The sequence below is a fragment of the Suncus etruscus genome, chromosome 2, assembly GCF_024139225.1.
Source record: "Suncus etruscus isolate mSunEtr1 chromosome 2, mSunEtr1.pri.cur, whole genome shotgun sequence".
Classification (NCBI taxonomy): domain Eukaryota; kingdom Metazoa; phylum Chordata; class Mammalia; order Eulipotyphla; family Soricidae; genus Suncus; species Suncus etruscus.
The window spans coordinates 140,170,970-141,324,402 of NC_064849.1; the positions used below are offsets into that span (position 1 = coordinate 140,170,970).

Below are 1,153,433 nucleotides of genomic sequence, written 5' to 3' on the forward strand. Positions count from 1 at the left end.
TGTAAACAACAGGATCTGAGAATTGTTTACAGAGGCAGACCTGGGAGGTACCTGGTTTGATTCCTGGCATTCCATATGATTCCCCAGCCTGGATTTCTGAGTGTAGAGCCAGGAGTAACCCTGAGCACTACCAAAGTGACCCAACAGCCAACCAATTGATAAAGTTTAAAGTTTCTGAATTATCTTCTCTCCCACTTTCAAAATAATCTTTTAAATTACTGTATCCTCTTTAATGTACAATAAGAACTTGACATTTCCCAGTTCATTTTTCAAAACTTATCACATACTAAATAAAACCTAATTCTTTTTTTATAATGAAATGTTTTGGGGGTAAAATAGCCTTTTGTTGTACATATTATGTACTCAAGAAGAATGAAAGGACAGGAGAAATAGAGTGGGAAGAGTATTTGCCATGCATGTAGCTGACCTGGGTTTGATACCTAGCATCCCATAGACTCCCCTTAGACTGCCAGGAGAGATTTCTGAGTGCAGAGCCAAGGAAAAACCCTGAATATAGCTGAGTGTGGCCACAAAATAAAACAAAAACAACAAAAGATTGAAAAAATTAATTTAGAAATCATGAGTGAATCCACTATAAATTTAACAGGTTTTTCTTTTCAACCAAATTGGTTTGGCTTCCTGATCAGTCTGACCAAAGGTTAAAGTCCACTAGAACAGAATTGCTATCTAATCTAGAACCCTCTTCTGTTTCAGGCCTCATAAAACTGTCTAGACTGCTCCTAAGGGTTTAACTTTTAAGAATTTATCACCATAGTGATAGGGTTCTCCATTATCTGTGGTCCAGTGGTATCACACTATAAATTATGATTTTCTTAAAATGACTTTCTAAATTAAACTATCTTCAGAATATTCAGTTTGATTATGCTGTTTCCTGCTTAGTTCTTGATTGACAAAGCCTTTTGTAAATGTATTTATCCCTAACTGGAAATTACAGAAATAATTCTGCTCAATAAGTCACAAGATGAGTATGCTACATTACTGTCTTGAAGTCACCAGGCTGATTCCTTTGCATTTTGTCCATAACATCTCTACTATTTTTTAAATTTGGGTGCCATACATGACAGTACTCTGGGTTTACTTTTGACTATGTGTTAAGTGATTATTCCTGCGAATGTTCAAGAACCAGTTGTGGTGTTGGGGGTCAATTGTGGGTCAGCTGCATACAAAGTGTAGTGTACCTATCTGAGACCTTGGATCTAGGTGTAGCTACCTGAGACCCACCCATTTCTAGGAGGGGTCTTGGGAACTGAATATTAGGTGTAACCTTACCTGCAAGACCCCGCCCATTCCTGGGAGGGGTCTTGGAATAGGTAGATAAACCCTGAAGCCAGGGAATTAAGGGCTGTGCCCTGCTGCACTCGGTTTCTTTGCCTCTTTTGGTCTTTGACCAGGATGGAGGCCAAAGGAAGATGGCTGAATTATAAGATGCAGGGCTAAGAATGGCCGAATGCTTGAAAGGTTATGAGATAGGCCACACACCTGTGGTGGTTAGGGCATGAATAAAGATGATGCTTCCTAATGCCTGCCTGTGAGTGAGTGATTTCGCCTTTCACCTGGGCCTGGGACCCGCTGGCTGGATGGGGTTGCAGAGCCACGTGGCCTGGGATGGCAGAGAGAAATCCATCGCCATCCAGCCCCATCGTTAATTATTTGATACTACACAAAGTACATGGCTACCTTGATATCCTGTATTATCTCTATAGTTCTTTACAACCATTAAACACCAAAGTGATTGTTGCAATGGCCAACCATTTTTCTCTTTCTGCTATGAATAATCAAAGCCACATTGCAGACTGAGTAATCTTGAAGTTATGTTCTCTGGCTTAAATTACTCTTCAGCAAGAGAACACAGTCAAGGCAACTTTATATGCTAGTTCTATAATCAAGATCAAAGAGTCAGAATCAAGTTATGCATGTGCATAATTCTCTCAAATTACACTCTACTATTTCTGAAGCATTGTAGGCAATTTATGTAGGCAATTCAAGGGAAGAAAAATTGCTATATAGTTTCTAGCTGTCATCCCATTTTTGTTTTTGAGTTTTATTTGGGGGGGGTTATACATCTGGTAGTGTCCAGTGCTTACACCTATCTTAGCTCAGGAGTCATTCCTGGTAGGCTTGAGGAAACATGGAATGAGGGAATTGATCCTTGGTTTGTCCCATAGAAGACAAGCTTCCTACCCACTGTACAATCACTCCAACCCATTTGTTAACACTTTTTGCTTTTCACTGAGGAGAATTTTTCCTTATCATTTTTAAAGTAATCGTGCCAGAGGACCTTTAAATTGTATATTTAAAACTACTTTCTGGGGCTGGAGCTATAGAACAGCAGTGGGGCATTTGCCTTGCAAGTGGCTTACCTAGGATGGACCTAGGTTTGATCTCTGGTGCCCCATATGGTCCCCAAAGTCAGGGGCCATTTCTGACCACATAGCCAGGAGTAACCCCTGAGTGTCACCGGGTGTAGCCCCCCCAAAAAACAGAAAAAAACTAATTTTTTCTTTGGTGTGCATTGGTAAATAACTAAATGAATTGCTTTGCATTACGCATATATATTATTGCCATCTCATATATATTATGCCATCTCAAGATATTGCATTTTTAAATCAAAGTTTATATTAAAATATTCTATAAATTTTCTTTAGGATCTTGACTTCATAGATTGGAAAGTAAGTTGTAGAACAAATTTTTCGTTTATGCTGAAAAGGAAACTAGTTTTAGCAAACTGGTGGCTGACATTGCTGAAGTTGGAGAAACCTCTAAAAGAGATTAGTGGAAAATTCCAGAAACTATGGAGATAATCTCATGAAGAAAACAGTTGCAAGTGTTTCACTGTTCTTCATAAATGTTCTTCCCTCTCCCCAGCATTATCTTTGTGTGGGGCATGGTGAGGGGTCTGAGGGCCTGAGAAACCACCAGCCTTACATTCCTTCACTGTGGAGAGATGCCAGAGGTCTGAGAATTGGCTTTTAATTTCTCACTAGAAATAAACCCAGTTAGGCAGCAGAGTGGGCAGGGGTAGCGGGGTGCACTAGTTATTAAGTATAGGACACTAGTGATGCTGCAGAAGGAACCACATAATTTAGTAACACTCCTTGTGCTAAGGGAGCCCAACTTGGTGAATAAAGAAGCCACCAAGGAGGAAGGAAGTCACTCAGTGGTGAAACAGTTGCAGCTCAGATTGTACATGTTCCAGGAACCATTCTCAAAATCTTTCTCCATGTAAGTTATGCCCTCAGTTAGTACAGTGTAATGAACACCGAAAAAGAGACGTGTTCAATGATCATTCCCTAGTGCCAAAGATGATGTCTACGTGGTCATTTTAGGCCCACAGCACAGAGGTAATGTCATGTCTAAACATCAGCAAAGTGGAAAAACAGTGAGTAGAAACCCCATTGGAAGCTGGTTAAGCAAGTAGTTTGCAGGGTTCTCCAGCACCACAAATGTTCTTCCTCATATCTCACTCCTCATTGACTCTGCTGTCTTCACAAACTTAAAAGTTGATCTATGTAGATCAGGTTCATTATAGATAGATGAGGAAAGAGCAAGCAAATAGCCCCAGAAGCTTGCTGAAGGTTATTATGGCCTAGTACTCTTCTGGCTCTCAGAGAAAAAACACCAGCTCTCCTGGTGCTTAGCACGCTGCTGCCTCCCTCAAGTCCACTTTCCACAATTTCCTGCCAGTTTATTTTGCCACAGCCCTTCATAAGCAACTACCCCGGCAAGAGAGCAAGATGGTTTGGGTGGATCCACCATCTTTTCACATTTTTAACACCTGAAAAGAACCTGTTTTTCTTCTCACCAAATCTTTCATGTATATTGGACTTTAAGGAGCAGTCACATATTTTGGGTTTGGTGATAGTTCTATCTCCTGAAGTCCTCAGATGGTTTTGTTCTGGGCTGATTACACTTTTCAGAACTCACAGATAGGCCATGTTATCATTAGAAATGGGTAGAGGGTAGAGATAATAGTCTCAATGTAAATCAGGTGAAAATATCATTATATGGGGGCCAGAGAGATGGTGCAGTGGTAGGACTTTTGCCTTGCACACGGCTGATGCAGGACAGAGCTTGGTTTGATTCCCGGGGTCACATATGACAACCAGGAGCAATTTCTGAATACAAAGCCAGGAGTAACCTCTGAGCATCATGAGATGTGGCCCAAAAATCAAAACAAAAAACCAATCTGACAATAGAAGACTACAAGGGGGGCTGTAAGAGAGACCCCTTTCTACCCATGTGCAATTGCGGGGAGCCAGGATGCTTTCAATTTGCTTACAGCTGTATTTCCAGAGAAAATAGATAAAAAGATAGGTAGGTATGTATGTAGGTAGAGTCCCAAGACAGCCTTGAGTTATTTGTATTTACTTTCTGAAAAAAGCAAAGTCAAATAAGTCTGAGATCCTTTGTTCTAAGATTATATAATTTTACTCAAAGGCTGGCTTGGACCAGAGTGGTATGTTAGGGGAATTATTTTGGAGTAGGATATTTTATAATTAGAATTTGGGGGAAAAGGAATCTGTTAAAATTTATGTGTGTATAGATGGGCCCTTGCAAGCAACTGACCCGGATTTGATTTCCTTCATCTGGTATGTTCCCTTGAGTCCCATAAGAGTGATTCATGGACATAGAGCCAAGAGTAAGCCCTGATCATAGCTGGATGTGGCCCTCCCAAATTATGTGCATATGCAAATTTACATATACATATGTCAAGTAACATGTATCCTTTGAGAATAGCTTTAATATTAAAATATAATATTTTAAAATCATATTAGGGAACATTTGAACGCATAGACTTTCTTATAATGAATATCTTAATTATTCAGTATGCAATAATAGTTGAATTTTAAACTTTGCATCTTAAAATTGATGCAAACTAATAGGTACTTTTATTTTGTGTAGAGTAAAAGAATAATTTAGAATTTAAACAAATATTGTAGGCAAAATAACAAACCCAGCAAAATAAGGAAAAAAGATTAGTCACATAACGTCAGAAGGATTAGGCTAATACAACAATATATTGGTTTTGTGAAAGAATTTATGGAAGGAAAACTTCTGGGATTTTAGAGGCTCTGCTAATCTGGGCTGACCAAAACATGTCATTAAAAAGTATACATTGGAATTTGGTAATGCTATCTTTATGAAAGGAGAAAAATAATTATAGCATTTATCAAATGGAGTTTAAAAATAAATATTAAAAAGAGCTGGGGCCAAAGTGATGATGCTCAGGGGTTACTCTGGGCTATGAGCTCAAAAATCGCACCTGGCTTGGGGGACCGTATGGAATGCAAGGGGATTGAACAGAGGTCCGTCCTTGGTCAGCCATGTGCAAGGTAAACGCCCTACTGCTGCACCATTGCTCCTGCCATTAGTGTATATATATTTAAAACTAGAAATATTTGAAGTTTACTAGTTTAGTAAGGGAAATGTTTTGAAGAAAAGAAAGCTTAAGAATATTGGATCGGGGCCGGGCGGTGGCGCTAAAGGTAAGGTGCCTGCCTTGCCTGCGCTAACCTTGGACGGACCGCGGTTCGATCCCCCGGTGTCCCATATGGTCCCCCAAGCCAGGAGCAAACTTCTGAGCACATAGCCAGGAGTAACCCCTGAGCGTTACCGGGTGTGGCCCAAAAACAAAAAAAAAAAAAAAAAAAAAAAAAGAATATTGGATTGAAAATGGGCCTAACCCTAGCCTGGGGAGTGCTGGAAGGCTTGGCAGGCCCCTAGCCGTCCTTGTCTTTTTCCCCTGACTCCAGGCCTTCCCTGGGTGCCAGCTCAGATGGCCAGAAGTTCAGATGGACTCTTGGGGGTCCTCAGGCTTCCCCCCTCCCTCCGTACTCCAGGGGGGAGGTGTATGGGGAGGAGGGTGGCCAGATATCTGACTTCTTGTTTCCTCTTTGATTCTGGATGCCAGCTCTTGCCATCTATGGGGTTTGGGGAGGCCCCATGCCAGAGGCCTTCTCCCTGGCTTGGGGAGTGCTGAGAGGCTTGGCAGTCCCCCAGCAATCCCCCTCTTTCTCCTCTGAACTTCAGGCCCTGCCTGGGTGCTGGCTCAGATGGCCAGAGGTGGGTTCAGGTGGATTCTTAGGGGTCCTCAGGCTTCCCTCCTCCTTCTGTACTCCATGGGGGAGGTGCAAGGGGAGGAGGTCTGGCAGATATTTGGCTTCCAGTTTCTCATTTGATTCTTGAGGCCAGCTCTTCCCAGGTATGGGGTTTGGGGAGTCCCCATGCCAAGGCCTTCTCTCTAGCCTGGGGACTGCTGGGATGCTTGGCAGGCCCTCATCCATCCCTCTCTTTTTCCCCTGGACTCCAGGCCTTCCCTGGGTGCCTGTCCAGGTGGGCTCTATAGGGGTCATCAGGCTTTCTCCCTACCTCTCCCTACAGTACTAGGAATGTGCTTTGGGAGGAGGGCGGGTCGTTCTAGCACTGGTTTATGTTGGGGCAGTCACTGGAAATTTTTTCTCCTTGGTCTCCTATTGATAGTATTATAGGCATATATTTTATATATGAATAATATCCATCTTGTATTGTGACCTTGATACTGCCCTACAAAGCTCGTTTCTAATCTTTTACTGCCTCAGTCCCAAATGTTATTACCCTCATCTTCCCATGTAGGTGCAGCTCAGGACATGAAGCTCACCACATAGAGTGATGAGTGCAGTTAGAGAAATAACTACACTGAAAACTATCATAACAGTGTGAATGAATGAGGGAAATAGAAAGCCTGTCTTGAGTACAGGTGTGGGTGGGGTGGGGAGGAGGGGATCTGGGAAATTGGTGATGGGAATCTTGCACTGGTGAAGGGGGGGTGTTCTTTACATGACTGTTATCATACAACTACAATCATATTTGTAATCACGGTATTTAAATAAAGATAATTAAAAAAAAAAAGGAAAATGGGCCTAAGAAGGCAGAATAAAATGAGAGCTTGGAAACAAAAACAGTGGTTCTGCCTACCCATAAAGGAAGAGATTCAAGGAAATGTTGAAATAATTGAAAACAAACAGGTCACTCTGCTCATATAGTCCAGCCCTCCAGCTCTCTAAGGTACCGTAATCCGGCCCCCACTTTAAAAAGTTTGAAGACCCCTGATGTAAATAATACCCAGAGACAATAGAGAGGAGGGGCTGGAAGAACCAACCCACATTATAAAGCTTACCACAAAAAGTGGTGAGTGCAATTAGAGAAATAACTATACTAACAACTAGCATGGCAATGGTAGTGAGTGAGAGAAATAGAATGCCTGTCTTAAATACAGGCAGATCTCGGGGAGGTGAGAGATGGGGGGAGGGGCATTGGTGGTGGGAAGGTTGCACCGATGAAGGAGGTGTTCTTTTTTTTATAACTGAAACCCAACTACAAATATATCTGTAATCAAGGTTCTTAAATAAATATATCATTTAAAAATATACTCAGTGAAAGAAGTCAAAATCAAAAAATAAAAGTGTGTTGATATACATGTAATTCTAAAAACAAACAAAACTAATCTGTGGTGATAGAAATCGATGAATGATTACTTTTGGAAATTAGAAAGGAATGGGGGTGTTTCCTGTGAAGGAGTACTCTAGAGCTTTTAGACTGAAATGTAAAAAAAAAAAAAGAAGAAATTAATATACTTAACTTCATCCATTAAAGTAAGTACTCTATGACTATCATCCTCAATGCACTGCAGTCTGTTTATTTTCATAAGAATATATGAACCTAAGGCATGGAGAGATAGTACAGCGGCGTTTGCCTTGCAAGCAGCCGATCCAGGACCAAAGGTGGTTCGTTCTAATTCCATATGGTCCCCCGTGCCTGCCAGGAGTATTTCTGAGCAGACAGCCAGGAGTAACCCCTGAGCACTGCCGGGTGTGACCCCCCCCCAAAAAAAAAAAAGAATATATGAACCTAGCTACCTCTCTGTTGTGCTCATTGCAGTATTCCTAACACCTTAAATAGTGCTTAATACGCAGCAGGAATTCAGCAAATATTTGTTCAATTTATGACCAAACCATCTATAAATATTCACATTGATTTTTATTACTACTATATCTATTTACCTTGGGGAAACAGAAGTACAAAGTAATTATTTTGGCAGCAAAAAGTGTAGTGTAGCCAGAAAATCTGGCTCAGGAGCTCTGGTTATTACTCCAGAAACTAATGAGAACCCTGTTAAAATTGAGGACTGAGTTAAAATCCTGTTAAAACTCATGGACTAAGGAATAGCATACTAAATAGCATATTTATTTAAACATTACAGAAGCCACCTATCTCCTTGCAAGAGGTACCACAAAGAACCTATTATGTTGTATGTATTGAGCAGTTTTTTTTTTACTAGCAGCATCAAAAGTGGAGGTCACAGACAAAAGAGTGGATGCACTCTGTCTCCTACCTCTCTCTGATACAGATATATGTTATCCACATTTGTCTGCTTCTAGGTTGGTTGTTGAACAATTTTTAAGATCAGGGTACTTAATGACAAGGGTATGTTGGAAGAAATATAATGGGCAATTTTGTTGTATGTATACACTATGTAAATTCATAGCAAGTAATTACACAGACCTAGATGGTGTAGTCCACTATACACCAAGGCTATTTGCTAGAGTCCATTGGAACCACCTCTGTATGTGACCTGTCACTGGCTAGAATGTAAGTGACATCTTACTTTAGAGGGTCTTTAGGTATATCATGCAAGTGGGTATTTAGAATAACATATGTACATTTTATCTAAGTCTTCAAAGTCTTTTCACTGTGACTCTTACTATTGTCTTTTTTGGGGGGGCTGTTAAGTTTTGGGGCTACATTTGGCTATATTCAGGACTTACTCCTGGCTCTATGCGCAGGGAACACTCTTAGATTCGAGAGGCTCTAAGGGTACTGTTGAACCAAATAAGATCTGTGGTGTGCAAAGCAAAGCAAATACTTTAATAACTATTATCTCTCTGATTCTCTCACCTATTTAACCAAGGCTTATAGTCACCATCAGAATGGAACACAGGAACAGCCATAACTCGGTCCTGATTAGAACTTGTTCAAAGAAATTATCAATTATTATAGTCATCACTGATAAGTTGCATGTCCTGAGAATGTTCACATATGTAAATATGTACATTTTCTAAGTGACATTAACATTTTTTATTTTATTAAGATTTATTGATTGATTGATTGATTGATTTCTGGGCCACACCCAGTGGTACTCAGGGGTTACTCCTGGCTCTGAGGTCAGAAATTGCCCCTGGCAGGCTATGAGGATGACCATATGGGATGCCAGGATCTGAACCAGATCCCTTCCAGTTCGGCTGCATCTTGCAAGGCAAATGCTCTACCACAGTGCTATCTCTCCGGCCCTAAAGAAAATATTTGATTTTTTGGTTTTGAAATAAAATGTAATAAAAATATATAAAAATTATATGCTTAAAAAAGAAAACAAGCCAGAGAGATAGCATGAAGGTAGGATGTTTGCCTTGCATGCAGAAGGACAGTAGTTTGAATCCCGACATCTCATATGATCCCCAGAGCCTGCCAGGAGTAATTTCTGAGCATAGAGCCTGGAGTAATCCCTGGTGTGACCCCCCAAAAAAAGAAAATTATATGCTTTAAATTTTCATAACTATTAGAATTAAACTAGACATGTAAAGATTTAACTTTATTCATTACTACACATTTATTTTACTCAATTGACAAATATATTTTTAAACATGACATTATGCAAGAAGTATTCTATTAATCCTTTGGATTCATTTCAGTCTTCACCACATTGTTAAGCACCATCTGGCATATTTTTACATTCTGTTTTGGCTTGAGGGTCACTCCTGGCAGTGCTACCAGAACTACTTAGTGCTCTGATGGTACTAAAAGCTTATACACTAACCTTTTGGGCTATCTCCCTGGAACTTTTTTCTGGTTTTTGTAAGTGCTTCTGAAATATCAACGTTTTTGCTACTTAATATAGATAAAGATCTTCTAATACCTCTACTGATATACTTAAAATACCTGTTATTTGCCTCCAGATTTAACACCTTTCATTTATGTACTAGGTATATAGTTTGAGTGTTCGAGCGCTTGTCTAAGTTTGATCCCAGCATTAAATGGAATGACCCTGATTCCCAACTATGTCTGGGTATATCTAACCTGGGTGGCCTTTAGCAATGAGCAATGGCAAGTCTGGATCTGGTACTCCTTAGTGGTTATAGCCCTCATTTTAAGAATGGAGTCCAGGAGCTATAACTATAAATAAAATTAAAAGAAGAAAAAATAAAGGGAAATCTCAAGAGCATTTAGTGGAAATAAAAAATGGTCAGATCTAAATACCCAAACTAAAGTCAATGACAATAGAATCAAGAGACCCAAACTACAACAAGCTATATACAAAAGGGACCAGTTACACTCTCAGTCCAGTGGGCTGAGGGTGGAGGTATGGGATGCATGCTGGGAACTGTGGTAGAGGGAGGTCATCACTTGTGGTGGGAATGGTCCTAATTCACTGTCACTTTGTACCTGAAATGCAACTGTGAAAGACTTGTAATTCACAATGGTCTCAATAAGAATGAAAAAAAAAAAATGGAGTCAAGATTCCATATCTGTTTTCTTATTGTTCCTTAAAAGCTGCCAGGAGTAACTCCCAGAGTCAGGGGTAGCTCCCTGAGTGTTGCCAGGTATGAACCAAAATAAATATATATAGGAAAAAAATTAGACATTTTATTTGTAATAGAAATTAATATGGGGGTAGGAAGGAAGGTTTATATTCAAGTCAGAAGTAGTTTGTCAAAATTTTGAGTTAATTACAAACCTCCTATTGAAAGTAATGCCTTAAATATTTTCCTATAATAATGTCTTTTGTCATCTTATAAACAGATACAATATACTGGCACAATGCCAAGCAATGGTATATTCAAACTCCAACTAAGCTAAAGGTCTATTACAGATCCTGGACATCACTGAGAAGATCCTGGAAAGCAGCTGTGTGTGTGGAAGCAGTGACTATCAGATTATAGAAATTCCTTCTTTTGTTTTGTGGTGGTCACTTGGCCATATGAAGGATTCACTCCTGGCAATGCTCAGGGGACCATATGTTTGATAGCAGATCTGTCTAAAGCCAGAAAGTTAGGTTCAGGCCCTAGCATCTGAATCTACTATCTGAAAGATTTCTTTTTCTTTTTCTTTTGGTTGTTGAGCCACACTAGGTAAGTATCAGGGGTTACTCCGGAAATCTCTCCTGGTTTGGGGGACCATATGGGACACTAGGGGATTGAACTGCAGTCCCTCCTAGGTCAGCCATGTGTAAGGTAAACCTCCTACCATCATGCCACTGCTCTGGCCCCTATTATCTGAAGCATTTCTAAGAACTCAGCTTCCTTTTTTTTTCCTTGGAACCCAGTCTTCTTATTTAATGTAGCTGATTACTAATGATATAAACTGGAGTTTATAATCTCACAAATAGACAATTTCAGAGCACCATGTCTAAAAAGTATTTTTCTCTGGGGAGAGCATGTTCATTTAGTTGAAAAGTAAAAAAAAGGGGGGGTTTATGCTTATTTTTATTGGTCAGGAAATAAAAGAAACAGACCTACTAACTTATATTAACCAAGTGAGGCAGAAACTAAAAGAATGTTCTTGATTTGAAGATACTGAGACAAAGGTTTATGCAGTGCTGTGTTTCGGGGTCAAAAAGATCTAACTTTGATGTTTTGTTAAGTGAATGAAATTGTAGGACAGTACTCTCCAACTGATTTCAACAAGGACTAATTGTTTTTTCTTTAGTCATTTGAGATAATGTTTTTTTTTTTTTTCTGTTCAGTGTGTTTTTATACCAGGGACTGATTAAATATGTTGCTTCATAATACTGCAGGGGGTAAAATGAGAGCAAAAACTTTTAGAATACTAAAGAATTTTAAGTTGGCTTTTTATTTTTAGCTTTCTCTGGAATTAAAAATTTAAAGAGGTGAAAGAAAATGACCATAAAAAGTAAATGAATGTAAAATGAAAAAAAATGTGTTTTCTGGATAAGAAAGGATAAAGGGACATAAGTTTTATTTTAAAGAAAGCAAAACCAAAATAATTTTGTAAAAGAACAAAACAGAATGAATACAGTAGATTGAAGGTGAAGGAGGTTTGTGGGAAAATAATTTTAAAAAAGAAATTTTATGTCTAGTCAATCCAAGATTGCAGTGAATTTCTATTGCTACTTTCTTTTTCTTTTTTGTTTGTTTTGTTTTGTTTAGGGGGTGACTACAGTTAGCATTGCTCAGGGTTTATATCTTGCTTTGTACTGAGGAAAACAAATGTGGTGCAGGTCAAAGCTAGGTTGGCTGTATGCAAGACAAGAGTAATACTTGCTTACTATCTGTTTACTATTTGTCTCTCAGACCCAAGATTATAAGGAATTTTGGATTGGAGATTTTTGTTTGTTTGTTTTTGTTTTTTTTTTGCCTCACTGAACAGTGCTCAGGGCCTACACTTGCTCTGTGCTCAGAGATCACTACTGGTGAAAGTTGGGGGACAATTTGTGATAACTAGCATTGAACACTGGTCAGCTTTGTGCAAGGCAAGTACCCTATCTGATACTATATCTCTATGACCCATAAAGAATTTCTTAACTTGACTAAAATAACATTTAAAAAATTAGACACTTAATAATAGGGTTTCATGTACAATACTCCAACACCACAACTTTGATCAGTGTCTCCTCTTCCTCTGCCTGGTCCTCTGTTTCCTACTCTAATTCTCCCTTTCCCATTGCAAGAACAGATATGTAGACAATAAAGTTCTCAGGTTCTGTTGTCTTTGGCCATTTGTTCATCCCTTACTATGTTTCTTTATTCCCACATATGAAAGATCATTGTGTTTCTTCCTTGCTCCTTCTGACCATCTTCACTCAGCATTATTCCCTTTAATTCCATCTATATAGCAGCAAGTTGAATGATTTTGTCTTTTCTTATAGCTGTGTAGTATTCCACTGAGTACATATACCATATATATCATAATATATATACTAATATATATGTTATATATATTCCATAGTTTCTTCATCCAATAATCAATTCTTAGACATGTGTTGTTTCCATATATTAGATATTGTGAATAGTGTAGCAATGAACAGAGAAGTGCATACATCTTTTCTTTTCTTTTCTTTTCTTTTCTTTTGTGGTTTCTGGGTCACACCCGGCTGTGCTCAGGGGTTATTCCTGGCTCTAGGCTCAGAAATTGCTCCTGGCAGGCACGGGGAACCATATGGGACACCGGGATTCGAACTGATGACCTCCTGCATGAAAGGCAAACGCCTTACCTTCATGCTATCTCTCTGGCCCCACATACATCTTTTCTAAATAGAAATTTGGGGACTTTAAGTAAATGTCAAGTAGAATTGCTGAATTATATGGCAGTTCAGTTTTTAGTTTGATTTATTTTTGAAAAGTGTTCATATTGTTTTCTAAAATGTTTAAATTAGTAGATAATCTTGTCAGTGATGGATAATGGTTCATTTTCCTCCATATTCATACTAATATTAGTTGCTTTTATTCTTTCTGATGTGTGTCAATTTCATTGAAGAAGGCTCTAGATTTAATGTCATGAAGGATTTTTCTCTTGTTTTATTCAATATAATTAATGAATTCTGCTCTAATAATAATAAAATATGATCTTTAATCCATTTTAAATTTATTTTTTGTGTCTGGTAAGAGATAGCACTTGAAGTTAATTTTTTAAACTTTTATCAAATGATAGACCAGTTTATCCAACAATACTTTTATTATAGAGGTTTCCTTCACTCTAATTTATATCATATCTTATAATTGTCCATATATTTGAGCCTTTGTCTGGACTTTTAATTCTATTCCACTTTGTCTTTATTCTATCACCACTGCTCTTATTACTATAGTTTTATAATAAAAGTTACAGTTGGGAAAATTGGAGGCAAGGATGGGGTGGAGTGTTACTCCATATTAATCTCAATAGCATTTTATCTATTTTATTTTTAGAGGGTCATTTTTGGATCTCACCCGACTGCTCAGTAAACATTCCTAGTGCTGCTTGGAGGACTATATGTGCTGTTGGGTATCTAACTAGGTTGTCCACATGCAAAGCAAATATTTTTTCCATTGTTCCCTTTGACCCTAGACTAGATCTTTAAAGACTTTCATGGGCATTTTTATAAGTACTCAACTGAATCTGTATAGTTCTTTATGAAGAACTGTTATTTTCACAATATTTATTTTTTCAATCCATGAACAGATGATTATTTTTATTTCCTTGTATCTTCTTCTATTTCTTTTAATAGTGATTTAAAGTTTTCTTTCATTTTTTTAACTGGGTCATCTTATTTTCAGCAGCTGAAGGTAATTTCTATTTAACTTCCTCTTTTTTCCTGTGAGATTTACATTTCATTGTTATAGCCAGGTATCATAGTGCTTAGACCTTAATCTATAGCTTGTTTCTTTCTTTCTTTTTTAAAAACATTACATTAAGGTATTTGCCTTTTTAAGTAATTACTTAAGCACTGTGGTTACAAAATTGTTCATGATTTAGTTTCAGTCATACAATGTACAACATCCTTTAGTGGTGCACTTTTCCTGCCACCCTTATCCCCAGTTTCCCTCACATCCTCTCTAACACCCCTCCACCTACCTTTGGGAAAACATTTTACTTTTCTCTCTCTCCCTTTCTCTCTCCTTTTTCTTTCTTTCTTTATCTCTTCAATTTTACCTTTTAGACACTGTGGCTTACGGTACTGTTAATGAAGGAATATATATCATGCATATTAGTTTATCCCTTCTTAGTACCCCATTTTTGTCCAGTTATCAGCTCCTACTATCATTGTCCTAGTGGCCTCTTCACTACCCTAACTGATCCTTCTGGACCTCATCTCTATTGTTTCTGGGTATTATTACCATACTATCTTTTATTCTTATATACCACAAATGAGTCAGATTATTCCATATTTTCCCCTCTCTCCCTCTTACACATTTCACTCAGCATACTCATCTCTATATCCATTCAAGTATAAACAAATTTCATAACTTCATTTTTCCAAACAGCTGCTTAATGTCCCATTATTCCGTTGTCTAGGTGTACCACAGTTTATTTAGTCACTCATTTGCTCCTGGGCACTTGGGTTGTTTCTGGCTAAGGAATTTGCTTTTTGATTTTTTTCTTTTATTTTTCTATCCTGAGTTTTAATTTATGGTTGTGTAATAATGGTGAGCTGAGTGTTCACTGTTAGGAATGATCACATAAGCAGCCACTTAAAAGTTAAGTTGCTTTCTAGAGCTAGAACCTGTATTGATCATAGAACTTTTCCAAAATGCCTTCAGATAACAGAACATTGTTCTAAAAGCTGTTGTCAGAACTAGAGTGCTAGAAATATGTGAACATGGGAATCTACTCTGAAATAAGGGATATTATAACATGGAGGATTTGGCTAACTTATATTCTCTGAACTGATTCAAATCTCACCAAATCACTTCCTCCAGGTTGATCTCTTTCCAGATTTGTCTCATAATTGAAAAGCCACCAATATATTTCATCCAAATCATCCTTTGCATTATATTTGCCTTATCTCCCAACTAATTATCTACCTATCCCCCACACCCCATGTACACACACAGTTTTGGCTATAGGATATGATAAATCTTTCTATTGCTAAAAACTGGTGTGGTATTATTGGTTTCTTGCCTGCTAAGCTATGAATATGCGCTCTGATTACAGGGAGAAGGGTAGGGGAAATTATATGACTCCAACACAGTGAGTTCTGCAGGAAACCCACCAAGGAACCAATGGGAATGCCTAGACACTCAGAAAAAACCAGAGACCATTTAAAAGCTTAAAATGTTGTGTGTCCTTAAGGTTTTATGATTTCTTCTATTAATTTTCCATAAAGAAAAGCCAAAGGTATTCTGGAGATGTACAACCCCTCTCTTAATTTGTTTCTTTTTTCAATAAAAGTTTGTTTTAAACATAGAAAAATATAAAATTATAGCTATGTTTATATGGGGACAAACACAAAATACATGCCCAGCTCACCAGAGAACTACTTCTTAAAGTTCTTCCAATCATCAAAAAATTGGAAACCATTGCCTTAGAACAGGACTTCAACAATTACAAATTACCTAAGGGTTTTACTTTAGGAGATCTGGAATGGATTCTGGGGTTCAACATACACTAGGAACACCCCAAAATACCAATATTGCTAGAAGCCAAAATTTACCTTGGATAGCAAGGTGTTGAAACACTGGTTTTCATACTTTAGTGGTCATCAAAATCTACCAGAGTGCTTGTAACATTAGATTATTTTGTCCTACCCTTCATTTCTGAATCAGTGGGTCTATTACAAGGGCTAATGATTTGTGTTTTTAATAACTTTGTAAGAGATGTAGCTATGGTTTTGATTATGTAGGGCAATTATTCACAATCCTGATCCCACCTCACCTAAAAAACTTATAAAGCACTCTTACTTTATGAAGCCCCTGCTTCTCAGCCACAGCTTTCACAGAATATGATCTAATGCCTCTTGTGAGTTGTTATTGTGAATACAGTCTTCAAAACTATTGATATAGATCTTATAGGTGACATGAAGATTTTAATTTTTTTAAAATATAATATGCTTGTCTTCCCTGTTTTACAAAATAGTTTAGGGGGCCAGAGAGCGAGTACAGAGAGGTAGGGTTTTGTTCATGGCCAACCCTGGTTCAATTCTCAGTATCCTATGTGGTCCCCTCAGTCCCACTAGGAGTGATTCTTGAGTGCAGAACCAAAAGTAATCCTAAGCACTGCCAGGTGTACCCCATAAATAAAAAAATGAAAGAAAGAATTCATGACAGAATTAAAGGGGTTTCAATGCATATCATTGATGAAATTCCAACAACTAAGCTGTATGTCTTTAGATACTGGGTGAAAGATTACTGTCTTTATTATATTTTATCACCAAAAGGAAGACTAATACAGATTAGCAAAATAAAATGTTAATTTCATTTGAAAAATTTAAATTTATAAGTATACAATTTGGTTAATTTTGAAATATACTCATGCCAAAAAACATTTTCAAACTTTCTATTACACTTGATCTGTTCTTTTAAGGATTATATATGGCAGAAGTTAATTAATAGAAGCCTGAAATTTGAAGTGACAGGTAATTGAGACTTAAATGTCTATGAATATTGGCTTAATGCATAATACATTATTAAATACTAATTATTTAAAACAAATGAAGCCGTTTAAAGTCAGTTCTAGCTGTTGGTGGTTAAAAATAAAACAGAAGCTATAGATAATTAACACAGGTCCCCAAAAGTTCATTGTAAATTGGCCTGCAAAAAATAATTTTTGTCACTTGCTATTAACTATGACATGTGAACATGTCGAATTTTATTTGGCACATTTACATTCACCTCATATGCTCAGTATGATAAGTAAAACAGAACTCTTAAGTCCAAGAAAAAATTATTGAGCCCACACTAATATAATTTTTAATCTTTATCGAATGAATACTCTGATATTGCCAATACAAATATCAAGTGAAAAATGTGAGGTTTAAAAGATTTTTAAATTGAGTTTTAGCTTCAACATATTTTTTATTTTATTTTTTTCCCCAACCATTTTGACCCTTCCCAGAAGTGCTCTGAATACTGGAAATTGTTACTCTTGGCCATCCTTCTTGGCTCAATAGTGCCCTGGCCTGACATTTTGGTGCTCAAGCCTTATGTTTCTTAGACCTAGAAGTACTCTGGGGTCCACTAGGGCAATATTTAGCAGAGCTAGGGAAAAGGGCCAAGTGGTATTGAGGATAGAACTTGGACCCTCAGGCAATAAACCCCATCCATCCTTTAAAGTTATCTTTCCAGCACTCGATTTTTTGAAATGGAAAAAAGCTCTTTAAGAATAAAAGTACATATCACCAGTAGTTTATATGTTAATATAATATTGAAGATATAATATATTACATATAACATGCATATACTATTGTAAATAATGTAAGTATCTAATATATTTTGTCCATCCATTTTCCCTGAAATTTGTGATTTTAATTTTAGATCCTGCAGAAATATTGTTTCTGGTTTTATTTTTATGTGGTTTTGGGGTGGTACTATACCTGTTGCTGCTCAGAGATACTCCTAGGTCAGTGCTCAGGCATGATCAGGAGACAAATGAGCACTGTTTATGATGTTGCATCTTTTACAGGAACTGAAAAAAAAATAAAGATATCCAAAAGTATAGTAATAGTAATAGCTTTTGCATTTCAGGAAAGACTACACAATTCTTTGTGACAGAAAGGATTTGCTTTAATTGGTGTGAAGTCACCCAAAGAGGTGATCTGTGGGATGAAATAGGGGCTGGAGGGATAGCACAGCAGTAGGGCGTATGCCTTGCACGCGGCTGACCCAGGACATACCTGAGTTTGATTCCCAGCTTCTCATATGGTCCCCCAAGTCAGGAGTGATTTCTGAGTGCATAGCCAGGAGTAACCCCTGAGCGTCACCCCTGTGGCCAAAACAAAAATAAAAAAAAGAAAGAAAATGGAAGAGAAAAGAAAAGAATAAAAAGAGATGATCTGAAGGATAAGGAATCAGTAAGGCAATGTAAATATATGAAGAAGGGCAAAAAATGTCCTATGTAAAAACCATAAAAGGGACAGCTTCACATGATTTTGTGTTATTCAATGAACAGTGCATAAAAATACCCTGAACAATATCTGCAATACATTACATGTTTTATTTATTTATTGGGCTGCACCCAGCAGTATTCAGGGCTTACCACTTCTGGCTCTGTGTGCATGAATCACTTTTAGCATTAAACCTAGTTGAGCTACAATTCAAGGCAAGCATTCTGCTTTCTGTACTATCTCTCCAGCATACTTTAATTTATTTAATATATTTTATATATGTATATATTTATTACTTTTTTAATTCCCTTCACCAGTATCCACTAACTACCCTTCACCAGTGTCCCCAGTTTCTCTCCCATCTCCCAGCCTGCCGATGGGGCAGCCACTTTTCCCCTCCCCCATTTTCCTAAGATTCCTTTCCTATCTTATCCCCACCCTAGTTTCAGTGCCATGTTTCCTAGTGAAGATCAGTTTTCTTGCTCTTTGTTTCTATTGCCATTGAGCATTTGATATTACCCTCTGAAGTTTCCTTATATGGATCATTCTAAGTCTGTTCCTCTTCCTCTGTCTGATTTCACTCATTATGATAATCTCCAAATCAATCTGTCTTTCAGAAAATTATATGACTTTATCTTCTATTCTGTTTGAGTAGTATTTCATTGTGAATATACATAGTATCTTTATACAGTCATTTTACACATGGGTATTTGGGTCGTTCCTATATTTTGGCTATTGTATATAGAGCATCAAAGAATATAGGAGTGCAGATGACTTTTCTGCATTGTGTTTTGGATTCTTGGAAGATAGAAGTGCAGATGTCTTTTCTGCATTGTGGTTTTGGATCCTTGGGGGATATTTCCAGGAATGGAATTGCTGAATCATATGGAATCTCAATTCTTAGGTTTTTTTTTGAAGAATGTCCATATTGTCTTCCAAATAGGTCAGACAAATCACCATTCCCACTAGTAGTGGATGAGAATTCCTCTGTGCCTACATTCCTGCCAACACTGGCTGTTGTTCTTTTGGTTGAATGCCAGTTTCTGTGAGATGATATTTCATTTTTGTTTGGACTTACATTTAATTTAATTTGATGATTAGTGATATAGAACATAGAAAATAGTTGTAGGAGCAAGAAAAAGATGGTGGGTCAAAGTATGTACTCTAGATATGGTGAAAAGCAACTGAACTCAGGAATCCTGTTCAAGTTTATGTTTTTTTTATTTTTGGGGAACAGATCTGGCAGCACCCAGATTACTCCTGGCTCTGTGCTTAAGGTACAATCCTGGTGAGCTCAGGGATCATATGAGGTGTAGAAGATCGAACTTGTATTGGACACGTACAAAATAAGCACTCTTTTTTGCACTATTGATCTGGGCCCTATTTCAGTTTATTTTAAAATATGTACTATAACTTTCAAATCAATGAAACAAAACAAAAAAGCCAGAGACAAGTTTTATGTATATGTAATGTTTTCTATATCAAGCTTGTTGTGCATTTTCCAGGCTTCTGCATTAATGACCTCTTTAAATGGCTTTCATCACTATTATTTATAAACAGCTATATATTTTGTTCTTAGGAACTACTTATTTTATGTTTGCCTTCCACACTTTATAATCTGAAGTTTAACATTTTGTTTGTTCCTTTCTTGCTTGCTTCTCTGTTACTTGCTAGAATGAATACATATTTATTGAATAGTGGGTGCTTTTCCATTGTCTAAAATGTTAGATTAGAATAATGGACAACATTTTCTTTCAGATTGTGACTATTTCCATATTTCAGAATTCAGATAGAAAGGCATCATTTTACATTGTTTCTTCTCTGTCTCATTTGTTTCTTCTCTTTCAATGGTTTTGCTTCCCATTTCTGTCCAATGTTACATATTGTTCAGTATTTGAATAATCATTTTACATATTTTACCTTTTTTTTTTAATTTCTTTGGTTGTTTAAGGTAAAAGGGTAAAATCTGTTCCCTGTTTCTTTATCTGACAGAAAAAAAGTTCCACAGGCAAGATTTTTATGAAACCAAATGATTTTACTTTGTATGGACTTCTACATAGATGATGTTGTCTCCTTTATTCAACAAGTTTTCATCTTCTTTATCCCTTTTGTACCCCAGATATTTAATATGTAAATATACTTTTTTCATGGATGTCATCTTTGTTAATGAAAAGTTTCATGAATATAAACTTAGAATAACATTTCCTGTCCTTTGCTAGCTTTCATCTCCATAATTCTAGTTCTAATTCATTGAATAACCATGGCAGATCCTAGAGAAGATACTTCTTGGGAAGGCCAAATCTGAAGTGTGACTTGACCCTGTATAGTATTTTGAATAATTCATTCTTCTTGAAACCCTCTCTTTCTTGTTTCTTTTTTTTTCTGGGTGGGGGGCACACCCATATGATGCTCAGGGGTTACTCCTGGCTAAGTGCTCAGAAATTGCCCCTGGCTTGGGAGGACCATTTGGGACGCCAGGGATTGAACCACGGGCCTTCCTTGGCTAGCGCTTGCAAGGCAGACACCTTACCTCTAGCGCCACCTCACCGAAACCCTCTCTTTCTGTTTTTTATTCTTTATATGATAATGTGAACTTTACACTAAAGACCCTTAATTAGCCACATCTTAAAGGTCACATGATAACTTTCTAAAGCTATGCCTTATATTTCTTTTTTTTTTTTTTTTTTTTTTTTTTTTTTTTGGTTTTTGGGCCACACCCTGTGACGCTCAGGGGTTACTCCTGGCTATGCGCTCAGAAGTTGCTCCTGGCTTCTTGGGGGACCATATGGGACGCCGGGGGATTGAACCGCGGTCCATCCTAGGCTAGCGCAGGCAAGGCAGGCACCTTACCTCCAGCGCCACCGCCCGGCCCGCCTTATATTTCTTAATTATTCTGTTAATGTTATGCCTTTAGGCTGTCACTAGCCCATCATAATTGCTCTTCTTTTTCCTTCCTTCCTCCCTGCCTCCCTCCCTCCTGCCCTCCCTCCCTCCCTTCCTTCCTTCCTTCCTTCCTTAATTCCTTCCTTCCTTCTTTCCATCCATCCTTCCTTCTTTTTGTTTTGTTTTTGTTTTTTTTTTTATTTTGTTTTTGTTTTTCGGTCACACCCGGCAGCGCTCATGGGTTACTCCTGGCTCCACGCTCAGAAATTGCTACTGGCAGGCTCGGGGGACCATATGGGATGCCAGGATTCAAACCACCGACCTTCTGCACACAAGGCAAACACCTTACCTCCATGCTGTCTCTCCGGCCCCTCCTTCCTTCTTTCTATTCATCCTCTCTCCCTCCCTCCCTCCCTCCCTCCCTCCCTCCCTCCCTCCCTCCCTCCCTCCCTCCCTCCCTCCCTCCCTCCCTCCCTCCCTCCTCCCTTCCTTCCTTCCTTCCTTCCTTCCTTCCTTCCTTCCTTCCTTCCTTCCTTCCTTCCTTCCTTCCTTCCTTTCTTTCTTTCTTTTTTCATCCATCCTTTCTTCCTCCACTAAATTTGAAGCAATCTTGCTTTAAATAAGAATGGTAGAAATGGTAATATTGAAGTTAATATCTGCAATAATTTATAAATATTGTTCTGAATCAATATAAAGTTTTTGTTGTAAGAAAAGTGCCCACATCAGATATACTTATATGCCAAATTTAAATAGATGTGACTATTCACTCAATGAAACTATACTTGGAAATTTTGAATATGGTTCTAAACAATAAATCTGTAGAAAATCATGCTTTTATTATATTGATTACTAGGCAGAATATTTCAACTAAATATCCTGGAATTGTCTTTCTACAAACTGAAATACACAATTAGATATGAATTAATCTACTAACACCACATTTTCTATTTTCATTTAGAACAAAACAATTTTCCATCATTTAAAAGACTGAAAATGGATGATTTTGTTATAGTTTAGAGACATCTTTGTTATTTAATCTTTTGTGCAATGAAAATGAAATACATAAAGAAACTTGAAAAGACATAGCTTTTGGTAATTGTTCTGATATATGGTGCCAATTTCTGCATTCAAATCTTGTCTGAATCTAAGACCTTATGCATGAATACGCAATGTATTCTTATTATACTTGCAGAAATAGGCATGAATGATATAATGATACACTAGAAGAATGTGAGGGTAAGAAATTTAGACTAAACAACCAGTTTCTATATAAAGGAAAAGCAACAACTAAGGAATATTTTAATAGAAATATTGAGTTTTAGATGTAAATAGAATATCAAAAGTTACTGCTTTACACTGCCTAATGGACCATTCTAACATTCAAAATATAACGAATTAAAAGTTTTATGGTGGTATTTTGATTAATGCATTACTTAGAAGAATTGACAAGCAGAAATATTACTTATCAGAAATCTCTAAGAGACCTTGCTATTCAGAAACATGAAAGAAAAAATAATTATGATTCCATTGAAGGAAAGGAAAAATAATTTTCTTAGTCAAGCTTATGCAAATCATTCCCAAAATTATAGATCTAAAGTGCCTCAAAATAGTTGCATGGAATGAATAAAATGTGAATATACACTCATTCATTTAGACATCTGTAAGTATGTGATATACAGGAGCTATAGTATAGTCATTCTGACAGATATTTTGGAAACATCAGTGAACCAGAGAAAAATTTTTCATAATTCTTCCCTTCATAGAACTTAGGGTCCTAGGGTGGTTAAGTACATGCAAATAGATATAATTGAATATATTAAAAAGTAGATACAGTGCTAAATTTTCAAGGAAAATAATAAAGAATGGAGTTTGTAGGAGGCAAACTGAATGTAGAGTCAATAATACCTGTAACCACACATGCCAGGAGTTTGCCCCTTGCGCTGGTATGTGGTGGGCACTGGGCTGGACAGCTAGCCAAAGAACCCCGCGGACTGCCAGTTAGTCCGGGGGGCCAGATTCCCCCACGCCAGAATGGTCTTCATGGCCACATCTGGTAACCTGGGCCTTGGGGGATAGGATAGGACAGCTAGCCAAAGCAGATTTATCTCAACCATACATAGCAGCCCCTCTGCAGGGGTGTCCTTTTTTTTTTTTTTTTTTAACCGATAACCATTTTCAAAAGCGTGCAGGCGCGCGACATATACCCTCTTTAACATTGTTCAAAAATATTCTAATTCTTGACTATTTATAGGAAAGGAAATGGAATATCCTATATATGTTCTATATATGGAGGATAGCACTCAAATTGATCTCTGAAGTCAGGGCCTAAGTGAACGTTACTTTCTATACAGTTGTCCTATCTGACTGCCGAGCCTTATCCTTAAATATTTCATCTATACAGTGTATATAGCCCCTCTTCTATATTGCCTTTCCACACCCAGAGACCTTTCTAATCCTCCCATATCCCAACCCAGACTTGTTATCTCCCCCTTATTTAACCCTCTTTACCCTCAGTTTTTAACTTTTTAGGCACCAAGACCGACCTCCTTCCCAACAGACCACCATCCAGCTCCTCAATGAGAGACAACCTCTTGATCCCTCATCTTGTGTCTCAGCAAGAAACCACAACCTCATAACTCAAGCTTGTGACTCCTCTCACCCCCATCAAATCGTGGATAGTTGCATGATACCAGATTCAGATATGGGACTCTGAAATGCCGCAAATCATAACTTAAACTCTAGACCAAAGTCTGTGATATGAAAAAGCACCTTGGCTTTCACTCCCCACAAGAATATCTCAGAAGACCTAATTGGGAGGCCTATATTGCCTACGTAAGCTTAATACCTTTATAATAATGTATCTTAAGATATGTATTCCTAAACATACAGATAGCCTTCCCCATTACTTTCTTTCTTCAAATACCTTTTTTCCTTCTTTTTCTCAATTTTCATTTTTTATATATATCAATTTCATCTATATATTCTATTTTAATATTTATACATATTTTCTCTACCCTCACCAGTTTTGGTGCTGCTTTGTACAAAATCTAAGAAAATGTCTTGCCTGGGACAAAAGCTCAGGCCATACCACAGATACTGTGTGTGTAGCCTGTCATCCTTACCCGGAATAACACCAACAATACAAAAGGACACCATATGTTTTTGTATAGGCACAGTAAATAAGGGGAAATCATGGACTCAGACACAAGATCTTATCTTCTAAGGATAAGAACTCACATTTTTTATACAAGGGTGCCTCCCATCCTGGACATATGTCATGTGGATACAACTCAGTCTCCACGAGATTGGACAGTGTTAGTTCATTCTCAAATCCCAGATCCCAGCAGTAGAACTGAAACAACCCCCTGCAACAACACCAGGAACTAAGCTCCGTTGGGAGATATACTTGTGCCAGTGTTAATATGACAATGAGGACAGCGAGGAAAAGACAACTTGACCTAAGACCAGGAGGTCCTATCACATCACCTAACACTAAGTGGAAATCAGAAGATGTATCGTCCTTTGAACTATGAAAAATAAGAGCGCTAACTACAGAAAACTGACTTTGACAACTGTGACTGGGCAGAACGTACCTTGAGACCATTAAGGAAAACCCTACCCTGGGCTATAGCCCAGGTCTCCTACAAAAATCAAGATTTCTTAGTGCAGAGGCCCAATTCTGACAACAGAGACTGAGCAGAACCTTTGGAACCATAATTTCCTAGACTTCGGCTTAGGGAACAAGCAAAAACATGGAGCACATGATACAAAAAATGGAACAGACCAATAATGTTGAAACAGTACCTCTAGAACCTTAGACTCTAGCCTAGGCCTTGTCCTAGGACCTGCGCAAATACCAAGATTGCTTGCTACAGTGGCCTTAGTTTTTCATCCAGAACCGAGAAGAAAGGTTCCTGACACCACAAAAAAACAAAACAAAACAAAATAAAAACAAAAACAAAAACAAACAAAAAAAACAACAACGAAACCCTGGGATATGGCAATGAGAAGGTATGGAGCCAGTGGTTGTTCCCATGACAATATGCTTCAAGAGTGGAGAAATCCTGAATCTCTTAGGCCGCAGGAATTTCTTTCCTTCCCCAATACTTACTGTGCCTATATAAAGAAACAAAACAAAACAAAACATGGTGGGGTAACACTAAGCCCTGCCACTGCACCACTTTTTCTGGTTTTGTTTTGCTTTATTTTTTTGTTTGTTTTTTGATATTATCTCACTTCTCTTTTTTCTTCCACTTTTTTCTTTCTTTTTCACTTTTGTGGATATTATTCGGTAATTTTTTTTTCTATTTTAGTAGTTGATACCAAGTTTTTTCTTCTCTTTTTCTTAACCTTTTTATCTCCAACAGAATAGCATAACTTGAATCATTCAGCCTCATAGATTGAGGGGGGAAAAGAATGATACCAGGACCAGTCATATGAACATGTAGTGCAAATAAAAAATGACCAGACTGGAACATCAAACAGAATAGATACCCAACCTATAACAAGCTGTAAGGTGGAGACCAGTTACACTAGGATTCTGGGGGGTAAAGGAGGGATATGTGGGAGACAAGCTGGGAACAGAAGTGGAGGGAGGACAACATTGGTGGTGGGAAAGCCCTTCATTCATTGTCACTATGTACTGTAAATAATTCTGTGTAATGAACTTCAGTCACAATAAAAAAATAAGATGGAAAAAATGATACCTGTAAAGATATACAAAAAGTAAAATTTGATTAAAATATCTTAAAGATTAATCACTTAGTTCATGTGATATCTACAAAAATAGTGCTTAAAGTTATTGAAGTTATCAATACAAAGGACCTAGTGTAATAGATTTCTTGAAATAACTAGGCAACAGCAAGAAACCAGTGTGCACAGAGTAGAGTGAGTAAAAGGTTGGGAGAAGTAAAGATTAGAGTTAACAAGAAGAAAATCTTTGGATTTTTTATACAGAGGGATATTAGCATCTATTGTGCATTCTAAGAACTTCTCCATTCTGAAAGGATTCAATCCTTGGAGACCCTTTCTTTTCTTCAAGTACATTGTTCATTCTGACTCCAATTGTGCTCTTTCTGATCTTAAGCACCCTCTGCTCTCTTCCCTCCCAAACCATCAGCATCATCAGGTAGTTAGAACAGGTAAGTCAGTAGCACTTCATAGCAATATTAATTTTATAGATTACTTTGATAAAATTCCTTTGTGTAATGAGTCTTGGTTGAGCAAACTTATTTCTTCCAAAGGGCAGGACATAAACGCTTGACTTCTTTGGTAATATGCTTCTTATTTGTTGCAAAACTCAGGCCTGCTTTAGTAATATGAAAGTTGTAAGAGATAACATGTCAGTAATATGCTAAGCTATATTCAAGTAAAATTTCTGTACAAAACCTATAATGGACTTAATTATTATGGAGTTTTGCTTGCTGACTCGATTAAAATGCAGAGAAGATAGATATGGAGGTGGAGACTCAGGATGGTGTAGGAGAAAGAATATTAAGCTCTTCAATTAAACAAATCTGCCCTTAAACTAAATTCTTTCATTTATTCCACGAATGTACAAGACATTATAGGTTCATTTTTGTGAGCCATTCATATTTGTGCTCATCTTAACATGCCCAAAGAGTCACACATCAATAATCGAACTTCCAACCTGTCGATATTCCAATATGTTGAGAGAGACTGTACCTCATTCCATGAAATAGCTACTTTCTACCTGGGACACCTTATTTTTTTTATTCTTGAATGTGGAAATAATTGCTTGTTGAGAAAATAATAAAATAAAGGCACTTACTTGTGATCTTTGTAGATCAAGAAGCACAAATTTAGATATCAGCCCAATTTGTGTTTCTCTGGAGTCTTTGTACAAGGGACATTTTTGAGGATAAATGAAGGAAAAAGAAAGATAAAATTATAGAAGCTGCCAACGGATAATTACAATCTCTTATATAGCTATATCTCTATCCAGATAAAGGTATTACCTAGAATTCATGACTTTTAATTAATTTGGCCTGAGCTATAGAATCTCTCCCTATATTGAGAGTGGAAAATAAAAACCAAATATTTTCCCAGTTCTGTAGAAAGCCATGTTTAGTTCAGGATTTGTTCTCACCAATAAATTAATAGAATTTTTAAAAGTTCAGTAGGATGGAATTTAAACAGAGGGGTAAATTTCTGTCTTGATTTCTCCTTTCTACGATTACCTCAGAGAGAAAAAAGGAAGGTAATGGTACACATCTCTTATTAATTTATTTTTATTTTATTTTTAAATATAATATCTTTATTTAAGCACCATGTTTATAAACATGTTTGTAGTTGGGATTTAGTCATAAGAAGTATAGCCCCTTCACTAGTACAAACTTCCCACCACCAATTTATATATATATATATATATATATATATATATATATATATATATATATATATATCAGAAGATATTTTTTTATTCTCAGAACTGGTTTCCATCACTCTTCAACTTAGATTTCCACTCCTTTACTCTATAGAAATTGCTCTGCCTATGGTCATCAAATAATTTCCATAAGGACACTTTCTTGAATAAAGACCTTATTCTATTTTATTTCTTAGTAGCATATGGTATATTTAATATCTTTTTGTCTTAAGCTTTCACACAATATAGTCCTAATATTCCTTCCCTTTTATAGTTATCTTTTTCATCTCCTTTCTGAACTTAACTCTCCTTTATCTAACCTTTTAGACAGAAATTTCTCAGATCCTTGGATAGAAGTTTTAGGGGCCCTTTTCTCTTTACTGTACAGCCTCTTCTTGGTGGATGCAGAAATATAATGACTGTCAAAATGTTCTGCAAACTTTCAAATGTATACTTCCAATCCAGACCTCACTTCAAAGCTTCACAGTTATATTCTATAATTAAAACTCAACTATGAACATACGTACATTTCTGTAACTACAGTGCTCAAATAAAGAAATTATAAAAAAATTTTGGTTAAAGTAAATAAATAGAAAATTACTCATGGTTTTGGCTGTGGAAATTCTTGAGGTTGTCTCCTAAGACTGAGATACTTTTAGATGTGGCTTACAGTGCATATAATTAGTGGGAGCTTAAGAGATTACTTTATTCCTTGATATCCTATTGTTTTCTATCAATGTTTTTATTCTAAGATGCATTTATAAGAATGAAGTCATGTGCTACCTTTTTATCATTCTACTTCAAATCATGGCAATCATTTTCTGGGTTTCCCACAACTTCAGAAGTCAATGTATTTGTCATTTAATATCACTGTAAATGTAGTGGTAAGAGTAATAGATCAGGAAGGCCAGAATGAAGACTAGACATTTGTTTTATGTTTCAGTTCTTCAGAAGGTAGACACACTCAATCATTTAGATTTCTCCATAGGTTCCTAAACTACATCACAGGCACATCTGTCCAACCAAATTGTTTTTGTGTTGTGGTTTCTCTAGATCTTAAGGCTCCTAGTAACCACCAGCCTGTAGATTGAGAGGAAATTCCCAGAGGCAGTTCACACTCAAGGACCCCTATGTGGGATTTTATGAACATTTCCATACAGAAAACTTTTTTTTTCTATCAGCTCTTCCAGGAAAAATCTAGGTCTTTCTTTTTAAGATACACCTCTATTTCTCATTTTAAACCACTATCAGGATTTTGTGTTCCATTCACTACATGACTGATCTCTTTGACTCTATTTTATTTTATTTATTTATTTTTTCATTTTGGGGACACACTTGGCAGTGTCCAGGGGTTACTCATGCTCTATGCTCAGAAATCGCTCCTGGCAAGCTAGGGGGACCATAAAAGATGACCAGGTTCCAATCCAGATCAACAATGTGCAAGGCAAACACCCTACATGCTGTGCTATCACATTTACTACTCTCTAATACTGTCCTGAATAATCTAAATTCCTAACTTAAAAATTTGGAGCACAAACCTTTAATTATTTGTTAACCTTTTCAACTTTCAGTTACATTGCATTCATTCCCTGAGGCAACACGTCTATATGGCTTGCTATAGGAAAAGAGAACAAGGAAAGTAGGCCATGTGGTAGAAAAGCCAAATTATTGTTAATTTATCACTCAAAATATCTAAAAATATGTAATATAATAGAAAAATGTATTCTATAGTTAGTATAACTGACTATAGTTAGTCTTATGGACTCAATCACCCAAAAAGTGGATTAAGAGCCCAAGTTTTTAGAGTTCTTATAAGTATTAAATTTAGTGAGATCATATATACCAAATGAAAAAGCCTTCATTTATCAAAATCATTTTACCCAGGTAATATTGTCACAGGTGATATTTGACATAATGCCTTAGTATTTCTCTAACAGATGAGAATTCATGTAGATGCCAACTTTTAGCCTCAAGATTCCTCCTAAAGGTGACCTTCTACTATGATGCAGTATGTTACTAGGGAAGACAGGTAGCTCCTTAATTTTTCTTCTTGTGCTAAGGAAAACATAGTCTTCAGATTAAGAGCAAGATTTTCAATTCTTCCCTCTTCTTATTGGTTTCAAGTTTTGATACACTTTGGCTTTTATGTTGTTCTAAATCCAAATAAATTCTCTACAAACCTACACATGCTTTCTAGTTTTATTTAGTTGTTGCTGAAACTGAAACCTGGCTTTTGTGGGGACTTGAGAGTGGAGTTTATAAAACTCAGAGTAGTGCATAGGTTGACATTGCTGTATTTTTCTTCCCTAAATAAAAGATTGTTGTTCAGATGGAGAGCCACTAGATGTCACAAATGGAGAAGTGTTCTGTTTTGCACCTGCTGCCTTTTCTTGAAAAAGAAAATTAAAGAAAAAATTTGAACCAGTTTTAGGTATTTCAAAAAAAGATGAGAAAAATGTAGTTTTCACTTTATGCTCTGCTCATACAAAATCTCACCCTTATTTATAGTCACGTACCAGAATAATGCTTTTGCATCCCTCTACCTCCCTCTCATATGTGAACATTCCAATCCCCAAAGCTGATGCTATTAGTAAGTAGGATGGTTGGGATGTAATTAATTTATAAATTTGAAGCCTACATAAATGGATTAATGTTTTTATAAAAGCAGTTCTACTGATCTTCTTTCTCTTTCCTTCAGTCCTACATAATAGAAGAAAAAGTCAGACATCAAAGAGATTTGCACACTGCCATGCTAGTGTTGGACTTTGGGCATTTGAAATTTGCAAATTAAATTCCTATTGCTTATCTGCTACATTATTTATTAAATTTTATTGTAGCTGTCTGAATTGACTAAAACAATCAGCAAAGAATATTTACTACCTTGTAAATCCTTTTTGCTCTGATTATTTATTTCTTTTCTTGTTCAATATTTCTACTGACACTTGCCATTTAACTGTTTCTATCATTTTCATTTTCTTCAAAGTCATATAATTGGATGCATGGAACATGTGGATTTTTCATATTGACTTATTTCATAGAAGTGACTTAGTAATATATTCTTCCTTCATAACTTTTTATGAGAGTTAATTTCATTTAGCACTGTCTAATGCCACCTGTTTGGGTATATTATAGTCTATTTATCTACTGAAGGCACTTTGAATGTCTCCAAGTTTGGGGAATTATGAATAAAACTGATATATATATTTATATATATAAATCAGCATATACTGGTAAGTTTTCTGTGAATAAGCTTTAAACCACTTTGGTTAACTATCCAGGAAATGATTGTGGGGTATTTGTTAAGTGTAGGTTTAGTTTTAGAAGAACAAAGAGCATTGCCTTACAAAGTGGTATGTTGTTGTTTTGTTTTACTTTGCTTTTTGGGCCATACCTGGTGATGCTCAGGGCTACTCCTGTTTATGCTCTCAGAAATCGCTCCTGGCTTCGGGGGACCGTATGGAATGCTGGGAGATAGAACTGCGGTCCATCTTAGGTTAGCGTGTACAAGGCAAACACCTGCTTGGGCCCCAACGAAGTGGTTTTGACTTGTCTTCTTCTTCTTCTTCTTCTTCTTCTTCTTCTTCTTCTTCTTCTTCTTCTTCTTCTTCTTCTTCTTCTTCTTCTTCTTCTCTTCTTCTTCCTTCTTCTTCTTTTCTTCTTCTTCTTCTTCTTCCTTCTTCTTCTTCTTCTTCTTTTCTTCTTCTTCTTCTTCTTCTTCTTCTTCTTCCTTCTTCTTCTTCTTCTTTTTCTTCTTCTTCTTCTTCTTCTTCTTCTTCTTCTTCTTCTTCTTCTTCTTCTTCTTCTTCTTCTTCTTCTTCTTCTTCTTCTTCTTCTTCTTTTTCTTCTTCTTCTTCTTCTTCTTCTTCTTCTTCTTCTTCTTCTTCTTCTTCTTCTTCTTCTCCTTCTCCTTCTCCTTCTCCTTCTCCTCCTTCTCCTTCTCCTTCTCCTCCTCCTCCTCCTCCTCCTCCTCCTCCTCCTTCTCCTTCTTCTTCTTCTTCTTCTTTTCTTCTTCTTCTTCTTCTTCTTCTTCTTCTTCTTCTTCTTCTTCTTCTTCTTCTTCTTCTTCTTCTTCTTCTTCTTCTTCTTCTTCTTCTTCTTCTTCTTCTTCTTCTTCTTCTTCTTCTTCTTCTTCTTCTTCTTCTTCTTCTTCTTCTTCTTCTTCTTCTTCTTCTTCTTCGTCTTCTTCTTCGTCTTCTTCTTTTTTGTTTTTTTTTGTTTGTTTGGTTTTTTTTTGCCACACCCGGTGACGATCAGAGTTTGCTCTTGGCTATGCGCTCAGAAATCGCTCCTGGCTTGAGGGACCATATAGAATGAACAAAAGTCTGCCCTAGATTAGAGCATGCCAGGCAAAAGCCCTATGGCCCCTTCATTTGTCATTTATTTACATTATAATTGTACAAGCATTTTTGTTGTGCCATATTTCGACAGAATTTTGCATTATCAAATTTTACTTTTCCAATTCTCGTAGACTGTTGGTCATTTTAATTTTCATTTCATTGGAGGCAATCAGTATTAATGTATTTTTATATACCTATTTTTCTTTTTTTATAATTTTTATTTTGACCAAAGTGGCTTACATATCTTTCACAGTAATATTTTAGGTACATATTAACATTAAATCAGGGGCATTCCCATCACCAAAGTTGTCCTCCCTCCACCCCCATTCCTATCTTGCATCCCATATCCCCCACCTTTACCCCCCGGGCTACTAGTATAGGTGGTCTCCTCTGTGTCTAGCTTACTATTTAGTGATCATACAACTATTTAGTCTTGGTACTCTCCATTATTTTCCCCTCTATTTGAGAGGCAGAACTGCATAGTTCAAGTTATGTGGTTTTGTTTAAAGAGAAGAAAAGCAATAAAATGGGGGTAAAAATCAAATAAGCTGAGTCCTTCTGGAGACTCTCAACCTCAGTTTGAGAGCAGAAAGGGAAAAAGAAAGTGAAACACCACAGCAATACAAAAGAAAATATCAAAAAAATCCAGTGGAGCACTACAGCAATAAAGACTAGCACCACTTAATAACCACATAATAGCTGAAATAAAAATATAACAAGGAGAAAAAAAATTGGAGACAAAAACTTCAATATCCAAACCAAAACAAAGAAATAAAAAATAGATAAATTAATAAAAAAGCTTATTTTGTGCTGTTTTTTTTTTCATTTCTGCATAGGCACAGTAAATATTGGGAACATTAGAAAGGGAATTTCTTTGGCCTAAGAGATACAGGGTTTCTCCACCCTTGAAGTATACTATCATGGGAATAACTATAGACTACTTGCATGTTCATTTACTCTCCCCTTGGTGCCTTTGTGGTATCTGGAAGACTTCTGCTCTGTCATGGGTGATAAAATCAGACCTCTATATTTAGAGATCTTGGTATCTGCACAAGTCAAGGAATGGAGCTTATGATGAAGTCTTTCTTTGTGACTCTAGAAGTTCTGTTCCTTCACTGTCGTTTTAATCCGTCTTCTGTAGTTGGTGGTCTTGGTCATTGCGCTAATCCTAGTATGGAGCCTGGGATAGAGTCTTTCATTGTTTCCAGAAGACCTATTCAGTTGCAATTGTCTCAGTCAGACCTCTGGAATTAGAGATCTTGGTTGTTGTACAGATCGTAGACCAAAACCTAGGCTAGGGCTTTTTTTTTTTTTTAATCATATTGGCTTACATATATTTCACAGTAGTATTTTGGGTACATATTAACATTGAATCAGGGGAATACCCATCACCAAATTTGTCCTCCTCCCATCCCTGTTCCCTTCCTGCAACCATATCCTTCCCCCATAACCCCCCCCCCCGGGCTGCTAGAGTAGGTGGTCCCCTCTTTGCCTAGCTTACTATTAGTGATCATATATCTGTTTGGTCCTGGTACCCTCCCTTGTTTCCCCCTCTTTTTGAGAGGTGGAGCTCGATAATTTGAGTTATGTGGTTTTGTTTGAAGGAAAGAAAAGCAATAGAATGGGGTAAAAAAATAAGAAAAAATAAAATAAATAAAATAAATAAAATAAGCTAAACATGGTGGAGTCCTTCTAATCTAGAGGCTTTCAACCTCAGTTTGAGCAAGGACATGAAAAAGGTAATTGAAACACCACATCAGTACAGAAAGAAATATCAAATTAAATATCCAGTGAGCACTATAGCAATAAAGACAAGCACCACTCAATAGTCTCGGTTCTGAAATCAAACCATGCCAGAGTATAAAAAGAGAGAGAAAGAAAAAAATAGGGCTTTTTTTTTTTTATTGGTCCCAGGATACATTCTGTCCAGTCATGGTTGTCACAGTCAGTCATCTGTAGATAGCGATCTTGACCTTTGCACAGATCAAAGGGTGACAAGTCTTCTGATTCTGTCTTATTGTTAGATGGTGAGCCTGTTCTTAGATCAAGTTGTTCCCATTTCCTCGTTGTCAGGATATCTTATTAGAACTGGCACATGTTGGTGCCAGAGCACTATTAAGGATGTCCTGGAGGGGATTTGGTTCCTGGAGCTGTTGTGGAGAACTGTGTCTTTTCTATGTCTGTGTTCCAGGGTTCAAGGCTGGATGGTCGGTGTCTAATCACTTGGGGTCCAAGTTGGTTCCACATGACATATGCTCAAGGTGGGAAGTAACCCTGTATATACCTATTTTTCATCTATATTTCTTTGGTCTTTGGCTCATTTTTCAATTTCATTATTATCTTTTATTATGAGTTCTTAATTCATGTTAAATGAAAATTTGTTTTCCGGCAAAAGCTGGCTCCCTGTGTGTGACACCAGGCGGGGAAAATCCGCAAAAGTACACCGGCCCAGTGGGGCTCAGCTGTGAAATACTGTGAGTGTGACCTGTCTATGTCTGTCTACTGTCCTCTTGCGTGAAACTCTTGCGAGTGGGGCAAAAAGAGGCTCAGAGGAGCACGGCCGCTCCGCTTCGCTACGCGGCCGTGCACTCTTTCTAAGGAAAGAACTCCATTGCAACAAGAAGGAAAAATCACACTAAGAACAGCGCTATATCACAGAAGCAAACATTTCTCTCTGGACTGTCTTCTCTGTTGCATGCTCGGGCCTAAGATTTGACCCAGTGTGAGGCTTCATCCACGGAGGACTCCCCTCCCTTAGAGGCAAGTCAGCCCATCCAGAAAGGGAGGAGCCAGAGGAGTGTGCTGCCTACATCATATAGACAATGAATACCACTACAACACGTAGAAAAACCCACAATACAAGTGTGACAATGGGGAAACAACGCAGGCCAGCATCAGACATAGAGAATGAAGATGACAATTCTGAGGACCAGATAATGACTGAACAACTAATCAACCTCTCAGATAAGGACTTTAGACTAGCAATATGGAAGGTGCTCAACAGACTCCAAGAAACCATGGATCGAGTTGAACAGAACACTAATAAGAACCAAGAAAATATGAAGGCAGAAATCACAAAACTCCAAACTGAAATAACATGTCAACTAACAGGACTGAAAAAGTCAGTAAACGAAGTGAATGACAAAATGGATAAGCTCTGGGACAGGGTATCAGAAGCTGAGAATAGACTTGGTGCTGTGGAAGATGAGATACATAACAATTCCATACAGCAGGAGAGATTGGACAAAAAAATTAAAGCAAATGAGCAGACAATGGAAAAATTAGTCAAAGAATGGGAACAGACGAAAATAGAAGTCTATGATAAGATCAACAGAAACAACTTAAGAATCATTGGAGTCCCAGAGACCCAGGAAGAAAATTTCCAGGAAGAATCAATGGTCAAGAACATCATTAAAGAGAAACTTCCAGAGCTAAAGAATATATGTGATCAAATCCTGCATGCCCGAAGAGTACCAACCAAAAGAGACCCCAGAAAAACCACCCCAAGACACATCCTAGTCACAATGACAAATCCCACAGATAGAGACAGAATTCTGAAAACAGCAAGATCAAAAGGGGAAATCATGTTCAAGCAAGCTTCCCTGAGATTTACAGCAGACCTGTCACCAGAAACGCTCAATGCCAGAAAGCAGTGGTGGGATATTGTGACAAGACTGAATGAAATGAATGCTTCACCCAGAATACTATACCCAGCAAAACTCACTTTCCGGTTTGATGGAAGAATACATGGTTTCACAGACAAAAAACAGCTCAGAAACTTCACAGACACAAAACCAGTCTTAAGAGAAAAACTGAAAGACCTAATCTAAGACAAGACTACCCAAAAGACACACCAAATTTTGAAATAAAGATGGCGTTAAATCCCAGGACAATTCTTTCTCTCAACGTCAATGGACTAAATGCACCAGTTAAGAGACACAGAGTGGCTAAATGGATCAAAAAACTCAATCCAACCTTCTGCTGCCTACAAGAAACGCACCTGAATAGTCAGAACAAACATAGACTCAAAATAAAAGGCTGGAGAAAAGTTATCCAAGCAAACAACACCCATAAAAAAGCTGGAGTGGCCATACTAATATCAGATAATGCAAACTTTATACTCAGGAAGGTTGTAAGGGACAAAGACGGACATTTTATATTAATCAAGGGGTACGTAGAGCAGGAAGAATTCACTCTCCTAAACATATATGCACCGAATGAGGGGCCAGCAAAATATTTAATACAACTGTTGACAAATCTGAAAAATAATATCAACAACAACACAATAATTGTGGGGGACCTTAACACAGCTTTGTCAACACTGGACAGGTCAACCAGACTGAAACCCAACAAGAATATACTAGACCTGAGGAAAGAAATGGAAGAAATAAGCCTAGTGGATATATATAGGACACTCCATCCCCAGAAACCTGGATACACATTCTTCTCCAATGTACATGGGACATTCTCCAGGATAGACTACATGCTGGCACATAAAACATACCTCCATAAGATCAAGAGGATAGAAATTTTGCAGACTACCTTCGCTGACCACAAGGCTCTGAAATTATTTGTGAACTCCAAAGGGACTCAGAAGAAACACTTTAACACCTGGAAGTTAAACAGCCTCATGCTCAATAACCAGTGGGTCCGAGATGAAATCAAGGAGGAAATCAAAAGGTTCCTGGAAACAAATGACAATAAAGACACAAACTCTCAGAACTTATGGGACACAGCAAAAGCAGTACTGAGAGGAAAATTTATAGCTTTGCAAGCACACATCAGGAAGGAAGAAGGAGCTTACCTGAGTAGCTTAATGACACAGCTCATAGAACTAGAAAATGCTCAACAAAAGGACCCAAGAATAGGAAGACAGAAGGAAATACCAAAGCTGAGAGCAGAAATCAACGAAGTGGAAACTCAAAAAACAATCCGAAAGATCAACGAAAGCAGAAGTTGGTTCTTTGAAAAAATAAACAAGCTTGATAGACCACTGGCAAACCTAACAAAGAAAGAGAGAGAGAGAAACTTGATAACTCGTATCAGGAATGAAAAAGGAGAGATCACTACTGATATGACAGAGATTCAAAGGGTAATCAGAAACTACTTTGAAAAACTCTACGCCACTAAAAATGAGAACCTGGAAGAAATGGATAAATTCTTGGACTCTTATAATCTTCCACGGTTGAAGGAAGAGGATGTAGCATATCTAAACACCCCCATCACCATTGATGAAATTAAAACAGTAATCAAATGTCTGCCGAAAAACAAAAGCCCAGGTCCAGATGGATTCACTAATGAATTCTATCAAACTTTCCAAGAGGAACTACTGCCAATCTTGGCAAGACTCTTTCATGAAATTGAACAAACAGAAACACTTCCAAATAGCTTTTATGAAGCCAACATCACCTTGATACCTAAACCAGACAGAGACGCTACCAAAAAAGAAAATTACAGACCAATATCACTGATGAATGCAGATGCAAAGATCCTCAACAAAATCCTGGCAAATAGGATTCAATGCCTCGTTAAGAAGATCATCCACTACGATCAAGTAGGTTTCATCCCAGGAATGCAAGGCTGGTTTAACATCCGTAAATCTATCAACATAATACACAACATCAATAACAAGAAAAATAAAAACCACATGATCATATCAATAGATGCAGAGAAAGCATTTGATAAGGTCCAACACCCATTCTTGATCAAAACTCTCAGCAAGATGGGAATGGAGGGAACCTTTCTCAATATAGTGAAGGCCATCTACCACAAGCCAGTGGCAAATATTATCCTCAATGGAGAAAAACTGAAAGCCTTCCCTCTAAATTCTGGCACAAGACAAGGCTGTCCTCTCTCACCACTCCTATTCAACATAGCACTGGAAGTACTTGCTATAGCGATTAGGCAAGAAAAGGATATCAAGGGAATCCAGATAGGAAAGGAAGAAGTCAAGCTCTCACTGTTTGCAGATGACATGATACTCTACTTAGAAAACCCTAAAGACTCTATCAAAAAGCTTCTAGAAACAATAGACTCATATAGCAAGGTGGCAGGCTACAAAATTAACACACAAAAATCAATGGCCTTTCTATATACCAATAGTAATAAGGATGAAATGGACATTAAGAAAACAACCCCATTCACAATAGTACCACACAAACTCAAATATCTTGGAATCAACTTGACTAAATATGTGAAGGACCTATACAAAGAAAACTATAAAACTCTGCTCCAAGAAATAAGAGAGGACACACGGAAATGGAAACACATACCCTGCTCATGGATTGGCAGGATTAACATCATCAAAATGTCAATACTCCCCAAGGCATTATACAGATTTAATGCCATCCCTCTAAAGATACCCATGACATTCTTCAAAGAAGTGGATCAGACACTTTTGAAATTCATTTAGAACAATAAACACCCTCGAATAGCTAAAGCAATCATTGGGAAAAAGAATATGGGAGGAATTACTTTTCCCAACTTTAAACTGTACTACAAAGCAACAATTATCAAAACAGCATGGTATTGGAATAAGGATAGGTCCTCAGATCAGTGGAATAGGCTTGAATACTCAGAAAATGTTCCCCAGAGATACAACCATCTAATTTTTGATAAAGGAGCAGGAAATCCTAAATGGAGCAGGGAAAGCCTCTTCAACAAGTGGTGTTGGCACAATTGGATAGCCACTTGCAAAAAATTAAACTTAGACCCCCAGCTAACATCATGTACGAAGGTAAAATCCAAATGGATAAAAGACCTCGATATCAGACCCAAAACCATAAGATATATAGAACAGCACATAGGCAAAACACTCCAGGACATTACAGGCATATTCAAGGAGGAAACTGCACTCTCCAAGCAAGTGAAAGCAGAGATTAACAGATGGGAATATATTAAGCTGAGAAGCTTCTGCACCTCAAAGGAAATAGTGCCCAGGATACAAGAGCCACCCACTGAGTGGGAGAAACTATTCACCCAATACCCATCAGATAAGGGGCTAATCTCCAAAATATACAAGGCACTGACAGAACTTTACAAGAAAAAAACATCTAACCCCATCAAAAAATGGGGAGAAGAAATGAACAGACACTTTGACAAAGAAGAAATACGCATGGCCAAAAGACACATGAAAAAATGTTCCACATCACTAATCATCAGGGAGATGCAAATCAAAACAACGATGAGATACCACCTCACACCCCAGAGAATGGCACACATCACAAAGAATGAGAATAAACAGTGTTGGCGGGGATGTGGAGAGAAAGGAACTCTTATCCACTGCTGGTGGGAATGCTGTCTAGTTCAACCTTTATGGAAAGCGATATGGAGATTCCTCCAAAAACTGGAAATCGAGCTCCCATACGATCCAGCTATACCACTCCTAGGAATATACCCTAGGAACACAAAAATACAATACAAAAATCCCTTCCTTACACCTATATTCATTGCAGCTCTATTTACCATAGCAAGACTCTGGAAACAACCAAGATGCCCTTCAACAGACGAATGGCTAAAGAAACTCTGGTACATATACACAATGGAATATTATGCAGCTGTCAGGAGAGATGAAGTCATGAAATTTTCCTATACATGGATGTACATGGAATCTATTATGCTGAGTGAAATAAGTCAGAGAGAGAGAGAAAAACGCAGAATGGTCTCACTCATCTATGGGTTTTAAGAAAAATGAAAGACACCCTTGTAATAATAATTTTCAGACACAAAAGAGAAAAGAGCTGGAAGTTCCAGCTCACCTCAGGAAGCTCACCACAAAGAGTGATGAGTTTAGTTAGAGAAATAACTACATTTTGAACTGTCCTAATATTGAGAATGTATGAGGGAAATGTAGAGCCTGTTTAGGGTACAGGCGGGGGTTGGGGGGGGAGGAGGGAGATTTGGGACTTGGGTGATGGGAATGTTGCACTGGTGATGGGTGGTGTTCCTTTTATGACTGAAACCCAAACACAATCATGTATGTATTCAAGGTGTTTAAATAAAAAAAAAATTTAAAAAAAAAAAAAAGAAAATTTGTTTTCCGATGTATCATTTGTAAATTTTATCTCCAATCACTGGCTTAATTTCTCATTCTCTTGAATTGTTTTTTACAGATAATTTTTAAATTAAAATGAAGTCCCGGGGCCGGAGAGATAGCATGGAGGTAGAGTGTTTGCCTTGTATGCAGAAGGAAGGTGGTTTGAATCCCGGCATCCCTTATGGTCCCCCGAGCCTGCCAGGAGCGATTTCTGAGCATAGAGCCAGGAGTAACCTCTGAGCACTGCCAGGTGTGACCCAAAAACAAAAACAAAAACAAAAAAAGTTCTTCTTAGTAACTATTTCATATTTTACATCTTCAATACACTCTTTGAAAGAATACCACTGCACAACAAGGACATCTAGAATTTCTCCTATGTTATTTACTAAGAGCCTTTTAGCTTTCCGTATATATCTAAATATGTTATGCATATTAATTTATGTAAATAGTAGAACATCTGTAGCTTGATTTTTATAATCCCTTACAAATGGTCGATTTTTCCAGAAAAATTATGTCACAAGATTATTTTGCTTCTTTGTCTTGCTCCTTTGTTAAATATCAGCTGATAACATATATATTTATATATACATAGTTGTCTATTTCTGATCTCTTTTCTCTTTTTTTCATTGATCTATCTAAATTTTCATAATACTAGTCTGTCTTGAGTACTGTAACTATTTAGTAAAACTTAAACTAACATTTTTTAATGCTGTTTTAACTATTCTGTGTTGTTATTTTATTTCTCTACATAAACTTCAGAATCAGTGTGTTGATTATATATAGTAATTGTGGGATTTTGGTTGGGATTATGGATCAAGTTGGGAAGAAGTGACACATTGACAAAATTAAGTGTTTGATGTAGAATTATAAACTATTTAGTTTTTGATTTAGCATTTTATAACTATTCTCATAAATCTTAATTTTTATTTATGCCTTAGTTTTTCTATTTTTATTGATAATGTAAATAGCATTGTGAGATTTTTTTTGTTCATTTTTTGTGTCATGCCCAGCTGTTCTCAGGTTGTACTCCTAACTTTGTGCTTGGAGAGCATTTTTGGTGGGGCTCAGGACACCATATTGAATACTAAGGACCCAACAAGGATAGGCTTCAAATTAGGCAAATGCCTACAAGTTGTGCTATCACTCCAATATCTAGTATTAAGTTTTATAGTCCCAATTCCACTTGTTAATTTTTGGTATATAAATGCTATATGTATGCATATAATTACAATAGTTAATTACTGGTATATTAACTGGTATCCTATGATAATATCATTTAATGAGTGATTCTTAAAATCACTCAATAGTTTTTACATGTTTGTTTTTATTTTTTATTCTTTTAGATATTGTTCTTAGATAATTATATTACCTCACAATGGCAGATTTACATCTTCTTTTAAAATCTGTCTGCCTTTCATTACTGACTTACTGCATTTGAATTTCTAGTATAATATTTTTTGCTTTGCTTTTTGAGCCACACCCAGTGATGCTCAGGGATTATTTCTGACTAAGCTTTCAGAAATCGTTCCTGGTTTGGGGGACCATATGGGATGCTGGGGAATTGAACTGCGATCTGTCCTAGGTTAGCACATGCAAGGCAAACACCCTACTGCTTGCGCCACTGCTCCAGTCACAATTTCCAGTATAATTTTGAAATGAAGAGACAAAAGGAAGTATCCTTATTTCATACATTATCTTAATAAAAAAACTTTTAATTTCTTACTATAAATATTACTTTTAGATTTTGATTTTTGTAGATAGTCTATCACTTTGAGAAAGTTCTCTATTCTCATTTTAGAGAAAGTTTTTATCATTAATACTTGTTCAAATGTCAAATGTAAAAATCTTGGTGCTTGACATCCCTAACTGTCTACATCCAGTCAGAGAATGGCTCCTAGTCAAGTTGATTATTCTTCTCATATCAGATTTCATCCTGCAGATGTAGTGGCTGCAGAAGAAAGTCGTAGGAATCACCCTTCAGAAACACTAGAGTTGAAAGAAACAGTCATAAGTTGGGTAATGAACAGTGTTGATATTCTCTCAAGGGAAACTTTTTAAAGTACCATTTGTTTGTTGCCAGATTATTGGTATATATTAAGTTGAGTTTTTGAGTATGTCTTACAAAATTATGTTTCTACTAATGTAGCATCCTATAGGGAACTTAACCTCTCAACAACCTTCTGGTAAATTTTCAAGTAAAATAAAAACAGAACTCTCCACATAAAATATCTGCCCCAGCAAATTAAACACAAGTTTCTACTTTTCTATCATATTTGATGCCAATTGTTTAGAAATATAAAAATAAGCCTTTTATAAAAATGTGCTTTCATTGTGTCCCTGAAAATAAAAACAAGATAAGAATATATATTAGATCTAAGAAATATAACAGTAGTTTATGTAAATTAAATAAAATTAAATGCGAACAAGTAGAAAGTTGGCAGTTCTTAGTGAGGTATTAAATGATGATGAATTTAAAGAATATTTTTGTATAAGAGAAAAGAGGTGACAGAATTTTGGAAAAGACAGTTTTTCAGGGTGAACACCAGGGGAACAGTAGTTTGTGATAATCACTTACTTGATAATTACAAAAAAGAAGTTAGTGAAAGAAGCATTTCCATTAGCTAAAAAAATCTGAAATATTCTATAGATACCAAGAACAGAAAATATTCAAAACATTGAAGTTTCCCCAAAACCTGCAGTTCCACATTATTGAATAGAAATGTACCACCATAATACCCTGCTTAAGCTACTAAAAAGATCAGAAGCTAGCTTTTAGTTTACAGGTAAGACTTATTTGAGGTGAAAATCAGACATTCTCTAATGGCCCACATCCATCAATAAGATGGTATAGAGAGATTTCATCATTTCAGCACAATCTGGGCAGAACTAAATAATTAAACCTGAGAAATCCCCATAGAATCCTATGAAGTTTTTCACTGGACTGTTATATTAGTTCCACTTCTTTCCCTAATAGTAGCCCTGTTTTCTTTGTGGGCACTCTTAATAAACTACATATAAACTTCTCCTTCCGAGAAAGCAGCTTGAAAAATCTCACCTGCACCAGCATAGAAATAACAGCAATGTTCTCTCCCTGTGTAGGAGCAAACATAGTATTTCCAAGAATAAAAAGACAGTGAATCAAAGAATTAATTTTATTATTATAATGAATATTCACAGTGGCACCTTTTCTTTGATTATGGCTGAGTGAATATTAGATGTATTATTATGATGTAAATGAGTTCAAAAACCCAGGAGGAACCTATTGTCTTATAACATTCTAATTCTAAATAGTTAAATAGGTGAATTTTTTTTTTCGGGCCACACCCGTTTGATGCTCAGGGGTTACTCCTGGCTAAGCACTCAGAAATTGCCCCTGGCTTGGGGAGACCATACGGGACGCCAGGGGATCTAACCGTGGTCGCGATCTTTCCTTGGCTAGCGCTTGCAAGGCAGACACCTTACCTCTAGCGCCACCTCGCCGGCCCCGAAATAGGTGAATTTTTAATACATTTTAAATTCAATTTAAATATAACTGGGTTTGTTCCTGCAGCTTCCTTGGAGGAAAAAGCATTGCATCTTATCTTTTATTTTCCTCACATAGCAAAAGGTATTTGTGTCATAGCAAGAGGTTGGAGCAGTGTGGGGAGGATCAGTCTACCCCAGAGACTGACAAAAAGGAGGTTCTCTGTCTGTAGAGAATATAAAAGCAATAATAAAGCTTATAAAAGGTCAACTTACATGATATTTTTTACTATTCATTGAGAATTAAAAATTGTGTCACTAACAAAATATCATTTATGAATAATGCTCTACCTCTAATACTTGCACATTCCCTTCCCATGTACTTCAATCATCTAACCTTATATTTAATCACATAACTTTATAAGGGAAAATGGTTCATAATGTTGATCGTAGACTTTGATTTCTGTATGTCTAATTTAGAGTGGCTGATTTTTGGTCCTTCCTTGACATTTATCTTTGGTGCTTATTATATTACCTTGTTCCAAGGTGTCACCAGAGTAATTTGCCTTATGTGAGTGGGGTTTCTAGGTTTAATCTCTGACACACAAAAATGAGGACATGAAAATATATCCATTAGGTTATTGCAGATAATAAAGTCATCTATTCGTAAAACTCAACCAACATCTTAAATCAATAACATTATGATTCCCTTAAAGTTTTATTTTATAAACATTTTAAATCCAATTTTCCAGACATTACCAACCTACTAGATTAAATAAAGTTTTATAGTTATAAACATACTATTAGTGCATGTTCTATTTACTTATCTAGCAATGACAATATTATTGATGAAATGAGTAAATATTATTGCCATGTGCTTAGCTACTGAGCTAGTATCCCTAAGTCCTATTCAGTTATGAACATCAAGTGGATGTGTTAGTTTCAAGTAACAACAAAGTGCAATGAAATCACACTTACCTTTCTCTTGCAATTATTGACCTCCTATAATAAAATAACTTCAGAATCTTTTTTCAAAATAATACCTGATTTTATATGAATCTTTAAAAAAATTCTTCCAAGGGAAGTAAGAGGACAGGAAAAAGAATTCTCTAAAGACCAATCAACCTTCATTTCATCAATCTAAACTTTTCCTCTGGTTAGATTATCTTCCAATATACTTATTATTTTAATAAGTATATTAATATTTGATCAACTATTAATTAAGTAATTAACAATCATTAATAAACAATTATTAAGTATTAATTATGTAATTAATACTTAAACTTAGTCCAATAGATATATTCAAAATACTTTAATCATCAAATCTCATTAATGGTGTCCTATTACTATAAAATAAATCCCAAATTATCAGTAATGTAGGACTAGTTGAAGGAAAAAGCATAAAACAAATGCTTTTTAATCTAATGACTAAGGTCAGGAAACTCTCAGAATTTTTCTTATTCCTGCCAACTAAAGAGTAGTCTGGCTTTCCCTGTCCTTAGATTTTTCTTTTGTGAAAAGTTCATCTCCTGAACTCTGTAACAACTATTTATTGAGCAGATAGTTTGGCTCATGCCCAAATACATCAGATAAGAGGTGAACTCAATCTTCAGCCTGTGTTCAGTTTACCAGATTATGCCTGGTGCCTGGAGAGATGTTCATACAGATACATATTTAACCTTTACACAGAGGTTTTGCAGATCCTGTTTTTTTTTGGGGGGGGGGGCACACCCAGCAGCACTCAGGGGTTACTCTTGTCTCTACACTCAGAAATTGCACCTGGCAGGCTAGGGGGACCATATGGCATGCAGGGAATCGAACGGGGTCTATCTTGGGTCGGCCACATGCAAGGCAAATGCCCTATAATTGTGCTATAGTTTCAGCTCTAGTCCTGCCTTTTTAATTGAGTTCTGGAATAGTGGTGAAATTCTGAGCAAGAGTAAAAAATGGATCAGAGAAAAGAGGGATAGGATTAAGTAAGGACCATTTCAGGTGCTTTCCATGGAAAGAGAACAAAGTAGTTTCAGGTTGGTTAAGAAATAGCTGGGGAAGATAAAGGAACATAAAGAGCATTGCTCAAATAGAAAATACAAATCATTTAAACATTTATGTTGGAGTGGTAATGAGATTGTACAGTACACAAGGTACTTATCTTGCATACAGGTTGCATACAGCTAACCTGAGTTCAATCCCCAGTACCTAATAGATACCCCAGTCTGCCAAGAGTGACCCCTGAGCAGAGTTAGGAGTAAGCCCCGGGCACAACCAGGTGTGCCCCCTCAAAGTTTTTCTGGTTGTTGTTTAACTTCCTTTGCTGTAGTATTAAAAAAAATAAGTTTTACATTCTAGGCTTCATGCTCAGGATAATTAACTTGATAGCTTGTTAATTAAGGTCTATTGCTACCTTCAGGATCAATGAATGCTGTGAGAAGACCTTTCACACTGCATTTCACCTCTGCATTAAGTGGTTGTTTGATCTTGAGAAAGCTAATGAATTTCTTATTCCTAAATTACATTTTGTTTCTTCTTCTAACAGGATAGTAACAAATAGCATTCTACCCCATGGAATATCTGTGGGGATTAAATCAGCCAGTGTATGTATCAAGCCCTCTGCTTAGTATTTAGCAAAGTGGAAATGCTAGATAAATACAAAACTTACTGTGATAGTTGACGTTGGATAGTGTGAATGCTGTGAAATCTGTTGGAGAAATTACGTGTTCTAGCCAGATTGAATCAAGGGGAAATCTTGGAGCTTGCTGAATTATAGTTACTAGATTCAAAGCATTACATTCTTTGCTATAGTCCTATATTCTGCAGACACAGCATATTTTTATTTCTAGATAGCAAGTTATATTTTTCACAGAGTATTATTTTGTAAACCTACACCTTCATATAGTTTTAACATTTTATCTGCATCTCATTTGTTAAAGCTTATATTTACTTTTTCTTTCATATTATATCTTGTTAGCTTATATTCCTACTAAATTTGACTACTTTTATAAAATGTAATGGTTTGGTGCTGGTGCGATAGGATAGCAGGAAAGGCATTTGTCTTGCACATGACTAACCTGGGTTTGATACCTGACATCCCATATGGTTCCTCTAGCACCATGCCAGGAGTATCCCCCTGAGTACTTCTGGGTATGGTTCACAAAAAATCAAAAATAAAAGTAATGGTTTTAAATTTCCTCCAAATATAAACTTAAATGATGAAAATAAGCATCATATTTTCTCTCTTCTAAGTTATCGACATCTTTTTTTCTGCTCCATAATTTAGACATTTCTCCCATGAAAAACTTGCTTCTCAGATCTCAGCTTTTTTCTTTAAAAGTGTAAAAGATAAAAAAAAAAATAAAAGAAAAAAGTGTAAAAGATAAAGTTTTTTAAGTAGTTATTTTTCTTTTGTTTTATGGAAAAACATGGTAATGAAACCTCACTGTTTCAATAGCTTGTTGTTATTATAAACCTGATACAACAAAATAAAAAAATAAAAAGCACAAAGGGAAATTTTTCTTTGAGTTGAAATGATTCAGAGAGACACTATTTGTTTTATAGTGATTTTTTTCCCACCAAAGTGTGCTCTTTGCTTGTATGATAAAGTTCTGTCTTCAACCATTCTGAAAGGCTCAGTGTTTTTAACATATGAGAATGCTAACACAAAAGCTCTTTGCTGGAGTTCATGAATTTCAAGGAGAAAAGTTGTTTGTTTGATATTTTAGATCATAGCCAAATAAATTAAATAATCTTAAGAAATATTTCTTCTTTTATATAATATCTTCATTTAAGCACCATGATTACAAGCATATTTGCAGTTGTGTTTCAGTTCTAATAAAAGAACACCCCCCTTCATCAGTGCAACCTTTTTAAAATTACCTTAAGCCAAGTGACTTATGTATGCATGCCATGTGTATGCATGTACTTATATTTATAAACAAAGGCAGCAGTAGTATTTTTTTTTAAAGATCATATATAAGAAAGCCATAAAAACCCTTACAAAATTAATTACTTGTTGTAGGACCTTAATGGTTCATCCATTTAGGATAAACCCATTTATCTCTGCTTTGTTCCTGGTATGCTCAATGTATTTAAATTTTATTTCTCAATTAATCTTTGACAAGTTTTTCAGGTCACAATAAAGAAGTACCACCCCCTTTTACTATTACTTGAGATAATTAAATCAAGTTAAGGCCTATCTAATATTTTACTTCAAATGGCATTTTTTTAATATTGTGGACTCTGAGTGGTACAAAAAGAAATTAAGCTTGAATGCTGTTATACAGGAAAATAACAGGAAGGCAGATTTCAAAAAACAATACAGCACAAAAACAACAATCCATCAGCACCAACAATAATTCTAGAAATGTAGAAACATACGTGAGAAGGCTAGATGGAATATAGAAATATATATGGGAAGGCTAGACAGAAATTTTAAATTCTCTTGGAGAGAATTTGAAGTAGGTAATATTCAAATATATTTTAAAATATATTTAGAAATTTTTATAAAGAGAAGAGGTAAGAATGAAAACTATTGACAGCATTAAGAACAGCAGGTAAAGTGGGGACACCTGAGTCCTGAGAGTAAGTGGTAAGTGTAGCAGAACCTGGTGACTAGTAGGTTACATTATGAGGCAGGGGTAGGATGAGGGTGAATAAGAGAGAGAGAGAGATAGATAGATAGAGAGAGAGAGAGAGGAGAGAGAGAGAAAGGGGGAGGAGAGGGAGGAAGGAGAGAGGACAGAAAGAGAGGAGAGTGAGAGGAGAGGAGAGAGAAGAGATAGGAGAGAGAGAGGACAGAGGGGGGAGAAAGGGGGAGAGAGGGGGAGAGAGAGGAGAGAGAGGGAAGAGAGAGGAGAGAGAGAGGAGAGACAGAGAGAGACAGAGACAGAGAGTGAGACAGAGACAGAGAGAGATACAGAGACAGAGATAGAGAGGAGAGTTTACATGTCTAGAGGCAGTAAATTTTCCTCAGGGAGAAGACTGCTGAACTCGCCATATTCTGGGGTGTCAAAGATGGGTTGGCTCACAGTCAAGATCATTTGATCATTTACATATCCAACACATGAACTCTAGAAATGCAGGAGGCCCAGGACTGAGGTGGAGCTGGGGAAGAGATCGCTGACACACAAAATAGTATAGAGATCTTTTTGAGAGGAAAGATGTTAAATATGTTCCAGAAGCTGGTTAACTCTAGGAATACTTGAAAGGCATCAGTGAATACATACCTTTATACTTGTCTCTGCTTATTTAAATTGCAGTCTTTCAGCTTCTTTTATTAAGAAGAATCCTAGGTTTCTGAAGAGCTTTACATAATTGTGTTCCAAGGGAAACCCCATTGTGTATAGCTAAAGGTCAAAAGCAAAAGGACAATTTTTGAGGTGACTAACAATATTCCTTTGTATTTTAAGAAATAGCATGTACAGGAACACTTTATTCTGAGCACATCTTGGCATATGCAGTTAGCATAGTATTTTCACTGATAAACACATTACTGATGACATAGTCTATAGACCAAACAATGCAAGACTAAACATTGTAAAATTGTTTGTGCCTTATGGCTTTCTGTGAAAAAACCAGACATTTGTATCTGTTGCCTAAGGCTGCTCAGAGACAGTTCAGTTGTCAAATAAAAGTTACTAAATGGACTTTTAATTTACCATAAATATCAGAACCTGAGGATAGTGTTCCAAGTATTTGTGAACCAGCTCAAGAGGAATAAACTAAAATGGCTGTTATCACCATAAAAAAAAGCCCACATTTGAATCATTGTTTTACTTTGTAGAACTTAAGTATTGAAAATAGGTACTGAGATAATATATTTGAATTGAATTTCTTGAGAAATTCAGAGAAGATTCTCTCTCTCTGAAAACAAGATTTTAAGTCAAGTGATTTCCTAAAATTAAGACAAGATTTTATACATTAGTGTTTCAGTTGCATTTAATTTTTTTCATAATATCTACTAGCTCCCCTTCCTGAAGCCTTTGGCTTTGTTTTTATCCGGTGTTACCCAGCATGATTTTGTCTAAGCACATTTTAAAAAGGTCTAAATAAAGAAATTCCAGTGACTTGTATGCAGGTAGAGAGTGTCATAATGTCTCCTTGCATAGAGTTGGGAATACAGGATTATAAGAAATGAAAGGAGGCTGGAAAAATACCACAGTGACTATAGCACTTTCCTTGCATACAGCAGACCTGGGTTCAATTCACAGCACCTCATATAGTCAGTCCTTTGAACTTGACAGGAGTGATCCTGAGTGCAGTGGTAGGAGTAATCCTTGAGCACAGTCAGGTATATCTCAACAACCAAAAATAAAAATAAAATAAAATAAAATAAAATAAGGGGAGGGGAGAGATTTTAGGAAATGTCATCTGGGGCTAGCTTTCTGTAGCAGTTATTGGAATTTTAACCAGTTTAGCTACAGTGATAAAAGCCCCTGCCTATATCCTCATAGGTATGCCCAGAGGCCACAGAAGTCTACAGGAATTAGCAGATAGTAAATGACCTTCCAGGCCTCTGGACATGCAAGAAAAAGCATACTTTTTTCCAGAAAAATTGAACATTGTTCATAATAACTGAAAAATATCTCTCCATAGGTGACATAATTTCTAAAACAAAAATATGATACACTCAGTGCAGGCCAATGTGGGCCATAATTTACATCAAATAACTATATCTATCATATTCCAAGTGTCCTTATGGTTTATTGGTTGAGATTGTTGTTCAAGTGTACAATAAGAATGAGCACCATGCATTCCATTCTGGATTCTAGTCTGTCTAGTTCCCTGAGCTCTGGGACAAGACTTTCTCCCCATCGAGGCAGGCACATTTCTTCTACCTTTTTTTTCTTTCTTTTTTTTTGGATGCATTGTGTAGAAGGATAGGCATAATCTTGAACTCTCAATTTACTTATCAATATGGATAGTTGCTGAATAGGCAGAGACCAGAATGATAGTAATTGGTGGCTTTAACTCAGGTCTTCCAGATTTTTTTTTTTAATTTGCATTGTGGGAGCTATGGAAGAGTTTTTTTTTTTTTTTTTTGGTTTATAGAAGAGTGTTTTTGGTTGCTCTACTCTTTTCTCTATAGTCCCTTTTATTTCTCTTACCTGCTTCATTTTTTTTTTTAATCCTGAAGTGCAATACACCCTATGAAAGCCACATGAATCTCTATTTCCCATTAGAATTTTCCCAAAGAGTTAGCTTCTTGAATACAATTTTGTTTTTTTATTTATATGGGGGAGGGGGTGTATTACTCAGCAATGCTATCTATGGGCTTACTCTTGGATCTGTACTAAGGGATCACCCTTGGTATGGGTCAGGAGACCATGGAATGTTAAGGGTCAAACTTCGGTAGGCTGTATGCAAGCCTAGTACATGACACCACTGTACTATATTGCTCTAGCCCCATATTTTTATTAATGTTCTTTCAAAATGTTTGGATTAGAGAGGGAACCTTTTAGGAAATAAAACATATCCAATATTTCAGAGAAAAAGATGCAAACTACAGATACTTCAAAATTATTATTACTATTATTATCAGATTATCTTTATTTTTATTTATTTATTTATTTATTTACTTATTTATTTATTTATTTATTTTTGGTTTTTCGGGCCACACCCATTTGATGCTCGGGGGTTACTCCTGGCTAAGCGCTCAGAAATTGCCCCTGGCTTGGGGGGACCATATGGGACACCAGGGGATGGAACCACGGTCGCGATCTTTCCTTGGCTAGCACTTGCAAGGCAGACACCTTACCTCTAGCGCCACCTGGCTGACCCCCTTTATTTTTATTTGGCTTTTGGGATACTCTGATGATCTGAGAACCATGTGGTATGGTAAGAATCTTGGGGCTAAAACACTTGTGCTCTAGTCCTTTGAACTATATCCTCAATCTCAAAATTATAAAATATTATTGCCCTACAACACAAACACCTGTTATTTGCTGTATGTGAGGTGGTAGAAAATAGTTTGAGAGCTGGTAAAATACATATCACCTCAACAGACTCATCTGAACATTCCCCAGCCAAACTAAAAAATATCCCAGAAATTTGATTGCTTTTGAAAATTTGTGAACTTCCATAAATTCTATTGGAATTAGTTTTATGCATTTCTAGTCATTTATTTGCAAACAGAGGAGCACCTGTGAACTTGAAAGTTTAACTTATGGATCTAATTTTTCCCATATTGACCAAGACTAGGTCATAATAAATCATCTAACAAAACCTGAATATGTATCAATAGCTTTTTTCTTTTACATAACTTGGTATTTATTGAAGATGACTTGAGGAGAAGAAGCCCAATTATCTTAAGATAAAAAGGTTGATTAGGTAAAACTCTTCATCTTTTCCAACCATCTGCTGTAGTCACAAACTCCCCAGGGATCCTGAACATATTTTCAACTGAAACATTGAACTTGAATGACTTTTAAATTGTGACAAACAATGTGGCAGTCCCGACTATAGAGTTACTCAGTAAGGACTAATAAATAGATCCACATTGAAATGTGCTCAGGGCTTGATTCTGGCTCTGCACTCAAGACCACCCTTGGTAAATAAAGCTCAGGGGAGCAAAGGAGGTGGTGAAGATCTAATCCAGGTTAGCTGCCTGCAAATCCAAGTATCCTGTTTAATAAACCCCACCTGGAAGTTTCTACTTGAAGTGACCTAGCTCATTTAGCAGTTTGAATGGAATTACAGATCAGTGGAATTACTAAATCAGCAGTTCTTAGGTAAAAAAAAAAAAAAACAAAAAACTACAGTAACAGAAATTCGAAGTGTTTTTAGATTTGTCTGCAGACTATAAAGCAAACAGACTTGTTTTTTATTGTGGAATTTATTCATTATCAAAATTACATATTTGAAATGTCTGGCATAAAGCACTGTGTAAACTTAATGTATAAAATGTCAGTGGGATACATTGATACATATTGTGATAAATTTGGCATTATCACATAGCATATAGATCACAGCACATAATTATTTTTTGTGTGTTGAGATTAATTGTGAGGGAGAGATAATTTTTTATTATATCAGATATATCTTTTTTAGTTATTTTTCACTGAATTAAGCTGTATCTTTATTGAGATTAAACTGAACAGTAGGAGTGTATGTACTTCTAAAACTCTAAAAGAAAAATGTGTCTGATAATATATTTTTATCTTGAGAAATTTTATGTCAAAGATGTCATGTAAAGTTGATCTTTAAAGTAGTACGTCTAACAAACTTCAATTTTCAATCTTTTAAACCATAAATAAATAAAATAATTGATCTCTCACCAATTCCCACCAACACAAATTGTTTTCAGTATTATTAATATGTGCTATCTTCACTGGTGTAATGATATCTCATTATTCTCTTGATTTGGGTTCCCCTAATGTTAAATGATAAGATTTTTTTTATGTGCCTGTTGGCCTTCCTAGGAAAAGTCTTTGTTCATTCTTCTCCTCATTTTTTGAAAGGGCTTTTAGATTTTGTGATGGAAATGCTGCCTGCTCCAACCCCTATGGAAAAACAGTATGCATAGTTGCCAGTAAATTAGAAGTTGATCTTCCATATGATTAGCAATACCATTTTTGGCTATCTATCCTTTGGATAGAAAATTACTGATCCAAAAAGTTATATGCACACCACTATTCATTACAGCACAAAGCCAAATAGCTAAGAGTTGGAATCAACCTTCATGTCCAATAACAGATGAGTGGATCTTGAAGATGTGGTACATACATACATATATATACACACTATATATACACACACAATGGAATACTACATAGTTGTAAGGAGTGATGCAATCATGCAATTTGTTACAATATGGATGGAACTGGAAAATATTATGTTAAATAAAGTAAGCCAGAAAAAGGATAAATACAGAATGGCATCACTTATATGTGGTAGTTAGAATAACTGTATGAAGAAATAAATACAGTGGTTTAAATGGGAGTTGTCTCAAACACTCTTGGTCTCAGAGTATAGTGAGGAGAAGGAAAGAAATTAATGAAGATAAAACACAAATATGAAATGATGTGGACTAGGGGCCAAGTGATCTCTGGTGCATTGGTGGTATTAAAAAAGGACAGAACTAAATATCCAAGCCAGACTCAACAACAATGAATCATGAGACCCAAATTTTAACAATCAAAACTTAAAATAGGCCTGTCATGCTGATAGACTGGGAGCAGGGTTGGCATGGGATACACTCTGAGAATATTGGTGGATAGAGATTGACACTGGTGGAGGGACTGACCTTACAACAATGCATAAGGGGCCGGAGTGATAGCGCAGTGGTAGAACGTTTGCCTTGCACTTGGCTGATGCAAGTGGAACCTGCGTTCAATCCCCAGCGTCTCATATGGTCCCCCAAGCCAGTTACGACTTCTGAGCGCACAGCCAGGAGTAACCCCTGAACATCACTGGGTGTGGCCCCAAAACAAAACAAAACAAATAAACAAAAAACATTGCATGTCTGAAATCCAACTATGAAGAACTTTGTAAATCTTTATTCTTTCATTTCTAATTTCATTAACAAATTTTTGCCCCTTAGTGAGTATTGCTAAAGATTTATTATTATTATTTTTAAAAAACTTGCTCTTACGGGCCAAAGAGGTGGTGCAAGTGATAAGGCGTCTGCCTTGCCTGCACTAGCCTAGGACAGACAGCAGTTCTATTCTTCAGCATCCCATGTGGTCCCCCAACCCAGGAACGATTTCTGAGTGCATAACCAGGAATAATTCCTGAGTGTCACCGGGTGTGGCCCAAAAACCCAAAACCCAAAACAAACAAAAAGAAACTTGCTCTTAGTTTCATGAACCTTTTGTAATTTTCAAGAAACTTCTAATTAATGTATTTCTGCTCTAATTACCTACTTCCATATGGTTTTTGTTTATTTCCTTGTGTTTTTTTTTTAGCAGTGCAAGTAATTTTATTCCAAGGCAATAATACATAATGAAAAAGGAATTTGACCATGTTGCTTCACAACACGATTGTCACACCAATCATGACATAATTAATAAAAGAACAAAAATACAAACTCTCTGTGTACCTCAAGTAGGTCAAGGAAAACATCAAGTAAACCCTCACCTCTAAGTTCTAAGTTTGGCAATGAAGAAAAATGAATTCAGACCAGCATTTGAGTTGTTTCCTGAATTTTCTTAATAGAACTAATTTTCCCATAAATCCTAATTTAAAAAACAAACAGGCTCAGATTGTTATTTTATTAATGCGTTCATTTGCTTACTTGTTTCATAAGCAACTTTGGATATCTGCTATGTCCTGATGGGACTAGAGGATATCATACTGAGTGAAGTTTGTCAGAAAGAAAGGTACAGAAATGGGACAATCTGTCTAATTTATGGGACTTAAATAAAATAGCACGATGAGTTAGCAACAAAAGTCCAAGGGCAGTTTAATGTAAGAATTGAGTTATACAATAGAGTTGGGTGGGGTGGGGAGGTTGAGTAGTAGTGGTACTGGAGATGTGGACTCTGGTGATTGGTGTGATGTTAGAATTATGTACATGAGAACCATTATTATTAGTTTTATAGCCACACACTCTCAATTTTAAAAATTAGTTAGAGACAATAGAATGAATTTAACAGTTTGAGTACTTTTATAAATCTTACATTTTTATGGAGAATATAGGGAATAAGCAACAAGTAGCATAAGGAAAGCTATTGCTGAATACCATAAAAAATTTAGAGCAAATATTTCAAGAATGAAAGAGGTTATTGTTTTTTTTTTTTTTTTTTTTTTTTGGCCACACTCTGTGATGCTCAGAGGTTACTCCAGGCTATGCGCACAGAAATCGCCACTGGCTTGGGGGACCATAAGGGATGCCAGGATCGAATCTAGGTCCGTTCTGGGTCAGCAGCAGGCAAGGCAAACACCCTACTGCTGTGCTATCGCTTTGGCCCCAAGATTTCTAACTCTTAACTTTGATCAGTAAATGCTCTTTTGGGAGTGAAGTGCTCAATGGATGTCAATTATCCCTACCTGTATTATTTACACATTTAAGGCAGCTATTTCCTTGTTTAGTTACTGTCTAGTTGATTAATCCATTAGTGAATAGAAGCTTCCCATTTCTATTGTGTTGCTATCAATGCCATTTTTTAGGTATGTTCATATTTGATTGAAATCTTTGAAACCATTTATAATGTATGTAGATGATAATAAATGTTAAATTTTCTTGATGGATTGGAATTAGATCATTATAAATTACTATTTCTTTTTTTGTGCAAATATATTTTATCTGATGAATGGCAATCACTGAACTTTTAGGTTTAAATTTACGTATTGGATTGTTTTCTAACATTTTCCTTTGAGTTTTTTTTTCATTTTTTTTTCTTCTTTATTTGAACATCTTGATTACATAAAGGATTGTGATTAGGTTTCAGTCATGTAAAGAAACCTCCCCCTTCACCAGTGCAACATTCCCACCATCAATGTCCCAAATCTCCATTCATCCCACCCCACCCCCACCTGTACTCCAGACAGGCTTTCCAGTTCCCTCATTCATTCACATGATTATGGTAGTTCTCTGCGTAGTTATTTCTATAGCTGTACTCACTACTCTTTGTGAGTGAGCTGGTGTTCCAGCCCTCCTCTCATTGTCTCTGAGGATTGTTACAAAAATGACTTTTATTTTTCTTAAAACACATGAGTGAGACTATTCTCTCTCTCTCTCTCTCTCTCTCTCTCTCTCTCTCTCTCTCTCTCTCCCTCTGACTTATTTCACTCAGCATGATGGATTCATGTACATCCATGTATAGGAAAATTTCATGACTTCATCTCTCCTGACGGCTGCATAATATTCCATTGTGTATATGTACCACAGTTTCTTTAGCCATTCGTCTGTTGAAGGGCATCTTGGTTGTTTCCAGAGCCTGGCTATTGTGAATAGTGCTGCAATAAATATAGGTATAAGGAAGGGGTTTCTGTGTTGTATTCTTGTGTTCTTAGGGTATATCCCTAGGAGTGGAATAGCTGGGTCGAATGGGAGCTCAATTTCCAGATTTTGGAGGAATCTCCATATCGCTTTCCATAAAGTTTGAACTAGACGGCATTCCCACCAGCAGTGGATAACAGTTCCTTTTTTCGCCACATCTCCGCCAGCACTGATTGTTCTCATTCTTTGTGATGTGTGCCAATCTCTGCGGTGTGAGGTGGTATCTCATCGTTGTTTTGATTTGAATCTCCCTGATGATTAGTGACGAGGAGCATTTTTTCATGTGCCTTTTGGCCATTTGTATTTCTTTTTTTTTTTTTTTATCAAAGTGTCTGTTTATTTCTTCTCCCCATTTTTGATGGGATTAGATGCTTTTTTCTTGTAAAGTTCTTTCAGTGCCCTGTATATTTTGGATATTAGTCCCTTATCTAAGGGTGTTGGGTGAATAGTTTCTCCCACTTGGTGGGTGACTCTTGTATCCTGGGCACTATTTCTTTTGAGGTGCAGAAGCTTCTCAGTTTAATGTATTCCCATTTGTTGATCTCTGCTTCCACTTGTTTGGAAAGTGCAGTTTCCTCCTTGAAGAAGCCTTTAGTCTCAATGTCATGGAGTGTTTTACTGACGTGTTGTTCTATATACCTTATGGTATCTGATCTGATATCAAGGTCTTTAATCCATTTGGATTTTACCTTCGTACATGATATTAACTGGGGGTCTATGTTTTTTTTCAAGTGGCTAATCAGTTCTGCCAGCACCACTTGTTGAAGAGAATTTCCCTGCTCCAATTAGGATTTCTTGCTCCTTTGTCAAAAATTAGGTAATTGTATGTCTGGGGAACGTTCTCTGAGAACTCAAGCCTATTCCACTGTTCTGAGGGTCTGTCTTTATTCCAATACCATGCTGTTTTGATAACTATTGCTTTGTAGTACAGTTTAAAGTTGGGGAAAGTAATGCCTCCCATTTTCCTTTTCCCTAGGAGTGCTTTAGCTATTCGAGGGTGTTTATTATTCCAGATGAACTTCATAAGTGTTTGATCCATTTCTTTGAAGAATGTCATGGGTATTTTTAAGGGGATCACATTAAATCTGTACAATGATTTGGGGATTATTTTCATTTTAAAGATGTTAATCCAGCCAATCCATGAGCAGGGTGTGTTTCCATTTCCGTGTGTCCTCTCTTATTTCTTGGAGCAAAGCTTTATAGTTTTCTTTGTATAGGTCCTTCACGTCTTTGGTCAAGTTGACTCCAAGGTATTTGAGTTTGTGTGGCACTAATGTGAATGCGATTGCCTTCTTAACGTCCATCTCTTCCCTATCATTATTGGTGTATAAAAAGGCCATTGATTTCTGTGTGTTAATTTTGTAGCCTGCCACCTTACTATATGCATCTATTGATTCTAGAAGCTTTTTGGTAGAGTCTTTAGGGTTTTCTAAGTAGAATATCATGTCATCTGCAAACAGTGAGAGCTTGACTTCTTCCTTTCCTATCTGGATTCCCTTGCTATCTTTTTCTTGCCTGATTGCTATAGCAAGAACTTCCAGTACTATGTTGAAGAGGAGTGGTGAGAGCGGACAGCCTTGTCTTGTACCAGAATTTAGAGGAAAGACATTTAGTTTTTCTTCATTGAGGATAATATTTGCCATTGGCTTATGGTAGATGGCTTCAACTAGATTGAGAAAGGTTCCTTCCATTCCCATCTTGCTGAGAGTTTTGATCAAGAATGCGTGTTGGACCTTATCAAATGCTTTCTCTGCATCTATTGATATGATCATGTGATTTTGTTGTTGTTGTTGATGTTGTGTATGATGTTGATAGATTTACGGATGTTAAACCATCCTTGCATTCCTGGGATGAAACCTACTTGGTCGCAGTGTATGATCTTCTTGATGATGCATTGGATCCTATTTGCCAGGATTTTGTTGAAGATCTTTGCATCAGCATTCATCAAGGATATTGGTCTGTAATTTTCTTTTTTGGCAGCATCTCTGTCTGGTTTTGGTATCAAGGTGATGTTGGCTTTATAAAAGTTCTTTGGGAGTGTTCCTAGTTTTTCAACTTCATGAAAGAGCTTGGCTAGGATTGGTAGTAGCTCCTCTTGATATATTTGAAAAAATTCATTAGGAAAACCATCTGGGCCTGGGCTTTTCTTTTTGGGCAGATGTTTGATTACAGTTTCAATTTTCTCAGTAGTGCTGGGAGTGTTTAGGTATGCTACATCCTCCTTACTTAAATGTGGAAGGTTATGTGTCCAAGAATTTTTCCATTTCTTCTAGGTTCTCATGTTTAGTAGCATAAAGTTTCTCAAAGTAGTCTCTGATTGCCCTTTGGATCTCTGCAATTTCTGTCGTCATCTCCCCTTTTCATTTCTAATACGGGTTATCAGATTTCCCTTTCTTTTTTTGTGAGTTTTGCCAATGGTCTATCAATCTTGTTTATTTTTTCAAAGAACCAGCTTCTGCTTTCGTTGATCTTTCAGATTGGTTTTTGGTTTTCCACTTCATTGAGTTCTGCTTTCAGCTTTGTTATTTCCTTCTGTCTCCCTATTTTTGGTTCCTTTTCTTTGTCATTTTCTAATTTTTTGAGCTGCGTCATTAAGTTATTCAGGTATACTCCTTCTTCTTTCCTGATATGTGCTTGTGAGCTATAAATTTTCCTCTCAGGACCGCTTTTGCTGTGTCCCATATATTCTGGCAGTTTGTGTCTTCATTATCATTTGTTTCCAGGAAAGTTTTGATTTCCTTTTTGATATCATATCGGACCCACTGGTTGTTCAGTAGCAGGGTGTTTAATTTCCAATTGTTAAAGTTTTTATTCTGTGTGGCTTTGTAGTTCACATCTAATTTCCGAGCCTTGTGGTTAGCAAAGGTAGCCTGCAAGATTTCTATCCTCTTGATTTTATGGAGGTATGTTTTATGTGTCAGCATGTAGTCTATTCTGGAGAATGACCCATGTGCATTGGAAAAGAATGTGTATCCAGGTTTTTTGGGATGGAGTGTTCTGTATATATCTACTAGTCCTCTTTCTTCCATAACTTTTTTCAGGGCTAGTATGTTTTTGTTGGGTTTCAATTTGGTTGACCTATCAAGTGTTGATAGGGTCGTGTTGAGGTCTCCCACAATTATTGTGTTATTATTGATTTCTTCTTTCAGATTTGTCAGTAATTGTATTAGATAATTTGCTGGTATCTCATTGGGTGCACATATGTTTAATAGTCTGATTTCTTCCTGTTGCACATATCCCTTGATTAGTACATAGAGTCCATCTTTGTCCCTTACCACTTTTCTGAGTATAAAGTTGGTGTCATCAGATATTAATATGGCCACCTCAGCTTTTTTGAGGGTGTTGTTTGCTTGGATGATTTTCCTCCAGCCTTTGATTTTGAGTCTATGTTTGTTCTGACTATTCAGATGCGTTTCTTGTAGGCAGCAGAAGGTTGGATTCATATTTTTGACCCATTTTGCCACTCTGTCTTTTAATTGGTGAATTTAGTCAATTGACATTGAGGGTGATGATTGTCATAGGATTTAATGTCATCTTTGTAGATTAGTTTGCTGTGTTTGTTGGTCTCTCTTGTCTTAGAGTAGACCTGTCAGTTTTTCCTTTAAGGCTGGTTTATCATCTGTGAAGTTTCTGAGCTGCTGTTTGTCCATGTAGCTGTGTATTCTTCCTTCAAACCTGAATGTGAGTCGGGCTGGGTGCAGTATTCTCAGTGAGGCATTTATTTCATTCAGTCTTGTCACAATATCCCACCACTGTCTTCTGGCCTTGAGAGTTTCTTGTGACATGTCTGCTGTAAATCTTAGGAATGCTCCTTTGAATGTAATTTCCCTTTTTGTTCTTGCTGCTTTCAGTATTCTATCTCTATCTATGGGATTTGTCATTGTAATGAGGATATGTCTTGGGGTGTTTTTCTTTGGGTCTCTTTTAGCTGGTACTCTTTGGGCATGCAGGATTTGATTGTATGTAGTCTTTAACTCTGGGAGTATCTCTTTGATGATGTCTTTAACAGTGATTCTTCCTGCAGATCTCCTTCCTGGGTTTCTGGGACTCCAATAATTCTTATGTTGTTTCTGTTGAGTTTATGAAAGACTTCTATTCTCATCTTTTCACATGCCTTGAGTACTTTTTCCATTGCCTGTTTGTTTGTCTTAAGGTTCTTTTCCAATTTCTTCTGTTGTGTTGAGTTTTTCTGCATCACATCTTCCAGTACTTCGATTCTCTCCTCAGCTTCTGATACCCTGTTGACGAGGCTATCCATTGAGGTTTTTAGTTGAGCAACTGTTTTTTTCAGATCTATTATTTCAGATTGGAGTTTTCTGATTTCTGTCATTGTATTCTCTTCAGATCGATCTATGCTTATTTTGAGTACTACAAACATATTCCATATTTCTATTCTAAACTCCTTATCTGAAAGGTTAATCAGGTGGTTGAAATTTATTAGGTCATCCAAACTTTCCCCTTCATTCTCTGTGGATGATGTTTGCCTGCGAGGTTTCCCCATTGTCACGCTTGTAGTGTGGTTTTTCTCAGCAGCTTCAAAATGCAGTTTTTTGGGGATGCGCTCCCTAGGCCTCTGAGGAAACCTTCGGGGATTCAGAAGCACAGGCAGACAGGCCTTGAGTTGTTTTTTTATTTATTATTTTTATTTTTTATTTATTGAGTCTGTTTTTTTACCTTTGGATTTCAAATGCATTTCCTGTGACTTTAGAGTTACAAATTTTTATTAAAAATTTATTACCTGAGAGTAGATAGGGTAGTGGGATTGTGCTTGCCTAGCATGTGACTGATCCCAGATCAATCCGTGGCACCAACTTTTTATCAACTTCTGAGCATTGCAGGGAAGTGATTGGTGCATAAGTAGGAGTAGAATGTGCCCCCTCCCATCACCTCACATATATAATGGAAAATACTATTTTATGAAATAAAAATTAGTCATATTGATTTTATTTCCTGAGATTTTTGTTTGTATTTTTGGGGTCACATTTGGCATTGCTCATGTCTGGCTCTTGGGTTCAGGACCACATTGTACTTGGTAGTGCACAGTGTACCATGTGCAGTATTAGGAGTCTAACTATTGTTGCAACCACAACAAGGCCAGGGCCTTAAATTCTTTTCTTTGTTAGTTTTTGGCCAAACCTTGATGCTCAGGGGTTACTCCTACCCCAGCTCTCAGAAATTGCTCCTGGAAGACTCAGGGAACCACATGGAATGCCAGGGATTGAACCCAGGTTAGTCCCTGGTGGGCCGGGTGCAATGCAAATTCCCTCCACTGTGCTATCGCTCTGGCTCCACAAGGGCCTTCAATTCTTTAAATTTAATTTGTTTTTGTATTTTTTACTTTGGGCCACCCACGGTGGTGTTCAGGGGTTACTCCTGGCTCTCACTCAGATATCGCTTCTGGTAGGCTCTGGGGACCATAATGGATGCCGGGAATCGAACCCAGGCTGGCTTCTTGCAAGGCAAATGCCCTACCTCTGTGCCATTGCTCGGGTCCTAATTCTACTATTTTCCAACCCTCTGAGTTATTTTTTTATTTTTTTACTGATTCATTTTTATTTTATTTATTTCATTTCCATATTAATAGAATTGTGTTGCCTTTTCTTCTTTTAGTCTGAGTCTCACATTTTTTTGTTTACTTGTTAGCTTTTTTTTTTTTTAACCACACAATGGAGACGTTCAAAAATCACTCCTGGCTTCCAAAGGGAGGGGTTGGGGTGGGGGCTCTGACCTTCCGGCCCTCTATCTCGGGAAGGATCTCCTTCCTTCCTGGGAGCCGGGAGGTTCTCCCAGCATGGTGTTTGGCAACCCTCCGCCATGCTAAACGCCTCTTTAACCAGGCCTAGGAAGTGGTGCGGGACATGGGTCACCCAGCACCCCTCTACCTCCTTCCTCCAGAACTCCAGGGTTTTTCCTGGCCACATGGCACTATGATATTATCCACAAAACATATATTTTATACTCAATTACACTATAAAAAAGTAATCAATTTTATTGCAATAATCTTCATTTGTGTAAAGACTTGAATTTATGAGAATAAATTTGATTATTATTGTCCTTGGAGGAGCTTTCTGTTTTAAGATACTTCAATTTTAATGTATATCAAGGAAATATAAATATAAATTTATGTAATGTAAATATATATTTATATTTATTTATATTTATAAATATATATTTATAAATATAAATTTATAAATTTATATTTATTTATATATCTCTGACAAAGTCAGAGAATCGTGACTTTTCTGTCACAATTTGAGTGACTAAAACTGTTAGAGGTGTGTTTTCATTCATTAAATCAGCAAGATTCTTGTACCCAATAGTTAATTTCTACCTACCAGGAATGTCAACAAACTATATAAAGATGAACAACTAAAAAAAGATGTCTCTTGTTATTCGAGAAATAGAAGAAATTTACTAAGATAAGAAAATTTTACTTTTAATTCAGTACTAACAATAGAAGTAAAAGGCATTTCAACCAAGTTGATCTTAATAATACCAGGCTTCTTGGATTGCTAACTTGGTGAGAAAAACTTTATGTTTGAATTATATAAAAACAAACAAAAAGGCAACAGATTTGAAGATAGTACTTTTTTTCTGATTTAGCAATTCCCTTAACCTTGAAAAAATACCAGGACATAGAAATTGTTATGTGTTTATAATTTGAATTTAATTGTATCTGTAGGGTGTCAGATGATTTTTCAACTGTTTCATAGTTTGGCAAAGAATAATCATTAAGATCCTATAACCCAGAAGAATCAAAAGATACTGTAGTAACACAAAATTGACTTTTAATATTTGTTTACCAGGTCATTGTATCTTACAGAAAATAACAGTTTTTGTAATACAGACTGGGTTTTCTCCTCATAATTGCATTTAGTCAGTATTAGATACCTTCAAATACCAATTTTTCTTTAATCAGGTGACCTTTATTTTTTATTTCCTTTGCTCTATACCATTGCTGCTCTGGCAGTAGTGAGCTATGATACAGTTATTCTTTAATAAAACTATCAGTTACTCATTCAGCATTCTCTATGCATTCTATGATGAAAATTATTTTTTAATGTTCCCCTCCTTATTGGTCAGCTACTCATTGAGACCATTGAAATCAAGGAATTCAGTATGGCTGCCAGCAACCAAATTGGAATTTCCTTTTGAGGCTACTTCTAATTGCCAAAATAATAAGCAACTATATTATTGCATAAAATAATTTTTATAGGTACCGGCCCCCTTCCTATGAGAGAAAGTTTAAATTTACAAATATCATAATTGACTAAAAATTACTGTGGAAAATATGGCAGCAATTATTGAAAGATGGCTTCCAGTGTTGATGTAACTTGTTTCCATACTTACACTGTCTTCTTATATGCAGTGTCTTTTTGTTCAGGATTTCAAAGTATTTCTGAACTTTGCAAGTATACTTTGTTTCTTATATGAAAAATATGAATTAATGATGAACAAAATAAAAGAATATTTTCTTATTCCGTTTCCTATCTCATCACTCAAATTGTCTTAGAACCCAAGTGTGAGGAGCAATTTTTGATTAGTTAGGGTTTTACTGGATTTATTAGGAATTGTGTTTGCATTAATTTCTTTTTAGACATATTTAGTTAGATATTTTAGGGAATACAGTAGGAAATATGTACTTTTTTGAAAACAAAAAAAGGTATAATGAGAATATTAAAATATCCTTATTCACGTAGAAGTCTATAGGGTTAGATGGCACCTCATCATTTTGAGAAAATAAGAAGATAAAAATATTTTTATTCCATTAAGGGTATTTTAATTAGCATGGAGATATGATGTGTAACCAGTAGATTTTAATAAGCTAACAGTCACTCCAGAGATTTTTGGGCAGCACCAAATCCTTTATTAGTTAAGTATTCAAAAGTTAAGCAATTCTACTATGCTTAACATTATAAAGGCAGAGTTCTGTGGCAATACCTGAAAATTATATATCTGCTTTAATAAAAATTTGTTTCCACTTTATTTCTAATAAAAATTTTAATGTAGGTAATAATCATTCAAGTTTGGGCTTCCTCCAATGAACCAACCCCATATTTGAGGTGTAAGAGTTGTTACTTTGGAGATTGGCCCCTTTAAATATTTTATTTTCTTATGTTAGATAAGACGAAATTTTTTTTAAGTTATCACTTTATCTTAACAGTAGAGTTTGATTTAACCCTCACAACATCTTTGGATTTATATTCTCATACAATTTGCACAGCCAACCTACTATAAAATGTGCATGCATACATTGTCATCTTTTTTAATGTTAAGGTATCTGAAAAATCTCAGCTATGCTTTTGATAAAAGAAATATCTACCTTTATTTATAATACTATCTAGATATAACATGTAAGTATAGTTATACTTTGACAAACTTCCAACTGTTCTATACCTTCCACACATATAACTCTACATTTAAAGAGTAAATTTATCAGAATTATTACAGAGCCTTAGATGCAAACAAAACCAATCAGGAAATAGATTTATTAACTCATGTTTATGAGAGGAAAATCTACATAAAAACATTCATGAAAGCATACTTGGATTATTATACTAAATCCCATTTATTAGGACTCACTGTGAAACAATTTGAAACATGAAATGTAATTTGAATACAAATATTGGTCCCTGTGGGGTCTCAACAGTCATAAAAATATAGGAAAACGGAGCTTTATTTATCATTGCAGCTGCTATTGTGGAAAGTTGTTTTTCTGAAGCTGGCCTTATCCTTTTATTTAAAACCCTAAAGATTTTAGTGTAAACTCATTGAAAACTGCTTCAGCATTTCATTTAGGCCTAAAGATGACCAGCAGGAAAGTGAATCATTGACCATATTTACTTATTGAGGAAGGTTTAAAACTATTTTGTTGATATATTACCCCAAGCAGAGGCACCAGTTGGGCTTTCTAGTATCTATGTAAATTGAAATAATAAAGATTTTGAAGGTTGGGTTCTATAACTTGATCAAGCACATATGTAGCATTCATTCCTTTTATGATTTAAACTTTTAATGTTATGTAAATAAGGAGGAAGTATTAAATAGTCTAAAGTTATTTTATAGGACAATAACATTTCATAGGCTAATATAAAATCAAGCTGCTAAATTTTTCTGTTCAGCAGTTTATCTAGATAACTGCCCTGAGTAAAGATGCTAAATGCTGCTTAGCAAATGGCCTGTGGAATTTAAATATAACTCAGTAAAGCTACTCAAAATATAAGACAATTCTTCTCAGGTGTGTGTAATTATAATTAGAAGAAGGTAGGAGTCTCTCATAGAGTAAATATTATTTGCTTATTTGGATTTAATACAAATGGGATTATTAGGAGTTTTTAATCTGTGCTTGTTACTCTGCACTTGAGTCTGTATGAATTTTCTTTTTTGGTTAAAAGGCAGGATTTTAAAAAGAGAACATTCTCTTGGAGGTTTGAATATTTAACTTCTAGAAAAATGTAGATTGTTGGCACGTGAAACAGTTTTGTGTAACCTCTCAGACTCGTGGCTTATGTAAAGAAGCCGCTATTTCAAATCTGTTACTCCAATCTGTCTGTTGTACTGCATTTCAAAATTGTACAAAGGTGTAAAATTTGTGCTTGTGGAGCTGCTTCTCTGAGTAGCTTTACTTTCCTTATTTTTATACTAGCATCCTCAAGCTATTGCATGCTCCATTCATGAAAGGATACTTGGCCAGGATGATATAGCCTAAACAGTTTGGCTCTAAAGCCTCCGTATGTAGCGCTTCCTTAAAAATTATATTAATTTATAATATATATTGAATGATAGCTTTACAAAAACAAATTAATGAATTGGTCTTTATGAAAATGACTTTACAGTAAGTAAAAAAAGGGTTATCACAGTTTTGGTAACTTGCATGAGTTCATATTGAAAAATAAAACAAAACAACACAAAAACCTTCACATGTTCTTAATGACTTTAAAACCGAGGTGCTCTTGTGTGCACGCTCAGTTGTATGATCTAAAGCAATAGACACCATATAGCTTATGCTTCTTGTCTGGGAAGCCCACGAAGCGCACTGCAGCCTCGGTGGGACTGCAGCGCCTTCTTGGCCTGGAGATGGGGTAACGGACGCTGCCATCGGCTAACCAGCCCGCATCACAGCGGTCATATCCCAGAAGTTTCCAGGCAACGAATATCTGGCCCACTTTCGCTATCTGAGCACCATCATTGAGACAGGCCTGCACCGCTTCATCATAGGTCAGCTTGGTTGGGTGGATCAGGTAGTAAAACCGGCCTGCAGAGAGAAGAGAGGGTCAATGGGCTTGTCTGGGAGGAAATGTCACATAGAAATGGCAGCAGGGGAAATGGAAGTGTATCTCCATTGAAAAGGGAAGATGGAGCAATGTCTGCAGAGTGTGGGGAACATAGAATCTTCTATTATTAAATATAGTGCCCCAGGTCATGCTCTGTTAAATTCGGTTTATTTCTTGCTCCTTAATATGGTTCTTTTGTAGTTTTTTTTTTTTTTTGAGGGGGAGCAAAGGGAAATGACAAATACAGTTTCTGTTCGCTAATTAGTGGCTCAAAGGGCTCTTCTGTGGCACAAGAGAAGACAGAATTTCATGTTAAAAGCAAGAGCTATTTAAATTCTAGTAGTAGCAAACTGAACCTCAGCACAAGTTTCTGGAGAGGCAAAATTTGAATGTGAAAGGATCAAAACATTACTGACATAAAAAAGTCCATTAAAAAAAAATCAAAGAACCGCAAGCTCTTTCATTACAGGTATCAATAAGACATTATTCTTATTCAAAGGCTACAGTAAGAAATGCAAAAACTACAGGAAGCCACTTGCCATAAATAATATGGATTTAGAATGTAATCTCAGCCTGTTTGCTCAGCAGCAAAGAGGTTGAAATAATTTATTTTTCCAACTTTCCTCTGTTGGAGCTCTAACCATCTTTTAATTAGAAGAAAGAGAAGGTTCATTTCCACAACTTATTGAAAAATGTTAATCATTGAAATTCCTTTACATGAATATTGGATATGTATCAAATAATAAAATATAACAGGCTGCCTACAACTTGAACATTTTCTCAGATTTTTATTACCAAATAGAATATAATCATTCTGATCTTATTACACATGGAAACTAGATGTGCCCTTATCCTCTACAAAATGTGGGTAATTGAAGTACAAACTAATGTTCGATGTGCTTTCGTTGTTGTTTTAAGACTAAGATGATGCAATTTAGAGAAAGGATGGAAAACTCTGAAACATTAATTAGAGAATTAGTTGTAGCATATCTTCCAATGGTTGGCAGGCTATAAATGCACATGTTGAATGAATTTTTATTAGATGACAGAAATTTAATATCACCTATGACTACTTTTGGGTTATAACAGACATACATACCTATATGGAGTAATTGCAGCAGAAATCATAAAACCCACAAATCCAAACAAAATTTGCTATTTGGCTTTTTATCCAGTTTGTTGATGCCTTCTTTCTTGCTAGTTCCCGCTGGCCACCCCCACTCTTCAAGTCACCAGGGTACTACAATAAACTGATAGCACCAAGGTTTGCTTAATAAGTGTGTATATCACATATAACCTTTTTTGGGGGTGGGTGGGGGGGTGGGGGCATATACCTGGCAGTGCTCAGGGCTTACTCCTATCTTTCTGCACATGTAGCATTCTGGCCGGTTACTGGTAATCAAATCCAGGTTGACCACTTTCAAGGCAAAAGCTTGCCTGCTATACTATCTCTCCACACCCCTTATATATACTTGGTCTCTGTTTCATCCTCTTATGATATTTGAGCAGAAATTCACATTTTAATTTGTACTAGCCCTACAAATTATGTAGCTGGTAGAGCAAAATTAAATTGGGAGTTGTGCTGAAAGCAATGAATCATCATCAACACTGAGTCAACTTTGATCTCTTTCCTTCTGCCTTCACTCCATAATTTCCTCTTATTTTTTTCTGGAAAACTCTTTACTCTTTTTTTGGGGGGCACAACCGGTGATTCTCAGGGGTTACTTCTGGTTATGCTCTCAGAAATTGCCCCTGGACTATATGGGATGCAAGGGATAGAACTGGGTCTGTCCTAGGCTAGTGCCAGCAAAGCAATCACCTTACCGCACCACCACTCAGGCCTCCAAACGCTCTTTATTTTTATGTACTTCATTATCAGAGAGAAAACTAGCTTGCTCTTTATCCTGTGCTTTGCTGATCATTTCTGAATAATCAGGCATGCAATTTAGTAGAGAGCATGGCATAGAGGCTTCCTTTTCTTTAACCCAGAGCTCAATAAAATAGCCCAGGGAGGACAAATAGTGACAGCAGCTCTGATAGTAAGACATAAACCTTACAATATCACAGGTTATAACAAAAACTGGATACACTAAGTTGTAAGACAGAGGAAAAGAGCACTTATGTTGGACTTTGGTAGATTAAAAGAATAAAGAACCTTTCACATGTTTTCCACTTAGAGCAGTTTCCAAAGCTTTTTAAAAAGTTTGTTTTCTAAATCAAAGCATTTTAATCTTTGCTTTTTTAAGTAGGCCAGATTAAAATTCAAGTGAAATAATAGTAGGAAAGATATCAAGCTGGTTCATATCTTACCATTGAAGTTGGATGTAAAGCAGAAAACATCGTATCTACTTTTATCTTTATCCCAAAATCCGTAGTTCCTCACTCCGGGCACAGTATTCTGGCCTCCACAGGGCTCTCTGGGCTTTGTGATGGGATATTGCACAGAACCATCGCTGAGCCAGCCAGCATTGCACCAGTCTAGTCCGCCCCGCCAGGCATCATACAACTGGTCAAAGGAAGCAATCACGGAATCCTGGTCCAAACAAGCCTGCTGGGCTTCATGAAAATTGAGATTGTAGCGACCCAGTCGTGGAAAATAAGGGAAAACCACACCTGTTCAAGAAGACAAAGGAACATCAGCCACACAAATAAAGCAGCGTCACCAGGTTTGGTGACAGAAACAATAGACTCTCCATTCCCATTTTGAGCAGCACATTTTGGTCAGTGTGCAATGGTTCAAAATGGAAAAAGCTGTCCCACTGACACAGTAATTTGTCAATAAATTGTGGAATGCATCACGTGCTTTCTATGAGGCTACAGGCCCTATCCAAGTGAAATGTACAATTGACCAATTCACTAAGAGTGTAACCAGTGCACAGAAAACGTTTTCTTTTAAGCTGTCCTGGAAGACTCTACAAGAAATTTCAATAACTTAAATCAAATCTTGTCCACTGAACACCGCTGCAGGACATGTTTGTCCCTCTAGGGCAGTCCAACTGGCACCATTCACTGGAGGCAGAGGTCCAGGAAGGCTTCCTGATCTCATCCTGCCTTCTCAGGTTCTTGGCTAAGGAATCAATAAACTGAGTGAAAGCCAAAAAGGAGGGAGGAAAAGACTTTCTTGGTTGCCTCTGTTCCCTGCAGTTCTGATGAAGAAGCCTGACAATGACAGTGTTTAAGAACAGCTATGCCCAGGCTTTTGCTAAGCACTGGGAAGTAGCAGAACCAGCTCTTGCTGGCCTCTTATGCTTTTATCTTCTTCCCTCGGCAATCCAAGAAATGCTAGTGAAAAGAAAATTATTTAATTTATCCTATAAAGATTTCCTTGACAGTTAGATTTTAAGTAAAAAACAAAACATAACCAATCAACCAACCCACCAAACAAACAAACAAAACCCTTAAACTATCTTGATTTGTGAGAGAAAAAAAAAAAACATTTGAAATGTGCCATTTCTTAAATGTGACAAGATGATAACAGTGGAGAATGTGTGATATTTTATTTTTTATTTATTATTATTGTTTATTTGTTTGTTTATTTCTTGGCCACACCAAGCAACACTCAGGGGTTACTCCTGGCTCTGTGCTCAGAAATCACTCTTGGCAGGCTCAGGGATGCTGAGGATTGAACCTGCATTTGTCCCAGGTCAGGTGCATGCAAGGCAAATGCTCTACCGCTGTAATAATTTTTCAAAACCCAGAAAAACTTTCAGGTTTAAATTCATGGAAATAAATTTGAAGGACTCTCAAGATCATTGTAGACATTTTCAAAATAATTCATTTTTTGTTGTTTGATGAATTTTACTGAAAGAGGATTAATTCTGTTCCAAGTTCAGTGTATTATGTTTTAATTTAAATTTAATTAAAATTTCACATAACTTCATGCAAATAATTTAAAGTTTAATCAAAACTGTATTATAATTTTTATATATTTTAGCTATAAGTGGTGAAAAATTGGTTGTTGTTAAATTAACTCAGAGAATTTAATGAACAATTTTTCTTTTTTATCCATTTTGGAGGCCATACCTATGTGCTTAGAGCTTATTCTTGGCTCTCTGCTCAGGGATCACTCCTGCTAATATTGAGAGAACCATAGGCAAAGGTAGGGACTGAACCCTAATCAACTACAGGCAATGTAAGTGTCTTTGCCATATTCTTTTTGGCCCTACTTACCAAATTTTAATGAATCTATCATGATATTGGAAAGAATAAATTTCAAGTACATATTAATCAGCAAATTGAAAGGTTTCACTGTGGTGTACAAATTATAACTATAAAATGTTTCTTAAAGGTAAGCAATGACATTTTGTATCTACAAGTGTGTTAATTTCTTTTTATCATATCACAGTTAGTTAATATTTTAAAATCTAATACTAAAATTGTATAAACTTCTTGGTTCTAAGGACAAAGATGTGATACCAGTAAGCTGTATTATTTAGCAAATGGCAGTTGGATTCAGCAAGCATTTCAAAGATAAAGTTAGACTTTCATGGGTGAGATAGGAAGTATATGGCTATTTTCAAGTATGATTATTTGTATTTATATGGCAAATATATAATTGTAAATTTTGGGGGGTTTGGGGCCACACCCAGTGGTGTTCAGGCGTTATTCTGGGCTCTGCTCCCAGTAATCACTCCTGGCAGGCTGGGGGGACCATATGGGATGCCGGGGATCTAACCCGAGTCTGTCCTGGGTCTGCAGCATGTAAGGCAAATGCCCTACCACTGTGTTATTACTCCAGCCCCAATTGTAAATTTTCTACTTATGTTGAGTGTTGGTGTGCATCATTACAAAGGAAATAATACATTGCATAAAAAAGAATATTGCAAAGGATGTGAGTTTATTGGTCAAAAGTTTTGAAAACTTTTTTTTTTAAGATTTGTAATTGCAAGAGTCTGATTTATCATAGTTGTTGACAAATATTCATTTGTTAACCACAAATGTTTTGATACTGTGATAGAGATAGGGCTTAAAAAATTAAGTAACTCCTCAAAGTAAAGAAAAAGGAAAGATAAGGCAACATATTTTTTGTTCCTTCATATTTTTTTATAATGCCAATTAGTGTTTTAAACACATCTGAATACTCTTTTATTTCTGAAGATGCTCAGGCTGTCTTTATATTTGGTCTCTTTATCTCTAAAGAAAAACTAAATCAATGGAACAATGTAAGCACAGTATCATTTTTCTCCATATAACTATTTATATTGCTAAAATGAATCTTTATGAGTTTCTGACATCCATCTCTTGCCCACATTCATATCAACTATATTTCTTGTTGGAAGCTATTTCTTGCAATAAGGTAATTACACTTACCAAAGATTTTACTTTATACAATCTCCTAAAGGAAAAAATTATGTTTCCAAAGATAATCCTAAATCACATGTAGGTCAGTTTTTTTCAAAAGATTTGCAAGTTTTGAATTAATATGAAAAAATAACAGTTCTAAGACATAACTAGAATAAGTTGTTATGTTTAATATACTAAGATAGAGGCTTCAAGTGTGATATTTTCCTGCAGAGTCCATGCATGTCTATATAATATCATAATATATGACAATATAGCATATATTATATACATATTCATTATATATTTTTCCTAATTGAAGAAATTCTTTGAAAAATATAGTACTTAATTTGTTATTCCTGGGTGAGTATAATCAAAGATATACTACAATTAAAGTTTGAATGGCAGTTTACATAAAATTAAAAAACATTTTGAACTATAAAATATTTGCTTTGTCTCCTTTACCTTATGTATGCAAGTTAAAAAAGATTAACAAGGGTTTTAAGTAAAGATTTCCTAGTAGATTGACCATCTCATAGAAAAGCTGAACTGTTAATTTAAAAAAATGTTAGCAATGAGAACAAAAGTAAATAAAATGATAACCATAGGAATCTCTTTTGACACATAAATTTGCTGTAGCATTAACAATCTTGTGAGAATATGATGTACCTTGAATGTTATTATAGACTAACTAGAAATTATAAAGTCACTCATAATCTTCATGCTCTGATTAGTACATTAATAGTCAAGGATCCTCAAGTTTTAATGATAGTATCGTGGTTAGCCACATATATATGTATATTTATAATTTCATTAAAAAATGAATGTTTAGCTGTAATTGAAGAATATGTGGATAAAGTGCAATCCTGTAAAGTTTTCTTAAAAACAGTGCAGTAGAGATAAGAGCAAATCAAGAAAAGATAAAATAAGATTGGCTGGGTATGAGAAATAATACAGAAATTAAAGTGCTGACTGTGCATCATATTCTATTCCACACTATGGCCAAGCTGGGTCTTAGATCATTCAACAATCTGGGTCATAGATGTCATCTATGATATCTTGTTTACATTTTAGGTCTTGAGAATTACTTCTATATACTCGTGTACATTCTTTCCTGCTTTGTCATGCCTTTTTCCCTTTGAGTGATTTACCTTTTACGGTTCAAAGAAAACAGCTGTTTCTTAAAATAAAAGTGATTTTTCCATGGCCCCTCTATTATATTCACACAATCTATTGAATTTGAAGGTTTAAAGCCATTATTTAAAACACTCACTCAGTTGTAGACTTCTTACTGAGCACTAACTTTGCTTTGGTCCTTGACTCAAGTAGATCATCTTTAGTAGGTAGAGACGGATATGTGAATAAGTGTTTATAAAAATATGACATGAAGCTGCAGAGGAAACCTGTATGTTATAATAATGTTGTAACTTGGAGATAAGAGGGAAGACTACGAATTAGAAGTGAATTTTTTTGGTTGTATATTTTTTTTGGGGGGATACATAGAAGATCTCAGGGATGCTGCCAGGTTGGTGCTTCAGATGCTTCTGGCAGTGATTGAAGGAGAATATAATTGTTTTTTGTTTTATTCTCAAAGAATTATATTTTCTTCAATTGATCAGAAATAGATTAATACCTTAAATACTAAAATGTCAGTTATTTCAAGGAGGACCCATAATCCCTGACTACTTCTATTCATTTTAAAGTACAAAAGAAATAGAAATTTATATGGTTATACTATTATACAATATATCTAAAGTCCTCTAAATTTTATACCCAGTACCTTTTGATCATTTGAAACACTTGTAAGGGACTGAGGAGAAAGCTTAAGTGGCGGAACACATGCCTGGCATTCTTGAACCCTCAGCTTCAATTCTTGGCACTACATGCATGTCCCCCTTCTACCTAGTACCATCAATTACTGTGATGACCCCCAACTTCAAGAAATATCATCTTTATATTATGTGGAAGACAGAAAATATCACTTGGATCAGGAAATACTGTATTTTGAAAATTTAGGAACTAACAGAAAATAATTGTAGAGTAAAAACTTTACACAGATATTAGAGTTCAACTTTGTAGTTCATAAAAGAGGAAGTAGAGGCACAAAAAAGATAAGTAACCTTTCTATTATTAAACTTATTTTGCAGATGTGGAACTAACCTAAACTTTGGGTACTATGAGCTTAAAGCTCTGTACCTTGTCTCTAGTCACCTTTAATGAAGAAAATTATTTCTCTACTAGGATTGACTGTCATAACTTTCATCTACAGCTATCATTCTACATAGAGCCAACATAACATAAAATTAACATGTCTCATTAGGAACTGAGAGATATTGTGGTGTTCTTGGAATGAGAAATATGACATAACTAAGAGTGACAAGTGAGGCACAAAAATGCACTTTGTAACAACATAAACTTTATAAAAGATATATAGTATAGCTCCATAGATGTGATGGGGAATATTGAGATATTCATGAAGCTCAGGTGTGGTAAGAGAATAAGGAAATTAAGTTTCTCTATTGACAAGGCATAGAAGGTAGAGGGATACACAAAGGTATTTATCATTGTTTTGTTTTGGAACCACTCTTGTCAATGCTCAAGGGCTTATTCCTGGTTCATAATCAGGAAGTATTCCTGGTGGTGCTTGGGGGATTATATGGGATGCTGGCAACTGAATCCACATTGGCTGTGTGCAAGGCAAACATCCTGCTTACTGTACTATCTCTCCATCCCCTGTTTTATTTATTTACTTATATATATATATATATATATATTTGTGTGTTTGTTCTTGGGCCAAACCTGATAGTCCTCAGAGAATACACCTGGCTCTGTGCTCTGAAATCACTCCTATCAGGCTTAGGGGACTATATGGGATGCCTGAGATCAAACCCCATTAGGCCACATTGCAAGGCAAATGCCTTACCTGCTGTGCTATTTAGATCCAGCTCCTTCTGTTTTATTTTATTTTATTTTATTTTTGTTTGTTATTGGGCCACACCTGGTGACACTTAGGGGTTATTCCTGGTGCGCTCCTGACTTGGGGAACCATATGGGACGCCTGGGATCAAACTGAGGTCCGTCTTAATCAGCCCCGTGCAAGGCAAGTGCCCTACCGCTGTGCTACTGCTCGGGCCCTCCTATTTTATTTTTTAATTAAACATTGAGATCTTGGAATCACACCTGGTAGTCCATATGGCTTCTGGCTCTATGTTTAGGATTAATCCTGGTCAGTTTGAGGAACCCTTGTCAGAAGCATGCAAGGCTAATCAGCTGTGCGATCTCTGTGATCCCAGCAAGTTTGCTTTTATGGTCTCTATTCTTTTCTTTCTTTCTCTCTTTCTCTCTTTCTTTCTTTCTCTCTTTCTCTTTCTTTCTTTCTTTCTTTCTTTCTTTCTTTCTTTCTTTCTTTCTTTCTTTCTTTCTTTCTTTCTTCTTTCTTTCTTTCTTTCTTTCTTTCTTTCTTTCTTTCTTTCTTTCTTTTTCTTTCTTTCTTTCTTTCTTTCTTTCTTCTTTCTCTCTCTCTCTCTTCTTTCTTTCTTTCTTCTCTCTCTTCTCTCTCTCTCGCTCTTTCTTTCCCTTTCTTCTTTCTTTTTCTTTCTTTCTTTCCTTTTTTCTTTCTTTCTTTCTTCTTTCTCTTCTTTCTTTCTTCTCTTTCTTCTTCTCTCCTTCTTTCTTCCTTCCTTCTTCCTTCCTTCCTTCCTTCCTTCCTTCCTTCCTTCCTTCCTTCCTTCCTTCCTTCCTTTCTTTCTTTCTTTCTTTCTTTCTCTTCTTTCTTTCTTTCTTTCTTTCTTTCTTTCTTTCTTTCTTTCTTTCTTTCTTTCTTTCTTTCTTTCTTTCTTTCTTTCTTTCTCTTCTTTTTCCTTCTTTCTTCTTTCTTTCGTCCTTCCTTCCTCCCTCCCTCCCTCCTCCTCTCCTTCCTTCCCTTCCCTTCCATCCCTCCCTCCCTTCCTTCCTTCCTTCCTTCCTTCCTTCCTTCCTCATTCCTTCCTTCCTTCCTTCCTTCCTTCCTTCCTTCCTTCCTTCCTCCCTCCTTCCTCCTTCCTTCCTTACCTTCCTTACCTTCACTTCCTTCCTTCCTTCCTTCCTTCCTTCCTTCCTTTCTTTCTTTCTTTTCTTTCTTTCCTTTCTTTCTTTCTTTCTTTCTTTCTTTCTTTCTTTCTTTCTTTCTTTCTTTCTTTCTTTCTTTCTTTCTTTCTTTCTTTCTTTCTTTCTTTCTTTCTCCCTTCCTTCCTTCCTCCCTTCCTCCCTCCCTCCTTCCCTCCCTCCTTCCCTCCCTCCTTCCCTCCCTCCCTCCTCCTTCCCTCCTTCCTTCCTTCCTTCCTTCCTTCCTTCCTTCCTTCCTTCCCTTCCTTCCTTCCTTCCTTCCTTCCTTCCTTCCTTCCTTCCTTCCTTTCCTTCCTTCCTTCCTTTCCTTCCTTACCTTCCTTCTTCTTTCTTTCTTTCTTTCTTTCTTTCTTTCTTTCTTTCTTTCTTTCTTTCTTTCTTTCTTTCTTTCTTTCTTTCTTTTTTTGTGGGGTGGAGGTCACACCAGCTGCGCTCAGAGGTTATTCTTGGCTCTGTCTCAGAAATCGCTCCTGGCATTATTTGTAATTGAATGCTTTACTTCTCATTTCATTGCACATAATATAAAAAAAATGTGTTCAGGTTGGCTGGGGTGCTAATCGCAGTCTTCATCACAATTCCAAAATAGACTTACTTTTCTTTTTTTTCTTTTCGGGCCACACCCGTTTGATGCTCAGGGGTTACTCCTGGCTAAGCGCTCAGAAATTGCCCCTGGCTTGGGGAGACCTTATGGGACGCTGGGGTATCAAACCGGGGTCCTTCCTTGACTAGCGCTTGCAAGGCAGACACCTTACCTCTAGCATCACCTCACCGGCCCAGACCTACTTTTCTTATTCCCAATTTGCAGTAAAGAGTATTGTAACTAAATATATATATGGGATGCCCAGGGATCAAGTCCCTGAGGTCAGCCACATGCAAGGCAAACGTCCTACTGCTGTGCTACCACTCTGGCCCCTTGGTTTAGAACTTTACCGTTGTATACTTTTTAGTTTTTTATATTACTAAATATATATTATATTTAGGAAATAAATTATTCAATATCACCCCCAAAGCTTTGATCATTGATCAAATGTCATTTGATCAATGACAGATTTTGGACTATGGAAAATTGCTTCTTGCCAATAATATTTAAATAAGTCTAGAGGGTACTTTTTTGCCTTTTGTTAAATTAAGTTTTCTCAGTTATCTTACAGAATGCAATCACATGTATTTTATTTAGTATATGCCCTTCACAACACTTGCTATTATTTTGAAACAGATAATTATAGAAGCATAATTAAAAAGCATTAAACCTGAATTTCTGATAAGCCAATGATGAGCTTTCAATTTGGAATAGCATAAGGCAGACCTTGAATATTGTTCATTCAATTCAACTGTTCATATCTTCTACTTGTGAATGGCTTCAGCTTTGAGTATAACTATTATATCTATGAAAGCTGAATCAAAGACAGATTGTAAAAGACTAAACCCAGATCGATTTTGGGTTTCTTATCCCACCATCATGGTAATTGTTAGATGTTATTTATGATAAGGAAAAAAAGAGCAATGATGATTATTTCTAAGTTTCACATGGTTTACAGGTACATACCTTGTAAGTCTAATGCTACCACGGCGGTGTCATCTTCTAATCCTTCAATCACTTCACACTTATATCTCCCATAGTCCTCCAGAGACAGGTTTGTGATCACCAAAGAAGCATCATTATCATTACTTCTCCTCAGAAACACTCTACCCTGGTAGGTGCCATAGGTTTTCTTGTGGTAGCCCATTGACACAAAAACATCCACTTCTTTGAGGTAATCTGAAGTTAACTTGGTCCACTTAATTCGGATTTTGTGGGTTCCTGAGCCAAATGCTGTAGGGTCTCGGTAAAATTTGCATGGCAGTGTAACATTGCCACCTCTATGTGAGAACACCTTGGCTTGTTCAGCTTCTACCAGTAGACGGGGACCATTTTCTGCTATAATGAAAAATAAATAGCTATTAATATGATTTTAGACATTTAAATAAAATTAAGTGTGTGACTTATACAAGGTACGTGACGAAGAGTACTATAGAGTGATATGCTTCTCTGTTTTGTTGAATCATTTCAAACCATACAAAAATTAGCTCTGAGACCTAGAGGACATATGAAAAGTAAATATGAATTTAAAGACACTAATAAAAGAAAGCATGTATATTATTATAAAAAGAACGACTTTAGATAAGACTTCATAGTTGCCTGACATTTGATAATTTTTATAATTAAATGTAATTATCTTCTTTTATACTTAACAAAAATGTAGAAAAGTCAGGGAGTTACATGATTCAAAATAAGCCCTTCCCCCAATTCTGAGACTGGTAAAACTAACTCTTCTACACTAACCTTCTAAATATAAGCTTAATATATATTAAAATTATTAAATGTATAAAGCAATGCTGACTTTGTACTGTGATGATCAAATAGCACAGACTGGTCTGTCATCTATGACTTCAAACATACACCTCTGATATGGATCAGTTTAAGCAACACATATGTATTTTATTTTCACACAAAATTAGTTTAAGAAAGATTTTTTTAAAAAAAATAAACACTTGAAAAACTGGTTTTGAAACATTGTCATCAAAATTTAAAAAGTGTAACCAGTTATATTTAAAAATATAATGTGTTGGATGCTCCAGAGCAAATATATATATCTATATATATAGATATATAAATACATATATAAAATGTGTTAAAGTTAAGTTAATGTGTATCTAGTTATATTTACATTTACTTTTGATTAGCCATCTAACTAGTTTCTATTTATTCTATTTCATTTCCTTCCACTTCTCTTTTTGCTTTCTTGTATAGATTGCAGTATATTTTTTCCCTAACCTTCCACCTTTTTTTTTCTTTTCCTTTTGTTTCTCTCCTTTCTTCTCCAAGGACTCTGCTGCCTGAGAGAGCATCACAATAAGCTAAGCCTGCTAAGTTAGCAGGAATGAGGCAGGTCCCTAGAGATCCATCTACTATTTTCAGATCTTGGCTTTCTCTGGGATTCCCCTGATTAGCTCTTTGTGCTTTTGACCTTGACAAAGAATCTTTAAGATTTTCAAAATTTAAATATGAAAGCAATGTAAGAAACTCCCAGGCACACACACCTCACTCACACAGTTTTCTGTGACAATGTAAGCTGTTTTCACTTTTATCTTTTTTTAAATTTTTTTTTATTATTTTTTTTATTTTTATTTTTTGGCCACCCCCGGCGGTGCTCAGGGGTTACTCCTGGCTGTCTGCTCAGAAATAGCCTCTGGCAGGCACTAGGGACCACATGGGACACCGGGATTCGAACCAGCCACCTTTGGTCTTGGATCGGCTGCTTACAAGGCAAACGCCACTGTGCTATATCTCTCCGGGCCCGACTATAAAACATTTTAGTTACATGATTTACCAGGAAAATTGTCAGTAATTTCCATGTAGATCCCAAAGCTTAATTTATTTAATGGCATACATAAGACTCTACTTAAAATAAAGTATCTAAATGTAGACATAGTAGTTCTGTTTATAGCATCTCAAATTAAAGCACAGATGCTTCACATACAGGTTAGCCCCTTTATCTCAGAAACCAAAAAATTTCATAAAGCCATCAATGATGTTTCCACTATGGTCATGATAAAATGAGATTATAATTTAATATTAAAATTTAAAATGAGCCACAAGTCCAGTTTATCAAGCATTTCCTTTAGGTCCTGGTCTTATTTAGGTCCTTGGATTATTAGATAAAATGCACATCTAAATATTCTTTATAATTTTTTTTTCTTAGGGCCAAAGAGATAGCACAGCGGTAAGGCATTTGCCTTGCATGCAGAAGGACGGTGGTTCAAATCCCAGTATCCCATATGGTCCCCCGAGCCTACCAGGAGCAATTTCTGAGCATAGAGCCAGGAGTAACCCCTGAGCACTGCTGGGTGTGACCCCCCCCCAAAAAAAAACCCACAAAAATATTTTTTTTTCTCAATGATCACCCAAGTTTTACTAAATATCTCTAGTTTCATTTTTTCTATAAGGAAAAGTGCCCAGGTTTACTCAGCAAGACCTGAGGAACCATAAGAAATATTTCCTATAAGAGAAGTGGGGGGAACCCTTGAAGGTGACCATCACATGCGGTGGCCTGAGTTTAGTCATAACAGGAAGCTACAATTCTGTGACTTTAAATTTCTTCACTCTGAAGTCAAAACTGCTGTCAAATAGTAAGATATAGGGTTATTAGAACAACAAAAGCAAGGTCCCTGATACAATAAGCACCTTAACCTCACCACTACAATATACTAGCTTGAAAGTTTGTGTAAATTATGAAATTTCTGCGATACAATTTTTCTTTCTGTGAATTAGGCAGAGTTATTTCCACCATCTACTGCTGACACAGATATAACAGGTGCATATGTATTCACAATAAGTAACGAATACATAGAGCATTTATGACACACAGAAAGTGAGTACTTACAGACATCTATTTTGTTGTACATGTTTTCCACAAGATTCTTCAAAAGTGAGATTATCATATTAAATATCATTTGGGAATATTTTAACCGTCTACTGTTTTACTTGTTAATCTTAGAATCATGGAATGTAAAATATTTAAAATACAACCTGTGGGGCCGGAGAGATAGCATGGAGGTAAGGCATTTGCCTTTCATGCAGAAGACCGGTGGTTCGAATCCTGGCATTCCATATGTCCCCTGTGCCTGCCAGGGACGATTTCTGAGCATAAAGCCAGGAGTAACCCCTGAGCTTCCAAAAAAAAAAAAAAAAAACCCAAAAAAAACTGTATTATGTAGACTTGAAAACTATGGAGTGGCTTAGTGTATAGTTTACAATAAAGGACTGGAGATATTATAAATTAATGAGTTAAAAATCAAAAATCTTGTATAGTGACTGAAACTTCTAATGTATTTAGAAAAATATACTTGTGAAAAATTTTTTTGTATTTATATTCCAATACTGTGAGCAAATATAGTATAATATTGAGAACTGAGTAGAAGCCAAAAATCCACTGGCATCAAACAAGAATTTTTTTTAAAGGAAAACTGCTAGAATGATAAAATTAGACCATTCTGTGCTGAGGCAATAAATGCCAGAAACCCATGTCTGACATTCTACGAGCCTTAAGAAAGAAGTGTAATATATAACACATTGAGTTACAGAGGGCTATTAATGCTCACCAGCCCAGATCACCAACATGGCCTTGAGAAAAGTGTTTTCATTAGTTTGCTTGTTTTAGAAAATTGATGCTGCAGATTATACAGAAATGAATATTGCTAACAAGAGTGGCTATTATAGAATGTATAGAAAAATGAGTACAAGTGTGAGAACGAGATGCTCTGGATTCTGTTGTGGGTTCTCCAATGGCCCATCTGATACAGCTTAGGATCTGCTTAGGATCACTTTGATAAGCTTTCACCATGGAAGTCAACTATTATTGCAAGAGCTATGAGAGGGAAGTGCCAAAAAGTAGAAAAAGGAATTAATCGTGTTGGTCATTAGCTTTGCACCATCTTGCCAAGAGTAAGTATTAAATTGATCATTGGATTAATAAACCTAGATCAGTTTAAATGAATGATAATATTGAACGAAAAGATAAAAATGAAACTTTATATTAAATGAGTAATGTTGGCTTTCTTCCTTGTTCATGCGTTTTGAAGGGACTGAGCATTTTTAAAGTTCAGCTAGTAAATGACCGAGTTTTCTGTTTCTATTAATGAGACTCAATGAGAGTGGCTGCAAAGACTTGATGCCCTTCAAGGACTATAGTTGTTTCCAACTGTGAAATAGCAGCACTTCATTATTAGTTTACAAACTCTGCTGTGAAATTCAGAAGACATCATTCCATTTTACCTAATTATGAAATCAATGTCATGACCAACTACTGTATCAAGTTGCAATAAAACGCATATGTTATCTCCAACCATAGGATGATGTTCCAAATCATTTGCAAATAAATAACAAAACAATTTTAAAATATGTAATTAGTATTACTTATCATTATTATATCTATTGAAAGTATAATTTCGGAGAGTTTACTTCCAAACAAATATGGTGACAAAAAAAAAACAAACAAACTAACACTTGACAAAAAACACAAAAAAGGAATTCTTCTGGGTACAAGATGGTTTTACACTATTTCACAGGACATTTCTGCCCTTATGTTTATTGCAGTATTACTCACAGTAGCCAAATATGGAACCAAATAAAATGTTCAAGAAGAAATTGTGGTACATACATACAATGTAAAACTACTGTGTTTTAAGAAAAGATTCCACCGTACAATTTGCTGCTACTTGGATTGATCTGGATAGTATGGTGCTGAGTGAAACTAGTCAGGAGAGGAACAGATGCAGCATGACATCTCCCTTATATACGACATGAGGAAATATATTAAAGAAACAATAACAATGGCCAAAGGCACCAGAATCTGAGAACTGGTATTATAGAATCAAGTTTACCAAAGGTGAAGGTGGGACAGATGCAATGAGATAATGGTGGAGGGAAGCAGTCATCACTTAGCAGATGGTATGGGAATATTATGTGCATGACACTTTATTATGAACAGTTTTGTAAATTACAGTGCCTCAAAAATAGTTGAAAAAGTCAATTGTGGTCAAGTGAGACATTGTAGGCAGTTAAGGCACTTGGCTTACACATAGGTGACCTGGGTTTGGTTCACAGCACCACCTTTGGTCAATCCCTGACTACTGAACTCTGTGTACAGACCAGAATTAAGCTACGAGTACTCAAAAAACAACAAAAGTAATGCAAAATAAACCATCTTAGTAGTTGCTACTTTCTTCTTAAAGGTATAGAGATGAAATACTTATAGAGTTTTGGATTCCCTAGGCAATAACTTGTAAACAAACTTAGGACTTTATAATGGGTAAATTTGCTAAACAAGGATCAATGTCCTCATTGGCCTAAAAGAAAAAAAACTACTATCATCATTGAAAAAATTTTACTTTGGTAAGATATTCTGTAATGTAAAATTTACTGTTTAAATACCTTTTGGGGGGGGGATGTTTGGGTTTGCACCTGGCTTTGTGTTCAAAGATCATTTCTAGGGGACCATATGTGGTGCCAGGAATCAAGCTCAGGTCTTCTGCATGTAAGACTAGCACCTTACCCATTGTACAATTTCTCTGATCCGTTTAAATGATTTTAAGTGCATAGTTCATGCTACTAATTATTTTCAAAGTGTTGTGAAACCACTGTCCCCATCTACATGTAAAGTTTTTTATCATTTCAAGCAGAAATCTCATTCTTTCTTGGCATTTCAGCTTTTAAATATAAACGTGGTTCATGATGATTCATTTGAGGAACATTGCACAACGTTTTAAAAATTCTACCTTATTTGTATGCGATTTGCTTGTCACCCTGATGGGTTTGGATGTGTAAGATTAACTAACACTTGGGATCTGTTATTTTTCTTAGAGAGTAGCCAAAATGCCTGAGGATGCGAATCAGGATGAGTTATATCCTTATAATTGTGTTTTCCTTAGTTTACTGAAAACACTCTTTCTCCCTGGGCCCATGTATTTTTTTCTCATTTTTCATGTCATTCTAAGGAGTGTCATTCTAAGGAGTACTCAGGGGACCTGAGAGCCATTCCTGGTGATATTTGGCCAACTAGACAAATAATTCATTATTGGGACTCTGCGGTTCTGGAAAACACTAAGGTATTCCTGAGAATTATTGGAAGGCCATTTGGACTATTTTCAAGACCCAATGGTCCTTTTCTTCTTTACAATATTCCTCCAGCTTCACATAGAACCTAGCCTGTGATGCAATCTGTGGCTGCAATATACTTGTTTTATCTCCAGTCTTTGCTTATTCCCTGGCTAGGCACAAACTCCTTAGCATTCTTTATAGCTCTAAAATGCTCTAAAATGAAAATACTACATAAAAAATTAAATACATGCTAAAGGAAATATTTAAGTAGACTACATAGTTTTGATATGTTTCTCAGTGAATTTTCCACATGATATTGTAATGGGATACAAAATTTAGGGGAAAAGTAAGGAAGATATATTAAGGATTCATTTCTTATTATCATTATTTTGTTCCCTTTTGATTGCAATGAAATTTTCTTTTCTTAAAGAAGCTCACCAGAAACCACTGAACATGTTAGCTGATTATAATTCTGACATTCGGTAGTTTCAGAAACTTTTATAAGAGCTTGGTTGAAGAGAGAGTTCAGGATGTGAAGGTGCTTGCCTTGCTTGCACACAGCTGTAGCTGTGACTTGTTCAAATTCATGACACTACAAATTATTTCCTATTTTCTATTCTTTAAAGATATTTTAATTGCCTATTAGCTATTGAACTAATTAATCTTAATTTACACACATTAGATATACTATATATTATGTTACATGAGAGAATTGCATTTGTCTAACTTTTATTATTGTGTATATCCAATTTTACTTTTTATTATGATTGCTAATATTTTTCTGTGCTTATGTGAGAAATTAAACTTCATCATAGTTTGACTAGATGGAAAAAAGCTGAGTTCAGTACTATTCATGTTTTGGTGAATCCCCTGGAGGGTTTTGGAATGAGTTTCTTTGCAGATAAGGATGAGCGACTCTGTTATCCTTTTAGAGGGCTGATTCCTCTTTTTTGCCTTGAAACAGACTTTAGCTTCTTCTTCAGCCATTTTCTGTGTAAAAAACTGAGTCATGCTCTATGACTCAGCACTCAGGAAAAGCCCACTTGGAGAGGTAAAGAGAGGAACAGTAATTCACTTTCCTTTCCTCTACCTTCATTTACCACTTTATTGGAGTTGGAAATATTCTTGTATTAAAGCTGAGCCCATCTTTGCTTTCACCCAAAGCTCACAAGCGAAATAGGAATATGTATTTTTTTAAAAAATATTTTTAAAATGGAAAATGCATGTATATTTACATTCACTGCAGGATATCTGAAAAGATTTCTAAAAAATAAGAAACAACCAGATTGTTTATGGGAAGATGAGGTGAGGTAGAGGGTAGAGGAATTAGGATAAAGGAATTTTGGGGAGCTTTTCACGGTATACCCTTCATATAAAGCAAAGAATTATGTGAATATATCATCCATAAACAGCTAAGCACAAAGTGGTACCGATATATGTAGAATAATTGATAAAATTTAACTTAACAATAAAAACAAAAACAAGAGTCTAGTCTAGTTCCTAGAAAGGTACATAAAAAGTCAGTACCTTGATTGCGATATATTGCCACTAATGGATGATTTTAAAGATCTATTTTTCTATAATAATATGTTATCTCTAAATGTTTCTCCAAAATGTAAAAGGTATGTCTTATTTTTTTGATATTTTAAGACTCTGGTTATAAAAGGACAGATTATTGTTTGGTTTTGAAATCTAAAGGAAAAAAATATAATGTTGAAATGGATTAAAATTATGCTTCTGTTAAGTTGATTGTTGATGTTTGTCACCACTTGCTACCCTGTCTTTAATCTCAGAGACACAAGAACATATTCTACTAGGCCCCATGAGTCACCCTGTCTGGGCTTTTTCTCTTAACTAACGAATAGTAGTATTAGTACCTTCCTATTTCCTATCAATTCTATTGCAAAATTAATTTATCTAGGTTCCATTTTTATATTTTTCTAAATGGCATGTATTCTTCCTTTGAAGACCTGCCTTATTTGATCTATCCTGTATTCTCTTAGTTACTGATAATATCCATCTTACTTCCTCTCCCAAAAGCTAAATTGATTCTTTTATTGTTTGTTTGTTTTAGTTTTAGGGCCACACCCAGCAGTGCTTAGGAGTTACTCCTGGTTCTGCTTTAAAAAAAATAACGCCTGGTAGTCTCGGGGACCATCTGCAAGCCCTATACTCTGTGCTATTGCTCAGACCTCTCATTGATTCTGTAATGGAAAAATGGCCATTACAACATAAAGTATTGTTGGGCCGTTAGTGTGTACTATGTTATTGTCAAAGTCAATTTTCATAGTGAAAAAAAAAAGTACTGTGTTAATATGCTAAAACATATTTTGCTTTCTAAATTATTTTTCTTCATCTCTTGCTGTCAGGAGTGTGCTAAGAATTCTATTATCAAAATACTTTGGTCTATTAAAATACTTATTTTTATTTTACCTGTTTTTTAAGAAGTTCTAAGAATTATTTTGCATGTTTTTCACAAAGTATTTGTTTATTTAATTAAAAAAATTTGGTGTTGCCAGAGAAAGAACTCAGGACCTCACATAAATAAAGCATGAAATCTGCACTGAGCTATGTCCTGGCCCCAATAGTGGTTTATTTGTTAAACATAAGAATTGAGACAAAAATCTGTCACTTTCTGTGCCACAGTTTTCTTAACATCAGAAAGACTTTAGTTATCTTTCCCTGAGTATTTGCGACAGTTACATGAAGTAACATGTTGCAACTTTAGGTCAAAGACTGACACACTGCATGCTCAGGAAATATTAGCTCTTATTTGCAAATACTCACTGAGTGTCCAACACATGACAAATAGCAAAACAACTTCTATCTTCTGCACTGTATTTTTTCTTGCACTTTTTTAGGAGGTGGTTCCTAGAAAGCATGGTACTTGAAGAATATACATCTAGTGAACATGTAATGATTCTGCTAAATCAAAGGTTTTCAATAGGGCAAGGCTTTTAATAGGACAAGGCTTTCAAAACAAAACAAAAATAAAATAAATTTATCTATGTAGAATTCAACTTCTTTATGACTCCCAATTTCACGGTAATCTTCATGTAGTGTGGGGATGAAATGTGTTTATTTGTATCTGCTACTACCTATTTATTCTAGATCCTAAAAGTCATCACAGTGGCCTGTTGGAATAATTTGCTCAAGGATCACTCCTGGTAGTGCTCAGGGACCATATGTAGTAACAGTGATTGGCTAAGATCAGCTACATGCAAAGCAAGCACCTTATCTTCTGTACTATCTCTCCAGTCCTCAAACCTTTAGCTCATATTAATTTTGTTTTTATCTGAAACATGGATCAAATGATTAGAATAAAATGGTGGCTATTGTATTCATCATTAATTTAGTCATAGATTTTCAAGAAAAACTTAGATGTAACTTTTGTTTTCTTTTTAAAGATTAAGAAAAACAGAAGCAGCATTCATGAGTTTGAATTTTAGTTGTACCATTTTATAACTATGATATAAACTGCTGATGTGTTATGTAAATTGAGGCAAACTGCTTTAACTTCTCTAACTTCAATTAGGATATTTGCTCTTACATAATATTGTCATGATGTTATGAGGCTTAAATTAGACCAGCTAGGTTATATGATTTCTATTGTGAGTGGTTTTTAAAGATAAAGCTATTTATTGATAGCATTGCCATTGGTAAATCCAATATTACATTTCAGAACTATAGACAATTGTAGTGTGCTTGCCAATCAAGAATTTTCTACTTTGGGGTCAGAGAGATAGTACAGTGGGTAAGATGTAAGATGATGCCCAATTATTAACTCAAAACAAAGGGGTTCTCCCAATTTCCTTTTTCCTTCTCACATAGCCCTTTGATATGTAAACATCCACCTGGATCACTCTACCCTGCCTGATCCTGGTGAATTTTGTTCTGGGAGAGTAAAGAAAGAGCAGTTCGGTTTGGGCATGCTCAGGCAGAGATACTACAAGGTAAAAAGCCACTAACTCCAAGCCACTGACTGGCTTGACTTATTTATTCTTTTCTGGCTTTTGGGTCACACCCAGCTGTGTTCAGGGGTTACTCCTGGCTCTATGCTCAGAAATCACTCCTGGCAGGCTCAGGGACCATATGGGATGCTGGGATTGGAACCACTGTCCTTTAACATGCAAGGCAAATGCTCTACCCCCATGTTATCTCTCTGGCCCCCGTTTATTTATTTTTGTGGCTACCCTACCTACACAAGACCTGTTTGCCTGAGGTCAGAAATACTCATGTGTGGTGATCTCACAACCTGTGGGATTTATTTTATAGGTAAGTCACTTGACTTGAATGTAGGCAACTTGGGTTCAATCTCCTGCATCCCATATGGTCCCCTGAGCACAGTCAGGAGTGATTCCTGAGAATAGAATTAAGAGCAACCCTAACAATTTTCAGAATTTAAAATTGAAATCTGTGGACAAAATTTTCTGGACACCAAGTGACTTTATCAACATTTAGAATAAAGTTTTGTTTACATAGAATCATCTAAGTGATGTACTAATAATACAATCAAATTTCAGTATTTAAGTTACTTAAGATGTTTTTTAATGACTGTTAAGTGATAATATGCAGATAGCTGATATTTTAAAAATGTATGCATAATCTGTGGCACATCAAGAGGAAAAACTGTAATCTAAGTTGCTTAATGAAACCACTGTTAATGTGCCTACTATTTTTACTAACCACTGGAGAGTCATTTAATGGGTTTGTTAATGGCTGTGGGGAGGGAGGAGTGGGAAGTTAATTAATGTGTTTTAATTTTGTTTAGCTTTGTTTGAACCTGGGATTGAACCCAGGAACTCACTTATATAAGCCTCATTCTTGGCCCTTTGACAGTCATTTTTGAGGTCATACATATCTAACACTATAATATTGTACCAATACAAAATATACAACATATATTTCAAAATTATTTTGAGAACAAATGTTGAGAACAAATTTCAATGTGCTCACTTGAAATAAAACTATTTCTATTATTTTTTTCTCCTTGAGTTCTATAACTTTTTTTTTTGAGTTCTATAACTTCTTAAATGAATATTTTAACAGCATTTCTAGAGATCTTTATGTCCTGGAATACTTTTTAAAAACCTTACTTTTACATGTAAAATAAAAGGCCAAAGCTAAAATTATTTTTTTCTTAGGTACAGAACTCTAAATATTTTTCTTGACATTTGGTAAAATTAGATAAACAGGAACTGTTGAGCCTACTTTAATATGAAGCGACTAATATAGATTAGTACTTTAGCTGAGTACACAGTTATTGCAATGTAACAACCAAAGGGTGATGCTCCTCTATTTATAGATATTTTTTCTGCATATTTGGAAAAAGTTCCAGATAATCACTGGTTTATGGCATAATTTTCCCTTTCACCATCCAAGATGGGACAGAGAAGGCATTAGAGGTTAGTGTAAATTTGTTGCTGCCTGACTAAATTTCTAGATTTTGGTTTTATACCAGAAAATTTGTTTTAATAAATATTTTATGGACTAACAAATAATTATATATTCTACATTATTAAATATGTTTATAAATTGTAAGATGTATCCTATAGGCTAAATTTAAGTGATACAGTTTAGTTGATATAGTTAGAGAGTTCTAAATAGTAAAATCCTTCTGCTGGTCACAACACTATTTTCCATACTTTCACCTCTATTTACATTTTATTTTTATACGTTGGGTCACAATGGTGCTCATAGCTTATATCTATATCTGTGCTCAGGAATCATTGTTGGTGTTATAGAAAAGACCATATGTGATGTTGGGGAAACAAGTGTAATTCACATGCAAGACAAATGCCTTACTTTCTGAGTTGCCTCTTTGGTTCTTTATGTAATTGTACATTTTCTTGTTATATTAATTGTCTTGGTAATAGTGTTCATAGGAGAAATGATCTGTTCTTTCACAGACAAATCTAAAATTTTTCATGAATGAGACCAAAATTCTTTAGAATCAATAGATTCTCAAATTAACATAAATATAAGAAAACTAAGACATGAACTAAAAGATGTAAAGTTGGTATGATGTATATATATTTCTGAATATGGATCAATAAATGTTTAAAAAGGATGTATCCACCTATAAAAATTAATTATTTGTTTAAGATTTATAACCATTGTGGGGCCGAAGCCATAGCACAGTGGTAGGGCATTTGCTTCGCACATGGCTGACCTAGGATGGAACTTGGTTCGATGTCCTGCGTCTCATATAGTCCCCCAAGCCAGGAGCAATATCTGAGTGCATAACAGGAGTAGCCGCTGAGCATCACTGGATGTGGCCCAAAAACAAGCAAACAGAAATTATAATCATTGTACATGTGCATACCTATACGTCTAAAATGTCCTTATGCATTTATCCAAGTATAGCAATCATATGTAAAATATATTGATTTCCATGTATGCATTTATGTATAATTTGAACTGTTTTTGAGTACTCCTACTAAACCCAAGTAGTTCTCCTCCCTTCATAACAAACTCAGTGAAGCCAAAAAAACCCATGTATTTTGATTCTCTATTCATTCCCCCAAATCTTTTTAAAGTAGGCTCTTGCTCTGGGTTGAAAAGGTGTTTGCTTCATACTTTCATATTTTTTATGTTAAAGCCTCAGCCCAAGTGTGTCACTATTTGGAGGGTGGGTATTTGAGACATGAGTTTATGACAAAGGGAGTCCTTTTGATTGGGATTACTACTTTGTGAGAGTGATTACAGGGCAGAAAAAAATAAAATAAGTCTCGAATGAGCTAGGAAGTTGTTCTCACTGATATGGGCTTTATTAGCGCCTTGATTTTGGATTGGATTGTGAAGAAATAAATATTTTTTTTATCACATGGTCACTTTTGATTCCATTTATGGGTTTTATTTTAACAGCCTGAGTATAGTGTTAATGTATTTATGTTTGTAGTATGTGAATATCTTATATATATATGATCTGTCTATATATGCAGTTTTCTTTCTTTTATAATAATTCATAATATCCACATGATTATATGCTTAATTTGATCTAATAATAACCTGCTATTTAATGTAGGGTTTTATTGTCATGTTTGTCTTTATGCCCTATAAAAAACCCATGAAAGACTTTAGAATTAATTATCTAATACTGATTATGTTGCTAATTTTATCATTTCATGAGGATTTCTTAATTTTTAGCTAATAGTTTTTAGATTTTAATTCTTAACAGATCAATTTGGAAAAATATGCTTCTTGATGTTTGTTGGTTTATGTATTGTGATAACAAATAGCATGCTCTGACTCAAACGGGAAAAAATAATTTAAGTTTGTATAACACACTTAGAGACCAAATAAATTTTAAGTAGAAGAGATTAAATTATGCTGAAGTATTTTTTTCTAGTCTCTCATTAAATTTTAGCTCTGTAGATGGTTTGTGAACATACATCATTAAATTCATTCCTTTCCCTTGCTCCTGTTTTGCACCATTAGATCTTGACTCTGCAGATATTGCATAAAAAAGGGATAGAGTTGCAGTCACGAAAAGTTAATTCAACTCTCTTCAAAGTGGCACACATCTATTAGATAGCTTGTTGCATCCTGCTTCTGGTGGTTACAGAGAGTATAAGATTGCTATGTGCAATGTTGTTATTCAGGCATAAAAATGTGATAAATTTGCCTTCTCCACTCCAAATCTTTTTTTGCATCCCACTCACCCCATAATCTGCATCCCATTCATCCCATAACCTGAAAATTAAAGTTTCCCTGAGATGTGAAAGACAAGTGAGGATTTGTTGAGGAGTGTATGGATTTTGGGCTTATCTTTGTTTAACAAACATGTATTGACCACCTACTGTGTGACAGGCACTAATTTCAGTAATTGAGACCTAGGTCCCTATTATGATCTTTGGGACATAATCAGACTAATGTTCCAACTCCTAGGGAGCTGACATATGTTCTTATGATAAAGATAGTTACACCTATTACATAAAGTAGACAAAGTAGAAAGTCAGTGTTACACAGAAAGGACAGAAAATGTAGTTCAGGGTAATTCACTTAGAAGGTCAGAAAGAAATGAGCCTCAAATTGAGGAAGGGAATGATTATCAAAAGAAATTGCCTCTGATCAGCCAGGTCACCTTGGACAAGCCACAAAAAAGCTCTGAGTTATTATTTTTTCATCTGTATTATGAGTTATTGGTAGAAATGAGATACTTATACTAAAGCAATTTGAATATTAAAATTTCTTAAACTATTATTTAGCTTATACTAAATTACAGAATAAAAACACTCATTTAGTTAATATTAAGTAAGCCCACACAATGTGTAGTGTGTTCCTAAATGTCATGGGTGCTTCAGGATTTAAGTTATGCTCATTATAAGAGTAGTAATTTGGAAGTATCTAATCATATACATTCCTTTACTCAACGAACATATAGTAAGTACCTACTATGTATCAGCTACTATCCAGAGCAGGTGCTGCAATGTTGATGGAGTCTGTCTGACGAAGAAGGAAGGCATGTTAGCAAATAAGTAGCTCATGCTAAATTGAGTTTAAGAAGTTGTTTGGGGGCCCGGAGAGATAGCACAGTAGTGTTTGCCTTGCAAGCAGCCGATCCAGGACCAAAGGTGGTTGGTTCGAATCCCGGTGTCCCATATGGTCCCCCGTGCCTGCCAGGAGCTATTTCTGAGCAGACAGCCAGGAGTAACCCCTGAGCACTGCCGGGTGTGGCCCAAAAACCAAAAAAAACAAAAAAAAAAAAAAAAGAAGTTGTTTGGGAGACACACAGGAAGGATGATACAACTGCATTGAGTAGGTTCACTTCGTCCAGGAGTTCTAAATATACCTTTGATTTGTCATGAATTTTGGGCAATGGTTTCTTTAAAGAATTATTTTATCTTGACAAAGGTGATAATATATTTCTCTTAGGCAATTGAAGGCAACAGCTTTTATTCCTAATAAGTTTTTACTTAGTAGGAAGAAACACAGAGTTGCCTATCTGTGTTCATTAAGTCAGAAGTCAACTAAAAGGGAAAGCAACCTTACTTGCTTAATTACAGTATATAAGGCACTTTTGTTGCTGTGGCTAAACTGGGTTTGGTTCCCAATACCTCATATACTCCTTTGAGTCTCTCAGAAGTGATTTCCGAGCACAGAGCTAGGAGTAAGGCATGAACACAGCCAGCTGTGGGCCCAAACTGGAAGTAAAAAACAATATTTTAACTTCATTAGAACTAAATAATCATAATAATATGGTTCTGTGAGTCAAGATAAAACCAAACAGTAAATTTCACTGGTATTTGTATTGCAAATCATATGGGAGTCTTCTATCTAAATACTTATCTAATTATATCTATATATGTATTTTTAGATAAATATTTGTGATTTCTTTTTTTTTCTTTGTCTTTTTCGTAATTGATGGATTTGCTTTTTCATTTATTTGATTGTTTTGTATTTTTGATTGTGTTTTCTCGGTTATGTTTTTTGTATTTTTCTTGTTATTGCTTTGCTTTTTGTTTGTTATTGTTTTTGTTTTGTTTTGTGATCTTTTTCTTTTTTCCCTGCCCTTTTCTAAATTGATACTTATAACACCTAGAAGGACTCCTCCTAGGTTTTTTATCTCTTTCTTCTTTTCCTATTTCTATATCTCCAACAGAACCATATAGCTTGAATCATCTTGTTCAGCCTCATAAATTGAGTGGGTGGGGGGAATGAATGGTACCAGGTCTAGACACTCACATGAACATTTAGTGAAAATAAAAAATGGTCAAACCTGAACATCAAATACAAAGTCAATGACAAGAGACTCTATACCTAATCCACAGCAAGCTGTACAAGTGGGGACCAGTTATACTAGTATTCTGGGGAGTAAAGGAGGAAGATATGGGATGCATGCTGGGAACAGGGGTGGAGGGAGGACATCAATGCCCCTGATTCATTGTCACTATGTACTATTACTGTGAAAGACATGTAATTCACTTCAGCCACAATAAAAATTTAAAAATATATTTGTGCTTTCTTTTGCATTTGAAAAACATGTTCATGACAGTAGACTCATACATACAATAACGACTAACATTGGATGTTTACTTTTGCCAAACTTACTTATATCTCTTTTCCATATATTGTCTCATTTAATTCTCACAAAAGTCCCTATATAAAACAATTATAGGACCCACATTGAACAACCTGTTGGGGTTTGCACACTTGTACTTACTTTTATGTGTGATGCTATAGTTTCTACCCTTTTTTCCACTGTTAACAGTGATTAGCACCAATATTGTGTTATGTTCTAATTAAGACTAAATAGATCAAGTAAACTATACAAAATCTAAGGCAAGTGAGAAGCATTAGGGAAGATCCTCTTGAACTTATCATGAGACCTGAATATGAATAATGGAAAGAAAACACTGAATATGAACACTGGAAAGAAAGAAGAACATACATTCTCTCTGACATGGCTAAAAGACTAAAAGATTGAGCTGTCATGCATTGACTATATTTTGCATTTTTCATTGGTGAGTGGGAAAATGATCATAAAAACATCTATTCTGTCTATGTAGATGTCTTCTTTGGTTGTTGTTTGCAAGCTACATTCAGTGGTATTCAAAGATTGGTATCCCATATAAGATTTTTCCCTAGGTGTCTCAAATTTCAAATGATTCAGAGGTAATTTGAGTAGATATATTAATAAATGAGGAATATAATCCATTAGTTGAAAGTGTTACAGAGAAGACAGTAACAGCTGTATCTCTTCTTGTAGAAGAATCTGAGAAAATCATTATCATCTATTGAGGATATAATATGAGATATATAAATTAATACTCTGCATGCTATTAGCAGTTTCCATGTACAAGTAAAATACATTTTCTTATGAAGTCAAATAAATTTAAGAAAATAATTCATGAGAAAAATTTAGTGCATGTGAAAACTTTACTTAAGACTGGTATATTGCATGGCAAGCTTGGTGTTTCCTATTGCAAAATTGGATCAATTTTTTTCACTAAAATTTATTTGCACAGTGATCACTTGGAAATTTATTTTTGTGACACCAATTGTTTTTTTAAAATCTAGATGAAATATTTAGGTATTGTATTGATCCCACAATTTCTCACAAATAATTAAGAAGGAGCATGTTCAAAAATTAGATAAAAAATTTTTAAAAATTAGATGTTTGAATTTTGGGAACATATTATCATGTGGTAAGCATCTTTATCAAAGCGAACAAAGATTTTGAGAGTGTTTGCACTATTCCTCTGGTATTACTTAGTCCAAGTAACTTAGAGTACAAAAAAATTAAAAATTTGTAAAGAAAATAAGAGATGACAATATTAATGATGAAAGAAGTATAATGCCTGTTTTGAAAACAGCCAGGGGGGTGGGAGAGTGGGAGAGGGGGGAGATAGAGAGCATTGGTGGTGGGAATGTTGCATTGAAGGGGGTGATCTTTTTATGACTAAAACCCAACTTCAAACATGTTTGTAATCATGGTGCTTAAATAAAGATATTATTAAAAAAAAAGAAAATAAGAAAGAGAAAAGCTATTTAAAATGCATGTTGAATACTTTTGTCTCATCAAAAAAAAAGGTCAAAATCATTGTGAGTCCCATTTGGGAATTTAAGATTCAGATGACTAATCATCTGACGTTATAATTTGAATTTTTGGTTTGGGGAACACTCTTTGCACTTGGAGCTTTCTCCCAACTCAGTGCCAGAATACCACATAATGTCAGAGATTAAACTCTGGATTCTGGCATGCAAAACATGATTCCAATTCTTTGAACTCTCTCCCGGCTCTCTGGCTATATTATTTATTTTCTTTTGGGGGAGGGCACACCTGGTGGCTCAGGACTTCCTCCTGCTGCTGTGCTCAGGATCACTTCAGGCATGACTCTGAGGACCATATGTGGTGCTGTAAATGTAACGCAAGTCATCTGCTTGCAAGGCAAATTCTGTACCCATCAGTCTCCAGGATCTCCAAAACATGAATAAAATTATATTCTCCTTTAGATTTCTTTTAGACTTTGATAAATAGATGTTTTAAAAGTAAAAATATTTAAAATAATAAATGTTAATAATAAAATAATATTTATTATAAGTAATAGTAAATTTATCTGCTTAAAGATTACCTACTCTAAACATGTTCTGAGTTTGTTTTATAAAACATAACTGTAGCTGTTATAGCCATTTGTGATTTTTCCAAAGAAAGATAAATAGTAAAGTTCAATCTAAGAGTTATAAAGAGAAAAATATTGTTTCTTTTTAAACTTTTTATGATTGCAATAAAATAATATTATAGTATTATAAAAGTTTAGAGTGCATCCTGAAAATCAACATGAGCATGTTGTATATAAAGTTTACCAGTGAAAGTACATTTCTAAACTTTACCATGCATTTGGTAAATGAAGAAATTTTTAAATAAATCCAAATTTATGGACACTAAATTGCTAGCTATGGATGGTATCATAATCTCAACCCAATTTTCATATTCCTATTAACTACCAGAAGCAAAAATCCAGGCTTATAGTTGTATTATTAGAAAGTCCTGAGCAACTTTCTAAGAATATAAATTTGTAATTAAAATGAAGTCTACTTTCAATGAATTAAAGAGTGGAGTGTATAATATTGTCCCTTGCATCAAAAATTGCTTAGCACAAAACTTCCAAGTGAGAAACAGAAGGCAGGAGCAGAACTTTCACTTGCTATGCATACTTGTGGCTGATATACAGGCTCTCCAGGGATGATTTTTTAAAATGTAAGTTGTTATATTATTCTCATATTTGGAAGTATAATTTGAATTTAATGTTTTGTACATCAGTAATAACACAGATATGAATACAATAACCTAAAATCATATCTAAATTTATTACATTGGATTACAAATAACTTAATAATGATTAGGTATTATATTTGGGTCATTTAACTTTAAATTTTTTAATTCAATTTAATTTTGTAGCTAAATATTGCAAGACGTTATTCTCCATCTAGAATCTCTGCATAATATCACTCTTTAGGAAACAATTCTGGTTTATGTATATACATTAAACAAAATAGCTGAGTCAGCAGCATGCATAGTAAAAGTTGTAATTATGCAATTCTTATTCCTGGTATAAGAGTGGAAAATAGAGCTGTTAAAAGCAAAGAAAACTGAATGAAATAAGTCTAAACATATTTAGACAGAAAATAAAAGAAATATTTAGACAGTACCAAATTCAGATTTTTTTTGATAAATATAAGAAATTGCTTTAGCCAGAATTATACTGTCATTTGACCTTCACAAGTCACACTTTTTCACAGTGGAATCAGTTTTCTGCAACTGCACTTTTGACCTTGAAAATATAACAGTGCTGTATGTCTTTTAGTAAACTTAAAATGCTTCTGAACCCTAGTCTGAGTTTATCTTAATTAATGTCACCCTATGATGAAACTGAAATTATGTAATTCTTATTTTAGTTATTCAGCAGACAAGGGGACAGAGAGAAACTACGCTCCCTTTATAATAATCTTTTTCTTATTGCATATATCTCATAGTTTTCCTCTTGCAGGATGTCCCTCATCTTAGTCTGGGACTGAAAAAATAGCTGCATTGTACTGCAGCCTCAAAGCTTGCTCCAACTCTCCGGCTATGAATCAGCTGAGTGAACAGAAAATACATGAGCAATTTATTGATCTTAGAAACTAAAGCCTTCCTATAGGAGATTATTATAAGGTAAGCCACCTATTTTTCTGGACCTTAACTTGTCTAACTTTTATTTTCAGATTCTTTCTAATGTTTAACAATGACAGTATATCCTAAGTTTACTTCCTATTTCTCCTCTCTTATACTTAGAGTTTTGCTTTCTATTCTGCTTAGAAGATAGCAGCTGTACTTATAAACATCTTTTATTTTTTAAATGAAAAGTGGCATCGACTTCCTGCAGATGAATGTTCATAAGTCATTCCCCTTTAAATGACCCCCGTCCTTACCTCTACTGTAATGCAATAGCATTCAAAAGCCAGGGAGCATGTTCACTAGTTTGCAGAAAAGAAAATACAAAGTCAGTGTAGCAGCACTAACAATAAAAACATAAAGCTACTTGGCTCTAAGTAACTTAAAATTAATTTGACTTCACACAAGAGTCTGTGTTTTCTTACCTTGAATGTGAATAACTCTGTCATGGTCTAGAGTATAGTTGTCTGAATGAAGATCAGCCCAGCATATAGAAATCAGCACCAGAAGAAGTAAACTCTTCATTTTTGTAGCCAAAGGATCTTCTTCACTGCGAGAGCATCACATAGAAAGAGGCTTGTGAGATTTGGAAGCTTTGGGGTGTTGCACTGCACAACTTATTACCGCCTTATCATCATAGAATGGCTCTGTAAAAATATTTAACCCAATCTGTACAGAAAGTGACAGTAGCTGTCTTTATGATCTGAAGACTGCAGCTTTGAATATTAAAATTTCAGTTTACCTAAGGTAGTCAGAGTTCAAAGTGTTTAACTCTATCTTTACAGCACTGCAAAAGTTTTAAAATTAAAACATTCTACTTTTGGCAGAAAGTTATATAGCAAATCACAAAGAATGGTGACCTGGATAGGAACAGGCTCAAAAATATTAAACCTCTGACATTGTTACATTATTTCATAAAACTACAACTTAATACATTTATATATAAAGATATTTACCACACAGTTTAATTAATAACTGAATTTTCAACTTGAGCAAACAGATAGTCTTTGCATGGAATTTGACATCATTATTCATTTTAATGTAGCTTCCTAAAGCAGATTACATGTGCTTGTTTGAAAATAGAGGAGAGGACAAAAAATTTACTGAGTAAGCATGGAGCAGTACATTTATTTGGAGATATACTTACCATCTTAAATATTGCTTGACTATATGATGAATAGTTGAAAATTATAGACAAACTAGGTTAGAGTTGTGTATGCTCCTGCTGCAGTCCCCTTGATTGATTTTTCATTCATTTCTACCTAAAATGCTGATGCACCACCTTCAGAGTGCCAGGTAGGGTCTCTGCAGGCAGCAGAACTAGGGCTGCAAGCAACCTTCCTGCCAGCCATCAGGAAAATTAGGCAAATGAACAGCAGAAATAGAAAGATAGAGCTCTGGTTCTAAGTGAAAGAGGCAAAGCAGTCCATTAACTAACCTTTACTGCAAGACTGTTTGCTAAAAGGGGACACTCCCCACACTTTGTCACTAAAATCCGAATAGTGATTCCCAGTGATACAGACCTTTGCGGTCTTGTCCAGGTAAGATTTTCAGGGAAGATCCTCTGTTTTATGTGGAACAGAGACAACAAATCACATGCACACAGCAGCTTTAACAATACTTGGCTATTTTTAAATCTGAAATTGCAGTTCTGGCTTCTCACACTAATTTTTTTTTTCCAGGAAAGCCTGAGTCTCTGCAATATTTCTTCAAGAGCTCAAATGTGTTCCTGGATGTTCTTGCAGGCTCTCTTCAAGAGTCGAACACACTTCACAAAGAGAAGTCCCTAGATGCTCCAGAGACAGACACCAAGCACATCTCTGCATTCTCACTTTTAAAACACCCATTGCTCTGAAGCTTATGATTCAGTCTTTCATATTTGCTTTAACTCCTTTATTTTTGTTCATTATGTCACAGGAAGATCATGAGAGAGCAAATTGAGAAATTTCTTTTTTTCTTTCTTTCTTTTTTTTTCTTTCTTTTTACACCGGGCACTATTTCTGAGCAAATAGGCAGGAGTAAACCCTGAGCATCAAATCTCATCCAAAACACTTGAACACTTTGCATGTGTGTCTCCATTGTGTGTGTGTGTGTGTGTGTGTGTTTTCTTTTTAAAGGTCTTTGTTAAGTTATCAGCTGACTCTGCACTCAGAAATCGCTTCTGGCAGGCTTGGGAATCATAGGGGAAGCTGGAGATAGAACTCAAATCCGTCCCAGGTTGGCGCGCTTGTAACGCAAATGCTTTACCACTGTACTATCACTCTGGTTCATCCATTACTATTCTTATATTCTTAAAGCATCATATTAATACTATTGTATTAGGAAATATTGATATAAGAACAAGTAAATATCTGTATGTTATTTCCCATGCCTTGGGAACCACTGCTTCACACATCATGTGCTGAAATAGTTTCATTTTTGCCACTGTGCCAAAGTCCCATGGAAGAATTATTTTTCAGATTATCCCAATTTAGGTAAGTCTGTAATTATAGATATTTTCTGGTTTTAAAAATGGGGACTAGAAAAGTGGAGTCCCATTGTAAAGGAAGAAACAAAGCCCAAGTTATGCATTTCTCATGACATTTATTGGTGCCTTTTGTTTTCAAAGTAAAGATCACCCTGTTTTCTTCATCTTGTGACTGAGTTCCAGAGAGTTCAAGAACTCTGAATATATTTTGCTCATTTTCTTGTGTCTGCTCTCAAATGCCTTCTTTACTTTTTTTTCTATACAGCCCATATTTTTTGTCATTTCTGTTTTATTAAAAATGTACTAGTTGAAAGGAATGAGCTATATTAGCCATATTCTTAGAATATTAGACAAATGGGGGTATTTTCTCTTATTTTGAAAGCTGTCTATACTGCTATGTTTATAAAAATTTTAAAGACAAATATTTAAAATGACATAATTAAATTCAGAAAGCTTATCCTCCTAAAATGGCTAGAAATGTAAAAAATATTTTTGATGTTAAGAAGGATTTTTTGCCAGACTCATTTTCTGTAAATTTGGGATGACTGTCATTTTACTGAATCAGTCATGGAAACTTTCAAGACTGTTTCTGGACCATTCACTGGGACTGCAATTCAATGAAAATATCAGTTTAGAACCCTCCACTTACTTTTTTCTGAAGCCAAGACAGTTTCTCTGCCAGGCTCCTTGCCAAAGAGAGTAAAGAGGAATAGAAATGAAGTGGAAAAAAATAGAGAGTTAGAGGAAAGCAAAGAAACACTATGAAGAGGGAAATAAAAGAGGAATAAAAAGCATGCTTAAAAAAGGTGAGGGATGGTAAGAAAGAGGTAAAAAAAGAAAAGCAAGAGGAAGGAGGAGGCAGCTTTTAAAATACAACAAAGGAACAACAAAAGGATTATTCTGCATGCTGTCTCTAAGATTGAAGAAATAAGACTCATAAAACGAATGCTCTTTTGGGACCAGAGAGGTAATACAATGGCTAAGGTGCTTGCCTAGAAGGTGACTGAGGCCAAGATACTTGTTTGATCCCTAGCATCTAATATGGTCCCCTGAGGAACACCAGGTGTGACCTCTAAGCACAGACTCAGGAGTGGTCTGTGAGCCCTGCAGGATGTGGACTACACTCCATCCCTTTTAAAAAACAAAAGAACAATGTTGTGTTATAATTTCAGATACAAGGATGTCTTTGATTATTTTTGTCATCTGGTAAGAACAATATTTGTTATATAGCTCAAATATAAGTTTTTCTTGCAATGTTAGCAAGTTATAGAAAATAAGGATAAGAGGTAAGAATAAAAATTAGCAAAAGCTTTTGGATTGCTTTCCCTTTTTAAGATATCTATATCTTATCAATTTATACCAATATATTTAATACTCCTTTAGTTGATAAATGCCTATTATTATGGTTAGAGGAAGATTTTAGTAAACATTAGCCACTTATCCAGAAACTACTTAGGCTTAAATCATTTTAAGAGTGACTTCAAAATAAAAGTGACCAATAAATATTATTTTATAGGTATATTTTTACCACTTATGATTTGCTTCAGTGAGTATTATTTTGTTGTGACTTTCTATTACTTATTTGTGATTTGTTTCTTAATGTAAAATCACATAAATCTCAACACTCAAGGATTTGAGATTGAGCCTAGGATCCTCATTGTTCTCAGGATAAATTGTATGAACATTTTGGCGAAACTGGAGAGATCATACAACAGGAAAGGTGCTTTCTTTGTATTCTGGAGTCTGAGTCCCAGTACCATAAAAGTTCCACTGAGCACCATCAGGAGTGATACCTGAACACAGACATAGGAGTAAGCTTTGAGTACCACCAGGTACAAAAGCAAACTGAAAATTAGGAATCTTTCCTTCTTCACTTCTTCTTTTACTATATGTGCAATCTAGCCTACTTTTTCCATTTCTTCTTTTAATTTTCGTGATTTTCTCAATTCTTATTTTCCTCTCATACTGTTATTCATCCATTCATTTACTTCAAGTTACTCATCATGTTTACCTCATGTTTCTCATCTCTTTTCACAGTACTCTACTTTTTTTTACTTGACATTTGATTTGATGGGATCACATGATCTTTAGGGCACATAATAGAAACATTTTGTGGAAACATACACTAATTAGAGCAAGCCTTGGAGACAGGGCAATAAAATAAGTAATGAGAGAGAATTTGACATTTTTCCTCAGTCTACCAATTTCTAGTAAAAGCATGTGAGTAGTCATGAAATTGTTTCTGGGCTGAGCCTATTAACAATTATTTGAATACTTGGTATCAAATGCCAATGCTTTATTTACACTCATTACTTGTCATCATTATTTTATTTACTGTGTATATTAACCACTCTGTTTTTTCACATTACATTTTATGTCTGTCCTTCTTGGCAGACATATTCATAGAGCTTGAAAGAGAATAATATTTATAAGTCTTGTTGAAATAGCTATTCAAGTCAACTTATTTGTTTGGGGCTGGTTTTTCTTTACCAGCTCTTAGAAAATATTGATTAAGTTCAGGATAAACACAATGTTCCTTTACTTAATAAGAGAGCATCATATTAGTCTTTATCCGATATAACATAAAACATGCTTTGAATAATTCTGGAAACAGGTGTTATCCATCAAAACAACTTTATCAAAGGAATCTACAATGATTTTGTTTGTTTTTTATTGGTTTTCTGAACATAAAATATGCATAGGTATATAGGCACTAACTACTTGGTATTGATATTTTTAATTCTATTTATTGGTATTGATATTGTTTAATTCTACAATTCTGAATTTAATAATTATATGTAGAGAAGAAAGTAATGCATTCCAAAATCATAGTACATAGTAAAAACAAAGATTTATTGAAATATTTCTTGTTTATGAATATCTAAAAGAAGTCATTATTGAACAAATAACTCAGTGAAACACAGATTGCAAGATTTTGACACTCTTAGGTCATACATTAAATGAAACTATAACCTTAATGTAATGCTTATAAATTCTTAGTACCTCACTCATTATTTGCATGAAATAAGTTCAATTAGAAATGTTCTGTCTAATAATGACTATGAGACCTGCAAATATAACATGGTAGTGCATGTTTATTTTACATCATATTTAATAATTTTTTTATTATGAAAAGAAGAGTCAGAGTAAACCATGATTCTCCAAACTTGTGGTGTGCCTTTCAATCAGGCATGTCTCCAAATGGGATAATAGCAGAGGAATGGGATTATTAAAATCCAAAACAAATGATTTGGAGGGGAAATAATTAAGTGGAAATTATTGTAAAAAACTGGACTTATGGGACAGGCGAGGTGGCGCTAGAGGTAAGGTGTCTGCCTTGCAAGCGCTAGTCAAGGAAGGACCGCAGTTCGATCACCCGGCGTCCCATATGGTCCCCCCAAGCCAGGGGCAATTTCTGAACACTTAGCCAGGAGTAATGCCTGAGCATCAAACAGGTGTGGCCCGAAAAACAAAAAAACAGAATAAAACAAAACAAAAAAAACTGGACTTAATATTATTGTGTGTTCTTAGTGTCTATTAGTAGTCAAATGCGTACACAGAAACATTATTTAATTCTGACATTGTGCTCCTTTTTGTTCATTTGTTTTTTTTTTGTTTGTTTGTTTTGTTTTGTTTTGGTGGTGCTCATGCATTATTCCTGTTTCTCCATTCAGAAATTACTCCTGGCAGGCTTGGAGTACCATATTGGACGATGGGGTTCAAACCCTGGTCAGCTGTGCATAAAGCAAGTGCCTAACAGCTGTGCTATCACTCAGGTCCCAAAGACTACATTCCTTTTTAAATGTCTTTTCCCTTTACATTTCAGTCAGCAATATTTTTTTAGGGGGGGCCAGAGAGATAGAACAGCAGGTTGGCCATTTGCCTTGCATGCAGACCACCCGGGGTTCAATCCTTAGCATTTCATATGGTCCTCCGCACCTGCCAGGAATAAATTCTAAGCACAGAGCCAGAAGTAACCCCTGAGTCCTGCTGGTTCTGCCCCAAAACCAAAAAAAAAAAAAAAAGTTTTTTTTCTTAGACCAAAGAGAAAATTCCAGACTTTCTCTCAATAGATTCAAATATTCTAGTTTTAATTCTAAGGGAAATAATATAGATCAAAGTTGGACAGAGATATATGATTTCAAAGACCTAGATATAATGAATACAAATACCATAGTATTGATGTCATAGCTTTGTCATATTTTTGTGAGATCAGTTTATATGTTCTCTGAAGGTATTCTTACTATCAGCTTGAAAAGTTTTCACTTAAGTGAGATTTCTAGAATTCCTGGACTGGAATAGAAAATAGGGAGGGAACGTGGCTTTCTGTTTTAATTGTTGTTTTTCAACCAGATAGTTTTTAGTAAAGAAAGTCAATAAATACATATTAAACAATGCATTTTGATTATAATAGACATATAAAAATCCTTTTATCTTATATTTGGGAACTAATTCTAACTTGCTACGTTAAAATGATAAGTTTACCAAAAAACTTAAAAAAATAGACTATAATATATATAAGCATTATATTTTTGTGCTATTTAACATGCATCCATTATAGAATGGAAAAAAAGACATTCTTTTTTTCTATCATCACATCAAGGAAATGATCCAAGATCAAATCAATTAATGAAAATAATTAAAAAGTTTTCTAACAGAATATAATAGTAATGCTATTATAATATGATATAATAATATAATATTTAACATCTAACATATATGATATATAACTATTATAATAGTAATGCCACATCTCTGACTAGCTGATGGCCTTTCTATAGTTTAATATATTGAATGTCAATGGGTGTATTGACATTTAAATATTAATTAAATTATAAGAATAAAATATGCTAGAGGTAAATTTTACTAAAAACTTTGGGCCCAGAGAGATAGCACAGCGGCGTTTGCCTTGCATGTAGCCGATCCAGGACCAAAGGTGGTTGGTTCGAATCCCCGTGTCCCATATGGTCCCCCGTGCCTGCCAGGAGCTATTTCTGAGCAGACAGCCAGGAGTAAGCCCTGAGCACCGCCGGGTGTGGCCCCAAAACAAAACAAAACAAAACAAAATTTCACTGAAATTTTATTTATTTCTGGTTTAAAATAATTTTCTCAAAAATAAATAAAAACATGTATCTGTCTTAATATTTTGGGGATAAAAGAAACTTTCTTCCCAAGGTTATGCTCTAAAAGATTTAATTTATGGATTCTTCCTTCCTTTATTCCAAGACCAAATATGACAGTAGCATTAGAAACAGAGCATATATAATTATATAGGAAATATATTTTTCTGTATGCATAATATCAAATGATGTAATGTCATTGCCAATTACATCAAATGATTTTTGAACACTTACAAAGAACTTGGAGCTAAGTTAAAAATGCTACAGATATAGACATTTCCCTAGTAAAATGAAATTTAGATAGAACTTAAACATAGGCATTTTAAAGATATTAGATGATCCCTTTAACCAAAGCCATATAGAAACAGAACTTTTTATCTTTGAAATGTTATAAAACAATGTTTGAGGAATTACTAGGAGCATAGATAACTATATCTCTTAGTTTACCTAGAAAATATGAAATCCAAAATAAGTAAAATAAACTTTTATCTTTATTATGCTTATATATTCTAAAACTATGAAAAATAGCTTTTCTCTTCATGTTGTAATTGTAAATATAAATAAATCAGCACATTTTAGTTCTGCTTTAAATAAAATTACATTAAAAACTATTTCATATGATACCAACTAAATTAAAACAAATATATCAATACAGTATTATAATTAGGAAGACACTACATAAATAAAATACTTAGTAGTAGAATTTATACAGAAAATTGATGATGATATCACATCTTAATAAATTACTCATAAAGAAAGGTATTTCTAATTGAGCTAGCAAAATATTTAAGACTTTTGTTAAAATTTTAGCATTTTTTATAAACAAAATTTCAACAGTTGTCAGCTAGACATTATATTAATACTGGATCTAAAAATATACTGCATATAATCTACATGATCATTTTTGGTGGCATAATAAGTGATAATAACAAGTTTTCTAGATAACATCAAACCCAAGACCAGGCTCACCAATGCATTTTTCATTTAATTCTAAATTAGTTGCTAAACAAGAAGAACGGAGCAACTCACATAAATGTAAATGGTCATCAGATTCAGAGTTGATGTAGAAAGATTGTAACTATATATCAGTTTAGATCTTTTATCAAATACTATGATGAGTTCATAACTGAACTCAAGCTGAAGTATCTGATTATTCTAAGTCATGATGAATACAAAAATAAATCTGTTAGGGATCTTTAGCAGCAGAAACTAATCCTTTCTCTTCTCTGTTTGATGCAAGTTCCCACCTCTTTTGGCTGTCACTTTTAAGATATTTTCCAAGACCCTGAAGCAGGTTTATTATTGGTCCACATCCTACGTCAAAACATGATCTCATCAGAATTCAGTTCATTAGCTTATGAGTAACAAAGCTTGTACCAGCCAAAAAGACTGTGTCTACAGAGCACAAAAAGGCAGAATAGAATATTCTTTAATTAACTTGGCAAATATTGATAGCTAAACTCATTAAGTTCTCAAATTGGTTTAGTGATTCATGATTCAACTTAATATGTCTCTGAGTTTAAAAAAATATGTCTCTGAGTTATAGAGATAAATGAAAGGTGTATTTCAGACTTTAAAAATGAAATAATTTGTGCTCACTTCGGCAGCACATATACTAAAATTGGAACGATACAGAGAAGACTAGCGTGGTCCCTGCGCAAGGATGACACACAAATTTGTGAAGTGTTCCATATTTAAAAATAAAGAAATAATTTTTATTTACATTATTTCTAGAACAATAGCATTAAAATTGTTATAGGTATTAGCCTTGAAATTGATTTAAATTATTATCTGTGAACATAATGCCCAAAATATGGATAATATTTTATCCATAAATAGGGATATTAGTAGAGTTTGGTAATCTCATAAATGCCATAGATCACATGTCTACTCTTCCCACAGACTTTCCTTATGTTATGGTTCCAAATTTCTACCACTAGAGTAACCAGTAGAATGTCATATAAGATTAGTTTTCATTTTCAAGTTGACTATCATTTTGTAAAATATGAAGAGTGTGAAGTTTATGTTAGTGAGAACACTATTGAGGCTACAGAGTTCCTGGATAGGTAGTGACCAAGTTAAAAAAAAAGTCACACCTTATATGTGATTACCTATGTAAATTTTATATGAGGCCAGAATTGTACACACAATTCTGTGTGTGTGTTTGTTGTTATCTATACCCAGGAGTATTTAGGTGTTATTCCTGGCTTTGCACTCAGGACTCATGGACTTCGGGGGGGTCTTAGGGGATACAGAGGATCTAACCTCTGCATGTATGGCAAATACCTACTGTATAAGGATTATAGCCCTGAGCTCAAAATTTTTGCAAATACAAGGCCAATGGCAATTGAAATTTTTTTGTGTGTACTATTGGCTTGTTAAGTATTTTCTTACATGGTATAATTTTTTCAAATGCAATAAAAGATAAATTTATGGGTGCTGAAATGTATTCCTGATTCTACAATATGTGAAAATCAAGGGAAATGCTAAATATTATATGACTTCAAAAATAAGAAGCTGCTTACATAAAATATTGAAAAATTTCATAACAACAGCTTTCAGTCACCACATCAGATGTGGATAATAACTGAATACCTGAAAACAAGTTTTAGTGCAAATAATACTGCAAATTCTGAGAATACAAATAAAAATATAAATGTCATGAGAACTATGTCAAAGGCTTATGTGGAAAATGTACTATTGTAAAACAATATTTTATGTATTTTTATGCTATGGATCAAATCTAGGTTCTCACACATGCAAAGTATGCACTATATCACAAAGCTATATTCATGATCTATAGTTTAAATTTGTAGTTTAAGGTTAAGTTTAAAATGCAAAATTCCTTAGTGTAGAGAAGCAAGCAGTATAGAGAACTAGCTACAGTACAGACCCCTCTAGCGGGAAAAGTATCTGAGTGTTAGATATTCCCAACACAGAAACTGTCTGTTGGGTAAGTCAACAATCTGAGCAGATTCAGGGAAACAAACCCAGTCTTTCATATTTAAATTTTGCCTTGTGCCTTGTAAAGCAACTCAAGTTTTGATCTATTGACCACCAGTTTCTACCATGCAAATGGGAAAAAACCCCTCAGCTTTAGATTCCTAAAGCAAGAGCAGACACTGTAAAGTAGTAGAGATAGAAGTGAGTGCTGTTTAAAGGCATATTCAAGATAGAAACAATTAGAGAAAAATGTGATCTTCTCTTTGCCAATGAAAAAAAAGTGGCATCTTCCAAGTTGTGTAGTAGTGCAATAGCCCTTTAGTCACCTAATCCAGACTAGGAGAAAATAGTAATAGTTTCACAATGTTGATTGTTCAGCTTAAACAGGAAGAAAAACAATAGAGAAAAGTTGTACAGATATTGCTGTTATTTGAAAAGCACAAACAGGTGATGAGCCTTAAAGGTCTTGGGCTGTTTCTATAACTCCATATGTATTTCCATGACTCTAAAAAGGTATTCAGAATAAAACAGCTGGTGATAAAGCAGGATGGTAGTCTGGGAGAGAGACCAGAAAGCCTTGAAGTTCACACAAATTTTTATTTTCCTAAAACTACTGAGTTTCCTAAGCAACGAGTTACTACCACTGTGAATGATTTACCCATCTTTATTGGAAATATTAGAGAATATTCAAAATTACACAGAATTATGCTATAGCACATTACATATATTTGCTTAATCATATCATCTATTACTAAGAAAAATGCACCAAACATACTTTAAAAAGATATCCAAAGTTGTGAAGGGATGGGTATTGGAACATCTTATGAATGAAACTTAGCCAACAACAATCTCAAGGTGATTCAATTAAAAAAAAAAAAGATAGGGGCCGGTGAGATGGCGCTAGAGGTAAGGTGTCTGCCTTGCAAGCACTAGCCAAGGAAGGACTGCGGTTCGATCCCCCAGCGTCCCATATGGTTCCCCCCAAGCGAGGGGCAATATCTGAGTGCATAGCCAGGAGTAATCCCTGGGTGTGGCCCCAAAAAACAAAACAAAACAAAACAAAAAGATGGACAAGTTGAACTCATACACACACACACACACACACACACACACACACACACACACACGTAAAATTTTCAATATTTAAAAAGTTAAAGTTAAAAAATTTACGTTTCAGGAAGGCCAGATGACTTAAATAATTAACATATATTTCTAGAAACTCAAAGATGAGTGTAATGTGATTATAGAAGGCATTCAAGACTTAATACATTTTTATATTGGACTTAGAGTATTTGAGAGTAGAATTCAACTCACATTGTGGATGCATAAGTACTTTAAGGCAAACTCCTAAAGGGTGGAGCTGTGCTCACTAGTATATGCTTTGGAACACTTTCGAGTTCATGGTGCTGTTTTTTCACTGTTCATTTTAGGGTGAATAGCAGCCATCTGGTTATATATCTTACAGTTTGCATAACCAAATGCCAAAGACCTGAGATGTTACACAAACTCCTCCACTCAAACTTAGTTATTAAACAAATCACATTTCAAACAAATAATTTTCAAAGGATGGATGAAGAACCTAAATCTATTTGAATTCTATGACAATATTATACTAGTTTAAACTCAAACAATAAAGATGTATTTTATGTCTTTTTTTTTTTTTTTTTTTTTTGGTTTTTGGGCCACACCCTGTGACGCTCAGGGGTTACTCCTGGCTATGCGCTCAGAAGTTGCTCCTGGCTTCTTGGGGGACCATATGGGACGCCGGGGGATCGAACCGCGGTCCGTCCTAGGCTAGCGCAGGCAAGGCAGGCACCTTACCTCCAGCGCCACCGCCCGGCCCCGTATTTTATGTCTTTATACTTCTTTTAGCATCTAGTGAATTCTCAGTGTTCAAAGATTGAATAAAGGAGAGCAACATTTATGTGGTCCTAAACACTGCTTGATATGAAGAAATAGTGTTGACCAGTTACTAAAGTAGCTCAATCATTCCTTTGTAAAGTGTGTTTGTGTTTGTGTGTGTTGCTCTGGCATTTATGGCCTACTTGAAACTCAACTTGCCATGGACAAATTTTGTAAGTTTGGCATTCATTTATAAAGTATAATATATGGAGCCTAGAGCTTAGTAAAACAGGTAGGACATTTGCATAGCATATGATTGACCCAATTTCAATTCTTGGCAAATCATACAGAGCAAAGTCAAGAGTGATCCCTGAGCATAAAATTTCTGAGAGTCATCTGTTAGAAACATAAAGCACAAAGTCTTTAAATGTTTCTACACAGGTTCTCACAGCTGTCTGCCCACTAGTCCCCAGTTCATCTAATTGGCTGGAAATCTTCACACTGTTGAACAATAAGCACAGTTCTAGTCATTGAAAGTTAGAATGAATATGGCTACTTCTCATCAACACTTTCTTTTCTTTTTCTTTACTCTAGTTCACTTGACGTTGTTTGAAATTGTACTGTCATCAATGTAGAGTCAAAATTACAAATCCAAAATTAAAGACTACAAAGATACCAGAATAGTGGAGTAAAAGATAATCTAGACTCAAGGTCAAATGATCTTTCTTATTTACACCCACCCCTACTTGCTAGTTTAACATTTGCTATGGATTGTGCCTTTGATTTACACCCTGTACAATTATCTAGGCTCTGTCTTTAACAGGGAGAAGTATGACAGGTAATCAAAAAAGCAGCTACTGCCAGTGGTAAAACGTTAGACAGTCTGTCAAATATTTTCACCTCTAGCAATGCTTTCTGAATTCTGCTCTTTCCTTACAGAAACTTCCCTATGCTTGGAGGAGGAACAAAGAATGTGAAATCCACAAATTGTAGTTATCAGAGTTGACAGTAAAGTTGCAGTGATGAAGAAAGAAGGGTCAATTTTATAAGACTTGTGATGAATGAATTTAGATTTGGCTATGTGTTTCCTTCAATATCCATGTACCTATGGAAAATAAAAGGCTGCAAGGTCAGTGCGGGCACACAGAGACATGAGCCCGACATGAAAAAGAGTGAAAAGTAGGTGGAGTAAAGTGACACCAAACAAAAGAAGGTGTTTCAATCTCAGGAAGTTCAAGGTCAGGATAAGGTTTAATATCTTCACATCTGGAGGGGTGTGTTGTTTTCTTATTTTCATTCCTGAATTTCAAGGGAAGAATTTGATTTTGTAAACATATTAATTTAATATGTAAACATATTAATTTAAAAAATGAATCAGACTGTTTTTAAGTTAAAGTGATAAGTACTTTAGGATGTAAAGTATAAAAGAAAATGTACTTCAAATAATAAAAATATGTACAACAAAACTTTTATTGAAAAGGGCTACTTACCATTTAAAAAACAAAACAAAGAATAAAAGATAATGAATCTAATCTGTAAATTAAATGATATACTGTATTTGAAACAATTTTTAAAAAACCCTGCAAATGCATATTCTACCATTAAAAAGTGAATGACCTCATCTAGCCCTTCCCATTCTTACAGTACAAAGAATACTGTTGCCATCATTTGTGAAGCTCTGACCAGTTTTCAATAATCATTTTATGATTTTTAAAAAATAACTATCTCTGAGACTTTATAAAATTTTTGTTAGTTATGTATAGGCAGAATAAAAAGCCAGTCACTGGGATTGTAGTAAAAGCACTTATTCAATAGTATTTTAAAGAATATTTATAAAACTCAATCAACATCCCCAAACAGCTGACACCATTTCATAATCCAAACTAGGAAAGATATTCTTAAAGGCCATTTGGTTCTATATGATATAACACTAAAATGCTTAGATACTCATCTTCCCCAACCAAAATATAACTATTTGAATTAAAGCGTGTTCACACTGTATTAGTATTTTTTTTTAAATCTCCAGCAGGAAGAAAATCCTCTTGACTATTTTGCATCTGTCAATTCCTATGTTCTTGCATATTCTACTTACAATATATATAAAGGCAAAAAAAACCAAAAAAACAAAAAACAAAAAGGAAAACAAATCTACAGGAAAATTGAATAGCATTTAACTGTGTTCTCTAGAGTTACCATATCTAAATTATAAAAATGTACTTTATAGAAAATCTCTAAGTTCGGGGCCGGAGAGATAGCACAGCGGTAAGGCATTTGGCTTGCAAACAGCCGATCCAGGATGGATGGTGGTTTGAATCCCTGCATCCCATATGGTTCCCCTTGCTGGCCAAGAGCAATTTCTTAGCACACAGCCAGGAGTAACCCCTGAGCACTACTGGGTGTGACCCAAAAACAAAAAACAAAACAAAACAAAATTTTTAGGTTTTCTCTCATGAAACAACAAAAATGGTTTCTTTCTTTGTTTTCTGAAGGTAAAATTAAAGCAAAAAAATAAGGAAAATTGGAAAATGTGAGTTTGCTCTCATATCTTTTCATTTTTGTTTTTTTCTTCTTTTTTTGAACACCCTGATTTCTGAGATACTATAGCTATTTGTGTGCCAATATTTTTAGGTTCCTCCTTAATCCTAAAGTCCTAATCAAGTGTGAATTCTTCCTGAAACTCTTTCCCTATGAAACCAACACTTCATTTAGTTTTTTATGCCTTTTGATCTGATCTCTCTTGTTTTTTATATATGCCCAATTTGAAGGAGTATAGTCCAGGGGCCAGAAAGATAGAATAATGATAAGATATTGACTTGCATGTGGCCAGCCTTGTCTCAAAACTCTCCAAGAATGGTCTCTAAACAAGCTGGGTGTGGCCCCAAACAAAACAAAAGACAAATCAACAATAAAATAAAAAAAAAACAAAGGTTCATGTGTATTGTGAATATTTTAGGCAATGGCAGAAATATTTTGTCCCAGATGTCATATCCAACAAGTTACATCATTCACCTTGGTCTGCTTTAATCTGATACACCAGGCCACACTTATGGCTTTATAGCAGAATAATTTCTGCCATTCTTATTCTGATTCCTTTCCTAAGTTAAACTTTTCAGGATTCATAAAGAATTTGGCCTGAGCCCACTGGCACAAGCCCTTCTTAGAGAAGCCCTCATTAAAAAAATGCTTCAAATTATTAACATAATTAGCAAATAATTTTTCCTGAAATGATTAGACTAAGTAAAAAGTTAATAGTTCTTGACTCCTTCTGTGAGTTTTTAAGATCTTGGATAATTTTTAGTGACAGTATTTGCCAATTTAGTTTTGAGTTTCCCCTTCCCTCACTTTGGATAATCGGTATTTGAGGAAAGTTTATTTAAATAGGAGACTTTACTATAAATTTTGGGAGAATATGACGTATTCAAGACTGTGGCATACATAGGTCATATTTTGTGCTTCTGCTTTTAAAGTAAAAATGGTTACTAAGAATTCTACTAATAAATGCATAATCCAAGAAAAGTTGGGTGAAAGCCCTGACAATGCTCACTTGCCAATCAATGACCTTCTGGAAAGTTGCTGATGCAGCTCAGTAGCACCAAAGGGAACTTAAAAGTGTTCTATCTTCAGGCTTATGTATAGCTCTGAGTACAGACATTGTATTTAAAAAGTCCAAAATTCTATTTAGAGTGAACTTGCCTGGAGGAATTTGCAGAGCCTTCAATAGATGCATAGTCTACTTATCTGTTCAGTCCACTGGTCAAGCAAGCCTATTCTTAAGCCCATGGAAGATTTTAGGAGATGTTTGTGACTTTTCCTTTTATTTCCTAACAGAATTATTTTGTCTATCTTTCATATTTGGTGGGTTGGTAGAAGCTGACGTCCCTGGATTTAAACAGGTCAAAATTGAACATTCCAAGCAGCTACATGGTGACTGTTTTCATAGTCACTGTGGTATAATCATGAAAATCACAGTTATGGCATTTGAGTAGTGAAGATAAGTGATACTGTCAGCTTTTCCTTTCTTTCCCTGGAGAGCAAGCTGTCCAAAGGAATGTTTTTCATGGTAAAAATGGCCTCATAAAGGAAATACTGTTTTATTTTTTCCACTAGCCATCCTATAAGAGAAAAGGAAGAATCTAGATGAAAATGGAGTCCCCTCAAAACCAGCTTCAATGATCCTTTTTTGTTCATTTTTTGTGTTGGTATCACCGTTTACAACTTCAACTGCTTTAATATGTTGCTGAGAGCAAGCTAAATTGTAATGGAGGACATTAATACAGCATATTAAGAGAACAAATTAGGGGCATTACAGACCTGAAAGTGGAATCAGATGGGCAGACTAGAACTAAGTAAACACTGATTTTTCTCAGAAAAGGAAATTCTCTGTTTACTAAATTCCCAAATATGTTAATTTTTTACTCATTTTAATATAGACTGTGGTAAATGTCTAGGAACTTATTTACATACAAAAATAAGAAAAACAAATTGGTTATACACACATATACCCATATACATACTTAATTATGCATGGGTACTCAAAGTTCAAATATGTACATATTTAAAAAATTCCTCCATGGAACTTATATAGATATTTTTTCTGTAAAATGTCAGATTCATAATTCTATATAAATAAACAAAACCCGCTGAATTGTTATTCATTCTTCTTAGCATCAAAGTTAAAGAAAGAACTAATGTTACTTTACATCTACAGTATTATTAGTTTACTGCTCTCTTTAAAGAGCTATTTTTTATAAGACCACCCAGAAGACTCAAATAATTGAGGAAGTAATCTTTAGCTTACTTAAAAGAAGACTGAATTGGACACATTTCTGGCACCAGTGAGCTTTCATATCTGTTTGTGCTAGATATAATGCAAAAGGCAACTTTCCATTTTGAAAGTAGCAGGACCTTTTCTGTGTGTCTCCAAACTCCCAAGAAAATAGCCAAGAACTCAACACCTTTTCCTAAGATAGTTTCATAACATGAGATTTAGAAATACAGAGAGAAAAATAAGCCACCCAAGGAGATCATAGAGTCAAAGACACACATGTTCTTGGTAGTGCAAGAAATTTCTGAGACGGGAAAATTATTAGATGTTATGCAAAATGGTGTATTTGTGTCATAGAATTCATATTAATCATTTAGTTATGAGTAAAAAATCTATAAATGGTGACTAAGAGGTTTAATAAACTATTTTAAAGGCTGGAGAGAATACAGTGGGTAAAACACTTGCCTTTTCTTCAGCACTGCATATGGTGTCCTGGGTACCATCAGAAGTGATCTTTGAGATAGGTGTTAGAGTAATGAATTAGGATATGAGTTAAGAGTAAGTCTTGGGTATCACTGGATATGACCATCTACCCTCAAATTTGAGAATTATGTTTGAACCTAGGAAAGATAAATGTTGGGGACACTGGAAAAATAACAGAGTGGCTAAATGTGATTGTCCAGCAAGAATATGGGCATGAGTTCTAAACTCTGGTGTTACCAAATGCACCAAGTGTGATTCTGGTAGCTCTGTTCTTTGAACCTGAGCAGCTCTGCTGTTTGTTTACCTATGCAACAATCCGTTTCTAGCAGCAGCAGCATAGCCAAAAAAAAAAAAAAAGTGGTGAAACTCTACCAGAAACAATCAGGGAGCATTATAACTTAAAGCAAACATATGTAAAAGCATCCCAGAAACCTGGGAAGCATCTATATGAGCACCTAAACAAACCTACTCTAATTAAAGGTTTTTCACTTACTACCCAAGAAATGCAACATGGTGAGCATGGCCAGAAAACCCTTGGACTCATTATGCAGTTGATTTTGTAATGATTTTTTTTGTCACTGAATATTCAGAAAACTTTTACTATTGCCATTTTTTCTTGATTCTCTTTTAATGCCATGACCATATATAGAGTTGTCTCCACTATTTTAAGAAACTATAAACAAAATTATCACAGTTTTCAGTGAACACTTCAGGCAAATATGGAAGAAATTTATGTTTATGAGCCCAGTGAACACCAGAACTTAATGTGAAACACTGTATGTGGGGACTGTATTGCCTCCCAGTCATCACAATAGCAGCAGCAACAACAAAGAGGAAGGTACTATGGGTAGAAATGAAAACAAAAAAAAAGAAAAATAGGTCTACTTATATTTAGACCTAACCGAGCAAATACTATTATCATTCTCAAAAAAACATATGTGCATTGTAACATTTTAGGATTCATTAATGTAAATTTTACTTATATGGTAAAATCACAAATATTTATGTTCAAAGGAAGTCATTCCATTTTTTTCCTTTCTAAATTATATTTTTGTACTTCTGATTTTCTCCTTATGGAAAAAATCTGGTATTATTGAATGTTATAATAAAGAAGCTGAGAATTATGTAGTTAAGTATCAGATATCTTGATATATTAATATGATAACCAAATGCAATCTTTAATGCTATATGACAACTTCAAGTAAGTGATACCTTTTTATTGAATCCTTATGCTACACTTTGAAGACTAACTTGAAATAGTAATACACAAGAAATAAAGTTACAATAAAAGGTACAGATGATCAATGTCTTCTATTTTTAAAATGAAGGCTTTCAGTTAGGCACTGACATTTATTTTCCATTTATCTGGTATAGTAGCTATATGTTTAATAAAAGACCTTTCTAGTGACAAGGACATCATCTCATTCATTTCTATAATGCTGTTAGCACTATCAATCAAAAGGTATGCTTTCAAGTCATGCTAATATAAATGTGGTTTTCCTTCTAGTTCTTCAAATTTCAAGAGTCAATGCCTAAACATGGATTAATGCCAAGAGTAATTATAATATAATTTGAACAGTAACAGAAATAAAACGGGGGCCTGAGGGATAGTGCAGTGGTAGTGCATTTACCTTGCATGCTGCCTACCCAGCTTAGATCCCTGGCACCACACTTGGTTCTCTGAGCATGCAAGTAGTAACTTCTGAGCATAAAACCAGAAATAAGACCCGAGCACCACTGGGTATGTCCAAAAACAAAACAAAACAAATGAATGAATGAACTGCAGTATTTGGAACATGTATCCTAACAAAATTTAACAGAACAAAACAGTGCTTTGCATTTAGACATAAAATATCCAACTATCTTATCAAAATTATTAAAGTTATTCAATGTAACTTCAATATTTCATAAGTGGAAGGATGGTGAGTTAGGTGAATTTAATCAGTCACTTTATTATTTATTTTATTTTATTTTATTTTATTTTGGTTTTTGGATCACACCTGGCAGTGCTCAGGGGTCATTCCTGGTTTCACGCTCAGAAATCACCCTGGCAGGCTTGGGGGGACCACCATATGGGATGGCGGGATTTGAACCACCATCCTTCTGCATGAAAGGCAAACACCTTACCTCTATCTCTCCGGCCCCATAATCAGTCACTTTAAATTTTGCCCATCAAACACATAATCAGTCAAAATAATGAATGGGATGGTTGGGGTGTGTGTGGAGTGTGAGATGGCAGCAGATAAAATGAGGTCCCCAGCCCTCACCTTTGTTGCTCTCCCTCTTATCCTCCCACCTCGCCCCCTGAAAACTCTCCACATATGCCCTGGTAAACTTCAGGGTCATGTAGGGCCCTTGTGGGCCCCCCAAAATAGCATATTCAGGCAGGGACATCTACTGAGCACAGAAGTCTCACCCATAATGAGCTTCACCATGACTCTTACCATGAGTCTCACAAGGAGTCTCACCATGGCCATGATTGAGACTAGGAAAGTGGGACACAGATGTTGGGGGACAGTTATGAGAGAGCCAGTGACTGGTGCAGAGCACAGGGATTTTGACCACATGCACATGCCAGTGGCCAGAGACTAAGGAAAGCTGGACAAGACATTAGATAATTCTTGGATTTCAATAGGGAAAGGCTCAGGGACATAATTTCAGACCAGGAAAGTATACACAGGATAGAAGTAAATGCACAGTTAGGACCTGACCATTGTACCTGGAGGTGAGCAGATAGATTGAAGAGACAGGGCTAAGAGGTTGTTCTGGGAACAGGGCCTCGCTGGTATAGATATTTTTGTTTTTTTTGTGGAGGCCACACCTGGCGGTGCTCAGGGGTTACTCCTGGCTTTGTGCTCAGAACTTGCTCCTGGGTAGGGGGACCATAGAGGATGTTGGGAATTGAACCCACATCCATCCTAGATCAGCTACGTGCAAGGCAAATGCTCTACCACTGTGCTAACACTCTGAATCCACATCGCTGGCACAGGACAAGTGATATCTAACCTGGGTAACAGAAAGGCCTGCACATTTGGGGAGGAACTCAGGTTCATCTACTTAAACTGTAATGTAAACTTTTTTAATTTTGTGAGTTTTTTATGAAAATTTTTTATGCAATTCTCAAGAACCCACCAGCAAAGGAAATTTCATTTTAGGGTTAATAGTTTCACAGAACAAAACCAGGAGATATGCTTGGAAGTAAAGGAAGCTGATCTTGCAATATCACGAAGATGTTTTGATCAGTCCTCTGTAAGGGAAATGGATTTATTTATGAAGAACACAATGCTTTCTGTCACTGCAGTTGCTGATGTACAACAACAAACATCTGTTAATTATGTAACAGAAGGGAATCTTACACTGGGTGAGACTTTGGAACTGATTTGGTCCTTTGAACTCTATGTTCCATATCTAATCTTACAGCTGAGAACTCTGAAAGGGCATCAAGTGAATAAAACAATTTAACAAGGAGGTTCTAAATTAGTAAAACAAAGACGTTCTAACCATTAATCAGTATAAGCAGCAGAAGAGTGTGCCAAGTGAAGTAATGGTGGGCACAAATACAGTATTAAAAGAGAATTAGGGAAGAGGTGACCTTTTCCCTTCCCTGGATGGAAAGTTGCCTGGGAGATGAAACATTGATGACCCCAGGCTGAACCCTATTTCAGGTGGGAAAGAAAAGTGATGGGCATTCCTGCTGGAGAGAAATGATGGGCAAAGAACTATAGGAATAGAAGTGCATGAATGGTTGAAAAGACAAGATAGATATTTCTGGAGATTTTCTTTATCAGAATTAGGTGATAAATTTTTGTTTACTTTGGTTACTGAATATCTATCTTTGAGTGACTTAGTTACTTGAAATAAAGCAAAGTATCCCATATAAATCATAAGCTTCTCAAAGAAGATATTTTGTTCCTTTTATAATTTAAAATAAGTTAAATGATAAAGTCGGATATGAACCCTCCCAAACTGTGCATAGTATCTTTTCTAGATAGCAATATACCTGTAGAGCATGTGAAAACAGATTGCAGGAACCAAATGACTATTGGAATTCATCTCAATTCAGCTCCTCCAGGGAAGAAGGTAAATTGATATGCTTTGGCCTCAAAGATTTTGCTTCGCCAGATAAAGTAGGCCAAGTAGATAAGACCTACACAGAATATAATTAAGCTAGCCTGCTGATAAACTTTTTTCTTTTGTGATTTTTGGCATTTTCTAAAGTGGAAAGATAAGCAATATTTTTTTTCCCAACTAGCTAATTTTGCTACTTGCTAGTCTATTTGGAGTTCTTTGTTTTTCAAAGTTTTTAATAGACTCTTTGTTTTTGTAGCAGCTTTTCAATGCCATAACTGGGTATAGATTTATTTTTTATTTTTTATTTCTTGGTACTTATCTCAATAGGACTTTGTAGTGCTTTTTGAATCTGTGATGTAGACAATCACAGGCTATTGTTATAAAAGATTGTTTCTGCCCCACTTGCTGCTTTTGCTGGAATACAATATCTATATTCCACATCATCACTGACAATCCCACAGACACTAACACTGTCATCATTTGTCTTTTAGGTTTCAAACTGGTTATTTTTTTCAGACCTATTTTCCTATTTGTGAATGATCTCCTTGACTTGTCTCAACCTCTTTAAAAATGTCTATTGAATTCTTAATCTTAGTTTTGAGATTTTTCTTCTAGAACTTAAATTTTTATTTAATTTTTTTTTATTTGAACACCTTGGTTACAAGGTTATTCACACTACTGTGTTTTTTTTTTCTTTCCACCAAGTTCCTCATGGTTGAGTTAAAGTCATTCAATGTACAGCAACCTTCACCAGTGTGCATTTCACCAATGTTCCCAGTTTTTCTCTCACCCTCCCTGATGCCCTCTCCCTGCCCGACTCCCCTGCTTCGGGTTTCAGGTATTTTGCTCTCTCTCTCTCTCTCTCTCTCTCTCTCTCTCTCTCTCTCTCTCTCTCTCTCTCTCTCTCTCTCCTTTTTGACTCTGTGCATTGTACTACTGTTAATGAAGGGGTGTCATGCATGCATGTCACTTTATCCCCTTTCAGCACCCAGTTCTTGTGCAAAATGATCAGTTCCAACTATCACTTTCATAGTAGACACTTCTCTACTCTAACTGCACTCTTCACTCTTTATGACAAGCTTCCTACCATGGACTGGTCCTCCTAATCCTCATCTCCATTGTCTCTGGGTATCATCCCCACAGCCTTTTTAAAAAAATACTTTCTGTCTTTGTTTAAATTCTCTGGCCTCTAATTTCTTAAACATGCAACCACATAAAATCTGTCTCCGAAAACTCTAAGATTTAGATCTTTTATTGGTGTGTTCTATCTTCAGTTTTATTACCTTAATTTCTTTCCATCATTTTAGATGGTATGTGAGGCAATTTGGATGAGGAGCAATGAGGCAAGAAGAGTGAGTAATATCAGGTCCTTAAGAACCATATTAAATAAACTGGACTTATTTTTCACAGTATAGAAAGACATTGAAAGGTTTTAAAGACAGAATTGTTTCAGCTTTACACTTTAGAATGATTACTCTAGCTTCAGTGTAGTAGAGTCTCTTAGATGCTGAGAATACTTCTTAAGATTGGCAGGAATTTAGGCAAAGGACATTGATGCTAATGAGTGATATTTAGTAAATAAGCACAAAAATAGTATATTTTTAAATATAAAAGGATGTATATGTATATAGTGAGGAGTGATTTATAGATAAATTTACATAAGCATGCCCATTTTTCTGTTTTGGAAAATGAGTGGAGTGCAATGGTATATTTGCAGAGTTAGGTAAAATTGAGGAGAGTTCAAATCTAGGATGAAAGAAAGAACTTCAGGGGACATGAGAAATAGTACAGTGGGAAGGGCATTTTAACTGCATGCAGACCTTCATAAGTTTGAGCTTCAGTATCCCATATGATACCCAGAGCTAACTGAGAGTGATTCCTGAGCATAGAGCTGCTAGCAGCTCCTGAGCGCCACTGAGTGTGTTTCAAAAATACATAGATAAAAGGGAAAAAAAAAACAACAAAATTAGAAAAGAATGCAAGAAGTTCATCTGTGGTCTGTAGAATTCAGAATGTCTGGAAGATTTCCAGTTGTAACATGTGATACGAATACTTCAAAAATACTATGACACATATATAGAAATAGAAATCACTGCCTATGATAGGTGAGAGCAATTCAGTATGGTAATAATGTAGTGATAGATCAAAGCATCTTGGACAGGGCTACAAAATGCAGGCTATTTCCTCAAAAATCTTAAATGGAAATTGAAGAGGAAGTAGAAAAGATCTCTGAGGAAAGCTCAGTGAGTATGCTATCACAGTAGAGATTGCTGTAAAGAGAACAACACAGTCACCTGCATTTTATGAGACTATGAAAACAATTTACTGGTGATCCTAGAGGAGATAAAGTGGAACATACATGAAGATTCAACCTAAATTCATCCACAAAAATAAAATGATTACTGTTCAAAATAGTTTACAATTATTACAGACAATATATTAGAATCCTAAAAAACATTAACATTTGATTTAGTGTGTGTGTGTGTGTGTGTGTGTGTGTGTGTGTGTGTGTGTTTGTATTGGAGCCATGCCCAGTGATGCTCAGAAATCACTCTTGGTTGGAATAGGGGACCATTTGTCATGCTATTGAATAGAAGGACCCCTGGTTAAGTACATGCAAGGTAAGTGTTAGGAAAGCAACCTATTTTTTGTACTATCTTTTAGACACCAGCAATACATTTTTTAAGGCCCTTTTAGTACTAAAATATGTGATTTTTTTTTCAGTTAAAAACAACAAAACATTGTGAGGGAGTAAATGGCTTAGTAGCCAAAAGCACAGGCTTTGCGTTAAATAGATCTGAGCTCTAACCTAGATTCACATGGCCTCCTGAGGACCGGAACTCTGAGGTGGCTCTGGTGGTGCCCAGCACCACTAGACCTGAGCAGCTTGAGATCCTCAGTCGGTAGCATTGAACTTTCTGGATCAGAAAGCTGATTATTGCTGGAATGACCCTTGGGTTCTCTGAATATTGCTTGGGAATCCCCCTAAAATATTAATCATGCAAGGAACAATTTTCACTGTGAAAAAATAATGGCTAATTTGGCAATTACATGCTACTGGCTGAGTTAAAATGGGTTATACCTCAAAACATCGCAAGGTGGCAGTACAGTTATGGTATGACATAAATGAGAGAAAACAGCCCTTTCAGGTGTTCTTAGAATGCCCCACAAAGGGACATTACATATTATGTGTAATATTTCTGACCTTATGGTCCTTAATTTTAAAATAATTTTATCATTATTATCACCAAATTTTAGAAGTCTAATTTTTTTGTTTTATTTTAAATTTTTAATGCATTCAAACAGTGATTGCTACATCATTTTATGGGATTATTAAGATATTAGGATAGCAATTAATTAATATATAATGTATATAACAGTATAAACAATAGTTAAAATATATTGTGCAATTCCATTTTCTGTCATTGTTTTGGGATCACACCAACTAGTACTTAGAGCTTACTCCTGCATCTGAGATCTTGTTCAGGAATCATTCCTGGTAGGGATCAAGAGATATATTTAGTGATGGGGATTCAAATTTTGTCAGCTCATGTAAGGCAAATACCTTAACCCTGTATTGTCTCTCTGACTTTATTTATCATTTTTGATTGATATATTTTAGCTAGATAACTTTTTAGGACCTTTTGAATATATTTCACTTTCAATAGTAAATTTAATAGCTTAATTTGATGATCTTTAGCAGGAGAGTGTTCAAAACCAAGTCTTATTTGCCATATTCTAGCTTAAAGTAACTTCAAGTAGGAGATTTTTATTCAGATTTAGCTTATAAAATCTAAGAAATACCCAGTTAAGTGTGTTCAGATAAACAATGCATAATCTCTTCTGTATAAGTATGTAGTATGCAACATTCAGGTCACACTTATGCTAAAATAGTATTCAATTACTCATTGTAATTTGGGGGGGGGGGTTGAGACACACCCAGTGACACTCAGGGGTTACTCCTGGCTATTGACTCAGAAATTGATCCTGGCTAGGGGGACTATATGGGACATGAGGGGATCGAACCCAGGTCCGTCCTGGGTCAACCACTTGCAAGGCAAACACCCTACTGCTGTGCTATCGCTCCAGCCCCAATTACTTATTGTAGCTTATTCAACAATTCTAACTGGTATATGTTAGGGAAGGAAAAGAATTCAGGAAGGGGGAAAAGTTGATGAGAAGACAAGAGAAATCCAGGATTATAGGTTCCCAATTTGAGCTAAGATTTAGATGTCTTTAGGATCAAGGAACTAGAAAAAAAATTATAAATGGACTTGAACTACACTGCATTCTGTGGTGAACTCATTTATATGGTAAGCTAAATAACATGGGCTAAGGTTAATCAAGTGCTCTGGTGAATTACAATCTACACTACACATTGATTACTAACAACAAAGTGCAGCAACATATATTTAAAGTTAGCTCACTATTGGCCAAAATTGAATAAATAGCTACAATTCAGACATTTCAGGGTCTTACCCAGCTTTAAGGTCTTCATTAAGAAAATCAGTCATTAGAGCACTAAGCCTCTAGAATGCCATTTTAATTTTATTTAATTCAGCACATGCTGGGCACTTTGTATATGCAGAGGAAAAACTAAGCCTGTCCTAGATAAGAAGTAATAAAACATTGTGTGTGTGTGTGTGTGTGTGTGTGTGTGTGTTTTAACTCATTGGCTATTTAAGGTTGAATGTAAAGAAAACGTAAAAGTCATGTACAAACAATAACAAAACTTAGTCTTATCAATTTCCCCATGAATTTAATTCATTGTGTTTGTTTGTTTTGTTTTCTGTTTTTGGGCCACACCCGGCAGTTGCCAGGGGTTACTCCTGGCTCTATGCTCAGAAATAGCTCCTAGCAGACACAGGGGACCATATGGGATGCCAGGATTTGAACCACCGTTGGTCCTGGTTCTACTACTTGCAAGGCAAACGCCCTACCGCTGTGCTATCTCTCTGGCCTCGAATTTAATTCTTGGTCATTGGTTTCAGCCTTTATTTTGCTCTGGGATGATTCCCTTCTCTCATCCATTATAAGTTGATTAAAACTATACAATTATTTAAATTAATAAGTGCTTATAACTACTTTTTCAATGGTGGGAATTTGGGGCCTATACACCATGATGGGTTTACTTATGTCTGTGTTCTCAGAGGGCCAGATTGCAGTGCTGGCAATTGAGCCAGGGTCAATCATGTGCAAGATAAGTGCCTTAGCCCTGAGCCATCTCTCAGTCCTGCTAAAGCTGTTAGAATTTAGTTTTGCTAATTTTTGTCATCTATTTTGCATTAACTATACTCATATTCATTTATAAGTGAAACCACCTGTTAATTGTTTTATATTTCTTTGTCTAAGATTTACTTCAGGTTATAGTCAAGTTCCTTCTCTTTGTTCTAATGACAGAATTTCATCTTTATTAATAATAAAGTAGCATTCCATTGAGTATATGTAATACAGCATTTTTATCCAGTCATCTGTTAATCCAAGAAACTTTAATTACAGTATTTTTCAGCGTATAAGACGACTTTTTAATCCATGAAAAACTTAAAAGTCAGGGGTCGTTCGGGGCTGGAGAGATAGCATGGAGGTAAGGTGTTTGCCTTCCATGCAGGAGGTCATCGGTTCAAATCCCAGCGTCTCATATGGTCTCCTGTGCCTGTCAGGAACAATTTCTGAGCCTGGAGCCAAAAATAACCCCTGAGTACTGATGGGTGTGACCCAACACACACACACACACACACACACACACACACACACACACACACACACACACACACACACACGTCAGGGGTCGTCATCTTATACGCCGGTATATGGCATGCTGAAACTTACTCCAGCTTTAGGGATGAGTGCTCTGTGCCCCCACTTACCACTGCATCCCATCTAGCTGCCAGGCGTCATTACTCAGACCTCTGATTGTCCTGATTTATCTTTCAGGGCACACAGAGGAGGTGAGCTACCTAGAGCCTCATCTCATTCAGCTGCCTGGTATGCAGCTTTCCTGTGTTCAGTCCTCTGTTTAGCTTTTGTGGGACGCAGAAGAGGTGCTCTGTCTTCCTCTAGGTGTTGTATTAATCACTGCACCCCAACTAGCTGCTCTTGGAGGAGCCCCCTCTCCCTGCTCTCAATGTAGATCACAATTTAAAAAATCACAGTCACTCACAACAAATGACAAATGTATAATTCTTGTTGGCACTCCAAAGTCTAGCTTTATTAAACACATACTGTTAAACTTTGAGGGTTCTACTCTTTTTCTCTTACGTTTTTTAATTTCCATATGGTGTGCATTGAAAGAGGTAGTCTTACATGGCAAATATAGGCCAAACCCTAGATTTTAACAGGAAAAATAGAGTGTTGTTTTGTTGTCTTATATGCTGAAAAAATTACAGTATTTATTTTTCCCAATTTTAGTAAACTGCATTATTCTTTATGTTATTAATTAACTTTGAAATTTATTTTTCCTTTGTTTTTGGTTTGGGACACATCTATTTTGGGGGGGATTGGGGTCACACCTAGAGGTGCTCAGGGGTTACTCCTGGCTTTGCACTCAGAAAGTTGCTCCTGGCAGGCTCGGGGGCAACCATATGGGATGTCTGGATTCAAACCGTGGTCTGTCCTGTGTTGACTGTGTGCAAGGCAAATGCCCTAATGCTGTACTATTGTTCCAGCCCTTGAAAGACATCTATTTGATTTTAAGGCTTATTCCAGAATCTGTGCTCAGGGTTCACTTCTGATAAGCTTAGGGGAGCTTATGGAGACCTGAGTTTGAACCAAGGTTGAGTTCATGCAAAGTAAGTGCATTATCTGCTATATCTCCAGCCCCTCTTTAAAACATCTTTACTGCTTTTCATTCATTTCTCTCCTCCATCCAGTGAAGGTACTCTATTAGATCTCTTGTCAATAATATTTCTCTGAACTAATTTTCAACTTTCAATCTCACTTGCTTGATTTCAGAGATTTAATAAATCGTTAATTACCTTCCGTGCTGTTAATTTTTACCAAGATTTATTATATTTACATATGAGAATATCAAAAAGATAGGAAAAGATTGAAATATAGAAAAAAGAAATGAGTCTAGGGCTGGTCTTGAGTAAGGAGTTGTTACTTGGGATAGAAAGTCAGGTAAAAGAATCACTGAAACATCATCTCATCCAGATAAGAGAAAAATGCTGGCCAGTAATCCACGTACTCTATGATACAGGGAAGAAGAGGATGGGACAACAACTTTCAAATCTGGCTCTGGCTCATCACTCTGGTACTTGATTTATTCAAATTTTAGACCATACCTGGAAGTGCTCAGAACTTACTTCTGACTGTATTCTCGGGTATCAGACTTGATGACTTGAGGAAAGTGGATGGGGACCATATGAAATGCCAGGGGTCAAACCTGTATCAGTTCTATACCAGGCAAAGGCATTAGAAGATCTACTATCACACTAGTATTACTCCAGTCCAGTCATTCAAAAAGTGCTAAGCACACACACACACACACACACACACACACACACACACACACACACACACACACACACACACTACACACAAAAACCGGATGAACATCTCACAGGAGCATAAAGGTCCAGTAGCGTAAAGACATGTAACCAAAGAAAAACATTTGCAAAACTGAACAACTAACAAAATATTGTCAGGATTAATCTGCATGCTAATTATCAAATGAAATGGAATTTAAACAAACAATCTAATTCATGTTACTGAAAGAGTCAAACTGAGGGTGGAGAAGTAACCAAAAATCAGAACTATGGTAGTCCTAGTGGTCCCTCATAATGGATAATAGTACTGGACCTTCTGGGCTCTCTGGTTAATTATCACCAGAAAAGGTCCTGAGGGGTCTACTGAAGATTGCTTCAGAGGTCAAACTGTACCCTCTCAACTGTCAAACCAATGTTTATTTATCTGTAAAGTTAGTAATTTTTAAGAATGTTAAATCAGCATGGCAATGAAATGTCTTAGAAACTAAATGTTAATATAAAAATATTATATTTTTTGTTGAGTCTACTCCATATTTTCTACACAATGCTATTTTCTATACTCCCCATATTCACATTATAATTCTTCTTCAATTCTCTGACTTAGAAATTTTTTTTTTTTTTTGGTTTTTGGGCCACACCCATTTTGACGCTCAGGGGTTACTCCTGGCTATGCGCTCAGAAATCGCCCCTGGCTTGGGGGGACCATTTGGGACACCGGGGGATCGAACTGAGGTCCATCCTACGCCAGCACTTGCAAGGCAGACACCTTACCTCTAGCGCCACCTTCCCGGCCCCTGACTTAGAAATTTTAAACTAAATAAATAGATCCTCACAGTTCCGTTCTTCTACAGCTGGATATTTGGAGTGGCATAAAGCTCAAATTCTAGAATATAAAAGTAATAGATGCTCTATTTATCCAAAGGTAGTGAACCAAGTATAAATGGGTGGTGAAAGATCTTCAGAATTATGACTCTGGCTGTAGGGATGGAGCAGATAGGAGTAGAGTTGGCAGGAAAAGTTGATCAGTCTCAGCTAAAATAATAATAGGACCCAAGTTCCTTCAAGATTTTGTGAAATGGTTTTGCAGGAACCCCTCTGGTCTTACATTTGGAGTGAGAATAACTGAGAGACTGAAGACCAAGGAAGACTCAAAGAACTTAATTTCACCCTTTGGTATAAGGATGAGAAGGCCCCCAGATGTTTGGAATTCTTTTCACAGAAAACAAAACATTTACTTTAAAGAGATAAAAGGCCCCAAATGTAAATGCATGGACAAAACTCATTCACACTTAAGTGTAATCAGTCAAGAAATCAATACACCAAAGAAGTATCAGATCCTCTGAGGTTAGAGGTTAAAAAGCTAGCATCTTAGACATTGGGACAAGGTGAGATAGAGGAGAGTAAAAATTTAAATAAATGAGAGGGAAGTAGACTCAGGAGATTAAGAAGGTAAACTTCACCTACTAGGCAAATTTTACTAGTGATTCATAATGTGGATCTACTAACTTGTGAACTCATTGAGCTAATTTTACTGCAATAATTAGTGCAGAGTCTAGTGCAGATGGCAAATACTACATCATTAGTCATTGTGCTTCATTTGAATGTTAGGTGTGAATTGTTAGGCAGCAACTGTGTGCAAATACATTTTTGTTTTTTCACTCCACCCAGGTAAACAAATAATTAGAACCTAGGGTTTGGGAGTATCTGAGTAATTCTCCTAGGCCATCTGTACACACATCGCCAAGACACAAAACCTTTCACTAAACTAGGAGACTACAATCAAGAGAAATAGATATAAAAGATGAACTTTCAAAATTCTCATAATGAGAAAGTTATGAATTCAACCATTTGCTTGTTTCTGTTACACCAAGAAAATGTTGGGATTTTGCAATATTTTGGATTGATTTCATCAATTTCAACTTTTTAATTTTTGAGTGAATTTTTATAGCATAAAGTGAGGTGAATACAGTACAAAAAGTTAAGCGACTAGCAAATATTTAACAAAAAATCTTTTGAAATAAATGCAAATATGGCAAAATAAAATAATTCACCCAAATCCAAAATTTAAAAATTCAAATGAGAAAAAATTCACATTTTATAGGTTAAGATGGAATTAAGATCTTAGTCATGAAATTCTGAAAAGTTTAGAAAAATTTAGATTCACCATAATAATTTGAATATTACTTAACTTAGTTATATTTATATATAATTGTAAACATATTTGGTATATAGGCACGAAAATTTAGCATTTAATCAAGTAGACTCTATAAGTTTGACCAATTTTCTGGCCCTTAAAGACTATGGGCAGATTGCTAACTTTAGAATGTTTTCTAAGTTACTTTTACTTTGAGTTCTTTGTTTTTATTATTCTTAATTTCGTAAAATAAATATCGGTAACTATCTCAGATAGTTACTCCCAGCTCAGTCCCAGCCCCAGTCAACACAAAACACAATCAATAGAAACTCATAGAAGGGGCTATAGCAATAGCACAGTCGGTAGGGCATTTGCCTTGCACCCTATTGGCCCAGGTTCAATCCATAGCATCTCATATGGTCCCCCGAGTCTTTCAGGAGTGATTTCTGAGCCAAAGCCAGGATTAAACACTGGAAGTGACCTCAAAACAAAACAAAACAACAAACTCAAAATCGTCCAGCAATATTTGACATTTTAAACAAATTCTGACTTTACCTGAACACAGCTAAAAACTCTAATAATAGCAAGCACCAGCATTTCTCAGTCACTAGGTGAGGCCATTATGTGAAAGAACTACAATATAACTAGGAAGGCAGCCCATTTGGAGCTTGGCTTGTAGCAGAATTCTTTCGTCGTATAATTAATTCATCTGAAATCATTAAGACTTCTTGTTGTTTTCGAATCCATAATCAATTCTACTTTCAGGGCTTCTAACTTTTAGGCAATTTCTTACCTACTTTCTCACTAGAATGATGTATGTGGTTCATTATAAACCACAGGGATGAGAAGATGAAATTGTGAACAAAATAGTTCGTTTCTGGCAGAGAATGACTTATCGGAATCAGAATTAAGATAACACACTTTATTCTGCCTAATTGTTCCTGTAGATTCCAGATATCACCTCTGACAGATTTAGGTTATAATTTTGTGGCATTAAAGAAAGATTGAACTAGCAGCTCTTTTGCTGTGTAGGTATAACTGCTATACACAAGACCAGTGTCCACTAAATCAGAAATTTCCACACCAGCAGACCTAATTCGATTTCTGGATTACACCTGGAGAGTCTAGCAGGTAGCAAATTAATCATTTTTTCCTAGGAAGGCATTTCCCCTTCCAATCTGATTTTCAGAACTTGCCTTGATTAATGCTGATGCGCTGAAAACTGTTGTCATTCAGTCGTTTATCTTGTAAAGAGTCAATTGAAGGCATAACATATATCTCCTAGAAAGGAGTTTTTTTTTTTAACTCTCAGTACATTATTTAGATGGATTTATTTTCTACGATTTTATGATGTTCTTACAACTGTTTTCTTTGTAATCGGTCTTGTCTAAATTTTTCTATTGTATTCATTTAATCATTAAAATGCAATGGAAGTGAGTTTTTTTTCTTCTTCTTGTGTTCTCTTTCTTTTGTTTCGGGAACACACTGGCTGGGTACTCAGGGGTTACTCCCCAAAATACTGGGTGCTCAGAGGCTACTCCCTAAAATAGGAAAATACTCGGTATTGGGGATCAAACTCAGGCCTCCAGCATGCAAAGCATGTGCCTACTGAGTTATCTCTCTAGGAACAGATGCAAGATTTATGAATAACAAGCATATCTGATATCATACTCTATGCTAGTTATTAGCTTGTTATTTTCAGCATTTATAAAATACAGCATACTAACCCCAAACAATTTTTCCTATCTCTTTTTATTTAGAGAAAATAAAGACTACAGATATGTGCCAGTCTTTATGCCAACCTTCTTTTTTTATTTTTGAGGAGGTGGCACATCTGTAGGTGCTTAGGGCTTACTTCTGGCTCTGCTCAGAGATTAACAACAGGTAGTGCATTGGGGGCCCTGCAAAGATCAAACTGAGGATGGCTTTAACTCCTGTACTATCTCTCTGGTTTCTACATTAGTTTATTTAATTAGTTACTATATGCTCATTGAAACCTCAGAACAACAACGTTTGTATAAGTTTATTTCCATTTGGGAAACAGTAATTCAACATTAAAAATCTCCCATGAATCCCTAAATGAAGTCATGACATCACTGTAAAAAAATTCTATATTACAAGTGAGTTATGGTTATTAAATGATATCTTATTGAGGGCAGAAAATTGATGTAGTTTAATTAATTTGTCAAAAATAAACTAATTTTAAATGCAACCACTGGGATTTTAATGCATTCAATGAGAAGTGGGGGTCTTCATTTTTTTTTTTTGGTTTTTCGGGCCACACCCGTTTGATGCTCAGGGGTTACTCCTGGCTAAACGCTCAGATATTGCCCCTGGCTTGAGGGGACCATATGGGATGCGGGGGGATGAAACACGGTCCTTCCTTGGCTAGCGCTTGCAAGGCAGACTCCTTACCTCTAGCGCCACCTCGCCGGCCCCAGGTCTTCATTTTTTTTTAATTACAGAAGTCACTCGCAGACTTACTCTAAGCACCGCCCACCCAAAGTCCGTTGTTTACTTATTGTTTAACATCGACTGAATGGAAATCTCAGAATTCTTTAGTCTGAAGCTGCTAAAAAGGCCTTCTTTCATGCAACCACTAGGTGGCATACAGGGACCATGCTTCACACATTGAACTTCCACAGACCCTCCCATTCATGGTGTAAATAAAGAGCTGCATTATTAATTTATACTATAGCGCCCACTCCACACCTAATATTTGTTTAATCAGCTGTTTCCTCTAATCCTCCTTAAATGCTGTTGATTAACATTCAAAGTATATTCAGGTTTCCATTCCTCTCCATCCCCTCCCTATAATTTGTTACTTTTAAATAACAGATGAAGTATGTTTAATTCCTATAGACTAAATACTAGGGTTACTAATAATGAATGCAGGATGTTGAAATATTAACTGGAGGTTATAAAAGACTATAAATGCAAGTTATTTTCAAGTTAACTTCGCAGTTCATTGGAATCTTAATTTGTGGAACACTAATATCTTAAAAATGTAATCTGGAAAATGAAACAAGCATTGGGCAAAAGGAAATGAAAACTAGTACTAATATTTACTGGAAAGGAGAGAGATATTTTCTGAATATAACTCTTGTTTATCTTTACAAAGAAAAATTCTACACTCCCTTAATAGTCAAAAGAAATTTTCAACTACTCAGAAAATACCAATATTAGACATTCAAGGTGCTCATCCCCACAAATGGATAGCAGAACATGTATTGAAAGTAATACATGGAGGCTGGAGAAATCGCATGGAGGTAGGGATTTTGCCTGGCATGCAGAAGGTCAGTGGTTCGAATCCCGGCATCCCATATGGTCCCCTGAGCCTGCCAGGAGCGATTTCTGAACATAGAGTCATGAGTAATCCCTAAGCACTGCCGGGTGTGACCCAAAAATCAAAAGCCAAAAAAAAAAAAAGTAATACTTGGGGCTGTAGCAGTGGCTCAATGGTAAGGTGTTTGCCTTGCATGTGTCTGACCTAGGATGGACCTTGGTTCTATTCCTCTGAGTCCACATGGCCCCCCAAAACAGGAGCGATTTCTGAGCGCATAGCCAGGAGTAACCACCCTGAGTGTCACAGGGTGTGGCCCCAAAACCAAAAAAAGAAAGAAAGAATGAAAGAAAAAAACGAAAGAAAGAAAGAAAGAAAGAAAGAAAGAAAGAAAGAAAGAAAGAAAGAAAGAAAGAAAGAAAGGGGTTAGAGTTATAGCACAGTGGGTAGGGCATTTGCCTTGCATGCTATTAACCAGGGTTCAATCCTTGGCATCTCATATGGTCTTCCGAACCTGTCAGAGATAACTTCTGAGTGCAGTCAGGAGTAACCCCTGAGCATTGCCAGGTATGTCCCCAAAACAAAAACAAACAAAAAAATTCTATATATTTTAGTTGCATTTGTATTTGTCTTGGATGTGCTACTTTTATCTCAAAGGAAGAAAAAGGAAGTAAGACTACTGGGGGATATAATGAATTGATTCTTCTTTGTGAAAGTCTCTTCAGCGCACCTAAATTACAGTGTCAGTCATTCTGCTGAGAGACAGGGCCTTGATGACTTTCAGTGGTTCACTTTATAAGAGTGTGATGTTCCCGTCTTTGTTTCTTATCAAAAGCCCAGACACTCATGCTTGGAATGCTGGCCTCTGGGAATACTTTCCGGGGATCAGTGATCCCTTCATGTTGGTTTGCTCTCACTCACTTAATTAAGTTTAAGCAAAATTGCTTCTCCCTTCCCTAGTTTCCCCATTTTAAGCTGTTTTTAATTTTGTCAACAAATTACAAAAAAAAAAATACTTAAAATCTTTCTCTTGGCTTAAACAATTAAATGAAACAGAACAGATAGCCCCAAAGTAAGTAAAGATTAAAGCTTACAGGCTCAATAGACCCCTAGCATAGATTCTATTTCACTGAATAAAAAACACTTTTTTTTATTTGTAAAGAGAATTTAAACTGAAATTAACAATTGGTTTAAGCATAAAGGCATAACAGACTGAAAGTTATTATTATGCAAGCACAGATATGATATATTTTTGATAGAACAATATTTCCTTTTATGATTCCATTAAAATCACTCAAGGCACTGAAGTGTGTATAAAATTACTTTAAATTTAGTGCACTGAAATAATCAAATAGAAATGGTTACCAGGAACCGCATTTGTAATGAATAAGAAGTACATTTCACTAAGAAATTAATTTGCAGGCTTTATTTCTTAATAACCGTTAGCTTCCAAGAAGTTAGCCAGTATGTTTGATTTTATGACATCACATTGGAACATGTACAGGAACACTTTCCATCCTAATAATTCCAAAATGTACTGGCCACTTTGTGTATTTTTCCAGTGATAAATGAAATTAAATAAGTTATTTTCAAAATAATAAACTCTCTTTTGAACTCAACAGTGTTATTCAGCGAAAGAAAACAACTTTAAATCCAAAGAAGAGTTCAGGTTTACTTAGGTTAGAGAATAGTCTAAATATACAATTTCCTTTAGAAACTTTAAAAAGCACTGTTGGTAAATAACTACCTTTATTTTCTTCAGTGCATTAAAATGATCTACCAACATAATTATATAAAACACATCATAGTCAATGATCTTAGTTTCACAATGAAATGAAGAAGTCCGGTTGCATTTCAAAGATGATTAATATGACAGATACTACCTATAACTAGAGCAATTTAATTTTCCCATAAAACTATATGTTTACTTAAACATTACTATAAATCTAGAATAGATATTCTCATTCCTCAGCTCTCGTTTCATTCTCATTTCCTATGTTTTTTTTTTATTTTATCTCAGGTGTGATAAAAATGCTCCTGAAATACAGATGGAAAAGTCACCATTTGGAAACCATGAACCTATCAGATTTATCGCAGCGCTGGCCAAAGTCAGGATACTGGAATTCATCCTTGCCCCGATTCTAGTCTGAGCTTTTTATTGCAGCCCTGTATTTTATCTGACAAGATAAATATTTTTTTGACAAGAAAAATTAAAAAAAAAAGATAAAATGTTGACAAGTCAGGTTAAACTGAAAAGAAAATTAAAAAAAAAGGAAAGTTTGTTTTATCTTATAGATATATGCCATGATATAATACATATATACATCACATATATGTATATATATGTATATATATCGCTCTCAGAATTCTTGAGAAATTATGAAAGTTTTACCTTCTCCTTAAATCCAGAAGTTGAGATGCTCTCAAGTCCTGCAGAAGTTGGAGAGCTGGAGGTTGGAGACCAAATGAAGCTAGGACTCTTTTCCTCTCACCTTAAGTTTGTCTCTAGGAGAGTCTATTTGTGTCTGTGTGTGAGTGTGCGCGCAGAATGTCTCTTTGTGGCGCTGGATGGCAGGGGTCCTGATCCTGGGAAGAGGGAGGCACTTCTCACCAAGAGCAGAAGAAAAGCAAAGCGTCACTAGGAAAGTTCTCCTCCCAAATCCCCTAATTACAGCCTAACGTGCACTTCATGCAAACTTCGGGGAGGAAGGGAGGGGCAGCTCTGTGCCCAGACCTAGTGGAACAGCGGCCTCTTAGATGACTTTCCCCTCTGCCTTCCCTAGGGTTCCGGAAAACCAGTAGCTACAGCCCCAAGTCCCCACCCACTCCGGCCCAAGGGTCTGTTCAGAAGGGATGGGGGAGAGGAAACAGTGGAATGAGATGTGGGGGCAGTAGTGTCAGGCCGAATCGCCAGGACAGTGCCTTTTCACTTTGCTCTAGCGCCTCTGCTGAAAGGGAGGGACAGGCTTAGGGGAGCTTGAGGCATTCCAGACAACTTTTCCTCTGTTCAAATTCTGGGGAACCAGGTATAACTGCAGTAAGTGCTCTTCAAACTCTCTAGGTGTTCTTCCATTTGCATGCCCAGAAGTGCACTCTCTGGTTTTCTGGACTCAGTATTAATATTGGGGTCGAAGGATAGGACCCCCCAAGAACCCGAATTTATTGAGTGAGGAATGCAAGGGGTCAGAAAAATGGGTGGGGTTGGCTTGTGGATACATAGCCAGGATTAGAAACAGATGGCATTCTCTCTCTCTCTCTCTCTCTCTCTCTCTCTCTCTCTCTCTCTCTCTCTCTCTCTCTCTCTCTCTCTCTGTTTCTATCTGTTTCTCTCTCTCTCTCTCTCTCTCTCTCTCTCTCTGTTTCTATCTGTTTCTCTCTCTCTCTCTCTCTCTCTCACACACACACACACACACACACACACACACACACACACACACACACACACACGCACACGCACACCTGAACTAGCCAATAACCAGGAGGGAAGATGCTGGGACACGCGGGAAAACGCCTCCTGAACAAATAGACATTTATTTATAACTCCGGGGAGAGTATATAGGTCTATTGATTCCCGCCTTGAGTAACCAAGGGTTTTGGAGAGGAAATGGCTTCATATTTCAATAACAGAGCCACCTTTGATGGAGCTAGGAGGGGGAAAAAAAATAGAAACACACCGCAGGAAGCAAAAGGGCTGCAGAGGCAGAGAGAGAAGAGAGCCTTTGGCCCCAGGATGAGGACAAGCAAACAAGCCCAGGGGCCCCCAGCCTGCGGGGAGGTGCTATGTGGTCGCCAGTAGGAGAAACCAGGCGCTGGACAGTGGGGGATCCGAGGGCTCCGGAACACCCTCCACTCTGGCCCCCAGGCCTAAAGGAAGGACCTGGCAGGGGCTCCTCCTGCTTCCAGATGCTCCGCAAAGGGGCTCTGATGTTTGGAGGGTGGCCGGGGACGGGGACTTTGGGCTGGAAACAGAACTTGGGCTTGAAGAAATCGGGGACCCGTGGACAGATAGATGAGTTAGTGGGTCCGGGAACATTTAGAGGGACAGTAGATCAGGGATTCCTAAAGTGGGAGATGTAGATCACCGGTGTGCTCAGGATCTGAGCCGGGACAGGTGGGAAGGACGCACGAGCTGAGCCCCTGGAGGCGGCGAGCGGCGCTATTGTCTTAGAGATCAAGTCGAAGCCGCCTTAGCCTCCGGTTCTCGGGACAGAGGCGGGAAAGAGAACTCAAACGAAAAGGGAAAAAAAAGCACAGGAAAAAACCAAATTCCAGGCTTTTTCCTCCCTGACGTTCGAGTCACAGTGCCTGGCTCTCAGGCTCGCCCTGAGATTCCGCGCTTTGGTAAATTAACTCGGGCTCTTGGAAAGGTTTTGTTCCAAAGAACCAAATACCCTTCAAATCCTCGTGAAATGAAGAGTTATTATTTGAAATGAAGGAATTAAAACGAGTCCTTCCCCAAAAGCAATTCAACACCTTTCTTGTAATTTCAGAACCTTCCTTTTTTCCTCGTTCCTTTCATTCTTTTATCCTTCTTTCCTTCCTTCTTTCCTTCCTTCTTTCCTTCCTTCTTTCCTTCCTTCTTTCCTTCCTTCTTTCCTTCCTTCCTTCCTTCCTTCCTTCCTTCCTTCCTTCCTTCCTTCCTTCCTTCCTTCCTTCCTTCCTTCCTTCCTTCCTTCCTTCCTTCCTTCCTTCCTTCCTTCCTTCCTTCCTTCCTTCCTTCCTTCCTTCCTTCCTTCCTTCCTTTCTCTTTCTTAAGATCTTTGCAATTTTGTATCTGTAATTTTGTAGCTATTGAGGTAGCTGTTTACTGCCAATAAAAATAATTTCCTTTCCAAATTGTAATTGCTTTTAAATTTTTTATCATTATATGCATTTATGTATTTTACTATTTATTTATTATTTATTTATTTATTTTGTTTTTTGGGCCACACCGGGTGATGCTCAGGGGTTATTCCTGGCTATGCGCTCAGAAATCGCTCCTGGCTTGGGGACCATATAACATAGGGGGATCGAACTGCCGTAGGTCCTGGGTCAGCCGCGTGCAAGGCTAATGCCCTACCACTGCACCATCACTCTGGTCCCGTGTATTTATGTATTTTAAAGAATATAAAAACACTAGATTAAACAAATAAACAACATTTTCTATGATCTAACTCAAAAATGGTGTGTAGAGGCTGGCTGTGTGTGGTAGGATATCACTTAAACTCAGTTTTAATATTGACCTCATTCTCTCTTGACTTGAAACCTTAACTTCTGGGATTTGCTTGGGTAAATTGTTTGCTATTGTGATTTGCTCCATACACTAATTAAGGTAAATAAAGAGACTTTTGTGTTTTCTCATAGAACATTAGTAGGTTCACAAAAATCATTTGTTTTGCTAGTCATACTAAAGTAAGTTGCACTAGAACACGCACATACATGAACACACACACACACACACAATTTCAAGTACTACCCCACCTAACTGTTATGGACTTTCAGAGTTACAGCTACTTAGAGTCACTGTGTTCCCCACAGGGTTTATTTTGTCAAGCCTTCCCACCCATATATTCCACCTTGTATTTCCAGTTGTTGCCTAGTTACTAGTCTTTGGTAAAACTTCTCTAGTATTTTTTTTAACCACAAATATTTAACATGTCAATAATATGTGTTTAAGTGTTATTTAGATTTGATTTAATTGACACTACATACTTTTCTATTCACTTTGGAGTTCATGTGGTTTACTAATTATTTCAAATTTACATTAGAATTAGCTGTAAGGGTCTTTTAAAAAGATTTTTTTTGTCTACTTAGTAAATTAGCATTCAGTTTATTCGTGTTTATAGAGCTATGCAGTTTTTTGGCCACTCATAATTAAGCATCAAAACAAAATACTTGCAGTAAGCTTTTGTAAAAAATAAAATTGAATAAATAAAAAATGAATAAAAATCTATATTCATAATTAAACATTTTATAAAAATGTAAGTTATAAAAATAGTTAAGACCTCAATTTCTTTTTAGAAAAAAACCATCAAAATAGGGGCCAGAGAGGTGGTGCAAGTTGTAATGCTTCTGCCTTGTGCACCCTAGCTTAGGGTGCACCTTGGTTTGATCCTCTAGGGTCCCAAGCCAGAAATGATTTCTGAGAGCATAACCAGGAGTAAACCCTGAGTGTCACCGGGTTTGGCCCAAAAGCCAAAAACAAAACAAAACAAAAAAAAAAACAAACAAAAAAACCCTAAAAGAAAAAATAATATTCACTATTTAAAGACTTCTAATTATAATTACTAATTCATTGGAAACTTCTGTCTGTTATGGCAGATTGAGTTTTCTATATTTTCTATATTTTGGTGAAAACTAAAATCAGACTTAATTTTATTTTTGCACTTAAGAAAATTCAAATATTTTCACTATTAACTTTGAATATGACCCATGTCTAAAAATCATGTCAGATTCTATCTTAAAATATCTTAAAATATATGTTAGAGATGCAAAGATTTTATAAACAAAATCAAAATTGATAATCAAGTCAGTTCTGGAAGAACAAAGACATTTTGATGTACTCATTTTTTTTTATTTAAACACCTTGATTACATACATGATTGTGTTTGGGTTTCAGTCATGTAAAGAACACCCTCCATCACCAGTGCAACATTCCTATCACCAATGTCCCAAGTTTCCCTCCTCCCCACCCGACCCCCGCCTGTACTCTAAACAGGCTCTCCATTTCCCTCATACATTCTCATTATTAGGACAGTTCAAAATGTAGTTATTTCTCTAACTAAACTCATCACTATTTGTGGTGAGCTTCCTGAGGTGAGCTGGAACTTCCAGCTCTTTTCTCTTTTGTGTCTGAAAATTATTATTGCAAGAATGTCTTTCATTTTTCTTAAAACCCATAGAAGAGTAAGACCATTCTGCGTTTTTCTCTCTCTCTCTGACTTATTTCACTCAGCATAATAGATTCCGTGTACATCCATGTATAGGAAAATTTCATGACTTCATCTCTCCTGACAGCTGCATAATATTCCATTGTGTTTATGTACCACAGTTTCTTTAGCCATTCCTCTGTTGAAGGGCATCTTGGTTGTTTCCATAGTCTTGCTATGGTAAATAGTGCTGCAATGAATATAGGTGTAAGGAAGGGGTTTTTGTATTGTATTTTTATGTTCCTAGGATATATTCCTAGGAGTGGTATAGCTGGATCGTATGGGAGCTCGATTTCCAGTTTTTGGAGGAATCTCCATATTGCTTTCCATAAAGGTTGAACTAGACGGCATTCCCACCAGCAGTGGATAAGAGTTCCTTTCTCTCCACATCCCCGCCAACACTGTTTATTCTCATTTTTTGTGATGTGTGCCATAAAGGAGCAGGAAATCCTAAATGGAGCAGGGAAAGCCTCTTCAACAAGTGGTGTTGGCACAACTGGATAGCCACTTGCAAAAAATTGAATTTAGACCCCCAGCTAACATCATGTATGAAGGTAAAATCCAAATGGATTAAAGACCTCGATATCAGACCCAAAACCATAAGATATATTGAACAACACATAGGCAAAACACTCCAGGACATTGAGACTACAGGCATCTTCAAGGAGGAAACTGCACTCTCCAAGCAAGTGAAAGCAGAGATTAACAGATGGGAATATATTAAACTGAGAAGCTTCTGCACCTCAAAGGAAATAGTGCCCAGGATACAAGAGCCACCCACTGAGTGGGAGAAACTATTCACCCAATACCCATCAGATAAGGGGCTAATCTCCAAAATATACAAGGCACTGACAGAACTTTACAAGAAAAAAACATCTAATCCCATCAAAAAATGGGGAGAAGAAATGAACAGACACTTTGACAAAGAAGAAATACACATGGCCAAAAGACACATGAAAAAATGCTCCACATCACTAATCATCAGGGAGATGCAAATCAAAACAACGATGAGATACCACCTCACACCCCGGTGATGTACTTATTTTTATAGAAACATTATATGTGTGTGTGTGTGTGTGTGTGTGTGTGTGTGTATTGAAATGGTGTTTCTTGACAAGAATTGTGAAGAATGAGAAAAGGATCAGAATGGAATGTGAAATTTATCTACATATTCTTTTTGATAGTTGTAAAGCAATTTGAATAATTGGTTTAAACCAGATCAAATAAAATAGCATGCATTTTACCTATCATCAAAAGGAAGTTTCAAGGATTTTTTTCCATTTTCTCCATTTTTCTGGACCTATGCAAACAACGGCAATTGCCACTATCACACCTTTACTATATTTTTTTACTCTTATCTTTTAAGGAAAAAAAAAAATACAATTTACTGAACTTTAAAACTAATAACTGTAGTAGAATGCCTGTCTCGAATACAGGCAGGGGATGGAAAGCAGTGAGGAGGTAATGTTACACTGGTGAAGGGGGATGTTCTGGTTATGACTGTAACCCAACTATGATCATGTTACTTAAATTAAAAATATATTTAAAAAAAAATAAAAATAAAACCGGGTTTGTCCTGGGTTGGCCACTTGCAAGGCAAAAAAAAAAAAAAAAAAAAAAAAAAAAAAAGAATCTAGGAAACCTATTGGACAAAAGATGAATTTTCCAAATTTAAAAAATAAAAAAAGGCAGTTTCATCAGGTTTAGACCAATACAAAGTCAAAGATGTGCATAAATAAACATAAAGCAACATTTTCAGCCTTTAAAAATATACATCTAAAATATCAGAAATTTACTTTAATATGTAGTAAGTGTACAGCAGGATGCTATTCCTTTTGGCATACTATACTTCTAATGAAATACCCATTTCTATTCAAATGGTATTATCTAAATTCATTTCCTCTTCAAATACTGAAAGAGACTGCTCTATTGTCAGTGGATTCCAGATAACAACTTTCCTGAGAATTTGTGTTTCCTGGAATTTTGCCTCAGGCTAATATACCTGATTGAACATCTGTTGGGATGAAAGTGAAATTCTGTGCACTCTTAGATGTCAGGGGGCAGGAAAGACATTTTGACCTTTCCCGTGGAAAAAAGGTCTTCCACAGAACTTCAGTCAAGTATCTTTTGGGATTTGTTGGCATCACCATGAGAAATACATCATTCAAAATTAAGTCTTTCTCACTGGCTATTTTGAGTTGAACTCTATGATTAAAATACAAATTCAATGTTCTAAATGGTCACAAAGTATTTGATAAAAGGTTATTTTCCTTCAGTGCAATGGGGGTAGGTCTTTCCTAGGGCCCACTTTTTGTACTCACACTTTCACAAAGTGTCTTGCAGAGAGATTCTTCAAAAGGGCAAATGGAATAATTAGGCAATAAATTGTTCAAATGTTAACAGCAGAGCTGTTCCAGACGCTTGTGAGGCCATATGAGTATCATACCTCATGATAAATAGCCTCAAATCCTGAAAAGTAAAACTGATGTGTTCTCTAGCTTCTCTTCTGGACGGGTGTTTCATAGCCATTCTATTGTTCTCTTGTTCTCTAGTCCCCTGTCCCCTCAAAAGCTCATATCTTTTATTTTTCCCAATACAGTGATATATATTTTATCAATCTAATTATTTTCATATTTCATTTCTTTTGCAGCAAAGTCCACGCTTAGTCTTATATTTTTTGCCTTTGATTGTCCTACTACATGGAAGCTTTTTCTTTTCTCACAATTTATTATCATTATTCATTAATCATGGGTCACTTTTATATGGTCTTATATATTTTTATGTATTTATGTTTCTCTTCAAGTGTACCATAAATTCTCTGAGGGATGATATGTTTTTGTCTGGTCAGTTTCTAGCACACAGTTTTGTGTTAGAAGCTGATCAAAAGGTGCTCATTGTTATATGATGGTGAGATTTTTTATATTTACAAGAGGAGAATAAAGCAAATGAGGAAACTAGTTATTGAACAAGGTAATTCAGAGTATTTTGCATCTAATCATCCATCACATAACTGATAAATCATCAAAGGCGAATTAATAATTTCTCTCATTGTTATTGGTTTCATTAAATCAGAAGAACTAAAACAAATATTCTTTCATGCATGGCTGCTGAGTACTTTTGTAAATTAAAATGAGAAAAGGTACAAAATTTTAATTTTTAGTAATCTAAGTTAAGGTTAGAAAAATATTATTGCCTTAAAATTATGGCATCAATGTCTTAGATATTGATCACTTGCTTGCATTTATAAAGCTATTTTATATTGAAACTAATTATAACTATCAGCAAATGTGAGCCTTATTGTATTTTCTTTTTATGTTCTTTAACCTTCAGAGAATAGGATGTCAAGTCTAATTAGGCTGGAATGATTTATATAGTCTTTCTTAGGGTAAAGCGGGTGAATTAGCTAATGCATCAAGGTTGGCATAGGGCAAGACTTTAGGAGAGCCTCAAGTGTAGTGCTTTGGTTATTTAGAAGTGAGGAAAAACAGACTATGATGAAGAATTTTAGAAGGGAGAATCTTAAACATAGGAATACTTTTAATGGAAGAGAATATTGACTCAACTACTAAAAACAATATGCCTCCTTGTAAGTTTTGATATAAGTGATGTGAAAACACCAACTGGGTTACTTATACATTTTATACATAAGTTAATGATAAAATTGATAGATAATAATCCATTATTCTAATATCACCAGAAATAGAGAATTTTCTTCTTACATTTAAGATTTTGGCAAGTACCAAACAGTTAAAATATAACTAAAGTACCTATATATTTAGCATGTTCATCATAGCATTTCTTGCTTCAGACTGATTTTATAAGACTTTTCACCAGCCAAAAAGCCTTATAACCATAACCACTTGCTAATGTCTCAGGTGATGGTTAGTATCTTTTAACATAAAGTATTTTAATTAAAGTATGTACATTGTAATTTTACTTCATGTCATTGTGCCTTATTAAATTTCTATATGGTTTTACATAACTTTATATGTGCTGTGAAACCAAAACATTTCTGTGACTTGATTGATTGTGATAGCATATGTTCTGTCGTGGTTTGGAACCAAATTCTGCATTTTTTTGAAGTGTATCTGTACATATGTCAGATATATGTATGCGTCTGTGTAGATGCATATATACATTATATATCTTGGTATAGTTTTCTCTATTCTTTTTTTCTGCACTGTGGACACTAGAAAGCTCATTTGTAGTTATTTTAAGCATTGAGGAAGTAAAAGGTTTTTGGAGGGAGCCTTTGAAAAGTGCATGTGGAAATAGCTTTATAAGCATTATCTTTAATACTTCCTTTCACAGTCTAGCCGTCAATTGATTCTACTCTAAATAGGAAATCTGGACTTCTTCCTTTGCCACAACTTATTACAACATGCAGTTAAGATATCAAAGGTTAAACTGGAAGGAAGAGTCTAAGAGTAAATAAAGAAAAAAAAGGAAGCATTTAAAAATGTTATTTAATTGTTTTAGCATTGTTGCTGAGTGCACAGTTCTTTAAAAATTCTGCACAAATATTACCTACAGATTGTTGTGTGCAAAAGTCTGATAAAAGTTCTCGTTAGAACTTAAAGATATTGGTTTAAAAATTTTAAAAATTGTACAAATTTATAAATTGATGTGACTGTCAGTATATACATGGGCAGAACTGTCAGTAATTTCATGATCTGATGACATCTAGAAATTCTCCCTATTATTATTTTCTATTCTAATTTCTCCTTAATCTACAACACTTAAATAGAACTATAAAGATCTAGAATAAGATACAGACTAAAATGATGTAACTCAATTTTTACTTTCTAAATCAGAAGTTGAATCTACTAATGTAGATTCCCAATGCTGATATAAGTAGCTGATTTTTTTTTCAGCCACCATTTTCTGCCTACTCTGTAGTATGTAGTAGTAATTAATGTATTTCTTCAAGCAACAGCTAGGAACTACTTATTATTTTATGTTCATTATCTTATATTTTTGTTATAGATTTTAGCACAATTCATTAGTGAGGCATATCTTTCCTTCTCATTATTCTATGGACAGTTTGCTTGTTCACAGCTAATTCATTCTTCAATCTAATGCTGCATCCCAGACAATCCTAAGTACCTTGTATTTAGAAATGTAAAGAAAATCTTGAATTGAATCTCTTCAAAGCCATACAGGAAGCAAATGAACAAGAATAAATTAAAAAGGGATTTTTAAAATATTTTTGGTTTTGTTGCCTATAAAAAGATAGGAATAACTTTTTATTTGAGACTCAAATTGATTTAAAAATTATTTTTGATCCTTTATTTTAGTTTTTATTTATTTATTTTTTTTGTGGGGAACAACACCCAGTGACACTCTGGGGTTACACTTGGCTAGGTGCTCGGAAATTGATCCCGGTTTGGGGGACCATATGGGACACAAACCCAGGTCCATCCTGGGTCAGCTGCATGCAAGGCAAATACCCTACCTCTGTGCTATCACTCCGACCTCATAGATTTTATTTTCTGTATCTTAAATGCTTGAGATTCCTTTTACTAATTGGTAGTAAATTTGTTGCTATTCTGTTGACTGTAGGCAGAAGTATGAATATTTCTCATATGTGTTGTCACTTTTTTATTTTGAATATCTTTTCTTATTTGGGCTTCAAATAAGAGATGCTTTGTAGTATTTATCTGAGGGTCTCCCTAATGATTAACTATCCTTCTCCAGGAGTTTTTTTTTTACACCCATAATATTATTTCTTTCTGTCAAAACTTTCTTTAGCATTTTTCCCTTATGACTATTCATGAATAGCTGAGCCCTAAATATCTGAGATATGCATTGGTTTTGAAACCTATACGTTAGAATCTACACTGCCTTACCATTCACTACCTGAAGGTAAAATTTAGTCTTTATGTTTATTGAAGGTAATAGAATCTAACTGAATAAAATTGAAGGAGGATAATTGTTCATCAGACTTTGGAAAATCCTAAAATGTCATTTTGGTTATTTAAATTAAGACTCATATTTTTAAACAAAACTCTGTTGAATATAAAAATTAATATTCCAATTTTATAAGCTGTCACTATATTTCATTTTTATATTTAACTCAAAATAATAGAAAAATAATTTGTAGAAAATATATTCACTTTATATAATGAGTTGCTTACATTATACATTTTCTATTTATGCATTGCATTATGCATTGTTATTGTATGGTGACCATACCTAGTGGTACCCAGGGATCAACTGGAGTTGTGACCATGCAAATTATTAAATGTATTAACATTTTAGTCATACCTCTGGTTCCAGTAAGTGATTTTTATTATCTATTATGCTTGATGTTATTTAAGTTTTATTAATAGTTTGGGTACTGCTATTAGAATAGTAGAAAGACAGTTCAAAATCCTGTACCTCAGCTGAAATATATGTCGAAACAAAACAAATAATTCTTTTTATTTTAGGTTTGCATCTAGAGAAGACAAAGATATTCTAAATATTCTCTTCCCCAGCACATGCATAGCCTCTCCCAATACCAACAGCTCTGCCAGAGTGAAACATAAGTTACTCTTGAGGAACCTACATTGGCACATCCTAAGCACCCAAGGTAGAGTTTTCATTAGGCTTCATTCTTGGTGCCCCACTCTGTATGGATTTTGACAAATGTATACAGGTATCTATTACTTTTCAAAGGTTTATATTATACTCACTACCTCAGTCCCCCCCCTGTTTTTTTTTTTTTAAAAAGATCCACCTTAGATCCAGTTTTAAGTAAGCAAAAGGAATCCACATGGGTTTTTACTTGAGGACAAGAGATGGAAAGTAAAAGTTGCAGTCAATGGCTGTTTTGTAGCTGTCATGCTAGTGGCAGATCTGAATCTTTCAGAGTCTTTCAGTAGTTACAATAGCACAGCATAGCTCCAATCTCAGAACTACATTTATACAAGTGGTGAGTGTTCCATCTCATTCCTTCTCTCCTGTATGTTAGTGTTATTTTAGGTGTTATGTGTCATTTGGTATGCAATAAGGTTATGGAGGTTATTTTTCTTTTGGTTCCAGTAATGCTAAAAATATTTTCCATACAAATTAGTGGCAATAGTGTCTTTGCTTTACGCCACTTTGACTTAAGTAATAGATTCATAAGAGTATACTGTTTTTGAATTTTGAGGAAACCCGTGTGGACATGGAGTCACCATTATGGCATCATACAGAATAATTTAACAGTTCTAAAATTCCTCTGTGCTCCAGCTATTCATTCCTCCTTTCACCTAACCCCTGGAAACCACCAACTGTTTCCATTTTTAATGCTTCTAGATAATTAAAGAAGCTAACAGTGAACTTCTGTGAGATACACATGGAATGAAAATTTATAGTCCTGAAAGCCACTAGAAAACACAAATAGCAAAACTTTAAGGAATGTTACTTGTTTCAAAATATGCACTAATATTTTCCAGAATTTTATGTAGAAATGGATGAATAAGTTTTAATGTAAGATAACTTGGCATATTAGAGTATTTTTCTTGTCATATAATAATAGTAGAACTTCTTTTTGGTATGTGGACTAATAAAAGTGTCTTACCAATACATTTCAGTACATGAACATTTCTGGTTCATTCAGTACAAGAGCTTTTCTGGATCTTCATTTTTGGTGATATTATTATCTATTTAGAATTTAGTTCTTAAAATCATAAAATTTTAAATAATCAGTCACATAATTTAAAATAAAATTTAGGTTCATAATGCTTTTATTTGAATTTTGTGACTAAATTTTTGAAAGTGAGTCTATAAGTGACATTTTCCTACTCTCATTAAATAATAAAACAAACTACCTCTATAGAGGCCAGAGAAATAGTGCAATGGCAAATTTGTCTGCTTTACATGCAGCTGACCTATGACCTTCAGTCCCCAGCACCTCATATGTTCTACCAAATACCACTAGGCGTGATCTTTGAATGCATTAAGTAGTTTTAAGCACTGCCAGGTGTAAAAAACAAAACATACCACAGAATAGACCATGTATGTAATTTATGTTTTCAGGTATTTAATCTTTAGATAGAGAGTAATTTAATGCAATATATGTTTGGTGATGAGCCCTACTCAGTGGGTCATCTACTTTGGTGTAGATTTCTATTGTTTTTCATTCCAAAAAAAGAACAGTTATTAATAGCAAACCATTGATTGGTTAGGGAAAATCAGTTGATTGACGTATATTTGTAAAACTTCAAACAAGTTCTCAACATTTTTAATGATCTAGCTTGTATTTCTGTATCAAATTATTAATCAACATTTATTGAGTCTATTTGTATTGTTTAATCATCATATAAATATCACATCATTGAGATAAAACTCAATCATGTGTGTCTATGCTTAAATTGGATAGAAAGAATTGAAAATGAGAACATTACAGTAACTCTGTGAAGTTTGGAGGCCACATAGTTAAATGAATTTATACTTTATATATTGGAAATTTCATCTAACTAGTGATCTTGGTGTCTTATGGTTCAAAAAAAATACTTTATTAAAGCAAGATTTATATTTGAGTTTTTCTTTCTTTTTCTTTTAAATTTTTCTTCTACTTTTTCTTTTTCTTTTCTTTTTCAATCAAAGTCTCCATTTATTACCCTATCTTTTATAATTTAGAAAAGTTATATGGTGGCAATTTTAGAATGCTAATTGCCTTGATAGGTACATTTTTGGTTTTAATTATTGTTTTTTGAGATTTCTTATCATTTTCTCCTCCTAAGAAGCATTAACCAGAACATTGGTAAAGGCTCTGTAACTCTTTCTGTTTTTAATTGTCTTAGAGATAATACTTGATTAATATTTTGTTTATTTTAGGGCCATAATACTATGCTGTGCTCAGAATTTATCCTTGACTCTGAGCTTAGGACTAGCTCCTGGTGGTGCTTGAGGATATCATATAGAGTGCTGGAATCCAATCTAGGATTGCAGTGTCCAAGAGTCTAATCATGTACTCTCTTTCTAGCCCCTATACCTATACAATTTTGGGGGGAAACCACCTACTTACGTGTCAAAATACTGAATACTTTCTCAGGCTGTTTATAAATTCAGTCTCTATAAAGTATTTTAAACTGAATCAAATAGCAGAAAAGAGTTTAATCTATAACTTTCAACCATTTTTAGATATTGGAGTTATATATGAACAAGAATCAGAAATTGATTTTCAATTTTTTTCACCATTAGTATATGATTTTATATAAGGAATTACGGAGTTGTAATCAATATAGAAGTTAATTATAACCAAATACTTCTTTTTAAAAATAACAGTTCTGTTTTCTCCTTCAATACTACCTTAACATTCTGCAATATTTTACATTATATTTTAATACTTATTTGATATTCTATTCCTTAGTAGTGTTTATTTAAACTCTACATTCGAAAAAAAATTTGTACCTTTACTTCAAATACTTTTATTTTTAGTTTCTTGTAGGTTATTAAACTATTTAATACATTTTTAAAAAGTAAAGTTTCCTTTTAAAAATAAAACTCATAAGTTAAAATAGTAAAACCTCATTTTATAAAATTAGATTTTATGGCCAGGTTTAACTTAATTGAATCTATAAAAAGTATTGGCACTTGAGATGAAAATATTTTTTATTCCCATTTACACATTGATTCTCACAATTCTTCTATTAATAAAATGGTATTGAATTCATTTGAGTTGGTATGATCATAAACATAGGGTAAGGGAGGCAATGTTAGTTGAATAAGTTGAGGGCTATGTAAATAGTTCTCACCTGGCTGCCAAAGTATTTGATATCCTCATCTCATAAATTTTTTTGGGGGGTGGCCACATCCAGAAATGCTCAGGAGTTACTCTATGCTCTGTACTCAGAAAACTCTTCAATCATGCTTAGGGGATCATATGGGATACCACAATTAGAACCAAGATTGATTGAATGCAAGGCAAGTGCCTTACCTGCTGTGCTATTTCTCCAGAATCTCCAATAGTTGTTTTGCTATTGGTTTTATTGTTGTTAAAGTGCTTCTTGGAGTCTCATTTTACATTTATTCATTCTGGCTGCTGTAAACACAAAATTACAAATTTTCTCTGTAGTAAATCTATTCAAAGGGGTTACAATGTGAAGGTAACCTTATTTATCAATGAAAGGACATGCTGTCAAACAATCAGATATTTTTTAATCTGAAAATTGAGAAAAATACTTCTAAAATGTCTATTAAATTTCTGATAATGTTAAGCAAATAGGTTCCTAATAGTGTAAGTGGTAATTTTTTTTTTTTACAAAGTATAAGAATATTTGCCAGAATTCAGGAACAAAAAGAAAAAATAAATACTTCTGAAGCTTGGAAGAACCTGTGGGGTATGGGGATACACTGTATTATTTATGCTTTTTCAACTACAGAATAGTTACTATTTAAGGCTAGATTTTAATGGACAGTTATTGGTGGGACAGACTAGTTGGTGAAGGAGAGATACTCATCAAATAAAAGGTCATCAAGATAATGAGATCTTGTCAGAATAGATGCTTTGGTTTAGGGACTATCCATCTATTCATTCAGGTAAACCAGGAAGCAAAGGCAAAGCTAGACAGATGGTGGTGCAGATTTCACTTATTCCTCCCTAAAGAGAATTTTCTTGATTTTTGTTTATTTTTTTGTATAATTTTCTTTTCTTTTTGTTTTTTGGTCACACCCTGTGATGCTCAGGGGTTACTCCTGGCTATGCGCTCAGAAATCGCTCCTGACTTGGGGTGGATCATATGGGACGCCTGGGAAGTGAACTCTATCAGTCCTAGGCCAGCGTGGGCAAGATAGACACCTTACCGCTTGTGTCACTACTCTGGCCCCATTTTTCTTGTTTTTCTCTTTTTTTTAATTTTTTTTATTTTTAATTATGAGAACAAGGATGCAAAGAAAGAGGACAAGGTAAAGTTACAGTGGAAGGACAATACATAACATAATTCTCAGAAGTCCCCTTGCTGATATCCCAACTTTGAAATTTCATCCAAAGAACATTAAGATTGTAACACACTATAATATTTCTTAACAGCACACAAGACAATCTAAAGCCATAAAACTTACATAACTCCTTAAACATTACAGGCATAGCATTTTTTTTTACATTTCCATATTCATGCATATTAGCTTAAGTTAACCTCAAATCTTAACTGGGTTCTTTTTAAGGATTAGAGTCAAAGGAGCACAGCAAAAATGGTGTTAGAGTGGCAATTGTTGTTTGCATAGGCCCACCAAAATATGAGGGACATGGAAAGAAATAACCTTGGCCTAAATACAAAAAGACCTGACCCCTGAAGGTTCCTGGCACAAGACCAACTCTAGGATCCAGGCAAGCTAGATCGTCCAATCCAAGACATTGTCTGTAGTGCCAACACACTTATATTTTTCACACAGTCTCTGTTGTTGGTATCAAGCTTCTGTATTAAAGATCCTGGAATCTGTATATCCAACATTGAAGTCAGGATGTGGAGCGTCCTCTGGTTTCACCTCACAATCAAAGGGCAATGCAGGGAGCCCTGTCCTGTAAGCAGGTCGTTGTTGTTGTTAAGTCTTCTCAGTGTTAATGAAAGTCTCTTTTGAGCAGGACAATGTCTGAGCAGTGTAGAGTCTTCCTTGGTAGAGGATTGCTTCCAGGTGATGCTATAGACCAGCCTGGATGTTTTGTGGATGGCTTCCCTGGTTCAGGGAAATGCCCTTTCTTCTGAGGTCTATGCCAGGTCGTTATGTCAATGTTCAGGGTGTAAGGTCCCTTTGCACTATAAGATTTGTCTGTACCAATCTCTATTAGATAGGATCTTATTTATATGTATAGTATTTTCCCATTTTAATGTGCCTATGCAAAAAAGGAGCAATGCCACGTGGTGTTCTTGGCGCATATGGGGGTGATAAGAACAATTATGGTTCAATCATAAGCATTAATCTGGGGGACTCTTTCTCTAAGATTCCTTGTTAAACAGCTCAAAAAGAGAAGATGAAAAGTGGTTAGAATCGTCACTATATAAGACAACATTTAGTAAGAATTATAGCTGTCAGAGAAAAAACACAAAATATTCTAAAGAAATACGTGTCCATTTTATGTATCTTGAAACAGTTTGGGGTTGTTACACACAATACACGGCTTTGGTCTGTGATAAGGTTTGTACACTACTGATTAAAAAGAGTAATGTAGATTAGAGATGTTTGGGGGGAATAGAGAGTAAAGAAATAAAAAAGAGCTTTGTAGGGATGTGGGAAAGGGCACAATACAAAATAAAGATTCTGGATACGTAAAACGTAACATAACAGTAAGGAATACTCTTATTAACCAGGCGTGGCCCTGAAAACCCACCAGGTTTGGGGGGATCTTGGTCCCCTGGACTAGGTGTTCAGCCCAGGGGGCCTGTGGCTAGCTGTCCTGCCCAGAGCCCCCAACATACCAGTCAAAGACCCAGAAATTCTGGCATGCGGAGTGTTCTGAGCCCAGCCGTGCCCCTGTAGTTTTTGGATGCATAGGGAGGGATTTCTCCCCCTTCCCCCCAGGGCCCGATTAACCAGGCGTGGCCCTGAAGACCCACCAGGTTTGGGGGGATCTTGGTCCCCTGGACTAGGTGTTCAGCCCAGGGGGCCTGTGGCTAGCTGTCCTGCCCAGAGCCCCCAACATACCAGTCAAAGACCCAGAAATCCTGGCATGCGGAGTGTTCTCTGTTTTTCTCTTTGATAAAGTGAAGACAATTAATTTCAAGAGAATAGAATAGATGAGCTATACCCATACTAAATATTTAATTGCTCAATTATTCAAAACTTGAGTCAAATGGCCTTATTTTTGTTTAGCCTAACTTTTTCTTAACTAAATAATGGCATGGTGTTCATGTGAAGGAGAAGCTAAATATGCAAACATAGTGACTATGAACATGTTTAAATCAGTATAACTGTATTCAATTCAAGCACTCATTCTGCCCTAATTGTTATGAAGGGTTATTTAGTTTTTATTCATCAAAACTTCATCTTCCCTAAAATGAAGGTGATAATGAATCTTATTTCCAGGTGATGTGAGGGTTAAATGGGCTAATGCATCAAGAGAGCATGACCCAAACTTTCTTCACAAACTGCTCAAGAAATGTCAGTGATTATTCTGCACTAGTCAGGCTTTCGTTTGATCAGACTGAAATTATTTGTGAGTTAAGATGACCTACACTTTCTCAAGAAATAATTTTAGACACAGCATCAAGTGGTATCTTCTCTGAGTCATTGGGGACCAATTTTGGGTAAAATAAAGCGTGGATCTCTTACAAAACTGATATTTTACTGAGACTTTCTTCTCTTTTGAATCATGAATTGTTGTTTCACATGAAGTTAATGCTAACAACGTTATTAAAGAAATGCTATGAATTGTAATCATGTGGAATTTTAAATACTAATCGCAAGAGATTATATAACAAACAAGCCATGCTGGGAAGACTAATTAAATACTTACCTTTTGAACTTCATTTTGTACATTTACATCTGACTTCTTGTTAAAGATCTAAATACATTTTTTAGTCTGTGAATACAGACAATTTCTTCCTGCCTGCCTCTTTTTACTCAAGCTTCTGGAGTTTGGCTTTAGTTTGGCATCTAACTCATCTGCTTTAGTATCTACATGAGGGATAATGTCACTGACAGTGTCATCTTGAAAATCATTGGATTCCATTCAGCCTTGTTTGCTACTTTTTTTTTCTTTTTGGGGCCACATCCTGTGACGCTCAAGGGTTACTCCAGGCTATGTGCTCTTAAATCGCTCCTGGCTTGGAGGACCATATGGGATGCTGAGGGATCGAACCAAGGTTCATCCGAGGTTAGCTGGGTGCAAGGCAAACGCCCTATTGCTGTGCTATGGCTCAGACCTCTGTTAGCTATGTTTGATACTGATATACACAATACATGTCCCTCAAGTTTTCCCTTGTTCTTCAAGATGATTTTTATTTCTTGTTTTGTTTTTTTTTTTTTTTCGGGTGACACCCGTTTGATGCTCAAGAGTTACTCCTGGCTAAGCGCTCAGAAGTTGCCCCTGGCTTGGGGGGACTATATGGGCCGTGATCCTTCCTTGGCTAGCGCTTGCAAGGCAGACACCTTACCTCTAGCGCCACCTCGCCGGCCCCTACTTCTTGTTTTTAGAAAGCTTTGACCACTACTTTTTTGTTTTAAATTGTTTCCTCTTATGCCATGCCATGTTTTCTCTGTTTCAGTTCTTAATCTGTGATCCTTTTTCCTTATTCTTTGTAGATATGCGTCAGTCACTCAAAACTCAAGCATCCAGAATTTAGTCTAATTTTTAACATGTCCAAAGTGAAGACTTCTACCTAAATTAGCTCCCCTACAAATATGCTCCTTCTTTTTTTCCTGTCTTAAGTTATAGAGTAACTATCCATCCATTCACCTAAAAGCAATCAAAGAATAATTTTCAACTACTTTTGCATCATTTCCCAATCAAGTAAAGTCCAGTTAGATTTAATTCCTAATATTTCTCATTTTAAATGTAAAAAATTGAATCCTTAGATACTGATAACAGTCACTCTCTCTTAAAAACAAAACTCAATAGCATTTCAAATGCTCTCCATTCCTATCCTTTAATGATGATAATAGCAAACCCTTAACAGTACTTATCAGTCTCTATTTTAAGATATTTAAAAACATTAACTCATTTCAATACCAAGACAAGTTGTTATTCTTACTTGCTTTTAAAATATGTGATAACTGTGATTAAGAGAGATTAAATATTTTGCCTAAGATCACAGAACTTATAATGAGTGGAGGCAAGGTATAAACCCAGACATTCAGACCTCAAAGTGCATTCTAGAGCCAGAAGAGTCTGTGTACAAGAAAATTTAAATATGTTGTTTATCTGCTGTACCCTATCCAGAGCACACAGAATAAAGCCTTATATTTTCATTATGACATAAAAGTTCTGGTTTCTATCTGCCTTTATCACGTCACTTCTCACTTCCCTTTTAATATTAATTTATAACTTTATTCAATTCAACCTATACTCTAGCAAACACACTAAAAATGATCAATTAGTTCTGCATATTTTCACAGTCACTATGAATTTTGCATTTATCTGCCTGTACTGTTTTCTATCCTTGAAAGCATGTGAAGTCGGCTCAGTTACCTTAATGGTTATCTCGTGTTTATACAGATTCTCTCAATTGTCTTTAATCACCATTGTTCACTCTTTATGCAGGGACTCTGTGTTTTTGGGGGGTACTCCTTGTTGTGACTGTTTACAATTCCTTTACAGACTTTACTTCTCCCTTGTTCAGAACCTCAAGGTTAGTCAGAAGTTGAAAAGACAAAATGTTTTTATCTTCCAGGCACGTGCCTACAGCCCAGCTGAAGCACATGGACTTCTAGTCTCCCAGGAATATGTTGGAGATTCTATTTGTTTGTATGTTTTTGGGACACACCAGGGGCCACATTCAGGGGCTACTCCTCCTGGCCCTGCACTCAGAAATTACTCATGTTAGTTATGCAGGGGACCAGACAACCTGGGTTGTTTTATGCAAGGCAAGCTCCTTACCCACTGTACTATCTTCCCAGTCCCTTTTTGGGAGATTTTTCAAGACCCTATGGACATCTTATTTCTCAGATATTCCTGTTAAGTATTTAGATCTGTCTTTTTTTTTTTTCCTTAACTGATATTGACATTTGCCAGTTCAGGCACTTCCAAAGTTACAATATCACTGATGGTTTCTTTTGAGTAGGAACCGCCTAATAAGGACCACCCCAGAAGTGCTGAAGGTGGACACTAGGATCACATCTGGTGGTGCTCAGGTGCTGTGCGGTGCTGGGGATAAAAAGCAGGACATCCGCATGCTAAGCTTGTGCCTCATTCTCTCGTCAACTGAGTGAGTAGATTCAACTTACGACAAATTCACTTAATGACATTTTGCAGTGATATGGCCGAGAGAACAATTCCCTAGGTATGGGGCTTTTTACAGCTTTCCAAACCTAAGTGGCGTCCTTGATTGCTACTAGCTGTTGCCTTTCCCAGTTGCCATAGTTGCACGATTGCTGACATTTTTGGCTCTACTCTAGAGCTTCCAGGAATGAGCTAAAGTGATAGGAACAGGACAAACTCACTGCCTTTATCAAAATTTAGCTATTTTCGTAAATGAGCACTCCTTTAGTTAATTTCTATTGCTCTGTGAAAGTTACTTGGACAATTTTTAACACTGTTTTCATTTCTTTTCTGGAGGATAGATTTTTTAAAATTCTGACTCGACCTTTATTGAAGCTGGACTCCAGAACAATACATATATATTATATATATATATGTATTATATGTAACAATAACATATAGTTTCTTTCTCCCAGACCTTAAGCAAGCATGTGTTTAACTTCTGTGAGCTTTACTTCACTTATTTTTAAAACGAAATATGTGTCCCTTGAATTGTGGTTGATATTAAATGTGAAATCACCTCCTGCTGTGACTGGAATGTAGGCTATTAAGATTAGAGGCTATTTTTTCCTCCCTCTTTGTGACTTTTGTGGATTTCACATTATTTACATTTTTCAAAAAATTAACTTTCAAATCTGATGGGAATATTCATATTCATACTTATTATAACCCACTATTCTAGTATTTTTCAGTGACTTCTTCCCTCTTCCCTCTCATCCCAATTTATCATCTCTATCTAATTCTCCTCTACACACTGGTACTAAAGCTGAGCCCCATGCTATTTCATGCACTTTCCTTTGGATTGCAAATCATGGAAAGATTTGTTTTTATATTTATGTTTTTCTTTTGATTTGCCTTTTTTGTTAAGTTTTTGGGTCACACCCGGTAGTACTGAGGGGTTACTCCTGACTTTGTACTAACAAATCGCTCCTGACAGGCTCCAAGGATTATATGGGATGCCAGGAATTGAACCCAAATCTTTCCCGGTCAGCCATGTGCAAGGCAAACACCAGATCCTTCCTGGTCAGCCATGTGCAAGGCAAACACCTGACCACTGTGCTATCTCTCTGACCCCGTTTTGCTTTGTTTTTATTTCTCCATTCTCTCACTGATACTCTGCAAATGGTTGCAGCAAACAGTTTTTCAGGACCTCCAGTTGTGCCTCTTTCTTAGCTCTTCAAACTAATTTTAAAATTCAGTCACTTTCTGCATAATGTTGAAATTAATTTATCGAATGACATCCTCTAATTGATTTGTTTAATTGCTTATGACCAAAGTTTTTCAAGACTTACTTTTTCTTACATTGTATTTTATTTTGTTTTATTGGAGTGGGGACAAACCTTGGATACTCGGTGTTTACTTCTGGTTCTACACTCAGAGATTACTCCAAACCCAGGCAGGTTTGGAGGGCTATATGTGGTACTGATTTATCAAAATAAGTTGGCTGTATGCAAGGCAATTTCTACTTTGCCACTTTACTTATAAGTCCAAATATATTTCTTACTTTAAGTGACAAATATAAAACACATGCATTTTAAAGGATCTGAGTATAAAAATAAGCAATATTTCAGAAAGGAATTAATGAAAGGACTTTAGTGTCTTTTTATGTACAACATTGCCTGATGTTTCCAAATAAAGTGAGTTATTTTTTAAAGCTATTCAGTAAACATACCTTATGATAATACAGATTAAAAACCTGCTGTAAAAGATTGGTAAATCAATGTTTATACTTTTTTCTATAGACAATTTTGTTCCATTTTTTCCAAGCTTAATGACTATTTTTACATAATTGTATATGTTTTTTAAACTGTTCTTTAAAAAGTAGAAAATATGTATATCTTTTTATATAAATATATTTTTAATACTTGTTGCAAAATAAGTGTTTATTATGAGTATACAATATAGTGTACCTTAATTTGCATGACCATGTCCTATTATAAGGAGGTATAGAGCATTTTCTACTTTATAGCTAAATAAAAACTGAGCTTTTGGAGAACTAAATTTTGTTCAGATATTATATTTTCCATTGCTTCTACCTAATTTATAAATAAAAATACTTGCTTAATGATTTAAGTCTGGGTTTGGAGAGAGAATTCAATTCCCAGCATCCTATATTGTTCCCAAGGCACTTCTAGGAGTGATTCCTGTGTACAGCCAGCAGTAACCTCTGAGCATTGCTGGCTGTGACCCTAAAGAGTAAATGAATAAATAAATAAAAATTGAAGTGTTATTGGTTACCATAATAAACAAGCACCAAGAATTTAAATTGATATATACTAAATTCTAACACCACTTATAATATTAAAATATAATGTCTTTACATTGGGGTTTTCAAAGTTAAATTTTAGATAATGTCTGAAAAAGACATGCAATCAATATTGAAGTATATTACTGATTTAATTGTTGAGGCAGTTTTATGTACCAGTTCTAACACAACTTAGTTTTTATGCTTTATTACCTCCTGACATAAATGACTACTTACAAAAACGGAAAACATTATGAAAATGTCAGGATAGCCCTGGTTTTTACACATTCCGGGATTTATAGACTAGCAGCTCTTGAGGTCTTCACATAGGCTATCACAAGGCATTCTTAGCATATCTTTTTTGAATAATACATGATAATTACTTTTTTGTTTGTTTGGTTTTGGATCACACCCAGTGACACCAGGGGTTACTCCTGGCTATGTGCTCAGAAATCACTCCTGGCTTGGGGAACCATATGGATGCCAGGGGATCAAACTTCAGTCAGTCCTAGGCTAGTGCATGCAAAGCAGATGCCTTACAGCTTGCGCCACCACTCCAGCCCCATGATAATGACTTTTAAAATTATTTTGCTTTTACTAAAAGATAAATCTTAGAACTCTAAATATTCTTTCACATTTTTCATAGTTAGGATGCTAATTATTGTTCCTAGAATTATAGTACAATTGCACCTTAGTAGGCTATAAAGGGGGGTTTGACTGTGGTTTTAAGAAAAAGTTATTCAAGGCTTCCTGTGTGTGCTGCAAATACAGATGTTAAATGATCAGTTGGCTAGTTAGTACCTTTTATAATATTTCTAAATAATATGCTGAAACAAGTGACTTCACAAAATGGGTTAAGGTTGGAAGAGCTTATTTTTCAGAAGCTACCTGAAAATGTGCTAGGTTAAAAGGAGAGGCAGTGTACATTAATAATTCAAAATGCTGCCGTTTATACTTGCCTAATTAAAAACAGCTCTTCACTGAATCTGTCGAGTGGAGTTGAGTGTCTGTGTGTTGCTAAAGTCTCCGCACCATTAGTTTTCCTCTCCTATTTAGAAGTGTTTAACAGAGAAGCAAATGCTATTGTAAATATGCCACAGCCTTGAAAGGGATAGACAGTTAAACAAACATTTATTAAGATCCTGCTATGTAGAGGCACTATACTGGTATTCGAGGTCCTGAAATCAATGCTTTGTGGTTTCTGTCTCTGATGAGTTTACAGTTTAAAGGGATAAACAGGCACACAACCAGGTCATCTCCAATATAATAGTTTTAAATTAATATGCAGACAGAAGCTTTCAAAGGTGTTTGGGAAAAGAAAGTACTGGTCCTGCCTAAAAAGAGAAGGTAATGCCTAAACTGAATCTTCAAAACTAAATAAATAAAGCACAGAGAGGGCAGCTGGGATGATGGAGAAATTTCCACATGGTCCTTTCTAATTCCAAACTGGTGGGTATGCAGAGTACAGTTGGGCAGGTTCTGCACTGAAGTATAACTCAAGTTTCTTTCACCTGTGCTCTTAAGTTGTTTATAATTTATCTATTTAAAAGTACATTGTTTGTAGTTTCTCTATTGAGAATGGTGTCTTTTCCTATTTATTTAGTAAGAAGTAATACTTAGCCTTGCTGAGGGCTTTTTCCTGACTCTCTGTTCAGTGATCACCAATGGCAGTGCTTTCAGGGACCATATGTGTGTCAAGGATTGAACCCTCATTGGCCACATACAAGGTAAGTGCTATCTTTGTTGACTATTTCTCTGCATATCACTGTTAACTCATATATATATTTTTTCTATGTTATTTTTGGTTGTTGTTGGTGGTGTCATTGTTTGAGGTGGGGCACACCTAGCAGCACTCAGGGATTATTACTGGCTCTGTACTCAGGAATCACTTCTAGCAGACTAAGGGGACTAAATGTGATGTTCACATTAAAGGCAAGTATCAAGTACTATCACTCCAGCACAACTCATAGATTTGTTGTTGTTTGTTTGTTTTGGAACCACACCTGGTGGCACTCAGGAGTTACTGCTGGCTCTGCACTTAGAAATTAGTCCTTACTGGCTCAGAGGAACATATGGGATGCTAGTAATGGAAACCCAGTCAGCCTCATGCAAGGCAAATGACCTACCAGCTATGCTATTATTCCAGCCCTTTTTTTAAAAGCAATTTTAAAATATATTCTGGAATTTTCTAAAGTACCATGAGCTTTCTTCTTGTTTCCTAAACAAGTAGATGATTGATAGAGGATAAGCTATTCTCTTGTTTATCTCTTTTTGGCTAAGAAGATATGAACTAAACATAGACAATGGCTGACTACTCAAGAAAGTCAGTATAAAAGGGCACAACCTCACATCCAAATAATCTGTGGAGAAGAGAGCTTACAGTGACTTGTACAGTGACTTGAACAGGCTTTGAAGGCTTCAGTACCTATCTTTCATACATGGCTCTTTGCATCTTGTCACCCCTTCCTCTTATCTGCTATTTTTTTAGACTCTACGCTCTACCCTAAGCCTCTAAATACACTGTTGCATGCTATTCAGGATATATATATATATATATATATATATATATATATATATATATATATATATATATATCCTGAATATATATATAGGTTCAACAGTGGTTAATTCACAGCTATCTTTATGTAATTATGAGGAAGTTTCTGAAGGAAACAACTGGAAGAGTTCCCTAAATTTAGAGTATCTTGTATGTAATTATAAACGGATTTAAATTAGAAATAATATGCATTGAATATACATATTGGAAATCACCTGGAAAAGAACAATTTGGAAATATGTAGGATAGCTGTCAGTGCATGTATTTATTTATTTGATTGAAAGAATTGTGAAAAGAAGTCTCAGAAATATATGTAGTCAAGGTAATGAGTAGAGTCTCAGTTAGCAGAGCTCTAGGGCATAGGAGATTTACTAAGCCAACCACTATCTTTGTTGTTAGGCACATATTAACTACATACATAATGAAGAATTTATGATGCATAGTTTTAATTCTTTTTCTATTCCTTATGGAGAGACATAAGAAGCCCCCAAGTATACATACAAAGGCCTTTCCACTTCTGGCAGGTGGTGAATTGGGTAGTGTTTTCTTTGCTCAGCCTTGCATACATGATCTGTGGGGAAGTCTTACATTTGCTTAGAAGTTGGATTCCAAAATATGGTCCTTAGCCAAGAAATTCAGTAGCAGTTGTTCAGTAGTAACCAACTAGCAAATAAAAGGTACATTTCAGAAAGAAAAAGCGTCAGGATAAAATTATTCGGACAAATTGTAGATTGAGTATGTTAATCAGGGTTCCTGCAAGAAGTGAATATTGAGATGTAAACATGACCCAGAGAAATTGAACAAATTAATGCTCTTTAAAGTAAACTAGATTCAAAGTAATTTTTGGCAAGGTAACCAAATGCCTGCAGATTCCACATTATATTCCACTTTATGACAGAAATCATTTCGTTTCTACTGGGGCCACTTCAAGAGAAATTACCTGGAAAATTTAAAATATCAGCTTTCTGATCCTACCAGTATTGATATCTCTGAAGGTGAGAATATTATTATTATTATAAATACTCTGAATAATTTCTAGATTCATTAGCATATATGAATCACTGATTTATAGACTACCATGAACTTAAGCATTACTAATATATGTGTAGAGGAAACTTTTCCAACAAAGTAGCTGTGGATGTATTATATAATGCAGGGTAAAATATGATTGTATCAATCAGGATGATCTGAATTAAAAAGAGAAGAAGAAAATATCTCATGTTCATAGTAATCTCTAAAGGCATAAATGTGATTATTTCATTCATTGATTATATTGGTAGTATGCTGGCATATGTTGAACTTCTTGTTCTTTGGGGGAATTCTTATTTGTAGAATTTGTGAATTTTTGTGGCCATATGAGTAGCAGATGATACAAACTTTAGACTTAGAAAAGTTATGTGACAAAGATGCACATTTTGTAATAATCAAGGGATATATATACATATATACAATTAGAAAAAATCACACTCCTAAATAAATATGCACTCAATGAAAGACCAGTAAAACATTTAATACAATTGTTGACAAATCTAAAGTGACATTAATAGCAACTTTATAATAGTGGAAGTCTAGTATATATACTATGCCACTTTCTTCCTTTTCTCCTTGCAGAGCTAGTAAATTCAGCTAGTATAGTTGGGGATAGAGGGGTAAAGGGAAACCTCATCATTGCTGGTAGGTATGTAGACTGGTACATCATTTGTGGAAAACAAATGGACATTCCTCAAAATAGTAGGAATTGAGCTTCCATAAAATCTAGCAATGTCACTCATGGGAATATATCTTATGGGACCCAAAACACAATACAGAAAAGGTGTCTGCATCCCAATATTCATTGCAGCATAATTCAAAATGGCCAGTATATGTAACACAAGCAATTGTCAGAGAAATGAATGGATAAAGATATTGTGGTACATCTTCACAATGGAATACTATGCAGATTTTAAAAAATGAAGCCATGAGATTTGCTATTCATGGATGTAGTATATCATGCTATGTGAAATGAATCAGACATAAAATAATCATATTTATTTATGGAATATAGAAAAGCATACTATGAGAATAATAAGTAGGCCAGGCAAACTAGTGCACAGGAGGAAGATTGCCACAAGTGAGTGTGTGAGGGGTGGGGAGTACTGTGAGGACAAAGAAGGGACCTCTAGGACAATAATTGGGAAATGACCACTCAGGACAAGAACTTGGGTCTGAGGAAGGTAAAGTGATAAACATGATATTTTTTCAGTGACAGTATTATAAACTACAATTTCTCAAAGAAAAAAAGTGTATGCCCTAAGGGCAGGGTGGGAGGAAAACTGGAGAAACTGGTGGCATAAATTTTGTACACTGGTAAAAGAATGGGTACTTGAATATTGTATGACTAAATCTCAATAGAGAACAACTCTATAGCCAATATGTCATGATGATCCAATTAAAATGCAAAATAAAATGCTAAATATCTAAATTATATATTATACATGAATTCAAATTTCCCCAATTTTAAAATTTAAGTTCTTTAATTTTTAGTATAAGGGCACAAAAAAATTTAGTCAACTGAAATATAAAGAGAAATATCTTAAAGACCAATGCTGGGCTAGGAATAACCCCTAAGCAATGAATAGAATAAACAGTACATATATGTTATAAAGTTATAAATTGTATAACATTTAAACTTATTAAATAAAAACAACCTAAGAAATTGTAAAAACTATTATAGCAACATATTATATCTATTAAATAATTCTTTTTTCTTTCATATTTTTTATCAAACTTTCAATTTATCTTTTCAAAATAATTTATTTGATCTACATAATGCACTAAGTTGGTACCTATTAAGTTGATATTGTGTTTTCCCTGTGTCACAAAATGAAAAATTAAGGTATACAAAACTATTTGTTTGATACAGTAGACCAAGTAAGTGGAAGGTGCCTTTGAATTAATCTTTCTAGTTCAAGAGTTCCAGCATGCTATAATCAAATCACTTGTGAAATGGGATTAGTTTGTACTTCTATAAAAGTATATTTACATTATTTATCATGTGCCTCCATGAAATCACCATTTGTTTATGTTATCCAAATGGGGGTAAGGTTAATTTTAAGAATATTATTAAGGGTTATATTAAGATATTACCTAGGCAAGTCTAAAATCCATTGCTTGGATCTCCTATTCAGTTTGACAATAGTAAACCCCAGTTATCAATAATGATTTATTGTTTATCTCAAGTACTCAGGAAAACAAGTTGCAGAAACACTGACTTTTTGTATGTTCTTTCTGATCAAAACTCCAGGCTAGCAATTATACTTGATGACATATACAGCTGAATCTACAAAGACATTATTATCTGAATTAGTCAATATTGTTTTTTAATATCTAGCATTATTAGATGATATGAGTCAATAATAAAAGCAAATTAGAATCTGTCTACATTGAATTTTCATCATGGTGAGAATATTCTAATGCACCTTGGAGAACAATTACATTTTAGTTAAAGGAAATATATTTTGTTATTGGGATAGAAATAATTTATAGCTGGACTATTTTTCAATTATTTTATTCTAAGTGGGAATGTTATCTATCCAAAATTAATTTAAGGTGGAATTAAAAATGGCAAACATGTATATAACCATCATAGTTTATGTGTCTATTACTACATGTGGAAACAATACAAATAAAAAGTAAACTCAGAAATAATGTAGCAAAGGAAACTTTAATTAAAGTCTTGAAGTACACATTAAATTAACTCTGAAAAATCTTACCACTTTACAAAGCCTTTTCTAGCTTTTCATTCTCCCCCTCCCCCTTTGGTTATTTCTCCATACTTAATCCTTTTTACCCTCAATTTTTAATTCCTCAGGAACCAGAATGTGCCCCCCCCCAAAAAAAAAAAAAAAAAAACCAGGTGCAACCAACTCCCAAGTGAAAAGATAGATTCCCAGTCTGACTTGCCTCAGCACCAGAAGAAGCTGCCAATGCTGCTGCTGCTCCTGCTGATTTGCTCTCTATGGCCCCTTTTCTCCCACCTCCCTTCACTGTGTACTATTGCTACTACCAGAGTCTGTTTTTGAGAAACTCAGCTTCAGGGTATTTACTGATAGTGACTGCTGGACACTGTTTTTCAGACTCCACAAGATCATGTCAAAGGCTGATGGTGTGCTCTGAATTTTATCCTCCAGGACTATTTAAAAAGACAAGGAGATATGTGTACCTTCTTTGTATATTCAGATGTATTTCTCTCATAGGCATATTTCTTATCATCTATTTTTTTTATGTAGAAGTGATTTTCCCCATTCCTTTTTTGAATCTGTTAAGTAGGAAATTCTAATAGATAAGTTTCTCTTGGATTCCGAGTTCATGTTAGAATCAGGTTATAGGGATTCTTTTGCTTCTTATTTTTTTTACCCCCATATATGCCTGTAGTATCATGTGATACTGTTCCTTTTTTCCTAGGCACATTAAAACGGAGAAATCTTACATGTGGAAACAAGTTCTTATCTAACAGGGATAGGATCACATACCTTTAATATTGTAGTGGGGCCTTACACTCTGAACATTTGTCACAGTGACTTGGTTTAAGCTTCAGAAGATCAGACATTGTCCATTTACCCCTGAACATTGGATCCCATCTATTGAACCAACACAGATTTCTGCACCAGCACCAAGAATCAAACTTTTACCAGGAAGGCCCTAATGCTTCCTGACATGGACTTGCTCCAGAGTGGGTTCATATAACTCCCTAACTACTTAATACGGTAACACTTTGCTATCAGGGAACTGTTCCCTACATTACCACCTATCTGTGAGATGAAACCAGAAGACGCTCAATGTCACCTGACTTTGACAATGGTGCTGTGCAAAAACCAGGATCTCTAACTAAAGAAACCTGATTATGATAACCGTGACTGAAATCTTTTACTGGGACCACAAAGAAAGACTTTGGAGTTAGACAACTTAGTATGCCTGGAGCCTTTGGATAGTCTTATGGTAGGTGCTTCATGGTTAGGGTCCTCTTGTTCTTAGGCCAAAAGTTTTTCCTTTATACTTTCCCCATCTTTTGCTGTGCTCATGCAAAAACAAACAAACAAACAAACAAAAACAACTGCTACACACACCTTTTTTCTATTCTTTTCTTTTTTTTATTATCTTTTAAATAGGGACTTCTACCTTTTTCATAGAATCTTGGGACATGGATTATTTTGTTTTACCACATATTTCTGCATTTTTCTATAAAACTAAGAATAAAGGAAAAAAGAAAGGCTGGGGAATCAAGGGTCAAGTGGTCTCAGATTTATTGGTGGGGAAAAATATAAGGACAGAAATAAATATTCAAGCCAAAGTCAATAACAATAGAATCAAGAGACCTAAATTTTTAACAATCTAAACTTAAATGGGCTTGATATACTAGCAGGCCAGGGGGCAAAGGGTGGTGGTTCACTCTGGGTTCATTGGTGGAGGGAGGTTAACACTGGTGGTGGGAATGGCCCTGACTCACTGTATATCTGAAATTCAAATATGAAGGATTTTGTAGATCACAATATTTCAATAAAATATAGTAAAAAAGAATAAAAGTACAAACCCCCCCCCAAAATTTTATAATTGAGATGGGTATCATTTGTAGCTGGACATGTATATAACCATCCTAGCTTTTGTGTATATTCCTACATGTGGAAACAATACAAATAAAAAGTAAACTCAGAAATAATGTGGTAAAGGAAACTTTAATGAAGGATTAAATGCTCTTGAAGTACACATTAAATAACACTGAAAAATCTTGATACCTCAAGAGAAAAAATATAATATCTTGTGAACTTATTGACATTATTTAATTTATCACCTTGTAGTATATTTTATTGTAGAAATTCTGCTATAGAATGGAATTAGCTTATTTCTAACAATAAATGTTTGATCTACAGCATTTCATCACTTTATTCTGGTGCCAATAGACCAAACCTTTTTCATTTTCCCCTAGAACTGGCTGATCGAATTATTCTAGTTTTTCTAATTCCTGAAAAAGAAATGATTAGCTACTGTCTACCTCTTTTTTAAGGACCCAAATCTAATACAAACACACACACACACACACACACACACACACACACACACACACACACACACACACACACACCTTCCTGATTAAAACAAAAGGTGATTTTGGTGATCATTAAGACACTTCCTAGATTTGCTATATTTGGTTTCTTCCTGCATTCTTCACTGATTCCTCAGCAACTTTGGACCCCTTGCCCTTTTGTTTAAACCTTGAATCTTTCTTTCCTTGGGTAGTCTCATTTTCATGTCTCTGAAAATATAAGATCCATAATATGTTTGAGGATTCTTCTATTACCTTTCTCTCTCTCTCTCTCGTTCTCTCTCTTTTCTTTTTCCTGTCTCCCTCTCTTTCTCTCCTTCCCTCTTTCCCTCCTTCTCTCCCTCCCTCCCTCCCCCCCCTCATAGGTTTTGGGTTACACCTAGCAAGGCTCAGGGGTTATTCCTTGTTCTGTGTTCAGAAATCACCTCCAGCAATCTCTAGGGATCATATGGAATGCTAGGAATTGAACCCTGGTTGGCCACTTGCAAAGTAAATGCTATAACCACTATGCTATCTCTTTATCTTTATTAAACAATATCTAGAAGCTTTCTTTGGTTCCAACAATTAGAATTCAATTTTCAGTGGCAAGTTAAAAAACACTCTTGAGGTCAGAGCGATAGCACAGTGGTAGGGCTTTTGCCTTGCACAAGGCCAACCCAGGACAGAACTGGGCTCGATTCCCGGCACATCATATGGTCCCCTGAGCCTGCCAGGAGCGGTTTTCAGAGCTGAGAGCCAGGAATGACTCCATAGCACAGCCGGGTGTGGCCCCCAAACAAAAACAAACAGGGCCTGAGCCTTGCAGACAGCCGATGTAGGATGGATTTTGGTTCGATCCCCAGCAGTTCCTTATGATCTCCCAAGCCAGGAGTGATTTCTGAGTGCATAGCCAAGAGTAATCTCTGAGCATCACAGGGTGTGGCCCAAAAAACAAACAAAAAACAAAACAAAATAAAACCAAAAACCAAACCAAAACAAACCAAACCAAAAGAAAACCCAAACTCTTATTTATTAATAGTATATTCTATAATTTTGGTTTATTTTTCTAAAATATATATATATATATATATATATATAATTTTGGTTTTCTGGGCCACACCCATTTGATGCTAGGGGTTACTCCTGGCTAAGCGCTCAGAAATTGCCCCTGGCTTGGGGGGACCATATGGGATGCCAGAGGATCAAACCGCAGTTGCCATCTTTCCTTGGCTAGCGCTTGCAAGGCAGACTCCTACCTCTAGCGCCACCTCGCCGGCCCCCTAAGTATATTTTTTATGGCCAACAATTTGAAATATTTTTAGGTGCTTTTGGAATGATTGTTAATATATATAACTATCCAATTGACACACATCTTCAAATATGTTGCATTGAAATTATAAACTAAGTATAATCAATATATTCTTAAATTTTTCTACTATCTAAATGGAAAGATATGGCTGATACAAAATTATTATTCTGTTTGTAATTATTCTCAATTTTATAACAATATTATAAACACAGTATTCTTAATCTTTAGGTATTTGACTTTATATTAGGATATTATAATTTTAATTGAACTATATCATAGAACAACTTATCCCCAAAAGAATGGCCTTCTGCCTCACTTCTAACAGATTGTTCTATGTTGCTGAGTATAAGGAGAAAAGTAAGGGGAAAAATAAGAGGAAGAATAAGGAAAAAAATCTCTCATAAAAAGGTATTTTCTCAATATGTTCTGCTCAATATATTTCTCTTTTCTGACTTCTGCCTCTTGTATAAATATATAGAATATGTTCAAACTTTCCATTGTTTTTCTATTGGAGGGTTCATCTGATATCAATGATGTTGTCAGTACTTCAACTGAATTTATCGATTAGGAGGCTATTGATTTGCTAACCTAAGAATAATTATTCAGTGAGGGCTTAATAACTCAATATTTTGCAGATTATCCACTAACAATTAGTAATATTCCTTCAGAGAAGAAGTTAAAAAATTAAGTGCAGAACTCATATATGTGTGGTTTTATAACAATAAAGTTAATTGCTAAAAATTCTATTTTGCTACCAAGAAGGCTATTGGCTTGCTAGTAAGCCTAGAATTTGACTTTTTATCTGTTTGGCCAGCAAGACTCTAGTGTTGGCAGTAGCCCGAAGTTGATCTCTTAACATCATGCACAGGAAGAGATGTTGTATTCTGTTCTCTTTATCTTTATGTTACCAAGTGTTATTTTTATAATGAAATTAAGTCATAGCCTAGAGTTCAATATTGTCAAATGTTGAAGCATTGATTAGTCAATATGAGAAAATAGTCTAAGAATCTGTCTTTGGTATCACTAAAATATTTATCGCTCTGTCCTCAGCTTCTTGAAGAGATTTCTTACATGAAAAAACCAACCAGAGGTCAAAGCAACAATATTTTGATGGAAGGATCAGTGACAGTTCTACATTCTTGCCTTCCCTCTATCTTATCCTTCTTGGACTGAGTAAACCAAGGTCTTTGGACTCTTGAATCTTAAAAGATTCTTAGTTTGGATTTACTTCTTTATTTTTCTTTCATAATTATAACATTTTACACAAAAACAATACAAAAAGGCCTTGTGCACACCTTTATTCATTGCATTGCTATTTATAATAGCTAGAATTTGGAAACAACCAAGATGCCCTTCAACCAATAAATGGCTAGAGTAACTAATGTATGTATGTATGTATGTATGTATGTATGTATGTATATATATATATAAGGAAATATTACGCTGCCATCAGGAGAGATGAAATCATGCAATTTTCATATACATGGGTGGACATGGAAACTATTATGCTGAGTGAAATAAGTCAGAGGGAGAGAGATAGATACAGAATAGTCTCACTCATCTATGGGGTTTAAGAAAAATAAAGACATTATTGTAATAATGCCCAGAGACAATAGAGATGAGGGCTGGAAGGACCGGGTCATGATGTGAAGCACACCACAAAAAGTGGTGAGTGCAGTTAGAGAGATGACTATACTACCAACTATCATGGCAATGTTAATGAGTGAGAGAAGTAGAATGCCTGTCTTGAATATAGACGTAGGGAGATGGGGGTCATTAGTGATAGGAATGTTGCACTGGTGAAAGGGGTGTTCTTTTTTTTTATCACTGAAACCCAAATACAATTATGTTTGTAATCATGGTGCTAAAATAAAGATATTATTTGATTTAAAAAAAACCCTATAGGAAAACAATCAGCCATTTTCATATATAATGACAAAATAATTCTTTTTACTAGTCTTATATTTCTAAAAGCATTCTTTCCAGATATACCACTTTGTATGTCTTCTGTTTGAATAACTATGATTTTATCAAAGCCCAGATGTCAGAATAAAACAAGAGCCAATCATATCTTTGATAAACTTTTAGCTAAATAAAATGATCTTACTATAAAAAAAGAATTATAACATTTTATTTTTGCCATAAGAAGCTCTATGAACTAATATCAAACAATTCTATATGCCTTCTTTAGTTTTAAATGCTCTCTATAGTTACTTATACTCCTCAGAGACCATTACTTTAACAACAAAACCATTGCTAATGCATTTTAGTGATTAACAAAACTTATTGTAAATTTTTGAAGTGTATGTGCATACTTTCTAAGTGTTTATTGTTTAATCTATTTAAAATGCTCTCAGAATATGCCTGCCTTGAGGATTAAAAGTTAAACTGAACCTGAGTATAAACATTGCTTACTAATGAATGAAAAAGCAATGTATTGAGGATGGAGGTATAATAGTCGGAAGGGTGCTTGTTTTGCATGAGACTGACCTTGGTTGAACATTTGACACCCCATATAGCCCTCCTATTCTCTTCAGAAGTAATTCCTAATCATATAACCAAGAATAAACCCTGAACACCATTGAGTATATCCCCTAAACTTAAAAAGCAATTATAATTGCTTTTATAATTAATATTCTAATATGGTATATTAATGTAATATAATGTCTGCAGAGACAATTATATTTGTCCAAAATCCTTTAAGTCAAATAGGTATATCTGAATCACCCTTGCACAAGGGGTAGACATGCCTAATAAATAATTAACTGCTCTTCTGTTTGCGTTAATTATAGATTCATAATCTTCAGCAGCAAAGCTTACTCTATAAATCAAAATTTTTATTCAAGGTATTACTTGTCATCTTAACCTAAACTCTTCCTTGGTTTTATTCAAACATTTATTTTACTTAAACATCGAGGTAATAACCAACCTTCTCATTTCCTGTATTGTATGATAACAGCCTCAGGCACTATACATTTGACATTTGCAGTCATTAAGCATTTCTTTTATTCTAATGGAAATGAATAATGTGGGAGGCAGTTCAGTCCTGAGAAGCAGAGTTTTCAGGGAAGTCAACATTGCAGATGATTGCTTAGACGCTGTGGCAGCAAGAGACCACATATGAGGAAAATAGAGATAATTACAAACAACAATCACAGCTGTTAACAGCACACTCAAAATACATCCTCAGCATGAAAAGATTGTACTAATGCATTAGGCATTCACCCACACTCAGTCTCTGCGATGGACCCAGAGTGGAGACAGTCTAAAGACAAAGCTAGCATTAAGAGCAAAAGAGGTCAGGATTAAAGACCTTAGTTTACTTGCATGCAATTTTTGTTATCATTTCAGAAATAAGACATCAAGACAATGCCTTTTGCATAAAATATATTACCAAATGCTACTTATCAAACAAGTATAAGAGATTTTTTGTTTGTTTGTTTTTTGGCCACACCCGGTGACGCTCAGGGGTTACTCCTGGCTATGTGCTCAGAAATTGCTCCTGGTTTGGGGGACCATATGAGACCCGGGGGTCGAACTCAGGTCCAGCTCTCAGCCTCGTGCGAGGCAAACGTACTAACGCTGTGCTATTGCTCTGGTCCCGATAAGAGATTTCTTTTTATTGTTTGTTTGTTTTGAGTCACAACCGGCAGCAATCAGGGGTTCTTTCTGGCTCTATGCTCAGAAATCACTCCTGGCAGGCTTAGGGGACCATATGGGATGCCGGGATTCGAACCACCGGCCTGCTGCATGCAAGATAAATGCCTTACCTTCATGCTATCTCTCCAGCCCCAAAAGGGAGAGGTTTTTTTTTTTTTTTTTTTTTTTTTTTTTTGTCTTTTTTGTTTGTTTGTTTAGGGGTCACAGCGGGCGGCGCTCAAGGGTTCCTCCTGGTTCTGCACTCAGAAGTCGCTCTTAGCAGATTCGGGGGAACCATAGGGGACGTCGGGATTAGAACCGCGGTCTGTTTGGGTCAACCACGTACAAGACAGTCGCCTTACCCTAGACCTTTCCACTCTATCTGATAAAAGATTTCTTTTTCTTTTTTTTTTTTTTTTTGGTTTTTGGGTCACACCTGATAGTGCTCAGGGGTTACTCCTGGCTCATGCGTAGAAATCACTTCTGGCAGGCTCGGGGACCATATGGGATGCCGAGATTTGAACCAATGACCTTTTGCATGAAAGGCAAACGCCTTACCTCCATGCTATCTCTCCGGCCCCTGATAAGAGATTTCTTATATTATTCAAACATATTCTGTGGAAGACACAACTTATAAACCTAAATCTTTTTTCTTCTTTGTTTCTCGTGCCACCTTATATGGTACATGGTAGACTATGCAGTGGTATGAATTGAACCTGCCCTCCTAAATGTGCTCTTTGAACCACACTCCTGGCTCCGATGCTTTTTCCTCACTTCAAGTGCATATATATCCACATTTTCATTCAGATATTGTATTCTTAGTTCAAAATTAATTTAGGAAACACTTTGTCCTGGTCAGGGACTAAAAGCTTTCAATGGCAAGGCTATGTTAATGTCTTTTCTAGTAAAAAAAAAAAAAGTCCTGGTTTTTTTAAAAATATGAATTATTGAAAATACTTGTTCATTTCATTTACTGTGACACAGATAATTTTGAGATTATTTATTAAATATGTGTATTCATATTTTTTCATAACAGTAATTTCTCAAGATTATAGGAATTGCTAAAAACCATGCTAAGTAACAACATTTAAAGTAATAATAGATCAAGTCAATTAGATTTGTCACATTAAAAACAATCACATAACATTTATAGAAACCTATATGTTTTACTTATAGCACCAGAATTTACAGTACTCTTACTGGTAGGGTTTCATGCATACAATGTTCCATTACCACATTCTTCACCAGATTGTCTGTTTCCCATCACCATCAAACATATTTTACCCTACTTGAAATTACAAATATAGTCAGACTATATTAAATTTATGAGATTTCTATCTTCTCTTTGTCCCATTTGTATATGATATAGATATTACATGTGTGTATTAATTGACATTACATTTATATGCATTAAAATATCCAAAATTGTTTGCAAAGTGATGGTATTTGTTTGTTTTGGTTTCTTTTTTGGGCAATACCCGGTGACACTCAGGGTTTATTCCTGGTTCTACATCCAGAAATTACTCCTGGCTCGGGGAGTCATATAGGACGCAGGGGATCAACCAAGATCCCTACTGGATCCGCCGCAGGCAAGGCAAATACCCTACTGCTGTGCTATCGCTCCGGCCCCAGGTATTTGATTTCTTACAGGACTCTGAATTGCAGAAAATATTGACAACGTTAGTTTTTGTTTGAAGTCAATTTGGGCTAGCTATTCTATAGTAATATTTAGCTACAGAGATTTATTTGAGAAACAAAATCATACAGATTAGCTGCCTTGGCCAGAAATGAATTCATGTGAGGCATGTGCAGAGTAACAGCTCTAACCTAAATGCAGAGGAAAACAAATAATGATGTGTATAGATTTAAATAACTTATAGAAGGAAAACGACAGTAAGGGAATTCTGGCACTCTTTTCTTCTGTTTTCAATAAGAGAAAGGTGAGGCTAGTTTCATAACTCATGGTGACAATTTTTTCTTAGAAGCCTAGAAAAACCCATTATTTAAAAAAATTCTTTAGGGGTTTGTTATTGTTGTTGTTGTTTTATATATTTTTTCAAAATCCATTTTCCTTTTGGTAATGAGGTTTTGTGTGGTAGGCTATTTAGTAGAAACACAACATACTAAATTTGACCTTTACTAGTAGAAATGAATAATGAGTAAATTAATGATTGTAGGAAAATTAATTTTATGCCTTCCTATTCTCTTACCGTCCATATGAGTCATTACTCAACCAATTAAACAAGTTTTGAGTATATTTAAATACCTTCTATATATAAAGTATATTAAAATTTCAAAGCATTGTTGCATATAATATTCTACTTGATCTGAGTAATAATCTTAAAAGTAGAAAGATACAGCTAATAAGGCACTAACAATATCTCATACTTATGAATATCTTACATGCAAAGTGTTAATGAATTTTTTTCACTCCAACTTCAAACAAAATATCAAAGTATTAGAACAATTTGCTAGAGAATAAACATGAGTAGTCATGAGTAGTTAGTATTTACAAAAGTTGTTCAAGGTTACTTATGCTTAAAGAAGAACAAATTAAAATTATGAGAAAACATTTTATTCACTGTCAAATAATTGAGGGAATGATATGCTCAATTTTATCAAGGGCTTCTCTTGGCTAATGTGTACTGATGTACCTTATTGTGAGGGTATAATTTGTTGCCCAATTTTTGACTCTGTTTTGACGCTATACATTTATTCTTGGAAAATAGGAGACTTGAGCAAATTTTACATGCTAATCGGTCATTACAGAATTATTTATAATGTAAAGATTAAAAGTATCATTCATTTGAGCAACTGTAATTTAAAATAGCCATCTCAGAACATGAAAAAATTTTGTAAATGAAGGCCCTATAAAGTAAAACTATAGTTAGAAGAAGAGTGGCTTCAAAGTTCTAATTCCCACAGCATATGTAGAGGGTTTCATATAAATAAAATAAAATGTTTCTGTAAGATACCATGCTTTGGGGACTCAGTTGTTACAACCCAATATAATTCAAATAGACATATGTATATTTGCTCATTTATATCTGATTGAATGCATTTTTTAACATCTAAAAGTGTATTTTTAAACACCTCTTTAGACACACAAAAACTGTGATATTATAGAAGTAATAGAAATAAGGTTACAAAGCACCCTGATGCAAAACCAATAGATATCAAAAACCTAAGGAAAATAAAAATGTTTGAAATGATTGTGATAAAACAGAGTTAGGTGATAGCTTTTATTCTGATTCCATTGAGATTTTCTTTAGCTTTATGGGTCTATGGTTGATTTAGCAGGCATATTTATTATTTGAAGAAAGTGAGAAAGATGGAATTTAAATGCTCCTCACAATGGAATTAAGTTTTTAAATATTATTGGACATATGGAGGAATGAGACACTGAATAAATCAAATTCAAGCCTGAAAATTTTTTCATGAATATTTAAAAGTACAATAGTGTATTTATTCAGTTAAGAATCTGTTGGTGTTTGTATCCTCAATGGACAAAAAACTGACCTCCCAAGTGGTTTTACAAATTTATTTACATTTTATTACATTCATTTACAAATTAATACAGAAAGAAACTTTTTATAGTATAGATTAATGAATGCTTATATTTAGTTAGATAAAATTTATTCTATAAGTGCATATTTTGTTGATCTAAGTTAAAGGAATTATTAACAGTTAATGAAATCTGCAACTTCATACTTGCAATTATTGGGCTTTAGAAAAAATCTCAAATTTCTTCTCTTTCTATTTATTATAATGAACATGGCAAATTTCTTAAATATTAAAGCAAGTTTACAGTAGTTTAATAAAACCATATGCTTGCTTTTGAAGATACAAATAAAATGGATAATTACTGCTAGACTCACAAAGAAAAATATGGTTCAAAAGAATCAGAAGTTATGGGGGCTGGAGAAATAGCGTGGAGGTAGGATGTTTGCCTTACATGCAGAAGGACAGTGGTTTGAATTCCGGCATCCCATATGGTCCTACAAGTTTGCCAGGAGCGATTTCTGAGTGTAGAGTCAGGATTAACTAGGTTGTCCAACCCCATAGTCATCCTTGGTGGTCAGCTCTTGACCATCGCAGTTGTTGCTGTCGGGTAGCTGCAATTATAGATCCTGGTTTCTGTATAGATGCTATGTCGAAATCCGGGTGCTGTGTAGTGTCTTCTGGCATTTTTTACTTTTATAATTAAATTAAATTATAAATTAAATAGTTACTTAGTAGTTCATGATTGATTTTCAGTCATACAATGTTTCAGCACCCATCTCTATACCAGTGCACTTTTACTGCAAATAGAAACTCCATTTTCCTTTTCCCCACCCCCTCCTGCCTCTATGGCAGCTTTTCTTCTCACTATTTCTATTTTTTTCTTTTTCTTTTAGACACTGTGGTTTGCAATATTGTTACTGAAGGCAATCAAAAAACGAAACATTTCTTAACTTCCTTCCATCCCCTCTCAAACACTTGCTGTTTCTTGTTCAAATGGAAACCCCATGGTAATATTTCAATGTTTTATAGTATTGTATATTTGTCCTTTTTTCCCCTTTCTTGCTTTTTATTTCCCTCATTATTTACTTTCTTAGTTTTTTATTTTCAGTAATTATTTTATAGATAAGGACAATGGAAAATAGTGGCTTTAGTTGGGAAACCAAATGTACCTTAAATATTTTCCATGAATGAAATTACTCTCCTAGACATAGGCATCAAAGAGCCTGCAGCAAAGTCTGCAACTTGAAGTTCATTGCATAGTGGAGTGCAGAGAAAGCCTTTGCGTCCCTAGGAAATGGACGTTCAAATGTCTTGCCTTCAGGAAATGCCCTCAGCTACAACCAGTGGTGCTCCAGGAAACATATTGTATCAGGGATTAAATCTATGCAGAGCATGTGCTCTACCTCTTTAAACCATCTTCTGGATTTCAGCCTGTGTTTCTCTCTCAGCTCATTGCTGTGCTCTTCTCTCTTTTACCTCATACTAATCACATTCCTTTCCTTATTTTTTTCTTCAGTTTGATGTTCTGAGGTTTTGATGTTCCTGAAGTTCAGTTTCCTTTCTTACACCTTCTGTACAAAACAGTGATTCAACTATTAACTTCATGAAGGCCGACACACATATTTCCTTTTGTTGTCTGGTTTCCTCAACGACAATCAGCGTATCAGCGTAAGTATTTGTTTTTACAGATAGAACTCATTCCCTCCCCCCCTACACAACTCTTCCCTTGATGCCCACAATTTTGTGAGTCTATCACCACTTTTCCAGACACTCAGCAAGTCTGGGATACTTTCCTCTAATCAGACATTCTTTGCCCATATCATATCTACTGCTTTTATCCTTTCCTTTTCCATTCCTACTGATACCCTGTTGGCTCCATCTGCTGGGAGATCAATTGCAGCGACTCTGAAAGGCCACACAAAGACTAGTTTATGTTCAAAGTATTTTAGTCTACTGCTCCCCATCTCCTCCCCCTCACTCCCCGTCAATTTACCTTCCACATATCAGTCTTTTTTAAAGTCACTATCTCTCACATTCAAGACTAATTCCTTTTATATCATACTACACTGATCACAATTTACCTTGTATATATCTTTCTAGATAAACTACTTATCTCATGCAAAGTCCCAATTTCATCCCAACTCAATTTATCACTGTTTCTTTAATATTGGCTTTCCCCCCATGTGTTTTCTTATATAATAGTATTCCCACCCACACGATCAATAACAGTGATCAAAACCCAACCCTTTTTTTAGTATGATAATTTTCATCTCTTCACATTAACCTTCTCACTCAATATGAAGTTATACATGCTGTTTATATATATATACATATATACATATATATATGTATATATATATATAAACATGGGCACATGTAGCAATAACTACATTTTATTTTCTCTCTGGCCTTAGGGGTAACTCATGTTGGTATTCCAAGACTAAATGATACCAAGAAATATGTATGTTGCTTTTTAAACTTAATACATTTTAGAACATTTAAAATGTATGTTTTATGATATTTTATTGCATATATATATGCCTGCTTTTCTATCACTTGTATCTCTAAATACTTAATATTCTATTATATTTAGTTAGATTAAAAGATACTTGAAGACAATTTTTTTTCACAGTTAAAAACTTTCAATATACCAGCTTACTGTTTTTCCTTTATTATAAAAACTCCTTGCCTCCTTCTTTTCCATGATTGATGAATGATATTGCAAGTTATTATAGAAAAGAACTACCAACTGAATTTCATAGTGATATATACACTTGCTTTTTTTCCCAAGTTGAAGTGCCAACATGAGTTTCAATCTATTACTAATTTTAGGGGATCATTAAAACATAGAGGCTCTATCTGCCTTTAGTAAATAGATATTGGGTTTGCTCAGAAAAATTAGAAAAACACATTTCATTTGTATAGGCACATGTAGAATTTTAAATTATTGGGAGACAGAATCTATTCCATAAGGTTTTTATGTGACAATTTATGAAATTTTGAATATATTTTTTAATGCTTAAAGGAGCATACATTCAATGTTTAGAAAAGCCAATAAAAACAATATTCTTCATAAAGAGAGATGTGTGTAGTCAACATGACTATACTTTCTGGGTAATTATCAATTCCTTCTTAAAGTGACACATGTTGACACTTAAGCTGATAGTGTATTTCTTTTCAATATTTGAATGCAAAAGTTGGAAGTACAATTAAAGTATTACCTAATAAAACATGCCAGATGAGACTTTCAGCATAAAAATACATTTAATTTCTGTATTTTAAAAATAAATTAACATAATTTTCTACTAATTCTATGTTTTACAAGTTTAAAAGTATAGGAAAACATGACCAGATAATGACTCAGTTACTGAGAGAGAAAATCCTTTGTTCTTGAATATGAAGGTATTTTTTTTTGTGTGTATTGATACTGCAGTGTGTTACAACATTGCAGTTTTGAAGATCTGTAGAATATTATCTTTAAATATATTTTATTTATATAAACCCAGAAAATATTAGAGCCCAAATTTTATAAGGTTTTCATTCATTAATATAGTCTCTATTTTTTCTTATGGCATTCTTTTTACAGTCTTTTCAAAACAAATCAATCTACTAGGCACTGACTTTGTACAATTTGGAATCTCTGTTCCCCAATCATTTTCTTTCCAAAATCTCAGGGGATTGCAGTGTATAAGCAACCAATCTTAACTCAGTTAAAACATAGCTAATCAAATTTTTATAGCAGACAAATATAGATTCAACTCCCCCCTCAAATTACATCACAGAAGCCTAGCACACATTCAATTTCAGGTACCTGATAAACACAGTCTAATAACCAGCAAAGAAAAGATTTGTAAAGTAGATGTATTTTTGTTAAAACAGTGTACAAAGCACACTTGTTTTAAAGGTGACCTTAGCAAAAATAGCACTGGCTCTATCTTAAGATATTTTCTGAAAGAGCAAGGACATATAGTTTTTAACATCTAGATTTCAATTTCAAGACTCCATATAGCATTTTTATAACCCTCCAAGTCTGAAATCATTTCTAGGGCTGTTTACTGCCTCTGTCTTGGACAGTTCAAGTAGAGGTTAAAGTTGACTACTTCAATGGAGCTCCGATTCTGAAGTGGGGCAATTTTCTTTTCCCTGCCTGTGTGTGACTTTTCAGCACTTCATTGTATTGCTTGAAATCTATATCTTGATTACTAAGGTTTTCAGACTTTTGTTTCTAAAGCAAGAACTTCTGAAATTTTTTCTAAAATTAACTCTAGCTGATTATATTTATTTTAGACTTTAAAATGGAAGGAACAGGGACCGGAGAGATAGCACGGCTGCCTTTGACTTGCAAGTAGCCGACCCAGGACCTAAGGTGGTTGGTTCGAGTCCCGAGTCCCGGCGTCCCATATAGTCTCCCTTGCCTGCCAGTAGCTATTTCTGAGCAGATAGCCAGGAGTAACCCCTGAGCACCACCTGGTGTGTTCCAAAAATAAACAAACAAAAAAAAAATCGGAAGGAACAACATCTGGTTAGATGATAGAAAGACTGCTGAACAAAGGGAGAAAAACAATTTTCAAGTAATTAGGCGCAATTTCTGAATTAATAAAAACTTTCTGAATTGAAAAATCTTAATAAGTCATAAGAAAATATTTACTGGTTCAATGTTAGGTATTTTAATGAAATTTTCATATTTATCTGATGACTAAAAATAAAGGATAAATAAGCAATACCATGAATACATGCTGGTTTTCCTTAGTGGGACACCTTTCACAAGGAGTAAAGTCACTAGTGCCTGGGATAGAGTTTGGGGTCTTCACATGCAAAGGATGTGTTTCAGCTTTGAGCGGTTTCTCCAACATCCCACTTGGTTATTTTTCTTAATTTTAATGTTTGTCTTTCTCAAACTAGCCTTCTACCTTTTTCTGGTGGTGTGAGAGCATTGGTAATTGTACTTTCACCTTTGAGTGGCATAAAGCAAATTAATCAACCCATACTCAAATACACTATTCACATTTATTATGAAAATAAAACTTAAAAGCCCAAATAAGAATAAAACAATGAAATAAGAAAAGTGATCAAGAATCAAATTTGGAGACTAATGTTGCTCTTTAAAAAAGAGTTCACCCATTTTTTCCCTGGACTTTTTCTAGTATTAAAGTAAAGCAAGGACCCATCTTTAGATACTGTGTAGGACGAACCTTTCTGTATATTAAACTAATCTAGATTAAACAAATGTGTATATTAAACAAATTAAATAATTGTGTTTACCATGCATTATTAATTCTAAACTTCCCCTTCCAGTTTTACATACAATGGGTTAATAATAGGTTACTCAATTTTCCCTCATATATACAGCTAGCAGTTGGGAGGATCAGAAACTAAATATTAGTTTCTGGTTATTCCAGACCAAAAGTTTTACAATGCCAAAAGTTTTACAATGCCACTGATAGTAATATGGGGGAAAGTTAGGACCAGTCAGTTAGCTAGATATCAATATTTTATTGAAATATAATTTGAAATAATTCAAACCATATTATTCCCTTCTGAGAGAATTTTTCTGAGAAACATTAATGGTGGTAGTTTTGAATGGTAGATGTAGCCTTATCATTTGCTTTTTGTTAAGACAATTCTTTAAAAATAATTTTATTAGTCACCCTGTACTTATAAAGTTATTCATTATTAGGTTTCCATTATACAAGATTCAATACCAATCGCTCACCATTGTTCACCTTTCCTCCATCAATCCTTTTCCACATTGTCTCCCTTCCACCAGAGTTAAAACAATCTTGAATACTTGCCTATTTTAACCTTGCATGTGAGAATGTTCTGCAGAATTGTTTTTACTTCTATCAATGTTCTCTTTAACTGGTATTAATCCTTATATTTACTGTTGTATAATTAATATAATATAGGAGCAATAGATAAAAATTTCTGAGGAAGTTCCTGAAATTTGATCACCTCTTGTCCAGAGACCTTACTGACACACAAGTTCACAGGCCATACATGAGCTGTTTATCTTCTCTACTGGTACCACACTATGTTTTGATGACCTTCCTAGATAAAGGTCTCTGTTTAGATTGCCTAGATAACTGTCTATTGAAATGCTGCCTGTGGCATATGAAGCATTTAGTGAGTCTTAGAATCTAGTATGCATTTTAGGGCCATGGTTAGGTATATATGTCTGGTTGAGATAAAATTAACTATGAAAACTTATTTTGAATGAGGAGTCAAATAGTTCCAAATTAATATTCTGGAAAAATAGTTATAGTTTAGATATAACTAACATAGTACTCAGTTTGAAGGGGTTTCATGGATGTTTAGGACTAATAGATGTTCAAAAAATTTTTTTTGAAATTATTCTTTAGTTTACTGAATGCATAAAGTAAGCCTTAAATATGCTGAATATAAAAGTTAAGGTTTAGGCTTGTTCTTTAAGTCTGTGTTTTTCCTTGAATATGACTTGGGTTGTTTGTTTCTATTTTTATTTTGGCTTGGTTATTTTTGTTCTGAAGATGCCTGTATTTTGTATTGAACACGTTTCCTCTCTTTCTATTCATTCACATATTTTCTAAGCAAGTTTTATTCAATAAAATCTATCTTGTTTCACATACAAAAATTTAGGGTATAATTTTCAATATTTATTAGAAGGTACACTTAAATTTTGTCCAAATACCAGAATAGAAGATGAATTAAGTATCTAATAAAATTGCTTCAAATTTTTTATTATTACCTCATATTTATTTAGAGTTAGTTTAAAAAGAGGTCAAAACTCTTATTTGAAAATCCTAGTGTTTTATTTTTACAATCAATAAGCAATCATGGAATGGAAAGAGAGATTTTAGTAATAAAATGTTGGAAGCCGAAGAACAGATGGAGAAGTGATAACTGACTTAGCAGATCCCAGAGAGAAGAGCCTTCATCACATGGAACAGAAAACAAAGATTTACACTGTGGGGCCTCCCCAAGGCTCCAGAATTGCTGATACTGGACAGTGCAGAAAATGAAGATGAAAGTGGGTTGAAACCAAGAGTTTTGGCGAAAGGTCTTTAAAGAAAATTAGATCTCCATTTACTCCTCTGTCAGTGTAGCTCCCTGCTGCTTCTTCTGATCTTGGTGGGTTTAGTCTCAGTTGAAAGACTCTTTCTTGTTTCATTCCAAGTCATTTTGTGAATAGTATGCATGTAAAAAGGAGACTGAAGTGAAAATTAATATATTCTATGTTTACTCTTTAAAGCTACTATATATTATCAACCAGGAATTGAAGAAACTATCTCTAGGAAATTACTGTTCACAATGTAAGTTAACTGACTATTCATCATGGTTTAATTTAGATGGGCACAACTAAACACTATCCACTTTTTTTTTTGATTTTTGGGTCACACCCGGCAGTTTTCAGGGGTCACTCCTGGCTCCTTGCTCAGAAATCATTCCTGGCAGGCACGGGGGACCATATGGGATGCCGGGATTCGAACCACCGTCCTTCTGCATGAAAGGCAAACACCTTACCTCCATGCTATCTCGCTGGCCCCCAACAACACTATTCACTTTTAATAGCCATTCTCTTCTATAGAATAACCAGGATTAATCAGTCACATATGTTAACTGTCAAAGATCACAGTACTTAAGAAAACATCTACTGTTAACATAAAATACAAGAACAACAAATACTTTAAAGTTAACTACAATCATGCATGTAATCATGGTGCTTAAATAAAGATCTTATAGAAAAAATAAAAGTAGCTTAGGGAAAATTATTATGAATTAAAGAGAAAGTTATAATTATTAAAAATCAACTGACATACAAAATAGAAATAAGACAGTATGTAATATTCATATAATAGAAACAGAATTCTATCATAGTAAAAATGAAAACTTTCATAAAACATAAAATAAAGTCTCCAAAATGGACAAAATATTAAAAAACAAAACAAAATACTTAGTTGAGAGCAAGAAAGCCTAAAAATTTCACCTAGAAAGTATAACTGAGAAAGATGCAAAAATACAGATCAATATCTAAGGAGTAATAAAGAGAAAGGGTAGAAAAACAATTCTTATCATTAAAGGCATGGGATTTTATTTTATTTTATTTTATATTTTTTGGTTTTTGGGTCACACCTGGCAGTGCTCAGGGGTTATGCCTGGCTCCACGCTCAGAAATCACTCCTGGCATGCTCAGGGGACCATATGAGATGCCGGGATTCGAACCGATGACCTTCTGCATGAAAGGCAAACACCTTACTTCCATGCTATCTTTCTTGCCAAAGGCATGGGATTTTAAAGAATATGTTTTTTATATAAAAAAATTTAAAATAAGGACACTATACTTAGAGATACTCTTCTGAAATTCCATTAACATTAGGGACAGGGCTAGTAAGTTAAAACCTCTTTGTAAAACATTTGATGGGAAAATGACTTTTAATATAGAAATCTGTATCCAATCAGACTATCAGGATTGAGAATAATTTAAGTGCATTTCAGAAATGTAGGGTTTCAAGGATTTAAACATTAGTGCTTTCTTTCTAGAGACATTAGTGAAATATGTACCTAAAGTAAGGGAATAAACAAGAGGTCCACAAAGAATGTAAGACAGAGGAAAAGGGCATCAGGATGAAGTACAAAAGAATTGAGTCTCGATGCATAAATACAAGATTTAGGTACTTGCTTTGTATGTAGTTGACCCTAAAGTAATCCCAGTTACCCCATATAGCTTCCCAATCACATATAGGCTTCATCCCTGAGCACAGAACTGAGCATTGCATTGTGTGGCCCAAGAAAAACCAACAAGAATAATGATTAGTTTTTATTTAATAATAGGGCCTAGGATAATATATTTCATATACATTATATTTAAATATCTTATATGTTTGAAAAATTTAGAGGTGGGTTAAGTAATACATAGGGAAATCTCTAAAAGCTATGTTACTATGCAATAAGTAGTAAATATAGGATATATTAACATAACATGGGAAATGTAAATTTTTGTAGAAAATAGAAAACATTCACAATCCTAATGAAAAATGAACATTAATATAATAAAATTATATTTTAATTAGCAATATAAATGGAGAATATGACTAGATGTGTTGAGAGCCTTGATTTCACAGCTGAAAATCAATAGTGTCTAAAATTCATAGGACAAAATTTAAGTAAATTAATCATAATGGTAGAATTTTTTTTTCTGGGCCAATCCAGTGGTGCTCAGGGATTTCTCTTAGCTCTGCATTCAGAAATTATTCCTGGCAGATTCAGGAGACCATATAGAATGCCAGATATTGAACCCAGGTTGGCTGCATGCCAGACAAATGCCCTACCCTACCCACTATGCTTGCTATTACTTTGGGCCCAATAATGGTAGAAATTAATTAAAAATTGTTAAATAATTTGAAATATTTATCTTTGGAAATCAGAAAGTAGTGAAAATGGGAGGTCAAAGGCATGTTGCTGTCTTAAGAGGGCTATCAACTCTAATTTGTGTTCATATATAACTTTCATAAGGATAAAAGCAGTTTCAAAGTAATATTCATTCTAAAAATTTTCAAAGGAGGGAGCAGAGAAATAATACAATATATTGGAACATGCGCTTTGTATGAAGGAAGTTTGGTCCTTACACTACATGGTACCTTCCAAGAGTTACTTCCCCTCAACACACACACACACACACACACACACACAGACACAGACACAGACACAGACACAAACAAACACACACACACAGATACACAAACAGTGAGCTGGGAGTAGTCCCTGAACACTTGTAGGTATGACCCCTCAAACAAAAAATATTTTCAATTAAAACATAAATACCTGTAGTATAATTTTCACACACCCTTTATAATTTTATGTCCTAATGTTTACATTAAGTATCACTAATTATAGCTCACACGTATAATATAAGATATACAATAAAAATTTATCATATAAGATATATAAACCTTTTTTTTTTTTTTTGCTTTTTGGGCTACACCCTGTGATGCTCAGGGGTTACTCCTGGCTATGCGCTCAGAAATCGCTCCTGGTTTGGGGCACTCTATGGGACACTGGGGGAATTGAACCGCGATTCGTCCTAGGTTAGCAAGTTCAAGGCAAATGCCTTACCACCTGTGCCACTGCTCGGGCCCCATCATGTTCATATTTTTATAAGTATATATAATTTTTAAATAAATATGTTTATATATTTTATACTAATAAGAATAGACTATAGGGAATATTCTTAATAATATAACATTTTATATGGTATATAAAATGTATAGTTAGATATGTGTGATTGTGGGTATGTATAAAAGTAGAAGGGTGAGGTGTACATATCTAAACAAGGATAAATTATATTTAGTAGTTCAGCATTAATCTATTCAGAAACTAAACTGAACTCAAAAGATGGAACCCCACTACAAGGTAAAAAGATAAATAAGAAGATATTTGTTAATTTTCCCTTTTATAATTTATATAATAAATTAATAAATTTTATAATTTATTTTTAACTTTAAACATTAAATTTACTTAAAAAACGTGGTTCACAATGGTTATTCATAATACAGTTTTTCCCATTACAAAGTAATTCTCAATTGAGTTTCAGTCATACAATGTATGACTCCCTTCAAAGGTACACACTTTCTAACACCAATATCCCCAGTTTCCCTGCTCCACACTCCCCCCCGCCCTCTCCTCTGCTTGCAGACATTTTTCTTTTCTCTTCCCCCTCTCTTTTTCTCTCTTTACTTTTCCTTTTAGGCACTGTGGTTTACAATATTGTGCTGAAGAGTGATCATGCATATCACTTTATCTCCTTTTAGCATGAAGCTAGGAATATTCAAGTTGCAAAAATTTCTCCTGAGGAATTGGACCAATTGCACCAATCCCATATCAAATATACTGGAATGGAGGCAAGAAACTATTTGGTATATATTATCAGATTCATTGGTAGTTGTCTTCTTGGTTACCTAATCTTTTCAGTAGTAACATAATGCATGCCACATAGGATCTCATACTCCATTATAACAGTCTAAGGGGAAATCCATAAAAAGAACTTCGCTACCATTAATAAACACATAAGTTGACTGGAGACTGAGAGATAATTATCAGTAGTGCCAGCTTTTGGCAAACAATAGAACTAGCACTTGGCAGTCTACATTTGGCTGCTAGCAAGCTATTCATACTATTAGACAAAAAGCCACAGACTTCTCAAAGTTCAGACAGTTATAAACGGAACTGATGTCTGCTGCATTTTTTTTCTTTCTGACCCATGAACTCTGTTTTCTTCTAGCCCATCATTTCATAATCCAGACTTACCGATTTAAGACTCTAGTCTCCTCTTAAACTCAGCGTGGTCTAGTTTCTCTAACTGTCTAGGGCTGCAGAACTGCAGTAGCATAGTGGATGCTGGGCACTGGGGGCTCAAAACTCTCTATGGTGCTCGACCAAGCTTAAACAAAGGTTGTCTCTGACCCCATAAAGACAGAGAAACTCTCCAAGACAAATGGATCAACAGGGAAATCTGAAAAGAACTTATCATTTAAAGCTATGCAAGATAACTAAAAATACAATCAACAACCCAAATAATGCTCACTACAATGAGGAAATTAAGGAATACTTCAAAAAAGAGAAAATATAAATTTAATCGTGTAAATTTCAAACAAAAATATTTGAACTAAAGAATATTATAACTGAACTAAACAATATAGCAGACATGCTCAACAATAGAATTGTAAGAAACAATTAATGGAGTTAGTGAATTCAAAGTTAAGTGGAAACCATGTTAAGAAATCAATATAACAGAAGAAAGCATTAAAGACAACAGCATAATTTAAGAATTTTATAGATATAATTAAAGACAGTTTACATTTTAGATATCCCAGAAAGAAATAGAGGCAGAATTCATATTCAAAAATGTAATAACTGAGAACTTTCCAAAGCTCAGGAAATAACTTAGATAACCAGATCCAGAAAAGTGAAAGAGTTGTAGACCCAAAGGTACTGCCAAGAACATTATAATGAAAGTTGTAAATGTAAATGATAAAGAGAATCCAAGAGTAAAAGCAAAAGTAAAGAAAAAACAAAAGAGAGATAAAATGTCAATTGTACGGGAACTCAGTTACTGGGCACATTTCTTTTCCTCAGAATTCTACAGTTCCAAAGAGAGTACCATAATCAATGCAGAATAGTGCATAGACAAGTTGATCAACTAAGACTATTCTATCTGTTGGGTTATCACTCAGATTTGAAAAAAATAATAAAGTTTTTTTTTTTAGACAAATGACAGTTAAAGAAATTCATAGTACTAAACTTATCCCCCAAGAAATACTTGAGACTTCTACAAACAGAAATAAAATTCGACTTGAAATAACAATAAACTTAGGATAACATAAAATGTGAAATAGAAGCAGAGTAAGAAATCAGAAACCCTTAATTTTTAAGCTTACTAACTTGTTCTTTTACCTCCACTCTGCTGTTTATAGAATTAAAATTTTATGATGTTAAATGTTTCAATTCTAAAATTTCTATTTGATTATTTTAAAACAAGTCAAATATCTCTGTTGAAATTTCATGAAAAATTCATATAATCATTTAATATATTTTTTCATTTCTTCAGTAAATGTAGTTAAAATAGAAGCTAGAAAAATTTTGTGTTAATATTTTTAGTATTCTGGCCAGCAATATTTAGTTATTTATTCCTGATTGTGCTAGGAGTTACTCCTGGTTGCATTTAAGGGTCTAAGCATCAGAACCAAGGTTGATAAAGTACAATTAAAATGCACTAATCAATATGTTCTCTCTCTGGTCCCAGAATTCTTTTCTATCCTCAAAACTTGGCTCAAGAAAGAGCTAGTCTATACTATTTTTCTTTATGAATGAATCATGCCTTAATATTTCTTTGTTGAATAATTTTGCATCTTGTTCTACATATTATGCATATTATATATTCAGTCTAGAAATTCTATTCTATCCAGAAAAAAAGATAAGGAAAGGAAAAGAAAAACATTTCAAACTTTTTTTAAGTTATGCACATAAAGTAGAAATTATCTCAAATGTCTGTCTTATTCACCATTTATGTATTTTTAAAATATATTTCAAAAAATCCAAGATCAGTGAAGAATCACTGTATTCATACTACTTAATCATAATTAAAATTTTATATTACTGGTTAATAAACAAAAACATTAAACAAACATTTCCAAGGTAGGTTGATTAATAATTTTGTTATATGTTCAAAAGAAATAAAATGTTGGAGCCCACTGAATGGCACAGAGGTAGGGCATTTGCCTTGCTGGCTACTGATTCAGGACAGATGTTGGTTTGAGTCCCAGCATCCCATATGATCTCTGAGCCTGCCAGGAGCAACTTCTGAGCACAGAGCCAGGAGTAACCCTTGAGTTACACCAGGTGAGACCCCCCCAAAAAAAAAGAAACAAAAAAAGAAACAAAATATTATTTACGATTTTTTTCTTTTTTTCAAATGCCATGATTACAAAGTTGTTCATGATTGAGTTTCTGTCTGACAATGTACTCCACCCTTCACCCATGATCTTTTTTCACCATCAATGTCCTGGGTTTCCTTCTAATCCTCCCCCAATTGCCTGCCTTTAGGGCAGGCATTTTAAACGCCCCCTCCTTTGTTTTAGACACTGTGTTTTGCACTATTGTTGATGAAGAGGTACTGTACATATTACTTTATCTTTGACCAATTCCCAATTATTGTCCAGAGTGATCAGTTCTAATTATCACATTTTTTTTTAATTATCACTTTCATGGTGGTCTTTCCTCTTCCCTAATTGTACTGTTTGGCTATTTGTGGCAGCTACCTATCATCGACTACTTCTCCTGGCCCTCCATTCTATTGTCTCTGGATACTATTGCCATATTGCCTTTTATTTTTATTATGTCTCACAAATGAGTGATAATATTCTGTCTTTTTGACTCTGATTCATTTCACTCAGCATAGCAATTTCCATATCCATTCATGTATAAATAAATTTCATGACTTCATTTTTCAGAGCACTGTATAGTAAACCATTGTGTAGATGTACCACTGTTCCTTTAACCATTCATTTGTTCTTGGGAACTAGGGTTGTTTTCAGATTCTGGGCATTGTAAACAGTGCTATGATAGTCATAAGAATTTTTTGTGGGGCCGGCGAGGTGGTGCTAGAGATAAGGTGTCTGCCTTGCAAGCACTAGCCAAGGAAGGCGTCCCATATGGTCCCCCCAAGCCAGGGGCGATTTCTGAGCATCAAAAGGGTTTGGTCTCCCCCCAAAAAGAATTTTTTGTTTTGTTTTGTCTTTGGGCCACACCTGATGATGCTCAGGGGTTACTCCTGGCTATGCGCTCAGAAATAGCTCCTGGCTTAAGGGATCCAATGGGATGTTGGGGGTTCTAACTGCGGTCCGTCCTAGGCTGGCGTATGCAAGGCAGACACCTTACCACTTGCGCCACTATTCCACAGCCCCTCATAAGAGTTTTATATATTGTGTTTTTATTTTCCTAGGGTACATCACAAGGAGTGGTATTGCTGCATGATATGAGAGTTCAATTTTAAGTTCAAAGACTATTATTTTCCTTCTGCTCACAAGTATATAAGTATGAGATTTTACATTTTAATAAGAACTGAATTATAGAAAAATCACAATAGAAGATTTGCCTTAAAGAAATGTAACAGTAACATCCTTTCAGGGCAGGGCTCTCCGCAATGCCCTCTAATGGTGAGGTGAAATTAGAGGACACTTCACATCATCCTGACTTCTATGTAGACTATGCACAGAAATCAGGATCTCTCACATGAGAAACCTGATACCAACAACAGAGATTGTGCGAAAATATTTTATTGTGACCACAGAGAATGATTCAGGGGTAGGACAAACTAGTATGCCTAGAGCCCAGAGTTGGTGTCATGCCAGAATATTTCAGGGGTAAGGTGACTTGTTTTTAGGCCAAGGCCTTTTCATTCTATTTCCCTCATATTTTGCTGGGCCTATGCAAACAACAACAATTGCCACTCTCACACCTTTTATACATTTTTTGCAATAATTTTCACAAATATACTTGCTACTGAACTTTTTCTTCTTTTCTTTCTCTTCCACTTTTTTAGTTTTTATTTCTATATTTAAATAACTTTACTTTTTGTTATCTTGAAACAAATGTATTATGATCAGTTAAGTCAACTATGTGATGCATTTTATTTAAATAAATTTATTAAAAACAAGCCAAAACTCCTCTGAAAAACTCATATACATATAAACTATGACTGCTTAGCTTCTTTCCAGGTATTAAGGCCCAACTCAAATGTCCTGTCTCTTTAAGCTTTCCTGGCTAATTCACCTTAAAGCTAAATGCTAAAGATACTCTTAGAGCTCTTCCTTATATTTTGGCATTTGTCACAAATGATTGTTTTTCTGTTTCTTGTCTCTAATCTTGTTACTCTAGCCCATTATATTTATAGTTCACAAACCCATTCTTTTGGAGAGATTGATTCCTTCTTTGTGTCCAAATCTGCAATCAGAGAGGTCAAGTACTCATCTCTCTGACTTGGGTGGGAGGGATTTTGTTCAGAGTGGCTTTTCTTAGAAGATCTTCCTGTATGAAGAAGAAAGATTATTTTTGCAAAAGGGTAAAGCATTAGAAAGATGCTTGTTCAGGTATTCCTAGACCATTGTTTATTATTAGTACCTCAGGAAAGATTATGAGTAATCATGGGTAAACTCAAATTAGGTCAAAACTCTTAGAAGAAAAAATATATCTAGAGAGGTATAAAATAGTCATAGACTTTGGGGCCGGAGCAGTGGTACGAGTGGTGGGACGTTTACCTTACATACGCTAGCCTAGGTTGGACCTCGGTTAGATCCCTGGTATCCCAAGCCAGGAGCGACTTCTGAGTGCATAACCAGGAGTAACCCCTGAGCATCTCTGGGTGTGGCATAAACTCCCAAAAGTTATAGACTTTACATTCATTGACAATCTCCTTTTAGGAGATTTGACAAGTATTGAATAATATCAGTTTTAACAATTGTTTTTCTTTGTTCACGTAAGTAAATAGAAATGTCAAAAATAATAATTTAATGAATCATTAACTCTTTTACTATTAAACTATCCATCTTAACTATTTAGATAAATAGCATGTTTCTCTTTCTTTCTTTCTTTCTTTCTTTCTTTCTTTCTTTCTTTCTTTCTTTCTTTCTTTCTTTCTTTCTTTCTTTCTTTCTTTCTTTCTTTCTTTCTTTCTTTCTTTCTTTCTTTCTTTCTTTCTTTCTTTCTTTCTTTCTTTCTTTCTTTCTTTCTTTCTTTCTTTCTCTTTCTTTCTTTCTTTCTTTCTTTCTTTCTTTCTTTCTTTCTTTCTTTCTTTCTTTCTTTCTTTCTTTCTTTCTTTCTTTCTTTCTTTCTTTCTTTCTTTCTTTCTTTCTTTCTTTCTTTCTTTCTTTCTTTCTTTCTTTCTTTCATTTATTTATTTTTGTTTTTTGAGCCACACCCAGTGACATTCAGAGGTTACTCCTGGCTATGTGCTCAGAAATTGCTCCTGGCTTGGGGGATTGTATGGGATGCCAGCGGATCAAACCGCTGTCCATCCTAGGCTAGCACATGCAAGGCAGATGCCCTACTGCTCACGCCACCACTCCAGCCCCACATGTTTCACGTTCTAAAGTTTCTGTACAAAGATAAGTAAAAGACTTGGAAGAATTTTTTTTGTTTGTTTTGGGTCACAGTCAGCAGCGTCCAGGGATTACTCCTGACTCTATGCTCAGAAATCGCCTCTGGTATGGTCAGGGGACCATATAGGGTACTGGGAATCGAACCGAAGTTCGTTGGGATTGGCTGTGTGCAAGGCAACCATCCTACTGGTGTGAGAGTGCTCCAGCCCCTGGGAAAAATTAATATAGAAAAATAATTGTGAACAAGAATCTGTTTAAAATTGAAAGGTTCTAATGACAGAATGCAACAAACTTTAAATGAAATGTAATGCTTTCTAGTTTAATGTAGCAATAAAATTGTCCAATACAATTCATTGATTTTGATAGTCATTGCGCAATCTGAAACTGAGCAATGAATTATTACAAGATATTTTTTAGAAAATCTATGAGGTTTAGAATAAAAATAGAAACATCAACTCATAAATAAATATCAGCTTATTTGAAGGGCACTCACCTTACGAAGGAATCGTTCATCTGAATAATTTTATTTATATTTGTTGGCCTTTCATGATTTAGACTAAAATACATTATTTTTTTTCAAAGCTTAGTTTACTTTATAAAGAACATGTATCACATGTTTGACACAGTTGATCATAATATATTTGTTTCCAGGTAAGTGGGAGTGAAATTATTCAAAATAAGAAATAAAGAAAAATAGAATAGTAACAAGAAGATTTTATAATAATTATCTTGCAATGAGATAATTAAGTCACTGTCAAAGTTTTAGTAAGTTCTTGTTGCTAGATGACCATTCTGTTATTTCCCTTGTTACTGAATATAAAGTGGTTTCAGATACACACTGGTGTCTACCTGGTTCGTTTGTTCATTCAGAAGGTGGGCCAAGTCCCTGACCTGATGAAGACACACCTGCTGTAACTAATACCCACAATCATTGTTTTGCCACTAGCTCAGTCTCACCACTCCTTTATAGCTCTCAGCAGAGACACCAAAATGAACAAACTCTAGGTATGCCAGTATTTGATCTGATATCGCCAGAACTTTCTTGGAGTGAGTATGGAAACCATTTTCTCGCCTTCTCAAGACTTCTGGAATTCATGGTAGCTGAAACCATGTCCACAAATGCAGTGCCATGTCTGCTCCTGGATTGTCCAATAGGCTCACTCTGATTTCAAAAGAGATGTAAATCAAGCCATGAAAAATTATAGGTAGGTACAGTGGCCGTAGAGATGAAGGTTGACAGTCTCTAAAGGATAGAGCAGATCAACTCTTCACCTAGCCAAAGTCACACATGCTTCACCCATCACCTACAATCATTGCTTCACCAGTAGCCCTGCTTCACCAGTCTTTCAACAGCAAATGGCTGTTTGCAAAGAAACCAATCTGACCAAAACTCCAGGTAGGATAGAATTTAGGTTGATATCAGCAAGAAATTTTTGAAGTGATGTAGGCACCTCTCTCTACTTTCTCATTCTTCAGAAAGTCCTCACAGTCAAACATATGCCCCACAAAAGCCTTAATATCTGTAATAGTGCTTGAAATTTCTGGATCACTCAGCCACAGTTTTAGCCACATGACACCTCCATTTGTGCGATACTTTATTCTCTCTTTGTTGAAGCATGTCTATTTAACTAGTTTAGAACAGAAAAAAATGCAAAATATACTATTACTTAAATATAATTTTCTTCAAATAAAATTTTGTTCTTTGAAAAAAGTTGCATTTTATACTTCTTCATAATTAGTCAATTAATCATTGGCTCATATTTTTATAAATGGCTATACTATTGCTTATGTATTCAGAGTACATATTCCAATTTAATATACAGAACCTAATCATCCTATTTTCCTTGATTTGGGAGACCAGCTAACTCTCCTACTAAACATTTATCATTGGCTTTTAAATTGCTGTAGGCAAGCAGAAAAGTATTTCCTTCTTTGTATTTTCTTAGTATATTTTCAGTTTTTTGTTTAATTAATTGAACAAAGATTGAGGTTGCAAGCCGTAGAGTCTTAGAATTTGTAACTTATTATGGATTGGTTTCACCAAAACAGTCATTATATGATGGTGACAAACACATCCCCAATTTCATTCTACTGAGATACAAAAAACAAAACAAAATAAAAATCTATAAAACAGTGGCTTTGTCCTACTTGACTGGTAGAGGTAAAAAGGTTAGAGAGTAAAGTTATGAAGAAAATGCTTTTGTTACTTCATACACTGTGAGAGAGAATGTGAGTTGGTATTATTTCCATAAAAACAACTTGCAATATTTAGCAAAAATAGAAGTGATTATACTTGGCTATTGTTCTATTTTATTCTTTTAAAAAATGTATTCATATGAACAAGGTTACTTACCATCACTTTTATAAATAGAATTAACCAGATGACACCGTAAATGTCAATAAAGAAACTGATATCTAAATTAATTACAGTAAATTAATAATAGGGAAAAGTCAGTACATATCCAAGGTGTATATTTTTTGCCTTTTTTCTTGCAATTCTTTTTTTTTTAATTTTTATTATGGTCAAAGTGAATTACAATTATTTCAAAAAATATTTAAGGCACATATTGACAATGGATGAGGGGCATTCCCACTAGTGTTATCTTCCTTCCACCCCAAGGGGTATTATTAAGTACAAAACATAGTATATTTTTTTCCTAATTTGAAAAATATAGTTTTAGGGTCACACCTGGCAGTTCTCAGGACTCATTTATGACTCCATGCTCAGGGATAATTCCTAGAAGGGTTCAGAAAACTATATAAGATGCTAGGGACCAAAGCCAGGTTGACTTCATACAAGGTAAAGCTTCAGAGAAAAGGTGAAACTTTGAAGAATTAATTTGGGGAAGCTTAAAGAGAAAAGTGGTAATGTTTCTATATATTTTTATTGTAAAAAAATGATCTTATCAAGTACATTTTTTTGCTTATTAAGTTTTCTGTTTTATTAAGTTAAAAATTAATAACCAAATGGCAACCACAGTTTCACAGTCTCCTGTTCTTACTAACAATGATAATTCTAGTCTGACACAAGTGTTCTTAAATGTCCTGCAGAAAGTCATGGGGCTAAAGGGGTAGTGAGAGTGAAAGGAAACAAATATTGTGAAATAAATAACTTTAAGCATTATAATATTGCCCACATTTTTGAGTAGTTACAATATTCTAGTTTCAAGGAATTATATACATTATCTCCCAAATATTCAACACTGCTTTAGAGAGAACATATTAAGAAAGTTTAATAATGTTATAGATGAAGTTTCCTGAGAGGTTTAAAAACCTTCTAAATCTCACATAATATGACTGACCACAATTTCAATGGCTTTAAGCACTGTACCTTGCAAAGCAGAGAGCTTTCTCTACTCACTCCCATGGCACTATTCTACCCTTTAATGACAATTCACTGTGTCCCCAGTTCAGTAAGAAAAAGGTATTTTCTTACTCTAAAAAAAAAAAGAGACTTGTTTTTACCATTTGGTTTTGCAAATATTTTCAGAAGCTGTCTGGGCACTATTAAACCTTTTTTTAGTTATTTGGAATTTAGAGGGCTAAATAAATAAAGGACTATGTGAAAGGTATCCCAGGCAAATGCCAAAAGAAGGATAGATAGTAAATTGTAAACACTCATATGAAAGAAACCACCATGCAAAAGTCAAAGTGTGGGAGGAAGATTTTCTTTAAATATTAAAAATATATGAAATCTCGACATGGACAATATCACTGTCATAAATGTTAAATCATTAAATATATAAATAAATATAAATAATATATAAAGATTTATACATTTATGTTTAAAACTTATATATTTATAAATATAATATATTGATATTAAAATATATTAATATATAAATGTATAACCAACTACTAAAATTAAAACAAAATAGGCAAAATAACTTAAAATAGAGTTTAAAAATATATTTAAAAGAATTTGACTGTAATAGTATTTATTTATTTTTGGGGGGGGGATTTCTTTTCTTTTTTTTAATTGAGACTATTGGGAACTACAAGTCTTTCTCAGTTGTATTTCAGGCATTTGGTGACAGTGAATTAGGGCCATTTCCACCACCAGTGTTGACCTCTCTCCAGCTAGTTTCCTGCATGCATCCCATACTTCCACACCAAGCACCCAGGACTACCAGTGTAACAGGTCCCTTTTGTGTTTAGCTTGTTGTAGTTGGTATCTCTTGATTCCATCCATTGTCAATGACTTTGAAATGGGTATTTAGATCTGATCTGTCCCCCCCCCCCACACACACACACTCAATGCTCCTGAGACTGCTTTACTCCCCGGCCCAATCCATTTTTTTTCCCCTCAATTTGTAAGAAGACATAGAAACATGAGACAGGTCTAAATGAACTCAAGTTCAGTGATTCTAGAAAAAGGCAGGAGCCCCTATCTAGAATATAAGTAAAATAAGAAAAAGAAAAAAAAAAGGGGGGGGGGAAGGGCAAATGTGTGTGTGTGTGTGTGTGTGTGTGTGTGTGTGTGTGTGTGTGTGTGTGTGTTTCATAGGCACAGTAAATGTTGGGGAAATTAGAAAGAGTAATAGTCTTAGGACTAGAGAGATAGCACAGCAGTAGAGCATTAATTTGCCTTGCAAGCTGCCAACCTGAGACAGACCCAAGTTTGGGTCCTGGCATTCCATACAGTCCTCCAGCCAGCCAGAAGAGATTTTTGAGTACAGAGCAGGTATAAGCCCTGAGTGCCATGGGGGTATGACTCTCCTCCTCCTCAAAAAAAAAACCATAAAAGAAAAACAAAGTATAATAGTGTTAATATGCTTATGGCATAACTATTTTCTGTCTTTCTGTAAGCACCAGAATGACCTAATGATCTAAGACTCTGATATCACTTCTAGTCTGTTTCTTCCATTTCCCAGACCTTACATGACTCCCTTTCATTCCCCTTCTTATCCCTACATTCCGTTCTGCATTAGGCTCTTATCAAAATTATGGCTTGAAAATATTTTCTCCAATTTAGGTGTCTTTAAATTTTAGACCTAATTTTGTTCACAGTAAAAACTCTTTATTTTGCTATAACTCCACTTATTTATTTTTACTATTGTTTTTTTGCCAATGGGAGTTGAATTATTGAAGACACCTCTGAGAATTTCCTGTTTTCCTCAATGTATTTGCCTAATATAAAGATTTCAAATCTATTTTAAATTAATTTTTGTGTATAGTATGAAATATGAGTTCAGCTTCTTTTCTATTTTATTTTTTTAATTTTTTAAAAATGGCTGTCAATTTCATCCAAAACTATTGAAGACAGTTTTCTTCTATTTAGTACTCTTAACTCCTTTGTTGTTGATTGGCTTCTCATTCATATATGCATATAATTTTGAGCTCTCAATTTTATTTACTGTCTGAATATCTGATTTTATTCAAATAATATACTGTTTTGAGTATTGTGACTTGAAAGTATAGGTTGAAACCATTATTATCAATAAGTCCTCATCTTATTTCCTAAATATCTTTCTATATTCTTTTATTTTTAATAATGACTTACAGTTTTTAATGTGCAAGTCTTCCATAACTTTTAATTTGATTATTAGGCATGTGATGTTTTAGACTTTTTTTTATTAATAACTTTTATTGTGATCAACGTGAATTACAAGTCTTTCACAGTAATATTTAAGGTACATAGTGACATTGAATCAGGGGTATTCCCATCACCAGTGTTGTCCTCCCTCCACCCCTGTTCCCAGCATCCCCCTTCTTTGCTCCCAGACTGCTGATACAACTGGTCCCCTCTGTGTACAGCTTGTTGAAGACTGGGTATCGATTCTGTTGTCGTTGACTTTGGGTTTGGTGTTAAATCTGATTATTTTTTTTTATTTCTACTCAATGTTCATACGACTGTTTGATTCTGGTATCATCCATTTCCCCCCCCTCAAATTATGAGGCAGATCCCAGGATAAGATCTGCTCAGTCATGGTTGTCAAAGTCAGCCTTCTGTAGTTAGAGATCTTGGTTTTTGCACAGATCAAAGGATGCTGTGTCTTCTGATTTCATCTTACCAGTAGGTGATTAGATAGGACAACCTGCTCTTAGATCAAGTTGTTGCCATTTCCTCATTGTCAGGATACGATATCAAAACTGGTGCAAGTTGGTGCCAGAGCAGTATTAGGAATTTCTCAGGGGGAGTTTGGTTCCTGGTGCTGTTGCAGGGAACTGTGTCGATTCTATGTCTGGGCTCTAGGGCTTGGTATTGAACGGTCGCTGTCTGATCACATGGAGTCTAAGTTGGGTTCACATGACACATGTTCAGTGGGGGAGGCACCCCTGTATTATAAAATGTATGAGTTCTTATCCCTAGTTGATAAGAGATTTTTTTCTATACATAAGATTTCCCCTTTTTTAAGTATGCTTTTGCAAAAAGGAATGGTGCTATGTTATATTGCTGGTGCAATTGAGGGTAAGAATGTCAGGCTACACAATCTCTGTCCTGATTTGACCTGGGCTTTTATTCCGGGCAAGACTATTTCTTGTAGACTTTCCTACTAAGCAAAACCAAAACAGAAATTAAATTAAAGAGAAAAAGAAAAATATATTAAATAGAAGAAATAAAGTAAAATTAAAAAATTAATTGGAGAAAATACAGTGATGCAAGAGGCTACTTTACATTTGGGAATAATCAGACTCAGAGGTATTATTATAGAGGTATTAAACATATAAAGAAAATAGAGGCTTCCCCACCCCATTGTCTTTTGAGATATTCTTATGGGAGGTGAAATCCAGGGCACATTTTCATCAGACACTCTGGTCTTATTGAGTTTGATAAATGATTTGCAGCAGTAAGGGATCAGGTAGAGTCCTTGTGCTGGGTTTTTTTTCTGGAGCTAAATTGAGTTTCATGCAACAGTCCACTTTTGGGGGTGTGTGTGAGAAAAAGGGCCACACAGTATACGTCAGCAGGAATGTTGGTTGCAGTTTCTTGCTGGGGCACGAGATGTGGGGCTGAGAGGATGTTCTTTCGCTTTGGCAGCTGGGTGATGACTTATTGGGGCAGGAGGTTGGTCTCGTATCTAATGAGTTAAGAACTTAGGGTTAAGAGAGTTAAATAAGGTGGGATATCGAATCATAATGGAGGGGTGAAAGGATAGAAGGATTTCTGAAGGGGGGAGGAGAGATAGTATATAGGAGAAGATATATACTCTTTAGGCATGAATTGTTTACAATTTAGGTTTGAAACTCAGAGGGGAGTCCACTGTCTATAAACTCATGCCCACATAAATACAGACATTAGGGGCCGGGCGGTGGCGCTAAAGGTAAGGTGCCTGCCTTGCCTGCGCTAGCCTCGGACGGACCACGGTTCGATTCCCCCGGCGTCCCATATGGTCCCCCAAGCCAGGAGCGACTTCTGAGCGCATAGCCAGGAGTAACCCCTGAGCATTACCGGGTGTGGCCCAAAAACCAAAAATAAATAAATAAATAAATAAATAAATAAATACAGACATTAGAGATCTATTCTTTTTTATATAATTTTTATTTTAATCATAGTGGCTTACATATCGTTCACAGTAATATTTTAGGTACATATTAACATTGAATCAGGGGAATTCAAACCACCGAATTGTCCTTCCTCCAGCTCCGCTTCCATCCTGCCTCCCATAGCCTCCACCCTCACCCCCCAGGGCTGCTAGAATGAGTGGTCCCCTCTGTGCCTAGCTTACTACTTAGTGATCTTTCAACTGTTTGGTCATGATATCTCCATTATATCCCCCTCTAATTGGGAAGTGGGACTAGATAGTTAAGGTTATGTGGTTTTGTTTGAAGAAGAAAAATGTAATAAAATGGGGTAAAAATCAAATATGCCGAAAATGGGCGGAGTCCTTCTAGAGGCTTTCATCCTCGGTTTGAGAGATGAAGGGGAAAAAGAAGGTGGAACACTACATCAGTATAAAATGAAGTACCGAATAAAATATCCAGTGAGCACTACCACAACTGAGAGGAAAGGTTCCTAACACTACAAACAAACAAACAAACAACTCTGGAATATGGCAATGAGAAGGTGTGGAGTCAGTGGTTGTTCCCTTGACAATATGCTTCAAGAGTGGAGAAACCCTGAATCTCTTAGGCCACAGGAATTTCCTTCCTTCCCCAATACTTACTGTGCCTATACAAAAAAAAAAAAAATGGTGGGGTAACACCAAGCCCTGCCACTGAACCACTTTTTCGGGTTTTGTTTTGATTTATTTTTTTTGTTTGTTTTTTGATATTATCTCACTTTTCTTTTTTCTTCCACTTTTTTCTTTCTTTTTCACTTTTGTGAATATTATTCGGTGATTTTTTTCTTTCTGTCATAGTAGTTGATACCAAGTTTTTTCTTCTCTTTTCCTTAACCTTTTATCTCCAACAGAATAGCATAACTTGAATCATTCAGCCTCATAAATTGAGGGGGGGAAAGAATGATACCAGGACCAGTCATATGAACACGTAGTGTAAATAAAAAATGACCAGACTGGAACACCAAACAGAATAGATACCCAACTTATAACAAGCCGTAAGGTGGAGACCATTTACACTAGGATTCTGGGGGGGGCGGGTAAAGGAGGGATATGTGGGAGACAAGCTGGGAACAGGAAGGGAGGGAGGACAACATTGGTGGTGGGAAAGCCCTTCATTCATTGTCACTATGTACTAAAAATAATTCTGTGTAATGAACTTCAGTCACAATAAAAAAAAAAAGAAAACAAAAAGATAGGCACCACATACTTGCTGTGGACATTGAGATAAAAAACATGACAGAGCACAAAATGGAAGAAGAGAAAAGAAGAAAGAAAAAAAATAAAAATGGAGACAACCAGTTCAATATCCACACCAAATCAAAGAATTCGACAAAAGCTAGATAGATAAAAAAGATAAAATAAAATAAAAGGATTATTTTATGTTTTTTATCTCTCTCCCCTCCCTCCTGCATAGGCGCAGTAAACATTGGAGTCATTTGAAAAAGAATTCCCTTGGCCTAAGAGATACAGGGTTTCTAATGATCTATTCTTAAGTTGAAGTTAAAAGCCTGATCCTCTTAGGGTGGGTCTGAGCTCTTAAGAAATAAATGAATTAAGTAAAGATAAGTAATTTGTTTAGATATAGATTAGGAGAGAGATAAAGGGAGAACAAAAGATAAGAGACAAGAAAAAAGAAAAATGAGTAAAAACAGTAGAAATAAGTCAAAATAAAAATAAATTTGGCCCTTGCTTCAAAGTTGGGAAGTTTTCCAATTTCTAGGCACTTCATCACTGAGGAGGGTGGGCCTTGCTAAATGAAGGTTTCAAGTGGCTGGAGCATTTTAGGATATGCATAGTTTTTGCATCTAGAGTACTAAGTAATGTGGTAGTGAGGACTATAAAAGGTGGCTACCCTATGTAGTATTGTGCATTGCATCTTAAGTTTCATGGTTCATTTCTTAAAGAGAAACTGACAACGTGGGTTTTATTTAACCTAGATTGAGTTGATGTAGAATAAGAAGAAGAAAGGGAAGAAGGAAAGAAGAAGTAGGGAAGAAAAAAGAGGAAATGGTAATTTGCAAAAACATATTCGATAAATAGTACTTGTAACATAAGCCTATGGTGCGCCATTGACTGTTTCAGTAGTTTGAATGATCATATACTTTAGATCCTACTAAAAAAATAAAAAAAGGAAAAGGGTAAATTATTTTATTGAGACATTCTCATAATGAACATTGTATATGGTATCTAGTATGACTGAGCACCGAGGTGTAAAATAAGTGTGTCTTTTCTTTGTTTCCAAGAACCACTGTGGACACAGAAGCTGAAGGGTTACTTTATACTTGGTAAAATTAGGGCATTAAAATATATTGTTAGTAATCACTACAGGTATAGTCTCTGACTTCTCATCTTATTCTTCACCTGGTTCCATGGATAAATACCTTAATACATTATTATAGACCTTTGCCGTTAGAGTATGATCACATACCTGTTCACTCTAAACTGCTGTTTCCATTGTTCTAGATTCTTTATGGTATAATGGATAGTCAAAGCTTTGTGTTGCTCTTCTTCCACTTGATTTGAACACTTTTCCTGACTAAATGCTGGCAACTATGGTGCTTGGAGTTTCTACAATTTTAGACAATTGTATTTGTTCATGGAGTATATATATGTATATATGGTATATATTCTAGATCCCTCAGATAAGTGCTCTCATTCTGTATTTATCCTTCTTCTGGCTAACTCCATTCAACATAATATGTTCTAGATCCATTCATATTGCTACAAAATCCATAATTATTATTTCTAACTGCTGTGTAGTATTTCATTGTGTATAAGTACCACATCTTCATGATCCACTCATCTTTTGTTGGGCATCAAGATTGGTGATGTTTTAGACCAGGGGTCTCAAACTCAATTTACCTGGGGCCGCAGGAGGCAAAGTTGGGGTGAGGCAGGGCCTCATAAGGGATTTTACAAAAAAAAGTCCTCAAAGGTCATTATTAACAGTTTTAATTATTTCTTCTGAACATGAATAGAACATTGAGTGAAGATCATGAACAGTTCTTCTGACATGGCATCTTTTGCCTATTCCTTGCTGCCAGAGACTTGTCAGTGCTTCTTCTCACAAATCTGAACCATATTTGGCTTTAGAGAGGAAGTAGTTGAGACCCTCAGTATGGCTTGAAGATGATCATCATTAAGTCTAGACCTGTACTTTGAGTTATTGAAGTTCGATGTGGAGAATAAATTTTCACACAAATATGTGCTCCCCAAAAGGCACATGGTGCGCTTGAACATTCGGGAAAGCTCAGGGAAGCTGGGGGGCAATTCTTTCAAAAATTGCCCATGCATGTCTGCTTTCCACTAATCTCCCTGAACTTGGCTTTGAGATCAGAGTTGCATTGCAGGTCAATGAACTTCATTTTGAAGCACAGGAGGGGCATCTTGCACATCAAAGGAAAAGGGGTCCACAAAAATTTGGAAAGTGGCTCTGTGCTTTTTGAAGTCTGCAAATTTGTGATCAAATTCCTTCTCTAGTTTAAAAATAGCATCAACATATTTCTCACCACTGAATGGTATGCCTGCATCCACAAGTTCCTTGCATGCTGGGAAATGGCAAAGATTTTTCTGAGAGAGCTGGGATTTCCATAACACAAGTTTTGTGGAGAATGCTCTCACATTGTAATAGGCAGCACTGATAAGCTGCCCCAGGCCTTAACATCTTGTTTAGTACATTCAGCTTATGTGTGATGTCAACAAGAAAAGTTAAGTCCATGAGCCATTTGTGATCACTCAACTCAAAAACAGCATTCCCATCCTTCTCCATGAAGGCTTTCACTTCTCTCAACTCCAAAAATCCTTTCAGGACATTTCCCCTGCTGAGCCAACATATCTCGATGAAATAGAGTACAGCTCCATATTCTGACTCCATTTCCTCTAAAAAAAGCATGGAACTGCCTGTGCTTTAAGTTTCTGGATCTGATTTGGTTGATGCATTTCACAACAGTCATCACATTGTCAGATGGCAGGCATTTACTGCAAAGGGCCTGCTGCTGGATAATGCAGTGAAGAGCAATGGCCTTCTCTACACCCTCCTCTTCAAGTTTTTTTTGAACAAGTGCCACCAGTCCATTTTTCCTCCCTTTCATCAATGGCGCTCCATCAGTTATTATTCCAACAAACCTCTTCCATGGCAAACCTGCATTCTCAATGGCAGATGCCGAAATATCTCATTAGTGGTGGTCTGGCCATGCATTGAAATTATTATTGGAATTATTGTGAACAGCTCTTCTGTCAATTCAAAATTGCAATCAACATCACGAGCATAAATTGTGAGCTGTGCAGTGCCTGTTATAACTGTGCCCTCGTCAAGAGCAACTGAGTATGCATCAAAACATTTGGCTTTCTCACACAGTTGATGATAAATGTCACTTGACATGTCAGAAATGTGCTCTGCCACAGTGTTGGGAGAAAGGCTGATTTTGCTAAACTGACCTTTATTTTCTGGACAGATAATGCTTCCAACCTGTAACATGCATTTTTTTTTTTTTTACAAACTCTCCTTCTGTGAATGGTTTCCCTGCTTTAGCAATCAACTCACTAACCATATTACTAGCCTCGACTGATGCAACATTCTCTTTGGTTGCTTTCTTGAAGAAATCTTTTTGCCTCATTAGACATGTTTTAAGACTGGCAACTCGCTTGGCTCTTTAATTTCCTTGATATTTTGCATATTCCTCAGCATGTTTAGTTGAATAATGGAGTTTCAAGTTGTATTCCTTGTGCACAGCAACTTTCTCTGAGCAAATAAGACATGTGGGGATGCCCCTGTGCTCAACAAAGAAATAATGCATCTTCCACTTTTCCTGAAATTGTCTGTGCTCGTCATCAATCTTTCTCTTCACTGCAGGCTTTTTGAAGTCATGATGAAGGTATGACAAAATCTAATTCTGTAATAAACTTCTCTCCCTTAGGCCTCTGATAATGCAAGGGACAGCGGGCAGGAGCAGCGGAAATGACGTCTGCTCTAGGCACAAAGTACTGTGATTATTCACTTACCAAATATTCGCAATAAAAAATAGCATTAGTAAGGAAAAAAATCACAAAAAAAATTGCATTAAACATTTGCATACCCCGAACAGAACTGCTTGGGGTATGTGAATGTTTAATGCGATTCTTTTTCTTACTAATGCGATTTTTATTGAGATTTTTCGGTAAGCTAATAATCGCGAATACTGCAATATTTGAAGGCTGGCTGCGGGCCACAAAATGTTGTAGGGAGGGCCGCAAATGGCCCGCGGGCTGTGAGTTTGAGACCTCTGTTTTAGACTTCTATTATTTTTTTGTAACTACATGCGATGGTACTTTGGGAGTACTCTTTCTCTGTGCTCAGCGGTTACTACTGCAATACTCAGGGATTTGTTGAAAACAAAGCATGCTTTGTGCATGCTTTTAAGCTATTTTCTGTCACTATTTTCAATGGATGACTTTCTTTCTTTTGTGTGTGTGTCTGTGTACCGAATAATATTTCATTAAAATTAAAATTTTCTGAGGCCAGAGTGTTTTCCTTATACTTGCTGACCTAGGTTCAATCCTTGATATCTCATATGGTACCTTGAACCTGCTAGAAATCCTGAGTTCCGAGCCAGGAGTAACCTATGAGTGCTGCATGGTATGGCCCTCCAAAACACAATTTTTTTTTTTTTATCAAACGCATTCATCATGTCTGCATTCGGCTAGTTCCATAAACTCACTCTGTTCTAAAAAAAAAAGTAAACTGAGCCATGAAAAATTATTGGTACATTAACGCCATAATTGAAAGCTGGTAATCTATAGAGGAGAGGAGAACGAAGTCTCTGCCTCGCCAAAATTATACTTGCGGCACCCATCACTTAGAATTGCTTCTTCGCTAATTAATGCTTCACAACTCACTCTTTGTAGAGACACCAATCTGACTAAAATTTCAGGTATGCCAATATTTGGGCTAATATCGCCGGGACTTTTTATTTTTAGAGTGAATGTGGGCACCCTTCCTGTTACCTTCTCATATTTCTGGAAGCCATGATAGTCAAAAACATGAGCCACAAAAACCATAGCATTCGCAATTAGTGCTTGGAATTTTGGACCAGAGACAACTCCTATCTTCAGTACTATCATCCTTGTATATACACACAAATGTTTCTATGTGCATTTGGAGCCAGTAGGGGATGCTGTGGCGCTCCTATATAGCAGTCACACTTCCTGAATGTGCTCAGTTCTTGCATCTTTTAATTTACTCACGAGGGCATCCATGTTCTTGTAGTTGTACTCAGGTGTGGGTGTAGTGTAACTGAAAGTTATTTGCAGCCCGGGGGAGTTCCAGGAAGCAGAACCATTGCACCACCTCTCTGGCCCAATATAGTCTTGTGTTTGTAAGATGTCTTGGGGCTGCAAGGCAAGATCATTAATGAGCTGCCTTGCTTTCAGCCTTTGTGATAAACATGCCCAAGTGTCAGGCTCTTTCCAATCATCATCTATTTCCTGGGCCCTTCCAAGTTGTGCTCTTGGATAATTTCTTTCGTTTTCTTTTAGTTATTTGATTGCATATATAAAAATGAAACAGATTTTTGTGTTGATATTTTTAGCCTGCTATTTTACAGCTTTTGTCAGTTATTTCTAACAAGATTTCTTGCGAAGTCTTTAGGGTCTTTTTTGTACATTATCATATCATCTGCGATTTGTGATAGTTCAAATTGTTTTCAAATTGGAATGCTTCGTAGTTATTTTACTTGTCTAATTTTTATGGGTATAACATGTAGAACAATGGTTGAAATTTTTGCACTTATCCCCATAATAAATAGATCAATAATAACATCAATAACAAAGCTACAAAAATAAAATAAAGTAAAACTTCAAACTTCAGATTATAGCTGTATCTCATAAAACAAGAATAAAATTTGTTACAAATTCTATCATTCTAGCCATTTTAATACTAATGTAACATGGTGGAATTCTTTGTCCTATGTAGTAGTTTCTTGAATATCAAGTAGGGTATTTCATAAATTAGAAAAAGTATATAAGTGTATATTTAGGAACTGTACTCAGATATAGTGACTGAAACAGGAGAAGAAAGACTGATGAAATAGAGCAATTGTTTATTCCTTATCCTATTCAATCTTAGAAGTATACCAATATGCTTGTCTTGTGCTGCTTTGTATTATAATGCTGAACCAGTTCTTTAAAACCCTCCTCTTTTCAGAATGGAGGGCCTGATAAAATCAATATGTTGAACCAAATGGCTAACTGTCAGGGCAAAAGGCCAGGTTAAAAAGCAGTGATATGATGATGGGATAAAGGGCTTTGGCATAAAAAGTCACAATTCTTATTTATTGAACATCAAGATTCCTTCATTAGCTATACTCATGACATACTTGAACTCTGACTGGTAGAATATTGTGACACAATGGCCCTGGAGATAAAAATCATACCACATGACCTTGAGATAAAATCAAATTTTAGCTTTCATAAGTTTTTTCATTTCTGACCTCTGCCAGCTGATATATGACTGATACATATGACCTCTGCCAACATGACATATTCTATGTAGTTTAACATTGATTTACTTTTGTTTTGTTCAAGGTTTCCTTGGATACATTTAGCAACTGACTTTTTAAAACTTGCATTAAGTGGAGATTTAATGTGACATCATTCATTAATTCCCCCCCAATAAACCCCAGATGATTGTCCTTATTATTGATGAACATTAAATGTCATCTCTTCGATGTACATTACCTTCTCCATTTATTCTTTTATTTTGGGAGAAAAATTCAATATTTAACTATTTTTTTTACTTAGAAACATTCTAAAGACAGAAAAGAATGACTGGGATGTTGGTGATTAATGAAGTCTTCTTCTTTCCATTAATTTATAGTAAAGTTCTAGACAAGTAGGGAAGCTTCTCTAAACTGAATTTTCTTTAGTTTTAATGCTGATATGGCAATGTATTAAAAGATATAGGGAAGGAATATCAGAGAAAATAATGAACTGCATGCTACAGAATGGATACAAGTGCCATGGATCAGTTTGTAGACTCAAGTTGTGAGCTATTAATATTAGGTGAGATTGATCTGTGTGCTTTCAAATGAGACATGCACCTGAAACAGCTCTTTCGAGTTCCAATATTTGTTGTCTTGTATTAACTTGAATATTGTATAAATGCTATTAAGATGATTATTTTCTATTTTATTGATATAGTTTATTGCTTTACACAGTGTACTTAGTATGCACCAAATAATATATACTAGCATATTGGAGTTATTATACTTAGACCCAGTTTTATATTTTATATATTTCTTTATTTCAGAGATATAAATATAAAGAACTTCATAGAGAAAAAATAATTTCTTCTATCCTGACTATGGGTCTTTGCAAAGAATAAGTAATCAATTCTTCTCATTTCTCTTTTGCTCATATCTTATATGTGTCTTTATCCTTTCCATTTTTATTTCTGTTTCTCTTCATTCTCATACTCATGCATGATGACACACAAACATTCATACAGATATATAAACACATTCTAGATTATTGCTTTCTCCCAAAGACACTCACTACATTTAAGGTTGGTTTTTACCTGTGTTGGCCTTTTGAAACTCAGAGTTGCAGTGCAATTGATATAGTTTAAATAACAAATAATTTTTTCATAATATCTTTGTTCAAGCACCATGATTACAACATGTTTGTAGTTGGGTTTTACTTATAGAAAAGAACACCCCCTTCACCAGTACAATATTCCTACCACCGATGTCCTCTATTTTCCTCCTCCCTCCTCCCCGCCCTATACTCCAGACAGGCAGTCTATTTCTCTCACTCACCTTTGTCATGATAGTCATCAGTGTAGTTATTTTTTTTTTTACTGCACTCACTACTCTTTGTGGTAAGCTTCATATCGTGGGCTGGTTTTGTATTTTTAGCTTTGGTCTTGAAAATTGGAATACATGAAATATAGAAGCTCAACCATAATGTCAACCTGTAGCAATTAAGAACACACAATGCATTTGTCTGAATTTATACATTTTTATATATATAGTCTAAAATATAGTGACAAAATCATCCACATTGAAATAAAAAAGAGGAGTGAGAAAAACTACATAACTGTGCATTTATATATATATGTATATAAAATTTCAAAAAATTTTAGTCAATATAAGATTTGGAAATGGCAGTTTGGAAATTTGGGGGGCTAAAATAGAGAAATCATTTTAGTCTCTATTTTACTTTGGTAAAGTTGTTCCTGATTGAGGAAAATCACTTAATTATGAACTGATCTCTTTCTTCCTTTCAAGGAAAATATCTACATATAATTCAAGTCACAGTTCTAATTTCATACCCTCTCTAAAGCATTAGACAACTACTGTCTGTATGTAAAAATCAATAATTTTTCTGTAGTCTAATGTGATCATGTTAGAAATGTTTACAAGCTCATTTTCTCACTGGATTGTGGAGGCCATTGGGGTAGAGATCAACATTTTTATAAACAAGTATAGAAGAAAAACCAGTAGAATGTGTAATACTTAATAAAATATCAAGGGGCTGGAGAGATAGCATGGAGGTAAGGATGGTGGTTTTAATCCCGGCATCCCATATGGTCCCCCAAGTCTGCCAGGAGCGATTTTTGAGCGTAGAGCCAGGAGTAACCCCTGAGCACTGCAGTGTGTGACCCAAAAACCAAAAATAAAATAAAAATCAATTTCAATTTATGTTAGTAAATGTAATTTTATATTGCATTTTTTGTATAATATCAAATACATTAAATAAGATTCATAAACTTTACTAGATTTAGAATAAAATCTAGTATACCCTGTACTTAAGTACATATTTCAGAATTCTTCACCTTAATCCTCATGTTTGTATTTAGACAGAACAGTTTTAATGTCATATCAAAACTTTAACTTTTCACACTTTGAATTTGCCATTGTTTTAGTTTTATAGGTCATTTTAAATTAGGGTGTCTGTATTCTATGAAGTGCATCTTATTGGAAGGCAGATATGTTTTTATAAAGGTATTATTTAGGGACAAATACCTTTTTATAAAGGTATTATTTAGAGATAAAATGGACATTCATAAACTGTAACTCTAACTGTAACTTTAGAACTATTAGAAAAGTTTTAATATATGTATATACCAATGGAAATTTCCCTATAATCAAGGTCCTAAACATACAAATATATATTTTATATTCATCTATCTTATTTATGCATTATAGATCATAAAGATAGATATCTTTTTATGTAAGATAGATTATATAGATAGACGAATAGAAATATAGATAGATGATATATAAGTAGATAGATAGGTAGAATCCCATTTTCTCCTTATTAGACCTTTGGAACCAGAGGACCTCTGATCTGCTTTCTGAGCAATTTTCTTACAACTGAAGTTTATATAAATAGAAACATAAAATTTATACTCTTTTGCTTGGCTTTTTTCAGTATGGTTATTTTGAGAAGAATATTTGGATTGTTCCCAGTTTGTGGTTACTGAAAATAAAGTGTCTTTAAACATTTATGAATTTGTATTTGATAGGCATATATTTTATTTATTTGCATAATATTCAGAGGCAGAGTAACTCAATAATATTGTAGATAATATTATATTTAACTTTTGAGGAATCCACTAAACTGTTTTCAAAGGGACTGACTAATAGGTGTTCCATTAGCAGTGTAAAATTGTTTCATTTGGCCATAAATTTTATTCTATGAGGTATCACCTCTTTCTTTTAACTGACATGATAACTAATGATATTCTGGATGTTTTTATATAATTACTTGCTATCTTTAATTTTCTTGAAGAAGTATGTGCAAATATTTTCACCAGTTTTACTGTGCTATTTGTTTCCTTATAATTGCATTTGAAAGTTTTATTTTTTCATACAAATGTTTTATCCAAAATATGCTTTGTAAATAAATAGATTTTTTTCCATTTCTAGACTTCTCAATTTATGCATTTGAGTGTATTTGAAGAATATTACATTATTTGAAGAATAGAAGCTTTTAATTCTGATAAATTCTACTTATAAATTTCTTTTCTTTTAGAAATATACTTCTGCTGTCTAAGAAATTATTGTTATTCCAAGGTCATCTTATTCTCAGGTATAAAAGTACTATAGTTTTAGGTTTTGTATTTAGTTCTATGAGAAGTCTTGAGCCAAATTATATCATGATGTTAGTAAGAGATAAAAGTTTATATTTCTGCATGTAAATAATTGTTTCTGCTTTGAAATTTACATGGAGAATTTATAGAGTGCTGTGCTAAATAAAATCATTATAAACTAAAAACTTCAAGTTGTTACTTATACATAAAATCTAAAAATATGCACTTAGAAACAGAAAGTAGGAGAATGGTTACTGGTGCTGGTGACCAAAGTTGATAGTATAGTATCCTATAATTAAAATCCACTAAGTTAGTTGAATTAAAATATTTTCTAGGGCAAGGGTGGCGAGCACGCGGCTCCCGAACCGCATGCGGCTCCCGGCCAAAATGAATGTGGCTCTTTGTCTCTTCTCATTATTTTGTATGCTGTGGCTCTTTGCCAAGTTTGGATTTTGTTCTGCTGCTTCTGAGGAGGGACCTCTGAGGAGAGATCTCTGAGCGCGGAGTCCCGTCCCAGGCTTCATCTTCCCGTCTCTCATCCCTCGGAAACAACTGCAAGGGCCAGCGAGCGGGGGACCCGTGTGTCACATGTTGGGTCACATCTTGCCATTAGTTCTTAGTGTGGAAGACGCAGCACACCCTCACCATCACTGCATGATTTTGACCCTCACTCAAAATGGCAAAATGCAATATGTGTCTAATAGATTATTGTTAAAATTATATGCTTTTGTGTGTTTGTCTGTTTTGGCAGGTCACTGCGTGGTGTGGCTCTCTGACTCACAGTTTAAAATTTCGGCTCTTTGTGTCGAACTTGTTCGCCACCCCTGTTCTAGGGGCTGGATGAATGGCTAAAGACACTGTAGTACTACATATACACAATAGAATATTATGCAGCCATCAGGAGAGTTGAAGTCATGAAATTTTCCTATACATGGATGTACATGGAATCTATTATGCTGAGTGAAATATGTCAGAGAAAGAGAGATAGACACAGAATAGTCTCATTCATCTATGGGTTTTAAGAAAAATTAAGGACAGTATTGTAATAATGCCCAGAGACAATAGAGATGAGAGCTGGAAGGACTGGCTCAAAATATGAAGCTCACCACAAAGAGTAGTGGTGCAGTTGGGGAAATACCTACATTAACAACTATCATGACAATCTTAATGAATGAGAGAAGTAGAATGCCTGTCTCAAATACAGGCAAGGGTTGGGAAGGAGGGAGAGTGGACATTGGTGGTAGGAATGTTACACTGGTGAAGGGGGCATGTTCTATTAATGACTGAAACCCAACTATAATCATGCTTGTAATGGTGCTTAAATAAAGATTTTATATAAAAAATAATTATTATTTAATAGTAAAGCTGAAAACATGTTATTTACACAAGTGTTTTGAATATTTGCTTTGATCTGTTGGCTTTTTTGCTAATAGTACATAGTATTGATTGACCAGTGTAGATTTATAATCTTAAAAGCAGTTAGCACTTTCAAAATTATTGTCCAACTCATACTTGACTTAGCTATAATATAAGGCCTTTGAAATAAGTCACTTTTACAAAATTTGTTGCTGATATATTGACTAGAATTGTACTGAGGTTATGGATAATTTGGATTTATTTAGGGAGAATTGCATCTTAAAATATTGGGTTCTATTTAAAATGATTAATAAATCATATATTTTATTTTTAGATCTGCTGTTTTCTTATCTTAGTTTGAGGTTTTTTATAAATTAGTTCTTTAAGGTTTTTTTTTGCTATTAAAAATAATATATTTGATTTTTTACTTACAATGTTTATTTTGTAATTTACATAAATAAAATTAAGTTAATATTAGAATATTTATATTGTTCAAAACCATACTACACTGAATGTTTCCAGTCTTGCTAGGAATGTGCTTTAGAAGCAGAATACTTGCCCTGCAAATGTGAGCCCTGATCACTTCCATTTAAAAAAAAGGACTAAAAATTAAGAAATATCCGTTACAAAGCCACTTGAATTTCTTTCTTCTTTCTTTCTTTCTTTCTTTCTTTCTTTCTTTCTTTCTTTCTTTCTTTCTTTCTTTCTTTCTTTCTTTCTTTCTTTCTTTCTTTCTTTCTTTCTTTCTTTCTTTCTTTCTTTCTTTCTTTCTTTCTTTCTTTCTTTCTTTCTTTCTTTCTTTCTTTCTTTCTTTCTTCTCTTCTCTTCTCTCTCTCTCTTTCTTTCTTTCTTTCTTTCTCTTCTTTCTTTCTCTTCTTTCTCTTGTTTCTTTCTTTCTTTCTTCTTTCTTTCTTTCTTTCTTTCTTTCTTTCTTTCTTTCTTTCTTTCTTTCTTTCTTTCTTTCTTTCTTTCTTTCTTTCTTTCTTTCTTTCTTTCTTTCTTTCTTTCTTTCTTTCTCTCTCTCTCTCTCTCTCTCTCTTTCTTTCTTTCTTTCTTTCTTTCTTTCTTTCTTTCTTTCTTTCTTTCTTTCTTTCTTTCTTTCTTTCTTTCTTTCTTTCTTTCTTTCTTTCTTTCTCTCTACTCTCTCTCTCTCTCTCTCTTTCTTTCTTTCTTTCTTTCTTTCTTTCTTCTTTCTTTCTTTCTTTCTTTCTTTCTTTCTTTCTTTCTTTCTTTCTTTCTTTCTTTCTTTCTTTCTTTCTTTCTTTCTTTCTTTCTTTCTTTCTTTCTTTCTTTCTTTCTTTCTTTCTTTCTTTCTTTCTTTCTTTCTTTCTTTCTTTCTTTCTTTCTTTCTTTCTTTCTTTCTTTCTTTCTTACCATAAATAGCACCAGGGATCAAGTGGGGTCCTCATACATGCAAGTCAAGTGCTCCACTGGTTCATCTCTGGTCCTTTGGCTAATCTCCTATTCATAGTTTCCCTTATATCTCTATTGTATTTTGAATTTAGAGGATCATTTAATTTATGCATATAATTACTTCTTTACTTTTCAGTGGCTAGAGCATCAAATACAATGTAGAATTAACATCAGGAAAATGATTTTCCTTGTCTTGTCTTCTACTTATAAGAGAAAAACTTTCACCAAGAACTAAATGCTGTTTGACCATTAACTATGAGGCTAGTTGTAATTGTTTCATAGATATATTTTATTAGATTGAAGAATTTCTAATTTTCTGAGTTTTATGTTTTAATCAGGAAAACATTTCATTTCATCAAAAAATTTTTTCTGAAAAATTTAAGAAATTGAATAGTTTTAACTCTTTATATACATATATATGCAATTATGTTGCATTACAATAATTATTTTTGACTTAAATGAACCTCACATTCTTAGAATAAACTTTACTTTTAATATGCATTTTATTTTTTACTTCTGGATCTGCTTATTTCATTTTGTTTAAAAGTTTGTATATACCTTCATGAGGAATATTCAGCTTTAATTTTATTTGCTTGGTTTTAGCTTTTGTGTATTTTTTTGAGTTCTATAATAGTTGTTAGTCTCACAGAATGATTTAGAGATTAATTTATTCTCTTCAGCCTTTTACAAAGAGTTTATGTAAAACTCTTTATGTAAAAAAAGTTTAAAAAGAGTTTATGTAAAACTTTCTTGCATGTGTACTGAAAATTGAAATAGAAAATAGTTATATCTGGGAATTCCTTTGTAGAAAGTTTTATGACTACAAATTCTATTTAAATTTTTTTTGAGTTGAATAGATGTAGTTTATAACACATGAATTTGCTTATTTAATTCATTAAATTTATTTGCATCAAATTGTTCATGATGGTGTATTCTTATTTTTATATATAATTTATTTTTGGACTATTCTCCACTATGATTTGTTCTTACTCTTGGCACCATGCTCAGGGATCGATTCTGATTAACTTGCGTGGATTCCATATGGTGCTGGGAATCAAACAGAGTAAAAGGAAGTGCCCTTCCCACTATACTATAGCTCTGGCTCCTGTCTTCTTGTTTTTTAAAAGATGAATAGGTGGGCCGGGCGGTGGCGCTGGAGGTAAGGTGCCTGCCTTGCCTGCGCTAGCCTAGGACGAACCGCGGCTCGATCCCCCGGCGTCCCATATGGTCCCCCAAGAAGCCAGGAGCAACTTCTGAGCGCATAGCCAGGAGTAACCCCTGAGCGTCACAGGGTGTGGCCCAAAAAAACCAAAAAAAAAAAAAAAGATGAATAGGTTTCTCAGCCATACTATTTCTTAAATTTGTGGTATTATATAGAAAAGTAGCTTCCTGTGTGCTGTGGTGTGTATGTGTGTGTGTCTGTGTTTGAATGTTTCGTATTTGACTAGAGACATCCATTTTAGTCATCCTCTCAAAAATTGTTTTATGAATTTCAAATTTAGCTAATAAGAAACAGCAGTGTTTCCCGTCTATTTATTGATTATTTATTTCAGAAACTATTTTCTCTTATGTTTGCTGATATTTTCTTTTTCCTGAACTTTACTAATTTTATAGCATGTATGTGATGATCTATCTTAGATGAAGATTCAGAGAGAAACTCCTGCTGATCTCCAATGTTCCCTTTCTGTGGAGGTATTCTTTTCTTTAGTTTTTTTTTTTTTAATTTTTTTTTTATTTTCTTTGTCTTAAGAATGACACAATCTAGATTTCTTTAGACTTTCAGTTCTAGCTCTGTCCTACTCAGAAAGTTCACTAAATTTTACCGCTTCATTTTTATAATTTCATTAAAAAGTCCAGGCAGGAAGCTTGGAAATCATAGGATCACTTCCATAGTTTCCCATTGCTGGGGATCATCACTATTTCACTCTGTCCTATGTCCAAAGTTTTAAAATAAATTATTTCAGCATTTTAAGGAATAAATCATGATTTATTACCATTTAATAAAACTTAGTAACCATTTTAAATAACAATTTTTTTTTAGTAAAATAGAATAAAATTAAAATGCTTCTTGCCTCAGGCATATGACAATCATGTATAAATGCAAAATAAGAAAGTAAGTCAGATCAGATAAACAAATCAGGTGTTCAATATCATTTTGTTTTTAATTTTGATCATAGTGGCTTACATATCTTTCTCATTAGTATTTTAGGTACATATTAACATTGAATCAGGGGAATACCCACCACCAAATTTGTCCTCCTCCCTTCTACCTTTCCTTTCTGCAAACCATATCTCCCACCATCCCCCACCCCGGGCTGCTAGAGTAGGTGATCCCCTCTTTGTCTAGCTTACTATCAGTGATCATACATCTGTTTGGTCCTGGTGCCCTCCCTTGTTTCTCCCTCTATTTGAGAGGCTAAGCTAGATAAGTCGATTTATGTGTTTTTGTTTGAGGGAAAGAAAAGCAATAGAATAGGGTAAAGAATAAGAAAAATATTAAAAATAAATTAAAATATGCTGAAAATGGGCAGAGTCCTTCTTGTGGCTATCAACCTCAGTTTGAGAGAGGACATGAAAAAGGTAATTGAAATACCATAACAATACAAAAATAAATGTCAAATTAAATATACAGTGAGCCCTACAGCAATAAAGACAAGCACCACACAATAGTCTCGGTTCTGAAATCAAATCATGCCGGAGTGCAAAAAGAAAGAGAAAGATAAGGTAAAATAATAAAAAATAAAATAGAGACATCAACTTCAATATCTACACCAAAATAAGGACATCAAAAAAAACAATCAATAAATAAATATATATGTGGAAAAATGATTATTTTGTGCTTCTTTTCCCCTTTTTTCTTTTTCCCCCTGCATAGGCACAGTAACTATTGGGGATATTACAGAGGGAATTCCCTTACCTTAGGAGATACAGGGTTTCTCCATCCCTGAAGTATACTGTCATGGGATTAACAATAGACTCCTTGCATGATCATTTACTCTCCCCTAGGTGCTTTTGTGGTGTATGGAAGACTTCTGCTTCGTCATGGATGGTAAAATCAGTCCTCTGTATCTAGAGATCTTGGTGACTGTGCAGCTCAAGGAATGAAGCTTATGATGAAGGCTTTCTATGTGGCTCTAGCAGTTCTGCTTCTTCAGTGTCGTTTTAATTCATCTTCTGTAGTTGGTGTTCTTGGTCATTATGTTGCTCTGAGGATGGAGCCTGGGATAAAGTCTTTTGTTATGTCTGGAAGACCCGTTCAGTTGTGATTGTCTCAGTCAGACCTCTGGAATTGGAGATCTTGTTTGTTGAACAGATTGTAAACCAAAAGCTAGGTTAGAACTTTTTGTTGTTGGTGGTGGTCCCAGGATGCTTACTGTCTAGTCCTGGTTGTAACAACCAGTCATCTGTATATAGCAATCTTGGTATCATTTTTGTTTTTACAATTGTTCAAAGTAGACTAAATCTGGTCCTGTTACTCCCTCTTGGAAATTCCTCATCTAGGAAAGCAGAAGTCACTGAAAATTAATTTTTTGTATGAATCCAAAAATCGCATTTAAATGAAGATAGAAAATGTTATATTTAAACCAAGGTTGCACTGATAGTAATTAAAGCCTCTCCAGGAAGAACTCAACCTAGAACTCACACCCCAGTCTTTATTCCGTTTCATAATCAATCACAAATAACACTAGCTTTACAAATACATAAATATATGATTAGTTGTAATATATGAGTAGTTATGCTTGTGTTAATACCTAATAATTCAAATAATTTAAACAGATACCTTTGAAAAATAGCGAGGCAGTAAGGATTTCTGTGAAGATCCATTTCTTTGTACATTCCTACTGTTACTTTAGTGTGCATTTACCATTATCTAATGCATTACAAATGCTAACTGATCTAATTTTACAGTTTTTCATCACTGATCACATAAAGCTCTCGGCTGTCAACTATAATGTTAATTGTTTATCAAGTATTCTGAAAGGTAAAAACTTCATCTCTCTAGATTTTTATGCAAAGATAATGCTTTAATTAACACATATGGAAATTTCATTTCATTTACATATTTTAACATTATGAGAAAGTATATCTGCCAGATTTATTGGTAAACCTATGTGGAGATTGATTATTCTAAAAGCAGAGTTGGCCCATGTTTTCTTGTATTGGCAAATATATACTATTAATTGCTTCCATCTGGGAAAACCTCTTATGGCTAAATGAATTGTATTATGGGATAATTTCTGGAAAGTAGTATATATGCTCAGTAAAGACTGAAAGAATACTTATAGAATTAATTAGCATCAGGCTACTTCTTTAAGCCTCATTACTATTTTGTTTTTAAATTCACATTTACTTAATGCTTGTTAGGTGGCAGGCACTACAGACTATACAAAGATGAATAGATTTCACAGTGACATTTTATTTCAGTTTTATAGTCTGTCCTACTCAAAATCAAGAAGCAGTTTTCTGTACTTGAGAGAAATTTGGGGGAAAGACAAGTATTTGAAATGAATTTAAAATGCATGTAATGTTGTGATGGGTTAAAATCGGCCTCAAAGAAATTCCAGGCTGAAGAATAACAAAGATAGGCATACTTGTGTAATCAAAATATTCCATTTATCTGGTGAAACTGCAGAAAGGATCGAGAGATAATGCTGGAGTGACAAGGGAGATAAAGTGGCAATATATTGTTAGCAGTCATGAAGATAAGCAAGATGAGTTTGTATTTAATATTATTAGACAGTACCATTTACCTTTTTAGTAAGAGTTTAGCATGTGATTGGTGCTCTATGTATAAATTTCAGTATAAACTGAAAATTGAAAGTAGGAATTGATAACAAGCTTGGAATTTCAGGGCTCAAGCAAAATAGCTCGGAATGAATATTGAGATACAGAAAGAGAAAGACTGTAAAAACATTTCAGAGGTAAGAATCTAAGCTATTTGGAACCTTGTAAAATATATGTTAGTAAAATTGAAAAGGAAGTGACTTTGCTACTGAGAAAATTTTTACAAATGAGCTCAATTTGTTTTTGCTAATGTCTCCAATCAAGAGACCACAGAATGCTAACATGAAGATGAAGTGTATTTGAGTACAGGGTAATGTGAATGTAATCTGTGTCCTTAAGTTCTGTACACCGAAACTGAGGGTTAAGTTAAATAATAAAAATGGGTATAAATAGAGTTTTAAAAATATTCTTCAGTATTTGTTGTTGTTAATTTTTGTTTTGTTTTGTTTTTTGGGTCACACCTGCCAGCGTTCAGGGGCTACTCCTGGCTCTATACTTGTAAATCGCTCCTGGCATGCTTAGGGGACCATATTGGATGCTGGAATTTGAACCACCAACCTTCTGCATGTAAGGCAAATGCACTACTTCCGTGCTATCTCTCTAGCTCCTTTTTGTTTGTTTTTAATACAAATGATTGAACATAAAGAGATAATACAGCAGGGAATGCACTTGCTTTGCATGCATCCAAACTGGGTTCGGAGCCAGCCTGGTACTCCATCTGCTCTCCTGAAAAAGCCATGTGCACAGCTAGATGTGCCCCCCCCCAAATAGTAACAATAATAATGATATTGATAATGATAGTAATAGTAATAAATACCAGTAACTTAGATTTTTTGAATTTACATGGCTGGTATAGATTTCATAGTACTAATGGAATCTGGGACCTAGGGAGAACAAAACAATTATTTTAATAATTATAACTTCTTTGTTCCTTTGACACTATCCCTCGACCAGGCAAATCAACCCACAAAACCAAACATTCAACTAACTCACTAAACAAACAAGCAATGTATTATTCGTTTTTCTTCTCCAGTAACAAAATTATATTCAAGTTGCCAGGCAAAAAACGGGAGAGGGAGTCGTAGATGTTAGTAATGTAATGAATTGTCTATTCATTGTTATCCAAATAAACCTATGTAAGCACCTAGACAGACCTTTGCTAAATTTGCGACTGAGGCTTATATGTCTTCAATGTCACTAATTATTTTGTCTTTTTCATCTTTGAAAATTGCACAAACATAATATCTTTTTCACATATATGTGGTCTTTCAAATCTTTAACTTTTTCAGATTTCAAATACTTCATTTCTTCTTTGTTTTCATATGTGTACATATGGTTTTAAATATTACTATTAATTTTAAAACTATCACAACATTCATATATTAGAAATTATTTATGTCATAAAGTATGACAATAACGAACAAATATAGAGTAGCAAGAACTATAGCGAACAACACTAAAATTACTTCACACAAGTGCTGAAGTTTTCTGTTATTTGTGTGCCAATACAGTGAGACAATATTTGCTCAAGATATAAAAATCATTAGATTGAGAAGCTCATGAGTACAGAGATTTTCTTTCTTTTTTTTTTCTTTTGATTACAGAGATTTTCATATTCTTTCTCTAGAGGCCTCAGAGCCTTTGACTGCTTTTGTGAGTCTTTCTTTTCCCACTGTTGAGCTGTGACAATGCAGACCTGTATAAAACTGCAAAAAAATTTTTTTTTCTCTGCTAAGAGAAGGGGCAGTGTCAGATGATGAATACTTGATTCATGTTTTGGAAACATCTGAATTTGCTTACATGAGAAAAATCACAAGAAAAATCCACAAAAAGATTTTTATTTGGAAGAGTCTCAGTGAGAAAATGCACACAGCTTATGGCAATCCAGCGTGTGGTGTCCCATTGAGGAACTCTTAATACTTGGAATTTTCATTAGGTGTGGGTCGTTACCATATGAAGTTGGAGGTAGGGTGAAGAGGATTTCCATTTTATTTCACCAAATTTGTCCTAGGGAGACATATCTGCTTTTACTATTTCTATACAAGAAAGAAGTGGGAATGTTAATATCACTCCTAATTTTTATTTTCTCTTTCTATTCTTTCTCCATCCTACTGCTTATACTGGACTTTGCTGTCAACATTGTTCTGGCTCCCAATAGATAAAGAAAACAAGAATTTATGTAGTAAAAGTCATCGATTAAAAACCTATAAATTTAATGAAAACAGCAGAAACAAATAGTGATGTTGGAAATCACACCAAAATATATTGGGTAATAGTATGCATTTCAAATAATATTTAATTAACAATCACCTCTGGACAAATTTACCTTTTAGAAAGTTATTTTCATATTTGAAGCAAATCAAGTTATTTTACAAGTCCAGTGTTATTGATTAATTAAATACTTCAATTAATTAAATTAATTTTCTTTCAAAGGAAATAAAAAATGTCTATTTTTAAAACTCAGATTGATGGGGCCAGAGTGGTGGCACAAGCAGCAAGGCGTCTGCCTCTTGTTAGCGTAGGACAGACCGTGGTTCGATCCCCCAGGGTCCCATATGGCCCCCAAGCCAGGAGCGATTTCTTTTTTTTTCTTTTTCTTTTTTTTTGGGGGGGGGTCACACCCTGGCAGTGACTGGGGTTACTCCTGGCTCTACGCTTAGAAATCACTCCTGGCAAGCTTGGGGGATCATATGGGATGCTGGATTTGAACAATAGTCCTTCTGCATGCAAGGCAAATGCCCTATCTCCATGCTATCTCTTGGATTCTGCAGGAGTGATTTCTGAGTGCAAAGCCAGGAGTAACCCCCGAGTGTTACCGGGTGTGGCCCAAAAATCAAAACATACAAACAAAACTGTTTAAAACTCAGATTGATTAGCACAAAATAAAGGAAGCATGCATAAAAATACAAGATTAATCTAGATAAATATGACTATTTCCTTGGATATATGTTACAATTTAAGAAAAAAATTACCTTTTGGCGATGACCGATACCTTAAAGCCAAAAAGTGAAATTGTGACACAGTTTGGTATTCATCCAGTTTTTAAAAAGTTAAAACACTCATGGTCTGATATTTTTTAGAATTCTCTTCAAGTTTTATAAAAGTGTTTCTTTTTGAAAGGGTTTATTTAGTTCCCAAGCCCAACTCCACTTTTCCCCGCCGGAAGCAGTATCTTTCAAATATTCTAATTAGAATTTTTCATTGCTTTTGACATTCTGTGGCTAGAGACATATGCATCTATAGGAGACTCTCACTTCTCCAACATACACAAACACACAAAACCACACATATCAATCATACACTCCAAATGCTAACACTATTGTCATAAAGCAATAGTAATTGTCATTATTACTATTTTATGACAATAGTGTCCTAAATTTATTATATTCATATGTGTTCTGTTTAATACAGATATTATTACATATTATATGTATATAAAATACATGTTATATTATTTTATGACTATTAATATTAAAAGATAAATTTTTTCTGTATAGTTTTTATGTATTTTAATATTCTTTAAGATTTGGGGGATGGGCTGCTCAGCAGCACTTGGGCTATTCCTCACAGAGCTCAGGGAACATGTGATCCTGGGGACTGAATCAGGGCTGTCTACATGAAAAGTAAGTGTCATAATCCCTATACTTTTGCTCTTCTATAGTATTCCTAATTCAGAATTTGGCAAGTTTTGTGTTATAATTTTGTTCTCTTATGGGTCCTATTTGATCTTTCTTTTGCATTAAAAATAGCTAAGATAATCTATTTCATGTAAAACCTGTGGCTTAAATAAAATATTCGTATATTTTATCTGCATTTAACATTTTAATGTAGTTTAAGCAGACTTATTATGACAGTTATCCACTATAAACTCTTGGTGAATTGACAACAGAGTCTTTCTGCAAATATAAGATAGAATATCACGTTAAAATTCTTTATTAAAAGGAAATCTCAAACATTTAAGTCAAGAGTTTCAAGGTCTAAAACATGATTTTCTTCCAACACCATTTCATTTGCTCTGGCTTTCAAAACTTTATGGAATAGGTGCTAATATTCTTAAAATTGGACTGAAAGTGAACTTTTTACCTAGCGGTTGCAGAATCAGTAAATGTACTGTTCCTCCTTTACAGACCCTTCGGTTTTACAAAGCGACCATTTTGGGTATTCATGTACCTGGTGGTGGGAGGGCAGCTGGGACCTATGAGTGAATGTGAATAATCTTTCTGTGGATTTACTTGTACCCAACAACAAAGTAAGTCCTGAGTCTTAGAAAGCAGTCTCTGTACTCTATTTTAAAGAGTTTTATTTATCTTTAGGTTGTATAACATTCTAGGATATGTAAGCAGTCATTGAGGTACATGGTGTAGTAGGTAGAACGAATGCACAAAAGTGAAACTTGTATTTGGCATGTTGTATGTCTGGTGCTCTCTGGCATTCCAAGATCACAAGCATGCTCAAAAATTAGATGCTCCAGCAATAAACTAACATGGGATGAACGTATATGTGTTATGCAGTTGGAAGTATGAATATAAATAAATGTAAACGTAAGTTTAATCAAACATAGCTGCTCTGTAAAAGGCCAATAGTATTATTCCCTTCCCCACTTTCTTGACCTTATGATCAAAATCCACTGTGTAGTGGCATTTGAAAAATGAATGCTACAAACATTTCTTTACTATTCTCCTGAGTTCCTATTCAACATAGAAAACTAGTTGTCAAGGGTAATCTTTTGATTCATGATACAGCATTTACATTGCCATAGTGTGCTCAATTTTTTCCTATTTAGAGCAAGGAGATTGAAATGTATAATCTCAGAAATATCAGTGCAAAACACACTCAATCAAGATAAACTTTTTCATTTTTATTTATGCAGAAATAAAGCACATATTATTATTTAAAATATGTGTAAAGTTGAAACTATACAGAGCTTTTAATCTATGATGCAGTATTTTCAAATGAATTTAAAACATTAAAAAATCTTTGATGAAACAAAGCCCACCTGTTTTATTTTTCTGAATAATAAAAAATAAGTAGATTAAGTTTCATATAAATTAGCTTTCTATTTAACCTCTGTATTAACAATAGTTTTAAAATCAAGCTCATTTTCTCTATAAAATGTGAGAAAGAATTATGGGGAGAAAATTACTAAGAAAGGAATGCAACTTATAATATTAGAAATTTGAATGTTCCTAAAGTCTAATGTCCATTTTTTATTTTCTATGCTTTTCACAGATCCGTGCCCTTTAATTTCTTCTCCTTTGGGTTTATAATTTATTTTCTAGTTTGATGAATTGAACACATACTCAAATAAACTCTTCTATATTTATTTCTCTCTAACTCCATCACAAGCATTTAAATGTTCAGTAAAAGGCCTTGTGGGAATAGAAAATGTGTGAATCCTAGTGCTTATTCCAAAAATTGATTGGCACATCTGTAAAAGTGGCCAGGAAGCAACTAGAGGGGTGTTAAATGATAGACATCCCTTAAAATCCTAAATTTACATTTACATTCTATTTCCTATTTGACTAATTAGGGCTTCATATTTACCTAAGTTCAATGTAGTTCTCAAACAAATCTCAGATTTTATTTGTTTGTGTGTTTGTTTGAAATAAATGGTAGTTAGGGTCAGTACTGATTTTCTGCCACCATTCTTACGAACTAATGACCAGATGGTTAGTTCTAATGGAAAACAAATCTGTGATGAAGTCCACCAAAGAGACACACATTTATTAGTAAGCTGTCACAAAACAGACACCATCTTTATAGCTAGGCAAATGTCTTGTACCCAATCCACTTAAATCCACTGGTCTGTATTTAGATTTCATCAGTGCAGAAGTTTTATAATACAAGTGTGTGATTGTATCCAACTCCCAGTGAAGTGAAAGGATGTGTTGTTGGGTTGACTGAATTCTGACCCTTCCATTACCACTATTAGTTTGAACTGTGAAGTCTTTCCAACTGAATATTTTATTGTGTTGCATTTTATTACTTTTACTTATTTTGGGGGACTCCCAAATGGTACTTAAGGGTTTGGAGAACCCACCAGCTAACTCAGATAATGGATTTTTCAGCTAACCCAGATAATGGTTCAATTAAAGAGTTGTTCAGTTAAAGTGTTCTGATCTTATGGCACTGCATGCTCTGAGAGCCTCTAACAGCACCCCTAGAGAGGCTTGGGGGACGCCATGGTGTTGATGAGCAAGCCCAGGTTGGTTGCTTGCTAGGTATTTACCATAAACACTGCACTATCTCCCTGTCCCAATCACATATTTGAAATAGCACTCAATTCACAAATAAAAATTTATTTCTTACATTTATTATGCCTCTTATCATACACTGTCACATATTTCATTAACAGTATGCATGAACCAGCTATTTAGTGGAATGTATTATAGTGTTGATACATAGCATACATCCAGGGACAAGCTATCAATAGAGAATGGTGCCTGAGCATTCTGCCTTTGACTTTACCTTTTTTCCATGAATAAAACCCTTTCACTTAATGATGTATAACTCAATTGCTTCTTCCCCCACCATAGTGAGGATTATTGCTTCTTATATTTGAGTTCTTTGCATACATCTTATCATGACACCTAGAAATAGTGATTTTTACCACAGAATGTGTTCTTTCTTGCCTTATAGATTTCCTTTCCAGAGATCAGATCTTAGGCATATCTGCATTTGCCATGTAAATCACTATAGCCTTTAGCAAAGAATACTAAATAAATATTTGATTCAGTGATAGATGAATGCATGGATGATGAATTGAAAGTAAAAATATTCATATATTATGTTGTCACTTTTTCAAAGAGTAATTTATCAAGAATTTATGACATTGTCTAGTTCTAAATAGGATATTGTGTGGATTTCCAGCTACATGTACTCTCTGGGTAAGGGACCAGAATGATTCTGTTGAATTGAAAAAATCAACCTCTAGGGAAAGAAAAAGATCTATGATGAGAAAATCTATAAAAATGGATTTCTCCTTTCCCCCCTCATATTTCCAAGGATTTTCATTGTTCCTTCATCACAAAAATAAGAGAGGAAATAAAATTGTTGTTGTTTCTCTTTTATACATTTTTATAAGGTCAATATTATATCTTTGGAGGATAATAAGAGGTTAATTGTGCCAGTACATAGGCTAGAATTGTTTGCAAGATTCATGAAATTTTAATTTTGAAAGATAGAGGTAACTGACTTAGAAAAAAAAAGCAATTTGAATATTCAATATCATCTACTTTGCCATGCATTTTGCTTTCTAAAATAATAGGCAAGATAAAAAGATTTTTTAAAAATATTTTTGTTGTTGTTATTGTTTTGTTTTATGGTGCCACACCTGGCATTACTCAGAAGTTACTTTTGGTTCAGCAGTTGCAGATTACTTCAGGGAGTGCTCTGAAGACCATATGGGCTACCTTGGACAAACTCATGTCAGCAACATCCAAGTGCTCTCCCTACCTAATGTACCAGTTCTCTAACCTAAAATAAAATTCTTAAATGCAGACATATCTTAGTAGAAAGAAATCAAATTTAAATTTTGTTTTATAATACATCAATAAAAATTCAAATTCTCAAGGTCTATTGGAAGTTTTAACTTAATTGATTCAAATGGTGTATTCAAATTTATTTTCTTGTTTATTATATGTATAGGATGTGTGTTTCTAAGTAACTGGAGAAATTTTTTACTTAAGGTTGCTACTGAGAAAATTAGTACACTTGTGAGGGTTGAAAATATAAAAAGAAAAAAAAAGAAAATATAAAAGAATAGTCTGATCCACAGGACATTGTTGGTATTTCTTTAATTTTTTTCGGAGCACTGAATCAAATTTAGGGCCTTATATATGAGAAACATGGAGTCTACCACTAAGTCAATTTTCCAGTGTATGCCTCTTCTTTAAACTAATAAACACACCATTAATGACAATATACTTCTCTTCCTTATCTTTCAGTCTTGTTAATTCTTCCTCTACCCAGGTCTCTTTTCTGCTATTTTCAACTATTTTACCCAGGAGCCAGAGTAATGCATTAAATTATAGATCAATTTATGTCACACCTTTGCTGAAACTTTCCTAGTGACTTTCCATCTTAGTCAGTCCTGAAGTCAATCACTATCAATATAGTAAAACAGAGTGCTATTACAATAGTCTATCACTAGCATGTGAGACATAGTGAGATAGTAACAAAAAAGTGACACAGTGATAGTCCAAAGCTATCACTATATTAAAGGCTATAGAAAATCTTCCCCCCACCACTGAAGCAAAAGACAATGTAGTCTAATTTTTTTTTAAACTCTATATACACACTTTATAAGGTGTAACATGCTTTATAATGTGTAAGCCCTTAGTACCACTGGGTGTGGCCCCCAAACGAACCAACCAGCCTACTGAACAAACGAACAGGAAACAAAGGTGAATCATACTGAGATATAGAGTTTGTAGATTGAGAGATATATATAGATTTATCAGTAGCTAAATACTTATTTATTTTATCTGTTTTCTGTGCCTATGTTAATACTTTAAACTCCATTAAATAGGGGTGTTTTTTTTTTTTTTTGCCCTACCTTTGTGAATCACTCAGATCTAAAAAAGAACCCAATAGTAAGTTCTTGCCATATGAACTTACATATGCTGCTTTCTCTACAGGAGGCAAAGAAAGCTGGCTTACAAACATTCTCAGAGCAATGAGAATTAGAAGCCAGGCTTCTAATTCAGTCAAAAGTATTTAGCAGGGCCTGGAGTGATAGCACAGTGGTAGGGTGTTTGCCTTGTATGTGGCTGACCCAAGACGGACCTGGGTTCAATCCCTGGAGTCCCATATGGTCACTAGAGCTAGGAGTGATTTCTGAACACATAGCCAGGAGTAACCTCATAACATCACCGGGTGTGGCCCCCAAAAACCAACCAAACAAAATAACCCAAGTATTTGCCAATTCTTTTTCATATGGCTTAGGAGGCTGTCAGATCCAGAATAGGTATTTAGAAATTAATTTTGAATAAATAAATTTGCTATACTATACCTGTCCATGATCTTCATTAAAATAGAGCCACAGAAGTAAAACTGTATTGCCTTATTAACCATTCAAATACTAATTTTACCAGAAACAACTTTACAGATATTCTGAAATGGTGTGTAATTGAATATTGACCAATGAGATTCAAATCATTTAACTTTTCTAAGCTGGGAGTAAATAAAACTAGATTTTTAATACAAAGCTGAGGTCACCATGGAGAGTATTAGCAGAAAGATCAGGTTAAATGTGGAGACAATTAGGCAAAAACAATAGAGGGTGACCATTGGCCCAGTCATGTTGACAACATATTTAACCACCCAAATCATTGCATAGTAAGTATATAACACTGCTCTAAATATAGTTCAAACCATAGTATTTGGGTTCATTTTTTGTGATATACAAAATGAAGTGATCAAAGGGACAGAGTGCTTGTCCTTAGCAGATCCTTGTTGGTTATAGGACTGATACCCAACAACAATCATGTTTGTAATCAAGGTGTTTGAATAAAATTTTATTAAAAAAAGGATTATGGTAAAATAATAATTCAATATATGGAACAAAAATACCTTTAACATGTAGTAAGGATGCTGTAAATATAATCGTGAGGTCTATGATCACCCATAGGGTTTACATAGTGATAGAAACAGAAACATTGCACTTTCATAGTAGCTTCAATTCACAGCTACCAATGCTTAGGGAATTGGGGATTTTCTAGGCAATGTATGACCCTATAGTATAGTACTATAGCCCACAAGATTTAGAGGCTGCTAAACTCACTACAGTGGTGAATTAGCTTTTATATGTAGAGTAAGATAGTTTTCAATTTTATTTATTTATTTATTTATTTGGTAACAAGCTATTTTCCTCATTATATTTTATTAAAAGGCATTTTTTTTAAATTTTATGTTCTTGTATTTAATAATAATATGGTGTGAGGTCTCTTCTCCACTTTTATTCCTGCATTACTATGGATATTGGGGAAGTTCTATTATTTCATATACATTTTAGTTGTGTTTCTTTTATGTCTTTAAAGAACACAATTGAATTTTGACAAGAACTGCTCTGATTCTGTATAACACTTTAGTTGTATAGTAATTTAATAACCAACAGGAATTCTTCTAATTCATTAGCATTGAATGTTTTTCTATTTCCTTAAGTCTCCTTCCAAATCCTTTTAATAGTGACCTCGTTTTTAAAGTGTAAGTTATTTAGGGGCCAGAATTATAGCACAGTGGGTAAGGCATTGCCTTGTATGTGGCCAACCTGGGTTTGATCCCTGACATCCCATGTATTTCCTCAAGCCTGCCAATAGTGATTTCTGAGCACAGAGCCAGGAGTTATCTCTGAGCTCATTAGGTGTGGCCCTAAAACAAACAAAAAAGTATATGACTTTATTATTCCATTTCACATTTATTCCTAAATACTCTTTTAGACAATTGCAAGTTATATTGATTTGTTTACTTTTCAGATAAAATGATTGATTGCATAAGAAATGCAACATATATTATTAATAAACTTTATAAATGATCACTTAACCATATAGTTTATCTTTTCTAAAAAATTTTGGTGGGTTTGTACAAACATTATCATTTAAACTATTTGTAATGACATTATAATTTCATTTACAATTTTAATTTTTAAATTCTTTTTTATTTGCCTAATTTATTTGGTTAGGATTTTTAATACTATGTTAAATAATAGTAGTAGGAATGAAAAGTTACTTTATTTTATATCTTAGAGGAAAATATTTATACTTTTGTTATATATGCTGAATATGATATCAGCTGTGTATTTCTTGTATATGTCCTATAATATATTATGTTTCTTCCAGAATTATTTTATTAGGAGTTTTCTTAATTATAAATTAATATTGAGAGGCCTGAGTGGTAGCACAGTGGTAGCATCCCATATGGTCCCCTGAGCCAGGAGCGATTTCAGAGTGCAGAGTCAGGAGTAACCCCCAAGCACTGCGGTGTGGCTCGAAAAACCAAAATAATTTATAAATTAATATTGAATCATGTCAGAAGCTCTGAATATATCTCTTGCCATAATAAAATGTTTTATATCTTTATATAAAGATATATGTATGACTAGATATTTGTCTGACTAGTTGATTTGCATATAATGAATCATTCTTGTGTCTCTGAAATAAATCCCACTAGGTTATAATGCATGATCCTTTTGATATGTAGTTAAATTCAGCTTGCTGAGATGTAGTTGAAGAAATTTGAGCATATGTTCATTGAGAATACTGCCTTGCAATTTTCTGTTTTTAGTTCTTATTCTGTCAAATCTTGTTAGTTTACTGTTGGTCTCAGAATCTAGAAGTTTCAATTTCTTTAATTTCCTGTATGAAACTGAGAATAATTAATGATAGTTAATGATGGTTTTGTGAATTCATTAGTAAACCAATGTGATATTCGAAGAGTTATTTCATTGCTGTTTCAATTTCTTTTCCAGTAACCAGATTTTGTATGACACTATTATTCTATTTTCGGAGATTATGTGATCCTGAAAATTTCATTTCTTCAAAAAGAAAAAAATTTAATTTCAATGTGCAAAAAATTTACAGCAGTTTCTTGAGGCCAGAGATATAGTACAGTGATAGGGCACTTGTACACAGTCGACTTTGATAACAAATATGGTGCTTTAAGCCTACCAGAAGTGATCCCTAAGAAAAGAATCGGAGTAAGTCCTGAACACCACTAGGTTGGCTTCAAAGCCAAATAAAAACTTAAAAATTTACCCTAACTTATAATGTTTTAAAATTTTTCTGTGGTATCTGTTGCAGCTTCAGTCTTTTTTCTGATCCTACTTTCTTTTTTTTTTTTTTTCTGCTCTCAGCTTTGTTATTTCCTTCTGTCTCCCTATTTTTGGGTCCTTTTGTTGAGCACTTTCTTTTTTTTTTTAATATTTTTTATTTAAACACTTTTGTTACAAACATGATTGTGGTTGGGTTTCAGTCATATCAGATGGCACCTCCCCCATCACCAGTGCAACATTCCCATCACCAATGACCCAAATATCCCTCCTCCCCTCCCTGCCCCTCCCTGTACTCTAGACAGGCTTTCCACTTCCCTCATACATTCTGATTGTTAGGATAGTTCACAATGTGGTTATTTCTCTAACTAAACTCATCACTCTTTGTGGTGAGATTCATGAGGTCGGCTGTAACGTCCAGCCCTCCTCTCTTTTGTCTTTGAAAATTGTTGAGAAATGTCTTTCATTTTTCTTAAAACCCATAGATGAGTGAGCCGTCAGGAGAGATGAAGTCATGAAATTTTCCTATACATGGATGTACATAGAATCTATTAATGTGAGTGAAATAAGTCAGAGAGAAAGAGAAAGACTGAGAATGGTCTCAGTCATCTATGGGTTTTAAGAAAAATGAAAGACATTTCTGATCCTACTTTATAACATTCTCTCTTTTACTTTGTGAATCTAGCTAAAATATTGTTAATCATTATTATTCTTTCTTTTTTTTTTTTTAATTGTTTTACTTAAGCACCGTGGTTACAAAACTGTTCATTGTTGGATTTCACTCATACAATGTACACTATATTTGACCAGTGTATCCTTCCCGTTCAGATATCTCCCATTTTTCTCCCACACACTTCTCTAACTTTGCCTTTCTCTAGGGTAGGCAATTTGCTTCTCTCTCTCTCTCTCTCTCTCTCTCTCTCTCTCTCTCTCTCTCTCTCTCTCTCTCTCTGTCTCTGTCTCTGTCTCTGTCTCTCTCAGTTTTGACATTGTAGTGTAGTTTTCACTATTGTTTCTTTGTTTTGTTTTTGGGGCCCACCCGCCCTGCACCGCCCTGCACTCAGAAATCGCTCCTGGCAGGCCCCAAGTACTACACTGGATCCCAGAGATTGATCCCGGCTTCGTCCTAGGTCAGCCTCGTGGAAGGCAAACACCCTATTGTTGTGTTCTGTCCCAGTTTTCACTATTGTTAATGTAGGGTGGGTGCCTTGCCTGTTACTTTCTCTACTTTCAAGGCCTATTTCTCATCAAGAGATATCAGTTTCATTTATCATTGTTCTAGTAGCTACACTCACTACTCTTTGTGGGGCACTTTCTGTATTGTCTTGGGGGGGGTGAGAGAGAGAAAGAGAGAAAGAAGAAGAAGAAGAAGAAGAAGAAGAAGAAGAAGAAGAAGAAGAAGAAGAAGAAGAAGAAGAAGAAGAAGAAGAAGAAGAAGAAGAAGAAGAAGAAGAAGAAAAGAATGATGTTATTACTGTATTGTCTTGGGGGGTGAGAGAGAGAAAGAGAGAAAAAAGAAGATGGTGAAGAAGAAGAAGAAGAAGAAGAAGAAGAAGAAGAAGAAGAAGAAGAAGAAGAAGAAGAAGAAGAAGAAGAAAAGAATGATGTTCTTAAGATGTGATTAATTTTTTTTATTTAAATCCTTTTCGGATTCCTAGAGCAAACACCTCTATTGCTATCAACTACAATACATTATAGATTGCTTGGCTCATTCTAGTTTATTTCTAGGAATTCTCTTTTTTTATTTAATGTATTTCTCAATATAATGATTATATCAGAATAAGATTTAGTCTCCAAATATTTCCACACTTTATTTTTGTTTATTTATTTTTTTATTTTGTTATAAAAATATGTAAGTGTGGGTACAAGAGGGCTCTCAGGCATTGCTCATGGGGCCCTGTGTCACATGGTTATCAGCTGAGCTGAGTGGTTCAATGTTAGAGTTCAAGAGTACAAAGATCCCTTGATCCTTTAGTAACGGTGATCACCAAAGCATCCTAGAGGTGCTCAGGGATCTCTTAGGCTATACTTGAGAGTGCTCAGGGGATCATAGGGGTCAGAGTTTGTACTTGAATCCTGGAAGATGCAATGAACATCTCTGACTGCTGTGTTTTTGGCCCACTTCTGTTTTCTTGTCTTTCTTTTTTGGTGGGGGGACTACACACCTGACTGTGGCTCAGGAATCACTCCTAATTATGCTTAAGGGTTCAGGGGATCAAAGCCAGATCAGCCATGTGCAAGGGAAGCATTTTATTTCAGAGTGCTATTTTTTCATAGCATATATTCTGAAAATGTATTAATATTACTTCAATCTTCATGACTTTACTGGTATGTGTTTGTGTCTCAGCATGTGGTCTATCTTGGAGAATGTTCCATGGATACCAGAGAAAAATGTGTATTTGCTTTTGGAGATAGTGTGAAGTAGACTGTGTCTGTTAAGGTTAGCTTTCCAACTTCTTTAAGGCTATTGTTTGCATTTTTATCTCTGTATGACTACTTGTCAAACGTTGAGATTGAATGTTAAAGTTTTCCCATACTATTGAGTTGTTATTGGTCTCTCTCTCTCTCTCTCTCTCTCTCTCTCTCTCTCTCTCTCTCTCTCTCTCTCTCTCTCCCTCCCTCCCTCCCTCTCTCTCTCTCTCTCTCTCTCTCTAGGTCTATTAGTAATTGCTTTCTAAACTTTAATGCCCGCCTTTATTTAATGCATTCATATTAGCAAGCGTCAAATTATCTTGATGTTGGTTCTTTTGATATTCACACAATAGCTCAGTGGCATTTTTTAAATCAAATTTGTGTGGTCCTGTAGGGAAATATAGAATACAAGATTGTATGTATGCAGTACTGCTGTGTATCATGTTCCAGGATCCTGGATACAGTGTATTAGAAAATTAATACTCTTTCAAATGTCTTAAGGCAATTCTATGACCTATACTGATAGCCTGGAGGTAATCACTGGATTTTACAATTAGTTGCCTGTTTGTCAATATTGAGAAGACCTGAAGGTTTAAGGTTACCAGGCTGTCTATGGTTGCGTAGGAGCTTGGTTTAAGAAGTGTTTGGATACTTAATCACTTAAGCAAGCCCTCTAAAGATTAAAAAGAAGCATGGCAGCTAAGGACCTCCTTGCCTCATTATACTTTGGGAGGATTGGTCTGCTTGTTGGTAATCAGCTATTAATTGCAAAAAACTGGGAGCTCCTGAGTGCGCAGCTATCAAATTGTACTAAGTGAAGTTCCTCTCAGAAAACTGCTTTCAAGATCTGCTTCTAAAAAAAATCAATCTCCTAAAAAGAGAATGAAAATGGTACCACCTGGGGCCAGAGAGCTAAACTAGATAATAGGGTCCTTGCCTTGCAAGATGGAAGGTTTGTTCCATCTCAGGTACCATCTCAAGTCCTACAACTTCAACCAGAGATAATCCCTGAATGGAGTCTGGAGTAAGCCTCTAAGCACTGTAAGGTAGACAACAAAATAAAAAAAAAAATAGTACTTCCCAATAAGGTTTAAGAAACTACTACATGGTGCATGCTGCTGTGGCTGACCTCTATATTTCTCCTCTCATAGTTGCTTACCTTTGTCCAGATGATATAAGAACTGAATTAGGATAGGTTGTGCTTGACATTTGGTGTAACTATATCCCCTAAACCTCCATTTCCCAGGACAGTGCTCTATATTTTAGGGCTCTCTTCCTGACTGCAGCTTATTTCACAGGGCACTGGTTTGCACTTTAAACATTCATTGCAGCTTTTTGCTCTGAGGTGAGGTTTCACACCCGGGAGAAACTCCAACTTCTCCTGACTCAGCTCCACATCTGAGTGTTCCCTTGTGTGTTGTTTGATGAGGCCTCAAGCAAGAGTCTGTGATTAATACAAATTTTGGTGCAGATTTAGTCATTATTACAGGATAGTGGTGACAAAGTTTTTGCCAGTTTTTTTTAAATCTTGGATCTATAATAAGATTATTTTCATTTAAATTTCTTTTAAATTCAAACAATTTTTAATATAAAATGTGTTTTATGTAGTTATTTATAATAGGATTTCAGGACTTTAGTGTTTCCATTTCCAATCTCTCAACTCCTTGGCCCCCTACCTCTCTTCAGACCCCCTTCCTTCCCCACCACCCCCTTCTCACTTTAAGCTTCTTTAAAATTGTTTTTTTTTAGAAGAGGTGCTAATTTATACTTGATTTCTACCCCAATAATGACAAATAATAAGTCAGAGTGAAATTCTATATAAAGAAATTAATGTGCTAAGCTTTGTAAAAAGCTTCTACATTTTCACGTACATACTGTATTTTTAATGAGCAATACATTTTCAAGTTTCTTCTAATAGAAAGTCTTGAAAATAATTTGTCCTATTGCTTTTTAGTTTGGAAAGAAGCAGTGTTTCACATGTGAAAATTACTCAGTGTTATTTTTCTTCCAAAATATAGCTTTGACTCATCAAAATCTTACAAGACTTCAATTCATTAGTAGCTTAACTGCCATTCTGACAACTTACTCTGTATTTCCTGAGGGCAACCCATCTCCTAGGTAGAAATGACTAGATTTCTAGAAATGGGGCCTCAGTGAGTCATCAGGGGAATGGAAATCTCATTTCCAGGGCTACACCGTCATGGATATGACACACCCACTATGAGAAATAACTTAGCAGAACTGAGCATTTATGTCTTAAATATTTTTTCCTGAAGTTCTTCCATAAAATAACAGACAATTAAACAAACTAAACAAATTTAGGAGTCCTTTAGTCAGTGCAGTCATGTCTGTTTTATAGATGGAATTAGATAATCACAACCAGGAGAGCTTTCATTTTTGGCTCACTAAAGGCTAAATTATACAAGTCAGGGAGTAAGAATTTTCTTTTCTTTTCTTTCTTTTCTTTACCTTCTTTTTTGGGCAGGGAGGGGAGTGCCTAAACTTGAAGGAACTTCGTTTTTCTAAGGCCACTCACTATGGATTAGAATGGAAAATTCTGAATTTAGGTGGCCTTGTTTATAGACAGAATTAGAGTTGTGAATGTGTGACCATAATTGAAAACCAGTAGCGCCAATTAAATCAAGACTCAAGAAGCAAATATGTATGGACCAGAGAAATAATACAAATGGTAATTTTCTTGCTTTGCATACAGTCGACCTAGTCCTAGATTCTATTCCCAGCACCACATATGCTCCCCTAAACCTCATCTAGATGATCCCTGAGCACAAAGCTAAGAGTTAACCTTTAGCACATCTTTTTTTTTTTTTTTTGTGGTTTTTGGGTCACACCCGGCAGTGTTCAGGGGTTATTCCTGGCTCCAGGCTCAGAAATTGCTCCTGGCAGGCACAGGGGACCATATGGGGCTCCGGGATTCGAACTGATGACCTCCTGCATGAAAGGCAAATGCCTTACCTCCATGCTATCTCTCCGGCCCCCCTTTAGCACATCTTAATGTGGAGCCCCCCCAAACCGACTGACCGACCAACCAACCAACCAATTAAATAACCCAATATAATATATTATGATGAAATCTGGTTAATATATATTTGCTAACCAAGTTTACTTAAAAAGGAAAAGGACCTCATATTTTCCTCATAAAATTCAAATCTACTGTGTATCTAAATTTAACAATCAAAAGAATTGACATATTTTCAATATTAATTCTTTGCATTCATAAATATATTTCCATTTATTCAACTCCTTTTTATATTTCAGTAGAGCAATATTCTTCCTAAAATTGCTGTCTTTTCGTAGTTTTATTCCTGACTACAGAATGATTTTTAATGTTTCTGCTGTTGCTATCTATAATGGGCATAAATTATTTTCTTTATCATATTTCATCATTGACTATTATTGTTATGTCAAAATATTAATTTTGATATTAACTTTGCATTCTGTAAACATTTGAAATCTTCAGTTATGGAATAGTCACATAATATAATAATGTTTCTTTCAGTAAAAATTATTTTACCTCCCAATAAATTTTCAATGGGAGTAGAATTCAATCCCAGTGACTTCTAACTAGAATGGCATTTCAATGCCTGGTGATATGATGTTGCTTGGGTTCAGCAGTACTGCAGGTCACCAAAGTCATGCAATGGTGCCGAGGGACTTTATATTTATATATGAAAGTGTTCCAGGAACCTTGTGGTAGGGACTGGATCAAACTCAAGACCTGGTACATGATAGGCATATATTCCAGCCCTTTAAACCACATCCCCAGCTCCATTACTGTTTCTTTATTTTCTATTCACTTAGCTAAGATTAGGGTTTAATAGCAGATTTTACATTTGTTTTATAATTGTATTTTCTTTTCTTTTCTTTTTTTGTTAGCAAGGTTGGCATTTTATTTATTTATTTATTTATTTTTATTTTGTTCATATTGGCCTATATATCTTTCACAGTAGTATTTTAGGTACATATTAACATTGAATCAGGGGAATACCCATCACCAAATTTGTCATCCCCCCATCCCTGTTCCTTTCCCGCAACCCATATCCCCCACCATCACTCCCAGGCTGCTAGAGTAGGTGGTCCCCTCTTTGTCTAGCTTACTATTAGTGATCATATAGCTGTTTGGTCCTGGTACCCTCCCTTGTTTCCCCCTCTATTTGAGAGGTGGAGCTCGATAATTTGAGTTATGTGGTTTTGTTTGAAGGAAAGAAAAGCATTAGAATAGAGTAAAAAATAAGAAAAAATAAAAAAAATAAAAAAATAAAAAAATAAGCTGAAAATGGGCGGAATCCTTCTAGAGTCTTTCAACCTCAGTTTGAGAGAAGACATGAAAAAGATAAGTGAAACACCACATTAATACAGAAAAAAATATCAAATTAAATATCCAGTGACCACTACAGCAATAAAGACAAGCACCACATAAAAGTCTCGGTTCTGAAATCAAACCATGCCGGAGTGCAAAAAGAAAGAGAAAGATAAAATAAAATAAAATACAATAAATAAAATAAAATAAAATACAATTGGAGACATCAACTTCAATATCTACACCAAAATAAAGACGTCAATAAAAATCGATCAATCAATAAATATATATGTGGAAAAATGATTATTTTGTGCTTTTTTTTCTTTTTCCCCCTGCATAGGCACAGTAACTATTGGGAATATTATAGAGGGAATTCCCTTGGCCTAGGAGATACAGGGTTTCTCCACCCCTGAAGTATACTATCATGGGATTAACTATAGACTCCTTGCATGATCATTTACTCTCCCCTAGGTGCTTTTGTGGTTTATGGAAGACTTCTGCTTCGTCATGGATGGTAAAATCGGACCTCTATATCTAGAGATCTTGGTGTCTGTACAGCTCAAGGAATGGAGCTTATGATGAAGTCTTTCTTTGTGGTTCTAGCAGTTCTGCTTCTTCAGTGTTGTTTTAATTTATCTTCTGTAGTTGGTGGTCTTGGTCATTATGTTGTTCCTAGGATGGAGCCTGGGATAGTCTTCCGGAAGACCCTTTTCAGTTGCGATTGTCTCAGTCAAACCCGTAGAATTGGAGATCTTGTTTGTTGACAGATCGTAGACCAAAAGCTAGGCTAGAGCTTTTTGTTGTTGTTGTTGTTGTTGTTGTTGTTGTTGGTCCCGGGATGCGTACTGTCCAGTCCTGGTTGTAACAACCAGTCATCTGTATATAGCGATCTTGCACAGATCAAAGGTTGACATGTCTTCTGATTTTGTCTTATCATTGGCTGGTGAGGAAGGACAACTTGCTCTTGGATCAAATTGTTCCCATTTCCTCATTGTCAGGTTATTAATTAATTGTATTTTCTTAAACAATAGGTGCTAGGTTTTATGAAATGATATATACTCTGCCCATTTGCTATAATCCCCTTGGATTTTCTATCATCTATTCATTAGTATAATTCATAAATTTTCTATTGTTAAACTAATATTCTCAGAAAACACAAAAATCAGGTGAGGGTATATTATTTTGTTTACAAATTTAATCATTTAAATAACATATTAAGATTTTGGCAACTAAGGGACTCATAGGGTAGCTCATAGTATATTTATTTAGGTGGCTCAGCTTTGATTCCAGAACTGCATGGTTCCCCAACTACCTCAAAGACAATTTCAAAGCATAAAGATGGGAGTAGTCCTTCAGTAGTGATAGATGTGGCTGCACAACAGACACAAATATTGTGGCATTTGCCTCTTTTAGTTTGGTCTCTAAATATTACTTGATTTTAAAAGGTGCAGGGTAGCTGTAGGTATATTTAAATCCCCAAAAATGTTTTGAATTCATTATATACTGATTAATTTAGTTATTTTTAAAACAAATTACTTTTGTTGTTGTTGTTGTTTAGTTTAGTTTTGTTTGTTTTGGTCACACCTGATGGTGCTTAGGGGTTACTTGGCTCTGCATTCAGAAATTGCTTCTGGCAGGCTCTGGGGATCATATGTGATGCTGGCGATCGAACTCAAGTTCATACCAGGTCGGCCTTACTGCTGTGATATCACTCCAGCCCAAACAAATCTGTTTTAATTTCATTGCTCATTGCTTAGTTTTTTAAATTGTATTTCACCAACTGTTCCTAACTATTACTTTACTGCAAAATTCTTCAAATTTATTTTGTTTACTTTTGCTTGTTGCTTGAGTTAAATGGGATTAACCTAAAAAAAAAAAACTCCTCATTTTTACACAGTTGCTATATTCGAAACAGGCCAGCTTCATAGACTCACTCTTTTCTTGAGCAAGATGTAAACCAAACCATTAATAGTTATGGTAATAATGACTCTTGCAACAGAAAGCTGGCCATCTTGGGAGGAGAGTGTGGACAAAGAACACTCCCTGTCAAAGTCATACTTGATGCCTTCATAACCTAGAATCACTGTTTCCGCATATTCTGTCTCATCATTGACCCTCTAAGATTCCCTGAGCGAATACCAATCTTACCAAACTCCAGATATGAAGTTTGGGGCCGATATCAGCAGGACTTTTTTGAGTGAGTGCTGGCACCTTACCTTCTTCCAAGAGGCCTGGCAGTTCAGTACATGCCCTAAAAATCATAGTATCAGTGATTGTAGTTTGACTTTCAGGACAACATTACTTGATACTGTTATCCCTAAACGAACACTGCAATTTAACATAACAGATAGCTAACAGTAAGAGCTTACTAAATCTACCATTGTATTAATGACCTCATTAGAAATACAATAATTTTCATAAGTGTGCATGCTTACTGTACTTATTCTGTTTTCTTTTTATCTTTATTTCTTTTCCTTCACTTTCATTATATTTTTATTTCTTTTTTCCCAGTAACTTTGCTTTCACATATCTGGAAACAAATGTATTATGTCAACTATGTCAAGTATATGATATATTTTCTAAAAAGATATCATCTTACACCAGTGATGATGGCACCTATCAAAAATATAGGGAACAATTTGTGTTGGCAGTAATGTGATGAGAAAGAAACTCTCATCCACTTCTGCTAGGAATGCTGCCTGGTCCAACCCTTATCGAAAACAATATGGGGGGTTCACAGTAAATTAAGAATCAATCTGCCATATGACCCAGCAATCCCATTTTAGGGTATCTATCCCCAGGAAAGAAAAACATTAATCCAAAAGGATATATGCACTCTGCTTTTTATTGCAGCACTCAAAACAAAACCTAAGATGAGAATCAACCTAGATGTCCAACAACAGATGAGTGGATTTTGAAGGTATAATATATATATAATTGAATACTATATAGCTATAAGGAATAATGCAATCATGCAAATGGTTGTGATATGGATGGAATTGGAATATATTTTGTTAAATGAAGTAAGCCAGAAGAAGGATTAAAACAGAATTATATCACTTATATGTGGTATTTAGAATAGCTGCATGAAGAAATGCAATAGTTTATTTATTTTTGTTTGTTTGTTTTGGGCCACACCTGGCAGTGCCCAGAGGTTACTCCTGGTTCTGAGCTCAAAACTCACCCCTGGCAGCCTTGTGAGAGCATATGGGATGCTGGGAATTGAACTGGGGTCTGTCTGAGGTTGGCTGCATGCAAGGCTTCACTATCACTTTGGGCCCAAGAAATGCTATAGTTGAAATAGGAGCTGTCTTGAGCACTCTTGGCACAAGAGTATTGTGAGGAGAAGAAAAAAAAAATTGAGTAGAGGAGGAGAAACACAAACATAAAAGGATGGGGGAAGAATCCAAATGTTCTCAGGTGCATTAACAAAAGACAGAACTAAGACAGTACTAAATATCCAAGCCAAAGACAACAACAATGAAATAATGAGCTTCATGAGCCCATTATGCTGGCAGGCTGGAGGAAAGGTTACATTGATTGTACTCTTTTTTTTTTTTTCTGGTTTTTGGTTTTTGGGTCACACCCGGCAGTGCTCAGGGGTTATTCCTGGCTCCAGGCTCAGAAATTGCTCCTGGCAGGCACAGGGGACCATATAGGGTGCCGGGATTCGAACCGATGACCTCCTGCATGAAAGGCAAACGCCTTACCTCCATGCTATCTCTCCGGCCCTGATTGTACTCTTATTATTTACTTATGATGGTTTCATTACAGCTCCCTTGATTTTATGAGCTACTTTAAAGATGGTGTGTGTATGTGTGCATACTTTCACATGCCTCTTTACTAGTCTCCATCTAATTTGCTTGCATTTGAATAAACAATAAGTCTTTATTTAAATTGAGGAATTCATTTGTTTATCATTTTAAGGTTTTTTTCATAGAGTCTTAAAGTCTAGATTTAGTATATAGTTCTATATTTTTATATATTTAGTATATAATTATAGTAATCTTACCTGTAGTGGTATCAGAGAGTTAGGGAAAATCTGGACAACAGTCTTAAAGATTTGTTGATTTAACATATAACCTGATTTTATGTGTCCATTGTTTTTGAGGTCTACTGCTCCCATAGAAACAGTTACCCTAGGACATATTTGGGAATAGTTTGAGTTTGTTGTCAAGTTTGTTTCTTGGGTAGGAAACACCCTTCCTGCCTTAAGTGTAAGCTGTGGTCCCTGACTCATCAGTAACAAATTTTGGTTCCCTTACTCATGAGAATTTCACTCCTGACCACTAATACCTGTTATTGATGCAAATGTCAGGCGACTGATGTCTTTGGAACACACCTAGTGTCTTTAGATTTTTGATTTTGTGTTTCTGTTTGTGAGTCAAGAAGCGCTTATTTTTCTTTTGCTTCTATCATGCCAATTTTATTTTCCTTTTCTATATTTTAATCAGGGGAAATGCATTAAATCAAAAGCTTCTTTATTCTATTTAATTGCTCTCATATTTCTAAAATCTTTTGCAATTATTTTTCTAGGGTGTGATGTTATTCAAATATAGTTTTAACCTATCACTTCAAAATTTAATGAGTATCTCATCAACTCAATAACAGTTGATAACTATAGCCATCCTTTGGGATGTTAAGTAACAAAAATTGGTGGGCTCTGGTTGAAAACTTATTTTAATCTCACAGAGCTTTGTTAGATTTAAAGTAATTTTGAAAATGGTACAGTATTTTTAGTTCGATATAACCCACAATACTTTACAGCCCTCTGATCTCTCTCTCTCTTTTTACAGTAACCAATGTGAATTACAAGTCTTTCACAGTTATATTTAAGGTATATAGTGACAGTGAATTAGGGCCATTCCTACCACCAGTGTTGTCCTCCCTCCACCCCTGTTCCCAGCATACATCCCATACCCCCCCTTTGCACCCTGGACCCGTTGTAGATTGGGTATCTTCATTCTGTCATTGATGACTTTTGGTTTGGTGTTTGGTTCTGATAATTTTTTTTATTTCCACTCAGTGTTCATGCGACTATTGCTCCTGGTACTATCCACTTTTCCCCCTTCAATTTATGAGGCAAAGCAAGATGATTCAAGCCCCGTGATTCTGTTGGGAAAAGGTGTGTGTGTGTGTGGGGGGGAAACAACCAGGTAACGACAAGAAACACGGCAGCAAAAAGAAACAGCAGCTAAAACAACTACAACAAGAGAAAGGGAGGAAAAAAGAGAGGAGGAAGGAGGGTTGCTGTGGCAAGGTTTTGTATTATTATTTTTTCTGCATTAGCACAGTAAGTATTGGGAAAATTAAAAAAAGAATTCCCTTGGCCTAAGAGATACCAGGTTTCTCCACTCTTGAAGCATATTGTCTTGGGAATGATTACAGGCTCCGGACATGCTCATTATTGAACCCCAAGATTCTTTCTGATGCTAGGAAACGTTCTATTCAGTTGTGGTTGACAAAATCAGTCCTTTTTAATTAGAAATCTTGGTAATAGTTAAAACTAGAAGACACTTAACACATCATATAAAAGGTTGATATCTAGGATATACAAAGCTCTCAGAAAGGTTAGCCCAAACAAACCTAATAAAGTCATAGAAAAATGAGGAGAAGAAATGAATAGACACTTCTCTAAGGAGGACCAACAGATGGCCAATAGACACTTGAAAACATGTTCACCACCACTCATCATTAGGGAAACCCAAATCAAGATAACGATGAGGCACCACCTTACACCAGTGAGGATGGCACACATCAAAAGTTAACAGACCAATCTTTGTTGGAGAGGATGTGGTAAGAAAGGAACTCTTCATCCACTGCTGGTGGGAATGATGCCTGGTCCAACCCCTATGGAAAACAGTATGGAGGGTTCTCAGTAAACTCAGAATAGAGCTGACATATGATCCAGAAATCCCTCTCTTGGGTATCTATCCCCAATATAGAAAGACATTTATCCAAAAATATGTATGCACACCACTATTCATTGCAACACTCAGCACAGTAGCCAAGACTTGGAATCAACCTAGATGTCTAACAAAGGATGAGTGGATCATTCATACAAAATGGAATTACTACATAACAGTTAGAAATGGAAAATCATGTGATTTGCAACAACATGAATGGAACTAGAAAACATTATGTTAAATGAAGTAAGCCAGGGGAATAAGGGTAAATCCATAATGATAGCACTTATTTGAGAAACTTAGAATATATACCATATTTACATATAATAGTCCATGAAGAAGCACAAAGATTTAAGGGGTAGAAACTATGAACACTGCTCTTATTTGTATAAATTTTCTGATGTTACAGACATTGGGTTGTACAATTTTTATATAAAATATAAATAATTTATGTTGTAATATTATGTGTATTTTCACATAATTTCATAAGAATACTTTTTAAAAATTTTTTAAAACAATTTTTGTATTTTGAGCCACACCCAGTGGCGCCCAGAGGTTATACTTGGCTGTGCATTCAGTCAGGAATTACTCCTGGTGGGCTCGGGGACAATATGGGTTGCTGGGGATCTAATCCACATTGGCCATGTGCAAGACAAATATCCTAACCCTGCACTATCATTATTTTATCCCCTTAAAATAGATTTTAAGATGGTGTTGAGCCACAGTCAGTGGTCCTCAGGATTTACACATCAAAGATACTCTTGGTGATATTCAGGGGACCATATGAGGTACCTAAGTGATTATGTACCTGAACTAAGATAAAAACAGCATTGGTCTAATAACCCAATATTATTTCTTCAGCTCCAGAAAATATTATTTCCTTAATTTTGGTTTCAAATAACACTACTTCTTATGCTTGGTAATTGGACTACCAGCAATAGAAATAGTTAATGGATAAACTAAGATTCTGCAGTAAATACTCAGAGCAATAACTGATATTTTAAAGATCACTGAAGCTTGCTTGACCTCAATTCCCTCATCAGTTAAAATGAGAGATATAACTTACCTGGCATTTGAAATTCATGTAGAAACATCGTTCCGTCTATATCTTGAATCTGAATAAATAAAATAATAACAATAAATGAAACTGTGTGAACCTTCCATATGGGGTGTACCTGAGTGTGATGCTATGACTAATCCTGTTAATTTAAATTCTTAAAAAGCTCTTAGTAAGTTGGAAGTCAGAGTAGTGTACATAATAATTACACAGGCATATGCTGCACTCTAAGATGTTGCTAGTAACACAGAGAGGAGAAATGACAGGAATGGCTTATTACATATGCATGAGTAAGCAAAAGTAAAGAATTGCTGACTGATGCAAGCAATTTTTATTATAAAAAGAATTTTTCTTAATGAGATATATTCTCCCATTGTTTAAATTTTTACCTCAATACTTTCATGAGATTGGAGTCCAATAATTTGGAGTATCAAAGCCACCTTGATCTTTCCCTGATGTCTCAAATGTTATACTACTCACAGTGCTGTTTAGGCAACTGAAAAAAATCTGCCTCAATTTAATATTTAATTTTAGTTACTAGGGTTCTTTGTATGATATTTTATTTTCTACCCGGAGGATTATATTAATTGCAGTGAAAAAAGAAAAGTGGTAACACTCTTAGCATTATTTATCTCAGTATTAGACACGTTAAGGACCTATTTAGACAATGAGAGCATTTGAAGCATAATTTTTAGTTTCTAAAGAAATCAAGCTTTATTCCCAATCTTTTGCATTACTTATCACATCTCTCTGTTACCTTAATGAGCTATTCAATTTCTCAAAGAACACTCAGTATTAATAACAAAATATCCTTATTGTCCAAGGGGACCAGCATTTTGTTGACTTCTGGTCTAAATTTTTTAGTTTTTCTGACAGTAGCATAATTTCTGTAACTTTTTTATTCTGTGATTTTTTTCCCTGCTACCTCGACTGAACATCAAAGAAGTTTCAGAACTTTGAATTGGAAACTTTTTTCTCATGTCCTGAAATGTTTATTTCAATACATACACTTATAATTGCTATAGTTCAAGCTTGGCTCATATATTGTAATACTATCAAAATTTGCCCTTAACATTATTTTCTCTTCTTAAGGTTTTGTTCTACTTTATTTGTTGACACAATTTAAGTTAAGCATTGGGACTCTGTTTAATCTTTCTTTTCTATAATTCCCAAAAGACAAGAAAATAGGCTCACTTCATTTAAAAATTTATATCTATCCTATTATACAAAAAATAAAAGATAAAAGCTTAAGCACATTTTTTAACTTTGCTTTTTGAGTCACACCCAGTGATGCTCAGGGATTACTCATGGCTATGCTCTCAGAAATCACTCCTGGCTTGCTGGGGGACCTAACTGAGGTCTGTCCTAAGTTAGCACATGCATGGCAAACGCTCTACTACTTATGACACCGCTCTGGCACCATAAAGCTTAAACACATTTAAAGGAACTTCATACACTCTAATCTACACATTCTTTTCTTCAAGGAAAGAAGAGGGAAGTTTCTTTGCTGTTATCTCTTTTGCTTATATTCTTGAGAGTCACTATCCAATATTCTTTGTTCCATTTTACACATCAAGACAATGATATTTTGCAAAATGTTTCTTCTCTTAACTTTAAAATTTTAGAACATAGGTGTATATACCTACCTGTATAGGTTGCATACATTTCCCAATGTTTTAATTTTAAGGTACAACAAAGACCAATAAAAAGCAAAAAAAAGGAACATCACTTATATATTTTTCTTATTATTAGTCACCTACTGTATTAAATATTCATAAATATATTTTATTTTCTACAGTATTTTTGTAGATGATGTTTTGCATGTGTAAAATATTCACAATGCTTTCAATCCATCAAGCTACTTGGCAAACAGTGACAATTGCTTTACCAGGACATGTCTAACTACTCTCAGCTTTAAATTATTTTTTCTATTTGCTTTGGGGCCATAGCTGGTATGCTTAGGTCTTACTCTTGGCTCTGTGCTTAGGTATCACTCTTTAAGAAGGTCAGTAGACCAAATGTGGTGCTGGGGATCAAAACTGTGCCAGAGTTGTGCAAGTACCACCTGTGCTTTATCTTTGGAACAAGTAAGATTCTTAGCCTCAGAGTCCACCAATTGCTAGGCCTATGAAGGGCTTTGACTTAAATACAGATTCAGAATGTGATGCTCTCTCCAAACACCCTGAGTTATACACCACCAACCAACATGCACAGTAGACCATGGTGCCTTCTCATCCTTGACTCCAGCACCAAGCACTATACAAGACAGTCTCATTAAAAGTTTTTTAAAACAGCAAAAATTGCCTACTACTTCATTATTTTTTGGCTGAAAACATTCAGCCAACATCAGTGTCATCAACTTGACTTCTGAGAACTTGAAATTGTAATAAAGAATTTTCCCTTAAGATCTTTTGCCTTTGTGTGGGCAGTTAACTATGTAGACAATGGAATGTCCCAGACATATTGAGCACAGGAAAACATCTGAAAAGAAAATAACCACCTACAAAATGAAAATGAATAGAATTTGCATTTCTTTCTTTAGCTTGAGACAGAGTTCAATGAACCAATATTAATAATCATAAGCTTAAGAAATTATGAAAATTGGCCAGATCCATAGAACAGTGGATAGGGCTTTTGCCTTGCACAAGGATGACCATGGTTCAATCTCCAGCATCTCAGATGGTCCACCAACTCTGTCGGGAGCAATTTCTGAGCTCAGAACCAGGAGTAAAACACAAGTGCTGCTGTGTGGCCTAAAAACAACAAAAAGAAAGAAATTCTGAAAATTATATAATATATTTAATAGTCTCTGGGGAAAATCATATTCACTTAGTTCATGATTCTTTTCTTTCCCAAGTATATCTAAGCTTCAATTTTGCAAACTTAAGCCCAACATATGTTTCACTGTATAAATATTTGAAATAGGAACAATGTTCTATGAATTTAATTTTTATTTTATTTTGCATAAAATCACATATCATGTGACTGCATATCTCTTATTTTGTAAGATGTCTTCTAGGATATACCTATGTGTACAGTACTGGGAGAGAACAGATCACCAAATCATAAATCATTGACTAGTCCTGGGTCATATTTTCAACATTTAAAATCTATTTGCCAGTTTTTAACATTTAGATTGTTAGAAGACACTTAAAATATAGATTTCTAGCTATTTTTTATAATTCAAGACATCAGACAATCTTGGACTATATTAAAATATGGCAATAATTGGCTTGGCTAAGTAGATCTACTCCATTATATATTATACATTATACATGCACTCTTCCCTGCCACTGTCACCTCAAATTCATGTTTTTCATACCTGGTTGCTTTTGCTTATTAACCTCTGTCTGCTTTCATGTTGTTGACTTCTTTCTTAGGTGTTACTTGGATCCTCCCTCACTATTTAAGTGTTTATAAATTGATCATCTAATCATACCATTCAAGCACTTACTTTTTCACTACTTAGACTATTTCTACATTTACAACAACCTCTTTCCTTGTCACTATTTTCTTTGTGTTACTGCTTAGAATATTTTTACATTCCTATTAATCCATTTTAATTTTTAAAATTTTATATAAATTTATCACCTTGCAGATTCTGTCAGCTTATATTACTTTTTCTTCCCCAAATATTCTTGTTCAGGACTGAAAGAGAGAATAAAGTGCTTATCTTGTTCATGGTTGATCCCAGGTCAGTCCTGCTCCCTCAAGTACTAACAGGAGTGATCCCGGAACACAGAGTCAGGAGTATGTCCTGAGGACCTCTGGAATGACTTAACCTTCCACTCGATAAAGTTCTTATATAATCTCATCTGTGGATAATACTTTTCATATTCCAAGTATCTCACAAATGGAACATTTCCCGAATATAGTCTATCCTTCCTTCAGTTTAGGATATCTTTCATGTTTGGCAATGAAATTTTGTATACAGTTTTACTTAAACATCCTTAAATCATCCCTAGAAGATATTTTCTCTTTGGTTTACCTATGGTTCCTAAATTTCTCTACTCTTATCTTCCAACTTATTTTATGGAAGTTCGTTCATTACCAAGCAAGCATAAGCATATTCACATTCAACAAAGATCTCACGACATAATAGGAACTGAAGAAACCCTTTTTGAAGAAATAAAGAAGTAAAGTTCCTATTTAGAGATACAAACTGTTATAATTTTCTTTTTTTCTTTATTTAAACATTTTGATTACAAATATGATTGTGATTAGGTTTCTGTCACATAAAGGACACTCCCCTTCACCAGTGCAACATTCCCACCACCAATGTCCCAAATCTCCCTTCATCCCACCCCACCCCCAACTGTACTCTAGACAGGCTTTACAGTTTCCTCATTTATTCACATGATTATGGTAGTTCTCAGTGTAGTTATTTCTATAACTGCACTCACCACTCTGTGGTGAGCTTCATGAAGGGAGCTGGAAGTTCCAGCTCTCATTGTATCTGAGGATTGTTGCAAAATGACTTTTATTTTTCTTAAAACACATAGATGAGTGAGACTATTCTGCATCTCTCTCTCCCTCTGATTTATTTCACTCAGCATGATAGATTCCATGTACATCCATGTATAGGAAAATTTCATGACTTCATTTCTCCTGATAGCTGCATAATATTCCATTGTGTATATGTACCACAGTTTCTTTAGCCATTCATTTGTGGAAGGGCATCTTGGTTGTTTCCAGAGCCTGGCTATTGTGAATAGTGCTGCAATAAATATAGGTGTGAGGAAGGGTTTTTTGTATTGTATTCTTGTGTTCCTAGGGTATAGTCCTAGGAGTGGAATAGCTGGGTCGAATGGGAGCTCAATTTCTAGTTCTTGGAGGAATTTCCATATCGCCTTCCATAGAGGTTGGACTAGACGGCATTCTGACCAGCAGTGGATAAGAGTTTCTTTCTCTCCACATCCCCGCCAGCACCGATTGTTCTCATTTTTTGTGATGTGTGCCAATCTCTGTGATGTGAGATGGTATCTCATCATTGTTTTGATTTGCATCTCCTTGATGGCAAGTGATGAGGAGTATTTTTTTCATGTGCCTTTTGGTCATTTGTATTTCTTTTTTATCAAAGTGTCTGTTCATTTCTTCTCCCCATTTTTTGATGGGATTAGAGGTTTTTTTCTTGTAAAGTTCTGTCAGTGCCCTGTATATTTTGGATATTAGCCCCTTATCTGATGGGTATTGGGTGAATAGTTTCTCCCACACAGTGGGTGGTGCTTGTATCCTGGGCACTATTTCTTTTGAGGTGCAGAAGCTTCTCAGCTTAATGTATTCCCATCTGTTTATCTCTGCTTCCACTTGTTTGGAAAGTGCAGTTTCCTCCTTGAAGATGCCTTTAGCATCAATGTCATAGAGTGTTTTACCTACATGTTGTTATATAAACCTTATGGTATCAGGTCTGATATCAAGGTCTTTAATCCAGTTGGATTTTACCTTCGTACATGATGTTAACTGGGGGTCTATGTTAGCTTTTTTGCAAGTGGCTAACCAGTTCTGCCAGCATCACTTGTTGAAGAGGTTTTTTTCCTGCTCCACTTAGAATTTCTTGCTCCTTTGTCAAAAATTAGGTGATTGTATGTCTGGGGAACATTGTCTGATAACTCAAGCCTAATCCACTGATCTGAGGGTCTGTCTTTATTCCAATACATGCTGTTTTGATAACTATTGCTTTGTAATACAGTTTAAAGTTGGGGAAAGTAATACCTCCCATTTTCCTTTTCTCTAGGAGTGCTTTAGCTATTCGAGGGTGTTTACTGTTCCAGATAAACTTCATAATTGTGTGAGCCACTTCTTTGAAGAATGTCATGGGTATCTTTAGAGGGATTGCCTTAAATCTGTATAATGCTTTGGGGAGTATGGCCATTTTAATGAAGTTATTCCTGCCAATCCATGAGCAGGGTATGTGTTTCCATTTCCGTGTGTCCTCTCTTATATCTTGGAGCACGGCTTTATAGTTTTGCTTCCTGAAATTGTACTCTATTTGAAAATATTCATTAAATGAACCATTGCTTGTATAAGACCTCCCCTCTTCTCTTCTGTCACCCATTTTATTTTTTCCACCTGAGGCTTCTTTTGAGTATACACACATGAATTACCACCACCAGCACTGCTGTTACAACCATAACAGAACACAATAAAAAACTTAAAAATAAATACCTATTAATTTGAAAGGTGCCAGTAGCATAAAATATAATTTTAGAATTGAAACACAAATTTCACACTAGTTATATTCAATGGCATCTTATATATCCTATTGACTGTATTCTAAAAATGTTCCAAGAATAAATAATATGAATTTTATATTGATATATAATTAAAGAAAAGAAGTATTAAAAATTCAAAGCACTACTATTTAATATGAATCATGTAGAAGTGACTATTTTCAGAGAAAAGGTTACTTTTGGATAATTTTTAAAAGAAGTGGATACAGAAAACTTCATGATTATAGTGTCATGCATATTTGCAAATGTAAGCCATGAATACTCTCATCTGTGTGCCTATTATGGAGTTGTTTGTCTTTATGAGACTTTGCACAGCTGACAGCATTTAATGCAGGCATTTAAATGCAAAATCTGACACCGGTATTTTTCCCTCAAATGACACTCCAAATCATAAATAACACAAATATGGGTACTACTATTCACTTATGAAATAATGCAGCTATCTTTTTAGTAAAGCAAGTCAGAATATCTTTCATTTTTATTTAGTCATTTCTAGTCTCATTACATGTGACTATAAGAAGAATAAAAATTGATTAAACAAGTCATGAAAAGTGGGCATTTTGCATCCCTCCTGGTAAAATGAATGCAAGTTGTACATTTTATTTCCCATTGTGGATTTGTTTTTGCTTAGGTGGTCTGTTTTTTCTCTCTTTTTTTTTTTTTTTTATAAAAATCATCTTTGTTCCATTGCATTTACTTCTGTAAAAACAAAAAACATACTCTATGTCTGGGAAGTGTCTTGTAATAACTGCAAAATAAATAAAGTAAATGTCACTGTGATGAGATAGGACATTCCTAGTTCTAAATCTTGTTAGATGGTGGATTTTGACATGTAGAAATACTTTAGTTTTTAATTACTCAATGTTGGGTCAATAATAAAAGCGGAAGTAAGTTATTTTTAAGCAGTAAAGATAATAATGATCTAATTCTTTTTTGTTTGTTTTCAGGCCACACCTGTTGGCACTCGCGGTTTACTCCTGGTGGCACTCATGGTTTACTCCTGGCTCTGCTCTTAGAAATTACTCCTGGCAGGCTCTGGCGACCATCTGGGATGCCAGAGTTGGAACCCAGGTGTGCCTTACCTGTTGTGCTATGGCTCCAGCTGCTCTAATTTTGTTTAGTATTTTTAAGACTGTTTCCTTTAAATATGTTATATTTTGTCACAACTTCAGAAAATGTGGGATTCTTGTCTTGTTTTACAAATGTAGACCCTGAGACTCATCTTAGTTTTGTGACTTGCCTGAGGTGGACACTAAGTGTTTTGCTCAGACTGCTCCAGTTCACGCCTCATCTCTCATTTTTGAACCAATGTGACAGTATTTCTTGCTCCTCTTTGTGAAAAGAGTGAATGTTCTCTTGTTTATTTATTTAAATGTGTTTTCTAGATTCAAGTATGTGAGGAACTTTTTTTTTTTATGTTTTATAAAACTTTTTAGACTTCTAACAGAAATACTTCTCTGTATAGAATATTCCTTTTGAATTTTGGGGAAATGATCTGCAGTAGATTTACCTGACTAGGAGGGGCTGGGAGAAAACACATTCATCTCTCTGGTGGCACTTGAGGAGTGTCCTCTTGGCAGGCCATCCATCTAATAAGATTTGGTGCAACCTCTGGTGTACCCATTTACACAAAGCCATGTAGATGTAATTTGAATTAGAGCTACATGAAGAATAGCTTTTAGAAGGACAAGGGAAATATTTCCAGCTCCTTTTTTGATCTGCAGTGTTAAGTAGCAGGATCTCTCATTCTGAGCAGAAGATTGCTCATTTCTCATGTGATCTTTATCAAGAAGTACAAACCCATGAGCAGCATACAGCTAGAGGAGCTTGTCTCAGGTAGGTTGTGAATCATACAACCAGATGGCCTCACTCCCCAAGGACTCTCTCAAAGTCAAATGTATTCTTCATTAATTAATTTCATATTTTGCCTAACAGTTTTGTAGGCATAAGGATTTTCTTTAAGGAAAAAGTCCATTTTAATAAAGAGACAAAGAGTAACTTTTGGACATTATTCATTTTTCAGGAAAATATACTATTGTGCTTATAAAAAAGAAGAGTATGTGCTAAGAAAATATCTGCACTAAAAATAAATTCACAGAGCATTTTTACACCTCATTTATCAGAAAGATTTGTCTTACCATTATTTCCCTCTTACTAAGGTCATATGCCTTATTAGTGAAAGACAAATTCCTATAGATGAATGATATTTCTAGTCTATTTTAAATAGCACATGAAACATGACACAAAACTGCTCTTCTTTTCCTCTTTGATCTGACATTTTATTTCTACTTGTATGGAATCTTGACCAGTTTTATGTAGCAAATATGTGGCTGGAATCTCAGGCTAAAAATTCAATAGATGAAAATAAAAGAAAGCATTTTAGTCATTCTAGTTAACACCAATAAAGGTCTCTGCTAACTATAGGCAAGAATTGGGTAAAATTAAAAAAAAATTCTTCCGAAGTTCCACTGCTAGCTTAATGCTTGTAACCAAAACAACTGTCATGAATATATTATAGAAGTAAAAAAGAGGGGGCTGGAGAGATAGCACAGTGGTAGGGCATTTGCCTTGCATGCAGCTGATTCAGGACAGGTAGTGGTTAGATCCCCAGCATCCCAGATGCTACCCTAGAGCCTGCCAGGAGTAATTTCTGTATGCAGAGCCAGGAATAACCCCTGAGTGTCACAGGGGGTGACCCCACCCCAAGTCACCAGTAAAAGTATAACACTGTACTTTAATATTATTACTTTTTGCATTGATCAATGAAATTATTTCTTGTATTAATGGTATTTTTTCAGACCACACCCGTTTGATACTCAGGGGTTACTCCTGGCTAAGTGCTCAGAAATTACCCCTGGCTTGGGGGGACCATATGGGACGCTGGGGGATCAAACCGTAGCCCTTCCTTGGCTAGCGCTTGCAATCAGATACCTTACCTCTAGCACCACCTCGCCGGCCTCTATTTCTTGTATTAATTAATTAATTGTATTTTATTATTAGATGTGAGTTTATCCCCACAACTAGTCTGTAGACTCACTGAAGATAGAAATATGTCTGGAGCCCTTGACTCAAAGCAGAAACTGAGCTTTCAGCTGCAATTCATGACCAAGGCCTGCTTTTCTGCTACTTTATTTTTATTACTTAATTGAGTGAGGTTCTATAATGTGCAAACGATGCCCTTGAAACCAAGCACCCCTGGGAACCATATTAACTTAGGACATATTGGCCCTGTTTATTTACTGTTTCAATATACTGAGTTAGCTCAACTATCAATCACACAATCTGTCATTTAAAAAAAAAAAACTGCAATGCTTCTTCTCTATCTCTCAGCTTTGCTCACACACCGATGACCTTTTTGAAGCAATGAAGTGAGGCCAGAGGAAGAAGAGTGCTCTGTCAACTTCTAAAACCAGCACAAAAACACTTCAAAATAAGAGCTACTTTTGTCATTAAATAAAAATTAACAAATAACAGGGCTGGAGCAATAGCACAGCATGGAGGACATTTGCCTAGCACATGGCTAAACGATTTAATCCCCGGCATCTCATATAGTCGCTTAAGCCTTCCAGGAGTAATTTCTGAGCAGAGTCAGAAGCTTTGGACCTAAAAAAACAAACAAAAAATTTAACAAAAAGGTAGCTTTTGTATAACCATAGAAAAAAACAAACCATTTGTCATTCCTAGAATTAAGTATTTAAAATGAGAGGATTTGCTTAGCCCTTATAGTTGCATTTGTCAAGGTGTACCTATAGTTTAATTTTCTGCTTTCTATGTTTATCTGGGGCTCTCTGATTCCTGAGATAGCAAAGACATAAGTTTGAGAAATGCTAACAGCTAGACCTCGATGCAGTAGTGGTGACAGCAGGTCTCTGTCTTGGTCTATGGTACCCAAGTTCTTCAATATTTTCAAGAATAAAAATATTGAATAATGAAAATATCAGACCCAGAGTTAGAAATAGAAAAGTTTATTGGGACACATAAATGAAAGGAAAAGTAATGCCCCAACTGGGGAAAAACTTAGTTAAATATAGTTCTGCATGTGTGCGTGCAGGCTTAAGTTCTAAAACTAGTCTTTGTGTTAAAATAAACTGAACATTTACAGAAAATTCAAGAATCATACATTGTGCTCTGGCTGGTATATTTGGATTTAATTGGTCATTGGCTTTAGGTAATATCCATTGTTTCTCAGTCAAGGTGAGCTTCAGGTCTGAGCCAGAAACTGTGATCCTGGGGAATTGTTAGCGTCCCATTATTTGGAAAGAGGCCAAAATATGCAGGAATGTTAACAATGTAGGAAAAGGACAGTCAAAAAATGGGACTGCTCAAAGCAGCTGTCAAGGGAGAACTGTGGCTTCCAACTTGCAGCCTTAGGAATACTGAGCTGAAGTATATTTCCAGTAACTTACAAATTTGCCCTGCCATCAGAAGTAGACTATATCTATGAAACTTGGAAAGATGTAATGACATACAACCAAAGAGGCAATTACTAGTACTTCCTGTGAAAAATTTGAGCCTAACCAAGAAATAACCCAGCAATAAACTCTAAATAATATCTATGACTTAAATTCATGGCAACATTTAATATAAGAATTCTAAATAAAGAGGTTCCAAGACAGGGGTCTCAAACTCAATTTACCTGGGAAGGAAGCAGTTGAGACCCTCAGTATGGCTTGAAGATGATCATCATTAAGTCTAGACTTGTACTTTGACTTATTGAAGTTCAATGTGGAGAATAACTTTTCACACAAATATGTGCTCCCAAAAAGGTACATGGTGCACTTGAACATTCGGCAATTCTCTCAGCAATTGCCCATGCATGTCTGCTTTTCCACTAATCTCCCTGAACTTGGCTTTGAGATTAGAGTTGCATTGCGGGTCAATGAGCTCCATTTGAAGCACAGGAGGGGCATCTTGCACATCAAAGGAAAAGGGGTCCACAAAAATTTGGAAAGTGGCTCTGTGCTTTTTGAAGTCTGCAAATCTGTGATCAAATTAATTCTCTAGCTTAAAAATAGCATCAACATATTTCTCACCACTGAATGGTATGCCTGCATCCACAAGTTCCTTGCATGCTGGGAAATGGCAAAGGTTTGTCTGAGAGAGCTGGGAATTCCATAACACAAGTTTTGTGGAGAATGCTTTCATGTTGTCATAGGCAGCACTGATAAGCTGCCCTGGGCCTTGTAAAATCTTGTTTAGTACATTCAGCTTAGATGTGATGTCAACAAGAAAAGCTAAGTCCATGAGCCATTTGTGATCACTCAACTCAGAAACAGCATTCCCATCCTTCTCCATGAAGGCTTTTACTTCTCTCAACTCAAAAAATCTTTTCAGGAAATTTCCCCTGCTGAGCCAATGTATCTCAGTGAAATAGAGCACAGCTCCATATTCTGACTCCATTTCCTCTAAAAAAGCACAGAACTGCCTATGCTTTAAGCCCCTGGATCTGATTTGGTTGATGCATTTCACAACGACAGACATCACATTGTCACATGGAAGGCATTTACTGTAAAGGGCCTGCTGATGGATAATGCAATGAAGAGCACTGGCCTTCTCTACACCCTCCTCTTCAAGTTTTTTTTTTTTGAACAAGTGCCACTAGTCCATTTATCCTCCCTGTCATTGATGGTGTTTCATCGGTTATTATTCCAACAAACCTCTTCCATAGCAAACCTGCATTCTCAAAGGCATCACACAGATGCCGAAATATCTCATTAGCGGTGGCCTGGCCATGCATTGGAATTATTGTGAGCAGCTCCTCTGTGAATTCAAAATTGCAATCAACACCACGGACATAAATTGTGAGCTGTGCAGTGCCTGTTATATCTGTGCCCTGTTAAGAGCAACTGAGTATGCATCAAAACATTTGGCTTTCTCATGTCACTTGACATGTCAGAAATGTGCTCTGCCACAGTGTTGGCAGAAAGGCTGATTTTGCTAAACTGACCTTTCTTTTCCAGACAGATAATACCTGCAGCCTGTAACATGCATTTTTTTTTTAACAAACTCTCCTTCTGTGAATGGTTTCCCTGCCTTAGCAATCATCTCACTAACCATGTAACTAGCTTCGACTGATGCAAAATTCTCTTTGGTTGCTTTCTTGAAGAAATCATTAGACATGCTTTAAGACTGGCAACCCGCTTGGCTCTCTCATTTCCTTGATACTTTGCACATTCCTCAGCATGTTTAGTTGAATAATGGCGTTTCAAGTTGTATTCCTTGTGCACTGCAACTTTCTCTGAGCAAATAAGACATGTGGGGATGCCCCTAAGGCATGTGGGGATGCCCCTGTGCTCAACAAAGAAATATTGTGTCTCCCACTTTTCCTGAAATTGTCTGTGCTTGTTATCAATCTTTCTCTTCACTGCAGGCTTTGATGAAGTCATGATGAAGGTATGACAAAAATCTAATTCTGTAATAAACTTCTCTCCCTTCTCTCCCTTAGGCCTCCAATAATGCAAGGGACAGTGGGCAGGAGCAGCGGAAATGATGTCTGCGCTAGGCGCAAAGTATTCACGATTATTCGTTTACTGAATATTCGCAATAAAAATTGCATTAGTAAGAAAAAAGTCGCAAAATATCGCATTAAACATTTGCATACCCTGAACAAAACTGCTCAGGGTATGCGAATGTTTAATGCGATTTTTTTTCTTACTAATGCGATTTTTATTGCGATTATTCAGTAAGCGAATAATTGTGAATACTGCGATATTTGAAGGCTGGTCATGGGCCACAAAGTGTTGTATGGAGGGCTGCAAACGGCCCGCAGGACATGAGTTTGAGACCCCTGTTCCAAGAGAAGAAACTTGCAGGGACAGGTTACTGCTAAGGTAATGCTGCTGCCTAAACAAAGGCTATTACAAAGACTGAATGCTAATTTTACCTTCTTCCTTTTGTCCTACAAGTAAAATTTCTGTTTGATTTAATTCATTTTGTGCAAACAAGTCTGAAAGTAGGTATTTCATAAAATCTAAGTGAAATATCTCAAACTTTCCAAAAGAGAGGGGAACCAATATTCTAAATTTGTACTTCTCAAGCCATATATTTTGAGAGCTCTAAATTAAGAGAGTGGGACTACTGATTCTAAATTCAGAGTAAAGCTGGGAGGACTAACCCATCCCTGGATAGAACCACTACCTGAAAAGACAACATTTGAAGTATTAAAATAATTTTAAGAGTTCTGGGTAAACCGAAAGCAAAGGCAAAAAAAATAATATAAAAATGTAAAAATGAAGTAAAAATAAAATGTCACATCTGTACTATGTAAAGAATATAGAAAGAAGCTGGGTCCAACCCAAGAATAAAGGAAATAAGAGATTGCTAAGAACTATAGGGAAATAGGAGAATTTTAACCTTTTGGTTGAAGTAGGGCACATCTCGGTATACAGAAATTTATGATAGCTGATGTTTTGGGTAAATAGTCTTTTGTCAAAGCAAAGATACGAGAAGAGATGTTAAATCTCAATTGAACATCAGTTAGTCTGAAAGCTAAATGTTGAAAGCTGGATACATTCTGTATTGGTGATGCATCTAGCAGGCCAACATTAGCATTCTTTTCTGGGGTAGGATTTTTCTTTAGCTATCAGGTTAGAAACTCCTTTGTGAGGTAAAGATGTCCTGTGCAGAGTATTCCTTTAGTCCCTTAAGGCAATGGGAATTATCTATAGAAATAGCTGAGATATTATGGGGCCAGCACCACAGAGCATCAGTAGGGCTTTGCCTTGCATGTTTGGTGCCCCTAGCCAGGAGTGATTTCTCAGTGCATAGCCAGGAGTAGCCCCTGAACGTCACCAGGTGTGGCCCAAAAACAAAAACAAAAACCAACAGCAATGACAAAAAACCCTGAGATATTAGCTCAGTACTTTGCTCCCCTTTGAAATGGCATTGCCTAAAACTAATGAACAGACCTTGGGTCTGCCTTGAGAAAACCTAAACCATGTGTCACTGAATTGACAATGCTGGGTCTTTTGACTACAAGACCCTAAGGCCCAAGCTGCCCTTTTACAGATGCATAGGTAAAGAAACTGTGGTACAAATACACAATGAAATATTATGCAGCCAACAGAAGAAATGAAGTCATGAAATTCTCCTATATGTGGATGTGCATGAAATTTATTATGCTGAGTGAAGTAAGCCAGAAGGAGAGAGATAGACACAGAATAGTTTCACTAATTTATGGGTTTTAAGAAAAATTAAGGACATTATTGTAATAATGCCTAGAGACAATAGAGATGAGGACCAGAAGGACCAGCGCACAATATGAAGCTCACCACAAAGAATGGTGAGTGCAGTTAGGGAAATTACACTAACAACTATCATGACAATCTAGATGAGTGAGAGAAGTATAATGCTTTTCTCAAATACAAGCAGAGGATAGAAAGGAGTGGGGCCACTGGTGGTGGGAATGTTTCACTGGTGAAGGGGGTGTTCTGTTTATGACTGAAACCCAATTACAATCATGCTTGTAATCATGATGCTTAAATAAAGATTTTATTAAAAAAATGAGAAAGTTAAAAAAAAAAACCTACAGCCCTCTCTGAGCAAAGGCTAACTTCAAACTAGCCTCAAAAAAATTGCATTTCTTTGGAGTCTATCTAGGATCGAAATAACCTTCCTTTCGAGGGCAGCCCGTGTGTGGCACAGCATTGCTTTATCCAGCACTTTCTCCCTCGCGTCTGACTTCAGAGGGAAGGTGGGGTTAAGATTGGAGACGAAGGGTGGAGATTTCTCAGAAATACCTGTCTCACAAAGCAACTATTTTTCTCAGTTCAACAGCTTTGAGCCTCTTGCTTTCATTTTCTTCAAATATCTATCAGTGCTTTGTGACTTATGAGCAAACAAACTAAAACAGAAAGCCATTTTTAAGTTAATTTTACATTTGGTACAGAATTAGAAACTGCTCTTTTCACACGCTGGGTATCGCCTGTGGCACAGAAACCGTGGCTGCTCTTCCAGCACATGGCAGTGCTATTCTGTTAAAAGGGGATTGAGAATTTATAAAATAAAAAAAAGAAAGAAAGGTCACTTTCTATTTGTAGGTAATTCTCAATGTCCCCTCTCAGAATCTCAATTACTTCTTTCCTATTTCTTTTTCCATGTATTTCATAGCTGTAAGACTTTTTGGAAAGATGAACATCTTACATGCTGAGCAGTAGTGGATCAAGCTGCCATTTAGTGAGGTTTTTATTGCAGTGTCCTAAGCTGCCCAGTCACCTCATGCTAAATTTAGGTTTAAATACACAGAGCATTTGAATTTCAGTGCCACTAGAAAGCAGTGGGAATAAGATTAAGTAGATTTATTGCTTTTATCGCTGTAATGTAAATGTAATAAGAGACTTTTTTTTTAATTTTAACTAAACTAATGTGTAGAGACATTGATCCTTTCTCTGAGTGATTTGAAATAAGTGTATATTCCAATCAAGTTTTTAATATAGAACTCCGAGTTCACCTTGTCATAGCCTCTTTAGAACATTTGATCTTTCCATTTCCCAATCAGTACTTCCGGTGTTATTTCCAGTGGTTCATGCGATGTCTCTTCCTTAACAGCTACTCAAGGGCAGGGATGAGCATTTTGCTTCTCTTAGTACTTGCCAGAGACCTGGGAACACATAGAGTGAGGCTGTCTTGAAATATTTGGCAAAGGGGTTTGCCCTTAATATGAAATTGACTTCTTAAAGTTAACTTTATATTGGGCTTTTGTTGCTGTGTTTATTGGTTTTTGTTGTGTCTTTTTTAGCTTGCGATTCCAGGGACTGAACCTAGACAGCCTCTATCAAGATCATTTGTAAAGTTCTTTTGAAGAAGACACAATAAAATATATCAAAGCTGCTATCAAAATGAATTAAAACTATCCTTAAATCTATGAGCTAGCCAAATGGTTTTCTTCTTGAAAGACCATTAGGGGTGCCTTATGCAACTTTCCAGAAGTACTGTGTTCATTAGATATGTACATACACACAGAAAAATATGTGTAGGTATCAAGTGGTAAAGTTTATTCAATGTCCTACTTTCATCTTTTTTTTTCTTCAGTAAACAATAGTCCCTAGAGGACTTTTTATTGAATATATGATATTTAATGCATGCTTTTTAAGAGCTGTATTGGATATATTCTGCAGACATATGTTTTCCATAAAACTTTGTACTATTATAAATTAAATAGCAAGAATATCTTTGAGGAAATGTCATTTTATAAATGGGTAAATATAGCTAAAGGATAAATACCTAGAAATAGAATTGCTCTGCAAAGGCATTGATAAATTGCTCTCCACCAACTTTCTCTCTAACCAGCTTACAATGCATGCAGTGACGATTTCCTTGCATGCTCTGTGATACACAAGTGGCTAATGTGACATTATTAATGGAAAACATTACAGAGCATTTACTCCGCACAGACACTCGTCTATGTGCTTTACATATATTATCACAAATAAGACTTACAACAATCTTATGAAGGAGACATTTTTCATCAACTTCAATTTACAGATGAGATGAGAAATTGTTCAGGTCACCCTACTAGTAAATAAGAAAAGACATCTGAAGCCAGGCTGTCTGTCCCCAAGAGTCAGTTCTCGTAATTATAACCCAAATACTGCTAATTGTGACTTGAAACTTTTACTTAACCATTTTTTTTTATGAACTAAAAAGTTATTTCTTAGATAATGAAGTGTTCAATTCTAGAATAAGGACATTTCATACACTCTAGCACTCTAAAACCTTCTCTGCTGATGTTTGCTATAGTAACCCACACTTCCCCTCATCTCCCTTCCCTCTTCTCCCCTGTCCTTTTCTCTCTTCTCCTCTCTTCTCCTCTCTATACCCTTCCCTCCTCTCTCCTCTCTTCTCCTCTCCTCTTTCCTCTCCTCTCTTCTCTTTTTCTCTCCTCTGTTCCCTCCCTCCCCTCAACTGTCCTCCCCTCTTTTCACCTTTCTTCTCTCCTCCCCTCCTCTCTCCTCTCCTCCCCTCGCCTCACCTCCTCTCTTCTCCAACTCTCTCCTCTCCTCTACTTTCCTCACCAACCTCTCATCTCCTTTCCTCAATTCTACTCTCCTCTCTTCACTTTCCCACCTCTTTTATCCCCTCTTCTGTCTTCTCCCTACCCCTCTCCTCTTCCTCTCCTCTCCTACCCACCCCTCTGCAACTCTCCTCTTCTTCAACTCTCCTCCCCTCTTCTCTTCCCTCCTCCCCTCTCATCTCATCTTATCTCCTCTCCTCTCCTCTCCTCCCCTCCCTTCTAGTCCCCTCTCCTCTCTTCTGCTCTCCTCTCCTCCCTTCTCCTCTCATCTCTTCTCCTCCCCTCCCTTGTCCTTTCCTCTCCTCCCCTGCCCTCTGTCCTCTCCTCTCCTCCCCTGCCCTCTGTCCTCTCCTCTCTTCTCCTTTCTTTCCCTCTCTTTCCCTCCCCTCTCCTATCCTCCCTCTCCTCCCCTCTACCCTCCTCCCCTCCCTTGTATTCTCCTCTCCTCCCCTTTACCCTTCTCCCCTCCCCTGTCTTCTCCTCTCCTCCCCTCACCCTTCCTCCCTTCCCTGTCCACCCTGTCCACCCTTTCCTCCCCTCTTCTCTACACCCTCCCATACCCTTCCCTCTCCACCCCTCCCCCTTTCCTCTCCTCATCCCTCTCATTTCCTCTCTTCTCCACTCCTCTCCCCCTCTCCTCTCCTACTATTCCCTCACCCTCTTCTGTTTTCCTCTCCTCTCTTCCCCTCTTCTCTCCTCCCCTCTCTTCTCCAATGCTCTCCTCACCAACATCTCCCTCCTCTTCTCTCCTCTCCTCTTCCTCTCCTCTTCTCTCCTCTCCTCTTCCTCTTCTCTTCCTCTTCTCTTCCTCTCCTCTCCTCTCCTCTCCTCTCCTCTCCTCTCCTCTTCTCTTCTCTTCTCTTCTCTTCTCTTCTCTTCTCTTCTCTTCTCTTCTCTTCTCTTCTCTTCTCTTCTCTTCTCTTCTCTTCTCTTCTCGTCTCTTCTCTTCTCTTCCCTTCTCTCTTCTCCTCTCCACTTCCCCTCCCCTTTCCTCCCTTCTCTTCTCCTCCCATCTGCTCCCCCATCCTCCCTTTTCTTTTTTTTTTTAATATAAATTTTTATTTTGATCATAGTGGCTTACATATTGTTGACAATAATATTTTAGGTACATATTTACATAAAATCAGGGGGGATTCCCATCGCCAAATTGTCATCCCTACGCCTCCGTTTCTATCCTACCTCCCTTTTCCTTTTCCCTCACCCCAGGGCGGCTAGAATATGTGGTCCCCTCTGTATCTAACCCACTACTTAGTAGTCTTGCACCTGTTTGGTCCTGATGCCTCCCTTATTTCCCCCTCTATCTGGAGTCAGGACTAGCTAGTTCAAGTTGCGTGGTTTTGTTTGAAGGAGAAAAAAGCAATAAACTGGGGTAAGAGTCTAATACCCCGAAAATGGGCGGAGTCCTTCTAAAGGCTCTCATCATCAATCTGGGAGATGGAGAAAAAGTAGGTGAAACACTCCACTAGTACCAAAAGAAGTGTCAAATATCCAGTGAGGGCTCCAGCTATATCGATAAGCACCACACAGAGCAGACAAAACAAACAAACAAACAAGTAGAAAAAAAATAAAACAAAAACAGACAAACAAAAATCACGCCATGGTCTTGAATTAAGAAACATGGCATAGCACATAACGAAAGAGAAGAAAGGAAGAGAAAAATAAATAAATAAATAAAAAAAAATAAGTATAATTGGGGACTACACTTTCAATAATCACACCCAAACAGAGAAATCGACCAAAATAGATTGGTAAATCAAAAATAATAATAACAATAATAAATGAAGGTAATATATATATTTATATCAAAAAAATAACCAAGGTTTTGTGCTTTTTGTATTTTTGTTTTTTTCCCTCCTGCACTGGCACAGTAAATATTGGGGTCATTCGAAAAATAATTCACTTGGCCTAAGAGATATGGGATTTCTCCGTCCTTGGAGCATACTGTCATGGGATCAACTCTAGACATTGCTCAGGATCCTTTACTTTCCCGGTGGTGTTTTTTTTTTTTTTCTTTCTTTTTCTTTTTTCCTTTGGTGTGTGGAAGACTTCTGCTCTGTGTTTAGAGGTCTCAGTATCTGTACAGATCCTGAGGTGGGACTTATGATGAAGTCAGTCTTTGTGGTTCTAGAGGTTCTGTTACCTCAGTGTCATTTTAACCCATCTTCTGTGGTTGATGATCTTGGTCTTTGCACTGAGCCTAGGGTGGCACCTAGGATAGCGTCTTTCTTTGTGCTCCCAAAAGCCCCATTCCGTTACAATTGTCTCTGCCGGATCTTTAAACTTGCACTTTGGCAGCGGTGGGATTCGAACCCACGCCCCTGAAGAGACTGGAGCCTTAATCCAGCGCCTTAGACCGCTCGGCCACGCTACCACATTCCCTTTTTATTTCCTCTCTTCTCCTCCCCTCTCCTCTCTTCTCCTCTCCTCCCCTCTCCTGTCCTTTCCTCTCTTCTTCCTTCCCCTCCCCTGTCCTCTTCTCTCTTCTCCTTCCTTCCCCTCCCCTCCCCTGTCCTCTCCTCTTCTCTCTTCCCCTCTTCTCTCCTCCCCTCTCCTGTTCTTGTCTTCCTTCCCCTCCCTTCCCCTCTCCTCTCCTCTCCTCTCCTCTCCTCTCCTCTCCTCTCCTCTCCCGTCCTCTCCTTTTCTCTCTTCTCCCCTCCCCTCTTCTCCCCTCGCTTCCCCTCCCATGGAAAAGCTTCTTTATTACCTTGCCCTCTTTCAACATATTCATAAAATGGCAGGTGACTATTAACATGTAAGTTAGATTAAGTCACATGTCAGTTTATAACCTTTAATGTATTATCATTTTACTTAGGAAAATGGCAAAGTATTTTTAATAGTCATAAAGACTCTGAGTCTTCTTAGTCTAATTTAGATTACACAATCTTTCACTTTAATTTATGTTAAGCTATGATGAATTTTCTGTTGTTTCTACAATATCCTCATACTTCTTCCTAAAGTATTTCTAATCTTTATGCCTTTATGAAAGATTCTCCCTTTAGATATATCTATAAATTTCTGTTTGTGTGTGTCTCTGCGTGTGTGTGTGTGTGTGTGTGTGTGTGTGTGTGTGTGTGTTTGGGTCACACATGGCAGCGCTCAGGGGTTACTCCTGGATCTATGCTCAGAAATCGCTCCTGGCAGGCTCAGGGGACCATATGGGATGCCGGGATTCTAACCACCAACCTTCTGCATGAAAGACAAATGCCTTACCACCATGCTCTCTCTCTGGCCTCATACCTATGACTTTCTGATCCACCTTAGTGATCTCAAGTAAAATATTGCAAGTCTGATCACTTTCTACAGCACTTTCTATAGTTTTACTTTTCATTGTATTACTTTTCATTGCTTTGCTGTTATATTTGGATTCATTAGCTAAAGTTTAATAAAATGTTAATGACTATTACTAAAATTAAGGTGCTCCACATTTTTAATCATCAGGAAGATGTATATCAAAGGACAATGAGGTGTCATCTCATACCACAAACATGGGCACACATCAGAAAGAACATGAGCAACTGGTCCTAGCATGGGTGTAGGGAGAAAAGGGACTCTCATTCACTGCTGGTTGAAATGTATACTAATACAGCCAGTTGGAAAAACAATATAAACATTCCTAAAAAAAAAAAAAAACTAGAAATTGACTTTTCATATGACCCAGCAATACCACTTGTTAGAATATAACTAAGGGTCCAAAAAATACAATGCAGAAGAGTCATCTGCACCCCTCTAATCATTGTAGCACTATTTATAATATCCCAAATCTGGAAACAACTCAAGGGCACAAGTGCCTAAGAACAGATGAATGGATACAGAAACTGTGGTACATCGACACAATGGATTATTACAGAGCTTTTAGGAAAAATGAAATGACCATTATGAAAGGACCATTAGAGTATGATATTGAGTAAAATAAACCAGAGAGTGAGGGATAGACATAAGGTCTTCCCATTTGTGGAATATATATTTTAAAAAGAGAGTGGGAATAATACTCATTGACCATAGAGACATGGGCCTGGAGGATTGTTCCAAGGTACAAACTTGCCACAAAGAGGATGCTATTAGGGCAAAGAATGGATCACTACTAGATAAGAACTAGGTTCATAAAGGATGTAAAATGATATGCATTATACTACTTCTGCAAAAATATTGCAAACATATACAGAGCCCAAAAGAAAAATAAATAAGAGAGACAGAGAAAAAAAAAACCTGAAACACAGAAGATAGAAACAGAGACAGAAGCAGAGTAATAAAGAGAGACAGACAGAGGAAAAAAAACTATTATTATCATAGTCAAGCTAAGTGGATGTCTTGAGGGAAAGTGGGATATTTGTGGTGGAAAATGTGCACTGGTGAAGATAGATGTTAGAATATTGTACGACTGAAACTCAACCATGAACAACTTTGTAATTGTGTATCATATGGTGATTCACTTAAAATTATTAAAAGAAAATGAAGTGCCAGAGAGATAGCATGGAGATAAGGCATTTGCCTTGCATGCAGAAGGTCATTGGTTCGAATCCCGGTATCCCATATGGTCCCCTGAGCCTGCCAGGAGCGATTTCTGAGCATAGAGCCAGGAGTGACCCCTGAGTGCTACTGGGTGTGACCCAAAATACCAAAAAAAAAAAAAAAAAAGAAAAGAAAAGAAAAGAAAAGAAAATGAAGCCTTAGATGTTATGCTGGGAAAAATAAAATAAAATATGGAATTAAATTAGTATTAGCTCATGTTCTTTCTCTTCTATTAGTAGAAAAATACAAAGAGTACTGTAGGCATGGCTTGCCTTTACACAGTAGATGTGAGATTAACTCCTATAAATACCTGGTATGGGATGAGGAATCACTCATTTCAGAATAGTAGGCTCCATTAAAACAAAAATGTGTACTTCTTATTTAATATTCTGAAGTTTCACTTACAATAACATAGGTTTGGAAGCCATAGAATACAGTGGTTGGTATATTTTCATATCTCAAAAATAGGATCAAATATTTATTATATTTATATAATAAAGGTAATATAGCTATTAAATGTAAAAATATAATTAATGATTTTATAAATCCAGGTGTCTCAATAAAGTGGTAAAAAAAGAAAATTAGGAGAAAATTTGTCAAAAAAGTATCATAATGAAATGAATCTGAAAATGTTAATAAAGTAAGTTAAGCTAACATACAAATAACAATAAATTAGAAAGTGACCCAAACAATGTATAAAGTATTATTACTGCCTGTCTGATTGGTATGACACAATAAGTATAAGTATTTCTTTTTTACTTACTTTAAAGAATAAAAGTATTTCTCTTTCTATATAAGAGAAATTTTTTTGGTGGGGTGTCCACATATGGTGACGCTCAGAGATTACTCCTGGCTATGTGCTCAGAAATCTCTCCTGGCTGAGAGCCCATATGGGACACTGGGGATCGAACCAAGGTCTGTCCTGGGTCAGAGGCATGCAAGGCAAGCACCCTACCACTGCACTGTCACGCCGGTCCCATATATAAAAGGCATTTTTATATATAAAATTTTATATGACAAATTTTTATCTATAAAATTTTATATATAAGAGGAATTTTTGGAAAAGTAGGCTATAGAGACTTATTTTTAATTTCTTTTAGCTTTTACTGATTTACTGGTTTAGGGGATGAGCCCTTCTGTATTCAGAGCCTATCCCTAGCCTATCCCTAGCACTTAGGAATCACTCCTGGAGATGCTTGGGAGACCAAATACGTTTTAGGGGTTAACTATGTGCAAAGTGATTAAACACGTTTTTAATAAAAAAAATTGACATTTTAAGTCACACTAAAATATTGAATTGAAAATCTAGCATATACAATAAATCACTCAAACTTCTTCCATAAACATTCCAGGTTTAAGATGCCCTAAGAAAGAAAAAAAAATAATGAGTTTCACAGAAATAATGAAGAGCACAAACATATATGTACATATTATATTATATATATATATGTGATTTCATGTAAAATAAAGGTAAAGATTCATGTAAAAATAAAGGTAAAGATTATATTGAGGGCATATAAATGGAGAATATAATCTACACAGGAGTCAAAAATCCCTTAATTTTGCTAGGCCAGATTTAAGAAGGTGACAAGGTCACAACATCTCAGAAATGTTGATTGACAGAGAATAAAGACTGATAGAAATAGGGACATGTTGAAATAAAAATAAATGTGAAGACTAACAGTAAACAGAACCTGAATGTTCTATAATAATAAAATTTAAGCAGAGAGAAAAGGATTACTTCAACCTATACTGGAAAAATTGAATGTTTTCAATGGCTGGTTAAATGGTTTAAAAGCAATATGATTTTCTGAAAATAAAAGCTTCAGTAAGAAAACCTCTATTGTCCTTTGAGCAAATGCCAGTATAATATAACTACATATTATATACTTATCACAATATGTATAGATATAATAAAATGGTCCAATCTCACCACCAGTGTCACCTTCCTCAACTATGTTCACAGAGTGTATCCCACTTACTACCCTTTGATCCCAGCCTGTCAGCATAACAGGCCCATTTAATGTTCAGATTGTTTGGGTCTATTGATTCAATTGTTCTTGACATTGGCCTTGTTATTAATTTATGTCCTTTATTTTCTCTACCAATGAAATTGAGACCACTTAGTCCCTGGCCCCATCCTTTCACGTTTGCGTTTTTCTTCCTCCACATTTTGTTTTCTTTCATTTCACTATACTCTGAGGCCAAAGGTAAGAGCAGATAGTTTTATAAAAGGCCTTGAATATAATTACTGATATAGACAGAAGTAACTATAAACTTGTTAAAACAAATTGAATCTAAACTCAAAACTCATAATAAGAACTCACTGTTCTAATGACAACTCAGGTATAAATTTAGGTGTAAAAGAAATATTTGAAAATGAGGCTGAAAGAATGAGGAATACAGATTTAAAATACGCTGCTAATTTGTTGCTTCTAGAGGAAGGTAAACGGTTTTATGAAACTCTTAGTACAACTTGAACTTGGCTAGATTCAACCATGGCTTCAAGGATTGGGAACTAATGTTTACCTTTTAGAAATGACTCAAACCTCTAAGTTGATGCTAAGAGAAATGAGGATAGGACTAACTAGGTTGCTTTGAACTTCTACACAGAGCAATAGATCTGAGCACACACTTTTGACCAGGAACACTTTTTAGTAAAAGTTATTTTTAAGTTGCAAATAATAGTTACAGTATGTAAAATATATTGTTTATTACTTAACATGACTCCTGGGCCAGAAAAAGTAGCAGAAATCTATATTGCCCAGGTCTCACTCACACTCATATGAAAACAGGTATCATATTCTTTATTTTTACTATTCTTCATTGTTAGGTCACACACTGCCTTTACCCAAAACAAAGGCATTCCCCCATTTTCCTCTTTCCTTTTCACTTATCTTTTTGATATGTAAAAGTCCACCTGGATCTAACTTGACCTGTTACTGCCTGGTTGAAATCTGTAGTGGAAGAATAAAGAAAGCTTATTTGGCTTGGCATACACAGTGGGAGAGACCATGAGGTAAGAATATACTAACCCCATGGTTCTCTTCTGACTTGCTTGATTTATTAATTATTCACAGTTACTTTGCTTCTTCAGACCTATCTACCTTGTGTTGGAAATATAGTGCATGGGGTAATCAACCTGGGGTGATTTTACAAATGGCACCTGAACAGCAACCGGAGAACCCAATGAATGTGAGTGACTTGACATTCTGGTAGATAATCACCCTCCTCATGCTGGACTGAATGTGCATTGCCCTTCACAGAAACATTGGTGGACATGTCCCCTGTTCTGAATGTGGCAGAGGCCCTTCAGGTGGGACAGAAACAGACAGTAAATGGGAGTTATCTGAAGACACTGAGCAGAGACCTTTTGAAGAGAAGAAAAGGGATGGAAGGAATGAAGGAAGAAAGGAAGGAAGGAATTCTTATTTAAGTGACCTCTTCGAAAGAGTAGTTTGGAAATTTATAAAAATCAATAAAACAGATTTCTGTGTAGAAGGATGGTGGTTTGAATCCTGGCATCCCATATAGTCTCCAGAGCCTGTCAGGAGTGATTTCTGAGCATAGAGCCAAGAGTAACCCCTGAGCACTGCCGGGTGTGACCCAAAAAACCAAAAATTTTTTTCGAAACGTATATAATTTTTAATTGGTTGCATAATTAAGAATTAGAAATTTTAGAACTAGAGAATCCATGTGATAGATATTAGGAAATGAAAAGAACATTAAGAAGTCATATAAAATAGGAATTATTTAACAAGCAAACAAAGATAAGCTCAAGTATATATATATTAATAATAAATACCTTTGGGAAATAAGACTATAAAACAAAATTTAAGTGATATGTGTAAAACAAGAAAATACAGAGGAATTATGCATTAGGGAAATTATCAAACATATAAATGTTTAAATGCTAGTTATAATAAAGCATTGCAGTAACATCAGTGAATTAAAAGAAATAAAGACAAAAATATTTTTATTCAAAAGAGAAAAAAAAAAAAGAGAAAGAAAATATTTTTATTCTAATTTGTACGACTGAATGTTTCATGTAGTACAAAATTTTGAGCTATATTATATAAGGGATCACTGTTGTAAATATAAGGATTCAATAAACAATTAAGATTTTAAATACTTCATAGTATTTTAAAAGACTGAAAATTAATTATGTATGAGTTTAAAATTAAAGATTATGATTTATTTAAATACATTCAAATATTCACCTTCTGAAGAAAAGCAAACCTTCCTTTTCAGTAACCATTAATTAATTAGAATATAAAAAATTCTCAGAATTATTTTTTAATTTTTGGGCTACTCTTAGTCTGCTCAGGGGTCACTCCTGACTTTGCTTAGGGAACCATAGATTGTACCAAATATCAGACTAGGATCTGTAGCACAAAAGGCAATCTTTGTATAATGTTTATGGCCAGAGCATATTAGTACATTTCAGAAAATAGACACTTTGTAGGCCATACTCATATTAAAAGTTGCTTTGATTAAAATAAAAAAATTTTAGAATGAGTAACAATAAGTATATAATCATTAAGAAGCATAAAAAATTTACTTAGAATTTCTTGGTTCACAGTAGAAGTTCTGCCATAATACATAATTTTTAAAAATAAAATTTTAATTTATTTATTCATTTATCATTATAAATGAATGCATAACAAAGTATTCAAAGGAAAATAGTTAAATTAATTCATAAGATTAAATAGAAAAAACAGTAATATCAAGCAATTTTAAGGACCATAAAATAAAACAAATAATACTAAATAGATTTGTATGCTCTTCAAGGAACTTAATTGAAAGATATGAATTCTATTGAAAATTTATTATTTCTTTATGAGTTCTCTTATATATTTTTAGCAATAAATTGCCCATATTATTGCCATAAATCATCACTTAATCCTACTAAAAGAATAAAAATATGTTTAGATGCTTGCAGTGGAGTTATTCTATTGTGAGTTGTTCTAGTCAACTCATGGAAGATTGTTTTGATTACAATGCACCTCCAAACAATTCACAATAATTCATTATAAAAACATTATAACATATTAACTAACCCTCATGCCTAGTTGACTTTGCCAAATTTCTTTGCTCTAGTATGATCAAATAAATGATTCCACATGGAATATCAATGTTGTTTGGTAATGTAAATACTAAATATAAACATGTTCTTTATCTTTTCTGTTAGTTTTTCCACCAGTTCTCAGGCATAAAGTACATTTGGACAAATGTAACTAGATGACACCCTGCTTTGACTATTCCTCAGCTTCTCTTTAAGTCTTCTTTCATGTGATGTGGGAAGTCCAGAGAAGACCACTTTGAAGTCATGCATTTGAACCTCAAAAACATAGCGTTATTTTTAAGCACAAAGAGTCTTGGTCAAAGAAAAAAATAGAGCTTGAACATAATTGCTTTTCTTCTAATCCTAGTTATTTGTCCTGAAGGCCAATTAAGTCTCATGTCCTTAAATTGACTTTTGTTCCTTCCAATTTTTTTAATTTCACTATTCCTCTTTTCTTAAAACACCTCCAAATCTATTTCTAGAGAAGTCTTTGTGTATAATCTGCTTTCTGAAGGACCTGTGGTCAAAAATAAGAAAAAAATGGCAAGGTCCTAAAAGATAAGATATTTTTAACCCAGGTCTAAATTTTTAGTGAATGCTATAAATTACTGAAGAGTAAAAATACATGGGTTCGCAATTATATCATATTGAATACTATATACTTTCAGTAAATAGAACACATAATAGGATAGAAATAATATTCTTAAATTATTTATCTGCTTTATTTTTCAATCATTTACTCTGAAGTAATGAGACTAATGTGAAAACTCTTTTGCAAGTACGTAAATAACTTTTTTGTGAGAAAACAGTTGTCACAATTTTTAAAGAAATCATCATGTCTATTAAGTCCAATGTACAACTAGTCTTTATAAATATATATGTTTTTAAAAACTTCACATATAGAATAAAAGATCTAAAAATAAATTTTAGATAAGTCAGGTATACAATGACAGAATCTTTACACAAAAGCCCTTGGCTTTAAAAAATACCAGTTAGCAAGAGCAAGTCTTTGTTAACACATCTTTGTTTTCATTGAATTTAAAGCTTCAGCAGATTTTAATAACCTTTTTTAGTGATAGCCTTGTTCAATTTCAATTTTCAGAGCAATTTACTAAATATATTTTCATAAAATTTATGGGTTAAAGTAATTGAACATTAAGAAAAGACAAAATTTAAAAATAAGGAAGGAAACATGATTTTTATGTATAGTTCATTGTTTTAATACTTTTCAGCTTAGTTTTATTTATGGCATACCATACATAAATATCTTAAATTCTGTAACATATGTGCTACTATGCCTTAGAGATGGTCAAAGAGGGGTTTTCTGTTGACTGTTAACTGTCCATCTTGTTGACAGTGAGGGTAATGAATCTGGATGCAGACCTAAAATAGGTTATTAAATCTAAGGAGAATAATCTGTTCAGAATTGAGGGTCTCTATTGCTCTGAGATTGGCCTAGATATCTACAATTATAAAGTTAATCCTGAGAGAGAGGTTTCAGACACTGAATGAGTCAGAATAAACCGATAGCTGGAGATAAAGTTAGTCAGAAACAGTGATGTACATTGATCTTAAATGTTATTTTAGTGAATCGCTTCATTCCATGTTTATTTAAGTGTCAAGAGATAATGACATGTTCTAGCAAAAAAATAAAATAAAAACAGGCCTATTGTTTAATCTACAGAAAAATATAAAAATTGATATTTTATCCCAGCTTTTAATGTCTCCAGTATGAATCAAGATATTTATAGGTGAACAACACTGTATGTGTAGGTATTAAAAGATCTATTTGATCTATCACTAATGCCAAATTGCATCTAATTTTAAGAAACCACTTTCTTCTAAATTTTCTTGACATTGGAAGTAAGTAAACCGGCATCACAAATTTACATTCTTAGTCCACAAGGGAAAGTAATGTTGAAGTATTTTTTTGCCAAAAAAATTTGTATATTTTTATACAAATATATGACCAGGTTTTTAGTTGGTCACATTCCTTTATATATTTTCTCCTAGAGCAAAAGATGGAGCTTAGAAAGTGTTAAATGTATGCAAAGACAGAGACAGTGCATAGCAGTCTATTACATGTTTTCAAGATTACAGAAAGTATTCTAAGGGACTGATCTGGGGTCACTTTTCAAATTATCTATAGTCTTTATGGTATGACTTTTCCTATTCTTATTGTTTCATTTTATAGATCCAAAATCTAAACAGCCTGGCAGGCTTTTAGTAATCACAATTATTTTGAGTAGCCACATCTAATAGTGCAATTCCCAGCCGGAATATGATTGGCATGAATAACCTATATTTGGTAGTTTGTAATTATCCAATTGATACAAATTTTGCCAAATCCCCAGTTGATGGCATTTTTACAAAATTTGAGGCACCACTTTAAGTATTAGTTCATGAAAACCAAACTGGCTCTTAAAGCTGCTGAGTTCATAGTCACATGTCACTCTTACAGCCCAAACCTAGTAAAAGAAGTAGATAAAGCATAGTGGAATTATTGGGGAGTTTGGGTTAAGAGGCATTTTGAAGAGGTCAAGGTCTTGCCTTCACTGTAATGAAGGAATATCTCAGGAATTAGAAAAAACTTACTATTTCTATTTTCACAGTAAAAAGGGAACATTTAAGTATTTAAAAAAAAATTACTGTTTCTATGTTCTTCTCTAGTGTCACTGGGAACTTGAATTGAACTAATTACTCAAGAATGTGTCATATACAGTTACCTGGAGCAAGATCATTGTAGGAATAATTGGTGGTTGATTCTAATATCTATCTCTTAGAAAGGCTTATTAGAGTTTAGAGAGTTCTGGGGGAGATAACATGACTGCCTGGGAGCCCTACTATCCCAGTGTATTCTACTGGTAAAGCAACCTATCAGAGTGACCATAAATCTAGGCTAAGTGGCAGATCTTAAGATGCCCTAGTCTGTGGCTATGGAGATATCTTAAGTGTTAAACTTGTCCAAGTCCCAATTCCAAGCATTGGGCCATGTCAATTCAACTGCTTTCTCAAATACTCCTGAAGCAATACACGACCTAGCGCAAAGAAAATTTTTATGTATATATGTGTGTATATATGTTTATATTTATACACAAATGTATACATATATATGTATATTTTGTCCTTCTATATCTTATCTATTTTTATATAAATTTTTCTTATAAGGTTAGTACCAAGGGTAGGACACAACCAGAAAATAGAGATGTGACAAAAAAGTTTTTGTCAAAATTGAATCCGAAAAACTAAATCATAAAGAAATGGTTTTCAAGCATTGGCATTTTTCTCATTTACAATTTTGTTTCAGAAAACCACCAGGTACACTCCAAATTTTAAAGACTGTATTTAACAATCAAAAACAAAAGTGTTTTCATAAATTAGTTTGATCTCATAACCAATTTTATAAATCTAATATTTTAACTAAATTATCATAAATAAAAGATGTGCATATGGAATAGAAGAAAAAACAAGACAAAAACTATGAAGCAATACATAAAATAATATAATTGCAGTTAAAATTTGTATTAGAGGTGAGAAAAGTTAATTCTAAAAATGGAACGTTTTCTTTTCTTTCCTTGTTGCTTTTGGGCAACACCCAGTGATGTTCAGGGATTACTCCTGGCTATGCGCTCAGAAATCACTCCTGGCTTGGAGGGATCATATGGGATGCCAGAGGATCAAAATGTGGTCCATCTTAGGCTAGCACGTGCAAGGCAAATGCTTTACTGCTTGTGCTACTGCTCTAGCCCCTGGAATTTTTTGTTTTCTTAAAGAAAACAATACTATACAGCTGCCGGAGATTTTTCTAGGTGTATTGTACAAATTAATTTAAAACTTTTTAGAATGCCTTTGTTTATGTAGAGGCAGAAATTATTTGCCAGCCTCATATAATTTTAAGTTCTATAATTCCTTTTTCTAGAATCTCTGGTATTGTATAGTCATAGCACTACAATTATTTAAGGCACACTATTATCTTACTAAATCTTTATTCACTCTTTAATATTGATAATGTACTTTATAGACCCATATTAAAAGGCTCAGTAGGAAGTAAGTTCAGAATGATACCAAGATTAAACAGTGTATGGCCACATTATAATGGTGTAAGGTTTTCAGATCCTAGATTTCATAGTAATTGATTTTCCCTCACATTCTTCCTTCATCCACTAATAAATTTTTAGTTTTTCATCATTAGAATAGTCATTTTTTGTGGGAGAGTGAATGTCAAAATATTGCTGGGATTTTTAGTTTTCTTACATTTGATTTTGAGCCACATCCAGTGATACACAAAGGTTACTCCTGGTTCTGCACTCAGGAGTTACTCCTGGCAATGCTTGTGGCTCTCTATGGGATTCCTAAGATGGAACTTAGGTTGGCTGAGTGCAAAGAAAAGCACCCCACCAACAGTACTAACTCTTGGTTTTGAGAGATTTTTAAATTTCCAGCCAGTCCAGAAAAAATTTTTGTTGTTGTTGTTGTTTCAGGAGAGGGTATTTAAAACGAAAAAAAAACAAAGGTGTCAGAAGACCAGCAGTAATTTTAAAATGTCCACTGTGACTGATTTTGGGAGTTTTAATCATCTAGTCAATAATAATCTTGTGGAAAACATTTGGAGAGATCACCCAAGTGGCTCCTTTTTTGACTAGAATACTTACTCTCTCTTATATCTGGTTATCAAGTAGTTTTTATCCTAGAGTCATATTTCTGGCTCCTTTTGCAATCAGTAAATCTTTCTTATGCATTCATCTTAATGATCTTAAATATGGAAATTTGTGATTTCCATAGCCCTCTGAAATGTGACTATTCAACATAATATCAATTACATGCAGTCATAGAAATTTAGCAGCTTCCTTTTCAGAAACCTTCCTAAACTTTATTTTCCACTATTGTGGTGCTGGTTAACAAGTACAGGTCTCATTGGGGCTCGAGCGACAGCACAACAGTAGGGCATTTGCCTTGCAGCGGCTGATCCAGGTTCAATCCCTGGTATGCCATATGGTCCCCCAAGTCAGGAGAGAATTTTGAGCTCATAGCAAGAACTCCTGAGTGTCACTAGAGTGGCCATTCTAATACTAGATGATGCAAAATTTATACTCAGAAAAATTGTAAGGGACAAAGATGGACATTTTGTATTAGTAAAAGGATATGTACAGCAGGAAGAAATCACTCTCCTAAACATATATGCATCGAATGAGGAGCCAGCAAAATATTTAATACAATTGTTAACAAATCTGAAAAAGAATATCAATAATTGTGGAAGACCTCAATACAATTTTGTCAATACTTGACAGGTCAATCAGACTGAAACCCAACAAACCCCCCCCCCCAAATATATATAGAACACTCCATCCCTAGAAACCTGGATACACATTCTTCTCCAATGTATATGGGTCATTTTCCAGGATAGACTACATGCTGGCACATAAAACATACCTCCATAATATCAAGAAGATGGAAATTTTGCAGGCTACTTTCTCTGACCACAAAGCTCTGAAATTATATGTGAACTAAAAAGGAACACAGAAGAAAAACTTTAACAGCTGGAAATTAAACAACCTAATACTGAATAACAAGTGAGTCCAAGATGAAATCAAAGAGGAAATCAAAACGTTCCTGGAAACAAATGACAATAAAGACACAAATTGTCAGAACCTATGGGACACAGCAAGGGTGATACTGAGAGGAAAATTTATAGCTTTGCAAGCACACATCAGGAAGAAAGAAGGGGCATACCGAATAGCTCAACGACGCAGCTCATAGAGTTAGAAAGTGCTCAACAAAAGGAACCAAAAATAGGGAGACAGTAGGAAATAACAAAGCTGAAAGCAGAAATCAGCTAAGTGAAAACCCATAAAACAATCCAAAAGATCAAAGGAAGCAGAAGTTGGTTCTTCGAAAAATAAACAAGATTGATAGATCATTGGCAAAACTAACAGAGAGAGAGAGAGAGAGAGAGAGAGGGAGGGAGAAGGAGAGAGAGGGAGAGAGAGAGAAACTTGATAACTTGTACTAGAAGTGAAAAGGGTAGATTACTACTGATACTGCAGAGATTCAAAGGGTAATCGGAAACTACTTTGAGAAACTCTATGACATTAAAAATGAGAACCTGGAAGAAATGGATAATGGACTCTTATAACCTTTCATGTTTGAATAAAGAGGATGTAGTATATCTAAACACCCCCATCACTATTGAGGAAATTAAAACGGTAATCAAATGTCCGCCCCAAAACAAAAGCCCAGGCTGAGATGGATTCACTAATGAATTATTTCAAACCTTTTAAGAGGAATTACTACCTATCCTGGCAAGACTCTTTCATAAAATCAACAAAACGGAAACACTTCCAAATAGCTTTTATGAAGCCAACATCACCTTTATACTAAACCAGACAGAGACGCTACCAAAAAAGAAAATTAGAGAACAATGTCCCTGATGAACACAAATGCAAAGATCCTCAACAAAATCCTGGCAAATAGGACGCAATGCCTCATTAAGAAGATCATCCACTACAAACAAGTAGGTTTCATCTCAGAAATGCAAGGATGGTTTAACATCCATAATTTTATCAACATAATACACAACATAAACAAGAAAAATAAAAATCACATTATCATATTAATAGACGCAGAGAAAGCATACATAAGGTCCAACACCCATTCTTAATAAAAACTCTCAGCAAGATGGGAATGAAAGGGACCTTTCTCAATATAGTTAAGGCCATCTACCTCAAGCCAATGGTAAGTATTATCCTCAATGGAGAAAAACTAAAAGCCTTTCCTCTAAATTCTGGCACAAGACAAAGCTGTCCTCTCTCACCCCTCCTATTCAACATAGCACTGGAAGTACTTGCTATAGCTATTAGGCAAGAAAAAGATATCAAGGGAATCTAGATAGGAAAGGAAGAAGTCAAGCTCTCACTGTTTGCAGATGACATGATACTATACTTAGAAAACCCTAAAGACTCTACCAAAAAGCTTCTAGAAACAATAGACTCATATAGCAATGTGGAGGCTACAAAATTAGCACACAAACATCAATGGCCTTTTTATACACCAATGATTATATGGTAGAAAAGGACATTAATAAAACAACCCCATTCACAGTAGTGCCACACAAACTCAAATATCTTGGAGTCAATTTGACTAAATATGTGAAGGACCTATACAAATAAAACTATAAAATCCTACTCCAAGAAATAAGAGGACATATGGAAAAGGAAACACATACCCTGCTCATGGATTGGCAGGATTAGTATCATTAAAATGGCAATACTCCCCAAAGCATTGTACAGATTTAATGCAATCCCTCTAAAGATACCCAAAGAAGTGGATCAAACACTGTTGAAATTCATTTGGAACAATAAACACACTCTAATAGCTAAAGCAACTATTGGGAAAATGAATATGGGAAGCATTACATTCCCCAACTTTAAACTGTATTACAAAGCAATAGTTATCAAAACAGCAAGGTATTGTAATAAAGACAGACCCTCAGATCAGTGGAATAGGCTTTAGTACTCAGAGAATATTTCCAACATACAATCACCTAATTTTTGATAAAGGAGCAAGAAATCCTAAATGGACCAAAGAAAGCCTCTTCAACAAGTGGTGTTGGCACAACTGGCTAACCACTTGCAAAATATTGAATTTAGACCCCCAGCTAACATAATGTATGAAGTTAAAATCCAAATAAATCAGACACAATATCATAAGGTATATAGAAGAACACTAGGTAAAACACTCCAAGACATTGAGACTAAAGGCATCTTCAAAGAGGAAACTGTACTCTCCAAACAAGTGAAAGCAGGGATTAACAGATGGGAATATATTAAGCTGAGAAGCTTCTGCACCTCAAAGGAAATAGTGCCCAGGATACAGGAGCCACCCACTGAGTTGGAGAAACAATTCACACAGTACCCATAAGATAAGGGGCTAATCTCCAAAATATACAAGTCACTGACAGAACATTACAAGAAAATAAAAAACATCTAATCCCATTAAAAATAGGGAGAAGAAATGGACAGAAAATTTGACAAAAAATAAATACAAATGGCCAAAAGTCACATAAAAATGCTCTACATCACTAATCATCAGGGAGATGCAAATCAAAATAACTATGAGGTACCACTTTACACCACAGAGATTGGCACACATCACAAAGAATGAGAACAATCAGTGTTGGTGGGGATGTGAAAAGAAAGAAACTCTTATCCACTGCTGGTGGGAATGCTGTCTAGTTCAACCTTCATGGAAAGCGATATGGAGATTCCTTCAAAAACTGGAAATTGAGCTCCCATACGATTCAGCTATACCACTCCTAGGCATATACCCTAGGAATACAAAAATACAATACAAAAATCCCTTCCTTACACATATATTCATTGCTGCAGTATTTACCATAGCAAGACTCTGGAAACAACCAAGATGCCCCTCAACAGATAAATGGCTAAAGAAACGTGGTACATATATATAATGGAATATTATGCAGTTGTCAGGAGAGACAAAATCATGAAATTTTTCTATTCATGGATGTACATGGAATCTATTATGCTGAGCGAAATAAGTCAGAGAGAGAGAGAATTCGCAGAATGGTGTCACTCATCTATGGGTTTTAAGAAAAATAAAAGGCACTCTTGCAATAATTTTCAGAGACAAAAGAGAGAAGGGCTGGAAGTTATAGCTTACCTCATGAAGCTCACCACAAAAGGTGATGAGTTTAAGTAGAGACATAACTACATTGGGAACTATCCTAACAATGAGACTATATGAGGGAAATAGAAAGCCTGTCTAGCGTACCAGCAGAGGTATGGTGGGGAGGAGGGATATTTGGGACATTGGTGATGGGAATGTTGCACTGGTGATGGGCAGTGTTCTTTACATGACTGAAACCCAACCAAAATCATGTCTGTAATCAAGGTGTTTAAATAAATTATTATTAAAAATATAAAAAAACCCTTTAGGTATGGTACCTATATATCATTGTGTTAGATTTAGTGTTCTCAATGTGAATCCCATCTAACCACAATGATACAAGCTTAGTTCTCTGGATATAGAGGCATTGACATAAAACACTGTGTCCTTTTAAGTTGATACTTAAAGCCAGTGTTTCAAAAAAGATGTGAAGTGAGTGAAGTATTCTTACTTCAGTGAATAGAGTGAAGCTTTCTTACTTTTATTCTTTTTCATTTTTTCACCATACACTATTCTCATGTTCTTGGTCATGCTTGAATTTTTTCTCAGATAAAAGAACTTAGTAAAATCTATTTACGATGTTAAATGGAATCTATTGTAACTTCTGTCAGGTTAGGTTGTATGTTATTTCACAATGATAATTAGAGAACATGATTCTGTAAATCCTTTTAAGAATTCCATACATCATTGAGAAGATTATGAGGCAATTATGAAGGAACCCAAAGTAAGATCAAGGAAAGTCCTCCGCGTTATAGAACACACCTTCTTGTATGGATATAGTGAATAAAATATAGTATGTATCACTTTTTCATCACTGTTTCGAAATATAGAAACAGTAATTTCTATGTCTCTCACATTCTATAATGCAAATAACTAAGAATCAAGAAAGAGAGATCAAAGAAGTTCAAGGTATCACAAATATTCAACAGCAAATCTGAAGATAAATATTCAATATTTATTATTTATATATTTTATATGCTTTTGGTTTGTATTTAATGTGTTGAAGGGAGTGTTTTTAGCTCAAGTACACATAAAAATATGCATGAAAACAAGCGAGAAAACGTAAGTATAAAATCCTCTCTGAAATCCCAGGAGAAAGTGGTACAAATTTTAATATATAAAGCCTTCATTCATTTTTTTCCTATTTCTAAAGAGACACTTCATTTATCATCTTTGTGTCATCTCTTGCTTTGGTTAACAGATGGTGTTACTCTTGATTACTGACTGATCTCTCATAACTTCTGTGCTGTGAGGCATGAAACATTCCACATCACAAAACATAGCATTCTTACTGTGAAGTAACTAAATATTTATTGCTCTGGAAATGTTCAGCAGACTCTGGGTGTTTTGTTTTCGCATTTCCAAATCCTTCGTATTGATTATAATTTTTTACTATCAACACTTTGTCAAAAGTGTCTTTTCAAATCATAACAGGTAAATTAATATAGTGTCCTTTCTTAAATGCTACTAAATATAGAACTGGAGTGTGCTGGTGTTGTAACTGATCAACTATAGGTACCAAGAACAGAAATCACAAGAGGTTGAATCTCCATGTAATGTATATTTTCTGCACCTACTCTTCCCATATATGTACAAGAATGAAAGCTCACAAACATAATTTCATACTTCAATTATTGTATTAATCAAAAAACATTTAAAAATAGTGTACCTGGAATGAAGGGATAGTGCAATGTTGGTGCTGCCTTGCATGTGACTAGCCTGAGTTCACTTCCTGGTTTACATATGGTTCCTCAAGCCCTACCCAGATTTATCCAGGAGAGCAAAACCAGTAATCAGCCCCCCAAAACCACTAATACTAATAAAAAAATACATAGTGGACTATTGCCATTAGCAAAGCAAACCATTAAGCTTGAAAATAATATTTTATTTATGTAACAAGTATCAGTGATTCTGAAAAGATTCCTAAAAAATAGGAAAAGGAGGGGGCAGAGTGATAGCAAAGGGGTAGGGCATTTGTCTTGGACACAGTGGCACAGTACAACCTGGGTTCCCTCTGGCATCCCCTATGTTCCCTCGAACCAGGAGCAATTTTTGAGCGCATAACCAGTAGTAACTCCTGAGTGTCACCGGGTCTGGCCCAAAAAACGAAAAACAAAACAAAACAAAAAGACAGGGAGAAAGAAAAGTAGAGAGGGAAAAAGGAAAAAGGAAATGAATTTAAAAAAGGAGAAAACAAAGGAAGAAAGGAAGTAGGATGGGAAGAAGAATGGAAGATTCAAAGAAACAATGTTTAATTAGAGCTTAAAATGAAGGAGCCAGGCATGGAATGAGAATTTGAATAAGTAAAGACAATTGCCAAAAAAAAATGAGACCTCTAAACTGAGATCTGAAAAATTATTAGTGGAATGAAGGAAAAACTTTATAGCAAGATCAGAGGACTGACATTTGGAAAGAGAATAGAGAATGTAGAATCTACAGGAAGGAATTTTGGCCAAAGTTCAAACAGTAGGGTGATGATTAATGAGACTAGGGAGATAAGCAAGGCCTGACCAGGTGGACAGTTAAGCAATGCTGAGGAAGTTATACTTGGATTAAGAGCAATGGGAAGAAGATACTAAAGAGTTTTATACATGGTCATAAGATGATTGATTGTCTTTGAATTGTGAAAAGATTTCTTTAACTTTGGGAGAGTCTAGGCTTGGTATAGGAAACTCAATTATCAATTTGTTCTCTAATGTCCAATTATGGTTAGGATTTGATGGGAGAGTAAAATGAGCATTGAACTCTATAAGACAATTAGGAAATTCATCTGCACAGTTTTTTTTCTTTCCATCTGTCTTTATTTTTATTTTAAGAAATTCATATCATAAAAGCTGATTTAAGTAGAAAAAAGTTTCTGAAGAGACATTTGCTATTATTCACTTCCATAAATGTATACAATTTTGTTTGATTTCCCATGCACATTTTAAAGAAAGAGTAAAAATAACACTAGTGAACAAATACAGATTTACAAGCCACAAGAAACTTTCGAATAAATATAATGCTGTACAGAAAAGACGTAATATACTTTCTCACTTATAAGTTAAAAATTTGTGTATTTGGGTAAAGTGATTTACAAATTATTTATAATACGATTCCATGCAGGCAATGTTCTCACCTCAGTCCCATTACCTCTTGTTCCCATCTTTTGTCCAGTGACCTCAGATTTCCCCCGACAGTCTAACCTTTCTTTTTGACAGATACGTTTATTTTTTTTATTAATTGCTTTATTTAAACACTGTAGTTTCAAAATAGTTTTTTGTTGGGTTTTAGTCATAGAATATACACCATCCCTCACCAACGCACACTTCTCACCACTGTTGTGTTGTCTCACATTTCCCTCCCATACCTACATGTGTCGTAGGGCATGCAATTTGCCTCTCTCTCTCTCTCTCTCTCTCTCTCTCTCTCTGTCTCTCTGTCTCTGTCTCTGTCTGTCTGTTTGTCTGTCTGTCTCTCTCTCTCTCTCTCTCTCTCTCTCTCTCTCTCTCTCTCTCCTTTCTGCCATGGAGGTTTGTACTCTTGTTAATGGTGGGGTACCTTCCATGCTACTTTCTCCCCCTTTCAGCACCGAGTTCTTGTCCATTGTGATCAGTTCCAACTATCATTGTCACAGTAGCCCAATCTCTACTCTAACTACACTCATGGTGCTTTGTGGTGAGCTTCCTATCCTCCTGATACGTATCTTTATTGTCTCTAGATACTGTTACCATACTATCTCTTGTTTTCCTTATGCCCCACAAACGAAAGGGCTTATTCTGGCTATCCCCTTCCCTCTGACTCATTTTATTCACCATAATAATCTCAATATCCTTCCAGTATAAGCAAATATCATTACTTCATCTTTCCTAATGGCTACATAGTATTCCGTTGTATTAACATACCATCGTTTCTTAAGTCACTCATTCATTGTCAGGCACCTGGATTATTTCCAAATTCTGGCTCTTAAAAATAGTGCTGTGATGAATTTAGGAATGCGTAGGATATTTTGGAATTGTGGTTTTTATTTGTTGTTGTTGTTCGTAAGGTACATCCTTAAGAGTGACATTGCTGGGTCATGTGGAAGCTCAGTTTTGAGGAATGTCCATATTGTTTTCCAAAAAGACTGGATCAGTCTGCATTCTCACCAGCAGTGGGTGAATGAGCATCCCTTTCTCTCCATATCCATGCCTGCAATGGCTGTTCTTTTTTTGGTGATGTGTGCCAGTATCTGTGGTGTGAATTGATATCTCATTGTTGTTTTGATTTGCATCTCATGATGACTAGTGATGTGGAGCATTTTTATGTGCCTTTTGGCCATCTGTATTTCTTCTTTGGGGAAATGTCTTTTTATTTCATTTTTCTATTTTTTGATGGGATTAGTTTTTTTTCTTGCAGTTCAATCAATTATATAACTTACCTACTAACCCCTTATCTGATGGGTATTGGGCGAATAATTTTAATCTTTGTTATTACAGCTTTGGTCCCATGGTTTCAGAAGTGCTAATTGTTTGGATTAGATTTATAAAGATATGCGACCCCCGGAGGGGGACCCCCGACCTGCGGGAGTGGTTGGTTAAGGGTTGCTAGTTATTCGCAGGTTTCCCGAGCAGATCCGATCTTATGCTGTAATAGAACTGTGAGAGGTTAATAGAAACAGGCTTAAGACAACTGATGCTGTTCAAAAGCGAAATTTATTGGGATACACACTGTTTATATAGAAAATGCATAAAGGGAGGCGTGCTTAGCCTCAGGCCTGAGGCAAAGGTAATATCCAAATAAGGCATAGGGCTAGCAATACCTGTTACAAATTTTTATTGCTTTATCTTAACTACATATTTTCTATGTATCATAATAGCATAAAATGGGGAGGGGGGAAAACTAGCAGTAACTAGGTCAAGCTTTTCACCACAAAATGTTCCAACCTGCATGTAAACTGAGGGCCCACCAAGGTGTTAAAGAGGGCATACCAAGGTGTTAAAATTCAACAGGACGTGTCTTTAAAGCTAATTGGTTCTGGCTATAGTTGCCAGGGTCTTAGATGTTATCTCACTTCTCCAAGCCATCTGGTTGAAAACTTCTAAGTTTTTTCAATTTTTTGTGGTGAGCTATTTCCTTTGAGCTCTGGCTTATGCTAAACCGCATAAAGACAGGAGAGAAAAATGTCTCAGAAACTTCAATTTTGCTCTAGATCCATGCAGCTTCCCACAGTTTCCCCCTTCTCTGTATAGGAAAAGCAAAAGAAAGTTAGTGGGTGGAATGCCTGTCTTAGGTTACTTGATGTGCTTTCAATTCTGGGCATGGCATAGACAGTATCTAATTATTCTGGCCAGAGAAGTTTTGCAGGTGAGTAGCTATGCTGCCTCCAGAGATTGGCATCAAGCTATCCCCGTCTTAAGCATTTCCACAGCCGGGAGCATAGAGAGTGTGGGCGCTTAGCCATTGCTTCAAACTCCAAAAAACTCAAAGGTTGGAGCTGTGGTTGCTCCTAATGATCTTCAGGGTCATACTGGGAAAGAAACTGATATTGGATACTTACAGAGCGTTTTGAAGCTTCCTCAACTGAGCTTTTAACAAAGTTAATTATGCGCCTAAATGCCCAGGGGCCAAAGGAAATCACCAAAATAAAGCCAATAAAAGGCCCTAAAAGTGAGGGCAATAAGGTAGATAGCCAAGGAGAAGTGGAGAACCAGTTTTGATACCAAGACTCATCTTTTTCTCTTTTCTTTTGTCTATCTTCTAAACTTTCTTCTACTCTTCTAATGCTATCTTCTACAAGTCCTAACTTGTCTTTAAAAAAGCAACATTCTTCCTTTAAGGCGGCACAAACCCCTCCCTCTCTTAAAAGAGCAAGATCTAAACCAAGGCGGTTTTGAAGAACAACTTCTGCTAGGGAACTGACTGTCTCTTTAAGATGTTTAAGTCCGGGGCCGGGCGGTGGCGCTCGAGGTAAGGTGCCTGCCTTACCTGCGCTAGCCTAGGAGACGTACGGCGGTTCGATCCCCCGGCGTCCCATATGGTCCCCCAAGCCAGGAGCGACTTCTGAGCGCATAGCCAGGAGTAACCCCTGAGCGTCACCGGGTGTGGCCAAAAAACCAAAAAAAAAAAAAAAAAAAAAAAGATGTTTAAGTCCTTGTTTGAGCTCCCGGATGTCAGCATCTACAGCACGAGACAGTTGGTTAAAATTATGCTGGGAGCTAACAAGAGAATATATGCCTGTTCCTGCACTTGCAGCACCTAGGCCAAGCAACACTGCAATAGTGACAGCTGTAATGGGTTCCCTTTTGTGCCTAAGAAGAGAACTGGTAGAAGAAAAGAGCAAATCTTCTTTGGGCCTTATGGAAAGGCGGGGCATAAGGAGGATCAAGACATAATAATCTTTGTGAGATAAAAACAGGTTAGTGGCAATAATGGGAGTTAAACCTGTAGCACAAGCAAAATATGTGGTATTTGGGGAAATAACATATTGGGTACGATTTGAAACAACATAGGTTTGATTACAAGTATCAAGTAGCTGAACTGGAGGGAGCATATTAGGGCTTAAAAGGCAGAGTCCAATGCCAACAATTTGGCCAAGGGTTATACTTTGGTTAGGGTCCAGATCCCAAAAGGCATAGCGTTCAGAGTTAGTGGGGATAGGGTTACCAAAAACTGCAACACCTTCATAAAAGGGAGGTTGGGGAGAATAGCAAATCCAGCATTGTTCATAAGCAGGATCAGATAAGGCAGCAGCAGTTGCATTTACCATATTGAAGATGAGCTGTGAAGAAGGGATGGGGCCAGATGGAATGGTCGGCTGAAACATGGGAGAGTCACGCTGGTTGGAGGGCTGATTAGAAGATTTTGAGGCTTGTTTTGACTTGTATGCTTTTGCTTTCTTTGGGCGGTTGGCTTTTGAAGCATCTGCAGCTGGAGCAGGGTTGTTGTGTGAAAGCAAAAGAGAATTAGGTCCTATAGCAAGAGGTACAAGGTGGGGAGGTTCCTTTAAAAGTTTGATGGAGAAAAAGAGTTCAGGGTAACCATACGTGTATAAGCGAAGTCCCCAAGTAACTGGGTTGGTCCAGGAGGATTGTCGTCCAGCAGAGGTAAAGGAAATGATGAGTGGGTTACACCAGCGATAGCAGTCGGGAGGTGATGGACGGGGACCACGCTTGATTGTAATGTAGTCCCAGGAGGAGGTTGGTTTCCAGTAGACATCTCCAGCAGTTTCACAGCCCCAAGAGGGACAGAAAAACTCTGACTTAGAATCACACCGGCGGCTGAGGACTCGATTTGGGTGCGAGCTTGGGCAAATGTAGATGGGATGGTCGCCTAACTCTGTGCGGCCAGAAGGGTTGTGGCAGCCTGCATAGCGGCCTCTATGTCGGCTCATGGTTCTGGTGTTAACTGGTTTTGGCTGTGGTGCAAAATGATTGGGTGTGCCCCAGCCTGGTATTCCCAAGGCAAGAACGCAGAAATCAACATGCAAATCAGGCCAGGGGATGGTGGGAGCAAGTTTGGAGGTGGCGTTGGCAATATCACCAGCTTGATTAATAATGAGCCATGTGTAATTAAAAATTTGATAAGGGGAGCCATGAAGAAATGCAGGCAGGGCACAAAAATTAAAAATCAAAAGGGGAAGGAAAAATGGTGTTCGCCAGGACATCATCGTCTTGCAAGGCAGAGGTTGTCAATTCAGGGTTGGGCAATGTGGATGGGTTAGCAGCTTCTGTGGAAAAAGCAGAAAGATCCTCAGGGGCGCTTTCCCTGGGTGGGTTATATAGCTTAACCAGTCTTTCTGGAAGCCAACGCGTTTCATTGTTGTCTGTATTGTGCACGCAGGCATGTCCTTTACCCCATATAAGAACAGGGTGAGGACCTAGCCATCGGCCAGTATAAATATTTTTCCAAAGAACTTGTTGAAAGTTTGTTTGTGTGGAGGGGTGCCATAACCGATCAGCTGCGGATCGGCCTGCAGCATCTAAGGAAAGAAAATTGAGCACAAAAAGTGCATGGTTTAAAAGGAGGTGATGTTTGCCTCTGCGAGCGTACAAGGTTTCACTTTTAGATGACAATTTAAAGAGCATATTTTTAAGGGTTAAATGAGCACGCTCAATTATACCTTGGCCCTGGGGATTTAGAGGAATCCCAGTGATGTGAGTGATGCCAAGTTTTGCACAAAAATCTTTAAATTTGGTACTGCTATAGCCTGGACCATTATCTGTTTTGATAGATGATGGTGTAGGCAGGATGGTGAGACAGTGTAAAATGTGAGCGATAACATCGCGGGTGGCTTTGCCAGTATGGAGGGAGGCACAAAGAAAGCCACTGTAAGTATCAATGGTGACATGAATGTATTTCAGATTGCCAAAAGGGGCAAAGTGAGTAACATCCATTTGCCAGAGCTCACCGGGCACTAGACCACGGGGGTTGACGCCTGTACAAGGCTCAGGCAAAAGTGAAAGGCAGGCTTTGCAAGACTTTACAATTTCTCTAGCCTGCTCTCTGGTGATGGAGAATTTTAGCCTGAGTGTTTGAGCATTAAAGTGATGGAGAGTGTGGGCTTGCTGGGCAAGTTGAAGTGCAGTGGGTTGATTGAACACAGGCAAAAGCCGTGTAGCTAGGTCTACTGCTGAATTGCCTTCAGATAGGGGCCCAGGAAGGTTGGAGTGGGCTCTAATGTGAGAAACAAAAAACGGCTGGGTGCGATGCAAAATAAGTTGTTGAATTTCTGAAAAAAGAGCAGCTGCAGGGGTGGAGGGTTTAATAAAGGGAACTGTTTCTAAAACAGGAAGAGAGGCAGCAATGTAACAACTATCAGTGTACAAGTTAAAAGCCTGTGAGATTTGCTGGAAAATATGAACAACAGCCGAAAGCTCTATGAGTTGGGCAGACTGATAGTCTGTAGGGAACTGATGCACAGTGCCATCGACAGTAAAGGCAGCCAAGCCAGTGGAGCTGCCGTCTGAAAATACGAGGGAGGCATTAGGGATGGGCTGAAGTTTGGTAATTTTTGGAAAAACTACTGGATGAATTTTTAAAAACTGTAACAATTTATCAGGTGGATAGTGGTTATCAAGCTCTCCTTGAAATGTGGAGGCAAAAATGGTCCATTCTTGCTGATGTTGTAGGAGCCACTGAAGTTCAGGTTTAGTATAAGGTATGATGGCTTTTGTTGGTTGGCAGCCAAAGAGTTTAACAGAAGTTTCACAGCCTTGCTGTAATAATTGTACCACTAAGTGGGGATAAGTGGCTAAAACTTTAGAGGGTGTGGAGGATAAATGGATCCAATACAAGGGGGCAGATTGCCATAAAACACCAGTGGGTGTTAGAATGGTGGAACAAATAATGAGAAGAAGAGGTTGTTGGGGATTATAAGTGGTTATAAGTTGGGCTTGAATAGCAGTATTGACTAAGGACAGTGAATTTAAGGCTTGTGGAGTGAGCTGTCTTGCACTGTTAGGATCAGAGTCACCTTTTAAAATATCAAAAAGAGGTTTAAGGTCTCCTGTGGAGAGTTTGAGATAAGGTCTTAGCCAATTGATGTCACCTAGCAGGCGTTGAAAGTCATTAAGAGTTTTAAGATGTTGGGTACGAATTTGGACTTTTTGTGTTTTAACTTGATTAGGAAGCAACTCAAATCCTAAGAACAAGTGTGGGGGATGAATTTGAATTTTTTCTTGGGAAATAGAAAACCCTTTTTGTTGCAAGGTAAAAATAATGTGCTGTGCAGCATTTTGGAGAGGCATTTTCTCGGGACTTGCCAATAAAATATCGTTCATATAATGAATAATATAAAGGGAAGGGTATAACTTTCTAAAGGGGTCAATAATAGAGGCAACATACTTTTGACACAAGGTTGGGCTATTAGCCATGCCTTGGGGCAAGACTTTCCAATGGTAGCGAGGGTTAGGACCTACGCAGTTTGTAAGAGGGACAGAAAAAGCAAAACGTTTGCAATCATCTGGGTGCAAAGGGATGGAAAAGAAGCAATCTTTGAGATCTAAAACAATTTTAAAGGTGTCCTTAGGAATAGCAGAAGGGCAAGGGAGGCCAGGTTGGGTGGCTCCCATAGGAACCATAGTTTTGTTAATTTCTCTTAAATCATGCAAAAGTCTCCATTTTCCAGATTTCTTTTTAATAACAAAAATTGGCGTGTTCCAGGGAGAAGTGGAAGTTTCTATATGTCCAGCAGTGAGCTGCTCCTGCACAAGCTGCTGTGCTGCAGTTAATTTTTCTGTAGTTAAAGGCCACTGGCTTACCCAGACTGGGGTGTCATTGAGCCAAGTAATTTTGTCTGCTGGGTGTGCAGGGGAGGCAGTGACCTCTACTGAAAAAAATTTTTTTTTTGTGGTTTTTGGGTCACACCTGGCAGTACTCAGGGGTTTTTCCTGGCTCTGTGCTCAGAAACTGCTCCTGGCAGGCACAGGGGACCATATGGGACGCCGGGATTCGAACCGATGACCTTCTGCATGAAAGGTAAAACGCCTTACCTCCATGCCATCTCTCCGGCCCCTCTACTGAAAATTTTGGAGGGCATTGTTAAACCCAAGGCCTGCTTTATCAAATTTGGGAACAGGTTGGATAGGTTGAGAGATGCCTTGCAGGTTCTTTCCAAGGCCTTTAGTTGGAGTATAACCTTGATTAAGCATTTGTTGAATGACAGCAGGATTTTTACATTTCATAACATATATGCCCATTTGTTCCATGATATCACGGCCCCACAAATTGATTGGGAGATCTGGAATAATATAGGGACGAACAAGACCTGTGTCTCCATCCTCATCTTGCCACAAAAGTTTATTGGCACTGATAAGGACTTTTTTAACTGATCCTGCAATGCCTGAAACATTGTCAAAAGAAGAAGTAGTAGGCCAATCAGGGGGCCAGTCAAGGGGAGAGAAGCAGGTGGTATCTGCCCCTGTATCCAACAATCCAACAAATGGTTTGCCTTGGATGGTTAGGGTTAAAGGGGGCCTGGCACGACACATGGCTTGAATCCAAAAAACTTCAGAGGAGCCAGGAGATGAAGCTCCACGGCTTTCTGCTAGTGCAGGAAATTGGGTGTCTAAAGGAAGGGGCAATGCTTGGGCAATTCTTTGACCGGGGACATTTTGCACAGGATAAAAAGGGGGCTACAGCAAGGAGAATAATTTCCCCAGTGTAGTCATTGTCCACAAGGGAGGGTTGTACAATTAGGCCTTTAATGGTGGCTGAGGCTCTGCCAATTATCATAAAGAATGTATTTGGAGGAGGAGGGCCAAAAACACCGGTGGGAATTGGCTGGACACCATCCTCTGGAGTTAATATCCTTGGGGAGGAGGCGCCGAGGTCCAGTCCTGCGCTGCCTGGGGTGGCCCTGACAAGGGAGGTTGCTGAGGGGGCAACATACTGCGAGGGACCAGAGGTTGAGTGCATGGCACCTGTTGGGGCAGGGTTTGAGAGAGGGCTGCAAACTGGTTTGGCTGAGATTGCTGGGCAACTGACTGGTTGTTGGGCCGGCTGTTCCCCGAGGCCGGCTGGAAGTTGGTATAAGCTGGGGTCCGGGGCTGACCCCGCTGCCCGTTTCCCTGAACCGGAGGCAGGGGGTTGCCATCAATGTCAGTGTTGGAACGGCAAACAGCTGCCCAATGTCTGCCTCGACGGCATCGAGGGCAGAGGGATGGGCGAGGGTTAGTAGTGCCTGTTTGCATGGCTGGAGCTTGCTTTTGAGGGCAGTGGGAGGCAAAATGACCAGGTTTCCCACATTGGAAGCAAGTTTTTCCTTTATTTTGGCCTTGAAAGGCTACTAGAGCTTTGGTGACTTTATGGACAAAAGGATCAGCATCTCGACATAATGAAATCATATCATGCAGGGACTTCCCCCTAAGGTTGCCACGAAGGATGCTTTTGCAAGCAGGGTTTGCATTTTCAAAGGCAAGTTGTTTTACTAGGGCATTATCAGTGTCTGTGGAAGATACTCCCAAAATTCTTTCTACTGCTTCTAGGAGCCGAGAAATAAAACTATGATAGGGCTCATCTGATTCTTGAGTAATTTTTGCCAGTGGAGCCGTGGAGGCACCTGCACGGGGCAGGGACTTCCATGCCTGAAGGGCAGCTAAGGCTGTGCTAGTTAAAGCAGAACGGGGAAGATCTCGTTGTTGAGCTAAAAGGTTATAGGGAGCAGAGCCAGATATTCTTGCATAAAAATCTTGATCACTACCTGCAATTTCTTTGCAGCGATTAGTAAATTCTACTTCCCAAAGGAGGTATAATTCTTGTTTAAGGGCAGTTTTAACTATTTCTTTCCATTCAAATGGCAGGACAAGACCTCCACCACCCATAGCCTCTAAGCAAGAAAGGGTATAGGGGGCAGACGTGCCGTAGGTGTTTACAGCTTTAAAGAGTTCATGCAAATCCTTTTTATTGAGGGCTTTATATTGTCTAAGCTGGTTTAAGAGATGAGTTTCATTTTCTTCAATTGAGGAACTGTTAGGGGCAGGTGCAGCTGCAGCTTCAGCAGCAGCAGGCTCTTCCTCAATAGCATCGGGGTCAGGGTTTTGTCTAGCTTGTTGCCTGGTTTGGGGGCGGGGGAGCTTACTAGGTTGAGGAGTGGGAGCTGGACGAGGGGGCTCCTCTTCTTCCCCTCTCCCATCCAGAACGGGAAATTGCAGAGCAAGGTTATTTTTAGTTAGAAGCTTAGAGAGGCGCTGTTCAAGGGTTACAATTTCTTTAAATCTTGCAGGGGGTTATCTTTATGGAAAAGTTTTGAGTTTGGAAAGGGTGGATGAAGAGATTGAGGGGGGTCTGGCATAGAGGAATTGTAGGGAGGTGGCTCAGAGAGAGGAGGGTAAGTAGCATGCTGATAAGTAGCAGCTGCATCTTCTAGATTTTGTGCGTCAGCGGGGTCTAGGGGCTCTTCAGGAGGGGCAGTAGCCACTGCACGAGAGGATGGGTAAATACTTGAAGTAAGGGACCGGACTTCTGACCGGATTTTGTTCATTTTATCAGACAAAGATGGGGTTGACTCGGAGGTTTTGTCAGGGTTGCTAACAGACAGATTGACAAAAGAACTGGACCTCGAGCAAGCCTGAGAACACTCGTGGGAGGCAATTTGCAGATGACTCTGTGCCTTTTGAAGGATGTCTCTGCTTTTGGAATCAACATCTGCCCTTACTATTATATTTTTTAAGAGATTCCAATATTGACTAATGGTTTTTTGGTCAGCTTTGCTTCCATGAGTAAGAAAGTGTTCATCTAATTCTTCACCAATTTGTTCCCAAGTGCTTAGGGCAATTTTAGGACAGGTAACTACAAACCATGGGCACACTTCATGAACAAAGAGCAAAATTTTTACAAGATCTCTTTTCTTAACTTTTATGTTTCTATTTAATAACTCCTCTTGAATATCTTTTATAAATCTAGCTTCTTTACTCACATTTGCTCCCATAATGGGACGGCGGTTGAGGTTATAACTATTGAACTAACTTGACCCTGCGCCACCCGAGGGGCTTACCTGGCGTCTTAGGGGACAAGCTTCGGACTCGTTTCCTCTGCCGTCCGACCGGTGGTCTGTAACTCGAGCCCCACGTCTGGGCGCCACTTGCGACCCCCGGAGGGGGACCCCCGACCTGCGGGAGTGGTTGGTTAAGGGTTGCTAGTTATTCGCAGGTTTCCCGAACAGATCCGGTCTTATGCTGTAATAGAACTGTGAGAGGTTAATAGAAACAGGCTTAAGACAACTGATGCTGTTCAAAAGCGAAATTTATTGGGATACACACTGTTTATATAGAAAATGCATAAAGGGAGGCGTGCTCAGCCTGTCAATCAGGCCTGAGGCAAAGGTAATATCCAAATAAGGCATAGGGCTAGCAATACCTGTTACAAATTTCTATTGCTTTATCTTAACTACATATTTTCTATGTATCATAATAGCATAAAATGGGGAGGGGGGAAAACTAGCAGTAACTAGGTCAAGCTTTTCACCACAAAATGTTCCAACCTGCATGTAAACTGAGGGCCCACCAAGGTGTTAAAGAGGGCATACCAAGGTGTTAAAATTCAACAGGACGTGTCTTTAAAGCTAATTGGTTCTGGCTATAGTTGCCAGGGTCTTAGATGTTATCTCACTTCTCCAAGCCATCTGGTTGAAAACTTCTAAGTTTTTTCAATTTTTTGTGGTGAGCTATTTCCTTTGAGCTCTGGCTTATGCTAAACCGCATAAAGACAGGAGAGAAAAATGTCTCAGAAACTTCAATTTTGCTCTAGATCCATGCAGCTTCCCACAAAGATACACACCTACTAACACAGAAGAGACCACGTCTGTTTCTTGCCCCCTCTGTTTCCAGATTTCCCCTTTATTTTACCTTCTCTATTTCATTTTCCTTTGGTTATTTCTTTTTATAATCCAGACACAATGTTTTTCTCATCTTCATTGTCTTCCACTCTCTAACCTTGTTATTCTATACACCAAATATTGGCAAGGGTGACTGGTACTTATCTTCTTGGCTTACCTCACTTACCATTTGATCCTCCAGTTTCATCCAGTATCATTCACTTGGAAGTTCTGTCTGTTCTTCTTTGTCAAGGATTCTTTATATTGCCTTCTATGGCAACAGGATGTATGTAGTCCTATTTACTTTTGTTTCTGTTGTCTTTGCCAATGAAGTAATATTGGGTCTTGGGGTACACCACATAACCTTAAGTTCAAAGTCCTGGCAAAATCTACCTATAATTTCTTCATTGTATTTCATGGAATCTACTCTAATCTTAAGGTCTTTGAATTTTGTGTAAGGTGTGAGAAACAGATCCAATTTTATATTTTTCAGACATATCTACCCAATTTAGCCAACTTCTTTTGGTGATGAGGTTATCTTTTCTTCAGTTTAAGGACTCAACTTCTTAGTCATAAATTAGTTTTTCATATATTTGAGGATTTATCATTGTGTTTTTAATTCTAACTTATTGGTTTGACAGTCTATCTTCATTCCATTACCATGCTGATATGATTACTATAGCTTTATAGTTGTATAGTTTTAAGTCAGGTAATACATTAATTCAAATTTATAATTTCTCAAAATCTCTAAATCAATTATCAGGATGCTTGATTTTTTTTGTTTGTTTGTTTTGTTCGGGCGGGGTAACACCATGTGATGCTCAGGGGTTACTCCTGGCTATGCACTCAGAAATTGCTCCTGGCAATTAGACAAGAAAAAAATATCAAGGAAAGGAAGAAGTCAAGCTCTCACTATTTGCAGATTACATGATACTATATTTAGAAAATCCTAAAGACTCTACCAAAAAAATTCTAGAAACAATATATTCGTATAGCAAAGTGTCAAGCTTCAAATTTAACACACAAAAATAGATGGCTTTCCTATACACCAGGGGTCTCAAACTCAATTTACCTGAGGGCAGAGCAGGCAAAGTCAAGGAGAGGTAGGGCCGCATAAGGAATTTCACTTACCGAATAATCGCAATAAAAATCGCATTAGTAAGAAAAAAACTCAAAAAATAGCATTAAACATTTGCATACCCTGAACAGAACTGCTTGGGGTATGCGACTGTTTAATGTGATTTTTTTCTTACTAATGTGATTTTTATTGCGATTATTTGGTAAGCGAATAATTGTGAATACTGCGATATTTAAAGGCTGGCTGCGGACCACAAAAATATTGTATGGAGGGCCGCAAATGGCCCGTGGGCCACGAGTTTGAGATCCCTGCTATACACCAATAATGATAGAGAAGAAATGGATATCAAAAAACAATCCCATTTACATTAATGCCACACAAACTCAAATATCTTGGTGTCAACTTAGCTAAAGATGTAAAGGACTTATACAAAGAAAACTACAAAACCCTGCTTCAAGTAATAAAAGAAAATGGAGGCATATACCATACTCATAGATTGGGAGGATTAACATCATTAAAATGGCAATATTCGGGACCAGAGTGGTGGTGCAAGTGGTAAGGCATCTGCCTAGGCATGATAAGCAGTAAGGCATCTAGCCTAGGATTAAACCATGGTTCAATCACCTAGCATCTCATATGGTTTCCCCAGCCAGGAGCGATTTCTGAGCACATAGCCAGGAGTAACCCATGAACATCACCAGGTGTGGGCCAAAAACCAAAAAAAAAAAAAAAAAAAGAAAAGAAAATGGCAATACTCCCAAGGCATTGTTCAGATTTAATGCAATTCCTCTAAGTATATCTATAATATTCTTCAAAGAAGTGGATCAAACATTCCTGAAATTCATATGAAACAATAAACATCCAAGAATACTATAGCAACCCTTAGGAAAAGGAATATGGGAGGCATCACTTTTCCCAACTTTAAATTGTATTACAAAGCAATAGTCATTAAACAGCATGGTATTGGAATAAAGACAGACCCTCAGATCAGTGGATTAGACAAGAGTATTCAGAGAATGGTCCCCAGATATACAATCAATTAATCTTTGATAAAGGGGCAAGAAATCAATAATGGAGAAGGAAAGCCTCTTCAACAAGTGGTGTTGAACAACTGGTCAGCCACTTGCGAAAAACTAACTCATAACTCCAGCTAACACCATGCACCAAGGTCAAATTGAAGACCTTGATATCAGACTTGACATCATAAGGTATATAGAACAACACATAGGTAAAACACTCCAGGACAATGAAACTAAAGGCATCTTCAAGGAAGAAACAGCATTCTCTAAACAAGTTTAAACAGAGATACACAAATGGGACAAGATGAAGCTGAAAAACTTCTGTACCTCAAAGGAAATACTGCCTAGGATACAAAAGCCACCCACAGAATGGGAGAAGCTATTCACCCAATACCCGTCAGATAGGAACTAATATCTAAGATATATAAGGTACTGACAGAAATTAACAAGAAAGAAAACATATAACCCTATCAATAAAAGTGGAGAATAAATGAACAGACACATTCTCAAGGGAAAAAATGGCCAAAAGGCACAGGAAAAAATGCTCCACATCACTAATCATCAGGTACATGCAAATCAAAGCAACAATGAGGTACCATCTCACACCAAAGAGACTGACACACATCACAAAGAACAAGAACAATCAGTGCTGGTGGGGATGTGGGGAGAAAGGAACTCTCATTCATTGCTGGTGGGAATGTCATTTAGTCCAGCCTTTATAGAAAACAATTTGGAGATTACTCAAAAAACTGGAAATTGAGCTCCCATTTGATATAGTTATACCACTCCTTGGATATACTCTAAGAACACAAAAATCCATACAAAAATTCCTTCTTCACACCTATAGAGATAGCAGCACTTTTTACAATAGCCAGACTCTGGAAACAACCAAGATGCCCTTTAACAGCTGAATGGCTAAAGAAACTGTGGTACATATACACAATGAAATATAATACAGCCATCAGGAGAGATGAAGTCATAAAATTTTCCTATACATGGATGTACATGGAATCTATTGTGTTGAGTGAAATTAGTCAGAGGAAGAGAGAGACACACACAGAATAGTCTCACTCATCTGAAAAATTAAAGATATTGAAATAATTCCCAGAGATGAGGGCTGGAAGGATTGGCTCAAGATATAAAGCTCACCTCAAAGAGTAATGAGTGCAGTTAGAGAAATAACTACACGGAGAACTATCATAAAAATGTCAGAGAGTGAAGGATTTAGAAAGCCTTTATTGAATACTGGTGGGAGTAGGGGAGGGAAAAGATGAGAGCATTGGTGATGGAAAGGTTGCACAGTGAAGGGGGAATTCTTGTTATGACTGAAGCTCAACTACAATTATGTTTGTAATAATCACGGTGTTTAAATAAAGAAATTATTGAATAAAAAAATCACTCCTGGCTTGGGGGACTGTATTGTATGCTGGGGATTGAATCATAGTCTGTACTATGCTAGCACATGCAAGGCAAATGCCCTACTGCTTGCACCACTGCTCTGGCCAGTGTCAAATTTTTCAAAGTTGGAATTTTGACAAAAATTGTACTGAATCTATATGACAATTGAGGTTGGTTGGTCATTTTGATGTTTATTTTTCTAGTACATGAACATGGAACATTTTTTGTTTGTTTTCTAGGACTTTTTATTTACTTTTTAATGACTTGTAATTTTCCAGCCAAATATTTTTTTTCATTAAGGGTGTTCCATATACTTGATGTTTGGGGGAACTATTTGAAATAGATATTTCTATTGATCTCTTTCTATTCTACTTTACTATTTCATACAGAGATGCAACATATTTTTCTGTATTGATTTTTATATCTGATGCTTTGCTAGACTAGTTATTTATTGCTTCAAATAGTTATTTTAGAGCAAACCACAGGTTCTTTATATATATTACCATGTCATTTGCAAAAAGTTACAATTTGTCATGTTTTTAAACAGAATTACTTGATATCTTTTTCTTAATTGATTCATCTTAATACTCTCCAGCATTATATCAAATAATAGTGAAGAAAGTGTATATCATTACCTTTCACCTGATTGCATAGAGAAGGCTGTTTATTTCTCATGGTTGACTATAATGCCTTAGGTTTGCTGTAAATGGCTGAGCAGACTTCTATCTCTGAGTGTTAAGAGATTTTTAGTCATGAATGTTTGATGGAATTTGTTCAAAGCTATCTCTGCATTGATTTTTATAATCATATGATTTTTATCTTTCTTGGAGTTACTGTGGCATACCAATAATTGACTCAATTAATTGATTTGTTCATGTTGAATATTCCTTGCTACCCTAGTATTAATCCTCCTTGATTGTTGTCTATGATCTTTTTTTATTTGTTTTGGATTTAATTTGCAGAGATTTTGTTGAGAGTTTTTGCATTAATGTTCATTCAATGAAATTGATCTGAAGATTTTTTAAAATCTATCTTCTTTGGGTATTATTGCTATATTGGTTTCATAAAAACTGTTAAAGATTTCTGTGTCTTCTATATTTTGGAAGATCTTAAGAAATATAGGTAATAAGTTTGAATATTTATAAAGAATTTATCAGTGAATACATCTGAACAAAGTATTTTGTTCTTGGGAGATTTTTAATTACTGCTTTAAGTTCTTTGTAATTGGTTTGCTATGGTTTTCTATTTCCTACTAGTTCAATTTTGGGAAGTGATATGTTTCTAGAAATTCACCATTTCTTCAGGATTCTCCAATGTGATTGCAGAGTTGTTTGTAATAACTACTCAAAGTCTTGTATTTCTGAGGAATTTATTGAAACTTCTTCCTTTTATTTTCTGACATAATTTATTTGTTATTTTTTTCTTATGTTTTCTTTGTGAATCTTATTAAGTATTTACCTATCTTGTTTCTTTTTTTTCAATGAATTAGCTCCTGGATTTAATATTTTTTATTATTTTGTATTGTTTTATATTTTCTATTTTAGTGATTTTTATCTAATTAAAATGTTCTTCCTTTTACTAGTTTTTGAATTTCTTTGATGTTTAGTTCCTGGTTTCTTAAGATATGCATATAAGGTGCATTTATGTTTTTTATTTGGGCTTTCCCACAAATGTAGGTCTGAACTGCCCCATTAGTAGTATTGTTATCATATAGGTGAATTTAATCCTAACTTTGTAGGTTCTTGAGAAATAAACAAAATGTTTGTATACAAAAGTCAAATGCTTAAGAAGTTTCTGTTTATTGTATAGTTTTAGTAGATATGTTCATGTCATTCCCCAATGTTTAGGACTTTCCTTTAATCTGTGTATGCCACTTGTCCTGTCCCTTGAGATCTAATTCATGTCCTAGTTCTGTTTCTCACCTTCTGTCTTCTTAAAGTACTGGTTGTTTAGGTAGTTTGGTCTTTACCCCATACTTTTTTTCTGTTTGGTGTTCAAATTCCAGGTAGAAAATCTGCAATTGCTAAATTGTAATTTCGGCCACCTTGTTGGGGCTTACTGCTCTGTAATCTGTTGCTAGGGCTTTATTACAACAGGTTCCTTGTCCACTTGATTTTCCTTCGTCTCTAGTCATAATCATATGCACACTGGTGAGAACCTTTGCTGTCTTGCTTTCAATCTAGGTCTTTTGAGGAGACAAAGTAGGGGTGTTGCTTGTAATGGGGTTCATTTTATTTCTTATAATCTCCCACTCTAACTATATCATTACTTGTTTTTTACTGTATATTATGAGACACACTTCTACTAGTACTGTAACAGTATTGCTTGTGATGTGTCTCATAGATTCTGATAGCTTATTTATTTATTCTCATTTATTTATAGAAACTATTTCATATCATATATAATTTTATCTATGATCCAGTTGTTATTTAGTAGGACTGTTTTCAGTTTTTCCTAAATTTCTTTATATGGTTAATTTCAATTTTCACAGAATTTATAATTTTATTCCAATAGATACTCTCTTGGACAAAAGGTACATGTTTAATGGAAACATGGAGTGTCACAGCATAAATATACCAAAACATACTGGGTGTGTGCTCATAACATTTCTCTTAGTACTAAGAAGCCTTACATTTGATTGATTTTTTTCAATAATTATATTTCATTGTTTTTGTATCAGTAATAGTTTTTAGAAATATAATAGAGAGCAGACGAAGTGAAGCTTTTACAAAAGTGGCCTGCCTCATTTTGGATAAAGAAACAATAAAATGTTAAAAATACATGGTATATAATACAGTAAAAACCATATGGTCAGGAGGTAGGATTTTAAAATTGTGATGGTGGAAAAAATATATAGTAACAGACAATGAAGACAGATACAAAAATCATCACACATATAAACATACTTACACATGACTACATATAGACATGCTATATGCCAGTTGTAGAATTGAATAATTAGTGATGGTGCTGGATTGAGGCGGATGGATGGAGGGATCTTTCTCTGCCATCACAGGCCACGTGGCTCTGCAATCCCCATTCAGATGGCGGGTTCCAGGTTTAGGTGAACGGTGGAATCAGACTCATCCAGAGACAGGCATTAGGAAGCATCAACTTTATTCATGCCCTATCCACCACATGTGTGGCCTATATCATAACCTTTTAAGCATTCAGCCATTCTTAGCTAGCCCTGCATCTTAACTCCTTTCAGCCATCTTCCCTTTGACCTCCACAAAATGCATATTAACATATACATGAATATTTACACAATAAACATATTTATACATATGTACGTATGTGTGTATATATACACATCTCTCTATATACACATACAGGGAGAGAGAAACCTAATTTGATAAGGTGACGCTTTATCAGGTCAAATATATACAAATTAAATCAAAATAAAGCAAAGCTTTCAGCTTTCAAATTTCTTTTACCATTGGGAAGACATCTTGCTTGTTGCATGTTGAAATGTCACTTTTTTTGTATTAAATATTAGAAAAGCACACGGTGCTATATCTCCTTCAATCTGTCACCACCTCTTCAACTTTTTTCTTTCTTGCTGTAACTGATCCACTCTGGCTCCGCCAGGAATGCCTGCTATTTGATGATTATGGATGCTGTGAATAGCATGGTTGGGAAAGGATTCACATCACTTGCAACACAATTTAATTATAATAGAACTTTTTAAACTAATGCATTTTTGCTAATTCTGTTCTCATACTTGTTCAGTCTCTTTTATTTAGCAGATGTGTTTTCATTACACAACCATTTGGCAATTTTGAGACAAATTCACAACAGAGCCCATTTTCTAAAACAAATCTGCACCAATATGCAAACTGTGAATTTGACATTCAGCTTTACAGCTGCAACAACCAAAAGATAAATAGTTTTCTAAAGAATTGCTATCATGAGATTAAAAATTAAAATTTATTTCCAGGGCAATCCTGTCAAACACAATTACCTGTATTGATATCCAGAAAGAAAATAATATCATATTTAATAACAGTAATTTTGATGTATTCAAGTATTTAGTTCTTTAAATAGCTTAAAATACTTCAAATCAAATATAAGCACATTAAAAAACAGTTTCTTGTAAATAGCTTACAGTTACAAGTCTAACAACGGTGATGCTATTTTGTGGTTTTCTTTTTAAATGTGTCATATTATTCCAACTCAGCTGTTTAAAAGTTATATCTACTCTATTAATAAATAATCTTATTGATAAAAGCAATGTGACTGATATGCTACTCCAAATTATTGTCTGCAATGTTCCAGAATACTAAATTGAAAAAACACAACAATCATGTGGCAAGACATTATCAATTTGGTATTCAAGTCTTCTGAGTACAACAAATTCAAGATACACTGAAATCATCATATGACTCCAGACTATACCATTCAGAAGTATATGTATGGGGTGAGCAAGATTAACATTATTAATATATGTGTACATAAACAAATAAATAGCAAATTCATGTAAATAACTAATTCTTCTGGCTTGCCTAGCTTTCAATACTCTGATAGGTTAAACTATAAATTAAGGGAAAAATTAAGTTAATGTTTCACAATGCCTGATATATTTATTTATCATATGCAAGTCAGTTATTTTATTTTGAAAGAATTTATGAAAAAGTTAAAAAAAATTTTTTTTGGTATTTGGGCCACACCAGCGGTGCTCAGGGGTTACTCTTGGCTATCTGCTCAGACATAGCTCCTGGCAGGCACGGGGGACCATATGGGACGCCGGGATTCAAACCAACCACCTTAGGTCCTGGGTCGGCTGCTTGCAAGGCAAACGCCGCTGTGCTATCTCTCTGGCCCCAAAAGTTTTAAATTTTATTTATGTTTTTAGACCAACAAATTATAGGGCAAATCAAGAATCTGAAATATTATTAATAGAGTTAAATCGTTTTTCTTCTGGGGGATTGCGAGTAACCTGATACAAAATTTTTGATTAAGTTAGTTGTTAAATATGATATGAAATCCATAATTAATACATTGTAATTTTTCAAAATATATGAAAGAAAAATTATAAAATATAAATTGCCCTTGTCTATGTCAGAGTGAAAAGTAATATCACATTGAAAATTTGTTGAATTTGTTGCTAAATTGTATTTAATTTTAAGTAAGGCTATGGGGTTAGAGAGTTAGTATAGTGGGTAAGGTTCTTGCCTTGCACATGCTGACCTGGGTTCAAATAGAGCCATCTATATGATCCTTTGAAAGATTTCTGAGTTTAGACTCAGGCATAACCCCTGAGCAACACTACATGTACCCAAAACACAAACCCTTTTTAAAAAGTTATGTAGTCACTTATCATTTGGAAGAACAATATCCCTCCTCATCCATAGATCCATCTAATAATATAACTTGTCCTTAAAGTGTCTGCTGAATAGATATTAATGATTAATCAGTAAATTTTTCAAATATTTTAAAGTTAAATATAAAAAATAAAAACTACATTAGCTCTTTGTTATTGTTTCCATAATAAGTTCTCTTAATATTTAATTATTCTTAAAGTAAGAAACATGATGTTTTTGGGAAAATGATAAAACAAAATTTTTATGAATAATGAAATGAAATATTATTACAAAAATATCAAGCAATAAAACTTTAAAACACTATAAGCTTTTGTTAATATGGTAATGTACATTTAAGTTATTTAGGTGGATAATAATACCACCCAATCAAATTCTGACCCGTCTGTATGCATTAAACCTTAACCAATAATCTCCTTAACCTTTTTGTCCTTTGGGAGTTCCAGTAATCAATTTATATGAATTATTACTCATGGCAGTACTAAAATCAAGAAGAATTTTCTTCTCTGTTACATCATATCAACAGAAGGCATTTAAATTCACAAGTTGTATTGGTAAAGGCAGTGTATATTTCAGAAATATCTTGGCTCATTTATGGTTATTTAGCCAATTAATGATAATTTAAACATTCATTATGGCAACTTAACTAGACAACCACTACTTTTACTGACTTAATATTTATTTCTCTCCTTTAATATAAACACTAGCAAAATCTTGGTTGTTAATGGAGAATTGGGTAACAAAATTATTTTGAAATTTCTCTAGAAAAGACTTCAGAAATAGAATGTTTCAGAATAACTAGAACTATGATTAAAATATAGCCCCTGTAATGCACATATAGCATATACTACAAAAAGAATTTTGAAATCACATAAACTAGTCTTTTTGTCTATTTGTTTCTTGTTTAGTATTCGGGTCATACTCAGATTTTCCCTAGGCATACTCTGCTCTGTGGTCAGGAATCACTGGTAGCTGTGTGTGACTAATCATATATAGTGTCAGGAACTGAATTTACCTAACTATCTTTTTAGTTTTTACTGTTATCAACCATGTTTCCTGAGACCAACTCTGATACAAACCATAAATGAACACAAATTATAATTAGTTTTACTGGGAATGGCTTTAATAGCTTATGTCTTGGATTCCATTTCCTTTGCATCATTTAATAGTGAGTTAGACTGTAGTATAGCAACCCATGATGTTGAATTTGTACTTTGCTATACAATTTCCTTGCAAGAAATTATTATGAGCAGCAGCACACAACTCTTCTGAACAGAAACTTAAAGTGAAAGAATATTGTTTACCAACATACAATTTTTTTCTCTCAGCCACCATAATTGAAAATAGTAATCACTTGAGTCCAGAATGAAAAATTATGGAGCAAAGATCAACTTAACTCATAAGATGTAGTGTGCGAGTAGGAAAAGAAAACCCAGAGTTTATGCACTAAGATATTGGGGATACCTACTACCATAGTATCATTTGGTCATTCTGACAGGAAAAGTTTTACAACATTTATCATTTACAACATATATCATTCAGAATTATGAGTACAAAATAACTACAGTGTGGTTCACAAGCATAGGGTGAAATTCAAAAGAGAGCTTAATTTACACCTAACAGTACCTTGGATGAACTTTGTGACTTACTTTCCATTCCTTTATTTCTCATATTCAATAATTATTGATAATAAAAGTTAAATGATAAAAGTTAACTTGATAAAATACTGTATTTTAAAGACTTAGAAACATAAATTATTTTATTAGTATAATAATACATAATGTCTTCTTAAATATCAGAATATGATTTCTTTCCTGGGTCAACAGTTTAGTCATAGTATTATTAACAGAATTAATTTTTTTCATGAGTATGGAACACACCCAGTAGTGCTTAAGTCTTGTTTCTGGCTCTGTACTTAGGATCATACTTGGCAGAATTCAAGGACTGTATGTGGTGCCAGGTTTAAAATTCTGGTAGGATGCAAGTAAGTCAAGTGCCTTACTGCTGTTTTATCCAGTTTCCATTTACTTTTGATGTGGAATATATTCATAGATTTTTTTTTTTATTTCTGGATGTGAAATTTAATCAGAAGGACCTCATGGAATTGACAAACTGAAGATATATGGAGTTATAAACTTTATTCTAAAGCTGTGGTTCTCAAAAGATTTGATATTTAAATCCCTTAGCAATTTAGAATATTGTTGAGGATCCCAAAGAACCTTTGTTTCTGTGGATAATGATCAGTTTTATCTTATTATAAAGTAAAGCGAGAGAAATATTATATAGTTCACTAAAAGTAATACATTGTAATTACATGCCTTAAAGTAAAAGCTGGCAAGATAAAGGATATTTTAAAATGTGAACAAGTTTCTTTAGCATTTTATAATCAGAAGGCAAAATAATTATATTGGTTCTTCATTCTTCTAGTTTTATGTTGCTTGAACTGAAGCTTATGAAAGAAATATAACTTCACTTAAAATTATAGTAGTACAGTATTTTAGCTAAAATTTGAAATATTCTCTTTGATAATCATATATTGTTTTCTTTATAACATAATGAATATCAACACAAAATTTCTTAAAGATAATGCCCAGTTTAGAATCAGCAATCATACGAATAGTTCTTTTAAACTTTTATTATTTTTTCTTTTCTTTTCTCTTTTTTCTTTCTTTTGTCCTTTGGTTTTTGAACCACACCCAACAGTGCTCAGGATTTACTCCTGGCTCTGTGCTCAGAAATCACTTCTGGCGATGTGAGGGACCATATGGGATGCTGGGAATTGAATCGGGGTCTGTCCAGGGGCAGCCACATGCAAGGCAAACGCCCTGCCTCTGTGCTATCTCTCTGGCCCCTAGTTCTTTTAAACTTTTATGTTACCACAAAGTTCAGTTAGATAAATAACTACACTGAAAACTATTATGATGATGGTAGTAAATGAAAAAAATAGAATTCCTGTCTTGAATACAGGCATGGGGTAGGAAAGGAGGGAAATGGGGGGGGGGCATTGGTGGTGGGAATGTTGCACTGGTGAAGGGGGGTGTCTTTTTATATAACTGAAACTCAACTACAAACTTGTTTGTAATCATGGTGCTTAAATAAATATATTACTTAAAATAAACTTTTTTAAAATCCATAGGTTTATTTTACAATTTGAGTATATATAGTTATGGTTGACTGTAACATTTTCCTTTCTTTACCTTGAAAATATCTGTTTCCTGAGGTATGTGACTTTACTAATGAATTCATATTTTACTTTGCAATGTCGAGTTATATCCCCTAATTTCTGTACAAATTACATTACAACTGGAATTTCATATTTTTCAAATATAATTTATACTGTAAATAATATGTTAGTTTCAAATAATATTAGACACTTTTCCTAAACCAGCAGACTTATGTTGGTCATGTTTGAAAATCACATATAAAATTAGGTTAATTAATTCAGGTACTAAACTATTGTTTATCTTTGATCCTTTTTTAATTTTAATTTTTGATTTTTGGACCACACCTGATGATGTTCAGGGGTTACTCCTGACTATGCACCCAGAAATCGCTCCTGGCTTGGGGACTATATAAGACGCCTAGGGATCAAACCGTGGTCCATCCTGGGTAAGCTACGTGCAAGGCAAACGCCCTTCTGCTATGCCATTGCTCTAGCCCCATGATCCTGTTTTTGTAAAGTTAAAATGGTATTACTTAAAAATGCTGAAAGATTCTTTTCTTGAACATCATCAATATCATGGTGTACACTATGTGAATGTTTTTTTTTGTATTTTCTATTCAGTTGAACAGAATTTTAACATACATGTGATATTAATACTAGAAACAGTGAACAAATAATTTTCTTCATCAAAAAGTTTTTCTGAATCCATTGGTAAAGGTAGTTTAATTTTTTTAACTTAGAGTTCATCTAAATGAAGATACAATCATCATAAAATCATTTTTTGTGTTGTCCTAAGATCTCTGTACATTTAATTATGATTGGTACTGGAATATGTAAAGGTATCAACACAATAAAAGCAACAAATTATATAGAGTTTTATTATAGAAATAATTTTTATCTGTCAGATAATCTGAAATGGTTTGGGGGACAGGATGTTAACTAAACCACACTCCAGAAATATTGCTCATATATTCAATATTATAATTCTTTTATTTATTTGCCTTGAGAGTAAGATATTCCCTTGAGAATTTTATATTTAAAACTATACTGACAGTGTTGAGTAGATGGTTCAAAGATTTTTGCACATAGAAACCCTTGTTCAATCCTTAATATTGAATAGGCTTTTATCCCACCCTCATTACAAGGAGTGACCCAGGGAAAGACCCCCAAACACATATAGTGTGACTGCCCCACAAAACAATAATAACAATAATAATACCATTTACTTAGAGCATCTAATGTATTAATTATGCTAATTAACTAAGCTTCTATAAATAAACTGAGTAACATTATTGAATTCATTTATTAATGAGAATGTATTAGCTATGAACAGTTAAGTATTTTATCAATGATTTTAACAGTAACGACTATGGTGTCCTTTTAAATGTCTAGATTGGATTTTAGGGGGGGACACTTTGGCTTATTTCCTTTGCTCAGGGATCATTATGGATTAGGTACATACTTTACCAAATATATTATCACTCTGATCCTTAAATAGTATTTTTTAAGCTGATGATATTTTAGTTGTTGCATTTAAAAATCTTGCTTACATGAAAATTTATAGTAATCTAGATTAATCAGGCATAGCATTCATTTCCAGATGTATGTTATTTCTTTCCGATGTTATACATACAGGAACAGGAACATATCTCATCTTTACATTGTGTCTCGTATAATATAATTAATGTGATTCTTAAGAAGCAAGATGTGTCCACAGTGGGAAAGTTCACAGCTAGAAATGGATAACCTAACAAATCCTATTCATTTTCTAGTTGATTTTATTCTTCCTTTTAGATAAAACATTATTTAATTCAGAAGCAATTCAGTTCCAAGTGTGATCATCAGGAGTCTAATGGATCATGAACATTTAGACTGAGGGAATTGGTTGATCACTAGCTCTAACATACATGAGTGTAGATTAGCTGTGTGAATGCTGCATTTTCTTCAGATGGTAAGGCATGCTGCCTGTCCTTGAATGGCAACCATTCACCTCACTTCTGGATCTGAGTTTGTAATAGAAGAGTATAAGAGCTACTAAAAATAGAGATAACTTGATACTCTCCATAAAAGTAGTCGTGCATTCATTTGACAGATACTTTTTGGCACTTATTGAAAGCAATAGTTAGAGAGGTAAATCAGGTAAATATGCAGCAGTAACTTGCTGTGTATGGGTGAATTCAAGTTATACAAATGATCATTATTTATAAAAGAAAATTTTTAGGAGTAGCATGCCTGATAGTGCTCAGGACTCACCCTTGTGGGTTTAGGGATGATATAGAATGTGAGGAATTGGATCTAGGTCATCAGTATGCAAAACAACCACCATACCAACTGTACTATCATTGTGACCCACTTTATGAAAAAGTTTTATTGGGGTTCTTCTTACCCTTGATTATTTATAATGAGACATGTTATCTCAATTTTTTGGGGGGGACACACCCTATGATGCTCAGGGCTTACTCCTGGCTATGCTCTCAGAAATTGCACCTGGCTTGGGGGACCATATAGGACACAGGGGATCGAACCACAGTCCCTCTTAGGATAGTACACACAAGGCCTTACCGCCAGCTCCACAGCTCTGGCCCCATTATCTCAAATTTTTGAACCTCTTCTCTGCTATGGACTATAAAACGGAAAAACACATAACCCGTAACACATCTCACATATATCATGTCCCCATTTGATTCCAAAAGGAATGTCTCCCAGTTCCAGTTAAACTTCTATCTTCTTTGCGGTTCCATCTTCAGTTTCTCAGAGTCCTCCATTTCTTCTGTTGTATTTCCTTGGAACTGAGGAATCCAGAGATATAATATAAGAGATATAATATAAATATAAGATTCTATTCCAAGCAATCAAAATAATGATTATGAGGATTTGACTAGCTCAAATACTCCTTGCTCTATTATATTCAACTAATTACTTAAACCCTCTAAAACTCAGTTCCTCAATTAAATCAAAGACTACTTTGGGCCTACACATTGTGAAATGACGCTGAAGTATTTGGCACACCGTAATGCACTGTTACTCACTTGTCATTCCAGTGTTTTCTTTCTTTTTGCTTTTCCTTGAATCTAGAAGTTTACATGTAGAACTTAACATTGCAGCCAGGATATTTTTATTTGGGCTTCTAAATAATGTGAATTCTTTATTATAAAGAGGTAGAACCTGACCTACTTTTACTCCAAGGAGCACTGTCAAATTTATAAGGGCTTAAAACAATGAATTCTAGTGCAGAATCAGTTTGTCGTCATCATTTATAGAAGAAATACCATCATTCAGTAGCCACATTGTAGGTTGATTCTTTCTTAATTTTTCACTAATCTTACATATAAATTATTATATACTAGGCAAATCTTTATTTTATTTTATTGTTATTTATCTTCATTTTAATTTTTAGAATATATCTTTCAGTCCTAAAATATCAATTTCTATTGCAAATATGTTACTAAAATCTTTTTTGCTTAGAATTTGCTTAATGCACATGTATACTGCATGCAACTTTTAAAAATATAAAAATATTTTGCTACAAAGAAGAATGAATAGAGGGATGTGTCTGATATAGGGGAAGTGAATTAGCTGAATTTTAGGAATGTCTTTAGACAGCAGTGACTCAAAATTATAAATGTTCTGGCCTTTAAATAGTTTATTGCTAAAGTGGTACAGAGACTAGAGCTAAGGGAAACTGTGTAGAAACCAGTTGATTTTCTATTATGTTTTGCTTATATAATGACTCAAAACACACTCAAGAAAACATCATTCTCTGAAGTATGAAGCACCCAATGTAACACAAATTACTAAATATATGATGAATGTCTGTGGGAAGGAAATTGCAAAACTTAAATGGCTAATATCAAAGGAAAACATTGAAGTTTGGATATAAATTAGTGAATTAAGGATGCGAATGTTCTGTCTTGGCTTGTATATCTCTTCTCTTGTGCTTTCTCTTTACTACTGTCCCTTTTGTGATGGATATGGCTTGTAACTGTAACTGGCTTGTAATTTTCTGAAATTCAAGCTCTCTAAGATCTGTCTGAGTGTGACATATGAAGACTGACTTTCTCATCAGGGCTCTGGTTAGCTTTGTAGATCAGAACTAGTTAAGCATGGTAAGAGAGATTAGGTATACAACTTGTATATGGCAGCTTTAGTCATCTAGGATAACGGCCAAGAATGTGTCTTCCTGATATAGTTGATGCTACTAGAAGTATAGGATGCTACCTTGATCACACTTTAAAAACAAAAAGTTAAATTGTGCATATTTAATTCACAATAGCTTTTTTAGTTTCTCCTATTATCTGTTTTTTTTTTTAACAACCAGAGCTATTGCTTTTAAGTTTTACATTGGAAATTATTGTGATTTGGACTGTAGGAAGCATTCAAAGAGAAGTAATAATAGAACCTACAAATGTCAATATCTATATATTTATGGAAAATAGCATTCACTATATATTCACCTCTATGTTTTAAAAATTTATGGTAAATGTAATTTTTATTTAGTTGGTGCTTCGAAAATCATAGAGCGAATTTCCCTTATACTCACTTGTGGATTATATGATTATCATTTCTAGTCATATAAAACAATACAAAATATTAGGGGCCAGAAAAAAAAACCACAGTGGGGAGGAAGTGTGCCATGCACATGGCCAACTTGGTTTGATCCTGGCATTCCATATGGTTCCCTGAGCTTGCCAGGAGTGATTCCTGAATGCAGAGCTAGGAATATTCCTGAGTACCATCTGGTGTGGTCCAACCCACTCAGATCAATAAAAAGATTGGTATAAAAATGATTCATTCAGTATTTCCTTCTATAAAGTTTTTTTTTAATTTATTTTTTTGTTTTTTTTTAGGGGGTCATATCCGGCAGAGCTCAGGGTTACTCCTGGCTCTGTGCTCAGAAATCGCTCCTGGCAGGCTCGGGGGACCATATGGGATGCCGGGATTTGAACCAATGACCTTTTGCATGAAAGGCAAACGCCCTACCTCCATGCTATCTCTCCGATCCCAAAGTTTAAAGGCTGTTCTGCTTTATTAAACTTTTGTTAAATTTGTAAATCACACATTGCCTAACAAGTTAGATGTGCAATACTATCCAATGCAACATGGAAGAGACTGAATAAATGAATGACAATTCTGGTTCTAATAGTGATTATTCAAGCTGCTTTCACATATACAAAATAATTAAGAGTAATGGCAACAACTTAGTTTAAAATTACACTTAAGAAAAGGTTAGCAGGGAATAAGTATATATCAAGCTCAATATTTGAGTCTCAGAATAAGTCACTGTATTCCTTCTGCTTTGGCTGAACATAAGAAAAAATTTCAACTACAAAAATTCAGAAAACCTTGGAACATATGAAACAATCAAATTGAAGTGTGATGATAGTATCTCTTAGCTATTTATAGATACTTTCTAGATAATGTTATTTCTTACAAACAGTTGTTACAAACAACAAAAAGAATATACCTTACAACCAAGTCAGAGGATAAATTTACTTTATAGACATTCTCAATAAGGGTGTGTATAGTTTCCATTATGACTGTAACTAAATTTGATCTTGTAATGTGAATATTTTTCCTTCTGAGAAGTATGATTGGAAAACAACTTATTTTAAATTTAAACATACAATTTATTAAATTATGTTCACCTAACTTTAATACATAAATGTCTTAGGAGATACTCTCTCTAATACCTCAGTAAGAAGGCCACTTGTAGGACATTCAAAGACAAGATAACACAGTTATGAAGTCTGGGAACGAGTTTTGAAATAACAGCCAAATAAAATAGTATCATGATAAATAGACATGTTATTTTGAAATAAATTTTCTCTTTTGCGAGGTATGTTTTTGGAACATATCCAATTTTAGGGTGACATTAAAAGAAATTAGAATTAAAATGAAGTCCTTCAACCTTGTTCTCTAATGATCTTGGAAACTAGGTCCACCAGATATGTCATTTTATGTCTGAAACAGAGAAGCAGCTAAAGAGAAAGAAAAGCAATTTGCTGAGATAAGATATGCCTATGTGTTCTCTTTTTCCACAGCTGCATCCTCAAAGAGGATAAATGAGGGCAAACTCACTCATTAGTCAGCCAAAAGGGATCACACACATAGAAAAGACTCCAATCAACATATTCAGATGTTTTGGTCCTTAAGCTCAATCACTAATTGCCTGGAAATGTGCCTGCAATTCGTAGAGTTGCCCTAGGTCTTCTAGTTATGAGTCCAGTTAGAATAGCAAGAGCCAGTTCCCTGAATCCTATCAATAACTATAGCCTCAGATCTTAACATTTCAGTTCTCTCTTACTGAATTATAAGGAAAGAAAAATGCAAGTAGATTTGAAGTGGCTAAAGAAATAGGTCTGAGGTGAAATGGTAGAATAGTTCATTTCCTTCAGAACAGACAAAGGGGTTTAGTTTGATTTATCTTTCTTCTTGTTATTATTGTTTTTATCCATTTTGTATATATTTATGTATATTATATCATATGTAACCTTTATTTATATAAGAGATATGCTAAAGACTCCACATTTAACAAATATCAATGAGATAGTGCAAATTGTCCTTTCTGAGCTTGAGAGTTATAAGTTATAAGGGGTGAGTTATAAGTTGAAATTGTGCTGAGGCACTGAGACAGCAATCCTTCACAGCAAGAGTTTATTACTTAAAGGCAAATCCAGAGATGCTTTGATTTGTTGTGCTGTGAGGAGCCGTAGATTCAATCTCTGATCTCACTCTTTGTTTTGTCTAAGAGGAATTTGGGACCAGAGAGGGGCAATAATTTGCAGTGGTTACTCAGTAATAGATCTAAAACCAGTTCTCAAGAGTTCTGGTTTATTTCTTTATTCTGAAGCAAATTTCCAGATTATTCATATTCAAATATCAGAACCAAAATATGATCTGAAGTCAAAGATAGATTTTTTTCACAGAACGTTTTACTTGCTTCATCTTTATCTGGCATAATCATTTTAAGTATTGACAATTATTATTTGGAATGAAAGAGAGAATTATTAAGTCAAATTAAAATTTATCCTAAAGATAAGTACAAACACTTCAGAAAGAATTTTAACAGAAATTTGAGATATACTCATTATGCTCTGAATTTTATGCTATGGTTTGACAAGGAGATTAGAGATTGAGACAGGATTTTATAATTAAAAATCTCATATCCATTGTATATATATATATATATGTCTCCCATCAATTTCTCAAAAATGACTAAGTTTATGTTCATATCTGATAATGACTATGTGCAACTGTGTGAGGCAGAGTTAAATCTCCATACTTTAGACAAACTGGACAACCTCTAATGAGACTCGTAGCTTTTGCTGTGCTATATAAAAGCCCATCCCAGAAGGAGGCAAGTTCCCAAAACTAAAAAGAAAGAACAATACTTTCTGGGTATTTTAGATGTTGCAGATATTTCTATAAATTTTATTATTTTTTCTACTTAGTTTTGTTATTATAAATCTTAGTTATCACTAAAAATCACCCTATCTGTCCAGTAGTTGTAAAAATACATTTTCAGAGTCATGTCTACATGTGAATTAGTGACACAGACCTCCCCAGAATTCACTGTGTCAGAAAACCATTGATCAGGAATCAGGAACTGTCTGTTGAGAACTTAAGAGTGCTGATAAAATTGTTAGTGGAGAGGCTGGAGAGATAGCATGGAGGTAGCGCATTTGCATTGCATGCAGAAGGACCGGTGAATCCCGGCATCCCATATGGTCCCCCAAGCCTGCCAGGAGCAAATCCTGAGCGTAGAGCCAGGAGTAACACCTGAGCGCTGCGTGGTGTGACACTCCAACCCCCTCCCCCAATTGTTAGTGAATTTGCTTTTTATTAATATCACTTGCCTACACTTAGAAACAATTTAAGTAGTAAAATATGTTTTCATTCCAAAAAGGCCTATTCCTATTGTTTTGTCCTTATATTGACTAAGTTAATTTGGCTTTAACAAATTGGAAAATTTGATTATTTTTAAATCTACAATAAATTCTGAACATTTAATTGTCACTAATGTTTTTTATATGTTTATGTTGTCTATAATGCAATCTTTTTAGAATAAATGCCACCTTTATTTAAAAATTTTCAAATTTTTGTTACTTTAGATTCCAAAATCAAAAAAAAATTTAATACTTGTATTTTAGTACAAGTCCTAGTCAAGATATAGTCAAACTATAATAACTCTTAGTACATTTAAGTTTGATTGCAGTGTTACTATTAATAATTTACCAGCTGCTAATTTCCCAAGAACTGTACCACAACTATAGAACAATGCAACACAAAAATATATAAGTAGGGGCTAGAGTGGTGGCACGGAGCAGTAAGGTTTTCTGGTGCTAACCTAGTGTGAACTGCGGTTCAGTCCTCCAGCATTCCATATGGTCCTCCAAGCCAGGAGTGATTTCTGAGCTCATAGCAGGGAGTAACTCCTGAGCGTCACTGGGTGTGCCTCCCTATATATATATATATATATATATATATATATATATATATACACACACACACACACACACACACACACACACACACACACACAGTGAGAGAGAATTTAGCTCAATTGATAAGCTGGTTATTTCATCCAAATATTGCAATTTAAATTACTTTAGTTTTTTTGTTTGTTTTGGGACCACACCCTGTGACTCTCAGGAGTTACTCCTGACTATGTACTCAGAAATCGCTCCTGACTTGGGCCACCATATGGGACTCTGGGGATTGAACCAAGGACCATCCTAGGTTGACTGCAAGGCAACTTCTGCGCTAGCACTCTGGCCCCTGTAATTTACATTACTTTAATTAGTAATGAAACTGTTTGGTGGTGATATCTATTTTATTTACACTCTTAGAGTCAAGTTCTTCATGTTCTAAAATAATTAACTGTCCTTTTTTTTTTTGTTTAGTGTGCTGGTTTGGTGTGTGTGGGGTTTTTTTTTGGGTGTGTGTGTCACACCCAGTGGCACTCATGAGTAACTCCTCCTGGCAGGCTCAAGGGCCATATGGGATGTCAGGGATTAAACCTGGATTGGGCTTGCAATGCAAATATCCTACCCACTGTCTTATCACTGTAGCCCTGTCTTTTTTTTCCTTTTCCCATCCAGGAGTTACTCCTGGCTATGCACTCCTGGCTTGGGGAACCATAGATGCTAGGTATAAACATTTATTAAAAAAAATGAAAGACTTTGCATACTAAGAACATTAATTTCCAGGTGTTTTATATATTGTAAATATTTGCATAGATTTTATTATATTTAATAATTATTACAAATAATAAAGTTTGGGTTAATCCAAACTTTTTATATTATACTATTATATTATCTCTTCAATCTTCAAAATTCATAAATGTCAGCATATTCCTAACATTTTCTTTTAGCATTTTCTTCACATTTTTGCTATGTACAATTATAAATATATTTTGATTATAAAACTGGATAAGGGGCCGGGAAGGTGGCGCTAGAGGTAAGGTGTCTGCCTTACAAGCGCTAGCGTAGGACGGACCGCGGTTCGATCCCCCGGCGTCCCATATGGTCTCCCCAAGCCAGGGGCGATTTCTGAGCTCATAGCCAGGAGTAACCCCTGAGCGTCAAACGGGTGTGGCCCAAAAACCAAAAAAAATAAAAATAAAAATAAAAATAAAACTGGATAAAATAGAAGCTTCTAATTGAATAATTATTCCACTCTTTGCTGTGATAAGAACTTACGATATATATCCTATTCTATATGTCTGTAGATTTGGGGGCTCTATTTTGTATCCTATAAAATATATTGTAACACTACTTATCTCTCTTATTATTTCTCTTTCACACTATTGCAACATTGCAAAATCTACAACAGCAACAAAAAGGGTTTTTTTCTGCGTTGGACAAACCTAGTGGTGCTCAGGAATTACCCTTGTCTCTACACTTAGGCATCACGACTATTGGAGTTCATAGTACAAAATGGAATCCTAGGAATCGAACCCAAATCAGCTGTATGAAACAAATACTCTTTCTGTTTTACTTTTGCTTCCCCCCAAATAAGAAGTTACAAAAAATTTTCTTCTGTAATATGATCTTGTTAATTTTCTTGAAACTTTTTCATCTTTATATTTGCAAGATACATTGGAAAATCTAACTAGCAAATTCTTTTAAAATACTTTTAGAGGGTCTGAAGTGATAGCTCAGCAGTAGGGCGTTTGCCTTGTGTGCGGCTGACCCAGGACTGACCTGGGTTCAATTCCCGATGATCCATATGGTCCCCCAAGCCAGGAGCTATTTTTCTTTCTTCCTTTCTTCCTTCCTTCCTTTCTTCTTTCCTTCCTTCCTTCCTTCCTTCCTTCCTTCCTTCCTTCCTTCCTTCCTTCCTTCCTTCCTTCCTTCCTTCCTTCCTTCCTATCTTCCTTCCTTCCTTCCTTCCTTCCTTCCTTCCTTCCTTCCTTCCTTCCTTCCTTCCTTCCTTCCTTCCTTCCTTCCTTCCTTCCTTCCTTCTTTCTTTCTTTCTTTCTTTCTTTCTTTCTTTCTTTCTTTCTTTCTTTCTTTCTTTCTTTCTTTCTTTCTTTCGTTCTTTCCTTCCTTCCTTCCTTCCTTCCTTCCTTCCTTCCTTCCTTCCTTCCTTCCTTCCTTCCTTCCTTCTTCCTTCCTTCTTCTTTCTTTCTTTCTTTCTTTCTTTCTTTCTTTCTTTCTTTCTTTCTTTCTTTCTTTCTTTCTTTCTTTCTTTCTTTCTTTCTTTCTTTCTTTCTTTCTTTCTTTCTTTCTTTCTTTCTTTCTTTCTTTCTTTCTTTCTTTCTTTCTTTCTTTCTTTCTTTCTTTCTTTCTTCTTTTTCCTTCCTTCCTTCCTTCCTTCCTTCCTTCCTTCCTTCCTTCCTTCCTTCCTTCCTTCCTTCCTTCCTTCCTTCCTTCCTTCCTTCCTTCCTTCCTTCCTTCCTTCCTTCCTTCCTTCCTTCCTTCCTTCCTTCCTTCCTTCCTTCTTTCTTTCTCTTCTCTCTCTCTCTCTCTCTCTCTCTCTCTCTCCCCTCCCCCTTGGGACCTTTTTTTTTTTTCCGCCAGGAGCGATTTCTGAGTGCATAACCAGGAGAAACCCCTGGCTGTCACCAGTGTGGTCCAAAAACATAAACAAACAAACAAACAAACAAATAAATAAATTTAGAGTTAGAGAGATACTATAAGGCTTACCTTGCTTACCTTACATGTGGCCTACCCCAATTTTATCCCAGATACCACAGCTGGTGCCCTGAGAAGCAACAAGCAACAGTAAAAGTGAATCTTGGCATAGAGTTAGTAGTAAGCTCTGAGCACAGTGGAGATAGTCTCACTCATCCATTCCACACACACAAAAAGAAGTTTTTCTATTTTTGATTTTATTTGTCCCTTTGTGAGCTGAAAATCTACATGAAGAATACATATTTTTCAAAAATTGCATGTCTGGAAAATGAAAAATGTTTTATTTATTTTCATATATAAGAATCAAGGACGACACATCAGAAAGCTGGCCATCTTGGAAAGCCACTCCCGCTTTCTCTATTACTCACAACCATCATTTCCTCAACGGCCCTGCTTCATCACTGACCCTCTACTATTCCCTTGGGACACCAATCCGACCATACTGCAAACTCCAGGAACACCTGTTTTGGGCTGAATATCACCAGGGATTTTTGGAGAAAATATGGCCATCCTCACCTGTATCTTCCTTCTCTCAGGATGTCTGGCAGCTGTAACTATGTTCACAAATACTGTCGCCATTTTGTACTGGGCCAGCTCCATAGATTCACTGTTTTCTCAAACAATATGTGAGATCATAGGCACTCCAGCAATCAGGTTTTCGATTTTTGTCTTCAATATCTGGAGGGCTATGTGTTTTTGCATGAAAAATATAATCATAAAAGAGAAAAAACACACTGCAATTATTTCAAACATTTTTTAATTGGTCACTAACCTCTCTTTGTTTAAATTTTCAAAGGGTGAATGTGGATGGACCTGAAGGTTTCCAGTTCATGCCGAGTGAAGAGTGAAGTCAGACAGAAGAAGAGGGACAGATACAAATTATCTCTCTTTTATTGTGATATAAAGTTGCACAATAAAAGAATAACAAGTGGTCAAAGACAATCGACCCTGAGAACTCATTTATATAACTAGATTTATCAAGGTAGTGTTGGGTGTGGGGGTTTTGGTTGGGAGGAGACTCAAGAATAAAGTCAACACTCCAGAAGAAGGTGAGTTATAGGAATACTACATGCACAAAACTCTATCATAAATAATATATATATTAAACATGGTATCAAGGTGCTTCACATTAAATAATAAAAATAAAGTGGTGAGTCAATTCAGAATGCAATTTATTAAAAAGTACAAATTTATGTTCATTGGGAGCCGTAGTGATAGCACAGTGGGTAGAGCACTTGCCTTGCATACTGCTGACCTGGATTCAATTCTAGGCATCCCATTTGGATGGGCATCTAGGCATCCCCAAATCCACCAGGAGTGATTCCCGAGTATAGAGCCAGGAAGTAACCCCCGAGTACCACCAGGTGTAGCTCAAAAGAAAAAAATATAAATTCATATCCATATTTGTGATTGTTTAATAAAATATATTAAATATTTAACTCAAATATAATTATTTTATACAAAAAGTTGAAAATTATCTATGCTCACAATAAAATATACTGTCAATACACGTGTTAATAACAGAGATTTCATTTGTTTTGAATAATTCTCTGAAGGTTGATTAGTTTGATTTGGTGGACTTAGTGCTTTGTCCTTCAAGGAAATCCCACTTTCTGATCTGTTTTCTTCTGGCTTCCCAATTGAGGATTAAAATATATATAATATTGACATTTTACTTGAAGTGGTCATCTCATCTACTTTGAACTGATATTGTTTATTTTTCCCTCCACTTCAATATCTATATATATATATAAAATTGTGAAGGATCACTTTACTAAATATTCCTACTTTCTAAACAAATACATTTTGCCTATCTTTGTTATTGGTTTAGAGCATTTCTTTCTGAATTTCATCTTAGATAAATCTGTCAAATCTAATATTTTAAGTGCTTTGTAAGGCACCCTTTCTAGTTTTCACATAGGTGTTTTTCTTTATTATTTTTTATTTATATAGTCATCAGTGAGATCAATGAGATGGTATCTATGTATATGTCATTATCTTAATTTAAAACTGCTTCATATTGGTTTAAATTCTCTAAGCATATTGCATAAATTTCTAAAAATGATTTTAACAAGCAGTGTATATCTGTATGCAATAGTTTATATATGTGTGGATTAATTTTAAAGACTCCAGCAGAGAGAAGATTGTGCATGACTAAACCTTTAATTATAGTATTCTGAATAGTTTTAATGAATCATTGCAGTTTTGTTATACTTGCTTTAAAAGGAATTTATATAAGACTTCGATATCGATACTGTTATGACAGATTCTTTCCTTAGAATTATTAAAGTTTGTACATGCTTACATTCATAAGAAAAGAGACCCAGCAAACCGCTTTGACAAATTCAGGAAATATATCTTTTATGGTCCCAAAGAGAACACCCACCATAGTTTGTAGAGGTAGTAGAATAGGTTAAGAATTATTGTTCTGAAGCTGAAGTGCAGAATCAGTTTAGGGAATTGTGGTATACCTAGGACTTTAAAACTCTTTATTTCTATCCTATATATTTCAGAGCTGATATTTTTCGAGTCAGATTTATCCGGTGCAATGTACCTTTGATAAAACCGATTCCACAGAATGTGACTGAATCCACAGTTTCTGAGGGAGTGCAAGCAAGGCCATAACATTGGCTGCAAAAATAGCAAGGAAGTAAAATTGAAGAGCATAAGAGAAGTGTAGAGAATTCAGTACAGATCTGCTAGCCTGAACTTAATAGGTAGCACCTTGTTGAGCTAGCACTATTTACCAAGATTAATAGTTGATCTAGTTGAAAATGAATATTTATGATATTTGTGAGCCAACCCCATAAGGAATTGAAGTTATTTCACAATGGCAAAAATATTAATGAGAATATTAGCCTGGGGGGCCCAAACAAATCACTTGTGTATAGGGAATTGGGAATATGACATATCAAATTTTTGCTCTTTCTAGGTTCTGTCTGCTTCAACTTCTGACTTGAATTTTTTTATTCCTACCTTATGCTACCATATGCTTTATCACTGAAGAGCTGTGAGTCATCCGGAGCAATCTACTTTTTCTAAACTGTTTCTTTGTATATGTTCATCACTCTGCTTGAAATACTTCCATGTTTGTTTGTCTGAACACAACTTCTTCATATACAAGAAGATTGGCACAGCTTTTGTTGTTGTTGTTGTTGTTTTGTTTTTTGGCCACACTCAGTGATACTCAGGGGTGAATCCTGGCTATGCACTCAGAAATTGCTCCTGGCTTGGGGGACCAATTGGGATGCTGGGAGATTGAACCACAGTTCATTCTAGACTAGCACGTCCAAGGCAGACGCCTTATGGCTTCCACCACTGCCCCCCCCCCAACACTGGCACAATTTTTCTATCTCTCTCTCTCCCCGCCTCTTTTTTTGTTTGTTTTTGGGTCATGTCCAGCGGCGCTCAGGGGCTACTCCTGGCTGTAAGCTCAGAAATCACTCCTGGTAGGCTCAGGTGACCATATGGGATGCCGAGAATTGAATCTGAGTCCATCAGGGGTTGGTCACGTGCAAGGCAAACGCCCTTTCACTTTTATGTCTCTTCTATTGTGAATTTTCTCACCAACTCTAAATTAATAGTGGAAGTTTTAATTCCTGAACACACCCCTTATCTTCACTGTGCCCAGCATTTATATCCCATTAGCACCTATCATTATATGCTGTTTTTTTCTCTTTATATTTTATTTTTGTTTTCAGATATCTCCAAACTAGCTTAAAAGATATTAGGAGTCTGAACCGTGTTTTTCCTTTCTATGCATTTTCAGTATATTAGCACCTATTCTTTATTTTTCTTTATTTTTAATTTTTATTTCGACCATATTGGCTTACATATCTTTTTACAGTAGTATTTTAGGTACATATGAACATTGAATCAGGGGAATACTCATCATCAAATTTGTCCTTCCCCCACCCCCGTTCCCTTCCTGCAACCCATAACCCCCACCATCACCCCCCGGGCTGCTAGAGTAAGTGGTTCCCTCTGTCTAGCTTACTATTAGTGATCATGTAATCTGTTTGGTCCTGGTATCCTCACTTGTTTTCCTCTCTATTTGAAAGGCGGAGCTAGATAGTTCCAGTTGTGTGGTTTTGTTTGAAGGAAAGAAATGTATCATACAAACCCTTGATGTTACTCAGAGGTTACTCCTGGTTCTGAGATTAGAAATCACGTTCGGAGGAAATTGGAGGAATATATATGATGCTGAGGGATTGATTCTTCAGGAACCACAATTGCAAAGCAAGTCTCATATATTTATTCATATCTCTATAACTTCAAATATATACTCTTAAATATAAATTCAAATATATTAAAAGAACACAATTATGGGGAAACTCATATAATATAAGTTGCATAAATAAGCCTGTATTAAAACATATATACAATTGCATTTTCTGGAACATTAGAGAAATAGAAATGCAGATATTGTTTAAGGATATCTAATATCTAAGTACTGAAGATGCCTTCTCCTTGGTTAATTGGAAAGTCCCTTTTCATGTTAAATTTGTAAAAATTCCCATGCAAAAACTATATATAATATAGGAGTAAGCTTTTCTGCAATGGTGTTTAGGGAAAATATTAAAAAGGGGACTGGTTTAAGACATATTTTGCTTTATTTCCCCAGCATCCACAAAAGCCTAAAAACAGCTAACCTGGAAGATCAGTAGGGGAGCCAGAAAAATCACACTAAATATATTACTCCTGCAGTGAATTCTATCATGGCACTTGTAAGTGTTTTATAAATTAAAAATTCATAGCAGGTGTGCATGTATGATTTTTCTGTGCCATCTGTGATTCACATGCAGTATGCAGATTATTTATATAGGCTCACTCTCATCAGCAATATTACTTGTTAAAGATTGCCTATTCAATGAAAAGTATCACGATAGAGTAATTCTTCAGTCTCTGTTAAAAATTAAGGGAAATGAACTTAATCTTCTAACATCTACATATAAATAAGCACCTAATTTTAGGGAATTCACATACACAAGTCTGTGTCTACTAATGATTGATATTCTGAGTAAAACACAAACTTAATTCTATCACCTAATTCATCCCATAATTACAAGAGCTCATTCTTTTCTATCCTTTTGCTATTTTTTAAACAAGACTTGTTTGTTTAATTATGCTGACTTCAATTTCCAAAATTGGTAGAACTTTAAATGGAATTATTTAGTCTCTGACTCTGCCTTGAAAAAGAGTAAATAATGGTTATAGAAAATTATATGAAAACTTCTCTGCCTTATTCATAAGGCACATTTGTGTGTCAAGAATATTGTAATATTATGTTGATATGCTGAATCTTTTAATTCCCAGACTTATAGAGAAATATCTCACTGTGTAACATCTGGCCACAGAAGCTATATACATTTACTTCGGTCTACTAACAATATGATTGGTGTTGAGTGGATTACACTGATATGAAAAATTTATGAGGTACTAAATTGTAGTATGTTGATATTAAAATTCTGTAAGATGTATTTGGCAGAGACATTGAGAAGATCATAGTCAATGACCAGGAGATGGAATGTGATAACATAACTACATAATTTTCATTCCCTCCTCTGTTTGGAACAATATTTTTTAGCTTTTCTATGCTTTAATTCTCCTCATTTATAAATGATTATAATACTATTCATAAACCATCAAAAAGTTTATATATATAGTCTATAACTCTTGAAATTCTGTTTCAGTGGGTGGGGAAGAACAGCAGGGGCACTCCTGAAGGTAGACTATTTCTAACTCTGAGTTCAGAACTCACCCTTGGTACTTGGGAGACCATCTGTGTTCCTGCAGATTCAAACTTGTAATCTGGTATATGTAAGGCCAGAGCCCCAGATCCTGTGCTATCTCTCTGGCACCTACTCTGGAATTTTTATCATCTCTGTTCATTGATATCATATAAGAAGATGTTACTAATTCTCAATGAGCTTTATTTGGATAAAACATTTTTATTATTGTCCTAGTTTTAAGGAACTCTAAACTAATTGGAAACATGGAAAGAGAGGGAGGAAGTATGGAAGCAGGAGAGAGAGGCAAAGAGAGACAGAGAGATTGACAGAGATCCAGAGCCAGAGAGAGACAGACAGAACGTCAGAGAGAGTTATTAATAGTTTACTGGCCAAATGATTCCACTCACCAAGAGTGAATTATTGGGAAAAACTTAGGGGAACAAATAGTGCAAAGGGAATTAATTTATTTCTATAAAGGTCATTAGATTTACCTATCAAGGCATCTGTTTTGGAAACATACAGAAATAGATTCTGGAGAGTCAGAAAGTCAGGAGATGGTTCAAATAACTGAAGTACATGTTTTACATGTGTAAATCTTAGGTTTGGTTCCCGTCACCCTATGGTCTCCAAAAACTGCTGGGAGCAAACTGAGTAGCTTTTAAGCACTTTCCAAATAATAATAGCAAAGACAAAAAGACAAAAAGAGGGCCTTCAATATACAATTAATTTCCCCTAAATATTCTTTTGTATAATCTTCCCTTTTTTTTTTTTTTTTTTTTAGGTCATGCACATTGGCACCAAGGACTGCTCCCAATTTAGTGCTTGGATTATCTCTTCGCAGTGCTCTTTGAAGGCCATGAGGTATCAGGGATTGAATTTGGAGTTCTTGCATACAAAGCCTTACTCATTTCCTTTAAGCTATATATTCAGTTCCTTTGCATTGATTTTGTTTGGTGTTTTTTGGCCACATCAATTGATGCTCAGGGGTTACTCCTGGCTATGTGCTCAGAAATCACTTCTGGCGAGGGGGACCTTATGGGACACTGGGATTGGTCCAGGATTGGCTTCGTGCAAGACAAATGCCCTAATTCTATGCTATCGCTCTAGCACCCACATTCAGATTTTTAAAAAGTGTTCTTTTTGATAAATTTACAAATTTCCCAATTTGATCTTAATAAGTGATTCAGTAGATTCAAACTACAATTTTTCATACCTAAAAACGGGCAAAAAAGCATGGTTGTAAGATTTTCCTTTCAACTGTAGGTGGAACAAATGTACTTCTTTTTTGGATTTGTAGTTAAAGTTGGCAAGGATTTAATATTTCAATTGCATCTTTATGAGTGGTACCCAAAAATTGCTGTATAAGTTGACATAGTTCAGAGATCTTTCTGCATAACCTATTATGTTTCAGGAATGCTAACAAACATTTTTTTCATTCATATTATCAACTCAATGCTTCAGTTCATTTCAATCCAACAGGCATCTGATAACTTCTCTCCCTGAAAATTAAATTTATCCTTTAACTAACATCGTGATCAAGTCATAAATTAATCATGCAGTTTATTCACTCACTGCTATAGTCATTCCCCAATAGCAACTTGGGTGCCTCTGAGAGTAAGTTGACTAGGGAAGTGCACAAAATGGCATCTTAATGACCTGAGTGAGCTAATACACTTCTCTAAGTGCCTAGCTAAATATCACAGAGTGACTTGGACACTGGGGAAAGCTTGGCTCATTATTCCACTCTGCTGAGCTAGATCATTTGGGTTCTCTTTATTTGCTGTTGGCCTTTCTCTTTTCCTTTCTCTGCTCATGCATAAAGGATATTGATTTAAATAAAAGATACTGTAAACATGCACTTTGTTAGGAAAATCTGACTATGCCAGTATAATTTCAAAGGTCAGAGTTCTAGCAATGCTTGATTTACATTAATTTGTGCTTGAGGAAAATGTCTGCTTGCTTAAATAAAAAAAAAATAAAGGAGAATTTGATTCACATATTTCTCTGTCCTCCTCTATCATGTTCTCCCAGAGCTGATCAAAGAAGGAAATCATATTTACCAGAAAATTTCATAGTTGGGATCACCCAATGTAGTACAATGAATTAAACCTCTGGGGAAATATATGTAGCTTGAGTTTAAGTCTGAAAAGATTTGAACTTAAATCCTTAAATGTCTTGCAAAATAAATATATGCTTTTTATTTTTAAAGAGTATTTTACAACTCTTATGACTTTTAACTGTGAATATTTTTGAATATTATTTTTTACTGACATGGAATAATTCATACATAAATAAACAGAAAATGATGATATATTCAAGTATTCTAAAAATGATAAATTAAATCTTTTGTATAATAGAGAAAATATTTAAATTTCTATTTTCTGCATAAACATACCATGCAGTCATTTATTGATGTTGAACATGTTTATAATAAAGTTAAGAGACATTTTCTTTTTTTTTTTTTTAGATTTATTTATTTATTTATTTTTGTTTGGTTTTTGAGCCACACCAGGTGACGCTCAGGGGCTACTCCTGGCTATGTGCTCAGAAGTCGCTCCTGGCTTGGGGGACAATATGAGATGCTACTCCTAGGCTAGTGCTGGCAAGGCAGACACCTTACCTCTAGCACCACCTTGTCGGCCCCAACATTTTATTAGAATTGTTTTTTTATATATATTTTAATTGTTTAATTATTCGAATCTTTCTTCATTCAAAAGTTTATTAATTATAAACTTATAAATTAAAACGTTGCAAGTTAATTATCAAATGAATTTGAATAAGTAAATATTTTCTTAATTATGTAACAACATAAATTCTTAAAAAAGGGAACAATATAAAGGGCAGTTTTTAAAATTTCACCAACATACTTAGTTCTAATTTATTGATTTACTTTTTCCTAGCTTAAATATAAAATGAAAAAAAGTGAAAACTTGTAAATTGTTGAAAAAATTACCAATAATAGTGAAACTTTAGTAAGCATTTTGTTTTGCTCATTCTCCCTGGAATTTGCTAAGTTACATATTGTTCATTAATCCTCATGACAAATCTTGAGATATGTAACAAGGCATACATTTATAAAGGGGAAGCTAAAATGAAGAGATGTTACTCAATACTCAAAAAACAACAACAACAACCTACTGCATTGTAACAAACCTACTACATTGTAGAAAATAAACTAAACTTTTGATTGGCTTTCAAATGAAAGAAACATTTGGCTATTCCTAATTATAGGCAAAGTTTTGCGATTTTGTTTTATTAACTCTACATCAAGTGTATTTTACTTAATCAGTCAATAAAGTTTTAAGAGATCCTGTTTAGGATCCTTTGCTTGCTGCACTCTACTGTAGCTTGAACCTCGTCTTTGACTTCAGGATGTCTACTAAACATTCTGCTCAATCCAGCTGTGACTGTCAGCCTATGTAATTGTTTCTGGTCCATTTCTCTGATCTTCCCAAGACCAGGAAAGATTTTTTATATAAGTTTCTCAGCCTATCACAAGTGGTGTTTAGTTTCTTTATGTAACTTATTTTAGGGTTATTTTACAGGGTTTTCCTGTACTTGGGGGATTCTCCATTACAGGCATCCTCAAAACAGGATATGCTTCCAGTTATCTATACCTGACTACCAGATCCCACACACCAGCAATGATCTTTCCATAGGTCAATGCCTACAAGAGAAAGATTAGCATCAGCTGATTCTACTTGGACAAGCTGTAGAACAGTTGTCTCACAGGTCTAAAATGCAGCCCTAAGAGTCAAGCAAAATGCTACCTCCTCTACGAGGTACCTCCAATAATGCAGTGAGTTTTTTTTAAAGAACTAGAATGTCTGGAATTTTATAGAAGCTTTATAATTGAAAATTAATTGTTATCATTGCCTAGGTATTCCACAAAATTTTGAACGACAGGATTTGAAATTAATGCTAGAATTACTGAATTTTTATGTTCCTGTGACTTGAAATTCTTACCCTCCTGCTACTAATTATGTAGTTGCATTGTCTTTGATGATAGGTATATTTCTGTGCTCAATTTCTGACTTCAAGCCCAATCTCTCTTCATTGTCAAATATTCCATAATTATATATATTTATAAAATATTTAGAGCTATTTATTTGTTGGGTGATAATAGAATGTACAGAATCAATTCTACTTCTGTTTTAAATATATGTAGTTCATTATTTTACTATTTATTCATGCCGAAGATTTTCTTAGGTCAGTCAGTACAGTTCTTGCAAAATTTCATTCAATTAAATCTAATTGAATAATTAATCCCTACTAGTTATTTCACTGACTTCACCCTCATTTTTCACATAAAACTTTTATAGAAAAGAAGGCACATAATAAAATGTTCATTTTACTGTTTATTATATTGCTATTTTTCTATAGCCACATGTTGCTGGTATCATCAATAACATTTCCTAGGAGATAATAATCTTCAATGTGAATATTTTACATAAAATATTTCTTAAGTATTTCATCAGGATTTAGCTATTGGTGGCGATTGTGGTTCATGAGGAACATAGCATTATATCAATTGTCTTTACAAAGGTCCACATATTGATTGCAGAAAAAGAATCATAATAAGAATTGAAAATTTGAGGATATATTTTGTGTTTTCAGAAAATAAAAATTAATTATTCCCTTAAGATAGTACTGGTAATCCTTGTAAAAGTGAAATGAATAGTTGTTACTAGATATGGTGCTTCTTAAATTAATACATTTTGATTTTTTTTGAATAAGGGACTAGAAGCAATGATAAAAAACATCTTAAACTTGGGAAATGACACTTCTGTCATGATGAACTATATAGAAAAGGGAAGTTCAGGGGACTAAATGATAGCATAGCAGGTAGGTTATTTGCCTTGCAAATGACCAGTGAGGGTTCAATTTCTGGCATCACATATTGTTCCCCAAGTCTGCGAGGAGTAATTTCTGAGCACAGAGCCAGGAGCAACCCTTGAGTAACATATATACAGGAGTGTCCTGTCCCCAAAAGTAAAAAAAAATAAAAGGGAAGCTCATAAAAATACACAAGCTTTAGAGAAATATAATGGATAATATGTTTGCATATCTATTTAACATTAAAAATTTTAAGTCAGAGAGAGAGAAAAACGCAGAATGGTCTCACTCATCTATGGGTTTTAAGAAAAATGAAAGACACCCTTGTAATAATAATTTTCAGACACAAAAGAGAAAAGAGCTGGAAGTTCCAGCTCACCTCAGGAAGCTCACCACAAATAGTGATGAGTTTAGTTAGGGAAATAACTACATTTTGAACTGTCCTAATAACGAGAATGTATGAGGAAAATGGAGAGCCTGTCTAGAGTACAGGCGGGGGTCGGATGGGGAGGAGGGAGACTTGGGACATTGGTGATGGGAATGTTGCACTGGTGATGGGTGGTGTTCTTTACATGACTGAAACCCAAACACAATCATGTATGTAATTAAGGTGTTTAAATAAATTTAAAAAAAAAGATTTAACAAGTTGACTTTTGTTTGATTTTAATACTTTATTCCAATAAAAGTATTTTCTCTCTATTTTTCACACTTTTATATAAAAAATTTTAAGCATGCATAAATATTTAATATGTGATTACAAAAACTAAAAAAAGTCAGCTGTATATTGATGCAATATATAAAAATATTTTGATGCAATATTATATCTTAAATTTAATTATTCTATCAAGTTGTTCTCTCTTATTTTAAGAACAAGAATCTAAAATATGAATCCATGTCTCCAAACACCACAGATATTTCATAATTATTTATATTGAGCATTTGGATGAGATATTATTATTATCTTCCTTTCTTAACTAGAACAATGTCTATATTGAACAGAACCACCAAGGTAAGGCTATAGTGAGTAATACAGATCATTGAGTTATTTTAAATGAAATTTATTTGCATATACATTATAACAAGTAAACACCAAAGTGTTAACCCATTTTTCTGCTTTTAAAAAATTTCTCAATTTTTGATGATATTTTAATGAGAAAGGAAAAAATGTTATTGCTTTGTTTGCAAGTTTCTCTTTAAAATATTTGATAACACCATAACTTCATTGGAATATATCTCTTGAGGGATAATGGTTGATAAGTACACCTTTACTAGTTTAGTAGTAATTAGTGTAAAATGAGAAAAGAACTTATTATGTATGATGAGTTTATATATATATCATTTATATATAATAAGTTTATAAATATAAACTAACTACCCTTTCTGCTAAACAAAACTGGAATCAGCAAGTGACTGCAGTGACATTACCATTTTGACACCACTTTCACTGCTTCTGTCATCTTAAATTTTTCTTAGAATGGGTTTTGTTCATTCTTTTTATTTTTTTTTTCATTTTTGATCCACACTCCAGTGTTACTCCTGACTATGCACTCAGAAATCACTCCTACAAGGTTCAGGAGACCATATGGATGCAGAGAATCAAACCTGGTCCAGCCAGGTTCAGCTGCATGCAAGGCAAATACACTCCTGCTGTGCTATAGCTTGAGCCCCGGTTTTGTTCATTGTTAATGAACATAATACATCTAGTTGAACAAATTTTATCAGTAATTACCAAAAACAAAAAGAGTAGACTGGAATTTGGGGGCAGTTCAGATATGTCTAATTCAACATTAGTCTTCCTATGAAATAATATAGGCGAACTTTTATATTCAAGCAGTAAGAACCGAAGAGGAGTAACTTCTCAAAACTCTTTTACTAGAGGCAATCTTTGGATACAATTAAAAATCAACACCATTCCAATATTTTTCTGTTTTCTTTCTATGATTAGTATTTGTTCTAACACACATAACTTTATGACATATTATTTAGTTTTCAATTCATTCTGCATTACCATTGAAATATAAATCCTCTGAAGATAAGATTTTGTCTATCGTATTTACTTTCGTATCTGTGGTAGTAAAATACTGGCACATTTTTATTAGATGAATAAATTATAGAAGTATTATGGGAAAATTAAAGAATTTTGAAGTAATATGTGATACTATTTAAATATATAATATAGCATAATTAGAATACATAGTATAATTAAAATTGCTTCAACATTTTATACATTTTGGATGGACAGATTTAGTGCAGTATAATATAGCATATATTCCATATAAATTACTTTATTTCTAAGTTCTAGAACTTAGTATTGGTGAGCATAAATGATAGAATTCCTGCTGACATTGTCTTATAAAGTCATAAAAATTTTAATCAATATAACTTTTTGATGATGGACTTTATAACTGAATTATTAGACATGCTCTCTTACCTACATAATATGATGCTGAGTTTGAAAAATACCCCGTGTATATTTAAGAATTGAATTATTGTTTGCATTAGCTACTGTGCATAAATAATTTGCAGCGGTGGTAACAAAAAATGAGCCCATTATATGAACCATTGTAAAAATTTGTGCCAAATCTAGCTGTATTCAGTGCTTACTTTTGATATTTTTTTGCTCAGGGATCACCTCTAATATTGATTTTGGGCCCATCTGTGGCATTGGGAATGAAACCTGGGTTAGTTATAATTTTGAGTTTGGGGGCCATAATCAGGGTGCTCAGATATTATTCTTGGTGATCTCAAAGGACCACATAGGGTACTGGGGATTGCACCCAGGTGAGCTGCGAGCAAGGCAGACACCCTACCATTTGGAATACTATTGCTCCAAAGCTGTTGGATCGGTTGTGTGAGAGACAAGTGCCTAATCTAATGTGATATTTCTCTAGTCTTAAGAAATCACTTTATGGGATTTGTTTCAAACACTCTTTTTTGGGGTGGGTGTCACATCTGGCAGCACTCAAGGTTACTCCTGGCTCTAAGCTCAGAAATTGCTCCTGGCAGGCTCAAGGTACCACATGGGATGCCAGGATTCAAACTACCATCCTTCTGTATGCAAGGCAAACACTCTACCTTCATGCTATCTCTTCGTTCCCTGTTTCAAACACTCTTGACCCCATAATATAGTGTGGAGAAGGAAAGAAACTGAGTGGAAGAGGAGAAACAGACATATAAAATAAAGGCTGGGACCAAGCAGTCTCAGAAGCTTTAGTAGTGTTAAAAAAGGACAGAACTAAATATCCAAGCCAAAGGCAACAACAATGGAATCAAGAGACCCAAACTTTAACAGTCTAAACTTCAAATGGGCTTGTTATACTGGCATGCTGAGGGAGAAGGGGTTGATAGGGAATGTGCTTAATGCACATTAGTCCTGTGAGTTGAACACTGGGGATGGTAAGGGCCTGATTCAATTTATGTATGAAAACCAATATGACTTTGTAAATCATAATGGTTCAAAAATAAAATTAAAATAACATTTCTAAAACTTGCATGAACCTACAATGTGCCAGATACACCTGTATTTATACTAAAAATACATAGAAATAGCACATAATATTTTTTCAAAATGGGTGCTAAAAGCTGAGAGAAGTCTAGATTGAATATGAACTTTTATCATGTCTCTTAATAGGAAAGATGAACACAATAAATTTGAATAACATGAGAAGCATGAACATATGATAGGCATGCATTATAGGCAAAGAGAAGTCATACAATAAAATATTTATAAAAATGTAATATTTATAATTTAGTATTTTCCAGGAAAGTTTATTTTTTTGAAGTAAAACAGGTTTTATTTGGAAATTTTGAGGAATGGGAGGAAAAGGATAATAAAGGAAAAATAAACAGCTTAAGAGAGAATTCAGGTTTCTGCAAAGGCAGAGAAAGCCTAGCTATACAGAATAAAAATAGGAAAGTGCACATCAATATGGGAGATGCAGACAACCATTTGCATGAGCCCAGAGAGCACATATGAGCATATCCTGCTAGAAATATTTGACAATTATGCTATTTTTTGATCACTTACCAAAATTTTTCCACCTCCTAGTAGCAAGACCTAAGTTTATTAAATACCAGGATTTTTTTTCATTATTTTTTGGCGGGCAACACCCTTTTGGCACTCAGGGGTTACTCCTGGCTATGTGGTCAGAAATCATCCTTGGCTTGGGGGGACCATATGGGATGACCGGGGATTGAAACGGAGTCTTTCCTAGGCTAGGGCTTGCAAGGCAGACACCTTACCACCTCTCTGGCCTCAATACCAGGATTTTTTTTTATTTATGTAAATTCTAGATGACTTCTTAGATTTCAACTAACCCAACATGAAATCATTTCTGGCCACATCGTGCTCATCTCATTTTAACTCATACCTATATAACTCAAATGAAAATGTTTTCAGGGATGCCCAAGAAGTATTCTCTATTTCTCAAACTTGAAAAGATTAGAAAATCAATTTGCTTAAAAATTTTTGTTATATCTAGGGAGAATCTATCTGTAATTACAACAAAGAGAGAAGACAGGGATCTTAGCAAGAAGAAGGGCTTCAGAAATTCAGGATCATTGTTGCAATCTCTGCATTAAGAAGTACATGAAATAGAAAATTGTTACCAAGAAAAATTTAAAATCTTGAGTCTTGAAGCTCCTTTTTATGCTTTGCTGCATTTTATTTATACATGGTTGGCCTGAAGTTTGGATTATTTTGAAAAGTCTAAGTGACTGTTCACCTACTACTGTTGAATTTCCAGTTCAGTTTTTACCCATTTGAATTTTGGGCATGTTTCTTTTACCCTAACATACACAGTGACAATTATCTTCTTGATAAAATTTAGATTTTATCTTTTTGTTGTTGTTGTTTTGGGGAACCACACGTGGCAGTGCTCAAAGCTTACTCCTGACTCAATACTCAGGCACTGCTTCTGGCAAGCTTGTGAGACTATATGAGATGCCAGAGATTAAACCTGGGTTGTCTGCATGCAAGGCAAATGCCTCATTCACTGTACTGCTTTAGCTCCATTATTTTAGTTTTAAAGATAAAATCACAATAAAAGTAGATTATTAAAATATATAAAATTTATATATAAATATATAAAATAATATTAATATTATAGATTATAAAAATACATTATATTGCAGTATCCTGTCTGGGGATTGCTGCTTAAAGTAGAAAACCAGTATCTCAAGTTTCCCCTGTATTTCTAGTATATCAGTAAAGTCCTTATTTTTTCTTCCTTATTATTTTTTTTAATGTTCTTCACTTTCTTCCTGGCTCCTTTTTGTTTTCACACCAATGAAGGACATTTCAAGTGTTTAAACAATATTGAAGACTAACTTCCATAATCAACATTTTTGGACTTTTTTTCCTGACTTCTTTTTTTATATTTATTTAAGCACCTTCATTACAAACATGATTGTAGTTGGGTTTCAGTCATAAAAAGAATACCCCCCTTTACCAGTGCAACATTCCCATCACCAATGTCTCCAATACCCCCTACCCCCACCTGTTTTCAAGACAAACATTCTACTTCTCTCACTCATTGACATTGTCATCATAGTTGTCAGTGTAGTTATTTCTCTAACTGCACTCACTACTCTTTGTGGTGAGCTTCATGTCATAAGCCAGTCCTTCCAGCTCTCATCTCTATTCTCTCTGGGTATTATTACAATAATGTCGTTTATATTTTTTAAGACCCATATTGAGTGAGACTATTCTATGTCTATCTCTCTCCCTATGACTTATTTCACTCAGCATAATAGGTTCCATGTATCCATGTATAGGAAAATTTCATAACTTCATCTCTCCTGACAGTTGCATATCCATTGTATATATGTATCACAGGCCAAAATCCATAAAATATATAGAAAAACATGTAGGTAAAATACTCGGTGATATTGAGACTAAAGGCATCATCAAGGAGCAAACAGCACTTTCCAAACAAGTGGAAGCAGAGATAAAAACAGATGGGACTATATTAAGCAGAGAAGCTTCTGTACCTCAAAAGAAATAGTATCTAAGATACAAAAGCCATCCATAGAATGAGAGAAACTATTTACCAGCTACTCATCAGATAAGGGACTAATATCGAATATATACAAGGTACTGACAGAATTTAACAAGAAAAAACATCTAACCCCATCAAAAATGGGGAATAAAAATGAATGGACACTTCCTCAAAAAAGAAACACAAATAGCCAAAGGCACATGAAAAAATGCTCCACATCACTAATCATCATGGAGATGCAAATCAAAATGACAATGAGGTACCATATCATGCCACAGGGACTGACACACATCACAAAGAACAAGAACTATCTGTGCTATCTGTGGAGGGAAAGGAACTCTCAATCACATGTGGTGAGAATGTTGTCTAGTCCAGCCCTTATGGAAAGCAATATGGATATTCCTCAAAAAACTGGAAATTGAGCTCTCATATGATCCAGCTATACCACTTATAGGGATATACCCTAGGAACATAAAAATACAATTCAAAAATGCTTTCCTCGCACTTATATTCATTGCAGTGCTATTTATGATATCCAGATTCTGGTAGCAAGCAAGATTCCCTTCAACAGATGAATGGCAAAGTAAATTCCTTAAGATATTTTCTTATCAGATCATTTGAACCCTAACTAGCCGTGTCCCTCAGTATCATTTTTATTTATTTTATTTATTTATTTATTTTGGTTTTTCAGGCCACACCCGTTTGATGCTCAGGGTTACTCCTGGCTAAGTGCTCAGAAATTGCCCCTGGCTTGGGGGGACCATATGGGATTCCGGGGGATTGAACTGTGGTCCTTCCTTGGCTAGTGCTTGCAAGGCAGACACCTTACCTCTAGCGCCACCTCACAGGCCCCTCAGTATCATTTTTAGGACAGATTGACACTATATTCATAAAAAAACTGTGTAGACTCCAGCACATGCTAAATACTCAGGTGTTATGGTGATTAACATTACAGTCTATGAACAAGTGTTTGGCACATGCTCAGCATTAAGTTATTGGTAACTGAATAGTTGGTTTAAAAATACATTTTTTTAATTTTGGATCAAAGAACTTTACTTATTGTCTGTTTTCAAGATTGTATTTATAAATATAGTACTGGTGATTTTTTTATATTTTAATCTGTATTGAGGCAAATGATTTTAGGCCCTTCCTTATTAAGTGATTCTCAGAAATTATACTTTTGGAGTTTTACTTACATGCTCTGGTCATGCTACTTAACAGACAACTTGTCTGTTAACAAAAGATGCCAAAAGTAGGACCAGAGTGATTTCACATTGGGTAGATAGAGCATTTGCCTTGCATGCTGTTGAACAGGTTTGAGCTCCAGCATTCCATGTAGTTCCCCAAGCCTCGGGTGTGATTTCTGAGTGCCCAGCTAATAGTAATCCTTGGGCAACGCGGGTGTGCCCTCTCCAAATGCTCAAAAGATCTATTCATTTTTCTTCCTAATATGTTCTTGTAATTCTCGAGAAATTTTTAAACCTAATGCATTTTAGGCTGTGATCAAATTTAAAGTCTGTAGAAATTTAGATATTTTAGAGTATTTTAAATTATAATCTTCAAAAAAGCTCATTTTGAACTCCAACATTTATATTTGCATATAAGTGTTGTATGTAATATATAAATTTTATTTTTGTAATCATTTTAACGAGTTGGAATTTTATGACTGTACACTATTTCTCATTACTTTGTGTTAGCATATGCCAGAAAACACAGTATTAAGTTAGAATGAATTACATGCAGAGTGAAATGGGATAACTCAGACAATGAGAATTTAATAAAATGTAGTCATTTGGAACCCTTCTTGTGGTCTTTTTACTGGGTGATTAATGATAACCTGTATAATAAGGTAACTCAAAACCAAAGTTTTTTAATTACTTTATCTTTTTCTGTATAAACTAATATTTTTCTACTTCCACACTTATATTCCTGCAAACTCCAATAAAAAATTGTAAAAATGTTGTTATTGTTCAAACAGAATAGCTTCTACTATTCTTATGGGTTTAATATCCCTTGGTTTTAAATAGAAGCCCACAACTGGTTTTGGATAAAATAATACTATTTTAGAACCTGGGCAAATCAACGCACATACAGTACTTGTAACAACGAGTGTCCTGTGTGAGTCATTTGTGTTAAATATCTATTAAATGGTTTTGTCAGTGCTACATAAGAATTAATTATTTATGGCAAAATTTCTTTGCATCAATATTGCCTAAGAGCTTAAATAATAGATTAATACAAACTTAATGTAATATAGTTTGTGAATTAATATGTTTCAGATGATAACACCCAGCCTAATTAGTTATATAGATTTATCCTCTGGTAATTTTTTTTTATCAGCATGTATAAAAATCTCTATAAAGGAAAGTATGTTTAAATATGTCTGTTTTTTACCAACAGCATCATGTATTTTCTTTCCTTTATTTCTAGGTCCTACTATAAAATGAAACAAGTTTATTAATCAGATTTTTATAAGTAGAAAAGAATATCCCATTCTAGCCAATCTAAACTCAAGCTTACATAGTTAGAAAGAACAGACATAGAGAGTTTTCAGTAATGCTTCCTAATTATGATTAGCTCTATTGCAAAATGATTAGGCAAAATTTTAAGAAAAATTTCAAAATTTAAAATCATGTGGAATTTATACATGATTAGCTGTCAACTCAGCACCATATAATCATGGTACTATTTGTACTGTAACATTGCTATTCCTCCCCACCTACAATACTCTGCTTAACTTCAGAATCTAAAGGGATAACATGTTCTTGACAAAATTTAAATAGTCTGGAATCTTATCTATAAAAGATTCTGGGAAATATAGTTTTTAATCTTTAATGTTTGGCTAAAGGAAGGCAGATGAGTAGGGATTGAGAATGATTGCTGAGTGTTCGAGCCACAGTCTCTACCATGAGAGATTAGAGATTCATATATTTTAAGAAACTATAGTATGACATATGACCGACTTAGAATAGACAATTAATTACATGTAATACTTGGGGAAGTTGAATACGAAGTATTTTTCAGAGGTTCTTAGGAGAAGCCAGGGGTCCTTAGAAGGAATTGGACAGGAAGAAAAGATTCAGAAGTCAGGCACTAAGATCTGATTGATTTATGTTGGTTGAATCTTTGACTTCTTCAATATCCTTTTACCTGTTTCTGCTCCACTTTCTTTATGGGTAGTCACCTACATTCACCATTTACTTGCCTTGCTCTTTATCTTGTTCATTCGACCTCTTAGCAGAGAACAGAAACTACTTATCTTCCTGGATAAGACATAATGCTTTTGTCTGTAAGTGAGGGATAAATAGTATTTTATATAACTAACATCAAATACACCACTAAAACACTGACATAAGAAGGGTGACTTTGTTCATTGCAAGCGGCGTATACTTTATACATTTAGTTTCCTTTGCAGAGTTTCATGTGGCTGCCAACAATGCCTATTTGGGGAATGCTCAAAGACTAGAGGGATTTGGCTTCAGTTCAAATACAGGGATGGGCATTTGAGATTTTAGCAAGCATCTTATGGCCTTGCATCAAATTCTCAATTCCCCAGCCCTGCTGAATTAGCGGCTTCTTTCCTCTCTTCAAGTGGCAGCATCTGGATAGAGTCTTCAAGATAAGGAGCATCTGTTCTCACCCTTGAATTTTCAGTTTCTTCTTAGAACTCAGGGCTTAAATTCAGTACATAGCCAAACCAATAAGCAAGCTCTGTGTGTTTGAATGGAAATGAGAATTTTGATACCTCTTTTCTGGGTGTTTTTAGTGTGTAGAAACTAAAATTGCTTCCCAAATATACACAGGAACTGTTATCCCTGCTCTCCCCCCCACTAATTCTCAGGTCAATTCTCCACAAGCCAGTATCTGGAAATGTCTGAGTTCTTTTAGAATTTACTTTTCCTGTTAATGTTCTTGGTTTTAACTTCTTTAAGTGGGGGCTACTAGATGGTATAAGCAAGATTAATAGAAACAGGCATTTTTCCCTCCCAGTACATGTAATTAGTAGGAGACAGATTTTAGGCTTTGCTAGATTTAGCCTGGCATATGTTTCAGCATTACTGTTGTAGAGAATTTACTGGATTTTTTGTTTCTCTTAAAAAGCAAACAGGAACCTACATTAATTGTTCTTTCAAATATTCTGAACATTTCTGTGGTTTTTAATATAATAAACTCCAAATTATAAAAAGTTTACAAATAGGCTGTTTTCTCTACTGCACAAATGCCCTTGAACTTTTAAACAATTCGGCAGAGGAGTCAGAGTGAGTCAGTCCTACGACTAATGTCTGCTATTTCGTGCAAAGTAAGTGGTCATTCGAGTGTCATAAGCACAATAATTTTCTTCTAATAGGAATTGGAAATATTAAATGTAGGATTTAATTTCTGAAAGTGTTGATTGTATATAAATTGGATAAATGTTATTGGCAAGCCAAAGAAAAAGTCAGAATCAGAAATATTTTCTTATACTGATGGTCTTCAAATTAATAAAATAATGTTCAATACATATATTCTACTTTAATATAAAGCTGCAATTGTCTACCCATTGATTACTAATTTTGTAATGGATATTCATTATTTAAAATATTTTAAAATAATATCTTTCCTATTAGTGTTAAATCAATTTTCTTGAAATAGCTTTTGGGAAGAGGGTTGATTTTTGTTTGTTTCCAATTGCTGCCACAGAAATAATAAAAAAAAAAAACATAAGATTTTGGTATTGTGAATCTTATTTACTTCTTACTTAAATAAAGTCAGGAAAACATTCTACATATATTATATCCTAAGAAATCTAAATGTAACTACTCTGAAAATCAAAATTTTATTGAGTAGAATCAATGGACTCATTAATTTACTCAATACAATTTGTTAGAAATCTACTCTATACCACTCAACCACCACTGTGTAGCAAGATCTCTTCCTGTCATTAAGTTAAAATTAGAGAATGTAACAGCTTTTTGGAAACATGAATGATGATAAGCAGCAATAGGAATTTACTATCGAAAAATGCAACAATGGAGTAATTTTCGATTTTTTTTAAACACCTCAACCTTTTATTTTGTTTGTAACTTTTATTTCCTTTTATGTAAACAACGTGATTAAAACATTGTTCATGATGGAGTTTTAGTCTTACAATGTACTTTCTATGTTCACTCCCTACTTTTTGACCACGTTTCTATTAGCCAATAAAATTTTGTTTTTGTTTTGGGCCTACAACAGGCAGTTCCCAAGAGTTACTCCTGGCTGTCTCAAGATTCCTTATGGGATGTTGGGTATCAAATCCTGGTTGGCCTCATGCAAGGCAAATACCTGACTGTGTTATTTGGCAGCCCATAATTTTCTAGTATCACTTTCTCTTATGGTGTTAGAGCTCTTTCTATCTTGTAAAAAGTGAGTTTTAAAGAACTGTTCTTTTAACTAATTAATACTTTTTTGGTTGTTCCATAGCTTTAAGGATAAAGTCATGTACAACTTTAGATTTCTATCAAATTTTGAAAAAACATCAAGTCTCATTGTATGACAATGAATTATACAATTTTGAGTATGTTCTGGTCCTGTTTATTTCAAAATTTCTTTCTACTACTGGTACTTTCCAAACATTTGGACTGACATTCATATCTAAATTTGTCCCTTTATCTAGAAGCTTCATATCATCTAACTAAATTCACTTCAATAAATCCATACCATGTAGTGCAGTCAGCAATAACTTAATGACACAAATTTCTTGAAACCCAAACTTAAAATATCTTCAACAAATAGCCAAATAACTGTATTCCTGTGGCCTCTTTTTCCTGAAGGGAAATGAAGCAGAAGCAAAATGGAAGAATAGAAAAACTCAATTTTATTGTTCCATATCTTATAATTTAAAATATTAAAGAACGCAAATGTTCATATAAAGATACTGCCTGTACTTTTCCAAAAACTGAGAGAAGGACTTAAAAATTAAGAACCTGTTTTGTGATTTTAAGATAAAGATGCCTTTGTGTGTAATGTAAACCATTTCTAAGGAGCAGGAGGGTGTTATCCTTGCACTAGTATTATAAAAATGATAACTTTACTTTTAAGTGTGAGCCAGCTAGTTTTATTTCCTTGATTAATTTTATTTCCCTGACTTGATTTCATATTCTTTATTTTAATCAGTTGCTAATCTTTACTGAACCATTGATTTTTAATTCGGTCATGCAGTTAATTAACAATGTCATCTATATATACTAAGCTTTGCTTCTGATAGACTATAGAAGGATTGTGGGCAGGAGTTTAGTAGAATGCAACTACAAAACTGATATTCTTATTATTTTGAATTCCAGACTTTATCTGAAATTCTGCAAAGTAACACAGAGGAGTCTTTTTCCTCACATGAATTGGTATTTTATTTTCTCTCAACGACAGTGACTCATTTGTAGTATTCTCCTTTTAAGCAGTTATGCCACTTCCTACTATCAGTCTGCAGATTAGAGGAGCTGTCTTTCTCTGTTCCATGTAACTTAATGAAAGGCTCATAGTCCTTTGGCAGAGGCTGATGAAGGACAACAAACTTTGAAAATCACCAATGCTTTTGAAATGTTATCTAAGTTACTAGATATATGGGACTGCCAAAACTCCTTATTTCCTTGAACCGTTTTTTTCTAGCATTTTCCCCATGACGACAATATTTCCATTAACATTAGTTTTAGGATAATGAAAATCATTCTGTGTCTTCTAGCATGTGAGTTTGTGAAACAGTGATGCTGAATGATAAGACAGCACATTTTTAGATAATTCCTTTCAGGCATTACTGGATTTCCTCTCAGAATTCAGAGGGAGAAATTATTTTACTTTTGTTAATTTAGTGATTTCTGTGTGTGGAATGGTATAATTATGTCGATGGCATGCATTTTTTTTCTTTTTTATTTGTGGACAAGGGTGGATGGTTGATCTACAACTGGTGTTGATTAGGGTTTTTATTTTGTCTATCTTCTCAGTAGTGACCCCTGGAACTGTTTAGTGAACTACATGTGGTACTAGACATTAAATTATATGAAGTCAACCAAAGCAGCCACAGGATATGTAAGTGCCTTGCCTCCTTTACTATCTCTGGCCCCACATCTTTTTTCTTATATAATAATATTACAGTTAAGAATCAGAGAGGACTGGGGACCAAAGAGATAGTATAATAGGTTAAAGAGCTTCCCTTATATGTAGCTAATCTGGAGTCAGTCTTCTGGACCCCATATGGTCTCTCAAACCCCACCAGGAAAGATCTCTGAGTATAGAGTCAGTAGTAAGCCCAGAACACAGCCAAATGTGTTCCCCCAAACCCAAAACCTACCAATAACCAAACAAGCAAAAGGAATAGCACAGGGTAAGTTGGAACTCTCGGTACTTCCCATGATATTCTATTTAGCAGTGCTGATGGAAACAAAACATAGGCCCATGGCATGTACAGGGCCCAGGTTCCATTTTCTTTTTTTTTTAAGTGCATTATTGAGTTTATTTTTTCCAAAACCTCAAATATGAGAAAATATTTAGCATTTGTGTTCAGTCCAGTCACTGCTAACTCACACAACCTCAACCTGCATGACTGTGTCACTTTTTATTTTTGTATATTCTTTGAGACTCCACTCTCCAAATTCTTGAAAATTTCTTAGAATCAGTGAGCAATTATGAATAGCTGTGGGGTGATAGATAAGATTTTTTTTATTTTTTTAATTTTTTATTTAAACAAATTTATTTCATACATGACTGTGTTTGGGTTTCAGTCATGTAAAGAACACCACCCATCACCAGTGCAACATTCCCATCACCAATGTCCCAAATCTTCCTCCTCCCCACTCAACCACTGCCTGTACTCTAGACAGGCTTTCTATTTCCCCCGTACATTCTCATTATTAGGACAGTTCAAAATGTAGTTATTTCTCTAACTAAACTCATCACTCTTTGTGGTGAGCTTCATGAGGTGACCTGTAACTTCCAGCTCTTTTCTCTTTTGTGTCTGAAAGTTATTATTGCAAGAATGTCTTTCATTTTTCTTAAAACCCATAGATGAGTGAGACTATTCTGCATCTTTCTCTCTCTCTGACATATTTCACTCAGCATAATAGATTCCATGTACAACCATGTATAGGAAAATTTCATGACTTCATCTCTCCTGACAGCTGCATAATATTCCATTGTGTATATGTTCCATAGTTTCTTTAGCCATTCGTTGAAGGGTATCTTGGCTGTTTCCAGAATCTTGCTATGGTAAATAGTGCTGCAATGAATATAGGTGTAAGGAAGGGATTTTTGTATTGTATTTTTGTGTTCCTAGGGTATATTCCTAGGAGTGGTATAGCTGGGTCATATGGGAGCTCAATTTCCAGGTTCCATTTTCTACATTGCACAGTGCCCTGGACTGTGAAGTGACTCTATCACCACTACATTGCCAATAAGAGCACAAAAAATATTGAAACTACATCTATAACACAGCAATCACTTTTAAGCACTAGTATAACTAGAAAGCTTTCCTATCACTACAATTATCCACTTATTTTTATATACATAAACATTACATGTGATTATGTACATATACTACTTATCTCAAGAACTAGCAGTATATTTGAAATAAGTCTCTCTGCCTAAAAGAAAAGGAGGTTTTGGCTGATCCAGAAGTCACTTAAAATTTGGAATTTATTAAAAATTGTAGACAGGCGATTAAATAATGATTACTGAAAAAAACTTGAAAAACTGTTTTGAGACATTGGATTTAAAATAGCTTGGTAGAGTGATGATACTTATGATATTGTATAACTTTTAAGAACTTGAAAAGAGGTATTCTCTGACAAAATGCACATGTATATAGTTGTTGGGATCTTACTGAAACTTGTAAATAACATATCCATAGGAGTTTTGGATTCTTGTTTTGAAGCAGCTTGATAGTACTTTTTCATTAAGAATTTACTGGCCACATGACTATTGGAATTCAAGTAACACTTGAGGATTTGCAATTGCCTAACTTAATATTTGGGTATTTCCTAAAGCTTTGGAGGTGGAAATTAATGAAGTCAATTTCTATATTTTTAATACCATTATATATCCATAGCTTAGTATAACTATGTAAATAGTCTCTGCTTTCGTCCTTTGGCTTATTAACTAACTTCCACCTCTTTCACCTGTTGAGCCACTTTTGTTCTATAAATTTCAAAGCAGAAGTCAGGAATCCCAGGAGACCCTTCCAGACAGCTCTAGTAACATTCTCACTGATTCATTGTCAATGAAACACAATTAATTTTGCTTTTATGATATAATATTTAAATCTTAGTTCTTAATAATTTAATTGGCAACTAGATAATTTTTAGTCTATAGAAATTTTTGTTATAGCCCAGCACCAGTGCCAGCAAATGTGTGAATAAGTTGAATCAACTGCAATATCTTTCTTTGTAAACTTTAAGAAATCTCTTATTTTTAATAATAATGATTTTACCTGCATGAAAATGTTTTAATTAGCTATATATCTGGAAAAATTAGTAATATGACCGAGATCTTTTTGTTATTTTGTTTGTTTGTTTAGGGGCTCTTAGTATCTGCTCAAGTATTGCTGGTAGTATGCAGGGGATCATATGAGTACTGGGGCTGATAACATGCAAGGCAGATGTCTTAGCCCCTGTATCATCTCTCAGGCACTGCAGTAATGTTTTAAAATGATGGAAAAGCTAATTTGATAAAAATTCATATTCAAAAGGAAGATTAAGTAAAAGTAATGGTAGAGCCAGTTCTAAAATAGGCCCCATTATGGGGAAAATATAAAACACAGGTAAGCATTTAACCAATAAGCTGATGAATACTGTAAATATCACCTTGAGGCTGACCCTAAACTTCTAATATCATTTTAAAGTGCAAGATGTTAAGAAATGAATGCTATGACTTATCTCAAAGAACAGCAAATTTGACCTACTAGAACTAGCATTTCAAAATACATTCTCAGGCAATTTATAATGTAATTGCTCTAATTAGTAGCTATCTACATAAAAATTAGTTCAGCATTATTGTTCTGATTTTAACCATTACATTTGTATTCAAAATAATTATTTATTCATCTTACATATTTATTTCAAGTGGTGTTTTCTCTTAAATGGTAGCAGTTATTGAGAAAAAACTTTTTACTCAACAAATGTCACTGTTATTGATATTTCTGGGTATTAAATATATTTTAGTTCTATAATTAAAGGGAAGATATATTTTATTTTGTAATTATTTGCCTCTTTACTTTGACCTTTTCAAGTTTCTGAGAGTATTTTTCTTTATGCACTGCTATCTAAGAAAACAATGCATCAGTTTATTAAAATTTCAATTATAAATAAAAAAAACAACTAGAGCAGAAGAAAAACACTGATGTATCTGTAAAATGCTGTTTCAGTTTTCTTGTTTTCTTCATCAGTATATATATTAAACATTTCATTCAAGGACTGTCTAATATGTCATTAAATGCAGAAGTAGAATTGATACTATTTATTTATTTTTAATATAATTTTTATTTTAATCATAGTGGCCTACATATCATTGACAATAATATTTTAGGTACATATTAACATAAATTCAGGGTAATTCCCATCACCGAATTGTCCTCCCTCCACCTCCGTTCCTGTCCTACCTCCCATATCCTCCTCCCTCACCCCGGGGGCTGCCAGAATAAGTGGTCCCCTCTGTGCCTAGCTAACTACTTAGTGGTCCTACACCTGTTTGGTTTTGGTACCTCCCTGTTGTGTATGTAAATATTTTATGGGATTATTATGTTACTGACCCTACCCTGATTGATGATTGTGCTCTACCCTAGGGTGTGACCTGGCATTCTGCCCCCACCCTAGGGTGGTACCTGATTCTGCTTCCACCATTGGGTGGTATCTGATCCCACCATTGGGTGGTACCTGATTCTGGGAGATAAAAACAAGGGTCTGTGGAAGGCGAGAGGCTTTTTGGTGGAACTAAAGCTGAGACTTTGGACTTCAGTCTTTTCCACCGAATAAAGCTAATATTTCCACAAGCCTGACCGTCTGCGAGCTGTATACCCGCCGTTTCGGGGACGAGGGTCGCGGCCACCTCAGCCGCCACAGTCGCCCCTTCGCGCAGCCTGAGTGAGAGTCTCAGCCTAAGTTCCACCAAAAAGCCTCTCGCCTTCCACGGACCCTTGTTTTTATCCCCCAGAATCAGGTACCACCCAATGGTGGGATCAGATACCACCCAATGGTGGAAGCAGAATCAGGTACCACCCTAGGGTGGGGGCAGAATGCCAGGTCACACCCTAGGGTAGGGCATAATCATCTATCAGGGTAGGGTCAGTAACATAATAATCCCATAAAATATTTACATACACAACACCTCCCTTATTTCCCGATTTAGTTGGGGGGGGACTTGATAGTTCAAGTTATGTGGTTTTGTTTGAAGAAGAGAAAAGTAACAAACTGGGGGAAAAAATCAAATATGCGGAAAATGGGCAGAGTCCTTCTGGAACCTCTCATCCTATTTTTGAGAGATGAAGGGGAAAAAGGAGGTGGAAAACCACAATAGTACAAAAAGAAGTGCCAAATAAAACATCCATTGAACACTCCAACAATAAAGATAAGCACCACATAAAGGCCATGGTCTTGAGATAATAAACATGGCAGAGCACATAAAGGAAGAAAAAAAAGAAGAAAAAAAATAAATATGAACGGAGACAACAACTTCAATAACCACACCAAAACAAATAAATCAGCAAAAACTAGATAAATAAATTTTAAAAAATGTGCTTTTGGCTTTTTTTTTTTCTTTTTTCTTCCCTCCTGCACAGGCACAGTAAATATTGGGGTCATTCAAAAAAGAATTCCCTTGGCCTAAGAGAAACAGGGTTTCTCCACCCTTGAAGTGTATTGTCATGGGATTAATTATAGACTCCTTTCAGGTTCATTTACTCTCCCCTTGGTGCTTTTGTGGTATATGGAAGACTTCTGCTCCATCTTGGGTGAGAAAATCAGACCTCTGTATTTAGAGATCTCGGTATCTGCACAGGTCAGGGGTAAGTAGGGTTTCTTTTGCCATGCAGAAGCTTTTTAGTTTGGTGTAATCCCATTTGTTTATGTTTGATGCTAAAGTTCTTGCCATTGGCATTCTATCATCAAAGACTTTTTTGATATATAGGTCTTCGAGTGTTCTGCCTATTTTTCATCAATAAACTTTATAGATTCGGGCCTGATTTCAAGGTCTTTAATCCATTTTGAGTTGACTTTTGTACCTGGGGTGAGGTATGGGCCAATTTTCAGTTTCTTACAAATGGCTTTCCAGTTGTATCAACACCATTTGTTGAAAAGACTTTCTTTGTCCCATTTCAAGTTCTTGGCTCTTCTATCAAATATTAGTTGACTGTATATCTGGGGGCTTATGTCTGAAAATTCTGTTCTAACCCACTTGTCTGAGGCTCTGTCCTTGTACCGGTACCATGATCTTTTGATCACTATGACTTTATAGTATAGCTTCAGGTTAGGTAAAGAGATGCCACGCAGCTTCCTGTTTTTTAGTATGTGTTTGGCTATCCTGGGTCTTGTGGTTCCAGATAAATTTTATGATTGATTGTTCTAAGTCTTTAAAAAATGATGTTTGAATTTGGATGGGGATTGCATTAAATCTATATAGGAGTTTGGGTAGGACATTCATTTTGACTATGTTGATTCTACCTACTCATGAGCATGGGATGTTCTTCCATTTCTCTAGATCCTCTTCAATTTCTTTCTGAAGTGTTTTGAAGTTTGCCTGGTATAAGTCCTTCACTTCCCTTGTAAGATTGATTCCTAGGTACTTGATGTTTTTTGATACTATTTTAAATGGAGTTGTATTCTTAATGTCTCTCTCCTCTTCTTTATTTTTATAGAGAAATGCTACTGTCTTTTGTGTATTGACTTTGTAACCAGCCACTTTGCTGTATTGGTTTATTGTTTCTAGGAGTTTTACTGTGGTCTCTTTAGGGTTTTCCATGTATATCATCATGTCACCTGCAAAAAGAGATAGTTTTAATTCCTCTTTTCCTATTTGAATTCTTTTGATTTCCTTCTCTTGTCTAATTGCTATTGCTAGGACTTCTAAGACTATGTTGAATAAGAGTGGAGAGAGTGGACATCCTTGCCTAGTCCCTGACCTTAGTGGGAATGCTTTCAGTTTTTCACCATTAAGGATAATGTTAGCTGTGGGCTTTTCATAGATAACTATCTTGAGAATGGTTCCTTACAGACCTATTTGCTTAGTGTTTTCAACATGAATGCATGTTGGATTTTGTCATATGCCATCTCTACATCGATTGATATGATCATGTGGTTTTTGTCTTTTTTTGTTATTGCTGTGGTGTATGATGTTGATTGATTTGCGTATGTTGAACCAGCGTGCATCCCTGGGATGAAACCCACTTGGTCATGGTGTATAATCTTTTTGATGTAGTGCTGGATTCGGTTCACTAAGATTTTGTTGAGAATTTTTGCATCTATGTTCATTAGTGAGATTGGTCTGTAGTTTTCTTTCTTGGTGGTATCTTTGCCCTCTTTGGGAATCAGAGTGATATTAGCCTCATAAATGGAATTGGGGAGGATTCCTGTATTTTCAATGGTTTGGAAGAGTGGAAGTAATTCTTCTTGGAATGTTTGATAGAATTTACCTGTAAAACCATATGGGCCTGGACTTTTGTTCTTGGGGAGTTTCTTAATTACTGTTTTAATTTCCTCTGACGTGATTGGCGTGTGTAGGCTTTCTAAATCCTCTTTGTCTAGTCTTGGAAGCTCGTATTTTTCCAAGAATATATCACTTTCTTCTGGGTTCTCTAGCCTAACTGAGTATAGTTGCTCATAATATGTCCTCATGATGTGTTGGATTTTTTGGGTTCTGTTGTAAGCTCTACCTTTCATTTGTAATCCTGCTTATTTGGGTGTTTTTCCTCTTTTTTTTTTTTTTTTTTTTTTTTTGAGTCTTGTCAGTGGTTTGTCTATCTTGTTTATTCTTTCAAAAAAACAATTTCTGGCCTCATTGATTTTCTGTATTGTTTTCTTAGTTTCTATGTTGCTTATTTCTGCTCTGGTTTTTATTATTTCGTGTCTTCTGGTTGTGTTTGGGTTTCTTTGTTGCTGTTGTTCCAGCTCCTTAAAATGGTCCGTTAAGCTGCTAATTTTGTTGTTTTCCTCTTTCCTTACATAGGATTGTATTGCTTTGAGTTTCCCCCTGATATCTGCTTTTGCTATGTCCCACAAGTATTGACAAGTTGTTTCTTCATTGTCGTTTGTCTCAAGGAATCTTTTTATTTCTTCCTTGAGTACCTCTTTGATCCAGCTGTTTTTGAGCAGCATGTTGTTTAATCTCCAGGTGTTGGATTTTCGCCATTGTTTCTTTTTACAGTCAATTTTGACTTCTGCTGCATGGTGTTCTGACAGGGTGTTTCTAATGATCCTTACCTTTGTGATCTTATGCAGGTTAGATTTGTACCCTAAGGTATGGTCTATTCTGGAGAAGGTTCCATGTGGACTTGAAAAGAATGTGTATTTTGCTTTCTGGGGTTGGAGGGCCCTATATAAGTCTATTAGCCCTCGTTCTTCTAATTTTTCATTTAGGGCTCTTATTTCTTTGTTAGTTTTTTGTCTGGTAGATCTGTCCAGTGGTGATAGTGGAGTATTAAGATCTCCTACCACTATCACATTTCCTTTCATGTATTTCTCCAGTTTTGCAAGCAGTTGCTGTACATATTTTGTTGGCTCTGCATCAGTTGCATAGATATTAGCAAGTGTTAGCGATTCTTGGTCTAGTGTTCCCCTGATCAGTAAGTAGTGACCCTCTTTGTCTCTGATCACTTTCTTGAGGTTGAATGCAATTTGGTCTGATATAAGAATGGCCGTCCCTGCTTTTTTTTTTATTTGCATTGGCCTGGATAATTGATTTTCATCCTTTTATTCTAAGTCTGTGCCTATCTTGTACTTGTAGGTGTGTTTCATGTAGGCAGCAAAAATCTGGTTTGTGTTTTCTTATCCAGTTCTATATTATGTATCTTTTAATGGGAGAGTTTAGACCATTAACATTTAAGGAGATAATTGACAGAGAGGGCTGTTGTGCAGTTGTGTTGTTTAGGGTGGTTGTTACAATTGGGGGTTTGGATAGTGTAATTCGTCTCTGAGTAGGTCATTTAGGGTCAGTTTTGTTTGCACAAATAGTGCAAGTTCATTTTTGTTTGAGAATTATTTTAGTCTTCCCTCCCATAAGAATGAGAGTTTTGCTGGATAGTGGACTCTAGGTTGATAGTTTCTTTCATTAAGTTGTTTAAATATGTCATTCCACTGTCTTCTTGCTTTAAGTATTTTATATGGGCGATCTGGTTTGATTCTAATGTTCCTTCCTTTGTATGTGAGTTTTTTTTCTCCCTTATTGCTTTAAGCAGGTCACCTTTCTCTTTGTTTCTTAACATTTGAATTACTATGTGTCTTGGAGTTGGTTTGTTAAGGTCTATTTTGTTGGGGACTCTTTTCACCTCCTGGATTTGCTCAGATGAGTCTTTTCAGAGGGTGGGAAAATTTTCCGCTTTATCTCCCTGACTAATTGTTCTTCCCCTTTCCCTGTTTCCTCCCCTTCTGGTATTCCTACAATTCTTAGATTGTTTCTTTTGTCTTTGTTCATTAAATACTGGACTTTTACTTCCAGTGCTTTTCCTTCTATTTCTTTGTTGGCTTCTTTGTTGTCTTTGTTTGCAGTTTATCTTTGAGTTGTTCTATGTGATTCTCAAGCTGTGCGATTCTGCTCTTCTGGATTTCTATGGTTTTATGAATTTCCTTTAATTCTGTTTGTATGGAGTCTTTAATATTTTGTAGAAATTTTTGTTTAAATTGGTTCATTTGTTCATCTATTAATTTATTGTAATCTCTGGCCAGTTTGTCTTTCATTTCTTTTAGCATGGCTTGGAATTCTATTCTCATGGCTGCTTTTAGGTCTTGCTCTCTTGGGTCTGTGCGTTTTGGTGGACGTGGAACTTGTTCTGATTTCTCTCCATCTCCCCTGTTGTTAATGTTTTCCTTGGTTTACCCATCTTTCTTTGCATTTATTGGCTTCGCTTGGAGTGCAGTGCCTTCAGGTTTCAGCCTGCTTTTGCCACCTGTGGTGTGGGGCTGGATCCCTTCTCGGGGTGTGGCTCTACATGAGTATGTTGGGTGATGTTGCTGAGTTTTAGACCTTCCCTGTCCTCCAGTCAAGCCTGGTCAATTGCCACCCCCTTCCTGCCAGACAGTGCAGGTTCACTCTCTGGCCTGTCCTGGGAGCTCAAGGTTCCCTTGAATGGCTGCCTTCTACCCGCTCTAGTCAGCGACCTCCTGCACTCACTCTGACCTGTCCCAGGAGCTCAAGGTTTCCTCGAATGGCCGCCTTCCACCAACTCCAGTCAGCGACCTCCTGCACTCACTCTGGCCTGTTCCAGGAGCTCAGAGTTCCCTTAAATGGCCGCCTCCCCCCTGCTCCAGTCGGACCTCCTGCACTCTCTCTGGCCTGTTCTGGGAGCTCAGGGTTTCCTTGAATGGCCACCTCCCCCCCCCAGCCCCCCCCCCCTCCAGTCAGCGACCTCCTGCACTCACTCTGGCCTATTCCAGGAGCTCAAAGTTCCCTTGAATGGCCGCCTTCCACCAGCTCCAGTGGGCGACCTCCTGCACTCACTCTGGCCTGTTCCAGGAGCTCAGAGCTCCCTTGAATGGCCGCCTTCCTCCCGCTCCAGTCCCGCTCCAGTCGGCAACCTCCGGGAGCTCAAGATTCCCTTGAATGGCCACTTTCCACCCACTCTAGTTGGTGACCTCCTGCACTCACTTTGGCTTGTTCTGGGAGCTCAAGGTTCCCTTGAATGACTGCTTTCCAACTGCTCCAGTCACAACCTCCTGCACTCACTCTGGCCTGTTCTGGGAGCCGAATTGATACTATTTATAATGTGAGTTGCATCTACCTAGTATTTTCATTTTTGAAATAAAGTTATCAAATAATGAATAAGATATAGTTTTAGGAGCAGGCATGTGCTTAACAAGTAGCGTGCATCTGTGCAAATATGAAATCCTGAATCCAAAACCCAGCATCACATGGTTCTGAAAGCATCTCTAGGAGATGTTTTTGAAAGCATCTCTAGGCCCTGAGGATTCAGGAATTGTCAAGTGTGGCTCTCATAATAATTAAAAATAAGAAATTCTAACCAGTAGGACAGAATATTTACCTTTGAATGATGAATAGAAATAACTTTCTTCCATAATAATGTTTATAGAAACTTCTACATAGATGAAAAATTAAGAGTATAGTAGATCAATAATAATAAAGAATTATGATACTTATTTTTGAGGCTATGATTATTTGTACTGGCAAAATTTGAATATGTTAATACTTCTTAAATTAATGTGGATCAAACACTTTTGAAAATCATTAGGAACAATAAATGTACATGAATAGCTAAAGAAGTTCTTAGGATAAAGAAGATGGGAGGCATCATTTTACTCAACTTTAAATTGTACTATAAAGTAGTACAAATTAAAAAAAAGCATGGTGTTATAATAAAGACAGACCTTCAGATCAATGGAATCAATTTTAGTATTCTGAGCCTGGCCCCAAGGTTAACCTTTAATAAAGAAGTAAGAAATACAAAGTGGAGCAAAGAAACACTCTTCAACAAGTGTTGTTAGGAAAACTGGACAACTACATGCAAACAAGTGAATTCAGACCTTTTTTTAAAAAAAGCATGCATAAATGTCAAATGAAAATGCATCAAATGGGGTGCTAAAATAGATAAATTGTTATACCGTGTACCCTTTCATTTGCACAATATTTCAAATTATTGTGTCAAAATGAAGGGAAAAGAGAGAGACAGAGATTTAGATATAGAGGTGATAATAAAGATAGAGAAAAAGAGAAAGAGAGGCAAAATGTCTGCTCAGAAGTAGACAGGGATAGGATAGGAGGGATATTGGGGGCATTGGTGATGGAAACATTCACTGGTGAAGGGAATTGTACAGTATATTGTTTTACTGAAATATAACAGTGAACAATTTTATAATCACAATGCTTAAAAGAATGAAAACAAAATTTTCTTAAATTATTAAATTTAAGTGGAGCTAATATTTTAAAAAATAAAGAGATCAAAGCATGTATTATATCTTTAAGAAGAGTAGTTATACTGCTGTTACTTGATTTATCACTTTAAGCAATCCTTATTGATCTCTTGCTAAATATTATGACTCACTTGGAGCACTAGATTCCTCTCATCATTTACTTTCATATAATCCACTGCATCTTATTAATGTATTTTATTTTTTCATCACAAAATTCAAATTTTTAGGTTTTGGTTTTCCCTTGAAAACCTGGTACAAATAAAGTGTTCTTGCATTTAATATGAGCCAAAACATAATATGCTTCAAAAATTCTTTTTCAATAGCAAATATGTGAAAACAAAGAATTTGTGGACAAAAGGTAGAATATTTTCTATAATAGCAGGCAGGCACAAGTCAATATTTTCAGATGACCGTACATTTGTATACATGTATAAAGCTCATCAACAGGGAACAGGTACTAGGGATCAAACCCAGGGCTTCATACATGCAAGGCAAGTGCTTTATTGCTGAGTAATAGCCTGGTCAGAGAAACATTTTTAGAAAAAAAAACATATAGAGAAAAGAAAATTATGATCTATTATGTACTCTGTCATCATATGAGAAGTCGGAATGTTGATGCCATATTAGAGACTGAAATAGAAATCATTGTATTCATATCTGATTTAACTATTAAAAATAGAAAAAGAAGACGTTCAGAATTGGAGAGAAAGTACAGTGAGAAGAGTTTGATTTCATGTCCACACAAATTCTGAATTATAGAACTTCTAAAATGCCCCAAAAGGATTTTCTTTTGTTTTGAGGCCACACTTGGAGGCCCTCAGGAGTTCTTCTGACTCTGTGCTCAGAAAGCACTCCCCACAGGCTTGCAGATGCCATGATTAAAACGTAGGTCCATCCTGGGTCAGCTGCATGCAAGGCAAATGCCTGATCTCTTAGCTATCACTCTGGCCTTTCCCCAAAGGATTTAAACAGAAAATTTGGCCATCTTGACCCACCAGCCCTTTGGCACTAGGAGACTCACACAGACTTGGAAAGCCTGTGGATAGTCAATGTTGGTGAGCAGCCCCTGCCCCTGAAAGGTGGAGCCTGCTTTGCACCAGCTGCATGCAAATCAAAGTTCATCTGAACTACTGGCTCTATGGCACTGGGACCCACCTTCCCCAAAGAGCTCATGGAATGCACATCATGGAGGTGAGTTGACTCAGCCCCTAAAGGGCAGAGCCAGAAGAATCTGGTTGCTCTGCTTATGGCCACACAATTCTTTCAGTGAATGAACCACAGCACAACACATAGTAAACACTATACTACACATGTGATGACAGTGGAGAAACAGTGTAGATCTCTCTCATGCATAGAGAATAAAGATGGTAGCTCTGATAACTTGAAGAGTGCCAACCACCTATTTAGCTTCTCAGATAAAGAATTTAGAGGAGAAAAATGGAGGATCCTTATAGAACTCAAAGAAAGCACAAAATGAACCACACATAAGAATCAAAAGGATATGAATGTAGAAATTAAAAAACTCCAAACTGAAATAACAGAATTGAAAATCTTGGTAGGCAAAATGAAAACCTCACTGAATGCCTCTCCAATGAGTAATAGTAGCTGAGGACAGAATCAGTGAGCTAGAAGATGAGTTGCATAACAATCTTTTTTTTTTTTTTAATTTTTATTGTGATCAAAGTGCATTACAAATCTTTCACTGCATCATTTATGGTACATAGTGACAATGAATGAGGGGCATTCCCACCACCAGTGCTGTTCGTCCTCCACCCCTATTCCCAGCATGCATCCCACATCTCCTTCCTCTACCCCCCAAGATGCCAGTGCAACTGGTCTCCACTTTACAGTGTGTTGTAGATTGAGCATCCATTCCACTGTCATTGGAGATAAAAAGGATAAGAAAAAGGGGAGAAAAAAATTTGGTGACAACTACCAAAAAAAGAAAGGAGAAAAGAAAGATAAAAAGAAAAATGAAAGAAAAAAGAAAAAATGGACCTGGCAAATAAAATTAAAGATAAATCTCTAAATAATAACCACAAGTGTCAAAAAGAAAGAGAAAAGTGGAAGAACAAAGAGAAGGAAAATAAAGTCAAAAACTAACAAATCAAAACAAAACAAGAAAAAGTATGGATGCTGGTGTGGTAGGGTTTGGCGTTCCCCCCACTTTTTTTTTTTTTTTTTGCATAGGCAGGTCAGCATTGGGGAAGAAAGGGAATTCCAGTGGCCTAAGAGATTTAGGGTTTCTCCATCCTTGGAGCATACCATCATGGGATCAACTCTTGGCTCCATATATACTCATTACCCCAACCCAAAGGCTTTTTTGTGATGCCAGGAAAGTTTCCTCTTGGTTTTGTGTGAGAAAATGAAGCCACTGTAGCTAGCGATCTTGGTATTTGTGCAGGTTATAGGTCAGGGTCTAGGATAGAGTCTCTAGGTTCTAGAGGTTCCTATCCATCGTTATTGTTGTGTTCAGTCTTCTGTAACACTTGCTCCCTGTTTTCGTTCAGTCCCTAAGCCGAAGCCTAGAATATTATGGATCCAAAGGTTCTGCTCAGTCTCTGTTGTCCAAGTTGGACCTCTGCAATAAGACATCTTGTTGTTGTTTATGTGTCCTGGACTACAGCATAGGGTGGGGTTTTCCTTCTTAGTCCCAAGGTAGGCTCTGTTCCGTCACAGTTGTCAAAGTCAGTTTTCAGTTGTTGGTGCTCTTATTTTTCACAGTTCAAAGGACGATAGCTCTTCTGATTTCCATTTAGTGTTAGGTGATGTGATAGAACAGCGTGGTCTTAGGTCAAGTTTTCCTTTCCTCGTTGTCATATCAAAACTGGCACAAGTTGGTGCCAGAGTAGTGTTATGAATCTCCCAATGGAGCTTAGTTCCTGGTGGTGTTGCTCGGAGCTGTATCATTTCTACATTGGGGATCTGGGGTTTTGGATTGGACTAACATTGTCCAATCTCCTGGGGACTGGATACATCCACATGACACATGTTCAGGATGGGAGGCATCCTTCTGCTATAAAAAGTGAATTCTTATCCCTAGAAGATAAGATCTTGTTTCTATGTCTATGGTTTCCCCTTTTTTTACTGTGCCCATACAAAAAAACATATGGTGTCATACTGGTGCTATTCTGGGTAAGGATGACAGGCTGTACACACAGTCTCTATTGTCTGGTTTGGTTCTGAGCTTTTATCCCAGTCAAGGCATTTTGTACCAAGCAGCACCTAAAATGGTAAGGATAGAGAAAAAAATGTATATATTAAAATATAAAAAATAAATAAAACTGAGTTTAAAAGAAAAGGTATTCGAATAAAACAAGTGGTGAAGGAGACTACTTGTATATTTAGGAATACACATCTTAACATGTATTGTTATACAGGTATAGAGCTTCCAATAGGCAATATAAGACTCTCAATTAAGTCTTTTGATATATTCTTGTGGGGAGTAAAAGCCAAGGTACTTTTTGATTCACAGACCTTGGAATTGAGTTTGAGAGATGCTTTGCTGCATTACGAGACCATATAGTGTCTTTGAGCTGGGAGTTTTGCTGAGGCTGATACCTGTATCATGCAACAGTTTACAATTTGGTGGGGGTGAGAGGGGTCATCAAGCATGAGTCAGCAGGCATGCTGGTTGTAGTTCTTTGCCGATGCATGAGAAAGGGGACCCAGAGGGTGTCTTTCACTGAGGAGCTGGAAGGTGGTCTGTTGGGGCAAGAGGTTAATCTTGGTGCCTACCGAGTTAGGAACTGAGGGTAAAAAGGATTAAATTAGGGGAAGATAAAGGATCAGAATTGAAAAATTAGGGTATAGAGGAGACACAGGTGAAGGGGAGAGGCAATACATGACAGGGGCTATATACAATACATATATATGAATTTGGCAACTGGGCTCTGGGGGGAAGGGGGAACAGGGAAACACCTCCCGTATTCATACTGGACCCCCCTGCAGTGGTGTCTTTTTTTTCTTTTACTAATACTCATTTTTATAACTGCGTGGGCAAATATACTTTTTGAGCATTATCTAAAAATATTCTTCATTCTAGACGGTTCCTAGGAAAGGAAACGGAATACCAAAGATTTGGATGATAACACTCAAATAGATCTTTAAAGTCAGTCTTTAAGGACATGACTTTCCGTATTGACTCCAAGCTGAATGCATAACAATTTTATACAACAGAAAAGATTGGGAAAGAGCCATAAAATATATAATCTGATGATGGGAAAAATCTTTAAAGAATGTGAGCAGAAAAAAAGTAAAAGTCTTTGATAAACTCAACAGAAACAACATAATAATCATTGGAGTTCTAGAGTCCCAGGAAGAATATTTCCATGAAGAATCAACAGTCAGGGACATAATTTCGGAGAAACTCCCAAAGTTAAAGAATGCATGCAGCCAAATCTTGCATGTCTGAAGAGTACCAGCTGTTGTATATGAATATATTTCCATAAGATTATTCTTTGCCTGTTGTCCCACCTTGACCTTCCAGGTGGGGACGCTGTTGAGAGACTAATAAATAGTTTGGGATGTTTTGGAGGTCTTTTGACAGAGTTGGTTGGCTGGCTCAAGGTTTGTTTTGGAACTAGCAGGAGGCTGACAAAGGACTCTCTTATCCCAACCGTTTAACCCTTAACCCTCCTGGCTGTGTGGATTATTTGCGTGGATAAATATTACCAAGATCTCCCCCCAAAAGGGGACAAGAGGATGGGAATCAATTTCTCATTCTGGGAGCTCTTTGCGGATACTCAAACAATCAACAAAGGTGTAAATGGGACCCAACAAGTAGGGCATCACCAGCTAAAAGAGATCTAAAGAAAAGCACTCTAAAAACACAATGATGAATTCCAAAGATAGGTATAGAATACTCAAAGAAGCAAGATCAAAGAGTTAAATTACAATCAAATGAGCACCCTGAAGAGTTACAGAAGATCTTTCACATGAAACCCTCAAAGCCTGAAGGCAGTGATGGGTCATAGTGACATAATTCAACAACAACAACAACAACAACAACAAAAATGCTTCACCAAGAATACTTACCTCAGTCTACTCCATTCAGGTTTGAAGGAAGGATGCATAGCTTCATGGATAAACAACATCTCAGAAAGGACTCAAAACAAAATTTAAAAGACAAAGTTAAAGGTCTACTTTAAGACATAACAGACTAACAGACAAATCCAAGTTCTAAAGAAAGATAACACTAAATTCAGAATGATTATCTCTCAACATCAATGTATTAAATGCACCAGTTAAGAGACACTGAGTGGCATAATGAGTGAAAAAACACCGAGTCCAACATTCTACTGCCTAAAAGAAACACATCTGAATAGTCAGAACTAACATAGATTCAAAATTAAAGGGTGGAGGACAGTCATCCATGCAAACAGCTCCATTATAAAAGCTGGAATGGCCATATTAATATCAGATGACACACTATGCAGCAAGGTATAATGCAAAAGGATATGTATTTGGAGGTTAATGAGATGAATAGCTCCAAAGTACTCTTTTGTAAGCAAGCTCCAGTAACTGGCTAAAGCTGGTTTTCTAAACTCTTTCAGAATGTTGCTAACCTAAAGATTGCCAGACTCAAAGGGTCTCAAAGCCCCATTACATTTCTGTAGACATTGGAGATGGTACCTAATATTTATGATAGCAGTTTTTCACACCCTGTCTCCTTCAAAGAGGTTTGAAGTATGAAACCAGCTTTGACTTTAGTGTTCAAAGGGTCGAATTAATAGTTCCATGGATGAAGATAAAAGTGATAGAAATAAAAACAACTTAATTTCCATTTCTGTCATTGTGATTGTCATGCTGATTAATGGTAAAGCCTGTAGTAAGTGTTTCCAGACTGAAGAGCAGGTAAAATTAGAATAATGCCTTTGATCAAAAATTGTATGTTAATGGTTGTAAATAGAATCAATTTTTTTGGACTGTCCCTGTCACAGTGGAAGAAGGTTCCCTCTTGATCATCCTGAGGCCTGTTTTGTTGAGCATCTGCTTCCATTGACTCTGACAGTAGCACTTTCCTAGGGGAGTTCCACTCTCCCCTTTTCCCTTCTAATTATCCAGAATGTTTCCCTCTTTCCCTAAGCTACCTGCTTCAGAGGAAAGCTGTGTTCAGTGATTTCTCCAGAGATAAAGCTCAGCTGGCAGCTCACCATAGACAACACAGATGTGACAAGAAGTCATCTAAGAATTGGAAACTATAAACAAGACAAAAATACATATACAAAGAATTTAAGTTAAGAGTTTATCCATGTAAATATCTTTCCTGGCACATTAGAAATATTCTAAGGAAGGGACTCTTATTTCCTGCATATAGTTGGTGCTTGAACTCTACTTGATGCTAATACTAATGTTGACTATTGCAGCTGTGCTCCTTTAAAAAAGAAATGCAATATAATAATGATAACTATCCAGCTGTTGAATTAGGTGACCCTGAAAAATTCTTGGTTAGTTGTTCAGTGTTCCTTAACATTATAGCTATAAATGGAGTAACCTGGGGTAGTTTAAAATATTGATGCCCAGATTCCATCATCAGTGATTCTAATTTACATAAGCTACTGTATAGCTGGGACCTTGTGATTTTAAAACCTCTTAGGTAATACATGCCTGCAGCAAAGGTTGAAAATCATTGTTTCAATTCTATTAGCTGACAAATAATGAGTACTTATTTTTGCTGGCCTGTGCTAAATGTATTTGATAAGGCACCTTGTTTGTGCAGCAAAACAATTTTTAAAATTGTTATTACTTTCATTCTGTAAATGAGAATACTAAACTCAGTTGGTCTAAGTTAGTTTCTGAACCACAAAGGTACTGCATAAAAGAGGCTGGGATTGAAACAAGTGTGTTGCCATCTTGGTGGCTGTCATTGGTGGGCATTTTGAGCAAAAGAGGAACAAATGGCTGATTACATTTTACATATGTTATAATATATAGTCTGTCTCTTTTCTTTTATTTTCTTTTTTTTTTTGTTTTTGGGGCCACACCCGTTTGATGTTCAGGGTTTACTCCTGGCTAAATGCTCAGAAATTGCCCCTGGCTTGGAGGACCATATGGGATGCTGGGGGATCAAACCACTGTCCTTCCTTGTCTAGTACTTATAAGGCAGACACTTTACCTCTAGCGCCACCTCACTGACCCCATCTGTCTCTTTTCTAATCTCATATATGACAACTTTCCCACCACTTGATAGTTTAAGTCCAAAAGTTTGTTGTCTTTATATACTGTCCATTCCCTTGGTTCGCTTCTGTATAAGCATATGAATGAAATCATGCAATATTTGTCTCTACTTCTAACAAATTTTATTGACATGACACAAAGATCATTTGTTATAGAAAAGATATTTTTCATTTTCATATAATTTGAGTTAATTCCATTGTATTCGTATTTCATATCTTCTTTGTCATTAGACATTTAGGTTGTTTCTATATTTTGGTTGTTAGTACATAGCCCTGTAATGAACATAACTATGTACATATCATTTTTGAAGTAAAGTTTGTGTGTTCTTAAGATAGATGCTAAGGAGTTTATTCACTAAGTCAGGTGGGAGCACAAGTTTTAATTCTTTGAGAATTCTCCATACTGTTTCTATAGAGGTTGTACTTGTTGACATTCCCATCAACTGTGAATGAAAACTCCTTTTACATTACATCACAACCAACACTGGGTGTTTCTCACCTTTTTTTGATATATGCTATTTTCATTGGTGTGAAGTGATTGATATCTCATTGCCTTTTCATTTATATTTCTCTAATTTTAAATGATGAGGAACAATTTTTCATGGATTTATGGGCCAACTGTATAATCTATTTGTTCTTTGAAGAATGGTCTTTATCTATTACCCACATTTTTTTTAAAAGAAGGGTTTGTGAAAAATATTATAGTGGAGCCAGAGAGTATAGTAGGTTACCATGCCTATGGTCAATCTAGGTTTCATCTCTGGCACCACATATATTTTTCCAGCACTTGACTCAGTGATCCATGATCACAGATCCATGAGTAAACCCTAACACTGCTAGGTGTAGCCCAACATCCTCCTGCCCCAAGTTTTGTGATTACTTATCTTGGATATTAGCTCTTTATTAGCTGCATACTGGGCAAAGATTTTCTACCATTCAATAGAGTATATGTGTATTTTACCTAGCTAACTGGATAAATTTGACTGGAGTATATATTTGGGTGGCCTATTGAGTCCACCCAAATTTCTAGTACTTATATATTGTAATGCATTTATTTATCTTTTTACTTACTTTGGGTTTTTTGGCAATACCCAAAAGTGATTGGAATTATTTCTTGCTCTGTGCTCAGTTGAACCAGGGTCATAACTTCTACAGTCACATGCAAGACAAGCATTTATTCTTCTACATCTTTTCCACTGAATGCATTTAGTTTAGTAACAATTTTGGAGTTTTTGACACCATTAAACATTGTAAAGATTCTAGAAAATTTCTACTAAAAAAATCCTACTAATTATAAAAGTCATGTTTCATGGAAATCAAAATGCACTGGGTAAATGCAATTTTTCAAAGAAAGTATTTCTTAATTACAAATCCCTTTTCTAAATTAATTTCTTTATTTTATTTTATTTTTGCTTTGGGGGCCACACCCAGTGAAGCTCAGGAGTTACTCCTGGCTATGCACTCAGAAATTGGTCCTGGCTTGGGGGACCAGATGGGATGCCAGAGGATTGATCCGCGGTCTATCCTAGGTTAGAGCGTGCAAGTCAAATACCCTACCACTGCACCATCGCTCTGGCTCCAACTGCACCAAATTAACTTCTTACTTCAATTAGAATGATCTTTCCTTTCTTGATTTATCACTACCTGATCTCCAAATCTATTTATTTGTCACATAAAACTGGAAGAAATGGATTTGCAAGATTGTTTTCCAGTCTTTCAAATTTGAGATAGGTCCTGTTTGTTTTGATTCTCTTGTTTTTATACTCATAAAACATAAAATTATTTTCTTTTAATAAAACTTCAGAAACATGTATGTATAATTTTATACTTATGTGATATAAATACAACTATAATGAATTCAATACCAAGAAAATATCCATCCTAAGTTTAGGTGAAACTTAAAGTACTCTAAGTACTTAATTAAAATATAAACCAGTCAGTGGAAAGAATGAGTATGAAATGATTTTATTTTAAGTTGTTTTTTTTTTCATTTATTTTCAAATGTGTTTTTCTCATTCATAAAATCTTGAAATCTGTAGTACCTTATGGCTTTAATAGCAATATTTTCAATACTCACTAGATAAGTACTTCTCAAAATCTATCCTTTCTGGTTTTGGAGAAACAGTACAACAAGAAGGACATTTTTCTTTCATGCAGTTGGCTCCTCTTTATCTCTTGGCATCCTATATGCTTACTAAGTTCTACCAGGAGTGATCTCTGACTACAGAGCTAGGAGTAAGCTCTTACTATTTCCATCCAGTTTGTTTCAGCCCCATCCCCCCAAAATTTATTCTTTCTATAATTATTTAATAACTGAGTCATAGTTGACTCTAAGGGTGAATGACTAGGGTCATACAGAAATTTAGGCTTAGGAGGACCTCAGAAATGGTTTTATTTTTTATTATTTTATTTTATCAAAATTTTCTTTTTATTCAATATTTGATGTTTTGCTGTGTCTTTAAATTCTTAATGTTGAGATTATGAGTTTTATTTTTATTATAAGTTATGACACTAGTTCTTCATTTGATTGGTGTCATGTTAGGATATTAGTTACATCTTTTCTTTTCTATATGATTCATCATTTAGCATCAGAATATTAATATTCAATTATTATATTATGACTGGATAGAAAATTTCCTTGCTTATATTTGTACTCACTCCCAAGGAAGATAAAGAATATATGGTAAAATATGATGCATACGAATACAGAATATTGTGCTAGTTCAGTTGTAATGGCTTGGATAGCTGATGGCTTATAATTAAATAGGTGATGATAACCATTGAAATGAAAACATTAGTTTTGCTTTAGCTTTTTTGTTTTTGTGTGGGGGCACACCTGGTTATGATTAGGGATTACTCTTGGCTTTATATTCAGGGGTCAAGATTGGTATTCTCTGATACCTATGGAATGCTGCAGATCGAACCCACATCGTCGCTTGCAAGCTATCTGTACTACAGATAGCTCCAGCTCCTACCTTTATTCTTTTCTTTCTTTTGGTGAGCACTTAGAAGTCCTCAGAGCTTACTTCTGGTTTAAGCTTATGGGATAGTGATAAAAGAACCCAAGTAAGCCATGTGCAAGGTAAGTACACTGCCCACTGTATTATATCTTGGACCTGAAATAGTACATTTTTGAGCAAACAACTATAATACACTATTTTCAAAAGCACCTAACAGCAAAGACAACCTTTTAGAAACCTAAATTAATTTTGTAAAATTTTTCAAAATATTGAAAACAACAATTTACATGGAAAAAAATCAGGGAAAGCCAATTCAGGTTTCTTGTCTTGTTTTTACTTTAACCTGAAGGCATTAAAAACACCAGTTGGCAAATAGTTTCTGAATAATCAATTAGCAAAAGCCTAAACCATTTCTTAATGTTTCATGAATATTAAAAAACAAGAGAAGGAAGAAAAAAAGGTTTTATGAGAAAATCAAGCCAAGCTTGCATTGCTCAGTGGGAAATCTTAATCAATTCATTATTGTGTTTATGCTATTTCACCCATTAGGTAAGAAAACAACATTGAAAAATTACACAGAGCATGAGAGTGCTTTCAGGTCTCTCCTTGAAAAGCTAACTAAAGCCCTGCCTTTCATTTAAAACCTAACAGGCTTATAAGATGGAAGCTTTGATGAAGAACTTCAGTATCTGTATATAGAAGTAATGAGCAGGTATGATGTAGAAAGAAAATGTTTACAGCAGTTTAAGGGATCACTAAAGATATGTGGTCTAAGCATTTTTATTTATTTGTATAATTGAGAACTGACTAATTAAATTGAAGGAAATATTTAAACATTTTAGTAGTATTGCACTAATTTATTGACTCATTAAAGGAACAATAATGATCTTTTATGTTTAAAAGAGTCTGAATAAGCTAAAAATTAATATAGCCTGATTTAATTTAGTTTTCTCTAGAATAATAAATTTGATGAAAATATCATTCATTGTTTTGAAGACTGAAGAAATTGGTATGTAATGGCAAATGTAGAAACATGACATAGCATTAGTAATGACAGCAATAATATAGCCATTTGCACATTCTAATTCAACAGGTAGTTTTCTATTCAAAATTCAGGTTACTGAATAGTGGAACAAATGATCCCTTTGCCATTATTATCTATTAAATTTCTGTGCTGAGAAATATTATAGGGGCAGTGTTCAACAGTAAACAAGATAATGATTTCTACCAATATAGGTACGAAAAAGAAACCACTTGGCAGTAAAACTTGTGAGATTGTCCAGACGCACACTGAATATACTATGACTTTTCCGGCGAATTAAAAGAGGCAGTACTCTGAATTTTCAAAAGCTGTAGTTATTTTTCTATCTACACTAACACCTATCATGACAGTGTTAATGAGTGAGAGAAGTAGAATTCCTGTCTCAAATACAGGCGAGGGTGGGGGAGGAGGGAGATGGGGCCATTGGTGGAAACGTTGCACTATTGAAGGGGGGCTGTTCTTTTTATGACTGAAACCCAATTACAAATATGTTTGCAATCACAGTGCTTAAATAAAGATATTATTTAAGAGAAAAAAACCACAAAAGCTAAGTAAAAATGTAAGTACAATTTTGATTGATACCAAGAGCTCATTAACTGCATAAAAATATCAACTTCAAAAATAAATTATTTTACAGATTCCCCCAATTATAAAATTTTGTGTTAAATAATTACCACTTACATATACTCACATTTATTGGAGAATGTGGTGACTCCTGATTGGCAATATCTTTGTGTGTGATGTATTATAAACTAAACTATTGAATAATTATTTTAGTGATGAAAACCATTACAACAATAAAATAAACACAAATCAACAAAGAAAGATATCAAAATCCTTAATGAGTGGACAGGATACAAGCTGAAAATTTAAATGGTAGGTTTTGAATCTTATAGATAAGTTATATATATAAAGTTATAAAGTACTGTCATTGAGACGTTTTTGGATTGTACTGGCAACTTGTGTATTTTGTGTTTTTTTTTGGTTTTTTTTTGTTTTTTTGTTTTTTTTTTTTTTAAGAACAGACTTTATTTGTAGGTACTGAGGAAGGCGAGGGAGAGGATAAGATATAGTAACTATTAGTGTGCTCAGAGAGTTTCACTTTCTGCAGGTTGTTCCAAATCTAGAGGGTGCCCTGGTACATCCAGCTTGAGAGCTTAGGAAAGCACACATCACAAGGGAGGAGATGCATGTGTTATGTTTTTCAGTATCACGTACCCAGGTAGCACTGGTAAACCAACAACTTTTTTTAGTATCTCAGACAAATTTCCTCTGCCAAGGACCTAAGGGAGTAGATAGAGTACTAAATCTAAATAATTATATTTTATGAGATTTTCATTTATACACAAAATTACAGACCAGACCTATGCTCTATGTCAGCATGCTTTTCCATTGCCATCTATCTGTGATTTACATGCTCTAAGTATATTTTTAGAAATCCTTCAATTACTTAATTTCAAATGGAACCAGAAATATCTAGATTTGATTTCTATAAATCAAAATAAAGATAGTCTTTAAGGTAGTAGTATGACTGCTGTATACTGGTAAGTAAACTGGTTCATCATTCTTAAAGAAAGTAAGCTTATGCCAATCAAAGTAGTGGGGGTGAGTTTTTTTCTGCACACTGCAACAATCTATTAACCTACAGAATAAGAAAGGACAAAACCTGAAGGCTGGATTTTTGGACACATTATATGAAATTTGAAAACAGATTTCTCATGAAATGTAACATTTTCTCATTAAACTAATGACTGGAGAACAGCTGTTGACTTTAGTTCAGTGAGCTTTGGGGATTTTTCTTATTGCATTTTTCATAATGTACAAGTGTTAGTGTAAGGATAAAGTCTTGGGCTTGAAGTTAGGTGACCTGAATTCAATTCCCTCTCTAGCACTAATAAGCTACGTGATCTCTATCAAGCCTTTCCTCTGTCATGCTTCATTGCCATTTATGAATAAAGGCAGTAATAAGGAGACTTTGGGAGATTTTGTAATTTTATGTTAGCTATTATATTGAGAGGGAAACAAGATTTTTTTCACTTTGATGAGATGATTTCTTGTCTTCATCTTCTAATTGATTCACTCTCTCCTGTGCACATATACACACACAAATTTTTGTGGCTGAATGAGAAATACTTGTGGCTAGCCCTCCAGGCAAAGGTAGCTCAGTATTTGAGAACATCTAAAATGTCTTTGTGTAAGACTTCATGTAAGATTTTTTTCAGTCACAGTGAGTTTATTTCATTTTTCAGTTCATATTCCCTCCCTACTCTGTATTTATAGGAATATACAGCATACACCCTTTGGTTAAATCTCAGTTTACAGATTATTTTTGCTCACATCAGAGGGTCCATTAGTTTGCTTTGGTTCATAGAAGTCCACATTTAGCTTGTAGGAAATATTTAAAGAATGTGACCTTTAGAATTAAATTTACTCTGAGCCAAAGGTAGTATGTCAATAGATCTTTTTCCTGAAGCTACACAATGATTTTCTTTTATGAAAAATTAGACTATTTACTGCAAAATATTTAATGATATTAAGCACTTGTACATATACTGCTGTTAATGATAAGAGCATATGAGAAAGAAATTAGATATTGTATAATATTTATAAAATAGCTTTTCAAAGTGGTACAGAATGTTAGAGAAATAACTAAGAATTCATATTTTCAAAGAAGGTAAATATGGAAGGTCTTTAAACAGCCTGTTATTGAATTGGTCGTCTCTTGAGTGTATTTTACTGTTTCCATCATGCCCAGTTATTCAAAAACTTTGGCTCTCTGCTATTTGAGTATGACAAACTTTAGACCATTTACTTTAAATTCATAAAGCTTCGTGTGCACACATCTTGGAATATTTTTTAAAAAGAATGGTGGGTTTTGTTTAATATCTGCAGCATTCATGTACAAAGTTATATAGTACAATAGGGGAAGGTTAACTTATGAAATCATACAAAAATGTTATTTTCATCTACTATATTTAAGGTGTTTTGGGAGTCAAATAAACTGCTGATGGTAGAACTAGATTGGTTTCGATGAACCTCTTCAGCCTAGGAAATAGAATGCCTTTATGTGAACAAGGAACAATTGTATTTTGAAAAGAAGGAATAAAGAAATATTGAGAGCTGAGATATTGATATGAGAGTTAAAATTAAAGTTCAGAGAAATTTGTTTTTCTTGTTGATGGCAAGTTCTTAAAAATGTAATAGCTATTAATGAAAAAAGTCAGAGAAATATTTTTTCTTGTTGGTGGCAAGTCTTATAAAATGGAGTAGCTATTCCCATTTTCTTTGTTTTTCGGCCACATCCGGTGACGGTCAGGGGTTACTCCTGGCTATGGCTCAGAAATCGCTCCTGGCTTGGGGACCACATGAGACACTGGGGGATCGAAAGCGGTCTGTCCTAGGCTAGCGTGGGTAAGGCAGATGCCTTACTGCTTGTGCCACCGCTTTGACCCTGGAATAGCTATTCTTAATAAAATAAATGGTATAATTAAAGAACTGGAGAAAAATGAGTTGAAACTAATCTTCCTTAACTTTCAATGGGTTGAAAGTATAGTCTTAGAATTGGCATAAATTGAAATTCAAGCTCTAGTATTACTCTGTTAGGGGGTTTGCAGGAAAGGTCATTAGGTCATGAAAGTGGTGCTCACATAGCTGACATTTGTGCCCTTATGAGAAATGACTAGCCAGAGCTTTCCTACCCACTATGCTATATGCCAAGTGAGAAATGACTACACAAGGGAAATGGGACATTTGTGGTGGAAAATGTACATTGGTGAAGGTTGGTGTACATTCTATGACTAGACTCAATCATAGCCATTTTAACCACTGTGCTTATATACAGTAATTATAAAAATAAAAAAGAAAATAAAATACAAAAATAAATAATTCTCTAAACTAAAAACAATCCTTGCCAGACAGAAAATCTGCTATCATCTTGAACTCAGACTTCACTGCCTCCAGGACTGTGAACAACAAATGTTTGCTCTATAAGGCATACCGTCTATAGTAAATTTGTTAAAGACTGAGCTAATGCAGTGACCTTTGCAGAAAACCTTTCAGAATGAGCAGGATGTTTCCAGATTTAAAAAAAAATGTGAGAAAAGATTTCAGAGTCATAAGAAGAACTGCACTAGAGGAGCAGAAAAATGAAAATATTTTGAGCCAAACTAGTCTAGTTTTTGCCCTAAAAATAGTGGCAATAAGTATCAGTTACACAGGAATATGAACTGTTAAGTTCTTTCTCTATGCAGAAGTTTTCTCTAAGTAACAGTCTTCATATATTCATAATGCCAATTTTTTATGAGAATAAGGGAGATATCTGAAGGCATTCATGGCATAATTACAGCTTTGTGTCCAGCGATTACTCCTAGTGTAGATTTAAGCAATTACATTGGGTTCCAGGGATCAAACCTGAGTTAGTTGCATGCAAACCAAGTGCCCTACCCATTATTATTATTTTTTTTTACCAATTCTCTAACATTAGGTCTTTGAATAACATCTTTACATCTTGTAAAGGCAAAATAATTTAGTTAATGGTGAATGGAAGCACACCGGTCATAAAAATATACACAAAGAGTTTGAAAAAGGTACATAAAAGTTAAAAATACTTTTAATAAAATTAAGTTCTAAATTTTTATTTTCATGCACATGGAGAGCAAGAAAAACTGACTTACAGCCAGATTTTTATTAGCAATGAAACATGAATGTACATGCTTAATTTAGATCTTGGGATTCATAAGACAGCTGGATGAAGGTTATGCTTTTCCCTCTGTGCTCTAAATACCATGAACAAGTGGTTTTATGACTTCATAATTCATGGAGCATTGTATCAGTCAGTACAAATAAATAAAAGCATTGATAATACTTTGGCTAGGAAGACTCTATGGAATATTATTTCTCAGGTGATGACAGTACATGATAGTCTACAACAAATTACCATATCTGTCCAACACAACCATAATAGAAGTCTAAGCCACAAGTACTGCTTTGGGCTCTGGAGGGCACTGTGATACTGGGCAGTGGGTCCAGGACACTAGAAAAACAGTGACCAGGAAAAGCATTAAAGTCATAACTTATTGCAAAGGAGAATTGTTTGGAGTGCTTACTCTCAGCAACAGTCTCTCTGATGTATGGAAGCAATATTGCGCTCAATAAGAAAAATATGTATTTGGACAAACAAAGCACCAACTTAACCTTCTATATATTTGAACCTCACCCAAAGTTTTCTCACTCACAGTTCTTCTACTGTGGAATGTCCTTCTACTTGGAATATTCTAAGAGTTGAGAAGTATAATACTGTCTTTTATTAGGTAAATGAAAGAAAGTTTTTGATTGATTATCTAATATAAGAATTGGTTTCCAGTGGCCGGGAAGGTGGCGCTAGAGGTTAGGTGTCTGCCTTGCAAGCGCTAGCGTAGGACGGACCGCGGTTTGATCCCCCGCGTCCTATATGGTCCCCCCAAGCCAGGGGCAATTTCTGAGTGCATAGCCAGGAGTAATCCCTGAGTGTCAAACGGTTGTGACCCAAAAACCAAAAAAAAAAAAAAAAAAAAAAAAGAATTGGTTTCCAGCTCAATCCACCAGATTGTAGAAGGTTTGGAACTTTCTGTTCTATCTGGCATGAGTTAGAGACTACAGATTGAGAATAATTGTCAAGGACCAGTAAATTAAACACTTAAGTCTTTGAAATGAAATAGCAAAAAAAGAAAAAAAAAGGGGTAGAGACTCGAGGAGGAAATAGAAGATATTCATAACTTACTATAGACATTCCCTTTTCTGCTCTCTATATCCTTTGTTTTCATTCTCTTCTCATTCACGTCACAAATCTATACTTTAGTAGTTTAACAATCCCTTATTAATTTTCTCCTAATATCAAGGTATTTTACTTACTTTTAAAAATATTATGTAACTGAATAACCATGGGATATACAGGTAGAAAAATTTTCATGATTCAATTTCAATCATGCAATATCCAACACCCATCTCTTCACCAATACATATTTCCCACTACCAATGTCCCCAGTTTCTCTCCTGCACTCCTCCCTGCTCTCTCCCCTGCCTGTATCAGGGGCATCCATTTTTCTTCACTCTCTATTTTCCCTTTTAGACACTGTGCTTTGCTATATTATTAATGAAGAGATATTATAAATATCACTTTATCTTCTTTCATCACCCAGTTCTTGTCCAGAGTGAATATTTCCAAGTACCATTGTCAAAGTGGTTCATTTTCTGCCTTGATTACATTGCTCCAGTATTTGTGGCAAGCTTCCTACCACTCTTTAAAGTGCTTATCAACTCAGTTGTAGAATTTCTTTTGTGAGATGGAGATTGCTCCTTAGATGAAGAGCATATTTCTCTTGCTAACTTTTGTCCAAAAAGATATTGAGGAGTTGATAGGTATAAACCTGGCCTGTGGATTTAAAATAAAAAAAAGAGGTTTGTGTAATTCTCCTTCCTCTCCTCCTTCCTCTGGGAATCAGATAAGACAGCGGTGAGATGAATCAGTAATTTCAGTATAACTGCTAAAGGCAGGAAGCTGGCCTTTTCAGTCTGGTTCTTTTTACTTAGTCCTGAGTCACTATTCTTGGGTGTTATTATGAAAGACACTCTAAGTCTTCATAGACTCTTTATTACTTAGATAAGATCATGTCCTTAAACAGGGACTTTTTAGAAAATTTTCAAATCTAACTTCAGTTTAACTGCATAGGGTATCCATTTGCCCATGAGTATATATATATATATTCCCCTGGTTCCCGTAGCTTTCATTTTTCACAAAACATTCCTTCATTTGGTGACTTTTACATATGCTATTTCCTCTTCTCTATATTTTAAAAAAAAAAAGAAACTTCCCACTCACCCTCTAATGCTACACCACCTCTGTGCTGCTTTTATAGACTTCTTGCAGCAATTTTCCTGGCAGAGTAAATTTATTTTTCAAGGCTTCCAGAGTACTGTATGTGTGCATGTGTGTGAACGCTTCAGAGAACTCTGTGTGAAGTGAAAGTGTGTGTGTGTGAGAGATTTTAATCTATTTTACATTATGACTACTGTAATTTGTGCTTATCTCCCTCTTTGAGAATTATCCCATTAGAGCTTATTAATAAGAAATAGAGCATCCTCATAATCTCCACCTTTAAGTTGTCACAGCTAAAAATGATTTAAAATAGCCGACAATGAAGATGGACTAAAAACTAAGGAATTTTTCTTAAAACTGAAACCCTGAATAAAATTGATTTTCTATTATAAGAAAGGAATGGAGTGGAGGTTTGAAGTGTGCTATGTTATTTTTAAATAAAACTCCTTTAATTATGATAAGAAAAATAGAAAATCAAACAGCATTGGAATACTGGGTTCAAGCTGGAAAAACAGTTCCTGACAGGGTACAGTCATTGTGTATTTCTAGACCTTTGAATGATAAGGAGGAAATCTGTAGATCAACCCCATGAGGGATAGGAAGGAATTGGCTAGCACAGACCCTGAGAACAGGCATGTCTTGTTTCACTGCTTGGGGAGATGTCCTCCTAGGTATCTGACATTAACAGCTTGCCCTTTGACACTGCTGACATATCTGACTACTGCAGGCCCACTGGGGGCTGAGTGTCAGAAGTCACAGCCAATGTGTTTAGTTTAATCTCTTTTCTCTGTGCTCAGCATTTTGTTTAAAGCAAAGAATGGTTTAAGTGTTTAAGTCTTCAGTATTAGTGAATAGAAAACCTAAAGGCCTCTGTATGTTACATTTTATTTCAAAATCATTCCTCTGCTTAGAAGTAAGCCCCAAATCTAAGCCCTGCTGAATTTTATGAATTCTAGTTACGTGAAAGCTAGAATTATTAAAAACATCATACAACTTCAACTGCAAACTGATTTTAAAAATAAACATTGAAATAAAAAAAGAAAAAGTGATATATTTCTACTGCATCACCACCAGCAGCAGCAATGTTTAAATAAATAGTAGACTTGGAAACAACATTTAGATACATGAATGGGAGATTGTCATATAGCTAGTGGTTGAGAATGTGAGTTATGATGTTGGCATATACAAACTGGTTCCAATCTCTAGCAGGAAGATACCCGCAATTGCTGGCCTTAATTTTCCTGCTATGAAACTTGGAGGTAAGATTATTATCATCTTATAGAGTGCCTATAAGAATTAAATGAGGGGGGGCTGGAGAGATAGCATGGAGGTCAGGCATTTGCCTTTCATGCAGAAGGTCATTGGTTTGAATCCCGGCATCCCATATGGTCCCCCGAGCCTCTCAGGAGCAATGTCTGAACGTGGAGCCAGGAGTAACCTCTGAGCGCTGCCAGGTGTGACCCAAAATAACAACAACAACAACAACAACAGCAGCAGCAAAAGAATTATATGAGGGGCCAGAGCAATAGCACAGTTTGTAGGTAGGGTGTTTGCCTTGCACATGGCCAACATGGGTTTGATCCCCTGTATCCCATATGGTCCCCTGAGTGATTTCTGAGTGCAGAATCTGGAGTAACTCCCGAGGGCCACTGTCTATGTCCCCCACTCCCCAAATATTTTAAATTAGAAAATACTATGTGTTCTTCCTATAGAGCTGACAGATAGCAGGGCAATAAATGTTAGAGCTATCCATTATTATTTTATAACATTCATTTGTCCATGAATCTCTTTTTCCTTAACCTCATCTAGAGTTGAGACAATGGATTGCATCAAAATTCAGATCTTATTGCTGAGATTGGTGACCTTATAAAAAGAGAACGCTAAGAATCCAATATCATTTTGTGTTTCCTGAGAATGTGCATTGGATGAATATGTTCTTATGTCTAAGTAATGATCCAGATTGGATTCAGTAAAAAGAAAAAAGTTCTATTATATTGCTTCTTGAGAAAGTGTAGATCAGACCGGTGCATGATGGAATTTTGTAGTTAGGGTTCTGTAGGTGCTGATGGATAAAATCATAAATGTGGTGGAGGAGAACAGCTCTTAAAATTAACCCACACAGCATTTTTGGCATGAGCCTGTAGGCTGGCCACCTCTGAGACAGTGCAAGGGTTTGAAGTGGATTTATGCCCAAATTCTTCATGGCAAAATTTGAAAGATTCTAAGCAAAATATTCTGCCATAATGAACACACACTCTGTGCTTTATGAATGGCCTGTTTATTGCTGTGGTCCTGCGCAACTAGAACAAACTGGTCTGAACTAGTCAAATTCATGCCTAGTCATGAAGTTGTGCTTAAAGTCTATCTCTCACTTCTCGATTCACTTTCAAGGGCACTAATGTGTAGATATTGTAATGAACTATATGGGGCTGTGCGTCATTTGAAAAGCGCCACGTGTGCCACCATTTAATGTGGGGCATGAAGAAATCTGATTCCCCAGCTTTAATGTGTTTTTCCTGCCTGTGTGGGTCTGACTGCAGGAAATGGCAGCTCAATCTTTGAAGCAAAGACTTTTCCTCTGCTGTGAAAGTAAATAGCCCAAGAGAGCTTCCTCACACCAAGGAAGTCTAGATAAGTGTGTGATAGGAAGGGAGAAGGCTGTCTGTAGTGTCTGTCAGAATGGCACCTGAGGGAAGGCAGCTGCTCCAGCTGAGTGATAAGGCTAAGGTTACTGAGGCAGAGATAAAAAGCTCACTGGGTCAAAATACATTACAAACAGAAAGATCCCCAACAGTCCTTTAAAGTATTGCACCCCAAACCTTCCTTTGAACAAAATAACAGTCTGTTCTGATTTTTTTTTGATGAGATATAAGAAGTATTATATTCTACTGAGTGAAAGAAATGTAGAAAACACACATGTGTTCACACACAAATACACACATTCTGGGACCAGTTTCCTAGCTGTGGGTGGCTGAATTTTTCCCCAGTGGAACACTTTAAAAGAAAAAAAATCACTACAAGATACCAATAGACAGAATAGATAATGTCATGCTTGAAGCAAAAACATGACTCTAGATTTACCCACTGTCAGAGGGGGATGTTGGTGACACTTCTTTTTTGTTGTTGTTTTGTTTCTTCCCACACCTGGTGGTACTCAGGCATTACTCCTGGCTCTGAGCTCAGAAATCTCTCCTGGCAGGCTCAGGGAACCATATGGTGTGATGGAAATTGAACCCAGGTTGGCAGTGTGAAAGGCAAATGTTGGCACCCATTGTGCCATTGTTCTGGCCCCTGTTGGTGACTTTCTAAGCCATTATACTCCCAGAATGAAAAACCTAGACTATAGATCCATGGTAAACCTTTCCAAATCACTACTACTTTAGGCATCTCTGAAACATTGAAAAAGTCTGTTTTGGATAAACAGGCTTCTCACATAAACCCATCCAGTTTTCATTTTTAGAACTTGTTTTTGCACCCCAATGACTCCTTTGCAGTGAAGTTCCTAAAGGATATTATATTCTATTGCTTTTATTTCCTCCCATATGTGTTATGTGACCAAATTGTTTTAATATTTTAAAACACTCCCTGGTACTCAATACCATGTTCTTTTTTTTTTTTTTTTTTTTTTTTTTTTTTGGTTTTTGGGCCACACCCGGCGATGCTCAGGGGTGACTCCTGGCTGTCTGCTCAGAAATAGCTCCTGGCAGGCACGGGGGACCATATGGGACACCGGGATTCGAACCAACCACCTTTGGTCCTGGATAGGCTGCTTGCAAGGCAAACGCCGCTGTGCTATCTCTCCGGGCCCACAATACCATGTTCTTACCATCCCGATGTTCCTCTTAATTCTAGTGTACTCTCCCAATCTTGAAGAAACTTTTGGAGTTTAGTGGAAAGGTCAAGTGGCTAAATGTTCCTGCCTTGCAAGTCTGAGCCTGTGAGTTCGATTTTCAGTGCTATCCTTTTATGCTGAGCCAGCTCCTGAAAGTTATACTTTCTGAGAACCTACTGCTGCAATATTGTACGTAACCTTCAATTGATTCCATGGCAGGAGTGGCTGAGCACTTACATATAACATTGCTGAGCATTGTATATGCCCAAACAAAACACTACAGAAACATGACTGTTTATGAATGCTGCCACCAATGCAGATACTTCTAGGCCTGTATGAATACCTGGTTACAGTAACTGCAAAAACAATAAAAGAGTCATTGAAGTTGGAGATGGAAGAAACTAAACTTCTTTTAAAAGGCACATTTCTTGAGGCCAGAAAATAGTACATTTGATAGGACCTTTGCCTTCTGTGCAATCAAGACATGTTCAAACCCTGGCATGACCATTAGATCCTTGCCAGGAGTGATTCTCTGAGCCCAGAGTCAGGAATAAGCCCTGAACATAACTGGGTGTGATCCCCAAGTCAAAATAAACAAATCACTGAATAGTAAATAAATACTAAATATTTGTACCAAGAAAATGTACTGAAATAACTAGTGGAGTGAATAGTTTATCTAATAGACATATTATAAAATAAGTGATATAATGGGTTCTAAAAAGAAAATAATTATTAATTTCTTCTATAGAACTGTCAATTAAACTGTTCTTTTTCTCTTGAGAATTTCTATGAGTTGCCATTTCAACTTTCATTCCCCAACATCCTTGATTTCTAGTAACTAGTAAGAATTTCAGAGCAAGATTTTGTGTGTGTGTGTGTATATGTGTATATATGTGTGTATATATACATATATATATTTTTTTTTATCACATCCAGCTGCACTCAGGGAGTATCTCTGGATCTATGCTCAGAAATCGCTCCTGGCTTTGCAAAAGCTGGCTCCCTGTGTGTGACACCAGGCGGGGAAAATCCGCGAAAGTACACCGGCCCAGTGGGGCTCAGCTGTGAAAGACTGTGAGTGTGACCTGTCTATGTCTGTCTACTGCCCTCTTGCGTGAAACTCTTGCGAGTGGGGCAAAAAGAGGCTCAGAGGAGCACGGCTGCTCCGCTTCGCTACGCGGCCGTGCACTCTTTCTAAGGAAAGAACTCCATTGCAACAAGAAGGAAAAATCACACTAAGAACGGCGCTATATCACAGAAGCAAACATTTCTCTCTGGACTGTCTTCTCTGTTACATGCTCGGGCCTAAGATTTGACCCAGTGTGAGGCTTCATCCACGGAGGACTCCCCTCCCTTAGAGGCAAGTCAGCCCATCCAGAAAGGGAGGAGCCAGAGGAGTGTGCTGCCTACATCATATAGACAATGAATACCACTACAACACGTAGAAAAACCCACAATACAAATGTGACAATGGGGAAACAGCGCAGGCCAGCATCAGACATAGAGAATGAAGATGACAATTCTGAGGACCAGATAATGACTGAACAACTAATCAACCTCTCAGATAAGGACTTTAGACTAGCAATATGGAAGGTGCTCAACAGACTCCAAGAAACCATGGATCGAGTTGAACAGAACACTAATAAGAACCAAGAAAATATGAAGGCAGAAATGACAAAACTCCAAACTGAAATAACATGTCAACTAACAGGCCTGAAAAACTCAGTAAACGAAGTGAATGACAAAATGGATAAGCTCTGGGACAGGGTATCAGAAGCTGAGAATAGACTTGGTGCTGTGGAAGATGAGATACATAACAATTCCATACAGCAGGAGAGATTGGACAAAAAACTTAAAGCAAATGAGCAGACAATGGAAAAATTAGTCAAAGAATGGGAACAGACGAAAATAGAAGTCTATGATAAGATCAACAGAAACAACTTAAGAATCATTGGAGTCCCAGAGACCCAGGAAGAAAATTTCCAGGAAGAATCAATGGTCAAGAACATCATTAAAGAGAAACTTCCAGAGCTAAAGAATATATGTGATCAAATCCTGCATGCCCGAAGAGTACCAACCAAAAGAGACCCCAGAAAAACCACCCCAAGACACATCCTAGTCACAATGACAAATCCCACAGATAGAGACAGAATTCTGAAAACAGCAAGATCAAAAGGGGAAATCATGTTCAAGCAAGCTTCCCTGAGATTTACAGCAGACCTGTCACCAGAAACGCTCAATGCCAGAAAACAGTGGTGGGATATTGTGACAAGACTGAATGAAATGAATGCTTCACCCAGAATACTATACCCAGCAAAACTCACTTTCCGGTTTGATGGAAGAATACATGGTTTCACAGACAAAAAACAGCTCAGAAACTTCACAGACACAAAACCAGTCTTAAGAGAAAAACTGAAAGACCTAATCTAAGACAAGACTACCCAAAAGACACACCAAATGTTGAAATAAAGATGGCGTTAAATCCCAGGACAATTCTTTCTCTCAACGTCAATGGACTAAATGCACCAGTTAAGAGACACAGAGTGGCTAAATGGATCAAAAAACTCAATCCAACCTTCTGCTGCCTACAAGAAACGCACCTGAATAGTCAGAACAAACATAGACTCAAAATAAAAGGCTGGAGAAAAGTTATCCAAGCAAACAACACCCATAAAAAAGCTGGAGTGGCCATACTAATATCAGATAATGCAAACTTTATACTCAGGAAGGTTGTAAGGGACAAAGACGGACATTTTATATTAATCAAGGGGTACGTAGAGCAGGAAGAATTCACTCTCCTAAACATATATGCACCGAATGAGGGGCCAGCAAAATATTTAATACAACTGCTGACAAATCTGAAAAATAATATCAACAACAACACAATAATTGTGGGGGACCTAAACACGGCTTTGTCAACACTGGACAGGTCAACCAGACTGAAACCCAACAAGAATATACTAGACCTGAGGAGAGAAATGGAAGAAAGAGGCCTAGTGGATATATATAGGACACTCCATCCCCAGAAACCTGGATACACATTCTTCTCCAATGTACATGGGACATTCTCCAGGATAGACTACATGCTGGCACATAAAACATACCTCCATAAGATCAAGAGGATAGAAATTTTGCAGACTACCTTCGCTGACCACAAGGCTCTGAAATTATTTGTGAACTCCAAAGGGACTCAGAAGAAACACTTTAACACCTGGAAGTTAAACAGCCTCATGCTCAATAACCAGTGGGTCCGAGATGAAATCAAGGAGGAAATCAAAAGGTTCCTGGAAACAAATGACAATAAAGACACAAACTCTCAGAACTTATGGGACACAGCAAAAGCAGTACTGAGAGGAAAATTTATAGCTTTGCAAGCACACATCAGGAAGGAAGAAGGAGCTTACCTGAGTAGCTTAATGACACAGCTAATAGAACTAGAAAATGCTCAACAAAAGGACCCAAGAACAGGAAGACAGAAGGAAATAACAAAGCTGAGAGCAGAAATCAACGAAGTGGAAACTCAAAAAACAATCCGAAAGATCAACGAAAGCAGAAGTTGGTTCTTTGAAAAAATAAACAAGATTGATAGACCACTGGCAAACCTAACAAAGAAAGAGAGAGAGAGAAACTTGATAACTCGTATCAGGAATGAAAAAGGAGAGATCACTACTGATATGACAGAGATTCAAAGGGTAATCAGAAACTACTTTGAAAAACTCTACGCCACTAAAAATGAGAACCTGGAAGAAATGGATAAATTCTTGGACTCTTATAATCTTCCACGGTTGAAGGAAGAGGATGTAGCATATCTAAACACCCCCATCACCATTGATGAAATTAAAACAGTAATCAAATGTCTGCCGAAAAACAAAAGCCCAGGTCCAGATGGATTCACTAATGAATTCTATCAAACTTTCCAAGAGGAACTACTGCCAATCTTGGCAAGACTCTTTCATGAAATTGAACAAACAGAAACACTTCCAAATAGCTTTTATGAAGCCAACATCACCTTGATACCTAAACCAGACAGAGACGCTACCAAAAAAGAAAATTACAGACCAATATCACTGATGAATGCAGATGCAAAGATCCTCAACAAAATCCTGGCAAATAGGATTCAATGCCTCATTAAGAAGATCATCCACTACGATCAAGTAGGTTTCATCCCAGGAATGCAAGGCTGGTTTAACATCCGTAAATCTATCAACATAATACACAACATCAATAACAAGAAAAATAAAAACCACATGATCATATCAATAGATGCAGAGAAAGCATTTGATAAGGTCCAACACCCATTCTTGATCAAAACTCTCAGCAAGATGGGAATGGAGGGAACCTTTCTCAATATAGTGAAGGCCATCTACCACAAGCCAGTGGCAAATATTATCCTCAATGGAGAAAAACTGAAAGCCTTCCCTCTAAATTCTGGCACAAGACAAGGCTGTCCTCTCTCACCACTCCTATTCAACATAGCACTGGAAGTACTTGCTATAGCGATTAGGCAAGAAAAGGATATCAAGGGAATCCAGATAGGAAAGGAAGAAGTCAAGCTCTCACTGTTTGCAGATGACATGATACTCTACTTAGAAAACCCTAAAGACTCTATCAAAAAGCTTCTAGAAACAATAGACTCATATAGCAAGGTGGCAGGCTACAAAATTAACACACAAAAATCAATGGCCTTTCTATACACCAACAGTAATAAAGAAGAAATGGACATTAAGAAAACAACCCCATTCACAATAGTACCACACAAACTCAAATATCTTGGAATCAACTTGACTAAATATGTGAAGGACCTATACAAAGAAAACTATAAAACTCTGCTCCAAGAAATAAGAGAGGACACACGGAAATGGAAACACATACCCTGCTCATGGATTGGCAGGATTAACATCATCAAAATGTCAATACTCCCCAAGGCATTATACAGATTTAATGCCATCCCTCTAAAGATACCCATGACATTCTTCAAAGAAGTGGATCAGACACTTTTGAAATTCATTTGGAACAATAAACACCCTCGAATAGCTAAAGCAATCATTGGGAAAAAGAATATGGGAGGAATTACTTTTCCCAACTTTAAACTGTACTACAAAGCAACAGTTATCAAAACAGCATGGTATTGGAATAAGGATAGGTCCTCAGATCAGTGGAATAGGCTTGAATACTCAGAAAATGTTCCCCAGAGATACAACCATCTAATTTTTGATAAAGGAGCAGGAAATCCTAAATGGAGCAGGGAAAGCCTCTTCAACAAGTGGTGTTGGCACAATTGGATAGCCACTTGCAAAAAATTAAACTTAGACCCCCAGCTAACATCATGTACAAAGGTAAAATCCAAATGGATTAAAGACCTCGATATCAGCCCCAAAACCATAAGATATATAGAACAGCACATAGGCAAAACACTACAGGACATTACAGGCATCTTCAAGGAGGAAACTGCACTCTCCAAGCAAGTGAAAGCAGAGATTAACAGATGGGAATATATTAAGCTGAGAAGCTTCTGCACCTCAAAGGAAATAGTGCCCAGGATACAAGAGCCACCCACTGAGTGGGAGAAACTATTCACCCAATACCCATCAGATAAGGGGCTAATCTCCAAAATATACAAGGCACTGACAGAACTTTACAAGAAAAAAACATCTAACCCCATCAAAAAATGGGGAGAAGAAATGAACAGACACTTTGACAAAGAAGAAATACGCATGGCCAAAAGACACATGAAAAAATGTTCCACATCACTAATCATCAGGGAGATGCAAATCAAAACAACGATGAGATACCACCTCACACCCCAGAGAATGGCACACATCACAAAGAATGAGAATAAACAGTGTTGGCGGGGATGTGGAGAGAAAGGAACTCTTATCCACTGCTGGTGGGAATGCTGTCTAGTTCAACCTTTATGGAAAGCGATATGGAGATTCCTCCAAAAACTGGAAATCGAGCTCCCATACGATCCAGCTATACCACTCCTAGGAATATACCCTAGGAACACAAAAATACAATACAAAAACCCCTTCCTTACACCTATATTCATCGCAGCTCTATTTACCATAGCAAGACTCTGGAAACAACCAAGATGCCCTTCAACAGATGAATGGCTAAAGAAACTGTGGTACATATACACAATGGAATATTATGCAGCTGTCAGGAGAGATGAAGTCATGAAATTTTCCTATACATGGATGTACATGGAATCTATTATGCTGAGTGAAATAAGTCAGAGAGAGAGAGAAAAACGCAGAATGGTCTCACTCATCTATGGGTTTTAAGAAAAATGAAAGACACCCTTGTAATAATAATTTTCAGACACAAAAGAGAAAAGAGCTGGAAGTTCCAGCTCACCTCAGGAAGCTCACCACAAAGAGTGATGAGTTTAGTTAGAGAAATAACTACATTTTGAACTGTCCTAATATTGAGAATGTATGAGGGAAATGTAGAGCCTGTTTAGGGTACAGGCGGGGGTTGGGTGGGGAGGAGGGTGATTTGGGACTTGGGTGATGGGAATGTTGCACTGGTGATGGGTGGTGTTCCTTTTATGACTGAAACCCAAACACAATCATGTATGTAATCAAGGTGTTTAAAAAAAAAAAAAAAAAAAAAAAAAAAGAAATCGCTCCTGGCAGAATGAGGGATAATATGGGTAGCCAGGTTTTGAACTTGGGCTTCTTCCATGTCGGTTGCGTGCAAGGCAAACTCCCTACCACTGTGCTCTCTCTCTAGCCCGATTTTGTATTTTATTTTATTACCAAGTTAAATATGTCTTAACAAGCAAGGCTATCAGGAGGAACTTGTTGAGAGATTTATATTAGGTCTACAAAGATGAGGCAAGTGATGCAATGGGAAGAAAATTTACAGAAAAAGCATCTTCATGAAAGGGCTATAAAGAAGACCTTGTCTTCAAGCTTGTTGGTAAAAAAAAAAAAAGTGGCTAGGTAGATGTAAGGAAAAGGTCAAAGTTTAAAAGATAATTAACAAAGGGAGAAATGCTATATTGTTGTATAGGGAGGTGAATTTTGAATATAACATTCTTGTTTCCTTCAGGCATAGTTTAAAGAAATCTAGACTGGATGGAACATAAGTGTAAGGTGTCCCAACACAAACACAAAACTATACCTCAGGAACACAGTCAACATTAACTGATCAACTGATGAAGTAAAGTGAGGGTGAAAGACTGACTAGATTGGATCTAGTATTTAGTGTGTAGGGGAAGAATATAGGAGAAGTTAATTGAAACTCAAATTTCAAAATAAATCGAAATATATTTCTAAAGTATCTTATGTCTTCCTTGTAAAATAAAGTTACAAATAAATCTATGAAACATCTTACATGCTTAATATAAAGTGAATGCCAATTTTAATTGCAATCCTCAAAGAAGGGCAAATTGCCATAATTTATTGTGCTCTTATTAAATACAATTTCTTGGATGTGGTGGCTTCACATATAGAAAATTGTTCAACCCCTTCAATTTACTGAGAGAAAACTGGAACATGAGAAGATCTGCATCATTTTGTTAATGCTTGAGGCTAAATGACACATGAAATAATAATAGATTTGTCCCCTTAATTCAAGATATTCTCCAAATTATTTAATTTCAAGTAACTGCAGAAAAGTCAGTGTCTAGATGTTGAAAAAAAATAGTTTGTGCTGAGTCCATGATAAATAAGTCATTTCTCCACACCTGTGGGTTGGAGAAGCTGTAAAGAGAATAATAGCTCTTCTGTATATGTGTGTGGTCTACTCTGAATGGTTGCCATCAACGGCAGTGAGACTTGTGACAGTTGGTCACTCTAGAATGCAGAGTATTGGCTGCTTCACAGAAGTATTTAAGCCACACAGTCTCAGGGGTTCAGAGTGGAGGTGGCTGAGTCCGGATACCTAGAAGGTCTGAAGATGACTTCATCAATTTCTCTTTATGGGAGATATTAGGAAAAGTTTAATTGGTTCTTTTTTTCTACAGGTAACTATGAAGAATAGTTGTCTGAATAGACTTTGATTCAGCCAAGCACAAAGTTATGGAGCCTGTATTCCTACGAATCAACCCACACATCAAAATTATTGCTTAATGTCAGCATAGGCAGAGGTCAGCAGCTTGGTGCATCAATAAAGGATCTTACACATAATGGAGCAGCAGGAAAAAAACTGATCATTTCCATGAGTAACAGCAGAGAGGATATCAAAAGAAGAGGTTGCTTATAATGTATAATAGATGCTAGATAATATGGAGACATGGGTGTTCACTGTACTTCGAATTCACATGATTTTTCTGAATTCCTAGCATCATTGGTTAATTCGAGGCAGAAAAAGGCCAGCAGGATAAAAATGAATTAATTTGAATAATAGGTAGTGAACCCATAAATCATGTCTTAGAAATCATTGAAATAACAGAATTTTCCTGGAAATCAGTAAATTACACTTTTCTCCTTTGGAGGAGGCCTTATGTAAAATACAAAATAGTTTTGTATGCCCAAATTTGTAGTTTGTGAAAAGTATGCTTACAACAAGGACAAAAACAAAGATAACAACAACAACAAAAAAATCACAGCATAAAAATCCAAATTTAGCTTTTCCTCTGGATAATTATTTGCCAGAGAGGATTTGAGGTTTGAATTCAGAGCTGAGTCTAGCCTAGATATGTACAGAGAAAGAGGACAATTTCAGATAACTGGTGACACTAACTTCAGTGAATTGGGTATACCAAACTGAAGAAGTTGTATTCATTTAATGAAGAACAATTTGGTGCACATAAACAGTAGCATAATCCTATATAATTATGGTGTAATTGAGGGAGAAATATGGTAGTTTTAGATTTCAAATAAAACTTACAATTTAAGACAAAACTCTAGAATTTGCTAATAATATTAACCTTTATTTCTTCTCTGAATAATATCAGAATATTTGAGTTTGTGAATAACTAACTTCTTTTTGAAATAAAATAGGAAGCAGCAGAATAAGAATAAAAATATTCTTATTTGGGTAAAATATGACTCAAAAAGATTAATACTTTATTAAAAGTTAATTCATAATAGTGAAAACATTCCAGTGGAATGAATGAATCTATTTTAATAAATGTCTTCTAATCTAAAGCAAATTTTAGCTGAGTCACAGTTACTGTTTCCAGGCCTAATATTGTGATGTGACAATTACATTTTTTTTGTTTGTTTTTGGGCCACACCTGGTAATGATCAGGGTACTACTGGCTAAGTGCTCAGAAATTGCTCCTGCTGTGGGACCATATGGGACGTCTGGGAATTGAACCGTGGTCCACCCTAAATTAGCACATGCAAAGCAAATGCCCTATTGCTTGCGCCACAGCTTCAGACCCAGGATTTAACAATTAAATTTTTGTGTTAGAGAGAATTTGTAAATTCTGAAAATACAAAAAGATATAATTTGTATAGGTAAACCACCAGGCATTATTTTTAACCAAGATTAGTACATTTACTCAAACCTGAAGACATATTTTTGCAAGTTTAAGTGTCTCTTAAAAGTATAAATACTTGACTTTGATGAACAATTAGAGTGTTATAATAAAAGTTTTCATGGAATCACATTAATTTATGTTCATAAAATTCTGACATTCAATCCGTGTTATTTTTCAGAAATATTTTATAACTATAGAAATGATGAGTTGTATTTATACTTGAGTAAATTGTATTGTATTGTATTGAATATTCTAATATACTTGCTTTAAAGGAAAAGCAGTTTAAACATTTTCTAGATAATATAGAAGAGTAAATTTTTGCAGACTTAGTATTTTACTAGTTATAAACATTTTCATGCAAGCCAGAAAAGGGGCTAATTAAAATAGTCAAAAAATGTGTTGTGTAGGACAATTAATCAGCTTTCTTCTGATTTTTCTGCTCCCTATTCCACGTCTACCATCTAGAAAACCTCTGAATAATACTTAGTTATGTGGGTTTCTAAATCTAAGTGACACTGAGTGCTCATGTAATACAAAATATTGATCAAATAAGTTGTATTATAGAATTTCTATTTCTGTTTTCCTATCTAGTATATAGCTTGTCAGATAGTCTTATTGTAAATATTGTAGCCATTTAAAGTCAGAAACAAGAGGTAGAAGCAGAGGATCCTCAAATTCTAAGGTGAAACTTGTTCTTACAGCATTGTCAATGGTTAGGAAAGGGGAGCAAAAGGCAGATATTTAGTCTTTAGGCTTATGGAAGGAAATTTTACAATAATTGCCTTATAAAACTTATAAAATACTGATAATCACCATTTTATAAAACTGGCTTAAATAAAAGAAGTATATTGCATTGGTACTAATGAAACCTCTGTCCCCAATATGTAAGGTGCTAATCACAATTAGCACAAGTGACCAAGTACTTCCTATAGATAGGTCTTAGATTTCGTTTCCCTCATGGATAAGATGTTGGATTTCAATTAATCTGTCTATTTTGTTATAACACAATCTGCCTCACCATTGATAGATGCCATGGATATATATTTTATACTTATTTTATACTATATTTTCATAGGTATTTTTTCCCTGGCTTTAAGTAAATTGCTTATACGAGGAAAAGCCTGCAGCACAGGTCCATACAGGTATTTTTAACAATTTTTTAAATCACATATTACAATGTGTTTGAGAGGAAAAACCATTGGCACAAACTAAGTTCTGGAATAAGTTAATATGCATAAGTACACTAGAAATCATTAGGTACTCACATTAGACTAAAAATTGGATATTCTTTAAGGGTATTGCTTCTCTTAGGAAATAAGCCTGTCAAAGAATAAAGAAAACAAGGCTTGCAAATAATCTTTCATTACATTCAATCTGCATTATCTAGTTGATAACTTGCATTGCTAATGCATTATTTAAATACATCAAGTATGTTAAAAGATACTAAAAATTATAGGATGAATGTATTTTTCTTTTGGAAATATTAATCACAGAATAATTGCTAAAAATCCATAACTATCAGTTTTTCAATTTTAGTGAAATATACATATAGTTTCACTAAGGATATATAATTCAAATATAAGGGGTCAAATTTATTGAATATTAGAATTGTTGCATATTTTCTAAGTTCCTTCATTAAAAATGGTAGTGTAGGAGGGACATTGTGAAACATGCTTAGGAGGTCTAGAGGTCCTATCAGACAGTATTTACTGTACAACTAGGGCTGATGGTTCAAAGTCAATGTCTGAGGACAATATTCTGTTTTTCCTTCCTGCACTGGAGGCATCCAGGGTCACACCATCAGTGTTAGGGTGGGAATGTCTCACAGCTGTACTACATGTGCTATAAAAATTATAAAATTTATAAAATCATGTGCTTTAAGAATTAAACTTGGGCTGGGCATATGATAGGCATGCACCTTAAATTCTGTATTATCCACTGGCTCCAGTTTTTTTTTCTTGAATATTTAGATATTGAATGCAACATAGGCAACTCAACAATTAAACAAATGCATCCTCAAGCTTGAGGTCCCTTAATTTTTCTTAGATTTGTTTATTTTTTCTTGTTCATCAATTAATAACTGAGAATTTACTAAATCAAGACAAGAAATTTAATTTATTGATTACATGAGGTTGCACAAAATTATTTGTCACTGTTTAGACTTCTTTTTATTAGACTTTTACTTGAAAAGTCACTGAAGAATAAAAAAGATAATGCAATTTATTTATTGTTCAGAAAAGGTTCTGAGGCCAGAGAGATAGCATGGAGGTAAGGCTTTGCCTTGCATGCAGAAGGACGGTGGTTTGAAGCCGGCATTCCATACGGTCCCCCAAGCCTGCCAGGAGCAATTTCTGAGCTCTTAGCAAGGAGTAACCCCTGAACACTGCTGGCTGTGACCCCAAAACCAAAAAAAAATATAGGTTCTTTAAATTTTTTCAGCCACCATACTTCACACTTTAATGTCTAAGATATTTTATAGCCTCACTTCGAATTGAGATGTTGACTTTAAAATATTAGGATCTAAAACTTAAGAATGGTCAACTACTGAAATTTTGGAGTTCCTCTAAAAAGTAAAAAGAAATAGTTGAGCACTAATTTCATATTTTCTTCTGCTTAAATATTTTTATTCATGTATTAACAATCTCATAATTTGTTAAATATTGTCACATCTATTGTATGTTGGATTTGTAGTTGTTTTAATACTTTACATTTATTCCTCACCTGTTTGCAAAAATGATAACTAGAAGTAATCCCAGGCCTGGAGAAATTATATAAGGTTTAAGGTGCTTGTGTTACACAGCCAATCTGGTTCAATCTCCATCACCAGAAATGATCATTGAAGCATCATAGGAATTACCCCAAGACAAAATAATTATAATGATGATGATGATGATGAATACCACCAGATAACTCATACTCTTCATCAGCACTTTATAATTTGTGGATGTTTTCATAAATTCATATAGTGATTAGTACAAGCTTCTCAATTGTTTAAAATATGTTATTAGGCCACACAATTGGTTTACATTAATGAATAATATGAGAAATCACAGAATAAACATGGTTGGAAGTGAAGCACTTCTGTGCTTAGTGTCCTAGGATGTATTGAAATACATATTCACCACCTTTGTTTTATAAGGAGAACATGAATACTGAAATGAGGAGAGCATTACAGATTTTGGTACAAATCAAAGCCCTGTCATCTTGGCAAGTCTGACCACTGCTAGCTCAAGTTTAAGACAAGTGAATCCTATTTTTTTCCTTTTTAAGAAGTATCATAAATAAGAAATTGATGTTTCAAATGAGCCAATAAATTAATAAAGGCTTGGTTTCTGTTCAGATTTTTTTTAACTAGGTATTTTCCTAAGCTACTTTCTATACTGTTAAAATATGCTTCTGTTCTGTGTTCTCTTTGCACTTGGGCTTATTTTTGTACTAGTGTCCTACGTAATTGTTTACTATCTTGCTTCACCCAACTCCTGCTTACGCTCTGTGAACTACCCAGTCAGTCTTTCCATCTTTGTATTTCCTGAACCTTGCATATTACTTAAATTTTGCTCTAGAGGAGGGTTAATCTCAATATGAGCAGAATAGGTTTTTATAGTGTGTATGAAAAAATAGCATTTCTATGCATTTCCAATACAGAAAAATAATACGATTTTAGAATTCTTGAATTGCAGCCTGATTTGGTAATTTAAAGGTATTAAAATTTTGAATTTAAATTTTTGTAATGTAAGGTAAAAGTATTTGTGATAGTAGACATGCAGGAAAGCTCTCAAGTGGGGAATTAGTAATGGGGTTTTAAGAGAAGGCTTTAAAGGTTAGAATGAGGGTGTGGGAGAAATCAGATTATGGATTGTTAAACCAGAATCCACTGTGAAAAATTTATTTAAAAACTAAACATGCATAAAGCACATTAAAATAAACAAGCAATGGAACATGCAACAGCAACAAACACAAGACTGGGGTCTGTATGTTGCTTCACCCAAAGGGCAGATATCCATAGGCAGACTCTACTCAAGTGCAAATTTCTGTTTAGGCCATACTCCATACTTCGTAGGAAAAAAACTTTTTTTTTGTAATGTTTTATAGGAAGAAGAGAAGTATAATTTATATGGTGGCACATATATATAAAAATCATGTGATTTGCTTTCATACTATGTCTTTGTTCTCTTAAAATCTAGCAGGCCTTTAGCCATTACTTCCCTGTCTCTTTGGTATCTTGAAAAATATCCTTTTTACAGAATCTGTCCAGTATTATATCTGAACTCCATTGATCACCAGCATCCATTTTATATATATATATATGTGTGTGTGTGTGTGTGTGTGTGTGTGTGTGTGTGTGTGTGTGTGTGTGTGTGTGATCTTTATTTAAACACCATGATTACAAACAAGTTTGTAGTTGGGTTTCAGTTATATAAATGAACACCTCTCTTCACCAAAGCAACCTTCCCACCACCAATGTACCCCATTTCCCTCCTCTTTCACCCATTGCCTATTCCAGACAGACTTTCTACTTCACTCATTCATTAACATTGTCATGATAGTTGTCAGTATAGTTATTTCTCTAACTGAACTCACCACTGCTTCATATGGTGGGTCAGTCCTTCCAGCCCTCATCTCTATTGTCTCCGGGTATTATTATCATACTGTCTTTTTTTTTTTTTAATCCAAATTGAACATCCTTTTAAATCAGAGAAACCACAAAGCAGAGAGCAGTTTATTCTCATTATCATGTTCATGCTATTTAATTAATTTAATGTTTATGATATTTGATTCTTTTCAAATTTTCTTAGTCCATGGACGTGTCTCAAAGTAAATGACCTAAAGCATCCCATTAATAAGAACACATATATGCGCAGGGTTTTAATTGAAATTAAAGTGTTTTTATTTAAGAATTTTTACAGAGGACTCATTTTCCCTCCTTTTTCTACTTTTCTTCTTCTCTTCTGGTGTACTGAATAAGAATACATAAGAATAGTGCTATTATGATAAAATAAATTTTCTCTAATTTTGAGAAATGTTTTACTATATTTTTACTTTTAATTTTTTTCCAATATTTATCGAAGCACCATTTTTACAATACTGTTAATGATAGTATTTCATGCATACAATGTCTGGCATTGCATCCTCCATCATTTTCCTTCCGCCACTGTCCCACAATGCCATTCCACACACCCCACTCCTATCAACCTTGACCATTTTGTAAGATCTGTTCTGGTGGCCAATTCCTAGGTTCTATAACCTTTGGATATTTATTATGCTTCTTTTTTTGTTTGTTTTGTTTTGTTTTAGTTTTGGTTTTTGGTCACACCCTGCGGTTGCTCAGGAGTTATTCCTGGCACTGCACTCAGAAATCACTCCCGGCAGGCTCAAGGACCATATGGGATGCTGAGAACTGAATTCAGGTCTGCTCTGTGTTGGCCACGTGCAAAGCAAATGGCCTACATATGTGCTATCTCCCCGGTTTTATTTTTATTTTTGGGCCACACCCGGGGACGCTCAGAGGTTACTACGGCTATGCTCTCAGAATTCACTCCTGGCTTTGGGAACCATTTGGGACCCCAGGGATCGAACCCAGGTTCGTCCTGGGTTAACCATGTGCCAGGCAAATGCCCTACAGCCGTTCTGTCGCTCTGACCCTAATTACTCCCTTTGTAAGTTTCTTTACATCCCACACATAAGTCTACTTCTGGCTGACTTAGATACCCTCCAAATTTTTGAGTTTCAATTTACATCATAAAAAACTTATATTTGACTCCTTCTTCATGGTAAAATTCTTCACAATGTGGAAATAGGGAATCTATGAATCTTATTTATATGAATACTGACTACCTTCATAAGGGTTCAACCCTAGTGAACTATTCACCTCCTTGAACCCTATCGTACTATAACATCAACTTTGGGAATTAAGATTTCAACATATGAATTTGGGAGATACTAATAGCAAGACTAGCAAGGCTATAAAAGAAAAATAACATTCCTCTGTGTTATTACCTAAGAAATATGAGAACTGAGAAGTTTATAAATATTTAAGGTTGGTTATTTAAGTGATTTTTTTGTTTATATACCATCTTTTGCCCTAGGTGGAAAAATTCATTGGCCTTTAGGAGAACTCCTCTACCATAAGCCCCTGTTCTGCTATGTTCTCATCCTAAATTATAAGGTCTTTTAATAATTTCTTTTTTAGTTTCTGCTCTAAAATCATTTAAAAGTAGTATATTTATAAATTTATATAATTTTTTGGTCTATTTTCCATTTACCCCAAAAGGTTTTTCGTCTTGTTCATATGCATGCAATCTACTCCAAGGTATGGTTTCCTTTCAATTTTCTATAGTGTTTTGCCTGATGTTAAAAAAAAATATCCCAAACTGTTTCCATGCGGGTCATAGGAAATCACTGTTTCAATGAAATATCAGTCACACAGTCCCTTCTTTTCCAGATAACAGCAGCTTGAATTTATGTCATAATTCATCATTATTATGAACACATTTCTGTATGGGCTTTTGGATGTTACCATGGGGATTTTACAAAAATGTGGATGCATTTGAAGACATTCAAAATTAAATTAGATCAGAGGCAGTGACCATATGCAATGCTTAATCACATAATATGGTGACCATTTACTGATGCTACTATACTATATTTTCACAGAATTATTGTTTTCAAATGAAACAATTTTCTCCTGCCAAGTTATGCAAAAACAACTAACAGAGAAGTCTTTTCCAAAAATGATTTTCTATTTTGATTACTAAATCCACCTAAGTGAAATAGCTATTTGATTAAGTGCCACTTGCTTATAGTGAAAAACACTTTATTTAGTAGCAATATTGAAATATCCAATATGAATTGTAAGCATTTACTGCAATAGAACCAAGGAATCCAATTTCCTGCATCAAAACCAATAGAAAAATTTCTACTTACATTACATATTCTTTCTTTGTAAAAATAAAAGTTAATGCATTCTTATTCAGGGTAGTTCAGTATTTCTTAAGTATCAAAGCAGTTTAATCTTCTATTTTTTTGCCTCATATAAAAGACATCTTGACATCTTAATAGCTATAGGAAATATTTTTCATAAAATAACACAGATTGTGTTAACATGCTCAATTATTGATATTGTTCTTAAACACGTCTTTTGAAAGATAGAACATTTCATATCTGGCAGCAAATTTTGATGTTTCATTAGTAAATTCTTTGACCCAGATGATGTATTCAAGGTTAAAGTGCTAGATGTTTAAAATTTGGGGGGTTCTAGATATTACAATATTTCATTGATTAAGTCACTCAATATATTTTTAATAAAACATTTCAGTATATTCAGACCATTTTGAAATTATAAGTGCTTCTATTGTTTTTACTAGATCCAGCAATTTTTAAATTCTTATAGTTAAATTTTTATTGAACTTTCTATCAAAATTGTTCTTATATGTCATGAATTAAAAAATCAATAAATATATGTATACTTTACTTACTAAAATATGTTATATCATATGTGTGAAAAATTAGGCAATCATGAACTTTATGATATTAGTCACATTTATATGCAGATAAGTAAAGATATGTATGTATGTATATAGAAGTATGTAAAAGAGAAACAATTATAATTTTTTCATTGAAGTTCTACTAAGGAAATAAAAGTTAATATTTCAGTCGTTTTCTTTATTTATACTAAAATTATACCTAAAAGTAGAAAGCATGTAAATTTAATATTTCATCAATGACTTTCAGAAAGACAAAAAATTTATCAAGTCAAATATCATGATATTCGGAGCTGGAGAGATAGCACAGCGGTGTTTGCCTTGCAAGCAGCCAATACAGGACCCAAGGTGGTTGGTTCGAATCCCTGCGTCCCTTATCGTCCCCGTGCCTGCCAGTAGCTAATTCTGAGCAGATAGCCAGGAGCAACCCCTGAGCACTGCTGGGTGTGGCTCCAAAACCAAAAAAAAAAACAAAACATGATATTCTTTAAGCAGCAGTTAACATTACATGGCTTACTGTTTTTAGTCTTTGCCTTGTTGGTAATTCCTGATAGAATTTGTTCATATTCTTGAGGATCATTAACTGAAAAATATTGTACCCCTTAATATATAGTCATTATCCCATTAAAAAAATCAATGTAACTTTTAGCTATGTAACTTTTAACATCTGAATACTTCTCAGCAGACTAATTCTAACACATAAGGCTTTAAATATACATACTGTGGGGCCAAAGAGATAGTTCAGTGTTTAGGATTCAATCTAGATATCACATATGTTCCTTTCAAGTACTATCAGAAGTGATTTCTGAAAAAGGAGCCAGTAGTAAGACATTAGAACCTCTAGGTATAATCTTAAATCTGAAAATCTATATTAATTTAATTAAAAATGTACATGATACAAAGAACAATTAAAGTAGCAATATTTCAGTAAAAATTCCATTGCTAAAATGAATTGAAGAAATATACAAACTTCAGTAATTTTGGAAAGAATTTTGAAAATCAGTTAGCACATTAGCTAATTTCTATTATTTTATTTTTATTTTTTATTATTTTTTATTATTTTTATTATTATTTTTTCCTACAAATTTATTAATTTAGGAGGGGTGACGAGGGCTTCCTCCTGGCTCTCCAATCAAGGATCACTCCTGATGGGTTTATGCGGTTCTGAGGATTGAACATGGGTTGTTATGGGCAAGGCAAAACACCTTATCCACTCTATTGCTCCAGCCTCCTATTAGTTAATTTTCCTATGTAACCGCTCTCTCAGTTAAGAGTAATGGGTATTCATATTCAGACAAATTGTGCATTCTTAAAAACGTGTTTAATTATAACAGCTTCAAAAGTATCCCAGATTGTGCAGTTTTTGAAAAGTTTTATTTTTAGTTTGAAGACTAGACAAGGTCATACTTCTTTTACAACATCCTACATGATTTAAGTATATATACAAAGAAAAAAAAACACTGGATAATTACACAGCTTGAAAGTTAGCAAAGGTTATTTGTGTCTTATTTCTGTACTTACTGACACAGTGACGCCAGCAGTGAGTATTATACTTCATAATTTGTTGACTAGCGAAGATACAATCATTAGTACCTGAAGTCTTCCAAATCACTCTGATCCTTCTGATGCCATTTAGAAAGAGAAAGTCAACCCTAAATTTAGAATCAGTGACTATGATTGAGGTATTTAATATGACATAGATAAAATTGAGATGCTTAAACTTATAATTTCACAAAATAAACATATATTTCTCAAGATGGTTAAGACTAGGTGTTCTTTGTATTCTGATATTAAAATTTATTTAAGTTGTAAATTTAAATGGAATACATTTGCTTTACCTTGATAACATTAATATAAATGACACAAAATCTACACACTACTTCACAATGACAATGAACATATCCACATATTGTAATCCCTTTGTTGATGCAAATTGATGCATCAGAAAAGAGATATTCCATTTGTCATGCTTTGTTGGTATAGACAGAGCATATAAAACAGAGAGAAAATACACAAGCATGTGAAAGCCATTTCAATGTGTTTCAAATGGTAACGAATGTAATTGTAACAAACTTTTGAAAAAAATTTTTAGAAAACTATCACTAGAAGAAAAAAAAGTTAAGTATCTTTATAAGCCATGAATGAGTTTGAGAAGCAAATAACTAAAGTAATGTAAATATTTTTAAATGTACTTATTAAGAAATAATTATAGGTAGTGTGTAAAGGAAAGTGGAATCCTGACTTTCAGTTTAGGCATAAATCTTTAAAGAATTATCAGTGGGGCAATAAGTTTGCATATCCTTTTAAAGTAATTATTTGAACATGACTCTACATCTTAACTAATTGAACAATTAAAAATTTAAAACATATTCAAAAGGCAATATTGATAACTGATAATTTTGAATACAAAGGATGATGAAAGATGAATCAACATTATTGATATTTCCAATCAACAATGCATTGATATATTCTAAAACATAAGCATGTGGATAAAACAATGACGTGACTAGCTAGCTCTAAATTTGCTCTTATTCGAAATGCCATTATGATTGACTTTTTCTTTCAATTCTTTAATATGCTTGAAGACCTCTTCATATATACATCATTAGGAAGTGCTGTTAACAACATGGACAGACAAGACAGTAAGAGTCTAGTGGTTTCTTTTTAATGCAGCACAAATAATAAAGGGGAAATAAAACTTAAACAGTGTTGCACAGAACATCAACATTTCATATACATACCACATTTTCTTTTCCAGGATTCTTAATTTCAAACTGCAAAATTCTGTGTCTAAGCCTTATAACATAAACACATAGAAGCTCATAAATCAGATGTTGAGGACTTTTATGGAGGCAGTTTGATCTTTAATTTGAGAGACATGTCAATGAAACCTCCATTACTAACAAATTTTATGATAATTGCTTATTTTTCTGGGACCTTTGAAGCAAAATAAATTGAAATCAATTTTCATCTGCAAAATGGTTTACTACTTTGTCACTAGTAAATACTTTTCTTCCTATAAATAATTACCCTATGTGCTTTCCTAGAAAACTACCACCAATTGGAAATCTCAATGATAAGAAATATAGAGAAGAACAAAGAAATGATGAGTAAATGGCCACACAATGTAGTAAATTGCTGTATTTGCTAAGTTTAAAACCTAGATAAAGAATAAACATTCCAATATTTAAGTAGAGATGGTTATGTCAATATCTATAAAATAAAGGTTTTAATTTTCATTAAAATTTTATTATAATTTAGCTGTTTATTTTTCAAAATGTTAATACTGTGCTGTTGCTTATTAAGGAAACATTTGAAAGTTGCATATTTATACTTCCTTCACAACTGGAATTGCATATGTAATATGCTTATATTAAATATGAATGATCAACTGATAAAAACGATAATTCTTTAGGAAAATTATAAGATGAAACTCAGAAAATTGAAGACTTATTCAGTCATTATACAATATAAACAATAAGGAATGGTAAATGAGGAAAATCATGTTTAGTTAGAAATAATGAAGATGAATGAAAATTATATCATAATCAGTACTATATGTTACAAATTCCTCAAAATTTTGTTATAAACACTGGAAGTGTTTAATAGGCACAGGAAAACATTAATTATAATGTAATGTCATCACAGAAGGAAAATACTTATTGCTAACATCTCAGGATTTCTTTAATTATTAGTTGATTAGAAACGGCATGTCAATTCTTTTACTTGATAACTGTTCTATTTTCTTGCCATTGCTGTAAAAAGTCTACCTTCTGTCCCTAATATATTTTGATCAGTGTGAATGATTCAGGAAACAAGGAGAAATGTAATTCACAATTAATGTGATGTTGTTTAGGACATTTAGACAATAATAATCAAATTAAACAATCAAATTGAAAAGGCAGGCTTAGACCTCCTCAAATACACAGTGGCCTACCAGAATTTTAGCATTTTTGTCATGAAACAGCTCGTTCAGTTTCCTACAAATTTTGCTTAGTTCATTCCATGGAGATACGAGTTAGGGAAAAAGAGAAGAGGGTTGTGTGCATGGATTTCCTCATTCCTCCTCTGTGCAGCCCAGCAGCTCTGACCGCAGAGTGATCCTCCCATACCAGGACCAAGGAAGAATTCTGATGTATCGTGCATAGATGGGTGGGTCAATGACGTTTTTCCTGTGGGTATCATTGTCAAAATTTCCCTGGAAAACCTAGTAAAGAAGAGCAATAGTTTCAATCAGATAGCCTTTGTTATCTTGAATATTATTTTTTATTATTTTCTTTATGTGCATATTCCCAAATGTGAGTTGGTATACTTATTCAGTTAATATTTTAAAAATATATTCCATCTTATTTTTAATTCATGATAATATATTTTTCAGTTAATATTTAATCTACATAGTTAAATAAAACAGAATTAGCTCTAAGGTCAAACACATCTAACATGTTTTTATCTGCTTGACATCTTTTTCAATTAAAAAATAGTTTCTGCTCATATCACAAGCTGAGGTTGTCCAGTTATCTTGTCAAAGGTTTTATCTTTTGGGGTTAGTAGGTAGGGCACGAGCTTTACATGCAGTCAACCCATGTTTGATGTCCTATATTCCATATGGCCTTTCAAGCACCATCAAGAGTGTAGAGCCCTGAGTAACTCAGATATGGCCCCAAACTAACACAAAACAAAAGAAAACATTTCAAAAACTAAGATCTCATCAGTATGCAAATTATAATCATCATATAAAATATAGTGTCCTTACATTTACAAGGGTCAACAGGAGAAAGTTATGAGATAGCACAGAAAGTTTTAAAGAAAATATTACTGAAGGTGATTACATCATTCCTTGATAAATATAATATTTACATGACACTGACTAAATAGCAAAGGAGATTATAAAATGCACAAGAACCCATGGATAATTATCTGTTTCTTAGCATGCTTTCTTTTGCTTGTTTCTCTTCTTTTCTTTTCTTTTTTTGGGTTTTGGGTCACTGGTGATGCTCAGGAAATACTCCTGGATATGCGCTCAGAAATCGTTCCTGGCTTGCAGCACCATATGGGACTTCAAGGGGATCTTACCGCTGTCTGTCCTAGTCTAGCACATGTAAGGTAGACACCTTACTTCTTGTGCCACTGCTCCTACCCCTCTTTTGCTTGCTTCTATAAAATATAATCTATACTCCGAAGAGACAACCCTCCAAAAATGTGTTGATCATACAGTATTTGAAGTTTAGCATGCTTAAGCATATTATGTTTATTTATTTTTATAGTTCATTAATTTATAACATGTGTTAATTTATAACATTTCGAACGTTAATTTACAACATTATGTGTAAATTTTTTATATGTATATATAACAAAGTTTGCCAGCAAAAGCTTAGTTTCCAGCCATACCTCTATTGACACTTTGTACCCTATACACCAACCCCTGTTCCCATTTGCACCAGTAACTACTTCTTAAGTACAAAGCTTCAACTTTATTATTTATTTATTTATTTATTCCTGATTTTAGTTAGCAACTACATATGAGAGATATAAGATTATTTTATTCTTGCCTTTGATTTATTTCATTGCTTATTGTTATATTTTAGTTTCTCTAATAATTCTTTTTTTTCTTTTTTTCCCTTCTCTAATATTTCTTATATCCTAAGATGAGTGTTAAAGTTTTATGAGTTGCAATGACCTGACGATTTTACATTGCATCACTCTATTCTCTTTCAAGCTTCTGTTTTAGTTCCTAAAGCTTTTTGTTCCAATTTCCATCGTAACATTTGCAATAACTGAGAAATCCCTGTAAATAAATTAAATCAAAATCCTGGGATCCCAGCAGAAATGACATTAAATTTCAAATTATTCTGGGAAAATTTAATATTTTCAAAATGTTCAGTCTTCACTTAAATGCCATTTTTGCATATAGATTTTAAATATTTAAAAATAATTAGAATATTGAAATATTTAATTTTTAAATTTTATTTATTAAAATATTTAACATATTCTAAATATTTAAAATAATTCTCAGCTATTATTTATATTTATTGTTTTGTTTTATCTCACTTAGAATAATTGAAATAGAGGAAAATCCATAAGGCTTTTTTTGCAGACCTGGGACTGACCGAGGTTTGATCCTCGGCATCCCAGATAGTTCCCCGAGCTGGCCAGGAGAGATTTCTGAGATTACTGCAGAGCCAGCAGTAACCCCTAAACGCCACCAGATGTGGCCCCAAAACCAAAATAAATATTAAAAAAAGGGGGGGGCAGAGCGGTTGCACAAGTGTCTGCCTTGCTTATGCTAGCCTTGGACAGACCGAGGTTCGATCCCCCGGCATTCCATATGGTCTCCCAAGCCAGGAGCGATTTATGAGCGCATAGCCAGGAGTAACCCATGAGCGTCACAGGTGTGGTCCAAAAAAGAAAAAAAAGTTAAAAAAGGCTTTCCCTTTTAACTATCTAGATGGATCTTGCAACTGGAAAAGAAGTTTCTTATTTGCTTTTGAAAAAAATTTGACCAACAGGAACTTTGAAAATAAAATTCCCCAAAAGAAGAAAATATGACACTGTAATTTTCGATTATATACTATATAACCCATATTTTTGAACATTCTGAAAGTAAGGAAAATGTATTAAAATAGCTCTCCAGAATACATTGTTTCAGTCACACATGATCACTAAAGATACCTTAGAAAGAGAAAAATAAAGATATTTTTCTTGAATGCATTAGGCAGCATGGCACTGATTAATAGATGCAATAGACAGGATGGGTAATCTTTCTGATGGTTCCATAGAAAGATTATTTGCTGGTGAGGGCAAATGCAAAGTGTCATTCCCATCTGATGAGGGGATAATTTTTCAACTTGACACAAAATATATCTCAAAGGCTACTTTGAATAAATATTTGCTGAAAAGGAGAATACTGAACTGTACCTAGTATGGAATTCATCATCTTGGCATATCTGAATCCACATTCATTTAATAAAAATTTTATCTCAAGCCCTGCTCTGCCATGCATTGACCAATGAGGAACTAATTCTGTATTGACATGTGTTACTACTAAAAATGAGCTTCTCTGCTAGAAAAAGCTCACATATCTAAGACATTTCACAAAAAGTTAGAGAGAGGTTTCCATTGCAACTGCAAAAATATATTCTATAGTTGTCTGACATTATCTATGACACAAAATGCTGGTTTCAAATAATTCACTGAAACTGTGGTGTTGAAACTAAATGTAGAATCTAAAATCCAATTTCCTAGCTCTGCTATAGACCTTAATGCACATCTTTGGAATAATAGAGTTTAAATTCATTAACTTAGAACACAAGATCTATGACACTCCAAAATATAATGCTATACCACTTCTTGGTTAAAAAATACAAGAAGAAACACTTTAAAAAGATTCTGGTCTTCAGCATAAGTTTCAATACATACTGTTAACCCACAAAGTATTAGTTATACTTACTTCTTTATAATGGAGAACACACAAAGAGAACATACATAAGTCCTAAAAGAAATAGTCTTATAATACTTCTGACTTATGTCATAGAGATTTAAATATTCATTAAGAAAATTGTGCATAATTTTACATAACTACACAATTAAAAATGCCTACATAAAAACAGCAACAATTTACATTGCAATTATAGTAACCAAGCTTGAAAAGTAGTAAAAATTTGCTTTTATTTTCAGAAGTAATAACAACATAGGAAAACTGATAGCATTGAGCACAAAGCACACATTCCCAAACTGAAGTATGACATTTGGGTTTTGCTTTTCATATTTTAATACAGGAGTTTGTTTTCTTATCTGTATCACTGGAAAGATACTTTAGCTCTGGAGGGCTATAGCAATAGCACAGTGGGTAGAGCGTTTGCATTGCACTTGGTGAACCCAGGTTCCATCCCCATCATCTTATATGGACCCAGGAGCCTGCCAGGAATAATTTCTTTCTTTCTTTTCTTTCTTTTTGTTTTTGGGCCACACCCAGTGACACTCAGGGGTTACTCTTGGGGAGCATATGGAACACTGGTGATTGAATCGTGGTCCATCCTAAGTTAGCGTGTGCAAGGCAAACGCCTTACGACTTCTGCCACTGCTCTGGCCCCAATTTCAGAAACAATTTCTTAGTGCACAGTCAGGAGATACTCTTGAGCACTGCTGGGTAAACTTACATTAAATTGTCTGGACTTGTTAGCTAAGAATTACCTTTATGGGCCATGAGTCTACCCTAGACACCCTTCACATAAATTGGAAAACATAAGAATATTATGCCTGCATTTATTGACAGAGGAATGCATCTTGGTATTTTATTTGTCTTTGATCAATTTGCAAAATATTCTAGAAATTACTTCCACATGCATGCCTCAGAGATATAAACACCTTAATTGAAATTTAAGTCTAAAAAGAATGATGGAGAACAATCAATCTCATAAAAGGGAAAATACGCTACATGAAGAAGATGATTTGATTTAGGATATCTATAGAAATAGTAAGCAGATATATCAGCTTTAGGGGGAGATTTATCTTCTTAGCATATGATGTTTGCTGATGAATTCAAACATGATAATGTTGATGGGTCTCTCAGGCTTTTGCCTTGGGTCTTGGGGGAGAAAAGGCAATCTGAGTACTTTAAAGGGACCAGCACATTTACAATTTAGGAATATACAGAAAATACAACTGCCTGATTGGGATGAAAATTCTGGAATTGTTTTCTAATGTCAGCTCCCTTCTGATACTGATTAAAATTCAAAGTAGATCTACAAAGAAAAAACATCACTTATAATAACTGTTGCATCTAAATAGTTTTACTTTATAGAAACAATCTTGCCATTCTTGTATAGAAATGACATATGCAGAACAGAATAGTATCATCAAAAGGTGGTTGCCAAGGATAACAAAGGAGTAAAAGTTTCTTCCTAGACGTAGAGTGCTGTGTCAGATCTGAGTTTCTTTAGTAGTCATTTACTATATGTATTTCATAATTATAGTATAATTTTGGAAGAATTTCTTGCACATAATAAAATGTAGAAAGTTACCTGGTTCAAGAAATGCCATTTTTTGTTTGTCTTAAACTTAAAATATTAAACTTGAAATAGATTCTCCATTGTTATAACCCCTTGCATTTTACTCATATTATACAAATAGTAAAGGATCTTAAACATAGTTATAAAGCTTGCTGAGCTAAGTTTACTAAGTAAAGTTCTTAGTGACCATCAATTTATCCTTATGTCCTTTTGGTATCTCTATCTGGATTTTGGTAAGTGAAAAATAGAATCAGACTCAGGATTTTGTATGCATATAATGACTTAATAAAACTCTCTTGTATTTTCTATTATTGTGTATGTCATCTTAGTGGTTTCAAATATACTCTAGCCTTTATTGACTGTATTGTATACATTGATCTGATGACATCAAAGAATGGAAAAGAAATAAAAATCAATTTCTTAGAGAATCCTATGTGGACTCTATATGGGTAGGGGCAAAACTAATAACTCTGTATCATATACAATTCATTTATTCAACATAACAGAGTGCATAAAGGGCTGTGCTGGAGATAGCAGATTGTATTAAAAGAATGTTCATTGGGGCCAGAGAGATTTCACAGTGGTAGGGTGTTTGCCTTGCAAGTGGCTGACCCAGAAACAAAGGTGGTTCAAATCCTGGCATCCCATATGATCCCCTGTACCTGCCAAGAGTGATTTCTGAGCAGAGAGCCAGGAGTAACCCTTGAGCACTGCTGGGTGTGGCCCAAAAACCAAAAACCAAAAAAAAAAAAAAAAGAGTCTACATTGAGAGGCTTCAGAAATAGTGCAATGAGTAGGTGCTCACAATGAGAAACAGTATTGAATATTTTATAGAATATATTTTGAAACTATTAACATTGTTCAGATTGAAATTGACCATAGCCATCTCAAAGGATATGCCCCCAATCATTCCTAATATCATGTCTGTGACAAATAGTTAGATCTCAATATTGGAACACAGCCATTGTGATCCAAAGTACCCTTTCCAAACTTTGTATCCCTTTCTTCTACTATTTGTACTTCATATTTTTACTTTCTGTAAACATATACATTCTCATGTACATACAATTAGTAAGTAAAATAATGTTTTACTTATTTCCTATATCAGTACCAACTCAACATTTTTATAGTATACATATTTTATCATTTGAGAAAAACTTGCATAATCTTTAGGGAATGTTATTTTAGATATCCACTGACGTCTAATTTGAAATTCTCTGAGAAACTCCAATTGATATTCTAAGAGCAATACAGAATAGTGACATATTTACATTATTTTGGTCTGCAGTTCATATTAAATAATAGTTTTACCTAATAATTGAAAATGGGTTTATTCCATAAAATCATTTTAAAATCTAGTCACTGGTTGCTTCAGAGATTTCTGTGCTTCCATGTCAGCCTCAGTGAAATCATTTGAGGCTTTCAAACTACCTATACAAAGAAATAACTTCAAAAGTCCAATTATAGAACATTTTATTTTGATAGAAGAAGTGAAAAGAAAGCATGAGTCATATGAAACCACTAAAATGAATATATGAAGTTTTTAAGAAAATGATTTCTATTCCCATTGCTGTTCTCAGGAGATTTCTCATGGCTCTGAAGTTTGCTTTCTTTCATAATTATGTAAAAAATAAAAGTAAGTTCTGGGCTTTGGGAAACGTATTTCACTGAACTAATCTGGCTTTGCTTCATGCTTCTAGTAACTATATATATTAATATATTTATATATATATATTCTCATACCACAAGAAATGTTTTACTAAGTCACAATTTGATGTTCACTTTGAATACCTTCAGACCTTTTTGCATTCTATTGTCTAGACATGTTTTTCATCCAAAATACATCAATGTATGATTCTAAATATAACTGATAAAATGCAACCATGTTGTCTTTTTTATTTCACTTTAACAAAAGTTTATTGCTCTTTTAAAGTGTTGTGCACTCTTCATTTTCCTCTAACACTGATGTAAAAACTAGTTGGTTGCTTTTTACTTCTTGATTTAGAGAAAAAGCTGTGATCTTCCTAAATTTCATTCTTTCCTGAGTTCCCTGTTAGTGAAGTATTGGGTAAGAGGAAGAAATGGCAAAGGACTGGGGATATTTTTGAGAACTTTTTTGGCTATGATAAAGGTCTAAAATTACATAAAGAGATATACAATTTTTTCTGCTAATGTTAACATCTTTATCTTGGCAAGATATTACAGAGGGTATATCTGTGATAACCTAGCCCATTGTGAGAGAAGCAAATTGAATTGAGAAACTAGTTCTTCCCATGAAGAGCTGGAGGAGGCTGGCTGAAAAATGCATCTGACTTTAGCTATTAGGTCCTGGATCTGGAAAAAGGTCCAGAGAAAAAAATTGAACTAAAGATTAGAGCTCTATTGATTATATCTTACTTCTCCCCAACATAATGACATTTAGAATGCTGAGTTTTGAAGTCAATAAAAGAACACATCACTATATTTAACATCTTTTAGGATAAAATCTCTTTAAGTAACAAGAATATTTTAGGAAATATTTATCAGAGTATGAATGCCCATACATATTTATGAAATATAAAATATGTCATTCTAAATTGTGGCTATATAGTAAAACTATCTGCTTTCTAGGACTCAGATTTTGCCTGCCCTAAGAAATATTCTGACAGGAAAAAAATAGTGTCCTGAAAAAGCATCTGCTTTTCAAATATGTCTCTAGGAGATAATTTCAGGTATAGTCACAGAAAACGACTATATAATTTTTTCAGCTTAAGATAAAAAAAGGAAAAATGCATTCTGGCTTTTCTGTAAAATTACAGAGCAACCTGCCTCTCCATTGTATCTCAATGTTCATCTTACAGATTTGTACAAATCGTACCAGTCATTTTGCATTTTCTTGGAATTTTGCATTTTCTTGGATCTGTAGGCTGTCACTGCTCCTTTAGAGTGAAACCAAATCAATCAAGATTTCCATCTGATTTTGGTGACAGATTCCCACAATTCAGTAGCATTCCCTTAATTCGAGACAATGTGAGTTTACCCTTTCTTGGTCAGGGATGTGGAAAAGCACAAACATGATTTGAACTTTCATTCATGTATTTCTAAATCAGAATTGTGCTGAAGCCAAAGAGTCTTACCAAGGAACTAAGAAAATCCTGAGATGATTCATGAAGTGTAATAGAACCTTGGATCCACAGTGGGTGTGTGTGAGAGCATATCTTTATACAGATATATATATATATATATATATATATATATATATATATATATATATGTATATATGTGTATTTGTAAGTGCTGGGTTTGCTGATTTGCCAAGAAAAATAGCATGCTCTTTTCTCTTTTCTCCATCATTTGTTCTCAGTAGGTTATCTGTTCCTCCAGACAGATCTGGGAGATCTTTGCAAGGAGTTTATAGTTAATCCCACAACAATATACTTCAAGAGTGGAGAAACCCTGTATCTATTAGGCCAAAGAAATTCCTTTTCTAATGTCCCCAATATTTACTGTGCCTATGCAGGAATAAAAAAGCACAAAATAATCTTTTTTACTTATTTATCTATTAATTTATATATTTTTTGTGACTTCTATGTTTTGGTGTGGATATTGAATTTATTGTCTCCAATATTTTTTTGTTCCTTTTTGCGCTCTGACATGTTTTTATTTCAAGACTGTGGCTATTATGTGATGCTTGTCTTTATTGTTGTAGTGCTCACTGGATATTTTATTTGATATTTCTGTTTGTATTGTTGTGGTATTTCAATTCCTTTTTCCCTTTCCTCTCTCAAACTGAGATTGAGAGCTTCTAGAAGGACTCTGCCCATTTTCAGTTTATCTTATTTTTACCCCATTTTATTGCTTTTCTTTTCTTCCAAAAAAAAAAAAAAACAACCCAAAAAACCCACATAACTTGATCTAGTTCCGCCTCTCAAATAGAGGGTTAAATAATGGAGGGTACCAAGACCAAACAGTTGTATGATCACTAAGTAGTAAGCTAGACACAGAAGGGCCTACTCATTCTAGCAACCAGGGGGATGAGGGTGGGGGATATGGGATGCAAGATGGGAATGGGGGTGGAGGGAGGAAAAATTTGGTGATAGAAATTCCCCTGATTCAATGTTAATATGTACCTAAAATATTACTGGGAAAGTTATGCAAGCCACTATGACCAAAATAAAAATTATATATTTAAATTAAAAAAAGAAGTGTTTTAAAATATAAGATTTGGAGTAGTTATAATTAAAAAATATCTACAATAACAATAACTATGTGAAGCTTATATTGAACAGGAGTTATATATTGTTATAAGTTTAGTTTTATTGTTTTGTGATTTTTTTGGTGGGGCTATATCTGGTAATGCTCATATTATACTTCTTGTTCTAAAGTCAGAGATCACTCTTCATGGGATCAGAGGGATCATATGCAATGCTCAGAGCTGAATCTGAATTGCTTGTGTACAAAGAAAACACCCTACCCATTGAACCATAATTATGGCCCATGTCCCATATTTTAATTTGCTAAATATAGCAACTTTTCCCGAAGATCACAGAGAATCCTGACCTTGAAGTGAGAAGGTGCAAACTTTGCTTTCATCTGAACTGACTCTTTGACTACACTGTAGTTATATTGAGTATTTAGATATATTTTATGCTAGGAGGAAAAATCAATTTTATTATAATTAATAGATACTTGTAAATTATCATAACAAGGTAAATTTTTGCTATGTTAAATAACAATTTCCAACCGCATACAAGGGATATTGTTCTTCAATTATTTTTAACTATTTAACATTTTAACACTTGTACAAATGTAATTTTGTTCTTAGCTTTCTAACAAAACAGGAAAATGATTGCTGTGCCCAAGCTTCTAGGCTTTTATCATCTGTTCATAGCAGCAGAAAACCTGGGAGGAATGTTCTTTCTTGTAGAAATAATTGCTGGATTCATGTTTAAGTTTTGAAAGTTATCTTTTAATCAGTTTTGTGTCTCAAAGAACACCAGAAGCTTTATAATGATGAAAAATGTGTTGCTACTTTAATAAGGGCCTCAGGGACTTTGTACAGATGTGTGCCTCCAGAGCACTTTACTCTTATTAATGGTTTAATTCTGTGAGATCCAATAAAAGGAAATCTATGATAACCACTGCCAAATGGGTCATTTCATAGGATGTGGCAGATACAAAAATGCTTTTAAAAATTATCTTAAGCACTCTGGTTTACAAAACTGTTAATGGTGAGGTTTTATGCATGAAACATTATATCACAGTCCCTACCAGAGTGTCTCTACACTACCCCCAATTCCATAATCCTCCTTTTGAAGACAGTTATCAGTAATACAGAAATACTTGTAATTGATTTCTACAAACAGGGCATTATATGTAACACTTGTCTTTTTTAACCAACAAATGATAAAAAATAGACAAAGAATGCAATGTTGTCATTTTAATAGTGATAAAATAGAGCCTTTTACTCATTATATTGTAATTTATACTAAGATGGTGAAGTGAAAAAGGCATGAGTAGCATGGAAACCCATAATGTATAAAATAATATTTCACCCTCAAAATAGCTGTGATTTACTGGCACAATGGTGGCACGTCTAACCTCAAAATGAATTATTTCATATCAAAATATTGATCACTTGGTAATTAAATAAAAAATAGAGACTCATATTTTTGCTCTATTTAACTAATGGTCAGTGCAAAGTTTCAACAATAAGATAACAGACAAATCAAGCACTCATCTTCAGAGAAGGTATGATTAACATTAGTAGAACTCTGTGAATTTTAAAATAAAAATATATTATAAATTTTCATGCTAATTTTTTCTTTTATTACTCTGTTTAGTCAAATAGTTAATGTGTGACTCCATTGATCATGAAACTGAGACCTCATTATCACTTATAATTTGTAAACTTAAAAATTAATAAACCAACATTTGATGATCAGCCTCTCACAACCTTCTATAATATTTTGTGTTAAAAATTTAAATCAATGTATAATGTATAAGGACTAAAAACATAATAAAATTCAAGAATACAAGAAAAAAAAGAAGAAAATGTCAGTGGTCAGGGCTACCATTTCTTTGATAGTTCCTGAAAATAGTAAGAAAGTTTTTATCTAAGTATAAAGTGAAATTTCGTAAACCAAAAAATTGGTTAATTTTTGTGGTCTTTTATTATGCATTTTTGTCTAATAATAAAAAAGTCACACCTAATAATAAGATCAGGATTTTAGTGAATAGATTTTTATTAATTTCTGATACCTATTAGAAATTTAGGAAGACTAAATTTGGAAAATGAATCTTTTGAGCATTTTGAGAACTGAAAATTTAAGAAAACAAGCCTTGCCCTGTAAAAATTGCTTTTTAGTTACAAACTCCTGTGTAATTTTTTACATTACTTTGAAATATCTATAAATAATCTTTCATTAATTATTATTATTATAATCAAGCAAGATAGTTTGTATTAAATGAAACTTAGTTAAAAGGTCTGGGGCAAAGAAAGAGAGAAAATACATGCAAAAGAAAACACGAGCTTCACCACAGTGGAAAAGCTAAGAGACATTAAGACAAAAAGTGACATACATGTTCAAGAAAAAGCACAGGCTTGAAAAGCAAGTTAAATTTTATTAATTTAAAATAATTCACCCCTCTAATATATGAAAATAGGCTTTATTGGATATAATCAGTCAGATATTGCACATTGTTAGCCTACTATAGTATGTGAAAATGCAAAAAATTCCTTTGCAACTTTAAAACCTATCCTTGTAGGGCCAGAGAGATAATATAGTATGTTAATCACTTACTTTGTATAGAGCCAAGCTAGGTTCAAAGCCTAGCACTGCATATGGCCCCTAGACATTGCCAACAGTGATCAGTGAGCACAGAGTAAGGAGTACGCTCTGAGCAGAGTCAAGTGTGGTTAAAATACACACACACACACACACACACACACACACACACACAAAAGCAGATACAATATCAATTCTTGTAGAAAGTTTACTAACTTATTTCAAACAAATTTAATAATTTAAGTTAATGAACTTTAATAGCATCTGATGTTTCAAAAACTAGTCTTCACTTTGTCTTTTACTTCATACATCCAGCTTGCTTCCCAATTCCATAATTATAATTATTTGTGTTTCTAACCCTTTTTCTGAAGTACCGACTTCTGCTCCTCTCTCTCTTTATCTTACACTTCTTATCCTAGGTTCATTAACAAGTGTCTTTGGATAGTTAGGACATTTGAAGTTTAAGTTAAATAAATTCCTTGTAGAAGATTTACCCATGTTTCCTCCTCAGCCCTGTATCTGACAAGTCCCCACTTAAAAGTAGTTCTAAGATGTTTCCAATCATGAATTCTGTATGCATTATCTAGTGCTATCATTCTAATCACTGGCAATAGTGTGGTGTTAATCTTGTTCAGTTATTTTTCCTTTTTCAATACAGAAAAATAGACAAAGATCTGCAAACAACTTTTACTTTGATGAGTCAGTTTTTTAATTCTGAAATATTTTCTGAGAAGTAGTTTCTCAGTTAGAGGCCTTAGCAAAATATATAGGGATTTAGTGCCCTCAAGCAAAAACATGAATTACAATAGCTAATGTTAGGTATTACAAAATTTATCTGATTTTTCAGAGATGAAAAATATCTGAAAATAAACTTTCATTTAAAAGTTGTGACTGAATAGCTGGCTATTGCTTATTATTAACCTAATAACTTTATTAATATTCTTTCAAAGTAGTTTTAAAAATGCTTTTATATTGTGAATGACTATTTACTTTTATCCATTCTTGGGTAGGGTCACTTATATTTTAAATTTTTAAAAGGGTGAGTTTATCCTTGAAGTTAGTACAGTCAAAACTAAAAATCTTTAATAAGAATATTAAATAAGGAAATCTAGTGCACATTTCATTGACCTGCTTTATTCTGTTCATGTGAGCAGTGTTATTTCTCATGTGCTATATAATAGTTGAAGGCTAATTAGCAGTATGATTCCACAGTGATACTGCCAGTCTCCTTCAGTCAGTTCTGTCAGATTGCCTGGGAGAATTACAAATCAGATTGTTACCAGCACCTGGTTGGTCATTTAGTGCTTCTTGTTAAAGAGTCTAGGGTTTAAAAGATTGTGTATTTGAAGAACATAGGTAATTCTCTGTCACTAGTTGAAACCATAGGATTGGGGGTTGGTAGCTTTGGATTGGACTTCCAGCTCCATATTGTACATGTTCTGAACCATTTCTCCCCCCTCCCCATGAAAAATGCTTGTCCATGCGTGTGTGTGTGATCCTCTGTCCCCAAATGAGCCTATTTTTATTTCTAATGGTTGACATTATACTATTATCTCATCAGAAGTACCAAATAAATATCATTATGACTGACCTTGTGTCTTTTATGCAGAAAAAAAATATAAGGAAATCTAACAACCTCACATTTATGTGAGCCTAGACAGTTTTCTATTTTTATATACTAGTTTATATACTAGTTTATATTCTAGGAAGGTCCAATAAATTTGAAATATTATAAGGAAGAAAGAAATAAAATTTGAATAAAAGCTTATGCCAAATAACATTTATTTAAATAAAGCTACTCAATTTTAGAGTACATAGAGACTCTACATTTGTTTCCTCATCTTAGTTTCAATTAAGTTACTCTCCAAATGATTAAGCAAAAAGACTATCATGATGATAAATTATTAAACGCAGGTATATAAATCATGTGCTATTTTAGAATTTCTGTATTTTTATTTTGTTGAAGTAAATTAGATTTTGGAAATTTATTTTAGTAAAGCAGCTTCTTGGAGCTTGAGTGATAACATAGCGGGTAGCGTGTTTGCCTTGCAAACCTGGTTAGCTCACTGGGATCCCATATAATCCCCTGAGCAGGCCAGAAGTGATTTCTCACTAGAGAGCCAGGATTAACCACTGAATACTACAAGATATGACCCCAAAACAAAACAAACAAACAAACAAACAAACAAACAAAAAAGCAGCTTCTTGACACTCTCTCCTCCTAGTAGAAAAGATAGTAAAAATGATTGCTTATGAAAGATAAAAGATAATTTTTTTTCTAATTCCACAGTTCAGAGTTGTGATTTTTCCACCGTGAAAGACTAATTCTCTTCATTTAGTATTTGTCACTGAAGATTCCATTTATTTACTTAAAGGATTCTTCAGTTCTGAGTTTCTTACCAATATCAAAGTCCTAAAGAATCATAATAACCACCATCCCTAACTCACTGATGCAGTCATGCATAAGCTATTCAGCCCCCATCATAGGGAAGTCAGCCCCAACAGAGGAATGACGACTTAAGCTCCACTTGTCTGCCCAAATACACCCTACTTATGAGCTCCTACATTATGCATTCGAGTGCCAGAGGCCATCTTCCTGGCCTGTGGAGTCAGCTGAAGTGACCAAAATTATAAAGAAGTAGACAAATTAACCTGCACTAATGGCTGGTGAAAAAAGCATTGAAAAATCCACAAGCACAGAGAACTCTATTAACCCTGAGATGAGGATTTCAAAGTAACATGATTGGTCTGAACAATAAACTGAAGAAGGTAATATAGGATAGTTTTAACAAGGATAGAGGAGGTTCAAGATTTATGAAACCATTTAAAGAGAACAAAATCAGAAAATTAAAAAAATAAATATAAAGAAAACACAAGAGGTTAATGGAAAAGACTGATGAGAAAAGAACATTCAAATAATAGAGGTTCTAAAGGAGAGCAAAGAAAGACTGGGGTTAAGAAGTTTCAGCAGAACTTATTGTAGCTTAAAGCTTCCCCAATCTGAAGACTAATTTAGTCTCTCAGATCCAAAAAACTCAGAGTCACATTTAAAATAAACACAAGGAGAAATACACCAAGAAATATTGTAATTAAAATGATAATATGTAGGGGTTTACCTGTATAGTGAAATAAGGGATACTATCCTGAGAACAGCCAGAAAATATCCAAAAATTATTTTTAAGAAGTCCCCATAAAGGGACCTTGTGGTGCTAGAGGTAAGGTGCCTGCCTTGCATGTGCTAGTGTAGGACAGACCGCGGTTCTATCCCCTGGCGTCCCATATGGTCCCTCAAGCCAGGAACGACTTCTGAGCGCATAGCCAGAAGTTACCCTTGAGTGTCACCCAGGTGTGGCCCAAAAACCAAAAAAAAGTCCCCATAAAATCAGACCTTTCAAATAATGCCCTACAAAACACAAAACAACTGTAAGATATATCCACACACTGAATGGAATAAACAAATTCAATGATGTAATATAAAATATCACTTAAGAATAATAGTTAAAGAAGTTATTCTCACTAATCTAGTTTTGAAAGGTGTATTAAGTTATCTCACAATAAAACCAAAGAAATATGACTTGGGAATTGATTGATAGTTCAGCAGGTAAGGCATTTGGCTTACATGTGCCATACTAGGTTCAATTCCTGGTTACCTATATTGTCACCTAAACATTGCCACAAGTAAATCCTGAGTGCAGAGCCAAGAATATCCTCTGAAGAACATCTAGGTATAATTTAAAAACAACAACAAAAGAAAAACAAAGGCTAAGAACATACAAAATCAAAGTATGGTATTAATTTTATTGAAGTACTATTAAATATTAATTACTAAACTCACCAATCAAAAGATATAGAGTGGCTGATGTATTAGAAAACTAAACATCTGCTGCTTATAATAAATTCAATTTAACTGTTAAGATGAATATAGTCTCAAAGTAGAAGACTAGAAAACAATCATACAGGCAGATAGTAAGCTAAATAAAAGGTGGCCATGGCCATACTTATGCCAGAAATAAATGGCTTCCTTGTCGAGAAATAAAAGATAGATGGACACATTTGATCAAAGGATATTCACATCAAGAAGACAGCACTCATTAACATAAATGTACCAAATGAAGGATCATAAAACTATATAATCATAGAACATAAAATTAGTATAAGGCAACTTGAAGGAAAAAAAACAAAGAGAAATACACCAAGAAACATTGTAATTAAAATGGTTAGAGTGAAATATAGGGATACTATCCTGAAAGCAGTCAGAAAAAAATCTAAAAATTATTTTTAAGAAGTTTCCATAAAATCAGACCTTTCAAATTATGCCCTACAAGATACAAAATAACAGTATAATATATCAACACACTAAATGGAATGAACATCCAAACAAGATTGCTATATCTAGTTAGGTTATTGTTCAAATTCAATGGTGTAATATAAAATATCACCCAAGAATAACAACTATTGAGATTTCAACAATAGATATAATATTTTAACAATACAATCTCATATTGGGTATATAATTAGACACCAGTAAGGAAATCAAAACTTACAGGACAAAGAGAAGAGTTGGACTTAACTAACATCTGTAGTACTCTCTATACACAAAAAGCTGAATACTCAATTTTCTGCAGTGACCATGGCTAATTCTCTTGGACAGGACATATGCAGGGAAACAAAACATGTCTTCTATTGTCAAGAAGAATAGAAACTGTATCAAGTATAATGTCATAACATAATCCTTTGATTTTTGGAAACAAACTAAAAAACAAACTAAAAAACAGAAAGCTGAGATACTATGATATTGAAAAAGTCATTACTGAACAACCCTGGGATCAAAAGAGGAAGTAGAAAAACAGAATCCTCATACAGATGAGAATGAAATACATGAGCTACTAGGTCAAAGAGGTATAAAAAATAATCTTCAAGCAGATGAGAATAAAAGACATGAGCTACGAGAACATATCACACACACAGAGAAGTACATAGCATCATCCTTGTTTATTAAGAAAAATCGTTTCAAAAGCTTAATTTTAGTTTTAGGATCAATTAAAGTCAATTTTCCCTTTCTTATTTTTCAAATTAATGAAGGCCTCTATAAATATATAAGTCTTCTGGCCGCCTTCAGAAATCTTTCTTTCCAGAAAAGTCCCTCATATCCTTATTATGACTAGACCATTTGACAACAAATTAATTAGAAAGCTCGTTGAATGTCATGGTTAATTCCTGATGTGTTTGTGCCATTCATTCCTAATACCAAAACATTTTTTTGAAACTAGGGATTTTAATTTTTTTTATGCAAAAAACAGTAAAGTTGTAAGGTTTTTTTGCCTTTTCTTTAAAAAAAAAACTGGAAAGCTTCAGAGAGAAAAATAAAACAAAGTATCAACAGTTATGTCTTTTCTTCAAAGAAAAAAGCCCACATAATGTGAATTCAACTTTATTTGAATACCATAACATTAAGTCTAATACATTAGATTAGAAAAATCAATTTTATTTCTAATTTTTTTATGTAAGCACTCTTCCTAAAATTTATAATTATTTTAATTAGGTTTATAGCCTTTAGAATTAAATATTGAAAAGTGTCTGTCAATTTCTGAAATTTTCCTTCTAACTGTAATAAAAAACACCTCCATGGGTATAAAATAAAAGCCCCTTTCATGTGTGCAAAGGAACATTTGACTTTTAAATAAAACAGGCATTTCTTTTAATGAATCTGTGCTGTTTAGAAACAGAATTGTTGTTTTAATGATAAAATAAGGTGGACAAACAAGGTGAAAATAAGAACACAGATATTATAATAATTTTTTTCATTACTTGATTTATTATGGTGAATGCTAAATTTTGTAAAAAAAATTATAAAGTAAGTGATTCTTATGAAAATTCAGGGACTGTAGTGAGAAACATCTTAAGAGGAAAGAACAGATTCCTCAGTAATGGGGGCCAGAAAGATAGCACAGCAGTAGGGCATTTGCCTTGCACGTGACTGACCCAGAACGAACCCGGGTTCGATTTATGGCATCCCATTTGGTTCTGTGAGCCTTCCAGGAGTGATTTCTGAATGCTGAGCCAGAAGTATCCCCTGAGCGTCATCAGATGTGGCCCCCAAACAAACAAACAAACAACAAACTACAAAAAAAAAACCAGGAAAGAATAGTTGTCTATTTTACTTTGACCTTTGGTGAACTGGGCATATATACATATATTTGTATGAATATGTATTCATACAGATATCTAAGCACTACTTTGATCATTTATAATTTTCCTTATGTTGTTTACCCAATATGTGGTCAGATATGAGTAAACAAGCTGCTTTATATGCTTTCATAATGTTATTTATACCACTAATAGCAAACCTAAGTAGTTATTATGCTAAGAATGATTTTTCTAAAGTAATCTTCTTTGGGGATTTACATCAAACTTACAGAATCAGACCTCCAAATCTATTAGATCAGTATCCAATAAAAATTGAAATGTACACACAAACAGAAACACAGAGAAAATAGAGTTTTTGGTAACTTTTCCTTTAACTTATGTGACTCATGTGAAATATTTCACATGTACATATTTTGCCCTTGATTCTAATTCATTAATTATGTTTATTTGGATGAAAGCTTGCAGTGAATTTCACTTATAAATACTAAATGTATTTCTTCCTTAATAGACTATTGTACAAATTATTAAGAATCAATATATGATTATTTATTGAGCTCAGAAAAAATCTAATTGGTAGGTTCCACAAAACTTTTCAAAGAATTGAAGTCCATCTATAAATGCTAGAAAAAAATTATCAATAGATTCTTAATTAACAGTGATAACATTTGATTGCTATATATGAACACATATACTTATAGGTATTTTATATCTTCATGAATACACATGACAGTATATATCTTGTTTCCAATTGGTAAAATGTATGTAATATATTTTTCTTTTATTTCTTAAAATTCCCTTCTGTTGATGTTTATGCCCCCCCAGTTCTTTTTTTTAACATAAAGCATGTCTTTATGGTAGTAATACTGTTACATTCTTCATATAGTTTGTTGGTTTGAATTACTACTTCCATCAATATAAAATGAACTTATTTAAGGAATTTTCTTCACGATATAAACTTTGTTGTAATATAACCTAACTGGATGAATTTAAAAACTAGCTAAGAGATAGTTCATAGTGAGACTGTATATTTTGCATGTGGAAATTAGAGATTCAATATTTGAAACTACATAATCCAATCAGTACTAGGAGAAGAGCCTTCCTCTTCCCACCCTGCAAATAACAACTATTGGTTATAATGGCTACATTAAGTCAGCTGTCCTGCTCATAACATTAAAATGATTTATTTCTACAAAAAATATTTTCTTTGGACTAATGCAATTGCAACTTATTTTCTCACCTGGGAATTTTGGCTTACATATTTTTTTCATTTCTGTGTCCACTTACTCTCATAATTTTAATTTGCATAGTGGGACTCTATTTCTTTGTAATAAATAGACTTACTTGAGAAATGTTAAAATCATGACTTATTAATAAGTATAACTTCAAAGAATGGATTCATAAGCATACTCTTTTTTGTATATACGGGGGCAAGTTTCTAGATTTCTACGTTAATATGACAGTAAAAATGGGAAGTTTAAAATGCATATATTGATTATTAAAAATAATTGCTAAAATCAGAGAAAATTGTTATAGAAAATAACAAGAGAAATAAAGTGTTATTTAAAAAATACATTAAACCAATGAGTGAAAACTTTAAAAATAACATGAAAGATGCAAATAATAGGTAAATGAAAAATAAGTATAAAGCCAGTATTTCTGGATTTTTTAAAAAATGAAAAGATATAAATGTTTCAATTAAAAAGCTCTTATATGAGCAGGAGAATTAGTACAGTTGGTAGGTCACTCACTTTGCTTGTAGCAGACCTGAGTTTATCTTTATCATTTGATATGGACCCCGAGTTCCTTTAGGAATGAGCCCTAAGCTAAAGTCAGGAGTAGACCCTGAGCACTGCTAGGTGTGGCTCAGAAAGCAAAAGAAAAGCAAGAAAGCAAGAAAGCAAGAAAGCAAGCAAGCAAGAAAGAAAGCAAGAAAGCAAGAAAGCAAGAAAGAAAGAAAGCAAGAAAGCAAGAAAGAAAGAAAGAAAGAAAGAAAGAAAGAAAGAAAGAAAGAAAGAAAGAAAGAAAGAAAGAAAGAAAGAAAGAAAGAAAGAAAGAAAGAAAGAAAGAAAGAAAGAAAGAAAGAGAGAGAGAGAAAGAAAGAAAAAAAGAAAGAAAGAAAGAAAGAAGAAAGAAAAAGAAAGAAGGAAGGAAGGAGAAAGAAATAAATAGAAAAGAGGAGAAAGAAAGAATTAGATTGATAAAAAGGAAACTCAACTGTATGATGCATGAATACATCTCAATTAGGCTAAAATGATAAAAAGAATACAAATATATACCAATGCTGAATCTATCATAGAAGGCTTAATTATCTCAAATAGTTTATCTCAAATTATCTCAAAAAGTTTATTTTAGAACAATAAACATACTTTAAAGGTTATTTTCTGATAATAAAGAAGTTACTTGGTAAAGACATTAGACTACTAATTGTTATGTATCTTTTAATAAAAAACAGGCTTATAACTATTTTTGTTATTGAAAATACATAAAACAGAAAATCAGTAAGGATATTGGATATTTGGAAGAACTCAATCAAATAATTTGACCACCTTCATGAAAATTTTATATGCATTTTAAACAAAAATATAAATAGCCTATACCCAAATATTTAGTTTATCAATTGAGAAAATATCACATATAATCAATAATTATATAATTAATGCAAAATAAAATATATTTCATTATTTCATAGATTTAATTATACTTCTCTCTACACCTATTTTTCTAAATAAATCTATATAAAATTTTACTACTCTGAGTCAGTTGTAGTAACAATGGATTGTTATGAACAATGGATTAAAAACTTTCTTAAAATTAATTTCAAGAGCTAAATAATTTATAAAGTTTAAAACATCACATTACAGTACATACATCAGAAAGCCTTGTAAAAAGTGAAGTAAGAAAAGTAAAAATATCTGAATACTATGGAAGGTATTTGTCTATAGTAAAAAATTCATTTAAAGAGTTATACAAAACACCTCATTTAAACTAAGATGTCACTGATTATAAAATATGACATTATTATATTTCTTTTATAAAATTTAAAGTTCTCTGATTTTACTATAAGTGTTTTAAGGTATTAAGTGGCACATGGGTATGTTTCTAACAATATAAACCTAAAATATATGCTTCCTAAATTAAATTTTGTGTGGTAGTAATTCTGTTCAGTTGACTCTGAAAAAGTCATCCTAGGACAAACATTTCTAAGAAAATAAGTAATTATTTTGCTTACACTACCAAAAAAAGAAGTGTTCCCAGTCAAAGAGCTTGTTCAATGAAAAAGGTGTTTGCCTTGCATGCAGCAGGCCCAGGTTCAGTCTTCCACACCCAAAATCTTCCCATGGAGCCTGATAGAGTGATCCCTGAATGCAGAGTATTAAACACTAAAGATGTGGTCCCATGTCCTCACTGATATTTTCAACTTGATTATTGCTCAATAATGGTGATGAGCAAATAAACTTAATAAAATGTAAAAAATATATAATTAATTTAGAAATGTTTAATGCAATAAAGTCTGTTATGATATTTTATAAATCATGAAGTTATTTTTTAAAACCTAGAGTTCAAACCAATGCAATAATTTTAACCTTTATTCCAACTATTGGCATTTTTTAACAACTGATCATTAACTCTCTAAGGTCCTACAAAAATCCTTTTCAATAGACACTATAGAAAAGTTCTAAAGAAATAGTTTTAGAAAAATATTACAAAATACAATGTAATTTTATAATATGATGTATTAGTTATATGTATCGCTGTGACATTAAAACACTTTATATATAAATAAAACAAACCAAGGAAACAAAACAGAGAAATATCTGACTATTAATTATAATGAGCTAGTAAAATAGTCAATATTTTGTTCATTTCTAAATTATCAAAAGAAACATGAAAATTAATAAACCTTAAATATCTCTCAGCTTACATTTGGAAATTTTTTTCAGAAGATTTTTTTATAACCAATGTAGTTTCATAATAAAACAATAGTAGCATGTTCAAACAGAAATTATTTACATGATGTGATTTATAATAGATTAATCCACTTCTATCTGATCTTAATTGGCCATATCTTATGTATAATGCAAACAAATTTGAGTTTAACTTAAGCATATATCGCTTCTCGGCCTTTTGGCTAAAATCAAGTGTAATAACTTAAGCATATACTTCTTAATGGTATAAACCACTATAATAACTCACCTTATCTTTTCTTTGTTTTTCATCCTGGTATACAGTCCAGTGTTCTCCATCATTACTATATGCTAATTTGTAGGAGCCTACAAACTGTACATGACCAAAATCTTTTGCTCCTTGTGTAATTATGCCAGTCACTTTGGTGGGAACCAGAAGATCCATCTGCAAAGAGAAATAAAATTCTTTCAAGTGTCATACTGAAATTTATTAGGGGCTAAGGAGATAACTCAAAAGGTAAGAAGTCCTGAATTTATTCTTGGCATTGTATAACTTTTTACTGTCACTCCTTCACCAATAGTCCCTCTATCACCAAGTATCATCAGTTGTAGCTTTGTAGCTTTGAGCACTATAGGGCCTGCAATGCATACATCATTGTGACCAATAGACCATACAGCACAGTTGAGTATTGCTTGGCATGGCTCACAGGTCCCAGAGGAGTAGGTGGTAGGCTCTCTTCACTCAAAAAAAAAAAATCCCTTATAAAATTGTAAGTTAATTGAAGTCAGGAAATTAAAAAATTTACTAACTTCCAAATCCATTGAGTATTTTTATTTTGAAACTGATGACAAATCTATTACTGACTATTTTAATATTGCAATGGGAAAAGCTTACTTTGAAGTTTGTAAAAATATTTCACCTAATTTTAAACAAAATTGTGGAAATTTCAGCCTGTCAATTAATTTTATATTTAACTGACTAATTTAGCTTTGTGTTTTCTGTAACTAAAAGGTAGAGAACTTGCAAAACTGATTTTCTTAAGGCTGATCATTATTTCCCAGAGTTTGTGGTTAAAATTCAATTTTCTGAATTGACTGGTCAATTCAATGAAGATGAAAATAATTTTGCAATTGTCCACTTATCGGGAACAACAATATTATCAGCTGTTTCATAATTGTTACACTAAAGAAAATCTTTTTCATGAATCTTAATAACTTTAATAATATATAAATAATTAACATATTCATTGAATAAAAATAATTCCTTTTTAGAAAAAGCCATCTCAAAAACTGAGGAAAATGAATATATTTTATAAAAATTAAGTTACATTTTATATTTTATAAAAATTAAATTTAAAGTCAAAATATGGATCAGTGGTAAAGTGCATGTATTGCATGTACTTGAGATCTGGAGTTGATCATTTCTGGCACAACAGAATAATTAAAATACTAAAATATGTATCTATGACTTGCAGCCTCTGTGGTCATATATACATTTCTGCAAAGTGTAATTTAAGGGGTAATCTGACTCATGATGGTTTACTAAAATTATATTCAAAGAAACATAATGAAATGCAAAGGATGAGACTAATTTTCAAAGAAGAATATTTAATATTTAATGGTGCAGTATTTTCCTTTGTTCTCTAGTACATCCTTTCTTACTCACTATTATGCTAATAAAACAAATAGGAAACTTTATTCTCTGTTCAACATGTAGATGAATCATGTAAGCTTTGCCTCTTGTTTTTATTAATGTTCCTTGATCTATAACTTCCCCTCTCCTACAGAAGCCACCTACTTCCTTCTACTTCCTGTGACTAAGTGCCTTGTTACATCCTTGATCTTATCATCTTTACTGTCATCATCCCTTGTCTGACCTTAGTGGTTTTCAACTATTATGTCTCTGCTTCTAATTTAGGTCCTCCATCCTGTGGGACATAATTGCCACAAATAGTTAGATACAGATCACATACAGGTCATAAATGAGAAGTATTCCAAGGAAGACTGTACTGAATGAATAATATTTATTAATTTAGATGCTCATCAATGCCCATCATTAAAGGTATGGTAAAAGCTTCTAAGGCTTCATGACCTAATGTAATGTCCTAAAAATTAATGTCTACTTATTAAAAATTACTTAAGATATTAAATAGATTAAGATAGAAACTGCATTAAACGTTTAATAAAAAGACTTTTAGAAAGTTGATTGGCACAATTAAAAAACTTAAAGTCATACTACATCATCCTGATATTCTGTGGGTTCATTACCAATTCAGTAAAGCAAAATATTTTTTGTTTATTTGTTTTTGGTCCACAACCATTGGTGATGTGAGCTTACTCCAGGCTTTACACTCTGGGATCACTCTGGCATGCTCAGGGGGATCATAATTCAGAGCCTGCCGTCCTTTGTAAGGCAAGTGCTCTACTTGCTGTTCTATTATTGCTTCTAGCCAGTCAGCTACACAACTTTCTGATTCAATATCTCCAATCCATTAACCATCAATATGGCTTCTAACTCAAAGATTTCTTCCCAAATTTTTGAGTATCTCTAAAATTTTTGTAGAAGCTTAATGTTTTCTCAAAATAATAAGCAAATGTAAAATAACTTTAAATCCTAAATATAAATAATCATGGTTTCATAATGTAAGGAAAACTCTGTTAAATTTCTACATTTTCACCTGTCTGGGCTTAAATTCGTGTATTGTTTTGACTTCCTAAATTCACTCTATACATAGCTAATATTCATCAAATTGCTCTCAATGCTATTGCTACTCAATTAAAACGATGTATTAAGAACTCCGAATCATCACTATAAGCAGTAATTACAAAGGATATCAATGAATTCTTATTAACAATCATATAACATCATTGGGAAAGGAAACATTAGTTGCTGCACCTCTGTCCCTTAGCTAAGATGACACAACATAAAGTCTTCTATTGGGGCCGGAGTGGTGGTGCAGCAGTAGGGCATTGTCTTGAATGCAGCCAACCCAGGAGGGACCTGGTTTGATTCCGGCATCCCATATGGTCCCCTGAGCCAGGAGCGATTTCTGAGCGCAGAGCCAGGAGAAACCCTCTAGCGTCACCGGATGTGGCCCAAAAACCAACCCCTGCCCCCCCCCAAAAAAAAAACAGTCTTCTATCAACTTTTTTTTTGAGATATTTCATAAATTCAGTTGGGTTTTCTGCTGGGTGGAGCTGTTTTCTCCTTAGGTTGTATGTCTTGGCTCTTTCTCACAGATAATGTTTTTCTTCCAATAGAACCGGTTCTCTTTTCCAGCTTAAAAAAAGTCCCAAAATTATTAAATTTTTTTGTTCCAATTAAATCAGCTTCTTGACTTAAATTAGTCAGCAATCTGTTTCTTTCTGGATTTTGTCCTAAAATTTTTTATTAAGCTTATAATGCCAGGCTTAAAGCAAACCTTTTTTTCAGTTATAAAAATCATTCTCCACCACACACATACTTAACACAAGGATGCTGCAACAGGCATGGACGAAGAGACAGGAAGCCTTTATGTTAATCATCTGAGAGAATTCCAGTGGGGACAGATGGTTCTAGGACTTGCTCTGCCCAAACTATAGATTCAGGGGCAAACATTTGATCATGATGTCTCAAATTTTTTATTCCCACCACTAATAATGTAATTTACATAGCTTAAGTAAATAAAAACACATTCATCTGGATCTATGTTCTCATTTGACCCAGGGAACTCTGTTCTCTTACAGATCTCCTTGGTTGAAATTGCATAACAAACATGCTAAAAGCAAACAAGCAAATCCTTCTGATATTTTAGACCCTCGTCTCCCAAGGTTTGGCTCAAAGAGAGCAAATATTTTTAGGGGACTGAAGGGGCCCGGGAGTTAACCATCCGACTCAGTTACTTCTCTTTATGTCTAAATTTTTAATCTTAAAATTTATTTTATTAGTTACCATGATTACAATACTGTTAATGGTAGGCTTTCTTGTGTACCCTTTCTCTTCTTTTCCCCTTCCCCTTAGAAAACTTCCTACTAAAAGACCATTTTTCACTATCAATTGCCTCTGGGCACTTTTATATCCTTACTATTTTTCTTTATATCCTGTGATTCAATGTGATCATTTTGTGTCTGTCTCTCCTCTTCTGACTAGCTTCACTTAGCATGATACACTTCAGATCCATCCACATAGCAGTAAATTGCATGATTTTATCTTTTTTTTTTTAACCAAATAGCATTTTATTGTTTATATGCACCAATTTCTTTATCCAGTCATCTGTTTTTGGGGGCACTTCTAGATGTTGGCTCTCATGAATAATGTAATTAAAGATGGTAATACAAAATGTATTTTTAATAGAGTTTTTGAAACTTATATATAGATACCCAGAAGTGGAATTCTGTATTATATGTGAACTCAATTCCTATTTTTTTGAGAAGCATTCATATAATTTTCCATAAAAGGCTGTAGTCACATATGCATTTGATTGATTGTGTTTCATACAAAAAAAATCTTTAACAAAGCTTATGCTGGACGGAACTGGGACTACTGCCTAAGTATGTTCTTTGACATACTTAGAAGTCAAGAAATAATCTACGATTAAAGATGCCACAATATGTAGTAATAGAAAATCCCAGACATTCTTGTTTTTGCCTGTGTGGAGTAGTGTTTCTTCTTGTTGTTCTTTTTGTTTGTTTGTTTGTTTTGTTTTCTTTTTTGGGCCGCACCTGGTGACGCTCAGGGGTTACTCCTGGATATGCGCTCAGAAATCGCTCCTGGACACTCCAGCCCCACTTATAGTAGTGTTACTTCTTAAGAAGGCAAGTGTCATAGTAAAATCCATCAATTCTTTATAGTGAAGGCAACTAGTAAAATTAGAAATGTGATGGTGACAAGTAACTTATTTGATTGGAGCCAGATGATTACTTGACTGGCTCTGGGGCAAGCATTTTGCCAGGATAACTTAATCTCCTCATCTAAACTGTAGCCTACTACCAATAATAGCCTTGTAATTCACATAACCTAAGTAAATAAAATAAAAGAATAAATGAATTTTATGAACAGGTGATGTTAATAGATGTAAAGATAATACAGTCTATTATATATATGGCTATTTATCATTTTAATAGCAATAACAATAAAAATTTAGGAAAAAAAGTATCCATTATCTCACTCAAAACACCATATGAAAAATCTTAATATACAGGAAGGATGAGAGCTATAGTATTGTGGGAGGGAGCTTGCCTTGTGTACAGTGTACGTGTATTTAATCTCCATTAAATTGTCCCTCTGGGCTCTGCCAGGAGAAATCCCTGAGTGCAGAACAGGACTAATCCCTGAGTACTGGTGGAAATGACCTTTGAACATGGTCGTGGATATACTAAAATGTGTATAATAATAATGCCAATTTCCTTGATTTTAATGCAAATGATCTTAAAATGGTGAGAAAATGTAGTTGACTGATCAGTCAAGACTGCTAAGTAGGTATGCAATAGAAGTGAATTAAATAAACTGATTTATCAGAAAAATATCGTGTAAATTTTTCTAAAATGTTCTTGTGTTTATTATTATTATATTAGCTTTTTTGAATTACATGTTATTCCTTAATGGAGTATTGTAAAAGCAACTTATTGTGAAGAAATATATTTGAATTTAATAAAATTGTTTAGTATTTAAAGTGGAATTATTAGCAAAGTTTAACTTTAGTTTTAATAAAGAAAAATTTATCTTATAGCATATACAATTTTCATATATAACATATATGTGAGATTGCTGTTTCAGTAGTTTAGAATGCTATAGAGTCTATTAATATGCTTTTATAAGAACTCATCATTGTATTCTTCCAAAGCGTTTTCATTTCCAAGATTATTTAAATATTTAAGGTGGCAATTTAAGTTTAATATCAAAATTTAAACTAGTAACATCAGAATAAAGTATATACCACAAAATACTTCCAAAGGATAGAGATTTTTTTTTGTTGAGGTCACCTGGTAAATTGTATACATTCCTACAAAATATATCATCTGCTCTTTCATATTTTTATTTAACTAACTTTTATTTTGGGGCCACATTAGACTGCTCAGGTTTACTCCTGGATTTGTGTTCAGGGACCACTCCTGAAACACAAAACTGTTTTGTTTTATTATTTTTTTCACTTTGGCAGAGAGATCAGACCTGGTGCTAACCATCAGAATTTCCGTTTTCATCTCACTGTTACCAGCGGCAAGAAATTTCTCTTTGTCCTTTAGATATCAACATTGCCTCCGGCTTCATTAATAATACTCCACAGACATTTCTGTACAAATGGTTTAGCTGGTTTGAAGGACAAAACTCTCCTCTACTTTCAGTCTTTTGTCTGATGATAAAAACCATGCAGACTCATTTTCTGCCAGCATGGTATGCCTTGGCCTGCAGTAAAGTGACACACTTCTCTCTAGTCACCTGGGCAGGTTTTGAGTCTTGGCCTCTTCTGATTGAGAAGTCAGAGTACCTACAATGTAGTTGGAGAGGTCTCCACACAGAGCCCAGAAAAATCAGTGGCTGTCATATATTTGTACACTGACTTGATAGATTTTGGGAAGGTAATATAAGGCTGCTGTAGCCATGATTAAGAAGAAGTATGAGTGATTGATTCTTATTATAAGCTCAATATAGGAACATTTAAAATCAGGTCTGCTTTATCAGATCCAGGAACATAGCAAATAATGTTCTTACAAAAACACTTTAAAACATATGTAAAAAAAAAACTACCGCTTAGACAAGTCTGTTTGAGAAAATATTCAAATTATAAAATTATTAATATTTTCAGAGATATTTAAGTGGAAACACCAAAGTTATATATTATATATTATTAATATTATCAATAAGAAATACAGTTAATAAAATATCAATAGAAATGAATACAATGCCCTAGTGTTTAATTTATTAAATCATAACATATGAAGGAAAAATACCTTGAATTTATCTTTAACTGAAATTATTTCTGAAATAACCTACATATACAGTTTCAGAATAACTGTAAGCAACTTGTATTAAAAGTAAGTAAAGTTGGGTCAGGAGAGATAGAGTGGAAGTAAGGCATTTGTCTTGCATGCAGAAGGACAGTGGTTCGAATCCCAGCATCCCATATGGTCTCCCGAGCCTGCCAGGAACGATTTCTGAGTGTAGAGCCAGGAGTAACCCCTGAGCACTGCTTGGCGTGACCCAAAAACCAAAAACCAAAATAAAATAAAATAAAAGTAAGTGAAGTTGCCATAAGGCAATTATGTTAACATAGTTTTATAGACTCTTTACAAAATTTCATAATTTCCAATAATCCAATATCGGATAAAATAAAAATGTTTAATTGTATGTAGGATATAATTTATAAGGAATTATATACAACTGTATCATTTGACTCAGTACATTTAACTTTTTCAGTTTTTATTTTCAGGTCACACTTGATAGTGCCAGTATTTACTCCTAGACCTTCTTCACTCAGGGATCACTCCTGGAAATACTCATGGGACCAAAAGTGATGCTGGGGATAGATTCAGGATCCAGATCTTCCATACTATTCCTCTAATACTTTAGAAAATTCTTAAATAAAATAACCATACTTTTCTTTTGTGTTACAACTTTCAAATGAGTTAACTAAAAATACTTGTGGAGAGTGTGGAGTTAATGTTTCTTCTTTCTTTACATTTTTATTCTGAGTTTGACTTAGCAAGGACCTTTTACATATTCTGTGAATGAAGATTCAGGTTTGACTTAAATTACAAATGATGCTATCATTATTAAACTGGCCAAGGGAGACTTAAGAGGAGCATAATTATATCTAGTAAACAGATTTGAATATTTATAGCAAATATTTTGCTATATAAAATATATAGCAAATATTTTGATATTTATATTAGAACCATAATAAAGTGGAAAACAAAACAAATAGTAAATCCTTTCCATATAATTTAGAAAACAATACCAGTTTGAAATTAAGTTTCTTATTTTGTATTTTTGATAGCACACAATTAGTAAAATCTAGTTCATATCTTTCATAAAGTCAAAGATTTAGTTAACATAACATCAACCTTCAACACACTTTAAGAGCCAGAATTTGTTTCTTATTTATGTGAAAATAAAGTTTGAATGGGCCAGGGCAATACTTAGAGCAGGTAAACATTTGCCTTCCATGTGGCCAACCCAGGTTCAAAGTTAGGCATCCCCTCTAGTCTTCTGAGCCTACCAGGAGTGATTTTTTTCCTGTTTTTGTTTTTTTGCTTGTTTGTTTGTTTGTTTTATTTTAGGTGGCACAGCCAGTGACTATCAAGGGTTACTCCTGGCTCTGCTCTCAGAAATCACTCCTGGCTTGGGGGACCATATGGGACGCCACGGGATCGAACTACAGCCCATCCTAGGTCAGCCAAGTGCAAGGCAAATGTGCCTTGAGTAATTTCTAAATGCAGAGCCAGGGGTCACCCCTAAGCACAGACAATTATAGTCCATAAAACGAAAAAAAAAGAAAACAGTTTCAGTATAAATTCTTGACAACTTTATCATATGCAATTTTATCAAACTTTGATATTTGTATAACTTGTATACATTTTAACTGCTGATATATGTAAATCCAAATTTTGTATATGAAAATATCTATCAATATGTAGATTTGTTTTATTGTCATATATATGATAAAATTGCCTTATACAAATTTAAAATAATCTTCATTTGCAAAATTGTTCTTATTCTGTGGCAATAATAAAAATCCTGAGAACTTTAAAACTAAAATATCTACCTCTCAAGCTACATGGTAAGTTACTATTGCCTGTCTTAAAAATTAAAAGTCCTTTGAGACACAGAATATTTTATAGAGCATGCCATATATTTTATGTGCTTTGTTTTCATTCTTATAATTAGTAATTTCATCCATAGTATGATGTACATCACATTGCCTTATTAAGATCATATGCACATTAATGTGTTAATTTTAGATTTTTTTGGTCTTAGTTGAATATGTACATTTTTAATGGTGATTGGTTTTTAACAAAGATTTAATGTTTTCAAATCCTTTATCATTACAGAAGTTGATTGTGACACAGTCTCTAGAATTAAGCATGAGGTAAACACTACAGATTGCTTTGGAAAATGTACTATCAATATCAACAGTTGAAAAACAGTTCAAGTCAGCTTGTTGCTCTGAGGTGATTGGAAGAAGGAGATAGATATAACTCAGCAGGCAAAGAAATGCCCGTAGATCTCTGGGTTTATAGCAATTGAAACAGAAAATGCGATGTTCTCAAGAATGATTTTTAACAATTAAATATATTGTTCATTTTATCAGAATATACATGTACTCTGTATTATGCAAACAAAGACAATTATTTTAATTAAAATGAAAGCAAGCTATATAACACTGTCAGCATTCTGTATGTATTGCAAGAACAAGTCTGACTTCTGTGGGGAGTTCTTCATCAATGTCTCAGTCACCACAAATTAAAATTATTGTCTTGATGGCCTCATTTGAAACCATGGTTATAGATTTCCTCATCGAGTACCCATAAGATCTGCATGTTTTATTTATTTACATTGATTTATTCATAGTATATATCTCATCCAAATTCTTTCATGATCATCGATCCTCATTTCTATAAATTTAATTCCCACATAGCAATAATGACCATATGTAAATTTAAGGTTCCAATGTCCTAGTCTCCTCCTATTTTTACAAATACATATTTCTTAACCATTTTTTCCCTAATATATATCTAAGACCTTGAGAAATATTATATGATGAATATAAAATGGCTCCTATGCTGGTGAAATTTATCATCTATAGAACATATTTTAATTAATTTTACAATACAATATGACCTGAATACATCAGTAATGAATTCTCCAAGAGGCAGAAATAAACCTATTATTTAGAATGTCATGCCTTAAATATAGAGTACATAGCTTTCAAAAAAATGTGTTTTTCCTATTCATATGTGAATAAGATTCTATTCCTTTCTTTAAAAAATACTATTTAAGAAAATTACATCTATACATATATATCAGCATCTCAGAATTTATACAAGGGCTCATTTGTGCAATCAGCTCAAACAATCTCATATTTTAAAAATCACATTCTTTAAAACTATTCATGCACTATATTTTCTATTACTATAAAATAGCTCATAAACCACAGTCTAAATTAGGTATAGAATTAATAAATCACTTGGAACAAACTCATTATATTAAACTTATTTAAGTTTTTGCATATGTAATCAATATTTTAAAAACTCTACAAGCTATACCTCACTTCACAGAAGACTCAGTTCTTCAAGTGAAGAGTCATGAAATAACTCCAGGGGTTGATGAACACTTGCAATAATTGTCCTTGATATTTCACATGTGACTTCAGGCACAATATTCCTGACATTTTCAATATAATTTTCAGTGTGATAATCATCAGAAGTGAACAAAACAGGAAATTGAAGTATAATTCTCTTTTATTTGAGATCAAGGTCACTTAAAGATCATGAAATTGAAAACTAGCTTAATGAAATTCAGACCCTGATTTAAGCCCCAGTCTGTGACTCATAGTACAGTAGTACTCGGGTTTACATGTCCCCAGAACTGAACATAAAACTTAAAAAAAATCTTAATTCAAAACAAAAGAAATGCAGACATTGATTTAAACAACAGCAGCAGCAGCAACAACAACAACAACAAAAAGAATCATAGGCTTCAATATACAATTTATTAGACAGAATAATGTCAAAAGTGTAACTTAAGAACTTATATAATTTTAAATGGAACCAAGAATGTATAAAAACACACCCAAACAAGGGCCAGACCGGTGCCACAAGCAGGTAGGGTGTTTGTCTTGTACCATTAACCTAGGACATCCCTCTGCGTCCCATACAGTCCCCCAAGCCAAGAGTGATTTCTGAGCACAGAGTAGGTTTATAAAAAACTCTGTCCATGAGGAAACAGCAACAATTTGATCTAAGGGCAGGTTGCCCTAACTCATCACCTAACAGTTAGATGATATCAGAAGACACTCTGTCCTTTGATCAGTGCAAAAAATAAGATCACTAAATATAGAATACAGGCAACAACAACCATGACTGAGCAGAACTTGTCGAACCATAAAGAACGACTCATTTCCAGACTTCATCCTACCATCTGTCCAAAAAGCAAGATCTCCAATTACGAGGACTGACTTTGACAATCATAACTGAGCGGAACATTTCCTGGATCACAAAGAAAGACTTTGGAGTTTGACAATGAACAGGTCTGGAACCCATAGCTAGGCTCATGCTTCAACATTGGAGACATCCTGTATCTCTTAGGCCAAAGGAATTTTCTTCCTAATATCTCAATACTTGAGAAAAAACAAAAACAAAACACACACACACACACACAACATACACACACACACCCCCAAACAAAAAGCCTCCCCAAAAAGCCCTCCTTTTTTTCTAAATTCATATTTATAGACAGGGGCTTCTGCCCACTTTTTAAAAAATTAGAATCATAGAAAATGAATCATCTTGTTCTGCTGCATCTTTCTATGTCTTCCTACAAATTGAGGGAAAAAAGTGGATAGTACCAGGGCAAAGCAGTTTCATGAGCATTGAGTGGAAATAAAAAATGATTAGTCATAAATACTCAATTCAAATCTAATGACAATAGAATCAAGAGATCCAAACCACAGCTATATAAAAAAGGGACCTGTTACACTAGCAGTTCAAGGGGCTAAGATTAGAGGTATGGCATGCATTCTGGGAACACTGGGGGAGAAAAGTTATCACTGGTGGTGGGAATTGCCCCAATTCATTGTCACTATGTACCTTATATATAACTGTAAAAGACTTGTAATTCACATTGATCTCAATAAAAATTAAAAAAAAGCAAAGAAATAGAACATATGCTGAAATAAAAGAAATAAAATGCTAGAAGCAGGTGATAAGATAGGAAAGAAAAAGATAATGAACAAACTTTACGATGAATAAAATAGTTTAGTATAGTTTCTAAATACAAAACATTATGCAAAAATCTGTAACATTTACATTTACAAGCTTGAGTCAATTAGGAAATGTAAATTTAAAAAGTTTTATTCTCAAAGGCAACTAATTGCAGTACTTTATTTTAGTAGTTATAACAAAACTACTTACATAAATAAAAACATAGGCGGCTGGAGAGATTAGTAGACCAAGTACTTTTCCTACCTCTCCTGCCATTCCCTCATCCTCCCTCCCTCTCTCATTTCTTTTTTATAGGATAACTTTTATTTACTTAGAGGTGAGAAGAGAGAAAGAAAGGAAGTATAGGTTCAATAAGAATACAGGTTTTTTTTTTTTCAAAGTGGGAAAACAAGTAAAGAAGCAGTCAAGCAAGCAAGATATTTGTTGTTTAAGTGAGAACACAGGTTTGAAGAGCAAGCCATTTCACTCAGACAACTGATGGTTTCCCAAGCCCAGCCGGAAGAGATCCCTATAGGCAGACATAGGAATAAGTTGAGTAACCTGGTTGTGTCTCAGCCCACACAAATAAATACAAAATAGTAAAAACATGGGTGTCAGAAATAGTACAGGAGTTAGGTACATGTCTTGGAGCAGCCAACTCTAGTTCAAAGACCTGTACTACATATGGTTCCCTGAGCATTGCCAATAGTGATCCCTAAGTATCACTGAGTGTGACCCAGTAACAAACAAACAAACAAACAAAAGGTCTAAACAATATTTTTGGTATCTAGTGAATACATAAAATAAAATTTAGACCTCATGCATTGTTCATGAAATACAAATTACTTTCCAGAACAATTTAATACTGAAAGTTTTAAAAAATGCACAACTCAACAATTGTATTGCTCTTTGTAATCTTAAACTAGCAAACATAAATAGAGGTGAGTACAATGATATTTGCTATACTGTTTTATTTTAATTTTATTTTTTCATAGTGCAGATGATACTAAGAGATTTTAATTTGGTAGGGCAGTGCCTGTTGGTAACAGTATAGAAAGGATTGGGCCCAGGGTTGCAGTTTTGTGGCCCAGCATACTCTGGTTGCAAAGGCTATTCAGACTTTCAAACCACCAAGTTCTGGAGAGTGAGCTCAGGATCTTGTGTATGCTTAGCATGTGCTCTGTCCCTTGAGCTATTGCTTCAGTTCCAACTTCCAGTCATAGCAAATAGTTATGCTATTGACTATATTGCATATATAGTAGCATATATAATTATATATAGCATCTATTTAGTATATATTTATAGCATATAGCATGAACATAAGAGTCCATGAATTAAAAAATTAAACAGGTTTAGGGGACAGAGCTATAGAACAGAATGCAGAGCATTTGTTTTGCACCCACAATCATCCATATCCCACATGGTCCCTTATGTTTGTGAAGACTGATTTTTGAAAACAAAACCAGGAGTAACTTCTCAGTGCACTTGGTATGGCCCCAAAACGAACTAACAAATGAAAATAATTAAATAGGTTTATATTCATTGAAAGGATAAAGTGATTACAATGAACTTAGAAAAAAATCAAATTACAGCATTTAGCAAATACAAACACATTTAATGTGAACCATATAACACGATGTATTTGAGTATGGATTTTCATAAATCTTTCCTTCATTAACAAAGGGAGGGTTAGGTTTTATTACTATCAACTTTCCTCCCAATATAACCAAAGGTCTCATCCTGCCTTGGAGTGAAGATTCAGGTGAGGGATAGAGGGATAGGTTAAGCCTATAGGGGATTTAGTAGTCTGGTTCTAAAATTGTCATGTTTTCAGTTTGTGGCAATTTTATTTCTGAGAAGAACAATAAAAGCTCATACATTACAGAAGCAGAAGCAAGTTAATGTCTCACCTGAACTTGGGCTTTTAAGAAATAAATTATGTGAACATATTAGCAGATATTTTTCTTTTTTTGGGGGGGGGCACACCTTGTGAAGCTCAGGGGTTACTCCTGGCTTTGCGCTCAGAAATTGCTCCTGGCTTGGGGAACAATATGATGTCAGAGAATGGTACTGTTCTCTGTCCTGGATTAGCCATGTGCAAGGCAAATGCCCTACCACTTGTGCCACTACTCCAGCCCCAAACAGATATTATTCTTATACTTCCCCACTGCTTTTTAATTGGAGGGTTTGTGTGAGGTTGGGAAGGAATTAGTGTTAGTAACATTTATTTCTTCTCCTGCAGACTTGGGGCTCAGGCCAGCTTTCTATGCCAGGAGGACGACACCAAACAGTGGGGACTTGGTAAACTGTGTGTGTTTGTGTGTGTGTGTGTGTGTGTGTGTGTGTGTGTGTGTGTGTGTAAGAGAGAGAGAGACAGAGAGAGAGAGAGTGAGAGAGTGCGAGAGTGTGAGAGAGTGAGAGAGAGTGAGAGAGTGAGAGAGTGAGAGAGAGAGAAAGAGAGAGAGAGAGAGAGAGAGACAGAGACAGAGACAGAGAGAGAGAGAGAGAGAAACGAGGCTGGCAACACAGATTTTTGAATTATCTCCCTAACCCACATTTATTTTACCCCAATGTTACTAAAATCGTAAGTCAAACAGAGTCACTATAGAGAGGTTATGTCCTAGAAGTTACTTACTTAATTTGTTGAGGTGCTGTTTTATGAGGAGTTTAGGGTTTGTAAAGAATTACTTATTGTTAGTAGTTGAAGTATAATGTAACAAGCATAATTAGGTAAGAGGAAAAAATAAAATTAAAATTAAACAGGATGGGAAAATCAATTGTATTATGATAATGGTCTGAAACAAAAATTTAAAAGTCTTATATAAAATTAAATTTGACCAGAATAAATGGAATATATATTCAGCAAAAATATAAAATATCAGTGAAAAACATAAAGGGTCACTGTATACATGAAATATAAAACATTCTCTAGTAATGGAACAAAGTTGATAATGTTAAAACAGAAATATTTCTAAATTTATTTTAGGTCTAACAAAATCCAAGTAGAATTTAAGTGACTTATTTGGGAAATTAACAAGTTGTTCCTTACTTTCAGACAGAAATTCAAGGGACCCAGAATAATAAAAATAACCTGGAATAGGAACAACATTGAAAAATCAGATTATTTTATCCCAAACTTGATAAAAGGCTACAATAAACAAGAGTATAGCACTGACATTATTATCAATATATGCACATACAAATATACATCAGTATATATGCATATATAGGAATATATATGTGTGTACTATGAAGAAATATAACACTCAACATTTGCTAATATGGGCATTATATTAGTGGTACATGGCTAAACTATTTTAGACTTATAAAACACAATGTTATTTAATTGGGAGGTTATTATGTCAACTTTATTTGTTTTTTATTTTTAATAAATAGTGAAAATAGTCAAGAAATAGAAAGACAATATTAATTTTGGCATTTTACATGGCTTATTTTAAACTAATGTAGTAATGTCACTTTGATGAGACTGGGCATGTTTAGGATGATATGGCCATAGACTGATATAACTTTGAGCCATATTTTTAAAGTTAGATTTTACTATCTATTAAATAAATTATTAAGTAAAATTTCTATTTATAATTATGACTGCTGACTTTAGCATAAAATAAATATTGCAGAATTAGCTAAACATAAAATAATAAAATTTGCATTATTTTACAAATATGTTATCAAATTAGAATTTTTAGATAACTCAATATTGAAGGTATATTTATCTCCCATAGCATTACCATTTATGAAGTGTTATTAAAAATAAAATATAACCACAATTCCTAAGGACATTTTTAAAAATAATTTATAATCATTCAATGAATAAACAATTGGAAAAGTAATGGAAAAATATGTGTTGTCTTTCTAATATGTTTACATGCTACTATGCCACTGGTTTTTCTTATGGAGTAATATCTATGGTAGAAATAAAATCTTGGTGCTGGAGCGGTGGCACAGTGGTAGGGTGTTTGCCTTGCACACAGGCATCCCATATAATCTCCCAAACTAGGATCAATTTCTGAGCTTAGAGCCAGGAGTAACCCCTGAGCGTCCCTGGGTGTGGCCCAAAAGCCAAAAAAAAGAAATAAATTCTCAATTACATTTTTCTATTTTTTCATTATCAATTGAGGACAAATATATGCCATTAATGCATCAAAATTAATACATCTATTTGCATATTTATTGAAACTTGAATGAAACTTGAATGAAAAGTGGGTGACACTATTTTTTTTTCCTACTATCATCATATGTACTATTTATTTTTAGTTTTGAGGCTTACTTGGCTGTGCTAAGCGTATACTTCCTGTTCTGTAATCAGAGATCATTCTCAAAAAAATTTGTGAGACCTTACATAGTATTTGGGATTGAACTCAGGTCAGCTGTGTGCAAGCTCTCTGGCCCTCATGTTTTCTCTCCTTCCTTTCATTATTTAGCATGTAACATTGTGTTTGTAGTAATTAGTTTTCAAATTTTCTTCCTCTGAGAATCTATGGGCTCCTTTCAGCAATTTTTTGTTTTGTTTTGTTTTTGGGCCACACCCAGTGACAGTCAGGGGTTACTCCTGGCTATGAGCTCAGAAATTGCTCCTGGCTTGGGAGACCATATGGGAAGCCAGGGATCAAACCGGCTTTTTTCCAGGATCAGCTGCGTGCAAGGCAAACGTTCTACCGCTGCACTATCGTGCAAGCTCTTTGAGCTATTTTTGAAAGTGCTCAAATCATTTTCCAGTAATCTTTGCATCTTTCAAATTATCACATAGTCTGCATACATTAGGGATGCAGGAACATGCTGATTCAGTAGACAGGCATATAAGATAGGAAGATATTCAATTCATTTTTTAAAGCTTTTTTAAATAAATCAAGGTAAACATTTCCTAATAGATAAGCAGCAAAAAATGATGTGTAAATATAAAAAACAATTGGATTTAAGAAAGTTAATTTTGCTGAGAGGATAGTTTTAAGATGAAGTATTAAAAATTTTGTTTGTACTCCAACACACTGTGCATTTGTCATCCCTATGCTGTATAAAGTTGGCAGGAAAAGATTAAAGTTAGTAAGAATGACTTTATTGCTGTCAGTAATGCAAAAACTGGTAAAGGTCCCTAGAATCAGAATGGTAATAAGAATAGAAAACTCAGGGACAATTTGACAGCTGAAAGGACAAGACTTTTCTCTATCTTTGAACTGCTTGCTCAATTTAATCAGAGCTTAAATCAAGATGAAGAGCCTTGAAGAAATCCCAATGACAGTCCTCTGGAATAAGAGTGCATTAGCAAGTCTTGGTCAAATATCCAGAGATAAGGAGCTAGACACAATTATCTAGAGCTAGTAGACTAAGTTCAATGTAACTTTTGCCAAGTGAGTTTCTGTATTGAGAGACTAAGAAAATGGGATGGTCTGGATTCCCTTACCAAGGCTGGAAATATAGGCTATAGGCCAAATCAGAAGAAAGTTAGTCTAGGAATAAAGAAAAGAGGCTGTCAGGAATCTTGGTTCATAGTTCTGAGAGTCAGAATATTAAATTTAGCTCATGAAATTTTAGAATCCTTAGTGTGACAAGAGACAGAAGAGCTACTGTAAAAAACGTACAGGTCTCAGAAGGGAAAAAAACCGTTGCATTCTTAATAAGTGCTGCATCGGACAAAGAGCAAATGGTAGGATACCAAAGGGGTAGAGATATTATGAAGAGGAAGAATATAAAAATTTTCAAGCACTTAGGCACACTAGTATAGAGCTGAGACTAATCCTAAATCAATCCTTGGTGGTTAAATTCTATTCTCAGAGGAAGTGAAAAGATGGAAGGAATATCTTTCAGGGAGTACACTGTAGACCCAGGTGGGTTGTGAGGCAGGGCTGTACATTGTGGCAGGAACAAAGAAAATTTTGGTGCCTGGCCTAGTGTTCTTATAATACAATTCTTTTTGTTTTGTTTCGTTTTGTTTTATTTTGGGGGGCCACACCTGATGATGCTCAGGGATTACTCCTGGCTATGAGCTCAGAAATTGCTCCTGGCTTGGAAGACAATATGGGATGCCAGGGGATCGAACCACTGTCTGTCCTAGGCTAGCGAGAGCCAGGCAGACTCTTTACCCCTTGCATCACTGCTCTCGCCCCAACACCTATGAATATTGACTGGAAATAAGATTAACTGAAGTCAAGTTTCAAACTGTAATTTGAAACTCTGTGTCATGGACTTGCATCTTTGAGATGTGCTTAATTTGTGGGCTGGAAATGCACATGAAGGAAGCCAGAAAAATTTATTTTGTAGATGATTTCTAGGAAGATCACTGAAACACTGAAAGTCTTAATGGGATGTACGAGATGTTATCCAATCTTGTTTGGACTTGTCTCTGGCAGAAAGTCCAATTCAGATTTCATATCTAAAGCACTTACATTAGGACAGGTAGAGTACGATGAACTAACAGATGAAGTCAAACTTACCTACACAGGTAATACATTACATCTCTAAACTAATAATATACATATTTAGACACACAGTCACTGAATTAGTGTATTAATGTTTTCTAATTTTTTAATTTCCAGGATTTTCTCAAGCATTCCTTGATTTTCCAACCCAAATTAAATGAAAAAATGCAGAGAAATAGCAAAATGCAAAAGGGTTTTCCTGTTTGGCATAGATTCTTTTGCATTTTTTTTAATTTTTGATGCTTCCTGCATGATGTAATGGGTCTTTGCAGGAAGAGAAAAGTAATTAGTGATAAATATAATTTAAATGACTGATCAATATTAGGCATTGTCCTAATTTTCTGTTCCAACATGATGATTTCAATACTTTAAAAGTTTTGGTAAAGCACTTATGTGAGGAAAAATGTAAGATACTTTTGGTTGAACAAAATATTATTTAAGTATTTCTATTTATTTTTCACACTGGTTGTGAAAATGAAGTGTAAGTTTTCTGGATTTAATTGAATTTAATTGTGGTGTCTGTACATTGGTTCAGTGCCCAGAAATCTTTAGGAAATGAATAATTTTTGCATACCAAAGTAGTAAATAGTGTTTGTTCTCTCTTTGCTATAAAATTTCTTCCTTTTTTGTTAATTAAATTAATTTATTGTTAAAAGAGAAAAAATAAACTTAATTTTAAAATAAGTAAAAATATAGCATTGATTTTGTTTGCCTGAGCTATCTTCCTGATTGCTTAATAAAATTTAACTGCATAATAATAAACTATTATTTCTAAATGCTACTTTAGAATTCATCAAATTAATAAATTTAATTTAAAATATGCTTTTCATGGTCTTATAAATATGCCGGCATTATTTTCACTACTAAGAAATTATTTGCTTTTAATAACCATGTACTTGGACTTAATGTAAAAAATTAAGATGAAATAAGATTTTTAGTAAAAAATGAAATCTTACATTAATAGAAAAAGGTTTGTATAAATATTAGAATAATCTTGGAAATAAGATGAATGCCTATTTCAATAAATGAGGGGGTTGCTAACTGTACTGATTTTAAAATGAGCATTATACCAACTAAAATATTAAAATATAGACTAGCACAAATGACCTTAATAATTACTCATCACTGTATTTTTATTAGAAGACATCATGAGTTGCAAAAATTTTAGACTAGAGCCATAATACAGTCGAGAAGATGTTTCAATGCAAGTGGCAGATGATTGGTTCCCTGTCCCTGTATGAAACTATTCCTTATCATTCCCTAAACATCACCAGGAGCAATTCCTGAATTTAGAATCAGGAATAAGATCTGAGCATTTGCTAGTGTGAGCCAAAAATAATAAAAAAATTGCAAAATTTTGTTTCTATATTCATAAAATTTTATATACTGAAACTCTAGATATCAATTTTTCTATCAAATTATTTGGAAAATAAAACAAAATTGATATAAAATTAAATCTGAATTCTGTTACACATTCGCTTGTAAACTTAAAATTCACCAATATTCCTAAAAGTCATTTGTACAGCTTTGGAGCCATAAGGATAGACACATCTTTTACATATCTTTTATATAGAGATCCTGGCATAGGCATGGGCACAAAACAGTTTCTGTAGGGTATAGTGAATTAGTAAAATGCAGCTACTAGTTCTATTAGTTCAGAGTTGGAATATGAATAAAGGAGGAAAGAAAATATTAGTAGAGAAAATGTATTTATGTTTGTTGGAGATAAATGATCATTTCTTGTGTCTAGAACATAGGTGAGAAGAGTCATATAAGGGAACTTGAATAAAATGTGTGGACTAACTTATGAAGAGCTTTTTTAGTAGCCACAGTAGTAACAGGAAACTTGTAATCTAAGGAATGGATTCACTGACATGAAATACAATTATTATTGCATACAAAATACAAGGAAATACAATTAAAGAAATATAAATGGCCAAACAATACATAACAGACTTCAGAAAACCTATTTTCTATGCAGGGGTAATGGGGCAGAACTATAAGGGTTGTTTGGGGTAGTACTCTGGTAAAGGGTTTTGATCTGAAATACTCTATGCATGAAAGCATATCCATCAGTATTTTAAACAAACTACAAAACACTGCTTTAAGAAATGAAAGAAGACACATGGAAATAGAAACAACCTGCTAATAGAAATGGGAGAATTAATATAATTAAAATGGTAATTCTTCCCAAAGCATTGTACCAATTTAAAGTACTCCAAGAAGAATGACCTATGACATTTTTAAAATATATTCAGCGCTCTGGAATTCGCATGGAACAATAAACCTCTGTGAATAGCATGAAAAAAAAAATCCCTAGGGAAAAGATACAAGAAGGTATTACTTTCCCCAACTTCACCCTGTACTATAAAGCAGTTGTCATTAAAAGCAGCATGGTACTGGAATAAAAACAGACCCTCAGATCAATGAAATAGACTTGAATATTGTAAAACTGATCCTTAGGTATAAAATCACTTAATCGTTGATAAAAGGGCAAGAAATGTGATGTAGAGCAAAGAAAGGATCCTCAACAAGTGGAGTTAGGAAAACTGGCCAACTACATGCAGGAAAGTGAACTCAGATCTCTCTTTAATGCCATGCCATGCACAAAAGTCAAATCAAAATCGATGAAAGACCTTGATATCAGTTCTAAAACCATAGGGTATATATAGGCAGAACCCTTCATGACACTGAAGAAGCTAAAGGCTACTCCAATGATAAGGCACAACTGATCAAACCAGTAGAAGCAAAGATAAACAAATGAGACCTTATGCAATGCCATAACTTGAACTTAGGTTGGTAGTGCATGGCAAGTGCCCTACCCACTGTACGTTGTTACAGCCTCAAATCTCTAGTTAATTTTATATAGGTCACTCCATTTGCAAATGGCATAAATTTGTCTTTAAATGATATGAGATGTTACTGCCAACACATAGTGTGAATAGTTTTTTTTTTTTTTTTTTTTTTTTTTGCTGTTGTTGTTGCTTTTTGGGTCACACCCAGCTGTACTCAGGGGTTACTCCTGGCTCTATGCTCAGAAATCGCTCCTGGCAGGCTCGGGGGGCGATATGGGATGACAGGATTTGATCCACCGTCCTGCATACAAGGCAAACACACTACCTCCATGCTATCTCTCCGGCCCCATGAATACAGTTTTTACTTCAGAAACATTCTATGCATTTAGGGGCCTGAGCAGTAACACGTTTGCCTTGCAGGTGGCTAACCTAGGACTGACCAAGGTTCGATTCCCAGGTGTCCCATATGGTCCCACAAGCCAGGAGCAATTTCTGAGTGCCTAGCCAGGAGTAACCCCTGAGCTTCACCAGTTATTGCCCCAAAACAAACAAACAAGCAACATTCTATGCCTTTAAAAATAAAATTTCTTGTTGTCTCAGGCTAAATCCTGGGTATAACACATGGTCACAAGTACTGTTCAGAGTAAACTGACAGGTGTGACCTAAAAATCAAACCAAAAAAAATATCAGCTTTTATTTCATTAGTAAATGCAAAATTCACTCTTTTAACTTAAAATCTGATTTAACACTCTATATTTAATTTCTAATAATATCACAATGCTGACATTTTATTGTTTGCTAGTTGTCAAAATGTGCAGACAATTTTTCACTTAGGAATTTTCTACAACACCTATTAGGTATTCTAGAAAAAAAGTCAACTGCAAAAAAAAAATCAATTTTCTATTTCTGAAAAGTGCAGATCTTTTGTGTATTAGTGACTTATATTTCAAAGTATTTGTTTCTTCCAGTTTAATCCTTTAAATTGTTTTTGCAACTTTACCTCATTATCCATATATATGTCTGGTTTGTGCAGACTCATCATTTGATTCCAAATCTCTGCACTTTTCTTATATTCTCTGAAGAGGAATAATTACATATTAAACAAAAGTCTGAAAAGGATAATATAAGACAATATTCTTTATTTCTTTGGGCTAGCAAACATTTTATATGAAAAACAATCTTGTGCAGATAATATTTAGGATTGCATACCTAGATATTACAATAGACATGCATATTTTAATAACTTGTTATGAAAAATTCAAATAAAATGTGTTATAATAGAAATAAATGTTTACCAGAAAGTGACAAGAGACCTACTTGGGTACCAAAATGGAACACAATGAACAGTTTTGAACTCTCTTGCCTATGATATAATCCAGGGGTCCTCAAACTTTTTAAACAGGGGGCCAGTTCACTGTACCTCAGACCATTGCAGGGTCTGACTATAGTAAGAACAAAACTTATGAACAAATTCTTATGCACACTGCATATATCTTATTTTGCAATGAAGAAACAAAACAGATACAAATACAATATGTGGCCCGCGGGCCATAGTTTGAGGACCACTGTAATGACTACCAAATATATCTGTTTTATTAAACTAAAATGACCCCTTTTTAGGTACTACTGTTCAAATCCAAACTAATATGCAATGAAATGCTAAGCTTTTTCTCATAATTTAGAAAAGAAATTAATTAGCATTATGGGAATGCAAATCAACACATTTTTCTGACATCTCAAGTGATTTATTGCTTATCAGACTATTCAGTAAAATATTGCATAACTAACTAATCTACTGACATATACAAACTCATCAGATGCAATTTTTCTAAAGGTGAGTAAACTTAACTCAACTTTTGTTTTTGTTAAATTTATATAAATTAATTTTATTCTATATATATAAATTTACATATTTCACTTGAAAATTTCAAAAGATTAATGAAAACTTTACTTCTATAAAAAGATGAAACCACTTTCTTTAATATTTCTCTCTATATTTGATGTCACTCCCATTTTGCATAGATCTCATGTGTTCCAGGCAAAAGTATATGGTAGAGCCTTCTTTGTGGAGTTGGCAGCTGACAGAGGCAAGACCTGTGTCAGTTTTTATCTGTGCATTAAATGTACTTTTTTTTTGAGACTGTCCCTTCTAATTCAAAGTGGTTTTTATAAAAACTTTACCTGACCTTATGTAATTGTCCTCAGGGTCAAGTGGATATTTCTGTATAAAATGCTATACAAACTACATGTAAAAGTAATTTCTCTTTATTAGTCAACTACTAATTGTTACTAACGAGTAAGATTTAAACACAATATCTTATAAGTAAAATGAAAACTTTAAAATCCAACACAAATATGAAATCAAGGAAATAATAGCACACTTTGATCACTAATAATTCTATAATTAATCATAATTTGACACAATAATTGCTACTCATAGAAAGGATTAATTTTTGGAGTTGAGACTACATTTGAGCCAGTGATTTTTAAATCAGTGAGCAATTATTCATGGAAAAAATACTAAATTATATCTCAGAAAATTGAGAATTACAAGTAAACTTTAGATTATTTACTTCACTTCCATATAATTCAGGATAACTGAATAAATTGCTAGCAGTGAAATATTATGTACTTGAGTAATGAAACTCTAGCATCCCAGCTTGTGGGAAAATAATTTTTTGCATATTAAAACAAAACAAACAACAAGAAAAAATATTCAGAGAGAAGCAAGAGAGCTTCCTCATCTGCTCTATTAGTTACAAGAAAAGATTAGCTCAATTAGATGAAGATGTGGATTTTCACTATTTTTCTTCCCTGATGCTTGTACCCCACATTCTGTCCATGTACTAGGGTAGCCTCTATTCCAAGATTCAAATGTGCTTTTACTAAGGAGCTCTACAAAATGAAGACAGATTTGTGACAGCTATGCTAATCAGAAAAATGTTCTGATATTTTTTGTGCTAAGGCTGTTTTGAAATGTCTACTGTTCCTTATTTGGAAGGGGAGATGGAATGTCTGTTTGTTCTTTTAGTAACTTAATAATATCCTAAGGTGCGTTCTGGGATCACTTCTTTGAGTGAAAAGGGAAAAGGACATATTAATATACAGGAGAGCTGAACAGATAAATTTTGTGTGATATTTGATGAAAGTACAGACTCCTGTAGAGCAAAGACTTTAGGACATTTCCTCTGATTTCAATTGCCCTGCTCACCATACTGTTGCGTATTGCCCTTCACCGAGTGAAGGCAGGATCTATGACTAACTTGTATCAGTCTATGACATTACAAATACTAATACAATATCCTATTACTGCAACTAGAATGTTTTCTAGATAGCCTGATAAATTTAAGAATGGTATTGGGAGTTTATGCTCTGAAAATCCATGGGTTTGCTTCTAGAAGTAGGGTACAACTTCCAGCAGTGAAGGCATCTTCACAGAAGTTTCCATATTACAGTGTGAAAAACTCATAGGTTCTCAAACAGCAATAGGAGAATAAATATGGCAATAACTAAAATGATTTTGGAACAAATTTAACAACAGTTAAGCTTCCAGATGTGAGGATAGTTTCAATGATACTGACTCCAACTTTTTGAAATTTCTTTCAAACCCCAGCCACACCATGCTACTGACACTTGGAAAATATTATATAATATATGTTATTTGTAGTTTACATAACCTATAATGAGTCAATAAAACAAATATGACAATTAGTAAGATCATATAAAATATGACTTGATAAAATGATTAGAAATCAAGAAATAGAAAAAAGTGAAGGAAAGGTCTAAATGAAGGGCACAAGAAAGCATGAGGAACAGAGAGCATATGACAGTATTCTGTATTCTAGATGGTAAATACCTTATGTGAATGATACATGAAGCACTGTTCTACAGTACGTGTTTAGAATGCAATGTAATGTAACTTGTTCTCTGTCTTTAGACTGTGAAGCTTTTCATTCTATTAAACACTTATGTTGCTTGCTTCTTAAGTGTTACTTCTGTGTTGAAAATTTTATTTTCACAGCTTTTCAAATCACTATAGCAACCAGCCTAGTCCAACTGCTTTCCTTACCTATACGAACTTTCAAGGAGCTACATTTTTTATAGCATGGATAGTGAATTCTGGCATTCTAAATGTTGTTCTTAAAAATTAAGTGTGAAAGTGCAATGAAGTAGTTTATTTGTTTTCATTAGAAAAGCTAGATGTATAATCCAGTAACCAATCAATCTATCAGACTGTATATGCCTCATCAATTACCATCTGCTTCCAAATTCCATCCAACATTTTCTCCTTTGATTACACCTCTTATTTTCTCACTTATTTAAATTTGCATGAACCTATGAAAATTAAAAGATTTATATTCTCAAAATACCACAAATAGGGCATTAAACTCTATGCCACTTACTGTCCATTTATTTGCTCATAATCTAAGCAGTCTAAGTCATACTGGATCTGGACAATTTGAGGTTGAAGGGAAGGAAGGGGCTGAAGAGGTGCTTATGTGTATCCATATTTGTGTTCAATAAATATGGGATTGTATATAATCATAACAAAACTTTCTAATTGTATTCTTTATGTTTTGGCAGCATGTTAATATATTTTAAATTGTCTCCCACCATTACTTCACAGGCATTGTATTAGTGTTCATTTTTGCTCTCTTTTCCCCTGTTATTATGGTAAAAGATATATATTGACTCCAAATTTCACTTTCTGGAGAGTGATCGTATTCCCTGTTTCAATGTACTTATTGTCATCTACATTTGATAAATTTGTGGATCATGGTAATGTTTTTAATGCTTAGTAGACTACTAAAATTATCATAAAGCTTAGTAGGTACATCACATAAACATTCAGTAATGGAAGAATGATGGTAGAAAATGAAAACTCACATATGCTTCAGAGATTTTACTTTTTGATATCTATTCAAAAAAACATTTTTCTCAACCTTTCATACACTACTCATGACATTGAATCAACTAAAATGTCCAATGACAGATGAATGGATAAAGTGTTCCATATATGTAATGCACATATACAAAATAAAATACTATGCATCTGTAAGAAATTATTGTTTGCTGCAATTTGGATGTACTTGAAGGGCATTGTGTTAAGGTATATAAATAAGAGTGACAAGGTTAATAACCAATGATCTAATTTGTTTGTAAAACATAAAGAAAAAAAACATAAAGAAAAAATATGAGGTAAAATACAGTATCAAACAATGAAGAACACTTGGCCTTAGATTAGAAAATTACTTAACCAGAGGGAAAAAGCAACAGGAATGGGCTCTTTGGTAAGTGGAGTAATTTTGTATATCAGTACCACAAATTTGAACACTATTGTAATTATATTTTCTGAACCAACAAAAAAATCAATGCAAGACAAAAGAAATGACACTAAGTGAAAACAAACTCTTGGATTCTGACTATACAACTAACTTACTCAGAGGACCAAATTGAAGGGATTTCAAAGGGGAAAACTTCAGTGGATTTCAGTGGAAGAAAGCTGGTATTTCAGTTGTTGGTGTAGTATCTGAGTTTACTTGAAGTGATGAGTATACTCATTATGCTGAGTATTGTTGAGATGCTAAGACTACTAAATATATACATGCATATGCATACATGTATATCTATACAATATTTTAACTAACACATCATAAAAATGAATATACAATAAATAAAATAAAATATTTCTGACATACTCTTTTAATGATTTTATTTCATCTATTATTTTCTGATTCAATATTTGGTCATGCCTAAAACTGTAACTACATTTATTTTCATTTAGGGGAATATGGTAGTTTAGGCTATATATACATATTGAATCACTGTACAGAATTATAGTTACTAAACTCAATTTATAAATACTTTCAAATAACTAATATTTTCTCCGACCCCCAGATAACTAATATTTTTAAGAAACTATTTACCTATCTACTTACTGACTTAGTAGACAGAGTTTATAAGTCTGATTATGTTATAAGACTATATATTATACACAACTTATTTAAATCTATTGGGGACAATTTCTCACACAGTTTTTCTTTTTCCATTTTTTTATTTTCATTGTAATTATTTTACAGTAGAGGCAATTTTAAAGGTTTTTATTAAATAAAGACAATATCTTATTTTAAAAGTATCATTTTCTTCTCTTTGTCAAGCAATAAAAGTCTACTCAAATACATTGATTAAATATAATTTTTCCTGTAATATCAGAAAAAATAAGAATAAAAGTTTTAAATTTAGAATTTTCTAACTTATATCTCCTAATTTGGCTGAACTTTTATAAGAATAAAACAGTTTAACAACACCATATTGCTCAGATCTTTCCAAATTACTTCTTTCCCAGAGACAAAAAGCCTGGATAAACTGGGTGCATTTCCATTTAAATTAAATACAGAAAAATAATTTTTGATGTTTCTCACAGAAACTTGTTTTCCATTGGATTATTTAAAAAATTAGCCAAATTATGAATATAATTAATTAAAAATACCTTGTTCAGTAATTCCTAAAATATATATCTGTTAATATATGTTAGTATATATTTGTTAATATATACATTTTGATGGTTGTTAAGTGAAAGATGAAAAGTTAATGTTTCTGTACAGTAAAAATTAGAATTTAATACACATAGTTTTGTTATCTTTTCACTTCATGGCAGCAGCTGTAAGTATATCTATTTATTGAGAAAAGACATAATGATAAAATAAGCTTTGAAGTATTTAATGAAAATTTAAATTTGTTTTAATTACTCATAGTATTTATGTATTTTTGGGGTCACACTCAATGGCATTTAGGGGTTACTCCTGGCTCTATGTTCAGAGATTGCTCCTGGCGGGGTCTCAAGGGACCATATGGGATGCTGAGACTTGAATCTGATGGGTCATATGGAAGGGAAATTCCCTACCTGCTGTGTTATCATTCCGCTCCCGTGTGTGTGTGTGTGTGTGTGTGTGTGTGTGTGTGTGTGTGTGTGTGTGTGTTAGTCTTGAGACAGCATTTAGCATTAGGAAGCTACATTAATTTTGCAAACTCTTGGGTCTGACTCTCTGCTGTCTGTGGCAAATACCCGAATTTATTTTTCAGAATTACAGTTGGAAATCACTGTATTTGTATAAGCAAATGTTTAAGGGAAGCATGAGGAGATATGAAAGGAATTTATATCATAAATGCCACTTTAAATAGTCTCCCTTCAATAGTATCTACCATACAAATGATGAACCCTTTATAAAATTATTTCTATACTGGTCTGAAGAGTAGAATTATCCTGCAATAATCATTAAAACTGCTGAGCTGTTACATGGTAAAAGTTAATGTCGAATCTAGGACATTGAGACTTTAATCCATTTCATATACTCTTAAAATTTTAATAAAATCCAAACTCTGTAAGACTTACCACATAATCACTTTAGGGATTAAAAATATCATAATCTTGCCTGGCGAGTCATTTTAATGGCCAATGAAATCTGTATGCTATCTATGATCTTACTTAGTGGATATGTCTCAATTTCAGCTTTATTACATTCCATTACCATGTTTTATTCATCTGCCTATTCCTCTCCTGCTCAAAATTTCCAACTGAGAATAGAAAAGGCTTTAATTTTCATGAAGGCTTATTCTCCTCCCCTATCCAGTAAGCAAGACTCTGAATCTGATTATGTTCTTGACAGACATATTTTTATCCATAACGAACTAAGACAATGTGTTTTCTAAATTTATTTTGGCTTCTGTAATTGATCAATTAGAAAGCATACCATAGAGACAATATGCTCATATTTCTCCTCACCTATTTATGAGTAATCTTAAGATTCTTCCATGTGAGAAGTCAAATGTAATGATCCCTAGTAGATCAAAATATATTTTGAGAAGTAAAATCTACGTGAAAAGAGAACATAGTGTTTTTGATTAACTTTAGTTGTTCATGTAAGCTTGTCAGCCAACATATTATATGAATAGCTCTGGACAAGTGCAATCCTCTTTCTAATAATATTGAACCTGAGTGATTACATAGTAAAATCTCACAGTACTATAATGAACAAGACTTTTCATGATGCCTACATTTCTGAATAATTACAGCTATGTGTTCCACTTTGGTATTCAAGCAGAAAGAATCACTCTAAGTAAAAGGAAATTCAAGGATCTCTTTCTGTGATCCCAGCATATGGAATAATACATAACAGCAGAAAGAACAAAGCATCACGTCATCAGAAAACACTGATGTTGCAAGAAAGTGCTTTCACCAAAATATGTGATATTTTATACTGAGAGCCAGGTTGTGATAATGAAAGAATATTTGTTCTGAATTAAAAATAGAGTGGCAATGAGAGCAAGGACTAATATTAGTAGGGATCACACTGCAGCTGATCCAGGATGTTTCGGATATATTGTGATATATGATGATAGCAATCCATTTGACTGAGCTCAAGGTGCATTGAACAGGCAATAATAAAAGAATATCTTGAGGACTGGGATGTGGAGAAATGTTTCCCATGGTATAATAAAAGCAGATTTCTCACTCTAAAAAGTCAGATAATTTTATCAAGATTGGATAATATCTGAAATGAGTCTTAAAATGGTCTCTGTCAGAGTATAGTCAACAGGCCTTTGCACTGCTCAGGTCAAGCAACTGGTCAAGCAGTAGTTATAAAATTGTAATAGTATCAACTAGAACTAGAATCAACTGTTACAACTTCCCAGGCATCAGCCTAAACCAGAAGACCCAATCTATTCTTTAATATAATCTATTATAATTTAATAATATAATTTAATCTATTATTTAATATAACTAATATGTTTACGGGCATATAAAAAACTATTCAGAAAGGCAAACTATAAGTGTGGTAGGGAAGATATACTTATATGCAGAGGGAAAATATAGGCAAAGAGAGCTTATCCTGTAGTCATCTAGTGGTTAATTTGGCAGAAGGCAGAGTAAAATGTGAGAGTTAAATTGGAAATAAAGCAGGTGAAAAGTGCATTTTTGACAATAATAGATGTTGAGTTGGATTTTAGACAAGAGGAATAAAAGAATTCTTTCATAAAGGAAGATCCCTTTAGTTACAATAAGAAGTAAATTTTTGGAGTAAGTGTTGAAGTGAGGGAACCATTCAGGAGCCTATTAAGGCAGTTAAACAGGAGTAGGAAAACTTTAATATGGAGTTAATAATGAGGATGTAAATATAAGCACATTGCAATAGGAAAATTCAGAAACATTTTGTTATTAATTGAATATATGGGATTAGAGTGGCAGATTGAGATGAATGATAAATCTCAGAGGTCACAGATTTCTGGGTTGGATATTTGGATAGTTTGGTGTGGGAAAAATCACTAATAATACTGAATGAATTTGGATAGAAAAAGTAAGTTTCCAGTTGAATTTGTTGAGTTTGAAATATAGATAGTACATCTAAGCGATAATAATTAGTAGTTGGATATATAATTCTAGAGCTATAAAATAGATTGTTTTTATTTTTAAAGAGTTACAATGTGTATAAAATTGTTCTGAGATAATAGTACAATAAAATAAATTAGGTTGTTTTTATTTTATTAATTAGTACCATAATAAAATTAATTTATCCTTGAGTTTTTGTATTACTATAAAATAATAAAATGAGTGCATTATTTTATTATTTTATTAATGAGTATCATAACATTTCATTATTGAGCTTGTTAATATCATACAAATATAATAACCACAAATTAATGAACATAATAATGCTTCTTTTACTGAACTTTTAGCTATATGGACAAGAACAGATTGGCCAAGGAGCTGATGAGAATGCCCAACAGTTTTTGAAAACTTGGAATATCTAGTAATGTAATATGAGATGGTGTTTTCTCTTTCCAGGACCTTTCTTTTGAATAACAATTTTTTTCAGCATATTTAAGTATGCTCATCTATAGAAATGCTCTGAGCATACTAAAATTAATTTGTAAATTACCAAAATTCTACTTAGATTAAAGCTTAGTTTAGTAAGACTAACATTTGAAATAAGAAGTGAGATTAAGGGGCTGGTGCAATAGCACAACAGTAGGGTTTTTGCCTTACAAGCAGCTGACCCAGATGGACCTGGCTTGGATCCCCAGCTTTCCATATAATCTCCCGAGCCAGAAGCAATTTCTGAATGCGTAGCCAGGGGTAACCACTAAGCATAACTGGGTGTGGCCCAAAAACAAAACAACAAAAAAGAAGAAATGAGATTAATGACATTTGAAAATATCAAAAATAAACACCATTATGATTAATCTACTTGACAAATATCCAAATGAGCCATTAGAAAAGTTCTTAGAAAAGTTTCTTCTTAGATGGCCTGAGATGTGAAGTCTCTTGGAATTACTAAGAATTGTGAGTGGAATGAGATATTTGATGTATTTCATGGAGTGGGCCAGGAGGAAGTATTGTCAATGGGAACTAACCATAGTACTTTCCTTTCTTTTGCCTCTACATGCATCTGGTTCTGATGGCAGATCCTTATTAATTCAGGCAATGAACCAGATAGGTTCATTGTGAAGTTATTTATTCCTTTAGAAATATTTTTTTAGGTAAGCTAATTTTCCATATCCTGTAACAATGGGAGTTGAGCTTACTTAAGCAAATTCTCCAAGTCCCACTGTAAGAAGGTTTAGCAGTGACTTAAAGCAGATGCTAATCTTTCTTTAATTTTAATTTCCTTATTTTTCATTGTGGTTTTCAAAGATGTTCATCAAACAGTTTTTCCGGCCTTCAGTGTTCCAACACCAATCCCACCACCAGAGTGACATTCCTTCCAAAATTGTTCATTTTCCACCTGTCCTATTGGCGGGCATAAAATAATTTACTATATATTGCTTGTTACAACTAAATGGTAATGGAATTATAAAAAAATTCTTTAGTAAAAGATTTGTTAAAATTGTTATGTCTCACAAAAGAATCATTAATAATAGTCTAAAAGTTTACTAAGCTGTTTGATGCTAATTGTATATTTTGTGTTGCTGTGTTGTTGAGATCAAGAGTCTTCTTTGCTGCTATTATATTTAAAATAAAAGGTGTGCTTGCACTGAGTTTTGCCCTGTGTGTGAGTCTCATCGGCTCAGTCCCACAGATGCTGGAATTTCTGGAGTGTAGCCAGATATGCACAAATGCCTCAATACTAACACCCAGTATGTACTGTCATTTCTAATAAATATTTCAGAGCTAATTCGAGTTTATTCAAGTACCATGTTTCATCTGCATTATAAATGTTAGAAAACTCAACTGCTTTTCTTTAAATAAAAAATGAAAACAAAAACCCTCAACAAAAAGGAAAAAAAAACAAAACAGGAGCCAATGCAATATTACAGAGGAGAAGTGCTTGCTTTGCGTAAAGCCAACATGGGTTCGGTCCCTAGCATCTCATTAAGTTCTGGAAATCAGTTTGGAGTAACACCTGAACAAAAACAGGTGTAGCATAACATATAAATAAACCAACAAAAAAGAAAAAGTAGCATCAGAAAGATTTTTAAAATGAATCAAAGGCCTTAATCTTCACCTCCCAAAGAAACTACACTATGATAAAAATATGGACAGATGCTAAATATTACAACTCATTATGGAAATAAAAAATGTATGTTATCATGACAAGACTGGAGAAACAATATTGGAAGTAAGGCATTTATGTGCCTTGTATGTGGTTGATCTTAATTCAGTACTTAACACCTAATATTGTCTCCTGGGCACTGCCAAACCCAGAGTAGTCAGAAAAAAAACCCTGGATTGCACCAGGCATAGCAACAAATACCTCTCTCCCCAATTAAATTTTAAAATAAATTAAAACAGGGCCCGGAGATATAGCTTAGCGGCGTTTGCCTTGCAAGCAGCCGATCCAGGACCAAAGGTGGTTGGTTCGAATCCCGGTGTCCCATATGGTCCCCGTGCCTGCCAGGAGCTATTTCTGAGCAGACAGCCAGGAGTAACCTCTGAGCAATGCCGGGTGTGGCCCAAAAACCAAAAATAAATAAATTAATTAATTAAAACAAAAAGTTATGATGGCAGCCTCAACAGTGAGAAAACATCATAGATCTGTGTTAATATAGGCTATCATTTTACTTTAGTCAGAAAAAAATCTTGTCTGGAAAATGGAGTCAAGTAGGACAAGAGAACACTTTTGAAAGCTGACACATTAAAGAAATATGGGAGGTAAGGGATGGGTCTCAAGACACAAAACTTCTCCAGATTAAGTAATTACCCAATTTGCCACTAGGTTCTAGTTTGAAGTTGTGCTAAATATGTTGTTTCACATTCAACTCCCCCATTCTTTCTCTTAAAAGTGCAGTGATTTCTTTTTCTGAGAAATGTGTCAGAAGTTAACCTTTTCCTACATTCACTTCCGAGTATAACTCTTAATCAAAAGTCTTCAGAGTTTATAACAATGAATGTTTCTACTCATATAATTACATATTTAAATAATATTTTGTTTGTCAGGTTTTACTTCACAATTTTTTTCGTATGCTATATTATATTCTACCTCACTTTCAAAATCATTGTGCAGTCTTCCAAATGACAATTTCAGTACAAATTCTGTTTCCTCCAAATCCAAAAGGCTTTGTTGTAGTTGATATTTCAAACATGTGTACCAATTTCTTTCATATGCTTGCCTTTTTGACAGATTCTCTGAATATTAAAAATGTGATAAAATCTTAAATAAAAAATTTTCAATTCACAAATTAGTGTATTTTCTCAACTAATTATTTGTGTGCATTTTCCAAGTTTTATGGAGGCACTGTGCTTTACAATGCTGTTAATCCAACTAATTTTATTTTTATTTATATACCTTTAATTGTAGTGGGAATTCTGTAATTATCTATATGAACTGACATTTAATAAATGAATATTTATTAGGTAGCTCACACATATTTTCAGGCAAATTCTTCTTTGCAGGTGATAGTATCAGAATTTCAGAGAAATAAGAGTGCATCTGAGAAAAAGACCTGAACTTTGACCAGCCCAAAGTCAACCCAGACCAGTAAGAAAAAACTAACAAGTGTTTAGACAGGATGGAAAGCAACGTATTTGATGGAAAAAACACAAGCCTTGGTAAAAATGCCATTGGGGGTCGGAGAGATAGCATAGAGGTAAGGCATTTGCTTCACATGCAGAAGGACTGTGGTTCGAATCCCGGCATCCCATATGGTCCCCAGACCCTGCCAGGAGCGATTTCTGAGCATAGAGCCAGGAGTAACTCCTGAGCGCTGCCGGGTGTGACCCTCCCCCCCAAAATGCCATTGGGTTCTATAAGTAATTAACCTCTTTACAATGATGCTGTACCTTGAATTATAAAGAGGAGCCATGATATCTAATTTTGATCTTTGTAAAAGATTTGATCTTTGTAAAAGATATCTAGATTTGATCTTTGTAAAAGATTTTTACAAAGTTGATGTATTTGGAAATTCTCGATTTCTGCTTACCACCTCAACAGGTTAGATCTTATGGGGACTCTTACCAGACATGGTGCAACTTTAGTGTAACAACACTAATTTTTTGTTGTATTCCAGGGATGAATATCTATCTGAGAAGACAAAAATCTATGTCAAATGTTCATACTCAAATGAAGAATGTAGTCCAAGGGCCAGTGAAATCTGTTCATGGACTAGAGCACATGCTTTGCATGCAGGCCCCCTGGGCTCAATTACTGGCATCACATGGTTCCCTATCACCACCAAGTATGACTTTGGAGTAACAAGTATTCCTGGTATAGTTCAAAAATAAAAGTAAAAATTGGGGCTGGAGAGATACATGGAGGTAGAGCATTTGCCTTGCATGCATAAGGACAGTGATTTGAATTCTGACATTCCATATGGTCCCCCGAGACTGTAGGAGCGATATCTGAGTGTAGAGCCAGGAATAACCCCTTAGCACTACCAGGTGTGACCCAAAAAATGAAAAAAAAAAGTAAAAAGTAAAAATTGCAATTACTGCTATTTGGAATAATGTTGTCTGAATATTGACTATACCAAAACTTGGTTAAATATTGCATTTTAAAAAAAAATTTCAACTAGTTTATTATAAAATTGAAGACAACCCAATTGTATTTGTAAATTATTTTACTATGAAATTGAAGACAACCTATTTGTATCTGTAAACACGGTTTCTCAATTTAATGATTTTATGGCTTAGGGTATACTTTTAATTATTATATCCTAAACTATTGAAAGGGATGATAAAAAAATCAAATAAATTCCAAAATTTTTTAGATATGAGTTAACCTTTTTTCCCTGCCTGAAGAAGCCAAACTTATTATCCTGAAAATACCTTTCATTTTACATATATAAAATCTATTAGGGACATATCCATTTATATGAAGACTATTGTGTTCAGATAAAACAAGCATTACAATGTTACTAGAATTTCCTCTTATTTAAAGAACATATGGCTAGAAAATTCAACCCATTTGAAATATTTTAAATTGTGTTATAAATATAGTTTTAAATAATAGGATAACAGTTTTTATGCTTCCAGAGAAGAATTTTTAACATTTATTCTTACTTACTATCTAGGAACAGAAGCTAAATAAAAGTGCATCTTACATTTTAAAATAATATTATATAAAAAATATAATACACATTAGGCAATTTTGGAATCAAATTTCTACACTTGAAAAACAATATCTTCATGACATCATACTCATCCTACTCATAATCCTAAACTAAAATAATAGTCATAGCTGTGATTTAAAGCCTTTATAATTTTGAGCTGAAATAGCAAGTAGTTCAAATGTTTTCTCTTATTTCATATATTTTCTTAAAATAATTTTTCATGAAGCTATGGGAATTTAGTAATTGTAATATTATATGCCATATACATATTTATTTTATTTTAGTGGTATTGTTAACAAAATAAAGGAAGAAATGTTGAGGAATATTAGATACATACTTTTGGGGTAACAGGTTTTCAACTTATTCAGGATATTTCTTTGCATGTGCTTGTTCCATGTGAGCAGGAATAACCTCTGGATTAGTCCCCTGCCCCTACTTGTTCTCCATCCATGGAGACAGTCCTAGTCTTTCCAGTAAAGACCTCGGACCAGAGAGACTTCTGGTTTTGGTCCACAGCTTGTCTGCCTGCCTACCTGCTGGCAGATAGCTTGTGGTGGAAGTTCCTGACCTGTTTTATCTCCCTAACCTGTGTGGGTTATTTTCTTTGTCAGTGTCATTTCCAGATTAGTATTCCTCAATCACCTCAAGGTTGGGGTATTAGGCTCTCTACAATATACGTCATTTATTTATTTATTTATTTTAAATTCTCATGTTCACTTAATACATATTACTTAATGCCAGCTATGTGGTTAGCATGCTTGTGAGGACAGATGCATGAGAGATGAAAAGGGGAAAGTGACATTTTTCTGTTCAAGCTGTGAAGCTGACTATTCAACATGTTTGATTTAATTAAATGATGATGATGCAAGATATTAAATATATCTCTTATAAAAATGCTTTGTATACACAACTTATTTTCCAGGAAATAATTTTTGAGTCAAATCAGCCAAATACTGACCAAAAAAATGTAGATCTAATCACAATACATCATGCCAAATGAAATCTAGATACATAGAAAACTTGATTTTTGGATTCTTTGTTTTGAATGAGACTTAGTGAAACAGAATCAGCCATATTTATGTTTTATTTTCAAAGTTTTTAAATATGAAACTAAAACAAATATATATATGCCTAATATATATTTAGGCATATATACCTAAAATTATATATTATATCACATATAATATAATTGATGCAATATTAATTATAAAATTAATATATAATATATAATAATATGATTATATTATATAAAATTATATATAATCTATACCTAAAAGTATATGCCCAATAAAATACTATAAAGTATATATTTAATTTTGTTCATAAAATACTAAGTCTATTATATTTCCATGGGCATTTTCAATGTACAATACTAATGACTTTTTAGATAGCATGTTGTCTAGAACTATTAAGCCATTTTCAAAAAAATCTTTAATTAAACGTAACTAAAGACTCGTATACTCTTCTGAAGTGGAATATGAAATAAAATGCCATTTTAACTGAGTCAAAGGAATGAAAATGAAAGAAGAGCTAAATAAAGGAACCTACTTTCTGTGCCTGTGGGTCAGTTGTCTATGGATTCTGTTGAATGAAATAACAGAAAAGAAACTTGGTAATCTGATATGACTTGCATTTTGGTTCTACTATGATTTGCATCTAAAAACAGGTTGAATAGAGTGACAGTGATCTCTGTACAGCAGTTTTACAGACTTGATTCTCCTGGTGATTACAAAACAAACTGCTCTTTTATATGTGAATAAACTAGGACATTTCAATGAGCTAAGCAGTGCTTTTATTCTGTGGTATACTTGGGATGTAAGAAGGAACAGTGACTATTTCATAAGCATGACTCTCTGAGAAGTAAAAAGCACTTTATGTGTGTGAAGCACTATGAACTCTGAGAGAGAATATCTTAGTTGAAGAAGGAAAAAGTGGTTAGATCAGAGAAAGATGTGTACATAGTAGGTGGTAGAATTCAGACCTTAAATTTTAGGCTCTAGTTTTAAGGCCAGTATTTTAGGCACAGATATGTGCTTTTATTAGATAATTATTCTTGTTAATATATAAATGTATTTTATATATATTGCTCTCCCATGTTTTTAATGCAAATAAGAAATTAGTAGCCATAAACAGAAAACACCTGTTCCAAAAAAGAGTATATAAAAATTAATTTTATGTAATCTATTTTCCTAAAAGTTTCTCAGTGTGTGTAAAAAAATAACACTTGTCTGGGATTAAGCAAATATAAACATATACTCTCCATTTTCAGTGAGAAATATCACACAGATATATGGATAGAAGCAGAATTATCTGCTATTGTAATAAAGTGAGAAAAATGTTTTGTGTCAGTAATACAACTCATGAAATTCTAATGAAAACATAAAACAGGATCTAAAGTCACTAAGTAAAAGATGTCACATGACTAGGAGAAGCTCTCTTGAGAATTAAATGTTAAAATCTTGTTAACAGCTCTGAGAATTACAGTTTTCCTAAAGAAGAATGTGTGTCTATACCTTTGCTATTGTGTACATCTATTTATTAGCCTGTGTGTTACACTTCATAGATCAATGGCTCTAAATGTTATGTGATGAAATTTCTAGCCAATGAAGACTGTTTAAGGCAAAGCTCTAAGTCTAGCTTATATTCATGCACACCAAAACACCATTGAATTCTAATAAAAACTCATCTTAGTCTCACTTCCTTCTCTTCTTACTCTACAGCCCTATTCAAAACTTAGTGTTATGAATGTGTGAAAATAAAATTTTAATTCATACTTTCAATTATATTTCTTATTTTATGGGTGCTATAATATATAAAATTTATTTAGCTCAACAATTTTAGTTGTATATAAACAATGCATAGCTGTATAATAGATCATGAGCTATTTAAAATTCTAGGATTATTAGTATCAATTTACTCAACTTTATTATTTAAACCATAAATAAAGAGACTCTGATGGACATTTTGTTCTTTTCAAGGATAAAACTAAACAAGTTTTTATATATTAGGTTTGAAATCTGCAAATCTCTAAAGTTTAGTATTTTGAAGGAACATAATAAATATATTTTAATTTATTAAAGAAAGGTATATGTACAAAAATAATATAAAATAGTCAAGACATCATAGAATGGCAGTGAAAATATATTGGAATTCACATTTTGGAAACAAACATTGGGACAAGTAAGACAAGCATTGTGTTTTTGTTTTTGTTTATTTTTAAAGTAAGGATATGGTATATTGGTCTTTGTTACCTAGACATAACCTTGTCTAGGAGGTATAATGTTTCTACATTCATATCACAGTCAACCCAATAGTTATAGAAACTAGATGCTGAATTCAAATGGTGGCCATATTGTAAGTAATAACAGGAGTTATGATAGAACATTAAATATTTCATGAAATTTTTTAAAAAACTAAATTTACTCCTGTCTTCTGTCAGTTTTCTTTAAAAACATAAACAGATAAGGAAATTAGATAAACTATCGAGAGCTAGGTAATTCAAAAATTCAGCCATCTAGATTTAGAATGTGTCATTCTATTTTGTATTTCTGTCATGCTCTTTATACAGCATATGTAGAATTTCATATTGTAACTCAAGACTACCTAAAGTAAATAAAAATATTTGATTACATAAAAACTGTTAAAAAATTTTCCACTTTGGTTGTCTTATTTGTAGCTTGTGGAAGGGCAAAAAAAATGAGGATTTTGGAAGATCAAGATTTAAGTTTTTCTTTGTTACTTAGTAGCTGTTAAACCCTGGACCTGACCTTAACAATCATGAGCTCATTAAATTTCCATTTGTATTCCCAGGTACAAAATGCTGAGGACAGGAGAGAGTAACATGCCAAAGATTTCTTTTCATAGAATTTCTAATTTGGATTAATGGAAAAAAAAAAGTGTTTAAAAATCTATTTATATTCTTCTAAATATATTCTCTCACACTCAGTCTGTTTCCAGATTTAGAATTATATTTAGAAAATATAAACTGCTGTTCAAATAAAAAATAATATTTGTATGCTGGCAAAGCACCAAGCTCCTGTGCAGAGCATTGCTACCAAAGGAGGTATCCTTCCATTTGCTATTCAATTATATATAGAAAGGCTCAATAGGTGTGATCAATTTTTATTGCTTTTGTTTGCTTTATAGTTTCATTTATTTATTTATTTATTTATTTATTTATTTATTTATTTATTTATTTATTTATTTATTTAGCTTTAAGGCCATACCTGGCAGAGCTTAGGCTTACTTCCTGCAGAGGATTGAGGACCATATGGGGTCTTTGGGATTGAGGCGAGTTAGCTTGTGCGAGGCAAACAGCCTACCTCCTGTACTATCACTAGGCCCAAGATAGTTTCACTTTAAATTTATAAACAACAGTCTGTGACTATTGGGATCACAGTATCCTGAGTGTCTTTCATGAACTTGGAGACATCATTCATAAGCAAAAATCTCTGATTATTCTTGCTAAACGATGAGAAAAAATGTAAATGATGGGTTATCTGAACTGTACAAGAAAAATGCATACAAAAGCATACATATGCAAATTTTAGTTTTTAAAAACTTACATTTAAAAAAGAGTGTGTGACAATATAAGAGAAGTGCATTCACTAGCAGGAAATATATAATGAAGCATGGCTTGGGAAAAATGACAGCATGTGCATTGAAAAATATGACACGAATTTAAATAGTACAAAGTGAATTCATTCCGATGTTTTCTTTTCAATTATTACTTATTCTGTCATTTGTTAGTGTTGATCATAAATGTTGTCACTTCCATAAAAGTTTCTGTATAAATCCAAAGGAACAAATAACACATTCCCAGAGAAGGCTTGCTTTATTCTACTCTGAGTCATTATGGATGCCAGTTTTCTCTGACCAGCATATGAAAAATTGTCAGTGGAGTAAAACAATCATTGACCTTCTCGGGCACATTTTTCCCTACTCTTTTAAATTCTCTCTTTACCTCTCTCATCTGGTTACCCATGCCCATTCTTCAGGAATGCATAGTGACTTGATTATTTTCGTTAGACAGTATGCAATCAGCATATACTAACTTGTGTCATTTTGCATCTTTTAAAGTAGAAATGTTGACTCTACACCTAGAAGAGAGATTCTTCATCGCATATTTCGTTTTAATATTTGTTTCAATGGAAAATAAATTGTTGACAGTATTGAAGTTATTTAAAAATTGTTTTATGGTTTTTGGATCGCAACTGGCTGTGTTCAGGGTTTATCTTGGTTCTGCCCTCAGGGATCATCCCTGGAAGACTCAGGGTATCATATGAAACCCAGGTGATATGCATGTAAGACAAGCACCCTTATCCTCTGTTAGGGTGAATTAACTTCCAGCCCCTATTGAAGCTATTTTTAAAATAGTATCACAAATTAAGCATGACACACACAAACACAGAAGTTTGTTTTTCCTTTAAACTGAACCAACTGCACTTAAAAAAAGCACTGATATAAATCTATCTCCACCTTAAAACCACTTGAAATTGACCATTGACACTTTTCTTGCTTGTAAGAAACCCAGAACTGGGTTCCTTTTAGATTTTTTATTTCTAACTTGAACTTGTGCTCCCTGGATTGTAATTCCCCTCTACTTTTTAAATAGATGTACTTTAGTTTAGCACTAACCTTGCTGTTTTCTTATTAAAAATTAACAACAGCATCTGCTTTATTAGGCAAACATACAAATCCTTAGGGAAACCTTGTAATAACAGAGATGTTTAGGTTTGTCTAATTTTTCTGGCTGTAACAGATTGATAGAGCAGAAGGTCATGAAGAAAATACTCAATAAATCTATCCACAGATGTCCTGACTCTCACATTTGCCCTCACACTCTGACTCTGCTTTAAAGACTCAAAGTACTATGACACCTGGCTAGTCACACTCATTGTGATATCCTCTTTCATCAGTTGGAATAAATCTAGAAGCTCAAATATGTACCTATTGAAAGAAATTGTGAGCATATCTGAAGCTTTTCTGTCTATATTGGTGCTAGAAAAATCATTAATTCTGAATTTGCCAAAATTCACCTGCCCCAAAGCAATATACACTGAAAATACGTTTGTTCTTTTGTGAAATAGTAAAAAGTAGTAACACAGAGGATCACCATAGTTTTCTTGGATTTTTAAAGTTATTCATTGAAGGGTTGCATAGGCAATATTTATTTTTATTATATTTCCAAAAACATAAATTTAAACAAGACAAAATAGTTTAATTATGCTGCTTCTAACTATATATTTAGTTTTGTTTTAGTGAATTATCTCCTCCGATTTAGTTCTTGCTTTCTTATATGATGGTTCTAATAGTTCCTGAGCATACTTCATTTGCCTTGCATAAATGCCATGACCAAAGAACTCCATGGCCACATACAGGTGATGGTCCTTCCTTAAGATTTATAATGTGTTAAAATAGATTCAGTTTTGGGGTTGGAACAATAGCACAGCAGGGAGGGCATGCATCTTGCAAGCAGCCAACCTGGTTTTGATTCCAGGAATCCCATAAGGTCCACCTGAGCCCACCAGGAGAGATTCCTGAATGCAGAGCCAGGAGTAACCCCTGAGCTTAGTGTAGCCCAAAAACAAAATAAAAATAAAGTTGATTTAATTTTGTGCAATGATTTCCTTTCTTTTAAGTCAAATGATTCCTCCAACATTAACCTTTTAAAAAGAAACTTTGTAAAATATTATTTTAATGCATACAAAATATCTTTGACTGTAATACTTCAGAAGAATATGTCATTAACATGAAATAGATTTTTCCCTCATCTGAGCCTTACAATGTTACTGTTTTAATAATTTGGGGTACTTGTACAGATTGGGAATGACTCAAATTTATATTTGCTCAAAGGAAATATAGATTAAGAAGATGTGGTAAGGAGCCGGTGAGGTGGCGCTAAAGGTAAGGTGTCTGTCTTGCAAGCGCTAGCCAAGGAAGGACTGCGGTTCAATCCCCCGGCATCCCACCAAGCCAGGGGCGATTTCTGAGCATTTAGCCAGGAGTAACCCCTGAGCATCAAATGGTTGTGGCCAAACAAAACAAAACAAAACAAAACAAAACAAAACAAAAAAAGAAGATGTGGTACATATACACAATGGAATATTATGCAGCCATCAGGAGAGATGAAATCATGGAATTTTCCTATACATGGATGTACATAGAATCTATTATGATGAGTGAAATAAGAGGGAGAGAGATAAACACAGAATAGTCTTCCTTATCTATGGGTTTTAAGAGAAAAAAAAGAAATTTTTACAATAATTCCCAGAAACAAAAGAGAGGGCTGGAAGGTCCAGCTCAGAACATGAAGCTCACCAAAAAGAGTGATGAGTACAGTTAGAAAAACGTTAAATAAGGGGCCGGGCGGTGGCGCTGGAGGTAAGGTGCCTGCCTTGCCTGCGCTAGCCTAGGACGGACCGCGGTTCGATCCCCCGGTGTCCCATATGGTCCCCCAAGAAGCCAGGAGCAACTTCTGAGGGCATAGCCAGGAGTAACCCCTGAGCGTCACAGGGTGTGGCCCAAAAACCAAAAAAAAAAAAAAAAACGTTAAATAAATGAGAACTATCATAACAATAGCAGTGTGAATGAATGTGAGGGAAGTAGAAAGCCTGCCCCGAGTGCAGGTGAGGGTGGGGTGAGGAGAAGGAAGATTTGGGACATTTGGTGATGGGAATGTAGCACTGGTGAAGGGGGGTGTTCTTTACATGACTGAAACCCAACTACAATCATATTTGTAATCAAGGCGTTTAAATAAAGATATTAAAAAAAAGAAGATTGCTTTCTTATGTATAATTTCTCCAGAGATATTTTCTTATATTCAGAAATATAATGTCAGTTCAAATTCATTTCTTATTAAAATCTTGCTGCTGAATTGGCAGCTGTTGAGATAATTCCAGAGGAGACACATTTACAAGAGAATAATTCTCCTAACCAGTAAATAATCAATTCTTGATTTCATGTATTTAATTTTAATGAAATGATTTTCTCTCTTCCAGATTAAAATAGTCATTTCCTTTCTTTTAAATTTAAGCTTAGTTTTAAAATTTACTTAAAATAACTTATTATTTTATTTAATATAACAGCTTAATATTTCAGAGAAATTTTAACCACTACAACAAACTGTAAAGTAGAGATCAGTTACACTAGTATTCTGGGGGGGGGGGGGTAAAGGATGGAGATATGGGAGACATGCTGGGACAGGAGTGGAGGGAGGACAACATTAGTGGGAATGCCCTTCATTCATTGTCACTATGTACCGTAAATAATTCTGTGTAATGCACTTCAGTCACAATAAAAATTAAAAAAAAAAGATAACCAATTTTGCAAAAGAATATAACAGGTTTGATGAAAGCACACACATATAATTAATATTGACATATGTTCTAGTGTATTTCTATCTATATATTTAGGTGTCATTGTCAGCAATAATAGTAACATTTTGGAACAGATTTTCAAAAATGCAATTGTATATTATGTTTATCACAACATATAAACATAAATTGCCCTCCTAAGTTACTGAAATATTATGGAATACTTTTCTAATATCTTTACTTAATTTCTTAAAATAAAAGATTGCAGAAGTACACCACTAAATATACATATGTATTTTAAAGTATGTATGAAGTTTAAAGGCCAACATTTTAATTTAATAAAAAATTATAAAACATTTTACTTTTATTTTTCAGAATATGTCAAGTATTTTAAAGGGAAAATCAAATAATTAAATGCATTAAGGATAAAATTAACTTAAAATTATTTTCAAAATGAACTAAAAAGAATTAAACATGCTTTTTGGTATTTTGTGATTTTGATACAGTATGCCATATTCAGAGTATAATATTATGAAACTTTAGAAAATAACTAATATTTATTATTTTAAGAACAAAGAAGTAGATGATAACAAACATTTAATTTAGAATATGAAAATATATAAAAATATTCAACCTTTCTTTTATAGTTTTTAATAGTAAAACTAAGTGATAGTATTAAAAAGTTTAAGTATAGAAAATTTGCTTGCATTTTTGCCATGTTACCGTCTCAATAATATGCTTAAATATTAAGGTGAAAAATAAAATTTGCTAACTTAAGACTATTTATAGTTGAGGGTGAAAAGTTGTATACTTTGGAAGAAATAGTTGGATGCAAAGCTTTGTATTAATCTGTCTGATTAGGCCTTTTTATTGTACACTATGGAACCAATTACTAACTTACTAAATCTACTGAAGGACAAAATGACAAATTATCCCATTACTGAGCAAAAAACTCCCTCACAAAACTGAAATGTATTTTAACATTTAAATTACCTGCAAGATTACAGTTCAAATGACATAATACTGCTCAATTTAAACTTACATTTCTCTGTAAGGCTGAAATGCAATTTAAATTTGAATAATTAATTTTAATGTTTTCATTTATATGTAGTACATTAAATTTTTACTTGCTCTGAGTCATTAATGATGGACTCTAACCCAATTTTCAGGATTTAGAGATTATTTCTATACATATTATTAGCCTTGGTGTTTATATCAGGCAAATTTTCTCAAGGTAATGCAAAATTGTTAACTATATATCATTTCTAATTGGCCTGACAAAGGCATGATATAACTAAGCAGACACTTTATGGTTTCTCATTCTCAATAATATTATCACTGTTTCACAGAAAATATCATTTTAATTATTTTTCAATAACTTTTTGAGTACAATTAAGTCTTTAAGACAACGCTCCTGAAAAGTTTACTTAAAGTCAAGTACTGTCATTGTCATGAATAATGATTTAATGAACTTCACTTGCAATCAACCATTTCATTCACCCTTTATTTTTATTTATAAATACTTCAGACTTTTTTGTTTGTTTGTTTTTTGGCCACACCCAGTGACGCTCAGGGGTTACTCCTGGCTATGCTCTCAGAAATCCCTCCTGGTTTGGGAGACCATGTGGGATTATGGGGGATCAAACCGCTGTCTGTCCTAGGCTAGTGCACAAGGCAGACAGATACCTTACTGCTTGCACCACTGCTTCAGCCATATACTTCAGACTTTTAAACATTTTTCATTAATTTAATGATTGTGTGCCCAAATTCTAATAATATAAAGCCCTGGAGCCAAGTTATTTCAGAACAAAAATATTTACATTCAGAACTTGTTCTCCAATAATTTATTCTATTGTAAGAGTGACATAATATAAGGGAGCATAAATAAATTTGAATGTTATAAAAATTGTGGATTTTAATCATCTATGTTCTACTTTCTGCATCACTCTCTAATGGCTTAAATATTTACTATATATACATGTATTATTTCATGTAATATGAATTCTAAAAATAGGATAATTTCAGTTAGTTGAGTATTTAGTATTTACCCGAATACACGTTCTTTTCATTCTTTTGCTAAAATTTCAGAACATTATATACCCATACTTACTTATTTCAATACTCAATATACCACAATTTTAGTATCATATGCTAGTGCAATATTTACTAGCAATTTTAGTATCATATGTTAGTGCAATATTTACTACTTAGTGGTGTCAGAAATCTGCATATGTCTAAAGGAGATATTTTGGAAGATGGAGGTGGGGGTGGGATGATAAGAGGAAACTGGTGGTAATAAATGAACATGGGTGAAGGGGTAGGTGTCAGAACATTATAACACAATCATCAACTTTATAACTCTATATTTCAGAGTGATTTATAAATAATTAAAAATAAATAATAAAAAATAAGTAATAAAATATAAACAATAAAGAAAAAAAGATATGACCTCTTCCTTCGTAATACACATGTATTATACACATGTATTTTGTTACTTATTCATGGTTTCTGACACATGGGCTTACTATAAATCCTTGATCAGATGACAATCTGCTATACAAATTTAATCATATTATCACTCAACTGATACCAATAAATCCTCTATCTTGCCTTTAAAAAGTACAGAAAATTAAAATGAAAAAGGCTATATGATTTAGAATTAGAAATATGTATTAAAAGGTTGATTCTACTATATATTAGGCTTGTGGTCTCAGAAGTTATTTATACATTAGTTAAATTTATAGCTCTTTTCTTATAAGACTTCTAAAAATTAAGCTAAAGTAATCATGTAATGTATATATTAATATTTCTTAAGAGACATTGAACACAAATTAATAATAAAATTAACAAAAACAAAAATATTCTTGGCATAATTAAATGGCTATTTACTTGATCTAATTGCTTAAATACTATTGAATTTCTAATACATTATAAATAAATTTAATGTTTGAATTAAAATTGTTAAGGAAAACACAATACAATTTAACTTTTAATTTAACTTTGGCAAGGGGAAGAGTATCTGAAAGGTTGTAAATGCTTTCAATTATTTCCATAAGACTTCTGATTATATTAACTTGTGGCAAATACTATTTAAAACCTTTATATATGAGAATATATACTACGTGGGCCCATTTATCTGCTGCCAGTCCCCAAGGTTATAGTTATTTTAAGTGGGAGTGGCTAACTAATAAAGAAATGACAACACAGCACAAAATAAAACAAACAAATTAGAAAACTAAAATGTCTCAGTGGCATATTTCTTTTATCCTTTTTAGAGAAAAACCTAAATAAAAAACTATTATTAAAACAAGTGCACTGTAAAGAAGTTACATGTAAATTAAATTTTAGTATATAACATGGATCATATATTTATAATTTATAAATGTTACATAAGCTTGTATCATAAAAACTTATGTACATATGAAATATATGTAATATATGAAAATATAAAGAAATAAATACATATTTCATTGGAAAATTTTATTATTTAAATTATTCAAAATAAGGTAATAAAGAACTATAATATACAAGTCTCAGGTATACATTATTGAAATTCAATTTTTTTTTTTTTTGGTTTTCACCCGTCAGTGCTCAGGAGTTACTCCTGGCTCCATGCTCAGAAGTCGCTCCTGGCGAGCATGGGGGACCATATGGGACGCCGGGATTCGAACCGATGACCTTTTGCATGAGAGGCAAACACCTTACCTCCATGCTATCTCTCCGGCCCCTGAAATTCAATATTTTTTATAAAACTACACTAAGTTCATAACAGAAAATTCAAATTCTCCCAAAAATTTACTTTGTGCCATAATGATTCCAGGTCTTTTTGTAATTTATTTTCTGGTAAATAGCAAGTCAACTATTATTGTTTTGTTTTAGGGTCCACCTAGCTGTTCTCAAATTTTACTTCTGGCTCTGTATTCAAGGTTATACTTCTAATGAGGCTCATGGGATCCTGTTGGGGTACCAAGGATGGATCCTGGGTCAATACAGAGTGAAGCAAGTGTACCTACCTGCTGTACTAACACTATGATCCATATTTTGTTTTATTTAGGGTTCCCCCTATATTCCCTCTAATAAACTAAGTATAACACTTTTTATTAAATTTCAAAATATTTTCAATGATTTACTCATGCATATATGTACAATGCATTAGTACACATGTCTATACATATTTGATATATAACTCACTGTTTAAATATTATATAGTATATCTAGATGTAATTTAAAATTGAATAAAGTACATTGATCAGGATTTAATTTTGAAACATTGATTAATAAATTTTTGAATCATTAAAATGATATTAATTAAAGAATAAAAAGGTAAAATCTTTAAAAGTTTAATCAAAAGAGAGTAGTCAACTTTCTTTTTTTTTGATACATTTTTTTTTATTTAAACAACTTTACTACATAAATGATTGTGTTTGGGTTTCAGTAATGTAAAGAACACCACCCATCACCAGTGCAACATTCCCATCACCAATGTCCCAAGTCTCCCTCCTCCCCACCCAACCCCCGCCTGTACTCTAGACAGGCTTTCTATTTCTCTCATACATTCTCATTTATAGGATAGTTAGAAACTTAGTTATTTCTCTATCTAAACTCATCCCTGTTTGTGGTGAGCTTCATGAGGTGAGCTGGAACTTCCAGCTCTTTTCTCTTTTGTGTCTGAAAGTTATTATTGCAAGAATGTCTTTTATTTTTCTTAAAACCCATAGATGAGTGAGAACATTCTGCGTCTTTCTCTCTCTCTCTGACTTATTTCACTCAGCATAATAGATTCTGTGTACATCCATGTATAGGAAAATTTCATGATTTCATCTCTCCTGACAGCTGCATAATATTCCATTGTGTATATGTACCACAGTTTCTTTAGCCATTCATCTGTTGAAGGGTATCTTGGCTGTTTCCAGAGTCTTGCTATGGTAAATAGTGCTACAATGAATATAGGTGTAAGGAAGGGATTTTTGTATTGTATTTTTGTGTTCCTAGGGTATATTCCTAGGAGTGGTATAGCTGGGTCGTATGCGAGCTCGAATTCCAGTTTTTGGAGGAATCTCCATATTGCTTTCCATAAAGGTTGAACTAGACAGCATTCCCACCAGCAGTGGATAAGAGTTCCTTTCTCTTCACATCCCCGCCAACACTGTTTATTCTCATTCTTTGTGATGTGTGCCAATCTCTGGAGTGTGAGGTGGTACCTCATAGTTGTTACATCTCCCTGATGATTAGTGATGTGGAGCATTTTTTCATGTGTCTTTTGGCCATTTGTATTTCTTCTTTGTCAAAGTGTCTGTTCATATCTTCTCCCCATTTTTTGATGGGATTAGATGTTTTTTTCTTGTAAAGTTCTGTCAGTGCCTTGTATATTTTGGAGATTAGCCCCTTATCTGATGGGTATTGGCTGAATAGTTTTTCCTACTCAGTGGGGGGCTCTTGTATCCTGGGCACTATTTCTTTTGAGGTGAAGCTTCTCAGTTTAATATATTCCCATCTGTTAATCTCTGCTTTCACTTGCTTGGAGAGTGCAGTTTCCTCCTTGAAGATGCCTTTAGACTCAATGTCCTGGAGTGTTTTACCTACGTGTTGTTCTATATATCTTATGGTTTCGGGTCTGATATCGAAGTCTTTAGTGGCCATAGTAATATCAGATGATGCAAACTTTATACTTAGGAAAGTTGTAAGGGACAAAGATGGACATTTTGTATTAATTAAGGGATACATACAGCAGGAAGAAATCACTCTCCTAATCATATATGCACCGAATGAGGGGCCAGCAAAATATTTAATAAAATTGTTGACAAATCTGAAAAATATTATCAATAACAACACAATAATTGTGGGAGTAGTCAACTTTCTAGATCTAAGGGGGCCTTTCTGCTAAGTATTTCTTTGAGTGTTGCATTGATTTCTGCAGCTACATGAAATGGGGGAGTGGCATCTTAACATTTTATGTGGGTGTAAACAAGTAACAAATAATACCATTATTTTAAATACCCTTTTCACAAGAAATGCAATCAGTGTGATAATACTGAATGCACAACAAGATACTTCCTTGCGCTCAGATGCAGTAATTATAGCTTTTGTCTACAAACTCCAAGTGAAGGATTTCCTTACAGGGTCTCTATACATCTCACTCTGTATTGATTAGACTATTTATGGAGCTTTGTATAGCAACGGATTTACAAGTGTCACCTTATCTGTTTATAATGTAAATATTTAGATATTAGTAAATGGATAGAATCTGAGGGGTATTTTTATTGTAGTTTTTAATAAAGGACAGTTTAATACTTGTAATAATTCACCAATGGATGAAGCTATTTTAAATGAATTATGTAGGGATAGGTTAACAATATTATTTCAGTAGGCACTATGTCTAAATGATTTGGAACCTCATCTTTAACTCATCAAATTTGAATTGGAGGGAACCTTCCTTTTTCTTAATGGACAGCCAATTTGGAAGTTCACTATGAGGGCAAAAGTGGGTGCTGCTGTTCGGGCTATGTGGTGTTGAGGATTATCTGGCCCACTTGGCATTGCTTGGAAGCCTCCAGAACTGTACACTGTAATGCTTGGTTAACAATGTAGTGCTAGAAAACAAACTGGTATTGGAAGCATGTGCTTATGCTCTGTACAGTCTCTCTGTTCCCACACCTTTTTTTAAATCCAGATTAATTTAACAGTCTTTTCCTAATTCTATAATGCAATGATTAAATTAGTAATTGTGAAAATCAAAGAACATGAGGACATTTGTTTTTTATTTTCTAAGTAATTAAACTCTTATATGTGACAGATATCAGTATATGCAATATATACTTATTTGTATGCTAATATTGTTGTGTATGTAAACATTTTATGGGATTATTATGTTACTGACCCTACCGTGATCGGTGATAGTGCCCTACCCTAGGATGTGACCTGGCATTCTGCCCCCACCCTAGGGTGGTACCTGATTCTGCTTCCACCATTGGGTGGTACCTGATTCTGGGGGATAAAAACAACGGTTTGTGGTAGGCGAAGGGCTTTTTGGCTGGAACTGAGGCTGAGACTTTGGACTTCAGTCTTGTCCATCGAATAAAGCTAATATTTCCACAAGCCTGACTGTCTGTGAGCTGTTTACCGGCCGTTTCACCTCAGAACCCACAGCTGGACAGGGTGGCAGACGCGTGCTCCGAGCTGGAGGGGAAAGACCTCATCCTCCATCCCTCCATCAGTCAACCTCTTCAGGGGCTGACTTGCAACAAATATTGATAATATACTTTAAAATTAGTGCCATTTTTCAGACAATCCAATCTATGTATTATTTAACTTCTAATATACTTCACAGGTTTTTAAATGAGGTTAAATAGATTTTCTTCAAGGAACTGATGCATCAGGAGTTCTAAAAATATCTACCAAGCAAAGCAATTTTCCAAGCAATAGTTAGAAAATGGTAAAAAAAAAAAAAAAAGAACATGTATATTGGATATTTGTTTACTTTTAGGTCTTATGCATATACGCATGATTCAGAAAGGCATAACGATCTCAAGTTAAAATTGGTAGCCCTGGAAGATAGTACAGCAGGTAGGATATTTGCCTTGCATGTGGCTGAAGTGGGTTTCATTGTGGCATTCCTTATGGTTCTCCCAAATTTATCAGGAGTAATTCTTGAACACAGAGTCAGGAATAAACCCTCAGCACTACTTATGTGGCCTAAAAAAATAAAAAATAAAAAAGTATATCTTAAAGCACCTAACATTATGTTGCCAGGTTAATGAATTTCACCTCCTAGGATTAGATTTTACTCTCAACTAGGTATATTTCCAGATTTGACACATAAATGAACAAAAGAGATTGATTCTTATTTTAAAAGCAGCAAAATCAGAAAGGACCAATGTCTGAGCAGCAGTCAGAATCTGTGAAGTAGATTCACTACACCATGACTTTCTCTGAGTAGCTCCCAAATTTCAGCGTTGGCTCAAATTCTCCCAGAATTCATTACCGCATCAAACTCCTATTACTGATGAATTAAGTTCAGTAATTGTATTAGCTTGCTAGGGCTACCCCAACAAATTATCACAGGGCCGGTGCCTTAAGCAATAGGATTTTTTTCTGTCACTGTCTGGAGGTCTGAGATCACAGTGTCAGTAGGGATGATAACTCTCAGGACAAACTCTGTGGCTTGTTGGCTCACTTCTCTCAGTGACATTACAGGATTTATTGTTAGTCACAAGATGTGTGGTGTGTCAGCTTTGAGTCTGTCTGTGTTTTAATTCCCATCTTTCTAAGGACACTGCTTTTGTGAGTCATGTAAGGCACGGGGTTTAACAATATGACTTCATTTCTCCTAAATCACCTCTTTAAAAGGTCAAGCCTATGGTTATATTTTAAATTGTTAGGAACATATTAGGAGCTACAATATCAAGAGAAATTTGTGGAAGAGTTCACATTCTATAATGCTAACTTTAGAAGTAATAATGCAATGTTATGTGTTTATATATAAAATAAATAATTCATTTGATTTTATTTCTTTCGATAATATGCTAAGTATTTAGAAATTTCCTTAAAAATATAATATGATAATATTTTTTATTTTAGCAGAATATGTTTTCAGGTAAAAACCTAGATAGTTTGGAACTATAATTTGGTTAGTATTTCTATCCATTCACCAGAAAAGCTTTAATTAAAGATGACACAAATGTCTCTTTAAGTACTGAAGAATTACCTAAGATTTTTAGTCATATTTCCTGATTTTCTGGAATTTTTAGCACAGCCTTGTTGAAGTTTGCTAGATACCCCATGAACAATAATGGAATAAAGCACTGAGTAGTATTTGAAAAGCATACTTGTTCTTTACATATGAGGGAACTGGTGACTTCTTTTTCTTACGATAATGCTGGCAAAAAAGAATTCATATGCAGTTCCTAAATGACTTTCCTTATTTAATTAAAATTTTATCTGAAATGGATTAAACACAATTACTGTTTAATTGAATCAAAAACCTTTAAGAGGGTCACTTCTAGAAGATCAATTAATGCTACTCCATATGGAACATAATTAGAAAGGCAGTTCTTAAAATCTACAGGCATAACATTTAAAAATATTTGCATTTATAGCATAGCTCTATAGTAGTTTCTCCTTAAGATTCCAAACTTAAACAGAAAAATCAACTACAAAGTTTAAGTTACTGTTCATTTTAGAATTAAAATTATTCATAAACTAGATTAGTTCATTTTATTTGCTACTTAGTAGTCCTGAGTAAGTTGAGAATAGGTTTTGTTGGACTTAAAATGAGACTCAAAACTTATATTTGAGAACAAAAAATATACAGAGATAGGAAAATATGGATCTATATATTCTTGGTTAAAAACTGAGCTTTCAGTCAGAAGTCTTTAATGTCTGCTTTAAATATTTAGTCACACACCTTATATAGACATCAACAATTTACCATTGTCAATAATTTGAAAAGAAAAGCTTGAATTTCAATTATAAAATATAAAAGAAACAGCAAAATTTTTGATTTTGAAGAAATTTGGAATTTGAAGAAGTTTGGAATTCTAAACTAGGCCCTACACTTTAAGAAATATAGATAATACTCTTGCTGCTGATTATGCAATAATTTTTCCCATTCAAAAATTATTTGAAATGCCCAAATTGATGAAACAATGCTCAGGTAAGTGATGTGACAAATTAAAAAGCCTGCCCTTTGGCTTTTCACTAAGAAAAGTCAGATAACTGAAAGGAGTGGTGCGTCAGAACCCCAAGTTCAAGATGCAAGTCAATCCAACCTCATATATTTTCAAGACTTGTAGGATCAATCTTAACAGATGCAGTCACCGTAAAGTTGCAGCTATTTGTCCTCAGGCTCTCTTTTTACACTCTTTGCTTCTCTATGCCACTATTTCAGTATAAAATGTGTATCTGGAAAGACTTTTACTATCTTTATTATGTTGAAATGCTTTGTCCCTTGCAATTATAGTGATTTATTTCAACTTATTTATTGTGCAAAATCTACTTTGAATATTAAAAATGAAGTTGATTAACAAGAATTAGTGAAATTTTTCATATATCTCAAACTTATTTTTGTGTATGTTTAAACTGATCTAAAACTAATTACAATATACATATGTAAATTTTAAATATTTAATTATGAACTAGTTTGTGTGTAAAATTTAAAGAAATAAGATTACGGGTAAAATGCATAGAATCTACTATGCCTAATGCTCTGATACAACTTTTTGTGACTCAGGAGAAGAGGACTTTCTGTAGAACACACTAATTTGGTGATCAGGACTCTGCTTTGTAGAAACAATATTTAACAGGATAGACAGACAAAAAGGTGTTCCCTTAACAGTTTTTAAATGCAAAACCCAACAGTGTCAGAGATAGAAAAGCAGGTAGATCTTGTGCAAATGTCCAACCTGGTCTGATCCTTGACATCTCATATGTACCCCTGCCTGCAAGGAGTATTCTTTGAATATAGATACAGGACTATAGCTTGAACATCACTGTATATGCTCGTCCTGCCCATCCTCCAAAAAAAAAAAAAAAAAACCTTCACCAAGAACACAGTCTTATTTCCAACAGGTTCTTGATATAATTTGTATGAAAAACTTTATAAGAAAAAAGGAAAAAAACTGGCTTATACTCACTCTTCATTATTAATTATTAATGATTATTTTTCTACTTTTATTATAATAAGCACAATGTGCAGTACTGTCAATGATACTGTTTTATGGGTAACAGTGTTCCTGCTCCACAATCTTCACAAGACTGTCCACTTACTCCATCTCTCACTGTCCTAGTGTTCTCTGTTTCTGTCCTTTTCCTTGGCACCCCACAACTATTTGTGTAGACTAGTTATCAGGTTCTGCTATCTCTGTATTTTTTTATTGTCTTCATATGTCTCTTTTATTTCAAGTTTTGATTAGCAACAAAAAAACATGCCTCAACACATCTAGAATGTTCCTTACTCCAATCTTGCCTGCTAAAACAACATGTAAACATTTTAAAGGAGAATCCATTCATTGCTTACGTGACAGGTAGTGTGGTGACATTTTCATGAATGCCTTCTCATTTTATTTTATAATAATCCTTAAGGTAAGACAGGCCTCTTATAGGTGGTGAATACACTTGCACCACAAAAATTATAGCAAGATGCAGAGTTAGAATTTTGAACATAGTAATAAGAATCTTTTCTGTTTTTTTCAGCTCTTCACAAGTCAGTGACTCCTCATAAGACAAGAGTTTTTAACTTCAACACATTCAGTCCTGTTTTGACCCTAATACAATGACTCCAGGGTAAGAGCCTTTTTAGAATATATGTCTTCTAAAGAGTATTTCTTCCTTAGCATTAAACCTAAAACTTATCACACATGTTTTTCTAGCAAAGGACCTATTCTAGTCAAGGACATATACTTCCTTGGTTAGTTGTGTGTGTGTGTGCGCGCTATGTACATACACGTTATTTGTCTTCACTCATAATTACTTGCCTGATTCTTGATTTATGTGGTTTATTTTATTTTATTTTATTTTATTTTAGGCCACACCTAGTGATGCTCAGGGGTTACTTCTGGCTATGAGTTTAGGATCGATCCTGCCACGGGGGAACATATGGGATGCCTGGGGATTGAACCGTAGTCCATGTTGGGTCAGCCTGGTACAAGGCAAATGCCCTACCACTGTGCCATTGCTCCAGACCCTTTATTTACATTTTGTGAAACATTATTTCATTCCTCTCCTCTGATTGAATTTAAACATTTTCTATAGTTGAGTCAAGGTTCTGCAACCTATACAGTCCCACATCCCTAAACTTAACTCTAATAATTTTTCACCTCTATCTCTGCTTTATGTTCTGAAATAAAACTAAACAACAAAAGTAAATTACAATTAGAGAGCTTTGCTTTCTATAAATCAGATTTCAGAACTGATAGTTTAAATATAGTTTAAATAATAGGAGAGTAGCTATTCCTGGATTTTATTTTTGAAAAAAAATTAAAATAAAGCCTATTTATTGATAACCTTGATCAAAATGTATTCACAAACCCATGTGTAACATCAAACAATAATTTTGAATTAAAAAATCAGAACAATTATGGTTGATGAGGAGTAAGAGTACAGACATACCATTTAGGGTTTTAGAATTAACTTTACAAAGTACCTGTACTGAATTTGAATTCACTCATTGCTATTGGTTGGCTCGCCACTGAAAGTCTTTGCACAGCTAGCTCATTTTGCACAATCATTATTGTTAATACCTTGATATGTTCTCTTTCATGCCCAATTTATATAAATTATGTTCTATTGATAAAGTCTCCTTTGAAGAGAGGTTCAGAAGTGCTTGCTATAATTATCATGATCATTATTCTACTCATTATTAATTATTTAATGAAAATTTATTTTGAACAACACATTGCACTAAGAGTTACACCTGCATTGTATTATTTAAATCTTAGATGATTCCTATATACTAGTGAGCAGTAGTATTCTTATTTTATATTCTTTTTCAAGATATGTGAAGTATTTAGTGGCTGATCTCTTTTTGGCTTCATGAGACTGCTGTAGATATCATTAGATCTACAGAACATGGGGCTGGAGCAATATTACAGCAGGTAGGGTGTTTGCAAGCTGTTGAGCTGGGTTTAATCTTTGGTGCTCCAAGCATGCCAGAAGTAATTTTTGTATGCAGAGTCAGGAATCACTGAGCACTACTATGTTTGGCTCCAGAAACCATAAAAAATATATTTTTTAGAATCTGCAGGATAATGACATGAAGTTCTCCTCAAGTTTTTTAATAGAAACCAGAACCTGCTTTGATTTCCATTTCCAAAATCTTCCACTCAGAAAATGGTAGCACTCCTTCCTCTTTCATTCATTGATAGCAAAGTTATATGGCTCAGTTAGCTAGTGTAAGATTTACTCTATTTCAGCAAGGAGACTTGCAGGGAGTTTAAGTGAAGAATATTTTAAATTATAATAAAATATTCCAAATTTTCTCCCTTTAATAAGTATCATGGTTCATGCATACTGTCTTGGTCTAGATTTCATAGTGATTATTGTAAAGTTTTGTAATGTAACATATTAAAAATGAATGAGAAAATAAACTCCCACATTAATACTATTTTTGTACATCTTTTTCTGTAATATAACATGTATGGAACTTCTGATTGAAATTTAAAGGTCATGATTAGAGATGTTTGTTAATAAACATTAACTCTCTAGTTTAATGTCAGTGCTCATTTTATCATTTTCATTGGAATTCTATGCTTATTTGAATATTGACAAAATTTTAAAAGCTTGATTTGTTTGGTTTTAGTAGAAAATAACTTGCTTCTCACTTATTTTGATGATATTTAAAAAGTGGTAAACATTGTAAAATCTTCAAGAAAATATGAACAACAAGATACTGCTATTATGATTTACAATTATTCAATCAGAAAAAATCAACCTTTATAACTTATTGCCTATGTAAAGTAGTATTAATATGAAAACTTGAAACATAAAGCTTCATAAAGCTTCTATGTTTTGATATTAAACCTGAGTAGTCATTTTTTTTGCTTATCCCCATGTTTATAGACAGAGTTTGTGGTGTTATATTTTTCAGTTGTTTATTTTACAAAACCAGGCAGATATCATTATCCCAGCATGATATTCGTACAGTTCTAAAGCAAACAGAAAAAAACAAAACCAACTCCCAATTTACTAGTGGACAGAATTTTAAAAATAAAAAATTTCATAACACACAAATCTGTACCCTTGCTCAATCTCTTATAGGTGAGTATTGTATGGCAACTGGATAAACATTGTCGAGTAATATGAAAAGTGAACTCAACAAACAACTATTCATATAAAGGTCCTGTTCTTTACTCATGCATCTGAGTTGCTTCTGTTTTTGGTAGGCCTGACTGTACTCAGTGTATCTCCCAGTTTATATCAGATTTTCATGACACCAAAGTGACTGGAATATGTGTGTATAAGGGTTGGAGGACTAGGGTTGTCTTCTCAGGTCTTCTCTAAAGAATCGTTTTGTCATAAATTACAAGGTGCTTGCTCACAGGCTCTTTAAAATAATTTTTCCTCTGTCTCCAACATTCCCCCGAAAATGCACATAAAATTCTTCTGTTTTTACAAGGAAGATCTGGACTATCTTAGAAGAGCTCTGTTGTGACGAGATAATGTGTGCCAATGTTGGCAGCTCCCACGAGAAATACTCAATTAGAAAGGAATAGCTCCCCCAAAGGAGAGTTTATCCAGAAAGAGGAAATCTGGGTTGATAAAGCAATAGTTTACATCTACATGGGTAGACAGGAAACAGGGTGATTTGCTAGCCTAGGCAACTTGTCCATATAGTGAAATAATTTGAAGCTAGGGAAACTTTATTTTTGCATATGAAATATAAAGCAATTGCATATGAAGTAGAAACTTTCTTCAGCACTATTCATTGCTAGAGAATATATTTTTAAACCTAAAAAATGGAGAGAAGATTCTTATAAGGGGGCACTTAGCCCATTTCAGGCACCCCACAGTGTGTCTAGCAAGGATGTCACATCCAATCTCCTGACTGAGAAAACTGATGCTCAGGAGGAAGATGCTATTTCTAATGTCCCACAGATACTAGGTAGGGAATAAAATTTGAATTCAGGTCCTAACGACTGTGTATATTGTTTTATATTATGAATTCATTGGGTCCCTTTGAGGACCTTAAATGCCACCTAGTGGCAGCTTCTATGTGCTATAGATACAATGCCTCAAATGCCATCAGCTATCAGTGACAGTCCCTAACAAGTTCAACTTGAGCTCCTATATAGAGACTTCCCAAGTTTATTGCCTAATTCCATTAGCGGAATAAAATGGATTATCTAATCTCAAGAAACCCATTAAGCACAGGAAATTCTGAATAGAGCAGTTAATTTTTCCTAGAATAAAAATAGGTATCATAATTTTGAAGTGGAGTTCAATTTAATCACACCTGCTTGAGATATAATAAACTATTGAATTTTCAATATTTATTCATCTGGAATACAGACACAGTGCAAAAAATTATAGATAAGCAATGTATTAAGACTACTAGATGCTGACAAAAATGATCACTTTATCAGTCTCATAAGTAACTTCAATTACAGATACAAGCTAAAAAAGGCAAATTAAGTTGAAAATATAGTGTTGAAATTAGCAAATAAAACATGAATGCACATTTAAATTTGAATTTAGGTAAATAGCATTTTATGTGTAAATATGTACCCTTTAGTATTTGTCACAGCCTAGCTCTAATTAAAATATCTAATTCATCATTTATCTAATACTTTAAAGTAGCATTATGTAATATTACTCACAACTCAGAATTCAAAAGCGATGCGACTAGTTTCAATGGTTATCAGAATATACTGATGAATACATTTTTAGTAGCTAAAAGTTTTGTAATTGTGTTAAAGTTATTTAATTACATTAATGTTATATTTAAGAATATTAGATAGATATTACCATTCCTATTATAAAATTAAGTGTTGAAACCTCAACAGGCAGAATTACTTGCCCAGTGTTACAAGACTAGTCTCAAACACAGACAGTTCTGTATATTCTGCCAAAATAGTGTTAAAAAATGACACTTTTTTCACATTCATAGTCAACTTTTGACTATGTCACTTTCAGACTTTCACATGGTATAAAAATCATAAAACAATAACTTGTTCAGAATAATTAGTAAAGTTAGCACTCCATCTTCACTAGACATTGTTTACTTCCTTCAAATGGTATTGCAGAAATAAGTATCTCATGGTCATGTAAGGGATGTGTGCTACATATATACATACAATGCAAAACTATTGACAGTTGACATTCAGTAATTTAGAATGGCAGTTATACCTTCTCTCTCTTTTCCAGTAAAATTTTCGTCCTCAGATGTCATATTTAATTCAATGAGTTTATCTCCTATAATCCATATATAACCTAGAGATAAATCAGATTTGTCAATTCACTCATTTAATGACAAATATCCTAAAAGTCAGAGGCATGAAAGTTTAAATTCTAGACCCTGGTATAATGTTATTTTTTAAATTTAGGTATCTTGATTTAGGTATTCTTAGATTCTGATTAGTAATATTCCAATATTATTTTGAAATCACCATGTCCACGAAAGTTTGAAATATATGACTATCAGTAAAACTATAAATTACAATTATTTTTTTCAGATTTCATTATCTTGAAAACTTTACATGTTCAGAATATAGTTTTGATATAAAGATTTAAGGTAATAAATAAAAACAGCTGGTAGAATAGCATTGCCCATGGAAGACTTTAAAAACTGTTTTATTTTTAGAATTCTCCCTATTTCCCATTACAAAACTATGAGGCAGCTGTAGAATCATACAGATATATATTTAATGCTTCCATCTAAAGAACTCTTAGATCCATTATGCTGTATATACAGCTCCTCCCATAGCTTCAGACATATGCCTAACAGAACACAGATGGGTCCTGTGATACTCATGAAAGGCCATCAAATCCCACAGCTTTAAGAATTAAAATTCTGCAGTGCTTCTCATGAAAGAAACAATGGCTGATATTAAATAAATTATAGAATATTGGGAGTGAAGAGAAAGGTGACTCAGTTTAAATAAGATAATTATTCTATTACCTTTGTTTTCATTTTAATCATATACTTTAAGCAATGTTATCTATAGTTAATTTTTATTATTTTGCATAGACAAAGGTAATAACCATCTAAAATTTCACATGATAATTCATATAATTTAAGTGCAGTCTATCAGATATTATTCTAATATTATTTATATTATAATTATTTAAAACTATAGAGCAAGATGAAAATAAATACTTAGAATAGTGGCTGGTGGTGAATTATGATTTTATCCTTCTTATAATGGATAATTTTGAATAAAATGCATTTTAGCTATTTTTATAAAGAGAACAAAGTACAAATGTTATCAAAATTCTATTTTATTATACAGATATGCACAAAGATGCTCTGCCCCCTTTAAAGTTTTCTTTGTCAAAAATCACTGACCGTGTAGAAAAAAGAATGTACAGAACAATAAGAAATAATCTTATTCAAGCAGAGCAGAATTTGATTTCTTAAATGGGAAAAACCTTAAAAGAATATATTGTGATAATAGTGTTTACAAAGTTTCAAGATCATATGGTTCAAGAGTTTTGATAGCTACATGTCTATTCTGTGCCAAGAATAGCCCTTAATATTCCAAAATAGCAAATAGAGTAATGTAATTTTCACAGTAACGTTTAATCATGTATATATACAGGAGTCTCTCAAAGGAAGGGTGAATTTGATACTGTGAATTTGGAGAAGGCAAAGTCAAACAATATGTGTCAAATTAAATGTGTCCCTGCCCAACACATTCCATAGTTTTTACTTTACTTTTTTTGTTTTCTGAGCCATACCTGGCAGTTCTAAAGGCTTATTGTTACCTGTTTCTGTACTCAAAGAGCGCTCTGGTGGGGCACCCTACTCAGCATCATGTTTTACAAGAGAAGTGCCCTGACTGCAGTATTATCTCTCTGGCCCCATGAGCTTTACTGTTAACAAATAGTTATAATGATTTGACACTTGAAAAAAGACAGAAATTGACTTATCAAAAGCAATTTTAGAAAGCATAAAAAATACAATTTGGAACTGGAATGATAGTTCAGTTGGTAGGATACTTGCCTACTTGCAGCTGACATACATTCCAATCCCAGCAATTCATATGGTCCCCCAGATCCCACCAAGGGTAATTCCCAAGCACAGAACCATATACAACTCCTGATCATGCTGGGTGTAAGTCCTCCTTTTTTAAAGCTATTGATAAATAGTTGTGTAGTGGCATAGACTTCCCTACTTAATCCCTTTGGTCTGATTCTTTGCACACAAAAATATCCACATCTTACTTTCCTTGAATTCAGTAGTCAGAATATAGATCAAAAAAAGGGGAAATGGAGCTGGAGAAATCGTACAAGCAGGGCTTGTATCTGAGAATAAGGGGAAACAATTGAATCCAGAGTACTAAATATGTTATTTTTTTTTTACTAAGGAGTTCTAATGTTATTGCCCTTTTTTCATTTATCATCAGACTGAGTAATACAAACCTTAAGAAGATCTGTGTTGAGTGTATTCTGGAAGTTCAGATATAGGAGAAGAAGAAAATGAAAATCTATAAGTTCCGGGATTTTTAAGATGGAAGTCATCCATGGTTTTATACTGGGCTCAGGTGCACTGAGAAGCAAAGACCTATGAACATCATATGACCCATTCTGATTCAGGACAGTACTGGACTTCCAGAAGCTAAGAGCTTTGTAACAATAAGAAAGCAGGATGACTCCATGTTGAAGAGTAGGTAGACAAAATGACAAGTACCCAAGAAAAATCAGTGAAAAAGCTCTTGAGGGCTCATGAGGAGATGAGTAGTCATACAAGAATACTTGCAGAAAAGGAAAATCAGAAAATGGAGGGAAATCGATAAATGTGGGCAGAAGTTAATCAATGATTTAAAAGTCAAAATCATGTGGCAGTGAATATTGAAACCACAATGCATCCTACTTATAGGATGTTACATTACTTTTTGCCCAATATAAGAGACAATATCAAAAGTGATTAATTGGAGCTTATTGCTATTGAAAGCTTGGGCACAGCAGAAAAATTTCCAATACATGGTTAACAGAGCATTAGCTTTGGTGGACCTTACTTTCAAACAGATATAATATGCCAGTAATCCACCTTAGAAGCATAAAACCAAATGTACCATACTTTCCCACACAGAATAGTGGTTTTACAATAGTGTCTTTTATAAACATAGTGTTTGCACATTTTCTAAAAAAATGTTCTTTATAAATAAGGTAGGTACATTATCCATTACTATTAATAGAAATTGATGACTTACTGATTACAGCATCACTAGTTTTGTAAGACTCTAAAATTAACCATGACTAGGAGGTTAAGTTTTAACCAGGGATTAAAGCAATAGTTCATTGAAATGTGTAGTGCACAGGAGATGTACCTGCAATATTTAAAAGGAAATTCTAGAAATCGCACCCTAGTTAGTTTTATATCAATTCTGGTGAAACTGGAATTTCAAAATAGGAAATTATTTTTGTTTTGTTTTGCTTTTTGGGTCACACATGGTGATGCTCAGGGGTTAATCCTGGCTATGTGCTCAGAAGTCTTTCCTGGCTTGTGGGACCATATGGAATGCCTGGGGATTGAACCAAGGTCCGTCCTAGATTGACTATGTGCAAGGCAAACATCCTACCTCTGAGCTATCACTCCAGCCCCTCAAAATAGGAATTTTAACTACTAATTGTTTGTGTTAATATATGTACATTACAATATTTATAAATATAAAAAGGTATGTAATTTTAACAATATTGTCCCACACATAATAAGGACATGATAGATCCATCTAAGTCCTAAGACATCTTTCAGATTAGTTAAGAGGCCAGATCTGTACTTGTAACACTTGGACACAGGATGAATTTACTAATCCTATAGACAGGTCCTGAAAAATGCATTTATCTGGACTCACTAGATTGTTTAAAAATATTAGACTAGATGGGGGTGAGGGAAGAGGAAATGGGAGGTAGGACAAAAACGGAGGTGTAGGGAGGACAATTTGGTGATGGGAATCCCCCCTGATTTTATGTAAATATGTACCTAAAATGTTATTGTCAACAATATGTAAGACACTATGATCAAAATAAAAATTATATTAAAAAATTAAAAAAAAATAACAAACCCTCAGCTTTCCACATGAATATATCAGGGAATGAAAGCAATTGCTAGATATTCCATAAATTAAACACTTTCAGTTGAAAATTTAAAAAAAAAATTGGACTAGAATGCTAACCTGTGCATTCTGGCATGTTTCACTTTGCTTCCATAGCTGAGTCGACAAGTATGCATCTTGTTTCTACGTATTCTTTTTGTAAAACTGAGTTAAATTACTCCCTGAGACCAATGCATTAGATAAAAAAAAAAAACCCAACAACAATAAAAAAAAAAAACCGCACCAAACCAGACTCAATCTTCAAATACTCAAAAACAAAAACAAAAACAACTTCAAAATATATAAAACAGCCCCACCAAAAAATGGAAGATGGTTAAAAATGTCCTCAAGAAAGAAAAATGAATGGTAGGTATAAGAAAAAATACTCTCTACATAATATTATCATCAGATAAATTTAAATATAAAAACAATATGATATATCTCCCACAGTGATATTGGCACATATTAATAATTTTTTTAAAAACTAAAGAACACAAAAAATCAGTGTTTGAAAGGATATTGGAGAAAAGTAAACCTCATCTATTGCTGGTGTGATTGCTGATTGGTTCAACAGATTTAGAAAACAATTGTGATCAACAACCATAGAATCTGCACACCTCTGTTCACTAAAAACTTTTCAAAATAACTAAAATCTGGAAACAACCCAAGATCCAATCCAAGATCATGGATAAAGAAAGTGATATAAAACACAACATGCACACTTATATAAGTATATATGTATACATATATATATATATATACATATATACACAGTAGAGTACTACTACATTGCTATATGAAAATAATGAAATCCTGAAATCTGCAACTATGTGAGTTTTTGGTGTTTTCTTTTATTTTTGGGTCACGCCTGTTGGTGGTACTCACGGTGACTTCTGGCTCTGGACTAAGGAATTACCCCTGAAACTTTGTGTTTTTCAATAGAAATGAACTGGAGCATTATTAAACAATATGAAGTTAGAAGGATAGGGACATATGCAGAATGACCTCTCTTATGAAAAATATAAAGCAAAATTGTAAGACATTACAATTGACCAAAGACAGAGAACTGATGTATAGGTCTCACCATGAGAACTGGTGTATAGAACTGAGCTTTCTATGTGGGAGTTAGGAGCTTGAAAGATTTCCTAAGACAATGGTAGAGTGAAATATACACTCCAGTAGTGTGTGCTAGTGTTGGAATGTTTTATGCATGGAACCCTGTCATTAACCTACATAACCCTGCCATGTAGTATTTATACTACATAAAAAGTATTTATGCTGTTTTATTTTAAAACTCATATATATGTTCATTTATTAGCAGCATTTTCAATAAAATTTTAAATATTTAAAATTTGAACCATATTTGAATAGGTTTGGATTACATTTTAAAACTGTTACTACTATGATAACTATATTTTATTACCAAGATAAATAAATATGAATTAAATTAATTTTCACATAAAGAAATCAGAAGTCATTTAATTTTTATTACTTTAAAATATAAATTGACTAGCTATGCTTATTCAATTCTTTTTAATTTCTGCTCTTAAGTTTCTCAATTTTTCAAGTACTGCCACATGGAAGCAACCAACTTCTCAAATTTATGTTTATTGCTTTGGAATGTTGATTCATATCAATTAGGATATCAGTAATCATACATGCTGGAAGACAATGCCAGATATCTCACTGATTTCCTTACCCCTGCCATTGTGCTTTCTTGTAACAGAGATCCCAATTTTTTTGTTGTTGTTGCTGTTATTTTTGGGTCACACATGGCAGCGCTCAGGGATTACTCCTGGCTCCACACTCAGAAATCGCTCATGGCAAACTCGGGGGACCATATAGGATTCCGGGATTCGAACCAATGACCTTCTGCATGAAAGGCAAATGCCCTACTTTCATGCTATCTCTCCGGCCCCTTGATATCCCATTTTTTTTATTTAAACTAAAACTCTGAAGCTACATAAAATACCTGCAAACCAGAAGAGTCCTATTCATATGTGGTTCCCTTTTCAAATTAAACCTACTAGCAAATTCTAATCTGCCTCTCTAACCACCTCTAGAATATATTGCTTTTTTTTTTTAGAATATATTGCTTTTTGTATTTTTCATGATTGCCTTATATATTAGTGTAGTAGAGCTAAAAGAATTCCTAAAATGTCTGACTGAATTTTGTAATTCTTTTGAAAGTTATTTTAGACATATATAAAGTATTAATAACACAAATAAATGACTCATCAGTAGGAGTTAGAGGGGCAAAAATTATAGTACTGTATATAGTGTGCATATTACATAATATTAACTTTAAAATTAGATAGTTATATCTAAATTCATAATTAAATTACATGATGTTTTTCTGTTAGCTTTACCAGAACTCATATGATAATTTTCTGATTGCTTTGTATTTGGTCAATCCTAACCTGGATAATAGGATATCAGTGACTTGAGAAGTTTTCTATGTGAAAGGTCATACATTTTGTAATTTATATTTTATAGTCTGAGAAAAAAGCCCGAGAGAAAATATGTTATCTTTTAGCCTTGAAAACATATTTTTGGACTTGAAATTACATATTTGTTATACTAAGTGATGCAGTTTTCACTTTCCTTTGCCCTGTAATATTTTACACACTAACTAATGTATTTAATTTTTCTTCATACAAGTTTATTTTTTAATTTTACAGTGTTTATTCCTTTGAAATGATTACATTGCATGAGGCCCAGAAGGTATCTCAATAGAGGTAAAACACATGTTTTGTAGAATGAGGCAACGTACCCTCCCCCCCCCCATACCACCACTGCACTATATAACTATACTATATACCTCTACTGGCCCAAAAGATTTAGGCTAAGTATCGCTAATCTGAATATTTCTGCAAGTGGCTCCGGACCCTAGACAGATCTCAAAGGACTTTGGAAGGAAAGTTAAAAAGAGAGGAAAAAGAAACTGAAAGAAAGGGGAGGGAGTAGAAGGATGAGAGAGAGAGAGTGACAGAGAGAGCCAGACAAACACAGAAAGACGGAGAGAGGACTCAAGTCCTCTTAAGGCGTTTGCCTTGCATGCGACCAACACAGGTTCGAGTCTCGACATTCCATATGGTCCCTGGAGCCTGCCAGGAGCGACTTGTGAATGCAGAGACAGGAGTAACCCCTGAGTGCCACCAGGTGTGAACCAAAAACAAACAAACAAACAAACAAACAAAAAACCAGAAAGACAGTGAGTCTGTATTATAGTAATAAAATAAAAGATTACTTTTAGTTTCATATAAAGCATGGTCACACATTGATGCATTTCAAACACGTGAAAATATTCTGATATTATGAAATAATAGAAGTTATTTCTCAATAATATAAGAGTTAACATAATTACTTGATTTTTAACTTCATTTTGGAGGCAGACACATCTAGCAGGCTCACTTTATAAACACATGTATACACATATATATGAAATATTGGAATAATTATTTGAAAATCAAAGTATTCTTTCATACTGCCAAATGTTCCTAAAGGACCAAGAGGTCGCTTGATCCTTGAAGTTCTTTCCTTTATCTCTTTATAAGAGGTCAAAAAAATTAATGACCTCAAAAATGTTACACAATTATGGGCAAAACTTTCCTTTTAAAAGTGTGAAATGAAATAAATGTAATAACAATTATTTAATTTGAAAGCTTAAATTCAATTGCTTTATTACATATTCTCACAAAATTAGTATTGAAATCAAGCTGTGTAGGATGGGAAGTAATTTTGATAAAGGTCAACATTAAAATGTGTAAGATAGTGACTCTATTAATTCTACTAATCTGGCTGAAATACAATGCACACTAATGTAAATTAGCAAATCTCCTAATGAAATAGACCAAAAGGTCATTTTCTATGTGACATTGCAACATTTTTCTATCTTTTAGTACTTATAAAATGCTACTTTCTACAAAATATAAAAAGAATCAGTTAATTCAAGTATGTATTTATAGATTATACCAATCATAATAAGCACATATATAGTAAATTCTTAGAAAGGAACATATTTTATCTTATTTTAAATAAACTTCTTAATTAATTTTTAGAGCTATATAATCGTATCTCATGCACCAAATATTTCTACACAGTTTATAAAATTATCATCAGTAATGCTCCTACTCCTGAAAAAATGTCATTAAAAATTCCATTGGAAAAAAATTTGTGGGCCGGGAGTCTCTGCCAGCATGGGTTTCGGCAGCCCTCCACCATGCCAAAGACCTTCTTAACCAGGCCTAGGGGGGCTGTGGGACTTGGGTGCCCCCAGCACCTCTCTACCACCTTGCTCTGGATCTCCAGGGCTTCCACAGGGCCACATGCCTGGGCAAGCCAGCAAGGTGTGTCCCTTGGAGGAGCTTGAAGGTTACCCTAGACTTAACTTGTGGGTGCTGAGATTAGCTTGGTTGCACTAAAGCAGTCACTGGTAATTTCTTACCAGTCTATATGTTCAAAACCACAGGGGACTAGCTCACCCGTGTGCACAAGATACATTTATTAATGTACTCTCTATCCTTAAATTATGTTTTTGTGTATGCAGAATCTCCATTTTGTACTTTGCCCTTTCGCATACCCCTACAAAAGCTCATTTTTCTCTCTAACTCTCTCACCCCCTACCATCATTACGCCACATTTACCCTTTTTAACTTCAGTACTGCAAAGTCCTAAGTCACAGACCAAAGTGGTGCACTGGAGTTAACACCCCCCCACAACTATTTCAAAAGGCATAAAATGGACACGTATGTCTTTTCAACATTTTATATGTGTTTTCTTTGACACCTATAGCTCTTGCTGAATATTTTTTTATACAGTGACGACTTTCCCTATTTTTTTTTATCTTTTCTCTTTGTGAACTGTTCAATAGGGAATTTGGTGAAAGAGTCCCTCAGTTTGATGCTTATGTTTGAACCAAATCATGGGTATTGTTGGATATGTTCTTACGTCCCCTTATGCACTGATAACGCCATGTGGCTTTATTTCTTGTTTGCATAGACACAATAAAATGGGAAAATACTATATATACAAATAAGTTCTTATCTAATAGAGATGGGAACACACAAATCTTGTTGTGCAATGGGACCTTACACCCTGAACATTGACATAATGACCTATCACAGGCCTCAGAAGAATGGGCATTCTCTATTCACCCCTTATCTAGGGAAGTCATCTACGAAATTTCCAAGGTTGTCTATAACATCACCTGGAAGCAATCATCTACCAGGGAAGACCCTACTGCTGCTCTGACATCGACCTACTCAAAAGAGACTTCCATTAACACTGAGAAGACTTAACAACAACAACGACCTGCTTACTGGACAGGGCTTTCTGCATTGCCCTTTAATTATGAAGTGAAACTAGAGGATGATCCACACCAGCCTAACTTTAATGTAGGATATGCAGATTCCAGAATCTTTAATACAGAAACCTGATGCCAACAATAAAGACTGCATGAAAAATAAAACTGTATTGGCAGTACAGACAATGACTTGGATTGAACAAACTAATTTGCCTAGAGCCTAGAAATGGTCTTATGCCAGGAAACTTTAGCGGTAGAGTCTCCTTGTATTTAGGCCAAGGCTTTTCCTTTTCATGTCCCCCATATTTTGGTGGGCCTATGCAAACAATATTTGCCACTCTAACACCATTTTTTACTGTGTTCCTTTGACTCTAAACCTTAAAAAAAAACACCACTTAAACTTTTGATATTAACTTAAACTAATATGCATGTGCATGAAAATGTAATAAAATACTATGCCTTCAATGTTTAAGAGTCTTATTGAAAAATTCAGAAGAAAAAGACTTCACATGTACACTATAACCTTGATTATAATTGGTAAATTTAGTTTGTGATTTCCTGATTTACAAAAGATACTGGAAAGAGAAAGAAACTGCCCAATATTGACTACCAGCTATGTGCTTTATGTTAAAAATCCAACTAAATATTTTTCTTATAAGGAAAATAAACATAAACATTGGCAGAAGATATAATATATTGGTAAGTCACTTGACTTGTATTCAGCCAACCTAACTTTGGCATTTTAGATGGATTCCTGAGGCTCTATAAGAGTAATTCCTAAACACAGTCATATATGGCCCACATGCAACCCAAAAGAAGAAACTAAGAACAGATATATTAGTCTAATCCTATAAGATATCACCAAGTTAAAAGTCACTTTATTTTTACAACAAACATGAAAATATGGTATAGCAAGGCTTCTATCTTAGTACTAGACTATAGGCATAAGAAGTTATGGGTTTGATCTTCAGCATTAAAACAAAAAAATTACAAGATATATATTATCTTAAGTATGTCTAGCTATCAATCCAGAAACAATTTGGTTTTATTTCATTTAACATAAATGAAATTTTTTCTGAAAGATAGAAAATGCAACTTTTTAGAGACTTATTTTCTATACACTTCAAATTCCTAGGTATTAATAAACAAGAACTTTTTCTAACAGTCTCTATAAAGCCAGTATTAGATCAATATCAAAAGTCAACATAGGGCCTGAGAAATAGCAAAGGATAAGATTTTTGCACAAAACTAACCTCAGCTAGATTGTTGGCACTGCTTATAGTTGTCAGAGCACTGATAGGAGTTATCCCTGAGCATAAGAATGATCTCTTAGCATAGTGCCTTTAGTAAAACTTTTTGTTCAAATTTTGGAAACCATCACACATTGAAATGATGAAATTTTTTTTGGAGGTACAAGAAAAGCTTGCTATTTATAGTATATAAAAATAATTGTCTCCTATTTATTCGAGATACCATATTTAATTGATATTTAACAGTAATTTAAAAAACATAATAAATAAGTTGTTATCATATTTAAAAAATAATGATTTAAGTGCCAGAGTGATGGTATAATGAATTGGGCCTTACATGTGGCCAACCTGGGTTTGATCCCCAGCAATCATACAGTTCCATAAGCACCACCAAGAGTTAATTTTGACTACATAACCCCTAAGAACTGTCTGGAATCCACCCCCACAACACAAAACAAAACAAAATTTACATTTATGTGAAAATATAAAAGTATTACCTTAGTGAGGAAAATAGACTAGTGACAAAAAATTGTAGTAATGAGTCGTGTTAAATTATATAAAATTCATTAAAATGTTAGACTAAAAAATTTTACATGTAATTTTGTATAACAATCATTGTATATAAAATTGTGCATACATAAAAATTTATTGAAATGATATTCAAGTTCTATAGATTTTCCCCCATGAAGAAAACCATGCTCACTTGAACATATTTATTTCCTTTTTTCTCACATCTATCTATCTATCTATCTATCTATCTATCTATCTATCTATCTATCTATCTATCTATCTATCTATCGATCTATCTATCTATCTATCTATCGATCTGTATGTATGTATATTTTGGGGGGGCCTTACCCAGTGGTGCTCAGGAATTACTCCTGGCTCTATCTCAGAAGTCAGGCTTGGGGAACAATATGGGCTCCTGGGAATCAAACCCAGGTTCGTCCTGATTCAGCCACATGCAAGCAAATGTGCTACTGCTGTGCTATCTCTCCTGCCCCTAAGTATATTTTTTAAATTAAATCATTTTATCACATATACATAAAATATTGCATGAATTCCTTAAAACACTAGTAAAATAAAATTTTAGAATTTCCCCTTGGAAATTATATTTAGGAAACCAGAGGATAGTACAGCAGGTTGAATTTTATGCAATAAAGCAGTTGTAAAGTTGACAGATAAAGCCACTTGTCTTCCATGCAGCCAACCTCAGTGTAATTCCTCTAACACCAAATGGTCCCCTGTGGCCTATTCTATCAGGATATTGATTACTGAGTACAGAGAAGGTGTAATGAGTACTACCAGGTGTAGCTAAAAATAAATAAATAAAAATATATTTCAAATATAATATGGATAGTGTTTGAATAATTTATTAAACTAAAAACAAATAATCAAATGAGAAAAACAAAACTAGGCCAAACAGATGACATAGTTGCAAGGGTGAAACTGTTTGTACTGCATATGGTACCCTAAGTGCTGACAATAAGAACAAGGTCCCTAGTACGAAGTTGGGAGTAACTTTTTTGCACTACTTAGAATGTCCCCAAAGTAGTGAAATAAAAGCAACCCATAAAGTTTAATTATTAGAGCACTATATTATAGTTAGTACATATCTGAAAGAATTAAGAAAATAACCAAGAAATTGAAAATGAAGAAAAGGAATTTGAATGACAGGTAACTTCTAAGAAGAGATTGCTCAGAATTGATAAATTTTAGTTAAAATCATAATAAAATACATAATTCAGAATCTCAATGAGGGATAAAGTATTCTTTTGTTTTTCTCTTTGGTTTTTTGGGCCACACCTGGTAATGCTCAAGGGTTACTCCTGGCTATGCTCTCAGAAATATCTCCTGGCTTGGGAGATGATATGAGATGCTGGGAATTGAACCAAGGTCCATCCTGGCTCGGCCACATGCAAGGAAAATGCCCTATTGCTATGCTATTGCTCTGGCCCCAGATAAAAGTATTCTATATATTCCAAAAATGTTAACCTTATTTTCAAAACAACCATTAAAATACATATTATTATACATATGAGTAGATTGAAGGAAAACACTAAAAGTAGTTCTAGATCAGTTTCTTGCATGATGTATAAGCAGTAGAAAATAATAATAAAAGTAAAGATGCCAGCTTACTTTTGACATGAGAAAAAATAGACATATTAGAAGAACTGGTTTTTGAATTGACAGAAAATATGTCACCAACAGAATGAATCAATTTCTACTTGCCAAGTAACTTAAAGAAGACAGATGGAGATCAATTGTAAAAGAAGTGATGGATAGAGGGATGCCCTGAAGATCAACCTGGACTCATGTAAAATATTTATTTCATTCTTATCTCAAAATTTCTGCCGCTGGCATTTTCTTCATAAAAATTTTATGTCTGTCAGTCTACATATTTAGTAAAATTTTAGTTTTACTCAACATGTCATCATTATTTACAAATAATATTAACTTTATCGAGTTAATGGAGATACAACATAAATTTTTCCAATTACAGAATATTAACAGCAACAAGAAAAAAAATTTAATTATTCCATTCAAGAATAACCATTCAAGATATTATGTATATTTAAATCAAATGTAATACAGAATATGGGTATTTCATAAAGGCATGCAGAATTAAATTCAATTCCCCTTACTTAAAGGGCCCCATCTTTAATATAGTTTATATTTCTTTATCATATACTATTAAAATTTGAAGAGAGTAGCAATCATTATCTTTAAGACAATTGAGGATCAAAATTAAATGCTAAATAAACTCACATCAATATCTTAAATTATACTTTGAATTATTCACTTCTGTTCTCACAATCCTAGTGGTTAGTAGTTTGAGAATGAGGTCTCAGCAAGTACTAATGTTGTCTAAGGCCTTTTTGTGGCTTGTACATGGTAGACTCTACCAGAATCATTCAAAGTACACTGTTTGCATAAAGTGGATAATGTGTTACCTCTGTGTGGGTCTATTTCAAAGGCTATTCTTGTAAGTATAATTCAGTCATATAAATTACAGGGATTGACCATATGATCTTATTTTTCCCAAATAATATTTTTTAGAAACACTATCTTCAAATATGGTCAAATTTTGAGGTACCAAGCAGAGAGTTCATCCATCATTCATAGGTGATTAGTTAAAATCCAGAGAAGTTGATCAATTCAACTTCTTAACAGATGTGGTACTGCCCTCCAGGAAACAGTTCACTATACCAAGTGATAATGCTAAGTGAGATCATTAGAGTTGACTTAGTAATATGAAGTAGAGCACTTAAACTAGACTTGGTGTGTGTTGCAGCTAAGTAAATTATTCCTAGGAGAAGTGTATCCAAACTTAGTTGAAAGATAATTCAAGAGAAAATTGGCAATATTGTGGGCAGTTGTGAACTGCTTTTCCTAATCTCCCCTCACATACACACTCCTGAATGAGGACATATATAAAAGGAACAGGACAAGATAAAAAGATGGTATTAGGGATGACAAACTGAGGCAAATTTAGAGGAGTATGCTATGAGATGAAACTGCACCAACACATGCCAAAAACTTCTGACTCTACTAAGAAGTTTGCAATACATTCCAAAACATATAGGGTGAAAAGCAAATGAAATGATTAAAAAAAAAATCAGCTCACTTTCCCACTTTCCTGGAAAAAAAAAAAGACATACTTGATACAATTGTAAATAGATTATTCTAAGGTAAAAGTAGAAATGAGAAAGTTTTTAGAAAACTTTTTAAAAATCTTTGGTGATGGCAAAAGAAATATTACAGATGGTAAGGTACTTCCCATGTTGCTGATGAGGGTTCTACCCCAGTATCACATATGGTACCTCAAGCTCCATCATGAGTGATCTAAAGCACACAGTAAAGAGTTCCTGAGCGGGGCTGGAGAGATGGCATGGAGGAAAGGCATTTGCCTTTCATGCAGAAGGTCAGTGGTTCAAATCCCAGCACCCCATACAGTCCCCTGAGCCTGCCAGGAGCGATTTCTGAGCATAGAGCCAGGAGTAACCCTGAGCGCTGCTGGGTGTGACCCAAAAAACAAACAAACAAACAAACAAAAGAGTTCCTGAGCACCACCATTTGTAGTCCCCAAAACAAAATGACAAAGTCATACAAAGGCTGAATAGTAAGTGAGAGCTAATAGTATACTAGATTATGTAGTGCCTGAGAAGTGTAATGAGTTTAGTAAAGTTGAATCTTTTTTTCTGTAGTTGATACCAATATGTACTAATTTAGATAATACATTTGTATGTATCATTGAAAATAAGGTTTACTGACAGATAATGAGCAGCAATGTAGCCTGGAAATATTACCTGGTATCTTGGGAAGTATTAGCTAAGATAATGGAGAATATGTTGTTATGCAATTATCAAAACTACTTCAGATCAAAGACACTTCATTTATCACTAATTGCCATATTAGACTTCTGAGATGGTGGTAGGACTCTCTGTTCATCATTTTTCTCATTAGCAGTAATAACAGAAAGAAAACAACTTCTCTTCTTCCATTATGGACAGTTAGAAAACAAGCAAACAAGCAAAACAGGGAACAATCTATGATAGTTTCTGAGCTCTATAGTTTAAAGACACATTTATTAACTACACAGTACAGTTTTTTTCCTGAAGGTATCTCTGAAGAAATCCAGGTTTCAAAGATTACTATTAATAAAACTCAAATATTTCATATAAAATGATTTCACCATGGAATTTATTTGTCTTACTTTTCTTTTGTTTTTAAATTTGTTTTTGTTTTTGGGCCACATCAGATGGAGCTCCGAGGTTACTTCTGGCTCTGCACTCAGAAATATTTCCTGGCAGGCTCAGAAAACCATATAGGATGCCGGGATCAAAGTGGTTCTTCCTCGGGGGGCTGCATCCAAAGCAATTACCCTGCCGCTGAGCTATCACTCTGGCCTCTGTCTTACTTTTTTTTTTTTACTATTAGAGTCATTACAAAATTTTAGCATACTTATCAGCATTCCACAAATTAGTTCATTTTGTGACGGTAGTTTAAAAAAAGATGCTGAACATTACCTGACTTCACATGCAAATGATAGATTCTTCAGTATCTATTCCTTCATTTTATAAGCAATATCTCTTTTGAGAATGTAATCAAATTTTCCCCATTGCTTAGCAACCACAGGTAGAGCTAATAAGCCATGAGTCACAAATCTGAGAACAGTGTGCAGGTCAGTGGCATGATTTCAAGGCAGTTTGCATTCCTGTTCTGAGGCTTTTGAACCAATATCGCCATCAAAGATTAGAACGGATGAGTTAAAACACAAATGTTCTCATAATCAATTGAATTGACTTAACCAGAGTTCGAACTGAAAGGATATTCTGTATCAATCTGACCTTACCACATATAAACCAACATCATAGGAAAACTAGCACATGGACATGAAAATGGTTTCAAAAGAAATGAGTTTTGCTCATTTAGTTAAGTCAAAGAATAAAGTGCATTTAAAGTAGCTTGAAGGTAGACAATGACTTCACTTAACCACAGGTGATTATCTAAGGAAGAGATGTATTAGAAAGATGGTGAAACAGTTTTAAAACTGTTACCTGTAACCATTGTGACTGGTCATTGTGGCCGGAAGTCCAGGCGTTCACTTTGCCCTGCTTGTCTAACCGAGCCTTCCTTGGTTCCCAAGTAAACATGTCCATATTGAGAGTTCTGAAGATGCTAGAAGCAGTGATTTGATAGTCTTGTATGTGCCCTGATTTCATCCCCAGAGGCTCAGAACAGCCTGAAAAAAAATATGAAGGGTTTCATAAGATAAACACAACAGTTTATTACCCTGGACATTTCCATTTTGGACCGGCAACATCAGATTGAGCATATTGCTTTTTAATACCTCAAAAAGAAAAGAGATCTAAATTAAAAAGAAAGAAAAAGAAAAAAGCTATCATCAAAAGTAAATTTGGAACAAAACAGAAAAATGAGATAGCCAATTCAAACTATTTTGTCTGAAAATATTTTGGAAAAGTCACAAACAAGGCAGGCAATTCCAAATACTTTTCTGTGATATATGATTCTGCAAAATGAAAGCAATGCTGAAATGCTCTCCCCTGTCTCATTACTGATAGTTTCATGGATATTCCCAGATTTGAGATAGTTTTATTGTAGAGTTTTATAAGTAGAGTATTTTCTGAGAAAGCAGTTGTTTTTTTAAATTTTGTTTTCATAATACTGAAAATGAAAATTCTCTCATTCTAAATTGGACAGCATTTTGTTTTCAAGAAACACCTGTGAATCTTTATCATTGTTCCTTATACATGATTTCTTATAAAAAAAATCCAACAAGATTTCTTATAAAATATAGGGAACACATACTAATTATATATGAATATATACATATATAATGTGTCACTAATTGCACAAGCATAGGATATAAACTAATAAATAAAGTGGAAAAAATAAAAATCCAGCAAAAACACTGGATAATTTTTCCTATAAATTTTATATTTCAATCATACCTAAGCCTTTTATATAAGATTTGGAGATGATTCTCCCATGTGCCACAAGATTTTTAGGTTTAATACTGTGAACATTTGGGGTCTACCCATCCTTGAAAAATTGGTGTCATTGTGTGTGTGTGTGTGTGTGTGTGTGTGTATAATCTTGAAATAAAATTTTGCCAAAATTATAGTAAAAATTTTTGTGATTAAGTGTGGTTGACTTTTCCTAAGTGAAATCATCACACTTTATTCAGGAACATACAAAGTACCAAATATAAACAGTTTCTCCAATCAGTGCCATCTTTCATACACTATTAATCCCCCACTTACTTATGTAGTTTTCTACCCATTATTTCACAGTTTTGGAGAGTTGGGCCACACCCGGCAGCCCTTAGGGGTTACTCCTGGCACTGTGCTCAGAAATTGCACCTGGCAGGTTCAGGGGAATCATATGGGATGCTGGGAATCGAGTCTGGGTCTGTCCAGAGTTGGCTGCATGCAAGGCAGAAACCTTTCAGCTGTGCTATCATTTCAGTTTCTGTTTAACCATTTTGTACATTATCACATCTTAAAATTGTGATAGTAAAATAAGTTACTACAAATGAAAAAAATTAGTCAATAAATGTAAAATACTGGGACTGGAGCAGTAGCACAGTGGTAGGGTGTTTGCCTTGCATGTGGCTGACCCAGGACAAACCTGGGTTCAATCTCTGGTTTCCCATATGGTCCCCCAAACCAAGAGTAATTTCTTTTTTTTTCTTTCTTTCTTTCTTTCTTTTTTTTTTTTTTTTTTTGTTTTTCGGGCCACACCCATTTGATGCTCAGGGCTTACTCTTGGCTAAGCGCTCAGAAATTGCCCCTGGCTTGGGGGGACCATATGGGACGCCAGGGGATCAAACCGTGGTCCTTCCTTAGCTAGCGCTTGCAAGGCAGACACCTTACCTCTAGCGCCACCTTCCCAGCCCCCTTTCTTTCTTTCTTTCTTTCTTTCTTTCTTTCTTTCTTTCTTTCTTTCTTTCTTTCTTTCTTTCTTTCTTTCTTTCTTTCTTTCTTTCTTTTCTTTCTTTCTTTCTTTCTCTCTCTCTCTCTCTCTCCTCTTCTTTCTTTCTTTCTTTCTTTCTTTCTTTCTTTCTTTCTTTCTTTCTTTCTTTCTTTCTTTCTTTCTTTCTTTCTTTCTTTCTTTCTTTCTTTCTTTCTTTCTTTTTTTTGTTTTTGGGTCTCACCTGGCAACGCTCAGGGGTTACTCCTGGAACAATTTCTGAGCCAGGAGTAAACCGTGAGTGTCACTGGGTATGGGGTAGAAACAAAACAAAACAAAACAAAAATAAATGTAAAGTACTTAGCAACAGCACTGGCATAAAGTAAATATTCAATAAAGGTTAAATATTTAGATATCTTCACATAAAGCTCATTAAGTTCCTGAATTAGTGTACTAGTGAGTACTTAAGATTGTATTATAAATAGTTATACTTTTTAAAAATGAGGCCACTTCAAATAACTTCTTCACTGATTTAAAAAAATATGCTTTTGGGTCAGGGCTCAGGGATTACTCTCACAGTGGAGGAGAATGGCAGCCATTTCCCATGATGCTCACAGGATCATACAGTGCCAAGGATCAAACTTTTGCTTCCTGTTTTCAATTTTTCTTTTTGAGCTATTTTCCTGTCCTAGAAAAATAATTTTTAATTAGAATTAATTTGGCGTGATAGATCAGTTCTTTCTTGAGTTCTTCATGTTAACTGTCATTTTCATTTTCTAGAAAATATTCATCTAAAGCAAATATAGAGAAAGCCAATTGTGTGCTAACACATGTCTTGTTCAGAGAATACGTACATATACTTCGACACCCATAGAAAAAAATATCTCTGAATTTTAAATATCAAATCTGATGAAAAATTTTGACAACATATCTCAAAGAATCTAGAAAGCTGGCAAGATTTTTATACTGTTTTATTTTCAATTATTTTAAAATAGCTTATTTTCATTTTAGCAATAGAATGAATATAAATTTATACTTAACATAATACTGTAACCACAGTCAGAAAAACTAGGTCTTTCCACTCTTGTTCCTTATCCTCATAATTTACAATTCTATTGACTATATATAAGGATTTGTTCCTATAAAGAACCATCTAATGCCTTGCTTTGTTTACTTATATTCTGCAAATAAGTGAGATCCTCATCTACAAATCAGTGGTGTTCATCATTTTCCTTCTAATTTCTTTCATTTCACATAACTCCTAATTTTATTCAAGTTGTAGAAAACTTCATTATTGCATCATTTTTCATGGCTGAGCAATACTCCACTATTTATACACCACAATTTCTTTAACCACTTATCGTTGTTGGGGATTTGGGTGTTTCTAGATTTAGGGTTTTTTTTTTTAAATAATGCTGTGATTCTTTTTTTTTTTTTCATTAAGAAACTATAATCTAAGGTAACATGTAGACTCAGTATTATTGATGTCTAGGTTATTCTTCTATTACTATCACCAACTTTCTACCTCCAATATTGTCCTCTTACAAAAGACTTTGCAAAATGCATGAATTACACAAGAGACACAGGGGAAAAGAAAAAAGTTGATTTTTTTCTTTCTTGATAAACCATTATATTTCAATTATTAGTAATAAAAGGGACAGTTTTGTTTTGATATTTCATACCCACATTAGTAGTCTACTCATAGCAAGAAAATATAACTTATTCAGGGATTGACTAAAAATATTTCTCTTCTAATTACAGTCAAGGTCCATTTTATTCTAGACATCTTAAACCATATTGCTTTTATAGAACTTAAGGAATTTTTTTTTATGTACCTGAGTAAAACTGCTTATCACCTACCAGGCTAAGAGATCTTATAACACATTGTTGATTTCAAAAAGACATCCTTGGCTTTATTGTGCTGCACTGGCTTGTGGGAATTGACTCTAATACATTTTATTACTGATTTTCTCCAAATGTATGTGTAACATCTTTGCCAAATTACCTCATTTCTCAAAAAATTTTTTTGTTTATATGGTCTCAGGTATATAAATAAATTGACATTTGTATCATCCTAGACAGCACATGAACAAAATTAAATATTAACAACAAAATAGGTTATGCTTATCATGAGGTGCTCTGGCTTTTAAAAGCATCTATTGAGAGATACTATACAGCATGCAGGTTCAAAAGCAATTCACAGGGTTCAAAAATGGGGTAAAACCTTTCTTGGGACAACATAAAATATGTAAAGTGTCAGGTGTGACCTGCTGTCAAGCTTGGATGTAAAATATATTCATACCTTAGGGGTGTAACTGTATCACATAAGAGAGACTAATCTTCATGAATCAAAAGACTAAAAAATTGGAGAAGGTCATGTAAAGCAACTAAAAACCACAGGGCTTGCAGCTAACCTCATTGTATTGTGGCTTCCTCTTGATTGCTTTATGATGAATGACTTAGGAATGACAGTGGCCTGAGGTGATATAGTGTGTATAATATAAACACTGTACACCAATAATTCTGCTAAGAAATACTGGTAACCGATAAGCTGGCTTGTATTACTAAAATCTGGAAAACATCCTTATAAGATAAAATTGCTACAGAAAAAAATCTATGCAGGCTGCTTCATAAAAGACATCTAATTTTAATATGAAAATGTGATTCTTAATATAGGTTCACATTTTTGGCAAAATTAATCGAGCTCTTTTAAACATTATGGCTTCATTTTAAAATTAGCTGCTAAAGTCATTACCTTTCTCAGCAGCACAAACTTATCTATGCAGGAAAAAATTTTAAAGAGCATGTTTTTAACTCAAAAACAAATACCTAGAATAAATAAAAGGTCTCAATCTTCTCATTGAAGGGATGTTTTTTCCTATTTTAAAGTTAATTGTAGTACTATAAATTTGATAAAATTCTTTGATATTTGGAGTTCATGTTACAAAGTGATGAACACATCAATTTTTACTTCTCTTTAAGTATTTTTAACAAAAATAACCCAAGGTCACAGTGGTAAAGATAGTTTTAAAATATGAGTACTAGACAGAAAAAAAATAAACAACCCTGCAAAAATTATGTAACACAGCAAGTACCATATCCTTTGGGGAAAAAACTGATTAGTTTGTCATTGAACTATATGAAAAAGGGCCAGTGTGGGATCCATAAAGAAAATAAAGCTTGTGAATGTTTTACTCATGCTCTTGGGAGATAGAAATAATTTGAAACTTTGATAGATTATCGATAAGCTCTATATCAATTATTGTATAAAAATGAATTACTAAATAAACATGATCTAACATGTGTATGGTATCAAGAATTATTGCAATCCTCTTGCTTAGAATAAAGATAAACTTAGTTGTTTATAATCACTCCAAAAGTATACAATCGGAAACAACCATTTTTTATGATTTACAAACAGATAAAAATTCATTTTTCTATTCCATTTAGTTTCATATAAATGCAGTTTATATGGTTAGGGAGATTCCAGATTTTACTGAACTTCTGTCTACTATACATTGTAATTTGAACAAAGTTCCTAGAGATAAACTATTGAATCTTTAATCATTTAAATAACTACATTGTTTTTTTCTACATTAAGTCTCTTTGTATTATGGTTTGAAATTAATTTACCTATAAATACACAGATGGGGCCAGAGTGACAGCACAGTACGAGTTTACCTTGCATGTGGCCAACTGCTGACCCGGGTTCCATCTCATAAGGTTTCCCGAACATGTCAAGAGTAATTTCTGAGTCCAGAGTCCAAAATAATCCCTGAGAGTCATAGGGTGTGGCCCAAAAGCAAACAAGCAAAGCAAAACAAAACAAACAGAAAACAGACATGCTTTCTAGATGATCTATTGCCTAGACTTTTTAAACAGAAATGGAATGCTATGAGTGTTGAAGCACTGTCATTCGTAGCAGATTGCATATTATTATGTGCTTTTATTTGTTTTGAAAGTATGGAAAAAGTAGTTCATGAGTCTCACCCGAGAGTTCACATCCAAGAAGTTCCATTCTCAAAGTGCAGTGTCTTCGACAAACTTGGGGATAGAGTCTTATATACTGAGCTTTTATTGGGGGTGTGAATGAATTAGCATAAGGTGTATTATTATCAACATTTCCATGAAACACCTGTGAGAGGAGATAAAGTACAAAATGATTAGCTTCAATAGTTTCTTATTTTCATGTAATTACACAGTATCCTATCCAATATAATCCTTCAATTATTGGACTAAATAATTTGATGCTTGGATCATTTACCAAGCACCTTGATATCAGCACTTATTGTAAAACCTACAGATAAAATACTAATTAAAGCAATAAGTCACTGTGGTTTATGGTATAATCTATCCTGTGATGGTCTGGTCTATTTTAATGCCAGTCCTTCAGATCTGGGAACACACACGCACGCACTCACACACAATCTCACTCTTTTACCCTTTCTCTTTGAGAAATGGATATTTAATATTTCAAATTAATGTTAGCCAATCTACCCATTATGTTTCTCAACAACTGAATTTTGTTTATTTTAGTTTTGTAAGAACTGAATTTTACTAATGCTTCATAATAATGCAGTCTTTTATAACTATGATCAGATTTGTGGTCTCATTTATCAAGATGTCTTCATTAAAATGGCATGTTTGTATATTTGTATATAGATCATTCGATATTTTGTGTTTCCTATATATACACATATTTTTGTTTTCACTGATAAAAATATGTTTTTATAAGTTTTTTAATGTGCTATGATGCATACTTGAGGATTCATTCTTACAGTTCATCAAAAAATTTTAATTCATTGAAGAAAATAATTTAAAAACCTTATATATAACGTATTGGTTTATTCTAGTGATAGTATTTGAGAAAACATGCTGCAGTACTGGTAGGTTTGTTTTAAACATTTTAGGAAAAATAAACAAAATACAAACATTTGGAAATGCAAAGATATTTTATATCTATTGCCTCCAGAATATTTTGTTTGTTCAATAACATTACCATATATTAGCAACATAGTTATATTTTTCTATTAATTATTGATTTTATTTACAAATTTAAATATGATCCATATTTACTATGTTGAAGAGAGTACATATCTGTCACAGCAATAAAATGAAGCAGAGTAATTGTTATACTGTCATATGCAGGACTCTGCTAGCCTTGTGATTAAGTGTTCCTAGGAAGACCTATAAAAAAGCTTATGGAAGTACTAGATAGTATACCTAAAAACTAAATTGGAAAAACTCTTTACACATTTACAAGTCTGATATATATATATATATATACACATATATATTTCTTTCTTTCCTTCTTTCTTTCTTTCTTTCTTTCTTTTCTTTCTTTCTTTCTTCTTTCTCTTTCTTTCTTTCTTTCTTTCTTTCTTTCTTTCTTTCTTTCTTTCTTTCTTTCTTTCTTTCTTTCTTTCTTTCTTTCTTTCTTTCTTTCTTTCTTTCTTTCTTTCTTTCTCTCTTTGTTTTTTGGTTTTTGGGCCACACCCAGTGATGCTCAAGGGTTACTACTGGTTATGTGCTCAGAAATTGCTCCTGGCTCGGGGGACCATATGGCGAGGATTGAACTCAGGTCCATCTTGGACAGTCGCGTGCAAGCAAATGCCCTACTGGAGTGCTATTGCTCCAGCTTCAATTCTGATATTTTTATCATCATTTTCTTTTCAACACTATAAAACTTCTGCTGAAGACTTAGTTAGTTAATCAAAGTTGCTGATGTTGCTGATGATATTATCTAATTTTGGGATCACACACCAAGCAGTTCTCAGGGATTACTCCTGGCTCTCTTCTTGTGGCTACTGCTAGCAGTGCTGCAGGAGCAATGTGGTTTAAGGAAGAAACCTCGACCTATGGTATACCTGCATGCAAAACATGCACTCAACTTGCTGATCTCTCTATCTCTAATCAAATATTATAAATGGTCTATAATTTAAAATATTTAAAGATTAAATCAATCTTACCATATCTTCATTGGTACTTTTCACTCTGTACATTGTCCAAAACTTTCCATCATTACTGTAGGCAATTTTGTAGGATTTTATATACTCAGGGCTTCCAATCCTTTTGGCTCCCTGAGTAATCACACCAGTGACTCTCATTTTTCTCTGTAAATTTATCTGAAGAGACAAAGCATAATCAATGATGATCTCATTGCATCAGAAAAACATCAGCAGTAATGATTTTAGGAATGAAACACTTTTTATTTATTAGCATAGATTAAAATAATGGCAAACAATCCAATGCTTTTACTTTTCAATTGAATATTAAAAACAGGCATATATCAAGTTTAGCTTCAAAAGTTCTTTATGTAATAGAATTCTGTTTTGGAAGTAAATAAATATCTGTGAACAAGCTTTGAAAATGGCAATGTGTTTCCAACCTTAAGAATAGAAAGACAGCATCTGTTTGGTTACAATATGAGGATATGACTCAGAAAATTGGAAAAATAGGAATATTGCCCAAAAAAACCTTAGTGAAATCCCAATGTCAATATAATTATTTAAAAATGTCTCAACTGCATTGGCCTTCAAGAAATGTTTACTAAAATATATAGCACAAACAAGGCCCTGAAAGAAAACATATTAGCAAATAATCAAAATTTGCAACAGCTACTAAATAATTTATTATGTATTTTTATTGTGGATTTTGTGGGTTTTGCACCAAAGATTTACTTTGTCCATTTCGTCACATGGAGACACTTTAGTTTGGAGGGAGGGGACATACCCAATAATACTCATGGTTTGGTCTGGTCTGACTCAGAAGTCACTCCTGGTGGGTTTGTGGAACCATATGGTTGTTAGAGAAGGAATCAGTTTCAGCTATGTGCAAGGCAAATACCCTACCCTGTAGACTATCACTCTAGCTCCAAAGAAGTCATTTTATTAGTGTTTTCCCAATTTTTAAAATCAGTTTTAAGTCATCTTATGTATTTTGCTTTAGGAGAAATTACCAATAATAAAATAATGCAATCTTCTAAATAAAACACTCTTTTATGCATTTTATACAAGACAGGAAATATTATTTTACATATATTAAAATTTGTTGCATTCTCTTTATTAAAGGTCTACAAATCTCTATGATGTTTATTAAATTCTACACTAAAAAAAATTTACTGTTTTAGGGGCCAGAGAGATGGCAGACCGGTAGGGCGTTTTTGCCTTGCACACAGCTGATTTGAATGGAAGGTATTTCGTATCCTGGCATCCCATATGATCCCCCATGCCTGCCAGGAGCGATTTCTGAGCTCAGAGCCAGGAGTAACCCCAAGAACTAATGCATGTGACCAAAAAACAAAAAGAAAGAAGAAAGAAGAAGAAGAAGAAAGAAAGAAAGAAAGAAAGAAAGAAAGAAAGAAAGAAAGAAAGAAAGAAAGAAAGAAAGAAAGAAAGAAAGAAAGAAAGAAAGAAAGAAAGAAAGAAAGAAAGAAAGAAAGAAAGAAGGAAGGAAGGAAGGAAGGAAGGAAGGAAGGAAAGAAGGAAGGAAGGAAGGAAGGAAGGAAGGAGGGAAGGAGGGAGGGAGGGAGGGAGGGAGGGAGGGAGGGAAGGAAGGAAGGAAGGAAGGAAGGAAGGAAGGAAGGAAGGAAGGAAGGAAGGAAGGAAGGAAGGAAGGAAGGAAGGAAGGAAGGAAGAAGGAAGGAAGGAAGGAAGGAAGGAAGGAAAGAAAGAAAGAAAGAAAGAAAGAAAGAAAGAAAGAAAGAAAGAAAGAAAGAAAGAAAGAAAGAAAGAAAGAAAGAAAGAAAGAAAGAAAGAAGAAAGAAAGAAAGAAAGAAAGAAAGAAAGAAAGAAAGAAAGAAAGAAAGAAAGAAAGAAAAAGAGAAAGAAAGAAAGAAAAAGAGAAAGAAAAAAAGAAAGAAAGAAAAAGAGAAAGAAAGAGAAAGAAAAGAAGAAAGAAAGAGAAAGAAAAGAAGAAAGAAGAGAAAAGAGGAAGAAAAGGAAAAAAAAGAGAATGAAAGAAATTACTATTTTAATGAACTTGATAATTTACTGTCCCATCACAGCAATTTTAAATTGGAAAATAGTAGATATCTTATAGTATATTTCTTAATTCACCTTTTTTTTTTAATTTTGGTTTTTGGACTACACCTGATGACGCTCAGGGGTTACTCCTCGCTATGTGCTCAGAAATCGCTCCTGGCTTGGGGGACCATATGGGACACTGGTTGTTGAACCCAAGTCCATCCTGGGTCAGCCGCATGCGAAGTAAGCACCCTACCACTACGCTATTGCTCCGGCCCCTCACCCAAGTTTTTATAGTGATTTACAATACTGTTAATGGTAGAGTTTTATGAATAAAACATTTCAGCATTGTGACCCTTACACAAGTGCTACTTTTCCCCACTACTGCTGCAGTGTCCCCCTCCATTTTAAACTTCCTACTAGAGATCAGTTCTCTGATCTTTCTACCTTTTGGCATTATTTCCTTATTACAATTTCTTTTATATCTCACATATAGGAGCTAATTCTCTCTCAGTCTGACTCACTTCACTCAGTATGATCCTCTTCAGATTCAACCACGCAGTACTAAAATACATGATTTCATCTTTTCTTATAGGTAAGTAATATTCAATTGTGTACACATTTCATAGTTTTTTATCTAGTCATCTGTTCTTGGACATTTGAATTGTTTTCAGATTTTAGCTAATATGAATAATGTTGCAATGGCCACAGGAATGCAAAGGTTTTATAAGCATAGTTTTGTGGTCCTCAGGGAAAATGCCAATATTTGGAATTGGAACTTCAATTAGCAGTTTTGAGATGTGTCCATATTGTATTCCAAAAAGGCTGGGGCAATTGCCATACTACCAGCAGTGAATAATTGTTCCTATTCTTTCACACATTAACATGGTTATTCATTTTGTGATGTGTGAAAATCTTACTGGTATGGTATATCTCATTGTTGTTTTGATTTGTATTTCCTTGAAGATAATTGATGCAGACTAATTTTTTCGTGTACCTGCTGACCCATCTTCCTCAAGGAAGACATACACTTCCTTGAGGAAGTTTCTGTTCACTTTTACCCATTTGTTATTTTTTCTCTTGTTAAGATAAAGCAGGTTTTTTTTTTGTTTTGTTTTGTTTTGTTTTTTTAATCTATTGGATACTTTATTTTGTCAGATGAGAGGTGGGTGAATGTTCTCTTTTAGTCTGTGTGGTATATTTTCAATTTGACTATTTCTTTTAAAATGCAAAGGCTTCTCAGTTTAATTTATCTTTTCTTCCACTTTCTTGGTCAGTGATTATTGAAGATACTTCTATATTTAATGTCATGGAATGTTCTATCTCAATATAATTATAGACTCAAGACTGATATTGAGTTCTTTAATCCATTTTGAATTGATTTTTGCATAGTTTGCTATAGTAAAATTCTTAATATTATGATTTTAATCATTCATAAGACAATTTTCTCAGAAAATAAAAAATAATCACATTCACTAGGTTTTTAAGACTTGTCATTTTGCAATAGATTCTAGCAGTAATATTGAGAGTGGGAAGATGTAAGTCGAAAAGCCACCCTGCATATGGCACACATTCAGGTGCCCAACATCCACATGTGTGCATATGTATGTATGTAAGTATGTATGTATGTATGTATTTTTGTTTGACTTTGGAATATATGCTAATAATACAACATCTCGTCTCTGTTCTCAATTTTCCAAAGCTTTCTCTTTAAATTTTTTTTTTCTTTTTTAAACCCCCCTCCCTGTCTTCCTGCCTAAAAAGAAGTTTGTATTTTGGTAAGTTAAAGAAATAAGACTAGGTAACTTTACTTCAGGGAGCTACCACAATGCTCTTTCACTTTTGCAAGAAATATTTTATAATCAACGTGCCAACAATGTTCAGTTGATTTCAATATCTATTTCTGCTTTTATATTGAAATACTTAACCAGAAAATTATGGATGTAAATAAAGTTGTATTGTACTCTTATTTGGAAGCTCAAGTTAGAGACTATCATCCATTTAGGTAAAATTACAATTAATATTAATAATTAAAAATATTCTCAATTAGTTCTTCAAGACTGAATTTAAAATTTAATATGGTGTTTGGCTTAGGTGACCATACTAAGATACTGTCTAACATTATTCTGTGTAAATTAGCACATAGCTTATGAATAAAGTAGTGTTTTCCAGCATGTTATTTATGGAATTCTTTTTTTTAATTTATTTAAACACCTTAATTACATACATGATTGTGTTTGGGTTTCAGTCATGTAAAGAACACCACCCATCACCAGTGCAACATTCCCATCACCAATGTCCCAAGTCTCCCTTCGCCCCACCCGACCCCCGCCTGTACTCTAGACAGGCTCTCCATTTTCCTCATACACTCTCATTATTAGGACAGTTCAAAATGTAGTTATTTCCCTAACTAAACTCATCACTCTTTGTGGTGAGCTTCCTGAGGTGAGCTGGAACTTCCAGCTCTTTTCTCTTTTGTGTCTGAAAATTATTATTACAAGGGTGTCTTTCATTTTTCTTAAAACCCATAGATGAGTGAGACCATTCTGCGTTTTTCTCTCTCCCTCTGACTTATTTCACTCAGCATAATAGATTCCGTGTACATCCATGTATAAGAAAATTTTATGACTTCATCTCTCCTGACAGCTGCATAATATTCCATTGTGTATATGTACCACAGTTTCTTTAGCCAATTGTCTGTTGAAGGGCATCTTGGTTGTTTTGAGTCTTGCTATGGTAAATAGTGCTGCAATGAATATAGGTGTAAGGAAGGGGTTTTTGTATTGTATTTTTGTGTTCCTAGGGTATATTCCTAGGAGTGGTATAGCTGGATCGTATGGGAGCTCGATTTCCAGTTTTTGGAGGAATCTCCATATCGCTTTCCATAAAGGTTGAACTAGACGGCATTCCCACCAGCAGCGGATAAGAGTTTCTTTCTCTCCACATCCCTGCCAACACTGTTGATTCTCATTCTTTGTGATGTGTGCCATTCTCTGTGGTGTGAGGTGGTATCTCATCGTTGTTTTGATTTGCATCTCCCTGATGATTAGTGATGTGGAACATTTTTTCATGTGTCTTTTGGCCATGTGTATTTCTTCTTTGTCAAAGTGTCTGTTCATTTCTTCTCCCCATTTTTTGATGGGGTTAGATGTTTTTTTCTTGTAAAGTTCTGTCAGTGCCTTGTATATTTTGGAGATTAGCCCCTTATCTGATGGGTATTGGGTGAATAGTTTCTCCCACTCAGTGGGTGGCTCTTGTATCCTGGGCACTATTTCCTTTGAGGTGCAGAAGCTTCTCAGCTTAATATATTCCCATCTGTTAATCTCTGCTTTCACTTGCTTGGAGAGTGCAGTTTCCTCCTTGAAGATGCCTGTAATGTCCTGGAGTGTTTTGCCTATGTGCTGTTCCACAAAACTTATGGTTTTGGGTCTGATATCGAGGTCTTTAATCCATTTGCATTTTACCTTCATACATGATGTTAGCTGGGGGTCTAAGTTCAATTTTTTGCAAGTGGCTATCCAATTGTGCCAACACCACTTGTTGAAGAGACTTTCCCTGCTCAATTTAGGATTTCCTGCTCCTTTATCAAAAATTAGGTGGTTGTATGTCTGGGGAACATTTTCTGAGTATTCAAGCCTATTCCACTGATCTGAGGACCTATCCTTATTCCAATACCATGCTGTTTTGATAACTGTTGCTTTGTAGTACAGTTTAAAGTTGGGGTAAGTAATTCCTCCCATATTCTTTTTCCCAATTATTGCTTTAGCTATTCAAGGGTGTTTATTGTTCCAAATGAATTTCAAAACTGTCTGATCCACTTCTTTGAAGAATGTCAAGGGTATCTTTAGAGAGATGGCATTAAATCTGTATAATGCCTTGGGGAGTATTGCCATTTTGATGATGTTAATCCTGCCAATCCATGAGCAGGGTATTTGTTTCCATTTCCGTGTGTCCTCTCTTATTTCTTGGAGCAGAGTTTTATAGTTTTCCTTGTATAGGTCCTTCACATATTTAGTCAAGTTGATTCCAAGATATTTGAGTTTGTGTGGCACTATTGTGAATGGGGTTGTTTTCTTAATGTCCATTTCATCCTTATTACTATTGGTGTATAGAAAGGCCATTGATTTTTGTGTGTTAATTTTGTAGCCTGCCACCTTGCTATATGAGTCTATTGTTTCTAGAAGCTTTTTGATAGAGTCTTTAGGGTTTTCTAAGTAGATTATCATGTCATCTGCAAACAGTGAGAGCTTGACTTCTTCCTTTCCTATCTGGATTCCCTTGATATCCTTTTCTTGCCTAATCGCTATAGCAAGTACTTCCAGTGCTATGTTGAATAGGAGTCGTGAGAGAGGACAGCCTTGTCTTGTGCCAGAATTTAGAGGGAAGGCTTTTAGTTTTTCTCCATTGAGGATAATATTTGCCGTTGGCTTGTGGTAGATGGCCTTCACTATATTGAGAAAGGTTCCCTCCATTCCCATCTTGCTGAGAGTTTTGATCAAGAATGGGTGTTGGACCTTATCAAATGCTTTCTCTGCATCTATTGATATGATCATGTGGTTTTTATTTTTCTTATTATTGATTTTGTGTATTATGTTGATAGATTTACGGATGTTAAACCAGCCTTGCATTCCTGGGATGAAACCTACTTGACCGTAGTGGATGATCTTCTTAACGAGGCATTGAATCCTATTTGCCAGGATTTTGTTGAGGATCTTTGCATCTGCATTCATCAGTGATATTGGTCTGTAATTTTCTTTTTTGGTAGCGTCTCTGTCTGGTTTAGGTATCAAGGTGATGTTGGCTTCATAAAAGCTATTTGGAAGTGTTTCTGTTTGTTCAATTTCATGAAAGAGTCTTGCCAAGATTGGCAGTAGTTCCTCTTGGAAAGTTTGATAGAATTCATTAGTGAATCCATCTGGACCTGGGCTTTTGTTTTTTGGCAGACATTTGATTACTGTTTTAATTTCATCAATGGTGATGGGGGTGTTTAGATAGGCTACATCCTCTTCCTTCAACCGTGGAAGATTATGAGTCCAAGAATTTATCCATTTCTTCCAGGTTCTCATTTTTAGTGGCGTAGAGTTTTTCAAAGTAGTTTCTGATTACCCTTTGAATCTCTGTCATATCAGTAGTGATCTCTCCTTTTTCATTCCTGATAAGATTTATCAAGTTTCTCTCTCTCTCTTTCTTTGTTAGGTTTGCCAGTGGTCTATCAATCTTGTTTATTTGTTCAAAGAACCAACTTCTGCTTTCGTTGATCTTTCCGATTGTTTTTTGAGTTTCCACTTCGTTGATTTCTGCTCTCAGCTGTGGGTGTACCTATTTAAGACCCTAGACCCTCCCAAAAATGGGTGGGTCTAGGGTCTTAAATGGCGCCAGATGTTGTGTGAAATAATTAACGATGGGGCTGGATGGTGAAGGATGCCATCCAGCCCACGTGGCTTTATCCCCATTCAGCTGACGGATTCCAGGCCCAGGTAATCGGCGTAATCAAGACTCACTCACATGCAGGCATTAGGAAGCATCATTTTTATTCATGCCCTGACCACCACATGTGTGTGGCCTATTTATAACCTTTCAAGCACAGCAAATATTTTGCGAGCCCTGCATTTTATCTCCTGTTAGCCATCTTCCCTTTGGGCTCCATGCTGGTCAAAGACCAGAACACAGAAACCCAGAAGCCAGAGCGCACAGCAGCGCAGAAAGGGCAAAGAGCCAAAAGGGCAAAAAGCCAAAAGGCCCAAATTCCCTTGGTCCAAGCCTTATATAACATTTCCCAGACCCCTCCCAGGAATGGGAGGGTCTAGCAGGTAAGGTTACACCTACTATCCGGTTCCCAAGACCCCTCCCAAAAATGGGTGGGTCTAGGGTCTTAAATAGGTACACCCACACTCAGCTTTGTTATTTCCTTCTGTCTTCCTATTCTTGGGTCCTTTTGTTGAGCATTTTCTAGTTCTATTAGCTGTGTCATTAAGCTACTCAGGTAAGCTCCTTCTTCCTTCCTGATGTGTGCTTGCAAAGCTATAAATTTTCCTCTCAGTACTGCTTTTGCTGTGTCCCATAAGTTCTGATAGTTTGTGTCTTTATTGTCATTTGTTTCCAGGAACCTTTTGATTTTCTCCTTGATTTCATCTCGGACCCACTGGTTATTGAGCATGAGGCTGTTTAACTTCTAGGTGTTAAAGTGTTTCTTCTGAGTCCCTTTGGAGTTCACAAATAATTTCAGAGCCTTGTGGTCAGCGAAGGTAGTCTGCAAAATTTCTATCCTCTTGATCTTATGGAGGTATGTTTTATGTGCCAGCATGTAGTCTATCCTGGAGAATGTCCCATGTACATTGGAGAAGAATGTGTATCCAGGTTTCTGGGGATGGAGTGTCCTATATATATCCACTAGGCCTCTTTCTTCCATTTCTCTCCTCAGGTCTAGTATATTCTTGTTGGGTTTCAGTCTGGTTGACCTATCCAGTGTTGACAAAGCCGTGTTAAGGTCCCCCACAATTATTGTGTTGTTGTTGATATTATTTTTCAGATTTGTCAACAGTTGTATTAAATATTTTGCTGGCCCCTCATTCGGTGCATATATGTTTTGGAGAGTGAATTCTTCCTGCTCTATGTACCCCTTGATTAATATAAAATGTCCATCTTTGTCCCTTACAACCTTCCTGAGTATAAAGTTTGCATTATCTGATATTAGTATGGCCACTCTAGCTTTTTTATGGGTGTTGTTTGCTTGGATAATTTTTCTACAGCCTTTTATTTTGAGTCTATGTTTGTTCTGACTATTCAGGTGCGTTTCTTGTAGGCAGCAGAAGGTTGGATTGAGTTTTTTGATCCATTTAGCCACTCTGTGTCTCTTAACTGGTGCATTTAGTCCATTGACGTTGAGAGAAAGAATTGTCCTGGGATTTAACGCCATCTTTATTTCAAAATTTGGTGTGTCTTTTGGGTAGTCTTGTCTTAGATTAGGTCTTTCAGTTTTTCTCTTAAGACTGGTTTTGTGTCTGTGAAGTTTCTGAGCTGTTTTTTGTCTGTGAAGCCATGTATTCTTCTGTCAAACCGGAAAGTGAGTTTTGCTGGGTATAGTATTCTGGGTGAAGCATTCATTTCATTCAGTCTTGTCACAATATCCCACCACTGCTTTCTGGCATTGAGTGTTTCTGGTGACAGGTCTGCTGTAAATCTCAGGGAAGCTTGCTTGAACGTGATTTCCCCTTTTGATCTTGCTGTTTTCAGAATTCTGTCTCTATCTGTGGGATTTGTCATTGTGACTAGGATGTGTCTTGGGGTGGTTTTTCTGGGGTCTCTTTTGGTTGGTAATCTTCGGGCATGCAGGATTTGATCACATATATTCTTTAGCTCTGGAAGTTTCTCTTTAATGATGTTCTTGACCGTTGTTTCTTCCTGGAAATTTTCTTCCTGGGTCTCTGGGACTCCAATGATTCTTAAGTTGTTTCTGTTGATCTTATCATAGTCTTCTATTTTCATCTGTTCCCATTCTTTGACTAATTTTTCCATTGTCTGCTCATTTGCTTTAAGTTTTTTGTCCAATCTCTCCTGCTGTATGGAATTGTTATGTGTCTCATCTTCCACAGCACGAAGTCTATTCTCAGCTTCTGATACCCTGTCCCAGAGCTTATCCATTTTGTCATTCACTTCATTTACTGACTTTTTCAGGCCTGTTAGTTGACATGTTATTTCAGTTTGGAGTTTTGTGATTTCTGTCTTCATATTTTCTTGGTTCTTATTATTGTTCTGTTCAACTCGATCCATGGTTTCTTGGAGTCCGTTGAGCATCTTCCATATTGCTAGTCTAAAGTCCTTATCTGAGAGTTTGATTAGTTGGTTGGTCATTATCTGGTCCTCAGAATTGTCATCTTCATTCTCTATGTCTGATGCTGGCCTGCGTTGTTTCCCCATTGTCACACTTGTATTGTGGGTTTTTCTACGTGTTTTGGTGGTATTCATTGTCTATATGATGCAGGCAGCACACTCCTCTGGCTCCTCCCTTTCTGGATGGGCTGACTTGCCTCTAAGGGAGGGGAGTCCTCCGTGGATGAAGCCTCACACTGGGTCAAATCTTAGGCCCGAGCATGCAACAGAGAAGACAGTCCGGAGAGAAATGTTTGCTTCTGTGATATAGCGCCGTTCTTAGTGTGATTTTTCCTTCTTGTTGCAATGGAGTTCTTTCCTTAGAAAGAGTGCACAGCCGCTCCGCTTCGCTATGCGGCCATGCTCCGCTGGAGCCTCTTTTTGCCCCACTCGCAAGAGTTTCACGCAAGAGGACAGTAGACAGACATAGATAGGTCACACTCACAGTTTTTCACAGTTGGGCCCCACTGGGCCGGTGTACTTTCGCGGATTTTCCCCGCCTGGTGTCACACACAGGGAGCCGGCTTTTGCAAAGCTTAGCCGGTTTTCATGCTCTGTAGTCCCTCCCTCTATGGAATTCTTTTTGTTATTTTATGATCTGTGACATGTCATACTCTACAATTTTTTTAATATAAAAATATAAACAGTGGAGATATTGAATCATGTTTTATCCTATTGTTGAAGCCAAATTTTATACCTGAATTGCTAAATATTACTTTTTCAATTATGTTTTATCTCATTACAGTTATCTTTTTATACCTCTTATAGATGGTCAAATCATCTCTGCCAATTCTCTAAGGATTAATACTTTATAGCTTAAATTATTAATGTATAATAATAATAAATAAAATCTAAATATACTTTTACCCCTAACTCATAGATATGGTGTCTTAAAATATGTCTGTTTGCTCTAGTATTTCAAACACTAAATATCTTTGGAACTGGATTTGAGAGAGTAAAGCAACATTCAACTTCATTTTATCTATTAATATAAATTTCAAGACAAAATATCAGGTTTATTTCTGTTAATAAATAAATAAAATATGAACTAGGTTTTTGACCATAATTTTAGAAACATTTCCAGCATAAAACTTGCTGTAGTAATCTCTATTTATCCCATTCAAACACTATTCTATGATCTCCTTGTAAGAAGTTACTGACCTTTGATTCTGTTTATTTTTTTATTTTGATTATCATCATTTAATTCTGTTTATTATTCCTACAACATAGCAGACATCTTGGTAAAGGTCTACTGTTAAAGGTTGCATAAAAAATTCCAAATTTACCACTTGGGGCATTATTAATATTTGTGCACAAATATTCATGTTTGATATGCAATAAAATATTTTCATTTACTTGCCTTGTTTCAGAGAAATTACTATTCTATTGAGTGACAAACTCACTTAAAATCTTAAAAGTGTGCTTTATGAGGCAATTTTTAAACTGCATGTCTGCTATATACTATGAATATTAAATAAAATACTGGATGTAGAAAATCCAGAAGCCTTGCAAAGGCCAAGTAGAAACTGAAAAACAAGACTGGATCCAGTTCTGCCTCTTTTTACATCCCACCATTATAATTTTATAATTTCTCTACAAAATTTAATTTCCTCAATTGAAAATGGGTCTCTTCCAGAATTATTCCACGTGAATATTATAATTCTATAACACAAGAAAATTCATAAAAGTATTACCTAGAAACCTTAAAATTTAGCTTTTTGAATTTATCTATAGTTTATTTGTTGTCTTTTTTAATGAAAAGAATCATTTCTGTTTTTTATCTTTAAATGGAATATTAAGAAATTTGGATTTAGAGAGTACATTGTATCTGTAAAACCATATAGCTATTGGAAACCAAGTAAGTCCAGTAAAAGACTTAAAAAACAACATCTAAAGCTATCTATTAATGTTAAGATAATTTGTATGTATATTTGTATTATAAATCAAGCTTGTAGTTTCAACATCAGGGAAAATGAAACAATAGTGGGTTCCAGATAAGGTAGCAAGTAGGAGAGGCTCTTTGTTCCCTCTTCTGAATCCTAGACTGTAGATGCTTCAGGTAAGAAGATTGCTGATAAGACTCTGAGGGCTATTGAATTCTTACACAGAAACCTCTGGGAAACCTTAACAAAAGATGAACATTTGATTTTCCATTGCACATCTGTTTGTCTAATATGTTTGATTTAGAGCTCCAAGGATTAATAACAGAAGACAGGCTTCGGAAGAGCATTCAAGATGTGCTTTTTCTCAATCTGTTTTTGCTTGCCTGAGTTTTTCCTAATGTACTGGTTACAACATATTGCCAGAAGAAACTTGTGATGAAATTTGGGTTCAACTGAAATGTGAATAGGATAGATGTTTCCCCCCTCTGCATTCTGTAACACTATTCTATGCAATAAGAATGTAAAATAAAGATTAGACATTTTTTTGGAAAAAAATAGGGGAAGATGAGATCTTTTCTAGAAGATTGAGTTTAGGTTGAATATCAACTATAATACTGTGATTCATTCTCAGTTCTCAGTGTTGCTGGTAATGGCTGAAAATTGGGATTCTGATTTTATATTTTGTTACATCTATATCAAGAGATAATATATTAATTGAAAATACTTTAGGAAATGCAACTTGCTGTTTAAAAAGAAATCATGATAAAAATTATAATAGGAAAACAACTAATGTAACAATAACAACAGATTAGGAAATTTAGACAGTAAGACAGAATCTATGATGCAAATAAGAACCAATTATAAATGTTGAGTGCTAGATATAATTAAGCTAAATAAAATTCATAATTATGCTAAGTAACTCAAGAAGAGACACATTGGAAAATAAACTAACAAGGAGCAAGAGAGAATTAGGAACCCTCATTCTCCAGAAAGCAATATGATGGTATACAGAAGTTGTGCTTTTTGCAATAAAATAACAATTTACTTTGAAAATTAAAGGAAAATAAAAATAAAAGAACTAATTTTAAAATTCTTTAAGTTTGTTTAATAGATTAACAACATATTCTTTACACTAACAATGACTTGATGCTAGCAAATGTCAATTGAAATATCATTTAAAATAGTATTATACTGCACATCTGAAAGCATAATATGGGCTGGTGAGATAGTATAAGATAGTATAAGGCACTTGCTTTGCAAGCAAAAGAACCAAGTAAGACTTGGTATTCCCTGTGGTCCCCTGAGCATGGTAAAAAGTGATCCATGAGTGTAGAGCAAAGAGTAAGACTTGAACACCTCCAGGTCAGGTCTCCAAGGCAAAATAACAAATTAAAAATATAAATGAACACCAAAACAGAATATAATATTAACCCCTCTATGGAAGAACACTTCACAAAATAGTGAAATAATTAATATTTAGACCACAAGAATAGATAGAAAACTCAGGGTTTCCAGCATAACTAGGGAATTAGCTTCCTTTCTCTGGGACTGGAAGCCTTGGCAGAATGAGGAATAGTAAAGCTCCAGGCCAAAGGCCCTTTTGCCAAGCTTAGAGGAGACTATGGGATTCGGCCTCCCCACCAACAGCCTTCCCTCTCCGTCCTCCTGGAAACTCTACGGCTTCCCTGGGCCCTGGATCAGGAATTCAGTGAGGTGAGTGCTGGGGAGCAGTTTAAAGGGGACCCAGGCTTTCTAAAGCCCCACCCTGCACAAGTAGGGCTGTCTTGAGGAAGTCGCTGGCAACTTTCTTCCCACCATTGTCCATTCCCAAAGCACCTTACAGGCTCATTTATAGTCCTTTACTCTCACTTGCACTACCTATTACCTCACATTTAACCATTTTTACTCTCAGTTCTTTCCTTATGAAACAGATCATTATCCTCACTCAAGCCAGCTTCCAGCCAGCTCCCAAAGTGAAAAAATAGACTCTCACTCTGAGAAGAAATCAATATTCGGTTCCTATTAATCTACTCCCAGCTGCCTCCTACCTTCCTTCACTGTGTACCTGCGTTTGCTACCATACTCAGTGTCTGAGAAGTCTCCACTCAAAGAAAATTCCTGATATGAGACTGCTCGGAGTCCTTTTCAGCCTCCAGGAGGCCAAAACACAGGACAACACCGGACTCAACACCCTCTTCCCCAACTATTTCTAGACATAAAAGGGACATGTATATCTTAGATGTATTCTCTTAATATCTATAACTCTTTTTGAATATCCTCTTATATAGCGATAATTTTGCCACCCACTGCTTATTTTGCCCCCCCCCCTTTGGGATCTATTCAATAAGGAATTCTGGTAGAAGAATCTCTGTATAGAATTCATGTTAGAACCAAGTTACAGGGAATGTTAGACTTGTTCCCTCGACCCCCAGATGTACCAATAATACCTGTGGCATTGTTCCTCTTTTGCATAGGCACATTAAAATGGGAAAATATTACATTCTGCAAACAAGTTCTTATCTAACAAAACACAACACAAGTTTTTTTTTGTTTTTTGTTTTTTTTTGGTTTTTGGGTCACACCTGGCAGTGCTCAGGGGTTATTCCTGGCTCCAGGCTCAGAAATTGCTCCTGGCAGGCACAGGGGACCATATGGGGCGCCGGGATTCGAACCGATGACCTTCTGCATGAAAGGCAAACGCCTTACCTCCATGCTATCTCTCCGGCCCAACAACACAAGTTTTGTAATGCAGTTAGGCCTTATACCCTGAACATTGGCATAATAACTTGGCTCAGAACTCAGAAGAACGGGCATTGCCTATACACCCCTGAACCATGGATATCATCTATGGAAACAACCCAATTTTCTATAACATTACCAGGAAGTAAACCTCTACCAGGGAATACCCTACCTGCTCTGGCATTGACTTACTCCAAAGAGTGCTCTCAATAACCAGACGACTTAGCAACAGCAACAATCTGCTTGCAGGGCAGGTCTCTCCTGGTGAAGTGAAACTAGAGGATGCTCCACATCAACCTGACTCAAAGAAGGAAATGCGCAGAAACCAGAATCTTAAACTACAGGAACCTGACATCAACAACAACTAATGTGCGAAAGTTTCACCGGGACCACGGACTCAGGGGTTGGGCAGCCTGGTATGACTGGAACCCAGAGTCGGTCTTATGCCAGAAAACTTCAGGGGTGAGGCCTCCTTGTAATTAGGCCAAGGCTTTTTTTCTGTTTTCTCCATATTTTGCTGGGCCTATGCAAACAATGGCGGTTGCCACTCTCACACTGTTACTACTGTATTTTTTTTTAACACTTATCGTTTAAGAAAGAAAGAAACAAAAACAACTTACTAAACTTAAAGAAAAAATAACTGTAGTAAAATGCCTGTCTTGAATACAGGCAGGGGGATGGGAAGGAAGGAGGGGGGCATTGGTGGTGGGAATGTTGCACTGGTGAAGGGGATGTTCTGTTTATTACTGAAACCCAAGTACAATCATATTTGTAATCATGGTGCTTAAATAAAGAATTTATATTAAAAAAAATTCAGAGTATGGGCAAGAGTGATAGTCCGGCAGACTGAGTGTGTGCCTTATAAGATGTTGACCCATATGCGGTCCAGGCCTCCTATATGGTCCTCCAGCCCCACTAGAAGTGAACCCTGAGTGCAAGTGTGATCCCAATACAAAGCAAACCAACAACCAAAAGCCAATAAAGAAAATTGGGACAATCTTGCATTTTGTTTAAACAAGTAAATATAGCTCTATAACTCTCATTTAATCCCAATACAAATTTTAGGTCAATTAAAACCTTATATTAAAAAATGAAATCTTAAAAATACTTGGAAAGCATATGAATAGATATAATTTCAGAGATAAACATGACTTTTGTTTTGTTCTTTTGGAAATATGAATTAATTCAAAATGCTACCTATATTAAACTACACTTCCATTTTTTTTTTTTTTTGATGACTGGGTCATACCCAGTGAAGTTCAGGGGTTACTCTTGGCTACACGCTCAGAAATCGCTCCTGTCTTGGGGAAAAATATGGCATTGAACCACAGTCCATTCTAGGCTAGTGCAGCCAAGAGCACATATCTTACCACTTGCGCCACTATTTTGGCCTAGACTTTTCATTATTAAATAAAGCTAAATAAAATAAAAGTTTGAATTATATGCTAGGATTAAGACTTTGAAAATAAAATATGTCAAAAGATTGTTTAAATATAAAAATTGGTAAATTGATATAGTAATTGGTGAAATACAAACATAGAAAACAAGTGGGCAAGGACTTTGTTATTAATAAAAAATCAGAAACAAATGCTATAATTCTTTAATGTAAGAACAGATATTCCAAAACTTATAATTATGGCATTAGCAAAGAAAAAAAGAATAAGAAAAATGGTTGTATATTCCTAGTCATAATATATATAAATGAAACAATTGTATAAAGGCTATTGAGTACATAAACTAAAATAACAAATGTCTCTGTTCTTGTACTCAAAACTTTTATTCTAGAAATTTGGTCACAGTATAATATTGACAAGACAAATTGATTTAAAAATAAATAATAATTTAATTATAAAATAATTTAAAAATGATTTAAAAATAAAATTGTTCTGCTAGAAACTGTAAAACAGAAAAAAAAACAATTTTGATGGATTGGGAAATAGGGTAGGGCCTTAGAAAACCCATAAAGTATAAAAGGTAACATATTACTTGGGGCCAGAGAGATAGCATGGTAGTAGGGTGTTTGCCTTGCATGCAGTAGGACGGTGGTTCTAATCCCAGCATCCCATATGGTCCCCAAACCTGCCAGAAACAACTTATGAGCATAGAAACAGGAGTAATCCTTGAGCGCTGATGGGTGTGACCCAAAACCAAAACCAAAAGAATAAGGTAAGATACCACTTAATTTTTTATAACTTTTATACTATAAATTAAGACATTTAATTTATAGGACATATAACTTATGTCTTATAAATTAAGACATAGTATAAAAGGTAAGATATCACTGATTATAACATTTTAGCATGTTATCAACTAAAAAATTATCTGAAATTAATTTTAATAAAATTAAGTTTTCAGCTGAAGAAAATTATATATTGAAAATTATTATTGATAATTTTGTAAATGGTAGCTGCATATATTTTCTTGCATATGATTATTATGTCTTAGAAGCATAATAGCTAGCAGTGATTTCTTCAACTGAAGACAGTGAGGGAAAAGGAATGTAAAAAATAATTGGACAGAATACTAATTTGTATCCTTTAAAGCTTGAAATATAAATACATTATATGTGAAAAATATAAATAAAAGTAAAATAAAATGTGTATTATTTTTAATAATAAAACAATTGCAGATATGTAGAAAATAACTTCAAAATAGCTAGAGCATTTATCATATGGTCCCCAGAACTTACTGGGACTGATTTCTGAGCAAAGAGCCAAGAGTAACCCTGAGTGGCACTGGGTATGACCCCCAAACACAAAAACAAAGCAAACAAACAAAATACTGAATACTACCAATACCCCCATCCTCCTAATATATATGTATATATATAATATCTATAATACATGTATACATATATATGGATATATATGAATATATTTAAAACAAGAGACCAATATGAGTTTTAGTGGGTGAGGTGATATAACAAGTAATTTTGTCTTTCAATAGTTTGTAAACCTGTCTTGTTATCAATACAGTTAAAGATAATACTGTGATTTGATAAATTTATTCTAAAGAACACTACTTCATTATCTTAAATTATTTTAAAAATTCATTAATAAATAAGGTATCTTGGAAAATTATGTAAAAAGTATATCATTATATTATATAGCATTATATTATAAACAACGTGGTAATAGAATTAAACATAACTATTCATGTGAAAACACGAACATTCAGAAACTCTTGATATGGTTTTACAATCTACAGGAGAAATCATGGGCTATTTTGTTAACAGTGTTCTAAAATAACTGATTCTCTATAGAGAAAAATTAACTTTCTCAGAATTTATAAAAGAGTGGGAAAATTAAGACTATTCATCTAACAGAAAAAAAAATAAAAGTATATATTTGTGCACCCAGGTAGAAGATGCTGTTCTAAGATGACAAAAACAGTAACTACAAGGAACAAAAAATGGAGGTTTAGTTAGAGAAATAACTACATTTTGAACTGTCCTAATAATGAGAATGTATGAGGGAAATGGAGAGCCTGTTTAGAGTACAGGCGGGGGTCGGGTGGGGAGGAGGGAGACTTGGGACATTGGTGATGGGTGGTGTTCTTTACATGACTGAAACCCAAACACAATCATGTATGTAATCAAGGTGTTTAAATAAAAAAAAGTATTAATAAGTACTAAATAATACTAAATAATAATATAATACTAAATAATAAATTAAAAAATGTTTTCTTGTGCTTTCAACAAAAACACTAATAGATACATTCAAATGCATATATGTACATAAAAAACTACATGTAGAAATAAATATCAGTTTTATTTTTAAATGATATTCATAACCAAAAAAAAAAGAAGTAATTTTATGTTTTTGAAAATCTTTAAATTCTAACTTAAAAAAAAGGTTATAGTATATACTTGCACATTCAGTATACTGAATTTTTTTATTTTGGGTAAATAGTGTTTGCAGGTAGGGATGGAGTGATAGCATAGTGGTAGAGCATTTGTATTGCACTCGGATGATCAGAAATGGACCCGGGTTCAATCTCTGGCATTCCATATGGTCTCCTGAAGTGTGCCAGGAGCAATTTCTGAGTGCAGAACCAGGACTAACCCCTTTGCACCACTGGGTGTGGCCACTCTCCCCCCCAAAATAGTGTTTGCAGGTAAATGTGAATATTTTAGATGTCAAAAAAAGTAAAACATGATATTTTCTTAAAATTTAATTGCAATCTAGGTGTTTACAAATTAACTTTTCACATTGGTTAGACTAAAACATGCTGACTTATTTTTCACCTGAATATAACTTTTATTCACACTTGCTTTTGTAAAATAATACATTGATCATTTGGGATATAATACCATGGATCCAGACAGTCTTTAAATGATGACATATATTTTATAATATAAGAAAAACATGCTAATAACACAAATTTTATCAGATGAGTTTTAAGCACATATGAATGGTTAAATGTTTTAAATGTTGAAATTTTCACATAGAATTTGAAATTTTATTCTTAGAAGCAAATATTAGCTACTATATGGCATTCTATTTTTTTTAATCTGCTACATATCCGGTATGAATAGTCAGTCACTCAAGGTCTTTTGAAGTAAACACACTGTTCAAAAAATGAGAAGAATAGTTGAGTTTGCATCTCACACAATCTTCCAAATTGTATTTCCTAAAATTAATCATAGTATTTGAAGACTCAACAGAAATACTTTAATTTTATGTGTAATTTGCATTTCATCACACAGAATATTAACGACATGACAAAGGGAGGTTGGCATTTAATAAAATTAATGATCATTACTACTTCATTAAAGACATTCTTAAATGAACTAGATTTTGTTTAACTCTCACGAGTTCCTGTTGAATATAAATACAATGGCTACCAGCATATTTTTGTCTTACAGCTTATGTTGTGCCAAGGCACCAGCAGTTACTCACCACTGCATTTTAATGTCATTGCAAATATTAAGACAAAAGAGGGGCAAATTAAATTCTTAGTATTATTAAAGAAACAGTTGTTGACCTGAAAGCCTTTTGAATAATTTTAGATGTTCCCTTCTCCATTAAGGATATAAGAATTTGATATTCATTTGCTAATTATTGCTTTAAGAAAAGAAAATCTTTACACACACACACACACACACACACACACACACACACACACACATGCACGCATACCAAAAGGAATAAATTCTGAGAAGATATATTTCAAAGAAAATAAAATACTAATATTTATATTTTTAAAACTAAGATGTAATTTATAGCCAACAATATAAGATAACATCAAGAATATTTAAAGTGTTTCTATGTTAATGGTAGGAGTATATATTGGATAAACCACCTCAACTCATTACTTGCTAATAAAATTAAACAATCTATTGCTGAATAAGTAAGTTGCTAAGGAACTTTCTCCAGAAATAATTAATAAATGCATATGAGTGAGTATGTATCGAAGAATTTTATGTTTTGAAAATTGGAATGATTAAGATGAATATTTTAGAAGAATAAAGATTCAAAATATAAAACGCATGTTTATACATGAGTATATATACCCATAGACACACTTTTTAAGAAGAGATAAATTTACATAGTTATCTATAATATAACATGTAGAAAATCATAAAATATTTGTAATGCTATTTATGTAAATTAAAGATATAAGCAGTGTAATATTATACACTTCCAACATATAACTTGTTTAAATAAACAGAGCAGGTAAAATGAAAGATTAGATGCACATTATCTTTACTAAGTTGTCTTTCTATAAAAAAAATAAAGAATGTGGGGTGGGAGCAGTGGCACAAGTGGCAAGGTATCTGCCTTGCCTGTGCTAGCCTAGGACAGACTGCGATTCAATTCCCTGGCATTCCATATAAAGCCCCAAGCCAGGAGTGATTTCTCAGCACGTAGCTAGGAGTAACCCCTGAGTTCACTGGGTGTGGTCCAAAAAACAAAACAAAACAGAAATAATGTGAAAAAATGTGGGGAACAGATATGGATGAAGGCCATCTTTAAATAATGCCTGTATGGGCCAGAGTGGTGGCACAAGTGGTAGAGCATTTGCCTTGCATGTGCTAACCTCAGAGAGACCGTGGTTCTATCCCCAGGTGCCCCATATGGTCCCCCAAGCTAGGAGCGACTTCTGAGTGCATAGCAATGAGTAACCCCTGAGTGTCACAAGGTGTGGCCCAAAAAGCAAATTAAAAAAAAAATGCCTAGAGTGAAAAGTAGAAAGATTAGTTTTTGTCCATCTACTTCACTATTCTCAATGTAAATAACATGCCTGGTCACTAACTGTAATAGTCCTGTGACATACAACAGAATTTTCTGAGACTTCTTTCCTAACATGAAATCCAGTGGATAAGCATTTCAAACATACTTTTCATATAATAAATATATATAATAACTTATGGCAGTCATTAAACACAATGGCAATATATTAAATAATATATTAAATAATCAACTGAATGAAGAGTAGATTCAGGAAAAGCTGATATTTTGACGTCGAGAAAATTTTAGAAGTTATGAGATACTTAAACAATGATTAAAATATGGTTCTGACTATAATTGATATCACCACATAAAACGTATTCAAATATAAAACACACAATATGAAAAAACCTACAAAATATCTACTATATCATGTTATTGCATTGCAATAAAGTTTTTTTTTTGAATGGTCTAAGTAATTGTAATTATTGTTGAGTCAAATAGACTCCATCTTGAGTCTGGGCTTCCATGTTGCCATGCTGGTGAAAGTAAAGAGCCTGATTCAATTCCTTAGTGGCTAGTTATTTTTTCTTATTAACTGTCAAAGAAGAACATGATCCTGCTCTCACTTTAACAAAGATCAGAAAAGAGTCAAAAAGGTTATCTGCTCTTTATAATAAAGAACCTCATACTACAGATTTGTTTGAATATTCTTGTCAACTCCTTTCTTTAATCCTTTAAAACCCCCATATACTTGAATCCTGATTTAAAAATAATTAAGACAAAAAGAATTTGCTTATTAAAGCTGAATGAATATTAAAAAATTTACGTTTGAGCAAAAATGGATTAATAGCTGGCAGCGCAAACTTGGACTGATTCGGAATGCTTCACATGACAAGTACAGGAGAAAACTTTTAGAGCGAAGAGACAAAAGCAAAATGAGAGAATTACTTGACTATATCTGAAGCAGCTGCATTATTTAGACAAGTTTAGCTGAGTCTGATTAGTAGTTCTTAGATTTTTATTTTTTAAGCTCCAAGAACTTAAAGATTAAGGTTACAGTTTGCTTAGTCAACTTTGAAGTCAACTCAATCTGATAGTTTATTCGTTTAATTAATTTGAAAAGATCAATTAGAAAAAAATCTAATTAATAATTTATTCATAGGAAATCATGTTAAAATAAAATAGCAAATAGCTAACGGTAATTTACTTCATGTTTATTGATCTATATACAAGAAGGAGTTTATAAATTGCTTTATAAATATTAAAGATTCGAAGATTAGATAGTATATTGTTATAGAGTACTATATAAGTACATAGTTACTTTGTTATAATAATAGCAATAATTACAACTACAGATGCTTTAATAGATTGCACACACAAGCTATTTAATTCAATCGATTTCTCGATGTTAAGAAATATTTACAAAGTGCTACATTTAATTATTATAATCATGCATTGTCATACAAATAACAGAAGCATCAGAGAAAAATTAAGTAGTAAAATATTCTGCTAGAAAATATGTGACTGACACATATGACATAATTAATAATAAAATAAATATATGTCAGACAAATATCCAATCACGCTAAGTTAAAAGTCTGATGCACATTTATCTGGGCTGGAATGACAGCACAGAGAGGACAAAGTTTGCCTTGCACATGGATGACTGGTTCATTTCCCAGCATCCCAGGAGCAACTTCTGACCAGTCAGGAATATCCCTTGGGTTCTGGCAAGTGTGGCTCAAAGCCAAAACCAAAACCAAAAAAAAGGAAAAAGCTGATGCACATATTTAAGGGGTAAAAAGTACAAAATAGAATATCTTTCAATTTTAGACTATGAATATTTTATTTTAATCTTAAAATTGTGTTATTGCATTATATATAATTATATATATTATATATAATTATATATATATACAGTAAGAAAGGGGGTTGGAAAGAGTAAAGTTGGTAAGGCACTATCTTTGTACACTGCAGATGCTAAGATCCAATTTTCAGTATTACAAAGGGAACCGATATAAGCAAGTAAGTATAGATATTTACTTGCGATTCCCTGATAGTTGTTTTGCACTTATAGCATTAAAACATGAACATTTGAAGCTTAGGTTCTTTCTTTGTATTTTTGATAGTTACAATAGTTGAGAGATATAGCTTAGACAATTAGAAAATTGTTGTAGGTAAATTTAAAGAGAAGCAGGCACTCTGGTGGTGAATGAGATGTTGAAATGATGTTTACATGGTAATATCATTAACAATATTTTAGATCATGGCATCTCAAAAAAATAAGGAAACTCAGGTTTGAGCCCTGTAATGAAGATGCTCCATAAATGTACTCTGAGCAGAACCAAGGGTAGTTACCTCTGACACTTTCCAGGGACTCAAATCATTATACATTTTTTATCAGTTTAAATATCTTTATATAAGCACCATGATTACAAACATGTTTGTAGTTGGCCATTATACTAGTTTTAATGTTTCATAAAAATCAGCATGTATAAAGTATACCAAGTTCATCACTAAAAGCCAAAAAGCTTTCTGAAATCTGGAAATCATATAAGCATCAAATGAATGGTAACCACCTGTTTTGTGTGACATGAGAAATACCAAGAACCTATATATAATTATTTTTATATTATAAATATATTATATATCATATTTTATTAATTATATATAATATATAATTCTAAATATTTAGATTTTAAAGTACCTTAGGGACTAAAAATTAAGGAAAGAAAAAACTTTCATGGAAAATTATTAGAAGTTAAACTTATATATTTTTATTTTAATATATTCTTATCAATACAACACTTAATTTTGATTTTAATAGGCAATCATAATTGATTTACTTAATTCTTTCCTCATTCATATTTGTGGTTGCAATACTTGGAGATTTCACACTTGCTTGTTCATACTCACACACTTCAGTTATACTGGATCACATGAAATTGCGTTGCACTTTTTGTGATAACAGAGTGTTCCAAAGCTGCAGCAGCATTGGCACTACATTTACCATGCAGGGTGATATGAGGGATTAAACTCAAGCCCTTATGCTTGCAAGCCAGGCACTCTACCACTGAGTTATCCAGTGGTTCTAGTATAAAATATTTCATCAAATTTACATAACACATTTTGTGACAATTTGGGTCTTGAAGAAGTCATAAATATACCACAGAAGGAAGGACTTTTAGGATGAAAAGACTATTCCAGTTCATTATTTCACCACTTAATGATATAATATAACTATAATATAATTAATTATAATTAATAATATATAATATAAAATATAACTGTCATAATAATATATTTTCTCTGCAATGTGTATATGTAAAATATTAGTAAAATGAGACTCTCGGTTGACTGAAATTTGAGCTCTTCCCTGACAGACCTACTTGTCTCTGTTCTTGTAGTAGACATGCTCACTTGCTAGGTCAGTTGTATGGGCCAGAGTGATAGCACAGCAGTAGGATGTTTGCTTTGCATGTGGTCAACCCAAGACAGACCTGGGTTCAATTTCTGGCATCCCATATTGTCTCCTAAGCCTGCTAGGAGAGATTTTTGAGTGCAGAGCCAGAAGAAACCCCTGAGTGCCATTTGGTGTGCCTCCCCCCAAAAAATAATATTTAATTATATTTGTTTTTCAGTCTGTTTTATTTTTAAAATTGTGCTTTCTAGTTTAATTATGCAACTTAAACATAACTAGTAAAATGTGACAGGGAAAAGTTCTTTTCTGCATTTTAAAATACTGAAAGATTTCAAAAGACACAAAAGTAAGTCTATGTTATTTTTTGGGAGTGATTTACTTTGGCATCTAAATAATATTCCCAATATGTTTAATAAATGGCATAAAACTGAAACACCATCAATGCCTTTGAGCAGGGTTTATTCAAGAAATATAAAGCAGCATTTCTGTAATAGTTTTCAATTTTAATCAGTTATTAAAACAAATTGAATATAGGATGGGGCTGTAAATCTCTTATTAAAATACTGGCAACTATTCTGAATAATGGTCAGTCTTTGGTATATGGTAAAGTGTCTTCTTTAAAAGAGAAGGAAAGTATGCCATACAGTACTAAACAGAACATTGTACTAAATTTGTAAGTCCTTATACTTAGTACAACTTCCAATTACCATGAAACACTCCATACACCAAAAAGCATGCCACTGAAGCAATAAGCCATCATAGTATAATTTGTTGGTTGTTTCAGGTGACCTGGCCTGGAATAGCAATTTTCCTCAAAATTTCCACCTGTTTCTGAAGGACTTTCACTATTTGATCTCATTCTCCTCTCAGTATTTACTGCAGTTGGAATATTTCATATATTCCTATATTTGCAGCTAAGATTTGGGAATGTGAACTACAAGCTGTGACTACTTTGTTTAATTCAATTTGTATATTAAGTTAGAATAATAAAAATAACATATATTAAGTATATAAAATATACATTAAGTTATATTAAGTTATAAAAATAAACATTTTTTAATTTTCCTATTTTCAAAAGTTAGATATGTTTGTCTTTTTTCAGGATAAGATTAAAGGAGTAATCATAGAAGTCTGGCAAACTACACAAGTTCGGTAAAGATGGGAAAGAATAAAGTAAGGAGGAAGAAGTGAGGGAAGGAGGGAGAAAAGAAAAAAAGAATGAAAGGGAACATAAGGACATAATAACTGAGCAACTTTGATTTTTTAAAAATAATTTGTTGGGGACCCAGAAAACAAAAAGAGAAATAAAGTCAATATGTGAGCAGAAAAAATATACCTCCCAGAAACTCACAGGCAAGGCATCCCCCTCCATAAACAAAAGTGCAAGCCACAGAGTCGAAAAAGGAAAGAGGTGAGGGGAGAGAAAGATGGTGAAGAGAAGCAATGTGCCTGCCCTAGAGAAAGGCAGGGGTTGGGGGTTATGAGATTTGTGTGAAACCAGAGACATAGGTGGTGTTGTGGGAAGAGTGCACTAATGAAGGATGGTGTACATTGTATGACTTAAACCAAACTTAAACTTAAATTTGTAACCATGGTGCTTAAATAAAGCAATTAAAAAAATACCTCCCAATAATTTTAAACAATAAAAATATGGTCACTTTTTATGTTTATTTTCCCATAGAGACTTGAAGTGCTACCCAATTTTTAAAATAATCTTCAAAATTGGATATACCCTGACTATATTTTATAGTCGTTTAAAAAAGCTCTCTGATAAGAAAGATTTATTGCAGTCTATAATGGAGTTTCTTTAGAAGCAGATAGTAATATCTCTTAATCCTTCTTAACTGCTTATACATTGCCATAGTAAGGATTAATTTGTATTCTGCTTCTTACATCTAAGGAGAGTGCAGGGTATATAGCTAAAAAAAATTATCATTGAATAAAATGTGGTAGGTGAGATACTCCAAACTGTTTTAACATTTTGAATACTTTTTTGAACAAACAGTTTGGAAATAGGACTGTGAGTTTTCCAGCCCACATCTGAGGCTTAATGCACTGAGCTTGAGATGTCTTAATGCTAGGAGTCAGAAGGAAAAATTCTGCTAAAAGAACACAGAGATAAATGATGGAAAGAAAAGCAAAAGCCCAAAATTGAGAGGCCAGAGCTATATGTTTTTAGGAGTGCAGACAGACCCAATTTCTGGGTGCGGATTACTGAGTGGGCCCATTTAAGCCCTGATTGCCTGCCTCCACCTTCCCAAGGATATTAGAGAAGGGAAGTAGCAAAAGGTTGTTTCCCCCAGCAGAAGTAAATCTCTACTCAGAAACAAGGTGTTAATTTGCTGAAAATAGAAGCCTTGACTGGACTCTAGCTCTGTACTTTATAACATAGCTATGTGTAAACCTTTGAGAATCAGACTTTCTTCACCCACACAATGATAATGAGCTGCTCTAACACTAAGGGTTGTGAATATTAAAGGTCAACTTGTCCCTTAGCTCGATAGCAGCTTTCAGCCTTATTTGATTGTTTGCTGTCATTACCCTTCTTTTCAGAGCAGACGAAAAATGAGTTTCTTATTTACAAAGAGAAGAGCCAAGTGATCCTGTAACTCAAACTGCTCAAATGCCTCAAATTCCTCCTTTAACTAACATTTAATTTTCAAATATTTTTAAACTGATGGCACAGTATTTCATTTACTCTTTATATTAACTCTGAGAAATAGTCCAATTTCTGAAACAAGTCTATGCTATACTGAATCAATTCAGGGAGGATGATAGAGAATGGTTTTTTATCATTACTGCTTCCTTAGAGGAAAAAGAACATGCAGATAGCAATGTTTGTAATGTTCTTTTACATTCAGCAAAAATAAAGAAAAAATTCCCCTCAGTATCAACCCCTTTAAAAATAGTAGGAAAGTAATATTTTTATAGGATCTCAAATAAACACTAGTTCATCACTATAAAAATAATCACCTATAGGAGAAATGCAATTATTAAAATTTATGAGGAAGGCAGAAATATATATCTAGTTGCTTTAAATATGCTTGATGAACAATCCACATTTAGAGAAATAATTATAAAAAACGTAAGTAAATGGTTGTATTATCTGTAATGATTCATTTCTTTTTTTCTCTACTTAAACAGTGAAATATAATTTTATTATCAAAACCTTGAGAAAGAAGTTATTTATTTTTATTTTTTGGACTTTGGGCCAAACTCAACAGTGCTTAGGGCTTACTCAAGCTCAATGCTCAGGTATATCCTCCTGGTGGGGTCCAGGACACCATATGGGATACCAGGTATCAAACCCACATGGGTCATATATAAGACAAGTGACCTACCAGCTCCACTACCTCTCTGACTCCTATTGTTTTTTTTAATGGTAGGATGGAATTCCTTTATTTTATAATTTCATTAAAGCATCATCATCTCAACTTAGAACAATCTCAAAAGCTACTGTGAACTTAACTTTGTAAAATGTATGAACATAAAAATTATACCACTAACAATAGTTTTTCAATTTTATGAAAATAAATGTAACTGTTTTATGCCCCACATGCTTCATTTTTAAATTATGGATTGCAATCCAGAATGAAGTAATTTTAATGAAATGCAATATGTTTGATAAGATACTATGGGGAGGGTCTTCCAACATGTGGGAAGACTGGGGACCCCACCAAATATTCTCAGCCAATTATATCAGAGATTCAATGTAAGGATGGTGAATGCAGTACTAGTGCAACTCTGATGTGCTGGGGATATTTGTGCCACTCCAACAGTGTTGAGGGATTCTAGGATTGCATCTAGCAATGCTATAGGGAACATGTTGTATCAGCAATCATAGTTCAGTCAGGTATACAGTAGTCAGGTAGTCTAGCTGATATGATATATATTGGCCCCATAACTTACTACAACAAATATGTTAAAATTAGGTATTCTTTATTACATTTTACTTTTATCACTGGGCTGCAAATTTTCATCATTCTTAGATTATGCCTCTTTCTAAATTTTCAATGGTTCCCACTCCACTAAAACAAAATTTGTGCATTGTTCACTCAGCCATGTACATGTTTTGGATAGATCAATACAACATTTTAATATTACTAATTAGAGCCAGAGAATTAACTCAGAAGCATTTATAATATTATTAATCATGCATATACTTCTCAACTAATAATTAAGCATATTTAATTATCCTATTACTTATTGTGTTTCTATAATTTTCTCACATGACAATAGAGTAGAAAATGTATAAACAGAAGAGATAATATCCTTCGCACATGTACTTCAGAGAGGAAAAATCACAGACACATTGAAGTGCAATAAAGCACAGAATGTTATAGATGATTAAAAATAAACTAATGCCTGGTGGTATTATTAAAAGAAAAAACAGTCAATACTAACATAAGACAGGATATCAAACTGTAAAAAGGGTAAGTATCTTGTCCAAGATTATACGCTAGGATTTCATAATAATCCATTCCCAAGGAGAGTTAGTTTAGCTATGAAATCTCATTTGGCTTGAGGATTATGATGTTTGATGAGGCTGAAAAGAAGAATTTCTTTTTTCTTTTTTGTAAATGTTTCTCTTCTTGAAATGCTCATTTTAATGATGGCACAAGCCTAAAAATCTTTCTATGTGGCAAATGTATTTATCGGCTTCCTCAGTGATGGTCATTGGATTCCAGGATTATAACCAGTGATGTTCAGGGAGCAATGAGAACTGGGTGTAGGAAGGGGGAACTGAATCATATGAAGCATATATTCCACACGTCTGAGCTATTTTTATGACCCCTAGTGTTATTTTAAACACTATCATTTGTTTTATTATTATATATATATTTATGTTATATATAAATAAATATAAATACTATATTTATTATTATATTACTAAAATTATTATAGTTGTCATCTTCATCATTATGTTTTGGGGGCCACAAACAGCAGTTGTTTTCTGGATTTATGTACAGGGATTACTTCTGACAGTTTTTGGGAAACAGCTCAGGATAGCGGATTAAATTGTTTCAGCCAACTGTAATGCAAAACTGAACTCTATCTTTTAACACTGAACAGTATAATTTTATTTGTCCCATTTCTATCATATCAGTGTATGTATTTCTGTTCTCATGATCCAAAATGACAACATCTAAGTTACTAGCAGCAGGATGGGAACAGGATAAAGGGAAAAGTTATGGTTTGTTAATCATTCCAATCCAGGAGCAGGATATATGTTTCCATTTCCCTGTTTCTTGAAGCAATGTTTTGTAGCTTTTTTTGTATAGGTCTTTTATCTTTAGTTAAAGTGACCTAAGGTGCTTAATTTTCTTTTTCTTTTCTTTTATTTTTTTTTTTTTGTATTTGGGCCACACCGGTGACACTCAGGAGTTACTCCTGGCTATGTGCTCAGAAATCCCTCCTGACTTGGGGGATCATATGGGATGCCTGGAATCAAATACACATCCATCCTGGGTCAGCCACATGCAAGGCAAACACCCTATTGCTACACCACTGATCCAGCCCTGTGAGGTGCTTAATTTTATGAGGCAGAATTGTTAATGGAATTTTTTTAAGTGTCTTTCTTCTCTTTCATTATTTTTATGTAGAAAAGTCATGGTTTTATGCATTTGAATTTTGTAGCCTGCCAATTTCCTATACAAATGTATTGTTACTAGAGCTTTTTGGTATAGTCTTTAGAACTTTCTAAATTATAGTATCATGGTTTCTGTAAACAGTGAGAGCTTGATTTTTTCCTCTCTTATCTGGATGCCCTTGATAGCTTTTTCTTGCTTAAGTGTGTTGTTAAGCAATTTCCGTCTATATTGAAGAAATAAAGAGTGTGGAAAACTTTTTTGTGCCAGATCTTAGAGAAAAGGCATTTTGTTTTCCCCCAATGAGTATGTTTACTCTGGATTTGTGATAAATGACTTTGACCAAATTGAGATAAGTCCATTCAATTCTCATTTGCTGAAAATTCTTTTCATGAACAGGCATTAGACCTTGTCAAATTCTTTCTCTGCATCTTCCCAAAGCATTGTAAATGAATTACTTTACATTCCTATAAAAAAATTCATGACATTTATCCAAGAAGTGAATCAAACACTCTTGAAATTTAATTGTAAAAATAAATTACCATAAATATCTAAAACAATCCTTTAGGAAAAAAGAAGGATGCATTATTTTGTCCAACTAAACTGTACTATAAAGCAATATTCACCAAAACATCATGGTGTTCAGATTAAAGACATGTACTCAGATGAATGGAGTAGTATTGAGTAATATAAGAAAGATCTGCATGGATGTACACAATCAATTCATCTTTGATAAAGGGAAAAGAAATACAAACATGAGCAAGGAAAAACTCTTCAACAAGTGCTGTTGAGAAAACTGGTTAGTTATGTGCAAAAAATGTGACCTCTCTCTCTTTAACACCATGCACAAACGACAAATGAAATGGATGGAAAACCTTGATATAAGGCCTAAAACCACAAGAAACATAGAGGAAAATGTAGATAACATAATATATAATATTAAAGCTAAAAGTATCTTCAAGGAAAAACACCGTTCTCTTAAGCTAGTGGAAGCAAAGATAAACAAGTATGACCACATTAAACTGAGAGGCTTCTGCACTTCAAGAAAATGGTGACTAGAATACAAAGACTACCCACAGAACAGGAGAAACTATTCACCCAGTAACTTTCAGATAAAAGGTAATATCTAAGATATATAAAGTATTTTGAACTTATCAAGAGAAAAACACTTAACTGCATTCAAATAAAATGGGGAGAAGAAATCAACAGACATTTCCTGAAAAGGAAATACAGATGGCCAAAAGACACATGAATAAGTTTTACATATTGTAATGATCAGAGAATAGCAAATCAAAACAACAATGACATATCATCTCACACTACAGAGACTGACACATATCACAAAGAACAAAAACAACCTATGCTGATGCAGATACAGGGAGAAAGGAATTTTGATTCACTGGTCCAGCCTTTTTGGAAAATAATATGGGTATTCCTAAAAACAAAACAAAACAAAAAAACAAGTAGAAATTGAGCTACCATATGATAGAGCATTCTTAGGGTATACTCTATGAACTCATAACCACCAAGAAAAAAAAGCCCTCTGCATTCTTATGTTTGCTGTAGCACTATTTATAATAACCAGAATCAGGAAATAACCCACATGTACCAAGGACTGATGAGCAGCTAAAGAAAATGTGATATACGGATGGATATAAAGATTATTATGCTAAGTGAAATGAGTTATAGGGAGAAATATATAATGATCTCACTCATTTGTAATATATAAGAAAAATAAAAGCTAGTATGGTAGTAATACCAAGCAACAATAGTGATTAGGATCAAGAGGGCCAGTCCATGATATGTAGCTCCCCACAAAGAGCAGTGAGTACATTTAGGGTAGAGAAGGGTCCACTATGACAATGATAGTTGAAACTGATTACTCTTGATAAGAAAAAGGGGACAAAATGAAATGCATGGCAACCCTTCATTAACAATATTGCAAATCACAGTGTCATAAGGAGAGAGAGAGAGAGAGAGAGAGAGAGAGAGAGAGAGAGAGAGGGAGAGAGAGAGAGAAAGGGAGAGGGAGAGGGAGAGCGAGAGAGGGAGAGGGAGAGGGAGAGGGAGAGGGAGAGGGAGAGGGAGAGGGAGAGAGAAATCACTAGAGAGAGGAGGGGGAAAGCAAAGGAAGGAGACAGGCAGGGTGGGTGGGTGGAAGGGAATTTGGGTACAGTGGTGGTGGAAAAAGTGTACTGGTGAAGACTGATGAAGATAGTATACATTCTCTGACTCAAGCATAAACTATTTTGTAACCATGTTGCTTAAATAAGTCATTATATTTTATTAAAGTTTACTAAACTAAAAAAATAAAGATAAAAATAAAAATAAAAAATACATAAAATCTACCAACCCAATTAAAAAAAAAGAATAGTCATAATATGTAGATGCTATGTTTGAAGAAAGGCTTCAAAAAACTACCTATGAAACTTTAAATTTTATCTTTGGTAACCTGCATCTGACTATACTTTGTGGAATAAAATAATGGGAACATGGACTAAAATATTGTATTTTATTGAAACTAAAATAGTACCAATATTATACAAAATACTATATACTGTGGTAAAGAACAATTAATAAGCCTCTTGCTAAGGAAACAGCTCTAAAAACAAGATGTAGAGACATTAAAATTTTGATTAGAACTCTTAATAAATATTATCAAATGACTGTAAAATTAATTATTTATTTTATGTCCAACATGTGATTCATACTCAGCATACATTTCTGAAAACAGACCTAAGAAATCACTCTATTTTTACTGCTACGTAAATTTGAAAGAATTTGCATCTTACATTGGTTGACTGTTTACGTCAAAGTGACTAGTGGCCACTTGAATCCTGTATCGCTGATCTTGGAGTATAACTACTTATGCAAATATGTTTTATAGACAGTAAATTAAAATACTCAAATAATAGATAAAAGCTTATTTAGCTTCAAATTATTAATTTTTTAAATAATGTTTGAGAAAATAAAAAATTGTGGCCCAAAGTATTATGATAGTAGATCTGCTTTTATTTGTTAAAAATTAATAGAGGCCGGAACTGTGGTGCAGAGCGGTAAGGCATCTGCCTCGCTGGTGCTAGTCTAGGAAGGACTGTGGTTCGATTTCCCAGCGTCCCACATGGTTCCCTAAGCCAGGAGCGACTTCTGAGTGCATAGCCAGGAGTAACCCCTGAGCGTCACTGGGTGTGACCCAAGAAAAAGAACCAAACAAAAGTGTAGTTAATAGGATTAACTAAGATATGAAGAGCAAAAGTGATGCAGTGCATGATTTGCAGACTCAGGGACTCGAGTGTGATTGATCTCTGAAACTGCATGAATTCCTTAAAATCTACTGAGTACTGCTAAGAGTAGCCTTGGTCAATGTAGCACAGCATTGCCTCCCCAGAGCACTGAACCTTTAGTTTCAAATAGAAGTATTATCAAAAGTATCTTTGGGTCTCCAAAACCTCTGGAAAAACTTTTAATGTTAAAAACAAACAAATAGGGCCCGGAGAGATAGCACAATGGTGTTTGCCTTGCAAGCAGCCGATCCAGGACCTAAGGTGGTTGGTTTGAATTCCGGTGTCCCATATGGTCTCCCAAGCCTGCCAGGAGCTATTTCTGAGCAGACAGCCAGGAGTAACCCCTGAGCACCGCCGGGTGTGACCCAAGAACCAAAAAAAAATAATAATAATAAATAATGAAATGAACAACCATTCATATTATCATCATGTAGCTTACCTCATAAACTAAAAAAATTTTTAACCCAGGAACACTGCTGGGTGTGGCCCACAAACCAAAAACAAATAAAAACCCCACACAAAATTAAAATTATATCTGTGTAATCTTAAATTATAAAATGTGTCAGGGACTAAATAAGAAAAGAAAAATAATTAATTTGAAAATTTATTTGAACTACATCAAGTCCTAGGATTAGGGGTAGATATGGAAGACTTCCTGGTGAGAATAATGGCATCAAAGGCAGCATTTGGCACATAGTAAATGCCCAATTAATTCATGAATGTATGGATGAGTTTCTTAATCCTAACAGGGTTGGTAATAATTTCAGAAGATTTTTTTCTAAGTTTTTTTCTAGCCTTTAATGAGTTTCTTTGTCTATAACTAGAGAGAAAATTCTCCTCACTTCCCACAGTGACAGATTGAAAACTAACTGCTCATTTAATCAAAGCAGTTATTTTTGTTCCTCAAGTATCCACAACATTAAGCAAATAATTCAAACATAGAAAAAGTAAAATTCTTTATCTATGTAAATACATCATGCATGGTCATCTTATCTAATATTCAAAATAACCCTTTGCAAAGAGTAACTTCTCAACTAATAATAGTTTACATATGGTAGGTTGAAAACAAAATAAAATATTATTTAGAGAGTAGGTAGGTAATGCATTCCTCTTTTCAACATTTATGTGTAATTTTCCAGATCTGGGATATTGTTTCTAGGTAAAGCAAAGCTAATATCCATTAGTGAGATTAAAATGTCTTTATTCTACATGATAATCACATTTCAGTTTAAATGCTTGTTGAAACTTGCTGTTATATAAAAATACCAGCTTAAGTTGGAATCCCACTAGGAAAATCAAGATAGCAAAATTCCTACCTATTTATGAAATTCAGAAAAATATCATAAATCTTAAAGATATTAATGAACTGAACACATAGGTCTATGTTATTATGAGAAATGAAAACATAATCTTTATATTTTATACTTGAAATGAAACTGTTTCAAAGCTATAGAAGCATTAAGTAGATAATATATATACAAGCCAGAAATGTGAAAGCCCATTTGTGGAAATAAAAGGAGACCTTCGTTATTTTTTTAACAAAGCAAATCACAACAAAACAACACGATCTATATTAAGTACACCAATGTTAGGCTGAAACAGCTACTATTTTAATTAAATATATCAATTCTGGGGGAAAGCAATAGGAGACACAGCAATAACACTAAAAACAAATAGTGGTAAAAATGTAACCAACTTTTGGTTAACAAAAAGGTCTTTAAAAGGTGATAATATAGGACTTTCTGTGACATTCAAAGAAGTTTCATTCATTTCATCTGCAGATTTTGCCCTCTGGTGCTCCTGAATAAGCAATTCTTTGATATGTAGCCATTGGATGGAAATGGAAATAGAAGATAAAGAAAAAATCACCACAATGAGAGGGCATTTTATTTTATAGTTTCCATCTGTCCCCTCAAATATCTGTTGCAATGATTATGTATTCACAATGGTCCTAACTGTCCATTCCTATTCCAATAGGGTTGGCCCTGTGACAAATAGCCAAATAGCTGATATGTAAATCTGGTATCGACATGGCAAAAGTTTCACCTTACTCCTCTTCTACTCTATAAAGATCCTTCATTATTGATACTATTATTAGGATATTCTATGAGTAAAACAAACCTGAAGATCCTAAAAAATCATTTCTGAAAATACCAATGCTTTCCCCCCTGTTGATTATATTTCTACTAATGGCACTAAATTAATGCTCAGGCTCAAAATACTAAAATTTAATTTTCTTATTTTTCTTCCTTTTCACCAAATTTAATCAGTTTTCAATATACACCCTAGTGTCTTCTGAAATCTGGAAGGACATTTAGCTATATAAACTTATATAGGTTTATATAAACATATATAAACATATAGGTTGCTTCTGCTTCTAGTCTCATTTCTGCTTTAAGTACAATATTTATTCAATGTAATTTTACTATATGCTTTGCACCTAAAAGAAATTGTACCAGATACTCAAAATTTCTGTCACAGATACACATCCTCCTAATGTCTTGTTGATTTATTTGGGGTGGGAGATTGGTAAGAGAAATGATGGGACACATCTAGTTTAGAGATTCTTGGAGCTTAATCCTGGATCTGTGCTTAGGGTTGACTTCTGGTGGTGGTAAGGGGGCAGATGTAGTGCCAGGGATTGAAACTAGGTCAACCACATGTGAATGCCTTACCTATTATACTGTTTGGTCCATAAAATTTAGTTTTAATAAAGTTTTAATACTCTGTTGAAAAGCCATGACTTTGATCAAGTCTCACTTTCTTTTAACTATGTTCTACTTTCATAATTTGGTATTGCCTTACTATCTAGAATTTTTTATTCTCCTATTTTTCCAAAGCTATCTCCACCTTTTCTACTATCTCTCATGTACCTAGAGTTCCTACCTCCTCCCTTGTACCTCATTCTATTTTCTCTATCTGGAATAATTTCAATGTCATATTCAAAAATGGCAAGGATGTTCACTTAAATAATTAAAATGCAAATGGATTTTTGATGTTTTTATTACATTCTATGTGCATAGAAAATAAGTATTTCTTCCTTAAAGACTCCTAAGACTGGGATGAGTATTTAACAATAAAACATTTAAACACTGATCTTATAGGAATTTTTATAGTCCTTTTACTATTTAATTATAACTTAATTATTGAAAGTTTTGTGTTACAGGCAGGAATGCTTTAAAAAATAATTAAGAATTACTGTTTTCAGTTTAGATAGAATGGTCATTCTACTTAAGAAAGACACAGATACGACAGGTTAATAATAAAACATTACCAAAGCAGATTAAGTGGTTAACTCTTGGATTTGTGATGTCTTGATGCCATCCATTACTTTGAAATGTTTCACTCTGCAGTCTCATTTTTAAAAGCAATATACTATTCTCCAACATCTTAATTTATTTAATTGAGTTGCTCTAAATAATTAAGGGGCACATCCAAGGTGAAATCTATCTAGTTAGACTGCAAGCACCATCAGAGTGCTGATTATTACTTTCACTCAAGGTTACAAAACCAAAATCCACCTAGATGTATACTCATTATGTGATCCCCTGAGTCCCAAATTTGCCCTATTATTTCAAAAACTTTGAGACCACATTTAAAAAGCTCTCCGGATGATTTTTAGGTAGATGAAATTGGAGAATCACTGCTTCAGGCTAGAGGTGAACTGTATGTTTATGAGCAAATATAAATTTTACAGTGTACAACAGTTGCTTGAAAACCATAGATTTTCCTATCCATTACCTGTACCACCCTATTACAAAGCCAAAGAAATCTTCATTAGTGCAAGGGTGAAATAGTATTTACTAGTTGTTTAAACTCACCTCCCATATAAACTGCCTGCATTTAAATTTCATTTGTATAATTCACTAATTCATTGAACTTGTACAAATTAATTTATTTTTGGATGCTTATATTCCCCATCTGAATTGTGGGGAAAATAATTACAAAATCAGTACATAAAGAACAATAAAAGAGTTTAGTAATAACTGCTAGATTATTTTAAAGCTGATAAAAATGTGAATAAAGAGACAAATTATAAACTTAGGATAGGTGAATGCAGTAACCTGTTTCCATACTAAGTCTAGACGTGTTGAGTTAAATGTAAACAACAACAACAAACCAACCCCTACAAATATAAATAGTCTTGAATTAATTAATGTCTCGAGAAAATAAAATGTGAAGAATCAGGCAAGGTGTGTTAGTTACTGTCACATTTCCCACACAAGGCGGTTTTCAGTGAGGCACTGAAGTAGAATAAACCTATTCAGTGCCTACAGTGGAAGTAAGAGATTCCTTCTGCCCTATGCAAATGGAAATACTACCAGCTCCCAGAAGATAAACATGAGGGGACAATGGATCCTTAGATCAGAATGTTACTCCCTGCATCCAGCCCCTGCTTTTCTGCTTTTCTCACTCTTCCAAATTCAGTACAAGTTGTCAGTATACTCTCTCTTATTCCACTGATGGCCATAGCTGCTACATCATAAATAACATTTCTCTTGGGCAAGTCTTATAAGCATGTTTAACACATTTCATTGAAGTTGGATTTCTACTCACAGAGGAATTTTAGAGTAAATTCAGCAATATTGCATAAAAGTTAAAATAAGAAATTGTGAAAGATGATAGGAGATGAAGAGTGTGAATTTTTCTCCATTCTAAGTTCCAGAAAGTGAGATTTCTGTATCTTGAATGTTGCCAGGATGATCATATGAAGAGAAACCAAGAGGGAACCAAAGTTTGCCATGAAAGTGACCAAGGTAGAATGTAAATCGAGATTCTAAACTGAGAATATTTTTATTTTTTTAAGAAACTGACTGATATTTAAATCAATGCAATTCAATATAAATAAATTTAATACTTTCATTCTACAAGTTTCATACATTTAAAATGGTCACTGGAAATATTTGAGAATGGAAACTAAAGGAGGCACATTTCTGGGACAGGAGAGATAGTGCAGTGGTTAAAGAAGGCACTTGTCTTCCATGTAGCTGATCCCGGTACTATTCCTAGTACCTCATATGGTCCCTTAGGCCTGACAAGTGTTCACCTTTAGAGCAGACAGGAATAAGCCCTGAAAATATACATAAAATAAAACAGACCACACTGGGCCAGAGTGATAGTTTCTTGGGTAAATCATTTGCCTTGCACACAGCTGACCGGGGTTCTATTCCCAGGATCCCATCTGGTCCCCCAAGTCTGTCAGGAGTAATTAATTAGTACAGAGCAAGGAGTAACCCCTGAGTACTGTTGGGAGTAACCACCTCCAAAAACAGAACCATACAACATTAAAGTCTTTTGTGTGTGTGTGGAGCGGGGGTGTCACACCTGGTGATGTTCAAGGCTTTTTCCTAGCTCTGCACTCAGAGAAAATTCCTGGCTCAGAAGATGCTTTGGGGTACCCTAGACTGAATCCTGGTTGACCAAATACAAAGCAAATATCCCATGTGCTGTACTATTGCTAGGTCTCTGCATTTAAATTAATATGTGTAAATATTGAAGTTGCAACTAATTTCCTCAAAGGCACAATGAATGACAAGTATAATTAATTTTTTGATACTTTGATTTTCTGAATGATCTTAGAAACTAAGAGTTGTGTTAGACTCATTCCCTACAACTACCTGCTCTCAATTTTTGTATGGTTAATAGAAATGAGGTATGTTTTTGAGATTTTGTAAAAGTAAAATAAAAAATTGTATAATCTAGAAAAATATTACAATCCGATAATTTTAATGATTCATTAATATTAGAGAACATTTTAAAAGTCTTAAGCTTTGTTGTGATTATTTATAGTAACAAATTTAGGAAAAATGTCCAAAAATTAAAATGAACATTTAATCTTCAACATTTAGGAGAAAAATGTAAATGGAAAAGGATAAAAGGAGAATTTGGTAATCCATATCCAATTTTCAGTTTTGCTGAAAAATAGCTTTAGGAATATTTTTAATGCCCACACAATGATCTAACAAGAAGTGAGTTGCAGTGATTAAGAACTTATAAGTGTGTTACTGGATATAAAGAACAATTTGCTTCTTTTGCAGTGCAGAAGGGTGAGACATTACATATATTTTGGAAAGAGATAGCATTTAGTACAACAATGGGATTGTGCTTAAATGAGAAAATTTAAGAAAATGTAGGCAAACAACAGCTGAACAGAGTACATTATGTTTTTTAGACAAATTCAGTTCTCTTCAGTGTGATATAATTGCCACATGAAAATGAAACACACTGTCCCCTACTAACTTCATTTAATACGATTGATCAGTTATTTGTATATATTCAATGCACCTTTAAAAAATCCAGGTACTACAAAATAGAAATAAAAATATCAAATTCATGATCTCAATTGGGAAAAAGAGAAAACAAGAAATGAAGGCATGTTGCAGGTATAATTAGAATATATAGTTATCTAGGTTAGAAAAAGCAATGCAGTCACTCAATATTTGAAAATAAAGAATGAATATTTCAGGAACCACTTCACAGAGCAAGTAAAAAGAAGTTGAATTTGAATGACCAATAGGTGAACTATGAAGTGTTCATGTCTAAGCAAAGTAAACTGCTCCATGTAATTTAGCAATATAAGATATCCAAGTCAGTAAAGAATTCATTGCTTAAAGTCAGAGAGGACACAGCTGATCAGAAAATTAAGAGGTTGTAAATGCACTTTATTTTATGTTAGTTAATAGTTATGTGTGTTTTATCACGTATGCTATAGCACAAAGAACCCGGATAAGATAAAAATGTAATATTGCGATAATTATGGTAATTTTTCAAGTAGAGCCATTATATAGTCTTTTCAGCTCAGATGCATCATCTCCTTTTCAGTTAATGCCAAAAGTGTTCTAAAAATTAAAATATTTTAAATACATGTTATATGTAATTATGTATGGAACTCACTTCTAATAACTTAAGTACATTGTGATTTTTCCATCGGGGTATTGTTTTAAATTATAAGTAGAAGAAAAATATTAATTTCTAGATGCAGTTATCCTGAGAGAGGTGTTCAATAGAATGGGAATATATCTGGTAATGTAGGTAATTTCCTGGTAATACTTAGGAAATATTTTAACTATTTTATATTCAAAGGAAGAAGTATTACAGATGAACAAAATTCCATTTATTTTAGATTAGAAAACTAGAAAAGATTCTAAAAGCACACATACTACAATACTATACACACTAAAAACGCTATATACTATAATATATATTCTATATAATGTATATAATAAAACGCACTTACTATAATACTATATACACTAAACACACATGCTCTAATAATATGTTTTTATTGTCCTCTGTCTTATAAAAGCCCCGTGTCTAAAAATGCCAAACTGTTCTCAAACACTATGTATGAATATATGCACATATAGTGAATTCAAAGTGATGATTACTCTATTTTTATATCATTTCCTGCCATACGCTTCATGTAGTTTTCAACAGCTCATGTGGAATTTTACACCAGAACTCTCAATGGGTAACATAATTTGCACTCACATAAAGTTATTTGGGTTCTGTGTATTCTGCACTATTTTTTTGTTTGTTTAAAAATTCAGAAGTGAGGTGGTCTTGCTTTTGGATATTTTCTATTTTTGAGCAAAGTACAATCTGAGAGCTATTTAAGAAAACAAACTTGAAAAATGTCCTCGAATATTTTATGTCTAGTAAATAATGATTATTTTCTGATTTGGTATTAAAGCTGGGGAATACTCTTATGAAGCTACATTATTTTGGTCTAATTTAGTTGTATGTAAAAGTGCTGCTCACAGATATTTTTTCATATTTCTAATTTCTTTACTCATTTCTTTTCATTTCTCCTACTGCTACACATAATGTCATCACTACTAGCAGATCATAAAACATGTTCAGGTAACAAAGAAATGTCTTTAAAATTATGCTTATTTGGAGGAGATTTTTAATGCTAGGTAGCAAGGATTCTGATAATGAGGAGCTTCTCAGAAGCTGAGATAACCAATATCACCCAGGGAGATCTCAGGAGTGCCCTGGGACTAGCAGGGTTCGAAACAGTGATATTGGGCTTAGGGTGCATGTGGTGTTACTCATTTATCTAGTTATTAGGTGAAATAGTACAATAATACTTTTAATGTAATTCAAACAACACAAATACAGACTTGATAATAGTACATGTTTTTAAGTGCAACAGGAGAAAATATCATACAGTCTATAGAGTAAGACAATTTCTAGTTTCATCTAGTGATACTGTGTGTTATTTGAAGTACTTCAAGTATCTTGAAGTACTTCAAGTATGGTGTTATACATCTGTTATACTGAAGTTTGTGAACTTCTATCACTCAAATGCTCTAGAACAGTGACTATGCTTATATTCAGACCAAATCCACAGTTTCTCACAGTGATGGATTGCTAAAGATAGAATAAGAAAAAATAAATAATAGAATAGATAAATAAATAAAGATAGAATAAGAAAAAATAGAAAAAATATTTTGTAGTGATACAATCAACTACAAGTAAATTCATTTTCAAAGAAATCTACTGATTTTAGGTTTTCTCATCAAATATCTTAACATTATATTTAAACTATAGTGTAATAAGAATATCATTTTCAATAAATAATTTTTAATCTAACTGCTTTACTAAAAATAGGCTGCTATTTGAGGAGAAAAGATCATGGCTCAGTTGATGGTTAGTAGACCATATAACATCTAGTCAAACATATTAAGTTGTTTGAACAAGAACTGTAAACAGAAAGCCCCATAGACCTTTTTATATCTTAACGTCAGAATATTCTGAAGATAGGTGCATTTTGTTCTCTAGCATCTACTAAGAGTTTACAGAATAGACATTCACACATTCCAGTTAAAATAAGAACACATATAACTACCTCAGAATCACTCGTTCTCTCTCTCTATCTGCTGTCTTTAGCTGTAATAAAACTATTGGAATAGAAATTATCTTTAAATGTAGATGTCACATAAGGATTCCAACTGACTTTACTTGATTAATACAAATCTTAGATGTTTAAAGTATACTGTAAACTTTTTCTATGTGATAACCCAATATGTATTTACATAATTACATAAAACATCATTTCTAACCCATTGGTAAGTAAATGAAATTAATATTAAATAATTTTAAAATATTAATGAATAAAATGATAAAGGAGTGATCATTTGCAAAATATCTAGGTGAAAACTGATATTCAGAAAAACTTGAAATGGAAAAGAATACTGTGTTTTCTTCACTAACCCGTTAGTCCTAACTCAATAATTAATATTGTGGTGTTATCAACAATTACATGCTGAGTGTGTAAATTAAAAATGACAGTTTTCAATTCTCATTTCAGCCTCACAAGGAAAAAATAAAAATGAATACTAATTAGTGTATGTCATACACCTGAAAGATTAAGGAACATTCTGTTCATTATAACTGAGTTTAAGCAAAGCACTAAAGTATTTTACTTGAAGGACTGAAAATAAATAAAAGAATTAAGTGATAATGGAAATTAATAATGATCAAACATAGACAAGATAGAACATTATTAGACTTTCTAGAACATTAAGACTTAATATTTTCCCTAGAGAAATGAATAAACTATTATTTTTAGAAAACAATTTAGAAAACAATGTTATTAAAATCTGTAATAACCTAATATAGATTCTGAAGGAAAATCAAAGTATTTATTGAACAACATGATGAGTTTTCAGGGATATTTTTTGTAAGCATCATAATTACAAGCATGATTGTAGTTGAGTTTCAGTCATAAACAGAACAACCCCCTTCACCAGTGCAACATTCCCTCCACCGTTTCCCCTGTTTCTCTCCTCCCCATCCCCTGCCTGTATTTGAGATAGGCATTCTGCTTCTCTCATTCATTAACATTGTCATGCTATTTGTTAGTGTAGTTATTACTCTAACAGCTTTGTTTTATTATACACATTTTTAGTATAATTCTAAACCATTTTAATTATTTTTACAATATTTTTGTATGAGTCATTACAAATACAAAACAATATAAATAATAATGCTTGTAGAGAGATTTTGGACATTGGTGATGGGAATGTTGCACTGGTGATGGGTGGTGTTCTTTACATGACTGAAACCCAAACACAATCATGTATGTAATAAAGTTGTTTAAATAAAAAATTAAAAAGAATAATAATGCTTGTAATGTAATGATAATAATCATAATGTTAAATCCTTCCTTATAGTCAAAAAATAGCTTTATTGAAAGATCATATTTAACTTAAATTCTTCTAAAATTTAGTTACTGTCTTGTTTTTGAGTCTACTATTATCTAAAATCACGGATATTTTTAGAGGGAAACTCTATATAGATAGAGAGTTGTATAGGTAAGAAAGAGCACGTAATAAATTGAAAACTTAGGATATTTATATTAATTACAAATGTCTTCAACAAAGTATTCCAAGAGGCATTAGTTATGTTTATTAAAGCATAGTAGTCACTGAACTAACACAATTTGACAAACAAATTTCCTGATATATACATGTGGAATTGTCTCTCAACTCAGAAAATTTCTATTATAAATTTTCATTTTTAAAGTTTTATCTTCACTACAATCCCATTGACACTATTTGCTAACCCCAAAAAAGTCTTTGGAATATATTTAAAATAGATGATTACTTTTTTCTGTGTATTTTTTAAATTTTTATTGTTTATATTTGTATTTTGCTGGTTGCACCTTGTAATGCTCAAAAGGCTATTTGAATTGGTGTTCAGGATTTCTGGTAGTTCTCAGAAGTCCATTTAGAATTGGGCTATCAAATACTGGTACCTGGCCTTCACTTGTTGAGCTGTCTTTTATGCTCATCTGCATCTTATTTAAATTTTGAATTCATATATTATTTTAGGTTACATTTTCAACTATATATAGTTTAAACATTTATATAAAGATATAAAGATAAATATATCTACATGTGACTATATATTATGTAAAGAACATACAAGAAGAAACTTCTTTAAATATAAAAATAAAATTCCTAAATTAATAATAAACAGAGAAAAACGTGAAGTAGATCAAATTAATAAGAATAAAAAGAAATAGGGGGTAGAGCTATAGTGCAGCTGTAGGGCATTTGCCTTTTATGCTAATCTCCAGTGTCCCATATGGTCTCCTAAGCCAGTTGTGTTTTCTGAGAGCATAGCCAGGAGTAATCCCTGAGCATCACCGGGTGTGATCCAAAGACCAAAATAAATAAATAAATAAATAAGAATAAAAAATGATTGGGGCCGGGCGGTGGCGCAAGAGGTAAGGTGCCTGCCTTGCCTGCGCTAGCCTTGGACGGACCACAGTTCGATCCCCCGGCGTCCCATATGGTCCCCCAAGCCAGGAGCAACTTCTGAGCGCATAGCCAGGAGTAACCCCTGAGCATTACCGGGTGTGGCCCAAAAACCAAAAAAAAAAAAAAAAAAAAGAATAAAAAATGATTGAAAATAATTTTGGCTAATGTCTAAGCTACATTGTCCTGCTATCTACTAGGTCATAAATCAGTTTCTTTTTGTATTGACTACCAGTAAAGCAATCCCTATACATTGCTTCTAATGATAGCAAAATGAATATTTCCATGATTAAAATCACCTCATATAAAAATCTTTAAAGAGAGAGGATAAAGAGACTACATAAATAAAATTCAATTCTGTAACAGTTGTCTTTTCCAATGGGTAGATGCAAAAAATACTGACTTCATAAGTAAATTTGCATGCGTTTCTCCAGCAGCCAATAAACAAGATATTGTTTTTTAACTAATGTTCTTTTTTTTTTTTTTTTTTTTTTTTTTTGGTTTTTGGGCCACACCCTGTGACGCTCAGGGGTTACTCCTGGCTTGCACTCAGAAGTTGCTCCTGGCTTCTTGGGGGACCATATGGGACGCCGGGGGATAGAACCGAGGTCCGTCCTAGGCTAGCGCAGGCAAGGCAGACACCTTACCTCCAGCGCCACCGCCCGGCCCCTTAACTAATGTTCTTTAGATTTTTTTCCTGATTCTTTGATTACACTGGTCACAAAGCAGCTGGTCAATTGAAAGCCATCTTTCTACGAGGTTTTGTAATAATCACTCTTCCCTTTGATGCTAATGTTTCTGTCTAGCATGCATCAGTGAATTAAATCACATTTTAAATGTTCTCGTCTATCAAGTCATATCTATCACATATAGTCACGGTTTGGTCACCTAATAGAAAATTTACTGTTTCACTTCAGCTAAATGCCCAAAAGGACTTTAAATAGTTAATATATAAAGAATTAATTGGCATTGCTAATATTCATTTATCAAAATATTATCTCTTTTGTTCCTGTTTAAAAATAAAAAATGGCCAAAGACAATCAATGATTATTTGGATTTAAACATTTTCACTATTAAAAGGAAATACTGGAGACACTTAAAGTATTATTGTATTCATGAATGTTTTATATCTTCTCAAGTGGAACCATTTTGAGATTGAGAGAGATATAAAGTTACTTTCCCAAATTGATAATATTAATAAGTGCTAATGAACTAATGCACATGTAAGATCCATCTTTACTTTTTGTTTTGTTTTATGGGACACAACTAGCGATACTCAGGGGTTACTCCTGATTCTGTGCTCAGAAATCACTCCTGAGAGGCTCAGAGGACTATGTGGGATGCCAGAAATTGAACACTGGTCAGCCACATGCAAGGCAAATGCCCTACCCATTGTGCATCTCTCAGGTCTCTAAGGTCCATCTTTTTGATACATAATTTATAATAATAATCATATTTATAATAAAGGAATTTGATATTTTAAATCCGTAATCACACTTTGAAGTGGTATGCAAACAGTTCCCAGTGTTTCACAAGTAATATTCAATTTAGACTTTCAAACCCCCTCCGTCTCTTTCCTTCCTTCCTTCCTCCCTCCCTCCCTCCTTTCCTCCCTTCTCCATTTCTCCCTTTTCCCTTCCTCCTTCCTTCCCTTCCTCCCCTCTCCCTCCCTCCCTTCCTTCTTTCCTCCCTCTTTCCTCCCCCCGTCCTTTCTACTTTCCCTCCTTTCCTCTTTTCCTACTTTCTTCCTTCCATCCCTCCTTCCCTCCTTTCTTCCCTCCCTCCTTTGTTTCTTCGTTCTTTCCCTTCCTCCCTCCCTCCCTCCCTGCTTCCTTCCTTCCTTCCTTCCCTTTCTCCCTCCCTCCTTCCTTCCTTCCTTCCCTTTCTCCCTCCTTCCTTCCTTCCTTCCTTCCCTTTCTCCCTCCCTCCTTCCTTCCTTCCTTCCCTCTCTCCCTCCCTCCCTCCCTCCTTCCTTCCTTCCTTCCTTCCTTCCTTCCCTCTCTCCCTCCCTCCCTCCCTCCTTCCTTCCTTCCTTCCTTCCTTCTTTCCTTCCTTCCCTCCTTCCTTCCTTCATTCCTTCCTTCCTTCCTTCCTACTTTCCTTCCTTCCTTCCTTCCTACTTTCCTTCCTTCCTTCCTTCCTACTTTCCTTCCTTCCTTCCTACTTTCCTTCCTTCCTTCCTTTCTACTTTCCTTCCTTCCTTCTTTCCTTCCTTCCTTCCTTCCTTCCTTCCTTCCTTCCTTCCTTCCTTCCTTCCTTCCTTCCTTCCTTCCTTCCTTCCTTCCTTCCTTCCTTCCTTCCTTCCTTCCTTCCTTCCTTCCTCCTTCCTTTCTTTCCTTTCTTCTTTCCTTGCTTCCTTCCTATGGGGCCTCATGTGATGATGCTCAGGGCCCAATTCTTTTTTGTTGTTTGTTTTGGGGAGCCACACCCTGCAGCGATCAGGGGATACTCCTGGCTTTGTCAGAAATTGCTCCTGGCAGGCTTTGGGACAATATGAGAAGCTGGGGATCAAACCTGAATTCATCTCAGGTCAGCCGCATGCAATGCAAAGGCTCTACAGCTATGCTATCTCTCTGGCCTCAGGGATCACTTCTGATGTGACTCAGGAAATTGAATGCAGTGCTAGGAAACCAATTTGGAACCACTGTGTATAAGGCAAGCCCATATTTGTTGTTATTATCTCTCTGATCCCTTCAGTTTAAATTTTTACCTATATAATCATTTACTCTTTGTGTGCTAGTATGAAGACACATCACAATTTAAAGTCTTGTATTTTTTCAAAATGACAATAGACATTGTTCTTGGCAGTAAACTTCTTCCATCAAAATTATTACCTGAATCCATGGCCACCTATCATTTTCTGCAGCTGTCCAGGCATTAATAAGACCCTTCTTATTTAGACGTGCGTAGTAAGGGTACCATTTCTGGAGTCCAAAAAGAGCTCGATGGGTAGATGAAGCTGTGATTTGTTGATTTGATATGATTCCACCTTCGATACCTAGTGGGCCTGAACATTCTGAAACAAATAAGAAAATAAAATTTATTAGAAATAATCAGTATTTAAAATGTGGCTGCTAGATTTGATGAAAGATTTAAAAAATAATTAGATTTGGATGTCATGTTGATCTACTTTATAGTTAAATTATTAACTAGTACATCAAGAAAATAATTCTTGCATGCTGTGATACTCATCTTTATACTGAATTTGGTGCCTCATCAGACATTTCTTTATATTATAATATTAGATCACAGTCTACTAATTTTAGACTTGATAAATCACAAAAATTTTTATGCTATTAAATGGCCTCTCAGATTTTTTTGCCCGTCTATATGCCATATAAATTATAAACCTTAATAAATATCCTAGTATTTTGTATACTACGATTAAAAGTAGTTTTCTAAAATAATGCTTAAAGTGTCAAATGATAATCAACATATAGTCAAATAATATTTAAAAATAGAAATAGTCGAAGCCTTCTTCAATTTTATCTATATATTTATATTATATTCATTATATAGTTCTAAACATCTTCCTATTTCAACAATTTTATCAGAAAATATTGGTTGTTTTAAAATTAGCTTAAAAATCCAGAATATCTTACAACAGATGAAAAGTAATACTTTTCCAAAAATAATATTTTTCTTTATTTCATTTATAGTTCATATACGGCACAACTTTCTGTTACATTAGATTTGTAAGATAGTTATGCTAATTCTATTAGAAGTAATGATGTACTTTTTATGAGTTACTGAAAATATTAAAATACTACATTTTCATTATTAAATGTCAATGTACATAAGTCAATATGAACAGTAAATGCCACCAAACATTTCAACAACTACTAAAATCTAATTTCTGTCAGTAATTATATATACTCAAATTATAGTTGAAGATATTAAAAGAATACTGAATTTGATTGTAATTTTAGGAGGCATATCCAGTTCTATTCAGGCTGATTCCTAGCTCTGTGTTTTAAGTTTATACTTGGCAGTCCTCCGCATGACAATGAACATGCTAAGGATCTAAGGTAAGTGTCAACTTTTATATACTTGGCCCCAAAGATAGTGTTTATAAGAAATAGGTATCTTATTTAATTTTGTTTGTTTGTTCTGTTTTGCTTTAGAGCCAGACATTATTCCTGGGTCTGTGCTCAGAAATTAATCCTGGTGGGCTTGGAGGACCATTCATTTAGATTTTATTTGTTTTGTTTGTTTGTTTGTTTGTTTTGGGGCCACATCCAGTGATGCTCAGGAACAACTCCTGGCTCAGAAATTGCTCCTGGCTTGGGGGACCATATGAGACACTGAGGGGAATTGCTCCTGGCTTGGGGGACCATATGGGACTCCAGGGGATCAAACCACAGTTCATCCTAGGTCAGCCACATGTAAGGCAAATGGCCTACCATTGTGCCACTGCTCTAGCCTCTCCATTTAAATACTTTAAGCAAAAGAGGATAAGCAACATGGATAAGAACCATCTTATTAGTTTGTGATTCTTATTAACCAATACAGAAAAATGCATACTTTGTGGTTGAAAATTAATATGCCCTTTCTATAAAAAGCTAAATTCAGATAAAATTTTTTGAAACATATATATTTGTTTTATTATTAGGAAGGTACACCGAATTACTTTGAAGTAATTATATTAACCATTTTAATTGCATTGAAGCCACAGATAAAATATGATTTTAAACCAGAAAAAACATTGAAAAATTTAGATAAAGAGATCCTTGAATTCTTATTGAGCTTTCTATTTGAAAGTTAAAGATTATACAGAATTTATAAAAGCAAAAAGTTTCATAATAACACTTTAACTTAAGCAAATTTCAAAAAATGGATGTTTTAGAAATTTTTGTTTTGTTTTGTTTTGTTTTGGGGCCACAGCCCGTGACTTTCAGGGGTTATTCCTGGATATGCACTCAGAAATCACTTCTGGCTTGGGGGACCATATGGGACACTGAAGGAAATCATTCCTAGCTTGTATTAACGATTATTTTTTTCACCTTTAGTTCTACAAAGACCTTTTCTTCACTGTCACTGATATTTCCTTTATATGCACGTTATTCATTTATTCCACAAATAATTATTAAAATATGTATTTTGGGGGGCCAGAGAGGTGGCGCAAGCCATAAGGCATCTGCCTTGCCCGTGCTAGCGGACAGACCACAGTTAGATCCTCCATTATCCCATATTGTCCCCCAAGCCAGGAACAATTTTTGAGCACATAGCCAGGAGTAACTCCTGAGTGTCATTGGATGTGGCCCCCCCAAATATATATATTTTTTCAAAGTAGTTGGTTTGAATTTAGCTATCTCAGAATTCATGAGAAATAAGTGATCCAAGATTAATTTGTTTATTTGTTTGTTTTTTTTCTTTCTTTCTTTTTTTTTTCAAACAGAACCACATAACTTGAATAATCTTGTTCTGCCTTATAAATTGAGGGGAAAAATGATGGTACCAAGACCAAACAGTCATATGAACATTGAGTAGAAATAAAAAACGATCAGACTTAAACACCAAATCCAAAGTAAATGACATTAGAATCAATACCCAATCTACAACAAGCTATATACAAAAGGGACCAGTTATACCAGCAGTCTGGGGGGTGGGGTGGGGCAAAGAAGGGGGAAATGGAATGCATGCTGGAAACAGGGGTGGAGGACAGCACTGGTGGTGGGAATGACCTTGATTCAATGTCACTATGTACCTTAAATATTACTGTGAAAGATTTGTAATTCACTTTGGTCACAATAAAAAATTATTAAAAAACAACAACAAGAAAACCTGCTCCTTGCTTTAGGGGACCAGATGGGATGCCGAGGGATCAAACCATGGTTCATCCTAGGTTAGTGTGTACAAGGCAAATGCCCTACCATTTGCACCACCACTCCTGCCCAGCCAGTTTTAAATATATCACCATTAAAAAAAAGTCCAGGGTCTGAATATTATTATTGCAAGAATGTCTTTCATTTTTCTTAAAACTCATAGATGAGTGAGACCATTCTGCGTTTTTTTTCTCTCTCTCTGACTTATTTCACTCAGCATAATAGATTCCGTGTACATCCATGTATAGGAAAATTTCATGACTTCATCTCTCCTGACAGCTGCATAATATTCCATTGTGTATATGTACCACAGTTTCTTTAGCCATTCGTCTGTTGAAGGGCATCTTGGTTGTTTCCAGAGTCTTGCTATGGTAAATAGTGCTGCAATGAATATAGGTGTAAGGAAGGGGTTTTTGTATTGTATTTTTGTGTTCGTAGGGTATATTCCTAGGAGTGGTATAGCTGGGTCGTATGGGAGCTCGATTTCCAGTTTTTGGAGGAATCTCCATATCGCTTTCCATAAAGGTTGAACTAGACGGCATTCCCACCAGCAGTGGATAAGAGTTCCTTTCTCTCCACATCCCCGCCAACACTGTTGATTCTCATTCTTTGTGATGTGTGCCATTCTCTGTGGTGTGAGGTGGTATCTCATCGTTGTTTTGATTTGCATCTCCCTGATGATTAGTGATGTGGAGCACTTTTTCATGTGTCTTTGGCCATCTGTACCTCAGGAAGCTCACCACAAAGAGTGATGAGTTTAGTTAGAGAAATAACTACATTTTGAACTGTCCTAATAATGAGAATGTATGAGGGAAATGGAGAGCCTGTTTAGAGTACAGGCGAGGGTCGGGTGGGGAGGAGGGAGACTTGGGACATTGGTGATGGGAATGTTGCACTGGTGATGGGTGGTGTTCTATACATGACTGAAACCCAAACACAATCATGTATGTAATCAAGGTGTTTAAATAAAAAAAATTAAAAAAAAAAAGTCCAGGGTACATATACTTGATTGTACAATGTTGGATTAAAAATGCAGTGAGCTGGGATGTTGTTTACTGTAGGGCAGTTGGGAGATTCCAGCACTAGAGAGCCAGTTTCAATTAATGAAATGCCATAGCAGCCTTAGGAAGATCACTATTCTGTTTTGTTATGTACTTCTAAGACCTTATGCTGAATTAAACAGCCTCACTGATTTTTAATCCATTTTACAAGAGAGGAGACCTCACACCATGCTCACAGTGACCTCTCAGCCTCCTCTGATTAGCTAATCTGTCAGAAAATACATAGGCCTTGAGCCACTGCATTACCATATAAGCCGAAACTTTATTGGTTTAGAATGCTTAGTGAATTCTAAAAAGGTACTTGCATACATTTTCTATTCTCTGTTCTAAGATTCACAATCTTTAGCTTGTCTTTATTAATCACTCACAGAAACAAAGCATAATGATATATATGCATATCTATGCATACATAAACACATATATTTATGTCTAATAATCAACAAGCCATATGCATTTAAGGACATTGAAGTTCCCAAATCAAATTATTATAAACTATCTTATTGCTCTAATGTCATATGTATGAGCATTTTTTTCTTAGTCTTTGACAGGAAATGTGGCTTTCTTACATAAACTTTTATAAAATTCACTGACATCCTCAGCAAAACGCACCAAAAGTTAACATGGCTATGCAAGGGTTCTGTAGAAAAAATTCTGTAGCTTTATTCTTACTGGTTAGTGAATTTCAATTCACCAACTGTCAGGCAATAAAAGGACGAAAGTGTATTTCCTATGTAACTATAAATTGTTAAATACTAAACTTGTTTTGCAAGGTCACTTAGAAGTACCCAATTGAGGAGTTTCTGGCCTTTTATTTATTTATTTTTTTGAGCAATGACTGCTTTGTTTTTCCCCCCTCTTAGGTATCCAGGGCACAAGACCTCAATAAATATGTGCTAAATGTTGATAGTAAAGACTTTTAACTTTTTTTCCTAAGTAGTAAATTAAGAAGCAAATCTATACCTTATAGTCCTTTTCTCTTTTGCTAAAAAATTGCCAGGACAGTGTTTTGTTTTTGTTTTTGTTTTTGTTATTTCTTTATTTTTTTACTAATTCTTTAAACCATAATCAACTGAGCGGCATCAGAAGAAAAGGTTTAATATCCAATTTTGTTATGCATGTCTTATCCATTTCCCAAATGTCATATTAATTCAAGAGCTATAAAATCTAATGAAGGAACTGCATCTGATAATACAAATTATTATACACCTAAGATTTACTGACCTTCAGCAATGAGCAAGAAAGTATTTAAGAAGAATATGGATTTGAGAAAAAAAAAAGAAGAATATGGAGATTAACTATTTCATCATTCTCAATAAGTGAGGGAAAATATGTGAAAGGCTTCTTAATGAAAACCAAAAGTAAATAAACATTCTGGAGCTTGGAAAGTGTAATCACTCATTTCTTCAGATAATCAAAGAATGCTTCAATGATAAAGGTAATTTTTATTTCATAAAATATGTAACTTTTAATGGTAGATAATTTAGCATTTAAGTTGTCTGACAGCAATTTGATACCCAGTATCACATGGACCTTCACAGATTGCTGGATGCAGCCTTGGAGGCTCCCAAATACCAGTGGATATGGCACTGGTGGCCCAAAATGTTGCCAGGTTGTTCCTTGTTGTGCCTGGTACCATAAACCTGAGCAATATCTCATTCTTGTTACCTATTATTGAACTGATAAAGTCAGATGACAAAAATTACTAGGAGTATCCCTAAGTCTGCTATGATTTTATCTACTGATTATCTAAATGAATGTATAATTTAGTCTAAAGTGAGTGATGGGAAAGACAGTTTAAAGGACTTTTAGAAAACAAAGCAGGTCAGAGGTAGTAACAGATGTAAGATAGATGACGACGGAATTGGAGAACATATGGCACAAAGTGCCATAAAATAAATAAGTAAATGAAATAAAAATAAACCAAATAAAATCTTTTATTTAAGATTGGTTGTGTCTCACAAGTAACACTAGTGCAACCAATTCTTTCCTTAAAATATTCATTCCTTAAAATAGTATCAATAACGATTCCAGTTGCTGAATTGAACTGGGGAACACCTACTTTGCTCCAACTGCTATTGAAATACAGTTGCCACTGGATTGGCTTCTATCAACTGGGTTGCTAGACGGGACAAAAAAGTGAACACTTGGTCTCCACTTGACATTCAACTTCTGTGTTCTACACCCATCTACTTGGACCTGTATACCTGTTGGCCCGCAAGTCATTTTGTTGAAAGGGATCCTAAGTCTCCTAATAGCTATTTGCAAACTTCAACCTTGCACACATGTAATGCTATCATAAGGGAAATTATTGTTTATCATGGATGAGAATAATCTATAAATAGTAAAGAATGCAGGTGATAAAACACCATTTTGTTTGCTGCATTTTTTAACTAAATTATGAACTTTACTCTCTCAATAGTAAGTAAATGTAGAGGCCTTCCTTAGAAATTTTTATATTGTAAATGAAGTGTGTTAACACTTATCTATAATAAGAAACATATACTGACAGATCAAAGGATCGAGGGTTCTACACAGCAATTAGGTATTTATGGAGCTTTCCACTTGTTACACTGTAGGTTAGATCAAGCTACATTGGTAGCGTTGTGGTAGCCTAGTCTGTGGAGATATATTAATACAAGAGCAGAATACAATAATCTCCATTATCTGATTGTTTTTCCTGTGTTTCTGAATGCATGGTAGTGTGCTTGCTTTTACAAGGCTTAATATTTGTTAACTCTAGAATGATTAAAGCAATCAAAAGGTATCATCAGAGACAGACATCACTGACAATAGAGAAACTAACAGTTTCCTTCAAATTTTCTATAGGGCCTAAAAATCTTTAATCTGAGGCCCGGCTATTTTGCTGCACAGACTAACTTTAGTGTAGTCACCTGGCAGGTTGAACAAGAGTAACTGGGACAGGTGAGGCCAAGACCCAGTTCTCTTCTCTGAAGCAGGCATTGACTTCCCTGTCTTTGCAAGTCCATGTAAATGTACTATCTTCAAAGTGAAGTTCTTCTCACTCTGTAAACTCATTCTCTGGAGTGTGGCAAAGAATGGTGTCTGCATTTTATTGATCTTGCAGCTGACAAGAAAGCAGTGTCTCAAGATGTCTCACATTTTGTTCCTGAGTGTGCTGATTAAGCCTTTCAAATAAGTAAGCTGCCTGGCTGCATCTGTAACAGGAATGTACTGCTTTCATTTGCTCTATCTCAATATCCAGACATCTTCAGAATAAGAGGATTTTAAATTAAAGCTATGTCAGAAACAAATCTACTTTAAGCATCTCATCTTCTCTTTCTTGGAACCTCTCATCTTGCAGGGGGGTGGAGATTCCTCTCCTGTGCTTAGCATAGCACCATAATTGTGCTGAATGCAATGTTGGCACATGGATTCCCGATGACCTCCACAACTTTAGTGAGTAATGCCTATTCAAGCAAAACTTTCCACTGTACACTTGGACTGAGGCCTTCCCTTTTTCCCTAGTCTTTGTTTTATTTTAGTTTTGTCTGGAGGCTCTGAGAGTGTGTGTGTGTGGGGGGGGAGAGAGAGAGAGAGAGAGAGAGTGAGACAGAGAGAGAGAGAGAGAGAGAGAGAGAGAGAGAGAGAGAGAAAGAGAGAGAGAGAGAGAGGAGACAGAGACAAGTCAAGATCATTATTCTTTTTATTTACAATCAGCCTTAGGTAAAAAGAGACCTTTTAGTGGGTGGAATCTTGTCATTTCAGCCCTCATGCATTTGCTGATTTCTCTCACTATCATTTCTGAGGTTGGGGATAGTGCAATAGAAAAGAAGTCAAAAGTATGACAGGAAGTATAAGAAAATCTAACCTAACCTCAGGTGTGGCTTAGCCATTTTGGCTGGAGGAGAGAAGGAAGCTATGTAGAAGCTTGCAGGAGGTAGAAGAGGGATGGCAGATACTGACACACAAAAGACCTTCATTCACAGGTCTCTAAGGAGCAACCCTGGAGGCTGCCACTGATCATAATCTTTAACAATTTAAAAGGCCTTAAAGTAAAAATCTAATTTGGTGTCTCTACTTCTCTCCACTTGTAAAATCTTTTCTGTATTATAGTCACACCACCACAGTAAACTTGCATAGGGAGCATAGTAATGAGAACCATCAAACAAGTTTTCAAATGTTAATTAACCTTCTTTGCATTGCACACAAAATACATGTGTACCTTAGAGAAAAGACTATTTTTTTCCTGCATCAAATGTGCTACACAGCCTAGATAAATACTAATAGTCTTCACAACTTGAGGACTGAATATTTTATGCGGTCACTAAAGACACTTCCCATTCCAAAAGGAACTGTGTAGTCTATTAGTTTTCATATTGGAAAGCTCAGAGGTGTTCATGTTAATGATGGGGACACCTATTTGTGCACTTTTTTTCCCTTCTCAGGTAACACACTTTTTTGTATGTTTTTGGGCCACACCCAAGAGCATTCAGGGATTAGTCCTGGATCTATGCTCAGAAGTCCTTCTTACTTGGTTCGGGGGACAATAGGGAATGCTGGGGATCAAACAGAGGTTCAGTCCCAGTCATTTTCATGCAAGGCAAACGCCCTTACCCGCTGTGCTATCAATCTAGCCCAGCTCAAGTAACACATTTCTTAAAGGTAGAAACTATCCCTTTTGCATTATTTATGTTTTCAAAGCACTTAGCATAGGACCTGAGAAATTGGCAGTTCTCAATATTATGATTCAAGTAAATTAAGACAAATCATTGCCTCTGGAATGCTTTCTCTTACTTTCTCCCCCTCCCCACTCCCCCGCCTACTTTCTTAAAAATGAATGAAGTAGAATGCCTGTCTTGAATACAGACGGGGTGGGGGAGGAGGGAGATAGGGAGGGAGCATTGGTGGTAGGAATGTTGCACTGTGAAAGGGGATATTCTTTTTATGACTGAAACTCAATTACAATCATGTTTATCATAGTGTTTAAACAAAGATATTAAAAATTAATAAGGGCCTCTGAATACAGATTTTGCCAATTTAAAGATTAACATATGGGGATCTACAATCAAATTATATTTGGGGTATGCTGCATGCTGCCAAAAAAAAGTCAGCTCTTGAAAAAATCATATTAGAAATGAAAACCAGCAATTATAAAGCTACAGATTCAATTATAATCACCCATTTATTTTGCCACCTAGACATTGGTATACACATTAGACTATCTCAAGTCAATTATGATACATCATCAATAAGCATTAATTGTTTTGACTTCTTTATAGAATTTAGCACAGAAATAAGCTATGTTATTACTGAAAATTACCCATTTCTCAAAGTTAATTTTTGAAAATACTGATGCAATAAAACTGGCAACAGGGGGCTGGAGAAATAGCATGAAGGTAAGGCGTTTACCTCTCATGCAGAAGGACATTGGTTTGAATCCCAGCATCCTATATGGTCCCCCATGTTTGCCAGGGGCTATTTCTGAGCATAGAGCCAGGAACTCCTAGGCACTGCTGGGTGTGACCCAAAAATCAAAACAAAAACAAAAACAAACAAAACCAACAACAGTATTTGAGAAGGAACACCTATGGACAGTAATGCAAAAGCTAAAATTTTGTTGAAATAACAAACAAAAGTCAATAATATATAAGATATTCATTTTATTTCAGTAATCAGCATCACAGGTAAAGAGTATTTTTCTTATTTATCAATTTGTAGTCATTTTTAGTTTACTGAAAAAAGACATCTTTAAAAAGTGAAAATATGAAATTTTTAATTTTTAAAGTATCTTTTCAGTCAGGAAAGTCATCAGTAGAATGTATGAGCTTTTATGGAAATAGAACAAATCATTCTCTATGAAGATAAAAAGGTGGTTTTATGAAATATATATGGCTATAAATTCAAGAGCCTACAATTCAAAACCTATAGATGTTCCTTTATTCAAAATAATCACAATCTATACAGGGAATAAATAAACAAGGAATGATGTTAAGGTAAATGCTGAAGATAAGATTGAGTTGCTTCTAACAACAAAAACAAAATCCAGAAACCATTATTTGAATACCAAATGATATTTAAACACAGTTGTGCTGTAGAACACACATTTCAAGCTTTTGAGTTATTTAAATCTTATGGAATTTTTTTTCTATTTTGGTAAGTATATATCAGTATACTTAGCATAACACACTGTTTTCTATGCTCTTTAACAAGCAATATTGGAAAGTCAAATGCTGATTTTGTATTATTCATATTTCGTTAAAATATAGGCCCAATAAATTATAAATTATACAGTCTTTATCTCTACCTTGAAAAGTATTTTTTCCCTAATCTGAAAACTATTTTAGGTGAAGTTACAAGTACCAGTGTTAGAGATAAAAAGAAAACCAAGAGAATACACAGAATAAAAAGGAGATTAATGCAGATGGGAAAGGATGGCATAAGAAACTCTAAGAATGTTAGAATACTTTGGAGTCAGTGGAACAAAGGATAGACAGGAAAACAGAACATGTGAGTACACTGTGATTGAACTATTTAATTGAGTTCTTAATTCTTCTACATTATGTATTCAACCCAAATATGTATAAAGAAAATGTCTAAAACACAACATGCAAGTAATGCTAAATAAGTAAAAAGTTATTAGAATTGAGAAAATAAAAAATTCATTAGTAACTTTAGAGTAATTCCTCTCTCTAAGTTAAAAACCTTCTTTCCAAAGAGAAAAAAAAAATGGTAGATATATAGCAGCAGCAGTGAGGAAGAACATAAGATGTCAAAAGTAGATTGTCTGTGACATCTGAATATGAAATTCCCAGAACTCTTGAGCATAGCAGTGGGGTACTGAGTAGAAGCAAAGGCTGGACACCAGATTGAAATTCAATCTCCGAGGAAATTGCTGGAGAAGAACATGGTGGTAGGTAATCTTAAGAAACTGAGGCAATGCTGGAAAGTGGCTACTTGTCAGTATTCCCAGAGACAAAAGTCTGGCAGTGAGTGGCAACCTGATTGGTCTCACAGTAAGGCTAGAAACTGTGGAAAGCTATGCAGGCCCATCTATCTGTATGACCAAGCTGGCAGGAGTCAGACATTAGCACCAAGGGAGTGAGAAGTGAGTAAGGAAGTCTTGCAATTTTTCTATATGGGCAGTAGCAATGTGACTATGTGACACCAGCTAGAAGATGGCCAGTAGTGACAGTGAGGTTGGGAAGCCACTCGGCTTCTACACATCCTTTTTCCCAGACCACAATATCACGCTTGACTCTCCTAGGCAGGGCCTCAAGCCTAGCCTGCTTTTCAAACTAAGGTTTCTTCGCCCAAAGTAAAGTTTGACCATGAGACTGGAAAGACCCGAGACAATAGCTGCAGAAATGATGTGTAGCTTTTGAAATGAAAAAGGCATATCTGAAATCAGGTCAATGCACCAAGAGAAGAGCATGTCCACTCAGCTTTGCTCTACACCCACATATGTATTCAAGGCACAATACCCCAGTGCAGCACATAATAAACACAACCACACTGCAAATGTCACAATAGAAAGGAAACAGAGAATCCTATCATACGTAGTGAATGAAGATGATCAACAACTGCTAATAGATTTGAAGAAATGCATCAATTACAACTTAATAATAATGGGAGAGTTTAACACTGCTCTGTCATTCAATCAAGCAAAAACTTTTCAAGAATATGCTGGATTTGAAAGAAGAAATAGAAGATAGGCTTAGTAAACATACATAGGGTTTTTCATCTTCAGAACATACATTCTTCTCCAACATATGGTACATTCTCCAAGCAGATCACATTCTGGGCTATAATTTCAAAAAATCAAGAGTAAATCATTGGATCAAGTATCTTCTCTGACCATGTTGCACTGAAAATAGAAGTTAATTACAAATAGAAATGGTGAAATAATCTTAACACCTGGGAATTAATTAGTCAGCTCACTACTGAAGAATTAGTGGGTCAGAGAAAAAATTAAGGAGGAAATCAAGTTTCCGAAACAATTGAAAATGAAGACACAAATTATGAGAATTTGTGGGACACAGCAAAAACAGTAGTAAGAGAAAAATGTATAGCTTTGTAGATGTTATGAGAAAGATAATAACTATATAAATATCATAATAGCACAGCTTATAAAGCTAGAGAATAATAAGTAAATGAGCCATAGGTAGACAACACAAGTTAGAGCAGAAAGTAATGAACTGGACACCTAGAAAATAATCCAAAATATCAATGAAATGAAGAGTTAGTTCTTTGAAAATATAAACAAGATTGATAAACCATTTGCAAGATTCACTAAAAACATGATATAAGCTTAATAATAAAATCATAAATGAAAAGGTGGCAGTCATAAGATACTACAGAAATGATATTACAGAAAAGTTAATCAGCGATTACTTTGAGATTTTTTATTAAACAAAACAAGAAAACTTGAAAGAAATAAATAAACATTTGGACTTCTATATCCTTCATTGTTGATGATGTGGAATACCTGAACATATCTATTATAATTAAAGAAATTGAAATGGTAATCAGTGAACTTCCAAAAAACAATATTCCAAGCTTAAAGGGATTTCCTAGTGGGTTTCCCATCCTCCCAAATTGCCAAAGTGGTTATATGAAGCTAACAACACCCTGAAACCAAAAGCAGAGACAACACTAAGTAGCAGCTGAATTACAGGCTAATATCCTTGATAAACACAAAAGAAAGACCCTAAAAATGCTAGAAAATAGAATACAACAACTTATCAAAAGGTTGTATACTGGATTGGTGAAATAGCACAGTGGGAAAGGCGTTTGCCTTGCACACAGATGACCTGAGTTCGATCCCTGGCATCTCATAAAATCCCCTGAGCCTAACAAGAATGATTCTTTTTCTTTTTTTTAATTTTTATTGTGACCAAAGTGCATTACAAATCTTTCACTGCATCATTTATGGTACATAGTGACAATGAATGCGGAGCATTCCCACCACCAGTGCTGTCCTCCCTCCACCCCTGTTTCCAGCATGTATCTCATCTCTCTCTTTTATCCCCTAGAATGCTAGTGCAACTGGTCTCCACTTTACAGCTTGTTGTAGATTGAGCATTTATTCCACTGTCCTTGGAGATAAAATGGATAAGAAAAAAAGGGAGAAAAAATTTGGCAACAACTACCAAAAAAAAAAAAAAAGAAAGAAAGAAAGAAGAGAGAAAAAAAGAAAGAAAAATGAAAGAAAAAAGAATGCACTTGGCAAATAAAAATAAAAATAAATCACCAAATAATAACCAAAAGAGTGAAAAAGAAAGAGAAAAGTGGAAGAATAAAGAGGAGGAAAATAAAGTCAGAAACATAACAAATCAAAACAAGAAAAAGTAGAGGTGATGGAGTGGCAGGGTTTGGCATTCCCCCCCACTTTTTTTTTTGCATAGACACAGTAAGCATTGGGGAAGAAAGGGAATTCCTGTGGCCTAAGAGATTCAGGGTTTCTTCATTCTTGAAGCATACCATCATGGGATCAACCCCTGGCTCCATATATACTAATTACCCCATCCCAAAGGTTTTTTTGTGGTGCCAGGAAACTTTCCTCTCAGTTGTGTGTGAAAAAATCAAGCCACTGTAGCTAGCGATCTTGGTATTTGTGCAGGTCATAGGTAAAGGTCTAGGATAGAGTCTTTATGGTTCTAGAGCAGGGGTCTTTGAGGCCCTCCATACAACAGTGTGTGGCCCGTGGCTGGCCTTCAAATATCGCAGTATTCGCGATTATTCCCTTACCGAATAATCGCAATAAAAATCACATTAGTAAGAAAAAAAAATCGCATTAAACATTCGCATACCCCGAGCAGTTCTGTTCAGGGTATGCAAATGTTTAATGCAATTTTTTGCGATTTTTTCCTTACTAATGTGATTTTTTATTGCGAATATTTGGTAAGCGAAATCCCTTATGCGGCCCTGCCTCACCCCAACTTTGCCTCCTGCAGCCCCCAGGTAAATTGAGTTTGAGACCCCTGTTCTAGAGGTTCCTATCCATCATTGTTGTTGTGTTCAGTCTTCTGTAACAATTGCTCCCTATTTTCGTTCAGTCCCTAAACTGAAGCCTAGGATATTCTGGATCCAAAGGTTCTGCTCAGTCTCTGTTGTCCAAGTTGGGCCTCTGCAATAAGATATCTTGTTGTTGTTGTTGTTGTTGTTGTTGTTTTATTTTTTTTTTAATAAGTCCTGGGCTACAGCCTAGGGTAGGGTTTTCCTTATTGGTCCCAAGGTAGGTTCTGTTCAGTCATGGTTGTCAAAGTTTTCTGTTGTTGGTGCTCTTATTTTTCATAGTTCAAAGGACAATACCTCTTCTGATTTCCATTTAGTGTTAGGTGATGTGATAGGACAACCTGGTCTTAGGTCAAGGTTTCCTTTCCTCGTTGTCATATCAAACTGGCACTGTAAAGGAAGCTTGAAACAGCCATCAGGCAAGGACAGGAAAGTGGGCTAGACGTGGCCCTCAAAAACACTGGGGTCGTACAGGCATCCATGACAATTCTGGGAGTTTCCTGACTGCCCTGATTACCCACCCCCTTCATTCACAATTGTGGGAAAATGCCAGATGTCATGTACTTCCTAAAGCAAATCAATCTACTGTACCTTTCTATTGTTTAAAATACTATATATAGCTTGTAAGCTCATGGTTCAGGGCTGGCAGATTCTGGCTTATGCTGGATTCTGACAGCCCCTGCATGCTTGTAAGAAAAATAAACCCTCTGCTATTGCATGAGAGATTGTGGTCTTGGTGTCTTTGAACGGCGCATCGTTCTCCTGAACTTAACATTTGGAGGCCCCAGCGAGATATTCACGCCTGTTCAGGGACATCAACGCTTCACCTCGGGGTTTTGAGAAAACCGGCGCCTAGGAGGTAAAATGTGCACTTGGTGTGGGCAGTGTGACTGCCGTACGAGCCCGTGAGGGTTCTCGGTGGCGGCTGACAGACGTGTCTAGGGGGCCGCAGGTCACAGATCTGAGGGACGCCTCAGTGAGGTTTGGGGATCCCGAGGACGCTCGGGAGCCCTTCTGTATGTATGACCCTTAGTGGGGTATACATTGGTAAACTGCCCAAGTATCGGGACCTAGGTCAGATTCTGTTTGTCTGTCTGTCTGTTACCGTTTTGTGTGAGTTGTTTCTCCTTGTCTTGTGTGACTTGGTTTTATTGAGGAGCCCTAGGGAGAAGTGGCCAGAGGGGCCCTTCTCATCAGGGAGGAGGTCGGGCGAGGCCTCCTCAGCAAGGAACAGAAATCTTGGCTCCAAACGTAGGAGACTCCACGGAGCTCCAAGGATCAGTGCAAGTCCCGGCCGGGCTTTCCAAAGTGGGTGTGAGCCCTTCGCAGATCCTTCAGGTTGGTTTGATTTCATTTTGATCTCATTTTTAGTTTTGGTTTATTTTTTGGCTTTCCACTTCTCTGGTTCATTTTCTCCTGTCTCTCTCTTCAAAACTGGAAGTTACTCAGTGAGGGAAAAATCCCTCCCAGTCCTGGAGAGGTGTGGAGTTCATTGGGCATGGCCCAGAGAGCAAAAGAAATTTGTAAATTTTAACGTGAGAGTGAAGACCGGTCAGTGTGAGTGGTGAAGTGCTTGGCAAAATGTGTGGGGAATTTGTGTGATAATTGATTTCTTGATTGTTATTATCTATTGCCTTTTCTCAGTCAACCATGAAGCAGGCTCAGACTGCTCAGTCCAAGGTCTCTTGCTGGAAAACTTCCCAGAGGTGCAAAAATTGGTGTTAAGTGGCAATTTCTATACTTCCTTGTTATTTTCTGTTTCGTTGTGTTTTTGTATTTCAAGGCAGGCTCTGTTAGGGACAGGGCAAGGTGGTGGTCGCAAACTCTGCCTCTTTGCTGGCCAGCAGGACTTAAATTTGTCCTGGAGGGGCTGGACTTTGTAACTAAACACCTCAGCCAAAAGGTAAAAATCAGAAAAATCTTGGAAGCTGCCGTCTTGTTGCTTCTGGCTGGGAAGCTAAGAAATTAGTCAGTTAAAAAAAAAATTCTTTACTGGAGCTTATCCAAGAAAGGAAAACTTACCAAACTCCCTTCCCCCCCCTGGTTTACATATCGAAGAAGAAATTGGGAGTGGCTGGGATGAAACTAAGTTCTAATACAGACTGGAAAATGCCACCTGCCATAAGAAATTTCACCAACTCTAAGAAATTATCAATCAGTTCAGAAACAGGTTCCAACAGCATTGTAATGTGGGAATAATACAAATTTTTGTATTTCTATGTCTGTTAAAAATAATATTAATTTTAAAAGGCCAAAACTGTGTGAAAAATGTTGTGGTTAGCATTTTGATAATATTGTTAATCTTGTGAACGCTTAATATTGTTGAAATGCCTAAATCTAGATAACAATATAAAATTTAATGTAGTTTTAAGGTCTTAATGTAAAAATGCCTAGATTGTCTTTACTAAGTGTAACAAAAAAAATTTGGTCCTGTCAGATAAAAGTAATTCTAGCAATTTGTTTTCTAATTGGGAAAAATAAAAGAAATAAAAGTTTTAGGTATTTGTATAAAGTGCAAACCTTTTAAAATTAAAGTAAAATTAGTCATATTTAATATCTCTAAGGTTTTTATAACTTAAGTTATACTGTAGTGCTTGGATGGTTACAATACCTACCTCTCATTTGCTAAAGTTGCATCTTGTAAAGCTTAAGTAACTTGGTAACTGGAATTTAAAATATAATATGTTCTGAACACTGTCATAAATTTGGCATTTTAATCAATAAACAGGGTATATTTGTAGTAAACTCATTTGAACCTATGATAAGTTATAAAGTAGTAAAAAATTGTAAAATAAATTTTTAGAAACTGCAAAATGCTATGTTTGAAATAGTTAAAAAAACAAAAAACCATTTTGAATAATGTACTAAGTTGTTCAGAAAAGTAAAGTAATTAAAATTGAGTAAAAAAAAAATCAAACTTTAAAAACTATAACTCCTCTAAATTGTAAATTTAAAATACTTTTAAGAAAATTTATGTTTTGCTTTGGTCTAAAGCATAGCTAATATATTTTTAAACACCTTTAAACTGAACTTCAATATTTTAAATTTTTGATTATTTTTTTAAAAAAGGTCTAAAGTCTGCCAGAAAATTTTGTAAAATATAAATTGCTAAATTGCTGGTGTCTAATATGTTTTCTGCTTTAAGCTAAGTCCAGAAGAATAAGCAAACTTCTACTCTCTGTATGTAAATTTATTTACTGCCAAGAATATTAATAAGTGTATCACAAGGAACTTTGTAAATCTTATTGTAAAAGCCTCCAGACAATAATCAGGTTTAAAATTTTCTGTGCAAAATTAAGTAACATTTGCTTTTTTCTCTCGTCCTAGCACCTTTTAATATCATTTTTATGTCATGGCATCAGTTTGCTTTGCATGAAATACAAACAGGTAAATTTCCTCTCTGCATGAGGAGTAATCCCCGTGCAAACAAGAAATCTTAAAATTAATAAGGGGACCCCAAAGCCCTCTTTTGGGGAAATAATCAGGCTTAAGGTGGTGTAACAAGCAGGCACCGTTAGGCATCTGGCTAACAAAACCAGGAAAACATCAAGATGAATGGCCTGAAAAAGGAAATGGCAGATTTCTGAACCTGCACTAACTGGCCACGACCACTCTCACCCTCACCCTCAGTCTCAAGAAAGAACTTGAGGTCAGAGTCTCTTCCAACCCTGAAGAGGAGTGGAACAGGCTACTTCTAGGAAAATCCTGCAGTGGGTGAGAAGACAACAGCCATCCGAGAACCAACTCGTTCTTACATCAGCCTAGCCTAAGTAACTGTAACGTGACAAATCTGCTGTGTCCCCACCCTATCCTCAAAAATTCTGTAAGTATTGGGAGTGCCCCAAATGGAGATTTCTCCAGTAATATTGTGTTTATGCAAAGAAAGAAGCCAAAATTTTTTCAAATATCTAGTAAGGTGCAAGGTTAAGGTGGAGAGAAAAATAATTTTTATAATTAAAGTAAAGTAACCTAGGTGTAAAAGCATTTTTTATTAATTGTACTCAAACAGATCATAAATTACAAATGTAAGCATTAGTCTAACTAAAAATAATTCAGAGCTGTTTGTTAATAATGCTATAATGCTTTAATTTCTGTTGTTTAACTTGTGTTATCATTAATTGTTACACACTAGGTGTAAAAAACCTTAGATACAGAACAAGTAAGAAACCCCCCGGAAAACCTCTTCATAAGTCTTTTTCAGATACTTCTCAGAAGCCCGCAGCTTGAATGGTCAGTGGCCTGAACAGACTACAAAGGACCCCCCCCTGCATATCCATCTGACTCAACTTCCTGGACCGGGGCAAAATGAAGATCACCTACTGTACCAGATGACAGCATGGAACTGTAAAACCACCGGTCAGGCATACTGGAAGCTCCCTTCCAGTTGGAACTGAATCGTAATAACCAGATTAGTAGTAAATCACACTTTTTAAAAAGCAGCTGGGGAAGGGGTCAGGCAAGAGAAATGCCTTGCATTGCCCTTGAAGTTTTTAATTTGACCTTCCATTATTGTGTGCTAATTAACTGCGCTCTTAAGGGGGGCCAATCAAATCAGTAATCACCCACCCCCCTTCAAGAAAGGCTAAAACAAAAATTCCGGGTTCAAAACAATTGGTTTCAGTCCTGGTTCAAGTAGTCCCCCTGGCTAACAACTCTAATGTCTGCCATTACAGGCCCGCTTGTGCTCCTGCTGCTATTACTGACTATAGAACCTAATGATTACTAGGCAGCAATATAAGGCACTTAATCAAACAACCCAGATCTCTAGGATTAGAGATCAAACAAAAGAAAAGGGGGGAATGTAAAGGAAGCTTGAAACAGCCATCAGGCAAGGACAGGAAAGTGGGCTAGACGTGGCCCTCAAAAACACTGGGGTCGTACAGGCATCCATGACAATTCTGGGAGTTTCCTGACTGCCCTGATTACCCACCCCCTTCATTCACAATTGTGGGAAAATGCCAGATGTCATGTACTTCCTAAAGCAAATCAATCTACTGTACCTTTCTATTGTTTAAAATACTATATATAGCTTGTAAGCTCATGGTTCAGGGCTGGCAGATTCTGGCTTATGCTGGATTCTGACAGCCCCTGCATGCTTGTAAGAAAAATAAACCCTCTGCTATTGCATGAGAGATTGTGGTCTTGGTGTCTTTGAACGGCGCATCGTTCTCCTGAACTTAACAGCACAAGTTGGTGCCAAAACAGTGTTATAAATCTCCCAATGAAACTTAGTTCCTGGTGTTGTTGCCCGGAGCTGTATCAGTTCTACGTCTGGGACCAGGGGTTTGGGATTAGACTAACACTGTCCAAGCTCCTGGGGACTGCGTTGTACCCACATGACACATGTTCAGGATGGGAGGCACCCTTCTGCTATAAAAAAAAATGTGAGTTCTTATCCCTAGAAGATAAGATCTTATTTCTGTGTCTATGGTTTCCCCTTTTTTTACTGTGCCCATACAAAAACGTATGGTGTCATACTGTGTTGCTGGTGCTATTCTGGGTAAGGATGACAGGCTGCACACACAGTCTTTGTGGTCTGGTTTTGATCTGATCTTTTATCCCAGTCAAGGCTTTTTGTACCAAGCAGCACCAAAAATGGTAAGGATAGAGAAAAAATGTATATATTAAAATAGAACAAATAAATAAAATTGACTTAAAAAGAAAAGGTATTCGAATAAAACAAGTGGTGGAGGAGGCTACCTATATATTTAGGAAAACACATCTTAAGCTGTATTATTATACAGGTATTGAGCTTCCATAAGCAATTAGGTCTTTTGATATATTCTTGTGGAGAGTAAAAACCAAGGTACTTTTCGTATCAGAGGTCTTGGAGTTGAGTTTGAGACATGCTTTGCGGGGGGAGTGATTTTTTTGAGCACAGAGCCAGGAGTAATCCATGAGAGCCATTAGGTATGGCTCAAAAGCAAAAACAAACCAAAAGGTGTATACCAGTTTTGGAGTAATAGCACAGTGGTAGGGTGTTTGCCTTGCACGTGTCCAACCTAGGACAGAACCATGTTTGATTCCTGGCATCCCATATGGTCCCCAGAGCCAGCCAGGAGTGATTTCTGAGTACAGAAAAACCCTCTGAAATACTTTGTAGTACTATTTACAATAGCCAGTATCTGGAAAAAAAAAAACAAGTGTCTTACAATAGATAAGTTTATAAAGATAATGTGGTACAACTATGCAAAAAAATAAAATGCAGCTATTAGGAAAAATTAAGTCATAAAATTTGCTTATAAATGGGTGATTATGGACAATATTATAATGAGTGATAGAGACAGATATTGAATAATCTTATTCATTTTGGAGATATAAGGATAATTAAAAGGGGCCAGAGTAATAGCACAGTGGTAAGGCATTTTCAGTGCATGAGGCCGACCTAGCATGATCTTGGGTTCGATTCCTGGCATCCCATATGGTCCCGTGAGCCTGCCAGGAGCAACTTCTGAATGCAGAGCCAGCAGTAACCCCTGAGTGGCACTGATATGGCCCCCCCAAACACCAAAACAAACAAGAAACGAGTATGTAAAGGATAGCAAGATTATAGTATCAAGAAACAATAAAGATAAGGGCCAGGAGAACCAGTGGATGATAGGAAGCTTTTGGCAAAGAGAGGATAGTGCATTTAGATTAGAGAAGTGACCACTATTACAATGATAGTTAGAACAGATAACTCTGGACAATAACTGTGTGTTAAATAGAGTTAAAGGACTATGTATGATACCCCTTCATTAACATTAGTGCAAACCACTGTGTCTAAAGGGGAAAAAATGGAAGAGAGATAAAAAGAGCAGCAGAGAGGAGTAAAATTCTCTCTCAAAGGGTGGAAGGGTAACTGGGTATATTGGCTGCAGAAAATGTTAATTGGTGAAGAGTTATATAAATGGTAGACTGAAACTCAATCATGTACAACTTTGTAATCACAGTGTTTAAATAAAAGGAAAAATAAAGCCTTAGTTCTACAGATTTTTCCCCTTTTCATATTTACATATACATATAAATCTCTATTTCTAGTATGTACCTGAAGCATTATGTAAAACTGGGGAAAGGTGGAGATACGATTACTACTTGAAGATTCCTAGAGAAGGCATTATAATAGGCTTTGTATTTAGGATTTGCAATGCCATTATTTGTCCTCAAAGAGAAAATTTAGGATATAGTTTAAAAGCAAATGTAAGGTCACTAAGATAAGTATGATTGACCAACTCGAGAGACATCTAGACATCTAGACATCACTAGACATCATCTAGTGAAAGTTTTATTACAAATGAGTAGGTGCTAACTACCTCTGAGGCTTGCTCTTCAGCCCATATTCTTCCATGAATAAATTTCTCACATGCTTCTCTCTATTTTATTGCTTATTCTCTCTCTTGAACACATTTACCCTTCTCTTGTCTAAAATTGTTAATAGAAAGCCTTGTTCGATAAAATCTATCATATCTCACTCAATATATCTCATATTAACTTTAATCACCCTAAATCTACATTATTGTATAATTTAAGATAATACTTTAAATAAAAAATATTGACTTTAGAAATTTTCAATTTTTATTATACAAAAGTTAAATATTTGAAGCTAAATATCAAATGGAATGTTAATGTTAAATTTTAATTAATATATATAGAAAAAACAAATGTAAATGCTATGTAACAATGCATATATACATTTCAGAGAAATTTAGTCTTAAGTGTGGATTTAAAGACATAATTACTAGAGTTAAATGGAGTATTAACATGTTAAGTATATTGTTCATAATGGGATAAATTGTTCTTTTCTCATATTTTCCAGCAGGAAACATTTTTGTTCTATAATTTAGCCTACTTATTAGGCAGTATGCTTCTTTTAACTTATAATTATATGACAAATAGAAATGTTTAAACTACAAAAATATGACTACTGCATCACCAATTAACAGAGGGAATGCACATACAAATGTTCAAAGATGCATACCAGAAAATTTCATTATGTTTTAAAACTTTATTTCTTCAATAAAATGTATTAAATTTATGTTCAAAATGTTCAAAACCTGAATTTATGTCTTCCTTAGTTTTAAATTCTTTAGGAACTACTTTTTACTTTTTTAAGAACTCACAATTCTTTCATTTTTAAAGTGCCATGGCATACTTAAACTTTTAGGGGAGCTCCACCCACTAGATGTATCCTTAGATTTTTCTGGAGAGGAGAACTGAAATAACCCCCACGGAGGCCCGCTGTGGACGGCTTTTTCCCCTACATGGATGGCTAAGGAATTTCTGAAGAGATGCTTGCATTACATTTTCGGTCATTATTTGGCTATCTCTCCTTTGTAAAATTTCAGGCAAAATTGTGGCCTCTATCAAATAATTTGGCTCAGAAATTCCAGCACCAAAGATTACTAAGAGAGCCCCTTTTTTCTGGATAATATTTAGAACCTATAAGACAATGTTTTTTCTCTTTTTCAAATATGTCCTTGTAGCTGCAGTTTCTGGTAATCAAGGGCGAAGCCAGAGAGCAGACCCCTGGGCTATTGACTCTCCTTAGAAAAAGTGAATCACACCTAACTACAATTTAGAGGATTTGACTCCTTCCTTTACTTGACCTCTAAAACAATAGAGTCCAGCCCAGTGAAGATCAAGTTCCTAGATAACTCCTACTTCCTTCTTATCCTGACTTTGCATTTGAAGTAAGCTTGCAAAGAGCTGCCATGAGTTGCAACCTTCTCCTTTGTAACTTGGAATTTTTATAGTCACACCCATAGTTTAGGTATAGTTACTGCTGTACTTTGCTTTGTGATTATACTTATTCTTCTCTACACCTATGGCTGGTTTTCCCCCTATAAAACTCCTTGCCTAAAGATTAAAATTGGTTACTCTCCTGCTAGAAGATGTGTTGACCCCCACATACTCTGTGTGTGGTTTCATTATTTATACTTCATATTTTGCAGTCCCTGCAACCCACTCTCTCTAAAATGGATTCACTGAAATCTCTCTGATGGCTGTAGGACAGAGCCACCTACAGCAATAAAGAACTTGATTATTCTCTCATTTTAAAATTAGTGTCAAGATGAGTTTTCAGGGGTTTTCATCTTGCCTTCTTTCTCATGATGGCTGACTATCCACTCTAGTATTAAATGTGTATTTGATTATACATATATATCCACAAATTATTTATAGATATATTAATATGAAAATAGATAGATGAAAAGTATAGGATTTAAAAGGAATCAGTTAAGACCCATTAAGCCACAAAATTGTCACTGACCCATAAAGGAGGTCAAAGAATGTCTATTGTGACTAGAGATCAAAAAAAAAAAATCTAAACAAAAGATAAGAGTCAAAACCTGTTTTTATTTTCTATTTTCTTTTTGGAGGGGAGGTAGTTGTTGAGGGTGACTTATTGAGGGGAAGGATAGGGCCACATCTAGTAGTAAGCAGGGTTTGCTCTCAGCTCAGTGCTCAAGGATCACTCCTGTCAGTACTCAAAGGATCATTTAGAATTGGTAAGAACTGAACTCAAATGCAGGAATTGCTTTATCTCCTGTTCTGTCTCTCTGTCCCAGGAACTTTATCCTCGTAGAAATATTTCACTAAGAGGGAGAATGAGAGAGAGAGAGAGAGAGAGAGAGAGAGAGAGAGAGAGAGAGAGAGAGAGAGAGAGACAGAGAGAGAGAGACAGAGAGAGAGAGACAGAGAGAGACAGAGACAGAGACAGAGACAGACAGAGAGAGACAGAGAGAAGGGGGAAGGAGGGAAGGAGGGAAAGACAGAGGGAAGAGAAAGAGAAAAGGAAATATTTACTCTAGAGGCAGGTTGATGGCAGTGCAAGAAAAACTGGGGAGGTAGTGGGAAATGTGTACTGGTAAAGGGCTGGGTGTTGGAATATTATATGACTGAAACTCAGTCATAAAAAAAAATGTAACTGTGCATCTCATGGTGATTCAATTAATATTTGTCCAAAAAGGAAATATTCCAACTTACACAAAGACTTCAAAAAATAAAAATAATAGTGTTCTAATTTCACCATTGTTAGAATATAGCAGGTTAAAGTTATTTTTATATAAAGTGATAATTTTCATAAAACAAGAAAATTAGGAAAATGTACAAATTTAACTGCTTCTAAGGGAATTTTAATATTTGAGAATCTTCTTCAGTTATACAAATCCTATTTAATTATAGAAACAAGGTATGGGTTTATAGAGTATAATTTGTATACATAGATTATGATATATTTTTGGTGCTGTGGCATTTTTAAATTACGAATCTAGGAACATTGTTTAAAAAGCTAGAAGTGCACCTGTCCATAAAAAATGGCTGAGTATAAGCCCAACACTTTAAGAGCCTTAAGCACTTCTGGGAATAATCCACAAGTAAAGAGTCTGGAGTAGTCTGAGAACACCTATAGTGTGGTCATAAAACCAAACCAAATCAAAGTTTTCTGCTGTGAAAAAAATATTACAAGAATAATTATTAATTTGAAATAGATTTAAAGAACCAAAATATGCTAACATATAAAATTCATAAATTTAGGTAAGTTATTTTTTTTACATATTTAAGTAAATCAAAGTTTATTTAGGTCAAGTAAAATATACAGGTAAAATTATACAATATGACATTATCTGCCGTATACTGTATTTGCCGGCGTAGAAGACGACCCTTCAACCCATGAAAAATTTCCTAAAAGCCGGGAGTCATATAATATGCTGGTATACGGCATGCTGAAAGTTGTTCCAGCTTCAGGGACGAGTGATCGACACCCCTCTTACTTTTAAGAAGTAACTTACTTTTAAGACTTTTAGGAAGTTTTTCATGGGTTGAAGAGTCGTCTTATACGCCGGCAAATACGGTAAGTTTATCAAGACTTCTTCATTATACTGTAGTTTTGAATAAAGCCACAATGGAAAATTTATTCTAGAAATTTTTATTTATTTTGGGGGGTGTCAACCCAAAGGGCTTGCTCATACTTTTAGTTGAGAGATCACTTTAGCAAGGCTTAGGGCACCATGTGTGGCGATAGGGACAGGATCTGCGTGAACTGTATCCGAATAAAATAGTCCTGCAGCTAATTATCACTGTGGTTCCTAGAAATTTATGCTTTTCTTTTTCCTTTAAATACTGAGTGATACCAATGGAGAACAAAGAATCGATATTTTGAAATTTCATAATAATCATATGTATATTATCATTATGTATACATATCATAATATGTGTGATTATAAAAGTATAGGCATGATAATCATATGTATAAAATCATATGTAAAATAGGGAGGATAATACATACCTTAATTTATTTTATAGGTTACAAATAATCAATGATAAATACAAATTAAGATATGTAAAGATCAGTGGTTATATGAATGATAGTTTTTATATAGTTAAAAATTTAAAATATAAACTCATAAATCAGAGCATAATTTCACTGCAACTAGATCAGGATATAGCAGATTTAATTCATTATTACACGTACTCAATTGGATAGTAAAATAAAAGCACAATATTTTCCATGTAAACTGTTCTTTCATAAAACTTCAAGTATATAAACAAGCACAATTTCTAAAAAAAGTTATTAAAAATGATCCTGAATGCCATGTCACTTGGTGTATCCTAAATATCTTATCACTAATCAAACATTTGTCACCAAAAGTGTCAAATAAATATTGGCCAGTGAGCGATATAATCTATAGTTCCTTGTAAATAATAAAAGCTAAATGATAAGCCCACAGAATATTGCCAGACTAACTGGAAATAAAAATAGTAATCAAATAATCTGTTCCTAAAATAGATTTGTGTCTAGCAAGCACTTTTATTCATTGTTTTTACAAATTATAAAAATTATAGATCAATTGTATAAAATATGGAAAAGGCTCATATTAATACTTCAATAAACCAATTACAACTATTCAAAGTTTCTTTATAATCAGGTTTCATCCTGAACTTAATATCTAAGCATTCCTATCTTTAGGATAAGTGGAAATGAAGTTTTAGCTAGAGGTAATTTTGTCATAGCAATCAGAAAAGTTTCATTTCTTCAAGTCCATAAGTGAGACTGAAGAAACAAGTCATTTCCCTCCAAATTGAATAATACTTGGTTTCCATACCTTCAGCATAATATTTTCTGTTTTATCAAGATTTATTTTTCCAATCAACATTGAAAGTAAGTTAATATTCATTATTCATATCTCCAGAACAATAAAGTGGTATATTGAAAGAAAACTCACGAAATGTCCTTCTACATTTAGTCTAATCTTTTTATGATCTGATTTTAAGAAATAAGAAAACCATGAACAAATATTTTTTCTATGATGTGTCAACACAAGAATATAAAATGAAGAGACAGTTTTAGAAGACAAATAATGTCTATTAATTCAGGAAATATAAGTCTGGGCACTAAGGTTGCCACAAATACATAATGAAAATTTCAGAGTGCAATAAAACAGTCTGGTATATTTTTATCCTATAATAAATTGCTACTACCAATTGTTATAGACAAATACACACTTAAAATCACTAAAAAGTCAAACAATTATCTAAACTTCCTTTTCATCTTCCTTTATCTGTTATTAACCACAATAGCAGCAAATAAATTGGTACACAAAAGAAGAGGGGAAGAGAGGAATCTTGATAAACCATTTATTTGCTTCTTTTAAGTATTTAATCATTGCAATAATTCTTACTATAACATGTGGAGTTCAGAGTTCTCTTTCATGTTTCTCTCAAATTACACAAATGTCACTGCTTGTGAATCATTTAAGAAAAGCTGTTTTTCTTTAACATTGTTAGTGACTTTTCCATCATATGTGATTCATTCTCAGTAGTATTATTTTCTTAACCTTTTTATAAGTGTTTTATGATTTTAAAAGTTTTTTATTGGAATTAAGATTACCCTGACATAAAGGAAATTCTCTACTAAAAAAGAGGTGGATTCAACTGTAAAAATGGCTAATTTAACCACATAAAATTATAGAAAATTTTCTTTTTTTTAATTTTTTTGTTTTGTTTTTTTTTTTGTTTATTTGTTTGTGTTTGGGCCACACTGGCTGATGCTCAGGGGTTACTCCTGGCTATGCACTCAGAAATTGATCCTGCCTCGGGGACACTGGAGGAACAAAGTGAGGTCTGTCCTGGGCAGCTGCAGGCAAGGTAAATGCCCTACCTCTGTGCTATTGCTCCAGCACCTAGAAACATTTCTTTAGAAGTGGTTTGTCATAAAGAACTGAAATACTGCCAAAGAGTTTATATAAGACCAATATTAGTTTGATAGCCAAACACTAACAAAACCATCATTAAATAAAATAAAAATTTAAACCAACATTATTAGTAAACATATGTGCCAAATTTCTAATAAAATCCTAATGAATTAAATGCAACAACATATTAAATACTTTGGTCAAACTGTATTTATCACAAAGATGAGAGGATGGTTCAATACATACATATAAATTATGTGGTAAGCTACATTAATAAGAGGAAGTACAAGAATTATATGATGGGGGCCGGAGAGATAGCATGAAGGTAAGGTGTTTGCCTTGCATGCAGAAGGTCAGTGGATCGAATCCCGGCATCCCATATGGTCCACCGAGCCTGCCAGGAGCGATTTTTGAGGGTAGAGCCAGGATTAACCCCTGAGTGCTGCCGGGTGTGACCCAAACACCAAAATCAAAAAATAAATAAATAAATAAAAATGGGGCCAGAGAGATAGCATGGAGGTAAGGCATTTGCCTTTCATGCAGATGATCAGTGGTTCGAACCTCGACATCCCAAATGTTCCCTTGAGCCTTCTAGGAGCGATTTCTAAGCATAGAGCCAGGAGTAACCCCTGGGCACTGCCAGGTGTGACCCAAAAACCAAAAAAAAAAAAAAAAAAGAAAAGAAAAGAAAAAGAAATATATAATGGTCTTCACAGATAGAGATGAAGTATTTGACAACAAAGAACACCCATCATGATAAAAAAAAAATGAGATCAAAGGAATTTATCTCAACATAATAAAGATAATAAAATGGAAAGTCCTTCTTCTCAGATCAGGGTCAGGAGAAGGATGTTTAATTTTTATATCTAGCATTCACCACAGAATATAAAGTCCCTCTCAAAACAACACAAGAAAGAAATTTAAAAAAAACTTTAATTGCAAAGATGAGATCAAACTATCATAATTTGCAAATGAGATGAAAAAATATTTTTAAAACCTTAAATAATGCTACTAATCATTTCCTAGAAACAATAATACTATAAAGTAGTCAGCTACAAAATCAATTCACAGAAATCAGTTGAAGTCCTACGAGTTATGAAACAGGAGGGAAAGAAAAATAATCTTATATTTTATTTGTTTTTGCTTTTTGAGCTACCCAGATGTGCAACTTCTGGCTCTGTGCTAAGAGGTTATTCCTTGATCTACATAGGGGACCATATGTGGTTCTAGGAATCAAATTTGAACCATGAGCATGCAAGGGTTGCATCTTACAAACTATATTTTCTCTATGTTCTAAGGTTTCCATTTAAGATTGGGCCAAATTAATTCAAATAACTAGAGAACAATTTTTTTTTTTTTTGGTTTTTTGGGCCACACCCGTTGACGCTCAGAGGTTACTCCTGGCTATGCGCTCAGAAGTCGCTCCTAGCTTGGGGGACCATATGGGACGCTGGGGGATCGAACTGCGGTCCGTCCAAGGCTAGCACAGGTAAGGCAGGCACCTTACCTCCAGCGCCACCGCCCGGCCCACTAGAGAACAATTTAATGGGGGTAAGTGAGGGTGAAAAACCTTTATAGTGAAAACTATAAATAATTTCTAAAAAAAAAAAAACAAACACATGAAATAGACCCATATTCTTTATTGATGATTTAGAAGAATTAACTTAATTAAAATAATGATTTACTTAAATTCATTTATAGATGCTTTTCAATTCTCATCAAAATCCTTTAATGATCTTTAAAAGCATGGAACAAATATTTCTTATATGCAATCATAAAATTCTTACAGTATACCACCCACAATAATCTCAAGAAAAAAGTAGATAGAAGTCTTTTGCATTCCAATATATTAGTTTTAGTATAAAGCCTAATAATTAAGGACAGACTCTGTATGAAAAAAGACAGAATCTAGATCAATGGAGTTAAAAATAACCCTCAGATTTTTGAGGAATCAATTTATGACCAAGGGGGTAGGTGCACAGGATGGAGCAAGGAGAGATTTTTCATGTAAGGTTCTGTACCACATGTAGAAAAGGGAAATTCAACCCCTGTATTATACCAATAAAAGCTTGATTGAAGGCCTCAATATTGATAAAAGTATATAGGCATATATCTCCACTTTATGTCCGGAAAATAAGTGTAATTCTCTAAAATGTTTTTATAAGAGAAGTTTTCAATGATATCACCCCCAATAACAAAGAAAGCAAAAGCAGAAATAATCAAATGAGACATGTTAAATTAAAATGCTGTGAAATAATTGAGACTCAGACAACCCTCTGAGAGAAAATATTCTCATATAACACATCAGACAAAGGTTAATATCTAAGATATATGCAGCACTCTTAAAGCTTAAAAACAACAAACTAACAACCCCACTGAAAATGGACAGAAGCTATGAATAAAGAATTCCTCAAAGATAATATAAAGATGGACATGAGATATTTAAAAACTAACTAATTATCAATGAAAAGCAAATGAAAACAGAATGATATATCACTTTATGCAACAAGAATAGTCTATATATAAAAATCCAGAAATTTTAAGTATTAGTGGGATATGGTAAAAAAAAATAATTCACTACTTGTAGAAAAATGGTGGATATTCACTCTCTGGAAAGTTTTTGTAGATATGTCAAAAACTTAGAACTAGAAATATATAACCCTGTGCTCCAACTTAGATATCTACCCAAACAATATAAAATCATTAATCTAGAAAAAAAATATTTGCAATCTATGCTAACTGTAGCATCATTTACAAAATAACAGTATCTGCCGGCGAGGTGGCGCTAGAGGTAAGGTGTCTGTCTTGCAAGCGCTAGCCAAGGAAGGACTGCGGTTCGATCCCCTGGCATACCATATGGTCCCCTCGAGCCAGGGACAATTTCTGAGTGCTTAGCCAGGAGTAACCCCTGAGCATCAAACGAGTGTGGCCCAAAAAAACAAAAACAAACAAACAAACAAATAACAGTATCTGGAGATAACTAAAGTATCCAGTAAAAATGAGCAGATTAATTTTGATATATGTATATAATGCTTATTAAATAGTTAATTTACTATTAAAACTCAACTATCAGTAAGGTTAAAATATTGCTGTTTTCTCCATCCAGAGAAAGGCATCCTACATAAAGTGAGCAGGAATAAAAAGAAAAACACCAGCTAACCTCTTTCATATTCAAAGCAAAGAATTAAGTGGTTTGCAAAGGAAACAATCCTGAGATATGGCTAAGGGAATTATGACCTGAAGATGTGGAAGTGTGGGAGAGGGCAGGATGTTGCAACCTTGTATTATAAAATAATACTGGTGATACTATTTAAAAAAGAGTAAATAGATTAAAAATAAAATAAATAAAGTAAGGGAATAGACAGAGAGAAACAAGCCTTGAGATTCTACCTAGAGAACTGAGCTTGCTTGTAGGTGAGAACAGAAGCAACATCTGGACTGAAATGGAAGAAGGATTATTGTCATCTGGTGATGAGTGTGGAGCAATAACATTGTATGTTTAAACATTAATATTAATATTATTGTAATACACCTCAATTAAAGTTGATTGATAAGAAAATAAGATAATAACATGTATCTATCTTAAGTTTTACTCTAAGAGTTGTTTAGGGCTAAACATTATAAACATTAAATTTAAAAATATGACACATATATGAAAAAATTAAAATTATAAAAAATAATTAAGTTCCTTTAATGTCTTGAGCCATAGTACACTTAGGGTGTATACCTGTCTTGCATACGACTAACTTGGGTACAATTCCTGCCAATCAATATACCCACTCCTCAAGAACCACTACAAGTAATTCCTAAATGCAGAGCTAGGAGTAAATCCTGAACACCATAGCTTTTATTTTTTTTCAAAATAATATGTATATGATTTTATAAATACCAATAAATAAACACAGGGCAGAGATAATGGGAAGGAAGCTTCTTGATCTATTGAGTAGAAAAAGTTGTTGGAGTGATTCAGGAGTATATTGTATTAGAATCTATGACATCTACAGTTTGATAGCAGCAATATTATTTTAATCAGAACAGTCTCTATGCATGCTGACTTGCTCTTGAGAATAAGCCTCTTACCCTTTCAACATTTCTTCATCACCAACAAAGTGAGAGCAATAAATAATAACTTAGTATTGTAATAAGTGTATCAGAACTTTATGTTTGGAAAGCACTAAAACAAAAGATAGCTTGAAATCAAGTTGCAAAATGGTATTCTTGGTATTATCAGTTGTCCAATCATGTGGTTAATTTGTTGCTTACATAATTCTCACATTTGTCTTGTTCTAAGTCAGTCAAACGGCCATTAACTCAATCCTGCTTAATTGACTCATCTTCATTCTGTCTATGCATTGAACTCAAAACACAGCTTTTGAAATGTCATCCTTCTAATTTGATTTTTATTCCTAATTAACCCCCATTTCTAAAAAATAAAAAAAGGCATCCATTTAGATGTTTGAAATTTGTCACAGTCTTAATTTCACTTAAATAGCAGTGCATGAAATACTTTTTTAATCCATGTCACTGTCCTTATTTTCCTTGTCTCACTTGTACATTAAGCTCAACTAACTGAGCCAATTCTAGGATATAAAAAGCCTCTAAGCATACTTGTGTCACAGATGACACTTTGTATGCAATTATAGTATTGTGCATTTAAAAATTTATAAATTCTTTTTTTTTAGCATCGTATAGAAAATTCCTTCAGAACAGGGATGATTCATTAGTGTCTTGTTAGGCAGACCATTACATTCCTTACACTTTCCATAGTGCCTGATATAGGCCTACAAAAACATATTTAACTAAGTCAACAGAGGCTCATTGTGAGAAATTCCTCTCTACAGTGGTGGAATTTTATTCACTATTGCTGAAAGCTTCCTGCACCTGCTTATTGCTTTCAATATTCTTCTTTTCAGCAATTCAAAGCAAAAATACTTAAGCATTGTAATTATCTCTAGAAAAATGCTCCATAGCTATCCCTTATTTCAGTTCCTTCTTTTGTGTCATAGACATTCCTGACACATAAAAATGAAGCCTTCACATATTAGAAAGAAAATTGTCAGGGATTATATCCCCAAATAACCCCATGAATGGTTTTTCCACTTGCACTTTTATTTTAATATCTTTAGGGAGCTGAGAGAGAAGAGAATTTCAAGGACTGTTCAGGGGATTCAGTACCAAGTGATATACTGTCAATGGAACCATCAGTTCAGTACTAGGACATGTGGATATGGTGTGGGCTGCTTTATACCGTGCAGAGTTCAAGACCAGTAGGTATTCTGAACTTTCTGGGTCAAATAACATTCAATTACATTCTGAAACACTAGGACATAATCAGTTCTTTGGACTGAATACATACTTTGCATAGTCCTAACACCTATACTACCTATTCAGATATCCATTATTTGTTTTAATTTGGACCACACCCAGAGGTGCTCAGTGGTTACTCCTGGTCCTCTGCTCAGAAATTACTCCTGTTAAGCTTGGGGAACCATATGGGATGCCAGGAATCAAACCAAGATTCGTCCTGGGTCCACCGTGTGCAAGGCAAATGCCTTACAGCTGTGCTATCTCTCTGGCCCAGATCTCATTTTCTAATTCTAATTGAGGCAATTTAGTTCAAAGAGGTTGAGCACTTCCCTTACAATCATAGGTACAGTAATTGTCTTCAAACAGATCTATAATCAAAAGATAAATGATAAATATTGTGATATAACATACTGAGATCATTATGGTTGCTGCATCTATGAGTGATCTTATAATGTAGGTAATATGGAAAAGCCATGATAAATGACACATTGAACACTTGGTCATCATGTTTACAATGATATACAATAATATCCAATTTCTCAATTTGTGCTTTTAATCATTGTTTCTGCCATGATTTGTGGGCTGAAAGATCAATATAGACTGTTACTCATGGATAATTTAATAGATACTTGTTGCAGTATTTTTCATGTTTGTGTGCAAGGCAAACTTTATATATTTATTTTTGGTTTTATGAGCACAATCCAACATCACTCAGGGTTACTCCTGATTCTGTGCTCAGGAATCACTCCTGGCAGCCTTGGGGAACCATATGAGATGCCAGGATAGAAGTGGGGATGGCCTTATGCAAGGCAAATGCCCTACTGGATGTCCTATCTCTCTGGCTTCATGCATTCTTTAAACCATTATGGCTAATGTAAAGTAGAAGAGTAAAGTAGAAAGTAACCTAGTCAAAACTAATTTAAAGTTAGCAATGTTTGATAACTAGGAACTCATAAGATATTGTGGTGGGTATGAATTGCCTCCTCGAGGATGTCTATTGCGTTATTATTTTTCTCTCCCATTGGCCATCCATTCTTTTATATATTGTAAGAACTGTTTTAATATTTTACTTAGAAGACAATATATGCTGAATATTCTTAGTCATTTCCTTTTATTTAAACACCATTATTACAAACTTGTTCATGATTGAGTTTCAGTCCTACATGTGCACAACTCTTCACCCATAAACATTTCCCACCAACTATGTTTCCAGTTTCCTTCCTTGCCTCTGGGACATGAATTTTCTTCCCTCCCTCCCTCCCTCCCTCCCTCCCTCCCTCCCTCCCTCCCTCCCTCCCTCCCTCCCTCCCTTCCTTCCTTCCTTCCTTCCTTCCTTCCTTCCTTCCTTCCTTCCTTCCTTCCTTCCTTCCTTCCTTCCTTCCTTCCTTCCTTCCTTCCTTCCTTCTTTCCTTCCTTCCTTCCTTCCTTCCTTCCCCTACTCTCTTCATCCAACACCTAGTTACTGTGCATAGTATTCTTATTTGTTTAATAGATTCTACAGGATAAATTGTGAAAACAACTATTTCAGTGTCAACATCTTGAAACATGAAATTAGTACTTTTTATCATATCAGTATAATTTGACACAAAATAAGATTTTATGTATCATTTCCAAAATTCCTAATAGCATTTCATTAAGAGATTTGTGTTTTACCACAGAAATTATTTGTGTAGATGTAAATCTTAACTTCCAATAGCTTTCTGTTTAAAATGCACAATGAACAAATAACCAAATGCCAATTAAACATTTATATGAATATAAACTTTGATTCTCAAAGTTTATTTCTCTTTTCTGTCATGCTCACTTTAATGCAGGCCCAATATTCATTATATGCACTAGCAGAGGAAAGAATAAACATGAGGAAAGTAAATCAGCTGATTATATTTATACCACACACCTTGTACTCATTTTAAAATTCAGGTTTAGCTCCCATTTCTTGTAAGCATGACTAATTAGTAACATAAAATACTAAATGAAACATGATTTTTTCAGGTTTCATCGTCTATCAATACTCTCTGATTAAGGTAGAATTTTAAAAATAGTGATTTAATTCAATAATAAAAGAAGTCTAGTTGACAATTTACTTGGCTATCCTTTCCTAGAATTTCAAAAATGTACTATTATATTCTTAGCAGAGGAATTGTGACAAGAATGTAAAGTAGTCTCACTTTTAGCATGTACTGAACATTGTTAAAGAGCATTAGACCAATCCCACAATTTTTCTGTGTTTTTTTTTATTTTCAAATTAATCTCTGGCATAGTTCATTCACTATGTTTAAATAAGAAATATTTTCTTTCACAATTTTATGTTAATCTAATTATATGAAGTCTCCCCACACACAGACATGAATTTAACTAAAATAAGATTTAGTTGCTCAACTGCATAGGGTTTGTATAGGTCCGTTTTATTTGTACAGGTATTATAGGTATTTATTTCTATAGGTTATTTAAAAACAAAGCAAAGAAATACACTATGGAAAAAATATTCTTGAAAAATTTAGGTCGGGGCCGGATTATGGTGCAAGCAGTAGGGCATCTGCCTTGCATTTGCTAACCTAGGACAGATCGCCTTTCAATTCCCAGGCATCGCATATGATCCCCAAACCAGGAGTGATTTTTAGGTCTGTAAAGGATTAGTTCATTTAGACTAACTTGTCCATTTAGACAAGATATAACGTAAAAAGAAAAATGCAAAAATAAACAATGGCCCTTAATATCATGCTACATAATATTGAGTTCAATTTTCAAGGTAAAAATTTAGTGAATTACATTTCTGTCTTCCAAATATATTTTAAGATACATATTACTTTTATAATTAGAAGAAAATAGACTTAAGTGTCTTTCAAAACAAGTGAAATGTCAAAGGCTTTACAAGTGGACTATCAGACACTATTACTTGCTGTTAAATGGCATAGAGATATTCTTGAACCTACTTGATGTATAATTGTAACTAGAAAAAATATAATTTAACTATTTTCTAATTAAGAATATGTATGTATGTGTGAATGTGTGTAAAACACTATATACTTGATGTATAATTGTAACTAGAAAAAATATAATTTAACTATTTTCTAATTAAGAATATGTATGTATGTGTGAATGTGTGTAAAACACTATATATCCTATTTAGTAATCAATTATTCAACACTTAAACAGAGATGTGAGTTGACTAATTTGTGGAGATATACATACACTACTACCATAGACAAGGCCTGACAGAAACAATAGCAAAGTAGTAATGCCTTGCACTTATTATCTGAACAATATGGAATTATGCAGTATTTATCTTGCATTAATCCACATATTTATTTATTTGCTTATTTTATTTTATTTTATTTTATTTTATTTTATTTTATTTTATTTTATTTTTACTTTGAGCACCAGAAGGTGCTCAGACTCTATACTCAAAAATTACTCAAGGAGGAGCTTGGGGGACCATATAAGATGCAGGGAGTCAAACTCCAGTGCCTGATTTGTTGTACTATTACTCCAGTTTTCTCCATATTTATTTAGAATTACAACTCCTACTAGAGTACCAGAGAGAGTACTGGTTGTTCAGGCACAAGCCTTGCATGCAGTCAACACTAGTTCAAACCCAGCATCACATATGGTCTTCTGAGTACTTCCTCAGAGAGGAGAAAATATTAAGTATGAGGAGTATGATATCCTAGAATCAGGATAATAGGTTCAATGGCCTAAAGTTGATTTCTAATACTGCATATTGGTGTGTGTAACTTTGGTAGTCCTTAAATGTTGTGGGGATCACATGGATGTTGCCCAGCACTGCAGGGTCAAGCATTATTAAACTGTATTATAAGGCCCATGCACTCAACACTCAGGTTAATACCTGGTTTGAGTATGGCTGGGTGTGTCACCAGGCTTTCTTGAGAATTCTAGGGAGTATCTCAATGATAATCAGTACTGGGATGGTTTAATTTAGATATATTTTTTCTGGTGTGGGTAACATTTTTTGAATGGCAAAGTATTTAAATCTTCCCTACTGTTTTTGAGCTATTTTTAATTTAGTAGACTATAGTGAGATAATAATACTCTTGTTTTGAGCCATCTACCTATTATTACTAACAAAGCAATGATTTGAAATGGATCATAATTTCAAAAATATTATTGAGCATAAATCAAAGGTTTTTTTGGTCACAAGTTTTAATTTTGTATTTCTTAGTAGAGCAGATAAGCTGAAAAACTGGTGAATCTCTAATAGGTACAGGTAAGCCATAACCAAAGAATTTAATTTTTTGGATCACAATCAGATGAAGAAAATAATTTTGTGTGTGTGTGTATGTGTGTTTATTGCTTAGCCATTTCTTTGGACACAATTTTATGGTGTACTTCATAATACTTTTTCCTAAAATTTATTACACTGAGCAAATTAAAAGAGTTTTAATTGTTAGCACTAGATAAAACAGCTAAGGTTACAATGAATCACTCTATAGTGACTGCAGAGTTCTGCATAATGAATGAACTCACTCTAAGTGCCTGTGAGAAAATCCACCAGACAACAAAAGAGGTTAAAATGTGTATAAAAGGCTGATATTTTGCAATGCTAAGAACAGTTTAAAGTAAATGAATTGTTTTCATCTTGGGTACAATTACAAGCTGACTGTCATTTTGCAAGTAACCTTTTCCTGTATAATTCATTGCACTACTTATTATTCATTAAAAGAAGTCACTTCAAGTAAATATATTGTTATAATTGAAGAATAGAAGCTATATTCGAATACACTAAAATGACCTTTCAAGCAAAGGAGTGAATAGAGTGAAAATTTAGGTAGAAATCAAACGTCTCTGGGAGAACATGGGAACTTCTGAGTTTTCAAAGCACGGAAACAAAGGGTATGAGAATAAAAAACAGAAGCCCCAAAAGGTCGATATGCCTTCTTTACATACTGGTTCAAACATATTTTTTAAATTGCCCCCCTAATTAAAGAAATTAATTTGGCCTGTTTTCCTTGTAATTAAAATGTCTCAAAATTTTTATCAGAGCCTTATTTCTTTTTATATATATATTTATTTAAACATCTTGATTACAAACATGATTGTGATTAGGTTTTAGTCATGTAAAGAACACCCCCTTCACCAGTGCAACATTCGCACCACCAATGTCCCAAATCTCCCTCCATTCCACCCCACCCCCACCTGTACTAGAGACAGGTTTTCCAGTTCCCTCATTCATTCACATGATTGTGTTAGTTCTCTGTGTAGTTATTTCTATAACTGCATTCAACACTCTTTGTGGTGAGCTTCATGAAATGAGCTGGAAGTTCCAGCTGTTCTCTCTTTGTCTCTGAGGATTGTTGCAATAATGTTTTTAATTTGTCTTAAAACCCATAGATGAGTGAGACTATTCTGTGTCTCTCTCTCCCTCTGACTTATTTCACTCAGCATGATAGATTCCATGTACATCCACGTAAAGGAAAATTTCATGACTTCATCTCTCCTGACGGCTGCATAAAATTCCATTGTGTATATGTACCACAGTTTCTTTAGCCATTTGTCTGTTGAAGGGCATCTTAGTTTTTTCCAGAGTTTAGAGCCGTATTTCTTATGTTTTATTATCAACAACCAGGTGTTGCGTATTTCGATAAGAACAGCCATTCCAATTCGTTTATTCTACACAAAGATCTGTGGAATCTCACTCTCCTTAGCAATATAATTGCATGGGTCTGGGAAACTGGTAAATGTCTTTTAGTTTGAATCCACACCCTGCAGTGATTTCAGGGTCTATTCCTGCTGGGACTCTGAATATCAATATAGATTGCTGGGATTGAATTCAATTAGGCCAAGTACAAGGCAAGCTTTTTTCCTTGCAATGCTATCTCTCTGACTCCTTTGAAAGCTTGCACTACTCCAGACACAAACCAAGTCTGATATTACAAACAAAATTCAAGGAGCCGGAGTGATAGCACAGTTGTAAGGCATTTGCCTTGCATGCAGCCAGCATTCCATATGGTCCTCCGAGCCTGCCAGGAGTGACTTCTGAGTGCAGAGCTAGGAGTAACCTATGAGTGCTTCAAGGTGTGACCCCAAAAAAACAAAAAAAGAACAAAAATTGAGTAGACTAAAATATGTGTTTATTGATCACATCTTAAATCTTTGAGATTGCTGTGAACAACTAAAAATGTAAATTAGCAGTTGTTTTCTTTAGGTAATTAAGAATCATTTCCTTTGTGTGAGTTCAAGATTCTCAACAAAAGGCATATTTTCATTTAAATAAATAATCAGTGGTTTTCATTTAATTTAATATTCCTACTAGAAGACTTGAGTATACTCACCTACAGACAGTGATTCTGGTAAGACAAAATGTTCATGAGTTTATTTTTTGTCAATGTGTGTGTGTGTGTGTGTGTGTGTGTGTGTGTGTGTGTGTGTGTGTGTGTGTGTGTGTGTTTAAACAGCATGGTACTCACAGAATAAAAAAAGCATAGTACTCACAGAATAAATTACCTTTTTTTCCCCGAGAATTTCAAGTTTCTCAATTTTGAACAGAAGGGAAAGAATAATAGATAGGGAACTTGCTGTACACAGGGCTGATAGAGGTTTGATTCCACTTCAAGTAGTGCTTGAAGCTATAGGAGGCTATTGAGTACAGAGCCAAGACTAAGCCTTAGGTGTGTACCACAAAACAAAAACAAAAACAAAAAACAAAAGAAATGCCTTGTTAATTCTGCTTTGTTTGGTAGCATGCAGGGATGTTTAGAAAAACTCAGACCTGTTTAGAAAAAATATTTCAAAAGCTTAAGTTATCAGCTTCTGGTATTTTATTTAACTTTATTTATTTGTTTGTTTATTTTGATTTTGGTCCCACATTAGGCTGCACTCAGGGTTAGTCTTGGCACTGTGCTCAGAAATCATTCCTGGCTGACCATAATGAGTAGCTGGAATAGAACCTGGGTCTCTTGCATGCAAGGCAAATGTTTTACCCACTGGGCAGGTTCTGGTATTTTAAATATACAAGGAACTAATGATAAATATACAAAGGCTGGGATCAGAATTCACTGAAAATATTTCGCTTTTCTCTTTTTATTTCCAAATCTTCATCCAGATTTTACAAGCAAAATGCCTTTAGAAACTGATTAATAGATTACTTCATGCTGTCTCCTATTATCATTGTGATAAAATCTAGAACTCTTTCTTATAACAATGCTTTTTAGTGAGTAAAATGAAATGACCAAAAACATGATAACTAGCAAATGTTTTAATAATGTGTAATGGTAATATATATTTATTAACATTAAATAGCAGAAGTGTCAGTAAATTTTATATGAGTGACAAGTTATGTATGATTAAGTATGTGTAAACTATATATCATGAAAAGAAAATATTTGATTTTAGTGATAGAGTCATTAGTATTGTTAATGACATAGATTCAATGTTGTTTACATCTATAATAGGTTATCACTGTATTTTAAATATTATTGTGATATGCATAAATTATGGTTCATCATCATAGAGAAAAGACATGTTAAATTTTATCCAATTATCCTTTTAGGGTTTTGTACCCTAGGTTATAAATTTTACATGAAGCACTTAAAGTTATCAATGCATCTGTTTTTATATTAATTTCTACTGGGAAGTGCTCAGGTTTTGTGAATGGAAAACTGATAATAAAATGTAGGAATAATTTTAAAATAAAATAAAATGGCATTATTAAGTTACGCCCAAATAGATAGGATAGACCATTATTTATATAACAATCACATTATGGATGTTTAAAAAATACTGTCTTCCCAAGAAGACCAGAAAAAATATAAAGCAATTTTCTTTTAGCAAACCTTCACAAACATCCTTGGATTTCTTAGAGCTAGAGTTGCAGTTTCAATTTCTGAGTGTTTTGTAGAGCTGGCTATTTATAGGAATCCTTATATAACTATAGTTTTAACATTTATTTTTTGTAGGAACAGTTTATTTATTTATTTATTTATTTATTTTTTTTGGTCCCAGCTCCTGTATTCCTTAAATTTTAGTACTGGATTTACAGTCTTTGCCCTGGTTCTACTTCTTTTTATAGAACTATATTCCTCAAGTTCAATTTATTTTTAAGTTGGATACTTTATGTGTTCATTCCTCTTGGAACACTAAAAAGAATGTGTATTATTGACCCGATGAAGCTATTAAGGTAACTATTATGAAATTTATTTTTAGGTCCTTGGCCACTTTAAAACCTCTTTGGGGTTTAAGATATACTCATTGTAGAGTGTACTATAACCTGGGAGGAGCAAACTGTAGCTATTATTTTTTACTCAATACTTGTTTAGTCAGAACATCCTGGTATTTTTCTTCTACTATTCTTTATAATTATTAAAGACAATTAAAAAAGCATTTCTTAAGTATCCATTTGTCAACAGTTACACTTTTGGAGTCATTCTTTGTTTCCCTTTCTTTATTCTTTATTATATTACTTTCTCTTTTATTTTTTAATTTGAAATAGACCTCTTTACCTGTATCAAATTCTATATTTAGTAATATTATGCTCTTTACAGATTTTTCTCGTTTAGCAACAGCATTTAATTGTACTACTTCACAATTTTCATCAGATCCCTGTATCCAAATTTTTATTTCTAATGTTTCCTTAAGACTACCATCTGCATTTTACAAATTAGCTATACTACCTTTCCAGGAGATACAAATTATACCTAAAATTTCAATCAATTTAAATTTCTGTAGGAAATGAGGCTGTTGTACTCCTATCCTTTTCTTTGGAAGCTTTGAGTTTATACATTTTATGTCTCATTGTTTTTATTGCTTCCAAATCAGCAGATTTGATTGAAAATTATAGTTTAGTCATGTAAGCTCTTGGTGTCACCCATTCAAATTAGTTCATGGTTGCCACTACACTGCTATTGAAATTATTTAAAAAATTGGGGTTTCAGGAAATTATGTCAATTGTAAAACTTTCTATCTGTAGTAAAAAGACTAGGAATAGTCTTTGTGTGTGTGTGTGAAAACATTTATTTAAGCACTTCAGTTGATATGATAGAAGCAGAAACCACTGTACTTTTCTGTAATTTCTCAACTACAAAATAAAATAGTCATTTTCCCTCACTTTCACAATCAAACCTAACATTTCATCTAAATACCCCCAAAATGATTTTGTACTTTTCTATATTGTGCATACTTTTTATGATTTATCCAACTTCTTCTTTGCAAAGAACTATGGATAGGGTGATAACTGATATTTTCAGTCTCAGAGAAATGCATTATTTTTCAATCATACACCACAGATCTAAATTTTATGAGGGCTAAATCCAATTATCGTGTTCCTAAACTCTCCCTGTAACTTTATATTTGAAATGGAGTGAGCTTTAGCCTGTAGAATAAATGTGAGACTAAATTTAAATCCCTGAACGTAAGCAGTTTAGCTCATAATAGAAATTTTGACATAATTTTAAAATCAAGTAAATCTTATTGGTTGCTTCAATAATTATTTTTGTAATCAAACACAAGCCATCAGATAATGGAAGTCTGATTCAATTTATTAAAAGTATTCAGAAAGTCCTAGAGTGTCTATAAGAATATTTTTCAGATTTTTTCCCTGCCTTTTCTTTCATATTATTACTTTAACATATAGCAGGTGAATTTTCAAAGTGTAATATGCCTGTATAAAACTGTTAGGCAACAGATGAAAAAATATACCCAGAGGCATCTGATTGAAGATAGAATTTCTGTATCAGACACAGAAAATCTAATTTTGTCTTTGTGTCTATTTTGTGTGTGTTTATTGTTGCAAAGACTTCCTGCTGTAATAGTGGAATTATTTTTTTTCTCAAGTACTATTAATATACTTGCCATAGTATTTTCTGGTTTTGTTTTTCTGAAATTATTGTCATATTTCTAAAATGTATGTGAGGAATCAAGTTAAAATGTTTTCTACTCAATTATATAAATACGGAAATTCTCACTTAGAATTACATATTTATGTGGAAATTATGGAGGCTACAGATCATCTATATGGCAGTAAATAATCTTAAATATAAAACTACCATCACACATAGTTGTGATGATACAACTTTACATCTTTACAAAAGATAAAAGATTTAGATAAATTATCTTCCTGCTGACTTACTGGAGTTTTGGAGAAATTCCTATATAATTATTATATTTTTTAATTGGGACCATATTTTAGTTGGAGAAAGCAGGTCCAAGATTATGATTCACATGCAGGGCTAGTGAATACCATAACTGTAGTAATGACAGTGCTTAATGGTCTTTTATGCAAGTTCAGAGATCAAATTCAGATATTCTAGATATGCATTTTATCATTTTAACCTACATGTCTGGTCACTTTCTATTTCATGTATTTTAAGGTATGAAAACTTTTGTTTGTTTTGTTTCATTCTGTTTTGTGCCACACCAGGCAGTGGGTGCTCCAGATTTGCTCTGTCTGTTTTTGGCCACACCAGGCAGTGGGTGCTCCAGATTTACTCGGTCTCTACACTCAGGAGTCATTCCAGGAAGGGTTCGGAGGGCATGGAGGGGACTATATGGAATACCAAGAATTGAACCCATGTCAGTATCATCAAAGAGAAGTCCCTTACCTGCTGTATGATCACACCAGCTCAGTTCAGTAATTTTAAATGTATATTAGGCAATCATTTCAAAAACATAACTCATTGCTAAAAAACTTCTATTTCAAATATCTAAAAGAAAAGTTTTTTAAATCAGAATAAAATTCAGATTAGAAATAATAACTTTCTGTGGGAAAGAGAGTGTTTGGGGCAGCATCCAGTGATGCTCGGGAATAATATCTGGCTCTATGCTCTGAGTGAATGCTCTGGTGATGCTTAGATCACACATGGAATTTGAATTATGAAAGCAGGACTGCCATACATACGACTCAAGTGCCTTACTTTTCAAATAAACACTTAGGTCTAAAGATTTAATGATTCTTCTTTTCATTGAATTATTTCTATATTTATAGTTTCATTCTATTTTTTGTCTTCCAACATTTTATTACAGTACACATAATTATAATTTATTAAAAGTCATTTAGTTATTTGGTTTTAGGAATCAACTGTTCATGGAGGTTACTAATTATCTTTCCTTGGGAATTACACATGGCAGTACTCAGGGAAATACATACTTCCAGAAACTATTCCTGGGCCTCCTGCATACAAAGTAAATAGTTCAAAGAAATGATATATCTCTCTGGAACTCACAATGCTTTTTAAATTTATAAATATTATTTGCTATTGATTTACCAAGATCTAAAGTGTAAGTAATCATCATGAATACCTCATCACATAACAATTATACAGCAATCATAAATCATCTTTTAATAATTAATTTTTTTTTTTTTGGTTTTTGGGCCACACCCAGTGACACTCAGGGGTTTCTCCTGAGCCTGTGCTCAGAAATCGCTCCTGGTTTGGGGAAACATATGGGATGCGGGGGATCCAACCGGGGTCCATCTTAGGTCAGTGAAGGCAAAGCAAATGCCGTACCAGTTACCTACCACACCGGCCCCAGTTAAGTATGAAGATTCTTAAGGACAAAAGGCCTATTTATGTTTAAATTTGTGACCCTTTTTAAGTTCTCATTTCCACCATCCTTTCTCACTTTACTTAGCACCTAGATGTATTGCGTTCTCTAAAGTTTCCTTCCTTAAGTTCCTCAGGAAAATAGGATCACCTAGCTTAGCCTGATCTTTTCATTCACAGCACTTACCATCAGTTATTATCTAATTCAATTTTTCCTCTACCACTATATTGCTTGCTCCATGAGGATGAAAATTTAATTGTTTTAATCATTACTGTTGCCTAAGCAGATTTAACTACTACCTGCTATAAATGATTGAGAAAATTAACTCATTCATTTATGTTCTAAAAATCTCACACATAGATTTGCTAATAAAAAATTTAATAAATAATTGTGGCGGGGTCGGAGAGATAGCATGGAGGTAGGGTGTTTGCCTTTCATGCAGAAGGTCATTGGTTCGAATCCAGACATCCCATATGGTTCCCTGAGCCTGCCAGGGGCGATTTCCGAGTGTGAAGCCAGGAGCAACCCCTGAGTGTTGCCAGTTATGAGCCAGAAACAAACAAACAAAAAATCCTGTGGCTAAGCTACCCAACTATATGATTCATCATATTAATGACATTTCAATAGTAGATTTATTTGAAGTTCAGCTTGCATTTGTTATGTATTCTCATTTTACTTCCTTGTAAGAATCTCTTATTTGAAAACTTTTATTGCAGAATGTATATTTAAATTGTTCTAATACCAATATCAGATCTAAACATAAGAGAGTAGGAATTAAGTGTTACCAGTTATAAATATAAACCATCTGAAAATATATATAGGATGACAAATCCTGAAAATGATTTCATTTTATTGTTAGTTTCTATTCATTACATTCTGAAATATTTTTCTATTCATTACATTCTGAAATATTTGACCAATTTATAGAAATTGTAAACATAAAAATCTAAAATTTTGCAGTTGTGCTTTGTTGTAGTTGCTGATTTTGGATTTTGTTTGTTTTGTTTTCTTATGATTTTCTTCTTTTTTTCTTTTCCTTTTTTTTTTTTTTTTTTGGTTTTTGGTTTTTGGGTCACACTCAGTGACACTGAGGGCTTATCCCAGGCTATGTACTCAGAAATTGCTCCTGGCTTGGGGGAACCATATGGGATGCTGGTGGATCAAACCATGGACCATCCTAGGTTAGCATTTGCACGGCAAATGTATTACCTCTAGCACCACCCTTACAGCCCTTTTTTCTCTTTTTGAATTGATATTTTAACCTCTAGACGAACTCCTCCCAGGTAGGTTTTCTTTCTTTCTTTCTTTCTTTCTTTCTTTCTTTCTTTCTTTCTTTCTTTCTTTCTTTCTTTCTTTCTTTCTTTCTTTCTTTCTTTCTTTCTTTCTTTCTTTCTTTCTTTCTTTCTTTCTTTCTTTCTTTCTTTCTTTCTTTCTTTCTTTCTTTCTTTCTTTCTTTCTTTCTTTTCTTTCTTTCTTTCTTTCTTTCTTTCTTTCTTTCTTTCTTTCTTTCTTTCTTTCTTTCTTTCTTTCTTTCTTTCTTTCTTTCTTTCTTTCTTTCTTTCTTTCTTTCTTTCTTTCTTTCTTTCTTTCTTTCTTTCTTTCTTTCTTTCTTTCTTTCTTTCTTTCTTTCTTTCTTTCTTCTTTCTTCCTTCCTTCCTTCCTTCCTTCCTTCCTTCCTTCCTTTCATTCTTTCTTTCTTTCTTTCTTTCTTTCTTTCTTTCTTTCTTTCTTTCTTTCTTTCTTTCTTTCTTTCCTCTCTCTCTCTTTCTTTCTTTCTTTCTTTCTTTCTTTCTTTCTTTCTTTCTTTGTTTCTTTCTTTATTTCTTTCTTTCTTTCTTTCTTTCTTTCTTTCTTTCTTTCTTTCTTTCTTTCTTTCTTTCTTTCTTCTTTCCTTCCTTCCTTCCTTCCTTCCTTCCTTCCTTCCTGCCTGCCTGCCTTCCTTCCTTCCTTCCTTCCTTCCTTCCTTCCTTCCTTCCTTCCTTCCTTCCTTCCTTCCTTCCTTCCTTCCTTCCTTCCTTCCTTCCCTTTCTTTTTTCTTTTCTTTTTTACAAACAGAACCAAATAACTTAAATCATCTTGTTCTGTCTCATAAATTGATAAATTGAGGGGGAAACATGAATGGTGCCAGGAACAATTGGTCTTATGAGCATTGAGTAGAAATAAAAAATCATCAGACTTAAACACCAAACACAAAGTCAATGGCAACAGAATTGATAGTCAATCTACAACAAGCTATACACAGAGAGGACCAGATACACTATCAGTCCAGGAAGCAAAGAAGACAGATGTAGGATGCATGCTGGAATGGGGTGGAGGGAGGACAACACTGGTGGTGGGAATGCCCCTGATTCATTGTCACTATGTACCTTAAATATTACTGTGAAAGATTCATAATTCACTTTGTTCACAATAAATATTTATATATATATATGTATATATATTAACAAGATGATCAGTTTGTGGATTAAAAGGTGTGAGATCATATTCTTCAAAAGGAAAAACATTCACTTAAGACCTCTAATGGTTAAATTCATATTTATTTATTAAAATTATATTAGTGCCATGGAATTTCTTTCTTTCTTTTTTTTTTATTAGTTTCTTTTCGAGGACAGGGTAAAGTTACAGTGGAAGCCCAATCACCCATAAGCAGAATTCTTGGTAGTCCCATCACTGATATCCCAGCCTTGAACTTTCAACCAAAGAAAATTAAGAAAAACAAAACTGAACCCATGTACAATACAATTAATTTGTCTCTCAAATCCCCTGTTGTATTACATACTATTTCTCAGCAGCACACAATATAATCCAAAGAGATTAGACTTATGTAACTCCTTAAACATTGAGGGCAAAGTACATTTATCTAGTTCCATGCACATGCTTACTAGTTTAAGTTAACCTCAAAAGTTTTAGTAGGTTGTTTTTCTTAAGGATCCTTAAGTGCCATGGAATTTCTAAGTTTATTTTCTCCTATAGTTGGAATGCAAGCTATAAGAGCAGTTTATGACATATGTTTTTTTTGTTTTGTTTTGTTTTGTTTTGTTTTGTTTTGTTTTTGGTTTTTGGGCCACACATAGTGATTCTTCTGGGTTACTCCGACTATGAGCTTAGAAATCACTCCTGGCTCAGGGGACCATATGGATACCAGGGGATCGAAAAAAAGCCTGTCCTAGGTCAGCCACATGCAAGGCAAATGGCCTACTGCTGTGCCACTGCTCCAGCCCAAAATATGTTGTTCATATATATATATATATATATATATATATATATATATATATATATATATATATATTGTTCTTATGAATATACAGTTACTAAAAATAGGTTTCTGGAATATAAAATAAAGTATTTAGTTGAAAAGATGAAATATACTGATGTTGACTTTTCAAATGAATCAATTTATTTAAACACTCTGTTGCATTTATTACATTTATTGACCTATGTATATTTTTCTAGGCATTTTACATATACTATTCACTGTACTTGAATATAAATAACCAATGCAATTAAAGTTATATTATGAGTTCCACATATAGGTGCAGAATCTGAGTTTTAGAAGAGAAAGCTAATTTTTTCAGATACGTAGCTAAAATTGAAAATTATCAATGTTAAGCCCCAGTTTCTTGGGCCAGAGAAATGGCCCTGAGTTCATTCCAGAAAATGGAGCTGCAGCAGCAATGGGAATGACCTTACACAAGTAGTTAGAAGTAGTCCTGAGTATCACCAGTGTTGTCCCAAGTCAGTCAATTAGTATTTGAAAGCAAACTCTGTTTCTGTTGCTTCTCCATAAGGGTAGACCTCAACTTCAAGTGTTTTGCACTACACAGTAAAATAAGCAATATTCCTTACACACTATTAGGCCAGGATCAAATATGCCTAGAAATGAGTGTTGGCTCTAAAACTGCAATGCCTAGGATGAAGACCAGGTTCTGTAGTTGACCTACCCTGGTAATCTGAACAAAGTACTGAATGACTAAGTCTATCAATTTTCTCAATAAAATAAAGTCAGTGTGTAGGATCAACTACTGAGAGAACAAAATCAATTGATATTTAAAATTCTCACGACAGAGCTATACACATAGTACATAAATCATTTGACAATAAGCTGCTGACAAGATAGTAAGATGTAATTGAGTAAATCGATATGTTTTAAACTATTTGCATATTCAAATTTAAAACACTATTATTGTTACCTAAAATATTATACACCATTAATATTTACTAGGAATTATTTTAGCAGATTTCCTGTAGAGGCCTATACAAATAGAGTTAAACTTATCAGTATACACTCATAGCAAAAGAAAATATAGAGAATAAATTTACATATATTAGCATATTTATAAATATAAACTCATTTGTAATAAAGTCTGTTTTAGCTCTTTGAGAAAAGCATCTAAGGAAATGATAATTTATATAATGTTGAAAATATTCTCACACATATTATCTTTTGTTCTTAAAACTTTATAAGAATTCGGGCCGGAGAGATAGCATGGAGGTAAGGCGTTTGCCTTTCATGCAGGAGGTCATCGGTTCGAATCTCCGGGCCCCATATGGTCTCCCGTGCCTGCCAGGAGCAATTTCTGAGCCTGGAGCCAGGAATAACCCCTGAGCACTGCCGGGTGTGGCCCAAAAACCAAAAAAAAAAAAAAAAAACAAACAAACTTTATAAGAATTCTCCAAAGGACTGTAAAATTATCTAGATTATTTTTTAACATTAAAAACCATGAAATTCATAAATGTTTGCAAAAATATCCATATCATCAATTGAGGATATTCATTTTCATCTTTAATAAAGCTATCTAAAATTAGCCCAGTCTTAATACTTTTTGGCATAATGGTTTAGTGATGTTGCATTGTAAGAGCTCCCTCGGTAGCAATCTTAATTTCCAGACATAGTGTCAGCAATAGAAATGAATTTGACTGCCATTTCTAAAATTTAATCATGACATACTTAAATACTCAGGAGAAAAAATGTATATGACTCTTGTGGGCTACATTGCCCAATAAATGAAGACAATCCTAGTTATTTTTAGATTAGTTAATGAAGTGCTATTAATTTCCATTGTACTTACTTTAGTTTAAACATCATGTTCTCTTAAATATACATGTAAAGTGTTTCTGCTTATATGAGAGTATGTTTCTCATTCTAATTCATCATTTTCTTCTCAAGTTTTTATGAAAAGGCTGTCTAAACATGTGATCATTTAAATAGAATAAAGGTACATAAATTAGAAATTTAATTAGAGTAAATGTTAAACAGTCCAATAAGTTCAATGAACTTATAAATTGTTTTCATATGTTAACCAAAAGTAACTTCCATTTACACAAAATATAATAAAATTTTATATTTGGTGCAGTACAAAATGAAAGTAAAATAAACAGACATAAAAAAGTAAATAAGGTCTATATTTGGAAATGTATACAGAAATTATCAGGAAAGAAATTGCAGGTAGAACTATTTAATCCCTTATTTAAATAGTTATGAATCATAGAATAACAGATAATTATCTCATAATCATATAATGATATTGTTCAATAGAAATAGCCTCTTTCTTTTTTTGGGGGGGGCACATCTGATGACGGTCAGGGGTTACTCCTGGCTCTGTGCTCAGAAATTGCTCCTGGCTTGGGGGACCATGTGGGGCATCAGGGGATTAAACCGCTCTAGTTCAGCTGCATGCAAGGCAAACACCCTACCACTGTGCCACCGCTCTGGCCCCCCAAATATATCTTTTTATAAAATACTTAGTAGATATGTTAAAATGGTATAAACACACAAGCTTTATAAATAATAAAATATTGTTTCACCACAAATAGTTTGCATATAACTATTTAAGTAAAATAAATATGCATATAACTTTTATAGTATTTATTGATAGCTAAAGTTTTCATTTGTATGTAATATTTTTATTTTAATTTAGGCAACACAGTTATAATATGCTAACATCTATGGTAGTGATATGCCATTACTGTACCTCACAACTTCCAAAGTTACTAAAATCCTCCATCACTATCCTTAAGTCACCTCGAGTCCATCTTTATATTGTTCCCATCACTCTCCATGTTGTTTGGTAATGTGTTTTCTAATCCAATGTCAAGATGTTTTCATTGTGCATTACTTTCTTTTGTTACTGTGTATTCAACAGATCAATGATATTATCAGTATTTTCCTTATTCCTACTATTTATTTTGTTTATATGATATCCTCCAGTTCCATTTATGTTGTGTTGGACTGAAAAAAATGTAACTTCTTTTATAGCGTATGTTTTTCAATTGTGTAGAGATAGCACAAATTACCTGTCCATTCATTGGGTTGTTATCTTGGCTATTGATCAAAGTGCTGCAGGGAAATAAATGTTCATATGTTTTTGAATTATGATAGAAATAATGATAAATTCTTATGAATTCTGACAAAATGTGGAAAAGGCTGAGTGGATTAAGGTCTAAGAAGAACATATATGTGTGTGTTCCTACACATACTTATAGTGCATATATATGATTCTACATATATAATGGAAGCAAATGAAGTACTTGAAGAATATTCCTGTAATATATAGTGCATATATATATGTACATATATAGTGCATATATATATGTAATATATAGTGCATATATATGATTCTACATATATAATGGAAGCAAATGCAGTACTTGAATAATATTCCTGTAAAATGCTTAGGGACCACATGTTGGTAGTGTTCAGGGGACATGTGGTGCAGAGACAATATCAGTGGCTCCTGCTTTCAAAGCATGTACTCCAGCAAACTAAAATATTTCTCTATTCTATAAAAGCAAAGGTTTTGATGGTTAATTGGCATCTTTCAAGGTCATTCTACATCATGATAAATGTTTCCTTCAGTATTTCCTTTTGTTAAACATCAAGGCTCATTAGTATTAACAGTAAACTATAGCACAGTATTTGTTTGTGTCTACTGATTATTTTAAATGAATGAGAAATAAGTGAACTGATTTAAGATATTCAAGAAATTTCTATGCAGAGATGAATGAAAATGAAAAACATAGTACTTGTTTATCTCTTACTTTAAATCTATCGGTGTACCTTTATTGAAATATAGAACTCTATAATATTTTATCAAATAAAAATAAAGCAATTTAATGTGCAATAGCATTAATGAGTGCCAAAGTTATATGCAAGGCAATTTTTATTGTACTGGATAAAGATAAAAAAAAGAATATCACTTAAAAATTAAAATTCAATTGAAAAATAGCATGAAAGTAATTGCATATACTGATAAAATAAGACATAATACCTAATGGTAAAAAAAGTAAAAGTTATCACTCATATTTCCACTGGATAAATAAACATAAAATAATGTATAAAAGCAAATATATTATGCATCAGTGATTCATGATAAAAATAGTCTAAGAAGACTATCAATTTGAGGATATCAAGTTTGGGTTTTGGGAGGTTATGAATACATTTTAGTAAGATAATTTTTATTCATTGAGCATATACAAGTACTATAATTATGTTATTATAGCAATCTGTTATAAAAAAATTAGGGCATAGTAAGAATGTGTAAAATGTAAACCAGGCTAGGGTAGGAAGAGAGACGGGCAGAGTAGCCAAAAATTAATCTAAAAGTTCAGAAAAGAGGTGAGGAAATGAGTCAGAAATATAACCAGGTCATATGTGCACAGGAAACCTGAGGGCCTTAATATTCATTGTATCTGATTTCAGAAGACTCTAAGCTTTTCTCTATGGACATCTACACCAGCAAATTCCATTTCTTAGGCTCATCCAGAGGTAGAGTTTGAGTGCCTGAGAGTGGTTCTTTTTGCCTTTGGCAGGTTTCTAATTGTATGTTCTCTCTACAATGCTCCTTTTTGTAAAATAGGAAGTTCTCATCCTATTTTCCACAGTCCAAGAATCCTGTGGGTCAAAGATGTCTTTATTCTACCTTGAATGGGATCTTATGAAGGTATTGTTTTATGTGCTTCTAAATTCAGTATTACCTGGAGATCACTTAATCTGTTATCATATTTTAGATTCAGTAAAAACAATCATTGGGATCATATTTTTTGTTCTTATTCATGGCAACCATATGTTTATTCACAAAATCTTAAGGATACTTTTTAGTACAAGTTCCAATGATTAGACAGCCTTTTGCAAGCCTCAAAAATTTAAGAAAGGGACACAAGAGCGGTGCTTGGTGTGCATATAGACACACTTAAATCTTCATTAAAGTTGAATTTACCAAATAGTTTCTGTTAGTTGATTGGTTGTCTATCAGTTTATCTGGTTGCATAATGAACCTATTTATTTACCCTGTCATTTTCATCCATTCAACAATATCTGCAGGTCCTTTCAACTTATGCTAAATGCCCTTGTACAGTTATTATGTTGGGTAGTTTTGGGGAGGAGTGCTTGAACCACATCTGTCACTGTTCAGGATTTACTACTGGCTTTGTATTTAGTGCTCAGTTTGCTGGGTAACGGGAACATATGTGGTGGGGGCATTTAAACCTGATTTTATCGCACACTAGGCAAGATTTAACATCTGTGCTATCTTTTCAGCATCAAGTATTATTTTTAACCTTAGATAAAATGTCCTCTTTATTTTAAGGTTTTTATTTTATATTCTCAATTTCAGTATTTTAATTAAAATTTTCTGGACTAGGAAAATTAGTCTTCAATAATCTTGTTTATTTACATAACTCAAATAAATTATTCAATAATTTTATCAGTTTTTTTGCTGTTGTTTTTGTTTTTTCGGTCACACTCAACAGTGCTCAGGGGCTACTCCTGGCTCTACACTCATAAATCGTTCCTTGCAGGCTCGACGGACCATATGGGATGCTGGGATTCAAACCACCTGCATGCAAGGCAAACACCCTAACTCCATGCTATCTCTCTGGCCTCCTTTACCAGTTTTATTTATAAATGTTGAAATATAATGAAGACAGGAGGCATGAAATGTTTACTGTAACTAAACAAAAAGGTGTGTGTATGAGATAAAGATTGTATGTATGGATAAAAGATAGGGGTATAAAGTATATTTGTTTATCTTTAGCAGAGATTACTTGATTTCGAATAGAAAACATTTCATTGAAAACGTTGCTTACTTTTGTTGTTGCTGCTTGGAAGAGGGAGAGGTGTTTTTGATTATTTGTGCTTCAGGCAAATTATTATCTTGAATTTTGATTATCTCCCTACTTTATTAATTTAAGATTACAGATAAAATTATTCGATTGTAAAATGTTTATTAGTGTATAGGGCATAATCCCTTCTTCTCTCAACATCTTTTTTTGTTTGTAATAGCAATTACCTGTTTAGAGTTTATGAGTTTATTGTGTAAACCAGAGTAGCTATTCTGGTGCTAGAAATGTAGATTTTATATATATTCAACATTAAAATGAATTCTCAAGAAAGTTGTGCCTGGCTTTCAAAGAAATTATTTTTTTCATTCCTTTTATGCCACTATAATTCATGCTTTGTATTCAGTGAGATCTATCCTGCAGAAGGAATGTACATTAATATCATAGCAATAATAAGTATGAAGTGTGCCATTTCAAGGAATGAGGAATTCTTGAAACAAATTACATTAAATTTAGATTTGCAATAAATACAAGTGATATAAATAAAATATTATATATAAATTTAACTATAATTTTTTACATATAAATACTTACTGTATTGACAGTTTCTTCCCATGAATTCACCTGGGCACTCACAAGAATAGTTAGCCACAAGGTCTGTACATATTCCACCATTTCTGCAAGGTTCAGCTTCACATTCATTAATATCTAAAGAAAAGACAAAAAAGAGCAAGAGAACTTGTTAAGAAAAAGGATCAGAGGCTGTAGTGAAAGTATAGAGAGTAGAATGTTTGTCTTGCACGCAACTGACACAACTGATGCAACTCACACAAGTAGCATCCCATATGGTCCCTTGAGTACCGCCAGGAGTATTCCTCTGTATAACACCAAAGACAATTCCTGAGGGGGCCCAGAGCAATAGTAGTGTATTTGCCTAGCACATAGACAACTTGGGTTTGATCATGCACATCCCTTCTGGTCTCCAGGCCTGCAAGGAATTATTTCTGAATGCAGAACTAGAAGTAACAACTGAATGCTTCTGGGTGTGTCCTACCAAAAATAATATAAACAAAAGTAATCACTAAATATCATTGAAATAAGTATAGCCCCCAAACTAAAAAAATAAAAAGCAAAATAAATATAAAAATAGATTGCTTAGAGATGTGTTTAGACATTGTAAATAAAACAAAAATCTAAGTGCTGTTATTACTATGTGTGAATGTATAAAATCAATAATACAAAATATTGCTTAAAAATCAGGGTTTTATTAACCAAATTAAGTCAATTCAGATGGAATTGAGAATCCAAATGAAAGACCAAAAGAACTCAAGTCTACAATTCTGAAAAATAAATAGGAATAGTTTGGGAAATATTTCGTGTATCTTTTAGAATTACATCAGACAAATTAACCTTGATAGAGAGATGAATTGGTATCAGTTACAAGGCTTAGAAACCTCCCCTGCAGCAACAATTGCCAATTAACGCTGTCTCATTTCATCTTAATTCATTAAAATTTTAACTGAAAGAGATGTTTTAGTTTCTAAATAGTTTGCCTTTGATGAATGCAATGAGAAGCAAATTAGGGCTAATAGCTAAAGCTCTTTACATGCAAAGTATAATAAATGTAAATGATGATCACTTCCTAATCTCATTCTAGAGTTTCTAAAGTTAGTATGACTAATGGGAGTTACCTTTGATACACCATTATTAAACCTAATGTAAAAATTATATGAAATATAAAACATTCAGGAAATTATGCTAATTTCCATGCTAATTTTGTGCAACGGAAACAGAGATTACTATTTTGATCCAAAAATAAAGAAATCATGACTAATTTAATCCAATATTGATCACTAGTATTTACACACCCTTCCCACCTAAGCACAGCACAATTCTGGCTTTGTAGGAGCTAATAAAGCTAGTTGGAAGACTCACAGCACTTCCCCTATTTTTTTCTTCCTATCACTCTATTTTCATCTTTTCTCCTATTCCCTTGATTCCATTTTTCCTTGAAATCTTCCACAGAACTAAACGTTACTAAGGGAAAGCCTGTTTCTATGTCTTTGACACCTTCAACTAGAGACTGATCCTCACAAATGCAGACCCACCCTGTATGTAATTTTCTTTGTGGTTCTGCAAATTTTACACTTTATTGAAAGATCATTCAATACTAATACCGATTTCCTGACAGAGTTGGCAAATAGAGTCAGTCAATCTTCCTTTCGAAATTTGCTATGAAATGTTTCCTTAGGCAAGTGATAAACTTCTCTGGAAACCAAGTACTATTTTAACTTTTGGAGGGCTTTCACAACTTGTGGATTGATATTTATACAAAATATAACTATGCTCAAAAAGAATCTAAATTAGGGGTCAGAGTGATAGCACAACCAGTAGGATATTGGCCTTGCACAAGACCATCCCAGGTTTACAATCCCTGGCATTTGGTCTCACTAACCTGCCAGGATTGGTTTCTGAGTGCACAGTCAGGAGTATTGTTTAGTGCCAACTAGGGTTGCCCCAAAACAACAACAAAAAAATAAAATCAAGTGGTTAGAGCATCGTATCACATCAAATAAAGGGTTAAAAACAAGACCTAATAATCTCTGAAAGAAATTGATTAAAATACAACAGAACATCCAAATACCTAGCACTATAGAATAAAAAGGGGAAAGGAGGAAAGTCAGAAAAATTGTTTTTCTTTTCTGATAAGTTATTGCTCTTTTTTGTCGTTGTGTGACTAATGTAAATTATTTTCATTAATTTTTTCAAATGGTACAAAAATCATCTTTAAATTATTTATTTATTAATTTATAAGGGCAAAATCCAGTGCTCATCCCAGTGGCTTGATGATTTTATTTGCAGTGCCAGCCCTGGGTAAATAGTACAGCCTGCCCTATGATCTCAGAAAGCATCAGTCACCGGAGCTATACTGGCAGCCTTGAGGTGTACATTGCTTACAGTGCAAGGTATTGAATGTAGGAGATTAAACATGTGATCCATCATTAGAATCTCTCACTTGACTTGTGCTCTTACTTTTGTTGTCAGGGCAATTTAAGACAATGTCAATGTTCAGCCACTTAGTAATGTGTCTATTATCTTTACTTGGCATCCTTCATAATAATATACAAACATTAATTCAAAAAAGATATATGTATACCTATGTTCACTGGAACATTTAACACAGAAACCAGGATATGGAAACAAACCAAACAAACAATGACAGATAAATATATATAAGCTGTGAAAAAAAAACACATGAAAATGCACACACATGGATACTAAATAGATATAAAAAAAGATGAAATCTTGCATCTTGCTGCAAATTGGATAGAAATGGAAGATATTATGTTAAGTGGAGTATGTCAGAGAAAGAACAGATATTAGGTGATCTCACTCTCTTGTAGTACACAGGAAAATAAAACAAGGGAATGCCCTGAATTTGCAGGGGAAAAAAAAAGCTTAATTTAATCCCCATCACTCCAGATGATAACCCCAATTCCTACAAAGAGCAATCCCTAAGTGAAGAGCCAAGAGTATGCCTTGGATACTTCCAGGTGTGGTCCCAAAACAAAAACAAACAAAATATCTACCTTTCAAATTAATTTGTAAAATGTTCGTAGTAGTAAACTAGTTATTTTTTGAATATAGTAGAAAATATCTAAAATATTTCTCCATATTTATGTATCTAGTAACATTAGAGCTCAGACATAAATCACATAGAAGCATTTAAATATTAGTATCATGTAGGAATGCTTTCAGTGGTGAAGGCTACTTACACTGTGATTAACACTGAAAGCAGTCTAAATGGAAACAGACCTCAATTTGTATAAATCATGTTTAATTAAAAGCTAGACATAAGTATTCACAGAATATAATGCCATAAAATGAAAATTAAACATCTTTGTAATAAATCATACATACTTCACTTTGTCATAGATCAAAGTACTCTCATTATGAGAAGAGCATGCATTTTTTTCAAATAGTTTGCAATAATAACATTTTTATAAATAAGAAAAACCTGAAGGAACAGTTTCAAAGTGTATGTACTGCTATATTTGTCATAATTATAATCTGTTCAGAATAACCTTATCTTGGGGCCAAAGCGGTGTGCAAGTGTTAAGGTATTTGCCTTGCCAGCACAAGCTTAGGACGGACCATGGTTCGATCCCTGGTGTACCATATGGTTCCCCAAGCCAGGCGTGATTTCTCAGCGCAAAGCAAAAAGTAACCCCTAAGTGTCACCAGGTGTGCACCAAAAACCAAAAAAAAAAAAGAAAACCCCCCCAAAAAACCCACCTTATCTCCCATTTATTGAAGTCGTTGCTTCTATAATTAACTTTGAGAATTGCTTTAAAAATCAGCCTTATTGGATACTGGATTTTTAAATTGAGAACAAATTCCTCATTCTCAGCAAATATAACTACTTGTTGACCACTATCTAGTCTGAGTGAGTGACAGAGTTTAAATATGAGTTTTTCCATGAAACTTTATAAAATCCCTTTTAAATTAAAAAAAGGGAGGATGAAATGAAGTAAAAGAGAGGAAGAATAGATAAGAGTATAATTGGTCACAATAGCATGAATTTCTTTAAATCAATAAGTATTCTTGAATTTCCAAGCACTTTATTTGTTGAAATATATTATAAAGATGCATCTATTTTATATGCATAAGTTAAGACTTTATTTTCACCATCATATTCTCTTTAGCACATATATGTAGTTTTTTTGTAAAATGTTGATCATCTATTCTCTTTATGCGTGGATTTTGCTAAGAGAAATATCAACCCATGCACACAGGAAATTCACTACAAAAATAATCTCCAATATTGTAATCTCCAATATTGGTAAACACATATATTCACTGAATATATAATGTATACATATTTGAATTCTGTAAAAATGTTCAGGTATCGTTAGTATTCTGTTAATCATTGTCAGATACATCATTTACAAATTATACCCTCAGAGTTGTGAAACTATTTTCTTTTCCATTGAAGCTGTATAAAACTTACTTAGATGTAAGCAGAAAAGAGAGAACCATCATATATTCATAAGAAAACATGAACTTCTCCACAGTGGCAAAAGCAGAGGTAAGTAAACAAGACACATGTTCAAGGGAGAACACAGACTTGATGAATAAGTAGTGCATACTTTAGGCTATGTGCTCAGGGATCACTCAAAGAGATGCTGAAGGGATCTATGAGATGATAGCTATCAAAACTAGATCATCTTAGAACAAAGCATGTGACCTATCCACTCTACAATCTCTTTGGCCCCTACAAAAACATCTACTTATAGAAACCACATTTTTCTTTTGGGACAATCATTTATAAATATTTGACAATCCTGTTCTTCATTATAGACTCTACCAGATGCCAGATATGAAGATTTCTGGAGTCTGAATTAGACTGGGGCTAATTTAAGTAATGATTTAAATGCTTAGAATACTTTCCAAATTTATCAAAGCAAAATTTACACGAAGAGTAATCTAAGCTCGAAGGATATAATCTACTATTTGGAGATATATGAATGACAAATCATCACTAAAATAGTATTAACTATAACCAGGTGACATACTTACAAATTCCAATTTTTATAAGAATATTTAAGATATACTCTCTTAGTGACATTCAATTATGTCACGTTGTATTACTAACTATAATTACTATACCTTCATTACATTTTCCTAATATTTTACCAGAACTTTAAAAACTTTAAAATTTAAAAAATATTTTTATATTAAAAATTTAAAAAAATTTAAAACCTTGGTAATAACCTCTATTCATACCAAGCTTTTGACCACTATTTGACTAGGATTTCTCAGTCGATTTTTTTCTGGATTCTAGTAAGTAAAATCATGAAATATTTGTTATTATTTGCTTACTTCACTCAGTTCAATAGCCTAAAGGTCACATCAGCTGTCACAGTGATTTTCTCTTTTGTTTATAAAATTTATTATGTATTCTCACACACGTGTAGACAGCCACATCTTACTAAATACTTAAGTGGTTTTTTTTCATCTTCATTGATGTGAACATTACTGTGAAAATTAATAATTCTTTGGAGAGTATGAGAGTTCAATCCACACTCAAAAATGAAGTTACTATATAATCTATAAATATTGCTTAGACATAAATAAAAAATATCTGAAATCATAGTCTCATCAAATAGATATGAAACACCACAAAGACTGGTGAGGGTAGCTAAGAGAAATAACTAATATTCTATTATTTTTAGAATATTATGAATGATGACTGGCATTTAAGCAAGTAAATCCAGTCTTTCTTGGACCAAAAAGGCATTCATGTACAGGGAGACAAGCTCAATTGGGAAAGTACAATTTTACTACATACAAGCCCTGAGTTGGACCCTTAAAGTATGGTCCAGCATAGTTATACCTTAATTATTTTAGAAAACCACTGGACAAAATACAGTTGGTCGTATAGGCTGTGTTGCTGAAGTATTTTTATTTAGATGTGACACCTAAGCAAAAAAATCCATGTAACTGTCCCTTCAGTGGAGACCAAGACAACCTAATTCAATCATAAGTCCAATACCCTTTAACCCCAAGTACATTCATGCCCCAGGATCCTCAAGAAGAAACCAATGATTGTGAGGGTGAGTACCATTTTTGATATGTTAATAGTGTACCTGATAAAGCCTTTTAATATTACTTTGCAAAGGCACTATTTCCCTACTTCCTTATTCCTTTCCCTTGGGCTGCCTTTCAACCATGCAATATTACTATTGACTGTTAATTAGCCAGCAGAGCTTATTTTCAAGAGCCTGCTATTTTTGATCCTTAATAACACATCATCCCTGGGCTCTCCATTAGCTATTAAATATTCTCAAGACCTCCTATGGGTGGTTGCCTTTTAAATTTTGACCTTCTATTTTTTTCTTACCTAAAGTTTGTTTTTATTTTCAGTTTAGCTTGTATGACTGAATACATTATGATGATTTTCCAGGAATTGTTTTCAGCAACATAGATACTGAATTTAGCTTCACCACAACAGTAATTTCCCATAAGTTCTTCCAGTCATTTTTGGGATGAATTTTTGTATATATTTTTATTCTTGTGTGCTTGGACACCCTTTCAATCTTATCTTCTTCCTATTACTTGAGATTCCTTTAAAAATAGCAAGACTGAATTCACAGTCTTGAGCCAGAAAGTTAATACAATGATTAAGTATTTTTCTTGCAAGCTTCTGAACACATCTAAATCCCTAGCACCAACATGTAGTCGATGAAGTACTATCAAGAAGTGATCTCTGAGCAGAGTAAACCATGAGAACAGCCAAGTGTGAATGCCAAAATAAACAAAAAGCAAAACTACACTTTAAAATTAATATAATATTGACAATTCTTTTATAATAGTTTAATAACCTTTACTTATCAATAATAACATGAAAAATCCATAAAGCATATATCACTACTTTTTTGTTTTGTTTTGTTTTGTTTTATTGGGTCACACCCAATGGTGCTCAGGAGTTAATCCTGGCTCTGTGCTCAGAAATTGCTCCTGGCAGGCTCTGTGGACCATATGGGATGCTGGGATTCCAACTACCATCTGTCCAGGGTCTGCTGCTTGCAAGGAAAATGCCATACCACTGTTCTATGTCTCCAGCCCCTATCACTACTTTATAACAAAGAGCAGACCCAGCTCTGACAATTCTTGTGTTCTAAGACACTAACCGGGTATCCTCAAAAATTGAGATATTTATTTTGATAAATAAGCTTTTGTTCTATCAGTATTCAGACAGAATCAAATTATATAGGACAGTGAAGACTAATCTTTTGGAGTTCGAGTGCCCAAACTGCTGCACAAAACCAAAAAATTTTCTCAAAGTGCCAAGCATGTCAATTAAACCTTAATAACAAGATTTTAGAACTAAAAACTCTTTATAAATTTTTTATAAATTTATTAATTGTGGACCTTCCCACATGGCAGCTGCAAGGCCTTCATTTGCCACTGCTGGCACTGCTGGCACTGATGGTTCACCATCGTGGATCTAGGATGTTTCCATATAAATTTATTTTATTAAGTTTCATTTTTAATCAGATATTTTTTCAGTAATATAAAAGGGTTCACTATATCACAAGGCTGAAATCAAGAAGATAGTTAAAGGGTTGTGAAAGTGCTATTCAAGGGGTTCTATGTCCTTTTTACTCATAAATTTGAGAACTAGAACATAATAAATAAGAACTATCGTAAAAACATCAGTAGAAGCCAAGGAGAATTGATTACTATGATTTCAAATGTCATTGCCTCAAAATGTAAAGAATAGTCCCTTGTCTTGTGTTAAATATGTGTTGATGGCTAATAAAGAATAGAGGATGGTTGAGACCTGTGTATCTGAACTCAATCTTTTTGTAACACTAAGTTTACAGAATGGATCAGGTATTGGAACTATGTTGTTGGGTTCTACTAAGGTAAATTGAGTTAGGACAATGATTTTGAAAAATAGCAAGTTGTTTGCATTTTGGTGGGGATCACACCTGGCTGTGCTGAGGGGACCATATTAAATGCCAAGGATCAAACCTTGATTGGTTGCATGCAAAGAAAGCAACCCTATCATTGTACCATTGCTTCAGTCCACAATTTATTAAATTTTAATATAGCAGTTCAAGGGTTTTACCATTAAGATCCTGGTTTAAGTAGTTTTAGATGTGATTAGAGCATAATAATGTTTATATTGGAGTTTTGGTGATTCTGTCAACTATTGAGAGTTGAATAACACAAAACAGAAAGTGTGCCTGAATTCATTCTTTATTTCCAACATATCTATTCATCAGTCCATCCAACCATCCATTCTTATTTCTGTGCTAGGCAATAGGATATAAAAAGAAAAATGCCATGGTACCTTAATTTACGCAAGGCTCTTAAAGTTGTACATAAACAAGTATAAAAGTCAGTTATAGTGTAAAGTAACAAAAACACCGATAGAAAAAATGCAAATCTCCAAATATTTATATTTGGAGTTTCTTTATCCTCAATATTTTACAAAATATTTTATTTTGGAGTTCTCCTATATTCCTCTATCCTGCATAGCTGTATATCTAGTAGACAGTGCAATGGGCAACTAAAGACCAAAAAGGAGCCACAATGAGGATTGGGCACAGGATGTTGGGAGGCCCAAAATTGTTATCTTTAATTTGTTAAATAACACCTATCATTAAGCATCTCATAATTATGCACCCAATTCAAATCATTCTAAAAGCAACTCATTATTGTCCCATAGTTCTTTAATCCAAGAATGCAAATCAAATATCTCCTGGTTTCCTATTTTACTATGTAATGCTATCATTTAGATGAACCACTCTTTTCACTCAGTTGTATTCAAGTATGTTTATTTGCAGTTAGTATCAATATTAAATTTATTGAAAATTTCTTACCAGAAATGACTAGATGACAAAATAAAATGACATTAATTTTGGAAGCATGGGGATGATTTATATTGTCTTCTCTCACTTATTTAATCTGTCATGTAATGATTCATCAAAACTTTAATTAACACCTTTTATGTAAGAAGATTGTATCTGATTAGATACTTTATTTGACTGGGATAGGTTCCTGTTCTAAGAGATAGATCACTTATAATTCCACTTAGATATGGTTATAATAACACACAGTAGGATATTTACCATTTATAATTGTATGAGCTGACTATTATTATAGTAGAGGAGCAGAAAGAGACCCCCAGCTAGTTTATTTAATGCAATTGGACATTTAGCCCATAAGAGAGAACTAGTGGTACTGATAAGAAACATGGATAAAGGCAAAGAAAACAAACACTTAAAAACAGATACAGAGTTTAAGTAACTTCTTTTATTTGACCTTATACTGGAGCCTCATCTTGACCCTGCAACTGTTCAGAAAAGGGCAAGAAAAGAAACAGTGCACTCCCACATACTCTTGACTGGAAAACTAGAGAAAACCTGATGGGCAAAGAACAACAATTCCAAGAAGAAAAGATAGACCACAGATAATCAGTGACAGATCAGTGGGTGACCAAGAGCTGTGGGCATCAGAGGATAGTGAACCTATGAGTATTTTGGGGAAGAAGACACTGGGATATCCAGGAGATAATGCAGTGGACAACGAAAGACCATCAAGGAATCACAGTGAGTCACGAGCACAGGACATTGGAAAGCCCAACATTGTCAGCATAAACTGTTAAATAACATGCATCTTTTTGTATGCTAGTTTTACATGAAATAGTCAAGGTTTAATGCAATAGGCATTAAACGTGTTTCTCCCTAACACTGATCACAGATACATCAGAGGCTTTGCCAAGAAGTGATCCTGAAGATCACTTAAAGAAGGTACTATTTGGTGGATATTTCAGGATTAGGATTGTTAGTTTTAAATTGGGAAATAAAACAGAGTCATAACACTTTTAGATAACTATGCATGCATGAAACTATACATGATGGGTTACAAGTGAGTTTTGTTACTAAATAATTATTGTAAATAGAACAATTAAACACTAGATTCAATGCCATTACAAATACAGTTAAAAATTAATTGGGGGACCTGGAGAGATAGCACAGTGGTGTTTGCCTTGCAAGCAGCCAATCCAGGACCTAAAGTGGTTGGTTCAAATCCCGATGTCCCATATGGTCCCCCGTGCCTGCAGGAGATATTTCTGAGCAGGCAACTAGGAGTAACCCCTGAGCACTGCCAGGTGTGGCCCCAAAACAAAACAAACAAAAATTAATTGGGAAATTAATAAATAAATTAAGAAATGAAATGGGGTATATGGAATAAATATATTTGCATTTTAGAAATTTCATTCATATAATTAGATTTTAATTTATTTTAATTTATATATTTTATTTTTAATTACTGAATATATTTTAGAAAAATATTCAAAAATCCTAAAGGAAATTTTTTTAGTCCACAAAAAATGGTGGTGATAGAAAAGTAGCCTTAAATATGTAGGTTGGCTTGAAAGGTGTATAGACATTCTAATATGTAGAGTTGTTAGATTGGAAAATAAAAAATACATGATACTAGGGAATAGAGAGATAGTACAGTGGGTGGAATGTTTGCTTTGCATGTAGATAACCCATACCACCTATAGTTGGCCCTTCAAGCACTACTAAGAATAATCCCAGAATACAGAGCCAGGAGTAAGTCTTGACTAAATCCTGAAAATAGGAAGAAAATTATAAAAATGAAATAAATGACAATGGTTCAATATTTGCTCACAATTTAAATAGTAATAGATCATCTAAAATTAAAATTTTCCAGTGCAACTTATGTTTTATCAGAACTCTTCAGAGAAATGACAGGTTCTGAAATTTATTTATATCTTGCTTGGTCATAAAAGCCATGGGCTTCAGAAATCTTGGTGTAGATTAACTGACAGTTCACTTTTGTATTGTGTATCCCGAGTTCAACATAAGATGTCACCAACCAGAGTCAATGAAATTTTTATTTTATTTTTAATGATTGTTGGCACATCATATGCAATATACCTAAATTAAATTATGGCACCAGATAAAATTATGAATAAAATTAAGTTTGTATGTAACACCCATTATTATGTGTAATCAATAAATTATTTAATATCCTCAAAAATAATTTTTATCAAGGTGCACAGGTAAATTTTACTTGAACTATCATTAAAAATGTGTAAATTCTGCATTTTTGTTCCTTATTTTTATAGCAATTTTTATTTTTATATGTGAAAATTAAAAATGAAAAGTTTAAAATTAAAACTTTAAAATTAAAAAAAAAGCTGAAAACTTTAATTTTCATCACCTGGCATCGTTTACATTTTGTAAGTACTGGAGTTTACTTAGAAAGCTACTCACTATGCAATATCTTTATTGATAAGTGACTCTCAGAATCTCAGAATCTTACTTAAACTATAATTTGTACTTGATTTCTTAAAAGTGGTGCATAATCATTAGTTTTCCTTTTTGGAACCTTTGTTCATGCAAGTATGAACAAAAAGCACTTCAAGATAACAATGTTCATACTTCGTTGTTCATATTTTTTGCTTCAAGGCAACAAAGATCACATTTACTAAGTTTTAGATTATTCACTAAGGCCATACATTGTGTCAATCATTATATACCCAATAATATTATACCACTTGAGCTTTTTATAATTATGAAAATTATTTCACATATCAAAAAATTGAGGATTGATGGGCCCGGAGAGATAGCACAGCGGCGTTTGCCTTGCAAGCAGCCGATCCAGGATCAAAGGTGGTTGGTTCGAATCCCGGTGTCCCATATGGTCCCCCCGTGCCTGCCAGGAGCTATTTCTGAGCAGACAGCCAGGAGCAACCCCTGAGCATCGCAGGGTGTGGCCCAAAAACCAAAAAAAAAAAAAAAATTGAGGATTGAAAATGTAAAAAACTTTCTCAGAGTTATACAGGAGGTAAATGGAGATAAAATACTTATAACATGGTTGAGTTAATTCTCTTATCCACCACACAGCACTGCTAGACCTGTTATTAATTTTTCACCTTGATATTATACTTTGCTTTATGTTTTTAACAGTATAACCAGAAGATAACTCTAGTCCCAGTATTCAAACTGCTAAAATATCCTAGTGATAGTATAATTGATGCATTAGTCAAAGATGCCAGTACTAAGATCATAGCTTGGAATATCCATCCCAATAATTTCTTCAATAATCTGAAAAAAATTCTCAAAATCTTACGTGCCTTGGATAGTTTAAGGGGCTCTGCTCTAATATTAAGATATCCATTAGTATCCTGAAATCAAGAACTATTTAAATATTTTTGTATGTGTGTATGCGTGCGTGCTTATGTCAACAGGAAGGGTTGAACTATACCCTGTGGTACTCCGGGGCTACTTTGGTTTCTGTGCTTGGAGGTCACTCTTGTTTCTCTTGGGAGATTATATGGTGCTGGGAATAGAACTAGGGCTGACTGCACACACTATCTAAAAAGTTCTTTTTTTTTTTTTTTTTTTTGCTTTTTTTATTCTTTGATACTTTTATTGACCTTACTGAGAGATGAAAGAAATGTCTTTGTTTATTATTCCCTTTCTTTTTTTGAGTTTTGTGTCACACCTGGTGATGCTCAGGGATTACTCCTGGCTATGTGCTCAGAAATTACTCCTGGCTTGGGGAACCATATGGGACACTGGGGGATTGAATGTTGGTCTGCCCTAGGTCAAATGCCATGCAAGGCAAACACCCTACCACTGCACCACCATTCCAGTTCCTTGTTTATTATTCATTACAAAAGAAAACATGAATATATTGTAAACTTCTACAAATGAGATATTTATTTTTCAAGCATTATTATAAGGTATTTATTGTAGAGAGAACATGCAAAAATTTATACAGAATAATTAAGTAAATAAGTAATATTATGAATAAAGTGAATATCAATATAAACTAACCTGAATAAGAACCACCCAGGTCAAGTAGAAGAGCACTGAAAGCACTAAGAAGCCTTTGCAGGCCCTTTGCACATAAAGATCTCCTCTCCACTCAAAAATGTAGCCAAATACCTTGTTGCCAGCCTCAACTCTTTGTATGAAACATCATTCAATGTCTTAAATATGCATTCCTAAAGAGCATTTTAATTTTAGTTTAAATTTGACTTTATTGTAAAAGAAAACTAAATCTCATTGATACTGCTTTTATTCTTTTGTGACTTTATCCATAATGTTGCTGCAGGTCATACAATGTGTTCATTTTATGGTTTTATAATTTTACATTACAAAATGGACCACAGTAAATTTTCTCTTCCCATTTTGGTTGACATGTATAGCTGCAAGGCACAAAACAAAAAATCAGTGACTAGGGGCTGGAGCGGTAGTGCAAGCAGTAGGGCATTTGCCTTGAATGCACTAACCTAGAATGGACCACGGTTTGATCCCCCAGTGTCCTATATGTCTCCCTAAGCCAGGAGCAATTTCTGAGTACATAGACAGAAGTAACCCTTGAACATCACCGGGTGTGGCCCAAAAAGCAAAAAAAGAAAAAAAAAGAAAAATTAATGAATATAATAACACATGTCTCATGAAAGATATGTATTATTTTTTATACATTAGGAGATAAATAACCAGTCAACCTAATCTGCATCACTTCTATATACTCTAGAAGAAAATGAAATCCTAGTTTATCAAATGGTTTCATGAATTTACTCCTATTGATATTTTAATTGTGTTTTTTTTTTTTCTTTTGTTTTTCTGTGTTAGGTGTCATAGCCTGCAGTACTCAGGTATAAATACTTGCTCTTTGTTGAAGGATCACTACTGACTGAGCTCACGGTAACATATGGGGTGCTGGAGATAGAACCCAGGTCAGCTGCATGAAAGCTACACAACTTTCTCTTAAATGACTTGTACTGATACATGGTTTCTTTTACACTTCACTTAACCACAGTATATTAATTTCTTAAATTACAAACCAATTTTCACATAGATTTAAACTCAGGAAGTGAAATTAAAATACATCCTGCTTCTACATATCTGTCTCTATGAAGCTTTCTAGTAAAAGTATAATAAAAATTATGTTCCAAAATAATGACTTCTTTTAAACTTCTATAATTATGAGACTGAATGAACTGATTTTTGGAGAAAAATATCATGCAAACTTTAAAACTATAATAACAATTATCCACATTGCTATACCATAGGTTAATCCATATTCATATTTTTCTGCAGACTGTTTCTGGTTATGCTACTTGATGAAAATGTAAATACATTTTAATACAGTGTATAGAATATACAGACATTTCTACTTTAGAAGTCTTTATGAATGTAAACAAATGAAGAGGATTTCCATTAATATTTTGCAGAGGAGCCACACAGCCTTGGAGAGGCATAAAAGATAGTACTTATTCTCATAATTGCAGATTTTGAAAAATTTCATATATTGAATAGGACAGTTCAGCATATTTTATGATATAATTTAAAATGGGTACATTTACTTTTATTTTTAAAACTAGAATATCATTTCTACATACAGTTTGACTAATAGATTTCTGAAATCTACAGCTGCCAAAATAAATTATGCCTGGTAAATACAGAGCACACTACTTTTTAAATTCTTAGGCATTTCATTTTCCATCAAGATCAGAGAGCTAGGTAGGTAGAATTGCTCAATTCCAGAATTATGTGAACAAAATTGTAGGAGATTTCTTAGATTCCTGGAAGAACTGAAAGCAACAAAACATCTGCTATGCATAAAAAAATGCAGAGAAAATTGCTTCAAGCCACCATTTTACAATACACTATCAAAAAAAAAGTGCTGCCTACAAACGAATCCAATTTATATAAATAGTTGCATATATGTATATACAAAATTTACAATATTTATTAAACATGCCAAAGCAGCAAGTTTTTTCTTCTTTAAAAGTGATTCAATAAGATTCAATAGCACTATGCCTTTTGGCAAAGATATAAGAGCCATATTCACTCTCTTACCAACAGAGCAAAACAGACAAAACCATAAGCCAACAGTTTTCAAGACACTTGATTCTGGATAAGACTGTGGAGTGATTTATTATTAGGTTGCACATTCACCCTAGTATGCTGAAAAAGGCATAGTAGGCCATGGAAAATGATAGAATTATAAAAAAAAAAAACTGTCTACTCTAAATTAAAAGAGGAAAAATTTAAAGATTTTATGATCATGGTGTTTACAAGACAAATTACAAGAAGTGAGAAAAGAGGTATACATAAAGACAGCCATCCCCAGCATTACAGATTGTCCTGGAACTCAGGGCCATGTGTAAACCCCAAATACCTCTGGGAATGGCCCATATCCTACAGTGTGAAAGCAAAAAAAAAAAAAAAGAAAAAAAAAAGAAAAGAAAAAAGAAAAGAGAAGAACTTTTCTTGGAGTGCTTTCTTGGGTTTTTAATCTGAAAATAGTTGGGCAATTGTAATAAGGACACTGCCAAGGTAAAACATATTTAAATGTGTTACAGAAGTAGTTGATGATGCTAAGGATCTGACAGTTCCTTCCAATTATTTTGGAAAGTAAGCTGATTAATGGAACATTGGGCAGGATTCAAAAAAGCCTTGCCTTGATAGTAAGGAGTCATTAGTTCTGGATTAAACACCATCTTGGTCCTGTTTGAAAACCTTATAAGACTAAAAAGTATCAAATTGATTCCAGGTGATTGTATAAAAGTTCCGAGCTCTATAAATATAACACTACAGAATATTTGTTTTTTAACAAGCTACATTTCTGAAATCCAATGCATGAATAATTATAAAATATTGTTGTTTAATAAATTAAAAACTGTAGTGAACAACTCAAGTAAACAATGATAGTAAACTGAACTGATAATTATAACTCCATTTAATAGTTTAAAAATATGAATATTTTCATAAAACATAAAATATAGGATATTATAACTGAGAATTATCTTTTGTAATAAAAACACTAGAGAAAATAAAGCACACTAAACTTCATAGAAGAAAGTATTATTGATTTCAATTAACATAATAAAATACAAAATAAATACAAAGGGAAAATATAGGCACTGGTGAGTGTGGGACAAAATATGTTCATAGAATAAAATAGATGTTCCAAAGTCTCTGAAGAGATATTAAATAGAGAATGGCAAAAACTTTGAAATATGATGAAAACTATACTCACAGGTTAGACTACTCAACAAATGCAAAGGATTGTAAACATAAGAAAAACCTAGAAAGGCATACCATGAATAAAACATAAGGATAAAGTGATTCAGTAAAGTTTATTTACTTTTTTCATTCCTTCCTTCCTTTATTCCTAATTACCTTCCTTCCTCCCTTTCTCCCTTTTCCTCTCTCCCTCTCTCCATACCCAGTAGTGCTCAAGGACCACCGATGGTTCTCTCTTTGGGGCCACATTAAGTTTGCTTCCAGAGGCTATGCCTGTTGCTCAGGATAATATATGCAGCATGAGAGATCAGACAATGGTAGAAACCAGCAGCCTCTTTAGCCTAGGGAAGTGTCTTTAACTTAGAACTATCTTCCAACATCAATTAGTCATCAATAATTCAGAAAGAAGAATGGAATACCTATATAAAAATAAACATAAAAGAACATAAGTTCATGTCTTATTACTACATGTGAAATAAATTCACCTGGGTTTGGAGAATGGTACAGTACTTCCTTGCATGTGGCCAATGTAGATTCAATCCCCAACACCCAGTATAATCCCCTGAACTCCATTGGGAAGATCTCTGAGCAAAGAGCCAGGATTAACTGCTGAGAACTGCTGGTTATGGCCCCCAAAATAAACAAACAAAAAAGCAGTATATAGGTTTTAAAGCAAATGGTCAATTATAATTAGCAAATAATTTTTTTTTTTTTGGTTTTTGGGCCACACCCTGTGACGCTCAGGGGTTACTCCTGGCTATGCGCTCAGAAGTTGCTCCTGGCTTCTTGGGGGACCATATGGGACGCCGGGGGATCGAACCTCGGTCCGTCCTAGGCTAGCGCAGGCAAGGCAGGCACCTTACCTCCAGCGCCACCACCCGGCCCCAGCAAATAATTTTTAATTATTTTAAATATTTTATTATTAATTTTTAATAAAAATTTTAGGACTAAGTTTTGTGAGATATTCCTTATATACATCAAAGGCATACAGCATCAAAACTACTGATTTACACTTTGTCAGAATTACTAATTTCTCCAAAATTAATTTTAAGAGACAAACATATAAGACATAGTTTAAAATAATGTATTCCAATTGAGTCAATTAAATTAAGTTTATTTAAAGTAAATCTATTAGTAAAAAGACAGATTCAGAATATATATAAAATCCTGAAAACACATATAACAAATCACCTAAAATTTCAGGCAGAATATTTCAACAGACAAAACACAAATGAATATGTATCTTTAAGAAAACCAAGTAAATATAGGAAAGGTAATTTTTTAATATTGTTTAATTAAATTTCCATGAGATACATATCCCCAACGAATTAGAAAAATGTTTTTGATTGAGTTTCACTCATACAATGTCCAACACCCTTTACCAGCGCACATTTCCTTCCACCAATGTCCCCATTTCTCTCCCATTCTCTCCTATGCCTGTCTCAATAGAAGACATTTTCTCTCTCCCATTCTCTCTCTCTCTATTTTTATCTCTCTCACATATTATTTCCAACACAGAATTCAGAATTGTAAATTAAAACCCAAAGGAGAAGCCTAGAGTAATTCAAAGGGCTGTAGCATCTGCTTTCCATACAATAGTTCCAGGCTTATTTCCAAGCATAGTATTGTCATAAGCACCTCTGAGAACACATCTAAGCACTGGGCCTGAAAAACACCTCAGTGTAGTTCCAGTAAATTAACCCTCCTCTCCTTGCAGAAAAGAAAACAAATGATACTACACATGTACATACTACATATCTCTAACAATATCTTTCTTTAAAAAAATAGGCTGATGTTGGTGAGGAATGAGAAAAAGGACTGAATTCTCAAATACTGTAAATTTCATAATGCAATTAGTTTTAAAAATGGTTTGTGTTCTTTAATATTTAAACATATGTTTGCCTTGTGACCTTGGTATTTTAACCCTCAGTATTTATATGAAAAGGCTGTGTATAAAAATTGCAAATATGAATAAAATATCAGTTTTCTTTGTAACAGACCCAGACTAGAAACAATCCAATATTCAATAATCAGGGAATGGAAAAATAAAAGATCTATCCACACAACTGGCTGAAGAGATACAACTGCAAGTAGGACAAAGTCTTTGCAAGTTACTGATCTAGACTCAGTCCTCAGGACCTCATATAGACCCCTAGCTCTGCCAGAGGTGAATTCAGAACACAGAGCCAAGAATAAGCTCTGATCACTGATCTATGTACTCCCACCCCCAAATCGCAAAAATAGAACTGTTGATAAAAACAAGATGAAGAAAACCAGATTACATATTTCCTGATATTCTATAAATTCTATAAATTTATGGGAAGAGACAGAAAGTGGATCAGTTATTCTCTGGAGTTAGAGAAAGACATGAAAGAATTATAGTGTAATATAATTTTCTCAGATGGAGAAATGAAAATGGTCAGTATCTTAATATAATGGTTATATGGGTACATATTACCTTATATCATATACTTTTATCAATATGTCAATTATACTTCAAAAATAAGTTTAAAGGAAGTTATTTTATATAAAATAATTTATCAATCATAAATTTACAACTATAGACACATGCATCCTTGTATACATATTGCATCAAAATATAAGGCCAGCAAAATTAATGTGGAACATCAGTCTTTTAAAATTCAGAGCAGAGAAGTTTTTTTTAATACTTTCACCTTAAATTGAGAACCATTCAGCCCAAATGAAATGAGGAAAGGCTTACTGGAAAGATAGAATAGTTTAATAAAACATCCTAATGGAAGAAGCTGTATTCATAAAAATGACAAAAATACTAATTTTTTTTTCACAGTAGTTCACCTCCTGCTTTGCAGGTGATTTGCATCACTCAGGGAAGGCTTTGCAGGAAGCCTTAAATAAAGACGAATGAGAGAAAAAAGTAACTGCAAGAGTTTCTGTGGATCATGTTTTTGGTTGCAGCTGAATTTGTTTCTGATATGGCTGACTCTGAGAATTATGATGATTATTAAGCTAGAGCTGAGGTTGCCCATATCTCATCTAATAATTCTCAGTTCCTGAAGATTTTTCTTAGGTAAGCTTATAAATTATACTATGTATACCTGTAATCTTAGGATCTATTCAAGAGGTTGTGTTTTCATATAGAAACCAGCAAATACCTTTAACTAGCTCTTTTTACTCCCGTGTGAGAAGATTGACTATTTGGATAATATATCAATAGTTATTTTTTTACAATAATAATTTTATTTTGCCTGAAATGGATTGCATATCTTTCACAGTAATATTTTAGGTACATACTGACATTGAATCAGGGAAATTCCCACTACCAAAGTTGTCCTCCCTCCACCCCTGTTCCCAGCGTGTATCCCATATACCCCCTCTTACTACCCCCCAGGGCTGCTAGTATAAGTGGTCCACTCTGTATCTAGCTTGCTGTAGATTGGATATCAATTCTGTTGTCATTGACTTTGGATTTGGTGTTTTTAATATAAACTAAAGTGGAAATTTCAGTTTTATTAATTACTCACCATGTCATTTCCGATTATAAAATTAGCTTTTAGGGCAACAATTTCCATCATCTCCAATGAACCTGATTAAAATAATTGGCTACTACAATAACAAGCACTTTAACAAATGGTCCTATTCTGTCATAGAGGAATAGGTCTTATTAGAAAGTACATTATGATGTTATGTGATTGCAAACAACTTATAAGTTGGGCTAAATAGCAGTAAATAGTGAGAATATATGTAACCTATTGCTTAATTTGGCCACTTAACTTGGTCCTGAATATAATGGCTTGAGTTTATGAAGCAAATTACTTTCCTATACTCATTAATTCTTCTGTGTTTTGAAGAATAGGGAAGCTTATATAGTTTCAATTTAATAGGTCTTGAAAAATAAAGAAATTTTTATATAGTCTCAATTTAATAGGTTATGGAAAACGATATTAAAATTTTCTCATAGGATAAAGTATAATTACCACATAAGTAGTACTTTATTTTGGTTATGTAAAACAGAGCAAGGGAATTATCAAGACCTATTGTTGAATCTATTTTATCAAACATACCAGTATATTTTTACATATGTAGAACTCTTTATACGAACACCACTGAGGGGCCGGTGAGGTGGCGCTAGAGGTAAGGTGTCTGCTTTGCAAGCGCTAGCCAAGGAAGGACCGCGGTTCGATCCCCCAGCATCCCATATGGTCCCCCCAGCAAGGAGCAATTTCTGAGCGCTTTGCCAGGACTTACCCCTGAGCATCAAATGGGTGTGGCCAAAAAGCAAAACAAAACAAAACAAAACAAAAAAAGAACACCACTGAATTATACTAAATGCACATTGCTTAGCATATATGTAGTTATGTTAATGTTCAATTATTCAATTAATGGCTTATATAGTTTTATTTATTATAAAAATACAACATATTCATTTTAGGATAAATGATTTACATAAATTAATATTTATTAACCTTTCCTTCCAAAATTTCATTTATTATATGATTATTTTAGTTCATATATTAGTTACAAGTTTAACCAGTATTTCACACCTTTTTATATATTACCCTTATCTATTAAGCTTATATATAACCTATATATTTCACCTATTTATAAAGTTCTACTATAGTTTCTATTATCAACATTTTACTAGAAATTTTACAACATTTATGTTCTACTGTGGTGTTAGATAATGAAAGCAACAGGTTGTTTGTGTAATAACATGAACCTTCTTGGCTCAGACACACACAAAAAACACATATTTAATTATTTCTCCAACATCTGAATATGATGGAAAAAAGAGAGCATCTTGAATGGACTCCATATAGAAACCAGGCTTAGGGCTTAGTTCCTTGCTAAAGTTTTTGTTTGTTTTGTTTTGATGACTACACCTAGTGGTAATTAGGGCTTACTTCTGGCTCTGTCCTCCTGGTGGGGCTTAGGGAAACATGTAGGGTGCACAAAATCTAAATCTCTGCAAGGAATATGTTTTATGAGCTATACTATCTATATCCCTGGGCTAGGTTTCATTTTTGTCTGCTCTCACTGAGCTCGTTTTGGAATTCCACCTGAGGATAGAAGTTATCTTTTGCTTTTGCACTTCTGCTACTGTGGCAAAAGAAATTCAAAAGAAAGAACAAAGGTACATGTAAAATATCTGAAACTTAGGCTCAGAAGTAGCTGGTTTTGATTTTATTTCATTTAACTGGCTAACCAAGTTTCTTAAAAACCAGGGACCATCGATGGAACTTAGTAAAATTGTCATATTTAAATCCCGACATTTACAGAGACTTTTTTTTTTTTTTTGGTTTTTGGGGCACACCAGCGATGCTCAGGAGTTATTCCTGGCTGTCTGCTCAGAAATAGCTCCTGGCAGGCACAGGGGACCATATGGGACACTGGGATTCGAATCAACCACCTTTGATCCTGGATTGGCTGCTTGCAAGGCAAACGCCGCTGTGCTATTTCTCCGGGCCCCTCCTATCTCATTTTTTATAAAGTATGATTTGCTTGTTAAAAGAAACAAATAACTTACTTACCAAAATAATTTTTCTCTAATTAAAAATAAAATAAAAACAAAGATAAAAAAGATTAAGATATATCAAACTAAAGTATCTTCTGTACTGTAAAATAATTGATGACGGAAGAGATAGGGAACAAATTTGCTCACTATTATTTACCAAAATGGTAAATAGTGCTTGTAAAATTAATAATATAATAATAATAAATCATGTTTAAGAAGGTAAGAATAATGAACAGAAACTTTCTCAAAGAAATACAGACGACCAATTTTCATATGAAAAATTGCTTTATGTTATGAATCATCAGAGAAATACAAATCAAAATGTCAATGAGATATCAACTCACCTTAGAGTGAATAAAACACATCACAAGAACACAACCAGTATGGATATGATGAAAATGAAACCTTCATCCAGTGCTTGTAGGAATGCCAAATGGTTTGATGTTTTTTGAAAATAGTATGTACATTTTTTGAAACACCTAGGGTTGCCTTTTCATATGACCCAGCAGCAATTCCAATTATTGGTGTTTAACTCAAGGATGCAAGAACTCTATTATGAAATAAAATTTAGCCTACTATGTTCACTGCAGCATTATTAACAATTCCCAAAATCTGGAAGCAACTTTAGTGTTCCATACAAATAACTGAATAAAGAAACTATAGCAGATATAGACCGGAAAACTACTTTTCTTCGTTATAAGAAAAGACAAAATCATACAATGTAATTTGTGGCTACTTAGATAGATCTGGAGAGTAACATGCTGGGTGAGATATATCAGTAGGACAGAGACAGATATAGTATCACTTCTTGTGCATGTGGGATATAATAAGGAAATAACATATGGTTAATGCGGTACATTCTGAGAATGCATATACAGAAGGGAGTTTATCATGTTGTGGACTAAATGGGGGTAGATTATGGAGTAGACACAATGGTAGAGTGTGTGGTGTTGAACAATGTAAGAAATCTTATTATTAATACTTCTATTAATCATGGTACCTAAATACTTTCAAAAAATAATAAGTGCATTCCCATGCTTCTGAGGGCATTTTTTGAACTTCTGGTTTATTTTCCTGAATATGATTTACTACTTTCAGAGTTTGCTGCAAGTATGTCCTAGGACTATTTTTTCATGCTCTCTGGGCTTATTCCTTTCTTTGTTGGAATTGAAGTTAACTTTTTCTTAATATTGGCTTTTCTAGTGCTATAGAAAAATTTTTATGTGATTTTTATAAAAAGATTAAAAAATGATTATTTTAGCCTTATACTAAAAGTTGTTTGTATACTTTAGAAAAAATGTGTATATGAGTTAAATGATACATATACCCAGAAAAATAAAAATGCAGTTATCTATTCATCAATTTATAAGTTGTTCCTTGAGGATTTTGAAGCTAAAGAACATCAATCTCCTTAAGCTTAAAAATTTACTTGTTACCTCTATTTTCTCTGTAAGTACAACATTCAAGAACTCACTCTAAAACCATTTGAACTAAAAAAAAATATGAACTAGACTGAATAAAATGCCTAGCTATTGGGAATTAAATTTTTTTCATGAGTTGATTTCACCAATTGTCTTCTCGTACATAGACAGACTCACTTCAAATTCTAATAAAGTAGGGTGGAGGCAGAAAGGGTACCTCAGTCTTACATATAGGTTATATTCAAATATACTATTTCTACATTAGATATCCATACTCCCTACAAAAAATACTTTAATTTTTTATGCAGTTGTATCAGTTTTAGGCTTAGAAATAATCCTTTGTCTAAAGGAGAAAAAGAAGATATAGACAACATGGAAGGTGATTACAAATCATTAACTAATTAACTGGGGTCATTGCTCCAAAGAGAATAAAGAGACCTCATTTTGCCCACCAATTTCTTTGTACTAGCTCATTACACTTGGCAACTATTTCACTGGGAGATGAACAGCCAACACTCCTTATAAGACTCATTCAGTCTAGGTATTTTGGGAAAGTTATTTGTCACCTTCTCCATTAACATTATATTCCTTCTTCCTAGTTATTTTACCAAGAATTGTCAAAAAAATTGGGTGCTAAATAAGATATTCTCAATATTGTACATTGCCAAAATATTAATTTTTCAAAAATACCAAAGATAGTAACCACTGAGCATCACCAGGTTTGGCTCAAAAAACCCAAAATAAATAAATAAATAAATAAATACCAAAGAAATGAAAGTGTGAAACCTAGCTTCTATATAAGTCATCAGCTATACTGGATAGAAATATGTCACATTCTTTTATTCAGAAGTACATACTTTTATCCAGCAATATATACAAATGCCAGTATTAGTTTTTCCAACATTGTTTTTTTTTTTTGTTTTGTTTTGTTTTACTTTGGGGTAGCTCTCAGGGATGCAGAGGGACTACTCCTGTCTCTGCACTCAGAAATTACTCATTGTGGCACTTGGGGAACTCTATGGGATGTCATTGATCCAACCTGAATCAGCCACATGCAAGCCAAACGCCTATCCACTCCTATCCTATTGCTCCAGGCCCTGGAGTTTTCTAATTTACCTCAGAACTCTGAAAGTAAGTTCTGCTCTGATTTTTTAAAATAAACTGTCTGTGCTGATATAAATTAAAGTAAATACTGAGAAAATTATTTATTCAATTCCCACTAGAAGAACACACAACAATTCAACTGAGTTCATATGTATCTAAATATGTCAGTTTTTTCTGAGAAATGCCAAGTATTATGCTAAAATATAGAATATCTTGGAGATAAAAGAGCATTCAGAACATAAACAGAGAAATATATCGATTACTAAAACATAATTTTAAAGTGCTTCCAGCACATATGAGTCACATTTATATTTTACAGTAATGCAATGTACAGGTCAAATTTATTATAAAGTAATCTTTATATCTATTCGTTATTTACCCTTCAATTGCGTGGCAAAATTACATAGTTATAGTAGAACAAAGAATGAATAAAGATAAAAAAATATATAGTTGATTCGATGTCCCAAAATCTCATATTCTAAAATGATATAGAACTTAGTGATAAGTTCTGCCTTTTGCATAAGCCTGCTTACATTTGGAATCTTTAGCTCAAGGAATTAAATCTGTCATTCTGTGACTTTGTATTTCAGTTTCATACTCAGCCTATAGGTTATTGATCTAATAAGCAGACTCTTCTCCCCCAAATATCTACAGTTGTTTTATGTCCCCCCAACTGATCTATTACAAAAACCTATAAAATTATCCCCTGTGGTGCCTATAACAAATGAACAAACAGAACAATAAAAAGAAACGATATACATGTTTATTATATTTTAATGATATTCTACTGCCTGTACATGCACACCCAAGTGGAAACATTTTAGCCATAGGCATTTCCAGATATACACTTTCTGCCACTCTGTAATACAAAGTAATGGGTAGAAACTTCCATTAACAAAATATGTTAAAAAGCCAACTAGCTATCCATTACAAATAAACAGAGCATTTATGAACTAAGTCATCCTAAATCACTGGATGAAAGTCAGGGTGCAGATATCATTACAAATATTCCTCCTAGGGCTGAATAAATCTCTCTGATTGAGGTTTTATATTATTTCAATAATCTTAAACGGACTACAATGCCTACATAGAAAATTATTTCTTTCTGCTTAGCTAGGAGTTGACAAATGGGGTTATAAATATAATACATGATTTATTTATTTGTTAATCTTTTTAGTTTATACAAACTCACAGATTATAATTGTATATTTTCCTTTCAAAACTGTACTCTTTAGAGCCAAAGCACAAAGGGTTTAATGTACATACTTTGCATGTGACTAATTCCAGCTTGATTCCTAGCACCACAAGAAACTCCTGAACACCAGTGGATGTTGTCTTAAGCAGTGCTTATGAGGAATCTCTGCATGCACACACAAACACACACATATAAAAACATACAAAAAACAACTACACACACAACCTTATAACCATGGTATTAAACCAACTGATCATAGATCTTCATCCTTAGATTGTGTTGCAATTCTAATAAATGCATAACCAAGTATTTGAAAATTATGTGTCAATATTACTAAATGAACATTTACACAATTATAAATGGTTCTAGAAATAGACACATTTTAAAGATAGAGTTTAATTTTCTAAAAAAATACCCTTAAAATAAATTTATAAGTGGGGCAGCTTTTTACATTTTATATTATTGTATTTTATTATTTCATAGAAATGTATTCATTCTGGATGAGTTAATCAATCATAATGGTGAATGCAAAAATGATTACATAATATTGATTCTCTGAAGTGTGTGTGTGAAATTTCCTATTAGATTAGTTTGCTAGTGCTCTAATTTCATACTATTTTGTGCTTATCTCAAAAAAGGAGTGAAATAGGGGCCAGAGAGATAGCATGGAGTTAGGGCATTTGCCTTACATCCAGAAGGATGGTGATTCGAATCCCGGCATTCCACATGGTCCCCCATTCCTGCCAAGGTTGATTTCTGAGCGCAGAGCCAGGAGTAACCCCTGAGCACTGCCCGGTGTGTCCCAAAAATAATAAAAAAAAGGAGTGAAATAATCATCTCTTCACTATGACTGGTATTTTCTCTAATCTGGCAGTTCTTTTTTTTTTTAATTTTTGATGCTTTATTTTATTATAGTTTCAGCCAGGTAACAGCATTAGCATACTTTGTTCTGTCTAAAACCACCACTGCATGATAAAAATTGTAGCCCCCAAAGTGATTCCAGATGTATCCTGTTTTGCAGCTTGTCTTCACACTTATTAGCACAAATCCACAATCCATGGAACTTAGTGACACAGACCTTAAAAAGAACAGCTCCAAAGACAAGCTGTCTTTGCATCAGATACTCAAAATTCAGGATGGTGACCAGATAGCCCGACTTCCACTCAGCAAATATTTCACCGGTTCTGGTGCTGCTATAAATGTCTCCTTTGAGGGGAAGGAATTAAAACCTGTTAAAGGGTGTTCTCAGGACAGATATTCGACCCAATGCCTGCCTGTCCACATAGCCACCATTTTGTCAGAGCTGGGCTATACCCAGCAGCGCACATGTGCAACTCATTGTTCTGAGGTACCAAATCAAAGTGGGGTCCATCAGTGTTAGGCAAACATCTAGGTCTCACCTATCTGGCTAATCTGGCAGTTCTTTAAAGATTTATTTTATGCCAGTTGCATTCTTGGTGAGGGTTAACTTAATTAAACATAGATAACAAAACTATGAGCTGTGCAATTTTTATTTTAGTCTTTATAACTGAGGTCTTTTTTTCTTATTATTTTGGTGCACTGTTCCTGGAGGTACTGTGATACCAGGTCGATGCATGGAATAGATGGAACAAGCTCCTATTCCATTTTCTAGTGCAAAAATCCATTTAATATGCTGTCATCAGATAGATGATGTATCAGATATTAAACTGATAAGAACAGATTCTACACTTAATCTTAGCCAAAAGGCCCAAGAAGTGATAACTGGGAGACTTGTGATAAACAAACCCAGAATGGTGCATTCCTTTTGGTCAATGAAGTGTACTTGAAATATGCAATGGCTAATAATAAGTAAGCATTAAAATACAGTTTGTAATTTTCTTTTTCATCTATCAAAGAATTGTCCCTAGCAATTTTTTACAGCAGATTTTTACTTAGACTACCACCCCCTTTTATTTACGTAGTTTTTTTGAGCCATCCCCAAACATGAACTCAACAATCACTCCTGTTGGGCTTCAGGGACCATAAAGAGTCCTAAGGGATCAAATCCATGTTGGCTGCATGCAAGGCAAGCACCTTGACATCTATTCTATATCTCCAAACCTCAACTACCCATTTTCTAGAAAAGTACTCAGTAGCCCCTGGAATCTTCTTTAAGAAAACAAAAAATCCCTCAATTTTGCTTATAGCTGCTAAGCCACTCTCCCCAGAAATTTCCTAGTGATGCCTGTTAGATTTGTCTCACCTAGATTTGAAAACACTGATCTAGGAAAAACACCCAATACATATGTACAGGATTAATATATATATAATGTATATTTATGTGTATTTTTACATACATTTCTTTTTTAAATAAAATCTTTATTTAAGCATCATAATTACAAGCATGAATGTAGTTGGGTTTTAGTCATAAAGAGAACACCCTCCTTCGACAGTGCAACCTTCCCACCACCCCTGCCTGTATTTGAGACAGGCATTTTACTTCTCTCACTCATTAACATTGTCATGCTAGTTGTTGGTGTAGTATTTCCCTAACAGCATTCACAACTCTTTGTGGTGAGCTTCATATTGTGAGCCAGTCTTTCCGGCCCTTAAACTCTAATGTCTCTGGCCTTATTACAATAATGTTATTTTTTTAAACCCACAGATAAAGTGAGACTATTCTGTGTCTATATTTCTCCATCTGACTTATTTCACTCAGTAAAATAGATTCCATGTACATCCATGTATAGAAAAATGTCATGACTTCATCTCTCCTGACAGCTTCATAATTTCCATTTTGTATATATACCACAGTTTCTTTAGCCATTCATATGATGAAGGGCATCTTGGTTGTTTCCAGAGTTTGGCTATTGAAAACAGTGCTGCAATGAATACAAAATTAACACACAAGTATACACCAATAGTGATAGAGAAGAAATGGACATTAAAAAACAATCCCATTGGGGCCGGGTAGGTGGCGCTGGAGGTAAGGTGTCTGCCTTGCAAGCGCTAACCAAGGAAGGACCGCGGTTCGATCCCCCGGCGTCCCATATGGTCCCCCCAAGCCAGGGGCGATTTCTGAGCACATAGCCAGGAGTAACCCCTGAGCGTCAAACGGGTGTGGCCCAAAAACCAAAAAAAAAAAAAAAAAAAAAACAAACAATCCCATTCACATAAATGACACATAAATATATCTTGGAGTCAATATATCTTGAAATATCCTGGAGTCAACTTAACTGAAAAGGTGAAGGATTTTATATGTATTTCTATATATATTATATAGACAGTAGATGCTAGAATGGCTAGGAATATGAATTTATAATCCAGGGTTTATTCTGTGATATAGTCTTGATAATTTTGGTGTTAGGGAACTAAATATTGTAATTATTTTGTGCTGGGAGTCCCCACACTACATTTGGTATAACTTGACAGCCAGGTGTTTCCTCATATCAAATTTGGAACTTCATGTATATTAGGCTTATCTTTCAGGCTTTGAGCTATATCTGTTGCCCTTGTCCTACTTAATTGTTATTTTTCTTTCTGAGAAGATTGGTCTTGGGCCTACAAGGAGTAGTTGATCCCAAGCTTCTCTGTGTTCAAATTTCTTTAGTTCTAATTTTTATGCATCAAAAGAAGAACTACTTGCTTTATAGCATAGAACCTTTCTTAACTATTTATTGATGCTAGTTAACATAATTATTTTTATTATTTTAATTATTAAGTATAATAAATTATTCCTAACTCAAGGAAGACAGTAATGGGTTAGTTACAACGTCCTTTTTGAAAGTGAGTAAATAAACTCTGTACTCATTCCTATATATTTGGACTGAGCTAAGATCACATTGTGATTGTAAGAATGATTTTCTTATACCAAATAGCTTCATTTGCCAAAGGGCTTCTTAGCATTTAATTTAAAAACAAACAAAACCTCACCTTCTTTAGCTAGTTCTAGAATTTTTTTCTACTTAGCTCAGAATTAAATCTTGAAGTAAAAGTACAAAGATATTCATAATTATGGTGCTTAAATAAAGATATTATTTTAAAAATAAATAAATAAATCTTAAAGTAGTTTCCATGGCTGTTCTAATTACTTTTAGATAATAAGAATGATTTCTCACTGTGACTGGAGAGATAGTCAAATGGGCGAGAGCAAAGATCTTGTATATGTGAGGAGATTCCTCCTGAGATTCTGCCTTTCCCACCCCCAGTACGATGTTACCCTAGTGGCCACACAGTACTCCTTAAATTAAAATAGTTAAGTCCACACAACTGTGTGTGTGGTCACCACACTCTGGAGTACTGCTGCAGAACCCTTCAAAAATGCCACTTATTTTTCTACTTGTACTGGTAAATCCATAGGAGTTTAATTTGTAACTTTCTCCCCAGGCTTAATTATCACATAGACTGTTTTTCAGACTGCATTAACCAAAGAGGAGACCATCTGATAACATTCTTATTGCTTCGGTCTAGGGAGGCTTCAATATTTGTCTAAATATTTAGAAATTATAACTTATTAAATATGGGAAAACTATTCTCTCTATTTATTATTATTATTATTTTAATATCTTTATTTAAGCACCGTGTTTACAAATGTGATTGTAGTTGGGTTTTAGTCATAAAAAGAAGACCCCCCTCATCAGTGCAACATTCCCACCACCAATGCTCCCATCTCCTCCTACCCCTGTGCCTGTATTCGAGACAGGCATTCTACTTCCCTCACATATTGACATTGTTATGACAGTCTTCAGTGCAGTTATTTCTCTATATTTCTAACAATATACATGACTAGATGTATTTAGAAAACTCAGTTACATCGGATCTCCATAATACAATATGAAAATCCTGAAAAGATTTAGAAACCCAGTTTTTCTCACATGATTCACATAACTAAGATCTTTCACAAATTCAATGACCACATCACGATAAGTCCCTAAACTGAGTGTGCACACTAAAACAGCAGTCTATTTCTGTCCCACCATGACAGAGTAGACAGATTCAAAATAAAAAGCCTATATTAGCCCTAAAGTTATGTTGGGGCTGTTTGAGCACAGTCGCAGTCAAAAAGGGAAAAATTTATAGCCAGGAAGTACTCTACCTTGTGTAATTAACACCTTTGACAGCAGTCAAGAGAAAGGTTGCCAACTAACTTAAAAGTGCAGGAGAGAGAATCGTTCTTGCATTGTCCAGAGAAAGAATAAGGAAGTCTTAAAAATTATAGTCTTCTCTATCATTTGAAGTCATTCTCTACTCTCTAGTTGTATTTTCACTTTCAGGTCATTTCTTTGATGAGGTAATTGTTTTCGTACATGGTCTTGTTTTAAAGTGTTAAGTCTGGAACTCAGGATCCGCCACTGAAAAGACCACCAAGAAGGCAGGCAGTAATGTAAATGCAAAGTAGTTTATTCTAGCATGCTGGGATCCAATATCTTCTAAGAAATGAGAACCCCAAGAATGGCTCACATGTCAAATTTAAAGGGTACACGGGGCTCAGTCTAGAAGATCCCTGCCTCAGGGTATTGATCTTTATATTTATTTGTCCTTAGTATAAGATTGGGCTTGCGGCAGAGAGAGCATGGAGGTAGGACGTTTGTCTTGCATGCAGAAGGACAGTGGTTTGAATCTCAGCATCCCATATGGTCCCCAGTACCTCCCAGGGGCGATTTCTAAGCACATAGCCAGTAGTAACTCCTGAGCGCTGCTGGGTGTGACCCAAAAATACCAAAAACAAACAAACAAACAAACAGATTGGGCTAGGATTGGTTGTAGTTCAAATATAGCATGAGACAGACAGCTGGGTGGGCTGCACCCCCAGACCCAAGATGCTGTGTCATCTGGTTATCTGTCCATTGCTGCAAACACAGGGCGTGGTTGTCAGCTGGCCATCTGTAAGATGCTGTTTACCCTTACATGGATGCATTTCCTTGTATTTACCCCTTGAGTCTGGTTCCAAGAACTGGCCTTTCTTCTGGGCCTGTCATGGCTGTAATTAGGCTCACAGCAGAGCCAGGTTTATAGCACTAAACTTCCTCAAGCAAGCAGAGTACAGAAGCCAAAGCAATGTTATCTCTAAAGGCACACCATATTCCAACCTCAACATTTAGGTTTAAGTTAATTCTAAATTTTAGATAATAACCAAAGTAGCATTAGTGAAGCCTGAGTGTGGCAGATATGTTGTTGTGTTCCTTCTTTCCTGGGGCTATATTGTATGCTCTTTGAAGACTTCTTAACACTGAAAATCCCTTACCTCTAGCAGATTATTTTATTGGTCTTCATGCTCTGCTCCTTTGTTCCTTCTGATTGATCAATACTCAGCTGGGTCAGGCATTGCTGAGTTTTCCCTTTAACTCAATTTCTGCTTAAAATAATATGCTGCTTAAATTTGAGAGGTATGTATGAAAATGAAGTAAGACCACAGGTATCCCACAGTCTTCTAAAAGCAGAGTCTATTTCTCAAGCTATTTATCTTTGTTTTACAACAGGTGTTGAAAATTCAGTCTTTACCTCTTATATTTTGTTATTATTGTTTCAATTTGTTTGTTTCAATCAGGTATGAAAACAGTAAGTAATTGCATGGAAAAAATCATTGCATAATAAAAGGAAGACATTGCATTTTATTACTTTATGGTCTCTCATGATCTCTTTTAATCAGTACCAACATACTCCAGATCGATTAAGTACTTTTAAAATAAAATATTTTAAAGAGAAAAAGAATAGTTTGATTTTAAAAGCCACCAAGTCTCTTGAGTTTTGTACTTGAGAACTATTTAAAAATAATGTTGGGCAAATAATTTGAACTTTGAAAGTTGACTAAATTCAAATCTTAAAAATCAAATCAGGCCCCAAATTCCCAAAAAGCAGAAAAATGCAGAAATATTTATTTAAAATTGTTATTTAAATATACTCTACATCATTCAAAAATATCAAAGCACACATTAAAGCAAAAAGACTAATAGTGAAAAATTAAAATATTTCTCTTTAATTCAACTTTTTTAAAGGTAAAAAAAATTCTATAATCCTGGATTAAAAAATATCATTTACATTCTTCTAAGTCTATACAGGGAGAGAGAAAGAAAATGTAAAACATCTTATGCTTTATGAGTCTAAATGATCATTTAAAATTAGATTCCAATAAGACATAATATAAAAGAAAATATGACATTTTCATGCTTTCTTAAATTTAACTTACAAAATTATTAGTCAAAACAGTAATAGATATACTTAAAAAGTTATAGTTTGGGGCCGGTGAGGTGGCGCTAGAGGTAAGGTGTCTGCCTTGCAAGCACTAGCCAAGGAAAGACCTCAGTTTGATCCCCCAGTGTCCCATATGGCCCCCCCAAGCCAGGGTCAATTTCTGAGCACTTAGCCAGGAGTAATCCCTGAGCATCATATGGGTGTGGCCCAAAAACCACCCCCCAAAAAAGGTTATAGTTTAAGAAATATCCTAAGCAGATTAGATGTAACTATATAATTTAGGTAATATTCACCCTAGAATATCTATTTATTAAATTTAAGGTAATACAAAAATAAAACAATAGCACGAAAACCTATATTATCTATGGAGAAAAATTGCACATGACATAGTTTAGGAAAAAACTAAAACAAAAACGTACAGATTTACAATGAACTTTATCCTAAATGAAGACACAAAATTGATGTGGAAAATACTGGCTATATTGTTACACAAATAATCCCTTATCATCTTCTAAGTGGATATCATTGTCTACTCAATTCAAATATAATGAAGTTCTGAAATCTGGTGTAATTTCCCTGTTTCTCAAAAGGCTAACTTTAACTCTTATTAATATATTACACAATGAACTTATAACAATATTCTCTTTATATCAACTGGTAAAAAATTAGAATATTTATCTATTTTCAATATATGCACTGCTATTTTCAAGTAGCAGTTGGGAAATCTTGTAGTAAAATATCTTCCTATTAAGAGGTAAAAATAAAATTTCAATTTAAACAAATTGGTAGAATGGAAATAACAGAAAACTAGCATGGACTAATACTGTATTTGAATATTAAGTATGTCTATATCTGATAAGCAAACTCATTCTGAATATTTTATAACATGACAAATCTCTGTACCTCAGAAAAGAAAAACATATGCTTCCCTGAACTTATATAGAATGTGAAATAATATACTGACACTAATTTAGTTGGATCCAGTCTAGTTAAAAATTAGCACCTTTCAAGACAAAATGAATAAATTGATATTACACACACACATACACACACACACACACACACACACACACACACACACACACACCCTGAAGAAGACAGTAAAGTTAGGGTACATATCTTGCAAGACATTCAATTCCTAGCAGCACATACACCAGGAGTGATTCCTGAGCTAAGAGCCAGAAGTAAGCTTTAGCATATTAGATGTAGCTCCAAAACAAACAAACAAACAAACAAACAAAGATTTCACCATAGTGTTTTCTAGGTTTCTGTTATGGTAATCAAACAGTAAGCAAGGATTTATTGAATCACTATTAGTTCATTGTTTATTCATTCACTAACTGAACATATTTTGATTTAAATATGTATAAATTGCAATTCTAGATTATGATCATGAATTGAACATAACTGAAGAACGTGGGAATTATAAGTACAAAAATAAATTGGGCATGATAGAAATTTGTGTGTGTGTGTGTGTGTGTGTGTGTGTGTGTATGTTAGTGATAGAGTGATAGTAATTTCTTGCTAGAATAAAAAGAAGAGGGAATCTTGAGAACCCATCTGCAAGATCTGACTGGTGACCAGCTTATAAACAAAGGTTTTTCCCCTAGCACAAAAAGTCACAATCAGCAAAGGCTGATTGGGGAATGAAAAATTGGGGAGAGGCAAGGAGATAAAGAGGGTGTCCCAGAGGCAGGCATAGAGGAAGACCAGAGGCAAGAGACAGACAGGGAAGAAAAAACTCTGCCCTAGAAGCAAGCAATGGGGAAGGCATGAGGGAAACTAACTTGCTAAATTGGAGACATTGGTTGCAGGAAGTGTGCACTGGTGAAGGGTGTATGCATATGACTGAAATTCAATCATTAACACCTTTGAAACTGTGTATCTCACGGTGATTCAATTAAAGAATTTATTTCAAAAATAATGAGCAGGAGAAATGATTTTTAACTTGGCATAGCATTTACTACTTGATAAAAAATCTGGAAATAATGCAAGAAAATTAGGTTGGGGCTAAACTGAGACATGAGGATATTTGGCTTAGTGTGGGTGCTCCTAACTAACATTCAACACACACGGCTCCACAGAAAACATGCAGCCTGAGCGTTGCCCTCAGGGCTTTTTAATCTAGAAAAAACATGTTAAGGCAAGTGGGACTCCTTTGCCTTTTATTGCTCTTGTGTGTGTATCTTTTACTAGGTGATGTATAGAGTTCCTAAAGCTTAGAATCACAGAACTGAAGCAGAGATTCAGAGCAACTAGTCTGCGAGAAAACCTTCTTCTAGGCCTTCTACTTTTACATTTCACACCAATCATGGATTCTCACCCTTTTCTCCCACAAGGATAAATTTTGGGTGGCATTTGTTTCTAGGTGCTATAGACTTCTGCTTTCCATTATTGCTATTGAAGATTTCTCTGCCAAAGCTACAAGAATTTTCTGTTCACTCGGAAAAGATGTAACATTAAAGCAGACACAACAGGGAAAGGAAGCAGACAAAGGATTATATTGGTAAGAGGGAACACAAAGAGAAGAGACTCTGAGAGAAACATCAGGCTGACTGTAGACCACAAATAATGTCACAGTCTAGGAGAAAAGCAGTAAATGGCTCTCTAGAATATTTTGATGCAAAGAATGGCTCATCACTTCATCTCTCAGACAAAGGAGTTACTCCAGGCAGGATGACATTAAAGTAATCACTATTTCTGGGGACAGATGTAAGTGCTGCATAAATGCTTATAAATAGGTATGTGGATGTGGATGGAATTTCCTTCCAGGTGTATTTGCATTAAGAAAGAAAAAAAAAAAAAGCAGAGGCAGAAGAGCCCAGCATAAACCTTCAACCTCACCCAGTCATTAAATTCTATGTATTTACCATTCTTTGACCAATTTACTCACTCCTCTCTAGGCCTTAACCTCACTTTGTTTTTAATCTATTCTCTTTTTTGCATCTAATGACTCACAGAGTTTCTGATGACAGTCTAATTTTTTTCAGGTGATTCTATTAAAATACACTAAACACCACTTAAAAAGTATCTGAATTTATCTACATAGTTTAAAAATAGTAGGGCATTCCACAAGATAAAAATATTGACACTTTCCAGAGAAGAGGAAAAAAGAAAAAAATAGCATTTCAAACTAATTTTGCAATGGAATTCTTTTAAAGTTTTGTTTTGCTTTGTATTTCACAAATGACTGAGTTCTAAAAATTTGAATTTTTTTGTTACAACTTCCACAAAGATAAACAATATGGATGACAAAAAATGGTAGATATATATTTTTGAGTGGATTAGTTAACAGACTAAATTTTTCAAGTTACCTAAAGAATGGAACACATTGTACTACAAATTATTTTAGAGCTAGAGTAGGGAACACAATAAAATCAAATAGAGTTATTTCTATTAAAAAGCTTAGGAGAGAAATAAAAGTCTTAGCAAGTAGTGCTGAAACAAAATAAAGGGGATTAAGTGGAACTGTGAATAAAGATATGGTTGAAGTCTTAGAAGAAGTTTATTTGCACTAATTACACATGGTGGTCCGGAGAACAAGTTATTATATAAAGAACTAAGAAAGAAACTGAAAAAAAAAAAGGAAGTGAAACTTATAGGTATCTAGGAGAGAGAGAGAGACTACATAAATGAACAAAAATCTAGATGAGGCCATTAGAATTTTTAAATCACGGAACATAAATGAGCACAGAAGGTGTTCTAAAAGTTTCATTGGGAAGTTGATAGCTGAAAAAGCAATCCAATAATGAGCTATTTTAACCTTCTTTTTCTCTCCCCAAATTTTTCCCTTTTCTCCCTCTAACACACCAATTGAGGAAAGTATTATTAGAAGTCTTTGCACTTTAAATATAGGTGCAAATAAATATAAGTTTCTATCCTCTCTCATACAAAACTAACTCAGATAAAATCAGTATTTCTTTTATTTACATGCATTTAGTTTTCTTTTTGGTTTATACTCAGTGGTGTTCAGTGTTTATCCCTGCCTCTGAACTCAGATGTCACTTCTGCTGTAGCTTAGGGGCCATTCAGGATAACAATGATATAATTTGGGATGGCTATGTGTAAGGAAATTAACTCTACTTTTAATACAATTGCTCCAATACCCATCAACATTTCTTTTAAAACTATTTTGTCCTAATATAATTAAAGAAATTATTTTGAAAATAAAATAAATAAAAGTATAGTTTATGAATGTGCACAAATTATAATTGCTTAGATACTTTTATATACATTAAAATACCTGGATATTACAAACCTAAAGCTAAAAAGTAAGCAAAGCCCATGGTAATTTCAGCTTTATACATAAAAAAATCAATATTTAGCAAATTGTTTGATATAACATTAGTTAGAATAGAAATAATTATAATTTGAGTCATACATTTACATTTTTGACTTTTAACAAACATACTTTCTTCCAAACGAATATTTAAGCACTCTAAGTTCACATACAAAAGCAGAAACAATTTTTTACTTGCCACTCAGTGGTTATTTTTAAATATAGTTGGAAGGAAAATTCTTATTTAAAATACTTTTAAGTTAAAAAATACCTTACAAAGTAATTAAAACCTTTTGAATATAATAATTTCTAAATAATTTACTGATTTAAGTTTTTCCATATATGTAGGCAAATAGATGATTGAAGAACAAGTTAGGAACACTAATAAATAAAATAAAAAATGAACTAACAGATGAATAAACACTAATAAATAAAATATCTGTTGATTATAAATTATAATTAGCAAGTATCCACTTGATGAAATTTTAATTTTCATATTTCTTATTAATTTGTAATATTTTTAATCAAAATCAATTTGGTATTTTAGTTAGCAATTATTAGGCTATTAATATAGCATTTAATTACTATGAAAATGTATTATGACTTATCAAATGTTACAAATAATAAAAGCACAATATAGTTAAACATAACTACTGAGTCCTTAAAATATCAATTAAATCAATATCTTAAATAAACTTTCAATACCATATCTGACATTCATTAATATACCTACATATGCATGCATAAACATAGAGCTTTAGAATTCTAGATTCTCTCCTAGATGAGTGTAACATGGTTAATATGATTTTAAAAAGTAGAAACAAATGTCAAGAGCTATGCATATTAGAAATTATAACAATACAGTACCCCAACTTATATTGATATTAAAAACTATAAAAATTCTAATCATTATGTTATTGAAATTCAGTAGCAAAATACAAACATTTATAACTCCAGAGTGCTATCCACTTCAAATTATTTTTTCCATCTATACATGCTCACCAAAGCTCAAGCCCACTTCAAGTAGTCAAGGCCACCACTGATCCCGTCCAAATTATCATTTACTAGAGGCTAGAATTGGTCACCAAACCAAAAGCAGTTCATGATAATATTGTGCTTTCCATCCTATTAATGCTACCTCTACAGTTACAACAAAAGGCCCTGTCTATGAGAATTTGGCTCCCTCTCAGGCTCCTGCTGTTCATTCACCACACTCCATTCACATCTCTTAATTCTCTAATATTTGCCACGCCCTTTTGTTTACTTGATTGGTCCCTTATTTTACTTGTACTTCTGCTCCAAGATTAGAGTGAAAAAAGTTCTTAGGCAATGCTCTAAATAGAAATCAAACAACTCTGCTTTAGAGTCCTTTTCCTTGGGACATGCACAATTACTTGATAACATGTACTGCTACCTTATGTCTTTTAATGGAATATTTATTAGTACTAGTAGCTTTTGGTGTTGGGCCACATCTGGTGGGACTCAGGCTCACACCTGGCTCTAAGTTCAGGGTTCACTCCAGGAAGGCTCTAAGTACCATACCAGGTGTTGATTATTTTTTAATTTTTTAAATTTAATTGCTTCACGATTTTGCTTGTCATCCTTGCGTAGGGGCCATGCTAATCTCTGTATCATTCCAGTTTTAATATATGTGCTGCCGATAATTTAACCTGAGTGGTCACCTGCAAGGCAAGCACTCTGGCTGCTAACTATCACTCCAGCCTCAATTTTGATTTTGATGGTGATTATTCACATAAATTTGTAAAAAATAAATGCACAGAGAGCCCATTACACTGTCTAGTATCCCTAAATACTTAGTATTTTGAAAACTTATAAAAGCACATCTAAAATATTAATATTATTACAACAAATAAGCCATATTGACTTCTCCCAGTTTAGTAGTGCTTTCTCATTTGTTGTGTGTTTTTCTATACAATTTTTATCAGTTATTATGTTTTTTTGTGAGAAACCAGCTCACTGTAATTGTGACATTTTAAAATTGTACAAGTGTTTCTGACTTCTGCCCCCCAAAACTTTAAACTAATCACAGGTTTAATGAGTTTAATGCTTACCGCTTCTATATCTATTGTAGTCTATTATCCTAGTCTAATATATTAAATAGTTGCAAAACATATAGATGCTTTCTACTGTCATTATATAATGAATTTGCATCTACTCTATCTAAAACACTAGAAATGTCACTCTACCTTTCATTTCAAAATACATTTACCATTTTAAGAATTCTATCGTAGAGGCTACTATCTTCTGGGATTATGTTTTGTTTTGTTTTGTTTTGTTTTGTTTTTTTTGGGCCATACCCGGTGACGCTCAGGGGTTACTCCTGGCTATGCGCTCAGAAGTTGCTCCTGGCTTGGGGTACCATATGGGATGTCGGGGGATGGAACCGCGGTCCGTCCAAGGCTAGCACAGGCAAGGCAGGCACCTTACCTCTAGCGCCACCGCCCGGCCCCTGGGATTTTTTTTTACCCTCCCAACCGACCCCTCATTCGTCTTCTGAGATTTTTTAACTTAATTTAATTTTATAGATATCCATATAAGTTGTATATAGCAGCAGATACTTCCTTTTCATTGTTAATTGTATTTCTTTTTAATCAATCACTTTAAAGTAATTCAGTTATTGAAACACAACAGGGCTGACTTTATTACCCAGTTAATCTATTACTACAAAAACACTATGGATACCCACACACAACATTTTATATTGGACTTAGGTTTTAATTAATTAAAACATTAATTAAGGCATTTAATTAAATGTGTACAAGAACAATTACTGGTGATTGCATATGTAACAGATTCCTATTCTTTTGTTATAAAGGAAATTATATAATACCAAAGTCTTGGCCACTTTGCTCAATGTTATGCTACAATGTCCAGAATAGGGGCTGGACATAGAAGATTGAATTAGTATATATGTATTGGATGAGAGACAAGGAGTCAGAATCTTATAAAGATGAATCACCATATAGTGAATATTATCTTTAATAATTTACAGAAATGGATTCTTCCATAAAAAAATAAGAGATATTTGACTAAAGCACCTACCAAATCCTGAATTAATGGCATATTCAGAATATAAAATTTACCAAAAAACTGGAAAAATTTATGGAGTCCTCATATATATTAAATATGCAAATTAATTGAAATAGAGCCACCACCACTCTAAGAATAAAATCCCACCAGATTTTTAGAAACACATATTTAGAGAACAAATTGGTAGATAGTTGGACATGGTAGGACATATGCATGATATGGAGGGGTAAAAGGAGACAAGATTCCATTTGAGAAATAGGTTAAATCCTGGGATATAATGTATGACATGCCTCGTTTAAAGTGATAGAACTCCACTGAACATTTGAGAGTTCTTATGAGATTACATCTTAAATTTTTCCTCTCAAGAAAAATATATTATGATCTGAAATGAATATAATGTTACCAGTCAATTCTATCTCAATTGCTGCCTTATGGCAGGCAGAGTAAGCATCTGTGTTTAGAAAGGGATCTAAGAAGTTCAAGGAAAATCCCCAAGACAGAAGGGCATTTAAAATGTCTGTATGTGCCTTCAATGCTCCTTCAGAGCACATGCAGTTTCAGCTATCAGGGTGGCAGCCAGGAAAAAGGAATAGCAGCCTTCAAAGAGGGACCAGCAAGAGAGCCAGAAAGCTGGAACTCATTTCTAAACACAGATAATGGCCTGGTAAATCCTAAATTATTAAAAAAAAATGATACTGTATAAATAAATATCTTCTCACTTGACTGAGGTAGGCAACAGAAGAGAATGAGCTCCTATGTGGTTAACTGATATGACACATGGTAGTTAAGAGCAACAAGAAATTGCTGTTAATATGACCACAAGCTGTGAGATAGGAAATTTGGATCCAATGTAAAATATGTTTAACTATATCTGAGATACTATTTGAATTTCCAGAGACAGCTTTATAAAAGAAATCATTTCTATACCCATCCTCTATTAGCATAAATTAACGTTTTTATGAGCCTAACTTGAGGTAAAATTTAACACATTTCCCCCAGAGTATATGCTTTTAAAAACAACCAATTTTCTCTTAATAATAATAATCAGAAAAAATCTTAATTTATTTAAACTAACAATTTTAAAATATCTTTCATTTATAGCATAAAGTATAACAATTCAACAAATCATAAACTTTGAGCAGTTTTCAATCACTATTTGAACAGTATATGAACAGTATTTATGTGTAAGTATTCTGTTATGTCTGCTTGGACAATGAAGCTCCAGAAAGAGGGATAACAAAAAAATAATAATGCCTTGGAAGTCTGCTACTGCATATAGATAAAGGGATAATGTATTTTTAAAAGAGTAAGCTAATATCTCCCTCCAGCTTGAATATTTCAATCAATTAGGTGTTCTTGCTAAAGATGATTTTCACCATTTTAAGCAAAGGTTGCATGACAAAATTCAATAAGGCTGAAGATGAAACATTTAGTTTGGGATTATATTTGTGTATTCTAAGCTTCATTTCTCTTTAAGTATTTCTTTGCATAGTTTCTTTGAGGCATTGTCATTCCTCACAGTATGGTTTTAGAACTCAAATTCCAAGCCTTGACTGAACATTAAAATCATCTAGGGAGGTTTAAAACTCTTAATGCCCAGACCATAACCACAACCAATTAAATCAGATTCTTCCATGTGGGAGACAGATATTGTCATTCTTATAAAGCCCCAGATAATTCTAATGTACAGTCAAGGGCAAGAGCCAGAGTTCTAGGGCCATTTGTATAGATTTCCCTAGAGTTCTTGTTAATAATCATACCTATATACAAATTATATCTATTAAATTAAAATTTCTATGGGTAAGCATCAGCAATCTGACTATTTATCTGCAATAAAAGAAGATCCATTAAGCACAGCAAATATGAGGACTCCATTGGCTTTAAGAGTAAATAATTGACTGATCTGAAAGTTCCTAGTAATTAGGAAAATTTGTATCCTAGTTGCAATCAGAAATCCCTTGGGGGAACCCATAGTTATATTATAGTGGGCAAGATCATTTATTTGTACGTGTCTATCATGGGTTAAAACGCTAGCACCCATAGTCCCCTGCGCTATAGCATAGCAGTACGGTGTTTCCATTGCATGCAGCTAACCCAAAACGACCTGGATTTGGTACTGGCTCCAATATCTAGTTCTGATTCTTGGCTCCCATATGGTCACCCGAGCCTGCCAGGAGCAATTTCTGAGTGCAGTACCAGGAGTAAGCTTTGAGCATTGCTTGGTGTGGACTCAAAACAAAACAAAATAAAACAAAAATAATAATGATTTTCATCAACTTGCATGTAAGTCTTCTCCATGTACAATTATTTTATTTGAGGAAATATTTTACATTAGCTGTTGTAGTCTAAATATTTGTGTTCCTTCAGTACCAGGGAATATTCCAGATAGAAAAGGGTAAAGTCACTTGCCTTGTTCACAGCAGACAATATTTTAATCTCTGGCACTATCCAAAGCCCCTACTACAGTCAGGACTTACCCCAGAGTAAAAAATTAGAACTAAATCTTTTTAAAGATATGAAGATGTTGTCATGAGAACTTGACTTAGACCTCAATTGATCAAACAAAGACCATTCAACTCTGAACTCCAGATCCCAAACTTAGAAATGACACAGTTCCATGCAGCAGCACCAGGAATCAAACTTCCCTCAAGGGAGACCTTAATACAGCTCTGGCAAATTTCTCCAGGGTCAATTCTTATGAAAACAATGAGAAAAAAGCAACAACCTGATCTAAGGGTAGGTTGCCCTACATTACCAGCTAATAGTGAAATGAAAAAATAAGACCCTCCATCATAGGATATGTGCAAAATTCAAGATCTGTAATTTTAAGAGCCTGAATACAACAACCACCACTGAGCAGAACTTTTCCTCAGACCATAAAAGACTTTCTCCTATGCTTTGTCCTAGGATCTGTGCAAAAACCAAGATCGCTTATTACAGAAAACTGACTTTGACAACCATGTCTGAGCAGAACTTTTCCTGGAACCATAAAGGAAGACCTTGGGAATTAACAAGTAATATTCCCAGAGCTTATAGTTGGTCTCATGACAGTGTGCTTCAAGGGTGGAGGGAGATTGACAACTAAAATAAACCTGGAGCCTATAGTCGGTCTCATGACAGTGTGCTTCAAGGGTAGAGACACACTTTCTCTTAGGCCAAGGAATTTTCTTTCTAATTTCTCCAACATTTATTACATCTTTACAGAAACAAAGCAAAAGAAACTTGCCACATCTGCCCCCCCACCTTATTTTCTTTTTTTAATTTTATTTATTCCTTTTAGATAGATTTTTCTGCCTTTTTACAAAATTATAGGACAGGAATCATCTTGTTCTGCCTCATATTTCTATGGAGAAAAGTCCAGAGAGTGCTCAAAGAACTCAAAATTGAGCTGCCATTTGACCCAGCAATTGCTCTCCTAGGTATCTACCCCCAAGTTGGAAGAACATTCATCCCAAAGTATGTGTGCACCCCACTATTTATAGCAGCACTCAGTATAATAGCCAGGTCTTGAAACAAACCTTGATATCCAACAACAGATGAATGGATCAGTAAGATGTGGTATCTATACACAATGGAATACTACATGGCAGTCAGAAATGATACAATCACAGACTTTGCAGCAACCTGGATGGACCTAGAACATCATTACGTTAAATGAAGTAAGTCAGAAGACGAGAGATAAACACAGAATGATAGCACTATTCTGAAGCACCTAGAACATACACCTTATATACAACTAATACTCAACGATCAAATAACAGGGTTTAGCAGAGTAGAAACTCCAAACACTGTAACAGTCAACATATAATGGGGAGCAGTGCCCAAAACACATGGAAGAGGAACAACACAAACTCTTGACTACACATTATATCACAAAGAAACCAGTAACAGCAGAAACAGCAGCATAGAGAGAACAGGTATGTAATCAGCCTACTACTACAAAGGCCCACAATAATCCCTTAGGGATCTTATACAGGATCACAGGTAAAGAACACCTTGGGAAATTACTGACTTCAATGGAAGCATTTCATAACAATGTGTTTTAATTCCTTAATCTTACTATATTTAAAATAACCTCTCAGTTTTTTCTGTCCACAGGCGTTCTTGGATACAAAGGGTGGACAAACTAAGATGGCATCTCGGGGCTCAGTCACACGAGGCACCATACCCAGCCTGCACTACAAGAATGCCCCGAGAAAACTCCTTTTTTTTTTTTTTTTTTTGGTTTTTGGGCCACACCCTGTGATGCTCAGGGGTTACTCCTGGCTATGCGCTCAGAAGTTGCTCCTGGCTTCTTGGGGGACCATATGGGACGCCAGGGGATCGAACCGCGGTCCGTCCTAGGCTAGCGCAGGCAAGGCAGGCACCTTACCTCCAGCGCCACCGCCCGGCCCCCCGAGAAAACTCTTTAACATACCCTTTATCTATAGGTTATTCATTCTTTTAGGACCTGAAACACATGACCAGCCAGACCACGGAAGCAGCAACTGTGACCTACACACTTATACTACAGGCCCTACTCATCGAACACATTCATGCAAACTAGCATTCCCTTGCTCTTTTCTCCTCTTTTCTCACTACTTCCTTTTTTTCTCTTCTTTTCTTTTTAATTTATTTTCTCTTCCTACAAATTTAGAAAAGAAAAATAAAATTGAATAAGACTCAGAAGTCAATCACTCTCAGGAGCAACTGAATGGAAATAAAATGTGGTCAGACCTAAATAACCAAACCAAAGTCAACGACAATAGAATCAAGATACCCAAGCTTTATAACAAGCTATACAGGAAACTGGATCTGTTACACTAGCAGTCCAGGGGGCTAAGGGTGGAGGTATGGGATGCATGCTGGAAACTATGGAGAAAGGAGGTCTACACTGGTGGTGGAATGGCCCTAATTCACTGTCACTATGTACCTTGAAATACAAATATGAAAGACTTGTGATTCACATTGGTCTCAATAAAATTTTAAAAAAAGATATGAAAATATAATGACAAGAATTCTGTTTTATATTTTTAATTTTAATTCAATATTATACAAATTACTTTGTATGTTAAGTTATTCAATTTATGATATGTATTCTGAAATTACTCATCCGATCCTATTTTAGAGAAAAAAGATAAAATATCTAATTCTTATATTGCAGGCATATTTCCAATATTAAACCCAATGTTCTTGGATTTTGTTGAATCGCATTAAATTGATACAATTTACTTGAATTAATCCATATAAGACTAAGATATAGAGCCATTATTGCTGACTCTTCAATAATTGAGATAGAATGGTATCAAAACACAGTCCAGCAATATTCACCTAACAGAATGATTCCTTCAATATACTGTGAGATTACAAACCATTCTTCAACCATGCTAAAAGTAAGGACCATATGCAAGCTATTCATTTCATTATAAAAATTAATTACAAGTTAGGCAACACAGTTACAACTGAGATCACATTTATTTTAGTTGTATAAAGTTGCTTCATCTTAATAAGAGACCAAGAATCACAACCATTGTCCTTATTTTATTTCTAGTCCATCATTTCTCTGCTTGTTCCTCCAGTGCCACCTAATCTCAGTTTTCTGATCCAAAAAAATTGTTTGTCTTGTATTATTTTATATACTGTATATGAGTGACATTGTTTGATTTTATCTTTCTTCTTCTGACATATTTTGTTTAATATCATATTGCCCTATTTCATAAGGTGCTGTGAAATACTTATTTCATCTTTTTCACAACTGTGTGTATTCTTTTGTGTAGTATTCCTTAGCATGTATATATCTCTTTACAAGTTAGTTAATCACTTATATGTTTTATATTTATATTGTCTCCCTGTCCTGGCAAGTGTAATTAGTTTGACATGGCCAAATGTGTTCATATACAATTTTGAATTAATATTTCCGTGGTTGGGAATTAGTATGCCAAGAAGCAGAATCAACAAATCATACGTAACTTAATTCTAGTTCTAATTATTGAAATATTTTCCAAACAGTTTTATAGTTGTTGAACTAAAAGACATTCCCACCAATATAGTGAGGTTCCTTTTCTACATATCTTCACCAACATGTTGTATTTTTAATTTTGTATATTTTCTCTAGCATGAGATATCTTATTGTGAATTTCATCTACATTTCCATGATAATAGGTTATTATAATACTTTTCATCTACCTATTAGCTTGATTACACAGCATATAAAAGTTAATGGGGTCAGATAATACAGCAGGTAAGTCATGGCTATGCATGCCATCCAATCAGGGTTCGATCCCAGTGTCACTAATATCTCCCTGAGCATAGCCAGGAGTGATACTTGAGCAAGAGCCAGGAGTAAGACTTAACAGTCCAGTGGGACCTGAAAATAACAACACACATGACCAAAGCAATGAAAGTTAAATCAAAGTAAATTAAAGACCTCAAAATGAAATGAGATTATATTATATTAAATTTATGGAGGTAAAGATAGGTAGAAAGATTGGATACCCCTTCATACTATAGAATTCAGAGGTGCCTTAAATGATTTGAATCTATTGATAAAGATAAATTCTATGCTGTAGTATGAGCTTAAAAATAAATAACAGAATTAAGATAAAACTGGTATGTAATGCACAAAGAGGAAAAATTTGCACCTTGTATTACATAGCTAACTTTCCTTTTAGAAAGGAAAATATAGAGCATATATTATCTTGGGCTAATCTGAGAACATGGAACTTTAATATCCTTTTACCTTTCAGGGTTTGGTGAACACTAAACTGATTCCTCTTCCCTTCCTCTAAGAATCAAAACTTAAAAGTGTTCTTAAAAGGAATCAAACTGTGATGCTTTGCAAAGGGAGGAGAGTGAGTTCCACGATATGATACAGATAGTCCTTCCCTAAAGCATAAGATTTGTTCCTAGGCAACAAATGAAATATGATTACTTCTAGACATCCCAAAATGCGCCTCCCAGCAGCTAACTTCCTACATCAAAATGTTTTTCAGAAGTATAATATCTACATCATTTGGGAGCTCAATTCTCCCTATATGCTCAACTCATTTGTGTGTATATGGTTTTAATATGTCAATTCATCTATATACATGCTTATACACATGTATATATGCCTATGTCATGGTTTCGTGGCACTTTAAGAACATTTAATTCTACAATTAAATCAACAGACTAATTCATTATTAGTTGTAAAAGTTGTAACATCATGTTACTTTATTATATTAAGAACATATAGTCACTAAACTAATAATGATAACAAATGCTGCTGAGGATATGGAATTATAAGAACTCTAATATTTTATGGTTAGTATGTGAGAGGATATATTATCTGTGGATGGAGATTTTAACACTTTTAAATACTCCCTCCCAAAGCAATCAGGCACTTACTTCTTTAGGAATGTACTCAAATGCACAAAAATTATATTTACACAAACTGTACATACATGTTTAAAATGCCTGTTTTTATCAATTCTAATCTCTTCTAATATTCTGATATTGATTAATTATTTGACAAAATTGATAATCCATCATATACATTGTATTACACTTACATTTGAATTAGTGATAATTTTAAAGTATACCATTTATGAAATTCTTATTTATTCTTATTTGTGTTCAGAGGAATTTTCAGGAATAAAAGAAAAGAAATATAATAAGGTGGCCCTTTAACTTGGAAGCAAGTTTTTGATTAATAAATAAATAGCCAGTAACATGTCTGTTCCCAAATTACCAGGAACCAAAGAACTAAAGTTTGACACTACAATTCCTTAAAGACCTGTATAGGTCATTTCTTGCTGGCACAAGGACCTTTGTTGTGTGACCAAAAGACTTCCTGCAACTGACCTGGAATAGACAGTTGTAAACCCCAATCTCAAGACCAGGCCAGAATAATGTTAAAGTATAATGAGGTATTTATATCCTGTCATTCTGAGGATCAAGATATTTCTTTGGAGCTTGCGTTTATATTACTATCATCCATTGGAGTATTTCATCTTAGTTGGTATGTGATACAATCTTCTGTTATGTGGCCATTTCCTTTTTTGTAATTATTAAGTATCATTAAGTATTTTGAATTTAAATAGCTTAATGATAGCAACTAAATCAAATGACTTCTACACATGGAAAATATTTTTTCATTGCAATCTGAAAATTAGCAACCAATTAGTCAAAGCATCTGTGGGGAATCTATCAGGTTACTGAATATGTCACCACCCTTTCACTATATTTCTGTCAGACTAATTATTCCATCATAATAGCCACAACATTTCTCTATTGTTCTCAAATTCACTATCAGATCAGTTGTCTGCCTCATGCTTCTTTACCTATAATCAATGCATAATCTAATTTATTTAGTCAGGAAAGGGTTACCCTAAAATGAAACTATGTTTGGAGCAAAGGGAAACCTCTGGAATTAAGAGGTTGATTAAACTGCCTTTTTTTTCTTCAAGAACTTCTATGAGACTCTTTGATTCAATATCTCAATGAAACATCCAGTAATCATTGAAGATTATCTGGATAACAACTGCTTTAAATATAGAGATGATACTTGTTTTCTAGTTAGGTTTGTGACTTCCCAACAGGACTCTTGTTTGGAGGTAACTGTTTCTTAGATATTTGTGCCAATTCTGTAGATCCAAGAGTCAACTTCCATTCTCCCAGTAGGACTGAGACTGAGGTCACTTCCATGAGCTAATAACTGGGAAAGAACAGGTCCAAGGCTAAAGACCAGAGACATTTTATTCCATTCTAGCAATGCTTATATATTACAAGAGGAAATGGGATATGTGCAGGGTTGTAGGAACCAGGACATCAAAGATGAGCAGCCAGGAATATGAGGCACCAAGAACAAGTTAAATATAAACACTGGGATTAGGAATGTTTCAGGAAAAAACAGTGAGCAATAAAATGACCTGTTTTCTCCCTTAGATTATCTCCCTCATAGTTCTCTGTGAGGGATAAGAGAGGACCTGAGACAAGCCAAAGAGTGAGTACTGATAATGGGGAGATGGTGTCCTCTTTGTGTTGTCATTCCCCATCTTTGGAGCAATGTATCCAAACCTTTGATTCTATTAGAATCCCCAGAGCAGTTGCCGTATGGGTCCTACTCTACACCAAAACCAAATCAAATTGGATTAGTAACTCATTATTAAAGCTTCATCCATAAATTGTATTAATGAGACTAATGATTTAAAACTTCATTATAATGACTCTATAGGTTTTGTCAAAACACAATAGCCTAGCATTGTAGTTGGGAGGGTGTGTCCACCTCTCTTAAGGAGATGCTACTCTGTATTTTTGAGCCTATAAAGCCTATGATTGGTTCACACAGCTGAACTTTTTATTTTGGGGGGGGGGAGGGTTTAGGCCACACCTGTCGACTCCCAGGGTTTACTCCTGGCTATGCACTCATAAATCGCTCCTGGCTTGGGGAATCATATGGAAGAATTAGGATCAGACCATGGTCCGTCCTAGATCAGCTGCGTGCAAGGCAAAGGGCCTACTGCTGCATTGTTGCCCGGGCCCCACAGCTGAACTTTTGCACTGGTAAGGACCCTGATCCTTGGTGATTCAGTCTTATCCAGCCAGTGTTCTTCATTTTCCTAGGGGGTAAACCAATGAGCCTTTGGGGGAGACAAAGTAACTTCTTTTTATAACATATTTGGTTTTATTATTTACTAAAAATACACTACCAATATTCTTATATATATATATACATATATATGCCTACATTACTGACACTGCAAGCTATTTATTTCATTTCTAACTATATAAATATTTGGTTGATTAAACATATTAGCTATATACTTGTTATTACCACATAATGAAATCTAAATTATTTCCACCCTTACTTTAAAATGATACTTAATTCATGTTAGTTATAAATACCTAAATTAATCATGTCTCCCAATTTATAACTCTCTGGAGACTTTCTTCAATTCTTTTGGCACAAATAAAATATTCACACTGTGTATGTTCATCTACCATTTCTAGTGATGGTCAACAGAATCTGCATTTTTCAGCATCTCTAGTATTTTGCCTAGAATGTTTGCAGAACTCACCATAGAAATCATGATGTCTAAATCACTGTAGGAAATGATTGCTTAGTAAATTCATTTTAATTTCATTGCTAGAACTTTAATATATGATGTGAATTTAAATTATCCTGAAATTCTGATTCTTACAAATGAGAATTGAGAAAAACCTAATAATATGCATTTTTAGATTTTTGAATATGCTGATGCATAGGCAAGTTTTGATTAGGAAGAATCTAGAATACAAGTAGATCATAAAAGTATTGCCACTGTAGAAAATAAACCCAAATACCTTAGTTCTTAGTTAGAGATTAAAGTGCTGGTTTTGTTTCTTCTATTTGAAAATGCTATATTTCAGGCTTTCAAAATTTTAAAATTTGCTTTTTTTAAATAATTATTCCTTTTCAGTTTCATCACTAAAGGGTAAAATTTGGTAACCTTTATAAAGTAAGAAAACTACCTATTTAGTCGTAATGCTCTTCTATCCTTTTAAGCCAAAGATCAACTATTTCTAGTTAAATTCTTCTATTTATATGTATCCAATCCCAAAAAGGTCGAACGATTGACTCAGGCTTACTTATTCAATATCTATAAAAGCCATGTATCAATTCCAAGTCTTCAGTTTCAGATCAAGTACTTTCTTATCCCTTCTCAGTTGCTTTTAATAATGATGCATTTCACAGAATCCAAGCCACACTGTGTGACCATCGTTTCCTAGTTCTGAGTTAAATCTCTCAACTTTCGGCTTCTTGCCTCATTTCCTAACATAGATTTCAGGGTGTGTGTGTGTGTGTGTGTGTGTGTGTGTGTGTGTGTGTGTGTGTGTGTGTGTGTGTGTGTGTGTGTTACAGTTAGGTACATTAAGAATTTGTTGTTTATTTTTCTCACTTCAAGGTAAATCTTTTTTTGGGGGGAGTCACACCTGGCTGTGCTCAGGGTTACTCCTGGATCTACGCTTAGAAATTACTCCTGGCAGGTTTGGGGAACCATATGGGATGCTGGATTCAAACCACCATCCTTCTATATGTAAGGCAAATGCCCTACCTCCATAGTATTTCTCCGGCCCTCAATATATATCTTTTTTAATTATTTTATCTTAATGTTCTTTTTCTATATACCTTTTTATAACATTTGTTTTCTTTTTTACTAATATCTTTATTTATACAATTTGATTACAAACATTATTGTAGTGGGGTTTCAATCATATAAAGAATACCCCCCCCTTCACCAGTGCAACATTTCCGTTATCAATGCCTCAAATCTCCCACCTTCCTATTCCCACCCCACTCCTCCACCTGCATTTGAGACAGGCTTTCTATTTCCCTCGTTCATTCACCTCAATGTAAATCTTTATTCAACACACTTTGGCAGATTAATGAGTTTATTTGAGTATCATATACGTGATAGAAAAGACTGGAATTTTACTAGTATTGAGAATGGAATCCAGGAAGAAGTATTTGTTCAAATTCTCAAAATCTGATCTTTATTTTCAAAGAAATCACTTCTAAAAATTATTGGATCTGAAGGCAGGAACACACTTTTACCGTATCACCTCTTCAGAGAAACATAATTAAACTGAGATTAAAAAATAATATTTTCATTTCTTTTAGGTACTTTTATACTATTCATGATGACTGAAATAAAACGTATTTCCACACCATAAAGAAAAAAAAAGGGCTGGGGTGAAATTATATGAGTGCCATTATATAGAGACTAGGGACATAAAGCTACTTTGTGCCCTTGTATATGTAAGTTGGGATTTAAAAGTTTCCAAATCTACAGGTGTTGGAACTTGTCTAATTTTACATTTACATCAGCATAAGTGTTTCTTGAACTTTTTCCACTGATGATACTATTTTTCTCAAAAAATATTTATGTGACCTGGGGCACATAGATATACAAAAGTCATAAAAGGCAAGGGTCATTGTAAGCAGCTCCCTTGCCTTGCATGTGGCCAACTAGGATTTGAATCCTGGCTCCCCAAATGATTTTTCAAGTACTAGCTGAAGTGATTTCTGAGTGCAGAGCCAGAGTAACTCCTGAGATTCACTGTGGGTGGCCCAAACCCCCCTTTTAAAAAAAAGGCATACAAATTGAACATTTACTTAAAAAATCATAACTACATTTATTGAACAAATTGTTAATGCATGTACATTCATTTATAAGATCTTATGTGAGGTCCTGAACTGCAGTCTAAGAGGTTAAAAAGGAAACATGTAAGTATCAACGATGTAATTAGAATTAGATTCTACACAGAATTTTCTAAGTATTGATCTTCTAAGAATTTCGAACAGAGAATTTGCTTTTGTGGATTCTTCTATCCTTCCATCCAAAACCCTCCAGCATAAAACATTGAATTAAAAAGTAGTATGTTCTTGGATGCAATTTTTGAGTCATAAAACTGCAATTCCTATCTCATTCTGTTCTGAATGAATATTTGTACATTTCCAGAAATGATTTTGCCCTATGTTTGTGTAGTGTATGTAAACAGCTTAAGCTTAAAAGTTCAGGTTGGGTGCCCAATTTGTCCCCCTCTGGACAATGCAGCTGACATCATGTCATGAAGTTTAATCTTTAAGCATGCATAAATAGTATATCTTCACAGAAATAAGCAAATTCCACAGCAGCTAAGGTTCTAAGTTCTCATTGTGTTTCCATTCAGAACCTCTTCTAAGGCTGAGCATTGATGCTACATTTATGGAGGCTCGACCTTAGGGATTTCTGGATTTAGGCTGTGAAAGTCAGTAGCATTATTTTTGCACTTACGCTAGAATAATGGAGAGTCAACTTTGGGATTTCTGGATTTAGTCTGAGAAAAGTCAGCAGCATCTGTGTTTTCACTCACAGAATCACAAGCAGTCTGACTGCCAATTGTATGGAACTCACGTGGTTGTTGATAAAAAAAAAAAAGGCTTCTACAGAAATGCCACAAGCTTCTCGTCATGAAAATTCTCCAGACAAGTAAAATTTCCTCAACTTGTCATTATACATTATATTTGCTGACAGAAGTCTGAGTCTCGCTGACATTTGTCTTAGTCATTTGTAGTAGCACCATTGTTCCAGTATTAAGCACTCACATATTCCTTTTCCACTTTTTCCTATTTATTCCATTCCTGTATTTCCTTCTCTCTTTCTCTCTCTCTTTTCTATGTCTGACTGTCTGTCTCTGTCTGTCTGTCTCTCTCTGTCTCTGTCTCTCTGTCTCTGTCTCCCCCCGACCACTCTCTCTCTTTTCCATATCCTAACCTGTTTCAAGACTCAGTTTAGGTATGGAAACTCCCACTAGAGCTTTCACTGACCACTTTAAAGGCCTCCTGTGATTTAAGCACCTCCTAGAGCAATTTAGAATGCATGCCTCCCATTTGGCACTTAGATTCCATCTGGCTTCCTAGAAGTTACCACATGCAGATCTTTTGTTTCATTTTTCCAGGAAACATCTAACTGAAGATAAAAGCCAAGAAAACACAGTAGTTGAAATTTCAAGATTCTGGTACTGAAAAAGTGCCAATTAGAAGAAAAAACAAGAGTAGAGAAGATTTATTTTTTACTGTTGGTTAACATCTTTTAATTTAATCCTAAGAAAATCTGAGAAGCACAATGAACATAACCAGAACAGTATGAAAAGAAAAGGTCATAGTTTAGTATAAAAATAAATAAATTTCAAGTATGCCTGAGCAATTATGAAATAAAAATCTTAAACTAAAGAGAATATTAAAGACTACTTAGACCCTCATGCTGCTGTGGGCCACCAGCCCAAGCTTGGTATAATCTTGATAGAAGGAAAGTAACATTAAATAACTTTGAGGACTCTGTTGCTTAAAGATTCTGCCATTCTACTGCAATTGAGAATGATAGTACTTATATACTCTGCAATAATAAAAATAAAAGCAGAATGACACTAGAAAAAAATCTTACTGTGTTGACAGTGAATTCCATTGAATCCTCGTGGACATTTACAAACATAACCAATGAACGTGTCCCCTCGGAACGCTTCACTTATTTCACAGGTTCCTCCATGATGGCATGGATTAGGGATACAGGGACCTGAAAAGAGTAAGAACATGTATTATTGCATGGCACCCATTCTTAAAAGTAAACATTGGATCAACATTTAATAACTAACCATTTTACAGAAAAGGCATTCTTTTGCTTTATTAGGGTGCATTATTTTCCTAATTCCGTATACCAAGAAGACTTTCCTTGACATTTCATTAGACATTATTGGCTACTTTGTGTTCAGTTAATTGGTGTCCACTACATCATAAATAAATCAAAACATGTAGATTTAAGTCTTAGTGATAAAAATGCATGGAAAGGATTAGATAATCCACTCTGTAACATAAACTTGAGCAAAAGATATTACTAGGGCATTGACTCTTATAGTAAGAATAATAAATGCAAAAATAAACAAATGGAGCTATATCAAACATATATTTTCTATCTGATAAACTCAGGTCAACACAAAAAGAAATTTGAACCGAGTGGACAAATACATTTACACATCGTAAATCTACCAAGAAATTAATCTGCAAAATACAAAAAGAAATACTAAAATGTGAAAAGTAAACAGTAAGATTAAAAAATAGAAGATCTGAATGGATATTTATTTAAAAAATGCACATAAATGAGCACATTGTCTCTTATTAGGGGAAGGTAAACAAAACAACAATGATAATCACATCACATGTGTAAGTGTTGCTGTTACCCAAAAGGAAAGAAATGTGTTGACAGCACTAGGACAGAAGGGGATAAATTGACACAGCTATTTTAGAATTAATCAGACTCCTTGGAAATCATGTAATCCAATTTTACTTTTGCAGATAAGGAAACAAAGCCTAATAAAAATGAGCTGACTTATTCTCATATCTAAAATGGGAGCAACTGAGTTCAAAGGATATCTAAGAGAGAAAATGTAGTTATCTAATCAAAACCAATTCAACCACATCTGCTCCCTCCAAAAAAGGAAGTATGAGATATAGGAGAGAATTTTTTTTTATATTCTTCTGTATCTTTAATGAGGTGGATGAAAGAGGAAATAAAAACAAGAAGGCTGAATCAGTAATCGCTATAGGTGTTGGTAGCTGTAAAAGCTGAAGAAAGTAGTAGAGAAAAATGACACAGAAATGCACTAGAGCTTCGAGAAGAGTATCATATACTGAGGGTGCTTGGCAAAGTGAAAGTAGGCTAGAAGTTGAGACTTCTCTAGAGGAGAGGAAAACCAAGAAGAAGAGACATCACAAACAGAGCAAGACTTCAGGAAGTCCTCTGACATTAGGAAGAGGAAGAAAGGCTGTGTAGGTGGGTTTGGGACTTGGAAAACAAGCTTTATGCTGTGTTACTGCAAAATAAAAAGAAAAAGCTAATAAGAAATTACAATGTCTAAAGTACAAGATTATAGCTTGCTCAGCAGCAATGTAAATAGCCTCCTGTAGCAGTATCCCACATATATAAAAGGATTGCAAGACTCTCAGGCTTGTGCTCATGGTTTGGGAGAAAGGGCTCTGCTATTTATCTGCCTCAATGAGGCAGAAGGGAGAAATTGTTGCAGTGAGAGATGCTCAGGGAATTAAAAATGAACCCAGTGGATACAGGAAGACAAGAGCAGCCTGCCTAGAGTTCAGGGTACTCTGGCATTTCCTGAAGGCATTCGTTGAAACCTGTCCAGCATTCTCTGTGAAGCCTCTGAAAATCCCAAAAGATGTGATGTAGTAAATTAAAGTTCATTTGACTTACAGCCTCAAGGACACTATGACCTCAGCTGACATCTGGGTTTCAGAAAAAGATTACCTGTTATCTAGGTTGTAGCTGCTATTATTTTTCCTACCACTAGAAATTTAATGATTTTTATTTAAAGGGTAAGGCTGAATTAAAATAAAAAAGGCTAAAGATTTAACCTTTCTACCGTACCTTACAGACTAAGCGACAGGAAGTAAACATAACATTCTTTATGCTATGTTGTTTTTCAGGGCAAGAATATAGACTCAATTAGAGAGGTAAAGAAATACGTTATCTGAAAAAAAAAAAACACTTAGCCTGATGACAAACCTACACCTTTTCCATTAAAATCTTCTTTCTACACTGCTGAAGATAAGTAAATCAATCAGTCAATCTTGACAGATAAAACAAAATCAACGTAGTTCACTAAAAATGTTCTTAGACATAATGAAGAATTTGAAAGTCTTCCCAAATGAAAATACTTTAGTGTATTATATGTAGACAAGTCAAGGCATTCTAGAGGCTAGGAATAAAGAGAGGCTCTGTGATGCCAATAAAACTCCAGGTAAGATATATCTGAAATCAATAAGCAGTATTTCCTCTATATTATACTGTAATGATATGACTTCTACTGCATATAATAGATAAATAAAAACACCACCATCCACATCAAGGTTTTTCTTCTCTCTAATTTCACATTAAGGAGCATTTATTCATTAGGCACTATTATGAACCAAGTACATTGTCATCAGTTTTTTCCTAAGGGTTTTGAATGGAATTAAAAATGTTATCAGGAGGCTGGAGAGACATTACACTTGCCTTGCACACAGTGACCCAGTTCAAAACTCTGCATTAAAAATGGTCCCCTGAGCTCTACCAAGATTGATTCCTGGTTACAGACTCAGGAGTAAAATAAACCCTGAGCAAATCTGGGTGTGACTCCAAAATAAAGACTCTCTCTTCTCTCTCTTTCTCTCTCTCTCTCTTTCTCTCTCTCTCTCTCTCTCTCTCTCTCTCTCTCTCTCTCTCTCTCTCTCTCACACACACACACACACTAAAATAGCAACTGGAGGAGAAACTGACAACACAAAAAAATTTGAATATTTAATTTATGCTCAGTCTGGGGATCATACTCAGTGTTCAAGTGGCCTAGAAGTAATAGCTGGGTTGCATGGTTCAATGCCGAGGCCTAGAGATGTAGTGCTATACAGGCTTTATGATGCTAGGTGTTACCAGATTGATGCCCAGAAGTACAGTAAAGAGACACTGGGGTGGGAAATTGATCACTCACAGGCAAAACATGTGCCAGACCACTGAGCAATATACTGGGCTCTGCAATTCAATACTTTTGTTGGATATAGGATAGGCCATATTCATCTGTGCATGGACTTATTTATGGTTCTGTGCTCAGGAAAAAACTTTTGGTGGTGCTGTGAGGATCATATAAAGTGTCAGATATCAACTAGGGTTAGCTGCATATGAGAAAAGAACCTTATCCCCTATACTATCTCTATCTCCCAGAAACATAAATTTAAAGCTAACACTTTTTATATCTTAGTGTATATAATATATTGTTAGTTTTCTTGCTTTAAAATGTTTCTATAAATTTATTCCTGTGTTTGTTTACATATTAACACATAACAAATGATTATAATGGGGAATATTGTTTTTTTATTTTCATTTTTGTTTTTGTTTTTTTTTTGGCCACACCAGTTTGATGCTCAGGGCTAATCCTGGCTAATCGCTCAGAAATTACCCCTGGCTTGGGGGGACTATATGGGACGGCAGGGGATCGAACCCTGGTCCTTCCTTGGCTAGCGCTTGCAAGGCAGACACTTTACCTCTAGCGCCACCTCTCTGGCCTTAGAACATATTCTTAAACTCTACAGTCAGACTTTTTTTTTTCTGGCTCACTCTAATGGCTTTCTTTATTTGTTTATTTGTTTGTTTGTTTTGGGGTCACACCCAGCAGTGCTCAGGGGTTGCTCCTGGCTCTACACTCAGAAATTGCTCCTAGTAGGCTCAGGGGACAATATGAGATGCAGGGATTCGAACCACCATCCTTCTGCATATAAGGCAAATGCCCTCCTTCTATGCTATCTCTCCGGCCCCAACAGCAGTCAAACTTTCTATTGTAAGTTATCTGATAACATGTTACACACATATAAAGATGCATAGTTTTGAAGATCATTTGAGTAGGTTTGAAAGGAATGAAAAATACTCAAACATTGGGAGCTTATAGAAACAAAAAAGACTGATAAAATTAAAATGACTCTCTACTCCAAAAAATCTCTTAAAATGTTTTCTCTTTATATGTCTATGACAGAAACACACAGATTGGTGATTAAAGTAGTTATTTCTAGTAGTATTTATAAAAATCCAAATTATCTAATCAGACAACAAACTGGTTAATATCTCTTTTAATAATAAAATTATAAGTGGGTTTTTAAGATACAATAGACTTCAGGGAACTTTAAAATCAATAATGCTCTAATACTTTGTGGGCAATCTGTAAGAAGTTCCTTAACACAATGGGGACAGCATATGATCAATATTAATGAACAAATGAATTCAATAGCATGTTTTCCAGGCATTTTTATGCAAACTCATATGAAAATGTCAACAAGATTAATTGCTTACAAAAGCAATAGATCTGTATGGTTCACATTGTTTCTGCATTTACCTTCTCATAATTCTAATCCTAGAGTTAAAGTTATTTCCATATATGTAACATGATTATTTTTATACATTTAAAGACTGTACCAATATGAACTACTTATATATTGTAAGAATATTATTGTAAATTTAAAAAATAACTTTACAATTACAGTGAAAATGTACAGGAGAAAAGAAACTCACATTGCATGGAACTAAGGTTCTGACTAACTTCTAGGTATTACCTTATTCCCCCTTTACTTCCAGCTTCCTCCAATAAAAAATTAAGTCTCATGAGAATGTGATTTGAGAATGTCATCAGTCCACAAAACACTGGGCATAAGATATCAATGAATGTATATACAATATTATATAATAAAGAAATGTCAATAAGACAATTCTAAGAAAAGTGTTGAGCTAAAATATAATAATATAATGACATGAGCTAATATAACAATAAATTATAATATAGGAATAGTTATAAATAAAAATGATCCTAAATTATACTTTTATAAACATTAAATTTTCACTTTTATAGTTCTACTTTTATATTTAATATGGTTTGAACATTTTAGCAGTTGCTATCTTGAGACACTGGCACTCTACTTAAAAAGAAACTGAAAAGGAAGAAATTATTCTGGGAACATTCACATGATTGATGCTTTCAAACCATTGTTACACAAGTTCACTATAATTTTCCCCTTACTCTACCTCCTTTTTAATCTTTTTAAATATATATTTTAAACTTATTAATTTGAGATCAAAATTCATGGATGGGCATTTTCTTATGATAAGAGAAAATTAAACTGAATAAATCTAAAACATTTTATATTAGGGGAACATCAGAAAATATAAGAAAAAGTTCTTAAAACATGAAAGTATGTGAATATAAAAACTGATATTAGGGACAAAATAGAAATACTCCAATTCTTTCAGATGATCTTTCTCTTTAAAAATTGATACAGGGGTTACCAAGGTGACTAGGTAGATAGAAAGATGTTTCATAGTACTGTGTTGCTGTAGTCAATTACTCAGAATCTTGTGATTTCAAGCAATGTAGACTTATTTTTTTTTTTGTATTTCTTTATACTGGAAGTTTGAAATCAGTGTCAGCAAAACCCTGGCCCCTCTGAAGGCTCTAGAGAAATTTTTGTTTCATCTGACTAGAATTGGACATCTCTTAGCTTGTAGCTGAGAAAATCCATTCCTTTTCCTCTGTCATCAAGGCATCATTTGTTATTTTTTTCTCTTTATATATATCATCATATAAATATGATTGTATATATGTATTGAACAATTGTTGAACTTAGAGGAATTGTATTCATCTCAACTTCAGGAGTTTAAGCCCAAACCTCAGTATTTTAGAATAAAACCATATTTAAAGGTACAATCTAAGATTATTGAAAATGTACAGGGACTTGCATATGACTATCCCTGGCATGATCCCTTAAACTGCATATGGTTTACTGTATATTTCCAGTAGTGATCTCAAGCCATGAAAAAGCCTGAGCACCAAGCATTTCTGGGACTGGGTTGGTCCAAATATAAGAAAAAAAAATAGAGAGCCTTTTAAAAGTAATTAAGGTAAAAATTCAATAATAAAAAAGACCATAAATTTCTCTAATAGGAATAAAATCTCTTTCTTTCTTCCTTCCTTCCTTCCTTCCTTCCTTTCTTCCTTCCTTCCTTCCTTCCTTCCTTCCTTCCTTCCTTCCTTCCTTCCTTCCTTCCTTCCTTCCTTTCTTTCTTTCTTTCTTTCTTTCTTTCTTTCTTTCTTTCTTTCTTTCTTTCTTTCTTTCTTTCTTTCTTTCTTTCTTTCTTTCTTTCTTCTTCCTTCCTTCCTTCCTTCCTTCCTTCCTTCCTTCCTTCCTTCCTTCCTTCCTTCCTTCCTTCCTTCCTTCCTTCCTTCCTTCCTTCCTTCCTTCCTTCCTTCCTTCCTTCCTTCCTTCCTTCCTTCCTTCCTTCCTTCCTTCCTTCCTTCCTTCCTTCCTTCCTTCCTTCCTTTCTTTCTTTCTTTTCTTTCTTTCTTTCTTTCTGTGGTTTTTGGGTCACACCCAGCAGTGCTCAGGGGTTTTTCTTGGCTCTGTGCTCAGAACTTGTTCCTGGCAGGCACAGGGGACCATATGGGATGCCGGGATTCGAACCGATGACCTTCTGCATGAAAGGTAAATGCCATACCTCCATGCTATCTCTCCGGCCCAATATACTCAATTTTTCTTATAAAAATAAATTCCCCTTGATAAATCATGTAAAACTTCAGCATCTGTAAGTGCAAACCAATCTAACTGATAAGTCTGGCATTAAGCATTTTGTCTTGTCAGTACAAGGAAGTAGACTCTGGACCTCATACAAGCAAGACATGTATTCTATTGCTTAATTATATTCTCTGCTCCTTGATGTTTAGTTATTAAGTACATGTTATTATATCAAAAGACATTTCTGTTTTAATAATTATAAAAACATTTTCACACTTTGCTGAAATTATAATTATTTCCCTTCAACTCTTTAAGAGGTTAACTACAGAACTATTTCCAAGCAAAACTCTGAAAAATAACTTGTTTGAAAGATACATTTGTCAGAACTCATCTGCTATGCATTGCAAAATACAATTCAATTTTGAAATACATAGTGACAAGTGGTGGAAACTCTTAAGATAGCATTCATATTTTGCATAAGCTATCAGGGTTTGTTTCCTCTTCTATATGTCAATAGGATGGGGCATAGATTAAAGACAGAGCAGATATCAGTTATTTCTAGGTGTATAGTTAGAATCAAATACATGAAACCATTTAAGAATAATCAAATAATTTCATTCTTTCCAACAGTGTCTATGAGCAACTACAAAATTTCTGTTCTTCATCAATCTTTCCGTGACAACTCTTCACCTTTTTCAGGCTCATACTGAACTTGTTGCCTATACTGTATGATTAAGCATCTGACTGCACACAAGTTCCTTCTTTAATTATTTCATGAGATTCTTCTGACTCTTTGACAATATTATGGATTGCTAGTGTAAAAGAGCACCTACTCAATCATTTTTGTATACCCTTAGACACTGATAAATTACTAATTTTTTTATTTTAAATATTTATTATTAGTATTATAATTCTGCAGGACTTAGGACTTACTACTAGCTCTACAATTTTGTCAGTACTTTTGTCAGTACTCAGGGTATGATCTGGAGTGTAGGGGATCTAATCCAGGGTTTATTCTGTGCAATGCAAGTGCCCTATCCACTTTTCTATCTCTCCAGCAGTAGCTATTTATATTTAATCCATGATAATTGGCTGAAAATAGTTAAGAAATAATAGGCACACAATTCAAATTGCTCATTGCAATTGCTAACAGAACCTAAAGTTTAAATATTGGCTGTATCTTTATCTATAGATAATTTTCTTAGATTTTAACAATGCAATTTAAAGCCAAGGGACAGGTTCAAATTGTTTTGATGATTGCTGTGTTAACCTTTAGAATATAATGTCATGGTAATGTTAACACTATAAATAAGTGTTAAAAAATGTCGGTGTACTCTTTCCATAAAACTAAAGCTTTCTTTCTTGAAAACTAACATAGTAGCAGTGATTTGAAATCAGTAGCAGGATATGGGGGAAATATTTCTACTTTTACTCTTGAAATTTGGTCTCTGTGACTGCCATTTAAATCATCAGACAGTTTGATCCCTGTAGGAAATATTCCAGCTGCTCTCAAATAGGAAGGGCGCCTGCCCAGACATCACAGATGTGAACAAAGGCAGCACAGCTGGACAGGCAAGTTTCTGTTTGGATTTCCTGTGCAGGTCTCACATGTGGCTTTTTTGTGGCAGACTTGAGAAGGCATAAAACAAAGTAGGTATGGATTCTGGCCAGCTGGCCATCTGTTCTTTCACCCACTGTGATAATTTGGCCTTGTAGAATTTTGTTAAGTGAGCATTAAGTAATGACCATGTCAAACAGAGAACATAATGAATGCTTCTTAATCTTTGGATGAAAGCTTAGGGGATGCTTGCCCAAACACAGGAAAGGTCACTGAGACAAAATAAAAATCAGAAGAAAATAAAAACAGGAATATCAATGAAATCTATGCAAACAACAATAATTATATTATATTACTTTCTTTGCTCATATTTCATCTATATCAATATGAAGAACACGAAGTGGTCATAAGAAATCTAGAAGTGCAAACATGTTTTCTGACAAGAACAATGCATTGATGCATGTGGGCAAATAAAACAATAAGGTAAAGACTAATGTGTATATATATGCATATATATGCAAGGGAATTTCTTCTCTCTGATCTATATTGTAATAATTTGCTTAGAACTATTAACATCAAGATTTTATTTTTTCAAATATTTCCCCTGATTTATACCAAGAAGAAACTAATTACTTGACATACTTTCTGTTTTATTATTTTAAGATCAACTTAATATCCTTACTTGGAGAAAACTTTTCATTATAAACAATTAGCAACTTAAAATCATGAACTTTGAAGTCTCCCAATAGACTTTTAATGATGCATTTAATAAATTAGTTTTAGAATTTTATTTTGTTTTGGAAACTTCTGTTAGCTCCTCCTGACTAGAATACTAAACCCTATACATTTGAATTTATCTTTTATAGTCAGTGCTACATCCATTAATCACAAATATATAAAAAATAATTTTCTGGGACTGTTAGCATTCTAGAATCATAAGAAATTCAAGATGATTTACTTTCCTAGAATCTACACCAGTTTAGTAAGCATTTATTCTCTATATTAATTGTTTATTCTAAATTTCCATTTTTTAATGACTGTCAATTTTTATTATTTTCAGTAACTTATTACTATCATTCATTCTTTTCTCATTCCACATAGGTTTTTTTTTAATATTACCTTTTGTTTAATTCAGTTTCCATTCCTTTATCTACTGATTTTATAATTATTTCATTCATATTTAATCATTCCTATTTGTTCAAAACACAATGCTAAATGATAGGAATATAATGAAAGAAAAATTGGTATACTGTTTTCATATTAAGTTCATTCAAGTGAACAAATATACAAAAAATCTATTGTATATCATTTTGACATGAGCAAGTAATTGTTGATAGGATATTTTTTAGGATATAATATATAACTTTAGAGATAACAATAAAGTAAAAACTGAGGTAAAAGAAAGATGAGTACTGTACAAATCAAAGGAAGGGAAACATGACAAGAATAACAGTTTTCAATGTCAGTTTATCTGGAATAGACAGAAAAAAGTATGAGTGATAGAGACCAGATCTAGTAGTCTGGAAGTCACACAAAAACAACAAACTGTTTTATAGATATATATGATATGTGCAAGCAATAGTATAATAGGACTTGAATTACTATTCTAAAGATAATTTTGATTATGATATGAAATAAAGTTTCTGAAGTAAAAGCATAAATGAAGGACCCAATTAAGTGTCATCTCTAGGTGGTCTTTTAGTTACATCTTCCCCATTTACAATAGTTCCTTAAATTAGCCTTAATAGACAATGGACTTGTATTATGTTAATTAATAATTTACTAGTAAAATTAATATCCAAGAGAAATAATAAGTATTTTTATTTCTGTTTAGGGTAAATGAAGCTGATGATAGTAGTACAAGAATTTATAGAATACATATAATATGTAGATGGTTGTCTAATGATTGTGCTGACACATTATGTCTAACCCATAGCTAAACATTATATCATGCTTGATCTACCCAAGTTCCTGCTATTGATAATTTTCTGATTAAATATGAAAGGATTATATGGACCAACTCAGTTCCAACTTCTCTTGAATGTGTCTGGTCTCTAAGTACCCACCCATCGCTGATTCCTAGACTCCCATCCTCCTACTTGGTTACACTAATGCCCTTCTCAGTGCTGCCTGACTCGTCTGGCCTGTGGCATAGATATTTTAACAAAACTCATTCTAAATACAAATATTTAAAATATATTAGTTTATTTTTAAGATCAGCATATCAAGTATAAAACAATTTTTAGACTATCCAAAATTTACTGAAAGTGACAGAGGCCTGGTTGCTATTTGCTCAATATGACAACTTTTAATGTGCATTTGTTGCAAAAAATATAGTCTTTAAAATAATTTATGTCTTCTTGAAATTGCTCATATTTATGATTATAATTTTTTATGTGTTGCTAAAATCAATAGTACATGTACAAAAGTAATTCTCAAGAGCAGCCAAATAGACGTTATGGTATTTTCAGAGTCAAGATGTATTAAATTTTAATGGAAAACTGGCAAAGCAGCTAAAATTTAGTGAGGGGTTCAAAATCTTACTTATCAATAGAAAGGTATAAGCAAGTAAACAGAAACATTTTAAATGTGAAATAAGAAATTAGTTTTGGTAAGCAGACCCAATCAACATTAGCTTTTAAAAGAAAAGGAACAGACATTGCTGCTAAGGAAAGTAGATTATAAACTTCCTGAGAGCAAGGGTTATAGCATGTAAAAATACTCAAAACATGAATAAATTTCAGAATTGAAAGAAATACTATATAATTTTAGCCTAAAATTCAAAAAGTAAATTGGTTAAAAAAGATGTCAGAAAGATTAATAGAACCTTCAGGGATCTCAAACTCAATTTACCTGCGGGCCGCAGGAGGCAAAGTCGGAGTGATCTTTGAGTGCAAAGTCAGTAGTAAGCTTTGAACATTGGGGGGTGTGACCCAAACAACTAAAACAAAACAAAAGAAGATTCCTCTAGGGCAGGGCCACAAAATGTTGTTCGGAGGGCCGGTTGCGGCTCGCGGGCCGTGAGTTTGAGACCCCTGATAGACTCTATTTGCAGAGAAGGCAAGTTTTTTTAACTTTTGGTGGGAGAAGGCAAGGTTTATAAATTCAATGGAAAATAAGTTTAAATTAAGAAGACTGATCAAATCCACATAAACTAGGATGCGCTGCTGCTGAAATTTGGGTTAGAGATGGTTTTATTCCCTATGCAAAATATTCATATTTCAATAATAGCAAAGACAATGAGAGATAATGTAATGAGAATGAAAGCAAAACCATTTTAAATAGTAACTGTGGGGCTTAGGAGGCATCTAAGCAGCAATCTGGTTCTTTTAAGTATCTTGAGGTGTAGTTAATGTTTAAGATTAAAAACTTCAACTGTGCCAATCACTATACAGTGTAATATTTCTTGTGCTGTGCTATGTTTAATACAGAATGATAAATTTCTTCCAAGGTAAAAGTTTTCTCCTTATATGTGATTAAGAAAATAAAGCAATAAGAATTAAATGTGTTTGAGAGTGGTTTTAAAGACAAACCTTTTAGACATGGCTAATACTGAGGGAATGAGGCTTTTGAAAAGAAATAAGAATAAAAAGGTAGAGATTGAAGGCATTAGATAAAAGAACAAATGAAGTTTAAAAATAATCAAATGATTTTTAAATCTGAGAAAAGTAGGACATCAGTGAATTTGTCTAAAAAGGAACATATTTTTAGGGTTGGACATCTAATACAGAGGTTCAGCACTTGCCTTGCAATTTGCCTTGCAAATTGTAGAATCTGGTTCAAACCCTCAAGTAACCCTTGAGCACTTTCCATATATTTTATTATAAACTTTATAAATATAGAATATTATTTTAAAATATTAGAAAATTATTATACTGCTTAGACTGAATGTTCAAACATCATTCTAGAGAAAGTAATTGCCTCAAATATCATATAGTCAGCAATGAGCACCTGCAGAGTTGCACAATTCCCCAACCTTCACCACCCCATATAGAGTAAGTTTCCTTTGGATGCCAAGTCTAAAAGCATACTGTTTTTGCATGAGCCTTAATTTTAATCAAGTTCAATCAGGATCCTGCAGTTCCATGAGAAAAAACAATTACTACATCTTTAGCAACCTCTAAAAATATGAAAATAATAAGAAATATTTTGTTTCTTTGTTTAGGGGGGCATACCTGGCAGTGCTCCAGGGTTACATCTAGCTTTTCTCTTAGGAATCTCCTGGCATGACAGGGAGACTTTTCAGGGGTCCTCAAACTTTTTAAACAGGGGGCCAGTTCACTGTCCCTCAGACCATTGGAGGGTCTGACTATAGTAAAAACAAAACTTATGAACGAGTTCTTATGCACACTGCATATATCTTATTGTGCAATGAAAAAACAAAACAGATACAAATACAATATGTGGCCTACGGGCCATAGTTTGAGGACCACTGCTAGGGTACCAGAGACCTAACCCCAGATAGATGCATGCAAAGCAAGACTCTCCCTGAAAATCTATTTCTCTGGTCTCAGAGTTAGAAATCTAACCTTCTATTTGATAGACAGACCTGCACCTAAAGAGCATCTGACCTTCAGCTCAAAATGAATCCATCACTTTCAAGTGAATCTTTTGATCCCCAGTTTCATTTCCTAGTCCTTCTCTCAGATTATGTAGCCCCATTTCAATCTATTTTACTTAGAATCTTTCTATGTTCACCCTCCACACATATGAAATAAAACTACTTCTCCATATCTGCTCTCTCTAATAGCAATTTGATTACTTGAATAATCCAAAGAATCTGAAAATATAGGGAAATTTTCTCTTCACCTCCATAATACATGATGCTTACTAACTGATTTTATGCATTTTGGGAGGTCTCTCTTATTAACTAAAAGCAATGACATTTTAATTAAAAAGTGTAAAGGAGAAATTTTTCAGAGAAAGAAAAAATAGTGACTCAAGAGAGTACAATAGGTAGTGTATTTCCTAGTACACAGATGACCTGTTTTTATCTATTCTACAGTCTCCCTAACAGTCTACTGAGTACCACAAGATATGCTCATCTCCCCAAAAAAGTTAAAAACAAAGGGAAAAAAATCAGTGCCTCTATTCACAATAACCGAGCTCTGGAAACAACCAAGATGCCCTTCAACAGACGAATGACTAAAGAAACTCTGGTACATATACACAATGGAATATTATGCAGCCGTCAGGAGAGATGAAGTCATGACATTTTCCTATACATGCATGTACATGGAATCTATCATGCTGAGTGAACTAAGTCAGAGGGAGAGAGACGCAGAATAGTCTCACTCATCTATGGGTTTTAAGAAAAATAAAAGTCATTTTTGCAACGATCCTCAGAGACAATGAGAGGAGGGTTGGAACTTCCAGCTCACTTCATGAAGCTCACCACAAAGAGTGGTAGTGCAGTTATAGAAATAACTACACAGAGAACTACCATAATCATGTGAATGAATGAGGGAACTGGAAAGCCTGTCTGGAGTACAGGTGGGGGTGGGGTGGGGTGGAGGGAGATTTGGGACATTGGAGGTGAGAATGTTGCACTGGTGAAGGGGGTGTTCTTTACATGACTGAAAACTAATCAGAATCATATATGTAATCAAGATGTTTAAATAAAGAAAAAAAGTTTCAAAAAAAACTTTTTTATTTAAAAATAGGTTATTTAAAAAAAATCAGTGCTTGAAATAAAAGATCAAGGCTTGAAAATGGAATGAACAATAAAAATGAGTAAATTACTAATTTTTTATTTCTCTTTTTCTTTGATTTAAAGAAGTATAATTTTGGAGGGATACACCTATAAGTGCTCCGGTATTACTCCTGACTCATTTAGAAATTATTCCTGGTGGTTCATGAGAGATCACCTGTGATGCCAAGGACTCAAACTGGGTGGCTTTTGCAAGGAAAGGGATACTATATCTTCAACCATATTCAAGCAACAGATGGCAGTTCAAATCCGGAATCCCGTATGGTCCCCGGTGCCTGCCAGGAGCAATTTCTGAGTGCAGAGCTAGGAGTAACCCTGGGCGTCGCTGGGTGTGACCCAAAATCCAAAACAACAACAACAACAACAACAACAAGAAATTTAAAAAATAAAAGAGGGGCTTGGAGAGATAGTATGGAGGTAGGGTGTTTTCCTTGCATGCAGAAGGACAGTGGTTCGAATCCTGGCCTCCCATATGGTCCCCTGAGCCTACCAGGAGTGATTTCTGAGCATAGAGTCAGGACCTCTGGATGCCGCCGGGTGTGACCCCCCCCCCCAAAAAAAAAAAAACTAAAACAAAAAACAACAAAAAGAATACCAATGACATTTTTCAAAGAAGTTGATTACAAGCTCCTGAAATTTATTTGGAGCAACAAACATGCAGGAATAATTAAAGCAATAATTAGGAAAATTAAAAAAAAAGCATCACTTTACCCAACTTTAAACTGTACAGCATGGTATTGGAATAAAGGCAGACCTTAATATCAAGGGAATGAAATAGATATAAATATTCAGAGATGGACCCACAGGTGTACAATCAACCATTTTTTAATAATAAAGCAAAAAATACAAAGTGATGCAAGTAAAGCCTCTTCAACAAGCAATGTTCAGAAATCTGGTTAAACTATATGCAAACAAATTATCTAAGACCTCTCTTTAATACTTTACATTGAAGGTCGAATCAAAATCAATTAAAGAACTTGATACTAGACCTGAAACCATAAGGTATATAGACAAAAAATGTAGGCAGAATTCTTCATGACACTGAAGCTAAAGGCATCTTCAGTGATGAAACACTGCTACCCAAGCAAGAGGATGTAAAGATAAATGGGATTAAATTTAACTGAGAAACTTCTGCACTTCAGCAGATACAGGGAGAAACTATTCAACCAATACAGTCAGAATATGGTTTAATAACTAAGATATACAAGGCAAGCATAGAACTTAGTAAGAAAAAAATCTAACCACATTAAAAAAATGGGGAGAATAAATGAACAGGCATTTTCTCAAAGAAGAAATACAAATGGATAAAAGACACATGAAAAATTGCTCCACATTATAAAATAATCAGTGAGATGCAAATAAAATAATGAAGTATCATTTCTTATACAGAGACTGGCACACGTCACAACAATAATAACCAGTGCTGGTATGGATGCATTTCATTCCTATGAAAATTGTCCAGCCTTATGTTTGTTTGTTTGTTTCTTTTGGGTCACACCTGGAGACACTCAGTAGTTACTCCTGGCTCTGTGCTCAGAAATCTCTCCTGGCAGGCTCAGGGGACCAAATGAAATGCCAGGACTCAAACTAGGGTCTGTCTTGTGTTGGCGCTGTGCAAGGTAAATGCCTTACTGCATGCTGTGCTATCGCTCCGGCCCCATGTCCAGCATTTTTGGAAAAGAATAAGGGGAACAACAATTTCAAAAAACTAGAAATTCAGCTCTTCAAATGATTCAGCAATAAAACTTCTATGGATATACCCTAGGAATACAAAAACACAATACAACACAGGCTCTCTGCATTTATATATTCATCACAGTACTATTTACAATAGCCAGAATCTGGAAAAAACCCAGGTGCCTGACAGGAGCTGACTGCTAAACAAACTATGGTGCATTTACACAAGGGAATATTATGAGCTCTTAAGAAAAATGAAGTCATGAAATTTGCTTTTATATATGAATGGATATGGAGCTTATTATATTCAGTGAAATGACTCAGAGGGAGCAGAATAGACATAGAATAATATCTCTAATTTTGGAATATAAGAAAAATAAAAGACAATATGATAATAATATCAGAAGTCAACAGAGATGAAGGTCAGGAGCACCAGTCCATGGTAGGAAACTTACCACAAAGAGGGGTAAGGGCAGTTAGAAAAGAGAGTGGTCTACTGTGACAATGATATTTTAAGCTGATTAGTGCACAGGAACTGGGTGCTTAAAGGGGATAAATTGAGATGCATGGCACCCTTGCATTAACAGTAGTGCAAACCTCAGTGTCAGAAAGAAATAGAAAGAGAGAGAGCGAGAGATGCAAAATGCCTGTCCCCAATAATAGGTGGGGCTGAGGGAAATGGGGGACTCTGTGGTAGGAAAAGTGCATTGGTGAATGGTGGTATACATTCTATGACTGAAATCCAACTATAGACAATTCTATAACATGGTAAATAAGAAAAATAAAAAAGAAGGAATTGTTGATATGTGGGCATTTCTAGCCTCAGTCCATATTTTCCTGAATGGAATACTGATTACTTATGTGTAGAGGTGGACAAGTACTTTAAGCCTGTGATCTAGATCATAATGGGGCTTGTTCCTGCGGCATAATCAAGACATAACAACCTACAGCAGAAAAACAGAAAATGGAGCCAGATATGTTCACTACATAACACTTATAAACACAGATGAACTAAACAATGTTTACCCAAATATATGTATTAGTACTGAGATTACATAGTAGAGAGTGGGCTTAATAGTTATGCAAGGTATAAACCAGATGATAGTAAGAAGTAGTTTTGGAAAGAGAATAGAGTTCAAAATGTGATGTTTTATGCCTTTCTATGATTTTAGTAATTCCATAGAGAGAAAATATATTAGAACAAAGAATGAGTACCCCTTTCTCATATAGGTCATTAGATAGATCTAGTTAAGTCTGAAAAATCAATATGATCTTTAGGAGGAAAGCCAGGTCTCCAGAGAAAGGGAGAGAAGAGAAAGCTGCCTTCTCGCATATAATATTAGCTGGTCATTCCCCTATGACTTAGATATTGCATCTCTAATAATTATTAAAATTTCACCATTTCCTGAGATATTGGAATGCCAAGAACTAAGAAAGACAGGAAATTAATACCCATAAGGCAACTAACACATATTTGAGAATGATCACAAAGAATAGTGTAAAGAATAAAGCAAATTCTATATTCAATATGTATAAAAAGGAAACAGAAGTATCCTATATAGGAAAAGATACTTTCAAAACCAAAAGAGAGTACCAGGGCACTAAGGCATGAAGATCCAAGCAGAAAGTGTCAACTTAATGAGCCATTATGCATGTTGAATGCTCCACAGCAAGTAACTAGATTCACAAGCTTTAAGTTATTGAATTTTTTCCCTACATGGTTAACTTGTAGAACACAAAAGATGAAGGCATTTTTTAATATATTTATATTCTGTAGAGTATTATCCTGAAAACATCTCAAAAATGGAGTGTTTATGACTAAGGCTTCATGTTTACCTAATTCAAAATCTAGAAAATTAAATAAATAGAATTACCAATAGAAATATATTTTTTGGCCATACCCAATGACACTCAGGGGTTACTCCTGGCTATGTGCTCAGAAATCGCTCCTGGCTTGGGGGACCATATGGAATGCCAGGGATGGAACTGCGGTTCGTCCTAGGCTAGTGTGGGCAAGGCAGACTCCTTACTGCTTGCATCATTGCTTTGGCCCAAAGAATATATTTTATTTTTCAGATAAAAATTCTCTATTAAAGATGACGAAACATATGTTAAATGAACCTCTGAAGAGGCCTAAATCATAGAGGTAAATTAATTCCACAAATTTCTCTCAAAAGGAATTTGAATCTCACTGCTGACTTTGGTGTGCCAACAGTACATGTACTGAGTGGATTATAATGCTTAATTAGATGCTTGGGAACTCTGAATTGGATGAATATTCAAAGTTATCTTGAGGAAAATCCTAAATTAGAATGTATCTAATAATTAAATTGAAAGGTCACATAGGTGAGTGACTATTTTAAAAATCTATAACATATTGGAAAATTCACTGCAGTATCCAAAAGAAGCAATTTTTAGAACGGTAGTCATGGCTGTTGAGATAGCAGGCAAGGCACTTGCTTTGCACACAACTGACTGGTTCAATTGGTTCATTCCCTAGTACCCCAAATGGTCCTGTGAGCACCACCAGGAATAAACTCTCAGTGAAGAGCCTACATAAACTGAGCACTGCTGAGTATGGCCCTAAAACAGAAACAAATACAAAACAACTGTTTATCACAATTATATATTTATATAGCACAATATTCTTTACTTATAAAAACTATTAGATTTTCTCTAAAAAAATTCTTTTCACATAGCAACAAAACATATTTATTATATTATATAGTTCATAAAAAAGAAAATTCACATGAAAAGTTCAAATATTGAGATTCTCCTTTTTGAAAATATATGACATGCTTTTGTAAATTCCTTAGACATAATTAACAATGTTTGTAAACACTGAACTCTTAGACAAGAATACTTATTTACATGTTCATTTAACAGACATTTCCACTTATTGTCTGCATTCATTAGTTTCAAAGGACAGGTATCAGCCACCCTCAATGTTTTGTACACACAAACTAAGACCTTTTATCTTTGCTAGTGGATTATTTTTATGATTTCATGGCTCTGAGGATTATATACAAGATATTAAAACAAGATTAATCATGTGCAAGTCTGTATCATATCTATAGCCATATGGATTATGTTCATGTAGGGTCAAGAATATCTTAGTAACAGCCAATGTTGAAATGAAATTTTGAACATCATCTACTCTGAGAGTACTTGGACTTAAAATTTCTTTTTAAGGAAAATGACAACTATCAAGACAGTCTTAATGAGTGAGAGAAGTAGAATGCCTGTCTAGAATACAGGCAGGGTTTAAGAAGGAGGGATGGGGCGTAGTAGAGGAGGGAATGCACTGGTGAAGAGGGGTGTTCTGTTTATGACTGAAACCCAACTATAATCATGTTTGTAATCATGGCTCTTAAATAAAGATTTTATAAAGCAAAAAAAAAAAAAGATTTTATAAAGCAATATTAAAAATTGTGAATACTGGGCCCAGAGAGATAGCACAGCGGTGTTTGCCTTGCAAGCAGCTGATACAGGACCAAAGGTGGTTGGTTCGAATCCTGGCATCCCATATGGTCCCCCATGCCAGCCAGGAGCTATTTCTGAGCAGACAGCCAGGAGTAACCCCTGAGTACCGCTGGGTGTGGCCCAAAAACCAAAAAAATGTGAATATTAATAAATATCACAATGAGGTTATTAAATTGTTATCAGAAGGTTTGCTAAGTGATATGTTGCTAATTGAGTTTTTATGTTATTTGTGGGTTTTTTTGGAAGATTAATTTCCTTTGAATGCATGTTGAATGCACTCTAAAATGGAGTGTTTTTATTGGGATGACTGTATTGAAAACATTTGGAGTTTTTGTGCAACAGTGTATCACAGTGCAGAAATTCCAAGCTCTTTAGCTGATATTGCAGTTTTTGCAGGGCTTTGTTTCAGCTGCCAGGGCTTCTGGAAGTATGAGAAAGGACCAGGGGGTGGGTGCCCACTCTCACTCTCAAAAATTATTGAAGATGTCAGTCCCTAAAATGGCATACCCGGAGTTTTGATCTTGTTGGCATCTTTGTAGAATTCTGTGGTTGTGTGGTAGAGCTGGGATATTGGCAAAGTGGTGGTTGCTAGTGATGGATAGAGCTGATGTGGCTTCCACAGGGTGGGGACTTGTCCCATCCTCACTTCCCAAGGTCCCCCCCCCAAAAAAAGTATTTTTTTTATAATTAATCTCCATGATTTTGTTCAACCAATAAAAAAAGTTCTCTACCTTTTTTTTTTAATTCTATCTTAGAAGTTCATGAACTGCACTTAAGATCCGGTGTTGAGATGTTGATCATTATCCAATTACCATCCATCTCAAGGTCTGCATACAAAATCTTTTTGCTTTCTTTGGGGGGGGTTTGCAATTAATTCAGAAATTTATCAGGCTTCTTTTAACTGCTCTGGCATTCAGTCTTTTGCTCTTCTTTGAATTAATTGCAAAATATTTCTGAAAAGTATTTCTATTTTAATGTGTATATATATATATATATATATATATATAATAAATTAATTGGCCCAAGAGAAAATGTCAAAAGTTAACCAAAAATTGGCCCAAACACGTTTTAAAGGACTTGAGTACATTCTTTGAATATGAGAGATCTAGATTCAAATTTTGTTACTGCATGGTTACAAAGCATCACCATAATAATAACGAACAAAAAATACCTTAAAATTGTTAATTTTATGGGAATGGAGAGATAGTACAGATAAGGTACCTTTGCATGTACACAATCACAGTCACATTTCGTACACAGTACCCTGAGACCCATCAAAAGTGGTACTTGAACACAGAGCTAAGAATAGCCCTGCATAGAACCAAGTTTAGCCTCAACGTAAGTTCTGACTTTGTGTTTGTTTTTTGGCAACATCCAGCAGTGTTCAGGAGTTACTCCTGGTGCTGCACAAGGGGGTCATTCCTGGCAGTGCTTAGGAGATCATATGAGATGATGGAGAACATGCAAGACAAATGTCTTATCTGTTGTACTATTGCTCTGGGCCAATTCTGACTTTTTACGGATAACGTTTTTTCTGAGTTGCCATTATAATTAGAAAACTACTACTTTATATATAAGTTTATGTTCATATCAATCTAGTCTCCACTTTTATCTATGAATAATTTTGAATAGTTTCTAAGTCTTTACTAACAACTAAAAGCATTAAATAAACAAAAAGAAAAAGAAACCTGGGCCATAATCTGACAAAGCACAAGAAAAACATAAAAATTCAATATGTCATATAAAAAGAATGTATCTTTCACAGAGGGAATATGAAGTGTGCAATAGCAATAATATTTAAAATCTTATAAAGAAGTTGTGTCCACTTGAAGAACTAGAGTCATTAATGATATATGGCAAACACTAAGGCTATTTTCAACTCCTATCAATCACGAGGTTAAGAAGTTGGCAGTGTTATAACACTCAACAACAGAAATACATGTATTTATTGAGTATTCTGTTCACTAGTAAATAGAGTGGAAGAAATTCCGTTAAAATTTTTTCTTGACATATTTTTCACAGAAATCTACTGGTATTTTATACTCTATCCCTCAAGTTTATAAGCATGATTATTTCCCAGGAGTCATTTTCACTTCACAGTGAGACAAGTGGCTGTTGTTAACTGTAGAAGGAAGCTAAGACCTATGACAAAACATTCTAATTCAACTTTTATTGCCTTCTCCATGAAAAGATATTCTTTTGATGTAAAAACATTGACTTACCAAGAGTTATGTAATAAAATTAACACAAATAAAGATGTAAAAATAATTTAAAAGTAATAATCCAGTGGGGCTAAAGAGATAGCACAATGTAGGGCATTTGCTTTGCAAGTGGTCAACCCAGGACAGATGGTGGTTCAAATCCCGGCATCCCATATAGTCCCCCATGCCAGCCAGGAGCAATTTTTGAGCACAGAGTCAGTCAGGAGTCACCCTTGAGAGCTGCTGGGTGTGGCCCCAAAACAAAAAAAAAGTAACAATTCAGTAAATTTCCAACTCACTAAAATGAACAAAGACAAATGACTGTACATAATTATGGTTATCACAATTAATATTGATTTTTCTATATCAAATAGTTCAGTCATATTGGACAGCTTTAATGGAGTTGGGGGTTGGGTTCCAAGGCTTTATTCATAGCTCTGTGCTAAGAAATCACTCTCTAATGTGTTCAGGGCACATATTGGGAACAGGGATGGAATACCAATTGGTTCATGCAAGGCAAGTATCCTACCAGATGTACTATCTCAGGCACCCTATACTAAACAACAAATGATAACATTAGAATAAAAATAGGAAAAGTTCAGTGTTATGTTATATACATATATATTCTTATAAGCTAATGATACAGAATAAAGTGAATTTAGTTCTCCATAATATAGGAATTCTTTTTCTTATTTTAACAACTTATAAGAATCCAGTAGTAAAGAAGAATATGTAAAGGATCAAACAATAATAATAGTATGTAAAATATTTGAGGAGAACTTTAGATGTTCTTCTCACAGTTAAAAAGCATATATAAGATGAGAGATAGCACAAAGTGAAGGTACTTCTCTTGCATGCAGCAAATTCAGCTCCATTTTACTGCTCACTACATATAACATCTGTGACTAACCAAGAATGATAAATCTCTAAAATTTATCAGATTTCTAAGCATAGAACCAGAACACCCAGATATGACCAAACACCAGATTATGACCAGATTACCATATAAAACCAGATATATCCAAAAAATGACATGAAAAATAATATTTATTGTATCTATTCTTTCTCTTGATGTATCTTCAACATAAATGTAAAAAAATTGCTAAAAATTTTAACTTAAAATTTACTTGTCAAAATTTAGTCTTTTCCCTGACATTTATGCTAGATTCATCTTTACTGAAGGGTATTAACTGAGGATTTGTCAAATTATTGTTTGACAATGTTATTTGCATACTTTCATTGAACTAATTATGAATTTGCCATATCATTCAGACCACTTAACCATATTTAAGACAAGTTTCAACAGTATAAGAATAAATATATCCTACATTCTTGTAATATTTGGTTGTACATTCTCATTTATGTAAAAATGTCAGATCTAAAGAATGAGAGCCTCATTCACAGTACACACATTCAAAGTTAATCACACTTAATTTAATTGATGTAAAAATTGAATAGTAGCCTTCCAAATGATATGCGTACAACCAAATCTCTGAGTTAAGTGTTTGTTCTGTTTATCTTGAGACCATATCTAGCAGTGCTCATGTCTTACACCTGGCAACTTTTATAGAACCACATGAAGTAGGATGGCTACAAAAATCCAATGACAAATACAGAAAATAAGGGCCACAGACAAAAGACACAAAGAAACAGCAGAGATGAGTGTGACAGAGCTGCTACCATAGAAGTCAAGAAATTCAATCATTAACTAGACAAAACAAGGCAGAATTCTTTTCTATAGCTCTAGAGGGACTTTCAGTCCTGAAGACATTTTGACTTTAGAGTATTTTCCTATATAGCTACCAGAGTAACAAAGGAATACACAAAAGTTAATCACAAGACTGTGGTTGTTTTTTTATAAAAAAACACCTTGGAATATAAATCAAGATGTAGAGGAGAGTCAAAGTTTTTGTTGTCTCTCATTCCATTCAGTTCCTTCTCTTCTTGCTTTTGGGCTAAAGGTTCAAGACAACTACCATTTGGACCATTTTGTTGCTTTGTGAAATTATTCTAAATATAACATATAAGTGATATCATTAGGTAGTTATCCTTCTTCATCTGTTTTACCTAATTTAAGATAATATCTTTTAGTTCCATCCATGTTGCTGCAAATTGCATGATTGGCTTGTTATTTTTACCCCTATATGCACCAGTATTATCATGTGGCTTCTTCCTTTTTTCATAGGCACATTAAAATGGGGGAATCTTATGTATAGAAAGAAGTTCTTATCTAAAAGGGATAGGAACTTATACATTTTATATTTCACTCTGAACATTTGTCATAGTGGCTTGACTTAGGCTTTAGTTTACTAGACATAGGCCGTTCACCCCAAAATCTTGATGCCATTTTTGAAACTGGCACAATTTTCTGCACCAGCACTAGAAGTCGGACTTCTGCTGGGGAAAGCTCTAATGCTGCTCTGGCACTGATTTGTTCCAGAGTGGATTCATACGACATTCATATGACATTGAAAACAGTAACAAATAGATTTCAGAGCATGGTTTCCTGCATTGCCACCTAACGGTGAGATGAAACCAGAACAGTTTCTTGACACCCTGACTTTGACATAGGATCTCTGCAAAAACCAGTATAACTAACTACTGAAACCTGAGTGAGACAACTGTGATTGAGAAATTTTACTGGAATTATACGGACTTCAGAGTAGATTGAAGTAGTATGCCTGAATCCTGTAGTTAGTCTTATGGCAGGATGCTTCATGCGTAGTGTCTCTCTGTTTTTAGTCAAAGGTTTTTCCTGTCCTTTTCCCCCATACTTATTGTGCAGATGCGAATCCAACAAACAAAAAACCCTGCCACACACCACCTTTTTCTTTTCTTTCTTTTTTTCTTATCTTTCAAATAGGGGCTCCCACCATTTTTATAGAACCTTAGGACACTGATTATTTTATTTTACCACTTATTTCTGCATTTTTCTATAAAACTAAGAAGAAAGGAAAAAAAAATAAGGCTGGTGACCAGGGGCCAAATGATCTGAGATATATTGGTGGAGAAAAGATAAAGCCAAACCTAAATATTCAGACCAAAATCTAGGACAATAGAATCAAGAGACCTAACCTTTAACAATCTAAACTCAAATGGGCCTGTTAAACTGAACAGGCTAGGGGACAAAGGGTGGTGAAACAGGATGCACTTTGGGTTCATTGGTGGAGGGAAGTAACCATTGGTGTTGGAAATGTCCCTGACCCACTGTATATCTGAATTTCATCAATAAAGAAATTTGAAGATCACAATGGTTTCAATAAAGTAAAATTTTAAAAAAGAATAACTATTAAATAAAACTATATGATGTTCACATAGAATTTTTTGTTTGTTTGTTTTTGTTTTTGTTTTTGGACCACACCTGGCGTTGCTCAGGGGTTACTCCTGGCTGTCTGCTCAGAAATAGCTCTTGGCAGGCACGGGGGACCATATGGGACACCGGGATTCGAACCAACCACCTTTGGTCCTGGATCGGCCGCTTGCAAGGCAAACGCCGCTGTGCTAGCAAGACTCTGGAAACCACCAAGATGCCCTTCAACAGACGAATGGCTAAAGAAACTGTAGTACATATACACAATGGAATATTATGCAGCTGTCAGGAGAGATGAAGTCATGAAATTTTCCTATACATGGATGTACACGGAATCTATTATGCTGAGTGAAATAAGTGAGAGAGAGAGAGAGAGAGAGAGAGAGAGAGAGAGAGAGAGAGAGAGAGAGAGAGAGAGAGAGAGAGAAACGCAGAATGGTCTCACTCATCTATGGGTTTTAAGAAAAATGAAAGACATTCTTGTAATAATAATTTTCAGACACAAAAGAGAAAAGAGCTGGAAGTTCCAGCTCACCTCAGGAAGCTCACCACAAAGAGTGATGAGTTTAGTTAGAGAAATAACTACATTTTGAACTGTCCTAATAATGAGAATGTATGAGGGAAATGGAGAGCCTGTTTAGAGTACAGGCGGGGGTCGGGTGGGGAGGAGGGAGACTTGGGACATTGGTGATGGGAATGTTGCACTGGTGATGGGTGGTGTTCTTTACATGACTGAAACCCAAACACAATCATGTACGTAATCAAGGTGTTTAAATAAAAAAAAAATGAAACTATAAAATATTATTATCTAAATGGACAGAAAATTTCCATTTTAGTCCAATTTCTAATCCATAACATTTAAAAAATATAATTGCAATTTCTTGAGATGCATATAAAAGGCACATTTCATACATTACTTTTTTTCTCCCTTCAACCTTATCTTCTTCCCCTATCGCTTCCTTAGATAACCTCAGCTCTTTTTAACGAAAACTGCTTTGCCTTTCTAGTTTGTTTTGTCTCTTCAATAGTTTTCTTTTTCATTCTGATATATTTTACTTAGTTAATTCTCTAAAGTTCCTTATACTTATTTCCTGTGACTAGCAAAATTACATATTTTATATCTGAATAATATGACATTGTATAAATGAGAAATGTCCTTATTCAATCATGAAATGATTGTCACTTTGGTTGCTTCCATATTTTAGGTATTATAAATAATGCTGCAATACATATTGATATGCTACAATTTTTGTCATAATGTATTTTATTGTTCAGAAAGTGCAGTTGTTGACTCATGGGTTGCTTCTTTAAGCTTCTTTAAACTTCTTATACATATTAAGGAAGCTCCACATCATTTTACAAAATGATTGTTTTAATTTATATTCCTAAAACAGCATAAGAATTCCTTTTCCCTACACACTTTTAACGAATTTGTTGTTATTGCTTTTTAAATGAAACTCATTCTAAAAAGTGTGTAGTACTGATCTATATTTACATTTCCTCAATGATCAGCCAGGATAAAATTTTTTATATATTTATTGGCTTTTATATTTTGTATATTCTCTTTGGTAAAATGTTAACTCAAATTTTCTTCTATTTTTTGATAGAGTTGGTTTTGTTGTTATTAACATGGATGAATTATTTTTCTTTTTATTTTTTTGGTATTTGGGCCACACTGGTGATGCACAGGGGTTACTCCTGGCTACGCACTCAGAAATCATTCCTGGTTTGGGGACCATATGGGACACCCAGAGATCAAACTGCAGTCTGCATGCAAGGCAAATGCCCTATTACTGTGCCACCACTCCAGCCCATGATTTTTTTTTTTTTTTGGTTTTTGGGCCACACCCGTTTGACACTCACTGGTTACTCCTGGCTATGCACTCAGAAATCATGCCTGGTTTGGGGACCATATGGGACACCCAGAGATCAAACTGCAGTCTGTCCTAGGTCAGCTGCATGCAAGGCAAATGCCCTATTACTGTGCCACCACTCCAGCTCATGATTTTTTTTTTTTTTTGGTTTTTGGGCCACACCCGTTTGACACTCACTGGTTACTCCTGGCTATGCACTCAGAAATCGCCCCTGGCTAGGGGGGACCATATGGGATGCCGGGGGATCGAACCGTGGTCCGTCCTACGGTAGCGCTTGCAAGGCAGACACCTTACCTCTAGCACCACCTTCCCGGCCCCATGAATTCTTAATATACCAACATTTTGAAGTCCATATAAGATATATGAAGTTTAAATATTTCTTATCATTCAGTAAACTGTCCTTTATCACTATAAATTTTTGTTTTATTTATTTACTTATTTTAATATATGACAGTATTTTGATTTAATCTAGCCCCAAGAGTTTATTTTTAATTTGATTTCTCCTGATGTTGAGGTCAAGTCTCATACCATGCAAAATTTCACCTTTCACTGGAATTGCAAACTGAATTGTTTTCATAACTTCTGTTATGTATAGAAAAGTATATTTTAATATAAAAATGTGACAGATCTTTATGTATTTAAGCTGTAATTTATCACTCATTTTACTGTACTCAACTAGACACACTTGACTTGTTATTGAATTTAACAAAAAAGCTTTCAGCTTCTGACCAATGACTACTAAGTTTATATTTTATGGTCTTTGTTATGCTGATATAAATTCCTTTTATCTCCATTTCACTGATGGCTTTTATCAAAGATGAAGGCTGAATGTTGTCAAATATTTTTTCTATAACTATTATTACAATGTGACTATTGTCTGTCTTATATAATAGGATGTTACATTGATTGATTTCTATATATATTGAATCAATGTCTTTCATGGCTTGAATAATCATGGTCATATAAGTTTGATGATCTTATCAGGTGATATATAAGTAAATATAAAATATGTAATGCTTTTAAGTAGGTGAAAATACAGAATATTTATGTCATTTTTTAATATCTGGAAATTATTCATTTGATTTGTTTTCTGGCTCTCAGATTCACAAAGTTTGAGAGAGCATTAATTTAGTATTTATGAGAAATATTAAGCAGATATTTTCAATGAATTTTATTTATTTTGGGGATCATGGTGAGGGTTTGTATAACAGCCCATGGTGCTGGAGACTACTCCTGACTCTGTACTCAGAGCATGCTCGTGGCAGTCCTTGGAGACCAGACAGTATCAGGCATCAAACTGGAATGGACTACATGCTAGGTAAGCACCTAAAACCATGTATTATTTTTCTGTCCTCAACACATTTTTAAATGCTTAGTAGTAAAAGAAAATAATGTCAAATAATCTCAATTTTATGCAGCATATTGTTTTCTGGAGTATTATATAAAATACTGACATAACCATTTTTGAAGTATATATAAAATATTGTCATATCCAAAACATTGCCTATGTACAGTGGATTCTATTTTTCTTTTACTTTTTAGAACTGGATTGTTTACTTCTTTAAGAGTATAAACAATATCATTACATATTCCTTAAATTGAATATTCAATAAAAATCATTCTAAAATGTAAGAATATTTGCTCAATAGATCTGGAATGTATTGCTGAACCATGGTGAATTCTAACAGATGAAGAAATTTTTTGAGTAAATATTTCCCAAAATATTTCCTCCAAGGACTCCATACTCATAAACATTTATTTTTAATTGTATTTATGGGGGGTGTTTGAGACAAAACTATCATAGCACAAGGAATATTCCAGGTTATAATCTAAGATGGGTCTTCTGATAATGTTCAGGGGACTATGTGGTGAAAAATATCCAGGTCTTCTGCATTCATGGACTGTGCTCATCACCTTGATCTCTCTGACTCCATATTTCATTGCAATTATAAGTACATTACTCAGTTTTATAAATCTTCTATTAGGGATGAAGAGATAGATTCATGATGGGTAAGGTAAGTCCATTGGTAAGCCTTTACACAGGTTCTATCTCCACTACCTCAGATGGTCTCCCAGGACAACTAGGGGAGATCTGTGAACACTGAACCAGGAGTATGTTATAAGCAGATCAAACGAACAAATACATTTGATATACATCTGTTTAATGATCAGAATACATCACTTAAAAATGACTGATATATGATTCATGAATTATTATTAATAACAATGTGATAGTAAGAACAATTATTATAGAAAGAATTTCAAACAATGGCTAAAGAGTTGCATACTAATGACTAAACTATAGACTTTGTTAGGGCACCATGATGACAAATGTTTTACTAAACAAAACATATTTTAATCTCCTGCAAAAAAGGACTGTTAAATGTAACAGTTATTCTCTTTGCCAAATGATTTAAATAATTTTACAGTATCTTTAATATTCTTATTCAATTATTTGTAGTGTCCTTTTGCTTATTAAATTGAGAAACATGACTATCACTTTTCACATTCTACTCTTTTTATATCAATATACAAGGAGAAAATGGGCATTTTCTTGCATAAACACTGCCTTATAGTCAGCATAAAATACATATATCTTAAAATAACCATTAATTTAGTTAGACAAAACTCACTAATAAAGCATCTACATGTATGGTACAATTGTTCAAGTAGCTTAGATTTTAACTGTGAATAAAACATACAGAAAAGCTACAACCCTAGAGAAGTTTATACTAAGTTTAACAAGTAAACTAGATTCTTTGCAGAATTTTCAGATAAATTCTAACACTATACAGCTAAACAAGGCCAGGGACTTAAAAAGGTAAAGGCATAAATCTTTTATGTACAAAGAGTAGGTCTCTGTAAAAGGATCTTCAAATCAATACAAGTAAGATATAAAGAAATAGTTGTACAGAAGTACTATCAGACATTAACTATATCTGTGTACAAAACTCTGCATAAGTGAGGAATGAGTAAAAACCTAATTATATTTATTTGTTTATTTTTTATGGGACAGGAAGGACAGACTATCAATAAAAAGAAAATATAGTTGGGACAAAATTATGAAGGATAAATCAAATCCATTTTCAATCAACTGGATGAGAGACACTTGAGGGGCTTCTTGTAACTGAATAATATGATTCAATAGTATTGCAAGAAAATTCTCTTGGTCTCTAAAAAATCTACTAGATGCCAAGCAAGACCAAGTAGGAGGTTGTTGCACAGTAAATTAAGGAGTAAGAAGGCAGTCACTTGGATTAGGGAGGTAGCAGAATTTAAGATGAGAAATATAAGGATAACCATATCACCCATATTTGTAAAAATTCTGCTGTGTATTAACATACTCATTTATGTAAATTATGTAAAACATCCAAAGAATGATAGCCTAATTTAGTGTGTAAATTCTCACATTTACTTAAAATGATGTTAAAGACTTAGTATCAAGACTCACCAAATAATACTTACAGAGCCAAATCTCTAAGAACTCTAAATGTGTTTGGTTTATTTGTTTTGGGAACACACCTGATAGTGCTAAGGACTTATTCCTGGCAGTGCTGAAGGAACACATTCTTTGGGTATCAAAGCCGGTATAAAACATGCAAGGCAAATGCTGTACCCTGCAGTATTACTTCTCTGGTTTATGTATGTTATTGTATTTAAGAGGAAAATGTGTCTTTATAGGTACTACTTGATTATAGATATGGAGAAGATATAACTCTTATTTGCTGGAGTGGGTATGAAATCCAATAAAAATTGTTTTTGTAAAATATAGAAGAGCAACAAATACAAGAAGTAAAGTCTATGCCAATATAGAGGCAGAGATTAGAATATGGGCCATACTAAGAAAGCTAAGAAATGCTACTATTAACTGAAAAGACAAGGCAAGTTTCTCAAGTACAGTTCTCAATCTGTTCACTTCTCTGTTATAACAAAAAAAATTTTTCTAACACAGCACATTACTAGTTTAAGGATGCTTGCTTTGTGATAGAAAAGATAAGGTAATGCTAAAATGCATATAATATTTTAGTTAATTAGTATATTAGTTCATAATAAGATCTTATTAATTAAGTTTTTCTAATACAGTGTTAGCTTTTTGTGGAAAGATGGCCTATTATAAAATGATATATAATAAAGGATATACAAACATATTGTATTTCCCTGATTTTATTTTTGTTGTTGTTTTTGGTTTGGGGGCCACACCAAGCGGCACTCAGGCTCCTTATTCTGCACTCAGAAATCACACCTGGCAGGCTCAGGGGACCATATAGGTTGCCAGGAATCAAACCTGAATCCAGCCCTACTTTGTGCTATCAATCAGGCCCCTTCTATTTCTTCCTTCTTATGTACATTTTATTACATTATGAATTTACCCTAAAAATAAAATTAGTGAAGTACATAATTGCCCAATTTTCTAATGTAGTATTTTATTATAATACAATTTATCTAAGTAAAAATATGAAAAAACTATACTTACAAGATAATTAAAATTATTTTTCTCAGTTTGGCATCAATGTAAAAAACCTATTACTAACATACTTTTATTGGAAAATAAGCACTACTTGAAATTTTTACTAATAAAAAACAACGCTAAATTTGTGAAATAATAATGCTTGCACATTTCATGGATGACTGACCTTTACACTATATAATCTTTTGAGGTTTTGTATGTTATGTTTTAATATTCAAACCTGCTGAACAGATATTTAGGAACAAGAAATTACTTGATAGAATAATTAGTTAATGTGCTCCCGGCACCAGAGAAATAATGTAGATTTCTGTATAAAGAGGAGAAATAATGGAACCAATGTAAAGTGAACAAAAATGAGGATATGAAGATTTATTTCAAACCCCAAGGAAATAAAGAGCCAAGATCAAAATACTAAAGCAAATCTTGCTCATTAGAGAATTATGTGATAAGATATCATTCCTTTTCAAAAATGCATGTGTTTTAGAATAATTGTGTGTTAGGCCAGGCAGAATTAAACTTAACAAAGTGGGAAAGAAGAAAGAAATTAAATTAAAATTGAAACAAAGTTAAGAGAAATAAAACTTCACTGTGAATAGAAGTAATTAATTCTTTTGTAAGATCAAAAGCTGTATTTTACAGCATATATTGTGGGCCAAAGATATAGCAGAAGAGTTAAAACACTGGACTTCCATCTGACTGAGCCTTGTTTGAATCCATGTATGTTCTCCAGCAATGTAGTGGTCACTCAATCACAGAGCCAGTAATAATTCCTGAGAATTGCTGATTAGAGCACATTTTAGCTCTACATACATATATATGCATATTATACATGGTGTTATATACTACATATTGCATGTATAGCCTATAAATAATAAATGTATGCATGTAGGTATGCATTTGTAAATATAACTCTAAATTTTGATATTTACTATTGCTGTTAATATTTTTTCTTTTAATATAATTTTTATTTTGATCATAGTGGCTTACATATTGTTGACAGTATTATTTTAGGTACATATTTACATAAAATCAGGGGGGATTCCCATCACCAAATTGTCCTCCCTACACCTCCATTTTTGTCCTACCTCCCATTTTCTCTTCCCTCACCCCCAGGGCGGCTAGAATATGTGGCCCCCTCTGTATCTGACCTGCTGTTAATATTTTATTTATAAATATACATTTTTCGTATTCTCAGGATTAATTTTCTAGTGATGAAATCAATTACTTAAAAGTTAAAAATATCAATGGCTTAGAAGAAAAGTATTAAAAGTTAATAGTCAAATGAATTAAAAGTTAAAAGTGATATATCTTGTACTTGTGTGTCAAGCCATTATATTCTTTGGGGGGGGGCATTGGGTCATATCTAGCGGTGCTCAGGTGTTACTCCTGACTTTGGCTCGGCACTCAGAAATCGCACTTGGCAGGCTCAGGGGACCATATGGGAATCAATCCTACCCATCCAGGGCTAGCCTTGTGCCAGGCAAATGCCTTTCTGCTGTGCTTCTGTTCCAAGCTACTATATTCATATCTGTGATATACATCACAGAAATCAGAATAATTTCATTAGAAAATATGTAGTAAGTATAATCACTTGCAAATAAAATGAGATGGTAACTACAGTTTTACACTAAATAAATAAAAATATTACATTTATTAAAATATAGTGTTTTATATTTTGGTGTTATATTAATTTGATAAAAATTTATAATAATATCATAATATATCATATATATAATAATATCATAATCATGGGTTAAATTATATATCATAATATCATGGGTTAAAGCCTTGCATAATTACCATTACAGCATATAGGTCCAATGCCTCACCAGGTGCAAGTCCTGAAAACTGCCAAGTTTGGCCAAAAATCAAATAAACAAACAAACAAATAAAACCCCAAATTAAAAAATACTTTACCTGTTTATTTGTAAACTCTATTTGATTTTTTTTGGGGGGGTACCACAGACAGTGACAATCAATGGTTACTTCTGACCATGTGCTCAGAAATCACTCCTGGCTTGGGGGACCATGTGGGGTGCTGGGGATCAATCACGGTCCCTCCTAGGTTAGCGTGTGCAAGGCAAGCACCTTACCACTTGTGCTACTACTCTGGCACCTGAAAATTCTATTTCAACTATAATTTTTGCTATTCAATTAACCATAAAGTACCCATTTGCTATATAAATTGAAAATCTGTTTCTTTCTTTTATATAAAAATGTTAATAGGGCAATTGAGCAGTTTGAAAGGTCCTGTAGACAAGAGTAAAAAGAAAAGGTGATCAGAAAATTCAATCTGATTTTTAAGGTGATATTAAAAGTAACATTAGTTGTAGTTTTGATTCATTTTAACCACTGCATATATATCAGATCTAATATCTCCCCTATATTACATTCTGGCTGATATCATTATGATTTGGTAATATTATATTGTTGGGTTATACCTTATTTTACCTAAAACAAAGTTTATCCTTGGTTTCTTTGTATCTGTTTGTTTACAACTTGGTTTCACCCAAAGCAAAGATTGTCTTACTTGTAAATCTGGGTGGGTTTACTGCCCCACCCAGGGGTGTTCTCTGAACTCAATAAAAGCAGTAGTTCTGGAAGGCAGCAGGCTCCTTCTAGGTAAAGACTGCCAGACTACACATGTTTCACCCTCAACCTGGTCTGGATTATTTCTTGTGCGACCCTGATTCAGACTTTTCACCTGAGATACAGCGTGTTGAGGTAACTTTACATTATACCTATACTCCCTTTGACTAAAACTCAATATCAATTTGATGAAAAAATTATATCATTTAAATGTTAAAAATAACTCATAAAAGAGAAAATTATATATTAGAATTTCTATTCGATAAAGCCTACATGAAGCCTTTCCATTTGTTTTAATAAGATTAGAAATAGAGGACATTTTGTTAAGTGAAATAGCAGAAACCAGGTGGAGAGGACAAATACAAATGAAGTCATTTTTATGTGTTAGATAGGGAAACAAAAGAAAAAAATAGACCATGTCCAATTAGAACAAACCCTTAAACCCTGATCAAAGAACTGAAAATAACCAAGAGGTAGAGTGGGTAGACAGGAAGTATCCTATGCATTGCTTTTCAGCCTTTCAGCTAAGATCAAGTGTAGGAGGTATCCAGTGGGCAAGATATTGAGATTTTTACGAGTGTGGTATGGTAACAATACTCCTAGCACAGACCAACATTTACACTTTTGCAAACCAAAGTTACTTAAACAAAAAATTAAATTTAAAAAATTATCATGTGGATGGTCTTCTGGGAATGGGGGCAGACAGCCTTCCTCCAATGGCCTCTGATCCATACATCCAGAAGTTCTATCAGTCACATGACACAACAACAGCCACCTCCTCTGACTCATACTACTTTAAAAGAGATGCAAGAAAAGTTGCTTAAATTCATGGGCACACTGTTCTCCAGGCTGAAAACTCTGGGGTGCCATTGGAAATGGGAGCAGACTAAGTCCTCACTTTACTGAAGCTTGGACAGCTGCAACCACACACAAAAAACGCCACCACACCAAAGGCCCAACTTCACTGCTTCGCAATCTGTGTAGACACCAAACCAAAAGAAACTCCAGAAACTTACATTGGTTTGGGGACTAAAAACTCTGGCGTCTTCTCTGATTGGGAAACGACCTATTCTCACATCCTCATAAAAAGCTACACCCACATCCCACAGCTGCTGCCATGTACACGTTTGGCCCACCTCCACAGACCTGGGAGTTTTGAACCACATATATAGATGTACAATACCTGCAAATTCCTCACTGATGACAACTAGTAGGAATAAAGCAAATTAGATGGGAAAGTAGCATAAATGTCACCGAAGCTCAAAAAACAAAACAAAACAAAACAATATAGAATGCTAAACTAGCTACAAACAGCTTAGAAAAACTTCAGAGAAGGAATTAATGACCTCTTTGTGATATATAACAATTATCAAAAATCTTAACTGAAAAAATTTCCCCAGTAATTCATTTACCACATAATTGAAACAAGCAATGTAAATGAATTGTTTTATGCTTGCCAGGAAGGCAGGTTTGAGGATGAGTGGAGAACTGGTGACAATTGTGAAGGGAATGTCACACCAGTACTAATATTGATTTTGGAACATTGAATACCAGAAACAACTATATTATAACCAACTTTGTAAACCATGGTGTTCAAATAAATCAAAAAATAAATAAAATAAGGGTGATTTAAGTCAATAATTTATACATTAAAAAGCAGTAATCATGAGCTTGTGACTATTGGGTATACAAACCCATCACTGCTTATTTTATTATTTGTTTTGTTATTCAACTTTGAGCAATAGCAAATCACTTCTTAAAAGAATTTTAATTACTTGACCAATAAAAGTGAAAGGTATTTTAAGAGGTTAGTTCAACTATTCTGTTACTCTGAAAACTATATTTGATAAAGATGTTTAAAAGTTGCCATCAGCTACAAATATAGACCAAACAAAAGATCATATTTAATTGTTAATTTAATAAAAATAAGGAAATAACTATATATATATGGAAATATTATGCTACATATTCTCTTGATGGGGAGATGAGAAATAAACAATCTTATATTAAATAACTATGTTACAAAATAAACCTTTAAAACAAAATCTACTTCAATAAATGTTAGTGTTAAAGAAATAAAATCAATAGCAAGTATTTAATTATGTAAAATAATGGTTGAAAAATTGATGCAATATATACCAACAAGTAAATCACAATTTATTTCTATAACCATTCATCTTCTCCATGAAACCAACTTTTTCTTTTTTTTTGGGGGGGGGGACACAGCTGACTGTGCTCAGGGTTTACTTCTGGCTCTGAGCTCAGAAATTGCTCCAGGCTTTGGGGGACATTATGGAGTGCTGGAGTTCAAACATGCATCCATCCTGGGTCAGCAGTGTGAAAGGCAAATGCCCTACCACTATACTAGCACTCAGGCCTCTCATGAAACCAATTATTTATAAGTTCCCTAATACTTTGTAATTGGATTTTTGGGGGGAGGTTGTGTCCAACTATACTCAGGACTTACCCCTTGCACTCAGGGATCACTCCAGGGGAACACATGAGTTTCTGGGAACTGAATCTGGGTGGGCCACCTGGAAGGCAAGTGACTAATTTCCTATACAACTGCTCTGATTCAAACTTTGTCAAATGTTTTCATACAAGTACATTATAATATGTTTATACTGTATTAAAAGAAAATGTATGCTCTTATTGGCAGCTTTTATATGAACGGAGTGCCTGCTTAACAAAATGATAAGTTTTCTCAATGTTAATATATTCAGTATGTGAAATGTAGCTAAAATATTGAAGAGTATGTTTATTCTATTTTAAATACCTGCTAAATTTACAACAAAAATATCTGATTATATCTGAAACCAAAATTATCTTAAATCTATTTATTCTTGATGATGTCATATTACTGTAATTAAAATAAATATTTGGAGAAAACTGTTCAGTTGCATTTACCAACAAAATCTTAAGAAGCAGAAATCCTAAAAAGAAAATGAGTTGTGTGGTATAGTGGCAAAGAAATAAGATGGAATAAAATTATTGATGCTCTTAGATAAAAACTTTAATTCAAACCATTAACAATTTTATAAACATGAATCCTCATGTTAGTATAAAAGAAGTTAAAAACTAGACTGGTAAATAATAAACCAGTATGCTATTGAGTTACGTGATTAGATTATTCTCTGAATAGGCTACAGAACACGATTTTCTCCATCTTTTGCTGTGACTATGTAAAAAAAGGAAAAAAAAAAAACCCTGTCATACACACCCCTTTTTATTTTCTTTTTCTTTTTTATCTTTTTTGTTGTTTCTTTTTGTTTGTTTGTTTGTTGTTTTGAGGGGTTTGGGTCACACCTGGCTATGTCCAGGGCTTCCTCCTGCTCTGTGCTCTAAAATCACTTCCAGCAGGCTCAGGGGACCATATGGAATGCCGGAAATCAAACCACCATCTGTCCTGAGTTGGCCATGTGCAAGGCAAATGCCCTACTGCTGTGCTATATTACTGGCCCCTTATTTCTTATTTTTTAAATAGGGAATCCTGCTTTTATCATAGAACTTTGGGATATAGATTATTTTACCACATAGTTCTGCATTTTTCTATAAAACTAAGAAGAAAACAAATAAGGAAAGGCTGGGGGCCAGGGGCCAAATGGTTTCAGATGTATTTGTGTGGAAAAAAACAAGGACAAACTAAATTTACAAGCCAAAGTCAATGACAATAGAATCAAGGGACTTAAACTTTAATAATCTAAACTTAAATGGGCCTGTTATACTGGCAGGTAAAGGGGCAAAGAGAGATGATATATGACTCTGGGTCCATCAGTGGAGGGAGGTTAATACTGTTGGTGGAAATAGCCCTGATTCATTGTATATTTGAAATTCAACCGTGAAGAATTCTGTAGATCACAATGGTTTCAATAAAATAAAATTTAATAAAAAGAGAATAACAGAGTTGTTACTATACTTAACATATCTAATGATAGCATTAGAACAAACGGCACAAAGTTTACTTTTTCTTTGATTCCAATAACAGTGATTTATTATTTAAAAAATTATAAAGTCTATATTGTTTTTTTCTCCCACAGATTTTTGCCTCTTTTATACTCCTAAATTACTATATCCCTTCCTGATTTTGGAGGAAGGAGAAAAAAAGATGTCTTGAGTTAGTCGAAATTCATTAAGTTGAAAATAAGAAATTACCTTGTATCTGAAATAATCATAACTGAGCTAGATTATTCCTCTCCCATAAAATCAAGTCTAATTTATTTTATATATTATAGTTTAGGTAACATGTTTCTAGTAGTGCTAGCATTTATGGTTTTGATAGTCACTGTACCCTACCACGACCAAAGTAATTGTGCAAGATTGGAGCTCCTTCACTGATGGTACGTAAATACAGTTTACATCTTTATCCCCTGCAAAACTTTTCCTAATCATTAGGAACTTGAGTATTTTAATACAAGTCAAAAGGTTTGCATTGCTTTGTGTTGTCTAGCTCTCTCCCCCATTTGTTTTTCTGTATTCCACAGATAAGTGAAGTCAGTATTTATTTGTACTTCTTTGACTTATTTCACTTAATATGTCTTCTTTACACAGGTGTAAAAATGCTCATCTACTAATCACAAAGTGATGGAAATGGAGAGTACCAAACCCAATTGGACCATGAATATAACTGACTATTTCCTGCTTTTGTTTCACAGTCCGAACTGTTTTTCTTCTTTTACTAGCAGCCTGAGAAGGAAGTTAAAGCTTAGGTTCCATCATTTCTCTTCAGACCAACTTCTAATTCCTACATCTCATTTCTTTTTTTCCTGATGCTGTAACTTTGTATGGAAAAAAATTGCCTTTCCTGATATTTACATTATTCACAGTACTTAGTCTGAACATGTACTTATTAACCGACAAATAGTTTGATGAGAAAGTTAAATTTTGGGTATCAGCATCACATTACTGAGTTGTAAAATTCATTCTTTTAAAATAAATTTCTATTTCTAATTTGAAGCACTAGAAGCATCTCCAGGCTTACTGCAATACAATACAAGATAACATGTATAAACAAACATGTATATCAACTAATATATAATTAATGAGTGGTATAATCCCAAATTACAACATCTGTTTATATACAAAATATGAAAATCTATTTATCCTTTTGGGTCCAGAGAGATAGCACAGCGGCGTTTGCCTCGCAAGCAGCCTATCCAGGACCAAAGGTGGTTGGTTTGAATCCCGGTGTCCCATATGGTCCCCTGTTCCTGCCAGGAGCTATTTCTGAGTAGACAGCCAAGAGTAACCCCTGAGCACCGCCGGGTGTGGCCCAAAAACCAAAAAAAAAAAATCTATTTATCCTTTTAAATGTAGTTGAGCTAACATGGTATCAAGATTAGTGCAAGAGGCAAAAGAAAAAATAAAGATTGTTTCCTTATCTGATATTTAGAGAAAATGAATTGATATCTGGACCAAACAAAACAATGACAAAAGAACTTTTGAATTAGAAGAATATTTCAGGGCAACTAGAGGGAACAATAGAGGTACGGTCAGTAAAAGTAGACAAATTAATGTTGAGATGAACTTTTTAGCCACAAATTTAATATAATATATGTTGATTTTCTTTGTTTTTGTTTTGTTTTGTTTTGTTTTGTTTTGGGGCCAAACCCAGTGATGCTCAGAAATGGGTTATGGACTCAGAAATTGCTCCTGGCCTGGGGACCATATATAGGACGCCAGGGGATCAAACTACGGTCCTTCCTAGGTTAGAATGTGCAGAGCAAACACCCTACTGCTTGCTCCAACACTCCAGCCTCATTTATTTTCAATGATGTATTCCTGAAACAGTGTGTGTATGTTTGAGCAATGATAAGTTGTGCTCGTGGCTATCTTTTGGCATTGTTCCCAGGGATCTCTCCTGATGATGTTCAGGTGCCAGTTATTGAGCCAGGATTGACCATGTATGAGCCAAGCACTCACTTTTCTTGCTGTACTATTTTTCTAGTCCCATTTCTAAAACGACTATAATGTTCTAATCTAATGTAAAATTATTTAATTAATGTGAAAAATAAGTAATCTATAATAAAATATAAAGCATTCATACCAACATCATAAATTTTATCATTTAAATAAATAATGTGTAATACCTATTAGATTCATAATACTGCAAGTTAAATAATAATTAAAATAATTAAATGAATATTATGTTTAAATGTGTTTACATATTTGAAAATGCAGTACTCTATCATGGAGAAATTTATTTGTAAAAGCATTATTTTCCTATATTTGAATATTTTTCATTTTATATGTCCTGTATTTTCATTTTTCAACTCCATATTTCTTAACACTTACCTCAAATTTCATATTATTTTCATTCTTTGCTCTTAATTTTTTGTTTTGTTATACTTTTATTTGTGATAATTTTAAGTTCTTTTATGTTTTTTAAATTGCCTTAATTTTTCTTTACAAGACTATAATTTTAGGAATCAAGTTTAACACCTTCTCTATAAATATATGTTAGCATATCACAACCAAAATACTAATTTTCCTCCATCAAATTTCACTGTATAAGCCCACTGCTCCACACTCTTTGGTAATCTCAATTTAATTATCAGGTTAAAAATCCATTAATTTGGTTTTTTGAGGGTTTTTTTTCCTGTTCTCTTAATTTCCTTCTTTAAAGTCCATGAGAGTGAGATAATTTGATATCTACTATTTTATTCAAAAAATATTTAACCAATTTCATGTATTATGGTAAAGCATAATGGAACCAAGAACAAACATAAATGAAACAATATTTTACTGATAAAATCTTAAGAATTACTTACAAAAATGTACATTTAAGAAAATTAAATAGAAATAATTTTTACCTGCTGAAGTTGGCTCTTCTTCATCAGATGCTATAATAATAGATTGAGGTATAGTGGGGACAGGTGTGAAGAATATGGGTAGGAAATAGGAGAGAAAAAAGGAGGGAGATAATAGGGAGAGAAAAAAAGAAAGATATTTAGACTGCTAATAAACATAGGTATAATTTATATTCCAAACTGTGGCACATGCTATATCTACAATTGTTTATTCAATAAAATTCACAATTATATCGTAGCATTTTAAAAAATTTATTTTATAGGCCAAACCTACCAGTGCTCCGTATTTATATATATAATTTTACACTCAGGAAACACCTTGTGAAACTAAGAAAACTATATGGAATTCTGGAAATTAAACCCAGGTCAGCTTCATGCAAAGAAGCACCTTACCCACCATATTGTTTTAGTCCCAGATTATCAATAGGTATTTATAATTAATTAAATAAATATATTCTTCATTTTAAAAATATGTATTTGAAAGACTATTTAATTTACTGATCTTAATTTGTTTGTAAATAAGAATTATGTTATATTATTTGGTTTGAGTATAATGACTGTATTTACTGTAAAACATTTTAAAATATGTTATATAATAGTGGAGTTTTTTTTGATGATACAATCTTTGAGGAAGAAGAGACATCAAGAACATAGATGATTGGATTTGATTTCTGGCATACAAGAGTCCTTGAATACTATTAAGATTTGGCTTTGATCACTGACACATAAAAGGTACCTGAACACTATTAAGTTTAATTCCTGAACACAGAGCCAGGAATAAATCCTGAGCATTAGCTGGTGTGGCGAAAATATAACATAATGTTTTGATGTTGTATTAAGAAGAAATTATAACCAAAAATGGGGATATTGGGATGAACCAATATAAAATCTGATAAAATTAACATGACACTCCACTTTACTCCATCATTGCACATATCTCCTAGTCAAAGATCCCAGCACAACATGCAGAAAACATCACACTAATGTGTGACAATGGGAAACAATTCAGGCCAACACCATGCATAGAGAATAAAGATGGCATCTCTGAAGACCTAAAAAGTACAATCACTTATTTAGCCTCTCAGATAAGGGGTTTAGAGAAGAAATATTGGGAATGTTCAAAGAACTCAAAGAAAGCATATATTGAGCTGAATGAAGCACAAATAAGAATCAAGAGGATCTGAACACAGAAATGAGAAAACTCAAAACTGAAAAATTTGAACTGAAACATTTGATAGGCAAAAAGAAAACCTCACTTGAAAGCCTTTCCCACTGATTAACAGCAGCTGAGGACTGGATCAGCGAGCTGGAAGATGGGATGCATAACAACTCCATACAACAGAAGAGATCGGAAAAGAGCCTTAAAACAAATAATCATGCAATTAAAAAAAATCCTCAAAATATGTGAACAGATGAAATAGATGTCTTTGATAAACTCAACAGAAACAACTTGAGAATCATTGAAGTCTTAGATACCAAGGAAGAAAATCCCCATGAAGAATCAATAGTCAAGGACATCATTACAGAGAAACTTCCAGAGATAAAGAGTGCATGCAACCAAATCCTAAATGCCCAAAAAGTACCAGCTAAAAGAGAACCAAAGAAAAGCACCCTAAGACACATCTTAGTCACAATGATGAGTCCACAGATAGAGATAAAATACTGAAAGCAACATGATCAAAAAGGGAAATAACTTTAAACAGAGCATCATTAGGTTGAACAGCAGATCTTTCACAAGAGACTCTCAAAGTCTGAAGACAGCAGTGTTACATAGTGACAGAACTCAATGAAATGAATGCTTCGCCTAAAATACTTAACCCAGTCAGATTCACTTTTAGGTTTACTGAAGCATACATACCTTTATGGACAAACCCAGCTCAGAAACTTTATAAAACCTTAAAAGAAAAACTGAAAGATCTACTTTAAGACAAGACAGACCAGCAGACACACCAAAGTCCTACACAAAGATGACATTACATCCCATGACAATTATCTCTCTCAACATCAATGGACTAAATACACCAGTTAAGAGACACTGAGTGGCAAAATGGATCAAAAAGTTGAATCAAACATTTTGCTGCCTACAAGAAACACATCTGAATAGTCATAAAAAAAAAAGACTCAAACTCAATGTATGGAGGACATTCATCCAAGCAAACAACTCCATTAAAAAACAGGAGTGGCCATAATATCAAATGACACAAATTTTATATTTAAAAAAGTAATACAGGACAAAGATGGATATTTTGTAGTAATAAAGGAATAGGTACAACAGAAAGAAATCATACTCTAAAACATATACACAATGAGGAAACAGCAAAATATTTAAAACAATTGTTGACAAATCTGAATGAAGACATTAATAGTAATTGCAGGGACCTCAACACATCCCTGTCACCCCTTGATAGTTTAACCAGGATGAAACCTAACAAGAATATACTAGTTTAAAAGTAATAATAGAAGAAAGTGGACTAGTAGATATATATAGGTCTCTCCATCCTCCCAAAAAACTGGATACACATTTTTCTCCAGTGCACATGCATTATCTCTAGGAAAGAGTACATGCTGCCCATGAAACAACCTCTATAAAATCAAGAAGATAAAAATTGTGCAAACTAACTATTTAGATCATAATACCTAAAATTAGAAGTGAACTACAAACAGACACACTAACACCTGGAAAGTTAAAAGCTCACTGCTGAACAACCAGTGAGTCAGAAATAAAATCAAATAGAAAATCAAAAGATTCCTGGACACAAATGAGAATGAAGACACAAATTTTTAGAATTTTTAGAATATGGCAAAATTGGTAGTAAGAGGAAAAGTTATAGCTTTGCGGGCCTGGCGGTGGCGCTGGAGGTAAGGTGCCTGCCTTGCCTGTGCTAGCCTAGGACGGACCGTGGTTCGATCCCCCGGCGTCCCATATGGTCCCCCAAGCCAGGAGTGACCTCTGAGCGCATAGCCAGGAGTAACCCCTGAGCGTCACCGGGTGTGGCCCAAAAACCAAAAAAAAAAAAAAAAAAAAAGTTATAGCTTTGCAAGCACACATTAGGAAGCACACATTTGCAAGCACACATTTTTAGTAATTTATGTAGTAAATTACTACATAATAGTAGTATTTATTAATTACTAAATTACTAAAAACACAACTTATAAAATTAGAAATTTTCCACAAAATGAACCAAAATAGGTAGGCATGAAAAAATAAAAAAAGTTTAGAGAAAAATTAAAGAAGTGTAAATCCAAAGAGCAATTTAAAAAAGGTAAATAAAAGCAAAAGTTGGTTCTCTAAATATATGAACAAGATCGATAAACCACTAGCATAACTCACAAAGAGAAGCAGAGAAAGAAACTTAATAAACCAAAATAGAAATAAAAAAGGGTAGATCATTACAGATACTACAGAGATTCAAAGATTATTCAGAGGCTACTTTGAGAAACTCTATGCCACAAAACAAGAGAATCTGGAAGAAATGAATAAATTCTTGAACTCTTGTAATCTTCCACTGTTGAACCAGGATGGTCTAGCATATCTAAACAGACCTATTATTACTGAAGAAATGAAAATGGTAATTGAAAGTCTTCCCCAAAACAAAAGCCCGGCCCAGATGAATTTACTAATGAATTATTTTAAACCTTTCAAGAGGACCTACTCACAATCCTTTAAGGTTCTTCAAGGAAATTAAAGAAACAGAAACACGACCAAATAGTTTTTATGAAGCTATTATCACCTGCTACCAAAAACAGACAGAAAAATTTGTGCACAAAAGCACAAAATTAGAAGCAGCAATTCTATGGCCAAGCCCTGACTTTTTAAAGGCTGATACCTTTATTGTAAAGGCTGACCCCAATTGTCAAAGTGGATTTAATGCAAACCAAGATATTATAAATCAAAAAAGAAATTATAATATAAAAACAATTTTTCTGCGAGAGCTGTAATTTGTAGAACTGGGTCCTTGCTTATTTTTTTTATATTTTGTTTCTATTGTTTTGTTTTATGGCCATATCAGGTGGTGCTCAGGGGTTTACTCCTGACTCTTCACTCAGAAATTACTTTTGGAGACTTATGAGAACATTTGGGATACCAAGAATTGAATCTGGGTTGGCTACATGCAAGGCAAGTGCCTTACCTACTGTACTATCCTTTCCTGTCCCCAGTATTAAATTTTTTTTTAAAACACAAAATTTTGAGCCCTGCCTCAAATGTATTAAATCTGAATAATCTATAAGGCATTACCAATGAAAAGAAGCAACAATAAGCCAGTACTGAAATAATGTCAGGTAAATTAATAAAAGACAATATAAACTAATTCAATTAAATTGTGGATCACCTAAATCCAATATGAATCCCCGAGAGTTGCCAGGAGTGTTCTCTGAGTGCAGAGCCATAAGTAAATGCTGTGCAAGTCTAGAGAGTCTAAATGCAAACAAAATAGATCAACAAAACTTACACTATGAACCCCCCCAAAAAACAAAACAAAAAATAAATGTGGATCATTCTGATTCCTATTTTTAAAAGGTATTAAGAACGTATTATATAAAAAGAAAGTATGAGAGTAGCTGGAGTGTATTTTGTAATAGATATCCGCATGCATCTCCTGCTATGTATAGGGGCTGGAATTTGGTGATTTAAGAAAATAAAGTTGAAGAAAATTTGATTGAGGTAGTTTCACAGTTCTACTTCTTCACCTGTATATTAACACATTCTATGAGAAGGTTATTTCTACACTGTGACAAGAGGGATATTATGGTTGAATAATGTGACACAAGTTAGTACTAGCTCATTTGATTCTTGAAGTTTTAAAATAAAAATTTACTCAGCTGAATTGCTTATAAAGGCACTTTGTTTCCAGGTGATTTGTTACTCAAGGTATCACCATGTGTGCAGGGAGTAGTTTCCTCTCTTTACGATGGTTACATCTGCATGGAGCACACATTAGACAAGCTCACTCTGTACTCTGACATTATTTTCTTCTCACACTGCTTGGCTTGTCTCCTTGGCACAGACAGAAATGGAGAGAGCAAACATAGTGGCTTGCGGGGTGTGGAGATCATAAATATTTAAAAAGCTGTTTGCTGCTTTATCATGTCCAAAATATATCATAACATGTTCAAGGAGGAAAACTTGTCAGAGGCTTCCAGGAATTCCTTGCTAGGAAAATACAACAGGGGTTTCAGAAGTGCTGACTTAGAAAGATCATTGTTAGTACAAGTCTAGAGAGTCTAAATGCAAACAAAATAGATCAACAAAACATACACTTAGGGCTGTCACCTTATGTGTCTGTACTCAATTTATAAAACAACGAAGGAGATGAATAATCACTAATAGTTGAGAAAAGAAGATACAAAATTTCAAAAAGACTACACATCTAAGGTCAATTTGAATTTTAGCTTATGTCATATTGACCTTAACAAATTCTTTAAACTATGCCTTACTGCTTCACAAAGTCCCACTTCAATATATGCCAAGAAATAAAGATCAGATGGGCCATAAAAAAGAGTACTGGTTATATCTGTTAATATATTTGGATGTAAAAAAATAAGAAAGGTAGTAAATGGAATAGGGATATGGAGAGAAATAAATTTAAGAGGTAATATTTTCTTAGAAAATTCTTTCAGCCCCTAAAAGTACTGAGATACACATATGTAGATGATAACATAATTATGTGGTTAAGCAAAGCATCACAATTATGCAATATCAAAGGAAGAAAGATCAGAAATGTAGTGATAGCTCGTGGGTTATAGTACATGATTTATATGAAGGATATCCTACTTGCATCTTTGGCACCACATTGTCTCCATACTGCCAGAAGTGACCCTTAGTTAATGAGACAGAAAGAATCCCAAACACTCCCATGTATACACTTCCTCCCAAATAATGGATTAACTATGTTCTCCCAAACCGGAGTGTTTCCTGAGTGCAGAGAGTCAGTGTAACCCCTGGGTGTGTCTCAAAAACAAACCCACCAAAATTAGTAATATTAAGATTTAGTATTTCATTATACACGAATGAGCAAAATATTTAAATAAGAGACATAAAACAAAAAGTAAATACAGTTCCAAGTGTATTAGAACGTGTTTTATATTTCCCAACCATAGACCCTGGTGCTCAGGACTTACTCCTGGCTCTATTCTCAGTAATCATTCTTCGCAAGTTCTTAGGATCATATGAATAAAGTACAGAAAATCAAACCTGGATTGATTAAGCACAAAGAAAGAACCCTATCCACATTACTAATATTCTGGCACCTTATAAGAATATGTTATACACAAATTTTCTAGTGTAAGTATTTGAGTCTGTTTTGAGTGTGCCTTATCCTGTGATACTTGAAGCACCTTTGCAATAGATTAACTATATTAAAGTTAAAAGATACGATAAACAGTGAAACATAGATTTCCATCACAATTTAATATTTTCTTAGCTGTGATTTATCATCTTAAGTACCGGTCACTAACAAATAATCAGACTATTAAAATGCATACACCGGTGCACAAATGCTCACACACATAGTTAATGTTGACATTAATTCACCCCTTCAGAAAAGCTGGTTTTGCAGGCTAACTGAACCACTAGACAATGTATCATACTATTTTAAATTTAATTTACTTTATTGAAAGAGCTTTATCACATAATTGACATGGTCGATCATAATATATTTATTTCCAAGTAAGGAGGGGCAAAATAAATTATTTTAAATAGTAGAAGTAAGAAATAGGAAAAGAAGAATATAGTACAACAACAAGTAAATTACTGACAGGTGGCAATGTAGTCACAGATGTACAACTAAGTCTCAAAATGGGCAGGGGTTTGTGACTATTGCATTGCCATACAATTCAACTGTAATTTGAAACTTTTTTGCTTCTTAACTCAATAAAATAATCAAATGTATGTATAGCTTTGTCATTGTTACATGTTTCTCTAATCACAGAAATTTAAACTTGTACCAGAAATTAGCAAATAACTTATTTTGAATGGAAGAGTGTAGAAATATTACTGAAACCATAGTGATACTAAGGAGATAGTAAAAATAATTTTTTTACAGAATAATATTCTGAATATAGTTCTCCCATTAGCCATAACAGAACATCTCTGGTTATTTAGTTAAATGCCACAGATCTAATAAGTTTACTTTTTTCAGTCCAAATTATTGTATTTTAAATGCTTGACAGTTGACTTTAAAACACTAAGTTTGGGGAATTACACTTCTATCTCTCAAAATTTTTTGCAGAAGGAAAGAGCTATGGATTTAGTTGTTGGAACTACAGCAGAAAATTCAGACTGTAGCAAAGAGTTAGCAATATTTACTGTGATTGTTTCAACAGCTTTCCAAGTTCTTTGTCTTGTAATATCTTCACGTTCAATCTGTCATCAACACGAATACCTTGTGAAAAGATAATTTTTCGTAGATATAGAGTTCTATAACTTAGAACCTAAATAAATCTTTTACATTTTCTTGGCTACCATTATTGTTTGGTACAGAGTTTGTATGTTTGTGTCAAGAAAGCACTTGGTAAAACAGGCATCCTTCTTTTTTAAGTATCTTCCTCTGAATATTCCACCCTATTCCTGTCACTACCTATCTCTTTCCTTTTCGCTTTTTTCTCTCCCACATCACTCTCCTTTTTCCTTGCCTCACTTTTTCTACTTTCTCTCCACTACTTTCTTCTTTTCTTTCCTTTAGATTGATCAAGAAATATGTATCTTCAGGAATAGTGATATATAGCTTGCAACCATAATGAAGTATCCTACAGACTTCCCTTCCCTTCCTCTCCCCTTACACTTCTTTGTTTCACAAGATTGTTTGAAAAGTACAATAACTATCCAAACCCAATAGTTTCATATTGGGTGGGTGGTTTTTGAACAAGGCTATTGCCAAATTAGTGCTTAGAAGTTACTACCAGAAATGTTCAGATAGCCATGAGGCATCAGAAAAAAAAATCTGAGTTTCAACATACAAAGCAAGTGCTCTGGCCATACCCTTTTCATAAGTGACCATGTATAACTTAGAAATGTCATTCATTCAGAAATAATTCTTTTTTTTTATGATTTTTGGGTCACACCCGGCAGCACTCAGGGGTTACTCCTGGCTCTATGCTCAGAAATCGCTCCTGGCAGGCTCTGGGGACCATATGGGATGCCGGGATTTGAACCAATGACCTTCTGCATAAAAGGCAAATGCCTTACCTCCATGCTATCTCTCTGGCCCCCATTCAGAACTAATTCTATTAAATTTTATACCTATTATTAAAGCAAGATCATACAAAACTCATTATACAATATGTAAAATTTATTTCTTAGTATACCATTATCTATTATTTCTGGAGGCTTACCCAAGGTTGATTAGGGCTGCAATCACAGATCACTCCTGGCATTGCTCAGGGATTCATATTGTATTTTGAGGGTGGAACCCAGTAGTTTATGTGCAAGGCAAGAATCCTACTGCTATACTGTAATGCCCGCCAGCTTCCATTATCTATTTTACATATTGATGTAACTCAATTCAAGCTGAATTTGAATCATATTTTGAATCAAATAATGATATATTTAAGTTGAGTTAGTAATATAATGAATATGTTTTTTACAAATATGCAATTATCCATATAATTATTTCCAAAAGAAAAATATATTTTTTGTATTCTGGCAATATTTGGGATGTTTTATTTAACTTCAGTGAAACAAAATAATAATGGTATTTATTACCATACTTTGCGGCATATAAGATGACCCCCTAATTTTTGTGCATGTGTCCTGATACAGCAGCTTTGGCTACATAGAACGTTCCTGTGTTGCGACTGTATGTACCACAGTGAGCCAATCACAACAAGCAAAAGTTCAAAGATTATACTGTAATAAACTTTCTCTCTGACTCTGGCCAATCTGAGTAGGCTTTATACAGTGTAGATTCGGGTACAGAACATTGTATAATTTGCATACATTAAAAGCCTGCAATGACTGGCTGAGTTAGAGAGGCGGTCCGAGCAGCCTTTCAGTGACTGGTGCAGGATCGAGTTGGAAAATTTGTTTCATGACAATATCCAGACGATTTTCGTTTAGCGACATATCGAAACGTTTTTCGGGATATACTCGGCATATAAGATGACTCCCAATTTAGGTTTTTTCGTTTTAAAAGTCGTCTTATATGCGGAAAATGTGGTACTTGCAAGCTCAGTTATTAAAGCTAGCTTTGGAGTTGTCTTTTAATTGCATTTAGAGAGTTTTAGTTTATATAGTCCTGTTTTGTTAATTGGTGACAATAAGATCATGACTCAACATTTAAAAGTTAGTCAATTCTTTCATGTAAAGATATAAAAAGTATTAGTCTTTATAATAATTATTGTCCAAATACTTTAGCACAAGATGTGATTAATGACAGAGTCAGAACAAGAAACTATTCGGGAACACAAGAAAAAGCACCAGACATAGTAGAATATTGCAAGAAATTATGAAGTTTTCTCTGGTTTATTAGCATTTTATAAGTATTTTATATAAATATACTAAAGCAAATCTTTAAAAAAAATGAATATTTTTATAGTTTTGGGCATCACACCCAAGAGGTTCAAATCTTACACTTGGCTCTACAAACAGGGAGCACTTAGTGGCAGAACAAGGAATATATGATGTACTGAGGTTAGAAACCAGATCAGCTATTTGCATGGCATGTACCCTGCCTGCTAAACAATCAGTTTAGCCCACATTATGTATATTTTTAATGAATGTGGAGCATCTCAATTGTGAAGTTTTTACTGAGCTATATTTCTGGTCCCTTACATGTATTTTTTTCTTGCAGGATGATGTCTACTAAGTTAATAATAAAATAATAATGTAATATGTAAGATGAAATCATGCGGGGGCCGGGCGGTGGCGCTAAAGGTAAGGTGCCTGCCTTGCCTGCGCTAGCCTTGGACGGACCGCAGTTCGATCCCCCGGTGTCCCATATGGTCCCCCAAGCCAGGAGCAACTTCTGAGCACATAGCCAGGAGTAACCCCTGAGCGTTACCGGGTGTGGCCCAAAAACCAAAAAAAAAAAAAAAAAAGATGAAATCATGCATTTATACTCAATTATATTTTAATAGCTTTCCAATTAGTCTATAAGTTTCAAGGGAAACTTGACAGTTCCCTTTAGGTAAAACAACATATTCTTTAGCTTTTAGAATAGTGCTTGCAACATGATATGAATCAATATATATTTTTCAGGAAGAAAATATGAACATATATACATATAATGTAATTCCATTATTCCATAAAATGCAACTATTTTATTATGCAATATTTCTAGACATAATAAAAAAGCCTTCAATCTTCATTTGTTTTATTAATAAGCTGTATCTCTGATTATATATAACTAAATATAATAATAATTCATTCATTCTAATATTTGCTTCACTGGTTCCCCTGTCTAAAATGAGAACATAGAAATGGACTAATAACTACTTTAATGTGTTTAGTATTTATTTTTGTTTTTGGGTCACACCGGCAGCACTCAGGGGTACCTGGCTCCATGCTCAGAAATAGCTCCTGGCTGTCTCAGGAGACCATAGGGATGCCAGGAATTGAACCACTGTCCTTCTGCATGCAAGGAAATGTCCTACCTCCATGCTATCTCCCCGGCCTCCTAAAATTTCTTTTATGTATTTTTTCATCTGAATTTTTCTGCAACACCCAGCAGTACTAGGGTGTACTTAAGGCTTTGCACTCAAGATTCTCTCTTGATGGGGCCGGAGTGGTGGCACAAGCTATAGGGCATCTGCCTTGCATGCACGGACCTAGGACTGACCATGGTGGTTCAATCCCCTGGTGTCCCATATGGTCCCCCAAGCCAGGAGCTATTTCTGAGAGCAGAGCCAGGAGTAACCCTTTAGCATCACAGGGTGTGGCCAATAACAAAACAAAACAAAACATTAAAAAGATTCTCTCTTGTTGGGACTTGGATTACCAAATGTGGTACAGGAAATGGAACCTGGTCATCTGCGTGCAAGGTAAACACCCTATACAGTACTATGTCTCTAGCCCATATTTTTCTCCTTAAAGATGACTGAATAACTCTAAGTTTTATATAAGTTTATAAATTATAAACAAAATGGCAATAATATTTTCCAATTTTGCTTCCAAAGAATGAATTATCCACTATCTCATTTGGAGGACAAGATTATAATCAAATTTTGTATAGTACTCATAATTGGTACAGAGAAATGTTTTAGAAAGTTATACAATTTTAGTGATAAGAAAATGAAGATCTGTGTAGTGAATTGAACTTAATAGCTTCTATTGAATAATTAACTAAGCAAATGAGAATTGGAAACTAAAGCCAAACTATCCTCATACTGCGGGGATAAAATGAAGGAACATAACATATATATATATATATATATATATATATATATATATATAGCATTATTGTTTATTTCTCTGATTTATCAACTTTGAACAGAATTTATGTATAATCTTAAAGATATTACTATAAAAGTGGAGACTTATTCTACAACGAGAACAGTTTTAAAATGACAGGTGCTGGAGTGATAAAACAAAGGGGTGGGCACTTGTATTGCATGGAGCTGACCCAGGTTCCATCCCAGGCATCCCCTTATCATCCCAATCACAGTCAAGATTGATTTCTTTTTTTGTTTGTTTTTGTTTTTGGGTCACACCAGGCAGCAATCAGGGGTTACTTCTGGCTCAGAAATCTCTTCTGGCAGGCTCTGGGGACCATATGGGATGTCAGGTTTTAGGCCACCATCCTTCTGCATGCAAGGCAAATGCCCTACCTTCATGCTATCTCTCTTGTCCCAAGAGTGATCTCTGAGGTGCAGAGTCAGAAGTAAGTTTTAAACTTGACTGGGTATGACTCAAAATCCATAAAAGTAAAAAGAAATAAAATAATAAAATAAAATGACAGAGATTTCATGAATGTAAGGTTACCTGAATCAAAGTACCTGATACAACATCAGGCTCATTTTTATATAATTGCCTTCTTTATTTATATATGTGGTTTACCTCAACCTCAATTAATTTCCATAAAATCTGGACAAATAAGGTATTCTAAAAATAAAACATATTAAAATCAAAAGAAGAATAATAGAATAATAATAATAGACAGAGGATTAACATTGGCACAAATCACACTGACAGTATGATTTAATAATTAGTATGATTTACTAATTGAAATTATCACTTAATCCCACAAGCTAAATTGTGGTATAAAATTAAACATTCTAATATTAATATGTTGCACGTACTAATTAGTGATTTGATGTAAAATAAAGATGGTATAATCAAGCTGTCCTGTTTTATATCAATGTATTATAATATTATGATATTTTAATGTTAATACCAAGAGAGTATTATATTAATTTTATGTTAATACTATGAGAGTAGACAGTTCTGAACAATATTTTATGAATATACCATAATTTATTAAATTACTAAAGGATATTTGAATAGACTTATAAGTTTTTATCGTGGGGCTGGAATGATAGCACAGTGGTAGTGCATTTGCCTTGCATGCGACTGACCTGGGACAAACCCGGGTTCTATTCCCAGCATCACATATGGTCACCTGCGCCAGCTAGGAGGGATTTCTGAGCAAAGAGCCAGGAGTAATCCCAGAGAGCCACCACATGTGGCCCAAAACAAATGAAAGAAGTTTTTATTTTTCAGTGATATTTAAATGAAAAATATAATTCCAGGGGTGGAGAGAACAAAGTGGTTAAGGCAATGACTTGTATTCAATTCACTTCAATTGTAGTCAATTCAATTCAATACACATGTTCACCTGAGCACCATGAAGAGTAATCTCTGAGCACAGAGCCAGAAGTAAACTCTGAGCTCCAATCCCCATTCAACCCCCAAAGAACATCATTATATTTTAAAAATAATAGACAAAACTAAAGGGAAAAAGTGGGGCCCGGAGAGATAGCACAGCGGCGTTTGCCTTGCAAGCAGCCGATCCAGGACCAAAGGTGTTTGGTTCGAATCCCGGTGTCCCATATGGTCCCCTGTGCCTGCCAGGAGCTATTTCTGAGCAGCCAGCCAGGAGTAACCCCTGAGCACCACCGGATGTGACCCCAAAAAGCCAAAAAAAAAAAAAAAAAAAGGGAAAAAGTGAACCAATGATTTCACTAAATAGAAGTCCATAATCCAAAACAAAAATAGGAAATATTCATTTTCAGTAAATGTGGCTTTTAAGTGATCCCATTTTAATTATAAATTATTTTATTTAAATATCATATTTTATGTAGTTATTAATAATATGTTTATGTCATTTCATATTCCAACACCAATACCACCACGAAGGGAAAATTCCCTGCATCATTGTCCCTGAATCCCCACCTATTTCCAAACTTAGCTCCTTTACAAGCATGAAATAATATATTTTTAAAGCTTTATTTATAGTTAATTGATAATAAAAATATTTTATAGTACATGAAAAAAAGAAAATTTGTGAATATTATTGTACCTTGCAATAAGGTCATTAAGTCATTGTCAAAAAATTTACTAAGCTATTTATTGCTTCTTTGATCTTTATGTCATTTATTTAGTTTTTGAACTTTAGCTGACTTCAAATTCATGCTAATATACATCAATTGAAGTGTTCTTACTGGAAGAAAAATATTGAAAAATTGGGGGTTGTCACACAGTATGACTGCATGTGGCCACACAGTGCAGGAATTCCAAGTTTTATGGTTGATATTGTAATATTTGTGAGGCATGGAGAAGGAAAAGTCCTAGTGGTGTTCAGCTCAAATACCAGTATATCTGAAATTTAGGTTTATTTGGCTTCTTCATAGTGATCAATGATTAAGTACTGAAGCTGGGCTATTGGAGAAGTGGCAATTGTGGGTAGTGGATGCAGCTGGCAAGTCTTCAGCCAGGCAATACTTGGCCCTCATCTCCTCCCAAGCTTGCCTGTTTTTAATTGTGGGGCCTGTGTACCCATTTGATATTTTAAGGTGTACTTTAATTTACATCTTTTTAGAGAATAAAGTGAGTCTATGGAGTTGGCCAAATCCAAATGTAGATCAACAATCACCACTCTGCAGGTGAACCACTATGCTAAAGTTCAATTTTTACCATTGTGTCCCTCAAATATTTTGATAAATACAGCATTTATGCTATCTTCCTATGAAAGTTACTCCATCAATAAAGTTACTTCTAGTGGAAATCAGGCATAACATTTATGGTCCCAGATGGAAGCAGAATAAGATGATGAAATACAGGAAACAAATCCCATCCAGGACATCCTTAATACTGCTGGGCCACCAACAAGTGCCAGCTCTAATATGATCTCCTGACAACGAGGAAAATGGGAGCAATTTGACCTAAGAGCAGGTTATCCTACCTCACCAGCTAACAATATGACAAAATCAGAAGACTTGTCACCCTTTGGTCGGCCAGAAGCCAAGATCGCGATCTACAGATGACTGTATATATCTTGGGACCAATAAAAAAGCCCTAGTCTAGGGTTTGAACTACGACCTGCACAACAACCATGATCCCCAGTTCCAAAGGTCTAGCAGTGACAATTGCAACGGAATGGGGCTTCTGGAAACACAATGAAAGACGCTATCCTAGGTGCCATCCTAGGATCAGTGCAAAGACCAAGACCACCAACCACAGAAGATGGATTAAAATGACACTGAGGGAACAGAACTTCTAGAACCACAAAGAAAGACTTCATCATAAGTCCCACTCCTGCACCTGTGCAGATACTGAGATCTCTAGATACAGAGGTCTGATTTTATCACCCAGGACGGAGGAGAAGTCTTCTAAACACCACAAAAGCACCACCGGGAGAGTAAATGAACCTGAGCGGAGTCTATTGTTAATCCCATGACAATATACTCCAAGAGTGCAGAAACCCCATATCTCTTAGGCCAAGTGAATTTCTTTAAGAATGACCCCAATATTTACTGTGCCAGTACAGGAGGGAAAAAAAGGCAAAAAGCACAAAACATTTTTATTTTTATATATTATTTTTTATCTTCATTTATTATTATTATTACTATTTTATTATTATTATTTACCTATCTACTTTTTGTCGATTTCTTTGTTTTGGTGTGGTTATTGAGTTGTTGTCCCCATTTATATTTTTTGTTTTTCTTCTTTTGTTTTCTTTCTTTATGTGCTCTGCCATGTTTTTTATCTCAAGACCATGGCGTTTTTTTGTGGTCCTTATTGTTATAGTTGGAGTGCTCACTGGATATTTGATGCTTCTTTTTGTACTGTTGGGGTGTTTCACCTTCTTTTTCTCCATCTCTCAAACCGACAATGGGAGCCTCTAGAAGGATTCCACCCATTTTCGGCGTAATAGACTTTTACCTCAATTTATTACTTTTCTCTTCTTCAAACAAAACCACATAACTTGAGCTATCTAGTCCTGCCTCCAATTAGAGGGGGAAATAAGGGAGGCACTAAGACCAAACAGGTGCAAGACTACTAAGTAGTAAACAAGGTACAGAGGGGACAACATATTCTAGCAGCCCCGGGAGTGAGGGAGGATATGGGAGGTAGGAAGAGAATGGAGGTATAGGGAGAACAAATCAGTGATGGGAATCCCCCTGATTTTATGTAAATATGTACCTAAAATATTATCGTCAACAATATGTAAGCCACTATGATCAAAATAAAAATTATATTAAATAAAAGATGAAATAAAGCAACTGCTGATCTCTGTACTCAGGCATATGCCTTCTTAAGCTAAATGGTTATCCCTGACCATCTTGTACACTAAGGATACTTGGAATTAATATTCTTCATCTTCTTTAATGCAATTTGCATAAACTCAATTTTTTTTTTTTTGGTTTTTGGGCCACACCCAGCGGTGCTCAGGGGTTACTCCTGGCTGTCTGCTCAGAAATAGCTCCTGGCAGGCACGGGGGACCATATGGGACACCGGGATTCGAACCAACCACCTTTGGTCCTGGATCGGCTGCTTGCAAGGCAAACGCCGCTGTGCTATCTCTCTGGGCCCAAAAACTAATTTTTTTTAAATGTAGAATGACTAATAAAATATTTTATTATAAAATTTTGACATATTTTATGCAGTTGAATATATTTCAAAATATGATTTTTCAGCATTTAAATTTATGAATTCTATGTAAATTTATTACTTTTCATGGTTTATATTTTAAGTGGGGGCTCACATAAGCTTTGATGGCCTTGAAAGAATGGCTTTCCACAAGTCAGTGATGTTCACAGTTAGCATAATTAAAATAACTTTTGAAACTCAAAGCATCAAAGGATGAAAAGGTGAGCGATTGCAACTGAAGGGAACAGAGATATCTCTGGTGCATTAGATTCTCTTTGGTCAAGAGGAATTTTTTCCCCCCTCCAGTTTGAAGTCATCTCAAGGACATTAAATTTGGGAGATAAAACACTGGCTTTGCTTGTCTATACTTATCTCCACTAATCTAATGTACCATGAACTTATTCAGCAGTGAGTTAATGATTGTTATAGAGAATTTTCAGCCTGTCTGGTAAAATAGAACCTGAAATTAAATGGTTCCTTTTCACAAACATTAGGAACATATTAGAAGAAATAGTGGAGCCACATTCAGGTACTAATCAAATGACACTGACAATATAATTCCCTATCCACAAACTTGTCTCCTTAGGCTAAGATTTCCCCTAATTGAAATGTCTTTAAAGAACTCAACTGATAAGAAGTGAGCAGGTCTAACTTTAAGACAATGGGATTTAGTAAAATTGTATGGCCTAAGCAGCATTATTTTTATCCTCAAAATTATTTCAAAATTGTGAATGAATGCTATAAGTTTCTTTTCTTCTTTTTAAAATATCTTTATTTAAACAACTTGATTACAAACATGATTATGGTTGGGTTTCAGTCATGTAAACAACACCCCCCTTCACCAGTGCAACATTCCCATCACCAATGTACCAAATCTTCCTTCTCCCCACTCCACTCCGCCTGTAATTTGGACAGGCTTTCTACTTCCCTCATTTATTCTCATTGTTAGGATAGTTCTCAATGTAGTTATTTCTCTATCTACACTCTTCACTCTTTGTGGTGAGCTTCATGAAGTGAGCTGAACTTCCAGCCCTCCTCTCTTTTGTCTCTGAAAATTATTGCAAGAATGTGTTTCATTTGTCTTAAAACCCTTATATGCGTGAGACTATACTGCATCTTTCTTTCCAAACTTCAAGAATAGTCCAGAAAACAGCCTGTTCAGAAAAATTGAATCTTGACAATATTAAAAAATAAAATTTTAGATAAATGTTAAATGAGACAAAATAAGAGATCATAATATAATGTAGCATAATCTGAAAGACAAATCTAAGTATTGTTTTCAAAACTTCTAGTGGTAGAGAACTAATAATCTCATTAAGGAATGTCTCATTTTTCCTTCTACAGCCAACATCTAGCAAACTGGGAATACAGTTATTCTCTCTTCTCTCTCCTTGCCAGTGCTGTCACTCAAAGAGTTGTAGAAGTGTATAGATTTCCCTATATTTCTCCTCTTAGCTGCAATAATAAACAACTCCTCTTAATCTCATCTATCACACATACTATTTTAGGCATCAATTTTTCTGACCTCCTTTCATTATATTCTAACTTTTCAAGGTTTTAAAGATATAGCATCTAAGATAAGATCTTAAAACTGTAATATTTCAATCTCCAGATAAAGGTTATAAAGAAACAAATACAACTGAGTGGGCTGTAGAGAGAGGTAAGCCCTATGCCTTGGGAACAACCAAGGAGTTTTCATTGTTGTCGCCTCCTATAATCTTCTCACAGCTCTCAGGAGTGATTATTTGGCATATAAAATGTGACCCCCAAACCCAAAAGATAAAGAAAAAAATCAATGTTACTATATTTTATTTAGACTACTATATTGCAACTAATAATCTAATGTTATACTCTTAAATATTAATTTAAATATTAATTAAATATTATTTAAAATTAAATATTTAAAAATTAAATATTAATTTCCTTTTCATCCTTTTGAAACATTCACTGTCTGGACTATTTTGTTGAGCACAGGAACTAATAATGAGCCTTTTCTATCTAAAGAACAAGATTGAACAGGAAAAAAATAGGGCAGAAGAAGAAAAAAATGGGATAAGGTGGTCAAGCTTTGGGTAGTGTTTGGTATAAGAAGAAAGAGTTGCAAGCAAAGTTCAAGTAATGAGAGGAGACTGCAACAATGGTTTCAAGAAGCAGTGCCTGGGGTGGTGTGGTATTAGAATATCATATTCATGAAGCCCTATCATCAGCAGTATTGTAATTCATGTGGCATCAAATTTTTAAAAATTTTTAAAAATTAAGTATACTTGTAATAGGAAAGGCCAAAAAGTAAAAAGCTAAGCAAAGTTTTTAAGATATTATTGTAATATTTCACTTCCTTGTCAGCAAAAAATCTTCTTTGCACTTATATTTATTTAATATATCACTGATTAAAGTCAACACAAAGTAAAATAGTATTTTTTGTTTTGTTTTGGGGAGTCAACACTGAAACAATTTTCTTAGAGTTCAATGCTATATATTCACTGAGATAAATACCAAGATTATATGGTTGCTTGTGCCGTTTTACGCATTTCACTAATATTTTTGGTCATAAAAGGGTCTCCTGTAAATGAATCTGAAAGGAGTCTATAGTTAATCCCATGACAATATACTTCAAGGGTGGAGAAACCCTATATCTCTTAGGCAAAGGAAATTCCTTTTCGAATGACCCCAATATTTACTGTGCATCTGCAGGAGGGGAAAAAAAAAGCACAAAACAATTTTTTATTATTACTTACTTATATATTTTTTGTTGATTTCATTGTTGTGGTTTGACTATTGAAGTGGATGTCTCCATTTATATTTATTTATTTATTTATTTATTTATTTATTTATTTATTTATTTATTTATTTATTTTCTTCTTTTCTTATGTGCTCTGCCACATTTTTTTATCTCAATACCATGGCTTTTATATGGTGCTTACCCTTTTGTTTTGTTTTTTGTTTGTATGTTTGTTTTGGAATGCTCACTGGATATTTTATTTGACAGTTCTTTATGTACTGCTGTGGTGTTTCACCTTCTTTGTCCCCTTCGTCTCTCAAACCAAGGATGAAAGCCTCTAGAAGGACTCCGCCCATTTCCGGAGTATCTGATTCTTTTTTCTTTTTTTTCTCCAGGTTATTACATTTCTCTTCTTCAAACAAAACCGCATAACTTGAACTATCTAGTCCTGCTTCTCAATTGGAGGGGGGGATAAGGGAGGTACCAAGACCAAATAGGTGTAAGACCACTAAGTAGTAAGCTAGGCACAGAGGGGACCACTTATTCTAGCAGCCCCCGGGAGTAAGGGAAGAGGATATGGGAAGAAGGACTGGGAAGAAGGACGGGAACGGAGGTGGAGGGAGGACAATTTGGTGATGGGAATTCCCCTGATTTTATGTTAAAATGTACCTAAATTATTATTGTCAACGATATGTAAGCCACTATGATTAAAATAAAAATTATATTTAATAAAAAAATTAAAAAAATAAAAGGGACTCCTAGAAAAGCACTTAAATCTCAGAGTTATTTCTTCCAAAGATTAATTTCTAGCTAAATTTTTTTTTGTGTGTGTGTGTGGTGGTTTTTTTTTGTTTGTTTGTTTGTTTTTTGGGGGGGTCACACTTGGCAGTGCTCAGGGGTTATTCCTGGCTCCAGGCTCAGAAATTGCTCCTGGCAGGCACGGGGGACCATATGAGAAGCCGGGATTTGAACCGATGACCTCCTGCATGAAAGGCAAACACCTTACCTCCATGCTATCTCTCTGGCCCCCTAACTAAAATTTCTAGGTTAGTAATTAGCATCCATTTTAGCCATTAAATTCCATAAGTAGTGAGATTAAATACCACCTTGTGCAAAATAAATTAACATCAGATGTTGCTTGACAAATGCCTGGTGGGGCTGATGGGACTTGTTTCCTTGCTCTCCAAAGACTTTACCAGAAGATTTATCCAGTGATCCCCAATATGGCAGAGGTAGGGAGAGAGAGAGAGAAGTGATTGATTCCCTTCTTAGGGTTGGCTTCCTTTCTCATCCCCTCGTCACACACGTCACCCCAGGAGCCCCACCAGCATTATTTATAATAACTGAGACACTATTCTTCCAGCTCATTTCAAAAGTAAATCCAGTCACCAACTGAGATGCCTACACAAGGTGGTAATATTTTCAGTCCTTATTTCTATATCAAATTGTTTTTTTTTCTTTTGTTGTTTCCTGCATAGTATAAGAACTATTGGAATATTAATATTATAATCTTTTTATCAAATTTCTTCAGGCCATGTTCTTGTACCTCGTGGTACTAGAAAAAGGGTACATTAAATCCTGAGGAAGAAATAGGTTTATAGAGATATGCATACATCTTACACTACATCTCAGTCAGTGTAAGAACCTAGTGTACTTTGCTATTCTTGAAGTCTATCTTTATGTAGAATCAAATATCTAATTATTGATCTATTAGATATATAAGAAATCACATTTATATGTTGTCAGATTTCATGCTTAGCATTTATTATGCATTGACAGAACTGCTATTCTGCAATATTACAAAGAAATATCATTTCATAAGTCATTTGCTCTAAGAATATAAAAAACTATATTCCTAAAAGACCTATTCCTAATTATGCAAGCATTACTTATATTACTCATAATTTTCAAATGATAAAACAGGATTCTCTTCTCTTCCCATACTACATGAGGTGATTTATCAAAATTTATATTGAAGAAAAGAGAATTTTGAAAAATTAAAAGCTGACAGTTAAATTGCTCCCAGTTTGCATATTCAAGAACAAGCAGAAAAAAATTCTGACACAAAAATAATAGGTCAGGATTTATTGGACTTTTTAGCAATGTTATTAAGAACTGATGTGATAGAAGAATATTCAGGGCTGTATCTTTTGAGTTTTCTGCTGACCTCTTCATATTTTTTTTATATTTAGTAACTCCAATATAACCCTGATTGTAAGCTAGGCACTCTCCCAAGAGTCTGATATATTTTCATTGAATATACACAAATGCATATGAAATTAGTGGAATTAATATTTTGGTATCATAGATAAGAATATTGTTCATAAAGAGGGTAAGAACTTATTCAAAGTTACACAGTTAAAAGACAACCTGAACTTGAATTTGTGGTGAACTAACTACACCATGGTGTTGTTTTTAGAGAATATGGTCCTACAGAATTCTCAGTGCACTTATATACAAACAATAGAATTGGAGATATCATTATAATTCTTAACAACATGATGATGACTATGATGATGATAATTTATCCATGTGTACTCTTTTTAAATATGTACACATGTGAATACTTTCCATTTGCATATATTATTATTATTATTATTATTATTATAATGTATAACAGCCACAGTACTATTGACATTGCTTTAGTTTTGGGTCACACATAGCTTTGCCCAGCACTTACTCCTGGCTCTGTGCTCAGGTATTAATTCTGTTGGTAAAAGAGGAATCATATGAGGTGCCAGGTATGGAAACCAGGTTGGCCATGTGCAAGGCATTATCTCTCCACCCCCAATATAGCAGCTACTCCATAATTTGTTCTGTTTTGGTTTGTTTTGCTTGCTTTTAGTGTGTAGACACACCCAGAATTGTCCTGGGGTCATTACTGGCAATACTTAGGGGACTTGATGTATTACCAAGGATGGAACTGAAGTAAACCATATGCAAAGAAATGCCTTAACCTGTGTACCATCTTTCTATTTCAGCAAAGTTTAATTCAAACTGGGTTTATTCGGACAAATACAAATAAATGTCTTACTATACTGAACACATGCTATAAGATTTCATTCACTTGCTTTTGGAAAGTAATTTATGGCCTTGACTTAGTCATCACAGCCATTATAATTATCTCAAAATCACTTTCCAATTTAACATTGAGACTACTGTTAGCTAAATTATTTACCTCAAGATCATTATATAAATAACATATGTTAGCAATTTAATGACCACATTACTCTAAAAAATAGAATTAAAAGATAAATGGTGAGAAAAAATGTTGTTGATTTAATAATAATTGGATAAAATTTTTAAAAATTCACCAACCCATCTCTTGTGCTTGGTGGTGAATTGAGCATTAAGCTAGAAAATTATTGTGGGTGAAAATATAGTTCTACAACTGTAGTTTAATAAGTAATGCAACCTGACCTTTGAGTCTAGAGATGGTTGGATAATGCAGTGACTAGCCATTGATTGATAGAGTGCTGACTCACTGCACACAATATGTCTTATGGTTGAAAATTTTTCATAACTGCCATGTAGATCAGTAACAATAATGAGTCTTGTAAACATGTTTTCCAGTATTTGGTAGAAGCTCTGGTTCAAATTTTCAAATAAAAACTTACTAGATAACAATATTAGGGGAATTTATCAATATGTTATATGAAGAAGGTATTGATACATAACTTTTATTTACTATATTCCCTTGCACATTTGCAATATATACATATATATGTTTTATGTGTGCTTTATAATAAAAATGCAGTTTAGTGATTTTTTTTAATATTCGAGAAAAATTTAAATATGTTCTGAAAAAAATTCTGTCCATATTATTTCTCATTTAAAAATTATATGTTGCCACTGTAATTTAAGCAATATGGATCATAGCAATTGCCTTTACATAAATACTTTGATATATGCTGAACAATAAATTATCATAGAGAGAAAGTCACCTTGTGGTGTCAACCAGTTTTCCTATCACTTCAGGGACTATGGCCAAATAAACTTCACACTTTTTTTTACAATCTTTTTTCTATATTTAAACATCTTGATTACAAATATGATTCTGATTAGGTTTCAGTCATGTAAAGAACAGCCCCCTTCACCAGTGCAATATTCCCACCACCAATGTCCCAAATCTCCCTCCATCCCACCCCACTCCATCTAACTCTAGACAGGCTTTGCAGGTCCCTCATTCATTCACATGATTATGGTAGTTCTCAGTGTAGTTATTTCTTTAACTGCACTCACCACTCTTTGTGGTGAGCTTCATGAAGTGAGCTGGGAGTTCCAGCCCTCCTCTCATTGTCTCTAAGGATTGTTGCAAAGATGACTTTTATTTTTCTTAAAACCCATAGATGAGTGAGACTATTCTGCATCACTCTCTCTCTCCCTCTGACTTATTTCACTCAGCATGATAGACTCCATATACATCCATGTATAGGAAAATGTCATGACTTCATCTCTCCTGACGGATGCATAATATTCCATTGTGTATATGTACCACGGTTTTTTTAGCCATTCGTCTGTTGAAGGGCAACTTGGTTGTTTCCAGAGCCTGGCTATTGTGAATAGTGCTGCTATAAATATAGGTGTGAGGAAGGGGTTTTTGTATTGTATTCTTGTGTTCCAAAGGTATATCCCTAGCGGTGGAATAGCTGGGTCAAATGGGAGCTCAATTTCCAGTTTTTGGAGGAATCTCCATATTGCCTACAATAGAGGTTGGACTGGACGGCATTCCGACCAGCAGTGGATAAGAATCCTTTCTCTCCACATCCCGCCAGCACCGATTGTTCTCATTCTTTGTGATGTGTGCCAATCTCTGTGGTGTGAGATGGTATCTCATCATTGTTTTGATTTGCATCTCCCTGATGATCAGTGATGAGGAGCATTATTTCACTTGCCTTTTGGCCATTTGTATTTCTTTTTTTATCAAAGTGTCTGTTCATTTCTTCTCCCCATTTTTTGATGGGATTTGATGTTTTTTTCTTGTAAAGTTCTGTCAGTGCCCTGTATATTTTGGATATTAGCCCTTTTTCTGATGGTTTATTGGGTGAATAGTTTCTCCCACACGGTGGGTGGCTCTTGTATCCTAGGCACTATTTCCTTTGAGGTGCAGAAGCTTCTCAGCTTAATGTATTCGCATCTGTTGATCTCTGCTTCCACTTGTTTGGAAATTATGGTATCAGGTATAATATCAAGGTCTTTAATCCATTTGGATTTTACCTTCGTACATGATGTTAACTGGGGGGGGGGGGTCTATGTTCGCTTTTTTGCAAGTGGCTAACAGTTCTGTCAGCATCACTTGTTGAAGAGTTTTTCCATGCTCCACTTAGGATTTCTTGCTCCTTTGTCAAAAATTAGGTAATTGTATGTCTGGGGAACATTATCTGAGAATCAAGCCTATTCCACTGATCTGAGTGTCTGTCTTTATTCCAATACCATGCTGTTTTCATAACTATTGCTTTGTAGTACATTTTAAAGTTAGGGAAAGTAATGCCTCCCATTTTCCTTTTCCCTAGGAGTGCTTTAGCTGTTCTAGGGTTTTATTGCTCCAGATGAAGTTCAAACTTCACACTTAATGTCATCTAGTTGAAGATCCTTGAGAAAAGATCCCTTACATATTTTATTTCATTAACATCATGATTTTACTCCAGTAATTCCTAATTATAAAAATAAATGATTTTGTTTTCAAGTGATGTATTTTCAAGAAATACATTTGATGAAATACTCTTCTTGTGTTTTCTAAGTATGTTTCTCCTTGCATAAAACAAAGTAATTTCAGTTACACATTACAATGATGACATAGATCTAAACAATTAAATTTACTTTGTATTATAAATTAGCCACAATGAATTGGTGTTTTTGCTGTAGTACATTTTTTAAAGTATTATATAAATTTTAGAATTCATAGAATAGTGATTCTCAAAAAGTATTCTATCAACATTTACGTTTAGAATTTATTCTAAAGGGCAGTGATACAATAAATTAATTTTAAGTATTTTTAACATTAATATAAAATAAATCATCAAATATAAAACTGGTTAAAATTGTGGTATATATTGGAATGTTAGTCTGATATTTAACTTTTAAATTTTTAATAAAATATAAAATATTCATTTTATATCTTAATTCAAATAACATTACTAATTAGAAGATTAGTAGAAGTACAATATTTTTGAAAGACTATATTTATGCACCTAAAAGTGGATGTAAAAATTTCATCTAAAGTGAAGTCATGAAATTTTTGTATACAAGATGTACACAGAATCTATTATGCTGAGTGAAATAAGTCAGAGAGAGAGAGAAAAACACAGAATGTTCTCACTCATCTATGGGTTTTAAGAAAAATGAAAGACATTCTTGCAATAATAATTTTCAGACACAAAAGAGAAAAGAGCTGGAAGTTCCAGCTCACCTCAGGAAGCTCACCACAAGAGTGATGAGTTTAGTTAGAGAAATAACTACATTTTGAACTGTCCTAACAATGAGAATCTATTGAGGGAAATGGAAAGCCTGTCTAGAGTACATGCGGGGGTGGCATCGGGAGGAGGGAGATTTGGGATATTGGTGATGGGAACGTTGCACTGGTGATGGGTGGTGTTCATTACATGACTGAAACCCAAACACAATCATGTATGTAACCAAGGTGTTTAAATAAAATATATATATATATAAAAAAAATTCATCTAAAGGAGTAAAGTAAATTATAATTGTTTATATAAATTTATAAGATATCTCTATATAACTGTAAGAATAAGTAAATTGTAAGAAAATAATTCTTATATATATATATATATATATATATATATATAATTTTCTCTTTTACTTTGTACTTCCTGAATTTTCTTACTCAAGAAATGATTAGATAGGGGGTCAGGGAGATAGTATATGTTGTAAGTGCTTGACTTGTACATGATAGACAAGGGTTTGTCATAACTTCATTAAGGTCTCCTACTTCCCCCTTAAAGTGATCTCTGTGTGCATAGCCACCAGTAATCTCTGAGCATCACAGTGTACAGTAAAACAAACAAACAATAAAAAAACAAATTATATAAAAAATTATACATGTAATGGTTATACCTAAGATAAAAGTGTCCACAATTTTCTTATTTCTTCCAGTTAATTCTCTCAGCAACTTAAACTTCCTTTTTTATTTTTATCCCTTATTTATCTTGTAATAATAATTTGCTACACCTCAAGCAATGTCTCTATTTTCCTAAAATAATAAACATTGCACATTATGTCAAGAATGCTGAACAATAATGTTAATTCTTAATGACTATCTATCTCAGATATGAAGAATTTATGTGTAATTTATTCACATTAAATTGAAATCAGCAATATGTATAATTTCTTAGAATCAAGAAAAAGATTTGTGTTGACAACTATTATGTACGATAAAACCAAGTAATAGTAAAGGATGTTTTAAAGTTTGGTAGTATGATTGGAATATTTTATGAATATGTAACATGCTGACTTGTTTATTATGAAAGGTATCAACTTGAAAGAAAAACATTCCATAAATTTATATGCAGAGGAGAAAAAATAATTTATTATTATTATAAATAATACTTTATCTTCTTATATCTTAAATACATGTAATAAAAGACAGGTGAACAAAATAAAAGAATAATTTTTTACATATGGAAAGTTGGGCCCTAAAAATGAAACCCAAGTAAGTGATCATAGCAAAAAATATTTACACTTTTGGTCAAGGAAACTATAGCTTTGGCTCAAAGCCATAAATGGAGTAGTAACAAGGTGATGGTCCCCATATCTCTAATTTTCTTATTTCAGGTGATGTCTTTAACTCCTGGTACATAGTCTACCTTTTATTCTGGAGATTCATTTTCCATTCTCACTGACACAAAGGAAGATTTGAATAAACTTATCAGGCCAGCTGTTTCTTAAATAATTTTAATTATCTACTTAATATACCAAAGTGGCATATTCTGTTCTCCTTCAAATGCTAAATTTACCACTTACTCTGTCACTTAAAAGGCTGATTTTTACTTTCATAAATGTCTATAATAGCACATTTTGAGTGTCACAACTAGCATCACTCCAGGTCTTTTTAGCTTTCTAATTTTTCATATATGGTTCTAATATAAACAAAAATAATCCAGTTTTTCCTTGTAATATTTTCTTTTTCCTTATTAAATGTGAACAGTTTGATAAAAATAATTACTAGAGTTCATAGTAATAAAGATAAACATTTATAAAATATTTTACAATTATCAGTCTTTTGACTTGCCAATAAAAGCATTAGATAGAAATAAAAGCAATTAATTTTCTTTCAGTTAAGAAACTACAACTTCAAGACTTTTCTTTGGCATTATTACCTTTGTAGTAATAAATCCTATGTTCTTCCATCAAAAGTTCAATTGGCTACATTAAAAAATTGGGATTTGAAAAATTATTTGTGTAGGGGTTGCAGAGAGTGTAAGCTACAAAGATAGCAGGTATGGTGCAGACCAGTTTTGACACATATGGTCCCCCATAGCACCATCAGAAGTGCAGTCAGGAGCAAGTCAGAAGCACTTGTGTGACCCTGAAGAGGAAAGAGGAAGGAAGGAAGGAAGAGAGAGAGGGAGGGAGGAAGGAAGGAAGGAAGGAAGGAAGGAAGGAAGGAAGGAAGGAAGGAAGGAAGGAAGGAAGGAAGGAAGGAAGGAAGGAAGGAAGGAAGGAAAAAAGGAAGGAAGGGAGGAAGGAAGGAAGGAAGGAAGGAAGGGAGGGAGAGAGGGAGGGAGGGAGGAGGGAGAGAGGGAGGGAGGGAGGAGGGAGAGAGGGAGGGAGGGAGGAGGGAGAAAGGGAGGGGGAGGGAGGGAGAGAGGGAGGGGGGAGGGAAGGAGAGAGGAGGGAATGGAGTGGAAAGAGGGAAAGGAGGGAGGGAAGAAGGGAGGGAAGTAGGAAGGAGGGATCGAGGGAGGGAGCAAGGATGGAAGGGAGGGAGGAACTATTGCTTTTTCAGGGTTGCTCTTTCCCATTTCTTTGAAACTTTCAAACTTTCAACTTTGATGATCACTTCTAGTACCTAAATAGAATCTTAAAATAATAATTAAATAAATTCTAGAGCATTTATATTTGTGATAAATCATTATATATAATCTATGGTGTATATAGTTAGATAAAATATTCAAATTATCAAAATAATGAATTGTTTTGTAGTTTGTTTTTTCACAAAATAAATACTATATAGTATCTCTTATCTCTGCCATATTAGAGAAGAATTCATAATTTGATATTTTCTAAGGTAATCTGTTACTCTATTTTTTTCCTGAAGATAACAGATAATAGAGCTTGAAACTAAATGCTAATAAATTTCATTCAATATAATAGCAGTGAAGCACAATCACTTTTAAATAAGCTGATGAACTGATAAGGAAATTTTATATATAAAATAAAACCTTTTTCTAATATACATACAAACTAAAATATTCTCTTGTATGATTAATTTTGCCATCTTAACTGCACAATTCATATTTATGAGTATATATTTAATGTTTATTATCAAAAAAGTAAGTATCAATCTGAAAATAGGTCCCTGATTTTGACTGGGATATTTTATAGTAATCATACATGGCTAGCTGCTTCTGAGAAACTATTTTTGTCCATGCAGAATCGCTCTCATTATGATAATTTCCAGAATGATGAAGTCAATCATGAGTTATCCTTCCTAAGCCCAAGAAGTAATCTTCAGAGGGAAAAGCTGACAACTACTCATAATTGTACCCACAATACAAATAATTTAACTGAAATTTACCAAATTTCTCTTTTGATGACCAATGCTTCAAAATCCAAAAATAGCCTGACTTTACCCCAAGCGATCTACTAAAAACTTGTTATTCTACTCTCTCATGATAGGAAGTAAGAGTCAGTCTGTTCCTCTACTTTGATATTCTGACACTGATCATCCTCTAAAAATTAAACTTGAATAAAAGCCTCCTGGGGTAAAATTTATAGAACAAACTTTAAAAAGAATTCTACGAGATCTCATGATTCTGAAGTGAATATAATCAAAGTTTCATAATAAAAAGAAAACAGAAAGTGTGTAGTAAGGAGATTTGAATGATAAAAATGTAAGAGGGTCTAAATGTAGCTTTAGAAGAAGCACAACTACCAAATGAGAATAAGTGTAAATGGAATACAATAGACAGAAGAGGATAACAACACCTTCCATATATGTAAATAAGAAAATTTGTTCTAAAGTCAATCTAACAACAACATGTAAATTCATAAATATAAATGAAAAGTTTGCGATAGAAATGCTATGTTGATTTTGTTATCTATATAGATTTTTTTCTCAACAAAGTACACCTTTTTTGGGTTTTTGGGGGTAGGGTATTTTTTCCAAAAATGGTTGAGGATTTTCAATGATTCCAAACAATTTTACTCCCCATCCCACAAATGGGTTCTTGTCACTCTTAGCAGTGATCAGACCTGGAAGTTTGTTATTGCTGTTGTTATATATGAAAACATTTCTATAAGATTATTATCATACTGATCCTACCCTAATCAATTATTTTACCCACCCTAGGGTGTGACCCCAGTGATAGTATATTGGATTATTCCTTGCTTGTTATCCTGCTCCCACCCTAGGGTGGTACCTGAGTCTTGTCTATGAAAACAAGGGTCTGAGGAAGGCTGGGGGATTCTTCAGCCTTATCCACTAAATAAAGCTGATATCTCCTGAAGCCTGACTGCCTGTGGATTTTCTACCAGCTGCTATCCTGCACCCTCAGGCCCGCCGGCTGAACAGGATGGCAGACGAGTGGTCCGAGCTGGAGGAGAAAGACCTCACCTTCCAGCTTCATCAAGGGCTGACTTGCAATTGCTGTCAGGGCTACACCCAGTGATGCTGGATGCTAAGTCCCCTTTGTTAATAAATCCTGAGACCTAGGAAAGCACCAAGTTTAAAAAGGCCCTAACTGCCTAGTGAGTGGGGAATGGGGTGTTTAAATCTTTGGCTATTACAGGAACTTTTTTAAAGCAGTCTGTACTCACAGAGAGGATGTTTGAAAAAAAAGTAGAGCTGTAAAGTAAGATGCTTAAAAAAAAAATAACCTGTACTCAAAGGCCTTAGGGCCTTGAAAAACCTTTGTTGTCTGTCCATGAGGCATTCAGAAATATAGGGATGTAGAATAAATATTATTTGAGACATAGCTGACATTTAAAAATTACTCAGACATACAAACAAACCCTATGAGGAAAATTTGCTTAGACTCAAGTATTTTTATTTAGTCTCATAGAAATATTATTCATCCTCTAATCTAACTTTGCTCTTAGCCTACGTGCAGTCATAGTAAAGGTTAATATTTTAGGCCACAGTTCAGTATGCTTAAAACAAAAACAATACTAACTGACCTTTCTGGTTGGAACTCTCTGAAAGCAAAAAATGGCTTCAAAAGTAAAACTGCCCTGTGTCAATTTATGTTTTGCACAATTTTCCCTTGTGCTTCTTTATTTGGTAAAATTAGTTCATGCTAAATAACTTGTCTGAAATAATTATGACTAATCAGAATTTGAGTATAAGTATTCTACTTTTGCCTGAATAAATGGAATAGACCCCAACCACTCATGCACACACCTTTCAAGGAAGTCTCAAAGATTCCATCGTGTCAGGACCAATCAGTTTATGACAGCTGGAGATAGTGTGTATTCAATGCTAGATATTAAGTCCAAGGCCCCATGCATTCAAGTCATATGCTTTACTACCTAAGCCTCAACTCTGTGTCAGAGTTCCTTGGAAATAAGAAAATTTTTAAAATCTGTTAAGTGTATGTAAAAATTTTTTTTGCATTTTGGGCCATACACGGTGACACCCAGGGGTTACTCCTGGCTATGTGCTCAGAAATCACTCCTGGGTTAGGGGACCTTATGGGACACTGGGGAATCGAACCACGATCTGTCCTAAGTTAGCACGTGCAAGGCAAACACCCTACCGCTTGTGTCACCACTCTGGCCCCAATATGTTAAATATTTTTGATGAAATCTGTATGAGTTATTCCACATAGTATAAACTTGGTAAAATATAAACTTAGGATTTGTGTCATATTTCTGAAACAATATGAAGTTATTATTCCATCTTAAAGGATAAAACTCCCTTAACCCAAATTCTTCTTTTAGTTACTGTCCTCTCTGCTCATCCCAATACAAAGAAGATGAAACATTCTGTTCTTTGTTCAAATAGTCCATATCACAGTTTATTTTATTTAAGTTTATTAATTTTTAGAAATTAGTAGGCTATTTCTCTTTATTAGTTGACAATCGTATCTTCCATTTAAGATACAAGATGATAATATTTATTTTAATGGTTATCTCCAGTACAATAAAGAGTATCTAGTTCATAGAATACAATATTTAATGTTTTATGGATAAATGGATAGATAAGTTAAAAGTTAAATGCCTTTTATCTTTATTTTCAGAGTAAATTTTTTACATAATTAACCTAGTTTTAAATTCACAGAAAAATATAGGAAACTATAATATCCCATATAGACAGACTCCTACCAACAAACACAGTCCTACATTAACTATATCTTCAATGGAGTTTTGTTTGTTATAACTTCCATTGGCAAATATATAAAATCCATAATTCTCACCAAAGTTCATGCTAGCATTAAATTTCAGATGAATTTAGAAAAATACATTTAATCGTAAAAAACGAAGTGGTTATAAGACCTTACAGAGTACTTTTCTATTGCTGAAACAGTCTGTATTTTGCTTCTTGTGTTCTCAATTTTAAATTTCATTTTTGATTACTCACGCTTTTTTATTTATTTTGATTTCTTCATTTTTTTGCTTTTTGGGCCACATCTTGTGACGCTCAGAGGTTACTCCTGGCTATGCACTCAGAAATTGCTCCTTGCTTGGGGGAACATATGGGACACTGGGGGATCGAATCTTGGTCTTTTCTAGGTCAGCAGTATGCAAGGCATATTCCCTACCGCTGTGCTACTGGTCCAGCCCCAGACTAATTATGTTTTTATAAAAATTACTCCCCTCTGTATACTAACATTCTCTCTATAACCATGCTATCATTACTTATTATTTCATTATTTATTATTATTGTATCAAATGTTTTGTTTTTAATCAGTTTTTCTATTGTTACTGTCATTATATGAACAGTTTTATTTGTTCCCAAAATGTAAAATTTTACATTGCTTAATGAGTTTTAAAGACTAACTGAAAATATGATTTTTCTCCCATCAGTATGAACAGTTAAAAATTTGGGTAGTAAGTTGTACTGCCTTGATTTGCATGATTGCACCCTATTGCATATGAATAATGAAACCATTTTATGACAATTTTAGTACACACCATAACTGCATCATTAAGCAATGTATAACTGCATATTTCTTTCTTTTCAGGGAAGTTTTAATTTCATTAGCTAGAAATTCTAGTACAATGATGACAAAGAATAATGAAAAAATACCTACACATAAATTCCCATTAATTTGTTTATCATTGTATTGCACAATTTAACTATTACATTTGAAAGTAGTCAATATATATTTAAATATTAAAAATCCCTGCCAGCAGTAATTCCTCAGTATACTTCTGAAAGTGGCTCGAAAACCATAAAACAAAGCAAAACAAGAGATGGGTTAATAGTACAAAGGGTAAAGTTCTTGCCTTGCAATCAGTTGACCAAGTTTTGATCCCTGGCAACCCATATAGTATCCCAAACCCTTTTAGGAATGATCTCTAAAAACAGAGCCAGGTGTAAGCACTGGTTACTAGCAGGTGAGACCCCAAACTAAAAACAAAAATTACCAATGAAAATTAAAATTTTGCTGTTTATGTTAGTATCCTACTTTTTCTTTTTGATTATATTAGTATATTGGGTATTTGGTTGTTAAATATTTGGTAGGCAGATTAGATACGTCAAAGAGTTAGAGCACCTATCTTTCATATATAAAACCCTGAGTTCTATAACTAGCATCTAAAATCCCATGCCCCGGTTGTGCCAGTTTGGGCCCTGGAGGTCCCAGTACATCTTGTCTAAGTGTATTGCTTCATTGGGACCAAGTATCAAACTGCCAGCACCACAGAGATAACTGAATTTCACTGGTAATAGCCTCTCTGAGTACTGCTGAAAAAGTCCCCTTCATAATACTTATATTTTATTTTATTTTTTGGAGGGGACACACCGACCATGCTCAGGGTTGAGCTCAAAAACCAGTGGCTCTGAGCTCAAAAACCACTCCTGGCAGTGCTGGGGGGCTCTGTATGTAAACGCCAGGGATTGAATTTGGGTCAGCCATATTCTTTTTTTTTTTTTTTTTTTGGTTTTTCTGGTCACACCCGTTTGATGCTCAGGGGTTACTCCTGGCTAAGCGCTCAGAAGTCACTCCTGGCTTAGGGGACCATATGGGACACTGGGGGATCGAACCGCAGTCCTTCCTTGGCTTGCGCTTGCAAGGCAGACACCTCACCGGCGTCATCCATATTCTAAACAAGCACCTTATCTGCTGTATTTCCTACAAGACCCTTGATTATTTCTATTTTATAGAATTAATTTAATATTGCATGAAGTAAAATAATGCTATAAACCTAGAGTAATTTAATAAACTTAATATTACTACAAATTAATTAAAATTCTATGGAATTTGTAGTTTTTGTATGAGATAGCTGATTTAACATTTGATTGCAAATAACATAATTGCCACTGGGGAATGTGAGCAGGTATTTGGGAAGGAAGTTAGAATTTAACCACATAATGTCTGTCTAAAATTTGCTGGAGAGAAACATCATCCAGAGCACATCTGTGCAAAGAATGGTTAGTCTAGCTGATGTCACTAAATCTGAAAAGGTGAAGTGATTGGATGAATTTCCCCTCCATTTCTCAGAGATTTTCTAATAGTGCTTTATGTAGTTATCAAAAATAAACCTTCATAACTCTAAGAGGTAGTAAACATATCTATATAGTGAAATGTACATGGAGAAACAAAGGGAGGGAGTTGTTGCTTGAAGAATTTTCCTTGGGCCTTGGACTTTGAGTCTGTTTGCTCTGAGTATTCAAATGAGTTTCTTGCAGGCAGCAAAAGTTTGGATTCAATTTTCTTACCCATTTTGCCAATGTGTGTCTTTTAACTGATGCAACTAGTCTATTAATTATGAGAGATTATTGTCATGTGGCTTTGAATTATATATTTTTTTAATTTTTGGTATGTTTGTAAGACCAATTTGTTCTAAAGTAAACCATTCAATTGTTCTTTTAAGGTTGGCTTTGAGTCTGTAAAGTTCCTGAGCTTTATTAGTGAAATAACTTATTCTACCTTAAACCTGAATGAAAGACTGGGTAAAGTATTCTTGGCAAGGAGTTCATTTCATTAAGTTTTTTTCACTATATCTCACCACTGTTGTTAGGCTTGGAGGATTGCTTGTGATAAATCTGCTGTAAATCTTGAGGATGCTTCTTTATGTAATATCCCTTTTTGATCTTGCTGCTTTCAGTATTCTATGTCTATCTGAGGTTTTCATCATTATTAGGATGTGCCCTGGGGTGCTTTCCTTAGGCTCTCTTTTAGCTGTTACTCTTTGGATATCTAGGATGTGGGTGCAAGCATCCTTCAGTTCTGAAAACTTCTCAGCAATGCTGCCTTACACAGTTCATTAGGGTTTTCTTTCTGCCTTTCTGTGACCCCAATTATATATAAGACTGTTGTTCCTGATTCATTTGACCAAACGTCTATTGTCTGTTCACTTATTTTCAGGATTGTTTCCATCTTCTGTCATTTGTTTTAAGGATCTTTTGCTATTAATCTTTTTCTTCTTTCTTTCTTTCTTTCTTTCTTTCTTTCTTTCTTTCTTTCTTTCTTTCTTTCTTTCTTTCTTTCTTTCTTTCTTTCTTTCTTTCTTTCTTTCTTTCTTGCTTTCTTTCTTGCTTTCTTTCTCTCTTTTTCTCTCTCTCTTTCTCTCTCTTTCTTTCTTCTTTCTTTCTTTCTTTCTTTCTTTCTTTCTTTCTCTCTTTCTTTCTTTCTTTCTTTCTTTCTTTCTTTCTTTCTTTCTTTCTTTCTTTCTTTCTTTCTTTCTTTCTTCCTTCCTTCCTTCCTTCCTTCCTTCCTTCCTTCCTTCCTTCCTTCCTTCCTTCCTTCCTTCCTTCCTTCCTTCCTTCCTTCCTTCCTTCCTTCCTTTCTTTCTTTTTTTGCTTTTTGGGCCAACCTGGTGACACATACAGGAGTTACTCTTGGCTGTGTGCTCAGAAGTCACTCTGGGCTTGGGGGACCACATGAGACGCTGGGGGATCGAACTTCAGTCCATCCTAGAGCATGCAAGGCAGACACCTTACTGCTTGTGCCATTGCTCTGGTCTCATCTTTCCATCTTTTCGAATTTTTTCTGTTGTATGGAGGTGTTATGCACCTCATCTTCCATGTGACTGATTCTGTCCACAGCAGCTATTAACTCTGCTTTAAGGCTTTCCAGTGAATTTTTCATTTCTTCTTTTTTTTATTACTCCAGGATTTTCAGACCTGTCATTTCAATTTAAAGTTTTCTCATCTCTGTTCTCTTATCTACTGAGTTTTATTCGCTATTTATTCAATTTGTTCCATGTTTTCTCTGATTTCTTTGAATATCTTTCATATTTTCTCTCTAAAATACTTATCAGATAGGTTACATAGGAAGCTGATGTTGGTTGAGTCATCAAAATTTTCATCTTCATTCACTATGTGTGGTGGGGATCTGCATTGTCTTCTCTTTGTGTCCTTGAAATGTGTAAAAATATTTTGTGTATTGTCGGGCTCTTTGACTAAGAGCAATGTGAGTCCATGTAGCAAACTGGTCTCTCCACAGCCTCATTGCCCTGACTGTCTGTGTCACAGCCATGCTGCAGCTGGTCCCTCCAGTCAGACTTGGCTTTAACTGGCTCCCTCAATGCTACATCTGAGTCCGTTGGTCCACCTGACAGTTCAGTGTCCTGGTGCTCAGAGTACACCTTAAGAGTGTGTAAATGCATCACTTTCAGCACTAGCAATGACAGCTTTTTCTCCTGGCCTTACCACACTGTTAGCACCCTAGTATAGCACCTACTGGAATGGCTTAAAACAGTACTCTAGTTCAGCCTGGCTCCTGCTCCTCCTCAAAGCTTATTTCTGCAACCCAAGGTTGGTCACACTTTGAGTCCATGCAACTTTCTACAATCCCCAGCCTTGTCGCAAGACCAATTTAGGGTTACAATTACCCTGTCACTAGGAAACTCTGTTGTTACAGTTGCTGCTCTAGCTCAGCCTTAGTTCTCTAAACCAAATCCATTGCCATTTATTTTTTCCAATAATATCCCACTATATTAAATATAGTGATGTTTTGCTCCTTCTCTAGGTGTCTGATCCAGTTTCTGGTCTCAGTCTTTTGAGGGATTTCACGCTCTGGCACTAGTTGCTCTAGGCATCTTCAGACTACTCTGTAGTGCTGCCCTCCTGCTGCTGCTGTCTCGCCACCATTTTTGATTTCTCAAGCTATTTTATTGTTCTTTTAACTAAACTGCCCTTACTGTAATCAGGAAAGCTTACTATTATTCTCCTACAGGGCCTAATAGTTTTCTTAAAATGTTGTCTAATCTTTCTAATTTTTCTTTCATACAGATACCTCTGAAGCCTAATAACTATTACCTAGGATCCATTCATATTAAATTAGCATAAGATTTAATTTCATTTCATAGACACATGAATGTCTTCAGACAACAAGAAGCAGTTATAGAAGGCAGTCATTCACTCTAGAATCCCCTAAATAATAAAGGGGGTAAAATTTCTAGGGAGGAATGCTTATTATGAATGGGCAGTAGTGAAGCATTTTCAGAAAAAAAATTAAACAAAAAGAAAGCCACTTGCTCTGAAGCAGCCCAATGGAATGAAGAACACATTCCTTTTGAGATGCAAATACTGAGTTCTTTGGCAATTCAAAAGTTCATGTATCCCTTTAAGCAGAAACTAAGGTACTACCCAGGGAAGGGTGGACCTCTGGAAAGGAGAAGCTATAGGAAAATCAAAGAATCCTGATAAACTATAAGAGACTTTAAGAACTGTCCCTGTGACACCATCAGAACACGGAGGTTAACTTTTATGCTTTTATGTGTAAGAAGAACTCCAGGCCAAGACAATTTGGAGAAAAAATGTAAAACAAAAACAAAAAACATTTTCTATCTTTTTCAGTTAAGACAAGTCCTGTTTTCTCTTGAACATGTATCTCTTTTTTTCTCTCATTTCTATATGTAAACTTATTTAAATGAAACTTTTAAATTCACTAAAATATAATACTTCATTTTTAAATAAGTAGCAAGAATAAACAAACACACAAAAAGCAGAGTAGAGGGGCTAAAAAATTAAGGTAAAGGAAGTCAATTATGTGGTAGAAGATGAAAACTAAACTTTTGATGGGGATTTTAAATGGGTTGCCAGATACTGAGTTGTAATGCTGTATCCTTAAATATATATTAAATTTAAACACATTATATTTCAGTAAACTATTAAATTATATAGTAGAAACAAAATCACCAACAATTTGAGGTTTTTTGGTTTTAAATATAATACTGATCCTTTATTCTAATCATATATTACTATTAAAATATTTATAAGTATAATTTTCTTCAAAGATATTGACTTCCTTGAAATATAAATCTCGTAATTTTACTGTGCTTGTTTGGAGACTAGTTCAAAGTGTGACACAGAACTTTTAGTTCTATGGCACTATATCAAATTCTCTAAAATAGCCATGTATTAATAAAATTTGCAACAGATCATTGTTTTGGAAATTAATTAAATGAAAACAAATGTCTTTTAGCAATAATAGAATTAACATTTTCAGCTATAATAAATTCAAACCAATGTAATACTTGTAAACACATTTTTTTATTTCTCAAAATATATTTTTTAATGGTGTCAAGTTGTTCAAGAATGTTTTACACCTATGCAAACCAAATAAAAAATTGGCAGGACTCATGGTTAGTGATTTTTGCTCTAGATTTTGTCTTGGTTTCCTGATTTTTAAATAATAATATTCTTATTTAATACCATGATTACAAACATGTTTTTAATTGGGTTTCCAATCATAAAAAAAAATCACTCCATTCACAAGTGGAACTTTCCCACCAACTACCCATGCCCTCCATTTCTCTTCTCCTCCTTTCCTCTGTCTGTCTTTGAGATAGGCCTTCTATTTCTCTCACTAAACTATCATTGTCATGATAGTTGTTAGAGTAGTTATTTCTCTAACTGCACTCATCACTCTATATGGTAAGCTTCATATCACATGGACTGGTCCTTCCAGCTCTCATCTCTAAAACATGTTTTAAAAAAAAATGGATCACTCAAATATCCTATAGTATATAGCCAAACTTAAAATCATAAAGGTTTTATTTACTCTTTCATTCATTCAATCAATAGATCTTGGCCTCCCATCTTGTATAAGATACTAAATAAGGTAAAATCAATCCTTTACTAGAGATATTACTTTTCTGTAAAACCCATAGAAATCACCAAGATTTTAGAGGTTGGTTGAGCAATAATCCAGAAACTTTTTTGGTTTTATTCTTGTTTGTTTATAATGGGAGTAAGGTATACTTAGCAGTACTCAGGGGTTACTCCTGCTATTTACTCATGAGCATTTCTTGGAGCCTCAGGGGACCTTATAGGGAACTGGGGATCAAACCTGGGCCAGCCATGTGTTAGGTAAACATCTATGCACTATACTATTGTTTTGACTGATATCTGGCTTTCTTATACTAAATGGATATAGTCTTATATTAACTGTTGGAATTAATATGAAAAAAATTTTAATTTTTTAAATAAGTTATAGCATAATTTTAAAAAGAACAAATGCTATAAAACAAATGCTAAAAAGTACAAATTCACATAATTGCAATTTATTTTTCTTAGATTACAGCTATTTCCTTAATAGGGAATTATTTGGAAATTCTGGAGTTATCGTGAAGTCTTAACTATACTTACTAATAAATCTCTTAACAATTAAGAAAATAGTTTAAAATATAATGATTGATTAAGCAATATTTAAAGCAAAATATTTATTAGGGTGGTGACTGCAACACTGATGGGGATTTATTACTCTCTCTAGTGATGTTGAGAAGGTCCACAGAGAGCTATTCAGAATTATACTCATTCTTGAGAATGGGGTTAATTCAGTGTGGGGGATTCGAATCAAGATTTCATAAATGCAGGGCAGGTATTCCAGACTTTTAAGCTGTTTAACTATCTCAAAGTTCCTATTCTCCAAATTAAAATTTTGCTTTGTTTTGTTTTGTTTTGTTTCTGGGCCACACCCAGCAGTGTTCAGAGGTTACTAATGGCTCTGTGCTCAAGAATCACTCCTGGCAGGCTCTGGGACCATAAAGGAAGTTGGAGATCAAAACCAGGTTAGCCACTTGCAAGGCATAGGCCCTCTCTGCTGTGCTATCACTCCAGCCCACAAATTACAATTTTTGAAAGACTTTGGAGAACACTGATCTCAGAAAATTTCTTTTAAGTATCCACTAGACTAGAGCAACTAAATTCAATTCCTTGAAAAAGTTCAATTTGATTTGCAATAACAAATTTGAATTAACTTTGATGGGATTTATTTCTCAAAATGGAATCTCAAGCCTATATTTTTACTAGATAATAAATGTTTTACATTCAAGTAATACTTGCAGTGCTTCGTAACTAAAGTGTCAATTATTAGAACATGTTTTAAAATTATTTGGTAACTTGTAAAACATAATGTCAATTAAACTTGAAAGGATAAACCAAGAAACATTCAGCAGTCAAACGGTAGACAGCAAAATTCATCAGTGACTTATAAAAATAAAGAGAGTAGCTAATGAAATAGTTGAATCTTGCACTTACCAACCTCCACAATACTAGAGCAGTTGAGATCTGTGAAGCCATCTGGACACTCACAGGAGTAAGCGTCGCCTGCCAGTTCTGACAAACACAAACCTCCATTTTCACATGGATTAGGTTCACAAATATCACCTAAAGAGTAAAAAGAACAGATACTGATTAGGCTTTTCTTTCTTTGTTTTTTTTTTTGTTTTGTTTTGTTTTTGTTTTTGTATTACACTCTGAAATATACTATTCTACATACCTCATTTGCCATTTTTTAAGAACATCACCACAGATAATATTGATGATACCTTGAAATCCCATATGAAACTGTGTGCTTTTATAAGAAATACTATCTAATAATAGTAAAAAAAAATCAATCATCACATATCGAGCAACACAGTGTAAGTTATTATCCTCTTTCAGTGCTCTTTCAATACATGTAAACATTAATTTCTAATCTGTTTAAAAATGATTTAGCAAAATAATTGTGATAAAGTGGTTTCATTGATTGCTCCAATAATCTCTTTATAGTCATGCACAGTGCAATATAATTTTTCTCATTGTCAGGATAGTTTCATTTCTAAATTCATGTAATCCAAGCTTGTCTTTATAACTCTAAAACTTGGTTAAGTCAACAGAACACTAGCTGATTTGGAGTCAGCAGAGGCAAGAAAAAGTTTTTCAATTTCTATTTTCTCTGTTGGAAATCTTCCATGGATATAAGAATAAATTCAACCAAAATTGCTTGAAAGAGGTAATGAAAACATGAAAAGAGAGAAACTGCTACATAGAAATAGAGTGTGCCCTAAAAAAGGCCTAAAATATGTGGCCTATAGTTGGTTGCAGATAGAAATTAGGAAGACTTTTCAGAGAACAAATAGCTACAAAAGGCAATAAAAATCATCATTCATGGGGCCAGAGAAATAGTACAGCAAGTAAAGTGCTTGTTTGCATATCAGTGTCTCAGGTTCAGACCCTGCTACATCACTTGGTTCACTTCCACTTTCCAATACCCCCAGGGAACTCCTAAATGCAGAGATAGGAGCAAGTCCTGGGTGTGGATTAAAACCAAATCAAACAAAAAATCAGGAGTCTGGCTCTCTGGGAAAACAAAATAATTATAAAGTTGTTATTTGAGTTAATGAAGACAACAGATAATCTACTTAATATATTTTAAGATAATGAGTAATGAAATTTCTAGAATAATAAAATCTCAGCTAGTTTTTACTAGTTTATTGCTGTTATTATTTGCAAGAAATGTTTTAAAGAACAGATTAAATTTAAAAATGTGATAGAAAATAAAATGAGTACCAAGAAGGTAGCTTGGTGGTGAGGAACACATTCTGAGAATTTAGGAGGAACAATCTCTGGCCTTGACATGTTCTTACCTCCAGCACTGCCAGATACAGCTTTGGAGGACCAGAACACTGATTATGTTTCTTGGTGATCTCCAGAATATCTGAGCCCATATACTGAACTATCTAATCAGATGAACAGCCTAGAATAACTTCCAATTCACTTTAGCACTGCTTAAAAATAGGACACTCACCTCTAACACATATATATGTACAAAAAATATATAAAAGAAGAAAAATACCTTTTCTAAAGTTAAAGCAGGTTCTAAACTGCAGTCTTTTCACACAGATGAAAGGTCATATCCAGAGCATTGGCAGAAAAACACGACCTCAACAAAATATCAAATCAAAGATGTTGCTATAAGACTGTTTGTGAAAACACTTCAAAAAATTCCTGAGGTCAGAAAGATTGTCTCAGCTAAATAAAAGATCCTCAAGAAATCTTAAGGGTATGATCCCTGAACAGCCTGACATACTCAAAAATGAACTGATTAAGTGCTGTGTAAAAGAAAGCTTCAGGTAGAATCCTTGGGGTGGCTTTATTGTAGAGATAAAGTGAATCAATCTCATAATGTCCAGTTTCTAAGTGAGCTTTATAAGTGAAAATAGGTTTTTTTTGGGGGGGGGGACAAAAGAGAATGGGGTTTTTCAGAATTTTTATAGCACAATACAAGTTTGCATTTCTTAGGAACCTGAATCCTTTATAGGATTTCTCACTGAATTATTTCATCCCTTCTGAGATTAATCATCTTAATTTTATTTTGTTTAGTTACTTATTTTTTGGTTTGAAAGCCACATGCAGAGTTGTTCAGGAGTCATTCCTGAGGATTATACAGGACCACATGCAGTGCCACATACAGTGAATGAGTGTTAGTGATGTTTATGTTAGGCATCATATCACCAGTACTTTTCTTCAATCCTAGATATGAAAATTTTTAAACAAGTTAAAATTGATTAAAAATTATGAAATCCTGAAGAAAAATATTTCATTAACATGCGAATGTATACTAGTAGTCAAATATATGAGAATGGAAGAAATAATAAGGCTTGAGTAATACTATAGCATTTGTTATACCATAGAATAACTTGGACTTTAGAATATCTGACTTGAAATGGCAAATAAGTTAATGTTAAGGAATGTTTAAAAGGTGATATTATAATTGATAAGATTAGAAAACAAAAAATATTGTAATTGATGCAAACAAATATGTATTTGTGTTCTTTTGTTGTTGTTGTTTTGGGCTACACCTAGTGGTGCACAGGTTTACTCCTGGGTCTGCACAGAGGAATTACTCCTGTGAGGTCACGGGATACAAGATTCCAGAAATTAAACTTGAATCAGCATCATGCAAGGCAAGTGCCTTACCCTCTGTACTATAACTCTAGTACTGTATTTTTAAATCAGTATTTTTAAAAGACTATCCTATCAACCACACCCAATACATAGTCACCATGTTTGTATCCGGCCAGTTCCAAGACTCTGTTCTCAAATAATAAAACAAATAATAAAAATATATGGGTACACTGGCCACGCCGCTGAAAGCTGGCAGTCTCAGGAGAAGTGATGGGCCAAATACCCCCTCTCCTGCAAAGTAATGCCTGCATATATCAACCTTAATATTTGCTTTCATTTAGCCCTGCTTCACCACTATTCTATGATTACAGAAATATCAATATAACTAAACTCCAGATATGCCTGTTTGGGGCTATTACCAGGACTTCTTTAGCGTGTGTGTGTGCACCCTTCCACCACCATCTCATAAGTTTGGGTGACCTGGCAGCCATAACAACCACAAAAACTACAGTATCAGCAATAGTGGTTGAATTCCTTGACCTCTTGACCACACAGCTGCATTTGCTGCCACACACAACTTCATTTTTTCATTGTCATCCCAATAGGAACATATCAGTATAGACGTCCATGGAAGTTGAAGTCACCTAATATTTAAAAGCAGGTAATAGAATAATGTCTAGCTAGCAATAATAGCTTACTAAACTTTCTGACAATGACAATTAACTCATTGGCAATAAAATAATTTTCACAAATTTGCTTGTCACTCTAATTCATTTTTTTTCCTTTCTTGACTTTTCTGTATTTTTATTCTTATTTTTAAAAAATTTTGCTCCAACTTATGGAAATAAATGTATTACAATATGTCAAGTAGGTCAGCAAGCTCTTTTAATAAAATAAGCTTAAAAAATAAAATAAAGACTATGCTGGCAGCATTAAATAGGAAGCAATACAGACATACTATATAAATGCATATATGTGTTTGTTGTCTAATTACACCTTTTTTAAGAGCTGGTCTTGTGGTAAACTCTTATTTCATAATAAAATATCAATTATTAGTTTATGTAATCCAGATTGTAGGATCAATCAGGGCCAAACAAGGATTCAATTCTGTCATATGATGATCGATATTAATGGCAATATTTTGTAACAATGTTTACAAAGAAAACTATATCATTCATTTCAGCAACTTCAGTAGGTCACCTTTAACAAAGCATGAAAGTGCATGAGCGTTAAAAAGAAATAAGGCAAAAAAGTCTGTATTGGCATATAAAAATCGCTAAATATTTTGAAGTTTATCTGTAGGCATCAAAAAGTCAGGGACCAGAGAGATAGCATGGAAGTAGGGCGTTTGCCTTGCATGGAGAAGGATGGTGGTTCAAACCCTGGCATCCCATATGATCCCCCAAGCCTACCAAGAGCTATTTCTGAGGGTAGAGCCAGGAGTAATCCCTGAGAGCTGCCAGGTGTGACCCAAAAATAAAAAAAAAAAAAAAGTCATAAAAGGACTTCCATATATGCTATTACCCCATTTATACTTACAATGTGTCTAAGACATTAAGGCTGAGGACAAAGGAAACTAAGTGTTATTAACTTTGGAAGTAAACTCAGAGAAAAATTATGAGCATTTTAATATTTTATTTGTTTAGGGGCCATGCCTGACTGTTTTCAGGATTATTCCTTCTTTCTGCTCAAGAATAGCTCTTGATGTATCTCTCAGGACCATATTAGGTACTGCTAATTGAAACTAGGTCGATTACATGCAAGCAAGTCCAATGTCCTATCTCCCAGCCTATCATGAATATTTTCTTTCCCAATCCACCATGAAGAATTTCTTAGCCCGTTTGGAGGTAGCTCTAGGTAGAGAAATTAGTGGAGTCACCACTAAAAATAAGTTTGTAAATAGTAGGTAGATAATGAAGCATGAAACAGAAATCCCCAGATCACTTTTCCCTCCAGATAATTAACCTAGAAGAAAAAGTGTCTTGTTGAGATTTTGTATGAGTCAGCTATCAGTTTTAATGTGAAATTATGCCTGTCTGCCATCAGTATGTGAAAAGTAGAGCAGCTTTATATAGTTTGTCTAACATCTACTAACATGAAAAGTGTCTTTGGTAAAATATTCTTATTTCTTTATACTTTCAATATTATGATATATGTTGTACTTTTCTCAGACTAGTGTCTGTTATTGCAGCAATGTTTAATCAAGGAATGTTGCAGACACTTTATGTGTACAAGAGAAGGGAAAGGCACACTAGTAATATTCTCTAGTATACAGAATTCCTAAGTCAAGGAACTCTCATTATGATTCCTCTTACTCCAACTGGTAATTCCCTGTTGTTTTTAGTAACTGAAGTGGGCTTTTAATTGTGGTATGCCTGAGCCATATAAAAGCAGAATTTCTCAACCATTTGACTGTCACATCATTGGGTAGTTTCTGGTGTCCTCAGAAATAGTCTTACATCTGTTCCATGTCTTTTAGGGAGTAATACTTAATATTTTCAGTTTTTAATCAATGCTATTTGAAAGTCATATATACTTCTGTGGTCAAAATGACATAGGGTTATCTGTTCACCTCTCTTTTAATGCAGGTTTTAGCTACCATTTAGCTCATCTGTTTTTCTTTTTTGTCTTTGCACTTACAGTATTTTCTTTTTGGTTCCCACTTGTTTCTTAAATATTATACACTATGAAAATATATCTTTATTTTCTCTTATTGTATCCCCGTTATTGATATTTACTGTGTATTTTAGAAAGCACAAAGGTAAAAAATTAGACCATACTCTGTGTCATAGAACTGAGATGACCTTGGGCCAAAACTGTTGTGAAGGTTGAGAGGGTATAAGAAATCTAGATTGATTTTTAGAGTCCCAGACTGTTTGAATGACTAACTACCTATGAATAGAATAACAACAGGTATAGTTAAAAGAAGCTATTATATTAGAGAAATCTGAGACACTTCCAAAAATAAACATTTTTATGAAGGTATTAAATAAGCAAATACAGAATGAATTGATTTCAAGCAAAATAATGTTAAATGGACATGGAAGTCTTTAAAGAGAGCAGAAGGAGGGAGTGAAGGAATGAGAAAGAAAGGAGAATAGAGATCCTAGTTCAAACCGACAAATACATAAGAAATGGGGGATGGAATAAATTCTTCAAAGGAGGAAAATGTAGATATTACTTGCTAGGTTCTATCCGCTTCAGTATACAGCCCAGCTATACCTTCTTGAGATTGTTAAATACTTCCAGTTTCTTTGATTCTCAAGACACAGAAACTTAAGAAATGAAAAAATCTTTTATAGACAAAATTTACTAAGCAAATGGGTTAGGAAATGCTAGGGGATTGTGACTTGAAAACAATGCAGTCTCGAGTGGCATGACTACTGGAAAGAGGGCGTTTTAAACTATATCATGCCATACCTTGGAGGCACTGTACTCAGTTCCAGGAGCTGAAACATGATCCACTGGTTTTCACATGCCCTGATAAATTCTGTTAACACACAGGACACTATAAGTGGGGTATGCCTAGAAGAAATCAATGGCTCCTGATTGATGGGTAGATAGTTTCTTATTACCATCACCACAGGAAAGCTAGATAGCAAATAGATTGCTTAACACCAAAGCTGGGAAGTCTCCTCTGATTTCTGGAAGGAAATACTTAGCAAAAAAAAAGCCTCATAAAGGGTGCTGGAGAGACAGTACAGTGTGTAGGATATTTGCCTTGCATATGCCTAACTAACATGGATCGGATCTCGGGCAGTCCATATGGCTTCCAAGCTTAACAGGATAAACTCTAAGTGAAGAATCAGTAGTAAGACCTGAGCATCACTTATTGTTTCCCAAGAAGAAGGGATTTGTGAGAAAGCCTAATTAGTTTGCCCTGCAGACTTCTATGTTCGGAGCTATTTTTCTCTGAAAGACAATCTCTAAGGGATTAATAGGCTGGACATCTTGAATAATGAAGAGGCCAAGTCCAATCCTTTAATCTCACAATTAATAAAATGCCTAAATTGTGTCTGTGTTAGAAGCAATATTGCAGAAAATAATTATGACTTTGGAAGAAAACAGGGAACAAGAGAAACTATCAAACATAATTAGAAGTATGCATTGAATCTTTCACTCATAGCAAATCATTAATAGCAACTCTTATTGATTGTACTTCCATGAAGCAAAAAAGAAAAAAAAAGAAGAAGAAAAAAGTAAAGAGGATGAGGCATTTAACTTATACTTGGCCAACCCAGATTCCATCCCGTTCATCCTCATGATTTCCTACTTGAAGAGCCAGGATATAGTCCCGAGCACTTCTAGGTGTGGCTCATATACCAAAAAACAAAAATAAAGTAAGATCAACATATTTTTTGAAGAGTGATAAATATCTGTAATAAAATATTGAAGTTAGAAATAAGCGGCAAAAAAAAAAGTATTTTATGAGGCAATTCCATGGTGAAGGATTGAGAGATAGAATGGTAGAAGCAAGTTGGAGCTGGTGAATCTGTGTCTAATAAAAATTTCAAAAATATTCATGGAGGCTCTTCAAAGAAAAAATTAGATTTTGCAAGAAAGAAAAATTATGAGGCAATATTACATTTATAATATTTAATCATTGGCTCGAGGCATGAGTCCCCTGCACCGGATAACTGTGATCCTAAAATTGATACCCCCAAAATGCTGGGATATTCAGTTTCCATGTCTTTTGAATCTGGGAAACTTTCTCTTTTTTAAAGCTTAAAGTTGGCTAGATAAGAAGAGTCAAAAGATGTCAGAATGATAGCAGAGTGGTAGGGTGCTGGCCTTGCACACAGACAACCCGGGACAGACCTGAATTCGATTCCCGATATCTCAGATGGTTCCCTGAACCTGCCAGGAGTGATTCTGAGTGCAGAGCAGAGTAATCCCTAAGCACCACCAGGAGTGGCCCAACCCATCCCCCCCAAAAAGAAGAGTCATAGATAGAGACAGATTTGACCAATGGGGTCTTAATTGGGGCGTGCATCTGGGGGAGGTCTGATGCCAGACTTACTCCCATCTGCACCTACAGTAGGATTATATAGCTTGCATCTGGTTAGACATGGTAAGGGGTATGTGCTGCCATGTTCTTAGATTAATTTTTTTCCATCGACCCTACAAATAGGTTGGGTGGGATTTCCTAGCAGTCAGTCCTTATGATTTATGGTATGGACAAATATCCCATTATTCTCTTGATGCTCCAACCATCAACAGCTATCTTCAACCATAACTTGCCTTTTTAGTGGAGGTGGAGACTGCCTGATTTTTATCCCCAGTAAGCATTACTACTAACGGGAGATTGAAGCCTTAAATGTGTAATGATTACCAGTGTACCCTTTCATTCTCTAAACTTCCCTGATTTGTCGAGTTACATAATTACCTTGGCTTTTAAAAAATGTTTTGTCTTACCTTCCATTTTCTTTATCACACCCATTACCTTATGGGCCAGTGCAGATGAGGACTGATACCTTAAGTAGAAATTAACTCTCTAGCTAGAATTTTAGATGTACTTAAAATGCACCATGGAGACTTCTAATTCTCTGTCATTTCAGGTAAGAAAACTATTAAAATGCCACAGTCTCCTGGACTTCAAATAATTGCTTTTCTCTGTTTGTCTAGTTTCTTTCCCATATATTTGTTGGCCCAGTCATTTAAAACTAAGATGGTTTCCAGCATAGGAAGATAGGCTCAACAGAGGAAAAATTGGACAATACATAATTTTAGGGTTCTCTATTGCACTGTCAGCAAACTCCTAAAATATACCTCTGCATATTGTAATCTGTGTGAGCATTACACCTTGATGTTTCCTGGCTGGCTGGCCTCACCTGCTTTATATTAGGACAGATGTGTTTAATTTGAATCTAACTATGTTTTATGATTCCATCTGCAGTTTATGGCAGACTCAGGCAAATTAAGCTGATGCCGATTTGCCTTTTGGCAATAGAATGAAGCAATTATTTTTCCCAGGGGCAAGAAATCATTGCAAGCTAAATTTAACTTCCTGTTTGCTTGCTCTTTTCCTGCACTCTCTCCAGGGTTCTGATTGGACTGGGATGATTCTGCCTACACTGAGTGTTGGCTTCTTTCTTCCCATTGACCCACCACCTGTTGCCAGTCACCCCCTGTTCAAGGTGATTCAGGGATTGTCTTATTTCCCTTTATTATCAGTTTGCAATTCATGAACTTTTAACCTAGATAGTAATGCTTGTAAGCATATACTATAAAATACCTTGCAGAACTTCAGAAGACAATGCAAAAACAACAGACCTAATACCTGTACATGTATGACTATAATTCTAAAGTTTCTCAGTACATAATCATACAATATCTAATGTCAATTAAAGGAAAAAAATCTGTGTTCTCACTACTATAAAAATTATGTGGACCAAAAAACTACTTTCTTTATTGATATTTAAACTCTCAGATGATTAATGCATTGCTTTTATTATATGTTAAGGCCCACCTCCAGTTTATAAATCATAGAATCACTCATCCAGGCATCATCTATCAACACTCTAGGAACCACCCTTAGACTTTTGGAATATATCCCAGAGAAGACAGATAAGTTTACTGTAATCTTTGTACTTGTATTAAAATACAGGAGATACATAATGAAAAACACATATATACATAGTCAAAGGCACTATAAAACCACTGAGGGGAATATGGGAGAACATGCTCACATGAGAGGCAGCAAACTATTTACTTCATACAGTCTAGTAAATGTGTTTTAAGAAATTCATTTGACAAGAATGAAAACTGAAAGATGCATGAGTTAGTCAAGTAAAAAACTTAACAAAGAACTTTCAAAATGCATAGAATACCCAAGTAACAGAATTAGTAATAACTCAAGAGAATAATAAATTCAAATAATAAAAAGGCCAGTATATACGAAACATGTAACAAAATATCATTGAAAAGTATTTTGGCAAGAATTCAATTTGAATAGGTAGCAATTAATACTATAAAGTTTCCCATATTTTGATGCCTCTATTTTTAAGATATTTAAGAGCATGTTTGTTAATTGTATTTGTAATATAAACTAACATTCTTCTCACTATATATAATTGTGGTTATGCTAATAGATTTATATATCAACATATTATCTCATATTAATGTGTTTGCATTGAGCTGCTCATGTATTTCTTTACTGATGTCAGTAGATCAATTTGATTTAGTTGGACGAATGTGTGTTTCTCAATTTCCTCTATTCCTTTAGTATGTTTAGAAGCAACCAATTTCCTATAGCATCTCCTCTGTCTTCTCTTTATTAATGGGGGGGGGAATACATTACAACAACATGTAAAATTGTTGAAGTTGTAATATATCAAACAAGCACATTACTAACTAGGATATTTTAATACATTTTGAAACTAAATATGACATACCACAAATTATATAGCTATTTGAGAAAGTAAAATCAAGGACAAATGAATGCAAGTTCCTCAAATATAGGGAGAAAGCTTAGTCCATTACATCCCGTTTTCAGTTTATCACTCTTTCAAAGAATTAAACAGATATATGGCAAGCATTCATTAAAGAATAAAAATAAATAAAAAATTGTCTTTTATTTTAAAAGTAAATATTTGAACAAACCTGTAAACAAGCTGGTTAACAAAATGAGTCAATTCTGTTACATGAATGAGCAATAACTCTAGTTAAAATGAGATAAAGCTCATGGGAATTTGCACAGTGAACTGGTAAAACTCAGAAATTGTTAGCACCCTTATGACTTACTAAAGCCTGTGAAATTGTGCAGAACAAAATAAGTGTCACTTTTTAAATTAACAATAGCCATCTCAATTTACTGTTTCCTCTTGAGAGATCAGTTGTATTGCATATTGTAATGTTTTTGTTGTACCTTCTAAATGAGTTGAATGCAAAGTTTATAATTTAAGAACTCCCACACAAACAAAAGCTTGTGAATGTGGTCAGCTAAATTAAAAAATATTATTTAAAATGTTTGCTCAGATTGTTACCTTCATGTAGGCTTCAAAATGTTTCTGTTTATGATTTCAGATATCTTTCATTTAGAAAGAGTAAGACATAAAATATTTATTGTAATATTTTAAAATATGAATATAATTATTTGTGCGATATGATTTTCCACTTCGTAGAAAAAAATCACTGGATGCATTTATACTAAAAGATCATTCATTTAATTTTATACCACAATGTCACAATGCACCAAAAAAATAACTACAATCAAACATGGAAACAAAAAGTATACATGAACAAACTAAATTCTTAGACTCTGAATCATGATTTGCTTGTTTGTTTGTTTGTTTGTTTTTCTTTGTTTTGATTTTGGTGTTATGGACACCTCCAACAGTGTTAGGAGTTACTCCTGGCTATGTGTTGAGGGATCACTCCTTGCGAGTTGAGGGAACCATATGGAATTTGTGGATGGAACCTACATAAGCCACATGAAATGCAAGCTCCCTACCCACTCTACTATTGCACAAGCCCCTTAGAAACATTTTAATGCTAATTTTAAAAAGATAGTCTATTTTATTAATTTAAAAGCTATTTTTATTGTAAGGGAATACTAGACATAAGTGAATTAGAAGAAAACCATCATCAATATTTTAGTGTTGACTATATCAATTATATGTTCTTTATCCCACAGCTTTGCAATCAAGGTTAGCTGCATAAAAAGGTTAAACACATTTTAGGTCCTATATTTTCAAAACCTTTTGTCATATTCTACATTTTTAAAACACTCCAAAGAGTACTATAAAAATCAAAGTCTAGAGTTTTTAGAATTGAAAGGGACATTAAAAATTATCTAACCCAGTAGTTCTCAAAATTTGCAGTGTAGAATAATCACAGGGGATCTTTTTAAAAATTTTGATGCCCTCTACAATTAAATCAGAATTGCTAGGGAGTGAGTCCCAGCCTTCTATAACTTTTAAAAGTACTATAAAATTTTTTATTTATGGAAGAAAAAAGAATAGGAGATAAAAATGGAGATAGGAAGTGAGCAAATATATTTACCTGCTTTTATTTAAGATAAAGGCTAAGAAATATATTCATTTGAACATCTTTCTTCCATTTTACTTTGTTATGAAAAATCATTTTCAAGAAGCAGGGATTTGCAAACTCACATAAAGGAATTTATGTGAGAAATAGTACAACAAATAAGGGGCCTGCCTTGCATGGAACTTACCTAGGTTCAATCCCTAGGGTTGCCTATAGTGCAATAAACACCACAGGAAAAATCCCTTAGCACACAGTGAGGAGTAAACCTTGAATATCAGTAATTATAAACCAAAAACCAACAATCCAAAACAAAGAAAACTTTGCTGGGCAAAGAAAATAAAAAGGCACTTGCCTGGAATGCAACTGATACAGCCTGAGCCTTGTCAAAAGCCAAGTGTAAGCCCTGTGCACCACTGTATATAGCTACAAAACCAAATACATAAAAATAATAAATAAATTCACAGAATATTCCAGAGAGGATCGAAGAGTTACTGGTTGGTTTAACATAAGTAGAATAATTACTTTGTAAAATAATTAGCTGAATTTTTATAAATTGCTAAATTGCTAAAATATTATAGAACTTGTGAGTATTTTTGAATGTACATTATTTCTACCTTTGATAAATATCCATTTCATCATTCAATTAATTATTAATCAATGCTTAATTATGTGTCCTAAAAAGTGATTACTGTAGCACATACTAAGGTACCTATGATAAAGAACTACCTGTTGTCAGAGACTAAGATACTAAGAATAAACACAAGTACATTGACAGGTAGTTGTTACTACATGTTGAAATAATGAAGGTGTGTCCTGGGGTCAAGGAGCATAAGAGTGAGGGTGATGGATATCTAACTCAAAGTGCTTATTTGGCAATATTTTCAAGCAAATTCAATTTAGAACTATAAGATTAGTTTTAAAAAAAACAGTTAGAGGTGAGGTGGGATGCAGGCGGAGGGAAACTGCAAATGAAGAGATCAAAACTATGTATATACTTAAAAGATAGGAACTATTTTGACCAGAGAGAAAAATAAACAGAAATGATAAGAGGCAAGACAGGATCAGGGCATGTGGTGTCATAAAGACACTCCTAGAATCTTAGATTGTGTTAACTCCAAAGAACTGTTTTAATTACCTCTGGGATCAATCAATCCAGTGACAAGATGATGGACAAGGAAAGATTTGTTTTACTAAAAAACAAGCAGAAAGATTGGAAGTGGGGCCAGAGAGATAACATGGAGGTGAGGTAAGGCATTTGCCTTTTGTGCAGAAGGAGGATGGTTCGAATCCCAGCATCCCATATGGTCCCCTGTGCCTGCCAGGGGCGATTTCTGAGCATAGAGCCAGGAATAAGCCTTGAGCGCTGCTGGGTGTAACCCAAAAAGCCAAAACAAACAAACAAACAAACAAAAACAAAACAAAAACAAAGAAAGAAAGATTGGAAGTTCACAGATTCATAATCTAGATTGGGGCTTCTCAATATTATACCACTTGCCACTTTTTTGTTTTTGCTCATTGTCAAATACAACCCAGCTGAGCAGTGCCAGAAACATTTCTGATTCATATAGTTGCATTTGTTGCATTCTGATTCATAGTTGCATTTGAAATGATTTGGGGATGATTGTGTATTAAGAAACTTTTTACTTTTGGAAAATTTTTAACACAACTCCAGATCTCCACATTTTAAGAAGCTGGGATCCACAGAACCATCTTGCTAGCATTGTCACAAAAAGCTGATTATAGATGAAAAGAGCACAGAAGTCTATTATGACACAGGGCATGCCAGGAAGATCAGCAAACTTTATAGCGACCTTTTTCACTGACTCATACTCCAATGTGTCTATAAACCTAAAGATTTTTGTTGAAGCCCTGCCAGCATTTTAACAACAGGAACAAGATAAGGTAAATAAAATGGTCCTTACATTCTCAACATACCATGGTGAGAGAATTATGTCACATTTAATTCTAAGTAGAAAATTTTAATTCCTTTTGGGGCTATTTTCAAGCACACAGGATAGCTATTGAAGAGGTGAAAATGTTGTTCAGTAGGAAAGTGATTTCACTTGAACTTCAGATACTTAACCCAGGAATATATTGAAAGGAGGCAAACTGTAAGAATGACAGAGCTGTCAGGAGTGACAATGTTTGTTCTGTCATTTGTGAATACTGGCTTAGATTATAATAATAACAGAAATACTCCAAAAATGTATAATATGCCTGTGATAGCAGGAAAACTATAATGAATGAGAAAACCCACATACCAAAATTCTACATACAGTTCGTTCCTAATCCCTTACCAACCCTGATATCAAAGCAAAGATTTATGGAGTTCTATCATCTTAATAGTAAGGCTATTCTTAAAGAAAAGTTGGGGGACAGTAGTCAAGATGTGAGTTCCATCTCAGAAAGGTTTGAATTACTTGACTATCCATAGATAAATTCATTAAGAACTTACTCTTATGGATTTTAATTTGAGGAGAAAGATTTGGTTAGAGATAAGAAAAGTGGCTGAGTTTATTTTATTTTTATTTTGAGAAATGTGAAAAAACATCTAGTGATGCTCAGAGTTTACTCCTGGTATTATTTTCATGGATCACATCTGGCATTACTCAAGCGACCATATTCAATAATATGTATCAAACTGGGTTTAGCTTTATAAGGTAAGTACCTTAAACCCTGTATTATCTCTCTGATTCCAGAATGGATTTGTTTTGCTTTGGTTTATTTTTGAGCCAGACCTAGCAGTACTCTAAGGTACCTCCTGGCATGATCGGTGGAAATCACATGGGATGCCAACGGTAGAACCCTGTCTGCCAAGTAAATATTCTACCCACCTCACATTACTATTTCTTTGGCCCTTGATTTTTTAAAACCGTATGACTAAAATAAAATTCTGTGAAGAAAAGTGTTTTAGAAACAGATATGAACCCCTAAATAATAAATTACCTAAGGAATAAAATTACTTCAATTTAATAACCAATGCTTTCTCTTGTCCCAATTTCTGTCACACAGCAAGTTCTGTTCAAATAAAAAGTTATGCATATAAAAATTGGTGAGAACTAGGGACTAAAAATCATTAAAATTAAAGAAATTGGGGCCGGAGAGATAGCATAGAGGTAAAGCATATGCCTTGCATGCAGAAGGTCAGTGGTTCAAATCCTGGCATCCCATATAGTCCCTTGAGCCTGCCAGGTGGGACTTCTGAGCATATAGCCAAGAGTAACCCCTGAGCATGGTTGGGTGTGACCCCCCCCCAAATTAAAGAAATTAGTCAGAGTGATGGTACAGAAATTAAGAAAAGTTGGTCAACTCAGAGGCATCACTGTAATCACATACATGCCCCTGAGCCCTGCAAAAGTGATCCCTAAACAGAGTCAAATGCTGAGTACCATTGGATAAGACCAGAAATCTTAACAAATGAAATAAAATGGAAAAAGTCTGAGAGTGTTTTAGTGCAGATGAGAAAAAGCTACAGGAATAGTTAAGGATATCAACTATATTAAAGATGAAGTTAGAGGGGCTGGAGTGGTGGTGCAAGCAGTAAGGCATCTGCCTTGCACGTGCTAACCTAGGACAGACTGTGGTTCCATCCCCTGGCATCCCATATGGTTCCCAAGCCAGGGTGGATTCTGAGCCCATAGCCAGGAGTGTGGCTATGAGCATCACCGGGTGTAGCCCAAAAAACCAAAAAAAAAAAAAATATGGAAAGTACGATAAATGGGAAATAGTATGACATACAGAATGATTCAACTTTGGTGTGAGAAAAAAGACATAAGAAGTTTTAGCCTAGGGTCGGAGAGATAGCATGAAGGTAAGGTATTTGCCTTGCATGCAGAAGGTCTGTGGTTTGAATCTCGGTGTTCCATATGGTCCCCTGAGCCTGCCAGGAGCTATTTCTGAGCATAGAGCCTGGAGTAACCCCTGAGCACTGACGGGTGTGACCCAAACCCCCCCCCCAAAAAAAAGAAGTTTTAGCCTAAACCCCAGTATATCTGCAGGCTCTTAGACAGATTGACAGAATTCATATTTGATATTTTCTCTATATAAATAAGTGGACTGTTCAAAATGTGAATACAGAAGTTTGAGAATAGAAATGGTCTACTAACTATCTAACTATCAACCTGTGCTAAATAGATGCTGGAAATCCAGGAGAAATATGAAGGTGTAAAGACTCAGTTGACTTTGTAGACAATAATTGACAGTAGCCAAGGCCTTGGAAAGTAAGTGGGTCTGTTAGAGTCCAGGAATGATGCTGAGTGTTCAGTCCTGGTATCATCAGCATAAATCACTGAGATTCCCCAATCACCACAAGCAAGCAGCCTCTGGTTCTCTGCACTGGTAATATGGATCTGGTTAGAGGTTTGCAGTTGATACATTTGCCAAAAGTAGACAGCAGGATCCAGGTTTACTATTTTACCAAAAATATGATTAAATGTGATTAAGGGCAACACATATAAGATGACATTTAATTGTTTTAAATAGTTTAATGTATAAGGTACTTTTTACTCTTTTTTAATATAAGTTGTATAATGATATAAAGATTGTCAATTCATTTTTATCAGTTCTTTACTTTCAGATAATATTGCAGTTCTTCAATTGACAGCAAAGGACAAGCTAAAAGATAGAAGTTGGCTGCCGTATATAAATAATGCAGTACATCATGATGCTAACACGTAGTCCATCAATCCTTGTCAAGAACACAAACTCACAGTGACTTTATAAAAACAATCAGGTGATGTGAAGAAGATAAAATTCAGTGCCTTGTACAACTGTGGAAGTTTTGCAATGCTTTGTTATTTAGATCTTGGTTTGTGAATTCTGCTTTTTCTAACTAAAAAACTGCTGAGCCACAATATAAAAATAACCTCTAGGGAAAATAAGATCAAATAAGTCAGCTAACTTGATTAGTTATTAGCATAAAATCCAAAAGAAAGAATAGGGCACATTTGTTAGTCACTAGATAGCCCCCTTTTCTTTTATTTTCAGGCAGAAAGAATATGTCATGTTAAAACACAAAAAAAGTTGTAAGGCCATTCATGTTTTTTTTCTGTGTGTGTTATTTTTTGTTTTAATTTAGGTAGAAATTTGGTTTTAAAGAATTCACAGATTAAGAGAGCAGCATAGTGATATATTGTAAAGCTGAAAATATATCTATGATAGAGCAAAGCTACAACTATCTATTTCCAGAATATTTAGTCAATCATTTCAGTATATAATGTGTTTATAAACTATGCAACTAAATTTGATTATATGTCCTGATCCATTTGAAAGTTGGAGGAAAAAAATAGTTTTAAAACCTAACCTGTGAAACATTCATATTTTCAAAGTCAAATTTCAATGTTGATTAAATTTAGTTGAAAAGTGAATGATTTCATATTAATCTTTTATATTGATATTTTTAATTAAAATCATAATTTTATGAATAAGGTACTGAGTGTCTTGCTCCAAAAAATCTCCAAAATTCTAGAATTCATAGCTTTTATGTGCAGTCAAAACAATTTTTATCAGCAGATGCATAAATCAGTCTGATAGGATTACTAATAAGCAGGACAGCAAATTATTTCTTCAATTCTTTGACAAACATGGAGTCTGTTATGCATATTTAATGGCAGTGTGACCAATGTGTTTTCCTAATACAAGAGAGTTCCTGACAGTAAAGTCAACTGTGTAATTAACTCAGTGGAAGTCAGAAATTATAGGTGTTTTGCCCTCTTCTTTGTTTTCAACAGGTCATGGCTGTTAGCACTTCAATTTGCATCTTTATAGAGAGAGACTTGATTGTAAGGAAGGAAGTAAAATGCTCTTTTTTAGGAGCTCTATCTATCTTAATGGAATTCTACTTAGACTATTGTGATTTTATACTAAAAAAACCAGGAAAATACTTTGAAAGTAGGGCTATAGTAGGCCTCTGGTAAACAAAATAGTAATATGACTTGCTATAAGGAAGCCATCACAAATAGAAATGGACAGCTCTTTGAGTACTTGAACTCATAAAAAACCTATTGCCTTTAACTATCATCTCAGTGCTGTATTAAGAGTCCTGGCACTCTATGGAACTGCTTGGTGTTCAATCTCTACATCCTTCCTGCCCTAATTTTGTGATCAATTAATGGCCAGTGGCCCCTCCCCAGTCTATAAGCCAGCCAGATCTGTAAAGGGAGGATTTTATGTAGTTCTAACTCTATACTTAAAAATTAGATTCAATTTGTCTCTGCTAGGTTTTGACCTAATTTGCATTTCTCTTTTCATTGTGTTTATTTTTGCCTATTTAGTGATTTTAATATAAGGGTGATAATTTACTAATGTAGGTTATGTGACTATACTAGGCAGTCCTGATCAATTTACACTTTTTATAAAATTAATGAACAACTCAATTTTAGTTTTAACATGAAGTCTGAGCTTCGAAGTTTTTCTTTGATATTCCTTAATTTAAAAATTCATAAAATATGAGAACCAATACCTATAAAATTACTAGGGCCAATTTTATACTAAGTGTTTCTCTAATCATATTTCAGGTTCATATTAACAATGGCATAGGTACAAATAGTCTTTACTGTATCAAAGTAAAAGATGTTTAATATAATTTTACAGGTTGCTTATTGATAGAAGGAGAAATGTCTATAAAAGGTTATTACCACTAATTTGCACATTAGTGAAAAATTGAGAATTCTTAGATTCCCATATTATACTTTTAGATAACAGAAGGACTTTTTAGATAACAGAAGTAGTGCTGCTATTACCATTTTGATAATTATAAAATAACCAACAACTAGAAGAGCCACAGAGAAAACTTTAAGACCTAGAAATTAAACAGCTCATTGCTGAATAAACAGTGGATCATAGAGAAATTAAAGAATAAATCAAGATTACTGGAAGAAAAATGAGAATGAAACCATGAATTATCAGAATTTGTGGAATATAAAAGCAGTATAAAAAAGAAAATTTATAGTTCTGCAAACACTCATCAAAAAAAAAAGAAAAATACCTACATAAATAACATAATTACACAGCTTAAAACTTGAAAAAGTACTAACAAAAGAAACAAAAATAAGCAGGCAAAGGAAATAAAACTAGAGAAGAAACTAACTGGAACTTCCCTCCTCAAAAAACAAAAACAAAAACAAAAACCCAAAACAATGATATCAAGCGTTGGTTGTTTAAAAAATATCTATAAAATATCAGAAAGATTCACAAAGAAAATGAGAAACTTAACAAACAAAATTAGAAATGAAAAGATGGAAGTCACTACAGATTCTACAGAAATTCAGAAAGTAATAGAGATTACTTTGTGAATATTTATACCCAAAACAAGAAAATCTGGAAGAAATAGATCTTGAAATTCTAGAATCCCAAGGTTAAACTAATATGATCTGAAGTAAGAATATTTGAACAAACTTATCATTACTGGAGATTTTGAAATGGTAATCAAAAGGATTTCTAAAAATAAAAGCCCTGGACCAGATGGATTCACTAGTGAATTATCTCACAAAGAATTCTTTAACAAAGAACTACTGCTAATCCGTTTTAGACTAGTCCAGGAAAAAGAAACAAAAACACTCCTAAATAGTTTCTATTAAAAAGAATCACTCTGGATACCTGAAGTTCTCCTCAGAGGCCTAGGGAGCACACCCCCCCAAAAACAGCATTTTGAATATGCCCAGTGCATAAAATCTGGCTGTGGGGGTCGCCGTCCAATAAGCTGAGCTCTATGGCCTGCGGAGGCTCCGCCCTGCTGTGCCATTGATCACTCTGAGGACTTCAAGGGAAACTTCTCATGTGCCTGTCTGTGTTTCTGAATACCTGAAGGTCTCCTCAGAGGCCTAGGAAGCACACCTTCATGGCCGTGCACTCTTTCTAACCAATGAACCCCACCACAACACGGAGGAAAAACCACACTACAAGCGTGACAATGGGGAAACCTCGCAGGCAAACACCATGCACAGGGAATGAAGACGAAAGCTCAGATGACCTAATAAATTCCAACCACCTGATTAACCTCTCGGATAAGGAACTTAAAATAGCAATATGAAAGATGTTTGTAGAACTCAAAGAAAGTATAGATCGATCTGAATAGAACACAAAGACAGAAATCAGAAAACCCCAAACTAAAATAACAGATCTGAAAAACACAGTAGTTCAACTGAAAACCTCAATGGATGGCCTCGCCAGCAGGGTAAGAGCAGCTGAGGAGAGAATCAGAGTACTGGAAGATGTGATGCAGAAAAACTCAACACAGCAGAAGAAATTGGAAAAGAACCTTAAGACAAACGAACAGGCAATGAAAAAAGAACTCAAGGAATGCTAACAGATGAAAATAGAAGTCTTTGATAAACTCCACAGAAACAACGTAACAACATTGAAGTCCCAGAGACTGAGGTAGGAGATCTCCAGGAAGAATCAACTGTCAAAGACATCATCAAAGAGATACTCCCAGAGTTAAAGACTACATGCAATTAAATCCTGCATGCCCGAAGAGTACCAGCTAAATGAGACCCAAAGAAAAACACCCCAAGACACATTCTCGTTACAATGACAAATCCCACAGATAGAGATAGAATACTGAAAGCAGCAAGATCAAAAAGAGAAATTACCTTCAAAGGAGCATTCCTAAGACTTACCACAGACATGTCACAAGAAACTCTCAAGGCCTTGTGTCACAAGAAACTCTCAAGGCCAGAAGACAGTGGTGGAATATTGTGACAAGACTGAATGAAATGAATGCCTCACCTAGAATACTGCACCCAGCCCAACTCACATTCAGGTGTGAAGGAAGAATATACAGCTTTGTGGATAAACAACAGCTCAGAAACTTCACAGATGAAAAACCAGCCTTAAATGAAAAACTGACAGGTCTACTCTAAGACAAGAGAGACCAAAAAACACAGCAAACATATCTACAAAGATGACAATATCCTATGACAATCATCTCCCTCAATGTCGATGGACTAAATTCACCAATTAAAAGACACAGAGAGGCAAAATGGGTCAAAAAGATGAACTCAACCTTCTGCTGCCTACAAGAAACACATCTGAATAGTCAGAACAAACATAGACTCAAAATCAAAGGCTGGAGAAAAATCATCCAAGCAAACAACACCCTCAAAAAACCTAGGGTGGCCATATCAATATCTGATGACACCAACTTTATACTAAAAAAAGTAATAATGGACAAAGATAGACACTATGTACTAATCAAGGGATATGTGCAACAGGAAGAAGTCAGACTATTAAACATATATGCACCCAGTGAGGGACCAGCAAATTATCTAATACAGTTACTGACAAATCTGAAAGAAAAATCAATAATAACAATAATTGTGGGAGACCTGAACATGGCCCTATCAACACTCGATAGGTCAACCAGACTGAAACCCAACAAAAACATACTAGCCTTGAAAAGAATAATGGAAGAAAGAGGACTAGTAGATATATATAGGACACTCCATCCCAAAAAACCTGGATACACATTCTTCTCCAATGTACATGGGTCATTCTCCAGGATAGACTACATGCTGACACATAAAACATACCTCCATTAAATCAAGACAATAGAAATCTTGCAGGGTACCTTTGCTGACCACAAGGCTCTAAAATTAGATGTTAACTACAAAGGCACACAGAAGAAAAACTTTAACAATTGAAAATTAAACACCCTGCAACTGAACAACCAGTGGGTCCGATATGATATCAAAAAGGAAATCAAAACTTTCCTGGAAACAAATGATAATGAAGACACAAACTGCCAGAATATATGGGACACAGCAAAAGCGGTCCTGAGAGGAAATTTTATAGCTCTACAAAGCACACATCAGGAAGGAAGAAGGGGCATACCTGAATAGCTTAATGACACAGCTCAAAAAATTAGAAAATGACCAACAAAAGGAACCAAAAATAGGGAGACAGAAGGAAATTACAATGCTGAAAGCAGAACTCAATGAAGTGGAAAACCAAAAAACAAACCAAAAGATCAACAAAAGCAGAAGTTGGTTCTTTGAAAAAATAAACCAGACTGATAGACAATTGGCAAAACTCACAACGAAAGAGAGAGAGAGAGAGGGAGAGAGAGAGAGAGAGAGAGAGAGAGAGAGAGAGAAATTTGATAACCCGTATTAGAAATGAAAAGGGGGAGATTTTGATAGATATTGCAGAGATCCAAAGGCTAATCAGAGAGTACTTTGAGAAACTTTATGCTACTAAACATGAGAACTTAGAAGAAATGGAAAAATTCTTGGACACATAACCTTCCACAGTTAAGTAAGGAGGATGTAGCATATCTAAACACCCCCATCACTACTGAGAAAATTGAAACTGTAATCAAACATCTGTTCAAAAAGAAAAGCCCAGGCCCAGATGGATTTCCTAATGAATTCTTTCAAATCTTTCAAGAGGAGCTACTACAAATCCTAGCCAGGCTCTTCCATGAAATTGAAAAAATGGGAATACTCCCAAACAGCTTTTATGAAGCCAACATCACCTTGATACCAAAACCAGACAGAGATGCTGCCAAAAAAGAAAATTACAGGCCAATATCCCTGATGAATGCTGATGCAAAGATCTTCAACAAAATCCTGGCAAATAGGATCCAATGCATCATCAAGAAGATCATACACTACGACCAAGTAGGTTTCATCTCTGGAATGAAAGGATGGTTTAACATCCCTAAATCTATCAACATCATACACAACATCAACAAGAAGAAAAATAAAATCCTATGATCATATCAATAGACGCAGAGAAAGCATTTGATATGGGCCAACACACATTCTTGATCAAAACTCTCAGCAAGAGGGGAATGAAAGGAACCTTTCTCAATCTACTTGAAGCCATCTACCACAAGCCAATGGCAAATATCCTCAATGAAGAAAAATGAAAAGCCTTTCCTCTATTCTGGTACAAGACAAAGCTCTTTGCTCTAACCACTCCTCTTCAACATAATACTGGAAGTGCTTGCTATAGGGATAAGGCAAGAAAAATATATCAAGGGAATCCAGATAGGAAAGGAAGAAGTCAAGCGCTCATTGTTTGCAGATGACATGATACTCTACTTAGAAAACCCTAAAGACTACCAAAAAGCTTCTAGAAAAAATAGACTCATATAGCAAGGTGGCAGGCTACAAAATTTACATACAGAAATCAATGGCCTTTTTATACACCAATAATGATAGGGAAGAGAAGAAAGTCAAGAAGGCAATCCCATTCACATTAGTGCCACACAAACTCAAATATCTTGGAGTCAACTTGACATTCTTCTAAGAAGTGGATCAAACAGTTATTATTTCATCTGGAACAATAAACACCCTTGAATAGCTAAAGCACTCTAGGGAAAAAGAAAATGGAAGGCATTACTTTCCCCAACTTTAAACTGTACTACAAAGCAATAGTTATCAAAATAGCATGGTATTAGAATAAAGACAGACACTCAAATCAGTGGAATAGGCTCGATTTCTCAGACAATGTTCCCCAGACATACAATTACCTAATTTTTGACAAAGGAGCAAGAAATCCTAAGTGGAGCAGGGAAAACCTCTTCAACAAGTGGTGCTAGCAGAAATGGTTAGCCACTTGCAAAAAAGCGAACATAGACCCCCAATTAACTTCATGTATAAAGGTAAAATCCAAATGGATTAAAGACCTTGATATCAGACCAGATACCATAAGGTATATAGAACAACACGTCGGTAAAACACTCCATGGCATTGAGACTAAAGACATCTTCAAGAAGGAAACTGCACTTTCCAAACAAGTGGAAGCAGAGATGAACAGATAGGAATACATTAAGCTGAGAAGCTTCTGCACCTCAAAACAAACAGTGCCCAGGATACATGAGCCACCCACTGAGTGGGAGAAACTATTCACCAAACACTCATCAGAGAAGGGGCTAATATACAAAATATACAGGGCATTGACAGAACTTTACAAGGAAAAAAACATCTAATCCCATTAAAAAATGGGAAGAAGAAATGAACAGACGGTTTGATAAAAAAAAGAAAAATAAATGGCTGAAAGGCAAATGAAAATAAAGTTCCTCATCACTAATCATCAGGGAGATGCAAATTAAAACAACGATGAGATACCATCTCACACCACATAGATTGGCATGTATCACAAAGAATGAGAACAATCAGTGCTGGCGGGATGTGGAGAGAAAGGAACTCTTATCCACTGCTGGCTGGAATGCCATTTAGTCCAACTTCTATGGAAAGCGATATGGAGATTCCTCCCAAATCTGGAAATTGAGCTCCCATTCGACCCAGCTATTCCAATCCTACGGATATACACTAAGAACACAAGAATACAATATAAAAACCCCTTCCTCACACCTATATTTGTTGCAGCACTATTCTCAATAGTCAGGCTTTGGAAACAACCAAGATGCCCTTCACAGACGAATGGCTAAAGAAACCGTGGTACATATCCACAATGGAATATTATGCAGTCGTCAGGAGAGATGAAATCATGAAATTTTTCTATACATGGATGTACATGGAATCTATCATGCTGAGTGAAATAAGTCAGAGGGAGAGAGAGAGAGACGCAGAATAGTCTCACTCATCTATGGGTTTTAAGAAAAATAAAGTCATTTTTGCAACAATCATTAGAGACAATGATAGGAGGGCTGGAAGTTCCAGCTTACTTTATGAAGCTCACCACAAAGAGTGGTGAGTTCAGTTATAGAAATAACTACACAGAGAAATACCATAATCATGTGAATGAATGAGGGAACTGGAAAGCCTGTCTGGAGTACAAGTGGGGGTGGGGTGGGATGGAGGAAGATTTGGGACATTGGTGGTGGGAATGTTGCACTGGTGAAGGGGGTTTTCTTTACATGACTGAAACCTAATCACAATCATATTTGTAATCAAGATGTTTAAATAAAGGAAAAAAAGAGAAAAGAAAAGAAAAAGAATCACTCTGATACCAAAAAAAGGCAGAGCCACTATAAAAATAAATAAATACATGCATAAATAAACTCACAGAAAGAATTACATGCTGACATTCTTGGTAAAAAGAGATACATCTTTCCTCACCTCAACAAAATACTAACAAATAGAATCCAATAACTTTTCAAAAAGTTTATACACAATGACCAAGTAGAATTTAGTCCAGAAAAGCAAGGATGATTTAACATACACAAGTAATTTAATATAATGTACTATATAAATAAAAGGAAAGTATGATCAAAGGAAGAGATGTGGAGAAAGTATTTAACAAATTATAATAAACATTCAAGATAAAAACTTTTAACCAGATGTGAAATGCAGTAACTTTCCTCTATATAGTCAAGGCTATTTACCATAAGCCTATTGAAATATATTATACTAAATGGGGAAAAGTTAAAAAAATTTCCTCTAAGATATGGCACAAGATGAGGTTGCCCCCTCTTGCTAGTTCTATTCAATGTAGTACTAATAATACTTGCCATAGCAATTAGGTAAGAAAAATATATCAAGGGTATCCAGATAGGAAGAAGCCAAGCTCTCAATCTTTGCCATGATATGATATTATATTTAATATCATATACTATACCCTAAAACAAATTTACTTAAATGCTTCTAGACACAGTAGATTGATAAATAAGGTGGAAGCCTACAAAATGAATATAAAAAATCCATAGCTTTTCTATATACAAGTAATCAAACAGAAGAAAAAAAAACATTAAAATAGCAATCCTACTTAAAATTTTGCCTCAGAAAATCACAATCTCAGATTCAACTTAACTAATGAGATACAATATTTATACAAAGAAAACCACAAAACACTGCTTCAGGAAATAAAAGGGAAACAAGGAAATGGAGATATACATTCTGCTCGTGAATTAGAAGAATTTTCATTAAAATGTCAATATTTTACAAAGCATTGTACAGATTTAATACAATTCCTTTAAGAATACACATGGCATTTTTCAAAAGAAATGGATCCAACACTCTTGAAATCATTAAGGCAGTAGTCATTAAAACCGTATTGTATTGAAATAAAGACAGACTTTAAAATCAGTGAAATAGACTTCAATATTCTGAATTAATCAAAGGTTTATAATCAATTCAGCTTTGATAAAGGGATAACAAATACAAAGTGGAGCAAGCAAAGCCTCTTCAACAAGTGGTATTGGGAAAACTGGTCAACTACATAAAATAAAAGTTAACTCTGTCCTCTCTTTAACTCTATGTATGGACTGGTACATATACACAATGGAATACTATGACGCTGTCAGAAGAGATGAGGTTATGAAATTTTTGTATACGTCAATAAATATGAAATCTGTAATGCTGAGTGAAATAAGTCAGAAGGAGAGAAATAGACACAGAATAGTCTCTCTCATCTATGGGTTTTAAGAAAAGTAAAAGACATTATTGTAATAATACCCAGAGACAATAGAGATGAGGGCTGGATAGTGCAGCCTATGATATGAAACTTGCCACAAAGAATGGTAAGATTAATTGGAGAAATGACTACACTGACAACTACCATGACAATGGCAATAAGAGAAATAGAATGCCTATCTTGAATGCAGGCAAGGCGTGGGGGAAAAGGGAGATGGAGGGCTTTTGTAGTGGGAATGTTGCACTGGTGAAAGGGGGAGGGTGTTCTTTTTTATATATAACTAAAACCTAACTACAAACGTATTTGAAATCATGGTTCTTAAATAAAGATATGTATCCAAAAATGCGGATTAAAGATCTTGATCTCAGATTAAAAACTATAAGCTACATGAAGGAAAATATAAGCAGAAAACTTCATGACACTGAACTTAAGGGCAACTTTAACAATGAAACAATCCAAGTGACTGGAATAAAGATAGATAAAGATGAACTACGTTAAACTGAGTCATCTGAATTTCAAAGAAAACAGTGACTGAGATACAAGGCTACCCCCCCCCAAAGGGAGAAACTACTCACTGAAAGCCCATCAGAAAAAGGGTTCCTATCTAAGATATGCAAGCCACTAATAGAGCATAGTAAGAAGAAAAATGTCTAACCCCATCAAGTATGGGGAGAAGAATCAAACAAACATTTTCTCAAAGAAGAAATACAGATGGCCAAAAGGCACAAAAACTAGGTATTATTTCACACCACAGAGACTATCATACACCACTACCCTCCCCCCCCCCAAAAAAAAAAAAACCAACCAGATCTAGTTATAAGTGCAGGGAGAAAGGGAGTCTTATTCACTTCTGGTGGGAATGTAGACTGGTACAGCATTTTTAGAAAACATTATTCCTCAAAAACTGGAAATTCAGTTCCATATGATCTAGTAATACCATTCCTTGGGTTATGCCCTCAGAACCTAAAATTACCATATATAAAAGCCATCTGCATTCTTATATTTTTAGTAGCATTACTTACAATAGCCAGAATATGAAAACAACCCAAATGTGCAAAATCAAATAAGTGGCTAAAGAAAGCATGGTACATCAAAAGACTACTATGCAGCTCTTAGGAAATTTGAAATCTTAAGATTTACTTATATAGGAAAGAATATGGAGATTACTATGTAGTAAAATGAGAAAGAGGGGGAGGAAGAGACATTGAATAACGTCATCCAATTGTGCAGTGTAAGAGAAGTAATAATAGTTTGGTAATTATACCCATGGTAGAGATGGAAATTAGTAAGACCTTTCCGTGGGGAGAAATTTACCACAAAGTGAGGCTAATGCAGTTAGCACAGTGAATGGTCCACAGTGACAGTGGTATTTGCAACTGATCACTCTGGACAAGAACTATATGCCGTACGGGAATAAAGTGATGTACATAGTACTTTTTATTAGCAATAATAATAATACTGTGTATAATAATAATAATAATGTGTAAACCACAGTATCAAAATAAATAAGAGAGAGAGAGAGGTAAAATGTTTTCCCCAAAGGCAGGCTGGGGACTGTGGGATGGAGGCAAACTGTTGGCAAGAATTATGCACTGTACTGCAAACCAAAGTGTCTAAAAGAGAAAAAATTTAAGATTGAGTAAGAGAAATAGAAGAAATATGTATATCCCAGAAACAGGAAGGTTAAAGAGAATTGGGGAGGATGAGAGAAAAACTGGAGACATTCATGATGGGAAATGTCCACTGGTGAAGTTTGTTGTATGTTGTATGTCTGTGATTCAATCATGAACAAATTTATCTGTGGAAAAATATAACTGTATTATGAACAAATTTGTAACCATGGTGTTTAAAAATAACACACATACTATAGCCACCAGAGGGTAAGGCTCAGTAGCTCACTCAATATTTCACATCTTATAATTGACTTATATCCAACCCATCCCATCACATTTCATATTGTCTGACTTAGAACCTGACAGAAGAAATGTAATGATTTCCAAGGAATAAAGAGGTGCAATGGGGCCTGAGAGATAGCACGAAGGTAGGGTGTTTGCTCTGCATGCAGAAGGACAATGATTCAAATCCCATATGGTCCCCGTCCCTGCCAGATGCAATATCTGAGCTCAGAGGCAGAAGTAACCCCTGAACGCTGCTGGGTGTAAGCCAAAAACTAAAAAAAAAAAAAAAAGAGGTACTAAAATATAAAATATAAATTTGAGTAAATTTCTGGATCACTTACACAATACAAATATAATACAAGTTTCAGTTCAGCAATAATGTGTTAGTATACTTAAAGATAATTTATTGAACTACAACTAGAATAAAGTCACAGGATTGGTTCACTGGCATAAGATTAAACAAAAAAATATAGTGGTGGTCTAGTTAATTTATTCAAATTTTTAAGAAACAATTTAAGATTAACTTTCTTTAAGTCCTTCTAAAACAAAAAAAATAAAAAAATTATCTAAGAAAAAGAAGAGATTTACTAATATAAATTTTCCTGTGTGATTAATACCACCTTAATCATCATCTAATGAGAATGACTTACATTATTACATTAGAAAAAATTGATGTTACGTTTGAGGATTCCCTATTAACAATTTTTATGCCGTTGATTCTCCCTCATGAAGCCACCAGTTACAGATATTTTGTAAGTTTATTAACTACTGATATGTTAGTTTACCTTTGGTAAGGTGTATATTTTTTATTCATTTCAAATCCCATTTCAGGTATTTAACTTTGATTAATAAAATTATATCTCAAGTTATTAAAAGTAATTAGTTAATTACAAAATCAGTTACAGTGATTTTTTTCTATGGGGAAGAGAAATCAATTTTTCTTTCTTTGTGGCATGATATGAATATGCAACTATTTTCAGGGTCAATATAAAAACATCTCAAGCAATATGACAGACTTAACAGTACTGAGAACAACTATACATTCTTTCTCTATATTGAGAATATATATTTATATCTATATCTCTATATCTATCTATATATACTCTCTATATATTGAGGAATGATTCAAGTTATGATTTTGTTACAATTAATTTCCGATACTTTTTTGAAAATTTTTTTGATTCAAAATTTTAAAATTTAGGATAGAAAGAAAGGAAGGAAAGAAGAAAGTAAGGGAGAAAGGGAGGGAGGGAGGAACAAAGGGAGGGAGGAAAGAAGGAAGGAAGGAAGGAAGGAAGGAAGGAAGGAAGGAAGGAAGGAAGGAAGGGAGGGAGGAAGGAAGGATGGAAGGGAGGACAAAAGGAAGGAAGGAAAGACAGAAGGGAGTAAGGATGGAAGGGAGGATGGATGAAAGGAGGAATGAAGGGAGGATTGATGGAAGGGAGAAAGGAAGGAAGGATGGAAGGGAGGAAGGAAGTAAGTGTGGAAGGAATGGAGAGAGGAAGAAAGGGTGGAAGGGAGGGAGGAAGAAAGAAGGAAGGGAGAGAGAATGGGAGGGAGGAGAAAGAAGGAGGGAGGAAGGGACGGAGGAGAAAGAAGGAGGGAGAAAGGGAGGGAGGAAGGAAGGAAGGAAGGAAGGAAGAAAGGATGGAAGGGAGGAAGGATGTAAAGGAGGAAGGACGGAAGGGAGGAACAGAGGGGGAGGAAAAAGGGAGGGAGGGAGCAAGTAAGGGTGGAAGAGAGGGAGGGAGGGAGGAAGAAAGAATGGAAGGGAGGGAGAATGGGAGAGAGGAGAAAGGAGGGAGAAAGGAAGGGAGAGAGGAAGGAAAGAAGAAAGGAAGGGAGGAAAGAAGTGAAGAAGGAGAAAGAAAAAAGGAAGGAAAAATGGAAAGAAGCGGGGAAGGAAAGACAAAAGGATGGAAGGAAGGAAGGGAGGGAGGGAGGAAAGTAGAAAATAATGGTGGGAGGGAGGAAAGGAGGGAGGAAGAAAGGGTGGAAGGAAGGGAGGATGGGAGGGAGGAGAAAGAAGGAGGAAGGAAGGGAGGGAGGAGAAAGAAGAAGGGAGAAAGGGAGGGATGGAGGAAGGAAAGAAGGAAGGGGGAAAAGAAGGGAAGAAGGGAGGAAGGAAGGAAGAAAGGAAGGAAGGAAGGAAGGAAGGAAGGAAGGAAGGAAAGAAAGAAAGAAGAAAGGAAGGAAGGGAGGAACAGAGGGGGAGGAAAAAAGGGAGGGAGGAAGGAAGGGAGGAAGTGAGGAAGGAAAGACAAAAGGATGGAAGGAAGAAAGGAAGTGAGGAAAGTAGAAAGGAATGGAGGGAGGGAGGAAAAGAGGAAGGGAGGAAGGAAGGGAGGAAGTGTAGTTGGGAGCATGGAAGAGATCTTATAGATTTGATTCAATAAATCTTTTACCTTCTTTATTGCTCTTTAGGCATCTGATATATTTAGCACTATTTGGAAAGTGATGCCCTTTTAATTTCTTTATTTCCTTGTTCAATATTTGCACACAGAAAAACCACTGATGTGTTGGTGTACTTTGTAGCCTGCTACAGTGCTGTATTGATTTGTTCTTTCTCTCTCTTTCTATATGTGTGTGTGTGTGTGTGTGTGTACATATACGCACATATATGATCACTTCATTTGCAAATTTTGCTAGTTTTGCTTCTTTTTTTTCCTATGAAGATCCTTTTGGTTTTTTGTTCTTGCCTGATTTCTCTGGCAATGACTTCCAAGACTGTATGAAATAAAAGTGGAGAAATTTGATATTCTTGCCTAGTATCTGATATTGAGAAGGCCTTAAGTAGTTATCCCCTGGTTATTGGATTTAGATTTTTAGTAGATCGGCATTATTTTTTGAGGTATATTCCTATATGTTTATTCTTTTCTATTATTTTTTCTGTCAGGGTTGCACATACAGTTTTCTCAGGGTCTACTCAGAGCTCTCTGTTCAAGAATTATTCTTAGTAATGCTGGGGATCAAACCAGGATTGACCGTGTGAAGGCCAGCACCCTAATCCCTGCACTATTCCACCACCTCTCTTTTAATAGTTTTTATCATGACCCTTCATTAGAAAATATGAATTTTAAAGCACGTGTCCCGATCTGTACTCATTGCAGCGTTTAATTCAATAGGCTTTAATTCAATAGATTATAGAAATAAACCACATATTCAATAATGAATGGATGGAGCAAGAAGTTTGAAAATACATACATAATGGAACAATACGCAACTGAAAGAAAGCTGAAATCCTAGCGTTTGCTGCAATGTGAATGGAATTGCAAAGTTCATGTTCTGTAAAATCAGTCAGAAGAACAAATACAGAAAATTCTACTCATCTATGTAATATTAACTCATAGAATATAGACAAAAGAAGGTGACAAAGAGCACTGAAATTATAACCAATTCTTGGCAGTGGAAAACAAAACCAATTATCAAATAATCAGGGTAGATGGGATAGTAAAAATTAGGTCAGATATGACATAGAGACTGTGAGGGACAGTAGTTTCTTCAGTGGTGGTTTGATGTAACAGTTTTGTATTTTGGTTCTAGTATATTTAACACTACTACAACTACAAAACTATAAAAAATAAAGTGTGGGATAAATTAAAAAACTTTATTAACATGTGCATAATTTTCATTGACTGTAATCCTAATAGTTAATGTTCTTCCTAATGAGTATTCTTTTTGACTGTTTTATTGTTAAAAGTAAGCCATAGTTTAATAGAAATATGATTGACCTATGTATTTCTCTGATATATTTTCACTGCCTTTAGATTTTGATTTGGCAATGTTTTCCCTCAAAAATAGCTACTTTCTATTTTAAATTACAGCATGCTGCAACATTTTTTTTTTTTTTTTGGTTTGGGGCCACATCCAGTGGTGCTCAAGGGTTACTCCTAGCTCTGTGCTCAGAAATCTCTCCTGGCAGGCTTGGGGGACCTGATGGATGCTGAGAATGGATCCTAGGTCTGTCCTGGGCCACTGGCATGCAAAGCAAACGCTCTGTGCTGTGCTCTCTCTCTTGCCCCCATGCTGCAACATTAAATATGGTTTTATTCTTCAGTAACTTACCTCTGTACCAGATCATTTTTTAATAATATTATTAAAAAATGTTCACAAATATTGAGAGGTGAATTTAGGTTGTATGTGGAATAGTATATGTTTTTTATAATATATATGAATATAAATGAAAACCAGGTATGAAATTCAGTATATTGTTTTTGCAACTCAAGTAAATTGCAAGATTATTTAAAATAATATCAAGTAATCTTCATATAATATTGTGACAAATAAGTAATAGTAAAAATTCTGCTATCATAAAACAAATTGGGGGCAACATTAGTCATTAATGAGTGCTACAGAAGAAAACTGAATACACACAGGAAGGTTTTAAGAATCATGACTGGCAAAATAAATGAGTTACTATGTCTAATAGCAATTTGACTTTTAAGCATATACTCTAAAATATACATTTCCCATCTATTTCAGAAAATGCTTTGAATATTATAGAACATAGTATGAATATATTCATAAAATTTCACCCAGAGGCTATACAAATTCTAATATCTTGCCCTTTGAGTAAAGGGAGGTCTTGAAAAGTAATAATACGTTACACAGCTAAGTAGGTTGTATTGCATTTTAATTTAATCTCCTAATCAGGTTTTGTTTTCTTTCTGTACTAGAACCTCTTCTCAATAGATGTTCTTATCTTAGACATGGAAGATCTGTGGCTCTTGAATAGCCTAATATCTGTGACACTGTAATTATGAAATTAGACTATAATACATTCTCCAAGTAACTGTTTATTAGATCTTACTTTGGTCAGCTATGCAAAATAATTCTCAACAAATATTTGCACCATTTTTTAATTTTTTATCTTGATATTAACAGCATATAGTATATATTATGCTATTAATTTAGTAAATAAGAAATCAGAAGGTTCTATACAGATTACATTCATGTACTCATAGAAATCACTCTCAATTTTGTTTATTCTGTAATTATGAAATTTTAATTCAACTTTTTATTCCCAATAAGTTGGTTTCAGTACCTGATAAGTGTTTATATATAAGAACATGCTAGCAATTATTTATGCATACTAACAGATCTAAAGAATGTTAAGGGTGTTAATCTAGCATATTTGTGGCTAAAGAAGTATTATGTACAATGATTATAAGAGAACTGGAACAAGTAGGAAAATATTTCAAATGAGACCCTAGATGAAAGTAAGGAATGATTTTGACAAATACATGCTCTAATCAAAATATCTGAGTGGTAAAATATAAAAGTAAATTTTAAGCATCAATGTTTTTTCTTTTCAACCATGACTAGGGTCTTACCTCATTATGGCTGGATTAGACTACATTTTATTAATTGGATTTATATATTTGTTGCAGAAAGATTTTTATTTTGCATATTTCATGTATACACATTCATTAAAATTTTCCCTTCAATAGGTGGGCTCTAATTTTCTTACTCTCCAGAGTCCCATAAATTTAGTCACAAGACATCCATTGTTCTACTTTGTAAAGAAGTTCTTTCAGTTTTCATGAGTTGATCCCTTGTCATTTCATCTTTATATATATTCTTTTTTGGCTGCCCATGCCCACAAGCATGAAAGTGAATGTATATTTTGCTTGAAAGTTATACTGTGAATTCCAAAATAAAGTCTGAGACTCTATTTCCAGGCCACTTCATGAAGATAATGTGAAGAAAGACATACCTGTTTATATAGTAGGATAGATTTTTTAGAAAATAATTCCACTTTCTTGCTTATGAATTTTTATTGGTAACTTAAGGTATACTTTCAGCTTCTTGCCTATTTAATTATTATTTAAATTTACTTCATTGGCTTTATCTACTTTTTAAGTCTGTAATTATAATCATTTTAATCTGTATATTTTGTTTATCAAAGTACACTCATATCAGCATTACTTCTTGATTTTCTATGTTCATATTAAGTAATAAGTTTTATTGAACACAATGTAAGAATAAATTAAATCTGACTCTTAAAATATAAATTAACAGACTTAAATTTCTTACATTCCTTTTCCTATTATATATGGTAATGACACATATCTCTTTCTTAATCATGGCAAAATACAATGTACCTGCCATTAAAAAATTTTTGTTTCACATCAGTTTTTTCTTGTTTTACTTTGAATTACATTCATTATATAGTTAAGAAACTATGCAATTTTGTTTTCTATTTTATTAGTTACATAAATACATGTATAGTCTATCATTTTTCATTTTTGTTATTGCAAGTTACAATTAATAACTGCATGAGTTGGTAAAATATTACCTTTAATTAACCTCTACTTTTATTTATTTTTGCTAAAGTTTAATCCAATGTTCTTATTATATTTTATGTTTACTCCTTTGGAGTGGGTTAGGCATTTAAGCCACAGCATTGAGTGCTCAGGAATTAATAACTGTTTACTACAAATGATGTTATAAGAAGTCAAATGGTGCTGGAGATAAAATCTGGATCTCAGTATACAAAGATATATACATGCACCAGACTTTCAGCTATCTCCCCAACTACTATATATTCATTTCTTAACACTTAACAAGTAATAGCTTGTTATGACTGTTATAATTGTTTCATTCAATCACTAATTCATTCAACATAAATATACCTCATGGATTCATCATATATAAACAAATAAATTTTATATAATATATATGTAAATCAATATTTTTTTCTCAAGTAACAAAATAGGGAAGTTAGTACAGTGAATAGAGAAGCTAACTTACACACATTAAACACTAGGCCCAAGATCAATCCCTGGCACCCCCTATGGTTGATCAAGCAGTGTGATTCCTGAATTTAGAGAATGAAGGAACTTTGAGCTCTACCTAGAGTGGCCTTGAAACAAATAAAACAAAAATAGTAATTTATAATGTTACAGGTATCATTTCTACCACTTACATGCATATCGTGTGATAAGTTTTTTTTTCTGAAAACACTGAAATAATAAAAATAAAAAGTAAACTGACTTTTTTTTGCTTTTTTGGCCACACCTGGTGATGCTGAGGGGTTATTCTTGGGTATGCACTCAGAAATAGCTCCTGGCATGGGGAACATATGGAACACCAGGGGATTGAACCTCGGTTCGTCCTAGGTTAGAGTGTGCAAAGCAAATGCCTTTAAGTTTGTGCCATCACTCCAGCCCCATAAACTGACTTATTAATGTACAAAAACTTTTCTGTAGATGAACTCATATCTCTTATTTTTTAAAGTAACTGGACAACATAATGGTATTATTGGAAATAATGTGTGCCCCTGGTGTATACTGTAAGAATAAACCTCTTAATATCTCCATCACTGAGTAGACTATGGTAATTTTGAGTATTCATGTAAACCTTCTTCCACAAATAAATAAATCAAATCATATGAATGCCATTTCCCTAAAGTCCATTATCAGTAACACTATATAGATTGTTGTCTGTTTTATAAATATAAAGGCTGTAGGTAAACAGCTATAAAATTTAATCTCAAAGCATGATAGCTAGTATGAATAGGAGATTCTGAAAATGTAGATAATTTCTAGAAAGCAAAGAGAAAGAATGAAAACATAATAAAATGGAGTGAAACCCGCTTCTGTGTTTCCTAGCAGTTTTAATCTAACCAACTGCCTCGATATAAATGGAGAATATATGCCTAAACATATGTATTGAGACTACTGGTGCTTGTAAAATCATACTTAGCAAGATAGATTAAAAAAATATCAAGACTTCTACATATTCAGATGAATAAACCAATTACCTTACAGTCAAACAGAGTTATACCAGAAAACTTTGATCTTCAAATTTTCAGTTTTTTGAACACTTCAATATTTGAAGACCAAATGCCACAATTTTGTCAGATACAGGAAAATTAAGAACTATCTGAATTCTACACACACACACACACACACACACACACACACACACACACACACACACACACACACGTAACAGACACAGACACACCGTTTAGGAAATTACCATTAACATGTGAGTGAGTTCAATATTGCTTATTCGTTACCTAGATTCCAAATTAATTCTTCACTACATTCATTAAATTCTTCATGAAATAAACAAATAGACTGTTGGAATGTATCGTATATGCTTTGCTCAAGTGCCTTACATAATCACAAATAAATATTATAGTTTTTCCTTCATAGAAGAATTTTCCTTTTAATGTTCTTTTATATCTGTGACAGGATGGCTAATAAACCAAGTTCTTGAGAGCATGCAAAGAATATCTATGTCTCACTCAAGGGCTACAGGCTATCAAAACTAGAACAACCTCTGCACAAACCAGTTTTAATTTTAGTCCTATATCCTGAATATTTCTGCCTCAGTTTCTTTTGTATTCCTAAATGTTTGGCTTTGCAGCATAATAGAATAATATATGTAAAGTAACTTTTACATGCTCATCATAGTTATGTACTGAAGAGCAAATAATTCCCCTTTCCCCTCTTATATTTTGTGAGTTTTTCAAATTCTGTCTTAAAGGAATTATTTAAATATAGAGTAAGTTATTACATCCTATATATCATACCCTATATATCTTACATATATCCTATAGACATTGGTTTAACTACTAGTATTCCTGTTAATAAAAGAAAACCTTTACACCTTAGAAAAGTTCCTTGGGTATCCAACTTGAAAGTTTTCTTATAATTAATTAGAAATTCATATGGGTAGATAATCATATGTATTATACAAATACATTTCTTATTTGGATACAAAGAAACCAAAAGATTTTCTGTGTGTGCTGCTAAATCTACAGTGACTAATGTTTTTGAAACAGATTGTAATATAGTTCTTGTAACTTAATTCTTTCTTTAATTTGGAGTCAGGATACTATTCTGTGGGGACATCAAGAATTATTTAGGGGATACTCAAGGAACCATATATGGGTCAGGGATCGAACCACAAGTTTCCTCCCCTATACTATCTCTGAACACCCCCAAAGCAAATTTACATAGCATTTTGATGTTTAAAAAGTGTCTTCAGTTCTAGTTCACATGGATATTTTTGTTTGAAGAGCTTTGCACTTTTTTTTAAAACAACTTTATTACATACATGATTGTGTTTGGGTTTCAGTCGTGTAAAAACACCACCCATCACCAGTGCAACATTCAAATCACCAATGTCCCAAATCTCCCTCCTCCCCACCCAACCCTCACCTGTACTCTAGACAGGCTTTCTATTTCCCTCATACATTCTAATTATTAGGATAGTTCGAAATGTAGTTATTTCTCTAACTAAACTCATCACTCTTTGTGGTGAGCTTCCTGAGGTGAGCTGGAACTTCCAGCTCTTTTCCTTTCGTGCCTGAAAGTTGTTATTGCGAGAATGTCTTTCATTTTTCTTAAAACCCATAGATGAGTGAGACCATTCTGCGTCTTTCTCTCTCTCTCTGACTTATTTCATCAGCATAATAGTTTCCATATACATCCATGTATAGGAAAATTTCATGACTTCATCTCTCCTGATGGCTGCATAATATTCCATTGTGTATATGTACCACAGTTTCTTTAGCCATTCATCTGTTGAAGGGTATCTTGGCTGTTTCCAGAGTCTTACTATGGTAAATAGTGCTGCAATGAATATAGGTGTAAGGAAGGGGTTTTTGTATGTATTTTTGTGTTCCTAGTGTATATTCTTAGGAGTGGTATATAGCTGGGTCGTATGGGAGCTCGATTTCCAGTTTTTGGAGGAATCTCCATATTGCTTTCCATAAAGGTTGAACTAGATGGCATTCCCACCAGCAGTGGATAAGAGTTCCTTTCTCTCCACATCCCTGCCAACACTGCATGTTCTCATTCTTTGTGATGTGTGCCAATCTCTGGGGTGTGAGGTGGTACCTCATAGTTGTTAAATCTGCCTGATGATTAGTGATGTGGAGCATTTTTTCATGTGTCTTTTGGCCATTTGTATTTCTTCTTTGTCAAAGTGTCTGTCCATTTCTTCTCCCCATTTTTTGATGGGATTAGATGTTATTTTCTTGTAAAGTTCTGTCAGTGCCTTCTATATTTTGGAGATTAGCCCCTTATCTGATGGGTATTGGGTGAATAGTTTCTCCCACTCAGTGGGGGGCTCTTGTATCCTGGGTGCTATTTCTTTTGAGGTGCAGAAGCTTCTCAGTTTAATATATTCCCATCTGTAAATCTCTGCTTTCACTTGCTTGGAGAGTGAGGTTTCCTCTTTGAAGATGCCTTTAGTCTCAATGTCCTGGAGTGTTTTACCTATGTGTTGTTCTATGTTTTGGGTCTGTTATCGAGGTTTTTCATCCATTTGGATTTAACCTTTGTTAGCTGGGGGTCTAAGTTCAATTTTTTGCAAGTGGCTAGCCAGTTCTGCCAACACCACTTGTTGAAGAGACTTTCTTTGCTCCATTTAGGATTTCTTGCTCCTTTATCAAAAATTAGGTGATTGCATGTCTGGGGAACATTCTCTGGGTACTCAAGCCTATTCCACTGATCTGAGGGCCTGTCTTTATTCCAATACCATGCAGTTTTGATAACTATTGCTTTGTAGTACAGTTTAAAGTTGGGGAAAGTAATTCCTCCCATATTCTTTTCCCCAATGATTGCTTTAGCTATTCTAGGGTGTTTATTGTTCCATATGAATTTCAAAAGTGCCTGATCCATTTCTTTGAAGAATGTCATGGGTATCTTTAGAGGGATCACATTAAATTTGTACAATGCTTTGGGGAGTATTGCCATTTTAATTATGTTAATCCTGCCGATCCATGAGTAGGGTATGTGCTTCCATTTCTGCGTGTCCTCTCTTATTTCTTGGAGCAGAGTTTTATAGTTTCTTTTTTTTTTTTTTTTTTTTTTTTGGTTTTTGGGCCACACCCTGTGACGCTCAGGGGTTACTCTTGGCTATGCGCTCAGAAGTTGCTCCTGGCTTCTTGGGGGACCATATGGGACGCCGGGGGATCGAACCGCGGTCCGTCCTAGGCTAGTGCAGGCAAGGCAGGCACCTTACCTCCAGCGCCACCGCCCGGCCCCTATAGTTTCTTTTTTTGTATAGTTCCTTCCATTTTTAGTCAAGTAGATTCCACAATATTTGAGTTTGTGTGGCACTATTGTGAATGTTAATGTCTATTCCTTCCTTATTACTATTGGTGTATAGAAAGTCCATTGATTTTTGTGTGTTAATTTTGTAGTCTGCCACCTTGCTATATGAGTCTATTGTTTCTAGAACCTTTTTCATAGAGACTTTAGGGTTTTCTTGGTAGAGTATCATGTCATCTTTGCACTTTTTTTTACCTTGCTCTTGAAACTCATCTGACCCACTGACCACAATAAAATCAAAAGCTGACACTTCTTTCAGATAATTCTCTACTCCTCTGTGAATCATTTTTTTCTAGCTTACATTCCAAAACTGAATGAAAAATTCTACTGCTACACAGCCTTCCCAGGTTTATGTAGAAATTCTTTACTGAAATAAGCATTCCTCTATTATCAGTGGACTGATACACACTAGCTCCTAATCCCAGGAGTTCCTATTCTACTATTTAATGTACCACTGCTCATGATTTTATGCTGTCCAGCTTTCACAGAATTCTAAGAGCTGTGCATTTCCATTGTTTTATGGTCCTTGACGCTTTGGCCACATTGATTTTCATTCTTCTCTGTGCCTCAAGAGCAATGGCTGAGTGAGGGTGGGGGAAGGAAATCAAAGTATACTATTTTTCTGTCTTCACTCTCTACAAAATACTTAGCAAGGAATCATTTACTTATGCTATCTAGGACTTAGGTCCCTTTTTGCTTTTCCTGTTTTTTTTTCATGCTTTCACTGAGTAATCAGAAGTACAGCATAATAAGTAAAAGAAATAGAAATTGCAAAAAGGAATAGAAAAAAAAACAACTCAATATTCCTCCAAGTCACAATGAATGCCTATACAGAATTTTTATTTTACAAAGACATGAATCAGGGCGATAGACCTGTGTTCATACATAAAATGTTTAACCTTGCATCAATAGATTAATTTCTCAGAGTTCAAGTTCTCTTTGAAATGAGAGTCTTTTTAAAATACAGCCCTGATCCAGCAAGTTTTCATTTACAAATGGTTGTTGCATTACTAGTGTATTGTAAGGGCCCCACTTCTCATATTCTTTTCAATATTTTGTCTATCTAGTTATCAGTATAATCTTTTCTTAGTTGATTATATTTTGATTTTAAATACCTTTAAGTGATATATATCTTCACATGATTTATTTTTTGAAAATGTATTTTATCTGTACATGACTAAAACCCAAACACAATCATGTATGTAATCAAGGTGTTTAAATAAAATATATATTAAAAAATTAAAAAAAGAAAATGTATTTTATCTGTTTCTTAATACTTATTGTCATCAGCATTGCATCGTAGTTAAGAATCTGAGACATACAACAAAATTAAAAATAAACAAATGGTGCTACAAAAATTAAAGAGTTTTTGCATGGCAAATGATACACAAGCTAAAACCGAAAGACAGCTAAATGAATGGCGAAAAGTTCTTGTATTCAACACTTCAGATAAAGAATAATATTCAGGCTATATATTCAGGATATATTCACAAAGATATAAATTACTCACAAGCAAAAGTTTAAAAAAATCTTAAAAAATGGGGAGACAAAAGAAATAGATGATTTGCAGAGTAAGATAAGCAATCACCAATAGGCACATAAAAAAGTACTCAGCATCACATATCATTATGAAAATTCAACTCAAGCCAACAAAGATATCATCTCAGAGCAGTAAACATGAACAATTAAAAAATAGAAACATCTGTGCTGGTGGGGATGTAGTGAAAAGGAACTCTTACACATTGCTGGTGGGAATATCATCTGGTTCAACCTCTGTGGGGAATGGCATTGATAGTCCTAAGAAAACTAAAAATTAAATTGCCATATGACCCAACAATTTAAATTTTGGACATCTACTCTCAGAACTAAAAACTATCATTCAGAAGACATATGCAAACTATTATTAATTGTGCACTTCATGCAATATCTAAGATATGAAATCAACTTAAGTGGACAGTGACAAGAATGGATTATGAGGATATGGTATGTATATATATTTTATATACATATATACAGAACTATGTGTATATACAGATATATACAAATTGGAATGCTATGTAGCTGCAATTATTGATGAAATCATGTCATTTGCTTTAACCTGGTTTGTACCAGAAGATATGGTGAGCAGAATAAAGCAGAAGTAGAAAGATAAAGACAGGTTAATATTACTTATCTGTGGAATATAGAATTAGTAAATGAAGAAATGAAATTTAGTATATCGATTGAATACTTGGATAATGAAAGAATCACCCTTAACCCCAGAACTTAAGAAGGAGGATAGAGAAAAAAAGAAATTAAAGGAGAAGAAAAGAGATGAGAAAGGAAAGTAATGGGAACAAGGGTTGAAACTTCAATTATAGTGGCAATGTGGGAAAGTAGTATGGCTATATAACCAAAGCACAGACACAAGAACACTGAAAATGTAAGATCTAAGCTGCAACCACTGAACTTTGAAATGTGCCTGTCAGACAGAAGGGAGAAGATTTGGGTGAATGTGGATGTGAAGGATGATGGTTTTTGGAAACACTGGTGATGGGTATTGATACTGGTGATTTGGATTGATATTAAAATATTTTATATCTAAAACTCAAATATCAATAACTTTGTAAATCATGGTTCTTTAATTAAATTTTAAAACTGCATAAAATTAATTAAGAAATAAATAATACGAACCCTAGAATTTTGTCCTCACTACCATTTAGTTTGTAAGCATGAGAAAATTCACTTAAAATCAGTGCTCTGATGATTGCTTTAGCAAAGAATAAAAGGCTAAGGACCTAATTCACAGGTTCATTTTGAGAATTAAATGTGTTATCATTTGCAAAACTTTGTAAAGGGACTGACACACATAATATATTCAATAGCAGCTACCATTGTGGGGAGCCAGACGCTCCCTCAAAGTCTTAGCTTAAGCACAGCCGTTTTGTAGCTAACTGCCATTTTGTAGCAGGCCTGTCCCCTAGTTGAACTGTACATATTGTACGTGCCAGTTGGCCATGAGTTGATGTAGATCAAAAGCCACAAGTCCACATTCTTCTGGCTCAAGAAGTTCTTATCTATAGATAGAGCATTGTGTGTAGTAACAAGATGTTCTAAACTTGTAACAAATTAATGAGTTGATGCAAAACCCACTGGAATGTATGCTCAGCAAATGTTTACCTTGTTCCTACCCCCTATTGTGTAAAACCTATATAAGCTTTGGCTGCTTGAAAATAAATTGACACCTTGGTCAGACTCCTGTCTTAGTGCTCCTTTTTTCCCCACCCTATTCTCTTGCAGGTGAAGACTCTTTCCACGACCACGAATAAACTGGAGCTGCAGGCCGGCACACTTGGCGCCCAACATGGGGCGTGGAAAATGGCTCTCCACCGGACACTGAAAGTATCCTAGGAGCCTCTCCAGAAAGCTTGGAGGAGGTAAGATCTCGCATATTGTTCATTGTGTCTGATAGAATGAGTCAAGAATTGTCTAAAGAAGGAATTAAAGGAGTCTCTCAGGAAAAAAGGAGTTGAGGTTCAGAAAAAAAAAAGACCCTTTTAAATTTTTTTCCTTTCATACATGAAAAATGTCCTTGAAAAAAAGGCTGGTGAAATATAAAGAGCCAAGAAGGCTGGTTTTATTTTTAATATTGGGAAGAGTAAAAGATATCTTGGGACGCCCCAGTTGAAAAACATGGACAATCTCTCCCTCAGGGTCCTAAGGTCCTCCCTCCTGAATGCCCCCTCCCTCTGCTGACAGCAGCAGATGATATTGTTTGATGAATTTTGATACTGTTATGTATTACAGAGTTTCCCTCTCTCTCCTTCATGTTAAAATTCTCCTTTGGTGTTTTCTTTTCTTTGCTCATCTCCTTGAACTTTTCTTCCTAGCTGTGTCTCTAAATCTGAAGCTCTTTCTATGTGCTGTTTCCTCTCTCCTGAAATTCCCACAACTCTCCTTTTATTAGGACTTTTACTTTGCATTGCTATACTTACAATTCTTTTTGGTTCTTAATTTTTGTTTGAGCATTATAATATTTGTTGTGATGGAAGTATTTTAATAATGGGACAGCAACTACGTGTACCTGATATATTGTTTTGTAACATGAATTATTTTAGAGTGTTTATTATTTGGTTGTGTTTTGTCACTTGAGTCTATTGTTTTCTCTTTCTTGTAATGTGGAGCCCTCATTTGTCTGTCTACCAGTGGTTTTGTGTTCTGTGTAGCTTGAGAGACATTTTGGAGAGAATGTCAATTCTCCCTTGAAGTTGGTAAAATTTGGCTTTAATTCAGCAGAAAGGGTGCTAGTCTGTGTGTAGATTTGGATTGGTATTAAAATATTTTATATCTAAAACTCAAGTATCAATAACTTTGTGAATCATGGTTCTTTAATTAAATTTTAAAACTGCATAAAATTAATTAAGAAATAAATAATACGAACCCTAGAATTTTGTCCTCACTACCATTTAGTTTGTAAGCATGAGAAAATTCACTTAAAAGCAGTGCTCTGGTGATTGCTTTAGCAAAGAATAAAAGCCTAAGGACCTAATTCACAGGTTCATTTTGAGAATTAAATATGTAATCATTTGCAAAACTTTGTAAAGGGACTGGCACACATAACATATTCAATAGCAGCCACCATGAAATACTAATAACATATGATATATTGGGGAAAGTTTCTGAATGATGTCTGTTTGCTTAGAAGTCAATCCTTGTTAAATCAAGCCTCAAGCTCCAAAGCCAAGACACTGGAGAGATGCAGATCTAGAAGCAAAAGTCTGCAGGAAATAATCCACACATACTAAAGAGGGTGAAATGGGTTGAGGAGTTCCAACAAACAAGCCTTCTTCTCCCAAGGATCAAGCAGCTTTGTATGGAAGTCTGGAAGGGCAGGAAGGCATTTTCCTGAGACCTGAGGTGTTTATTGGGAAGAATCAGACCCTAAGGTAGATTAAGTAGTCTAAACACCAATCCAAGGTACTACATTCAAAAATGTTTCCAACCAATGAGTGACAAGGCATATATAGTGCGAATGGCATCCTGTTAATTCTACAAATTCTCATTTGATTCTATTTCTATTTCTTTTTTATAACCAACAGATTTGAAATGTGGTTTATAGGATTTCTTATTAAAAATCATATGTATATGCTATACATATGTTAAATTAGAAATAGATTTAAAGAGAGAAAAGACTTCAAATAAAAATAAGTGGATAATTTTTAGCCTATATGATATTGCTTCAACCCCCCAAAAAACATTACTCATTTGCCTTTTTTTTTTTACAGTATTTTGCAATCCATATTCCCTTGTATAAAATGTAGGTCTCTATCATGCATTGACTTTAATATGATTTTGCTTTCACTTTAACCTAATATTATAAACTTCATAAAATACTCAAAAATATGTAATCAGTGCTTTAAAATGTTAACAATTAAGTTGATTTGTAGACGACATCTGTGATCACAGTGTAGAAATGGTAAGTACACCCTTGAAACTTTTTGCATGGGCAATTATGTGAATACATTTGTCTCTGGCTTGTTCTTTTTTATTCTCACAACTAGACACACTCTAATCTTGGCTTTGCTAATAAAAACTATGAATTAATATGGTCTCGATTCTTTATTAATATTAAGGTATATTAAAAAACAGAGAACTATGGAGATCAATTTACTGAACCTCCAAGTACCTAGCAACTGACATGCAAATTCAACGTTTTTTTTTCCATTTCATGATTTTAAGAAGCAAAGACAGAATTGATAAATGTATTTTGATCCCATTATTTTCTCTGATCATTCTGCAAAAATAATTAAAAAAACCTATAGATATCATTTATGTATTTATCATTGATACTTTTAACACATAAATGTAGAACCATAAAATATAAAGTTCAAGTTTATAGTTTAAGTTTTGCATATAATATACCAAATGTGTCAATATGTATTGCAATTTTCATAAACATGATTTTGAAATTGATCCATACTTACTATAAAAACTCAAATACCTACTTGTTTTAATTTTTCCGCATTTTTTTATTTTAATCAAAGTGGATTACATATCTTTCAGAATAATATTTTAGGTACATAGTGATATTGAATCAGGGACATTCCCACCACCAATGTTGTCCTCCCTCTACCCTGGTTCCCAGCATGTATCCCATATCCCCCTCTTTTACCACCCAGGCTGCTATTATAAGTGGTCCTCTCTGTGTCTAGTATGTTGTAAATTGTGTATCGATTCTTTTGTCATTAGCTTTAGATTTGGTGGTTAAGTTTGATCATTTTTTTATTTCTACTTAATATTCATATGACTGTTTGATCTTGGTACCCGCCATTATTTTCCAGTCCATTTATGGGGCGGAACAAGATGGTTCGAGTTGTGTGGTTCTGTTTGAATGAAAGAGAAAAATAAAATAAAATGGGATAACTACTTGTTTTAATTTTTAAAAACTTTTCCATCTTTCTTAATCCCACTGTTTTTGTTAATTTTTAATTTTATGACTGGGACCTCTCATGTTGCTGATTGTAATGCTCACATTTAGTTGCAGTGCTTCCTGGGAATCGTACAGTTGCAGAGGTTCACCCTTTCAGCCTCAGTACTCACCAACATGGCATTTCTTCAGTGGTATTTTTCAACCACATACTTGCTAGTGATCACACTTTTAATCCATAGTATTTACACTTCTACGTTTTTGGAATCAGAGTTTGTGGAATCAGTGTTTGTGCCATTTTGTGGAGCTCACTGATACAAGACTACAGTGTACTAGGAAATTACTTCTAGAACTAAGAATCAGAGACAGAGTTGCGAGACTCAAAGAGCAAAGCTGCAAGAATTATTAGGCAAATATGTGATGGTGCCAGGGACTAAACTCATAATCATTCAATAGCAAGGTGTAAGTTGTAAGCCATTGTGATTACCTTTGGGCTGAATTCATACATTTTAAATACTTTATAGAATTCCAATTTATAAATCAACAATAGTTTTACTCAAAGCACTATAATTTACCTAGAGTCATAGTTGAATTTTAGACATACAAAGTTTCAACGGCAATCCCACAAAGTTTCAACGGCAATCTCACAACCAGTATAAATTTCTCTCTACCAATATCCCCATAGTCCTCCCAATATAGTTTCCTTCTCAGCCTGCCATCTTTTTAAGTTTGGTTGTTAAAATTTAAGTATCATGATTTCAGTGTTGTTGACTCAGTAGTTTGGATTATTAGTTCTGTCCTTTTTAATACTACCAGTGTACCTGAATTCCCTTGACTCCTGCCCTGTCATGTTGGTCTTTCTCATTCTTTGCACTATTTCTTTCCTTCTCTTTCCTATACTCTGGAAACAAGAGTTATCTATACAAACCACTTTAAGTCACTAAATTTTCTCATGCAGTAAAAGAAAATAACCATAATTTATTGACCTACCCTCCTATTGATGGTTATGTAAGATTTGAGGATACTTTTTATTTTACATATGTGTTCCTCGTTTTACATAGTGCAAAAAATCTCTGATATACACCTAACTAGAATTATTTGGTCAAATAATATAATTTGCTAATTATTTCTTGTTAGTCTTCAAAGCAATGACCCCAATGCCTATTACCACCCCGTTATGTGTCCTCACTATAAAAATTCTCTAAAACACTTTGAGTCATTGACTTGCAGTTCTCTGAAACAAAATGCTGCTTCAGTTTATTTCTATTCAGGTAGGAAATGACTGTCTATAGAAAAGCCTCAATATTGATGTTCAATGACTGACTTTATTTTGTATGCATTGGACAGTTTAACATTCTTTTGAAAAACTAACACACAATAATAATATTTGATCAGTGAATTTATTCTTCTAATTATTTAATTAAACACCTGTAGAAAAGAAAAAGTGAATAAACTTGATTTCTTTATAATATGCAGTTTTAATATGCATTTGATTTATTTTTATAATATGCAGTTTCATATTTTAAAATATATAAAATTGTAAAATATATAACTGTTGAAATACAGAATTGTGTGACATGTTCAGTACTTAGAGATAATTCGGTAATATAGAGTTAAAAATCACATTAGAACTATAAATATCCTCTAAGCAAAGCTATATTTTCTTTATATTTATGCCATTTGATGTATTTACATGACTGCTGATGACACAATAATCATAAATGATGGTGATAAACAGTACAATAATTATAAGATCAGTTTTACTATTCATGTTTATATTCTGAGTGAAAAATAATAATATGGCTGATTGCTCTCTTCTTAAATACATAATTTTATTCACCCTAACTTTACTTTTATTCCATAATGACAAAGGAAGGTAACTCTAGAATTGCTGAGTTATCTTTAAAACGGTCTATTTTCAAAGCTAATAGGACCCTAAGTTTTCCTTCAAAGGCCATTTCATTCAAAGACTGGGCTATAGTTGAAAAATTCTTCCACGGTGTTCCACTGACATTAAAAGAATAGTCTCATTTATTTAGAATTACAGATAAATTTCTTTCACATCTCAGGTCATACTGAATAACTCCGACAATTCAGAAATCTTTCAATTGAGTTCCTCATCAAGCAGCAACATGGTACATTACCTCCTAAGAAAAATCTTTTACCTATATTTATATTTACCTCACATATATTCCTAGTTTTCTACTTTATGAACGTTTGTCTCCCTTTTGCCAATTTGTTGGCTCAATTTGAATGCATGCATGAAAAACAGTTTTTTTTTTTCAAATTAAGCATGCAGCCCCCTATTAACTTAAAAACTGATTCTTAGGTGGAGTGCACAACCAGTAGCTCAATTGCACAAAATAACAGGACTTCAGTAGCTGTTAATTCTATCATTCCCAACATCCATCCCCCTTTCTAAAAGTCATTTCTATATGAGCAGTAGGTTTGTCTCCTTCCACTGTCCACTCTGCCACCATGCCTCCCTAGGTATTCCTTTTGCCAAGAATCCTCGTCTCTACCATTTTCACTCTTAATCTCCATTAAATTTGGATTTGATAGTCACAACTGCAAGTCAACTTTCCTGTCCACTTTCCATACTCATATCTAGCAAAAGAATCCTTGCAGACATCTTTTGCATATCTCTAGTGGCACTGATACCATTCTGATGCTTCTTTTCGGTTTCCTGGACCTTCGCTTGGATCACTAAATCTTTGAGGATATAACTGCTCTCAATCACAGCATTTAGAAAGGTACATATGATCATACTATTAAAATAATTTTGGTAATAATATATTTTCTCTTATTTTTGAATATTAAATAGCTAGCCAAGGGAATGGGAGATGTAATATAGGCAAGCTCTTGGTCCTGAATTACAGAAACGGGAATGCTAAGGAAGGAAATGTGAAATAAGGGAAGAAAAAGGTGGACTTGTGGCAATACAAAGCTTTAATTTAGACCCTTAGATGTTATACAGTAACCATATGTTAACTCTTACCCATGTTAACTGTATTCATAAAAATAATGAGAGTCAACAATTTTATAGCATATAAATATAGGTAGAATAATTACAACAAAACACTGAGGCTGCTGATGAGATAGAACAACAGGCTGGAAGAAACCTGTGAATATTGGTAGAAGGACAGTTTTTGACATATGTGATAGTTTGAATTAGAATGTTGTATGTCGGAAACATTATTGCCAATAGTATTATAAATCAGTTTCTATATAAAATATAACTATCTACTATAAGAATCGACTAGTTCAAATCTAATAATATGGGCATAATAAAAGAAGGCAATTCCAGGGTGACTTGGTTGTTTTTCCTCTTTCTCTAAGGAATATTTCTGCTTGAAATAACAACAGTTTCTGAAAGTCTTGATACAATTCTAGCACTGTAATTAGTCACAATGCAACAAAATAAAAGTGTGTGGAAATTCAAACCAAGAATAACCAGCTCTGAACACCACAGCTTAATGCTGTAATACTACCTTTGTTTCCATTATAACAAAGAAAACACTGTCCCATTCCTTCCTGACAGATATATTTTTTGATTTGTAGCTAAGTATCAGTTATCATCCAGAGGACAGTGAGAAAAAAATCTATAAAAACTATTATTTTCAGTGACATTCTGTGTATCAGAGAAAGCTCTGTGATGGGCTGAAATTTAGTTTAACAAACAAACCCAACAACTGTCACAAAAAAGTCAATACCAAACAGAATGTTTCTAAACACTTCTAGAGTAAGTGAATCTGTGTTCACTTATCACTGGAGTATACTTAAACTAAAAGCAGAGATCTATAAAACAAGGAATTTGAAACTCTGAATAAACAGCCTTATTTTAAATGCATAAAATCATAAACTGCATAACCTGTTTACCTTTTATTGTTTAGTAAAAACTGCTTAATGACAAAATGGTACTATTCATTAATCAAAATTTGAGAACCTCTCATTCTTACCAGTGCCCACATACCTTTCAAAATAGCAACATACATGCCAACTGTGAGCTTGATTTAGTTTTGCTACATAAAGATTTGTTAATCTGAGGTAAACTGGGAAGTCCTTAAAAACCCATATAAAAGAATTCTTATTGTTTCAAATTGGAATGTTTTGAAATTAAAGATTTCTCATGCATAACTTGTTGTCTGTTATATAAGGAGTAGAATAAATGGCCAGTTGCATAAACCAAACAATTGTCTATAATATAGATAGATAGAAATAGATGATAGATAGATAGATAGATAGATAGATAGATAGATAGATAGATAGATAGATAGATAGATAGATAGATAGATGATAGATAGAGAGATAGTGGTTTCTGGCCACACCTAGCGGGGTTACTACTGATTCAGAAATCTTTCTTGGCATGCTCAAGGGACCATATGGAATACCGGGACTCAAATGTGGGTCTATTCCAGTTTGGCCACATGCAAGGCAAATGCCCTACCGCTGTGCTATCATTCTGGCCCCGATACAATATATTTTAAACATTTCTATTACCTAAACAAAATATAGTTATAAAAAACTATCAGATAAAGAAAATTTATGTTAGACTATGGTTTATAGGTAACTGAGAAGAAATTTTACAGGTAATTACTAAGATATAGACCCACTTGGTATGCATTTGTGCACTTTCACTGATGGTGCTATATTCCCTATGGATTTAAAGAAGGGAAATGATGGGCTGTTGAAGACCTTGGATAAAAAAACCCTTATAGCAAAAGTGTCAGAGTGACTGTTTTGTCAGTAGCATGAGGACTGATTAATTTCAGTGCCAGTACCTTATATGGAAATGGGGAGACATAAGAATGCAGGATTGGAAATATATCTGAAACTCTTTTTTTTTTACCTGTTTGAATATAATTGCTGGCAGCCAAAATCTCAACTTATATAATTCCATGAAAAAATTTTCATGTATTTATCTAAGTTGCAACTCTTGTCCTGTATCTTTAAAATCTTGCTTTAGCTCTAGGCTTACTGTGAACTCTATAGTCAGACTTCATAAATATTCTTGAGCTTTGCTTTATGAACCAAGCTCCCTTGAGAATTGCCTGGAAAGTCGATAGCAGTTTAGGATATTAAAAATATTTTAAATTTGGTGATGGCTTGTATTTTCACATACCGATTTACACAGAAAGCTAAGCTGTGCTTTTGATACACGCCCTCCGTTATATACTGTTAGAGGAAAGGGATAAAATAAATAATACTTTGTTCCTAATTTAAAAAATATATAGATAGCCATATGAAAGAACAAAGAATTTATTAATGGAAAGCTGAATAAAATATTCTTCAACTCATAAAAAGACAATTCAGCAATACATCCTGCAGTATAAGCTTGATAGAGAGTGCTTTCAGCTTATGAAGCTTGTATTGAAGAAATTTGGCAGACAACATTACTATGGATCAAAACAATATATTTATTTATCTACTTTGGATGTTGGTTTTTATTCTAATAAACTTAAGTGAGAAAATCATATCATTATACTCCTGTCACAGTCTTTCTGTAAGCATTTCTTGAGGCTTTTTTGTGAGAGGGTATATTTTATAACATTAGGTTAAACAGGGTAACAAAACATCTAGAATATTGTAGAATCTTTGTTCTTTCTAAAATCTTCATCAACAAGGCTTTCCTTATACTTGTTTTCTGTCCTGCCCTCATAAAATGAGGCTCAGTACTTGAGGTTAGAATCAATTAGGCGGATCCTCAGCTGTTCAGCTTTCAGGGTTCTCAGCAGGGCAGCCAGTAAAGTGCCTGTTCCCTCCTCTGCCCTCACCCTCTGGGATTCTAGGTTGAACTCTGAAATTTTGTCCTTTGAACCCTCAGGATATCACAGCCTTGGGCAGAAGGCTAGAAAGGATTCAGAGAAACCTACACCACGGGTTGGATTACATTTATCGATCTTCTGAAAGCAACCCCCTTTCAAAGATTTCCATGAACAAAGGAATAAGCCTTGGAAGGAAACCATGTAATGAAAGAGACATCCCCTTTTGGTTCCTAATAATTCACATAATGTTAATACCAAGATATAGTATAAAGTCTAGAGTGCACATTTGAGTATCTTTATTAACTTACCTTGTTTCCACAACAAACATAAATTCATTATATTCCTAAATAAATGGTATTGATCCCTTACATAAGAAAAAATTGATTTTGGATGTTAGATATGTAGGAATATAAAAAGAAAACATTTATGAGCTAGAGAATTAGTGCAAGGGATAAGTTACAAACAGACTTAAACTCAATCCCTTGCACTTCATTTGGTCCTCCAAGCTCTACCATGTGATCCCCGAGCACAGGACCAATTATAAGATCTGAGCACAGAGAGGTATGCCAAACCTTTTCACCCAAAATATATGAAATTTAAAATGAAAACATTATTAAAAATGTAACATGTTGGTGTTTGAATTTTAAAAGCTTGATCTTTTTAAAATAATTTTTATTTTGAGCATATTGGCTTACATATCTTTCACAGTAATATTTTAGGTACATATTGATGTTGAATCAGGGGAATTCCCATCACCAAATTTTTCCTCCCTCCACCCCCATTTCCATCTTGCATCCCATATCCCATATCACCCCCCCAGGCTGCTAGAATAAGTGGTCCCCTCTGTGTCTAGCTTACTATTTAGTGATCATAAATCTGTTTGTCCTGGTAACCTTCCTTATTTCCCCTTATTTGAGAGGCAGAACTGGATAGTTCAAGTTATGTGGTTTTGTTTGAAGAAAAGTTGGTTTCTCTTCATGTCATTATTAAGAGAACAGAGCTGAACAAAAACTGCAGAGAGCAGTACTTTTCAGATTCTGAATATTTCAGTTATGAAGTTTGAAAATCTTTATGTATTTGTCATAATACATGAATATTTGTCAAAACGATTCCAGCTCTGTCTGGGTTTGTTTCTAAATTAACAAATAAAATTACACAAACCTAATGAATTGTGATCAAAATGCAAAGATATTATGGCCTGTGATAGGTTACATAAAAGAGGCCTGTTTTTTATATGCTATGTGGGAAAATGAACAGAAACTTCTGGAAGGGAAAACAATGCTTAATACAAAGGCAATTCTTAGACCTCATGTTACTTGACTCAATTATTGGAATAATCGAGGACTGCATCTTATGTGAAATATGTTCTTCATTCAGCTTCCAATATACATTTTTCCCATTTTTCTTTTGGTTCCCCCAAGCTATTTCTTCTCTGTAGGTTTTCCCATTTTCTTCCTAACTCATAATTTAAGAATGTTCCACATCTCAATCCCTGGGCTTCTTAATATTTCTGTCTATACTTAACTCCCTTTGTGATTTCATCTAGTCTCCTGGCAATACTACCTATAGATTGATGACTCAACAGTTTTCCTCCAGCTAGATACAATCTCTTAAACTTTAGACTTTTTAAAAATAAAACACCTGACTAATAGATATCTAAAATATAATTTATCCAAGCTTCTAATCAACTCCTTCAGACCTGCATTTCCTAAGGTCTTTCTTATCTCAGTCAAAATAGGCTTCATTATTCATTTGTTTAATCCTAAACCTAAACAGCATTTGTAATTCATTATTCTCTCTTCTGCCCACAAGCCCTCTGGCAGTAATACTTGTTGGCTTTATCTTCAGATTACATCAGAGTTTAACCACATCTCACTGATGCTATCACTAGAGTTCAAACCACCACATTTTGCCTACTTATCATGGGTTCTTCATTTTTCAGAATTTTCTCACCATTTCAGATAGAGCAATTTTGTAAAAATGTGTAAGGTCATGTCACTCCTCTGTTCAAAATTAGAGAAGAAGCATACTTCAAAAAAGCCTTAATGATTGATAAAAATGGATGCCACTGTCAGCCTGGTGGGATAAAGCAAGACCTTCCAATAAAACAGCAAAAACTTCATTTACGCAGGGAATAGGTAGGAAGGAGATGGAGGGCATTGGTGGAGCGCTGCATTGGTGAAGTGGATTGTTCATTTTATGACTGAAACCTAACTACAAACATGTTTGTAATCATGGTGCTTAATTTTTTTTTTTACAAGAAAAATGTCACTTGCTGCCTAGCTCTCTGGTTACTTCCGTTGCTTATGCTCTCTCTCAGTCCTTCCCACTGCTCGGTTTACAGCTGCCAATATTCCCCCTTGCTAATTTTCTATTACCTAGCCATACATTTAATTCAGGACTTTGATATAAAGTGCTTCTCTCTCTTAACATATTAGTTTCTATGAAAGTCTCCCTTAATTACTTACTCTTTAAACCTACTTGAATAGCCACAATAATGACATTTTTCTCATAATACTTATCACTAAATACCATCCTATATATTTTATTAAAATATTTTCTTTATTTTCTATTGTTATTTTTCCAGAAGAATGAATGTTCAGAAACCTAAACGTAAGTTTAAATGTTGTATAATCTCTAACAAGGAACATGCCTATTTTAGGAGTTTTAGAATATTTGTTAAATATAACTGAATAAATGATTTTACAAAATGTAGAATATTAAACAAAATATTTAAAAAAAGAATTGAGGATTAAGGTAAAAATGTTTAGTTGCCCAACAAATAGTATAGTAGATAAGATAATTTTCTTGTCTATGACACTGGTTCAATCCCTGCTGCCATATACTGTCCTTAGAGCCCATAGGGAGTAGCCTGTTTCTTATATTGAAAACTTGATATACTGATTTTTTTCATAGGCAGATTACTGAATTAACTAATATACTTTCTTTACATTCAAGTAAAGCTGACATTATATATTTAAAACAATATCCTTAATGGACTCATCATTTTCAATCATCATTTTCAATTTTAATGTTATGCACAATTTTATTACCTAATTTAAATAGTTTCTTAATCTTAATGAATTAATAAATGTTTAGTTTTTCTTTTCTTATATAGAGTTTAAAACTAGATAAGTAAATTGCTAATGGAATCTTGTGTACTTTATCTCCTTTCCAAAATATACCTTTTCCTACAACCTCAGTAGTGATATACTTCCTCAGAGTTAGTTCCCTGTTTCTCCAAATTTCTCTTCATATTCATAACCACTTTTTTTTTTTTTTGGTTTTTGGGTCACACCCGGCAGTGCTCAGGGGTTATTCCTGGCTCCAGGCTCAGAAATTGCTCCTGGCAGGCACAGGGGGCCATATGGGGCACCGGGATTCGAACCAATGACCTCCTGCATGAAAGGCAAACGCCTTACCTCCATGCTATCTCTCCGGCCCCTTCATAACCACTTTCTAGTCAAAACTTAAAAGTCTTCAACTTGTCAAGTATACTTCCTCTCCTATGCTTGATTCCATCGCTTCTACATTCCTTGCAAGTTGTCTTAATCAAGTTTGTCACCATGAAAGAAATCACAGTCTCTTGTTTGTGAATAGAGAATTTCTCAGAATTTATCTTACCTGACTTCCTGTTAACAATATATATGAAGGGACATTCTCTAATACTTAAAACATTTTCTTCCGGCTACTCCCCTTTAGTCAATTTATTTTTCCCTTCTATTCCTCTAATTGTTCTCTCTTGGTAGATTTTTTAAATTTTTTTAAATAAAAAACAAATACATTTTTAAAGTATTGATAATATCATACACTGTTTTTTAGGGTTGGGTAGGAAGGAGAGCTGTTTCCAAGCCATGTTCAGAAGGCCCAAAAACCCTATCTTCAATTCTTGGCCATCTTAGTTAATAGTTCCATGAGTGCCCACAATGGACTACTGGTGGAGCTATGCAGTGTTAGGGATTACCCGGTTCACCCCTGCAGAGCTCAGGAGTCTTCTGGGACTACCATCAAACTGTAACCAGAATTTTGCTTGGTTCCTGAAAATGTCCAACATCTACATTATAATAATCAGTTAAATAAAGGATCAAATAGGCTTAGAGAATGCAAGCCCTTAGACTCTGATCACAGAATTGAGGTTATGAAGTGAGGAGAGCATGCTGAAAAGATTCAGTTTACTATGATCAAGAGATTCTTTAGAACAACCTGGTGTGGCCCTAAAAAATCCTCCATCCCTACTCAAACAATAGTTTAAATTTACCAATAAATCATTATAATTCTCTATAACTTTCCTTATAGTATATTACTCCTAATTAGAATAAAAACTCAATTTTTGCCTATTTCATAATATATTATGGACCCTATATCAGTTAACCCATTTAGTGTCCCTTTCTAAAACAGTTTTATTTTTCTTTAGAGACAATTAATGAAACTAATGAAACACAAGTTACTTCCTTCTGATGTACCAGTCAAAGGAACTGTCTCACTGGAAAATACACTCTACTCTCCAGAAATGCCTTATCCAGGCAATGATCAATGTTAGAAGTACAAAAATACTACCCTTCTTTCAAGCAAGTTGGCAGGGTCAGCTCAGAATATCCTTGGAGACTTTCTTTCAACTACATCGTAGTCAACCATTCTTTCCACTTAGTCTCCACTTTCTTCTTAAACATATTGGTTCCGACTTCCTTTACACAGAAATCTCTATATTATATAGTATGGTGCCTGAAAAGTACCATCTGGACTTACATCTCTAATATCCAACTACTGAATACTATGCAATTTCAAGTAGCTCATTTTCAATCCTCAAATATATTTCTCACTAAAGATATGCAATTTTAGCTTTACTATAATTGCAACATTTAAACTAAAAATATTCTCCACAATGCAACATTAAAAGCAGAAGAGTTTGTTTATATTATAATATCCCTGATAATCTAATTTAAAATTTTGATATATGGCACCAGAAAAAATATAAAATAATATCTACCAAACAATAAGGATAAATAAAATTTTGAATCATGCTATTCATTAACTACATTTAAAGTGAACAGATGAGAGAAAAAAGCTCATCTCTTTATATTCAAATAATCAGTGAAGAGTTACTACTTTTTCTTAACTGAGTTTCAATATTTGCACAAGAATATTAAGTGAATGATATGGAAAACTTTAATTTTATTTTAGCTATATTCACACATAGACATACTTGTGTCTTGTTAAAAATATAATTAAGAAAGTTTAAATTATACAATAATCCCACATCTGAAAAAAGTAAAGATTATTAAATTGAGTTTTCTTTTTTGGGGGGGGGTATTTTGGGTCACAGAGTTTTGGGGTCAGGAGTTACTCCTGGCTCTGATCTCAGAAATATATCCTAGCATGCATGGAGAAACATATTGAATGCCAGGATTCGAATCACCATTCGTCCTTAATCAGCTACATGCAAGGCAAATGCTCTACTGCTGTGCTCACTCTCTGGCCCCCTAAATTAAGTATTTAAATAGTCAACTACATATTTTTTTCAAAAGGTACACTGAAAACATCTCTTATACTTAGAAAATATATATAAATATATGTAATATCATATAAGTGTGTTATGTATATACAGAGATATCTTAAGGAAGATGAAATGGTGCCTTCATAAAAATGAGAAATTATGAACAAAAGATGTTGAGGGTGCAAACTAGAAAGTCAAGACTAGAAAAGCCAAGAATTTCAGTCTCAAGCCAGAAAAAGGCTACAGGAGAGAAGGCACAAAAACACTTTTGCCTTTCGGATGACCAACTCTGCATATAATCTCCTGAGTGCTCTCAGCAGACGACACTCTTGAGCGTGAAGTCAATCATAGTCCTGTGCACTACTGGGTATGATATCGTGCAATTCCCCACCCAGACCCCTCAAAAATAAAGAAATAAGGTCTGGAGTGGGTGGGGATTTATGGTTTCTAGTCTCAGACTATGAGAAAATGTTTCTTGTTTATTTTGCTCTGCTTCTCAGCTCTATAAGCAGTATTTGTGAACATCAATGGTGGTGGTACTATCATTTAGAGGAAAACCTTTCAAATTTTAGCATTTAAAATTTAAAGCTTGTATTCATCATAAAATACTAAAAGGCATTCATAATTTCAAACTCTACCACATGCTGAATAGGATGTATTGTGTTAGAGCCAAGAAAACATTCATTCTTTATTAATGCTTTTTTTTCTCACTCTCTCAGCTGTGTGTAGGAACAGGACTAGAGCATGGCACAAATTTATACAGCATATTGTCGAGCTTATAATGAAATTAACCCCACAGCAAAAGGGAGTTGTTATTCTCATTAATGATTTACTATAAAAGAATAAAATGTAAAAGTGAGATGTGGCTTTACTATTTTTCATACCTTTGAAAATATCCTTAAATACTTAGTGCTTAAACTATTTCTGTGATTTTGCAACATGCACACACAATAGACATGCACACAGACAGAGACATATATCCAGTAGGTCCACTGAGAAGAGCAAAGTTGATTTATTATCCCCAATTATAGCTGTTGCAATGTTTACATAGCAAACACAAAGCAGTTCACTTCATTTTAAATTTTGTAGCAACCCAATGTGACCGAGCCATCAATATTTAATTTTACAGCTGAAGAACTTTAAGTTATAGAGAGGTTGAATAGATTTCACAAGGTGTGGTAGATAGTACGGGTTTAAACACAACTTCTTTGGTTCTAAAATCTGCTCTTAACTGCTATGTACAGTTTCATGCACATTAACTTTGCTAACACTGTTTTTTAGCATAGATTTATCACAGTATAGGCAGATAAGCGCCTTGTCAAATTCAATATGTATATATTTCAGTTCAATCTTCACATAAAAGTAAAATGTAAAAAGTGAAAAATCTAAGGTCTTTATGGATTCATACCTTTAAAAGGCTAAAAAATCAGGAAAATGATTCTTATTATGTATTTCATATATAATATATAAACCTATGTAAAGAAATGCATATATTTGTCACAAGTGAATTCAAATGAAAGAAATTTCTATTTAAAAATGAAAATTGTGACCTAGAAATCATAAACATAATAAAAACTTTTTGGGAATGCATAGGATGGGCAACATTAGATCACAAATGGTGGTGCTCAGGGTTCAGTTCTAACTCTTTTTAAGACAGTTCTATTAATAATAATTTCTTTTTAAATTTTTTTGTTAAAGCATCATGGTTACAAAAATGTTCATAGTTGTGTTTCTGTACACCACCCTTCACCACTGTAACTTTCCGACCACAAATTTTCCCCATTTCCATCCTCCCCCACCCCCTACCTGTCTTCATGGCAGGTATTCTATTTTTCTTTCTTACTATCATTGCCATGGTATTGTTGGTGCAGTTATTTCTCTAATTACACTCACCACCCTTTGTGGTAAGAGTCATATCATGGGCTGGTCTTTCCAGCCCTCATCTTTATATTCTTTGGGTATTATTATTACCATATTCTCTTTTATTTTTCTTAAATCCCACAGATGAGTAAGGCAATTCTGTGTCTGCCTCTCTCCCTCTGACTCATTTTATTCAATATAATAATTTCCATGTTCATCATGTATAGGCAAATTTCATTACTTCATTTTTCCATTGTATACATTTTCCACAATTTCCTAGCCATTCATCAGTTGAAGGGCATCTGGGATGTTTCCAGATTCTGGATATTGTAAATAGCACTGCAATGAATATGGCTGTGCAGAAGGTATATTTGTATTGTGTTTGTGTGGTCCAAGGGTATATCCCTGGTAGTGGTATTGCTGGATCAAATGGGAGCTCGGGACCGGCGAGGTGGCACTAGAGGTAAGATGTCTGCCTTGAAAGCACTAGCCAAGGAAGGATCGAGGTTCGATTCTCTGGTGTCCCATATGGTCCCCCCAAACCAGGGCAATTTCTGACCACTTAGCCAGGAGTAACCCCTGAGCATCAAATGGGTGTGGCCTCAAAAAAACAAAACAAAACAAAAACAAAAACAAACAAATGGGAGCTCGATTTCCAGTTTTTTTGAGGAATATCCATAGTGTTTTCCAGAAAGACTGGATTAAACAGTATTCCCACCAGCAGTGAATGACAGTTCCTCTCTCTCTGCATCCATGCCACCACTTCTTTCAGTTCTAATTCTTCCTCCTGACTCTTGACTGAGAGATTATTCCTGACAGATTTCAGGGACCATGTGTGGTATGAGAATGAACCTGGATCAGCAGTATACAAGGCAAGCATTCATTCCTCTAAACTATAGCTTCAGCTTCTAAAATGAAAACATTTTAAAAGGTGATACACATTTTATAATTTTTAAAAACATTGCTAATATGTCTTGACTATTCTTACTGTTCTCTAACTAGTTGTCAAATAGTGTAGTGCCAAATTATGTGGATTAATTCCTTAAATCAATTATAAATCAAGAGTAAAATAATTTGCTTCTTACAAAGCCTAATGGTTAATAACCTGCTTTCATTATACTATAAATTATATGCTAGTGTTGGATATGAATATAGCCAATGTAACTCTATTTTCAGGGTCAAGTACATGGCTTAGAAGGTAGAGCATATGCTTAGCATATGCTAAGTTTTGCATTTATTTTCAAGCACTGAATAAATTCCTAAGCACTTCAGGACATGGCCCTTAGTTAAAAAAAAAGAATATGTTGTTGCTATAAATTACTTTATTTAAAGAACATGAATACCATAGTTGGCATAGTTGACCACAATACATTTGTTTCCAGATAAGTGGAAGTGAATTATTATACAAGAAAAAAAAAGTACAGAAGCAAGAAAATTTGTAGTGTCATTGTATGTCACTATGATGTCCTTTAGTTATTGCCAAAAAGATTTATTAAGCTCTTATTGCAAGCTCATTATTCAGCATTCAGCTGTGTGATCAGTCTACCCATAATTATTCAAGGGTTAGTTTACATTCTCTTGAAGTACAGAGTAAATCTATGGGGCTGGCCGAATGCAGACGTAACTATTGCATTTCCCTAATCAAAACATTTTTAAAAAGACCTTATCCTTGGCATCATATCATAACATAGAAACAGGGCAAAGCTGGTTAGTTCCACTAAACTCAACACTATGCTCTAATGCATTTTAATTTTTTTTGGTTATGTATAAGTTTACATGGAACATCTTTCTCATTTTAAATAGATACTGTTTAAGGAATTCAAGAAAAGTTCAAGCAAGAAAAGTTGCTGTTTCCAGAGAATGAAATGAGAGTTGCCCCACATATGCCCCACCTAGTTTGATTCCCACCACATTTATGGTCTGAGCACAGAACCAGAGGTGTCTCCTGAATACCTCCAAATGTGGCCACAAATAAACAAGTTTATAAATAAAAAGTGGTCATTGCCTTGCCAACGAAAAGGCAAAAAAATCTGAAAGTCATTAGTTAGTAAAGGTATCTAATATAACATTAAAATCTGTGCTGAATTCTCACTTTGGCAGCACATATACTAAAATCCTGAGGAATAAAATTTTGTAATAAATAATGCAGTTCACACTATGTGAACAAGAAGTAGTAAAGATAAGGATAGGCCTGTCTCTAGAATGCTCTCCCAGGTAGTGTGTACCAAGGTATATGCAATCCTTGATATGCAAGAGATGGTAGATAACTTACTTTACAAAGCATGAAGGCTTTAAATACCAGAAGAAGCAGCAAAAAATGATATTTTTTCTAGATAACAATAATTGCAGAGAATTGCTATTTTTCTTTGTAGGGAAAATATTCACATTATTTGATACACTTTTTAAACTTATATACATTAATAATAAAATATTGTATATAGAAAAAATATATATAAACAGTCAATACAATTGTAATACTACTTGGGATGTTGTTTTCTAGAGATTTTTCCATTTGTTATTTAATCCTACAAATAGTTATGTTATCATTAAGACCAGTCAAATAATTTAATTGGTTTTTGTTGTTGTTGTTGTTTTTGGGCCACACCCATTTGATGCTCAGGGATTACTCCTGGATAAGCGCTCAGAAGTTGCCCCTGCCTTTGGGGGGACCATATGGGACACTGGGGGATCGATCCGCGGTCCTTCCTTGGCTAGCACTTGCAAGGCATACACCTTACTTCTAGCACCACTTCACTGGCCCCTAATTGGTTTTTCTTTTTGGAAAATAGCAAAGTTTATTAGAAAAGAGAAATGATTTTTTTCTACAACATAAAATCTTTTTCGAGTTTTCTAAAATGTAGTCACCTTTGCTACCAATATAATTTAAGTAAATGTTAATGGACTTTTTCATTTTTGTAGCAAATAGTTTGATATGATGCAGGTAATCTAAGTTATATTTCTTTTATATAAAAGTACCATTTTCATGAATTAATATTGCTTTATTGTGATCCTTATACATCTATCTTTAATAAATCAGTTAATTTTAGTGTGAACTAGAGTTTAGTATATAAATTAATTAAATATATTGAAAACTTAGCAATTAGTTTGTCTGCAGATCTAGATATCAATATTAGCCAATACCTTTGGAACATTCTATACATATTATACAACAAATTTTATGCTACCACATAAATTCATACATACACAAACATACGTGTGTTACTGTCAAAAGTATTTGTACACAACAGTTCCAGTGGATTTAATTTATATTGTACCACAAGAAAACTATCACTATCTTAGTATTTTAAACTACACAGCTTTGCTGTTTATAGTATCCTATGTTAGAATTTTTAAACTCTTTGCATTAAAATAAGATATTAGCAGGGTCACATTCCCTTCTGGGGTCTAGCAGAAAAAGTGTATTTTGGTGTCTTCCATCTTCTAGAGAAGAGGTTCCTAAAAATATTTGCCCTACTACCCCTTTTCAAAAAATTTTAAAAAATCATAAAACTGAAAAAAATTGAAAAATCATCTCAACTTCTCATTTGAAATGAGTTTTTCTTTCTTAAACAAAGAGACCAATTCATTGTCTAAGCCCAGAATCTAGGAGGTTATGCCATGATGGGAAACACAGCCCTAGGTTATCTGCATTCTTTATCTGTGGGTCTCCTTCCTAAATTATCAAAGTTGGTACATCTAAATTTTCACACATTTCTCTCTGCTGAACAAACAAAGAAAGGTTCTTATATATTAAGATCCATATTATTAGTTTTATTCAACCAAGATATGCCAGGCTATTCACCTCATTTAATATCCTTACCTTTATTAACAACTTTGAACTATCAAAGAAAGTAATATACTCATAGTTCCCCCAGATTCGAAGGCATAAGCACATCTATGGAAGACAGTTATTCTGTCAATTACTCATACAATCTTATCAGTAAACTCTCTTAACCATAATGTACTTGCCTTTCATGTGGCCAATTAATGTTTCATCCCCGGCACCATATAGTCCCTTAAGCACCATCAAATCCTAACACCCTCCACAACAAAACAAAGAAAATGGAACAAAATATACATTATGACATTGCATAAAGGAAAATTAATTATTAAAGATAGTTTGAAATAATAACAAACAAATAATATGTCAATTCTATAATAATTTACAAGTTAATTTTATATATTTCAGACAAATGTACATTCTTGGGTAAATAGTATGTATATGCTTTCACAGACAAGGAAGAAAATTTAAAAAAATGTTATATACAATGCTAAGTGCATTGTTAAAAATCTTACAATTTAACTTTATCATCAAGAGGGGTGAAAAATATGGTCAAGAACATATTAATGGTTAATACTGTACTAACACTTGCTTTGCACACATGTGACCCAGTCCAAATATTGACACACAATATAATCTTCTAAGTTCACCAGGAGTGATCCCTGAGCTCAGAGACAGGAATAAGCCTTGAACATAGCTGGGTGCCCTGTCCACCCCTAGCTGCCTAAAAAAGTATAATGTGATGAAACTGACTACAACTAGAATAGTTGGTTTGGTGACTCAAATTCAATATACTTCCTTGCAGAAACACAATATCAGATAAATACACACAGTGATATGTCTCATTATATATTTTTAAGTATTACTAAATCATAAAATCAGAATAAATAAATAAATACAAGCTCATAAAGCAAATAAATTTACCATCATCAACTCTAAGACAATTAGAAACAGACAAAATTTTGGCTTGCCAATTTCAAAGCATTCCTACACAATCAAGTCAAATATATTTAGTATACTTTTATTCTTGTCACCATAAGCATGTTTGCTATTATGTATTAAGTAATAAGTAATATGAATCCTATGAATCTAAATTATCATTATTTTAACAATAGTCTATAAAACATATTAAAACATAAAGAGGACTACAAATAATGTTGCAGGCCACTGTGACTTAATTCATGAAGCAATCATTTATCAAATGAATTCTATGCCTTAATAATCAACAAAAGACTGTCTTTTATTGGTTATTAGTGCTGATCCATTCAAGAAGCATCTCCATAATATATTTTCACAATCATGATTCCCACTTTTTTCAATTTATAATTTAAATTGTTCTCTTTATTTAAGTAATATTGCTTTTATAACATATGAGTTTCAAATAAGTATCACTGAAAATCAATATGTGTATGTACTACTTTAATTTTTCCCAAAACTGTAATAAAAACAGACTTATAATTAAATGGAACAGAATTCATAGCTCAAAAATAAAAGCAGTCATTTTTTTTTTTGGTGTTTTGGGTCATACCTGGCAGTGCTCAGGGGTTCCTCCTGGCTCTATGCTCAGAAATCGCTCCTGGCAGGCTTAGGGACCATATCGGATGCCGGGATTCGAACCACCGTTCTTCTGCATGCAAGGCAAATGCCCCACCTCCATGCTATCTCTCCGGCCCCAATAAAAAAAGTCTTATGCAGACAACTAATTAATGGAAAAAAAATCAAGAGGATTCTAGAGCAAGAGATAGAAAATGCTTCAGCAACTGCTGTTGGAAAAAAATCATACAGACACAGCAAAACTATTAAAAATAGCCACTATCTCAATAACAAAACAGATTTTAATTTAACCTGAGTTAATTGATGATATATAACATAAAAATCATAAAATGTAGTAAAATAAAATAAAAATGGGGCAAAACATATATATCCCACAAGTGGTAATATCTAGAATACATAAATTAGTCATGGTAATAACAGTAGCAAAATTTGTTTATTTTAAAAGGGCATGTCTTCAACTAGGATATACAAATAACTAAAACATGTATACTATATGTCATTATTAGAGAAATGCACCTCAGAATATGGCTATTATTAAAAACACATGAAACAAGTATAGTTGAGTATATGAATAGAAGGGATTTCTTGGGCCCGGAGAGATAGCACAGCGGCGTTTGCCTTGCAAGCAGCCGATCCAGGACCAAAGGTGGTTGGTTCGAATCCCGGTGTCCCATATGGTCCCCCGTGCCTGCCAGGAGCTATTTCTGAGCAGACAGCCAGGAGTAACCCCTGAGCACTGCCGGGTGTGGCCCAAAAACCAAAAAAAAAAAAAAAAAAAACCCAAAAAAAAAAAAAAAAAAAAAAAAAAGAAGGGATTTCTTGAACACTGTTAGTGAAACACAAATTGCTAGTCCTTTATGGAAAACCATATGGAAACACCACAAATAAATTTAAAAAATTATATTCTAGTTATTTTTCTGGTATTTGATAATAAAAACAACAAATATAAAATATACAAAGATAACTAATTTAATAATTATTTACTATTTATGGTTTATTCATTTACTATTTAATAAAATTATTTTTAATTTATATGATATTAATAAAAGCCAAAGCTGGAAAAACAGTGCTCATCAAGAGACAAAATTGAGTAAAGAAGGCATGGTCGTTTCAGGGCTAAAACAATAGTACAGCACATAGGGCACTTGCCTTGAATGCATTTGGCCTAGGTTCTATCTCTGACATCCCATTTGTTCCCCTGAGCACTGCCAGAAGTGATACGTGAGTGTAGAATCCAGGGTTACCCTGATCATTGCTCAAAAGGCAACAAGAAAATAAAAGGATGGTTTATAAACACAATGTGATAATATTCAATAATAAAATCATTATCTTGCCAAGTTTAACAACACAAATTAAACTAGAGTGTATTTGTTTTAGTAAAATCAGATAAAGTTAGCAACCACCATCACATGATTTCATTCATATAGAAACAAAAAATGAACTAAATAAAACAGAAATAAACTTTGATAATATAAACTTTTATATAAAATATAAAATTTTATTTAGCAGGGAATGGTCAAAAAACTAAAGAAGGTAAGAAAAAGAAGACATGGGCCAGAGAAATAGAATGGATATAGGGCATTTGTCTTTCATGCAGAAGGATGGTGGTTCAAATCTCAACATCCAATATGGTCCCCAGAATCTGCCAGGAGAAATTTCTGACTGTAGAACCTGGAGTAAGCCCTAAGCGCTGCCGGATGTGACCCCAAAACGAAACAAAACAAAACAAAATAAAAAGAAAGGAAAAGAAAAAGAAAACAAAAAGAAATAGAAATTCTAAGTATTACTTTATATGGTATGCCTATGCATATCTTTGTGTGTGATTGTTTTATGACTATATTTCTATAATTATTATCAAATTATAAAATATTGTGAGAAAAAGGAAATAAAGATTCAATATGGTAACTTCAAATAGTTGCAGAGAACATTTTTAAATAATTTTTAAAACTGTGCAAACATTTTCTCTTTAAAGAGTATTGACTCATACATTACATTTGAGCATCTGTCTCAAAAATAAGACTTTTAATGCTATTATAAACCTGACCAATAAGTTCCTGAGAGATTTGCATTAATTTTAGAGCTTCATTTTATTATTTCATCAATTTCATTTTCCTTTACTAGAGTTTTTCTGCAATTTATATAGCACATTAATAACTATGCATTTTAAGCCTTGGAATATCAGGGTTTTTGTTTTAAAATAAAACTTTATAGCCTGCAGAGGGTTTAATATAAATTTATTCTCTTAACTTCTCAAAATCAACCATTAAATGTCATTTTCCAATTTATTTCCTTTATTTTCTGTCTCTATTAAAGTTCTAATTTAGGCAATTCTGTCATTTTTACCTACTAGTGACTTTGAGCCAAGGGAACAATGGTAAAACTAATTCACTTAAAAATTCATGGAGAAAACTGAGATAATCTGAGAAAACCAATAAACATTTTTTATTTTTATTCAAGATAAATATTATATCCATTTCTTCTCTATGCTTTGTACTCTGACTTCAAGATGAACACAACCTAGTGCCATTCTTAAATAATCCATTTCAGAGATAGGTATATTTTCTCTACACAGTTTATATACCTGCATTCTTAGTCTCTTCTCATACTTGTCAAAAAAAAATTTATAGTACTTATTGATAGTATCCTTATTTGCCTAGCACTGGTGCTATTATTTAGCTTTTATTTATTATTAGTCTGTCTGAACCCTAAAAATTAACCACTTAAATCTTATAAGTAAATCACTTTATTTGTTCAGTCAGTTTATTTAATTCCATTTCAGACCCTTTAAATGAAGCAAAATAATTTACTCATACAGCAGTTACTCTGGTCAGTGAATAGACTAGACAGTATTTTAATAGACTTTATCTGAATCACTGGTGTGACATAGAGTATCTCCAAAAGCAAATGAAAAATATATACATCAACTCTGATAAATCATAAATTATTTCAGGACCATGTGGACTTATGATTCTTGGAAAGCTACATGCTGTATTGTTCCTAAATTACCATAGACAAGGATATGAATAATGCCAAAAGCTTTTACAGAATATGGTGACCTTGGTCTACTTTGACTTTAATGATCCTATAAAAAATTCCCTCTCTCTTTTGTTAGTTTTTATATAACAGACCTGTGATGGGAGAGTCGTAGTCTCCATTATTAACAAAATCTGGTTTCTTTATATTCAAATGCATAACAATACAAATAATCTAACATCTCTCTTTAAGTCATTGGGTTTAACACTTGTGTGGCACCAAGGTGAACTAATACAATTGTACTATTTCCTTTTATTTTTTTTTAATTTTATTTCTTGTATCCTCTCTTTGTTCTCTCTAGGAAGTATAGCCAGAATACCAGTATTTTCTACCTCTGTGTCTTTTTATTCTGAATAATAATATGCCATTTTCTCCTTTGTCTTGTGAACCACTCTGGAAATGAGAGAATTAAGAACTTCCAGCAAATTTACCAGCTACTAATCTAGCCTATCTGTCCTAATTTATTTTAAAGTAATCCACAAAAATGATGATTATAATTTGGGGGTCAGGAGCTAACGGGCGTTTAATTTGGTGACCGTACTCTGAGTTGCTGAGGGCACACGCCTGGCTCGGTTTCTAGGATACATTTTGGAAAGACTGAGAGAATCACATTCTGTCCTGGGGCCCTACAGGGGTCAGTTATATATAAAGTGAGTGTCTTAACTTGTGTAATAGTCCTAATGCAGATTTTGTCCTAATCCATATTTTCCTGGTTTTAATTTTTTCCATTTTCTAGATTACTAACCTGCTAACATTCTGTACTACATGCATATTTCTTAATTACATTCAAAGTTCATTTTGAGCTATGCATATTTATAGCATTTTATAGAATTTTTGTTTCATTCTTACTAGCCTGCAACTACTCTACCAATTAACATTGGTGTGGATATGTTTGTATACATTTAATTATTAATTGGTTATGATATATATAGTAAACATATGCTATTTGTTTAAACTAGTTTGTTAGGTACAGTTAAAATAACAGAAATATATAATAACAATTTAAAATTTCTTATTATTTTTTTTCGGGGAGGGGTTTGGGTCACACCCGGCAGCACTCAGGGGTTACTCCTTGCTCTCTGCTCAGAAATCGCTCCTATCAGGCTCTGGGGACCATATGGGATGCCAGGATTCAAACCACCGTCTTTCTGCATGGAAGGCAAACACTTACCTCCATGCTAGCTCTCTGGCCCCTAAATTTCTTATTCTATCATTTCAACTTATATTCCCCTTCCATAAGTATTTCCCCTTCCATAGTATTTACTAGTATGAATACATTTGTGTTGTCTTTATCAGATAAAGTGTATCAGAAAATATATACTATTTTGCAAGTAGTTTTTCAATTCAATAATATATTTTAACATTTTTCCATAGCAACCTACATAATTTTATCACTTCATTTTTAATGGGTGTACAGTAATGTATTCATTTTAGACAAATCACATCTAATTTAAACATTCTGTCACTACAAATGTGTTTTGTAAAATCTGATTTAATAGTAAATGTGAAGATATTTCAAGTCATCTAATACACAATACATTCCATCTTTAATGCTTTCACTTTTAAGCACCAGAAAGTTTTATAGGTAAAAAAAATCAGAGTTGGTAACAGAGCATTTAGTTTTTACATTAAGCAACAAGCCTGACTACATTTTTTGCTCTATGTCATTGGATTGACAAGAATGTCAGACTTAGGGTTTTCAACTCAAAGTCACCGAGGGTGCACCAAAATTGTGTTAGTTGGAGTATGAAGCTTTCTCAACGTGTTACAGAACATCTGGGGCATTTCTGTCATTTAGCTGACATGCATGACAGACCACAAATGCTAAATGCCAGCTTGCATTTTGTACTTTTGAAGAGGCAGTTTCTATTACATTCTACTTGTGTTACTGGGATTGATACCAAAATTGTGAAAGAAAAAAATTGTATGTATCCTAAATTAGAATTTGAAGTCAAATCTTAAGAACATATTTTTATAAAGATCAATTAGGTGGTGGTGGGAATGCCCCTCATTCATTGTCACTATGTACCATAAATGATGCAGTGAAAGATTTGTAATGCACTTTGGTCACAATAAATATTAAATAAAATAAAATAAAATAACCTTTAAAAATAAGATTCTAAATATAAATGTTTAAATTAAAATATTATGATTTTGAATCTGATAAATAATACATATTATCTTGGGATACGCCTCATTGAAACCCATTAATTAATTTCGCATTGCTATGATTTCATCTTCAAAAAGTTAATTCAATATAAATAAAGTCAAAGAATATAATCAGTATCTGCAAATTAAGGAATCATAAGTATAATGAAAGTTACTTTTGAAAATATACTTTCTGAAATGCAAAATTAATCTTAATATTCTTTTTTTTTTTGGGCCACACCCGGTAACGCTCAGGGGTTACTCCTGGCTATGTGCTCAGAAGTTGCTCCTGGCTTGGGGGACCATATGGGACACCGGGGGATCGAACCGTGGTCCGTCCAAGGCTAACGCAGGCAAGGCAGGCACCTTACCTTTAGCGCCACCGCCCGGCCCCTAATCTTAATATTCTTAGAGGTGTCACATTTTAGAAATAAATCAAAAGTAAGAATTTCTCTCATATGTGGGCTATAAAAAAATCCATGGTAAAAGAACAACAAATGTCAAAAAGCAAAATCTAAGAACAGGTCTAGAGAATAAAGCTATCCATGGCCGAAAGATTTGGCAGGCGGAAAGAGGGGGATGTTAGGGGAATCCTGAGACAGTGGTGAAGGGAAACATGTGCTGGAGGGTAATGCAGCATTGAAATGTATAAATTTAACCCTGGCATTCATAACATTGTAAAATAGTAAATCATTGTGACTAAACTGAAAAAAAAATAGTGTCATCAACAAGGAAAATATTTTTAATATAATTGACGTGATTAGAAATAAATTTAACTTTAGGAAAGGAGTAACCACTGCATTACATAGTAATGTAAAACATGTTGGATAAAAGGAAATAATTCAATATTTAAGAAAAGTAATGTGGTTAGTAAAATAAAAATAAATCTAGAGTTAAATCCAAGATTTAAACAGTAATAAAATAATCTCCAATTCATCTTTCTTTAACAATAGATAGACAAAAAAAAAAAACGAAAAAAAATTGGGGGCCAGAATGGTGGTGCAGCAGTAGGGAGTTTGCCTTGCACATGGCTGACCTAGGACATATTGCGGTTCGATCCTCCGGAGTCCCATAAAGTTCCCCAAGACAGGAGCAATTTCTGAACATCATCAGGTTGCCCCCCCAAAAACAAAAAAATTAAAAAAATAAATAAAGAACAGGTAGAAAAATGGCTTTTAAATGTTATTAACATTTATTTTCAACTTTAGTAAATTTTCCTACAAGAATAATTAATTATATCAACTAACTCCTCCCTTTCATATGGTAAAAGTATTTATTTGGATTTCCCCTCTAGTATTTTCTGTGATTAACTTATATGTAATTGGTTATACAAAATTTAGCTTTTACTAGAATTGTATAATTACTTCTAAAGGCTCATATTAGCTCTGTTACTGTTGATCCCAGAAGCCTTTTTAGATATAGGTTGTAATCCAGTAGTTAAAGGAAACAATGTCTCTTTAAACTCTCAACAGTTTAATTTGATGCTATGTTTTATATTTTAAAACTTGAATTCTTCTACTATTTGTTTTTAAAAATAACTTTAAGATATATTACATAGAGCAATAGCACAGTTGTAGGGCGTTTGCCCTGGGTTTGATTTCCGGAGTCCCATATGGTCCCCCCAGCCAAGAGATATTTGAGGTCATAGCCAGGAGTAACCCCTGAGCATCACCTGGTGTGGCCCCAAAACAAACAGAAAAAAAAGAAAAAAGAGTATTATGTATATATTATTTTAATTTCATGTTCACAGAATTCTTTTACATGTGAATTTTGAATTACTTTTCAATTCACTGAAGAATTAATTTTTTTCTTTTCTTTTTTTTTTTTTTGTATTCAAGTTTTTATTTTCTAACTTCTTTTTTATCAAAAGCATGAAAGCATACTTTTCAAATTATCCTGGGAACAGTCCTCAGACCTAAGTGAAGCCTTTTATCCTTATATATTTTTCATTGTTGACTGAGAAGTATTGAATCAATTGCAATATAAAATGTCTGGCTTATAATGACCCATTGGCTTAAAATACAGGAGAAAAACTAACAACACAAGCTGGCCTTGGAGTACATTTGGAATCACATGCCTGTAACTTTGTGAAATTTAATTGATACAAGAAACAGCACTGTTCTGGTGGGGGGGGGGGGGAATGGAGTGTGTTAGATAACCTAGCTATTATAATTGATCTCTTTGGTTTGCTTGGACACATTCAGTGATGTTAGTGCTTACTCGTGGTTCTGTACTCAGAGATCACTTTTGAGGGCTTGGGGAACCATAAAGGGTGCTTCAGATTAAATTTAGATTGGTCATATGCAAGTTAAGCACCCTATTAGTTTTACTATTTCTCATATCCCTAACTGATCCTATTAAATCTTGCAGATATGAGGGATATAGGTTATAGAAACAGCTCAGAAGGGGCAGAGAGGTAAGTAGAGTCAAAAGGGTAACACAGAACAGGCAACCCAATGCTCATAGCAAAAGGTAAGCATTTTTTCTTTGACTTTACACCTGAGCCTGAGTAGATGATAAGAAAGCAGCTGTTCTCCCTCATATGACTTCAGAACAAAGAAAAGTCAAAGGGACAAAAAATTTTGGGGTTATGGGTCTTTAGATGAAGGCTTCAGGGTCCTTGAAACAGATACCAAAGTATCAGTCCAGGAAGTATCATTGACTTCAAGAGACAGAACAGGACATGGGCCAGTGCAAACCTCTAATAATACAGAGAGAGTATCATAAACCAAAGACTACATAAACAGACACTAGCATGGAACAAGTGTTTGACACAGATGTTTGACACAAGATGTTCTGACACAGAATCTCTGGGGTATAAAATCATCTTCTTAAATGTGTGAAATAAGTACAACTTAAAAAGAATCAGATGTTTCATTTGCTAATATTACATACAAACTTAAGATCATCCTCAGGAACTAAACAAATTTTGCAGTAACAGTACGTGTAAACTAATTGAAGACAAATATTTATAATATTTTTAAAGTTAGAACATATATATCTATTTTATTACCTACTGGTAAACATTATTGTTTTAGGTAATAATGAATTTATGGGGGCAGAGTGTTAGTACAGTGGGTATGGTGTTGGCCTTGTAAGAGACTTCCCCAAGTTCCTTCCCCAATGTATTATATAATATCCCAAACCCTCAAAAGCAATACCTGAGGGAAGTGCCAGGAATAAACTCTGAACATTTGTGAGTGTGACCCCAAAACCAAAAACTAAAACAAAACAAAACAAAAAGTCAGTAATGATTTAACTATCACCTCCAGAATTCTGTGAACTAACTTAAATCTTTTGTAACAGATGGTACTATAATAAATACATAAATTATATTCCTCAAAATCCCTTTAACATTCTTTGCAAGTACAACTCAGACAAGTGAAATGAGTTATTAAATAGAAATTAATCTCTAATGAAAGCAATTCTTTCCAAATATTTCTCTTTCATTACTTTTTGGTATGCAAGTCCTTAAAAAAATGTCTGGAGTGGCAAGACATGATATGGTCCCTGAAAAATATTCTCTAAGAAAAACAAATCAGTAAGCATATCATACGCAGATGATTTAAGTCATAGTTACATAATAAATAATAGATTAAATATGTTTATCTGCTTTAAACTCAACTCTCATTAGCCTTTGGACCTTACATAAAAATCTGTGCCTGAGTTTCCTTGTATAGACGTAGAACTAGGTCAGATATTTTATGAGAAACTTCTGATTAAAAAAAAAAAAAAAAAAAAGAACAAAATAAAAGGGCCGGAGAGATGGCATGGAGGTAAGGTGTTTGCCTTTCATGCAGGAGGTCATCAGTTCGAATCCCGGTGTCCCATATGGTCCCCCGTGCCTGCCAGGAGCAATTTCTGAGCGTGAAGCCAGGAATAACCCCTGAGCACTGCCGGGTGTGACCCAAAAACCACAAAAAAAAAAAAAAAAAGAAACTTCTGATTAACACAAATGCTTCCTACAATACTTGTAAGAGTCATTCTGCTAATTTCCTATGTTATCTAATTGTTTTATATAAGATGCTACACAAGAAAAAAGCAGAACATATCATAACTGCTAATAATCAAGTTGTGGAGGCACAATAAAAAACTAAATATAACATCGTATTTTTGAATGCAAAAATATTATAAATTTAGTGATAAAATAGCATGTGCCAAATATTTTATGGATAAGAATTCAATATTCTATCATTTTGTATCTGAAAGGGCAAAAATACGAAATGAAGAGATGAAAATAAAATAAACATTAACAAGAAAATTAGCATGCTATTACTAAGATTATAACAACAAATGAGATGTCCCATAAAAAGAGGAAATATTTTATTTAAATAGACAAATAAATACAAGGGTTATTTGAAAAAAAAATCGATCTTTTTTTTTACCAGTTAGCAACTTCAACTAATATCCATTTAAAAGAGCAATTTTTAACATTCTCTTATATTCTTGAAAAGTTACATAGTATGCTTTGGAAAGGTTATTTCAGCAGCTGTAGGCCACTTGAACAAGGCTAACAATATATCAGCAGCTGATAGGTGGCAGTGGAATTTCTGAGAACAAATTAACTCACTCTGAGGGAGTTATTAAAAGGGAAAAAAAGGCAGAAGGAGAGCAAAACTTGAGACAAATCACAATTAGCTAGCTCTTGTACAAAGATATATCTTCAAATGGTAAAAAATAATGTGACAGTACAATAAATTCAAAATCTTAGTACCTAGTGCACAGAGTAGTACAAAAGGAAACAGAGGGGTACAGGAAACTTAAGTTTGAAAGGAGTGAATTGGATGGAAAGTTAAATTAAAAGGTGTATGTTGACCAAGAACTCTGTATAATCTTTTTGTTCACTAAAAAACTGGAAATAGTCGTGACAAATTCTATATTATAGATTGACAATTCTGGTTAACAATATAAAGGACATACTTGAGCAAAGAAAGATAAAGGGCGGAAGATAGTCTTACCTACAGTACTCAAAGAGGAGAATAAATATATATAAAGATTAAATAAATGGAGGAGACAATGGGAAGCCAATATGACTCATCTCTCCTAACTTTCTGGCCACTATTACTAATAATGAATCATTTTGGGCAAAGAAAAAAACAAGGTGTGTTAGAAATACTTTCAGAAAATGTCTCTCTTGATTAGATTGGCACTTATAATAAATATTATTGTTGTTCTGGATGTTAATGATAATGACTAGTTATAATTATATCCCCTTGAAATGATGATGGCAAGATAATTACTCACATTGATTATAAAAAAGAAAACAATAGTTTTAAATGTTCTCTCACTTACATTGTGGCAATGTAAAATTTCAAGCACTGCTGTCATTATTTTTAAGAACATCTTCTAAGTGGCATTTTCCTTTGAGATTATCATTTGAAGAATTTACTAAATAATTGTCTTGCACCTAGAAGAAAACCATTTTTCTTCTTCCCCCTGCTCCTCTTCCTCCTCTTCCCCACCCCTTACCCTTCCTCCTCTCCCTGCCCACCTCCTCCTCTTCCTCCTACTTCCGCAAAACATATGCCATATCCTCTGTACTATTCTTCCAGTTTCAAGCATATTTTTAAAAACTGATTGGTATTTCTTAACCTTAATATGAGTAACCAGAAATCTAGGGCAAAAGTTCATTCTACAGATATTTCTTTATATTTATAAAAGTATTTCTTATAATCTAAGGTTTTTAACCTAAGGTATTTAATAAACAATTTTTTTTATTTTGGGCCACACCCAGTGACACTTAGGTTTACTCCTGGCTATGAGCTCAGAAATCGCCCCTGCCTTGGGGGACCATATGGGTCACTGGGGATTTATCTAGGTCCGTCCTAGGTCAGCTGCATGCAAGGCAAAAGCCTTATCACTGTACTATTGCTCTGGCCCCTAATGAAATATTTTAAAAAATAAATACATATTCATGTACATACATATTTATGATTGTATGTTTTTAAAAGTGTTACTTCCATGAAGAACCATCATGAGTTTGTAGTCTCATTCTAATATAAACATGCACCTTAACTCCTCTAGATAGAAATGCAAGTCATTTTCTATCCTTTAGTATGTTCTTCTGTGTTCTCCCTCAGTCAATAAGACTCTCTTAAAGTTAACAACCTAATGCTCTTTCATCATAAAATATCATTCTAAATAATTTTTGTCTGCACCTAGATTTTATACAAAAGCTAATGCATTTTTGGAATCTGATTTCTTTTTACCCTATCTTTTAAGATTCACTCATACTGATTCATAAAGTTTTATTCATTGCAATATAACAGTCCAGTGACGAATATATCAATTTATTTATCCTTCCTTGGATGGTGGACATTTGGGGTTTCTCTAAAGTTAAAATTTCATAAGTAGATCTCTCTCTCTCTATATATATATACATATATATATACATACATATATATATATATTTGGTTTTTGAGTCACACTCAACAGCATTCATGGGATACTCCTGGCTCTATGCTCAGAAATCACCCCCGGCAGGCTCGAGGGACCATATGGGATGCCGGGATTTGAACCACCATCCTTCTGCATGCTGGGCAAATGCCTTACCGCTGTGCTATCTCTCTGGCCCCATATTTTTATAAGTTGTATGAATAATTTATACACGTATATCTATTCATGTTAATACACTAGCTCCAGCTACATACAGTATCTTTAGTAATAAGTAGCCATTTACAAGGACAGATACAATGTGTCCCAAGCACATACTACCCAATAGACTTTCTATGGAACATTTTAAGACAATTTTTAAAACAGAAGTCTTTTTATTTTGAATGATAAACAATTTTGCTGTTTAAAAATATTCATCTTAAAGTCTTTTAAGTTTAGGTGCCACTTTCCTCAAATGTATAGCCCTCAAATGTATAGCAAATACAAATGTAATATGAGGGAAAAATCCAATGAATAAGTTAAAGTAATTTAAAAAATATTGGAATATCTTAAGTACACTGGGGCCAAGGTGTAATAAAGGGGTGTGGGGCAATTCCCTTGAATATTGGCCCTCAAACAAAAATATGTACATAAAAATATTTTGAAAAATATTGTCACCAGCAAGTCTCAAACAGTAGAATTACTTTTAGAGTAATATTGCCCTCCTGACACAAATATTTGTAACTTATTATACTAATGATCTAGTTTATTTTATTTATTTATTTATTTATTTATTTATTTTTAGCTTTGAGGTCACACCCAGAGGTGCTCAGGAGTTATTCCTGGCTCTGTGCTCAGAAATCACTTCTGTCGGTCTCAAGGAACAATATGGTTTGTCTGCTTGGCCACAGGTGGGCTGCAAGCAAGGCAAATGCCCTATCTCTGTGATATAGCTCCAACACATAAATTTCTAGTTTAAGTGGACCAGAGAAATTGTACAGTGGTAGGGGGTTTGCTTTGTATGCAAAAGACCTGGGTCAGGACCCAAGTTCAATCCCAAGCATCCCATATAAGGTCCCCTGAGCACAGAGCCAGGAAAACCCCTGAGCACCTCACGTGTTATGGCCCAAAATACCCTTCCCCCCAAAATATTTAGTTTAAAAAGAAGACCCATAATCTTTAAAACACCTAAATACATTTTAATACATCATTAAATTATATCATTTTTAATATTTTGTCCCTAAATGAAATAAAGGCAATATTTCATAGGATCTTGGTAAAACTAGCCATATTTAAACATGTACCAATTTAAATTACTAAAGCTAATATAGGTCCATATTAGAGGAAAAGAAACATCATCATTCTAACATTATAAACATTAGTTTCATATGAAAGTAAATATTTAATTTTAATAAAGGCAATTGATATGACTATATTGATATGACAATTACTGCTCCTCAACTCTGGGCATGTCTCATTTATGATTTCTGTGACTAATATATCTGCATTGAATTCTCTTGTGTTCCTCAGGGACACTGATGATTCTTATATTGCTCCTCTGAAACAAATCCCATAGTTCTCTGATATGCTATTTATTTATCATGAAACATTTTCACATCTTTCATTGTTTTCTAAAGGTTTCCTGCATCCCAGCTGAGAAAACACTGATTTCACCTGCTAATTTTCTATTGGTGAGTCCTACCATTGAGTTTAAATTTTACCTACCAAAATCTTCAGTTCTGTGATTTCTGATATATTTTCTCATGTCTGAGCTCATGTTTTCTATTATCTGAATCAATGTTTCTTTGAACTTATTCAAATTCCGTAATATGTTATCTCTAAGTCCCTTTCTTAGTGGTTATCAAGTTGTTTAGAAATCTAAAAAGTAGGATAATAACCTCTCAGAAAAGAATATAGAGAATCTTCCAGCTACATTCTGTAGTCACTAAGTTTGGCAGGTTTCTATGGTGTTTCTCCATTGCACCCATTGGAGTGTGGAAATAAAACTTTGCAATTCCCGTCGTTTCTTTAGGGTGCTTTCTGGAAGATTCAGTTGAGTTACACTCTCTTCCCTTCCAATGGGAGATATTTCAAATTAGGCATGTTGATTAGTCATGATGTTGATGGCGAGATGTTCTGAGTTCTGTGTTATGGATAGAGAACAACTATCAATATTCTGAGAATATCAATATTCTGAGCTTGTATTTTAGGTTTCTTTCTTGTTTTCTTTTTCTTTTCTTTTTTTTTTTTTGGGGGGGGGCAGGGTGTAAGGGCACACCCAGCAGCACTCAGGGGTTACTCCTGGCTCTGTGCTGAGAAATCACTCCTGGCTCAGGGAACCATATGGGATGCTGGAAGTTGAACCCTAGTCTGCTGCGTGCAAGGCAAACTCCCTACTGCTGTGCTATCTCTCCGGCCTCTGTATTTTAGGTTTTTATAATTCTTTACAATTGCCACAAATACATTTTTGGAGGGAGATTATTGGATAGAGCTAGAACACAGATCTTGTTAGCACACTGTGCTTGGAGGTAGCCAAGACTATACCATTTCTACTTATTTAATGCAAGAAGCAACATTTGTCTTCCCTGGTGTGATATATAAATATATATGTATATATATATGTGTGTATATATATGTATATATATAAAACAAGAAATACTAAGAAACTACAAAGTTCTGGCAACCTAATTAGAAGATATGGGTCATATCATCTGCAGGAAAATGGTCCCATTAGTACCATGGTATGGAGGCCAGGTGTCATTGTCATTTTATAAAGCTCTAAAACTGTTCTAAATTTGTGACCAAATTAAAAATAATTATAAATATTTTTTTGCCCGATATTGTGAAAGCTTTATTTTGGAATTTAAATTATAAAATATTTTAGTTTCTTTTTTTATCTTGTATTTTTCTTTTGGTTTTTGGGTCACACCTGGCAGCACCTGGCAGTACTCAGGGGTTACTCCTGGCTCTGCACTCAGAAATTGTTCCTGGCAGGCACGGGGGACCATATGAGATGCCTGGATAAATATTCTATATGGTAAAAATATAAAATAACATTTAAATAGATATAATAAATGCATTTTTCAGATCACTAAAATAGGCATAAAATTATTACATTAATATTCATATTCCAACTTTAATATTGCAATATAACAGTATCACTATGTGATCCAGGCATACCATGTACTGAGTCACAGTAATGTTTTTACAGACCAATATGAAATTTCTTTGGAGACATTTCACTGGGAGGCAATCAAAATTCATAGGAGGACTGATAATGTGGTTCAGTGAAGGAGCATCACCTTGCATGTATTAGGCCTTGACTTTGATTTATGTCATCATATGATCCTCCAAGTACTGCTTGGGAGCTACTATTAGCACATAGCCAAGGAGTAGCCTCAAATTCAGGTATGACTCTCTTTCCCCCTCAAAAAGAAAAAAATTAAAAAAGAAACTTATTTGAGAATATCATTTTATAGGGCAGGTAACTTCCAATGCAGTCAAATTATTGTGAAAGGAAAAAAAAACACAATAGAAACCATTAAAGAGTCCAATAACATGGCAATTGGAGATTACACAGAAGATAATATAGTGTTCTCAATTATAAGTTATAATTATAACCCAATTATATATATAACTCAATTATATATATAACTCAATTATAAGTTATAAGAACCATGACTCACTCTGCTAATTTTTATTTTGTTTTAGTTTCTTGGTTATAACCACGAGGTGTTATTGGTTACTCTGAGATTAGGGATGGTTCTAGGATGGTTGAAAGGTTTCTCTAAATAATACTCAGAGTCCTTGTGGTACCAGACATTGTAGGATGGATTCCAGCCTTGAATTACCTCTCTGACACCAAATCACATCACTCTGAAGTTTATGGTATTAGAAATATCTGTCTTCTATCCATGCCCAATTTATCTTCATTTTTTTCAAAATTCATCTCGGTTTTTATATTATAAGTGATTGAAACAGTAAATCTATTTCAGAGTATAGGGAGTCTTTTATTAATGTATATATAAAGAAATGTAAGTTAAAAGGTTCCTTAGATTTCATAAATTTTACTATTCTAAATTATTAGGCCAATTTACCTTTAGATAAAAGATTATTAATTTTCCTTCCAAAATACTTTAAAGGAAAAATGTCATCATTTTACCTTTCAACCGTGTTTCTCATTCTATAAAGTAAAATATTTAAAATTGATGAAACATAAATTTTCTGCAATGTTCCAAATAAGACATTATAGAGTATAAATTTCTATAGTCATCAAGAAAATATGCTTTAAAACAACCACTTCTAGTGTAATGAATATCTATGCTTATTCAATTTTCTAAATGAATAGACACATAAATTTAAAAAACCCTTAGAAAATTAAGACAGTCCCATTATTGAAGTTGTTCAAGTGAAAATATAAATATATTTCGAATGTTATTATTATATTATAGCTATAGAGACTATAAAATTGTTAGAAAATGTTATGTCACTAAATACTGACAATATATGAATATTTTCCATGGTAATTTTGCATTTTACTTTCTGCTGGTTTAACAGACTCTATGACTACGACATGCAAAGATAAAAGGTGAACTGTTCAACTTCCAGTCAAAGATCATAAGGCATATTGGATACTGATGATCCAACAGAGAATTTTCATTAAGTTTCTCACTGATTGAGATAATTGCCAGAGCTCAGTTCTGGCTACTGCTTAGCTTATGCACATAAATCACTGAAACTTCAAATGTGAGCTACATCAACAATTTCTGTAATTATAAAAGTTTTATAATCACATCACTTTGGAACTACAGTGATCCAGAGAAATCATGAAGCTGATTCAATTCCTAATCCGAAAAATTAAGAAAGTGAGAGTTGTATTATAATCATAATAAAATCATAGCAAGCAGTTATAGAACTCTACATTTTATGATCATCAAATCAAGAGTTAGGCGCCAGCAAGGTGGCGCTAGATGTAAGGTGTCTGCCTTGCAAGCACTAGCCAAGGAAGGACTGCGGTTTGATCCCCCAGTGTCCCATATGGTCCCCCCAAGCCAGGGCCATTTCTGACCACTTAGCCAGGAGTAACCCCTGAGCATCAAACAGGTGTGGTCCAAAAAACAAAACAAAACAAAACAAAAAAACACACACACACACAAAAAAAAAACAAATCAAGAGTTAATTGGTTTATTTTTCTTTATATCATGGTCTCTTGTTCATATAATATTCTTTAAAAAGAAAAAAGCAACATACTTTTCTAAGTTCACTATAAGATAAACTATACTAAGCAGGTGAGAAATTCAACAACTGAAATTTCTGAAAAGTTGTCTGTGATTTTCTTATAATAGGGTCTCTTAAGTTGACTGAAAAATAGTAACTAAAATATTCCTCTAGCTATTCTAATTATTATTCCACTTAAATTATTTGCTATTTTGAATGTATTGCTTACAGATTTGAAGTCATGGTCATCACTATAAACTTGTCAGGAAGACACAATTTAGCCCTACCCCTATTCTCAGTGTCTATATTAAGCTAGAACAGTAAAATGTTGCCCGTAGCTCAACAGCAGTAATTTTGAAGAATGAGAAGGTATTATAGTTGGGATCTGAGATTCAGAGACTTATTAAGTTTTTATAACTAATCTAGATTAAATTATAATAGAAGTATACTAATATTCCCTGTACCATATCATCCTATAAGCACCGTGCAAATCTGATTGCTCGTATACTCAGCACTCTTTACTCATTACTGATGGTAAAAGAGAGAAAGCGACCCAAGCTTCAGGCTGCTAAAAATGTCTTATTCCAGGTCACTTTACACCACATACATAAGATTAAAAAAAGAAGGTTTCTTTTAAACAGGCAGTCCAGAGGGGAAAAAAAGCCAGGTAAACATGATATTACATGTCTGTAATGATACTGCATCATATCTCTTTAAGATTTTTACTGAAGATTTTGTTAGAGATTCCTTACCAAGTTTCCACTTTATCATTCTGTTTTATAGCAAATTTTTGTCAAAATGATTATCTGGTATAAATTGGAATAGATACAGACTACTAAAATTTAAGTATCAATATATTATAAACATTCTAACATAGTAATGTTTAAGTCCTAATTTAAATTTTTTTTTCAGGTCTGAGAATGGTTTCAGGTTTGGACATTTGCCTTGCAAGTGGCTGACTTGAGCTTGATCCTTAACACCACCTATGTCCCTCTCTCCCTCCCTCCCTCCCTCCCTCCCTCCCTCTCTCTCTCTCTCTCTCTCTCTCTCTCTCTCTCTCTCTCTCTCTCTCTCTCTCTCTTTCTTCTTTAGTATTTTTTACTACACTAAGTTCAAGTCCTACTCCTGGCTCTTCTCAGGGCTGAGTTATGGTGTTTCTTAATGGATCATTGTTGATGCTAGGAATCAAAACACATTGGATAAGAACAAGGAGAACACCCTACATGCTATACTATTTAGCACTGGGTAGATTTTTCTTTCTATTTCTTTCCTTCCATTTGTTACTGTTTAGTTACTGTTTTGGTTTAGTTTACATAAATTTTGGAACCAGTCTTTTAACCAAGGTGCTAACTAAATCAATATTTTATACATCTTCACATTAATTCAAAGATTTTTAAATCTGTACCCATAATTATTCATATCTTAGGTACATCTGCTTACCAGGAGGCTTATTCTTTCTAATGTAAAAGATATTTTTTCTTTATTTTCTCACCAACCCAACCCTTCACCAGTGTAATTTTTCTACCATCAATGCCCTTCATCTCCCTCCTCCTCCATATCTTGTACTTGTATTTTTGTTATGTTTTTATGTAACTGACATTTGGTGGACTATTTTTTCTTTGAATAAATTTTATTTGCTTACTATTCTTTATGAAGACTTTCCTAACATAATTATGTCAAATATTTATTTTTGTTTGGCTTGTGTTTTAATTTGTACCTAGTGGTGCTTAGGGCTACACCCAGGTATTTTCAGGTGTTGCTCCCAAGTACTGAGTATATTTGGAGCAGTGATTGAGCCCATATTACTGCATGCAAAACATGATTTGTAAGTGTTCAGTCTATGGAAATGTATCTTCAGTCCCGCATGATTCTTTTTCTTAAGAGAATGAATTATAAGTCCCTCTAGGATGGCTTTTGATGCTGTATTTCACTTCAATTCTTTCTGAAACTACCTGAACTAACTTGCCTTTTTTTTTTTTTAATGGTATGATAATGGGATATAACTCGGGTTGTAGTATTCTTAACTCTGAGACAAAGTGATTCATTATCCCTTGTGTATTCAATTGTTCACTACAAAAACATTAGAAGTAAATGCTACTATTATTTCATTCTTGGTCATCCATATTTTATCCCTGGTTATCTATAAATCTTGTCTCTAACATTTTTGGTTCTCTTTGCTGTATTTAAACATGGATCATTTATCTTTTCAGTCTCCTGTGAAACACAAACCTTTCATGATTTCTAAAAATATTTGTTGCTTTCAACTTCAGTTTTTTTCTTACAATTCCTTCCTTTGAAAGCTCAATTAGACAAATATTCTAACTTATATTTTCGTTTTATTCTTAAATTCTCTAATTACTCATATCACTTTCTGTGTTACAATCTATATAATTACATTAGATACATCATCCTGTAGCCCAAATATATAAGTGTATTTCTTCTTTGAAGTTTTTTATTTAATAATTTATTTTAAAATATTTATTAAAAATTATGGTTACTATTTTCTTTATGTCTATAAGTAATGTATAGTTAATTCAAATATAATTAGCTATTTTCATAATTACATTCTTTCATACTTCCAACATTTTAATCTGGTTTACCCTCTTGTTTAAAGAGAGTAAAGTAAATATATTTATTTTATGTTCCACATATAAAAACTTCCTTGTTCACAATATTCGTAGACTTGTTTCTACTCCTTTGTTTGATTTGGGGAAGTCATAAATGGTAAGTGGTGCTCAATTCAGATTTACATCTAGCTCTGTACTCCTATAATTCCTGGAGATATAACTCCTGGTAATGCACAGGGGACCATATGATGTTGGGATAAAATCCAAGTTGGCTGTGTGCAAAGTAAGTGTCTTATCTACTATTATATTATCTCTTTGGTCACAGAACTATTTTGCTTTTGCTTTTCTGTTGGTTTGTGGGAGTTTGGGGTAAAGAGGAGGATTTGCTTGCATTGTCAGTTTTGGTGATTCTATTTATACAGCTTTTACATAATGCCTTATTTCTCTACATAATTGTTTTCGTTTCATTATCTTTGGAATTTTTCCAAGAATATTAAAGAGTTGTGAACTTAATATTTTTTCCACAAAGAAATCTTACACTTACTTTTTGTTATACTCTTGAGACAGCTACTTCTCATGTCTACTTATATATTAAATTCAAGCTTGGTATTTTGGAGCTAGTGTGAATGTTAATTTAATGTCCTGTAAAGGAAAGCCTACAACTATGTATATTAAGGGATATATTATACTTTTATTATTTTATCTCTTTCACCACCTGGAAAGATGAGGAATATTAGGTTTTTCTCTCTGTGGAAAAACACAGAGTTTTTGTTCATCACAGTTTTCTAATGGGGTGTGGAGTAAAGATAGTTTCAGCACCATATAACCCTCCAAATAGGTCTGAAGTAGAGATAATATTTTTACTTGATAAGTGCATGAATAAAAATGCCCTCATAGGAAATTTATATCCAAAATTAAATCTACTTGTTTAAAAATATTCATTAGTGTTCTTTAGAAGTATTATTCTATTTTGTTTTCATTAGAATAAGAAAAACACCAACAATAAACATGATTTTGTTCTAAGAAAAGGATGGTAAAACATGGATATTTTATAAAAGATAACTATAAAAACATACCATATTAAGCATTTTAGAATGTCTCAGTAAGCTTCTTGCATAAAAGCAGAATTTCTAAATAAATATTTTGTTTCTTAAAACTGTCTTAGGATGGAATCAGTCCAAGCAAATAAGACATGAACATTAATGCCATGGTGATATCAACTCAGCAAAAAAATCCTCCCCAGACAACCACCCACCTTCCTTCCATTTCAGTGTTCTGACTTTCTGTAGAAAGTTGTGACTATTACTATAGTAGAATGAGTTTTAAGACCCTCCGGGGAACAAACCTTTGCATATCTATATTGAGTGGTGTAATTCATCTAACAATAAATGCTCTGGGTGACTTCTGATCTCTGAAACTGAAATTAAATATTTCTGAAATGGAGGGATGATTCCTATATGCCTAGGGTCTTTTCTCATATATTGTGAATGACTTGGCATACATAGAAAGTTCACCGTCTGTCCTCTGTCTGCTCTCTGTGCCAGTACATCAGTGTAGAAAATGACAGGTAAACTCAAATGAAAAAAAAAAAAACACCAAATATGGCTGATTTAAAAGTGCCTCTGATCATTATATCAGTAAAAGAAATACATAATTCTAAATTATTAAATTTAAGTAACTATTGGTGGTTATATTATTTTTCTCTCTACATCTGTAGGGTTATTTCAGTTGAGTAAAAGCAGATACTTGGAATGTTTCTTAAGACACCTGAAATTTTCTTTGTCAACTTCCAGTTTTGCTACCTGTTTGACTCTTCATTGTGTGATCAACTCATAAGAAGTAAAGATCTTTAACATAAAACCTTCAACCTTAATTCTGAAAAGCTGTCAGCAATATATTTCTCTCACCATTTCTGAAACTTTACTATGTGCACATTAATGGACCTCATGCAAAGTGTGTCTATTCTGTATTTTCCATTTTTTTCCTTTTTTCTTTCTTTTTTTTTTTGGGGGGGGGGTGTGTGTTTTTGGGCCACAACTAGTGAAAGTCCGGGATTACTTCTGGCTATGTGCTCAGAAATCACTCTTGCTGAGGGGAACAATATGGGACACCTGGGAACAAACCTAGAACAATCCTGGGTCACCTGCATGCAAGGCAAATGCCCTACCACTGTGCCATCACTCCGGCCCCTGTAATTTTCTTTTATTATAAATACAAAGGAATATATCTACATAGAGCACATAGAGCAAAGAACACCTCTCACCATTTCTAAATCTATATGTGCACACTATTTGACCTCATGCTAAGTATGCCTAGTCTGTAAATTTCTTTTATAGTAAATAAAAAGAATATATATACACATATAACACAAGAAAACAATTATTTGCTTTCTTCTTTCTGATCATAACAGAAACATGGAAAAAAATAACCATTTTGTTCATCATGACAAACACTGTTGTGTTGGACAGCCTGAATACAGCCTCTACCTGCAGAATACTATAAGTAAGCCTATTATAGAAAAACAGGAAAATGGAGCTAAAAGTTGCATAATTTCCATTAAATAATTACTAATGGGTTTTGAAATACTAAGATTTTTCCAAAACACCCAAAATCAAAACATCAAATCTCTATTATAGTTTTGCAAATGAAATATGTATTGTTTAATTATATTATTATAAATAACAACAATAAATGAACAGCTATGTACCTGCTTCCTATGATACTTAAAAGTGTCAGTCTTTTAATTTTATTCTGTACCATGCTGCCACATTAGTAGCTCATGTCATTTTATAAAATTAGCATTCTGATTACATCATCTGCCATTTATACTTCTTTCTATTTCTACATTTAATCTGTTGCCATCTCAAAATTTATGAAGTACTGTTTACATTATTTCCCCTCATTCTGTAATAACAATTACTACTTGCTAAGTGTTTCTAGCCATTGATCTTTATCCAGTTCTATAATAATAGCAAAATATCCCTTTAAAATAAAGACAAAAAACAATGTTAATTTGCATTTTCAGGGTATTTTCACATATTATATCACTATAACAGTGTTAAAAGGAATAAAGGTTCACATTTTTTCCTTTACACAAAAAAGAAATATAATATGTTAACTGTGTAAAATTAAGTAAGTTGTGACTTTTAGTACTTATTACTAAAATTTTTTTTTAAATACCATTTCAGAAAGAACCAAATTGCAGCTGGACCCAGATGATCCCACATGCCAGGATTCGTGCTCCTCTCCTACGAGTATGGCTGGTAATCTGGGCAGACAGCTGGCCAATGGCCTCCTGGACCGACAACTTAGTCCAGGAGACCGAGATCCCCCATGCAGACTGGTCTTCAGGGCCAGGTCTGGCAACTGGGCTCTAGGGGGAGTGGGGAGGAGGGAAACTCCGCCCATATTCATACTGGACCCCCTGCAGCGGTGTCTTTTCTTACTAATACTCATTTTCATAACTGCACAGGTGCAAATGCGCTCGGTCGATAAATATACTTTTTAAACATTATTTAAAAATTTTTATTCTAGACGGTTCCTAGAAAAGGAAACAGAATGCCAAAGATTTGGATGATGACACTCAAATAGATCTTTAAAGTCAGTCTTTATGGACGTGACTTTCCATATTGACTCCAAGCCAAAATCACAAACAATTCATATATATATATATCCCCTGTCATGTATTGCCTCTGCCCTACCCCTCTGTCTCTTCTATCCCCTCATCTCCCAATCCTGATCCATTATCTTCCCCTAATTTAACCCTCTTTACCCTCAGTTCCTAACTTGGTAGGCACCAAGATTGACCTCCTACCCCAACAGACCACCTTCCAACTCTCAGTGAAAGACACCCTCTGGGTCCCCGTTCTCATGCCTTGGCAAAGAACTACAACCAGCACACCTGCTGACTCATGCTTGATGGCCCCTCTCACCCCCGCCAAATCGTGGACTGTTGCAAGTCAGACCCTGAAGAGGTTGACTGATGGAGGGATGGAGGATGAGGTTTTTCCCTTTCAGTTCAGAGCACATGTCTGCTGGTGGTTCTGAGGTAAAACGGTGGGTAAACAGCTCGCAGACAGTCAGGCTTGTGGAAATATTAGCTTTATTCAGTGGACAAGACTGAAGTTCAACGTCTCAGCATTAGTTGCAGCCAAAAGCCCCTCGCCTTCCACAGACCCTTGTTTTTATCCCCCAGAATCAGGTACCACCCAATGGTGGACTGCTACATGATACAGGAATCAGCATCAGCAAAACCCCCAGCTCAAAGACACTATATGGTCTCGTAATGCATCAAAGCATCTCTCAAACTCAATTCCAAGGCCTGTGAATTGAAAAGTACCTTGGTTTTTACTTCCCACAAGAATATATCTAAAGACCTAATTGAGAGTCTTGTATTGCCTATGGAAGCTCAATACATTTATAACAATACATCTTAAGATGTGTAATTCTAAATGTACAGGTAGACCCCTCCACCACTTGTTTTATTCGAATACCTTTTCTTTTTAACTCAGTTTTATTTATTTGTTCTATTTTAATATATACATTTTTTCTCTATCCTTACCATTTTTGGTGCTGCTTGGTACAAAAAGCCTTGACTGGGATAAAAGCTCAGAATAAAACCAGACGACAGAGACTGTGTGTGCAGCCTGTCATCCTTACCCAGAATAGCACCAGCAACACAGTATGACACCATACATTTTTGTATGGGCACAGTAAAGAAAGGGGAAACCATAGACACAGAAACAAGATCTTATCTTCTAGGGATAAGAACTCACTTTTTGTAGCAGAAGGGTGCCTCCCATCCTGAACATGTGTCATGTGGATACAATCAGTCCCCAGGAGATTGGACAGTGTTTGTCCAATCCAAAATCCCAGATCCCCGACATAGAAATGATACAGATCCAGGCAACACCACCAGGAACTAAGCTCCATTGGGAGATTTATAACACTACTCTGGCACCAACTTGTGCCAGTTTAGATATGACAATGAGGAAAGGAAAACTTGACCTAAAATCAGGCTGTCCTATCACATCACCTAACACTAAATGGAAATCAGAAGAGCTACCGTCCTTTGAACTGTGAAAAATAAGAGCACCAACAGCAGAAAACAACTTTGACAACTGTGACTGAACAGAGACTACCTTGGGACCATTAAAGAAAACCCTACCCTAGGCTGTAGTCCAGGATACATAAACAACAACAACAACAACAAGATGTCTTATTGCAAAGGTCCAACTTGGACAACAGAGACTGAGCAGAACCTTTGGATCCATAATATCCTAGGCCTCGGCTTAGGGACTGAACGAAAACAGGGAGCAAATGTTACAGAAGACTGAACACCACAACAATGATGGATAGGAACCTCTAGAACCTAGAGACTCTATCCTAGAGCCTTAGCTATAATCTGCGCAAATACCACGATCGCTAGCTACAGTGGCTTGATTTTCTCACACACAACCGAGAGGAAACTTTCCTGGCATCACAAAAAAGCCTTTGGGATGGGGTAATGAGTATATATGGAGCCAGGGGTTGATCCCATGATGATATGCTTCAAGGATGGAGAAACCCTGAATCTCTTAGGCCATGGGAATTTCCTTTCTTCCCCAATGCTTACTGTGCTTATGCAAAAAAAAAAAAAAAAAAGTGGGGGGAACGCCAAACCCTGCCACTCCAGCACCCATACTTTTTCTTGTTTTGTTTTGATTTGTTAGTTTTTGACTTTATTTTCCTTCTCTTTTTTTCATCCACTGTTCTCTTTCTTTTTCACTCTTGTGGTTATTATTTAGAGATTTATTTTCATTTTTATTTTCCGGGTCCATGTTTTTTCTCTTTTCTTCCATTTTTCTTTTTTTCTCTTTCTTCTTTCTTTTTTTGGTCATTATCACCAATTTTTTTTCTCCCTTTTTTCTTATCCTTTTTATCTCCAATGATGGTGAAATGGATGCTCAATCTACAACAAGCTGTAAAGTGGAGACCAGTTGCAATAGCATTCTAGGGGGTAAAGGAGGGAAATATGGGATGCATACTGGGAACAGGGGCGAAGGGAGGACAGCACTGGTGGTGGGAATGCCCCTCATTCATTGTCACTATGTACCATAAATTTGCGTGAAAGATTTGTAATGCAGTTTGGTCAAAATAAAATCAAAAAAATAAAGAACCAAATTTCTTTGTTTTGCTTTACCATAATCAGATAAAAATATCTAAACATATAACTACCTAAATATTTAATCATCTAATGTTACTTGTTATAAAGTAATTACATAATTTTATATGAACATATATTACAGATGAATATTAAATTCTGATATTTTCCGAAAATACATATTCAAAATGTATTTGAAATATGAGTAAGTGCAGTGAATATAAAGATTAAGCTTGCCATAAAACTGTCAATTTCTTCTGATTAACTAGATTTTTTTTACTGTAAAAGAGAATTTAGATGTATTGAAGATTACACTCTACACACATTTAGATGATAACATGCAATCAAAGTAAAATGACAAGCCAGGTGAGATACGATTAGGTTCATTCTACATTTAATAGACAAGTTTCCTATTGGTATTTACATTCTGAGAGGCCCATAAATATTTCTGTGGTGTCCTGAAGCATTTTATACATTAGAACTTTAGGCACACAGTATCCTAGGTCACTGGCATATAGCTTCTGTCCAGGTTGGGCAAGAATCCCTCAGAGGGAACACAGACTCTTAAGTGGAAACCCAAAAAGATCAACAAAAGCAAAAGTTGGTTCATTGGAAAAATAAACAAGATTGAACCTAGCAAACTCACTAAGAAATGGAGAGAAACTTAATAAACTGATTACATCATCAATGAAAAAAGGGGTATCACTACAGATAGTAAAGAAAACCAAAAGATAATCGGAGACTACTTTGAGACATTCTATGACATGAAACATGAGATCTTCAAAGAAATGAGAAAAGAAAAAAAGAAAAAAAGGGCATTATTGTAATAATGCCCAGAGACAAAAGAGATGAGGGCTGGAAGGACTAGCTTATGGTATAAAGTTCACCACAAAATGTGGTGAATGAAGTTAGAGAAATGACTACACTAAGAACTACCATGAAGTGGTATTTAATGTAACTATTGGCTTTTCTTTTTTTAATTTTTTATATCTATATTTAGCTATTGATGTTTCAATGTTGAGCATTGTAAATGCATTATAAATGGATTGTGGGATCATTGTATTTTTAGAGACTACCATTTGTGTTTCTTTCATTTCATTTTATGAAGTAGAATGTTTGTCTTGAATACTGATAACAGGTGGGAGTAAGTGGAAGAGGGGAGGGGTATTAGTAGTAGGAATATGCACTGGTGAAGGGGGGTATTCTTTCTATGAATGAGGCCAAACTACAAACATGTTTGTAATCATTATGCTTAAATAAAAATATTAAATAAAATACAGTGGTTTTCAGTATTTTTTTGCAGGCTCAGAATTGGACATCATTCCTATTATGGCTCAGGGGAACAATGACATATCATGGACTAAACCTGGGTAATCTGTAAGCAAGTCAAGTGTCCTACCTACTGTACTATTGCTCTGACTTTTTTTAAATATTCTAATTCAGAAATGACTTCCCAAACTTAGTTGTTTACCTTTGTCAGTCTAAAATTAATAGTATACAAATATAAGGTGAATATAGAAACCTATTATAACATTAATATGAATACTGATCACATTAATTGGTCAAATTATTTATCAAATAAATAAATCAGACATACATTTAGAATACAATTAGTTTACTTTTCTATTTTATGTGTGATAGAGTCTTAGGTCTGCAAACCTTAATATTGGGTAAAAAGAATGACTGTGGGCTATTAAGTGATGTTCAATTTTCAGTATTCCATATGTCCCAAGTCTGCCAGTAGTAATTTCTGAGTACAGAACCAGGAGTAACCTCTGAGTGCTGCTGAGTGAAGCCTCAAAAAAACAAGTAAAGAACAAAATAAGAGTGTCACTGTGTAGACACCAATGGGGATGGGCACATGCCACAGGTTAATCTGACCCTCCCAGTTAGTACAGTTGTCTTTAGTTAAAAGCAAAAATAAGCACTTTTGGCCCTGTGCCCAGAATATTTTAAGAAAATAAAAGCATGGTGTTTCAGAAAGAACAGTGTTGTTTTTCTAGGTATTACAGCAATTTTTCTATATTATTAGATTTTTGTCTCCTCACTGAAATTTACTTTCAAAATACTTCTATAAAATGTTAAATGAATACTTCTCTATATAAATATATCTTTTTTATTAACAGTAAGACCCATCTGGGTTCCTCTGTTATTTGTTTCTATTTTTTAGCAGCTATCCTGTACATACTGTTAAGCCTAATAATTGATTTTCAGGAAAACCTTGATTTTTTTCTTTTTAAGGCAATTGCATTATTATAAAAGCTCAAAGATATCTCTAGAGGTAGAAGCAAAATGGAAATAATGTTTTGCAATAAAATATATTTGTCAATTAAAAAATAACTGAAATCCTGTTCAGCCACTCTGTATAGAGATATTGTCTAATTTAGAAAGAAATCTAACATATATCTCTTTCTAAGAAAACGAAATAGTGTGCCAAAGTATTCTCTAACTCAGATTAAAGATAAAATCTATTACAGAGGCATACACATAACGTTATGATTAAAGAACTTTTATTTCATTGCAACATGTCATAATCTCAGATTATTATCAATCTAATTAGATTTATTTAACAAGACCTCTCACCTTGTATGTGGAAGTTATGCCTGTATCCCAACTGGAAGAGAATGAAATCCCATGATAGAAGGTCAAGAAAACTATAGAAGAATGTCAGTTACTGGTTTTTATCAATCATGCAATGAAATAAAAGAAACACAAATGATAGTCTCTGAAAATACAATGATCCTACAATCCATTTATAATGCACTTACAATACTCAACATTGAAAAATCAATAGCTAAATATAGATATAAAAATTAAAAAAAGAAAAGCCAATAGTTACATTAAAATATGGGAGAAGCAATGAATAGCAACTTCCATTTAGAACTTTCAAGAGACATATGAAAAAGTTTTGATCATCAATTATGTACAGTGAAATGCAAATAAAAATGACAATGATTTCACATTAGTGACAATAACATACATTAAAACTGAAAATAAAACATAGTCTCCATGTTCACATCTGGCCAGCTCCATAGACTCACTCTTTTTTCAAAAGGGGTGCAAACCAAGCTATGAAAAAATCATGGGAACAACGGCCATGAGCTAAGAGCTGGCAATTCTGGGAAGAAAATTCTGCCCAAACCACACCTGCTACATTAATCACCCATAATCATCACGTTGCCTAGGGCACAGCTTCAACACTCTATATTCTCTGTAGATTCACCAATCTGAAAAATTACAGGTATGTTTGTATTTTGGCTGATATTAAGAGTGCTTAATTGGAGAGGATGCAAGTAGCCTCCTCTTGCTTTCCATTTACAGGAAGCCCAGCAGTTGTAACCACGCCCACAAATGGAGAATCCATGTTAAACCTGGCAAGCTCCATAGACTTACTCTTTGAGATGAGTAAACCAATGTAAGAGATGTAAACCAAGCAATAAAAATCATCAGTAAATCGTTACACAGCTGAAAGTTACCAAACTTGGGAGAAGAGGTGTTCTTACAGAAGTCACACCATCTGTATCCATCACACAAAATTGCCACTTATTCTACGGACCTGCTTAATGTATCCTCTTAGATTGTATAGAAATACTAATTTGACCAAACGCCAGGCATTCCACTTATTTGAACTGATATAGCCAGGGTTTATTTGGAGTGAATGTTGCTATCTTCTCCTCAATCCTACCTCCACATTCTACTACTTTTGGCAGACCTGGTATCTGAGAAAATGACACACAAAGGCTGCAGTATCAATAATAGTTCTTTGAATTTCTGAACAAATTAATTTTGTTATGCTATATTATTCCCATACAAACACACTAATTTAGTTGAACACAACTCACTTAATGTTTAGAAACAAATTAAATAACAGAATGGCTAGCTAGCAACAATAGCTCACTGAATCTTCTGCCAATGTCTAATTGACCTCAGTGGAGATACAATAATTTTCATAAATTTGCTTGTCCTGTACTTCTATTTTTTAAATTTTCTTTCTTCTCTTAATTTTTCTATTTTATTTCCATTATTTTTAATAACTTTGTTCTAACTTATATGAAAATAAATGTTACAGTCAACTATATCAACTATGTGATGCATATTCATTAAAGTAAATTTAAAAAAATTAAAAATTACTGGAAACAATCATTTTGATAAACAACCAATGTTTAAAAAAGTACTAGCTTTTAACTTCTGATAAGATTAATGTAGGGTCAGCCTCTGTGTAAAACCAATTTAAGAATTTTCATATATAATAGGACTAGAGCTTTCATATAACCCAATAATTTCATTTCTTAGCATCTACTCAAAAATACAGAAATAGAAAATTAAAATATATATGAACACCTAACCTCATTTTAACACTAAACACAATAGGTTGAATATGGTAATATCTCATGTTTAAAGACAGATGATTGGATAAAGAAGTTTAGGTATATATCCACAATGGAATAGCACTCAGCTAAAATGACAGATGAAATCTTAATATTTTCTTAAGTTGGTTGGAAGCAGGATATAAGGTAAAGTAAAATAAATATACAGGGAGAACAAATACTAATCTCACAGATTTTCTATATTTAAATAAATATGATAGAAAATAGAAAGTAACAAATGATGACAAATAGTTTGAATTTTTATTTCAAAACTGAGATTACCAAACATTTGGGAGAGCACTGGAATCAAAAGAAGATATAGACAACAATGACATAGAAATCCCTATAATCATGCTACTTAAACTACAATAAATATGAATATAAAATTTTAAGAATAAAGCTGAGTGAAAATTAATAAAGACATAACAAGTAAATTTTAAAATAAATTATCTATTTTCAAAGGTACAAGGAACAATATAACAACATAAATGTATTAGAAAATCTTAATTCTTTTTTATAAATAAATCAAGATGAAGATATATTTTGTCAGATCACTACTATTTCTACCAAGTACTTTATAAAATAATTTATTACAGGCATTTAAAAGATAAAATTCAATGGTGAAACGAAATAAAATGAATAGCACTAAATTATATAATGTATGCTAATTGAAATGTATTTATACTAAATTAGATAATACAAAGAGCAAGCATACTTCCCACGGATGAATGAGAGCAAAAAAAAAAAAGAGGGTTTTTTTTTTGTGTGTGGGGGGGTGTTTGGGTCACAACTGGCATCATTCAGGAGTTACACATGGCTCTGCATTCAGAAATTATTCCTGGTATGCTTGGGGGACCATATGGGATGCTGGAAATCGAACCAGTGTCCATCTAGTGTTGGCCGTGAGCAAGGTAAACACCCTACTACTGTGCTATCACTCTAGTCCCCCCAAAAGAGTTTTATAGGTATAAAATTAACACTTGGCTAAGAAATCATTTTTTTTTTTCGTTTTTTTTTGGGGGGGGGGGCGCACCCGTTTGATGCTTTTAGGAGCACAGGGAAATGGAGCAAAAGTCATGACTGAGCAACAATGCTGTTTCTTCCTACTAAAGACCAGAAGTTGAGAACAAATTTTTTTCCTCCTGAATCTTTTCATGTAAGAGTGATTTCCGTGCACAAAAATCAAGTAGAATGAATGAACTATTTTATTTATCAAATACTGTGAATTAATTTTCTTAGAAAATACAAATATTGAGTTTATAAATTCCTTCCAACCATATCTATTTGAAATTTGTTTTGAAATTATGGCTACTGTACCCTGATTAATTTTGACTTTTCAGTCTTCAGCTTGAATCTCCAATTTGTCTCTCAGTGAAAAGTACCTAATGATAAATTTAGTAGAAGTTAGGTTATAGAGTCTATGTGCAGGGCAAAAACAATGCAAATGAATGTGGTTCCCATTTCCTTGATCTTTAAGTCTGAATATCACAAAACCGCATGACTTATAAGTGATATTCTCAAAAGATTTTTCTGGCAGTCATTTTTATTCCTACTTTATATTTAATCATGTCACTCAAGTATCATCAGATTTATTTATTAATTAAAATATACTATTTTCAAATTCTCTGTCAATAGTTCCTGATTCTATTGGTTTTGAACAGTAGCAAAATATAAATATTTGATTTACATGTTTTTTCATGCCATGAGACATAATTTAAAATCAAGCAAAGGGACTTTTTTTTTGTTGTTGTTGTTTTTGATTTTTGGGTCACACCCTGCAGTGCTCAGGGATTACTCCTGGCTGTCTGCTCAGAAATAGCTCCTGGCAGGCTCGGGGGACCATATGGGACACCGGGATTCGAACCAACCACCTTTGGTCCTGGATCGGCTGCTTGCAAGGCAAACGCCGCTGTGCTATCTCTCCGGGCCCAAGCAAAGGGACTTTTAAATCCTTTAGAACTCTATTCTCTAGGTCAGAGAATATAAATGTAGCCTGGCAATAAGATAATAATATATGTATATAAATCAATTTTCATTACTTTTTATAATACTTCTGACTCTTGATACTGTTTTACCAAAACTAAAGGTATCTAATCATTTCAATTAAGATAGTGCTCCACTTGTCTTTGATATTGTAATAACAGAAGGATCACAATTCTGTTAATTGTTCTGGATAAAGAGCTATAATTGAGAGAGGTCAAGCAGGTAAAGAGTATCTTGAGGAAAAGTAATTTTTTGTAATCTTGTAATCACAGACTGATCCATATAGCTATTGAGTCTACTAACAGCACAAATAAGCCTACCATAGAGTCAATGTAAAAGAGTTTGCCACACATCTTTATGGCCAAACATAAAACCATGTAATTATTCTGCTCACTGACCCATGGTCTTTTTAAAACAAATTGATAGTAGAGTGAATTCACTGTAAAGACTTGAATCTTGTCCTCCCACTTATGGTACAATTGAAACCAAATAGCTTGTCTTCTCGAGTTTTCTGTTTCTCCATACATGGAAGACTAACAATGTCATCTTTCTTAGAGAGACACTCTCATATTTAAAGAGAAGATACATATACACATGTATATAAAATTTCAAATTCAAAAAACCCTAGTAACTGTCATTTATTATAATTATCAAGTGAAACATTGCCAATAACTTCAACAGGAGAAAATTTAATGACATTTTTTTCTTAGATTTTTCACTCAATTGCATACTTTCAAACATACTGCTACAAAAATAGTCATGATTTTGTACTACAAAAATGATCAACATATGCCAAAATACTTCATTATTATAGCATTTATATGCTAAACCACCAGCGATTTACAACTGGCTAACCTAAAATTTGACTTAGTACTTAAGTCATAACATGAATAATGTGACTCTTAACAAACAGCATACATCAATGTAAAAAATTACCTTAATGCCTAGAAAGTGGTCTAGTGAATTAAAGCACTTTTCTAGCAAGGGTGAAGCCCAAATCTTAAACATTGGTACTACCCACAAGCACATTAAAAACTCTGACAGCTTTGTTTGAGATTCCCTGGGAGAGAAGTGACCTGAAAGAAAGAGATTAAGACTTAATCTTAGCACAAGCACAAGATCATAAATTTCATCTTTCTTAGTCTTGCTGCAGCAATCTGACAGCCCCAAGTGCTGTTATCCCCAACAAGAAAAAATATTAATACCGGGGTTACTTGTTAATTAATTTATAAGAATATTTAATAAACATCCTTTTAAATGGAAGAGAACAGAAACTAGATAAAAGATACTCAAGTTATGTTGTTTATAAGACTAGAATAAATAAAAATTGAAAAGTGAGACTGGTCTTATCTGTCTTCTACAATAAAATACTTCTTTCCTAACAAACAATAAGGTCCCCCAGTCATAGTTAAATGACGCCATCTAGATAAAATTTCATAAAATACTTTGAAGAATTATAATCTGAACTCAGAGGCCCTGCTATGCTCACCAGAGTTGACCATTTATGTTCTCCATTCCCTGAAATATCCTCTCAAGTCTGTCTTCATTACAGTGCTGATATAATAAAGAATATCCTGATGGTGAACCATTCCTTTACTTAACCTTAAATATATTTCACTTTCATTTTGATTTTCATATCTACAATCTTATTCAGGATGTCCAAGTCTTTCTCATGTTTACTGACAAAGACTAGTGTATCAAGACAATCAAGAGTTTAAATTAGGGGCCAGAGATAGTACAGTGGTGCACGTGGCTGGCCCTGGATGGACTCGGTTCAAATCCTGTCATCCCATGTGGTCACCCAAGTGTGCCAGGAGCAATTTCTGAAAACAGTGTCAGGAGTAATCCCTAAATTTTGCCAGGTGCAGCCCCCAAAACCAATCAATTAATAAATAGACTGCTTAAAGAAAGAGTATAGATTATAGTTTTATTTCATCTATTTTTCTGGAGGAAAATTACTATACAAAGTTAAACATTTATATATTTAAATGCAATCACACAACATTCAATACCAAAGTGCTAATATCCTTCCACCACAGTCCATAAACTATTACTTTTTTGATCTCCCCAAATAATGGTTATCTCAGTTATGTGATCAATGTTGATGGGTTTATTTTCCTCTGGCATTGTACATACCCTTTCTATTTTTTTATTTAATTGCTATATTCAGGTTGCATGATATTTATATAGTATAAGATCACATATTGTCATATAATTTAAATAAAAACAATAAGATACCTCACACCAAAGAGAATGCCAGAAGATTGGAAACGAACAGTGTTGGTGGGGATCTAATGAAAAAAAAAGTCCCAATCTATGTTTTGTAGAATTTTGTCTGGTTCATCATTGATAGACTGTAATTTCTTTAAAAAGTAAGATGAGTCCTCCTTGGCATGTATGCTCTCTACCACTTCTGGGCCCATAGAGAAAAATGAATCTCCCCTATTCAGATACATATGCACAGCACTGCCTGCCCACATTGACTTCACTTTTCCCACCACTCATTGTATTACAACCAAGAATATCAATTGCATTGTCTCTCTCTGGTTCTCCAGAATCACATGATCCTAAATCCTCTTCAGACTTCACAAGGAACACCCTCAGAACTCTGGCAGTGAAACCAAAGACTCTAGAATGGTTTGACAGCCACTAACAAAAGCAAGCTAATTGTAACTTTTTTTTGACTCAGTAGCTATTTTTTAATATTTTGTAGAAAATATTAATTTTAAATTTTCAAAACATTTCTAATTTTTATAATAACACAATAATATATCAAATTTTCATAATATTGTCTTTTCAGGCATTAAATATTTAAACAAACACCAATCCCACTATCAGTGTCTTTCTCTTCACCAGTGTCTCTAATCTCCAACCTGCTACCATAGCCTGCCAACATGTAAACACAAATAAATTTACTTTATATTGCTTGCTACAACACGAAGGCCAATAGAATTATCAAGGCTTAGATCAACACAGGTCAATTTATTTAAATTTTTTTTGCTTCTTGCTCGGGGGACCTTATGGGATGCCGGGGACCAAACCAAGGTCTGTCCTGGGCCAGCCCCGTGGTAAGCAAATGCCCATGCTATCAATCTGGCCCCCACAGGTCAATTTGAAAAGATTGTCACATCTCTCCATGTTGTTACTATAGTGAGTGTCTAAGGATGTGCTGGGCTATGGTTGTTATTAGTTGAACCTTTTGTGTCTGGCTCACTAAAATTGGCAGATTTCTATGCAATTTTCCCATTAGATTTTCAGTGATATTACTGGGTTGACACTATTATAAGATAATGAGGTGTTGTGTGGCAACATGAGATCCAGGATTTTATATATCTGAAGCAAATTTGGTTCCTTGAAAGTTTGATAAGGTTAAGTTGCAGGGCTGGGCCATTGCTGCCAAAGGATGCAGGATGTAATGTACTGCTATAGTTCATACAAAAATTAGAGTTTACCCCCCTGCCCTGCCACATACACCCCAACACTTCTGAAATGGCCACAAATTTAACAGCCAGAACTGGTCTACCTGGGAAGTATCAGTGGCCATTATTTTCTTTTGGAGCTTAGTGGAGGAGCTAGGCCATTTTTCTTCTAGGAAGGTGGTAGTGGTGGGCCTATGTGCTGAGTTTTCTAGTGGTCAAAGGGGGTCTAGTCAATTCCATTTTGCAAGGAAAGATCCATAGTTTGAGCACTGAAGTTCTATTTAACCTGATATGATTTATCTGCTTATGTTATTTGATTTCAGTCTCAGAGCTGGGTTGTTTTTGTGGGAGGATATATGGTTTAATTTTGGGCTGCTGCAGTTCATGCAAAACAGTTAAATCTGTGCAACCCTCCTTTCTGAGAATAACACAAGTATTAGCCAGAACAAGACTATCTGGGAAGTATCATAGCCATTATTTTCTTTTGGGTCTGCTTCATGTTTTTGTTTTATGGGGGTTGATTTTGGAACCACACCAGGCTGTGCTGAGATTTTATTCCTGGCTCTTTGCCCAGAGAGCACTCATAGAAGGGCTCAGAGGACCATATGTAGTGCCAGGGATCAAATCTGGGTCAGTTTCATTCAAAGCAAGTGCCCTACCTGCTGTACTATCACTCTAGAAACCACAGCATGATGATTTCTTGTGATAATATTGAGGTTATAAGGCCAGGAATATGGATCAGCTAAATAAAGAACAAATGTTCTTTATAAAGAACAACAACAAAAAAAAGATGTACCAATATTCTCACCACCAAAAAAAAAAGAAAAAATGTTGAATGATTTCTTTTAATTCTAATAGCAATTTAATTCAAACTCCAAACACTAATTCCCACCAAAACACAAAAGTAGCTATGACAGTAAAAATATTAAAAACTCTTAGTTACTAATTGTCAGAGTAAATAAAGACCAATGACTCTATAAATGGACTTGTAATTATCAAAAGAAACTACAAACAACAACATAGAAACCACAATGTCTTATTGTGAAAAAGTTATTACAAAATTTGTTGGGGATTGCTCTGATAGGGAAGAAAGAAAGCAACACCCAACTCTGAAGCTCTTAGAGAATTACCTAAGTGGTAAATTAGAAAGATTAACTCCTAGATCGCAGGGGAAGTAATGGTAAAGCAGTGTAAAGCTCCACCAAATTTAATGAGTGAAGGCAGTGGCCTAAAGACTGTACCAACAGTAATCAGTTCATAAGATCTCAGATCTAGACTTTAAAGATAATATGTTAAAGGTGTACAATATCCTTAAAGAAAGCAGTGTTATAGGCACAATAAATTGCAAGGTCATAAATAAGCAACATGATAAGAATTTACAGAAAATAAGTGTTTGGTAGATGAAATTAAAAACTCAATGGAGGGGCCGGCGAGGTGGCGCTAGCCAAGGAAAGATTGTGACTGCGGTTCGATCCCCCTGCGTCCCATGTGGTCCTCCCCAAGCCAGGAGTAACCCCTGAGCATCAAATGGGTGTGGGCCAAAAACAAACAAACAAAACTCAATGGAAATGCTCACAGAGGAATAAAAGCAGCTCAGGCCAAAGTCAGTTAGCTACAAGATGTGATGCAAAAAACAAAAACAAAAACAAAAAACAAAAACAATAGAATTCATTTAAGAAGAGTCTCCAGCACACAAAATAACAATGGGATAAATTTAGAAAAATCAATTTCTGAATCACAGAAGTACCTGAAGGGCAGGAAGGCGTTTTCAATGAACTCTAAATGAAATGACATGTGAGATGTTCTAGATTTGAGAAGTATGAGAGTATATTAAAAAGAGGGTTAGAAACAATTTAACATTAATAGGAAATAGTTATAATAGGGCCAATAAAACAATAAGAATAAGACAATGTCAGAAAAAGGAAAAATTTAAGAATTTGAAATTTCTTGTGGAAGAAAAGACATCAGTCACTATGTTGGCTCTGGGCCAGTGCCATAGACTCACTTTTCTCAAAAGACCAAGCCATTAAAACCATGCCATTAAAAACCATGTGTACATTGGCTATCCTGCTGGAAGCTGGCAATCTTGGAAGGAGAACAAGGCAAACCCCAACCCTGCAGAAGCTATGCCTATTAAATCCAACAACCATTATCACTACTTTGCAGAGACCCTGCTTCACCTCTCCTTGACGAGTCTTTGCAAAGAAACCAATCTTACGAAATTTACCAAAGAAACCAATCTTACCAAACTTCAGATAATTTTAACTAATATCACCAGGGTTCTTTTGGAATGAATATAGACACTCTACCCTTGCATTCTCCTACTACCAGAATATCTGGCAGCTAACAGCACACCCAAATACCCACAGTATCAGTAACAATGCTTTGAATTCCGGGACAAATTTAATTTGCTTGGTGCTGTCATCGCCAAAAGAATACACCAATTTAGATGCCACTGTACATCGATGTCACTTAAAATTTGGAAGCAAATGAAAAAACAGAATGATCAGCTAACAACCATACTTCAATGTACATTCTGCCAATGTTTTAATGATCGCTGGAGATACAATAATTTTCATAAATTTGCTTATAACTGTACTTTTTAAAAATTATTTCTTCTCTTTTCTTTTTTTTCTACTCATTTTTAAATAACTTTGCTCTCATCGGAAAACAAATGTGTCATGGTTAATTTTGCAACTATGAGACGCATATTCTTTAAAAACATAAATAAATTTGAAAAAAGACAAAAAGCAAAGAAATGAAGGGTCAGAGTGGTAGTACTGGTGTTAAGTTGCTGGTCTTAACGGAAGCCAATCTTGTTTAATCCCTGCAAATTATGTTACCCAAAAGTATCACCAGTGATCCCATGTACAACAGGGAGAATAATCCCTAAATACTAACAATTGTGGCCTAATCTCCCTCAAAAAAAAAAAAAAAAAAAAAAGAACATAAATCTCAAGAACTATGACTAGAAAGCAAGGAGAAGAAAGATGATTGATAAAGAATCCTTGAATTTAGACTTAATTTAGAGTGGATGGTCATGTTTACATTATTAAATATATTAAACTAAAAATATACTTAAGAGTGATAAGTACCTGCATATATCATTAATATGCCATAATCTTATTTCTACTTAATAATAAAAGATGTTCCAAAATTAAATGTTAATGGCATATTTATTCTATTTTTGAAATGAAATCTTAGCTCACAACCATAATAAAAATTTTGTTTTAAAGTTTAAAAAACTTTTCGAGTGTCACTTACTTTGTAAGTGACATCTAGGAGTTTAACCTAATTCTTGCAAAGGCATGGATGGTTCTTTGAACTATAAGCACTTCATAAGTTCGTACATGCCATTCTTTGCACAAAGATGTCAGAATGAATGCCTTTGTGGAGTTTGTATTCAGCCTATCTACTAGGTATTTTTTTTAACATGGACCAAATTTCACCTACAAATCTTAGCAGATTAACCTATTTTTAATTCATAGAAATTTCATTCTAATAATCAAGCTAAGTGACTTATAAAACTGTGTAGAGTTAAAAATGTCACCTATGGTCTCAGTGTTTGGTCCATTATATCCAATATATTCAGAGTAGGTTTATATTGGCATGCTTCAGCAAAGAGTAAAAGAAAATATCCCAAAGGTAGAATCAGGGTGTAACCAACTGAGAATATGTGTGTATACACACACACACACACACACACACACACACACACACACACGCACGCACGCACGCACGCACACACACACACTCACACACACACACACACACACACTTGAAAAATGTTATTACATGTAAGGGACTATTGAGTTAGAAATGTACTGCACTCATTTAAAATGGCAGATATATCCTAATTAGAGCATGTAGGAAACTAGTAATAAAATCTGCCACTATTGTAGTGTGACTAAAACTAATTATAAATTATATGCATATTTCCCCCTCCAGGGTACAATTTCTCTGAAACTAGAGAAAAACAAACAAATAAAAATAAACCACTGAGGCTATGACTCTACAACACCATAATTATTCATATATTTCAAAAATAAAAATATTGCAATTAAAAGAAATGCTTCTACATTAACTTTATATAAGTCTATATATAAATGACTATATTCATTTGGTGATTTTCAATATTTTCATAACTATACTTGATCAAAAAATTATACATCAGATCATAAAGTGGCATTTTCAAAAGAATGCAAAAATTTTATTTTTACTGAAAAAGATGTAAGATTATTCTTTTATATAACCAATAGTATAAAGTGAGTTTTTAGTGATCAACCATAATAGAATTTTTATTTTCTTTTCTAAATTGTTATGTTTTATTCTACACTAAGTTTGCATTACTACTGTTAAATGACTATTAACATGTATAATTATAATAAATCTCATGCTCAAATAGCTGGTGTAGAAATATATTTAAAATACTAAGTGTGGCACGGGAAATAAAACAATATACTATGTATATTTATGTTAAACTTCTATCTTAATAATGATACTGTTTAGGCTAAAATATCCACAATAAACTATTGTCGAAAGATATCGATTTTAGGAAGATAAATCATACAGACACTCTTTAAAAAGAACATTTCTAGCTTTTCTAGAACCATAGTAAATAAACACAAGTCTTGCTAGTGTACGTTTGACCCCCAAGTTTGATCCCAGCACCTCATATACAAACACTAATAGTTGGGACTATTGTGGCCCCTCAGCTGGGATGATATTAATATTAATCATCAAATTTTTGACATATATGGCTGTATTTGTAAATTGTTTCAGTTATTATATGTAGTGCAAGAAGGTGTGATAAAATTATACATTAAAATGTGTTTGCTAAATTGTACTCCTTTATTGTAAAGATGTTTCTGACATATGAACCCCATTCTATGAAAGATAAAAACACTTGATTTAAACAGGACTTCATATCTATGGTCAAGTCCAAATAATTCATAAAAGAAGTCACCAAGATGAACCCTATTTGTTATTTTGAGGTTTTTGTTTGCTTGTTTGTTTTTAGTTTGGGGGCCACAACCAGTGATGCTCAGGGATTGTTTTTAGCTACGAGCTCAGTAATCGCTCTTGGCTCGGGAACCATATGGGGTGTAGGGGGACCATCCTACGTCAGCAGCTTATAAAGCAAATGCCCTACAGCTGTGCCACAGCTCAGGCCCCAGATGAATCCTATTTGGATCAAAATTAGTTGGTATATAAAAACTGGCAGAAAATAAATACTTTCTATTTTAATCTACTGAATTTGTATTTGTTATGCTGAAATATTTACAATAATTTTTACTGTAACCATTAACATTGAAAACTATATAATTTGTATTTTATGAACAAAGATTAGCATAGGATGGTAACAGATAAAGAATTGTGAAAATATAATAGATAAACTATGTAAAATTACTGGCATCATACCTTAATTACCTGCCATTACATGAGCAATTTAACAAACATGATAACTCTAACTTTGTTCTTTGTTGATGCCCTTAAAGCACTAATTTTCTCCAAATGTTTCTTGCTTCCTCTTCCTTTTTGTTATGTAGTTGTTGGGAACAGTCAAAATTGTTTTATTTACTCTGAAGTAACTGTAGTTTCTGATGTCCATTATTTTTTATTTTATTTATTCATTTTTGTTTTGTGGGAATGCAAGTCTTCAAAGCTTACTCCTGGCTCTATGTACAGGGGCCTACTTTTAGTTGGGATGGGATCATACATATTGTTGCGACTCAAACTCAGGTCTGCTGAAGGTAAAGTGAGCTCCTTACTATCTCAGGTTTAAAAGCACTTAAGGAAAAAATTGCAAGATAAAAAAGGATTGTCTTAGATGATAAATTTTATTCTAGATTTTCCCCCTGAAATTTCAACACCTTTTAAACACAGAAAAATAGAAAATTAGAACAGTATCCATTTCAAACAAGAAAACCCATATTTTCTGGTTGCACTTGTTTCTACAAATTAGCCAAAAAACCCAGTTCTGAACTTTGGCTTTTTTTTTTTCCTTTGCCTTTTCTATTCTCAACATGCCTAGAACTGTGATAGGTACTGGAGAGATGCTCCCAACTTTTCTGTAATATACAACATACTATTTAGCACAATGGTTAAAGATAACCCCTTGATCCATTTAGTCAGAAAAAAATACTCACCTATATATATGAGATCACTGTTGGTATGATTGGGAAAACTGTGTAACTCCTACTTCGCAAGATTTTTATAAAAGTTATGGGTTGTTATGCATATAGAATTGAATTTTATACAGATTAAACATTATAGCAATTATATAAGTATTGTCAGCATCATTATACTTATATTTCCATCTCAGGAAACAAACATTCATTCATCCTTTGACTTCTCAGGCTTAAGAAGTCATTTTAATCATATTATATATAATCAATCTGAATGCTGATTTAATCAACTGGATTTTGTCCCTCTACTTAAGGTTTGATTAAAATTTTAAGGTTTTAATGAGGATATTTTCATACCAATTTTACATAGGTGATAATTTCCCTGACATATGGAAATATATATTATTTGAAAAATGAATTAAATTTAATTTGTAACATTGTATTGTTGCTACGGACAAATTACCCTTAGAAACATTAATGTGAAAATGGCATATACGTTAAGCTTAATTCTAACAGAAACCCAGAAAATTTGAAAAAGTATATTATAAAAAAACATTCATTTTGGAGTAATTTCTAATATTTATGGTAAACTATAAAATCATATATTTATTAAAAATGTGTAATTATCATCTTAGAAATTTTAAAAAGGAATCATCATATTAAGTAGTGATTGAATGCCAGAGCTATAATACAATGAATAAGGCACTAATTTTGCAATTGACCAATCCAGGTTCGATCTACAGTATCCCATATGGTCCCTAGAGTCCACAAGAAATAGTTGCTATATACAGAATCAAGTGTGTGCCTTTAGCATCATTGGGGTGGCCAAGAAACCCATACAATACATGTCTCTCTATATAGAAATTTACTTCTTCTAATTTTTAACTTTTCAATTAAAAAAACAGTATTAGAAAGAATAGCATATTTTGATAGAGTATTTGGTATTAAAATACTTTATATAAAACCTTGCCATCATCAATACTTTAAATCATAATACCTAAAATAAAATTTTAGTCAAAAATAGCATACATTATCAAGGAAAAGTATACATAAAATAGTGATTTCCTCATATACATAAATAATATATTTAATATCATACTCTATTAGTTCAACACTACTTCATTTCTTTATTATCAATGTCTGAAAAAAGAAAACTCAAGTTGATAATTAATAACAAAAATTTCTAAAAATAATTTTAGTTTATAAGTAAATTTTTATTTGTAAGTAAATTTTTAAGTAATTTATAAGTAAATTTTTATTTTTTAAGTAAATGTATTTAAAATGACAATTTCAAAATTCAGCAATTAAAATCACTACTACCTTAAAAATTGGGCAGCTCTGCCACTAGTAAATGTTGCTTCCTTGGAAACTTTATTAGCCAAAAATGATTTATTTGGTTTGGTTTGGGGGCCACAGCCAGCAGTCTTCAGGGTTTACTCCTGGCTCTGACTTGTTTGGCTTTGAGGGATTATAAGGGGTGAAGGGGATCAAACATGGGTCAGCAGCATGCAAAGCAAGCAACCTACACTCTTACTAAGTTCTGCCCCAATACCTTATCTTTAAAGGGGGCTAATACAAGTTCCTTTAGGATTCAATAATGTGAGGTTGAAATGAGTTGACATATGTAAAGGAACCAAACAGTATTCAAGAAATAAAATTACTAGACATTACTACCACTCATAATATTTCACAATGGGATCATTATTAAGTTTTTCTATAGAAGCACTTTATTCTATCTATAGAAGCAGTTTACCTTCTTCAAGGAAAATACAAATCTCTTTTAATCCATTCAGAAGAATCTCTGACAAATATCAATTTTATTTCATGACATGGTCAATCACAGTCAATATTAAAGTGTAGATGTGTGCTTGGTCTTTCAATCTGCAGAAAAATTTCAATTATTAGACAAATAGAAACTATACAGTTTTTCATTACAAATGAAATAGAGATGAAATGGCAGAGAAGATGATTTGGTCCATGCACTATACTGCATCAACTTTCAACACTCCTCACCATTCACATTTCTTCCCAATGCCCTATATTTTCTTTCAGCTTTAAAAGACACCATGCTACATAATGAAAGGGCTTTATCAATGTGTTCTTCAGTTCCTATTGAAACCCCTCTTTTATTACAATTTCATCAGCTGAGTTCATTGGTCTTCCACTCTTCATAGCAAATTTCATAAATCATAAATTATATGACTTATTTTTGCTCTCAACTGAACCATTACAATAAATATTTAGCTAATATTAATTATCTAATAAACATTATCTTATAAATCAATCAATAATATTATTAAAACAATTTTTGCCAAATACATTCTCACAAATACTTATTAAATTTCATACATCAGGGGCCAGCGAGGTGGCGCTAGAGGTAAGGTGTCTGCCTTGCAAGCGCTAGCCAAGGAAGGACCACAGTTCGATTCCCCGGCGTCCCATATGGTCCCCCCAAGCCAGGGGCAAATTCTGAGCACTTAGCCAGGAGTAACCCCTGTGCATCAAATGGGTGTGCCCCCAAACAAAACAAAAACAAAAGCAAAAAACAAAATAAAGAACAAACAATCCTAATATTTTTATAAAATTTTATTGAATTTAAGCATGATTCTGTAAATTAAATTTAAGCTACTTTAACTGTTAAGTTGTTTGATATGTCAGAAGTTTTCCACATCTCAAATTCTTTAAAATAAACACCTTGAAAATATTTGATAAAGGTTCTATGTGATAATGTAGTTGGTAGGGCTCTTGCCTTGCAAGCAGTCAATGTAAGTTTGATTCCTGACACCCCATAGACACAACACCTGCCAGAAGGGATCCCTAAACACAGAGTCATGAGTAAATCCTGGACACTGACAGGTATAAAATAAATCCCCTGAACATTTTTTTTGACCCCAAATAAACAGATCTGAAGCAGGATAGCCACAAAGAATTAATAAGCCAAGCTAGTCAAAAGAGAATCATGGAGTCAGTTTGCTTCTCACTGCCTGGTTTCTCAGGGCCCTCCAACCTTTCCTTATTCAACAAACCTTTCCTTATTCAGCCAGTACAAATTCCACTAGGAGGAGGTGGAATTATATATATTATATATATAAATTATATATATAAATTATATCTATCCAGGTGAACATTTACAAGTCAGATGGCTTGTTGAAAAGAAAGGAAGTTGGGGAATGACTTGGGCAAAAGCAGAGTGCAAAGTATCAGACATGTGTGGCCCAAAGATTATAAAAAATAAAAAATATTTGATGATAAGATGAAATTAATATAACCAAAAATAAGTCAACTAGAAACATGATTTTTTATACACTTTTAACTTTCCATATTATTTTGAAAGCATCCATTTTGCTGCCACATTTCACAATACTTTTGGAAAATTCAACTGAGCTGCTTAGAAGCACCACTGTGTTGATAAGTTTGATGCAAATACAATAACTTATTTTTAATAGTTTTATACTTAAGGACCAAATATGCATTGAGTTTATTATATGCAATTATATGTGATTTTTTCATATATAGACCTTAAGTACATTAAAAAATATAGTTTTTAATCCCACCTTTAAATAAGTACAGTTTACAATCACTATGTATATCCTCTTTGACCCTGAGCAATAGATTCCTTGCATTTGAAAGAAATTTTATCAATAAAATGTATGGACTTTCATTACTAGTTTCTTGAAACTGAATAAGCATTTATTTATTTATTTATTTATTTATTTATTTATTTATTTATTTATTTATTTATTTATTTATTTATTTGGTTTTGGGGCCACACCCGGCAGTCTTCAGGGGTTACTCCTGGCTGTCTGCTCAGAAATAGCTCCTGGCAGGCATGGAGGACCATATGGGACACCGGGATTTGAGCCAACCACCTTTGGTCCTGGAATGGCTGCTTGCAAGGCAAACACCACTGTGCTATCTCTCTGGGCCCTGAATAAGCATTTATTTAAATTATTCTTAAAACCTAGCACAGTAAGTCAATCCTTGCATAATGAGTTAACTATACTTCTTGATCTTTCAGTATTACATTACCATTTTCAGTTCAAGTTCTGATTTACAATTATGCTCTCTGCTACATGTCATTCCTTATTTTCTTTCTTTCCCACTTATTTCAGAAACTTTACAATTCTAAAGCTAAAAGAAAAACTTTAGAAACCATCTATCCATACAGAAAAATCCGGTTTCCTTAGAAAATATTACTATTTATATGACAAGCATATTCCCTTAAACTTCTCAGCTGTTAAATTCATACTCGAAGAAACTAGCAAGGTGTCTATAGTCTTATCAGCAGCACTGCAATCCTTCTTTTAATTCACTGCCCAAATTCCTTTCCAATTTCTCATAAGCTACTTCAAATATCCATGACCTCTAATCATATTTTTGTACATTTTCAACTCTCAGACTCATATAAAATACATACTGAAAATTTAGCAGCTGCTAAAATGCAAGTGATGTCCAAATATTTGTCTTCCTTCTATGTTTTAACAAAGAAATCAAAGGTATTAAGAACTCATTTAATTTGGCCCAATTTTTAAATTTTAGACATACATACTCTTTGCCTGTTAATACCTTAATATTTTTTAAAACAATTAATCTGAGAATAGAGGAAATTGTACAGAGATTAAGGCACTCAACGTGCACATCGTTTACCCGGGTTAGATATCTGGCACTCTCTAAGTTTCTCCTGTGCATAACCATGATCAATTTTGAGCACAAGATTAGAAGTAACCCCTGAATTCTGCCCCCAAACTAAAGCAAACAAAAAAATTATTTATCAAACTCTCATTGCTTACTTCTTTTTCTTTCAATGAACAGTTGTTAATTTCTCAATATTTTTAAAAGAGAAGGGGATAAAATATCCTTAAAATAACTTCTATTCTGGGTGTGTTACTCAGACTCTATACCAATGATTCTGGTATTTTCTGTCCTTTTAACCTAAGTCAAAATTGTTTAATTATTTATTGGTACTCATGCAATGTTGATAATGAACCTCGTTTTAGCAAGAGGAAGTACAAATTCTAGTTAGTGTTTCTTAAAATAGATCAGTGTTTCTATAGCAGGTGTCTTCAAACTATGGCCCGCAGGCCACATACTGTATTTATTCCCATTTTGTTTCTTCACTTCTAAATAAGATATATGCAGTGTGCATAAAAATTTGTTCACAATTTTTGTTTTTACTATAATCTGGCCCTCCAACAGTCTGAAGGACAGTGAACTGGCCCCCTGTTTAAAAAGTTTGAGGACCCCTGTTCTATAGAATGGTATATTTGGATCTTCCTTAACTTTTATAAAACTAAGAATTTAACAAGAAATGTAGCAATTTCATAGAAAATGTGTTCTCCATTAAGACTTCAGAAAACAAACACCTGTTGGGGCATTTTTCCATATTCTGTAAATTTTTTTGTAAATTTATTCCTTCTTATTGTTCCTCTCATTAACATGAGAGAGATAGAAGTGAGAAGTTCATGTGAATTCTGCTTCACATTAATGTACACTTTTCATCAAAATGCTTTGCTTGGGATAGAACCAAAGATGAAATAGGGATTCTCTCCCATTGGGAAGTAATTTAGGTTTAGCTGGAAATCCCCCCAAATTGAATGCTTTTGGTTACAATGAGTCACTCTGTCACCAAGGCTCAGAAAGTTTCAAGACTCTGCATGAATCGTTTACACCTATAAAATAAAAAAACATATAGACTTCAAAGTTTCTCCAGCAGAATATTGCCAAAGTATTTATGTAAAATACTCAAAGGTCCAAAAGTCCACTTATAAATAAATAAATCCTGGTGATATAATGTACAGCATTATAATCAACAATATTGGTCTGTGTGTTTTAACGCTGTTAAGGTAGCAGATGTTTTTTTGGGGAAAAAAAGGGATCAAGTACATATCCAGAGTTATAAAAGATACAATTGCCTATCTTCATATGTCATTTCAAATTGTTTTCTTGTTCTCTTAAAATGTTTGAATGCAGATATTCCTTTTCATGTTTTGTTATTACAAGCCAATAGATCTCAATTACTTGGAAACTGACCTGTATGACTACTGTTCTATATTTCTCTTGTCCAATGACAGTTACTAGCTACATCAGCTTTTGAGCACTATAAACATGATTAGTATTAGTGAAAACACTTTTTCATATATTAAATTTATAAAAAAAATTGTAAAAGGGGCCGGAGAGATAGCATGGAGGTAGGGCATTTGCCTTTCCTGCAGAAGATCTGTGGTTCGAATCCCAGCATCCCATATGGTCTCCTGAACATAGAGCCAGGAGTAATGCCTGATCGCTGACAGGTGTGACCCAAAAAAACAAAATAAAAATTTTAAATAAAGTACATATTTGGAAGATTTAATGTTATCAATAACTGATATATCCTCTCCATTTTCAAATGTAAATTTATAAAATAGAAATAAATATACAACTGATGAATAATGATATTGGGTAGAGATATACTAATATACTATTAATTGAATATACATCGTAGATTTTACATAGCTATGATAAAGATAGAATGTAACATATACAACAAGTAACTTTATGCTGTCAAGTTTTTAGAGAGGACATTTTTGACTTTTTGAATTAAACAAAATATATCATTTTCTTAACTGAGAATTTTGCAAGATATTTTTAAAGTGTATAATGTGATGACTTGATACATGTAAACAAGTGAAATAATTGACCTCCTTCATCAAATTAATTATGACATACATGACTTTACATGATTACCTTTAGTAGAGTTCTGTTGAGGATATGTAATACAGTGACATTAGCTATAGTTTACATAAAAACATGAGTACAAGTAATTTCACACTTGTTCTTTATATGCTTTGAATATAGTTGCTGGAAAATTGTAATTATTCATGTGGTTCACTTTACATTTCTATTAAAATAAATGTGTCAGACAATAATACATCCATCCATCATTATGTCAAATACTAGGTTTCTTGATTTAAACATTTGATAGTGCTTCAAAATTGTATCATAATTTTCACTCAATATACTACTTCCACTTAAAGCAAAACTGTGACACCATTCTGCAATCTCTTAATGCTTGCAAAGCATTTTAAGCATTTAAGAATTTTAAGAGAACAATGTATTTTCACAAGAAAACTGAATTGGCCCAATTGTTATCCTCTTTTCTGTTTTCTGAGGTTTATTTTCTTAGCTCACATAGATTAAACTCTTCAGTCCCCTAGAACTTATCTATTATGTGGCATTTCTGATTTTACCACCTATAAAATCCCTAAACATGTAAAATTTTCCATAATTAGATTTCTGGGTAACTCTTGCTGCTATAGAACAATCAAGCCCTTCTGATTAGAAATATTTAAAATATACTGTGCCAAGGAAACATTTCAATTTTTTTACTCCTCTTCCTTCTGCTATTATTATTGCTACTCTTTCTGCTGCCACTGCTGTTAATAATTACTTAAAATTTTTTTTGAATGATTAATTTTTCTTGAGGTAATTTTAACTGGGAAAAGAGCAATAAGAATATTATAGCAAAAACAGGATACTTTCTCAACTTAAAAACTATCACTTAATTAAAATTCAAGTATTTAATTCAAGCAGACTAATGTTTCTCCAACTACCAAGTTGCTAGATGCTAACCTTTAAGTATCACATTAAAAATATAAACAATCTTAGCATCTTCTACAGGTGGCCCACCAAGACTTAATCTCCTGCAACACATATCACTCATTGAGAAACACCTGGAATGATCCCTGAGCACCACCAGGTGTGGCCCAAAAACTAAAATAATAATGTTATTAACTCTTCCATAATTAAGGAATCAATGTAGTACAGGAAGAGACCATGTATTTGTATTCTATTTTCAATTTCCATTAATATATTTTCAGTGAGAGAAAAATAAACTATGGAGCTTGATCATCATTACAAAAACATTATATAAGTGTTATACAATTAGCCAATATTTCTCACAAGCTTTAAAAAGTTAAATATTGTCAAATGCTAGTACAAAAAATAAGATATCCATTCTAGTGAAGGCTGGTTCAGAACCTCTAAAAATAGCTACAGACAGAATACCCTAAAATGGAGAATCTCACTCAGCAGATCCCTGTGCAACCACAGCAATGTTTCCTAAACCACTGAAGCAGATGATTCAAGAAAATTGCCTACAAAACAGGTTCAAAACAGTATCTGCTTTGTTGTTGTTTTTAAAATTTGATGTATGTACAAATTATATTTAATTAGTGCATTCACTTAATTCTATTACTTTCTTCTCCATTTTCTCTTTCAGAGGTCACTCAACTTTTTCCATAAACAATTTCCATAAACTTTTCCCATTAAAGACTAGATAATAAATATTTTAGACGAGAGGGTTACACTGTTTCCATCAATATTACTTGACCCTGTAATTACAGTTGTAAAGCATCTAGACACAATACATAATAAAACGGCCTGTGTTCTAATAAAACTTTACTTACAAAAACAGGTTGTCGGGTTGATTTGGCCCTGAGGCTATAACTGAACTTATCTCTGCTATATGTCTCTGAATTACTTCAGTCAAAGAGCCACACCACGCAGTAACCTGCCAAAACAGACACATACTCACACAAAAGCATCTAATTTTAACAATAATCTATTAACACACATTGCATTTTGCCATTTTGAGTGAGGGTTAAAGTCCTGCTGTGATGGTGAGGGTGTGTGCTGCGTCCTCCACACTAAGAACTAACGGCCAGATGTAACCCAAAGTGTGACACATGGGTCCCTGCTCGCTGGCCCAGGCAGTTGTTTCCAAGGGACGAGAGAGACGGGCGGATGCAGCCTGGGGGCAGGACTACGTGCTCAGAGATCTCTCCTCGGAGGTCCCTCCTCAGAAGCAGCAGACCAAAATCCAAATTTGGCAAAGAGCCACAGTATACGAAATAATGATAAGAGGCAAAGAGCCGCATTCATTTTGGCCGGGAGCCGCATGCAGCTCGAGAGCCGTGTGTTCACCACCCCTGTTAGAGCAGTTTTCCATTGTTGTTATTAATAGAGTTAGGGAGACAAAAGAACTAAACGTTTTTATTCTGCAATCCTTTTGCAAGTTCTAGTCTTCAGTTAATAGATCCCTAAGGCTACTTGAGAAAATATGTCCAGATGGATCTTCATACTTTAAGTGGCTATAAGAGTAACTTAGTTATGGTGAGATGAAGCAATCAGAATATTGAAGCCTGTCATACTTAACATAGAACTTTTATGAAACTACTGAGCAAAACTTATTCTATATCCACCAGGCTTCAAACTTCCAACATGTATATCTAGAATAACTAATAACGATCAAGCTTTAGTCAAAAGCTTGGAATTATCAAAGAAAAGAACTGACAGAGAACCAAGGTACATAAATTGAGTGCTGATGGCATTATTTAAACTTCTGGATCCAATTGTATCTGAAGTCAGAGGCATTTCAATTACTAATACTCTGCATTTTCCTTTTAGTTTGAACTTATTTTCTATTACAAAAAAACTAAGAAAATATTCTGGGAAACCACTATAATATCTTAAGACTTCAAAAATCCTATCTCTAGGTACCAAGCTAGTGAATCTTGCTTTTTCACATATATACATAAACATATGTGTGTATATGTATATATATGTATATATATATAAAAAGAGACAGTAAAATGTCTCTTTGTATGATAACATAAATCATATAAAGAGAGAGATGGTAACATGACTCTGTATACAGTTCTATTTTCTAGATGATAACATAAATAAGATGAATAGAAATAAAATAGCAAAACTCTTGGGTCTATTAAAATCTCATAAAATACAAAACTATTTTATTCTATTCTTCTATTGGAAAAAGCACATCTGAAAGTACCCTAAATAATTTCCAATCTTACATAATGAAGCAGAAGGCAAAAATTGAATGTATATAAAAGGCAGAAAATGTTGCATTTGGAAAAATCTAATTGACAATTCAAATAATATTTGCCTTTAAATTTTTTTTTTGTTTTTTTGGGTGGGGAGGTCATACCCATGACGCTCAGGGCTTACTTCTGACTATGTGCTCAGAAATCACTCTTGGCTTGGGGTACCACACGGGATGCCGGGGAATTGAACCCCGGTCTATCCCATGCTAGTTCATGCACAGCAGATGCCTTACCACTTGCATTACCACTTCAGCCCCTGTCTTTAATTTTACCATAATTTACAATGCCTATAGCATTAATTATAGAAACTAAAAAATATTCAAATGATTATTTTTAAAGTTGTTCTTTACCTAAATATGCATCACTATATTTTCACTTATATCATCTTTAGATACAGTCAATCAACTTGTAAAGATAGTGGTCAATTAATGTTAATTTGAAGGAGAAAAATCAAGTCATATTAAAGTCTAAAATATTTTTGAACAGTTAGTTAACACAATTTCCTATATTGTACTAGTTTATCTCTTAACAAGCTCTATATTAACCTTGTACTATATATTGAACGTTAGATTTCTTAAAAGTAAAAACTATGTATCACTAATTTTAGAACTTGTAGAGCTGCCAATGTTAGACCAGTCAACATTTACTTCCAAGAAATACCTTTAGTTTGCAGATATATTCAGGATGCATGTCCAGAATCTATACTAGAATTGGAAATCACACCCAACCATTTTGAATGAAAAAGAGAGCTTCATCTCCAGGATAACTCACTGATAAAAGTTTAGTTTGTTATCTATTGACCTACCAGTTACAAAGAAAACCCTTTACACGGGGCCGGAGAGATAGCATGGAGGTTAGGCGTTTGCCTTTCATGCAGGAGGTCATCGGTTTGAACCCCCCGCGCCCCATATGGTCCCCTGAGCCTGGAGCCAGAAATAACCCCTGAGCACTGCCGGGTGTGACCCAAAAACCACAAAAAAAAAAAAAAAAAAAAAAAAGAAAGGAAAAAAAAAAAAAAAGAAAACCCTTTACACAAGAAATGGTAGTGCAGCTTGGCATCATCCTGAACACTGCAAAATGCAGAGAGTGGGGTTAAAATGTAGGCAAGTAGTACAGCATAAGCTTCACATGCAAGGAGCCCTAGGTTTAATTTCAAGACAAGCATGGCAAAAATTGTGGGGGGGGGGAAGATAAATGAAAGGAAAATAGATAAGAAAGGAAGCAAAGAAAGGGGAGAGGTAGAGAAGGGAGGGGAGGGAAGAGCAGAGAAGAGATAAAAAGGGAAGAGAAAAGGAAGGCAAGGGAAGGGAATTGTATGTGAGGGAGGGAAGAGAAAACAAGAAAGGAGAATGAATGGTAGTGGAGGGAAAAGAATGGGGAAGTGAAGGGATAGGAAGGGAAGGGATGGGAAGAAAATGGAATAGAGGAGATAAGAGGAGAGGAAAAGAGAGAAGAGAGAATGGGAGGGGATGGGAAGGGGAGGGAGGGGAGGAGAAAGGGAAAGGAATAGAAGGGAGGAGAAGTAAAAGGAGGAAAGCAGAGGGGATGGAAGAAAAGGTAAGAGCAAAAGGAAGGAAGGGGAAGGAAGAAAGGGATGGAAAAAAGAAAAGGAAGAGGAAGTGAAAAGGGGGAGGAAGAAGAAAAAAGGAAAAGGCAAGGGAATGAAAAACAAAAGGAAAGAAAAGGAAAGGAAAGCGATAGGGAAGGTAAGAGAAAAGGGGAAGGAAAGAAATGGGAGGGGAAGGAAAGGGAAGGGATTGAGGAGATGATAGTTGATGGAGGGTAGGGGATGAGAGGGTACAGGAAAAGAAAGGAAAGGAAAAGGAAGGAAAGGAAGAAAATGGAAAGGAAGTGGAGGGAAAGGAAGGAAAGAAAAGGACAGGAAAGGGAGGGAAAAGAAAAATTTTTCATTAGAATCTGACTCATTCAAAAATATGAATTTGAGATTATCATAGTTGACTTGAAGTTTTAAAAAATTAAACATACTCTTCATTTTCCTGTTAATAATTTTTCTCTTTAGGCCTGGTTATCAGAATACTCAACAACACACAGAAGGGTGCTGATTGAAGGTATTATTCTAATTATTTCAAAATATTTAAAGTGCCACTCAAACTCTTACAATATTCATACTTCTAGCTAGAGGTTTTTTGTATAGTTATACATGAAATAACTCATATTTCAACAAACAAAAAACATACTCCATTACCTCTTACTTTTAGAAATGTAAAAATAATTCAATCACTATTTTAGCAAATAAAAGTTTCTTATTCACATATGCATTTAACCCCAATCTATAATTTTGACTCTTGATTATTAAAATTAAAATTTCCATTTACTTTTTATTTTCTATGCATTACATACTCCAGCAGCCTTTTTATGAAGTTAAATATTATCTTCATATTGCCGTATTTAGAAGCATGTTCTACTACCTATACAAAAAAAAAAAAAATTGCAGCTTGATTTCCCAAGCATGTGTCTCCAGACAATAGTATACCATGTACTTCTGCAACCTTGCACTAAGAAAAATTCATGGTCCAGAGGAATCTAATAAGCAAAAACCTTTCCACCTGTGTTTCCTAGACTTACTCCAGCTGTAGCAGTTTCTATTTCCTAGAGTATCATGTTCCAATGGGTAATAATGAACTCATCTCGTTATTAGGCTCATTTATTACAATCAACCAATAATCTTATCTTACAATGTAATTAAAAATAATAATGCACATAACAATGAGTTGACTCAACAATATGATTCATCATTTAAAAGTGATCAATATTTTGAGACTTACGCCTTTAAACATATTTTAGCCAACAATTATTTTGGATTATTTAAAAAAATAAAAAGGTATCAAATGTGTACCAAACCAAGTTCATTTTCAATAAAATCATATACACAAACTTCCAGTTCTTTTTCAGTATATAATCAAAAAGTTAAAAACTGAACATACATATTTTAAAATATATGTTTTGTCTCTTTTCTTACATCCACAAAACTTTTTAATAGCAAGACATAGAACTGATATCATTTTAATGACTTTATAATCGTAAATAACATGAATGCACCATTAATTTAAGTTTGTGTTACACAGAGTTATTTGTCCTCTGGGAAGCAAGGAAAAGATACAAGAAATGTTAATAGTTTCAGATGCAATAGGAGGAAGGGTTTTCTGTTCCTTTAAGCAAATCCAAGGAAATGCTGAGTAATTAGTGGATGCACAAGGGTGGGTGGTGGTGGAGGAGGAGGAGGAGGAGGAGCTATACTTGGTCATGCTCAGGGCTCACTCCTAGTTCTGTGCTTAGGTATTAATCTTGTGATGCTTGCAAGCTGGCAAAAAATATTTTTGGTTGGTTATGTTCAAGGCAAGGGCCTTAATCTCTGTATAATCTCTCTGGTAAAATGGTTGGGGAACCTCCGATTTATATTCTTCCTTCAATTTAATATTATACATAATATTTCAAATGTCATGTTAAAAAAAGTTAGAAATACTTTCACTAACTTAAAAACCAAATCAAACTTACTGTTAGATACTTTTTAAAATCTTTTTTTTTCTCTTTTGGGCCACACCCCATGAAGCTCAGGGGTTATTCCTGGCTATGCACTCAGAAATCACTCCTGGCTTGGGGGATCAATTGGGATCCTGGGGAATAGGACTTCAGTCTGTCCTAGTTTAGCACATGCAAGGCAAACATCCTACTGCTTACGCCACCATTCAGGCCTCAATTTTCAAAATCTTATTTTTTTTTTACTTTTTAAAATCTTCATTTGGTTTACCTATCTAATTTTTATAACATCTTTGTAAGATAACTATTCTTGTTTTAAACATAACATGTGAAATTTTAGGTGCAGAGATGCTAATGTTCCATAGATAAAAGGTACAAAGAATATCCTGGGTCAAACTTAGTCTAACTCATTTGTGTTCTTACCTACTGACTAAGCTATTTGATATTTGCCTTGCAATATTATGTGGTTGTTACTTTTCCCTCAATATCATGCCTTATCTTAGTAATTTTAAATTCTTTAAACTTATGTATATTGTCAGTGTTCAACAAGAAGAAATGCGCTAATTGACAATCAAGCATCCCTGACCAGACACATATACAATAAAACATTAGATTTTTGCCTCACTAACATGTATTAAGTGCTGTACACATCATTAATTGGTACAATATTTGGTTAATATATTATTTATATTTTAGAGTACAATCTCTAAATAATAATGAATAAATAAATAAAAATAATTTAAAAATAAAATCAAATAGGGGCCAGAGCGATGGCACAGCTGTAGGACATTTGTCTTACATGTGCTAACCTAGGATGAAATAGAAGATCCCCCAAGCCAGGAAAATTTTCCGAGCATCAGCCTGGAGTAACCCCTCAGGGTCACCAAGTGTGGCCCCCCCAAAAATTAATAAAGTAAAATAAAATAAATAATTTCTTTAAATATTATCATGCCACATCCATCATCACATATGCAATTTGAAACTTACCAGCAGCCACATTAAAATGTAGAAAAGGGCAAATTAAGATAACAAAATGTAATTTAAATATAAAATGAATATAAAATTAATGATTTATTTTACATTATTTATACCAAGTCTTGGAAAATTAAGGTGTGATTTTCACTTACAGCACATATCAAATCATGCAAGACAAATTTTCGATAATCAATAACCATGGGTGGCCCAACACTAATATATTGTGGTTATAAAGCAATGTGATTTTTAGTAGAGCATGTTTTTTATCTTTATATATATATATATATATTTTTTTTTTATTTTTTTTTTGCTTTTTGGGTCACACCTGATGGCGCTCAGGGGTTAGTTGCTCCTGACTGTGCACTCAGAAATGGCTCCTGGCAGGCACAGGGGACCATATAGGATGTGGGGATCCGAACCACCATCCATACTGGTTTGACTGTATGCAAGGCAAATGCTATATCCCTGTTCTATCTCTGGCCCCACTGCTTTTAAATCTTTAAACCAGTTATTATTTGGGTCAGCAAGGACAGATGATTCTAGAAAAGTATGTGTTCTAATTAGGTCTACTTTAACTATCAATTTTGATTTTTCTCAGTATACCTGTTTGCACCATTATTCTTGTTACATAATATTATTGGATTCAAAAATCTATATAAAATCATATACATTATTTTAAGATATCTTGTAAGCACTGTTCTGGTTCTTAGAAGTTATGAATCAGTTGAGTGAACTGAGTAAACTTCACTGACTACAGAAAATACAGAATGCAGGCAATCAATGAATTGGGCTCTCAGTCTTAAAATTCTGCAGAGCTCATGTTTTGCTAAATAGTGCTGATCAAAACTGAGAAGCTCTTATATCCCCCATATGTCAAGTGCAGGCAATAAATACCTAATAGAAGTGTTACCAAAAGTAAAGTATTAAGTTTATTGCATTTTGAGGATTTCATTACATTTATATTTAACAATCTTCAAATGAGAATTTTCTCATATATAGAATGAAGAGAGGATTTGAATTAGAATATTATCTAACATTTATCCTCATCAAAATATTCAATAATTAATTCATAACATGTAATGATGACTCCCGCCCTTCCTACTAAAGGGAATGATAGTATTAAATCCATTTCCCTAATGCTCAAAGAAAGCCTGTGTAAATGGAAGGGATATTGCAGAAAGAGTGGTATTTACAGCAGGAGAACTTTTAATAGAGTATTTTGTAGAAGCAGTAAAGTCAGCAGTGATCACATATTTAACAACTGGAAAATTATGCGCACTAATCAGAATAATATTGCAACTATCAAAAAGAATACTAATTCCATGTAAACCAAACAGTGTGTTCTCATAGGAATAGTCCAACCAATCTGGACAATGGCAGGCAGCCAGGACACAGATAGAACTAAAGTCCCCAAAACCCTGTTTGATATAAAAACAGGTTTTAAAAAGTAACTTCAACTCAGCACACTTAACCTCATATATGTACAATGGAGTATGTTTACAAGATGCTCTTTTAAAAATCTTTATTAATTGAAATGCTGTAATTTACAATACTACTTAGGATGTTTTACATGTACATAATCCTAATACCACACCTGTCACCAGAGTATCTGCTCTTCAAGAAAGTAAAGTACACTTTCTTTCAAACACCCCCACCACCATCAAAAAAAAAAAAAAAAAGTTCTGTGAAGCTACTCTCCAGGTCTGGTGCCTTTTGCCCTTTGTAGATAATTTTCTGTGACTCTTAAGTTCTCCATGTGTGAACAACCATTGTGCATCTAGTCCTTTCCTTCTGACTAACTTCACTCAGCATGATATACAACAGGGTCATATATCAAGATAATTAATTTCAAGGTTTAAGGAATGTTAAATGTTGTAAGTGCATCAATTACTTGTGATACTGGTGAAAGTCAAATGAAATAATTAACTAAAATATAGAAGATGTACAATAAGTAGCAAAGCTTAATATAATCATCCACTTGACATTATTGAGCAGGAAGAAAAAGTAATAACATCTGAATAGGAAGAACACAGTTACACTGGAGGAAAGTCATATTGAATCTCTTACTTTGCTTGTTCTGCAATAACAATGCTCGAAGATCAAGAAACATATTTCTGATTCAATTATTTTGAAAGGCATATTTACTCAATAGTAATTTAATATCACATAAAGTACTTAAATAAAATTAATTTCATATATTTCTGATGTTGAACAGTTCAAATTTTCTATATATGTGTGTATATTATAAACAAATACTTTCCAGTCATCATTGAATAATATTTTATATATTTACAATTCCTTTCTATTAATTCTCTTATTATTTCTTTCTATTATTTCAATCTATTATTTTCTTTCTATTATTTGTTTATAGGATATAATCTTCCAGAATTTGGATTTTATTCCTGGTTCTGTATTCAGGGATCACTTCTGGCAAGGTACAGGGAACCCAAAACAGGACAAAGGGGTGTTAGGTGTTAGGATAAAACCCAGGTTGCTGTCTAACAAAGTAAACATTTTTCCTGCAACATTTATTTTTCAATTCTTAAGAAAAGTATTATTTCATTGTACTACCTCTAATACACATTTGCCTTATACCATAAAGCAGCTCTTTAAAAATCACCCTTCAAGGGCTAGAGTGATAGTACAGCAGTAGGGCATTAGTGGTGCATGCAGATGACTCTGGATAAGCCTGGTTCAATTCCCAGTATCCCATATGGTCCCCCAAGCCTGCCAGGAGTGATTTCTGAGCACAGAGTCAGGAGTAACTCCTGAGCATAGCTGGGTGTGGCCCAAAAGCCAAAAAATATCACTAATTTATTTAAAAAATACTATATATGTACATATATATGGGTAGTTAGTTAGCTCTCACTATAAAAAAATAATGCTTCCAAATCTGAGCAGATGGTGAATTTATCTCTAGCAAAATTAAATACAACAGTATTTTATTACTGTGAAATTTTATAGACAACTTTTACGGATAAATTTTAACACAGAAAAGTTTTTGGAGAGTATAGAGCATTTGTTGTGAGGGTAAAGTGTTTGTCTTGCACATGGCCAACCTGGGTTCTACCTCTCAGCCACCAAGGGTAACTTCTGAGAGTAGAACCAGGAGTAAGTCCTGAACACCACCAAGTCTAGCTCATAAAAAAATACCAAAGTGATGGAAAATATAGTGTTATATTAAAATTTGGAGATAATAAAAAAGGAGGCCAGGGAGAATATCTAATAAAATTTGCCCTGATTAGAACTTATAAAAAAATTAATAAATGTTTTGTAACACATTGCTCTCCAACTAGCTTAAAATTCAATTTAACTCACTACATGAACATTTTCAAAGCTCAGTCACATTCTATCATTTAAAAATAATTTTGTGAGGCCTGAAGGGTTCTCAGGGTGTGATCCAGAGGTGCAGTAATCCCAGACAACTATGCCAGAAGTTCGGTATGAGGTTCTGAGGATGCTATACTGTTTGAACGAGGGCCAACATGTAAGGTAAGAGTTTTAACTCGTATACTATCCATCCCCTAAAAATAATCTTTCATCCAAGATTCAGAATATAAATGTAAGAATGATGGCGAAGTAAAGAATGGTTCACATTATGTGAAAAAGAAGCTCCTATTATTATTGTGTAGAATTTCAATGCTACTGTAATGAAAAATTAATTTAAGGATTCCACAAAATAAATTTATTACCTTATTATGTTGTTTTTGGTTTGAGGGCCACTCCCAGTGATGCTCAAGAATCACTCCCTGCTCTACCCTGGGAAAACACTATAATGTGACCACTTAAGAGAATATGTTTGGTGCCAGGGAATGAACCCTGGTGAGCCACATGCAAGACATACAGCCTGACCATTGTGCTGTTTCATTACAATCTAGAAGGAAAATACATAAATTGATATCACTGTACTAAGCTCAGCAGGCCTATATTCCTTTCTGCAGATTTCTAGAGGGAAATCTTTTATGGTATTTTTTCTAACTGCACAAGGCTGCTCACTTTTGTGAGCTCATTTCATCTTCAAAAGCTACAATGACCGACAGAGTCCTTTTTATAGTTATCACTGACTTGTTTCCACTTTCTTATTTCCACTTGGATCTCCTGTCTCCTTTTACTCTGAGAAAAGATACTTAGTTTTTCAGGGTTTCCTTAAACAATTCAGAATAATCTCCCTCTACCAATATATTTAACTTATATCTTCAAAACTGCTTTTCTACAAGTTTAAGGGAGTAAAACCTGGATATCATTTTGGGACCAATATTATGCCAACCGCATCATATAAATGCTGTGCAGCTATTTTATCTCCCAAAGATATTAGATTTAACCAATTATATTTTCATATAAGGCTCATTATATCAGTGATTCAGAAAATGCACTACCCATAAATTTATTGTTTTGTTTTTCAAACCCTGAGAGAATAATCGAATGGCTGTTCCCACATTCATTTCTAGGCACCCCTGCTCCACATCTAGTCTCTTGGACTTGCCATCAGTTTTTTTCTTTTTCCTCTGAATAAAATGAAATTATAGAATCACTTCAATGTTTCAGAACAACAGCCCATTTATTTCTCTCCTGGGCTGCTGTGTCTGTAGTTGAGTTACAAGAAAATAATTCCTAGGAAAAAACCCAACTGTACACAACAACCTCAACATAGTCAAGGAACATACTATTATAAGCAACAAGTGATTCCACAATGTCAAAGGATGCTAATTTAGGAATTTAGAGACCAGTTCCTGTGACTATATTAAAATTTGAAGATCATGTGCTAAAGTACACAGTCTTCTCCAATTATTTAATATGTCTTTCTCCTCACAAATCCTAAATGAAACAATCTTCTCCATTTTTATGTAACTAAATCACAATATGAAAGAAACACAAAATTAATTACTATAATATCTACAATAAAGCACTTTCAGGCAGCTTTAAAGATTCTCTTAATGAGCAAGAAGTTTTCATTCAAAATGGCTTTCCTCAGTGTTGGCGGGGATGTGGAGAGAAAGGAACTCTTATCCACTGCTGGTGGGAATGCTGTCTAGTTCAACCTTTATGGAAAGCAATATGGAGATTCCTCCAAAAACTGGAAATCGAGCTCCCATACAACCCAGCTATACCACTCCTAGGAATATACCCTAGGAACACAAAAATACAATACAAAAATCCCTTCCTTATACCTATATTCATTGCAGCACTATTTACCATAGCAAGACTCTGGAAACAGCCAAGATACCCTTCAACAGATGAATGGCTAAAGAAACTGTGGTACATATACACAATGGAATATTATGCAGCTGTCAGGAGAGATGAAGTCATGAAATTCTCCTATACATGATGTACATGGAATCTATTATGCTGAGTGAAATAAGTCAGAGAGAGAGAGAGAAAAACGCAGAATGGTCTCACTCATCTATGGGTTTTAAGAAAAGTGAAAGACATTTTTGCAATAATAATTTTCAGGCACAAAAGAGAAAAAAGCTGGAAATTATAGCTCACCTCATGAAGCTCACCGCAAACAGGGATGAGTTTAGTTAGAGAAATAACTACGTTTTGAACTATCCTAATAATGAGAATGTACAAGGAAAATAGAAAGCCTGTCTAGAGTACAGGTGGGAGTTGGGTGGGGAGGAGGGAGATTTTGGACATTGGTGATGGGAATGTTGCACTGGTATGGGTGGTGTTCTTTACATGACTGAAACCCAAATACAATCATGTATGTAATAAAGTTGGTTAAATTAAAAAATTGGCTTTCCTGTACCTGGGTTGACTAAAATTTATTAAAGGAATAAAATATTTGTAATTTTTGATCATTTAGGTTAGATATAATTCTTAGAAGGAATAAGAACATCTTCAACATCAACAGTAGTAAACTCTCCAAAGATGAATTGGAGTAAAGAATTTTAGCTTCAAAGCTAACTTTGGCACTGAAAAAATGATGTCCATTTTTTATTCTATGACTTTAAAGAAAATTCCATAAGGAATTTAAAATACCATTTGAAGAAAACAGTCGCCATGGGGGGAGGGAGAATAAACTTCCCTAGGCAATTACTTTGAAAAGAGTATGCTCATGTATGCATGGGGATATGGATTTATTTATTAAATCTGTCATCTTAATGTTATTTCTTCTTTGCTTTCATAGAAAGTAAGATTAATATTTTATACTTGTGGCTACAGGTTAGGGTGATTTAAATTTAAAAAAATTTCTTACATTACCCATTTGATTGATGCACACATTATCAGAAATATTTGACTTTACAGCATTATCATAAAATGTAAAAGTCAAGCTATAGTCAAAGCAGAAAAAATACGTATAAGTCTTCTCTTCTAGTGTATAACCTCTCACCTAAATTTGTCAACGATGTATTTAATTAGACAATGAGTTATTATAACACCATTATACACTAAATATAAAAGCACAAATCACATTTCTAAAATGTTCTAAAATAAATAAGCTTGAGAATTACATTTCAACATTATGGCCAACAACATGGTTCATGAATAAGGAGGCTACAATTTTAAACAGGATAAGAATTATCATTGAATTTAATAAAAAGATAAAAATAAAACTGCCATCTGATAATGTACAAAACAGCAAGAGAGAAAATACTGACTTTTCAGGATATCCAAAAGCCAGCTTGCAACTAAAGAAATGTGTCATTCTCTCTAAAGTAAAAACAAATGTGCTGATTGTCAGATATGAAGACATCCAAGGAATAAACAAGTTTAGCTAGAAAGTTGATAGTCCTAGGTATGGGGCAGATAAAGATCTGAGAGCACTTAATTTCTAAAATACCTGAAAGCAGGCACCCTGCTAAGAATACCCTGTGTGCAGGAGTCCTTAAATTCAGTCTTATCTGCCATCTCTTTCACAGAAAGATCATCTTCAGAGACTTTACCTTAGCTTCCTCTTTTCTCACACATTCGCTTATGATATAAAATACCCCTTAGGCTTAGAGTTAGATATGAATTTGTGTTATCTGCCTTCTTGGACCATGTTGATTATACCTGAACAATAAATGTCCTACTTGGAGTAGTCAGGATTTTCAATCCACCCCTTGAACCCATGCTTCTCTTTATTATGTCTGTCTTATTTTCTTAATCCTCTAGGTGCCCCTTATTTAGGCCCCTTCACCCAGGGCTGGACTCCAGTATTGATCAGAGGTACATTAGTTAAAAAACAGGATGGAAAAGGCAGTTATTATGCAGCTAAATTATCCAAACATATAGATAGAGGCTAACCCTGACACTGCCCATTCAATCATTGCCCCACTGACAGAGGGAGATATAAATTTGAGAAAGGAAAAGTCTCACATCTTAGTATCATCAACTAATATAATTATATTACAAAATTTTAAAAATAATAGTTTTACATAAGATATTTTTCTTAAACTAATGTCCCTTGAGTTAGTATCTTATAGATGAATATTTTTTTCAGAAACTGACCAAACCAAGTTCCAGAAGAGAAAAAACTATCACTATGAACTATACTTGAATTGAACTAGTGAGAGGGAGGCTGCTCAGGACAGGAAGAAAACTTGAATGACTGAAGATTCACCACATGTAGGGTAAAGTATGCAAAACCATTAAAAAATGAATAGTGGGCCCGGAGAGATAGCACAGCGGCGTTTGCCTTGCAAGCAGCTGATCCAGGACCAAAGGTGGTTGGTTCGAATCCCGGTGTCCCATATGGTCCCCCGTGCCTACCAGGAGCTATTTCTGAGCAGACAGCCAGGAGTAACCCCTGAGCAATGCCAGGTGTGGCCGAAAAACCAAAAAAAAAAAAAAAAAAAAGAATAGCATAGGACAAGGGTTGATACAAGAGAATAGTAAAGTTTATGAGGCTGAGTACCAGGTGTTTAAGGGCCAAATGAGTAATTCTGAATCTAACAATTTTAACCATTCAAAAAGGTTGTAAGATCTTAGGAGAAAAGGGTGGGCCATTTCCCTACCTTGCAAAGCCACACTGGCTGCCTCCATCTTTCAGAATCACCATTTCCCTGATGGCATGCCTCATTACTGATCGTTTATGATTCCCTACAGGAATGCTAATCTGATCACACTTCATGTCCACCCTATATTTGGCTAAAATGAACAGGGCTTTTTTTTTTTTTTTTTGAGCAAGTTCAGGCACCCTTCCCATATAGCCCTTCTTCCAGAAAAGTCTGGAAGCTGTAATTAGGTCAATAGTGCAGGCACCATGTTCAAACCTGGCCTTCTTCCAGGACGTCACAAAGACAATTTTATGCCCCTTAAAGATTCATATTTTCGTAGCTTTGAATTTCTGGACAACTTCATTTATTGGATGCTATCATTCTTAAAAGAACACTCTAATTTAACAGATGGACATATATTAAGAGCTTACTAAATCTTCTGGCATTGTATTAATCATTTTATTGTTGATACAATATTTTCACAAATGAGCTTGCTACTGTACTTTTTCTTTTTTCATTCCTTTTTTCTCTCTTCTTTCATTTTTTTCTTAACATACTTTTTCAATAGCTTTGCTTTCACTTATCTAGAAACAAATATATTATGATTAAGTATGACAACTATGTGATGCATTTTCTTTAAAAAGATAACAAGGGGCCGGAGAGGTGGCGCTAGAGGTAAGGTGTCTGCCTTGCAAGCGCTAGCCTAGGACGGACCGTGGTTCGATCCCCCGGCTTCCCATATGGTCCCCCCAAGCCAAGAGTGATTTCTGAGCGCATAGCCAGGAGTAACCCCTGAGTGTCAAACGGTTGTGGCCAAAAAACCAAAAAAAAAAAATGATTTTTTATAAAAGATGTAAGAAAATACAGAAACAACTATTTGTAGAATCTTCCCTGAATCCAATTAATCCAATATGAACCAGTTAATATATGTGTATACTATAGCTCAGAAAATTAAGACCAAGGTGTTTGAATAAATTCATTGACCCCACAAACATATAATATAAAATGAGTGCATAAACTGAATGTCCTTCTTCAGTCATTTCATATTAGATTAGTAAAGATAGAATAAATAATGATAGAAGTTTTTCAGGTTATATCCTCCAGAAAGGTAATTGTCTAAGAGAATACTACTGTGAAAACTAAAAGAAACCTAAGCAAATTGCAGAGTAGAACTTGGTGAAGAGCTGAAATATCTTCCTACAGTTTAGTATGGCAAAAATACTCCTTTCATGCCTGGGAAATAGCTGGAGTACATGCTTTGCATGCAGAGTGCCAAGTTTCAACACCTAGACTAAACACTATCCCATCTTTTGGTCCACACCAAAAGCCACAAAAAGTACTTTATTAAGAACATTTTATTTCATTTCATTACAATCCTATGTGCTATATACAAATATGTGAACAGACAGCTGAGTATATACATATTGGTAATAGTGATCTAAAGGTTGAAGAATGCAATCTCTTTCCCAATAACCCAATATGGCTTTCAATTATTCTATAATAGCAAAAACTTATTTATCTGGTAAGTTGTTTACAGCTGTATAGCATGATTCTTCTAAGAACAATTTTTCTTAAAATGTTCTAGACTCCACATTAAATACTAAAGATGCTTTATATGCTAAAATACTACCAGTACATAAAAGAATACCAACTAAATATTTTTGTGTAGTTCAAATGTGTGTAGTTTGTTTTCCAGTACAGTTTTGTATTATGCTTAATATCATTACCTTAGATATTGTTCAAATATAATAAGCCAAGGGATTCGATGAAAGCGAGAGCATTCTGGCGATAATATTCTTCTGGGAGAAAGTACACACCACACTGTAAGCTAACAAAGCAATATGAGATCTCTGCATTGTTTTATTGTTCTGTGAGCTAGAGTAGTCTGTTAAGAGCTAGAAATAACTAAATCCCCATAACATATAAAAATAGGCAGTTATTCATACAAGGTGGTCAAAGGCAATTTTCATTTCTGGAAGAAAAAAGTGTTTGTAAATATACTAAGAAGTGATTGTAGATATATTCCTAGTCTTTGAAAGGTTTTGTGATTTCAACTTTTAATAAGTCTGAGAAATATATTGCTTTTCATTTTATAGAACTTTTATAATATAGTTATAAACACATTTAGCTGATATATATTATTTCAAAAATATACAGTGTATTCTGAAACTATATTATTTTAAGTGCTGATCATAGCTAACTACACTGTGATGTTACAAAAAGTTTTATGTAATTTTATTAATTAAATTCATCCATCAAATGTATCTCATATACATAGTGCTTTTGTAAATATTCAAAGCATAATAGGATAGTGAATGAACTCGCCACTCTTTACACTTAATTTATGTTTTTATGAAAGGTAAAATGTGAATAAAGAGAAAATATCACAGTTTTGTTTTATAAACCTTCCTCCTATAATACGTAATAATTATTTTAAATATGTATGCAAACATATTTGTTCTTTGTTTTTTGTTTGTTTGTTTTGTGGCTTCAACTGGTGGTGGTTAAGTGTTACTCCCTGGCTCTGCTCTCAGAAATCTCTCCTGCAGGCTCCGGGGACCATATGGGATGCCAAGGAACAAACCCAGGTCGGTCCCTGGTTGGCTGCATGCAAGGTAAAAGCCTTACTGCTTATCTATTACTCCAACCAGTATGCAAACAATTCTACCAAGAAAAATAACATTTTAGTTATAACATGTAGTTTATTATGATCATTCCTATAAAATAAATTTATAAATTTAATTTAAATATAAATTTCATTAATGTATTTTGGAATCAATTATTCTAAAATTCATGTGAAAATACAATAATAATAATTTTCAATGACCATATTTGAATTCAAACTTTACTATAAACTTATATAATCAATACACCCTGGATTTAAGGTAAATAAAGTAAAACAGATCAAATGCTTATGGTAATCCTAAGTGTAAAAACTAGAAATAGAAGATTTATGGGGGAAAAAAGACAATATTCTGGCATTAGAGTAATTAATTAGTTAAAAGTTCAGTAGAGCATTTTAAAATATCAATGCACTTCATAAAAACTACAAGAATCGCTATCATTAGACATTATTAAAAAGAGGTATCAAGTTACACACAAAAATATTTTCAACATATACTGATAAAGTAAATGTATCTGGATATATAGAAAACTTCAATATATCAGATTTAAAATACTCAAATAAATTGTAGTATTTGGAAAGTTTAGATTTCACAAAAGGATATTATGAAAAATAATAAGAGTCAAAATTATTCACAGTAGGTAGGGTGTTTGTCTTGCATGCAGTTGATCCCAGTTCAATTCCCTACATCATATATAGTCCCTTCACACTGCCAGGATTAATTTCTGAGTATAGAGCCAGGAGTAACCACTGAACACACCAGATGTGCCTCTAAAGCCAAAACAATCAAGAAAAATAAAGAAAAAATAACAAGATAATGTTCTCAGCATCATGCACAACAAGGCAGTTATTAATAACTTTATGAACCAAATTATCAGCTGGTTTTGGTTTATTTCCACTTATAGGAGTTAAGGAAGCAGTAAACCATTTGAATAAACTTCAAATTATTCAACTATAACTTCCTTATAAACAATGTCCTCCCACTATTATTTTTCTTTTATTTTTGGCCAACAATATTCAGTGTTCAGAGATCACAACTAGTAGTACTCAGGGAACCCTGTGGTACCAGGGATAAAAGTGAATCAGCTGCTTTTAATTGCAATTTGGTTGACCAAAAATCTCATGAAGAGGCCCCGGTGTTCCAAGTAACTCTTTGAAACATTCTTCTAAGAATTCATACTTTGTCCAAGCTACACTGAAAAAATATAGATTCTTCCAATTAATGTCACAAAGTGATGTATTAGGTTCCTACTTTTGCACACTGACCCAAGTATTAAGATATTTTATACAGTTACATATTAAAATGCACATGTTCTGAGTGATATAACAATGAGTCCTAAACAATAAGAACTCAAGTTTGTGTAACTACAGTGGCCTTGACTAATTCTAGACCTTGCTCATTGTAAATGCCTTCTCAATTAATCCTGGAATTTCATCTTGACTCTTACCCCAATGTCAATTGATGTAATTTATAACATATTCTCTCTTTTTCAGTTTTTAGGCCACTCCCAGAGGTGCTCAGGGGTTACTCTTGGCTCTTCACTCAGAAATTACTCCTGGTAGTCTCAGAGGACCATATGAGGTGCCAGGGATCAAACTCGGATAATACCTGTGCAAGGCAAATGCCTTATCAGTTGTGCCGTCACTCCAGACCTATAACATAGTCTTGATTCAGGTTAATTCAATACACTAAAACCTCCAAGTCTAATTGGCTTGCTATACTGCTGTCATCAGTAATAGCATGTTAAATGTTCTAAGGTACTTGAACTATTGGTAATGAAAAAGAAAAATAACCTCTTTAGAAGCAATAAATATTACTTAAAAGTCTTGCTATATTCCAAAAGGAGAGAAAAATTATCTAACATAATAGTGCTTATATTTTTTTCACATGAATATATAACTTCCAAATATATTTTAAAGTGATCACCACAAAAATTCTAAGAGAAACTTAGAGCTCATTTTAAAAATGATATTTATTTTTCTAATTTATTTAAATATTTTACAATTGTTACATCAAAGGTTACTTACAAAATAATCCTGTTAATATTATTGCTCTGATTAATAAAGGTTAGAGATAGTTCTTGTATTGAAAAGTATGAAGAAATGTAATAAAAATAAGTCTGTGTCTATCTATGTGTGATTGTAAAATTGAGTGTTTCAGAAACAAAATATAGATCTGAATCAACTAATAAAATTAGCTAAGATATTTTATATCGTCCTTGTTATATTTAAGGAAATTTGTATTAATCTCATTTTTGTGCTGAGGCACAAAAAGTTGAAGTGTAGGGTTGCAAGAATATCAATGAGGAAAAGATTTTTCTGATTAATTTAGGTGCTGCAGTTCTTTGGAAGCTGAAAATAAAAATTATCCTTTTAACTTTTTACAAGTTTTTACAAGCATTGAAAAAAGAGAAATTTCTAAACCAATAAATACCAGAAATCAATTTGCAACTGAAAGAGACTACAAATGTCAGACAATTTGAGAACATTAGATATAAAGATATCAATTTTAATACACTATTCAGTCTAAGTTCCTAGAATACAATAACTGCAAATATACTGGATTTCTTACTGTATTTTTGAGGGGAGCAGGATGACAGTGATAGTATTGGATCCCACTGGGCAATGATCAGTGTTTACTCTTAGGAACCCTCCTGGAGGATGTGTCAAGCAGGGACAGCAACATGCAAAGCAAGCACCTTAACCTTTCTTATCTCTTCGATTTCTATGTTCCTTTATTTTAAATAACTGTAATAAAAAGTGAACATGGCATTTGAATATTCAAAAAAACAAAGAAAAACAAAGATGGGTCCAGTAGATGCAACCAAGTCATGTTCAATGACCAGTACAACCAAGTCTCCTGCATATTGCCAGGTGCAACACTGGAGACTCCCAAGTACCATTTTAGTGGTTCTGGTGGACACTGAAACCACAGAATCCCACCTAAAACCTTGGCACTCAATTGGTAGAAAATAACCTTAAGTGTTCAAGATTTCCTTAGTACTACCTGGAGACCATCCCCAATAAACAAATGAAATAAACATTTTAAAACAAAAAAATATCCCCCCCCCCCCAAAAAAAATAGGACCAAAGTGATAGCACAGCTATTGGATAGTTGCCTTGCAGGTGGCCAATCCAGGATGGACCTGGGTTCGACCCCAGACATCCCATGTGATCCCCGAGCCAGGAGCGATTTACGAGCACACATAGCCAGTAGTAACCCCGGAGCGACACTGGGTGTGGACCCCAAACCAAAAACAAACAGGGCCGGAGAGATAGCACAGCGGTAGGGTATTTGCCTTGCAAGCAGCCAATCCATGATGGACGGTGGTTCCAATCCCGGCATCCCCTATGGTCTCCTATGCCTTCCAGAAATGATTTCTGAGCGTAGAACCCGGAGTAAAACAAGAGCGCTGCCGAGTGTGACTGCAAAACCAACCAATCAACCAACCAAACAAACAAACATAAAACAAGAAAATATCATTTGAATCAACACAACTTTCAATATCAATTGATTCTTTAAATATGTAAAAAAACAAAGAATTTGATGATGCCACAAAAACAGGTCATTATTTTATATTTTATATATTATCTTAATCATTACATTAAGCCAGAATGGAAAGTAGCCTAATACTATTATTCCCAAATACGGAAATAAAGACTGATTTTGAGTGTCACCAAAGTCACTATGTGAGTAAAACTCCTCAAATAAGCCTTTTTGTAATTAAGTGATATACTTTGTAATGATAATAAACAAGAAAGGGTCCAGCTAATATTGAATGAAATAATATGTAAGGGGTTGCTTATCAATTATAAAATATTTCTAAGGACTGACAGTGCTGGGTATGGTATAAAATGCTAGGATAAATTTTATGATGATTAAACTATTCTGCGCTGTTACTACATTATAGAAACCTATTTCCCTGAGATCAAGCTTATTAATGAGTAAGACTTATTTGGATTTCATTCCTAGGAATATACTCTAGGAACCCAAAAGTACCATTCAGAAAAGCTCTCTCTGAATTCCTATGTTCATCACAATAGTCAAATACAATAGTCAAAAACAATAGTCAAATCTAGAAACAACTCAAGTGTCCAACAACAGATAGTAGCTAAAGAAATTGTGGTACATCTACACAACAGAAAACTATGTGGCTGTTAGGAAAAATGAAGTCATAAAATGTTATTATACATGGATGTATATAAAGATTATCATGCTGAGTGAAATTATTCACTCATTTGAGGATATAAGAAAAATACAAGTATGGTAATAATATCCAAAGACAAGAGAGATGAAGATCAGTAGGACTAGTCCAATGTAGGAAGCTTTATATAGAGCGGTGAATTCAGTTAGGGTAGTGAATGGCCCATTGTTACAGTGATGATTGGACTTGATCACTCTGGACAAGAACTGCAAGCTGACTAGAGATTAAGTGCATGGTAACCCTTAATTAGCAGTATTGCAAACTACTGTGTCAAAAAATAAAAGAGAGAGAGAATTAAAATGCTTGCCCAAGAGGCACACAGTGGAGGGAAACTGGGACATTGGTGGTGGGAAATGTGCACTAGTGAACGTGCTATACATTCTGTGACTGAAACTTAACCAGGAACAATTTTTTAGCCACAGTTTTTAAAGAAAGTAAATATATAAAAATATTTTGGCTTCATGATTATCACAGCCCCTCCATGTCATCCTCATTTAAATGCTATGTTGCATGTAGAAATGATAAAGTAGGTACTATTAAGACTGATAACTTTGTTCAGGAGAGCATGATTCCCCCCACACCAGGCGGGTCTTCAGTGCCACGCCTGGTTAATCGGGCCTTGGGGGGAGGGGGTGAGAAATTCCTCCCTAGGCATCCAAAAACTACAGAGGCTCGGCTGGGCCCAGAACACTCCGAATGCCAGGATTTCTTGGTGTGTTTGCCTGGTATGTTGGGGGCTCTGGGCAGGACAGCTAGCCATAGGACCCCTGGGCTGACCAATTAGTCCAGGGGAACAAGATTCCCCCCACACCAGGCGGGTCTTCAGGGCCACACCTGGTTAATCGGGCCTTGGGGGGAGGGGGGGAGAAATTCCTCCCTAGGCATCCAAAAACTACAGAGGCTCGACTGGGCCAAGAACACTCCGAATGCCAGGATTTCTTGGTGTGTTTCCCTGGTATGTTGGGGGCTCTGGGAAGGACAGCTAGCCATAGGACCCCTGGGCTGACCAATTAGTCCAGGGGAACAAGATTCCCCCCACACCAGGCGGGTCTTCAGGGCCACGCCTGGTTAATCGGGCCCTGGGGGGAGGGGGTGAGAAATTCCTCCCTAGGCAGCCAAAAACTACAGAGGCTCGGCTGGGCCCAGAAAACTCCACATGCCAGGATTTCGTGGGCTTTTGACTGGTATGATGGGGGCTCTGGGCAGGACAGCTAGCCATAGGACCCTGGGCTGACCACTTTGTCCAGGAGAGCATGATTCCCCCCACACCAGGCGGGTCTTCAGGGCCACGCCTGGTTAATCGGGCCTTGGGGGGAGGGGGTGAGAAATTTCTCCCTAGGCATCCAAAAACTACAGAGGCTCGGCTGGGCCCAGAACACTCCACATGCCAGGATTTCTTGGTGTGTTTGCCTGGTATGTTGGGGGCTCTGGGCAGGACAGCTAGCCATAGGACCCCTGGGCTGACCAATTAGTCCAGGGGAACAAGATTCCCCCCACACCAGGCGGGTCTTCAGGGCCACGCCTGGTTAATCGGGCCCTGGGGGGAGGGGGTGAGAAATTCCTCCCTAGGCATCCAAAAACTACAGAGGCTCGGCTGGGCCCAGAACACTCCGAATGCCAGGATTTCTTGGTGTGTTTGCCTGGTATGTTGGGGGCTCTGGGCAGGACAGCTAGCCATAGGACCCCTGGGCTGACCAATTAGTCCAGGGGAACAAGATTCCCCCCACACCAGGCGGGTCTTCAGGGCCACGCCTGGTTAATCGGGCCCTGGGGGGAGCGGGTAAGAAATTCCTCCCTAGGCAGCCAAAAACTACAGAGGCTCGGCTGGGCCCAGAACACTCCACATGCCAGGATTTCGTGGGCTTTAGACTGGTATGATGGGGGCTCTGGGCAGGACAGCTAGCCATAGGACCCTGGGCTGACCACTTTGTCCAGGAGAGCATGATTCCCCCCACACCAGGCGGGTCTTCAGGGCCACGCCTGGTTAATCGGGCCTTGGGGGGAGGGGGTGAGAAATTCCTCCCTAGGCATCCAAAAACTACAGAGGCTCGGCTGGGCCCAGAACACTCCGAATGCCAGGATTTCTTGGTGTGTTTGCCTGGTATGTTGGGGGCTCTGGGCAGGACAGCTAGCCATAGGACCCCTGGGCTGACCACTTAGTCCAGGGGAACAAGATTCCCCCCACACCAGGCGGGTCTTCAGGGCCACGCCTGGTTAATCGGGCCCTGGGGGGAGGGGGTGAGAAATTCCTCCCTAGGCAGCCAAAAACTATAGAGGCTTGGCTGGGCCCAGAACACTCTGAATGCCAGGATTTCGTGGGCTTTTGACTGGTATGATGGGGGCTCTGGGCAGGACAGCTAGCCATAGGACCCTGGGCTGACCACTTTGTCCAGGAGAGCATGATTCCCCCCACACCAGGCGGGTCTTCAGGGCCACGCCTGGTTAATCGGGCCCTGGGGGAGGGGGTGAGAAATTCCTCCCTAGGCATCCAAAAACTACAGAACCGCGCGGGGGCGTACTTCATATATATATCATGTATTCAGAATATTCCTTATTCTTAAGTTATGTTTTCCGTATACAGAATGTTTAGTTTGTATTCTCCCCTTTCCCACATCCCTACAAAGCTCTTTTTTACTCTTTAACTCTCTAACCCCTTCTCAAACATCACTAACCTAGTTTACTCTTTTTAACTTCAGTAGCGTAGAATCGTAATCACAGTCCAAAGCTGTGCATTGTGTGTGACAACCCCAAACTGTTTCAAGATACATAAAATGGACACGTATTTCTTTAGAATATTTTGTGTTTTTTTCTCTGACAGCTATAATTCTTACTAAATGTTGTCTTATACAGTGATGATTCTAACCACTTTTTATCTTCTCTTTTTGAGCTGTTTAACAAGGAATTTTGGTGGAAGAGTCCCCCAGTTTAATGCTTATGATTGAATCATGTCAATGGAATCATTGTAATTGTTCTTATGGCCCCCATATGTGCCAATAACACCATGTGGCATTGCTTCTTATTTGCATAGGCACATTAAAATGGGAAAATAGTATAAATACAAATAAAATCCTATCTAATAGAGATTGGAACACACAAACCTTGTAGTGCAAAGGGACCTTACACCCTGAACAATGACATAACGACCTGGCACAGACCTCAGAAGAAAGGGCATATTCCATTCTCCCCTGAACCAGGAAAGCCATCCACGAAACATCCAGGCTGGTCTATAACATCACCTGGAAGCAGTCCTCTACCACGGAAGACCTACACTGCTCAGACTTCGACCTGCTCAAAAGAGACTTCCCTAAACACTGAGAAGACTTAACAACAACAACGACCTGCTTACAGGACAGGGCTCCCTGCATTGCCCTTTGATTGTGAGGTGAAAGGAGAGGAAGCTCCACGTCCTGACTTCAATGTAAGATATGCAGATTCCAGGATCTTTAATACAGAAACATGATACCAACAACAGAGACTGTGTGAAAAATAAAAGTGTGTTGGCACTACACGATCTAGCTTGCTTGGAGCCTAGACTTGGTCTTGTGCCAGGAAACTTCAGGGGTCTGGTCTCTTTGTACTTAGGCCAAGGTTATTTCTTTCCAGGTCCCTCATATTTTGGTGGGCCTATGCAAACAACAATTGCCACTCTAACACCATTCTTACTGTGCTCCTTTGACTCTAATCCTTAAAAAGAACTCACTTAAAATTTGAGGTTAACTTAAGCTAATATGCATGTATATGGAAATGTAAGAAAATACTATGCCTGTAATGTTTAAGGAGTTACATAAGTTTTATGGCTTTAGATTGCCTTGTGTACTGTTAAGAAATATTATAATATGTTACAATCTGGGGACTTGAGGGACAAAGTAATTGTACATGGATTCTGTCTTATTTATCTTAATGTTCTTTGGCTGAAATTTCAAAGTTAATATATCAGCAAGGGGACTTCTGAGAATTATGTTATGGGTGATTGTCCTTCCACTGTAACTTTACCTTGTCCTTTTACTTTGCACCCTTGTTCTCATAATTAAAAATAAAAATTAAAAAAAAATAAAATAAAATAAAGAAAAAAAAAAGACTGATAACATGCTAACCTTAAAATTGGAATATAAAGCCATATCTACATGTCCATTGATTTCTTCTCAAGACACTCAATACTCAAAAGAATGCTAAAAATTGTGTCTTGATTTGAAATAATCCATTTAAGGATGTATTTGCTTTAAAGGTCTCAACATTGTTAACTGTGTAAATTCCATGTATAATCATACTCAGTCTTTCAATTAGCTGATTTCAATGATAAATGTCATTACTCTTGAAATCTTTCCAAAGTGACCTAGCAGTTTTCTAGCCTTAATTGTGAAAGCTTATTTCATCATTGATCTGAATCATTCGTTTCAGTTGTAAGAAACCAAATACTTCTGCACTAATCTTAACAAAATGTTTTTATATCTTTATCTTAAACTAATGTATTTGGTCTTAATATTTTCTTATTTCTTATAGAAAATTGTTTTGCTTGTTTTTTCCATCTGAGAAGAGGCAGTCAAAACCAATTCTTTAAAATCCTAACAGAATTATTATTTAAGACAACATGTTCTCAATTTTCAACTATTCTTGAGACAAAATATTTCAATAAATGTTAAAGTCTGAGAGCCAACAAATAGTGGAGTTTTCTGAATACCAAATACTGACCACAGAAGCCACCATCATGAATCAGTAGATTACAAAACAGTCTCTTGCTGTTAACTTCCTCATATATCATATTTACAATGGAGACCTTTAAAGCAAAATGTGAAATAAATATAACCTAAAATATTTTGAAAATGTCTATTACTGTATATAAATCAGGACACAGCTATATTCAGTCTATAGTGAGTAAATACAACAAAGTGAGAAGAATATAAAAGAAGCAAAAACCTCCTGGTGACTGGGAAGTACTGAAAAAATATTCTCTTTCAGACAAAACTGCAGACATTTTATATCTCCTCTCAACAGTAAAAATATGTATAGTGGGGGAAAGAGAATTACATAATGGTGGAAAACTCTTCATGAATGTTATAGTGTCCATTATTAGAAGTTTTGGAGAGGACACAGCACAGTTGACTGTCCATAACCCAGGACGTGGACTTTCACCAGACACTCAACCTGCCAGCAATAACACTGATCTTTTCAAATTCTATAATATGAAAAATAAGCCACCATTTTAATCATTCAGCCTATAATTTAGGTTCTTCAAATTACCATCAAAAATAATTTATAGGGCCGGAGAGATAGCATGGAGGTAAGGTTTTTGCCTTTCATGCAGAAGGTCATCGGTTCGAATCTCAACATCCCATATGGTCCCCCGTGCCTGCCAGGAGCAATTTCTGAGCATGAAGCCAGGAGTAATCCCTGAGCACTGCTGGGTGTGACCCAAAAACCACAAAAAATAAATAATTTAAAACCAGGAATATAGCCAAAACAAATATTTGTTTAAAGACCACGTGGTTGATAAAGATAATACAGTAGTTAGGGAGATCAACTTGCATGTGACTAACCAGGTTTTAATCCCCAACACCACATATGATCCCTCAAACACTGCCAAGAGTGATCACTGAGTGATAAGTCAGGAGCAAGTCCTGAGTATAGCACTGTGGCCCAAAATATAAAGAAAAAAATAAGCTTAAATAAAGACCATATGTTTTGATGATTAACCATTTTATCAAATAGATGTAGGGTTCCATTCCATTTCTATGCCATTCACCATTAGAATATATTCCATGGTAATTGTCCCCTTTATAATATAGTCACATATATGGTTAAGAAAACAATGATATCCAATGTTATGGAGAATTTTACTGTTTTGGGCTATGTGAGCATCTTATCACTACAACAGCACTACCAGAAACCTGTTCTTTTATCCCTACTCTATAAATAAGTAATGAGGCTACATATAAAATATCGGAGATTTTAGAAATAGAAAAAGGTTTCATCTAGGATCCAACTCCCAGTCTACCTAATTGCAAAAACCATTTTCTTAACTCCCACATTGTACTACTAATATACATGCAGGTTAAAATTCTTCATGGTACCTGCAATAAAGTAAAATAATCGTTAAATACTAAGTATAGAATAGGTAATGGGTATTTAATTAATTTACCAACTTTTTAATTACACTGCTCTCTACTCTGTGCTAAGGAGAATGGAGTTAATATACTGTCATCATCATAATCATCCTATCCATCATGGACAACAGACATTGCTCATAGTGCTTAAGCTGTATTAAATATTCACTGTAAAGATAACTTTGAGCAAGGTCCCATGATCATCCCCATTTTATAGGTAGAAAACCATAGTTGTAACTTACTGAAACTGAAAAGTGACTGCTGAGTTTGGGAGCTTTGCTTAGTTATACCATTAATAGATATAGACAAGTAGATTAGTAAAATATGTTTTGCTTATTATAAAGGGTAAACTTAAAAACATTTCAAATCACTATTAATTATGCTATATAATATATTAAAAACAACAGCTTATTTTATAAAATGATAAATCAACAAAATTATTAAATAACAAATGGCTATTAATAATAGCACATTCTAAAACATTCATCACAAAAATATCCGTCAAACATATCACACTACTGGTATATAATTATTTCAAAACCTCAAGAACTAGAAAACTCACAATTTTTAAAGCGGTCACAGAGGGTGAGAAAACCTAATAAATTTACAAGTATAAAATTTTCCTAATACCAAGTTTACCAAGTATAAATCAAAATATTATTTAAAAAATAGATATAAACATTCTATATACAATATTAGCAAAACATATTAGATGTTGGAACATATTTCAACTAAGTACACAGGCACCGAATATATTGCAAAGCTGTAATAATTTAAAGCATGTGTTACAGAGAAAACATACAAAAAAGTAAGTCTCTAAAGTGAAATAAATTACTGTAGTAATACATCATTTTATAACAACAGAAGAGTCAACTGTTTTGTGGAAACCTAAAGAGCAATACTAATGCATTTAATATTAGGGTCAAAGACTCAAGTCATTATGAAAAATATTTTACAAAATAAGTCTATTTACATTTTTACAAATAAAGTAAGCAGCCAACAGAGAAAATAAAATTTGAGATGAAACACTTCCAACACAAATCTCAAATTTTGCAGTTAATTCTTGAGTTGAGCCTTTAATTTAAAAAATCCATTTATAAAATATTTTCTCTATTCCTTTAACCTGCTTGATAAGCTCCTTTTTTAATGTGTGAATTAAACCCTCAATCACTAACCTGCAATCATTTTCCTGCAATCACTAATTGAGCAAAGATTTTGAACGGGTTTTCTTCATAGCAATTTGTTTCCTAATCAATTTATGCTCAATAAAAAATAGTTAAGAGGAGTCAGAGTGATAGCAAAGCAGTATGGTGTTTGCCATGCATGCGACCTACCAAAGAAAGTCCTGGGTTTGATCCCCAGCATTCCATCTGATCTCCTGAGCCTGCCAGGAGCAATTTCTGAGCACAGAGCCAGGAGTACCTCCTGAACGGCACTGGCTGTGGCCCAAAAACAACAACAACAACAACAACAAAAGTTGAGAAAACAATCTATAAAGTTACACAGTACGGCTGGTGTGGTAGCGCTGGAGGTAAGGAGTCTGACTTGCAAGCACTAACCTAGGACAGACTGTGATTGGATCCTCCAGTGTCCCATATGGTCCCCAACTAAACCAGGAGCGATTTCTGAATGCATATCCAGGTGTAATCCCTGAATGTCAAATGGTTGTGGCCCAAACAAAACAAAAAATAAAACAAAACAAAATTATATGATATAATTATATTGTATGATTATATATAAAGATGATTATATAATATAATATATTATATCATTATGTCACAAATTTTATGTTTAATATATTATTTGAGATAGTTATTTAATGAAATATGTCTTGTGAATATACACATAAAAATGTCACCATTACAAGTTATGGCTTGGGTCATTGGTGGTGGGAATGTTGCACTGGTGAAGGGGGGTGTTCTTTACATGACTGAACCTAATCACAATCATATTTGTAATCAAGATATTTAAATAAAGATATAAAAATGTTATAAAATAAATTTAAAAAACTGAATCTCGAAAAAATTAATGATAAATTAACTGTCTTTAAAAATTGCCATTTATTTTTATAACAGGAGGGGAAAATAATGCATTTTACAATTTTTATTCTGCACAATCCTTGACAGTGGTTGTGATTCTTCTTCAATAGATATGGATTTTTCATAGTTTACAGACTGGTGTGGAAGTCTCAATTTCTGAGGTCATAAGTATACAGGCTCTTTTAGAGCCACTGACTGGAGCATTTAAAAAACAGTTGAAGTACAGTTGCCTAAAGGGAATAAACAGCAGAATAGCATGACATGAAGTCTGTCCCTACACAGAAACATGTAAACAGAGCTGTTTTAAAGTTTCTAGCTCCTGGGCAGACACAGCTCTTTGGAGCTGTCTTATATTCACTTACTAAGTATGTGGTTTCAGCAGGTGTGATGGAAAGAGAAACAAAGTTAGAATAAATTTACTGCTCATGGAATTTATAGGTGTTATCATTAGGATAGTGAGGTAATTAGATCAGTAGGCTATACTGAAGTTCCTCCAAGTGACAAAGACATCACCAAATAATTTGATTTGTATACATGCTTTTCATGTCAACCCTTGGTAATAAAATGACCATCTACAGCTTATTGTTTCTCCTCCATGTACATCTACTTTATTGCACTTGGATAATTTAAGGCAAAATCTGAATCTTGCTTTTAAAGTGTTTATAAATTAGACAGCTATGAAAACAAGCAGGCCATTTACTCAATCAGCTCTTAGAGTTTGCCATTATTAAAGTATTTATTGGTTTCTAAAAGTGTAGCACTTGTGCCATAAATCACACGTCCATGCATCAGTGCTTCATGTAGATCAGATTGAATGAGTTAATGGGTCTCTCAATGCAGTACAGTTCTTTAACCAGAGAAAGTTTAATATATCAGCAGAATGGTTTTTCATTCATGCTTTTCACTCATTTATGCATGCATAGCTTCAGCCAATAAAATTAACTGTGTACATATTATGTTTAAGATACCATATTGGGAGCAAAAGAATGTCTCTTTCTTTCCATATGAAATTTTACAATACATTGTAAATGAAAAATTTTAATTAAAAAGTAATCATATGGCAGTGGCAGAAAAAAAGTAATCATATAGCCATGATTTAAGTGCCATTTTTGCTTAATTGCCACTTATTTAATTTTTTATTAATTATCACTATCAATACCTAGGGTCATTCTTGAGCACAGAGTTGGGTAGAGTCCTCAAGTACCATACAGTATAGTCTAAAAACCAAAATAAAATAAAGTAAAAGAGAAAGGTAAAACAAAACAAAAATTTTAAAGTATGGCTCCAAGAAGATGAGTAAAGATCTAAACAAGGAATAAAAAACTATAAGAACTTGTGCATTACAGACTTATTTATCAGATATACACATGATATAAAAAATAATACGGTGGCTGGAGTGATATTACCTCAGGTAGGGTGCTTGCTTTGTATGAGGCAGACCCTAGTTCAATCCCTAGTATCCCATTTGTTCCCTGATCCTGCCAAGAATGGCTTTTGAGTGCAGAGCCAATAAAAACCCCTTACCACCACCGCATATACCCCCCAAATAATTTAAGTAATAACACTGTGTACAATATATACACAATGGAGTTCTATTCGTCAATAAATAACATCTAAATTATGCGATGTGTTACTAGATAGATGGAATAGGAAGAAATCATGCTGAGAAAGAAGTGAATCAAAAGGAGAGAAACAAATACAGAATGAGCTCTCTGATATGTGAGCATAGTAAGGGAACAAACAAAGGTCAAAGGCTACAAAACTGAGAACTGGTCTACAGAACTGAGCTTGCCATGGTAATGGAGAGTGTTTATTGGGGAGAGAAAGTTGTTGAGAGAGTCCCAGAAACAATAGTTGAGGAAGTAGACATTCTTGAGGAGAGTGTGATTGTGTTGAATATTGAATGAGTGAAATCCTATCATTACCAGTATTCTAAATCACACTAATTAAAATAAAATTTGAAAAAATAAGTACAATAGTAATTCAATATGCAGGAAATAAAGTTAGACGATTTTGAGCTACTATGGGCCAAATATACACCATTTAATAGTAACTATTATACTAAATACAGAATGCTGGATTAAAAGCAAAATTTTAATGAAGATAGATAAAACTAAAACTAGGGTAAAAGTGCTAATAAGCATTATTTTAAATAATATATAAAAAAACGGGAAAATTTCCGAGAGCCTTTTGACAAGCAAAGAGCCTTGTAAGAAGAAGGGAGCTTTGTGAAGTAAGTTTATATGTAAACATTTAGGATTTGAACAAATACAATGAGAGCATGGAATTTTGACTAAGTCTAACATTATCTGAAGCCCTACGTTAGGTACCAAAATGTCCTGAGTCGGAGAACACTTAAAATCTGGGTATCTCTCGAGCGGGGGCAGGGGGAGGAGGAGGAAGCCTGCAAGTAAAGACAAGGCAAACAAGCAAAGACACAGAGACAAAATGCAAATGGAAGAAGAGTCTTTTCTTTATTAGAAGAAGTTCATTCCTGCCTGCCCACAATGAGTCCCGTTATCAAGGCATTTCTGCCTGCTCATGTATCTATCTGAATGCCACTGCTTACATTGCCTATGCGCAGAATTCTGCCCTTAGAAGATAAGCCCACTTTTCAGAAATGTATATGAGCTGAACTTCTTCCAATAAAGAACGGACTCTTCTCCCATTTGCACTTGTCTCTGTGTCTTGTTTGTCTTGTCTTCACTCCCACGCTCCCCCAGAGAGATACCCACGTTGTAAGTGTTCTGCAGGTTGGGACAAAAAATAATAGTTCAAAAATTAATAACACATTTTCAAAATTCAAAATGAAGACTAATACGAAGCATTTAGGGAGGAAGGACATCTGTTAAGTCACTCACATACCTGTTGAATAGATACGTAGATAATCTTGACAGATTTTAAATAAAAGAACTAAAATTGCTTACATTTATAGATTAAAGGAAAAATGTGCAATGTTAGCATGTCAGAAACTGAAAAGAAATATTATGACTTACAAATATTTAAAATATATATTTGAAGATAAAGAATTGCTGTGGAAATAATATTATTTATCATCACACAATTATGAAAGGTTAAAAAAGAAAAATATTTTCTTTGTAATATTTTTCAGCATGAACCATTTGAACAAATGACTAGAAGTAGAGTAAATATTAAGGTCACCAATCAGACATATTAAACATTTCCAGTAGTCTAAATTGTGCAGAACTCAAAACACATAATTTATTCCAATTTAGTAGGACAGTGTAGTACAAAAAAAAATCCTAGACACTTCCTTTGGTCACAGTGTTCTTTACCTTTAAAAGGGATATTCCATAGAATCTGATTTTCTCTAAAATTATGCTGTAGTGACAGTTCTAAATTTGCATATAGTATGTACTACTTCTCAGTGTTGATCACTTCCTCTAGATTTATTCCTATCATTTGTCAAAGAAGATAATAATAACCTCCTAGGCTGCTGTGAGGCTTAAAGAATTGTTTATGAAAACATATTATATATTCTTAAAATCCTTGCTACTAAAACAATACTTCAATTATTATAATAAACCTCAGTATCAAAAGCTATAGGATAAAAACAAAGAGAATAATGACTAAGTCTTTGAAACAGACTTTTATATGTCTTCTTGCTCTACAGGAAAATGGTTCAGCTATGAACCAGTTTCATCATGAAACTTACAGGCATCTTAAAAATATATTTGACTCTCAGTTTTCTAGATCAGTAATGCTTACTATGACTTAATAAATATGCTCTTCCCATTCTCTCAAAAACAAAACTAAGAAGGGAAAAGGTGTTTACCCAGATTAAATTTTATCTAAGTGGCTCAAGAATTAGTATAGCTCATAGGACACTTGCTTTGTATGTTGCAGAACCTTGTTCAATCCCCAGCATCCTCCACCCCAGGTCTCTTGAATCTCACCAGCAGTAAGGAAAGAGCAAGGAATAAGCCTTGAGAATGATGTGCCCCCCCAAACCAAAAATAAACAATATATCTTATTTCAAACACCATTCAAACATACATTTTATTTCATAGTAGGTAGCTTCTACTATCCCGTCTCCTATTATAGATATTTTTTTATTTATTTTTATTTTTATTTTTATTTTTTTTTTGTTTTTGGGCCACACCCATTTGACGCTCAGGGGTTACTCCTGGCTATGGGCTCAGAAATGGCCCCTGGCTTGGGGGGACCATATGGGACGCCGGGGGATCGAACCGCGGTCCTTCCTTGGCTAGCCCTTGCAAGGCAGACACCTTACCTCCAGCACCACCTACCCGGCCCCTATTATAGATATTTTATTCTGTAAAGATTTCTATTTCTAGTCGACTGTCATTATTTTCCATATTTTTCCTAGTATAATTATTAGTTCTTTCCCACCGTGAATATAAATCCAACAACCTGGTCATTTAATCACTGATTCATTACTTCCAATGTTCTCATCTTCAGTGCTTAATGAACCAAAACTTTAAAATTTATAATTACTAATAATTATAATTACAGTACCATTACTGCAGTGCTGCCATAATCTTATTTTTCTGATTCTCACCCTTTCTTCTTGACCTCTTTAGGACTCAAACTAATCCTTTCAGGTCCCCCACAATAACCAGTGACTCTTATAACTTTTGACAGAACTCCAGTTTTCTTACTGACAGGGAAGGAATGAGGGCTTTCAAATGACTTTAAACTGGAAGTCAATTAAACAAAAATAATGAAAGCACTGGAATCGAGCAACCAACCAATCAATGGCTGAATGCTTTAAAATGATAACATAAATAAACAGGTAACGAAGACAGGATTGAAAAATAAAAACAAAAATAAGACTGAAGGTTAGAGGCATGACAAGAGTTAGGTTCAGTTGAATGAAAGAAAAGTTAAAATAATATTTTTTTTTGTTTGGGACCACATTCAGTTGTGTTCAGGGCTTACTCCTGGTTCTGCACTCAGGTATCACTATTGATATACTCCTAAACTTTATAGGTGGCAAAGATCTAACTTAGATCAGTGGCTTGAAAGGCAAGTACTTCCCTGTACATTCTCTGTCCCCCCCCCCCAAGAAAAGACATTTTGAGAGCTCAAGATGTGCCTCAGAGGTAGAGTATTTGCCTTGTACATGTGGAATCCTGGGTTCAATTCCAAGGGTAAAAAACATTCTGTAAATATGGAGGTGAAAAATGTAAAGAATTTCTACTGTACAAATGTGATGACAGCATTATAATGAATATCACTGTAAACTGTTCTTTAAAATAATGAAGATAGAAATTTTCTAGATTGGATTTCTAAGAACTTTAATACCAGATTATTAAAAAAGCACAAATTCATATGTTGATTTCTTATACAGGGCACACAAATTTGTTGCCAAAGAAAGGACAGAAAGGAGATCAAAGGGCAAGGGATGGAAAGGAGCAAACCAATGTACTCTGCAACCTGAACTATTTCATGAAGCTCTGATATTCGTGTCTTTAAAAGAACAACTGTTAAAGGAGAAGCATGATTCTGAACTACTGTGGAAACTCAGGATGTCATGACGGTTAATAATGAACTCCAAAGAGGGACAGAGGCATTGATGCAAGAAAGTATAAAGGTCGGACTCAGCAGCAATTTGAGATAGTTTTTAACAAAGAAAGCAGCACACGACTACTTCCTTCTGATCTTGGGAGTCAAGGAACTCAGAAAAGAGCACAACTATAATTACTTCCAGCAAAGCAGAACAGTAGAAAAGAGTAAAAAATAAGTTAGAATAAGAACCATGTGAAATTAAGTTCAAACTCTGTCATTGCTTGAAATATTTCTTGAAAGATTTGGAATGTGATTTGCTAAGTAACATTCAAAATATTCTCTCTGTATCTGTTCTTTTATGTAGGAAAAGGTTAAGAAAATTTAATGACTGTCATATTGTCATATTAGGGAGCAAGTGAAAAATGTGCATGTCTATTCCAACTATCAATTTATCTCAAAATTATTAATAATGATGATATAATATTAGATGTGTGGTTTTCATTATTTTCTAAGATATTTACACCAAATCCAAAGCTAGATGTAAAAAAAAACATATTTAAGTTAAAGAACTTTTCAAATAAAGCAGAAAAACAATCTCGAAGTTCAGATCATTTGAGCATATTCAGTTTTTGTTTGACTAAAATTTCTTAATGCAGTTATATAGAAATATAATTAAATGCAGATGGATGTAAGGCAAATTAAATAACCTCATTAAGCTAGCAGGAATTAAAAACCTTGTTAACCTTTAAAATTGCTTTGTCCTATATTAGGTATCCAGAAATCACAGAGAAGGCATGCCCATACACATCATATTAAATAGAAATGAAGCAACATAGAGAATTCTAGAAAATACTAGAAAATGGTGGGAAGAGAGCTCACAGTGCTGGAGTATAGGCCTCACATGCCAGAGCTCCTGATTTGATGTCAAGCACAACATGGTCCCTGAGTTCATCCAAGACCACACCATGAGCACTGAGTTGGGAGTAGAGCCTGTGCAAAAAATGTACTTTTACCCAAACACACAACAACAACAACAACAACAACAACAAATACACTGTAAAATCATGTCGGAATAAAAGTGAAAGGTGAAGATTTGAAAGAAAATTCACTTAGAATCACTTGCCAAGAACTCCTCTTTTCTCCAGTCTTCACTATACTTAGTATTATGAAAACATATGAACTCTGAGCAAAAAGAGAATGCTCCAAACGTTCTTTCTGAATATAAAAAAGATGATATTTTACTTATGAAATTTTAAAAGTGATGTCAAAACCGTATGATTTATCCTTTCCATTACATCTACAAAATGAAAAGTCAGACAGGCTGGGTTTAACAATAAAAAACACTTAAAAATTAGAAGCTAGAGCAATAGCACGCAGTCAATAAGGTGTCTGCTTGCCTAGCACATAGTTGATCTGAATTCAGTTCTTGAGTGTAGAGCCAATAGAAAGCTCTGAGCACCATATGATGTGATCTACACAAAAATAAGTATTTTCGTGTTTTTCAGAGTATGTGTTATTTACTAAAACATGGATTGGTTGAGTCAATAAGAAAAAAGACTATGCATTTAAACAATTTACTAAGTTTAAAAATTATGGGGTCTGTATAAACTTAGGAAATTATTTTACTTCTATGTATCCCAATTATCTCATTCATCTGTAAATAAAAGTAGAAACTGGCATGAGCGTTATAAGAATCAAAGAAGGTAATTAGAACAATGTAACACAAAGCATGCACTTTGAAATGGTAGACAGTAGCCAGAGTTCTAAAGAGGGATATTAAAAATGAGTATTTTTGCTAACTAAGCAAATAATATATTTTAACATGTAGACTCATCCCCTTCAAAAAATTATCTAGGCAGATGCTTAAAAATTTCTTGTTGCTAGTTCAAAACTCAAGTAAGCTAGCAATATACAAACCTTGAATCAATTAAAGTAAATTGTCTCAGAAGTAGCATTGCTTTTAATTGAAGATACAAAACAAACATGAGAAGCACTTTATAGTATGGTAGAATGATATTATATTTCTAACAATGAGCTTACAGGAGTATTGAAAAGTATTTTCAAGATAGGCTCATTCTACAACACAATACTAGGAAATAGGTATATAATAAATTGATAAAGTCTTTCAAGTTCCTGAAATTATACTTGACCTTTTAAGGTATGTATATTAAAATATAATAAATTGATAAAATCTTTCAAGTTCCTGAAAATATACTTGACCTTTTATGGTATGTATATTAAAATACATTGCGTGTATATATTAATGTTGTTCAAAATATGTGGATATAGGAGCAGATAGTGCAGAAGGTTAGTTCTTACCGTGCATACAGGGAACCAAATCCCTGCACCTGATATGATTTCCAAAGCCAGGAAAGGAGTGATCCCTGACTGGAGCAAGAAGTAAGTCCTGATTGCATTTGCGGTCCCCAAAATTCCCAAAATAAATGAATACAATAAAAAGTTGGGTACAGTGCAGGAAGATACCTCTAATTGCTAGAGCACATAGCTTTAAAAAGAGAATTTTAGAATCCAACTCTTGACACCACATCCCCTCCCCCAGTACTGCCAAGAGGTAGAACAGTGACACTTGTACTTGGGTACAGCCAAGGTGTCACCAGCAGTACTGTGACCTGAGCAGTACTCAGCTACCTGTAGAGAATTGAGTTATCTACCCTAGTGACCAAAATACCATGAGGCCACTGACTATTAGTTGGGAGGACACCAACATTTTAATTTATTTTTTTAAATGTGTGGGTAGGGTCAAAGTACTATTATAGTGAGTAGAGCACTTGTCTCACATGTGACTCACTAGGATCTGAGGCCCCCACTCTATGATGCTCTGAGTCAGCCATATGTACCCTCTGAATACAGAGTCAAGACCTGAGCACAGAACCTAAATACTGCCAGGCACCACCCTCAAATAATAAATAAAGAATAAAAATATGTGGGTACTTATTTTGTTTGTATTGGGAAGGCAGAATGGATTTGCAGACTACTTCAAGCTTTGTTCTCTTAAAATTCACTCTTGAAAGTGTTCAGGGACCAAATCCAGGCCTCTGCATGCTAAGCATGGGCTTAGCCATGTTAACAATGGTAGATTCATGGAAAATTCTAAAGAAATACAATGTTCAATGCATGAAAAACACTGCTCAACTCATTAAATACTTAATGGTTATTTCAAATTTTGCTATTATTGTTTAGTTGTATTTGCTTTACATAATATACTTCTAAAACCTGATTCTGTAGGAAACACAAAATAATCTAACAAAAATTTAACTTATAAATATTAAAGTTTCTTAAGTATAACATGCCTGTAGACTTTCCCAATAATTAACCTTTATGATATAAATGTGGAATTATATAAAAAATTTAGATAAATTTAGAGCTCAATTAGCACATAGAAAGTAAAAAACTGTGAATAAAGAAGAGCAACACAGATGTGAGTTCAGAGACTCCAGCCTCTAGATTGGCTGTATATTTCCATAGGGATTTGTCAACTTATTTCAAAATAAAATCTTCTCCAGGGTTCCACTTGACTGTTCAAGTGTTTCCTGCTCCAGAGTCATGAGCTTATTTTACTCTGTCTTCATAAAATCTCCAGTATCAATAAAATGTAAATGGTCAACCTGACCTCAGTTCAGGAGGATTATTTTGTCCTCCCAGAATAAATGACTTATCTAACTACAAGTACAAACCTTAAATAACACAGAATGGGCCCTAAACACAGTTAAAGATTACCTTTGAATCAAGCTCACTATCACCTAAAAATAGATTAAAACCTTAGCCAACCCATTTATGGAATAACACACAATATTAAATTATTTCACAAGAGACTGATCAGTTTGATAAAGACCTGATTTAAGAAACCATAAAACGTAAAGCTAAAATAGAGTCAATCTTCTTTTTTCCAAATAACAATCACATTCAGAAGTGCGTTAGTACTTAAAAAAAGCCTTCACTTAAATTCTTGTACTTACATCCTCCGCTTTACCACATATACAATAAATCTTCTGTTGAACAAATCCTACACAGCTACTACTTCTAAAATAAAATATAGCTTTAAAGAAAATAGCTGTGCATTTACTTCTAAAATATAATCAAAGAATTACAGAACATCTTAAGCATCTTATCCTCATTGTGTGTCCTACTTTTTTCCTATAAAACTAAGCCCTAATCTATAATGTCTTCATTTCTTAGAAGGAAAAAGTATAAATATATGTATATAAGTATACATTTATATAAAATTTTTATCTGAAATAACTGAAAAGTAAAGTTTTCAAATAATCAAACTCTACATCAGTATATTTTAAAGTCAAACATTTTAAACATTTTTCTTCAATAACACATATAATTAAGTACCTTTGTATAATCAAAGTTCTTGAACGTACTGCAGTGTGGTTTTACCTAAATGCAAACTCATTAATGGCAGCAATTATTTTCATATTTTGCTACACACTTATGACATTTAAGCTTATTTATTCTTCTGTCCAAGTGTCTGGTTTTTTACATGAGTATCACTGATTTAGCCTATGCCTTTACAGTTTTCCCCTGGCTTAATATCTTATTATTTTTTATTAATTTGATTAAGTCTGACTTACGCCATTAAGTGCCTTTGCTTTTCTTTATTCCTTTTGCAAAGAGTAAGATCTTACAAATCAAAAGAATTGGAAATATAATATATTGTTATTTTTTTTCCTTTGGCTAGTGGGACTCACCAGGCGAGTCTTGGTAAATCAGGTAGAATGTTCAATGCAAGCAATGGTGGTATTCTAAGCTAATGGTGGCATCCAGTCAGTGCTCAGAGAGCCTCTAGGAGAAATTCAGGAGTATTATTGGGCTTCCAAGTAAGTATGTTGCCATGCTCCAGGGATTGTATGGTTATGGGGTCAAAGTAGAGTTGAGCAAATGCAAATTCTATATTTTAACTCCTATACTCTCTCTGTACCAAAAAAACAAACAAAAATTTGATGCATTCATTGAGTTTCTCAGTGATATAGACTGACAAGGCAAAAGTTTTACAAAAGTCTGGATAGAAATTTTTCTCAACTCATAGTTTCATGCAGAACAATTCTTAAATCAAGGTATAAAACTCAAAGTTGCTCTACGATTAAAAAAAATGTCTTCCATTAATGCTTTAAAGCTCAGGGTTTGAAAGCTAAAACTTCATGTTATCACATACACAGAGGAAGTGAACTAAAAATTTCAGTGTCTTTGATATTTGGTCATTTTTAACAAATGAAATAAGTGACAGTGCTACTCTTACAACAGTGACTATCCATCAGGAATATGCCAAGGTGGAAGATAAATAAGAGGAAAATAGGGGAAGAAAATGAGAAGGTAAAAAAAAGAGAAAGAATTTCAATTTAGGACTACTTAAGACTACATGTTACTAAAGCAGACTGGAAGGATGTTGGAGACTATCTTAAAAATGGAGAGAATAGGGACTAGAGTGATAGCGCAGTGGTAGGGAGTTTGCCTTGCACATGGCTGACCCAGGACAGACCTCGGTTCGATCCCTGGTTACCCATATGGTCCCCCAAGCCAGGAGCGATTTCTGTGCACAAGTCAGGAGTAACCCCTGAATGTCACCGGTGTGCCCCCACCCCCAAAATGGAGAGAACATGTAAAGAGGATATAATGGTGAAACCATAGCACATTTTAAATAATGCATCAGCAGATACTAGAACTAACATAAAAGGAAAGATTATCAGTTATGCATCAATTAAAAACTAATGATGCCCAGTGACTAGCAGTGATTGGTATACAACAGGTACATTGTATAGGGTCAAACATAAAGATTAATAACTGGCTAAAATAGTAATGGCAAAACTTTGCCATGTCATTTAGTCTCGTTTAGCTAAAAGATGTGTATTATTAATACAACTTTGGCTACATTTTACACATTGACTGAAAAAGTTAATAAGCAGGTCTCTCTTATTACTAGTATTATCATTATTATGTATAAAACTATAGTCAGGTATAATAATACAATAGAATTTTTATTTATAAAACATCAAAATAATATAGTATATAAGCTTACAAAGAATGCTAAAAATTTAGTAGCAATTATTTTACTGCAAGAATATTATAGTCCTTATATTAGTTATTTCATTAAATGTATGTTGTTATGCATTATGTACATGCTATACATCAAATATATATATATGACATATATAATTATGGCTACATTATACATTAAATATGTGCATATACATATATCCTTTAAAAATGATATGGAGACTTGAGAAAAATAAGAATGCAATCAAGACTTGTTTGTGGCAGTTAGGTCAACTTTGTTTCCCAGGTAAAATCCTGCAGTATAAACATGAGTTCATTAAAACTAAGGTTCCTATTTCTCAGGAGAGCAATGAAAACTAATAACATAGTTTCAAACAGAATAGAAGTCAGAAGTTGCTTTATGTTCCTCTGCATATTATAATTTACTAATTTATTTCTTACTTTTTTCCATCTTTTCTTTAGAATATCGTCACTGATTATCCTGACACCTACTGGCTAAGGTAGAGTTGATTCCAGTTTAGTTCAACTCCCTCAAATCTAAGGCTTGTTATTGCCAACTGGTTATGCGTTTAGTTTGAGTTTTTACAGAACTTCAGTTTTAATGTATCACATCACAATTATGAGAAAAATGTTCAGTGCTTAGTCCACTTATGAATGGGGATCCAATACACTCTCGATATAATTAGCCTGTTTGCTTTGATTAACCAAAAAAATATACTACGATCTTTACAAGACTTTTTTTTTTATTTTTAAAGGTCTAAGTATCTTTGAGCAGATAAGAATTGAAACAGGAATGACTAAGATTTAGTTTTCTACTGCATCCCCCATATTATCAGTTTGCAAACAATTGAGGGAATAAGCTAATCTTACAAAGAATAAAGTGGTTAGTTATCATCAAACCCATAAGTATGTATTTGCAAAAATGACTATTTGTTTCTCAGTCCTTACTCATTCTGAGTTCCTGAAACCTAAACTAAATTCTGAACTGTTTACTATTGTTTTCTTTGTAGTTCTTGTTTGCCTACTATTTGTTTAGTTTAGTGCTTTTTGTTGATTTTTGACAAAGCCACAATGAACATACTACATTATCAATATGATTCAAAGTTATTGCACCTGCAAGTGTATTCAACAAACAATTACCAGAATTACTCTTCTAGGCTTTAGAAAAATATCAACAGGTTTTCAAATTATACAGAGTCACATTCCATCACAGAATAATTCTAAAAATAGATGAAATTACCTAATTAAAAATACCTAAATTTAAGTAAAATTTAGAATTTATACTAGTAATTTAGACTCTAAAAATGATAAAAAAAAAACAGATTAATAATATGTGTGGGTAACCAAGCTTGTTTTAGCCATGCATAAATCCTCTCTTTCAATTATTATAATTGTATGAATCGGAAAAGATCATATAAAAGCAAACTTTATTAAAACTGGTAGGAAATTTTGCTCAATCTACAATGTGTGTTTAATATAAGCATGTAACTAAATTTTGAATAAAACTCAAGTATTTATTTAGACAAGAGTGTACAAGTGAAATGTAATTGCCAAGTTTTAAAGATTTTTGTTAACTTAAGGATTTCAGTAAGAAAAATAGGCCATCCCAATTTTATTACTATAAAATATCTGAATATATGTCTCTCCATTGCATAAATTAATATGTATATATGCATTGCTATTCTAAGATAACTTTGAAAAAATAATAAAATAAATCTTACTAGACCAGTTAGGGAGAAAAATTTAACTTGCGGTACCTGGGCAATGTATTTGGCCTACATCTTGCATTCCTACTTCAGTGCAGGATACTTTATCTGCACATGATTATTATCTTAATTCACTATTTTCAAATCAGTTTTAAACATTTTACTTGAAACATAAAATTAGCACTTATTTTTAAAGTATCCCAAGCCTACCAAGACTCATTCCTGATTCAGTCTCTGGTCAGTTTTATCAAAATTAATTGATTTTCATATAATTAAGCAATAAGGACACAAAAATGCAATAATCTTGAAAATATAAAAAGTTGCTCATTTCAAAAAAATTAAAAAAATAAATAAAAGTTGTTTATTTCATCATCAAAATCTTAGCAGTATAATTTTATTAGTGAGTAGATTATTCTGGTAACAATTTATACTCACACAGAATTAAGTAAAATTGCCATTGATTTTTAAAAAGATATGTAAATGACAATGATTCATAGTATTTAGGACATGTCTAGACATTTTTAGACAGTGCCATTTGCTCAAATACTTGAGGCACAAACTGCAGGCACAGGGACAGATTGCATAAGATGTCACGTGTTTTGCTGCAACTGTATGCATATTATTGGATTTTTTTAGAGCAACCCATAACGATGAATAATTTAAGAGTTAATAAAATATTCAATCTGACTGATCCATTGGTTTAATTTTAAAATAAAAATGACTAATAAAAGGAATTGCCTGTTCTTATCAAATCCCAACCATCAATGTAAGTAAGCCGCAACCCACACAGGGAAACTCTAGTTTCAAAAATAAGGCATACAGTGAGATTGGGGCGGGGTGGAGTTGCATAGGAAATTTTCGGTGTCAACACTGGTTTCCATAAGTTTGCTCAAACTTTAATTGTTTGGAGCTGTCAAGCCAGCTGCACTCTGCCTTCAGCAGGGCTGAGGGAGAATAAATTAGAGAGGTGCACGTTTAACAAAAAAAAGTGCTCAAGGCAATCACAATCCGAGGAAGTCTGCTTCTTTCCCTCTCCACAGGCTGGCTAAGAAGGGAGAAATATGAAGAAGGGAGAAGTACTGAAGAATATGGAGCACACAGCTGCTTAGGCATTATCTAGGAGCCAAGAAAGAATCGCCTAAGCAACATCACCTCCTTGGTTTGCCTGGAGGAGCAATCCGTGCTTTCAGCATGGGTATCTTTAGGAGACCGCTCCAGGCTGCCTGCCAGGACCCACCAAGCAAGCCCCAGGGCTCTGATAACTAGGGAGTCTCTCTCAGTCTATCCCTCTAACTCCCCCGCCACCCTCCACTAGGCGTGGGGACAGATGGTGACGGTGGTGGTAAGGCTTAAGTGTGGGTGAGTGGGTGAGTGTCTGTGTTTTCGTGCTTGGCGTGGGAAGGGAGGAGGAAGGAGGAGGAGAAGGTTGTGCCTGCAGTTTTCCCTTCCACTTGTCTGCCGAGGGATCAAAGTGCCTAAGAAATCTAGATAGAAAAGAAGGGGGAGAAGGCAAAATTGCTCTATTGGAAGCAATGCCTTCTTCTGCACATCTTAGACTGCTCGACCGAGTACCAACCAACCCTTAACCTTCAGCAAAGTGGCTGGCTCTGCCCGATATCTGGAAGGGCACTTTGTAAAGACCCACAAGACACTCACTCACACGCGCTCCTTCCTACGCGATGGGGAAATAATCACGTATGTAGGCGGGGGAAGAAGCCAGGGAGGCCGAGGTGCGGCCATGGATCGCCGCCGGTCGTGCAGTGCAGCTAGGGCAACTCACATTCAGTCTCTTGGGCAAACAGTAGCCCAAGAGTCCAACGTTTCCCAGTAGAACCCATAAAGTGGTGAGTGCATGGTGTAAAATGTTCATGCAGTGTCTGGTTTCTAAAGGATTTGAATCAAGGCTTTTTTTTTTTTTTTAATCCAATCCTCTTTAGCAGTAAGACATTTAAAACCCCTGTAGTGCACTCAGCTCACCACTCGGAGCAGCCTGCGGAGGGGTTTTTATTACCAGCGGACCCTTTGGAAGGGGCCTCCAGCATCCCCCGCAATGCCAAAGGATCTCGGTTCCCTCTCCTGGGTCTCCCCCAAAGTCCCTGCTTTAACCCTCTGTTCTTTTCTGGCGCCAACTTCAGCCCAGACTTGTCAAGAGAGGAGGTCGGGATCCGGACTCTAATTTTCAGCCACCTTTTGGGCAAAGGACCCCGAAGTTCAACTAGCAACTCAGCAGAGGAACTAATACATATCTGATATTTTATTTTATATTTTAATACCTTCCGCTTAAAACAGGGGGTTTTATTTTAGACAAGTCAGGGAAAACACTTCCAGAAAAGATCTTACAACTTTTCCTCCTTGGGGCGGGGGCACGAGGGTAGCCTGGCCGGGCACGTTTCTTCTCTTACTAAGAGTCAACGCTGGCACCAGAAGAGTGCTGCTGAACAATGCTCGCCTCCTCTAGGATTAAGGGGGGGGGGGGGGGGAGGAACGGATTCCCGGGGTTCTCGGTTCCTGCTGCTGTTACTACGCTCCGGGAAAGGTGGAAGCAGGATAAAAAATCTGCCCAGGCAAGCCATTCTCCACGTCTCCCAAACTCATTGCTACCGGCTCGGATTTGCAAATCGCTCAGACTTAGCCAGGCGCCGGGTGACCGCCCCCCCCCCGGGTTCTCCAGTTTGCCATTTAGATTCGGGCAGCAGGGGCAAGGCAAGCTTTGACCCCCTATCCATCTATCCCTCACGGGTCTCCATCCTCTGGGAGCCGGCGTGGCTTTGCAACCCAGAAAAGCGAAGCAATACCGGCTCCCCACTAGTCAAGTGAGCCGCGAAATCTCAGGCTCCCTTCTTTCCTTGACGCACCTCGGAACCCCTCAATATACACTCGTCTCATTCAACACACACGCACACACACACACACACACACACACACACACACACACACACACACACACACACACACACACGCTGCTCACTTTAGGAGCACTTTTTCTGGCCGCGTCGCCTCCTCCAAGCCGCCCGCGGCGCTCGCTACCCCCTTGTGCGCTTTTGGGGAGGTTAGGTACCACCTCCAGCCCCCCTCGCTGCGGTGTTTCCCAGGGGACTCCCTCGCTCCTGTCCCGTCCCCAGGAGGTGCGGCAAGGGGTCCCATCGCCTCACCTTGGCAGAACTGGGGGATCCCGAGGCTGAGCCAGAGCAGGAGCCAAGCGGTCCCCGAGCAGCGCTTCATGATGGTTCGGGCTCCCGGAGGACGCGGGGACTTGGCCCGGGCTGCCCAAGGGGTCGCGGCGGAGGCGGAGGGCAGCGTCCTCGTTGGGGTGGTGGCACCGCAGGGTCTAGCGGCAGACCCCGCCCCTGGCAGGCAGGCAGGCAGGATTCGGGAAGATGTCTTCTTCCCCGCAGCGCTCGCTTCAAACAAATTCTTGGAGAGGGCGGGCGAGAAAGTGATGCCCAGCGCGAGGACGGACGGTGCCCGCAGGAGGTGGGCGCGCTCCGGGGTGTCGCCGGCGGCTCAGCCTCGCCTGGGTGGCGGGCGGGTCCCAGCCGGGGAAGCTCCGGATTCGGGGTGGCCCGCGGACGGACGGCGATCGCCGCTCCTCTCCTCGGGCTCCCCAAGCCGAGACTGCGGAGCTCCCGACTTGCAGAACAATGAAGCGTGAGCAGGCAGGCGGGGTGCGGGCGGCCCGGGAGCGCACTGTGTACAAACAAGAGGCGGCGTGCGTGTGAGCCCCGAGTCTCTCCGGCGCGCACCCCCGCCGCCTGCCTGCCCGCCCACCCTGCTCCCCACCCTCCTGCAACCCCCTCGTTCTCCTCCACCCCTCTCTCAGGTGGCTCCCTGCAGCTGGAGAGAAAAGCCAGACAATCGTTGCCACACCCTGGCACCTGCCGCCTCCTCTGAAGTTGCTTTATGGGGCCTGTGTGCCTTCTTTCGGCACACAAGCCCGAGCCTCCGGGGTAGTTAAGGGATTTTTGCAAAGCAGCCGTGGGTGTCTTGAGGTTCTCTAGGGGGGGCAAGCATTGACTTTGTAATGAACTGTGTGAAAGGGTTTCCCCCCCCCCCCACACACACACCAGGAAGCCCCCTCCCTATTAGAACCAGTGGGGAAGTTAAGAGGTTTGGGGAAAAAAAGTGGCTTCTGGGGCACTAAGCTGGGAGAGAGAGACGGAACCTTAGAAAGTGATTTTTGTCCCAGAGTCTCCGGGAAAAGGCAACTTAAGTCAGCAGCCAGACTAAATCTGCAAAGACCTGGCCTGGCTGCTCTGCTAGGATGTGTGCCTGTGAGTGAGTGAGTGAGTGAGTGAGTGAGTGAGTGAGTGAGTGTGTGTGTGTGTGTGTGTGTGTGTGTGTGTGTGTGTGTGTGTCTGTCTGTCTGTCTGTCTGTGTTGAAATTTGCTTGTTTAGTGGTTTTTGGTTTGGGGATTTTTTTTTTGTTTTCTACTTAAGTTATTAGTTCTAGGGCTAGTCTGTGGCTCATTTGTTCTTGAGGGCAAAAGGTGAACGCATGGGGAAGTGAGTAGGGAACTGAGGTCTCATTAAACAGGGCATCTGTTTCAGATGAACATTATTGGGACCAGTTTGAGACCCTGCGAGAAAAGAGAAGGGATGGGCAGATTCTTGAAGCTTCACTAAGGTGGATCAAATTTCTTGCTCGCCATCAAAAGAAACAATATAAATGAACTGGTATTTGCAGTCAAAGTGATTGAACCAAAACACAGCCCCTGGGTTACAATAATGCTTCCTCCTGTTTTTCTGTTAGAATGATTGCTTAACGTTCCTGGATTCGATTCCAGCAGTTGCAGGTTCCAACCTGATAAAAACAGCTTTTCTTTTTCTTCTAGAGAGGGAGGTAGAGAGACAGAAACACAGACACGGAGAAATCGAAGGCAGCATCCTCAAAGGCAAGGGTTTGAAAAGAGAGCGTACTCAGGAAAAAAAAAAGATAGCAAAGGACAATTGGCCAAGCAATTTTATCTCCTTTGCCTCTTTTAGTTCTTTAAACTTCAATTTCTTCTTTCCTTTTGGAATTTAAAATGAGATTCAGGTTGTAAGGTTGATGGAATGCAACACTGCATATCGCTATGAAGAAGTTAAGGTATTGAACTACTGGCAAATAAATAAGAAAAGTTATTTCAGAACAAGGTTTATTCAGGTAGCAAGTTTGGTGAGAAGGGGAATGAATATTGTTTTGAAAAGACTATTTTTAAGAGAAAGAGGCAAACTCTTTTATTCAGTACCTATTTCCATACATAAAGCCACAGATGTTAGGAAAAGATATCATTGTCCAGAGATCCTGTACAGAAATTTTAATTCTTACTTTCTGGCATAGCATTATTCATTTTGAAAGAATGCTTTTAGTAAGGCGAAAGTATGTCCATCATTAAACATTTTCCTTGATTTTTGGAACAAAATGGTTGATATGAGTTTTTTTTTCAGATTTTACTTAAAAAGTAGTATAGTAAATCTTGAACATAAAATTAAAGACAGTGACCCAATCTCAGAAAGAAGTGTGCTAAGATTTCTCATTTTCATATTTTACACTCAATTTATTTCCACTTTGCTAGTAAAATACAAACTTAATATGCATGTTATGCATTCAATTTTGGTAACAGTATATGTTCTAAAAATGCTTTTCATTTAAATGATTAAAAAAACTCTAGGGAAGCACACTGGCATTAAGTTATATATACTAGTGTGGAAAGAAGGAGCATCTTGGAAAAGGTGGTAGGTTACTGACACTGTTGTTTGATATACTGAAGTGGCAGTGCAAGTATAAACAGTAACATCAAACTTGTAAACCACCATATCTATAAAAATTTAAATAAGCTGTATATTCTATCTGAGGTTTTGACTGTAGGTACTAGTTCATATCATCTGATAAGTACAGTATGGAGGGTATTAAAAGTTTATTATCACTATTATTCTCATTTCCAATATAAATTTTATGAACTCAATTTAGATACATAGTTCTGAATACATTCAAACTTATCCCTTATTATTGATAATGATTATGTACTGATATGTTTAATTCTGAGAATTTCCAGCATGTTAGCTGACCCACATGTATGAGACATTTCACTTTTACTAAACTTATTTACAAACTTTTTAGAAGTAAAATATAATAAATGTTAAAAGAATGTGAGAAATTGACTTATTTTTTACAAAGAAAAATAAAGAAATTCTGATGAGAAAGTTTCCTAAGCACATACAATCCAGCTTCTATTTCTACTATTTCTTCGAATATGATCTTAGGTAAAAAAAAAAAAAAAAATGGATCTATGCATCACTTAGAGACAGCATTTTCAGAATTTTTTTCTGAAAGTTCACTTTTCCCAAGATGTTAATGGGGTTTTATTAGGGAGGGGGCCATCTCATGTTAAAAAAGGTGGGGGGGAACCTTGCATATTAGCCTCTGCAAAGTTCTGTGGTTTAAAAACTTTTGGAAATATAATTAATTCAGCATTTTGTAAACTTTCTTCTATTTACTATGGTATTCTCCCCATCCCATCTGGTAGCGCTATAAATTTAATGTTTCAAAGAGAACACCTTGAGAAACAATGTTTTAAAACAAAGCAGCAATTTAAACTATCAAAAACAAATAAAAACAGAAGTATTGGAGTTTAATGGATTTCAAGAATTGTTATTGGGTTGGAGTTCAGATACTGAAGTAACTGAAATGCTAAATTCCAATATCTGAATGGAAATCAAGCTCAGCAGTAATGTTTTGAATAGGCAAATCGGTTCATCTTCTCAGTATTGTATTTGTAAAACCGTTCAATAATGGGTACACTATAGGATAATGAGTCTACTGATGTTTTTTGTGTTTGTTTTATTTTGTTTTTTGTTTGTTTTTTGTTTTTGTTTTTGTTTATTGGGTCACACGCGGTGATACTCAGGGGTTACTCCTGGCTATATGCTCAGATATCGCTCCTGGCTTGGGAAACCCTATGGGGCATCTAACCTCGGTCAGTCCTAAGCTAGTGCCAGCAAGGCAGATGCCTTACCACTCCGTGCCACAGCTCTGGCTCTGAGTCTGCTGGCGTTAATAAAGATAATAATCACAAAAACAATATTACATAAAAATTCTAGAAGTAATCATTTTTAATATTTTGAATAAAATTACTGTTTTCCTGTATTGTTTTGTTTTAAAAGAGAAGAAATATTTTCTCAGAGCAATTCTCATGGCTCCTCCATTCTCACCAAGACTGATAGTGTATTCCAGATCTCTACGGTATAGACAGACAAGGGAGAATCAGTAGGTAATGAATGGGTGTTGCCAACCCACATGCTAGGCTAACTTACGTGTCTGCTACAGATGATGACAGAGAAAGTTATTGAATTACTGCTGCTCTCATCCTCAATTCTGGAGGACACTGTCAAACTATGTAGAAGAACATGTGGCATTAATAACTGATGCCTAGATATATGCATTATAATAATATAAGTAATATATAAATTACATGTATGCCTAATTTTCTTTTGTATCTCCCATATCTCTCCACCTCACTACTCCTCATTAAATTTGCTGGAAAAAATTAACTCACCTTTTAAATTGTCAAACAACAAAATAGCATTAGACACAGTATTAATTTATGAGATTATTGAATATTTTAAAATTACATATGGAATCAGATGACTAGTTCTTATACTTAATAATGTTACTAATTTTTGCAAGTTGTGCATTGAAACACTTTGTGTCACATTTAACTTTTTATTTTATTTAATGTCCAAAATGCAAAAGTGCAATCCAAAGCAAAATATTTAGCCAGGTACTGCTAAATTTCTGACTTAAAAATATTCAGGCTAAAGAGTTGGGGCGAGTGAGGTAGTGCAAGGGTTAGAGCAGATCTTTGACATTGCATATGGTTCCCCAAATAGTACCAAGAACTATTCCAAGCAAACTGCCAGTATAAGACCTGAGTATCAGAGGTTAGGTCCCAAAACAACTATGAACACGAAATAATTGAATTTTTTGAAACTATTAATTTTTGTAACTTGTTTATTACATTGCAAGAAAAAAATAATACAACAACCCGCTGTTATTACTCCTTTAAGAAAAAATATATCAGGCACATATTGGTCAGGTACATAATTCATTACCTAAAATGAATACGTGTTGGAGCCAATAGAACCTAAATAGTAAAAATTCAGAGCTCATCTCCTCAATTCAAACAATGGTGAGGGACCAATTGTTAAAAATTACTAATTGTATGCTAATCCTTATAAGTATATAGCCCACTAAACAGCCAATAGTTTTGTGAGTTGTTTTCATTTAACAGGTGAAGAAAAAAGAAACTAAAATCATGACACAATGTACTCATTATTACAGGGATATGAAGAATGAAATCAAGAGCCAGTCAAATGAATGTGAATTTGCATTTGAATCCAGGTGCAAGTGGAATAAACTTTATGTTAAACAATCAACCTAGAGAGTGCTACAATATATTTTATTTCTATATTCAATTTTATTAGTTGAAATTAGTCTTTTTTCAGTACAATTGCCACTCTCTGTGATCTTGATTTATTATTTAAGAACATACTTTGCCTTTATTTTAAATATATTATTGAAATGCATTGAAAGTAGATTTTCAAGTTCTCTAAAGTATTTGCATAATTAATAAATCTTCTGTTATTACTCCCTATAAGCACCAACTTAATTCTTTCCTTCAAGATTTTTCTCATGCTTTTATTCCACCTGAAATATCCTCTTGCAAGTGTTAGTATCTGAAATCCTATCTCCTCTTTTAGACATACCTATGTTATTACAGTGATTTTCTCTTGTTGTTTGTTTGGTCTTAGCCTCATCTTTCCAATTACAAATGGCTCTTCCATAAAGGAAACCATAGGCTTATAAAAAAAAAAAAAAACCTGAGAGTTCTATTTTAAAAATTCTCTGTCCTCTCTATGAGTGCTAAAACAATAAATTTTAAAACTATAGATTGTATACAAAATTGAGCACTTCTGCTATTTATTTAATTTTCTTATGAATTCTGTTTTCAGAAAACAGACAGGATTACATCTTTGGAACCAGCATGATTTTCTGCACCAGCATAGCAATCAACCCTTTACTGGGGAAGTCCCTAAGTCTGTCCTGGCACCACTTGCTCCAGGGTGGGTTCATATGATACCCTGACAACTTGGAAACAACAAAAACTTGCTTTCAGGGCTGGTTTCTCTGCATCACCACTTTACTTTAAGATAAACCAAAAAAAAAAAAAAATGCTTCGTAACTCCCTGACTTGAACCTAGGATCTGTGCAAACACCAAGATCTCTAATTACTGAAGCCTGACTGCGACAATCATGATTGAAGAAAACTTTTCCTGATACTATGAAGAAAAACTTTGGGGTTAGACAACTTAGTATTCCCAGACGCTATAGTTGGTCTATGGCAGGATGCTTCATGGGTAGGGACACCCGGTTTGAGCAAAAGGATATTTTTCTTTCTATTGTTCCCAACTTTTTCTGCAACTATGTAAAAACTGCCACCCCTTCTTTAAACTTTCATATAGGTGATCCTGCATTTTTCACAGACATAAATTACTTTGTTTTACTTCTTATTTCAGCATTTCTCTATAAAATTAAGAAGGGGGCAAACGATGTGGCCCAGGGGCTAAATGGTCTCAGGTGCAATGGTGGAGATATAAAAGGGCAGAACTAAATATCCAAGATAAATTCAATAACAATAGAATCAAGAGACTCAAACTATAACAATCTAAACTTAAAATGAATCTGTTATACAGGCAGGCCCTGGGACAAATTGTGGTGGTATAGGATGAACACCGAGAACATTGGTTGAGGGAGGTCAGCACTAGTGGTGGGATTGGCCCTGAATATGTCTGAAATCCAACTATAGAGGACTTTGTAAATCACAATGTTTTCAAAAAAAATATGCAGGATTAATAAGCAAAAGTGAACCGTTATCTCCAGAGTCTGACCGAGGAAGAGTAATTTCTGTTGTCCTTTATTTCTTCCTCAGTTTCTGACACAACCCATTTTATTGAGGATTTTTATTCCCTAATATATTTTCTCCACTTAATACATGCATGTCTTATAGCAAAGGTTTACAGGGAATTAAAACTTCTCCTGTAATTGGCATTCCCTTCTCATAGAAATGTTGCATCCCCAGTATTTCCCCAAACATCTGAGAGTTTATCTCCCTGTATCCTGACCTATACTATGTGCTTATAATATTAGTGCTTGTTAACCTTGATGACAAAAATTATACCTTGGAGTTTTGACATCTTTTATTATGAGTGAATTTTATGAATATCTCATATGTTTAACTATAATTTCTATTTTCCAAACGTGATTAAATATTTTATCTTTTTTATTCTTTATAATGAATAGCTGAATTTTTCCAGTAATGGTAGAGGCTTTATGTAAAAGAAAATATCCTATCATGTATATATTTAAGTAAAAGAACTTTTTCAGCTGGTTTAAGCTGTCTTGTTTGATTTTTTACTATGCTGGTATAGTTTAAATTTGGGATGACAAATTTATTTGTATTTGCTTTATGATATCTTAGTTTTATTTTTTTGCTAAGTAGGCTCTTACTATTGTGAACTTATAAATTTATTCTCATATTTACAATACTTTATAGATAGTAGTTTTTACATATGTATTTATAATTCTTATCAAACTGAAATTTATTTTTGCATAAAAGTAGGGTGTATAGAGTTTACATTCTAGAAAAATATCGGTCATTCTTTATTCTTTATTGAATAAATTCATTTCTCCTTTGTTGATATGGCATTTTAACACAGTTCCAAAGTCTCTATATATTTGACTCTAAAGATAACTTTTATGGTTACCATTTAATTGTGTTATCTATTCATGTCTTAGCACCAGGCTTGTGTAGTTGAATAAGTGCTATGAAAATTACTTCCATTTACTAAATTTTTAAAAAATATATTGCTTTAAGTAATGATATACCTTTATTTTATTTATGCACATTAACTTTAGAATCAGACTGTTTGCTTGGAATCAAAGATTACGTATATTCATAATATATTCCTTATATACAACTAAGCATATTTTACTAAATGCTTCCTTATTTGGCTTCAACTTAGGCATTTTGTCATTTTGTATGCAAATATAAATGTAATATTTTCCATATTATACTTCTTAAATGACTGTGTTATGTGTATAAAAAGCTGTTTATGAAATCCTGAGCAATAATATGGCACCTAGAATTCTTGCCTTGCACATGAGAGACCTGGGTTCAAACTATGGCACCTGTATTGTTCCCAGAGAGTAATTGCTTAGCACAGAACCAGAAGGAGACTATGAGCACAGAGTGAGGAAGGCAAGGTAAAAGAAAACTTAGTGTGGATGTGTGTACTGTTCTACCTAGTCACATTAGCAGTCTTTTAACTGCTTTATTAATTCCTCAGTTAATTGTTTTGCTTCCCTTATATATAATTATACCTATAATAATATTACTTTTATTAGTCTTATCTCTTCTCCAGTTTTAAACTTACTTCTCTTATTAAAGTATTATAACTGCTACTAAATAAATGCTAAGTAACTGGAACCAATTGCTCTGTACTTAACTCAAACTTCCACTCTAGTGACCTATAGGTGGGCACAGGCCATGTCTCTCGTCTCCTGTGACCAGTACAGATGTTGCACTCATTTTCAATAAAACAGCGTTTGCTTGACAAATAAGGATGAAAACATATTGTCAGTATAGAAAAAATATGTTAATAAATGTAAAGGGTAAAATAAAGAAAAAAATTTTCCATGGCATGAAAATAATAGGGACAGTTATGAAGACTCAGGAAGACAGGATACTATAACCTTTGAAGTCATATTCGAAAAAAAAAAACTTAAAATTTTGGGTGTTTTAAAACAAAATAAAAAATTGCTTTTTCTTTTTACTCACCATATGTCTCCAACATATTATTAACTGGAGAAAAATTATACTATGATAGTTGAAAGGACAATATGGAACTATGTCCTCTTTTTATTTGGGGGACCAGGGTATGGATCATACTTACTGTGCTAAGACTTAAACAAGACTCTGACAAGAATTACTCTGGACAAATGTGTGTTGTGCCAACTGAGGTAGGCTACTTGCAAGGTAAGGGCTTTAACCTCTGTACTTTCTCTCCAGCTGTGTTTACTCAATGAATCAACATTTATTTCATTGACATTTGCATCTCATTTTCAATTAACAATTTGATGAAAATTAAGTCATAGATTAATTTATTTTCAATAAACACTGCTACCATTTTTTACATAAAGCATAGTAACTGGAATAAAGCTAAGTGGAATTCAGAGACAGTTATTATTCTATTCATAAACAAATCAAAAAGATCTTGAATACATAGCATAATCTTTAATTATACTGGCTCTATAATTGCTGCAACTTAGAAACTCTCAAATAACTTATTGTATTCACAATCAATTTTTTATTTTAAAAATAACTAAAATGCAGTATTTTTAATGCATTACTTTTTGAATAAATACAACTTGAAATACAATTTATTTTTCAGCCATGGAAGAAAAAGTATAATTTTATGTTTCTTAATAATCACTTAGATTTTCTTACTTTGTTTCTTGGATAAATCCTATTTGATATTTTTCCAAACATATATTTTCTTAAAATATATTACTAAAATAAAGTATTGTGTATATAAAATCACAATTACACTTTGACTTAAATTATTGCTTCAGCATATGCAAAATAGTGGTTCAAATATTAAATTATATATTTCTCAAACCAATATAAAACCATTTTGTGGGGACCAGAGAGATAGCATGGAGGTTAGTTGTTTTCCTCACATGCAGAAGGTTGGTACTTCAAATTCCGGCCCCCCTAGAGTGCCAGGAGCAATTTCTGAGCATAAAGCCAGGAGTAATCTCTGAGCACTGCCGGTGTGACCCCCCCCCCAAAAAAAAAACACGTTTTATGTAATAAAATTTGAAAAATGATAGAAACATAGTGATCCTCAATATGGAAAATTTTAAAATTATATTGTTTTCACCTTATGCATTTGATAGTCTCAAAAATAAAAGTATAAATTTATGCCAAGAAAATTCTGTTTATTTGGGAGCCATGCCTGGTGGTCCTCAGAGCTTATTCCTTGCTGTATGAATTTTTGGAATAGCTTTCAGGATTTTATGGGGTATTGAGAATTGAACCTGGGTCAGTAGCTTGATGACACAGCACTTCACCCATGATACTAACTCTCCAGCTCCTATTCTTGAATGTTTTCTATAAAATAATACAATCAGGTTTAGAAAGATAGCTCAACATGCTAATGACATCCTGTGCATGCTGGAGATCCGGTTGGTCCCCAAACTAAATGAACCCCGAAGCGCAGCCAGTGTAACTCAAAAATGGCAATAAATAATGAAGTAATGTAATAAGAAAAGTGACATAAATTGAACAAAGAGATTATAAAACAAGCTAAATCCAGGTGCTTTTATTTTTCAACACTATTTGTAGAGGTTCCCTAGACAAAGTAGAACAGAATAAATTCAAAGTATAACAAAATGGAAAATAAGTACCTTTCAAAAAAGTCTTGAACTTGAATTACTTTTTTGCTTTTAATAATAACCTTGAATGATTGTTCTAGTTTTACTGTTAATAAGTAGGAAATATAATAATAGGAGCATAAAATGTGGGATGGAATTTTAGTGTTGTCTAACATGATTTGAATCAGAATCAGCTGAAAATACTGTATGTTGTTTTAACATTTTCCTTTCCTCAATAAAATGATGTGTAACTTTGGGTTATGACTGAGCTGGTGACTCTATTCTTCCAAGTGCTTAGAGATCTTGAGCCATGACTAAAATTTCCAGAAGCGTCTTATTTTTGATAACAAGTATAAAACCACTGCTCCACAATTTTTACCCATTTAATTTATTTTCATTATTTTTGTTGTTTTTTGGGGTCAAACCCAGCAATGATCTTGTGTTATTCTTGGCTTTGCCTTCAAGATTTTCTCTTGAAGGGCTTTAGGGCACCAAATGAGATGCAGGGGATCCAACACAGGTAGGTTATAAGCAAGGCAAGAGTCTTAATCCTGAACTATTTTTTCTGTCACAATTTATAATTTTTCATTGACCAACAATATTATGAAATTTCAGGGACTATGTTTTGCAACTCAATATGTAAGCAACTATCACCCATGTTAATCCTATCACCAAAGTTCTAATGTAGTCCTACCACTAAAAATATATTTTTCTATCTTTCTACCCTATCTATTCCATTCTGGTAACTGCTAGCTTTGGCAGAGACCATGACTTAGTTTTGATGTTTATTGCCATTTACTTTTCTTTAATAATTTATATTTTACATATGAGTAAAACCATCCTTTAAATTGAATTCACAAACTTATTTATTTCACTTTAGCATAATCAACTCAAGTTACATTCATTTTGTTCCAAAACAGCTGGTTTATTTTTAATAATAGGAGTTATTAAGCTCATTCCCTTTCATATTTTACCACAGTTAACATCTTCTCTACTTTTTGCTTTATAGTCTATGTATTAATCTTTTATATAGTACTTTTTTCATTTTAACTTTGTATTTTTTGAGTGTAAAAGGCAAGTCTTATAAATTATCTTAGCAGTTTATTATTCTAACAGGGACTCAAGATAGACATTTCTTGTGCTCTAATTATTAATGTAAATAAGTTTTTCATGCTCTACTGCAGATTTTTTTTTTTCATTCCCAGATAGTACCTTTACCCTAAAAGGCAATTTTGTGGAGAAAGTGAATAGCAGAGCTTAAATCACTGCTCCAGGCAGTTCCTGGGACTGCTGGCTGAGGATTTCTTCCCATGGGAGCAATAAAGACTAACTCAGGGTAAAGACTAGAGTACTGTTGCTTTTCGATTTGTACCATCATTCAGTCCTTGATAAACGAATCCATGAATTAAAGATAATCTGCTGACAGTAACTAAACCTTCCATTCAGTCCATAGTCTAAACTGAGAAAGAAATTTGGAAACTATTATTATTTCTTTTGTTTTTATTTAAGTTACTAGTCACAGTGCCTCACACTTAAAACAAATCTAAGTAATTGTCAGTGGTATAATATTTCTTTGACCTCCTAGTCTGAACATAAAGCCAGAGGTGTACAAATCTGAGTAACATCCGGAAATGATCATAAATAAGATGGCTTGTTTCTACTTCCTGCAGAAATCTCCTAAATATCTCCAATTGAGAAGGAAGATAGATATGTTAGACCTCTTTGTATAAATTTTTCAGAAGTATAATCAGCCTGCCCCTAAGTCCACTTAAACAATTTCATCATAAAGAGGTCTAACAAAGGAAGTTACTTTCTAAGGTAGTTTTTTGTCCCTGTAAAATAGGAAAAAGTTGTAAAGAAGTTGTGTTGGCAAACTGTAGGTAGAAGGTACTGTCTCCAGGTCTTTGCAGGAAAGACACTGAGAGGCATACATCTTTATGGCAGTGAACATCTGTAGAGATGAACAACAAAAGACTGAAAGCTAAACCTAGATTCCATACTAAGGCAAATTCAGGCTTTGTAATAGCCCTGCAACTATGAGAATAGAACTTAAAACAAACCAAAAAATACAAAAGAACAATCAAAATTGCTTCTCACATTCTGAGTATTGAAACAATTAAATAAATTATTTTCAAAATAATAAATCTCTATAATAATTACTTAGGGAGGAGTGTTGCTATAATATATTAATTTAAACTTAATTTCTTTACTATTTTGAAGAGAGAAAGAAGAAAGACAAAATAGCAAAAACAAAAAGAGAGAAAAATGAATAAGAAAAAGAAAGACAAGAAAGAAGAAAGAGAAGGGTAAGAAAAAGGAAAAAAGAAAAATGAGAGAAAGAAAAAGAAGAGAGAAATAAGAAAGAAAAAAAAGAAAGGGAAGAAAGAAAGAAAGAAAGAAAGAAAGAAAGAAAGAAAGAAAGAAAGAAAGAAAGAAAGAAAGAAAGAAAGAAAGAAAGAAAGAAAGAAAGAAAGAAGAGAGAGAGAGAGAGAGAGAAGAGAAAGAAAGAAGAAGAAAGAAAGAAAGAAAGAAAGAAAGAAAGAAAGAAAGAAAGAAAGAAAGAAAGAAAGAAAGAAAGAAAGAAAGAAAGAAAGAAAGAAAGAAAGAAAGAAAGAAAGAAAGAAAGAAAGAAAGGAAGGAAGGAAGAAAGAAAGGAAGGAAGAAAGAAAGAAAGAAGAAAAAAGGAAAGGAAGAAAGAAGGATGGAAAAAGAATGAAGGAAAGAGTCAAATATACTATGAATGTATCACACTTGAGAGCTAACTAGTATTGGAGTTTAAACACTACTGAGAACTAAACATTATCTTTCTTATTTGAAGCAATACATAATTATATTTTAAGAAATTAAATTGTCAAAATCATTTATTTATAAGAGATAATTACTCTTCCCATCTATTTAAATTTTGCTCTATTGGACATGTAGGTAGTAAAAAAACGTCAAACAAATTATTTTATTTTTGGTTTTTGTGTACAGTATTTTTATTTCATGAATCATTCAATATGTAAATGAAACTACATAATTAAAATAAAAATATGTAATCAAATTTTATAGTATAAATTTAAATGACTGATCTTGAGAAAATCTATATATTTAAATATAGCATATATGTGTGTCTGCTTTATCCTGCACATAGGCAAAATTTACACCATTCAGAATATCCTGGATAGCTTATTTTTTGAAGAAATGTAGAAAGTATCCCCAGCTTCAAAACCAATTCACAGTTTTCTAGAATATCACTTTATCATATGCCCTTGAGCCTTAAACCTGACCTAACAAAACTTCTGAAAGTCTCTTAACTCTTACAGAAGACCAACAGTGCTTACTTATCTGAAAAATCCTAACATTATTTGTTACGAACTTTAATTTTGATTTTCTGCACTTAATATTTCTTTTTACAAGAAATGAGAATCAATAAAGAAGACACAAGTATAACTATGTTGTTTGCTTGTCTTATATTTTCTTCTTGCTAGCATTGATGAGTGAATGTGAAGAATAGATCTAGACTATGAGAATTAAACAACTGGTCCTTTGTAAGGTCTGGCATTCTACAAAAAATGAATTACAAAACTATAAATAAAAATTATAAGATTTCTTGCTTCGGCAGCACATATACTAAAATTGGAATGATACAGAGAAGATTAGGATGGCCCCTGCGCAAGGATGACAAAGCAAATTCGTGAAGCGTTCTATATTAAAAAAAATTATAAGAACTCATTATTCTAGGGCAGGAGAGATAGTGCTTGCCTCATACATGGCTGGTAGGGTTCAATTCTTCCATACCCAATATAGTCCCTTGAGCCTCTGAAAATGATATCTGAGTATAGAGACAGGAGTATAATATAATTAATTACCTCCTTCGGCCCCAACCAACAGCTGAATATCCATTTAAAGTGATCAAAAATACCTTAAATTTTAAAAGTCATAAAGTATCTCAAACTTTCAAATGTCAGATAAAATGAAATATATTAATTACTTGGCACATATTTCATTTTCTCTTTCTTTTTTTTGGATGCACACTCTTTGGGGGAGAGGTTTGGGTCACACCCGAGTGATAAATACTTTTTGTTCTTGGCTCAAGGACCATTCCTGTCAAATGGCTAAACATTTATACTTTTCCCTTGAGTATATACTCTTATCATTTCAGAATGTCTTTTAGATATGAGTTGTATAGATAATATAAAAACACTCTTATTTTCTTTTTCTTTTCTTTTCTTTTTTTTCTTTTTTTTTTGGTTTTTGGGCCACACCCGGCGGTGCTCAGGGGTTACTCCTGGCTGTCTGCTCAGAAATAGCTCCTGGCAGGCACGGGACCATATGTGACACCGGGATTCGAACCAACCACCTTTGGTCCTGGATCGGCTGATTGCAAGGCAAACGCCGCTGTGCTATCTCTCCAGGACCACACTCTTATTTTCTTCATTAAATAAGCATGTAGGGGCTAATATGTTACTATAATTAGTAAGAAAGACCAGCCATAATTACTAAGGTTCTCATGTATTTCTCATAAAATTTAGATACTAATATATAAAACATTTAAAATTATTATTAAAATTAAAACATTTAAAAGTAATATAACATATTAATACATAAAAGCTTATAAATACTCTTATAAGCAGGGTGATATTTTAAGGGCTAATCCACTGGATTTATGAATCAGTATTTTCCAATGGTTATTTTTTTACAATGAAGCTGATATTTTACTATCACATCCTTGCTTTCGTTAGGCTGGTAAGTGGTGAGAATATTCAAGAAGTTAATGCTAAAATACAATAATCAGCAGTTATTCCTGTATGTTAAGCAAACACAAATTGGATATATGCTGCTAAACCCAAATAAACCTAGCACTGAGCTCCACATTTTAAGAAACATAGTGCTTATGGTAAGTTTCTGTGAGGCCCCTCCAAGGCCAATTGACCAAAAGAAGGTGTAGTTAAAGTAGGAGTTGGACCTTACATTTTCTGAATTTTACAAAATCATGTGAACATAATATCATCACATTTTTTCAGGGAAATAGTTAAAGCTGAAGCATCCCTAGCATAAAGGTACATCTGTGTCTAATGAGAACTGTGCTAGCTCAATCTGTATAATTGCTGTTTCCCTCCAGAATAAATCAATTGCTCAGTACTTTGTGGAGTAAACTGTGTTTTCTGTATCATTTTGGAAAATAAAGAAACTGATGCAAATAATTCTGACTCAGAGGGGATTATATAAGCAACCAACCTGCCTAACACAGGTAAAGAAAACACATTTCAAATTGAGAAATTATTTTTCTTAATTTTTAGTTTCATTTCTAATAGATAATAAATGTTTGTAGACTTATTTCTTGTAAAAATTCAATTGATGGGGACCAGAGGGATGGCGCTAGGGGTAAGGTGTCTGCCTTGAAGCACTAGCCTAGTACCGACCGCGGTTTGATCCCCTGGCATCCCATATGGTTCCCATATGGAGTCATTTCTGAGTGCATAGCCAAGAGTAACCCCTTAGTGTCAATGGGTGTGGCCCAGAAAACAAAACAAAAAAAAATCCATTTGATGTGGTCGAAAGATGGCTCCAAGATCTGAGTGTATGATCCACATTCAAAACACCTGATATCAATATCAAGTAACATATATTTATCTGAGCATAGTCAGGAGCATCTCCTAAATTATATATGTCTGCTATAGCCAAGCATCATTAAAAGACATTTATTAACATAGAAAAGCTATTTTAGTAAACAAAAGGCAATTTTCAAACCTACTATATGATTTAAATTTTGTAAAAATGTTTAGTTGCATCAGAAACACTTTGGAAAGCTTTAATTAAAATGTTAGCTAAGGTTATCTCTAAGTCATGACTTTAAAGCTACTTTGAAATTTAATTTGAAATTTTTAATAAAAATTTAAATAAATACTGCTTCAAGAAATATGCTGAATTTCAAAATTATGAAACAATTTTTATTTTAATATGTAATAAAACATCCTGCTCAGCATATATGTTTCATACTACAAGGTTTTAGATAATAAAATCAATTTGAATCATATGAGCCTGTTATTCAGGATTTATTTTTCTCCCAGTTATTTGATTAGATCATTAATACAACATTCCTTTTTTGAACTAATTTTTTTTTTGCTTTTTGGGCCACACCTGGTGATGCTCAGGGGTTACTCCTGGCTATGTGCTCAGAAATCACTCCTGGCTTGGGGAGGAGATGCTGGGGAATAGAACTGAGGTCTGTCTTAGGTTAGCCGTGCTCAAGGCAAATGCACTACCACTTGGGCCACTGCTTAGGCTTCTTTTGAACTAAATCTTGATGAGGTCATTGATAATCATTGCCTGCTATATTGTAACAATCCCTTAATGTCTACAATAAACATAGTATATTTTCCTAAAATATGTGTCAAAACTGAATAAACAAAACTCTTAAACACTTAATACAAACTCATTAAATAATCATCACATAAGTTATTTGTTATATAATAATAAAACATACAGTGAATGTTAACTGAGTGTTTAAGTGAAGAATATAACTTATTTTAACCTTGATAGTACTCCAATTCTTCTACTGTCTCTTCTATTTTCAAAGAAAAGGAACATAATATACTTTAAATGAAAAGACTAGTCATCAAACTAGCAAGTCTCAGAATTAGACAAGTATACTTCTCTATTTTCTGAATCTGTGATATGTATGGTTGTTTAGGAACATAATATTACTAATCTCAAAAACTGGATACAGTAGGGCATGTACAGTTTAGCTATACTATTTCTTTTATCGTAAATACAGATTTGTGGGTTGCTCATACTATCAGCTATGCCGTGAAAAGATTCTTTATTATTACTTTTCTTTATCGTTACATTCTTGCTTCCATGCCTTTAACACATTTTTATAATATAGTTCGTATTTTGATAAAGCAAAACTCCAGGGAAAAAGAAAATAAATACTTCTTAAAAGCTCAGTCTCTTCTTTTACAAAACATTTTCCCCCTTTTAAATTACCTACCAGTATATCTGATTCGCAAACTAAAAAGCTGAAATTAAAATTTATGTACCAAAAATAGGTTGATAATCTGTGTGGATACAAGATTAAAAATTTGCAATTACAATTTAAAATTTCCAATATAAAAATATGGTTTGTGTTCTTTAACTACTTCTAAATGTCAGTTGTGGCATAAATATCTAAAGCAATAAGTTTTAAATAGGTAATGGTTAGAATGGCTTGAAGTGCTCAGTGGTAGGGTGTATTCTTAGCAGGTGGTAGGCTGTCCTCTCACGAGGTACAATTGTTCTTACCCTGTGTCACCCACTAGAAAACAGGCACTGACCTTGAATGCTGCCAACTGGGTTTCATTCTCTGGCCTCAGTCCTTCATTTAGTCTCCCTGAAGCTACCACGAATGATCAGGAGCATAGAGTTAGGGGTAAGCCCAGAGAACTCCCAGGTATGACCACAAAACAAAAAACAAAAGATGAAAAGCATAATGAAGGATGGAAAAGAGAAAATCAAAGACTTATGTTACCCAAAGACATGGGTAAAAGAATCATAGAACATCATATAAGTTTACAAACTAAAATTGCATTTAATAAGAATTTAATAAGTGTGAGGCAAGAGTAATAGCACAATGGTAGGGCGTTTGCCTTGCTTGCAGCTGACCCAGGACAGACGAGTTATATCCCCGGCTTCCAATATGGTCCCCAAGCCTGCCAGGAGCGATTTCTGATAGAGCCAGGATAGAGCATAGAGCCAGGATAATCCCAGAGAGCAGCCAGATGTAGCCCCCTTCCAAAGTAAAAAGAAAGAAAGAAAAGAAAGAAAGAAAGAAAGAAAGAAAGAAAGAAAGAAAGAAAGAAAGAAAGAAAGAAAGAAAGAAAGAAAGAAGAAAGGAAGGAAGGAAGGAAGGAAGGAAGGAAGGAAGGAAGGAAGGAAGGAAGGAAGGAAGGAAGGAAGGAAGGAAGGAAGAAAGAAAGAAAGAAAGAAAGAAAGAAAGAAAGAAAGAAAGAAAGAAAGAAAGAGAAAGAAAGAAAGAAAGAAAGAAAGAAAGAAAGAAAAGAAAGAAAGAAAGAAAGAAAGAAGAAAGAAAGAAAGAAAGAAAGAAAGAAAGAAAGAAAGAAAGAAAGAAAGAAAGAAAGAAAGAAAGAAAGAAAGAAAGAAAGAAAGAAAGAAAGAAAGAAAGAAAGAAAAGAAAGGCAAACAAACAAAAAAGGAATTGAATAAGCTGAAAACCATTACCATGCAAAAAGCCCTACCCAAAGTCCTACAATTTTGTGAAGGAAAATTCAAGATCATGTAGCTTACTCAGAATGGTCTTTTGCTCTTGTATGACTACACTGCTAACATAATCACATATGATCCAATTTTACATATTGTGAGACCGGTAAAACAATGACTCAGTTGTGCTGTCAAGGAAAGAGTTGATTTTTTGAGTCAAAGCAGATAATATTCCTCACAATTAATTACATGTGTATGTTGTGTATGCTCATTTACATATGCATGTATATATATATATATATATATATAATTAGGATGAATCAAACTCTTCTACAACTATCATCCACTCTTATCCCACTGCCTTGTACAGGACTAACTCTTTCTTTCTTCTTAGTAATACTGCTAAGGTGGTTGCATTTAGTATTCTAATTTATCTGTTCTATAAACTAGATACTTATTAACTCTTCACCTTTCATTTCATCTTTTTTTTTTGAAAAAATTCTAATTTTTATTACCAAGGGAATTTAATTTTATTGGGAAATATAAGAAATACTTTGAATTCTGTCCACTATAATTTTGTCTGTGTTTACAATGTGTATGTCTGGATTTATTTTGGGGGAGACAGGAGAAAGTTGAGGGTACACCTAGCAGTAATCAGGAACTACTACTGGCTCTGTATTCAGTTATCATTCATGGATATGCTCAAGGGATTATATAGATTCTGAGTTTGATCTTTTTTTTTTTGACTGCATGCAACACAAACACCCTACCTGCTGTACAATCACATTGGTCCCTTGTCCAATCACTTTTGGTATGATCACTTTGGTCCCTCATTTGGATTTTTGTAAACATTTCTTTCTAGACTTTCAACATTATTTAATAAATTTAATTATATTAAGATAATTTTGGGTAAAAACAACTATTATATGTATCCCGTTTAAAGGTGCATATTAAATAAAATAGTAATTTTTACATTCAAGAGGACTTTTGGGGCTGGTGAGGTGGTGCTAAAGGTAGTGTCTGCCTTGCAAGTGCTAGCCAAGGAAGGACCGCGGTTTGATCCCCCGGTGTCCCATATGGTCCCCCCAAGCCAGGGGAAATTTCTGAGCACTTCGCCAGGAGTAACCCCTGAGCATCAAACGGGTGTGGCTTAAAAACAAAACAAAACAAAACAAAAAACAAAAGAGGACTTTTATATTAATTGATACCTGAGAAAATGTCTGATGAAATAATTCCTTGGAGAAAATTATTTGACTTAAGTGAAAAGTTTATATATAACTATTATGAATATGACACATATGTTAATATGTGACACCTCGAAGTGCTATCCAACAACTCAAAGATATATGTGTACATAAATATATAGAACTGTATATAATTTACATATATAGACTTTATATTTATATTTATATAAACATATTTTACATATATATTGTAAATCTATCTATATATAGAATCTATATATGTAAATTATATAGAGAGATTCTTTTTTTTTCTTTTTTTTTCTTTATTTGAATATCTTGATTACATAAATGATTGTGATAAGGTTTCAGTCATATAAAGATCACCCCTCTTCACCAGTGCAACATTCCCGCCACCAAAGTCCCAAATCTCCCTCCATCCCACCCCACCCCCACCTGTACTCCCGACAGGCTTTCCAGTTCCCTCATTCATTCACTTGATTATGGTAGTTCTCAGTGTAGTTATTTCTATAACTGTGCTCACCACTCTTGTGGTGAGCTTCATGGAGTGAGCTGGTGTTCCAGCTCTCCTCTGTCTCTGAGGATTGTTACAAAAATGATTTTTATTTTTCTTAAAACCCATAGATGAGTGAGACTATTCTGCGTCTCTCTCTCTCCCTCTGACTTATTTCACTGAGCATGATAGATTCCATGTACATCCATGTATAGGAAAATTTCATGACTTCATCTCTCCTGACGGCTGCATAATATTCCATTGTGTATATGTACCACAGTTTCTTTAGCCATTCGTCTGTTGAAGGGCATCTTGGTTGTTTCCAGAGCCTGGCTATTGTGAATAGTGCTGCAATAAATATAGGTGTGAGGAAGGGGTTTTTCTATTGTATTCTTGTGCTCCTAGGGTATATCCCTAGGAGTGGAATAGCTGGGTCGAATGGGAGCTCAATTTCCAGTTTTTGAAGAAACCTCCATATCGCTTTCCATAGAGGCTGTACTAGATGGCATTCCCACCAGCAGTGGATAAGAGTTCCTTTCTCTCCACATCCCCGCCAGCACTGATTGTTCTCATTCTTTGTGATGTGCGCCAATCTCTGTGGTGTGAGGTGGTATCTCATCGTTGTTTTGATTTGCATCTCTCTGATGATTAGTGACAAGGAGCATTTTTTCATGTGTCTTTTGGCCATTTGTATTTCTTTTTTATCAAAGTGTCTGTTCATTTCTTCTCCCCATTTTTTGATGGGATTAGATGTTTTTTTTTTGTAAAGTTCTGTCAGTGCCCTGTATATTTTGGATATTAGCCCCTTATCTGAAGGATGTTGGGTGAATAGTTTCTCCCACTCAGTGGGTGACTCGTATCCTGGGCACTATTTCTTTTGAGGTGCAGAAGCTTTTCAGTTTAATGTATTCCCATCTGTTAATCTCTGCTTCCACTTGTTTGGAAAGTGCAGTTTCCTCCTTGAAGATACCTTTAGTCTCAATGTCATGGAGTGTTTTACCGACATGTTGTTCTATATACCTTATGGTATCTGGTCTGATATCAAGGTCTTTAATCCATTTGGATTTTACCTTCATACATGATGTTAACTGGGGGTCTATGTTCGCTTTTTTGCAAGTCACTAACCAGTTCTGCCAGCACCACTTGTTGAAGAGATTTTCTCTGCTCCACTTAGGATTTCTTGCTCCTTTGTCAAAAATTAGGTAATTGTATGCCTGGGGAATGTTCTCTGAGAACTCAAGCCTATTCCACTGATCTGAGGGTCTGTCTTTATTCCAATACCATGCTGTTTTAATAACTATTGCTTTGTAGTACAGTTTAAAGTTGGGGAAAGTAATGCCTCCCATTTTCCTTTTCCCTAGGAGTGCTTTAGCTATTCGAGGATGTTTATTGTTCCAGATAAACTTCATAAGTGTTTGATCCACTTCTTTGAAGAATGTCATGGGTATTTTTAAGGGGATCGCATTAAATCTGTATAATGCTTTGGGGAGTATTGCCATTTTAATGATGTTAATCCTGCCAAGCCATGAGCAGGGTAAGTGTTTCCATTTCCGTGTGTCCTCTCTTATTTCTTGGAGCAAGGCTTTATAGTTTTCTTTGTATAGGTCCTTCACATCTTTGGTCAAGTTGACTCCAAGATATTTGAGTTTGTGTGGCACTATTGTGAATGGGATTGCTTTCCTGACTTCCATCTCTTCCCTATTATTATTGGTGTATAAAAAGGCCATTGATTTCTGTAGGTTGATTTTGTAGCCTGCCACCTTGCTATATGAATCTATTATTTCTAGAAGCTTTTTGGTAGAGTCTTTAGGGTTTTCTAAGTAGAGTATCATGTCATCTGCAAACAATGAGAGTTTGACTTCTTCCTTTCCTATCTGAATTCCCTTGATATCTTTTTCTTGCCTGATCACTATAGCAAGAACTTCCAGTACTATATTGAAGAGGAGTGGTGAGAGAGGACAGCCTTGTCTTGTACCCGAATTTAGAGGAAAGGCTTTTAGTTTTTCTCCATTGAGGATAATATTTGCCATTGGCTTGTGGTAGATGGCTTCAACTAGATTGAGAAAGGTTCCTTCCATTCCCATCTTGCTGAGAGTTTTGATCAAGAATGGGTGTTGGACCTTATCAAATGCTTTCTCTGCATCTATTGATATGATCATGTGATTTTTATTTTTCTTGTTGTTGATGTTGTGTATGATGTTAATAGATTTACGGATGTTAAACCATCCTTGCATTCCTGGGATGAAGCCTACTTGGTCGTAGTGTATGATCTTCTTGATGATGCATTGGATCCTATTTGCCAGGATTTTGTTGAAGATCTTTGCATCAGCATTCATCAGGGATATTGGTCTGTAATTTTGTTTTTTGGCAGCGTCTCTGTCTGGTTTTGGTATCAAGGTAATGTTGGCTTCATAAAAGCTGTTTGGGAGAGTTCCCATTTTTTCAATTTCATGGAAGAGTCTGGCTAGGATTGGTAGTAGCTCCTCTTGAAAGATTTGAAAAAATTCATTAGGAAAACCATCTGGGCCTGGGCTTTTCTTTTTTGGTAGATGTTTGATTACAGTTTCAATTTCCTCAGTAGTGATGGGGGTGTTTAGATATGCTACATCCTCCTTACTTAAATGTGGAAGGTTATAAGTGTCCAAGAATTTTTCCATTTCTTCTAGGTTCTCATGTTTTGTAGCATAAAGTTTCTCAAAGTAGCCTCTGATTATCCTTTGGATCTCTGCAATTTCTGTTGTGATCTCCCCCTTTTCATTTCTAATACGGGTTATCAGATTTCTCTCTCTCTCTCTTTCTTTGTGAGTTTTGCCAATGGTCTATCAATCTTGTTTATTTTTTCAAAGAACAAGCTTCTGCTTTCGTTGATCTTTCGGATTGCTTTTTGGTTTTCCACTTCATTGAGTTCCGCTTTCAGCTTTATTATTTCCTTCTGTCTCCCTATTTTTGGTTCATTCTGTTGGTCATTTTCTAATTCTTTAAGCTGCGCCATTAAGTTATTCAGGTATGCTCCTTCTTCCTTCCTGATGTGTGCTTGTAGAGCTATAAATTTTCCTCTCAGGACTGCTTTTGCTGTGTCCCATAGATTCTGGCAGTTTGTGTCTTCATTATCATTTGTTTCCAGGAAAGTTTTGATTTCCTTTTTGATTTCATCTCGGACCCACTGGTTGTTCAGTAGCAGGGTGTTTAATTTCCAATTGTTAAAGTTTTTCTTCTGTGTGGCTTTGTAGTTCACATCTAATTTCAGAGCCTTGTGGTCAGCAAAGGTAGCCTGCAAGATTTCTATCCTCTTGATTTTATGGAGGTATGTTTTATGTGTCAGCATGTAGTCTATTCTGGAGAATGACCCATGTACATTGGAAAAGAATGTGTATCCAGGTTTTTTGGGATGGAGTGTCCTGTATATATCTACTAGTCCTCTTTCTTCCATAACACTTTTCAGGGCTAGTATGTTTTTGTTAGGTTTCAGTCTGGTTGACCTATCAAGTGTTGATAGGGCTGTGTTTAAGTCTCCCACAATGATTGTGTTATTATTGATTTCTTCTTTCAGATTTGTCAGTAATTGTATTAGATAATTTGCTGGTCTCTCATTGGGTGCATATATGTTTAATAGTCTGATTTCTTCCTGTTGCACATATCCCTTGATTAGTACATAGTGTCCATCTTTGTCCCTTACCACTTTTCTGAGTATAAAGTTGGTGTCATCTGATATTAATATGGCCACCCCAGCTTTTTTCAGGGCGTTGTTTGCTTGGATAATTTTCTTCCAACCTTTGATTTTGAGTCTATGTTTGTTCTGACTATTCAGATGTGTTTCTTGTAGGCAGCAGAAGGTTGGATTCCTCTTTTTGACCCATTTTGCCACTCTGTGTCTTTTAATTGGTGAATTTAGTCCATTGACATTGAGGGAGATGATTGTCATAGGATTTAATGTCATCTTTGTAGATAAGTTTGCTGTGTTTGTTGGTCTCTCTTGTCTTAGAGTAGACCTGTCAGTTTTTCCTTTAAGGCTGGTTTATCTTCTGTGAAGTTTCTGAGCTGTTGTTTATCCGTGAAGCTGTGTATTCTTCCTCCAAACCTGAATGTGAGTCGGGCTGGGTGCAGTATTCTTGGGGAGGCATTCATTTCATTCAATCTTGTTACAATATCCAACCACTGTCTTCTGGCCTTGCGAGTTTCTTTGACATGACTGCTGTAAGTCTTAGGGATGCTCCTTTGAATGTAATTTCCCTTTTTGATCTTGCTGCTTTCAATATTCTATCCCTATCTATGGGATTTGTCATTGTAACGAGGATGTGTCTTGGGGTGTTTTTCTTTGGGTCTCTTTTAGCTGGTATTCTTCGGGCATGCAGTATTTGATTGCATGTAGGCTTTAACTCTGGGAGTGTCTCTTTGATGATGTCTTTGACAGTTGATTCTTCTTGGAGATCTCCTTCCTGGGTTTCTGGGACTCCAATGATTCTTATGTTGTTTCTGTTGAGTTTATCAAAGACTTCTATTTTCATCTCTTCGCATGCCTTGAGTACATTTTCCATTGCCTGTTCATTTGTCTTAATGTTCTTTTCCAATTTCTTCTGTTGTGTTGAGCTTTTCTGCATCTCATCTTCCAGTACTCCGATTCTCTCCTCAGCTGCTGATACCCTGTTGGCGAGGCTATCCATTGTGGTTTTCAGTTGAGCAACCGTATTTTTCAGATCTGTTATTTCAGTTTGGAGTTTTCTGATTTCTGTTTTTGTGTTCTCTTCAGATCGATCTATGCTCTTTTTGAGGTCTACAAACATATTCCATATTTCTACTCTAAACTCCTTATCTGAAAGGTTAATCAGGTGGTTGTAATTTATTAGATCAACCGAGTTTTCGTCTTCATTCTCTATGGATAGTGTTTGCCTGCGAGTTTTCCCCATTGTCACGCTTCTAGTGTGGTTTTTCCTGCGTGTTGTGGTGGGGTTCATTGATTAGGAAGAGTTCGCGGCTGCAAAGGGAAGCGAAGCGGCTGAGCGCTTCTGCTGCCTCTAGTTGCAAGTCCTCAGAGTGAACAAAGGCAGGGCAGGGCAGAGCGATCCCGCAGCCCCAGAATGCAGCTGCTCACCAGCTTCAAAATGCAGTTTTTTAGGGGTGCACTCCCTAGGCCCCTGAGGAAACCTTCGGAAGTTCAGAAGCACAGTTTCAGGCAGACAGAGATAGGAGTTTTCCCCGAAGTCCTCAGAGTGAACAAAGCAGGGCAGGGCAGAGCGATTCCGCGGCCCCAGAATGCAGGCACTCACCAGCTTCAGAATGCAGTGTTTTTGGGGGTGCGCTTCCTAGGCCCCTGAGGAAACCTTCGGAAGTTCAGAAGCACAGTTTCAGGCAGACAGAGATAGGAGTTTTCCCCGAAGTCCTCAGAGTGAACAAAGGCAGGGCAGGGCAAAGCGATTCCGCGGCCCCACAATGCAGGCACTCACCAGCTTCAAAATGCAGTGTTTTTGGGGGTGCGCTCCCTAGGCCCCTGAGGAAACCTTCGGAAGTTCATAAGCACAGTTTCAGGCAGACAGAGATAGGAGTTTTCCCCGAAGTCCATATAGAGAGATTCTATATTGAATATGATGTAGATTTTATATGTAATCTATACATATGTAAATCTTTATGGAGAAAAATATTGTAAGAAAGAGATATTAAAAATATGCCAAAATTTCAGAGAAAACTTCAAAAGAGGAGGTCTATATCAAAAAGCATGTCTAGCAGTTCAATAAAATATAAGAAACTTTTATCCTAAAGAATTTCAAAAGGAACTAAGTGGAGGAGAAACTCAAATATAAAAGGATGAGGGTCAGGGGCCAAGTGTTCTGAGGTACATTGGTGGAGGAAAAAAAAAAGAGGACAGAACCATATATACAAGCCAAAGTAAAAAACAATGGAATCAAGAGACCCAAACTCTAATCATCTAAACTTTAAATGGGCCTGTTATACTTGCAAATTGGATGGGTGGGTGTCAAAGGTGATGGTTGGGATACATTCTGGGAGCATACTGGAGGAAGGTTGACACAGTGATGGGATTCACCCTGATTCACTGTACGTTTGTAACCCAGATATGAAGGACTTGGTAAATTAAAATAGTTTCAATAAAATAAAATTAAATTAATAAATCGCAGGCAAGAGCAATGGAGCAGTGGTAGGGCATTCGCCTTGTACATGGCTGTCCCAGGACGGACCACAATTCGATGCCCTGGTGTCCCAAATGGTCCTCCAAGTGAGGAGCAATTAGTATACACATAGCCAGGAGTGACCCCTGAGCATCACCTGGTGTGGCCCAAAAACTAAAAAAAAAAAAAAGTTGCAAAAGTTAACCAATACCACTGATACTAACACTATTTTTCCATATAAAAAAGTAAGATGCACTTTACATGATGGAGAAAATTTTAGGGTTATTTGCTGAGGATAGATCATTCTAGAAAGTATCTAGATGAGAAATACTAGAACATAGTTATGAGAAAGTAGATTACAGCAATAAAGATTCTAATATTCTGAGCAGTACAAACCTGCCAAGTAGATGGTAAATTCCTTGTCACAGAGCTATTCATGAAAGAATAGATATATTTAAACATGCTCCATTATTTCCCTAACATATAAAAATCCCTCCTTATTCAAATCACTGCGAGGCAAACATGAAAAATATAGTTTTCAAAAGTGATACTTATATGAGATGTTTGAAGTCTTCACTATCAATGAAAGTTAATTTCCAACATAAGGTGCTTTAAGTACATTTTTAAATTTAAAAAATTTTAAATGCATTTTTAAAATCAATGATAGATTTAGGATTTAAAAAGTTGAATAGCTGTAATTTTACTTTTGCAATGATTTTTAAAATTATAATCTTTATAAACAAGTCTCTATAAATTCCTTTAAAAAGGAATGTTATATATTAATATTGACTCACTTAAAACAAAGGTAATATTTTACATGTCATCCTTGCTCAGGGGCCATGTTAATCTTCTCTGTATCATTTGAATTTTAGTATATGTGTGGCTGAAGCGAGCACTTTAATATTTTAATTAACTTCTTAGAATATACTTCTCTCCTGTGTCATTTCAATTGGAAATTGAATTTAGATAAGACCAGTATGAGTTAGAATTATATTTAATTGATTATTTTTTTATCATAGTGGCTTACATATCTTTCAAATTAGTATTTTAGGTACATATTACCATTAAATAAGGGGACTACCCACCACCAAATTTGTCCTCCCCCCTTCCTCGTTCACTTTCTGCAACCCATATCCTCCACCATCACCCTCCAGGCTGATAGAGTAGGTGGTACCATCTTTGTCTAGCTTACTATGAGTGATCATACATCTGTTTGGTCCTGGTGCCCTCCCTTGTTTCTCCCTCTATTTGAAAGGCTAACCTAGATAAATCGAGTTCTGTGGTTTTGTTTGAGGGAAAGAAAGGCAATAAATGGAGTTAAGATTAAGCAAAAAAATTTTTTAAAAATAAATTAATTAAAAAATATGCTGAAAATGGGCAGAGTCCTTCTAGTGGCTATCAGCCTCAGTTTGAGAGAGGACATGAAAAAGATAATGGAAACACTATAACAATACAAAAATAAATGTCAAATTAAATATCCAGTGAGCCCAACAGCAATAAAGAGAAGCACTACACAATAGTCTCGGTTCTGAATTCAAATCATGCCGGAGTGCAAAAAGAAAGAGAAAGATAAGATAAAATAATATAAAATAAAAAGGAGACATCAACTTCAAATCTATATCAAAATAAAGGCGTTAAAAAACAATCAATCAATAAATATATGTGGAAAAATGATTATTTTGTGCTTCCCCCCCCTTTTTTTTTCTCTTTTTCCCCCTGCATAGACACAGTAATTATTGGGGATATTATAGAGGGAATTCCCTTGGTCTAGTAGATACAGGGTGTCTCCATCCCTGAAGTATACTGTCATGGGATTAACATGCATGATCATTTACTCTCCCCTCGGTGCTTTTGTGGTGTATGGAAGACTTCTGCTTTGTCATGGATGGTAAAATCAGTCCTCTGTATCTAGAGATTTTGGTGACTGTGCAGCTCAAGGAATGGAGCTTATGATGAAGGCTTTCTTTGTGGTTCTAGCAGTTCTGCTTCTTCAGTGTCGTTTTAATTCATCTTCTGTAGTTGGTGATTTTGGTCATTATGTTGCTCCTAGGATGGAGCCTGAAACAGTCTTTTGTTATGTTTCTGGAAGACCTGTTCACTTGCGGTTGTCTCAGTCAGACCTCTGGAATTGGAGATCTTGTTTGTTGAACAGATTGTAGACCAAAAGCTAGGTTAGAGCTTTTTGTTGTTGTTGTTGGTCCCAGGATGCGTACTGTCCAGTCCTGGCTGTAGCAACCAGTCATCTGTATATAGCAATCTTGGTTTTTGCACTGATCAAAGGGTGATTTTTGTCTTATTGTTGGCTGGTGAGGAAGGATAACTTGCTCTTAGATCTAGTTGTTCCCATTTCCTCATTGTCCGGTTATATATTTAGAACTGGCATATGTTGACGTCAGAGCAGTATTATGAATGCCCTGGAGGGGACTTGGTTCCTGGAGCTGTTGTGGAGAACTCTGTCATTTCTATGTCTGGGATTCAGGAGTCAGGGCTGGACTGTCCGTGCCTATTTCTCTGGAGTCTAGGTTGGTTCCCCATGACATACATTCAGGGTGGGAGATGTCCCTGTGTTGTAAAAAAGTATAAGTTCTTATCCCTAGTAGATAAGAGGTTGTTTTTACAGGTAAAATATCCCTATTTTTAATACGCCTTTGCCGGAAGAAGTGGTGCTACATTATATTGCTGGTGGATTTGAGGGTGAAGAGAGAAGAAAACAGACCCATGACAACAACTAAAAATATATATGCTCATACATATCTAAAGAAAAAAGAGTTTCTTAAAAGAAAGAAAAAGGATTAAATAAAAGACATAATTAAAGGAATAAAATGGGGCTGGGAGGGATAGCATAGAGGCAAGGCATCTGTCCTTTCTGCAGAAGGACAGTGGCTCACATGCCGGCATCCCACATTGTCCCCCATCCCCACCAGGGGCAAATTCCAAGCACAGAGCCAGGAACATCCTCCAAGCGCTGCCAGCTGTGACCCAAAAGAAGCACAGAACATATCAAATCAAAAAAAAAAAAGTAGAACAAAACAAAACAAACAAAAAACAAACAAAAAAACAAGAAAAAATAAATGAACAAGGGGGGGGAGAAATAAAACAAAGAAAAAGGAAGAAAGTGATACAGGACATTACATTTGGAGAGAAACAGTATAAGAGGTAGTGTTATATAGGTCTATACTTATGATGACAGTATAGGCTTCCCCATTGTCTTTTGAGATTTCCTCGTGAGGTGTGGGCTCCAAGCAGGGAGGTCTTGGGTAGAGTTCTTGCAATGGGAGTCCTTTTGGAACTAATCTGGTACTAAGCCACAGTCTACAATAGGGAGAGCTGATTAGAAGGGCCACACTGCATGAGTCAGTTGGGGTGTTGGTTGTATTTTCTTGCTTGGAACGAGGTGTGAGTTTGAGTGGGTGTTTCTTCACTTGAGAACTGGGTACTGCTTCGTTGGTGTAGGAGGTTGGTCTTGATGCCTAATATGTTAAGAACTGAGGGTGAAGAGTTATAACATGGTGGGGATATCAGGGATTGGATTAAGGGGTGAAGGGATAGTCAGGTTTCTGAGGGGGGAGAGGGTATAGTACATGGGAGGGGTTATATAGGGTATAGATATGGATTGTTTGTGGTTTAGGTTTGTCTCTTAAGGAAGATTCCTATCTCTGTGTGCTCCTGCTCCCATATAAACATATAGAAGTTAGCTTAGGTATATATTAATGTAGAGAGGTGGGGAGGGAAAGAGATACACTGAGTACAGAAAGATAGGTAGGTATAGTACTTGTAAGGAAAGGAAACTAATAGATCAAGTTGTGGATATGTATAGGTTTCGTGTGTTGAGTACTAACCATTGTGTTAGTGAGGTCTATCTATATAGATGTTTATCCTTTGCAGTATTGTCCGAAGCATCTTTTATATCAGCTTTCTTTCCTTTCCTATAGAAAAGTTAACCATGTGGTTTTTATTTGACCTGGATTTAATTGATGGTAATGAGGAGAAGAAGATGGAAGAAGAGGGAGACAAGAAGGGAGAAAAGATAAAACAAAACAGAACAAAACAAACAACAATTAAACAACAACAAAAATATGAAGTAATGAGAGAAGAGGGTAAAAGAGCAAGGGCATGTTAGTTTGCTTGAACATGTTCGATGCTTAGGCCCTGTAGAAAAAATCTGGAGGTCACGGTTGTTGCTTCGGTGGTTTGGCTGGTCATGCACTTCAGGTCCTAAAAGAAGGCATAATCTAGAGATAAAGGGTATGTTAAAGAGTTATATCCAGACATTTTCATGATGCAAGCTGAGTATGGTGCCTTGTGTGCCTCAGCACCAAGGTACCAACTTAGGATGTTAACCCTTTGTATCCAGGAATCCCTCTGGGCAGAAAAACTGTTAGGTTATTTTACATGTGGTAAGGTAAAGGCATTCAACCATAATGTTTTGAAATGTTTCCATTGGAGTCAATAATTTCCCATCATAATCTTTACCTGTATTCCTGAATAATCCCTAGTAAATTATTATGGGCCTTTGTAGTAAAACGATAAATACATACCTGTTCTCTCTACGCTGCTGTTTCTGCTGTTGCTGGTTTCTTTATGATATAATGTGTAGTCAGGCTTCGTGTTGTTTCTCTTCCCTTTGTTTTGGGCTCTACTTACCAGTATATGATGATTATTACAGTGTTTGAGGTTTTGATCCTGTTACAACCTGCTATTTAATCATGGGGTTTTGGTTATATATATGGTGCCTATTCTAGGCACTTCAGAATAGTGCTACCATTCTGTGTTTATCATTCGTCTTCTGGCTTGCTTCGTTTAACATAATATGTTTTAGGTCCATCCACATTGATGCAAAGTCTGTGATCGGATCATTTCTGACTGCCATGTAGTATTCCATTGTGTACAAATACCTCATCTTAATGATCCACTCATCTGTTGTTGGACATCAAGGTTGGTTCCAAGACTTGGCTATTATACTCAGTGCTGCAATATATAATGGGGTGCACAAATACTTTGGGATGAATGTCCTTCTGACTTGGGGGTAGATACCTAGAAGAGCAATTGCTGGATCAAATGGCAGCTCAATTCTGAGTTACTTTAGCACTCTCCAGACTGTTTTCCATAGGTGTTGGACTAGGGAGCATTCCCGCCAGCAGTGGATGAGAGTGCCTCTCCTACCACAACACGTCAACAGATATTGTTTTCATTATTTTTGATGTTAGCCATCCTCACTGGTGTAAGGTGGTATATCAGTGTTGTCTTAATTTGGATTTCCCTAATGATAATTGAAGGTGAGCATGTTTTCATGTGTTTGTTGGCCATCCTTCGGTCTTCCTCAGAGAAGTTTCTATTCATTTTTATCCCCATTTTTATGGCTTTATTTGGTTTTGGGGGGCTCACCTTTCTGTGTGCTTTGTATATTCTAGATATCAGCCCTTTATTTGACATATTGAGTGCAAAGATTTTTTCCCATTCAGTTAACTGTCTTCTTGTGTTAAGTAGGATTTCTTTTGCCATGCAGAAGCTTTCTAGTTTGATGTAGTCCCATTTGTTTATGTTTGATGCTAGAGTTCTTGCCACTGGTGCTCTATCTTCAAAGGCCTTTTTGATATATAGCTCTTCTAGTGTTCATCCTACATTATTCTCATTAAACTTTATAGATTCGGGTCTGATTTCAAGGTCTTTAATCCATTTTGAGTAGAGTTTTGTATAAGGAATGAGGTATGGGTCAATTTTCAATTTCTTACATGTGGTTTTCCAGTTGTACCAACACCATTTGTTGAAGAGACTTTCTTTGTTCCATTTCAAGTTCTTGGCTCTTTTGTCAAATATTAGTTGGCTGTATATCTGGGTGTTTATGTCTGGGAATTCTGTTCTGACTCATTGGTCTGAGGTCCTATCTTTGTTCCAGTACCATGATCTTTTGATCACTATGGCTTTATAGTATAATTGCAGGTTAGGTAAAAAGATGCCACCCAGCTTCTTTTTTTTCAATATGTCTTTGGCTATCCTGGGTCTTTCGTGGTTACAGATGAATTTTGTGATTGATTGCTCTATTTCTTTAAAGAATGATGTCTGAATTTGATAGGGATTGCATTAAATCTATATAGTAGTTTGGGTAGGATAGTCATTTTGACTATTTTGATTTTACCTACCCTTGAGCATGGAATGTTCTCCCATTTCCTAGATCCTCTAAAATTTCTTTCTGAAGTGTTTGGAAGTTTCCCTGGTATAGGTCCTTCACTTCTCTTGTAAGGTTGATTCCTAGGTACCTAATATTTTTGATACTATTTTAAATGGAATTGTATTTTTAATCTCTCTCTCTCTCTCTTGCAAGCTTTGTTATTTGTATAGAGAAATGCTACCATCTTTTGTGTATTGACTTTGTAGCTAGCCACTTTACTATATTGGTTAATTGTTTCTAGGAGTTTTACTGTGGACTCTTTAGGGTTTTCTATGTATATCATCATATCATCTGCAAAAAGAGATAGTTTGAGTTCCTCTTTCCCAATTTGGATTTCTTTGATTTACTTCTCTTGCTAGATTGCTATTGCTAGGACTTCTAAGATTATATTGAATAAGAGTGGAGAGAGTGGACAGCCTTATCTAGTTCCTGATCTTAATGGAAATATTTCTAGTTTTTCATCATTAAGGATAATGTTGGCTGTGGGCTTTTCATAGATAGCTGTAACTATCTTGAGGAAGGTTCCTTCTAACCCTATTTTACTGAGTATCTTTAACATGAAAGGATTTTGAATTTTGTCAAATACCTTCTCTGCATTGATTGATATGATGATGTGTTTTTTGTCTTTCTTGTTACTGTGATGTATGATGTTGTTTGATTTGTGTATGTTGAACCAACCTTTCATTTCTGGGATAAAACCCACATGGTCATGGTGTATGATCTTTTGATGAAGTGCTGGATTCAGTGCTAAGATTTTGTTGAGTATCTTTGCATCTATGTTCATTAGTGAGATTGGTCTGTAGTTTTCTTTCTTGGTGGTGTCTTTGCCATCTTTGGGGATGAGTGTGATATTAGCCTCATAAAAGGAGTTGGGGGGATTCCTGTTTTTCGATCATTTGGAAGAGCCTGTGGAAAAGTGGTAGTAAGTATTCTCGGAATGTTTGATAGAATTCACCTGTAAATCCATCTGGGCCTGGACTTTTATTCTTAGGGTGTTTCTTAATTACATCTTCAATTTCCTCTGAAGTGATTGATCTGTTTCAGCTTTCTAGGTCTTCCTTTTCCAGTCTCAAAAGATGGTAATTGTCCAGGAATCTGTCGATTTCTATTGGGTTCTCCAGCCTAAATGAGTATAATTGTTCATAATATGATCTCATGATATGTTGTATTTCTTGGGGTTCTGTTGTAATCTCTCCCCTTTTATTTGTGATCTTACTAATTTGGGTGTTTTCCCTCTTTTTTTTTTTGGTGAGTTTTGCCAGTGGTTTGTCTATCTTGTTTATTTTTTTTGAAAAAAAAAATCCTGATCTCATTTATTTTTTTTACTGTTTTCTTAGTATCTATGTTGTTAATTTCTGCTCTGTGTTTTATTATTTCTTGCCTTCTGGTTGTAGTTGGATTTCTTTGCTGCTGTTGTTCCAATTCCTTGAGATGATCCTTTGAACGGTTGATTTTGTCATTTTCCTCTTTCTTGATATAGGCCTGTATTGCTATGAGTTTCCCCCTAATTACTGCTTTTGCTGTGTCCCACAAATTTTGACAAGTTGTCTCTTCATTATTGTTTGTCTCAAAAAATTTTATATTTCTTCCTTGAGTTGCTCTTTGATCCAGTTGTTTTTTTAGCAGCATGTTGTTTATCTCCAGGTACTAGTTTTTCTTTATTGCTTCTTCTTGCAGTCAATTTTGACCTCTGTTGCATAGGATCTGATAGGGTGCTTCTAATGATCCTTACACTTGTGGTCTTATATAGGTTAGATTTGTATCCTAATACATGGTCTATTCTGGAGAAGGTTCCATGAGGGCTTGAGAATAATGTGTATTCTGTTTTCTGGGGTGGAGGGCCCTATATAAGTCTATTAACCCTAGATCTTCTAATTTTTCATTTAGGGCTCTTATTTCTTTGCTATTTTTTCTGTTTGGTGGATCTGTCTAGTGGTGATAGTGAAGTATTAAGGTCTCCTACTATTATCACATTTCCCTTCATGTGTTTCTCCAGGTTAGTGAGCAACTATCTCACATATTTTGCTGACTCTACATTAGGTGCATAAATATTGATCAGGGTTAGTACCTCTTGATCTAGTGTACCCCTGATTAGTATGTAATGACCCTCTTTGTCTCTGATCACTTTCTTGATGTTGAATGGAATTTGGTCTGATACAAGAATGGCTGTCCCTGCTCTTTTTTGTTTTTCATTGGCCTGAAAGATTAATTTCCATCCTTTTATTCTAAGCCTATGCCTGTCCTTTACTTGTAAGTGTGTTTCTTGCAGGCAGCAGAATCCGTTTTATGTTTTTTAATCCAGTTCTCTACTATGTGTCTTTTAATGGGGGAGTTTGGTCTGTTAACACTTAGGGAGATTATCAACAGAGAGGGCTGTTGTGCAGTTGTGTTGTGTAGGGTGTTTGCTGTTACAATCAGGGCTTTGGATTGTGAAGTTTGTCTCTGAGTAGGTCATTTAGAATCAGTTTTGTTTTCACAAATAATGCAAGATCATTTTTGTTTGAGAATGTTTTTAGGCTACCATCCCATATAAATGAGAGTATTGCTGGGTATTGTACCCTAGGCTGGAAATTTCTTTCATTCAGTAGTTTAAATATTTCATTCCACTGTGTTCTTGCTTGAATTGTTTCAAATGGGAGCTCTGGTTTGATTCTTATGTCCCTTCCTTTGTACTTGAGGTTCCTTTTTGCCTTTATTGCTTTAAGGAGTTCATCTCTCTCTCTCTCTCTCTCTCTCTCTCTCTCTCTCTCTCTATCTTGCCATTTGGATTATTATATGTCTTGGTATTGGTTTATTAGGGTCTATTTTATTAGGGACTCTTTTCACTTCCTGGATTTGCACGGAGTCTTCATTTCAAAGGGTGGGAAAGTTTTCTGCTATTATTTCCCTAACTACTTGTTCTTCCCCTTTCCCTGTTTCCTTCCCTTCTGGAATATCTACAATTCTTAGATTATTTCTTTTGTCTTCATTAAGTACTGGACTTTTCCTTCTAGTGCCTTGCCTCTTAATTCATTGTTGGTTTCCTGGTCATTTTTGGTTTGCAGTTTCCCTTCAAGTACTACTATGTGCTTCTCCCTCTCTGTGATTCTGCTCGTCTGGCTTTTTACGGTGTCTGTTAATTGCTTTAATTGCTTTTGTATGGAGTCTCTCATATTCTGTATCAGATCTTCTTTATTTGGTTAATTTGTTCTTCCATGGATTTCTTGTACTCAGTGGCTAGCGATTCTCTCGTTTTCTTTACCAAGGCTTGCATTTCCTTTCTCATGGCTGCTTTTAAATCTTCATCTCTTGGATCTGTGCGTTTTGTTTTGGTGGACTTGGGAACTTAGTAGGAGTTCTCTCTTTATCTCCAGCTGTTAGGATCCTCCTCAGTTTACCCATGTTTTTATGTATTTATTGATGTGGCTTGGAGAGCAGTGCCTTCTGATTTCAGCCTGTTTTTGCTCCCTGTGGTGTGGGGCTGGGTCCCTTTTCTGGATTGCAGTTCTGGATGGACTGTTGGGTGGGCTGGCTGAGATTTGGTCTCTAGAGTGCCCTCTAGCAGAGCCTGATTAGATGTTGCCCCTCTTGTAGCCAGCCAGTGCAGTACCGCACCTGACCACAATGGTGGAGGGTGCTGTTGAGCCTGGCTCTTTTATCCTCCTCCCCTATGTGGAAGTCAGCGGAGCTTCGCCCCCTCCAGCCCTCTGCCAGAACCCTGCTCGTCTGTCGTTCCTATCTCATCTCAGGGGAGGAGAGACACGGTGGGACAGGGGCAGAGGCAGAGGAAGGTCCCCTACTGTTTGCCACCCCAGAAGCCTCAGGGATGCAATCGGGAGAAGGGTGGAGGCGGAGGGAAGGTCCCCTACATCAGGAGGCTCTGGAAGCCTCGGAGACACGATCGGGAGAGGGGCGGAGAAATAGATTCTTATTTCTAAGAAAAGTGCATAAGTCATAAATTCTAATTTTGAGGGGTGGGAGATAGTACGTTAGGAAAGGCATTTTTTTTTTGCAGGCAGCCTACAATTTTCGATCTCCAGAATTCAATATAGCTCCTAAAGTATTACCAAAAATGATCCCTGAACACTGAACCAGGAATATACTGTAAGTAGTAACTACATATTTGTCATGTGGGATGCTAGGAATTGAACTCAGGTAGGCCATATACAAGGCAAATCCCCTACCCACTGTGCTATTACTTCAGCCCCTTCTTTTAAATTCTTATGGTTATAAAATATAGTTGGTATGATTTCAATTATTGTAATTTTTATAATCTAAAATCTATTCTTAAAATCTAGATCCATCTTAAATGGTGCCATCTTAATCGATCTAAATCCAATCTTAAACATTCTGAGTGAATTTGTGAATGTGCTTATATTTTTTCTGATGTACTATTCTATATATAAGTTTTAGGTCCATATATGTTTGGTTAATATTTGGTCATTTGAATGCTTTATAAGCCCACTCTATTTCTCCTCTGCCCCTGGTATGATCTTGGTTCATTTTTATCACATTGATATAAGGTTTCTAGTATATTGTGTGGCTTACAGAACATAAATCACAAGTGGATTTCAATATTTTCTTTCTCTAGCTTGGTACGTTGAGATCATTTTGTTAAGAAATAGTCTAGTCAAATTTAACTGAAGATAAGAGACGAAGTAGAGGAGAACAAACATAGTGACCAACTGGGAGGAGATACAAATTTCTAGCCATGTTACTGTAACCATGAGAACTAAGCAGCTCAAACAATCTTAGTGGAACACATTTGGTCTAGGAAAATCAGGCAGAGAAATTATCAATCACCACCAATGAATAGTAAGAAAGATTAAATTGTTTTTATTTTAAGTCACTGAGAAAGTAATTGTTACAATAGCAAGAGACAACGTGTGCATTTGCTCAACTTAATATAAAACATAGTAATATATAAAAATACAGTCAGTAAAATTATTCCCATTTGTTTTATTGGTATTTTATTGGAATTTTATTTTTATTCTATTAATATTGGCATGAATCCAACCCATAAGTTTTCAGATCTTTAAAGTGACACTGTGTACATATAACTTTACAGATAAGTAGAGTAGTAACAAAACTAAAAGAAATATCCAAGTACGTTACCCAAGTACCCAAGTACAATGTGAAGAATTCATTTTTTGAAAGAAGTTTTCTTTGACATATAATGAGATATATACCATTATCTAAGATAATTGTACAAATTTTCATGTCACAAAGAAAAAAGAATGTGAATGGCAAAGGTAACTATCTTTTTAAAATAGTTACTTCAATTTGATTAAGAAAATTAAGGAGCTTGAATAGATTTAGAATGAGTACAATTTGTATTCATCATATATTACATAAAATATTTAATGATTTAAAATATGTTACTTATGTCAAATTAGAGGAATAGGTTGATCAAATTAATGAGCTCCTTCACGAAGATTCTAGATCCTTTAATATTGAATCCAGCAAATGTCATTTCCAACTTATACTTGTTTACAGTGTATCATTGAAACCAATTAATATTTAATCAATGTTTTCTAGGTACATTGACTCTCTCAAGTTACTTTTTTTTCAAAGTGAATGTTCTTTTCTCATGGATATTAACAGAACATGATAGAATGACTTTCACTTTCAATTTTCTAAACATTTTGAAGGCTACTCCATGGAGGCATCATTTAGACGTTGAATCTCTCCAAGGCCCAGGTGCAATCTCATTTATTATTGTGTTCCTGGGGCTAAAGTTTTACAGTTCTCTGCCAGCATAGTCATTCAATAAATATTAGACTGTTGAATGATCAAAGGCTAATAGTAAAATTTAAATATTTATATTCTAGGTTCTTGATAATTGTATGTATGTTTCTGCACTGAAATTCTGACCTCTTTATGCCTTTCTTGTAACATAATAAGAAAAATGCTGACTTGTGACATTTGCTCAGCAGCAGTTAAATATATTACAAGGTTACTATTAGATAAAAAACAGTTAGTGGAAAATTATTTAAAATCATATGTATACAAAAATACAAATAAAACCAGGTGTACTTTTTATTGTCAAATTTGTCACATACAAATATACTAGTTTACAAAAATCAGTGTAGAAAAAATGAAATATTTCCAAGTCATAACACACTAGTGTGGAAAAATCACTGCTAAATGTCTGGAATGGATTAAAGGAAAACCAAATGTTATTCCATCACTCTAACAGTTTCCATTGCCATGCTGTCTGTTTTAGGATTACAAGGCTGTTTCTCCATTTCAAGGATCATGTACTATTACTTTCTTTCCAGGAGAAACCACTAGGGCATCTTGAATAGAGAGGGGGGAAAATAAAATAAATAACTTTTCTCTGTATCCATTATCTTTCACCAAACTTTGACTTTGAAAATTATTTCCCCTCTGGATAAGTTTAGTTTTTTTTTTTTTTCAGAACATATTGATTCACAAAAGCACTTTGTGGTTTACTTGTAGAAAAATGCACTTAGTACTAATAGAATTCGTATTCCTTGCCACTGAAGTTACAGAAGAAGATCATTTTTCAGAAATAAAGACACAAAGGTTTTTATTTTTGAATGTACTTCTCCCAAGTACTTTTATCTGATTTAATGCCCAACATTATTTAGTTCTTGATATTTCAAATAAATTAACCAGAAAAAAGTTAAATGCAATTAATAACAAACACACACACAAAAACTGAACAGCACTTAAAAGCAATGAGCATAATTTTTTGCCTATTGTAATAAAAATTAATTAAAGTTTATTTTGAATGCTGGGACATGGACTAATTTAAATATATTCAAAGTTTCGTCAGTATGCCAAAATTGTCAGACTACTGTCAAATATATATAAAATATATAAAAATAATATTATGGTATATTATGTTATATGATTACTGTTGTTTGAAAGATATTTGAATGTCTATTTTCTGAAAATATTTTGCAGGGGGAGAATGTTTGGGTTAAAGTCAGTGTCGCTCAGGAGCTAATACTGACTATATTATACATTTGAGAACTTCTGGAAGAGAATGGGTACTAGAAATTTGAACTGAAGTCACCTTCATGCAAGACAAGTCATCACATCTTACACAATCTCTCTGGACCCTTGAAAAAAAATTTTAATTGAACTAACATCCAAGGTTCTCAGGAGACCATGCAGTACAAGGGACTGACTCATGCTTTTTGTATGTAAAGCATGAGGCATAATCCTTTGAGTTTCAATTCAGCCCCTGAATTGTCATGAACTGGAGCATATTTCCCAATGTCCTTTATGACCTTAACATGGGTCACATATTAGAATGAGTCATACTCTAAATTAATACTAGATAAATAGGTATTTGTCTCTTCATTTTATTTTCTCAGTAAATTTTATCCAAAGCAAATAGGTAAACAAAGTTAAAGTCAAATTTTATGTGAGGGGAAATTAGCATAGGGAATCAAAGTCTAGGAAAGAAGCATGCAGCAGTTAGAAATTATATGTGTTTACAGTGGCATGTTTTTAGAAGTAAAATGCATTTTGAAGTGTAATTGCAACTTGTAACTTTGAGCTTTAAGAAAAATGCAAAGAGGGCTGGAGGGATATTGTGGTGAGTAGGGCTCTTGCTTTGCAAAATAAACTAACCCCTCCCATTCAAAATAAAAAGAAATATAATTAAAGAAGTTTATGCTTGCTTAATAGTGATAAAATAAAAATCAATCAGATTTTAAACTTTCAAATAATTACTGAAACTGGAAATTGGATATGCACAATAAAACTTCTCATCAAAGCAATTTCATCTTTTTCCCAAAAGAAAGCTGCATTTTCAAATGCTGTTTTAGATTTTGTGAAGATGGCACAATTCTTATTTTTTTATGGATTTTTATGTATCATTGAACAAAAGTAGGCAAACCATTCAATAGATACTATCAAAAAAAGTAAATTATAAACTTTAATATGTAATGGAATCAAATGATACAATTAGGAATCCACAACTTTGTGGAAAAAATCTAATAACAACTTGGAAGTTAAAATTTGTTCCTCATAGATAGTAATATTTTCTCTGATATTATATTCTATGCAATAATAAAACCATTGAAAAAATTAAGGACTTAAGATATGGATTAAATTGGGTCATTGTAGGTAACTGATAGTTCTTAACCAAATAAATTATAGAAATACTTAGCATAGATAACTTGTCTTGGCACTAAAGAATTATACAATTATTAATGTTACAATTACCAACATTTACTAATATAATCACAAGTAAAGACAGTTCTTTTTTCTTTCTAAATTCTTACTTGTTTGACCGTTTAACTATCCTTTTTTATGAACCTATTCATAATTTAAAAAAAGACTTCAATTTTTATGTGAAATTGATAGGAAGTTATATAGTGCAGTTAAGTTATTTCAGTCTTATAATGTTTAAGCATTTTAAATTTAAGTAAATGTGTTATATGTAGTAATGAACACTGTACTTTGTAGTTTTCATCTACATGGAGTTGAGTGAAAGGTATTTGGTTTCATTGTCTAGAGTTCCTTATTAATAGATATAGCAAATCTGATGTGGATTTAGCAAAGAGTCAATACTACTTTTACACACCATCATCTGGTTTTATTATGACTTTTTTATTCCAGGTATTAATGCATGCTTATATGCATAGATTTCAGCAATGTATTGAGGTGGAACTGCTTTATCATGCTTCTGCTTTTTTGTCAGTATAATAGGCCTATGTATTTGTTGGCCCCAGGAAGATAAAATTCTTGTAAAGCATGTAAGAATAGCAGGCCTTTTCTTTAGAGGTAAAAATTATAAAGTTCTCTACCAAGTTGCTAGATAATTTAGAAATACAGAAACAATTCTACTTTTAAAAAATTAACATTATGAATAAATATGAATCTGTTTCTAGGCATAATCATACTATAGTAGTTACTATATACTTAATATTTCTTTGAAAAATGATAAAAATTTCTTCGATAAATCATTTATGATATTGAATCATAAAGCACCTTCAATGATTGACTGCCATTTGTCAGGTAGGCATAAGCAAAAACAATGGTAAAACAAAAGAAACAAAACTATTAGATTACATCAAATTAAGAAGCTTCTATATCATAAAAGAAATGACTAGAATTCAATGAAACTCACAGAATGGGATTAAATATTTTCTCACGACTCATTTGACAAAGGGCTGATTCTACAATATATAAAGCATGTGTAAATCTTACCCCCCCCCAAAAAAAAACAACAGAAAAAAAACAACAAAAATTACAGGTAAAAAATTGATAAACACTTCCTTAAAATCATATAGTTGGCCAACAAGTATATGATAAGTGCTAGCCATCACTTGTTATCAAATAAATACAAAGCAAAACATTCTTCAAATCTCACCTCACACAATTCATATTGGCACACATCACAAAGAACAAAACAACCAATTTGGGCATGGATTTTAGGAATACACAGGAAAAAAATATCCTATATCCATTTATTGTGACAATGGAAATGGCCTCAAATACTTCGGAACACAATTTGGAAACAATGAACAGTTTTCAAAAATCTAAAAATGAGCTCCATATAATACAGCAATGTACTTCTCAGATCTAACTTAGTTCAAAACACTTTTTCAAAAAGCTACTTTGGCCATATATTGATTGCATAATGGTATGCTAGACCGGTAAATATTAGGCTTTAAAGTATTCCTTGTTAAACTGGATTGGTTTTCTGTAAAATGAGCTTCTGATTCAGTTAATTCTATTGGAGTTTGAAAATTTATAATTATTCCCAAGGTATACTGGCAACGCTGATATTAATACTATTCATTAAGACAAACATTGTAAAATAAAAATATATAATTATTTTTAATAATTTGAGAATATTCTTGAAGAAAAACAGTACTCAGTTCATGAAAAAGTACAGAACTTACTCCTAAATAATTTAGAATTGGATAGATAAAATATACCAATTGTTACAAATTAAATAAATTGTTGCAATTGTCACAAATTAAATTTAAATAGTGTAATAATGCTTTTAAAAAAGAACCGTGATTTTTGAAACTTAAATTTTACCTATAAACTAAAGGGAATTTTAAGGTCTCATAACATCTGTTAATTTTGTAAGAGATAGCATGATTTTGCTATTTGTTTAGAATCTGGTGAGAAATTACATATAGAAAAATGTGTAACTACCTCAAATTTGAATTATGAAATGAATCTAAGAATTGGTGTTAATTTTATCAGTAAAGATCTATATTGAAATTAAAATTTTTTTGTTTGTTTTTGGGTCACACCCAGAAGCGCTCAGGCAGTGCTCAGGGATTACTCCTGGCTGTATGCTCAGAAATCGCTCCTGGCAGGCTTGAAGGACCATATGGGATTCCAGGATTTGAGCCACTGTTCTTCTACTTGCAAGGCAAAAACCCTACCTCCATGCTATCTCTCCGGTTCCTGATGTTATAAAATATTTATATTTTTATAACTTGTAAAATTTTATGACAATTATTATCAAACAAACTATTCATTATAATATTACTTTAAATATTATTTTAAATTTATGTAGATAAAAAATAACACAGAATAGGACTTACATGTATTGCGTGTGACATTTTTTTTCCGGTTTTGGGGCCACACCCCTTTATTCTCAGGAGTTACTCCTGGCTATGTGCTCAGAAATCCCTCCTGACTCCGGGAACCATATGGGACCCCAGCGTTTGAAACCAGGTCCATCCTGGGTCAGCCGACTGCAAGACAAATGCCCTACCACTTTGCTTTCGTTCCAATTCCACATGTGACTTTCTTGTATAGAAAATGATTATTTTTAAACTAAGGTACCAGAGATAAAACTACATTATACTGTTATAACTACTATAATATTATTTTTCTTAGATAGAGGAACATCTATAAATTCTCAAGGGCTAGTCTTGAACTCAGGGATCTCTCCCAGAAGTGTTTGGTAGGAGCCGCAGTATAGCACAGCAGATAGGGCTTTTGCCGTGCAATCATCTTACCCAAGTTCAATCTCTGGCATCCATATGGTCCCCAAAGCCTGCCAGGAGTGAATTCTGATCTCTGAGTCAGGAATAACCCCTGAGATTCACCAAGCGTGGTTCCCACAGAAACAAGCAAAACAGAAGTGCTTAGTAAGGGACTAAACTTGTCACTCATTCATGCAAAGCATATACTTTAGTCCTCTGAGTTAGATCCCTCACCTCTGAATTAGCATTTTTAAGAATCAATTTAAATCGCTCCTGGCGAGGGGGACCATATGGGATGTCAGGGATCAAATCAGGTCCATCCTGGATTGGTTGAGGGCAAGGCAAACGCCCTACCGCAGTGCTATCACTCGGCCCCTTAAGATTCAATATTTTAAAAAATACTTTGAAGTTTTAGTTAATGACAAGTTGATTAAGAAGACATAGTTATAGCACATTTTTACTCATAATTTAATTTTCTGGGGAAGGTATAAAAATTAAGTAAATAAAAATATTAACTCCAAATTAAAATCTTTATGGCTGCTATGTCTTTAATATCTTTATTCAAGCACCATGATTACAAACATGTTTGTAGTTATGGTTCAGTCATAAAAAAAACACTCCCACCAGTGCAAAATCCCACCACCAATGCCCCCATCACCCTCATACTGACGTAGTTATGAAAAGTTTTCCAAACCTTCCTAAGCCTCAGGTTGTAATTTTATTTTATTCTTTAAAATAAATATTAGATTGAATCACCATTAAGTACACAGTTATAAAGTTGTTCATGATTAAGTCTCAGTTATACAATATTTCAAAATCTCTCCCTTCTACAGTGGACATTTTCTGCCATCAATGTCACCACTGGGCCACCCATCTGCCACTATGGCAGATACTTTTTTCTTTCTCTCATGTTATCACTCTCTCTTCTTCCATTTTTCATTTTAGGCACCATAGTTTTCAATTTTGTTACTTAAGGAATATCATGCATATCAATTTACATCCTTTCAGCTCCCAGTACGTATCCAGAGTGGTCATTAATTTATTAATTAATTTATTTACTTCTATAAAATTTCATTGAAATTTCATCACAAATTGATCTTTAATACTGTGTTTACTGGATGAAAATTGCTCCGATAATGTATTGAACAGATCCACCACCTCATATAATTGCAGTTATTTTGTTTCTGTCTGTTTACAAAGTAAAGAATTCATATTAATTATTTACCAGGTACCCCCTTTCCCATATCCTCAACATTTAGGTATCTCTTATTCTTTTAATTATAATCTAACAGTGCAAGCTGGTGTTTATTTTCATTTAAGTTAACTTTGCTCAATAGTTTAAAATAGGAGTTAAGTTTCATTATCTTACATATTAATAACCAGTTTTCCCAATACTAAATTAACTATTTCCTAAGTAGTTATTATTCTAGACATTCTTATCAAATAGAACTTGTCAAATAGGTTGGCTTATTACCATAGGTTGACTATATTCCACTGATCTATATATCTATCATTATAACATTGGTGTGCATTCTTTGATTATATATTTTTATATCTTGGTAGCACAATTTTAAACTGAAAAGGTTTGCCTTTTTCTTCTTCCTCATTTCAGCTGTGGTATGTATACTAGGCTTTTCTTACTTTTGGGCTTCACATAAATTATGTTATCTATTTCTATAAAATGCCATTGAAATTTTCTTAGAGTGCATTGATTTTTGAGACCATTAGAATTATATGGGCATTTAAAAGATTTTTAATAAATAATACATAAATATTTTATATTACTACTTAGAATTAATAATACTACATTATTTACTTTAGTATTTACATTAATATTCACTTAGTGTTATTTGATCCATAAAAGGTTATATTTTAGCCTGCCATCTTCAACTTTAATTATTTTTTGTTACAGTATACAAGATATTCATCTTCTTTTTAAATATATTAATGTATTTAATTTTCCACAGCATTGAAAATAAAACTTGAATCTGTATTTTTTTAATCAATGTTGTAGAGTTTTTAAGATATTTATAAACAAATTTACTTTCATTTTCTTCCTGATTTAGAACTATTTATTCCTTTTTGTAGTCCAAGTTACCCTACTTAGGATGCACAATGCCTTATTGACTGGCATGTAGTAGACTGGTAGCAGTAGTAGTAGTAGATATTCTTTCTTCTTTTCCTTCTCCTTCCTTTTCATCTTCCTTCTCCTTTTTCTCTTCTTCTATTTCTTGTTTCTCTTCTTCTTAATCCTCCTCATCCTTATTCTTTTATCAGTTTTGGGATCCATACACAGAAGTCTTAGGTCATATAACTGGTTCTGCACTCAAGCATCACTTTTGGCAGGATTCGAGGGACCATATTAGTACCATGGATCAAACTTGGTTCAGTTGTGTGCAAAACAAGCATCTTACTTATTTTACTGACTCTATTCTGTGCTCTTAATATCTTAGGGAATAATTTTAAGATCTTTAACCAAAGATACTAATGATATTACTTGGTTATAATATGTGCTATTTGGTGTGCTGAGTCAGAATCATTCTACACACAGTTTATATACTGGTTTATAATTTTATAATAAAATGATGCTGAATTTTTATATATTTCTAATGAATGGGTTATATCATTTTTAATTTTTATTGATTTTCCTATGCAGAACAAAACTTGTATCCCAGGTGTAATCTCACTTAATCATGGCATATGATCTATTTAGTATTGATGTTAAATTTAGTTGACAAAAATTTTGTTGAGAACTTGGTAATACATATATTCACTAAAGATATAGTCTATTTGGAGCTGGAGTGGTGGCACAAATGGTAGGGTATTTGCCTTCACATGCTAACCTCCTAGGAAACATAGTACTATAGTTTTCTTAAAATGTCCTTAGGTAGTTTTGCTTTTCAGTTTATACCAACCTTGTAATAAAAACTTTAGAGGTATTAATTCCTACTACAATATTTTAAAAGTAATTGTGTCTAAATTGCTTAACATAAGCACGAATATCACCTGTGAAACTATCTGGCCCTATGATTTTATTTCATATGAGTACTTGATAATTGCTTTTGTCACATTGCTATATTCAGTATTTTATTTATGTGAGAGTCTTTTATCTTTTTTATCTTTTATTCTTTTTTACAGTTTATAAATTTTTTCTCTATCTTCATCAATAAATTTTATACTAAATATATTATTTTATATTAAATCTATTAAAAGAAATGCATCATAATTTACATAGTTGATCATAATATATTTGTTTCCAGAAATATAAGAGAAAAGTTATTAAAAATAGAAATAAAAAATAAAAAGAAAGATGAAGCAAGAACATTTGTGAAAAATATTGTATCTATAATGAAGTCATTAACACAATGGCATAAGGTTGAGTAAGCTCTTATTTTAACTATCCGTGTGTTTCAATTGATGTGTTCCTATAGGTATAACAGCATCAGACAAATTAAGTTGTTCAGAAATTCAAAAAAGTATTGATGAGATGGGATAGAGAGAGGGAACTTTCCCTTACTCCAAAAACCCTGGTGATATCAGTGTCAAAATTGGCATACATGAGGTTTTGTTAGATTGATATCCCCAAAGGGAATTGTAGAGGATCAGTGGAAGCAGCAATCATGCTTTGGCAGGAAAGAGTCATGGCCCACTCTTTTCCCCATGATGTTCAGCTTTCTGCCGCATTGGCTGTGGTTGACTCCATGATCTTTTATGTCTTTGGTTTACATCTTTTTGAGAAAAGAGTGAGTCTATGGAGTTGGTCTGGCTCAAACATGGAGACAGAGTCTCTAGGTATGGTTACAACCGCCAGACTTCCCAGATGAAGGAAGATACGAGTGGGAGAGGGGTGCTTGCACTCACTTCAGAAAGCCCTGATGAACAGCCCCAAACTCAGTATACCTGAAGTTTGCCAGATGATGTCCCTGAAGGGAATCAGAGAGGGTCAGTTATGACACAGGACCATTGGACAAATGGTAATTCTAGGTGATGAAGGCATCAAGCATGGATTTGGCAGGGGGCATGGCCCATCCTCTCCTCCAGAGGTAGTCAGCTTTCTTCTGCATGAGCTGGTGAACTCATGATCTTTTATGCTTCCATTTACATCTTGAGCGAGAAAAAAGAGTGAGGCTCTGTAGCTCACCCAGTTCAAACACGGAGATGGCATTTGGGGGGGGGGGGTGACACTCAGGGGTTACTCCTGGCACTGAGCTCAGAAATCGCTCCTGGCTTGGATGATCAAAACGCGGTCAGTTCTAGGCTAGCATAGGCAAGGCAGATGCCACCCGCTCCACGCCACTGCTTCGGCTGCTGCGACTGCATTTTGGGGCATGGTTACAGCTGCCAGGTTTCCCAAAGAAGGAAGATGGTGGGTGGCAATCGAACATGAAAGCTCTGGTGATTTCGGTTCAAAAACTGGCATACCTTCAAGTTTAGTCAGATTGGTGTTCCCAAAAAATTATAGAAGGTCAAATATCGATCAACAATTTGTTTTGCTTCAAATCCCATATCTAAGACTTCGATTCACTTTGAAATTATTATTGTACATGGAAACATTTATCTAAATTTTATTCTGTTGTCTTTTTGTTACAGAAATTCTTTGCTCTTAGATCCTTTGAGAGGTTATTTCTGAGGTTTCAGTTCTATTCTATTGATCTCATTGCTTTTATTTCAATATCATTTTGTTTTTTGTTTTGTTTTAATAACTTTATTCTAAGTATACTTTGAAGTTGAGTACTCCTTTTTTTCTCAGGATATTTTGAATATAGTTTTGTTTTTTGTATGTTATTGAATCATGCTATTAAAATTTTCAAGGGCTGAGGCCAGAGCAGTGGCACAAGCGGTAGGGCATTGACTTGCTCATGCTAACCTAGGGCAGATCACGGTTCAATCCCCGGGCATCCCATCCTATATGGTCCCCCAAGTCAGTAGTGTTTTTTGAGTGCATAGCCAGGAGTAACCCCTGAGCATCACCAGGTGTGGTCCAAAAACAAACAAACAAAACCTTTTCAAGGCTGTCCTGAATATCTCTACAATAAATAGGTTACAATGGTATTTTTCACTCATTTGATTCCTTTACACTTGATTTTTTAATATAATTGTAAATAAGGTTATTTCTTTTTTTTGTTTGTTTAGCATAACGCTACAGTAAATATTTGTAATTTTTTGTAACTTTATTGTTTCTAATAGTTTTTTAGTATTAGGGTTTTCTGCTAATGTGACTCATTTTTTGTTTAACAAATCATGATTTTCATTTTCTTAAAATTGATTCCCCAGCTTTATTAGTTTCTTTTTATGGTGACATTTTTCTTTATTCTTTTTGATCAATGTAGACCTATGCTGCTGTTTGTATATTTTGTAGAAGCAAATATATTTTCCAGTCTTTACAGACTAAAATAAACAGGAAAATAAAACTTCCACTGTCCATTTTCCAGGCTATATAGAATACCTGAGGACTTACATGTATGCCATGCTAATTGGTTGGTTCTAGATGGAGGCTGCTTATAACTAGCAACTTGATTGGTTGTGGATTATTCTTCTGTTCTTGATGTATGGTACTACTACCAGTAAATGTAAGAATGTCACTCAGACATTTTTTCTATTGAATGGATGCCTCAGTAAGAAGTACTCCTCAAGAGCCAAGACTGAGAGAAACTAAACTGAAATTTAGAGATATTTCAGGTCCTATAGCCAGAATTAAGTTATGCAGACCTGTCAGAGAGGCACAGATTGGGAATAATAACATCACCTGCAGAATCCCTCTTCCAACATATTTTGTAGACTGTGATTGTAAGCATTAGAGCCCAGTTACAGAATTTGTAAACTAATTAAGTATGGCAGCCTAAACACAGTGGCTTCTGGACATACCTTTGTAGAAGGCTTGAATTTGGCTTATAGGCCAGTTCAGTATCTCTCAGCCAGAATTACCTAATGCATGCACAGGCATAAGTATTTCTAAGTATTTTGGAATATAGTAATAGTGATAAACCTAAAGATAATGCAGATGTCATTGAATTCTCAACTTTAAAAGTTAACTTTGGGTGTTTATCTGAGTCCATGATTAGCTATTTAGCCACCAGGCAGTGAGCCTGCATTCTCAAACTGCAAGTTTTCAATGGTCTGGATTTGCACCTGTTTTCCATAATCTAAAAAGTCACAACTGTCTATGAATGAGATGTCACATTATAGTTTTTATGGATGAAGTCTAGGACTATTTAAAACCAAATTAAAATATGAGTTCAAGACTCACTTTGAGACAAGTACTATCATACATTTGTGTTTATTAGAAAAAATTCTTTAATTATAGTTTTATTAATACATAAAATAATGTCCATTTTATTTACAATTTATGTCAATCACATACTAATACTGATAAGTGCCTAGATATAATTTGTGATCAAATAATAAAAGAGATGTACTGTCTCAATTTCAAGAAAATATAAAGCACTTAATTATGTGTCTTTTTGGGAGTCTAATATGAAAGTCTTAATTCTCGCACCAGTATATGTGTGCATGATAGTAAGAAGATTAAAATTAATGAATATAAATAATATAATTTTTTAAAAACTAACACTTCATGGGCCCGGAGAGATAGCACAGTGGTGTTTGCCTTGCAAGCAGCTGATCCAGGACCAAAGGTGGTTGGTTCGATTCCCGGTGTTCCATATGGTCCCCTGTGCCTGCCAGGAGCTATTTCTGAGCAGACAGCCAGGAGTAACCCCTGAGCAATGCCGGGTGTGGCCCAAAAACCAAAAAAAAAAAAAACCAAAACAAAACAAAACCAAACTAATACTTCACATGATTCTCATAACTTTTATTAGCATACACTTTTTCTAAATCTGTGTTGAAACCACTTATATACTTGTAACTACTTAAGACTAAGGCAAGTATATATTTTTAGATGTTAAGATTTCAAGGTATATGTCAAATGCCTTTTATCATGACTACCATAGTATCTTTAAACTGATATGTGTGATCAGATATAATGATATAGTCAAGTAATCTATTGACATTTTTACTACTTTGTGTTCTTGGTAGTTTTTAAAATACTAACAATCTAGAGAAATCAAGAAACCTTTGTTAAACTAACATGATATTGTGGGCTGACTCACATTTTATTTTTATTTATTTATTTATTTTGGTTTTGGTTTTTGGGTCACACCTGGCGGTGCTCAGGGGTTACTCCTGGCTGTCTACTCAGAAATAGCTCCTGGCAGGCACGGGAGACCATAAGGGACACAGGGGTTCAAACCAACCACCTTTGGTCCTGGATTGGCTGCTTGCAAGGTAAACACTGCTGTGCTATCTCTCCGGGCCCCTGACTCACATTTTATAATTAAATAAATTTATTATCATTTGAGATAGATCTTTCATTTCATTAAGACAGACATCCTCAATATCCTGCATTTCTTAATGATTTTATAGCATTTCTCTACATTTCAGACCATCACTTATTAAATAAAACAACACAAAACACATCAAAAAGACAAGAAATATACTTTTAATTTTCTAAGAATTTTTTGTTATTTCTATAAATCTGAAACAAGTTTTCAAATTTTCCCCTGGGCCACAATTGAAAAAATATATTGTAAGTAAACTTATGATTCAGTATAATTTAAAATAGAAGCGATAGGCCTCACATTTTACTTAAAATCAATGGAAACACTGATATAAATCTTAGGTCAGAGTATATTAGCACAATTCAGTTTATTTAAATACCAGGAAGAGAGCTCAAGTAATACAGCATATATTTAGCATGAGGAGGCCCTGAGTTCAATTTTGAAGTTTTAAATGAACAACCTAGGCACAACCTTATGGATGCTTGAGAACCCTCAAACACCTCTGGGGACTGAGTAGCACTGTAATAAATTTCTAGACTGAGCTTATCTTGTAACGCTCCCCCACAACATTTCTATGTGAAGTTACTATGTAAAGTTCTATGTAAAGTAGAAACATTATCTACAGATGGATATATAGATGATATATAAGATAGATAAGTAGATAGATAGACATAGATTATAAATTGATAGGTAGGTAGATAGATATATAGATATCTATTTTGGGGGTGCTTTGGGACACACCCAGTGCATTCAGAGATTATTCCTGGCTCTTCACTAAGAAATCGCTCCTGGCAAGCTCTTGGAACAATATATATATATATATATATATATATATATATATATATATATATATATATATATGCCATGATCGAACCCGGGTCAGTCTTGGGTAAACTGCATGTAAGACAAATGCCCTACCCACTATGCTATTACTTTGGCCCCTAGATATCTATTTCAAAGCACTTGGGAGAAGATAAACAATATATGGTCTCTTCCCAATCTTGATATCTAGATGTCAATATTAGTATCCATATAGTATGATTAAATGAAGTTGTCAACAATACAAATATGAATATTGAGGGATATAATAAAATAAAAATTTCTGCACCTATTAGGAAGAAATAATGTTAAATTTGTCAGTTATTTTGTAAACCAAATAAATGATCTCAGGATTACTTTTTGGCTCTCATGTGAGAACTAAATAGTCATGATCCTCTTTTTTGCATTCAAAAGGAAATTAGCACATCCATTAAAATTTCTAATCCATGAGCTAGTTTTGCCAATGTCTAAAAATATCACTTAGCCAAGGTTTTTATAAAAATATCAAAAAATATATTTGAACAGTTGCATTTTACCCACAATTTATAATTTATTTTAGAAAATTCAAATTATATTTCATAAATTTTATATTCTTTATTCTTTTATTAACTGTATTTAGTTTCAAAAAATGAATGCAAGCTTATCACTGCAGAAAATGAAAGTCAAAAATAGTAGAACTGCAGTTGACCTCTTTAGATGTGGTTGGAAAAAAGCACATTAAGCAAAAAAAATTTATAGGGAAATAATAAGCTATTACATGTCAGGCCCTATTTAAGAAATGTACTTAATTTAATGGACACTCTTATCCTTTTAATCTGCTTTTATAAATTATTTTTAAGCCCACACCTCCTTACCTAAAAGGTAGTTTTTAGGCATATAAAATCTTCATAGTTTATTCTCAGGCTTGGGAACCTTAGCTTGTATTTCACTACAAAGTTCTTCATTTTCCCAGTCATTATATATGGGTTGTTCTTATACTGTTTATTCATGGTTACACATATTGTACTGTTTTAATTTGGGGCACAATCTATTTTTCTAGTACCCGGTTATTTTCAGACTGTACATTGTAATGCTACCAATAACAATACTACCACCAGCACAACACCAGTCTGAGAACACACGCTAGTATTAATCCTAACACCAATGACTACATCAATACCAATAGGACACCAACATTGTCACATTCCTAAAAACACTTTATGCAAGAATCTAATGCAAAAGTATTAATAAAATAACAATGTACTTTATTTCTTGTCAAAGAAATTGTGTGTGCATCCTTCTGCATAATGTATAGTAAAAAATTGCTTTACAATTAAATCGGTCTTTATACTTCTGACTAGAAAAATAAGGTGCAGAGAGGTAAAGAATTCATTTTCTTAGTAAAGTATAAGAGCAAAAGTTAGTTTACAAATCTGAATACAATAAACTGAAGACACTATAGTCTTTTTAGTTTTAAAATTTACAAAAATAATATTTTAAGTGCAAGTCCTTATAACTACTTCATGTATCTCCAAAGTGTTTTATTTATTCCTCCTCTTAGTACTACACAGAAGTAAATTTCATTTCTGTTTTTATATATACAAAATATATATTTAAAGAAAATTTCAAATTTTCTTGATGAGAATTTTAATAGCAATTTATTACTACATATATGTAAATGTGTAATTAGTCAGATATATACCTGTGATTTCTGCTTATAAAAATAAAAAGTTTGGCTTTAGTGATGTTTAGAAAATAAGTCAAATTAAAACAAATAAGAATCTACAACTAAGCACCTATAATATGCCCAAAACATAATAAATACATGTAATCTCTACCTTGAAGACAGATATCACAAATCATTGTATAAAATCAGTGGAGGATAAAGCCTACTGTAGTTTTTTACCAAGCAAAGCAACAAGAGGCTATTAGTAGGCTTAATTTTGGGATGTGAAGGATTTTAGCAGGTTATTGATAGCGTAAATTTTGAGGAACAAGTGAAATTTTAGAATTATAAAGGATATAACTATAAAGTAAATAATATATAAAGTATACAAAATATAAAATATCAAAAGTATGTAAAGTATATAAAGTAACATAAAGTTACAAAGTATTTAAAAAATTTAAGACTATCAAAATGGTAGTACATTTTAATGTTCTTTATATATAAAAATAACTATTATGTGAATACATATATACACACATACACACTTCATTATTTTGCTCCCAGAGCATGTCTTTATTTTTATCTTTCACTGTTGATTTTGACATTATTTTACCAACGTATTTTGTTGTTGTTGGGAGAGCTCACAACCAGTAATGCTCAAAGATAATTCCTGGCTCCGCACTAAAACTACTCTTGGATAACTCAGGAGACCATAGAGATGCCAGAGATTAAACCCAGTTGGTTATGTATAAGGAAAGTGCCCTACACCAATAAATCTTTAGTACTTGTACCAATATCTTTAGAAGATTATAAAAACTACTAAATATGGTATAGAGAGATGGTATGCAGCCCTACCATTGCCACCACTCTGGCCCCAAACAAGTTGTGACCATTGCCATTTCATTATCCTTACCATACTAAGCATCATATTTCAAAGAATGCAACCAGATTATCATTTATATTTACATTATATTAAAAATGACAAGTGGGTGAATATTTGGATATCATATTTCCAATAAACTAATTGAACTGCTATATATGTCCCAATAATTACAAGTCATGGTATTTATATCCAAGACAAACATTCATTCAAAAGGATATATGCACACCATTATTCATTCTATCACTTAGTAATAGTCGAGATATAGAATAAAAATAAAGTCTCCAGGATAGATGAATTGGTCATAAATATTTGGTAAATAAACAATGTAATACTGAAATAAAGCAGTTCACTCTAGTGTGGATGAAACTTGGAAGGCATCATTTTATGTGAAGAAAACCAGAAGACAAACACAGGATAATCTGACTTACATGCATTATATATAATAATAGGAGTAGGGAATGAAATATATTAAAGGAGTGGCTGTATAGATCATCCTTGACTTTGGAATAATGGGAGAAGAACAGAAGAGGAGAGGAGAGAAAAAAGACATATAGAAAGCATTAGGGGACAAGGATCAAGGGAACTCAAATACAATGTAGTAAAGAGGAATAATATAGCTATATATCCAAAATCATCAATACTGAATTCAAGAGACCCAAATTACAACAACCTAACTTAAAAATTTGCTTGTGAGGGGCCCAAGCAATAGCACGGCAGTAGGGCGTTTGCTTTGCATGCGGCTGATCCAGGATGGATCTTAGTTCGATTCCTTGGTGTCCCATATGTTCCCCCAAGCCAGGAGCGATTTCTGAATGCATAACCAGGAATAACCCCTGAGAGTCGCTGAGTGTGGACAAAAACAAAAACAAACAAACAAACAAAATTTGTCTGTCAAAGTTGTAGGTCAGAAGTAGGACACTGGTGAAAGGATTGGTACTGGACAGACCATTGTATGACTAAAACTAAAATATGAGTAACTTTGAAAATCATATTTTCATAATAAAATAACAATAATTTTTAAATATTCATACATCCAGGGATGTGGATCAATAGTAAAGTTCAAAACTGACACATGTAATGCCCTGGATATAAATCTAGAACCATGCAAAATACTGAATCAATAGTACAAAATAGTATATTTTGAAGAACATTTCCACAGTTCTTGAGACTGCTTGTGGAAATAAATTGATAAAGAAAATGATAAAAACAAGGTTATTAAAAAAAAAGAAACTCAAAATAACCAAAATTCATATTTTGTAAAATTAAATACAGAGAACTAGAATTCATCCTAAATTATTTGCACAGCTCTTAAACAATACTTTTAGAAAATTTATATTAAAAAAATCACAAAATTTTACTTTTAATTTTTATAAGGTATATAAAATTATTCTAAAACAGCGGTTGGTCAAATATATTAACAGATGTACATATATGTATATGTGCATACCATACAATAGTTCATGACATTTGTCTTGAATGGAATATAATAGCTTGAGAAAACATAAAAAATATTGCCAATGATCACAGAAAAAGCAAATAATCCTGACTTTCAAAACCCTGATGATTTTATAACACATGATTTATGCATATTATACAAAATAAATAGGTAATATAACATAACTCAAAATATTTTAAAAATTCTCTTATTATTTATATTCTTTTTTTATTTTTTCTAACTTCTTACCAAAGTATGCTACTATGTTACTTTACTTCTATTTTCTTTTTATATTGTGTGATACACTTGATATCTGATCAACCATTAAGACTTTAATATTATCTGGGTTTCTGCTACTTAAACTATTTGATCTCCTCAAATATCCTTAGGTTTCAGATATATAAGTATATATAAATATATATAAATAATATAAATAACTATATAAAATATATGTGATATATTTACATAGTGTACATATATATAAACATAGAGATATACATATATACATGTATACTGAATTTTGGGAGATAGATATGCATGAGAAAATGTCATGAATAAACTTTTTTAAGTAACAAGTATTTACATATTTTAATATACAAAAATACTTATTTATGGTATCTAAAATTGAATGAGTTTATTCCAAGGCATAGATGTAAGTAATTTAACTGAATTGTGAAGAATCAGAAGAGCAGAGGAAAGCTTTATTAAATGATAGATCTTCCTTCACTAGTTGAGTGTTGTGTATGTAAATATTTTGGGGGATTACTATGTTGCTCACCCTAATCTGATTAGGTGATTGTGCCCTACCCTAGGGTGTGACCTGGCATTCTGCCCCCACCCTAGGGTAGGACCTGATTCTGCTTCCACCATTGGTTGGTATCTGATCCCACCATTGGGTGGGACCTGACTCTGGACTATAAGAGCAAGGGTCTGTGGAAGGCGAGGGCTTTTTGCTGGCTGGAACTGAATCTGAGTCTTTGGACTTCAGTTTTGTCCATCCGAATAAAGCAAATATTTCCACGAGCCTGATTGTCTGCGAGCTGTTTACCCGCCGTTTCACCTCAGAACCGTGGGCTAGACAGGGTGGCAGACGCGTGCTCCGAGCTGGAAGAAAAGGGCCTCATTCTCCATCCCTCCATCAGTCAACCTCTTCAGGGGCTGTCCTGCTACAGTTGAGTATTCAGGTAAGTTTTAGATCATAATTGTAAATAAGTGAAAGAAGAATAAAGTTTGACATTTGCATGATGAAATATGAAGCACATTTTCAATAATTTTAGTGATCCTTTAAATATCATTCAGAAATGTTAGCTGACCTAAATTTCCATTTGGCTAATGACTTCCTTAGCAAAGCATACAACAAGCTGTCAGTGCCATAACTCTAGTAATACATCAATAAACTCCAACTTTTCTGAGTTTTGTATATTTATACCTTAAAGCAATGGAAAAATCCCAAACAAAATAGAAATTGACACAATGCCTTCTAGAAACCAGAGAGAATATTAATGTTTTAAACATAAATGTACTTGAATATAATACAACCTGCATAGCTGCATATGTCTGTTAAATAAAGAATATTTAACTATATCTAAGGGTAAAAACCTTCATCTATCATTTTTTGGCATTAACAAAACAACCTTCAGGAAAGTCTATAACAAAGTTTCTAATGAAAAAAACTACTGGAAAAGTCAAAAGGATTTCAATAGGCAGGTCATTAATTTTTATTTCTAAACAAGGTTTAAATGTAATAAATAATACTAACTTATTTCCACCTACTTAGGTTTCTCAATGAGAAATGCTAAATAAAAATAGGCAGCAAGGAGAAAAATATTGATGACCTTATTTTACATTTTATCTTTAATGCTATAAATAAAATTTTTCTTAATATATGTACATCCATATAAATAAATATATGCTCATAATTATGTGTTTTGTTGACTGAATAACATAAGATCATTTATAATTGATCTTTTAAATGGTTTGGCATTTCCCTAGTTAATCAGTGCTGAATAGACAAAAATCTTTAGCTATAAACAGAGATTATTTTATTATAGGACCAGAAGCAATAAATACCAAGTAGCTCAAACAAAAATGGGAATATATTTGGCAGTTGCATACCATATTACTCATAAGCATAAGAATAGACTGAGTTGTCCTATATCACACTGAAAGGCAAGTCACTTACATTCATTATCTTCCTCTCATTCTCTTTGTTTATCGTACTTCTATAGCTCTGTCTTCTGCTAATTGAATTTTCATCTCAGTTTGTTATTTGACATGTTTCTTTTGCTCTCTTTTAGACTAACTCCTTGAGCTTTACCCACAAATGGCCCACATACAGATGCCCTAGTTAAGACTTTTAGAGTACCAGTTTAAAGCACCAAAAAGCCAAACTTGATCATTTGCATTGCTAATTCAGTGACTTGCCTCAGGGAAACACCTCAGAGCCAATGATTTGTGACTTGGTAAGGGGGATACAGAAAGGGGCAATGTGAGGTGGTTATTTTGTTAGCAAGTTCTCTCAGAATGGCCCAAGGCCATTGACACACATGTCATCTACTAGTCGTTTTGAAAAGATCTGGAGATGTCTGTATCCCGTGTTCTCTCCCACAATTGCTTGCAGAATTCCCAAGAATTCCTATTTAAAAATTCTATTCAGAAATGAATTTCATTTGGGAAAAGCATACTTTATTTGAAATTCAAATGAGTTAAGTAAGGTTATACATGACAATTGAAAAATACCTATTAATTTAAATAAAATGAGTCATTATCTGCTTGTAATAACCGAGGTCAGCAAAGACTCATAACCTCAGTATCTTAAAAGGGAGGGAATTTGAAAAAGTTTTAGAGCTTGTTCATATTCATATGCTGGCTATTTAATAAAATGCAAGGCTGGAATCTGGGTTCTCATTTTAACCCCAAACCCTATGTTATCTGTCACAAAATTCATAAAGACTATGATTTGTTTGCTTTCTAAAGTATTTTTATACAGTTAAATTTGATTAATATATTTGGGAAATTAGAATTTTGTTGCACTAAGAATATTATCTATAGTTATTATTGTTTGCTTTCTATCAATATTATGCACTTGCTTTCTATTGATATTATAAAAACTATAACAGATAGTGTGATTTAATATAAGATAAACTTAAGGTACATTATTGGGGGCCAGAATTTTGATATGGCTAATATCAAAATGTTTGGAAGGCCATTTTTTTTTGGAGGTATTGAAGTAAAACATTTTTCTTGACTTTTCCACTAGCAAATGTGTCCCATAAACTACCTAATGGTTCCTTTCATCTTCTAAGTCAGAAATAGTGGGTTGAATTTTTCACACACACACACACACACACACACAAACACACACACACACACACAAAACAAAACAACACTACATTCTGCTTCCATAATCCTATTTTTCTCAATTCTTTTACTTTTATTCCTTTAAAAAAATTTTTGCTTTGCAATATCAATTAGCAAGAATTGTGTTTCTGAAATAATTTTTTAGCTATGATACTTCTACTGTACAAAGCCTCCTCTACTACTTTTAAGGGGGGTACTCAGTGGCACTCAGGGGTTACTCCTTGCCATGGGCTCAGAAATCACTCTTGACAGACTCCAGACGATCATAAGCAATGCAAATTATTGAACCTGGGTCTACCAAGTACAAAGTAAATGCTCTACCCCCTTTGCTATCACTGTAGCCCCTCTCTTCTACCTTTAAAGCTTTGTGATCACATTAATCCCACTAATTTAATCCAATAGAATTCTATAATTTTATTATCTGCTTAGTATTTTTAATTCCAACTGCAATACTAATTTTGCTTTCCTTGAGAGAGATAGATAAATAGATGGTAGATAGATTAGATAGATTAGAAAGAGGTAAAAGATAGGTAGATAGATGATAGATATATAGATGATAGATATATAGATAGATGATAGGTAGATAGATAGATAGATAGATATAGATAGATAGATAGATAGATGATAGATAGATAGATAGATGATAGATAGATAGATGATAGATAGATAGATAGATAGATAGATGATAGATAGATAGATGATAGATAGATAGATAGATAGATAGATAGATAGATAGATAGATAGATAGATAGATAGATAGATAGATAGATAGATAGATAGATAGATAGATAGATAAAGATATCAGAGATTAGGGCATGGAAATATTTAGGGATCTCTAATTCTGCCTCAAGGAATTAGTTCTTTAATGAGAAGGGCAGATCTCTTTGAGGGGGCACAAAAATCTATCTTGTTGGTGAGTTGGGAGACATGTGGTACATAGTATCATATTTAGCCTTCATGCATGCAGAGCTTTGAGCTCTTTTTCGTGCAGCTTTGAGAGATGGTTTGTAAACTCAGTCTTAGAGATGAAGAGACATGAACCTAGTGATATAGTTAAACTTAGCTTCTTAGGTCACCCTTGTAGTTCTGACTCCTTTTCCAGCTTTTGGAATTTTTCTATCACTTTAACTCTGTTCTTAAAGCTTCATTTCATGTTGTGAAACCTTGACCCAGATAAATAAACATTATTGCTACCCATGGTTATGAAGTTTTGGATGGCTTTCTTTTAACAGAGCTCCCCAAACTTCTGCCCTTCCTCTTCCCTCCACCAGTTATTCTTGAGTCAGCTGCCTGCTAACTGCAGATTTAGCTCTGTCACAGATTGCTTGTATTGTAAGAGCTCTTTAACTAGTCTTACCCAGAATAGGGTCCACCTTCTGAAGTTACAGGAATTTCCTTAATTAAGTCAGGTCCGAAAATGGAGATCTTCTGAAAATAACCATTTGTTAAAGTTCTACTGAGAACCATTATTTTGTTGTATCTTATAATGGGCTCCATAGATAACTTTGCAGGTGTTTTATGTATGTGACCATAATTGTACTCCACCAGGGAGTAACGCTGGACAGTGTAACTTCTGATAAAACTAATCAGTCAAGACTGATAATAGGTACCCCTATTCTAAAAATAATGCTTATGGACTAAAGACAGGCTTTTTTTTTCTTTCTTATTTTTAACAGCTAATAACCTCGAGATTGTAAGCCTATTTCCATTATTGTAATATTATATTTTGCTCAGCTAAATAGCTTTTTTCTCTAAAGAAAGATATACTCCTTACTTTAAAAGTACGGGAAGAACTGTATTCAGAGCACTTTGCCTTCCCGTGTGTGAAGTGCATTGCTGCTCTGCTAATAAAGATTTCACGACTTCAGCTTTGCTGAGTGCTTTCATCCCTGTCAACCTGGGACATAACAATGCTATCAGATTACATCTTTTGGATAGTTTATCTACTTCCAGAAGGCCATCTTCTTTTCTTATCCAATCATCAACTCCTTTTATATTACTTCTCATTATTAACCTTTTTTTTCTTCAACCCCTTAAACCTGATTCTCTCGAGCTTTGGAAAAGGAAGACTTAAAACCTATGTTTGTGCACTTGGAAAAACAAAGGGATTGATTCTTTAGTGACTTCCTATCATCACTGCTAATAAGATAGCAGCATCATGAAGAAAAGAATTTAAAGCTTTTTCTTCCAGTTCATGATGCTATCAAAAAGGAAAGAAATCTCATATGAACTAAATATTCTTATTTGAATTGAAGTAATATTTCCACATCTTCACTACAGGATAGTCTGAGAACTGAAAAAAAATGCTCTGCATTGAAGCTGTGCTATGCTAACACTTCAGTTGACATATTAACTTCTTGTTGGAGAGCGATTTAACTTGAAAAGAACGGCAGAGTTACAGTGGTAGTAAGATTTTAGCTGCTTTCATTTTTCTATTCATGAAAGCTCTACAGCCTTTAAGATCTGGAAAGGCATGGTTTCTGCCATTTCAAGAAAAATCATAGTTAGCTGGGAGAAATATTCAGGCACAGTTAGCAAATAATGCATCAACTCTTATACATACTTCGCATATAAACAAGTGTCATGGAAAAGATGAGAAATGACAAACCATGATTATTAGATAAAAATAAAATTGAGCATTAATGTGTGATTAAACCTAAAATTATACTTTTCACTTAGATGTTCAACCTGATTGTAAACAAATTGAAATGTCACTAAAAAGGAATAAAGCTTGATTACATCTCTTTGTATAAAATGAATGAATTATTTTATGCTTGTAAAAACTAACATTACCACACTTTTATATATAAAACTCAATGATAATCTGATACTGCTTTTATAAGGACACTAGCAACAATTTGAAATCAACAAAGTGGCACAGGTATTCACTTTTACCAAAAAAAAAAAAAAAAAAAAGACCCATAAAGACCCATAGTAGCTTTTAAGAATTTGAGTTAGAATGCAGAAAAGCATGCTAGCATGTGTATGTTTATGAAAGTTCACTATTAGAGTGCATTTCCTTTACTATTATAGGGTATTCATATTTTAATTTTATTTAAATGAGTCAGAAAAACTCCTAGATTTCACTTTAAGATTTCTACAGCTATTTAAGATATGATTGAATTATGTCAACAATAATATTACTACTAGTGGTGCCCAAGAGGACCAGAAACAATGCTGAGGATCAAATCCATGTTGAATGTACACAGAGAAATATTTTATCTGCAGTATTATCTCTCTAACTTGAAATATTACGTATTTATTCTCGGGAACTAAATATAGATAGGATGCTATGGGGGACAGAAATATACAATCAATCACTTTCTAAAATGGAAACAGCTTAACCTAAATTTAAACCTAAATGGATAATTGAATAGTGGATAGATTTCCCATGGTAGCAATCTTTTTTAGAAGGGTCACTAGATAAAAGGGTATAAATGCAGAATTAGAACTAGAAACAAATCAGTGTCCTCAGACCATACATTTCTATAAGAGAAGGTTAAGTATTTGTGTGGAGAAATAGAAGGTATCCATATCCAGGTAAGTTTGCTGTGGCCTACTAGTAATTTGAACTTATTAGAGTTTGAATTAGAGATCCAATGGGAGTTATAAAAGATGGTCTCTGTTTCGGCTAGAATACCTCTGCAGCAAAGTATTTGAAAGCATAAGATCAGAATAAAGGAAAGCAGGTTAAGTTATTGCTGATGTAGTCCAAGAAAGATCTTCTGAACTTCAGAATAATGACTATATTTACAAATAATAAAAAATAATCCAAGACATATTTAAGAGACAAAATCAACAAGTTTGTGACAATTGTCAATACTTATTGACTGTGGGAGAAAAATTAATTATTTAATTAATTAAATATGAAAGAAGTCAGAGAGATGAGTTGTAAGAAGAGGGAATTATTTTCTGATCATTGCACTTTCAGGTAAACTGGCTTATGTTTTACTTTAGAGCAGGTTATATGGTAATATAGTGATATCATAAGGTGTTTATCTTCTTTGAAGTTTTTAATACAGAACATAGATTCTCAGCCACATTAGCATATTTATTATTTTATTTATATTTGAAATACTATTGTATTTTATTATAATTATTCTCTTTCAAATATATTTACCTCTTTAAAATATTCTTTATATATGAAAATACGTTTGACTTGTCAGTAAACAATAGTTAGTTAATATATAGAAGCATTCATCATAATTATATTCAAATACTAAACTTTAATGTATAATTTTTAAAAGTTTATTTAAAATCAGAAAGCATCTGTAGATGTATTAAAGGTTAAGGGTTTAGTGGCAATAGCTAATAGAATACATAAAATTATGGCTAAGATAAGTAGTTTATTTAAATCATATATCTGGTTCACTTTTTTAAATATAATTTTTATTTTGATCATAGTGGCTTACATATTGTTGACAAAATATTTTAGGTACATATTTACATAAAATCAGGGGGATTCCCATCACCGATTTGTCCTCCCTACACCTCCGTTTTTGTCCTACCTCCCATATCCTCCTCCCTCATCCCTGCGGATGCTAGAATATGTGGTCCCCTCTGTACAGCTTACTACTTAGTAGTCTTGCACCTGTTTGGTCTTGGTGCCTCCCTTATTTCCCCCTCTAACTGGGAGGCAGGACTAGATAGCTCAAGTTATGTGGTTTTGTTTGAAGAAGAGAAAAGTAATAAACTGGGGTAGAAGTCTAATACGCCGAAAATGGGCGGAATCCTTCTAGAGGCTCTCATCATCGGTTTGAGAAATGAAGGAGAAAAAGAAGGTGAAACACCCCAGCAGTACAAAAGGAAGTGTCAAATATCCAGTGAGAACTCCAACAATAACAACGATAAGCACCACAAAAAAAGCCATGGTCTTAAGATAAAAAACATGTCAGGGCACATAAAGAAAGAAAAGAAGGGGGCCCGGAGAAATAGCACAGCGGCGTTTGCCTTGCAAGCAGCCGATCCAGGACCTAAGGCGGTTGGTTCGAATCCTGATGTCCCATATGGTCCCCCGTGCCTGCCAGGAGCTTTCTCTGAGCAGACAGCCAGGAGTAACCCCTGAGCACCACCGGGTGTGGCCCAACCCTCCCCCCAAAAGAAAAAGAAAGAAAGAAAAGAAGGAAAAACATAAATATAAATGGGGACAACAACTTCAATAACCACACCAAAACAAAGAAACTGACAAGAAGTAGATAGGTAAATAAAAATAAAAAATAATAAAAAAATGAGTATATAAAAATAATATATAAAAAATAAAAAATGTTTTGTGCTTTTTGCCTTTTGTTTCCCTCCTGCACTGGCACAGTAAATATTGGGGTCATTTGAAAAGGAATTCACTTGGCCTAAGAGATATAGGGTTTCTCCACCCTTGGAGTATATTGTCATGGGATTAACTATAGGCTCCATTCAGGTTCGTTTACTCTCCCCTTGGTGCTTTCGTGGTGTTTGGAAGACTTCTGCTCCTTCCTGGGTGATATAATCAGACCTCTGTATATAGAGATCTCAGTATCTGCACAGGTTCTGGTTCACTTTTATTTTGAGATTTCACTTATCACTTTTCTATATTAAAATGAATTTCTTAAAACACAAACAAAATCAACAATAACAAATTCTAACTCTAAATTACTTTATGTACCTTTAAGAAACAGTAAGTGGGGGTAAGGTGTAAAGGCATCTGGATTGTGCATGCTAGGCTAGGACGAACCACGGTTCCATCCCCCGTGTCCCATATGATACCCCAAGCCAGGAGCAATTTCTGAGCACATAGCCAGGAGTTACCCCTGAGTGTCACTGCATGTGCCTCGCCCCCCCCAAAAAAAAGAAAATAAAAAGAAACAGTAAGTGAATGTTATGTTATTATTTGTTAGAGACAGTATTTCAAGGTCTGCCTATTTGAAGATAAAAAAAAAAATTTTATCCATCTTCTATGTACTGACTGCCTGTGAAAACACATATGCATTGTGGTTTTTTTTTTTACTGTGTGAAAATTAATCCTTAAAGACTATATATATGTATATATATATGTTTACATATGATACAAAGGTCTTACAAAAATTTTAAAACAATAGTAATTAACAAAATGCCTCTATATTTTCTACATTTCTGACATTTATGGAATTATTTATTGGCTATAACAAAAAAATTTCTTAAGTACACTTGTAACTATTTACCCTGGAGAATTATATTTGTAGTAGATATATTATAAAGTTATTGATGCTATAATTTGTTCTTTAAGCTATGCCATTGATTTGTCTTTGTTATAGATTTTATTAAATAAAGTGAATGATATATAGGTCTAGGAAAGTGTGATTGATGGAAACACAGGTCCTTCAAATGTCTAGGTTAGGAGTTTAAATACTTCTCAAATTATTGCATCTACAAAACTCTAGATTATATATACCCAGTGAGCTAAATAATAATATGCAGTTTCTAAGTACTTAAAATGTATTTTAGTTTGACACTGGGAACAGAGAACATTTTTGAGTTTTCTCAGTGATAATAAATGGATATTCTATGTTTTTGTTTATTTTAACAAAGTTTCTTAGAATAAAAGTTAAATTTCAAAAGAATCAATATAACCCAATGAAATAATTAAACTAGTTTACATATACTTAAACACCATGAGTAATTAGAAACATGGTTTATCTACAAAGCTATGTATTATCAAGACAGTATAATAAAAGGCAAGTCTAATGTTTATCTTATTGGCATTCTTCAGATCTATTTCATGGGTCATGTTTAGCACAGATATATTTTAAACATGTCCTAGACGTAATTGTGATTATTTATAATTTCTTTATAAAAACAATATAATTTCTTTGGGTGGGGCACACACTTCACTCTATAACCATTCTCTTTGTAATAATTGTCCTCAGTGTACTTTGTATGTCTCGTTTTTAATATGTCACTTCACAACTATTTGAGAGTCATTAAAGACAATATGCCCACAAATTATAAAAATAATAATTTAGAAATGTCTGTGAGAATGAATGACAATACTAATTCACAAACCAGCTAGTTCAGGAAACCTGTACCTCTACTACAAAAGTAAAATTCATTTAAATGAGCATCTTAAAGGAGAATCTGGTAGCATTACTCTAAGACATTTTTAAGATGGAAAATAGCATTTTTAAGATGGAGAATAGCATACACTTGTTAATTTCCTAGTCACCAAAGGGCCACATTGAGAAATTTGTTACAGTTGAAAGATTTTTCAAGGTTATGATATAGCCATCAAACATTAAGACATAGTAGTACAAGAACTGAAAAAATTTAGTAACTTTGATTTTTACGATCTGTAGTGAGTCCCTGGGAACTAACATGATGTCCTTGATACAGCACTGTGGTTAATTCCTGCAATTCTCAGTACTTTGTGGAAAACTGTTTTGACCTTTATGGTCTTGTAATCATAAGAGTGCCGGAGAGTGGTAAAATAAACACAGAGACTATTGGGGTCTTATTTACAGAAATAAGGAAGAATGTGTGGACCTAATAATTAAAATGAGTTGCTATTTTATGTGTTTTAAAATATTTTAATGCTGTGTTAAAAATGAAAGTGAAATAAACCTAAAGCAAAATAAAAGTTGGGGTTATGAATGGATATTGATATTATTTGAAACAATTTATTTTAAAGTAAAGTAAATTGTGCAGTTCCTGATTATTTTTTCTTTGTAGAAATATGTCTTCATTTTAATAGATACATCAATGCAAGGAAGTTTTGGAATTTTAACACTTTGAAAGACAAAAATACATTATGGTTTTTATCTTTGATTTCATAGATGAATATATAATAATTTCTCTGTAAATACAAATATACAATAAAAAAAAGCTCAGGTTGAAATAAGCTACCAAGATTAATTTTGGGGATATTAAATATGAAAATACATTTAAGAATTTTGACTATCAATAAATCTATATTTTAGTAAATAAATATTTTGGATTTATGCATTTTATATGCATAAACTTAGGCCCAAATAGTTTAAAGTGGGATCTGGAAATTCACACAATGCTGTGCTTACAAAAGCCTATATTTGACTATTCAAATCTTTCCTATGTGAACAGAAAAAAAATAAAATTATGTTATATTTACATGACAATGCCTCAAATTACTATGCAATATGATTCCTACATCTCTTGTGTCTGTCTACTCAAAATAAGATCTCTATAGATAATAATTTTATGAGTAGAAAAATGTATTTAAATGGCTAATAAAATTTTTATTCATAATCTTAGTATATACATTACTATATTAGCTTGAAAAATTACTTGTAGCATTAAAATTTGACTTAAATAAAATATTAAAAACTTTTGCACAAAATTGGTCATTTTTAATTTTTTATAAAATATAATATTAAATTGTAGTGACATTTTATATCCTCATTATGTATAACTAGCTTGAGATTATGATAATTATGCTATATTCCATCATATATTACTTTATGTTAAGTAATACTTTACCCAAAGATGGGACTTCTTTCTAATGAACCTATGAAAAAGTTCTGAAATGGGCTAGATTTTGGGGTCCAAAAATATTGTTGTGATGTGTATATGCCTAACATGTGCTCAATTCAGTTTCAATTTCTGTACCACCTGGTCTCTAATATGCATCTCTTTTTTTAAAAAAAATTTTTCTCTTTATTTGAATATCTTGATTACATAAATGATTGTGATAAGATTTCAGTCATATAAAGAACACCCCTCTTCACCAGTGCAACATTCCCGCCACCAATGTCCCAAATCTCCCTCCATCCCACCCCACCCCCACCTGTACTCCAGACAGGCTTTCCAGTGCCCTCTCTTGAGCCCTCCAGCACCAGAGGATATGGTCCTGAGCCTTCCTAAACATTATTTCTGACAGGGTTGATTGGGCAATTTTCAGCATGCAGGTCATGAACAGTCCCACATTCTCAGGTTGTTGCACTGAAATGTTGGTAGTTGGTAGAGCACAACTGGTAGGGACCCAGTCTTCCTGGGCACTGATAAGTACCCCAACACAAACACCAAAATAAAAACAAAAGCAAAATACATATTAGGAAACATCATAATAAGACATATCTCTTAATAGGGATTCAGACTTCTAATATTCATATCAAGTGCTCAATACAGATACAAAATAAAATTTATTAAAAATTGATGTGAAAATATAAATTGAATTGTTAAATTGCTTGATTTGTGTTTGTTAGCATTTTAGTAAAGGGGATTACATTAATTCAAAAGTAGATATGTTCACTGCAGTGCTTAGTATAATAACCAAGATATGAAAACAACCCAAGTGATCAGCTATGGATAAATGGATCAAGAAAATGTGATGTATACACAATGGAATATTATGCAACCCAAAGAAAGCACAAAAGCTGTAATTTGCTGCAACATAGATGAAACTAGATGATATTTTCTGAGTAACTCAGAAAGAAAGGGATAGATTCAGAATTATTATTTCCAAATGTGATTCAAGTAACAAAGTGCTAATGGCACTGAGAACTGATCCACAGAACTGGGTTTTTTGGTAGCCCTTGAAAAGGAGGGGTCTTTGTGACCTTTGGGAAGGGAGATAGTACACTGGGCAAGGGTGTAAAATTGGAATTATATATACATAAAACCATCATTAACATATTGTAAATCACAGAACCTCAATCAAAAATACTTTTAATATTTAATATTTAAAAATATTGTACAAATGTTTAAAATAAAGCAAAATTGTGATTGTCCTATATATTCATATTTTTATAAGTGATATGAAACATAATACATATGCATCATTTTATATTTTATGTAATACTCCTTTTTTCTTTTGTTTTGTTATGTTTGCAAGTAAAGTACAGACAGAACTTAACAAGAAAAAATATATAAAGTCATAAAAATGCAGAAAAGAAATGAACAGACACTTACTCAAAGAAGAAATACAAATGACCAAAAGGCACATGAAAAAAATACTCTACATCATTAATCATCAGGAAAATGCAAATTAAACCAACAATGAGATATCATCTTATGTCACAGAGACTGGCACACATCACAACAAATAAGAACAATAAGTGTTGGCAGGATGTGGGTAGAAAAAAACACTCATTCACTGCTGGTGACAATGCCACCTAGTCCAACTTTTATGAAACCAATATGAAGTTTCCTCAAAAATTTAACTCCCATAAGATTCAGATATAACACTCCTAGGGATAAACCCTTGGAACACAAAAACGTAATACAAAAATGCCTTCTGCACATCTAATTTCAATGCAGCACTATTTACACTAGCCAGAATCTGAAAACAGCCCAGATGCCCAACAACAGATGACTGACTAAAAACCTGTAGTTTGACAAAGAAGAAATACATATGACCAAAAGACACATGAAAAAATGCTCCACATCACTAATCATCAGGGAGATGCAAATCAAAACAACTATGAGGTACCACCTCACACCCCAGAGATTGGCACACATCACAAAGAATGAGAACAAGCACTGTTGGCGGGGATGTGGAGAGAAAGGAACTCTTATCCACTGCTGGTGGGAATGCCATCTAGTTCAACCTTTATGGAAAGCAATATGGAGATTCCTCCAAAAACTAGAAATCGAGCTCCCATATGACCCAGCTATACCACTCCTAGGAATATACCCTAAGAACACAAAAATACAATACAAAAATCCCTTCCTTACACCTATATTCATTACAGCACTATTTACCATAGCAAGACTCTGGAAACAGCCAATATACCCTTCAACAGAGGAATGGCTAAAGAAACTGTGGTACATATACACAATGGAATATTATTCAGCCGTCAGGAGAGATGAAGTCATGAAATTTTCCTATACATGGATGTACATGGAATCTATTATGCTGAGTGAAATAAGTCAGAGAGAGAGAGATGCAGAATGGTCTCACTCATCTATGTTTTTTAAGAAAAATGAAAGACATTCTTGCAATAATAATTTTCAGACACAAAAGAGAAAAGAGCTGGAAGTTCCAGCTCACCACATGAAGCTCACCACAAACAGGGATGAGTTTAGTTAGAGAAATAACTACGTTTTGAACTGTCCTAATAATGAGAATGTACGAGGGAAATAGAAAGCCTGTCTAGAGTACAGGCGGGGGTTGGGTGGGGAGGAGAGAGATTTAAGACATTGGTGATGGGAATGTTGCACTGGTGATGGGTGGTGTTCTTTACATGACTGAAACCCAAACACAATAATGTATGTAATAAAGTTGATTAAATAAGAAAACCTGTAGTATATATACACAATGGAATACTAGGTAGCCACCAGGAAAATGAAGTCATGAAATTTTACTATACATGAATGGACATAGAAACTATTATCCTGAGAGAAATAATTCAGAAGAAGAGAGATAGACATAGAATAGTTTTACTCATCTATGAGATTTAAGGGAAAAAAAAGTCATTATTGTAATAATACACAGATACAATAGCTATGAGGACTGGAAGGACCAGCCCACAATATAATGCTTAACAAAGAGTGGTGAGTACAGTTAGATAAATATCTACATTGACTATCATGATAATAGTAGTTAGTGAGAAAAATAGAATACCTGCCTTAAATACAGGCAGGGATTGGTGGAGGAGGGACATGAAAGGCATTGGTGGTGGGAAAGTTGCTCTGGTGAATGCGTGAGTTATTTTTTTTATAGCTGAAACCCAACTACAAACATGTTTGTAATCATGGTGCTTAAATAAAGATATTATTAATAAAATTATATAATTTACATAAAAAGTTAAAAAGTATGCTTGACAATAACTGGACACCAAAGAGAGGTTTGTTGAGTAAATAATTAGGTGAAATTAATTTTAATTATTGAAAGAGTTTGTCAGGAGTGTGAAAATAGGCAGAAGTTAATGATGGTTAGTTTTTAAATATAAAACTGTGTTCTCATTTTAGTTGAAACATATACCAATATTCTCATCCTATTTGAAATGTTCTGAAAAGTAATTCTCTTGTAAAGATAGAAGCTCATATTTGTATGGCTTTCTGTACCTTATTGGCAAGAATGATACATATTTAGTCTAGAACTTAATTGTGATTAGATGTCAGACATCTTTGGTCCAATTAGCATCCTTTTCTTAGGAAAATATAGGACAAGATGCTTGAGACTGTCATAATTTACAACCTAAAAAAATTTAGATTCTGTAGAGAAAACTCACACCAATTTGTCAAAAGAAAATCTGATTTGTTTGTTACAGCTGGGAATATTTATAGTAGATGTCTCCTTCTGATTCAGTCATAAAATTTATGTCTCCTTCAAAGTTTGTGTGGAGGTTTCTAAATAACATTTATACAACTATTTTTAACTGATTAATGAATTAAAAACTACAAAAAAATAAATCTAAAAAGCTAATTAAATGTTTATTTGCTCTATGCTTGTTTTCCCATAGTTGATATTTGTGACAATGATTATTTTTTCATTTCATGATACAAATAATGCTGCTAAAAGTTCTAAAGTTATATTAAAAAAACTATTGTTTGAGGGGAAGATACAATTACAATTTATCAATTTTATGGTTGAAACATTAATATTTTATCTTAAAACTTTTCAATTTTTCATTTTTGATAAAATTTAATTTTGATAAAAAAGATATCCATTTTATAAATGTTTCCAATGAATACTAAAATAGAAAACTTAAAAATTTACATTTTATTCACTTAAACAAATAACTACTTATCTGTTAATTACAGACCCAAACTAGTGTTTCAGATTTTAAAATCTATATTTTTTATCATCTTTACTTGAGTTCTAATGAAATTAATGTATGTTTCTAAAGAAATAGTAACAATATTTCAAACTAATTTTTATTATATCATGTCAATTTAAGCAGCAACCCTTAGGCAGTTCAAAAAACACTCCAGTGAAAATATTAAAGTTAATTCATATTTTCTTACCTGTATTTATAAAATCCTAATCTATCCCCCATTCTAAAGATTTTCTTATGTCATTTATTAACCTTATATATTCTATGCATTGCGAATAATGTAAGCAATAAAAGAAGAAAAATAAGACAAATATAAAAAGAGAGAATAATTGTAAGCAATAATGCAACAATAAGAGAAAGACAAATATTGGTATCTTTTTTCTTGTGCATGTCTTGTTTGATCAGAGCAACAGAGAAAAGAATCAATAAAGGAATTAAGCTGAAAATGGGAGGCTTTTCTACCTGGATCAGTACAGACATTGACTAGCACTAAGGGGAGAACTAATTGCTAATATGGTTGGTAAGTAGACTGGAGAATTTGATGAAGACACTGCTTACTCCCTGCTTTATCACACCCAGGACCACTATGTTTTTAAGTTTTATTCTTTCTGTAGTGGCCTACTTTGTGGTCATGAGCTAACAAGGATCAAACTCAGGGCCTTTTACATGCTTGCTTTATTACTCGGGCCATAAAATCCTGTCTCCGCCCTTTTTAGAGGCACATTTTTAATTATTTTTTCCTAGAACTTTTCAGAATTTTTCTTTTATTGTTTATCTTGAGTTTATTCCCTTTCTTATTAATCTCAAGGTGAATTCTTGAAAGGAAATGGTATACATGTTATTTTAGTGACAAAGTACTCTGTTTATTATATTTTATTATTCTTTTAAAACTCTTATTTTAGTTGTCATGATTTACAATTTTATAATAATATCAGTGGTAGTATTTCATTCATACAATATTCCAACACCACGCCTGCCACCTGGATCTTCCTGTCTTCTCTGGTGCCTGTCTTCCCTTGTCATGGTCTGAGAGTTCTCTCCTCACAATCTTCACTTCAACATCCCCACCCCACTCGCTTTATTTCACAATGAAGGGCAAAATTATTATCCATTTTGTTCACTGTTGCAACATACAATACCTGGCATCTGAAAGAGTCTTAGTAAACAATGACTAAAGCAAGCTGTGAAATATATGAATAAAAGGGCAAAGTCTGAAATTAGCAACTGAAGGATTCAGCTGATAGAAATGATCTGAGTAGGTTAATTGTAGTATAAATGAAAAGGAGACTATAATTTCTTCTCTTTAATATAAAAACATATTTGAATACAAAACTTCAATAAACCTGATTATCTCTCCAATATTTAATATCTGCCTTTCCTGTATATATCTCCTATATTTAATATCTGCCTCTTTCATATTCCTCTTATGCTAACCTGAATCAGTATCTCTGTGTCTCTCAATCAGCAATCTTTTATAAATATCTTATTTAAGTCATACTTTGTTTGCTTAAGAGACGTGTCACAATATTTGTGATATAAGATCAATCATATTTAAAATTTTTATTCTTAATAAAAAAAAAAGAAATCTGAATAGTATTAAGCCAATAGGAAAATAAATTATTCCAGTTCTGTAAAAGGGTTGATCAAAGAGTTCAAAATCAAGGCCGACACTACTGATTATCTTTCATGTAATTTGGAACATCAAAATTTTCTTAATAATAATTTACCAGCATGGTGAAGATATTTAAAAACTATGAAAGCTTCATTTATGATTTTTGTTTTTTATTTTGAAAAGCTTCTTGATTATACTGAATATAAAGCTCAATTGAGCTATTCTCATCTGACATTTACGATTATGAAAATTAAATTCTAAGGAATTTGTAAATTATTAGTTTTAGAGATTACCTATAATATTGGTGGTCATGTTGCAGCAGAAAATTGTTCCATTTTATATATTAAAAGTTTAAATTATTAAATTATTATTAATTATTAAATTAAATTAAATTATTAAATTATTATTAAATTAAAAGTTTAATTTATATATTTGGGTACTAGAAATAGAGTATTATATTAAATACTCAACATTCTAATAAAACATTTTTACATAAGTTGTACTGAATCTTAAACATTCCACTCATGAAACACTGATTATTTGAATTCATTATAAATTTAGAAAAATCTGCTATGAGTTTCTTCTAGGCATTTGGAAGATTTATTGTTTCTGTATGTAAAGACTTTTTTTTTTTGGGGGGGTGGCCCACACCCGGCGGTGCTCAGGGGTTACTCCTGACTATCTGCTCAGAAATAGCTCCTGGCTATTCGGCTTAGCTAGAGATAGCATTCAACACATAGAGGATAATTCAGCTTAGCTAGAGATAGCATTCAACACATAGAGGATAATTTAGTAAATAGACAAAAAGATATAGAGCAGAGTGAGAGCTGGTACAAAAATTGGTTTTCTACCACTCCATGGATAACAACAGTGCTCCCAGCCTTTTTGGGGCCCTTCATTGGCTTTATGTTGCTAGTTTCCTTTGGTCCTTGGGCTTTTCGCAAACTCACCACCTTCGTAAAGAATCAAGTGGATGAAGCAATCAGAAAGGACTCAAAGGTTCTATACCAACAACTATGCACCTCAGAAGACCAGCTGACACCTGACATCTCCTCTCCTGCCAACTCTCCACCACTTAAGTTTGAAGTTATCGTTATCGAGGAGCTGGCGCATAGACCTCAATCTGTGCCTTGCCAAGCTTTGGAAACGACTGAATCAAGGGTAGCAGATGTGGTGACTGGAAGCCCCACACCTCTTCACCCAGTGTGGCCAGTCCACCGAGGCACGTCTGTCCCTTCTATATTGTATACTAAACAGGGGGAGATGTGGGAGATCGAGCACCCTACATATCAAAGGAACTCTGAATGAATTTTCCACCGCCTTCCTGATTCAAGCCACAAAAGTTTGCATAGCCCCGAACCAACAGAAAACTCTGCAAATAAATTTAGCTCAGCACAAAGAATCTGGCTTAACCAGATGCCTTAACCTTTCCATGGAACCTGTTTTTGTAACTGCTCTCAAGCATGTAGCAATAGATATGTTTTTGTAAAGTTTAAATTATGATCCTTATTGCTTGCACAAAAGATAGATCTAAATGGAAAATAGGCTAAACAAATAATTGTATTTGCGTAAATATCAATTAGCTATTTGTTTAAGAATTTGCTTCCCCTCCCCCCATCCTGCCAGGTTCCTCTTTATCCTTCCTGCCATCAAAATGTGTTTATGCTCCCATTGGTTAAAATTGTTGTACTTGTACAAATCTGATTGGTTTATGTTTCAATCCTATGTTACTAAAATAGGCCCTGGATTGAGCTATTATGAAAGGGGCCCTTGGGCTACTGTGAAGGTAAGAAGTGCTCAGGCCATGGGGGTATTGTTGGAAAGATGTGTGCAGAAATAATGTTAACCGTATATTAACTTCTGATCCTCAATAAAAATAAGCTATTATAAAATAAAAAAAAACACACACACACACAAAAAAAAAAAAAAAAAAAGAAAGAAATAGCTCCTGGCAGGCACAGGGGACCATATGGGACACCGGGATTTGAACGAACCACCTTAGGTCCTGGATCAGCTGCTTGCAAGGCAAATGCTGCTGTTCTATCTCACTGGCCCAGGAAAGACTTCTTTTAGTTGCCTAAATAAAGTAACATCCAAAAGTTGTATGGCTTTAAATATGCATCTCTCAAGGTATCACTCTTTAATTCGCCATTCTCTCCAAACTCACACTGTAAATGCAACCTTTGATAAAAAAAAAAAAGTCACCAGCAATTTAGCATGGCACCATTCCCTTTTGTAAAGGCATACAAAAAAACGGGGAAATTTTATGTACAGAAACAAGATCTTATCTACTAGGAATAAGAACCCTTACATTTTTTAATACAGGGGGGCCTCCCACACTGAACATGTATCATGTAGACCCTACTTAGACTCCATCAGATCAGACAGCGACAGTCTAATCCCTAGCCTTAGAGCCCACACATAGACCAGACACAGTTTCTTGCAACAGCACCAGGAACCAAACTATCCCTGGGAAGTATACCGCTCTAGCACCAACTTGTGCCAGTTTTGATATGACATTCTGACAATGAGAAAATAGCAACAACTTGATCTAAGAGCAGATTGTCCTATCTAATCAACTAATGGTAAATTGAAATCAGAAGACAAGGTATCCTTTGATCTTTGTAAAAACCGAGATCGCTAACTACAGAAAATTGACTTTGACAACCATGACTGGGCAGAACATATCTGGAACCAAAAAAGAAAGTTGTAAATACAGGCAGGGGTGTAGGGGCGGGCATTGATGGTGGGAATGTGGCAATGGTGAAGGGATTATTCTGTTTATGACTGAAACCCAGCTACAAACATGCTTGTAATCATGGTGCTTAAATAAAGACTATATATACATATATATATACATATATGATATATATATTTAAAAAAGACCCTAGCCTAGGCTTCAGCCTTGGATTTGTACAATAACCAAGATCTCTAATTCCAGAGGTCTGACTTTGACAACTGCAATGAGCAGATCTTCTGGAAATATAATTAAAGACTACCCTAGGTTTCGTCCTAGGATTGGACAAAAACCAAGACCACCAGTTACAGAAGACTGATTACAACAAAAGTGATGAAATAGAACTGCGAAAATCGTAAAGAAAGACTCTTTCCTAGACTTCATTCTATGGCCTCTGTAAATAACAATATCTCTAGTTAGAGGCCTGATTCTATCATCCACAACTGAGCAGAACATTTGCTGGCATGATAAAAAGTTCTTGGGGTGTGAAAAGGAGTGTATAGAGTCTAGTTATTCCCATGAAAGTATATTTCAAGGGTGGAGAAACCCTTTATCTTTTAGGCCAAGGAAATTTCCTTTCTAATTTCCCCATTATTTAATGTGCCTATGCAAAACCAAAACCAAAACAAAACAAAACAAAAAATCCTTGCCACATCAGCCCTCCTTCCTTTTCTCTTTTGTTTTTTCTTTCTTTATTGTTTTATAGTTTTACTGGCTGCTGTGGTGCTTCTTTGTAGTTGCTGGTTTTGGTCTTTTGTTTGATTGTTTTTTATTTTGTTTTGTTTATTTTGTTTTTGTTGTAGGTTTTAGGTTTTTTGTTTTTGTTTTTTTTTCCTTTTAATTTTTTTATAAAAATTTTTTTATTGTAAGAATTTATTCAAGAGACAAAATTGATTAACATAATGAGGTAAACTAACATAACATAATATAGTGACATAACATAACATATAATATAATTGATATAATAATAATACAGTAAGTCAAAGAAAGTTTCTGATTAAAAACATATTTTTTTCCATAATGGCTTACATATCTTTCACAGTAGTATTTTAGGTACATATTAACATTGAGTCAGGGGAATACCCATCACCAACTATGTCCTCCCCACATTCCAGTTCCCTTTCTACAACCCATATACCCCACCATTACTCCCCCCCCCCCCCGGGCTGCTAGAGTAGGTGGACCCCTCTTTGTTTGGCTTACTATTAGTGATCACATATCTGTTTGGTTCTGGAACCCTCGTTTCCCCTTCTATTTAAGAGGCAGAGCTAGAAAAATCGAGGTATGTGATTTTGTTTGAAGGCAAGAAAAGCAATAGAATGGGGTACAAAATAAGAGGAAGAAAAAAAAAGAAGTCAAAAGTTAAATACGTTGAAAATGGGCTGAGTCTCTCTAGAGGCTTCCAACCTTAGTTTGAGAGAGGATGTAAAAAAGGTAATTGAAATACCACAGCAATACAGAAAAAAATTATCGAATTAAATAACTGGTGAGCACTACAACAATAAAGATAGGCACCACACAATAGTCTCAGTTCTGAAATCAACTCATGCTTGAATGCAAAAAGAGAAAGACAAGACAAAATAAAATAAAATAATATTGGAGACATCAACCGTAATCTCCACAAAAAAATAAAGACGTCAAAAAAATCTATCAATCGATAAATAAACATGTGGAAAAATGAATGTTTTGTGCTTTTTTTTTTCTCCTTTTCTTTACCCCCCTACATAGGCACAGTAACTATTGGGGTTATTGTAGAGGGAATTCCCTTGACCTAGGAGATACAGGGTTTCTCCACCCTTGAAGTATACTGTCATGGAATTAACTCTAGACTCCTTGCATGATCATTTACTCTCCCCTTGCTGCTTTCGTGGTGTGCGGAAGACTTCTGCTTTGTCTTGGATGGTAAAATCAGACCTCTGTTTCTAGAGATCTTTGTGGCTGTGCAGCTCAGGGAATGGAGTTTATGAAGTCTTTCTTTGTGGTTCTAGCAGTTATGTTTCTTCCGGGTCTTCCGGAAACATAACGAAAGACTTTATCCCAGGCTCTAGTCTAGGAGCAACATAACAACCAAGAACACCAACTACAGAAGATGGTTTTTTGGTTTTTTGTACTTTTTGTTTTGGGGAGGTTATTTTTGTTATGCTATTCTTCTTTTGTTTTCCCCTTTCTTTTTAAAAAATTGATATTTATAACCTCTAGACCAGTGGTCCTCGAACTATGGCCCGCGGGTCACATATTGTATTTGTATCTGTTTTGTTTCTTCATTGCAAAATAAGATATATGCAGTGTGCATAAGAATTCGTTCATAAGTTTTGATTTTACTATAGTCAAACCCTCCAATGGTTTGAGGGACAGTAAACTGGCCCCCTGTTTAAAAAGTTTGAGGACCCCTGCCTAGACGAACTCCTCCAAGTTTTTTGGTTGTTGTTGTTGTTTTTTTCTTTTTTCTTTTTCTTTTCTTTTTTTCAAACAGAACCACAAAACTTGAATCCCCTGTGTCTGCCAGAAGTGATTTCTGAGCATAGATCCAGGAGTAACCCTTGAGTGCTGTTGGGTGTAACCCAAAACCAAAAAAAAAAATAAATAAATAAATAAAATAACCTTATATACCTAGATCACAAAAGAATATTCCTACTTCCCAAGTAAAGTAATATAACTGATATAAGAAACAATTCATAATAATTTCTTACTTTGTCCATTTGAGACTTTTTTTGGGGGGGCAATATCTGGTGACGCTCAAGGGTTTACCCTGGCTATGTGCTCAGAAATTCCCCTGGCTTGGGGAACTATATGGGACCCTGGGGGATTGAACTGTGGTTCGTTCTAGGCTAGTGTGTGCAAGGCAGACACCTTACGCTCCATTTATGTGTCAGTGCTTCGGCAACTTCTTAGTTTGAAAGAACACTAAAATTAATTAACTAAAACTTTTCTGCTACAAACTATAGGTTAAAAAGAATTTATATTACTATGTTTCTAAACTTTATATGATATTTTCTTTTTAAAAATTATTTTTCTTTTGGCACAAGACAAAGCTTTTCTCTCTTACCACTCCAATATATTCAACATAGAACTGGAAGTACTTTCTATAGTGATTAGGCAAGAAAAAGATATCAAGGGAATCCAGATAGGAAAGGAAGAAGTCAAGCTCTCACTGTTTGCAGATGACACGATACTCAGAAAACCCTAAAGACTCTACCAAAAAGCTTCTAGAAACAATAGAATAATACAGCAATGTGGCAGGCTACAAAATTAACACACAAAAATTAATGGCCTTTTTATACACCAATAATGACAGGGAAAATGGACATTAAGAAAACAACTCCAATCACATTAGTGACACACACACTCAAATATGTTTAGTCAACCTGACTAAAGATGTGAAGGACCTATACAAAGAAAACTATAAAACTTTGCTCTAAGAATTAAGAGAAGACACATGGAAATGGAAACACATACACTGCTCATGGATTGGCAGAATTAACATCATTAAAATGGCAATACTCCCTAAAGCATTGTACAGATTTAATGCAATGCCTCTAAAGATACCCATGACATTCTTCAAAGAAGTGGATCAAACACTGCCGAAATTCATTTGGAGCAATAAACACCCTCGAATCCTTGGGAAAAAGAATATGGGAGGCATTACTTTTCCCAACTTTAAACTGTATTACAAAACAATAGCTATCAAAATAGCATGGTATTGGAATAAAGACAGATCCGCAGATCAGTGGAATGGGCTTGAGTACTCAGAGAATGTTCCCCAGACACACAAGCACCTAATTATTGATAAAGGAGCAAGAAATCCTAAATGGAGCAAGGAAAGTGTCTTCAACAAGTGGTATTGGCACAACTGGCTAGCCACTTGCAAAAAAACAAACTTAGACCCCCAGCTAACATCATTACAAAGGCAAAATCCAAATGGATTAAGGACCTTGATATCAGAACTGATACCATAAGGTATATGAAACAACATGTAGTTAAAACACTATGACATTGAGACTAAAGGCATCTTCAAGAAGAAAACTGCATTCTCCAAACAAGTGAAAGCAGAGATTAACAGATGGGAATATATTAAGCTGAGAAGCATCTGCACCTCAAAGAAAATAGTGCCCGAATACAAGAGCCACCCACTGATTACGAGAAATTATTCACCCAATACCCATCAGATAAGGGGCTATATCCAAAATATACAAGGCACTGACAGAACTTTACAAGAAAAAAAATTTAACCCCATCAAAAAATGGGGAGAAGAAATGAAGAGATAGTGATAAAAAAAGAAATACAAATGGCCAAAAGATGCTCCACATCACTAATAATCAGGGAGATGCAAATCAAAACAATTATGAGGTACCACCTCATACCACTGAGATTGGCACACATCACAAAGAATGAGAACAAGCAGTGTTGGCAAAGATGTGGAGAGAATGGAACTCTTATCCACTGCTGATGGGAATGCCATCTAGTCCATCCTTTATGGAAAGCGATATGGAGATTCCTCCAAAAACTAGAAATCGAGCTCCCATACAATCCAGCTCTACCACTCCTAGGGATATGCCCTAGAAACACAAAAATACAATACAAAAATCCCTTCCTTACACCTATATTCATTGCAGCACTATTTACCATAGCAATACTCTGGAAACAACCAAAATGCCCTTCAACAGAGGAATGGCTAAAGAAACTGTGGTACATATACACAATGGAATATTATGCAGCCGTCAGGAGAGAGACGAAGTCATGAAATTTTCCTATACATGGATGTACATGGAATCTATTATGGTGATTGAAATAAGTCTGAGAGAGAGAAAAATGCAGAATGTTCTCACTCACCTATAGGTTTTAAGAAAAACATTCTTGCAATAATTTTCAGAGACAAAAGAGGGGAGGGCTGGAAGTTACAGCTCACTTTATGAAGCTCACCACAAAGCGTGATGAGTTTAGTTAGAGAAATAACTGCATTGAGAACTATCCTAACAATGTGAATAAATGAGGGAAGTAGAAAGCCTGTCTAGAATACAGGCTGAGTTAGGGTGGGGAGGAGGGAGATTTGGAACATTGGTGATGGGAATGTTGCACTGGTGATGGGGGTGTTCTCTCCATGACTGAAACCCAACCACAATCATGTTTGTAACTAGGTGTTTAAATAAAATATTATTTTAAAAAAGAAATTAAGGCATGTCAGTGTATAAATACTTATGTCCTAAGATCTAGGCAAAGACTATAGCATAAGTATAAGATAACAGCTAGGATACTGTTTCATAGGAAGTAGGCAATGCAAACAAACTCAGAATGTGTAGCTAAGGTACCTACAACAAAGATAAGTTATTCTCTGTTATGAAATGTTGGGCATGTAATAATATTATATCTAAAATTATTGATATTTAACATGTGTCATCATTGTGATATATTTTTAAATTATATGTATTAACCATTAATAAAAACATTATAAGAAGATAGGAAATGATTTCTTTTTAAAAGTCTTCACATTGTATTACTGTTCTGGTGATAAATTTACCTTTTAGCGCTTTGTAATTTTAGCTAAGAATAATAAAATTTTGTGTAAAAAATATTTTTTCTGTTCATGACTGAAACCCAACTATGATCATGGTTGTAATATAATATAATATAATATAATATAATATAATATAATATAATATAATATAATATAATATAATATAATATATATATAATAATGTAAAAATAAAGATTTTATATATTAAAAATAAATAAATAAATAATAAGTTATTTTATCTAAAGAATCACAAAAATAAACCCTTGAATCATTTTGTTGTGCCTCATAAATTGATGGGAAAATTGGATGGTCTCAGAACCAAATAATCATAAGAACTTTGAGTAGAAATAAAAAAGGATCAAAATTGGGGCTGGAGAGATAGCATGGAGGTAGAGTGTTTTCCTTGCATACAGAAAGATGATGGTTCAAATCCTGGCATCCCATCTGGTTTCCCATGCCTACTATGAGCGATTTCTGAGCATAGATCTAGAAATAGCCCCTGAGCACTGCTGGGTGTGACACCCCGCCCCCCCAAAAAAAGATCAGACTTAAATACAAAACCCAAAGTCAATGACAACAAAATCGATAGCCGATCTTCAACAAGCTATACACAGAGGGAACCAGCAGTCTGGGCAGAAAGGAGGGAACTGGATGGAGGAAGGACAACACTGGTAGTGTGACTACCCCTAATTCAAATATGACTGTGAAAGGTTTAAAAATTATTTTAAATAAAAAAAATTTTAATGAAGCCAATCTCAGTGGTATGGCTCAAGACCAGTGTTGTGGTACTCCTTTGTGAGCCAACCAGGGCCAGAAGAGGTGTTCAAGGTGTTCAAAAATTAATAATTTTTCACATGTCAATTAAGTGCTCTGTCACTTTAAGCATTACTTTAGCTTCTGTAGAGATAAACTTCTTCATCATTAGACTCCAGAAAAATTGACTTTTATTTCATTGTGGGAATCAATGTGATCACTCTACTTTAGAATGTTTGCATTAATCCTGAATTTATATATACATAAGAGACATCATCTTTATTCCTCTTTTAGCCTGTCAGAAAAAAGGTATCTATGGGGCCGGAGCAGTGGCACAAGTAGTAGGGCATTTACCTTGCATGTGCTAACCTAGGACGGACTGCGGTTCGATCCCCCAGCATCTCATATGGTTCCCCATGCCAGGAGCGATTTCTGAGCATATAGCCCAGAGTAACATCTAAGTGCCACAGGGTGTGGCCCAAAAAGCAAAAATAAATAAATAAATAAATAAATAAATAAATAAATAAATAAATAAAGAAAAAGAAAAAGAAAAAGAAAAAAAAAGAGAGAAACGGTATCTTCTCTCTGTTGTTTCCAGGGTCAGGTTAACCCATTCACAAGTACAGCCTTAATATGACACTTACCACAAAGAGAGAAATAACTACACTAACAACTATCATGACAATGGTAGTGATTGAGAGAAATAGAATGCCTGTCTCAAATATAGGCAGGGCATGGGGGAAGAGAGTGTTGGGGGCATTGGGAGTGGGAAGGTTGCACTGGTGAAGGGGGGTTTTCTTTTCTATTACTGAAACCCAACTACAAACATGTTTGTAATCATGGAGCTTAAATAAATATATTATTTAAAAAAGTGGCAAAGCCAGTTTTGCCATTAAATAGCATACTTGGCTTTTTTGATTACAGTTTTCACAACTACTTGCCTTTTGTATCTAACGTCTGACTGGGGATTGATATTTTTGCCTTTATAAACTTATCCCCGACAGTCCTTAGGGCTGCAAATTTCTTGTGACACTAGTCTATCCATGGTCATTGACTTCTGAAATAAAGACTCCTAATTTTTCCTCTCTGATTTTCACTCAGCTGTGCCTTGCAAAATTTCCTTAGATCATTCTTAGTTTCCACTTTGAATGACCCTTTCTAACAATTTAAAGCTTGGAAACTTCTCATCATTTAGACTCCTCACAAATTATCATTTTGTCAGAGATACTTTTCTCTCCACACTGAAATGAACTACCCTGGCATGCTCTCCATCACTTAATTCTTTACAAATCATTCACTCCATGTAATATTGTTTATTAGGTCTTTTGTGTTTATTTATTCATTTATTTTTTAAATTTTTTCTCTCAAGAACAATAATTAAATAATTAAAAATATGACCTTCCTTGTCTAGATTAAATTGTGAGTTCAGAGCATTTAAATATTCATTTTGAATGAATTAGCAAACCAGTCTCTAAATCAATAAAATTTGTGTTTTATGCAGAAGGGCAGAAATGTCCTGTTTTATTAGAAGCTAAATGATAGCAGGACTCCCAAATACAGCATTGTCATAAGGTAAAGATCAGGTGAAGTTGCTATTTCATTTCTGAGAATAGAATTGAAAAATGTTTTTCCGTTGTGACAATGCAGGTTATTAAAGGATGATTAATGCTTTGTATCAGAGCATGTCCCAATGGAAGATTTACTGCAAACCAGGGCTTCAAAATTTCCCACTCATACTGATCTGTTACCATCTGGAAGATAGGGATGTTGGGAGTTAATAATGTATGTTGGAGAAATATGTCAGAAACCTAAATCAGCTCAAAGGCATGAAAACCTTTTATGCAAAAGACCCATTTCAGGAGCCTGGAAGGCCTTTGAGATGCAGAATTCTGAGTCCAAGCACAAATGGATCCTAGATAGTAGAGACACCTGAATTCACTGTCAAAGACTGCAATAAAAATTCAAGAGCTAGTAACTCAAAGATTTTGCCTTAGAAAAGCTTCATTAACTCCTTCTTGCATACAGAATTTGGTTCAAAGATTTATTGAAAAATATTCATTATTACCTTTCCCCAATTACTATTTCCCCAACTACTATTATTTCCTCCATTTTGAAGAAGTCTATGTATCTGTACCTCTTTCTTTCCTTCCCTTTATTTCTTTCAAAGAAACTGATTTTACCTATTTGTCTGTGAGAGAAAGGTGATGGACCCCAAAAAGTCCAGGTAAGATTTAGGAATGCTTTTCTTTTCCTGTTAAGAGCAATTCCTTGCTCCATCTTTAGTCCATGACTCTTTAGTAATGTGGAGCCAGGGATTATTTCCCAAGCAGTGCAGAACAAATGGAGTCCAAATACAGTTAAAGGTCACCTCCTTGGCCTGGCAATACATGAGCATCTATGCAATTAAGGGACCTCCCTGAAGCAGTCTTTCATTAGTCCTGCCTGAATATCTCAATTACTGTCCTGCGCCACCCTAAGAGAACGAGGTAGTGGGAGAGGGAAGTAGTAAAATTCCTTTCTCAAGACTGCTGCCACTCAGCTCCCCACTTCACATAAAACACCCAAAGACTCCTACTCCTCTGCTGGTGGGGTTCTTCCATCTCCTTTACTGGTGAGAGTCTAGTCTACCACTAGCGACAGAGCTTTCCCAGATGCAGAGAGAAAAATCCAGGTAGAAAATAGGATTTCGGGGCCGGAGAGATGGCGTTTGCCTTGCAAGCAGTCCATCCAGGATCTAAGGTGGTTGCTTCGAATCCCGGAGTCCCAAGGGGCCCGCCAGGGGCTATTTCTGAGCAGATAGCCAGGAGTAACCCCTGAGCACCGTCGGGTGTGGCCCAAACCCCTTACCCCCAAAAAGAAAATAGGATTTCATTAGAATGTGAGAAAAGATATTGTTTATGATCTAAGTTATCATATACATTTTAACATATAAATTAAATACATATTTTCAAGCAGGAGATTTCAGAATTCTGCTGATCCTAAACCCCTCCCCCAAAACTTCTCTGTTTACTATTGTAAACATGGCGCACTTATGAGAAATTCTGATATCAACCGAGAAAAGATTCTTTTCTCACAGTGCCTACTGCAATCTCTTTCACAGTAAAGGATGTAAAAACTCTATGGTCACTGTCTCCAAACAGCTTCCAAAGCAAATAAACACAGGTTTATCTGTTTACTGGAAATTAAAAACCATCCCAAAATGTCAAGTCAAGGAGACACTGAGACTAAGGTTTGAAGTGCAAAGGTTTGGAAGGGTTAATAAGAATCTATTCCGGGGCCCTGAAGGTGGCGCTAGAGGTAAGATGTCTACCTTGCAAGCGCTAGCGTAGGAGGACCCCGGTTCGATCCCCCGGCATCCCATATGGTCCCCCCAAGACAGGGGAAATTTCTGAGCGCTTTGCCAGGAGTAACCCCTGATTATCAAACAGGTATGGACTCAAAAACAAACAAACAAACAAACAAACAAAAAAAACGAAAAAAAAAAAAAGAATCATCTATTCCAAAGCAATCCTCCCCATTTTTTTTTGTTTTTATCTGGTAAAGTTGTTAGAATTTTTTCTTAACACAAAAAAAAGTCTGAAGCTTTCATAGCTGTAGATACATTTTTGTGGATACATCTTTTTTATACAATATTACTAATAAGTAGAGAATGACTAATATGAATATGATGTGATAGCTTGGAAATCTAGCATACATCTATCCTAAATAAATAGAAGGCTAAAAAGGGAAAATAGTTGCCAGAGTGGTGGCGCTAGAGGTAAGGAGTCTGCCTTGCAAGCACTAGCCTAGGACAGATCATGGTCCAATCCCCCTGCATTCCATATGGTCCCCCCAAGCCAGGAGCAATTTCTGAGTATCCCTGAGTATCCCTGAGCATCAAAGGGTGTGTTCCTCTCGAAACGAAAAAATAACCAATATGGAATTCTAGGACATATCAAAGTATAAAGATATTACTTTATTGTGATTATCTAAAATGTGTTAATTATTTTGGAGCATTTTAATTCAAAATAATGGTTATATGTTCCTATAAAAAGCAAGAGAAAAATAAAAGGGAATACCAGTATAAGAAGAATAAAGAAACTGACTATCCTATTTGAACAAAGAAATGCTTTGCTAATAGAGGCCTAAGAATCATGAAGTAAAATAGAGACCTAGTAAATATTTCTGAAGAGAATGATGTTATCTGGCACCTTGGTATGTGAGGGATTCTGAGCTATGGGGTCTTTGGAGAGGAAAGGGAGAAGTTCTTGAAACATAAACTAATGAGTACATTAATTATAAGGTTTAAAAAAAGATCTGACACCAAAGAAGCCTATTTCACACCACGTTCTGACAACTTCTGTCTCAGAAAATAATAAGCACTTGTTAAGAAGACACCCTATTGAATGGAAAAAATATTTACACTCTTATATCAGATAAAACTCTGATACAAACTTATATAAAACATCTTCAAAGACCAATTAAAAACCAATAACCCAATCAAAACCTTATCAAAAATAAAAGATTAACAAAATATAAGAGATGACTAGAACTCCCTCAAGAAGATATAAGGATGTTCAGTAAGTATATAAAACTGTATTTATCGTTACTAATTACCAGAAAAAATGCAAATCTAATCCAAAAATAAGATACCACACATCAGTTAAAAGGGATGGGCTTTTAAAAGAACGTGGGCTGATGGAATCCATCAAAAAGTTTGCAAACTTCTAGTGTTGGCAGGAATATGGGAGGAGGGAAGTACCCTTTATTCACTGTTGATGGGATTATCTTCTGGTTCAGTTGTTATAGAAAGCAAGTATGGAGATGTTTCAAAAAATAAAAATAGAACTCCTACATGACCCATCATCAATTCTATTTCTTGTCATCTACCACCACAATACACAAAAAATCAATTTATAATGATAAACACATGCCTATATTCATTGAAATACAATAAAAAAGCCAGGATATGCAAACAACCCTAATGTCCAAGATAGATGAATGTATATCCACAAAGAAGAATACTGTGCAATTGTAAGAAAAGAAGAAATCAAGCAGTTGTGGCAATGTGGAGGAAACTAGAGAGGGCCATGTATGGTAAAATTAGACAGAGAAGAAGCATAAATCCTAGATAATCTCACTTATCTATTGCATACAGAGATATAAAACAAAGAAATAATATTAAATAATAATAAATAATAAATAATATTAAATATATATTAAATATATAGAGGTATATATACATATATGTAGATACATATATATACCCCCTATAGGAAGGAAGGAAGGAAGGAAGGAAGGAAGGAAGGAAGGAAGGAAGGAAGGAAGGAAGGAAGGAAGGAAGGAAGGAAGGGAGGAGGGAGGGAGGGAGGGAGGAAGGAAGGAAGGAAGGAAGGAAGGAAGGAAGGAAGGAAGGAAGGAAGGAAGGAAGGAAGGAAGGGAGGAAGGAAGGAAGGAAGGGAGGGAGGGAGGAAGGGAGGGAGGAAGGAAGGAAGGAAGGAAGGGAGGGAGGGAGGAAGGGAGGAAGGAAGGAAGGGAGAGAGGGAGGAGGGAGGAGGGAGGGAAGGAAGGATGTAGGAAAGGAGGGAGGGAGAATAAAGGAAGGCAGACAGAGAAACAAAGAAGAAAAGGAAACAAATTCTCAACATAATGTATTCTATTTTATTTCCATAATATTTTCACAATTTATATATATATATATAAAACTGACATGTCTAAGACCCAGAATTAATATAATATTTTATGTGATTATAGCCAATACAACAATAAAGCTAAAGCACCTATTTCTGAAAAAATGGTATGAGTTCTATGCTGTGGTTTAAACTTTATAAACATATTTCTAAATTATAAGATACCTAAACATGAAGACTGAAGATAATACTTATTAGAAGAAATAAATAATCTTAATTAGGACAGAGATCTTTAAATTTGTAATAATTTTACTTCTTATCTTCAATATTTCTTTACTTTTTGCTCACTTTTAAGTTTCCCTTTTTATCTTTTTACTCTTTCTCCAGCCACCTTACCTTTTACACTACTTTTCCTTCCTTACCTCATTTTTTTTGTTTGTTTTGGGGTCACACTTAGCAATGTTCAAGGAATACTTCTACCTCTGCACTCGAAGTCATTTCTGGATGTGTTCAGGAAATATCTGATATGCTGAGTATTGAACTAGTGTCACCACATGTAAGGAAAGTGTCCTACTGGCTGTATTATCTCCTTAGCTCAGACTTTTCTCATTCCATTTCCTCTACCCCTTCTTTGTTAGATAATCCTTTCATTAAGTATTTATTTGATGCTAGATGAAGATCTTGAGGTAAATAAAACAGATACAATATCCCAGTAGAGCTAACGATTCTGTATTTAGAAATAGGTGTCAGGTTTGGAACATAATTAAAATACAGCTATGATGGGATGTCTGCATAAATCTAAGTTATAAATAAGAAACACTACTGTAAACCCATGACCTAAATTATAGTATTTAACGTTTAAAATAATAATAAAAATGAAAATTTGAATGAAATTCACATGATTATTTTTTACAAGCAGTTGTGGTTAGCAATCTGAAACAGTGCTTTGACCTAAACTAGGGTTCAGAGAAGGCTTTTTCTCAGGTTAAAACAACTCAAGACAAAAGACCCTGAATATTGATATAATGACCTGGCATAGGCCTCAGTTGAATGGGCATTCTCCATTCACGCTGGAACCAGGCAAGCTATCTACGAAACATCCAAGGTCTTTTATAGCAACAGTTGGAAGCAGTCCTCTACCAGGAAAGACACTACCAAGGGTGTGACATCGACCTCCTAATAAGACACTTCCGTTTACACTGAGAAGACGTGACAACAACAATGACCTGTGAGAAGACATGACAACAACGATGACCTGCTCTACAGGACATGGTTCTCTCTATTGCCCCTTAAGTGTGAGGTGAAACGAGAGGATGCTCTGCACCATCCTGACTGCAATATGGGATAAGCAGACTCCAGGATCTTTAATACAGATGAATGATACCAACAACAGAGACTATGTGAGGAATGGAGGTGTATTGCCACTACAGACTATGACTTGAATTGGACAAACTAGTTTGCCTGGAGCCTAGAGTCAGTCCTGTGCCAGGAAACTTCAGGGGTAGGGTCTCCATGTATTTAGACCATAATTTGTCTTTCCATGTCCCTTATGTTTTGGTGGGCCTATGCAAACAAATGCCACTTTAATATCGTTTTTTACTATGTTCTCTTGACTCCAATCCTTAAGAAAAACAACCCATTAAAACTTTTGAGGTTAACTTAAACTAGTAAGCATGTGCATGGAACTAGATAAATGTACTTTACCCTCAATGTTTAAAGAGTTACATAAGTCTAATATCTTTAGATTATATGGTGTGCTGCTAAGAAACAATATGTACTACAACTGGGGATTTGAGGGACAAAGTAATTGTATTGTACATGGGTTCAGTTTTGTTTTTCTTAATGTTCTTTGGCTGAAAGTTCAAGGCTGGGATATCATCGATGGAACTACTGAGAATCCTGTTTATGGGTGATTGGGCTTCCACTGTAACTTTACCCTGTCCTCTTTCTTTGCATCTTTGTTGTCATAATTAAAATAATAAAAAAAATAATTAATAAAAAAAAAAAAAATAGACAAGGGGCCCGGAGAGATAGCACAGCGGCGTTTGCCTTGCAAGCAGCCGATCCAGGACCAAAGGTGGTTGGTTCGAATCCCGGTGTCCCATATGGTCCCCCATGCCTGCCAGGAGCTATTTCTGAGCAGACAGCCAGGAGTAACCCCTGAGCAACGCTGGTGTGGCCCAAAAACTAAAAAAAAAAAAAAAAAAAAAAAATAAAAATAGACAAGAAGGGGGTTTTGATTGATTTTTGTCTGAGATTATTACTACTATGACATTCAGATGATCATTTATGCAAAACATTAAGTTCACCAAGCATTATTTTAAAGGTAAATTCCTTTTCTATTTATAAACTAAGAAAAAGGACAAGTGCTAATCTTTCAAAGTGTTTGATATTTTCATTGTCATTTTGTCTCCTGAACTTCTACTTAAAATATCAATAAAGAATAAAATTTGACATAAAAATCTAGTTCTTAGAAAGGAATATTTTTAGTCTAGCTATTATATAATACAAAGTATTTGGCAGTTAGTTTGGAACATCAAAATCATAAATAATTTATAAATGAATAATTCATAAATAATTCTCATTATGTTGCTAAGTGAGTCACAAATATTACTATAATTGATAAAACTGAAGAATAAATGATTTTCCTAAACACAACAAGTAAATCCTATTTTTATCATATAAATTTCTTAGTATCTCTATTTATTTTTGTGTTGTATATATAAATTGGCTGATCCAGTTGAAAAACATTGCTTAAAATGAATGTATTTTAAAATGTATTTCAAATTGAGGAATATGTAATTATTTAAAAGTACACACAAATTTATAGTCAGGAGAAAAATCAGGACATGAACTCAACATATTAGATAGCTAAACCAATGTTCTTTCATCAATTTTTAAAAACTATATATATATATATGTGTACATATATATACATACCTTTGAGCACCACAGGGGAATGTCCCAAAATATGTATATGTATATGTATATGTATATGTATATGTATATGTATATATATATATGTACATATAGTTTTTTGGGGGCATTCCCCTGTGGTGCTCAATGGTTGCTTCTGGCTCTGCATTCAGGATTTACTCCTGTGTTACTTGGGAGATATAGGATGCTGGAGATCAAAACCAGGTCAGCCGCATGCAAGGTAAGTACCATAACCACTATACTATTAGTCTGGTCCAGTAATGTTTTTTTCTCTTTGTTTAACCATTAAATTTTTCTCTGGAGTCTTGACAAGGAGTTAATGATATTTCAACTCTTTAATTTTGCTCTATGATTTTGGAAAATGTAGGTGACCTTCACCTTAAAAATGAAACGAGGTACCAGAGAGTTAGTATAGCAGGTAGGGTACTTGCCTTCCATGTAGTCAAGCCAGGTTCAATCTCCAGCATTTCATCTGCCCCCCCTGACCCACCAGGAGTGATTTCTGAGTGCAGAGCTTTCCTGGATGTGATCCAAAAACAAAAAGAAAAATAAAACAAGACAAATAAAACAGTGAAATGAGGGGTTAATTGTTGACAACTCATGGATTATAGTTCACTTGCAAATCTTTTCTTCCAGCACTAATGATAAGGATGCACAAATAAGTTATTTTTACTTTAGTTTATTTTTAATTCAGTCTTTGTTTGGGTAATAGGTTAAAATAGTGCAGCTTTTAAAAAATAATTTTTATTCAAAGAACCAGGATTTAAAAATGTATTGATAGTTGAGTTTTAGGCATTTAATATTCAGCAGCAATTCTTTCCAACACTGAGGACAATTTCTTACATCAGTGTTTGTTTACATATATATATATATATATATAAAATATCTTTATTTAAACATCTTGATTACAAATATGATTGTGATTAGGTTTCAGTAATGTAAAGAACACCCCCCTTCACCAGTGCAACATCCCTACCACCAATGTCCCAAAAGATTTTTTTTTGGTTTTTGAGTCCCACCCGGCAGCATTCAGGGGTTACTCCTGGCTCTCTGTTCAGAAATCGCTCCTGGTAGGCTCTGGGGACCATATGGGATACCGGGATTCGAACCACCATCCTTCTGCATGCAAGGCAAACGCTCTACCTTCATGCTATCTCTCCGGCTCCTACACCAGTGTTTTTATACCCCATTATCTCCCATACCCCTGCTACTAAATCCCCTGCCAGCCTCCTTGTCAGCCACTTTTACGAGACAGGCACTGAACCAAAGTTCAGTGATTTCAGCTGAGATCTAATGTTTTTAGCGTTTCTGAGATTGTGGTTTGGATATATATAGCTAAGGACACCCTAAATTAAGTAAGACTTAGCATTGGTTCCTCCATCTTAAGTTATCAGCCATTTTATTTACACTGGCTGACCACTAAGTCATCCCTCCAACCATCTCTTGTTTTTTTTTTTTTTTGGCCACACCCGGCGTTGCTCAGGAGTTACTCCTGGCTGTCTGCTCAGAAATAGCTCCTGGCAGGCACGGGGGACCATATGGGACACCGGGATTCGAACCAACCACCTTTGGTCCTGGATCAGCTGCTTGCAAGGCAAACGCCGCTGTGCTATCTCTCCGGGCTCCCAACCATCTCTTGAAATCTTCCATGTTCCAGAATGAGGCACCATTAGTGTAAGGCAGAGCGAGCTGACCTAGCAGTTACTTCTTAACCAAATATTGAACAAGAAAGAAACTGGTGGTCTGAAAGTTCCCAAGAATATTTGAATAATATACGCTCCAGGTAGATCTAACCAATCACTGTAAAGGGCATAAGAAAATTGTGAGTTGCAGTTTTAGAGCATAAAAGGAAGCCTCTTACTCAAGGCCGGGGTGGGGTCACTATCCTTCTGAAGGGGCGACTCTGACCAGTCAGCTTCAGGACTCAACATTTGCTTGACTTGTATTTTGTGTATAATAAAATCCTTTAATGCAAAGCTCTTTGCTTTGTGTGGTCTTTCTGATACCAGACACTAACACCACTATACCACATTAAAAGTATAGCTGAAGCCCCTGCTCCTGTTCATCCATTAGTTCCATCCTAGATGGACTTACTGCTTGGGCCCTTTCAATTTTCTCCACAGCTAGCCAGTTTACTAACTCTCAACCAACATAAAAAGGATTGGGGCTTTAAATCTCTTTTTGCTCTGATCTCCAAGCGTTCATTTAGTAAACTCCCTGACTAGGTGAGAACCAATGACATAATCTTCTTTTCAGTCAACTTAAAGTTATCCGGGAACTCAATTAACTCAGGAGAATTCCGTCACAATTTCTTTATAACCTACCCATGAGAGTGCTATTTCATTATATTTACTGGGCCCACATTTAAAAGGAGTGGATTATGCAGGTCATGTAGACCAGAAACCTGAAAAAGGAAGAAGGCGATGGAGATGAAACTCAGTAGTAGAGCTCTTGTCTTATACTCACTTGTTTGAGGTCTGGGTTCTTTTCCTAGCATAACAAACAGTAACAACAATCAGAATAAGAAAGAAAGTAAACATTTCTACCTACCATCAGTTCTCCCAGTATTTTTACAATCTGAATAACTCTAATTTACCTGCAAAACACACAAATGAAAAATAATGGTTCTATTTCAAGTCAACTACACAGTAAATGATATATATCTCTCTGACCACACTATTTACTTTTCTGCATAAAAATGCAGAAAGTACATTTATGAGAACTGATTACTGTTCTGTCTCACAGAAGTGTATTAAATTTTTGAAATTGCTGGTGCATTAAAATTTTTAAGTAGCTATAATACAAGTGTGTTTTTTTTAAATGTGGCCTTTAAAAAACAAATCCACCCAGAAAAAACTGCTAGAATTGGGATGACAAGAAATCAACATTTCTAATGCATATGAATTCTACTGTGCCCAAAGTCATTAATTGTTGTGACCACTGTTTAATGGTTTGATTTAAGATTGCACAAAGTTGTCTCAAATTTCATCCCACAATATGATCTGGGCATCAACAGATACCCAATCCAAAAATCACAATAAAATAAAGGAAAAATAACTCCCAGAGTCTTGTTGAGTTAGGCTCATAAATTCCATTTATTGAAAATCAGTGATGAAATATTATACCTTTTACTTAAAATATTTCACTTCTGCTTTTTTGATTTTGTCTTTATAAACCTAAAACTTCATATATGAAATGTTATATATCTTTAGATGAATTTATGATATACTTTTACACAATAAATATTAAGTACAGAAACAACAAATTTACAAATGTAGTAACTTTTAAAAGTCATATAAAACAGTTTAATAGTGATAAATCCAGTAATATATGTTGTATTGAATATTAAAAATGCCCCTTGCCATCCCTGCAAATATGAAACATTCCACTTCTTGTTCCTATTTGATTACTTTTTTAAAAACCTCAGATCCAGGGAGTTACAAGGTGAAACAAGGTGAATGAAACAAGATGCTTGCATTAATCCTCGTTCAATCCCTGGCATCCCATATGGTTCCCAGAGCATTGCCAAGAGTGATTCCTCATTATAGGTAGAAACAAGAGTAACCCCTGACCATTACATAGTGTTCCAGAAGATTTAAAATAACTTGTGCCAGATGGATAGCACAATGTTAGGGCGTTTGCCTTGTAAGCAACCCATCCAGGATGGACGGTGGTTTGAATCCCCGCATCCCATATGGTCCCCTGTAACTGACTGGAGAGATTTCTGAGAGATGAGCCAGGAGTGCCCCTGAGTGCAACCAGGCATGACCCAAACCACCCTCAAAAAGCAAACAAACAAAAGAAAAATCCTCCCCCATAATAAGCAACATATTAAAACAATCCTAGTCCTTTTTTGAGTGTGACTTATTTTAATTTCAGAAGAAAAATAGTATTAGCTTTTATTACATGTACTCACTTTTACATTATTTATTTTTTGTTACATCCAAAAACCACAAAACCACTGCTCAGGGTTTATTCCAGCTGGAACTCAAGGATCACACCTAAAAGTAGTCAGGACCCTTATGTGGTTCTAGAGATCAACCTGGATCAGCCAAATGCAAGGCAAGCACTCTACCTGCCTTATTATTTCTGCAGGCCAACATATTTATATTTTTAAAATTACTTCTTAACATTCTTAGAGAGTAAAATGCAAAAAGTAAGATTTTGTGTATGTGAGATCAACTAATTGGAGAGGATTCTTCTTAGGTCTTTAAAGACCTCTTGAAAGCTTTAGATATAATTGCACGTGAATTTACAAAGAACACAAGCTATGTGATCACTGGCATTGGAAATAAGACAGAACTCAGAGGATAGATCACTGTGACATAGGTTCTATATACCAAGTGACCTTGAGTAACCTCGGTGTACTTTTTAGTCTCATGACACTTTTCTTCTTTAAAAATCAGAAAATGTGGAAATAATACCAGGAAAAAATTTTGCATTGTCTGACAACTATGGTCTCAGCAACTAGTGACAGCATTATTATTTATGTCTGGCATTCTCTATTATATAAATTGAAAGTAAATTTTTGGCTTTAATTTTACTCATCTTTTACAGAGCTGTTGAAGAGAATGTAAAAAAATTTAAACCAAACATCACAAAATTCATGGTCTTGCATAATGTGCTAATGAAGCTCTGTGCTTGTTTGACTATCTATATCATGTCTATACTGATAGCATCCAATATTGGTTCTATGATATGACAAAATCAGCATTATTTCAATATTTAATGTTAAGAGATGGAAAGAAAATTCCATTTCATTATGTCAACATGTCCTACTTCCTATTTGTAATAATTTTCTGTTGGTAATGTTTTTATTTTCCTCTTAAGTTTGAGGAGAAATAGTGGCACATGTAAAGGAAAATTTGAGGTAATGTAGAAAATATACCACTTGAACTTAAAAACAGGAAAGAAATACACAGGACAACAAGCTTTTCCTATTCACAGGACAACAATCATCTAAATTTTGCCAGATTTTTAACTCTGGGGGAATGTTGTTGACATTCTCAGTCTGCCACAATTTATCAGAACATGGTATGTCTTTAGCATAGACAGATGTCTGCCCGACCTTCTGCACTAAGTGCTGAGCCCTGCTTTGCATATCTTCTGCCAATCACTTGATGTTCACATAGAAGTCAATGATCACTGTAAATTCTGTGCCAAAATTTCTTTTATGCAATAGTATTCATTATTAAAGCTTTCAGAATCAATATATCTGGTTCTGGTTGCTACTATGTCTATTTTAAATTTACTCTGTAAAACAATTAAAATAACATACCATTACAGGAGTTGGAGAATAGGTTAATGGCTAAAAGCATTTTCCTTGCAACTGTGAAGCCATTTGTTCAATTCTTGGTACACTCTATGTGGGCCAAGAAAAGACCCATAAACTGTGTGTCTGCAACATCCTATCCCATGAGAGTGTATGAACTTAGGTGCACAGGACAGTGTGTTGTGAGTACTGCCATGATATTGTGTGACCCTAGCAAAACACTGCAGCCTGGAACAAATGTATGAGCACCACAGCAATGTTTGCAAGCACTGCAACTAAAATGCATGACTCCAGTAAGCATGGGCAGCTCGCACATGTGTCCTCTGTAATCTTATTGTGAACCCTAATGAGTACCACACCCAAGTAGATAAGCATTAACCAAACATGCATAAATTTTAATCACTACAACAGCAACACAAAGAAAAGGGAAGATGTAAATACAATAGATTTTAATTACTATTCCTTATGTTTTATCAAGATAATGCAAGAATAGATGGGTTGAGTCAGAGTCATCAGTGTGTTTTCACGAAAAACCTGAACTTTGAGAGCATCCAAAAAAGCTAGAAAACAAAATAAGTGTTTTTTTATCTTTGAAAAACCTAAATGTACGGGTAAGTCTGGTTATAGTTCAGTGGTAAAGCAACTGTTTTTCAGGTATGAGGCCAGGAGTTGGACACTTATATCTCTTTACATGTCACATGTCATTTTCAGGGCAATTCCCTTTATCTCTAGGCATCACAACAAAGTGGGCGTTTTCTGTTACATTGCAATGCAAAATGTATAATTACCACAAGAGAAGCATGCATTTCCTGGTCATTGTAATAACCACAATGAGAAAGGAAGACAAATAACTCAGAATGCTGTAAGGAAATTTATAATTCAGATAGATTGAAACCACTAATTGAATATTTATCCCACCCTTCAAATTACATATTTATGTTTTTATGAGGGGTAAGGGGATTTTAGAGCCACACTCAGCAATTCCTAGAGCTCAATCCTGGCTCTGTGCCCAAAGATTAATCTGGCAAAGCTTTGGGAACCATATGACATGCTAGGGATTTGAACCAGGGACAGTCACATGGAAGGAAAAGTGCCCAATGCTCTGAAATATCTCTCAATCTTCAGTTATCATTCTCCCGCCCCATCCTGTCTTTTGGTGTTTCACTCTAGCTTGATTTTTTATCTCTTTCCAGTAACAGACCTTAGATAACTCACTAACCCATTTAAAACTTCAAATTTCTCATTTGAGAAATAGGTAAGAGTAGTTACAAATTTTTCTGAGGAAAAAAAATTAAGATAACATTTGTGAAACATTACTGTTCATAATGGGACAAAGATAAATAAGTGCTAGAATCAGAATAATAATTATAGTTGTCTGAGAAATTATCACAACAATAATGAAATTAGTATAACATATTTTTATTCATGATTGAATTTCTCTGTAATGCTGACATCTCAGAAAATGCCATATAATTATAGTCAATGAATATAACAGAATCTTGATACTTGAACATAAAATTGAGCATTATATCTCTACTAATTTTACAAATAAACATATCAGAGTCTGGAAAGGCAGTGCTGCTACCTGTGAACAAATGGGTATCTAACTCTTTCTCTGAATTATTTGTCTCACAATAATATCATGTACCAAGTTCTTACTAGGTCTTAGCAATGCACCAAAGGAATGATATTATTTTCTTTGTAGAGTAATTCTATTATACAATATGTAATTGCTATAATCAAAATCAGAAGATAGAAATGGTACTAAACTTCAGTGTAAAGTATTTGTTCTCTTACACTCAGATATTTTCTTTTAACACACCTCGTGGTAAATAAGTATCTACTGATCCTTTTATCCTTTACCTGGTGGAAAAACAATTTGGGAAGCCAAGATAACAACTGTGTTCACTGAGTTCATGGTGCTTGGTCAATGAAGAAAAGTTATTTTGCCCTTGTTAGGACTCTCCCATCTTCTAATATTTCTAAACTAGAAACTTTTCAGAAGGGTAAATTGTTTTGCAACTTTTAACACTGATTTCTCAATATTTATTAACTGACTAATGTACAGGCAAGATTGGAACTATCTAAGAATACTACAAACTTACTTTATTCATAAGTCAGATTTATGAGTGGGAAAATACTTAGTTATCTGTAATGTTTATTATTTTATTTTTCTCTTATGGGAATGTTTGTTTAATTTTTTTTTTTTTTGTTTTTGGGCCACACCCGTTTGACGCTCAGGGGTTACTCCTGGCTATGTGCTCAGAAATCGCCCCTGGCTTGGGGGGACCATATGGGATGCCGGGGGATCGAACCGCGGTCCTTCCTTGGCTAGCGCTTGCAAGGCAGACACCTTACCTCCAGCGCCACCTACCCGGCCCCAATATGTTTTATTTTTGTTTGTTGGTGTAATGACAGATATCAAACCCAAGTTTGATACATATAAGACTTAAATTACAGCTGAACAACATTCCTGCCCCTTTAAATAAGTTTTATAAACCCCACTTTTTTAACATAATTTTTATTTTAATTGTAGTGGCTTACATATCATTCACAGTAATATTCTGGGTACATATTTACATTGAATTAGGGGAATTCCCACCACCAAATTGTCCTCCCACAACCACTCCCATCCTGCCTCCCATATCCTCCACTTTCCCCTCCCCCCAGGGGCTGCTAGAATGCATGGTCTCCTTTGTGTCTATTTAATTACTTAGTGGGCTTATAACTGTTTAGTCTTGGTGCCTCCATTATTGCCCCTTCTAGTTGGGAGGCGGGACTAGAAAGACAAGTTATGTGGATTTGTTTGAGGAAGATAAAGGTAATATAATGGGGTAAAAATTGACTACGCCGACTATGAGCGGAGTCATTCTAGAGTCATCCTTGGTTTGAGAGACGATGGGGAAAAGAAGAAGGTGAAACACCACAGCAGTTCAAAAAGAGGAATCAAATAAGATATTCAGTGAGCACTGTAGCCATAAAAATATGCACCACATAGTTGCCAGGTAAACCCCACTTTTTATAATTTTTTTTAATGTCAAGTCACTTTACTTTTGCTTCCTATAGAGTTGCAACATTTTTGTTTTTCTAATATTTATTACTTATAAGTTTTAAAATTCTTATTTATTTTAGATATTATGGTTTACATATTGATCATGAATGGTTTCATGCATAAAATATTTCAGCAGCACACCCTCCACCAGTGTCTTTCTTCTACAATTCTTCTTGAGACCCACCTACACAATGTCCCATAATCAACCACTCATTGTCCTTTACATTAATATGCTTCCTACTAAAAACTGTTTTCATTTTTTTCTTTTAACACTTGTCATTTCCTTACTAGTCGTTTTTATATCCAGGATGTGTTTTCTGTCATAAAGATCATCCCAGATGAGAACAATGTGCATGTATTTCTTCTGAATAACTTCATTCATTGTGATACCCTCCATACCCATCCAGGTTGCAGCAAATTGCATAATTTCACCCTTATATCTAAGTGGTATTCCGTTATGTACATGTGCTAAGTCAGTTGGACTGTTCCCCATTATTTTATTGTAAATAGTGCTAAAATTAATATATGTCTGCAAGTGTCTTTCTTAAATAGAGTTTTGGGGCCCTCAGGTTAGTTTCCAAGAAGTGGAATTTCTGAGTACTATAAAAGCTCAATACCAAGTTTTTTGAGAAGTGTCCAATATTGTTTTTCCATAAAGGTTCAAACAGTCAGTGTTATAACCAGCAGCAAACGAAGGTCTCATCTTCCCTACATTGATGCCAACATCATGTTTATGTTTTTTGTGAAATTTGCCAGTCTCGCTGGTCTGAGCTATTTCATTGTTGAATGATATAATATTTCATCAAAGAAACACAAATCAAAACAATTTGATATCACCTCACCCCTGTCAGATTCAATGGTGTCTTTTTAACATAATATTTATTTACTTATCTGTGATATATAGAAATAGTTTTGGATTATAAAATTCTTTCTAACTTTCTTTACACAATCACTTTAAAATAACCACATCTTTGGCATAATAATTGCTACTTTCAAGGCATTAAAATTATTTAATAGTTTTTAGATAAAATATATCAAATTGTTTCTTCATAATAATTTAGAAAATTGCAGAGAGAATTAATCTGTCAAAAACCCAGCTATATGACAATCTAGGTCAATGCTACTGCATTTGAAAGAAATATCTAGAGCACAGGTAAGTCAGGAAATGACTAAACTACTAAAATTGTGACCTGCTGATTATTTCCTTCGAACACAAATTTTATTTTGATTATTATGAAGCTATTAGACTATTTTTCTAGAAGATAAAAATAGATTTTACTGATACAGAATTTTATTAGTATTAAAATTTCAATATAATGAAACCACATTTTAAAATATTGGTTAAAGTTACATAGATAAGTTGCTAAAATGTCAGCAGTTAGCATTCACTATCATTTTATATGCTAGGCATTAGGTAGCAGCTTTTATTAAATTGTTAATAAAATCATAATTTATACACAAATATAGTCATTCAAATACAAATTGATAATAAAAAGCTAGTTAAGTAAACATATTTATAAGTCAACTGAAAGAAAATATTTTAGTTCATATAGCACTGTACCAAATATGTAAGAACAATATGTGCTAAGTATGCAAGCCACATTTATTTGAAGTCCATGTTTCATTTTTTTCATTACAGTTTTATAAGAATGGCTTTCTAAACACTATTAAATGTGGTTATGCAGATTGGCAATATAAACGAGGATAGTAGTACTTTTCCAAGTATATTCAAAATTCATTTTAATAATTAACATCAATTTTTGATAAAATAATTAATACACATTTTTATCTTTTTTTTTCTTTAGATTTAATTTATTTTTTTTATTTAAACACCTTGATTACATACATGATTGTGTTTGGGTTTCAGTCATGTAAAGAACACCACCCATCACCAGTGCAACATTCCCATCACCAATGTCCTAAGTCTCCCTCCTCCCCAACACATTTTTATCTATAAGTTGTAAATATAGACTTGGAACATAGTAAACTAAATTTTACGTATTTTTATTTCTATTGTCTTCGGAATACATCTGGCTGTGCTCAGGGTTTAAATCTGCTTTGTGCTCAGGGATTACTCCTAATTGTGCTCAGGCTATCATATGCCATATCAAGAATTCAAATTGGGTCGACCACATGCAAGGCAAGTGTCAACTGTAGTATTATTTCTCAGTCCTTACTTTACAATGTTTCATATACAATTTTAGAAAGCCTTATGAGGTTATCCATCATAAAAGTATATTTCAAAAGTTTCAGAAGATATTTTATCTAACATTATGTAGTAAATACTTTTACTATGTCTTTAAAATATCATTAATGCTGCTTGAATCACCAAAAGTTTGAACTTAAGACAATCTTAACTGTACCCAATACTTATAATGTTCACTTACTGCATTGTTCCTGTGCTCTATTGTTTTGGGGTCACTCTGTGCTTAGGATTATGAGGTTTTAGGAAAAAGAGCCAGGAGTCTCTGCATGCAAATCTTGCACTCTACTCTTTTTAGCTCTGTGTACAGTCCCATGATCACATATTCTTAAAATTTATTTTAATGTGCAAGTCAGTTTCTAATAAGTTTTTACTCTATTCCTGGCACTGTACTAAGCTCTAAGTATATACAGATAACTAAGATTCTGCCTTTATTTAATACTGTTTCTTTTTTAGAATAGAAATTATTGCTTCTTAAGATATCCTGCTATAATCTGATAAAAAATCTTAAAACAAAGGACTGAAAAAATTGTTTGAAACATACATAATGGTACATTTATTTTCTATAAATGGATGTGTAAAACTGGGTATGAGTGAAGAATATTATAGTATCACAGGGAAGGATATAGGTAACTATTTTTATAAGGGATACTCTCAGTAGTGTTGCCTGGGAGGACGGGCAGGGGCAATTCCTGTCACTACTTTGACCTATGGTATGGGACTGATGATTAGCCTTTTGTGAACAGGCTTGATAGGAGCCACCAAGACTACACAAAGCAGTGCTAGGGAACAAATTCAGCATCATAAAGATATGAGCTCTACCTATTTAAACCATATCCCTGGCCAAAGGCTTTCTATTTGTTTTTTATTCAAGTAAAAGAATTTGGAGGAGAGAGATTTTATAGCCAAAAGAAATAAATGAACATACACATAAAGCATAAACACACAATAATGTAATGGGTGATGAATTATTTTAGCAGGATTATACTGTTTTTAGTATAAATTTGGAAAATGAAAGGGTAAAGATTAATCAGGCATCTATTTTGAAGGAAACAGCACTTTAAGTACTTAGATGAATAGATATTTCTCTACTAGGAAGTCCTCAGAGCTATTTAGATAAGGAGTGATGCACTCTAATATTTTTATAATTGCTACACGGTGCTTGGATCTGTAAAGAAAATGATATGGCAATGCAAGTTCATTGATAAAAATGTCCCATTCTCATATTTTGGATTAATCATCTTTAAAATTCTTGTAAAGAAAAGATGGAGAAAAATTCGCACACACAATAAATAAAATGTGTCATCTTCAACTCATGATCAGTGTTTTCCTGAACTGTAATTTCCAGGCCAAGATAAATATTCTATTTGCATCATTACTACTTGTCATTATTTTGGAAATAGTATACAATATATGTAAGTAAGAAAAAATGAAAACAATTATTTAAGAGAAGAAGAGTTAAAACTATTTATAATCTAGTAAGATACTGGAGAACTAGAGAATAAACAAATAAATACAATTTAAAGAAACGGAAAGGGATTAAAATTTTGAACAACTGCTATACACCAAAAAAGCACCAAGGGAAGAGTAAATGATCAAGCAAGTAGTCTATAGTTAATCCCATGACAGTATACTTCAGGGGTGGAGAAACCCTGTATCTCCTAGGCCAAGGGATTTCCCTCTATGATATCTCCAATAATTACTGTGCCTATGCAGGGAGAAAAAGAAAAAAAAAGCACCAAAATAATAATTTTTCCACATATAAATTTATTGATTGATAGATTTTTATGATGTCTTTATTTTGGTGTAGTTATTGAAGTTGATGTCTTCAATTTTATTTTATTTTTTTAATTTTATCTTTCTCTTTCTTTTTGTACTCCAGCATAGTTTGATTTTAAAACTGAGACTATTGTGTGGTGCTTGCTTTATTGTTGTAGTGTTCACTGGATATTTAATTTGATATTTCTTTCTGTATTGAGGTGGTATTTCAATTACCTTTTTTATGTCCTCGCTCAAACTGAGGTTGAAAGCCTCGAAGGACTCTGCCATTTTCAGCTTATTTGATTTATTTTATTTTATGTTATTTTCTTATTTTTTCTTATTTTTTACTCCATTCTATTGCTTTTCTTTCCTTCAAACAAAGCCACATAACTTAAATTATCGAGCTCCACCTCTCAAATAGAGGGGAAAACAAGGGAGCATACCAGGACCAAACAGCTATATGATCACTAATAGTAAGGTAGACAAAGAGGGGACCACCTACTCTAGCAGCCCCAGGGGTTAATGGTGGGGCATATGGTTGCAGGAAGGGAATTGGGAGGGGGGGAGGACAAATTTGGTGATGGGTATTCCCCTGATACAATGTTAATATGTACCTAAAATACTACTGTGAAAGATATGTAAGCCAATATGATCAAAATAAAAATTAAAAAAAAAAAGATCACAAAGGAAAACTATGGAACACATGTGTATTTTATATGTATATAATATTTCACATCACATATGTGATATTCTAATTTAAGAAATTATAAAAATTGGGGCCGGGCGGTGGCGCTGGAGGTAAGGTGCCTGCCTTGCCTGCGCTAGCCTAGGACAGACCGCGGTTCGATCCCCTGGCGTCCCATATGGTCCCCCAAGAAGCCAGGAGCAACTTCTGAGCGCATAGCCAGGAGTAACCCCTGAGCGTCACAGGGTGTGGCCCAAAAACAAAAACAAAAAACAAAAACAAAAACAAAAACAAAACAAAAAAAAACAAATTATAAAAATTGTTTTAATTGTAAAATATGGAAAAAGAGATTGAATTACATATTAGGAAATTTGCAGACACAAAGCTAGGAAATATATTAATAAACCAGTGTTGACCTGTTGAAAAAAAATATATTACCTTTTGATGAACATAAAATAAATAAATAAATAAGAATCAAAAGGGAGATGGGGTAAAAATAAATAAATAAGAATCATCAAAAAATTTGAACTGGAAATATCATCACATTTATAATATCATTGAGCTATACCTCTCTGAATTAATTTTTATATTTAACATTAACTCAGTTAAAACACTATATATGTATTTTAAACATATTCATTTTAAAATTTATGAGAAAATTAGTGGGTAAGTATAGCCATAAAATTTAGGGTCAAAGAAAGGGAAAAATTAATAAGAAGGAGCTAACATCACAAATAATAAAGTGAGTCAACAATGATAACTAAATTTATTTTAAGCATGGCATAAATTAGAACAGGTGTTAATACAGACATAGTAACCTTAAAAAACATGAAGATTAAATATAGAGCTAAAGAATATTGAAGGAGATGATATACTTGTTTTGCACACGGCTGACTGTTGTTTGATTCCTGACACAGCCTATGATCCCCTTGCATCACCAAAAGAGATTCCTGAGTACAAAACAAAGACTTAATTCTAAATACATCAGGGTGTAGTTCTAAAACTACCCAGAAACTCTACAACCAAACCTGAAGATTTTTTTTCTATTGCTATTACTATATAACTAAATATTTATCTGGAAAAAATAATAAATACAAATCTATTTACCTTGTGTACATATTTAAGTAGACATATAAATATACATAAAGAAAGGCACTAGATAGCTAGAATTTACATAATAACTAACATGATAACATGAAGATCCCATGGTGACTCAATTTTTAAATTAAAAAATGCAAACATTGTTGTAAAAGATCATATAATAGGGACCATCAAAACCAAAACAAAATAGTTCATTTTTCAATTTACATGAATTAAGACAGTCTAATATCTTTTTTAAAATGTTATTATTTTATTTAAACAATGTTACTTATAAATTTGCTTATAATATAGCTGTTTCTGATATCTCATGTTCCAGCACCCATCCCACCATCTGTGCAATATTTTCTCCACTACCATTGTTGAGTTTCCCACCCAACAATTTCCTTGGTAGGCACAAAATAATTTACTTTATATGGCTTCTACAACTATTGGTAATGGAATTATTGAAAAAAAAGCTTCAATAAAGTAATTAATAATAAATAATTTTTCAACTTTGATTAATTATTGAAAACTTTGTTGGAGTCTTTCTGAGGTCCTGGTAGTGGATCGAATGGGCCGTCCAGCAGTTGCTGCTAAAACTCAGGGGGACAAAGCCTCCTGGGCAAATTACCTTCACAAGAGAGAGTCCTTCGAAGGGTGGAGGGGAGGTGAGAATTCTTGCTACAGTGCCCACAAACACTCAGACATGGCGAGAATTCTGTCTGTCAGAGCAGATTCAACTTTATTAAGCAGGCTCACAGCTGATATAGAGCAAAAGGAGGACATGAGCAAGAGATGGAAGGGGCTCTGCACAGAAAGAAAAAATTGCTCTACACAATGGGTAACCAGTTAAATTGCCTAATACAGAATTAACAAACATGTTTTTCTGAGGTTTAATGGTAGCTAGCTCATTCTGTGACTGTTCTGCTTCTGAAGCTAACAGCCCACATCTTGTTACTGAACTGCTTGGTGACCTTCTGCAAACTATGTGTTGGTAACAGGGCCTGAAATGGCAGACAAAGTAAGTTCTTTGCTGTGAAATAAACCAGGCAAAGGGTATGAGGTGCAACAAAATTTGGTTACTATTGATAGTACTATAGGTTAGTGAGATTCTCTCTTAAAATACACTTGACCAGTGTTGCAAAGGTGTGCAAGTAAATCCTTTGTTGGATGTTTGTGAATCCCCAAATAGTTCCCAGAATGAGAAATTGATTCCCATTCCCTTGTTCCCTTTTGGGGGGAGATCTTGATAATATTTATCTGCAGCAAATAATTCACACAGACAAGAAGGTTAGGGTGTCAAAGATTGGACGCAGAGAGTCCTTTGTCAGCCTGCTACCAGCTCTGGCCAAAGGACCCTGCACGCCTCCCACTACAGCTATTTATTCAACTCTGAACAGCGCCCCCACCTGGAAGGTAAAGGTGGGGCAACAGGCAAAGAATAATTTTACGGAAACCTTTTCATATACAATCATTCAAAGAATAATCTTATGGAAATATTTTCATATACAACAAACCAGGATCACATATATAGTACAGTGGCAAAGGTGCTTACCTTGCATGATGCCAAACCCAATTTGGTCACCACCATTGTGTATGATCCTGGAACAATACTTGTAGCGGTCCCTGAGCAAGAGCCAGGGGAAAGCAACTCCTACCTGAAGCCCCCGGTGTATCATAAAAAGAAAAAAAATAAAAGAAATATGACTCCAATGAAGACATAGAGCATGGTATAATGCCCTTACCCTGCATGTGGTCAACTCTTGTTTGATCCTCAATATCACATGATTCTACAAATGATGGCTGAAAACAGTGACAGGAGTATTTAAGAGCAGCACTGGGTGTAGCCAAAGCCCTCCTTCCATATCTATCTATCTATCTATACATCTACCCATCTTTCTTTTCCTTTTATCTGACTGGGTAGATTTTAAACTTAGATTTATGAAATTTGAATCTTTTAGAAGTCTTTCATAAACACTGCACACTGTGAATACTTAAAAATATTTTCTTAACACATTTAGAAAACTATACCCACATCATTTGTTTTTTCTGATTTAGGGGTCTCCAATGAATTTCATTGGGATCCCAAGGACCACTCAAGGTGACATTTATCCTAGCTCTGTGAATCTCATGCTTCTGCACTCATCCTGGCATCGAAGAATTTCTCTGAGGAGTACAATGCCACATCCACCAAGGCTTTAAGGTACAGGAGTGCTAGGATCAGACCTGAGAGTTTCTACATGCCATGCATGTGCCCAACAATGTTTCTGCACTGCCCATCACTTTTAACTCTCAGTCCATTGCTTTAGAAGAAAAAAGTACACATAAAAATAAGTATAGAAACTTTTCCCTCCTTGGTTCAATTACATGAAAATAGAATTAATGAAAAATGGTTCTCACTGACATCGCCACATTTCTAACAAATTGTGGAAAGTGAATATGTTTACATTGCTAAAGGTTAACTGCTGGGCTTTTGGGGATGGGAGGTAGGAATAACAGGCTGATCATTGTTTGTTTTCAGTGTTGCAGCTCAGGAAACTGTAACCAACAGCAACCTCTATTTAGGGCAAGGGCTCCTAAGAGCTCCCTTTCACCAGAAGCTCCTCCAGTAGTTTCCCACAGCAGTAATTTCTTCCAGTTTATGCTTTTCTAGTAGATTCTTTGTCTTCCAGGACTGCAATAGCCAGAAGTGTGTAACTTATATTTATATCCTTCCCCTGTTTTTTTTTTTTACCTGGTTATGTCTATGAAGAATTAAAGCCCATTGATCTGATTGAGTCACAACACAACCAACCAGAAAGACTAGATAAAAAATGACCAATCAGATCTTCTCATAAAAGCATCACCCAGATGGCAAATATATAAAGGTTGTCTCAGACTTCTGTTGTTACATTTCTAAAACTCATTATATTTCTCATGTGTCCCTTCCTGACCTAGCAGCATTTTATCTTATTTTATTTTTTACTTTTGGGGGTTAGATGTAGTTGGCTATGTCTGAGGGTTTACTTTTTAATCTGTACTCACAGATCATTCTTGGCATTGCTTGGAGACCATATGGAGAGCCAGGAGTCAAACCAAGGCTGACAATGTGCAAGACAAGTGCCTTGACTCCTTTCCTATCTTTTTTAGCCTATACAGTGCTTTTCTTTAAAACCATTCCTGTGTTTCCTTTAAGGAAAAACGATGCCTCTTTTGGCCCAACCAAGAGAAAATGGGTTACAAAGTGCTGCTTTAAATGAAGGTAACATGAGCAAAGAGGTCATTTATTATCAAGCTGAAGAGCTCTGAATCTTATTTTTGGAGCTAGTCCACTAAGTTTGTTGTATTGAGCACAGTTCCAGCAAAATTTTCAGTTACTTTAATTAAGACTGTTTGCACAGAGGTTAGGAGGAATGGAGTTTCTGTTCTGTGAAGCTGATGAGTACATTCCTCTCCCCTGCCATGTTTCTGGGTGCTCATGATAAGCCTCATAATTGTCAGCTATTTCAACTTGTTCTTGCTTTCAATCTTATAAAATTGTCTCTCTAGACTGATAAGGAGTTGTTACTTGCTATCTTTAGAAGGCTAGTTTGTATCATTAAAACAACTTTACCAAATTTAAACTGTGGTATTCCGAATTCATCCATGTCATGTAGAGTTGTGCTGTAAATAGATTTATCATTCCCAGAATAACAGAAGGTATAGCATTTGCCTTGCACTCAATGACCCCGGATTGATCCCTGATATCCCAAAATGTTCTCCAAACTCTCAGGAGTGGTTCTGAGAGTAGAGCCAGGAATGAACCCTAAACACTGTAAGGTGTAAATCCCCTCACCAGAAAAATCCCCCACAAAATCAAGACTTATCACTGAATATATATATATATATATATATATATATATATATATATATACATATATATATATATATATATATCTGTTTTAGAAGTATCCCTATCCTTTCTTGTGTGTTTCAAAATACTGACAGAAACTGTTTCATCATATTTACCTCTGGCATCCCATATGGTCCCCTGATCCTGCCATGAACAATTTCTGACTGCAGAGCCAGGAGTAAGACCTGAGCACCACCAGGTATGCCACCCCTCAAAAAAAAAAAAAAAAAAAAAAAAAAAAACTAAAGAATTCTGAGCACCACATATGGTCCCATAAATACCTTCTGGAATTATCCCTGAGCACAGTCAGGAGTAAATCTTGATCACTGCCAGGTATGGCACAAATAAAGTAACTTATTAATGACAAAGAGGCAAATAGAAAATTTCAAGTGAAGAATCATACAAAACACATATATAGATACACCTATTTATATACATAAACCATACATTTTTCCTCACATAGATATATACACATAAGTAGAAGCATAATGTATATATTCATTCATAAGTGTATATAACATACTGAAATATATGTGTATATGTATAACACAAACACAAAAATTTTCAGATACTAAGGCAATACCTCAGTCATAGAGCTCATGTGTCACATGTGTAAGGTCTGACTGAGTTCTGGGACCCAAGAAATAGTGCAGCAGGCAGGGCATTTGCCTTTCATGTCGTTGATATGTATTTAATATTCAGCACCCTATCTATCCTCCAAGTCTCCCAGAAGTGATCCCAAGTGTAGAACCAAGAATAAGCCCTGAGCATAGCCCAATGTGGCCTAAAAATAATTTAAAAAAAGATAATGAGTTCAATACCTGGTGACACTACAAAACAAGAGAGGGAGAAATTTCATATGAATATTCTCTGACTTAAAACATGTCAAATGGGAATTACTTCTTCTTCTTTTTTTTTTTTTGGTTTTTGGGGCCACACCCATTTGATGCTCAGGGGTTACTCCTGGCTAAACGCTGAGAAATTGCCCCTGGCTTGGGAAACTATATGGGATGCCAGGGGATCGAACCGTGGTCCTTCCTTGGCTAGCGCTTGCAAGGCAAACACCTCACCTCTAGCACCACCTCACCGGCCCCTGGGGAATTACTTCTAAACTAATCTTAAAAAACAAGTTGAGAGGGGCCAGAGCAATACGGGGGTGTTTGATATGTCCAACCAGGACAGACTGGGGTTGGATTCCCAGCATCCTGTTCCCCCAGCCTGCCACAAGTGATTTCTGGGTACAAAGCAAGGAGTAACCCCTGAGCACCACTGGGTGTGGCTCAAAAACCAAAAGAAAAAAAAATAAATAAAAAATAGTCCAACCAAGTTGAGATATGAAAAAATATAAAAAACAGAGCAAAAGAATTGGAATTTTTTTTATCTAATTCTCAAAAAATTAAGGAACAACTGCTGTGTTCAAAGTACTTTTTCTTTTTATTAGAGCTTAATGAAAAGACAAGTAACCAAGATAACAAAATGTTATCTTGTTAAATAAAAACAAACTTGTTTTTATTTAAGTGGCTGTTCTATAATAAATAGCATCTCCCCCATATATGTAGTCCCAGAAATCTGTCAACATTGAAAATTCATATGGAGAGTCAAAGCTTCAAAAATTCTAAGAGCCCCACATTGAAGTCCTAAGAAAACTACAGATCTGAAAATGAAGCTCCAACATTGTGAGACTAAATTCCTCAATTTTTGTTTTTCACCTAACATTTTTTTCTCAACCCTTCATTCAAGATGTCTGTTTTCTTTCTGTTAATTTTCTCATGCTAAACATCTTAATATACATATATGTATATATACACACATATATATCTATAAACACACTTATTCAGTACTTTTCCTTTTCCTTTCAGATAAATCAGAACCATAGTGGTAGATTCTGATTCAGAGTGCTAGATTAGATTTTAGATCTATTATTGTGAATTGGACATAATCAGACGGCTGTCGGATCGGCATACACATGGGAAAATTCACAGAAAGAGAAGATGGCATAGATATGATAGACAAATTTGGGGGCAGAAAAATTTGAATAGTTATCTTATTTTTGCACATCTTACAAGTAGAGACTCTCTTTTCATTCCAGTCTCTTTTCAAAAATGTTTGTAGAGTGAACAGCCTTGGAATTTGGAATATAGAAAAAGTGTCTCCCTCTGGAGTAGAGTAAAGCAAAAATAAAGTAAAAGTCAGTAAAATAAAAAGAGAGTACCTCTCCAGAGCAAAGACCAGACAGGTTGCCTTGTCCATCATAAAACATCTCTAGCCTACGATTTCCCTTGTGAAAGCACAAGCCCACATGTGTACAGTATCTAACTGGATCCTTCTATATTGTTCATACAGGATTTAGTAAAAAAAAAAAAAGACACAAAATGAAGCTCAAGCTATTTATTGCACAATAAATCATAACCCTTTGTTTTAGGTCTAGGAATCTTTTGCTAGATCCAATGAAACTCTGATAAACTAAAAAAAAAAACCTATACAAATGTAAAATCCCTATGTGTTCAGTAACTCATAATTATTTATAGATCCCTTACCAAAATTACAAAAAGCACTGTTTCTTACTACTTCACTTATAAAAATAATTTAGGAACAGCCACTAAATAAGGACAACCATATTTATGTTTATCTTGCATTTTTTGTTTTGGTTTTGAGGTCACACCAATTAATGCTTGCAGGTTCTGTCAGTGCTCAAAGGCTCTCAGGATGCTATGGGATTGAGAATCCAATCTGGTCTTTTCACAATCAAATTCAAGTTTTACCCCATTCAGTTATTTTCTTGGCTTCAAATACTTTCTTTCACCATGAATCTGTCTTTAGAATTGAAATTCTACGTTCTATAAATACTTCCAAGGACTCTTTCCCTATAGGGTCATCTGTTTTCTTGTTTATTTCAGTGCTGTTTAATAAACATTATTTAACACCATTGGGAATACTTTGGTCCAGAGTTATGACACTGAGCAGAACAGGTAGCATATTGTTGACTCCCATGACCTTATGTAAATCAATTTTTAATAATTGCATTTAAAATGTCAAAAGTAAAGAAAACATTTATTTACCCTTGAAATACAGAAACCAAGTACACCTTGTAACAGTACATACATATTTAATAACTGATTTGAAATCAGATTGTTCTTATACCTCAAAGTCTATAGATAATCAAGTCACACTCATATAAATTCTCAAATAGCACTGACTTACTTTTTTTGCTTTTTAATTTTTGCTGTTTTTTTTTTTCTTTGCATAATTTGAGAAAGACAATGTTGACTTCAGAAATCTCTCCCAATTGCATCTAAGAAGGTCTAAAGTGAAGAATCAGAAAGAAACCATAGAGGAATCTCTTCTTTCAACATTTCTTGAGAAAGCAGCTTTGCTTGGGGTGTCCAAGGTCTGTGTAGGGCAATTGGGAAAAGTGTTAATACCTGAGTCTCTCACTCTGAATGGTACAGAGTTTGGGGGCCTACAGTAGGGTTCTTTTAAAATTGTGCATGATGGACATGGTAGAGATAAATGTTTAGTCATAGAAAGAAACAAGAATAAGATATGGAAGGTAATATTTATATTCACAGGTTCCAGGAAAGAGGGCAAACACACTAGGCCAAAGGTTACACATGTAAGTTAAGAAGCACAAGATGTAGGGCAAAGGGATACTTTAAGATCAAGAATTTGAATACAATTTTCACCAGAAATTCCCCTCAAGGTAGGATAGACACAGTCATTTAAATTGAATAATTCCTGAAACTTTTTTTGCTATAGGGATGGTATGTAGTTCTTGAGGATTTGAGTAGGGATGACTGAGGAAGAAAAATATTAAAATTACCTGCCAGGCAGATGGAAACTTTTGATTCTATCCAACTGACATCTTTTGTTAACTCAAAATTGACAAAATTGACTGGCAGAGATATTCTCTTAAAAGCTTTTCTCTTTCCTTTCTTTTCTTTATCCTTTCTTTTATTCCATTTTTCTCTCCTCTCACTTTACTTCCCTCCCTGTTTTGTTCCTCCCTTCGTTCTTTCAATCTCTCTCTTTTTTTCTTTAGTGGAGGTGAAAAGCATTGAGTCACAGTGAATGCAAGGTCTTACTCAGTTTACTATCTCTCTGGCCAAAGTTTTCTTTTTTTTCTTTTGTTTTATTTTGGGCCACACCCAGAAATGCTTAAAGCTTACTCCTAGCTATGTGCTCAGGAGTCACTCTTTGTTATTACTGGGTGCTCCTATAGGTGTTAAGGACTGGAACCTGTCTCAGTCACATGCAATGTAAGCACTTTATCCTCTATTATCTTGTGATGCCATTTTTTTGGTAAAGATATAAAATCATAATGTAAAAAAAATAAAGTATATAAAAATTAATGGTAGATACTTTCTAATTGCAGGTTATATATTAGCATTGCTAGTGTCAAAATGTTAAAAGTATGCCTTCTGGAACAGTTTCATTATCCTATAATTTTATTCCTTTTCATCTATGCTAAACTTAGTCTTTGAGATTTGAACTAGACAAAGATTGTATTGTTTTCCTCCTCTTCTGTGTCATAGTATTTATATCCTTTAACTTTTTGACAACCTTATTTCCAACATCCAGACTATATAAAGCAAACATATATACTTATTAAGAATAAAATTCTCTCTCAGACAAAATTCTATTATCTAGAGTGGGAGATATGGTTCAGCAGCAGAGTATTTGCCAGGCAAATATGAGGTACTGTAAATGATTTGTGTTGCCACACAAAATACACACAAGCACATTCTGATGTCTATTGATTGGTTGTTAAATGTGAGAGACAGATAAATTGATCCTTTTTCTTTTTCTAATCATTGCTTAAGATCATACTGACTCTTTAGCATCTAATTCTTTATCACATAGACTAATCAGTTAAGCAGTACAATGGTTTTATAACATGAAACTTCCACAGATAATTTCCAATTTTCTAAGATAAACAAAGTAAACCTTGAAGTGAAATCTTTGGGCCTTTCGTATTGTTTCTTTGGGTGCTTAAATGTGTTGTTGTTAAGTATGGGTCCAGAATATTAAGTCCTTTCAGTGTTTATCCTCTCTATCAGGGACCTCTCACACCAGCTGAGCTATAGCTCTGACTACTCATCTTGTTTAAATTGCACAAAATCATCGATGAGGGCAGCAGCTGATCTGAGAAATATTCTTTGCAAAAAGACATTGCATGGATTTACTGCCTAGGTGTTTCCAACTCTACCCCACACAGTGTTTTTGAAGATTTTCGTGTTCATCTGTCTAAATGCAAAGGGCTTATATTATCCTTTGTTCTTAAATTTTCTGAAGGACACAAATTTCAATGATTTAGGATAGTTCTGTAGTAATTTTTTGTCACTAGAAAAAAAAAGGAAAATATAATTAATATCTCACAGAGAACCATTTTTACTTGTTACACAAACATGATATGAATAGAAGTTGAAACTTATTCTCAATTCTTACTAAATTATTATGACTACTATCAATATGGCCATAGTGTTTAAAGCCAGAGGCAGAAAAAAAAAGCATAAAGTAGGTGTTAAATGTACTGGAAGAATCATCTTAATAAGTGCACAAGTTGGGAACTTGCAGGATAGTGAAAAATGGGGGAAAAATAATTTAAAGTTAGTGGTAACAGGGAGTTCAAACAAGTAAGTAGAGTTCAAATGACCAGGAAGGATTACGTAGGCTGGTAAAATATGCAATGGTAAGGGTTCTTGTTTTTTTGTTTTTTTTGTTTTGTTTTGTTTTGTTTTGTTTTTGTTTTTGGGCCACACCCGGCAGTGCTCAGGGGTTACTCCTGGCTGTCTGCTCAGAAACAGCTCCTGGCAGGCACGGGGGACCATATGGGACACAGGGATTCGAACCAACCACTTTTGGTCCTGGATCAGCTGCTTGCAAGGCAAAGGCTGCTGTGCTATCTCTCAGGGCCCTGGGTTCTTTAAATAAAAAGAAGACATTAAGATACTTGACAAACAAATTACATTAAAAAGGAAGTGTAAACAATTAGTAAAAAAAAATAATAGCTATGATCTAGGAAGGTTTTATTTGCATAAACACAAAAATGAGATAATATGTAAATTAGCACTAATTGATAAGGATTTACAGGTCAATCAACCTTTGACAAAATGTGGAATACTTGTTACAATAAAAATAAAATCAGATTTGGATGAAGTTAAAGGAGTCTTCAACTACTGATTTCAAAAATAGTTAAATGAAAGTTTCATTTCTTGAAATGATTTTGTTATTATTAGTGAATCTTGGAATTGCAAAAGACTTAGCTTTAAAACAGAAAAAAACTAAATTGATGTGTCTTTGTGGTGCTCAAAAGAATTTGTATATTTAAAATATTTAACAGCTTAGTCTGTTAATTATATTATATATAATTAATTATATATGTATATAAATTGTAAATAAGACTACCTAAATATTTTGTTTATCTGAATTTGAATGAAAATATGCCAGTTTAAGTTAAAATTGAGGAGATTCAGAAACTCAATATATATTTTTAAAGAGAACAAATTCAATATAAATTTCAAAATGTTAAATTAAGTACAAGATATCTCTTTGTAACTGGATACTAATGCAGCTAATTGTGAAAAAATATGGCCTAGGGGTCTCAAACTCAATTTACCTGGGGGTCTCAGGAGGCAAAGTTGGGGTGATCCTTGAGTGCAAAGTCAGTAGTAAGCCTTGAACATTGGGGGGTGTGACCCAAACAACTAAAACAAAACAAAACAAAAAAAGTTTCCTCTAGAGGGCCACAAAATGTCGTACTTCTGTCTCTACGCTCAGAAATTGCTTCCGGCAGGCTGGAGGGACCATATGCCAGAATTCGAACCACCATCCTCTTTGCCTTACCTCCATGCTATCTCTCCGGCCTCTGAAGGTACTTCTTAAAACCTTTTAGTTAGAGTAATTGTTGATTATAATTTTTCACTTTCAAAATTTGTTTTATTTATATTCCTTCAGATTGGACTGACATTGTAAAATATGTATTTGCTTATTCTTACTTTATTATATATTTTTTGCAACCCCAGGTATCAAAACAGGTTTCATGCAAATTATGTGTTTTTTTGAGTAAGTCACCTCCCTAGCCTATGACATTATAAAGTAAAGTATTATTAAATGGGATGGGGGGAGAGAAAATAGCACAGTGAATAGGGCATTTGCCTTTAATGTGGGTTTGATCCCTGGCATCCTATATGGTCCCCAGAGCCTGCCAGGATCAATTTCTGAGGCAGAGCCAGGAGTAAATCCTGACTACCACCAGCTGTGCCCCCCACCCCAAAATAAAATGAAAGTTGCTCTGTGATAATTACACGACTTTGCAGAACAATTTCTGCTGTAATGATGATTTTACTTTCAAACATAATTTTGTCTCTGATTTTTTAGAGACCCTTTACACACTAAGCACCTATGCTAAACCTTACTATTTTATATCTATTATTAATATAAACCCAGATAACTCAAATCACAATATCGGGCCAGAGCGATAGTACAGCAGTAAGGCATTTGACTTGCAACAGCTGACCCGGGACAGACCTTGATTTGATCCTCGGCATCCCATATGATCCCTGAGCCTACCAGGAGCAATTTCTGAGCGCATAGACAGGAGTAACCCTTGAGTGCTGCCAGGTGCGCCCTCCCTATAAATATCAAATCACAACATCAATGAATTGTTTGTTAAGAATTTAGAAAGAAAGCGATAGAAATAGTACAGCAGGTAAGACTCTAGCATTGCATGTGGTCAGATATGTTTGATCTCAGACAACATATAGCCCCCCAAACACCACTCAGAGTGATCCTGGAGCATAAAACCAGGAATGAGTTTTGAGCACAGCTGAATTGCTTCCCAAAATTGAAAATAAAAATAATTACGATGTCAGCCCACATTCAAGTATTGGGTAAAGGGGTTCTAATTAATTGGTAAGAAAAAATAGATATTCAGGGGCCGGAGAGATAGCATGGAGGTAGGGCGTTTGCCTTTCATGCAGAAGGACGGTGGTTCGAATCCTGCTATACCATATGGTCCCCTGTGCCTTCCAGGGGCAATTTATGAGCAAAGAGCCAGGAGTAACCCCTGAGCGCTGCCATGTGTGACCCAAAAAAACAAAACAAAAAAAAAAGTTGAAAAAAAGATATTCACAATGGAGACATGAGAATACAAGGATAAGTATAAAATGCAAGTCATTTTTGCAACTGATATACCACAGTCCATGAGTCTTCATATATACTTGCAGTCCAGACTATGTATTTTGGTCTATCCTGCTGATTATTTGTGAAATATCCTGACAAAATCAGTCAATAGATTGAATTCCACTCCTAGTTCTTTATTTTTGCTTCTTGTATTTCTTTTTCTTTTCTTTTCTTGCTTTTCAGTCATTTCCAGCAGTACTCATAGGTTACTCCTTGCTCTGTGCTCAGAAATTGCTCAGAAAGGCTTGAAGGACCATATGGGATGCCTGGGATGGCATCCAGGTGAGCTGTGAGCAAGGCAAATACTCTAACCACTGTGCTATTGCGCTGGCACACTTCTTGTATATCTCAGTGATCTCTTTGTGATTAATTATTTTACTAAAAGTCAAGTGTTATTTTTCCAAAACAATGAGTAAACATTGATTTAAATCAGTAGCTCCATCTATTTGTTTAAATAAAAATATAGGATTAGTAAATAGAACAACAGTGTAATTTATACTGTATTAATATTTTTAAGCACTTCTCATTACTAGTGTGATCCAGTGACTGCTCTTTTATATTTTGTACATTTATTTTAGGGTCCTTAATTTTAACTAAATTTATGAATTTAATAGTATATCTCATTCTTCTGGTCTCTTTTGTGGGGGCCACACGCAACTCTGTTCTCAGCCAAACTCTGATGTACACTGGATTGTATTAGGGTTGGCTGCAAGCAAGATAAGCACCTCATTCCTTCCCAAGCTCTTCAGTCCTTAATTATTACTTTTAATAGAATTCAATGAAAATAACATAGGAAAGGTTCTATGGCTTCTTCAAAAAACTTTGCATTCATTTCCCCCATTAAACTAATCAGCAGGAAGCTAACAAGAGCCAATCTCATGGAGTGTAATGAAACTATTCTAAATTAGATCCCAGACTATAAGCTAGTTTTATGATTAACAAACCTGTTTCCTATCCTATGGATTTCCCAGCAAACATAAAGAGTTTAAATATAATGAGAGATCATGATTTAAAACATGAATTCTTAAATTTTTCTGCTCCTGACCCCTTTGTGAGCAAGCAATACAGTAAAGCACTGATAAACATTTCAGATTCAATGAGTATAATTTAAATTATATTCTTGTTATTGAGCATTCTGGAGCCTTTCTTAATTGGCAAATTTTCATGAATCCCATGTTCAGGTGAGTGACCCATTCACTATAGGAGCATAAGAAGCTAGGATTAAAGATACTATATTTTTGAAAAATTTGTTATACAGTAGCAATTAATATATAACTATGTATAAAGGTTTTAATCATGAACATGTTAGCAAAATCATAATGTTAGTCAAATTTTGAAAACATTTTAAAAAGTATCCATTAAATCATATGATCAACTACATTTTCTCATTTGGGGTGGGGTAGTGGTGGCCCACCCAGCCAAAATTAGGGATTTCTACTCCTGGCCTTGTTCAAGGATCATGTGTGCCTTCTTTTTTCTTTCCAACTTGTGAGAAACTCTGTCAATGTGACTACATAGATCTTTTGATGTTTTTCCTCAGAATACATCATTTTCTATTTTTAATTTGAATATTTTTGCTAATCTGTTTATGCTTAATCAAGTGTTCTATGCCATTTCGCTAGTAAGCTCACTGGTGTTCCTAATTTTATTAATTCTGTTTTCAGTTCTTGAATTTGTATTTATCTTTTTAATTCTATGTTTTAGTATAATAATGAAATTACAATGTTCTGTTATTGATATATTATTCATTTTTGGAATGCATAGTCAAAACTGTTCAGAAGGCCCAGGGTATTCATTGGCAATATTTTGCCAATAGGGAGAATGGCTCAATGCAGGAGCCCAAGAATAATCTGCTGCTTGCCTTCTGCTGTACCAGGAATACTAATGTCATATCTGTCAGTGCCCATGGCTTGACAGGTCCTGATGATACTTGGGTAGCAAGTAGTGATGGGAATACTCAAGTAGGACACAAAATAAGTATTTGCGTTGATCACTGCACTGTCTCTCAGTCCTATTCATAGTTATTTTATCTCTGGAACCTCATTATATTCATTGAAATTACTTATATTGTTCATTTTTAAATCAAATGGTTTTGTCATTTATTCTCATCTACTCTAATTGGACAGTAATTTTTCATAAAAGCATCATGTGTCTGACAATTTATGGTGATAATTTAGAACTCACACTGCTCTTATTTTGTTCCTTAAAGAGAGTAATACTAAAGCAAGATTATCTTAATCTAGTGTTTGAAATAACTTAAACTATGCTTTACTTTTTTATTAAGACAGGTCTATAATTCTCTCTCTCTCTCTCTCTCTCTCTCTCTCTCTCTCAGTCTCTCTCTCAGTCTCTCTCTCAGTCTCTCTCTCAGGTTTTGGGCCACACCGGTTCAGGGGTTATTTCTGGCTCTTAGCTCAGAAATCACTCCTAGCTCAAAGGACCATATGGGATGCTGTAATATCATATTCTTGGATTTTATTTATTCCTATTGAGAAATTGTAGAATCTGTGTGGATTTATATATTCCTACATTTCTTTTTTTCTTTCCTCTTTTTGATGTTGGGGGGTGGGGTGGGCCACATCCAGTGATGCTCAGGGGTTAGTCCTGGCTCTGCTCAGAAATTGCTCCTAGCTTGGAAGACCAGATGGGACACCTGGGGATTGAACCCAGGTCCATCCCAGGTGAGCCGATTGCAAAGCAAATACCCTACTACTGAGCCACCACTTGGCTCCCATTTCTTTTTTTTTCTAAGATAAGAAACTCCAGGACTACTAATTGAAATCTGAATTGCTTTCCAAAGTTTTCATATAAGTTGTAACAGTTTTGATTTTTGTCTCCTAACTTCATTCAGCTCTCAAAAGACTACCAGCTCTTTACCCTTTTTAATTGGGGACAAAATTGACAAATGTATTAACTGAGTTATGGCGGGAGACAAACAAAAGTTGGGAATAGTGGTCTTTAGCATAAATTTCTTTTTCTGGTTGCTAATTCCTCAAATCTGGTTAATATTTTATTTGTAATATTTTTAAATGAATGTTTCTTATATTTTGTATGACCTCACCTCTCTTCTTCAGAAGAATTAGTCTGAATTATGTTAAAACATCATACTAAGACATATTTTCATTCACTTATATTCATACCTGATATTTCTTTTTATAAATAATCTTATCAAGCTTTAAGTTTTATATTCAATACTGTTCCTTGTTCAAGTATTTTAATGATATGTTTAAATGATTTTGGTTTTTGAGACACACTTGATGTGCTCACAGCTTACTTTTTGTTCTATTCTTAGGGATCATTCTTGGCAGAGGTCAGAGGTTCTGAGATGGAATCCTATTCAACTGCATGAAGACAAGAACCTGTCTGACTGTACTATCTCTCCAACCACGAATCATTTTAATTATACAATTTATTCTTCTTTATTTCTATGTTACTTTCCCATGAGTTATTATTATTATTATTATTGTTATATGAGAGACCACAATATCTGAGGATTATTAGAGTGATACAAAACTGGTTTGGAATTTGCTACATAGATGTTTCCTAATAAGTATAAAATAATCTATTTTTGGAATTTAAATTGTTCCAAGAATGAAAAGAACAAAAATTTTATGTACAACTCTGAAAATATGGAACTCATTCTGACAAACTCAATAGACCACAGTAATAATTTAATTTTGAATATATAAGCTAAACACTAAGTCAAATAAAAGTGATATTCTTAAGATAATTTTTTTTATAAAATACTAACAAGAAGTGTTAAGTGCAGATACACCAGACATCAAGGAAATGGAAAAGTTACTGAATTTTTAATACAACTGATAATTTTATTGACAAAGCTTAGAGAATAAAGGTTAAATAAGATAGATTTTGTGGTAACATTCTCCCTAGTAAGGTTTCCCAGAATTATTTACAAATTTGTATTTTAGGAGCTAAATATTGTATTTTCTTAAATTTTTGATGATTAATACTAAAATATTAGAAAACAGGAACTTAAAAGTGCATGATACTCTTTGTTATTTAATATTATTTTTGGTTGGACATGTTAGTATTTAAAGAAAGTTTTTAGGTATTTATCCACATTTTTGACAGTTTATAATTACAAATATTTTTAATATGTTTAAAAGCAGGAACCAGAATAATAGTACAACAGTGAGGGCTCATGCCTCAATGTTGCCAAGGGATGTTCAATCCTGGTCCACATATAATACTTTTGGCTCCACTAGGTGTGATCCTTGAGATCAGAGATAGGATTAAGCCCTGAGCACCACTGGCTAATAGCCAATAAACAAACAAACAAAAGTATATACCTAAAGGCAATATGAAACTATAAAGAGTTATTGGCTTCAAATATTTTTAATTTGCAGTAAAAAAGTCTTTATTTCCTACCATTAATATTAAAATTTATTTATATACTTAATATTTTTATTGGTTTTTACATTCAACTAAGTACAGAGCTTACTTACACAGGGCTTTGCATCAAGGACCACTCTTGGTGGTGTTGGGGTGACATGTGGTGTGTCGGAGTCAAATTAGAGTTGGCCATATGCAAAATCCATCACTAATATATTATTATTTGAGAAGGTAACAAGATCATGCTGATTGTAAGACATATTTTAGGAAACTGAATATAAATATTATATCATAATACTGGAGACATTTATTATGTAGAATTAATATCAGACTTTATTCTAAATTTTAAAAACAATAAAAATTGTGGTGCCAATAAATACCATTATATTAAATTTTTCTAAATAATGTCTGATTTTTCTTTTAATGTAATGTGTATTATCAAATTTCATTTATAGATCTTAACATATATGTGCTATTATTGGTACTATTGTCTTTAGTTCTCAATACAGAACAGGGAATTTGCTTAAAAAACATAATAAGAGCATGATTGGGTGAATAAAAGTCTAGAACCTATTTTGCAGTGAGAATGATAAACAGATGCCTAGAATTATTCCATGTAAAAATGGATTTCTAAATTTCAGAGTGGTTTAATTTATCAAGCTTACATTTAAGAATGTAAGCACCAAATTTGTTAAAGAAATTAGAATAGACATGAGAAAAAGGTATAATTATCTTAAATACTTAATTTATTGTGAGCAATTAGCTGATAGTCTATAAGTTATTACATATAATTTCAATCCCTATTGAATCGATGACAACATTGTTATTATACTATCCCATAATAGAAAAGTATTGTCCTGCTGTATTTTTTAAGCAAAAATGATTCCCAAAAATATTAAGTTACTCAATGTGATACTAAGTAAACTAGTTTGATAATGCTTAAGTATTAAAATAATTTAGGCCACCATGGCCATTCTAGATATGCTCTGGTTTCATGAGGTATTTGGGATCAAAATTTGAGTCTTATGAATATAAGGCATATACTCATGTTCTTTACATTATCTTTGGACTCACCATGTTTTTAGCAATAAGATAGTTTATTATTTATTTGAAGTGGGAAGGTGAACCACACATGGTGGTGCTCAGGGCTTACTCCTGGTTCTGTGTTCCAGGATCACACCTAGTAGTGCTTATTGCAGTGTCATCCTTGGTCTGTTATATGCAGTAATATTCTACATGTTAATAATAACTTTTTAAAAAATATTGATGATTCAAACGTGCCTCAACTCAATGTGTTTATGAATTTACTTAATATAACATTTATATTCTTGACTTTCAATGAAATCATTGAGTTATCAAAGTAAAAATATTGTTAACATTGTTGGTGAAAATCTGCAATGGTAAAAAAATATTTTACATTGTATAACTGCAACTTAATCATGATCAACTTTATCTTTAAAAAAACAAAACAAAACAAGGGGCTGGAGAGGTGGCGCTAGAGGTAAGGTATCTGCCTTGCAAGTGCTAGCCAAGTAAGGACCCTGGTTCGATCCCCGGGCGTCCCACATGGTCCCACCAAACTAGGGGCAAAATCTGAGTGTTTAGCCAGGAGCAACCCCTGAGCATCAAACGGGTGTGAGCCCCCCCCAAAAAACAAACAAACAAAACAAAACAAAACAAAAATAAACACAAAACCCTGTGGTATCAACAAACTGATACCCTGGTGTTTAAATAATAAAGAAAAATAAATAATAAATAAATAAATAGATTCTGATGGCTCTTCTCAGAAAACAACATTAAGTTCCTCAATGATTTAAATTTGCTCTAATTAGTTAATGTGCTAATATTTGAACAAATATAAAAATATGCTTTACTAAAAAGCTTTACTAAATAAAGTAACTTTCATTGAATCTATTAGAATACTTGTCCTATCGTTCTATTGAATATTCTATAAATGTTTTATTCTTAAAAATAACATACCATTATATTTTTGATAGGACAAAGAAAACATTGCAGTCCAAGTTTATATATAGCCTTATAAAGCATATTTTCATTGTTTCTTATTATTGTCAGTGTGCCAGCATTTAGGACTTAATATCTCTCTAATTCACTTTACTTGTTTTTACTTTCGTGAATAAAATTTATGGTTTTGTGAAAATTAAAATTACTTTAAGAACAATGAAAAGTAGTAACTATATTTAAAAAACACATATATGTAGGGGCTGGGGAAATAGCACAGTGGGTAAGGCAACTTCCTTGCACATGGCCAACCTGAGTTCAATCCCCAGGCATTACATATGACCCCCCACCCCCAAGCCTGCCAGGAGCAATTTCTGAGTGAAGAGCCAGGAGTAACCCCTGGTTGGTCTCAGGTGTGGCCCAAAACCCAAAATAACAAAACATGTTTTTATATACACGGGATATAATTTTTTAATATAATTTTTATTTTGATCATAGTGGCTTACATATTGTTGACAATAATATTTTAGGTACATATTTACATAAAATCAGGGGGGGATTTCCATCACCAATTTGTTCTCCCTACACCTCTGTTTTTGTCTTACCTCCCATATCCTCTTCCCTCACCCCCAGGGCTGCTAGAATATGTGGTCCCCTCTGTACCTAGCCTACTACTTAGTAGTCTTGTACCTGTTTGGTGAAATAAGGCCTCCCTTATTTCCCCCTCTAACTGAGAGGCAGGACTAGCTAGTTCAAGTTAGTGGTTTTGTTTGAAGAAAGAAAAGTAATAAACTGGGGTAGAAGTCTAATACACCGGAAATGGGTGGAATCCTTCTAGAGGCTCTCATCATCGATTTGAGAGACGAAGGAGAAAAAGAAGGTGAAACACTCCACCAGTACAAAAAGAAGTGTCAAATATCCAGTGAGGACTCAACAATAACAATAAGCACCACAAAAAAAAAACAAACAAACAAACAAAAAAAACCCGCCATGGTCTTGAGATAAGAAACATGGCATAGCACATAAAGAAAGAAAAGAAAAGAAAAGAAGAGAAAAAAAATAAGTATAACTGGGGATAACAACTTCAATAGCCACACCCAAACAAAGAAATCGACCAAAATTAGATAGCTAAATAATAATAATAATAATAATAATAATAAATGAAGATAAAGAAATAATATATAAAAAATAAACAATGTTTTGTGTTTTTTGCTTTTTTTTTTCCCTCTTGCCCTGGCACAATAAATATTGGGGTCATTCGAAAAGGAATTCACTTGGCCTAAGAGATATGGGGTTTCTCCATCCTCGGAGTATATTGTCATGGGATTAACTATAGATTCTATTCAGGATCATTTACTCTCCCGGTGGTGCTTTTGTGGTGTTTGGAAGACTTCTGCTCCATCCTGGGTGACACAATCAGACCTCTTTATCTAGAGATCTCAGTATCTGGTACATGGGATATAATTTAATGTCATAAAATTGGGTACTGATTTAGCAGGGCATCATTTAAAGAGTTAATAGCATTTAGAATTTTAAGTAATAAAAGCCCCACAACTATTTATCCTCTTTTACTATACTAGACAAAGACATGTGTCTTATTAAATATGTAAAGCTGTTATAAATGAAAATCACTGATCTTTCTTGTCCCTAAATAATATTAATTTAGTGAAAATTAAAGCACAAAGCTCCAAACAGGTGTTCCTATAAGAATGCATATCTCGAGGGACCCCGGCGAGCCGGCTGAAGGAGTGAGTGAGGGAATTTCTGTCTCTTTGCGCCGGTGTTTGGGTCGGACCCTTTGGCGGGCCGGCTGGAGGAGTGAGTGAGGGAATTTCTGTCTCTTAACGCCGGTGTCTGGGTCGGACCCTTTCCCCAGGGACCCCGGCGGGCCGGCTGGAGGAGTGAGTGAGGGAATATCTGTCTCTTTGCGCCGGTGTCTGGATTGGACCCTTTCCCCAGGGACCCCGGCGGGCCGGCTGGAGGAGTGAGTGAGGGAATTTCTGTCTCTTTGCGCCGGTGTCTGGGTCGGACCCTTTCCCCAGGGACCCCGGCGGGCCGGCTGGAGGAGTGAGTGAGGGAATTTCTGTCTCTATGCGCCGGTGTCTGGGTCGGACCCTTTCCCCAGGGACCCCGGCGGGCCGGCTGGAGGAGTGAGTGAGGGAATTTCTGTCTCTTAGCGCCGGTGTTTGGGTCGGACCCTTTCCCCAGGGACCCCGGCGAGCCGGCTGGAGGAGTGAGTGAGGGAATTTCTGTCTCTTTGCGCCGGTGTTTGGGTCGGACCCTTTGGCGGGCCGGCTGGAGGAGTGAGTGAGGGAATTTCTGTCTCTTTGTGCCGGTGTCTGGGTCGGACCCTTTCCCCAGGGACCCCGGCGGGCCGGCTGGAGGAGTGAGTGAGGGAATTTCTGTCTCTTTGCGCCGGTGTTTGGGTCGGACCCTTTGGCGGGCCGGCTGGAGGAGTGAGTGAGGGAATTTCTGTCTCTTTGCGCGCGGCATTTGGGACGAACCCTTCCCCAAGGAACCCCTGCGTGCCAGCCAGAGAGGGTTGAGTGACTCCCTTCCCCCAGGTGGGTGACTAGAAAGTCAAGTTGAGCGACCCGAACAGACGGGAGAGATAGGGCCAGCCATCTGGACTCGCAGGGGAACTAGAGCAGTCCACCTCCCTGGACCCTGGAGTGGACCAGGGACTCCCCAAGGGTGAGGACAGAGCCTGAAGGGTTGGACTGAGGGAACCCTTCAAGGGAGGCGTGGAGGGGGCGGAGCTCCATTGACTCCCAGAGAAAGGAGGGGGGACTGAGAGCTAGGCTCAACAGCGCCAGTAACCATTGTGGCCAGGAGTGGAACTGCACCGCTGACAGAAATAAGGAGCAGAAAGGGACAAGACCCACAGCAGGAAGGCTGCACTCTAGGTAGCAAAGGGGAGGAGAAAGGGCTAGGCCCAACAAACTCACACAACAGGCCCCTCTAGAAACACCTTCAGGAAGGGGACCAAAGCAGGCCAAAATTAGAAGCCAAAGCACTCCAAAATACACCATTAAATACAAAGAACAATGCGTAAAGCAAGGAAATCGCTAATAACTGGAGACACCATGACAAACCCTATCAAATTTCCAAGTCCACCAAAGCGCACAGATCCACGGGAAGAAGACCTAAAAGCAGTCATGAGGAAGGAAATGCAAGAATTACTAAAAGAATTAAAAGAAACCCTAACAACCGAATATAAAAAATCCATGGACGAACGAATCAGCCAAATTAAAGAAGAAATGTCAAAGAACATGAGAGAGTCCATACAAAAAGAAGTGAAGGAATTAAAAGACAAGGTAACAAGCCTTACGAGCAGAAACACAGAGTTGGAGAAGCACATAGAAGAACTCGAAGGAAAACTGCAATCAAAAAATGATCAAGAAACCAACAAAGAAATAAAAGGCAAAGCACTGGAAGGAAAAATCCAATATCTAATGAACAAGGACAAAAGAAACAATCTAAGAATTGTGGGTATACCAGAAGGGGAGGAAATAGGGAAGGGGGTAGAACAGGTAGTCGGGGAGATAATAACAGAGAACTTTCCCACCCTCTGGAAAGACAATTCAGGACAAATCCAAGAAGTCAAGAGAGTCCCTAATAAAGTAGACCCCAATAAACCCACACCAAGACACATAATAATCCAAATGGCAAAAAACAAAGAGAAAGAGGAACTCCTGAAAGCAATAAGGGAGAAAAAAAACCTCAAGTACAAAGGAAAGGACATAAGAATCAAACCAGATCTCCCATTTGAAATAATTCAAGCAAGAAGACAGTGGAATGACATATTTAAACGACTGAATGAAAGAAATTTCCAACCCAGGGTCCAATACCCAGCAAAACTATCATTCATATGGGAGGGCAGACTAAAAACATTCTCAAACATGAATGAACTTGAACTATTTGTGCAAACTAAGCCGATCCTAAGAGACTTACTCAGAGAAGAATTACACAATCCAAACCCCCGATTGTAACAGCAACCACTCCACACAATACAACTGTACAACAGTCCTCTCTATCAATAATTTCCCTAAATGTAAACGGACTAAACTCTCCAATTAAAAGACACATAGTAGAGAACTGGGTTAGGAAAAATAAACCGGACTTCTGCTGTCTGCAAGAAACACACCTACAGCTACAGGATAAGCACAGGCTTAGAATAAAAGGATGGAAAGTAATTATTCAGGCCAATGGAAAACAAAAAAGAGCAGGGACAGCCATTCTTATATCAGACCAAATTGTATTCAACCTCAAGAAAGTGATCAGAGACAAAGAGGGTCACTACTTACTGGTCAGGGGAACATTAGATCAAGAAACACTAACCCTGGTCAACATCTATGCACCTAATGTAGAGTCACCAAAATATGTGAGGCAACTACTGGCAAACCTGGAGAAACACATGAAGGGAATTGTGATAATAGTAGGGGACCTCAATACTCCACTATCACCACTGGACAGATCCTCCAAGCAGAAAAATAGCAAAGAAATAAGAGCTCTAAATGAAAAATTAGAAGATTTAGGGCTAACAGACTTATATAGAGCCCTCCATCCCCAGAAAGCAGAATACACATTCTTCTCAAACCCACATGGAACCTTCTCCAGAATAGACCATGTCTTAGGATACAAAGCCAACCTATGTAAGATCACAAAGGTAAGGATCATTAGAAGTACCATTTCAGATCACTATGCAACAGAGCTTAAAATTGATGTCAAGAAGAAGCAATGGAGGAAAACTAATACCTGGAGACTAAACAACATGCTGCTTAACAACAGCTGGATCAAAGAACAACTCAAGGAAGAAATAAAAAGATTCCTTGAGACAAATGACAATGAAGAGACAACATGTCAAAATCTATGGGACACAGCAAAAGCAGTAATTAGGGGTAAACTCATAGCAATACAGGCCTATGTCAAGAAACAGGAAAACAACAAAACCAACAGTTTAAAAGATCACCTCAAAGAATTGGAACAACAGCAACAGAGAAATCCAACCACAACCAGAAGGCAAGAAATAATAAAAACCAGAGCAGAAATAAACAACATCGAAACTAAGAAAACAATACAAAAAATCAATGAGACCAGGAGTTGGTTTTTCGAAAAAAATAAACAAGATAGACAAACCATTGGCAAGACTCACCAAAAAAAAGAAGGAAAACACCCAAATCACTAGGATCACAAATGAAAGGGGAGAGATTACAACAGAACCCCAAGAAATACAACATATCATGAGATCACATTATGAACAACTATACTCAACTAGGCTAGAGAACCCAGTAGAAATCGACAGATTCTTGGACAAACACCCTCCTCCAAGACTGGAAAAAGAAGATCTAGAAAGTCTAAACAGACCAATCACTTCAGAGGAAATTGAAGAGGTAATTAAAAAACTCCCTAAGAACAAATGCCCAGGCCCAGATGGATTTACAGGTGAATTCTATCAAACATTTAAAGAAGACCTATTACCACTGTTCCAAAGGCTTTTCCAAACCATAGAAAAAACAGGAATCCTCCCCAACTCCTTTTATGAGGCTAATATCACACTCATTCCCAAAGAAGGCAAAGACACCACCAAAAAAGAAAACTACAGACCAATCTCACTAATGAACATAGATGCAAAGATACTCAACAAAATCTTAGCAAACCGAATCCAACACTTCATCAAAAAGATCATACATCACGACCAAGTGGGTTTCATACCAGGAATGCAAGGTTGGTTCAACATACGCAAATCAATAAACATGATACATCACATCAACAAATTGAAAGACAAAAACCACATGATCATATCAATCGATGCTGAGAAGGCATTTGACAAAATCCAACATCCTTTCATGTTAAAGACACTCAGCAAAATAGGGTTAGAAGGAACCTTCCTCAAGATAGTTACAGCTATTTATGAAAAGCCTACAGCCAACATTATACTTAATGGCGAGAAACTAGAAGCATTCCCACTAAGGTCAGGAACTAGGCAAGGCTGTCCACTCTCTCCACTCTTATTCAATATAACCTTAGAAGTCCTAGCAATAGCAATCCGACAAGAGAAGGGAATCAAAGGAATTCAAGTAGGGAAAGATGAACACAAGCTAGCTCTATTTGCCGACGATATGATGATATACATCAAAAACCCTAAAGAGTCCACAGTAAAACTCCTAGAAACAATCAACCAATACAGCAAAGTGGCTGGATACAAAGTCAATACACAAAAGACAGTAGCGTTTCTATATACAAACAATGAAGTTGAGGAGAGAGAGATTAAAAATACAATCCCATTTAAGATAGTATGAAAAAATATCAAGTATCTAGGAATAAACCTTACAAGAGAAGTGAAAGACCTTTACCAGGGAAACTTCAAAACACTTCAGAAAGAAATTGAAGAAGATCTAAAGAAATGGAAGAACATCCCATGCTCATGGATAGGTAGAATTAACATAGTCAAAATGACTATCTTACCCAAACTTCTATATAGATTTAATGCAATCCCTATCCAAATTCAGACACAATTCTTTAAAGAAATAGAACAATCAATTACAAAATTCATCTGGAACCACAAAAGATCCAGGATAAGCAAACACATACTGAAAAACAAGAAGCTGGGAGGCATCTCCTTACCTAACTTGAAACTATACTATAAAGCCATAGTAATTAAAACAGCATGGTACTGGAACAGAGACAGGAGCTCAGACCAGTGGATCAGAACAGAATTCCCAGACATAAACCCCCAGATATACAGCCAACTAATATTTGATAAAAGAGGCAAGAATCTGAAATGGAACAAAGAAAGCCTATTCAACAAATGGTGTTGGTACAACTGGAAAACCACATGTACGAAAGTGAAAATTGACCCATACCTCACTCCTTATACAAAAGTCAACTCAAAATGGATCAAAGACCTTGAAATCAGACCTGAATCTATAAAGTTTATCGAGAATAAAATAGGCAGAACACTCGAAGACCTATATATCAAAAAGGTCTTTGAGAACGGAGCACCAATGGCAAGAACGTTAGCATCAAATATAAACAAATGGGACTACATCAAACTAAAAAGCTTCTGCATGGCAAAAGAAACCCTACTTAATACAAGAAGACAGCTAACAGAATGGGAAAAAATCTTTTCACTTGACATATCAGATAAAGGGCTGATATCTAGAACATACAAAGCACTCAGAAAGCTGAGCCCCTCAAAACCAAATAAAGCCATAGAAAAATGGGGAAATGAAATGAATAGACACTTCTCTGAGGAAGACAGAGGATGGCCAACAAACACATGAAAACATGCTCACCTTCACTCATCATCAGGGAGATCCAAATCAAGACAACAATGAGATACCACCTTACACCAGTGAGGTTGGCTCACATCAAAAATAATGGAAACAACCTTTGTTGGCGAGGATGCGGTATGAAAGGAACTCTCATCCACTGCTGGTGGGAATGCCCCCTAGTCCAACATCTATGGAGAAAAGTCTGGAGAGTGCTCAAAGAACTCAGAATTGATCTGCCATTTGACCCAGCAATTGCTCTACTAGGCATATACCCACAAGATGGAAGGACATTCATTCCAAAATATATATGCACCCCACTATTTATTGCAGCACTCAGTATAATAGCCAAATCTTGGAACCAACCTCGATGTCCAACAACAGATGAATGGATCATTAAGATGTGGTACATATACACAATGGAATATTACATGGCAGTCAGAAACGATACAATCACAGACTTTGCAGCAACATGGATGGACCTAGATCATGTTATGTTAAACGAAGTAAGTCAGAAGACAAAAGATAAACACAGAATGGTAGCACTATTCTGAAACACCTAGAACACATAGTTTATACACAACTAAATCCTATCAAATAACAGGGTAGAAACTCCGAACACTGTAATAGTCAGCATAGACGTGGGAGCAGTGTCCAAAATACATGAAAAAGAAACAACGCAAACTCTTGACTACACATTATACCACAAAGAAAACAGCAACAACAGAAACGGCAGCATAGAGAGAACAGGTATGTAATCAGACTTCTACAACAAAGGTCCACAATAATCCCTTAGAGTTCATATACAGGAACACAAGTATAGAACACCAAGGGAAATCACGGACTACAATGGCAACATACCATAACACTACCTTTTAATACCTTTATCTTACTATACTTTAAATAACCTCTCAGCTTTTCTGCCCACAGGTGCCCTTGGATACAAAGGGCGGACAAACTAAGGTGGCAACTCGGGATACCACACGGGATACCATACCTTGCTTGCACTACGAGATGGCCACAAGAAAACTCTTTAACATACACTTTATCTTTAGGTAATACCTTCATTTAGGAATTGAAGCACGTGACCAGTCAGACCACTGAAGCAGTACCTGAGACGTACAGACTTAAACTACAGGCTCTATTCTTCGAACACATTCAATCAAACCAGCATTCCCTTGCTATTCTCTCCCCTCTTCTCACTACTTTTTTTTTTTTCTTCTTCTATTCTGCTCATTACTTTTCTCCCTTTCTCCCCCCCTTTTCTCTCTAAGGTATTTTCTCTTTTCTCTCCCTTCAAACCCTTCCCATACACCTTCCCCTTTCCCCCCTCCGGAAATCCAACTATCCCCTCACCCCTCAATCCCATCCAGATCTCCCACCATATTAAAACTCTTCACCCCCAGTCCTTATTCTATTAGGCATCAAGATCGACCTCCTACCCAACGAACCAGTACCCAGCACCCAGGCGAGAGGACACCCAGATAAAACCACACCTCGTCTCCTGAAAGAAAAGACAGCCAACTCCCCTATGGACTCATGCTGCGAGGCCCTCCCGACCAACTCCCCCTAACGCGAACTGCTCCTTGAAACCGGGCCTAGATCCAAAAGTATCCCCAATGCAAGAACTCTTCCAAGACCCCCCTGCCGCAAATATTTACCAATCTGAAGAAGGTCAGGGGGTGGGTTAGGAAGATGCCTGGGAACCCACACACCACAAGAAAAACCCAAAAGACAATGGGAATAACTGTACTTCCAACATAGGCATAAGACCTGTAATACACCACCTCTTTACCTGCCCTCCCCCAAATGTAAGGTAGTCTTTTGCACCACTTTGGTCCCATAAAAATTTCGCTAACTCATTTTATTTCTTTTTTTTTTAATTTATTTATTTATCTTTTTTTTTTAAATGTTTGTCCTTCATATATATTTGTGAGCACATACAGTTTCAATCCCCCCCCTTTTTTTTTCTTTTTTTTCTTTTCTTTCTTCGTTTTTTGGAAGGTGACCTGTGACTGTTATCCCATCAGTCCACCCACGAATACACAGACATTATAATGTAGCACCACTTCCCCCTACAAAGGCACACTAAGTAAAGGGGAAATTTTACATTTAAAAAAAAATAAAAGAGAGCTCTTATCTACTAGAGATAGGAACTCATAGTTATTTAAAATATAGGGATATCTCCTGCCTTGAAAATATGTCATGTGGAATCAAATTAGACCTCAGGTGATTAGATACCATTCATCCAGCCTTGAACCCTGGATCTCCGACATAGAAACGGCACAGCTCTCCACAACAGCTGCAGGAAACAAACTCCATCCAGGACGGCCTTAATACGACGAGACCAACAACAAGGCCCAGCTCTAACATGATATCCTGACAACAGGGAAAATGCAATCATCTTGACCTTAGAGCAGATTAGCCTACCTTACCAACTAACAACAGGACAAAACCAGAAGTCTTGGCTCCCTTTGGTAGGACAAAAACCCAAGATCGGGATTTACAGATGACTGGCTGCTTGATCCACGACCAGACTGTATACATCTTGGGACCAATAAATAAGCCCTAGTTTAGGGTTTGAACTATGACCTGCACAAGAATCATGATCCCCAGCCCCAAAGATCCGGCAGAGACAATTGTAATGGAATGGGGCTTTTGGGAGCACAAATAAAGACGCTATCCTAGGTGCCACCCTAGGCTCAGTGCAAAGACCAAGATCATCAACCACAGAAGATGGGTTAAAATGACACTGAGGTAACAGAACCTCTAGAACCACAAAGACTGACTTCATCATAAGTCCCACCTCAGGATCTGTACAGATACTGAGACCTCTAAACACAGAGCAGAAGTCTTCCACACACCAAAGGAAAAAAAAAAAAGAAAGAAAAAAAAAAAAAAAAAAAAACACCACCGGGAAAGTAAAGGATCCTGAACAATGTCTAGAGTTGATCCCATGACAGTATGCTCCAAGGACGGAGAAATCCCATATCTCTTAGGCCAAGTGAATTCTTTTTCGAATGACCCCAATATTTACTGTGCCAGTGCAGGAGGGAAAAAAACAAAAATACAAAAAGCACAAAACCTTGGTTATTTTTTTGATATAAATATATATATTACCTTCATTTATTATTGTTATTATTATTTTTGATTTACCAATCTATTTTGGTCGATTTCTCTGTTTGGGTGTGATTATTGAAAGTGTAGTCCCCAATTATACTTATTTTTATTTATTTATTTATTTATTTTTTCTCTTCCTTTCTTCTCTTTCGTTATGTGCTATACCATGTTTCTTAATTCAAGACCATGGCGTGATTTTTGTTTGTCTGTTTTTGTTTTATTTTTTTTTCTACTTGTTTGTTTGTTTGTTTTGTCTGCTCTGTGTGGTGCTTATCGATATAGCTGGAGCCCTCACTGGATATTTGACACTTCTTTTGGTACTAGTGGAGTGTTTCACCTACTTTTTCTCCATCTCCCAGATTGATGATGAGAGCCTTTAGAAGGACTCCGCCCATTTTCGGGGTATTAGACTCTTACCCCAGTTTATTGCTTTTTTCTCCTTCAAACAAAACCACGCAACTTGAACTAGCTAGTCCTGACTCCAGATAGAGGGGGAAATAAGGGAGGCATCAGGACCAAACAGGTGCAAGACTACTAAGTAGTGGGTTAGATACAGAGGGGACCACATATTCTAGCCGCCCTGGGGTGAGGGAAAAGGAAAAGGGAGGTAGGATAGAAACGGAGGCGTAGGGATGACAATTTGGCGATGGGAATCCCCCCTGATTTTATGTAAATATGTACCTAAAATATTATTGTCAACAATATGTAAGCCACTATGATCAAAATAAAAATTTATATTAAAAAAAAAAAGAATGCATATCTCATACTAGAAAGATATTATAGAGGGTAACACATACAGCTGACCTGTTTTGGCTGTAGCAAAACTGTGTTCACTCCTAGCACCACAGGAACTAATCCCTGAGAATTGAACCATATGTAGGATTCTTTTATAGAAAAATGCTTTTTCAACTAATTTAGCAAATTAAACTAAATTTTTTCTAAGAAAGTAAAAGAAATACTTAAATTTTTACCCAAAAATGCAAACAGAAGAATAGATAAGTGTTTGCTCTATAATTTATTTGAACTATATAAAAGTACTAATTATATTTATTACATTTAAAATACATACACACATTTTCATCTAAGGATAGGCTTCAAACTAAGTTGTATAAATTAGAGTTTTATTTATTTATTTAATTTGGTTTTTGGGTCACACCCAGCAGCACTCAGGGGTTACTCCTGGCTCTTAGCTTAGAAATCGCTCCTGGCAGGCTCTGGGACCATATGGGATGCCGGAATTTGAACCACTGAGCTTCTGCATGCAAGGCAAATGCTTTACTTCCATTCTAGCTCTCCGGCCCCTGTATAAAGTGGAGTTTTTAAAGAGAACTTAATATCAACATAATAACATAAAATCTTAACATTTTGGTTATGATTGAAATAATTGATTGTGCATTATAGCTTTGCCAACATGAGGCAAACAGGAAATTCTGTCTCAATTTGTTTGTATATTGTGGATATTGTTTGCTGCTCTTAATAATTTGTCTCTTTCTAAATCTAAAATGCCCCAAAGGTGAGTATTTATGTAGATTAGTCACCATTTTTAGAGTTTCCATTAGTCTGATTATGCTAGGATATATGTAATCAAATCTACCATTCACATATATAAAAATACTTAAAGATAGGTGTGTGCAATAATATGAATCAAAGTCAAAGCAGCTTGCTGAGAAAAAGAAGCCTTCCAACAATCATATACATATGATTATATATAAAGTTGTATATAGTGTGAATTATGATATTAGAATACAGCGTGTGACATTAGGAAATTAGTCCAAGATTAGGTATCCCAATGAAAGAATTTGGGTCCTGAGAGATAGCACAGAGGTAAAGTGTTTGTCTTGCGCGTGGCCAACCCTTGATGGACTCCGGTTCGAATCCTGGCATCCCATATAATACCCCGAACCTGCCAGGACCGATTTATGAACTCAAAGTCAGGAGTAATCCCTGAGCGCCACTGGGTGTGGCCCAAAGACAAAAAAACAGACAAACAAAAACTAAAACCCAAATTCCAAACGAATGAATTTCTGATAAAAAATGGCAGAAACATGACAGCAGTAGTTGAGGCTCCTAAAGTAACATTGGAGGAGAGCCCAGAGATAAGGAGAAATAAGGAGAGCAGCTTGACTCCTCAAGTCCCCGAGAATAAACCCCCCCAAATCCCCGAACTCAGTGTTGCTACCTACACCTAGAGAGGAAATACAGGCCATTACTGGGTCAAAAGTCAAGCTCCTAGGAGAATACTGTAGAAAGAGGTGTTGACCAGTGGTGCCCTAACATCGTTCTAACTTTGCCCTGCTGGACTAAAGCTCTGGAGAACTGCATGGGCCCATTAGGTCCACCACCAGCTCAAGTTTACAGGTAAATGGGGGAACATTGGTAGCAGAAAAGTTGTGCTAATTAAGGGGGTGTACATTTTAAGACTGAAACCCAATTATAAACATATTTATAGCCATGGTACTTAAATAATTTATCTAATAAAAAATAAAAAATGTGCATCTGAATACAGAGACAGTGGAGCTAGAGCTTCGGAGAGCAGCAGGCCTAGCAGAAGCTGGACAAGAGCCTTAAAACAAATAATCACGGGGCCGGGCGGTGGCGCTAAAGGTAAGGTGCCTGCCTTACCTGCGCTAGCCTAGGACGGACCTGCGGTTCAGTCCCCCGGCGTCCCATATGGTCCCCCAAGTCCAGGAGCGACTTCTGAGCGCATAGCCAGGAGTAACCCCTGAGCGTCACCGGGTGTGGCCCAAAAACCAAAAAAAAAAAAAAAAAAAAACAAAAAACAAATAATCACAGGATGAAAAAAATCCTCAAAATAAGACAGTAGATGACAATAAACTTTTGGCATAAATTCAACAGGAATCAATGATTCAAAAGAATCTTTGGGGTCCAGAGAGAAAGGAAAAAATTCTGAAATAAAGAAGCAACAGACAAAGATATCATTGCTGAGAAGTTTCCAGAAAGGAAGAGTGCATGCACCCACATCCTGGATGGCCAAAGAGTACCAGCAAAAAGAGATCCAAATAAAAGCAACTCAGAGCACATCCTCATCACAATGATGAAAAACACAGAAAAGAGATAGAACATGGAAATTAGCCAGATAAATAAAGGGATTTTACATACAAAGAAGCAGTCTTAAGATTTACAGCAGATTTATCACAAAATATCTTGAAGGGCCCGAAGACAGTGATGGGATTTATGTAAAAACTCAACAAAAAAGGGGCCGGAGGAGAATAGCATGAAGGTAAGGGTGTTTTGCCTTTCATGCAGAAGGTCATCGGTTCAAATCCCGCATCCCATATGGTCCCCCGAGCCTGCCAGGGAGCAAGTTTCTGAGCATGAAGCCGAGGAGTAACCCCTGAGCACTGCCGGTGTGACCCAAAAACCAAAAAAAAAAAAAAAAAAAAAAAAAAAACCTCAACAAAATGAATGCCTTGCCACAAATACATCACTCAGCCAGACTTTCATTCAGGTTTAAAGGAAGAATTCACTGAACTCAGGAACTTTATAGACACAAAAAAACATTAGCAGAACAAAGAGTCTACTTAAATGCATAACAATCCCCCCAAACACTCCAAATTTTCTACTCCCCCCCCAAAAAAGGCATAAATTCCAGAACAATCAGCTTTCTTTACATAATGGACTAAATGTTACCAGTTATGAGACAGAGGAGCAAAATGAATCAGTAGAAATTGAATCCAACATTTATGTTGTCTGCAGAAAATACATTTGAATAGTCAGAGCAATCACGTGGCTCAAAGTTTAAGGCTGCAGGAAAATCCTTCAAACAATCAAGTCCCTTAAAAAGGTTGGGTGACTATACTAATATCAGATGACACAGATTTCAGGCTTAAAAAGGTTACAAGAAACAGAGACCATCATTTTGTAATAACCAAGTGATAAGTACATCAGTAAGAAATCACACTCATGCACTCATGTGCACCCAATAAGGAGTCAGGATAATATTTATAGCAACTGCTATCATATTTGAAGAAAGATATTAATACCAAAACAATATTTGTGGGAGACTTCAATACCTCCTTGTCAGCACTTGAGAGTTCAGTAGGCTATAACTCAGCATGGATATACTGGCTGAAGGAAGAAATGGAAGATATTAGTTTAGTGTATATATGTATATATAATGACATGTATGATTTTTATATATAAATATATATGACATTCCACTCACAAAATGCTGAATCCAATTTTTCTCCAATTATATTTGACATTGTACAAGATAAACTGAGTGCTGGGTCATAAGATATATCTCCATAAAATCAAGAGGATAGAAATTGCCTCAACAATCTTCTCAGACCATGATGCCCTGAAAAAGGAAGTGAATTACAAACAGAAAAAGAAATAACCGTATACCTGTAAATTAAATAGCTCACTAATGAACAACCAGTGAGTCAAAGTCAAAATCAAGAAGGAAATAAAAAAATATTCTGGAAACACAGGAAAATGTAGAAATAAATTATCAGAACTTGTGGGACACAGCAGAAGCAGTATTAAGAGGAAAATTTATAGCTTTGCAAGTATTCATCTAGAAGAAAAAAATACCTACATAAATAATTTAATGGTACAACTTAAGAAATAGGAAACATTAAAAAAAAAAGGCCAAAGATATACAGGTTGAAGGAAATAATAAAACTGAGAGCAGAAATTGATGACTGGACATGCAGAAAACAATAAAAAAAGATCAATGAAACAAAAGGTTTTTATTTTAAAAACAAGATCAATAAACCATTAGCAAGACTTACAAATATATGAGAGAAATAAACTTAAATAGAATCAGAAATGAAATTAAAATACTACAGAAATACAAAGGGTAATCAGCAATTTTTTGTGAATCTTTACACCCCCAAAACAAGGACACTTGAAAGAAATGGATAAATTTTTGCTCTTCTACAACTTCCCAATGTACCAGAATGAACTGGAATACCTGAACAGACCTATTACGGTTGAAATTATTAAAATGGCAAGCAAAAGACTATCCCAAAAAAAGACCAGACCCACATAAATTAACGAGTACATTTTTCCAAATCTTTACATAGGACCCATGGCCAATCCTTTTCAAGCTCTTATAGGAAGTTGAAGAAAAAGAAACTATAAAGTTCCCATCATCCTGATAACAAAAGCAGTCAGATATACCACACAGAAAGAGAATTATAGGCCAATGTTCTTGTGAACACAGATGCAAAGATCCTCAACAAAATACTAACAAATAGGATCCAAGGGCTTATCAAGAAAGTTATGCACCATGACCAAGTAGGATTTATTACAGGGATGCAAGAATGATTTATCATATGCAGTCAATCAATATAATATACCACTACAAAAGGAAAAATAAAAAATCATTTGTTAATATCAATCAATAGATGAAGAGAAAACATTTGACAAAGTCCAGCACCTGTTCATAAAAGCTGTCATTAAGATTGGAATTGAAGAAACTTTCCTCAGTATTGTCAAAGCCATTTCTCATTATACGTAATGGGGAAAAACTAAAAGATTTTCCTCTAAGATCTTGCACAAGACAAGTTTTTCCCTCTTGCCAGTTCTATTCAATATATCACTGGAAGTATGTGCTATAGTAATCAGGAAAGAAAAAGATATCAAAATCATTATAGTGCAAAATCCCCCATTGTATTGTATTGTATTGTATTGCATAGATTTAGTGCAATACCTATAAAAATACTTATGATTTTTTTTAAATAAGTGGATCAAACACTTCTGAACTTTTTATGGAAAATAAATGTTCACCAATAGCTAAGAAGATAGGAGGAATAACTTTATCTAACCTTAAACTGCACTATAAAGTAGTAGTCTTTAAAACAGACTGGTATTGGGATAAAGACAGACCTTCAGATCAATGGAATATATCTCAATATTCTGAGACTGGTATTCAGATATATGATCAATTAATCTTTAAAAAGGAGAAAGAAAAACAAAGAGGAGCAAATAAAGCCTCTTCAAAAACTGATGCTGAGAAAACTGGTTAACTACACTAAAAAAATAAACACAGACTTCTCTGTAACTCCATTTTTAATAATAAATCAAGATGGATTAATGACCTGATATCAGACCTGGAACCATAGGGTTCATAGAGGAAAATGTAGGCAAAGCAGTCCATAACTTTAAAACTAAACATCTTTAAAGAAAAAACACCACTGGCAAAAAAAGTAAAAGCCAATATAAACTAATAGGATTATATTCAACTGAGAAGCTTGTGCACCTCTAAAGAAAAGCTGACTAAAATACAAAGAATACCCAAAGAATGGGAAAGTCTATGTACCCAATACCCACTGATGAAGGTATAACATCAAATATAATATCAAATATCAAAGTACTGGTAGAACTCAGCCAGAAAAAAATCTAACCCCATCCCAAAATGGGGAAAAGATATGAACACACATTTTCTCAAAGTAGAAATACAGATTTACAAAAGGCATAAGGAAAATGTTCCACATCACTAATTATCAGCAAATCAAAACAACAATAAAGTATCATCTCACAATACAGAGACTTACACACATCACAAAAAACAAGAGCAACAGATGCTGGCATGAATGTGGAGAGAAAGGGACTCATTCATTTCTGATGGAAATGCTGACTTATAAAGCCTCTTGGGAAAATAATATGTAAATTCCTAAAAAATAACCTGGAAATTGACTGCTAAAATTTTACAGGTTTGTGGCCAGAATGGTGATGGAAGTGGAAGGGCCTTTGCCTTAAATGAATGTGCTAACCTAGGACTGATCGTGGTTGGATCCCCCGGCATCCCATATGATCCTCCAAGCCAGGAGTGATTTCTGAGCGCATAGCCACGAGTAACCCCTGAGCGTCACTGAGTTTGCCCCCCTCAAAAAAATATTTCACAGGTAGTCTGGACCTGGCAATAACTCTTTGACATTATCAGAACAGTGTGTTGGGAGTGGGAAGATTCCCCATTCTTCATAAAACACAACAATCTAACGCCGCCCTCTACACTGCCAATAGAATGGACCAACTCCACAGCTTAACCTTATATAATTTTCAAGCCACGAAATTTATTTCAAATCTATAAATCCCTGATTAGGTGGACACATGTCACCTTAATAATTTATAGTTAGTGTCAACCCAGTAGTGTTCTAAGAACTTTGAAGTGAAAGTTGTATCTACAACCTCAGAGAGTCTAAATAGCAAAACAGAGGCTCAACTAGCACTGTATTATGAACAATTTGGTAAACCCTGTGTTATAATAAAATTAAAAAAAATGAAAGACATATTTCTAAAAATATTTGAATATAGGAAGATTTTAGAGTTAAAGATATGTCTTCAAATTACTTGCTTCATAGATAGGTAAGTATATTCTTTTACAAGAAGAGAGTCATTATCTGAGTGTGTAGAAAAAAAACCTTAAACATTTTTATTAAACATCTTTAAATAATAAACTAACCCTGGACTGAATAGATAGTTCAGTAGGTAGGGCACTTAAATTACATATATGCTGACAGATTGGACTACTAGCAATCTATATAATCCTCCAATCCCCACTAGGAGTGATCCCTGAGCACAAAATCAGGACTAAACTTCAAGCACTACCAGCCATTGCCACCAAACCAAACAAATCAAAATAAAAAAGTAGTAACTTTCTTAGCAAATAAATTATATTGCTTCTAATAGTTTTTAAAGAAATATATACTTCTTAAGAGGTATATTCATGATTTACATGTATATATAATTGGCAATATTAGGGGACTTGACTAAGGGTGAATTAATTCTACTTTAGAATATTTATATAAGACTAGAAGGTCAAAAATTGTTGCCAGAAGAAATTCTAGCAGTCATATAGCTCTGTCCTTATCTTTAGTTCCCTTGACAATCATTCTTCATTGAATTGATTTATAGTATCCTTCTCAAGTTTCTTCCATTTAATGTCAAATTATTCTGAGGATTAAAATAATTGTTTCATTACAGAAGGTTGTGAGACTGAAAAAAATGTTTCATTACAGAAGATTATATTAAAATTTATTCCATATTAACTGACATTAGTTGTTGTCATTATTTCACCTGGGCCTGAACAGATAAGTTTTTAAATAAAGCTATCCCAGTTAATGTGCTCTTTCAACATAGTATTGAAGAAATCAAGACCACTTGAATTTTGAAATAGTCATTTAGTTCTCTTACTGTATTAAAAAATTAATACTTTTTTTAGGCTCCAAGGAAAGGTCTTATGCTCGCAAATGAACATTTAAAATTTTTTACCAAATATTTCATCAGTAAAAGCAAAATAATGTTAAAAACATATAAGAACTATTTTTCTCCTGGTTTATTTAAAAAATCACCAAGATACAAGAAAACACTGAATGAAAATTCAGAAAAATAAGATAGAAAATGAGTAGGGGTTGGTTTTGTGAACAGAGGATAGACACAGGAAAAATAATTTTCTTGTTGTCTTCAAGACTAGAATTTTCCTTTCTATTATAGAGGGGTATTTCTTACCATTTTCTGGGCTTTCTAGTTTTACTTCAGCTCAGTCCACAAATCGTGGCTGAGCTGAAGAGGTAGGTGGCTGAACTGAAATGTATGCCACTGAACTATTCAACCCACAATATTCTGCGCTTTGTATGAGACCAATAGCAGTAATGATTATACCTGTGAACTCAGTGATGTTCACAATGTCTCTGCCGATACCCTTCCATCAGATACAGTTGAAGCTCTGTTTGGACATACAAATGATGATGATGAGGAATCCAGTTTTGAAGGATTTTAACCTTTGTGAGTTAGCTTAATTACCTGTTAAGCTATGGTTTTCTGCACTTTATTTAAAGTTTTAAAGTAATTGTTGCTAGTTTGCAGTTTTTCTTTAGCAATAAATTTTGAAAAACATTTAACCCTCTGATTCCTCAATTATTGTAATTGTTTTGGGTATATATTTTTATTTTTGAAATTTACCAGTGGCTGCTGCATTTTCCACCTCGGCTTATATTCGAGTCACCAAGCTTTCCCAGTTTTTAGGGAACAATTAAGGGGGTTGGGGTTGGCTTATACTAGGGCCAACTTATACTCGAATGTATATGGTAAGTACATGAAACTAGAAACTTCGATTTTCTATATTACTTAGTAGATATCATTAATTTAATTGAACATTTATAAGAAAAGGAGATGTACTGATTTTAGAACCTATTAATTCTTTGTTGTGAAATTCATGCTTGAGGACTTTCATATGGTTATAGTCAGAGTGCTTGGTATGTTAATGACTTTTATTAATGAACTAGAGACTGCTCTGATCCAGGTTCATGGCATTCATGTAGCTCATTCTGGATCTTTGCCACCCTAAGCTTACCTGAACATTGCTGGAAGCATACTTGGAGGACCCAGACAGCTGCAAAATTTAGCCATAATGGTCCCTTGAACACCACTGGGATGGTCTGGGTAATCTTCAGTACTGCAAGGCCCAACTAGCACCACACAGTGAGTACCGACGACTAACTATTGGCACATTGACTAAGAATAGCAGACTCCAGAATAGTCAATCACAAGCCTGATCTTTAATTATATCTCAACTAGAGATCTTTCCTGGATCCTGTAAATATGGCTGGGGTGTTTCACAGCATAACAGCAAAATTACATGAAGATGTAATGAGTGTTCAGGGTTGGATAGCACAAAGATAGGGCTTTTGCATTGCAAGAAGTCAATCCATGACCGACAGTGGTTTGAATCTCGGCATCCCATATGGTCCCTGATCCTGCTAGAAGCAATTTCTGAGCTCAGAGAAAAGAGTAACCTCTGAGCGCCACCGGGTGTGATCCAAAACCGAAAATCAAACCAACCAACCAAACAAACAAAAACTGAGTGTTCCATGAGGTCTCAGCTTAAGCTGCAAAGCTGTTATAACCTTGACCCAGATATGATTTCCATTGTCTTCTATTGAAAAAGGAAATAGCTCAAATTCATAACTGAGAGTATTAGTTTATGTCTCTAAATAAAAAATGCATTAATGATCAACTTTATTTTTATTTTTTTGCTTTTTGGGCCACACCCAGTGACTCTCAGGGGTTACTCCTGACTCTGCTCTCAGAAATGGCTCCTGGCTTGGGGGACCATATGAAAGAAAGTCCAGGGGATCGAACTGCAGTCCGTCCTAGGTTAGTGCAAGGCAAAATCCCTTCCCTCTTGCCACTGCTCCGGCCCAATGAACAATTTTAATTAACGACACTATGTTGTAATTTTCAGTCATTTTAAAAAAACCACTACAAACTAATTCCAACTTTTTTCTTATAATATTTTTCTTACATTGTTCTATACCACAAAAACATGATTTGGAAAGAGATCCTTAATTTTTCCTACATAAGTCATCATAGGCCTTCACTTAGGCCATTTCTTAAACAAATCCAAAATGTACTCTGTATTTTTATTCTTCCAATAATTTTCCTTTGCTTAGATTTTGAACATCATATATTGTATTTTTCTCTGATCTTTAAAATACCATATTGACACTACAGCAGCTACATTCTCATGGTGAGCAGAGAATATTAGATATGAGAACTATGGCAACACACTGAGGGGTTACCATAATCTACTGCAGGATGTGTTATCAGCATTCTGTTTGCTCACTCTCAAGTTATTTAGATTATATAAATATAATGAAGTACTAAAGATTGATTAATTATATTGGAATAATTTAAAAATAGCATATTAGAGATACTTGGGGTTAATTTCATCCTATTCTTTTCTTTCTTTCTTTCTTTCTTTCTTTCTTTCTTTCTTTCTTTCTTTCTTTCTTTCTTTCTTTTCTTTCTTTCTTCTTTCTCTTTCTTTTCTTTCTTTCTTTTTCTTTCTTTCTCTTCCTTTCTTTCTTTCTTTTCTCTTTTTCTTTCTTTCTTTCTTTCTTTCTTTTCTTCCTTCTTTTTTCTTTCTTTCTTCTTTCTTTCTTTCTTCTTTTCTTTCTTTCTTTCTTTCTTTCTTTCTTCTTTCTTTTTCTTTCTTTCTTTTCTCTTTCTTTCTTTCATTCATTCTTTCTTTCTTCTTTCTTCTTTCTTCTTTCTTTCTTCCATTCTTCCTTCCTTCCTCTTTCCTTCCTTCCTCCTTCCTTTCTTCCTTCCTTCCTCCTTCCTTCCTCTTTCCTTCCTTCCTTACTTCATTCCAGTATGCATAACATAAACAGGATACAGAATAATAATTAACCAAAAGTGATATTTTTAATGATGCCTTATCACCATTTCTCTGCATACCTCACTTCCTTGCTAAAAACAGTGACTAACAGCTCCAGAGAAACATACTGTTCTTATTAAATATATAATATAAATATATATACATACTCCTCCATATTTCAGACCTTTATTATCAGTAAGTGGAGGGAAACATAGAAAGGATAAAGGTTGTATTTTCAAAGGACTAAGGCACAAATTAGTTATGTGTAAAGGCCCAGGTTTTGATTCCTAGCATTACTTATATGACTTAGGAAGCAATACTAGTGGGGTCCTTTACTTTAGAAGATCAGGTACTGTCTAATGTAATATTGACTCTGATAACAAATAAAGATATCAGTCCTACAAAATTAATAGAAGGAAAAAGAAAATAATGTTTCTTCCTTAGCCTTAAAATACGTATTTACAATTTCTTCTTAAATTGATCTCAAATATAACTGCTGAGAATCTAAATAATTAAATCTACCAATGCTGCACAAATCTTGCTTGATATATTTAGAAAGTTTGCATAACAAATCATTAGATATTTTATGGCATACTACAAAAGAAACACATCCTGTTATAATTCTGGATATTAGTGAGTCAGAAGTCAAATTTTTATCATTTGTTTTGGGTGTGCGTGTCATCTGGTGCAACTTCTATAAAGAATAATATGGAAAAATATTCAAAATTAAGAATAGAATGCCCAATTATCCGACTTATACTTATCTTTCATCAAGTCATAAAAACATTAACATGAAAGGATATTTGCATAACTATGTTCATTGGTGCTCTTAGTACAACAACCAAAATGTGGAAGCAACTGGAAAGTTCAACAACAGATGATAGATAAAGAAGTTAGAAACAATGGAACACACTCAATACTGTCAATACTGTGCATTCATAAGAAAAAGTAAAGTTACACATTTCTTGGCAATTGACTATCATGATGGGCAAAAGGATTCAGAAGCAAAAGGACAAATGCAAAATGATCTTATTCATTTGTAAAATACAGAGAAATCAATGAAGGATATGGGAGAAATAAATTGATAATAAACCATGCATAATAGTATACAGACTTGAGAATATCAGGTTTGTGGGAAGGGTTGCTGAGGTTGACTGGAATACACAGGAATGCATGTGAAGGGTTTAGAGCACATAGGTGATAGGGAAGATACAAGTATGCACCAAAATATAATATTGAATCAATAAATAATGGGGTCTAGATAGAAGGAAGATGTGAATAGGTGACATAAAAACAGCAGTGTAGGCCATGGCATTTCAGTGATTATGATGTGTTGTAAACTTGTATATCAATTACATAAAGTTGAGTGCTACTGTAACTCTAGTACCTAAAAGATACTACATTTTAAGAAAACTTTTACACAGTACAAAAAGTAATAAAGTTAGATTCAAAAATTTTGAAATAAGAAGTCAAGCTGTTGTCAGATTCAGTTCATTCTACTCTACAGCCTCTTAGGAGATAATCTGTTTCATTCCTCAGTCCTAGTTTTTGGTGTTTGCACCAATTCTTGCTGCTCCTGGGTATGTAGCTTCATCACTCCAGTATCTGCCAGGATCTTCACATCTCCTATTCTTCTCTTATGTGCTTCTATACCTTGGCTTATTATTTAAGGACACTAGACCTTTTATTACTTAATTATATATGCAGAGACTATTTGCAAATGATGTCACAGTCACAGATTCCTGAAATGAAGATTTTAGTGGATATAAATATATATTCAAATCAATGATTAATTCCTCTATCATATTCCTTGACCCACCAACAATATTCTGTTTGCTTATTTGTTTGTTTTGGGGTTATAACTGGGTTATTCCTGGCTCTGCACTCAAAATTGCTTCTGGCAGGCTCGGAGGATCATATGTGATGCCCAGGGATTGAACCCAGGTTTGTCTGAATTATCCACATGCAAGGCAAACCACCCTACCACTCTGCTATCACTTTATCCCCCTACCAACAATATTTGAGGAGAGTATATTATATGTCATCTTTTTTAATTAAAAATAATCTAAATATTTTTTTTGTTTTATTTTGTTTTGAGGCCACGTCAGCTTACTGTGGTCTTTGCCAGAGATCAAATTCAGTCAGCTGCATGAAAGGCAATTGCCAAACACCATACACACTGTACTATCTTTCCATCTCCACACTTCCTTGTCTTTTAATCACCAGCTATATTTGCATGTATCCTTATGATTTTCTTCCTATTTTTACCATCAGTATTCTCAGAATGCTTTGCCTATTTTCCCACCATATCACTGATTCTAGATATCTGTGCTCCAGGAACTTATGATATAGGAGGCTACACGGCGAAATGAATGAGGATAGTCTTTTCAGAGCTGAGAAACACTTGCTGAAAGACCATCAAGAAAATGTCACCCACACAGCAACAAGGTTGAGTAATCAGCCAATAATTTTTATGAGCTTTAAATCAGATTATTTCTCAGAGCTATCAAAGAAATCATCAAAGTTGAAATCTTGTCATATAAATTTTATATGTGATCTTCCCTGGGATAAGGCATACCATGAGGTTGGTTAAATGTTTATAGATGTGCTTGTGTTGGTGCTCTTTGAAGAGGATAATTATGAATTACTAAGCTGAGTAAAGTGGTCATCTCTTCCCATTGTTTGTGATGTCCATGCAATATAATAAAAAGCAGAGATAATGTTAAATCTTTTGGGGACATCTTGTTTTCCTGGTCTAGTTTAGTGTTCCCAATTCTTTGACTGTTAGATTCAGATTTAACTTAAAATCATTTACTGTTCTTTGTCCAATGTGTTTTGACTTAAATTACATTATAGCATAGACTTTTGTGATTCTATGGCTTGCCAACTGCAAAGGTGGGTTGACTCTACCTTCATAATCACATCATTATCTGATAATCATGTGAAAATCCTTTCTATTATTTCAGTAATGAACATTTTCATACTATGTGCACATGTTTAATTGGTTATGTTTCTATATTTCTCTGGAAAATCACCAGATCTTCAATAGAATATATAGGTAAATTATAACACCATTTTTGGATTCAGTATTGTAAAACATTATATTTATGGAAAGGTTTTATGTAGCATAGAAAACTCATCAGCACTCAATAAATTTATGATGAAGCAAACCATATTTTATCAAATCAATTCAACTATTGCAAATAATTGATGCTTTTATGTCATTAATTATGATTTTTATATCAAATAAAAATTCTACTACCTGAAACATGATTTGTTTTAATAAATATGTAATATTATTTTCAAATTTCACAGTGTTAGAAAAGTTAATGTTGATATGTAGTCAATTATCCTATATCTTGTTTCTTAGAATAAACTTTTATTTGCATTATAAGTAAAATTTTCTGTCATTAGACTTAGTTGAATAGGCATTTAAACAAAGAGTATTTTATGTTTTAGTCTTTTTTACAATGCTAAAGTCAAATATATTTATTATTTTTTTCTTTGCACTACTGGATTCTAATGACAACTGTTCCACTTTTACTTCAGATAGTTACAATTTGAAAATGATTGAGTATGGCAAATTAGAGAGCATATGTATAATAGGTTTTTACCTAGCACCTACTTTCCAAATTCTCATCTATTCTGCAGTCTCACTAACAGGCAAGTGTTACATTTTAATCACACTTTCTGACATAAGCTTTTCCCTTTTCTGTTAAAAAATAAATTAGGTCTTCTTCCCATCTGCATATCCTATCATAAGAACTAAATTATATCTTAGAGTTTGAAGTTAATTGGATATGAAAATCATCTTTCTTTGGTAAAACCTACCAAAAGCTTTTCACAAAATCTACAGAAAGCTTTTGAATAATTACTCAGTTTTAGAAATCTTTCACCTTAACAAATAAATATAAAGATTTACTATAGAACAAAGTTCATATCTTATAAAAGAAGAAATATACAATGTAATATATTACCATTCTCTCATTATTTTTCAAACTAGAAAATAGAGATTTATTCATTGTTCTTCTGATAGTCACCTGTATAAAAAATATAATGGTACTAATAATTTAAAAAATACAAATATTTTATTTATGCTTATATATTATTAAGTTAGGCAATGTGGATTTTATTACTTAAATAAATTGATAGTAACCATTTATTCTGTTAATATAAGAACTATAGCTTAATATTCAATTTAATTCATTGCCTTCCCATTAGACAATGCTAATATTTTTCTCTGAATAACTATTAATCCCTAGTAGGAAATATTTTCTTTTTAATTTGATAAACAGCAAAATTACAGAACATATAAAAAAGAACCATTTAAAAAGAACATAAATATTTTTTCTTGAAAGTTGATCCAAAGCAGCAAAGATTTAATTCAAAAAATTTGCGAGATTTTACTATAATCTGATGTGATTTCATATATAAATATGATAAATATTATTAAAAGTGAAAATACAGCTAAACATACCTGTAGCAATGACATAGCTTAAGCATTATATGAACATGCTTTATTCCTAATTTCACCTTGTTTTTCCTTCTTATTTGCCATGAAAGACTGATTCCCCTTGCATGTTATTTCTTCATAATTTTTAGTAAAATGCTTCAAACTATTTTCTGTAATAGCTAAAAAAAAGTTATACTCTGCCATATAAGTACTAAAAAGCTCTAAAATGACCTTTATCATATTAGACATATATTTTAGAAAAAATAATTCATTTTCGTATTTTTCAAAAGCTTTGTTGAAGTTACCCATTGCCAATATTGACGTAAAATATGCCATTAATATATTGTGAAAGGGAAAAATTATTTACTCAATATTTTGGGTGATTTTATTCTACATTTCTTTCTTTTTTTTCTTTTTCTTTTTCTTTTCTTTTTTTTGCGCCTGCCCCTCACTCTACATTTCTATTTTATCTATATTTCTGGTCAGTATTATGGACCCATATATCATCATTTTTAAAATAATGTTAATAAGGAAAAAATATTGGCTGACATCTAACCAAAAGATATTAAAGTACCTGTTTTCATAGTGTAATTGTCCAGAACCTATTGCTTATGTTAGGGAGAAATGACTACTACTGAAAAAAAAAAAAGAAATATTTCAAGGGGAAATAGTATTCTAAAAGATGTCTAAAATGTGTCTTAGACACATTTACAAAGAAATCAAATTAGAATCTGGCTGTAGCTCAATAAGCAGAATACAAACTTTTCTTATGGAGACTCAGGTTTAATCTCCTCAGGTTCAGTCTCTCTTCCCAACACACCCACATTTCACAATATAGGTGACTCCAGGAGGATGAGGATGCCCCTGAGCATCTCCTAAGCAGGAAGGTGGAAGTAGATCTTTGAGCACAACTAGATATAACCAAACAAGAAAAAGACAGTAAAAACCATACTACCAAAGTTAACAATTTCAAGAAAAAGAAGAAACACTGAATAAAATTTGAGGGTTTTTTTGAATCTCACTTTCCTTTTTCAAAAAAGCAAAGGGGTTGAAAATAATGTTAATGAATTTTACCACATTCCAAAATTCCATGACTCATTACTGCTAATGTTTTTCATCACACAATTTACTCTGCAAAAACGTGAACTTTTATTAACTCATTCTTTACAGCTTGAATAAATTCTTCAAATGAAAGAATAAATTATTTTTGCTATAGTGTTTCTATACAGCATAGGTGAAATAAAAATAATAAAATGAAGCTAAATGGTAATATTCTTTAGGAGAATAAAATCTTGAAAATATGTGTAGCTATGCCAAAAATTGTTTTGAATGTACATGTATCCATAAAAGGTATGTATTGGGGGCGTGGGGTACACCAGAAAGTTCAAAACTTCAAAAATCATACCTAGAAGCTCAGTCTGTTTAAATTTATATGAAGGAGAAATTGTGTAAAATTATGAGGAGGCATTACAGAGAAAATTCTATTAACCTTTTGACCGAAACACGGACTAGAGCGATAGCGCAGAGGTAGGGCATTTGCCTTGCAAGTGGCTGACCCATGACTAACAACGGTTCAATCCCAGGTGTACCATACGGTTCCTCAAGCCAGGAGCGATTTCTGAGTGCACAGCGAGGTTAGCCCCTGAGTGTCAGCGGATATGGCCCCAAAACAAAGCAAACAAATAAAAAAAGACAAAAATACATAGTGAATCATGAAGACACAGAGATTGGGAGAATGAAGATAAGTGTTCTGTAAAAAGAGTAGTGCAGGAAAGTTAACTAGGCTAAATTCTTTTTCTGTACCACAGTTATTTTTGTTTATTGTTTTGGGTCCACGTCTAAAGGTATTCAGTGCTTGATCTGCGCACAGAAGTCCCTCCTGTTGAGCTCAGGGAGTCAAAATGGAGTCCACATGCAAGGCATACACCCTACTGTATTTTCTTTCTGAACCCTACTTATTTTTTTTCTGAAGGGGAGTCCTAGAGGCAGAGAGTGCCCACAAAGACTTGTGAATGCCTTTTGTCTTTATTAAATAATCAAGAGTGGATGCATATGTCATATTCTCTGTGTTTATTATTTGTTTTGGGGCCAAACCCGGTGACGCACAAGGGTTACTCTTCGCTATGCGCTCAGAAATCACTCCTGGCTTTGGGGACCATATGGGATGCAGGGATTAATATGAGGTCTGTCCTGGGTCAGCCCACCCTACCGCTGCACTATCGTTTCGGCCCCTCTATGTGTTCATTTTTAAAAGAATGCCTTTATATTTAAGGAAAACAATAATTTTTCTTTGGAAAATGATACAAGTTTTGATGATTATTAGTAGAAAGAAGAAACATCACTTTCAAAGTGTATCCCAGAATTCTAAACTGTATGCAATATAGGAGAAGAAAGAAAATTTTACGAATCAATTTGAATAATACCATAAAACAGTGAGGGGTTCTTGAATATAGAATGTCACATCCCACTCAGTAGGGGCACACACCAGAAGGTGTAGTGCTCTCCTGAAAAGGAATTATTTGCCAAAAAGGCCCACTTAGAGCAGTCAAAATCACTTGACCCTTTGCGTGGATTGTTTGGCCATAATTCCAAAAGTGGCTGTAACTATCTCTCTCTTTATTTTTAACCAATATTAAAATCAAGCCTTAGTAAATTCTTTCTAACAAAGGAGGACAGTACAAATCCCGCCAAAAGTCTCCCACAAAACAGCTCCCTGTAATTTTTGCTACTTTGGCGCCAAGATCAGGTTTTTCCCAAAACTTAGCTCATAGTAAAACAATTTTCAGTTTTCTCCCAAAAACTCTAAAACATTCCTCTCTCTTCCCCACTTCCCTGAAAATTACCTGATTTCTTCTGCTTACCCAAAACAAAGCGAACCCAAAACAAAACTTCTTTTCCCCTTCAGTATCGGTTCTTTAATATGCTAATTTAAGCCAGGGTCCTCCATTCTTTTCCCAGTTTCTTTGATGGCAAGAGTTTGCACCCTACATTCCAAGCCTCAGCCTTTTAAAAGCAGCCAGCTCAAAAAATAAATTTGTCTTCGTCTTTTCAGACGTAAGTCCCCATGCAATCTGTGTGGTCTCATTCATTTTTACAATATTGTTCCGTCTATTCGCCATTCCATATACCCACTCTCTCCCCGTGGGGTATTCCCGAACTCCACGAAGAATCTGTTGCAGGCTGCAACAGAATTGGCTCACAGCAATAGAATATATAAAAATTATCATTATTTTATAGTTTGAATAGCATGGTTACAATATTGTTAATGTTTATGATGTTTTTGCTGCACAGTATAACTCACCATCACAAAAGTGCCTGCCCATGGTCTGCCACTACTGTCTAGAATAGAATATATGAATTAAATATTTTTATCAAATTAATATGCCAAATTCTGCTAAAATGGGATATCTTCTCAATAATATTTCCAAGCTAATGCCCTTCCCTTAACCACAACCCCTGACAGAATTTCTAAACTCTATATTTACTTTTATTCATATCCTCTATTAACATTTATTTCCCAAAAGTGCGATTAATTTTTGTTGATCAATCTCTTTAGTAACCATGTGCTATCAGGGCCCGGAGAGATAGCACAGTGGCGTTTGCCTTGCAAGCAGCCAATCCAGGATCAAAGGTTCGAATCCCAGTGTCTCATATGGTCCCCCCCCCCTTGTGCCTGTCAGGAGCTATTTCTGAGCAGATAGCCAGGAGTAACCCCTGAGCACCGCTGGGTGTGGCCCCAAAACAAAAACAAACAAACAAAAAAAAAGAAAGAAAGAAACCATGTGCTATTTAAAAGAAAGTGTCTATTTTATTTATATTTCTGTTTCTATTTCCTGTTACTTATTGCAGGCCATAATATAGGTAGTGATTAGTTAGTTATTTTTAACACAATTTTTGTTCCTCAAATGGTCAGGTCTTACTACAATTTATATGTCTCATATAAAATTCTGCCCGATTTATTTTTATTAAAATATTATTTGATTTAAAATACAATTTTAATAAATTTCAGAAACTTAGTTATTATTAAAAATTTTTAGAAACTATTAGAGCTTCACTTATCACCTAACTGATAAATCAAAAATCTCCTCTAGTCCTATTTATATTGCTATAGCACACAGATACCAGTGTAAACTGAAGAGTTGAAATTATTATGGAAAGCTAGAAGGCTTATTTTCAGTTGTATGTTTTAAATTTATCCTGTGACTTATTAAATACTCATTTCTAGAATGTTCAGAAGGAGCTCATCTCATAGCAATTATTATACTAAATTATAGTAAATTCTTAAATCTTAGATAATTAACTTTTAAGTTCAGTTATCTGATTAACTTGCTCCTAAAATAATAGCCATATATTAAGGTGTGAAATGCATTGGTGTTTATCAAGCTCAAGATCTTTGAATTAATTTGCCGTCCAGTCTATGTAAATTAATAGCCAGGACTATATAAAAGTCAAACATGCATGGATGTGATCTGGCAATTATACATGAGAGCTATGTAATTTTATACTCCTGATAAAATTTTATTTATAAGAATTTTTATTTATCATTAATGTCAAGAATATATTCTTGTTAAAATCAGAAACTGTGATAGACAAAGTAGAATCAATTTATTGTAATTGAAGATGGCATTCCAGTGAACTGGGATCATGCATCTGTATCTTTAGTTCTTAGTTTTACTACACAAGAATGAAATTATTTAACCATCTAGGAATTAGGATATTAATTATACATATAAATGGATAATTAATTTTGTAGTAAATATTAAATGTGTAAATAAAATAGTCTTCATAAATGTTGAGATTTTTTTTTTATTTCTTAGCTTTCTTTTTTTTCACTTCCTAGGCTCAGTTTTTTATTTTCTTTTATTTTTAAAGTTTTCACTTTTTCTTTCTACTTCTTTACACTTAATAGTTATATAGCTATTGTTGCTACTCTGTAGAATGGAAGTTAAATATACAAAGAGCTCAAATGTTCTGTTTCTTCTCAATCTCTCTATTCAGTCTTTGTATTTGTTTTAATTCCACATCTTTAATTCTTTAACTAAACAACAATAATAGTCAATTGAAGAAAAACTTTAAACTAATTTTGATAGCAAGGAATATAAAATTCATATCAAAATAAGTGATTGATAATCAAAATATATGCTGAACTAAATTTTAAGAATATAGACAATTGGCTTCTATTTTTAAGACATTCACTGTCAACAAAAATATGCAAAATCTAATGGACTTTATATTAAAAATAAGTTGTAGATCGAAAGATTTTACAGAGAAGTAACTTTTATTTTGAGAAAATGGTATCATTAATAAGACTCATATTGTCATCTCAGCACTATTTACAATACCCATAATCTGGAAGCAACCCTGGTGCTCAACAACATATGATTGGCAAAAGTAATGTGGTATATCTACACAATGGCATACTATGCAGCCATTAGGAAAAAATGAGGTCATTAAATTTGCTTTGATATGGCTGGACATGGAGAGTATTGTGCTGAGTGAAATGAGTCACATGGAGGGGTAAATACATAGAATAATTTTACTCATCTGTGATATAAGTAAAATAAAAGAGTGGGGATGATGTACAGAAATGACAGAGTTGAAGATTAGGACGGCAGTCCATGGTAGGAAGCTTGCTACAAAATGCAGAGTGCAGTTAGCTAATATGAAAGGAAAATTCCTGGCACTCCTTCATCAGCAGTAGTCCAAACCATATATATAATACATATAATGTATATATATATAGAGAGAAAGAGACAAAGACAGACAGAGACAGTGAAAGAGAGAGAGAGAGAGAGAGAGAGAGAGAGAGAGTGTGTGTGTGTGTGTGTGTGTGTGTGAGAGAGAGAGAGAGAGAGAGAGAGAGAGAGAGAGAGAGAGAGAGAGAGAGAGAGAGAGAGAGAGAGAGAGAGAGAAGTAAAATGCCTGTCCCAGAGGCAGGCAGGAGAGTGTGGGTGGGAGGAAAAAGGGACATCAGGGAGGGTGAGAGGAAAATATTTGACTTTGGTGGTGGGAAATGCACACAGGTGAAGGTTGTTACATATTGTATAATAACAACTTTATCTGTGGAAAAATTATATATTGTTATATATTGTATAATGAACAACTTTATCTGTGGAAAAATAAAACCTGTAGTATGAACAACCTTGTAACCATGATATTTAAATAAAAAAAAAAGATTTTAGCTTTACCATTTTAGCTTTTGCTTTGTTGTCTTATGTATTGTCAGTGTGTTTTTATTTTCTCTGTATCCTTATTATAATCATATCTAAAGCACAGAACAATTTATTCTCAGTCTGCCTTTTTTTATTTGTGCTTCTGTTTTTGGCCAGCTTTAAATTTAAAGGTGTTGTATTTAAGCATAAGAAATAAACCAATTATTTTTAAATTATATTAAAATATATTTCCAAATGATATTTTTATTATAGAAATTATGTTGACATATTATCCTAGCCAGATAAAAGCCACAAAAAGCCAGCTACTTTATGGAATAAAGTTATGGAAAATTCCAGAACACTGTGCCAATTAAATTTTGGAAAAATAAACTTGAGTCATGGGTGTTTGGTGCCTTGACTAATACATGAAAAAAAATTTACTCTGTTGTAGAGCCAGATACCTAGCCCACAATAATTTGAAATTGCAAATATTTTATTTAATCAAAGTTATATTGCAGAAAATCATTTCATTCTTCATTATCTGAAACCATAATATAAAATTTCTTACTGACATAGTATGTAACATTTCTTATATTCAATATTAACAGTCATTAGTAAGACAGTATAAAAACCTTAGTTTTTATTGAGAAAAAATATTGTCTACTTCATTGCTAGCCTATAATGAAAGTAAAATATCAAAACATATACTTCAATAGCCCAAATATTACTAATGAGATGTATGTAAATATTTATTTAAAATCATTTAATGGATGGGAATAAAATAACTTTGAACTAACTGAATTGAAATAACGACACATACATGTATATAGATATCTTTTAAAAAAGGAATGACCTTTAGTCTGACAACTGAATACAGTATTTCATAAGTTAACTTTGTAAAAATCAAGGCTGGGGAGAAAAATCAGACACTTTAGCCTGCTCTATTATTTTACTTTTTAGGCTTGTACAATTGTTCATCTGGAAAAATGTAAAAGGTATGAAAAAATAAAAGATCATAGCTCTAATAGAACTTTAACTGTAAATTTGAGCTATAAGCAAAGGTCAGCAGCAGTTTTTTTAGGGCTTACAGGTAATTCCTGAAAAGTTCAAAAATGTTAGATTGGAAAATATGAGTTCCTATTTTATTGAATTTACAGTGGTAGTGAAATTTCCTTTCCCCAGTGATTCCTAAAAACAAAGTTAAAAAAAGAACATTTTAAGAAGGAATTAAATTTGAACCCTTTAAAGAAAATATAACCAAATTAAAATCTGAAAATATATTGGGAAAAATAAAAACATAAAAAACTAAATATATATTTGTGAACTTATTTTCTCTTGATTGTTTTATGAAATATTTTCCACACACATGTATAAATAACATCAGAAAAGAAAAATAAGTTAGATATTTAATCAAAGATTAATTCAAGAGAGAAGAAAACATGGGCCAGAGATTGGCATCAAGAAGAGAGGGACTGGAGTGCTAATACAAGGGTAAGGCGTCTGCCTTGAATGTGGCCAACAGAGCACTAACCCTGGTTCAAACCCCAGCATCACAAATGGTCCCCTGAACTTGCCAGGAACAACTTCTGAGTGCAGAGCCAGGAATAATCTGACTGCCACTGATTGTGACCCCAAAACAGAACAAAACAAAACAAAACACAAAAAGAAGAGCAAGATATGGAAGCTATGAAAAAGAATTGTATCGGTACCATTCAAAACCATAAGAACTCTCAGTAGATAAACAGAAAAGTCTCTTACACGCAAATTTTTTTTCTAAAAAGGGGACCAAAATGTCAAGTTTTGAAAAATAATATTTTTCTAAGTATATTATGAAATTTATTGCTCAAAACTTTTGGGTGTCAAAGCTTATATTTAGATGCAGTAAAGGATAATACTAGTAAGATGCCATCTTATATCATTTATTAAGTCCAAAGTACACTAAGTACATGAGGTCCTTTATATTTCGATGTTATAATTCTGTTTTAGTATAGAGTTATCTTAGGAGAGTGTCATTATGGAGACTCCTCTGCCTCTAGAGTGAGCATATGCATCCTTCTGTTCTTCCTTAGATGTCTAGCTGGAATTTGCCTTCAGTAGTATGAAAACTTGACTCAATCCACCTTTAAGTAACTCGTGTGGCAAATCATCACATAAACATTGAAGAGGTGCAACAAAAACCTCAAAATATAGCTAAGACTTCAAGCATCAGAACATATACTTTGTAATCACCCTCCACTGGTTCTCTGACTTTTGTAAAAACCAATTCCAATAGAGTAGAACCCCAGAGCAGAGGAATAATAATTTATGAAGTACTTAACATATGGTAAATGATTATTTTATTAAAAGAAAATAATTCTTTACCTTCTTCAAAAATTTTATAACAGTAAGCTTCCCTTTCTTGCAACCAACCCTAATTCAAACCTTTGTACCACGTATAGGGCTCTGAGGATCATCAGAATTGATCCCTGAGCACTATGTTCTTTGACACTCACACACACACACACACACACACACACACACACACACACATCCCCAATTAAACAATATAATTACAGAATAATAAATAAGAAACCCTACCTGGAAATAGTAAGGTGCTAAAAAAAATAAAATGTGAGAAAGAGCAGAAGAAGAATAAACTTTTATATAATGCATACAAGGCTTCCTTGCCACAAATGAGGGAACATTGGCTCAAAACTTAAGATGTAAACAATGTATAGAAGATACTACTAAAGAGACAATTGGAAACTGACTGTTGAATAAAAAGTATATATCTAATTAAAAGGAAAAAATAGCAGTAAAGATATATTTAAAGACAAAATTTAGATTTTAATCAAAAGATTACAATATACTGGGCCAAAGAGATAGCATGGAGGTAAAGCATTTGCCTTGCATGCAGAAGGTCAGTGGTCCAAATCCCGGCATCCCATATGGTCCCCTGAAGCTGCCAGGAGTGATTTCTCGGTGTAGATCCAGGAGGAACCCCTGAGCACTCCCGAGTGTGACCCAGAAACAAACAAACAAAAAAAATATTACAATATACTCCTTCATCTCAAAAGTTATGCTAAGTATTACTGACCTGAGCTCACCAATAAAAATGCAAATGGTTAATAAAGTACAAAATAATCTTCCACTGCTCACAAGAGATATCCTTGAATGGTTTTGAAAAATGGACAATCAAATCACAACATAAATCTTGTTAAAATGAATATCGTAGAAACTGACTGAATAGCTACAATACTGATAAGATGGGAGAATTTTATTTTCCTGAATTCAAATTGTAGCATAAAATTATCACAATCAAAACTGGATAGTATGAAAAAAAAAACAGATTCTCAGACCTATTTTTAAGAATTAAAAATCTTATTTTTATTCTTATTCTAACAGCCCCAGGGGAGATGAAAGTGGGGGAGAAGTGATGCAAGATGGGAATGGGGGTGGATAGGGGACAACTTTGATTATGGGAATTTCCCTGATTCAATGTTAATATGTACCTAAAATATTACTGTAAGAGATATATAAGCCATTTTGGTCAAAATAAAAATTATTTAAAAAAATTAAAAATCCAGAAATAGGATCTCCAATATATGGTCCTGTTAATCAATAACCAAGGAGCTAGGTGAGTAAAATGGAATAAGAAGTCTTTTCAATAAATAGAGTTGTAAAAACTGGTTAGTCAAATCCAAAATAAATTATAGACTTTTCCAACACCAAACACAAACTTTTATTCAAAATAAAGTAAGTATTCCATATTAGACCCAAATTCATATACTATATTAAGGAAAACATAGGCAAAACACTCTACTATATTGATTTCAGAGGCATCATCAATGACCTGATGTCATTGGCTATAGAATAAGCCTACAACGTATTTTCAAACATGGGTGAGCTGGTCTGTTGCAGGGTTACCGTGCAAATTAATAAACACAGCCAGTATAGAGGACAGAATCATAGAATCTAGTGGTTCTTGCCTCGTAGTCTCTGTAGGCCCACCAAACCAAAACTTCTCTTAATTTATCAGTTCAATGTGGAAAGGGAGGGTTGAGTGAAAGAAGTACCTATCAAGGTGGATTTTTATAGCCTAACATTAGTGAAAAGAATTAAGGATATATTGGGCCCGGAGAGATAGCACAGTGGCGTTTGCCTTGCAAGCAGCCGATCCAGGACCAAAGGTGTTTGGTTCAAATCCCGGTGTCCCATATGGTCCCCCCGTGCCTGCCAGGAGCTATTTCTGAGCAGACAGCCAGGAGTAACCCCTGAGCACCGCCGGATGTGGCCCAAAAACAAAAACAAACAAAAAAAAAAACAAAACAAAAAAAAAAGAATTAAGGATATTGGAGAATGCCTTTGTTTTGGGTAAAAACAGTGTAACCATTCACTATTTTGTTTAAAAGATTGAAAAGGACTGCAAAATTCTTATTAGATTGTTCTCTGCAAGCAGCGAGACAAACCAGAAAGGAGCTAGAAAAGTGGCTTTTGGAGTCAGAGTGATAGCGCAGCGGTAGGGCATTTGCCTTGCATGAGACTGACCCAAGATGGACCACGGTTCAATCCCCGTGCGTTCTATATGGTTCCCCAAGCCAAGAGAGATTTCTGAGTGCCTAGCCAAGAGTAACTCCTGAGCATCACCAGATGTGGTCCAAAAACCAAATACAAGAAAAAAAAAGTTAATTGGCATAGGCACAGTAAGTAAAGGAAATAAAAAGAAAAAACCCTTTAGTGGCAAGTAAGGTGGTGAGGAAACTTTCTAATTTATAGGAATCACTACTGGTAAGGGTAGATGTGATTGTAAAAGCATCATAGGTTAGATTGTACATACATAATTCTCAAAGCAATTAGCTTTTTCCATATTCTTGCCTTTCACATATCACATTTTTTCTCTAGACTTCTTTGAACACAAGCATTAGAGAGAATCTTTCTGCAGATATACCTAATTAGGAAACCAGTTGCTAAACATCCTTACACTGTAATGAGACTACATCAGCAAAAAACACCCAGCATGTAATATGAGACTAAAGCATCTATGTTTTTACATAATCTTCTCTAAATAAAATTGTAAGAACATTTCTGAAGATACAATTTGAAAATAAATTTTCTAAAACATTTTTATAATAAGCACTGCAATAAGAGTCTATAGTATCCAACTTCCTTGACTTCTATGAACAAAGACATTAGAACATTTAAAGACATAATTAATTTGAAAATAGTTGCTAAAATATATATTCAATCAAGTATCATAGCAATTGGAAAATATTCACTAGACTAACCAAGAACCTGTAAAGATCTAAAAAATTATGCAAAAGCAAAAAAGCACAATTTTTTTTATTTATTTATCTAGTTTTTGTCGATTTATTTGTTTTGGTGTGGTTATTGAAGTTGTTGTCTCCGTTCATATTTATTTTTTTTCTTCTTTTCTTTTCTTCCTTTATGTGCTCTGCCATGTTTTTTATTTCAAGACCATGGCCTTTATGTGGTGCTTATCTTTATTGTTGGAGTGTTTACTGGATATTTTATTTGACACTTCTTTTTGTACTGTTGTGGTGTTCCACCTCTTTTTTCTCCTTCGTCTCTCAAAACTAGAATGAGAGCTTCCAGAAGGCTCCGCCCATTTTTGGTGTATTTGATTTTTCCCCCAGTTTATTACTTTTCTCTTCTTCAAACAGAACCACATAACTTGAACTATCTAGTTCTGCCTCCCAACTAGAGCGGAAAATAAGGAAGGTACCAAGACCAAACAGGTGTAGGACCACTAAGTAGTTAACTAGGCACAGAGGGGATCACTTATTCTGGCAGCCCCTGGGGTGAGGAAGGAGGATATGGGAGGTAGGACGGGAACGGAGATGGAGGAAGGACAATTCGGTGATGAGAATTCCCCTGATTTTATGTTAATATGTACCTAAAATATTATTGTCAATGATATGTAGGCCACTATGATTAAAATAAAAATTATATTAAAATTATGCATTTTCCCAGAATTGTGCAAATTATATTAAGCCCTCGAGTTGGATCCATAATTATCTGTTTGCAGTGGGGTGTTAAATTACTGGATCCTAATTTACTCAGTATTCTTTCTCTACCTGAGAGTGTGATCTGGTGATTGGATTACTGGGTCTCACCCTTTAGTATTTACTCTCTATCCTAGGCAATGGTTTGGTTGGTTCTTGATAAAAAAAAAAAAAGTCCAAGTTTTAAAAAGGTGATTCATTCTTCTGACTTCCTCCACTAAGCATTTTTCCTTCTTAGGAGCAAAAGGCCTCTGTGTTGGGATTCCAGGCTTGATTGTTAAAATTCCTATATCCATTCTTGCCCCCTTTAGTTGTGTGAATTATTTTCTGCATTGACTTTGCTTCCAGACTCATAACTTTCCAGGTCCTGGTTATGGAGCTTGAGGCTTCCTTCACAGTGGGGCATAGAACAAGAGTAGCTATTAAGATCTATACAGGTAGAACACACAGTTTAACTTTAATGGGTTCAATTTTAAAGGGTGTGTGTGTGAGGGGTAAGGTCTTGAGAGACAAAAATACTTATTCAGGTGGATGAGTGAAAAGAAAGAGGAATTTGGGGCACACATTTTTTTTTTGGATAAAAGCAGTGTGTAATCCAACAATTGACTAAGGAAAAAGAAAGGCAAAAGAATGGAATATTAAGCCTATGTTTCTACAATGTGGAAGAAATGATAACTTGGGGCTAGAGCTATATGTAGTACAGCAGGTAGAGTATTTGTGTTCCTTGTAGTCTACCTGAGTTTAATTCCCAGCAACTCATATGATCTTCTGAGCCTCAACTAAGCACAGAGTAAGGAGCAACCTACGAACACATCAGGGGTCTTCTGTCCCCTATATCCCCCCCCAATAAAAAAAACCTAAACATATATTAAATACAATTAAAATGGAAAGGTGAATACTGATTAGGAAAAATATTCACTTAGCACACAACTGACAAAGACCTAATATCCTACATTAATGACACTGATAAAATACTAACAACAAAATTAAAAATTATTGAGAATTGAATAGGTATTTTATTAAAGAAGACACATAAATGGATAATAGGTATATGAAAAATTATTATTCACTTAAAATTAGGTAAATGCAAATCAAAACATTAGTAAATATTACCTCACACTAGTATGAATGACTTATGTGAAAATGAGTAAAAACTCTTTGTTCTGGAGTAAATATGGTTAAAAATTAACAATATACTCTATAATTTAAAGTTTCTGAGTGGAACTAAAATTTCTTCAATTAATAAATAATTATTAAAACCAAATTTGAAAGAAAAGAGAGAATAAATATACTTTAATGTAATGCCATGTTACTAAATTGAATACAAATGTATTCAATACATGTTTTTTATTTTGCTTGTTCATTTTGTTTTTGGGTCGTACTCGGCAGAACTCAGGGGTTACTCCTGACTCTGCTCTTAGAAATCTCTCCTGGCAGGAATAGGGGATTCCTGGGATTTGAATCACTGTCTGTCCTGGATTAGCTACATGCGAGGCAAATGCCTTACTGCTATGCCATCTCTCCATCCCACCAATATATGTCTTCATTGTACTTACAAATATTAAAAAGTACTAGGCTTGGGTTAACAATATCATTAAATCGCTTTTCAAAGGGTTCCAATCATGATTTTAACTGATTTTATTCTTGGTTAGAAACTGAACAAGGGAAGAATTCAAGCTTATTTACTTTGTTATTAAATCAATTTTCAAGAAAGGCTAGGACGAAAAGATACAGCTTTTCATTGGTGCTGTTTTAAATTCTCTTTGTTTCTAGAGGCTGCTCACAATCTCTTCTCTTGGGGTAGTCTTCCAGGCAATTTACAACTTGAATGCACTTTTTTAAGGTTAATAGAAAGCTATTTCCTTTTCCTTTCTAGATTACTAAAACAATGTAACTTACAAAATATTTATCTATTTTTTCCCCATATTTCTTCATTCAGAGCAATTTATGAGATAGGTTTTATTGTTCTTTAGATGAAAGGATCACACAGCCATATCTCAAATTGGAGGGAGTATTCTTAGGTGTATTAGTCATAAAATATATAGGTACATCTTCACAATCTTATCATGATTCTTCTTCTTGTCATGATACAAACACCTGAAAAGTAAACAAATATATATATATATGTATATATATATACACATACATACATATATATTTTTTTTGTTTTTCGGCCACACCCATTTGATGCTCAGGGGTTACTCCTGGCTAATGGCTCAGAAATTGCCCCTGGCTTGGGGGGACCATATGGGACGCCGGGAGATTGAACCGAGGTCCTTCCTTGGCTAGCGCTTGAAAGGCAGACACCTTACCTCTAGCGCCACCTCACTGGCCCCAAGTAAACAAATATTTTTAACTGCATTTCCACGTATCATATGTGAAATACCTTTTTGCATGCATGTATATATTCCTAGATTATTTGAAACATATTAAGATCTTTAATTCTCTATTTTCTCTACGTTTTAACTGCTTGAATACAAGAACTATGAATTAATTTACTGCATTTTAAGAAAGAATAATATTTACTGTTTACAATTGTATTTTATCTTTTCATTTTTGCAATCATGGGGAAAGTAAATAAACTTTTAATTTGTTCTTTTCTAAGTTTATACATATTCCAAGGTCTTTTTTTGTGGAAAGGCATATTTTTGATCATTATTAATGGTTTTATCTAAATTCTTCTCTCTTACAAAAAAAGACACACAAATACACACAGGAGAGAGAGATCACTAGTGTTCACAACTGTGGCATTCAGAATAACAAAGATAGGCATTGAAAAGCTTGGCTGGATTGACATTAGTAGCAAAAACAAAGCATTATTTATGAAGCCTGCTTGGCTGCAATTTTCCAATGGTAATTTCTATTTCCTGACTCATTCTTCTTTTAGCATACACATTTAATGAAAACATTATGGAACAAAACCCAAAACAATCTGATGCCAAAGCACATTTAAGTATTGCTTAGCATGATGAAAAATGTAAGAACAAATCACTGTGACTGGGATATTAATGGGACAAACCATGGTTTCAGAGAGGCTGTGGGCTTTGGAGCAGCAGGTAAACAAAACAGCTGCTTTTGTCTTTGCGCTACATGCAAAGACACACCCGTGTCCAATTTGTCTAATTGTCAGAATAAATCTTCACTTCTTTTAGGTAATGTTTAGTGTTTTGTACTTGGAATGCTTTTTTTTTTCCGGTGGAAATTATCACAATGAACCAGGCAGCTGAGGTAATGATGTAGCCAGGGTTACTGAACATTTCAGGGCTAGCATTAGCAAGAAGATTATATAGTTAATCAATCCACAAATACTTCCTGAGCTCTTTTTAAATGCAAGACACACAGTAGCAAATCAGTGTATAATCAAATGAGATAATATAAAGTATACCAAGCTATTAACCATAAATCCCCATTAGTATGCAAGTTATGATTATAAAAATAATAAATTGTTATTTGCAATATTTTGCATCTGGACCCCAAGTGATAAGACAGTGCTTTTATCTATTCAATCCAGAATTATTGGGATTGAAATACATTATGATTAAAGGCAAGCATATTGGGATCAGGTTCAAAAGGTTAATGGGAAACTCGTCAGGTTCTTAGGAAGGCATTCTGCTTTTTTCTTTATATTTACTTTATAGCTAGTGAGGTAAAGAATTTCTGTTCTCTACTGACTAAAGTGACAAATTTGGGAAGAGAGAATTACCTTTGTGAGAGACCAAAATTCTAAGTAAATGTAATTCTAAATAAAATTTCTAAACAGTATTCTAAATAAAAAGCCCCCCCCACACTATACAAAGTATAATGGACCTCAAAACCATCATGTCATAATCACATTTAGTTTGACTATAAGTGTGTATTTTGGTATAACATTATTATTTTAATAATTTTAACATTGTTACATGAAGACATTGAGAAATGAATTTTATCCATTTCACTGGTTATAAAAGGAAGTTTATGATTTATGCCTTAAGTCAACTTTCCTGCCTTGTGCTTTAGGCTTTCAATTTTTTTTCTACTCCTTTATCATTTACTGAGAAGTTTTTGTTAGTCTTCATTTTATTTCACAAACACACACTTTGTATTCATTCAAGGTTGCTTATTAAGAGACAACACTAATCCCGTTTCTTATAAACTGACTTTGATAGTTCAATATCACTTCTCTTAAATATTAAGTTTAGACTTGCCTTCAGCAGGAGAATAGATAGAGATAACTCTTTTTATCTCTCTTCTTTCTTTTTTTCTTTTAGCCTCACAATCAGCAGCAGTAATATCAGGACAAAGACATCCAACAGCTTCAAACCCAGATGGTTTCTGATACTATCTTCATGTTTTTAAGTGAAGGAGAGTAAGAGTTTGCAAACCATTTTAATATCCTTCCAATCTGCACATTGCCATTTTTATGCTAATGTGGTATTCCTAAAGAATAGTACTCCAACTGCAAATTCCTTAAACAGATGCATTCTCAACATTGCCTAACAATTTAGCCATTAGTATAAAAGCATATTATAAGATAGTCTCTTGTAAAAAAGGCACTAGCTTCTAAACTCTCTACTTAAGACTGCATATGTATAAAACAATTAATGTGCTTTGATTTTAAATTTAACTTTTTCCTACTTTATATTGTCTCCAAATTAATAACCAAGATATCATTTTCTTAGCACTTTGTGTTTATTTTTTTAGTGTAAATCAGAAGCATAATTAATGCCTTATAAATTCTAAAGAACATAAATATACCAATGCAGATAGAGACTGAAAGCCATTTCTTTAAATTAGCTGTACAGGGGCCAGAGACATGGCACTAGAGTTAAGGTGTCTGCCTTGCAAGCACTCCCATAAGGTCTCCCCAAGCCAGGAGCGATTTCTGAGCTCATAGCCAGGAGTAATTCCTGAGCGTCAAACAGTTGTGGCCCAAAAACAATAACAAGAACAAAAAAATAAATAAGTTAGCTGTACATTGAGCAGGATAGTATAGTAGCTAAAGCTCTTATCTTGAAAGTTATCAACAGGAGTTTGATCCCTGGCACGACTTCCCCTGAGGAGCAAAGGAGTTATTCCTGAGGTAAGAAGTGAGCACTGCTGGAAGTGGCATCCCAAAGTCATAATAAAATAACCTTATAAAAAGCCAATGTCCAAGGCCAATTGATCAACATCTTGTCCAAAGCCAATTGACCAACATCTTATAACATGTTCTTAAAATTCAAAAACTGTTTGGGCTTTAGAGAAATGATCCTACAACATAAAAAATACTTTTATTATTTGACATTTGTCTCTTAGTATCCTGCTGTTATATAAACTGCTATTGATCAAGAGTGGTAAATAATAAATGTCTTGGGAATAAACTTACCAGGTAAGATAAAGGCAGGTATCACCTACTATAATGAGCAACCTGATACTACTACTACTACTACTAATAATAATAATAATATTAATAATAATAATAATAATAACTAATTTGAAAAGCTTTAAGAGTATCAATTTTCTTTTTAAAAAAGCTTAGTTTATTCTGGAGAATTTTATTTATTATGTAAATGAAATAAGAAAATTAGAGTGTGGGGCCAGAGAAATAGCATGGAGATAAGGTGTTTGCCTTTCATGCAGAAGGTCATCTGTTTGAATCTCGGCACCCATATGGTCCTCCGAGCCTGCCAGGAATGATTTCTGAGCATAGAGTCAGGAGTAACCCCTCAGCGCTGCCAGTTGTGACACTCCCCCCCCCCAAGAAAAAAGAAAAAAGAAAATTAGAGTGTCTTTAATTAGAAACAGTGTTAATCTGGTGAGGGAGATAGTGAAAAAAGAATCACATCTATTTTAAATTAAATTAAATTAAATTAAATTAAATTAAAAGTCTATATAAGCAAAGCAGAGGACTTTCCCACCTTTTTTAAAATTTGATATAAAAGTCAAACTTGCAAATTTGAACCATGTATACTATTTTACACCAGCAAGGACTCAGGGCTCTTTTAATTCTAATGTATGACACTATACTAAGATCAAAGAATAGGTGGTCTCTATTTTATTTACTTATTTATTTTGCCGTTGAGACAAAGATTGGTGCTCAGGGCTTACTCCTGGCTCACCACTAAGGAATCATTCCTGGAGAAGCTTGGGGTACTACATGAGATGCCAGGAATCACACTGGGTAAGACACTTGCAGGGCAAGTACTTCACACATATTATCTTCTGGTCTCCAAATAAATATTTTTAATACAATTTATTACTTATTTATAAATTCCAATGTGAAGTGGTAGCATCTTGATAGTACTGTTTTAGGTGACTTATATGAAGTGTGGAGAAGTGAGATGACAGTCTCAAGAAAATTTTCTACCACTTTCCTCTCTCCACCTGGGTTACCTGTGGAAACATAGAACTAATGGAACTCTGTGATGAGCACTTGCAAGGTATAGCTCTCATGTCTGCACCTCACCAGCCCCATAAGGAGGTCATAAAATAGCATCTGTGTTCCATTTGTTCTGCTATGCATGAAAAAAAAAATTCTGCCACTTAATAACTGTCTGTAGAATCTACAGACCCCAAGCTGGAACAAGGAATTTCTTTTAGCAGGAAAGAAAATTTATACTATCTCTTATCCAGTTTTTCCAGATATGTCAGTTTCTATGGCAGAAAATAATTTTAGGATGAGATAAATAGTGAAGTAGAACAGTTTTATTTAAATATTGTGAGCAATGGGAAGAAAGAAAGAGAACAAGTTATAGATCTAGCAATACACATATACATATATATACATATATATGTATATATTGGTATATATAAAGAAGAGAGAGAGAGAAGAGAGACAGAGAGACAGAAAGAGAGAGAACTCAGGTTTCCCCCAAAGGGAATTGTTAAATTATGCCTTGTTTTACCCAAAACAAAGATCATCCCTGGTTTCTTTGTATCTGCTTGTTTACAAATTGGTTTCACCCAAAACACATATTGTTTTATATGTAAACCTAAGTGGAACAGGCCTCAGAGGCCTATTTGAACTATTTGCACTTACTGTCCTTACTGGCAGACCTGGGAGTGGTCTCTGTACTCAATAAAAACCATAGTTCTCGTAGGCAGTTTGACAGATTACAAGTGTTTCATCCTCAGCCTGGTCTGGATTATTTCAAGTGCAATCGTTTAGACTCGTTCAGCTAGGGATGGAGATACAGCACATGGAGTGATTTTACAGGAAATGATATCTCAGGTGGTGATGGAAGCCAGCCTCACCCCAGATTGAGGAAGCACTCTGCTTCTTTTGTCCTTGGTTTTAAAGTTTTTCTTTCAAACTGCCCCCATGGGGGGATTTCTACCTAGGTAAGAGTCTGCCAATAGGGTGTTGTCTAGCAATGGGTGAGGAGCTTAAAAAGTTTAGTATTCAACTTTTATCTCCTTATTACAAACTCTTGATAGATCTTTCTCTGGTGTGGGGACCAACTTTCTTCTGGTCTATTCAGCACCAATTAAGAAACTTTTCAGCCCTCAGTTTCTCAGTTCACAAAGTAGGTATGGTCATAAATTGTCTGGATGTTAAAAAGGGCTAGTAAAAGTAGACTTTTTTTTTTTACTTTTTTTTGTTTTTGTTTCAGAATGTATTGCTGTGCCCAACCCGATCACCTACTAGCTTCAGTGTCACTTTTTATGGCAGTCAGAAGTATGGTATGAGCAGGAGACTAATAACTTGTAAACAGAAGAAATTTCCCAGGGCAACCCTGAATGCTTGGAACCAAATCCTTTTGGGATGTGGAAAAATAAGGTCTAATAGTGTCCAAATTCAGAATTCTTAGATATTTCTATATCTTTGGGGAAAGGATTGGTAACTGGAGCCATGATTTTCATTCCAATGGAGATAAGAGTACTCAGTGACAAGAGTTTTCCATCCAAGAAGCAATATGAGAGCAGAAAAACTGTAGGAAAACACAAAATTGAGAGCACAAATAAATGGTCAGGAAACAATCTGTTCAACTGCCCACTTCTCTGGCTAGCTTACTTCAACATCTTGAAGGGCACCCTTGGTTTTTTTTTGCTCTTTTTCCTTAATGATATCTTCCACTATACTCTTCTGTGTCTCCTGAGTAAATTTTCCTCAAGACAAAGGCCAAAGACAACACTATAATCTCCATTTCCATGAAGCAGTAATTGTGTGCTCTAAAATAGTTTCTATTGCTAAAATGCAGTTAAAACATTTTTAACAATAATTGTAAACTTAATATGTTTTTTGTCAAGTTACTATTGTCTGTAACGAGAGTTAAACTGCAACAAGTGAAACAGTAAAGTTGAGGCACATATTATGTCCCCACCTGGTCTTCCAAGATGATAATTTGAATATACAGATTTGCTAAATATATTAATGAGAAAATGATGTGGTAAGCTGCACTCCATCTTAGGAGCAGAAAGCTTTTATAATTTGAATTCCTTCCTTGAACACTGAATTTCCGGAATCTATTCTTGTACCTTTTCATCCTGTGAATTCTTTTCTGCAGATCTCTACAACTGGAACTGTTCCCCTGACCTAATCAGACAGGAGAATGGGAACTGCCTTTCCTGACTGGGAGCTCGGTGGTTATCAAAACTTAATCACTCTCCTACAGAATGTGACACTTCACATAAATATAAGAATAAGAACAATGTTAGGGAGCCGGAGCAGTGGTGCAAGGGGTAAGGCGTCTGCCTTGTCCATGCTAATGTAGGACAAACTGCGGGTTCGTCGATGTGAGGTTAAGATTGGGGTGGGTCCCACAAACTGTGCTTAGGAAATTGGGCTACTCTCAACTATACTTTAAGCCAATCGGCACATGCAGTTCCGTGATTGGTCATGGTCATCATTCACGTTCTGGCCTAGCAGTGCTGACATTACTAGAATCAGTTCTCCTTTAAGAGATTTCATCCCTTCAGTACCCATGAGAATATCCTCACTCTTCTGTATTATTCTGTGGCTAGATAAATAGTCAAAATAGTACCAGAGAGTTTAGCAAAGAAAAATCAATTGAATAAAAATAGCACTAGACAAGTTAGCAAAGGAAAAAATCAATTGAATTACATATGAATGGAGAATTTACATGGTAGTAAATTGTAAGGAAAAATGGGATTGGCCTGGGATGTTTATTCTGCATAATGTTACCAAAGGCATAAAGGAAACAGAGAATTTATATATAACAAATGAAGGGTTTACCTTATCTTTTGAGGATTAAAATGAATCAGAGAAAATTAGTCTTTGCTAAACATGCACCCACAATACATATATTTTTCAGGAAAATAGATAAGGGAATGATTTTTGCAGAAAATAATATAACTAGGAAAGAAATGGCCTAGTCTTCAAGTTGTCCAATGACATAGAGATCAAATCTCTTTAAGATGTAAATATTGGGGCCCAGAGAGATAGCACAGCAGCGTTTGCCTTGCAAGCAGCCGATCCAGGACCAAAGGTGGTTGGTTCCAATCCCGGTGTCCCATATGGTCCCCCGTGCCTGCCAGGAGCTATTTCTGAGCAGACAGCCAGGAGTAACCCCTGAGCACCGCCGGGTGTGGCCCCCCCCCCCCAAAAAAAAAGATGTAAATATTGAGCTCTTTGGAGATGTAGAAACTGAGGCACAACCCAGTCACAGAAGCTGATGCACTGTGTAGAGGGGAAGAACCCTTTAGACAAGAAGAAACTACAGGTGAATCTAAAGATTGTAATAAACAGATGGAAGGTTTTTCTCCTCAATAATACCCTACGTATGGACTAAAAACTCAGATGACACAGCTTAGAAAAAGCTTTACTGGCCGGGAAGGTGGTTCTAGAGGTAAGGTGTCTGCCTTGCAAGCGGTAGTGTAGACTGACCACGGTTCAGTCCCCCGGCGTCCCATATAGTCCCCCCAAGCCAGGAGTGATTTCTGAGAGCATAGCCAGGAGTAACCCCTGAGCATCAATTGGGTGTGGCCCCCAAAACCAAAAACCAAAAAAAAAAAAAAGCTTTATTATAAAATTAACTTTGTAAAGCTGTGCAGGTCTCATTCTCCACCCTAGCTAGAGATTGGTCCCATCACAACCTGAGTTGTGCACTTGAGGCTCAGCTTACTGTTGCCTTATATGTCTGATGGGACACCAGTAATTATGTACCATAAATGCTCATGTCAGATTTTACCTGTCCTATAGAACAACCAGCATTTCACTGGGTGACCAAGGTGGATCAATGGAGAGGTGGAATCATTTTTCTTAAGATCACATCCCTCATTCCCCTTCTTTACTCAAGCAATTGGGTTGTTGCAACAATAGGGTTGTACATGGTGATTACTTTTTTTTTTAATTTAGGGCAAAAAAAAAAACGACTAAACTGAGACAAGAGTTTCTCATAAACCTCTATAGTCAGAACTTTATTTAATATTACTAGTCTTTTTTTTAAAGTAACCATTTCTTTTGAGCCTACAGAGACAGAGGTGATACTAACTGAAAGTGATAGATCTATTCAGTATAGTAAAAGCCAAAACATAACAAATAATATTTGATTGTTTTGGGAGATATAATCTCAAAACACTCCCTTTTTGTTTTGATTTTGTTTGAGAATAACAGCAGACTATTCCTTCTGATGAGGCTTTGGGGACCATCTGGGGTGCCTAGGATTGATTCTTCGTCAGCTGTTTATAAGTTAAACACCTTACCCACTGTGCTATTTCTCTAGCCCCTTTAGTTTGATAATCAATTTTATTTTCTAAGCACAGCTCTCTTCCCTTTAAAAAATAATTGAAAGACTCACATCAAACAATTGTTCAAATTAAATAATGAAAATATGAACAAATGCCTGGAATGTAACTTAGCAGTATAGAAATTACTTTGAAAAGACATGATTCCCAGTATCCCAGGAACAGAGACATAATGAAGTGAAAACAAAAAACATATAGAAAGTCATTAAAGTATTAATTTGTATCATATAATAAGTGTTTCATGCTATATATTTTGCCATTCAATTGTGAAAAAATTGAAGTTAAACTATAGTGGAAAACATTAAAGGAAAGTGAAGCTAAAAATACAAGTGTATTATAATTTTATAGTAATTATTCATTTTCTATCAAGTAATTATAATTAATTTTAGTTTTAATTTTCACATGTACAGAGCTTGAAAGTCACTTTTGTATCTTTATAATAAAATCAAACATACAAATCAACTCATTTAATCTGCAATGTCGAATGCATACTGTAATAATGATGTTCTTAGGATGTTAATAATAATGATGTTCCTAAGAACAGAGAAATGATGAATGGCTTTTCATATTTTTATCAACTATTTGTATGTCTTATTGGGAAAGTGTATGTTTATCTTTCCATATTTTATTAGTAGAGTTACTGAGGCTTTTAAGGGTGTGCAGAATTTCCACACTTGGCCATATTTATGGCTTACTTCTGACTCTCTTTAGGGAATACTCCTCATGGGTCAGGGGGACCATTTATGGTGATGGGGATTGAACTTGAGTAGACTAAATTCAAGGAGAGAGCCCTAATCTTTGTGCTGTCTTTTCAAAAACAAAATTACTGAGTTTTTTGTTGTTTTGCTTTATGAGTGTAATTTATATATTTTGGATATTATCCCTTTATCAGATACATGATATGCAAATAGTTTTTTTAAACCAGCTCAGTCATTTTATTTCAATTGTTTTAGTTTGATGTCATCTTATTTGTTTATAGTTATTTTTATGTGTGTGTCAGTGGAATGGGATTACTGAAGACACCTATCAGGTCTATATTATTCAGAGCTTGAACTATGTTTCTTAATACATACTTATTGAATTCTGCCTAATTTTCAAAGTGGTTGACTCATTTTAAATTAATTTGTATCCTTGGTGTAAATTTCTATTTATTTTTTGTAACCACCTATCCAACAAGGGGTTAGTCAGAATGTTTTGTTTATATTTATATTAGATGTTCAAATATCAGTACCTGAAGGAATTTACTATCTCTCCAGTTGCTCACTAGACTGCTAGTTGCTCATTAGACTACACTTCCTAAAAATTATTTTTTGTTTTCTTTTCCAATTAAAACAACTTATTAAACTGGAGAGATAAAATTAGGGTAGCATTCTTGCTTTCCATATATTGGATCCTATTTCAATCCCAAGCACTGCCAGAAATAATCATTAAACACAGAACTATTTGTAAGCATTGAACATGTCCGAGTTTTGCCCCAAAATAAAAAGCAAACAAATATGAAACACTATTTCTTCATAATAAAGTAGTCAATATGCTATTTGGAACATGAGTACACCTATTTTCTTTTTTGCCATTTTTATTTTTTAACTCCCTACTTTCATAGCATAGGAGGCTTTTATTTTTATTTTTTTTAATTAATATCTTTATTTAAACACCTTGATTACAAACAAGATTGTGGTTGGGTTTTAGTCATGTAAAGAACACCCCCCTTCGCCAGTGCAACATTCCCATCACCAATGTCCCAAATCTCCCTCCTCTCCACCCCACTGTACTCTACACAGGCTTTCTAGTTCCCTCATTCATTCACATTGTTATGATAGCTCTCAATGTTGTTATTTCTCTAACTGCACTCATCACTCTTTGTGGTGAGCTTCATGTCATGAGCTGGAACTTCCAGCCCTACTCTCTTTTGTCTCTGAAAATTATTGCAAGAATGTCTATGTTTTTGTTTGTTTGTTTGTTTGTTTTTGGGTCACACCCGGCAGTGCTCAGGGGTTACTCCTGGCTCCACCCACAGAAATCGCTCCTGGCAGGCTTGGGGACCCATAGGGGACCCTGGGATTCGAACTAATGACCTTCTACATGAAAGGCAAACACCTTACTTCCATGCTATCTCTCTGGCTCAAGAATGTCTTTTATTTTTCTTAAAACCCATAGACGAGTGAGACTATTATACATCTATCTCTCTCCGTTTGATCTATTTAACTCAGTATAATAGATTCCAAGGACATCCATGTGTAGGAAATACATTTCTTTCCCCTAATTTTCACTTTAAATGAATATTTGGAGTTTCCATACTGAAAATTAATGTATGCAATTATTTTTCTAATAATCTGTTTAATGTTAATTTAATTTTGAGGGGCAAAAATATCTAAAAAGTATCATCAAATATCACAACATGTGAAATTTAAATATTGCCTATACAAATATTTATCAAAGATGGTTCTATTATTGCTTAGTATCCAATGACCAATTTTGTCCAGTGAAAGTTTTAAACTTCTTCTTTTATTATTTTCTCATTTTTTTCATTTTTATATTTATTTTATATTTTAAGTTCTTTTTAATATAAGTATATTCATTGGAAATTTCTATCTGGGCCCAATCAAAGTAAACAAAAATATTTCTCTCAGAGAATGGTCATCATCTCATCCAAAAGGGAAGCCTTTAACTAAGCTAGAAATGAATACTGAAGTTGGAATACATCAAGCAGCCTACTCTACAATTTCCTTAGAAAATTTGCTTCAATTAAAACACTGTCCAGACTAAATGTTCTTCCGTGCCAGGCAGTAGACTTTTGATAAAAATTACCTATTCCCACTAACAATACAGTGGAGTATATCTATCTTTGGCATTTCACAACTTGTCTACAAGTGACCTTCTTGAAGGTTGGTAAAGAGTAACTCACCATCTTAAACTGCACTATTGATTTTTACTAGGCATGCTCTGCTTAGAGCACTGTTCACCACTTTAATGTCCAATAAAAATGCACAATTCACTAATAATTCCTGTCATTGAGTTTATTTCCTGATGTAAAACAGGGAATTTGGTAGATTATACAGGTGAAATTCCATTGAGAATTAGAGTCCTGAGTAGCCCCCCTTTCTATAGTCAACCCTTTCTATAGTCCTGTGCTGCCTTCCTTATGCTGATTTTCTTCCAGAACCTTCCACAAATTCTCTTTCTACAAAAGTTTAGGGAAAAGGAGTGAGGTTGTCTTTAACACAGTATTTGGTTGGTTTCATAATCTTAGAGATTCCATATCAGTTATGACAAAAAGCATACAAACAATGTGTGCAGTGCTGAAATTATTTGCTCACAAAGCTTAAAGGAAAGTTGGTTTCTAACCAATAATGTTTTATAAATAAATATGATGAACATTATAAAATTATTATATGATATTATATAAATTCTTTATAGTTATAAAATTCTTTATTGTGATAAAAAGGCTTTATATTAAGTGAGGTTTCTCCAGTACTCAGAATTTTTTTCAGCCAAATTAATTATCACAAAAGCATCAGATGGTTTATCAAGATGAATACATTTCATGCCATAAAAGATAGCTTAAAGACCAGAAAAAATGTTTTTCTTATTGGAGCCTTGGGTTCAATTTCTGGTTCATCATAATCCTTTGAGCATTTCTAGAGGTATGCATTTACAGCAGTTTGAGCACCATTAAGCATGTCCCACTCAAAATAAATAATGTATTTAATAAGATGTGACTGGAAAGAAAGGGTTTCAGGCTCACTCAGATGGCATATTTAGGTAAACAAAATAGATATTTGGGGTGAAAAGAGGGAAACACAAGATAAGAGAGATTACATTGCATAAAATATTGTCTCGATATGATTTGTCTTAAGAGAGTTTTCTTAGACATAAAACTTGATTTAGTATATAACCCTAAATATAGTTAATCTGTACTAAGGAATAGTAACAATTTCTTATCAGGTTCTAGAACTAAAATTAACTTTAGTTTCTTATTTAAAGGTGACATTTCTCACAAAGTTCTTCTCCAGATATCTCCAGATATACATACATACATATATATATATGTATATATGTATCTATGTGTGTGTACATAGATATATATTTATATATACTTACATATATTCCTTTTGGAAAGACTTTCTACACACTTGACTACTCTCCTAGTTGAAAGTAAAATGGTAGTTTATTGATTTAATATATTGACTGCAAACAAAAGCAATCAATGAATCTAAGTACAAACATGCTGTTTTTATTTTTTTTTCCAGAAACAAAGGACAGAAGTGAGGATAGCTTGGAGAGTGCACTTAAGTTGTTGATTTACTCATGTCTGAATATTCTCTGTAACCTCAAAGGTCCGCTTTCACTGGCACTCATTCAAAAGTCAATCAGTAGAGATACGGTGATGGGCTAAGAAATAGCTATCTTGGCAGGTAGCCAACAGGGTAAAAGTAAACTCTCAAAGTTAGCATCTTGTTTTCATGATCACTGGAAGTAGTTTTTATAGAAAAATAAAAGATAAGGAAACACCCTTAAATATCAACACAGGTTTCTGAGCATTTTTATCTTAGACATTTTAATAAAGGACAAGATAAGGACATTGTTGTGATCCATCAGAGCTTTCTATTTTAAAAAAAAATTGATACTTACTCACTTATTTTTATCTTTCATTTCTCATTTCACCGTTATTTATAGAAAGTTCTAAATTTGAATGTTACAACATTTTTTTTAAATTCTGGTCCCACAACATTATTTTTACTTAAAATATCACAATGAACAAAATATTTAATTGTATTACAGATGTATGAGGGATATAACTCAAATGATTAGTTCACATGCTTTGCATGTAAGAGATCTGATTTCAGTCCCTAGCAAAGTATATTCCCCTGAGCATAGCCAGGACTCATCTCTGAATACTGAATTGGGAGGTGTCGCTGGGAGTTGTCCAAGAACCGTATTTTAATCCAGATCTAGCTATCTGTAATACATTGAGTTCCTTGAGGAAGCATAACAGAGTTTACTTGCTGCACATGAAACCAAGCACACACAGAAATTCAAAAGTTCTTTTTATCATGAATTTTAAATAATTCCAATTTTGATGCAAGGTGATAGTTCAAAGATATAGAACACAAACTTTGCATATGGTGGACTGGTTCCTGATATGCTGTGGTCCCAAAGACTGGAAAAATTTACCCAGAGAAACACACCAAGAGCAGTGTGAAAACTAACAGGTGTGGCCCAAAAGCCTAAATAAATAAATGAATACAATTTAAGTCTAGTTTCATATCAACATCATTTACTTAATCTTTTTAAAAACTGTTTTTGATAACACTCAATCAAGTCAAGACTATCATGCAGAATGCATTTAATTTGGAATACAAATATACACACATTTAATTCTTAAGACTTCTGTATGAAGAAGTTACCTAATTTTATACTTAAGAGATGGTGGATTATAGATAGAGGAACCAATTTTGACTGTACTACCTTATGAATGTAAATTTATAGACCAGCATATTTTGATTATGAAATAAGACTTCATAATCTTTTGAATTAAATTAATCATCTCACTATATTTTCAAACTTCCTAAGTTATTTCTTTTAAATAATCAGACAAATGATTTTTTAATGACAGGTCAGTACATTTATAACAGCTTGTTCAATTTAAAAGGCTGCTGGAAAGATGTTATTAAAATTCCGAGATAATTCTGCATTAACACTAATTTATACTGATTTTGACAGCTTTTCAGTAACATGGTGTAGCAGTAAAATTAGTATGAATCACAACTTAATGTTATTTTAGAAGTATTAAATTTAACTCTGGAGTAACAGATATTTCTATATATTACTCAGTTACCACAGGCACGGAGCTGAGCTTCAGACTATGAAAAGGCATAATAGAAATGCCATGTGACATTTATGCACTATTGACTCAGTCATGCTTGTCTTCTATTTTCTTTTAATGTCATGTTGCTAGTTGCACCATCTCTATCTTGTTCAGAAGGTGGTTCATATTATTTTATTATTTCAAACTACCTATTATCTCCTTATGTTATTTCCTGATGTGATCCTACACTATATTTAGACTGCTAGTTCAGGAACACATTTTCTATCTCTTCTTCCCTTTAATGTCCTGCATATTTCACTTCATGATCCATTCCCACATTCACGATCTAATCATGTGGTCGCCAATTCTAATCTGTACTTGCTTCATGTTTGTATTGTTAATTCTAGTAAAAAGAAGACAAAGCAAAAAGCTCAAAGAACTGGGAGGTTTGATTTCACTAAACACTAAAGTAAATTTGATTTTATGATAAACAATGCATGTTTGTATTCAATGTGTTAGTAAATATTTTTTCCATTCTCTCTACCATTGCTTTCAAATTCTTATTTTGGAGGGTGGAGAGGTTGGGCCAAACGCAGGAATGCTTATGGGCTTTAATGGCAGGTCAAAAATTACTCCTGGATCAGTGAGTAGTGGTGGTGGGATGGATGAATGTAGGGGAGACTGTATCTCTGACAATGGATCAAACAGCAAACAGGTCTTGTCACCCTGCAAGGCAAATATATTCCATAACCTTTATAATGTATCTCTGACTTGTCACCAACTTCCATTCTGTTTTGCTTGTTTGTTTGTAAATGGGCCATAACTGACATTATTCGGGGCTTACTCCTGGTTCTATATTTAAAGATCACTTTTTAATGCATAGGGAACCATATATTCAAGTAGGGATCAAAACTGTGTCAACAAGCTCATGATCTCATGAGAATAAGGATAAAAGAAGAGCAACCAAGGAGAGATTAGGTATATGGCACTAAGCAAAGAATTATTAGTATAAATGTTACAAGAGTGGACATAGTATATGTCTAATAATCTGGATGATCTAGGTTCTTTGGGATAACCTAGATAACCTGACACCAGAAGATACCATCTCAAATCCTACCCTAGTTCTCATGACCCACTGAGTTTAAACTCAACAAACAAATGCTTTTTTTCTTTTAGTTAAAAAACATATAAACATGTAAATAGAAAAAGCTTTCTTTCTGCCCTTCTCTGGATTCCAGCTTCAGGAGACCCAGCACCATTATCTAGGAGTTCTTTCATTTTGTCCTAAATAAAATCTTTACTGAATTCAGTTATTAGATCTACAGTACCTTGCTGAAGACAAAAATCCGAGCACCAGTGTTGTCTATAATTCTTTCTCTGCCTCCAACCTCCTTTCTAAAACCTAGTGCTACATTGGTGTCCACATTTGCTATACCCCTCCTCATAAAATAAAATCTGACCAAATTATACAATTCTATTTATAAAATGTAAATTATTTGCCATCATATCCAGGTCTAAAAGCACTCTAAACTCCATATGAAAGTGAACAAATACACTAAGGCAGGATTAACTGACTTTTAACTGTCTCTTATTCTCATCTTGGCTGTTTCCTTATGACTGCATTGTCTCAATTCTTTCCTGTCCTTGTCTTATTATTTCTTTCTTTTAGGACACATCTTTCAGTTAGGAAGATATTGAAACCTTTAACTGTCAGAGAAATGTTTTCAACAAGGCAAGCTCATTCAATTAAAATAAAGTGAGCCGTATTTCATTGAAATAGGTAATGTTCTGGAGTTCCAAGCAAGAGATAATTGCTTCCACAGGACATACTGCTTTTATTTATGTTTTTATTAAATCGTGCTGCTTATTACCATGTACAGCTCTATCACCCATGATCATTCTGGTTTTGTTTGAGTTTTCTTATTTTTTTAAAGTGTGATATCCTTTTACAACTAACACCTCATTTTTAGTTTGTTTTATATATCTTTCCTCTTTAGTTTATATTTGATTCTTTTCATTTTGGGACCTATATTTGGAGATTCCTTAGAGTTTTAGCTAAACCTGTTTATATCTCTTTCTCTGAATTTAAAAATATGCAAAAAAGCTGGCTCCTTTATCTACATGCCTATCACATTGCAAATCTCTTGAGAGCCAAGGGATATGTATCTAAATATACAAACTTTCTTACCTTGGGCAAGTGAAACATTCACATTTTAATTTCTCTAATAAAAATGTTGGCCTTTCTAATCTATAAATCATTAAAAGGATTACATTACATTGGGGAGTATTTTACAAATTATATTCATTAGAAAGTAATTTGTAATAGATAAAGAAATATGATAAAATATATCATTGTTGTCACTTTTTTTTATAAATCACAGTATAAATCCATACAGACAAATATTATTGTTTAAATGAAAAAGCACAAAACTGTTTCAGTGTGTTTCCAGTTTCCTGCAAGTTTTTTTCTTCTACTCTTCTCTTCTGTAAGGAAATGACAATTACAGAGATCACAGATGAGGGTGAATATATTTTACTTCAATCTCTGACTTGCAAAATATATTGAACTAGTTAAAAAAAAGTTATGTTACTTCAGAAACTGCAAACATTTACGGTTTAAAAGATTACATTTTATTTTTCTCAACAGGCTAATTTTCAACAATCTTTATATTTAAGCTTTGTATTTTCTAAACTGTTTTCATGTAGTTAGAATTATGATGTTATGGTTTGAAATCATTAGGTTTACAGAAAAGTCCAGTAATATTTTAGTAGTGTAATATAATTTAGGACACAATTATTTATTTGGAGATTTGTGCCATTCCTATATATGTCAAGATGTATTTATATAAAGTTGTTTTTATTAGGTTTTAGTTTTTGTGCCAAGCTCAGTGTGACTCTATACTCAGGAAGCAATCCTGGTACACTCAGATGACCATGTGGGGCACCATGAATTAAACCCAGGATCAACCTTAGGGATTAATCTTCAAGATTAAATCCTAGTCAGCTAATGCAAGACAAGTGGCAAGCACCAACACAATGCACTATCAGTCTGGTCCCAAAACAAAGAATTTTAAAATTGAGAGAACCCTCATATTATCAAATAAATCTCTTAATAAGTGAGAAATTCAAATAATTTGTTTCTTCTAAGCATGTGCATTTATTTGTGTTGGGGATAAGAAGGAACTGATGAAAGAGCAAGATTTGAATGTGTGGTGTGTTATTCAAAGCCCAGTGTTGCCTGATAGGCATAAAATAATTGCCATTAGTAGTGTACTTTGCCAAAGTTGAAAGCTATAGCATAAGTGAAATAAATGTTGATAGATATCAGGTCTTACAGACACTAAAATTGAAACAAACATGTTTAAGTTGCTCCTTAGAGATGCACACAACTAATTGAAGACAGATAATTGCATGTGTAATGGTTTCTGCTATAATAAGTACCTGTTTACAAATTAAATTATTCAAGTTGGAATTTTAAGCATGCATTGTCTATGCTCAATTAACTCCTATAGCTATATATGAACACTAGTTTGTAAAAGTGATGTCTTTAATATTTTAATAGTAATCAGTTTATTAAACACATCTTAAGAGTAGTATAAATTAAAAATTAGGCATATTTTAAGTAAGACATGTAGCATGCAAGTATTGTTCTGAGTCATTTTCTGCTATGATTTGTAGTTTATGTGTTTATTTGTAAAATTTCCACTTAAATTGTACATAAAGACCACGTATACTCTAAAAGTGTAACATATGCTTCTTGGACTCTGTTAGGGAAATAACTACACTAACAACTAGCATGACAATGTTAAAGAATGAGAGAAATAGAATCCCTGTCATACAGGGGTGGGGGAAGTAGTGGGGGGCATTGGTGGTGGTAATATTGCACTGGTGAAGGGGTATATTCTGTTTATGACAAAAATGCTTGTGATCATGGTGCTAAAATAAAGATTTATAAACAAAAATGCTTGTTGGAATATTTAAAAATAGCTGAAAAGGTGATTTTCTTATACTTATGAACAAAATATAAGTTTCTCTGTAAAGATAATTCTATTTGGGGGGCTGGAGCGATAGCACAGTGGTAGGGTGTTTGTCTTGCATGAGGCCAACACAGAATGCACCCGGTTCAATTCCCAGCATTCCATATGGTCAGTCCTCCAAGCCTTCCAGGAGTGATTTCTGAGTACACAGCCAGGAGTAACACCTGAGAACTGTCAGGTGTGACCCCCCCCCAAAAAAATGAAAACTATTTTTGTAAAGTAGGTATATTGAAGTTATCAACTACAAAGTTCATTATAGGATGTTATTACATACCATAGATTTATAGCATACAGACTCCAGAGAAAATGAAAAAAAAAAGATCCTTCCTTTAAACAAAGAATAGATAAATGTTTGTTTAAATTTTATTGATTTGGGGGCTACAACCACTGGTTTTGAGACCTACTTCTCTCTTATATTCTGGGAGACCAAATAAACTGTAGATTAAATCAAGGCCTGCACACACAGATCATGTGCCTTTTAGGCCAACATCATGTGGATCCACAATTAGATGTATCTGATCTATAATAATAAATACTGTAGGAGATATAAAGTGATGTAATTAAGTCAATGCCTGGGTCACATAAACTCCATAACCTACTCTAAACTTCAGGAATTGAATAAACAATAATTTTATGTCATTAATTTAATCTTGGTTTTATTACCCATAAGTGTATTAATACAGTATTAATATATAGCAAGAACTGTAAAAGAGTTATCCTATTCTTACCATGACTTAGTTTCTATCATCTTTACAAATTGTGTGGGTGGGGTAAGTAAATGTTTGGTAATACCACATGCAAAGTAAAAATCTTCTGTAGTGTGTGTGTGTGTGTGTGTGTGTGTGTGTGCGTGCGTGCGTGTGTGTGTGTGTGTGTGTGTGTGTGTGTGTGAGTGTGTGTTGTTTGGGGTTATAAAAAGATGAAAAGTCTACCACCTCCAAATAAATCTTTAAGAAAAGTTAGCTGTAGGTTTCTCAGATATATGTTTTTTAACGGAAGAGTAGGACGGGGTCACTTTGATAAAGGGTTTCATAAATATATCCCTTTGAAACTTTTGTAGAGAAGATTTAACTTAACCAATAGACAGATCAGAGCTTAAATTAGAACACTTTTGCTAATGTATTCTTTTTGAACCCTCCTTGGCTCTACTGTTTAAAAGCTGGCAACTAAAATGGCTATTAGTTGTTTGAGTTACTTTGTTTTCTGGGGTCTACATTTTATTCATACATTCTCCTGACCATTTCTCTTATTAATCTTCCTAATTCCTGGTTATATTTCCAGCCTATAAAAAATACAGATGAGGGACCTGGAGAAATAGCACAGCGGCGTTTGCCTTACAAGCAGCTCATCCAGGACCTAAGGTGGTTGGTTCGAATCCCGGTGTCCCATATGGTCCCCCGTGCCTGCCAGGAGCTATTTCTGAACAGACAGCCAGGAGTAACCCCTGAGCACTGCCGGGTGTGGCCCAAAAACCAAAAAAAAAAAAAAAATACAGATGGGAACATGTAAGTGTACCTATCTGAGACCCTGGATTTACGTGTAGCTACCTAAGACCTACCCATTTCTGGGAGGGGTCTTGGGAACTGAATATTAGGTGTAACCTTACCTGCAAGACCCCGCCCATTCCTGGGAGGGGTCTTGGAAAAGGTAGATAAAACCTTGGAGCTAGGGAATTCGGCCCTTTTGGCCCTGCTGAGCTCTCTGGCTTTAGGGTCTCTGCCTCCTTTGGTCTTTGACCAGGATGGAGGTTAAAGGAAGATGGCTGAAAGAAGTTGAGATGCAGGGCCAAGAATAACTAGTGCTTGAAAGGTTATGAGTAGGCCACACACATGTGGTGAATAGGGCATGAATAAAGATGATGCTTCCTAATGCCTGCCTGTGAGTGATTTCGCCTTTCACCTGGGCCTGGCTGGATGGGGGTTGCGGAGCCACGTGGCCTGGGATGGCAGAGAGAAATCCATCGCCATCCACCGCCATCCAGCCCCATCATTATTTATTTAATACTACAGGAACAGAATTGTTCTATGAGTAATAATAAGTAATTATTCTATGAGTAATATAAAAGAACTAAGATTAAGATTCATGACGTTGGAGCTGGAGAGATAGAACAAAGGTAGGGCATTTGCCTTGCATGCAGAGGGATGGTGGTTCAAATCCCTGCATCCCATATGGTCCCCTGAGCCTGCCAGGAGCGATTTCTGAGCAGAGACAGGAGTAACCCCTGAGCACTGCTGGGTATGACCCCAAAACAAACAAACAAACAAGATCCATGAAGTTAAGCTAGATTGTTTTTTTAAAGAGCATGTGAACATATGGCAAAAATAAACGGTGGAATAATAGGTTAAGAAGGGAAATTGTAGATTGTTTGCATTATAACTAATTATATACATTCTCTTTTATAGATTTAAGAGTTAGTTTAGGAGCAAGCAATCCTTTGATGTGAAAAATAAATTGTAAACAGTAGAAACAAAATTTGATCTTTTCTGTTACTCATTTTTAATTAGGCTCTCAACTTGAGGAAAATTATAAAATAATTCATTTTCAGATGAAAATAAAGGGGAACTGTAGAGTATATGTAGTAAAGTTATATATATATAAAGTATGTATATATATATTTTTTAACACAGTACTGACAAACTACAGAAAAAATACAGGTTCTGACAAACAATAGCTTATTTTGTGGGGCACAAAATAAAAATAACAATAAAGATTTCAGTTATTTTAGTTATTGGTTTCCTCAGGTGTAAGGGACCTGATAAAAGACTATCAATTAATGTCTGAACATTGCTATTTTTATTATTCATTTTGATGACTAATTATTGAATGTCTATATTGAGAAAAATATGTTAGTAATCTATGTATAATATACTGGAGTTCAAAAATAAAAATTTATGTGATGGTTATAATTAGAAAAAATTGCTATCAGTCATAACTTTTTTCCTTTCCCCCCCTTTGTTCCTTCTTTCTTATTTTATCTTTTCCTTTCACCACCATTCCTCTTCTCTCTCTCTCTCTCTCTCTCTCTCTCTCTCTCTCTCTATATATATATATATATATATATATATATATATATTGGTTTTTGGGTTACACCCACTTGATGCTCAGGGGCGCTCAGAAATTGCCCCTGGCTTGGGGGGACCATATGGGACACCGGGGAATAGAACCGCGGTCCTTCCTTGGCTAGCACTTGCAAGGCAGACACCTTACCTCTAGCGCCACCTGCCTGACCCCGCTCCTCTATATTTTTAAAGATGGTTGAACAGTTATACTTAATTTCTGCTTTTAAAAATTACCAGACACCTTTGAAATATGTTTATGAGTTATTTGTTGGTTTATATAAATACACTTGAAGGATACATTTATACATATTATACCTGTATATTTTTGCATATGATATCTATCATCAAAGAATGCTTTCACCATGGTCTATTGGAATAATTATTCTCAATGATCCTGATTTCTAATACTCTATAAACAGTGGCCTCAGTTTGGGGGTCGTGTTCAAAAATTTGTTTTCATTTGACTTTGGAGCCTCTCTGGCTTTGCATTTGTATATCCACATACTAAATAAATAATCTAATATTTGTCTTCTTCTGACTTCTGATACCTCACACAATTCAATAATTTAGAATATCTGATAAAATTATAATTAATACTTATTTTAAGGGCCTATTAACAATTTATGTGTCTTCTCTGGTACCGTGTTTATCCAGCTCTTCAATATTTGATGAGGTGGTTAGATTTTGTGAAACTGAATTGTTTTTGTTATTGTTTTTTGTTATTGTTTGGGTGTCGAGACACCAAAACTGTGTTCATGCCTAATTTATGTGTCTGTGCTCAGGGATCACACTTGGTGCTGCTTGGGAGTCTACAGTGGTGGGAGTGATCCTATCAATGTTGGTCATATGCAGCTGCTTAACCTCTGTCCTCTGTTGTTGAAATTTAGGAGTTTCTTTTGTATTTTGTGTATTATAATTTTGCCAGTAAGATGCCTTTTTACTTTCATGATGGATTTCTTTGTGAAGAGACTTTTTAGTTTGATCTAATCCTATTGGTTTAGCTTTGCTTTTGTTTATCTTTCCTTTGGAGTTAAATTGCCAAAGTTATCAAAGTTATCTATTATGTCACATAGCATCATATCTTTTCCATTGTTCAATTTCCAAATATTCCAGGCTTCAATTCATTTTTATTAAAGAATTTTGCATAGTTTTATATAGTGATGTCAATTTTCTTTCCCTGGGACTTTTCTCTCAGTTTTCTCATTACTGCTCACTAAGAAGACTTACTGTTCTTTATTTTATGCTCCTGGAAATGTTTATTGTAAATGAGCTGTCAGTACAATTATGATACATTGTTGCTACAAGTTATTTTTATTTTGGATTTCAAGACTTTTCAAGATTTTATGTCTAATAATATGCTGTTTTAATTACCAGAGTTTTACAGTATAGTTTAAGGTTTATATTATGTTAATCTTTATTTTTGGTCTTTTTTTTTTTGGCAAAGTGTCTGAGATTTTTATAGGGTTTACTTTCTATCTGTATATTTCAAATATATATATTGTGACTAACAAAAATATTACAAAGTTATCAAGCATTTATGATAATATCATAATATAAAGATGACAAATCATAGTACTTTTTAAAAGTAGTAGGTTGGAGCTTTTTACTTGTATGAAACAGTGAGAAAAAATAGGGAAAATAATTCATTTACTACATCTGTCTCATTTAGCTTCATTCTATTTCAATATCATAATTCAGCTTTTCCTCATTCTTTTGTAAAGAAATGTTGCTTAAAACATTGTTATAATATAGAATAAAAATGAAATTTGAAAATTTAAAGCAAACAAATGGCAAATGACTGCTATTAAGACAATCAAGTAAAAATGCAGTTTGTGTTGCTTAATCCACCATTTCTACTAAAAAAGTTTATACATAACTCAAACACAAAAATGTGACTTGATGATGAAAGTATTGTAATAACCCCTATGCTTTATTAGGTAGGGAATATCTGGTGTACTTCAGGGTTACTCCTGGATCTTCATTCAGAAATTACTCCTGGAGGGCTTGGGAGATAATATTGGACAGTGGGGATCAAAGCTGTGTCTATTGCTTGCAAGGCAAATGTCCTACTCACCGTGCTATTACTTTGGTCTCTTATTTTCCATGTTTTTAATAAACATGTGAAAATTTGGAGGAAGAGCAAAGCAGAAATAGTGATTATCTTGGTTTTCTAAAGTAGTTTGGTGGCACAAAATTTGTTACTCTTAGTTTTATTTTCTTAAATATTCTTAAACTTATTTATTTTCTGTAACTTCTATTGAAGAATAATGATTTACCAAAATAAATAAAATTAATTAATATATGTAACCTGCCAATATCAACATATTATTAAATTGAATAAATATTTTTCATATTAAAATAATAAATAAGTTCTGGCACATTTTAGACTTATCTGACACATTAATGTATACTTCACAACTTTTTAGTAGTGAAATTCTTTGTAACAAGACAGTATTCTGTTTATCATAATGTCTATTTTAAGTTACATATTTTAACACACTAATAATATTTTATAAAATCCTTATTTCTGCATTTGATAATAACTTCATATCCCCTCGATTTTTTGTGTGTTTCTCATCAAATATTCTTTTAACAGGGGAATATAGTTGCATCAATCTAGCTTTAAAATGAATATTCTCTTCTGAATTGTAAGGTATTATTTGACTTCAATCCCATAATCATATTATTACAAACTGAGTTAAAGCTAATAATATCAATTTATTGTTTTATATCAAATTCCTGATGACTTAGTAATTTGATTCTCCTTTTTTTTTTTTTTTTGGTTTTTGGGCCACACCTGGTGACGCTCAGGGGTTACTCCTGGCTATGCGCTCAGAAGTGATTCTCCCTTTTTTATATTTCTGTTACAAACAGCTTTCGATGAAAACATAGTTAATTAATTGAAAGCTTCCTAAGTTTAGTTGGTTATTTGCCATATACTCCTTATATAACAAATATAATAAATAGCAGTGTAAAATTTAGAAAAATTATAGGGATTTAATTTGACTAATTTTATATAGTTATAGGGATTTCATTTTATTACTTTATCTGGCAAGTTTAATTAATGAATAAACTTACAATGAATTAACAATGTTTCATATGTAAAACAATTAATATTAAAATTATAGTATGACTAATAATTGTTACTTGTCTTATTATGGAACAAGTAATTTCATCAACAAATGAAAAGTTAAGCTCCTTTAATTTTATGGATTATCATTATAAACATTTCCTCGTAAAATTCAAGCACCCAGAGGCCAGAGAGATAGCATGAAGGTAAAGCGTTTGCCTTGCACGCAGAAGGTCAGTGGTTCGAATCCTGGCATCCCATATGGTCCCCTGAGCCTGCCAAGAGCAATTTCTGAGCATAGAGCCAGGAGTAGCTCCTGAGCACTGCAGGGTATGAGCCCAAACTCAAACCCCCCCCAAATTTTAAGCACCCAAAAACATTTATTAAGCTTTTATAATTATATGCAAGATATATATAAAAATACCTAGAAATAACTAACTAGGTCAGTGATTTACTATAACATGTCAAGAGTGTAAGAAAATATATTTATTATTTTATTAAAAATTATTTTATTTATTTATTTGTTTGTTTATTTTTTGGGGGGTTTTGGGTCATACCCAGACACGCTCAGGGGTTACTCCTGGCTCTATGCTCAGAAATCGCTGCTGGTAGGCACAGGGGACCATCTGGGATGCTGGGATTCGAACCACCGTCTTCTGCATGGAAGGCAAACATCTTACCTCCATGCTATCTCTCCGGCCCCACAAAATAATTTTTAACAATTTATATATCTTATTTTTCTATGTTCTAATATTTTCTTCTTTCCACTCCAATATTTATCAAGGAGTTTTGCAATTTTAAGTATCTTAACTATAAATTTATATTTAGATATATAACTTATATATTTAGATATATAATATATTATATCTTATATTTAGATATATAATCTTTTACTTTGGAAATTACTTATCACTTACGCTTATGTGGAACTCAAATTGATTATGCTAAAGGAAGCATTTTTATTCAACCAGTATTATATTTGATTATGCTATTTTTCTATTTTATCATATTTTTGAACCATATTATTCAGAGAAGAAAAAAATTTTGGAAGGTTTTTGGGCCACACCAGGTGATGCTCAGGAGTTACTCCTTACTATGTGCTCAGAAATTGGTTCTAGCTCAGGGGACCTTATGGGGCACGAGGGATTGAACTCAGGTTAGTCCTGGGTAAGCAATGTGCAAGGCAAACAACCTACCGCTGCACTATCACTTTGGCTGCCAGAGAAGAAAGTTTTTGAAAATTTATTTAATTAATTACCAATTTACCTATTTAAACACGGTGGTTAAAAGTCTGTTCATAGTACAGTTTTTTCCCCTCAGTTTCAAAGATGTTCATGATAGTTCATAATCAGTGAGAATTTCCTGCAACCAATTTCTGCACTTTCCCTCTCACCCTTCTCCTGCCAGCCTCTAGGGCAGATATTTTTCTTCTCTCTCCCTGTATCTCTTCTTTTTTAGGATCCTTTTAGACACCATGGTTTGTAATAGTGTTGCTGAAGGGCTATTATACCTTTAACTTTATCTCCTTTTACCACACAATTTTTGTTTAGAGTGATTATTTCCAACTATCATTATCATCATGGTACTCTTCTCTGCCTTAAATGTACTCACCCATTATTTATGACAAGCTTCCTACAATGGACTGGCCTTTCTAGCCCTCCTCTGTATAGTTTCTGGATGCTATTATTATATTATCTTATTTTTTTATATCCCACAAGAGAATGCAAACATTCTATGTCTATTCCTCTCCCTCTAATTCATTTCATCCACTCAGCATATACTCTCCAAAACATTCATATATAAATAAATTTCATGACTTAATTTTTCTAACAGATGTATAATATTTCATTTTGTAGATGTATCATAATTTCTTTAGCTACTGATCTCAGGTGCTTGGGTTGTTTGAGATTCTGGTGCTATTGTGAATAGCTCTGTGATGAATATAGGAATGCAGAGTGCATTTTTGTATTGTGTGTTTGGCTTCATAGGTATATTCCTATTAGTGGTCTTTCTGGATCATATGAAAGTTCAATTTCCAGGTTTATTTTTTTTGAGGAATATTCATACTGTTTTCCAAAAAGGCTGGATCATTCTGTATTCCTACCAGTAGTGAATGAGAGTCCTTTTCTCCTCGCATCTGTGCCAGCACTGCTTGTTCCTGTACTTTGTGATATGTGCCAATCTCTGTGGTATGAGATGTTATCACATTGTTGTTTTGATTTGCATCTTCCTGATGATTAAAGATGTGGAGATTTTTTATGAGCCTTTTGATCATCTGTATCTATTTTTTGTGAAAACGTCTGTTCATATCTTTCCCCATTTTTGAATATGGTTAGATGTTTCTATCTTTTTTAAGCTCTACTAGTGACTATTTGTATATCATAGATATTAACACCTTCTATGATAGGTATTGGGTAAGTAGTTTCCTCCATTTCATGGAGAGTCTTTGTATTCTAATTACTTTTTCTTTAAAGTTCAGAAACTTCTTAGTTTAATGTAGTCCCATTTATTTTTGTTTCACTTGCTTGGTCAGTGATTTAATCCTTGAAGCTGTCTGTAGCTTCAATGTCATGGAGTGTCCTGTCTATGCTTTTGTCTATTATGTTGTGGTTTCAGGTCTAATATCAAGATATATACCTTTGTATGGTGTTTAATAGAGGTCTGAGTTCACTCTTTTGCATGCAGTTAATCAAATTTCTTAAAATAAATTGTTGAAGAGGGTTTCTTTGCACCATATTGTATTTCTTGCCCTTTATTAAAGATTAATTTATCACATACCTGATTTTGTCACAGAATATTCATGTCAGTTCCATTATCTAACATTTTTTTTAAATATGGAATGCTTCACGAATTTGCGTGTCATCCTTGCGCAGGGGCCATGCTAATCTTCTCTGTATCATTCCAATTTTAGTATATGTGCTGCCGAAGCGAGCACTATCTAACGTTTTGTCTTTATGCCAATACCATGCTGCTTTAATGATTAATGCTTTATAATATATTTTGATGTTAAGGAAAGTGATGACTCCCATCTTTTCCCCACCCCAATGATTGTTTTAGCTGTTTTTTGAGGTTTTTTGCTCCATATGAATTTCTGGAGTGTTTGATCTTTTCTTTGAAAAAATGTCCTGTGTATCTTTAAAAGAGATTGCATATTCCATAATAAATAAAATTCTATAGAGTGAGCTGAACAGATAATTTTTGGGGGGATCCACACGCATTTGATGCTCAGGGATTACTCCTGGCTAAGTGCTCAGAAATTGCCCCTGGCTTGTGGGGACCATATGGGACACCGGGGGATCGAACCACGGTCCTTCCTTGGCTAGTGCTTGCAAGGCAGACACCTTACCTCTAGTGCCACCTCAATAGCCCCAGTAGATAAATTTTTTGGAGAAAAGTACTATTTTATTTTTGCAATGTTAACAGTCTTTTATATTAATCCAGGGGTCTTCAAACTATGGCCCGCGGGCCACATATTTTATTTATTCCCATTTTGTTTCTTCACTTCTAAATAAGATATATGCAGTGTGCATAGAAATTTGTTCATAATTTTTTTACTATAATCTGGCCCTCCAACAGTCTGAAGGACAGTGAACTGGCCCCCTGTTTAAAAAGTTTGAGGACCGCTGTGTAATTTCTATTTTATTCTTCAAATAGAACATGTTATCAATTCTTTATAGCATTTTCCCCAAAGCAGTTACATATTTCAATGTTTTATACTATTTGGGAAACATTTTTAAAACATAGTCATTAGTATTTTTGAAAATGTATTATAATTTTTGTTCTTTTTAGTGATGTGAAAATTAATTGTATACTAAAATATTTCAATTTTGGTTTGTTGTTTGACTGTGGTTTCCCTTGAAAACCTATGTACTCTCTTTCTCTTTCCTCATATCTTTTTTTAACTTTATTTATTTATTGTTTTTTTGGCTCAGGGGTTGCTCCTGGCCCTGCATTCAGAAATTGCCCTTGGTAAGCTGAGGGAACCATATGGGATGCTGGGAATCTAACTGGGTCCCTTCCCAGATCGGCCAAATGTAAGGCAAGTGCCCCACCGCTGTGCTATCTCTCTGCACCCCCTTCATAGATTTTTAAAATAAGTGCATCTCAATAAAAAAAAATCTTGCTTCCTAAGAAATATGGTTCCATGAGTCAAGAAGAGATCTGAAAACCTTGAGGTCATTGATTGGAGATAAATACAGTAAACATGAATATCTCTGAGATATGACTAAATTTAAGTTATAGCAACTGTTATCAGCAGTCATTTTTTATAGAAAGTATGCAAATTTTTCTGAAAGTACTCTATAAACAATTTGAAAATAAGATGGGACAAATGATACTGAAAGACTACTCTTTAAATTGAATAAAATAAATAGCTGGCAGTATATATATATTTATCTTCATACTTGTACACATTTGTACATATATATAATAAATAACAGGGGCTATTACCTAATAATTATATTAAAACCTTTTAGATATATCAAAACAATGTATTAGGGCCTCCAAATATCTGTGTCCACACTACTGCAAGGTTGAAGAAGTTTCTTTCTAATATGCAACATTGGATTGATTATTTCATGACCACTTTTAGCTTTCAGATTTTTGAATCTACAGATATATACTAATACAGTTCTTTTTATACATGGTTTAAACATATGGTTTAAAAGGAAAATATTGTAAGCATTTAGAGCAGTTAAAATAAAATTTTAATTAAGATCAGAGTCGCATCACAAGTGTAGCATTTTTCAAACTCTCATTAAAACTATACTTAGAGATTCTTTTTTGCATAGAGACATCACTTACTCTTCTGTTGGTATAATTATACTATTGTTGTCACTCTATTCTCTTTTATGAGCTGGTGACAGTAGGATAATTGTTTACTTGTCATATGATAAGCATAAATGTAGCTATTCATATATAGAACACTTATTACATTGTTTAATTTAGTTAAGATATATTAAAAGTCAAACAAAAATACAAAATAAATAGGAAATTTCTCCAAATGTAGTCACTGACATAGACTAAAATTTCTAAAGTACAATGAACAAATTTTTGAAGTATAATATATATCAACCTGATACCTTAAGGATATATGACCGCATAAGGAAGAACAATCTCCAGAATTAAATTTCAAAGACATAATTGAAGAATCTACATAAATATGTTCTTATGGGTGTTCTGTAGACATCCTGACATTGCTTGCCTAGCCCTTGTGGCCTACAGAATAATGGCTCATAAGAAATATCATCTATGGGGCCGGCGAGGTGGCACTAGAGGTAAGGTATCTGCCTTGCAAGAGCTAGCCAAGGAAGGACCGCGGTTTGATCCCCCGGCATCCCATATATGGTCCCCACAAACCAGGGGCAATTTCTGAGCTCTTAGCCAAGAGTAACCCCTGAACATCCTACGAGTGTGGCCTGAAAAATCAATATATATATATATTAGAATTAGTCTGCTGGCCTGGTTGATCGAGTTCTGTTGGGACTATTTCCTTAAACACTGAGCACCACTTGACACTGCAAAATACGAACAACACCCAAATTCTCTAAAAACAAATATAACACTATGAAGTGTTAAAAATTGGTATGATAAAGAAATTCGAAGAAAGGCCAGGAGGAAAGTGCAACTAGTAAATTACATTCCCAGAATGCATAATGTCCTAAATTAATCCCTGGCACCAAAAGACCACCTCCATCCTTTCATCAAAACCTGGAATGATCCCAGCAACCTTGAGTAACAATAAGCCCAAGTATCAAACAGTTGGGCCCAAGCAACAAACTTTTAGTTCTGCATTGCTGAGTCAAGCATTGCTGGGAATGGCCCGTAAGTTGTTCCATTAATTTAAAATTAAAATTTAAAAGAAATTGAATAAAATTAAATAAATACAATTAAATTTAAAAGAAAATTCAGAAAGACTAGTCAAAATGATATATGAGAACAAAATAAAACAAAGCAAAACAAAAATCAATCGAGGTATAGAACTAAACTTTAGAGCAATGAATTCAGAAGTGAAATGAGTTAATAAATTATAGAAATTGAAGCTTTAACTTAGAGGTTAAATAGAGGTTCAGAATGAGAAGAACTCAATGCTAGAGATAAAGAATGCTAGAAAAAGCCATTGGAATTAAATAGAGTTAATGAAGAAACAAATCATGATCTAAAAATAGTAATGCACACAATGCTCATAGAATAAAAAGTAATTTTTTAAAATATAGAATAAGGGGGCTGTGAGTTTTCTGTTGGAGTTGTGGATTGTGCTGGTTTCTTTGCTTGGCAGACACTTGGGGGCCTCCCCAGGCATCCCCTGACGGCTTGCCTCGGCTGAGGCGTGTCTCGCTGGGGCTGTGAGTTTTCTGTTGGAGTTGTGGATTGTGCTGGTTTCTTTGCTTGGCAGACACTTGGGGGCCTCCCCAGGCATCCCCTGACGGCTTGCCTCGGCTGAGGCGTGTCTCGCTGGGGCTGTGAGTTTTCTGTTGGAGTTGTGGATTGTGCTGGTTTCTTTGCTTGGCAGACACTTGGGGGCCTCCCCAGGCATCCCCTGACGGCTTGCCTCGGCTGAGGCGTGTCTCGCTGGGGCTGTGAGTTTTCTGTTGGAGTTGTGGATTGTGCTGGTTTCTTTGCTTGGCAGACACTTGGGGGCCTCCCCAGGCATCCCCTGACGGCTTGCCTCGGCTGAGGCGTGTCTCGCTGGGGCTGTGAGTTTTCTGTTGGAGTTGTGGATTGTGCTGGTTTCTTTGCTTGGCAGACACTTGGGGGCCTCCCCAGGCATCCCCTGACGGCTTGCCTCGGCTGAGGCGTGTCTCGCTGGGGCTGTGAGTTTTCTGTTGGAGTTGTGGATTGTGCTGGTTTCTTTGCTTGGCAGACACTTGGGGGCCTCCCCAGGCATCCCCTGACGGCTTGCCTCGGCTGAGGTGAGTGTTTGGGGGCCGGAGTTGCAGATCAGGCTGACTGCTGGACCCCTAGGCCCGGCAGACATTTTGGGACCTCCCCCAGCCTGCATCAACCTGGGAACTTTGACCTGATTCAGCATTAATCTCTTCAAGGCGTGTCTCGCTGGGGCTGTGAGTTTTCTGTTGGAGTTGTGGATTGTGCTGGTTTCTTTGCTTGGCAGACACTTGGGGGCCTCCCCAGGCATCCCCTGACGGCTTGCCTCGGCTGAGGTGAGTGTTTGGGGGCCGGAGTTGCAGATCAGGCTGACTGCTGGACCCCTAGGCCCGGCAGACATTTTGGGACCTCCCCCAGCCTGCATCAACCTGGGAACTTTGACCTGATTCAGCATTAATCTCTTCAAGGCGTGTCTCGCTGGGGCTGTGAGTTTTCTGTTGGAGTTGTGGATTGTGCTGGTTTCTTTGCTTGGCAGACACTTGGGGGCCTCCCCAGGCATCCCCTGACGGCTTGCCTCGGCTGAGGTGAGTGTTTGGGGGCCGGAGTTGCAGATCAGGCTGACTGCTGGACCCCTAGGCCCGGCAGACATTTTGGGACCTCCCCCAGCCTGCATCAACCTGGGAACTTTGACCTGATTCAGCATTAATCTCTTCAAGGCGTGTCTCGCTGGGGCTGTGAGTTTTCTGTTGGAGTTGTGGATTGTGCTGGTTTCTTTGCTTGGCAGACACTTGGGGGCCTCCCCAGGCATCCCCTGACGGCTTGCCTCGGCTGAGGTGAGTGTTTGGGGGCCGGAGTTGCAGATCAGGCTGACTGCTGGACCCCTAGGCCCGGCAGACATTTTGGGACCTCCCCCAGCCTGCATCAACCTGGGAACTTTGACCTGATTCAGCATTAATCTCTTCAAGGCGTGTCTCGCTGGGGCTGTGAGTTTTCTGTTGGAGTTGTGGATTGTGCTGGTTTCTTTGCTTGGCAGACACTTGGGGGCCTCCCCAGGCATCCCCTGACGGCTTGCCTCGGCTGAGGTGAGTGTTTGGGGGCCGGAGTTGCAGATCAGGCTGACTGCTGGACCCCTAGGCCCGGCAGACATTTTGGGACCTCCCCCAGCCTGCATCAACCTGGGAACTTTGACCTGATTCAGCATTAATCTCTTCAAGGCGTGTCTCGCTGGGGCTGTGAGTTTTCTGTTGGAGTTGTGGATTGTGCTGGTTTCTTTGCTTGGCAGACACTTGGGGGCCTCCCCAGGCATCCCCTGACGGCTTGCCTCGGCTGAGGTGAGTGTTTGGGGGCCGGAGTTGCAGATCAGGCTGACTGCTGGACCCCTAGGCCCGGCAGACATTTTGGGACCTCCCCCAGCCTGCATCAACCTGGGAACTTTGACCTGATTCAGCATTAATCTCTTCAAGGCGTGTCTCGCTGGGGCTGTGAGTTTTCTGTTGGAGTTGTGGATTGTGCTGGTTTCTTTGCTTGGCAGACACTTGGGGGCCTCCCCAGGCATCCCCTGACGGCTTGCCTCGGCTGAGGTGAGTGTTTGGGGGCCGGAGTTGCAGATCAGGCTGACTGCTGGACCCCTAGGCCCGGCAGACATTTTGGGACCTCCCCCAGCCTGCATCAACCTGGGAACTTTGACCTGATTCAGCATTAATCTCTTCAAGGCGTGTCTCGCTGGGGCTGTGAGTTTTCTGTTGGAGTTGTGGATTGTGCTGGTTTCTTTGCTTGGCAGACACTTGGGGGCCTCCCCAGGCATCCCCTGACGGCTTGCCTCGGCTGAGGTGAGTGTTTGGGGGCCGGAGTTGCAGATCAGGCTGACTGCTGGACCCCTAGGCCCGGCAGACATTTTGGGACCTCCCCCAGCCTGCATCAACCTGGGAACTTTGACCTGATTCAGCATTAATCTCTTCAAGGCGTGTCTCGCTGGGGCTGTGAGTTTTCTGTTGGAGTTGTGGATTGTGCTGGTTTCTTTGCTTGGCAGACACTTGGGGGCCTCCCCAGGCATCCCCTGACGGCTTGCCTCGGCTGAGGTGAGTGTTTGGGGGCCGGAGCGCGGCCGCTCCGCTGCGCTTCGCGGCCGCGCACTCCACCTCGCCAATGAGTACCACCACAACACGTAGAAAAACCCACAGCGTAAGCGAGACAATGGGGAGACTACGCAGACCAACTTCAACCATAGAGAATGAAGATGGAAACTCTGATGACCCAACAACGACCAACTACCTAAGCAGTCTTTCAGAAATGGAGTTTAGAGACGAAATATGGAGGTTGCTATCAGATATCAAAGAAAGTATAAATCAGAGCACTAATAAAAATCAAGAGAATATGAAGACAGAAATCAGAAAACTCCAAACTGAAATATCAGATCAGATAACAGGTCTGAAAAACTCAATAGACGAATTGAAGAACATAATGGATGAGTTTTCCAACAGGTTAACAGCAGCTGAGGATAGAATTAGTGCTTTAGAAGATGAGATGCATAACAACTTTACACAGCAGAAGAGATTAGAAAAAAACCTCAAATCAAATGATCAGACAATGGAAAATTTACTCAAAGAATATGAGAAGATGAAAATAGAAGTCTTTGATAAGCTCAACAGAAACAACTTCAGAATCATTGGAGTTCCAGAGACCCAAGAAGAAAATCTTCAGGAAGAATCAATGGTTAAGAACATCATCACAGAGAAACTACCAGAGCTAAAGAAAACATGTGACCAAATCCTGCATGCCCGAAGAGTACCAGCTAAAAAAGACCCCAGTAGAAACACCCCAAGACACATCCTAGTCACCATGATGAAACCCACCGATAGAGATAGAATACTGCAAGCAGCAAGATCGAAAAGGGAAATTACATTCCACGGAGCATCCTTGAAATTTACAGCAGACCTGTCACCAGAAACACTCAAGGCCAGAAGGCAGTGGTGGGACGTAGTGGCAAAACTCAATGAAATAAATGCTTCGCCAAGAATATTGCACCCAGCAAAACTAAGTTTCAGGTTTGACGGATGTATACACGGCTTCACAGATAAACAACAGCTCAAAATCTTTGCAGACTCAAAACCAGCCTTAAAAGAAAAACTGAAAGATCTACTCTAAAAACAAGACAGAACAAAAAACACACCAAACTTCTACACAAAGATGGCAATAAATCCCATGACAATTATTTCTCTCAATGTCAATGGACTAAATGCACCAGTTAAGAGGCACAGAGTGGCGAAATGGATCAAAAAACTGAAGCCAACCTTCTGCTGTCTACAAGAAACACACCTGAATAGTCAGAATAAACATAGACTCAAAATCAAAGGCTGGAGGAAAATCATTCAAGCAAACAACACCCTTAAAAAAGCGGGGGTGGCCATACTAATATCAGATGACACAAACTTTATACTCAGAAAAATTGTAAGGGACAAAGATGGATATTATGTACTAATCAAGGGATTTGTACAGCAAGAAGAAATCACTCTCCTAAACATATACGCACCGAATGAGGGTCCAGCAAAGTATTTAATACAATTGTTGACAAATCTGAAGAAGGATATCAATAATAACACAATAATTGTGGGAGACCTCAACACAGGCTTGTCAACACTTGATAGGTCAACCAAATGGAAACCCAACAAAAATATACTAGACCTGCAAAAAGAAATGGATGAAAGAGGCCTAGTAGATATATATAGGGCACTCTATCCTCAGAAACCTGGATACACATTCTTTTCCAATGTACATGGATCATTCTCCAGGATAGATCATGTGCTGGCACATAAAACATACCTCCATAAAATAAAAAAGATAGACATTTTGCAGGCTGCCTTTGCTGACCACAAGGCTCTGAAGTTAGATGTGAACTGCAAAGGGACACAGAAGAAAAAATTTAACACCTGGAAGTTAAACAGCCTCATACTCAATAACCAGTGGGTCCGAGATGAAATCAAGGAGGAAATCAAAAGGTTCCTGGAAACAAATGACAATAAAGACACAAACTATCAGAACTTATGGGACACAGCAAAAGCAGTACTGAGAGGAAAATTTATAGCTTTGCAAGCACACATCAGGAAGGAAGAAGGAGCTTACCTGAGTAGCTTAATGACACAGCTAATAGAACTAGAAAGTGCTCAACAAAAGGACCCAAAAATAGGGAGACAGAAGGAAATAACAAAGCTGAGAGCAGAAATCAACGAAGTGGAAACCCAAAAAACAATCCGAAAGATCAACGAAAGCAGAAGTTGGTTCTTTGAAAAAATAAACAAGATTGATAGACCATTGGCAAAACTCACAAAGCAAAAGAAAGAGAGAAACTTGATAACGCGTATTAGAAATGAGAAGGGGGAGATCACTACAGATACTGCAGAGATTCAAAGGGTATTCAGAGAATACTTTGAGAAACTCTATGCCACTAAATATGAGAACCTGGAAGAAATGGATAAATTTCTGAACTCATATAACCTTCCACGGTTGAATAAAGAAGAGGTAGCATATCTAAACACCCCCATCACTATTGAGGAAATTAAAACTGTAATCAAAAATTTACCCAAAAACAAAAGCCCAGGCCCTGATGGATTCACGAATGAATTCTTTCAAACCTTTCAAGAGGAACTACTACCAATTCTGGCCAGGCTCTTTTATGAAATCGAAAAAACAGGAATACTTCCAAATAGCTTTTATGAAGCCAACATCACCTTAATACCAAAACCTGATAGAGATGCTGCCAAAAAAGAAAATTACAGACCAATATCCCTGATGAACACAGATGCAAAGATCCTCAACAAAATCCTGGCGAACAGGATCCAGTGCCTCATCAAGAAGATCATTCACTTTGATCAAGTAGGTTTCATCCCAGGAATGCAAGGATGGTTTAACATCCGTAAATCTATTAATATAATACACAACATAAACAACAACAAAAATAAAAATCACATGGTCATATCAATAGATGCAGAAAAAGCATTTGATAAGGTTCAACACCCATTCTTGATTAAAACTCTCAGCAAGATAGGAATAAAAGGAACCTTTCTCAATATAGTCAAAGCCATCTACCAGAAGCCAGTGGCAAATATTATCCTCAATGGAGAAAAACTAAAATCCTTTCCTCTAAATTCTGGTACAAGACAAGGCTGTCCTCTCTCACCACTCCTATTCAACATAGCACTGGAAGTACTTGCTATAGCGATTAGGCAAGAAAAAGATATCAAGGGAATTCAGATAGGAAAGGAAGAAGTCAAGCTCTCACTGTTTGCAGATGACATGATACTCTACTTAGAAAACCCTAAAGACTCTACCAAAAAGCTTCTAGAAATAATAGATTTGTATAGCAAAGTGGCAGGATACAAAATTAACACACAAAAATCAATGGCCTTTTTATACACGAATAATGATAGGGAAGAAATGGACATTAAGAGAACAATCCCATTCACATTAGTTCCACACAAACTCAAATATCTTGGAGTCAACCTGACTAAAGATGTGAAGGATCTATACAAAGAAAACTACAAAACACTGCTCCAAGAAATAAGAGAGGACACGCGGAAATGGAAACACATACCATGCTCATGGATTGGCAGGATCAACATCATTAAAATGGCAATACTTCCAAAAGCATTGTACAGATTTAACGCGATTCCTCTAAAGATACCCATGACATTTTTCAAAGAAGTGGATCAAATACTTCTGAAATTCATCTGGAACAACAAACAACCTCGAATAGCTAAAGCACTCCTTGGGAAAAGGAATATGGGAGGCATTACTTTCCCCAATTTTAAGTTGTATTACAAAGCAACAGTTATAAAAACAGCATGGTATTGGAATAAAAACAGACCCTCAGATCAGTGGAATAGGCTTGAGTACTCAGAGAAGGTTCCTCAGACATATAACCACCTTGTTTTTGATAAAGGAGCAAAAAATCCTAAATGGAGCAGGGAAAGCCTATTCAACAAGTGGTGTTGGCACAACTGGTTAACCACTTGCAAAAAAGCGAACTCAGACCCCCAGCTAACACCATATACAAAGGTAAAATCCAAATGGATTAAAGACCTTGATATCAGAACTGAAACTATAAGGTATATAGAACAACATGTAGGTGAAACACTCCAGGACATTGAGACTAAAGGCATCTTTAAGGAGGAGACAGCACTTTCCAAGCAAGTGGAAGCAGAGATAAACAGATGGGACTATATTAAGCTGAAAAGCTTCTGCATCTCAAAGGAAATAGCGCCCAGAATACAAAGGCCACCCACTGAGTGGGAGAAATTATTCACCCAATACACATCAGATAAAGGGCTAATATCCAAAATTTACAAGGTACTGACAGAACTATACAAGAAAAAAACAACTAACCCCATCAAAAAATGGGGAGAAGAAATGAACAGACACTTTGAAAAAGAAGAAAGGCAAATGGCCAAAAGGCACATGAAAAGATGTTCAACATCACTAATCGTCAGGGAGATGCAAATCAAAACTACTATGAGGTACCACCTCACGCCACTGAGATTGGCACACATCACAAGAAAGGAAAACAAGCAGTGCTGGCGGGGATGTGGAGAGAAAGGAACTCTTTTTCACTGCTGGTGGGAATGCCGTCTAGTACAACCTTTATGGAAAGCGATATGGAGATTCCTTCACAAACTGGAAATTGAGCTTCCATACGATCCAGCTATACCACTCCTAGGAATATACCCAAGAAACACAAAAATACAATACAAAAAACCCTTCCTTACTCCTATATTCATTGCAGCGCTATTTACAATAGCCAGACTCTGGAAACAACCAAGATGCCCTTCAACAGATGAGTGGCTGAAGAAACTGTGGTACATATACACAATGGAATACTATGCAGCCATCAGGAGAGATGAAGTCATGAAATTTTCCAATACATGGATGTACATGGAATCTATTATGCTGAGTGAAGTAAGTCAGAGGGAGAGAGAAAGACGCAGAATGGTTTCACTCATCTATGGGCTTTAAGAAAAATGAAGGACATTTTTAACAATATCTCAGAGACAAGAGAGATGAGGGCTGGTAGGTGCAGCTCAGGACATGCAGCTCATCACATAGAGTGATGAGTGCAGTTGCAGAGATGACTACACTGAAAACTATCATAAAATGTGAATGAATGAGGGAAGTAGAAAGCCTGTCTCGAGTACAGGTGTAGGGGGGTGGGGAGGAGGGAGATCTGGGAAATTGGTGGTGGGAATGTTACACCGGTGAAGGGGGGGTGCTCTTTACATGACTGTAATCATACAACTATAATCATGTTTGTAATCACGGTGTTTAAATAAAGATAAAAAATAAAAAAAAAAAAAAATATAGAATAAAAACAGACAGCAAATATACTTGGAAGTATTCAAGGTCTCTGGAATAGAATTAAGAACACAGAATTATGTTTTCATTTTTATGGACAGTTAACATATTACAAAGGTGTTCAGAACATAAAATGAAGAAAAGAAAGTCTTTTTCAGTAAACAGTACCTGGAAGGAGTATAAGGATTCAAACTGGATTACAATTACATTAAAAAATATAATGTATATTTATTTGTGTTTAGTTAGGGGGCAGGAATGAAACACAAAGAACTGAAACACATGTCTGGTATGTGGATGATCTTAAGTTCGATTCCTGACATTGTATCTTCCCAGTACTGTCTAGGTAATATTTTGTAATATTTCCAGGTAGACCTGGTAATACTTCACAACCTCTTGTAATACTGGTCCCAGCACCTCTGGGACTAAGCAATGATGTATCACTAAGCCCAAGCACTGAACCATCTGATCTACATGGCCAGACAATATTGTGCACTTTTTGGGAAGCCCATAATACTTTAAAATTGATATTTAGCTAATCCATAAAACACGCTGACTAAAATAGTCACAATACTCATGAGGTCTTTAGTGATGTCTTGAATGATTTAAAATAAAACAGAGGGAAAAAGAAGCATAATATAAACAGATAATATTATAAAAAGTAAAAAGCTTCTGCAGAACAAAATTAGCTATTATTCACTCAAGAAATATCTGACTGAATGCAGACACATATTTTAGCATCATGCATCTGACAAATGACTAATATTAAAGATAAAAATGTCTCACAAAATTGAACAGAAAAACAATCCCATCTAAAATGAGAACATCTCACAGACGATTCATGATTTTGCTTCTGTTTTTTAATTTTTTTTTGTCTTTGGGCAACACTTGGCAGTACTCAGGAATGTGGCTACACCTGGCTCTATGCTTGGAAATTACTCCTGCCAAGCTTAGGGGAACATATGGGATGCTGGGGATCCAACTTGGGTCTGTCCTGAGTCAGCAGCATGCAAAGCATATGCCCTACAACTGTGCAATTGCTCCAGCTTCTAAACAGATGATTCTAAGAAGATATATAGAATATCAACATAAAGATGAGAAAATCACTATCACTTGCTATCAGTGAAATGTAAATAAATGTTAATGTGATATTGTCTCAAACTATGTATATGTAAATAACTATGTTGGTAAATAAACATTGGTAAACATTTATATAAAAAGAAACCAACGTGTTTTTTGGTGGGATTATAAATGGATATGACTTTTATGTACAGGAACATAGATACTTTTCAAAATATTAAACTTGATGTACTATATTTACCAGCAATTTTACTCCTTATATTTTACCTGAAGGTGAAAAAACTTGACTCAATTATATGTCATTTCTATGTTCTTTATAACATTTGCTACAGTAGCCAACTATATAAATAATTCAAGTGCCCAATAGCTATCATTGAATAAAATCATGTGGTATTCATACATAAAGGAATATGCACAACTATAAGAAAATATGCCATGATAACAACTTGGCTATAATTAGATGATGTCTTGCTTAGCAAAATAAATCAGAAGAACAAAGACAGGACTGAATGATTTTACTCATCTATGGGATACTGTACAAAAAAACTCAAGAGATTAATAACTAACGTCAAATAACCCTTTTGTTTTGATCAGAAAACTGAGGTTACCTTAGTGAGCCAAGGTTGAGTGATGCTGAATAAGCCAGAAGTTCCAATAGACAGTTTGATAAAAATTGTTACTTTACTAGAGAGGAAGTCTGAGATTGCACCCGAAAATCATGTAGTCTTACAAATGAACACTGTATCCTTTACAGTTATGCTTAACAGGAATAAAACTAGAAAATATCTAATGTTAGAAAATTTAGTTTAAAAAATGGATTAAAGACTTGGACAAAATGTATGCAACGACAAACTATACAGAAACTGATATAGCCAGTAGTTTAATGAGCTCACCTGTTTGGAAACAGAATCTCAGTCCCATTTAAGCCTTCAAAAGCAGATAGGCATCTTGACATCTTCTGAGAAACCTCAGTATTCCAAACCTCAGAGAATTTTATGAGAAAAAATTTGTTTTAAGTGCTTTTATGTCCTTAAATTTACCACATTTATTTCATATGTATATAATCTTTTTCTTCACAGTATTTTCTGTAGGACTGCACACAAGACGAAAAGACACATATATCTACATAATATTGATAAAGTTCTAATTGCATGTTTGTTTCAGATTAGGATGAGTCATTTAGTGACTTTTTATTGTAAACATTTAGCAAAATTTAGAAAAAACTACTGTTTATAACATCATTATTAGTTATATTGCAGGATTTAATGATTTGTTTTTGTGTTTGTTTTTTGGGGGGTCACATTTGGCCCCAAATGATCAGTGGTTAATCCTGGCTGTGCACTCAGAGATACCTTTATCGGTACTCATGGGATCCTGATAGATCTCTTACAAGGTAAATGCCTTACCTACTATAGTAGCTCAATGACCCTGTTAAGCTCTTTTTCTTGACTCAAAATAAAAAGTTTGGGTTTCCCAAAGCAGTTTTCAGGAAAACCAGAACCACTCTAAGTAGTAACCATTTTAGTTGTCTTTTTTCTTTTAAATTAATATCTTTATTTAAACACCTTGATTACAAGTACGATCCTAGTTAGGTTTCAATCATATAAAGAACACCCCCTTCACCAGTGCAACAATCCCATCACCAAGGTCCCAATCATGCTCAGAATCCCCAGCTTTAATTATTGCAGAGCTAGAGGGTCCTTTGAGCTGGGAATTGAATTTGGGTCTACTACAAAGAGTGATTAAGTCTCCCTAGCCTACAGCCTACTTTTATATGAACACTTGTGACAACAAACTATATTTCATGTGATGATATTGAGACAATACTGAAAAGTTGGAAATAAACTAAACCACTCTATTTTCTGGTGTTTTTGGTTTCGAATTAGCCATTGGAAAACTATTGAGAGGGGAAATGCTAACTTAAAGCAGCAGTCATATTGCTCAGGTCAGTGTAGTTCAAATTTTTTGTCTGGGAAGTGTTGGCTCACTTTATTGAGATGGTATAGCAGCTAGGTCATTAACTCTTCCTGTAGGTGTCAGTCAAAGAACAGTAGGATCTCTCATGCTCATTTGTGTTGTGAAGTTTGGAGACATGGAAGCATTGAGAGACTGGTAATGATTTTCAAGAGAGACTGGTGAGTTCTAATTATTTCTTAAGGTAATAGCTTATCTTTCTGTGGTTCAGTTTTTTCCCTACATTACTGCAATGCTATGTTCCTATGCAGAGATCAGGCCTATAGTAGATTTTGGTATGTAGACTTAACTGCTTAATTAACTTCCCCCAGAATTTAAATCATAATTTTCATCTCTTATATCACTCTTGGTGATCCTATATCAAATTTAATTTTCAAAACAATAACTTAATATGATTTCATATCTCAGATACTTTCCTATCTTCTTATGGAAGAGTCTTTGTTATTGCCTCAACCACTGATGTGATAGCTGAAGACTTCTAAGATTATTCAGAGTGAGGGTTTTTGCTAATTTTCCTGTAAGTTATTTGATCTTGAAAATTATTCCAAACTCTGAAGAAAACTATGTAGGGAAACAGAAAAATATACGTTAGAATGTACACTGGTATTTATTTATTTAAATTAGTTCTCAGTCACACTCTGAACCAACCATATATGTGAATTTTATCTTGAAACTGCTTCTTTCATTTTTCAGTTGGCCAAGTCCAGTTAACCGAGTTGGATAATGCATTGAGGTTTCTTAACTGAACTCTGTCCAATCTTCAAATTTCACTGGTAAAATAAATGATTATAGTTTTGTTAAGTTGCTAAATTCCTAGGTATTATTTTGCATAATAAGGTACTATAAGAGTTATTTGATATTGCTGTGCTGAATCAGTATACTATTCTGTTTCATGTATTTTATGCCATATTTGAATAATTATATAATTTTAATAAGCAGTTGATCTTTCTGTCTCTTCCCTACAAGATATGTTAATAGAATAAATAAAAATTCTCAATAGCAGGCCAGAGCGGTGGGCATTTGCCTTGCATGCACTGACCTAGGACAGACTGCGGTTTGATATGGTCTCCAAGCCAGGAGCGATTTCTGAGGGTCACGGATGTGACCCAATAAAACAAAAAAGAAATTCTCAGTAGCAAAAGCTATTGTGATTTTGGTTTAAAACATTAATTATTTGGTATATCAGTTTATTTCTAAAATTCAGTCTTCTTTTATTATATAATTTGATTATATAATATGTAATTATATATATATAACTTGTAGAAAAATTAATTTTTAATGTCATAACAAATATTCTAGTGGTCAAAATTGTCGAAATTATTTTTTATAATATAATAAACATTTGTTGTTAGTAGATAACATATTAGATACAAGAGCTATAAAAATATAGAAAATTGCAGGACATAGTACCATAAAATTTATTTCCAAGCAAACTAGGGACATTACAATAATTGATTGGGGAATTAGACAATCTCAAAGGCAAGAAAGGTTAAGAGCCTTTCTTTCTTTTTCTCCATAGTTTATTTTCCACTCTCCATTTGAGTTTCCCGAAAAGAAGTCCCTACTGACGTATTAGCATATATTAGTCCTAAACAGTATCAAATTAACAAGATTGTTTTCTAAACCATGACACATTATTTATACTGCTTTCATTCTCTTTGACTAAATTGTAGAAAAATTTAGCTTGTCCTTAATAGGGTCTGACTTACAGAAATCTCTTAGAAAAGTGAGTTACTGAATACTTTCTTTATGTAAACTCATAAGGCTTTGATTTAAAAAAAATAGTTTCCCCTTTAGTAAGGAAAAGAAATTTGTGAGAACTTTCTTTTTAGTCTTTGAAAATATGTTTTTCTCTAATAGTACAGTACTGAGTTGATTTACTGTTAATTCAAAGCAGATCCTGGGCATATTGCCTTGAGTAGAAGGTTATGGCTGAAAATAAAACCATGAATGTTTTTTAAATGGTTTCACTGTATATTATATAATTCAAAAAAATTTTTGTGGATACAGAGATAACAGGAAAAAGACATAATGTCACCACCATCTTCCTCTAACTACTCAATTGCCTTTTTGTATTTAATATGAGTAATAAGTCATTCAGGGAAATATTTTTCTATGTTAATATCTATAAGTAATATTTCATAAAGTTTTTCCCTTTATGAAGTGTTTGGAAGGAAAATATTGAAAAGTTTTCAAATCCTTGTGCTAATCAACTGAAAGGGAGAGTAGAATTTAAACATATATAGGGCTTGATCTGGTCCTGATAAATTTAGACCCAACTAGATAAGATAAAAACACACCTACTGTACCAGGAGAGATACGCAAATAAAAACAAATATGACTCTGTAGAAAAAGGAAGAGATTGCAAATTATGTACAGGACATTTTAGGAACATTCTGAGTGAATATAACCCTAAATTTTAAAAGAAAAACAATTGAAAATGTAAACATAAAGCACATTTTTTAAGAATACATGTCTACAGTTAGAATGTAGAATACAGAGAAAGAGGTATCATACCTTATACAACCTTCAGAATTTTAAGATAGCAGAATAAATTTTCTGTTTTGTTTCTCATGCATTAAACAATCAACATCTCATTAAAAATAGATATTTATTTTGTTAGTAGCTTCACATGACCCTTGTGTTTTTTTTTTTTGTTCAATTTTGTGATTCCTTGTACTTCAAACTTAGCTACATTAAATTTCATTTTATCTACTTATGCAGCTGCACCATGTATCTTTAATTGACATATTTTGTAGGTTCAAGAATAAATCAGTTGTTATTTCCCCTTATATACTATAAAGGTACTATTTACCACAATGAACACACTTTTAACTTGTCAACAACTCCCATATCTGAATGTCTGGAGAGAAAGAGAGAAGCCAACCTAACCTCAATGGCAGTAAATCAGGACACAGAGTCTAGAAAGCATTCCTTTAAGGGACCAAACATTAATATTCTGACACACAGCTACATGTTTAACTGAAAAGAGAAAGGAATTTGTGTAATAAATTCCTCTAAAGAGCAATTTCACTAATAGTTGGCAGAAGGTAAGTTGACAAAAGCTCATCAATAAGTAACAGCACATTATTGTGAGTTAACTTTCCCAACAGCTTCATGAATCTTTATTCAGAATCTTTATTCATTATGTTTGTAATACTACACTAGTCTGGTGGTAGGAATATTTTAGGATTGGAAAATAAATTATAATAGTGGCAGAACTGATTTGACATATTCAGATGATTTTGTCAGAGTTGTTTCTGGAATTTTAGCAGACCTATTGTCTCATTGTCATTTTCAATAATCCAGATGACAGGGTCTGTCAGTGAAATATTTTTTCCCAGCATGTGGCAGCATTTTAGCAGCTCCAATGAGGATTATTTTTACTGTAGGGAGTAGAAGTGTTTATCTTTATTTCTATATACAGAAAGGTAAAATTTATTGTCAATAGTCACATCCAGTAATCAAGATTTTAATCAATAAAGATAATGGAATATGGAGTTTTACCATGGATATTAAAATATGTGATAATTAGTCAGAAATAACTTGATTATGCACATGAAAAGGAGAAGTTTGAATAATATTACATAGACAAAAAGATATAAACAATATTGAGGTTTTGGAAGAATTAGATAAAACATCTATAATTAATTAATTCAATAAATTTTGCTACAAGTTTAGCAATCCCTGTTATGCAAATAATAACAGTAATTTTTATCTATCAAACTAAATAAAACATACGTTTATAAATTAATTTAAATAATAATTTTATTTATTTAATTTTGGACCATTAAACTGTACTCAGGAGACTTGGGGCCACCACTCCCACAATACTCAGATTTGGCTGTGCAAATAGATAGTTTAATGTTACACTGTCAATATGATGATGTTAATGTCTAGGAGTGCTGGAAGCACTTGACCTTTACTTAGCAGTGCTGGGATGAAAGACAGTCTCAGTAGCCAGGTTTGATTTTAGGCCTTCAAGCAATGAAGGAGACCTGTGTACATCTTTATGAACTTCTTACTATTTTCTTTTATAATCTGAGAACTACTATGTTTAATTTTTCATGATTTAAAGAAGAGCTCCAATATTGCTTGAAAAGAAAGGTATGGCAAATGTGCAGATGAATGGATGCTCCACAAATTGTCAAAACAGCAGTAAGATCTTAGCATATATTTTTTATAATGATTAAAATTTTAAATAATGATTATATTTAGGTCAGTTATTTTTTCCAGATAATATTTCCATGTATTCTATTATGCATTCAACGTAATATTTCTCTTGATGTTTAAAATTTCTTAATTTATGTTTTTGAAGGGCTACTGTGTTCAATAATGGCTCCAATTTTCTCTCTATAAATCTTCTGCGTTTTTGTAAATATTAACTTTAACATAATCTATTCCTGAAAGTTTACTTGTCATGCATAAGATGTTATCAATATTAGCAAGCATAAATTGAACTAACCTTAAATCTTAACTCGGCAATCTAACACTTTTCCTGTTGTTGATAAATCAGCAGGTAAGCAGAGTGATATTATGTAGATCCAGTTGAAAAATGATGTTGTTATAAAATGGAGGAATATTTTCTTTTTAAATATAAACATAAGCTAAAATATGAATTATGAAATTAAATTTTTCTACTACTATTTTTCAAAGCTGTTAACTCAAAGGTGTTTAAATTCCTTGTTTTTCCCCCTCCTACTCTCTTTGATTTAACTATTTTACCCTCTGATTTGTTATAGCCTTACAGATTAATAAACATATTGTAAATTTGTTTTGTCATTGGATGCAGTATTAGGGGATAATCAATAAAAGCTATTCCTGGCCTTCACACAATACTTTCATATGGTGTTTTAAGGGTTCATGGTAATGCATAGTTGTTAAACCTTCCTTTTAGAAATAGTCTGATTTGCTTATTCTCTAACTGTGAATCCTAGATACAATCATGAGTTAAAGCATAGCTATTTTGTTGCACAGCAGTATAGCTTTACAAAATCAGGCTGTCTTCTTGCGACATCCTTGAATAAATAGAAGGAACATGGCTTGTGAACTGAGTTTCAGTAATCTTTGCAGTGGTGATGAAATTTTCAAACAAAAGCTCATGATTTTTGAAACATAAGTCATATCCTTAACAGAAGTGGCACAAATAAATTATTTATAAGATATACACTTAGCACATGGGAATGAGAAATGAAATCTATTCCCAAATTTCATATGTTTTATTTTCTAGTATGTTAAGTTTTGAATTTGTTTTTATTTAGATATGAAATAATCTATTTTCATATATCCATATGAAAGCATCATTTGATTTATTATTTATGACAAAACTCAGGTTTCCATAAAGCATTTCCAAAGAAAAAACATTTATTTTTCACATTTTTCACAATACAGTCACAAACTCAGAAACTTTTTGAATGATATTAAAAGTAATAAAAATTACATGTTTTTTTTTACTAACTCACTATTGTTATGATATTTTTGCTCTTAATCTAACTTGATTTAGCTAATTGAAATTAAGTGACTAAAATTTCTAAACTAATCGGCATAGTTGTTGCAGTTTAAGGAAAGATATTGGGGGTCTCTTTAGAGTTAGAGATCAGAAATGTAAGAGTCAAAAGTTTACAATATAGACCTACCCTTTGTATCACTTTGACAGTTATTTGCTGGTATAATACAATAAATCCTATTATATCTGATTATTAATTTTCCCTAAAATTATTGTGCATATAGATAATTAATTTTTTGTGATAAAGGATCAGATACAAACATAGATGTCAATCTTAAACACATTTTTATTCATTCTTGCCACCTTCAAAAACATATTATAAAACTTTTCTAGATATATATCAATTTTAAATATCCTTGATAATGATGGTTTTGATATCGGTAGGACTAAGAATGATTCCAGAGACAAAGACACAGTTCGATATGCTGAATACAAGTATTCCTAGCACTGCTTGGAGCAACCCCCCAAACATAGAGTCAGGAGCAACTCCTAAGAAACTCACACACAGTATGCTCTCCCCAAAGTACCCTCAAAATTAGTTATTTAAAGCATGTTTCAGAAACTGTAATTTCATCAAATATTTGTTTTGATCAATATTTCAGTAACAGTCTATAATAATTATTGTCTTTAAACACTTTGTAGTTGAATGGCTGATGGGAAAGTGAATGGGGTATAATGCTTGCCTTGCAGGCAGCTAACCTGAGTTTCATCCCTTGCACTCCAAATAGTCCCTGAATTGGTCCAGGAGTAATTCTAGAGCTTAGAGCAAGGGGTAAGCTATGAACATTTCTGGGTATGGTTTGCAAACAAAATAAAATAAGAATGTTTTTATTTTATTGTAATTCCATGCTCTATTAAAAATAGACTCAAAATTCGTTATTTAAAAGCACACAAGTTGGAGATAGTATAGTAGGCAGGGTATTTGCCTTGCTTGTAAAATATCTGAGATCAATCCCTCGTACTTCATATGGTTCTCTGATCCAGAAGAAAGCCCAGAGCCCAACTAAGTGCATCCCCTTAAAACAAATAAAATACACACACAAATTTATAGATTTGATTTGGTCAGAAAATAATTTTTTAAAGATAAAGTGATTTCGAGTGGGAACATATTTAAATCTCTCCAGTTCTTTTCTGTGTCATGCAGGAGAATATTCCAGTCAAAGATTTAGGAATATGTTTCCTGGTGGGGTGGGGAAGGTGCTGTTTATTATTCTCATCTTTTTCTCATAATGGAAAAGAAAAACACTTCTATAAATTCCTTTGTAAGGCAAAATCTGTCTTACAAAATGTTAGAGCTATACTTTATACCACAATTAAACACTAAAATATCTTAAGTGGTTCATGTTTTACCATATAGACTTAATTCTACTTCTAGAGTTTTATGTTAAAATATTTCTCTTGGCCTTCACCAGGACCTAGGAACGCAGGCAGAAGCGCCCGAGTGAGTCCCTGCCTCCCCGTGCCGTCCCTTGGGCCCGCCCCTTCACCAGGGACCTAGGAACGCAGGCAGAAGGGCCCGAGTGAGTCCCTGCCTCCCCATCCCTTGGGCCCGCCCCTTCACCAGGGACCTAGGAACGCTGGCAGAAGCACCCGAGTGAGTCCCTGCCTCCCCTGCACAGTCGCCTGGCCCCGCCCCTTCCCCAGGGACCACAAGCACCAAGGAGAGTGGCTTGAGGGAGTCCCTTCCTCTGGGTGGGCGCCTGGAAGGGCAACTTGAACAACCCAAATAGACAGGGGAGATAGGGCCAGCCGTCTGGCCCCTCAGGGGACCTAAAACAGTCCATCCCCTAGGGCCCTGGAGTGGACCAGGGACTCCCCAAGGACAAGGGCTCTGGGTTGGGCGGAAGGAACTCCTTCAACGGAGGCTTGGAGGGGGCAGAGCTCCATTGACTCTCAGAGAGAGGAGGGGGGATAGAGAACTAGGCTCAACAGCGCCAGCAACCATTGTGGCCAGGAGCAGAACTGCACCGCTGACAGAACTAAAGAGCAGAAAAGGGACAAGACCCACAGGGAAGGCTGACCCCTAGGCAGCAAAGGGGAGGAGAAAGAGCTAGGTTCAACAAGCTCACCCAACAGGCCCCTCTAGAACCACCTTCAGGAAGGGGACCAAAGCAGGCCGAAAATAGAAGCCACAGCACTCCAAAACACCATTAAATACAAGGAACCATGTGTAAATCAAGGAGATCCCTAATAACTGGAGACACCATGACAAATCCTAGCAAATTCCCAAGTCCACCAAAACGTACAGATCCAGTGGAAGAAGACTTAAAAATGGTAATGAGGAAGGAAATGCAAGAATTACTAAAAGAAATTAAAGAAACCTTAGCTACCGAATATAAGAAATCCATGGAAGAACGAATCAGCCAAATTAAAGAAGAAATGTCAAAGAACATGAGAGAGTCTATACAAAAAGAAGTGAAGGACTTAAAAGACAAAGTAACAAGCCTTATGAGCAGAAACACAGAGTTGGAGAAGCACATCGAAGAGCTCGAAGGAAAACTACAATCAAAAAAAGATCAAGAAACCAACAAAGAAATAAAAGGCAAAGCACTGGAAGGAAAAATCCAATATCTAATGAACAAAGACAAAAGAAACAATCTAAGAATTGTGGGTATACCAGAAGGGAAGGAAATAGGGAAGGGGGAAGAACAGGTAGTCAGGGAGATAATAACGGAGAACTTCCCTACACTCTGGAAAGACACTTCAGGACAAATCCAGGAAGTCAAGAGGGTCCCTAATAAAATAGACCCTAATAAGCCAACACCAAGACACATAATAATCCAAATGGCAAAAAACAAAGAGAAAGAGGAACTCCTGAAAGCAATAAGGGAGAAAAAAAACCTCAAGTACAAAGGAAAGGACATAAGAATCAAACCGGATCTCCCATTTGAAATAATTCAAGCAAGAAGAGAGTGGAATGATATACTTACACGAATGAATGACAGAAATTTCCAATCCAGGGTCCAATACCCAGAAAAACTATCATTCATATGGGAGGGCAGACTAAAAACATTCTCAAACATGAACGAACTTGAACTATTTGTGCAAACCAAGCCAATCCTAAGCGACTTACTCAGAGATGAATTACACAATCCAAACCCCCGATTGTAACAACTACCACTCCACACAATACAACTGCACAACAGTCCTCTCTATCAATAATTTCCCTAAATGTGAATGGACTAAACTCTCCAATTAAAAGACACATAGTAGAGAACTGGGTTAGGAAAAATAAACCGGACTTCAGCTGTCTGCAAGAAACACACCTACAGTTACAAGATAAGCACAGGCTTAGAATAAAAGGATGGAAAGTAATTATTCAGGCCAATGGAAAACAAAAAAGAGCAGGGACAGCCATTCTTATATCAGACCAAATTGTATTCAACCTCAAGAAAGTGATCAGAGACAAAGAGGGTCACTACTTACTGATCAGGGGAACATTAGATCAAGAAACACTAACCCTGATCAATATCTACACTCCTAATGTAGAGTCAGCAAAATATGTGAGGCAACTACTGGCAAACCTGGAGAAACACATGAAGGGAAATGTGATAATAGTAGGGGAACTCAATACACCACTATCACCACTGGACAGATCCACCAAACAGAAAAATAGCAAAGCAATAAGAGCTCTAAATGAAAAATTAGAAGATTTAGGGATAATAGATTATATAGAGCCCTCCATCCCCAGAAAGCAGAATACACATTCTTCTCAAACCCACATGGAACCTTCTCCAGAATAGACCATGTCTTAGGATACAAAGCCAACCTTTATAAGACCACAAAGGTAAGTATCATAAGAAGTACCCTTTCAGATCACTATGCAACAGAGGTTAAAATTGATGTCAAGAAGAAGCAATGGAGAAAAACTAATACCTGGAGATTAAACAGCATGCTGCTCAATAACAGCTGGATCAAAGAACAACTCAAGGAAGAAATAAAAAGATTTCTTGAGACAAATGACAATGAAGAGACAACATGTCAAAATTTATGGGACACAGCAAAAGCAGTAATTAGGGGGAAACTCATAGCAATACAGGCCTATGTCAAGAAACAGGAAAATAACAAAACCAACAGTTTAAAAGATCACCTCAAAGAATTGGAACAACAGCAACAGAGAAATCCAACCACAACCAGAAGGCAAGAAATAATAAAAACCAGAGCAGAAATAAACAACATTGAAACAAAGAAAACAATACAAAAAATCAATGAGACCAGGAGTTGGTTTTTCGAAAAAATAAACAAGATAGACAAACCATTGGCAAAACTCACCAAAAAAAAGAGGGAAAACACCCAAATCAGTAGGATCACAAATGAAAGGGGAGAGATTACAACAGAACCCCAAGAAATACAACATATCATGAGATCATATTATGAACAACTATACTCAATTAGGTTAGAGAACCCAGTAGAAATAGACAGATTCTTGGACAAACATCCTCTTCCAAGACTGGAAAAGGAAGATCTAGAAAGCCTAAACAGACCAATCACCTCAGAGGAAATTGAAGATGTAATTAAAAAACTCCCTAAGAACAAAAGCCCAGGCCCAGATGGATTTACAGGTGAATTCTATCAAACATTTCAAGAAGACTTACTACCACTTTTCCATAGGCTTTTCCAAACCATAGAAAAAACAGGAATCCTCCCCAACTCCTTTTATGAGGCTAATATCACACCCATTCCCAAAGAAGGCAAAGACACCACCAAAAAAGAAAACTACAGACCAATCTCACTAATGAACATAGATGCAAAGATACTTAACAAAATCTTAGCAAACCGAATCCAACACTTCATCAAAAAGATCATACATCACGACCAAGTGGGATTCATACCAGGAATGCAAGGTTGGTTCAACATACGCAAATCAATCAATTTGATACATCACATCAACAACATGAAAGACAAAAACCACATGATCATATCAATCGATGCAGAGAAGGCGTTTGACAAAATCCAACATCCTTTCATGTTAAAGACACTTGGCAAAATAGGATTAGAAGGAACTTTCCTCAAGATAGTTACAGCTATATATGAAAAGCCTACAGCCAACATTATACTTAATGGCGAGAAACTAGAAGCATTCCCACTAAGGTCAGGAACTAGACAAGGCTGTCCACTCTCTCCACTCTTATTCAATATAACCTTAGAAGTCCTAGCAATAGCAATCCGACAAGAGAAGGGAATCAAAGGAATTCAAATAGGGAAAGAGGAACACAAGCTATCTCTATTTGCCGACGATATGATGATATACATCAAAAACCCTAAAGAGTCCACAGTAAAACTCCTAGAAACAATCAGCCAATACAGCAAAGTGGCTGGATACAAAGTCAATACACAAAAGACAGTAGCGTTTCTATATACAAACAATGAAGTTGAGGAGAGAGAGATTAAAAATACAATTCCATTTAAGATAGTATCAAAAAATATCAAGTACCTAGGAATCAACCTTACAAGAGAAGTGAAAGACCTATACCAGGGAAACTTCAAAACGCTTCAGAAAGAAATTGAAGACGATCTAAAGAAATGGAAGAACATCCCATGCTCATGGATAGGTAGAATTAACATAGTCAAAATGACTATCCTACCCAAACTTCTATATAGATTTAATGCAATCCCTATCCAAATCCAGACATAATTCTTTAAAGAAATAGAACAATCAATCACAAAATTCATCTGGAACCACAAAAGAGCCAGGATAGCCAAACACATACTGAAAAACAAGAAGCTGGGTGGAATCTCCTTACCTAACTTGAAACTATACTATAAAGCCATAGTAATCAAAACAGCATGGTACTGGAACAGAGACAGGACCTCAGACCAGTGGGTCAGAACAGAATTTCCAGACATAAGCCCCCAGATATACAGCCAACTAATATTTGATAAAAGAGGCAAGAATCTGAAATGGAACAAAGAAAGCCTATTCAACAAATGGTGTTGGTACAACTGGAAAACCACATGTACGAAAGTGAAAATCAACCCATACCTCACTCCTTATACAAAAGTCAACTCAAAATGGATCAAAGACCTTGAAATCAGACCCGAATCTATAAAGTTTATCGAGAATAAAATAGGGAGAACACTCGAAGACCTATATATCAAAAAGGTCTTCGAGAATGGAGCACCAATGGCAAGAACCTTAGCAGCAAACAAACAAATGGGACTACATCAAACTAAAAAGCTTCTGCATGGCGAAAGAAACCTTACGTAATGCAAGAAGACAGCTAACAGAATGGGAAAAAATCTTTTCACTAGACATATCAGATAAAGGGCTGATATCTAGAACTTACAAAGCACTCAGAAAACTGAACCCCTCAAAACCAAATAAAGCCATAAAAAAATGGGTAGAAGAAATGAATAGACACTTCTCTGAGGAAGACAGAAGGATGGCTAACAAACACATGAAAACATGCTCACCTTCACTCATCATCAGAGAGATACAAATCAAGACAACAATGAGATACCACCTTACACCAGTGAGGATGGCTCACATCAAAAATACTGAGAACAATCTTTGTTGGCGGGGATGCGGTATGAAGGGAACTCTCATCCACTGCTGGTGGGAATGCCCCCTAGTCAAACATCTATGGAGAACAGTCTGGAGAGTGCTCAAAGAACTCAGAATTGAACTTCCTTTTGACCCAGCAATTGCACTCCTAGGTATATACCCCCAAGTTGGAAGAACATTCATTCCAAAATACGTGTGCACCCCACTATTTATCGTAGCACTCAGTATAATAGCCAAATCTTGGAACCAACCGCGTTGTCCAACAAAAGATGAATGGATCATTAAGATGTGGTATCTATACACAATGGAATATTACATGGCAGTCAGAAACGATACAATCACAGATTTTGCAGCTACGTGGATGGACCTAGATCATATTATGTTAAACGAAGTAAGTCAGAAGACAAAAGATAAACACAGAATGGTAGCACTATTCTGAAGCACATAGAACATACATCTCAATCACAACTAATACTTAACAATCAAATAACAGGATCTAACAGGGTAGAAACTCCAAACACTGTAATAGTCATCATATACCTGGGAACAGTACCCAAAACACATGAAAAAGGAACAACACAAACTCTCAACAACACATTATACCAAAAAGTAAACAGCAACACCAGAACAGCAGCATAGAGAGAACAGGTACATAATCAACCTTCTACAATAATGGCCCATAATAATCCTGTAGAGATCGTATACAGGAACACAGGTAAAGAATACCACGGCAAACCACTGACTCCAATGGAAACATCCTATATCACTATGCATTAATGCCTCTATCTTACTATATTTAAAATAACCTCTCAGCTTTTCTGTCCACAGGCATTCTTGGATACAAAGGGCGGACAAGCTAAGATAGCAGCTCGGGATATCACACGAGATACCATACCTAGTTTGCACTACGAGATGAACCCGAGAAAACTCTTTAACATACACTTTATCTCTAGGTTTACCTTCTTTTAGGGTTTCAAGCACGGGACCAGTCAGACCACTGAAGCAGTAACAGCGACGTACAGACTCAAACTACATGCTCTATTCACTGAACACATTCAAGCAAACTAGCATTCCCTTGCTATTCTCTCCTCTCTTCTCACCACTTTCTTTTTTACTTTTTTTCTTTTATATTCTTTTCTTTACTTTCTATCCTTTCTCTTCTCCCTTCTTTCTAATGTATTTTTCTCTTTTCTCCCTCCCTACCCCTTCCATACACCTTACCCTTTCCCCCCTCTGGAAATCCAACTATCCCTCCACCCCTCAATCCCATCCAGACCTCCCTCTATATTAAAACACTTCACCCTCAGTCCTTAATCTATTAGGCAACAAGATCGACCTCCTACCCCAACGAACCAGTATCCAGCACCCAAGAGAAGGGACACCCAGTCAAACCCACACCTCGTCCCGGGCAAGAAATGACGGCCAACTCCCCTGCGGACTCATGCTGTGAGGCCCTCCCTACCAACTCCCCCTAACGTGGACTGTTTCTTGAAACTGGACCTAGGTCCAAAAGTATCCCCAATGCAAGAACTCTTTCAAGACCTCCTTGCCTCAAACTTTTACCAACCTGAAGAAGGTCAGGGGGTGTGATAGGAAGATGCCTGGGAACCCATACATCACAAGAAAAACCCAAAAGACAATGGGAAAAACTGTACTTCCAACATAGGCATAGGACCTGTAATACACCACCTCGTTACCTGCTCTCCCCCAAATGTAAGGTAGTCTTTTGCACCACTTTGGTCCTTTAAAAACTTCGCTAACTCATTTTACTTCTTTTTTTTTTCTTTTCTTAAATTTATTTATTTATTTTTAAAATGTTGGTCCTACATATACATTTGCGAGCACATACATTTTTATTTATTTCTTTTTTTTTTTTATCATTTTTGGGTATGTGACCTGTCTGTTATCCCCTCTGTCCAGCCCCAACTACACCGACAATATAATGTGGCACCACTTCCCCCTTCAAAGACACACTAAATAAAGGGGATATCTTACATATAAAAAAAAGAGCTCTTATCTACTAGAGATGGGAACTCATAGTTGTTTACAATACAGGGATATCACCTACCTTGAAAATATGTCATGTGGAATCAACTTAGACCTCAGGTGATTAGATACCATTCATCCAGCCTTGAACCCTGGATCCCAGACATAGAATTGGCACAGCTCTTCACATCAGCTGCAGGAAACAAACTCCATCTGAGACAGCCTTAATACTGCGGGGTCAACAACAAGGGCCAACTCTAACATGATATCCTGACATTGAGGAAAACGTGAACAACTTGACCTGAGAGCAGATTAGCATACTTTACCAGCTAACGACAAGACAAAACCAGAAGACTCGGCACCCTTTGGTAGGTCCAAAAGCCAAGATCGTGACTTACAGATGACTGGCTACTAGAACCACGATCAGACAGTATACATCTTGGGACCAATAAAAAAGCCTTAATTTAGGGTTTGAACTATGACTTGCACAATAATCATGATCCCCAGTCCCAAAGGTCTGACAGAGACAAATGCAACAGAATGGGGCTTCTGGAAGCACAAAGAAAGACGCTATCCTAGGTGCCATCCTAGGTTCAGTGCAAAGACCAAGATCACCAACCACAGAAGATGGATTAAAATGACACTGAGGCAACAGAACCTCTAGAACCACAAAGACTGACTTCATCATAAGTCCCACCTCAGGATCTGTGCAGATACTGAGACCTCTAAACACAGAGCTCTGATTGGATCACCCTGGACAGAGCAGTAGTCTTCCACACACCAAAAAAAAAAAACACCACCGGGAGAATAAATGATCCTGAGCAAAGTCTAGAGCTGATCCCATGACAGTATACTCCAAGGACGGAGAAACCCCTTATTTCTTAGGCCAAGTGAATTCCTTTTTGAATGACCCCAATATTTACTGTGCCAGGGCAGGAGGGGAAAAAACAAAAATACAAAAAGCACAAAACCTTGGTTATTTTATATATATATACATATATATATATTTTTTACCTTCATTTATTATTGTTATTATTATTTTTATTTACCTATCTATTTTGGTCGATTTCTCTGTTTGGGTGTGATTATTGAAATCGTTGTCCCCAAATATACTTATTTTTTTTCTCTTCTTTTCTCTTTTTTCGTTATGTGCTATGCCATGTTTCTTATTTCAAGACCATGGCGTGTTTTTGGTTTGTTTGTTTTTGTTTCTTTTTTTTTTTTTTCGTCTATTTTTTGTGGTGCTTATCGATATAGCTGGAGTCCTCACTGGATAATTGACACTTTTTTTTTTTGGTACTGGTGGAGTGTTTCACCTTCTTTTTCTCCTTCATCTCCCAAATCGATGATGAGAGCCTCTAGAAGGATTCCACCCATTTTTGGAGTATTAGACTCTTACCCCAGTTTATATATCTTCTCTTTTTCTGGCAAAACCATGCAACTTGAACTAGCTAGTCCTGCCTACAGTTAGAGGGGGAGATAAAGGAGGCATCAAGACCAAACTGGTGCAAGACTACTAGGTAGTGGGTTGGATACAGAGGGGACCACATATTCTAGCCGCCCTGGGGGTGAGGGAAGAGGAAATGGGAGGTAGGACAAAAACGGAGGTGTAGGGAGGACAATTTGGTGATGGGAATCCCCCCTGATTTTATGTAAATATGTACCTAAAATGTTATTGTCAACAATATGTAAGACACTATGATCAAAATAAAAATTATATTAAAAAATATTTCTCTTGATATTAAGAAAAAAACCTTTCATGATCTTGGAGTCAATCTAAATGTATTTGAAAGCTTATGTTTTATTTTTAATAAATAATAATGCATATTCACATGTCTTATATAATCTAAATTATTACTAATATGGCTAAAGTTCATTAGAATCATGTATCCCTACATTTTTTTTTTTCATGAAAAGAACATTTTTTCTGGTTTTGGAGCTACACCTGGTGGCACTCAGGGGTTACTCCTGGCTCTGAGCTCCGAAATCGCTCCTGGTAGGCTTGGGGGATCATATGGGATGTTGGGAATCAAATCCGGTCCATCCCAGAACTGCCGCATGCAGTTCTGTGCTATCTGCTGTGCTATCTCTCCAGCACCTTCTTCACAAAAAAATGTAATTAAAAATATAATTTAGAAAATAAAGAAACACAATTTTAAAAATTGTACACTGTAGTATTTGAAATCTTCAAATTCAGATCTTCTATATTATTATTATTATTATTAGTTCTTAAAAGACTTCTTAGGATCTTTGATTTTGTGTTTTAAAATTTAAAGTGTAATTCAGTTACATATCTTAGAGGTAATGTATGGCATAATTAAAAAGAATAATAGCTATTAAATAGTTCTTAAATTATTAAATAGATCAACAATATTAAAGAGCTGGAAAATAAAAATAAATCATAGATTCTACTCAGAAGGCAAAGGAATATATCAGAAATATAATTTTGATTGACATTATAAATTACTAAAAATTTTTAAAATTTTATTGATGTTATATATATATTCATTCTGGTTAGAGGTGGTAAATCAATTTCCTACAAATATACAGTTACCTTCACTCCAAAAGGAGCTTATGAAGCAAAACTAAACAAGAAAAAATAATGCTTTGTGTCTCAAACAAAGCAAAGCTTTACCTCTCAGTTAAAAGGGATAAACTTTAGTACTAAAAAAAAATACTTTTAAGTTATCATTCTGTAAAAACAGGCACCAGATTTTAAAATTATATACACTTAGTAAGATAACTTAATCTTTTACTTACTACTTTATTTTAATATTATTTTTGTTTAGGGATAATGCACAATTAAAAATCAGAAATTATGTCTAAAGAATACCATATACATACTGTTTAAGGATTGTTTATCTCGATTATATTTGAGGATTTTTTTTAGATTCTTAGCATGTTTGAAATTGGTACGATAATTTTGCTTCATTTTGGGGTCACTCCAAGTGGTGGTAATAGCTTATTATTGTGTTTTTGTTTCTTTGTTTTTGTCTTTTGGGCCACACGAGACAGTATTATGGGGTTATTTCCCAGGTTCTGCTCTCAAAAGTCATTCCAGGAGGACTCAGAGGATCAAATGGGATGTGGGGGATATAACCAGGGTCAACTATGTGCAACAAAGCCTACCAATGTAAGAGATGTACCTACTGTATTATCACTCTGATTCAATTATCATAGTTTTAAAATGGTACTGACATTATTATTTTATACTTATTGTGCATCTTTACCAAGTCTAAGGTGTTATGATCCCTCCACTATAATCCCAAGGTCTCCCCAAAATTAACTTTATATTACAATGAAGTTTATTTATTTATTTATTTAGGCTTTGAATCACACACAGAAGTACTCAGGTATCGCTGCTAGCAGGGACTGGGGAACCATAAAGGCTATGGGAATCACAGCTGTATTGGCCACATACAAGACAAGTGCCCCACCTGCTGTACTATTGATCTTGCCCCAATTATAATGAAGTTTAAAACAGAACACTGATTACTAAATGGAGGCTGTTCATGTTTTTTGACTACTCATTCATTATTTTGATTGAAAATATTTTACATTTTTATTTTAATGATACACACAAAAGAAAATAGAACTAAAATTTTAGATAATCAGTCTATTGTTTTACTGAATTTAAGATCCACCTTACATATTCATTTCTAGTTATGGTACCCAGAACTTATAAAACAATTGATAGTAAAGTTCTAAAATATTTATCATTAAAAATTAATTTCAACAAGTATTGCAATGTCCTTCGTGAAGGTTTATTAAAATAACTAAAATTTTTGCACTTCCAATGTAGAACTTAAAATCCAATTAGAAAGTTTCACTATTTTTTTTCTAATGGTAGACTATAGTTCAGTTAAAAGAGATTTTTTTCAACATTATACTTATGTATTTATAAGTCTATTTTAAATAAAAGATAAGAAGTTATGAAAAATAATATTTAGGAAAATGAAAGTAGGCAGTGCATTAAATATTTATGGAGCTCTTACAGTAGATATCTATTTGAAGTTTTAACTGAACATGATGCTCTTCTCTTTTCTTATCAGGGCTGTGTTTATGTTGAATAAGAAAGAACTTATATACATCTAGGTTTCTTTATCTGGGTTTTTCCACATGACCCAATTATTTTGAAAAGCTGTTTTCCTCAGTAACTGGATTTTAATTATATATCTGTCATAGTATTTTTAAAGCTTATGAAATCAACAAGGTTTGGATAGTAACCACTGCATTGCCTACTGAAATAGGATATTGATATTTTCTGGCACTTTTTAAGAAACATGATGAAATTCCTCCAAGTCCTCAAAAACACATTATTCAGACTATTAGCAGAGTTTTTTTTTAAATTCATATTTGTGTGTACTTTCAGGAAAAAAAAATAGCACAAGCAGGATGTTTAGGATGAAGTGTGAGCCAAAAGTACTGATGTGCTATTTGGTATACAAATAGAAACTTTTTGGGTCGGTTGTCCCCATCACAGTTTAGATTTTACTTCCTGTCACTGTTGTTTTTATTTATTTATTTGGGGGGAGAAATCAATTTTATGCATCTTTGTGATAGCCAGAAGAAACAGCTGGTCTTTTCTATTCTTGAAAGAGCTGCCAAGTATAGAAATACATGGATAACTGGGGGGTGTAAAAGACTTTGAAATCTGTCTCAGCATCTGCCACTGCAATGGGCAGAGTACAAATGTGCAAAATATTGCTCGTCACTGCCAAGGCCTTCTGTACTTTTGGCAGAGAATTCTCACAATTTTGAGTGCTGTGTGGCTGCCTTCAAGGTAACAGAGCTGCATCGGTCAATGTGTAGAAAGATATTGCATCTTTCATTACATGATAAATTTGTCAGGTTAAAACAAATGGAAAGAATTGATATCTTTGTTTCACTAATTTCAGGGATGGTCCTTAATTTGATTGTGTTTCATAGTCAAGAAAATTTTATTAAATCTATTGAGATTTGGGAGTTCTTAAGAAAGCACAAATTCAAGAAGGGAAGCTATAAACACAGGGTCAATAGCTGCCAGATGGCTCAATTATGAAAAGAAAATTTTGTATTAAGACTTGCTATTTCTTCTTTAACTATAATATATTTTTAAAAATAAGTTTGTGCACTTCAAATTCCATCAAGTAGAAGAGTATGAATGCTTTAATCCAATTATTATAAACACTACATATTTGAATTTCACATGCTAGTCTCAAGTATTTTTATAGTCTGCAATTAATATATATAAAATTAGCATATGGTTTGTAAAATGATATCAGGAAAACAGGCAATGATGAGCTTATGTTAAAAAATGACAAAATTCAAATATATTAGGTCTCCATTTTTCCCAAGTGGTAATTACTTGAACAAATATTTAATACTAATGGGAGAGTACATTGCTTTATCAAAAGTATAGCTGTAAACTGAAGCTGAGTGTTTAAAGAAGAAGTTTTGTTAAAAGATTTAACTCTATACGCTTTCCCACACTTCACTTACTCTTGTCAGTAGCTGGTAGAAGCCTGACTAAGCTGTTGGGATGTACATTACTTGTGCATTAATACTTAAAAAACACTATTTATTAATTTATTTAGGTGCCTCTGCCTCTGCTTCAGAGGAATTACAGGATCCTGACATCATATCTCAGACAAAAAAATTTTTTTGTTTTGTTTATGGGTCATATTCGACAGCACTCAGGGATTATTACTCCTGGTTCTGTGCTCAGAAATCGGTTCTGGCGGGCACTGGGAACCATATGGGATGCCGGATTCTAATCACCATCCGTCCTGGATGGGCTGCATGCAAAGCAAATGTCCTACCGCTGTGCTATCTCTCCACCAGACAAAATATTTCTTAAGCACAATATATATGGTGATGATTCCAGTTAAGTAAAAATGATGCTCTGAGGAATATCAATAATAAAATAATTTTAAAATCCTGAGCTTATATTTGTACAAATTTATCTATATTTATATTCTAAAAATCTGTTATACATACAATTGACATTATAAATCCAAGTAATGTTTCTCCTTTATTTTACCATAACTTTATTTTTGAATAACTATATTTTGCTTATGCAAAACTCATGTTTTCTTAGAAGCAGCAATCAAGATGGTATTAAATGAGCAAAGGTATTAAATCGTATTAAAATAGAAGAAAATCTCTGTAAGAGAAAATAGGTAGAGGATAATGAAGATTTGAAAGTTCCAAAAACAATGTTTGATTCCAAGTAAAAAAAAGAAGGACAATTGGAAAGGACCCTATACTACTGTCCAGTCTGAACATGATTTGGTAAGGCCCTTAGGGAAACCTTGAGCTAAATTCTGCTGTGAGAAGAATCCTAATAACTCAAAATTATGTTGGTGTAGAATTCTTGTAATACTTTGTCACTGACTGGGAGAAATCCATGAGACCTTGGTCATCATGTAAGCATGACAATAGATTTCAGCATGTAGTAGCTGTTGGTAAATTACGCATTCTCTAGTCTGTGAGATGCATTTTTATGGCCATTTATAAATTGGTTTTGCATGTGAACCAGTTTTCTGAGTATAGATTCTTTATTTTAACATTATTTTCAAATCCATTAATTTCTCCATTAATCTCTATTACTTTTCTTTTATAGTAGTAAGCTTTTGTTTTCTTCTATCTGATCATTTTGTCGCACTTTTTCAGATTTTAAGCACAAATATTTCATTGTTATTCAGTTTTAGTATTTTTATACATTGTATTAACTTTTGGACATTTTGAAAATTATTTTGAAATTTTACTTTTAAAATATTTGGTTCAAACTTGATAAATACCAGGGATTTTGATTCTTAGGATAACAAAATATTTTTGCATTTCTAAAGTCTATTTTTTGATTGTTTTATACTTGTAAAAGTAATACTATCATTTTTTTATGTATTTAGCTAAAAAAACACACAAATTGTTCACCTTGAGAAATTTAAAGAAAATTGAAGGTCACATAAAGTACTTTTTTTCCTTTTACTCAAATTCCAATTAAGGTTGTAATTCATAGTTCCTAATAATTTATAAACATCCCTGCAAATTCATATGTATACATACATATATACATCTATATTTGATATGTATGTACTTACAAATATACTAATATATGCTATGTATTGTATATGCACATAAAATATATGTAAAAATAAGTATAACAATATATTGATGCATTCACAAATAATATACAATATATGTTATATGAAAAATGGCCTCTGTTTATAATCTATAATCTATTTTTTATTTTATAATCAGCTTGTGTAGTTGTCATCTAGGCAACTATTCGTTTAATTCCAGGTATTCTATCACAGATTCCAAATACATTTTTTATCATACTTCCAGATATTTTGGACCATTTTGAATAAAATATTTAAAACTCATCATTGAGCTCTTACAAATTAAATTATTTTCCTCTTTTTGAGAATTGTATATCTGGTGTGCATGTGTGTGTGAATGTGTGTGTGTTTGTGATTGGTGACATTCTTGATTTTAAGCTTTGAGCACACATTTTGTATTGAGGATCCAACTAGGCTTTCCTGCAAGCAATGCATATACTCCAACCATATTATCCATTTCTCTAGCTCCAAAAGTGTTTTTATGCTACTCAATATTTATTTGTAATTTATACATATTAGTAGAATTTTTAAGGTTACATTTAATAATTTTATTCCAGACATAAATTTAAGAATGTTTGGATATTTTAAATTTTTAAATATTGAAAAATGGGGTCTCATTTATGTTCTCTATCCTGGCTCACATATAATTGAAATTTAATATTATAATTGTAAATTTTCCATCTTTAAATTTCAAAATATCAATATTCTTATTGCTATTTTACAGTCAATGTAAACTTAGATTTAATGCTTAAAATTTCCTTTGTCTTTATTGTTAAAACTTCCTTTTACAACACTTAAACATTAAAATATATTATTCTGAAAATTGTTTAGGACTCTTCAAGAAAGAGTTTTTGAAACTGCCCAATATTCTGGTATAATTAAAACAATCAATTTAATAAGAACCATATTTTTGGCATTTAGAAAACATTCCACTGATTACTCCTTACTGTTTTTATTACTGTAATATGATAAATCTTACTATGCAGTTTGCCTTATCTCTCTTATTGTTAATGTCTTCTTCCTGACTTTGGTGTTTAATTGGGTATTTAGATTCATTATTTAACTCCAAGTACATTTAGTTGTATTTGTTTTGCATCAATTATTTTTTAGAATTTTTTTCATATGTATTTCTCATCAATGGAAAACGTTTATATATTACTTCTAAGATATCTCTTAAGTTCATTTGTTAAATTTATTTGCATCTTTCTTGTTTTAAAAATCTTATTTTTCAGATATTTTTGTGGACATGTATTCTGTATTAAAGTTCACAGAATTTTTTTGTGAATTCTTTACAATTCAGTGTATTTTTATAATTTTTAATTAATTATTTGACTGTATTATTTTAAATTATATTTTATTCTTATTCACCAAACTTTCTAGTCTTACCTAATTTTTATGTTATTTACTAGAAGATGGGAAACTCCTCTATACAGACACATAGAAAGAATTAAGTCTCATTAATAGTAAGAAAATAAGAAATCTGAAATCATATTCACTAGGTTGCTCAAATACTTTGACTTTACAGATTTATTTCATACATGTGGTATGATAAAAAGTTAGTAATTTATATGCATATTTCATTCAACATTAATTTATACATTTATACCTTTATGCATATTTCAATTAATCCAGTAGTTTATTAATAAAATTAGTCTTAAGTCTTTAGCCTAATTTATTATACATATAATTTTAAACTTTTATTGATAAATGTAACTGTGGTCTATAATATTGTTAGTGATGTTTATATCATCATATAATTCTAACACCACATGAAACACCAGTGTGCCAACCCCACCTTACCCCCAGTCTCTCATCTCTCTCTTTCAACACTCCCACTAACTCAGTTCTGTGGATAGTTCTGCTATTGTTTTTTCTTTGTTGCTACTTTGCTGTTTTTTTGTTTTGTTTTGTTTTGCCACATCCTGTGATGCTCAGTTGTTACTCCTGGCTATGTGCTTAGAAATCGCTCCTGGCTTGGGGGACCAGATGGAACACCAGGAATAGAACCGTGGTCAGTCCTGGGTCAGCCGTTTGCAAGGCAAACGCCCTACTGCTGCACCACTGCTCCAGCCCCTTTGCTGTGTATTTTTAAGGTCCACAGTTGAGAGAGATGATTTTGTATCTCTTTTGCTCTGACTGACTATATTTAGTGTGATGCCCTTTATTTCCATCTATGTTACAGCAAATGGAATGCTTTTGTTCTTCCTGTAGCTGTATTTTATTCTATCTATACAAACAACAACTTCTTGACTTGCTTATTTGTAGTTGATTATTTGGGTTGTTGCTCTGTAAGTGGAGTAATAAATATAGGCATGAATATATATTTTTCTAGTAATGTTTTTGTGTTTGGGGGGTGGATGTCAGGAAGTGCTATCTTTAGGTTTTAATAGAGTTCTATTCTTAGTTATTAAGAGATCTCCATATTGTTTCTTATCAATTGAACATAGCATGCCTACCAAGAAGATTCCTTTTTAACTACAACCCTGCTAACACTGACTATTTCCAGACTTTTGGACATATGACATTCTCATTGTGATGAATGATATCTCATTCTTATTTTGATTTGTATTTTTCTAATTATATGTGATGATGAACAGTTTCTCAGATACCTACTGGCCTATTATACATCTCCTCAAGGAAATGTCTATTCAACTCTTTTCAGCAGTTTTTCTGCTCAATATAATAAATTGATAAATCTTCCCAAAATAGCTCTGATGAATATAAAAATGATATCTGATTTAAACAAAGTTATAATCCAGTGATAAATGACATAAGAAATAAAAAATATAGTAAAAAAACCCTACTTGGTTGCTTAGGTTATTAGGTGTTTTACTTTTGTTTTGAGGCCACCCTGGAAGAACTCAGGACTTACTAATGTCTCTGCACTCAGAAATCACCTCTGGCTTACTTGGGAACCATATTGGGTACTGAGGATTTAAGCCAGATTGTCAATGTGCAAGAAAAATACCATACCTATTGTATTATTTCTCCAGCCCAAGATATGAAAAAAAAAAAAGCTAATAGCCTTTTCACCTGAATGTGATAAAATTAATAAATGTAAATAAATGAGGTAAGCCCTTTGTGATTTAGAAATAAAGTATAATATTTTGTAAAATACAGAGGTAGGAGAGGGAGGTTTATGAAAGGAATGCTATGCATTCATACTATGTTAAATTTAAGATAATTATTTATTTTATGATTAGGAATATATAAAATTTATGATTGGGTTTATAAAATACACAAAACAGTATAATCTAACATGTAAATTTTTTGTTAGAATAAAGGAACCTTATAATCAAGACATATCAATTGAAAGCCTTCATGCCATTGTCAAAATAATAAAGAAAATAAGATTGTAAAAGAGTATGAGGAAATTGCATTGGTTAAAATAGACAAAAGTAAAACAATATTACAGAGAAAATCTCCCCAACTATGTGTTTTGTACTATTGAGGGCCTTCTATTGCATATTTTGTATGCTAGAAAAACTGTCTTTTCTCATTCTTCTGTTTCATTTTCTTTTCTTTCTTTTTATTCTTTTTTTTTTTTGCTTTGGGCCCCAATTTTTCCTTTTTTTTCTTTTTATTTTTTATTTAAACATCTTGATTACATACATGATTGTATTTGGGTTTCAGTCATGTAAAGAACACCACCCATCACCAGTGCAACAATCTCATCACCCAATGTCCCAAGTCTCCCTCCTCCCCACCCGACCCCCACCTGTACTCTAAACAGGCTCTCCATTTCCCTCATACATTCTCATTTTTAGGACAGTTCAAAATGCAGTTATTTCTCTTACTAAACTCATCACTCTTTGTGGTGAGCTTCCGTTCCAGCTCTTTTCTCTTTTGTGTCTGAAAATTATTATTGCAAGAATGTCTTTCATTTTTCTTAAAACCCATAGATGAGTGAGACAATTCTGTGTTTTTCTCTCTCTCACTGACTTATTTCACTCAGCATAATAGATTCCATGTACATCCATGTATAGGAAAATTTCATGACTTCATCTCTCCTGACAGCTGCATAAATTCCATTGTGTATATGTACCACAGTTTCTTTAGCCATTCGTCTGTTGAAGGGCATCTTGGTTGTTTCCAGAGTCTTGCTATGGTAAATAGTGCTGCAATGAATATAGGTGTAAGGAAGGGTTTTTTTGTATTGTATTTTTGTGTTCCAGGACATTACAGGCATATTCAAGGAGGAAACTGCACTCTCCAAGCAAGTGAAAGTAGAGATTAACAGATGGGAATATATTAAGCTGAGAAGCTTCTGCACCTCAAAGGAAATAGTGCCCACGATACAAGAGCCACTCACTGAGTGGGAGAAACTATTCACCCAATACCCATCAGATAAGGGGCTAATCTCCAAAATATACAAGGCACTGACAGAACTTTACAAGAAAAAAACATCTAATCCCATCAAAAAATGGGGAGAAGAAATGAACAGACACTTTGACAAAGAAGAAATACATATGGCCAAAAGACACATGAAAAAATGCTCCACATCACTAATCATCAGGGAGATACAAATCAAAACAACAATGAGATACCACCTCACACCACAGAGAATGGCACACATCAGAAAGAATGAGAACAAACAGTGTTGGCGGGGATGTGGAGAGAAAGGAACTCTTATCCACTGCTGGTGGGAATGCCGTCTAGTTCAACCTTTATGGAAAGTGATATGGAGATTCCTCCAAAAACTGGAAATCGAGCTCCCATACGATCCAGCTATACCACTCCTAGGAATATACCCTAGGAACACAAAAATACAATACAAAAACCCCTTCTTTTTATTCTTTAATCATATTGTCATATATTCATATCATTTTAGCTTTGAAAAAAATTAGAAGTCAGAAATAATTTTGATACATTTTCGTATTACACAAACTAAATTTAGTCTTAAATTTTCTTAAAATAAACATGGGATAAATCTATAGTGTTTATTATCTATTGTCCTTTTTGATGCTAGAAAAAATTATGAACTTGATATATAAAACTATATATTACTTTGATCTTTCAAATATACATTTAAATATAAATGAATAAAATTATTTTTATTTTACTACCTTTATGTATCATTTTATAAAAAAGGCCATGATAGGCATTTGAGGTTCTTTATGATAACATGTCCTTTATAAAAAGCCTTGCACAAGATGCTTATAAAAACAACATTTACAGTTGATAAAATGAAAGCAATACTATATTTTCTTAAGATGGTAAAAAAATTAATTATGGTGCATTCAGAGTGTGAAAGGTATTTTCTATGGCAAATGAAAATGAACTATCTTATCATAGACATTGAATAAGCTTCAACTCATGTTATTAATAGAAGGAAACAATTTAAAAATGATACAACCTATAGTATTCCACCTATAAACATTCTTAACATTCTGTGAAACATAAAAACAAAAAAGTATAGATAGCACAAAAGTAATTAATTTATGTGGGTTGTTAGGGAGAGAAGAATAGTTGAAATATCAAAGATCTGTAGCTTTTGGAACATCAGAGATGTATAGACTGTAAACTTTGGATGACATTGACATATGGCATAATGCCATCAACTGTAATGAATGTGCCAATCTAGTGAAATAGATCAACAATTGAGAGGGGCCATGCATGTGTAGGAACTGGGCATGCATGAGAAACTCTTGTAGATTAGCTGTCATCGCTTTTAACTTAAAGTTATTCTAAAAAGTAAGCTAACAATAATCACACAAATACACACTCACATATACATCAAAACTATACCAATTTTTTAAGCATCTGTTTCTTAGAGGATGTACAATAAGCAGAATTATGGTGGAAAATTGTGAGAGGGCCAAATTTGAATGTTTGATTTGGTTTATATTGGGAACTAGAGAAATTGTTGTGCTGTTGTGCTGACAAGGCATCATTGTAGAAATCAAACATGAATATTTATGTTGATATAAACCAGAATGTTATATGTTATTATTTTTAATTTAATTATAGATTTCTCTTTTAAATTAATTTTTATTGTGGCCAAAGTGATTTACAAATATTTCACAGTAATATTCAAGGTTCATAGTGACAATAAATCAAGGGCATTCCACCACCAGTGATGTCCTCCCTCCACCCCTATTTCCAGTATGCATCCCATATAAAAGTTATTTTTAAAAGGCATGACTATTGAATCTATTAAAATTTTTGTATTTAAGTATTACTTCCTGAAACTGTTATCCGGACATCTCACTTTATAGACTTGTGACAGAGGAAAAATATCAAGCTATTTAAAATCATATTCATGTAGGCCATAGTAAATGTATTTAAATAAAAATAAGGGATTACAGAAATAGTATAGGTGTTAGGGTGCTTGCCTATCATATAGTTGACCAGAGTCTGATCCCCCAATAATCAACACTATATGTAGTGCACTATATGTAGTATACTGCTGAGTAAAGAATCAGCCCGAAACAGGTTGTCAAAAAAAATTGGTATGAGTAAGAAGTAAAGGAAGAAGAAAGGCTGAAAAGATAGTCAGACAAGAAAGAAATGAAAAAGAAAGAAAAACAAAGAATGAAAAAAGAAAATAAAAGAAAAGAAAGAGAAAGAAAGAAAGAAAGAAAGAAAGAAAGAAAGAAAGAAAGAAAGAAAGAAAGAAAGAAAGAAAGAAAGAAAGAAAGAAAGAAAGAAAGAAAGAAAGAAAGGGAAAGAGAAAAAGAAAAAAGGAAGGAGATAAAGAAAAGGAGAAAGAAAGGAAAGAAGAAAGAAAAGAAAGGAAGAAAGAAGAGTAAAGGAAAGAAAGAAGAAATGAAGGAAAGGAAAGGAAGAAAAAAGAAAAGATTATTCTGTCTTAAATTGAAACAAATGTTAAAATTAATCTGTTTAGTTTGAAAGCTGAGAACATTTGCTATGAATATATTAATAGTTGTTTAATTACTCTAGAAATAGTTTTAAAGTGTGTATTAAAAACAAATTACATACTCAAATTTGGTTTTAGATTCTACTTCATTTGAGATCATAATTTGTTTCTAATATGTGTTTTCAATAGAACTGGTTCTTTTTGGCATACAAGTAATTTATTCTCACTTTTGTATCAGAAAAAAGTTTTTCCAAATTAGACACATTGTTTTATTTTAGTTACTTTTTGACCCAAAATGAAATGTGTACTTTAGAAGCTCTTTCCAAATAAGTATAAGGTATCTTATTTTTATTAATTAATTAATAAATTTATTTATGTATTTATTTATTTATTTTGGGACCACACCAGGTGACGCTCAGGGGTTACTCCTGACTATGCGCTCAAAAATCGCTCCTGGCTTGTGGGACCATGTGGGACTCCGGGGATTGAACCGAAGTCCGTCCTGGGTCAGCTGCATGCAAGGCAAACGCCTTACCCCTGTGCTATCGCTCTAACCCCAGAAGGTATCTTATTTTAACCTATCTGAGCTTGTTATATTTTAAATCCCGTAAGAGAAGACTTTTTTAAAAGTTCCCTGAAATCTGTCCTATTGCTTTGCACATTAAACTCTATTTCTTATTTTGGCTTCTTTGTTTTTAGATTGACTTTACTTTTTTCTATGAACTCAAAAATTACTTCTGACAATTCTTGGGGGACCATATAGGTTGACATTTGCAAGTCAAGAGCCCTACCCTATATATTACGCTGTCTCTACCCAAGCTCTATTTTTTTTACTTCAACTGATATCTTTCCTGTAACACTCCATATAAGCTTAACTGATTAATTAATCACCAGTGTAAATAAAACACCCTCAAAATAATAGATAATTCATGGTATTTGTTCTTACGATACAAATTCCAAATGTTAAGTAAGGCTCTGTGGTAAAGTTTACTACATGGGGTCACAAAGAATGTCATGCAAAGAGGAAAAATATCTTCAGATAAGTAATACAATTTTGAGGAAAGGAAAGTCAGGTAGAGGCAGTTCCAATGATCATAATAGTGTTTTGCTCCATTTTTAAAAGCTTTGTAATAAAGTCATTTAATTGTTGATCACTTAAATGTAATGTAATAATTTTTTTCTTCCTTCCTCCCTCCCTCCCTCCTTCCCCCCTCCCTCCCTCCCTCCCTCCTTCCCCCCTCCCTCCCTCCCTCCTTCCCCCTCCCTCCCTCCCTCCTTCCCCCTCCCTCCCTCCCTTCCTCCCTTCCTCCCTCCCTCCCTCCCTCCCTCCCTTCCTCCCTTCCTCCCTTCCTCCCTTCCTCCCTTCCTCCCTTCCTCCCTTCCTCCCTTCCTCCCTTCCTTCCTTCCTTCCTTCCGGGCCAAAACCAGTGACGTTCAGGGGTTACTCCTGACTTTGCGCTCAGGAATCACTGCTGTTTGAGGAAACATATGGGACTCTGGGGGATCAAACCATGGTCCATCCTGGGTCAGCAGCATGAAAGGCAAACACCCTACTGCTGCGCCATCATTCCGGCCCCTTCAAATTTTCTAATGTAAGGAACTATTATAATGAATTTGTTTGAATATCAGATGCTGCCCCTCATTCCTCTAGGAACCAATTATTCCTGCTGAAACATTTGTTTACTGTCATGTAGACATGAGTTAGGTGACAGAAATCACAGACTTTCAAAATTTAGCTGAGACAGAGGGGGGAAAAATCTTTAAAGAGACTTGGGGCCAAATATAGGAACTACCCACTGGAAAAATTAAACCAATGATGAAAAAAAATTTAACTTGATGTTTTACAGAAGTGAAAAAAGTGTGGAATGCTGTTGTTCAAAATAAATTTTCTGTGAGTTGACAAATCAAATTCTAATATAAGATTACATACTGTATTAGGGAAAGTTAAAAAATTTTGTGTAGCAAATATTTCATCAGGCTTTCAGATATAAAGCTATCGTATATAATATTTTAGAATGTACCAAACTATTTGGAGACAAATGAAATGATTAAATTGCAATAATCACAAGTCTACAGAACTGAAATATTTAAAACATGAATGAAAGTGTAGATAATTTCAAAAAATTCCAAAATTGTAATCAGCTAAAACTTGCCTCTGATGAGGGGTGTCGGGGAGTCAAAGGTCAAGTTTAGCTACTTTTAGTGTCAGCCAAACCAGTTTCCTTTCTCAGATATATTGAGGTTAACTTCTGTGAGTTTGAACTGTGCTAATACACATTCCCCAAAGTGGTATTTATCTTTTAATTCTCTCTGCTTCTCCAACAGTCTGGGATCCAAATATTTTAGTTAAATAGAAAGCACTTGCTCTTCAACTATTTACATGGACGTACTCATTTTTGTGGAGGTATTCTCCTCCTCTCAATCAGTTCTTATTTTTAAATTATACATGTTCACTAATCGATAAAATTGCATTGACTATAATCCCTACACAGATTTCTTTCCAATAAGTTTCTCATTGGAAAGAATACAAAAAAAAACAAAAACAAAAACACATTTGTGTATTACAGACTAGAGAGTTTCCTAAGAGAGTGAATTCTTTCCTACTTCTCTTCTTAGTCTTGGAGAACTTTCTTCTGAGTATGTTCTTTCTATTGATATTTAACAATATTTCCTTTTCTGAAATCTATAATCTCATCTAAATGGAACCTTTCCAGACAGCTTCCCATGAAAGGTTTTCCTCTCTTCTAGCTGTGAGTTTCCAACAGAGAAAGCAAATGCATTTGATCCTGCTCACCAATTGCAGGTCACTCTTCTGTTTTATTAGTTATTTACAAAATTCACTGTTTTGAATCCCTCACTTCTACTGTAAAGTCAGACGACATATTAGAGAGCGAATTTCTCTACTTTCCCAGTAACCACATTTCCTTTATCTTCAATTTTGCAACTGTCTCTTCCTTCCTCAATTATTTAACACTTGGTTCTATCTTCTTTTTTTTGTTCCTTACTATGCTTTTGGTTATGCATCAGCCACAATAATGACAAATTGTGCATTATGATAACCATGTTATTTGATTAATTTTTTCAAAAAGGCTCATTTTTCAATATGTGATTTTTGTCACCTGTTATTAATAAAATCTTTCTAAACTATTAGAAACATCTTATTTCTGAAAAATTAAAACTATTATTACTCTATGTAGCATTATCTTCTTTTTCAAATGGCTGATTCACAACCATTTTTATCACTTCACAATACTTCCTTAGACTACTTTTACAATTGACCTTCTCATAAGAACCTGGACTAATTTCTCACTATTTCTTGGCTATTCTTTTCTTTTTATTTTTCTTCAAATTGTGTAACCCATGGTACCAATTTCAATGTGAAAATACTCTTCCCACAAATGGATGAAGCTACATTTTCATCATTCCCACTATTCAGCACTTCCTTCACAATGCATGCCTTTGATTCTTTAATTCCACTTCAAAGAAAGTGTCTTCAGTAGTTTTGAATGCTGTGTCTACTTCGCCCTCTATCTCCACACCTGTAGTAGTTTATGCTAACTTTTACTAATTGCCTATGGTTCAGAATTGAAGACAATGGATTTTTCCAGTGGACTGCCTAAATTCATATCTTCATACTGTCTTTAGTTAACCACTTAACAGTATATAATTTTGAACTATCATTTTCCTCATCTGTCAAAGGAAAATTATAACAATGATACTTCAGTCACAGAAATGTTCTAAGCAATACTTGAAACAATTCACTTAAAATGCCCATTTTAAATGATTACAGTGTTTTTTTTATTTCAAAAATAAATTTTTAATTTAAATTTTATTAACTCTGATTTTTTTGCTCTTCCAGCTTTTTTGATACAGTCTATAAAAAGCAGTTGGCAGGAAGGTTACACTGGTAAAGGTGGATGTACTTTTTTATAACTGATACCTAACTACAAATATGTTTGTAATCATGAGTTTAAATAAAGCTATTATTAAAAAAATAAGTTGATCTTATCTTAAAATAATCAAATCTTCAAAAATATTTTGTAACCTGAAAATACAGTAGAAATAAAAAAATCATAAATTATTTGATTTTGCATGCATGGTGTTTCAGCTGCACTGTTCTTGGAGACAAGTTGGTGGGTATAGAGAAAGCTTTATTAGCCCAAAGTAGAGATACTTGAAAATGATAGACTTTTGTCCTATAGAACCATCTCACCACATGCTCAGAAAAAGCATAGAGGAAAAAAATGGAGGAAAATAACTAGGAGGCTAATTTCTTGCAAGGACAGGTTGCAGACTATTGGGCGGCAGCTTGGTTGGTAAAAAAAAAACTTCTCTGGTAAAATGATCCTCAAGTAAAATTGTAATCTTGTATAATTTGGGGACAAAAAAAGTAAATGGAAAACATTATTTTGGTTTTGTTGTTGTTGTTGTTGTTGTTGTTTCAGAGTCAAATTCAGAGTTGTTAAGTGCTTACTCTTTGCTCTGTGCACAGGGTTCAACTCTGGTCTGACTTGAGAACAATGTAAGGCCCCTGGTATGGAATCCAGAATGTCTACTTGCATGGTGAGTGCCCCATCATCTGTACTTTCTTCAGGCCCAAGAAACATTCTTTAATATACTTAAAAACCCCTAGTTAGAAAAGTTTGCTTACTTTTGCTTCTGAATTCTGTTTATTTCTTTCAAACTTGTTTCAGTTTAACAAATGAATTTCTCTTAATTTTAGTCTTAATACCATACATTTCAAATAGTTATCTGATTAATCATTAAAATAAGTGTTCAAAATATTTTAACTTGATGCCATGGATGTTATGTTTAATCTAAATAATAATGACTACTGAATATTAATAAAGAAACTATATGTTTGATGTAAATTTTATATCCAGATGTCCTAATTAAGATATTATCAAAATATACAAACACATTAAGCATACCTCTAAAAAATTCTGTAGGTTTCTTAATATTCCTTAGAATTTTTGGATCTCAGAGGAAGAAAAAAATTGCTTTTAGCTGGTGAAAATTTAAAGTAATCTGTTCTTTCTTAGATAAAGCAGATTCTTTCTAAAAGCCTAATCAAAGTATATGAGCTTGTCTGTTACTTCTAACCAGGCAGATGTTAATTAAGCTCTCTCTATGTCTCTCTGTTGCCATTGATATCTTGTCTATGATGTTTTGAAGAAATTTCACAGGGGTGATTTTAGGGTTAAAGAATTCTGTCAGATACCCAGGTATTCTGAAGTGTACTTTGTAGTTTGTTTTTATATCTTTAAAAGAAAATGAACATGTGCTTATGTATCTGCTAGATATGCTAAGTAACACATGAATATGGAGAACATTGGAAAACTAAAGTTACCCTATTGTGTAAGTTTGAAATAGATAAAATAATAAGCAGTCGCTTTAAGCCTTAAAAGGTCATTTGCAATTCGTATTAAAGCCCATATCTCTGTTGTAGGCATTTTAAAAGGTTGTGTTCATCAGAGTAGAAAACGAAATTGCCTTAAACTAAATATGGTTTTACTACAACTGTCTGGGATAAAAATATGAAATTGGATTCTTAGATTCAGTATATTCTGCATTTGATCATTATTTACAGCCCTGCTGGCTCTTTCAAAAGTACATAGGGATTCTATGTTTAAATAATCAAGAATCCCCAAAATAATATGTTATGACAAGAAAAGTCATGGTGAATAGTTTTAATGTCTAATGAGACATGTCTTTAATCTCTTTTATAAGTTATTTGTTTCAATATGAGATAATAAAAATATCCTTTTAGCAAATCTTTGGCTTAGATATACCTATAGGAAACATTCTTTAAGAAATAAATAATAAAAATAAAATGCTAAAATTTATATCTTCCTAACTTAAAATTTAATTTTTATGCAAGTCTTTTAGTGAGCTATTTCAAATGTAATAAAATCTGGCAAGTAACTGTAGTAGAATAAAATACATGTCAAATTTAATTGTCTTCAGTAATTCAGTTTTATTAATTTATAATTTAATTATACTTTATACTTAGGGAATATTTAATTTCCATATACAATGCCAAAATTATGTGTTCTCAAATAATTTTCTGATAAGCCTATTTTGAAAGTCAGGAACTAGATAAATTAATAGATATTTATTTAATACAAATAGATTAAATAGAAAGATTTTTAATGTCATACAGTATTTTATCTTAAACAATGATATGAACTTATCAATATAATTTCCTTTAATATATTTGCTAAAAAAGAAAGTTTAAAAATCATTATTAACAATATTTTAAATCAGAATATAAATCAAGCAATAAAGCACCATTTTGTTCAATTATCCTGCTATCTAAATTAGTTTTTATATGCTTGATATTTAATATCTATTTATTGTGAGATTATTTATTAAGAAATTGTTATTTGTAAGATTGCCAACTTTCTTTGATAACTTTTTATTTTGTGTGGGCTGCTAGCCAAGGTACTTAAGATCAGACAGACTGGAATAGCCTATGAGCCATCCTCTGGTAATGTGAATGAATTGGGTTCAGGGCATGTGGTGAGTAAGATTACTCTTGGGCCCTGTATATGCAAGATCTATCACTTGAGTCATCAATACCAACATCTTTATTAATAAAAACACCGATAAAATGACTTCATTTTTTGTAGACAATAAGAGAAAGTCTAGTTCACTTACATTTGAAGAAACATTCTGTGATTGTAAGAAACTAAAATATTTAATAATAATGTGACATTTCATCTTATTCTATGAATAAATTGTACCAAGCACTTTATAACTTGCAAATAATGTAGTAGAAGGTGTAAGCCATGAAATTCCATACTGCAGAGAAAAATATAATGGAAATTTACTATCTGAAAAGTATTCTAGGGGCCGGAGAGATAGCATGGAGGTAAGGCATTTGCCTCTCATGCAGAAGGTCATAGGTTCGAATCCCGGCGTCCCATATGGTTCCCCATGCTTGCTAGGAGCAACTTCTGAGCATGGAGCCAGGAGTAACCCCTGAGCAACTGCCGGGTGAGACCCAAAAACCAAAAAAAAAAAAAAAAAAAAAAGAAAGTATTCTAGTATTTAGTTGTTCTTTTAAAAACTTGTTTCCAACTCCATCCTAGGATCTGTGGAAAAATCAAGATCACTAATTACAGAAGACTGACTATAACAACCACCATTGAGCAGAATTTTTCCTGAGACCATAACAAAAAACTCTACCCTAGACTTCATCCTAGGATCTGTACAAAAACCAAGATCTCTAATTACAGAGGACTGACTTTGACAACCAATACTGGGCAGAACATTTCCTGGGACCATAAAGAAAGACCTTGGGGTTTGACATTTAACATGTCTGGAGATTGTAGTCATTCTCTTGGCAATATGCTTCAAGGATGGACACACCCTTTATCTCTTAAGCTAAGGAAATTTCCTTTTTTATTCCCTCAATTCTTACTGTGTCTATGCCAAAAACGAAACAAAACAAAAAACAAACTTGCCACATCAGTCCTCCTTTCCCCTCTATTTTTTGGCTACACCTGGTGATTCTCAGTGGTTACTCCTGGCTATGTGCTCAGAAATCTCTTCTGTTTTTCTGAGAAATAAGCCCAATAAGTAGATTAACTCCATGGTCATTGATTATGAATAAGCAATTAATCACTAGAAAGTGGTTGGTTTTATGACAGGAACTTAGGAGTCACAAGTAAGACACATGTTTATATAAATGAAATCTTTTCTTCTAGCTCCATTTTGGAAGACAAGAACAGGGAAAAGCATTCACTATGTCATTGTTTAACCTTTAAAATAGAAACATTCATTTATAGCACATTTTTAACATATGTTCTTAATGTATATATATAAAATTATAAAAATAGGATTTATAGTCAGGTAGAATTAATTTAATTTTAAAAAATATATGAGAGAAATAACAAAAAGTTTAATAAATTTATTTTTAAAATAAAAATATAATTGACAGACTTGAGAAATCTCTAATTTCATTTTGTTTCGTTCTGAATTTAGGGCAACTGTTCTATTTCCTGAAAATAAATAACTTCTCTTTCTAATAATAATTCTCTTTTAGGCCTTATTTCTGTTTATCATATATCAAGTGAAACTTAACAGCACTTAAAACATTGATTTAAAACCATACTCTATAGGATGCAACCACAGCAAAACTCTCATGTATAAAACTATAGATTATAAATTATTCATATTAGGCATGCCCTGATGGCTGATTGCTAATCAAAAGCAATCAAAGATAAAATAAGCATTTGATATTAAAAATAGTAGAAGATGAATCTTGTAACTCTTATGCTATAATATTGTATTATTACATAGTTTTTCTTATTTTCCCTTTCTTTTCTCTACTCTTTTTTTCTCAATCTCTTCTTTTTTGTTTATTTTTCTTTTTCTAAAGATATAATGTTTTATTAAATGGCAAATGAAATCACCTGAATATTATTTCCTTTGAGGTTCTTTGATGTTTTCTGTTGTTTTTTTCCTGACAAAAATATGCCAAGAGTATGTATCAAAATAACCCAGGCAGTAGACATTGATCTGTAATGTTGATGGTTAATTAGCGGACAAGATAACACCAAGAAGCATGTAATTACTATGATCTGTGTAAAGTAAGTCCTTTGCTATGCTTCTGACCTATTATTTAAGCTACAGAATGTGGTTATAATGGGTGCAATGTGTACAGCTACGTTTCTAAGCTTAGTAATAAGTAGGCATCAGATTCAATTATTTTTGATTTTTCACAAACCGCACTGAGAGTATACATTTTAGCCAGTAACGTTCAGCTGAGTGATGTTTGTTTGGCGTATTAGAACTTCCACTGTGAAAAGATTTAGATTTTGCTTTTTCTCTGTTGAAAATAATGATAGCTATTGTCATCAAGATAATCTGTATGTGAAAGTATTTCAATTTTTCCCTTGGTTAAAGTTGTCATTAAACGCTTAGGCCATGTGGTCAAATTCCCAACTATGGTCAGTCATCCTTTATATCTTTAGAAAATATTAAATGCATGAAATGGAGAAAAATAGGCTGATCTGTTATTATATAGAAAATTCCTCTCTAGTTTATAATAAATAAATCAGTCTTTTCTTTTTTCCTCATTGAGTTTTCTCCTTCAAGTAGAAAAATTGTAGTTATATATAATTGTAGTTTTATATATAATATATAGCTGTAATTATTTACTATATATACATATATATGTATATATATATATATATATATATATATATATAAATAACTTGAGCCATATATTCTTGAGCCACTTCATGACATTATTAGAGTAAATGTTTAAACCAAAAATTATTCCTTTATTGGAAAGAACATTTTTGGGGGATATAAAATTTAGAAACCTCATGGTGAGTTCTAAAGATTGAATAAAATATGTTGATGATGAACTTGTTATTTTATTTCATTTTTTAGGGGGGTTTACGGGCCACACCCGTTTGATGCTCAGGGGTTACTCCTGGGTATGCACTCAGAAATTGCCCCTGGCTTGGGAGGACCATAAGGGATGCTGGGGGTGGGGGTGGCTCAAACCGCGGTCCTTTCTTGGCTAGCACTTGCAAGGCAGACAACTTACCTCTAGTGCCACCTCGCCGGCCCCATTTTCTTTTATCTTTTAAAACCACAATTCAATAGTTTGTTTGTTTGTTTATTGGTTCTTGGACCACACACGGTGATGCTCAGGGATTACTCTTGGCTATATGCTCAGATATTGCTCCTGGCTTGGAAGACCATCTGGAACAGCAGGGATCGAACCGAGGTCCATCCTAGGTTAGCGTGTGCAAGGCAAATGCCCCACCACTTGTACCACTGCTCTGGCCCCAACTCAATAATTTTAGAGTTGAAAAGTATATGATCTGTTTTTGAATATTAAAACAAATTTATTTGCAAGAATATAAGCTGTCTATGATCAAAATTACAAATCAAAATATTTGTGAAGAAATTGAGTTAGGAAGGCTTATAATAAAATAAAGCAATTAATATAGTTTCAATTTTAATATTTTTAAAACTATTTTTATTAAATAGTTTGAGAAACAGGGTAATATAATATAACTAAAAATAAGCAAATAGTAATTTAAAATCATAATGTAAATTTATATTAAATAAAGTTGGGCTCTGCTCTGTATATGGGAGAATAAAAATTAACATTTAATCTTCATAAAGGAAATTTAGCAGATTATGTTACATAATAGTTAAATGACAGAACCTGTATGAATGAAATAATTAAGTAGGAAAATTGAAAACAAATGATCAATCTAATGAGAGAACAACTGTTAAAGTAATCAAAACATACTATTTCTATTCTATTTTTAATCTAGAAATCAGTATTTTATAGAGTTTCCAAACACATTTTTAGTGGTTTTACTTAATGTTTTAACTTCAAAATAAGACACAATTATGGTAGGGCAAGAATTGAAAGAAAGAATTACATTGATTATAGTTAAAACCTATCAAGAGAGGTTTGAAATAGAGCCAGTGTAACAACTATGCATAAAATTCTGAATTTTCTGATTTTTAAGACATTTTATAACTTATTTTAGTAATAGTAGAAAAGACATTTTTATAGCTTAAAATGAGCAATCCCTTTTTGCAGATGATATGATGATATACATCAAAAACCCTAAAGAGTCCACAGTAAAAATCCTAGAAACAATTAACTATTACAGCAAAGTGGCTGGCTACAAAGTCAATACACAAAAGACAGTAGCATTTTTCTATACAAATAACGAAGCTGAGGAGAGAGAGGTTGAAAATACAATTCCATTTAAAATAGTTACAAAAAATATCAAGTACTTAGGAATCAACCTTACAAGGGAAGTGAAGAACCTATACCAGGGAAATTTCAAAACACTTCAGAAAGAAATTGAAGAGGATCTAAGGAAATAGAAGAACATCCCATGCTCATGGGTAGGTAGAGTCAACATAATCAAAATGACTATCCTACCCAAACTTCTATATAGATTCAATGCAATCCCCTTCCAAATCCAGGAGTCATTCTTTCAAGACTTAGAAAAATCAACCATAAAATTCATCTGGAACCACAAAAGACCCAGGATAGCCAAACAGATACTGAAAAACAAGAAGCTGGGTGGCATCTCTTTACATAACCCGAAGCTATACTATAAAGCCATAGTGATCAAAACAGCATGTCACTGGAACAAAAAAAGAGCCTCAGACCAGTGGGTTAGAACAGAATTTTCAGACATAAATCCCCAGATATACAGTCAATTAATATTTGATGATAGAGCCAAGAGCTTAAAATGGAACAAAGTAAGTCTCTTCAACAAATGGTGTTGGTACAACTGGAAAACCGTCTGTAAGAAACTGAAAATTGACCCATAACGCACCCCTATACAAAAGTCAACTCAAAATGGATTAAAGACCTTGAAATTAGATCAGAATCTATAAAGTTAATTGAGGAAAAAATAGGCAGAACACTTGAAGACCTGTATATTAAAAAAAAAGTCTTCGAGGATGGAACACCAATGGCAAGGATTTTAGCATCAAACATAAACAAATGGGATTACATCACACTAAGAAGCTTCTGCATGGTGAAGGAAACCCAACTTAAAACAAGAAGACAACTAACTGAATGGGAAAAATTTTTCGCACTCTATTATGCTGAGTGAAAAAAGTCAGAGAGAGAGAGAAAGAAAAACGTAAAATGGTCTCACTCATCTATGGGTTTTAAGAAAAATGAAAGACATTCTTGCAATAATAATTTTCAGACACAAAAGGAGAAGGGCTGGACGTTACAGCTCACCTCATGAAGCTCACCACAAACAGGGATGAGTTTAGTTAGAGAAATAGCTACATTTTGAACTATCCTAAAAATTAGAACTTAGGAGGGTTATAGAAAGCCTGTCTAGAGTACAGGCGGGGGTTGGGTGGGGAGGAGGGAGATTTGGGACATTGGTAATGGGAATGTTGAACTGGTGATTGGTGGTGTTTTTTACATGACTGAAACCCAAATACAATCACGTATGTAATCAAGGTGTTTAAATAATATATATAGATAGATAGATATAAAGATGAAGTTGAAGGTACTCAAATTACCTTATAAAGGAAAAAAGAGTGGTTTCAGACAATAAAATAATAAATTAGGTATTGTCTATTTTGCTACATATGTGCAACATGGATAAGTGATCACTATAAACAATTATATGTCATTATGTTTTATTATGTGTCAACAAAAACAACCGAGAAAAATAAATAACTTTCTAGAATCATACAATCTATCAAGAATAGATCATAAAATAAAAAATATGAACACAGCAAACTCAAGTAAGGATACCAAATCAGTAATCAAAGTTTCCCAACGAAGAAAACCCCAGGACATAGAAAGTTGGCTTTATGGTATATTTCTTCTAAATATTGAAAGAAAATTTAATGTCAATTGTTCTCTTAATCTTTTAAAGAATTTAAGAAGAGGAATGTTCATTTTCACATCTAATAAGGTCACCAATATCTTGAACCAAAGAAAATAAATACATATACCAATATCTATTAGGGACACAATATAAAAAAATTAATAAGATACTAATAAATTGGGGCTGGAGATATAACACAGTGGTAGGGCATTTGCCTTGTATTTGGCCAACCCAGGAGGGACTCAGTTTGATTCCCAGCATCCCATATGGTCTCCCAGCCTGCCAGGGGTGATTTCTGAGTACAGAGTCAGGAGTGGTTTCTGAGTGCCTCCGGTGGGGCCCAAAAACCAATCAATCAGTCAATAAAAAGTTTTTAAAAAATTTTTTTTTCACAATCAACACATCAGATAAAGGGTTGATAACCAGAATATTCAAAGCACTCAGAAAGCTGAGTCCCCCCAAAACCAAATAAAGCCATAGAAAAGTGGGGAGATGAAATGAATAGACACTTCTTCGAGGAAAACCGAAAGATGGCCAACTAACATATGAAAACATGCTCATCTTCACTCATCATTAGGGAAATCCAAATCAAGACAACAATGAGGTACCACCTTACATCAGTGAGGATGGCTCACATCAAAAATAATGGGAACAATCTGTGTTGGCGGGGATGTGGTATGAAAGGCACTCTCATCTACTTCTGGTGGGAATGCCCCCTAGTCCAACACCTATGGAGAAGAGTCTGGAGAGTGCTCAAGGAATTCAGAATTGAGCTGCCATTTGACCCAGCAATTGCTCTCCTAGGTATCTACCCCCAGGTCGGAAGGACATTCATCCCAAAGTATGTGTACACCCCACTATTTATCTCAGCACTCAGTAGAATAGCTATGTCTTGGAACCAACCTCGGTGTCCAACAACAGATGAGTGGATTATTAAGATGTGGTATCTATACACAATGGAAGTCAGAAATGATACAATCACAGTCTTTGCAGCAACGTGGATGGACCTAGAACATATTATGTTAAACGAAGCAAGCCAGAAGACGAAAGATAAACACAATATGATAGCACGATTCTGAATTACCCAGAATATACATCAGATATACAACCAATATCCTGTGATTAAATAACACGGTGTAACAGGATAGAAACCTCAAACACTGTAATAATCACCATATACTGGGGAGTAGAGCCCAAAACAAAGGGAAAAGAAACAACACAAAGCCCAACTACACATTATATCATAAAGAAAACAGCAACAGCAGAAACAGCAGCGTAGAGAGAACAGGTATGTAATTATCGTTTAACTACAAAGGCCCATAATAATTTACTAGGGATCTTATACAGGATTACAGGTAAAGATTATGGGAAATTACTGAGTCCAAAGGAAACACTTCAACATATTATATTTGAATGCCTTAACCTTACCACATTTAAAATAACCTCTCAGTTTTTCTGTCCATAGGGGTTCCTGGATACAAAGTGTGAACATCTTATGGTGGTACCTCGGCGCTCAGTCACACCATACACCTTACTCTCCTTGAATCATGAAAATGGCTGGATAAAACTCTTTAACACACCCTTTATCTCTAGATTATGCCTTCTTTTAGGACCTAAAGCACATGACCAGCCTGATCACTGAAGCAACAATCGTGACCTTCAGATTTTTTACCACGGGGCATCAAACACGTTCAACCAAACTAACATGCCCTTGCTCTTATACCCTCTCTTCTCAGTACTTTGTATTTTTGTTGCTGTTGTTGTTTAATTGTTGGTTTGTTTTGTTTTTCCTATTCTCTCTTCTTGTCTCCCTCTTCTTCCACCTTCTCTTCCTCACTATCATCAATTCAATCTATGTCAAATAAAAACCACATGGTTACATCCTCTATAGGAAAGAAAAGCTGACATATAGGGTGCTGTGGGCAATACTGCTAGGGTAAACACCCATATAGATAGACCTCACTAACACAATGGTCAGTACTCGAGACATAAAACCTATACATACCCAAAAGTTGATCTATTAGTTTCCTTTCCTTACAAGTACTATACTAGTACTCAGCGCACCTCTTGCCCTCCTCACCTCTCTACATTAATATATCTAAGCTAAATTCTATGTATTTATACATGGGCAGGAGCACACAGAGATAGGAATCCTCCTTAAGGGACAAACCTAAACCACAAACAACCCATACTTTTACCCTATATAACCCCTCTATATAATATTCCCTCTCCCTCCTCCAGAAATCTGACTATCCCTTCACCCCTCAATCCCATCCCTGATATCCCCACCAAATTATAACTCTTCACCCTCAGTTCTTAATCCATTAGGCATCAAGACCGACCTTCTACCCCCAACGAGCCAGTACTCACTACCCAAGTGAAGAGACTCCCACTCAAACTCTCACCTCATTCCTGGCAAGAAAATACAACCAACACCCCAACTGACCCATGCAGTGTGGCCCTCCTAATCACCTCTCCCTAATGTGGACTGTGGCTTGATACTGGAACTAGCTCCAAAGGACCCCCACAGCAAGAAATCTACCCAAGACCTCCCTGCCTGGACCCCACACCTCACAAGGAAATCTCAAAAAACAATGGGGAGGCCTATACTTTCATCATAAGTCTTACCCTGTTTCTCCCCAAATGTAATCTCCTCTATCATTTTCTCCCTTTTTCTTTTTTTTTATTCTTTTTTCTTTTACTTTTATTCTTGATCTTTTTTTGTTTGTTTTGTTTGTTTGTTTGTTTTGTTTTAGTTTCTGTTTTTTATTTGATTTGTTTTTTCTCCTTTTGGGTCACTGCTGGCGGCACTCAGAGGGTGCTCCTGGCTCTATGCTCGGAGATCGCCCCTGGTGGGCATGGGGGACCATATGGGATGCCTTGATCTGAGCTACTGTCCTTCAGGAAGGACAGATGCCTTGTCTTCATGCTATCTCTCCCAGCCCCACTTTATTCCTTTAATTACGTCTTTTATTTCATCTTTTTTTTAAAGCTTTTTTTTTTTTTTTAGATATGTGTGAGCTTACATATTCTTAGTTTTTGTCGGGTGTCTATTTTCTTCTCTCTCCACCCCCAAATCCACCAGCAATATAATGTAGCACCACTTCTTCCTACAAATACATATTAAACAAAGGGGAAATTTTATGTGTAAAAACAAGCTCTTATCTACTAGGGATAAGAACTCATACTTGTTTACAACACAGGGACATCTTCCACCCTGAATGTAGGTCATGTGGAAACAACTTAGACTCCAGGGAACTAGACACCGACTGTCCAGCCTTGAGTCCTGGATCCCAGGCATAGAAACTACAGAGTGCTCCACAATAGCCCCAGGAGCCAAATCCCCTCCAGGACATTCATAATGTTGCTCTGATGCCAAGATGTGCCAGTTTTAAATTGATAACCTGACAACGAGGAAATGGGAACAACTTGATCTAAAAGTAAGTTGTCCTTCCTCATCAGCCAACGATAAGACAAAATCAGAAAACATGTCACCCTTTGATCTGTGCAAAAGCCAAGATTGCTATATCCAGATGACTGATTGTTACAACCAAGACTGGACAGTACAACAGGGACCAACAAAAACAACAACAAAAACAACAAAAAGCTCTAGTCTAGCTTTTGGTTTACAATCTGTTCAACAAACAAGATCTCCAATTCCAGAGGTCTGACTGAGACAACCATGACTGAACGGGTCTTCTGGAAACATAACAAAAGACTAGGAGCAACATAATGACCAAGACCACCAACTACAGAAGATGGATTAAAACGACACTGAAGAAGCAGAACTGCTAGAACCACAAAGAAAGACATCATCATAAACTCCATTCCTTGAGCTGCACAGTCACCAAGATCTCTAGATAGAGGTCTGATTTTACCATCCAAGATGAAGCAGAAGTCTTCCATACACCACGAAAGCACCGAGGGGAGAGTAAATGATCATGCAAGGAGTCTATAGTTAATTCATGACAGTATACTTCAGAGGTGGAGAGACCCTGTATGTCCTAGGCCAAGGAGATTCCCTCTATAATATCTCCTCTAGTCACTGTGCCTATGCAGGGGTAAAAAGGAAAGGGAAAAAAAGGCACACACAAAAAAATGAGCAATCATGGGAGAGACTGTTCAAGTCCCCACCCTGAATAAGCCTTACCACTACAACCACCCTATACAGATGCCACTTTACCAATGACCCAATTTCACCAATTAACCACTGATCTTTGCAGAGACACCTAAACAATCCAAACTTCAGGTATCTTAGTATTTGGGTTCACATTACTGAGTCTTTGTCAGAGTGGGTGCTGGCACCCTTTCTTGATCTTCTGAAATGCCTTTAGAATGAAACCACCTCCCCCAAATGCCACAATATCAGCCACAGAGCTTGGAATTCCTAAACACTTGGTTATATGTCATCTCTGTATGGACATGCCCATTTAGAAGTCAATATAGAATCAGAGCCCCTTGAAGATGAGAGACAATCAAAACAAAACTAAACAAAACAAAACAGAAAGATAAACTAAAAACAAGTTACTTAGTAAGCCTTTTAACAATTATTTAATGACCTCAGTGCAAGATAAAATAATTTCTAAAAATTAACAAAAAAATCTTGCCTTTATCTATGCGTTAGATGGAACAATAGGGGTCATATATTAGTAAAAAAATAATTCAGAGAATAAACAAAATGATGTCACTTAGCATGGGCATATGAAGAACAAAGCAAGGGAATATACCATTTCTAATTAAAATAAATATTGGAACCTAAGAGAACCAAAGTGACCAAGTTGATATCAGGGGTTAAGATGACTGGGTTGATTAAGAAGGGTATGACTAGAAGTGATATAATGATGTAAAGGGGTGGGCAGTCTTTGATACTTCTAACGCTATATCAGCAAATACATAAAAACAATGTAAACCATGCGCTCATAAAAAAAACACAAAAACAAGACACATACAAAAACAAAAATAAATCACTTAAAATATATTTTGTCAAAAAATTAAGTGCCCACAAGCTATATCATATATTAAAAATTTATATTAGTTTGTATTCCTGGTTTACATGGACATTTAAACTTTTAAAATAATGTTTCATATAGACTCAAAATCAAAGGCTGGGGAAAAATCATCCAGCAGGACAACATCCTTAAAAAATCTGAAGTGGCCATATTAGTAGTTAGATGAAACAAGCCTTAGACTCAGAAACGTTGTAAGGGAACAAAGATTAATTTCATACTAATCAAAGGGATAAGTACAACAAGAAGAAATCATACTCCTAAACATATGTGCAGCCCAATGATAGGCCTGCACAATATTTTTAAGTATAACTGTTACAAACCTGAAAGGAGATATCAATAGCTAACACAATAATAGTGGGAGATCTCAACACTGCCCTAACACCCGCTTGATATGTCACCCAGGTTGAACCCAACAAAAACAAATTAGCTCTGAAAAGAGAAATGGAAGAAAGTGGACTAGAATATATATATATATATATATATATATAGATATATAGATATATATTTATAATATATATATATATAATAGAGAGAGAGAGAGGACACGTCCAGTCCCCAGAAAAATGGATACACATTCTTGTCCAATACACATGGGTCATTTTCCAGGATATATCCACTTGCTTCATAAAAAACATATCTCCAAAGTGTCAAGAGGACAGATATTATACAGGCTAACTTTTGCTGATCACAAGGCACCAAAATTATAAGTGAATTACAAAAAAAAACACAGAAGAAAACTTTAACACCTGGAATTCTAAACAGCTCACTACTGAACAACCAGTGGGTCAGAGGACAAAATTCAAAGAGGAAATCAAAACTTTCATAAAAATAAATTCCATGAAACATAAAACCTGGAAGAAGTGGATAAATTCTTGAACTGTTATAATCATCAAGGTTAAACCAGGATGATCTAGCATATCAATGCAGACCCATCACTATGAGGAAATAAAAATAGTCATGAGAAAGTCTTCCCCCAAAAAAAGCCCAGGTCCAGAGAGATTCACTAATGAATTCTTTTAAGAGGAACTTCTACCAATCCTTTTAGGCTCTTCCATAAAATTTATTTTCATGAAATTAAAAAATCAGGGATACTCCCAAATAGTTTTTACAAAGCTATCTCCTTGATAACCAAAACCAAACAGAGATACTGCAAAAAGAAGAAATAGAAAGAAAGATGGAAGAGAAAGAAAGAAAGATAAAAAAGAGAAAGAAGAAAGAGAAAGAAAGAAAGAAAGCAAGAAAGAAAGGGAAAGAAAGAAAGAGAAAGAAACGGAAATAAGAAAAGAAAGAAAGAAAGAAAGAAAGAAAGAAAAAGAAAAAAGAAAGAAAGAGAAAGAAAGAAAGAAAGAAAGAAAGAAAAAAAAGAGAAAGAAAGAAAGAAAGAAAGAGAAAGAAAGAGAAAGAAGAAAGAGAGAAAGAAAGAAAGAAAAGAAAAGAAAAGAAAAGAAAGAAAGAAAGAGAAAGAAAGAAGAAAAGAGAGAAAGAAAGAAAGAGAAGAGAAAGAAGAAAGAAGAAAGAAAAGAAAGAAAGAAAAAGAAAGAAAGAGAAGAAAAGAAGAGAAAGAAAGAAAGAAAGAAAGAAGAAAGAAGAGAAAGAAAAAAGAAAGAAAGAAAGAAAGAAAGAAGAAAGAAAGAAAGAAAGAAAGAAAAGAAAGAAAGAAAAGAAAGAAAAGAAAAGAAAGAAAGAAAGAAAGAAAGAAAGAAAGAAAGAAAGAAAGAAAGGAGAAAAGAAAGAAAGAAAGAAAGAAAGAAAGAAAGAAAGAAAGAAAGAAAGAAAAGAAAGAAAGAAAGAAAGAAAGAAAGAAAGAAAAAAGAAAGAAAGAAAGAAGAAAGCAAGTACAGACAATTATTACTGATGAACACAGATGCAAAGATCCTCAACAAAATTTTGGCAAATAGAATCCAATGCCTCATGAAGAGGTCATACACCAAGTCCAATTAATATTCATTCCAAGAATACAAGGATGTTTTAACATACATAAGGTCAATCAACATAATACACCATATCAACAAAAAGAAAAGTAAAAACCATATGACCATATCAATAGATGCAGAGAAAACATTTGATAAGGTCCAACACCCATTCTTGATAACAGCTCTTATCAAGATGGCAATGAAAGGAACTTTTCTCAATATAGTCAAGGCCATCTATCACAAGCCAAAGGTATATATTATCAATGGAGATAAACTAAAAGCCTTTCCTCTAATATCTGGTAAAAGACAAGGCTGCCCTCTCTCACCACTCCTATTCAACATAATGCTGGAATTTCTTGCCATAGTAATTAAGTAAGAAAAATATATCAAGGACAACAAGTAGGAAAGGTAGAATTCAAGCTCTCACTTGCCATAGCATACATAAACTTTTAGGGGAGCTCAGCCCACCAGATGTATCCTCAGATTTTCCTAGTGGGGAGAACTGACATATTTTCCATGGGGTTCCTCAAAAGGCCTGCCGTGAACACCATTTTCCCTTGCATGGATGGTTGAGGAATTTCCAAAGAGATGCTTGGCGTTACATTTTCGGTCATTATTTGGCTATCTCTCCTTTGTAAATCTCAGGCAAAATTGTGGCCTCTATCAATTAATTTGACTCAGAAATTCCAACACCAAAGATTACTAAGGTAACCCCTTTTCTGGATATTTTAGCCCTAAAAGCAAAGACAATATTTTTTTCTCTGTTTCAAATATGTCCTTGCAGCTGCAGTTTATGGTAATCAACGGCGAAGCCAGAAAGCAGACCCTGGGCTATTACTCTTCTTAGAAAAAAGGAACAACACCTAACCACATCTATGGGGATTTGACTCCTTCCTTTACTTGACCTCTAAAACAGTAGAGCCCAGCCAGTGAAGATCAAGTTCCTAGATATTTTCTACTTGCCAATAATCCCCAATTTTGCATTTGAAGTATTTTGCAAATAGCTGCCTGAGTTATAACCTTCTCCTTTGTAACTCTGAATCCTTATAGCTCACAGCCATAGCTTAAGCATGTTTACTGTTAAACTTTGTTTTGTGATTGTAGATACTCTTCTCTATACCTATGGCTGTTTGTTTTCCCTTATAAAGCCCCCTGCTTAAAAATTAAACTTGTCACACTCCTGCCAGAAGATGTGTTGACCCCACATACTTTGTGTGTTGTTTCATTATTTCATATTTCATATTCTGCTGCTTTTGTTACCCGTATTCCTCTCATAAAGAATTTGCTCCCCACTAGAGATGCTGAGATGCAAGGCCCCTGCAGCATTCACTGTGTGTAGATGATATTTAGAAAACCCTAAAAATTCTATCAAAAAGCTTCTAAAAACGATAGATTCATATAGCAAAATGGCAGGCTACAAAATTAACATTTAAAAATCAATAGACTTCTTAGATACCAATAATGTTAGAGAATAAATGGACATCTAAAAAACAACCCGGGCCTGAGCTATAGCACCATGGTAGGGCATTTGCCTTGCACATGGCAGATACAGGAAGGATCTGGTTCAATCCCTGGCACCTCATGAGCCGGGAGCGATTTCTGAGCACATAGCCAGGAGTAACCCCTGATTATCACTGGATGAGGCCCAAAAACAAACAAACAAAATTCACATTAGTGCCCCACAAATTTAAATATATTGGACTCAACTTAACTAAAGATGTGAAGGACTTATACAAAGAAATCTACAAAGAAATAAAGAAATAAAATAGGACACACAAAAATGGAGACACATACCCTGCCATGGATTGGCAGGATTAAACCATTAAAATGGCAATACTCCCCAAGGCATTGTACAGATTTAATGTGGTTTCTCTAAGGATATCCATGACATTCTTCAAAGAAGTGGATTAAACACTCCTGAAATTCACCTGGAACAATAGTCACCTGTGACTAACTAGAGCAGCCCTTGAAAAAAAAATATGGAAGACATTATTTTCCCAACTTTAAACTGTATTACAAAGCTATAGTCATTAAAACCACACAGTATTGGAATAAAGACAGACCCTCAGATCAGTGGAATATAATAGAGTATTCAGTGAATGCTACCCACATATTAAATCAATTAAATTTTGAGAAAGGGGCAAGAAATGCAAAATGGAACAAGGAAAGCTTAGTCAACAAATGGTGTTGGGACAACCGGTCAGCCACTTTCAAACAAATAAACTCAGATTTCCATCTAACATCCTGCACAAAGGTCAAATACAAATTAATTAAAGATCTTAATATCAGACATGAAACCATAAAGTATATAGAATAACACATAGATAAAAGACTCCATGACATTGAAATGAAAGGCATCTTTAAGGAAGAAACAGCACTTTCCAAACAAGTCTAAGCAGAGTTACACAAATGGAACTATTTTAAGCTGAGAAACTTCTGAACCTCAAAAGAAATAATGTCTAGTATACAAAAGTCAGCACAGAATGGGAGAAGCTATTCTCCAATACATATTAGATAAGGGGCTAATATCAAGGATATACAAGGTACTGACAGAACTTAACAAGAAAAAAAAATCTAACCCTATCAAAAAATGGGGAGAAAAAATGAACATATAATTTCTCAAAGAAGAAATACAAATGGTCAAAAGGCACATAAAAAATGATCCACATCACTAATCATCAGGGAGATTCAAATCAAAACAACAATGAGGTACCATCTCACGCTATAGAGACTGGCACACATCACAAAGAACAAGAATAATCAGTGCTAGAGGGCTTATGGGGAAAATGGAACTCTCATTCACTGCTGGTGGGAATGCCATCTAGTCCAGTCCTTATGGAAAAAATATGAAGATTCCTCAATAAACTGTAAATTGATCTCCCATTTGATCTAGCTACACCACTCCTACGTATATACCCTAGGAACTCAAAAATGCAATACAAAAATCCCTATCTCACATCTATCTTCATTGCAGTGCTATTTACAATACCCAGATGCTGGAAACAACCATGATGCCCTTCAATAGATGAATGGCTAAAGAAACTGTGGTACAATGCTTTGGGGAGTATTGCCATTTTGATAATGTTAATCCTGCCAATCCATGAGCAGACTATGTGCTTCCATTTCCACGTGTCCTCTCTTATTTCTTGGAGCAGAGTTTTATAGTTTTCTTTGTATAGGTCCTTCACATTTTTAGTCAAGTTGATTCTAAGATATTTGAGTTTGTGTGGCACTATTGTGAATGGGGACGTTTTCTTAATGTCCATTTCTTCCTTATTACTATTGGTGTATAGAAAGGCCTTTGATTTTTGTGTGTTAATTTGTAGCCTACCATCTTGCTATATGAGTCTATTGTTTCTAGAAGCTTTTTCGTAGAGACTTTAGGGTTTTCTAGGTAGAGTATCCTGTCATCTGCAAACAGCATTGTACATATTTAATGTGATCCCTCTAAAGATACCCATGACATTCTTAAGTGGATCAGGCACTTTTGAAAATCATTTGGAACAATAAACACCCTAGAATAGCTAAAGCAATCATTAGGAAAAAGAATATGGGAGGAATTACTTTCCCCAACTTTAAACTGTACTACAAAGCAATAGTTATCAAAACAGCATGGTATTGGAATAAAGACAGGCCCTCAGATAAGTGGAATAGGCTTGAATACTCAGAGAATGTTTCCCAGACATACAATAACCTAATTTTTGATAAAGGAGCAAGAAATCCTAAATGGAGCAAAGAAAGCCTCTTCAACAAGTGGTGTTGGCACAACTGGCTAGTCACTTGTAAAAAATTGAACTTAGACCCCCAGCTAACATCATGTATGAAGGTTAAATCTAAATGGATGAAAGACCTCGATATCAGACCCGAAACCACAAGATACATAGAATAACATGTAGGTAAAACACTCCAGGACATTGAGACTAAAGGCATCTTCAAAGAGGAAACTGCACTCTCCAAGCAAGTGAAAGCAGAGATTAACAGATGGGAATATATTAAACTGAGAAGCTTCTGCACCTCAAAAGAAATAGCGCCCAGGATACAAGAGCCACCCACTGAGAGGGAGAAACTATTCACCCAATACCCATCAGGCAAGGGGCTAATCTCCAAAATATACAAGGCACTGACAGAAATTTACAAGAAAAAAAACATCTAACCTCATCAAAAAATGGGAAGAAGAAATGGACAGACACTTTGACAAAGAAGAAATACAGATGGCCAAAAGACACATGAAAAAATGCTCCACATCACTAATCATCAGGGAGACGCAAATCAAAACAACTCTGAGGTACCACCTCACACCCCAGAGATTGGCACACATCACAAAGAATGAGAACAAGCAGTGTTGGCGGGGATGTGGAGAGAAAGAAACTGTTATCCACTGCTGGAGGGAATGCCGTCTAGTTCAACCTTTATGGGAAGTGATAAGGAGATTCTTCCAAACACTGGAAATCAAGCTCCCATACGACCCAGCTATACCACTCCTAGGAATATATCCTAGGAACAAAAAAATACAAGACAAAAATCCCTTCCTTAAACCTATATTCATTGCAGCACTATTTACCATAGCAAGACTCTGGAAACAACCAAGATGCCCTTTATCAGACGAATGGCTAAAGAAACGTGGTACATATACACAATGGAATATTATACAGCTGTCAGGAGAGATAAAGTCATAAAATTTTCCTATACATGGATGTACATGGAATCTATTATGCTGAGTGAAATAAATCAGAGAGAGAGAAAGACGCAGAATGGTCTCACTCATCTACGGTTTTTTTAAGAAAAATGAAAGACATTCTTGCAATAATAACTTTCAGACACAAAAGAGAAAAGAGCTGGAAGTTAGAGCTCACCTCATGAGGCTCACCACAAAAAGGGATGAGTTTAGTTAGAGAAATAACTACGTTTTGAACTATCCTAATAAAGAGAATACGAGGGAAATAGAAAGCCTGTCTAGAGTACAGGCGGGGGTTGGGTGGGGAGGAGGGAGATTTGGGACATTGGTGATGGAAATGTTGCAAATGATGGAAATGGGTGGTGTTCTTTACATGACTGAAACCCAAACACAATCATGTATGTAATAAAGTTGTTTAAATAAAAAAAGAAACTGTGGTACATATACACAATGGAATATTATGCAGATGGCAGGAGAAAAGATATCATAAAATTTTCCAATACATGGATGTACATGGAATCTATTATGCTGAGTGAAATAATTCAGAGGCAGAGAGAGACACACAATAGTCTCACTCATATACGGGTTTTAAGAAAATAAAAGACATTGAAATAATTCCCAGAGATGAGGGCCAGATGGACCAACTCAAATTATGAAGCTCACAACAAAGTGTGGTGAGTGCAGTTAGAGAAATAACTATGCTGAAAACTATTATAACAATGTGATTGAGGGATATATAAAGCCTATATAAAATACAGTTTGGGGGTGGGTGAGGGAGGACATAGGGGCTTTGGTGATGGGAAGGTTTCACTGGTGAATGTTTTTTTTTTTATGAATGAAACCCAACTACAATCATGTTTGAAATCACAGTGTTTAAATAAAGATATTATTAAAAGTAATTAATCAAATAAAATAATAATGCTTTCAGTGTTACTACAATTCAATTTTACATAGTATCATTTAATGCTGACATTTAACACATGATTCCTAATAATATAATTTTTTACAATTGTATGCATTACATTAATAACAGCATATAAGCTTATTACATAAATTGCAGAAGATTAAAGAAGTTAAAAAGAGAATTAAAAATTTAACCTACTTGAGAATATGCTTGGAAGAATGTGTCTCTGTATTAAGAGAGTAGGTTCAAATATAGAATGCAGAAAATGCAAAAATGATTGTAGAAATATAAATACAGAAAATATACGAATGAGAAAAGATACAGATTCCAGTTTTGTACCTTCTATAATTGGAAAAAGAATTCAAAAAATAGTCTTAGTTCAAAGTATGACAATGATTTTTTATATATGTACTCTCTGTAACACAGAGAATCAGTTTTGACTGGCATGAATAATTTGAATTATCTGCTTAAGGAACAAGTTGATCAATATTAGAAAAAAATTTAATAACTTAATTTAGAAGAATTCGATGCGGCCTCTGAAGTAGTTAATGGGGCATGACGCTATAAAGTTGAAAGTCATAATCTATGTATCGTTCTTACTCATGTAGTTTCCAGTTTACAGATTCCTAGTAAAATGAAAACTTTTTATTCTGGGTCACGCCCAGCGATGCTCAGGAATTACTCTTGGCTCTTCACTCAGAAATTACCTCTGGCAAACTTGGGGAACAATAGGGTATGCTAAAAATCAAACCTGGATTGGACTTATGTTATCGCCCCAGGCACAAAATGAAACTTTTTAATATTTTTTTGTATTCTAAAACTGAATTTCTAAGTTAAAATCTGCAAAATCACCTTAATAAAGCATATTGATATAAAGTAATAAAATATATTCAAAACACCTTTAGATATGGGATGCCTTTAGATATTTAGATATATGAGAATATGTCCCATAATTAATTTCTGTGTTCTGTATTGCATAATTTATAATTTTTTTTTAAAAAGTTAAATATAAAGGCATGTATTTGTTAATATGGAAGTTATCAAAATAAACTTAATTAAAGACCCACAATATTTATATATTTACTTAGGAATTTATTAAGTTTATACATGATCAATCCTTCATGTTACAAATATATAGCCATTTGATCTGATTAATAGAAAATAAAGAGATATGAAGTTCTATATTAAAATTTCAGATTACCGCTGGAGAGATAGCACAGCTATGTTTGCCTTGCAAGCAGCCAATCCAGGACCCAAGGTGGCTGGTTCGAATCCTGGTGTCCCAGATGGTCCCCCGTGCCTGCCAGGACCTATTTCTGAACAGGTAGCCAGGAGGAACCCCTGAGCACTGCCGGGTGTGGTCCAAAAACCAAAAAAAGAAAAAAAATAAAATTTAAAATTACCATTTATTGGTTTTGTTATGTTATGAAGAGTTGACATATCTAATAATTCTTAAGTCAAGGCAGTTTAATGCGATTTAAAGCTAGAAATTTATGTTTTTTGAATATATATTTAGTTTGACAGTGAAAACTGCAGTAGAATCCACATATTTGAGTTTATCACAAGTACACTTAGCCTGAATAATCTCCACAATAAGAATGGATTTATAGAATAGATGTTATGTATCTCCTCTCTCCAATGACTAAGGTCATGATCATCCTTTATAACTAATCTAAAATATCACATTTTCTGTAAGCCTTAATATCTCAGTTTAATAATTCCTTCTCAGGGCTTTTATACATAACATTTTGTTAATTTCCTTTTACTTGCACACTCATTATTTTTAATCTAATATTTACTCTTTGCTGGGCAATTATTCTCATGGGAAGAGAACCATGCAATCAAATTTGATGTTATACAATCAATTGAAGTACAAAGGCCATAAACAGGTGTTAGGAAACTGATCATTTTGTCCCTCAAGAAGTATTTCCGTCAGAATAACGTTATATAAGAGGGCCTACAGTATCAGGGTCTTGAGTTAGGACACTTGTTTAAAAACCTCCCAAAATTCTCTTAACTTAAAACCAAGATACAATTTTTCTGTTACTGTATTGCTTTGAGACTGAGTCAGCTTTACATGTTATGCTGAATATTTTAAGCTTCATTCATGAGAATAATGTATTTATTCTTATCAACTCAAAATGATGATTTAATAATGCATTTTTGTTTCTAGAAGTTTTGATTATAGGAGAATGTAAAGTAAGTGAAAAGTTATTATAGATTGTTCTGATTATTTTTATTTTTTCAAAAAGTGATAAAAAAGACATCTCTGGTAGGGAATAATCAGAATCACAGAGAGTGGATTGCATCCAGATCTATGAAGAGATGAATATTAGGCACAGAAATGTGATAATGGGGTCTGCTCATATTTTAATAATGCTTTGTACAAGTACAGCAAATCATAGGACAATATATTCTCTACTATATGATAAAATGCTATTTATAAATTTATATAATGAGGCTAGGGTAACCTGCAATTTACTTTTAATAATTTGTCACCAGTTGATATATAACAAAACTAGTTATAAATTACTATTATATTATAATATTACTATAATATAAATAACGAGTATAAATAAATACAGTTAAAATAACTGTATATTAATAACAAATTAAATTAAATTAATTATAATACATATAATTTACATACAATTATTTATTATGTATTAATTGCATATTAATACATAACTAATACATAAATATATAATCATACATAATATGTGAATATTATATAACTATATAACATATATAATATAATTGTGTATGATTAATATGTTAATTAATATGTTATTATATTAATATTAATGATATATAATACATATGACATTATATTAAATAAAATATTTATTTCTCATGATTCCATGAACTGTTGAAAGCTTGTCTTTCAACATGTGAACACATGTGAACATGTGTGGCAGTTTAAGTTATCTACTCACTGAGGTAACTTATGTTTACTCTAAATGTCCTCACATTCTCCAGAAGGCCAGACTTCTTTATTTGTTTGTTTGTTGTGTTTTTTAAAATCTTAGAGAAGCATTCCAAGAAGGCAAAATTTAAACCATGCTGCATTCTGGAGCTAAAACAGTGTTGTTTTTGCTACTTTCAGTTAGTCAAAGCAGGTCACAAAATACATTTAGATTTAAACAGTAGGAATGTTTACATCATTTCTTAATAAGGAAAGCTATACGTTAATGCTATTTTCAGTCTGCAATGGGAATTTTGTAGCACAAAGTGCTTTCCAAAATACATCATATTCTATCATGTTTGGCTGCTATTCATAGATTGAAATTAAAATCATTTTGTTCCTGTCATCATACTTAGTATTTTTCTAGGCTTTTTCTAGTGACTTGCAAAACAATGATAATCAATTAACACTGTCTTCTTTATAATTATGGTTATTCTGCTTCATATCCAAAAGTAAAATATGACAGTAAATTGCCCATTTTAAAATTTAATATTTTATATTAATAAAATAATATGTTCCTAAAACAGTTGTTGAAAAGATGATTTTCTTTTTCTTATCATTGTTCTAAAAAATCTAATGTAACAAACATAGGATATGTTTTAGTACATTTTTTCTACTTCAAGGAACTCCAAATACATTTTAAGTTCTATTAAATCATCTCATCACTAATTCTGTTATCTTTTCCATAAAAAGCAAATCAGTGACTGCAAACACTACCAAAAGGCAATTTACCGCAACAAATTTTTTTTAGGAGTACCCATATTTAGGCCTAAATCTAGCATTGTTTTTCAGGAAAATAAATTTAGTAGAAAAAAAATGCATGTTATTACCAAGTGTAGGGTTCAGATACAGGTCTCCTGATGAGGTCGATACAAGAGTGGGTAAGAGTTTCTTTCATCCTGTGACCTTGAGGCTGGACTCGGAAAAGAGGAAAGACTGTGAGCCACAGACCACTCATAGAGAAGCAATGTCAGATCAATGAACTTCTTTTATTGAAGGTAGGGACAAGGCTTTTAAGGGTAAAATTTAGGAGGGAAACAGAATGTGGGTAATACAGTTTAGTCATTACAACAACAAGATGGTATGCAGATACAACAGTCACAGGGTGCATGGCATCACTGATATGGATGGTATGCGAAGATAAAGGTTACAATGCCCATGGCATCATTAAATCAGGAAGCATGTAAAGATAGTGATTGCAATGCTTA

The 1,153,433-nt window shown here is 34.5% G+C and overlaps 2 protein-coding genes, 7 non-coding genes and 1 pseudogene across 9 annotated transcripts; 3 read left to right on the forward strand and 7 right to left on the reverse strand.

Annotated features, from left to right (window-relative positions):
* Positions 1-65,711: 65,711 nt before the first annotated feature.
* On the reverse strand, positions 65,712-99,029 carry HAPLN1 (hyaluronan and proteoglycan link protein 1). The gene is made up of 5 exons (XM_049766177.1): positions 98,730-99,029; positions 98,008-98,132; positions 77,833-78,204; positions 69,213-69,515; positions 65,712-66,883 (listed from the first exon to the last, which is right to left on the reverse strand). Exons 2-5 carry the CDS (start codon positions 98,105-98,107, stop codon positions 66,594-66,596), a joined length of 1,065 nt encoding a protein of 354 aa, XP_049622134.1. The 5' UTR covers positions 98,108-98,132; positions 98,730-99,029; the 3' UTR covers positions 65,712-66,593.
* Positions 99,030-106,760: 7,731 nt separating this feature from the next.
* On the forward strand, positions 106,761-106,867 carry LOC126003207 (U6 spliceosomal RNA). Its single transcript, XR_007493741.1, has one exon. It is a non-coding gene; the product is annotated as a U6 spliceosomal RNA (small nuclear RNA).
* A 155,161-nt stretch (positions 106,868-262,028) lies between these two features.
* Positions 262,029-262,110, reverse strand: TRNAL-AAG (transfer RNA leucine (anticodon AAG)). Its single transcript has one exon. It is a non-coding gene; the product is annotated as a tRNA-Leu (tRNA).
* Positions 262,111-390,162: 128,052 nt separating this feature from the next.
* On the reverse strand, positions 390,163-891,887 carry EDIL3 (EGF like repeats and discoidin domains 3). The gene is made up of 11 exons (XM_049766060.1): positions 891,333-891,887; positions 732,570-732,698; positions 692,996-693,025; positions 652,667-652,795; positions 599,045-599,158; positions 545,395-545,576; positions 498,336-498,491; positions 496,357-496,501; positions 490,491-490,675; positions 414,927-415,082; positions 390,163-393,017 (listed from the first exon to the last, which is right to left on the reverse strand). Exons 1-11 carry the CDS (start codon positions 891,400-891,402, stop codon positions 392,868-392,870), a joined length of 1,446 nt encoding a protein of 481 aa, XP_049622017.1. The 5' UTR covers positions 891,403-891,887; the 3' UTR covers positions 390,163-392,867.
* Positions 405,697-405,825, forward strand: LOC126002483 (small nucleolar RNA SNORA19). Its single transcript, XR_007493178.1, has one exon. It is a non-coding gene; the product is annotated as a small nucleolar RNA SNORA19 (small nucleolar RNA).
* LOC126002918 (U2 spliceosomal RNA) lies at positions 625,810-626,000 on the reverse strand. The gene has a single exon (XR_007493515.1). It is a non-coding gene; the product is annotated as a U2 spliceosomal RNA (small nuclear RNA).
* Positions 637,257-637,360, reverse strand: LOC126002342 (U6 spliceosomal RNA). Its single transcript, XR_007493079.1, has one exon. It is a non-coding gene; the product is annotated as a U6 spliceosomal RNA (small nuclear RNA).
* A 13,359-nt stretch (positions 891,888-905,246) lies between the features above and the next one.
* On the forward strand, positions 905,247-905,350 carry LOC126002210 (U6 spliceosomal RNA). The gene has a single exon (XR_007492975.1). It is a non-coding gene; the product is annotated as a U6 spliceosomal RNA (small nuclear RNA).
* A 13,096-nt stretch (positions 905,351-918,446) lies between these two features.
* Positions 918,447-918,545, reverse strand: LOC126002318 (uncharacterized; annotated as a pseudogene).
* A 163,546-nt stretch (positions 918,546-1,082,091) lies between these two features.
* Positions 1,082,092-1,082,198, reverse strand: LOC126003075 (U6 spliceosomal RNA). The gene has a single exon (XR_007493618.1). It is a non-coding gene; the product is annotated as a U6 spliceosomal RNA (small nuclear RNA).
* Positions 1,082,199-1,153,433: the final 71,235 nt, after the last annotated feature.

Excerpts from the sequence above, each read along its gene's own strand:
- EDIL3 (XM_049766060.1), bottom strand. The coding sequence starts at position 891,402 with ATGAAGCGCTGCTCGGGGACCGCTTGGCTCCTGCTCTGGCTCAGCCTC. Across the intron at positions 732,699-891,332 it reads GATCCCCCAGTTCTGCCAAG|GTGATATTTGTGAACCTAAT; the intron begins GTGAGGCGATGG and ends TTTACTCTTTAG. Across the intron at positions 652,796-692,995 it reads AGAAGAGCCAACTTCAGCAG|GTCCCTGTATCCCTAATCCA; the intron begins GTAAAAATTATT and ends TACTCTTTTCAG.
- HAPLN1 (XM_049766177.1), bottom strand. The coding sequence starts at position 98,107 with ATGAAGAGTTTACTTCTTCTGGTGCTGATTTCTATATGCTGGGCTGAT. Across the intron at positions 69,516-77,832 it reads GGTAGCATTAGACTTACAAG|GTGTGGTTTTCCCTTATTTT; the intron begins GTATGTACCTGT and ends CTTCTTGAACAG. Across the intron at positions 66,884-69,212 it reads CTTTACATCCAACTTCAATG|GCCGGTTTTACTACCTGATC; the intron begins GTAAGATATGAA and ends TTCTCTCTGCAG.